At 38.7% G+C, this 1,137,352-nt stretch overlaps 27 protein-coding genes and 3 long non-coding RNA genes across 77 annotated transcripts; 10 read left to right on the plus strand and 20 right to left on the minus strand.

Annotated features, from left to right (window-relative positions):
* Nucleotides 1-280: 280 nt before the first annotated feature.
* On the minus strand, nucleotides 281-59,181 carry ndrg3b (ndrg family member 3b). Of its 6 annotated transcripts, XM_079849826.1 has the most exons (17): nucleotides 59,035-59,180; nucleotides 35,972-36,053; nucleotides 34,588-34,620; nucleotides 19,694-19,799; nucleotides 19,080-19,200; nucleotides 18,575-18,637; nucleotides 18,350-18,410; nucleotides 13,179-13,265; nucleotides 12,348-12,404; nucleotides 12,146-12,249; nucleotides 11,976-12,041; nucleotides 11,834-11,885; nucleotides 11,304-11,351; nucleotides 10,184-10,219; nucleotides 10,040-10,091; nucleotides 4,032-4,070; nucleotides 294-1,750 (listed from the first exon to the last, which is right to left on the minus strand). In XM_079849826.1, exons 2-17 carry the CDS (start codon nucleotides 36,026-36,028, stop codon nucleotides 1,575-1,577), a joined length of 1,158 nt encoding a protein of 385 aa, XP_079705952.1. In that variant the 5' UTR covers nucleotides 36,029-36,053; nucleotides 59,035-59,180; the 3' UTR covers nucleotides 294-1,574. The 6 variants fall into 6 exon arrangements, with proteins under 6 accessions (XP_079705954.1, XP_079705953.1, XP_079705955.1 ...); XM_079849828.1 differs by lacking the exon at nucleotides 4,032-4,070 and having other exon boundaries at nucleotides 281-1,750; nucleotides 59,035-59,179; XM_079849827.1 differs by lacking the exon at nucleotides 34,588-34,620 and having other exon boundaries at nucleotides 293-1,750; nucleotides 59,035-59,181.
* Nucleotides 59,182-60,700: 1,519 nt separating this feature from the next.
* On the minus strand, nucleotides 60,701-85,842 carry phf20b (PHD finger protein 20, b). 2 transcript variants are annotated; one of them, XM_079849789.1, is made up of 19 exons: nucleotides 85,696-85,842; nucleotides 79,614-79,719; nucleotides 78,920-79,091; nucleotides 78,728-78,812; nucleotides 74,649-74,725; nucleotides 74,089-74,560; nucleotides 73,399-73,500; nucleotides 72,725-72,859; nucleotides 71,810-71,869; nucleotides 71,463-71,711; nucleotides 69,481-69,651; nucleotides 69,266-69,361; nucleotides 67,704-67,835; nucleotides 67,269-67,447; nucleotides 65,607-65,706; nucleotides 65,211-65,406; nucleotides 64,694-65,102; nucleotides 62,481-62,700; nucleotides 60,701-62,360 (listed from the first exon to the last, which is right to left on the minus strand). In XM_079849789.1, the coding sequence occupies exons 2-19, from the start codon at nucleotides 79,694-79,696 to the stop codon at nucleotides 62,215-62,217; spliced, it is 3,084 nt and encodes a 1,027-aa protein (XP_079705915.1). In that variant the 5' UTR covers nucleotides 79,697-79,719; nucleotides 85,696-85,842; the 3' UTR covers nucleotides 60,701-62,214. The 2 variants fall into 2 exon arrangements, with proteins under 2 accessions (XP_079705915.1, XP_079705916.1); XM_079849790.1 differs by lacking the exon at nucleotides 67,704-67,835.
* Nucleotides 85,843-90,556: 4,714 nt separating this feature from the next.
* On the minus strand, nucleotides 90,557-157,676 carry arhgap46b (Rho GTPase activating protein 46b). 3 transcript variants are annotated; one of them, XM_079848901.1, is made up of 10 exons: nucleotides 157,502-157,676; nucleotides 126,187-126,624; nucleotides 108,262-109,576; nucleotides 103,691-104,321; nucleotides 103,123-103,221; nucleotides 96,747-96,820; nucleotides 94,352-94,551; nucleotides 93,584-93,675; nucleotides 91,542-91,711; nucleotides 90,557-91,456 (listed from the first exon to the last, which is right to left on the minus strand). In XM_079848901.1, the coding sequence occupies exons 1-10, from the start codon at nucleotides 157,513-157,515 to the stop codon at nucleotides 91,262-91,264; spliced, it is 3,228 nt and encodes a 1,075-aa protein (XP_079705027.1). In that variant the 5' UTR covers nucleotides 157,516-157,676; the 3' UTR covers nucleotides 90,557-91,261. The 3 variants fall into 3 exon arrangements, with proteins under 3 accessions (XP_079705027.1, XP_079705028.1, XP_079705029.1); XM_079848902.1 differs by lacking the exons at nucleotides 126,187-126,624; nucleotides 157,502-157,676 and adding an exon at nucleotides 123,308-123,410; XM_079848903.1 differs by lacking the exons at nucleotides 126,187-126,624; nucleotides 157,502-157,676 and adding an exon at nucleotides 111,525-111,766.
* Nucleotides 157,677-159,894: 2,218 nt separating this feature from the next.
* Nucleotides 159,895-319,552, minus strand: sulf2b (sulfatase 2b). Of its 14 annotated transcripts, XM_079849781.1 has the most exons (24): nucleotides 319,446-319,552; nucleotides 317,973-318,106; nucleotides 317,676-317,766; nucleotides 314,974-315,175; nucleotides 284,559-284,617; nucleotides 258,322-258,385; nucleotides 205,835-206,073; nucleotides 202,967-203,206; nucleotides 199,214-199,365; nucleotides 198,635-198,804; nucleotides 193,223-193,373; nucleotides 191,868-192,043; nucleotides 189,355-189,483; nucleotides 185,405-185,461; nucleotides 185,165-185,297; nucleotides 181,301-181,526; nucleotides 179,580-179,817; nucleotides 179,407-179,503; nucleotides 179,069-179,163; nucleotides 177,263-177,325; nucleotides 177,009-177,178; nucleotides 165,214-165,356; nucleotides 163,912-164,035; nucleotides 159,895-161,489 (listed from the first exon to the last, which is right to left on the minus strand). In XM_079849781.1, exons 7-24 carry the CDS (start codon nucleotides 206,007-206,009, stop codon nucleotides 160,891-160,893), a joined length of 3,138 nt encoding a protein of 1,045 aa, XP_079705907.1. In that variant the 5' UTR covers nucleotides 206,010-206,073; nucleotides 258,322-258,385; nucleotides 284,559-284,617; nucleotides 314,974-315,175; nucleotides 317,676-317,766; nucleotides 317,973-318,106; nucleotides 319,446-319,552; the 3' UTR covers nucleotides 159,895-160,890. The 14 variants fall into 14 exon arrangements, with proteins under 14 accessions (XP_079705907.1, XP_079705912.1, XP_079705902.1 ...); XM_079849786.1 differs by lacking the exons at nucleotides 317,676-317,766; nucleotides 317,973-318,106; nucleotides 319,446-319,552 and adding exons at nucleotides 161,953-162,006; nucleotides 162,711-162,744 and having other exon boundaries at nucleotides 314,974-315,411; XM_079849776.1 differs by lacking the exons at nucleotides 317,676-317,766; nucleotides 317,973-318,106; nucleotides 319,446-319,552 and adding an exon at nucleotides 162,711-162,744 and having other exon boundaries at nucleotides 314,974-315,410.
* Nucleotides 237,535-431,959, minus strand: haus8 (HAUS augmin like complex subunit 8). Of its 2 annotated transcripts, XM_079849824.1 has the most exons (11): nucleotides 431,808-431,959; nucleotides 430,898-430,959; nucleotides 430,753-430,811; nucleotides 430,536-430,668; nucleotides 430,282-430,389; nucleotides 430,097-430,188; nucleotides 427,213-427,371; nucleotides 426,987-427,128; nucleotides 426,623-426,764; nucleotides 426,319-426,453; nucleotides 237,535-237,546 (listed from the first exon to the last, which is right to left on the minus strand). In XM_079849824.1, exons 1-10 carry the CDS (start codon nucleotides 431,873-431,875, stop codon nucleotides 426,324-426,326), a joined length of 1,095 nt encoding a protein of 364 aa, XP_079705950.1. In that variant the 5' UTR covers nucleotides 431,876-431,959; the 3' UTR covers nucleotides 237,535-237,546; nucleotides 426,319-426,323. The 2 variants fall into 2 exon arrangements, with proteins under 2 accessions (XP_079705950.1, XP_079705949.1); XM_079849823.1 differs by lacking the exon at nucleotides 237,535-237,546 and having other exon boundaries at nucleotides 425,887-426,453.
* Nucleotides 403,041-409,985, minus strand: eef1a2 (eukaryotic translation elongation factor 1 alpha 2). 2 transcript variants are annotated; one of them, XM_079849659.1, is made up of 8 exons: nucleotides 409,897-409,985; nucleotides 408,922-409,116; nucleotides 407,057-407,236; nucleotides 406,031-406,327; nucleotides 405,746-405,896; nucleotides 405,332-405,588; nucleotides 405,008-405,242; nucleotides 403,041-403,655 (listed from the first exon to the last, which is right to left on the minus strand). In XM_079849659.1, the coding sequence occupies exons 2-8, from the start codon at nucleotides 409,063-409,065 to the stop codon at nucleotides 403,528-403,530; spliced, it is 1,392 nt and encodes a 463-aa protein (XP_079705785.1). In that variant the 5' UTR covers nucleotides 409,066-409,116; nucleotides 409,897-409,985; the 3' UTR covers nucleotides 403,041-403,527. The 2 variants fall into 2 exon arrangements, with proteins under 2 accessions (XP_079705785.1, XP_079705784.1); XM_079849658.1 differs by having other exon boundaries at nucleotides 408,922-409,180; nucleotides 409,897-409,974.
* On the minus strand, nucleotides 410,813-419,322 carry mrgbp (MRG/MORF4L binding protein). Of its 5 annotated transcripts, none has more exons than XM_079849444.1 (7): nucleotides 419,290-419,322; nucleotides 418,807-419,250; nucleotides 418,174-418,295; nucleotides 416,754-416,835; nucleotides 416,588-416,662; nucleotides 416,347-416,383; nucleotides 410,816-411,697 (listed from the first exon to the last, which is right to left on the minus strand). In XM_079849444.1, exons 2-7 carry the CDS (start codon nucleotides 418,940-418,942, stop codon nucleotides 411,610-411,612), a joined length of 540 nt encoding a protein of 179 aa, XP_079705570.1. In that variant the 5' UTR covers nucleotides 418,943-419,250; nucleotides 419,290-419,322; the 3' UTR covers nucleotides 410,816-411,609. The 5 variants fall into 5 exon arrangements, with proteins under 5 accessions (XP_079705568.1, XP_079705570.1, XP_079705567.1 ...); XM_079849441.1 differs by having other exon boundaries at nucleotides 410,816-411,693; nucleotides 416,235-416,383; XM_079849443.1 differs by lacking the exon at nucleotides 419,290-419,322 and having other exon boundaries at nucleotides 416,235-416,383; nucleotides 418,807-419,263.
* Nucleotides 420,661-425,550, minus strand: sac3d1 (SAC3 domain containing 1). Its single transcript, XM_079849832.1, has 4 exons — nucleotides 425,465-425,550; nucleotides 424,093-424,465; nucleotides 423,735-424,011; nucleotides 420,661-422,076 (listed from the first exon to the last, which is right to left on the minus strand). Exons 1-4 carry the CDS (start codon nucleotides 425,488-425,490, stop codon nucleotides 421,613-421,615), a joined length of 1,140 nt encoding a protein of 379 aa, XP_079705958.1. The 5' UTR covers nucleotides 425,491-425,550; the 3' UTR covers nucleotides 420,661-421,612.
* Nucleotides 431,960-432,448: 489 nt separating the features above from the next.
* On the plus strand, nucleotides 432,449-439,013 carry snx21 (sorting nexin family member 21). The gene is made up of 4 exons (XM_079849825.1): nucleotides 432,449-432,614; nucleotides 433,423-433,708; nucleotides 435,588-435,745; nucleotides 437,764-439,013. Exons 2-4 carry the CDS (start codon nucleotides 433,441-433,443, stop codon nucleotides 438,526-438,528), a joined length of 1,191 nt encoding a protein of 396 aa, XP_079705951.1. The 5' UTR covers nucleotides 432,449-432,614; nucleotides 433,423-433,440; the 3' UTR covers nucleotides 438,529-439,013.
* A 1,441-nt stretch (nucleotides 439,014-440,454) lies between these two features.
* Nucleotides 440,455-443,780, plus strand: LOC307145656 (uncharacterized protein). Its single transcript, XM_079849023.1, has 4 exons — nucleotides 440,455-440,827; nucleotides 441,988-442,119; nucleotides 442,410-442,547; nucleotides 443,497-443,780. Exons 1-4 carry the CDS (start codon nucleotides 440,740-440,742, stop codon nucleotides 443,628-443,630), a joined length of 492 nt encoding a protein of 163 aa, XP_079705149.1. The 5' UTR covers nucleotides 440,455-440,739; the 3' UTR covers nucleotides 443,631-443,780.
* A 23,251-nt stretch (nucleotides 443,781-467,031) lies between these two features.
* On the plus strand, nucleotides 467,032-763,848 carry LOC307145649 (uncharacterized protein). Its single transcript, XM_079849011.1, has 21 exons — nucleotides 467,032-467,275; nucleotides 472,081-472,234; nucleotides 472,701-472,850; nucleotides 478,389-478,541; nucleotides 479,892-480,041; nucleotides 481,512-481,664; nucleotides 482,049-482,198; nucleotides 593,709-593,861; nucleotides 597,737-597,892; nucleotides 600,986-601,135; nucleotides 604,700-604,849; nucleotides 703,157-703,306; nucleotides 703,485-703,634; nucleotides 713,771-713,923; nucleotides 740,006-740,155; nucleotides 743,779-743,931; nucleotides 759,749-759,898; nucleotides 760,336-760,491; nucleotides 761,500-761,649; nucleotides 762,901-763,053; nucleotides 763,303-763,848. Exons 1-21 carry the CDS (start codon nucleotides 467,195-467,197, stop codon nucleotides 763,305-763,307), a joined length of 2,970 nt encoding a protein of 989 aa, XP_079705137.1. The 5' UTR covers nucleotides 467,032-467,194; the 3' UTR covers nucleotides 763,308-763,848.
* LOC307145655 (uncharacterized protein) lies at nucleotides 495,734-622,464 on the minus strand. Of its 2 annotated transcripts, XM_079849021.1 has the most exons (8): nucleotides 622,323-622,464; nucleotides 621,925-622,077; nucleotides 619,404-619,553; nucleotides 503,351-503,500; nucleotides 502,784-502,936; nucleotides 502,406-502,558; nucleotides 499,619-499,768; nucleotides 495,734-495,992 (listed from the first exon to the last, which is right to left on the minus strand). In XM_079849021.1, exons 1-8 carry the CDS (start codon nucleotides 622,432-622,434, stop codon nucleotides 495,988-495,990), a joined length of 1,026 nt encoding a protein of 341 aa, XP_079705147.1. In that variant the 5' UTR covers nucleotides 622,435-622,464; the 3' UTR covers nucleotides 495,734-495,987. The 2 variants fall into 2 exon arrangements, with proteins under 2 accessions (XP_079705147.1, XP_079705148.1); XM_079849022.1 differs by lacking the exon at nucleotides 619,404-619,553.
* Nucleotides 519,364-520,373, plus strand: LOC307146028 (uncharacterized protein). The gene is made up of 3 exons (XM_079849760.1): nucleotides 519,364-519,528; nucleotides 519,626-519,718; nucleotides 520,129-520,373. The coding sequence occupies exons 1-3, from the start codon at nucleotides 519,391-519,393 to the stop codon at nucleotides 520,213-520,215; spliced, it is 318 nt and encodes a 105-aa protein (XP_079705886.1). The 5' UTR covers nucleotides 519,364-519,390; the 3' UTR covers nucleotides 520,216-520,373.
* LOC307145358 lies at nucleotides 550,310-554,154 on the plus strand. Its single transcript, XR_013818943.1, has 3 exons — nucleotides 550,310-550,536; nucleotides 550,946-551,110; nucleotides 553,673-554,154. It is a non-coding gene; the product is annotated as an uncharacterized lncRNA (long non-coding RNA).
* LOC307145657 (GPI transamidase component PIG-T-like) lies at nucleotides 606,760-607,805 on the minus strand. The gene is made up of 3 exons (XM_079849024.1): nucleotides 607,540-607,805; nucleotides 607,312-607,395; nucleotides 606,760-607,222 (listed from the first exon to the last, which is right to left on the minus strand). Exons 1-3 carry the CDS (start codon nucleotides 607,650-607,652, stop codon nucleotides 606,970-606,972), a joined length of 450 nt encoding a protein of 149 aa, XP_079705150.1. The 5' UTR covers nucleotides 607,653-607,805; the 3' UTR covers nucleotides 606,760-606,969.
* Nucleotides 641,138-644,965, plus strand: LOC307145830 (uncharacterized protein; the record flags this gene model as incomplete). Its single annotated transcript, XM_079849424.1, has 7 exons — nucleotides 641,138-641,317; nucleotides 641,871-641,989; nucleotides 642,449-642,541; nucleotides 642,800-642,891; nucleotides 643,777-643,887; nucleotides 643,961-644,240; nucleotides 644,960-644,965. Exons 4-7 carry the CDS (start codon nucleotides 642,803-642,805, stop codon nucleotides 644,963-644,965), a joined length of 486 nt encoding a protein of 161 aa, XP_079705550.1. The 5' UTR covers nucleotides 641,138-641,317; nucleotides 641,871-641,989; nucleotides 642,449-642,541; nucleotides 642,800-642,802.
* On the plus strand, nucleotides 645,351-647,802 carry LOC307145654 (uncharacterized protein). The gene is made up of 2 exons (XM_079849020.1): nucleotides 645,351-646,577; nucleotides 646,633-647,802. The coding sequence occupies exons 1-2, from the start codon at nucleotides 645,414-645,416 to the stop codon at nucleotides 646,660-646,662; spliced, it is 1,194 nt and encodes a 397-aa protein (XP_079705146.1). The 5' UTR covers nucleotides 645,351-645,413; the 3' UTR covers nucleotides 646,663-647,802.
* LOC307145831 (uncharacterized protein) lies at nucleotides 647,822-648,737 on the minus strand (the record flags this gene model as incomplete). Its single annotated transcript, XM_079849425.1, has 5 exons — nucleotides 648,667-648,737; nucleotides 648,504-648,554; nucleotides 648,215-648,420; nucleotides 648,026-648,128; nucleotides 647,822-647,927 (listed from the first exon to the last, which is right to left on the minus strand). Exons 3-5 carry the CDS (start codon nucleotides 648,324-648,326, stop codon nucleotides 647,822-647,824), a joined length of 321 nt encoding a protein of 106 aa, XP_079705551.1. The 5' UTR covers nucleotides 648,327-648,420; nucleotides 648,504-648,554; nucleotides 648,667-648,737.
* On the minus strand, nucleotides 649,026-650,959 carry LOC307146321. Of its 2 annotated transcripts, none has more exons than XR_013819081.1 (5): nucleotides 650,773-650,959; nucleotides 649,773-649,980; nucleotides 649,611-649,686; nucleotides 649,169-649,452; nucleotides 649,026-649,094 (listed from the first exon to the last, which is right to left on the minus strand). It is a non-coding gene; the product is annotated as an uncharacterized lncRNA (long non-coding RNA). The 2 variants fall into 2 exon arrangements; XR_013819082.1 differs by lacking the exon at nucleotides 650,773-650,959 and adding an exon at nucleotides 650,189-650,325.
* Nucleotides 717,711-719,128, minus strand: LOC307145658 (GPI transamidase component PIG-T-like). Its single transcript, XM_079849025.1, has 3 exons — nucleotides 718,972-719,128; nucleotides 718,735-718,818; nucleotides 717,711-718,645 (listed from the first exon to the last, which is right to left on the minus strand). Exons 1-3 carry the CDS (start codon nucleotides 719,055-719,057, stop codon nucleotides 718,393-718,395), a joined length of 423 nt encoding a protein of 140 aa, XP_079705151.1. The 5' UTR covers nucleotides 719,058-719,128; the 3' UTR covers nucleotides 717,711-718,392.
* LOC307146339 lies at nucleotides 745,556-747,894 on the minus strand. The gene is made up of 3 exons (XR_013819085.1): nucleotides 747,554-747,894; nucleotides 746,593-746,830; nucleotides 745,556-746,398 (listed from the first exon to the last, which is right to left on the minus strand). It is a non-coding gene; the product is annotated as an uncharacterized lncRNA (long non-coding RNA).
* Nucleotides 763,849-764,485: 637 nt separating the features above from the next.
* On the minus strand, nucleotides 764,486-776,636 carry LOC307145650 (GPI transamidase component PIG-T-like). Its single transcript, XM_079849012.1, has 12 exons — nucleotides 776,224-776,636; nucleotides 774,391-774,568; nucleotides 774,126-774,253; nucleotides 773,608-773,708; nucleotides 773,434-773,520; nucleotides 773,231-773,318; nucleotides 772,290-772,387; nucleotides 772,055-772,211; nucleotides 771,628-771,828; nucleotides 765,734-765,899; nucleotides 765,501-765,584; nucleotides 764,486-765,411 (listed from the first exon to the last, which is right to left on the minus strand). The coding sequence occupies exons 1-12, from the start codon at nucleotides 776,600-776,602 to the stop codon at nucleotides 765,159-765,161; spliced, it is 1,920 nt and encodes a 639-aa protein (XP_079705138.1). The 5' UTR covers nucleotides 776,603-776,636; the 3' UTR covers nucleotides 764,486-765,158.
* Nucleotides 776,637-780,293: 3,657 nt separating this feature from the next.
* On the plus strand, nucleotides 780,294-821,941 carry phactr3a (phosphatase and actin regulator 3a). The gene is made up of 12 exons (XM_079849534.1): nucleotides 780,294-780,592; nucleotides 801,544-801,705; nucleotides 806,359-806,514; nucleotides 806,726-806,941; nucleotides 808,664-808,880; nucleotides 809,004-809,146; nucleotides 810,738-810,891; nucleotides 816,391-816,446; nucleotides 817,413-817,474; nucleotides 818,402-818,542; nucleotides 821,015-821,091; nucleotides 821,402-821,941. The coding sequence occupies exons 1-12, from the start codon at nucleotides 780,487-780,489 to the stop codon at nucleotides 821,415-821,417; spliced, it is 1,506 nt and encodes a 501-aa protein (XP_079705660.1). The 5' UTR covers nucleotides 780,294-780,486; the 3' UTR covers nucleotides 821,418-821,941.
* A 2,180-nt stretch (nucleotides 821,942-824,121) lies between these two features.
* On the minus strand, nucleotides 824,122-851,614 carry sycp2 (synaptonemal complex protein 2). The gene is made up of 46 exons (XM_079849010.1): nucleotides 851,421-851,614; nucleotides 850,974-851,014; nucleotides 850,668-850,808; nucleotides 849,815-849,945; nucleotides 849,621-849,723; nucleotides 848,839-848,863; nucleotides 848,652-848,737; nucleotides 848,357-848,451; nucleotides 848,141-848,175; nucleotides 847,862-848,004; nucleotides 847,721-847,773; nucleotides 847,585-847,630; nucleotides 847,391-847,495; nucleotides 846,628-846,688; nucleotides 846,328-846,476; nucleotides 845,793-845,864; nucleotides 845,552-845,680; nucleotides 840,052-840,130; nucleotides 838,542-838,693; nucleotides 838,055-838,129; nucleotides 837,855-837,921; nucleotides 837,713-837,761; nucleotides 837,478-837,581; nucleotides 836,760-837,049; nucleotides 836,139-836,251; nucleotides 836,021-836,057; nucleotides 835,848-835,909; nucleotides 835,709-835,751; nucleotides 835,571-835,608; nucleotides 835,337-835,394; nucleotides 835,076-835,238; nucleotides 834,117-834,187; nucleotides 833,460-833,633; nucleotides 832,655-832,976; nucleotides 832,214-832,446; nucleotides 830,267-830,500; nucleotides 830,120-830,174; nucleotides 829,846-830,025; nucleotides 826,045-826,182; nucleotides 825,530-825,675; nucleotides 825,324-825,418; nucleotides 825,122-825,221; nucleotides 824,969-825,027; nucleotides 824,622-824,700; nucleotides 824,418-824,474; nucleotides 824,122-824,330 (listed from the first exon to the last, which is right to left on the minus strand). Exons 2-46 carry the CDS (start codon nucleotides 850,995-850,997, stop codon nucleotides 824,259-824,261), a joined length of 4,743 nt encoding a protein of 1,580 aa, XP_079705136.1. The 5' UTR covers nucleotides 850,998-851,014; nucleotides 851,421-851,614; the 3' UTR covers nucleotides 824,122-824,258.
* A 908-nt stretch (nucleotides 851,615-852,522) lies between these two features.
* Nucleotides 852,523-854,459, minus strand: ppp1r3da (protein phosphatase 1, regulatory subunit 3Da). 2 transcript variants are annotated; one of them, XM_079849561.1, is made up of 2 exons: nucleotides 854,384-854,459; nucleotides 852,523-853,980 (listed from the first exon to the last, which is right to left on the minus strand). In XM_079849561.1, the coding sequence occupies exon 2, from the start codon at nucleotides 853,923-853,925 to the stop codon at nucleotides 853,020-853,022; it is 906 nt and encodes a 301-aa protein (XP_079705687.1). In that variant the 5' UTR covers nucleotides 853,926-853,980; nucleotides 854,384-854,459; the 3' UTR covers nucleotides 852,523-853,019. The 2 variants fall into 2 exon arrangements, with proteins under 2 accessions (XP_079705687.1, XP_079705686.1); XM_079849560.1 differs by having other exon boundaries at nucleotides 854,244-854,437.
* Nucleotides 854,460-855,202: 743 nt separating this feature from the next.
* fam217ba (family with sequence similarity 217 member Ba) lies at nucleotides 855,203-862,587 on the plus strand. 3 transcript variants are annotated; one of them, XM_079849013.1, is made up of 5 exons: nucleotides 855,203-855,520; nucleotides 855,658-855,850; nucleotides 855,991-856,093; nucleotides 856,184-856,248; nucleotides 859,226-862,587. In XM_079849013.1, the coding sequence occupies exons 2-5, from the start codon at nucleotides 855,744-855,746 to the stop codon at nucleotides 860,574-860,576; spliced, it is 1,626 nt and encodes a 541-aa protein (XP_079705139.1). In that variant the 5' UTR covers nucleotides 855,203-855,520; nucleotides 855,658-855,743; the 3' UTR covers nucleotides 860,577-862,587. The 3 variants fall into 3 exon arrangements, with proteins under 3 accessions (XP_079705139.1, XP_079705141.1, XP_079705140.1); XM_079849015.1 differs by having other exon boundaries at nucleotides 855,203-855,419; XM_079849014.1 differs by lacking the exon at nucleotides 855,203-855,520 and having other exon boundaries at nucleotides 855,528-855,850.
* Nucleotides 862,588-862,705: 118 nt separating this feature from the next.
* ttll9 (tubulin tyrosine ligase-like family, member 9) lies at nucleotides 862,706-869,743 on the minus strand. Of its 3 annotated transcripts, none has more exons than XM_079849019.1 (14): nucleotides 869,593-869,743; nucleotides 869,374-869,423; nucleotides 868,524-868,616; nucleotides 868,321-868,432; nucleotides 868,016-868,201; nucleotides 867,868-867,936; nucleotides 867,658-867,748; nucleotides 867,313-867,353; nucleotides 864,942-865,029; nucleotides 864,771-864,829; nucleotides 864,491-864,687; nucleotides 864,268-864,381; nucleotides 864,046-864,167; nucleotides 862,706-862,921 (listed from the first exon to the last, which is right to left on the minus strand). In XM_079849019.1, the coding sequence occupies exons 1-14, from the start codon at nucleotides 869,626-869,628 to the stop codon at nucleotides 862,851-862,853; spliced, it is 1,329 nt and encodes a 442-aa protein (XP_079705145.1). In that variant the 5' UTR covers nucleotides 869,629-869,743; the 3' UTR covers nucleotides 862,706-862,850. The 3 variants fall into 3 exon arrangements, with proteins under 3 accessions (XP_079705145.1, XP_079705143.1, XP_079705144.1); XM_079849017.1 differs by having other exon boundaries at nucleotides 869,374-869,420; nucleotides 869,593-869,668; XM_079849018.1 differs by lacking the exon at nucleotides 862,706-862,921 and adding an exon at nucleotides 863,357-863,465 and having other exon boundaries at nucleotides 869,593-869,668.
* Nucleotides 869,744-884,251: 14,508 nt separating this feature from the next.
* Nucleotides 884,252-893,111, minus strand: edn3b (endothelin 3b). Its single transcript, XM_079849245.1, has 4 exons — nucleotides 892,833-893,111; nucleotides 891,466-891,673; nucleotides 886,040-886,180; nucleotides 884,252-885,384 (listed from the first exon to the last, which is right to left on the minus strand). The coding sequence occupies exons 1-4, from the start codon at nucleotides 892,894-892,896 to the stop codon at nucleotides 885,336-885,338; spliced, it is 462 nt and encodes a 153-aa protein (XP_079705371.1). The 5' UTR covers nucleotides 892,897-893,111; the 3' UTR covers nucleotides 884,252-885,335.
* Nucleotides 893,112-901,767: 8,656 nt separating this feature from the next.
* LOC307145752 (band 4.1-like protein 1) lies at nucleotides 901,768-971,166 on the plus strand. Of its 13 annotated transcripts, XM_079849232.1 has the most exons (25): nucleotides 913,078-913,208; nucleotides 936,624-936,691; nucleotides 936,910-937,074; nucleotides 948,138-948,242; nucleotides 949,859-949,901; nucleotides 949,992-950,067; nucleotides 951,240-951,458; nucleotides 952,210-952,297; nucleotides 952,895-953,059; nucleotides 954,101-954,198; nucleotides 954,970-955,145; nucleotides 958,411-958,607; nucleotides 959,120-959,158; nucleotides 960,140-960,175; nucleotides 960,903-961,055; nucleotides 961,659-962,903; nucleotides 964,102-964,152; nucleotides 964,755-964,932; nucleotides 965,041-965,144; nucleotides 965,545-965,790; nucleotides 965,989-966,048; nucleotides 966,261-966,347; nucleotides 966,433-966,513; nucleotides 968,544-968,660; nucleotides 969,013-971,166. In XM_079849232.1, exons 1-25 carry the CDS (start codon nucleotides 913,199-913,201, stop codon nucleotides 969,016-969,018), a joined length of 3,813 nt encoding a protein of 1,270 aa, XP_079705358.1. In that variant the 5' UTR covers nucleotides 913,078-913,198; the 3' UTR covers nucleotides 969,019-971,166. The 13 variants fall into 13 exon arrangements, with proteins under 13 accessions (XP_079705363.1, XP_079705358.1, XP_079705356.1 ...); XM_079849237.1 differs by lacking the exon at nucleotides 913,078-913,208 and adding an exon at nucleotides 901,768-902,121 and having other exon boundaries at nucleotides 964,755-965,144; nucleotides 969,013-971,165; XM_079849230.1 differs by having other exon boundaries at nucleotides 964,755-965,144; nucleotides 969,013-971,165.
* A 1,008-nt stretch (nucleotides 971,167-972,174) lies between these two features.
* On the minus strand, nucleotides 972,175-1,035,313 carry cntn3a.1 (contactin 3a, tandem duplicate 1). 2 transcript variants are annotated; one of them, XM_079849842.1, is made up of 23 exons: nucleotides 1,034,901-1,035,313; nucleotides 1,027,772-1,027,911; nucleotides 1,016,165-1,016,297; nucleotides 1,012,661-1,012,836; nucleotides 1,005,626-1,005,721; nucleotides 1,003,565-1,003,768; nucleotides 1,002,838-1,002,940; nucleotides 1,002,129-1,002,313; nucleotides 1,000,804-1,000,943; nucleotides 993,779-993,908; nucleotides 991,009-991,159; nucleotides 984,146-984,273; nucleotides 982,225-982,400; nucleotides 981,951-982,068; nucleotides 981,537-981,695; nucleotides 980,722-980,871; nucleotides 978,737-978,807; nucleotides 978,135-978,369; nucleotides 976,397-976,512; nucleotides 975,932-976,118; nucleotides 973,904-974,016; nucleotides 973,482-973,650; nucleotides 972,175-973,287 (listed from the first exon to the last, which is right to left on the minus strand). In XM_079849842.1, exons 2-23 carry the CDS (start codon nucleotides 1,027,824-1,027,826, stop codon nucleotides 973,196-973,198), a joined length of 3,087 nt encoding a protein of 1,028 aa, XP_079705968.1. In that variant the 5' UTR covers nucleotides 1,027,827-1,027,911; nucleotides 1,034,901-1,035,313; the 3' UTR covers nucleotides 972,175-973,195. The 2 variants fall into 2 exon arrangements, with proteins under 2 accessions (XP_079705968.1, XP_079705969.1); XM_079849843.1 differs by having other exon boundaries at nucleotides 973,126-973,287; nucleotides 973,530-973,650.
* Between the last annotated feature and the right edge of the window lie 102,039 nt (nucleotides 1,035,314-1,137,352).

Raw genomic sequence — 1,137,352 nt, forward strand, 5'->3', positions numbered from 1 at the left:
CATATTTCTTAGACATAGGATGAGAAAAAAAACAGTTTTGTTGCCTGTTGCTATTGTTTTTAGGGTTTGCTATAGTGCTCTGAAAGAATAAGTTGATTTGAGACATGTATGATGTGTTTTGGTAGTTTTACTGCATTTTGAATGTGAAATTTACTGCTGTGCCAAGCTGAAAGTTGGCAAGGGGAACTGTGTGAAGAGAAAAAGTGACCCAAGTACTGAGAATTGTGTCTTAGCAACTGTGAAAAACTGATAAAAGCAATAAATCAAATGAAGAAACATACAAGTTTTATGTACAACTACTTTATTTCAATATTCGTACAAATTGATATACTCAGCAGACAGTATGCAGTACAACGCCCCCTAAATGCTTGGAGGACAAAGCACAACGCATCAAGGCAGCGGTACAATCAGCAATCAACAATTTACATCCATTGAAAGAATAAAGAACAAAGACCAATAACAATAACACTTCAGAAGCTAAGAGAGTAGTCAAAACAATATGAGGTTATTGGGATATCAGTCCACTGTACAGAAGGAATGGAGAATTTTTACCAAAAGCCTACAGGTTACTATGGTGCATTCAGAGGAACCATGCTGTTTTCATACCTCTAGATGCCCTTTATGGTACATATAACTGTTCTTTGAACGAGCTACAGATCTTCTCTTCAGCTATTGGCTTGTTTTGGTGCAGCTGATCTCCAAAGCACAGACTGTGAAACATATTGTACATGAACTTATGTGCAAACCTAAGCAAAGTCTTCACTATTGAGTCTAAAAGTCTAGTCTAAAACTCAGTACAGTTCTCCATGTAAACAGAATCAGATTGCTTAAATTCAACCAAAGTGAATTAACCATTGCAGAAAGATCTAAACATAATTAATACTAATAGAAATGTCTATTGTACACTTTAAATAGGGGCATGCTAATCGGTAGCTTTATCGAATAGCAGACGGTCAATCAAAATCAAATCATAATAGATGATGCCGTATGGTGACAGAAGTAGAAACCGTCTAAAAGCCAGAAATCAGTCTACAAAGAGGAAGTGAAGTGGTTCGGTCATCTCTAAACACAAGGGGCAGGAAGACCTTAGAGAGAGCAAGAGAGGGAACGAAAACTCTCCAGCTACAGACGAGAATACCCTCTGAACGTTCAATATACAACAGCCACCAGCTAAATATACACACAAGAAGCATATCCAGTGTGAAAATGAATCTTGGAAGGATGACACAAATATATATATATATAAAAAAATTGAGTAATAAAGTAGTAGGCCAATCAAGATCAAGGTAAAAACATCAGCAGAAAAAAGTTAGTGTGCGTCCATGCAGTGGAGAAATATTCCAATATGTTAAATACATGGATTACAAGACATCAAACAATGCATCCCTTCATTAGACCCGCTTTAGTTTTTTGTATACTTGTTCTCCGGCCACAAGGGGACAAGTAGACAAAGAATGAAAGACAAAGCCAGAGTGGGGGGAAAAAAACCCAAAATCGGACAGAAAGCGGTCTGAGGTGCAGAAGGGCAACACGCGAATGATCCCAGGTCAAATGGTGGCTTGGTTCTGGGTGCTTTAGCAGGACACCTCCATGGTTTGCGGTCTGGTCTGGTTGTCGTGGACTGGGCCGGCAGTGGCGCCCTCCATCTGTGAACTGGTATGAGCGCGGCTGCGCGTGCCGTCCGCTGAGCCCATGCTGGAGGCAGAGTGAGTGCGGGACCGGGCCAATCGGGTCATGCCGACAGTGGGCACTGAGAGAGAGGACAGAGAAATCGAACAGAGCTGAAAACATGTACAGACTAATGCTGCTGCATGACAGTTGCAGGATCCTGAGTGAAGGGCATGTGCTTCACAGGAAAGTCCGTTTCGCACCCGGATCCAAACATATGGAGATCCAGGAAGGGGAGAATAATGAGTCTCCTCAGAGTGAATGAACTCCCGCACATCTACACATCGCTGACTGCTCAACTAACGCTGGACTGATTGAGATACTATGACAATCTCAAACTATGGTTGATAAGAATAGTAAGATGAATCCCAATTCATATACTTCTTATACACCATTGATTGAGATTTGCAGCAGGAAAGCTAAACGGGAGCAGGACAGGTTTTCAAACTGGTTATATTTCATTTATTAATGTGCATTTTGATCAAATACAGTATCTCTCTGCCAATGTTTCAAATCGATTCAACCCGAGAACTATTAAAAGTTAAAAGTTCGTATTGTTTTAGGAATTGGGCAACAATAAACGAGTTGTTTATGAATCGGACTACAGTATTTGCATTGTATGTTTAGGCCGTTTACACCTGGTCACTTCATGTATCTGATTTGTTAAAACGGTTCCATTTATACTTATCACTTTACACATAAATGTGTCTCCGCACAACAAACATAAATCTGATCTTCGATTTTCACACTATATGCAAATTTAACAGATACATTTAAGAAAAAAGCAAGATATGAGCTGCATTTTATTTATCATCAGCGTAGGAGAAAGAGCGGCGATCAGCACTGTCATTTAACTTTAATCATTTAATCTACTTTTAATGAAAACGAGAGTGTTTTGAGTTTACTTTCAGATTCATTTGCAGCAGTTTGAGCTACTTGAGTGTTGCAGTAGCGCTGTCATATCTGGCTATAACAGCCTATAACACGCTCTCACACATTTGTTTTTTAACATTTTGGGAGGAGTAAAATTGACATAAGTGGTTTCAACAACCAGATGCATTTATCACCTCCTGAAGTGGCTTGATTGATCGGATTTAACCCCCATCTCGAGGGGCATTTACACCTGGTCTTTTCACGATCAGATCGCTATCCTATCGCAGAAGACGCTTGAAGTGAGCATGTGTAAACAGGACACATTACGAAAATCTCAAAAACCCATCAGTAACACTTTGACTTATTACTTTTTAATACACTACGATTCAGAACAAAGTAACTTTAATTAATATTATAGAGGATGGATAGTATGCAAATTTGGGATTTAGACCTATATACCCTTAGAACAAAGTCTCTTCTGAAGACATGGTCTAAATAGAGTGCTGCAAGGATGATGCATTTTTATAGGCTAGTCTGGAACTTCGAATCAGTGGTTCCCTCAACTAGGATTTTTCCATTGGTTTTTGGATCGTTACAGAAAATAGGCTCTGTGAAGCTCTGTGACCCGATCATCAATATAATCTTAACAGACAAACACAACTTTTATTGATTTTGAAGACTAAATATAATCCCCGGAAGTAAAAAGATAAAATGTAGACTATAAACGAAATAAACCACGATCGCATGACTTCAACATCACTACTGTAGCTCAATCTTTCTTCAAAATTTACAAGTTGGAAAGTTTGAGTTGGAATAGACTGGAAGAGTGCGAGTGTAAACACTACGTAGATGAGTTTTTCTTGTGATGACGTGGCCAACAACCTCTGTAGTCCCACTTACAGTAGACACTTAAAAGCCTGAGAGAGCCACGTGGGCTATTACTGATGTACTAGAGATCTCATTTCAAGCATTTAACCAAAAACCCATTCAAAAAACCCATTGACTTTGGGACGATAAATTGTTTCCAGGTTTTAGGACTCATTCCTGCAGCACTCTATAAATAAATATCAGCATCTTGAGGCGACGCGACCACTGTTTAGACACTGCATTCATTATTCTCCCATGAAGGAAAGAGAGATCTCGAGTCAGGATCAAGCTCAAATTCATTTTGCAAAACCATTGCAGCAAAATGAATAGTCAACTTCAGTCAATGCAGAATGTGGCATGCAAAGTAAAGGCATGTTTCTAGGAGAATCATAAAAGAACATAAGATGTCTGTTGGACAGTGTGCACAAACATTCTCTCAGACAGCTTATGACAATAAACAAACATTAACACGTATGTCTATTTACCATGCTTCAAACGTCATGATGCAGAGCCACAAAGACATTTGTATGCACGTGACTGGGACATGGAAGGATAGACAGTGAGGACAGGAGGCACGGGAGGTTAAGATGACAGGCTAAAGGTGTTGGCTGATCTCCTGGTACCTGATTCGCTGTTCAGGTGGCTGAGTAGCACATGAGGGACTGTTGGCATTGGTTGTAGGGGTCAAGAAAGAAGATAGGGAAAGGGAATGCAAGAGGAGAAGGAGGAGGAAAAAGATGGGACAGAGGAAAGGGAGAGATTATTTGGTAGTACTTTTTGAAAGAGGGAGGATAGAGAAAAGGAAAGATTAAGTAGACGCTACAGGAGAAGACGCAAGGAAAGTAGGGGACGTTAGATCGGGTGATGGGAATAGCCTTGACAGTTAGACTGTTCAAATTTCAAATGCAAGAAAAGTGACAGGGACATTTTTCTGAATGGTTTTGATTCCCTTTTGCACATATCCGATTGTGTCTTTCAGGTGTCAAGGATATTCACTACAAATTGAACAAAAAACTAAATGTGGTGAGAGAAGACTATTACTATATCATTCATACTTGCAAACACAAGAAAATATTGTTCTTGATTAATATACTTTTTCAGACTGTGGTAAAGGACAATTAAACTCTGAAAGTGCAAAAAGAGAAAGTGAGAGAAGCTCTGTAGAAAGGAAACTGTCTTCTGCTGGGATAGTCCCTCATGAGTGCGGGTTTGTACTAAATAAATATCACACCCGAAACAGTAACCAAGAAAAGAACAAAAACACACTTAACAGACTCAAAACACAAAGTGGAATTTACCGGTGATACCCTCCCTTCTACTGCAACACAAACATGTTAAATGACAGAATCAGACAGTGAATATTACGCTTTCTTAATGACTCATTCTACATACACTAATATTTCCACAGACAAAAGAATTACACCCATACAGTTGTCTTTTACTTTTCCTGTCTGAATCAAAAGTTTACACGTGTATGAAGAGTAAAATATTACTATAAGAATATAGAAAAGGTGATCCAAGAGTTAAAATCACGTTTTTATGATAGTGTGTCATGGGCATTTTCACACCTCACTTGTTTGGAGTGTTTGTTTTGAAACCTGGCATGTTTTACCCCTTAGTTTGGTTCGTTTGGGCATATACAGTATATGAACATGGCAATCGCACTCGGATCCACACCAGAACAATCCGTACGAGATCGCCTGAACGAGGTGGTCTCGGCCTGCTTGGAAAACTCTGGAGCGGTTTGCTTGTGGGGAGAAAGCAATCCGACTCAAAGGACCAATGATCCAGGCTGTATCGCAATGTATAATTATGCATGTTGCGTGAAAAGCAGCAGTGTTTGTTTTGCTAATGCTTCTCCAGGGTTTCCCCAGGTTTGATCACCCCAAATTTAAGACTTTTTAAAGACCTTTTTAAGACCACTTTAATGAAAATTAAGACCTACATCGCACCCATTATGCAGTCGTAATGTCACGGTTCGGTACGTTTTCGATACAGCAAAAAGAAAGAAATGCCAGGGATTTTTTTTTTTTTTTTAATTAAAACTAACATAATAAAAGTATGATATATATATTTTTTTTAACTTTGACCAATGATGGAGCTATAATAGACTATTCTTAGGAGCATATAAAACAAAACAGCTCCTTGGAAAAAATGAAATGTAACCTAATATTGTAGTAGTTATAAACAAAGGTCTATTTTTAGTTCAGATTAACATTTGAGGGCAGCAATTGTATTCATAATGTCAAAATAAAACCAACGTAATGTTAATTGAAAGCATTATAGCCTACTATTCCTGCCAAACTTCCATGGTTGCAGTCAGTGTTACTACAGTAAATCCATGGTAAATGTTGCAGATCTGTGGACACTGGATAGTTCATTCATGGCACAATGTTTCTTCCTGGCTTCCACGCGCTGTTTGATCCGTTAATAACGGAGAAATGTGAATGTTTCTCACTAGATCTCATAGCGATGTTATTACTGTGGCGAATTCAAATGATTTCTTTACTGGATCTCTTATTAGCGCTGTGTAGTAACAGTGTCGCTTGATCAAGATCGGCTCGCGCTGCACTGGTCCAAACTGATAAACGGTCCTTCAACCACACAATAACGAGTAGCTCAGTTTCGTTCAGCTTACATTACGTTTGCACATGTTGGACAATGTTGTGGTCGCGCCGGCGGCTCTTTATGAGCGCGCTTGCCACGCGCAACGCACCTACATTTGAAATAATTAAATTTTGGTCGGCAGGGAAAATGTGTACAACGAACCGAACGACACTTCCCCATGATGTCTATCCTCTCGACTGATTGATTAGAATGTTGATCCATTGCCGCTGGCGCAAAACCCAAACTATTGTTTGCGCATACTAGAAATTAGACGTTCTCTGGCGTTACGCTAAACCCTGTTGAATTTTCATGTTGTTGTTTTTTTATCCCCCATTTCACCTTGCGTTGCAGTCTGGTTGACATTGAATAAATAGGCAAGTATAATGAAATTTAAGACCTTCGTTTAAAAAATTAAGACTTGGACAACGGAATTTAAGACTTTTTAAGGCCTTAATTTAGGAACATGACATTTAAGACCTTTTTAAGACCCCGCGGCTACCCTGTTCTCAAAAATCATGGGTTTACATGGAGCAAAGACGAAGTGAAATGCCTAATTTAAATTTGGTCAAACATATTTCAGATCAACTGTCCAAAACACACAAAAATATCGAAGTTTACAAGGTGTTTAGTGAGCGTCTCTAAGAGATGGGCTTTAATCGTCTCATTTAATGCTAACAGATGACCGCTATGAGCAGAATCTCAGAACATAAACATAAATGGACCGTTTACTCGCACATGACTTGTACAATCAAATTTTGGTCAGTTTAGAAATGCTGCCTTGTGAAAGTCAACAAAACTAAGAAAAAAAATGCAACATCGTAACAATTTTAATCCCCGTTTCGGAACAAAGCAAATGATCTACGGGTCTTAAAATGCCTTGTCAACAAGTAGGAACTGCTGTATGCTCGGTTTTTGCACAAAAATAAAAGTAACATTTCAAACATCTGGAGTGTAAAAATGGACTGGTGTTTTGCGATACATCACATTCAACAATGAAAATGCCATGCATTGATAATGGATTTTAATAGTTGACAATTACTGTAATAATTCACAATGTATATACATTATTTTATTTTTATTGCATATATTATTATTATTATTATTATTATTTTATTTTCAAATCTAATATTCATGAACTGTGTATGCTGTAAATGCTGGTCTGTTGTTTTATGGTCAATATTCAATTTATGACATTACTGACTATTTAATTAATCAATAGGATCATAAACTGTTCCAAAATCATTGAATTGAACTGACCAAATTTCAGAATCACTGATAATAATGAAGTCAGAGCAAGTTGTACACTTCACACATCTAAAATAAAAGTAATTCACAAATCTCTTACAGCTTGTTTCCTGAAGGGGGGCTGTGTTTCTCAGTAGAAACACAAAAATAGACTTACAAAAAGGTCAAGCGATCTCAGGATTAGATTGTGGGGAGAAAGCAATCCGACTCAAAGGACCAATGATCCAGGCTGTATCGCAATGTATAATTATGCATGTTGCGTGAAAAGCAGCAGTGTTTGTTTTGCTAATGCTTCTCCAGGGTTTCCCCAGGTTTGATCACCCCAAATTTAAGACTTTTTAAAGACCTTTTTAAGACCACTTTAATGAAAATTAAGACCTACATCGCACCCATTATGCAGTCGTAATGTCACGGTTCGGTACGTTTTCGATACAGCAAAAAGAAAGAAATGCCAGGGATTTTTTTTTTTTTTTTATTAAAACTAACATAATAAAAGTATGATATATATATTTTTTTTTAACTTTGACCAATGATGGAGCTATAATAGACTATTCTTAGGAGCATATAAAACAAAACAGCTCCTTGGAAAAAATGAAATGTAACCTAATATTGTAGTAGTTATAAACAAAGGTCTATTTTTAGTTCAGATTAACATTTGAGGGCAGCAATTGTATTCATAATGTCAAAATAAAACCAACGTAATGTTAATTGAAAGCATTATAGCCTACTATTCCTGCCAAACTTCCATGGTTGCAGTCAGTGTTACTACAGTAAATCCATGGTAAATGTTGCAGATCTGTGGACACTGGATAGTTCATTCATGGCACAATGTTTCTTCCTGGCTTCCACGCGCTGTTTGATCCGTTAATAACGGAGAAATGTGAATGTTTCTCACTAGATCTCATAGCGATGTTATTACTGTGGCGAATTCAAATGATTTCTTTACTGGATCTCTTATTAGCGCTGTGTAGTAAGTTAGTAACAGTGTCGCTGTGAAACACAGGGGGGCTGTGTTTCTCAGTAGAAACACAAAAATAGACTTACAAAAAGGTCAAGCGATCTCAGGATTAGATTAGTGATTATGGAGGAGAAATGTGACTGTCAAAATGTGGGCATTTTCAAATGAGTCAGGCCGCTTGCGATCACGTTCCTCTCACTCTCAGAACACCTAACCACTAATAACTGTTGCTAGTCGTGTCAGACAGAAACACTCTCTGGACGGACAAAACAAAAGCTTCCCAGGGCTGCACTAGCACTCAAAGGTTTGGGTTAATAAATAAGTAATACATTAAGCAAGGATACATTAATTAATCAAAAGTGACAATGAAATCAACAAAAAGTGACATTTATAATGTTAGACTTATTTCAAATAAATGCTGTTCTTTCGAAAACTTTTTCGTTCCAAATCTTTCTTTCTAGTAAACTCTGTGTACAAAAACAATGTTCTCAATGCTCGAGTTCATGTGTAGAGCCCCTGGTGATACTTGTGTCGAGCCTTCTTAGTGTTTTAAAACTAGCGATTTTTGATGCTAACATAGTTGTGCCCAAAGCACTCCCATTCAAAAGGCAATTTGACCGAAAACTAAAATACGGTCAAACTTAAAAGTGGCGTTTCCATTCTAATTATGCTTTTAAACGAAAGTTTGCCTCGGGTAGATTAACAAAAAGACCCTAGGGTGCATTTTGGCGAGAGTTACCCTTTAAGATGAATGAGCCCGTTCGGTTAATTACTATTATTTATTGGCAATAATGGCAAACAAAGCCTAAAATATTGATACCGTTGACAGGCTCTAATTGAAAACCAAGTTTCACAGTAATACTAGTAGTTGTGAATACCACTTGCAAACCCTTAAAAGTGAATGCATATATGAAAATATCTGTAGGAACTTATGGAAATTTGAGGGTATTTAATTTTCTAGGTGTCAGATATGATTTGCATAACTGTACATAAAACATAATAACCATCTATATTGTTTAACAAGGCAGAGGATTTTAAGAGAACTCGCCAAAATCTTGGAAAAAAACCTTTGGAAATCACACACTTCACCTTTAAATGCCAAAAAAACAACAACTTCATTTCATGTTTATATTACTGAATAGAAATATATCCTGAACATAACCACATAAACATTAGACAGAGCTGAATGAAGCCGAGGTCTGAACGCTTGAGGTTTTAAAGCAATAAAGTTTCCATGCTATGCAAAGCATTGAGCAGTCAAAGGATCTTTTAGGGCACAAAAGATATAAAACCTGAAGATCAGAGAAGTCACACAAGGCTCATGCCACACATCATGCTCTTAGAGGAAGACTAGTGTACTTACACGCTGAAGAGCGCATCACTGAACGGCCACACGGAAGACAAGTCATGTGTTAGTGCATCCGAGGGCTGATCTGAGACCTGCTTTACTCAAGAATACGGGCCTGACTCAGATCAGCAGTGGATAAATGATCCACTGAGGCAGATTATGGTTATTATCATGTTCATAACATCTGAGGGTCCAGGATTTGCTCTCTCACCCTTGAATGTGTCATATTCCTGCTGCTGTTTTAGACGTTGTTACATTTATGACATACATTATTAAAGCACTGGGGACATACAGTATGTAAGTTGAGATGATGCTGACATCTCTCTAACAACAAGATGCTTTCAGACACGAAATGCAAACAAGAGACAAATTTCATACAAACAGTGAATATAAATATAAACTGAGAAAGATGATACGGTCAAACGCTCAACATTTAAGTGGCTCATGAGAAGAGAAAGAGGACAGAGACTTACTGTAGCCCATTCCCTGGACAAAGTACTTGAAGGCCTCAGCGAGTTTACCCGGCTAAAAACAGAAAACATCCACATTTAATACAAGTCAAAACTACATCAAACTGATGCCGTGGCAGACATAATGGTGTTGTCTTTTATTCTTACTTGGACAACTTGGGGAAGTCCACCACAATCTGCCATCTGAAGAAAGGAGGATACAATAATAAATACATTCTGTCATAATTAAAGAAATATACACACTGGAGAAAACAAAAAGAAAAAACAAAAACAGGGATGCAAACTAATCCGGGGTGAAAAAGGTGTCAAAGAAACGACCCAGAGGAGAAAATGATTAAATATCTTTAAAATGTGGATTTACAGACATGTGGATATAGGGGAAAAACTCACCCTAGAACTTCATAGTCTCAGGCCACAGTGACACTATTGTTTTTATGGGAACCATTCAATATGAGTAAATAATAATAATAATAATAATAATAATAATAAATGTATTATATTATTAAAAGCAAACAAACCAATATATTACTATAGTTATAATACTATTGTACTGTAAAATGAAAATAATAATTTTATTTTACAGAACAAAAGTAAAATTACAATATTAATATTCATTAATTTCTTTGCTGTCAAACATTAAATCATAGAGCTTTAATTTTGGTGGAAAACTGCAAGGAGACAACACATTTATAAATGATTCATATTACAAATTTGTGAAAATAGTTGAGTGCTTTGGGTTTTCAAATGCATAAATACACAAAATACAGGCCATTCAGTGAAGTATCACTTATTCCTTGGATAGTTCACCCATAAATGAATAAATTATCAAAATATCTTTTGTGTTCAGCAGAAGAAAGAAACTCATACAGATTTGGAACAACTTGAGCGTGAGTAAATATTTTTAGATGAAAATGTGAGTAACATCTCTTTATGTGAATCCCTTAAATAGTTGTAGTCGTACAGCTGCAGCTCACATGCATGAAAGTTGGGTTTGGGGGGTCTGAACTAGTTGAAACAGGAAATCAGCAGCCTAATAAAGAGGTTGACTGGAACAAAGTACTTTATGTGTTTTAAAAAATACAAAAACACTAAACTTATGCATTTAAATACAAATTAGATTTGATTTTTTTCAAAGGCTTTAAAATGCCACTCCCTGATTGATGACACAAATTATATATTTGAACCAAATTTACAATTTTAGCTGAAAGGTGACAAGTTTGCATCCCTCAATCAAAACATTGTTCTAGAAGGGGAAAAGCTGTCATGCCTTGAGTAAAGTAGTCTTGGTTGGATTTAACCTCGAGTTGCATTCAACCTGTGAAAAAAAACAGATCAAATCCCACATGGTCAGTTTAGAAACAGAATACAAGTAATAGACAGATACAATGAACAACTCTGCACTAAACCAAACTGTTTAAAGTGCCACCCTTGTGTTATTTAATAGGCAAACTCAGGAGGTGCCAAAACTTTAAGTACAAAAGCTGTTACTTAAGGCACTTTTAGCACAGATGGAATTACTTTATTGGCCAATCTGTATCAAAGACCAGAAGTATGAATTTTATTCACTCTCTGCACATGTATGGACAAGTGTGTAAGCAATCAGTAATTCAGAGGTGCTTTGCAACAAGCACAAGTGCATAAGATGTTGTGATGATTAGCCCCTTTTAGGATGTGATGTCACTGTTACAGTCTGAACAGAAAAATGGAACAATGAGATAAAACACACTGAGCCGTTCAGAAAGCACACTGTGTTCTCTTCCATAGACGGAATGGCAGTGTGTTTGACAAGTCACTCACCACAGCATCTACCGCTGGTGACGTGTCACCAACTATTAGCAGGGAAGGACATCTAAACAGCAAGAGAAGAGAGACATAAAAGTGAAAGGAAGAGGAGACACCATGATTCAATAGCCATAAAATAGACAACCAATTAACATACTTCAGTGTTTTGACTGTATTTTCATTAAGTCCCAGGACGGGCCTCTCAATCTCCAGATCTTGCCGACTGTAATAATAATAAAAAATAAAAAATTATTTTTTTTAATATCAGCTCATATGACAAAGATCAGTGTGTGAATTGGTCCTAGATCAGGGTTTTGATGAGGTCACCTGTTGTAGGACTGGCAGAAAAGAGCCAGGTTGTCCTGATTGATGTCCTGAGCGATGTGCAGACGGTATGTTTGAATGATCTCCTGGTTATCTGTCAGCTCGTCCTGAGGTACAAAAACTCAGCTCATCAACAAGACTCTAAGAGATGTTCAGAGAGAATTATCTCACAGATGCTGTGGTGAATATCATATTTAAGACCTACCGTGCTGAAATGGTGTGCCATCACTATGTCTACCAGATTGCTGGTCCATCCAGACAGCTAAAGCAGAAACACACAGCCACAGTGCAAAACAAAAGCACAACCTTTAAATGAGATGTTTGAGAAGATCACACAAATCTTGTTCCCAGCACCTCCACCCAATGTTCACAATCAACAATCCACTGACTTGAGCACTTTTCATCATCGTAGCAATCTGACCTGTAAGGTTATTATGCGCTTTACAACAGGGAAAATCTTAAGAAGATCAAGAACACTAATCTGTTGAGAAATCTAAAGTATGGAGGAATTATTAGAGTTGGCTTGTAGCTAATAATGGAAGTAAATAAAGTATTTTCTGAGAATAAATGTGCAAAATAGTCAAATAAATAAAAGAGACACCATTTTTTTGCATTTTTATTTAATCAGAATTTCATGTAATTTTTATATATATATATATATATATATATATATATATATATATATATATATATATATATATATATAAATTACATGAAATTCTGATTAAATAAAAATGCAAATAACTACCAGTATCAACACTTTTTTTGTTGAAAAAAGCATTTAAAAGAAGATAATGCAAAGACTATTGTATAAGTCTACTGTGGCAGATGGGTAAACCATTATGTACCAGTTACAAAAAGCCAATATTTTGTGTGCTTTATTTCCATATTATTGAATGTAATTCCATCACTGGCCTACAGTCCATAGTTTGCAGCTTGTCATTGGGATAATACCAGTATACATTTTTGTGTCATTTTATAATTATTAATTTAATACTTATCTGCACTTAATTTGACAGTGCATTCATAATCTTACCTTAGAGGCAGCCCAGTCGATCCAGCCCTTAGCACAGGGGTCCACATTGATGAGAACCAATCCCTCCACCAGAGCAGGCTCATTCAGCTAGAGAATGACAACACATGGATCAGTCCATCATTAATGATAATACTGATCTTAACCCTCAGGACACCTACTGACTGAGAGGATTAGGCGCATGACTGAACAGACTAATGAGACAGATTCTTTACTTTTTTTGTGGTATTGCTATCTATAGACTTGTCTGGGTCTTACTCAAACACATTGTTATTGACCTGGGACCACAAAAATATCACATTGATTTAAAAAGATGCCAATAGTCAACATAAAATCAAAACTGATTCCATTTACATCCTGAATACTCATTCCCAGTCTTATTGTGCATTCATGCACATTATTCTAAAGGGTAAAAAAGGTTTGTCTTCAAGAATGATCATCAAAAGCGTGTAAACAATCTGCAACATGTTTTCTTTTTGGCGAACATGACCGATTCTGCTGGTTACTGGTTAATGTTGAATAATGTTACTAGTAGGGATGCAACGGTACACGGTAAAATCCCGGACCGTTCGGTCAGCCCTGCACGGGACAATCTACCCTCGTGTCCCGCGGGACTTCGGTTTTGCCATTGAGTTCGCGCTGATCCTTTTAGTTTTTGCTTTAGGCGCCGTTCACATATCGCGCCTAAAAACGCGTAGAAAACGCTAGGCGCGCCGCGTTCTCCTTTTTCCAAAGCGCTAGGGCGGTTGCGCTCCGGAGGCGTCTGTCGTTGCTAAAGCAACTATCAGCTGCGCTCTGGTTGGTTCTTGTCACGTGATCTACGGTGCGCTTGCGGCATTCTGAAAAGTTGAGAATTTTCTGCTGGGGACATCGTTAGTGCCAACCGGTCTCGCCTTGCACCAGACAGTGTTGATAGACTCATCTTTTTGCACCAGAATCTCTCAATAGTGGATGAGTAGGCTAAATAACATTGCACTTTGTATCCTGAATGCAGTATTTTTTTATTATATTATTTTGCTCTGCTTTTTTTATTCAAAGTAAGCTAATTTATGTTTGTTAAAGGTAAAAGTGCACTTTTTCTTTCACATTGATCACTTCATATACCAGTTATCAAGGTTTGGAATTGGGATCCACTTGAATATTTTGAAGTGTGTTTGTTTACATTTTGTATTTCATATAAGTGATAGTTGAAGAGGTTGTATTACTTAGTGTTGTTCAGTACAGACTAGAGTGTTAATTTATTCCATACATTGATGTTCTTCCTACTGTGACATTCTGTTTATGCTCATAAGAAAAATAAAACATATTTTTGGGATGAAATAGCAGTCTCTTTCTGCACAAAACATGTACCGAAACCGAACCGAGACCGTGGCCCAAAAACCGAGGTACGGACCGTACCGTGGGCTATCTGTACCGTTGCACCCCTAGTTACTAGCCAAGTAGTTGTTTGAAGAGATATTTCACCCTCAAAATGTAGATTTTGTCATTGTCACAATTTTTTTTGCCCTTTTTTTATTTGTCGGATTGGTGTGAATCTATTGCCATCTGTCGGAGCTTGTTTTTGCCAATCGCTGAATCTGCGTTAGAATGTCTGAGAAGTGACGCGCTGTAATCTGGTGACTGTCGGCATTGATCTTCATCTGTCGGTGCAGTGTGAATTGGCCTTAACTAGGGCTGTGCCAAATTCTGAACAAATTGTGCCAAATTCTGACCCCCGCCAAATTATTACCCCCCTAGTATCGGTAGGTTTAGGATTAGTTGTGGGGGAGGGGTCAGGATTAGGTGTGGGGTTAGGATTAGGCAATCAGATTCTGACTTCAATGAGGGGGGTAATAATTTGGCAGGGAGTCGAAATTCGACACAACACTGGTAAACTTGACAACCGCACCACCGCGGCTGATTAGCACCGGCGGTGGTCCGCCAGAACATATTTTTTGTATGAGAATGCTACTTTACATGAATATTATGACACGAGTAAAGCACAAAGCTTTGTTTATAAAATAAATAATAGGTTAGCAATTAAATGTTACATCGCAGCCATGGAAACATCATGACAAATGAGTTGTGTGTGAGCCCATAAATTTAAACTTTGTATGGTTTGCGATCTGGTCACCCGATTATCAGCGAATTTAACAATATTCCATTAGTTATTCCACTGGACATGGAATCTCGTTTCTTTTCCCAAATCTTCACTCACGCCACACTCATTTTTGAAGGGGATTATAAACGTTTTCTTCCTTGGTTCGCTTTTAATTAGGTCTATTAAATTTGCATTCTTTACTATGGTAAGGTAGAAAAAAGCAGTAGGACAGATAGCCTACATTTTTACTTGCACTTTAAATTCTTTTTAACAGTTTGTGCTTATCATTAGATATGTTATGGCGCGTCGAGTTTATTTTAAGTTTTTTGAGATTTTAAGTTTCGCTTTCTCTGGCAGTGCAAAATCAAACATAGCCTAAATGTCTTGTCCTTGTGGAAGATAAAGTTCGCTTTTCAGACCTTCAACAACAAGTGGAAAAAATGAAGATATCAGAAAAGAGATCGATGGTCTCTTTCCTGCTCGTGACGTGTCCCACATCCCTCTCAATGCACAGAGCAGTATGTGTGGAAATATAAAACAAATGTTTTTTTTTTTTTTTAAATATTTAACTTTATTATATTACTTAAGTTACTATTATTTACTGATATTTATTTCATTGCTTTACAGACAAACTGTCTGTTTCTTTGACGGAATTGCTCAAATAAACACGCATGTCTGTTACGAAATGAATGTTTGAGCCTCGTTTATTTATTTATTTTTTATTTCAAAACAACCCCCCCAACCACGCGCCACTGCTGGTAGTTGGTCCATTACCACCGCGGTGGTAAAAAACTGCGACCGTCACAGCCCTAGCCTTGACCTTAATTTAATAAATATTACAGGGCTGGTGTTGGGGTAATTGGGATGCATATAGACCCTCTCAGGGATTAACTCAGCCAGTAGACTGAGTTAAAAAAAAAAAAAGAAAAAAAAAAAAAGGTTGGTGCTGATGATGTTCTGGCCTACATTGTTTTGTTGAATATTCTGTTTCACCCCAAAATACGTCACATTACAGAAGTGAGAATGCAACAAAGTAAAGCCGTGCAGCTTTAACCTCTTATTTAACCTTTTATTGACGTGACCTAACCTGCCATTGACACCTTAACCAAGTTCTCAGTATGTCAGAGCGCTGCAAGGGCTCACACTTGGTTTTAAAGAAGAACTTCAGCTATAGGAAGCCGAAATATATCAAACGTCTTGTGACCGTGATCGTGATGGAAAATGATTCAGGTTTCACACCTCTTAGTTTTCGTGTCTGAATAAGGCCTATCAATAAAGCTAGAAAGACATGCAGAGAAACGCAAGTATTCTAGGCAGTTCTCATGCATGACCACATGTCTACAGACAAACATGTGATAACCAAGGTGTAATTCAAATGATTTTAAATAGTTTACATGTGCTGCAGTTAAAGGAGCATTTCACCCATGGGAACATTGATCTTTATTGAAAGTGGGTCATATATGTAGTCGAAATGTAAAATAAATTTTGAATTTGGTGCCTTCTTGACCGAGGAAAGAAAGAAAGTAACTTCAGGACGCATTTGTATGAAAGACAACAACTCCCACAATGCACCACATTGCACAGCTGCGCAAGCCACTCCCACTAATCCAGAACAGCATATGAATCACTCATCCGTCAATAAGGCTAGCTACCACCGGAGCTTGAAATTCATTTCACACAAAATGTCTAACGTTAGTTAGCGAACTCATTAGTGAATTACTCCTCATTTGCATTTCTTTCGAAGTGGTGAATTATTGCATGGTAACGTTACCGGGATGTTCAGTCAGATGCGGTGCGAAACTAGGATGGTTCACAACACAAACGTCCGTGTCCTCGTCTGATTCAGAGATTTCGTCCAGGAGAAATTGGCATCGTTTAAATTCTTTGCAGCAGACGGACTCTATCTCTGTGTTCGTAGTTGCATAGTGAGATCACCGGCGCCACCAGTCCGCCCTAACTCGAGCCAGTCTGGGCTTCTCGTCCGCGACAGTCAGGTCTTCTGCCTCGGCTGCTCTTCGCTATGCGGCTTGTAAAGGTAGCCACAAACACCTGATTCGAGCATCAGACTTCCGAAATCCTCTTCTTCTATATCATATTGAGTAACGTTACCCTCCGCTATTGTCATATCTTCACAGCTGGCTCCACACATAGACAGTATAAACGGCTCCACAGCGCCTGTTAGCTTAGCTTCCAAACAAGATGGAGGATATTGCTTTTAGTTTCAGAAAGTGAAGTCCCACCCACTGATCTGTAATAGGCCTGTAGCGTGAGCGGGTCCCGCCCCCTGGAATAATGAGGAGCTAGTGTTTGTAGTCTCTACACTTTTCAATGAAATGTGACTTCCTGCTTATTATGACGCAAAATGATGATTTTTACGTCATAATAAGCAGGAAGTAAAACACTTAAATCCTTATTTCTCCCATCTCAGGGAAAAATTAATGAAAAATCCACGTTTATTATAATATATGACTGGGTTTCTAACAATACAAAGCTTAATGCAAATGGGTGAAGTGTCCCTTTAATCTGCTGAACTGCGTAGGTGTGTGTTTGTTCCAATTGGCCGTCTGATTTCACAGGGCTCGACGAGCAAGCACGTATGCAGCAGAAATACGAAAATGTGCACTGCAAGCTGTTAGAAGTATGAGAGTGTGATATGCTGGGCTGAAATAATGAAGTAGTGAAAGAAGGCCATGGACATTTCAGATAAACTTACATAGGAAAAATACCCTTTATACGTTGATAATAACCAGCAGGAAACATGAGCGAGTGTGTATGGCGTCGTAATGAATGCGTTTATGAGGGTATCCACCTCCAGCGTGAATGTTTCTGCATAGATGGTGAATGAGGGCTTTGTGTAGGGTGAGAGTGTAAATGCATGTGTGAACTGTGAGTTTCTTATTAAAGCCTGAGGACAGATGGTTTTACTGCAGACATACTTCAATGATCTTCACCTCTGATGAACTCAACTTCATTCAGCTGCTCAATTAAACATCTAATGGCTCTTTACCACAAGCTACTCCAACGGTTGGTTATTACAACATACAATGACTATTTGGTCATTATAACAAAACAAAATGGAAGATATTTTACTTACAGCGAGTCTAGAGAGGATATAAGCTCCTGCGCCCACGCCGATACCAATCACACTGTTGATTCTGTTAAGGCATTTAAATCATCCATTAACTGGCATATCTTACTAAAAACACACAAATGATTTGAGACTTTAATAGAAGGTATGTTCATCAGGATTTTGTGAACATATGGGATTTATTGTCATCTAATTGTACTGGATTGTACTGGATGTGAGGTTCGGACTCACTTTAGCTGAGTCAGGACTGAGGGCAGCATTTCAGCAAGCTCATCCATGGTGGGGTACTGGTACCTGAGGGAAAGAAGATAGAGGCAAGAATGAAAAAATTGGTCCAGCTTTAATTGTTTTCAAGTGAATGTGAAAGTACTGTATTAGCAGTTAAGGTGTGGTTACATTAGCAAACTTTAGTGGGCAAAAGGTTTGTCTATTGTCGATAGCATAGCCTTGCATGAAGCAGAGCTCACACAGAAGTAACATAAACCAAGCAGTGTTGCAAAATCTGCACGGGAAAATCATTTGCCTTAAAAACTAACAGAGTTGGGTTGACACTGCCAGGGTGTGACTTTCAGGTTGCAGACACTGGTCATAAAAGCAATTGGTACAACAGATGAGTGAGTTTTCATGGTAGAACATTTTACGATTAGCATGCATTAGCACAGACCAGTTTTGTGACGTTAGGCTTGGATATATTATGGTTTTGAGCCAGAGTTGTTTCTTCGGTAGTCTGTCTTACCCGGTGGGGAAAGGAGGTGCAGATTCTTGCTGGCCCGGAGCATCAACATGGACCACAGCAAAGTGCTGAGTGATCTCCTGCATGTCCTCGAAGTTGAAGAGTGTGTTGAAACATGACTTATCTGCGTTGCAAGAGAACAAAACACTTGTTTATCATCAGACACTTCTCAAACACGTTTTCATAAATCAATATCAGACAAAAAGAAAAGATCCTTTGGGTTCAACAAGACATTTTTGAACAACTGTTTTTACTAAATCCAATTTACTACCATCGTCAGTGCCCTGTAAATCAGTTTTCTGGCTTTCAGTTTGCCATTATAATGCTGTATAAACATAAAATCATATTCTGTCTGAGTAGGTACTATATTTGATGAGGAATTAACTTTGCAACCATTAAAAACTAATGTTCTATATAGTGTAAAATCCGGATGTACTACATGTGTCATGTACTATATATACACAATGTCAGTTGTATAGCCCTTTATGACCTCCCAGGAAGAGGGCTGAGAAACACTGATCTAGACCACCCGTCCCTGTATTCATCAAGTAGGTGAACTCTAATGGCACATTCTGAGACTGGAAACACAGGAAAATGTAATATACGTGACAACTTACGGTTGAGTCCGATGTCATGATAGGTGAGAATGACCGGCCGGTTGCCTTTAGGGGTCCCTCTCAAAGTCACGTGAAGGACACCGTGAGGATTCTCAATGTCGTGCTCCTGCAACCAATCAGATGATGACATGTGAATTACCAATAAAAGCACAAAAACGTCAACTGTTTATGCGGAAAATTAAGTATACCCGGGCCTTTAATCTCGTCACGTGATAAGTGAAATCTGACAGCTCGTGCTATATGGAGCAGAGCAAACACTTACAGTTTATAGTTGTAACGTCCGTTGTCCAACTGAACTAAATGGTTTTTATTTCTATAAAAAAGCAGTGCCTTGGTGGCCAATAATGTAATCTGTGTATGGCTGAACACAGAGGAACACTAGGTAACAAAGGTAACACCGTCTACCACAGAAAGCTTATCAGGCGCAGGCTCACAATGAACTCCTTAATGTTTTTTCAAGTCCGTTTCCAAACAAATGAATGTCAACGTTAGTCACCCTCTTGTGTTTCATTGTGGTGTAGGTTTCGGCCCACCGTTGATGTTGTTTGTTGTTGCACATCACCACAACTACCACTGCATTATACGTCAAAGTAAAAACTGCCGCCTCGGACAAAATGGACACCTCAGCTACAAGATCACACAAACAGGATGAGGTTTGAGCCACAAGACTGAGGTGAGAGGCTAGCAGCACAATTTAGACTCCTAAGAACAGGAGAGCAGCAGGTCCGGCTCTAATCTCATTCCACACACAGCGTGAGGTTTCATTATTCTGGATATATCTGCCTGCAGGTTCACCAAAAGCAGCTCTGAAACGCGCCATAGGAGTCTGACATTATTTCGACGGAAACCTGCAGACTGCACACACACCTAATACAGAAACACACAAGACCTCAATGACCTTAACTGAAGGTCATTATGCGCAGGCGTGTTCGTAAATAAAAGGCAAGAAGAGAAAGCGAAATAATTTCTCTCATAGTTGACGTTAACAGACACAGGTAATGTCTCTGATAGCGATGTCTTAAGCAGGAGCTCTAGAAATCATGCTAGCAGCTGACACCTGAAGCAAACCACAGCCGCACCGACTGAAGGCAGCAGATTTAAAAATAGACAAGGCGGTTATGTTTGAGTGTGCACACACACCTATTGCTCTCCGTGACATCTCATGTTCGGTGATTGTTTGTCTGATCTCTTGATGCATTATTCAAACAGTCTTCAGAAACAGGTGTTTCTACAGTGGCACCATTTCTGCACTGGACGTGAGCAGCCCGTTGTGACATGACAAAATGTGATCACTCCCCTTTATAATCAAAGCTGTGTACAATGGAAATGGCTGTTGCAACCTGCCAACAGTTGGTGGACACCCAGTTTATTTTTTACGTGCTGCACAGCTACTCGTCCATCGGAAATAAAAATGTATCTAAAAAAAAAAGGCAAGTCTGAATTGATTGCTGCTGTATGCATTTTGTATGCTAATAATAATAATAATAATAACAACAACAAAAACAACAACTTGTGTGTCTAGTGGTTCACTGAATGATTATTCAAAAATTTGGGGTTGGTATGATTTTTTTTTAACGTTTGCTGCATTTATTTGATTAAAAAAAACCTGTAAAAAAACGTAATATTGTGAAATATAATTACAATTTACAACAATAATTTTGTATTTTAGTATATTTTAAAATGTAATTTATTATTGAAATGGTAAAGATGGTAATGAATTTTCAGAAAGAAACATTTCTGATTATTATTATTAATGTTTAAAAACAATTGTGCTACTTATTATTTTACTGGAAACTGCTGCATTTTTTTCCAAGATTTTTTGATGAATGGAAAGTTCAAAAGAACAGCATTAATTTTAAATAGAATCTTTTTTAACATTATAAATGTCTTAACTTGAACTATGCATTGCATCCTTGCTGAATAAAAGTATTCATTTGTAAAAAAATATATATAAATATACACATACACACACATGCATACATGCAACAGAAACACTGTTTACATTTCTTTTTAATTAATGGATACTGGTATTACAAATCATAAGTACTTCAACCAGCAACAACATGATCACTTCTGTTGTTGCGTGGTCACTTGCTAAGTTGCTATTTTTATTTATTTAGTCAATTCAAGAACATATTGCAACAAATAGACTCAGTTACTAAGACAACATTACACCACAATAGTCGACCACAAGCAGCAAGGCAGACATGGAAAAGTAAGCGGTTTGTATGAAGCTGAAGGTACAAAAATGGCTAAACACTAAGCTTTTAATTGTTTTAACCACAAATCATTGGTCGGGAAATTAGCTAAATTTAAGCAAATGCACTACTTAAAAAGCCATTGCGGTCTCAGAAAAACATCAAAAACAGAAAGAAGTTTTTGGCAGATTATGGGAAGTTTGATTCAGAGTGGTTTAGCAGAGTTGTGTGTGGACTGTGGAGTGATGAATCAAAGAAACACGAGTTTCATGGTGATGCTCCAGAGCAGTGTCTTTGAAAATCTGCTGAAAAATATAATAATAAATGCATCTCTACCACAATGAGGCCTGAAGGAAGAGACTGTGTCGTTGTGTGAGGAGCTGCTGGTATTACTGAGCTACCTCAGGCTTTGGAGTACAGGAGAATATTGCAGAATGATTTGCTTCCCACAATTGAAAAGATATCTAAAGAGGAATGAATATCTAAAGAGGAATGAATATCTAAAGAGGAATGATCAGATGTGATTTTTCAGCAAGATAATGCTCCTGCCCAAATTGCAAAGACAACCCAGAAGCGTCTTGAGAACAAGTCCATCAGGCTCATGTTTTGGCCTGGTCAGAATCCAGATTTGAACCCAATAGTGAATATCTGATCTCACATTAAACTCAAACGAACTGGGACACATTTTCAACTACTCATGAACTGTTTGAAGCCATTAACATTAAGAGGAAGAACAGATTCTTCTTCCTGTAAAAAGCTGTCTGCAAGTTTACCTTCATGGCTTAAATATTTAAAGAAAGCAAAGAGGAAGGCTATTCCATGACAAATTACTTTATCTAAAGTATTTCTGAAATTCTTGCTAATTTCCAGACCAGTGATTTGTTAATAAAATGGTTAAGACCATTAAAAGACCACTAGGCCTAAATATTTTGCCACTTTTTGCTTGCCGCATTTTTTTTTTTTTTTTCACAGAAGTGTAGATGTGGTTGTGCCTGAGGGCAGCTCAGACATGTGTCAGGGATCTGTCAAAGACCAGCACTCTGATAAGATGCTAGAAAGAGAACTTGACAAAGAGATTGGGCAGCTGTCAGTGTCGTATCTGTTGCAGAGTTGTCCAAATCTCCTCCAATCACAAGGAGCTGTCTCTTGTTGGTCTGTAAACCACGAAGACACTTTAGATCATGACATACTCTTAGATCAACCACAAAACTACACTGGTATTCAGGGACAGGCATTAAGGTGGTTTAGATCATACCTATCAGATTGTATTAGACTGTATTTTGTTTATTTAAAGGTAGAGTAGGTAATTTGTTTTCATAAACACTTTTCGTTATTCTGGTTGAAATTCTATTTACATCCTGATAGCAATCAATAATAGAAGTGGTCTAAATATTTTTTTTTAAATTACATATCTCTTCTGGAAATCTCAGGACCAATAAATGTTCATCCAGTCATTGCATTCGGTCCAAATGTAATGATATTATGTGTCCTACTTGCCTGTCAACATATGCCTTTCCAGACATCGCACATCATCAGCGCATTTCATGAGGCTATGCAGAGCGAGGCCCCGTCCACACTACTGCGTTTTAATTTAGAAACGGAGAATTAAAACGAATACGATCTCCGTCCACACCAGCGTTTTAGCTGCGTATTAGAATTGATCTCCGTCCACATTAAAACGACTGAAAACGCGGATCACGTGACCATTCACCAACACTGGGCATGCGCTTGCCGGTGTAAACACAACTTCATTGATAAAATTATCCCACCATGCGCGGGTTCTTCCCGGGTTAACCCAAAACCGACGCTCCATGTACGGTTGATACCGCCGCTGCACACGGGAATTGTCACAGATCGCTCCAATAATAGCTTGCCTCCGGCGCATGTAGGCAGTTATAGCATTGTAAAATGCAGAATTTACTTGCACAACAGCTGCTAGCAAAGATATATGCCATGACTGATGACACCCCATCATAGAGCCGAGCGTGAGCCTCTACTACGTCATCGTTTCTAAAGTCCTCCGTTTTGACCCGTCCAGACTAAAACGCCCTCCGGAGATTCAAAACGAAAAACGGGTTGGCAGAGTTTCTAAACTTCTCCGTTTTGGGTCTCCGTTTTTGCCGTTTTAGTCTGGACGGGAGGTGCAAACTAGGGATGCACCGATTGGGAAATTCTGGGCCGATAACGATGTTTAACATAACAACTTGGCCGATGCCGATGTTTTTTCTTTTTGTTATTTATTCCTTCTTTTGTGCCACGGAAACATACAAGTCTTTCGGCTCTTGATCACACTATCCTAGAATGAGCACAAAATCAATCAGACCAATTTATGAAACAAAAAAACCTTTAATGTCACTTTCTGGTTGACATTAGTTATAACCTTATTTATGACAAGTTCTTTTTCAGTGGTTATGAGGAGCAATATGAGAGAGAAATTTGGTAATCATTGTCTGACCCAACAAAAAAAACATTATAATATTCATTTTATTTTTCGTGTTCGCATTTATGAGGGAAAAAACAACGTGTCAGTTCTCTGTTACGGACGTGAGCGCTCTGAAAGCGGCACTAAAAGACTGCTTTAAAACTTTCACAGAGACCTCAAACAAGTGAATTTCGTTTTGAATGAATTATATCTTAATTTTAATCAATGTTTCATGAACCAATTGTATAAAAAAAGAATTAAATATAGCAGAATCACAACATGGAGGCGCCGGCGAGTGAACTGGAGTTCGTCTCATAAATTAACCGAAACTCAGCGTATAATGCACTGATCGGAACAAACCCGAACCTCACTGTCTGCTGAACTTGCGCAGAAACATCAAAATATAACCCGTTTTTTAAAACTACACTATTTTAGCACAAATTATGAGCTTATTGGCGATTTTTTTTTATAATTATTGACAAAATTAGAATATAGTAAAAGTTTTTGTTTTTTTTGAAAGTTTTGGGTGGGCCTGTTGAAAAGTGGGGCCGTGCCTGAGCTACAGGACATCGTCTTTCAAAACATAACCTGCGCGAAAGAGAGAAAAAAAATGAATGCGTCATTGTACCCAGCACTTCTGAAAATGCACTTCCGAATGCGTCTCTGTCCCCAGCACATTTCAAACCAAACTGACGCCCATGTGACATTGGCGAATGTCATTTTTATTTCCCGATGGCCGATGGCAGTTAACGAGGCAAATATCGCCCGTTACCGATGTTCAGCCGATGCATCGGTGCATCCCTAGTGCAAACGTAGCAAAAGGTCTCCGTTTTTAAACGAAAACGCAGTAGTGTGGATGGGGCCTTAGACAGACAGTCACAGAGCGACACAAACAAACAGCAGCCACCTTTAACAGTTCCTCCCGAACCAAAACAATGAGCATGTGTTGCGTTCACACCATGTCGTATAGCACCATGTCATCATGGTTTAGCTTCTGTGTATTTAACCGATCTTCTATTGTGCTACAATCCATCACACTCTTTAAGGTTACACAACTCTGGACTTTTGGTAGTACCTAGAATATCTAAGAACACTAAAGGAGGCAAATCTCTGAATCAACTTGCACCACTGACAAATTTTCTATATTGTAATCATTATGATCATAACTTGTTATAACTACTTTAATGAGATCATTGTTTCTGCCTAAATGAATACATGATGTTAGCTAACTGCATGATTTGTATTACCTTAGAACTGTACATTTCTGGACATGTGGGCTTTACTTGGTCACAGTCCCCTCTGATAACAAACTACTCTAAATTGTAATGTAGAAACATGCATTTTCTGTAAAGCTGCTTTGAAATGATATGTATTGTGAAAAGTGCTATACAAATAAATGTGAATTTAAAAGCAGTTAAGTTAGGGAGGTTAGTAAACCTGTGCATAGCTTCTACAAGACACAGATTTTATTTGTGTCTGTTCAAACATAAAATAGTAAGAATGTGATCTAAATGGGCAAACTGACAATCCCCATGCAACTACTTATACTGATGGAAAATGCATTACATTGATACTGGAGAAGCATGCATAGTTCAATTTTATTCCTTTCAGCTTGCCAATAAAATGACCAAAATTTGATTTAAGTTGGTGTCATCATTTGATTATCCATGCTGCATCTCAAGTGGCAGTATGCAGTAATAAGCAGCACATAATTAAAATTTTGAAGGGAAGAAGAGGGATTGCAGACGGCAGCCAAAAAGTTGCTTTAAAAAGGTAGAACAAATTATTGCAGTTATTTTACAGAAAATTAATAATGAATATCATGTATACAGTACGTGCATAATAACACCTGGAATATGTGTTAAGTAAATCAATTAATTGTTATTAATTATATTATACTCTTCACATAGCATATACAATTTCTTTACATTTATGCATTTGGCAGATGCTTATCATCTACAGCGACTTGCGTTACATTCAATCAATACATTTCTATCAGTTGCATTCCCTGACAATTGAACCCATTGCTATCACCATGCTCCACTGTTTAAGTAACACTACAGCATCACACACACACACACTCACACTCAAAGGCCTCCCTTTGACACTACAGACACATGAAAGCACAAGATAAAGCACACACACCACACGTAAACAACCGTCAGACAAAAGGCAGATAACGCCCATCGTTCACCCACACTTCCTACGACAGACACGACTCAAACTCCAGCACTCATGCACAGGCGTGAGAGCTTGAACTGTTCTCATCTGCAAAGTTCCCGCTGGTGCTTCAGAGGGAGAGCAACAGGCTACTCCGAGACAAAACACACTCTTTCCGTTAACACTCACCACGGCAGTCACTGCACAGGAAACCTGGTCGATGTCCAGCTCTGCTGTCATGTTTCATCCAGCGATCACAGAACAGACGCTTTCTCCTGTTCCCTCTTCTCACTCTCCACAGAGAGAGGGGCGGTGGCAGGAGGTAAGGGAGGGGACAGTCGCGATTAAGAGAAACAAGAGAGATAGGAACAAGACAACAGGGCAGCCCGTTGCTTCGAACACCCACCGATAACAAATAAAAGGTCTTTTCCCCCTCAATTGCAGCCGACGTTGCAGGATAAGAGAGGATCCAAAGCAAAGCAGACCTATAAATGCCCGGAGAGTGCGTTTGAGAGCGATGAGTGTTAGATATGGAGGGCACTCAAGCGGCTCTAATTGGATTTACAGGGTCAGGTGGAGGGGGTGGGCTGTGTAAATCTCAGCTTCTGTTTCAGTGTGCGAGTGTGCAAGTTGATAAGGGTGATTATTAGGAAATGTAATTAATAGAGGAGGATAACTCCGTCCAAAAGTGAAAACGTCAAGTGAACAGAACACTTGGTAACATTCAAGCTGCTGTTGCCATAGTGACAGGAATGGACAACTCCATATGGCGACAATGCATGCACGAATATCTCCAAATGTCTACGCTATTGTGTTTCAAGACAGAAAATGTAAAAGGAGAATATATTAAAGGTACTGGTGTGGGAAATGTGTTTGTCTTCCACAGTGCAGGGTTGGTTAATCCTGAGCTTAACCTCCTCTGGTTTTCCCGTCCGGAGAGCGCAGCCTGGCTGCAGCGCTGGGGAACTGTGCTGAGCAATGAGGAGGCGGTGTTTCCAACTGCAATTTTCAAGTGGAAATAAGATGACACTTTCCTACAGGTATGAGGTTTTCAAACATATCAGTTCTGCTGTTTGATAAATGACAGAGGTTTAGCATTAGGATACAAAACCATTTCTGGCTTGCATCAAGAAGTTACAATGACATTTTTAGGCACTATTTCACTCCCTACAATGTCGAAGTTCCCAACACATTTAGGAAAGCAATAAGTTAAAGGTAGGGTAGGCAATTTCATAGAGCAATAGCAATAGCAAGCTATGAGATCCCACTCTCCCTTCAGAGTGTCTCCAAAGCCACGCCTGCTCCAAAACACAAACGCACACAGCAGAGTCTGCAAAGCGTCAAAAGTATATTTACAACAACAACAAAAAACTTCCCAAGTAATATAATATTTAGATTTAGAAACAATAGAAGCAATCAACTCCAGCAAGATAAAGTCCTTTTATGCAAAACCATAGACCTTTATCTACAGATCAAGAATAGGCCTAATAATAGAAACATTGAATAATCTTGGAGAGAGTTTCATCGAATGCTGAATGGAGAATGACAGACAGCCTCAGCGTGGAGAAGAGTTTATGTGAACTTGAATTTACCGACTTAAATATTCACCTGTACCTTAAACCATGGAATGGCTCTAGAACCCGTATAATATAGTGCAGTGTTTCAGGCAAAAGGTTGAGACACCCTGGTCTAAAACACAGTGCTCGTGGCTCCCATACTTCCACTTTTGCCTGGATCGGGTATCGGTCAGACAAGACCAATCCAAATCCAATATTGTGCGTATACTATTCTGTGTTATTGTCAAGCTGCAAAAAAGGCACAAAAACATTAATAAGCACCACAAAGTTTATGTGCACTAAATTTAGACCAAACAGAGGTTAAACTAAAAGAAACTGTTCTGCCAGTTATGTCCAACCTCCCGAAGCAAAACACAGTCACGTACAGGTAAGAATTAAAACTGTTGCCGTATTGTTCCATTTTTACCATAATGCTGTTTAAAGAGTAGATAAATGATGATTTTCATTGATACAATTACTGTTCTGTTAATAAGCCTCTGTTGATCCGACTTGTCTGTGGGCGGGATACAAAAATGAGGAATAATCTACAGTTTTCATGAAAGCCCTGGAGCTTTAAAAATACTTTTGGTGACAAATAAATATGAATTTCTTGGTCCAAGAAACACGGAAAATGAGTAAACATTGTTCATTTACGTGTACATTTACTGATACTGTAACAATACAAAGCAGGTTGAAAATCGGTGGTTAAACTTTAATATGCACATATATATTATTACATTGTACTTATATTTTAAAATACCTACATATATTACAGCTGTAATTAATTTCGGTAATTACATCTATAAATGAGCTGTTGACCTTTTCCTTATCCCTTAACCCACCCTTACACCTAACTAACCACAAAACCATGACCTCTGATGGAAACAGACCTTGAAGACAGTCAAACACAAACCACCATAAGTAAATATTATATCATCATTCCTTTTGTTCCTGTAATGAAATCACATCAACATTCTGTGATGCAAATTTCCAATCGCGCGTCTGAACAATAAAAACTCACAACAAAAAGCCTGTGAGCTGCAACAAAGGCCATGAGGATCACAAGCACATGAGGAATAAAACCTGCATAATGATCAAAACTGTAAATGATCCTGATCTTTGAACATATGAGCATAACCCAAAAAGATGATTTAACCCTTGACATTTCAGATGGTGTAACCTTGTCCCAGGATGCACCTGAGGCTCTGATGGATGAGTGAGTGGGGAGAACAAGGATTTCCCTCCAAAGTGCAAAGAAAGCCCCCCATGCAGCGGCCCACGCGTGCACACCCCAGCGCTGGAACACACCCCTGATCAGTGTAACTGTACGCAGGAGTGTGTGCTTGAGAGCGGCCACATCAAGCAGCAGGTGTATCCTGCACAGCAGCAGTTGAGCATGCTCCAAATCAGACACGCTGACAGACAGAGATGAGAGAGCCAGAGATGTTTGATCTCAGACATTAAAATGTCAGCTCTGTCTCTTCAGTGTCTGACAACTACAGTGTGATGTTAAAAGAGAACGCAATACTCTTGATGACCCACAGAGGGCAGCATGCATCACCACACTACTTGCCTTTATTTTCATCACAAAATGTCTATTGCGGAAAGCGTACTTGGCAACACAAAAAGGTTCGTTTTGTTAATATAAGTATCATGAACTAAGACTAAAATGCTTTTGCTATGCTCTGGCCAAAAGACTGCATAGGCCTAAACATAATTATAAAATAGATATTATAATACTCACTGGCCAAAATCAATGCCATGGAAATATCATGCTAAAATAAACAGTATTGAAATACCTTGTCACTTATTAACTGTAGTTTAATTACTCTTTCAGGGACTATATCTTCTGAAGGAAGCAGGGATGATCAATTATGGCAAAAATCTTAATTCACGTTCATTTTAGTCAATACTGAGTTCATAGTTATTTAAAAACAAATACTCATTAACTTAATGTATTTTTTAAACTTTATAAAAAAATGTTTTATGCAAGACGCTACAGGCAAAAACACTTTTTTCATGCATCTGTCAATTTTGAGATTTTGGGCTTTTTTGGCTTAACATTGATTGGTTTTTCCAGACTAGTGGAAGGAAAACATCCAAAATACACTTTTAAGTGTATCTTTTATAGCACTTTATCTATTTGCGTTTGTAGATTTCACTTACAGTACATACCAAGTACAGTACAAGGCCGTTTTCTCAAAATGAGTTTCAGTAACACGTACATACGCCAAACTTTACAGTTTTATTCCCATCTATATTCTGAAGGTTTTTACTGAGTGGTTTGTTTTATACAACATTTTATTCCTAAAAAAGAATAATGAAAAAGAATTTCAGGCTCTTTCAGACAGTATCTTCTGAGTTATGGAGGGATAAAAAGAGATATCCAATCTACCTTCTGCAAAAACCTGTGAATCCAATATGTCAACAACAAAAAATACAAGAATTTGAACCTGACTTCATCCAATGTTCAAAATTTTGTTCTAGAAAAGTATGCAAATTAATGCAGATTTAATTAGATAATGCCTCGTTTTGCCAAATGTTTGCAATTCTTAATGTGATCAAACAACTGGGAAGGACGTATGGTGATATAGTATTTACATTTTTTACCGTATTCACCTGGGGTGTTATGTATAGTTGTAACAGTCTTTCAAAAGGCACTCGAGATTGTTATTGTGGGGGGAAATGGCATAGCATGCAGTCTCTCATACCTTATATCACCAGCTTTGTGAATTACATAATTGCAGCTAGAGATTAAACTCATAACCCGTAAACATGTTTTTGTTTACGAGCAATAGAGAAAGAAAAAACCTGTAGCATACAGCAGATACGATGGTAATAATGAGAGTAAAGGGTCATCTCTTGTGCCTGGCCTTTTCCGGTAGAGTGAGCGTCACGCCTGACTAAACACATCCGCTGCCCCGTGTGCCATCTGACCCAATGCCACATCCCTTCACAACCAATGCTGTGTGATCAACTAGACACTGGGAGAGAAAAACAAGCTCACACAGCTAATGATGCTGTTTGCTATTTGTTTGGCTAGAAGACCAAACGGCATTAACAAAACAGATGTCATTTAGGCTCATTTAAGCATCTCATTAAAAAAAAAAAAAAATCTGAAACACACTGTACAAATCAAGCACAGAACCAAACATAATTCTCCACGTTGTGTGAGAACAGCTTGTCTGTTCCATGTATTTACACTGCCCTCTTCTGGAGAAGCCCAACAGGTGTCAGCTTACATCATCCACAGAGACCCATTCACATCTCACACTCCACAGCCACACCGTCACCATAGCAACTGCTCTTCATAACGCTGGCAACTATAAAAGCTAAGAAAAAGATCAGGCATTATGGGGCTTCAGGGAACCGTTCAGCCTAGACTCTTCAGGCAGAGTTTAGATGCTAAAGATTTACTTTGGTCCATTTTTATAGTAGTTTCCTCTTTCTCTCTTCGGAGGAGTTCAGAGACGTTTTGTTATGTAATAGTTCAAGTCCTCCAGTTGCATAGTTACCAGCTCTAGTAGAAACCTGATAGAAAACAAGATCAACTTTTCCATGTACAAACACTATGGTTTACGACTCTATTTACCCATCTCTCCTCATCATCCTTGTCTATATTCCATTCGTACGTCTAGTAACACACTCAAGCATCCTCTAAGGTGTGTGAATGTGTGATGATGATGTAATTCTCGCCTGAGATGCCGATCTAATGTACCTGGCGAGGTTAAATTTAAACCTGTGAACGCTGGCATGATCCTCGCTGGTGCACATTATGACAAATTACGGTGTAATTCACCGCACTCTAAAAATACTCCAAATGAGACTCACTACGAGTGCTGAACCTCAGATAAATGAGTCTCTTTTCAGGGAGCTGAAAGACCTGAAATTCTGATAGTCAACGGATAAGGGCACGTTCTACAATAGTAGGTGTTTAGGCTAAAAATAAAAATCGATTTCCTTTTATTGAAAAAAGAAAATCCATTTAAAAATTCATAAAATGATTTTTTATATCTGAAAATATTTTTTAATATTGGTGGCATCAGCCATTTCAGTTAATAAAATATGCAAATCATGCATTATATAACCAAGAAATTATACAAAGAAATTCCTGTGAAATGGTAATAACATTTTTTTTTAAAACACAACAACCAGCAAAATATGTTGTATTCAATGAAGAAGAAAAAAAAAAATCAAATAAATCAGTCAATCAATAATCATTGTTTTATGAGCAAAACATCACTAATTTACTATGTAAAAACCATAAAAATTAAACAAACAAAAATACATTGGTGGCTTGTTTGGTCATTTTCTGGAATTTGCAAAATGCTGTGGAAAGTCAAAAATGGTTAAATCTAGCTAAAATCACTTGGTCTGACATCTCCTCTAAAAGGGGGACGGAGAACACTTTTACTTGTCTTGAGAAAACCCATGTCACTTAGAGCCGTGACACACCAAGCATCTGTCGGGCTGGTTTTGCAGTGTGTTCCACACGTCGACTCGCGTCAGGGGTAGTTCGCCCGATTCAGCAAACACGTAAGAGAGATCACTCTGATTGGCTGTTCAGTTTAGCGAACAAGTCAGTACACGAGAATAAAAGCAAAAGTGATGAAAGCGAGCAAAGTCCAGATGGCCTTTTATGTCATCTGACCTGACCATTCAAATATTTCATAACAACATGAGCCGCCTGCTATGAAGAAAGTGATCAGTATGATTGATATTCAAAATGGTAAGCAAGCGCCGGTTTGTTTACGGTTTGTATATCTTTGAATGGTGATGATAGACTACTGATACCTGCTGCTATAGACAGTTATTTCCTTACACGCAGACGCAGAACTAGTTGACAGTCAGCCCTAGTCCTTTTGGTTTGTTCAAGAGCAGATTTTTGCCAGATGCAGCTGACGCGAGGCGACAACAAAGTCGGCTTTCGTAGCCAGTGCTTATTTGTCGTTGGCTTGGTGTATCATGGCCTTTAGGACTTGCTTTTTCCTGGGTGAAATTGGACTACAACTGCCCTACACCTGCTAGGGCTCAAATGCCAATCTGATCAGGTTTAAGACAATGGAGAATGCAGAGGACAATGAATAATGAAGAGCTGGTGAGCAGCACTGACAGCAATGTGCTGCTATCTGGAAAAGATAGAGCCTAGGGTAGAAGAATAAACACAACCGAAATGAGCAGTCAATTGTGAAAAAATAAAAAAATAAAATTGTAAATATCAGGACAAGGGAAGGCCGGAGTCTTGAAGGAGAGCGATTCTGAGTAAATGGTGTTCTGCACCGCCGGGCTTCAACACCATTGGCCAATTATAGGCTAAATGTTGTGACTCTATAAGGGCTTCAGGATTGGTTGGAGAGAGGGGTTTCCCTTAAAGGGGAACTTGGCAACTCCAGCCATTTCTTCTGTGGGGCGAATATTTCACAACACTGTCGTAAAAAAAAATCACTTGCGCCACCCTCCTCCCCCTTTCTACCGCTGCTCATGTGCATTTGTTATTATGGGAGCCGGCCAACTTTATCAAGCTATGTCTACCGAGGTGGGTAATACATCATACACAGGATCATATGGCGTGTGTGTTTATGTCGAATTGTCGTAAAGCAGTTTGTGTTTCTCTCTCGTTCTCGCTTCTCACGAGACTTCCTATTTCCAACTTACCGGGACGTTAGTCCCCATGTTGCAAGGCTGGTTTTCCACCTGGGGACACTAGGGGGAGCGGGGAAAGTCACCATTCTCATCAGAACAGGTTATTTAACCATCCAAATGATTTCTAAACGGTTTTATTAAGTTGAAATAGTTGCCAAGTTCCCCTTTAAAGACTCAACTTCAGATGTAATAGTAAGTGAACTGGTAACAAAAACAAAACAAAACAAGCTATTCACAAACCATACACAAAATATATTTGCTTAATCCTCATGAAATTATATAATAATAAAAAAATATGGTATAACTGATTGTAATTTAACTACTTAACTAACTACTGATTTGTTTTAACTAATTTGCAAACAGTTAAAGAAACAAAGTCGGCCCAGTTTAAAATCTGTTTTCATTTTTTTAATGGTTTTATAACAGTTTTTTAGTAATTACAAATTTTAAATTATGTAGGTAACATGGAAATTTCCACCGCTTTCGTGCATTGCGTTAAAATCTGAAAATTGTTACTGCATTCTTATTGGTACTATTTTGTGTATACTGAATGACTGAATGATTGCCACTGGAGAAATTAATAATTAAAAAAAAAATTAAGCGAGAAATTATAATGGAATAAGCATGATGATGAAGCGTGCTAAGATCCTGAGTCAAATCCTGCTCTTCAGCTGATAACACACAGCAGCTCAACTCACCACCCACAAACCCTCCCACACACCCACAGAAAAACAAAGAGACACAAGAGTGAATTTCACTGCTCTACAGTGAAGTACAGGTCAAGAATCTTTCACCATCACACAGTGCTGGGAATTAAAGCAATAGTGCTGGAGGAGTAGATTAATGACTGTGGGTGAATGCTTCAGGAGGTTATATGGAGTACATGAAGGCCTAATGATCACAAGAGACTCTTACCTGACAATCAAAGTCCTGGAAGTTCTGTCCATTCTGTGTGGAAAGAGCGACAGAGAAGAGAAGAGAGAGAAAGAGATCAGCTGTGCTGGTCTGAAGGGTTAAGCATGTGACGTTAAAATGTCAGATCATGTAAGACACAATGTCCCATGTTACACCTGGCATTAACATCAGTCACAGATGAGCTAATCACAAGCAGACCACAGACAAAGTTTTCCACTTCCACGTGCCATTAATATACAGAAAATTAACATTAAAGGGGTCCTATTATGGCCTTTTACGAAGTCTTGATTTTGTTTTTGGGGTGTACTAGAATGCTTGGGCTGTTTTCATGCTTGATTGTTCAAAAAACTATTTTTTTTCACATATTTTACATTACAGCAACTCTTTTCCCGGTTTGTCTTGAACGTGTCATTAGTTCCTGTTTCGATGAAGCCATTCCTTCCGAAATACGAAATGTGCTGTGATTGGTTAGCTGGCTCAGTGTGTTGTGATTGGCAGCGCTTAGTGAGTGTTTGGGAAATGTCCCGCCCCTCCATAACTAAGTTCTGCTCTAGTGTAAATATTAAGGATGGCGTCAATTTCAAACCAATTCGAGCCTGATTCAGACCCTGACAATGTTAAACGAAAAAGAGGATCATGCAGAATGGATTTCACAGGACGTTTCAGAGCGGTGTGTTTTTTGTAATTTTCTTATACACTATAGATAATGTTATCCACCAAAAAAAAAGGGTTTTGGAACTGGGGTGTGGGAAAAAAAATAGCGACACCACAGTCTTCTCTAATGCAGCTCAACCAAGCCTCATCCCCTTTTTTGTGTTTTCTGTGGGCAGGGATTATTTAAATGAGTAACATTGTGACTTCATAAGATTCGGAAAAATCACGTTCGTTTTAGCCGTTTGCAATGAGCCGTTTGTTGTAGTTCTTGGAAATTGGATTCTGTTAAATAAAGATTTTTTTTTTTCGGACTATTACTTCATATGTCAGGCTTTACAGGGTTAATCCGAGACAGTTCAGAGAGCCATACGGAACAAACAAAAGGAAGTACCGGTATGCATCCTTTAGATAGTACACACACATACAACACCAGCTCATTTTTGGCTCTATTTGAAGCTGGTGATTTCAGAGGCTTTGAGATCAGGATCCGATGAGATTCATACATCATCTCTCTGATCTCATTGCTCCGGTAAAGCTCGGTATCCAAGGGAAACAGGCCCTTAGACGAGCGCCTTGAGGAGCCTGGGATCGAGTCATGCTATTTAGAGTGAGAGAACTGGAGTTGTGGGGTGAGATTTAGTTAAAGATAGAGAGGGGATGCGCTGACATTCACAATCAGACATTTGTATCAATAACATTTGTAACAATGTGTGTGTGTGAGTGAACTTACCTTGTCTGTCAGGAGGGGTTTGATCTCAGTCAACTGCACATCCTGTAACTCATCCATCCTCAATCCTGACAGCTGCCCGTCACTACAGAGAGAGAGACAGGATAGAAATGGATTAGTACATCATTACAGCCAGCAATGACTTATTGACCAACAGGGAACAGGGCTCAGCATGCCAAATGCTCATGAATACAGAATTACAGTAAAGAGGGCACAGAGAGAGAGAGAGAGAGAGAGAGAGAGAGAGAGAGAGAGAGAGAGAGAGAGAGAGAGAGAGAGAGCGCTGATGTTTAACATCCCGCCTAATAACCACCACAAAACCCCCATTGTCCTTGCTAGCAGAATTCAGATGAGCTCATGTTGAATTCATGGTTTAACTCCCTGTGTCAGTCCTGAAGGTCAATGCATGCTACTGTCTCAGTATGGCCATTATGTAGGCTTATGTCAACCTTACAATGGCGCTGGGGTGAAATAAAGGTTTTATGTTCCTCTCCATCAGGGATGAAATGTGCTGCTGCAGAATGCAAGCACGCAAATGTGAATTCTTGGCCAATACACTAAAAGCACATGGACCATTTGGGCAAACTGGAAGAGATGAAACGGCATTGGCAACTGATTTTACTACTGTAACGTGACTCATTTCTTAGTCACTCATATATTCAATGAGAAAAAGAAAAAAAACATGTTGGGTGACTATATTATCCATCAGGAATTAACTGGATCATGAGAAGTGGACAAACTCTTCTAGTACAGGCCAGCACAGTACCATTCAAAAATTTGAGAAAGAAGAAATTATGAGAAATTATGTTCACCAAGGCATTTATTTGATAAAAAATTCAGCATATTGTGAAATATTATTACAATTTAAAATAACAGTTTTCTGTTTGAACATATTTTAAAATGTAATTCCTTCCTGTGATGGCAAAGCTGAATGTTCAGCATCATTACTAGGGGTGTGCAGCAGAGCCAATATTTGAATCTGTATTTGAAACAATCTCAAAATTGATCGTATCTGTATTTGGATGAAACCGGAAGTGGGCGGGGCTTTAACCAGAAGCTAGTAAACTTAATAGAGAAGGCAGTTTTAAATGAAATTCCGTTCCCTTTATAGCTATCATTTAAGAACTATAACTTCATAAAAAATACTTCTAATTGTCGGAGCCGATAGCCTTGAAGACAGTGCTTCGATGTAGTGCAGTTGTGCTTCAGGCGACCCGAGTTTGAGACTCGAGGACCATTCCAGATTTCGATAAATAAATAGCTTCTAATTAAAACAATAACACTACAATAATACATCTATTATTATCAATGTTGAAAATGGTTATGGCTTATGCTGCTTAATATTTTTGTGGAAACTGAGTCACTTTATTAAGCGTTCTTTGATGAATAGAAAGTACAGCATTTATTTGAAATAGAAATATTTTATGATAAATGTCTTTGACACTTTTAATCAATTGAATGTGTCCTTGCTGAATATAAATAATTAATTAATTAATTAAATAAATTAATATTGCACTGACCCCAAACATTCGAACGATAGTGTATTGCATATTAAGCCTGAAAAACTCAAAGCACATATTCTGGAAGACAATGAAACATTAAAGGGGTCATGAACTGGCTTTTTAAATTTTTTTATATTGTTGTCTGAGGTCAACTTATGACGTTTGCTTGGTTTTTACATTCAAAAACATCAAAATGAATAAGTAATAGGCTATTTTCTACCCTAGTTTTGAGCCTAGCTCAAAAACGCTCGTTTTTTATGGGTGTGTCGCATTGAAGACTTGGAAGTAAACGCCCACTGCTGTGAGTGGATAACAGTTTGTGACTGATTAGACACATACACATAATTATTAGATATCAAACGATCTTTATCAATGCAATACTAGCCTATCAGATTATTATTATTTTTTAAATAAAAATTGTACTCATAAGTGTGTTGCACCATTCCTGTCGGATCCAATATAGAAGGCACAGCACCGTTTTTTAATCTTAATCGGTCTGCAAATCCAGTCTCGGCCTGTGTCTTGTTTACAAAACAATCCTCAGTGAAATGAAGCGAACAAACGGACAATGTTTTACCCACATCAGCTGGAACGTCATTAAAAATAAAGTTTAACCATGCATTCCTATTGGAATCCAGAGGAAGCTTATGCAGCGACTGTCTTCTTCCACAACCAGGCACTGCACAATATTTTGTAAACGGCATGTTTATTGCTCGGTAGCTCGATCCGGTTTGTCATCACGAGGTAGGCCTATGTTATTTAGCTATGCGTGTAATGCGCGAATCGTTGGGCGGGGCTAAACCGGCCGTGTTGAAGTAGGCGTTGATCTTCTTCTGCGGGGGTGGTGTTTTATCCTCTTTGTCGTCATAGTTCCCCACTTTGAAAAACGAGTCGTTTGCTGAGCCTGGTGTCAATAAAAGCTTTTATTGGACTAACAAGGACGTTTTCAGTTCTGAAACTTACAGGATATTCTTATAATATGATGACCTCTTATATGTCAAAAGCTCAAGGAAAATTTGATTTCTCAGTTCATCACCCCTTTAAATCATGTTTGCACTCATATGTTTGCTGTATGCTTTAGTTTCTGATCTGAAACCACTTAAACTGTTTGATACAAAAGGATGGACTTGCTGTCCCAACATGATTGTATAACTGTTCTGTACACCTTGAGCTACTATGCCCAGGTCTCTGTTTCCCTGTTTAAAGGCTTTATCCACATACGTAATGACTTGGCATTTAGTAAAATCTCTCGGTTGTCTTAAATCACACACATGCCAGGTCACGTTAACTATTGCCTTCAGTAAGTTCCCTTGGACCTTGACTGACTATCTATCGGGGTGAGGATGCGAGAGGAGATGAACAAAAGGATCCAAGGTGAACGCGGGGCTTCGGATGGCGTCCACGGGAGAGCTGACAAGTGTTGACAAGGTCACAGTCAGAGACAGAAAGCCATGTGTGTGTGTGTGGTAGATGGATTAGTGGAGTCACTCAGAGGGAAAATGTCGATCTGTCACAGTGTGTAGGGTCAGTGATCTGTCAAAAGACACAGCTTGAGAGAAAAGAGACACAGGCTTTTGCTTATTTATAAGTTTCTAAATGTTGACCAAAAGCCCCCCCAATCATGTCAATCAATGCAAATTTTGCTATTTGGTGTATATCAAGGTTAGGGGTGTGCAAATCTACTACTACAATAATAATATCGTAATAATAGCTTTAACAATGTGTCAGCTGACATTGTAAAGTATATCACACACTTTGCAAAAAACAAACAAAATCACGCAATGAGAATGGCCACTTTCACTGTTCAATGCCGGTAGAATGCTCTGAAATTCAAGATATATGGGGTCATTTTCACCTCACAAAGTTCTGTCTTATATCAAATTATATAGGCTAGTTTTGCAATATATAAATATAGCCATATTGCCCATTTTCCCCTTCATTATGCGAATGCCAAAATCAAGACAAAATGGTTTCATTTAGTTTCTAGATCACTTCAAATCTCCCTTTCTCCCAAATCTCCATTTCAAATGGTTTATTTTCTGAAACATTATCATGTACATCCTACAATCCAGAGAGAGCACAAAAGTCTGAACACTTACTAGCATTACACATTAGCTAAGCCTGTAAGTTTAAATCCGATTACAACTACTCAAGTGTCTCCTTATCCACCAGCACGGAGACAGTGACGGTGCAGGAGCTGGTGCTCACCGGGAGTAAAAGGATGGGAACCAGGATCTGTGTAAATCTTACGTGGTTGCTACAGCGTGCACATCTTCACTAGGAACTATTTTATTCCAGCCAATTTGGACTGATTATTTGCTGAAGTTGTACTTTCCAGCAGAATACTACTAATTATGTTCTACAGGCTGTGTGTGGAACGCTAATTACAGGGCGTTGGTGAATGCGTGTGGGTTCAGGTCATAAAAAAAACAACTGAAGGGCTCATTTCTTGCTTAACTGTTCAAATCACGCCTCTCTGAATAAATCACGTAATCAGCAGGAAGCAAAAAATATCCTTCCTCTCGCTTTCATTCAAGAGAGACCTTCCAGGCCTCCGTAAGCTTCCTTTATTAGTAGTAATGGTGCTATAGGCTTGTGAAGTAGAAAGATAATTGCAGATTTGAGAGTTGATTTGAGCTTCAAAGAGATAGTGGGTAGTTCAAATAAGGGAGGAGGAAAAACCAGCTTCAGAGAATAGTGATAGTTAAGAGAAATCGTGAACTTTTATTTTAACTTAAACCTCTATTACGATCAAAGAGCCCACTCTCCATTCATTTCAGTCCAGTCTGAAGTCAATATGAGCATGTGATAGAAACTTTACTTTGGAGATGTGCAGCTCTGAAGTAGAGCTGGCATTTTTAAAACGAGATTGAGGTAATGGGTTATGATTTACGTCATGCCATTTAAGGTGCACTGTGATTATGTCCTGATGTCAGGGTCCAGACCGATGTCCCATGACAGATGACAGACAGGTAAGACTACAGTAGAGAAAAAAAAAAGTGTAAAGATGCAGAAAAGTAAACCTTTTCACTTTAAGTAAAAGACAATACAGCTATCAATTAAGCTATTAGGAAATATGATATTGTGTTATGGCTTAGTGTGATTATCAAATCAAGAGGGCTGCTTATTAATAAATAATTACTGTATGAGCTGTGCGTTTCAGAGTGAAGAGCAACACGGTGTTTATTCACACACATCCAGCTCATGATCTGGTATTTCACAGAAATTGACCCGAGCCGCTCTGACCATTAACAGGGTTGCCAACTCTCACGCATCTGGCGTGACATTCACGCTTTAATTCAGCATCAATCTCACGCTCTCACGCACACGCATGAAATGTCACGCCAAAATCCATGTTTCTCCCCTCTCAATCCGTTAATTTTCTGTTGATGACTATACTAGACCACAGCGTATTAATGACAGGAGAGGAGTTTAAGGCCCACAGCTGTAACATCTGCCTACAACGTTCTCACTGCAGTGTTCTCTGATCGTTGATTCGCTGAAAACCTTGCACCTGATACGTCAGTTGCTTTGTGAGAAGTTCAGAGAGAGTTCGGAGCATAGGTTCGGAGTCGGAGCCACTGATGCGCGTCTGAAAGTTTGGATGACAATCAAGGTAAGCAGATAATAAAATGGTGTGCCTTGTCACTATAGACCTAGCCTTGCCTAATCAGTCTGTGTGCCGAGAGTACAGACTTCAACTATAGTTGCAAACGTTGTCTGACGCGCGTTATGTGGGCTAGCTAATTGCTCAGTAAAAATAGGCTCATGGTACAAATTACGTTTTGGCAGATCGGGCAAGTGGCATTTTAAAATTCCCTAAATTATCAAAGGTTGCCCAGATTGTGTTGAGTCTGCCACAGTCAAATGCGGATGCTGAGCGAACCTTTTCAGTTATTGGCCTAAACAAGACTGACACCAGGAACAGACTGTCACTTGATGGCACCCTGTGAGTGATGGGAAGTTCGGATCATTTTACTGACTCGCTTGTTCTACCTCGTTCATTAAAATGAACGAATCTTTTTTCGAGTCATTTCGTTCATTTAAGGGGCTTTAAATGTTATACTTTTAACAGCCAAATTCCATGAACACCTATGCAGTCTCTATCATATTCTGAATTAAGAAATCATTATAATGCAGTCAAAAATAATTTACAGGGAACATAAATAATTACTTTACCTTCCGATTCTTTTGTTCATTTGTCACGTGACAGACGCATTACGGTTCATGAACGGATCGAACCCTGCTTCAGATACGAGCTCCTGCAGAGGTGGTGAAAGCAGGCCAACACTGCCACTGTGGCACAACAGGCCTAATGTGTGAAACTTGCGTGTTGTGGTTTTCTGGGGACTATTATGTGTTCCTTTTGTTTTGAGATTTCTTATTGTTTTGATGTTGTTGTTTTACATGTTTGTTATTTAATCACCTCTATCTTAATTTTTTTATAGTGCAATCAATAAATTAATTGTACATTTTGAAAACACGTTTCCATTCTATTATTATTTTTTCTTTCCCCCCATAAATCAGGGTTTATACTAAGTAAACAAGGACTGATATTTTTTAAATTAGGGTTGCCAAAAATTTTCTCCGCGTGTGCGCCCGCGCACTGAAGGTTTTACAGAGTCTCACTCCAGCCAAAGTCCCAAAGTTGGCAACCCTGCATTAAAGAAAGAACTGAAAGAATACATCATGAGTTGCTCGTGTGAAACACGATTACAATATATTTCTTATTTTGTTTAATATTCTATTTGCTAATAATTATAATAAAAAACTATTATTATTTTATATTATTTATAGCGATACTGACCGGGTCAAACTCTGTAGACTTTACGGTTACTGAAAGAAGTTTGAGTTGGTTCATTTAAAGAGAAAAACCAAGTGTGAATACCCAAGTTTTCAGGTTTTCCCCAAAATCGTGGTAAAACAGTGGTAAAAATGTATTCAGGTTTTTTATTTTCAATAGCTTTATCTATGCAGATGCACTCCCCCAACAGAATCACCACAATCATTCATCAAAAATTACATTTGTAATTGTATTGCACCAAATTTTCTGAAACTGGGTGCAATGTGGAGTTTTCCTGTGGTAGAAGTGATGAAAAAAGTAATTTATTGTGCCATTACCTTTTAAACTCTGCAAAGAAGAAATTATTCAATGACCAATGAAATGCAGAGAAGCAAAACCGCACGAAAAAGGCTGTGGTGTACGAGTAGTAGTGATGGCCGTGCCTAAATGATTCGTCACTGTCTGCGTTCGCTCAAAGTGTTTTAAAACGCAGACTAATGGTTGCTACACACTTGATTATATATAAAATAAGCTCTCTACAAGTTGTGTGTAACTTTACCCATACGCAGCAGTGATAGATCAGATCATTGACTTGATTTGATGAATTTGAATTTCGCTCAACAAATCAGTGCCTACTAAATAATAAAAGTAGGGATGTGCGAACGTCTAATTTCATTACAGTTTAAATGGAAATTTTGCATTTTTTGAGACAGTCTGTATATATACGATCCATTTGAAATAGACTACTTAATATATGAACAGTCAAATCCTATACTGAATGCCACTAAAATGTCATTTTTATATATAATGGGTCCTTATTTTGTTTAGTTGTCTCTTGTCTGTTCAGAATTGAGTGAGAATCGCGAAAAAAAAATAAAAAAAATTCATGATTCTCAATTCATCCAGAAACCTGCAGCTCTACTACGAATGTTTCACATCAACACGTGAGCAGAGGTTATTCATGGGCAGAATCAGATACAAATAAGGAGCTTCAAAACATGGAATCGACTTATGCAAGAGATCCATTTAAAAGCAAGTGCAAAACTAACCTATGCATCCAGTAATTAATTCAGCTGGTTTGGTAATAAACGGCAGCTCATGGAACAAAGAAATAAAAGAATGTGTTGACCCATATTCTACATAGTATGATGCTGAGAAATGCAAAGCCTGATTAATGCATCCAAATAAACTAAAGCAAACAAAACACACTGACCAGCAGCGCACTAATCTGTCTGTGCTCTAATCAGCTCATGGGACAAACGGAAATCTAACCCTTCAACAGTGGATTTGAGTTGATGGGAGTTTAACATGCTTTGGGATTTTACGCAAGATTTGCATTTAAATGGACCTGACTCCGTTTTAATTTGAGCCAGCTTAAGCAGAAAGAAAGGCATTTTCACCCACTCTCTCCACATTAGGAATAGGCCTAGGACACACACACGCAAAAAAAAATCTAAATTAAGTCACTATTTACTCTCTCATGTTGTTCCAAATATGCATGACTTTCCGTATGACTGCCTTAACCCCAGTTCTACTGAAAAGGTAGCCAGATACTCTTCAAATAAAAAAATCACTTCACTCCAGAGTAAAGAAAGGGGGGATGAGAGAGGGGATGAAATCTTGGGGATGAGAGAGAAAATTGGTTTGAACATCTGCCTTTTTTCTCAAGTCCATGTCCATTGTCCATCAGCTCCTCCCATTTGATTATTAGCCACAACCAGCTGATAATTCATCAAGAGGAGAGAGAATGGCAGTAATTACCCCATCCTTCTGCCAAAGTATCTCTAAACACACCAACATTATCATTATGACCATCACTGTGATCCGTCATTGCAAAAATTACCATCACCACCATCCACCACATTTATCAGGAGGCTTGCCGTGAGTCACGTCAACACGCTCTTCATCAGAAAAACTGAGGCCCTTTTCTAGTTGTTTACCGGGTGCAGAAAAAAAGCTGACCTAGACCTGACATGCAAAGGTCTATTTTCATATGAATTAGATGAGGGTTATGAAATATGAGTCAGCTATTTCATTTTAGCAAACTGCAGCTCAGTTACAAAATCTACTGAGTTGCTTTGCTGCTTACAGCTTACAAGCTTCTAGAACAGCGTCCAAACTCAAATGAAACCTTGATTTAAAATGTTCTACACCAGCATCCACACTGCCTTCAGCACTGGACACACACAGAGACAGTACACCGACTCCACAGAACTGGTAGGGACAAGCAGACTATGTGGCAGGAATTAACCAGCAAAGTCCTAAACTCATGCTGGCCTTAAATGATGACTGCAATGCTTCTGAAAATATGTCAACATCTACTCCCATCTACTCAATATTTCATGAAGCATCACTGCCTGTCAAGAGTTTCCTCATGTACTGGCATTCAGTTAAGACTGCGAAGAACAGAAATGTTGGTGAAAACAAAGTCATGTTTTAAGACTGCAGCCTCATTGTGCTCTACTCCGAACCGAAGTACAGTTCCTCTACAACTGCCCCTTTATTTGTCTTCTGTGCATGTTGTTGTTCATTAAGGTCTCTGGCGTCATTCTGTTAGCGATCTCATTAGTGGCTTCCTGCCAGTGGCAGAATGGAGCAGCTGCTGTGAGACGGCCTGCCCCTCTAAGCAGAGACAACATGGGCCGAGAACAAGCAGATGTGATGCCCTGTGGACTTACCAAACCTTTGAAGCAGAGTGTGTGGCCGTCTCTTGACACCTGCATAAACTGGGCCACTTGGGTCGATTTAGGCCACTTATTACAATAGATCAACAGAAATGATGCTGGAAATGCTGTTGCGTTACTGCTTGAGATCAGAGACAAAAGAGACACTGCAGTGAAGCTAATTACCCATGATTTCTTGAAGACAAAGCTTCTGAATTATTACTCAGAGTGTAAGACTATACAGCATTAGTGGTGAGACCACAGATTGAATTTAGCCCACAAGCTTTGATTTACAGACCCTCTCAACAAATGGTTCTCTATAACGGCTCCACCAAAGCCACCAATCAAGTTTTATTGCAGACAAAATATCGACCACTCTCCACATTACTATTTTTATCTCTCATACATTGATTGGTCTAGGCTCTTTAAAGGGATAGCTCACCCAAAAATGAAAATTCTGTCATAATTTGCTCTCCCTCAAGTTGTTCCAAACCTGTATGAATTTCTTTCTTCTGCTGAACACAAAAGATGATATTGTGAAGAATATGGGTAACCAAACAGTTGATGGATGTCACTGACTTCGATAGTATATTTTTTTCCCTCCAAACTATGGAAGTCAATGGGATCCATCAACTGTTTGGTTACAGACATTCTTCAAAATATCTTTCTTTGTGTTCAGCAGAAGTAGTTTAATGCGTGTCCATTGACAGACGAACTCTGCTCTCCGCATCCAATTCACACCAATATTTTAAAGGTCCCATGACATGCTACTTTTTGTAGGCTTTAATATAGGCCTTAGTGGTCCCTAGTACTGTATCTGAAATCTCTTTCCAAAAATTCAGCCTCGGTGCAGAATTATAGCCACTACAAGCCAGTCCCAGAATGAGCTTCCTTCAGACGGGCCGTTTCGGTGTCTGTAGCTTTAAATACTAATAAGGAGGAGAAAGGCGGCGCAAGGTGGAGGGTGGGTGTGGCCTTGACCATCTTGCGCAACGGTACCGTGGCGTGCATGTTTACGTTGGATATAGCAATGGCACGAAGACACGCAGTCTTTCAAGCATTTCAGTTTGACCCAGAATCTGATCCGGATGGAGAAGCAACAACTCAGCGGTTCCAGCAGGACGTTTCCGAATGGTTAGTTTAAAATATTATGTCTGGATACGGTACTTTATTCGGATGGTTTACAGTTATTATCATGTAGCTAACGCTAACCAACTGTTGCCTTTTCATGAGAGATCTGTAACGTCTGTATTTATCTTATTAAAATTACATCAAGCTCTGTGATCTTGAAATGCGGATATCGCGCGCGCCATATAACCAACAGGAAAACGGTTATCCAAATAACAAAGAAATGTACAACACTCGCGTTACAGTGTGTGTAACTTGATGCTGTCTACCTTTACATTAGCGCAAGTAACTGCATAGCTGCATAGCTAATGTGACAGCCACATTCTACGTGTAACAAGCTAGGTAACCATAAACAGTGAAGCAACACACTTATATATAATTTGTTGACTTACTTGTCCGAGGTGTGTAGCTGAGCCAAAGAGAGTGATCCAGACTTTAGTTTCAGACGTTCAGCAAGCCCAGCTCTGTATTGACCCTTCGGTGTTCATTTGTACATCCAATTATTGAGCAATTGTTATGCTTCGCTCGCTCAAAAGCCATAATATCTCTCGTGGACAAACTAAAATGGGTGGTGTGGCGCAATGGATAAGACACATGCCTTTGGTGTGAGAGACCCGGGTTCGAATCCACTGTGAGACACCAATGTGTCCCTGAGCAAGACACTTAACCCCTAGTTGCTCCAGAGGCGTGCGACCTCTGACATATATATAGCAATTGTAAGTCGCTTTGGATAAAAGCGTCAGCTAAATGAATAAATGTAAATGTAAATGTAAAATCGCGCACGCGCGCGTTCCTACTTCCTATCGCATTTTCTCATGGGCGGAAAATATTCTCTGGGCGGGCAAAGCAGAGACAGGGGAGGTAACATTTCCTCCTTATGACATCATAAAGAGGAGATTCAAGATCAGCGCGTATGAGCCTCCATTTTCTCAAAGGCAGAGAAAGATAGCAAAAGCTCGATTTACACCGATTAAAATTTCTAGAAACTTGGGGACCATATACAGGCTAGGGGAACTCATATTAATGTTAAAAAACCTCAGAAAGTGAAAATTTCATGTCATGGGACCTTTAAGATGATCCTGGCTGCTCTTTTCAATATGACAAAGTAAATGAAGACTACGACTGTCAAGCTTAAAAAATACAAAAAGCCATAAGAAAAGAGTGTAATTCAATGATAAAGATAGGCGGTGACATCCCTGGGTGTTGGGTGGATTCAGCATTACTCATTCTGCAGGCACCTGGCTGTAAACAGAGCTGACTGTGTGAAAACACTTTAGCTGTGATTAGCTTTCAGCACTCTTGTCATGTTCACAAGTGCCAGGAATGCTACAATGACTAAATCTTCCACTAAATCTTGGATCAAAAAAGAAGAAAATTCTGTCATTATTTAGCCTACTCACCCTCGTGAATGTTTGTAACTAAACAGTTTTGTTTACAATTGTCTTCCACTGTGTAGCATCTGGACCAATCTAACAAATTATTAATTAGCCTATATTTAATAATCCAGCAAACTCACTCTTCCCAACAAAGGTCTATGAAACACCCCCCCAAAACTAACATCATGTTTACTGCAACATCTGTTGTTTAGTACAAATGCACATATTGCCTGGACTATATTAAAACGTTTAATATTTTTATATTATATTTAAACGAAAAGAGGCAGGGTTGTGTTTTATATTTCGTTTTGTTATAAACAGGCTAACGTTACATGCAGTGAATATAATCAATACGTGTTGCCTGAACCACATTTGTGTGGCTATATTTAAATTTATTGTTGCCTAAAATATACATACAGAGATAACCGGAGTAGCAGAGCGAGCTGAGTGACGCTTTCAAGAACGCGCTGTTCAATTTGCAGAATTACCGGACTCACGTCCTCGGGAGTCATTCTCCTGAGTCGGACTTGGCAAGTCCGAACTTTGTGTACTTGGAATTGAGAAACGCCTAATGTCAGCGCTTGGCTTCTTGTGACAAACATGCCGAGAAGCAAGAACAAGATCTGCTGTATGTCATCCATTGTTGTTTATGTCGCTTTCTTCTTCGCGCGAAAATGACGTTGATCACTTCTTTCCGGCATAGGCTACACCACGCCTATCAAGTAAGGGTACTGTTGGCAGTGGAAACGCAAGCCGATTCATGGTTTACCGACCCAAACCGTACCGCTCAGTGGAAACGAGCCATAAGACTGATAAGACTTCTTACGACCCCAAAAGGAATTTGCAGAGAGTTGTGACTCTCACTTAATTCTTGCAGAGAAGGAGAAATAAACCATTTTAATCCTATATATTCTATATAACCACTTGTGAAATGTATAAACATGTAGGCTTATCTAATTTTCCCATCTCATGATTTTCCTTTTATGTGGTTTGGCCTATGTATTCATTCTCTCTTTTAAACTCTTTTGGATTAATGTTTCAGACTTGCATACTATGGTTAACCAAAATCATTTGTGTAGCATGTTTAGTCTCTATAAACTCCAATCTTCGTCCCCCATTTGTTAATTTACTTTACATTTTACTAACTTTGTGACGCATTAGTATTATAAGAATCTTGAAGATTCTTTTGTTAAACACCCAATCAAATTACATGTGCAAAGGCCTGCTTGAACAAAAGGTCATAAAGAAATTCCCTCCAAAGGGAACAACTTCTTATTGGCTCACAACCCTCCAGAGGGTGTGACATCTTCACGCTTTAAAAATCACTGATCACAAGATCACGCCTCTTAGTCTCTAGTCCCTTTCTGAAATCCTGATGTGAAGATGATGCTGAACTAGAAGTTTTCTAAGGACCCCCAAGCTTGTGCCAGGCTCTGACTCCCACTGGTTCTCTCTCAAGACCACATCAGCAAAGATCAACTGGAGCCTCAACAAATTGCATCAGGACAGTTTAATTCAAATGGGCGAGACATGCAAGTACCAAACTTAGTCTCATTATTTGATACATTAAGTATCCTTATCCCTTTTAAAGAAGGGCATGTTAGAACTAAACTGATGGTTTGCTCAAGGCTGTTGATCGTCTGAATTTCAAACAATGCTTTAACTTCTTGCTTTCCTGTATTCTGCTTCAGCTCTCTTTCCCTTGGTAAACTGTATGCATGTATGTATGTGTATGTTAGAGTAGTTTACGTGTTTAGTTTAGTTAATCAAATCTTGTTCATGTCACACGTAAAGTTGTCCATGTTTCAAGGTCATATACTGGAGTCCCTAATCATGCAGATTTTGATTACTTGCTCTTAGTAGTACTGTACAGTAAGAAAGACATTTCCCATATCCCGGAAATGTGCATTTCTTAGAATGAATAAACCATTAACGCGGCACAAACAGGTTAATTGATTGTAATATTAATTTTACTACATTAAGTTAATTCTATTAACTGATCCAAATATTCATAATCAATTAGGCTATAACAAGTTATTAATATTTCTTTAGAGCTAATTTGCTACAACTTTATGGATAAAAAAACCCTGAGACATTTCAAATGTGTCGCCCTTGACCTACAGTAGGACAAGTGAGACTTAAAGGGATACTTCAGGATTTAGCATTAAGCTTTGTATTAGTAGAAAACCTGTAGTATTTTCGAATTACCATGCTTTCCACCCTCATATCCCCCTGAGACAAGAGATTTATGTATTTTTTGTCTGGAAAAAATCCTCCGATGACGCAAAAATCGTCATTTTGCGTCATCGGAGGATTTTCTGGCCAGAGGCTAAAGACTACAGCCAGTAGATGGCGTAGTTCCGCATGTTTTCAGCCCGCCCATACAGGGTTGGATCTCACTCACAGAATGTACACAGTGTCAGCCGTCTTTCTTTGGAAGCTAAGCTAGCAGGCTCTTGTTCTGTGGAGAAAGCTGAATAGTAGGAGAAAGCTGAGTAAGTTGGGGTTACCATCCTCCTTTTCCCGGACTTGTCCGGCGGGAGAGATCGTTCAAAATGTCCGGGATTCAGCTTTTGCGTTCTGCGGTCGCCATTCATTGTTTACATGCACACATTTTCTTCCAATCTAACTGAATTCATTCTGATTGGTGAATCTGAATGTAGTGTTTACATGAACGCTAAACAAGTGATCGGTTGATGTGCGTTTTACCATTGCTAAGAAAATTCCTGCTCCTCCGTGAGAGATGCAAGACCCGGCGCGTCTCAGTAATGACGCCACCGGCCTCGCGCCGTTCTCCCGCGGCCGTCAGCCTCGTCCTGCTCGCCACAGTAAACATGATGAATGAATGGCGACTGTAGAACGCAAAAGCCGAATCCCGGACATTTTGGGCTATCTCTAAATCCCTGGCAAACTTATCACGTAGGCTAGCCTTGTTGTTTGTTTTCAACTGCGCACTCTTACCGGTAGGCGTGGCCTCCTAAGGCAGCGAAGCAAGTGCATTCTGGGAGTTGTTGTCTTTCATCCACATAAGCCAAAAATACATTTTCTGGCTTTTCTCAGACTAGAAAGCTCCAAATTCAAAAATTTCTTCACATTTCTTCTACTTAAATGACCTATTTTAAATACACATTCATCTTCCCAGAGGTGAAGTATCCCTTTAAAGGTGCACTATGCAGAAATTTTCAGTTACTGTTTGCAAGCACACCATTCAAACTCCCGCCCTCACCTGTGCCACGCATTGTTATTGGCTGGGATGACACACTTCCTGGCCAAAGGTTGCAGCCCAAAAACCTCCCAAACACAGCAATAGAAGAATAAAATACAGAAAATACAGGCACAGGGTAGTGTCTCTGCAGACACAAACATCACCACACATTTCTAGTGGATCATAAGAAATGACTGAGAGGCATTATTTTTGTATGAGTCTAGCCTACACTTTTCTCTGGTATGGGAAATCAATGTTAACAGGGTATGAATGAAGAGGAAAGAACACTTCTGTAATACCTATGTGCAGCATAATATAACAGCAGCTCTCCCTTGGACAGTGAGTGTCTACTTTCTTTATTTCCAGGATCAGGTAACTGGACCTCAGAAAACCAGCCCTTTCAAAACAGTAGAGCTGAATCTACAATTACAATCGAGCTGAAAGACACACACACACACAGAGAGAGAGGGGGGCAAGGTAGGACAAAAGGACTGTATGTTATATAGAATTCAACAGTTGCCAAACACAAACAAAATGGCCTCTTAAGATTATGAGAATTTTACAGCAGTGGCAGAGCCTTTTCTTGAGAAATGAGCTCTGAAGAGTTGTAATCTGGTTAACAACTGTATTGCCTCCAAATGGATATCGGAAGGCAAGACAACGGTTCAGCTGTCATGTTTCAGATAAGAGAGAATTCTGGATGATCTGAGGATATCTCCTCATATCCACTTACATAAGAGCTCCACTCTTCCACTCAAAAAAGGGTTTGACAGTCACATGTACTGAATGGGAGACTAGCTATAGGGCATATTTAAAGAGACTGTATGGGAAACAAACTCCAACATGCTTTTTTATGATGCATTTTTAATATTTGTTTTCCATTTTTTATACTCCGTCTCCTAGTGCCTGACTAACTTCATCATTAACTGTAGTTACAGCTAAAGTGTCAAGGGACCCAGTCCTGAGGGGTCCCATTCCGGTAAAGCTAAAGCAATTTTCAGTTTCAGATTTGCAATCATGAGTTTAACAAAAGCAGTCAATTACTCTATTTTCTAAATGCATGGTATTAATCTTATTGTGAACGATTCATCCATGTATACATTTAATCTTTTTTTCTTTTTTCTTCTTCTTCTGGTAAAACAAATTTCTCTCTGAAAATGTATGCAGGACTTCTCCAAACATTTAGTCTGCTTAATCGTTTTCTTACAAACGACTGCAAGTTCATATCCAGACCTGCCTCCATCCAATCAGTAACCGATGAATTGAAACAAAACCCCATTCTGCATTTTTTTTTTCAATTAACCATTTCACTCAGATGTCAGTCACAAAACCGTTCCCTTGCTACTTTAAAGACCCAATCACTTTGAAACTAGGCTAATTCTTACCAAGTAGGCCTTCATTGCAAAAAAAAACCCAGTTTTATTCTATACATTAATTTTTGCATGTGTTTCCAAACAGCTTTACAGCTTTAATTTGTATAAGTTACAGGTTACACATTAACAAATAACCAAAACATGGATAATAATTATTTTGACCATAAAAGTACACACAGACTGATAATGGCTTGGACTGGATTTGTTTTGTTTTTTTACAAATATTATTACTTTGACCTAATCAGTTCTTTAATACCGTGTTTACTGACAAACAGGACCATTGGGTATTTACAGGCAAAGTAACTTATTTCATGTATTTATTGCATTGACACAACCCCTAAAAGGATGAAAATAAATTCAGCCATTTGGATATTGCTAATATTTTATGTAGTTTAAGTCTAATGATTATTTGTTATTATTGAGTCAAAAAGGAGAAATATTGGACAATTAGACAATCAGTATTGGCCATTCTCTCCACATAAAGCTTAAAGCATGTCCAGTGGAGCTAAATGAAGGGTGGCGTAGCATGTCAATATTAAGGTAATCCAACTGTTAACATAACAAAGTTATTGTTATTGCAAGGCGTTCAGTGAAGGGGTTCTCATTTAGTCACCTTTATTTATATAGCACTATTTACAATACAGATTGTTTCAAAGCAGCTTTATAGTGATAACAGGAAAATAATGCAACAAAGTTTGTTTCGGCTGTACAGCAGCTCTAGAAGAAAATAGTGTCATAGTCCAGCTTAAGTAAGTTCGGTATTGATTCATTCTGTTATAAAAAAGTTATTCATTTAGTTAATTTATCTACAGCCTCTCTGGAGAAAACAGTGATGTCATCGCCCAGCTCAGTTCAGTTCTCATTCAATGGTGTCAATGCAGGTTAAGGTGATCCTTATCAAGTCCAATTTTTTTTTTTTGCAAAATGATAGTGTCTTAATCTTTTAAACTGTTCCTTTTAACTTCAAAATTAGAAATATGCAAAAATGTTGACAAAAAAAAGATATTTAGAGGTAGCTCAATCATGTGGAAGATTGCCTATGTTAAGCTGTGCGGCGTTATTGTGATATGCAAGTAATATTAAAATAAAAGTTGCTGCAAATGAACTACATTTTATTGAAATCAGAGCAACACTGACATGACAACAATGACAACAATCTCAAAAAAGCACAAAGTTTTCAACAATTCCCCATTTTTGATGCTCAGCAGCCAGTGTTGACTTTTTGCAGTCTGGATAGATCCGTCGGTGATCTTCCACCACATGAAGGAGAAACTGCAGTTGTTCTTCAGAGTGTGTGAGATAGCCATTGTATTCTTGAATCAGAGCCACTCCTCTCTCGGTGTGATCATTGACTACTTTCATTGCATGGTTGCCTGTGCCTCCTGATAATCTGCTTGATTCGGCCAAAGTTCCGGGTCAATATCAAGGAACGTAATGTCATTTTTTAAACCAAAAAATGTGCTCTAAACCCAAACAATAACCAAGGTGATCATCATAGAAATATGTATTGATTCCACCAGGAAAGGTAAATCTGCTAAACCGGGTCATGGATGGATTAATCCATGTAATCTACAATAAGTAAACCGAGATATGTATCTAAAATACATATTTAGGAATATATGGTGCATATGGAGATTTTTTTGGAATTTTACTAGCCAGGTACAATACCAAATCAAATGATCTGTTTTTACAAAAATCATCAAAATCTCAGAAAGTTTAAAGCTATTGAGCTACCAGTAATTATTATGTTACTGCCATAAAATTGGCATGCTGTAGGCCTACTTTCTTATATAAAGGAACAATTTGAAGGGTTAAGAGCATGACAATTGGATACTTTAAAAATAAGGACCACCCTAATGCAGGTAGATCAATAATATTGTTGAATATAAGTGTCCCCAACTAAGCAAGCCAAAGGCAACACCTACAATTTGTCCTAATGGTGCGAGAAAACAGACTTGTCTTCTTCACGCTGTGCCACCTAGTCAGACGTTCCCAGATCAAAGAAACAGGGCTTAGTGACACACACTCATGTCTGAAATGATATGCTGCTACAGACAGATCCTAATCCACAGGCCTGTCCTGCCAGCTGGTTTGAGTTGTTAGCTCTGAGTATGTAAAGGATTCTGAAGTCAATTAAAAGACTAAAACAACTGAACATGAAATTAATTAGACAAAGCATGTAGCAGCACTCTGATGGCAGGCTTGAGTGCCAAGACAAAGAAATCATGGGGTTTTCTCTCTAAAAAAAAAAAAAAACATAACCTAATAATCCAATTAGGATTATGAAAGAAAACTCCATCAAATACTTCCACTTCTAGCTGGATTGCGATCTGACAGCTGCTTTTTTTCATCTGGAAGTGATCAGATAGGTGGCGACAGATAAACAACAGCTCTGCCCGTGAGGAGCCTCGGTTGCACCAGTCTACCTCTCCAGGAATCCAGCGGAGGCCATGCGCTCCAGTCCTCCCATGGGGGATGCCACCAGAAATAGAAGCAGGCGTGGATTGATTGAGGTCTGTGAAGAGCACAGCCAATGGAAATTAAGGAACCAGAGTAAACACACAACAGCTGTCACCCGGGGAGGTTGTTGGCATAGCAATGGGAGGAGAGAAACCCAATCAATAGAACAACAAGTGCGACCTGTCCAGCAATGTGCTTGGTATCCCTTCCTCTACTGCTATCTATATAATGGAAACGGTAACATTAAAACATCCAAACAGTGCGAGAAACTATGGCTCCTTTAATAAACAAAACAAGGTCCAAAGATTCTCAGCAAAAAGACCGAAGGCCTACTTAAAGCTCCCAGCAGTTTTCCGTCAAAACAAACGTTTGGTGGTTTAACATTTGAAAATGAATTAAGACAATTAAAATGAGAAATTGTTGTAATGTGAAAGACATTACATTGATTGGAGAGAGAATCGCGATGAATACTGAAAATCTCAAAATCGATCCAGAATCGTTTGAAGAAACACAATGCCTCGATTTACTGTCCCAGCACTACCCCCCACCGTATATATTTTAATAATAAAATGAATATCATAAACATTCACGTAATTGACTATTCGTTTAAATGAACATAGAACCTAAAAACATTCATGTGATGTCATCTCCTGTAGCCCTGGCAGTAAATCATCTCCCCTGCAGGAGTGAGATTAGGCAGATAACACAAGTCCTCCTGGGAATCATCTCCATGGGGGCACAGGCATGATTAGGCTCTTTAAAACACGTCTGTGAAGGTGCGCTGGTATGCCATTCCTGCCTTCTCTTGTGGCACCTGAAGTAACAGCGCACACTGATTTGGAATGATGGAATGCATGATCTACTTCATGAGACAGTGAGCGTTTAAAGTGTGCCAGACTGATTGGCACGGCTTACATTGAATGTAAGCTATATCAAACATGTTTAGGAACGTCCATCAACCTAAATGCTATGAATTATTGCAGAGGACCCCCCAACTTAAAGTGGTTCCTTAAAAAGGTTCCTAATTTTGTTTTGGAGGTCTCCTACAATAGGGTTTACATGCATCCAAGAAAAAAGAAAAGAAAAAAAGTTCACTTTATTTTTGTCATAATATACATTGCAACTTTACCTCTTTTCTCACAGTGTCTGAAAAGATCGATCAAGGATCCAGTCTCTCGTTTCCGAGAGCATACCCTGCTGCTCTGATTGGTCAGATGGCCCAGTCTGTTGTGATTGGTCTACTCTGCTCTGATTGGCCATATGGCCCAGTCTGTTGTGATTGGTCTACTCTGCTCTGATTGGCCAGATGGCTCAGTCTGTTGCGATTGATCTCTGCTCTGATTGGCCAGATGGCCCAGTCTGTTGTGATTGGTCTACTTTGCTCTGATTGGTCAGATGGCCCAGTCTGTTGTGATTGATCTACTCTGCTCTGATTGGTCAGCTGGCCCAGTCTGTTGTGATTGGTCTACTTTGCTCTGATTAGGCAGATAACACAAGTCCTCCTGGGAATCATCTCCATGGGGGCACAGGCATGATTAGGCTCTTTAAAACACGTCTGTGAAGGTGCGCTGGTATGCCATTCCTGCCTTCTCTTGTGGCACCTGAAGTAACAGCGCACACTGATTTGGAATGATGGAATGCATGATCTACTTCATGAGACAGTGAGCGTTTAAAGTGTGCCAGACTTTAAACAGACTGGTTGTGCCAGACACAACCAGTCTGTTGTGATTGATCTACTCTGCTCTGATTGGCCAGATGGCTCAGTCTGTTGCGATTGATCTCTGCTCTGATTGGCCAGATGGCCCAGTCTGTTGTGATTGGTCTACTTTGCTCTGATTGGTCAGATGGCCCAGTCTGTTGTGATTGATCTACTCTGCTCTGATTGGTCAGCTGGCCCAGTCTGTTGTGATTGGTCTACTTTGCTCTGATTGGCCAGATGGCCCAGTCTGTTGTGATTGATCTCTGCTCTGATTGGCCAGATGGCTCAGTCTGTTGTGATTGATCTCTGCTCTGATTGGCCAGATGGCTCAGTCTGTTGTGATTGATCTCTGCTCTGATTGGCCAGATGGCTCAGTCTGTTGTGATTGGTCTACTTTGCTCTGAAATGGTCAGATGGCCCAGACTGTTGATTGATAAAAAATATACAGCTGTTCATTGTTTTTTCATGTTAGTTCACAGTGCATTAACTAATGTTAACAAATACATTTAATTTTAATCATGTAGGCTATTAGCAAATGTTGAAATTAACTTTAAATAAGATTAATAGAACTGTAGAAGTATTGTTCATTCTTAGTTCATGTTAAATAAGTTAGTTAACTAATGTTGTTAACTAACTATAATAAAACCTTATTGTAAAGTAGAGGGCTGCATTGGGATTGAGTCCCGCGGGACCCAACGCAAATCTCGCGGGAGCGGGCGGTTTGAACTTTGTTGCGGGCGGGAATGGGCGGCTAAAAAAAACACTGCGGGATCGGGAGGTAGCCTAGCGACATGATGGAGATGTCAATAATGACACTTTTCCACTACACAGTACCAGCTCGCCTCGGCTCGGATCGACTCGACTCGCCTCGCCTTTGTTTGGTTTTCCACTGTGTAAAACTTGTAACTGTATCTGCTTCCAGGTACTTTTTTTTCGTACCACCTCCGGCGAGGTTCTAAACGAGCTGAGGCGATACTAAAATGTGACGTGAAAATACGGCAGACTGCTGATCAGAGAGAATCATCACTATTCACTGCGTCATCATTGCACGCGCCAGACGGAGTATCCTGAATAAAAACAGCAAAAACAAAAACAAAACCATCCAAAAACAGCATACACTCGATTTCCTCCATTGTCCTGTGTTGTATGTGTCCAGAATACATGCCGGCCAGGGAAACGAAACAAACCCCATGAATCTCTTCAATAATAGCAATACAAATACATGTTTTTCCTGCGGGACGGGAGAAGACACAAAATCAATGCATCTCTATTATTGTGCGGGAATAAATTCTCAGAGTTTTGCGGGAGCGGGCGGGAGTGTAACACATACGTTGCGGGAGCGGGCGGTAATGGTCAGAAATTCGGCGGGCGCGGGCGGGCGCGGGCGGGATGAAGAAACCAGTCCCGCGCAGGGCTCTATTGTAAAGCTCTGATTGGTCAGATGGCCCAGTTTGTTGTGATTGGTCTACTCTGCTCTGATTGGTCAGATGGCCCAGTCTGTTGTGATTGGTCTACTCTGCTCTGATTGGTCAGATGGCCCAGTCTGTTGTGATTGGTCTACTCTGCTCTGATTGGTCAGATGGCCCAGTCTGTTGTGATTGGTCTACTCTGCTCTGATTGATCAGCTGGCCCAGTCTGTTGTGATTGGTCTACTCTGCTCTGATTAGTCAGATGGCCCAGTCTGTTATGATTGGTCTACTCTGATTGGTCAGATGGTTCAACCTGTTGTGATTGGTCTACTCCGCTCTGATTGGTCAACTGCTTGCAGCGAATGTCGGAAATTAATTTAAGTTGGAAATGTCATTTTGGGGTCTATGCCCCAAAAATGGGACTGACTGACAGTTAAGAGGTCAAATATATCATACAACTGCTATCTATAGCTAATATCCTTCTGTTGGCAAAAGAATGTGGCTCTGTCCAAATAATTTTTTCTTATTTGGCCCACTTGTTAGTGAACAGCCCTGTTCTAGAGCATCTGGACAGATGGCACTAATCAAATAGCTTTGCTGGTGTGGTGTTGTTTCTCTTGCAGTATTTTGGGTAACTAGGTTAGCAGACCTTTTATAAAACACAGGCAGAGATGCCCCACAATCTGCCCTGGGGTATCTACAGCAATACAGTATGTATTACCAATTTACAACTGATCCTAGGGCTTAAGTTGTATAACACATTTGAGAAAGAATATTATAGAATGACGCACACCGACTGACTTCAGCAACAACGATAAGTTTCGACTCCATTTTTTTACACCCTCTGCTTCTAAAACATATTATATATATATATATAGGCTATATATATATATATATATATATATATATATATATATATATATTTCATCAACAAACACAAAAATTGTACAGTCTCCCACCCTGAAGAGATTAAAGTCCAAACAGCTTTGATCCTGGAAGTGCTCGGAAGAAGTTGAACTTAACAGTTCAGAGAGCTAAACACGCTCAAACAAACAAAACAAACACTAAATAAAAAGAACAATCAAATCATTAATTAAATGTTCCCAATTCCATCGAATAGTCTGATTTTACAACAAATACGTAACGTTACTGTCTAGATATAACAGGACTCGCTGCTGTCAGTTATCAGTCTTTACACATCCAGGCTTCAAGCAGTAACGAGGAAAGAGGCGAACATGATACCGTTACCTTCCTCCATATCTATTATTGACAGAATAGCTCTATTATTAAGTATTATTGACTGAGCGTCCGTTAATAAAGCCGTTAAGTCTCATTCTTTCGATGTCTAGCGCTAGCCTGCTGTTAGCTCGCGTGCAGCACGCAGTGCTCGCGCAAGAACTGACCAACTCACTGACTTTATGATATACGTTCAAGCCAGGACTTAAAAAATGAAAAGATCACTGCTCACCCGTTCTCGAAGATCAAAATGTGCTGGATAAGACCTGAACGCTTTGCCCGGGGTGAATTGTGCAGCGTGTTGTGGTTGTAGTCACTGGAGTATGTGTGTGTGTGAGAGAGAGTGATCTAGTTGCTTCCTCGCGCTGACGGAGGAGGAGCTCACGAGACACTCCAGTCAAACACGCGCGCGCACACTCTGGACAGGACAGGTGTCGTCATCATGACTTCAAAAGCCCACATTTTACTTACTTTATAATTTATATATATATATATATATATATATATATATATATATATATATATATATATATATATATATATATAATAGCGTGTTGCTAAAACATTAAAGACATTTAAAAATCTTCTTTTACCACACACACCAGTAAGTATCAAACGTGGGATAAATTAAAGGGCCTAAATAAACTTCCACCAAAGTACTATAACCGGTCAATTAAAGTGCAAAAGCATTTTAAGTTAAATTTAATAATATAAATCCATATCAGAAAGATGTTATTAAATCTAACCATGCATTTTTAGAGTTTTCTTTATCTATAGAATAAAAAAAAGTTGGATTTCTTACAATTATGAAGATGTATAGGGTATGACATAATAGTACCACTTTGCAATAAGGTTCATTAGTTAAAGTATTAAAGGGGTGGTATAATGCCCTTTTCACAAGATGTAAAATAAGTCTCTGATGTCCACAGAGTGTGTATGTGAAGTTTTAGCTAAAAATACCCCACAGATATTTTTATATAGCATGTTAAAGTTGTCACTTTTTGAGGGAAAGCAAAAACGCACCGTTTTTGAGTCTGTCCCTTTAAATTCAAATGAGCTGCTGCTCCCAGCACAGGGGGCGGAGCTACAACAACTTGTGTCCTTTTACCTCACACAGACATGCACTGAAAATTTCAAAAACTTTTAGCCTTTTATGTTCAAACCGAAGTCAGAAAGAAAGAACATGTAGACAACATTTCTGAATGGTTAGTTGGGGAATTTATGTAGCTTATGTGTAGTTATCTTCTAGTCATTGATTAGCATATTCTGTCTTGATAATCTATAAATCGTGTTCCGGGGGCGGGGTTTATGTAAATTTTAGGGTTCATGATGTCACTAACCCGGGAGGAATGTCGTGTAGTCCCTACCAGCCGTTTGTTGTAGTCCTTAAAAAACGACTTCTTTAAAAGCAAATATCTCCCTTTGCTTTGAACTTTGGGAGTCGTAACTTTTCAGATGTTGTTTATGCTCAAACAGCAACATTACACACTAACTAAAGTTAGAAAAGTTAAATCATATTCAACCACCCCTTTAACTAACGAACTAACAATGAGCAGTACATTTGCTACAGTATTTATTAATCTTTGTTAATGTGTCAATAAATATCATGTTAGTTCACAGTGCATTAATTAATGTTAACTAATACATTTAATTTGAATCATGTATTAGCAAATGTTGAAATTAACATTAAATAAGATTAATAGTTGCTGTAGAAGTATTGTTCATTCTTAGTTTATGTTAAATAAGTTAGTTAACTAAAGTTAACTATAATAAAACCTTATTGTAAAGTGTTACAAAAATAATTAACGTTAATTTAAACATTAGATTTACATTATTTATACATAAGTGCTAAAATTATAATTCTGTTATATCAACAAAGTGAAAACAAACAACTTAAGTTTAAATGCTTGCATTTATTTTCTGGCATTTGGATTATGTGTCAATATTTCGCAGAACTTATAGATTCCCAGGGGACCCCAATGCAAAAAAGATGCCAAAAATGGAAAAATTATATGTAAAAAAAAAAAAAAAGAAAAGATTGCAATACTTAATCCGTAACTAAATTTCCAGTGCCTTGAAAGCAACAGGGCAGATATAAAAATACAATAGACAATACTGAGTAACAGTCAATAGACTGCTCACTAGCTGTACAGAGAAACACAAACCCTTCAAATACCCATCGGCAGGATTTTATAAATTCACAGATTTATATCAAATGTAGTTTGTGTATCTGAGGGTGAATGACACTCGAATTGGCCTGAAATAAGACATCAGGTAGTTTTTTTTTTTTTTTTTAGGGTCTAGAAAAAAAAAAAAAAAAAAAAAAACCCAAAGGGCGAGAACACTAAAAAGTCCCCAGCTTTTCTCTCGTTCTCTCTCTGATTATACAATACTCAGACTCGCACTGTATAAAAGAAAACCAATGGACAGAAGTAAAAAGGTGGCAGAATCAATAACTTAAATTCACAATTACAATAACTTAAAGGCATCTAATGTCTTAATCAAAAACAATCTTGTAGACTTGAAAGCAACAGACAAAAATAAAATAAAAACAGAATCAGAAACAAGTTCAGAATCATTGGGAAAACAAGAAATACAAAGAAAGAAAATTATACATACAAAAGTTCAGTATGCAAGATTTCAACATTCTGTGCTTGTTTAATGTACCAGTGGAAACAAAGCCCCGCTGTTCTGAAATGAAAGCAACATCAATTGTGTCAAAAAATTAGAAGGTTATAGGCAGAAAGCCCAAAACTACAGTATTCACAACAGATCAAAGATTACAGAAAGTCTTTACTGTAAATACAAGTTTAAATCAGAAATAAAAAGGAAAAAGAAATTGAATAAGCAACTGTTTGGGTTATTTACAAGATTACTTTACTTTTAAGTACAAATATAGAAGTAAAATGCAAGTATTTTCAGATTAAAATATATTTTCATATTGTTATAGTCATATTTAACATTTTTTCTCTTAACTACAGCAAAATACCATCCGGGTCCTTAAGCTCTATACACAGAGCAAAGGCGTGCCGAGAGAGTCCAAAACGATCACTTATGAATTAACATAAAATGATTATTTAGCATGTCCAGGATACAGAGGAAATTACATATAAAAAAAAATTCTATGACAGACACAGCTAAGTGCTACAATTAAGCATTAAATTCCACAAATACAAAAAATAAAATAAACTGTTGTTTGCATCAGATATCTTTCGTCTCAGTCTTTTCTAACCGTTGACCACACCAGTCACTCCAACATGCATGTGCCACAGAAACGTTAGCTTGATTCGTTTAGGGGTTTTCTCTCAAAAACCAGGCACACATAATCATTTCTGCAGTTTCTTGCCAGACTTTAAGGGACTCCATTGTGCATTGGATTCAGTTTGAGCCGTTCGTATGTCCTCTGGCGCCCTCAAGAGGATGAGGAGCAGAGTGCGATCTGCTGGACTGTTCCCAGGTCAGTCAGGAGTTGTCTGATGCGATGCTTCAGCTGAGGGAGGCGCGCCAGCGGATCTGGAGGTTCCAGCTCACCTGTGAAGTCTAGCCAACTCTCCAGCACTGCAGAGTGATTTCAACATGTTAATACGAGCAAAGAATTAACCACACCCATCTGAAATTACATTTATTGCTTGAATAGTTTTAAACAAGAAATGTTTAAAAGATATTGTAGAGTCTCACCGTCTAGTTCTCTCTCAATAAGGTCCATTCTGTGTGTGACTTCGTCCTGCACTGCTTCGATGTGCTCCAGCAGGTTCAGCTGCCACTGCTGGTGCAGCACAAGATCAGGGTCTGGCTTGGGGTCAGGGGTCACAGGGTCAGGCTCCTCTTCCTTGATTTCCACCACACAGCTCTTTTCCTGCTCAGCGGAAACCAGTCGCTTCATACGGCACTCCAGCTCCTGAAAACAGAAACTAATGAGTCGTATCTTTGGCGTGTACTGGTGCTCTCGTGTTAATAATGTGAAATAAATGAGATGGTTGTTCATCCTAGCATCCCAAATCTCTTTAAGCCAATTTAATTAGTTCAGGTTTTATGCAGCAAAACAAAATGCATGGCATCCAGTGATGATTTTCTAGTGTGCGCAAATGTAAGACATGCTGTGACTATTTGCAGATACTACGACAGAATTTGAACTGGTTTGAAAACAGATCTCAAATTGATTTGGAAACAGATCTCAAACTGGTTTGGAAACAGATCTCAAACTGGTTTGAAAATAGATTGTGAACCGTTTCGCAAAACAGACTTTGAACTGGTTTGGCAAAAGACATCAAACTGGTTTGGAAACAGATCTGAAACTGGTTTGGAAACAGATCTCAAACTGGTTTGAAAATAGATTGTGAAACGTTTTGCAAAACAGACTTTGAACTGGTTTGACAACAGATGAATTGGTTTAAAAAACAGATCTCAAACTGGTTTGAAAATAGATTGTGAACCGTTTCGCAAAACAGACTGAACTGATTTGACAACAGATGAATTAGTAAAAAAAAAAAAAAAAAAAACATCTCAAACCGGTTTGAAAATAGATTGTGAACCATTTTGCAAAATAGGCTTTGAACTGGTTTGGCAAAAGACATCAAACTGGTTTGGAAACAGATCTCAAATTGATTTGGAAACAGATCTCAAACTGGTTTGGAAACAGATCTCAAATTGATTTGGAAAAAGATATCAAACTGGTTTGGAAACAGATCTCAAACTGGTTTGAAAATAGATTGTGAACCTTTTCGCAAAACAGACTTTGAACTGGTTTGGCAAAAGACGTCAAACTGGTTTGGAAACAGATCTCAAATTGATTTGGAAACAGATCTCAAACTGGTTTGGAAACAGATCTCAAACTGGTTTGAAAATAAGATTGTGAACCGTTTCGCAAAACAAACTTTGAACTGGTTTGGCAAAAGACATCAAACTGGTTTGGAAACAGATCTTAAACTGGTTTGGAAACAGATCTGAAACTGGTTTGAAAATAGATTGTGAAACGTTTTGCAAAACAGACTTTGAACTGGTTTGACAATAGATGAATTGGTTTAAAAAAACAGATCTCGAACTGGTTTGAAAATAGATTGTGAACCGTTTCGCAAAACAGACTGAACTGATTTGACAACAGATGAATTAGTAAAAAAAAAAAAAAAAAAACCATCTCAAACCGGTTTGAAAATAGATTGTGAACCGTTTTGCAAAATAGGCTTTGAACTGGTTTGGCAAAAGACATCAAACTGGTTTGGAAACAGATCTCAAATTGATTTGGAAACAGATCTCAAACTGGTTTGGAAACAGATCTCAAACTGGTTTGGAAACAGATCTCAAACTGGTTCAAATTGGTTTGGAAACAGATCTGAAACTGGTTTGAAAATAGATTGTGAACCGTTTCGCAAAACAGACTGAACTGATTTGACAGATGAATTAGTAAAAAAAAAAAACAACAAAAAAAACATCTCAAACTGGTTTGAAAATAGATTGTGAACTGTTTTGCAAAATAGGCTTTGAACTGGTTTGGCAAAAGACATCAAACTGGTTTGGAAACAGATCTCAAATTGATTTGGAAACAGATCTCAAACTGGTTTGGAAACAGATCTCAAACTGGTTCAAATTGGTTTGGAAACAGATCTCAAACTGGTTTGAAAATAGATTGTGAACCGTTTCGCAAAACAGACTTTGAACTGGTTTGGCAAAAGACATCAAAATTGGTTTGAAAACAGATCTCAAACTGGTTTGAAAATATATTGTGAACCGTTTCGCAAAATAGGTTTTGAACTGGTTTGGCAAAAGACATCAAACTGGTTTGGAAACAGATCTCAAACTGGTTTGGAAACAGATCTCAAACTGGTTTGGAAACAGAAGCTTTTGTCTTATAGTGTGCACTTGGCCAAATAGGAAATAAGTTGCTTGCAACTTACCTTACTAAAAGAGCGGTCGGCCAGCTGAAGCTTGTGCTGGTCGTGGTCCAGAGGCATGCTGTACCTCTGCTCGGCCATCTCTAGTAGGTCCTCAGTGCTCCTGAGACTGTCCTCCAGCTCAGAACCGCCCCGCGTCTCCACCACAAGCTTTCTCTCCACCGCTGGGTAGTACGTACGGGGCTTCTGGTAGCAGTGCTCGCTGCTAATGTACGAGTCTTGGAAAGAGACATGCGTCTCCACGGGCGACGGGACTTCGCTCTTCATTGTCTCAAATTCGCTCACTCCCATTTCAGGGGGTGATGGGGGAAAAGGAGTAGTAATGCCAGAATCACTAGCCGCCTTCCTCCGTAGGCCGTCTACAGGTTTCCAGGGCTGCCGCCAGAGTTTCAGGTCTGGGTGGGCTTGTGTCCTAAAACAGGGGGCAGCTTTGATTTATAACTGAAGCTCCTACTGCACTTTCACAAATTGACCTAATACTCGGTCACATTAAGAGCATTAGACAAAAGGAGTTACTTACTGTAGGATGCTCATCTTGAGCTGAAGACCGTTCAGGACCTCAAACACACGGTGGACGTCCCCTAGAAGCTGATGGGCGGCTGTCACTTTCTTACTGTTCTGGTGGGAGTAGTTCTCCTCCAGGAAAGACAAGCCATACATGTGACCGCTGCTCAGCCAGTCTTTATCATACCAGAACCTTTGACTCTGTCTCTGGGCTGCATACAGACAAAAGCACATGTAAACATAAAAAAAAAAAAAAAGACAACAAAATGTATTGATGTGGTTGTCATATTTTGATCGGAATCCTTGTTTTGTTTTGCTAACACACACAGTCCAGAAAGACTCATTTCAAAATTAAAGTTAATATCCACTAAACTGAGGTGATTTTGGGGGGGGGGAAGTTCAAGTCTCTCACCTGGTGGGTCTCTGCAGACGTAGCAGCTGTAGCTGTCTGGGACACTGTCCTCATACAGACCCATACACGTCCCATGCTGCCAGCACAAACACTCATCACACTGCAGAGAGCACAGGAAATAATTCAGAATACAATTCAAGTAAATGTGCAGGTGCATAACTGGTTTAAATTCCTTGTTCTGAATTTTATTTTCATACTACAGCTCGAAGTATGTCAGATATACTCATATATGTGACCCTGGATCACGAAACCAGTCGCAAGTCGCACGGGTATATTTGTGGCAATAGCCAACAATATATTGTATGGGTCAAAATGATCGATTTTTTTTTATGCCAAAAATCATTAGGATATTAAGTAAAGATCATGTTCCATGAAGATATTTGGTAAATTTCATACCATAAATATATAAAACATTTATTTTTGTGAGTGAATGCAGCACAATCGCGAACATAAATGAACAACTTTAAAGGAGATTTTCTCAATGTTTCGATTTTTTTGCACCCTCAGATTCCAGATTTTCAAATAGTCGTATCTCGACCAAATATTGTCCTATTCTAACAAACCATACATCAACGGAAAGCGTATTTATTCAGCTTTCATATGATGTATTAATCTCAAGTTCAAAATTGTGACCCATGTGACTGGTTTTGTGGTCCAGGGTCACATATTATATTTTTTACAGCTGATTTTATAAATATATAATTATTTGCATCCAATTTATATTTGTAATAAATATATACTCATTACTCAACCATAAATAAATTATTTATGATCAGGGTTTTTCCTGCATTGAAAATATTTTGGCAGCTGTCAAAATGAATCTTTGTCCCGCCAAACTCTCAAACTAGCCGACTGCTTTAAACACTCTTGGCTCTGTAGCAAATCACAGAAATATCTGTTACACTTTATTTAAAGGTGTCCATGTTTCAGTGTAATTATACTACATTTAAGTACCGAGTAATAATAATAATAATTAACTACATGTCCTTACTATAGGGTTAAGAGGACTAGGGTTTGGTTTAGGGTTAGTTGCATGTCATTATGCATAATTTATAGTTATTACTATAGTAAATACATGTAACAAGGACTCAACAACAACAACAACAACAACAACAACAACAACAACATGTAAAATAAAGTGTTACCGAAATATCGGTTGAGCATATGGAGGCAACACCCAATCAGATGTGTTTAAGTTAGTCAGAATCCACTCAACAAATATTTTTATTAGAACCAACAATGTATAAACATGATGTCAATAAGAGATTGCACAGCTTCATTGATTATAACAGGAGTTTTTGCAAGAGCGCAGCGCATTCAATGATTATAATGGCCGCCTTTCTTGCATTCTGTATATAATTTTTTTTTTTCATGCTGCTAACTACACATTGCCAAGTTTCTGGATTGACAATCGTATTTAAATGCGCGATTGAATCCGATTGACAGTGATAACCATAGCAATGGATGCAACAAAACAATCTGATCCTGTATGTCAAATGATCTGTGCATTAGTCTCTATAAGTAGACCAGAAATAATAGACCACTTTTTCTATGTAACGCATTATTTTCGTTTGATTAATTCGTTAAAAAAAAAAGTAATAAAAAAAAAAAGTCAGAGGCTTGAGGTCTTGTCTGGTGCAGTTTCAGAGGGTGGTAGTTTACCTGTATCATGAAGTCGTTCTCCTCCTGCACTTCACAAATACAGCGTACAATCTCCGAGCCGTGAGAGACGGTTTCCACACCCTGCTCAGAGAGGGGCATGTTCAGATCCAGCTCAGCATCAGACTCGTCCTCACTCCATACAGGACTGTCTGAAGACAAATCACTGCTGCTGTCTTCGCCTGCCGGAAACGAGAAGGACCACACATTTAAGCAGAAGATTTAATCTCCATTTTTATACTACAGTCATCCATGCAAGATAATCAGCTAGTCCAATCACACATGCACACGCACGTTAAAAACAATTCCAGAGAGATAAATCTACATAGCGGCAGTGACTAAACACAGCTAGTCGAGATACTGAAAGACAACAATGCAGGAGAGGAACACAAAGCAGGCAGCTGTGAGTTCGGTGGACCTGCGTTCTCTGGTACCCACCCTGGCTGAGCATCTTTTCGGGGCAGTGTCCCGTGTAGGATCGGTGTGTGAGGGAGAGGGGCAATTTGTGGGCCGAATTCAGATTGCAGGGGAAAGGCTTTAGGCCAATGCTCTCCTCAGTGCTGTAACAGTCTGTCAGAGGAGGAAGAGCAGACGCCACACAGGGTTAAACACAGACCGAGCAGTTCCTCACCGACGAGGCGGCTTGTAGATCTGATTCAGTGAGTTCTTGAAGCTGTCAAGAGGAACTGGTAACTGAAACGTTCCTTTTGTGGGTGGCTGTGCACTTTCAGAGTCTATTAATAACTCAAGACGAATGACACATAGATTTGGTGTCCCAATGCAGATAGAAAATGGTTGAGAATCTCAGTATTCAAAATCTAGTAATAAGTGAATTGAGCGTTTATTTCATTTAAAAGACAATTTGTACCATCATCTTGCTACAACTTTGAGTCTTGAAACAGTGAACTGTGCCTCATTCATATACATATATATACATATATATATACACACACACATATATATATACACACACACACATATATACATATATATATATATACAAATAAAAAAAAAGGCATTTTTTTATTTCATTGACAAATTGGCAAAACAACAAAGAAAAACAACTTTCAAATATTTGTTAAAATGCTATTTAAAATGTGCATTTAAAATGATTTATTAATTAATTATTTTATTAATTAAACGGTTTTAAATATGTCCATTATTTTGTCCATTTAAAAAGGGATTTATTTCCAATTTTATTTTTGTATATTATAAATAGAAAAAATGCAAAGGATAGGCTTTTAAGGCTTATAAGTTTAATAATTTATGAACAGGCATATTATAAGTCAGAATGTTTTTCTACCTTATGTGAGGCATTTAAAAAAGCATGTGCATATTTATTTTGTGTACAAAAGTAGGGGTGTGCGATATCACGATTTTTGAAAATGTCTCCACGATCTGCTTTTGAAGAAATATCGTAGCATCGTGTCAAATCACTTTGGCCTAAATGTCTGCCACTCTTTTTTATTTGATATTTTGTTACATAAGTCTTTGTTTTTAAAATAGGGACATTAGTTTGGCTGTAATGCTCAGTCACTTGCAAAACAGTAAAACCAACATGAAAAAGAATCGTGATATGATATTTTTGCCATTTCGCCCACCCCTATGACAGCGCTGTTTATCATATGTCTCGAGCTATGTGAATTTGTTGAGGATCTAAACGTCACCAACTGAGAATGAAACATGGAAAAACGCTACGCATTAAAGTAATATGTTTTAAAAAACATTACTTTAAAAAGCTGCCTAATTGTCACATTTTAAATATATAACTCTGAATAGATTGTGTATAGATTTGCATAGTTTATTATGAATTCAAAACAGAAACCTTAGAGCGTGACATCATATCCTGCTAAAATATATTGCTGGGTCCAAAATAATTTGATATGCTCAGTTTAGTGAAACTGCCTATTTAGAGAAAAGTTGTAGCAACAGCGGACACACAGAGGGGACAGCAGAGAGCCGAAGAAAGAGCCACCGCTGCACTAAAACTGCCGTCTCACCTGACTTAGACTTCCTTTTCTTCTTCCTTTTCTTCAGTTTGATGCGGAAGAAATCCCTCTGCCGCTTCTCTCTCAGCCTTTCCCGTTCTTTCACCGCTTCAGATGAGAAAAATAAATCTCCATTACTGTCATGGCCTGATTGTGGTAATATGCAGAGAAATCAGCGAGAGCATGATCACAGAAATAGATGGAATGATCACGATGCTCTCAAATACCTGTTTCCTTGGCAACCCAGTCTCTGTCGTCATGCAGCGAGCGGTTGAAGTGTTGGTTCTCTTTGCTCCTTTCTGCGCCCAGTGTGGCCGAGCGCTGCCGGTGCATGCTGCCAACCGCAGGGGGCGACAGAGTGTGACCTGACTTACTGTCACTCAGAGGAGAGGGAGTATCTGTGGGAGATTTAAAGGACACCTATTATGCTTTTGGATTTTACCTTTCCTTTAGTGTTTAGTATAGCCCTTTGTGCATGTAAACAATCTGCAAAAATACAAAGCACAAAGTCCACGGCAAAGGGAGTGAATCTCACTTGAAAACAGAAAACACTTGCCTGAAACACCTTGTTTGTAGCCCTGCTATTATTTCTGTTACTAAGCCATGTCACCTTGTGACACATAATGCCTGCCTACTGGCTTCTTTGTCCCGTCCTCAAAGAACAGTTGGGTAAGTGATTTCGCTATCTTGAAGAGACGCTGTTTTTGGTACAACATTGTAAGGCAGGGTTCACCAATCTCGGTCCTGGAGGGCCGCTGTCCTGCAGAGTTTAGCTCCAACCAGCTCCAACACACCTGTTTGAAAGTTTCTAGTATTCCTAGTGAGACCTTGATTAGCTGGTTCATGTATGTTTAATTGGGGTTGGAGCTAAAATCTGCAGGACAGTGGCCCTCCGGGACCGAGATTGGTGAACCCTGTTGTAAGGACTTCTAATAGAGTGCAACAGTCAGGTTCTGGAAGTAAAAACTCATTCATTTTATCCTAAAGGAAATTGATTTTAAATAATAACTTATAAACCTTTAAAGACAGACATACTGTGAGCTAGAGGTTGTTAATCTATGGTATTTGCTTCTGCTGAAGGGTATTACAGCCCACGTCATTTTAGCATATTTTCATGCTGAAATAACAAACATGTAATCGTGAAATAAAATAATAGTGTTTAACAGTGGAATTTCTGGAGAAAAACTACATTACCCACGATGCTGTTCGGAAAATTACACCAATTAGAGAGTCGAAAAAAGCAACCCTCCAACCCTCTTTCCGGCCACTCCCATGATGCACTGCAAATTATGTAATCTCTCAATGTTCTTGACTTCTACATCATTTTTAATTTGATTATGCTGTTCGCAATGCATCATGGGATTGTAGTTCTTTCCCATTTGACCATTTAAGGGATAATCCTGTCATCGACTTGTCAAATTCTGTCATCATTTACTGTTTATGGGTAACCAAACAGTTGATGGGCTCCATTGACTTCCATAGTATAGAAAAAAAATACTGTGGAAGTCAATGGGTGATATTAAAATCCCAAAACTTCTGGAACCAGTGCTGCAGAAAAAGTTGGCGAGAAATGTTGCACTCTGTACCGACGCCATAGTTAGCATAGATGTTTACAGCTGCTCATTAGGTGTCGGGAACAGAAGCACAATTACGATAAGGGGCATTACATTTCCGACATATGCTCTAAGCAGTTGACCAATCACAACAGACTGGGCCATCTGACCAATCAGAGCAGAGTAGACCAATCACAACAGACTGGGCCATTTGACCAATCAGAGCAGAGTAGACCAATCATAACAGACTGGGCCATCTGACCAATCAGAGCAGAGTAGACCAATCATAACAGACTGGGCCATCTGACTAATCAGAGCAGAGTAGACCAATCACAACAGACTGGGCCATCTGACCAATCAGAGCAGACTGGGCTTATCAGAAAGGCGTGTTTTAAAGAAAAAAGAAGTAAAACAGAGTGTTTCAGGCAGCAGGTAAAAAGAAGTACTACAGAAATTCACAATATGAGAAAAATTAGTTTTTTGAACTTTAAAATCATGTAAATGTATTCTAGCAGACCCCAAAAATAAAATAATGAGCTCATAAATGAGCATAATATGGACACTTTATTTATGTTTTAAATATTATGAGGCCAAACGCACACACATCTGAACAAATGAACCCAAACAAACAGCCAATAGACAAAGTGTGCACTAACGGTGGGAAGCCGAGACCGTGCGGCGCCTGCGAGGGGTCTCCTGGCTGTGGTTCTGCTTGTCTGAGGAGCGCTTCTGGACGCAGCGAGGGGGGCTTGGGTCGCTCTGCGCGTGATAATACTTCATGTGGTAGTGCAGCAGAGACGCCTTGCGGAAAGACTTGAGGCAGCCTGCGATCTTGCATTTGAAGAGGTTATGGTCCAGCTCAATGGACAGGATAGGAGGAGGCTGGTTTTTGATGACCCTGTACACTGAGGGAGGAAAAGGGCAATGGGGTCACATAACAGCAGGTTTTTATACTGGACTGGTGAGAGAGAGAGAGAGTGAAACTGAGGGTTTGGGTACTCACATGGTTCTCTGCTGTACTTGTTTGTGGTTGGAAGGTGGACTTGCCGTTTGAGCGCTGCAGCTGAGAAAGCAATGTGTCAGTTAGCACATCATATACATGCATATGTTTAATTAACAACATTTGTACATATTCTGAAGACAATGTGAGAGGTGCCTGTTTGTGCAAAATTCACTCCTGCAATAGCAGGGTGTTGTTGCTGTTTGCCAGGGTATCGCCATTTTCTTACAACCAATACACACTACCGTTCAAGTGTTTGGGGTCAGTAAGATTTTATTATTTTTGAAAGAAATTATTTGTTTTATTCAGCAAGGATGCATTAAATTGAACAAAAGTGACAGTTAAGACATATATAATGTGACAAAGGATTTCTATTTCAAGTGAATGCTGTTCTATTGAATTTTATATTCATCAAAACATCCTGAGAAAATGTGTTGTGGTTTCAAAAATATTAAGCAGCACAACTGTCTTCAACATTAATGATAAGAAATGTTTCTTGAGCACCAAATCAATTATTATTTTCAATAAATTGTATATATTACATTTTAAAATACATTCAAATTGAAAACAGTTATTTTAAATATATATAATAGTATTCTACAATATTGTTGTTCTTACTGTATTTTTGATCAAATAAATGTAGCCTTGGTGAGCAGAAGAGACATTCAAAAAAAAAAGAAAAATCTTATTGAACCCAAACTCTGTAGCAGTAGTGTAGATGACTTTTTACAATAATTATCACAAATATTAATATATATTACAACTACGCAACACCAAAAGATTTATAAGACTTTTAGTACATTGTCTTGTGGTTGCTATGTTCAAATCTCTCACACACACAGTATGAGAAATAGTAATAATGATGCAGTCTTAGCAAACACCTCTGATTATCAAACTGAAACACAGAAGGATGTATACCATGCTCAGGTGTAGATCCGGCCTCTTCTGCGGATGCTGCATTTCCTGCAGGACTGGTCGGGTCATCCTTACTTTCTGAAGTCTCTGGGACAGAGTCTGTTTTAAGCGGTTTGATTTGAGATGGACTGTTTTTGTCTATGAGGGGATCAGAGACACAATGTGGATTAACAACTAGTGTAAAAAAACAACAACAAACATGACGTATAGGGGCTTTATCACCCTATCTAGCTCCTATGACAACTTGCAGGCCTACATATCATCAAGGCTGAGAAAATAACACAACATCGCAGACAAAGGCGACAGGTAAATGCAGTTAACATTAGCTTACTGTATGTTTATTTCTTATCGCTGTTTTCTATGTTCATGGAGTTAGTTTGTGGAGTAAGTATATGTAAACTGTGTTTTAAAAATGGCAGGTGTCGATGTTGTGTATGGCATGCGTTCGGCCAATCAATGTACACTTGGGTCACTGGTAGTTCCTATTGTGCTGGGTTAAACCCTACTCTAAAGTAGGAGGTAATTTAGTCCACCCAAAAGGAGTTCCTATAAGTAAACTCATTCCCATTCCTGCCATGCAAACACACTTGAAAGCAGGTGCTTCCACTAATAGTTATAGAAACTATGAAAAAATTCCTCTGGTTGAAAGCCCTTATGATAGGAGATGGAGAACTAACCTGTGCTTGAATTGGCTCTGCTTCTTTTGGACGGTGGTATCTGTCCTGTTGATGCACGTCTCTTCCTCAGTTCTGGTCCATTAGGCCTTTCCACATCTTTTGCTGAAAATGACAAGCCAACAATTTCAATCATCAAGCCTGAGCCAAACACATTAGTAAATCACCCAACAATTGCTTACTTGTGCTAGACATCGTTAAAATTGCTTCACTATCAATAATATTCCCTAAATGACTTCACTCTGCGACCATCTTGGTAATGCCAAGGGAAGGGGCAGTTATTTTCTACTCCAGTTCAAAAGTTTGGTAAGATTTTTAAAAATGTTTTTGAAACATTAAAGGCTGCATTTATCTGATCAAAAATACAGTAAAACATATTACAATTTGAATGCATTTTCGTCAGTGTCACATGATCCTTCAAAAAACATTCTTATATGTTGATTTGCTGCTCAGGAAACATTTCCTCTTAGTGCTGCTTAATATTTTTGTGATGCCATATTGAGCATTACGATTTCTCTCATTCATTTTTATTTGAGTGGTTTGTCTTCTCTCCTTATAATGTCTCTCTCTATTTGCTACTTAGCAAATGCTGATTGGCGTGTGTGTGAGGCTGAATCTGGCTCTTGGAATTGAATCATAATCAAATCAAATATTCAGATGTAACACCAGCATGTTCCCCCAAACCAAACTCACCATCTGCCATCCTACTCCGTGTCCTTCTGGGCAGACTGGGACTTTCATCCGACGCTTCTTCCTTTTCCTTCTTGTCCTCTTCGTTCTTGTCAATGCCATTTTGAAGTTCTTTGCTCTCCTCCTGTTCTCCATTCGTCTCTTTTTCCTCTGGTTTGATGGCTCCTTCTCCATTCTCAAGCATTTCTGTCTTGTCGTCTTCGCTGGGCTGTTTATCGCTGTGCTCAGCAGGTCTCGGCTCTGATTCGCCAACTACCTTAGTTGCTGTGCTTTCGCTCTCTCCGCCATTCTGGAGATCTCTGGACTCATCCATCACTGTGGCGTCTTCTTCATCCCCCTCTGAACCGCTCTCTTCATCCTGGTCAGAAGTGCTGTGTCTCGAGCTGTTACTTCTGCTGTTCTCCTTAGTCTTCCATTCTTTCCCGTTCTGATCCCCCCGCTTTCGAGCTTGCTGATTAGTCTTGCCATCAGAGCTCTGTAGATAAAGACCAACTCATTAAAGTGGTTTCTTTCATGAATGGCCTGGTTTAATACATATTAGAGCTGAGGGAGTAACTTCTCACCTGCTTGCGGAACGGCTTCACCTTAATCCCCTTCACTGTCTTTATGACTCCATCAAAAAACTTCACTGTGTAGACACCTGAGACATCACAGAAGAACAGCTTTCATAATTAACCTATCATTATGTAATGACCAACACTTTGATAATCTAACACTATCATAATGTAATACCCAACACATTCATAATGTAACACTATCATAATGTAATACCCAACACTTTGATAATCTAACACTATCACAATGTAATACCCAACACATTCATAATGTAACACTATCATAACGTAATACCCAACACACATTCATAATGTAACACTATCATAATGTAATACCCAACACATTTATAATGTAACACTATAATAATGTAATGCCCAACACTTTTATAATCTAACAATATATGTGGTGAGGGGGCATGGTAAAGCGAAGTCTGCAACGGGAGAGTGAGTGTGGAGACGAGCGGTAAGAAGTGCATGTTGACTAACACCCGTCTCTAACTCCAGTAACTGGCAGAGAGACGGGATATAAACGGCCTGCAGACCTGGGAAGGGGAGAGAGACTAACCCTGTGAATGCTATTGTTTTTTTTTTTGGGGGGGGGGGGGGGGGGGGTACTTTTTCTGAAAGACTGAAACTTTCTCACCGCCCTGACTACTTCGTCATTTTATTTGAAACGTTTTACACTGGTGCCTGCCAAAACCTGGGACCAAGAATTTGCGGAGACCAGCGCTCGCTGGTCTCCACCAAACACAACACCAAGCGCTTATGGACCTCAGACTGGAACAAGAGGAATGCTTTCGTCTGCTGGTTCAGACGCAGGAGGACCACCCGCGGGTCATCCGGAGCTTGCCTGACCAGGAGGTCGCCCCCACCATCTTTCACATGCCTATGGTAAAAATGGGTCCACGGGATGACCCAGAGGCATTCGTGGACCCATCTAGCTGGCGGAGGACCACCTGGTGGCGTGCCCCGGGGTCGGCGAGTTACTCTCTAATATCTTGCTCTCTCCAGCCCTTCATCCTTTTTTCCTCCTCTCCCCTCTCAGTCTCATCCTATACCCATTCCCAGGTCGCTCCAAACCCGTAAGACTTTCGTTCATCTTCGGAACACAAATGAAGATCTTTTTCTCAGATTTCATCAGAAACTTCATTTGTGTTCCGAAAATGAACGAAAGTCTTATGGAGCTAGGGACGGGAGAAGTCATTGCTCAGGCTGGGGATGCTGTTCCGGGACCATCACAGACTGACTCAGAGGAAACGAGAACGAACAGCACACGGCCATCGTTTAGCATTAGTTCTGGTGGACTATGCAACATGATATCCGGAAGCGGTGCCGTTATGCACCATCTCTGCGAAGAGTGTGGTGGACGAGCTGTTTCGTATGATCTCCCGGGTGAGAATCCCCAAAGAGATTCTCACTGATCAAGAGACAGCATTTATGTCAAGCACATTAAGCAAACTGTACGAAATACTGGCCATTGAATCCATTCGGACCAGCATTTATCACCCAAAAATGGACGGACTGGTGGAACGGTTTAAAAAATGTGGGAAAAATTGGGATAAATAGCTCGAGCCCCTGTTGTTCACCATGCTGGAGGTCCCACAAGCCTCCACAGGGTTTTGCCCATTCAAGCTTCTCTATGGACGGCAGCCCTGTGGGGTGCTTGACGTCATTAGAGGCTTGGGAGGAGCCTTCAAACAGCCATAGTGAAATTCAGTATGTCCTGGACCTCCGAGCAAAACTCAACACGTTGGGGTGGCTCTCCATGGAGAATTTTCTCCAGACTCAGGACAAACAAAGTCGGCTGTACAACAGGGATATGCGGCATCAATTTACACCGGGATATTGCCCTGGTCCCAGAGGGAGATCACCTCTCGCTGACTTAGCTCACCGTTGTAGCCAAATTGCAGGCAGATTTTGTAGACGCGTACTCGCCCCTGCCTGGTCGCACGGACCTCGTACAGCACCATATTGAAACGATCAAAGGGGTGGTGGCGCGCAGCCGACCCTATCGTTTACCTGAACACAAGAAAAAGGTGGTATAGGATGAGTTAAAAGCAATGCTATAGTTGGGAGTACTCTGTGGAATAGAAGTCTCACAGAGACTGGGCGAGCCCGATAGGTTTGGTCAGTTTCTGTGTCTATTACAGAAAGGTGAAGGCCTAAGGCAGGGGTGTCCAAACTCTCCCTGGAGGCCACTGTCCAGCAGAGTTTAGCTCTAGCCTGCCTCAACATACCTTCCTGGAAGTTTCTAGAATGCCTGGTAAGACCTTGATTATCTGGTTCAGGTGTGTTTAATTGGGGTTGGAGCTAAACTCTGCAGGACAGTGGCCCTCCAGGAGCAGGATTGGACATCCCTGGCCTAAGGTGTCCAAGTTCGACGCTTATGCAATGCCTCGGGTTGACGAGCTGCATGATAGGTTAAGTTCGGCTCACTTTTATTCCACACTGGATTTAACAAAAGGTTATTGGCAGATCCCCTTGTCGCCATTATCCAAAGAAAAAAACAGCCTTCACAATGCTGTTTGAATTACACCAATTTATCACCCTTCCATTCGGGTTTTTTGGGCTCCCGCTACCTTCCAGCTTCTCATGGACTAAATCCTCGGGCCACATTCCACGCATGTCGCTGCCTATCTGGATGACATCATTATCTATAGTAATGACTGGTAGCGCGGCATCTGGAACATCTGCTTGAACTACGTCTTGAGATCGCTGAGGGTGGCGGGACTCACAGCTAACCAGAGGAAGTGTGCAATTGGGCGTGTGGAGCTATGTTAGCACAACCTGCCCAAGTCCTAAAACCAAAAAGAAGGTGAGACAGTTCCTGGGTTTGTGCCTAATTATTCGGAGCTCACCAGCCCACTGACTGATCTCACTAAAAAAGGAAGCTCTAGATCTGGTTCAGTGGACGGAGCTGTGCCAACAGGCTCTAACCAAAGTGAAGGCTACTCTGTGTGGCGGGCCGCTTTAGCAATCTCCTAACTTTAATCTCCCCTTTGTGTTGCAGACAAACGCATCGGACAGGGGGCTGGCGGTAGTCCTGTCCCAGGTGGTCAGAGAAGAGGAACAGCAGGTGCTGTATCTGAGTCGAAAGCTCTCAAAAAGAAAGAACATATACAGCAACATTGAGACGGAGTGTTTAGCCATCCATCAGGCCATCCTCACCCTCCGTTATCACCTCCTGGGATGGGAATTCACCCTCTGTTTGGACCACGCGCCCCTCCAATGGAGCGGATCACCCGTTGGTATCTAGCTTTACAGCCTTTTAAGTTCAAGCTGGTCCACAGGCCGGGGGCGTAGAAGGTTGTAGCAGGGGGTGGGGGGGTGGCTTGTGGATTATTTTGATTTTGAGAAATAAAAACACTCTCTCCCCGCCCTGACTTCGTCATTTTATTTCAACCTATTTACACTATCAAAATGTAATGCTAAACACTTTCATAATCTAACACTATTATAATGAAATGCCCAACACTTTCATAATGAAATGGCCAAAACATTTATAGTGTACCACTATCATAATGTAATGCCCAGCACAATCATAATGTAACACTATCATAATGTACTGCCCAACACTTAACATAAAAAATATATATAACTATGAAAGGTGGACCGATATTAAAATCCTTGCTGGTACTGATAAGCTGATAATTATTGTCAAGTTAAGGCAAATAACTGATGCAATGGCTGATATAAAAATTTAATAAAATATTCTGTGTAAATACATAAATCGTTTTACATACTACATGTGAATTTAGACATCACAACATCATAATGAACAAATGAATCAAAATTCTAATCGATTAATCGGTTTTTAACAAAGCCCCACTGTAATGCATCCTTTTTAATAATAAGTTTAATTAAAAGATTTTTTATTTGACTTTTTAATAATTATATGAACAAATACTATACATTTATAAATTATTACTGTTATTTTTTTATTTTTTTTAAACTTAACATCAGCCAAATTATATGATACAATACTGTTTCATTTCCCAGTTGGTAAAAACTAACAAAGATAGTGCTTGAACCTGGACCAGTGAGATGATGTGCTGAGGATTAACACTGTAAAGGTTGTGAGTACACACCATCTTTGTCCCGGGACAGGATCTTAGCAGGGTAGTACCGACAGTCTGACCAGCTGGCGAGAACTTTCTGGTTGACATGAAAGCCCTGAGAGAAGAAACACATCTATATATAATCATGCAACATTATGAGTCAGAGTGTAACTTTGCCCATGCAGACTCTGAGTGATTCAGCAGTTTGACAGAAGTACTCACTGGAGCGCTCTGCCGTTCATTGAGACCTTGTTTCCTAAGCTGGATTCGTTCCACGGGTCTAAGGTACGGACTGCTCCAGTCAAACCATTCATCATAACGATGACTCCACTGTCTGTAGTGGATCAGAACCTTCTCGTCCTCATAGTCGATCTTCTCAATGCTAGCTGCATACCTGTGAACACACAAAGAGTTCACTTTAAATGACCTACTTCAGACTGCTGACCGATTACATCTGGGTTTCTAAAGGTTGAAAAAGATGTTAGACTGGAGTTTTATTTTTACGGTTAATAAGCAAGTTATATAGCACCTTTTAATACCAATATTTAAAAAATCATAAAATAAAATAAAATATGCATGTGCGTATTCACAAAAAAAAGAAAGAAAAAATAGGTCTTATTTAACTGATAGTTAAAATATAGAGCATAAAAGAGTTTGAGATCCTCGGTTTGTGATTTACAGTAGTAGCAACCCCTAGCTTCCTAATGTCTTCCTATCTTAAAATTGTACAGCTCAAAATTTGTGCACTATGACTTAAAATGCTTAATTAAGGTTGTCCAGATGGCAAATTTAGAACTTTTTCAAAATCTTTGAACGCAACAGAACTAATGGCATCAGCACCAGCGAAGCATCTGAATTTCAATCAGGCCGAGTGAATGAACGGATGGAAGAGCGGAAGCAGAGGGGAGACACTGACCAGTTCTTCAGACTGTCCCTCGCCTCCAGCTGCGCTCCCACCTCGAACGTGATCCCACGCCTGTGAGGAGGGCTCTTTGTCATGCTGGTCACACACAGTCACCAACCTATGAAACCAGAAAAACATACCATGAGGTCAGAGGTAATGGAGGTTACAGTCATGGGCGGCACAACTGAACCAAGGTGCTCATAAACGAACAGCATTACTACAGCCTACGGTATTTCAATCCCAAAATATTAGAGACCACCAGACACATCAGCACTTTTTTAATTATTTGCTACAATGTCAGAGCTTATTTGGTCTCCAATATTTCAGTTTCGGTTGTCCAGTGGTTATCCATCTTTTCTAATGTCCTAAAAATGCAATTTCAGTGATTTACTAAACTTTTGGATGATTGGCGCTGTCATTTCCAAAAGGTTGGCATAACAGTAAAGAAAACACAGTTTAGATAATATTGGTAGTAACTGATATTGGCCAAAATTTCTAGTTGCATATATACTAGGCAGAGCATAATTATTTTCTAATTGAGGAGTTCTATTATTTATGCTTTTGAAGCCGATACAGATTACGGATTTCGTCATCTGAATCAACCAATATCTTGATATAGACTATTTAATCCTTTATTATTAGTGCTGGGCTAATCCTCACATTTTATTTAAAGGAGTCAGATAGTATTTTAAGCAATGTCTTTACAACTCTACTGCTTACTGTCAAGTCAAGACCATGTTCTATTGCTCCCTGCCATGCTTGCTTCGATCCTCATTTTACCTCTTTTGTGCTTGGTCCCATAATCGCTAAATACATTTATAAAAGTCACTATTAAATGGATGTTACAATAGTCTTTTCTTTCCTATTGTGACGTATATCTGAGCAAAACGGCTTATCGAACAAGAAAAATGTAGGCCGGGACTTGATTTTGTCCATGGGAAATTTAATGGATTGTTGTGGTTTGCTATTGGTGGATCTCATGTGAGTGACAGGTTGGAGGGGAAGAGGGAGGGGAAGTTATTTTGATTAAATATTATAAATACACATGAATTTAACATATAGGCTATGTATATGTGCACGGATAAATCATTTGTCATAAATACTGCAATATTCCATAATTTTTTTTTTATATATTATAATTATATAATTTTATATATATAGGCTATATATATATATGTGTGTGTGTGTGTGTGTGTGTGTGTGTGTGTGTGTGTGTGTGTGTGTGTGTGTATGTGTATGTATATATATATATATATATATATATATATATATATATATATATATATATATATATATATACACACACACACACACACACATTTTGATTTCATAGCTTGAGGATATTTCTTTATTTTATTTCATAATTCTACATTCTCGGCCATTTCCTCTTGTGTTGGATGTTGGTCATACTCATAGATGATGACCACCATTTTATTGTTATTTGATGCCACAGATGCTAAACAACATATGGGTTACATGAGCTGTTCACCATCTTTCTCAAGCTGGTTTGTTTACAGTAGGCACATATTTAACCTCAATGTGATTTATGCATGTGATCAAGTTAAAAACAAAGTCACAGGAAGTGATTATCAGTTTTGAACAACAGCTGATTTATTGAAGCAACACTACTTGTGTATATTTTTTAAAACATTTATCAAAACTACACAATGCATTGAAAATAAATGACCTTAAACCAATTAATCATGAATCATACAACCACTGAGTAGGGCTGCACGATATATCGAAATAACCAAAATATTGCAAATGTATATGATATGGCTTACAACAACTGAATGATTTTAATACTTAAAGGCCCGGTTTCACAGACAGGGCTAAGGAGATTAAGCCAGGATTAGGCCTTAGTTCAATTAGTTCATTTAAGAAGCTTTTATAAACCTGCCTTAGAAAATCATATTTTAAGACATGTCAGTACAAGCTGCTTTCAGTTAAAACATCTGAAAACATGCACTTTAGTCTGGGACTATAGGCTTAAGCCTTGTCTGTGAAACCAGAGGAAAAAAGATTTAAAAAAGTCTAAGTTTTAGGTCGACGCAGAGAGAAACTGAACTGCTGCTCAATTCAGCGTGAGCCGAACAAGAGTCTCAGCACAGATCAGCAGCAGGAGTCAGATTACATTTATCACGAGAGGGAGGAGCTGACTGACAAGATAACAAGATTTGCTTTCAAAGCGCAATGCAAAAGCACCTATTTGGCAATATTTTAGATTTAAACCCAATGCTAATAGGGAACCTGCAAAGGGTTAGTTGTGTTGTTGTGTTTTTCATTAAGAATAATAATGAACCCACCATTCAAGCAAATGTTGCCCCTGAATTGCTGCTAATTTGAAATTTGAGCAAAATAATCGTGATTATCAGTTTATTATCATGCAGCCCTAACTCGCGTGCTGTTTTCTGTGTTGTGCACACATCCAAAACGTGCGCACAGAAAGACGCCTCTCATACTGTAAAGTGTGTGATACTGAACAGTTCTCTGCTGCGCTTTTTTGCACTTTAACGGACAAATTAGGGCTGTGCGATATAGCTAAAAAACGTATCACGATATAATGTTTCATATCGTTCAGTATCGATAATTGACATTTTTTTTATAACCTTATTTTTAAAGACAAGTAGAAAAGTGTGAATTTAAACCACTGTTTTTTATTTTATTTATTAAGGCAAACAACAAATTAAATCAGTTTTAGCAGTCAAAAACAAAATATAAACAAAAATATCTTCTTTATGTCTTATATTAAGATAAAAAAGTAAGTGTTAAAGAAACTCTTGAACTTGAAAATGTTACAAAATGTGTGCAATGCAAAAGTGTAAACGTAGAACAATCAAGGCAAACTTTGAGGTAGATCAACATCTGTAATAAGTAGGGGTGTAACGGTTCACAGAATTCACGGTTCGGTTCGATACGACACAGTGGTGTCACGGTTAGGTAGGCTACGCTTTCGATACGGCAAAAAGAAAGAAATGCCAGAGAAATTTCCTTGATTTAATATATATATATATTTATTAAAATAATGTGGGTTTTTTTTTATAAATAAGTGTAATTTTCCTACATCTTGAAACTTTTAGTTTTAGAAATGGGGGTATCTTTGAAGGATGAACAAATAATGTTTTAGTCATAACATTAAAAATAACATTTAAATATGATAATATTTGAGTTTTGAAGTGCTGGAAAAAGATGTGTGACGTACTTGAAAGCATTTTACAATTCCTGCCAAACTTCCATGGTTACAGTTAGCGTTACTACAGTAAATCCATGGTGACTGTTGCTGATCTGTGGACTTAAAGCCTATAACTAGTTCATTCATGGAACAATGTTTCTCCTGGTTTCCACGTCAGCGCTGTTTGATCCGTTAATAACGGAGAAATTTGAATGCTTCTGACTCGATCTAGCAGCGATGTTATTACTTCAGTGGCGAATTCAAATGCTTTCTTTGCTGGATCTGCTGTGTAGTAACAGTGTCGCTTGATCAAGATCGGCTCGCGCTGCACAGACGTTGGTCCAAACTGAGCGAGAAGCACAAAATAATGAGTAGTGCAGTTTCGTCGAGCGCTATATCGAACATTTTTAATATCGTTACCGACAACGGTGTACCGTCGATAAATACCACCGATACTGTTTTATCGACCAGCCCTAGGACAAATACATAAAAATATGTCATAATATCCTTGTAAACACAGTCGGTTATGTCTTAAGTGAACGTGAACAGTTGACAAAGCATACGCATGTGTAACAGTATATTGGATCTGTGCAGCTCTTAAAGTGACACCAGCCTAATATTCCTGCTGCCGTCTCTATAGTAACGTTAATCAAACAACAAAAGACAGAGAAAATTCACTCGCTGTTCTTGACTGAATAACTTTTGTAATTTTAATTGTAAAGTATATTTTATTTACAAAGTGCCGTGTTATATTACATTTGATCAGTCTCTGTACCTGAATTCTTAAAATCTTAAAATAATGTTTATTTCAATCATATCTTTGATCAGTTTATTTGTTCTTTTTTGAATTACTGAGTATTTACTTATCTTTAATAATGCTTAATTTATGTTAGATAGGCTAGCTGTTTTTGCTATGGTATTTTTAAACCATATTATGCAAAAGTTCCTTAAGTGTTCTTTAACCTGTCGATTTTTCTTCATGGTGTTTAACTACAATGAAATGTTTTACAATAAGACTTAGAATAAATGTGAATGATATCTGTTTTTTTCTTTTTTTTTACCTCATTGGAATCGAAATTAGGAATAGATAAGAATCAGAATCGATAAGCAGAACTGGAATCCTTAAAATCCAAATGATACCCAACCCTAGCCCTGCCGTGTATCAGCATGATAATGCAACAACACACACAGCAAGACTTGTATCAGGATGGTTTGAAAGTGAAGTTGAACATCGCCCATGGCCTGCACAGTCACCAGATCTAAATATTGTTGAGCCACTTTGAGGTATTTTGGAGGAGCGATTCAGAAAATGTGTTCCTCCTCCAGCATGTTCTGGAAGAGGAATGGCTCAAAATCCCTCTGTCCACTGTGAAGGACTTGTATCTGTCATTCCAAGGACGCATTGATGCTGGATTGGCTGCAAAAGGAGGCCCTACACCATACTAATAAATCATTGTGGTCTAAAACCAGTTGTTTCCATGTGCTTGTCCCGTACTTATCTTGTAACGCAAGATAAATGTCTACAACAATAATACCAGATCAGATGTGCAGTGTACTGTACATTAATGATTATAGTTTATACCACAGAGGGAAAACTGTGGTAAATTTATGACATAATTCTCATTTAAGCACTTTTCCAAGGCTGGTAGAGTGTAGGGAAACATTAAAATGTAAGATATAATTTCGACAGAATGAAGAGGACAAGGAAAGGAAACTTTGAGCACCATAGACCCTAATGCATTATTACCCTTATTGAATCAAATAGGAAAGACTGACATCATTCACACTGAAACCCACAGCCCTTTATCAAAAAAAGGTCTTCATCATGATAAATCACATGAAAGCGCGTCGGATAAGTTTCGTAACTGACTCGCGTGCTTATCCAACCCGCCAGTGCTGCGCGCGCAACCGCCGGGCTCGTGCTCGTCCTCGTGGACAGACACGTTCCTACAGATTGCATACATTTTCAATACGTCACGATCGCGGGAAACCGGCACATTACGTTAAATCAATGCTTACACAAACTCCTCAGCTCTCCCAGTGAACGGTCGCGCACATCGACAGGCGCGTGACGCATATGGCGCGCGAAACCTTTCCTCCTCGTTGTTTACATTGTCAGGCAAGCGGCTCATCTTTACATGCCTGTCATAACAAGTCGCAATCAGTACGTCAAACGACATTGACTGAAGATAAACGTTTTTATGGTAGAAAGAGCTAAACATGAACGGAAATAATCACAGGATTCATGCATTTGACTCTTCCTCTACTTCTCATGCGAGGAAAACGTGGGTGCAACGTTGTCTGCGAACTTGACGCTCACTGCTGTGTGTAGTTTAAGATGGCAGGCGAACAGAAAATGCTCTGCGATCTCTACATCACAAAAAAACGAGTCAAACCCTCAAAATAAAGTTTAAGTAATTAACTTGGCATTTTAAATGGCTATATTGATATTACATTGTTCCGTTGATAAGAATGATGCGCAACAACAGCAATCCATTTGATTGGTTCAGAGCCCTGACTGACGCGGACTCCGGCGTTCTGATTGGACCGCGCATCTGTCATTCAAACGCTTACGCTCAGCGGCCTCCGCTCGGCCTACTCCTTACAGCATGGGACTACCTCAAGTATGAGTCGAACAAATGTCTTCCAGCTATTTGAGAAGCCCTAAATGTGCATTCATCCCGATCTACATAACGACTATGACTGTAACCGCCGACAATTTTCATCAATGCACTATCTGACAAAATCAATTCCATGGGTCCCATTAGCATCAAACAGGGGAACATGCACGGAGGCAAGTTTCGTTTGAACACAACAGCATCATCACCACCACACACAAATTATAAAATGTACAATTACATCAAATAAACGACCGAGACAGCTGCTCATTGTTTTGCAATATATAATCACAGCGCCGTTTACCTTTAATGCTGATAAATGTACTCCGACAGCAAAGAAAGCAAGTCCAAATGCATGGGGAGTGCTGTAAGTCGCATGCTTCGAGAGCGAGCGCATCCACGCAGTTTGTTTTCTCCGGCGCGAGCAGCAAGGCCGGTGTCCGCGAGGTGGAGCCTGTCTGCGCATGCGCGAAGCCAATCATTCCTCCTCGCTGTTCGTTTCGTTTCCTCATTTCGTGGAGATTTTTTTGCGCCTTCATTTGAAAACTTCCCATATGAAAACGACGGTAATATTTTATGACTGCGGCACAGAAGGCGTGTCCTTGTAAGTGCTGTTTAGTTCAGAGCATTTTAGCGCTTCTTCTCTGAATATATGTTATTATTGGACTAGACAGAAGCATGTTTCCTCCTTGACTCAACGAGTGAAATGATGCGATTAATTTGTACTCTAACCACGCGATAACACTGATTATTAATTATAGTGTACGAAATACAAGAAAATACGGGGTTTATTTTAATCTATCTATTATTTAAGTCGTCCTTTTGTCTTTTTCAGTTTTTATATATATATAATTTTGCCTGTGTTAATGCCAACTGCACACATTTTGCCACAAGTTTTATTTTTATTGGATGTTTACTACTTCCTTCAGTAAATATATTTTGCACTAGGTACACAAAATAGTTCCACAATAGGACTTTAAGGACAAAAATTTCCTCATTGAAACCCATTACAACTGCAATTTTTATCCCCAGGGCCATTTAACTAAAAAAAATATGCAATCTTTGTTAAGAGGCTTTCATTCTGTTGGCAAGGCTTCACAATTTTAATTTTTACAATTTTTTTTTTTTTTTTTTACCAGATGGTGCCATTTTCTCAGGTTTGGCCTGTAAAGCATACTTGCTTTATTCCTGTTTTCTGCTTTGGCATATTATAGAGCCAATTGGGTAAATTATGCAGCAATAATTGTGTGTTTGTGTTGGTATGGATGTCAGAGTGTGGTTTGTATGTTTGTAATAATAATAATAAAAAAAGTGTGTGTATAATATTTGAGAGGGAAATACTCTACTGCAAATCATAAATCCAACCACTGTGTGGACCAGTGGAGTTTTTCTGGCATAACGGGGAAAATTTGGTCCTGCGGCCAAACAAAATCTTATTGAAAGCTAATTTTCTTTTGTGATATCAACCTCAAATTTGGAACACAACTTGTTTAGATGTATGGCTTTGATTTTCTAGCAGTTTTTAAATTCAACATGTTTTATTAATTATATATTTTATATAATGTTAATGCTCATAAATCATTTTCATAAACTTAAACCTCTATAACTTTTTTGTTCAACTTTTTTCACTTTTTTTTTTTTACTTCAACCAAAAATCATCCAAGGGTCTTCTTTAAAATGAGACCAAACGTAAGCTTCAAATTTTGGCGACAGTTTTTTGGCATGGACATTTTTGACATGGACAACTATAATGACTGAACATTAAACATTAACAGGTGTTTCCCTTTACTCAAAAACACAAAAAATAACACTTAATTTCAATATTTACTCTCCATTTCCAGCCATATGCAAAGCATGCTGGGAACTAACAATGGTGTCTCTATAAAACCACATAACTACTTCTCTTGAAATAAATAGGTAATTTTATCAGCTTAATCGGTTCCTCAATTCAAGCCTCAAAGCTGTGCAAGTTTCCTTAAAAAAAAAAAAATAGAATGCATCTCTTGGTTTTATTAGTGAAATGTTCTCAATATTTTCTATACAACACTGAACCACACTTTTCTTAATAAAATATACACACTATTTTTAATTATCACCTTCATTTTTTAAAATGAAAATGACAAGACCCATGATTTTTTTTACAGTGTATATATATATATATATATATATATATATTATAAAATATATAATCTTTTTAGCAGGCTGTTGTAGCTCCTCAGGGTTCAGTTATTCTTATAGAGCCAGTCATCATGTTAAGACATTTTGAGATCAATGATTAGCTAAATACTAAAAACTTTATCCCAATAATCCCTGTTATTGGACACTTTCATTAATGAACTATATAAACGGACTGTGAATAGAGCATTTCTGCAAAGGCATCAGGCAATAACCGAAACTTGCTGTGGGGTTGCATTTACTCCACTAGATGTCATTATAAAGACACCTGCCATATCCACACAACTAAGGCCCTGTCCCAAATGGCACACTTCATAGTTCATATGCACTTGCGGTCCTTGTGGACTTACGATGGCCGCCATGTGTGCATGTCTGTTAAGTCCACAAGACAGTACCCCCTACTGTCTTGTGGACTTAACAGACAGGCACACATGGCGGCCATCATAAGTCCACAAGGACCGCAAGTCCTTGTGGACTTATCTAGTCTTCTCAATACGAAGGGCATCGCAATTCTCTAGTTGCACCGCGAGGAGTGAGGAAGCTTCCTGAGGAGTCACATGTGTATCCTTCCCTCACACCCTAAGGGAGTCCTCCTAAGACGCGAGGGAAGGAAACCAGGATGCACAAATTTAGAAATTTAAAAAGAGAAGCACCCAGGGTGTCCAATTTGTTTTTTTAGATTTCAGAAGGGTTCTCATGTCATGAACATGTCTTCTTTGAAGTCGATGTGCGCCATCGATGCACAATTTAGCCTAGCCCGCACTCAAGACTCAGACTTCTGACAGTCACAGTGCCATTATGTCACACAAGTGTGGACTAGTAGGAAGACTGCGAGTGCTTATTGTGGCATTTGGGACGGGGCCAAAAGTGCACTCATAAGCTGTGTCCCAACTCAGAGGCTGTCCGTGAAGGTCAGACAGAGCGTTGTTAAATGGGACGGTCTAACCAGTTCACTGGTGCGCAATGAATCGTGGGATAGGCGGCTGCAAAGGGTCCACTCATTCAATCCTTGGGAAACGAAGGACGCATTTGTAGGCCACATTTGAAGGAGCCTTCGAATTGGGACAGCCTTAGTCACACCGCTGTGAAGAATTCAACCTTCGAATGCCGCCTCTGAATTGGGACACAGCGATAGTCGATCAACCTTTAATTCACTGGAGATTCCTGACTTCACCACAAGAGGTCATGAGAGCTCAGAGTTTGTTTGAAAGGTTTGTAACTGTTCTTAAGCGTATTATTCATCCAGTCTTGACTAATTCTTTTTTTGTAATAAAGTGACAGTGTAGGTAAAACTAGTGCATATCAAAGCTGAGCAGCAGATGAGCCAATCGTTGATTTGGGGTTAAACTGAAGAAATGATCTTGATGGCACAGAATTCTCAAGGCCTTTGCTTAGACAATCAAGGAAATGAAACAGAGCCATTTTTGTACAATTATACAAATTTACAAATTTTATTTCAGAGTTCTTTATGAAACTACGCAAAATTAAACACACATCATCCATATCATTATTCACTGCTGTTCACTCCTACACACATCCTCACACGGATAGAACAAAAGAAGACAAAAATCCTTAAGGAGCAAGTAGAGTGCAGGATGAGTATCCGGATTCTCACAGACCCACAGAAATGAACTGAGGGGGAAGTGCAACAAGTCAGGGGAACACTTACTTTCACTATTCAGCTTTATAAAACTATTCATCAGATGAAGGGTCTATTTACACAAGCACAGGCAGAGTTGATGGCGGATCCCACATTATATCAATAACAAATGTGATTGTTTTTTTGTATATCGGAGATGAATCATGGAACTCCAATTTGAAGTAAACGATCAAGAACGGACTGCAATTTGCACGTGTTCAGATGTTACCAGTGATGACGCCAAGGCCTGAAACATACTCTTCTAAACACTGTTATCTAAGCAAGCTCGATTTTTATTTCACACAAATACTCGTTGCATTCTCAGCTTTGCCACAAGGGGCACTATAAGCTATAGCCAAAATTTGCATTAACTTCTATGGTCAGTTTTCTCTTCACATGTCATGGCAGCAAGTTTGAAGAGATTCTGAGTATCTCAGTTTAATAGCACACACATATGAAGGTGACATCTGGCTGTGTCCGAAATCGCCCTCTTTATCCTTATACCGTGTACATATTTGAGGGGACAGCCATTTGCAGTGGTGTCTGAAACCATCGACATGAGTGTCGCACCAAATGATTTCTCACGTCTCGCCAGAAGATGGAATCCGTAGCATTTTCAGTACTTCGCTCAATTTTTCCATTCACTCCTTTAAGTGGACTATTTTAGTGGACTAATGTAGGGAATAGTGAATGAGAGCAGAGACCTTAGTCAAGGGCAGAGGCCAATCTTGAATTTAAAGACTTAAAGTATACCTTACTGTAAAGGTACTAGTTCATGTAATTTTCAAAAATATGGCGCTCCCCTGCCATTTGTAGATTGATTCTCCTGAAAAGTGTAAACATTGTGACTACTAGCCTGACATGGCTATCAATGGGGGGGTGGGGCTATCTGTTTGTTTGACCAATGGCAGACAGGTTCCTCATATGTGTAAACATACCTGGGAATAAAGCTCTTCCTGATTCTGAGAAGTGTTTATGGAAAAAGTAACTGATAAAACAGTTATTAATATTTTTGTAATTGCATTTGGTGATGTTAGTGGCACAGAAATCTCACTTCAGCTTTAAGTTCTGCATGAAGGACATGACTGGTGTTGGCCATGCTTTCCTAGACTATGATTCTGGCCTAAACCTCTTCGGAAACCATTTATTCAACCCGGGCGAATCCGACTCTGAACTCAATATTTGTGACCATCAGTTGATGTTGGAGCTGCTGGATCAACCGAAACCCACTTTCAGTGGGCCAATGAGCAGCAGTTATTTTGTGAGAGTTGCGAGACCTGCAATAGATCTTCCGATCCGGTTCCTGGTTGAGTTTGCTACGGTTTAGTTCTGCTTAATCATCACTGATGTAGCCAACCCACATCTGGATATATATTTTGGGACAACTGGGAAAACTACTGAGATACTCATTGATTTGGAGCCTCTGATGACACTGACTGATGAAGGGTGTGTTTTTGTACATGGGCACTTGTGCATCTTATACATCAGCGAACATTCTCCATTTAAGGCACCAGACCTCGAGCTTGGCAAAGTATTTGAGAGCTGTCTTAGTGGTCCACAGCTCTGCAATATTAATTGACCTCTTCTTGCTAGCGCTTAGCCTTAAACACAAAACCGAAGCCAGCAAATCTCCCTGCGCTCATACTTGAGCTTACAATTGTTTGATATTAAATAATCAGAACACTCATACCATATTAAATTAAGAAAATACACTGCAGATCATATTGCTTGTGTGTTATTACGATTAAGATTGTCCAAATGATGCATTCCTCCGCTAATCAATATAAAAGACAGAAGAAATATCAAACCCGAGAAGACGATGATCATGCATGTGTTTCGTTTCAACGTGTGACAACACAACCCTGTTTGTGAACCTTGTGTTTAAAGTGAGTCTGGCTTCAAGAAGAGTCGGATGATTCACATTGAGCCAAAGCTGTGATTTTAGGCATTGCCCGAACTAATATCGCGATCTCTGAGCAGAAGAACGTCCTGATATCTCCTGGATGATTCACTCAATTCTGAGCAATGCCACAAAACAATGAATTAAACGTGACGGTCAGATTAAGCCCTTGATGAAGCTGGTGTCCAAGTGGACGATGAGTATGCGGAGGAAGGACATCTCTTTCCGCGTGTTTTCAAAGATGATTCGAGGGTCGTCAGACTGACAGCGCAGGCAGTTTGGAGCCATGACCATCGCCAGATTATTCACATCCATCTTAGTCCTACTCACATTCACCGGCTGAGCAAAGACCTGCGACGAGAGCAAGACGGGGCGTTAATATCCACAGTTATTGAGTAGAACACCACAGGGGTGTGCTCATGTAGCAGGACCGTACCTGTAAGAAGTTGATGAAGTAGCAGAGCACGAGTCTGTTGAGCTCTGGGAGGGACTGAACCACACTGATGGCGGCCTCAGGATCTTCATAGTGACTGATGCACTGCTTATAGAAGCTCTGAGGAATCACCGGCTCCTCCAGCTCCCTGTACCACAGCTTCAGCAGAGACGCTGACACAGAGGGAGAGATGTTACATCTATGTGCTGCGTTCAGCCATATTCACACTCACATAAAAAGATACGCGCAATTTTATAGTGTATAGACCAGGGGTGCCCAATCCTGCTCCTGCCGATCCGACTGTCCTGCACAGTTCATCTCCAACCCTAATCAAACACACCTGCCTTTAATTTTCAAGTGATCCTGAAGACCTTAAAGGGATACTTCACCTCTGGGAAGATGAATGTGTATTTAAAATAGGTAATTTAAGTAGAAGAAATGTGAAGACATTTTTGAATTTAGAGCTTTCTAGACTGAGAAAAGCCAGAAAATGTATTTTTGGCTTATGTGGATGAAAGACAACAACTCCCAGAATGCACTTGCTTCGCTGCCTTAGGAGGCCACGCCTACCGGTAAGAGAGCGCAGTTGAAAACAACAAGGCTAGCCTAAGTGATGAGTTTGCCAGGGATTTACAGATCGCCCAAAATGTCCGGGATTCGGCTTTTGCGTTCTACAGTCGCCATTCATCATGTTTACTGTGGCGAGCAGGACGAGGCTGACGGCCGCGGGAGAACGGCGCGAGGCCGGTGGCGTCATTACTGAGACGCGCCGGGTCTCGCATCTCTCACGATGGAGCGGGAATTTTCTTAGCAATGTTAAAACACACATCAACCGATCACTTGTTTAGCGTTCATGTAAACACTACATTCAGATTCACCAATCGGAATGAATTCAGTTAGATTGAAACAAGAGGTGTGCATGTAAACAATGAATGGCGACCGCAGAAAGCAAAAGCCGAATCCCGTACATTTTGAACGATCTCGCCCGCCGGACAAGTCCGGGAAAAGGAGGATGGTAACCCCAACTTACTCAGCTTTCTCCTACTATTCAGCTTTCTCCACAGAACAAGAGCCTGCTAGCTTAGCTTCCAAAGAAAGACGGCTGACACTGTGTACATTCTGTGAGTGAGATCCAACCCTGTATGGGCGGGCTGAAAACATGCGGAACTACGCCATCTACTGGCTGTAGTCTTTAGCCTCTGGCCAGAAAATCCTCCGATGACGCAAAATGACGATTTTTGCGTCATCGGAGGATTTTTTCCAGACAAAAAATACATAAATCACTTGTCTCAGGGGGATATGAGGGTGGAAAGCACGGTAATTCGAAAATACTACAGGTTTTCTACTAATACAAAGCTTAATGCTAAATCCTGAAGTATCCCTTTAACTGGTTGCTTCAGGTGTGTTTGATTAGGGTTGGAGATGAACTGTGCAGGACAGTCGATCGGCAGGAGCAGGATTGGGCACCCCTGGTGTAGACCATTCAAGTAAACAGAATGTCTATGGATGCAAGCGAAAGGGTTCCTGGACAAGTTGCCCTGCCTTTAAAACCCAATGAAATGGTTTGAGGAACGATTTTATTTCCTAATTGTTACAGAAACATAATTTGCTACTTGCCCATTACTCCCAACACTTGTTTGATTGGACAAAAATTTGTCTAATATTTTTGGTTTGTTTTCCAGAAAACAACTCAACATTTTTTAATGTTTAGCAGTACACTAGCATTTACAGTAGATGCTAAAAAGCAGACAAGAACTAAACAGCCAATAGTGTTTAATCGACTAAAAGTGTGGAAAGACGTATTTTTTGTAGACTGAATTTCCCAGCAACAACTGAAAATCTAAAACTAACCAAAACTAACACATTAAATATTGTGTCTATTCTGTCTCTAAAACAGTGTTTTTTTGGTTTTGTTTTTTACCAATGAATCATGGTTAATTAATACAATATATCATTGTAAAGGTCTGACAGACTCACTTTCTCCAAGTAAATGCTGAGTCACATGTATGTATTGACACACATGTGAATGTTTCATATGTTCTCACCTGGGACATTGGGATCTGAGAGGCTTTCGGGAATTCTCCACTGCTCCACCTGCAGCTTGAGAGCGTTCACCTCATCTATATCCCCAGGAACTCTACAAGATGAAGACCACCACGGTTAATGATACACTTACTCATCCGGTTGTGAACGTTATAATTATCCTAAATGCTGCCCTTGCACTCTACACTTTGACAACAGTGTAGCCATGTGGCCTTCTAAATCATAATATGACAAATGGAACACCCTAAAATCCTGAAGACCTTATGGACACACACACACACACACACACACACACACACACACACACACACACACACACACACACACACACACACACACACACACACACACACACACACACACACACACACACACACACACACACACACACATCAAGTGAACCATTTAGGACCAGGCTGTTTTTGTAACTTGTAACACTTGACCACAAGGTGGAGCCAATTTGACACTCATGATGGCATGACAGAGCTGTCACACACACAGGATTTAATGAAAACATGTCCCCGTTACAGTGTGAGTGTGTGTACTTGCAGTACCCTCACACTTGATAGGGAACACAAGACAATTGAAGTGTGTACAGAAAATGTCTCATATTCATAAGAAGAAAAAAACTATTGAACAGAGAACACATAATGGCTACGGGGGGAGAAAGAAGACATCAGGAATAGTATAGACTTCCATCACTGATGAAGAGGGATATTGAAGGAATGAGAGCACGATAAGCCCTGTTTCCTGATCCTCTGAGGTCTCACCTGAAGATGCCCTCGGTCTGGGCTCCACTCAGGGCCAGCACATACTGGGAGAGCTGGACCTGCACCCAGGGCAGTCTCCTGTCGGGAAACAGCTCGCTCTGCCTCTCCATGATCTCCTCCAGAGCGCTGCCGAAAAGAGACGGAGTCACGATGGCGTTCCGGCCGTGGTCGAGCTCCTCCAGAGTGGGCTTCCTCAGACCCTACACACAGAACAAGGCACATGCTTCAATCACAGCTACAATATATTGCAATATGAACGCTTTGAAAATGCAGTGGCCTCAAATTATATAGACTGTGAATGAAACAATGTAACGGTTATAAATACACTACTATTCAAGAGTTTGGGGTCAGATGTTTGTACTATTTTATTTGATCAGGAATAGAGTAAAACTGTCATATTGACAATTTCTTTTCTATGCTTTCTACTTTTTCAATTTTAATATGTAATTTATTCCTGTGATCAAAGCTGAATTTCCAGCATCATTACTCCAGTCTTCAGTGTCACATGATCCTTCAGAAATCATTCTGATATTTTGCTGCTCCCCCCCCCCAGTATTCTTTGATCAATAAATAGTTCAAAAGAACAGCATTTATTTGAAATAGGATTTTTTTTTTTGTAACAACGTAAAAGTCTTGTCACGTTTGATCAGTTTGCATCCTTGCTGAATAAAAATATTGATTTCTTTCTTAAAAAAACCTTACTGACCCCAAACTTTTGAACTGTAGTACAAATATTAGAGATATAAAATATTATCAGCCAATACTGTATATTTAATCGTATTGCTCATTTTTACATTTAAATCTAAATCATCTAGTTCTTAAAGTTAATCTTTGAAAACAGTTATAATTTAATAACACCGTTAAATGTAATATTTAGTACATCTCAAAATGAATATTAATTTAATGCATTATAAATGTAATGCATTTTATGATTTTTTTTATATATTTTTTATTTGAAAATTAATCAAATTATTTATTTATTATGTTTTTTTTTTTTTTTTTTTAATCACATCATTTTAATATTGGTCATTTATTGGTTATCGGACATAACATTTATTGGGCAAAATTTCAATATCAGTGAATCCTTAAAATAAACTACATTTATATTGCTTTTGCAGTACTTTTGTGTGTGTTTTTTTTTAACTTGGCAGTCTGTGGTCACTATATGCTTTCACTGCATGAAAAAGAAAGAAAGAAAGTGTGGGAAACAGCATGAGGATTAATGATGACAGGATCTTCCTTACTGGCTGAACTATTCCAGTACAAAACAGCATCACAACAGAATTAGGTTCAGCCGCTGACACAAAGCATCTGTTGATCAGACTGTGTGTTTCCCTCATAACTATGTGGAACAGACGGACACCATCTCAACCGTAACACAATATGGAACAACAGCGGCGAGCGGGATAATGCGTAGCTGTGCGGTGCGGGGGTAAAAATAGCCCACCCAGTAAAAGCGTTGGAGACTGAGGTGGGACGGCTGATTACAGGGTGGGACTGGTGAAAGGACACATAGGCAGGGGAAACAGCTTCTGCTAGTGCCAGTGCCGGTACCAGTGAAGCGTGTGCATGGATGAGGCTTATAGAAGGGCCTGGGGGGGGTTGTTGTAACCTTTTCTTCTTAGTTTGGGTGTAGTGGATTAGTAATTCTCATGGTGTGCTCCTAAAGGCCGGGTGATGTGATTGCTCACAGATGTGAACAATTTTAGACGGCTGTGCCATATACTGCTTCTTTTGACCATTTGGAGACTCCTGGGTTCGATCTAACAGCAGTGCTGGCATCTACAAATAAACTAAACTCCCAGGAAAAACTGTTTTCAATTATCATTCGACATCACATGATGGAATCATCTAACTTCTATGTGTCTGGTGTAACCATATTAGAAGTCAGTGAGTCAAAGCTGCAATCAAGAACTGATTATGAACCATTGCCTGCCAATTGAAATTATGTTTGACGTTGGATGCAGATCAGGGCTGATGGGCAATGTGTGTTAATTAGAGTTCAGATTTTAACCATCATGTTAAACTGATCATTATTTTCATGTTATGGCCGATAAGCGATACATGGCCAATATTAAAATTCAATTAAAACAAAACACTAAAAACTAAAATCAATCATTTTAAAAGCTACAGGTTAATGTAAGCATCACAACATTATAATGTATTGTATGAAAAATTTATATTTGGAGATTTGCTAAAGATTATTATTACAGTCTTTAAAAGATTTACTTTAAGTGAGTGTTAGATGATGGTAAAGGTTATTTAAATCTAAAAAATAGGGACATGAGCAATACAGTTAAATAAATCCAACATCTATTGATATCAATAAAATAATAATTAATTAATTAATACAAAAAACTAACTAATACAAAAAAAAAAAAAAAAAAAATCTTACCTTCTTGCCCCCAGTAATGGCCACTTTTTGCAGCTTACGGTAGCAGTACTTGGCGTAAATGCTGATAGGAAGACCTGTCAGAGAAAATTAATATGCAATATTACTGACCAATGACCAAATGCAAGTTGTTGTTTTTGTGCAGTTTGGCTTGTGAATGAATCCTCTTGTAGGACTTGTATCAAAGTCCTGAGCATAAAATTCTTTACTAAAGGATTTATAAATAAAGTCTTTAGAAAAAATGCCAATCCTCTCATTTTCTACAGGTTTGGAGTTCATGGCAGAGAAAGGCTTTCATATGGCTTACCAGGCATTTCAATAGTTTTCAGTTTTATAATTGAGACATTTTCTTAAATATGATTTTAATGTTCCATTAAAAAAACTGAAATAACACAAACAACATTTTGACAGCACTGTCAGAACCCCTCCCCTCTCCCCAATACATTGGAGATGCTCAACCAGTCAAATACAAGATCAAACAAAGGTCACACAGATGTGATATTGATACTAACGACCCCAACATTCTTTTGAATAGACTCGAAAATGATGTTGGCACTGGTGGAAATGCATTGGCATGGTTCAAATCATACATATCTGACCTTTATACATGTTTGTAGCAGTAAATGAAGAGGGTTTATCCCTCTTGATATTGATCATATCAATCACAAGTTCAATATGGAGTACCACAAGGCTCGGTACTAGGACCGATGAAACAACATTTCAATAGTTTTCAGTTTTATAAATGAGACATTTTCTTAAATATGATTTTAATGTTCCATTAAAAAAACTGAAATAACACAAACAACATTTTGACAGCACTGTCAGAACCCCTCCCCCCTCCCCAATACATTGGAGATGCTCAACCAGTCAAGTTAAACACAAGATCAAACAAACAAGGTCACACAGATATGATATTGATATCGACCCCAACATTCTTTTGAATAGACTCGAAAATGATGTTGGCACTGGTGGAAATGCATTGGCATGTTTCAAATCATACATATCTGACCTTTATACATGTTTGTAGCAGTAAATGAAGAGGGTTTATCCCTCTTGATATTGATATTGATCATATCAATCACAAGTTCAATATGGAGTACCACAAGGCTCGGTACTAGGACCGATGCTTTTCACCATGTACATGCTACCCTTGAGATATCATTTTCACTGACACACTGATGGCACTCAGAGAACTGCATTTCAACATAATTTAACTGTTTGCATCGAGTCATTTTCCAGTTTAACCCTGTTATGCTGCTTTGAAACAATCTGTATTGTATAAAGCGCTATATAGATAAAGGTGACTTGACAGACAGAGAAAACTGATGAGGCATAAGTGCTGTGCAAGTAGCTGCTAGTCGATCCAGATCCCGGCAGAGCCTCTTCTCTAACAGTGAAGATCAGGTTCAGTGACTCATATGCGGATAAGTGTTTTCCAGCAGCTAAAAACTGAAACCCTCATTCTTGCTAAGCATGACTGCTCAGCAAATGCTGGATGTGAACATCTCGAGTGAGATGTGAACGTTTCCTCACAGCTACAAGGTACATGAGCCGTGAAGTTTAACTGTTACAGGAAACCAGCGTTTAATGTACTAATGGAATCTGCCATCCAGGCCACGGCAGATGAAATATCACTCACACTGATATTAAAGTGAAACCGATACAGCTACTAGTGATGCTGGCTAATATGTACTGATCTTTATGATTTACACAACAGAGTGAGGTGCCATCGGTTTCATTAAACAGAAGAACTCTCTCACAGCGGTTCCCTCCCTTGTTTCTCCTTGGAACGTGACTCATTCTTTGGCTGAACAACCTTACGTGGTTATGTGGGTCTGAAACAGATTTACAGCGAGCAGGTGACTGAGGTTTGACTGGGCTGAACTGAAGCCTGAGAGACGGTAGACACAGAGAGGCTTCAGGGCTCTTCACAGCCATTACTCACAGAAACACACAGAGGGGACAAGGGAGAAACAATTTTATATGGGAAAAAGACAATACTCAGTCAAACAAGCTCATTATATGAAAACAAAACTAGCATCTACTGAACTCTATGCAAAGTTTAAAACCTCACACAACGGACATACCCTGATAGGACAGTTGAAGCGTTGGATTATGCTGTCAAATGAAACAAGGAAAGATATAATATTTGCATGTTTAAGTGCGGGAGAAACAGTCTGAATGTGTCTTGTACTAACTCAAACATGGAACATGGAGAAAATTACTAAAATCTTGAGGCTTGAGGCAAATGAGGCTTCTTTCTGTTAAACGTCTGAAGAACACCCTCACAAAACAGATAAACGCACAATGACTGAGAATGTTGTAAAAGTCAAGGTTTCCCGATATCAGACTTAACAGGAACAGGTGGGTCTGGATGAGTCTGTCTACTGCCATCAGCCACAATCTGTGAATCACAAAGACGGTGAGATTTACGGCTCTTGTTCTGATGACTCTTGTGTGTATGAAGCTGTAAACTCATGTTAAACAAGCAGGTCAGGTATTTCACAAGAATCTGTCTCACCTCTCTGTGACACAGCCTCTGTTTTCCCGCTCTTCCCTTCTCCCCCTTCAACAATTTTTATTCTTTCATATTGTTTTTTTTTAAAAGCACAATTTTTAACAAAAACCAGCATTTTTGTCAAAGACTACATCCGGATCACATTCAGAACGATGATCAAAGCATGGAGAAGATCGAGTCCATCAACACCCTCAAAGCTTCACAGTCCTATCCTCTTCCTGGGTCGACATTTCATTTGGTGATGTTAGGCAGTTTTGATTTATATGCTGCTTAATGTCTGATGATCATATTATTTTACATGTGCGTAAGCAGCAATGCTTCTATTGCTAGTTTCTGCTGCTTCTTTGCCCGCGTTTTGATCTGGAGATTCAGTACTCATTCAGAAGATGCGTAATAGTGCATCGTTAATATTTGCAATAAAACACAATAAAAAAACAGGTGAAGTTCTGTATTAATGTGGGAAGTACTAACAGCAAACGTACTCAGCAACCGTTTCACGTTGAGCCCTACAACACTCTTAATAACAAGTTCTTCCTCTTGTTTGGGACACGTCCCACACTATATTTTCACATTCCTCCACATTTCTGTCATACTTGTGTAAATAACATAAAAGATAACCTGCCTCATCATATATACTCCTAAATATATCTACCAAGGTACATACAGTCGGATCTCTACTGTTTGACACTGTTCTTATTCCACCTAGTGTACTGTACATTTGTCAGGGTTATTCCTCTTTCTTTTTATCGCCCATCCTCTCGGACTCTGCTCTTCACATCCTCTCTTTCTCTCTGTGATGAGTGTACTTTTGTGAATGTGTACTGCGTCTAATCCTTCAGTTAAACACACTTTTATCATCAGCCTCTTGTAGATAAAGAATGACAGTTCGGACACTACAGCAAAACCCATGAGAAAGGAAATGTGCTGATATGAGGGCCGTTTTGCATACAAACAGTGCCAATGTTGTAACGGCGCTTCTTTGAGCCCACAAAGGGCGTTTTTTTCCCCCGTCCCACAAGAGGCAGGAGGAGGCCATAACCCACATCCTGAAACAACAGTTAGAGAGTAAAAGGGCATTACTAAAATAGAAAAACAGTGCCACATCATATAATAAAGTCCTCTGAGAGTGTCTATTCTCTTTCAAAAGGGCCCCTGAACTGCGGCCCTTCCCACAATGCCATCTCCTGGGGCACACGGCGCTACACAGCTGGTGAGGCCCTGCAACACGCTCAAAAATAAAGGGTTTTTTTGCAGCAATGCCACAGAAGAACCATTCAGTGAACAGATCTTAAAATAACCTTTTTTTTTTTCAATATACAGAACCTTTAGAGCAATGAAAAGGTTCCATGAATGTTATAGGTTCTTCATGGAACCATAAATGCAAATAAAACGACAAATGCAAATAGTGAATGATAAAGCCATATTCTTTCTGCCATACTAAAACATTCCATCTGAGCGAGCCACGGTCAGACAGCAGGAAGGTGCAAAGGTGTCACTTGGAATGTTCCAATCCAGCCAAAACAATGCTTCGGATGACTAAAGTAAACCGGCAACACATTAGTCAGTTCATGAGTGTTATGTTGTTTCCTTTGTACTTTCCATAGTTGTTTCCCATGTTCTTTCCATACACTAGAACAGGGGCATCCAAACTCGGCCCTGGAGAGCTCCTGTCCTGTAGAGTTTAGCTCCAACTTGACTCGACACGCTTGCCTGGAAGTTTCTAGAAAGAGTTTGATTAGCTGGTTCAGGTGTGTTTAATTGGGGTTGGAGCTAAACTCTGCAGGACAGCGGCTCTACATGAGCAGGATTGGACACCCCTGATCTAGAACCACAACGACATTCCTGATGTTTGGCTTCCACAAACACATGATGCTGGAATTAGAAAATCCACTGTTTTTCTGGCTTAATCGTATCTTATCACTCTTATAATCACTGATGCCACCATAAGTCCTCCCACAAATCCTATATCCTTGACCTTAAAGGTTAAAGATTGTGATCTTGTTGATTGTAGGCCAGTGACACATGAAACCAAGTCTGTTGCAATCCAACCGAAAACAAACACTGAAACTAAAGGAGCAAGTCTGTGATGTAGAGGTACATAAAACACGCAAAGAACAGGAATGCTAATGCTTGCTAAAGAGCAACCGAATACACCTTTAACATTTAAGCTAAGATTATGAGCACTGGGAGAATAAAAGCATTTTTTTTTTTTTTCATGTGCAATCAAATATTCTAGCATATCTGAACTACAGTAAAGCTTCATCAGTCATGTTAAATTTATGATGTTATAAATAGCACAATGACATAAACAGAGGAAAGTCATAAAATTACGAGTAAGGTCAACGATTATCAACCATGGTGGTTTGGATATATAACATACCCTGCTTTTTAAAATCACTTAAGTGGACACCAGAACCAGATATAAAATGCAGTCTGCTAACTGTCGACCGCTGAGTGTTTCTGAACTCCCCGCTGAGTTTCACACTGTGATGTACCAGGCAGTGCAACGATTTCATCAAAATCAATTTTAGAGTAGCAATAAAATGATGAAATGGACTGGATTCAGCCAGCGAGTTGCTGAAAGAAAAGTCCTGCGCTAAAGAATCACATGTAAAACAAAAGTTAAAGAACTGTTCTGGTGGCAAAGTTTGTTCAAACCCACCAAAGGTGGATCCATGAACTCATCACAATCTCATGAAGGCTCCTGATGGATTGTCCCTAGGTGTACAGTACTAAATAATATCTTGGTAATGAGAGTATATTTTAGCCTTGCACTTCCTCCTCAAACAACGACAGTGGCCATTACTTGCAATGAGCACATGTCTGGTGTAGCACTGCCCCTATGAAGACAACACACAGTGTAATTAACCAAGGCCGAGCTGGATCTGCACCATTAAAAGCCCACGCAGAGCTGTCTCGTCAAACTCTTTGTTTTGGAGTGTGTGTGCGAGGAGTATAGAAGAGGTATAAAAGAACAAACAGAGTTAAGTTGGATGCCAGCCACTGAGGGTGTAACCTGATAAAAATGTCCCACTCTCCGTTTTTTGTCTCAATCTGCCTGTTCCTCTTTCTCTTTCCATCTCCTATCACTCTCGCTTCAAGACTGAAAGACGTTCTCAGGATCTTTGTTGCCTCTCAACCATTAAACTCTCTCTCTCTCTCTGCCTGAGCAGTCTGGAAGCGGGCCAGGGAAGCGTGGGAGTTGTAGTATGTCTTGTTGCTCAAAGCTTTAATCTTGCCTCTAAAAGAGAGAGTGAGAAAGGGGGAGAGGAGGGGGATACTCCTCTTCTGTGCTGGGCCAGCTGCTCTTTCTTTGAGTGGTCCTCCTCCACTAGCGGACCCAAAGCATCATTAATACTCTCCCTCAGCCAAACGTGTTACCGGGAAGATTCCCTTATTGTACACCAAACCCCCTTGACACTGTGTGTGAGTGGGTGTGTTTGGGAGCCTGTCTTTCAGTTAAAGATAAAAGATGCCTTGGCTTATCTTATGGGCACATGAAAAACAACATGAAACGTCATTCACAACATCACTTCTGTAATGTAATGTATTGTAACTCATCCATCAGGATTGGCTAGTGTGTTGATATGTGTTACCCGCCACAGTGGATTTTCACCAGCATTTGGCAGGTTGACGGGAGCTAATTTCAAAACCTGGAAATAGATATAGATAGAATGATGGATGGATGGTCAAGTTCCTGTTTGGTATTGCCCAATCAGCTTAAATCAAAAATCCAAATTATAAAAAAATGTAAAGATTTTGTCCAATCCGTCCAAAATATCATCTCATGATTTCTTAAGTGTGTATGCATGTTTCCCTGAGTGTGTGTGTGCAAAATTACTAATTTCACCATAAACTCACCTTCATCCTCTTCTTCCTCATTGTTCTGTCTCCTCTTTTTTCTGGACTTGGAATTCTTCTTGTTTTTTATGTCCTGCTGATCCATGATGTGCTGAAGTACTGTCAGATACAACAAACTGTTAATTTTGAACACTCATACGCTCCAACAGTCCGTCTGAACAATACCCGACTTTATTGTTCCATGACCTGTGTGATGTTTAACCTGCTGTAACCTCTGCGTTTTATTTTTCCCTCCTCCACAGCGTTATATCCTGTTTGGGTAGGCACAATGCCATAATAATTTTAGCAGTGTAACCAATATTGGCCTGCTCTGTTTGTATGTATATGAGTGTTTCAGGTTTGAATCCATATGGGACGGCTTAAAACATAAACACTCCCCTGTGTGTGTCCTTTCCCTGTCCTACAAACAAAAACACTGGACTATCCAAGACATACACTGGCCCCAAAAAGAATGTCCAAATAAGTATTTGGACACTTAAGCCACACTTACAAATGTATGAAATTCATTACATTAGATACAAAATATCAAAAGTGGCATTTATCTAAAAACTAAATATTTGAAACTTACTCTTCTTATCGTTACTGGGCTCAAGGTGTCGTTGGATGTACCCTTCCAAATAGCGTCTAAATTTGGGCGAAGGCGAGAAGAACGCTAAGCTGATGGCCATCAACTCCCAGCCTGCCTCCAAACTCCTCAAACTCAAGTTATCGGTGGTCTGTCGCACCAGCTGCACGTACAGCTCGTCCCTCAACCCTTGCATCCCCCAGCACTTCGTGACCACCTGAAGGGCCACGTGGCGTTTGTCCAATCTGGCCGGCCTGTCGCCCATGTAGGCCTGGACCAGCTTGAACATCTCGCAGGCTTCCTTCTTGACAGTGCGGTCGCTGGTGATCAGCATGGGTTTCTTAATGGAGCCTCGGTTCCACGACAGCATATTAGCGATGGAGACGCGCCGGCGAAACAGGCCTTGCGTGTGCTGGTTAAGGTTCTTGCTGGCCCAGTCCTCCATGTTGGCGTCGGCTGTAGGTTTGCAGAGGGTGGTGTACGGGTACTGGTAACCCGAACCCGTGCTGGCATGAGGAGGAGGGGGATTGTTGTTGTTGTTTTTATAGGTGAGGTGGGCAGTTCCACGACCCTCTCGGTCACGGTCATCCTGGGGCGAGACGTCCTGCTGAGTTTTGGATTCCAGTGTTCCTGTCTGGAGACAAAAATAAGAGATTGAGAAACAAAAAGATATCAGCACGGATGCAGCTGTTCTGGCACTTATTTGCATCATCACGACTGCCGCAGGAACTTGAATCTGAGTGCATGTGTTGCGTAGGCTGCAGCCGATTGGCTTACTCACTCTCCCTGCAGAAACCTGGAAACGCTTTTTGTCATGGATTACGCTCGCTCCCTAAATAGGTGACCCAATATGGAAATCACATCCCAACATCAAACATTACTGCCTCCCCTCTTCTCTCTCTCTTCTTTTCTCCCTTTCTCCCAACTCATTAAAGGGATAGTTCACCCAAAAATGAAAATTCTGTCAGTAATTACTCACCCTCATGTTGTTCCAACCCCGTAAGACATTCGTTCATCTTCGGAACACAAATTAAGATATTTTTGATTAAATCTGAGAGTTGTCTAACTCCTCCATAGGCTTCTAAGGGACTGAAACTTGCTGGCCCAGAAAATGTATTAAAGACATCGTTAATATAGTCCAAGTGACTCCAGTGGCTCAATCTTAAGTTTATAAAGCAACGAGAATACTTTTTGTGCACAAAAACAAACAAAAATAACGACTTTATTCCACTTTTCATTTCCTTCTCTCTGGGCCTCGGGTCTTTTCACGTAGTGTTTAAGCGTAGCGCGTCTGTGTTGCACGTCACCACGTAGGCTCACTATTGGCCGACGCTGGTCATGTGTGATACGTGGTGACGTACAACACAGACGCGCTACGCTTAAACACTACGTGAAAAGACCCAAGGCCCAGAGAGAAGGAAATGAAAAGTGGAATAAAGTCGTTATTTTTGTTTGTTTTTGCGCACAAAAAGTATTCTCGTCGCTTGATATACTTAAGATTGAGCCACTGGAGTCACTTGGACTATATTAACGATGTCTTTAATACATTTTCTGGGCCAGCAAGTTTCAGTCCCTTAGAAGCCTATGGAGGAGTTAGACAACTCTCAGATTTAATCAAAAATATCTTAATTTGTGTTCCGAAGATGAACGAATGTCTTACGGGGTTGGAACAACATGAGGGTGAGTAATTACTGACAGAATTTTCATTTTTGGGTGAACTATCCCTTTAATGCTCCAAAAACCCCTGTTCAACTTAACGACTAAGTATTTTTCTCTCATTTCAAAATGTTTGTGCATATATAAATGAAACACACTTTTAAAAATATCTTTAAAGTCACGATGAAACGGAAGTAGCAACATATCTTTTCTTTCATAGAGTACATCCAAGTGTAAAGGATTTTGGAAAAGTAAAAAGTGTGGATTCGAAGGAAGACCGCAAGTGTGTAGGGTGCCATTTGAGCTCAATAAATCGTGATAACTGATATCCAACCGATAATGGGATACTAAATAAATTGATCATGGCTGACTTGCGAAAGCTTGTGAATGTGATCGTATCACATTGCGCTGCAGTTTTACGGCACTTGTTCTGTTGTGACTTTTTAGGACACAGTTTAAGTCCAGGATGACTGCCAAAGGCAGTAAAAAATCGATAAAAACATCAACATTTTATTTGAGATATTTGTTTCTTTAGTATTTCAACAGTGGCAGCCAAAACATGCGATACAACTGGACACAATCATGCTGACATTATTATGGTTACAAAAAGAGCCAATGAGAGATGACAGGTTATGAGCATGATGTCATCTGTATGCAGTGGCATGCATATCCAGCACGTTACATTTGCAATATACTCCCGTAACATAAGGGTTTCCTTTCCTGCCTTGGCGCCCCCTGGCATTACGTCAATGTGACACTGTGCCCTAAGTGATATAGATTTAACAATGTGGTCATATTGAATTGTAAGAATGAAGTGTTTCTCCGTGCATCTGGACATTAGTGCGGTTCTACCTCCATTAAGATGTAATAAGCTTGCTTTGAACCAAATCACTGAGTCAATGTTTCCAACCTCACAACTCTGCCTTTGCATTTATTTTTGTATTTTAATCAGATGTGAGAGTATGAGAGAGAGACAAAGAGATTAATGAAGTTAATGAGGCATGTTAAGGCAAGAAAATAGATGAAGTGCCAGCAGACATATAGAGGAGGCTGAATACTGTAGGGATGAAATTATCATTATCCATTCACAAAGACTAACATAGGCATACCTGCATAATGTTTAAGAAAAGGGTAATTTTGATTAAGTTGCACTGGTGTGATTATTTTAATCGTTTATGATCATTTGATTGATGACAAACCTCTCTTAGTGTATTAAGATCCATAATATTAACTCCACCAACTCATGCTCCCCAGGAGAAGCCAAACCACATGTGGAGCACTGCACTAATGACAAATGGAACTGTCAGCACACACATCGAAACACATTACCTAAATGTGCCAAATCACAATGAGCTGTAAGAGCCGACTGTCTTGTACGACCACAACACCTGGCTAATTGAATGAGGGGACTAGCCTGGTCTCTGTTTTCCTTTCTCAATTATTCTGCAAATAGCACCAGCGCTTGCATTTCTGTTATGTTTTAAAACAGACAGGTTGTTTCTGGTGGAGCACAGACTAAAGGGTAATTTACATTCCAGTATTTCCAGCACTTCTGTGGGAATGACTTCATGAACAGCATTAACACACACTAATGCTACCGAATCCAGAGCCTGGATCCAAAAACACTCGATCTTTATTTCAAACCCTGCTGAGATGCACTGCAGTCCAATCCATACATAGACGGCTGCCTTCTTAAAGTTACCATGAAATCAAAATGGACAATTCTTATTCTTATGGAATATTGCAGTATTTATCATAAATGATTTAGCCATGCACATTTTTTTTAAAATAAATACCCTTGTAAGCTTTAATCAAAATAACTTCCCCTCCCTCTTGCAATGACATCTCTTCTCTTCTTTGATGACGCGTTTACTGACGCGAGGGTGGGACAACCTGTCAATCACATGAGTTCACAGCAATAGTAAACAACAATCCAACGATCCAATTAGTTCCCCATGGACAAAATTAGGTCCTGCCCCAAAAAAAAAAATATTTGAGAAAAACATATTCCAGAAATATTCGAAATATTCACTCGGATATACGTTACAATAGGTAAGAAAAGACTATTGCAACTTCTGTTTCATACCGACGGCCTGTTCATAATGACAGCGATACAATTGCTTAAGTCCCTGGACTGTTGCTTGCTAGTAAGAGTTCTTGCTTAACTTTAACTGTATGATTCATGAAACAGATTACATGAGTTCCACTGTCTGCAGTGTCAGTATTGTTTGACTGTGTATTTACTCTACTGAAGTAAGTTATCTGCCTTGATTATTACCAATATCCGCAATCCACAAAAAACACACTCTTCATACAGTCATGCATGCACACAGCCTGAAAAAGTAATTTGGTTCTCAAGCTCTGCACTGACCTACTTGCTACCCGATTCCCATATGTACATACCCCACAAAAAAAAAACACACACTTAAATTCTTTTACTTTTGCCACTCTTGCATCTCTCTGTCATCAATCCTTTGCATGCTAAACTCACCTGTCTCATAATCTCACATTTTCCCCTTAATCTGTTTCTTGAGAAAAACAACCATTGGCCTTTGTACAGTCCTCTTAATCTAAGCACAACACACGCACACAAACACACACACACACACACACACACACACACAAATTAAATCTCCTTAGAATGTAACATTCACACCCTCTCCAGCTCAGGAAACCCTCGCCATCTCCTGCATAGTATCTACAGCAACCGGATGGGAAGTGTTTTTTTTTTGCTTTTCCACTCCATAAGACACAGTCGGACCCTCAAATGTGAGGAGTAATGAAAGAGAGAAGGGTAATTAAAAGAAAAAGAAATACAGGAAAAGGGAATCAGCCAGATTACCTCACTGGACCAACCATAACAACATTTCCAGACTTAGACACTCAAACAAGTGGACAGCTGCAAAAAGTGTTTATACCTGAGAGGGAGATCTAGGCGGTTCTGGAGAGGACAAGCTGGTCTGTGATGTTACGCTCTTCTCCAGCGAATCCACTTTCTCGTACGTCCTCTTTTGCCGGCTTCCGAGCCCATCGGTCACCAGTGGCGACAGCAGCACATCACCATGGTTGTTGCCCCCGCCCTTGTACAGTGAACGGTTACTTGATGTCACATCCTCCCTTGATCCACACCCTCTTGCACCCATCTTCAATGAACTGACTGGTGAGCGGGCAGTACTCCCAGAAGCCTCCGATCCCATCTCAGTGTCCAGACTGGCCTTGCTGCCATGAAGTGCGTTAGAACGGTTCACCACCGCCCTCATTTCTGCCATCAGCTTCTCATTCAATGCGTTTAACTCACTACTGCTGCCCACCGACCCGGGCCGACCAGACCCAGCACCCAGAGCTGCACGCCGACGGTTTTTCCTTCGCAGACTTGGGGATGGTCCAGTGGAGTAGCCAGAATCCTGGTACGTGACGGCAACAGGGCCTGGGTACTCCTGAGAGGCCAGGCTGCTTTGACGACTATGGCGAGGCTCCAACAGCCTCCATGATTGCTTCTTCTCTAGAGAGATTTCTTTCTTAATCTGTGCAGAGACTGGAGACTGGGGCTGGATTTGAGGGCTGGCTGGATTTGAAGGACCCTCGATGGGATTAGACATCTGGGGCTGGTGCTTGGATACAGCTGCATCCACATTTACCATGTGTTTGATGCACTCCCGGCCGGCCGGACTGTACTCACTAGCTGAGGAGCTGCAGACTTGTTTGGAATGGGGGAACTGGAGGAGTTTAGGAGGCTGGGTTCCTCTCGACAGGCTGTGACTGGTGGAGTAGGGACCTCTGCGTAAGTGGTGCGCACCTTCTACTTCCATTTCCAATGGGGGTTCATCGTAAATGGGGGGATCCATGGGTGGAGGTTCATCATAGATGGGTGCTGAGGGTAAAGCTCCATATTGAGGGGAAGAGGGGCGGGGTGTACCTGCACCAGAGCGCTGGTGCGCCGAGCAAGAGGAAGAGCTAGAAGAGGGCAAAACCAGACAGAAGTTGGCATCCCCCTTTTTGAGGTGGTAACCCTGCTTGGAGTCTCCAGGCACGGCCATTTTGTTGAACAAACCAGTTATGTCAAGTTGCGCTGTGTAACCTGGTCTGGGTGAAGTGCTAGTGTTGGGGGGGTTATGATGGAGAAGGTGGTGGGCAGTAGCTGGTCCCAGAGACTGGTTTCTTCCAATGCTGTTAACTTTCACCAACATGGCAGCCTTGGATCCAGGAGCAGGCTGCCATCTTTGAGCGGAGTCCCTGAAACACATAAAAAGAGGTTACGGTCAACACATACTGTGTTGTTCTCTACTTCCTAGAGCTGCCTTTAAGTACAGCATTCTAACTGAAATGGAACCTTGTTAGTGACTGATTTGGAATAGTCTACATCAATGGTGTAGTCAAGACCAGCTCATTCGAGTCTTGAGTCAAGACCAAGACCAGAAGAGGGTCGAGTTTGAGTCAAAACATGGTCTCGGTCCAAGTTCTCAATTACAAAACTGATCTACATAGGTAGCAACTCCTTGCCACAAAAATAGTTCTCTTCACATGAAATACAAAGGAGACTCAACTTGCAATTGATTCTAATAGAGTTTGACGTTAAGATGCTGCTAACAACTCTATGAATAAAATAAATGGCACAAACAGATATTTGGAAAAGTTGTGCAAATACAATTGAAACATACTTATCAAAACATTTTTAAAAACATTTAAATGTGTATAAACCAAATAAATCCAATTTTACAATTCAATTCATTTGTAATATGTTGAAGTTATAAACATTTATCATGTTACTCGGATGCTTGCTATGGAGCATAATATCTGGCAATATCCTGTGGGTATTTGAGAGCTAAACATGAAACTCTCTGTAAATCTATCCATATCTAATAGAGAAGAATATGTGGTTGCGATGCCAAGGCTGGCATAGTACTATTTCCTCATTTTCTTTTAAAGAATAGCCTATCTCATACATGCAAACACAAAACAAATCCAATTAAGAAATGTGTTTAGCCTTCAGTAAAGAAATGTTAAGCAATAACAATATTAATATTTATTAGTCTGAGGAGTTTGCTTTAGTATCAGAGAGCTGCTTATAACGATTTCAATCAAAGCACAAACAATGCACAAGCAGACACACACACACACACATACTATCCAGGCCACCGCAGTGGAGTGTGTATGAGAAACACAACAGGAAAGGTTGAACAGACAGTGTGTTCCAGCAGAGTTGAAAAACAGGAATCCACTATGGACTTATATAGTGACGCTATCAAAATGTTACAACAACATTACCAGAGCGTTGTTACCTAATCATGTAACACAATTACATTCCCTTATCTCTTACCTATACATGCTAAACCCCTGTAACACAATTTCTGCATGCAAGACACACACACAAACACACACTCACACACTTTGAAGTTTACATTTGGTGTATACTTGCATAAAAGTACATGTGTACGCAAATTAGTTGTACGTATACAGTTTGTGTTTGTGTATGTTTTAAACACACAAACTGCTCATGTTCCTTTGCACAAGCATAAATGGATGTCAAACGCACATGTTCCTGCAAATGCAGACAAACCCTTGGAATTCCAAAGCAGCCTGTAGAACTCCTGCAACCAACGTGTGATTGCACACGCACACACACACCACAATACACAACTATTAACATACTGCACGCAAACACAAAAGAATGTAAAAATCAACATTAGCTGATCTTTGTCTGCGCTGATTAATGGTGTAAACCACCTTCAGACCACTAATCCAGATTATAGTGTTACTCTGTGTGTACATGCTAATCTGAACTCTGCCAGACTTGCAGTTTCCTTCCCACCACAAGTCCATCAAAACAAAACGGCATCTACGCACAAGTACATTTCACTCAGACCTCGGTGACCAATCACACACACCACAACTGAAACAATAAACAACTCAATCGGATCAGTTTAAGAACTTCTAACCACTTTATATAACATGTGCAGTAACACGCAGCCTCGTGTACCTTGTTCACACTAAGGCGGCAACTTTTCGCATTGCAACATTACAAGAAACAAATCAGCCATTTATATCCAAATATGAGCAAAAATATATTCTCAATACAACTGACTGCATCATTCAAGATACACCTGTTGCACGACTATCTAAACTCACCTGAGACAGAGATGCATAGCGTATGTTTGAGCATGCAGTCAGCAAACAAACTTACCCCTGGCATACCGAAAGGTGGCACGGCAATCTGTAAGGGTGCTTGGGGTGACTGAGAATTGTAGAGGACACCTCCCTCAGCTGGAAACGCAGGGGAAAAAACAGGCAAATCGAGGAGAAGAAGCAAGTGCCCGCTGCTCTAAACGTCTATTCTTAGCTAATCAAGCTCTTTCCGCAGTCCTGCAGGTTATCAACTTCGGCTCAAATTCTTACCATCATCCTGTGATCGTTTAATTATGGAGTGGTACGGAGAGGGACAGCAAGAGAGAGCGAGGGAGGAAAGGAGGAAGGGAGGGTGAGAAGGACAAGGAGAGAGGGAGGGAGGGAGGAGGAAGGCGGCCCTCCTCTGGGTTACAGTAGCAGTAATGCGAGTCTTGCCATAGTAACACACACACTTACACACATAAACTTGGATCGCCACTCCCCTGGACCATTCTCAACCCGCCTGACTCGATCAGATCAGACTCCCGGTGTGTGTAACAATACATCTTCAGCTCCCCGAGAGGCCTGTATTAACTAAAGAAACACTTCAATACACTCCATTCCTCAAGTTCTTGTCTACTCTGAGCTCATTTATAAAAACACACCCTTTGTTTTCTTCAAGTGGCTGTCTACCTCTTGATCAGAATCTTTCTACGCTGTTCACAGCCCAAACTTCTCTCTGTTTCTCTGTCCGCTGTGGTCTTTCCCACTCATTGTGTCTAGTCTCATGGCCAAATGTCAACAATCTATTCACGGTGAAGAGTAAATACAATGTCGCAGGCTTGTAAATAATCTCAACACAAAGAACAAACCACATCATTCTGTTCAGTCTCAGTTAATTTCGTGGTATAAATATTAGGATAAAGTTATGTTACAGTGGGATTGTATGCCCTGACAATAAAAAAAAAAAAAAATATTACAATTTAAAATTGATGTTTTCTATTTGAATATATTTTAAATGCAATTTATTCTGTTGTCAGCTGAATTTTCAGCATCATTACTCCAGTCTTCAGTGTCACGTGAATATGCCGATTCGATTAAACATTTCTTACTATTATCAATGTTGAAAACAGTTGTGCTGCTTCATATTTTTGTGGAAACCGTGATACATTTATTTCACAAGATTCCAAGATATTTCAGGATTCTTTGATGAATAGAAAGTAGAAATCTTTTGCATCAATATAAAAATCTTTACCGTAACTTTTGATCAATTAGAAGTATTAATTTCCATATAATAAAAACATCTCTTATTGACATCCATATCTGGATACTTAAATGTTACACTACAAATGTGATCAGGAAAACAAAAATCGAAATATATAAGAAATTTTAGAAAAACGAAATGGAAAATTGTTTTAGAGCGAATTTTTTTTTAAATGCTGGTAGCCATTTAATAATGCTATTATTTCCCTATGATAACTTTTTTAATTAAACCAAAAACAAATCCTTTTTCACAAGGAATACCTCAGCTCCTTGCATTGCCCCCATGCTCTTTTAAGATGCTCTTATCAGGTGTAAAAAGGGAATCTAATATGTTCTCAGCACTCTCTGATAGTTTCTGCTTATTTAAATAAGCTGAGAGGCATAGTTTTCAGCATGTAGTCGTGACATAATCTGTGATTACTGCATCAGCTCATTTATCTTCAGACGGGTGAATGCGTCTGTGATGGCCAGGTGTTGAGGTTCTCACACACACACACTCATTCACAAACCCAACCACAAAAGACTCCCAACATCTTGGCGAGTGCAGACCATGCTGATTGTGTTATTCGCAGTGAACACAAAGGGATGCTGAGAGAGGCTGGACAGGGGGCCGGAGTACAGAACGGGGGTGTCCTGAGGGAGTGCATGTTGGAGAAGTTCAAAGGGCGTTTCTCCAACAGCATAAACAGGAAATACCAGCGCAGCGTTCACACTGAGCGGAACCGAGAGAGTAATGTGTGTGCTGTGTTATAGTGATGGAGGAAACTCAAACCAAAGCACGCGCTGCTCTTTCCCTCTTGAATACTAATAAGGTCTAATATACCTGAAGATCTATAGTATTCCTATTCATCTCAATGGTACTTGTTCAGCTGGTGCAGGACCCCTGGGAGTATATGAACCGATTTTTTTTTTCAGCCAATCATCTGAGATGTAAATGTCATGTGACCGATCACTATATTAAAACTCAATGGAAGAAACAGGAACAAAAAAAAAGCTAAATAAATAAATACATAAATAAATATTGCTTGCAAAAATGGCATTTAGTTAGAATACAAGGCTACTTTTAAATGGCAGTTAAAGCAGGATGCTTTTTGTTCCATCCATCCATTTACCTACCTACCTATCTACTCATCCATCCATCCATCCATCCATCCATCCATCCATACATCCATCCATACATCCATCCATACACCTATCTACCCATCCATCCATCCATCCATCCATCCATCCATCCATCCATCCATCCATCCACCCATCCACCAAACTACCTATCTACCTACCCATCCATTGATCCATCCATCCACCTATCTACCCATCCATCCATCTACCTATCTACCTATCCATCCATCCATCCACCTACCTACCCACCCATCTATCTATCCATCCACCTATCTACCTATCCATCCATCCATCCACCAAACTACCTATCTACCTACCCATCCATCGATCCATCCATCCACCTATCTACCCATCCATCCATCTACCTATCCATCCATCCATCCATCCATCCATCCATCCATCCATCCATCCATCCATCCATCCACCTACCTACCTATCCACCCATCTATCTACCCATCCATCCATCCATCCATCCACCTACCTATCTACCTATCCATCCATCCATCAATCCATCCATCCACCAACCTACCTATCCATCCACCCATCTATCTATTTACCCATCCATCCATTCATCCATCCATCTACATTTTTAGTGAAGAGAAGTAATGGCAACTTTGTATAGAGAGCATTACTTATGATTATGAGACATAAATGTATTTTCTGAGAATTAAGAATACAGCCAACATGAAGTCAGAATAAATGTGAGATTAACCTCTCAGTGGAGCTCAGAGGCTAATGAACAAACACACAGAGATACTCAGTGGGCGGGTGTGAGGGGGCAAGACAGTCATATGTGCCTTTGTTCTTCAAACTACATCTCTCCCTCTCATGACAATCCTGTTTTGCTCTTATTGATAAACAACATGCAGTGCGTTTCATAGGGTTCCAACATCTCCTCTTCCTACCTCCTCAAAAAAATAGCACATCTGCATTAAAACCACCGGCCCACGTATACAGTTCTTACTTTCATACTTCATGTTCATGCATACAACAACTGAAGCCATCTTAAATCCAGTCAGCATGTAAGCTGACTGTAAGTAAATGTTTACATATTCGGACGGTAAATATGTTAGTGTTATGACAGATAATTAAACAATATCGCAATTTATGTGTTTTTTTATTAGAATGCTACTTTTTTTTTTTTTTTTTTTTTTTAAAATACTACATGACTAAATAGCAGTTGTACTGCCGACATCTGAGGTACAGATGTAGATCTGCAAATTACAATTCATTCCAGTAAATTTCTTCCAAATCGGTTCTTTTTCTCACATGTGACATTAGTAACTTCTATTGAACCGGTTTCTACTGAATCGCTTCATTCCTATGGCTCATGTAAATGAAGATAAATTAAAAATGACACACTGATCTAAGTCCCTGTGTCGAATACTAGATTGCATCTTTGCATTTTTTATTATACTTTTTAAATTATACCCTGTACTTATTACAATAATTACAGTAACTGAGTAATAACTAGGTACTAACCCTGAACCTACCCCTAAACCTAACCTTAACCCATGTAGTTACCTTATATTGCCCAGTACTTTCTTAGGTAAGTACACTGTATGTACATGTACTGTAAAATAAAGTTAAGCTGATTTTTTTTAATAGTGGAATATGCATTTTAAAAGTAGCTAATTGAATTAACACATTCAAGGTTTTAGTTGCATTAACTAAACAAGTTCACTCTTTCAAAAACGCTCATTGTCTTTGTGCAAGAAAACACAATATATCATCAAATAGTTATATATTAAAAACTATACTGCCAATTTCACCCCAAAATTTTAATTCTGTCATAATTTACTTACCATTACTAAGTGCAAACATTCATTCTTCTATGAAACATATGATATTTTGAAGACTAGCTTGCCCAATATTGACTAACTGTTGTAAAAATAGATATATTAAGTGGTTAAGATACGGCTGTGTTGTGGTGAAATCTGTGTAGGTGTCATTGTGTAACTGAATATCCGACTGTGAGCATGACACACACAGAACCACAGAAACACACAATTCCCAAACAAACAAACTGCACACAAACACTTAATTTACCACAGAAAAAAATAGATCCATTGGGAAGGACAAAGAGAAAGAGCCAGACAGACAGAGACAGAGACAGAGACAGAGAGAGAGAGAGAGAGAGAGAGAGAGAGAGAGAGAGAGAGAGAGAGAGAGAGAGAGAGAGAGAGAGAGAGAGAGAGAGAGAGAGAGAGAGAGAGAGAGAGAGAGAGAGAGAGAGAGAGAGAGAGAGAGAGAGAGAGAGAGAGAGAGAGACGGGGTGGGTTGTCCTAAAGGGATTTGTCATGGGAAAGTCAAGCATGGAATCCAAAGAGACTTCGGCATTCACTGGTTTTGGAATGCTGTGAACATAAAGTATATCAAATTATGCATGTGCTTGTTTGTGAAAGTGTGCACGTTTGCAAAGACTTTGCAAACAACTAAAATACTGAATTACTGCTATAAACATGAGAATGATAGAGTGTGTGTGTGTGTGTGTGGCCAAACACGAAGGGCATATCACTATCCTTTCTTCATCTCACTTCACAAGGTCAAAGCTTTTGACCGCTGACCTCCAGGCCGACCTTATTGACCTGATGTGAGGAACACGAGCTCAAAATACTCCACATTCCATATGGCAGCACTCACACACCCTTATCCATCCCAGGCCGCTAACTACATTTGACAAACACACTCCATAACACTCGCTCGGCTCACGGATCAACGCGTGTCTGCGGGAGAATCGATTTGGCAGTCGCAGTGTTTAGTTTCATATACTGAGCTCTCTGTCATCTCCGTCGCTGCGTCAACAACTTCTGAGAGGAAAAATATGTTTGAAGCCGCTGAATTTGCAGGAAGAGAAAAACAGAGTTAAGATCCGTTTGAAATGTGAGCTAACTCAATTTGGTCATGGAGAGTCAAATTGGGTTAGCAGTCAGGGCGTTTTAATTAGCGTGGCAGAAACGGTGACAGGGCGAGATGAGGAGAAGAGTTTCTCTGAACCGTGAGATGGATGAAATAGTTGAGGAACAAAAACAAGCTTGTTATCGTAAGGCTTTCGGTTCTTAGCTTTCGGAAAAACAGCAAGCTAATAGCTGCGATTTTAAGTGTGAACTAGCATGAGCTGCCACAAAATCTTTTGTGACAGAGCAAAATGGCTGTCAAAAAGTGCTTAAAACATATTATAAGTGTATTCTTTCCATAACAGTACAGTATATTTCTTTTATAAACAACATATAGATTTCTATACTCCCGACAGAACATGATTCATCATAGGTTTGGTCCATTTTCAATAAAGAGAAAGACTGTAATGTTACAAGCATCTGCTAAAAGTGAATTGTCAACTTTTAAGAGCACACTAGCATACAGAAGACCTCAAAGCTAAAAGCTAATATTTTCATTTTAATTTCATGGGATGAGATGAAAGCTTAAATTACACTCATTCAGCTAGTTTACTCAATATATCAACTCAATCGTGTTCATGTTTACTTAGTGAGGAGGAGCCAAATTCATCAAATGTTCCTAGGTGAAGTGTATAGTCTGTTAAAATGTTAAATTATTTGTTAAATGTTAAAATGTTTTCACATATACCATCTTAACATGCACAGACAACTACAAGTAAACCATTCATATGTTGACTAGTCGCTTGATTTCTCCAAAAAGTCACTGCCACTATCAAAACATTGCTCTGTCTGTTTAAGCATCCCGGCCAGCATCTATTTGATTTATCGAAATAATAATAACAATATAACTACTTGATGACCTCCAGAAATAAATTTGTTGTTTGTGTAAACTAGGCATTTTTTGCACATGCAGTAATAATAATACTAATGTAAATTTAGGATCAGCAAATTCCTGACAGGAAGTGAGTCATTGTGCCTGTGTGACAGTGATACAGCAGAGCTCTCCTGATAATGCCCTACTTTCTCTGTATGAGGCCAGGAGTGATGTGACAGGACAAACAGATTAGAGTGTAAATGTGACCAAAGTCTGGCGCAGCCCTTTGTGAATGTGAGAGCTACGTGCGGAGCGACCCCATCATACAATAAATACCACTCAAAACAAAACCTCACACACATATGCCTAATCAACAAATGAAATGGGTAGTGTAATGTCTCCCTTCATTTCTGTCTCTCAGTGAAGAGGTACCATAGTGAAGACGAAGTGTATTTCTCATGGCTACGTGCCACTGAAGAGGAAAATATGGCAAGTATTTAGACGGGCATAAACACAGACCGCTAAAACACGTGGGTCCTGAGTGAGAGGGCTTCTATGAACTCAATGCCCCTCCTAATGTTCCTCAAGACCAACAAACATGTGGAAACACAATGACTATTTATGATAAATTTGGTTGCTAATAAAAAATGTACAAACGCCATGAACGTCACAGTGATTTTAATGTTTTTGTAGGCCATTAGTTTCATAGCCACTTATGTACTCGTGAAATTAGTAATATTTGAATAGGGACTTAATTCACAATGATTCTGTGAAGCGTGTAATTTGCTGCTCTTCTAGAGTCGCAAAAAATAAATGTAATAAATAATGTGTGTTTTAAAGCAGGAATCCAGAACACCACTGAAGGGTCATGTGACACTGAAGACTGGAGTAATGATGCCGAAAATTCAGCTTTACAGTGACGAGAATAAATAGTATAGATATAGTAGATAACGGTTGTTTTAAATTTAATAATATTTCACAATATTACGGTTTTTCATAAAATGCATGCCTTGATGAGCATAAGAGACTTTTCAAGGGAAAAAAGCATGGGTGTGTGTCCCGTTGGGTGGCCCTTGAGTTGAGCACTCGCCCTCGCCCTCTGTCTCTGATTCTTCCTTTATCTCTTGCAGCCCTATAATCACACACACACACACACACACACACACACACACACACACACACACCTGAGTAAATAGTACTAGTGTCTACTTGATGTTACTAAAGTTCATTTTAGTAGAAGGAGAAGATATTGTACTTCGTTGTTTATTCCATCCCTCCCTTCATTTCTTAACCTGTATTCCTGTAATTACCAGTCATCCCACCTAAAAGCCTGCTATGCATTTGGTGAAGCTGCTTTTGAACCTGAACAGAGCGTTTCTGTGTTCACGGGGACGGGGTGGAAGTCTCCTCCTCTGGGTCAGGAAGCATATGAATACCTCTCTGAGTACTGCGTGTCTGTGTGTGAGTGTGAGAGAGTGTGTGTGTGTGAGAGAGTGTATGTAAGTAGCACAATGCCAGTCTAGGTTTGGCCAAAACTTCGCTCTGCTGTTTCTAGTATGGTGCTGCTCTATGGAAGCTTGTTTCTGTCACCGAATGAAAAATAAAAAGGAAATTGCGAGTTAATATCTCTTTATGATAATTGATCTCTATATATACGTCTCTATGGCCGCATTAACATTACATGGTTCAAGTGACCCAATTCGATTTTTTTTCCTGCCATGTGGCACAGATCAGATATGACCCACTAATGTATATGCAGGAAAAAAAGAGATTGGTTTTAGGCCTCATTCATATGTGGAAATATGTCTGATATGAATCAGATAAGTGCATTTTATTCCCCTGGCAACGAGAGTCATACATAATTGAAAAAGCGACGGTGGCGAATGACGTCAACTCAGGTGGAGACCAACCGCGATCACACGACTCTTTCCTAAAGTGAGGACGAAGGGTCAACCAGATGTTTTGCTGACCTTTAAACATTGTGGGGAAAGCAAAAGCTTGTATTATCATTCGTCTGCATACATTGAAAATCGCGCCGTTTTTTACTTCCTTTTCAGCCTAAGCTTTTCCGGGTCAGTACAGCTACCTTTGATTGGCTCTCCAAGTGTACAGTGTAAATGCAGATATCAGATATGGGTCACCTTTAAAAGATGTAAGCTGGTTACAAGTTAGAATTGGGCATCAAGATCTGCAGTGTAAATACAGCCTAATTTGTTCAAACCCCAACCTGTGAACATGAGCACCAGTGAAAGTTATGCTGTCTTGGCGAACGACACTCATGAAAAGTTTGAGGCACGTGAAGGCACATGTGAAAGTACACAATTTACCAGATCCTTTTCTCTAAAGACCATGTGCCCCTGAAATATCTGCATGTCAGATATAACGTCGCCCCCACAGAGGAAAAGATAACGCGTGAGATCTGAGAGGGACACGTCCAATTAAAGCATCCGCACGCAGGATGATGGATCCAGGGATGGAAATAAAAACAATAACAAAAACAACATGAGGTGGTCTGTCATGAGATGATCTCCACAGATTAAACCAGATGTCATGCTGTTCTTCAAACACATTCAATGAAAACAGACACACACAGACCCCCCTTGCTACTCATGAAACCTTTTCATTATCACATCGTTCCAAACCAATATGCTGTTAGTGTCCTGTTGAGTAGAAAATTGTGAAGAAACACTGATGCAACTAGTAAAAGTGCTATACAAGTGGCCCATTTGACTTGTGTACTACATTTTTCTGAAGTAGGGCTGGTCGATTTGGGGATGTTATCACTAGAGTCCTGTATAATGACGGCGGACCCTTCTCAGCCACTCCAGCGACGGACGCAACCCGAAAAACTATTTTTGCCGATAACCGATTGTTTCAGAAAATAAGAAAAATAAGAAACTGCAGATCAATCAGCAAAACCGATCAACTGGTCGACCTCTATTTACCACAATATCATTGCTTACGGTATAAAATCCAGTGTTTGGCTTGAGGTCATGGTGCAAAGGACCCTACGTTGAAATTACTCCGAACCATCCCTTTAACTGAGATCCTCGGGTGCATGTCTTTCTCTGCTGGGATGAGGCTGGGGATGAGGGGTTAAACCCACCCTTTGTTCTCAGCTCTAATCTGAAGGGATTTCTGCCTTCTACAGGAGGACATGATGCAAGAATGTATGAGTCAGATTACTGCTGCCCACCTCAATCCTCTTTACCAGAGAAACCTCACAGCAAGAACAGAAAAACGAGCGAGAGGGAAGGAGGGAACAAAAGAGGGAGTGAAAGAGACAGTTGAGTCACAGGACCCCATCCCGAGACTAATCTCTAACACTCAATACATTACACACAAATTTCAAGAATAAATGCAAATCTACTAACTGTCACATTATTGGCGGCATTTTGCATTTTTGTCTTATTTCCACAAAAAAGAAAAGCAATATTAGCAAATCAAAATGCATAATTCTAAGCCCAAACAACTTGATCACTCATTGCAGTGTATTCCATCGTAAAACGAGCAGGGATTGAACGGCCATGTGGAGAATTTGGGCATCAGGACTCCAACATTTATAGGGGTGGGAGTTTTTTGGTACCTCTCGATTCGATTAAAAATCGATTCTCGAATCCGATTTTGAATTAAATTTCGATTCCATATTATAGCTTTGATTCTAGTTTACGGTTTTGTGTTACTTTTTTATTTGACTGCGGTAGACCGTTTAATAAATCTTGAAGAAAATAAAATCCCACTGAATTAAATGTGCATCTTTTAGTCAACCTAAATTTATACAACAAATGCCATTAAGCAGACTACAATAATTACACATACGACTGGCAGTCTTCTATAATGAAGCAAGGCAGGCAATTTTATTTTATTTTTGATATTAAAAATTAGCCTGGATGCCAGCCGAGGTCGGGAAGTTCGGTCTGGACTTGATCCGTTGTGGAGCAACTATGCTCGAATCAGAGCTGTTCGGACCAATCAGATTGTCAGGGCGGGCTTTATACGATGATGGACAGATGATCAACAGTAACGTAATCATCCACATCACCAAAGAGCGCTTGGGTTGAATTCGTTTAAAACAAAGATGCCACCATTGCGTCTGTTTTAGAAGATATCGACAGCGCATTAATTTTAAAAGAGGAACAGAGAACCGCGATCAAGGCATTTGTTGATCGGAAAGATGTTTTTGCCGTCCTTTCTACGGGATTCAGCAAAAGTTTAGCTGGCCCCGATGGTCGCTAAGAAGATGGGGCGGAATGAAAACCCTGTGGTCATTGTGGTTTCTCCGTTGTTCTGATTGGTTGTAGGTCTATCCAATGGTTTGGTTGAAACACGCCCCTTAATCACAGCCCAATGGAGCAGTATCAGACTCATATTCTGACAAGAATCTGAGTATGACGACATCAGGCTAATTAAAAATAGGAACAAAGAAGCAAATTACAAACAATAGGACAAATAGAAAAATATACAAAGTTTTTCAGGTACAGTAGCCTAGGTTTATTTAACATATGTAGTAAGAAATACTACAGGAATTGAATACTTAAATGTAAAAATAAAACACTGTATAGTCTTCAGTGTATGAATTAGCCTAAATATAAATTGATACATATTAAAGATACAAAAGTGATTCAGTCAAAAGCAGTCAGTGGTTTCTTTTATTATTATAAATATTAATGAAATGGATGGCAACAATTTATTAGCCCTTTAAGAATGAATGCATGGATTTCAGTAAATATGCACAAAAAATGTACTAATTACTAATTACATAAATAATATGTAATTAGTAATAATGATTATCAGTGGGTTTTCACTGCAAAACAACACAAATATTTGAGAATTACCACAGCAAATTCAATTGTTTTGGTCTGCAAAAATCTGAAATAGTCTTGTGAAATCTTAATTGGAATATGCAAAGATAGCTGTGTTTCAAAACCTAGTGAATGATGCCTAGAAATGCTGTCTAGGTAGGCAGCTCAATAGGTTCACTGGTCAAGCTAGTGAATCAGAATGGGCAGCTGTTTACCACAATCTTATCAACCTAGTCCTGCTGGTTACACTAGTTAAGAAGCATGGTGGAGATCAGCATTCAAAACATCACAAGCTAGTGATCAATTATCAAATATAAAATGTAACAACAACAAAGACACTATAGCATTACAGTCAACCAACCAGTCATATTGTCTATGAAAAGAATAACAAAAATATATTATATATTACAGTTTTGTTACTCATATTACAAATGACAGTATGGCTCTACTCACCCACATAACAGAGTGCACAAAAGCCACAAAATCTGGAACACTAATACATATTTGTAGTGTGTGTACGGAGCCAAAACGAGGGCTCTTTGTCCATCTCTGGCAAAAAATCAACTCACACACATTGACTTAAGCCAGAGAGATGGCCCATATGTTAAAGGAGAGGGGGAAGAGCCCTCACGATGCCAATGCCCGATTAGAAAGAGGATAAACACATGCACACACATCTCTACCCCCATATTCCAGCTCATACGTTCAGACGGGTGCACTAGCAGCTTAAATTGCAAATTTCAAACTCCAACTATGACTCTAACCAAAGGCTTTAAGAACCAAAACAGTTGTCTACCTAGACAGCATTTTGGATATCATATGCGTGTTTCAAATTAAATCAAACGTTTGTTTGAAACATTTCAACATTGAGAATGTGCCTAATGATGCCCAAAGGCTGCAATCCACACAGGCAGTTCTCCAGGTTGTAAAACAGAGCCCAAGAACCCCTAAAGAGTGGACATCTTACCCTCTCTGACATCCACAGGACACGCAACACATGTATAAGTATAGAGATCCAGGTTTCCTCCATGACCTCAGGGACGTGCGGTGTGACTGTACCCAAAAACAGCTCAGTGTTACTGGGCTATGGCAGCTTGTGCTGGACGTCCTCTAGCTGCTGCACCACACACACACACACACCAAAAATATGTACAGGCTGGAACACTTGCCCTACTTTAATTGAGTGTGAGCTGCTAATGTGCTTTCCTGAGAACTAGTGCGTGCGACTCAGTGTTACTTCACTATCACTCAGGTTGACTATTAGTGCTTACCAATATTTTGAATTAGTTTTTACTTTCATGTTTTCAATGAACCCAGTGTTCATTTTAATTGCATAATTTGCAAAGCAAATTAAACCTGACACTAATAATGAGAAAATATGCAAGAAATAGATGCTTGAGAAATTAAAATCATGTTATTTTAGTATTATTAATATACCATTATAGTATTTATTCATATTTTGAATCAGGGTTTATTTTTATATTTTCAGTTTAAGTTTAAGTTTTTTGATATTTGCTTTTGTTTTCTTAAAATATTTCTATTTAGCTTTAATGTATTTAAGTTTTAGTCATTTTAGTATGTCAACTTAAACTGATCTAGTTTAGTTGGCATTTTGGCAAAGCAACATATCTAATTCAAGTTTTAGTTATTCATCATATTTCATTTTATTTCAGCTTTATTTCAAGTACCGGAAGCTATTTTTAAATCACTTTAGTTTTAGTTAACAATAACAACACTGGATGAGAATTGTGTAGTTAACCTAAAAAAGCAACGACTGTGCGTCCTAAAATCAGCTGCTGAAAAAACCAATAGGTCACAAGTTTAAAAGTGTAGACACGTGTGTGTGTGTGAGTGTGTGTGCGTGTGTGTGTGAGCCACCCAAGAAGCTATACAATTAGCAAACAGGTATTAACACAGCAGTTTAAGGGTGCAGAGAAAGCGCATTCCAGGGTGTGTTACGGGTGTGTGTTAACAAGGAAAAGTGTGTGACCATTTAAGGCTGATTTTGTTAGAGGAGTCTGCTAGGCACCTTTCTCTTTCTCACTCTCATACACAGTGTTCTCAGTAGCTGGCGCACTACCAAATGAAAAGTGTATCTGTGCCAAAACAGCTTCAAGATTCCCAAATGAAGAAAATATTAGGAGAACAGACCCAGCAGGTTATTTTTTACCAGCAAAAAGACTGAGGCTGACCCAGAGAGACAAAAGTGTGACATCATATGCGTGTTAGACCAGATGAGAGCTTTTCCAGCATTAAGTCATACAGTGAGGCTCTTGGTTTCCAATGAAACAGAATGTCTGAAATGCTGATGATCATCTGCACAATTAAGTGAATTCAAATGCTTGTAGCTGTCCAAGAACAATTCATGCACTACTGGGTTCAGATATGCATTACAAAAGGAATTCATATAACCCAGATCTATATCTAACACGGATGGACCTGTCACTGCCACAATAGTATAAAACTCCCCTGATATTTTAATCAAATAAAGCATATTTTGTTACCTTTTGGAACTTGGAAGGGTTTAATTAGAGCAGATGTGTTTTACCATCAGAGCTCATTCCCCAGAACAGTTAAGCATCTGGCTCATATTCATCATCTCCGCCATATTCTCAAAACTACGGTTTTCAACGTCTTCAAAATCAATATTTTGATCGCTGACAGTGTCTTCTCCAGATCCACCGTCAAGAAAAAAATATACTTGCGCTATTACATACCTTGGGTCACTAGTGACCCTATACAGTTTTTACCAAAAACACTTATTAGAAACAGACATTATTTTAGAATTAAATTTTTTTTCTTGTTATATTAATTATAATGAATAGATTGAGGAACACTGAGTAGGTTGATGCCTAATGAGCGGGAGGGTGGTGAATGACGTCCTGTGTCAATAAAGACACAATGTTTGCGTTTAAGTGTTAAAAACTGGTCTCTTTTTAATTATCAAACGCTCCCTTGTTAACATACACATAACAACTTGGCTTCAGCTCCTTCCAGCCAAATATAGACACAACAGCTTCTATAACTGTGTGTATCAGTGAGAGAGGGAGGGCAGGTGATAGAGTTCTTCTTGCAGGGCAGAACTGGAAATGTAAGGTAAACTAAGTTACTTATTTTCAAAATAGACTAGTTGGTGGGTTGCCTGAATGAGCAGCTTGTTTTAAGGAAGCTACAATAGACGGTCATGTTGACAAAGCCCTTGTGTGTATACTAGCAACTCTATACTAGCAGGATACTAGCAACTCTAGTCTAAATGAGTGCAAAGGCAGTTTTAGCAGGTATTTAACATAAACACTTGGGGCACAAGTTTTCAAGAGGACTAGTGTCATTCTCAGGTGCCCTAAAAAACAGATTCCACAACAACCAAATGAACCACCCAAAGAGTGTGAAATGGACTCCGGTCCACACCAAAAGCTCTAGTGTGAAAGTGGCAGGAGCAAGAACAGCAGCCTGTGCAGAACTAATGAGCTAACCAGACCACGATGAGTCAAGATGCTGAGATTGCGGCCCAACAAAGAGACAGATTAAATCGCCATTCCTGGCAATAAGAAATCCCATTAAACCCAGCCATGAAAATGTGTGTCACAGAGAGCGGAGCTCAAGGGTTTGACGTCACCAAACCTGCATGACTTTCTTCTGCAGAATACAAAAGAAGATACAGTATGTTGAACAATGATTTTTTTGCCCATACAATGGAAGTCAGTCCAAAACAACATGGGACCACAAATGAAAGAAAGTCATGCAGTTTTGGAATGACATGAGGGTGAATGAATGACAGATATTTTGCTTTCGGGGTGAACTACTCCTTTAATTGTCACCATGAGAAGTCCAAGTTTAATTGCTCACCTATTTCCCTGGTTGCTTCTCTCCAAACTGTCCCCTTTGGCCTTGGACGATGGCGTCTCCCTCCCACTCTCCTGCTCCAGTGAGGAGGACTGTGTGGATGAAACCAGTCCAGGCACGGGGGTCCGTTTGCCATCCGCCGGTCCTCTAGGGATCCTCCCTTGACCCCTCATCTCGACCTCAGAGCTCCTCTTCATGGCTTGGAGTTGCGCTAGAGGCACTATGTCGCAGTTCTGAGGCCTGTGCCAGACCGTCTGCTGACTCGTACAGTTGTAGTAGTAGAACCGATTGTTATTGCTGTCGAAAAGCTCCCACCACTGGTTGCCGTCCGACTGACGGACAGGTGCGCCGGGCAGCGGTTCCCACCCGCACTCGCCGGTCAGCAGGTTGACATACATGCGCTCCCTCGTGCGCGGCTCCACGATCTCCACCCAGTCAGACCTAGAGAGAGGACACATGGGTGATGTAGTCAGGATATTTTCCATTCATTAAAAGTGGATGGGAACTGAAGCAGTCAAGCTCCAAAAACAATACAACTCATGCGTTATTTATAAAGTCTTCTAAAGCCACAGAACAAAAGAGTCATACACATGACAGTATTTTCATTTGGGAGTGCACTACCCCTTATATTCACAGTTCAAATGAGGAAGTCCTATTTAGACTATAGACGGCACAAGAACATGATTCTGTGCGACTCTTCACTCGTAACAGCTGAGGAGAGCTGTACTTTAACTTCAACAGGATTGTGCAGGTGTGAGCCAGGAAACCTTCAACTCACAATGACTTACCATGGTTCAAACTCAACACACACTCACGCACATGGTAAACCTGCAGCATCAATCACTCATCTTGCGGGATTCGTCACCGGTTATGTTCAGACAAACATGCACACATGCAAGTTTTCCCACAGTGTGTTTTTGGAAAATGTAGTGAAACCTCTTCCCTCAATGTGAGGTCGAATGGGCTTTCAGAGCCAGAACTGTCATTTAGAGACGACCAGGCACACGGCCCGGAGACAAGGGCATGGAATCGTGGGTAAGATAGGGGATCTGGCTCTTTGCCTGTCCTGCATTGCTCTGATCTTCTCTCACCAAGAGTTACAACAAAGGATCTGAGGCTTGAGAATAACAGAGGAAACACTGGGCACTGAGACTGCTTTAGAGCACAGTCTGAGACGTTGTACTGTTTCAGGAATTACACGCTACAGAGAAACATCTACAAAAACACAACAAAACACCTGTTCAGTTCAAAACCAAAAGGTCAAAACCTGAAGTGCACCTGTTGCTGTCTTTTATGCAGTTTATTATTTTTGTCTGATTTTAAGCCTTTTCTTCACATACTGGAAAGGAGTCATTTAAAGTCTAAAGGAAGTTTTTTTTTCTTCATCTTTGAGTATGATCTCATCTGACACATATAACAACAACCCACACAAATATGCCACCAGATCGACCCTTAAAAAAGACTTGGAGGGATATTTCACCCAAAAATGAAAATGCTGTCATCATTCACTCACCCTCAAGTTGTTCCAAACATGTATGACATAATTATCTTCATTTTAAAGAATATTGGTAACTAAATAGATTTGGTTACCATTGACTTCCACTGTATGGACAAAAAATAAGACATTTCTCAAAATATCTTGTTTTGAGTTCCACAAAGAAATAAAGTCATACAGGTTTGGAACGACATCATGATGAGTAAATGATGACAGCATTTTCATTTTTGGGTGAACTTTTTGATTTTGGTGTCACCAAATCTATTTTCCTCTATATTCATTTCTTTGACTAAAATAAAGCAAGTTAATTTAAATGTAACCAAATGGAGCTTAAGGTTAACTGGAAAACATTCACAAATTCATTTTAGATTTTTTTTAATGATAATTATCAACCTCACTAGCAGTTCATAAAATACCCACAACACAAGAAGACAACGTTACATTTTACATTTTTAACACTTTACATTTTTTGTCCAATGAGAATAAGGCATCAGAACAGCAGTAAATACACAGCGAAACTGGGGGGGGAAAACTACATGTGCTGACTGGGTTTGGCTTAAACTGTTTAACCAATAACACAACACCATTTAAGGCATTTACAGAATCTTACAGTTAGTTATCAAGCATTTAATCATTGTAAATGCATTAGTAAAATTTTATGAAAATTGAAGTGACTACAAAAAAAGTAAATTTTATACCAGGCAGCTTTCTGTTGGTCAACACTGTGAATTCACATGTAAAACAAAATCTGTGAGGGGAAATCTTTCGCCCTTATGCAAAATTCCAGGTTATGCGGATTCCAATTGAAATGACTGGATTTCGCTCTCAAAATTTCACCAAGCAATGGTAAATGTGACTGAACGTTAAACATTAAATGCATTCATTTTTATATTTTCTCCAAAACCGCTACTTTTCCAGAAATGAAATAACACTGTATTTTAAATTAAAAAAACTAAACACTGTGTTGTCAAAGTTGATATTGTGGCGTTGTATATGGTCAAACACTTGCATGAAACATTAATATACGATTACAAGGTTTCTGCCCGACAGCGACAATTTACAGCTTAGTACATAATATCATTACATACCAAAACGTCATATCAAAACATCAATCCAATAAGAACAACAATCCAAACTGTTCCAGCATGCTTTCATATTAAAACTGTCCCAAACACACCAAAAACACTAAACAGCATTAGACTCTACCTGTATAGGATCCCACACACGCATGTCTGTGTCACTCTTCTGAAGTCATGATGAAGTTAATGTTCTGAAACCAAATCCAAATCCACAGAACAGACTACACTGCCTGAAGGCAGGGACAATCCCTCTGAGTGTGTGTAGGCGGTGAGAAGAAGTGTGTGTTTGTGTGTGAGAGAGACATCTACCTTCACTGTGAGGGTCTTTCCAGGACAGTGAGTCGGCCCTAAGCTATCCCAGCATGCAGAGAGAGGGCCATCTGCTGTGTAATGGGTCAGCAGCGGCCCTGTAAACCCGACCACAAGCCCTGACCCCCCACACTCACATGACCAGAGGGACGGGAATAGAAAGCCTTTGAGCGAAAGGGCATGTGTCGGAAGAAGAGAAAAGGAGTCTGTGAGATGATGAGAGGAGATAGAAACAGAACAAGAGAGTGAGAAGTTACTGTGACTGTGACCTCTGTGACTAAGAGTCTTTCTACATGTGATTAAACTTTATTATTGTCCGATCACTCGGAGTCACCATGAGGCATCTGAAAATAAACCCGGATGCAGTTTCAATAATCATGATATACACTTCTGCTCAAAAGTTTGGAATAATTACTATTTTTAAAATGATTTTGTCTCTATGTCACCAATATAAACCAATATATCAAAACTGTAATATTGTCAAATTCTGTTACAATTTGAAATAACTGCTTTCAGTTTTAATATATTTAAAAAATATAATTTATTCCTGTGTTCAAAGCTGAATTTTCAGCATCATTACTCCAGTTTTCAGTGTCACATGATCCTTCAGAAATCATTCTGATATGATGATTTGATGCTCAAGAAACATTTCTGATTATTATCAATGTTGAAAACAGTTGCAGTGCTCAATATTTTTGTGGAAACCATGATACATGACCATTCAAAAGTGGAATAATAAATGGAATATTCTATTTATCAAAGAATCGTGAATTTTTAATTAAAGAGTTGTATCACCATTTTCTAAATTTATAATAATAAGAGTCATTATTAATAACTGATCACCAAATCAATGGCTGCTGAAGGTTCAGCTTTGCCATCACAGGAATAAATTACATTTTAAAACATATTCAAATAGAAAAAAACAACAACAAAGGTTCTTTAAAAAATGTAATACTATTTCACAATATTACTGTTTTTCTGTACTTTTGATCAAATAAATGCAGCCAAAACATCTTTATTATTCAAACTTTTGGCCAGAAGTGTAAAATACTGAAACTATTACACTATTTCAAGCAAGAGAGGCATAGGCAGGATTTGTTGTTAGGATGGGCGCCTGAAATAAACTGTTTCTTTGCATGTTTACAGGCAAAATCTTCACAGAAAACATGGTTCTGAAACCCTCTCCACAACAGAAATCTTACAGTCACACGATGAAAACAGAGCCGTATTGTTTGAGAAATACACCCCAATTCTCTGACTAGATAAAGGCAGTATTGAGCTGGAGAAAAACAAATCTCTGTATAAACTTTCACAAGCGCTTTTGTGTCGGTGCGTGTTTCAAAGGAAAATATGCTTGTGCTTTTGGAGAAACGGCCCCCAAAACAGCATGGAAATAAACCAGACTTGCTTTTCTCTGCTTGCCTTTCATGAGAAGAGGTCAGAGCGTCATTAATGAACATTTAACTTGTTCGAGAAGCATTTCGGTGTTAAATGCTTTCTAGGACAAGAGATTCAGTGGTTGTGTGTGTCTAGACATGCTGATAGTGTGGCAAGACCAGCTGCTCTTACTGTACAAGCACACACGTTTAAAACTTTCCTTCTCCATTTCCTCTTTTTTTGTTATATTCTGAGATCAGTTGTGTGACTGTTCTTGACGCAAGGAAAATGAGGCTTGGTGTATTTTTATATGCAAACAAAGCAATGTAATTATGTAATATACAGTATATAGAAACAAATATGTAAATAACAAAAAAATAAATCTAAATTATTAGAAAATAAATTATGAATATGTAAATATTTGATGTAATAAAATGAAGATTTACAACAAAATAACATTTATTTTAGCATTTTCTATTTCTATGTTTTGACATTTGCTATTGAAACAGAAAGAAAAAGACATTACAATTTAATTTATTTAAAAACAAATAATAACAAATGTGTAAAATGCGTGACGTGTCCAAATAAATATTTTATTTTAAAATGTGATCAAATAAAATATTTATTTTGGCACATAACACGTTACATATTAAATTAAAAATTAAATTAATTTAGTATTCAATTAAAAACGAAATAAATTAAATTTATTGTACAAACATCCTGTTTCATGATAAAAGAAAAAAAAAATGTATTTCAATTTTAATAAAATAAATATAAATTTTGGCACAATTTCATTGGTTTCTTTAATTGTTAAAGGAGAACTCCGGTCAATTTTAACATTTTTTTGTACATTTGGAGTGCTGTCAATACAGAGAACAACGACAAAAATCGGTGTTGCCTACACCGAGTTATTCTATTTTTAAAATTTGCACCCTGTTGACTTCAATGGGGCAAGTTTTAAACCTGCTTTTAGCCTCTTAACATCCTTGATGTGTCATTACAAGTGCACAGAAAATGTGAGTGATTCCTTCAGAGTGAACACGAGTGAGTCTGACTGCAGTAGATGTGAAAGAAATGTATAAAAATGATGTTATTTAAGCCAGCGCAAATACCTGTTTACATCCTGTTTTTCGGTTGAAGTCCAAAGTAGTCGATTGCCGAGTTCACGCGCGTGATCATAGGTATTAAACCCAAGCGTGCCGCACAAGCCCTGAAAAGTGAAGCCAAAACGTCTCGATCGCCCCCCGGTGACTGGTCCTAGTATAGGTCATAAGTCCCGCCTCCCCGTGTTATTCAATGGGACGTGAGACCAACTAAACAATTAAATTACACTTCAAATATATTTTTTCCAAAGGTGGTTTCTTTCATTTGCTGTCGTTTTTATCACGCTGATGCAAGTTCAAGTGTCTGTTTCAAAAATAAGTTGGTTTTTAGTTAGTTACGTGATGCGGTGGTGTAACGTCATGATTGACAGCTGTGATTGACAGGTTCTCCGAGCGAAGTAGTCACTGAAGCACCAACGGACATTTTTTCGGGATCTTCGGAGGACTGAGGAGATTGTATTTACTTTATTTTAACAAGCCTCTTGTCGTACTGCAATCAATTTTTAAAAAAGTGTGCAGAATCCACTCTCCCTGAGTGCATTCGGCGAGAGTGAGGGCGGAGCGTTGATTTCGCGGCTTTACTTCCTGCTCACGACTGCGCAGGTCTGGTCCCGAGATCGCTACTGCGCAGACTCAAGTTCCAGTATGTCAGCGCCATATCGGGACTCTGGCGGCTTCAGTTCTCATCAATGGAAGAGAGCGAAGGGGCGTCGTCCATCTTTTTTTACAGTCTATGTATTAAACCTATGCGTGTGAACTCTGCAATCGACTACTCTGCAGTCGTTGTTCTCTGTACTGACAGCACTCCAAATGTACAAAAAAATGATCTCAATGTTAAAATTGACCGGAGTTCTCCTTTAATTGTTAAAGCTGAAAAGTAAATCTTTAAAAACTACCTGCTGTGAATATTTTTGTGTCCTCATGTGATTGTTTCTTTTATCCGTTTTGTTTTTGTAATTTCTGTGGCCTGGAGCAAACAGCAGGCTCTCAGGGTCTGACATGAGGACATGGCCAACACATTCATTATATCCAGCATCGTAAAGCCTTCCAGTATGTGACTGCTGGGAAACCCGCACCACAATTCATTGTGTGTTTAAGCCCGTTAAAGCAAGTGATGAGTCTATTTCTGTCCCTATCTCTCTCTCTCCTAAAGAGCAAAGGAAGCCACCATGCTAATTTGAGTGGGGAACACACACATGCTCTCCAACATCATGTAGCGATAGCAAATACAAACACACACACACACACACAAATCCCCCTCCAGCTTCACAGCTGTGCCTCCTCCCAGGGCAACTTGTCATCTGTTGAAAAGTTTATCCGTGCACTGAGGGAGGAACGGGCTGGCTCTCTGGATGATTGCGGGCCGCTGTGTTTGAGGATGTAAGAGCTTGTTTTAATCCTCCATCGAGAGCGGCGCTCAGACCGGCTCCCGTGACTGTTCGGGATCAGAGGAGTTTAGCATCTGATTTGTTTGCGCAGTGGTCGCGGTTGGAAGCTGCACGCTAAGGGAGCATCGCATGTAAACATGATGCCTATCGTGTTCAGCTCTCTTATTCTATATTTCAGAGTGCATCTGCTCTCACTTCCCTGTGAAGTCATGCATGCTTTATTCGACAGCACATCCGGCTGAAAAGACCAACGTGAATTTTTCAGTTTCAGTTTTTGGAATCCAAACATGTATGCGAATTAGATTTTTAAGCAGAGGGGGAGATTATCAAGGAACAATGATTTACACTTTGACCTGTAGGTCAATAGCATTTTTTTTTGCTCATGATTTATGAATTTAAAGGCCCCCTGAAATCAAAATTGAAGTTTTTTAGCTTTTAGTATGAATATGTTAGCCTTAAGGTTATGAATAAGCTGGTGTGTTCCAAAACAATAACGAAATTCGCATTTAGGAGATATAAGCATTCAAAACTTACAGACTCTCACTTACGCTAAAATGAATCATGGATTTTAATGACGTCACCGTGGATTTCATCTTCTCATCACATCTCTGTCCAATCAAATGCTCTCTAGAATCTGAAGCGTCCCGCCCCCTATGCTATAAATACCACCTGGCCAAAGCGACCGTTGATACGTCACAGAGCAACATGGGCTGGAGACGTGTGTTCGGTTGCTCAAACGCTCCAGTTTTATTACGTTTTCCAACTGAACGGCTAGAATTTATTCACACCTCTATTATTGAATCCAACGTATCATCAGCTCTGGATTTGCTTTCATAGTGCTGTCGAGTACGACTTGCAGTCTGTGAGGTAAACTAAACGCTATTGGCTATTTGAAAAGGGGAGGAGCCATTCAATATGTCCCGCCTTAGCTTCCTGTTTCAGTGGAAATGACGTCAACGCATCATACAAAGCTGCGCGTTCCAAGGCACTTCTCACACACACACACACACACACACACACACACACACACACACACACACACACACACACAGACACAGACACACAGACACACAGACACACAGACACACACACACACCTCGGTTATCAAACTTATTGCATTTCTCTCCAGGTTCCTTTGTGTGTACTTGAATGCTACATCTTCTCATAAAAACGAAGCAGTGGAAAACAACAGACAATACATGACAAAGTACTCATTTTGGCTTCAAACCTCGGAAAGCACCAGAGGCATATGGGAGGAAAGCAGTTTACATGAATTAGGATTAGGGTTGCAAAATTATGGGAATTTTCAAAGATGGAAACTTTCCATGGGAATTAATGGGAATTTAAGGGAATTAACAGGAATTTATGGGAATAAACGGGAATAAACTGGGAATTTTCAAAGTTGAGGGTTGGCTCTTCATAGGGAACTTAAATATAGTTGAGGAAAGTATATTTTAGCATTATCTTGACTAAAACAAACAGATGCCATTCAAATACACTTGAATATCCATGTCATTCCTCAATCACATGCACATAGCACACTGCTTACTGCATGGCTATTGAGACCACTCCCCCTACTGGCACTGTGCATGCCTCCATCACACGTACAGAAGCCCAAAGCACAAGACTATTGAAGGCACACATTTGAGCCTGTAGACTAAACAAAGTGAAGTAAGTTTTGATGATATTATGGGGAAATATATTTATTAAATGTTTAAATTGCAAATATCACATGCAAATGTATTCATCTAGTACATAGCAAGCTGATAAGTTAGATGCTATATAAGATAGCATAACTTTATTTACCACATAAGTAGGGCTGGGCGGTATGACGGTATATATCGTTACCGCGGAAGAAAATGTCAACCGTAACAGATTTTTTTACTCCGTGTATACCGCGACATGTAAATAAGTAGGCGTGGTTAACTCACGTGCAGCGTGCGTGAGACTGAGACACTGATATTTGTCAAAGAAACATGAAGAAAGACCAAGAGGATCCACAAAAGGAATTACGTTTTCAAAATTAACGTGATATTTTCAAGGGGAAGGCGCAGAAGTCAACTACAGCAGTGCAGCACACTGAAAGTTTAGAGAGACGCACATGCTCGCAACGGGGCTTACTTGACAACACGTTCATATATCAATATTCTAACGAATAGAAATAACCTTAAATAATGTATCTATCCGTCTCTTATGTGTACAGTTACTTTCAGAGTGGACGTGCAAGCGGTTGCCGTGGTAATGAATATTTCCAAAATTCCCCAGCTTAACTTCCCATGGAAATTTACCGGAAACTTTCCGGAAATTTACCGGAAATTTTCCGCCCCTTTGCAACCCTAATTAGGATGCTCAGTCTAACAAACACTGCTCTGAGAGGTGATTTATTTGTGCCTTCTGATGGCCATTCATTACCAGTGGGATGTGTAAATCTCAAATCAGGTCTGTTTTGCTCTATGACACAGAGTGAATTTGAGTCAAAGCCAGACAGACAGTCCCACTATGAGCTGACTCACGTAACACTTTTGTGTGCTTACGCACAGTGTATGCATATAAAAAAAAAAAAAAAAAGTGTAAATGTGTTTACACGTTGTTTACGTCTACAATGCTACTCTCTTGCTTTTGTTCAGTGTTCATAAAAACAGCCAAAATAATAACTGGTTACACAAATTTACAGCTAATAAAACCCTGCAAAAACAGCAAAATATCAACAATGGTATTTTCATACATTATCATACCTTATTTTTTTTTAATGTGATAAAATTAGAAGGAACAATAATGTATGTAAACTATATGTAACTATATGTAAATATAAGTGCTATATGTAACTTTTTAACTCTACTAAAGCATAAAATAGCATAATATGTTTGCAGATATTAAGGAAACATGCTGAGTTCACATACTCGTTTCTCTGAAAAACACTTCTACTTCCAGTTATTTTACTTTGAAATGTGCGCTCCGTGTTGGAATATCTGTTTTTGTTTTGGTCTGTGTGACTCCGCCCACTGCCAGTTCACCCAATAGTATTTCGACACCCCCGGGATGCCAGTTGACAGGAACCACAGCATATTGCAGCCAGCAAACAAACTGGGTCAGAGATTGCAGTTTCTACCCGACCTAAAAAGCCTCGATATCCATCTAAAAATCTTAATGAACGAGAGCATATTAAAATACGGATAAATCATCTCATCAATTTACAGTGTGTAAGTTTCCTCTGCTTTTCATTGTCCTCAAACTGGCAACCCGCGTGAGCGTCGAGTCTGAGGAGGCGGGGGCGAGGGAACAACGATCTCTGATATTTTGAATTTGGACTGCAGTACCTATTTCGACCACTAGCTGTTATTCTTACAGACTGCACCTTTAATTTGCAGACAGAAAAGGCTGATAACTTCCTGACAGTCAGATTAGTCACGAAAAGACTAATTTTACGTTACCCAACTTCTATCTCGGCATGTATTCTGGCCCACTCAGTAGTTTACTCTGGCCAAGAACCGCCCACTTAGACAGGAAGGGCTTGTCCGATTGACATAGTTGGCAGGAAATGAATGCGAAATGGATATCTAGTTTATGTTTTCTCAAAACAAACTGCGGCGTCCGTTCTTCTGTATGGTGCGCACGCAGAGCAGTACGTGTGAGATGTCACTGAAACAGGCACACCTGTTCGACTCACTTTTGTGATCACTACTCGCTTAACATTATGTAAATAAACACAAGCTAGCCCTTCACACACACACACACACTCACACTCAAAGCACTTTACACTAGACCATCTGTCTCTGTTTTGAATGAGGTTTCCTATCCCTCGCACTGTTTTGAATGACATTCACTGACCTCACTTTTCTGACTTCATCACTGCTGAAACAAATATACCTTCTCCAACATGAGTCACGTGTACAAAAGTTTTTTCAGCAAAGTTTTGATCATGTTGATAATTTATAGGACAGTTGTTTTAGGGTTAAAAAGGTTAAAATGGTGGATTCCTGGATGTCTCCCTACTGTGATTTCGCCCATAACGTGATATGACGTGCAGTCAGAAGTGAAGACACAGTGCACTGTGGGTCCATATTTGAAATACCGTGAGTGTTTACATTTCTGTCTGGCGTGTTGTGTGTCTTCAAAGAAAGAGGAATATCAAACCACCCTGCTTTATCAGTGAACTCTACATTAACACACTTTGTGTTGTGCAAATCAAGCATAAACTCTATCTCCTCTATCTCGAAGTTATGTAAACAGAATTCATACACCCACAGCCATAACAGTGATACAGATAAACTGATAAATTCAAGAGTCCAAGTATAAAGAGGAATCAATATAAGAAATTATCTTTGTGTTTTGATTGGTGAGATCAAACAAACTTTTGTTTAGAGCGTGAGCTATGGAAAGCGACATAGCTTCAGATTATGCAGTGTGTGTGTGTGTGTGTGAGAGAGAGAGAGTTGAGCGCAGTGTGTGGTCTTGAGGAGAGGAATGCTCACTGCTGTATATGTGTGACTGAAGGGCAATCTCTATCCATTCACCTCCAAGGACACCTGCATGCCATTCCAGAGCACTTTGAACTGTGTGTCACTGCCAGAACTCTGTGTGTGTGTCTCATGTTCAAACAGAAAGTAGAAATCTTTTAAGCCGAGACCTGAGGCACATGGACACGCCTCTATTCCAACCTTGATGACTTGCAAATAAATTTTACTGGCATGATGAAACAGGTTTGAGGTAGTTTTGATGATGGTGCTTGTTAAGGCAAGCTTCACTATTAATATTGATCAAAAACAACAGTTTGTTGAACTCTAAAACCTGTATGACATTTTTTTTTCCGGTGAAACACACAGAAAGATATTTTGAAAGCTGTTTTTGTCCATATAATAAAAGTCAATAAGGTCCAAAACAAAACTGGACACCATAAGGAGCGTTTACATTCACACATTTTTGTATATCGGAATGATTCCAATCTGATTTCATTTAATTTATATGAAACCCTTAAATGTTGATTCACACATTTGTTTAGATTACACGTATTCTGAACAAAACTTCAGCGTATGCGAAACCAGAACCGGAAAAAGCCACCATGATAATGTCTAGTTCATGCATAACTGTTATGCTATTGTTATTTTTTTCCTAGACATACTGTATCTAAAAAGAAAGCTGACATACATGTCAGAAGAGCTTTTTTAGCAAATACTTTTAGCAAAAGCACTGACCAGAATGTAAGACGTAAATAAACATGCACGCTCGTATTATTAAAAACATATATAAATATGCATCACTGCACTGCACGTGTGTGCAAAAGCTTTTGTTTGAATCCAATTGCAAAAAATAGTCAGATTCAAGTATTTCCATGCTTGATTTTTTCCAGTTGATTGGCTTATTCCAGGTCTACACCAACTTTTTTAATAGGGTCAACATTTCATTCGGATGGATTGAGGCGTATGAAGTTCGATTAAACCATCAATCTGATCATTACTAACATGTAAACACTAACTACTGACTTTAAAGGGATAGTTCACTTTGAAATTAAATTTTGGTATGTTTTAGCTTACCTGAAGGGCGTCCAAGATGTAGGTGTCTTTTTTTCCGCAGTAGTTTCAATTTTGATATTTTTAGGTCAAACCGTTCTTGTCTGTCAGTCATATAATGCAGGTCTGTGGTCACTGTCTCAAAGAGCATGCACAGAGTCCAAATTAAAACAATTCCCCATCGTCCAAATTAAACAATTCCCCATCGTAAGTACACATTGATGGCCTAAGACACGAAACGAGCGGTTTGTGTGAGAAAAATCTGAGGGAGCGCGCGCATCCTGGTGTGTGACGTGTGCGCAGAGATATATACACTAGATGTCGCCTTGGCTACGGCAGTTCATTGGAACGAATGCAGTAGGCAAGGCGGCATCTATTCTAGTGTATATATATATATCTATGCACCAGTCTGCGCACACGTCACACACCAGGATGCGCGCGCGCCCTCAGATCACTTGGACGTGGCTGTGAACAAGAGTTAAAAAACGATATAAATACTGTTCATTTTCTCACACAAACCGCTCGTTTCGTGTCTTAGGCCATCAATGTGTACTTACGATGGGGAATTGTTTAATTTGGACGATGGGGAATTGTTTAATTTGGACTCTGTGCATGCTCTTTGAGACCGTGACCACAGACCTGCATTATATGACTGACAGACAAGAACGGTTTGACCTAAAAATATCAAAATTGAAACTACTGTGGAAACAAAGACACCTACATCTTGGATGCCCTTGAGGTAAGCTAAAACATACCAAAACTTAATTTCAAAGTGAACTATCCCTTTAATTGTATGGACAAAAACGGAGACATTCTTCTTTTGTGTTTCATTAGAGAAAAGAACGTCATGAGGGTGAGTAAATAATGACAACGACATAATAATGACATAAAACTATCTCTTTAAAGAAACCCCTAACCCCAAGTATTAAACTTTTACATGCATTTATCTATTTCATCAGTCTGTCATTCACTTACTCACAAAACCTGTCTGACACAATCTGACAAACAGTTGGTTATGAACCGGCCTGATTGGTCCTGACCGAACACTGGCCTTTTGTGATTGGTCAATCTTCCATCACTCCCTAACTGGCTTGGCTCATTCACACCACTGTGAAAGTCAATAAACGTCTCCACAGGCAGCCATTCACTCACCTCCAGCCATTTGTACGGCCACTGTGTGTGTTTTTCTGTAAAGGGAGGAGGAGCCGTTTACAAGCACCAACCTGCCTCCTGTCTCTAACAAATGGGTGGTTGGGTTGGGTTCGAAGTGTTGCTCAATGCCACGCTGTTGCAGTTCACCTACTAACACATGAATACACTCACGGGCCCAGATCTCATAACAAAAACACCTTTTTATAGAGCAAAACCTCATGCCTGTTTAACGCTCAGATCATAAATGCCAAATCTTAAAATAAACCTCATAAAAACTAAACTCACACTCTTTTCTTTCAAAGCCTAATACAGAGACCCCTTCACAAAACCCCAAAGTGCATGTGTGTGATTATTATTCATTCTGTCTGTTAGTAAACTTATCTGGGAATATCTAACATGCTTCACTGTTACACATTTACAAAGAAGGAATGAAGCTCTTAAAGTTCTTATGTTTGTACAAACACAATGTCCAGGCAGCAGCTGAACACACAAACACAACAATAATTTGATTTAATTGAATAATTGCATTTTTCATCAAATGTAAATACTTTAATATGCTAGCAACATATTTTTTAATTGCTTTATTTACCCAATTAGCAATTTATTTTTTTATTACTGTCAACAAATAAAATGTGTAAATGTTTTAATATGCGATCAATGTTTTTTGATTGATTTACTCTGCATTTAATTTACTTACAATTTTATTATATTAGCTAATTTATAAAAAAATTGCTATTTTATTATTAAACTATTTATCAAATAATTTAATATGCATGACTAACCATTTTTAACTGCTTTATAAACTTAATTTGCATTCAGTAGTATTATATTAGCCATTTACTGCACAATGCGTCTCGCAAACACATTTTAAAAGATGAAATATACACTGCTATAACACCATCTGTTGATTATTATATTCATCATTACTAAGCCATCTGTACTGCTGCTGTTATCACCATGTTCTTCTACACTGTTTATATAACATACATAACTGTAACATTTACAAGTTCATATGCCACATGTTTATTCTGTATATAATCTTCTGAGTGATCCAGATTAAGCGAGATATGGCGAGACTCAGCTGGATCTCTGATTAACCCTCTTTAAACTACTAAGTAATATAGAGCAGTCGTATTTGATTGACAGGTGTACATAAACCTCTAAAACTACATTTTGTAAATGATTTGTATGCAGCTAGACGGGAAACTGCAATGGCAATTGCAGAATGTAATATACGCAATGTTAAGGTCTATAACTTAGGCCTGTGTATTGCCAAGAATCTGGCGATAAAGGATGCGTATCACGATACAGGGATTACAATACGATATATTACGATACTGTAAGAAAGGCGACATATTGCGATATTTCCTGTTTTTTTAGACAAGAACACACCACCATATGCATAACACATGAGCATAAACTTTATTTTATTGAATAAAAACAGTGCAATCTGCATCAAGTAAAGGGAAATTAGTAAGGTACTTGCAGGATTCTTTAGAGAGATACCAGCTACACTTTCTCGCATCTCTGATATGTGTTTTTGAGAATCGATACAGTATGGCCAAACATAATATTGTGATTTTCACGTGTATTGATATTTTCTTACATTCCGACTATACCTACACAAAACTGATGAACTGACGAAATAAGAGTAATAATAACTACCACCATGAGTGACATATGAAACTTCTAGAAGCCCTCTGTGAATGCAAATTGACACGAACTCTCAGGCCTATTCAGTCAGGAAACTCAGTAAATTGGCGAGTGTTAATACTTCATGGAGTTACACAAAATGACAGACAACTTCAAATATATTAAGATTTAGGTACAGATCAAAAGGCTTTTTTCCCCAACTGTTCATCTCCAAATGTACAGCCAATGTATCCTTGAAGCCAAGATCTCTTCACATATTCCAATCTCTTCCACGCACGCTCACATGATACACAATTCACAAGATACTCTCTCTGAGACCTCCAGTCGGGTCTAAATATATCAGTGTTTGACTGTATCTGGTCATCAGTGCACTGCCAAAGCATGCGTTTCCTGGAGATGATGGACAACAGCATTTGTGATACTCTGGAGCTCCATATTGGACATAATGCCATGACATGAAAAGGCTCTCATCTGTTTTCCATACTACATCTTTTATTGCATCAGTCAACTGTGGTTTACATTCGACTGAACGCACCATATGGACTGTGTTTGCATGCATATACGTGCTGAAGGACATGCAAATTAAGTCGAAATGACATCATACAATTGCAGAGTATCAAGAGTATTCATACTAATCTTGAAACAGATTTGTCTTTAATCTCACATGAATGAGGTTGATGATGATTGATGCTCCAACATTCTCATGCACATGTGCAAGTTCATGTGCATTAAACAGATCGCTGTAGAAACACAGAGGTCACGATGAAGGTTAATTACTGCCTGTTTGATGAAGAGGGCCAGGTGTGAACTCTCGATCTGACTTATGTCACATCTGCCTCCAGCTGGGGACCTCAGAGGTTAAACTTACTTCAGGACACTTCCTGTCCCTGTACCACCACCCACCCTCTCTCTGCTTATTCAGAGCTGAAATACAATCTTGTGTGTCCTATGAGCCCGGCTTGATCAAAAAGCGAAAAGGCACACCTGCCGTTGCCATTTTATGTATAATGCATCCGTGTCGGACAGTGTATGTTATGTCTGAGTGTGTATAGAGAGAAAAGCCATGACTTTCATCACAGCTTTTTAAAAGGCTTAATTACGAGAACTGGAGGCACCAAGATGTGGTGACATTAGATTACATGTATATGCATCGGATGGATGGATGGATGGATGGATGGATGGATGGATGGATGGATGGATGGATGGATGGATGGATGGATGGATGGATGGATGGATGGATGGATGGATGGATGGATGGATGGATGGATGGATGGATGGATGGATGGATGGATGGATGGATGGATGGATGGATGGATGGATGGATGGATGGATGGATGGATGGATGGATGGATGGATGGATGGATGGATGGATGGATGATGGATGGATGGATGGATGGATGGATGGATGGAAACATATGTGACTGGATGGATGGATGGATGGATGGATGGATGGATGGAAACAGATGTGACTGGATGGATGGGAACAGATGTGACTGGATGGATGGATGGATGATGGATGTTTGGATGGATGTTTGGATGAATTAATGGAAAGAAACATATGTGACTGGATGGATGGATTGATGGATGATGGATGGATGGATGTTTGGATGGCTGTTTGGATGAATTAATGGAAAGAAACAGATATGTGACTGGATGGATGGATGTTTGGATGGATTAATGGAAAGAAACAGATATGTGACTGGATGGATGGATGTTTGGATGGATGTTTGGATGGATTAATGGAAAGAAACATATGTGACTGGATGGATGGATGGATGGATGGATGTTTGGATGGCTGTTTGGATGAATTAATGGAAAGAAACAGATATGTGACTGGATGGATGGATGGATGATGGATGATTATGATTGAAAAGAATAAATTAATATATCAATCAATCGATCTACCTTGATATTGATCAGGTTTTCAATTTAGTAAATTCACCCCAAGATGATTTCCAAAATGAAAACAGGGAGAGACAGAAAAAAAAATGCGTATAAAGAATACTAGACTTAATAGTGATTTGACAGTTTAACAGCTTGTATAACATTTGTCATGGAAGTGTAAAATGCCTGTGAAAGTAAAACAGCCACTGTTCCCCTCATCATAACAGCAGAAACACACTGACAGGAAAGAGAGAGAGACCTCAGAGAAGGATCACCGACTCACGTCCAACCTGGACAACAGTTCAAGGCCACACGCTGAGAGAGAGAGAGAGAGAGAGATGGGAGGAATAAAGAAGAAAAACAGCTGAATATCTCCCTGCAGGGGGCTGTATAAAGCAGGAAAGAGGAGGACAAAGACCAGAGCAGATTGGGACTAACTTCTAGAGCACTTCTGATGCAAAATGTGTTTCCTCTAGATGAGCACAAACTGCTGATGGTGTGGCCTTAAGAGGATGAGGTACAATACAAGAGTTTGAGGATGAAAGGAGAGAGCGATAGGAAGTGAAAGACAGAGAAAGAGAGAGAGAGAGAAAACAGCCATAAACAGAGTGAGAGAGAGAGAAACATCGTGAAGAATGAGAAACAAAGAGACAGTGAGAAAGCGTCTGGACTGAAGTTGAGGAGCACGTCTAGATCTTGCCAGAACATTCAGTCACTCCTGGCTGCAGAAGTATGGCTGTGCCTCCGGACGTTTTGTTTTGAGACTAGCAATTTTCTCACACTCATCATTCCTCTGCCTGTATCCATCAAAGAGAAAGCAGAGGAAAAAAGCACAACGGGTCACAGTAGTTCATTCCAGTCATGATTTAATCATGAGGGGACTATGGGTGGGTTTTAGCCGGGCCGTATTACGATGGATTACCACACTGCTGCTACAACTCCCATCTGAGAACAGCTAGCAAAATAACGATTCATTACCAAACCAGCATCTTTAGAATCCGGTGTGGTTTGATTTAAAGGGATAGTTCATGCAAACATGAAAATTCTGTCATCATTTTCTCACACTTATATCGTTACAAATCTATATAACTTTCTTTCTTTTGTGTTCCACAAAAGTAAAACTCTTGAACAATGTCCAAGCCGCTGTTTTCCATCCATACATGACTTAGGGTGTGTTCACACTTGGCAGGTTTGCTTTGATTAAAACAAACTCTGGTGCGATTGCTCTGTTAGTGCGGTTCATTTGAATAAGTGTGAAGCCTGGTGCGCATCAAACAAGAGGACCGAGACCCCTGAGAAGGTGTGGTGAAACTAGGAAATATGAACATACCGGGGCCGGGGGCGAGAGTGCTAATGAGCTAACACCAGACTCAAGTCTAACAGAGGAGCTACGGAAGCATAAACCAGGATAGACGACAGTGAAGGACAAGAGAGGACCAGGCCTGGGACATTTATGTTGTGTTATGTTTATGTTTATAAGCGGCAGTCTTCTGTGAGGGGCTGCCGCTTTACTTTTGTTTTGTTGTTTGTATATTTTTGGATTGAAATTCATGTTGAAGGTTTGCCGGTTCCCGCCTCCTTCCTTCCTTCTTGAACATTGTTACACAAAATAAAATCAATACTGTGATATGGCTCCATGCAATATTTACATCACAAAGGCTGCAATTTAATTAGATAAATATTTTCATGCCAGTTTCTTGTCAGTCATTCCGCTCCGAGACACTGCAACACTATATCACGAGCTGCACACGCGCGTGTAAAAGAACTCAGTGCTACCCTTCACTCTGAAACCGCCAGCGCATATATTATTTGCCACCAAAATAAAAGCTTGTTGGTTTAACATTAGAAAATGAAGAAATAAATGATAAAAAACAATAGTATTATAATCTTAGTTGTACTATAAAAAATTATTGTTAGTAAACACAGTTTTTTTTATTTTACTGTACATTATTGAAATGTTATAGAAAGAGGTTTGAGTTGGTTCTTGTAGAGCAAACCCAAGTGTGAACACCCCAAATTTTAAAGTTTTCCCCAAATTATTTATCCCAATGTCAGTTATGCAATATCATTCAGCCCTAATTTGAATATATATTAGAAACACGCTCTTGGAAAAGGACATTGTGCTGTCCTCGCTGTAACTTGAGGACAAATTTGTTGCACATTTGTAAATGCTGAAACGGCATGAGGGGGCAGTCCTATTTTACGAGAGAGATCAAAAAGAGACATTCAGTACTTTAGTCAATCCATCCATCCAGGACGTGCAATTAAACGCCTCATTTAATACAGTCTTAATCTGATCTTAGGTTTAAAATACCTCGTAATGACTCTGGGATAAGAAAAGATGGGCTTGTCCAGTCTAGACAAATAAACTACATTAAATGCACAGTGTCTTCCTCCTCTAAGACAATATTTATAGAACACTTTCTAAAACAGGTACAGGTCCACACAGTCTAATTCACAGGGAAAAACATACAGTGGGATCACCCCAATTTCCAGCGACTACGACCTGCCAAGAATAGGTCAGACCAGAAAAACACAGGACTCAGCGCCACTAAACGATCTCGCAGAACTACATGCTGCTTTAGACACGCTCACGTGTGCCTGTGTTTCTCAGAGATGGGAATTACATATGCATGTCTGCAAAGCACTGGATGGAAAAGGGGGCAACAGAGGGGAAAGACCAAAGGAAGAAATACATGTAAAATAAGTGAAACATAAAACTGTGTGTCAGTGGATATGTTATACGATTGCACAAAAGAAAGCATTTCTTAAATACATCATTTCTGCTGCATTTAAAAAATGTAATAACTAAAATAAATAAAAAAATACAATTAATAAAGTTAAATAATAATAACATTATTAAATTAGTTGTTTAGTCATGTATATGATAACTCAAAAATGAAACTACAGAGTTGAATGTGTTTTGGTTTACTGGGATATAGTACGGGAATAGAACTGTCCGCAGATATTGCCAAAATAATAATAATAATAATAATAATAATCTGATAAAACCTCTCCTTTTGGTCATCTGATGACATTAATATTAAATAATAAATGAAATACTAAAATTTAAAATAAAACAAAATTTAAATAAAATTACAGTTTTCCTTTTGGAATATTCGTAGTCAATAAACAAATTTAGTAGGGCTGACAATCTACTAAAAATTTTTTAAAAACACGATTTTTTGAAAAATTAGTTACAATTATCCGTTGAAATTATCACAAATATAAGCTTTAATAATTTTTAGCAGTGAAAATGATGAGTAAATGCCTCTTCCTTAAATGTCTATATGTCCAAATGTAGATTCCTAGAAAAACGTGTTTGTCAAAGACTGAATAATCTGAATATTTCTTTTTGCAATGTAAATTAACATGGCTTTAGAATGTGTTTGTCCAGTCTGGTAATATTTACATTTTCTTGCCCGACACATGTCATGTTCATCAGTTTTGCTCGATACTCAACTTCATTATCTGAAGAAACAGGCACAAACAAACGCATTTGGAGAGAGATGAGGGTGACTTCTAGAGCAGACGTGACGGTGGGCCTCCTGCAATGGAACATGAAATGGTGAGTCAGATCCCATGAGCGCGGCTCCCAGAGGAAGGGCTAGAGTTTCACCAGACAGCTTCACACCACACACTCTCCTCACGAACATAGTAACTGATAGGACGGTCTAAAACCGACAGCCACCCACCCCTGTCTTCCTTTCCTAATTTAAAACAGCAGCTGGATTAACAATCTCTGTTAAGCTCCCACAGAGTAACAGCAGGCCAGTATGGCTTGAAATTGGATAAACGTATACCTCAATTTTGTGGTAGTAGAACTGATGCATTTCCCCCACAAATATATTGACTACAAGCAATTTCAGTTGCTAGTTTTTATTTCCACTCAATTTACGAGAGATGAGTCATGCTCGAGCAATTAGCTGGTCGCTATTGCTAATGTGGCCTCACTCATAATTAAAGGAATTAGCATTCCCGCATTAGCGTGTGTGTTTGCCACACACCCTGACCATGGACAATGGTGGTGTTTGTCACTGAAACTAGCCTGGTTCCCATTCACTGTTAATGAGCGGGATGCCTGATTAGGGATCTCAGAGGGACAGGGATCCACATTCCTGCCCCTGAGGTTAAAGGGTAATGCAGGGGGAACAGTTATACTTCAGTCCCTTATGTTGCGAAATTCAGCGGTAGGCTTGATAGACAGCAAACTAGTCACAGGGTTAGTCTAAATAGCGAAGAACTGTGGAATCACTTCATGAATGTCCCTTTTACAAGGTCATCAGCCAAAAGTACATCATTTAAATATTTCATTATTATGTACCGTTATAAATTGAGACCACAAGAGGGTTAATATACAAGAGGGTTCCCACACGTTTTAACAAATAAATTCCCATTATTTTTGTCATTGTTTTTTTTTTTAAATCATTTTGTAGAGATTGAACTCCTAAAACATATTTTAATGCAGAGAACAGCTAGACAAATCTTCATAAACTATAGAAATTTTCATGGCATTTCCAGGATTTTTTTTTATTAATTTGGATATATCAGGTATAGTAAATGTAGTAAATGTTACTATATAGTAAATATAGTAAAAATAAATTCTCAAATGTTGTAAACAAACATTTAAATTGCACATAAGGCAGTTTTTTATGAAATAATTAATTGTATGACAGTGGCTTTCATAACTTTTCTAACATAGCCTACATTAAATAATGAACATATCTAACAGGTTAAGTAAAAAATACAATGAATATGTAATATGATGCATACATTTATTTTTATTCATACATTATGCGCTATGGACATCTAATGTCTTTAAATCATATTTTTTAAATCACTCTGAGGTTGAAACACTGAATAATTACACAAGACATGATATGGATTGGGATTGTTGTACTGTTTCTTTCAACATACCTTTTGATGTTCATTCATGACATTCATGTTTATTTTGTGCTATAACTAGTAGTAAAGAGGAAGAGAGTGGTTCACATGCGCTCCACGCTGTCGCTTCACTTGAACTGAGCAGAATGGGACAGAGTTTGACATTTTAAAGCAACAAAAGCACAAATCCTATTGCGATTAACGGATGCCAGGTGCGCTACAAATAATGTTAAGTGAAGTTTTGTTCACACATCAACAGAAAACAGTAGTGATTCTCAGCATTATCAGAAAAAAAATTCAATCTTGGGATTTAAGAATCGATATTGGTTTATCAAAATGAATGTTGATTAAAATTGATATTGTCAACCAAGCCCTAACCAGGAAATGTTAAAAGCTGGATTCAAACTTGAATTTCCTACATGAGCACCATGGCATAAACTTTCAGAGATCATTTGTCTATATTGCTACATTAAATGCTGCTTTTCTCTCATTGCATGGCTTATAATTCCAGACAGGATATATTCCAAAATATACCTGTGATGTAGTCCTAGTTTTAGACCTGCTAATGTGTGATGTGAAAAAAGAGACATTCAACAGCTTGAAATTATATTTTAGTATATCATCCACTGAGCTATTTGTGGGAGTCCTTTTTTTTTTACTCAATCCACGCCTCTCCGCTCTTCTAAAAGAGACGGGCAGGAAGGAAGAGGTACGGACGGTGTGTGTGAGTGCACAGGCCAGACATGTCCTCCATCCTCCACTGCCGAGACCTGGTTCATACACAGGCTGAGGTCACTGGAGACCATTTAAACTCTGACACAATCCGTAAGGAAAAACCCTCAAGAAAACAAAAAAAGAGACACAAAAGGTGGATGTGGCAGATGTACGTGTCCACCCGTTCAGAACGAGTATACCAGCCAAGTCTGTGTGTGAGCTGACAAGAGAGGGTTGTTCGCTTAGTCCAAACCAAATAAACAACATGAAAGTAACAAAATATTCAATAATAAAAAATTTGTCGGATGCTAATATTTTTCCTAAAGTTGATTACCTAAAGGAACTGTTCATCTTCTAAACAAACTACTCTGTAAAAAAAGTGATAAGTTGACTTAACTTAAAAAAGTGAGGAAAGCTGTTGCCTTAAAATTATTAAGTAAATAAACTTCATGCGTAATTGAAAAAATTAAGTTATGTGGAATTGTCAAGTTCACATAACTACATTTTCAATTACGCATTATGTTTATTTACTTAATTTTAACAGGTTTCCTCACTTTTGTTTAAGTTAAGTCAACTGATCACTTTTTTTTACAGCGTAGCTAACTAACTAACAAATAAATAAATATCTGGCTAGAAAAAGAAAAATGTCAATTTATTTTACTTATTTATTTTTGCAAGAACGCATCCTTTGTGAACAATCCCTTGGACTTTATGAAACTGTACTCTGAGGAGCAGAAGCGTGACCTAATTCATTTGCTCAAGGGCTTGTTCCCATGACTTCCTCTATGACTTCACTGTCCCCATCATGCACCTGGCCAGAAGTGCTCACTGATTGGTCAGAATATCATCAGTGACATATTTACTCAGCAAACAGTGCAGCACAATGCCTAACATATTAACAATTTTCCAGACCTTCAGCTGCCAATCACAACATCAGTCCATCATCCAGCCAATAGCTGTCAAGGAGATTTCAGTTGCCAAGGTATTAGGAGCGAGCGGGATATTGACTATGAACCAAATGAAGAGCCTTCCATTGACTAGTTAAAGATGTCTCATCCAGAAATATGTGCATGCTTTTGCATCACAGTGTAACTGAAACCGAGCTGACCGAGCACATGCCTCAATCTGAGAACACACACACACAGAAGTTTGGGATTGCCTGGCCCTGGTCCACAGTCCTCTGGGGTCATGACCCCTCTTATCAGGCAGATGAGGAAGTTCAGCATGGCGGGGCTGGCCGGGTGTAAGGGGTGGATCAGAGGACAAGTGTGAGTGTTTCGGACGGGGATTCGGAAAAGTGCATTAGCACAGATGAGGGACGTCTCATGTTCATTAGGGAATACTGAAAAATCACGCTTAATTTCTACCACTCTCATTGAACTAAGCTTTCTAACAGGGATTTAAAAGGGACTTAAAAGACTAAAGCACAGAGATGAGCCTCCAGGGCAGGTGTGTGTGTGTGTGTGTGTGTGTGTGTGTGTGTGTGTGTGTGTGTGTGTGTGTGTGTGTGTGTGTGTGTGTGTGTGTGTGTGTGTGTGTGTGTGTGTGTGTGTGTGTGTGTGTGTGTGTGTGTGTGTGTGTGTGTGTGTGTGTGTGTGTGTGTGTGTGTGTGTGTGTGTGTGCAGTCTCACTCATCTGAGGAGAGGAGCATGTGGTGAATTACTGACTGGTATCTACATTGCTCCCCTGAAACACAAAGACCACTGACAACTGAAAGGCAGAATTGAGTTAACGCTAATGTCTCTTACAGTAGGTTTGTTGTGGTCACACACTGGATAAAAACACGGCATTATCTTGAGGTTTAACTCACATGGTGCCTCTTCACATGTAGGGTCACAGCAGCAAGTCAAACTTAATCACTCAGCTTGGTTTTATATCAGCATTGAAGGACAAGTAAACTAAACTCAATGCATTCACAGCACAGGACAGAATGAAATTCAATGCAGACAGCATAAAGTAGCATTCACAATGATAGTGCACTGAAGTGTACTGTAAGTATTTGAGCAAAGCGAAACACCTAAAGAAATGCATAAGATCGTACAAAGTTTAGTTACAAATTGAGTTGGCCCAAATGTGATCAGATTTTGACAGAAGTAGCATTGAATTACGCAATAGGACCAGGGACATTTATTAAAACAGCAGAAAGGGTCCATTTTGATTCTACACTGTAAACTTTTGTTTTTAATTTGTAAATAAAATGTATTATAAACAAAAGATTATCAGTTTTTTTTTTCTTCAAGAAAATACTATTTCAGTCTTTCTATTTTGTTGTCAACCAGCATCAGCATTTTCTATCATTTTCACAAAACTTGGACGGCCCCCAGAATATGTTGTTGTATGAATATCTGAACATACAATATATATAAAATAAATAAAAAAATAAATAAAAAATTCATTCTTGCTTCATTCATTTTTTTTAATCAACACTTGATTGTGGGTAAGTTTACATTTTGACAACATTTTGAACAAAAACATGCAAAAATATCATTTTTGTCAAAGACTACGTCCAGATTGGATTCAGAACGATTATCAAAACACAGATGGAGTAAATCAAGTCCATCAAAACCCCCAAAGCTTCACAGTCCTACAACTCATCCTGGGTCGACATTTCATTTGTAAATGTTAGGCAGTTTTGATTTATATTCTGTTGAATGTTTGATGGTCGCGTTAGCTTACGTGTGTGTAAGCAACGCTTCTGTTTTGGTTTCTGCGTCTTCTATGCTTGTTTTTGGATCCGGAGATTATGTACTCTTTCAGAAGATGTGTAATAGCGCCCCCATACCGTATAACAGTGAAAACATGGATTGCCGGAAAGTTCCGTAAATTACAGGAAGCTTTCTGTCATAAATGACCACCAATGGTGTGGAAAGAGATAATTCAATGTGTTACTTGCCATTTCTTTGTAATTACTTGTCGAATTCACTGTGAAAATGGTTTCAAAGTAAATCTTACACAATTTGTTTCAGTGTATATGTCGTCACACACTCTAATGGTAATACATGCTTATTTTCCGTTTTGGGAAATTGGTACAATCTCATTACGTTTTCATGCGATCTGCTTACGCCACATTAGCCACGTTTCCATTACCCTTTAAATTGCACAAATTGAAAATACGCCTAATTGAAACACGGAAACTTTGCTAAAAACTCATGTTTTTACACTCGCACAAGGGTTTTTTTCAGGCAATTTGAAAAATTAGTATTTCGCAAAACTGCAATGCAAACAGTTTTTTCACATTTATAGGTCACCTGGCGTATGTAAAAGTCAATCATTCTTTAAAGATGACAAATGTTTGGACAGAAGAAGAGACACAGTTCTTTATTAAACTCATAAAAGACAAAAGTATTGTGGGAATACTGGATTCTAAACAACAAAGACATGCCACAATTTATCAAGACCTTGAAGCTAATATGAGGGAGAAACACCCAAGTATAAGAGGCTTTCCTTGCCATTAATGGAACACGCCTATGTCTCCTTCCATTAAAAATAATGGCTAGCGCGGTGGCTGGGATCTAAGTAAACCTGCCAAAATCCGTCGCCATGAATTTTGGAGTGACTTTTAGTCGCATAACATCGGTTAATGGAAACGCCGTCATTTCGCAATAGTTTTTTATCGACATTTAGAAAATATTGCACAAGTTTTGCACAAATCTGTGATGGAAACATGGCTAGGTTAGGTTTAGGGGTTGACCTTCATGTTTTTTTCTTAAGATTGCACATTGTCGTACAAATCAAATAGTAATGCATTCATTATCGTAAAACAACTGGTAAAATAGCTACGTTCTCTCTCTTTACCAGGCCAATGCGTGTCCGTTTTGAAGACGCCAGTTTCTGCAGACTCTAACTGGCATAGAAAACCCCACCTTGCTAGAGGGAGAGCGGGGTTAGATCGGCGCTGCCTGGCTCAGTTTCCTATCATCTCAGTGGGGGTTGTGAGATATTTTCAGACAACCGCAGACATGCCCTACTGTGCTCTTAATGACTGCCACTCCAGGCTAAACGCTTTTACTTCAACGCTATTGGGTTAATATTCAGCAGATTCCCACCTACTCTGGGAATGCTGCTTTAAAACGTGACTCAGAGAGCATATGCAAGTTTAATGTGACAATGAAGCCATACACACACGCACACACAGATTGTAGGAGTGATATGAGTTACTGTTGTTTGTGAAGTGATACTCAGAGCTCTTCATTAATTTACGATGGGTATTAAAAGGAGTCTTTTATGAATAATGTGTTCAACAGCATACTGTAAAAAAAACACACACACACACACACACACACACACACACACACACACACACACACACACACACACACACACACACACACACACACACACACACACACACACACACAGAGGGATTTGCAGACATTCAGCTGCTGGATGAAGCGGTTTATAAAACGCCTGTAAATCCAAAACTGCTATCAGCACATATACTGTGTATATACACACTGGCCAGACCCCAAAAAAAGTCGCTGTTCGGATTTCAATAGGCAAATACTTAAGTCAATACAACTCTTTTTTTTTTTTTTTTTTTGCCAGAGGCAAGTGTACTTAATACTATATATACTATCAGTGTTGTTATTGTTAACTAAAACTAAAGCTATTAAAAACCATTCAGTTCTTTTGAAATAAAGCTGAAATAAAATAAAATATAAATATTAGATTAAATGAAAAACTTAAATATGGTGCTTTGGCAATAAAGTAGTTTAAGCACTAATATTGCAAAAACTAAAACTGACAAACAATAAATAAATGCTAATCAAAAACTAATAAAAATCACAAAAGTATAACAAAATTGCTAAGCTAAAAAACAAAAAACAAACGGAAAGTATACAAATAAAAGCTATAAAACACATAATAAACACTTTAATACTAAAATAGAAATATTTATACAGTGTATTTTACAGATAACCAGATGGTACTTAGGTTGGTAAAAAATAGTTTTATCATTTTCAAAACTACAAAAAAACAAACAAAAAAATAAATAATTATATATATATATATGTGCTGTAAATCGATTAAAAATGAACTACATTAATCACAAATTCATTCTGTATGTCTGTATATATATATATATATATATATATATATGTCTGTATATATTTATTGATTGCCTGGACTCAAGAGCAGGAGCAGGTGGTTGTTGAGAGATTCAAATAAACATCTTGTTTCATATTTAAACAGCGAGCCAAATCAAACAAGAGTGAAAGAAATATCAATCATCATCGTCATCATCATCATCATTACACAACAGTGTTTGCCTGATATTGTCATGCAGGTTAGAGATGTGCTCCTGACATTGAGAAACACACATTTCCAGTTCTCTGGTAAAACCCACAAAGGTCCCACGTTTAAAGTCTTCTAAAGCAGGACACAGTGGGAAGAGTTTCCCAAACGGGCCAACAGGAAGACTCCACCGGGAGAGGCAGCTTTGTGTTGTGTTTGACTAACACTACAAGTCAGTGGAGGAGGCCAAGATAATATATATCATCTCACACACAAACCCTACAGTTTACAGCTGAGCCAAGTTTGGATTGAACACACACCCACAAACTCATTTTCCATCTGATCTGGCCCACATCTATCACAAATGGCCATTTCATTTTCAACAATCTTTCTGCCATTCCTTATTAAGTCTCAAAGCAGGGGAACGGCAAACACAACCAACATCTGCCCAAAAGATTGACTCCTAAACTTCAACTTCATATAAAAATGTGCATATTAATAAATACAGAAAGCCAAAACCTCTTAATAGAGGTCAGAACCAGGGAAACATCTTGATGTTTCCATCAGGGACGAGGAATTCGGTTTGGGTTCCTCAGATGTTTTCCATGCCAAGCCAATTTGTAATTTCATCTGAGGAGATCCAAAAAGCAACTAGTAATTAAGGCTTTACCGCAAACCAATAAGAGCTCCACCATTTCTTTCAAGCAACTACAAAGTTAGTTAAACGCTGCTATAGCAACATAGAGACGATAGGCTAAGCCCGTTGACTGTTGCCCAACATGCGTTTCATGGTGATGATGATGATGATGATGGGAAACATCCATGTGCTGGCAGAGTAAACAGCAGAAAGCAAGATGTGTTAAAGTGGCACGTGACACAAACCAATGCATACTATCCAATTTAACACAGCTACCCCAATCACATCTTTGATGCACATATGGATAAGGTTACATAGCTTTAATACTTCCAAATCCAAGTTTAAAGAAGAAGTTCACCCAAAAATATTCAGTTTCTGACATTAAACGTCAACACAACTTACATTATTAAAGGGATAGTTCACCCAAAAATTAAAATTATCCCATAATTGACTCGCCCTCAAGCCATCCTAGGTGTATAATATACGTATATGACTTTCTTCTTTCAGCAAAACCTCTACGCTTCCGCATTTGTCAATACGTCATGCGTTGGGTTAGAGGAAATAGACTCTGATTATAGTTTATGAAGTTATAAATATGGATATCTTTCTTGTAAAAACACATGGCTTTGCTCCAGAAGGCCTTTATTAACCACCCTTGAGTTGTATGGATTACTTTTATGATGGATGGATGCACTTTTTTGGGCTTCATAATATAGGGTACCATTCACTCATTATAAAGCTTGGAAGAGCCAGGATATTTTTTAATATAACTCAGATTGTGTTAGGCTGAAATAAGAAAGTCATATACACCTAGAATGGCTTGAGGGTGAGTAAATCATGGGATCATTTTCATTTGTGGGTGAACTAACCCTTTAAGAAGACTTGTAATATAGCACTTTAAGATGTGTGGTCTACTTTTATGTTGCTAATTTGCTCATTTCTGGATATTTATGCATTTTAAATGTATGGAAAAACAGCAACTTGGACATTCCTCAAATTATCTCTTTGTGTTTTACAGAATCAAGAAAAACATTTTAGAATGAAATGAGAGAGAACATTTTTCATTTTTGGCTGAAATAATCCTTTAGTTAACTAATTCATAATTAGTCGATCCATGGACAACTAAGTGTGCGAGTAATTGGGAATTTGGGACACATTATTAAACTTTCAGTCCCCAGAGGCCCGTCTAATAGTAACTCCATCCATATGGCTTTGTGAATATTTCAATAGTTGAGAAAAGCTGTCAGTGTTTGTCCTGGCTTCAGAGGTCTTCTGAGAACGCAAAGGGATATGGCATTGCAACATGATTAATAAAACATGTCAAAATCCATCCTATTAACTCCATTAAGTCTGACACCTGGAAGCCGACACTGGACCGGCCCTCAGCAGCCGCATCGCATCTGTTCATCTATCGCCCCCGACTAATCAATCCATCATCGGTCTGCACATCTAATATGGATCACAGAGGGCTGGGTGACATGACAAATCTTAGCCTATATCACAATATGAGTCTTATGATTATGCGTTTTCTTTCTCAACTGTTTACGTTCACTTAAGACATAATTTGTTGTAGGCTATGTCTTACACATTTTGTGTCTTACAGAATAAACAATTTCTATGTTTACGAAGATACTCGCAAAGACGGCCATTTTGCCACGCAAGTGTGATTATTTGACTATTCAAGGCGGTACTCGTGATGAGCGACGGCTTTATGCGCGAGTGTTTCCGCCGTGTGCACTGAGTATATCCTCTACCCCTATTCAGGTGTTTACATTTGATCCACATTAAGCATTTAAGTATTTAATCAGACACAAAATGACTTTAAATGTTAATAAATTGCATTGTGAAGCAAATTTAAAAAAAAAAAAAAAATGACAAAAAGTAATGTTTTTTTTAAAGTAACAAGGTAGAAGGTAACAGGGTTGACAGTTTTACAGTTAATTTATCATTATTAGCAACTTGCTCAAGGTCCAGACTGTACAAAGTGTGTATTATGCTGATAATATGCAATTTAATGCTGATATATCAGTTTAAGAATACTTAAATCCAGTTTTCATAAATTGTATTTAAAATCACCCCTTACTGATAATCAAAATATAAGATAAAATAACAAAAAGCCAATTACATGTCCTTGAAGAATGATGTCAGTGACATTTTTATCATCAATGGATGATCAATTTAATAATAATGATGACGAGGTTGATACTTAACATGAGGAACCAAATTGACGTCCTTATAATACAGTATTATGCTCACTATAGTGTAAAATTATATATTAAAAGCTTTTATTCCATATATTTTATATCAAAATATTAACATATTCGCTAATATTAAGTGCTAATAGCAAGGAAAAATCAGAAAAACAGGCCTAATAAGCAACATGGAGAAAGAGAATAAAACAAAACAAATAAAAAATAAATCTAATTTTTTTTTTTTTTTTTTTTGGTAAACAAAATGCCCACATTAGGACATACTGTAGTAAAAGTTGCTGTCAGTTTTGCATTGGTAGCGTCAGTGTTTTCATGTTCATGAGGGACACGAAACAAAGTATACTTCTCATGGAATGATGACACTAAGAGTTATTAAGTTAGCTAATACCGTACATCAAATAAATCACTTTCAAATCGGAGAACAACATCATAATTGGTTTCAAAGTAGCTTTTAGTGAACTTTGCTCATACAAACACTTGTGTGGCAACATCACATCCCGTGAATAACACCTTGTCAATCCAGCAACACTGTCGTCTGATGAAGTTACATCCCAGTATCGTGCCACAGTTTAAAATGAACAAACATTGTTTAAATATCAAAGTTACCCACGCCACTCTCTCTCAGCAAACAGGGCTGAACTGCACTGTGCAACTGCAACATGTATTCACAACTCAGCAAAATGATCCATCTTACCTTCTGTCAGCCATGTTCCTCACATTGTTTGGACGAATGAGAGTGAAAGCAGTGAGATGTGTCCTCTGGCAGAAACTGAGCAGACTGCACTGAGCCTGTGAAAGTGGATTTCAGGCTTTCTGTCCCTCTGGAGTTTGGGGCAGACATTGGAGTGGGTTATTCCCCCGCCCTCTTCAGTTTGGGCCATGCTCGAGTAACCTGATCTCTACTGCAGCCTGCTGTAGTTTCGCTGAAGCGGAATGATCGCTCACACAGTCTATGCCATGGTGCTCAGCGTTTGAGGAGAGGAGAGGCGCCATCTGGTGGAGAGTCGAGGCAGCACAGGCACTTGCTATTAGCGAATATGTTAATGTTTTGATATAAAATATATGGAAATAAAAGCTTGTTTTTGGTCTTTTAATATATAATTTTATTTATTACTATGGTGTACTATACTATTACTATGGTTACTATGGTGCTAGTTCAGAATCTCCAGTACAATGTTGTAGTTGGAGGTTCATTTTATTCCATTGTAGAGGATAATGCTGTTAATTTATTATGATAATGATATACAAGGTAATGAGTAAGAGTGTTGTTCATAATATCGGTGATAATTTGCGAGCATGGCATAGATTTTTATTTTTATTAACGAAACAGTAAAAAGTCAGCATGAAACAGCATGAAGTTGTGATAGTCTATTGTAGTCACTGATCTAGAATGACATTATATAGATCAGTGATTGTAGTGCGTTCAAGTCCTTTAAAGTTCGTATTTCCGATTTGGAATGTCGTGTTTACGACGTCAAGTCACTATCATCGGAACAATGGCGGTGTAGGCTACCTCCTTTTAATTAACTACACACTACTCTACTTCTAGAAAATGAAAAACAAAGAATGGTATGTTTTTTAATGTTTTTAATCAATTTAAGGTGCCACTGTAAACTTGATCGTTACATAGCCTACTACAATGTTATCATATTTTGTGCAGGCATAATCTTATTTTGTTGAAAATAAAAAAAGCCTGCCAATGCCACTGCTGAATACCTATGTGGTGGGACCTTTCCGCCATGTTTCTTTATGTTCAAATCACTTGAAAGCACCATATCCGAGTGAAACGGCTTCTCGAAGAAGAAAAATTGTGGGGCGGGACTTGATTTTGTCCATGGGGAATTGATTGGATGGTTGTGGTTTGCTATTAGTAGATATCACGTGAGTGACAGGTTGCCCCGCCCTCACGCCAGTTAACACGTCATCATCAAGTTTTTTTTTTTTTTTTTTTTTGATTAAAGATTAAGAGGGCACATGAATTAATTCTATAAAAAATATTATTATTAATAATAATAATGAGCACGGATAAATAATTTACAATAATTATTGCTATATTCTGTTAAAAAATAATATTGTCACCATCAATTTAATTTTATGTTGACTTTAAAAAATTCAATACTTACATTTTAGACACAATATTGACAGTTACTTTGTCGGTATTTGCAAATCAATGAAAATAGATCCAAACGAAGACAATATGTGTCACTGAGCATCACAGTTTCTGAATGAATCAATGTCTTTAAAGTGATTCACTCATAATACACAAAATATTGGCAACTACTGGCATAACATGAAGACAAAGATTAATAATAATAATAATAATAATAATAAACTTATGAAGTTATGTATTCTGATGCACTATAATAATGTTAAAATATATTTAACTGGCTTAAATATATCTATCAATCCCTTTGTGTGATATCATACCACATGGCAAAAACTTGTTGGGTTATGAAAAAAAAAAAAAACAATAGAAAGCAATTTGGGCATTCAACACTTTATTCACAAAGTAATGAGCACTATCAAATGTTCACTGGTAAACCAAAACAAAAATATAGGTATGATAAATCTATAGAACTGTACAAGACTTTGTTAAAACCATCTCATCTCTTTTAAATTCCTATTTCAAAAACAGCCCTCCCTTTGAAAGTGCCAAAGGAACATTTCTCCTCCTCTCCAAGTTGTCTCCTATCCTCCAGTTTCTACACAGTACATCTTTACAATAATTATGGTGGTTTTCGAAACAACCATACACAATCTCAGACGAAACAGCTTTAAGTACAGCCACGAGAGGTGAGGGGTGGATGTTGTACATTGATATGAAATATGTGAACACAATGACCTGTACTGATGAAGTATCCCAGAGCAAGCGGACTGATCAGGGATCAGATTACCCTCTTGAACATTATAATCTCAATCACAATCATCTAAGAACCGAACTGATCTCAAAACAGGGATGAAACACATCGGGAAGGCGGATTAATAATTTAAACAATCTCAGATACATCACCATAAAAAAAATGAATGCGTATTAAAGAACTGTTAAAAGAAAATGCAGCATAAATAATAAAACCTGAAGCTGGAGGGATGTCTGGCGGTCAGTTTTGCTTCAAATGTGTAGTAAAAATATCCTTTAACCATTTACATTGCAAACACACATTAAAATACATACATCCATTTCATATATTTGCTCTGATATTAGTAGCACTGTGTATAGCAAAACGTTTAAGAACAAGCTGTTACAAATATGGCGTGGCAAAATTTCTTTCTCAGTGTGCTTGGGGGGAAAACAATTTTTGTCAAACACAAATAATGACCAATACATCAAATGAACCATTTTTCTTTTTTCTTAAGTTTTTTTTTTTTTTTTTTTTGTGGTTAGGTTGTTCAACTCATAATGCTGCAATAAGCAGCAAAGAAACTGTAAGAAATTTCAACTTGTCAAACTAATTTTAAGCATAAAGAAAATAATGCTATAACATACACTGGGAGCAACAAATTAAATCAGAAAGCTTCAATTTATCACACTCGTACTCACTTTTGACTTAGGTACAGCATGTTCACACACACACACACATACATTCGCCATTGACCTATCTGAGGTGATTTTCAGTGAAGTTGTAAGGCTGGATAAGACAATGTCCCACAAAGTGAGACACCTTCTAGAGACTCCAAGCGAGAGAAAAGAAGCCATCAGAGATTGTGGTGCAAAAACCGGTTTCAAACTGAATCAAGTATGAACGGACACAACATCTCATTCCCATTCCCAAGTTTTACTGCTTTGAATTTTAACCCCCAACCTTCCCTAACCCATTCAAGAAAAGGTAAATGAAAAAAACAAAAAAAACAATGAAGAATCTTTCTAAGTTAAAAGATCTGTTCAAAGCCTAGCCTATCTTAAGGACAAGTTGGGAAAACGGTCCGTCTGTAGCTTGAAATGTCGAAGCCAGTCGATGACGGAGCGAGTGGACATATGAGAGAAGAAAAATGAACTGAAGGACTGTGTGCTGGCATAAACCCTCCTCTTTCTTCGCGATGTCTTTCTGACGAGGGACGGTATGAGCGAGGAATATTACATGAGAGTCAAACCGTTTCCTGCAAAATGTCATTGCAGTCGCAGTGGGTGGAGCTTAACTTTCCTGTCCGTCTCTGAACAAACTCCTCCTCTTCCTCCTCATCGCCGTCCCTCCCTTCTCTCAGTCTGTCCCCTTTCAGTTCTCCAAGAGGAGCGTCCAAGCCCGCATTGTCCACGGGACGTGATGAAGACGAAGAAGAGGGACGTTCCTGTTGGTTCAGCCCCAAAGCATCCCTCAAAACCTCAGCGCCAGCTTCCTTCAGTAAAAGCGCGGGGGTGGCCAGAGTGGTCAGGTAGATGGCTGAAGCGGATTGGCTGGAGGACACCAGGGCGTGGCCTCTCCCAGTGTGTTTGTCCTCGGGACGGGGCGGAGAGTACGGCTGGTTGTCGTTGCTGAGGAGCGTGAACATGTGCTCCACGGAGCGGCTGAAATGAGCCCAGTCCTCGAGGCTGAGGGTGAAGTTGAGTTTGAGATCGTAGGCGTGCTCATCAAGTCTGTACAAAGGTTCAAGTTCGGACCAGTTCGACTCGCCGGGAAACAGGTCGGTGTCTTCCGGGACGTCCTCGTTCCATGACTTATCCTTCCCATCCTTCCCAAATCTGTCCTCTGTGGGGGAACATCGCACACACAAGCACGGCCACAACAATTAAACATTTGCGTCTAGCGACAAAATGATTTAAGGCACTGATTAAAAGTGGATGCATCAAAATGGAGATGGATGCTTGTGATTTCATGTTAAATGAAGAAACAAAACAAAACAACGAAAAACCCTGAAAAGGATGGTGAAGGCAGGAAGAACGTAAATGTTTCAGGCATTGACTGAGATGAGGTGAAGATGATGGGGGCGTGTGGAGGGAATCTTCCCTCGTGCTTAGAAACAAAACTGTTTTTGAACAGTTCCCATGCCTCTACAAACTAATCAAGCTCTCATGCAGGCCAGGCAGAACGTAATGCATTCAAGAGAAAGGAAATTAAAGAGAGAGAGCGAGAGAACGGTGATTCAGACAAAGTAGTGGCTTGGTGGCATTGTATCCTATGGACGAGAAGCAGAATTATTGTCCAAACTCACAGCGATTTGGAGACAGGCTTCCTCACTTTAGGCCATTTCCGGCGCTGAAACTGCCTAATGCGACAAGCAACGATAAGACAAACTGTTACCCCGCCCCCAAACTCAAGCATGTGACAGAGACAGAGCCAATCAGAGAACTCAGAGGCTTTCACATTCACACAACACAACCCAAGGCTGAATACATGCAAGGCACAGTATAGGGATAGAGAGAGGGAGACATAACAAGAGAGACAAAAACAGAGAGAGAGAGAGTACAGAATCTGAAGGAGAAGACATCTGATATGTCAAGGAAGTAAACTTAGCTTTTATATAGTATTATATATAAGCTTATATAGTAGTCTCTCCAGTAAAGGACATTTTAGACAGCTCAATCAACACACATTTTTGTAGAGAAGAATTCATATCTTTAAAAAACACAAGCTGCCCATTTTTGTTTTAAATTCCTAGACTTTCATTGCAAGTGCATTACTGTATAAACTCGTTTTTATTTCTACAGTTGAGCTTTGAACAGCAAACTGACATCAAATCAGTTCAAGTTTCTCTGTGACAGAGAGGTCTTCTCCTTGATTTCACATTGAGGAGTGAATTCCTGTGATGCCTTTAGGTGTGTGTGTGTGCATCAGACTACTTCAACATTCACGTTTAAGCTTCAAGCTGTCTACAACAGAACTGCAAAAGTGGATTAGTATCTTCATCCAAAATAATCTCACAGTAGCCTTCTAGTCTAAAATGGGGTTAAATTCATTTGGCAGTGATACCTGTATTCATCATAGCTGCTTCTCTCTTTACCCCCTGAAGAAGAGACAATATCATTAGTTAGAGAGTGTAAAAACAATGTGATGTTACATCCCCATCATGTTTAAGATCCTCAGGAAAGCATCACTGGGCTTCTGTCCAAGGGTCGCAGTGCCAAAATAAGATCTTTCATTGTTATGAGTGAAGTCACAGGGGTCGGGCAAAGCGAGCTTGAATGAATGAACCGGATAAAAGTAATCTTTTGGAAAATAATACATCTGCAGGCTCAATATGCAGATGCGGAGTATTGTTGTTCATTTTGAGTTATTCTGACCCCTTTCAGATGATTTTTATACATAATAAAATACTCAACTGACTTTTTATTGTTCAGTAAAACAGCGGATCTCAAACAGGTCTGTTAAAAAAAAATATATATATATATATATATACAAATTTATCTGTCATCGTACCAAATTATGCAGATGCAAACGTGGACAGGTTACATAACGCAAAAATGTGGGGTCAATAAGATTTTGTTTTTAAAAGAAATTTATTGGCTGCTAAAAATTCAGCTTAGCATCACATGAATAAATTACATTTTAAAATAGAAAAGTGTTAAAAAAATCTCACCGAACTCAAACTTTTGGACAAAATGTATTTAAAAATAATCAAAAAATTAATTATTAATTAAGTTTCATGTAATACAAATCGTATTTAATGTGACCTTTCGACATATATTTAATCCGATCGCAAGCACTGGCGAGTTTTAACATGACATGAGCTGTCCTTGAGTTCATTTCGAATAAATCAATAAGTGAATCAATAAATCTGTTTTTATCACTGGAATGACCTTCTGCTGAAAATGAATTTCAAGTTTTGAGAGCAGGGACTACTAAAGACACGGTAACATCCTCAGACAGCATGCTGTGGCACATCATGTTTACCCTTCAGGACAGCAGCTCAGGAGGTGACGGTACGAGTTTCTGTTTGCATATAAAAACAAGGAGAAAACAGGAAGCAAGGCAGGGCCAGGGATCAGGTGAGGATGATGATGATGAAGATGTGATATTCCATGTCACCCGTTGCCTTGTGTGTGTGTGTGTGTGTGTGTGTGTATCAGTCACATGTATCAATCAGTGTAACGCAACCTCTGGGCCGGATGCCTAGCAGCTGTGTCTTTACATAAGTATAAGTGTGTGTGTTATATGAGTGTGTGTGACTCACCCATGTCGAGGCTGCGTGTGCGAGGGTTACACTGCTTGTGTCCTTTACAGCCTCTGAGCTCCATGAGCTGCACATGCAGTTGATTGAGAACATACCGGTCCAGTGTGTTCACCGCATTCACCAACTACACACACATACAGAGAGAGATGCACCATGACACAGCAATAAATATTGTATATTCCTTTCTGATAACATTTTTGACTAAATATTTTCACAATAGAAAATTATATTACCTCAAAATTTAACTTCCATAACAATTTCAAAATTTAACTTCCATAACAATTTCAAGATTTGGGGCCCTATCTTACACCCGGCGCAATGCAGCGCCAAGCACGATGCAAATGTTTTTTGCTAGTTTCAGCCTGACGCAGTTATCATTTTCATGTCCTGCGCCACATTGTTTAAATAGCAAATGCATTTGCGCCCATTTGTGCGTCCATGGGCGTGCTGGTCTGAAAACGAGGTGTGTTCTGGCACATTGATGGTGCGTTGTTATTTTGAGGCAACTGAAATAGACTACGCCATTGACCAACTGAAACCTGGTCTAAAGGCAATGGCGCAATATTTTTTCTGTTATTTAATGACCGCGTTAGTAATGTGCGCCTATAGGCGGGTCGTACGCACGTACACTCTGCTTATTAAACACACAGGGACGCCCAGCAGAGCACAAACATGCCAGATATTTAAAATAAAAGGATTATAAAGTAAAAGATTATTATTGTGTACACAAAGATATGGTGGAATCCGGCTTGTCCCGTTGATGGTCTGCTTCCGCACTTTTACCTTGCGCACGAGCAGATCCGTTTGTGCTCTGGAGACGCATTCGGTCTTTCCACTATAAAATTCCGTCATGTAAATAGCAAATCTGCCAGCGCAACTGGCATTTAAAGGGAATGGGAGATGAGACTCTGATTGGTTTAATGCACGTAAATCCCAAAACACACCCATTCCTCATTAAGAGAATAGGGACAACCCTTTTAGACCATGCGCCGCCTGGCATGCCGACCATTTTTCCCATCGTTAAACAAGCAAAAGTGGATTCGGACACACCCTAAGTGAACTTGCACCCTGCGCTTTAGACCATGTGCTTAGATCGTTAAAATAGGGCCCTTGGTTTCATTTTCATCACACTGAAATGAGGTTACGTAGCTATATATATATATAGTATAATGCACTGATGAATTGTGTACATACATAATTACATGCAACTTGCATAATTACATGTAATAGTTTGACTGAGTAATAGTAATAGTAAACCCGGTCCATGGTGATTTCATGTTGTCTTTATATATGACCACTGACCTGATACGGATCTGTGTTGATATCAAAGTACTCCAGAAATCCAGTGGCAAATTCACAGAACAGGAAGTTGTGCGTCTCATTAATGGTCCTCATGCACCAGTAGGTGTTGTTATTGGCACTAGTGCACGCACAAAACGGCCCCACTGAAAACAAAAAGACACAATAGAGAGGGACATATAGATCCAGACATAACTTACAGACAGTAAGTGTCCATCCACCAATTTAATGTGCATTTTGGGATATTAGATAAAAAACGCTGAATGGAAATGCCAAGAATGTGAGTGTGTGTGTGTGTCTTACGTGTCCAGAAGGAGGCGGTCTGCCAGTGCTGATTGGCATGTGTGAAGCAGGTGTGTGTGTGTGTGTGTGTGTGTGTGTGTGAGTCTTACGTGTCCAGAAGGGGGCGGTCTGCCAGTGCTGGTTGTCGTGTGTGAAGCAGGTGTGTGTGTGTGTGTGTGTGTGTGTGAGTCTTACGTGTCCAGAAGGGGGCGGTCTGCCAGTGCTGGTTGTCGTGTGTGAAGCAGGTGTGTGTGTGTGTGTGTGTGTGTGTGTGTGTGTGTGTGTGTTTGTGTCTGTGTGTGTGTGTGTGTGTGTGTGTGTGTCTTATGTGTCCAGAAGGGGGCGGTCTGCCAGTGCTGGTTGTCGTGTGTGAAGCAGGTGTGTGTGTGTGTGTGTTTGTGTGTGTGTGTGTGTGTGTGTGTGTCTTACGTGTCCAGAATGGGGCGGTCTGCCAGTGCTGGTTGTCGTGTGTGAAGCAGGTGTGTGTGTGTGTGTGTGTGTGTGTGTGTGTGTGTGTGTGTGTGTCTTACGTGTCCAGAAGGGGGCGGTCTGCCAGTGCTGGTTGTCGTGTGTGAAGCAGGTGTGTGTGTGTGTGTGTTTGTGTGTGTGTGTGTGTGTGTGTGTGTGAGTCTTACGTGTCCAGAAGGGGGCGGTCTGCCAGTGCTGGTTGTCATGTGTGAAGCAGGTGTGTGTGTGTGTGTGTGTGTGTGTGAGTCTTACGTGTCCAGAAGGGGGCGGTCTGCCAGTGCTGGTTGTCGTGTGTGAAGCAGGTGTGTGTGTGTGTGTCTGTGTGTGTCTGTGTGTGTGTGTGTGTCTTACGTGTCCAGAAGGGGGCGGTCTGCCAGTGCTGGTTGTCGTGTGTGAAGCAGGTGTGTGTGTGTGTGTGTGTGTGTGTGTGTGTGTGTGTGTCTGTGTGTCTTACATGTCCAGAAGGGGGCGGTCTGCCAGTGCTGGTTGTCGTGTGTGAAGCAGGTGTGTGTGTGTGTGTCTGTGTGTGTGTGTGTCTTACATGTCCAGAAGGGGGCGGTCTGCCAGTGCTGGTTGTCATGTGTGAAGCAGGTGTGTGTGTGTGTGTGTGTGTGTGAGTCTTACGTGTCCAGAAGGGGGCGGTCTGCCAGTGCTGGTTGTCGTGTGTGAAGCAGGTGTGTGTGTGTGTGTGTGTGTGTGTGTCTGTGTGTCTTACATGTCCAGAAGGGGGCGGTCTGCCAGTGCTGGTTGTCGTGTGTGAAGCAGGTGTGTGTGTGTGTGTGTGTGTGTGTCTTACGTGTCCAGAAGGGGGCGGTCTGCCAGTGCTGGTTGTCGTGTGTGAAGCAGGTGTGTGTGTGTGTGTGTGTGTGTGTGTGTGTGTGTGTGAGTCTTACGTGTCCAGAAGGGTGGCGGTCTGCCAGTGCTGGTTGTCGTGTGTGAAGCAGGTGTGTGTGTGTGTGTGTGTGTGTGTCTTACGTGTCCAGAAGGGGGCGGTCTGCCAGTGCTGGTTGTCATGTGTGAAGCAGGTGTGTGTGTGTGTGTGTGTGTGTGTGTGAGTCTTACGTGTCCAGAAGGGGGCGGTCTGCCAGTGCTGGTTGTCGTGTGTGAAGCAGGTGTGTGTGTGTGTGTGTGTGTGTGTGTGTGTGTGTGTGTGTGTGTGTGTGTGTGTGTGTTAATGAAAAATTCATCATTCTTGTGTTTATTCATTTAAACTTGTTGATTTCATTTAACTATGTGTAGTAGCATCTGACCATGTGCTTCTGTGAGGGTTTTCTAACAGATGAAGGCCTTTTGGCTTCTCAGGGACAAAGAACAGTGTGACCTGCACAGGGGGGTAGAAAACCAGTCCAGGCCAGTTGAAGATAGGGGGTATCTTTTGGAAAGTTACAGAAAACTAAGTAGGTGTGGTCAAGATGTTAGAAACCTGTATAAAATGTCTTAGTTTTATTATGTTTGTGGGATTTTTGCTTACAAGCTGGGTGGCTGCGGCTCTGTAATGAATCCTCAGAGAATAAAGCCTGTTCTTCTTTATTACAATTTGCCTCTTGAATGTTTCTTACACCTGTTGATGCTGTTTTTCCCAGTGAGATAAAAAATTGCTATTACAGCTGGTGTCAGAAGTTTGGGATCCTGTGCGGACGCTTCTTCTCCTGGCCCTGAGAACGGATTTGACGGGAAAGTGCACAACCTCGGCAGCAACAGGCGGCCGTCTCATACCTCGACGGTTTGAGATAGAAACTCAACAGATTACGGGAGAGAGAGCAATACCGCATTCAGGGCCAGTGGAGGAAGCTCCCACCAGGACCATAAAGAATCCGCGGCGATTGCGGGAAAAAACAGAGAAAAAGCATCTGGGTAAGACACGGCAAATTGTTTTATTGAAGTTTAAGTGTGATTTGATAATTGTGAGTGAACATGAACTATTCTGGCTGAGTGTCTGCCTTTGGTACGAGCGAGAGGTGATTCAGGGGAATCACAATTTTTTGGGGTAAGGGAAAGAATTGATCTGAGGAATTCGGATCAGTTTCTACCTCACTTAGCTCGTTGGTGGACGGAAAGCCCACAGGTGATTCAGGGGAATCACAGTTATTGATTAATTAGTTTTACTCAAAAGCGCTAGTAACCCGAGAATTAATCGATTTAGGTGGACGGAAGAGCCACATCAAATCGATTTAGGTGGACGGAAGAGCCACGTCAAATCAGAATTAATCGAGCGCTGGAAAGTGCTTATAGGGAGTTTTTGAGTGAAACGTAATTACAAACCACCCGACCGATCTTGGGGTAAGGGAAAGATCGGGTCTGTCGAAGACGTTTGACAGACACTAAGACACGTGTCGAATAGTAAAATCCAAGAGGGGGGGACTCAGCCAAAATGGGGTCATCTAACAGTAAATTAGATATTTTTTACACACCTATTTTGTGTCAAATGAAAAATTACAGCTAGAAATGCATGCAAGAAATTGAGAAACGGATAATTGTTTAACAAAAAGGTTGTTGTAGTCGTGTTCAGCATGTGTGTAAAACTGTGAACAGACAGTAGTTTGTTGAACTGAAAAAGATAGGGAAAGATAGAATGTTTTTCCTGATGGAAATTATAAACAGAGAATTGTTGGATTGCAGATAAAAGAGAACAGATGCAGAAGGAACTAGCATGTAGGGGAAGATAGAGTTCATGGAACAATTTATGAACGCCTGTTAAGTCAAATTAAGTTAAAAATGGTATGTTTTTAGATAAAAATAGGGCATTGAGTATGATTAACAGGGATTAACATGATATAAAGATGAACAAAAGTTTTATTAAGCAGAATGGGAAACAATTTTATTTTACTGGTAAAATAATGATGTCTAGAGAATTTTCATAACAAGAGTTGGAGCAAGCAGCAATAGTGGCTGCCTGTGCGATTTAGGGATTGAGAGATGAGTAATATGATATTTAGTTTTTTTGTGAAACGGCAGAGATAAGTGGGACTGAGAAAATATGGATAACGTTAAGTTGAATCTGCGGCCTAACCATTTGATAGAGGAATACTGCTTCAACACAGTTTTAATGAAATTGGTGGCATATAATACTAATGTTTATACTTTATGAAGAGTCCTGAAACAAACAGTAGGACAGAAGAGAGCAAACGTTGTAAGCAGCTGTGCTCTGAAGCTTTGACTTCAAAGAAATGTGAAGTTTAGAAAGAAAATGTTTAGTGAAAACCCCTGAGAATATGTTGAATGATTTTCGTTGCAACTTATGAAACTTTATGTTTTATGCCAATAATAATGATGAAGATTATGATTTGGCTATTGTGATTGAATCCACACTGGTGGACTGTAAAAGAATACAGAGAACTGCTTATCAGTGGCTCTGTTTACATTCCTGATTGGGACACACTGCTTCAAGGGTGTGCAGTAAGTTGGAGCTGTTTGCAAGCTCAATGATTAAACTATAGGTAAAGAGAGTGTTTTAATTGTGGTCAGTGGGCCAGTTAGCCCGTAATTGTAAATGGACGCAGAAAAGAAAGTGATAACGTGAAAGTGACGTGTATTGATGTGGGTTTTTGAAAGTAGAACAGTATTTAATTGACAATATTAAAGTTTTCGTCTGAGAAAGAACTAAGAATGTGAACGCAGTGCTAAAGAAAGTGAAAAGAACGGGCAAGGGAGAAAAGAAAGTTAAAGGAAAGTTAATAGATGGAAGTCGTAAGAAGATTGAAGATTAAAAGAAGGTTGAAAGATTTAAGTCTTAAGGGAATCGTTTTGAAGGAAAGAGCTAGTGAATTGATGAATGCAGATTGATGTAAAATTACAGATAATGACAAGTTGCAAAATATTCTAAAAGTACCGTTAACTAAAAGGATGATTGTGTTTTTAATGGAATACTTTAAAAGGGTTTAGATGATATAGAGAGACTAATCTGACAGATTATTTACAATGATAAATTCAAAAAATGCATCACAAGCGGAGAGTGCTAGCCTCCTCAAAGTTAGTGTGAATCCTAATTGCAGATTGATAAACTCCTAGAAAAAAACATTGAAGTAATTGAGAACTTGACAACTAAAATTGAGATGAAATGCGAAACGTTATTAAGAACTAGAATAATTATTATTCTTTCTTTAAGATAAAATAAGCAGAAGCAGTATTACTGGATTAAGAGTTGCTAAATGTAAAATGTGTGTCTGATTAAACAAACAGTTTGTTAGTGTAGAAAGACATGGAGGTTGACCATGAAAGAACTAAGAGCTGATGTTTTGCTTTAAAAAGATAAGCGTGTGATTGGCTGAAACGGTTTGCTTATCGGAATCTGGTGTGTGCTGTGGCTGAGACGTCCAGTGCGACAGAGACACGATCTGAGAGGAAATTTGTAATGTAATGTCTAAATTCCCTGATGTGGGCAAAAGACAAATGTAAAATATGGTTGTTTGAAAATACATGTAAATTCTGGCAAAAATGCTGGGCTAAAGTTAAAAGATGGTAGATAAAGTTTGATTTTAGAAGTTTATGAAGTTTATGGCTCAGAGTCTCTCTCATTCAATGACAGCTGAAAGCTCTTGTCTGAGCCTGTGCAAGGCACATTGTTTTAGTTGAAAACCATAGACATGGATGTTAAAAGAAATCATGCTACAAGGCAGTTCAGATTTCATACATTTAAAGGGAAATTTGTAAATGTTTTAAAAGTAAAACTGAATGACTTTAAAGAAGTCTTAAACGATAGAAGTGACATTTTTGACTAGTTTAGGACCAGTAACTTCTTTGTCTGATTTTAGCCTCCACCATGAAACAGGGCTGATGGCTCCGGCTACAGATGTAACAGTACACTGAATGGACGTTGTGATAACTAAATTCACTGAGTGTAAGCTCAGTATTGCGATTTTGCTGATTTGAAGATGTTTAAAATATTTAAGTGATTAAATACTGTTGTTATTAACCTGTCTCCCTGTGTTAACACTATTAGGCAGTCCGAGTGCTCTGGTGACTCTTGAGTGTGCCTTTCCTAAGCTCCAGAACTGATTATGTTGAAGAAAATGGTCAAAGATTCTGTTATGGGGAAGAGCGGTTACCAGTGTGCACGAAGTGATATCACTCAAAGACGGGTAAGATTCTCTAGGGCCAGAGGTCAACCTAAGACAGAGGGTCACGCCGACACTGGGTATCTGCAGAATGGCGGTGTTTTATGTGAGTTGGGTATGAGAGTGGCGCTGATTGACTGAGTGGCCACCAGCATCAGCAGATCATTGAGAGGCCAGATGAGCTGTGAGGAGTTACGGCATGTCTGACCCAGAAAATGTGAGTTCCTCTATATACCACTTGCAAGAAACCGCATTCATTGTATGGCTTGTTTTTCATTATGACAAGTGTTTGAAACAATGCCAGGGGACAACACCCTGATGAAGATTATAGATAAAGAGCTGATGGGAATGGGCTTTCAAGAGCCAGCTGAGACCGTGAGGTGATTGTCATTATTTGTTGTGGAGACAGTAACAAAACTTAATTTTTATCAGGAACATGATGTTGGTTGCCTTATGGGCAAGGGAAAATATTATAGAAGTTGATATTGAAATAATATGTCTTTAAGACATGTAAGATATGTTTTGTAAGTTTTAAATCCTGAAGGATCATTAGACGTGGTGGTGGCTAAAGGTGAAGACAGCTTTTGTAGATTCAAGAAAAGTCTGGATAAAGGTTAATGGTCAAAGGTTATTGAAATGAATTTATTATTAGATTTTGTCTAAATTTACAGTCTTAGGAGGCTGTTGAAAAGATTATTTGTTTTATAGTGAGAGAGACTGCTTGAGTGAAGGAACGGATGGTATTCTGTCAGTCTTTCTGTTATCGGCATGCTAAAGCAAGATGAAGCAAAATAATGATAATGAAACAAAAACAACCCAGCTGACTTTTCTAAGAGAAAATGAATAATGAACAGACGGGCTTTGAAACTGGTAAAGAGACCATGTAAAATTAGATAAAAGCTACAGGAAAATGAGATGTTTAAAATCTTATTTAAAGTTTAAATATGTTTAGAGTTAAAATCAAAGATATGAATATGAGAATATGAGCGGTTCATAGTCAGGTATGTGTGTGTGTGTTGGATGGTGACAGCATTGTATGTTTTATGAGTGTTGATTCATGTTTGGTATGTGTTAGTTTAGGGGAGCTATTCTGTCCCTATAGTGTGTATATTGTGTCATTAACCTCTGGAACGAGAGTTTTATCATTACAGATGGGTTAAGGCAAATGACAAATTTGAAAGAAATTTGGTCATCAAGCTCTGTAGATTATTGTGAACAGAGAGAGAATGTTGTTTGACTGATACTGACCAAGTCTGTACACGACGACCTGACCTGATAGAAACAATTGATGACTTTGACATTGGAAAATGTTTGTAGATGACTGACTTAAGAGACCAAATAACAGGCCTGAAAAGCAGTGAGACTCAGGGCCGGTGCCCTTCAAATTATTAGATAAAAAGATGAGATTGTGGCTTACGTAATACTTTGTTTCAGAGGAAAAAGATGTCTGGAGGAAATTTGGTTGAAGGACAACATTTGGGTAAGTGTTGCAAACTTTGTTTACCCAAACACCATTATGTTAAATTGATGCAAGAAGTTTAAGTGCATCATGCATCAAAAGGGATGGTAACAATTGCCATACCAAGGGGTTCAAATTTGATGAATGGAATTGCAGCAGGACAATAAATGTTGGGAGGACACTGCGTTTAACTGGGTAAAAGCCCTGTAAGAAGTCATTTTTCTCCGTAACAAAATTGCTGTCTGTAAGTGTGCAGATTCGGCAGCGAAGGACGCGGCAGCACAAAAGACAAAAGAAACTATGTGTACTTTACTATCTGACAATAACCTCGACGTTGGTTTTCTTTACAGAGCATGCTGACTTTTGATACAGGGCAGACTGTGCCCAGTAAACTGGGTTATTATTGTGGCAGAGAGGTGCCACACCTTGCGCAGCGCATAACTTAAAACTTTCCTTTTGCAGGATGTCAGGATGGATTGTGTCGAACAGAACTGATTCTGTTCCAAATGTATAAATATTGTTTTGTTAACATGGGCAAAGTGGGTTGAGTGTTTTTTCCTTTCAGGGTTTTCAGTGCCATTCAGTGAGCAAAATTATCTGGTGACAATATGTTTCAGGCTGTTGATTCAACAGGTCACACCAAAAGGGACGACCGGCTAGACGAGCGGTCAACAACAAAATAGCTAGGGTCTGCATCCACAGGTGACAGCGGGCAGGAAATGGTTCATTCCAGTGGAGGTGCAATCGTGATCTAAGGGAAAATCTTGTAAGGTCTAGGGAAAATGGTCGGAGAGGGTGACATCTCGGTCTGTCCAAGCCTCTGACCTTAGACTACACCAACCAACCTCAGCAACCCCACGCGCCGACGCGAAGGACAGTGAGGGGTCAAGGACGTGCTAGTAACGTACCCTCCCTTGCCAACGATGGAAAGCCCATTTGCAACGGTTCGTAAAGAGTCACCCTGGTGAAGACGGAATGTTCATGGGGCAACGAGATGGTCAACACGCCTGGAGGAGGATGTGGATCAACTGATGGTTTGAGTTCAACAGAAGAATCTGTTTTTGTGATGATTTTTGATGATGTTATTTGATTAAATCAAACTAGGGCATAGTATTGATATAGATCTAATGATTTGATTGGTGCAAATGTTTTCAGGAAAAGTAGAAAATAATAAGCAAAATAAGGTCGGTCTGTAATGAAAAAGTAAAAGTTAATTTTTACCAACCACATTGGATAGAATGGATAAAATCATAAGACTCTTTTGGTTAGATTTTATTAAATAGGGTATTAAATTGAGCTTACTAAGTAAAACCCATTGACCGATTAAATTAAAGGTTAACAAAATATGGTTAAGGAAATATGTAAATGGGCGTGGATTAATGGAAAGTGCTGAATGTAGGCTGTAGGAGTTATGATTGTATGTGTTATTGTGATAATTTTGTTATTCATGGGTGAATACGAGTACTGGAATGTCTGTTCAGTTTATCCCAGGATGGACAAAATTAGGCAGACGGTGGAAGTAGCGGGAGCTACAGTAACGTGGTAAACAGGGGGGGTGTTTTTTTCACTTTCGGATTTTCTTACTTTCTAAATTCTTTCTTTCTAAGGACAATGATAATGTATAATGAGGGTTAAAAACAGTAGCCATCCGTGTTACGAGGTGGCATACAAGGACAGGGTTTGAATTGAGGGATATTTTTGTATCTACTTTTTCCTTTTTCTTTGTTTTCCTACTAAATATAACTACACTATTTCTTGTTTATATTGAGGTGACCGAGGGTCCGAACTATAGTTTTTGGGGGTGCAATAACAGTGCTTGTTCACCTAGCCCGGCCTTATATAAACCTTTACTTGCTTGCTACAAAATTAAGGGCCTATCCTTACAAAAACAGCCTAAGCTTATTTCATTTTTAATCCTTTCTTTTCCTACAAGTTTAAAGAAGAGTGATCAGGTATACAAAAATCAAATATGAAGGAGTATAACTGTGATGTAAAGAAAAGCTTGAAGTGATTGTATTCTTGGGGATTCAATAGTAAAATGGGTTTGATTAATTTTAGAAAATAGAAATGAATTTTTATTATTTTGTTGGTTATCAGAGAATGATAAACAGGGGGGAAATGTTAATGAAAAATTCATCATTCTTGTGTTTATTCATTTAAACTTGTTGATTTCATTTAACTATGTGTAGTAGCATCTGACCATGTGCTTCTGTGAGGGTTTTCTAACAGATGAAGGCCTTTTGGCTTCTCAGGGACAAAGAACAGTGTGACCTGCACAGGGGGGTAGAAAACCAGTCCAGGCCAGTTGAAGATAGGGGGTATCTTTTGGAAAGTTACAGAAAACTAAGTAGGTGTGGTCAAGATGTTAGAAACCTGTATAAAATGTCTTAGTTTTATTATGTTTGTGGGATTTTTGCTTACAAGCTGGGTGGCTGCGGCTCTGTAATGAATCCTCAGAGAATAAAGCCTGTTCTTCTTTATTACAATTTGCCTCTTGAATGTTTCTTACACCTGTTGATGCTGTTTTTCCCAGTGAGATAAAAAATTGCTATTACATGTGTCTTACGTGTCCAGAAGGGGGCGGTCTGCCAGTGCTGGTTGTCGTGTGTGAAGCAGGTGTGTGTGTGTGTGTGTGTGTGTCTTACGTGTCCAGAAGGGGGCGGTCTGCCAGTGCTGGTTGTCGTGTGTGAAGCAGGTGTGTGTGTGTGTGTGTGTGTCTTACGTGTCCAGAAGGGGGCGGTCTGCCAGTGCTGGTTGTCGTGTGTGAAGCAGGGGTGTGTGTGTGTGTGTGTGTGTCTTATGTGTCCAGAAGGGGGCGGTCTGCCAGTGCTGGTTGTCGTGTGTGAAGCAGGTGTGTGTGTGTGTGTGAGTCTTACGTGTCCAGAAGGGGGCGGTCTGCCAGTGCTGGTTGTCGTGTGTGAAGCAGGTGTGTGTGTGTGTGTGTGTGTGTGTGTGTCTTACGTGTCCAGAAGGGGGCGGTCTGCCAGTGCTGGTTGTTGTGTGTGAAGCAGGTGTGTGTGTGTGTGTGTGTGTGTGTGTGTGTGTGTGTGAGTCTTACGTGTCCAGAAGGGGGCGGTCTGCCAGTGCTGGTTGTCGTGTGTGAAGCAGGTGTGTGTGTGTGTGTGTGTGTGTGTGTGTGTGAGTCTTACGTGTCCAGAAGGGGGCGGTCTGCCAGTGCTGGTTGTCGTGTGTGAAGCAGGTGTGTGTGTGTGTGTGTGTGTATGTGTGTGTGTGTCTTACGTGTCCAGAAGGGGGCGGTCTGCCAGTGCTGGTTGTCGTGTGTGAAGCAGGTGTGTGTGTGTGTGTGTGTGTGTGTGTGTGTGTGTGTGTGTGTCTTACGTGTCCAGAAGGGGGCGGTCTGCCAGTGCTGGTTGTCGTGTGTGAAGCAGGTGTGTGTGTGTGTGTGTGTGTGTGTCTTACGTGTCCAGAAGGGGGCGGTCTGCCAGTGCTGGTTGTCGTGTGTGAAGCAGGTGTGTGTGTGTGTGTGTGTCTTACGTGTCCAGAAGGGGGCGGTCTGCCAGTGCTGGTTGTCGTGTGTGAAGCAGGTGTGTGTGTGTGTGTGTGTGTGTGTGTGAGTCTTACGTGTCCAGAAGGGGGCGGTCTGCCAGTGCTGGTTGTCGTGTGTGAAGCAGGTGTGTGTGTGTGTGTGTGTGTGTGTGTGAGTCTTACGTGTCCAGAAGGGGGCGGTCTGCCAGTGCTGGTTGTCGTGTGTGAAGCAGGTGTGTGTGTGTGTGTGTGTGTGTGTCTTACGTGTCCAGAAGGGGGCGGTCTGCCAGTGCTGGTTGTCGTGTGTGAAGCAGGTGTGTGTGTGTGTGTGTGTGTGTGTGTGTGTGTGTGTGAGTCTTACGTGTCCAGAAGGGGGCGGTCTGCCAGTGCTGGTTGTCGTGTGTGAAGCAGGTGTGTGTGTGTGTGTGTGTGTGTATGTGTGTGTGTGTGTGTCTTACGTGTCCAGAAGGGGGTGGTCTGCCAGTGCTGGTTGTCGTGTGTGAAGCAGGTGTGTGTGTGTGTGTGTGTGTGTGTGTGTGTGTGTGTGTGTGTGTGTGTGTGTGTGTCTTACGTGTCCAGAAGGGGGCGGTCTGCCAGTGCTGGTTGTCGTGTGTGAAGCAGGTGTGTGTGTGTGTGTGTCTTACGTGTCCAGAAGGGGGCGGTCTGCCAGTGCTGGTTGTCGTGTGTGAAGCAGGTGTGTGTGTGTGTGTGTGTGTGTGTCTTACGTGTCCAGAAGGGGGCGGTCTGCCAGTGCTGGTTGTCGTGTGTGAAGCAGGTGTGTGTGTGTGTGTGTGTGTGTGTCTTACGTGTCCAGAAGGGGGCGGTCTGCCAGTGCTGGTTGTCGTGTGTGAAGCAGGTGTGTGTGTGTGTGTGTGTGTGTGTCTTACGTGTCCAGAAGGGGGCGGTCTGCCAGTGCTGGTTGTCGTGTGTGAAGCAGGTGTGTGTGTGTGTGTGTGTGTGTGTCTTACGTGTCCAGAAGGGGGCGGTCTGCCAGTGCTGGTTGTCGTGTGTGAAGCAGGTGTGTGTGTGTGTGTGTGTGTGTGTCTTACGTGTCCAGAAGGGGGCGGTCTGCCAGTGCTGGTTGTCGTGTGTGAAGCAGGTTAGGCCAGGCATGCTGCAGGTGTCATTGTTACGCAGGCGCTTCAGTAACTTCCTCAGCTTCTTCCTGCGCTTTTGCTCCAGTAATAACCAGGCCTTCTTATCCTTGTCCTTTCCTTTCCTACAGAGGACGAGAGAACAATCAAAACCATAATCAACACATGCATTCACACATACAGTACACACAGCAGACACAGAAACCCACCTGAACGGATGGACGCCTCCTGCTTTGTATTTCCTCAGTTTACTCTTGTACTTTGATTTGTAACTTAAAGAAAAGAAAAATATAATAACAATTTATTAAGCATATTTTAATACAACTGTATCAAACATATATATCATATATTTTGTAACATATCAACTATATTTTAATTATTATTGTTAAAATATTAAAATTAGTTATTTAGATTTATTTCATACGGAAGCCCTGAACCGCAACGTAAAAGAAAAAAAAAATCCGTAAAAAAATAAAAAATTCTAGCATTTCGAGATTAAAGACATTACCAGAATACAGTCTTCTGTAGAAGTTGCGTGTGTGCTTGCCGTTATTTCACATCGCCACACAGACATTCATGCATGTGCGTACGTGTGTGTGTGTGTGTGTGTGTAAACCAGATCTACACAAAATAATAGCTTTACTTTTATCTTGGCTTTCAACAAAAGGAACATCTACAGGTCTACCAACATGGCATTAGGCTATAGGACATTATAAAATATACTGCGCCGAAATAGACTTTAGCCTACAGGCGAAAACACTTGAATGAATGAATGAATGCATGGATGAGGCATTTATATAGCGCTTTCATATGTTTACTGTAGGCCTACACTTAAAAGCGCTTTACAATCATTTCAGGGAATCTCTCCTCAACCACCACCAGTGGTTATTATATTTGAGGAAATCACGGGATCCGGCCAAATGATTGGATACAGAATGAAGCACTTAAAATGTATCCAGAACGGTGAAGAGGGAATCAGTGCGGTTACTGATAAGTGTTCTCGACCCAGATAGTGTTGCCTATTATAGACGAGCACGAAAACACGTCAAAAACACTGCCACGTAAAGTTTAGACCAAACTGTGAACCTACTCCGGCGGAGTCTGTGTGCTCGTCTATCGGCAACGCCATGGTAATGCATGTTGGTAGATTGGCACCTGTCGAATTTTCTTTTTGTTGAAAGCCCAGATAAAAGTAAAAAGCTACTATTTTGTGTAGATCCGTGTCCGAGGCAGTTCGACTTCACATGTGCATTTCTTTACACAGACACACACACACACACACACACACACACACACACACACACACACACACACACACACACACACACACACACACACACACACACACACACACACACAAAAAATAATTCAGAATTGGAAACATGCCCTATGCACCAGTGGACGAGCGCCGTTATGAATGCACACATACGCAACTTCTACAGAAGACTGTATTCTGGTAATGTTTCGACTTTATTCTCGAAATGTTTCGACTTTAATCTCGAAATACTATATATATTTTTTTTTTGACGGATTATTTTTCTTTTAACGTTGCGTTTCAGGGCTTCCGTAATTTCATTATATATTTTAATTATTATATATTGTATACATGTATATATATATAAATATAATATATTATATGCCTTTGGCAAGCACCACTAATTAATATAAGGAATGTATAATGAAAGTATATGTTGTATTAAATACTTTAATTATACATGTATTAAAAATTATTAATAATAATTAAATAAATTTGTATATAATTTATTTTAATTTAATTAATACGTATTAAAAAATGAATGAATCTGAGTAAACAGTAGACATAAAAATATGGTCTTTGGTGTTTTATGCCCCCAACGTCGCCTTCCAGGCAGCGAGGGGATGGGTAGGTTTAAGGTTGAGGGTAGGGTTAGCGGCCTCTAAGGAGCCATTGGGGGCTTAAAACACCATCGAGCTAAAAATATTGACAAAAATGGTCCATTAGTGATGCAGAGATGATTGACAGATGTCACTCTCACTAGTATTTGTTGCAATCACACTCTTCAGGTCGTGCTTTTTTCAGGTGACCTCTGACCTCACGCAGGTTTTTAATCTTGGTCTGGAGTGTTTCGATCTGGGAAAGAGATGACAGTGTACATATATTAACGTTGTAAGACGTGAAATATAAGTAACTTTTATGAACTTTTACTGATGCTTTTTTGTAATTGTTTTACATTCAAATGTAAAAGTAGATTTTTTGAGCTTGCAGCTGGTCATCGTTTATATTTATCGTATGGAAAAAAGCAACGTGAACATTCTGCTAAACGTCCCCTTTTGGGACAACATGTCGACAGAAGGGTGGCAGTGTGTGTCTTACTTCATGGTCGATGTGGAGCTTGTGGTCCTTCCATGCTTGCAGCGATTTGTACAGACCACCGTCACATTTCACTGTATCATTGGCCAAAATGGAACATCTGAAACACACACACATATCCTCAGCACACTACAGTCCCTCTTTTCTCGGCCACGTGTCTCTCGTGAGGCACACACCTGTGAGTGACTTTAATGGAGGAGGGCACAGTCAGGCTGTTGCTGGTCTGGCCGTCTGCAGTGGGACCCATCCCGCTGAACTCGTCCTCATCCGCTGTGTTCTGCTGGAGGCTGAGGTTCCTGTGGCCCGCGGGTCTGTGTTCGTGATCCAGGTCCACTGCGTACAGGTCTCCTCCCATCTCCATGGAAACAGCTCGGGCAAAGCGGTTCCTGGAGTAGCTCTTCAGTGACTTCAGCTCTGTCAATCAAACGCAGGGCTTGACATTATCACTTGTCCAGGACAAAAACATATATAACACATATATATATATATATATATATATATATATATATATATATATATATATATATATATATATATTAGGGCTGTCAAAAGATTAATCGCGATTAATCGCATCCAAAATAAAAGTTTGTGTTTACATAATATATGTGTGTGTACTGTGTATAATTATTTTGTATATATAAATACACACACATGCATGTATATATTTAAGAAATATTTGCATACATATACTGTATATATTTATATATAATTTATATTATATATAAATATAATTTTTTTATATATAAATTACACATTTTTCTTAAATATATATAAGCATGTGTGTGTATTTATATATACAAATTTAATTATACACAGTACACACACATATATTATTTAAATACAAACTTTTATTTTGGATGCGATTAATCGCGATTAATCTTTTGACAGCCCTAATATATATATATATATATATATATATATATATATATATATATATATATAAATAAATGTATATTAAAAAACAAAGGAAAAATACTTTATAAATTGTAATGGTGTTTTTCACAAAATGGAAAATAAAGTGATTCTGATAATAACATTATTAACATTATATAATATTCCCGAAAAGTAAATTTTCTTGTTATTTCCTGAAAACAGATATTTTAAATTATAATAAAATTTCACTATATCCTTGATCTTACTGTATTTTTGATCAATTTAATACAGCCTTGATGAGCAGAAGAGACTTTATGAATCTTAACAACCACAATATTTTGAACAGTAGCGTACAAACATAATTATTATCTAAAATACATTATGAAATATAAATAAATAAATAAATAAATATATATATATATATATTTGAATAATATTAAATAAATCATTATTAATTATTATTATTATACATTTTTGAAATAACAATAAATTATTCTAATAATTAAAATATAATTATATATAAAAAATAATACATGATTTATTATAATTAAACAACAACTACTCCTACTACTACTAATAATAATTTTAACAGTAATTGAAAGTTTATTATACTAAATAAATCTTTCTGATAAAATTGACAAATATAAAACAACTATTTCAGTCACTAGTATGTGTTGCAAGTTAAGAGCAAATTTCCTTAAATGTAGTGAAAATTTAGTAAACAAAGTAGAGTAATCCTGATAATAATTATATTAATAACAATCAGAAGAACAATAAAAAAAAAATAGATATATAATATATTACATATAATTATATATAGCTTAATATATAACATAATATTGCAGAAAAGTATTTGTGTGTGTGTGTGTGTGTGTGTGCGCGTTTTACCTCCACTGGAGGGCAGCAGAGGCACACAGAATAATTGACTGAATGCATCCCGAATGTTTTTTTTTTGTTGTTTTTTTTGTGTAGGACTTGTTGCTGTGTGTGCCTGTAGATGTGCAGTATATCTAGTCGTACTCACTCTTTTTGGAGAAGAGTTTATTCTTGGAGAAGGTGCTGTAGCTTTTGGGTTCACAGTCGCAGGCTTGAGGCTCAGAGTTCACGCTGACATCAGCGCTCATGCTCTGAAGATAAAGCTGGGATTTGATGCTGGACACAGACGGCTTCCGCACTGCAGACAGACTGGCCATGCCTTTGCATTTAGACAACCTCAGCTTCCCTGTGGCGTCTTCAACACACTGCCACTTCTGCAGAGAGAGAGAGAGAGAGAGAGAGAGAGAGAGAGAGAGAGAGAGACATCTTCATGCGTTCTTACTCTGAAAGATGATGCATACACTAACAGAACAATAACAGAAAGTGCCATAGCATTAAAATGGCTGTTTAGGTATGGTACCATGGTAATACCATGTATACCTTTTTTTTGTATATCAATACCTTTTTTTGTTGTTGCAACGATCCCTTGATAACATTGTGGGGTTTTTTGACTGAAGTGTAAATGCTAGGGTACATTAAAGTAATGCCATCTATTACCATACCATATTTTTAATATAACAAGCCAGCTCTCTTGATATGACTCAAGGGAAATGATCTTAATCTTGTTCTTATAAAATAATCTTAGCTCATTCCTCTGTAACTGAACTGTATTTGACAGTGTCTGCTCATGAAGACAACTTGTTTAACACCATCATAACCGATTAACTTTTCACCTTGACGAGTGTTTGTGTGTGTGTGTGTGTGCTTATAAACCGGAAGTAAAAGGTGAAAATAAACCCCCTGCCTAGTGTGTGAAATCTTACTCGGCTGAAATGATCACAAATCCACCTCGTTAAAAGCTTCGTTAAAGAGGAGCACAAGTTACACCGCGCTCTGAGCTGCACACTGTCAGAGAGGTGGCCCTGTGGTTAAAGTCCCCAATTCTTTTGTTATGGAATATAGCAGTATTTATTATAAATGATTTATCCGTGCACATCATTATTATTTTTTAAATTCACATGCCCTCGTAATCTTTCATGAAAATAACTTCCCCTCCCTCTTGCAGCTCATCTCGTCTCTTCTTTAATGATGTCCCTGGCGTGAGGGCGGGGCAACCTGTCACTCACATGAGATCGACCAATAGCAAACCACAACAACCCAACCAGCTTCCCATGGACATAATCAAGTCCCGCCCTACTTTTTTTCACGTTCCAGAAGACATTTCAGTTGATTATACATAATAATAGGGAAGAAACGAGTATTGCAACTTCTGTTTCATGCTGACTTAAAAGACTGGTAAATGAAAGAATGTGGGTTTGAACTTATAAAGGCCAATCCAGCAAACTGTACCAGGTGCTTCCTTATCTGTGCCGTGCAAATTAGATGAGTTTTAACCTTTACCTGATTCATATAATTCTAAGCAAATCAGGAGCTAAAACAACGCAGAAAGCATGTGCACATAAACAACACTATCGGAGGGAGCAATTTCCCCTTTATCTTGTTTTGAAAATTCAAATTTTTCTTGCTTTGAAAAACTGTGAAGGTGCTTAAAGACAAAACTTCTTGATCAAAACTGAAAAGAAGATGTAGGAATAATGCCTGACTGACATGAAAAAGAAGGAAAGAGCTAGAGATGGAGAGGATAGATAATGCAGGAATGGGCTGCGGGTCCCTGGAGGGCAACAGTGGGCCAGTCTTGTTAGGCTGAAAGGGAGAGCATGAAATTTCAGGTGTCTGATCTGACAGCCCAGACATCTCTCTGTTCTCACTTCTGTTTCAACAGACGGCTCACACACACACCTACCCGTAATTGTGTGAGGGCCTATAGTGACAGAATATGCCAAAAAGCATTACCATGCTAGTATTACCAGGTGCCAAGGTAATATTATGGTTTTATGGTATTAAAGTTTTTTAAGAAACACTGCATCCCCCCTGCAAAATTGTGTATTTTAATAATGAAAAAAATTACTATATTTTTAATAATAATTTATATCTATTTTTTATAACAGATATATTTCTGGGTGGCGGGAAGTTGTGTGATTCACAGACGTGCTTGGTGATGCCCATTAACTGGTGAAGGCATTTATTAGATTATGCACAAACGATTGAACATGAGATTTTAGTGTTTTAAAGAGTCTTTATGACATATTGAGGTCAGCAATAGAGTTTTTGCTCATTTTCAAAGAGAGCTGCCACTCATATGCAGAGTACGCAGTTTGCATAGGGCACCATGCATTTTGAGCCACAGTAAAGATACTGGTAGGGTTATCATGATTCCTCGATTTAAAATTTTTAATATGTTTTTATATATTCGATTAAATTTTTTTTTTTTATCGATTGCAATTAACCCGTGTTGAGTAGTAATACTCTATGTTTGTTATAATACGTAATGTACATAAGATGATTGTTTATCTTATGTATATTACATTATGTGTTGTTCAATAAAACCATAAAACTACTTGCTTTTGATACTTTCTTTGAAGCATTTATTATTGCCTCATTGTTATTATAACAGTATTCAAGTAATTTTACTGGTTCACTTCATTACCCACAAAAATATTTTCCGATTACTTGATTAATCGTCAAAATAATCGACTAATTACTCGATTAGCAAAATAATCGTTAGTTTCTATTTAATATGAATAATTTTAGTTTGTATTTTATGCTGTAGAGTTACAAATGTAAATAATTACAATTTATTTTCTTACAACAATACAATTCTGCTTAGGGCACCAATTTGCGTATATATATATATATATATATATATATATATATATATATATATATATTAAGGCTGGGCAAAAAATATCGATTTCTCGATTTTAATCGATTCTCATTTTTACGAAACGATATCGATTCTTAAATCCCAAGAATCGATTTTCAGTTGATGAATGAATGGAACATTGTTGCGCGCATCCCATCCAATAAATCGCAATCATCTTTGTGCTTTGTTATTATTGATATGAAACAAAGTCTCAGATTTCAAATTACGTCCATTTTCTTACGAAATTCAAAAACATAATGACCGTTTTGGCGCTGTGGCGTGAGATCGCTCTGGCGCAGCTCAACTCAAGAGAAGCAGCAGCGCGAGCGCACATGATCTTCTTCCGCCTTAATAACACCAGTTACAGCGCGAAATAAACATGAATGAGCATCTGAAAGTGTGTTAAAAGATAGAGTACAACTAATCGAAGTCCGTATCATGTCACATGGAATCGCTCAATCACTGTTTCAACCGTGGAAAGACGTTAGTAAACAATGTCATGTAGCGTCACATTTACCTCAGAAAAACATATCCAGTGACCATAAACTCGTTAGTTAGCTAGAAAAATTTACTCTAGAGAGGAGCATTTTGTTTAATATATGCACCATATTACATATTCATTATAATGTTTAATGTTCTTCAATATTTAATGCATGTTTGAATAAATCTGGAAAGTTTTTTATAACAGCCACCATTTTAATTTTTATAGAATTTCATATAACTTTATTATTATAAAAATAAATGAAAGTGTATTTTAAGTGTTTGTATACAAATCAGTTCATTTTTACCTTCAATATTATAGTAGGCTAATGAAGCCTATAGGCTACAACTGACTCCCAGTTACAATAATAGTTAAGAGATTTGTTTTCCTTGAGAAAATTTGCAATGTATTGTACCTGATATTCAAAATAATCGATATTGAATCGAATCGAATCGTAATCGAAATCAATCGAATTGCAAGCTTGAGAATCGAAATCGAATCGAATTGTGAAATTTGTGTCAATAGCCAGCCCTAATATATATATATATATATATATATATATATATATATATATATATATATATATATATATATTAATTAATTGTGCGAGATTGCCAGGAAAAAGAAAAAGGAAAGACAAAGTTTCTCCTGTGTGTATGTTGTTGTACCTGACCGATCTGTTCACATGGCGTCTGGTACTCGGCACGCTGGCACAGGTCTTTAACACGCTGGTATTTGGGCAGGTAGTTCTCCTCCTGGGCCATATCTTTCTCGTCATTCAGTATTTTATGCAGCAGTTTCCTGTCACCAGAGAAGAAAAGAAAAACCTGAATAAACATTTGTTGACCTTTCACACCAAGAACCCAGAGCTCTCTGGCTGTTTTCAGGCTTCATTTGTGCTGACTCACCCCCTCTCCACCAGGAACGAATCCCTCCACACTTTTCCCTTCTTGTTGAGCTGGAACCTGCAATTGGGAGAGACAGGTGAATATTGATTTACCGGCTTTGTTACTGATCATCTGGAACAGCAAATTGGCCAGAAATTGGCCTTCTCTCAGCGTTTTCGAATGATGACTAAAAGCGACAAATTGAGCCCGAGATTGAAAAAGAATGAAAAAATAGTAAAGCAGAATTATTATTTTTTTCACAAACGGCTTAAACAGAAATCCAGCCTGCGATTTAAAGTGTTTTTCTCCCCTCTACTGAAAAACAGAAGGATGTATGGAGGTGCACCTCCTGACCTTCTCTGCAGATATGAGCTATTGATCTGTGCTCTCACACACACTCTCTGATCTCCGCAGGAGTTTTGGACAGATTTAAGAGGGTTCTGGCTGGCCTTTTCTCCTATTCACATTCCTCTTGTTAGTGGTACTAAGGTAGCATTATTACACAAACCCCAAACCTAAAGTTATGCATACTTTGCCCCATGCCATTTGCATAAAAGACGAATTATACTTTAAAATCATGGGGATTATTGAAGAAAGTTTTGCTATTGGGTCAATGACGTATTAGTGTCCACAATAAAAGAAAGTTTTAAACTCATGTGCCAAGTTCTTAGAAATGTATTCCTTGCATTCATGTTGGTTTCACTTGGTTTTGAAAACTACCATTTTTAAGGAATGTTTCAATTGTTATTATTATTATTTTTTTTTTGGTAAAAATTCAACGCTTCATAGTTTTCACTGTATGAATTAAATATGCATTGATTCTTATTAAAGCTACAAAAGTTCCTCAGCCAAGAGCAGCGAGTGATTTTCTGCATGTATATTAGGCTGCTGTCACTTTAAGAGTTAATGCATGGATCTGATATAATGACACGCATTACATTTTCACATTCAAAACTGTTGCATTCATTTACTTATGTTTTTGACATAAACTTGTGTGTATTTGACAGTTCAAGCGTAATACGTCAAATGTACATCAGACCCAGCTAACAAAAATATGTTCTAAGAACATTTTGCTAACATTCCCATTAAGTTATGAAAATGTTATTTCTGAATGTTCTCTGAACATTAAAAACATCAAAAAACTTTTTTTCTTGGATTACAGCGAATGTTAAAGGAACAGATAACCCTGAAGAAACGTTCTATTAACACTACTGGAATCATGTTTATTCATAACTTTGAGAGAACCTTGCCAAGAACCTTTCCTGTTAGTTGAGGAACAGCGCTCGAGTAAAATCGTTTGAAAGTTTAAACTGGCAAGACTTTAAAACTTTTGTGATGATAAAGAAAATCAATGTCACATTAGCATAACCACGATCGAGATGGTAATCAGAAACAATAATAATTAAAACATCCATTGAACTGCAACTGATAGAATGTGCACTGTAGCATGATACTAACAATCTCCCAAAGGCAGATTGTGGAGATGTTTTAGTCATATTGCTCAACACTATTTTTAGACATATTTATGACCAGAAAATCTTGTTTCTTTTGATTACTAGTAAGCACCCAGAGACCCTAACAACTGCTTAAAGATGCTTTAAAAACCAGCTAGAACATGTGGAAGCGGATGAAATGTAAATATCTAATTGTTTAATTAGAGTCTGAGGGGATTGAGCGATGTAGCCCTCAAACTCCCGGCCAGTCATTTTTCCTGAAAGACCCTCTTCCCTCCGGATTTCTTATTTCCTGTCCCCCCACCTCCTGCTGAGATATGCATCTCTTCCTCTCATCTAAAATAAAAGAGGTACGCAGGCTAGCGGAAGAGTGCAGAGATGAGATTTCAGCAGGTGTCATGGTGATGAGGGGTTCTGTGCCAGGAGGACGCCTGGCAGACTGCCATCTGCTGCCACTCAATGACAATGAAGTGAGGCGAGGTGCTATTCCTGCAGCTCTGACAGACTCAGGATTAGGCTAAATGCAATGTGTCATTGTCCTCAGGAAACTCAGCATTACAAATAGGATCAAGTAATATAGCGAAGTAGTGCAGTTGATTCTGAAGGCTACTTAAAAAGATAACATTGGCTGTGAATACAACAGTTCTTAATTAATATCTCTGGCCATACTGTGCACTGTTCATGTTTTAATATGATTTTTTAATTACTTCAAAATCAGTGTTGAGGAAGGTTACTTTTAAAAGTAATGCGTTAATTGCGTTAGTTACTACAAATGCTATGTTTAACTAAAGTCATTTTTGCTTATTCGTGTGGTTAACTTGGGCCATCAAAGGTCAGCAGCAAAGACATTGGATAAGATGATTTAATACATATGTGTATTTGTGTTATTTAACATTTAATTATTGCAGGTTTGTGTAATACTCAGAGTTTGCACTGCAAGTGAGATGAGTAAATGTCTGCTCACATTTATTCTAAAACTACATGTTCACACAGCACACACAACGCCTCTGCGCTTATTCCTCAGATTTCTCTCAACATGGGGACAGAAGAGCTGTCAGTCAATAAATGAGAAAACAAAGTAACTAGCGTTACTTATTTGAAAAAGTAACTCCCATATGTTGTTGTACATTTAAAAGTAATGCATTACTTTACAAGTAAGAATAAGCTGCCCTGGATGATTTTAACAATTTTCGACCTATCTCTAATCTTCCGTTCTTTGCAAAAATACTTGAGTGTGTTGTTGCCTGTCATTTGTGTAACCATCTTACAGTTAATATCCTCTTTGAACCCCTTCCGTAAGGTTTTCGTAAATTCCACAGTACTGAAACGGCTTTGGTCATAGTTACCAATGATTTGTCAGTGGCTTCTGACTCTGGAGCAATATTTATTCTGATCCTTTTTGATTTAAGATATCATCGCTTTTGATATTTTTGATCATAGTATATTACTCATCCGCCTTGAAAAAGATTTTGGTGTGTCGGGGATAGCTGTTTAAATCCTATTTTACTGACCGTTGTCACTTCATTTCTATGAGTGGTTACATGTTTGAGATTAGCTCTGTTTTCACTGGTGTTCCCCAGGGCTCAGTCTTGGGCCCTTTACTCTTTAATATTTATCTGTCACCACTTGGTCATTTGTTGATAAACAATCAAAATCTGGTGGACACCCTGATGTTGGTTTTCTCTCTGGTTGTATTTCTGAGATAAAAACATGGATGAGTAATAATTTCTTGTGTCTCATGCTCATTGGTTCCCTTCATCAAATTTCCAAAGCTGGTACACTGTCTCTGACTATTGATGGCTCTGTTTTGAAGAGAGGAACCTTGGAGTTATATTTGATGCTAGACTTTTATTTGATTCTTTTGTTCATAGTACAGTTAAAACGTCCTTTTCTCACCTCAGAAATATAACAAGATTGCGTCTTGTGCTAAATTTCTCTGTAGCTGAAAAGGTGAAAACTCATTCGTTGTCTCTCGGATAGATAACTGTAATGCCCTTTTAGCTGGAGTTTCAAAATTCACACTTAACAAACTGCAATATGTCCAAAACTTGGCCGCCAGGTTCTTGACTGGGTCCAGGATATGCAATCATATTACTCCAGTTTTGGAGTCCTTACACCGGCTCCCAGTCAGGTTTCGTGTTGATTTTTAAAATTATAATGCTGATATATAAAGCATTGCATGGCTTGGCTTCACATTATTTATCTAAATTGTTAAATTCCTAAATCCCAAATCGCAGATTGAGCTCTTCACAATCCAAATAAATAAATAAAGTGTATTATTATTATTATTATTAGTGACTGGAAAAAAGTAATCTGATCTGACTTTTCTATTCTGCTAATGTAACCAAAGACACAATAGCATTGACCACTAAACTCATACAGTACTTCCACTTTCCACAATTCAGTCAGGTGAAAAAAATTAAGTACCGCTCTATATTATTGCCCACTCAGTGTAGGAAATACACTTTTTTTTCAACTTTTTTTTTTTTAATGACACACTTCAGGAGACAATCTCACCTGTTCATGACACGGTCTGTGTCCAGGAGCTTGAGGACAGATTTGCCATCCATGTCTGGTGGAACATCCATCCCTGCAATATCCAGGATGGTGGGGGCCAAGTCTATGTTCAACACGATGTGTGGGTTGCTATGGAAACAGAAGAGGGGGTCGCCATTTGACATAATGGTCAGAAACCAGCACATGAACACTGACTGATAATAAGATAAGGACAGTGAGAGAAATAGAGAGATTCAGGGCTTGGAATTCAGCTACTACTACTGAATACTCTATTGAATACAGTATATACACTGTATTCTCTTTACTATTTTTAATAGTAGCATGTGAAATAGTATGCATTATACAACAATATACTTTTTGTTTGAAATTTCATCATCCACTGAGGTGGCATGCAATGACAAGTGGGTCAATTTTACCCACTATACATTGATGTTCACTTATTCCCTGTATGTCGTTTGCAGTGTTTTTCAGACTGAACATATACGGCTCATAGGATTTGGGATGTCACATAAGATGGTTGAATACCCAAGTATTGGGAAATCAGATGTGATGGCACATACTTACAGGGCTGCACTCGAATTTCAAGCAACTGTCATTGAGAAGAATGTGAATGGTAACACAGTGGTTCTCAAACATTTTGACTCCAAGCGAGACCCCTCATATTCAAAGGCCCTAAATATATTTTCAGGTACTTCTGCTGTGGTGCTACTTTTTATTTACAGAGACTAGGAGTGTCAATTGGTTAAAATCATTTTAGAAAATAATCACAGAATATGATATTAAATTACAAATAATTAATAAATAAATATTTATAATTAAATTCGGCAATTCAGAATATTCAAGAACTGAATGCTATTCAGGGTTCATTATTTAATCTAAATGGCTTCTCCACTTTGTGATTAAGGTTCTTAAAATTATTTTTTATCTCACAAATATTAATTTCTACTGGATAAAATATTTTAGATCTTGAGTAAAAACTAGAGTAATGTACATTCTATATATACAATTTCTTGGCTTATTAGGATTTTATTATTATACATGACTTTTCCAGGTCTATACTATATATATATACTTTTAAAATTCCCTCAAATATCCAGGTTTTTAAAGGATTCTGGTTATTAAAGAAAAATGACAGTTGAGGGAACTAATTAAAATAAGAAATATCACATCATCTTACATCTTGATTTTTAGCTGTTTTAGTTTATTTTAAAGCTTGTTTTGTCTTATTTTAAATAACTGAAAACCATCTTCCCTGTTTGAGAACCACTGTGAACTAACAGATATAGAGCTCGCCTCTTTGCCTGATATATTAAACATTTTCACTTTCTGACACATAAGTAAACATCAAACCCAAACACCCTCAATGTGATTTAGACCTACGGAGGCTTTTAATTTTGATAAAAAAAAATATTCAAAACTGATGTCAAAAAGTAAATTAGCCTCATCTGGCTCTAATTTTATTGCCTAAAGGCTCATCTGATGTTGAACTGAGCCCAGCTGTGCCTCTCTCCCTCGGAGTCTCTTGCCAAACACTTTATCCTCTTTTCAGTCCTTCTCTCACAGTAAAAAGTCTTGTGGTCTTCACATGAGTGGACTTTACTGCTGCTAATCAGCTTTTCTGAGAAGGAGAGAAGCCAGATCACACAGCAGTGGTAAACAAGAATACCATATTGAACACTGGCGAGAGAAAGAGAGATTGAGTTTTCTGCATTTAAAAAGAGGTCTGGTCTGGTGCTCCCTTAGGGATGCAGGTTCAAATATGGCCTGCAACAAGTGCTGATCTCATTCCCCCTCTCTATATGTGGCAGGGCATTGGAAAGTCATTAAAAGCCCATAAATCAAGAAGCACAGTTCAGACCTCATTAAAAAGTAACATTAGCCTCTGTACAAAAACATTAAACAAAGAGCAATTGCTATAGACATAAATCATATACTAAATGATATGCTACCTAATTATTTGCATAAAAAGTAAAAATATATACTTTTGGGAAATAATCGTTATATTTTCAGAGCCTTTCTGCAATGCAGTGCATTGAAAATAAGCCGACCGTGTAAAAAGCTTTAAGACCAAGCAAAAGTCTCTGCAGAGCTTTCAGCAAATCAGTCAGGACACTAGAAAAATGTTACGTTGCCTAATATATATACTGTACACATTTTTTTGTAAGCAATGTATTTTTAGCATGTCTCTTGGATGTTATACGCGTTTCTGGGTCAACATATTTTGTTGATCCTGGAACAACATTCTTGTCCAAAATTGTAGTCCTAACCCTATTCCTACCCCTAAACCTAACCCTACCCTAACTTATCCCTAAAATCAGATGGAAATGATAGGTGAATAGCACTGATGTAGAAGCATCTAACCCTGGATGTAAGTAAACTTGACATAAACTGTAAATTGTCCCTAAAAATCGGATTGGTTGATTGGAATGTAGATCCAGGAACACGTCACACTTGGTGAAATCAGGTTCTGTTCTCTTGGATAGCACCATCAGATACACATCTCAAACACTTACATGCCTCCTGCCTCCACATTTGGGCCGCGGATGTAAAAGGGAACTCTGATGTCAAACTCGTAGGGCATGGATTTCCCCTTGACCAGTCCGAACTGACCGATGTGGTATCCGTGGTCAGCCGTGTAGATTACATACGTGTTGTCCAGCTCCCCAGTGTCCACCAACATGTTATATATCTATATCCAAACAAAAGAAACATGACAATGGTAGAATAAATGATAGATCATTTTGGGGTGGTATTTTGCAGAAATGCAAGACAAAACATACAGAATATGAATGTTATATTATGCACTGTCATGGCTCGCTAAAATTGTATTTTTCCTGGGAAAATTGCAAATTTACAAAACCCTTTTTTAAATATTGTTTTGTGAAATGCACCATTCTAATTTGTGTTCTTATTGTTAACTAAAAATAAAACAATCACAAATATTTTTTGTTCAAATAAATTTATGAAATAAAGCTTAAAATAAATAAATAAAGCTACTTTAAAAAAAAACATAAAAAATACAAAACATAAAAATACTAAAACTTAAAGTAAAATTAACATTAAATCTAAACTTAACATATAAAAATAAAAGCTAAACATTAACAAATAGCATAATATTATATGAAGAATACTAAAATAACACTAAAATGTATGTTTTGACCATCTTTGAAGTACCATAATGTACAACTGAAACATAAGCTTTGAATTATTTTAGAATATTAGAATTATTCGGTACATGTTATCCATAGAACTACCATAGAAATGCAATCTGATACCATGAATGTACAATGGCACTGCCATACTTTTGCCTAAGGAATGAAGTGTGTACAGATCTCCTTCTGTGGACATTTGGAGCTGTCCTCAACTGAGAAAATAATTAATGTACTAAAAAAATACTAATAAAATAAATAAAACAATATATATTTTCTCTCCCATTCTAAAAATGCTCATTTATTTTAGGGGTAAGAATGGTTCATAAATATTATATTATAATTAGGACTGTCAAACGATTAATCGCGATTAATCGCATCCAAAATAAAAGTTTGTGTTTACATAATATATGTGTGTGTATGGAGTATAATTATTTTCTATATATAAATACACACACATGCATATATATTTAAGAAAAATGTGTTATTTATATATAAAATATTTATATATAATATAAATTATATATAAAATAAATATATATACACAGTATATACATGCAAATATTTCTTAAATATATACATGCATGTGTGTGTATTTATATAGAAAATAATTATACACCCTACACACACATATATTATGTAAAAACAAACTTTTATTTTGGATGCGATTAATCGCGATTAATCGTTTGACAGCCCTAATTATAATCTATATCATGTACCTTCTCCACACTGTCATCCACGGACAGCAGCGTTTGCAGTCTCTTGCGCTGCAGCATGTTGGTGAACTCCATGTGAATGGGCTTCATGGGGCCGGTGTAACGCATAATCCAGTGTTTGTCTGGATTAGGGGCGTAATTATAACTGGGCGTTCTGAAAGGAGAAGAAAAGAGTGGCAGTCAGTGGACCTGCTGGAGCATGACTGAGAGAAATCGAAAGTTTTCAGAGCTTCTCCAGACACTGTTTGTCGACTGCGTTCTGCTGATGTTGGAGGAAAGCACACAGACAGATTTTGACAGCTGGGATGATGTGTCTGTGTGAATGTGTGAAGTGTGAGCGTGTGTGTTTGCATGGTCAGAATTACAAATGACAGCAATCGACTGTACGCTCTCTCTCCCGTCTCCTCGAAAATGACACATTGCAATTTAACAGCCTCATGGTTTCTTAGGCTCTGACTGACAGATTGACACTCCGTAAATGTAATGGTTGTTCAACCATTATTGAGGGACAAAAAGAGCGAGAAGTGTTTGTAGCTCCTCCTCCTGTGACAGGCGTGAGATCGAGGCCTATTAGAAACAAACAGCACTTGCACTCGAAGCCTTTACGGTTGTGATTAAAAGCCCCAAGCTCTATTGTTTAACAGCCTTTACTTAAAGCCCATCTACAGACAAATCAATGTGAACATCATCACGCTGATCTGCTTTCTGCCTGGCCTTGCTTTGTGGGTGTCGTATATTTAAACTGATAACAACTTAGTGACAACAAGAGATGTAACTCACTCTCTCTCTCTCTCTCTCTGGTGTATCTGTCTATTTCTGTGTCTGTACTGGGACCTGAGAGGAATAGATGTGCACTGCTGTTCTTTTGTCACTTGTTTGTCTGTACAATAGCTCTAAATGTGCTTTCTACCTAAGCATTTTAAGGTAATAAACCATGACATTTTAATCAGTATTTCCCAACTAATGGAGTAGTGTTAGGGATTTTAATTCATCGCAGTGATTTCAATCAGTTTACTAAAAATATTCATACACTGATCACTGATTCACTCATTGCACCTTGTTATATCTTGTTATATCGATTGCTTTTCTAGTGTAGATGTTCAAGTGGTCGGATGCATACGAAAAGCCAGTAAATACCACATATTGACCTAATGCGTAATCATTGTGGGAAACATGTTGTGGTAGTGGTTTATACAGAAATACATGGCTTATGCTCAAAATTGCAGCTGTTTCTTTAACTTTTTCATTTGCTTTCTTTCACTCTCGTAATCCACATACGCTGCACTGGTTCAAGAATACAGAAACATTTTGAGTAAAAATAGCTCTAATCTGATTCACAACACACTATTTCACTCAATACTTGTGTGTGCTCTATATTTAGATTTATTAGACTAATCAAGGAATTAGCTTAGCAACATGCTAACATCAAACTCAAGTGGAATTACCTGTAAACCGAGTAAACAGAAAGGTTGACTATAAATATTTTAATACAGAATTGTTCTGAGTAAAAATAGTTCTAATCTGATTAACAACACACTATTTTCCCCAATATTATTTGTGTGTGTGCGCTCTGCATTTCTCACGCTTATTAGAATATCAAAGCGTTAGCTTAGCAACATGCTAATGTAAACTCAAGTTGAATTAATTGTAAACTGAGTCTCTGGTGTGCGTGATGTGAGTAATGCTACTTGTGTGGCGTGAGTTGCTGCCTATATCGAGTGTTCCAAATAAGTCACATGCGATTCCATCACGGTTACACCACTGCCTCATAAGGCAGCTGCCTATGTAGACAGTAAACGGCATTTTCGCTCTCTCTCTGGTTTTATCTTCTTTATTGCTCTACATATAATCCTTTTAATCCTCTCCAGACGCTCTTTCTCTCCCTCTCTTGTTCTTTTCCGATCATATTTTCATTATTCCCTCCATCTCAGTAGTGTTGGAGATGAAACAGGTGCAGCGGGCTCACGCGGCGATGAGAACATGGGGATTTTCCCACCGATTAATACACGCTCTCGGACTATCTGTAAGGATTTGGACAATATCTCTCCAGTGGCCTTGTGCCAGTCCGAGGGGCAGCGAGGGGTTAATCACATACAGCACTGTACGAGGGCAAGGAGCAGAGAAGTACAGGACTAGCGAGAGGCCATTGTGGATGGTGACGGGTGGTTTGCAGAGGACTGAATGGAGAGAATGAGAGCGGTCCCTGGAATTCTTCATGGAAAATTAAAAGAGGATAGAGAAATTCTGGGGCATTCCCCCCCCTGACAGCAGGCGAATGATACATGCATATGAATGCGTGTGTGGGGCGCAGATATTTTTTATGGCTATGGGGTGAAAAATAAGGCATAATTCATTGCAATGTATGTACAATCAGACAGGTGGAGATGTAATATAGGTGAATATGAATCATAAAACATGCTTTTACGAAGAGTTGTGTGCAAAAAAGACTTAATATGCAAAACAGGAGCAAGGCTGTTTGTTTTTATTGGTGAAAGTGAGATGACATCAGAAAAATAATAAAAGCACGCTGAATTCCAGACACACGCTGCCTTGAGCAGTCACTTTGAAAGGATGATGGATATTTTATTTAAGTCATAAAGTGGGCAGGTTTGCATCTTTGGATTTTATCTACTCCAGTGCTGAATGAAACGCCTGTTAAACTATAAAAGCCCCCAAAATCTTATCTCTTTCTCACACACACACACACACACACACACACACACACACACACACACACACACACACACACACACACACACACACACACACACACACACACACACACACACATTAACCCATTTCCCTCCGCTGACTGGTCCCCACAATGGAGGTGATCTCAGGTTTTACTATCCTTGTGGGGACATTTGGTTCCCGCAATGTAATATAAATCAAACGCACGCACACACACACACACACACACACACACACACACACACACACACACGGCATTAGTTTATTTGAAGAGCTTCCCATCTACTAATGAAAAAATATTCATCTGTTTTTGTTTTCATCAGGGGTTTTTATCAGGCTGTATGAGATAGCGAATATGCGCATTTGTGGACATTCTGTCCCTTTAATGTCTGATTTCATTCCTGACGCCTCAATATTTCAGGAAAGATGGTAATATTCATTGACAGTATCTCTTTGCTCTCTCTTCCTCTTTTTTTTTTGGCGAGAGAAATGGGAGCTCATGTTTGTGTGGTTTTGTGCTTAGAGACACAATGTCCTGAAAGCAAATCGAATCTGAGAGAGAGAGACGGAGAGAGAGAGAGAATTTAGTACATTACAGGCTTTTTGTTTGCTCATTTGTGGTGTGTTAACTAGATAATATATCTATTCGTGTGCTTCCGTGTGTGTCTATGACACGTAACATATAGTATACCAGTACAGAAACGTAAACCTTTAAGCTTGTTTTATGTTTTGTTTTATGTGTATGAAATGTGTCAGTGTGCAATTTATAATGCAATGCAAGTATGTGCAAGTGGAGTTACCATAAGAGGAGCTACGGCAGACATTAGCATAAACTCTCTTCTTCTTTGGTCAGTTTTCTCTTTCTATTCACCTAGTTAAGTTAACTGTTAATATGTTTATAGTAAGCTATGTAAATACACCACAGAAATGCAAAAACACACATTAAATTAGAAGTGTGTATTTTTTTCCCCCATTACTAGCGTAAGCCATTTGTTTATTTATCACCCAGAAAAAAGTTGCGATACTGGCTCAACCAATTGCATGAGGTTGGGGAGGGGCTATCTTTTTTTATCCAACCAATGACAGACAAGAGGAGTGCTGGAAAATTAATTATTATCTTTGTAATTTTGCTGTTTTTTGAGGCTAGCTGCAAATTACACTGGACGCATTCACTCTATCAGCGCGCAGACACACAGATACTGGATGCATTAACTTAAGAAAAAGTGCAAAAATAGATCATTTATCTTAAATTTAATATTTAACTCAGCTCCTGGCCAGAGATTTCTTGTGTACAGAGGCTGAATTTATGAGATTAGCAGGTAAAACAATAGACAATGAGAACTATAAAATGAGATTTTGAGATTACTTGGTGTACACACAGAGTGAGAGTGGGGTTACAGAGGTTTAGGAGATCCAGCTACCTAAAAACAACATCACGTGTAGACAGGATTTAACCGAGACTATGTGAGTGTGCACAAATATTCTTTTCATCATCATGTATGTATTCAGCATGTGTGTGAAGAATAGGAGTGTCTCTCAGGAAGGGGGATTACAGACCTTGGGAAAAGCATAGACAGAGACAGGAGGATTTATCTACAGAAGTGGAGAGATGAGATGAACGAAGGGAAAGAAAGAGACATTGAAAAAAATGTCTGATAGCAGCTGATGGGGAATTAGCAAGAGAGCAAAAAAAAAAAAAAAAGTGTGTGTCTGTGGCTACATTACTGTGAACCAAAGAGGACTGTTTCCATTGTAACAACTCTATTCAGTAGCACTTGAGTGACAGAAATGTGGGATGAGATTTCCATTATCCATGAGTTTTCAGCTGATTATCTGCCCTCTTCTTGTTCATCTTAGCTACCACTGACATTTTACATATCTTTCTCCCAAAGTCTGAGACCTCAACGAAAAACAGATTTTTTTTTTCTACCTAACCATAAAGGTAAAGGTATTTTGAAGAATGTAAAACAAAGAAACATAAAAATAATAAATATGTATGATCCTACATTCATGTCTAGGTTAATAATTAAATAAGTAAACAAATCTGTGACATTGATCATGTGACTCTTTGTAGAGTCAGTCAGATGTTCTTCTGTTGAAGCTGGTCTTTGGATCATCCCAAATCATCCTGGAGAACACGATCGTCCGGTTTTAACGGTGGAGTTCATGCAAGCAAATACCAAGACATTCTAAAATTCTGCAATTTTTCAGACCTTTTTAAAATAAATGTTATGCAATAGATCAGGGCTCCTGGAAGGCCACTGTCCTGCAAAGTTTAGCTCTAACCCCAATTAAACACACCTGAACCAGCTAATCGGGGTCTTACTAGGCATACTAGAACAACGCCACTTGAAAGCAAGCCTGCAACCAGGGAGGGAGACAAGAGGCCGTTTTTTAATGGATGTTAAAGGAGGAGAGCCTTCACGCTGAATAAAGCGCTTTTGTGAGGAAAGCCCTTTGGCTGATCTTGTAATCTCAACATGTTTGTCTCACAACTCCAAAAAAATTCAATGACGTAAAGGCTGTAATATGATTGGTTATCAAGGCACACGTGATCCAGTTTAGCCGTTACGCTATCTCCAATGGTAGAGCCATGGAACCTCGTATCTCCCAATAATAAGACCATCTCTGAATAAGCTTCAAGGCAGGTGTGTTGAAACAAGTTGGAGCTAAACTCTGCAGGACAGTGTTTTGAACACCCCTACAATAGTGTTTTGGACTCACATGTGCTGTGATGCATTGGGGAAGGCAGTGGTGTACTGAGGAGCCGCGTCCTCGGGGCCATGTGGGGCCGAGTGACTGATCACCATCAGGATGGGTCTGTGCGGGTAGATCTTCTTTGACATGCGGAAATAACTGATGCTGTCATTGGTTATGAGATCTGTCAGGTAGTCCTACAAGGGATACAGAGATCGGATCGTTAATCTACTGATTTAAAATATTTTAGTATCAGTTAATCAGAAGCTTAAAATACACACACATATAGCCCACTCATAAGCAAACTTTTCTGTTGCCAGAGAGCTTGAATGCCAGTCACTGCAATGAATGGTAAAAAAAGGAGCTTAGATTAAGCAAAAGAGAGACTGATGAACCCTGACAAAATAGACCGACCTTTGAGGGAGAACCAATGAGAGAAAGTGTGGGAGAGACAGACAGGGAAAGGTCTGACTTTGTTATAAATCAGACTAACAAGACTATCAATCAAACTGGTAAAGAATGGATGAAAACATGGAAAGAAATGAATAGAGGAGATGCAATAAGAAAAGACAGGGTTCCACATCATTGAGCACCTTGCACACAGACCTTTGAGTATTCAGATCCGTGTTTCTCTCGGACACCATTCCTGCACAGGGTGTAGTTGTAGAAGCGGGAATTCTTCACCATGGCGACCCACTCCCTCCAGCCCGGAGGAATGTAAGTACCATTATACTCGTTCAGATACTTCCCAAAGAATGCTGGGAAAACACAAGCACAAGAGAGCATGGTTATCATTTCAGGACACATTTCAGTGTTTCAGAGAGAACAGTTGAGTACAAGCGAAAGAAATATAGTAGAGAAGAGCAGAACAGAAAAGAGTACAGTAGAGTAGGTTAGAACAGAGAATGTAGACAAGAAAGAGTAGAGCAGAATAGAATAGAACAGTGCAGAGTACACTAGAGTAGAATAGAGTAAAACAGAAAAGCAGAATAAAGTTGAGTAGAGTAGAACAGAATAAAGTAAAATAGTATTGTATAGTAAAACAGAAGAGTAGAAACAATTACAGTACAGTTGAGTCTGTTGAGCAGAGCACAGTAGAGTATACGTAGAGTTAAGTATAGTAGAACATACATAATAGAATAGAATAATTCAATAGAGTAAAGTAGAACAGAACAGAGAAAAACAGAAAAGAGCAGAGAATGGTAGAGTAGAATAGTGTATAGAGTAGAACAGAGCAGAGCAAAACAGAGTTGAGAAGAGTAGAACAGAGAAGAGTAAAATATAGTAAAGCAAAACAGAAGAGTAGAAACACGTATAGTACAGTTGAGTAGAGCAGAAGAGAACAGAGCACAGTAGAGAAGAATTAAGTAGAGTAGAACAGAGTAAAGAAGAATAGAATAGAGTAAAATAAAGAGTAAAATAGCATAGGGTACAGTTCAGTAGAGTAGAAGTACAGTATAGTAGAGTATGGTAGAATATAATTAAATATTGTAGAACAGGATAGAATCAAACAGAATAGAGTGAAATAGAGTTGAGTTGAGTAGAGTATAGTAAAACAAAGTAAAGTATAGCAAAGCACAGTAGAGTATGGTAGAGAAGAGGTTAGAAGAGTATAACAGAGTATAGTAGAATAGTGTATGGTATAGTTTAGTAGAGAAGAACAGAATATAGTACAGTATGGCTGAGAAGAGATGGGAACAACAGAGTAGAATTGAGAATAGAATAAAAAAGAAAAACTTTTAATACTAAAAATATGTAGATTAATCGAGGACAGGGAGCTGCTTGAAGATTTGAGTTGGAAATGTTACATTAGAGGGGATGCTGGTCAGAGCCGGTCTCTCTCCAAGAGGAAGTGTGCTCTAATGGATCACTGTTACCACTAAAAGCCTGACTTGCTGCCAGGTGTGTGTGTGTGTGTGTGTGTGTATACAGGCATACCATTCACAGCTGGTGATTCTATGTTTACATGCACAGAGTAGTTGTGGATAATGTCTGTGTCACAAACAGATCACATCTCACACACACACACACACGCACACACACACACACACACACACACACACACACACACACACACACACACACACACACACACACACACACACACACACACACACACACACACACACACACACACACACACACACACGTCTGGGTCACTATCTTTGTGGGGACTCTCCATAGACTTAATGGTTTTTATACTGTACAAACTGTATATTCTATCACCTTACACTAACTCTACCCCTAAACCTGCCCATCACAGAAAACTTTCTGCATTTTTACATTTTCAAAAAAATATAATTTAGTATGTTTATTAACCCATTTCCCTCCGCTGGCTGGTCCTCACAATGGAGGTGATCTCAGGTTTTACTATCCTTGTGGGGACATTTGGTTCCCACAATGTAATATAAATCAAACGCACACGCACACACACACACACACACACACACACACACACAGCTATTACAGCCCAAAGGAATTGTTTAATGAAAATCATCTGTTAGAGACAGATTATGTCAATGTTCGTGCAAGAGCCTGTGAGAGCGTGTTTGACTGTGTGTGTGTGTGTGTGCGTGTGCGTGTGCGTGTGTGTGTGTGAGAAAGTGAGTGAGTGAGAGAGAGAGAGAGAGAGAGAGAGAGAGAGAGAGAGAGAGAGAGAGAGAGAGAGAGAGAGAGAGAGAGAGAGAGAGAGAGAGAGAGAGAGAGAGAGAGAGAGAGAGAGAGAGAGAGAGAGAGAGAGACCTGGGGGCCTGCCACACTGAATCTCTGGTGAAAGTGAGTGAAAAGCCCAACAGACAACTCTGACTGATGAAACAGCTCACAGATGAATGAGAGCTCAATCTATTAAATTAATTCAACATTCATGTCAGGCTGTTATTATTAGGAATAGATTATGCATCACATTGCTTTGGTGTATGTTTTAGATGTTTTCAGATGATAATCATCAAAGGGTATAAGAATATGATAGGGTGATCTTAAAGACACTGCTGATACACTGTGATTTTGTCTAGTCCAAAAATGTCTATCCTACTCTAATCTAATCTAGTTTACATTATTCTACTCATTCTAGGCCAATCTCCTCTACTTTAGTCCACTCTACTCAACTCTATTCTACTCTACTTCAGCCTATGCCACTCTACTTTAATCAAGTCTACATTATTCTACTCATCTCTAGACCAATCTCCTCTACTTTAGTCTACTCTACTCAACTCCATTCTACTCTACTTCATTCTATGCTATTCTACTTTAATCTAGTCTACATTATTCAACTGATCTCTAGGCTATTCTCCTTTATTCTAGTCTACCTAACAATTCTACTCTACTTCATTCTATGCAACTCTTTAATCTAGTCTACATTATTCAACTTATCTCTAGGCTATTCTCCTTGACTTTATTCTAGTCTACCTAACAATTCTACTCTACTTCATACTATGCAACTCTTTAATCTAGTCTACATTATTCAACTGATCTCTAGGCTATTCTCCTTTATTCTAGTCTACCAAACAATTCTACTCTACTTCATTCTAGGCAACTCTTTAATCTAGTCTACATTATTCAACTGATCTCTAGGCTATTCTCCTTGACTTTATTCTAGTCTACCAAACAATTCTACTCTACTTCATTCTATGCAACTCTTTAATCTAGTCTACATTATTCAACTTATCTCTAGGCTATTCTCCTTTACTTTATTCTAGTCTACCTAACTATTCTACTCTACTTCATACTATGCTACTCAACTTTATTCTACTCATCTCTAGTCTACCTTACTTTATTCTACTCTATATTAAAGTAGAGTAGCATAGAATGAAACCGTCTATATTCTACCTTATCTCCAGGCAATTCTACTTTACTTTAATCTAGTCTACATAACTCAGTTCTACTTTACTTCCATCTATGCCACTCTATTTTAATCTATTCTACATTATTCTATTCATCTCTAGGCCAATCTCCCTTTACTGTACTTCAGTCTACCAATTCTTTTTCTGCTCTTCTCCAGTAAGCTACTACTAAGCATTATTCCACTCTAGTCTACTCTGTTCACCTCTATGCTATTCTAGTCCACTTCATTCAACTCGACTGCTTTCGTCTACACTACTCTATGCTGCAATCTATGCTATACTTTATCATGTGAAAATAACATTCAAACACTACTATACTGTATGCTCCCCTGTTTCATGTGACATGCCTCTACATTCATACCCTACTCTATTAAAATACTATGCACTATGCTTTTCTCTATATCACAATGCCTTATATTACTCTGCTATACTGCACTCCACACCACTGTATTTTACTCTATAATAACATGACAGTTTAACCAAGTAATTATTTTTATTGTGTGTTTTGTATGGTCTCCACCTGTCCTGTAGCCAGTGTTGTTGAGGTAAACTCCAAAAGTGCGCGGCTCATGTTGTGCCTGCCAGGAGGGTGAAGAGCAGTTCTCGTTGTTGGTGTAGGTGTTGTGGTTGTGGGCGTACTTCCCCGTCAGCATGGAGGAGCGTGACGGACAGCACATGGGTGTGGTGACAAACGCGTTGGTGAAGTGCGTTCCACCTTGTTCCATGATCCGCCGGGTCTTATTCATGACCTGCATGGAGCCTGGATGAGAGAGAGAGAGAGAGAGAGAGGATCTATCATTTATTACTAAAGGTGACATAGCTCTACTAACTGCCCTAGTTCAAAGAGAACTGGCTTCTTCTCTTTCTCTTCCTCTACAAAACACTATGACATCCACAGGATAAAGATACCAGTTCTTTCATTAATTCTCTGTTTGTGACATTCCAGCCTTTAAGAGGAAATGTATTGATTGTTTGCAACATGGGAGATCATATGATACCAGTGGTGTGTGTGTGTGTGTGTGTGAATGTGTATGTTTAGAGATATATGATACAAGCTTTATATTCAAGTCACACACTATTTATTAAAAGTTACAGAATATAAACACCTTTGTTTCTGCTCCTTCATTTATTTGACCTTCTCTTGTTCAAATAAAATGTATGACATATTACTGTTTTTACAATATTTTTCATCCAATAAACCGATGAATATAACTAATGAGCATGAGACTTCTTTCCAAAACATTAAAATAGACATAATTGTATAGACAATTTTGAAAATTTACAGTAAAAAATGCACAATAATTCATTTTTATTAATAGATTAACACAATATAAATGATGTCTGGGAAACAAAGTATAGCTAAGTAAACCCACACAACCTACATCCTGATTGGCTCAATTGATAATCGGAGACAGGAAGTCTAGTTCAGTTTGACCTTTTCAGACAGGATCTCCACACCTCTACAGATTCATGCAGAAAGGTCAGCACATACAGTACAAACATAGAGGCGGCAAAAATCCTCTGTGAACTTTACACGCAAATGTCAGTATGGATGGGCAACAAAAAATCAGAGTTCACACAGACGAGTGTGCAAGAGGAGACGAGACGTCATATGGACAGTCATCTCTCTGCCACATTCATCTTTAAATGTGTGTCTGTGTGGTTCAGGTATAACTTATAGGAGACAAAATGTCCCCACAAAGATGGCAATATTATAAATCCTTGTTCTTGTCAGGACATTTTTTGGTCCTCATGAGGAAAACAGCTTATAAATCATACGTGATGTTTATTGAAAATGTAAAAATCCAGAAAGTTGTCTGTGATGGGTAGGTTTAGGGGTAGAGTTAGTGTAAGTTGAGAGAATATACAGTTTGTACAGTATAAATATCACTATGTCTATGGAAAGTCCCCATAAAATATGAAAACACAACGTGTGTGTGGGTATAAACTGTGGGGACTTTCCTTCCTAATTGAATCACTGTCTTCCGCTTTGACAAAGCCAAAAATGTCTCTTTTTGATCACATAGACACAGCTGCTTGTAAAAAAATTAAAAATAAATGAGCTCTCACATACAGTACTCAAATGCATTCAACAGAACCAAATGCTCTTTCAGCATTAGTTCCATCTCATACTTAAAACCTGTTTGGACTGAGAGATCTCATTTGTTAAAACCATTAGAGATCTTAAAGAACTGCTCAGTTTTTGGAGCACAAGAATGTGTGACATTTTTTACAAGTAGTTAGGTCAGAATACACTGGAGTAGCAATACAATATCGTTCAAAAGGGTGGTTTTGAAAGATGTCCCTTATGCTCACCAAGGCTCTATTAATTTGATTACAAAATATAGTAAAAGTACAGTAATATAATATTATTTCAATTTAAACTAACCGTTTTCTATTGTAATATATTGTAAAATATAATTTAATCCTATGATGCAAAGCTGAATTTTCAACATCATTCCTCCAGTCTTCAGTGTCACATGATCCTTCAGTGACCTTCAGAAAATGTTAAAAGAATATTTATTTGAAAGCATTTCTCAATTGTGATGTGTTTACTGTCACTTTTGATCAATTCAATGCATCCTTGCTGAATAAAAGTATTAATTTCTAAGATTCTAATAATCTTACTGAGCAAAGGTTTTAACAGAAGTGTATATTTAAATTATTCTGGCTTTAAAATATGATTGAATGAGCTGCGTTTAAATGTGATATACACATTTTAAAAATGCCAATTGAATTCCACTTAAAGGTGCATAGCAAAGTTAAGCTGTAACTGTATGGTTGAAAAATAGCTTAATACAATTATTATTTAAAAAAATCATGAACGTTGGTGTCATTTATTGTATTGCGGTTGCCATATAAAAGGGCCAGATTTACTAAACAGGGCAAATTAGCGTGAGAGCGCAATTCCATAAAAGCTCAGATGGGAGTGGAAAGTTCTGCACGTGATCTACTGCACGCAAATTAAAGAACACAAGATTCAGCCGGATCATTTCCATAATGACCAACGCAATCTACCAAGAGCTTAGATGTGCTTTTTTGGGTGTTAAATAATGGCACAAATACCAGTACATTGATGAGCACAAACCTTAGTAAATCACCTTGCATGATTCATTCAAAAACTCTCCTTCCATAAATTTTGCACCTGAAAGTGAAACTTCTACAAATGCATATGCAATAAGATCAGCCGCAAAAATAACCCTGTCCACGCATTTTCAGCGCTAATTTTCCACTGCGTGTCTTTAATAAATCCTGACAGTTGTTTTTTAACACTAAAAGAGGGTTTGCGCTGGAGCAAGCTGTTAGTAAATCAGGCCCAGTGTTTAATAATGGTTAAGGGAGTTTAAGGAAGCTCCAAAAAAAAAAAAAAATCTTGTGATCCACTCACCCAATTCAATGTCCTGGTCATCGGTGAGGATGAGGATGATGTTGGGGCGGATGTTGCGCCGGTCTCGCTGGAACCGTGGTTTCAGTCTCTGATTGGACTGGAAGACGGAAGCATGAGCCACCGCTAACACAGCCAGCAGCACCAGGAGCCGGGACACCAGCCCCTGCGTCGCCATGGACAGAAACTCTCAGGACCCTCTCAGGGCTCACGCTCACTATGCTGATTTCACCTTGTGACACCTATAGGGAAAACGAGAAACAGACAAGTTCATTTTACTCAGTTTTAAACCCGAAATGAGGCAGAAATTTCAGACTATAAACATTGGGGTTGTGACCGCACGCGGTTTAAAGATTGTATTTATGGTAAAGTTTTAATGACCTTAATTGTTCAAGCCATAAACATAACATTAGCATAAAAACATTATCCATACATGATTCTTTTTTTTTTCTCTCTCTCTGAAACGTTCATTTGAAAATGTTTGTCTAACATTTTTAAATGTTACTTGTTACAGAATGTCCAGAGAACATTCAAAAGTAACAATCTCATAATGTTTGCAAAATGGAATGTTCCTTTAACATTCGCATATCCAAGAAAAAACGAGTCTTTGTGTCTTAAAGGGATTGTTCACTCTGTCATAATTTACTCTCCCTCAAATTGTTCCAAACCTGTATGAGTTTCTTTCTTCTGCTGAACACAGAAGAAGATATTGTGAAGAATGTTGGTAACCAGACACCCATTGACTTTAATAGTAGGAAAAAAATACTATGGAAGTCAACTATCTGGTTACCAACATTCTTCACAATATCTTACAGAAAGAAAATCATACAGGTTTGGAACATGAGAATGAGAAAATGATGACACAATTTTCTTTTTTGGGTGAACAATCCCTTTAACTTAAAGATATCAATCCAGTCTTTCCACCATGAGAGATGATTAACAGTATTTGGAATAAGCCGTCTCTCACTGAATTTATATTATGGTCGACATCTAATTTGAACCCAGTGAATTAGGAACACGCACACACACACACACACACGCTATCTAGGGTAAGGCTTTTATTGATGCACAATGCTGTTTCATGCACTGTAATCATTTCTTGAGCATGAATAATTTAATAGGATGGAATCCCCTTCTCAGCTGCTAATCTGTGTTGGAAAATAAAACCCCACCCACTGCTACCCACCATGAGCTAAATACACACACCACGCACACAGCAGGGACTAATCTGTGTGAGGGGGGTAAACTTGGAGAGCATGAACAAGCCTGAGAGCAATAACCCGAGGACTCAGGCTGAGCTGAAGAGGTGTAGTGAGAGGTGGAGGACGTGAAGATGTCAAAGAGCAAATCCATGCTGAGAACTTCACTTTCACACAATTATCCCGCACAGCGACTCTTTAATATTGAAATACTCCTCTGATACTGTTGCCTGATATTAAAATTCCATACGATTTTGTCCAAATAAATTAAAAATAAAACACTAAAAACTAAAATCAACTGTTTTAAAGGCTACGAGTGAATTTAGGCACTGCAACATCATACTGTACAGAATGAAAAAATTGATATTCTGAGAAATAATTGGATATAAATGGATATTCTGAGATATCAGTTAAGCAGACACAGCGAACGTGTTGGACAGCATTTACAACTTGTGCTCACAATGATTACAATATAAGCATAATATTACAATATAAGAATAATATTTAATAATTTTGAATGTAAATCCAAAGTTGCCATCATCTGAATCAGCTGAAATCATCACAAAGGCTGGATCATTTAACAGTGTGATTCAATTATTGTTTTTAAATAGTTTATAATAATTAACTTTGAATGAGCTTTAGGTGATGGCAAAGACAATACAAGCATAGGAGGAAATGAGCATGAAAAATCTAACACTGATTTACCAACACCAATATATATAAAAAAAATCGTAAAATCTGAAAACCACTATGGTATCGATATATTGTGTATCCTTACTTAATTTGATGCCAAAATAATGCATTAAAAAAATGAATCATACACAAAGCAGTGCAGAAAACATCTGGTTAAACTGGACTGTGGATGATTTGTGAACAAGACGCAGGTTTTTGCACTGAAATATAATTGAGTGGCACGTTTTTTTGTGAATTCGCTCCTGACTGTCTGAACATGTACCGGTTCTTATCCTGAACTCAACATACAGATGTCAGCCTACACTTATTAACTGCTTAATTCAAGCTAAATCAGACTAAACTAACAGCTTTGTTGCTTTGACACACAGATGGCAGAACTGAATTAATTCCCTTAATTACGCTCAAACACAGAACTGCATGACAGACTTTACTTTCAAAAGTTAGCCGACTCACATTTACACTGAATGAGAACAACAAATTATCCCCTTTAATTTGATGATGCCAAAGGGTAAACGACTTATTAACCATACACTCTATGCCAACCTGCAAAAACACTGAGATTCAAAATCGAATTCAAAGCTGGAAATAAAACAAAGAAACATTATGATGTCAAATGAATAGAAATATTTCAGCTTCTCTTCCTTGGTTACTAATCCTTTAAGTAAACATGTGATATTAATCATGTGGTCAGATGTTCTTCCATTAAAGCACAAGATACTTCTCAAATCATATGATCATCAGGTTTTACACTTAAACTTGTGCATTCTGCTGCCATTAAAGCAAAAGCGCAAATTATTATTAATACTCTGATATTCACATTATTTTAAATTCAACTTTTCCCTCAGATTGCCATGCTGATTTTATCATTTGAATTAGATTGTATTAAATTAGGAAAAATGCAAAATAGGATAATTTTCGGAAAAATTGCATATCAATCTGTACAAATTACGCTTGTCTGTAATCAACTGACTTTTTTTGCTTTTCATGCCAAGGCAGCTGTGTGCCTCAAGGAAAGCATTTAAAAAGAAGGGAAGGAAAGAAAGAAAAAGAAAGGAGGGATGAAAACAGACACTAGTCTCTGAGGAGACAAATCACAAACCCCAAATCACACAGCCACACAAACACCTCCTCCATCTCTATTCAAACAGCCTGATTCACGAGTTTGCGATCAAATACAACACATTTCCTGTCAAACGCAACCCAATGTTATTCTCTGCATAACCAATAGTGTATTGATAGAAAGATTCCTCTGTGATGAAACTCTTACTCTCCGGTGTTCTCCGATCGTGAAGCCCCTTTAACACCGCGAGAACGGCCGACAGAAGAAGAGAGAATTGATTTCTGCCAATTGATTTCTGATGTTTGAAACGTTGGACCAGGGTCGTCAAGGTCCACTAAATATAATTATACTCACAATGACAGCATAGCATGATTTTGAAAGGATTCTGGGAAATTATAAAGCACATGATAGAGTCTAATAGGTGGCTTGCGTTCAGTCATTACGTTCTATTTTCGTTCCACATGGTCTGCGCTTCTCTTATTTTACGGCACAGATAAAATTAGCATGAGGAACGTCCAGCTGATACGACCGACCCTTACATGTGTATTTGGAGTCTAACATAAGATGAATCAGAGAAGATCCACGATTCAAGAGATCTGATGCTATTGCAAAACACATTTCACATTCAAACACTCTCATTCCCTTGGATATTTCTCGCTCTTTCCTTGGCTTTCTTACATTATACTGTACACTGTCTCTGCGTTCCTAGAGATTTCACACTACAGCTGCTTTTGTCCAAAACACAATATACGAATACTGTGCTCATAGCCACTAGAGAGAGAAAGGCCGAAACAGTCTCTTTTACTGCCAGTTCTCACAGGAACAGTAAAGACAGGGGTTTTACTCCATGACTATATACAAAAGAACAGGATATACCGAATATTGCTATTACGGCTTGAGCAGAGACTTTTGAAGCGTTTACTCTGCCATTTACAAAACAGGCGGAAAATGTTCAAATAAGCTATGAGAAGACTGCGTTAAAAGGCATGTTCTCAGGCCACACAAAACAGCATATGCTATAAACATCCATGTGCAGTAAAGAGTTACATTTATTATTGACATAATCTGCCATTCAGCCAAACAATATAGTTTGTGGTTGCAAAGCAGCAGCAAATTGCCGCAATTATATAGAATGTGCGTTGATTATAGTGCTTTTACAATCAGAAATTAGAGTCGGAACTATCCGTTTTTATAATCTGCTCTGAATTTGAAAATGTTTGACTTTATATCCTCATACACATCAAATTCCAATTCAAATTTAATGTAGTACTGACAGATATGTTTCAAGGAATTAACAAACAAAAACTGTTATGTACTTGTATATTATGTGAGTTGGATCTACTGTAGATTTAAATGTGCAATTGAATTTTATCTGGAATATGGATTTAAATTTAAATTTGAATTGAATCTGGATTTAAATGTGAACTGTGAACTCAAAATAGTTCAAAATATCAGAATTCGGATTTAAATATACATTTGAATTGTATCCTGATTTTGATTTAAATATAAATCTGAATTGTATCTGGATATGCATTTAATGTAAATTTGACATCTGGATTTAAATGTGAACAGTGAACTCAAATTGTATTTGAATTTGGATTTAAATATGCATTCGAATTGTATCCTGATTTTGATTTCAATATATATCGGAGTTGTATCTGAATGTGCACTTAATGTAAACATGATATCTGGATTTAAATGTGAACAGTGACTTAAATCTGAATTTGGTTTTAAAGACGTGTATTTTCACTTAAATACAAATCAGAACTACATTCAGACTTTGATTTTTGATCAGAATTGCATCTAGATTTCCATTTAATTATACATTTGAAATTGTTTTGGGTTTAAACATAAATTTAAGTTTAAAGCTTTAAGGGTTTAAGAGGACAAAATACAAGAAAATAGAAAAGGAGCAGAATATAAACAACTTACTAGCCTGAAGTGAGCAGAATCTGGGTTAATGTAGGGTCCGTCCCTCAACAGAGGCACAAACCCCTAACTTCACTTTTCAGGAAAACACCCTCTCCTCCACTTCTTTCATCCTTTTACATCTCCTTTCCTCTTCTCTCACCACCTTGCACAGCATCTCCCGCTTGTTATCACTGTCATCCCTCTCTCTTTCTACTCTCAAACACCTCTCTCACGTCTCGATCCCCCTGTTCCGTGAGTACCTCATGGTGTTGATGTCAGATCCTCGGTCTCACTCAGCACAGCTGCTCATCCCACATGGAAGTAGAAATATCCAGATACGGAGCGCGAGGGCTACGGGACCATCTTAATGTGATCCTCGATAACAAGATACAGTGGTAACACTCCACACACAGCACTTACTCATCTGTCTCACTGTAGGTCACTGTGCAGTAGCTATATCCCTCTCGCTCTCTCTCTCTCTCTGTGTGCGCTCTTCTCTCTGCACTTCTCTTCTCTTTCCCCCCCCCACCCAGGCTCTCTCATTCTAGCTTTATCGCACCCTCTCTCTCTCTCCCCTGCTATAATTCCTTTCCCACTCGTCTCATCTCCGGCATCCACTCTCTCAGGATTGATGTGTTGTAACCTTGAGCTCTGCTGCTTTCAATTTATTATCCCTCTCACCCCGTCCCATCTCCCATCTTCTGTAAGGGTTAACGGAGCATCGCGACGTAACAAAAACCGAGGACGAGGGTCCCATCTGCGTCCCGTTTATGCTCCGCCGACCACGCTGCTCTGCATACAAGAACATTCATTTACATTACATTATATTAACAAGCACCTCAATCCAAAGCCCTCGCTATTTATATTTACATGAGTTCTAAATGAAAGCCCGCCACATTTAAATTTAGATGAATTACTGCAATAGCCGCAGTTTCATTTGCAGAAAAAAAAAAAAAACGGTGCTTATATTAACATACCAATGATTTGTGTGTGCAAACTGCATGCAAATGGATGCGATTGGTGTTGAAATTCACTGTGCCAGCTGTGTTGAAAATGCATTTGAAGCATGCAAGTTGCATTTATGCACAGATTTGTTGATAATATATATTATAATTATTTATATTTTATATATGTATACATAAAATTTAATTTCATGTTCTTCCTTCAATAGTTACATTTAATTTATTAATAATAATAACACATTAAAAATATATTTATAATATATTATATATACACATACACAATTCTAAGTATATAAAAATTAATTATATTTGTATATTTCATTTTTTGGATTATTTAATTATTATTATTATTATTTGCATATTTGTAATATGTCCATGGTCTTTTTAAGTCAAGATTACAGGTGTGTGTATATATATATATAAGAGTTCAGATGCAAAAGCCTCTAAGTGCCATCTGAAATTTTCTTCTAGAATGATCATTTTTATCAAGCTCGTATAAGTTCAGTAATTTCACTTAAATGACAATTCATAGGTAATTTTCATTGCCATTTAAGTTAAATTACTGAACTTAAATATACAAGCTTGATAAAAATGATCATTCTAGAAGAAAATTTCAGATGGCACTTAGAGGCTTTTGCATCTGAACTCTTCATATATACATATATGTGTGTGTGTGTGTGTGTGTGTGTGAGGGATTTATCTTTTTAGTCCACTATTTTTAAGCAGTTTCGTTTTATTTCCATAGTTCATTTTAAATAGATTTGTGGTTTGAAAAATGTAGTTATTTTTTTATTTTATTAATGTAAGGACAAAGAAAATAAAATGGTTTCAGATTAAGTATACCTTGCCACACCGCAGGACGTGTTAAAATCCCAAAAGCATTTCATGTCTTTGACTACTAGCATGACATTTACTACTAGCTAAATGCTGCTGTTTATGAACAGGAGATAAATGTGTGTTGTAAAGTGGTCTGAGTAAAAGACAACCATACAAGATAAAGCCCAGATAACAGAAGAGGTTTTGTGTGTAAAGACGCTGATGGACTATGGCCGTCTGGGGCAGAGAGGTATTGATTCAACATGCGTACTTGAACACACACACACACACACACACACACACACACACACACACACACACACACACACACACACACACACACACACACACACACACACACACACACACACACACACACACACACATATGAACATGCACACATGAACACACACACACAGAAATGACGAAAAAGCCAGACGCACTTCAGAAATCTGTCTATGACCGCAAAGCCAACTGGAATTTCACTATTCACAGCTAATTCCACAACTATTCTGCTATGAATTTCCAGAAAAAATTGCTACAGTTCCCACTGTGAGGAGCTCAACAGACCGTGGCTTTGTTATTGTCAGAGAGACAGAAAGAGAGAAAGAAAAGAAGAACTGTCAAATTGTCTGGGCCTTTTTTAATTAACTTTGTCCATTTGCTCTTCTTATCATGCTACTGTGTGTGTGTGTGTGTGTGTGTGTGTGTGTGTGTGTGTGTGTGTGTGTGTGTGTGTGTGTGTGTGTGTGTGTGTGTGTCCAATCACATCCAATGAACCCATTGTCACTCACTGCATGGCAGATGCACATCTAGCAACTAGTAAACAAACTAGTCAACAAGGTAAAACCAAAAACATGGGACTGGAGATTTATTTACCGGTATGATATATCGGTACAATATTGATTATTAGCCGACATTAGAGATTTAATTATTTTCTTTTTTTTTCAGTATTTAATTTTGCAGCTCATTCCCCTATGTTTACATTTAGGTTACCTTTGCTGTAATTTTATACATAGGCCTACTTAAAGTTGATCTTTAATCACGCTAACAATTTAATAACACTGTTAGTTATACATTTTCAGCAAAAGTGTATATTTCACTTTTCATACTGTAGATTACAATGTTGTGATGCTTAGTTTTAAATGTTTTATTTTTAGTATTTATTTAGATCAAATAGCATAGAATATACTACACTAATATATAGAATATAATATAATATGAAATAAATAATCATCCACTTAAAGGTGCTCTAAGCGATGTTGGGTGACGTCACTTCTTGTTGACGTTCGAAGTATTGTCAAACAAAACGACCCTCCCTCTTCCTTATCCCGCCCCCTCCTCCTCCCTTCCGTGCTTCCTGAAACAGTAAACAAACTGGATTTACCCACCTGTCCAGCAAAAACAGGGCCACCTGAATGTCGGATTGGAAGCCCTTCTGCCGGCGGAGTTCTCGCCACCTTTTGAACGCTTTTCCGATGTAAATTCGGGACTTCACGTTCCTTCTCCTTTTCTCTATTCTTTGTTATTTGTTCATCGGAACGTCATCTCTTTGGTCGTGTGTCGGCCATATCAAAATTCTCAAGAATATACAATTTTAACGTTAGTCGTTGTTAGGACATCTCTCCTCTAGCTAACTTCCCTCTTCATGCTTCTCTCTCCTCCACTCCCCACACACCCCCCTTCGTGTACACGCGCACTAACCCCCCAACCCCCACCCCCACCCCCACCCCCAAATCATTCTTGTCGGTTCTTGGCTGGAACACTGTTTGTTATGTTTAGTGGTCCAGGCTGGGCCAGTTTGTTTTTTGTTGCCATTTGTGGAGCCTGGGCTGTCTACAGAGACCGCGTTTTTTTACAGTGAGTTCAGGGGACAGGCAGCTAGCGGATAGTGAGGAGATGTTTTCTGGATGTGACAAAAAAGGTTTTGGCCTAAAAAACACGTGACATCGCTTAGAGCACCTTTAACTATATGCAGAATTTGAATATACTGTAGGTGTATTTCTTAAGAAAAAATTAAGATGACGATGAATGAGAAAATTATTTAAAAAAAAAAACATTTCACATAAAAACAATTGAAAACAGTCAGAGGAACTAATGAAAACAAGAAATAGAAGAATATTTTTTAGAAGAATATTATACGTTTACACAGTAATACAATCGAGATGATTCCCACATCACATCACATCGCAAATACACATCATAAAAAAACAATAAAATAAAACACAAAGCTCTAAAACTGGTGGATAAAAAATTTCCCGGCCTCAGATATCCAATAAAACACACTGGAACAATAAAGCAGAAATAAATTACGAAAAATTAAACTAAATGAACCTCAAATTACAAACCTGCCTTTACAGGGTGACAGTAATTAGCAGCAGTAATTCAACAAAACACCTGATGCACACATATCAGAACAACAGCACAAGCTCAATATCTCAACATCATTGAGCCAAACAGACTTTAGAGCTATTTCAGGTCTGCAGTTCATTGCCGTGACGAACATGAGGACAACTAATATTAAATAAGGGCATTAATACAGAGTCCTTGATGATAACAGCAATTAATCCTTCTTCATTAGTGTCTGCTATCCTCTAATTACACCTGCTAATTATAATTCATCTCTCGCTTTCTCTCCGCGCTGCTCTGCATTAGAGCGCTGACGTATCTTTTCCTCCTACACCATTTTAAAAATGTGACAAAAAAACTCTTTAAACTCATTTCAGAATGACATCGCCATCATGCAGACTTGATGCATTTGCCGACCAAAGTGTCGTCAAGGGAAAGGTTTGTCATTTAAAATGAATTGTGTTTACAAATGCACTAAATTATGTGAATTATGAGGCAGGGAGCGTTGAAATAGGGTGTAAAACTGTTTAATGGAGAGAAGCAGTGTGGGCTAAATGGTTTGTGTAAACAAGCACACAACAGTCTTCTGTTTTTGCTGGAGTTTGTGTAAGGTAATTACAATCCGCTGAAGAGATGTATGAAAACACTTTGATGAAAAAAGAAAAAAAAAACAGCATCAAGGGACTGTGTTTCAAAAAAACTTTCAAAGTTTGGGGTTAGTTAGAAAATTCATTCTTCTCTTTCTCAAATATATGCTGTTGAATTATAGTTAAAAAAACAGTGAAAAAACTAAGATTTCCACTAAAATAAAGCAGCAAACCCGTTTTTTTAACATTGAAAATAATAAGAAATGTATATTGAGCAGCAAATCAGCATATTAGAATGATTTCTGAAGGATCATGTGACACTGAAGACTGGAGTACGTTGTTGAGTGGATTGCAGTGTGGTTGCTAGGGTGTTACGAATGGTTGCTAGGTAGTTGATTACTGGCCCAAGTCTTTCCTCGTATACTTTATTTATTTATTTTTTTTGCCAAAAATTACCACAAAAAAAAAAAAATAGAGTTGGGGTACTTGAACTCAGACTGCAATTATGAATGAACTCGGACTTGTGCGCTCTCGGGTATACTTGACACGGACTTGGACATTTTGGACTTTTTATTTTTACAGATTACAGTCTAATCTACGTCATGTTGTAATATGAAAAATACCAACATAAAATTAAGATGACAAGACATTAATAAATGTCTCACACTAAAACTCAATTGGTAAAAGACTTGGACTCGACAAGGTGGACTCGGACCCAACACAACAAAAAACCCTAAACACCAAATATGATCAATAACAGTAATAACGATCCTTGCTTTATAAAGAAGCGGTAATGAGAAAAAAACTCAGCATCTATTCTTCTTCATCAGTCAAATTCAACACTCAACATAAACATTTGGCTTGTTAACAATAAATTAAAGTTTGTTGTTAATTATGACTCACATCTTGCTTCCTCTTGTGTATCTAGTGATTTACAACTTTATTAGAATAAACAGTCAGAGGATATTCAGATTGGGCTGAACTGAAGAAGTGTGTGTGTGTGTGTGTGTGTGTGTGTGTGCGCGCTTGATTGACAGAGAGAGAGAGAGAGAAATAAAATAGAAGAACATGCTTTATTCACTCATGCAATGAAATGCTGAAGCACTTTGGAAAACAACAACTTATGTTCAAGAACTCCCGCCAACGTATTTTTGCAACTTATCACTGCTCCATTAGCCTGTGTGTGTGTGTGTGTGTGTGTGTGTGTGTGCTTGACATGCTCTCAATGAGTATGTGCCAGGGCTGCTAATTAATTTGCACATTAACCAAATGTGTGCAATTGCGTGCGAGTGTGTGTGCATGAATACACCGAAAGAATGAAAACACTTGCCTTATTCACATGACTTCTTGTAAAATAAAATGCACCATTCCAAGAGTTCTCTCTACACTGTGTAAAGGTTTTAGTGTGATTTCTGTTTAACATGTCAAGCTCTATTATACATTATTCAGTGTTGCTAATCATTCCCAGGTCTCACTGGGCAATGTGCAAAAAAAGATAAAAGTGACTTAAATGAAGTGTGACCTTTTCCCTTCTGTTTTCAGAGCTGCTTTTCTGCTGCTGCTTTGCTAATTAATTAGTCATTTAGCTGACACCAACTAATCCAAAACGACTTATGGTGCACTAAGTAAAATGACAATCCCTCTGGAGGAACCTGGAGTCAGGAGCCAAGCTCGAGCGTATGTTGTTGACCACTCAAACCTGCATACTTCTGCACACTAAGCAACAACTCAATCCTTTTCACCTCTCATTACAGAAATGTAACATTAATCCCAAAATACAAATACATTAATAGTCCAAAATAATAGCATCAAATCCACGACGCAATGTCTCGTTCCACTTCGCAAGGGAAACACCTTTTGGAAGCTTTAATGTCTGTTCACACCAAGGACGATAACTATACCGATAATGATAAAGACATAAAGATCAAACTAAATGTAAAAGAATAGCAGAGTCTTCATCACAACTGTAATGATCACGACACAGGGGAACGATATTGGAATCATGTTCAGAATGATTCTTTTCAGCTAATGAGAGCTAAAAACATTGACAGCCAATCAGAATCCAAGAGCTCAAGCAATTAATGAGGCAGACGTTTATATTAAACAGATCGTTATTGTGCGTTGGTGTGGACACTAAAAAAGTTATCATTATAGTTATAGTTCTTAGTGTGCGCTCTGATTGGTTGTTGCCATGCTGCATTGCTGTAGATGTGCATCAGTCTGAAATCAGCCCAATTTTATTGCATCACCAACAGTCTCTGTCGCTCATTGAAAATGAATGCATTCCGCTCACTTTGTCATTAAAATTTCTGTCAAATTGCATGAACAACCCCTTCATTAGTCCCTTACCTGAGTCAATGAATCAATACGCCTTATGAATTAAAACGCTTGGAAAGTGGTTATTCTACAGGGAAGAGGGTCATTATTTAACTCAATTTACCTTTCATTTGCAAAGTTTACAGAGAGTTGCCTTGCTGTAGCTCTATTATTGAGATTCTGCTCACTATTAGCTGCTAGTAGTGAATTTTAGTTTGCCTGTGAGGCTCCAAGCACTGCAGTTTCTTCTGAACCCATTTACCTCTTTTTCCCTAAAGAATCTCTTTATCTTTAAGCAGAGCAGTTGAGGATCACAGTTCACCCCCTTTTGCCGCTGAAAATTCGAGGCTAAAACACAAGCTGATCGATTCCACCGGTGTGTTACAGTTTCCTTCTGCTCTCAGGGTAAGATGGGAGAAGCTCTTGCGGTTGAGCGCGGTAATAAAAAGCTTGCGGAAACCCTGGCGGGGGCCAATTTTCAAACCGACTCCCACGAACTCTTGAGCTAACATTTGTCTTTGGTTTTCCGTTGGGGCCACGGCACTTTCATGTTCTCTTTTCACATTGCCTCCTTACCCGCTTCATCTCAGCTTGCACAATATTAATGGAGAAAGGTAGTTAAAAAACTTCACAAAGCCTCTTTCCTGTGGGCTTCTACAGGGAACGAGGAAAGGAGGAACCCTACAGAATATAGACGCACTAATTTGACCCCTGGATTCAGTGCGCATGTAAAATAAAAAAGACATTATGAGGCAGGAATGAGTGTGTGCTATACTTAAACTTAAGTCCCACACGGGAGGAGAAAGCACTTGTATTTTGTGTTAGAACGGATATGGCAGTGATGTACTGTACATACTCTTTTTGCGATGCCCTTACCAATATTCCCACATATGCCTCTGCTTGTCTCGACATGCAAAGGGAGTCTGAAGCCTTCTGGGTATATCAGACCACTGAGACGCCAAACTCTACAGCGCTGCTTCCATTCCTTCCAGAACTCCATTCAGTTTACCAACAAAAAAATGCTTTCAGATTCAAATCGCTCCATGACAAGCCATTTACCCTGACAATAACCATTCCCCCCCTCTTTTCTCCTGCAGATGTATCATTAAAAATAGAGAGAGGCAGATGGGGAGAGAGAGAGAGAGAGAGAGAGAGAGAGAGAGAGAGAGAGAGAGAGAGAGAGAGAGAGAGAGAGAGAGAGAGAGAGAGAGAGAGAGGAGAGGGGATGTTGTATTGTATCCTTGTCTCATATTAGAATCCCATTAAATAATCTCTGTCGTTTCCGCCAGTGTGATGCGTGTGTTTGTGTGCACACTGAACACTTATGGCATTGGATTACGCACACTGCTAGCTGATATCACTGAGAGCTTGATAAAAATACAACAGACTAGGGTATCAATAGGTTTCCCTGGTAGAATAACAGGATAAAAAGGATATTAAATAATAATAATAATCAAAAAGAATTATCCCATGACATAACACTCCATTTGCTTCTCCTTTAGTATAGACTTAAGTTTGTTTAATTGACATACTGTGTGTATACAATACCATGCAAAAGTCATTAAGATTTATTTATTTTTTTGAAAGTAAAGACATTTATAAAGATTTAAAAGATTTCTATTCAAATACAGTTTTTTAAACTTTCTATTAATTAGAGAATTTTGGAAAAAATGTATCACGATTTCCACAAAAATATTAAACAGCACAACTATTGATAATAATCAGAAATGTTTCTTGAGCATCAAATCATCATATTAGATTGATTTTTGAAGGATCATGTGACACTGAAGACTGGAGTAATGATGCTGAAAATTCAGCTTTGATCACAGGAATAAATTACATTTGTAAATATATTCAAAAAGAAAACAGTTATTTTGAATTGTAATAATATTTTGCAGTAGTAATGCTTTCGCTGTAATTTTGATCAAATAAATTTAGCCTTGGTGAGAGACTTCTTTCAAAAACATCTTACCAAAACCAAACTTTTGAACGGTAGGGTACAGTTCAATCATGTGACACTGAATCATGAATCATGTGACACTGTCAACATTTTTTAACCCTCATGTTGTTTCAAACTTATATGATTTTATATCTTCCATGGAACACAAAGAACAAAATTTGTAGGATGTTCATACAATGAAAGTGAATGGAGACTGAAACTGAAAAAGTGCTCGTGTGCATTCAGAAATAATGTTGCATCACTCCCGGATTAACATAAAAGATGCTTATTTGGTATTCATTTGAATATGACGAAACGTGAATGATAAATGAGGGTTTTGGAACAACATAAGGTTGAGCAATTCCATTTATTATTCATTTAAATCATATTGATATTTAGATGTCATGTTGACTATGCACACTTCTAATAATCAGCATGGAATAGCCCAATAAATGTATTTTGCACTGATATTTGCAGCAAAGCTGTATGTAGAGTGGATTTCATCATAGTAAAATGTGTTCAATGCAGTAGAGAATGCAGCCATGTTTTTGGAAGTAAACCAAAGTATCTAAACGAATATGCAAAGAGGTCAATGTGCAGATCTTAACAGGCGTTCTGATTCTGCGCGTGCAGATTCTGTGTGGGCCTGATCAGGGACACACAGAAGAAATAAACACACAAAACATAAACCCTGACCTCTTTGCTTACACCCTGAAGTGAAACACACTCATTATCATGCGCACAGTAACAGTTCAGATGGACCTCCGCTACTTCCAGATCCATTGCTATGGCAACATCGCACGTCTGCTTGTACAACTGCACAGGTCTCTCTCTCTCTCTCTCTCTGTGATGGACTCATTCAGAAGAGGCTAAACTCTCAGCAGGGTGAATGCGCTGTATCACAAATTCTCATTCGTCTTTCTCATTTGTATTTTTGTGAGTGTGTCACAGTGCGTTAGTTCTTGGTCTCTGTGTCAAAGTGTGCTCTCACCCAGCCTTGCTTCCATCATTGTTCCATTATCCCATTTTGACCCACACACTCCATCCATCACTCTCTCTCCCCCACTGCCGTCTCTTCTCCTTCACTCGGACCACTCTACCTGTTTTATCATCAATACCAAATGCTGCCCTAGAGGGAGAATCCAAGAAAACTGTAAAAACGAGAACGCAGAACATCCACTATTCTGACCGTACTAATCCATCCATTGCCTCCCACAGCAAAGAGATAATTTTTAAAAAAATTTTTTTGAAATAATTAATTTAGTAGAATATATCTATTATTATAATAATAATAACAACAACAACAAGGAATCTGTCTTAGTGTCCAAGTGACACAAGCTTCCAGTGCACAAGTACAAGATTGGCAGACAGATAGACAGAACGATATAACGATGGATGGATGGATGGATGGATGGATGGATTGGCAGAACCATAGACAGAAAGACGGACAGACAGATAGATGGATGGATGGATGGATGGATGGATAGATAGATAGATGGATGGATTGGCAGAACCATAGACAGAAAGACGGACAGACAGATAGATGGATGGATGGATGGATGGATGGATGGATGGATGGATAGATAGATAGATGGATGGATTGGCAGAACCATAGACGGACAGACAGATAGATAGATAGATAGATAGATAGATAGATAGATAGATAGATAGATGAATGGATTGACAGAACCATAGACAGACGGACAGACAGACGGACGGATGGATGGATGGATGGACTGGCAGAACCATAGACGGATAGATAGATAGATAGATAGATAGATAGATAGATAGATAGATAGATAGATAGATAGATAGATAGATAGATAGATAGAACCACAGATAGACAGACAGACAGACAGACAGACAGATAGATAGATAGACTGTTGGATGCATGGATGGATGGATAAATGGATGGATACATAAAAGTCATTTTTCTGATAAAGCCATGTAAAGTGTTGTTGTTGTTTTTTCACCAAATTATTTCATTAGAAAATAACTGTCTTTGTGAGTGAACTTCGTTCATGTGAAGTCTGGAAAGACATTTGTATTTGCCTGTAGTGCTGAATAAGAGTACTTATTGCTATAATAGAAAATATTGGCCCTGATACGACTTGTTTGAAATGTAGACCATTAGGAACAAGAAGGTTTTCCCAAGCTTTTAAGATCCATTCTCTTAAAATCCAATGGAACCACATAATAAGCTTGAGGCATTTGCTTGTGTCTTCCAGACACATGCACCCACTCAAAGCTTTCATATTATATTTTTCACATGTGCGGCCCACTCTTTCCATTCATCTGACCATGTGAGCATGAGTTATAGCTGTGCACTATATTTTGCAAGGTGTTGTGACATGTGAGAGGGAACGAGGCAAGAGCAAAAAAGAGAGAAAGCATCAGTCTTTTGAATAAATAAAGATCCAGGGAAGATCAAAGGAGAGGACGCAGTAAGTCAGCTTATGGACGCTGCGTTTAATAGATGAAAGCATGACTCTCGCTCTCATACATCCTGTCTGTTTTCATTCATCCGCTCCATCCTCTCATCTCCTGACAACAGGTTCAAGCACTCGGCTAGAGCTTTGGTTCATTGCTTAGAATTACTTCCAGACTCTCACCAGAAAAATTACCAATCTAACCAGAAATGTTGCTAAAATACTGACAAATTGAAAACAAATTTCTACATTTTCTGAAGAAATGTAAGTGGTGCTTGAATGTGCAAAATTTGCTTTCACTATGCCATAGTTGCCATGCAGTTGCTAATGTGTTTGAATATTTTACAATATGATGCTATGCAGTTGCCAGAGTGTTGTTATGTGGTTGCTAGGGCTTTTTAAGTATCTTATTCTATGCAGTTTCTAATTTGCGTGCATTGATTGGCAGTTGTTAGTGTTCTGAAGGGTACCAGGGTTCTGTTAGGTGGTTGCTAATGTGCTTAAGGTGGTTGCCAGGATGTTGCTATGGTGTTTTAAAAAAAATCAGGGTATTGCTATGCAGAGTGTTCTGGGTTGTTGCCGGGGCAATGCTAGGTGGTTGCCAGGGTGTTCATCTGTGGTTTATGGGGTATTCTATATGGTTGTAAAGGTGTTGCTATTGTCAAGCTGTTTGAAATGTTTTCAGTGTATTGCCATGCAGTTGCAATGCTAGGTGGTTGCTAGTGTGTTCTAGCTGGTTGCCAGGGTGTTGCTATTGTTATTCAGTTGTTAGAGTATTCTAACACCAGGACAATGCTAGATGGTTGCACCTCAGCAAATACCACTACAAACCAATTTTCGGTTACACTTTATTACGATGGTCCGCTCTAGACATTCTACTACAATGAGTAACTTTGCAACTAACAACTAACTCTCATTAGAATATTAGTAGGCTGTTAGAGGATTATGTTAGGGTTAGATGTTAGGTTTCAAGTTAGTAGAATAGGCTGACATGTACTTGCAAAGTTACTTATAGTCAGTAGAATGTCTGAAGTGGACCATCGAAATAAAGTGTTTTTACCCAATGGGTTTTAGCATAAACAGCAACAAAAAGTAATACCATGGTATTATTTGTCACAGAACTGCCTTGTAAGGAAAAGAGCCAGACAGTTTTGTTTTGTTACAATCTACTTTATGGTACTGGTAGTCAAGCTAATTTAGCGTGAAAAAGTGCAGCACAATGAGGAACAGCATCTTTGAGGCAGTGAGATAGCTTGTACATCACCGGTAATTCAATTGTGAGCATGTTGAGAGCCGCAAACAGTATATTTTTTTAAATTACTGCAATCTGTTGAAAGCAACTTATAATATACTGTAGATTGTGCTCATGGTGGCAGCTAAACATGAGCACCAACATCTGTCAGTAGTTTACTGGGAAACCACTCACACTGATGAACCAAAAACATAAACGAGAACAATTTAATAACTGAAAAATATGGGTCTCGTGAAACACTGCGGCAGGCTGGAATGAAGTTAAACAAATCGGTGAAATTTGGCACTGGAAGAGCAGTGAGGCATGTTTGGCAGATGAGACGCACATCTGTGCTGAACTGGGCCAGACACATCCATGCGGTTCAGGCTTAGGTTTGGATTGAACAGTGTTCTAGTGGGATAGACGTGGAAACGGGAATATCTGCAGTGGGCAAGGAGAGGGTGATGGGTATTTTCAATTTATTTATTGTGTGTTATGAGCTCGATTAAACACTTATCTCCTTTCCTGAAAAGTTTGTGTGTACGGTATGGGTGTGTGTGTGAGCGGTGAAACAGAGTGGGATGTGTTAAATTTCTGTCACACATCATTAACCAGTGTGAGTGTGTTTTCCCAGTGAATGAGGATGTGACAAGCACTGACCGCAGGACAGGCCTCAGACACCACACGCTTTCACACACACATCTTTCACTGCAAGCTGTGCTAAAAACCGAATAGCAGGGGTGAGAAATCTCAGGCAGTGCATGCAAAAAATATTATAAAATTGTAGATAACTGAAAGAAAACTTAGTTTTAAATAAATGTTTGTTTTAACGAAAAATAGATTTGAAATACACCCCTTTCTGGGAGAAATAGGATAATATTAAAGGTTGTTAAAGATTATTAATAAAAAAAATAAAAAAAAACGGTCATCATTTACTCACCCTCATTTATTGTGGAACACAAAATAACTGTTTTTGTCCATATAATGAAAGTCAATGGGGTCCAAAACAACACTGGACTTTTACAGTATGGAAAAAAAAATACTAAAACATTTTTCAACACATCTTCTTTTGAAAACAACATGAGGGTGAGTAAATGATGGCTTACTTACTTACTTATGCCCGTCACCCTTGCCAGGGTATGGGCCGCCAACCATAGGTCTTTGGCCATTCTTTCCAGCTGGTTCCAGGTGTAGCCCATCTTGGTGATGTCAGCTTCGAGGTCATGTCGCCAGGTGTTTCTTGGATGGCCTCTTCTCTGCTTTCCTTGGGGGTTCCACTTCAACGCCTGCCTGTTGATGTTGGTTGATTCTTTATGAAGAGTGTGCCCTATCCAGCCCCATCTTCTCTTCCTGATTTCTTCCTCTGCAGGGAGTTGGTGAGTCCTTTCCCAAAGGTTGATATTGCTGATGGTGTCAGGCCATCGGATCCAGAGAATTCTTCTAAGACAGCTTTTGATGAAGGTTTGAACCTTCCTGATGGTCATCTTGGTCGTCCTCCAGGTTTTAGCTCCATACAGCAACACTGATTTCACGTTGGAGTTAAATCACGTTGGGTGGATCTTTGTTGTTAAGGACAGGTCTCTTGAGCTCCAGATGTTCCTGAGCTGTACGTAGGCCGCTCTTGCTTTGCCAATCCTTGCCTTGATGTCTGCGTCTTTCCCGCCCTGTTGGTCAATGACACTGCCCAGGTAGGTGAAGGACTGAACTTCTTCCAGGGGACTTCCATTCAGCATGACTGGTTCCTTGATTGAGGATTTTATCTTTAGGATCTTGGTCTTATCTCTGTTTTTGTTGAGGCCAATCTGAGATGAGATAGTTAACACTACATCTGTCTTCTCTTGCATCTGCTGTTTGTTGTGGGAGAGAAATGCAAGGTCATCAGCAAAATCCAAGTCCTCGAGCTGGGTCCACGAGGTCCACTGGATTACATTTTTTCACTCTCTTGTGGCTTCCTTCATAACCCAGTCAATGGCAAACAGAAACAGGAAGGGTGTAAGCAGGCATCCTTGTGTCACACCAGTTTTCACCTGGAAGATGTTAGTGAGCTGCCCTCCATGAATGACTCTACAAGACATTCCATCATAAGATTTTTGTATCAGGTTAACCAACTTAACTGGGATGCCGTAGTGTCAAAGGAGCTTCCAAAGGGTCTCTCGATCCAAGCTGTCAAATGCCTTCTCATAGTCGACAAAGTTGATAAACAGAAGGGAATTCCACTCAAGGGACTGTTCGATTATGATGCGGAGTGTTGCGATCTGGTCGGTGCACAATCTATTCTGCCGGAAGCCTGCTTGTTGATCTTGAAGATGTGTGTCAGCAATGTCTTTCATTCTCTCCAGGAGGATCTGATTGAAAAACCTTCCCTGGTACAGACAGAAGTGTCATGCCTCTGTAGTTGGCACAATTGCTGAGGTCACCTTTTTTAGGGATCTCTACCAGGTATCCCTCTTTCCAGTTTGTCGGAATCTCCCCTTCTTCCCAGATCATCTCAAAGAGAGGATACAGCATCTCCACTGATGCATTCAAGTCTGCTTTCAGGGATCCTCTGCTGGGATGTCATCAGGTCCATCCCCATTCGCATTCTTCAACCGAGTGATGGCTTTCTTGATTTCCTCTCTGGTTGGCTTGTTATAGTTGATGGGTAAGTCTGAGATGGCTGGGTCGATGTTTGGTGGATTTGGTGGAGCTGGTCTATTCAAGAGTTCTTGAAGTGCTCGGCCCACCTCTTCATCTGCTGTTCGATCTCTTTGATGGTCTTTCCCTGTTTGTCCTTGACAGGTCGCTCTGGCTTGCTGAACTTTCCAGACAGTCGCTTGGTGATGTCATACATTTGTTTCATATTGCCATTGTATGCTGCCTGCTCTGCTTCAGCTGCCAGTCCACTCACATAGTCTTTCTTATCCTTCTTGATACTCCTTTTTACTGCTTTGTTTGCTTTTGCATAATCTATTTGAGCTTGGGCTTTTGCTGCTCTAGTCCTACTGCTATTGACTGGCGCTTTCTTCTTCTTCCTATCCTCTATCTTGGTCAAGGTCTCCACTGTAATCCACTCTATATGCAGGTGTTTTCTGACTCCAAGTACTTCCTAGCATACTGATCTGAGTGCCTCTCTGGCTGCCATCTACCGAGTATTTTGTCGTCTTCTTCTTCATGCAGTTCTTGCAGTACTTCAAACATGTTCCTAAGCATCAGACTGAACTCTGCTCTAGTTTTGGGGTCCTTCAGAAGGCTGATGTTATATGTCACTCTTTTATCAGCCTTGGCTGTCCAGTTCTTCTTCAATTTCAGCTTCATTCTGGCCACCACCAGGTGATGGTTGAACGCCATATCTGCTCCTCTTCTAACTCTAACATCCTGCAGGGATCTCCTAAACTTCTTACTTATACAGATGTGATCTATCTGATTCTCTGTCTTGCTGCCTGGAGATACCCAGGTGCGTTTGTGGGGAAAGATGCTACCTCCAATGACCAGGTTTTTGATTGCACACATCTGCAAATCTCTCTCAATTCTCATTCATAGTTCCCAGTCAGTGAGTCCCCATGACCTGCTCATATCCCGTGTTATTGGATCCAATCTTGGCATTGAAGTCACCCATAACGATAGTGATGTCTGTGAATGTTCCCAGGATCTTCTGCAGTCTACTGTAGAACTGGTCTTTATCCTGCTCTTCACTGTCATTGGTTGGAGTGTAGCATCGGATGAAGTTTAAATTGATTTTCTTTTTCTTGCTACTAAATGATGCTGTAATTATTCTTGATCCATGCGTCTGCCAACCAGTCAGTGACCTCTGCGCCTGTTTGGACAACATGAAGCCTACTCCCTGTGTATGGGGTGCATCGCTGTTTTCATGCTCAGAGTACAGTAGCAGCTCCCCGTCTTCAGTCGCCTCTGGCCCGACTGTGTCCATCTTGTTTCACGTATGCCTAGCAGGGTCAGGTTGTTGTTCCTCATGTCTGCTGCAACCTGTGCGGTCTTGCCTGGCTCGTACATGGTCCGTACATTCCACGTACCGATATTTATAATCCTGTTCGAAAGAAGGGAAGTTGGCTTGGTGACTCCCCACCTTGCGTCAAGTGTCTTCAAATTGAAGAACCTTCCTCATCCAGGACCAAGATCTCTGTTATATCTGTTGTTGATGTTTCTGTAGCAAGCTAGTTTTTAAGATGTGGGGTTGCTAGTCCCACGCCCAACTCTCCTCCTTTATCCTGACTTGAGACAGGCAGCTACATCTAATAGATCCAACTGGTGGAGATCCAAATGATGGCTAGTTACTAGTAACTAGTAATTAGTTACTATTTATACTATAGTAACAATATTGTTACAACTTTTCAAACACAACTCGTGTGAGAATGTGTTACTACGGATCAAACACACAACAAGCCCACAGCAAGACCAAAGTCATGATTTAAAAGAAAGACGTCTCAGTACACACCGCTTTCTCTGTGTTGAGAGGGACACATACTGTCAGACAACTTCTCAGTCGATTATGCTTTTTGCTCTTTCTCTTTGTGATTGGACATGACAGATGCCCTTTGCCTCCCACACAGGAGAAACAGATGCCAGAGAGAATCAAAGCGCCCTCCGCTCTGACATCTTCCTCTTACCCACACTTTATCTCCTCCACACCTCTCTCACTCCATACATTCTTCCTCAGGTCCCAGAGTACTGTATAGTTTAGTGTACATATGGAATATCAGCTGTTACACTGTAAAAAAGACGTTTTACATGAAAATACTATCTGAGTTTTTCTACTTCAAAATTTAATGTTCAATTCAATGTGCTCTTGCCTTTCTTTGTAATTGTTTGTGACATTTACTAGCAACTTAATGTTGTATGAATGCTGAAAAAAAGATTGTTTAGCTCTGCAAGACCAGATTGTTCAAAGCAAGGCTTGTCTTCTACAGCTTATTCTGAATAAAAGCTTATTCTGAGCAAGAATCACGCATTTAGAAGAGAAGGGACTATCTGACCAACCATAGTTATTGTTTTAAGTGACTAAAAGTGGCGGGTCAATCTGGAATTGACTGGAACTGTACATACAGGGGTCAATAACATAACCCTAATTTTTTGTTTGGATATATTAATATTAGTGCTGACCAACGCGATTAATCATATCCAAAATAAAAGCTTGTGTTTACATAATGTACTGTGTATAATTATTTTGTATATATAAATACACACATATGCATTTTTTTATTTATGAAATATTTGCATGTATATACTATATATTTATACATAATGTATATTGTATATAAATATAAATATTTTATATATAAATAACTCATTTTTCTTAAATATATGGGGGAGGGGGGGACTCAACATCGTCTATCGGCCCAACCCTAATCAACCCCTAAACCTAACCTTAACCCATGTAGTTACTTTATATTACCCAGTACTTTTTTAGGTAAGTACTTCTAAGTGCACGTGCTGTAAAATAAAGTGTAACCCATAATTCAGCATGAAAAGTCTTTGGACTATATTTCAAATACTTACAGTCATGAAGTTCGCAAACTTTGGCGAATCCAACACCCATCTTCGAAAGAGCTCATTGTGGCAATGTGCTTAAATCTATGATTTATCTCATTAAATATATTTTACTCCTAGCAAAGAATCAAACTCTTTGAAGAAACTAAGGGAGGTTTCTACACCTCCTCCAGCACAGAGGTTAGCTTAGTGAGAAAGACAAGGCTTGCTCTTTCCATCTCGTGTTCTCTGTCTGTACGTGTGTTCTGAGGCTTGTGGCAGCACTGGGATCAGGGATTTTATTACATCACCAAAGGAGCAGTCAATCACTTGAGAGATGTGTGATTAAAAGGACAACCGCCCACAACGGTGGTTTACTGTAGCCTGTGTGTGTGTGTGTGTGTGTTTGGGCGCTGGGTGAGAATGAGGGAGATGTACATGTGTGGGTGGAGATGTGGGAACCAGACAGGATGGATTTGATGGAGGACACAAAGATGTGTATGTAGAATGTTTGTTTGGCAGCTGTTAGCTCAAAACTACCAAATAGCACAGTGAACACAACTCATTTCAGCCTTAGGACACCTACACATGCTACAAATCTACTGACTTTGAGGATGGTGAGCTACAAGAAGAATCCTGAAGCAAAAAATTCTTGCAACTATAAGCGAGTGTGACATGACAGTTTAGTACAAATACGTTCCTATCCGTCTGACGCTCCATCAGAGCTTTCTCTAATGTGTAAGAGCCCTGACCATCTCTCTGTCCCAGAGAGGGAGGAAGTGGAAATCCCCACTCACAAATTATTACTATTTCCACTATCCATAAACAGATTAGCAGCTCTTCATGATAGACCACAGCCTAAAGTATTTCACATTCAACACCTACTATAGCCTTTCCATCCAAATTAAATTTGGAGCTGGAGTGTTTACTTGCATCTGTAGAGCAAAGGCTTTAGGATTCATAGGCCAAACAAACAACATTTTCACATGTCAAATTTCACATGTGCAAAATCCATGTGATTTTTTTTCTGCAAGGGTACTGTGATAATATCGTTATCGTGAATTCTATTGGCCACAATAATCGTGTAGTGAAAATATAGTGACAGGTCTATTCTTAAAAATGTTAAAAATGAGTTACAAAAACTGATGCCAAATGACATTGGTTTCTGTGTCTTATGACCAAATGTCCCTGATGTCAACCAAAACTGTAGGTAAAATATTGCCTTGCACACTAAGAAAAGTCCATAAAAAAGGCTCCAATGTACTGTGTGTAACGGGTATCAACAGCGATGCATGATGCAGAATGAATGATTATATAACTTTAACAGACACTAGGAATGAGAACTGTACACAAGGGAATGTAACATTAACACAAGACCTTAGAACTGAGGAAGAGTGAAGGGTCAAATACACTAAGGAAGGGGTTACACTTTATTTTAAGGTGTCGTTGTTACAGTGTAGTTATATATTTAAGTACTGAGTAATATTAAGCAACTACATGTACTTACTATAGGGTTAGGGTAGGATTAGGATTTTGTTGAGGGTTAGTTGCATGTCATTATGCATAATTTACTGTTATTACTATGGTAAGTACATGTAACATATGTAACAAGGACACTGTAAAATAAAGTGTTACCAAGGAAGGTAATCAACAGAACAGGGAACAGGTGCTAACTACTGAGAAACCATGACAACAGATTAATGACTAGAACTCGGACAGAACATAGCTGTGATACTGTGTTAATATGAAGGAATTTTCCGTATTGATTTTTCACAGGTGTCTCACCCATATTTTGAATTACGCATAGTGTTCTGTTTTAGGGTTGTCCATAAAAATTACCAGTACCTCTTCCGGGTTTTTTTCTGCAGATTATTTTTTTCTTACAGTGTGGAAAAAAGAAAGTCATACAGGTTTGTTACAACACAAGGCAGAGGAAATAATGACAAAATTGTCATTACAGCCTGAAATATTCCTTTAAATGTTTCCCAAAGCACAGCTACCACACATACCTCATATGCATACTGTGTGTGAATATTGAGCTGACAGCGCTGTTTAGATCACGTAACAGCTTTCCCTCTCTGTTATGGGATCCTGTGAAGAGATTTCATTACTGACCGACCACTGAAGCAGTGTCTCTCTTATCGTCAGCTGTCAAACTCAATCACATCCCCCATCATCTCTCCCTGCGTGTGTGTGCGTGTGTGTTTTAATGATCTGTCATAGTCCGGTAGTCTCCACTACAAGGAGCTGTGGAGAAAACTAATTACTACACACTCTATGTTCTCTTCAATCACAAAAGTGTGAAATATTAATCCAGCGGCGGCACAAAGAGCCTTTCATCTTATTATTTCTGTATATTTCATTATTTCATTTCTCTTGCTCATGAAACAGTCTTGAAAGTTCAGGGAGGTTCAGCTCTGAAGGAGAACACACACACACACACACACACACACACAGGAAAAACTGCCAGGATTTTATGATCTAACAGGAATTCTAATAAAATAACAGACAATGAAATATCATTTCAGAATTTTACAGTTAAGTCAATGCAGGATCAATAATTTTCTGACAAAATACAACAAATTAAAAACAAATTGTATGAAAATGCATTGTATGAAAATAGTTTCAATTAGACCTTATTTTAACAGTAATAAAAAAAAAAAATGGCGATGTTGCTATTATACCGACGGGATAAATGACTCTTGCGTCCGACACAAATCTAAAATGGGTTGGTCTGAAGTAGCTTCATTATTCATAGGTGTGGTTTGGGCATGACGTGAAATAAAACAATCAGAGCGTCATCTCACATTCCCTTTAAGAGCAGGCGCGCTTGTTCCATGGCGGATTGCTATTATAACGGCGGATTTGCCAGGCGGACGCCAGGAGCGGTTCACAGGAGGAGGAGGAGACCGACGTTCTCGACAGGGCCGTAAAAGACAGAGAAGTGACATTGAATGGGGATGGGAGAAACCCACCCAAATTAGCTTCGGTTAAACAGGTGTATAATAATTTGGGTAAATGTGTAAGCTAGATTTATGCCTATTTTTTCACATCTTCATGGATACCACAATGATTTCCCTCGTGTGGTAATATTTTTCCTTGTAATTATGTATGGTTTGCAAAAATGGGAACTGCTGCGTCTGTGTAGATGAGAGAAGCAAAGTGTATGCGTGTTGTGCACACGCTACATTATGGCCAAGCATGTGCCCTTAAAATAGCATATGAATAATGTGCCACTGACTTTAGACTAGGTTTTTCCTGGTCTGTTGCGGAATTGTTTTCTGAAACTGCAAAATAGCACCAGGGAACGTTTGCACCGGAACACGCCACCGCTTTTCGCTGAACCACCCCCGGGAGCGCAAGTTCATTCCCTAATTTACCGACGTGCGTCTGTGGAGGGAAAAGTCCGCTGTGCGTCGGGTGCAAAATAGGAATGATACATGCGTCGGTGTACAAAGTCAATTGCTCTGGGTGTAAGATAGGGCCCTAAGTGTTATAAAAGAGAAAGGTGTCTCAATGCAGTACTGTTTTGATTTTTTAATTCCATCTCTCACTCTTTCTCATTTTCTCTCCAAGCACAACGTCTATTCACCCTGGATATAAAAACACAGCGTTCACACTTAAATAGTCATTAATCATGCTGTCACGAAAGAGACAGAAGCTCATAGACTAACACATGGCCACAAACCCAAACAGTGTTCCCGTATGTCTTAGACCATGTCTGTTTTTATTCTCCCTTTCATCCTCACCTCACATAAACTCTGGGCAGAACAAGGACAAACTAACAAGGTTTTGACAATGATTTGAGGCAAAGAGGTTATTAATATATATTAAGCCAAAATAAGCAATACAAGCACATTACACAGCGAGTTGAGGTACCTGCTAGTCAGGATGTTGTGAAGTTTCCTTAGAATGGCTGCACTGGCCAATCTGAATAATTATAAACACTAAAATTATGTACTTTTTTTGGTGATGGTAAGCACATGTTTGTATGTAAAGTTCACCAGTATTTGGACAATATTAGTATGGTACAACTTCCTAAAATTGCACTATAGACCCCAAGCAGCACATTTGCATTAGCATCTAGCCTTATTAGCTAGTCCAATCAATTATCTTAAAATTAATTTGTATTACTTCCCGTATAGATTTAAGAATTCATGTGGCATCTTTCACCACCTTTTCTTTTTGACAACTAATAAAGTCGAGAACTGCCACAAACCTCATAGTGTATGCATACCTGTGTACATACTTACAGGTGCTATGATTTATTATTATTTTAAATATGATTTAGGGTACACTAATGCGTATGTGAATTGTGGCTTCTTATTAATCCTTGATGCTAAAAACTCAATTTCTCATAGGTGCTATAGCTGTGCTAAAAATGTAAGCCAGAGATTGTTTAATCTTCAGAATCTAAGATGTATTGTGCTGTCGTGTCTCACCTCACCATAGTAACAAATTAAATAAAATCAGAAGACAGATTAAACAATCACAAGAAGATTAAACCACAACTGGAAACACTGCTAGGGATTCTTCAGTCAAAAGCTTGGTATTATTAAAATCAAACTAGTTTTTCTGGCATGCGCCTGATTGCATTAAGTATATTTTTATATTTTAGGTAAAGGTCTGGGTTCATGTGGGGAAAGTGTTGTACTGTGTTCATAGTATGGTGATCCATGCATGGTGAATTTGAGTCACGATTGGTTAACGGCTAACTGTGTTGTTGAACGCTGCCTTTCTATGGTCCTTGGGCTATTGATGTAGTCATTATTTATATGGAGGGCCGTGAATCTGAGAGTCATAGCAGTAGGGTTAACGCTTCTGCCATTACACACCTATTCATCATCTTTAATCTGTGCCGCATGTGGCTCTCTCTCTCTCTCGGTGTGTGTGTGTGTGTGTGGTTAGTTAAGTCTGATAGTGTTGGTGAGATTGGCTGGTCTCCAGAGGCTCACCGAAATGCCAGTGAAATGACAGACTGGATTATGATGTATAGAGAGGAAAATGTCAGCAAGGACATGCCATAAGTACAAATGAAACTGTATATAAGAAAGAAAGAAAGAAAGAAAGAAAGAAAGAAAGAAAGAAAGAAAGAAAGAAAACCTAAAAAGAGGAAAAAATTAACAAACTAAGAAAAAAGGAATGACAGAAAGCAAATGAATGAGAAAAAATAAAAGACAAAAATAAAAAAATGTTTGTGAAAACAAATTAAAGAAAAAAGAACGAACAAATGAGCAAAAAGAAGCAGGAATAAATAATAAAAATCTACAAAAGAAAAAGAACAAAAGAATTAACAAATGCAAATGAAAACAAAAAACAAGCGAAAAAACTAATGAACAGGAAGTGTTAATGAACACTGAAAAAAACAAAAGAAAGCAAATGAAAGAAAAAATTATGAAATCATTAACAAATGCAAAACAAGAGACAAGACAACAGAGCAAAAAACAAAAGAACAAACAAATAAAAAGAAAAGGAAAGAAAATAATAAAAGAAAGGAGGAAAGAACGAACAAATAAACAAACTAAAATATTGACAAATGTAAATGTAAACAAGAAACAAGCAAAATAAATAACAATATAACAAATGAACAATGTAAAAACATACATGAATGAAACAAAAAGAACAAAAGAAAGTGAATGAAAGAAAGAAAAACAATGACAGAATGAACAAAATTATTAACAATTATTAAAGAAAATTATTAAACAAATGCATTGAGAAAGAAAATAAAAGATTAACAAATGAACAAAGAAAAAACAAACTAACAAACAAATGATCAAAACAAACTGAATATGCACAATGAAAAGAATGAAAATGAATTAATGAACAAACAAACAAAGATAAAGTATAACTCTACGACTTAAGAAATCTTACACCTGCTTTCACACACTGTCTGAGAGTCTGAGATAAAGACTTCTCCTGGGCAACAGTAGTTTATGGTTGTATGAGAATACATAAGAGAATATTATAGAGGCCCCTGTTAACAGCACAGCTCTTGATGACACATGCACCTCTGTCACTCCGCCTGCACTGCATATTAATCATGTCTTTAACTACATCACACACACACACACACACACACACACTCTCAAACTCAGCAAAACTCCCAGCCTACACTCTCATCACTGCCGCCCATCATCCGCACGACAACACCTGGGAAATGATAAGTGTGTGCGGGAGTGAGTGTTTCTTTTTTGTCAAGTCACTCAAACACTTCTGCGAACTTAGCAAAATCCACCTCAGTCCCTGGATCAGCGAAAAGTGGCGAAATTCAAACCAGCACCAGTGGACTAAATTACCTCTCTGTGCGCTCCTACACTGATCCTGGATCAGTCAATGCGGCTGTTTAAACAAGCAGTAATTGGCCCTCCAGGGTGGCTGTGCTCAGCTGTAATCCTGTCTGCGCTGTGACTCATGACGGTGAGCGGCTGACCTGGGGTCAGTGGAGCGGCATGTAGCCAATTATAATACAACACAAACTCAAATTAAAGACATGATCTGGAAACAGTGCTACTGCTAACAGGTGGTCAAGCTCAGAGCTGACACATTCAGTGCTAACAGCTCACTGACGTGCGTTTACATGCCAAAAAGAATGCAAATCAAGCATTAATTAATTGCAAATGTACATGTGATAATTACATAATCTGTGTGTGAAAATGCAGCTAAAATCTGTAAACAGACTACCAAACATCTTTTGCCTTTGTAAATTTCTAAAAAAGCAGATCCTAATAATGTTTCCCGCACGCTGTTTGACAGGCGAGTGCTTTTGATCACTCAAGTATTTGCATGTGTGAAGAACATTTGTGCCTCATGATGATGTCGCTGTACATGCTTTATGGAGTTGTGGAAAACACACGAAGACGAAGATAAATAGTACTTTCTTCACAGGACATTCCAGGAACTTGTAAACGAAGAAAACACAACCTACACAGTGGGTAACTTAAACGAGACCGGACAAACACTGAGTGAAGGTGAGGAATTGAAATACACGTGGTGATGAACTAAACGACGAACAGCTGTGATGAACGAATGTCCATGGTTACTGATGAGTGGCGGGAAATGAGAACAAATGAAACGTGACTGAAGACAAACAAACTAACAGTCCATGAAAGTGAAACTAACTGAACATAAACGTGACAATATGCTTATGGTTTTAGACACTTTTTCAGCTGGTCAGGCTGCTTTCTGAGCATTAAACAAGCTGAGCACCCGTTTGAGAAGGTAAGGAGATCAGTTTATTCTGAAATTAAGAAAGAAATTACAGGATTATGAAAGCAAAAAGCTTTTTGGAAGCAAATGAATGAAAAGAACAAACAAATGAACAATAAAAACAAATTTGAATGAACAATGAAAAAAGAAAGGAAGAAATACAGACAGAGACAGACACAGATGGATGGATGGATGGATAGATAGATATGTGAAGAGGATTGTGAATTTGACCTATTACAAACTCTTTACTTTTTCTCCTTGCATTTACAAAATATGTAAAAAAAATTAAATAAAAATTGTTCATATCAACACAGCATAGGTTTTGAGGTTCTATCAGTATGCAGAAATTCCTGAGGGTGCGCACATGTAAACACAAGTGCTAACATATTGAGCCCATCACACACACTTTACCCTGGTTTAACCCTCTCCCCCAACTGCCCACCGGGGGGTTAACCACTTTTGGCCCCAGGTCTCCCTCTAAACCCTGCTGCTACAGCCAGCGCTAAGACAAAACGCCCTGGCGCTAGCCTATTGATATAAGATCTGCTTTCTGGGTGTGCTCCTGGAGCACTAATGACCAGACTGATTAATAATGCATAGCGTAACCTCGTCCGCATCAGCCTAATTGCCATGATTTGTCGCTCCCAGCAGAGAAGGGGTTTAAAGTGAAATCCATAGCCAAAGTGAGGGACGCGGCACACACGACAGAACACGTACACACAAACACTTAAATGTGGGATGTGTAATTTCGTAATGAATCATTTCCAAGCCTATTTAACATGTGAAGGTGAATGGTATGCACACACTTCGACAGGGTACGAATAGACATTATGTGTATATAAAACTAATTACATATAGATGAGACCCCTGAAATTCAATTCCTGAAAGTGAATTTTTATAGGGACAGTTCACCCAAAAAAGTAAATTATTTACTTATTCTTATGTCGTTCCAAACCTATATGACTTTCTTTCTTCTGAGAATTTTTTTTTTTTTTTGCTTTTTTTCCATAAAATTACAATAAACATGTAGTGGAGAGGTCAAGCTTCAAAAAAGAGAACATAAAATTTCATTTTAATTGAGTGAACATGTTGACCTCTACACTAGCTCTCATTTTTGTGTTAATGAGAGATTTAACAATGTCTGATTCATGCAAAAATCTTTCGTATGAGGAAGATATTAATCTGTTGATGTGATTTACAAAACTGGTCTGAATGAATAATTTACGAATTTGTTCTCGAATTCATTATTTTTGAAATGCTGTAAATGGTTTACAGGAATAATATCACATCACCGCTCCACTGGGAGCTGTTAAGAAGAAAAAGAAAAAAGAACAAAATTAAGTTTAAGTTTAATATATATATATATTAGGGCTTACATTACTAATCATTTGACTAAACATGTAACAAAGTCAAATGTTTACCGCGTGTAAATGAGAGTTTGTGTTAATAACTTATTTCTGTTAATTTCCACATTTTTAAAATGACCAATAATTTTGAGAGATAAAATGCAAATAATTGTATGGTTTCACTTTATTTTAAGGTGTTAATTATACATTCAGGTACTGAATAAAAAAGAATTAACTACATGTACTCACTATAGGGTTAGGTTTATGATTATGGTTCAGTTTAGGTTTAGCTGCATGTGATTATGGATAATTTATAGTTATTAATACAGTAACTACATGTAACGTGTAACAAGGACAATACAATAAAGTGTTACCCAATTTAAACGTACACTTTCCTATTTTTAATGAATCGAATAACAGACAGGATTATTTACAGGATTATTCTCCTATTATTTAATTAAACATGAATTTATCAATTGTTCAAGCAATAACAGATATTTTGTTTAAAGCGGACCACGTTTGCAGCGCATTTCAGGGGATCAGAGGATCACAGAACTCGCTCCTCCGCCGTCTATAAATCGCCAGCCAAATGCATAAGTTTTAAACTTAATAGGGCTTTTGTGTCCTTTTTAAAAGATTAAAAGCAGCATTCTGTTATTGTATGGGAAACAGCTACCTGTACATTCTTACAAATTTCTCCTTTTGTCTTCCACAGGTTTGAAATGATATTCCGGTGACTAAATGATGACAGGATGTGCAGTTTTGATCGAACTATCCCTTTAAGGAGAATGAGAAAGTGTAAAGACAGCAAAATGAAGTAAGGGATGAAGAGAGCACGAGGACGGAGTGGAGACAAACACTGAGTCTCCCAGGCGCCACAGAAACAAGATCCACTCCCTACGGAGAGAGAGAAATAGAAAGAGAGAGAGAGACAGTGGTAAGGAGCTCATCCATCCAGATCTTACAGAAAATGATTTCAGGGTTTTCTCTATTATTTTTTTAATCAGGATGAAGATGAGAGAAACAGATATGAAGTAAGTGTGTGAGTTAGATATACTGTACTGTGCTGTTCAAGGACAGAAATCATTCTGAGACGATGTTTTGGCAGTAAAATAAAATGGACGACAACCTGAGGAAAAAAGTGAGTCAAAAAGCGCTTTCCATTTTGTCGTTTGAGTCGTTACCTACCAGTGATGCGCGGGTTGATCCAAAATGAGCGGGTGCCTGCGGTCACCCGCGGTTACGAGTCATCCAAAAATATTTTTAATGATATTCGGGTCGCGGACGGTCGGGTCGAATTTTAGAGGAGTGTCTTGCAACATGTTATCTACTACTAACATGTACAAGTTCAAATAAAATTTTGACAAAAGAGTTTTTATAAAAAGATAAACCTTGCATATTTCAGCCTTTAAATCATTTTTATAAAAAGAATGAGTCAAAAAAGATAAATTACTGACATTTACAATGCACATTAGCTTATCTTTTATTATTAATAGTAGAATTCGGTCCGATTTTCCCGTGGCGTCAGTCGTTGCTATGCAACCATGCACTGCGCTCTCCACAACGACAAAGTTTTAAGAGCTAATGGATTTCCACCATCGAAAAACGCTTGCTGTAGCTCTGCTACTAGATTTATTTACGGAGAAGAAAAAAACACCCGTAGTTTGGGTGCACCCCCATCCGTCATGTTGACTCGCTGCGCCTGGAAAAAATGAACGCGTCGCTTCAATTATTTGAAATAACGAACTTGAGCGCGCAAAAGATGCGATATGTGAACGGCCCTTGGCAAGCTACCTCCAATCAGGCCACGAGCTACTGGTAGCTCGCGAGCGACGTGATGGAGAAGTGGGAATTTACCTTTTGAATGTTGAGCGTTATTAACTTTTGAATAAATGCTGACGCAGGACAAAATGCCCGATTTCCCAACACGTTGAACTGAGCAATGCCATTGTACCATTTTAATAGGCTACTTTTAAACGCATATAGCGCAGTAATGTCGGGGAAAGTCGGGGGAGAGTCCCCCCGCACCCCTAGTTCCTATGTCTATGGCCCAATGACGCTACGATGAGCATTTACTACTTTTAAAAAATGCGGGTCAGGAAGCGGGTCGGGTACAATATTTTCTTTCTTTTTTTTTGCGGTCCGAGTTGCGGGCGGGTTAGTTGAAAACGTTGGTCGGGTGCGGGTTGTTTATACATTGACCCGCGCATCACTGTTACCTACATGTTGGTAACGTAACAATGAAGACGAAAACACACTGTGATTTTGAGCCAAATAATACAATGTGAAAATGGGAAAGGGGTGGGAACGAATTTAGGATTGGACCAAGCAATTAAACCAAGAGTGAAAACAGCTTTAGACAAACGTTTTCTTAAAGAGCTTCCAAGATACTCAAATTATCATTCAATAGTATTAGTCTAAGATTAAAGTCAAACTAACTATAGGCAATGTGAAGGTGACGTCACGCCGTGTTGCATTATGGGTCCGCCGCCACATTTAGAGGATCGCGCTCTACCCGCTGTATTTGAATTTGTGTGTTGGAGGCTGTTTTTGGATTTTCTGTCGAGTTTTTAATAACAGCGATATGGTTAGTCAGTGCTGCTCGATCAAGAACTGCCATAGCAGGTCACACGAACGTTCAGTGAGGAAACTCCAGCTTTCCTTCCTGAAAAAAACACAACAAGGGAAGCAGGTGAAGGAGCTGACGAGAAGACGCCGGATCGCGTGGGTTGCCGCAATCATGAGGAAAAAATGTTATTTTAATAAACAAATACAAAAAATTGTATTCTAAAATTCCCATAAATATGGTTCTGCCATGTGAGGGTGAGACTGTGGTAGTGGTTTTCTAGGACAAAGTTGTCATAGTCTGCTGTGCTCTTACAAACATGTGTCCAAGTGTTGTGCAGTGATTGCTAAATCAACTGGTTTGTTAAAACGTTTGTTAAAAGTTGTACAAAGCTGGAGGTTGTGTATTGTATATTCCTTGATGACTTGTAGGATAGTTGATGAATGATGTTGAATTTGTGGTTCATGTTTGCAGACGATAAAGCCAGGCCACATTGCATGAATCAAATAAATTATATTTATTTTGTTTTCAATGAACAATTTGCTTTGATATTATGTACATCTTTTTACGTCTTTTAAAAATGTTTGTGAATCAAGGTTTTATATAACTGCTTAATAAATACATTAAGTGACTTTTATCTGTTTCTGTACTGATTGCATCCACAAAGACTCTTTAAGTAATGTTACACATAAACTGGGATGGGGAAAGATACATCAGTCTATTTTGAAGGGATTTATAGCTCTTAAACTCCTGCAAAGTGCACGCACTCAATCCAAAAACAAGGTAGTTAACGATGTCCAGATTTATGAGCGGAGGTAGTCTGTCTGGATCCGTAATCCAGTCTTGGGCTGCTAAATCACATGGATCAACGTTGTTTATCGCGGACAGTTTGTCCAAATAACGTTTTTTGGCAGTGGCATTTAGTTTCTCCCGATAGGGTCCCTTCTCTTTTTCTTTCAACTTATTCATTTCTTCCGTTCTTCAATTTTACCTCGTTTTAGCCAAACACACCCACTATTACATGTCATAGCAACGGGCGGCGAAAAGGTAAACAGAGATCGTGCCTCTAAACATGGCGCCCACGTCCCATAATGCAACACTGCGTGACGTACCTTCACATCCCCTATAAAGACGATTACCCTTTTGAAAAAGAAGCACACTTAATTGTATTGAATGTGCACTTGTACTTAAATTTTTAAGTATGTTTTTTTTTTTTTTTTTTTTTTTTTTTTAACTGTTCAGGCTTATAATATAATATGAATAAAAAAAAAGCCAGTTAAAAGATCTCACTTCAAAATGGACTTCAAAACAGAAACGACCATTCACTGCCATTATAAAGCTCGGAAGAGCCAGGACATTTTTTAATATAACTCTGATTGTATTCGTCTGAAAGAAGAATGTCATATTCACCTAGGATGACTTGAGGGTGAGTAAATCATGGGCTAATTTTCAGTTTTGGGTGAACTATCCCTTTATCCCAGTATATTATTTTAGTAATAATTGTACTCTTTTTAAAATGAATGCTAAAGTGCAGGATCTTCCTTTTCACAAAGATTATTAAAAGAATAATGCCTCTGCTGTGATGTGAACACATGTTTGTACAAAAACCACATGTTCCCTGAAAACCACAGTAAAGTTTAATGCTTCTGCACAGCTGTATGCTGTGACCTCATATAAGAGATCGAGAGCTCGAGAGAGTCATATTGTCGAACTGAAATAACCACAATGAAAAAACCCACCTGCTCCCCTCTCTTCACTCACAGCCTATCTGTCTCTATTTTCTGTCCATTCACTATTGCTTTCTCACAAAACCAAATCCATATTAATCTACACCAGTTTTACTAACCAAAATTATCAAGCTACTGTTTCCAAGTGATGTAGCATAATGCTACATTATCAAATGTGGTCTCCTAAACATTGTTTTCACATGTTTTTAGTAGCTTCAGTTAGCTGTTTAGCAAAGTTAGCTGTTTAGCTAAGTTAGCTGTTTAGTTAGTAGCTTTGTAACATAGCTTCACAGCTTCAAATTATCATTAGCTTGTAGCTCGAGAAGCTACAGTTTCAATGTAGCTTCCCCAACAGTCACCACTCTTTCTGAAACACACACACTGCATGCAGAAACACTAGATTTTATTACAGATTTTCTATCTTTTTAAGTCATTTTTATTTTTAAACCATTAACAGACTGTCATAGGGTGTACGTTGATGAGGCAGACACCCTATTAGCCACTGAGCTATTCTGGGAAATCTGTTTCATCCATATGCTACACACACATATCAGCTATTCATCCTTCTGTTATTAAGCTGTCACTACACCTAACACACTGTTGCACTTTGCTTGCTCATATCCTTCTCAATGGAAACACACACACACACGCACACTGGATAGTGCTGATGAAGCAGGCTGGTGACAGTAGGATGAATGCAGTGGCCTGTGGTGGGGAGAGAGGCGAAGGTAAAAGGTGCTAAATCATGTCTGTTACAGCGCTTTGGGGAGCTTATGGATGAAACTCCCGTCGCGGAGCACATTCATTCATTTCCCTCCCCTTTCACCTCCCCGCGGCTGCCCTCAGCTGCCAAATTACATGCTGTATGAATATGATACACACACAAACACACTCACACTAACAATGCGGTTGGAGTCATTGTGTTTAGTTATTACAAACTACTTGTTGGAGAAGCTACTTGCAAGATTAGTGCAAACAAACAAGCTACACTCACTATATATCTTTTGTAACATTATGAATGTCTTCGCTGTCATTTTAGATCAACAAAAGTGTTCATTTATTTTACAAATTAACTTAAATCTGTAATGTGTGTGGCCTGGTCAACCCTACATTTATGGGGACAAAATGTCCCCAAAAAGATGGCAATATCCGAAGTCCTTGTCGGGACATTTTTGGTTCCAATAAGGAAACAAGCTTATACATCATTGTTAGTGATGTTTTTTGAAAACATGGGCGAGGCTAGGGGTGCTTCAGCACCCCTAAAAAGGAGCTCAGCACCCCTAAAACTTGGAGTAAGAAATGTTGTTATTCTAAACTTTTTGTTCGTCTTTGACAAGGTTAAATAATGTCCAAAACATACTCCGTAGTTTGTGGTTTAAAATGTATGTGTTAAGGATGAAAATGAAAACATCCCCGCTTAGCAAATGGTGTCATCCTCTCTTCTTCTTTTACTTCTCCTCTGTACCGGCACCGCTCAGCACGACCGTCATCCAGCGCGAAACACGCAGAGTAAGAACCATAGGCGTCACTAGGCCCTTTTTAAACGTCTGCCTAGCCCCCCTAAACATTTGTGATTAAGTGAAGGCTACACAAATTCGTGTTCGCTTCAGTCTTGTTATAATCAGATTCAGAGTGTTCTTCATCTTCAATCCGCAGCAGCGCCAAGCAGAGCGCACGTCAGAAACAGAGGACAGGGTGTGTGTGTGTGTGTGTGTGTTCATCTGAGCCTCATTGGTCTTTCACTGCTCGTCAATGTCAGAATATTTGAGATGACCAATCAAATCAAAGTAGGCGGACTGAGCACGAATTTTAGCAGCACGACTGACGCTTCAGTTTACGGTCAAGTGCGAGTTAAGAAGATGTAAGTAGCTAAACTAAACATTTTATATTTGACAGTTTTTTAGGTCATAAATGTTAAACGAATGACAAAAATAATTAGAAAACTATAAACTTGTCTAATTTCGCCATTTTGAGCTGAAAATAGGCCTATATAACGTGTAATTATGTCATTGTGAGAGGACAATAAACATTAACAAAGCCGTTTTCATCATAGGCACAAGATTAATAATGCATGTGTACATGTTGAGAATTAATATAATACAATTTGTAGCCTTCAGTAAATTAAAAAAGTTCAGCTTTAGGAGGGGAAGAGACGGGAAGAGTGATGGAGATGAGGAGAGAGCAGGTTTTAAATCTATTTCTTATCCTTTTTTGGCCTTCAAACGTCTTGAAATGCACATATCAGAAAAAATAAAAAATGTTTAACCCCATAACAACCTCAAATTTATGACCTCTTTGATTATAAAGCCCTGTCTACGGCCATGTATTAGGCCTAGATCAATAATGAATGTGTACATATTGTGAATGAATTTAATAAACTTAGTTACCTAGCTTTCCTGGTAGCTTTGTCTGAGAAAATGATTCATAAATCAACCTATTAGTTGGCCCTATGTTTACTTTATTCACTGACAGACAAAAATGAAAAGCCTATATCAGTCAAAGCTCAGCTTTAGGAGGGGAAAAGACAGAGCAAGATAAAAACAAAGAGAAAAAGAGTGTGATGCTGATGAAGTGAGAAAAATAAACAGCTGCCCGCACATGGTTTAAAAGCCAATTTTTGGCCTTCAAAACATCTTAAAATGCACATATGTAGATCAGAGAAATAAAAATTTTCGCAGGGGAGCATGCCCCTGAACCCCCCTAAATACCTCACATTCGGGACCTCGGTGATTATAAAACCCTGCCATATGCATGTTACTGGATGAATGAATGAAACTAGTTAATAATGAGCATTAGACCATAAACTAACTTTTTTTTTTAAATCATACCCTCAATGGGGGCTGGGCCCCCCTAAAATGAAAATCCTAGAATCGCCCCTGTTTGAAAATGTAAAAATGCAGAAAGTTGTCTGTGATGGGTAGGTTTAGGGGTAGGGTTAGTGTAAGGGGAGAGAATATACAGTTTGTACAGTATAAAAACCATTATGTCTTTGGAAAGTCCCAATAAAACATGAAAACACAACATAAAAACTCCACTAAAAACAGAGCTGCTGTCATGAATCTCACACATAGCCTTAAACAGATCTGATGGCTCTTGATGTTGAATAAACCTGGTTGTGATTCTATTAGAGAACAGAAGTGGTTTTGGAGATGGTCTAGACTTCTATTGAGCCAAACCACTTTCCTCTGAGGAATTCTCACATTGAGCTCTAGCAGCTCTGGAGGGCAAAAAAACTAAAAAAGCAAATACTAAATAGTTACACATATACATTTCAGTGAAATATCATGTAAATGAAACCTTTACCCTAAACGTATGTTTGTGTTCAATCAAAGCTCTGACAGCTAATATCTTGCGTCAGTGAACCTGCACCTGTAATGTTTTTCAAGTGTCACAATGAATTAGATTTAGGATCATTGCCTTCCTGGACAGTCTTTGATCTTGATTCGAAACTGACAGCTTGGCAAGGCCTTGGAGGAAATATATCATATACAGCAGACTTTATTACTTATTTCAACGTCCTGATCTCACACATAGCATTTTAATTTGCCAATATTTATATAGCATATATTCGGTGGAGTATTCCAAAAGTAATAATCTCAATGGTCCTAAAATAGACCTTCATGTTCTTTATGCAAAATATAGTTTTCTTCTCATTCGATTTTGAGGTGAAATTGGACTTTTGGTTTTCTTTCCGTTGTGAAAGAGTGTCGACTCGTAGAGGAGTTTTCGCCTCCTCTCTAGAGAATGAGAGAGCGAGCGAGGAGTTGTCCTAAAAGTGTCGACTTTTATCAAGCCTTTTTTCTACTCTCATTTGAAGTCTGTGCATTTATTCACCACTAGTAAAATCTAACCTAGAAACATTGATCACGACAGTCTTCAGATCAGGCATGATAATAAGGTCAAAACAGACATGAAACTAATATGTCTGTAAAATGTCAGTACGCAAAATCAATTATATATTCATTCAGAACCTAAAGAGGTTCCTCAAAACCATTTCCATTCCTTTCTCCCCGTTCCAAATTCTCACATCTATCTTTATTCAGTTTTTATGCAATCTGCCTTGACTCAAGCCAACAGCATGTGTGTGTGTGAGAGAGAGACAGAGAAGGACAGAATGAGACAGACAGAGAGGAAGCAGTGTGTGCCCTGGGCGATCGTCACATCAGCTCAAAGGTCTAGGAGCAGGAGAAAGACATCGAAGAGGCCACGCTGAGTTAGCGCTTTCTCCCAGCAGTCTGTCTGTGTGTCTGGGAAAGTCTTATTACTTTTATTATAGAGTCCCAGAGAGCGTATCAGCGCATGTAGAGGGGCAGAATGTGAAACAGCGATGTCAATCCCCTCTCAACCAAGCCATGTAACAATGACCTTCAATAGACTGTATTAAAGAAGCATTGCAGGTTTAGATTTATTCAAACTCTACTGACAACAACTGCAACATGCTGTTAATTACCAACTAAACAATTTTACATCAAATAGCGTACATGTGTGGAGCATTCCTGATTGCTTTTTTAATTGAAATATTCAGGGTCGTTTCTTGATAATCAAAGACGGAAAGAGGTGTGATTGTAAAATAGAAACACAAAAATTATGTTATATACATGCTGTGTCTACATATGTAATTCATGCAATTCATGCAATTAATGTAATTAATGTATAATGTAATTCTGGCAATATTGTGGAGAGAGAGCAATTCAGTGACATAACTGACAGAACAGTTTCTTTCAGTTTTTCCCCTCCGCCTAAAACACTGTGCTTGTGGTCGTCCAGTTTGAAATGTTGACTAAAAACACAGAGGTTTTTCAGATTTTCTGAAAAATTCTCTCTGTATTTACGATTCTTTGCAGCCTTTAGTCACTACAACGTGCTGGATCCTTCACTGGAAACCGAAAATAACTCTCTACCGCTAAACATTTTCTCTTTAAATTCTTGCACCAGGGAACAATACAGGTTGACACCATTTTGACAAAGTTTGATAAGTATTATTTCCTGCTAAAGCAAAGCAGTATTTGACTCTGGTCAAGTATATCGACAGCAGACTGGTGGGAGTGGCCTTGGACGGCAACAGTGCATTATGGGTGTTTAAGTTTTCCTACCTATTTGGAAAAAGGAAAGCACTGATTTAAAAACCATTATTTGTTTGCCTTTTTGCATTTTATCAGCCAAGCTTTATTGAAAGCCCATTGTGCCAGCAGTAAATTACACCTTTAAATATGTTTTTTAAAAGCTTTGGTCATTTTAATAAAAAGGCACTGTTCATTATCCCACAATTAGATAAATATTATTATGCTAATCTCATTATGTTGATTATAAAAACAATTAATATAAAGAGGTTATGTTATTTTATAAACAATCCCATTATGATTACACATATTAAACTAGGTAGCTGTATTAACATATGGGGAAAATGTTTTAATTTATTTCTTGGCCCAAAATACAAATTGATTGTGAATAATAAATAAATAATTTTGTTGCTAATGAAACATTTTGAATGTAACAGGTTTAAATGGTCAGTAAGTATTTTTTCCTGATATGTTCAGACTCTGACTCATTAAGCTGTGGTGCTCATGTGGGCAATGCAGGTTCAAGTCCAGCTTCCTGATCTGATTCCCTCAGCCTCTCTCCATCATTTCCTGTCCTCTCCACACAACCGCTATGAACGGCAAAAAGTCCTAAAATAAAAATGATATTGGTGCAAGCCTTGAACAAATCAATCAGATTCCTTTTCATAGTATTCTAGTTTGAAATTGCCTCAATTTTCCGACATCACGGCTATGCCCTTGGAGGAAAAATGAAAACCACAGATCAATTTCAAACTATCCTACACAAACACACGCTACTCACACACAAATGGTACACACTTTTCTAATCTGATGCTTTCTACCTCTTCTGTGCAGTAAGAGGCTCACACACACAGACATCAGTCCCACATCAAACACACACACACAGCGGGCAGAACAAAGGCAGACATCAAAGAAACATCAGCAGAGCTGGTCAGATCCTTTTATCCTGTCGTGAGTCTAAAAATGTTATCCGGAAAACAAATACTGCACTCAGAGCAGCCGTCCAGCACAAACACATACAGGACTGAGCTTTTACACAGCTCTGAGATCAGTTCAGACAAATCACTGAATAACTTTAAAGTCCTGTGTGCCAGTGAAAAGAGAGTGAAGTGAAAGAATGAGACACTGTAAACATCCCTAAATCGGTGTGTGGGCAGGTTTTGTTTTCCCTCTTTAAAAAAAAAAAAAATGTCTTTCTGGATTTCTGAAAATGTCCCCTGAGGAACAGAAAAACCTGACAAAACCTCATTGTGGGAAGCAGAAAAAAGGCACACAACAGAACACTATAAAAACAAAACAAAATGCAAAACCTTACAAAACAAACAACAAAAACCAACCTAAACTAAAACAGAAAACAAAACAAATTCCTACAAACCAAAACAAACAGAAAACAAAGCAAAGTAAAAACAAAAAACAAAACAAATTCATACAAAAAAAAAAAAAAAAAAAAAAAAAAAAAAAAAAAATCACACAAAGCAAACAAAAAGCATAAACAACAAAATCATAAAATGCAAATAAAAACAAACACAACAAAAACAAAATTGAAAACAAAGCAACGCAAAAAAAAAAATCCATACAAACCATACAAAAAAAAACAAACATACAAAGCAAACAAAAACAAACAACAAAACTGAAAACAAAGCAAAGCAAAAACAAAAAAACAAAACAAATTCATACAAAACAAACTAACAAAAAATCATACAAAGCAAACAAAAAACAAAAACACAACAAAGCCATACCAAAACAGAAAACAAAGCAAAACACAACACAACAAAATAATACAAAATAGAAAACAAAGCAATGCAAAACAAAAACAAACAACAAAACAAATTCATACAAAACAAACAAACAAATCATACATAGCAAACAAAAACAAACAACAAAACCAAAATAGAAAACAAAGAACGTAAAACAAAAACAAACAACCATACAAATTCATTCAAAACAAACAAACAAAAAATCATACAAAGCAAACAAAAACAAAACAAACACAACAAAACAAAACCAAAACAGAAAACTAAGCAAAACAAACAACAACTGCTTTAGTGCTGTAAATGTTGTGAGTAAGTGTCAGGAAGGCACAGGAAACAGAGCAGATATGACACACAGAAGCAGGCGACACTCATGTGTGTGTTTGTGTGTAACTGTAGGGTCACTCAGGCATTCAAAAACACAATCACATCTCATGGGAGACCTGCCAAGCTGTACTACAAGCAGAGAAACAAGGTCTTGAACACAACATACACAATAACACGATGATTGATACTGAACATTTCCCAGCATCCCACTCTAGAGTTTGCAGGATGAATTTAAGAGCAGTGGCATGCACTGGACTTCTGAAACGAGGAGGAAAGGCTCAACTGACAGAGGAATCAGCCAATCAGAGCACAATTACACTACCTCGCATTCATGCCACACGTGTGCATCTCAACAACACTCTATTTGATCTCATATTTCAAGGTATTTTTGTTCCGTTGTTTATTTTCTCTTTTGATTTTTAAAAGGCAGAGTGAATGACTCAATTCAAATATAAAAGCCCATGCCATAATAGCAGCAAGCTTTAAATACAAGAGTGTGATGCAGGTATCATATGAGCTCATATAAGATTGTGTGTGTCTGTGTAGTGCTTCCCAATATGGCAAGAACTGGCTATAGTCTGCCTATAAAACACACACACACACACACACACACACACACTTTTTCCCTACAGGATCAGGTAGCTATAACCCGGAAAATAATGCCCCATTTTGGCAGGACAGATTGTGTAATTATATCACAGTCTGGAAGAAAGGAGAGAGAGGGAGAGAGGGAGAAGTGTGGCCTGAAAGATGAAAAGATTTCTACGATTCCTCCGCTTTCATTCTTACATGAGTGCTCTCTGTTCTACTTTAGTAGTGTGCTCTTTGCAAACATTAACACGGACAGTATGCAGATTTTCTGTTAGCATGAAATGCGCGCATGATACACTACAGTATATTATTCAAAATGCAGAGCAAAACAGCAGCGCACACTCGTGTGGGACTCTGCCTCATAATTCAGGCCGTGTCCACACTGATACGTTTTCGGTTGAAAACACATCTTTTTCTCTCAGTTTTGGCCTTCCGTCCACACTGAGACAGTGTTTTTATTAATGGAAACAAAGCTTTTTTGCGTTTTAGACCAAACATATGGTGACTGAGTGCGACCTGGACGCATAAGTGAATGGTGAGATATTTTGGTAAATAAAATTATCCTGTCAGATTTAAGAATTGCGCGATAACTTTATTATTTATTATTTTCTGTCTGTATCATCTCAGTGAGCTTTTGTGAGGTTTTACGCACGCGCAGTAATGTAAATTAAGCATTTTCAGGCGTTTTCCAAAAGTTTCTCATCCACACTTAAACGTCGGAAAACACATGAAGACGCTAGTGTGGACGGAGAGCGTTTTTAAACGAAAACGTCGTTTTCAAACGTATCCGGATTAATGTAGACGTAGCCTCAATGTGCTCGACTTTCAAAGAATTGACATTTTGTTATGTTTTTGAACGAAGCCTCTTATGCTCACCAAAGCTGAATTTATTTGGCAGAAATACAGTAACAGTAATATTATAAAATATTATTACAATTTAAAAGAACTGTTTTCTATTTTAATTTAGTCCTGTGATGGTAAAGCAATTTTTTTTTTAAAAGCTAAAAAACAGCATTTATTTGAACAATTTAATGCATATTTGCTGAATAAAAGTACTTTTAAACTGTAGTGTATTTGATTGGACTGCCAAAATTCAATGAGGTCATTACATCAAATTGAAATAAAAATCTCAAATTTCCCTCAAATTTATTGTTGAGTTGCTAGAGGTCATGTGACAAAAGTTTAGCATGCTACTAAATTTAAAGATTACAAACATGTATTGCTGCATATTACAAACTACTTCAAATCCTAGCTAGGATTCCATTTCAAACACAGATTTAGTATTTCCCTTCCATTTAAAAAAGTAACATGTACAAACTATTCTCTCTTAACACTCTCTTTATCCCACGGAGTGCCCACAGCCTTCCTACTGTCTCAGAATAAGCAACCAATGTGACACATGTTGCTGTGATATAAGCATGCTGGAGCACAATGATGTTTCACACGAGATTACGCTCAGTTCACAGAAATCTAGCATGTTTTATTGGAAATGAAGAGAGACCGTAGCGCTTAGACTAAGTCCTCTTTTAACTGGGATAAGATTTGTTTTATCGCTCTGTATAAAACAAGAGCTGTGATCTGTGAGATTCACAAGATTAAGAGGTGAAAGGGTTTATATTTAATACCCATAATTCACATTTTGGTGAATGTAACTAGTGGTAAAACGGTTGTGATCCTCTTTTTTTTGTCATTGCTCCAGCAATCTGTTGCGCTAGATCTGAACTCTCATGTCTGATTTGAAAGATTAACAGTGCAAGAACCAGGACAGATAGAGAGGTGTTACACAAGAGCTCAATAATCTCAACAGGTGCACACACAGCAATCTCTCTCTCTCTCTCTCTCTCTCTCTACTCTATGACCCCTGCATGACACAAAGCTATGATCACATCCTGTTACCCATCATCCCTCTCTTCCTCACCCCTGTGCCCGAGGCCCACATTAACCACGGCAAATTGCCCAGCCATAATTACATCTCATTCTCAACGCCGTGCCGTTATGCTTTGGGTCAGTTCATTGCTTAGATTTCACAATCACTCTCTCCTGGATGGCAAGAGAGCACTTCAAATGGCAATTTAAAGGTCTCGGTTTTTTAGCAGCCCAACCCAGAATAATTTTGCACACTTTTCCTCTCCTCGATTCCATATGTGCTTCTGCGAGTGTATAAAAAGCAGGATAAAACAAGTGTAAAATATCTGTCTGTCCATCCATCCATCCGTCCATTCATTCATCCATCCATTCATTCATTCATTCATTCATTTAAGATGTACTGTAAGTGTGAATATTTCCTCATCTCTCTCTCTGTAACTTCACATCCTGAGATGTCTTCCTCAAAATATTATTCTGAAGCTTTCTCTTTTGCTCACCTTTTGTGGAATTATATTCAAAGATGTAAGTGTGAAATACAGGGAAACACAACACACATGTGCACACGTGCCGTTTCCTCCACACATCTATTTGCTCACCCGTAAATTCTTTCAGCACTTCATCCATCCATCTGTCAATATTTGCAGTTAAGAGGGAGAACAGAGGCATTATGATGAAAAATAAATGACGTGACGAAAGTTGGCGAAAGCAATAGAACTGAGGAAAAAGACATAAAGGGATGAAATCTGGCCGAATCTCTAGCAAAGTCCACCTCAAACAGCTCAGCACAGTAATGGGAAGTGTGTTTGCGTGTCAGCTGTATGTTATTGGAGCCGCATGTAAATGCCGCAGAATAGAGAACAACATTGTAATGAAATACTAATAGCATGTTAGACCATATAATTCTGCAATTATCCAATCCAAAAAAATACCAACCATACCTTTTGAGACAAATTGAAAATTCTGATTTCATCACGACTCACAACATTTCTCAATACAATCAGTGGTCACACTTATTGAAAACACATTACAAACACACAGCACCATTATTGGGCAAATCGCAAGTTATTTCAAAACAGTCCTTGCTACATTATAAAACATTTTCCGCACCAATCAAGCAAGCTTATAAGTTCACACTTAGCATAAAATGTTAATTGATTCACGGACACGGTAACCTTGCATTTAAAAATGTTTTCCAACTCCCACACACATTGTTGCTAAACTCAGCCTATCAGCAACCCATTACAGTAGCCCACACCTATCTGCGCAATCTCTGATGAGGTTAGCATTTCCTGCAACAGGCATAGAAGATTACAGGCACTTAACTGAAGTTCTTTGCTACTTCATTAGCCTGCAGTCGAGACCCTTTATCGCTACTTAAATCTATTAAACAATTATGTTATCAGCAGGAGAGTAAAAGAAGGGGTTTGTGGGAGATTTTTGCCTGTGAGCATATACACTCATGAACACCCACATACTCACAGACACTTGAAAGACTTATATTTAGTACCTTGACAACAGAGAGCATATTCTGCTCATGCAGCCCTCTGTCAGTTACTTCCCCTGTCTCGGTTTTCTCACTCTTTCTTTCTCTCGCTATAACCCCTGGGTTTCGAGTCAATATGAAGCTGTATGAACAGAACAGTCTGAGAAGAATTTGTTAAATAAATATTTCAAACTTAATTGGCTCTGTGCACACACAAGACGAGACACAAAAAAGACCAACACACAGGGTCTAGGACTTGCCATATGTCGTCAGGCCCTGCCATCACCCCTACGCTCTGTCAGATGCATGCTAAGTGGATAACTAGCGTAATTAGACTGTATTAAGATGACTGTTGTTACAGTAACTGGGACATTGAATCCAATCACCTGCAGTACCAGAGAAAAGAAGCAATGTTAAGCCCGTACTAATGGGCTTATTCAGATAGGGCCAACACAGAGCACATGGATAAGGCCATTTAGGGCCCATACTGGGGCTAATTCAGATAGGGCTGACGTGGGTGGGTGGATGGATGGATGGAAGGAAGCATTTATTATATACTGTTGAACACCCACAGAGCTTTACAATCATACCACGGTCTCTTCTCATCCATCACCAGTGTGCAGCATCCACTTGGATGACGCCACTGCGTTCACCACACACCAGCTATAGGTGGAGAGAGAGTGATCAAGCCAATTCAATGGACTGGGATTATTAGGAGGCCATGATTGATAAGGTGCAATGATGGAAATTTGGCCAGGACAGCAGGATTACATCCATACTCTTTACGAGAAAGTGCCATGGGAATTTTAATGACCACAGAGAGCCAGGACCTTAGTTTAATGTCTCATCTGAAGGACAGCACCTATTTAAAGTATTGTGTCCCCATCACTATAATGGGGCATTAGGACCCACACAGACCACAGGGTGAGCACCCCCTTCTGGCTTCACGGACACCTCTTCCAGCTGCAACTTACTTTTTCTCAGGAGGGCTCTCATCCAGTTACACACCAGGCTCTACCCTTCTTAGCTTCAGTGTCAATGGAACTCATTTATGGCCCATACCTGGGCTTATTTAGATAGGGACGACATGGAACCAATGGGCAAAACAATGTAGGGCCCATACTGGGACAAACCTATGTAGGGCCCATACTGGGGATAATTTAGATAGGGCCGACACGAAACCCATAGACAAACCAATGTAGGACCCATACTGGGGCTACTTCAGATAGGGCCGACATGAAACCAATGGATAAACCAATGTAAGGCCCATAACCGGGGCTATTTCAGATAGGGCAACCATGGAACCCATAGACAAACCAATGTAAGGCCCATACTGGGACAAACCCATGTAGGGCCCATACTGGGGATAATTTAGATAGGGCCAACACGAAACTCATAGACAAACCATTGTAGGACCCATACTGGGGCTACTTCAGATAGGGCCGACATGAAACCAATGGATAAACCAATGTAAGGCCCATAACCGGGGCTATTTCAGATAGGGCAACCATGGAACCCATAGACAAACCAATGTAAGGCCCATACTGGGACAAACCCATGTAGGGCCCATACTGGGGATAATTTAGATAGGGCCAACACGAAACTCATAGACAAACCATTGTAGGACCCATACTGGGGCTATTTCAGATAGGGCCCCCATGGAACCCATAGACAAACCCATGTAGGGCCCATACTGGGACTATTGCAAATAGGGTTGACATAAAAACCATAGAGAAACCCATGTAGGGCCCATATCTCAAGCCCATATCGTGCCTACATTGGCCCCACCATAGCCAGTGACAAATTCATTGAAAAATTATTCAAAATTGCTAAATTGAAAAGCTACATAGTTTCAAAAACAACAGCACTACCACCTCACTACAGAGAAATGTAGTTAAACTAGCTGCCAAACACTGGAGACAAATGAGAAGGATTAAGCCTCACATGGCTGATCCATAATGCATTTCTGCAGGGACAGATTCACGGTAATCATCTAGAATGTCGCCACGGTGGCATTTCTTGAACAGTGTGTGGCCTTTTATTGACAAAGCTTAGTGTCTCCCACTGACAAATCATTAAGAATGAGTTAGGTGACAAAATCAATGACTCTCGCTTTCGCTCTCTGTCTATATTTTATCAGCGGGGACAGTGGATGAACGATTGATCGAAATGGTGGAATTAGGCTATTCCTTTCAACAGGTAAAGATAGACAAAAACATCAGAGAATTAAACATACTACATATAAACAGTGAAAATTGTTTTTTAAAAGAGAAATTTAGTCAAAAGAGCATTTCATTTATGCACTTGTGAATCTTCTGTAAATCTTTCTACAAAACGTTACATTGCATGATAAATTATATCACAATGTGATATTTAACTCTTTCCGCACCAGCATTTTAAAAAAAAGTTGCTAGTCACCGCTAGCATTTTTGATCATTTTAACAAAATTTCAAGGCCCCCGGAATACTTAGTTGTATGAATATCTGAACATGCAATATATGAAAAAAAAAAAGGACAGAGCCTCTACTTTTAAACAAAAAATCTGTTCTATTTTTCTTCATTTTGAACAAAAAGCTGAGAAAATTGCATAAAACCTGCATAAGCAATGCATTTATCAGTTGTTTCTGCTTCTTTTTTTTCCTATGTTTTGATCCAGAGATTCTGTACTCTTTCAGAGGATGCACCCCATATCGTATAACAGTAAAAACACTGGTGTGATTCAAATAGTTAAGTGTAAAAGGCACTTAGGCTACTTAAAGGGTTAAGTAACAATTACCAAAAAAAAAAACCTCTCAGAGGTGGAATTCAGGGTCAGAGAGCAAGCTGCTTTATATAGATCTTCACCTGAATACGTAGGTTTGTTTCCCACTAAACAAGAATGTCCATGAAATAAAAAAGGGCTATTGTTTCCACGTCCCTGTGGTTTTGAGGGAAGGTCACTTCTCTTACAGGGATAAACATGACTTTTGATAAATTATGTAAAAGAAAACAATGACAAGAATAACAACAGCACAGCATTAAATCTGTTGATGGATGTCTTTACCAGGGTATGCAACACGGTTCAAGTTCTTCCTGTCATTCAAGCGACTTCCTGCCACTTCCCTTGTTTTTCTCTTTCTTCCTCCTCAGTTTCTTTACCTCGCCACCACCTTGGAGGACGAACACTTGACATAAATCCAGATATGCTCAAAATCCGGACCAACGCAACATTCGACACAACTCCAAAGCACTATGTGCACTGAATTCATCTGCAGATGTCTGTTTTCTCTTCTTTGTAAAACCTCCTGGCTTTTGGATTTTCATAACCTGTGTTTCAGAACAGCCCATAGGGCATCTGGCCAACCTCCCGCTTGCTTTCATAAACTATGAAAGAGATTATGAAATTTATATAACGGCCACAGAGATCTGATGCGGATTACCATATGTGAGAACGCAGAGTGCAGTGTGCCATGCAATTTTATGAATTAAAACAAAAAAAACAAAAAAACACCATTATGCCCATTATTCAGATTATTAACGCTCAATTAACTTTAGGGGATGTATTGTTTTAATAAAGAATCAATATTAACAGATGGTCTGATGTTTAATAATGCAGAAGGGGGAGGCTGGTTATGAGCAAACGGATGGAGTGATTTATTTTTCTCTCTTTCTCTTCGTCTCCCCTCTGCTTCAGAATAAGATAAAAAAAAATGCTGATTACGCTAAGATCTGAATGAACAGATGGTTTGCCATTTTGAACAGCTTCCTTCAAACCAATCCAATTGGACGTAAAACACAGCCTTGTCAAAAAGATCCCTCCATTTTTCTGCAAAGGTTTGCACAGAGACAAAAAAACAAAGAGCAGAGCTTATCTCATTTAGACTAATGGCTGAATAATGGCTTTGGTCTAATACTAGAGGCGAAGATTTGTGCAGCCATCCGTTCAAGAAACGCAAGCATCTTAAAAGAGGGAATTAAAACAAATAGCCTATATTTTCCCATCCATTTACACTGGTTGTTGTACAATAGAACCGCAACTGTGCCTCATACGTGTAATTATGGTAATTAGGGTTTAGGCAACCATGTACACAAGCCCACATCTGTGTTGATCTTCCAGGGAAGATGTCAAGCTATATTAGCTGTGTTGAAATTACACACTGCGCAAGGGTTGCCGTGTAGTTCAGATAAGCAGGCTCTCATGGTGATTTGTGATATCAAACCGACAGTGTCTCGATGCAAAAAAAAATATTTCTGGGCTACTGCGCTGATTATTTCAATTAATAATGACCAAAAATTCTAAAATGGTTACTGGAGGACTATTTTCAACATGTTTTCTGTCGAATTCAGTGTGTGATGTGCGCCTAAAGCAATTCACAGGCCTCCTACTTTATGAGACATCAGGTCACCAACCTACGCAATGCTTATACATTTGGTTTTAAAATAAAGATGGTTCTTCTCACTTTACGATTCACACTGATTCCCTCTGAGGGCAACTTTGGTAAGAGATTAAGTTTCTCACAGCCATCTGACTCAGGTGTGCTTGTATGTGTGAAACAAACTAAGTGAGATAGATAAATACAGTAACAGGAGTGAGAAAAAAACAGATTAGTAATGCATACAGTAAATCGCTTGAGAACTTTTCACTTGCTAGCACTTCTTAAAAGAAGAAAGTTTGGGCAGGTCACACTGAAGAGCTCATCTTTTGTTGTTGTTGTTGTTTTTAAACAGCCGATAAACTTTAGTTATAAGCCTGCCATGAATTTCTACTTTTTCACAAACCTTGTGTTGCCCCGTCCCTTTTCAGCGCTGCGCTTGTTGTGTTCTGTCTTCCAGTTTGTGTTTCCACAGCATGAAGGTAAGATCTTACGGATTTATGAATGAACCGCTCGTTTTAAAATCTTCCCAGTATACTGACATTTGTTATGACATCCACTTCAAACATTACAATGCTCATGATAACTTTCGTTTACTCTACAATAAGTACATCCACTTCACCAGCTAAATACTCTTCAACAGTGATGCTACAGAAATATCTACTGTACAAATAACTAAATATACAAATATCAAATAATTTTATGCAAGTGTGAATTTGTGAAATACTGCAGTGAAGTACTTCAGTGCTAAATATACCTAGTCCCTTTCAACCAATACAACATCTCCAGCTCACCGCTGTGATCATTGGATTCTGGATTCTGCAAAAGCTTTGTTTGTGCCTAATTTTGTCACTTAGAAGAAGAGGATGGTTTTGTGAGGAGATGACATTTTTCATGTTTATGAGAAAGCTGTTTACACTCGTCAGATTGGGCCCTGGAGGCTTTGAAGCTTGTCTCCCGATAGCCATTAGCACTGGCCATTTCATTTCCCTCACGGTCAAGGCCACCTCTACGGCCCTAGTATCCAGGCAACAGCCTGAAGACACAACAAGGGTCATCAATGAGCGAGAAAAGTAGACCTCAAGACGCCCCACAGGTGCCTTACAAGTCATTAGAGACTGTACTAGACAGGAGATTATCAATGCGGTTAGAAATACTCTAAGTGTGTGAGTGTCCGTTTGATGGTTCCTGTTTCGGATGAAAGCTGTGCAGAGATGGAGAGACCACAACCTCAATGGAGAAGAGTCTTTGATTGCTTACCTAACAAAGATGAGATGATTTCTTCTCCAGACACCAGTGGAGATGCACAAACCATATACGTACACTGAGGAGAAATGACAACACAAAATTGAAAGTTAGCATCTGCATTAGCATCCAGAATTAATATGATTGGCTATTGATCATGTTGTTTCTAAATAATATTTTTGCCGGATTGAAGAAAGTCAAATATTGTGTTGATTATGGTTTCAACATGTCACTCACTGTCCTTACAGTCTAACTGCCAAGCATCTCTTAAAATAGATTCAGTTACAACTGGATCATACAATGCTAACCAATAACCAGTAATATAAATTGGGAACGTTTTATTTAGAATACCATTTATTACAAAAATAAATCTTGTGAAAATGTTTCCTTAATAACAAGTAAATATGACATCCGCTTCAAACATTGCAATGCTCATGACATCTTTCGTTAACTCAAAAATAAGTAAATCTGCTTCACCAGCTAATTACTCTTCGACTGCGATGCAATAGAAATATACAGTTACCGCAAAGACAGAAGTTCAAACACAGAATTCTAAAGTTGGCTGTGCGCTTGTTTCTCTGGAGCATAAGGTCTATATCACAGAACACTGCGTTCTCATTATAGAGGGAATCTGATTGAACAAAAATCTATGTAGAGAGGGATGAGTCATCAATATTTCTCCTCCATTTTCCCAGAACAGAAAGTCTGTCTGTGAAATTTTAGCCTGTCTGAGAAAGCTTAACAGTGTCAACTTTCAGCAGCATACTAGCATACTCTTTGTGAATATATTTCTTTAATTACAAGTAATGGTTCCAAATTCAAAAATGGACATGATTTGGACATTTGAAATGGACATGATTCACGATTCAATTCCTAAAAAATCTTCTGAACAATTGACTTGCTGATTGAGTCTGCTTCAAATTGCTAACCAGTTTGAGACTTTTCATATGAAGAGTTCAGATGCAAAAACCTCTAAGTGCCATCTGACATTTTCTTCTAGAATGATCATTTTTATCAAGCTCGTTTATTTAAGTTCAGTAATTTCACTTAAATGGCAATTAATAGGTAATTTTCATTGCCATTTAAGTGAAATTACTGAACTTAAATATACAAGCTTCATAAAAATTATCATTCTAGAAGAAAATTTCAGATGGCACTTAGAGGCTTTTGCATCTGAACTCTTCATATATATATATATATATATATATATATATATATATATATATATATATATATATATATATATATATATATATATATATATACATACATATACATACATACATACACATACATATATGTAAAGTTATTTGTTCACAATATAGATATCACAACTTTATTGTTGCACACTCAGAAAGATACAATTAGACAATATCTAATGAACCCTCATAGGGACACATTTTTGTGGATAGTCACCAATGACAACTAGATTTTAAATAAGTGTCTTAAGTTTGAAACATTATGGAGCCAGGCACATCATATGTCGAAGAAAAAAATAAATATGGTTGCAATGAATTAATAATTAACTCCCACAACTATTTTTTATTCATTCCCTCATTTTAGATCAATCATGGCCATGAAGAGGCCACAATATCTTGTTTCCATGTCATATGCAGTGTAAAAAATAAAATCAAAGGTTAATAACACTTTACAATAAGGTTCCAATTGGTTCCAACTACAGAATTTACTTATTTTAAATGTTTTTTTTGTTTGTTTTAAAAAGATGTACAAAATGATGTACAATAACATAATATAAGTAATGTAAAATAATGCTCTGTAGAAAGATATGATGGATTCAGCTGTGAACCTTTGGTTCATTCATACTGGCACCCTGGCATAGGCATGGTGTTCCTGTAGCTCAAACAGCACAGCATGGCACTAACAACATTCAGACCAACCCTCTCATTAAATAAACATCTATTTGCGATCATCATTGAGCAGTCTGATCTCATCTAGAGCACAAGGTGAAGTAAAACCACCACTGTTGATGTCAGATGACAGAAAGCTAACCAATGCTTGGAAAGTTAGAAGAGGTCTTGAGACTAAATTAACACATTCTGTGTCCAGCCTATATTTCTATACACAGGAGTCTGGAATCACATCATATGCATTTTAATAGGGATGCGGATACAAAATACATTCCACCAATGCATTAAGGATGAAACATACATTAGTAAATGAGTTTCAACAACAGCAGTAAAGCACACATGCTCGACCCTGAACAGAGTGTGTGTGTACATGTGCGCAGTTCCCCCTGTGGCCCATTTTCCCTCTCTTTTACTCGAGTATAAAGAGCAATGGCGCAATTTCTCTTATTTTTCAACCAAATAGATCAGAAGGGAGTCATCAAAGCCCCTCCACCGAGTATAAATCAATCAGGACACGCGGAGGAAAGGCAAGGACACGCACACGCTCAGACAGAGGCAGGCAAAGTCACACAAAGACAAGCACACGCACGCAAACTAGGAAGTGATGTCGCAGTGGCTAGTTAATCCACACATCCAGGGGAAGCTGTGAAGCCACACACACACACATCTTCACCTCTCCAGCCCTTCCGTAGGATGGAGTTTAATGATGACAGAACAGGGAGAGAGGAAGCATCTTTATGTGCAGAAGTAGGTCTTAATGAACTTCCTACATTCTCATTTAATTTTTTTGTTTTGTCACCACTCTCTCACAGAAAACTGAATATAGGGTATACCTATAATAAAGTTCTCCATAGGTAATATATAGCAGGTGAAGTAAACATTTTTTTTCAGTTTGCCTAATATGAAAATTCAGTTTCTGTATACAGTGTGCCGCCCACCCATAGATCATGTCACAAAAACATCCGTTTGCCTTGAGGATGCATATATCAGTAACATATCAATTATTGGTTGATATTAGATATTATCGTCTATCAGCATTGGTAATGTAATCTAAAATGTAATCTAAAATTCACGTAATTAAAATGAATCTATTAAAACAATAATAATACAATAAACAATAATTAATAACACTGTTAAACGTAATCTTTAGAAATGATAACTTTTTATGCAGGTTTGCCGTTCATTTACACGACAACGGCGTTCTGGGGGCCTGAAAATGCAAGTTTTTGAAAACGAGACCGTTATCGTCTCAGTTTAATCGACTAAAAGCCGAATTTGTAAAAACGGTGTTGTCATATGCATGTATATTACGTGTTCTGTCGATAGTGTAGTGTTTCTTTACAAAGTGACAACGCCAACTGCTGGCCTGGCAGAAGAATAGTCCAGCGATTTTAGTCGTTTTCACAGATCCGTTTTGATAACGTTGCCATTTGTGCGCAAAATTGACTGTAAAAAATGTGTAAACATACCTTAAATATTAATTCGGGTATAAGTCTGTGTGATTTTTTTTTTGTTTGCTTGGAGAAAATCCATGAGCCAATCATTTAAAAAAGTAATAGCACACTTACTCAACCAGCCGCATAATTTAAAGGTATTGTTCGCTTCCACATTGTAATACAAATGATACAAAACATACCAAACAAAACAAAAGATTCAGATCTTTGATTATGACACACATTATATTGGTGATGAATTTCTGTAATTATCTGTTAATTGTGTGTTGAACATCTGTCCTGATTTGCAAGTAACAGACAAATGTCAGACCATCTGCTACCCAATAGACTAATGAGAATAAAACATCTCTCACACACACACACACACATCAATTTTCAGCCTATTTCCTATTGTGGGTTGCATTACAGCTATATTTTATACAGCAGTCCCCAGACAGCCATTCAAACATCTTTATGCGCCCAATGCATCTTATAGAGCTATTTGATTTGTAGAGGGCGAATCAACCCTAGAGCTCCAACATCACTTTTTATCCACTTACGTGGCAAATAAGATCCGTGAAATATTACTTAACAGCTCTAAAATTCCGATCTTGGGCCAGTGTCCACTTTTCTGTCCATTAACACCAAAAATGGACTCGTATACCTGAAAGGAAAGCGCTACCCTTAGGAATTTCGACATACAGAAATGTGCCTGTGGCGAACTCACTGAATCACACAAACTCATTGAATCACATTTACTGCCGCGTTCCCTGTCTAACAGCGTCCGGCTACATGCATAATGCATGAGGTGAGAGCAGCTAGCAGCCTTGAAAGCAAGAACAAACACAACGTGTGAAACAGACTCCATGATAACACCCCGAGTCAGGCAGGCAGGCGACAACGTACTATAGCTCTTTTTGTCTTTGTCTCTCTGCCTGTCTAATTCTCTCTACTTCTTGTGACTTCCTAAATGAGGATGATTCCACACCTTCATATGTGTGCTTATACCCATATCCAAAATAAGCATAGCTAAAAAAAGAAAGAACAACAGTCTTTAAGTGAGCCATTTTTGACTAATCGTGCATTGAGAAAAAAACAACAGACAGATGATGAAAATCCTGTCATCATTTACACACCCTTATGTCACTCCAAAACCATTTGATTTCCTTTTTTTCTGTAGAACATTAAACAAGAAGAACTGGAATATTCACTATTCGCATATATATAGAAAAATATATAGATAATTATATAGATAAAATACAAATAATTGAATAACACTGGTAAATTCTGTTGCTATTGTCAACTACAACAATAAAACTATTAACAATCATTTTCGTCAATTGAAATAAAGTAAAAAAATAAACATTACATTTGTCCTCGGCAACTAACTGAAATAAAATAAGTTGGAAGTACTAAAAGTACTATAACTAAAATTGAAAAAACAAAACATGGGCTAATTTTCATTTTTGGGTGAACTATCCCTTTAATACTATAATATAAATAATCCTAAAATGCTTTTAGTAAATGTCAAAATAAATATCCATTGTTATAGTGTTTTTATTCCGAAATTCACTTGAAACTATTTATTTTCATTTTAAGTCATTTTCAATTTGTTCAGATAAAATAGTATATAATTTCAATAGGCCATTAATAAGCTATCGGTTATCATAATTATCAGCTTGTCTGTATCTGTATTTTTTTATATATCACTGGATCCCTCATAGTCATGCTGCTCTCTCCATATGATGAAAGTGGGAAGTGAACAGGTATTTTTGAAAAAAGGGAGAAAAAATACTGTAGAGATGCTGTCAATCGAAGCAGGCAATCTCTGTTTCCCTGCTAGGATAACAGAGCATTTGATGGTCCTGTTGGCTGGATCAGTGCCACTCAGTGATGCGAGAACAGTGCATCCCCTCAAAGGGACGTTTCGGGTTCAATACAACTTAAGCTCCATCCACAGCATTGCGGCATGTGGTTGATTACTACAGAAAATTATTTAGACATGTCCTTCAGTTTGTAAAAATAGCAAATATGCAGAAATGCATGTACAATGAGCAAGGCACTTCACTGAAATAAACGTTAAAACTAGTGGTGGGCCGTTATCGGCGTTAACGCGCTGCGTTAACGCGAGACTCTTATCGCGCGATAAAAAAAAATATCGCCGTTAATCTATTCTCCAAGTTGGGTTGGGAGCGTTGGGAGCTGGCTCAAGCTACACAAGCTATGATGACGCAATCTACCCGCGGCCGCGTGGAACACCCGGCTGCAACGCATCATATTCGTCGTCATCTTAAGTAAACACGGCTGAAAGTGAAAGCTGGTGTAAAAGATCGGTGCAACATCCATTATTTGGACTTGGTTTGTATTTAAGCCGTCCGACGAAGACTGTGTGGTGTAACAGTTCGGTAAGTTAACACACGACTAATCCGTTCTACCACCTCAAATTCAAAACGAAACATATCACTGAATACCAGCGCGCACGTATTATTCCCAATATATCTTAGTGAGTGGTGTAGCACATAATCTCTTTTTATTAAAAGCGCCCGATTTTAAGAATCGTTGTTGTGTTTCTTTTTAACTGAAAAGACATCAGTTAGACAATATTCTAATTTTAAATTTGGGGTTTCATAAGCTCCAAGCCATAATAAACATTAGACCTACTTAAGTCTCTGCAGCTAGTGTACTTAAATTTTATTTATCTGCAAAATTATGTTGTATACTTACAGTTTTGCACAATATATGTTCTCAAAACTACATACACCCTTTCAAAAAAAAAAAAAAAAAAAAACATTTAGCAGTTGTTTAGCAGGGTCTGTGTAACCTGTTCTGAAATGGTTTTATTATAATATATATCGTTATCGCAAGAGGCTGCAATGTATATCACAATATGGATTTTAGGCCATATCGCCCATCCCTAATTGATAGCCTATAGTAGTTGATAATAACATAGGCCTACCTAATGTTGCCTACGGACGGTAACAGTACAGTAGTAACCTTTACAGTCTATGAGTAGAACAGCTTTCTCAAGCAGTTTGTGATGCATTTTGGAAACAGGAGATGAGCCCCTGGTCTAATACGCCACCTGGCTTGAGAAACCGGTTCACAAAGACTTACTTTATAGTCATTATTTGGGTAGCACACATACTCTGAATGCCTTCGGCAGAATTCAAATGAGCCATTTTAATCTAGATTAATTTAAAAATTACCTCTAGTTAAAACACACAGTGTCAAAAGGGATACCAACACAGAATAAAACAATGATTTTGGCAGTTCTTTGACATTGTTTCATAAACTTGCAATTGTGAGGAAAAAAAGTTAAAACGGAGTTATAAACCCACTCGGATATAAACTCGCAATTCTGACTTTTTTTTCTTGCAATTTCAAGTTTACATCTCATAATTCTGACTTTATTTTAAGAGCTGCACAATTAATTGTTAAAAGATCCTGATCTCGATTCAAACATCCACACAATCTTGTTCCTAAATGACAATGATTCGGCTAAACTAAACGTCTACTAAACCTTTGACAAGTACAATTACAGTGAACATTCAGATCTGCATTGGCGCTGCCGCTGATCCAGAGAGAGCGCTTATCATGTACAAGAATGAAACCGCTTCACAAACGGTCTTTTCAAACACACAGTATCATTATTTCTGTGTTAAAGTAACTCAAATGATCATAGAAGTACTTGGATAAAAGTTTATAGTGTGGATATAAACACTGATGTCTATGGAAGCGATAAACAAAGTGTGAATCACCTTTTGATAGTAACATGATGTTTCAAATAAAGATTGTACTAATCTACTAAGTTAGTTAAAAATATATTTGCTATTGTATCATTCATTCAAGAGATTTGTTCAAAAATACTGATTCATTTAGTAATGAAACAAGTGAAGTCTTTGAGTGAGTCATTGAATCATTCATTCAAATCAGATTTAAATTTTTTTTATTAATTCATATTAATTAAATATTTTTTTAAATAGACTCCAGCAGTTAATGTTTTGTCAGAACCTCTAGTATATTACATTTTGTAAGTTGTCAATTCAGAATCGTGGGAGAATCGTGATCTCTATTTTTAACAAATAAATTGTGATTCTCAATTTATGAATCGTGCAGCCCTAATTTATTTCATCAGAATTGTAAGCTATAAACTTGCAATTGAGATGTCAGATCAAGTCATAATTACCCTTTTTATTTTTTTTATTCCGTGGGAGAAATACTTGTCTGCAAACTTGTTAAATGCTCATACCGAACCCATACAGTATATGACTGAAAATACACTGCCAATTCAATAACAAATCATTATATTTTATACGTTTTCTTTTTTATACATTTCTGCCTTGGCAACTTTTGTGAAGAAGAGTCAAAAATGCGTTTCAAAATCACACAATTATTCTTTACCCAGCGCCACTGAAGAAAAACCTTGTAAGTCTAAACCCACTGAATAGAAAAATGGGTTCCAATTTGCCAGAACTCAGTAACAATGTCCCAGTAATGGCCAGACTCGGATGAAAGACTCATTATAAATTCCGGACATGTGCTTCAAGTAATACACCTTCCACATGCCCAGAGCAAGTGGATCCATTTAGAAAAGTAACAGTAGGGAAGCACAGCGGTTTCTACTGGTTACAGAAACTCTGTGTATGTGTGTGAGTGTGTGAGTGTGTGAGAGTGTGTGTGTGTGTGTGTGTGTGTGTGTGTGTGTGTGTGTGTGTGTGTATGTGTGAAACATGGAGCAGAAAAAGGCCTTAAAAGAACTTTCAGGGTTGAGGGAATTAGTTTCCTGTGGATTAAATGTTGCCAAGCACTGTTGCTCTGGATTATTTCTCATGCACACCTACTATACCACTAATGACATTAACAACATCACTGTCCCTCATGGATAAAGAGGCACACCTCTCTGAGTATTATTCCTGGAGTGGTTCACCTGCTCACAATAACAAGCCGAGTAACCTCAGGACGCCAGCGCTCTGGGGAAAGACTTCACCACACCTTAGCGTGAGTACGGTGATCCCTAATCAGTGATCCTTTGGTGTCCCCATGGTGATTAAGGCAGGAATATATGATCATGGCTACACCTACAGGTTCTTCTGAAAATAAGTCTCAGAAGCAGGTGTGGTTCACAGATACATTCCATAAACTCAACACGCCCAGAGCTTGTGTGATTTTAAAGCCGCATGCAAAACCAACACTGGCAGTGTAAGGGAGTAACTAGCTAAAAGTAGCAACACTAACATCTTAACAACATTAGTCACTTGACTTTTAAAATTGTGTAGCAAATTGTTTTTAAACAACCATTTTACATGGCTTCATGTAGCCTACTGTTATTGATGAATAGTCCTCTCATATGTGGCACTGGAAAGTCTGATTCATTCAAGTGAAGCAGTTCATAAAATATCAGGATTCACTGAATAAAGTAACTATACTGCATTTAGGTTTCTTTTTAACTCTTTCCCCGCCATTGACCAAAATTTACGGCTTTCTGTGTTTTCACTGTTATACGGTAGGGGGCGCTATTACACATCTTCTGAAAGAGTACTGAATCTCCTGATCAAAAGACATGCGAAGAAGAAGCAGACACAAGCAATAGCATATGTAACACATGCATATGCAAAATAACGCGATCAACATTAAACAGCATATAAATCAAAACTGCCAAATGTTACTGAATGAAATGTCGACCCAGGACGAGCTATAGGACTGTGAAGCTTTGGGGGTGTTGATGGACTCAGTCTACTCCATCTGTGTTTTGATCATTGATCTGAATGTAGTCTTTGACCAAAAAAAACAAAAAGATTTTCACATTTTTTGCTCAAAATGTTGCTTTTTTATGAAACTTCCCCACATTTTCTTTCTTTTGATATATTGCATATTCAGATAATAATACAATAAAATATTCTGGGGGGAATTAAACTTTTGTGAAAATGGCAGGGAAAGAGTTAATATCTAACTACTGCTCATTACATTTCTACCTATAAATTATGGTGTATATTTATTTATTCATTTAGTTAGTATGAAAGACCTGTGAAAGTTTGATGCGGTCACTCATTCAAAATCCTCACTGTGCCAGTAATATACGGCTTGGACAAAATTACAAATTAGATCAGATATTTCAAAATACATTTAAAATATTAAAATATAGTAATAACCATTAATAATAATGAATAATAAAAATTATACATTTAAAAAGAATTAATACATATTAAAGCAACACTAAGGAACTTTTCCTCTTCGGTCGCCCTACAGGCTGGAAGCGGAATTGTCCATTACCGCTGTCGTAAATGATTTCGCCGCCCGCAGCCTAATGTCGCACACACACTCGCTGTTTATCTAGCACCGGCTTTGGAATGAACGATGTCCACAGACAAGGTAGAGTATGTTGCATGATTTCATGAAAGTATGATGTATTGTGACATCAGAAACGAAGAAAAACGAAATAATGACTTTTATAACGCTTGACATAAAGCAAGTCAAATTTGTAGTTCTCTTACAGGTATGTCTCATTCGAACTACAGAAACACGACCCGGGACCCAGAAACACGCATATGCTCCTGAAATTTAATCTGTGCCACCTAAAAATATATTTGGGAGCATTTGTGTGAGTGCAAATAATGGTTGTGGTGCAACCTGTTTTCATTTATCTACAAAACGTTCGCAAATTACTGCACAGTGTGTACCTTATGTGCGTTGATACGCGGTGGGTTAATATTAGCTGTCAATCACTTCCACTCCCTTTCACTGCGCTCCGTTGTCACGTGACAGCCTCACGAAATTTAAAAGGCTGAATAAGAGAGAAGATGAATGCTGACAGATTTCTTTTGTAAGCCGTCACCTAAAGTCACAAATAATCCTGGAGTTGGTGATGTGGTTAATGTGGATCCACCAGCTGAAAAGAAATCGTACGGCTTTCGGAGAGAGTGGCTAAAAGATTTCTAGTGGCTCCGCTCTGCTGATGGTTCAATGTATTGGGGTCACTGTAAAGCCTGTGGGACAGAGTTTTGCAGGTAACAGCGTTCGCAACTGAATCAATATATTTTAAGCGCGAGAGCTTGGTTAAACACAGAGAGAGTGCCAAGCACTAAAAAACCAGGGACAAGTGTGTGGCAAACAAATCAGGTTCGATTATTAAGGCTTATAATCGCCAGGATGTTGCCGGCCGTTCCGCTCTACTGGCCTTAAATTTTGAAGTTGGGAGCACCAGTGCTACCAAGTAAAAAAGTTAATTTCGAGCTCTGTAAATGCATTGAATTTTCATGTTTACACTCATTGTGTTTATTTTAACCATGAACATTGTGTTGACTTTTTCTGAAATATGCTAAACTTACACTTACATGAAGGCAAGATGGGATGAATTTGGGCAAATGTAGAAATGTAATAAAAGGACACTGAACTCTTTACAGCAGAAAAATTTTGCGCTTGTCTCTGTGAGCTCTCAAACCAAATGAAACAATTAAACGGTCTGTTTTGTGGGTTTAATGAGTTTGTTTACCCTCAGAATATCAGAGCCAAAGGCTACACCAAGAACATTTACCAAATATTGTCTCTTGTGACATAAAACACACACACAACCTCCATTCCTCCAGCTCTCATCCATCTCAATTTTCCGCTCCCTTTTTTCTCTCCTCGTATTAGGTGTTTGGAAACCCTCAGGATAATGCGATGTCAAGTTGCATTCAGCATTAAATGAGCGAAATAAATAAACAAATAAATTCAAAGACAAAAGTTAAGCAAACTGACAGGAAATTAATGATATTTCCCCGTCTTTTCCCTGTCTCCTTCGTGAGACGTGAGCGGAGTGTGAATGATGTCTGAAGACAAGATGGAAGCGAGAAAAATTCTTGTCTTTATAAAGTGGCATTTCACCTCAGAGAAGGAAACAGAAACCGAAAAACCAAAAACAGAGTTCCTCTCCACACAAAGCACTTCCTTCAGGAGACCTGAGGCAAAACACAACAGGACGCTGAAGAGGTCTCATTAACCCTCTTCCAAACTATTGAAGATACTTAATTACACCCACACCTAATTACATTTACTTGATTACACACAATCACTATTACAAGCATAATGAACAGCTTGTCTAAACACAGAAGAGCCCAAGACTACAAAGAAAAAGCGGAGGAGGGAAAGGTAGTGCATTCAGTAGATTTAAGCTCTCACAAATGAATTGAAATGAATGGATGGATATCAATTACTTTCCTCATGTCATTTCAAACACATCTGACATTCCTTCCACAAAAGAAAAAAGGGAGTATAAATGCTCTTTCTGTGCAGTTCAAACATAATTGCACCACATGAACACCATAGACGTAGTCCATACTACTCGTAACCAAAACAAATGACAAGACACAACTGTGTTCAGTCATGCTTTGCTGATGTGTTAACAGAGTGAAATATGACTGGTCAAAGGCTTACGCTGACCCATAAATCCAAGTGAAATGCCAAGGTCAGCTAAGCAGCAGCGCCGCACGCAATGAATGGTTGAGTTGGAAGTGGTGTCAACGCTACATTTTGAAGTTTTTTTATCATATAGATTAGAGTAGAAATCTTAATTGTTAATCTTTCTTCCTGTCTCTCAGATGTCAATTGCATTAGAAATCTGAACTTGTTTTTCATTATATAGCACCCTGTCTTCCTCTGCTCTTCTCCTGATAATAAAGCACCCGGCTCTACCCTCAACATTTCCGTTTGGTTCAACTCTTGCCCCACCCGCCTGTCGCTCTCTAATAAAGCTCATGTCTCAGAGGAATAGAAGGTAATGAATACAGCTCTGCTACAGTGGCCTGCAGGGTACCAGCCCTGACTCAGCAGAAAGACCTGATCCTTTTTGCTCTAAAAAGCTCGCTTGTATTTAAAAGCGATGACAGACTGTCACCTCGACGTACAAGGTGCGTAATAAATTAAAAATCTATGCGTCCTCAGGTTTTCCAGCCGGAAATGATTGCCTCTGATTTTTGTCAAGGTATGCTTTCTCTGAACTGATGGCCATGACTCAATGGTTATTATTTACAGTAATCGAGTAGAGTGGCATTGTGGGAAGGTTTTTGCCTTCTGGGTGAATAGTGGATTTGTTGGTTGAGAGATAAGCAGGAAAGCTTCGGTTATTAAATCAGTTCATGCTGAACTGCTCCTCCATTATTTTCTTTCCAGTGATTCTCGTCTCTTATATTAAACTCTGGATCCATGGCCATGAGTGAATTTGCTTAAATCTGAAATATACTCTACACAACGCAAACGCTTTTAGCTACTCAAGCACGATTTCGTAATTTCACTGTTCAAGCATCTAATATAGTTATTTAAATTTAATTTAAAAAGTTTTTTTTTGCTATTTATACACTACAGTTCAAAAGTTTGGGGTTGGTAAGGTATGCACACCACATGCACGGTACTATTGTGAAGCACTCTTCCAATTTGAAATACCTGATTTCTATTTGGATACATTTTAAAATGTAATTATTCCTGTGATCAAAGCTGAATTTCCAGCATCATTTCTCCAGTCTTCAGTGTCACCTGATCCTTCAGAAATCATTCTAATATGATGATTTGATGCTTAATAAACATTTCTCATTATTATTATTATTATTATTATGTTAAAAACAGCTTAATATTTTACATTTTGACTTGAATACACATTTCTCAAAGTATCTTCCTTTATGTTCCACAAAAGAAAAAAGTGGTACAGGTTTGGAACAACATTAGGTTGAAAAAAATAATGACAGAATTTTCCTTTTTGAGTGATATAACCCTTTAATTCTATGAGACTTTCCTTTGCTGAATTGGCCAACAGTGCAGGAAAATCATGACTAAGTAATGAAGTGAATGATTATATGTGACTCCATGATGGAGGTGTGTATGCACACATCTAGGGAAAGGGGAGAATAACATGTGGGTGTGTATTCTCATGTAAGCTAACTCTACTCGCAGGCCGCAGCCGTTCCCACAATAAATACCCATGGCACAGGAAACACAGAGGACGGCTCAAAGACAAAGCAGCAAGAGAGAGACAGAGGGAGAGAGATATGGAAAAAGATCAACAAACTCTTCATTTTGCTCATTCACGCTCGTAGCCTGCAGATATGAGGCTAACAGTGGTGATGGATTGCTGTCATCTGTCTGTATTGGAAAGAGGGGGCACAAGGCAAAGGCACAGTTGCCAAAATTGGGAACAGGAAATGACATTGGTGTACCGTGACGAATGGTCACTACAGAGGAGAGGGCACAGATTCACAGTGAAATGAGAAAAAGAGCTTTGCCATCTCTATTTCAACTACCATTCCAGATAATTGCTCTGACTAATGTTCTTTTGTTATAAAGATTTCATATAAAGATAAACGTGATTCCAATAAGATTTTGAGTTGTGTTGTGAGATTTTATCTTATTGAGAGAGTGTTATAACTTTAAAGAGATAAAGGATAGTTGCTTGTCCAGGTTAAAATTTTTAAGTTATTTATGGTGGGGTAAAGCTACTAAAAAGCAGATCACAAAGGCTAGCTGAGACAATAGTGGGAAGACTGTAGTGGTGGTAGGGGTGGTGGGCACAACAGTGTAAAAACATATGCCTCTGTCTCTAAAATTAGACAGAATGATGTTACATAATCACCATAGGAAAAGGTAAACGGGCCTAACATCGATCCCTGTGGAGCCCCAGTGGTGAGGGTGGAGGGCAAAGAGTGTGAGTCTTTTAAAATGACTTTATATGATTTTATTTAATAAGATATAAACAAAGGAGAAGCACAAGCCCATAAATATCCATCTCTGCTCATTTGCATATCAACAGTTCATGGTTAACAGTATTGAGAAACATCAACAGATATTGAAGAACTGGCATAGTTACAACAAACCAACATATTACTACAAATCAAATGATGACATACTAGACAACATTCAACTTTCAATAAAGATTCACATAATTTAATTAGAATTAATTAGTTTGATTTCAAGAATCAAATGTAGCCAACGCTATCTCACGACCAATTCGTACGAATTCGAACGAGTGATAAAAAGTTGGCTAATTCGTACGAATTCGTACGACCTCACTCGTACGAATTTGTACGATTTGTCTAAACCCACGTAATGGGTAGGTTTAGGGGCGGGGTCAGGGGTAGGTCATTCATATGAATTCATCCGAATTGGGCAATTCGTACAATATGTACAATTTAGCAAAAATCGTACTAATTCATATGAGTGAGGTCGTATGAATTCGTACGAATTAGCCACCTCGTAGAATTCGTACGAATTGCCGTGAGATCAGGCTGATGTAGCTTAATTTAATTGAGAATTGCAAGGTTAGCTGATCAAGTTTTGTGCATGAAAACATATTCTCTCTACATCAAACCTTTCTTCTCACAGTCCCCTTCAGGGATGAACACAGTAACTGTACATACTCCACACACTTATGCACAATACGAGCCATTTCTATATTTCAAACTAGGGTGGTTTACAGCATGTTTTATGGCATCAGCCTCTCCGTCAAAATTGAGAAGTTCAGTCACGCTCTGCCCTCATGGTAAGTGGTGGTGGGTGCCATAAATAACAGTTCCAGCCTTTATTATATTAAAACGCTGAGTCCGCCTTGTTGCTTTTTACATCAGTTCACTCAGACCTCAATGATAGATGTGTTTCTATCTGAATAACCACTCTGTTTAGGTATGTCCCAAACTCTTAAACAACTTTGTAAAATCACATCTGAAACAAATTTATCTGAATAAAAATGCTGCACCTCTTAAATACATTTCACCTAATTTACTGTAGCCTAACTTTGTGTAGTACTGAGATGGTGAACAATGAATGGAGGGTAAAGTTAGCCTTTCAGACTCCCTGTGATTTGTAATCTTACTTAATTTGGCCAAATGCTCAGTGAAGTACACTTCACAATGCACTATCGAGCAATTGGAACGTACCCCAAAAGTATCCACCCGCGAATCCTTTCATCAAAACCACATACGATTTCTAAAATTGTGTGATTTCATTCTTCATCCCAGAAATGCATTACAAGTGACTTTGATGGAGGGTCCTTCCATTCCTCTGCACCACTGCTTCAGACACAGGCGGGCAGGAGCCTTCAGGTAGTTCAGAGATCAATACCAGCTCTAAGCCCACTCTGGATCAACCACACCTGAGACTAAATCACAGCAACACTCACTTTGGCTCCGAATCAATACTGTGCATCAAACTGCATTCATCATTGATCATTCCCTGCCTGTACTTTGTCATCTCCGACAACTCTTCTTGGAGCTTGAATATCATTTCACACGTCCCTAATTTTAACAACTCTTCCTGACTTGCTGACACAAGGAATTATGAGTGAAAAAGAAAGAAGAAAAGAATCCCATTATGTTCTTATTTCTCTCTATCTTTAATCTTGAGGTACAATCACAAAAGTCTTTAATTAACGTAAGATAACCGGAGCACAAAAGAAGAGCTTTGCAAATGAAAAAATATCAGGGAGTGAGACTGGCACTACCTTGAAGCAAAAAGACTTGGGTCTTGTCTGGTCTGAAGGGATCATTCATGTTTGTGTCTACTGTGAATTAAAATAATAACCAATATATTTGCTATCATACATTGTTGAATTTTTGATTCAGATCCAATGATGTTAATTTTCTATAACTGGTCTATGCAAAGGTTACAGGTTAGCCACATTGTAGCTCAATTTGACATGTTTATATGAAGCTGTAATGGCAGCTCGGGCTGTATTCTGTCATCATTTACCCTCTCTCATTTTTTGGGGTAACTATCCCTTTAATCAGTGATGTAAGGACATAATAGCATTTTAGGGATGAAAACTTTTAAATCTTTAGTACCAGTACCAAATTAATACTTTTCGGTAAGGATGCATGGTAAGGTGAAGGTAAAGACTTTTACATTGTTAAAAAAAAATGTCTATTTCAAATAAACGCTGCTCTATTGTACTTTCTATTCATCAAAAAATCATGGAAAAAAAAAGTATGACAGTTTGCACAAAAATATTAGGCAGCACAACTGTTTTCAACATTAATAAGAAATGTTTCTTGAGCATCAAATCATCATATTAGTATGATTTCTGAAGGATCATGTGACACTGAAGACTAGTGTAATTATGCTGAAAATTCAGCTTTGCCATCACATTTTTTTAAATTACTTTTTAAAAATATATTAAAATAGAAATGAGTTATTTTAGTATTAAATAATATTTCACAATATTACTGTTTTTACTGTATTTATGATCAAATAAACAGCTTTTGGTGAAGAGAATTATTTAAAAAAACATTACAAAAAACTCCAAACTTTTGAACAATAAGGTACATACAGGTGCTGGTCATAAAATTAGAATATCATCAAAAAGTTGATTTATTTCAGTAATTCCGTTAAAACAGTGAAACTTGTATATTATATAGACTCATTACATGCAAAGTGAGATATCTCAAGCCTTTATTTGTTATAATTTTGATGATTATGGCTTACAGCTTATGAAAACCACAAAATCAAAATCTCAGAAAATTAGAATATTACATGAAATCACACAGTAATCCCATGGTCATTGAAGCAGGTTTTGGTTCTTTTGGCAGTGTGGGCAGGTGCAAATCCTGCTGGAAAATGAAGTCAGCATCTCCATAAAGCTTGTCTGCTGAAGGAAGCATGAAGTGCTCTGGAAATGTCCTGGTGGACGGCTGTGTTGAGTGGACAGCACAGTGGACCAACACCAGCCGATGACATGGCTCCCCAAACCAACACAGACTGTGGAAACTTCACACTGGACTTCAAGCATCTTGGATTGTGTGCCTCTCCATTCTTCCTCCAGACTCTGGGACCTTGGTTTCCAAATGAGATGCAACATTTGCTCTCATCAGAAAAGAGGACTTTGGTCCACTGTGCTTTATTAAATCCAGAGTCAACGCAGCCGTCCACCAGGACATGTTCAGAGTACTTCATGCTTCCTTCATTTTCCAGCAGGATTTGCACCTGCCCACACTGCCAAAATAACCAAAACCTGGTTCAATGACCATGGGATTACTGTGTAATTACTGTGTGATTTCATGTAATATTCTAATTTTCTGAGATTTTGATTTTGTGGTTTTCATAAGCTGTAAGCCATAATCATCAAAATTATAACAAATAAAGGCTTGAGATATCTCACTTTGCATGTAATGAGTCTATATAATATACAAGTTTCACTTTTTTAACGGAATTACTGAAATAAATCAACTTTTTGATGATATTCTAATTTTATGACCAGCACCTGTATACCATGCATATGGCAATATAAGCGGAATGATTGACTAATCAATTATTTCTTACATACTTTTGTTGAATATTACTGTTTAGTAATATTCATAGGTTGTTTAGTATAACTCAAGATAAGACTTTCTATTCTTACGCTTCAGGATAACAGGATTATTCCAATGTTTAAAATCCAGAGAGTGTCAGAGACGTGGTCGGGTAAGTAGTGTGCATGGCCTGGCTGTCCTAACCAATAAACAAGATAACAAAGAAGAAATCCAGTAAATGTCTGCTGTATATAACCTTTCCAAAAGGTGTGTCCGTTTAAAAAACCCAAACAAATGTCAGTTGCAAAGGCTCAGACTTGTGTTTAGTGTGTGAAAACTTGTTTGGACAGTCTTGGATAGGAGTCAGTCATCTGCAATATAAAGCCCTTTGTGCTGAAATGAACCACAAAAAGAGCAAATTATATCAGATTATCATATCATATAAATGCATTCAAATGACATTCAGCAACAATTTATATAATCCTGTGATAAACGCTTGATCTGCTTAAATCCGTCTTTTAAAACATTCCTTTAGGAAAATAAGGCCATTTTTTCATCTCCAAACTTGTCTACTCTTGAAGTCTCTTTTCTGACAGCTGCTCAAGCGCACGAAGTGAGACGTGGATGAGAGGCTCTTTCCTCACCGGACTGCAGACATATTAACATAATTACCTTACCAATGATTTCTATCTTCCTGAGGGGCAATTTCAAAAGCAATCAATTTGAAAAGAGAGATGCCAAATTAAAAGACAATTTAATAACAAGGGTAAAATATGTGGTGTCTACTGGTTCAGAAAACATCCTGCTGATATTTGGGGCATGACGACAGAAAGGACCCTGAGCGCACGGCAGATTGATGATGTGGATGGTGATGGAGGTCAAGGCCAGGCGTTCAGAGTTAAAGTTCAAGATGATAAATTGAAAAAGGTTGTGCCCTGAAAGAAACCCTTGGGGCATAATATGACAGTGAGACTTTTATAGTTTCTAGACTAGTTGGTTTATATGTGGGTGAATCTCAAGAAAACATTTACGGGTCACCTTTAAACCCAAAATCAAAAAAGAGTGATTGATTGATTTAGCATTGTGACATTATTTTCATGACTATTAAGCGTTTAGTCAATTTAGACTTTGATCAATATAATATAATATAATATAATATATAATATAGCACCATTTCTTAGTTTGGATTTTGGGATGAAATATGACATGGTTTTATGAGATTTACTCAGAGAATCCACTTCTCTTCTCTTCTCCCCTTGCCCTCACACATCCATAATTCCCAATGAAGCAGGTGCATTATTGCTCTGCTTTTTAATTATACATGAACCTTTGATCTGACTCATTAAAAGGATCTGATTAATTAAGGAAGTTCATACACTCAATCACTCATTTACTCTCTGAAGCATCTCTCTCTGTCCCATCACTCATCTGTCGTCCATCTTTGTTCTGTATGCACAACCCTCAACCTGCTCACCTGTCTCTCACACCCTTTAACCCAAATGGCCTGCTGACAAACGCGCATAACAAAGCACTGCCTGTCTGGATTTATGTATGTGTGTAAAATATGGCTCACCCCCTCCCCTCTCACACACACAGAGAGATTCTGCTGCAGATGGCCGTGTAATCCATCAGAATGTCACAGGAGATATAAAAGGGATTGAGAAGCTCTGGCTTCTTTATTGTTTATTTATTAAAGACAGAGTCCAGAATGACCCTCCTCTTCCCCACCCTCTCTCATAAAAAACAATCTCACAAACACTGTCAAGAAATGCCCGGTAATATGATACCCCAAAACCAAAAGATAAATTCAATGCATCAATTATATTTTCTGAAGAAAATTAAGTCTATTTTAGGAATATTCAGATTGTTTTGCATTAACTTTGTTGTCAAGCATCCCACAACATTACACAATTTTCATGTATATTCTGCATTTACTGCACTGCATTTAATTAAATATGCTTATTTATTTAAAAAAAAAAAAAGAAAAGAAAATGAGTAGATATTTAAAAGCTTAAAATTACAAAAATTAAAACCAGGGTACAATAGGTAACAAGACTCTCACTAGATAAAACATACACTGAATTTATAGGAGGTGACCAGCACCATGAAAACAAAAAGGGGAAACAAAACCATACAAATTTTCACAACAGTAACAACACAAACCCTGGAATGAACACAATACATTTAACTCAATTTAGAGCTATGGATCAATTTTAGTTAATGCAAAAAGAATTATATTAAACAAAAATCACATTAATCAAGACATCACATTTTCCTATGTCCCCTCTAATACATCAAAGTTGGTACAGTCTCATTTCCTTTAGAATTCCCATTAAAAGAGATCAACTTCCTGTTTGAATCTCATTGTCACTAGGCTGGTCCATTCCCACAACACACTAAAGGTACTAAACATTTCAAGTCATCTTAATTACAAAATGAACTTTGACAATTTAAGCTGTTTCTAAAAATCACATTTTAGCCAAAGAGGAATTTTAACTGGTTTTAATGTTTTAACCTTAAGCCAAATAACTAAGCCCGTGCACTGACTCGGTACAATGACAAATAAAGATCTTAAACCAAATATAGTAATGTCCTTTTAGTTATTGATCAATGCAAAGATTAATGTATAAGAATTGTGTGGCATAAATCCTGGTTAAAATCACAGTTTTTACATCTCATTTACATCTCATCTCTTCAGGAAGATTATTTTCTTTTAGCGGTTCAGCACGCAGATATTGTAAGAATCTCCTTGGGTCATGAATATTAATTGTGTTCAATTTGTTTATCAAAAGATGAACACTGGTAGATGGCAGATGCCACTTTTTTGTTTGGACAAAAAAAAAAATATATATATTGTAATTTTAAAAAATGCAACAACTTAAACATGAATTGTCCTAGACATCATTTTCTTACTACAAAATATAATTTCTCATTACTTCCTTTTGATTTTGTTTTCAGTTAGATTCACCCTACTCCACATTTCTTTTATGGACTAGTAAAAGCGGACGTTGCTGGTAGAGTGATCCAAGCAACTGGGGAAATAAGTCTCGTTGAGACCCCTGGGGTGACTGCTATTCCTGGTGGACACAGTGAAAAAGAGCTCAAACTTTCTCTCCTCCACACTCTTGCTGGTATAATGGCCTTAGTTACTGCCAAAAATACTATACTCACAATCACACCCTGAAGGGGGGCTCTCTCTGTCTCTCTCTCTCTCACACTCTCTCTCACACACACACACACACACACACACACACACACACACACACACACACACAGAGAGAGAGAGAGAGAGTCAGGGCTCAAAGGATTCAAGTAGATTGTTTACAAAGACCCAGTTGCTGCAGGGTTGTGCAAAGTCTACATACTCAAAAATAAATCACCCAGACACTTAGTAGAAGAGACAGAAGTGCTTCATATTGCCTGCTAAAAAAGTTATCGTAACTACTTAAATAACACTAAAACAGCATTTTAATTAAAGTAGTTAAAATGCTTTATTTTTCAGTCACTATCTGATTACTAAACTGCAACTGCAATGTGTGGGTGTATTTATATATTATTTTTATTTAGTTTTTTTATTTAATTCTAATTTTAATTCATATTTCATGATCGTTGTGTGCTTTTTTGATGTGCACCTCGTATAATTGTTTTTGATTATCGCTATGTGGTATTATGATTCAGTTCTTATTGAATAGCATGAGATCCCGCCCTCTCTACAGAGAGTCTCCAAAGCCACGCCTCCTTCAAAACACATGAACGAGCACAGCGGAGTCTGCAGAGCGTCATGAGACGATGTTAAACTACCTCATGTCTCAAAGCACATAACATTACAATAAAAAGTAACATAACTTACAGAGCTCTTGTACCACCTGATTGCTGCAGATTCATTTCGGCGTTGATAGTGTTGACATAGAAACGCAAAAAAAAACACTGTGTAACACCAACGAGACAGTTGATCTTCCACAGCGCACACACCACTGTGCATTATAACAGCTATCAAGGCATAGGCGTATTTGCGGGTGGGACATGTCCCCACCACTTCTTGGCAGGGTCGATATTGACACGCTTGGCAAAAGTTCTACCACTAGACCATTAAAGTACACAAGCTACATTTGCGGATCTATGCGTTTATTCACGTGAAAATTCTCGGCACTACAAATATTTAGTAGATCTCATTAAATGACAAATGTACCGAAAATGACCCAATGTACTATTGAAATTTTCCCGAAAATTGTTATTGTACACATGTATTGTATCTGATTTAGCACCTCCCCCCACCCATGTTGATGACATCAGTGCGGGCTAGCTGCTTATTTGGAGAGGGGGATACGATGCACCTCCATTTTTCCTGCATTTGTTTTGAAAGCCTCGTCAGAAACGTGGGTACGCCTACGTCATTACCAAAGCAACCCATGGAGATACATTGGTTATGTTTGGACACACAAATCTTATTTGATTACTTGCAATTAATAGCGTGGGCAGTCTACCTGAAAAGATCTGATTTGAGAAAAACTCCGATTTGCCTGCAGTCTGAACATAGCCTAAGTGATCCACTCAATCCCCCAGCAGCCCTTCCGACTCTGGTCACGGGCCGTGGTGTTGCTGTGGAGACAGGCCATGTATATGATGGATGATTGGTTTCCTCCCATGTTGCCCCTGCACGACACTGTTACTATGATAAATGGTACCCTAGGTAACAAATCTCTACACGTCCTTACGGCAGCAGACCACGGAAAAATACAAACAGCACTGCGGGATGGGTCACGGCCCCTCCTCTCATCTCACACACTCAAACGTACAGTAAATCATACACACACACACACACCAATACATAACTGCAGGACACTTGCTGAAGCCAATCTAAATTAAGAAGCCCAATGCTTTGTCCGAACACAAAATTATGCAATTTTCAGAAATAATAATCAACCACAAACCAAAAACTTTTTTTGTTGCTCTATTAAAACACACACTTAAAGTTCTCCTAAAAAAACACACGCACTGTTCATCCCACATCCTCCCACATCTCGCCTCAACCAACACTTCTGCTGACACACACTCAAAGGAGCGCTATTTCTCCAAAAATAACCTTTAGAAAAAGAATGATGGATTAGTTCTGGCTCTCTAGTGGGATTTTCAAGATTATACATTATTTTGTTTTTTTGTATGAGTATTAGATTGGGTACCGGTCGCCACCAACAATGTGCCCAATTAAGAAAGAGGAATGTCCTTATTAGAAAACAGGGTCCATCTGCCAGTCACTGCGTCGTGGAGCTTGACTGACAGCTCAAACTTACACCTACGGATGCTTTACCAGCTTTAAAGAGCCCTGGCACATCTGATGAGGGGGTTGGTGGTAGACAAACAACAAGAACTGTCCTTGTAACATTTTCTTTTCTTTTTTTACAAAAGAGAAGGATGTTCCTGACACCAAAAGAAAACAAGTACACTGACTCATGTCTCTGAAGGAGTTATTTATACCCTCCAAACCAGGTGAAAGGAAATAAAAAGAAATAAAGTGGAAAAATGTTTATAATGTGGCGGACATGGAGGTTATTTGCAGTTTCGAGGGGGAAAGTATTTGTACAGATAGTTTAAAAACAGCTATAAATTGCCCATTCATACAAGTTTGTCTTCTCTCCGTCTTATTGCCTGGCGTAATACATAATTTGAACAATTTGTTTATTAGCAATACAAGAAGTTTTATAGAGGGTCACCAGCATGACAATGCAGCATTTAGTATGACAAAATAAAATGTCAAAATCATGTTTTTAAACACTGACTGTGGTTGATGCACATTTACTGGCATGATCTCTGATAACACTTCTCTGTTGGGTCAGATGGTTCAGATTTTTTGGGGTCCATTACACTTTTCACCCAAACCGCTTAGTGTGAATGAAAATAGAAATATAGTGCATGTAAACTTGGTGTGAAGTTGGAACAGACTACAACTAAGCCAGTCGCCGCTCACCACAGAACTGGGACTGAGAAATGTACAGTAACCTCACAGAGACAGGGCGAAACTAAAATGAAACAAAACAGAGTGAGGGGCAGATTGAACCTGATGTGCCATTAGCACAGCCTGCTGGGAAATCAGGATGCCTGCTTTCTAGAGCATATCTCATCCCTAGAGAGTATGTGTGCTTGTGTGTGTGAAGGAGAATGTGAGACTTAGACAGAAACCTTGGGAGACAAAACAGACCGCGTCTCTTTCTCACCCATTGCCTCTATCCTCCACTCCTCTAACCTCCGATGTCTTTTTCTACTCTTCATATTCAGAGACAACACACACACACACACACACACACACACACAGACAGTGTACTGTTCCAGGATGGCCTCTCGTGACTGCAACTGTGGGACAGCTGGAAAGATTGAAACCATATGCACATTGTGTGAGCCTGTGGGTGTGTATGAGACGGAGAGAGGGAGATCTTTATCAGAGGAATCTTTGAATATGTTCTCATCTTTTTGCTGGGTGGGTGTGGGATATAGAGGGGAGTGTGGGAGGAATAAACAGAACTGATCCAAGCATTCACAGAAAGCCTAGGATTCAATCGTAGGGGAAAGTTCACTGACCTCCGGGTTGACCTGACTACCAGTCAAAATTTAGACACACTTGACTGAATCAGACCTGCCAAAGTATATATTTAGATATAAGTTTATATATATTGTGAGTAAGGCTTATTGCACATGCTTTCACATTATTTTTCTTTGCACACTTTCCACACGCATTTTCCCCCTCACTGCCATATTCAAGTTATTAAACATGTAAATTGGCAATGAGGAAAACAATACAATACTATAGTATGCAAAAGTCTTAGACACATTAGTACTTTCAACAAAAAAATTAAGCTAGTTATTTATATCTTTCGCTGTAGTGTGTCAGTCGGAAATATCAGTTTCCATTTCCAAACATTCTTTTTGCCATTAATTGTAATAATCCAGTGAGATTTGTGTATGCACAAGGAGTCTGACAACAGCCGGTATGATCTGATCTCACCATCATCGAGTCTGTCTGTGATTACATGAAGAAACAGAAACACTGAGACAGACTAAATCCAGAAGAACAGCAGCAAGACGCTTGAAGAAACCTTCTGCAAAGATGCCTGAAAAACTATGTGCAAGTGTAGCCAACCTATGACAAAAGCTGTTTTAAACGCAAAGGGTGGTCACACCAAATACTGATTTGGTTTAATTAACGGAAGTTACCGGTAATTGATCAATAAAATCTATTTATGACATTATTTGTGAAAGCATCCTCACTTTGAGCATTTTTACACAAGTTCCTAAAACTTTTCACAGTACTGTAGCTTAGTCTAGACATTAACTTTATTGAAAGTCTTGGAAGGACGTGCTGGAGTAGATTTTCATTGTCAATACAAGATCTTGACCAAAAATGTATGCAGAATCATAATAAGTTGAATCATAGAACTTTTATTTTTGACTAAAAAAATTCTAAATCCATTTCTTGTGTGGAACACAAAAGTAGATATTTAGCAAAATGTCCAAGCTGCTCTTTTCCATACAATGAAAGTGAATGGTGACCATGGCTGATCCTTTAAAAAGGCCTTTAAATGCGTAAATTCTTAGTTTTGTAGACAAATATAAATTCCAATACTTCCATTTTTGTTGAAAATACTAATAAAATCGATAAGTAGGTGTGTCAAAACTTTGACTGGTATTGTATGTGTATGTGTTTGTGTGTGTCCGTATGTGTGTGAGGTCATTCTTTGTCAGGACATTGTAAGTGTCTATGAGGCAGAAGTAATGAAGCATTTGTGTGTTTTCAGTGAGGGTCGATCTACCATGCAAAAAGGTTGTGCTGTGTGCGTGTGTTTGTAGCTGAGAACCCCACAGAGCTCTGACCCCGTGTCCTACTTTCACCCCTTTTATTTCATTCATATATTTATACCGTCATTTCAGTTTTTCCTCATGCATCAACGATTCCTATCTGCTACGTAGACATCATAACACGCTCTCCTTCAATCTCTCACACAAAGTATCATGGTGTTTTTGTACAATGTTTTTGGATATGTACTATAGTACGTTTTTGGACATGCACCCTGTTAATCTCAGCATTCTTTAAGTGCATATGAACATAGTAATGAGTCTGTACCATGCAATACAACGTAACAAAAAATCCTGACACTTTCAAACGTACAATAAATGTAAAATAAAGAAATAAAACTGCACTAGATGACTAGAACATAAAAAAGTTGTTCAAATATAAATGATCCTTTAATGATGATGAAAATTCAGCTTTGATCACAGGGATAAATTACATTTTAAAATATATTAACATAGAAAACAGTTATTAATGATATTTACAATATTACTGTTTTTTTTTTACTGTAGTTTTGATCGAATAAATGCAGCCTTGGTGAAAATAACAGACTTCTTTCTTTCCAAAAGTGACCCCAAACTTGTTTTTTTATTGTTACACTGGGGTCGATATACTGTATTGTATCTAATGTAATACAATTTAAATTATTTTAAGTGCAGATTAAGTGTCAAAACACTTTGAGACAGGTTATTATATCACCACCTTCAATATGCCATGGTTCCACTGCCGTTTTTTTTTTTTTTTTTTATCTATCCAATCTAAAGAATGATTAACATGTCAAATATAGCTGGGAGGGTCCAATACAAGAGGGCAGCTTTTTTTTTTTTAATAAGTGCCTGTGTCATTTGTCCATCATCCTGTCACTCACCTGCCGGTCCAGAGTATCAGGCTCACGGCTGTTCTAGTTGTGTCTGGTTCCACCGTGTTCTGAAAAACAAGGAGGAAAAGTCACAAAACCCATTTAAAACTAAAGCGTTTATTTCATCATGTTTTTGTGTGTGTGTGTGTGTCAAACTCTTTTCAGTGTCTTTTTTCAGCTGTATGCTCTAAATGGCGGCAATTGATTTTTCTGTTCTGTGAGCTTGAAACTTATTTGTACTAAAAGACATGGTGTGAAAAAAAAAAAAAGAGCCAGCTACGGGCCACATTTAATTCCTAGTCAAAAGACTTTTGTGCGTGCCTCTTTTTCGCTCTCGTATTCTCTCTCTTGCCTTCCCCTCCTTTTTCGCTTCTTTTCTTTGTGTCTGAACTGAAGTCTGACCAGAATACTGATGTCATGGATTTGTGCAGTGCATTTGGACGCGCAGAATGACTTTCTGGCCTCTTTTTTTCCCCCCCGCCGCACTGCCAGCTCCTACTGCGCTCGGAGGCCGCTGAGAGAAAGCAGGTCCAATTACCAGAGCAGGGGGGCTTAGTGAGCGTCACACCACAAAAACACACACAAACACACACACTCACGCAAAACAGAGCGCGACAGGTTTATTCAGACGGAGCAATCAGGACGAGAGCTTAAAGAGACCTTAGCGAGGGAGGTTAAGTTATTTAGCGTGATGGCTAATGACAGTGTGGGAACGGCCATAGGAATGTATGAGGAGAGAGAGGGAGGGAGGGACGAGGAGGAGATGTCCCAAACCAATGGAATCAGCGCTCCATCAATCACTCTGATTAAGATGTCAACCTGTCAATCACGAGGATTAAACTGACGGGGCTTGTGCATATTCATGAACATCTTTAGGGTGGGATGTGAATATGTTAAGCTGTATTACAGAAGAGCAAACACTGAAAGGGGAGGAGAGGTAATTAGTGGCCCACCATTCACCCGAGACAAAAGCAGGGTTGAACTGGTGTTCTTTTCGGCCTCAAGAAGCCAGTTGTTGAGATGTAGACGCATTTGTGCGCTATTCTGAAATGTGTGAAATTTGGTTAACAAAATGTATTAGAGTCAGGGTCAAAGGGTACTGTGATGTCATGTGGATTAAACATGGTCAAGCCTGGCATGATGCGACGTATCCTGATGTCATCGCCAGTCTCTATCCTCAAATAATGTCCCTTCATTCTCCATTGGATCTGTTTAACCGCACAGATGGGTGGGTTCCTGGGTGTTGCCATCTTGTAGCTACGGTGTTCTGAGTGGTTTTAATGTGTTGCTAGGGTGTTCTGGGTGGTTGCTATGTCAAAAGAGCACATCCCCAAATTTCTATAATTTCTATGATGGGTTTTCAAAGTGCTTTGATCCCAAGAACCCCAAATATAGTGATGATGTAGCAAAGGAACCCCATTTCTGAAGTATATAGGCAGATATATATTTTCACATATATTTAATATACACTGTTATATATTGTTATATACACTGTATTGAAAACAAAGCACATTTTTAAATAATTTCCCGGAAAATAAATGAATACATTATCAAAATAAATATGAATTCATTATTATTTATTATTATTAATATTAAAAATAATTAATTTTGACAGCTGTAAAAGTACATTTTGTAAAATATTTATTTTCTCTATCCCTGTGAGGGACCTACTTTCTGAAATATAAAGGCAGATATTTTCATGTATAAAGAACCATTCTTACTGTGGAAGATAGTAAGTGTAATATTGTATGTATATATATATATATATATATATATATATATATATATATATATAATTTTTTTTTTTTTTTTTAATAGCTTTTTATATTGTTAAATACTTTATTTGAAGCCAATGCAAATTATTAAAATATTATCTGGAAGAAAAACAAACAAACAAATTTTAACAGATGTGTTATACATATATATATATAAAGAATTATGGCCTTAAATTGTTATATACTATCTTGAAGTCAAAGCACATTATTAAAATGTTTCCTGGAAAATAAATAGAATTCAGTAATATCAAAGTTTCTATCATTCTTTGGTATAATTCTTCGCCAAAATGCAATGCATACACATACAGGTCTTATTAAAGCAGAAAAGTCAGGAAGTAAAATGTTCTTATATGATACAACACTACTGGACAAAGTTGAGCAATTAAGGGAGGTCTGAACCAATCAGGTCAACCACTCAATGAGAGTCTTTGTAAGAAAAGACTCTTTATCTGCAGCAGTAAGACATGTTAAGGTGACATTGACAGGAGACACACGCTCATCCTGCCTCTAGCCATGAGCCCACACTGACCCTCTCTCCTCTTCATCTTTACACATCTCTGTCTCTGTCACTCCATCATCCTCTCCTCTAATCCTCCACTCATTCCCTCTTCCCACTTATGTTTTCCTCCATCCATAATCCCCCTTTTCTTTTTCCATCTTCTGTCTTGTTACTTTGGCTTTTCTCCTCTTCTGCCCCCTCTCTCTTCTCGCTCTGTAATTGTCAGTGCGTTGAAAAGAGCCCCACACAGAGAGAAAGTTATCCACCGTAGATTAAATTAAACCCCATCAAGTAGAAAGCAGACACCAAACACCCAATGCAATATTAAAAGGCTGCACACAAGGGGTTGTGTGTGTGTGCGTGTGAGTCACTCCCTTCAGTCATTCTTCTGCTTTCTTCTCTGACTAATGTAAATCAATGATGTGAAATGGCTGCTTCCCTCACTACAGCTTCAGTGACAGCAAACAGGCCCAACCACAGACCTGCTGCCGCCAAGGTGATGGATAGGTGAGAGAAAGCTGATACACAGGCAGCTTTCATCCCCTTTCTGTCTGTCTGTCACCCTTTTCCATGTGTCATGATTTCTCTCCTCTCTTTCTTGATCTCTCGTTCTATTTTTGTGATCTAGGCCTCTAATGGTGTACTTGAAGAAGATCACACTTAGCAGAAATGTGATACAACAACCTAAAGATCACCTTAAATGTCACTAGTACAGAATTTAAAGGTAAAATGCATAAACATGCTGGACTATCTGCTTTTTTTATTCCAGAACAAAACCTAAAAGAAAAACAAAAACACAAAGGCAAAATCAAAGCATAACATGACAGCAAAACAAAAAGCTAAACTATAGAAGCTTGTTTCCGCCATAGAATTGAAAAAAATAAATAAAAGATAATTGCAACTTTTTAACTCACAATTCTGACTTTTTTTCCTCCGAATTTTGAGATATAAACTCGCAATTGCAAGTTATAAAGTCAGAATTGCAAGTTATAAAGTCCAATTCTGAGGGAAAAAAAACTTTTTTTTCTCAGAATTGTGAGTTTATATCTCACAATTCTGACTTTTGAAGTAAAGCAAAAAAAAAAAAAGAAAAAAAGAAAAAAAGAAAAAGCAAACCAAAAAAATCTAGGAGCAAACCAAAAAACAAACAAAAGCAAAAAACAAACAAAAGCAAAAAAAAAGCAAAGCGAAACAAAAAGCTAAGCAAAAACAAACAAACAAAAGCAAAAAGCAGAGCAAAACAAATACACAAAATAAAACAAATACACAAATCAAAACAAAAGCAAAACAAAACATGCAAAAGTGCTACAGATTTTTTGACTTCAGTTCATGTAATGAACCTTATGTGCTGCTATCTTCTTGATCTCGATTCCTTCCCTCCCATGACCTTCAGTAATCGCTGAGATAGTGGATTGACCCAGACATGCCACGTGAGCTGTTTCTCTCATTACGCGGCCCACCGCTCGGCGTGATTTATGCTCTTATTCATATTCCATGTGAAGCGCTTTTAATCACCACGCAGCATGCTGCTGCTTCACATAACCACTGCAAAGAAGCAATTAATTCCTGCTGCTGCACGGCTTCCTCAACAAGCCAGAAATTAATACAACACTTAAGAAATACTGACTCATTTGTTCCGAGAAGAGAGAAGAAAACACACACGACGACCTCGCGAGCGATTAACAGCACATCAGCTGCATAGGACTGACCTGAGAGAGAAAAAAATAGTATGTATATTCCTGTAGATCACATTTTATTTTTATTCGTTATGGTGCATTTGACTTCCAGTGTGAAACAAGTTTCTTTAATAGGCGTCTTCATACTCAAACGCTGCCTGTTCAGTCATTGAATAGTCTAAGGTTTTGGACACAGGGGTACGTTGAGAGGAGACAGGAAATAATCAGGGAGAAGAGAGGGATCAGTACACGATATGAGATGGAATTGAGCTTGCTTCTCTTTCATTGGTTTTCATGTCTGGAGCACTAACCACAGGGCCACTGCTCCAACCTACATTACATTTATCAAAAAAAGATACTGGGTAAAATGTCTGATATGCGCTGTCTCTCTGTCTGGACAGTAGACCTGTCTGGCCTCTGGGGTTTTCTTGTGAAGTGTCCACGCTCCCAGACTTAGATTAATAATTTAGATAGTTGCTGAGCCTGGTAAGACAAGCTGATGACTGCTGGTCCGTGGGGCAATTTAAAAAAAGAAATGGCGAACCACACCAGAGCTCCTGCCTGCAGTCGTACTGAGCCACGCTGTAAAAATATGAGTGTGTTCTTGAGTGAGACAGTTAGACCGACTGATCGAGCTGGAGTAATGCACGTGTTAGTGAGACATATACAGTACCATTCAAAGGTTTGTGGTCAGTATGTTGTGGTCATGAATTAAAGTTATAGCGGAGGATTTTCCCGAATTTTAGAAAAGAACCGCCCTCTCCACGCCTATGTGCACGAGAGAGCAAATCGAGATGTTTACCGTGTCTACGCGGTGCGTGACTTGTGCCAGGGCTAGCATCGCTAATCATAGCTTACATTAACTTTTACTAGCAGTGATTTTAAATGGATTTCTCCAAATAGCATGCCAAACTTTACCTGTCGAGTAGAAACTTCGTGACTGAGGCATCAGTGGGAAGCCCAACCTGTGTTTTGAGCGCACGCCATCGTGTGAAATATTCTCCCAAAAACACTCTGGTCTTGTTTCTATCTTCTGCGGCCTTTCTCTTCTTCTCATACACCTCGTAGACTTTTTTCCTCTTGCGAACCTCAGTCATTTTCAAAGGAATGGCTGAAACCGTAGCTCACCACACATACACATACAGCGAAAACTACCTAGGGACGAGGACGTACGACGGCCTTACGTAAACATATCACCAGAATGATTGACACTTAGGAGGACCAATAGTCTTGATGATCCACCCGGAAAAAGAAAATCCTCCGCTGTACCTTTAAGAAATCATTCAACTTTTGACATGTAAGAGGTCATTGTAATGTAAAAACATCCTGTAAGTTTCAGAACTCAAAACGTCCTTGTTAGTCCAAAAACATATTTTATTGAATCCAAGCTCAGAAAAGACTCGTTTAGAATTCTGTCTCATTATGGCGTTATTATAGTGCAATGAAAGACCGCCTCTGCAGTATCAAATCAAAGCCTACTTCTACATCATCACATCTTTGGCCCCGCCCACTTGTGCGTTAATAAGAAGAGAGATACAGGATCACTGGACGAAAAATAACATTACATTCCACATGATCCTAATGCTAGGAATGTGGTTATTTATTTTCAACATTGTGAATGTCTCAGTTGAGCATTATTTGTTTGTTTGGTATATTTCACTGTGGATTCTTGGTAAATCAGTTTTACAAACAGTTTTTTACTGTAAGATATGGACCTGACAGTAATGCAACAAGTCTCTATGTTAAATCTAATGCCTGATCGGTGATCAGTGATTTCTGATATGTAATTATTAATGTACAGTCAGACGTTCTTTGTCTCAAAATTGTTTATTGCTGTTTATGCGTCAGTAAATCAAGCCAGTGACTAAACAATCAACCTAACATTGTTTCTCTCAGTGGCATGAAAATAATCTGTTCTTTAATTTCTGATTAAATTATATACAGAAAGCGATCAAAGAATATATTATATTTATATCATTTTATATTCTTACTCCCTTTATATTCGCTGGAGCTGTCAATCACACAGCGCGAGTTGATCAGTGACCCTCGCCACAACTCCCATCATAATCATACCTCTGTCTACACTGCACAATGAATCTAAATCTAGATCATGAATCTTTCATAAATCATTATATAAATATCAAACCAAATGGCATCAGCAAAAAAAAAAGAAAAAAATCTATCTATCTATCTATCTATCTATCTATCTATCTATCTTTTTCATTTTCTCAGAACTAACTTCCCTTTTTTGAGCCATTTTTTTCAATCCCTGTGCCTGAAAATGTCGACTTCCCTATTCCATAATTTCCAAAAAGCAGTTTGTGAAATGAATAAATGTACAATTTTGGAATATTCATTAAACCATTCAAGAAAAATGTACCACTTCCACTGAGATTCTACAGTTAGGATCTGAGGAGCACTTCACAGTGCCATGAGGCCACAGGAGAGGAGTCATCATCTTCATAAATGGCGAAGAACAGTGACATGACTGATGTCGTGGGTCACATGAGAGTGGACTGCTAGTAAAGTACCCACAGGTGTAATTAATCACATTAACCCCGATAACATCTGACAACCAGAGTGTCACAATACATTTTATCTCCATTTGTGATAAAATCGTGTGAAATTTTGAATGCCAATTGGTTTGATATTTTAAAATGCAATGACATTCAAAGGTTTTAAGGACCACAGTACTTCAGGAACTGGTGATCGTTGGAAGCACAGAAATAAGCATGATATGGGTTTACTCAGTCTCGATTTTAGCAAAAACTTTGCTGCCCTTCCTCCGTAAGTCCAGAAATCAATTCAAGGAGAGTTGCAACCTTCAGGCAGCCTGGTTTTAATTCCATCTGCTATCCCATCACTGTTTCTATTTCTCATCCGCTCTTCATCCCTTTCTCAGAGTCAATTGATTCCAGAGGCCTTTCAAGCACCCAATTAAACCCCGCTAGACTAGTCCAGTCGGGCTGGTTTAATGAATGCCAGCATAGGCCGCACTATGATTATCTCTCCTTCCCTCTCCCCATCTCTGTGTCTCCTTTCCATCCTGAGTAAACTTTAACAAATCATGCTTGGGCCCAAATTAAAATTCATTGATCAATCCATCGGGTAGCTGCGAACCAACATAAAAAAGATAAAAGGGAAAGAGTAAGTAAGTGAAAGATGGAGTGTGTGAGGGAGAGAGATTGGAAATTAGTTTGGCAAAATCCAATCTCAGGGACATGTAACACAACTGCCAGATCTTATTTAAAAAGCAGGCACGGTCCTATCAACACTTACTCTGGGAACAGATGAGAAAGGGGGGAAAACAGATGAGGAAAGAGAGGATAAACAGCACAGAAATCCCACAAGAGTAATCATCTTACTGACCTTCAAGTGCCCGACCACACACTCGCACATGAGCCAGGCAATCAGTCACATGTAAGGGGAAAACCATGGCTAACTGATTGACACAGAGCAATAGAAAAACTAAAACAGAGGCGCTAGAAGGTGTGTGTGGTGAGGGCGTTCAATGCAAACACAATATAGAGGCTTGCACAATTTTCTCCTGATCTATAAGGCTGATCTACAAACAAGCACAAGGGCGGTAAAGGTCTTGCTGGACCTTATCAAAGGCCTGACACCTTCATGAAGCCAAGTACTGCAGATCTCATTTAACCCTTTAAAAGCGGCTGTGTCGTCGCCGACACATACCAACAAGCTGTATTCATTTTACCGTAACTCTTCAACCATTTGCACTATCAAAATCATTCAAATTGCGCCTGACAGTAAACAACATGCGCTTATTACGGTAATTTCAAACTTGGTAGGCGATTGGCCGTTACTCTTTCACGTATTTTAGCATGTGGTGTGTGCATGTGGTGTGTGCATGTGTATGTGTGCGTGCCTATGTATGGATGCATTTATGTACGTGCGTGTATGAAAAAAGGTGTCCTAAATGAAAACTGTGCAACCCAATGTCACAAAAAAGACTTGTATATACGTATTATATTTCATTTTTCAACTTTAAAGTGTCAGTTTCTTTCGTTCATGATTTTTCTGTTTTTTCTTAATAAAAATCAGTCAATTTACTCTTGTTTTTTAAAATTTGGTCTATTTAAATTCTATTTACAAACTCACCACACACAGTAATGGTCAATAACTGTAATTTGTTGAAAGCTAATTTATTTCTGAAAAAGATGAAACCTTGCACATGAAGATAGCACATTGTTTAAGAATTTTACAGTCAAATATGTGAAAAACACCTATTTTAGCTTAAGGTTCTAAAGGGTTAACAGACTGATGCAATCTTTTTGACATACATGACTAATTTTTTACTCATTTATGGAGGATAAACTTAGCAAGCATTGTTCAGAAAAGCAAACATTTGCACGTTTCAAATCTCGGAGCCCCAGGAACAGTAATTAGCAGTGTTTGCTAAGGTACCGTCACTATTATTACTGCTAATTAGGGTTAGAGATTTGAACAAAATATTAAACTTTGGTGTGTAACTCAAATCACAGAGTTAATTCTACAGACATGGATCATACTTCAAATCAGTGTGCTGTTTCTGATGAGTGACTGAACTAGTGATTTTCACCTTATTTGTTATATTTCTCTCCCCAAAGAGAGTGATTTAAAACATTTCTCCCAATTTATTCAAATCACTTCACTTTAAAGGAATAGTTCACCCAAAAATAAAAATTCTGTCATCATTTACTCATCCTCATCTTGTTCCAAACCTGTAAGACTTTCGTTCATCTTCAGAACTCAAATGAAGATCTTTTTGATGAAATTAAGAAATTTCTTTTCCTCCATAGACTACCATTTTACTGTTCAAAAAGTTCATAATGAGACTGTAAATCCATATGAATTGAGAGGTTTAGTCCAAATTTTCTGAAGAAATATTTCCATATTTGAAGTGATCTATGTATGCGCATTGATCAACTCACATACAGTATTTTTTATACCTCAATAAAAGGCTAAATTAAATCTGTTCAACATATAACACAATCATGTCTTTTACGATGACTTAATTGGTGGAATGGACTCTCAGTGAAGGGACAGAAATCTCATTAAAAACATCTTTATTTGCGTTTTAAAGTTGGACGCACTGTAAGTCTTATGGGTTAAGAAAGACATGCGGGAGCATAACTGAAGGCAGAACTTTTATTTTTGGCTGAAATTTCCCGTTATAGGTCTATCAACTAAAACCTTAGCAATCCCCCAGAATTCCCTTGCAAATCCATAGAAACACACTAAAACCACTCAGAACACCAAGGCATCTCGGCAGCACGGTTTGTGTGGACAAGCTCCGCGGAAAATGGGAAAATCTAGTAAATACAGCTGGTTTCAAAATGTTCATTTTAAAGACATGAAATGTTTTCATTTCAAGAATTCTGTTCTTGCCCCAAAATGCGCCCCGTGGCATGAGTTTTGAGTCACGTTTGTGCAGGGAGAGGAAGATCATTGCACTTTTTCTAACTTTTCCTCAAGCACTTGTTCTATTTGATGATGTTAACAAGGCGAGGGGTGATACTGGATCGGTGTTCCTCTGAGCCATTTTTATTGGAGTGTCAAGTCAACCTCGCAGCCCCTGAAGGAGTCCTTTAGAGCACTGCCGCGGTGTCAAGGTAACAGTCAGTCACAGCGGGAAAGCACTGTAATTACCCAAATCACACCGCGTGTTCTTACAGCACTAATCCCTGTCAGTCAAACACAGTCATTAAGCCTCCCTTTTTACCCTCGCGCATTCATTTTGTTTCTTTTATTACGAGCTCACTTTCATCTCACGCTCTTGCGTTTTATCTGTTTTCCACAGTCTTTAGCGTGCGAGAATTAAACCTACTGCCTTTTCATTGTACGCTGGTAATAAACACAACAAGAGCACCATTAAACTCACTTAATGCTAGCAGAACTTGTCTGAGAGCGTGAAATTGATTTGACTGTAGAGAATTGGTTGGAAAATCGGTTCACGGCGCATTCGCGTACACGATAGCATCTCTCGGGAAGGTGCAATGAGGAAGCTCACATCCCGACGACAATCATTAACAAGTAGACTAGCAACTTGACAGACACACCATCACTCGATTTAGATTTGTCCCCAGGCTCTGCTTTTTCTGTCGTTCTCACACGTCAACAATCCTACGTCGCTAAACAAGAGTACACACAAGCCTCTGTGTGAGGCGTTCTTTTAAAGGTGATTATGGCAGTCACTTAAAGCTGCAACATATCAGATATCGCTAATATTTGACAGCTGCATCAGTTTATATTTACTAGTCCCAGCAGAGGATAAAATATCTCCCTCCCTCCCTCTCTCTCTTCCGCCCTCTACATCACATTCATTTTCAATTCTCTTTCTTCATATAAAGGCCATTTCAGAGCAGAGGAAGGGTGAGTGCAATCATTGCAAAGTTTTTATCTTTACACATTTATTATGTCCTTTGGTTCACCTGGCTTTGGCAAGACAGCACAAGTCTAAGCTCAGGTCTACATACTGTCAAATACGGCCTTCACTGGGAATTACTGAATTCATTTTGCAGTCCATGAGTCAAGCGTGGTGGATGCAAGTCAACTCTGGTGCTCTCTCTCACTCACACTCTCTCTCTCTCTATCTCTCTCTCTCTCTCTATCTCTCTCTCTCTCTCTCTCTCTCTCTCTCTCTCTCTATCTCTATCTCTATCTCTCTCTCTATCTCTCTCTATCTCTCTCTCTATCTCTCTCTCTCTCTCTATCTCTCTCTCTCTCTCTATCTCTATCTCACTCTCTCTCACACTCTCTCTCTCTCTCTCTCTCTCTTTGATTAAAAATGCTTAAGTCCAGTAGCATAATCTTGAAATAATGGTCCTTCTATGAAATGGTCAATGCAGTGCAATGTTAACAAGAGAAAAATAAGGCAGACCTGCCCGTTGTGAAAGAAATCAGATCAGATTTAACATCTCCTAGTTTTTAATATCTAATCTTATACTAGATAGCAATGAGAATAAATGGAGCGTAAATGGAGGTACACTCATTTTTATAGTGATTAGTAAAAAAATTAAACCATTTTGAGTGTCTGCTCTTGAGTTCCAGAAGAGATCCCAATTGTATCAAGATATTTGCTCAAATCTGCAATCAAAATCAGAGAAATCTGATTTTAACAACCCAATCTCATAAGAATTCCTAAGCTGGTGATTTTGTATGGATTCTTACAATCTGACTTGTACAAAAATATACAATTTATAGATAAAACCTCACCATGAAACTTAGTTTTTGGGGAATATCAGCAGATTAATTCAAATTAATTCTCCAAATCACAAAATACTTACATTACAATTCGAAAGTTTGGACTTGGTAAGAGTTTTTTTATGTTTATTATTAAAATTTAAAATAACTCAATTTTAAAATGTAGTTTATTCCTGGCATCATTACTCTAGTCTTCAGTGATCCTTCAGTTCAGAAATCATGTTGATCATTTGATGCTCAAGAAACATTTCTTATTACTATCAATGTTGAAAACAGTTGTGCTGCTTCATATTTCTGTGGAAACTGGCTTACTTTTGTCAGGATTCTTTGATTAATAGAAAGTTTAAAAGTACAGCATTTCTTTGAAATAGAAATATTTTGTAACATTATTAATTACTCAGCTGTCACTTTTGATGAATGTAATGCATCCTTGCAAGTATTAATAGAGGCTTTTATTTAAAGGTGCCGTAGAATGGATTATTTTATTATTTTATAATGTTTCCTGGGGTGCCCTTATAATGTTAGTATGTTTTTTTAGATCAAAATTTGTTATAATTTAGAAATAAAAGGCATATTTCCTAGCCTGATTTCATTCCCTGGTTTGAACACTCTGTTTGAAGGGGCGTGTCTGCTGTGAGACTTCAGTGTTGTTGCCCTCTGCTGTGATTGGCTGACATGCTTGCATATGAAATATCTGGCATTACATGTAGAGCTATCTGGAAAACTTTTACTATTACAGCTTTTATACGTTTTTACTATTACAGCTATCGGGATTAACGAATCATGAGAAGTTTTTTAAGTATTTAGATCTATTCCCATCACATAAAAGGTTGCAGTGATGAGCATTGAGCAGATGACAGCCTGTTGATAGCGTGAATGAAGATCTTATCACTGCAACGCGATTTACTGATGCATAAACAGTGTTGAACGACTTTGAGAGAAAGATTATCTGTCTGAACTTGAACAATTACACATCAGAAATTCACATAACCCACTGGTTCTTCAGAGGCTCGGATGAAGGAGCTAAAAAAATATTTTTGTGTTCATTTGTACATCCAAACACTGAGCAACTGCCATCGTTCGCTCGTTTGCAAGCCACGATGTCTCTCGAGGAAAAAACAATATCGCGCTGGATCTAGATAACACAGTGTAAATTATCGTTAATAAAATCACTACTTACCGCTTGCGGGAATATAACGTTAGTTGAAATTGCCCCCTTCGTCCGTTTGAGACGCCGAGAGAAGCCTGGGTGCTTGATATTGTTCCAGGTTAGAAAAACAGTCCGTGGTGAAATGGACAGAGCAACTAACAACTTCGAATTAAACTGTAGCGGTATCCGATTATAGATAGATTATAGATAGATCTGCCATTTTCCCTATGATCCTCCTCCTGCTTGTTTCTTCACCTGCAGAACTTCTGATGATTCGGCTGTGCAGTTTCGCCTGGCATTGAACATGGGCTGGCATATGCAAATTTTTGGAGGCGTACATATTAATGATCCCAACTGTTGCGTCACAGTTGGTGTTATGTGGAGATTCGCCTGTTTTTCAGGGGTGTTTTTCAAAAACGAGATTTAAATAAGAAAGAGAAAACTATGGTGTTTGAGACTCACTGTATGTCATGTCCATGTACTGAACTCTTGTTATTTAACTATGCCAAGATAAATTCAATTTCACATTCTAGGGCACCTTTAAGAGATATTTGTTCCTTCATTGACAGTCCTCGCTACCATCACTTTGACAGTTCAAAAAGTCAGAGATCGTAAAACTAATCTATATGGATTGAGCGGTTCTGAAGAGACTCGATTTCATGAAGAACAGATTGAATTTAGGCTTTTGTTCACATATTAACATTGATCAGTGAATATAAACAGAATCTCTACTGAACATGCTTGATGCGCGAGAACAAACCTCACTGGTTCTTGTTGAAGCTCAAACGTGCTGCGTAACACAAGGATGAACCTCATTGTTTCTTACGGAAGAACATGCTTGACCCTCTCTTTACCACAACTGATGTGCGAGTTGATGAATGTTTATATGTGATTAAAAGCCTAAATTAAATCTGCTCATCATATAAAGCGATCTTGTCTCTTCAGAAAAAATGTGACTAAACTGCTCACTTCATTTGGTTGAGTTTTACAATCTCTTTATAAACTAAAAAAAAAAAAGTTTCAGTTGCGTGGACTGTCAATGGAGGGACAGTTGTGTTCCGAAGATGAATGAAAGTCTTACAGGTTTGCAATGACATGAGGGTGAGTAATTAATGACATAATTACAATTTTTGGGTGAACCAACACTTCAGTGCGTATTTGATTTTGCCTGTTTTTTCGGTTAAATTATTTTCTGTGGTAATTGACAATGTACAAAACATAAAACCTTTCTCCTAAATAACATTTAACATGGACGCCATGTTCATATAAGTGATTAACTGCATCAGATAAGTCTAAATTTTAAAAATGCAGAAAGGTTTAAGTGACAGAAAACATTGAGGAAAAAAAGACAGAAAGTGATTATGTAACTAGCCATTTGGACGTGTAAACCACCTTTCTTATTGGCAGTTAAATCAGTGTATATTTTTTTAAACAAACAAAAAGGATAACTAAGTAAACCCACACACACGAACATGAGCTTCTTTTCTGGCCCAATTTTGTAGAGCTCTCCCATTGTTAAATTAACTTTCTCTCTGTCATTCAGACTCACGACCAACACAATTAGCCTTTCACACAAATTTGGAGAAAATTGGAGAAAGCAAATGAAGTGGTGACCTAACTGATCAAGCAGAATTAAACAAAATGACTTAAATTGCCTCAGCTCTTCTGAAAGCTGTATTAGGTCAGGCTTATCTTCTTGTGAGATAGTTTTACTGGTGGAACTAAATTGTAGGCATGTTAAAAGAAAAGGCCAGAATAGAGGGCCTATAAAGAAGTGGGTAGATAAGCAGGGAAACGAGTGAACGCAGTGATGTGTGAAATGAGAGAGAGCTCAGACGGACTTGACAAGGTGGCTTCAAGCCATGACGGGATGAAAAAAGAAAAAGAGAGAGAGAAAGCTTGAATCTCTCAAGATTAAATATTCAAAGATGTTTTGACATGATAAAGAATGGCTTTTGTTGAAGCATTTGACTATGTTATCACTATATTTGCTTTCCATAATACTTGATTGTGATTGGACGACTGCGGCATTATGCAAATATTTCTGTCTAATGACACTGATGACACTGACTAATTGATAAAGCAGTGATACAATTTCAAGTTTATTTTTTCCAAAACAATGCTGAAAAAAGTTCTGCCAATCAGAATTCGCATTTACATTGTAATTCTGATTGAAACTCCCATGAAGCATTGCAGATGATGCAATTGAGACTCCCTAGACGTTCAAATACTTATATATTTGCATATATTGTAATATTTTACAATAAACTTCAAATATAATGCTGTTCTATGCTATATTCAACTTTATATTGTATATTGTCATTTTTCAAATTTCATTAAGTTGCAGTCACATTTCAGCAAAATTGCGCTCGCAAAAAGGTCCACTGTCTACTGTCAATAATGTAGCGAATCACTTTCAAACCGAGCAGCTTTCTGTTGCTCAACAAAGTGAATCCGCATGACCAAACTGAACCCCTTGCAGAATCAGCATGGGAAAATCTTTCGCCCATACATGAAATTCCAGATGGATTCCAACTGAAATTAATGAATTTTGTCTGTGATAATTCGCAGAGCAGCAGTAAATGTGCACTTTTACACAGTGCTTCATGAGACGAGTAAGTAAACTGTATTTGTAACAAAACAAAACAAAATTATGAAATAATTATTTCTTACTTAAACTTCTTCAGTATGACAGAAAATTGATCTGGTCTCTCTGGGTTTATTTTGCCCTAATAACCTGCGTACTAATTTGGGACTTACAGTAACCTCTATGTCCCCCATGTGTGTTTCCTGCTCTTCTCTTAAGGCAAAAGTGTTCTCTCACTGCCAGACTGAGCTACGTACCGAAATACACAAGCACTTGCTACATGCAAGTATGCATGCATAACGAAAAAGCTGCTGACTCAGCAAAGGACAATCCAGTGGAAACTATAAGAGATGCAAATGAAGAGGAAGCACCCAATAGCCCTGAGCCCAACTGAGCTTTCCACATGGCCGGAGTGTGTGTGTGTGTGTGTGTGTGTGTGTGTGTGTGTGTGTGTGTGTGTGTGTGTGTGAGAGAGAGAGCGAAGCACTGGAGAACTTCATATGCCTGCGTACCTGTGGTAAGCATGGAATATTTCAACAAACAAGGAACAGACCTTCTGTATGAGCTCCTGTGTGTGTGTGTGTGTGTGTGTGTGTGTGTGTGTGTGTGTGTGTGTGTGTGTGTGTGTGTGTGTGTGTGTGTGTGTGTGTGTGTGTGTGTGTGTGTGTGTGTATTAAGCCAAGCCCTGACTGATGTTCCATTCTGAAAACATTTATGTTGACCTGCTAATGACAACCATGCTTCTGTTCAAAGAGAGCACTAAAGAAACAGAGAAAGACACAGAATTCAAACGCACACTTACAAATAAATGTTCCAATTAGGACCAAAAGGTCTTTACCAGTATGATGTCATTGGAGAACTTTTTTAGTTTCAACAAAGAACTTATTATTCTCCAGTTCTTTAGAAAACCATCTATGTGGTGTTTTAAACAACTCAAATGAATACGGTAATCTAAAGATCTTAAAATGTAACATTAAGAAATATTAAACATCAAGAATCTTCAAACAACCACTGATACCCCATCTAACAAAATGCAATGCAATTACTTGTTACCAAGAATTTACCATGTCAAATACTGAGTCAAATGTCAAATACAATGTCAAATACATGTCAAATACATGTCAAATCAGGTTTTCAGTCTGATTGAGCCATCAGTTCGATTACTAATGCATACAGTACTGTCAAGTACTGTATGCATTAGTAATCGAACTGATGGCTCAATCAGACTGAAAACCCATGCAAACACCTCAATAGATTTAATTGAGCATTATTCGAATTAAATGTAGATTTTGTTGGAAGGTGTGGTGTAGACATGAATTAATCAAATAAGAACCAGTTAAAGGGTACAAAAATACCTCGCGCGCATACGCAGTGCCGTGATGCATATGCTTATATGCTTTACATCTTACAAATGTTCGTTCGTTTATTTATGTTGTATGAACTGCAGTGGTGGAGACTAAATATTTACTAAATATTTGCTAAAAAGCTCTACTGAAATACAGTATATGTTAGCTATCTTTTTACATCAAGGTAAAAATGACAATGACAAAAATGACAGTTAATGAATGAAACATTTATTATTATTATAATAATATAAAACAATCATTATTTTTTACATAAAAACTTAACGGAGTCAAAACTGTACTTCTCAATACATCAATTAATTTCCTCTTCACAAACTAGGGACAGCACCTTGTCATCATCACGATATGACTAGTCTATTGAAACAAACACACAAGCTTCCAGGAAATATGGTCTGTACACACACGTCCCAGTACAGACACGCACACACCCCCACACACTCCTGCTGTTGAGCAAATAGAGTGTAACGGGTGAAGAACTCTTGAATGCTGAGTTCCAGCTACCTGCTGTGCACTTCAATTCCAGAACAAGGCTGGAGGAGGAAAGAGAAAAGAGGGCATCTGCCCTCACCTCTGCACTTTGTGTATACCAAACAAAGACTAATAAAAGCCCTATTTCCTAAAACTTGGAAGTTTCGGAAGTTGAAATCCTGGGTCAAGCCTGGTCTGTTCTGCCTGGACGACCCCAAGAGCTGGTAGTAAGCTGTACCGCTCCATGTATAAATAGGGTAATCATGAGTTTTTCCTGGTTTGGAACGTCACTTGCCTGAAGGGTTGCATTTTTGTGGTTCTATTATAAGATATGTTATACTGGCATGTTTCTTTATGTAAATCCATATTGTCTTGAATTATTAAGCTACATTTTCCTGCAATGTCTTGTACGGTTCTTTATCGTTATTGTCAATGTAGGGGGTAACGAATTATCGGATTACTTTTGGTAAAGTTACACATTACTTGTAATGCATTTTACCTTTCAGTTTAATTCATTTGCCTAACATTTTTTTAAACTACTACTTTTTAAAATCCTCTCTTTCATAACGTAGTCTCCTAGACATGTACACTCATGCATGTGCGGGAACAGACAAAAAGTACAAAAGTAACCAAACACATTACTTGAGCTGCACGGGTCACCCGGCCATAAATCAGATGTTAGTTTTATTTCGCACAATCTTTATTTTGGACTTGCAATCATTTCCCAAAATGTCAATTGTGTGGAAATATTACGAAGTCTGTATACAAGACATTAACACAGGCCAGAGACCGGACACGCCGAAGACAGACGCAGAGAAGAGAACAGAGACGTGCCAGCAGAGCAACTGCTGTACCAGGCACAGCAAGCTCACATGATGCTCGAAATATAGGAAGAAAAATATAAATATTGAATTGGGGGTGTATATGAATGTATCTCTGAAGGGAACTGACTGTCTTCAAAAAAGTTTCAATGGCATTTTCTTTTCCTCTTACTTCCTGTATAAAGTAAGGTTTATAAGCAAAGCGCTGCTTTGTGTACAGCGATACCCAAAGAAACTGCTACCGTCCTATAAGCGCCACCTACTGTCAGAGAATGAATTTGCATTTTCATTCAGTCCATCTGCTGGTTTTTGTTTTTGCAGGCATGTCTTATGTAGCATAATTTCACAAATCTAAAGTCAGACCATTCTGTTTTTGCTTTAAATCTGAAATTATTACAATCAAATTTAAATAAATAAAAAACTGCTAATGCTGGCATCTTTGTGTGGATCATGGTGAAAATGCAGTGGTTGCCTCTAAATTCAAATGACTACAGATATTTATTTATTTTTTGATTAAAGAAACACTCCACCGTTTTTTGAAATAGGGCTTATTCACCTTCTTTCCTACATTTAGATAGGTGGGCAAATGCATTTTTGTCTCAGTGCATGCATTGTTTTAGTTTGACAGGGTCGGCGCTAGCTTAGCTTAGCATAATGAATGGAATCCTTTGTTGCCAGCTAGCATGTCCTGAGTAAAAGTGATATTAAAAAAAAAAAACACCTAATTACTTCTTGTGGCCTGCGTATTCACAACAAGTACATATAGCGATGCAGATTAACACTAGGCGATTTCCTATGCAGATATTGACTTGGGACTATATTGGGGGAAGCACAGGCGAAGCACTGCTACTTGGGCACAGAGATATCATGCCCAAGTAGCAGTGCTTCGCCTGTACTTCCCCCTAATATAGTCCTTAATATATAAGTCAATATCGGCCTAGGAAATCGCCTAGTGTTAATCTGCATCGCTATTTGTACTTGTTGTGAATACGCAGGCCACAAGAAATAATTAGGTGTTTTTTTTTGTTTTTTTTATATCACTTTTACTCAGGACATGCTAGCTGGCAACAAAGGATTCCATTCATTATGCTAAGCTAAGCTAGCGCCGACCCTGTCAAACTAAAACAATGCATGCACTGAGACAAAAATGCATTTGCCCACCAATCTAAATGTAGGAAAGAAGGTGAATAAGCCCTATTTCAAAAAACGGTGGAGTGTTCCTTTAAGGCCAGTTTGGTCTGTTATTGAGCAAATAAACAAAATTTGCTTAAAGAAAAAAAATCTGCAACCGGTATTGGAACCTGCCAATTTGCTTGTAAAAATAAATAAATAAATCAGAATCAGTCATGAAAAATCATGATCGGTGCATCACTACTTTCAACTTTCAATAAAAAGTGTTATACAGTAGGTAAAGTAACATAATGTGAAGAAATCTTTTGTATAGCATACATCACTCTAGGGGTCAGGAAATATACTAAGTGGTCAGAATATAACAATATTCTAAGTGTGTTTTTTAAAAGAAAATGGTGTGTTAAATAAGCAATGTTGTTGAATGCATTACTGCATTAAACACTTGCAAAAACACTTTCACCTTCATTTCATGAACTGCTGTGTAATAATAAAACCTTTGCTAAACATTCTATAAGGCCTAGGCAAAGGCACTTGATTGCACAATGACTGCTCAAGTAACTGGCTCAAAAAAATGTACCTGGAACTGATTGCCCATGAGCAAAGAGAGCAGATTTCACAAATCAACAGCAAATTGAGATGAATGAGAATGCTAACAGATCACTTAATCCAGATATTATAGCCCTCCTTAATAAAACACACAAACACTTCATGTTTTCTGTGACCCACACCTTCATTCTTCTCCTCAAATGACCTGCAAGCCCTATTGAAGTCCATTTGCGTCAGTGTGATTGTGTGTCTTCCCTTTTAAAATATTTAAGATGTTTTTGCCGTTAGTGTTCACTGCTGAGGTGTGCCCTGAGCACATGAGTGTGTTACAGTACACAGCTATGCTTTGCTTACTTTTAGCTATGAAACACTTAGGAGACATTATATGTTGCATTATTCACGAATCTTTGCAGAAACCCCCTGAAATCTTTCACATATGCAGGTCTGCACATGTACATTGTAAATCTACACTGCAAAAACATGTTATTAATGGATTCCTGTTGCAGAAGTTTAACCGCTGACTTTGGTGTGTCACATATTTATCCAAACACTACAAATTATATTTTCTCTGAGGCATAATGTCAAAGTGGTATAACCATCATGAGATCGTAAAGAAGAAAAAGTGTCTTTGGAATTATTGAGGGAAAAAAAGAGGAAGATATTCATTAGAATTGAAAAACCTTTGGCAGACAAAGTCAGTGTGGTGTATATCCAACATGCAGAAAACCATTTTAGTTTAATGTCAAAACAAATATAAAACAGGAAATTACAGCAAGGATTAAATGTTCTTTTGAAAAGATAGTTGAAAACTTTTTTTTGAAAATGATAGTTGTTGTGTATACAATGAAAATAATTTAACTGCGAGCAGTGATGACGGGCCCACTATGACCATGAACTACAACAGCCACATTGTCACGGGTGGTTGCTGGCAGACAGATGAGGGAGACGGATATGATTAAGGTCAGAGGTTTATTTACAATAGTTTCAACAGAATGGCAAACGGAGAGCAACACACATACACTTAACATAGACAATACCGGACACTGACCTGAAACACCACACAGACACCACAATTGCGAAATCTTGATTTGCTAAGGTTGCCAATTCTGAGCGTTTCTACTGTGGACTGTTATTCTGTGTTTGATCTTGGACTGTTTCCTGTTTTTTGATTCTCTGCTGCCCGCCTTGATCATTGCCCGTCTATTGGATTGTGATTGTCAGCCGCCTGCCCAGACCTCTTGCCTGTCCTTTTGAACTGTGTGTGTGTTCGCTGCCTGCCTCGACCTAAGCCTGTCCCTGTTTACGATTCTGTATTGCCTTCTCCATTGCCCCTGCTGTGTCTTGCCCCGGGAATTGTTTGACTCTGACCAAAATAAAGCTGCAGATGGATTCTCACTCCGCGTTACACCGTGACATCAAATGAGTGATGAAGGCAGGTGTTGACAAAACATAACAAGTCCATGTGGTGTGAGAGTGTGACACGCATCCATGAGATCATTTAAATTGAAATGAATTTCATGTCAAAGGATGCTATAGGTCACTTTCAAATGAGTGTGAAGTTATCATTTGTCATGTACATCAGTATCAAGTCCATAAGATACTGTCACAATCTAATAAAAGCACCAAAGGGAGTGGAAAGTTGTGGGGCACAAAATTGGTTAAGACATGCTTTTTTGGGTGGTAAATAATGGAGCAAATACCACTGAATTGACTAGCGCAAAACTTAATAAATCACGTTGCATGATTCCTTTAAACTCTCACTTTCCATAAAGTTAGGTCTGACAGGAAACTCCTACAAATGCATATGCAGTACGTAGTTGTTGTTTTTTTTTTCATGCCAAAAGAATTAAAAAAAAACTTTTTAAATCCGTTTGAAAATAACATGAATACAAAAAATATATTTGTAAGAATGTGGCACGTTTTAAAACATTTTTTTAAAGACTGTCATCTTGTGCATTGACCTAAAAGCGAATGTTGTATTTTCATCTCAGCAACATATATTTTTATGTTTATTTGTATAATACTTTTCAAAATACATAATGTTTCAAAGCAACTTTACAGAAGAGCCAAAAGGTGAATGTGTCAAGGGCTAAATAAATAAATAGACTCACAAACACACACACACTTGCTCAAAAATGTGTGTGTGATGGTGTCAGTGGCCTTTTTACAGTAAGTGTGTTTGTGTGAGCAATTAGACACAGTGCCCCATTTACAGCAGCAGAGGAATTCAGCCCAGGCAGAGCAAACACTTGCTGAACAGGATTCTCAACAGCACATTTCTAGAAAGTGTGTGGTCAAAAACAGAAAACAGTCAGACAGGTAGGACCATGAGCCAAATCAGAAGAAAGAAAAGACAAAGTGATTATGTCTTTCTGAAACCAGAATGAGGGAAATAAATGATTCATAAAAGAAGAAACATTCAATAAACAGCCTACAGAAGATTCTGTGCGGATTCACAAACTCCTCTATGGATAAAAAGACGTTGTCAATATGTCACACAGTGTCTCACGACACTAGAAAGGTCAGAGGTCAATTATGGGAATGACCTTAATACAACAACAAAGCAGTGGCAAAGGTCAGAAATCTCTGTCAGAAATCTCATGCTTATACATTCATTAGCAATCTGTTTTGTTTCTCAATTTGAAACAAAAAGAATCGGGATTCTCAATTTATCCAGAATTGTGCAGATCTACATCCTTACGGAATAAAAGTATTAATATATATTTTTTTAAATCTTAATGACCCCAAACTTTTGCATCCAAATGACAAATACCTAGAATTTGATCTGACTGCTTTGATTGAATAAACATTTAAAGAAAAAAAAAAATTGTAATCAAGATTTCACACCACTTCTGAATGCGGTTTGGAAGAGGTTTGTGACAATTCGATTTCATGAGTTTTTTTGTTATTGTTCTAAAAACAACTAAAAGTTCATACGCCACAAAAATCTGAAGAATGCCTTTTCTGACTTCCAAAACAGCCAAATTATGATGCTATTACTCCTTTCTTCATATAAAAATGAAGAGCAACATTTATAGGCCCAGTTGTCCAGTCTTATTCCACTTTAGTCTATTCCTTTCATTCAGACTCTAAACTGAAAGAGAAAAACACATCACCTTCACACACTACCACAATTTTAATTATCTTACCTTGGTTCCTTGTTATTAGTTTGAGTAATTAGCTGAAGTTCATAAAACAAAACCTTCCGCTCTAGGCCCAAACACATTCAGCGGAAGTCAAACATCTGCCTTTAAAATCTGCTGCTATAAAGAGAAAGGCAGAAAGGTTGTTGGGCATCAGAGCCAATCACCTATGAAACAGTTATTTTCCACTGTCACTGGCCTCAACATCAGCCTTGACTGAGTGCAGTAACTTCCTTTCGGTCCTAGCACCTCCCTCCATGGAGGTTAACAGCAGGAGGAGAGGAGAAATAGAGCAGAAAAGGAGAGATAACCCAAGAGAGACAACGAAAGAGAGAGAGAACTCAAGCAAGAGTCCAATCCGCCGGTCCTGCTTTGCCACCTGTCAAAATCGTGGGAATTTACTAACCAAATGTAAGCAATCAGTGTAAATATTGGCTAGGCCATGGAAGGCGAACCACGGTCAGAGTCCCAAAATCAACACAGCACTCAAAAACACAGAGCCAAAGTAAAGACACAGACACCACCTCTCAGACTGCTGCTGCTCCACACACACACTTATCAAACACCGCTTGTAAGCGGACGCTAATCTTCAACGACCATGCTTGTACATTCATTAGAAACTGAAATCATCAGTCGACAGCTAAATTAGACGATGGTTTAGTTTAGCGGTGGCGCTGCTTCCTCAGTCACTTCCTCTTCCTTTGAAAAAAGAAATGAAAGAGGGGGTTTTGTTGGCTCAGCAAGTCTTGTTAGCAAGATATCATCTAAAGTAGTCCTTATCATAGCATAAAATAAGATATGCAGCTTATTCTGCAGAGCTATTTAAGTCCAGCACCACATAAAAAAATATTTAGCTGAGTTGAGAGTTTGCCATCGGAATTGAATTTCATGAGAATGACTAGGTGAAATAATGAAAAGACAAATATGTGGTTGCATGCAACAACAAATATAAAACACTACAAGTATAGTCCAATTCTTGAACGAATGATACTTCTTAAAAAAGGTTAGAAATTGTCAGAAAGTTTCTCAAACTCAGAAATTATTGCTTTGATTCAGTCAAATGAAGGGTTTCCCACAGAGAGTGTTCATGAGTTGATGAAAATCTCATAAATAAATAAAGCTGCATTCCGTTTTTGCATTATTCTGCATGAACTTTTTTGGGCTAAAAATTATCCAAAATAAATTTTTGAGCAAGTACATAACCAGCCAGTGTTCAAAACTATCTACTTGCCTTAGCTCGATTCAAAAAGCTTGTAATAATGTTTTTAATTCCAGTGGTACTGGTGGATTTCCACGGGAAATTCGAGCATGTCTTTGCGTCATTACGTCACATCCGTACAAATAAAGGAGTAGTCTCGGCTAGTAGGCTATATTGCGTCATTACGTCACATCCGTACACATAAAGAAGGAGTCTCGGCTAGTTCGCTATATTGCGTCATTACGTCACATCCGTACACATAAAGAAGGAGTCTCGGCTAGTTCGCTATATTGCGTCATTACGTCACATCCGTACACATAAAGGAGGAGTCTCGGCTAGTAGGCTATATTGCGTCATTACGTCACATCCGTACACATAAAGAAGGAGTCTCGGCTCTATATTGCATCATTACGTCACATCCGTACACATAAAGAAGGAGTCTCGGCTAGTAGGCTATATTGCGTCATTACGTCACATCCGTACACATAAAGAAGGAGTCTCGGCTAGTAGGCTATATTGCGTCATTACGTCACATCCGTACACATAAAGAAGGAGTCTCGGCTAGTTCGCTATATTGCGTCATTACGTCACATCCGTACACATAAAGAAGGAGTCTCGGCTAGTAGGCTATATTGCGTCATTACGTCACATCCGTACACAAAAAGAAGGAGTCTCGGCTAGCAGGCTATATTGCGTCATTACGTCACATCCGTACACATAAAGAAGGAGTCTCGGCTAGTAGGCTATATTGCGTCATTACGTCACATCCGTACACATAAAGAAGGAGTCTCGGCTAGTTCGCTATATTGCGTCATTACGTCACATCCGTACACATAAAGAAGGAGTCTCGGCTAGTCGGCTATATTGCGTCATTACGTCACATCTGTACACAAAAAGAAGGAGTCTCGGCTAGCAGGCTATATTGCGTCATTACGTCACATCCGTACACATAAAGAAGGAGTCTCGGCTAGTCGGCTATATTGCGTCATTACGTCACATCCGTACACATAAAGAAGGAGTCTCGGCTAGTAGGCTATATTGCGTCATTACGTCACATCCGTACACATAAAGAAGGAGTCTCGGCTAGTAGGCTATATTGCGTCATTACGTCACATCCGTACACATAAAGGAGGAGTCTCGGCTAGTAGGCTATATTGCATCATTACGTCACATCCGTACACATAAAGAAGGAGTCTCGGCTAGTCGGCTATATTGCGTCATTACATCACATCCGTACACATAAAGAAGGAGTCTCGGCTAGTAGGCTATATTGCGTCATTACGTCACATCCGTACACATAAAGAAGGAGTCTCGGCTAGTAGGCTATATTGCGTCATTACGTCACATCCGTACACATAAAGAAGGAGTCTCGGCTAGTTCGCTATATTGCATCATTACGTCACATCCGTACACATAAAGAAGGTGTCTCGGCTAGTTCGCTATATTGCATCATTACGTCACATCCGTACACATAAAGAAGGAGTCTCGGCTAGTTCGCTATATTGCGTCATTACGTCACATCCGTACACATAAAGGAGGAGTCTCGGCTAGTAGGCTATATTGCATCATTACGTCACATCCGTACACATAAAGAAGGAGTCTCGGCTAGTTCGCTATATTGCGTCATTACGTCACATCCGTACACATAAAGGAGGAGTCTCGGCTAGTCGGCTATATTGCGTCATTACGTCACATCCGTACACATAAAGAAGGAGTCTCGGCTAGTAGGCTATATTGCGTCATTACGTCACATCCGTACACATAAAGAAGGAGTCTCGGCTAGTAGGCTATATTGCATCATTACGTCACATCCGTACACATAAAGAAGGAGTCTCAGCTAGTAGGCTATATTGCATCATTACGTCACATCCGTACACATAAAGAAGGAGTCTCGGCTAGTTCGCTATATTGCGTCATTACGTCACATCCGTACACATAAAGAAGGAGTCTCGGCTAGTTCTCTATATTGCATCATTACGTCACATCCGTACACATAAAGAAGGAGTCTCGGCTAGTTCGCTATATTGCGTCATTACGTCACATCCGTACACATAAAGAAGGAGTCTCGGCTAGTAGGCTATATTGCGTCATTACGTCACATCCGTACACATAAAGAAGGAGTCTCGGCTAGTAGGCTATGTTGCGTCATTACGTCACATCCGTACACATAAAGAAGGAGTCTCGGCTAGTAGGCTATATTGCGTCATTACGTCACATCCGTACACATAAAGAAGGAGTCTCGGCTAGTAGGCTATATTGCGTCATTACGTCACATCCGTACACATAAAGAAGGAGTATCGGCTAGTTCGCTATATTGCGTCATTACGTCACATCCGTACACATAAAGGAGGAGTCTCGGCTAGTAGGCTATATTGCGTCATTACGTCACATCCGTACACATAAAGGAGGAGTCTCGGCTAGTAGGCTATATTGCGTCATTACGTCACATCCGTACACATAAAGGAGGAGTCTCGGCTAGTAGGCTATATTGCGTCATTACGTCACATCCGTACACATAAAGAAGGAGTCTCGGCTAGTAGGCTATATTGCGTCATTACGTCACATCCGTACACATAAAGGAGGAGTCTCGGCTAGTAGGCTATATTGCGTCATTACGTCACATCCGTACACATAAAGGAGGAGTCTCGGCTAGTTCGCTATATTGCGTCATTACGTCACATCCGTACACATAAAGGAGGAGTCTCGGCTAGTAGGCTATATTGCGTCATTACGTCACATCCGTACACATAAAGGAGGAGTCTCGGCTAGTAGGCTATATTGCGTCATTACGTCACATCCGTACACATAAAGGAGGAGTCTCGGCTAGTCGGCTATATTGCGTCATTACGTCACATCCGTACACATAAAGGAGGAGTCTCGGCTAGTAGGCTATATTGCGTCATTACGTCACATCCGTACACATAAAGGAGGAGTCTCGGCTAGTCGGCTATATTGCGTCATTACGTCACATCCGTACACATAAAGGAGGAGTCTCGGCTAGTAGGCTATATTGCGTCATTACATCACATCCGTACACATAAAGAAGGAGTCTCGGCTAGTAGGCTATATTGCGTCATTACGTCACATCCGTACACATAAAGAAGGAGTCTCGGCTAGTAGGCTATATTGCGTCATTACGTCACATCCGTACACATAAAGAAGGAGTCTCGGCTAGTTCGCTATATTGCATCATTACGTCACATCCGTACACATAAAGAAGGTGTCTCGGCTAGTTCGCTATATTGCATCATTACGTCACATCCGTACACATAAAGAAGGAGTCTCGGCTAGTTCGCTATATTGCGTCATTACGTCACATCCGTACACATAAAGGAGGAGTCTCGGCTAGTAGGCTATATTGCATCATTACGTCACATCCGTACACATAAAGAAGGAGTCTCGGCTAGTAGGCTATATTGCGTCATTACGTCACATCCGTACACATAAAGAAGGAGTCTCGGCTAGTAGGCTATATTGCATCATTACGTCACATCCGTACACATAAAGAAGGAGTCTCGGCTAGTAGGCTATATTGCATCATTACGTCACATCCGTACACATAAAGAAGGAGTCTCAGCTAGTAGGCTATATTGCATCATTACGTCACATCCGTACACATAAAGAAGGAGTCTCGGCTAGTTCGCTATATTGCGTCATTACGTCACATCCGTACACATAAAGAAGGAGTCTCGGCTAGTTCTCTATATTGCATCATTACGTCACATCCGTACACATAAAGAAGGAGTCTCGGCTAGTTCGCTATATTGCGTCATTACGTCACATCCGTACACATAAAGAAGGAGTCTCGGCTAGTAGGCTATATTGCGTCATTACGTCACATCCGTACACATAAAGAAGGAGTCTCGGCTAGTAGGCTATATTGCGTCATTACGTCACATCCGTACACATAAAGAAGGAGTCTCGGCTAGTAGGCTATATTGCGTCATTACGTCACATCCGTACACATAAAGAAGGAGTCTCGGCTAGTAGGCTATATTGCGTCATTACGTCACATCCGTACACAAAAAGGAGTAGTCTCGGCTAGTAGGCTATATTGCGTCATTACGTCACATCTGTACAAAGAAGGAGTCTCGGCTAGTACGCTATATTGCGTCATTACGTCGCATCTGTACACAAAAAGAAAGAGTCTCGGCTTGTCGGCTATATTGCGTGTGAGGATGTTGTTGGTGGAGATTTATAGCCTTTTCTCACAGCACTTGATATAATTAAACTTATCAATTTGATGGCGGATCCAGAAAGGTTCAAACGACAATCACCAGTGACAACAGGAGATTCACCCGTTGTAAAAACGAGAAAGACTGCATTCGGACTTCGGAATGGCCCATGCGAAAACAAGGATAAATATCAGAAGGGCATTAAATGTAGTCACGCAATGGAGATGTTGTTAACATTAACAATTTGAGAACAAAGTATAGGCCTAATTTGCACGGTTTGACGTAATAAGCGGTCGTTAGATTTAATCAGTGCGATTTACTGCAATGCTTTTTCCCCTTAGTTGGTCAGAACAAAAGTGGATGTTACTTGTTCGGATGACATTTTCCAGTGAAAATTCTCATGTTGATCATACTTCCCAAAAGTAGAATCTGTGATTGCGAATGCCAGTATCCACACCGGCGCGGTGACCGACAGCCGCACATTCTCCTCAAAACATTAGATTCATCCGTGCTGTGCCGTGCCGAGGCACAACCCACGTAAAGTTGATAATTCCACGAATAACTGTAATTGCAGATTTCGAACAGAGATGGCGACAAAGAGGAAAAACTACGGACTGCAGCTTTAAATTACAATAATGTACAATTAAAAATCACAATGACTAAAACACTTACTAAAAAACATTAAGGGCCAGATTTATCAAACAGGGCAAATTAGTGCAAGAGCATAATTACTTAATAGCGCTGATGGGAGTGGAAAGTTCAGCACGTGATCTACTGACGACCTGCAAATTAAAGAACACAGACACAGCCGGATCTTTTCCATAATGATCAACACATCTACCAAGAGCAGCGCAAGTTAGCGTAGGGTCGCAAACAAGCAAAGCCGCTGATAATCAGTTGTGGGGTGATCTACTAGCAACACAGAAACAAAATGGTTTAAGATATGCTTTTTTGGGGGGCGTTAAATAATGGCGCAAATACCAGTACATTGACGAGCGCAAACCTAAGTAGATCACCTTGCGTGATTCATTTAAATAATCTACACATATAAATTTTGCGCCTGAAAGGGAAACTCCTACAAATGCATATGTAATAAGGTCAGCCGCAGAAATAACCCTGTACGCGCATTTTCAGCATTTTTTCACTGCATGTCTTAAGTAAATCCTGAAAGTATTTTTTTTAACTCCAAAAGAAGCAGGTAATAAATCTGGCATAAATTTTTTTTTATTTGTAAGAGTTGTGAGTCTAAATCAGTGTAGATACTGACTGGCTGTTAATGACAACATTTAATAACATATAAGCCACGTTTCCACCACAGGAAGTTCCCCCAGGAACTAGGAACTTTGGGGTGGTAGTCAGTGTTTCGACCGCAGGAACCAGGATCCAAATGAAGTTCCGTGTAAAAAATTCCCCCTCAGAAAGTCCCTGCTCGCGAGGTAGTACTTTTTCAAAGTTCAGGAACTTTCGGGGGTGGGACTTGGGCGCTGAACATGCTGATTGGTTGACTCCACGCAGCATTTTATTCAACCACCATTTTTAAAAGTCTTTTTTTTAAAAAGACTGATGGACCGAAGACGAGGTTCAGGCTTTATTAAGCTTATATGCAGAGGACAAAATCTAGCGGGAACTGGAAAGTCGCACACAGTGCTATGTCATCGGACTAATTTGCCCAATCTTCACGGTACTTTAAACAACGATGGAAACACAGACAGCAACAGGCCTGGGGGAAAAAAGTTCCTGGGACAAATTGTTCTGGGTAATTTAGGTAGAAACGCAGCTATGGTAAAATATACACTTTTGCAACCAAGTTATTAAATGGTATTTAATTATTTTATTTTTTTAATCATTAAAACACACTACCAATCAAAAATATTTTTTTTTTATAATTTAAAACAAAAAAATGAATTGTCAAGTTGGAGTGGATAGTGAGCAGCCAATAAGTGCCCAGCATGCATCTGAAAAGCATCCCAAGATGCACCTCATGAAGTCGGTTGAGAAGAGTGTGCAGAGTCAGAGTTTAGACAAAAGGTGGGGCTTTCAAGAAGCTCAAACATACAATTGATTTTAACATTTTTGGTCACCACATCATTTTTGATGACTTTACTATTAATCTAAAATAAAGAACGAGTATCTGTGTTCAAACCTTTGACTGAAATGAGTTATTTTGTGCAGTATATAGTTAAGAGTGTTTTCAATATCTGAGATGACATATAAAGCATAAAGGAGCATGGAAGCTTTTGGAGATCTCAGGATGTCTCAACCCTATCATCAGCAGGTTTCCTCTGTTTGACACACGAGCGTGACTGTCGAGGGAACAGGGTGTAACTCTGACCCTCCCTTTCTTTCAGTAACACTCCAGTCAGTCAATCAGTCTGTCAGTGAACTAATAATAACAACGACACCCATGTGCGCCCACATAGAAAAATGACACATGCACTGTATGCCCAGTAACACAAGCCTAGGCAACATGCAAACTGCTCCTTTAAGAGTGCAAAAGTGAAGGGCGAACAGAGAGGGAAAGAGGGAGGGAAACCTGTAATCGCAACTGTGGAACGTCAGATCGCCGCGCTAGAACTCCCAGTGTGCGGTTACATCAGTTGAGCAAAGAGAGAGAGAGAGAGAGAGAGAGAGAGAGAGAGAGAGAGAGAGAGAGAGAGAGAGAAAATAGGGCATGTCAGAGAAGCCTACCTCACACACAGCTGCAGGGGAGGCAGGTGGCAGTTTGTCCCCTTCTGTCCTGCGGCGGAGACCCCAAAACAGCAAGCCAGACTGGCTTGGGAGGGATTTAGAAGGGGGGGGGGGGGACTCTTCTGTCCTGAAATCTGTCTTCCTGCAGCCTGTTGCACTGTGGTCACTGCATTGCTGAAAAGTTTGTCAAACTTTCAAGTGTCTGTCAACACAGAAGTGAGAGCGAGAGAGGCTGGGAGGAAAGTTTTAAAAGAGACGAGTGAAAAAAAGAAAAGTAAAAGAAGCGGTTTCAATTTCCTGAACTACCTTGCGCGCGCACTCTCTCTCTCTCTCTCTCTCTCTGTTCAAGCTGTACCAGAGGCAGTGAGCTGGCTGAATCGGGACAGCAAGAGCCATCTGTTAAAACACGCCTGCCTTTTTTTGCTTTACTCACATTCTCCCTGAATCGCTGAGCGACCGAGGGAAGAGGAGGAGGAGAAGGGGGAGGCAAAGAGAGGCAGAGAAAGAGAGCTGGTACCCAATCTGAACACACAAACACTCACAAAGGGCAGCACAGGCGGAGCTTGCGGACAGAGTGAGTGAAAGGGGAAAGCTTGGCTTCAGTGTGCAGTATTCATGGTTATTCATGTGGCTTCTACCTTCTGGGCTTAATAGTGCGAGTTAGCCAGAGGAGCAGCGCTTCACAGGCAGCTTCAAGCGCACACACTTATTATGAGTCTGACTGTTATTAGTACAGACAGAAGAGATTAGTACAGACAGCACATTCAAACATGTCCTTTCAGTTACTAAGCCAAGGGGGATATTAAAGCAACTGCCAATTTTTTTAACTTTTATAATAAAAATAATAATTTAGTTTTTTATTAATTCTTATTTATTTTTAAAAATATGTATTTGTGGTCATAATTTAAACATGGGTCCCCTTACACACTATATAAAAACTGTACCACCAAACTAACACCTTTCACACTTAAATAACAAACTGATGTCTTAAAAAAATTATTTGGTCATGTCTTACGGAAAAGAAGTTGATCAGTTTCAAAAGTTTTGTGTAGGTTTTCGGTAAGATTATTTTATTGTCTTTGAAAGAAGTCTCTTATGCTCACCAAGGCTGTATTTATTTAATCAAAAACACAGCAAATAAAAAACTGTAAAATTGTGAAATATTATTACAATTTAAAATAACCGTTTTCTATTTTAATGTTTTAAAATGTCATTTATTCCTGTGATCAAAGCTGAATTTTCAGCATCATTACTCCAGTCTTCAGTGTCACATGATCCATCAGAAATCACTCTAATATGATGATTTGATGCTCAAGAAACATTTCTTATTATTATAAATGTTGACATTTTTTTGTGTAAACTTTGTTTTAGAATTGAATTGAAAGTTCAAAAGATTAGCATTAATTTTAAATTTAAATATCTTACATTCAATTTAATTGTCTTTACAGACACTTTTAATCAATTTAATGAGTCCTTGTTGGATAAAAGTTTTAATTCCTTTAAATTATAAATAAAAATTATAAATATAAATAAAAAACACACTCTAGGCGCATGACACTCCTGAGTAAGAAAATATCTCTGAGCTAGTGCAATGATGTTTTATGTTTTATGCCTGTGTCGATTTTTCCATTCCTCCGCCTTCTATTCCTGAGAACGGCGAGGCGAGAGAGAATGTTCTATGAGAATGATATAAATGGTACATGGTGAACCCGTAAGGTTATCCACCGCCTCCAAGGCCTCATGTAACAGATTTAACTAAGACCAGAATAGAACTCAAGGATTTCAGTTATCAAGGGAAACGGGAGTAAGAAACTTGATTTTTACATTTACTGAAGAAAATGCAAGTAGTGCTTGCCCCTGCAAACCTATAGCCTACATGATGTTTGGGGCTTGTGAGTGGTTGCCAGGCTGCTGAAATGGTGTTGCTAAGGTTCTCAGTTGTTGCTAGGCGATTACTTACTGGCCTAAAAGGCCATCAATGACATTCTAGTATCTGTGATTGCTTAGAAAAGTGATAGCTCATCTCTCCTGATAGCTCATTTTTTATTTCTATTTATTCTTTTTATATATCATTGGATTCATTCATTGACATTTGTTGTTCTTTGTTATTTTAATGTTTATGTTTGTCTTTTTAATGTTTGTCAGAATTGTTGTTTTTATATGCTGCAAACTGGATTGTATCACAGAGAATTTTGTTGTGACTCTGTTACAGTGACGATAAAGAAGTCTAAGTCCAAGTCCTCAAAAAGCTGCAACACTTCAGGTATCATTCATGATAGTGGTAAAAAAATCATAATGTATACTACCAGTCAAAAGTTTAGAATAATAGTGAAACGTGTGTGTGTGTGTGTGTGTGTACTTGTACAACTATCTTTGTGAGGACCAGTTTGGGTTTTAGACCAGTGGAGTGAGGACAAAGAGTAAAGTGAGGACATTTTGGCCGGTCCTAACTTTCGGAGACCCCTTTAAAGGCCAGTTTGAGGGTCAAGACTTGGTTTTAGGGATAAGGTTATAATTAGGTTAAGGGTAGGTTAAGGGTAGGTTTAGGGTTCGGGTTCAGGTTCAGGTTAGGCACTTAGTTGTGATGGGTAAGGTTACGGTAAGCGGCTAGAGATTGCATTGTGTCAATGAATATCCTCATAAAGATAGATGTACAAGAGTGTGTGCGTGTGTGTGTGTTTGCACACTTTCTGTAAGCTGACCTACTGTGAGTCATTGGACAGGTGAAAAAGCAGCATCCTTTAAAGAGAACTTTCCTATCCCAGGAAACTTCAAGGTTGGAATTTGAATGCACTGTAATAAAAAATAAAAATAAAGCAGAAAAGAAAATAAGAGGATGATGAAGGGAGAATAGGGCAGATCAAGGCATGGGAGGGAGGAAGGGCTGGAAAAATAGTTTCCATATCAAAGTAAAGTTGCCTCTCTCTCCCTTTCTCTAACTGTTTATCCACATTCTCATTCCCTCCTATTCTTTCTTGGTAATAGAGAAAAGTGCCTACCTCTTTTTCCTCTTCCTCTTGCTGAGGCATCAGAAGTTAAAGGTTGCATTTATCTATCACTGTCTGTGTGCCAGGAAGCTGACGAATGCCCTGGTGCTTGCTTTCAAGAGTTATTCATCTGGAAAAGACACCACCTAGGCTTTCCCACACAGTGTGGTGTAGTGAAGAGCACAGAGTGAAGAGATTACATGTTAAAGATCAGAATTTGCTCCATAACCAATCCTACTCTCAGTCTAACGGCAGAATGGATTAAATTTAATCTTGGTCTTTTCAGAGAGGTCACGTTAGAGCCGTTTATAACAACACTGTGCCATGCGAGGGAAACTGGATCATGGCTTGAACTTTACATGCTCTCTCCAGAATGAGCCTTTGTAATCCAGATTAGATCAATTCACATTTAGGAGAGACATCTAATCTGGATTGCAGTATTTATGTGGTGTTCTGCACTTGCAATACAACCATACCCACAAATGCACAAGCTTCGGATGATAAACTCCACCCTTACTCAGAAATTAAGTGCCAGAGAGTTCATGTAATATCCACTATCACACACCCTTCTATCGGTAATGGGAGTTTTGTGCCCTTTATTCCATCCTAGAATTTAGGACTAAATGCTGCCTTCACTTGCTATCGGAAATTTCCTACTTCTCGCTTCTTAAGTCGTCATTACAAGCTTGTTGCATTCAAGTGCTTTGTTGTCTGAAAGAAGAGGATCCATATAGGAATTATATATGACATGTCCAAATTACATGTCCCAATCACTGAGAACCATAACATTCACCACCACGCTTCTGGAATTGTGGTCAAATACAACCAGGCTGTTTGCTGTGTAGCCTATACAGTAACACTTCAAATTATTATTTGTAAATATGCACTATTTAAGATAGGAGATACGACTTGAGAGGGCGTTCATGTCCAATTTACAAGGGAACAAAGGAACTCGTATTTACGATAATTCCGATATAGCACGTGAAGACATCAACGCGTTCTTGCGTTAAAAAACGTGAGACGTAGCGCTAAGAAATAGCCTAGCAAAAAGTGCAGCGTATAGACGCGCTATTATAAGACGTGCTTAAATAAGTCAAAAATATTCGACAAATGTAACACAGCAGGCTAAAACCCACGGTCGCGAATCCTGTCCTTCTTCCCTAACTTCATCAGAGCGGTCTATGTTTTGAAACTGACTGAGATGGACGAGCCGCTGCGTGATTCACAGACGCGGCGCGCTGTCGAAGACGACGTTTATAAATACAGGTAAACAGTTCAAGTTTATAAAGTTTTGCAGTGAAACTCAAAACAAAACATTTTTATGAACCATCCCTCAAACTATCTGCCACCGACAGGCAGTATACTTAAGTAGAAATTCATGCTTTTGCTAGACTGTGATGTAAACAAAAGACTGAAAAGCTGTTGTTTTGTTATTTTTAAGCAAGACATTAATACTGAGTAACGTTAACTTACATTTTAAACAACTTTGCCAGTTGGATTTTGCCCATTTTTGCTTTGCCAACGAAAATTCAAACAAAGCCACAGCTAAATTAACAGTTGAGCATCTTCGAGCACGTGGCGATTCCTTCTAGAATGAATCAGTGTTCAATGAATGATCCAGTGAATCACTCATAAAGACTCAAGCTACGTATGAAATTGCATGCTGTCTGATTAGATACTAATCATTAATGATGAAAATTTGTATTTTTATTATTTTGTAGCATTTAGTTAATTAAATATAACAATTTACATAATTATAAGACTTATAAGGGCCCCCATGTAGGATTGCTGAGGCCCATATGGGCCCCGGCCACCTGGTTGAGAACAACTGTTATCTCTATCACTCTAGGTTATTTCTTACCTCATTTTCTGTTCCAATGCAGCGTCTTTTGTTATCACTTCTTGACTGTGTGTGTGTGTGTGTGTGTGTGTGTGTTTAGCCAGCTCTGGACCAAAGGCAGGCTAATCATAATATTCATTATTCATTATCAGCGCTGTCAAACAGAGCAGGTTCTGCCCCAGTAGCTTCAGGCTTGAGCTCTGCCAAATATCAACTGCATCTACAAGGATGAATTATAATTATACAAAATCCCTTACAAATTACTACCAAAAACAGTATAATGCTGAACCCTCAGGTGAAAGCAGTTAAAGGGATAGTTCACCCAAAATTGAAAATTCCTTTACTCACCTTCAAGTTGTTCCAAACCTGTATGAGTTTCTTTCTTCTGCTGAACAGAAAAGAAGATATTTTAAAGAATGTCGGTAACCAGACAGTTGACGGCACCCATTGACTTCCATAGTATTTTTCTTCCTACTAAGTCAATGGGTGCCGTCAGCTGTCTGGTTACCGACATTCTCAAGACTAACATTAACAATTAGCATTACATTTGTTATTTAATAATCTTTGTTAACGTCGTTAGTTAATAAAAATACAATGTTCAATGTTAGTTCATGTCAGCTCAAGTCATATAATATTGATTTTAATAATGTATTAGAAATGTTGAAATTAACATTGTTTATTAAATGCTTTAGACGTATTTTTCATTGTTAGGTCAACTAATGTTAACAAATAGTGTTACCAATATAAAACATTTTTTATAAAAAAAATTTAAAATATTTTTATTTTATTTTTTCCTCTAGTATATGAGTAAACTGAAAAAAAAAATTATTTATTTGTTATTTATTCATTTTTTTATTTTTGCATAATCGTGTTATCATCTTTCCCTTATGGCTAAATTATTTGAAGAATTTGCCCATAAACATGCCAAGACTTAGAGCAGAAATTTAATCCAAACAGCTGCCAGGATCAACCTAAAAATAACACAGCATCTTCGGCACACCCTTCAGTCCACTTTTGACGCCTTCAGCCACAGGGGAGCACTTTTGGCAGCTATACACACTGAATGTCATGAGGGATGAAATCAGTTGAATGCCTTTGAGATGTGACATTAAAATAACTAAAGGAGAGGAAAATGCTTATGAGAGAGAGGCAGGAAAATGTAACTTCACATGTGACCCTATAGAACAAGATTTCTTCCTCAGGCAGGAACCAGCAGAGAATTTGCGGTGAATCAGTGGTTTGCTGGGAACCTGCGCTGTGCTGAGCTTCTGAGAATAGGTTAGGCAGAGATAAACTCGGGTTTACTGTAAAATGCAAGTGAAAAAGGACTGAACGGTGACAAACGTCTCCTAGAGATCTGTCTGTACCTGTTAACCAAGGCCAACTTTCTCAGAAAGTGAAACAGAGAGAGTGTTGAATGACACACACCCTGCTCAGACTTGAGAAGGTTAATAAGGTGGAGCTGTCATAAAAATTGCCTTTACCTTCTTCTTCACTGTTGTGTAACTGGCATTGATAAGGTTACCATGACCACGTCAGAGAAAAAGAAGAGATGGAGAAGGGAGAGAGAAAATAATAAGGCAGATATGTATGAAGACACGGGTGAAGTGAGATGATGGAATAGAGAGGACTGGAAAAGAGAACGGTGTGCGTATATAAGTCAATCCCAACGCTCTATTATAGATGTACTCTGAGTTCCAAACAAATGAATCCTAAGTTCCTGTGCCGTTCTCTCAAATAAGCATCCCAGACACAAAGAACAAGCCCACGCGTTCTCCTTTAATTATATGACCTCAGAGCGCCTCAAACGCCCCTCAGACAGGAGGAAGTCGGTTTATTAGTCGCAAAAGTCAAATGTGGAAATTGTTGGCTGAAATGTGATGTGTTATTTGACTGAGAGACAAGGATGAAGGATGATGTTGCCACTGAGACTCGAGCAGTGTGAACAGACGCATGCTGTGTTTCAAAACCTCAAGTGCCTTCTTAGGCAACATTTTAAGGCATTAACTCACTTGAAGACTGTTCAAAAGTAGGCAAGTTGATCATTCTGCCTCCTAAGATAACTCCTTTTAGCCAAATTATATGGCAGCATTGCTTGTACTGTATCCTTTGTAGTAAAGTCAGTCCCAAGATAGCTAGTGAAAAAATAAATCCAAGGGGGCGGATGAAGCAAGACATTTATTATAAATAAACATTAAGTTTATCATATACTGAAAAGTATCAGTAAAAATAGTTTGATGTAAATAAAAATGGATTAAAAATATTTCACCTAATATTTGTTTGTGCAGCTTTATGTAGCCTATTTATACATTAGCTTAGCAGCATGCTAATGTCATTCTCTATTGAAATAATAAAAATAGACTGCCTCCTAATATACACTATACTGTTTGTTTGGGGAAGTTTTGTAAAAAATTCAGCTTTGATCACAGGAATAAATACAAATTTTCAAAAATGTTATATGTAATATGATACTGTAGGCTATATTCAATTAGCAACATGCTAATATCATCTCAATTGAAATATCATGTCTCTCATTATAATGCTAGCTACATTTGTGCAGCCTTTGTAGAGCGCTCCAATGCGATTACCTATGACGTACCTTGATAGTTAGGAAGGCAGCGACGGTGTTTAGGATCAGACCCGCAGTCAAGGAATACGTACCGTACGTGCGTGTGTGTAAGAATCAGTATCATATGAACACAGAGGTAAGCAGGACTACAGTAATGCAGTAACTCTGACTTACATTTCCCTGTTACATTATACACAAGCTCGCTCCCTGACATGTGTAGCTTACACTATGTAAACCAACACACTTTTCCTGAACCACTCACACCATCAATTATTCATAAATGTAAATGCACTCAAAAACATTATCAAGCACTTAGGAAAAAAAGTTGCAGTGGATCCGCAGAGTTTGAGTGGACGCTGGGCATCTGAATACCAGCTCTGCACGTTCTTATGTAAGCGTATGTAAAGTTAGACTAAGAATAATGCAGTCCATTTATAATTTTGTCATTGGCTTCTGTCCCTGTGAGCATTTTTAAGAATAGAAGTGAGTATTTTCACATTGTGGTAGGATGTCTCTCAGGGTCCGATGTTCCACATTCATGCTCTAGAAGCTGGTATCTGTTTGGAGGGAGAAAAAAACGTTCCCACAATACACTTTATTTAAAAATGAAGGACCAGAAACAGGGGCCAGATTTATGACAAGTTTTTTAAAGAAATACTTAGTTCTTCCTATCTAGGCTAGCCTTTTATATTCCGGTCTGACCAGGTAGCAATAGACTGCGTGCTTGTCTTAACCCTCCTCCTCCCCAGTACCACCTGTCTAGATCTGCTACGGGGGTTTCTTATTTGCTGCAGCACTTTTACTATCAATTTAAAGGAACATGGCGACTTTTTGGGACTTTAGCTTATTCACCGTATCCCCCAGAGTTAGATAAGTCCAGACATACCCTTCTCATCTCCGTGTGTGCCGTAACTCTGTCTGACGCACCCACCGCTAGCCTAGCTTAGCACAAAGACTGGAGGTAAATGGCTCCAGTTAGCATACTTCTCCCAATAAGTGACAAAATAACGCCAACATTTTACAAATTACAAGTGTACAAATAACAAGGTCACATGAGACACAGCCATCTTCTAACCGTGTTATTTCATAATGAAGAAAATTAGTGTTTAGTGTTATCTTATTGTACGGTGGTTCTTGCTAAAAACTCGCTGATCGACTCAATGAGAAACGCCCCGTCTTTTTGCGCTAAAGGCATGTTGCATTTTTTAATGCACTGTGTATTTTTAATAGTTATTTTAAAGAGTCTCTCTCAAGAGGAAGTGCTCTCATATGTGCTGAATATTGGTGAAAATGGTCATAAATATAATATTAAAAACAAGGTCTCTATTTGACTTGTTTATGTAGGGTTTCAAATTCAGAAACAAGTCATTTCACACATAATCATGACTCATCCATGTTTAAATGATTAATCATTGGTGTAATTTCAAAGTATTTGTGCACATCCCTAGTAATATTAATATGTAGGCTATTAGATGTAGTGCAATGTTGTAATGTTTAATAGCCCAATAAATTAAACATTTTACCTTTGGGGATTTAAGACAAGCAGTGTTGGGGAGTAACCAGTTACATGTAACGGCGTAACATAGTTTAATTACAAAATCAATGTAACTGTAATCAATTACAGTTACTGAGAAAAATGAGTAATTAAATTACAGTTATGAAAATGTTAACAATTACAAAAGGGGTGATATCTGAATAATTTCTGTAAAAAGCTAGGATATGTTGAATGATATTAATTAGTTGCTTTGCCTGTTTTTGATGTGCACGAAGCCTCCTGCCATTTAAAGGCCGTTTAGTAAAGCGATGCTGTTCTGATGCTTTTGATTGGTTCTCTTGTTTGAAATTGCAGCGTCGTTTTATGAATTTGCATAAATGTTTAACCCTGCCTTGTTTGAAAATGATTAACAGTTGAAAACATTCATTAGAAATTTAGAAAAGTAATCAAAAAACAATCACATGTCCTAACTTTCGAGGTTATTTACGAAGAAATTTAAGAACGTTTTTCACAGGAATTCAAACTCTTCTTAGGGTTTGTTTTAGAAAAAAACGAAATTCTTAAGAATTTTTTGTTTTTTTTGGGGAATACAAAATTCTCTTAACTTTATTCTTAAGTTAGAAAATAAGTATAAAATAGCAGTTAAGAATGTTTTTTAAACCCAGCCCCAGACCTCTATAGAGAATTTGTGGTCCATTAGAAAGACAAGAGAGGCAGATCTGTGTTTATCTCCTGGGGTAACTTTCTCCCTCTACTTTTGTACTCTCCTGATGCTTCTTTGTATTTCAACAAGCCCTGAATGAGCGATGGATATTCCCCTCACACGGGCAGGCAGGAACCCTACAGATGAACCACGCTCCCTCTCACCGCCCTTTATCAAAGAGAAGCAGCGCTGTGCAAATTACACCGACCCCTATTCCTGACCCCTGATGGCCCGCCCCTCCTCACCTCCTTTCTGCTCCTTTTTTCCGACCCTCTCTTTCAGAGCTGTTCTTTTTGTGCTCGTGTCATGTAGCTGAAAGAGGAAGTCGCCATCCTTCAGACCACCCTCACGCTCAGACACCCACTGAGTCGCCATGGAAACCCTCTCCGGCCCCCAGAGAGAGGCATCGCCGGACAGAGCACAATGCAAATGAGGGATAGATGGAGAGGGTGAAATGGGAAGATGTTGGAAGTGGGCGCAGGGGCGGAACAGTTGTCCTAATTTTGTCAAAACTAGTCCTCGGATAACTCCTTTAGCTCTTTTAGACGTTTTCGAAGAGAGAAAGTAAAAGCAGATGTATCGTAATAAATAATGCACGGGCGTCGTTTTGAAAAATGACTTGAGACTTGCGCTCAGACAGACTGGATAAGCACTGTGCAAATCTTGGTTTGTCTGGTGTTTACACTGGCTTTTTTTTTTGTCAGTTCAACCTAGAACATTTATTTCATGCGGTAACATTTGAAATAAATGGTTTTGTTGAAATTAAATAAATTATTTAAGACTCCTGATTAAAACTGAATTCAACCAACCTGAAAAAACAAGGTTTTATTGAAGCATAACTGTCAGTAGATATAACCTGATTTCTCCAGCAAGGTAAATTTACTTAATAAGTTTGATATAATCATTTTTCCTTTTCCACCAAGATATAAATACACTAAACAATTAATTTATTACCCTTATGTGAAACAAAATAATGTAATGGCAGAAGAATAATGAAAGTTCAGCAATGCCGTCTACAAGAAATACAGCCTGTCTGCATACCACATACTAACACATGCTGTTCCCAGAATTACAGATCCCTGAGGGAAATCATAATGATTAATTATACAGCCACTGCACTTTTTAATGCTTATTTTATGTCGCGGGCATTTAGGCTGTATTAATGCCTTGTTTGGTCGCACACATATTCATATATTTGTGCGTAGCCTGCGGTTACCGAACTGCAATCATCAGGGTTCTTTTAATTAATAAATATTAATTGGGCCTGTTACCCCGAGGTGGCAAACACAGCCGGCTGTGAACTTTAAGAGTGATTATTTATCCCACAACTTGTTTGTTTTCTATTCATTTATCATTTATTTATCCATAAGTGTTGATTTACTCTAAATGTCACATTTCCAGACCCCTTTTAATTGAGAGAGGTTAACGACTGTTTACCATGAATCATTCCCCAAGTTATTCAGTAAATAGTTCCCTGAAGATTTAGAGCTAAAATCAGCTCTACCAAACATGTGAAAATTGAACACTGAAATTCACATTATTAATACGCATCAACCATACCTCCAACACAATTATTAGCAATGAAGGGAAAATAGTTCACTAAATATGTTTTTTCAAACTGACAGCACTGTACTGTTGGTTTCTAGTTGGCGTTCAAACCTGATCTCATAGGAAAACATGATTATTTTACGAGGTGGCAATTTTTGATGAGATTCAGAATTCACGATGAGATTCGAAAACGTACGATTTTTTAAAAATAAAACAATTAATCATAAACGTTCACCCCTAAACCTAACCGTCATTGGGGGTATAAGCAGATTGTCCAAACTATTCAAATGTCTGCAGTTTCTTACTATTTTAAGCGGTAGATAATTATCTGTGCTTCTATTAGTAGTCGCCTCATCGCGTTGCTATTCTATTTGCATAAACGTTCAATTACCACAGCAACTGTTGCTACACTCACCCCCTAAACCTAAACCGGGACCAATTTAACTGGTCCTACCATAGACTGTAAAAAAAGATGGACGACGCCCCTTCGCTCTCTTCCATTGATGAGAACTGAAGCCGCCAGAGTCCCGATATGGCGCTGACATATTGGAACTTGAGTCTGCGCAGTAGCGATTTCAGAACCAGACCTGCGCAGTCGTGAGCAGGAAGTAAAGCCGCGAAATCAACGCTAGACCCTCACCCTCGCAGGGAAAGTGCATTCTGCACACTTTTTAAAAAATTGATTGCAGTACGACAAGAGGCTTATTAAAATAAAGTAAATACAATCAGCTCAGTCCTCCGAAGATCCCGAAAAAAATATCCGTTGGTGCTTCAGTGACTACTTCGCTCGGAGAACCTGTCAATCACAGCTGTCAATCATGACGTTACACCACCGCATCACGTAACTAACTAAAAACCAACTTATTTTTGAAACAGACACTTGAACTTACATCAGCGTGATAAAAACGACAGCAAATGAAAGAAAACACCTTTGGAAAAAGATATTTGTAGTGTAATTTAATTGTTTAGTTGGTCTCGCGTCCCATTGAATAACACGGGGAGGCGGGGCTTATGACCTATACTAGGACCAGTCACTGGGGGGCGATCGAGACGTTTTGGCTTCACTTTTCAGGGCTTGTGCGGCACGCTTGGGTCCTACTCACAATCGCTCTGAGCGGGATTCTTACTAGCATGGGAGACATGCGCGCAAACAAGGAGGCAAAAGGCCGCAGCTTCTAAGGTAATTCACTAGTGCGCTGCTTGAGGCCAGGGGAGTGAGGTTTACTTCCACAGCTCTCTACTAGCTGGCCTCCGTTACCTATAGGGTTGGGTACCAAACTCTGTACTTTTAATGGCACCAAACAAATTTCGTCAGTACTACTGACATCGGTGCCAAATTTCGGTACCTGAGAGTGCATCTTGGCGCGAGAGTAAGACTATTTAAATACGAATCCTGCATGTCTGTGTGAATGAGTGGTGCAGACGCGCGGTTTCATTTACCTCACACACACTGAAGCACGCGTGACGCTCGCTGTGTTTTTCATCCTCTGCAGTCTCACTGTGAGTGAACATGAATCTAGAGCCGCTCTGAGAGTCACTGAAGTTCATCAGCATTTTACAATTTCATTTAAGAAAAACTATCGTTATATCATTAACACACGGAAACTCATGTCTTCACCACAACCTGTCAAATTAAAAGTTTGGTTTAACTTGATAATATATTACTGTTGTACAGTAGAATTTTAGATATCTCAATTTAATAATAATACTAACACTAATAAATTATTATCAAAAATTATTTTTTAAGGAATAATCACACTTTTTCTTCTATGTTGTAATTTTAACAGTATAAAGCTCAGTTGTGCCGCATGTTGTTTGACAAAAACGTTTAATTTCATATAAAAGATCAATTAAATGAATGTTTTATGTCTTCATTTTATGTCTTCTTTTATTACTAAAATGGTTGTTTTTATTAATATTCAAGCATCACAGACAATGGCAGACAGCAACCAAGGCAGCTCTGGCATAATGTCAATAACACTTCTACAAATGACTTAATTACCAAAAAAAGGTACCGGCACCGAATTTCTAGTACCGGTACTGGTTAAAATGTGAATGGTACCCAACCCTAGTTACCTATAGTACAAACCTGTTGTTTATTTTGTATCATTCCTCCAGAGGTGCCATTACAGTTTTCTAATTCTGTCATTTTGTCTTTGGACATGCTATTTGCACTGATCCTACAACATAAAACAGTGATGTTATGTGTTGACTGGGAAGCATATGTTGATTCTTGTGGAGTTTGGCTGAAATAGAAGTGCTTCACTTAAGACTAAATTCATCTGAGTGTTATGCAGATATGAAACCCTGAAAAGCATAACATTTCCACTTCAAGGGTTTTAAAACACTACAGTGAATAAAACATTACCTCTTAACCCATAGAGGAAGGGATTTTTATACTGGGATGTAATCACTAATGGTCTGTGTGACTATACTAAGTGGTTGTAATGTTAGATGGGCGCTAAAATTGATGGACTCAGTGATGCAATTTGCCATGCCAACCAACACTGGCACTGGAAACCTGCCGCTATTGTCACCCAAATACTCAGCATTTCATCGCACAATTGTGTATTGCCGCCAGACATGCAGGCATTGTGCACCCACTCTTCGTCTCAGCTAAATACACTCTATTGGCAGGCTTGGCGGACCGTAATCGCATCCCCTCCCATGCATTAATACAAACATGCTACTAACAAGGCCAGATTGTGAGGGCGCTATTATTGAATCCATTGTACCACAGTATTTCCACCCAACATTTTCTGAAACAGATCATAATGCATTAATTCAGTCAAAAACCATATGCCTTCATTACTCAAGGGATGAATTATCTTCTTTTGAGGGCTATTTATCCAAATATTGCAAAGTAAACGGCTAGCCATTTTGCCGACAGAAAAAGCATTGAATGGATGTATTCCAGAAAGTCACTAACTGTTATATGTAATGGAATTGAAGTGGGCATCTCAAGGACAAAACAACAAACTTTTTTGCTCATCCATGGGGATGCGGCTTCATTCTTTTGACTACATTTTAAATGGATAGGAGGAAGAATGACAGATAAAAAAGAAAGTGTGTGAGTATAAGAGAGAATATTGAAAGTATGATGAAATTTGTGGGAAAGTGTCATCAGATATTAAAGTTATAAAGTGAGACAGACTGATGCCAGCTTACTCAAGACTGCCAATCTGCCTGTCAGTTACACTATTAAACTTTAGACTTAGAAAGTGTGTTTAAACTAAAGTTAAAAATGGAACTTGATGGACTCAAACAAGAGAATAGCACTATATATATAAACTGTATATATATATATATATATATATATTTATATATAAAGAGAGGAAAGGCTGGTGGTATTATGGTACAAATGGTCATATTCATGGACCATGGTATTAACATGGTACACCAAGGTACTTCAAAGAACACCACGCTTGTTGTTAGCTGAAAATCATGAATACAGACTTCTTTCTAGCAGTAATTGTTTATTTTTACATATTTATAAACAATTACTTTTATAATTTTATTATGTTTTGTTTATGTTACATTTATATTAATATTTATTGATATTTGGACGTAAGGAAAGATGGTTAAATACAATTTTAGAGTTTTAGAAACTTTTTTTAAAATATAAAAAAATATCAAATATATACATTTATTTTTTAATGGATCAATAAATGAATAGAAGATTTTGAGTCCCATAATGATGGAAAAATATGAATATTTGCATTCTCTCACAAAAGTATTGTGTTCCCCTGAAAACTTTGAGTTCTACAAAAGCACTGAAAAGTCATACAAAAGCACTGAATTATAGTTTTTCCTCCCATCTCATATTATTTTAATCTTAAAAATGTTGTGAGAGAACCATGGTACTTATGATAATAGTATACAGTTAACTGTGTCCTCTCTTGACTGTCTGAGAATTTTGTTCGATTTTTGTCTGGTTAGTTTTCCTTTCAAATAAGAGCATTGATTTGGGCTTATTTTTTATTCTCTCTCTTTTTTTTTGTACAGCTTGAGTAGAACTCATACTGATGCATTGTCAAGTTGCAACTTTCTTTTCTCTCTCAGTTTTGCCTTATAAACACAATATAAAGAGGTAAATTGCTGTGCTTTGTGCTATGTGTGTCTGTGGCTGCCCATCTTTCTCAGAAATGGTCTCTCATTCTCTCATCCCAGCCTTTCCTCCTTCTATGTGCCTCATTTTTCTCTCTTTATTCTTTCAAACACTGCCAGATGCGATAAAAGGTGAAATATCAGAGGCAGCAGTAAAGGCCTGTGACAGGGTTATGAGGATTGCTTCATAATAGCCGAAAAGTTCCTCAAACCACTTGAATTCTCAATCTCAATGTCGGAGAAAGTTATAAAATGCTGGTGGCTGTAATAGACAGGCATATTGAAAACGGCTTTCTCTTGTTGTTTTATGTTAGAGGTTAGAGGAAAATGTTACTTGCTCCACTTTTATTGCCAACCTCAACACAGAGATTGTCACCTCTGTTGCACTAGACTAATTAGGGAATATGAAAGTTGAGGGCCTGTGAATTTTTAATTGGAATTTGTGTCATGTTGAAGGCTCAGGGTAGAATTATATGGGTTTGTAAACAGATGAATAAACATAATAAAGAATTGAACAGTCTGTGACACCAAGGAAATGGTGAATTATGCCCGGTTACACAAAATATAAGCCCAGTTGTTTAGAGTTGATGGCAGGGTGAATTACTAAAGGGTGAATTTACTGTAATAAATGTAATGCTGCTAAAGTGATTCATGGCTTCATTTTAAACCATTCCAAACTTAGGGGAAAATGTTCACAAAAACAACATGACCATAAAATATTTTTTTGAGTGGAAGGAAGACCATGCTGTTTTCATGCATGTATCTTTAAATGCAAATGAGCTGATGCTCCCCAGGCGGAGCCTGTACAGCTCATGCCAAAAACTTAAACATGTGTTTGGTTTTGATCACCATCTCTACCGTGGTCACGCTCATGTGACATTGCAGTTCTTCATGATCATGAAGGTTAATTTCTGCATGTGTTTTAAAGCCATAGCAATCTAAACTTCTGACATATTGTTTTCTGAGCGCACACATCCTAAGCACAAACACAGAAAGACGGAGCTTTATGTCAGACGGAGCTTCCCGTGAGTATTAAAGGGGGGGTGAAATGCTCATTTTCACTCAATCTCCTGTTAATCTTGAGTACCTATAGAGTAGTATTGCATCCTTCATATCTCCAAAACGTCTTTAGTTTTATTATATTTAGAGGTGAAAGATTGGCTGTACCGAGTCTTTCCGGAAAAAACCGAGCGGCTGGGGGCGGGCCGTGTGGGCGGTGTGCTATAGCTGTGCTAACTGATCTAACAACAACACAGAGAGACATTTGAAGTAGTTTACTCACCGTGACTGCTCGATCCTTAAGCATTAGACGATCTGCAAATAAGTCGATCTGGGCTTTGTTTATAAAACAATCATCGTCGAAATGCAGGGAACAAAGAGTCGTGCACAACCTCCGTTGATGCTTCGAAAAAACAAACTCCATCCACTATTCCCTTAACGCTGGGTTCTTTGGGAATCTGTGCAGGGTTGTCTTGCCCTGCCAACCAAAAACCCACTTCTTTGGTGACATTGACTTCCCTAAAAGCCGAGCATAGCGCTTTGAGGTAACGTACTGCTTTCGCTCTCTTCTCTCTCTGGTCTGCGAGTGTGCGCGCGGCCGCGGAGAAGTGCCCTTAGGACCCATATAAGGAAATTCCGCTCTATCTTACGTAAGACAGAGCCATACTCGAAAAAAACTTTCCGAAACTTGTGACAAACCGGAAGGAGTATTTTTGGAACAAAAATACTCCTTCAAACGTACAACTTAACTTTTGAAACTTTGTCCATGTTTAGCATGGGAATCCAACTCTTTAACAGTGTAAAAAACTCAGTATGCATGAAACAGCAATTCACCCCCCCTAGTTCTCTTTCACTTCTTATTGCGCTTAAACTGTCAAATACACAATCGGTTATGTCAAAAACACACAAAGTTCACATACACACAATCGGTTATGTCTGCGAACGTAAACAGCAAGTTAAGAAATTGCATGTGCAGGGCTCGACATTAAGCCTTTTCGTGTTCTTGTCCTTCGGACAAGTCAATCTGTCATTCACTTGTCCAAATAAAAAGTTGCTTGTCTGAAAAAAAAATAAAAAAATTAAATTTTGTTGTAAATATTTTAATCTGCATATTGTCATATCATTTCCCTCCCTAATCTTATTAAATGTATGCTTCATCTTTCATTTTAAATTACGAAATTTGATCAATAAATTAAATTAGAGTAATAAGACACTATAGGGTTGTTACCCTAGGTAGGGCTGATCAAATCAAATCATTTTACACTAAAAAATATTACAACTGCATTAAATAATGTTATGAGATTGATTTAAATATTTTTGAATATAAGTGTCTTGAATAAGAAACGTTGGAAAGAATGATAGTTTTAAACATAACGCTAAACCGCCAGTAGATGGCGGCAGGCGACCGTCATAATGCTGAAACAGAACAAAAACAGTCAATATTGCGTCTAAAATGTAAGTGACGTCATTTTAACTGTTTATTGAACTGTTGTATGAAATCAATGTATTAATTCAATCATGATGGTATTCAGAAAGAAACAGATTATAAACATATTATAAAAATATATAAAAACTCCACATTTTGAATTTTGATGATTTTTATCAGCAGTATGTTGTTAAAGGGTACTAAACCCTAAATCAACTTTTTTTTAGTTAATGATCTCTAAGAATGGGGCTTTATTAGTGCTGTTCATTGATTCGAGTAACTTTTTTGACATTTGGGTATAAAGTGTTTTAATTCAACGATATATGGTGTAAAAACGTCTGAGTGCTGCCCTCTTCAGGTTGAACGGTGGCTACTGCAGTTGAATTTTCCTATTAGATGTTTGCTGTGTTGCGTGACGTAAGCGGTACTACGTGACGTAAGCAGGTTCCAGCTCAGTATTGCATCAGTTAGGATAGCTTCAAGTTAGCATAGATTTATCTGTATTTAGTACAGTGGTCAGGAGGGTACGTAGGTGTAGTGTTGCTGTTTGCAACAGCACTGTTGGATGTAAAATGACCGTAAATAGGCAGTTTCTCTCTTTATGAACGTCAAGTTTATTAACATCCAGCCATATACTGTATAGTTCACATATACTGATTTCCCCGCGTCATGCCCCGACACGCCACGTCACTCAGATTTAAAGTATCAGTGTTGAAACCACCATACACTATATCACATCACATGACATCTCCCTCTTTTTCTGAAAACAAAGTCTGCTATCTCTTCTCCTCCCTTTTCTTTCAGGAAAACCCTTGACAGTAACTTTATCATACAAAACAAACAGCATGTAATCAGCTAACGTAAACACCTCTCAATAACATGAATTTGAGCAATGTAACTGTTACTATACTATTGAACAGAACAAACACTTAACTACTGTAGCACAACTAGTTACGGAGCATATAGTTTCCTGATTCTTTACAGGTCAAGCCTGACAACCGGTTTACTGACTCTTCCTGACCTGGTAAGCAACAGTCCACGCTTTGGAGTAGGAAATGTTTCTCTGCATGGTTGGGTCGGTACAGTCTCAGTTGTATCAGTATGTGTAGGCTGAATGTCCACAGTCCCTTTTGTTTGTGGTGCAAGTGTGTCTACAGCCTGTTTTGTTGCTAATGCTGGTGTTGGTACTGCTTGAAGATGACGTCGGTTACGCCTCAGTACCGCTCCTTGTTCCGTCTCGATGTCATAGGAACGAGGTGTTACACTTTCGTGCCTGATCACTGCCGGTGAAGCCCAGACCTTCTCGTGGTCCAGCTTGGTAAGAACAGTGTCACCTGGTCTCAGTGTTGACAGATTCTTAGCTCCATTGCGACGATTATGGTAGAAAGCTTGTCTGTCTTTCTCTATTTTGTCTTTCAGCATGACAGACTTCCTATTTGGCCACCTGGGTTGAAGATTCTTCTCTAGGGTTGGAAGTGTTGTTCTGATTTTCCTTCCCATAAGAAGCTCTGCCGGACTAACTCCAGTAGTGGCACAGGGAGTCGATCGGTAGCACATGAGAGCTAACAGAGGATCTGTCTGCTTCAGAATTCTTTTTGCAATCTGCACAGCCCTTTCAATGTGACCGTTACCCTGAGGATAGTAAGGACTTGATGTAATGTGTTTGAAATCCAGTCGCTTGGCTAGTTCTTGAAACTCTGCACTAGAGAACTGAGGACCGTTGTCACTCACCACCTCATTTGGAATCCTGAATCTGGCAAAGACAGCCTTCAACTTTTGTGTGACATGAGATGTTGTTGTAGAAGGTAAGTGCAGTATCTCCAGAAATCTGGAATAGTAATCAGACACAATTAGATAATTCTGTCCACGATGTTCACAAAGATCAGCTGCAATTCTTTTCCAGGGTCGTTCTGGGAGGGGTGTGGAGATCAGGGGCTCTTTCTGCTGTGTACTTCTCAACTCATGGCATATCTGACATGACAGCACTGTGTTCTTTATGTCCGCTGAAATTCCCGGCCACCACACACTCCTGTGCTCTCTCTCTAGACTTTGTAAGGCCCTGGTGACCTTCGTGAATCTTTTCCAGGATCTCCTTCCTCATCACCCTTGGCACAACGATTCTTCTTCCCTTGATCACTAAGCCCTCATGCTCTGAGAGCTCCGCTTTTGCAACCGTGTAGTCTCTGGCTGCTGCCGGAACTTGGCTGCGGTGTTGTGGCCATCCAGCTCTGATCAGCTTAATTGCGGCTTGCAAATCACCATCTGTTATAGTGGCATTTCTGATACAGTCCATTTTATGGGGCGTTGCAGGTACACCTTGTATTACTGCATCCACGTAGCACTCCACATCGGCATGTGTTTCTGATTCTTTAAGAATAACAGTTTGCGGGCTTCTGGACAGTGTATCTGCAACGACAAGCGTCTTGCCTGGCGCATACTCTGTTTTGGGCTTAAACCGCATTAGACGCATCAAAAGTCTCTGGCACCGTACAGGAACGTTGTCAAGACTTCTGCTATTGATAAGAGGAGCCAGCGGCTTATGATCCGTCACCAGCTTAAACTCGTCCAAGCCGCTTAGATATTTTTCAAACCATTCTTTCTCGATCTGTGCGTATCGGGTTTCTGCATCAGTGAGACATCTGGAGCAGTATGCTACCGGCTTCCATCCTTCTCTGTGTAGTTGCAAGAGCACCCCTCCCCCAAGTCCATAACTGCTTGCATCAGCCGAGACAGCAGTGGTCTTAGTGACATCATAATACACAAGAACTGGTGCCTTCATGAGCAGCTCTTTGATGTTTTCAAACGCCGTCTGCTGCGTGTGTGTCCACATCCACAAACTTTTATGTCGGAGTAGTTTGTACAGAGGCTGGCTGACTGTTGAGAGGTTGGGAATGAACCTCCCCAGGTTATTCACCATGCCCAGCACCCTTTTCAGTTCCTGCACATTTTGTGGTGGTGACAGCTGTCGGATGGCATCCACCTTATCTGGATTATCTGGTCTCATTAATAAGGTGACCCAGGAACCGAAGTTGGCTTTGTCTGTACGTGCATTTTTCAGGATTTAGTTTTAACCCTGTAGACTCCACTCTCTGAAGCACTTGCTCTAAACGAGAGTCGTGTTGTTCCAGGGAGGACCCGTAGACCAGTATATTGTCCATGAAGACCTCTACCCCCTCCAGCCCTTGAAGCGTCTCCTGCATTTTCCTCTGGAAGATCTCTGGAGCGCTCGAGATCCCGAAGGGAAGCCTCCTGAAACAATATCTCCCAAATGGTGTGATAAAGGTGGTAAGTCTGCAGCTATCTGGATGGAGAGGGATTTGCCAGAATCTGCTGGCTGCGTCTAAGGAAGAGAAAACTTTTGTGCCGCTCAGTTTGGCAATAATCTCCTCTGCAGTAGGTAGCACGAAATGTTCTCGTTTTACTGCTTCGTTCAGGCTTTTTAGATCCACGCAAATGCGTGCTTTGTCGTTTTTCTTCAGAACGGGAACCATTGGTTGAACACCATTCAGTCGGTTGTGTCACCCGCTCTATGACGGCATTTTTCTCCATCCTTTGCAACTCCTCTTTCACCTTTTGCAGCATTGGTATTGGAACACGCCTCGCCGTGTGTGTCTGACATGGCTGTGCTGAGTCTTTTAACTGAATTTTGACGGGGTCGGTTTTTAGTGTGCCGTGCTCACCAAACGCATCATAGTCAGAGGCCACCCTGTTCGCCTCCTCCACTCTCCTTACCAAGTTCATATCAGCTGATTAGCTCAGCTAACGACTCAGCAGGTTATTGACTTTGTATCCACAGACCACATAGGCAGAAAATGGATATGACTGTCCTTTGTACACTGCAGTGGCTTGGAACTGACCCAGACAGTCTATCTTCCCCCCAGGGCTATCCAGTGTAACATTAGCTGGCTCTAGTGTCTTTACTGGGACTAGTGTGCTGAAAGTCTCTTCTGCCATAATGTTGGTCTGGTCTTCACTGGTCTTCTCGTTCATTTACATTGTAAACTGAACCCAGAAAGTATGAAGGCTGGTCTAAACGTTCTGTGACTTATCTTACTGACCTGTTACTGTGGCAGACTCTGGCCCAGTGTCCAGTTTTTTGGCATTTGTGGCATTTGCCTTTCTTTGCAGGGCAGCGCTCATCACTTGCCATGCACAGCATTTCCACAATATCCACATTTTCCATGACTGTCAGCTCGGATTTTGTCCTTAGGCTTGCACTGTCCCCTCACAGATTGCTTACTTGTGCTGACAACTGCTCTGACCATGCTCACCGTCTCGCCTTGCATGCTGACTTGTGTGGCCACCTCCTCCGATTGACGAACAGTCTGGATTGTTTGTGCTAGTGTGAGATCAGTGATCAACTGCAGCCTACGAGAGAGATCTTTATCCAAAATGCGTTTCGTCCCTCATGGCGCCAAACTCACAGTGCTCGGACAGCTCGTACAGTGCTCTGATAAATGCTTCTGCTCTTTCGCCGGGTTGTTGCACTCGCTGGTGAAAGCACGCACGTTCGTGAATGACATTTCTCCTTGGGAAAAAGTACTCGTTAAACTTTCCCAGGACTATTTCAAAGTCGTTTTTCTGTCTATCCTCTGCGAGCACGAACCATTTATAAATATTCTCTGCCTCACTCCCCATGAGACAAATGAGACAACTCACTTGCACTTCTCTATCCTCTTTATCTAGCTTTGTAGCCATTCGGAAGCACTGAAATCTTTGTCTCCAATCCATCCACTCCATTGGCTTGTCGAAGGAAAAACTCGATGGTGGATTAAACTTCGCCATTATCCGCCACTTCTGACACCATGTAAAATGACCGTAAATAGGCAGTTTCTCTCTTTATGAACGTCACGTTTATTAACATCCAGCCATATACTGTATAGTTCACATATACTGATTTCACCGCGTCATGCCCCGACACGCCCCTGGTGATTCACGTCACTCAGATTTAAAGTAACAGTGTTGAAACCACCATACACTATATCACATCACATGACATTGGACTGCATAGCTTTCCAGCAGACTTGGAAATTAGGCGCCAGTGGAGCTCAAGTGTGCAACCTGAATTTTACGTGGGATTGCTTCTCCAAAGCAATAGAGGTGGAAATGGGCTTCTCCAAACGCTGCTCCTCCTGCATGGACTCCACCACCGCAGCGGCATCTTGATGTGAGTGATCATATATATAATCACAATTTATGATTAGGCTAAAGTTAATCCTCTGGGGTCGACAAACGTGCTGGCGCATTTTGCTGGATTTTTTCCACATAGCAGCAAAATATGAATATGCCTACAGAAAGCGCGCGCTATTGACATCAACTCGATAAAACTCATCAGATGCATGTACTTTACGTCGTCTTGCGACCCTGTGAGTCACTCTCCATTTTAGAGTCTGACAGCAGCTGTCAATTAATCCGTCACTGCGGGTCTAAGGTGCACGCCCCCCCCCCCCCCCCCCGCTCAGCCCCGCCCTCGGTTCGTCCCCTCTATCTCCGCTGGGGACTGGGGTCTGCCCACTTTTCCAGCATTTTTCAAATATTGCCAGTGGGTGGAGTCAGGCTCTGACCAGGGGTTTAGTTACCCTTTAACTGAGTTTCTTTGTGTGAGCTGCGCTCATTTGTTTCCATTTCTCCTCGAGGGGCAGCGTGAGCCTCAACAGCACAACATTGTTAGCGTCAGTAATAGGCTACATTTATTAACCGCTATCGATCGCAACTTACAGTAAATGTAATAAAATCAGAATCATTTAGTTTTATTGATTCACCCGGACAAGCATTAATGTCGAGCCCTGGCATGTGTATATTAGATCGGTGTATTAAAGTGACAGCAGCGTAAAATACAGTACCTACTGGTATATATGCTGTTAATATGAATCAAACAACAAAAGAAAAACAGAAAATCACTCACTGCTCTTGATTGAATAACTTTAGTAGCTTTAATAAGAATACATTTCTTACATGGATGCTGCTGTTAAAATCTATGGCGAGGAGATCAAGATGGCGGACTCTGCTTGTGATTTATGGGGATTAAAAAAAGAGGAGTGGGTGGATTTTTACTTTTATTGGGTGGTCGTGTACACACACTTCTGGCACATTTATGTTCAAACACCATGTAAAAGTGAATTTTGCATAATAGGTCCACTTTAAACCATGTAATATCTATCAGCCCTGAAGGTGGTTTTAAAACAGACCTGTAGACACCTGTTGAGAGAAATATGTCAACTGACATAACGCCTTTTTAATTGCCCCTGGAAACAAGTGCCTTTAAAGACTGATTGTTTTTCTGTGATACAACACAAAAGTTCTCCCCTCCACCGTACATGCAAAATGTCTTTCTCAAGGTCTCAGGCCCGAAGGAGGAATAAATATTGATCTTGTGAAAAATAAATGGGAGTGCTGTTAGTGTTTGCAAGTGTTTGTCACCGTGCTGATTTCAACAACACTTATTATGCGCATTTCTTTTGTTTGTTGGTGTAAGCTGAGAAGATATTATGTGAACACCATTATAGCGCAGAGCTGAATCCCATGTGGACAATATATATTCATGGAACACCAGCAATCCCTAAACGATAGAAACGGGGAGGAATCATGCCGCCTCAGCAAGGTCGAGAAAAGTGTGTGTGCTATTGTTTAAAGAGCTGATTGGGGGTTTCTTTCTCATGGCGACTCTGCATTATAAGAAAAAGTATACATGCATGGTGTAATCTTTGTGTAACCCAATGCAAAAACCTGGGGTTAGATAAAAATAGAAAGAACCCAACAAAAAAGAACTTTGACTTGTGGGTGGTTACTAGGGTGTTGCTATGAGGTTGCTAAGATGTTCTCGACAGTTTTTAGCCGGTTGCTACTGTGTGTGGTTGATAATAAAAGGATGTTCTGGGTGGTTGCTCAGCTATAACTTGTGTTTTTTGGATTGGCAGATTTTCCACTATTCCACTACTAGACTGCTGCGAGGAGGCATTCAATTGATCCAAAGTGACAGCAAAGACATTTACACTGTTACAAAAGATTTCGGTTTCAAATTAAATTATTTTGGACATTCTATTCATCAAATGTATCATGGTTCCCGCACAACTGTTTTCAACATTTATTATCATAAGAACACTGAAGACTGGAGTGAAAATTCTACTGAAATTCAGCTTTGCATCACAGGAATAAATTGCATTTTCAAATGTATTCAAATAGAAATGGCTATTTAAATTGTAATAATGTTTAACGATTTTACGGTTTCACTGTATTTTTGATCAAATAAATGCAGCCTTGGTGAGCAGCACAGAAGAGACTTCTTTCAAAATTAAGAAATCTTACTGACCCCAGTTACATTTTTCATATTGATTTTGATCGTTCTCTCGCTACGATTCAAATCATTCATAGAAAAAACGTTCTCGCTTGGTACTTCAAAAGTAACAAACCACATGCCTGTCCAAGAATTTTGCAACATAAAGAAGTGTTTGTGTGTTGGGAAGACGAACACGCCAATGGCAGATTATAGCAGAGTTCAGGCCAGTTGCACAAAGATGTCTTTCTCTGTCCATTGTTTCTTATAATCGAGTGACTCAAAATAGTTTCCCTCTTAGGACAGAGATGAGAGAGATTTTAAAGAACTGAGAGACACAATGCTTTTGTTTCTTTACAATGTGATACAAATCTGAAAATTACTGAGAGTTGAGGAGCTCAAATCATAAAAACTGGTTTCCCATTTTTTTCTCTATGTAATTCCAGTGAAATCACAAGCACGAACAAGCAACTGTGCTTACAAGTTTTTCAGGCAAGTAGCTTCAAGTGATGGATATGAGATTTTATCATAATTTATTTACCCTCATGTTGTTCCAAACCTGTATGACTTTCTTTCTTCTGTGGAATTTAAATGAAGGTATATATTGAAGAATGTTGCAAACCAAAGTTTTGGTTCCCATTGACATCCACTTAAATTCTAAAAAATTCGAACCGAATTATATCTTATGTACCGAAATGGTTTGTTTAACTTTTTTTTTTTTTTCAGCTCAATTGGAAGCACTAATCTAAAAAGTGTAATTTTTCTTAAATACTAAAATATTCATATAGCAGACCATTTACTAACAGTACACACATACCATAGCATAAAGGGCAAGTGTGTGTGTGTGTTGTCTTGATCTATTAGCAGACTTTTTGACTTATTGTCTCGGATGTTTGGCGAATGGGCGTTAGGGGTGGGAAGATGGTCTTGTCTATCTCTAACAAACGAGCTAATGCATATCCTTATGTTGAAGAATGAAAAATACCTCCAGTTTATTATAGAATGTAAATGTGCACTGAACCAGCTTGAAAAATACAGTGGTGTTTTTATCATGATTTGAGCAAAACGAGCTAAATTTATGATGCAATTGTTATCAGAGTTATCATTTTGTCATTGAAATGTGGCCTTGAGAAGCAAATTCCCCATTCAAGTAGAGGAGCTGCACTTTTTACGTACACAGAAACTTTCTACTGGGAGCGTTACCAAAATGAGCCGTTGAATAACCTAACATGCCTTAAAGTACATTTCCACAATGTCCTTGCACAGCTAAACAGTTAGAATGCCCTGACAAATTTAGCTATTCATGAAGCTGCATTCACACTGTATAAGAAAAATATATAAAATTAGTATGAATTAAATTTCTTAATTACAGTGAAAGTAGGCTAACCGGGTGAAGATAAACTGGAAGGGTCAAAAAGATTTCAAATTAAGAGCAGAGGGAGAAGACAAACAGATCAACAGATGAGGGATAAAGAATGATCCCAAGAAGAAGAGAGGTGGATAAACAGCCCAGAGGAAGAGCCTTTGGCTTTATACTAAAGCCAGCCTGGACTCAACCATCTTCACTGGCGTACACCCACATACACTTCCTGCACAGGCCTCTATCTCCAGCGCTGCAGTTAATACCACCACGCACTGCCGAGGACGTCGCAAGAGACGTGTAGGAGACACCGATGAATATGAGGGTGGAAAAAGCCAATGTTTGTAATGGATGGAGATTTGACAGCTTGGAGAAGAAAAAGGACAGAGGGAGAGACTCAAGAGAGAGAGAGGAAAGAGAAAAAAACAGTAGAGACGTGAACCATCTCTCCTCTCATACTTGAGTGTTTGCAGTGCCACGCTGTTCCCGGATCAGTTCTGCTTCCCAGCTCGTGCTGATAAAGATCTGTAAGTGGAGGAGGACGGCTGACCTTAAATCAGCGCCTCCCGGGGACCTCGATCAATGCGCACACGGCTGCGGAAAGCTACCGGGGTTCAGCCTGGGTCAGTGGCGCGAGTACAGCTGCTTTCTGAAACGGTCCGGCTGGGACGGGTTCACCGGGTTTATCCATTTGTAATCGCGGGTTCGGCGAGCACACTTGAGACGCTGCTTTGGGTAAACAGACTCGCTCGCTCTCTCCTGACAGTGTGCAAGTGGACTGTGCAGGGAGTGTTTTATTCGCCAAGTGCTCTTAAAGATGCCTTTGGTCTGTAGTGGCCCTGATAACCTCACAATAAGCCACACAAATGCATTGTGGGTAAGGGTAATTGAAGGCAAGGAGAAGATGCAAATGCTGAGAAAAGCGAGAGAATGCCAGGAGGAGAACGGTTGAACAAGTTCATAGTCTTATCTGTTTTCGTCAGCTTCACCACGAGAAGGTACACTTGTAGCCTGGAGATCTTAGATTGAATCCCTACCACAGCGTTTGCAATTATTGCTGCCCAAACAGACTCTTTTCGTCTCTACTTCACAAAGCGTGACAATTATTTAGCAAAATCTTGACAGTGGTTGACTCACAAACACAAGAGGAAAGCAATTGTAACATCTCAGAGAACTGAAAACACCCTGAATCTATAAAAAGTCGATTTGAAGTTCTTCTACTTGAACAACAAGCTGATCTAATTTCAATTGAAGCACACCAAGTATTTTCATAAAACTAACCTCATAACTGAACTTTTTCTTTGCAATTTGGAACTTTTTCAAATATTGATTCATGACCACTACCACACATTTCAATAAAATATTTAGCTTTCTTAAAACTTTAAATTTTGTTACAAATAAGCTTAAAACAACAAAAAAGTGCCTTTGGTGTAAGATATAAAACTGAATTAATACAGTTATTATTTATAAATGTAATTAATTCAATTAATCCAACAAATCCCCAAAGTAATGAATAAACTCAATGAAGCAATTTAAATGTACTTTCTCTCTGTTTTTCATTAGTGGTAGACAAATGAATCAACAAGGTATTTTAGACATTATTTATTTTATTTTCTAATTAATAGTCTGGGTGTTATCTCTTGTGTTAAAATGATTTAATGCACATCTCCAGCCAGACAACATCACACTAAAATAATACATGAAATGCCAACCAACTATATTGATTAAAAATAACAATTATATTTGTGTTCCCAGAATGCCAAAATGACTGGCTTATGATTGAAATGTACAATCACAGGGCCTTCTGGATCACCCAGCCGCTCAGTAGCTTAACTGAATCAATTAAACGGAAAACGATTAAAAGCACATTGTTTTTTTAATGTAACTTGTGGAGTCAAGATGTGCTCGGTCAACCACTTTAAAAGTCCTCCTGCTTCCCCCATCACCTTTATATTAGGCCATAGGGGAATGCTATTGAGACTATAACTCAAGGAGAAACTTTGTTCAAATCATTCTGTCCTTTAGAGACTGATACAGTATCTAAATCATTCGACCATGAGTTCTCACAATTCTTTCTGAAGGTTAGTCGCCCCAGGGAAAGAGCTGAAAGACGTACATAGTTGTGCACGACTTTAACACACCGCCTGAGCTAGAACATGAGACTGTTCCCTCTTCCCTACCAGAGCACCTTTTGTAGCTGTTATTTATTTATTTACAGACTCCAAGCTAATGGAAGAGCCTTGTTGTAGCAAAATAGGCCATGTCACAATGTTCCTCTTCCAGACACAGCGCCGAGCTAAAGATAAATCCATTAGGATGGAGCAATACGACGAGCGAGAGAGAGAGGCATGAAAAGGACAACAACGCACAGCAATGGAGGAAGAAAAAGGCTAAAGAGCAAAGAAAGCAAGCAATGGAGACGAGAAAACAGGGAAAGAGCACATTTAAAATGGAGAAGTAACATTTCCTGCCACTCAATTCAGTGCCTTTCTGCTCCGTCCTTTTCTTCCTCCTCGGCTGAATTGGAAAGAGAAGCAGGGCATTCATCTCCAGCCCACTGTGTCCGCTCCAGCCTGCTTTTGTGCACGGCTATACTTTAGCCCTGACTGGCGGCTCTTGAACAAACCTGACTCCCATGCCCAAAGGCTGGGAATTGTAGTCCAATGAGCAGGGAATGATGGGGGTCGTGGGCCAAACATGCTTTCCCACCGTGCTGAAAAGCAGTGCTTGACAGATCGGGTGGCTCGGTCGCCACGACGACCGATGAAGACAGGGTCATTCACTTTGACCTGCCCCCCTCCCCTCAGCGGGTGGTTAGATCACTAAGCTGTTGACTAATTAATGAGTGTGTTTGTAGTCATGCTAGTTAGGACGGCTTTGATGGGAGCTTGCTCTCTTTGTGAAAAGCTTCTCTCGCGATTTATTGGCTAGTCTTTTGACTGTGTTCAGATGGTTGTTTTGGGCGGCTCAGTGAAAAGACGCATGCATGTATGCAGTGTAAACACGGCCTGCGATTGTGTTTATAATATAACATTAGCTCAATGCTCAGAAAGGACACACAAATACACGTCAACCAAAGGACAATCAACACTGGTCTGAATTGAGATGTTTCCCTACTGGGAAAAATACAGATCAAGCCCATTTGTTGCTGGTCCAGCTTGACCAAGATGTATTCAGTCATCTTGTACGGTACAAACTTAGGCTAAGTTTTCAATCTTAAGGACACATATACCCTTGGGGTCATCAGAAATGTAATTAAGGGGATTTTATGAACTTAATCTTATTTATGGTATGTTTTTAATATACTATACACTGCAGTCAAAGATTTATTTAAAGAAATTAATCATTTTATTCAGCAAAGACACATTTCCTATTTATCAAATAATCCTGGGGGAATTTTTTTTTATAATGTAGCCTAAAGATGTACATGTACAACTGGATTTTCAAGCAAGGAAATTTATTTCGGGCAGTTGCCATTTGAAATGGAGACACAGTCACTTATATTTTAACACACACACACTTTTTTCTATGCACTCGCACTTGGTGTTACAGTCTGCTGCATTCATTCTTTCCAGACCTTTAATAATACACTCATCTTCTGTCTCTGACTGGAAAGTCTTGGCAGTCCACACTGAGATGTAAGTCTTACAGACACACACACACACACACTAACTTTTTTATGCCTCCATTTCTGATAAGACACATCTGTCCAGCCAGACCCTGATCCATGAGTCAGATTCTGTAATAATGTCCTTTACGGGAACCCCAGAACAAACTGCCAGAAGATTGTCGTCATTAAAGTCATTTTTGTTTCGGCCAATGTCGGTGTAACTGTGTGTTTCTTCTTCAGCTATGGGCACATTTGGCCCTGTGAAACTTTAGAAAAGAAATTCTCTTAAAACACAATTTTCACACTTTCGATACTTTATTTGGTCCACTAACAATGTCCAAATGTGGACACAAATCCATCATAGGACAAATCTGTAATTTTTACTTTTCTAATAAAAGTCATTCAAGTCAGTGTCATTTCCACCATATATACACATATAGTAGCATTTTGTGATTGAAATGACATTTTTCAACATTTTTGGAATAAAAATGTCTTGATAAGGGACATTTCACAGTTATGTTGCACATCCTTAAAGTGCCCATAGATGAAGAAACTACAGATATCTTCAATTACTGGCAACACAGGACACGTCATCATCCTGTCAACTTCTGACCCCATCCCTAATCACAGATGGCCAAAGGACGGCCAACAAGGTCGTAACAATGCATCAATACACAGAGAATGACTCTTTAAACCCTTTCATAAATCCTGTTCATCCCTGAAGAGTCGATAACAGACCACCAACAAACTGGCTGAATACAACCTTTATAAAAAACGATTGTAAGCATTTTCACAAATAAGCATGTATGAAAAGATATGAATGCAGGTTTGACTCAATTTCTTTTGATAATAATGCAGTTGAGATTGTCTATTCACAAGCAACAAAAAAAACTTGCTTGCAACTGGACTCTTTCTATCATGTTTTTGAAGATTTATTCTACTACAGCAATATTCCAGGTTGACTTCCATTGAGTAACTTCAATTTTTGCTTTTCAAAGATAAGAAGAGAGAGTCAGAATTAGTATTTGTGGTAAACGTACTGCCTCAAAAGCCGAGCTTAACTTGTACTGAACCTTGAATATTCCTTTAAACGAAAACGCTGATACAACGAGCCAGTGTTTCCTGATAGACTACATGTGATGTTTATGTAAACTGGACTTCTGCTCGGTCAGATGTGAGCCATAATGAATGTCAGGTACAAACAAAGGCACATGTCTCAGCATTTACAAATAGACTGTACAGAGAGCTGTTATATATAGACCATCCGCTGCGCTTCATCACATAACCGTCCTGTATCCAATTATAAACGTATACAATCATACACGTCTTGTTTTTGGTACAGAAGCCTTGTCTCTGTTTACCTGGAACATAAACAACAACTGGAACATATGTACAATTATAGAGAGAGAGAGTAAGAGAGATGCATGTACATGATTAATTGCCTCAATGTTTTAAATGTGTTATTTTTATAGAATAACACTGCACTAATTCACTCATTCATACATTTACAGTTCAATCCAATACTTGTTTCTGTGGTTTTGGACTTGTCTTTAACCGAGGATCGTGTCTGACTTCACACTCTGACTCTAGTGACTCTAGTGTTTGAATGTGGAAATTATGATAAGGGGTCAAGATTCTCTTGCAAAAGTAATGAGTAAAGAGCCAGACTCACAGCAGTAGTTGCTCTGATCTGATATGAATGTGGTTTGGGGGAATTTTTTTATATTTTAACATAACACAAATATTTCAATATAACACAAAGGAAGAAGCTATCATTTAAAGGTTTAGGGTCGGTACATGTTTTTAATGTTTTTGAAAGAAGTCTCTTATGCTCACCAAGGCTCCATTTATTTGAGCAATAATACAGTAAAAACAATAACATTGTGAAATATTATAATAATTTGTGATCAGAGCTGAATTTTCAGCATCATTACTCCATTCTCCCAGCAGAGAGTAGAAAACCTTTTTAATAATAAGACTACATTATACTTATTAAAAATGTTGATAAATACAGCAAAAGACAATTGTAGCAATTGTGTTGTAAGCAGTGTTAGGTGAAGTTACTTTTAAAAGTAATGCATTAAAATATTGTGTTACTCCCTAAAAAACAACTAATCTCTTTCGTTACTTTTTACAAAAAGTAGTGCATTACATTACTTTTGCATTACTTTTCGCCTCTGAAAAAGAAGAAAGTTCAACACTCTTTCTTAAGCAATAATAACAAAAAATAAAACAAATGTGGTTTAACTAAAGTAATTTTTGCTTATTAGTATCAGTAAACAAAGATCAACAGCAAAGATACTGGTTCATGAAGTGAGATACATAAAGCATAGTGTTATATAACATTTAATTATTACAGGTTTGCATAACATTGAGTTTGCATTTCACTGTTTTTATTCATTTAGACAAAAACTGAATCTGTTTTTGTGTAAGTGAGATGAGTAACTACAGTACATGTTCACACACAACTCATGTGCATTTACTCCTGATTTCTCTCAACAGCTGTCAGTCAATAAATGGGAAAACAAAGTAACTCAGATATTTTGTTGTACAGTACATTCAAAAGTAATCTGTTACTTTGATACTTACTTGAAAAAGTAATCTGATTACGTAACTCGCGTTACTTGAAATGTGTCTTCCCCAACACGCGTATAGTGTTTTAATTGGGGTCTGTTTTGTAAGAGGGATAGAAAGGCAATGAAGAGAAAGAGGGTAAATCTGGAAGCTTGTAGATTAATATTCTTTGTCTCCATGGAGACCATGACAAAGCCTGAAATACACCACCTGTGGCCTCAGATGTGTAAACGATTGGACCCACAGATATGTTTCCATTTTTATTTCTTGCACATACACACACTTTGTCAAGCTGCGACATGGCATTGCGGAGCGCACATAAACTATGAGCCATGGCTTAGCTGCCGCGCGTTCAACCACAATGACTTGTCATGAAATGATTTTCAACAGCGATCACGCTTGCAGATGTGGAACATTAAACGTTGGGAATTCAAGCAGCGCACTCCCTCCCCTCTCTGCACGAAACGCCAGTTTCTCTTGTTACAACATGACGGTACACTCGCCCTGCCTGCAAGCAGAAGAATTAGATACAGGTCACAAACGGGTTAAGAAAGCACTGTCAAACAGCTCTTATACAAGAGACTGGCAGAAACATGGCGGAAACGTATTATGTCTGATAAATGACAAATTCTTTACCGTTTTGTCAATTAGCCTGTTATCTGACCATTATTTGAAAGTAAAATAGCAAAATTATAAAAAAAAGGTTTTAATAGCAAACGATTTTAGTCTGAGCAGATCTAAAGAAAACAAGGTTTTAAGAGACAGAAGCAAGTTTGATTTTCACCAAGGCTGCATTTATTTGATAAAAAAAAAATACAGGAAAAACAGTGAAATATTATTACAATTTAAAATAACAGTTTCCTATTGTAATATATTGTATAATGTAATTTATTCCTGTGATGCAAAGCTTAATTTTCAGCATCATTACTCTTCACATGATCCTTCATCATACTAAAATGGTGATTTGATGCTCAAGAAACATTTCCTATTATTATCAATGTTAAAAAAAAACCCAGTTGTGCTGCTTTTTGAAAAATAAATATTTTGTAATTTATGACTTTACCATCACTTTTGATCAATTTTAATAAGTCCTTGCTGAATGAAAGTATTCATTAATACAAAGAAATGACTGATCACAAACGTTTGTTTATTCTGAATCTGTCTTTCTGAACAAATTGGTTGACTGAATGATTCAATGACTTGCTCATAAAGTCAGTTACTGTTTTGTTCCAAAATGAATTGATGGTTTGAGTGAATAGGTTGAATGAATGATTCAACGACTCATAAAGACAGTCATGTCAACATCTGCTGGTATACTGATCTAATTTTGTAAGTGTGTATTAAAAATAAGCATATTCAGCAAGGTGCAATATCATGCAATGGTGGTGTGATTGCAATATTATCTTAAAACCTCTGAATTCACCTTCAGATATCTCTGAAACATGGAGTCAAAGCCATTCGGTCTGCAGTTTACGTGTTTTTTCTTCTTTCAGATGAGAGGGCTGAAGGACAGAGGCCTATTTCCCTTAAAGCAGACACTTTAAAGACGTGCAGCAGAAGCCAAATAACTTCCAAAAGTGCAAATATATCAAACCACATACACGGTAAGTAACTAAAGAAGAACATGTAACCAAATCCACACGCTCCTCCCTGCTCAGATATTTCCTTGCGCAGAAATTAAATCAAAAGGTGAGCAAGTGCCAAGTTTCCCAACCACCATTTTATTTAACCTTGATGTGCCCTAAAAGAAATGCATGATCATCAAAGAGAGAGATTATTGCAAATCTCACTTGCCTATTTGCTGCCAGTCGACCATTTGTGTTGACTGAACTCTCTGCTATATGGAAGCTAAATAATGTTTAAACAAACACAAGCATCACACACCAGTCATTGCCACTGACCTGAAGGTGGTGAATGAACCTTCTGTTCATGATACAACAGAAGATGGTGGGAGGGTTTCTCTCAAATAAGGCAGTAAATCTTGCTGTTGTCTTTGGCGGGAGTGAAATTGAAAATTAGATTTCCAGAGGGAAATACCAGCGCTTGTAAGGAAGCAAACAAATACTGCTAAAGTTTTAGTTAAGTTTAGGTTTTAGGCTTTGGTTCTGCATAGATGATTTTGGGCTTTGGAGATCAAGAATCAACACATAGTCACTGTGCTCATAAAGTTCAAATGCAGTTAAAAAGTTTGGGGGTAGTACGATTATTATTATTATTTTTTAAGTAATTAATAGTTTTATTCAGCAAGGACTGCATTTATTAGACTACATCTGTATACATTGATCAAAAGGGACAGTAACGACATTTATAATGTTATGAAAGATTTAAATTCCAAATGAATGCTGTTCTTTCTATTCATTAAAGAATCCTGCTTTTTTTTTATCATGGTTTCCACAAAAAATATTAAGCAGCACAACTGTTTATACCATTGATAATAATAAGAAATGTTTATTAAGCAGCAAATCAGCATATTAGAATGATTTCTGAAGGATCATGTGACACTGAAAACAGTAATGATACTGATATTACAATATAAAATTGTAATAATATTTCACAATATTACTGTTTTTACTGTATTGTTTGATTAAATAAATGCAATCTTTCGACCCAGACTTTTGAACGATAGTGTATGTGCAAGGAAGTCAAAACCAACAACAATATAGAATGCAAATAGATGTAAGAAAGAAGACCAATCACAGTTCAGTATGAAAATATTTCATTTGCATCATCGCTGTTGGTAAGAAGATCAGTTGAAGCAACAGCAGATTTTCTTAAACTCTCAAAATGTTAAACTTCAAACTTATATTGCTTGAAAAACTGATCTACAAAATAAAGTTTGATAGGAGGTCTTTATTTAGTGGTTCCTGCTAAATGAATTGCAGAAGTTAAGAAATCATATGTTGAGCATGGTAAACTCTTCAGTACTGTCTCTTTCTCGCTCTATCTCTCTCTTACTGAGGAGTTATATTTGATTTGAGAGTGTCATGTTGCACAAATTGGATGGTTATATATGGCTTTGTTTGGGTGAAAGACTGCTTGACTGTGAGTGAGAGTGTTATTCTGTGTTGTTCTTAGTCTCAGAGTTGGGAAACTGATTAAGCCCAGGCACGCACCACACACGTATACACTACTTGCGGTTTACAAGCTATAATGAAAGATGGATGTCAGCGGGGCTTGGAGGAGATGAAAACCTGCTGAACATTAAAATCCCTTCTAATTAAAGAGCAAGAGTATTAGTGTGTGTGTCAAACAGTGAAGATAATGGAGGATCCGTTGATGAGATGTGTTGCACATTCCTACAGAGGTAATGAGGCAGCACAGATGACACACACACACACACACACCTCTCAACATCAACATGCTGCTTAAGTGGAAAGAGACTGAAGGTCACTTAAAAAGGACTGTAAAATCTGAGAGGTGTTTGTCATAATAACCTTTCAGATTTTCAGAGAAACTGGTACGTGTATGTTGTGACATGCCTGACTGACATTTGTTGTTAGAAATTTAGTCATGTTCTGCAGAAAAATAATATATTGTGTATATATACATATTAATAAAAACGCATAATATGTTACTTTAAGGTGATGTGATGTTTCACTAAAATTTTCCAAACCTGTATGAATTTCTTTCTTCTGCTGAACACAAAAGAAGACAGTTGACGTTGACTTCCATAGTATGAAAAACGAAATACCATGGAAGTCAATGGGGCCCATTTTGCTCAGCAGAAGGAAGAAATTCATACAGGTTTGGAATAACTTGAGGGTGAGTAAATGTAATAAACATAATTTATTATATTTATTTATTTGTTTATTTTTTACATAAACATATTAACAATGCTTTAATGATTTCAATAATTCTGAAAAAAAAGCTACTAAATGTGAATAACGAATTATTCATATGCGATTCAAAAATTTCATTCCATAGAAATATGATTTAGTGGCCAATTACACAACACTGTTTTCAACTAGAAATGGAAAACTTTTTATGCAGTTTGGCCGTTAATCACACTCTAAAATTCAGTGGCTTAGTAAATATCACAGCAATAATTAACTTTATTAACTTGTAACTTGAAAAGTATCATTTACTTGATTGTTTGAGTTAAATATGCCAAAATAATTGACTAAAAATCCAGTTAAACAGTTTATTTTGTTTAAAATTTACAGTTATATTTGTTTTTTTCACTAAATGAATTTAGTATTTGACTAACCAATTATTAATTTATAATACACTTAATATATTTGTGAAATTTCTATCAAAATATTTGAGAATAGAGAATTAAACTGATCTGTTTCAAGAACCACAAATATTACTCAATTCAAATCAATAATATTAATATATTTAACACACTCTTAAGAGAGTCTTAAGAAACTAAGTTTACTCAATTAAAACAATGCCCCCCCCCCCCCCCCCCCCGACGGCTGAGTGAGCGCGGGATGTTTGAACCATAGACATAACATTTACTTCTAATATTTTTGTTATATGAGTTTAAATGTAGGCAATGGTGTATACATGTTAAAACAGTATAAAATATGCTGTATTGCTGTAACGTTAACGTTACTCATCGACAATAAAGGCCGATGTCATGTATAAAGTTATACCTGGTTGTGTCGAGTATTTTACATAGGTTTACAGGAAATTAAAAGTTAATATTACTCATAAATAAAAACAATTAACAATTAAGTTTTCCTCAATTATTTCTAATCAATTTTATTTGTTAATGTACCAAATACAGTTACTCAGATCTACTTAATTTTTTTACTTACTTTTACTCAGTTCATATGGTATATGTAATTCATTTCATTGCGTTTAAATTTTATCAATAGTTTTAAGTGTAAAAATGTTTCACCAAAATTTTTTATTAAATCATATAATTTTTTTTAGCAGGGTACGTTTACACAATAAGATAACAATACTAAAAGCAGAAACGTTTTTCCTTTTGCGTTTTTAAAAAGTTTCACATACAGGCGACAGTGTTGTCAAAACGATCCCGTTCACACAGATCCGCGAAAACGGCTAAAAACCCTGTATTATTCAAGTCAGGCCAGTAGTTGGCGATGTAACTTTGTAAAGAAACACTACACAAGACTGAACACGTGATGCACATCTGCACAGTGTCACTGTTTTCACAAATTCGCCTTTAACTATAGTTTTCAAAAACTTGCATGTTGAAACCCGTTTTCATAAGTTTGTGTTTTCAGGCCACCAAACTGCAGATGCCATGTAAATGAACGACCAAAACGCATTTTGGCACCCACCAGGCACTTTAGAGCTTAGTCAAAAGCTCTTCCTAATGTTATCTACTTGTACACCAATAGATGTTAAACATCTGCAGTCACCAAAATGATGTACAGAGACTTAATCATCTTCAGCAGGAAGCTGAGCTGATTTTTTTTCTTTGTGAAACATGCCAACTGCAAATTATATGGTTACCAGTTTCTGTTCTCTTTGAAATATTTGTCTTGCTTGAATGATTTGGAACAAATCAACAAAATGTCAGTTTAGGCATTGAAGTGATGTTTTGACAGGTTCTCTTGAAACCACACAACTGATGCAGGCTTGTTTGAATTTGTAATCCTATATCAATCCAATCCATTTACTTAAAAAAAATAAAAAAATAAATTGATTCTTACAAAATGCTGGTCTGTGCCAAACAACAGTTTGCCTCTCAATATAAGAAACAGAATGTTTAAATGTAAAAGCAATGTCAGAAGGGAAATCTGTGCATGAAAAAAAGATTTGAAAACAGAATGAGAGAGAAGGAAGTCAAGCCAAAGGCTGTGTCACTCATTTTTATTCACCATGTTTCTCTTGTTTCATGGCCCCGTTCGCCCTCAATCAAAATGTGAAAAGCACTTGAGTCCTGTGGTGAATTAAAGCTTATACCCCTGCGACTGGCCTCTGTTGCTTCATCAGCCTGAGAGTGCAGCAAAGCCCACGGCAGCAGCGACACACTGCATGAGAATCTGTCCTATGGTGACACACACTGTGAAGCAAGCAAGCTTTGAGGAGCAGAAAGTGTTAGTCACCACAGAAAGAGCCTGAAACACTCTGCAGTCGAGTTTGTGTTTGGATGCCATGGAGAGTGTGTGTGTGTGTGTGTGTGTGTGTGTGTGTGTGTGTTTTTCAGGACCAACTAGAGTTTAAAGATCAAGTGAATTGTTAAGTGTACATTTTATTTAAGCCTTAACATGTAATGGGCATCTTTTCTTTAGTTTTTTTTTTTATTTGTTAAAAAAATCATAAGGTTTTTAATGTTTTTGAAATAAGTCTCTTATGATCACCAATCTAATGCATTTATTTGATCAAAAATACAGTATAAAACAGTAATATTGTAAAATATTACCATTTCTATATGGTTTCTATATTGTATTACAATTTCTATATCAAAATTGTAAAATATTATTATCATTATTTATTCCTGTGATGTCAAAGCTGAATTTTCAGCATCATTCTAATATGATGATTTGAACATTTCTTACAGCTATTAATGTTGAAACAGTTGTGCTGCTTTTTTGTTGTTGTGGGAATCGGGATTATATTCTTTGATGAATAGAAAGTCCAAAAGTTAAAAATTAGAAATTTTGTAACAATGTAAGTCTTTACTGTCACTTTTAATCAATTGTATGCGTCCTTTCTTAATATGAATTATTTTAAATATTATATAATTTATATAATTTGAATATGATTCATTCAAAATATTGAAGACAAGTAAACATGCGTAATATAAATAAAGTAAAAATGCAACAAAAAAACGTAATGATTCAAAAAATATAATTACTTCTCTTCATGAGATTTTGGGTTGAAATGCGGGTGGTATTATATGAAGCCACTTAAAGCCATTTTATGAAGCCAGTAAAATTATAGTTTTAAGTGTGACAAAAATTCTAAGAATTACATAATTTTGCTTTAAAGAATATGAACTTTAACCCCGGGTTTAGGGATGTACAATGTGAAACATCAGCATATGAATAATCAGGATGAATAGTTAACCCCGGGTAATTATGAGTAGTGTGAAATTTGAAGCAAGATAACTCAGGAATGATTAAGGCGCCGTTCACATATCGCGCCTAAAAACGCGTAGAAAACGCTAGGCGCGCCGCGTTCTCCTTTTTCCAAAGCGCTACGGCGGTTGCGCTCCAGAGGCGTCTGTCGTTGTTAACCATCAGCTGCGCTCTGGTTGGTTCTTGTCACGTGACCTACGGTGCGCTTGCGGCATTCTGAAAAGTTGAGATGTTTTTATCTCGATGCGGCGCGGACGTGCTTGAAAAAAACGAGCGCGTCGCGTCGCACCGCAACCGCATCGCTCCCATTATGAGCGCGCATACCGCGCGCCTACATTTGAAATAACGAACTTGAGCGCGCAAAATACGCGATATGTGAACAGGCCCTAACAAGTTCAATTGTGAAAAACCCTCAAGAGAGCTCCATCAGCCTTTTTTTTATCACGTTAGATTCATACATTAAAACTAATTTTTGTGGAGAGACAACTGTTAAGCACTTGTTTGGTTACCAACATTTTTTCAAAATATATTATTTTTGTGTTCCGCAGAATAAGGAAAGTCAGACCATTTTGAAACGACTTGAGTATGACTAAATGATGACACTTTTTTTTTAATTTTTTTTTTTTATGAGCTATCACTTTAAGAACATTTCTGATTCTGAAAGGTTTTATACATATGAGCCCTTCATGCAAGTGGTGCTCACTGCAGAGCCAAATGACGTCCAGCTCCCCCTCTCTGGACGTAATGTGTGGAGCTTGATTAAGTCCAGTTCCACCTCTGTGGACCTAATGGTTGGAGATATATGATTAGGGTTATGGGTATGGTTAGGGCAGTGGTTCCCAAACCTGTCCTGAAGGCACCCCAACACTGCACATTTTCTTTGTCTCCCTAATCAAACATACCTGATTCAACTCATCAGCTCATTAACCCATGTGATAATGAGCTGATGAATTGAATCAGGTGTGTTTGATTAGGGAGACAAAGAAAACGTGCAGTGTTGGGGTGCCTTCAGGACAGGTTTGGGAACCACTGGGTTAGGGTGTGGTTGGACCGTCTAGCTCCACCCCATTACGTCCAGTGAGGGGGAGCTGGACTTGGTCAAGCTCCTCCCATTGGCTCTGCAGCAGCCTCTTTCTTCATGAGGCCACATAATAGACCTCAGTCAGCCATGTTTAATTTGATTTTAATTAACTGTGTTAAGGCCACAAAACAATGTATGTCTTCCTCAGTTTTTATCCATTACAATTTTTTTAAAAGAGGTATTTTCAATGTTTCATGATCACAATAAAAATCAAATAAAAAATGCAGGTTAAGGTTTAGGCTGTGAATGTTCAAAAACTTTGCAGCCCTAATGTGTGCTTGTGCAGCCAATAGAGCCTGAAGATCGTCCAGCGTGTCTTTCTGCTTTCTTCTCTCCCATCACTGAATTATTCTACTGCAAACAGAACAAATACATTTATAAACCCTGATGATCCACAGTGTCACCACCTGGCTTATACTGTTTAATACAAACTTTTGTCCAATCTTCGAAAGGAGGATGGGATTATGCAGCGCATTACTCATAAGGAGAGTTTCTTGTTTGCGAGCATTAGACTTTCACTGAAGGTTAATAGAGGTCTCACTATTACAGCTGCGATTCTGATTGTGACTGAATATAGTTACAGAGTATTATATATCCGTCACAATCCCTGTAATAATTCACCATATCTCCTCTCATTGAGACACATACAGGTTTACAGTAACCTCCAGGCGAATATATATCAGATTTGATAGACAGGTTTATGACTTCCTGGCTGTAAAGAGGAAATAAGTTTCTCCTCATTTCAGAGACGCATCAAGGTCTGCTGAGAGAAGCAAAATGCCAGACATCATGTTGACTTAATAATAATCTCAATAATATAACCTCCTATTTTGAAGTAGATATTGTGTAGTAGTTTTATCTCCAAAGCTTCATTGTAGAACAATTTAATGAAATCTGAGGGTCCTGTGCAATGATGCTGGATATCAAAAAAATGAGAATGAGTTTTATTTTATAAGGTGTTAAAAATATCGGTGCTTATTACTGAGACACATACAGTACATACAAATAAAACACAAAATATACTGCAGTAAGCTGATCTGCTCATGATGGCAATAATCTAGTAAGAGAAGTAGAATCTAGTCTAGACTATTTCTTTGAGCAAAGCCATTTTATATGTGTAACGGAGAGTAGTAATCCAAACGCAGGATGCAGAAATAACAAAGTCTTTAATGAACACAGAGAAGAACACAGAAAATAACACAGGAGAACACTCAGGAGAATCAATAGCAAACTACACACAAATTAAGCATGCTAACCGGCGAAGGACATAACCAAACAAGGAAGAAATAAACAGGACAAGAACCCTGAACCCCCTCTCGGAAGGTGCGTCCTCGTGGCGTAACTGATATTCCAACTGTGGAGGGAAGGAGGGATGTGGACCAGGAGGAGCCGGTAGAGGGAGATACCACGGTGGAGGTCTGGGAGGAACCTGGGGACTGAGGAGATCCAGGTGGAGCTGAGAGATCAACAGACCAGGGCAACATCTACGGCCTGGAAGCCCAAGGTAAAGCCGCTGGCTCACGGGACTGAGGCGGAGACGGGGGCTTGGCAGACCAGGGCAACGACAGAGGGAGTGAGGATGACGGGGAAGCCAGAAGGAAGGTGGAGCCAGGTGGACCCGAGGGGGTGGAGGGTCGAGGCACAGTCAGAGACCCGGAACTCTGTGCCGGAGGTAGAGCGATGACTGACCGAGGCTGAGCCGGAGGGACGAGGGAGCCGGAGGAGTTCTGGGGTTGATGGACCATAGTGAATCCAAGGTAGCGCAGAGCCGAGGCGGAGCTGATGAGCTAACAGGCCAAGGTGGAGACATGGGCCTGGAGGCTTGAGGTGAAGCTGGGGAATCCATAACATTGTGCCGAGCTGGAGATCGGAAACCTCGAGGCGGAGCCGCAGAGTTGCACAGAGTTAGCGGGGAAGAGCCGAGGAGCTGGACGGCACCAGCAGAGATGGTGGATCCAGGGGACTGGATGGAACCAGAGGAGGAGATGGAATCAGGGAATCAGGCGGGAACATGGCAGTAGGAAGTTCTCCGGACGGGACTGGAGTATCCAACCGGATGGGACCGGCGGAGAAGGCGTCAATTCGAGAGTGGGGACTCGGGAGGGAACTGGATCCACAGACCACAGGTCTATCAGGCAGAGGTCTGCTCCTGGTTCTGGGATGAACTGGGTGGCTGTCTCTGGCTTGACTATATGCGGGGCTGGTGGGCTCCTCCTCCTCTGCTTCGCAGACGGTGAGAGGGGAACCACTGTCCACCTCAAATCCTCCACTAAAGTTCTCTCGAGGTGAAGGAGACGGACTGCTGGTAAATCCATGTTTTTTTTTTTAAGGGTTGGTTATTCTGTAACAGAGTGTCATACTAATCCAAATGCAGGATTTATTTAATGAACATGGAGAATAACACAGGAGAACACTCAGGATAATCAATAGCAAACTACACATGTAAATTAAGCACGATAACTGACAAAGGACCTAACCAAACAGGGAGTATAAATACACTGAGAAATAGGGATAATTGGTAACTGTAAAAACAAACAAGGACATAATCAGAAACCCAGGAAACCAAAACTAAACAGAGCAGGGAAACAAGAACTAAAGGAAACTAAACAGAATATCAAAATACGAGTCCATAACCATGACAGTATGAAAGACCCCTATGGTTTCCTATTTATATTGAACAATGAACAATATTTTTAACATTAATATTCATTAATATTCATCAAGTAATGCTGAAAATAAATGTATCCAGGATTCCACAAATATCTTAATAATCATAATTGTTTTCAACAATGATAATAATAAATGTTTCTTGAGCAGCAAATCAACATTTCAGAAGTAATGATGCTGAATGGAGTGGAGTAATGATGCTGAAAATCCAGTATTTATATTACAGGAATAAATTGCATTTTAAAATATATCAAAATAAATAAAAAAAACTGTTATTTCAAACTGTAATATTTCAGAATATTACTGAATATAAGAATATTACTGTTTTCACTGCATTTTGACAAGTTTTGATAAGTGCAGCCTTAGTGAGTATAAGATACCTTCTTTCCAACCATAAACGGAAAGGTATATTTTTATATTTAATAAAATATAGAATTTTTTTGTTTTGTTTTGTTTTTGCATTTATCACAACAGTTTAATTATTTAATAAATCATTTATGGTTATATTATATGTTGTTAGTTCATAATGGAATAGCTAATATTAATTTTAATGTTTTTCTTTTTTGGAAAAATGTACTTTGATCATTTAAAATGAACCAAGATTAATAAATGCTAAAATAAATATTAAAGAAATATGATTGATTGTTAGTTGTATTGACGTCCTCCAAATGGACTAAACCAAAAGCCACATGAACTAAAGGCCACAAAACTCAAATTCTTATTTACAGCGTCTGCAGAGCAGAAATGCAATGTTGTTGCTTCTGGGCTGCAATGTTCAAGTTTATGCATACATCTGCCAAATCAGTGTCAGGATGTTGTTATTGATGGACACCGCAGCTGAAAGCACTCATCCTGAAAGCTCATTCTCTTGTGTTGACTTCTCTGCACTTTAATGTGACATGCAGCTTCAGTCCACAATAATTATGACATCAACTCTTTGACCTTAACACCAGAACTGCACTGCTCACACTCTCATCCCATTACCCACTAAAAAGCCCTTTACACTCCTTCACCTTCAAAAAGAAGTGAGGTGCTGAGTTCAAAAGAGTGATGAGATTGGTGCAGAAATCATGAAGGAATAAAATAATCAAAGCTAGAAAGAAAACTTTCAGCCCTGAAATTTGATTATGGCTATATATTACAATTTTTAAATTAAATGACAACTTTTAATGAAATGCTCTACGAATCATAGCCCATTAGACTCACTGACTTGCTCAAGAACTTTTTTCCCCTTCGTAGTTTAAAGTTATTATTCAGGGGAAAGAACAGGAGCATGTAAGAGGTATGGTGTATTTATCTCAATGATCAATGCTATGCTCAATTTCCAGACTAATGGAACCTTTACACCAGTATGCCAAGGTCTATGTGGTCTGACCCAAACAAATTACCCATAATGCACCTGCCCATTATGGATAATAACCACCCGCTTTGGGCAAACATACAGCTCAGCACATGTGACAGATTTTCTGAGAACTACAATCCATTTGTGCTCTCTGCAGTTCAAGTCCAGTTCTACCAGTAAAACTAAAGGCAAGAACATAAGCTTACTAAGCTTCATGAATCCAGTATATCCAACGAATACAATATTTTACCAATGTAGTTTAATATATATCTACTTGCCAGCCCTAAGATTAACCATCAGTGTTGGGTAGTAACTAACTAAAAATAGTGATGAGTAAATTAAAAGTTTTTGAACAAATTGGTTGAGCGAATGACTCGCTAATAAAGATCTTCACTTGTTTAATTTCTGAATGAATCTGCGGTTTCGAACGAATCAATTGAATGAATTGCCGGATTCACAGATGACAACAATGACGTGTTTTGTGTTTATTCTGGCAGTTCTTCTAATGTTCACAAATCTGTTTTTATAACAGTAAAAGCTCTTTTCATGTAACCATAATTAAATAGGCTTATGTTTTACTTTATTCTTGTACAGATGGCGCTGTATTAGGCAGTACATGAACAGTGCTTCTGTTGCTTTATGAAAACATCTGAAACGTCTGTGTATTTGACAAATATTGCATCTAATCCACTTAGTCTGTGATAAAGCAAGCATACACCGTGCGAGCGTCACTGCTCAACAAATTATCATTACAACTCTTGACGATCGGTCTGTGCAGCGCCGCATGAAGCCGAACACACCTATTCACATGTTCCGTTTCTGAATGAATCAAAATTTGTGAAAGAATCGGATGAATGAATGACTCAATCACTCACTCGCTCCTAAAGACCAAGTGTGCCGCACAAGCCCTGAAAAGTGAAGCCAAAACGTCTCGATCGCCCCCCGGTGACTGGTCCTAGAATAGGTCATAAGCCCCGCCTCCCCGTGTTATTCAACGGGATGTGAGACCAACTAAACAATTAAATTACACTTCAAATATCTTTTTCCAAAGGTGGTTTCTTTCATTTGCTGTCATTTTTATTACGCTGATGTAAGTTCAAGTGTCTGTTTCAAAAATAAGTTGGTTTTTAGTTAGTTACGTGATGCGGTGGTGTAACGTCATGATTGACAGCTGTGATTGACAGGTTCTCCGAGCGAAGTAGTCACTGAAGCACCAACGGACATTTTTTTGGGATCGTCGGAGGACTGAGGAGATTGTATTTACTTTATTTTAACAAGCCTCTTGTCGTACTGCAATCAATTTTTAAAAAAGTGTGCAGAATGCACTTTCCCTGAGTGCATTCGGCGAGAGTGAGGGCGGAGCGTTGATTTCGCGGCTTTACTTCCTGCTCACGACTGCGCAGGTCTGGTCCTGAGATCGCTACTGCGCAGACTCAAGTTCCAATATGTCAGCGCCATATCGGGACTCTGGCGGCTTCAGTTCTCATCAATGGAAGAGAGCGAAGGGGCGTCGTCCATCTTTTTTTACAGTCTATGCTAAAGACAGTCAACTGTTCTCATTTCTGAATGAATCAGCGTTTATGAAGGAATCATTTGATTCAAACACTCATAAAACATGCACTTGTTTAATTTTTTAACTAATCAGTGTGTTTTGAACAAATCATTTGAGTGAATTATTCAATTATTCACTCATAAAGACACACTGACATGATGATTTAACCTGCAGAAAGCCTGCTATTGGGCCACACTCTTCTTTGAAAATGACATTATTTCTTTTGTTATTCTCTCTAACATCAGCTTCATTGATTTTTCTGTTCATCACCTCCATTCGATTTTATTCAATACTCTGTGATGATTCAACAGACTTGACTCTGTTTTGGCTCGTCTAGTCTTGAAGCTTTCCAACCAAAAGCTCCTCTCAGTTGCAATCCCAACAGAACAATCATCTTCAAGTTAGTGTCACACAGGCAAACCTTTGGCTAAACTGAACAAAGTCTCAGCCTTCAGTTTTCTATGCCTCAATGTCTGACAATAAAACCATTTTCCCCAAAGTTAAATCCGTGGAAGTGCTTTTTTTTTAAAGTCCTTAAGGACTTTAAGTGGCCTTTCATTCAAAATCACTTCAAATCGAGACTATTGCCAGAGAAATGAGCGTGGGAATGTGTTATAAAATCAAGGTCAAGGTTTGTTAGTAACCCTGAGTGTGGGACAGTTGGAGGTGAAGTTACTGAGTTCTGGCTCAGTTCCTATGAGACAGGTCTGAAAGTAAAAGCAGCCTCTCTCTGAGGATACGTTCATTCGCTTCACTGTGCAATAGAGCTGAAAGGCCTTCCACCGAATATCTCCAGAGACTGAGACAGATCGAGAAAGAGGAGTATAATTGGCCACAGGAATAAGCAGTTATCTGAATTGTGTGGATTTTGTTGGTTTTCTCATGGGCAAACTCACAAACGTTCCAGCTTGAGCATCCAGACTGTCTTTCTCATAGCATTCTGACAATGCATCTATATTTATAGAGTTGTTTTTGGAAGCAGAACATAATCAAAAGGAATGTGTCTAAACTGCCTTTACCTCAATGATATTCAGGTACTCAATATTTCCTCTAACTTTTTTTGTGAAAGGATGAGACTGTCTCACTTTTCTCACATATCTTTATGCCTCATTCCTATGATCATTTTTTAATTTTCGCTCCACATCCCGAAAAAAATATTCCAATCCAATTACAGTCCAATTGGGAGTTGCATTAGGGTGGATTAGCTTTAGCTGTGCTTTAGGACTTTCAAAGTCCAGTGACAGAAGACGGAAGATGAATTTTGCTCTACATATAGTCCAAGTGAAAATAGTTTTTGGGAAAAAGTATGACATCACAAGCAACTATTAAAAACATATGAAAACACACAACGTTCATTCAACAGTCCAACTGAAAAAAAAAAGGTTGAAAGCGGAGTCTGTAACTGGTAGCTGTAATACCTTTTGAAACACACACACACACACAAATGCATATAAAGTGATTCATTATATTCATTTAGAGACTAGATGGAAAATATATGCTGTTAAAAATTAATTTGTCACACCGCAAGGCCATTTGAAATGAACTAGGAGGCAAAAATGTTATGAAAAATGGTGACTAAAAGAAAACGTGACAAGCCAGAGCACCTAAACTTTACATAATAGTGAGGTTTTCATATACTTTTTCAACTAAAATCCTGTATTAACACGTTATGCACCATCTACCCAACCGTTGTGCCCCAGCATTGACTCGCTGCTGCAAAAATTACCATAGTTATGCAACATGATCATTTTTTTTATGTATTTATTTTACCTTGCCCTCCTGAATTTAATAAACGTTAAGGGCTGCAGCTTGGGGCTTTTGTCTTCAGAGCACATCTAATTTTCCTTCAGCCAGGGTTGTATGTAGATGTGACCGGTTTGTTCAACAACATCTTTGTATTAGCAGAGATGCTAATCAGATCATTCCCTGAGGAGATTAACGGGAGAAAGAGCGGGCGGAATTACAAATGTTTTAAAAATCATCTAACAAAACCCTCTAGAGCATAGAAACGTATAGGTGAATGTAAAAGAGGGGCTGAAAAGAGTGAACATACATTCAAAGTCAAATTTTCCACGTGTATGAACCTTCATCTAACCTTACTTCATCTGCTCATTAGGATGAACAAATGGCCCTGCCTTGCGGCATTTTACTCAGTGGCTGTTTTGAGAAACATTCACCATAGTAACATGAGATGTGGTTAAATTGTTAAATAGATTTTCAAACTGCATAAAAGATATTCAGTTGCCCAATATAGTGTGTGAATTCCCATTTCTGGAAATCCACAGTCAAATAGGAAAACCTACTACAGTATAAGAAGATCAAAATGCTTACCTTGCTAAAAAGGCCAGATTACACTATAGCATGAATGCTGGTTTATGGTGGTTAGTTCTATCTGGCGAAGGATAGCTAAGCTGTTTAGATATAAAACATAAATAATCTTTGTTGTAAAGCTAGTTAATCAGATACCACATTTGATATGCTCTACTTATGTGTAAAAGCCTAAATTAAATCTGTTCATTGTGTAAAGAGATCTAAAGATTGCGTCTTAAACTGCTATGCTTTATGAATTAATAAACCGTCAATATTTCGGTTGAATATTTAAATGAAGGGACAGAAATCTCTCTGGATTCATTAAATGTCTTTATTTGTGCTTTGAAGATGAACGAAAGGGTCTGAAACGACATGGGTGAGCTATGACAGAATTTATCCAATGACAGAATATCCCTTTAAAATACATCAACTTTGCTAAATGTTTTGACATTGTTTGAGAACATGAACACATTCCACCATGAACACTTATTACACTTAATACACTTAATGTTCATTTATCTGAACAGCCAGTTTTTTCCCCTTCAGTTCGCCGTATCACTAATTTAAACACAGCAGTTGCATTTATAGGTTTATATATTTTTGCTTTTTCACATAGGTTAAGTGCCTTCATTTCTGGAGGAAAAGAAATGTAGCATGTCAGAAAGAATTAACCAATTAGCGGCATGAGCCACATTTAAATGAACTATAAACATGATTATCGGCACAGCAGCTTTACCTTATTTTAGCACCGTTTGCTCTAATAAACTTCACGCAGTATAGCTTAATGATGTGCATAAATGCCTTGGCTCTATATTTCCTATTTTATCTTTATAGCTGTTTGCAACCTGGCAGGAAAGTCCATTTTCTGGTTTGCTGTTGAAAATACACTTAATGTTCTTCTTCTATTAAGATCATCTTTAGTTTTCCTGTGCAAACAAGACTGAAATACTATGAAAAGTTATCAGACTTCCACTGCTATTTATTTCATTTATACCTTTATTCTATTTAATTGATTAGTGCTACTGCTTGTAAATTATTTATTTGTTCTTGTTATATTACTGAATCTTTACTTGTCTTTTTTTGTAAATTCAATTCAAAGTTTGAAATATATTATATTTCAAATATTATATTATATAGGGTTTGGTTCTGATTAACTCTTTCCCTGCCATTGACGGAATTTTCCGGCAATCTATGTTTGGTCAGGTGATGCTGTTCTCAAGCAAACCGGAGCTGATGAAGCCGGTTCACCATTATTAATCACTGTCATCTTAAGTTTTGAATAACAAAGTAAAAATTCAAACTGATCAAACATTTCAAAGGATTTGTCTCCTGTTTCAAAGGATATGTACACAATCAGTTAAAAAGAGCTTGTGTATATTCAACGCTATCTCACGACCAATTCGTACGAATTCGTACGAGTGATCAAAAAGTGGCTAATTCGTACGAATTCGTACGACCTCACTCGTACGAATTTGTACGATTTGTCTAAACCCACGTGATGGGTAGGTTTAGGGGCGGGGTCAGGGGTAGGTCATTCATATGAATTCATACGAATTGGGCAATTCGTAAAATATGTACGATTTAGCAAAAAACGTACGAATTCGTACGAGTGAGGTCGTATGAATTCGTACGAATTAGCCACCTCGTAGAATTCGTACGAATTGCCGTGAGATCAGGCTGGTATATTGCAAAACAAAATCAAAGAAAAATGGCAAATAACAGCATGATCATAAGCAGGTTGTTCATTAACATGGGTTATGAGAAGAGCTCTTTCAATGCGACAGTTAATAACAACTTAATAATGAAAGCTCAAAAGGAAAAGTTGCCATTTTTTAAAGACTTTCATGCTCATTTGAGAACTCGCGTGTCAAAAGCCAGCTGTTAGTCACTGATTCCAAAAAGTGTACAAAAGGTGCCATTGCAGTCAGAAGCATGACATATTGTAGGGAATATTGATAGCATGCACTTTCATCAGTTGCTAAAAGATAATTAATTAAAGTCAAGAGCCAAGTGCCCAACTTATGGGAACACTGATCATCATAATGGAGACAACTGTGTACATACATGTAAATAAAGCCAGAATGGTTTATAAAAGTGAACAAAATGATGATAATCTAAGGCTATTTGGATGGATGGATGGATGGATGGATGGATGGATGGATGGATGGATGGATGGATGGAAACTCAATAGTACATGTTGTTAATTAATATTACTCAGTACTTATTTGAGTAAGTACAATGTAACTTCGTCACCTTAAAATGAAGTGTAACAAACAATGATTTACATTACAGATCAAACAATAATTGAATAATTAATGTACAATAAGTGCTTTAACAAAACCTTGAGCTTCACATTTCCTACAGGAATGATGCCGCTGTTTACTTCTGTACTTCCAGCATGAAAGGGTGTTACTGTAATAGCAATTTTTGCTTTCTTGAAAACAGTGAAGGAACGGTTAAAATTTAGTTCTGTGGTAATTAACATTATGCCGCAAATGCTTAACTTGTACTAAACCCATAATATTTCTTCAAGATTCACTGATCACATCAATACAGGAAGCTTCAGCATGATGATCAATAATGACCTTCAGTCTCTAAACACTGATCATCTGACCCTGACCAGAGAGGAGACTGATGCTACCACTGCAACTAAAAATCCTCCCATTCAGTAAAATGCCTTAAGATTCCTCTGGCATTTTTCGACAGCCAGTTTAGCCTGAAATGTCACCGTAATTAATAGACAGTTGGTCAAGGGTGTCAGGAAATGTCAAGCTGTAGAAGGAGAAGGAAATGGCAGCGTGTAACCTTTCAGCATGCCAGTAACCTATAAACACCAACACAACACCATTTACACAACCCGCCTTTTGGGCCGTGTCCTTTCCGACTTGGATTAAACTGCGGATCTTTTATTTTTTTCTCTCTTTGCTATTCCTCTATCTTTGTGTAAATGTTAGCTTTTGAATTTCCCATCTACTCGTACTTGAACGTGACTTGAAGAATGAACTTCAAGGACAGGAGACTTTTTGGAGAAGACAACAGACTGTTGAGACTCCGCTGATTACAGAACCAGGAGAACAGGGAGTGATTAATGGAAGCAGACAGAAAAGATGGATCACCACGGAATACATTTATCCGGGGGATCTTTGCTTCTTCAACCAAAATCAACAGTGTTCTCCAGTTCTCCAAGAGTATGTACGGAAACAAGCTTTTCCCAAAGCTCTCCTGGGTTAGGGGTTAGCCTTTGAGCTTTACAAAGAATGTGACATATCAAAAGACCAGAACAGAGAACGAGTCAACACCAAATCTTCCAGAAAAATACAGCCCAGCTGGGTAATGTGTTACTCCTAGTCGTACATCATTCCCACAACACTTCAGATGGTGAGGTGGGGTGATCATGCACAGATGCACAACATTACGGCCATTGCGAACATGTCCTGTTTGAAAAGAGGAGGCCCTGCCTCCAGGGGCCTCCAACAAGTCTGTCACAAAATGTGTCTCATGCATTCATTTGATGGACACGCCATTAGAGTTTTTGTTACAGGTATTATAGGCACACTTTTGTCTTGTCTGTCTGAAACAAACGTAGCCTATGTTATTTAGGAATATCCAATCACACACATTCGTATAAAGTGTGGTTCTAGTGCAAGACACCGATTTACATTATTAACACACTGACAGCATCTAAAGCTTAAGCTTATGGAACAGCTTTATGTATTCTGAACTTTACAGATTCTAGTCATGGAATATTGAATTAATAGATTGATTTTTATTGAATATAATCAAATACACTACTGTTTAAATGACTGAAATAAATACATTTACTGAACTTTTCACTGTAAAAAGTGAATAGTTGGATCAACTTAAAAAAATTACTTCAATTGGTAACACCTAAAGAAATTAAGTTTTCTCAACTTAAATTATCATGTTTTATCATGAAAAACGTGATAATTTAAGTTGAGAAAACTTAATTTCTTTAGGTGTTACCAATTGAAGTAATTTTTTTAAGTTGATCCAACTATTCACTTTTTACAGTGAATTTAGCAAGGATGCGTTGAACTGATTAAAAGTGACAGTGAACACATTTATAATGTTACAAAAGAATTATATTTTTAAATACTGTTATTTTGTTTATAACTGTTAATACTGTACTTTCTTTCAATTAAAGAATCCTGAAAAAGTATCATAGATTCCACAAAAGTATTAAGCAGCACAACTGTTTCAACATTGAAAATATTAATAAATGTTTATTGAGCATCAGATCAACATTAGACTGATTTCTAAAGGATCATGTGACACTAAAGATTGGACTTATGATGCTGAAAATTCAGCTTTGATCACAGGAATACATTGCATTTTACAATATATTCAAATAGTAAACAACCATTTTAATTGTAATGATATATTACATAATAACTGTTTTACTGTATTTTAAACAAATAAAATTCTGCCTTGATGAGAATGCAAAAACTTTTAAACAGCAGTGTCACCTTAACACATTTACCTAATTTGACATTATAATATCAATATAACAGTAACTGTACAAATAGATTTAATGCATATAATGGATTCATAAAATATGAATGCACAGCAGCATATGTCCAAACATACGAAAATGTATCTGTAAACTATACTAATATCAAATACTAATATTTGGTTAAAGGAGGTATGTATTTCCTTAAACTCACTTGTGCAATCCTCTGTTTAGTTGACTTAATATAATCCTAAGGGCATGAAAATATGTAAATGATCAACCAATTATTATTTTAAAGATCACTTAATTTCTGATGACTTCTCCAGTGGAAATCAGTTCAGCACACGGATGGAGGAGAGGCCAAAAGCAGCACTCTCAAGTGTTATCTTTGGCTTTTGCGGTTAATGGGGAGAGATGGCCCATAGAAAGGAAGTTTCCTTCGGTAAAGAAAGCAAATCCATCCACACACAGTATTGTGCTTTTCTCCTCCACCCTCTATTCCCAAATCATAATCCTTCTTTTACAACTACTTTTTTTATTTTTTATTGTGCTTTCACACAAGAGATCATTTTATTGAAAGTAATATATTTTATATGATTAAAGCTAGGATACTGAATCTGGTATAACGGACCCTTTTCAGAGACTGTGATGATGCATTTCCACAGTTATTAACATCATACATCTAGCAAGTCGAGTTTTCTATGTTCATTCAAAAAATGTATGTACATTTATAAAGCATCCATTCAGTATAAACTCAAAAGCAGTCGACAATATGAGGATGTGTAATGCTAGAGCTTATTTGTAAACAGGTCGCGTGCTGCGTTCATCCAATCAATGACACTGACCCCGCAAATATGCAAATAAGAACGTTAACCCAGTGTGCAAGATAACCTGTGGAGCAATGTGAAACAAGATAACCCAGGATTCGGTTTATCTGGGGTTTAGAATGACCCAGGGTTAACTATTTCAAGTGTGAAAAGCCCTCTGCAGAAACCCCAGAAATGTGAAAAGGGTCCATGGCATGTGAAGACTCTATTGCCCTTTGAGGTTTGTTATAACCAGCTGTGGAAGAATGTACAACTGTCCATTTGCAATCTTCTGGCCAAGTTGTGTGGCTGTGTACTTGTGTCAAGTATGTTTTTATGGCATAAGAGTTTGTGAGGAGAACCCTACAGGGACTGACGGGATTTATTAGTGTCTCAAACTGTGACAGAATGCAATATAAAAGATGTCAGTCTCCCGAAATGAATCACTCACTTCTGGGCAACTCAAAGATGTTTTCTCCAAATAGCTTCTGTAATTGGTCACAGTAAAGAGTTGAACCTTACCTGTCGGCTATTGACAAAATATTTAGCTGTAATCTCTCATTCACGATCCCTCTTTCTGTCTGATTTTTTGGATTTTTTGTGTTCGGTTCAGTGTAAACTGCGGTCATGTTGAGAGTGAGACACTAGAGAATAACCTTTTAACATAAGACAGTAAACTCTTCCTTTAAAAATTCATGCACAGATACATTGCCGCATACATGAACACATAAAAAGTTTGAGCTCACAGTACCTCGAGTTGCTGAACTTTGCTCGCCCTTTCACTCTTGCGCCTAACATCCATCATGCACACTTCTTCATGCATTCACGACTCATCCATAACAGAGAGCTGTTTTCTTTGGCTACCCTGAGGGCCCTCTTCCTCCAGTTTATTATTCTGAGCTAAGAGTGTTTTTCGGCTCAAATGACCCTGCGATCCTTCTCCCAGAGAGAGAAAACATATCTACATAGACAAATAGGACGGGTTATATGTCGTCAAGATATTCCTTAGGGTTGAACCTTATATCTTCTCCTTATATCTTAAAAAAATCTTGAAGATCCTGATGTTAGGATATTGCATAGACTTTTATTTTTCGAATTTTTCGCCACTAGGGGTCGCTAACCTCTTTACAATAACAAAGGCGTAGTCTGATGACGCAACATTTGCTAAGAACTATGGATCTTGTCGTATATAGTGATTTTTTATATTTTTAAAGCAAAAAAAGTTACATATTGTGCCTTTAAAGGGGCCATGTAATGCCCTTTTACAAAGTCTTGATTGATTTTGGGGTCTACTAGAATAGGTTTTCATGCTTGAATGTTCAAAAAACACATTTTTCCCACGTGATCTCACGAGTATTTTTATGTGTAATGTACCACACGTACATTTTCTTACGTTTCCCACACTGAAATGTACAATACTGATGTATTGACAGCATTAAAACGTAAATTATTTACGAACAACCTTAGACGTACGAATGTACGAATCTTAATTTACGAATATTTTGATTCTATATCCAATTGTCATAACAATGCCATTATGTTTTCAGTTGCATTTATTAAACGCATAGCCTACTCATCTACTTAATATGAAATGATAACATTTCGCAATTCATTCCGTGTGATCTGCTGCAAGATACAAGATTCGAAAGATACATCATTTTAACCCTCATATTGTCTTTGGGGTCCGTTTGGATCCCATTTGAGCATGAAAAAAAAGCTCACAGTAAATGAAGCAAATCCACGAATTTATGATTTCTCTTATCTTCTGCCACTCAGTCAGGCGTGTTCAATGCATACCCTCTATAAAGAATATTCATAACCTTGCACAGCAACTTGAACAGCAACATTGCACTCTAAAGAAAGATAAAACTGTAAAAAAAAGCTTAATAGGTTCTCTTTAAACATTATAATCAGTTACATTGTAGGGTTCTTTGCACAACTGATCTAAAAAACCCAATCCAGTAACCATGATGTGTAGTCGTGCATTGTCCCTATTTTGCCCTATAAACAAACACTTACATCAATACTGCAGGAAGACAGTTTGCGCTAAAAGTGCATTGTAAGCTGCTTAATTGATTTCTTACATAATATTTTGTTCAAATAAGCTATACATTAAATGCCATTTTAACATACGAGTTTGTGTCCTGCTGTGACTCCATACAGACATTGTAAGATCCACAGACTGCTGCTTATTAGCTCCTTTCTTAAGAAAGAGTTTTCTATACATTTAATCACTTGGCAGATTAACAGAAACTATAGTGATTTACAAATGAGGAAAAATAAGAAATGTATCGGATGGGAGCCAGAGGAAACTATAATTCAAAAGCTAGAACACATAACTGCAGAAAAGTAGAGAGAGAGAGAAAAAAAGGTAAAGAGGGGGAATGTTTTTTAAAGTGTGAGAGGGAGAGTTTGCATATCTCGGAGCAACACACTGTTGTTTTGTTGCTGAATAAAAATGTGTTTTTGAACAAATCGGTTGAATGAATGCCTCAATGAGTCACTCATTAAAACTGTGATTTGCCGCCACCTACTGGCGGTTTAAGTTTGACATATAAACCCCCGGTTTCACAGACCAGGCTGAAAGGGGTCCTTGATTATGATTTCACTTTTTTAACTTTATTTAGAGTGTAATGTTGCTCTTGGAGCATCTGTAAATTAATGACGCTCAAAGTTCAATGCAAACGAAGATATTTAATTTTACAGAAATCACTTTTGCTACAACAAAAGGCTGGTATTTACATCTGAGTATAGCTCGCGATTATGAAGAGGCATGATATTTCCCCCAAAAAAAGCACACTGGGACAGCTAACCAATCACAGCACATTTCGTATTTCGGAAGGAGGGGTTTCATCGAAAACGATGCGTTCAACCAGACTGGGAAGAGAGGAGCTGTAATAATGTAAAATATGTGAAAAATAATGTTTTTTTTTTAACAATCAAGCATGAAAACTTATTACCCCAAAAACAACAAAGACTTTGTAAAAGGGCATAATAGGACCCCTTTAGCCTAGTCCTTGACTAAAATGCATGAGCTGTTTTAATTGAAAGCAACTTCTACTGACATATCTTAAATATGTCATTGCCATTGTTTTTTTGTTTGTCAAGATGCACACCAGTTTATTTTTACTAAGGCACGTTTATAAAACTAAGGCCCGATCCTGGTTTATTAATCTAAGCCCTGTCTGCGAAACAAGGCAAAAGTGTATCATTATTATTATTTTTTATTTTTTTATCATTTCAGTTTTCATGTTTTTACATCCAAAATGTTTTTTTTAAAACATTAATCTCATACCATTATTTATGAAATTGTAACTGCAGTGTAAATGCATTCATTCCACCTCTGAGTGCAAAGATTCATTTTGCTGATATTCAATTTCACAGTCCTATAGTGCCTTATAATTCTAATTATATTTAATAATTGACATAAAATACATTAGACGCTTTTAAATAAACAAGCAGACTTTGAAATGGGAGGGTGGGGCAAAAAAATCTGCAACGTTTTAAATACCGTACTTTCATATGGATCTTTCCAATAGGCAGCTAGTTCATTAACATTCTGTGGATGAATTCCCAATAAACCTGAACCTGCTGTTAAAGCCAAGAAGAATTTCTAAATCGACAAATCATGAAGGACTTTTATTGATTGTACTTCTAATTAATTAACTAAATTGTGTCTAACACGCACACACATACACACACACGCACAGTGTGTGAGATTTGGACACAGAGACTAATAAATGCTCAGCCAGGTCCAACTGAGTCAAGGCTAGCAGCAGTTCCCATGATTGTAAATACAATATGGACTTTTCCCTTTAAGTCTCCCTTACAGAGGCAGAGTTTCTCTTTACGGCGAGTTGAGCTGGCGGACAGCCACATGCTTGCTAATTATACCGACCGTAATTAGTTTGCCTTGAGTTTTTTATGTGCATGGTTCCCGGCTGTGCTCTTTCTCCTCATTTCTGCAGAACCTGTCAGTTTGAAGGTTAGTGAATGAAGCGCTGGATAAAGTATAGACAAATATATAGTCTAACACACACACACAGAATTGCTTCAATAATTAATTCCTTTAATGAGCTGAGCTTGCCAATAGCTGGCAATATGGCGCAAGCATGAAGATGAACTGATGTAGACTTATAGATGCACAGAAACGTTTTAGATAGATAGATAGATAGATAGATAGATAGATAGATAGATAGATAGATAGATAGATAGATAGATAGATAGATAGATCAAGGTCTAAGCTTTGTAGTTGCTGTCAGCAAGTATTTCTATGTTTGTCTTCTTGTGTCTCAGTGATACATTTTTCTTCAGGATTGCTGCTCTGTTTTAAATGAACAATTGGTGCCTTTGTTGAAGCAGATACTTTTCAATCCATATTCACTTTAAATTATGCATACGCAGTGAGACATGCATTTTGCCTTCAGAAAGTGATTAATGATCTGCAAAACTCTCTGCTATACTGACACTCATACCTTCAGCCTTTTATACTACTTGTCTTATTCTTCCATGGAGTTTACCTTTAATATATTTTTCTTCTTTAAACGTGAAATGCAAGTTCTTTCTAAATCTTGGTACTTTCTGAATAAGTAGTTTCTTTGATATCCACAACGACCACATCTGCAAGGAGTCAGGACTAAAGCTCTCTTTTTCAGACTATTACTCCCCGACAAGTAGAATTGGACAATTTTTCAGGTCATTTTTGTCAAATTGAACGATAAAGAATGAAAAGGCTTTAGCAGCATAAGACATTTGGCAGAATTTTCCTCCCATGTCTGACACAGCCCATCTAAGAATATATATTTTAAATTAAATATATGCATACATACATATACATAATCAGGTACTTTTTGTTGTTGAATATATTAGTATTATTAAAAGATACAAAAATTAACAGTTTTTGCTTTAAAAAAAAGGGACATAGATTTGTACATGACTGGTGGGTGAAATAGGACATCCCCTTGTTCTGTTTGAAATGGTAAAGGTATTAAGTGAAAAAAAGGGCCTAATTGTATTAGGGGCATAAATATTCCCATGTATGTCATGACGACACATGATAAATTTAAATTTCTTTACGATATGCCCTACACATTCCATTCATAATGTTAATAAATTCCAGACTTTTACATTTATGTTCTTTGTATTTTGGTACTTTCTACAGCAATGCTTCTTGATATCATCTCCAGTTTCCACATCAGTCCATAAGTCCATATAAGTCCAGTCCATCAGTCCATAATTATGAATGTGGAAAGTGCAAATTATATTAAGCTATAGCATTCTGGATCCACTTGTGGAGTAGCAGATGCAGGTAAGCCATTGAAGGTTGAGACATTTTGAAAACTGTTCAATATTATTATAATATTTGTGTGCATAAAGGTTTCCTACCCTTAATTTTTTTTTTTTTTTTTTTTTTTTTATGGCTCTTAAGTTTTCCTATGGCTTCAGTTGCATGGACCACTTTTGAATGTTTTAATGTAATTTTTGGAAACTTTTGGACACTTTTTTGTAGTGTCCAAAAAAGTTTTGGTCACTTTCATTATATGGAAAAGAGCAACCAACAAGAGCTTACTTTTTTGTTCCACTGAATAAAGAAACTCGCTTGAGTTTGGAATGTCAAGGGAAGAGTAAGTTATTTATTAGAGGTGACATTTGCATGAAAAATGTGGTATTTGGTCAGCAATGAAAATTAAAGTGAACATGAACAACTAAATAAATAACCTCTTTCAGGCAAGTGAAGGGAAAAAATGTGGAGAATTTTTTTTTTTTTTTAAATCTAGGCCAGGTGCAAAATGATTTGCATAAGCGAGTCTATATCACTATCAAGATCAGTATGATATTCCAGTCTGTTTCTCTCTTTTTTTTGTAAAGAAAGAACGCTTCAGAGTGCAGCTAAAAAAAAAGTCATAGATGAAGGACTTTAAAACTAAAGTATATCAGTCTTCATCAATGTGATATCGTTAATATACTTCCCGAGATTCTGACCAGATGAAATGGCAAAGAGAGGATAAAAGGTGTTAGCAGATGGCCAGGTAAAATCAGTACAGAGCCAATGACTCACATCAATCATTTCTCACTCCACTTTCTTCTACCCCCCTCTCTCCAACTTAATATCCACAGAATTCATCATTAAATATATGCATGTGTGCTTATCAAAAAGCCTATTCTCAGCCTCAGATGGCAAGTTCACAGACTGCCCACAGTCCATTTACTGTCTGATGCATATTGAAGAAAAAAAAAAAAAACTCTAAACTTTCTTGATTTGGCAAGCTCCATTCTGATTGGCTGACTTTATGCAACTGCACTTTTATCCTGCACAGTCCATCTGGAACCAAAATACCAGGTTGACACTACAAACACTTTTAAGGATGGCATATTGACTGGGTTTGCCAATGTTTGCAAGGTTCCTGACAAATATTTTAAAGAGAGTTTTATTTGAGGTAGTTAGTAGCAAGACCTCCATAAGCAGCTGTTTATTGTATAACTGTGTATTATGTTTTGTTTTCCAAGTCTGTGAAATAGTCTGTATATTACATTTGTGGGGTTTTTTCCCCTTTTTTTCCCCACCCTACAACTATTAATAGAGACTGCGGACCCCATTAATTATTTTTTTACACACCCGTCTATTATTGTGATATTGTAATGTGCAGTCTTGTTTCAGTTTAGTGCTGCAACCTACTGTGACAGAAGAAGGGACTCTAAATAATAGATCTAACAGCAGTTTCTCTCAGGCCAAAGGACTTATTGTGCTTTGTTTTCTAGAATGGCTGGGCTATTGCCATTTTACATCTTGGGATGATCATACCTTGATGGATTGTTTTTGGAGTTCACTCCCACCCTCATGATGTTCATCTTATACCCAGAACCAATACACACCACATACCTCTGCTAGAGGCATTGTCCGCCCTGGAGCCCGAGCCTGCTGCCAAGTCTGACTAGGCATGTCCGTCCCAATGGGAGTTTTGGTGGAGTTGGACTGCCAGGAGTGGCTAATTGATTTGAATGACACCGAGCCAGCTTCCATCCTTGTCTCCGCCCTTGGGCCACCTTCCACCTCTGCCAGTCCCATCCGGTTGTCTGGATGTCCCAGTCCTGTCTGAAGTCCTCCCTCATCCACTGGTCCCATCCAACCTTCAGTCTGCTTCGTCGCCCAGCACCAAGTCTTTGTTGTTCTCTAATGGTCCCACCCAGCCTCCCACTCCCTCCTCCTCGATCTGCCACTGCCATGTAGTTCTTCGGCTTCATCTCCGTTGGCTCCCTTCAGACTTTCAGCTCTACCTTCCCTGGCTCCACCTAGCAGCTCGGATCCACCTTGGGCTTTCAGGTCTCCAGCTCCGCCCTGGTGTGTCGACCCCCTAGCTCCACCTCAAGCCTCTGGACTCCATCTCGTCCTGTCGACTCATCGGCTCCACCTTGGTTTCACGCTTCCTCAGCTCTACCATAGTCCATCATCCCTCCAGCTCCACCTCGTCCCTCCACCCCTTTGGCTTCACCAGCCTCTTCATTCCATTCGGCTCCACCATTGTCCTCACTCTCACTGGCTCTGCCCCTTTCTGCTCAGCCTCCTTCTTCACCTTGGTCCCGCAAGCCTGCGCAAGCTCCTGGCCCCTCCCTACATCATGTTCCCCCATGGGCCTTCATCTTGGCACTGCTCTGGGTCACTCCCAGGCTCCTACCTGGCAACCCAGTCCATTGTCTCCTCCTTCCACTCCCCATGGACTGTTATGGTGCGATGTGCCTTTTGGGGATGGGGGGATAATAATGTAGCTTGTTTCAGTTTAGTGTTTTATGGACTTTTAGGTTGGTTCTCATTAGCCGCGTTTCCACTACAGATTTTTTGCGCAAAACTTTTGCGATATTTTCTAAAGGTCGATAAAAACTATTGCGAAATGATGGCGTTTCCATTAACCGAGGTTATGCGACTAAAACTTATTTTTTTCCTCCTGCGATAAGTCATTCCAAAAATCATGCCAACGAATGTTGGTAGGTTTACTTATATCCCAGCCACCACCTAGCCATTATTTTTAATCGAAGGAGACGTAGGCATGTAATCCCAAGCATTAATTGTCAGGGTTCTGCCCTGGCAGCCTTGTTTGTGTTGTCTTTGTTCAATGTCTCTATGTTTGTCTCGTGTTTGAGCATATGGCTCTGTCTTTCTTTGTTTTTGCCATGTGATCCTCATGTCCCGCCGCCTTGTTTCCCGTTACCATGACCCCTTGTTTAGTCCTCGTCTAGTCCTTGTTTCACTAATTGTGCTCACCTGATCTTCATGTGCTCTAGTCCATTTATATTGTGCCTCTTTCCCTCATGTCTTTGCTGGTTTGTTGTGTGTGTACTTTGTGGTGTTTTCCAGTTTGTGCTCTTGAAGTTATCTTAGCACTTGCTCTAGTTTTTTTTTAAATCTTATTTCCAGTATTAGAGTAACCTTGTTGCTATTTTGCTTAGCTTTAGCTCTTGTCTATTATAACCTAGTGTGGGTTCTCTTTTGTTTAAGATTTTTTTGTTTTGTTTTTGTCTTATTTTCCCTGTTAAGTGGAAGTCTTGCTTTTCTTTTGCAATTTCAGTTTTTTCAAGCTACCAGTTCCTTGTGTTCCTGCCTGGTCCTTCCTTTGGAGCCACCTCTATTGCACTCACGTCATCGCCAACTTACTGACGATCTCAGTGGTCATCCTTCCTGCCTGTCGTCTGCCCTGCCCTATACCCTTGTGTTTGAACTGTGGTTCATGCTTCACTCTCCCTGCTGTCTCAAGTCTTCAGTTTTGTTAATAAAATCCCCTTGTCTGCTCATTTGCATCTGGGTCCTGTCTCTTGCAGAACTGTGACATTAATGGCAAGGAAAGCTACTTGGGAGCAGCATATATGAGGTGTTTCTGGACTTTCTCCCTCATATTTGCTTCAAGGTCTTGATAAATTGTGGCATTTCTTTGTTGTTTAGAATCCAGTATTCCCATGATACTTTTGCCATTTATGAGTTTAATAAAGAACTTTGTCTCGTCTTCTGTCCAAAGATACCGCGTCATCTTTAAAGAATGATCAACTTTTACGTACACCTGGTGACCTGTAAATGTGAAAAAAGCAATGTTTCCATTGCAGTTTTGCATAATATTTCTTTTTCGAATTGCCTGAAAACCACCTCATGCAAGCATAAACTTTTTTGCGATATAAGGGAGTTTTTGCGAAATTGACGTGTTTCCATTGGCCGAATTTTCAATTCGCAATTTCAATTTGCGCAATTTGAAGGATAATGGAAACGCAGCTATTGTTTCCTGTTTTTTCTTTCTGTTCCCTTGGTTTGCATTTGTTGTCATTAGTCCCCATTTGTGCCTTGTTTTCTTCCTCAGTTAAACTGTGTGTGTGTATACTGCATTTAAACAATGATTACACTTTATTTCGATTGTCCACATTAGACATTCTGCTAACTATAAATAAATTTGCAACTACATGTCATTCTACTGACGATAAGTTAATCTTATAGTATAGCAAGTACTTGTCAACTTATTCTACTAACCCTAACCTAACCCAAACTGAAACCCTAACCTAACTCAAACAGTAATACTGTAATGAGAGTTAGTTGACATGTAGTTGCAATGTTGCTTATAGTTACTACGTGGGATATCAAAATAAAATGTAACACAAACAATAAACTGTGCCAAAATTAGCTCATAAAAACAAAAGTGTCTAATAAAGATCTAAAACAAGCCTGACTTCAACATTTACAACACCAAGAAAGCATTGTCTGCCTCTCTAGTACATTTCCATGTCTGAGCAAGAGCACAAGTCAGCATTTACATGGCTTCATTGCCTACATGAGCTTAAACCACTTTTTCACAGTCAAAACACTGTAAAAAACGTGGAAAGTTTTCCAGCACTTCAGTCAAAATACATTTCAGAAAGCAAACAGTTGCATTGCTGTATAAGTCAGACTGGTGTCTGTGTTTAAGTTGGCTGCATAGGGCAGACTTGCACATGCCGGCTTGTTCAGCTTACAGCCTTCTCTATATTCGCATCAATGGTCATAAGCTGATTGCGGTACCAGAAAGATGGAGAGATAGATAGAAGGAGTCTGGCATGTTTCCGCACAGGACAAATGTCTTTAGTGTGATATCGCAACATGATGCCAACATGCATCCATGAATACAAACACACAGTATTGGTGCATTTTCCTGCTCCTGTCTCCTGGTACTGGAGAGCTTGAAGGGCCACATTCAGAATAGATCAATTGGTGGTAATGGAGCATGTGGCTTTTTATGTGAATTATTAAGTTTATGAGACGGAGAGACTGAGACAATTTATACAGTATGTATTTACAGTCAGGCAGTCAATATCAAAAAATAATAAATAAAATAAAGATGCCCATATGTCTACTTCCCAAATACAATAAACAACTAAATACAAGGAAATAAAATGTTGATTTGAGTTCAGTTAATGCTAATAGAGACAAAAGATAGCAATAGTTGTGTTTGTAAAAGAAAAAGAGAGACACAGACAGACGGTGTGATACGAGAGACATGAAAGTACCACCTGTTTCATTATACTAATGAGAGAACTAAAGAACATACTTACCGTTGATAGATGAATTTTCATGGACGAAAATCAGCCATTTCAAAAGGAATCGACACGATTGGAAATTTCGTATTTTATCTTTTATTGATTTCCCCACGCAGATTTCACATCGGTTTCAGTTGGTCATGCAAATTTGACACATTGACCAGCAGACAGCTGCTTGGTTTGAAAGTGATTTCTGTGTGAGCTGTGCTTCTTACATCAAAACACAATTGACAATTTACCTTTTTGCATCCAAAATTGAGCTAATACACCAATTTGTGCTAAATCCACTGGCGAAATGCAGTCCTGTCAATAGGAATCCAAGTGATTACAAATTTAGCTTGATTTCTTCTTGTGGATTTCACATCGGATTCAAAGTGAACTTTTAAACACACAAATTCACTGCATTTAACAATATAAACTGCTTGGTTTGGAAGTGACCTCTGAGAAAGCGGTGCTTCATGCATTATATAATATATGTATTGTATGTTATATGAAAACATAATAGAACATATTGAATTCTGATGCCTTCAACTCTGCAGAAATTGAACATTTGAAACCCTAAGACAAAAAGCACAGTAAAGTATCTAAAGACATGCACGCCACAGAAGAAAATCTGGACAGAAAGAACAAAGTTAAAAAGGTGAAAAGGACGAGCAGACGGCCAGTCAGAGAACATGTGCTAGTGTTTGGTTAGTGACAGGCCTGTGATGTGCCCCCATCTGTCCCATGCACACACACACACACACACACACACACACACACACACACACACACACACACACACACACACACACACACACACACACACTAATCAATGTATTTTGCATATACACCCAGGATGCTGTGGGACTAAGGTCTCTCAAGGGAAAACAGTCTTTCTCTTGAACACCCAAAACAATAAATGCTCTCTCCTCTTTTCAACACCAGCTTTGAGTTTTAATTACTGACCATTAGACCCTGTCTGAATGTACCAACACGCCTCTCTGACTATTTTACATAATCCCTTTATGAATAAACATTTTACTGTGGTCCCCTGGCCACTCAGAACACTACTTGTTCAGGTGGTGATAAATATTCATTTGGCCTCACAGTGTTTGCTTGTTCTTGATGTTCTCTTTGACCTTCTAAGCATGACAAACCTTCCACAATTAGGAATTGAACCCAAATTATTTGACAACAATATAGAAAATATGAATGTCCACTTTCAAAGAGTTTTTAATATTTAATATATCGCTGGGCGATAACGTAGTTTACGTTTTTGGGCGATATAACAATAAAGACTTAAGTGGGATGCGCAACTGTAAAAAAAAAAAAAATGTCAAGAGATAAACCTGTAAATCCTGTGTGGATTTCTAAAATGCATTCAAAATATAATGCATTATATCACAGAAAGTGTTCTGCTACACACTTTAGTCGGCATGAAACTGAATTACGATAGTAATTTCTTCCTCATTGTGACATATATCTGAATTAAACGGCTTCTCAAACAAGAAAAAATGTAGGGCGGCCCTTGATTTTGTCCTTTGGGAATTGATTGGATAGTTGTGGTTTGGTATTGGTGGATCTCATTTGAGTGACAGGTTGTCCCGCCCTCGCAAGAGGTTGTAACTTTTAGACGCACATGGACGTTTCTGAATGGTTAGTATATACACATAGGCTACATAGTTGTTGTGGAGTTACACTGATTAAACTTTGAAGCAAATCCTACTTTGTACTGTCCAAGGTTGCGAAAACACTTCAGCTTGAAGTGACTGTTACTGGGGGATTTCTGTTGAAATTTTCCAAGGGTGGACACGTGCAGATTAAAGGGCGGTACTATTATAATAAGATCCCCTTCCTACCTCAGAAGGGGAGCAAAATATGATCGTCTTATCTTTTGACATGCTTGCAGAGAAAGGCTTACCAAAATGAAGTTACTGGGTTGTCACTTTTCACTTATTCTGGGTTGGTAGATGCACCGGGGACCCGATTATAGCACTTAAACACGGAAAAAGTCAGATTTTCATGATATGTCCCCTTTAAAGATTAAGAGGGCATGTGAATTAAAAATGTGCACGGATAAATCATTTATAATAAATACTGCAATATCTAAAAAAAAAAAAGATGGGTCCATTTTGATTTATTGGTGACTACACAAAGCATACTTCATTGTGACTCTCCAAACATACACATAAACAGAGACATCAGCATACGTACAGGCATCAGCACAGAACAGATAAACTGGCAACCAGACAGAAGCACATACACAGTATGAAGGGGATCTCAGCAGGGCAGGTGTACATCCACGCCCCTCACTGCAAGAGCAGCTGTCTCACACGTTTTACCTCAGACAGCCCAGGAGGAGAACCGTATATCGCTCAGACAGGTGTGACGGTAATTATCAACCTTGTGGTGTGTGTGTGTGTGTAGCACAGCAGCCTGGATATCCACCCTTTTCATTGTTACTGTAATTATACCCACATCACTCCCAAGTCCCAACCCCATGTTTCCTGTGCTCTGAGTCTGACAGTTACACACCTAGACCCCCCTTCTCCTCACATTACTGTCTCCATGACTTTCACATCTGAGCAAACACACATTCACTTTATCCCTCCATTTCTCAACGGTGATCCATCAGCGTAGCGCATTCACACTTCTTTGTTCAGGCAGCTTTAAATGCATAAACAAACTTCCAGGAGCTCATGCTCGACTAGACTTAGATTGATAATAATCATATGTTGATGTATTTGAAAGTTGTTTTGTGTGTTTTGGGTGAGAATTTCAAATATTAAAGAAGTTTAAGAGACTTGCAACATATTTCTTGCTTCATGAAGTAGAAAACACTTTAAAAGTGTTTGCTGTGGATTTGGCGTATTGCATTTTTTATGTTTTAACGTTTAAGATCTTTATCGAACAATGACTGAACTAGATGACACTGTGAGTTCTGAACTGTCTTTAAAGAAGAATCATATTTCATATCATCTTGTTTTCATTATGATTAGTTACGCTGAGGATACCTAATCTTATTTTATCATTAAATTATCTTTGTCAATAGTCTCATTACACACTGTTATGAAACCAAATTCAATCGATGTTTCAATCTGCAAAAGTCACAACTGCAAATTTACAGTATATGTTCTGAAGGTCACATCCATTCTGTGTAAATGTGAATTGATGTACACTTCTTATGTGCAATATTTCTACTCCTAAAAAATATCAGTCAGGAAAATCTATTTAAGAGGAAGTCTGAGAAATGTGGTTTTGGAGAACATTTCTTTTTCTATCTGTTGGGGCGGATAACACTCTGAGTGTCCTTCAAATGCTTGCGATCCAAGCAAACTGTAAAAACTATTGACACTATTATATGTTGATGGCACTGAAGATCTACAGTTTTACTCAAGGAAGGAATGATGTTTGTAACATGTCCACTGTAGGCTAGATAAACTTGAACCCTTGAACCCTTAACTTGAAGTGGTTTATTGAAACAATGTGACATAAAATATAATCCAAAACAGGCTTGACTATGGCTTGATATAGACATGACACAAGACTTGGCATGAACATACATACACTCACCAACAATATGTTACAACATCAAAGCTAGACAAGAGACAGTGGAAACATGAGGGCTATATATACACAGAACACAATGAACCAATAAAGCAATAAGAATGTGACACAAGAGACTAGGGAAGCACGTGACATTATCACATAAAACCAGGAACCTAGACGAAGCCAAAGTACAAAATAAAAGACATAAAGCATGAAAGTGAAAACAAAACCCCAAACCAAATGTGACAATGTAGAAAGAGCCATATTTTTTTCACATGTCTGCCAAGAGTGACATTAGGACTGAAAGAGAGAGTGAAAGACCCTTCAAATCTGTATCAGGGGTATTTTAGTGTAAAGTGTACCATTGTACATTCAGGATCATTTCCATCCATCACATACAGTAATTTCTCCAGCATTAAATGGCCTGATTAATGTCAGGAAATTAGAGCACAAAAGTCCAAGTGAGCTGACCTTTTACAGCACATTTTTGATGTGACACCTGGGAAGAATTTTAGGAAACCTGACACAATGCCCTGAATATATGAGTATCAACATTGTGCCATTTTCTGTATGTGCCAAAACAACAGCAGATGTTTTGAGTATTAGGCTGTGTCAGTAGAGGCTATTTCCAACAATGGAGTTTCTTTGATGACTGCCATTATGGCACAATTGAATGTTATTTTCCCACATAAGGTCACCCCGAGACCTTACAGTTAATGATTACAATGAAATCAAGACACCAGAAACACCATACTCTCTTTGATTTGATGACCTTTAATTCAACGATTACCACAAACATAATGTAGCTGTTATGGAAGCAGACTCAAGGGATGGTTAATAAAGGAATAACGGGAGTTTATTGACAAAACAGAGCGGAGACAGGATGCAGGTAAGTGATATGAACAATTCAACTTTGGAGAGCAGGTGATGATTGGAATGGTTCTTCTTACAGGAATGGAGACACAAGAGAGACGAGACGCTGGAGATGATGGAGACGCTGGAGAATCAAGCTTTGTGATAGCAAGGTAAGTAGTCCTCTTTGAATAAACAAGACCAGGCAGTGAACTGAGGTGAAGAGTGTGTCTTTATAGTGCTGGTGATGATAGTGATGATGAGGTGCAGATGTGTGTGATTAGAACTCAGGTGAAGGAGTGCGCTGTTTGTTACACCTTACAAACACAATAAAACAATCAACAATAAACAAATACTCATTATTACAGCCTGGATACCAGTATTAAAATGTAAAAGTAATCACATAAAAGCCTGCCGAAAAAGATGGGTCTTAAGGCGAGATTTAAAAACACGAAGACTTCCACTGTTTCGCATATCCTGTGGCAGCAGGCTCCATAAATAAGGCGCTGCATGACTAAAGGCTCGGGACCCAATGGAAGTAGTGCGAGTTCGAGGGAGAACAAGTGTGAGTGAAGAAGATGATCTTAAAGTCCGAGAAGGAGTGTAAATATGAAGAAGGTCGGATAAGTATGAAGGGGCAAGATTGCTGAGTGCCTTGTAAGTAAAAGAAGAATTTTAAAATTAGTACGATATTTAACCGGGAGCCAGTGCAAGTGTTGTAATATGAGAGTAATGTGTTCAGCTAGGGGAGTTCTGCAGATGATTCGAGCAGCCGAGTTCTGTACTAGCTGGAGATTGTGGAGTACCTCTGAAGGCAGTCCATAAAAAAGAGCATTGCAATAATCTATACGGGAAGTGACTAAAGCATGAAAAAGAATTGCCGTGCTCTTTACTGAGAGAGCCGGATGGTTAATATTATGTATATGGAAATAAGCAGAGCGAATGACACTGTTTATGTGTTCTTCAAATGAGAGAGTACTGTCAAAGATGACCCCCTAGACTTTTAACTTGTTTAGATACAGACACTGGTAAGTTGTCCATATTCACAGATGAACATGTGGATTTCGTCAGATGGTTTTTTGAGCCACCAAAATTATTATTATTTTTTTTTACTGGTGTTAAGTTTAAGAAGATTTTAAGTAAACCATTCTTTAATCTCTGCTAAACAATCTGAGAGGACAGATGGAGGAAAAGTAGAGGTAGGTTTGGAAGACAGGTAAAGTTGGGTGTTGTCGGGCATAGCAGTGGAATTGAATACCAAATTTCCTAAAAATATTACCAAGGGGTAAAAGATAAATAATAAATAAAAGAGGACCCAATACTGAGCCCTGCGGGACACCTGTATTGACATACGAAGGCTTTGAACAAAACTGCTTCAACTGTACAAATTGAGTACGACCCGTAAAGTACGATCGAAACCAAGTCAAGTAATTCCAATATACTCCAATCTGTCCAACATAATGCTGTGCGAGATAGTATCAAATGCTGCACTTAAATCGAGCAGAATTAGTATAGATTAAAGTCCAGAGTAAGCAGCTAGCAAGAAATAATTAGAGATCTTAACTAGTGCAGTCTCAACACTATAAGGATGAAACCCAGATTGAAATTGCTCGCACAGACCATTATGAGAAAGATGATTCTGGACTTGGGCTGCAACAAACCTTTCCAATATTTTAGAAAGAAACGGGAGATTTAAAATGGGGCGAAAATTATCAAAGTTACTTGAATCAGCCCCCGGTTTCTTAAGTATAGGAGTTATCACAGCAGTTTTCATTTGAGACCGAACAGCACCAGAAATAAGCGAAGAGTGTATGATATCAGTAATTAAAGAAGATAGAGAAGGTAAGCAGGCTTCAACCAAGTACGTTGGAATAGGATCCAACTGACATGTGGTAGATTTAGATTTATTAATAGTATAGATTACTTCCTCGATGCTTGGAAGATCAAAAGAGGAAAGCGTAGAATTTAGAGGTTGATCAGAGCAAGGGTTGAACTGACAACTATCTAATTTTGTCACAGACATTTGTCGATGAATGTTTTAAATTTTCCTTATAAAAAAAGACATACAAGTTTCACAGAGATCAACAGAGTAACGACAGGAAGGAAAAGAATCAGGTGGATTTAAAATATTATTTACCACAGAAAAAGGGGTTCTTGTGTTCCCTTCACCAGAACTAATCAAACTGGCATAGTAATTGGTTTTAGCTGTAGTAAGGGCTACCTAATAATTGTTCATATGCTCAGAATACAGTTCTTTATGAACCACAAGTCCAGTCCTGACATATAATCGCTCCAGTTGTCGGCCTTTGACTTTTAACCCTTGTAGTTCTGGAGTAAACCAAGGAGCAGAGTTGACAAATGAAACCGACCTGGTTTGTAGTCCAACACTGTAATAAAGAACCGGACATCTGGGGTGGAAAAATGGCCGTTGCTAAAAAGGGTGGAAAATCCTTCAGCAAAAACCACAACACCAATACTCTTCCGGAATGAGATAGAATGACACAGATTATGCTTAAAACCTGGTAACTGAGCATTAAACGACACCAGCATATGATCTGATAAGGACAGATCGGAAGTAGTACAATTATGATGAGTTACACCTGAACAACACTCAAGATCCAGGGTTTGACCTTTTAAATTGGTAGGATAATTAATAAATTCTTGTAAGCCAAAGATATCCAGACATGATAAAAAAATCCCTTGTAGCTACACTACCAGCATTATCAATATGAATATTAAAATCCCCAAGCAGAATCACATTAGGAGACAATGAACAAAGAAAAGTGAAAAATGCAGAAAGTTCATGTAGAAAAACAGAGTTGGCCTTAGGAGGACGGTATACAGTAGCGAGAATCGTAGGAATTGACCCAGTAATTTGCAATGCAATAGAATCAAATGAGGTATGTTCTGGAATAGATATTTCTGAGACTTTCCATTTCTCATTATATAATATTGCTAAACCCTCACCACGGCTGATCTGGATAGCTTTGCTAGCACGCTGCGGTCCATGGCCCATGGATGTTTCTTTGAGGGACGAGGATTGGAAGACCAGAAAGTCTGTATTGCTCTTAGAGTATCAGATGTGGAACTTCGTCGGGACCCCCGATGTATGTATTTGCGCCGTGGTTGATCTCCCAATGAAAGTGTAGAGCGGGATGTGGCTCGCAGAGGCGAAAGCGCAGTTGAAACAGTTCCTCCACCGTGTATTGATGAATTAAAAGAAAGACAGATGAAATGATAATCTAGACGAATGCAATCCAGGTAGGCAATTTAGTGATCCTCATGTTCCCACACAGAGCTCAGCAGCAAACCGAGCCAACAGTCAGACAGCTCCAGAAACAACGTTTCTGAAATACCAAGTAGGCAAACTCTAGTTGTTATTGCAACGTATGACAATACCGTAAAACAGCAGTATCTTTCTGGAGCAGCGGCAGCTAACTTGTGCCAGCGTTCACTCCGTTGGTCAGGTATGTGTAGGTAATATACAGTATTTGGTAGTGATGGGGACGAGACCGCCTATGCCGAGTCCGAGTCAAGACCGAGTCTTTGAAGGGTCGAGTCCGAGTCGAGACCGAGTCCGTTGGTTTTCAAATTCAGTCGAGTCCGAGTCGAGAACGAGTCCGTTGGTTAACATGGGAGGATTTGAACTTGAAACACGGAGTGTACTGACGCCTTTCCGTGGTTAAAACAACATTGCTTCTTATGTTTGTTCATGTTTATTTGAGGCTATAAATTAACTAGAAGGAAGAGATGATCGGTTCACGAGCAGCTTTAACTGATGCTCTACAGCGATCTGTCACTACACATTTAAGAGCCACAAAACGGTATTTATTGTTTAAATTTCTTTTAAAAAATGACCAAATTTGAAAGGCGAGACTTTGTTTAATATGTTTAATATCAAAAGTAACCGAAAAGTAACCTGGTCTGTCCTGTCTGTCAGCGTGTTGTCAGTCTCCTCTCTGCTCCGCAATGTATTTTTCACTGCGTGAGAACATGGTGTGGCGTGAGAACGGTGTAGCTTGTCGGACATAGCGACAGTAACTAAGGGGGGCGGGTCTTTGCGAACAGTCAATTAAAATTTTCTAGTGGTATGTATTCTAGTGGACTAGTGATGGGACGAGACCGCCTATGCCGAGTCCGAGTCAAGACCGAGTCTTTGAAGGGTCGAGTCCGAGTCAAGACCGAGTCTTTGTAAGAACAAGTCCGAGTCGAGTCCGAGAAAGCAGAAATCGGTCTCGAGACCGGACTCGAGTACTACATCACTAGTATTTGGCATTAAAACATGCCATCGTTTCTTTTAGTTCCTGTTTCCACTCTCTGTTTAGTTTCCTTGGATTCTCATTGGTGCCTAATTTATTTAAATGGTTACTCATTGGTTATTTGATTCTTCACCTGTTTCTTATCTAGTTTCCTTTGTTTGTAGCCTGTACTCCCTATGTTTCAGTTGCTCTGGATAGAGCAACCAAACAGTACATTCTTATTAATGTATTGTTTGGTTTGTGTTTCTCCTTTATGTATTTTTGATATTGTATTTTTAGTATTGTTAATAAAGACTGCACTGTAAAAAAATATTTTCATGATTTGTTATCTTAACTTTTAATCTTTTGTCAAAACAACTTAGATAATTAATGTGGTTCAGATAACATATATTTTGAAGTTCTATTTATTAAACCATAATCTTTTGTCAAATCAACTTAGATAATGTTGTTCAGATAACATATATTTTGAGTTTCTATTTATTAAACCAATCTCTTTGTTGCATTAACTCAATTTTTTAATTTCAATGAACTCAAAATTTTAAGGCAACCAGGTAACTTACATTTTTAAGTTAAACCTTTAACTTAAAAATGTAAGTTACCTGGTTGCCTTAAAATTTTGAGTTCATTGAAATTAAAAAATTGAGTTAATGCAACAAAGAGATTGGTTTAATAAATAGAAACTCAAAATATATGTTATCTGAACAACATTATCTAAGTTGATAGATTTGACAAAAGATTATGGTTTAATAAATAGAACTTCAAAATATATGTTATCTGAACCACATTAATTATCTAAGTTGATTTGACAAAAGATTAAAAGTTGTGATAACAAATCATGAAAATATTTTTTACAGTGTGTCTGATTGAATCTCCTTTGTCTCTGTGCATGCTGACCAGCAAATATACTGTAACACACCCACTGATAAGAAGAGCTTTTGGATCATGTGTCCATTTTTGCATGTTTCTTTCTGGGTGCAATTAGACATTTGCTTTACAAAATCTCTCGAGATGTCACTCTGTATGTGAGGAGATTAGTAGATTAGTAGGATCAGCCAAGTCTTTCAGAGAAATGGAGCAGCCATTGTCAGGAAGCTTTAACAGTGACACATTTGAGAGGATAATGTTATTGTATTCTTGCTGTGAAATATCTGAACAATACCACTGACTCTTATCCGACACCAGACGTGCCTGCCTTGCCTTCCTCATTGTCATCTCACTAGTTCTGACTAGTATGTGTGATTAGGATCTTTACATTTATTCTCCCTTTCTCTCTCTAACCTCCTTACCTTTCACACCGTGTGGATCATTTCTCAACATTAAGAGCCTCTGTTTTATCTTACTTTCGTGTTTTGAAACATGTATAAGGACATCTGGGCTAGAGAAATGCTCTTTAAATACACTTTAAATCAACTTTCTGCACCAAAATGCATATGAATTCCTAAGCCAAATATTAATAAATCAAATATGAGTATAGTATATTATAAAGCACTGGGTAATTGCCTTCAAATTACTTTTATCATGTGGCCCATCAAGTCCTGAATAGAAATATAATGAAAGTAAGGTACATTTAATCCTTCAAGATATGATGGCATTCAGCAGGCTGAACTAAATCAGCGGGCCTATCCTTTAATGCCTGGCCAAATTACGTGAGAGGATAAGTTATGAATCAAATGAATCAACTGGCTGCAGTGACTTCAACTCTTGCTATATGCTGATCTTTGACCAGTGGATCGGGCCATCATTTTCCAGCCGTCACAGTTACTTAGAAACTAAATGATGCACTCAGTGACCCAGTATTACCTTACCATACTCAATTGCTCCTCTGTTTGCTATTAAAACCCCTATATATGCCTTAAAGAAAGCTGATTTCAAACAGATGAAAGAAAAGAAAAGAAAAGAAAAGAAAAGAGGATGGATGGATGGATGGATGGATGGAAAGAGGATTGCCAGGGGGAAGGATGAATGGAAGGCAGGAACTTTAGAAGATTAACAACTTTTCAGACCCCTTTAGCGGCCTTTTTAAAGGAGACATTTCATGAAAATCTGACTTTTTCCTTGTTTAAGTGCTATAATCGGGCACAGAAAACGTGAAAAGTGACAACCCAGTAACTTTGTTTTGGTAAGCCTTTCTCGGCAACGTTTTTATACATCATCTGAAAGCTGAGTAAATAAGCTTTCCATTGATGTATGGTTTGTTAGGATAATATTTGGCCGAGATACAACTATTTGAAAATCTGAAATCTGAGGGTGCAAAAAATCGAAACATTGAGAAAATCTCCTTTAAAGTTGTCCATTTATGTTCGCGATTGTGCTGCATTCACTCACAAAAATAAATGTTTTATATTACGGTAGGAAATTTACTAAATATCTTCATGCAACATGATCTTTACTTAATATCCTAATGATTTTTGGCATAAAGGATAAATCAATCATTTTGACCCATACAATGTATTGTTGGCTATTTCCACAAATACCCGTGCAACTTATGACTTTTTTGTGGGTCACGTGGGTTTTGTGCAAACTGTTCTGTCATTGGCTGCACAGACCAGCACAGAACCATATTTGACCAAAAAATGTCACAGCTGTCTTATAAAGACCGCAGGGAACTGTGTCAACTTGTGTAAAAGTTAAACATGACGGTTCATGCAAGTCGATGAGATGAATCAATGTAACTCCACAACAACTACATAAATATACACTAACCATTCAGAAACATCCAGGTGCGTCTAAAAGGCAACTCTCTAAACTCTAAAAGTTGCAACCTCTTCCTGAGTCTCTCCGTCAGGCTGCACTCTGGTGCTGTTTTTGTCTGAGATTTTGGATGAGTGAGATTCACGTGTTTTATTATTGCCGGAGTATCCAAAGCTCTGAAGGAAGGGAGGAAGGAAGGAAAGACAGATGACAGGATGGATGGATGAAGGAAGGAAAAAGACGTGACTGGATGAATGGATGGATGGATGGATTGAGGAAGGGAGGGAGGAAGCAAGCTAAAGACGGAAGGATAGAAATAGACATGTGACTGGATGGATGGATGGATGGACGGACGGACGGACGGATGGATGGATGGAAGGAAGGAAGGAACAAAGAAACAGACATGTGACTGGATGGATGGAAAAAAGAAAGAAGGAAAGGAAGAAAGAATGAATGATAGGAACGAGGATGGATGGATATATGATATATGCTGAGCTTAAACCTCTCAATCATCAATGTGTTTATCAGTGTATCTTGTAGTTCTCAGAACATAGCAATGACATTAAGTGGGGTGTTTCTCCCTCTTTATCTGCTGCCCGTGGGGAATCACCAACCTAATAAACATTAGCTTCATCACAGTAAGAGCAGTTCTATATGCAGTCAGGACTCTGAATGTTCTGCTAGCTCATTTGCTGTGGTGAAATTTATTATCTCTTGTCTTCACACTGATCGTGCTGCCCCAGAGGCATTTTTTGGACTGGCGATCGATGGTGAGAAAAGTAGAAAAGGCTCATGTGGCTTGGAGAATAAGAAAACAAGCTGTTCTAAAATTAACTGCTTGGAGTGACAGAACTTTGTGGGGCGAAGAAGTACCGGGCAAGGGATATGTTACGCAAAGATTAAAGATGTTAAAGATAAGGGGTTCTTCGAGAGAGTGCTGTTAAAGTGTTAATAAATGGTGAAATCTTTCCCATGATCGATATCTCTTTAACAAGAAGGATAATTATAACGATAACTATTTAAGCATTCCCACCAACGGACGATAATGTTCTGTTTATTATACAAACACGCTTCAGTTTTGTCTTCTGCTACTTTAAATACTCAAGCTTTATTACCCTGGGGGAGAACAGTCAGGTTCTGGAAGTAAAAATCCCATTCATTTTCTCCATAGGGCAATCGATTGCTAACGATAACTTCTAAACTTTAAAGACCAGCCTGTATTTTTACAACTTATTTATTTAATAGTTGAAATAGTTAACATTCTGGTGAAAAACTACATTACCCATGATTCTGCAGAGAGACATTTTCACCAGAGAATCAAAACCAGCAAATTGTTGCAACTCTTTAGTGTCCACCCACTTCTATGAAGTACTGGTTTATGGCTTATACGGTAACTCTTTAACAGAGACTTTTAAAGAATCTGTATGGGAAAAATACTTCCAGAACCAAGGCCACTGAAAAGTGGGCGGGCACTTTTGAACTCCATTCTCATATAATTGGAACGATTATTAAAGCATTTTATTATTAGATATCGCCCTAGGTGTGAACGTGCCTTTAGACAGTATGATTTCAATCTTAAAATTGGCAGAAATAATTAAATATCCAGTATTAACCAATACATATTAATTAGCAGACCATACTGAAAATTTGCTAAATAAATAAATCAAAGATTTTGACCGATAACCAATATGGTGCTGATATATTTTGTGATATTTAGAGAAAATATCTAGGTCTATGGAGTTATGTTGTTAATGAGTCTCTACTCTGGAGTCAAGTCTCAAGTCAATGAGCTACTGTAGTAAATGTTCTGTGGCTTTTGAGAGTTTCCACCTATGGCTGTTAACATATCAGAATTGCAAAGGGAACTTTGGCCATTGTTTGCACTGACAAAAGAGAGAGAGGCAGCCAGCAAGAATGACACTTATGTGGTTTCTGTAGCAGTGGATGGGATAACTACAGAAAGGAACAGCTTTAAGTGGGAGAAATAAGCAGACGGGCCAGGGCCTCTTCAGGGGCCATAATTACCACCAACTTGCTGAGATGGATGGCAATGTACCTGAGAATTCATTCAGTGTTTCATGTCTGAAGAAGGCTTTGTCTCATGCTCCAGTCGATGCTTCACTTTCACTTCACTTTCCACATCAGTAACGCAATGAGATGAATCAGAACAGAAGGGTCTCACCGGGGAGGAAATGTCTCTCTGAAAGGCTGTTCAGAAGAGCGTTGAGAAGTAAGACACCCCCTGGCAGCACTCGAAATGAGAAATGTATCTAAAATGGGTGCTGGACAATTTTCTTAAGATTAAGATTAAGTAAAGTTAAACTAAGTTGCTAAATGTATCTTTTTATGGGTCATTTAGAGTATGTGGTTTAAAAATGAAATCAATTAGAATTATTCATATTATAGTTACGAATTTTGTGATCCACAGAATTCTGTGACCCTAGAATAGGGACTGTAGTGACGGTAGGGTTAGGATTAGGATTGGAATTTCAAGTATAGTCGGATTAGCGCAAAATAGCGGATCATATAATTCGGTGGATCACAGAATTCGGCACAAAACCAGTCCTTGTATTCGGTCAAGCGGTGTGCTTGTAACTGTTGTATCACTCAGTATAGTCTGTGTTTGCGCGTTCCAGACAGAGCACGATTACAATAATATAACAATAAATAAAAATAGGCATTTTCATTTTAATAAGCATTCTAACGTTGCCTTCACACGGGATGTCTGCGGTTTACGGAGGGCGTGTCTGAAGCTTGGTGCCGTCGCGGCATTCATAGTACAACAGCCAATCACATTACTTTCAGATGTTGCGTGAACGCAATTGGATAGCATCTGCGCTGGGGTATTTGCATAAGGCCTGTATTGGTGCTTGAAAAGTTTACAATTTTTCAACTTCTGCCGCAGGTAACGCCAGTGACGCGACACAATGGAACCCACAATTCAGTTTGGGAATGTAAATTCAAAGTAAATGAGAAGCGTTAACGCGGACGCCCTGTGTGAATGCACTATAATCCTATGTCAATAGAGAAGTTCACACAACAGCTGGAATCACTTTCAAAACAATTTTCCAGCTAAGATGAACGATAAAAGAGTTGACAGACGATCAGAATCCATCAGACTTTAAAGAGCTTGAGCATTTAAAGCTGCGGACGACAGAACTGTCTACACGTCCTTAATATCGTGTGTTGGTGTGGATGACGCTATTATAGTTATAATTATAGTTATTATTATTATAGTTGCACTTGGTGTAAACTGGCCATTAGTGTTGGAGATTTTCCAGTGACTTTTTTTTGCAGGTTTAACACAAGTGGCGACCAGTGACTGTCTTTATGAATGAGTCATTTGAGTCATACACTCAAACGATTCGATTATATACACTGATTCGTTTCGACTCTGATTTGGCTTCGTTTGGAACTATTGGCCCTTGCAAAATAAAGTAACTGAAGATGTCTAAAATGTACTAAACTTCTTCTCAGTTCAATAAAACTGTATAATGTCCCAATCACAATCCTAGAATCATATATATCGCTTATTTTATTCTCAATTTAATATTAAATATGGGTATGAAATTGTTTTATGATTTACCTATAGCTCCCACCCAACTATTGTGACATTCATAGTGTGTACCTTTTTATCAATGGATTCTTTTTAACTTCTTAAGAAGTCGAAAGAAAAAGACAGCGTTAACTCTGTGAGTCGATGACAGCACTATGATCAGTTATTGTGGGTGCTGATGCCTCACAAAGACATCTGACATGATTTGTCATAATTGCTTTATATTGATCTGCTGTCTTGCAGTCAAATTTTTCCTCTCCTTCTCCTCTATTAAGCTCTTCCATTCAACTCACATCCAGACTGGCAGAAGAACAAATTCTGAAAAGAATCAGAACTTTAAAACAACAAAAGAATTGTTTAAACCTCAAATCCAAGTTCATATTTAGTATAAATCACTGTTTGAGCAATCGAGCAAGTTTGAGCAATGGCACAGTGCCTTATGGGAATGCAAGTTTAAGCCCATGATCCTCTGCTCCCTGCACTCTCAGATGAGAGAGTGTCACATCCACCAGTTGGAGTGCCCTTGATCTGTGTCTTGAAGAGCTGTGTCTTATTTACCTTGTTAACTCTGCCTTCATAAGCCCTGTGTTTTCAGTCATTCATTGCGAAGTCTTGTATGCCATACTGCATTTTTTTCGCGTTCTCTCTGGTCTCCCGTGTCATGGTTTTCTGCTCTGTTGTCTTTTTGGATAATCTGCCCTGTGTTTTGACCTATTGCCTGTTTTATGGATTACCAATCTGGATTGCCCCAATAAAAGATGCGTTTGTATCCTCAACCCGTGTTTCACAGCAGTTTCATGACGCTTTGTTTCTTCTTTTTCTTATTTCTTATTTGCAATAATATATTAAAATTAAAATATATTTCAATAAGTTCTGTTATGTGAACAAGAATGTGCTTAATGTGACAACCCTTACAAAAAGAAGTGTTCTTCAAGTTGATTTTAAGTATACTTAAAGTATACTTAAAAATAAACCTTACTTATAAGCTTAAAACTTATAAGTATACTGATATCAATGTACTAGAAGTATACTTGTAATTGTACTGTTTCAATACTAGTTGGGGATGAATTGGCCCACTTTTTAGTGTATAAGAGTATACTTTTAAGTATATTTTAAGTGTAACAGTAGTAAACTTTTGAGTACACAACTAAGTTTTTCATTTGTACTGCAACTGTACTACAAGTGAACTTACAGATATACTGATTGTTTACTAGACAAATACTTGAAGCAAATTTTTTAGTTTATGAAAGTACACTTTGAGGTATACTCTCAGTAAACAACTAGTTTAGTAGTTTCATACTGCAAGTATACTTGTACGTTTTTTTTTTTTAAGTGAACTTAATATCAGTTTACTACCCAGACAGTAACATAGTGTCGGCCCAGATCGGGCCCACATCTGGGCCGGGTGGAATCCACATGTACCAAATGTACCCAGAATCTGGGCCGACACTATGTTGCTGTCTGGGTATTTATATATTATTTTTGCACTTTAAGTATACGACTATGTTGTTTTACTACTTTTTTTTATACTTGAACTATACCTTTAACTGTACTTTAACTCTTTCCATTTTTAAAAACGTTTTGTTCTAGCTTCATGCATCCTTTATAATCAACAACTTCAAGCAAGATTTTAACCAAAAAGCTGAGAAAATTGCATTTTGGTTAAAGACGTCCAGATGGGATTCAGAATGATGATCAAAATACAGATGGTGTAGATCGAGTCCATCAACATCCGCAAAGCTTCACAGTCGTTTCCTCTTCATGGTTCGACATTTCATTTGGTGACAATAGGCAGTATTGAATTTACATGCTCTTTAATGTTTGATGATCGTGTTATTTTACATTTGTGTAAGCAATCTTCTATCATGTGTTTCTGCTTCTTCTTCATCTGTGTTTTGATCAGGAGATTCAGTACTCTTTCAGAAGATACGTAATAGCCCTAACGTATAACAGTGAAAACATGGATAGCAGTCAATGACGGGGAAAGAGTTTGAAGTAAATTACACTACAAGTGGACTAGCCTACATAAAATTCAGATACTCAGAATTAGGAACATATCTGTTTTCTTTTAAATCAATATTTTCAAGCAATGTAAGTTTATAAGACCATAATGAAAAACTATGTGGAAAAAAAGTATTTAATAGGCCACTTAATCAAAAGTGAAAACATACAAGCCAAGTATACTTAGAATACTTAATTATACTTTTAAGTATATCTTGGTCAAAAGACTGAATACAAGTAAGGCCAGATATACTTAGACTTCTCTGTCAGTATATGTCAAGTATACTTAAGTGCAATTTTAAGTATATTTGTGAGAAGTACATCAAGTATATTTCTGAGAAGTACATGAAAAGTAGACTGAAAGTATATTTTCTTATTTTTAGTTTAAAATAAGCATTGCACACTTGAATCAACTTCTTTTTCATAAGGGAATGCATTAAAAAGCCTGTCTTTAACATATTAGTAATTAATTAAATTCTTTATTATTCATTTAATGAAGCTCAAAACTAAAATTCCAGAACAGATTTAGCAAAAATCAAATACACTGACTGTGGAGTCACATTTAAAGAAACATTCTGGTGCCTTCATTTATTATTTATCACTGATGAAAGTAATTATAATTGTTGCATTTCCATCAGAGACTTACAATGCAGCATCAGTGATAAAGAGAGAGAAGTCATGCTGAATTAATTGTCCCAAATTGCCTATTTAAGCAGTTAAGACCGTAGGGTACGAACATGATTACAGAGGAAATGAAACAAAACTATCTAGCAAATCTACAAGGACTTTTGTAACACATAACATGCTAAAAATGTGCTGATAAGATGTTATGTGACCAAAAAAAAGAAAAAAAAAAGAGGTCCACTGTGTATTGTCAATAGTGTAGCAATTCTCACACAAAAATCCCTTTCAAACCAAGCAACTTTCTGTCGGTCAACGCTGCGAATCCACAGGACAAACCTGTTGCGTACTCTGCGTGGGGAAATTTTCACCCTCACTCGAAATTCCCAACCGTACGGATTCCTATTCAAATGGCCTGCGAAAATTTGCCAAACAACAGTAAATGTGACCCAGAGATATTGTTCATCCAAAAATGAAAATTCTGTCATAATTTACTCACCCTAAAGTTGTTTCAAACCTGTATGAATCTATTTCTTTTGCTGAGCACAAAAGAAGATATTTTGAAGAACATGAGTAACCAAACAGTTGACTATTTATTCCATATACTAAATGATGACAGAATCTTCATTTTTGGGTGAACTATCCCTTTAATTCTTTCATTTTTATTTTATTAGACAAACCAATCATTTGAGTACTATTGTCTGTTTGTTTGTTTTTTGGACAGTGGATCTGCATGGCTCTCAAAGCTGACCTGTAACTCCAGCGCCATTGAGCCTCTCTCATCCGTCGCTATTCTTAGCAGATTGAGTGATGACCACTGTGTTATTCTAACTGGGCTGAAAACTAGGCTAACTTCAAGACGACTTCCTCAACCCTCCCGGTGGCTCACGGCAAGTTCATTCCTGACCTCTCCACAGTGAGTTAAGACAGCATTCAGACAAGCACATCCTCAACAAAAGTTTGAGGCAGAACAAATAGCATCAAAGGAGAAAAGCTGATTATTATCAGTCAAAGAGGTTACTTGCAAAGAGTTTGACGTTGCTTGAAGAGGCATTTGCTCTTATTTTAACATATACAAATGAGATCTGTTGCCGAGTGGAAGGACAAAAGGTCTTGTACTACTATTCTCTGTGGCTCAAACCTGAGCCCTGGTTTTTTCTTTCTAAACATTTATCTCTTTTACATCCACTCGCCAAAACCATCCCAGCGACCAGACTTTAACATGTGCGCTGAATTATTCAAAGCTCACGCTCAATTATTTATCAGTCTGGTATATTTGGATCGTTTGTTAAGAGTCTGCTGGATGGAATAGTGGCCCATCCATGAACACTGTGCAGAAAATACAAGTCCATAGCTTTTCAGACCAGCATTGTCCATTAAAGCAGGCACACATATAATCTGCTGGCACAGGACTTTGTAGAAAAATCTGCCATCTTTAAAGTCACCATGAAATAAAAATTGACAAACCTTGTTTTTGTGTGTGTGTGTGTTTGTGTGTGTGTGTGTGTGTGTGTGTTTCAGGACCAACTAGAGTTTAAAGATCAAGTGATCATCATCTTCTCTTCTCTGATGATGTGTTAACTGGCGTGAGGGCGGGGCAACCTGTCACTCAAATGAGATCAACCAATAGCAAACCACAACCATCCAATAAATTCCCAATGGACAAAAATCAAGTCCCGCCCAAGCGGCAACATTCTAATCTGAAAAATGAAGCCTACCCAGAAGTGCGAAAAACTACAATACATCGAAAATCCGCTAGGGGCAGGTCCCAAAAGGGAGCAAATGTCCATAGACCCCCATGTTAAAATGTCCGTTTTCACAGCATAAATTCATGTTTTTACAGGTTGGTCCCATGGACTTTTATTGTATTTTTCGATAGGTTCCAAGTGCCTGACAACTGTGAGGGGGTGAATTTTTTTCTAACTCGTTAGTTTAGATCGTATTTAGATATAAAATGTATGACAAATAAGGGCGTGGTTAACTTTGATTGACAGCTTGATTGACAGCTGATAACGAGCATAGGCTGCACGGAGTGGAATTCCTGAAATTTGACGTCTCGGCTATGATCTGACACAACACATCATACCACCTCTGTATCCTTTCTGAACATTTGTATTGAAATATCGTACAAGATGGCGCCGCCCATACCCCCCATAAACGGCCTCAAAACCATTCTTCAGAAAGTCTATGGGTGACGTCACAGACGCTTTGTCCATATTTTTTACAGTCTATGGTCCCGCCCTACACTTTTTCTTGTTCCGTCTCACTCGAATATACGTCACAATATAGGGAAGAAAAGACTATCGCAACCTCAGTTTCAATCAGACTTTAACAAAGTGATAGCTTTTAGCTCCCAATAATTGTTTAGTAGACTCAGCTCAATCTATTCGACAGGGTTTAGAAGAAACAAGTCTGCAGAATCCATCTGCAAGCAAATAGAGTGTGCAATTCTGCCTGGTTTGGCAGCAAGTCAGACTGAGCTGTGACAGTGCAAATCCATTAACAATAATGCAAGTTTTCCCATCTTCGATGCAACTGTCCACGTGTGCTTAATCTATTAATGGGGTCCTCATAAATAAGTAAGCTAGTTTGGGAAGATGTGCCTTGATGAAATGAATTGAACAAAATGATGCTAAGAAATCTCCAGTTAGAGACCTGTGGGGAGCTGTAACCTGTGGGGTTTCTCTGGTACTGTTCACATATTTACTGAGCAGAAGTCAGTTGTTATAGGTTGCTGTTCTTGCTGGCCTCGATCCCCAAGGATTGAGTAGGCCTTTGTCCACAAAAGTGAAGGATTCCTTAGGTCAACAAGGTCTCTGTGCAATCCACAGCCAATTACTTCCTGCAAATGTCAGCACAAAGTAGAAGACCACTGAATACTGATAAGGTCACATGGCCTGTTATCAAATTCCCTCACTGTAAATGTGTAAACACACACCTGAGAATGATATATTAGTTGGTATATTTTGGTCTCATAAGGCAAAAGTTTTTGAGATGTTGTTTTCAGTTCATCAGTTTATATTGATAAATATATATGCATCAAATATATTTATACACACGGTACCATATAATCACATGTACATTTATATATGAAATGTATTATTGAATAAAAAATTACATACATTATATAAGTTTCCAAAATATGAAAAGCAGCAATTCCTTATGTATCATTAATGTATTAAGACAAAAGCTAGACATTATTCTGTATATTTTCAATACACATTAAATAATTGAATATATTGATAATTCATATATAAGGAAATATATTTTTCTTTGCATAAAGGAATAATGGCCCTCTTGCAAAACACACAAAGGCTAGTCTAACATGTACAGCTGATTCCATTAGAGATTGGCAATAATTAGCATGTTGCTAAGCTAACAACTTGATGGCCTAACACAAATAGTATCTAATATATAGTTTCTAAACATGTCTAGCAAATGAAACACTGGGATTATTGAAATGTATTTGTAATCTGCATTTCTGTCTACTTTCAATCATTTTTTTCACTGAGCTTGTTTCAGTACATTCTTAAATCATCTTTCTGTGAAGGACACATGATCATGCGTTAGAGTTTTTAGTCAAAAAGCAACATCTTACAAGTGTAGAAGATCCTCCTTTGCTTATAAGCCCATAAGATTCTGTCTAGCTAGGTAGCTCAGATGCTTTTGGAACAGAGCTTATATACTGCGTTGCAGGCAGTAAGTTAGTATTCCAGTCGTTCCCAGAGACTGTTTTCGTGGACTCAACAGGGGTATGATTCATGTCCCTCAGTTGAAAGGCTGGACAAAAAGCCTGGCGATTTAATTTATCACACCAAACACAACACCCCAACCCCACGGCCCTTCTGTGGGCATTTCTACTCACTCAACGTAATTATTTCACTTATCATTTCAAAAGACTGCTTCTGGCCTCCATCGCCATTCATACCACAACAGGGAAAGAGCCAACTGCCATTAACTGCTGTGATTCAGCCTCAGATTCATTTAAAACTCCATTTAAAAAGCAGTGAGTGGAATTCTGAAGAACTGATAGTGACAAGAGAAAAGGATAGAAAGCTTCAAGGCACAAAACCCTGTCACTAAATCCATTCTGGTGCACTGTGTGTGCAGACCCTAAACAGACTGCACTGCTCAAAACATCCTGCCACTTTAAAGAGTATTTTTGCATTTAAAAAGTTTTTTTAAGTTCTTAGAATTGCTGAATAAAATTGGGGGGAACATGAATGGCTTGTGAACTCTGTGAATGAAGTAATTTCAGTAAACTGAAAACCCAAACATTATAATCTGTTTTCCCTCCATGGAGTTTCACTTTGGGCTTTTGATTTAAGCTAGAAGTCAAGACACAACTATTACTTGATAAAAAAGAGAGAGAGGGGGAAAGATAGAGCCACCAATATCTCACCAGTCACCTTCAGGCAAGTACACTAGTGACCTCTTGTGGCTGTACTGAGTAATGCAGTGACCAATACCAATACCCCTGTAGTCAATAATGTTATCCCTTAAAACTCATCTTTGATCACCAAAATTACATATTTCCAGTGAAAAAAAATTGCTTCATGCCTTAAAATAGCTTAAATGTAACTACACCCTTGCTTCATTTAATAATATGCTAATTCGCCCCGCCTCCACTCACTCACACCAGCTCAGAGATCCACTTGGCCAACTTACTGAGGTAAACGCTGCACAATGGTATCGCTCTTTTCAACGGCGGACACATTACAGTAATTAATATGATTAGCCTTTTGCTTGACCATGTTTTCAAACAGCTAACGATGTGTTGCTAATGTTATACAAACCATGTTCTGCGTTCTAACAATCATCAGAAATGCTTTGAACAACTCATAACGTCAGTGGAGAAAGGCATATCGTTGATCATAACATAATAAACATCATACACAAATCTACCCAATTTTTCATATCAACAGAAAAATATACCGGGATAACCTGGCATCTCTTGAGACTCCTCTGCAGTTAATGATATGCGAAAGCCCGCCACCCTCGTAACATGATTGGTTACAAGGTTATTTGTGACGTCAGAAACACCAGCGAATTCAAACCGCGTTTTGGAGACGGTCTTTAGATCACTGCAGTTTTAAAGAGAAAATACTCAGCAATTGTGTTTACTTATGAATTTGTGCATGGTTTGTTTTAAAGCATATTAAAAACACCACATAGACATATAAACAACATTAAAAACATGATTTTCACCACAGGGGAAGACCTAGATCAAGAGCGAGACAGGAGCCCAGGCCCAGACCTAATCCTCTCAATAACTAAATCCAATTGAAGACCCCAAAATCAAAATCTGGTCCAAAGTCTAAGAACCATTTGTTTGGTCAATTTGAATGAAGTTCTTCAATATAAAGAAAGCTTTGTTTTACATCAGTTTTTACACTAAAGAATTATATGATCAATAAGTTGTGACAACATATGTTTTTATATTGCTTTAACTACTTTGTAGTTAACTTAGTAAATTTTCTACTTTTTTATGTTATACAAGATTCTACTAATTTTTTAAGTCACTTTATTTGTAATTTAAGTTGAAATTACTTAAACATCCAAGTTGATTGTACTTAAAAACTTTTTTTACAGTGAAGACTCAGACAAAGACACAAATAAATGAGTCCCAGGCCTATAGACCAAAGTTATACTTGTGTGGTCTTAAGGGGTCTTTAGACCAAAACCATAACAGCAAGATTCCAAATGATGACCCTGTGAAACACTACATTTACTTGACCAATCAGATTTGTTTTTCATTTAATTTTTGTATGGGTTCAAACTATATCCATCCTTCATGTGTTTTTACATTTTCCTTCCATTACTAGAGCCTCAAATTCATTAAAACACTTTCCCAAGGTTTCACAGACAAGGCCTAAGCCTAGTCCCAGACTAAAATGCATGTTTGAGCTGTTTTAACTGAAAGCAACTTTTAAGCATATTTTAAGATATGTCAGTGCCATTGTTTTGTCTCAAGATGCACACCAGTAATGTTTTTTTATTTTTTATAAGGATTGTCTATAAAAGCTACTTAAATGCCCTTATTGAACTAAGGCCTAATTGCTTAGTCTTAGCCCTTTCTGTGAAACCAGGCCTATTTCTATATAAACAGCCACTTATCTCAGTCCATCCCAGAGTTTGTTTGCATCCTTCATCTGACAACCCCGTTTCCTCTGTAGTTACGCACAAAGGACACAGTAAAACTCAGTCTCAAATCTTAGCTCAAGGCTCTTCTTCTAACATCCGATTAAAATTTTCTTCTCCTCAGAGACAATAAAAACACATTTAATTTATAAACTCATGTACTTTGGAAACATTTTATTTATTCATCACAGGTTTTGGCTGGAAGGGTCTGAAAGGAAACAAATGGTGCTTTGGATTGATTAGCTTTTCATCAGTGCTCAGTTATAAACTATACAAAACTTCAGCTGTTTATTTCCTTTGGACATCGTAGTTTTCCACTGATTTCTTTACACCACACACACTCACACTCACACATTACTCAGCAATACCAGCTACATTAATTTAATAGATGCCGTGCATATATCCAGACAGACATCCATGCAACGTGTGTACGGGTCTGCTATTAAAATGAATATACAGTGCAACCATTGAAAATGTGATAATGTCAGTCTTTCATTATTTCCTTCAGTCGATCAAACTCTAGTTGGTTCAAGCATATATTTCAAGCACACGGGGGGAAAAAGACTGAGCATGCCCAGATGAGGGGGGCATGTAAGCTGGGGTGAGGCCCGAGGTGACAATGCCATTTGCATTGATTCATTTGCCAGATTTTTGAGCTTTCTGGGCCGATTTAGTCACTTTCCCACTGCCGCCGATCTTCTTTTCCACGCTTTTTATGACACCGACTGCAACAGTCTGTCTCATATCTCTGACAGCAAAACGTCCTAGGACAACACAAAAACAAAATATAATAACAAAAAATATTTTTTTATGAAAATTGATGTAAGGCCTAGTGGTGTGTGTGTGTGTGTGTGTGTGTGTGTGTGTGTGTGTGTGTGTGTGTGTGTGTGTGTGAGCTGACTAAAGACTTCAACCCAATCACAGCCATCTATCAGGATTGTGCTTTACAGAAACAAAATATGCTTTAAGATTTTAGGGGGAAAAAAATATGAGAACAAGATGCAATAAAAATGATGTCGCAGCAGGTCAAAAGTGATGCGAGACGGTAGAATGAAACAAGCCTAATAACCAGTTTCAGTGGAATTGCAGAATCAGAGGAAATGTAATCCAGAGAGAGAAACATGAATATCATGATTTTCGAGAGGAAGATATGGAGGCTCACATCACTGATGAGTCAGACCTTTAACCTGACAACGATTGCAGCGAATCTCATTAATCATGAGACTGAGTGACCAACGGTAATGTAAGCCTGAGACGCCAATTCCAAGTAAGTATGACAAACCTAACTACGGTTTGCTTGGTTCTTTAACAAAAATGGATCATGTCTTTTTATAAAGCCTCAGATATAGAAATTGCTTTACAGGGCATGGAAAAACTCTAAAAATATCAAGGAACTAATTAGCAGAGCTGTGCACAAGGTTTTATTATATCTCCTCATTATTATGTGTAGACTTAATACAAATTGCTACAACCGTTTTCAGTGATGTTTTTTTTTTATGTAAAAATAATTTATCCTATCCCTTTTTTCAATGGCATTTTTTTGTAGCTGTTACATGCCTCAGTTAAGCTAATTTCCATTAATATTTTCAACCCCATCTATCTTACCATGATTAAAATAAAGCAGATCCTATCCCTTAAAATAATTTATAATAATTTATCCTATCCTTTTTTCAATGGCATTTTTTTGTAGTTGTTACATGCCTCAGTTAAGCTAATTTCCATTAATATTTTCAACCCCATCTATCTTACCATGATTAAAATAAAGCAGCCCCAGAAATATATTCATATTGTTAGAAATGCTGAAAAATAAAAAAATAAGCAAAGCAAAACAAACCATAAAAGAAAGCAAATCCAAACAAAATAAAATAAAAGCAAAACAAAACTGAAGACAGTTAAACAAAACATAAGGAAAGCAAAGGAAAACAAATCAAAAAAGCTAAACAAAACAAAGCAAAGCAAAACATCAAAGAAAATAAAAGAAACACACAACTACAGACAGCTAAACAAAACATAAAAGAAAGCAAAACAAAAGCAAAGCAAAACATCAAAGAAAACAAAAGCAAAGCACACTGATATTCATAAGTATTTAATGTAAGGTTGGGAACTGGACACATACCCAGTGGAGGATACTGGGAGAAGCTCTCAACACACATTGGTTTTCCTGGGATCATGTCCACAATGGCGGCATCTCCAGACTTCAGGCTTTTGGGGTTGTCTTCCAGCTTCTTGCCTGAACGGCGATCAATCTTCTCCTTAAGCTCAGCAAACTTACAGGCAATGTGAGCGGTGTGACAATCAATGACAGGAGAGTAACCTGCACTGATTTGACCTGGGTGATTCAAAATGATGACCTGATAAAGAGAGAGAAAGAGAACAAAAATCTAGATATCAAGAAACATATCAAGATAAACAAACAAGCTGACAAAGAGTGTTGTCCCACCTGTGCTGTAAACCCTGATGCTTCCATGGGCGGGTCCGACTTACTATCCCCACACACGTTACCTCTTCGTATGTCTTTTACAGACACGTTCTTCACGTTAAAGCCCACATTGTCTCCCGGCAGAGCTTCGTTCAGAGACTCATGATGCATTTCTACCGACTTCACCTCTGTAGTGATGTTGACTGGGGCAAAGGTCACCACCATACTTGGCCGCATGATACCCGTCTCCACCCTGCCCACCGGGACGGTCCCTATACCTGAGTAGAAAAGACATCTTTGAATAAGCATGTTCTGAAAACACAGTGGTGTAGCGAGCCATAAAATCTTTCTAAACTCAAAATATAACCACAAGCTGATCTTAAAAATGACATCACCCCATAAAATGTGGTTTTGATTTGAGTGGGTTAATCCCACCTCCGATCTTGTAGACGTCTTGTAGGGGTAGACGTAAGGGTTTGTCAGTGGGGCGTGTTGGAGGCATGATGGTATCGAGAGCTTCCAGTAGAGTAACGCCACTGGCATGCTGCTCCTTCCTGTCCAGCTTCCAGCCTTTAAACCACGGCATCTGCACAGCACAAATGAGACGATTTTATTAATCAAATCACTAGCATTCTGCCAACAGTTTAATTGGAAAGTGCTGTAGGGTATGAAGTCTTTGTAGAAAACGAACACAAACACACACATGCCAAGGGGACTCACATTAGAAGACGGTTCCAGCATGTTGTCACCATGCCAGCCTGAAATTGGGACGAAGGGTACGGAGGCTGGGCTATAACCGATCTTTTTGATGTAGGCACTGACTTCTTTAACAATCTCATCATAGCGTTTCTCACTGTAGGATGGCTCAGTGGAGTCCATCTTGTTGACGGCAACAATCAGCTGCTTGACGCCCAGTGTGTAGGCCAGTAGGGCGTGCTCCCTCGTTTGCCCATTTTTAGAGATGCCCGCCTCAAATTCACCCACTCCAGCTGCAACAATTAGAACAGCACAATCTGCCTGGGAGAGAAAGGATGAGATCTACAGTAAACTTTTGCATGGATCACAGTCTACAGGCATAGTTCACCTACAAATGAAAATTCCCATTCAAACCCATTTGCCATTAGCCTAGAAATCTAGACGTACCCTAGCGGCAGCAAAATGTATTTTGCAGCCAGGGCAGTCTAGCAACTCTCCATAGACTTTCGAGCTGCAAAAACCTAAATTGGGTCAGGCCAATCACGTCGCTTATAGAGTAGGCGGGGCGGGCTTAACATATGACGACAGAGTTGCGACGGTTACCTGCCTGCGACTTGAAAACAAAGAATGACGGCTGCTGGAGAACAGTCTTTCAAATCGGCTTTGTCCGCGACTCTGGAGGACTTGGAGTTAAGTTTTTCTTTGAGAAAAGAGCAAAGAACGGCACTTAAGTCATTCTTAAAAAAAGGAAGATGTGTTCGTAGTTTTGCCGGCCAGATTCAAAAGTTGAATCTATCAACTAACGTAAGCTCCGCTGTTGGGAAAACGCTCTGGTTGGTTGAAGCGCTGTCCTATTGCGTGCAGAGGGAATTTGAAAGACAGCCGTTTATCCCGCCCCTCGGAGTGAGCGCGTCTATGGTGAGTTGCCAGACTAAACATCTTGATGTAGGTCTGGCTTGCCAGGCTAATTTGCCATCATATTTGGTATATATGTTGGAGAGAGTCCACTATTCTTGTACATTCTTGTAATTGAGTCAGAACTGTCACTACCTGAGACGTCCCAGTGATCATGTTCTTGATGAAGTCTCTGTGTCCTGGAGCATCTATTATAGTTATGTAGTACTTGGTGGTCTCAAACTTCCAGAGTGAGATGTCTATGGTAATTCCTCTCTCCCTCTCTGCCTTCAACTTGTCCAGAACCCAGGCGTACTTAAAGGAACCTTTTCCCATCTGCCAAAACAAAAATATGTGAGGGTAAAAGGGAAAATTCCCTTCACTCTGTGTCCTCATAACTGGTTAGAATAATAAATAAATACCCCTTACACATCTAAGTGGTTGCAGGCAGGAGATGATATGAAATATGAAGCTTATTCAATATTTATTTTCAGTGCCTGGCATACTGGAAATCCGGTAACTTGTTTTTCCTCTGAAGTGCTCACTGTAGCTCTATGAAAGCTCATTGGGAACTTCACATTGTGCTCAATCCCGGGTTATCATTGTTCTAAACCCCGCTTTTTCCCCAAGTAGAGAAACATTTCACTTTTGTAACCTGTGAACCCTGAACTGTTAATTGGAAGGTTTTAGGTTAAAATCTTGCAAATGTTCTGACATTACGCCTCAATATTGTGCCCTTGAGCTTGGCACTTCCAGAGATCTATCCCAATAATAAATCAGGTAACAATTTTCACAACGTAAGGTTGTAGGTTTAAGTCCCATGTGCCTCAACGCTATGCTTCAACATTGTGTCATTCACTGTCCTTGTAATAAGTCTCTTAATTTTGACAACAGAAGGTTGTAAGTTTAAATCCCATAAAGTACCATACACTATGCCTCAACATTGTGCCATTCTGACTGTCCTTGTAATAAGTCTCTTTACAATTTTCACAACTGGAATGTTGTCATTTCAAATCCCAGAATGGTCCATACCTTGTGCCCCCCTTGTGCCCCTGAGCAAAGTACTTGCTCAAGACAACTCTCACTCTTAAAAATTGCTCAACAGTTTTCACAACAATCCAACACAGTCCTGCTCTGAGAAGGAAGCTTGTAGGTCAGGGATGGGCAACTTTGGTCCTGGGGGTCCACAGTTCTGCAATGTTCAGTTTCATCCCTAATCAAACACTCCTGCCTATAATTTTAAAGCAATTATGAAGATATAGATTACAATATTCGGGTGTGTTTGATAAGGAATGGAGCTAAACTTTGCAGGACAGAGGCCCTCCAGGACCAGAGTTGTCCATTCTTGTTGTACTGTAGGTAAAAACCCATGCTGAGGGGGGTGATGTTCAGTCAAGGTCACTAAAGCACCTAATCTTTGGTAAACCTATAACACAGACCCAACAGGCTTCTCTGTGCCTACATAGTGTTTTACCCCCTACGTTTTGCTGTATGAAGAACAAGTTACCCTCAAAGACAGGTGAGGTGTCAGACCTATTAGGATTGCACTTTACTCAGGCCTCATTCTCACAGTCTAGTGTGTCAAGTAGACAGAAGTGCAGGGCCTAACTAATGGTTCTGCTTGCTCCAAAAATCCATTTATCATTTTTTCCTTTCATCTCCAATGGCATCTTCCTGTGAGTAAATGTCTTAATGCAATTATACAGCAAGTCTCCCTCTACTCTCCAGTGCATGAGCGGAGATGAAGGCAGTGTTATGCATGATGAGAGTCTCACAATACACAATTATCCTACACTGCAAGTGTGTTGGAGTTACCCATCATTCAACACAGACCACAGTTCTCAGAACGTGGCTATGCTGATGAGTTCACTTAAATTTAAATTAAACTTAAATTTTAACTGAACTCCTGGTTTTCCCTTGATCAATGTTTATCTTTTTACCAACTTCGTACAGCAATTTGACTCCACTAGAACACCAAAGTCAAATTCTTATGAAAAACTCTTGAGACTCTGTTCACCTACCTCAGCAGCCTCTTTTTCAAACTTCTCAATAGTTCTTTTATCAATTCCTCCACATTTATAGATGAGATGGCCAGTGGTGGTTGACTTTCCAGAATCAACATGGCCAATGACCACAATGTTGATGTGGATCTTCTCTTTCCCCATGATGACACAGGGCAGGAAGAAAGGATGGGAACGGGTGGAGCTTTCTTCTGTCTACAGCCGTAGCAAGCGAGGCATAGAACATTTGTACACAAAGACACAAACATGTACTTTCATCCTGGAACACAATTCAGTATTAGACCGTCTTCACAGCAAAGCAAAGCCATCCAAGGTAATTTCTAACCAACATAACATATGACCGATGACTATTTGATCTCGTTAAATGAGATCAATAGTTTACCAAGAGATAACAACCGTGCAAAATTACAATCTCAAAACATTTTTTATTATTATTCAGACCAAAGAATCCTAAAATACTCTCTCCTATCATTTTATTTATCAAGTAAATAAATATGGACATATCCTTGGTTCTCAAGATATATTTAGCATCTACAACAATTATTGTTTGTAGCTTTTTGTGATTCCCTCAAAATAGTGTCAAGCAGGGTGTTTTAAATCACACCATTGTGGGGAAGAACTCAAATGTGCAGAATACGCAAATAACTTTCAGGCTTCTTGTCAAAAACAGAGGGTAGCTTCACTGCTAAGGACAAACCGGGGACTCATGCGCAACTATCACAAAAACCTGACACTCTTAGATGCTGAAGGAAACAACATGAAATTAAGATGCAAGGGTATGTGAACTTTTGAACAGAATGTGTCAATTCTGTTATTCATGTCTTGTGGATTACATATATCAAATGACAAGTAAACATCATGTCAAATAGCTTCATCAGTTAAGTACAAAATAAAAAGACAGAACAGAAAAAAAGCTGTCATCCGTTATGAGTATAGTTAAAGTCTATCAGCAGGAAGATGTTTGTGGCCTCTTACCTGCAGTTGACAGACGGACCCTGTTCTCCTCTCAGCAAACTGACAGTCTGTGCTCCTGTAAAGGTGGCGGCACAGTCCAAGTCCGTGTGCGTAATCAACTCACCCCACTTTGATACAGCAATGCGGCACTCAAAGTGGGGGGGAGGCTGGTGGTGATGAGGGACTGCAGTGAGACGGCTGCAACAGCAGCAGAAACGAGCTGAGAGGAAGAGTAGGAGAGATGAAGGAGGAACACACTGGAATAGAGCAGTGTTCCGTGACTCAGCATGATATCCTGAATTATCTCCTGCTGGAGAAGAATCGGATTGGTTCACTGTGTGGGTCTGAAAAATGACAAGTCAATACAAATTCGTAATATAATTTTGTTTGTATTATCATTGAAAATGTTTATTACCCATTATTCTAGAGGGAACACCGTTTAAACGATTTCAATGATTAGTTAGAACAACATCTGAAATTGTATATTTATCATAAGGGTCTGATCAGTTTCCTAGTCTGTCCATGAGACTTTCTGAATCTGATAATTTCATACTAAACCTCAATCATGAAAGCAGTTGCACTGCTTAATATTAGTGGAAACTTTGATATTTTTCAGGATTCTTTGATGGATAAAAAAAAAAGCATTTATTTGAATTTGAAATATGTTGTACTTGTAACAATGTAAAAGTCTTCACTGTCAATTTTGTGTGTTCCCTTGCTGAATGAAAGTATTAATTTCATAAAAAAATAAAAAAAAACTTTTGAATGGTAGTTTAAGTATCATCTTTTGACAGGAAAGAGCAGCCAATGTTCATTGAAGCACCACCAGATAGTTAAACAAATCAAAATAAACTTCTGTGGCATCACAAGTTGAGATTTTTTCTATATGGCATCAGGCTGAGAAATGGGAATTAATAATTCAAATCAGACCAACATTGTTCATTCAATTTTTTTAATCAGGGACAAACTCCTGATGCGCTCAACACACATACAGTCAAATAATTCAATCAAGCATGACTCAGAAACAGTGTAAATATCCATAACTATTTCCAAAGCATTTGATCAATGACTGTCTAATAGAATCAGCTTATTTCTTATAGTTAATAACAGACGTTTAGCTCAACTTATTTGCAGTGCAAGTCCTAATACATCACACAACAAACTAGTTGATTCTCAGGTCCATCTCAAAAAACGTTGGCTTGGACAAAAATAAAATAAAGCTACCACTTAAAATTCCCAGAAACGTTTTTTTTTTTCCCTTTTTTAAAACAAAAAAAGTTGCTGTTATGTTTCCAAACTCAGCAGAGGAAAGCTTATTAGTTTATCATACTTTCCCCATCAGTCTAGTTTGATCCTACACAACCACCAAAGACTGTCCTTCCTCTATATTTCTGCCGTCTCTGTCTGTGAACAGCTCAGAACGCTTAAAGCACAGGAACGCCTCGCAGTGAACCCCTGGACTGCAGATAACGCACAAGAACATACCACATCCCCTGCACGTCATGTCATTTCACTTTCACATTGACTCTAGCGCGACCGATATTAGCTACGCCTTTCTCAGTCAGTTCTTTTCAAACATCTGATGTCCCAAGTCCTCCTGCTGCACGCTGCGGCTACGTCCTGCGGCGCTTGGCTCCTCCAGGGCTGGAGGGGTTGCTGGAGTTCATCACCTTCTCCACGGCTCGGCTCCTCTTTCTCTTTTCCCCGGCTGATTCTTTCGACCCGCTGCCCGTCTCACCGGAGCCCCCCCTCTCGGCCCGCTCTCTCTCTTTCTCGCGCCCGCTGCCCGACCTCTCCGACATCTTCACGGAGGAATTGCTGCCTGACGAAGGGGGAAGGGAAGGATGAAACGGGGGAAAAATAAAAGGATGGGATAATGGAACACAAAGAAAAAACAGATTAATAACATTACAAAAGAAAAAAGGTTACACTTTGTTTTACGGTGTCCTTGTAACACGTCACATGTACTTGCTGTAGTTCTAACAGTAAATTATGCATAATTACATGCAGCTACCCTAAACCAAATCCTAAACCTAACCCTACAGAAAGTGCATGTAGTTAATTATTATTACTAAGTATTTGAATGTAAAATTGCACTGTAATAAGGACACCTTAAAATAAAGTGAAACCAAATAAAAGTTATTTCAACTTTCTATCCTAATTAAAAAGTGTTGTATGCAATTTCTGTACCACTAGACTACACTAAATGAAGCCTGACATTAGTGTAACCAATAGTTGCAGAACAACCTGTTTGTCCAAACAATGGTAGACAGAGAGGGAAAACTGTGCAGAAAAGCATTCATTTTGCAATACAGTTTGGTGATGCTAGTGGCACAGAAATGACACACTTCACCTTCCATAATATTGACATTTATAGTTTGGAAAATCATATTTCTCTAATCTAAAAAATGCAATCCCAGAATGCAATGAGCTCTGTGAAAAAAATATCCTAGATAGTGGACTAAGAGAAAAAAAATGGTAATGGTTTTATACCCATTCAGGATCTTACCCTAGATTTTGTGCCTATTCAAGCCGTGTCATAATTACTGTAATTATCAGTCTTGGTTGGTGTTATAAATAAGCACTGTAAAAAATTTCTAACCTCTCCAAGTCAAAATTTTCTAGTGACTGGTCACATCTTGTTGCAATAGTCTGTTAACATTGGCTCAATGAGAAATAATACGTCAGACTAATTGAAAAATTTAGATGTTATCAGTCACTAGACTGCTCGTGATTATTCTTTGTTTCCCCATGTTCATTAATCCTATACACGTATGCATTACTTTATTGACAACAAACTCATTCAAGGGGTGACCAAATATCACAATATTCTAATTTCTGATCATAGCCCTATTTCTATGGGTCTGAAAATGTTGCTACCAAAGGCGGAGTATTGTTGGTGTTTCAATCCTAAATTATTAATGAATAAACAGTTTCAGTCTTATATGTTTAAGCCAATTTTTGGAGACTAACGACAAGAGGGATGTTTCAGACTCTTGTCTGTGTGAAACATGTAAAGTAGTGTTAAGAGGTCATATTGCATATGAATCTTCATTGAGGAGGGAGAAACATAGGGGTCTGTCAGAGATAGAATCCGTACTTCCGTCTTTAGAACAAACGTTTTGTTTATCTAAAGCTCATACTGAACTTAATGCTATTCTTTAGATGAAATATGAATATAACTATTTTGAGCGATCAGGTTTCTAATATGTTGATTAAAGGACAAGTTCGGTATTTTACACTTAAAGCCCTGTTTACAGATCGTTTCTGATGAAACAGAACGGTTAAGATTAAAATTTGGACAAATGCTGCTGTCCCGAGAATTTTAGGTTTCTTTCGCTTTCCCCCCCACCAGTAGACTGGGTGTATAGGTGCACTGGAACAGTCCTTCCTAAAACACATTAAACTTTCGTTTACAAAGACATGAAACTCACCGAGTGGTCAGGGGTGTTCACTAGTATGCTCACACAAAAATCGCTGCAAAAGATGCTTATCTGTGCTGGATCGGTTTGGCTTTGGTGAGAATTTTAAACCATTTATAAAATGCTTTAATCTTCCCCTAAATCTGCAATACTTACTAATTCGGATAGGTCTGCTTTCATTCCTCTTCAGCGTGGTACACGACAGGGCTGTTGTCTAAGCCCACTGTTATTTGATCTAGCTTTAGATCCCCTGGACATTCATCTTCGTAATCATTCTGTGATTAGGGGTATATCATGTGGTCATTCTGAGGTTAAGCTGTCCTTATATGCGGAAGATCTGCTTTTATATTTGAGTGATCCTTCTTCTGCTTTGCCATTTTTAATGGAATCACTTGAGGTTTTTGGCTCTTTTTCTAGTTATTCTGTTAATTGGGAGAGTTGTTTACTTATTTAGGGTTAGTATTTCCTAAAAATGTTAAACATATTTTCAGTCAAAATGTCAGAGAAGCCATAAATAAGCTAAAAATATACATTGATAAATGGACAGTTCTTCCGTTATCTTTAAATTGGTCGGGTCAATGCTATTAAAATGGTCTCTTTGCATCGCTTTGTTGATCTTTTTCAGAACCTGCCTATAAATTTGCCACATTCTTTTTTTAAACAATTAGTTTCTGTCATTTTGCCGTTTATTTGGGGCTATAAAGCGCATCAAATTTCTAAGGCCCATTTGTAGAAGCCGAAAGAGTTGGGTGGTCTAGCGCTACCCGTTTTCTGTCATTATTATTGGGCTGCTAATGCCAGGGCTAAGATGTTCTGGCGGATTAGCGATCAAGCTGCCGATAACTTGACGGACACGCATCCCAAGAGGTTGTGCATGGAGGCTCGGTCAGTTGTTGGTAGCTCCCTAGCTGCTCTAACCCTGTATCTCGTATCGAATTTTGAATCAATTGAAGACCATGTTGAAAATTACACGTCCTTCGGTGCTCCAGCCCATTTGTGATAATCATAATTTTTTGCCCGGCAAGTCAGATAAGGTTTACACTGTGGAAAGGCAAAGGTCTGACCAAGGTTAAGGACTTTTATATAGATGGAAAATTTTCCACTTTCGAACATCTTTGATCGGTCCCAATCACAATTTTTCCATCATCTACAGGTGCACCACTACATAAAACATTATTTTACTGAGTTTCAGGAGTTGCCTCAGGATCATTATATGATATTTTGGGTCAACCTCCTATGGCCAAACATTTGGTGTCACGGTTTGTTATTTTGCAGTGTCTTCAGATCACCTCAAACTAGCATGGGAAAATGATACTGGAATTAATATCTCAAACAAGATTCGACTAAAGCGAACTCATACCTGCTCTATTAATGCAAGATTACAACTTAAACAGTTTAAAGTATTGCATAGGTTAGACTACCCCAAAACTAAACTCAATAAAATGTACCCTTCAGTTTCCCGGTTATGCGATATATGCAAGAGCTCTGATGGGACGCGTGCTCATACTTTTTGGAGAAGATCCAGATCTTGAATTAGCTTTGTTTGGATGTTCTAACCCTATATATGACCTTGACCCTATATACTCTTTTGTGAGACTTTGATCTGTTTATTGTTTGTATATAAATTAAAATATATATATATATAAAAAAACTAATTTACCGCTGGAGTCACTGTCTTTTTGAGTGTTTTCACACGATGCTGTAGGTGTCAGGTGATTGAAGTTTGTGAAAATTCAGAATTCTACGAGGATGTGAAGTCAGAATCTTGTAATTACGATAATTCCAACATGGTGTGAACGCACCTAATGCTTATTAGCTTCTTGTGTTGTCAGCTTAGCAATATGCTAATGCAACATTATTTTACACTTTGCATGTGTTATTTGTATGTCATTACCTATGTAGAGGGTTCTTAAAACGTTTTGAAATGACAGAACAATTTGCCTTCTTAAAGGGTTAGTTCACCAAACAAATGAAAATTATCCCATAACTTACTCACCCTCGAGCCATCCTAGGTGTATATGACTTTCTTTTCATCAAACGATATTAAATAATATCCAGGCTCTCCCCAGCTTTGTAATGGCATTAAATAGTGCCAGAGTTTTTGAAGCTCCAAAAAGTGCATCCATCCAACATAAAAGTAATCCATACGGCTCCAGTGGGTTAACAAATGCCTTCTGAAGCGAAGCGATGGGTTTTTATAAGAACAATATCTATATTCAAATATAAACTATAATCACTGGCTTCCGGCAACGGGCGTACGCATGTTCACAAGAGAGTCGAGTTTCGGCAGAAGTTTGACCTCGGGCACTAGTCAATGCCATTAAAAATCTGGGAAAGAATAGTCCTAGGATGGCTTTAGGGCGAGTAAATTATGGGATGATTTAAATTTTTGAGAATACGTTTTTTTTTTTCTGAAGCAACTGAAACTCAAGATCTAAGAATGTGCTGACTTCCTAAATATAATAATTTCTTCAAGAAAATAGCTTATCATGTTGTTAGCTTAGCAACATGCTAACACAACACTACTGAAATTGAGTTGAGTGCGCTTTGATTGTTAACACCTAGTTTTGGAACAGAACTTGTATCTGTGATTCTTTTAAAGCCTAGAATTATGTTTAATAACCACATTTTACCGTCTGCTTCAACAACTAACAATTTTCAAATTGAAAAGCAAGGCCGAAAGCATGTGTATTATTTCTTCAACCTTGCTACCAGAAATATTTGAAAAACTGGTGAACCTTTCTGCAAGTTATTTCATTATCATACCGTATATAGCTGTTGCTGTTCAACAAACCTGTCAAAGCAAACCCTCAGCATGCCATGCGTCATGCTCCCCATACACAGAGAACAACAACAAGCTAGGGTGCACATAACACAAAAAAAAAGACAAAAGAAAAAGAGAAAGAAGGACAGCGAAAGAAAGACGAATAGACGCACATGGTCAGAGGTCTCTGAAGGCTGTCTACAGAGGCCTCTGGTAATGAGCTGGTCTGTACTGAGCTCAAGCTGGAGTTTTGGAACAGAGCGAAACGTTTTCTTCTGTCCATACCTCGCAAAATCCTGGCCAGCCATACTGGGACCCAGACCTTTGAAAATGAGACACAAATGACCAGTGTGAGCCACGCTGAGCTTCACGCCAACGGGAGAACGATCCAGAAAAAAAAGTGATGTAATGACGCAGGTTTTAATAGACGTTTTACGTCAAAAAGAAAGAGAGAGAGAAGGAAAGGAAAGGAAAAAGAAAGGGGTGAGTAGATGAGAGAAATAAAGAGAGTGAAGGAGGAGAGAACCTTCTTCATGGGTTGCAGGCGGGTCGCTCTCTTCTTTAAACTCCTCCTTCACGTCATCTTCTGATCCCACTTTACCTGCGCAGAGACATAAAGAGCTTTTAATGATCAGTGAAACCAAACGGATCAACTGTGGAGGATCACAACACAGAAACTAAGAGCAGCTCACCTTCCTTGACATCCTGTATGATCTCTTCAGGCAGCACAAAGCTCTTTTCTGAGTTTGGAAACGGGAGTATTTCTGATTCATGCTGCAGCAACAAAATGTGATTTACCGATTAGCTTCGAGTAGTATTGTAGTAGTAAATGTTATTTTTCCTCACTTGAAATTGCAGCAATAAAAAAATGAAACATTTTAAAAATAATAGAAGTCACGTTTTCTCATTTTATCTGTCTTATCTTATTTTAGTGTAGAATGAGTAAAGCTGTTTGTTGTTATGATGACAAAATGTCTTGAAAAGTAAAAATTTTAGGCTGATTATATATTTAGGCTGCTCTGCCTGAGCGGTCTAACAGCGCTCATTAAAATGATCGAGATGGCCAATCAAATCAAAGGCGGCGGGCCTTAATATGTTACTGTCACTGTAACAACGCAATGTGAGTTTGTGGAAAGATGCAAGTAGATTTACGAATTAGACAACTGTTCTATGATAAAAATGTTCAGTGACCGACAGTAATAGACATCTAGTGATGCGAACTTTAATTGAACATTTTAATTGAAAATACGCGATCATGCCCTCCACACTCCGCCTATGGTCGGGGTCCTGATCACCCTGCCAGGGTTTATTTTGTGATAATTTCAGACCTTATATTATACGTATGTATATGTAAGAGATACGGTAATTAAATTATAGAATATGAGAAAAATGTATGAAATATTTCTATACAATATTTAGACTAGGGTGACCATACGTCCTCTATTTCCCGGACATGTCCTCTTTTTGGACCTAAAAAAATGCATCTGGCTGGGATTTCTAGACGGCCCAAAAAAATAATCTGAAATTATTTTTTACTGAAATAGTGGGGTTTTTTTTAATGGAAACAGATTTTTAAAAATTTTATTTAACCAATGGTCATGAAAAGAAACAGTGTCATGTAAGCTCAAAAAAAAAAAAATTAGTCATTCTATCGTTGCAGGCCAAAAGTTGAATGGAAAGGATGTATTACTTTATGTATTAAAGTTCAATAATATAACTATATTATTGAACTTTAATACATAAAGTAATACATCCTTTCCATTCAACTTTTGGGGTTGTGTGTGTGTGTATATATATATATATATATATACACACACACACACACACACACACACACACACACTTGAATTGAAGGACAACATAAACATCCTAGTATTTGGACATCTGACTATCACAGATGTGTTTATTTGATTAGTGACCTGGTTACATTATAACGTTTCATTGTTTTAAAAACCCAACAACTTCAATTCCAGGTTTAGGAAATAATGTAATATTGCTATTGTGAATCCCAGATTTGGACTTTTGGATCCCATATATAATATATCCCATTTTATTATGATAATGTACATTGCATGCAATGAATGAAACTCATAAAATAGTTTAGTCTCTTACCAGCGCCTGCATGTCATACATGGTGCTCAGGTGATCCCAGATGACTTTAGACGACACCTGCCTGCCGATGTTCTGACTGAACTTATCACGAATACAGATCATGTGGAAATGACGATTCACCCCTGAAGACAAGAGACAGTTTCACAAAACACACTCACCTTCCAGCACAGAAAAAACCTTTGTGTTGATGTAGATTAGCCTAGCCATTATGCTATCATGCTAGTTAGCAGCCGCGCTAACGTTTGCTAACATGTCAACAGATATAAACTAGTCTATTGCCTCCGTAAACACAGTATTATTCATTATATTAAATAGTCAAATTTTATAATTCTCTAACGTTACAATAAAAAAAGCCGCCTTACATGAAATCGTTATATTAAATTGTCTTAAACAATTAGCGCTTGGACTCGATAAAGCTAAAGATCACTAAAACCCTTACATTAACTAAAATGCTTTATCAGTATTTTAAAATCTGTTTGATTGTTATGAAATAAATGCATTATCGATTTTAGATCTTTAAAAGGCGAAAATGTCCTTATTTGTGATGTTATGATGATGACATTGTTTCACGCCTGAGGTCCATACAGAGATCAGGCCTGTTATTCACATCACTCACAAATGAATGCATCTTACCTACGGGTTTGTGACCCAACATGGCGTGAAAAAGACACACTTCTACTTCTTGACTCCATACTATCGATTCCTCGGCGGTACAGATGCCGGTTTCTGCTTGTTTTTCGTCGGATGGCACAGCCTCAGCCTCCCCCATGTTTCTGCACTGACACACTCGCAGATGAGAATGAAATGCCTCAGTCACTGCTGCAGCTCTTCATCATCACAACCATCATATACACTTATTGCGTGCTTTCATTAAGTGCCCACCTACTTGCTTTGTATCACTCACTCACACTCACTTTCACACTCTCTCTCTCTCTCTCTCTCACACACACACACACACACACACGCGCTCTCTCTCTCTCTCTCTCTCACACACACACACACACACACACACACACTCTCTCTCTCTCTCTCTCTCTCTCTCACACACACACACACACACTCTCTCTCTCTCTCTCTCTCTCTCTCTCTCTCTCTCTCTCTCTCACACACACACACACACACACACACACACACACACTTTCATTAAGTGTCAACCTACTTGCTTTGTAACACACACACACACTTAAATCATAATGGCACTCTGATAACAGGTTTGTCTGTTCATTTTCATTGAAAACGAATAATTATTAATGTTTATATTAAATGATTTCAGGTATAATATTTACTGTATACAGTATACATTTACACACAGTATGTATAAATATATATATATATATATATATATATATACTGTATAATATATATCTATATATATATAGACACACACACACACACACACACACACACACACACACACACACACACACACACACACACACACACACATTATATGTATATATGAAGCAAGTGTCGTTCTGTTGTGTTGTATATACACACACATCAGAATGACACTTGCTTACAGGGGTTTGTTATAAATTCTAGGTTCACATTAATTTAATGCATTGTATATTTTATTGTTTATATTATAGTTAAAATATAATATAAACAATAAAAATATACATAGCATAATTCAAGGTTTGCACTTTTATTTCTTTATTTCAAATGCATTGATGAAGTCAACAGTTGGATGTGTCAAAACTTTCTTCAGTTAAACAAAGACAAAACTGAAGTCATTGCGTTTGGAAACAAAGATGAAGTTCTCAAGGTGAGCGCATACCTTCACTCTAGGGGTCAAACAACTAAAAATCAAGTCAGGAATCTTGGTGTGACACTAGAGTCAGACCTTAGTTTCAGTAGTCATGTCAAAGCAATAACTAAATCAGCATACTATCATCTGAAAAATATTGCAAGAATTAGATGCTTTGTTTCCAGACAAGACTTTCTGGTTCTGCTTTCATCACCAGCAGGGTGGTTTATTGTAATGGACTCACTGGCCTTCAGTTGCAGCTCATACAGAACGCTGCTGCCAGGATTCTGAGCAGAACCAGAAAATATGAACATATCACACCAGTGCTCAGATCTTTACACTGGCTCCCAGTTACATTCAGGATTTAAAGTATTATTACTGGTATATAAATCACTCAATGGCCTAGGACCTCAATACATTGCAGATATGCTCACTGAATATAAACCCAACAGATCACTCAGATCATTAGGATCACATCAGCTAGAAATAACAAGGGTTCACTCTAAGCATGGCAAGTCTGCTTTTAGCTATTATGCCAGCCACAGCTGAAACCAGCTTCCAGAAGAGATCAGATGTGCTCCTACAATAGTCACATTCAATTCCAGACTCAAAACACATCTGTTTAGCTGTGCATTTACTGAATGAGTACTGTGCCACTGTGCGTCCAACTGTACGTCCAACTGTACTGTATTTTATTTTTCTAAACTGTTTTAATTATTCTTATTTCTTTTTATTATTTTAATTTCTTCTATGTAAAGCACTTTGAATTGTCACTGTGTATGAAATGTGCTATATAAATAAACTTGCCTTGCCTATTTATATACCTGAATGGCACTCTTTTTTTCTTACAGGAATTTGTTATAAATTGTTACTAATATTGTTAATTTTTATGTTATATCATGTTTTATGTTATATATTAACCGTTTAGATCAGAATGACACTCTTTTGCTCACAGGGGTTTGTTATGACTTGTTATTAATGTTGTTAATTTTATGCTATTCATTTAATACATGGATTACCATGAAGCAATAGACATTAATGCTAATCTTATTTTAAGATTAAGAAATTATTTAAGAAATGTGCCTAAACTCTTGTTGATGGATAAATGCCATTAAAGGAAAAAAAAAGGAATTTCTAGCATATACTGAGATTTTTTTTTTTTAATTCATTAATGTAATTAAGCCTCTGAATTAAATGTTATGAGCCTTACACCTGCTGCACTGCACAATCACAGCCAATAAGAACATATTTGACGTGTTTAATATGCAGTAATGTTGTGCAGAGTTTCAACCAATGGGATTTCACCGTGGGCGGGACATTGGGACAACTCACAACGCCTCAGAAAAAGAAACCAAGCGATTCACAAAATGTAATTTTGCTCGTCGCATTAAAAAGATTTACATTAAAGAGAACCTTTTATTGCTTCATTGTGTCACTACTGGTTAAGAAACAATGTTAGGCTATATCACTAACATATGGCTAATTATTAGCCATCCATCGGCCACCCTTCTGTTGTCAATATTAACAATGGCCACTGAAAAACACATATTGGTCAACCATTAATATATATATAAAATACAAAAACTTTATTGAAACTTTTTTGACCATTCCAGAAGTGGGAAATGCCTCTGAAATGTTCATTATTAAAAGATTCCGCCAAGTGCACATGAACAAGAGTTTAAAGCAGTGGTTTCAGGCACAGCCGTGAATCACGCTGCCGGCAGGACAGTTCCACTGCTCGTCATCCACCGGCTCATGCGTACGCCTGCACTGCAGGTCTCCAGCCGCAGCTTCGCTGAAGGAGCTCTTAGAGAAGCTCACCCACTCTCCGCTGACGCTGACGCCGTACACCCGGCACAGCTCGGCCGCCAGCGGGTCTTTGAGAGAGAGGAGGCGTGCCAGTCTCTGCAGAGGGTAGCGGCAGTTGCGGCTGCTGTGCCCGTGGCTGTAGAGCAGGAGCAGGTCTCTCCTGCAGGGCAGCAGGTGTCGGTGGACGGCACAGACCTGGATGAAGTCCAGTCTCTGAGCTAGACGGAGCAGCCGAACAGGGTTGCGCTCCGAATGTGCCCTGCTCACGGCCAGAGCGAGTTGAACAGCAGGAGAGCTGCGTATTCTCTCCGGCAGCTCAAGAACGTGTTGAAGAGCAAGAGTTGAACCTGAAAGCATGAAGAAAAGATATGAATGTTTATCTGTTCTCTATTACAACTCCATTTTTACACTTGAGAGCAACAAAGTAAAATATGGTAATGTGGAATGTGTGTGGAAATATGAAAATAAATTAGAAAAAAAGAATGCCAGTGTTATTTTAGTATTATTTAAATACTATTATTGTTATTCATATTTTTAATGGGCTTTTATGTGTATTTTTTAATTTTAGGTTACTTTTTAGTATTTTTCTTATACGCTTTTGTAATTTTTGTAATTTAATATTTTTTTTTTTCAGCTTTAGTTGAATTTCATTTAGCAATATTAAATTATAAACTATTATCTATTTATATTTTTTCAACCATTTATACTTTATTTTATTTGATCTTTTTTTTTAATAGTTAGTTAACGATAACAACACACCCAATTCCATTTCAAACTATTATTTTGCTGCAAACTATTATTCATTATTCAGAAAAAAAGGTGAAATATGATATTTAAAGGCAGTGAACCCATTTTCAACTTTTACCTGTAAAAGTATTTCCAGCATATGAAGGCAAAATATAGGGCCCATTTAATTTTTTTCCATAATCAAAAAGCATGTTTAATTAATTGAATTCATATTCATTCATTTTTGAAAAAAATATTTATTCAGGATTCATATTTGTGTTTTTGAGGTTTAATATTCAAAGACACTATATTGCGATTTGATTTAAGTGTACTGACCTGCTTTTTATTTCTTCATCAAATTCCGTGTTATACAGTAAATTCTGTTTTTATGACTGGATTCCGCGATTACGTCCGCGTTTTTTGTACCATTGAAATCATACCCTTAAAAAAAAAAAAATCGATATTACCAGTTGTAGAGCCGCTGGAACAGCTGACCCCAAAGCATCTGACACAACTTACCCCACAACTACCATTTTTGGATATTTATGAATATTTATGAGGTAATCCTTAACCAAATAATTTACATGATTTTGTACATTAGCAGTTTGCCACACCTGGATAAATTTGCATGGACATAAAATTTGACCTGTCATGTATAAAATTTACTTTAATGTGAAAAAAAGAGTTTTTAGCATAAAATTCTCATTTACTTTCATGGACATCTCTCAGGCTGAGGCTACTGTACATGATGGACCCTAAAAATCTAAATATATGGTTCCAAGACTAAAAAATAATACAGCTCACCTGACACATCCTTTCTAATATAATATACAAGATATAAGATTTTAGTCATCCATGTCGGTATGGATTAAAATCAAGAAAATGATACAGTCAACCTAGCCCTAGCGTCCACACAGCTTACCACACGCTTATCCACATTGTGTGTACAAAATAGATGCAGTCAAAACTCATCATTGAAGAAGCGCTAATTAAATGTCGCCGTTTCTGTCAATGTTTTCGGCTGAATATTTCAGATAAAAATGTTTTGGTCGCCAAAATTTCGCTGCATAATATAATGCAATAGAATATAATTATTGTTTGGGTTTTATTGTTTTTTGTTGTGTTGTGTTGGCTGCTTATGTCCAGTGTACATGCAGTGAGATGAACAAAGTCAAGGCAATCACTATAATACACACACTACAATAAAATCAATATACTGATACTAACCAGCACTGAGAGCTCTAGCAGTTTCCACTCACTCACTCACTCACTCACTCACCCAAGTTATAGAGCAAACTCAAGGCCTGGAACTCCTCTTGATGCCGGTGTTTCCCATCTCTGTAGCTCTCCAGCAACCAGCTCAAGCTTTCCTGCAGGTGAGTGTCATTGATACGCGGGTCATAATACTGAAGTGGCTGCCCGCAGAGTCTGTAGGAGGCGTAGAGAAGGAATCGCACGCTTTTCTCCAGCACAGCCACACAGTCCGGCCCCGACGCACGCTGGATAATCATGTCCTGCCGAACGCTACGCAGGCGGTCAGACACAAAACTGTACACCTGTGGATCAGAACGTAAACAAGACAGGCTTCAAATGGCCATCATATTACAGATAAAGATGACAAAATGCAATTTCCATACCTCCGTCCATGGCTGAAATGTAGAGGAAGCTGCAATGTCATCAACTAGGTAGCACACAGTCTTTAAAAGCACAGATGGAGGCCGAAGGTCACTGGCCCTAGTGGAGTCTTTCCCCGCGGCAGGTCGCGAGTACTCTTTGACAGCACGTGACACATCAGCAGACGGCAAGCGATCCCGCTCTGTGCCCGCCAACATCTCAAACCTGTGCAGTCGATTCTGGGCCTCCCGCTGGCGTAATTCATTGGCAGGGCACATAGTCATACAGGCGCCACGGGGCACTGAGTCTTCAGCTTTCTGCTCAACCGTCCGCTCTCTGTTCGGTCGACCCTGCTCCTTATGCCTGTGTCCTCGACCCCTCCTAGAGTGATGCAACCTGAACACACACACACACACACATATATATTATATTATATTATTCCTGTGTTCAAAGCTGAATTTCCAGCATCATTACTCCAGTCTTCAGTGTCACATGATCCTTCAGAAATCATTCTAATATGATGCTTTGCTGCTGCTTCTTATTATCAACAACAAAAGTTGTGCTGCTTAATATTTTGCGTAGACATATAAATTAATTATTTTTATTCAGTAAGGACACATTAAATTGATCAATAGTGACAGTAAATGCATTTATAATGTTACAAAAGATTTATATCTCAAATAAATGCAATAACTTTCTATTCATCAGTGAATGAAAAACATATATTAATTATTTCCACAAATAATTAACCAGTAAAACCTGTTTTTATCAATATTAATTATTTGAAACATTAGTAATAATTGAGCACCATACAATTAATAAAACAGCATCAAATCAGCATATTAGAATGATTTCCGAAGGATCATGTGACACTGAAGAATAGCTTTGATCACAGGAATAAATTACACTTTAAAATATATTCAAATAGAAAACAGCTCTTTTAAACAGTATATATAACACATATATTATGGCATGATGAATTATTGCAAAAAGGCGGTGAAATAAATAGGCTCTATCATCTCTAGTTAAGTTTCTAGTATTGCACAGGTCTGTAAGATGCTCACTGCAACCTTTCTGAGCAATTATTTTATATTTATTGACAATAATTAATCTCGTTTAAGATTCAAAACTAGTTATTTCCTAGCCACATCGCCAAAACACATTTTATGCAATTATAACAACAATCTGTCATGAGCAAGAGGTAGTAATCAGCTAACGTTAGTGCTTTACACTGTTGACATCAGCCCTGTTCTAACAAAGACTGTTTCTGTCAGCGAATACTCTTTGTATCAAACGGGTTTCAGTTAAACTTTCAAAGTGGTATTTAAATATAATATGTTCATGTCATATCGTCGTGCATTTATCAAAATAAAAACAAGCTTTCGGAAGACTCACGCGTTACTCATGGCTGTGTTGTTCATTGGTCGTGTCTGCTGATCACAACTGCTCGCACGTCACTTGCCGTAAAGACATCTCCGATTGGTCGCCTGTTTCCAGGACACTGTACGTCATATCCGCTGAATTCTTAAATATTATGCTTTAGAAATATATATATATATATATATATATATATATAAACAGAATTTTTTTTATGAACATAAAATAACAAACTGTGCAATATTACCGCAAAATTATTTCTAGTTAAAAGCTGCAGAGATTCTATTCATGGATTTATTTCTTCTTGTTAAGACCTTTTAGTCTATGGTTAAGACCACTCACAAAAAAAAAAAAAATAAAAAAAAACTTTTAAAGTGTTCACAATATCTTTTTGAAATAGGGCACACACACATTTTATTATGGTTATTTTATTTATTTTTCTAGGAAAAGTGAATCACATATCTGAAGTAATCAGAGTAATGACTCCAAAACTCCCTTCACAAGTCAGTTCAGTTCCCAGTAATTAATGTTAGGTGTAAAGGACTTTGAGTTATTGATGAAATCAGCATGGTATCAAATATGTCTCTCTCTCTATGTACATATACACAATGTTTATTGTTGATCTCAATTTAAGAATTTAGACAATAAAAACAAAACTAACAGAAACCTATCAATTTCTCAACCAAAATGCTTTAATTTGTAATACAAATATGAATCACTGTTTTTCTAATAAAATACACACCATCACCAGACCTATGAATATGTAACATGAATATGTTTAATTCCTTAAATCCTGCTTCAGTAATGTATGAAATAAATACCTACAATTCATTGATTATTTACATTCTTTAATTATTTCATTGTAAATAGATGCATATCATGTCATGGAGGGGCAGAAGAGTGTCTGGGCTGTGCTCTGCCCGATCTGGCCTTCCTCCAGTGACTGCTGGACTAAAACTGTCTCCCGGCTTACTAATGAAGACACCTCCAGAAGATCAGAAAAAGTCCTACAAGAAAATATGAAACAGCAAATGGACATGCAAAGTAAGTTAAAATATAGACCAGCACAGATGAAATGCGCATCAAGCATTGTTTGAAAAATAAGGTACATGTTTCGGTACTAGGGGCTTCACAATGTGCAAAGTCTTTCATATACGGAGACTGAATTGCTCTTACCCTGTCAGCTGCTGGCTGATTTCATTTGCTGTATTCTTCATCTCTCCAAGACACTCTGTTAAAGCCTCACAGTCAGTGGGAATGTCCTTTGTATAGTGTTGCAAGAGACGCTCGCTCTGACTCAGACATCCGACCGCTTTGTCTGTGTAAGACCAATATTTTTCATTAGATCTGATTGGAATTATTCAAAATCACCAGTTGGATTCAAGGCGCACTGACCAGTCATTTCAATCCCTCAGTAACACACAATGTCTCATACTTAATGACTTCACGTCCAACAATATAACGTTTAACTAAGACATACCCAAAAACTGCACAATATAACATACAAATGTCATAAAATAAAATGTAGAGCAAATCTCACCTAAAAACTGCTCTGGGTCCTCTCCAATGTGCACATTCTTCACAGGAAGCTTGTGTCTCGTGGCATCGACGGCTGTGGCAAATGACTTGTACTCCTCAGCAAATGTGTTTGCTGCTGCAGCAACAGGACTTAAAGCCTCAATCTGCATTAAAAAAAATGCTCAAATGTGAGATGTGTTAACAACATTAAGATTTAAGCAGAGTTAAATGTGTGAAGATGACCTCACCTGTACGTCCAGTAAACCGTTGAGTTGTTTCTGCTTTTCCAGCAGCAGATACTGTCGTTTCTTTTGGTTAACTTGTGCTCTCAACTGCTGCTCTTTCTCCATGACGGACAGAATATTCCTCTCAGCCTCCTCTCTCATTTTTCGGGTATTATGTTCAATCTAGAAACAAAAACATAATCAAACAAGGGCTAACTATTTTGGATGCTCAATATTTGTTCATATTTTGTTTATGCTCTAAATGCAGTAGCTATTTCACCTGACCAATCAGAGCAGAGTAAACCAATCACAACAAACTGGCCCATCTGACCAATCAGAGCAGAGTAGATCAATCACAACAGACTGGCCCATCTGACCAATCAGAGCAGAGTAGACCAATCACAACAGACTGGCCCATCTGGCCAATCAGAGCAGAGTAGACCAATCACAACAGACTGTCCAGCTGACCAATCAGAGCAGAGTAGACCAATCACAACAGACTGGCCCATCTGACCAATCCGAGCAGAGTAGACCAATCACAACAGACTGGCCCATCTGACCAATCCGAGCAGAGTAGACCAATCACAACAGACTGGGCCATCCGACCAATCAGAGCAGAGTAGACCAATCACAACAGACTAGTGCTGTGTTCGAAATCACCCCTATAGAGCTGGTAAGTCCCGCCCCTTCCGTAAAACCCCGCTGGACCTCAAAGTTGAAAAACCGTCAATGCAAGTGAATGGGAGAAAATAATTATTTTCTGGTCCCGTTTGAATTGTGCCATGAATGTGAACATATGTTGTCTGTGAATTTTTTATATAACTTTTCATGTTACGAGTTTGACAGTATATGGTATGATTCTTCGGCTAGCAGTTGTGGAAAAGACATAATGAGAAAGACTACATGTCGCCTATGTGACGTCACCCCATAAAGTTGACTTACCCGTGGTTTTCACCAACCTCAACGATTTTGTCCTCTCCCTGAAAGGCGGCGGTGAAGTGCACAAAAGACACAGCCATGTTTAGCGGGATCCGTGAGCTAGTGTCCGTGTGCGAGTGGTGTTGACGTTTCAAACGCGTCGAGAGTTGTAGTCCACAAAGTGCTCTCACACAAAGTCTAACCGTATCAAACTTCTACACGCTAAATTGTAGCATTCTTTACACGAAAAGTTATATAAAAAATTCACAGACAACATGTTCACATTCATGGCACAATTCAAACGGGACCAGAAAATAATTATTTTCTCCCATTCACTTGCATTGACGGTTTTTCAACTTTGAGGTCCAGCGGGGTTTTACGGAAGGGGCGGGACTTACCAGCTCTATACCCTCATTCACTATTCCCTACGTTACTCCACTAGTATAGTGCACTTGAAGGAGTGAATGAAAACGAGTGAGTGAATTCGGACACTGAGTGCGCTGGAAGGGCTGCCGTTTCTGCATAGTTTGCACTTGCTGTTTAATAATCATTTGACACTTGGTAAACTGGCAGCTCCAATAGTAATGAAAAGATTTATCTTGAACCCTGACATGGAAACTAGCATATAAGCCTTAATTAAACAATTTAATTATCAATTAAAAGGAATTTATACCCGTATAATATTACACTAGACCAGCACGGTTTGGAAAATGGATGGATGATTGATTGAGGTGTGGTCACCATCTCCTGGCGATCTCACAGGGCATTATAGGTATTTTCTAGCCGTTGAGCGTACATCAGTTATACACTCGTTAATGCGGTGCATTGTGGGATTGAATGAGGGCACTCGATAACGTCCACTATGGTTTCGGACACCACTACAAATGGCTATCCCCTTAAAGGAGAACTCGGCAACTCTAGCGAACTCTAGTCACTTCTTCGCTGATTTTCCCTTTTGTTGTCGCATGTTTTCCCCACGAGCTCCCCCTACAGCTGTGGGGGGGCGTATATTTCACAACACGGTCGTAAAAAACTCACTTGCGGCGGCCTCCTCCCCCTCTCTACCGCTGCTCATGTGCGTTTGTTTTGATCGGAGCAAGCCAACTGTATCGTGTGGAGCTATGTCTACCGAGGTGGGTAATCTGGTAATACATCATACATGCGTGTGTGTTTATGTCGAATTGCCGTAAAGCAATTCGTGTTTCGCGCTCGCGCTCGTTCTCGCTTCTCACGAGACTTCCAATTTCTATCTTGCCGGGACGGTAGTCCCCAAGTTGCAAGGTTGGTTTTCCGCCTGGGAACGCTGGGGGGAGCGGGGAAAGTCACCAATATCACCAGAACAGGTTGTTTAACCATCCAAATGATTTCTAGACAGTTTTATTAAGTTAAAAAAGTTACCAAGTTCTCCTTTAAATAGTGCCCTATTTAAGGGTATGGGGGCGATATCGGACACAGCCTGGCCCACCTGACCAATCAGAGCAGAGTAGAGAGAGTATCGGGAAGATGGGGTTTAGAGAATCCTTGATCGAGCTGAAAAGTAGTAATGCTGCAATGTATATTATAAGAAAATTAAGAGTTTTTTGACGATGGATGCATGTAAACCTTTTGTAGGAGACCTCCAAAACAAAATTAGGAACATAATGGGGCACTTTAATCAAACGCTGGCAAATTAAATGTTTGTTATGCAAGGATGTAGATATGTGGATTTGGGGATATATATCTGTGTGTGTGTATATGATAATATATACAGTATGCAACCATATGCACTAGACTGAGCATATCTGAATGAGTAATGTGGTAGTAGCAGTACATAAAATTAAATTGGGGTGATGAAGCGTGGTGTGGAGTAGTCACAATTGGTGTATATGCACTAGCAAAAAAAAAAAAAAAATACAAGTAAAAGCATTGCTTTTTTAACAAACAAAAACAAAATCACAGGTTAAGTTGTGGGACATCTTCAATAACTATATTGATCAACTTAACACCAGACCTTAGCAGTGAGGAAGGCCAGCAAAAACGTCTCCATCGCCATGTCCCTTTCTTCATTCTTGGGGTCCACTGTGCCTGGCGGCGCAACTTTGTCTGGAAAATTTTAACTTGTTATGCAAGCCGTTCAAACGACCGTTAAAACAAAATCCCATTACTGCTCTACTCCAGAAGACATGAGTACCACACCTTTAATAACGGAGACATCAAAATCTGGACGTATGCAGTGGCCATCCAACACAGTCGACTGAAAAACACTTCCTCCCAAATTTGAGGATTCCAGAATGCTGGAGGCCACTGTGGGAAAACATCACATACATCAGTCATCAAGTAATTGATCTAATAAAATAAAGCCTATACAACAACTGAACTAGTTTAACCAACACAGAGACCCTATATAGATGCAGATAGTGAAGATTTAATCCGATTAGCCCAACACTCACAGGCAGAGTCATTGTATGCCGGAGTGCTCATTGTACGTCTCGACAGGACGCCGCCCCTCGGCTTTCGTGTGCTGCCTATTCTGGGAGAGGACGGTCTGGGTGGCATCAGAATCGATTGCTGCTGTACACTGCTCTACAGAACACAGCAACACTGATGTCAAGATTTAGTGTGGAAACATAATGTACAGGTTATTCCTATTATTTTGCAGTCAGTTACCTTTGCAGGAGCTTTTGTTTCGGTTTGCATGTACCTAGACTTTACAATTGTGCCTGACGCTAAAAATCAAGATCAGATGAAATGGTCAGAATTGTCAGTATGATAACATTAATGAGTTATGAGAAGTTGTAAGTCATGCTCTTACTTTTGGTTTTCCTCCTCGCACCACTGTTATTTCCACTACTGACTTCATTTTCGGTGGATAAACTGAAAAACAGAGGCTGTCTGAATATTTGCATTCATGAAATTGACTTAAGGTGCAATAGGTGCGTACGTGAACGCGCTGATGACGTCTGCATGAACAGGCTGCCAAACACACGTTGACTGACAAGGGAACACATTATCATTTCATTCAGACCAAATGCAATGATTTAACGAACATTTTATGGTCCTATGCCTTCCACAGACGATATATTTATATATTTATAAAAAAATACATTTAGACCGCTTAACAGTGATTGCTATCAGGATATGAGGAGACTTTCAACCAGCATAATTTTCTTTTCTTTTTTGGCAGAGAGTCACCTATTGCACCTTTAAAGAGTAAATTTAGACAGTTTTGTGAAATTAGTATCACAGTCTAAGAGTTTGAATTGGACTTTGACCCATACTTCAGCTTTATGTAGCAGAAACAGATATCACATGTCTTTTAGTAATTATTAGACCACATAATTCATATTATTTAGTGGTAGTAATAATGCCATCTTATCAAGCCCACTTAAGTTAGTTTCATTTCCATCATGTTTCCTTTTTAAATCAAGTCAAAAGGTTTATTCATTGTCATTTTCAAAATAGAGTGTCTAGTGGGCCACAATATTTAAACATATATTTACATTAACAAATTAGATATTTATATTACTTATATGATCTTAACTATTACTTTACCAGATCAACACTGACGCAAGAGTAAAGTTAATACACATGACACTTCAAAGAAAACAAATAATGAGATATTAGTGTGTAAGTTACACTGTACAAGCAGCAAGTTCATAATTCAACAGTTCTCAATGAAATAATTTAGAGAATTGAACTTGAAATAAAATGTAAAATCTTACTTTTTTGAGTCACTTGAAGCTATTTTCTCAACTTTACGTATATTTACCGGCGGCTTTTTAGATGCCATTTCGTTATACAACTCAGAATCGGATCGAGGACTGTTGTGATGTTTTTGTAACCCGCGTTTTATCGATTGTCTTCCTCTGTGTGCTTGAAGCGCTAACATGAGTTGCGTTCAGCGCCACCTCTCAGCCTGGAGTGTAAACACACACACACACACACACACACACACACACACACAGTAATACTAATAACAGTTTATCTTTTTTCCTGTATATCGTAATATGATGCAATGATTTTTTCCCCATTGTAATGAATCACTTATGAGTAATTAACTTCCTGAATTTTAAAACATTGTGTAATAAAAACAATCCATGATAGTTTCGACGTAATAAATATCTTTAATTTATAGATCATATAATCATATATTCTTGTACTCTGAATGCAATAAGCTCCATGTATGGCGGTTAAATTAAAACAGTTAGAAACGATTCGCATGTAAAGATAAACAAATTAATAAAGAATTAAAAGTTAAACACAAATGCACCAAGCAAAACTGCACAAATCTGTACATAAATGTATTATGAAATACATTTTTAAGAAGGCATGTAAAACGTTTTCTCCTGTTTTGTGTCTGTCAATCAGTTTGTGAAGCGCGTGTCTGTCCGTCCGCTTCTTATGGACAGGGAACAACTCCCAAATCCTATCCATGTTTACACAGCTCCTTCTCTTTATTTGCACGTAGAAATGATTTATCCAGCACCATGAAGAGCTGATCATATGTAGTTTAGAGGTCTATTACTCGGGTAAGTAGAGATATTCATGTTTCATATGTGTGTTCATCATTTTGGAGTTGAAAATGTTAGATTAGCCATAGTTAGCAAGAAAAGTTAACCTCAAACTTGGTGTCTGACAACTTGTAGTGCTGCTTATCAGATATGTGATGGATTTAAGTGATGGTTTTGTTTAGTTATTGTAAAATGTCTTCACTTTTTTAAGTTGTGGAAGTTATGCTGATTAAGCGCGATGTTATTATTAGCACGTAACGTTAGCAAGCTAAGAGTTAACGTTATAATCCACTTTCTGCTGTCGCTGCTCCCACTTTCCTAGATGTTTTCAAAAGTTTCTCCATTTGTAAATGACGAAACGTGATAAATATAACTTGTTTATGCGAATTATTAGGAAAACTTTAAATATGAGCCTGAAACGTGCTGTATACTCATGAGAGTTTATGAAACTTTGTGCATAATGTGTTCACAAATTTATCTAACGATACATAAGTATGACGCCTGTTTTTACTCAGATTACTTCCATGGAAATTACAGAAATTCAATGCTATTGTGAGGCTCTTTTCACCAAACCCCTCAATAAATAATAAATATTTATGTGACAGATCAGTTTCCCTTAAGGTTTGCTCTCTCGTTTCACAGCTCAATGAAAGTTCATGAGAGGTTTGAACTTCAGTGTTTCCATTACTGCCTCAGACTGTCAGCAGGCTTGTTAGACACATTTGATAGTCAGTGGTTTTACAGGACATTAAAGCATCTGCCATATGTAATGTCATGATTTGAATGCATATTATATTCAGGAATCCTTCTCTTTTGTGCTCTTCAGGGTTGGAGCAAAGCTGGGATGGCCTCTAAACTATTCGACAGACTTCGCCGTTCACTGTTCAAAGAAGGGGAGCTTCCTTCAGAGACAGACGGCCACAGAACGGATGACTTTCCAGAAAGTTCTGAGCTTGAGGATGATATAGACTGTGTGTCGGCCAGGCTCGGAGGGACCCTGTGCTTCGAGGGTGATGGGGTCCTGGACTCTGAGGATCCAGGAGACGCGTCGGGGCCAGATAGTGACTCTGACTTTTTTGGAGAGTCCATAGATAATGCATGTAGCAGCACAGGTAGTCATCAATCATACATATCTTTTAAAAAAGCTAACATATTATAATTTGGTAGTGTAAAGGACAAGGTATATGCTTTATAGAGGAGTAGAACAGCAACATTTGTGTTGGTGAGTTGAAGTCCAAGCTACATGTGCAGAAGCTATAAAGGAACAGTCTTGTTTATCCAAAAATTAAAAAAACAGTCATTTACTCATTCTCATCTTGTCCTCAACTTACACTGTTCAAAACTCTGGGGTCTTTAAGATTTGTTATGTTTTTCAAAGAAGTCTCTTGTGATCGCCAAGGTTGTATTTATTTAATCAAAAATACAGTAAAACAGTAATATTGTGAAGTATTATTATTACAATTTAAAATAACTGTTTTCTGTTTTAATATATTTGAAAATGTAATTTATTCCTATAATAGCAAAGCTGAATTTTCAGCATCACTACTCCAGTCTTCAGTGTCACATATCCTTCAGAAATCATTCTAAGATGATGATTTGATGCTCAACAAATATTTCTTATTATTAGCAATGTTGAAAACTATGGAAGTTTGTTTCTGCCATGGAATAAAACAAATCTAAAAGATAATTCTTTATTATTATTTTTTTTTTTTGGTCTTTTTTTTATCTCAGAATTCTGACATCTTTTCTCAGAATTCTGTTATAAAGTTATAAAGTCCAATTCTGAGGGAAAAATCAGCTCTCAATTCTGACATTTTCTTACAATTCCGGGTTTATATCATGCAGTTCGACTTTTATATCCTGAAATTCTGACTTTTTTTCTTGCATTTGCGAGTTAATATCCCACAATTCTGACTTTATATTTCACAATTGCGAGTTTATATCACACAGTTGTGGAAAAAAAATCAGAATTGTGAGATAAAAAGTCACTATTATTATTATTTTTTTTGTTACATTTTATTCCCTGGCAGAAACATGCTTCCATAGAAAACAGTTACATTAATGTTGCAGATAAAACATTTTCAGGATACTTTATGAATAAAAAGTTCAAAAGAACAGCATTTGAAATAGAAACATTTTTAACATAAATGTATGCAGACATTTAAATAAATTTATTTGCATCCTTTCTGAATAAACGTTTTAATTTCTTTTAAAAAAAGAATCTTATTCACCCCAAACATTTAAATGGTAGTGTATATTCTGTTATTTTATGAGCAGAGCTGTCAAGCTTTAAAAAGGACAAAAACACCATAAAGGTAGCCCATCTGCCTATATTGTACGGCATATTGCAAATCTTATGGATAACTGTGTTTGAGGAACATACTCAATTTTAGGTCAGAATTCACTGAAAATCATCTCAGTTCTTGCATTTCTCGAATCACATTCATTTTTCTGCATATTTATGTTGCCAAATGATTTGGACACATGGAAGTAACTTTTGGTGACAATGATTATATTTTAATCTACATATGAATGTGATTTCAGATCTTCAGTGATATGGAACCTCATTAGTGATGAACAAGTTTCTGTTCACAAAGCTATCACATGACTTCAGAAGATTTACAGTTACATTTTTTACATTTATTTGTTGATTTAGCTGACGCTTTTTTTTCCACAGCAGCTTACAATTGAAAGACTTGTATTGTAGCACAGAAGTTGAATGAACCACTTTGATGGTGTATTATTTTTGGAGCTTGAAAGCTGTCATTACTATGAACTGCTATTGAATGGAAAAAGAGCTTGCATGGAAAAAACCCATTCTTTTAGAAACAGCATTTGGAATGAGCTCTTCCTTTTAGCTTAAGCATATGTACATGGTGTTTGTGAACTTACAATAATATCTTTGTAGGCAAATTTCACTTCTTCTTTTTGGTTCACTTTTATTTCACTCGGTACTTCACATTCGTAGTTAATTTTGTCTTTGCTTTATAGAGACCAGTCCAATAGGTCCTTCCCCCAAAACCTCAAATATGATCACCAGACAACTACAAGAAAACTACAAGAGCTCAAGAACTCGTTGCATTCCTGAAAAACTCATTTTTGAGGTGACAGATGCCAGTGTTGTCCATGATACAAATTCCAAGTATGTGGTAAGTACACAAGACACAACTGTGAACCATTTCAATTATTTTTTAGCAACGTCAAAACACATTACATATTTATACAAACATTCAAAACAGCATTTTATATTTGGGCCGATGACATACAAGATTGTCCAAATAAAAGTCATTTTTACATGACTTTTCCTGTCTCAAAGTTTTCGTACACTGTTATGCTTTTTCAGATATTACCTTTCATGTAATGTGTAATATAGCTGTTTGAGAATGTAAAAGGTCTGCAAAGTTTCTGTCTCCAAAAGAATCGATTCTGAACTGCCTGAAATGAGACTTTAGTAATACCAGTCTTACATCCTGCTAGAACCTACATAGGTTTGTAAGAAATTTGCATAATGCCAGCCTATAGTCTTCATTAGCTGCCCGTGAACAGCATCTACTTTGACCCTCAAACGGTGTAATTGTAGCTGAGACTGGAAGAGTTTGTGTTGTCGAGAAGACACTGTTTTCTGCGCTACCAAAGCAAATCCAATTTGCATGAACTTTCAAAGGATGAGGACTCTGGCTCGAATAAAAAAGACACCATCATTACTGTTTATCTCAATGTGTATCAAGTGCGAAGGATGATCCGGAACCGAAATTCAGATATGGTGCGTTTCGTTTGGTGGACCAATCACAACAGACTCTGAGTTATCTTACCAATCAGAGCAGAGCAGGCTCTCGGAAAGGAGGGGTTTAAAGAGACTGGATCCTTTATCGCAGGGGTTCTCAAAGTGGGGTCCGTGCCCCATAGCCAGGGGGTCCTTGAAATAAATGTAGGGCCCTATGATTTCCGCAATGCGGAAACCGTGGACGGAATCGCGGAATCCAGTTATAAAAATGGAATTTGCAGTATAACGCGGAATGTCACAGAATGTGGCAAATTTTGGATTAACAAATCAAAAGTAGGACTGTACACTTTATCAAATTGCGATCTGCACTAGCATCTGTGAATATTAAGAGCAGAAAGACTGCTATTTAAATATGAACTCTGCATGTTCTGAGCGTCTCTATGTGAATGAGCGGTTTCATCTGTACACATGCTCAAGCACGCGAGACGCAAGTTTTTAGCGTCTGCTGTCTCACTATATCAGGACACGAACACATGAACTTCATCTCCAGACCTGCTCTGAGAGTCCCTTCACCAGCGTTTCACTTGATAAAACTATCATCATATCATATGCAGTCCTCAAGTCTTCAAACTCAAAATAAAAGTTCAGTTTAACTTAAATTATAACAGAAATATATTACTCTTGTACAGTACAATGTAATTCTCACAGTAATAATTCTAATAAAATTAACATTTAATTACTGCCTTTTTTGATACATTTGTGTTCAAATTTGTGTTAAATTTCTTTTTTACATAAGTTATTGCAAACATTAAAAAAATTAAGTTGATAGTTTAATGAATTAAATTGATTAGACATGCTTATTGATTATTACAATTGAATTCAATAAAATATAAAAATCAGATTTCAAATGGCCCTAAATTTTTTTTTTTTTTTTGCTAAACGTTTAATACATCTTTGATGAATTGTATATGTTGTATAATTTCATCTTAGACATGCTTTTTGATTACAAGAGTAGAAACTGTAGCAAGCACTTAATCACTGTTATAATTATGAGTGGGTCCTTGGAAAAAAAAATTTCCCTCTAAAGGGTCCCTGGCCGCAAAAAGTTTGAGAACCCCTGCTTTATCAAACCATTTCAGGCATTGAGAAAAGAAGTGATGCTGCAATGTATATTATGAGAAAGATTATGCAAACATTTTAATTAGGCTTTATTCTTCATTATTATATCAGGACAGTATAATCATATTTTTTTAATTTATTCCCCAAAAACGTTTAATTCAGAAATTTAAAACATGCTCATCATTCGGTCACTGTGTATTCATGAACTGCATTTTTAAAGTATTTTCGGGAACAAAAACAAGCATCATTTCATGGATCAATTGAACAGTTGCTGGTTTTGTTTCTCTGGTTTCACATGAAGTCACTTACACTTTTTCTCATCAGCTCTACACGATTCATGTCATCCACTCTGGCACGTTTGACAAAACTCCCGCTGTCATCACGCGGCGCTACACTGACTTCGAACGGCTACACAGCCGCCTGCGCCGGCGCCACGGAGACGAGATGGACGGCGTGCACTTCCCTCGCAAGAAGCTGCGCAAAAACTTCGCCGCCGAGACCATTGCCAAGCGCAGCCGGGCGTTCGAGCAGTACCTGACCCACCTTCGCTCCCTCCCTGAACTGCGGACCACACCTACATTCCTTGAGTTCTTCTACCTGGGTGATCTGCGCGCCGGCCAGATGCTGATGCGAGTGGGCCGTTACCAAGATGCCCTGGGGCCTCTTCTCAACGCTCTGAGACTCCAGGAGAAGTTAGGATGCCATCAGATCCTGCAGCTCAACCAGATGCAGAGGGTTCATTGGTTCTTCACGCTCTCCGCCTTGGTCATCTGCTTCCAAGAGCTGGAACAACTCGGTGAGGCTCAGGAACACTGCGACCGAGCCCTGCAGGATCTAGCGCCTTCCCAGGAGGCTTTGCAGCAGCACCAGTTGCACCCTCTGCTCATTCCCCTCCTGCAATCCAACGTCAGGCTGTCCTGGAAGATCTCGAAGGACAAGAGGCGCTGGGAAGCTCTTCTGCTGGAGATCCAGGAGCAGGGGATTGATCTAGGGAATCAGCCCAACCTGAAGGAGTGTCTCTTTAAGGAGAGCATCGAGGACAGCGAGGGGCTGGTCAGGGCTAAGAGCAAAAGTGAAGATGTCCCATAAGCATTTAGGATTCTTTTTATACATATATGAATATGAGGGATGTTTCTGAAAGCAATATGTAAGATTAGGTCACTAAGGAAACCTGTGGAATTAATATTAACTCTACACATGCATTTCATGGGCACATTTCAGTAGCGTTTATTAGCCTTATTCTTGAATTGGTGACACTTTACAATAAGACTCAGTTTGTTAACATTACTTAATGCCTTAAGACTTAAGTATTATGAATTAACAACAAACAATACTTTTAAAGTTGAAGTTCATTTCTAAAATACACTAATACAATTGTAACATTTCAAGACAAGTATAAATTAACAGTAGTGTATTTATTACATTCACCTAGATTAATTAATGCTGTAAAGAATTCTCAGTTCATGATACCTAATGCATTAATACATGTTAACAAATTGAACTTGTAAAGTGTTACACTATTTTTTGTATCCTGTTAATATTCAACTGGGAATCGGGTTTTGGTGTGACACCAAGAGCATTTATTTTCAGCCGTCATGAATTTCACAGAGATGCAACACAGTTGTGTTTGTCTTGTTCTTTAGGGGACTTCAGCACCACTATCACACATTATTTCAAATGGACATGGGAAAGTATTAAGCGAGGCTGTCGACTCTGAAGGGTGTTGTTTACATTCAGCTGCTGGCTGATTTTCCTTTTCAGTAAATTATGCAGTATAAATTCTTAAAATAAAGGGAATATCCACTTTTGGTGTAAATTATAAATGAAATTGTCAGATACTGCTACAACAGAAGCCTTCAAATGGTAATACTGTAAAGTACAGTTTTAAATGTATGTTTTGTTACTGAGCTCAAAGTGATTTTAAAGAACTCTTGCACAAACGTCAAATCTGTTCATTTCTGCAGTGCAAATAACACTACACGTGTTTTAACAGATTTTTTTTCATATAATTAAAAGAATGCTTTTATATGTCATAGAGAGCCTTTTTATTGAATGATTTTGAATATATTTAGAGAACAACATCATTCTTTCAATACTACATAGTTATTCATTTCAAAAATTACATTTTTAATGTCTGAGCCCAATCTTTTTTGTACAATCTTGCATTGTTTTACAGATTGTTGCACACAAACTCAGATTAATTTGTATACTGGTTAAACAGATTACTGTTTTTCCCTCTGTTACTTACTAAATTTGAATATATTTATTTATGTGTTAATTTATTTGTTGTAGAGTATAGTTTAAACATTAACAGCAGAATATACTCACCAAAACTTGAGATTTCTAAGTTTTCTCAAATTTTCCCAATTTAAAAAAATGCATTTTGGCTAAAAGGCCTTTACGATAAATAAATGCTTCCTGGTTTTTATTAAAATTTTGTATTTCAAATGCTTTTATGCACTGGAATTGTTCAAGGAAAATCCAGTTCAATTTACAGTATATCAATAAACTTTTTACACTAGTCTCAGATGTGTTAAATTTGAACTGCACTTTGGTAATGGGAAAAATATTATTTGTGTTTCTTTCAAGCTCCTCGATAGAATAATAGGCCCATTTGATGTGATTTTCTGTATTGGTAACAAATACCTACTGCTCATTTTTATACACCAGCCATCTAGTGGTCATGTAAAACTATACAGCATTAGATGCACATTACTGTGTTAATGCATAATCTGTTTCAGAGCAATGAATAGAATTTTATATCCTATGCCAACAACAAGCATGACTGCTGCCAAATATTTCTATGTACCCCATCCACAGAGGAAACGCTGAACAACTAACTTTCTTTCAAAATTATTTAGAGGAAAACTGTTTCCATGCACAAATGAGGGGTTTCCATTCAGTTTACTTTGGGAAAAACTCCTTGGGTCTTTAAAAACGTGCGGACGTGTTCAGATCATCCCGCCCCAAAGCTCACGCCATTGGTTGAGTGCTAACTTCACGTTTTCTGATTGGCTTACTGGCGCGGTCATATACTTTCTCGTTCTGAGAAAGGTATGATTTCTTTGAGCATTTTTTTTATAATAACATTTGACAGACTGTTGGGCCAGCATATGTTTTTTATGTCAGCTAATGTTTTGATGGTAGTAGGTTCGTCGTCCGTGTGTTGTACCTCGCGCAAGGACCTTGAAGCCTCACGGACTCTGTAAGATCTCTCCGCCCCTCCTGACTCACGAACTCACTCAGAGTCAGCGCATATTCTTTCCAGCAGAGTTCATTGTGTGATCGCAGGTCGAAAGGATGACAGCTCGAGTGTACTGCACTGTGTTATTGTGTCTGTCTGGATGCTGGAGCTCAACAGAAGCTGCTCCAGGACGAAACTTCACAGGTGAGAAGATCCATGTAACTTCATACGCAGCCCGAAGAAATGCATTAAACAAATGCCTTGCATATCTCAGCACATTACAATTCTCAAACATACATAGTATAGACGTCCAGTGAAAGATTTACTTTGTACATCAGTTAAGTTTAAATAATTAATATAAAGTTATGCATACATAAATTGTTATACTGTACGAAAGTTACCTTTTATGTTTTATCTAGGCTATTAATTTAGGCAATGTGTGTGTGTGTGTATTTCCCATTGTACAAGAACGTATAGACAATTTTATTTATATTTAATATTAAAGGTATAATATGTAAGAATTTTGTATCAAAAGATCCAAAAACCTCTTACACAGTGTTATATATTTCTTTCAATTATTCAATTCACAATTTTAAATAGTGCCCGTCCCATGTCACTTGTCGCCTGTCAAAAACGTAATATCCGCATTATCCCTGGTTTCCGCTTGTACTGCCATAGTAACCATGGCGACAGATGTGGACAACTGTAATGTTTAGAGGCAGCGGAGCTGCCGGGGCTGAAGACCCCCACCATAGAGAAGGCAGAGTTGATGACCACCACAGCAGAGCTGCCGGGGCTGAAGACCCCCACTGTGTAACTGAGGACCACCATGATAAAGCAGACTGGACAGAAGATCCATGACGGTTGGAGACTCTGGAGTGGTCGCCATGACGGTTGGAGACTCTAGCGTGGCGGCCATGATGGTTTGAGACTCTGGAGTGGTCGCCATGATGGTTGGAGACTCTGGCGTGGCGGGTACAGAGTGAATGTTGCGCTCTTCCTCCACGACACCCACAGTAAATGCGGATCCACTCAGCTGCAATGCCAGGATGACATAAAATCCTAGAGTCCCATAGTGGCATGATCGAGCTGAGCGGCTCAGATGGTCCCCCATGGTTAAAATGAAATAAGGGTGTTCAAGGGGTTGGCATAACAATTATTTTGACTGATACAATTGGTTACAACTCTTGTTACACACTTTTGTATATGACATTAATTGACGCAGTTTAGGGATACAGTAGATTTCTAAACTACTTTGATTTGAAGCAGATAAATATGTTAAAAAGCTTGAGACACAATTGCAAAACCACTGACTTAAAGATGCTGAAACAAACTATTTCAAACTAATGATGCTCTTTCTGTAGTGGTCGATCACTGTCCAGCGAAGCTGATGGTCGTGCCGTCCAGTCGAGGATGTGTTTCTGATAGAGACTGCTCTGGAGGACACAGATGCTGTGTATTTGACTGTGGGGCTGTGTGTGTGCCGCCTGCTTTCAGTGAGTTTAAATGAGTAATGGATAATAATACTAGAGGTCTTTCAAAAGGAACACGGGGGAAAAAAATTGACAGTTTGAAAAAAAATTTTTTAGATCAGAAATGGCTAATAAAGGTAAAAAATAATTACAAGAAACCAGCAAGTAACACATTGAATAAAACATGGAATTTTAAAGTGGAAAGACTGAAATTATTTTTTCTTGTAAAACGTATTCCAATAATATGTAAAAAAAAAAAAAAATGCATTTAGCATTCAGTGATATGGTTTCTCTGTCATGTGTCTGTATAACAGCAAAGCCGGGAGTGTGTCCACGCAGAAAATTTGGAGCAGGAGTGTGTGCTGAGTACTGTGTCAATGACAGTGACTGTCCCAACAATGAGAAATGCTGCAGCAATGGATGTGGACATGAATGTACTGCTCCATATACAGGTATTATTATATTATATTATATTATATTATATTATATTATATTATATTATATTATATTATATTATATTATATTATATTAAACACTTTACAATAAAGTTCCAATACATTTGTTACAGGATTTATTGAACATATACAACTTTTGATTTTAATAATGTAATAGTATATGGTAAAATTAACATTAATAAATGTTTTAGAAGTATTTTTCATTGTCAGTTCATGTTAGCTATTATAGTTAAATAATGTTAACAAATGGATTGTAAAGTGTCACCGTATTATTCTATTCTATTCATGTTTGGGTCAGCTTTCTCATTGCCTTTTAGTTTGTCTTATTTAATAATAAGTATTTTTTTAAGTATTAACTATTAACTAAGTATTAACTCTGCCAAAAGTACATGAATTCGGCCTATAGCACTGTTTTAGGCACAAGGTGGTTTTACAAAAGATGAATAATAATACTTAGAATGCAATTCACTCTGGAAGTAAAACTAAGAAAATTAGCTATTTATAATGCCTGTTTTGAGTGTTTTGTATGGAAGCTTGTTTCTCCCACTGAATAAAAAATAAAAAAGGTAATTGCGATCTCACAATTCAGACTTTTTTTCCCACGCAATTGCGAGTTTAAATCTCGCAATTGTGACTTTTTTTCTCAGAATTGCGTAATATAAAGTTGCAATTGCGAGTTATAAAGTCAGAATTACATGATATAAACTCGCAATTGTGAGTTTTAAAGTCTTTCTTTCCTCAGAATTGGATTTTATAACTCACAATTCTGACTTTTTCCTCACAATTGTGAGAAAAAAAGTCAGAATTGTGAGACAAAAAGTCATGATTATCTTTTACATTTTTTATTCTGTGGCAGAAACAAGCTTCTATTTGTTTTTGTGCTGTACATCTGAGGCTGAATGCCACTAAATGGCCTGACTAAAGCTCAATATCTCCATCCATGCAGTGAAGCCTGGTCGATGTGCCCTACCGAAGGGGACTCCAATGTGTGCCGAATACTGTTACCATGATGGTCAGTGCCCTGCTGAACAGAAATGCTGCCCAACCACATGTGGTCATGCATGCAGTGAACCGTGTTGATTTAACCACCGGAAAGTGTCCTGAGATAAATTTTACATAATAATACATACTCGAGTTATTTTACTTAAATCAATTCAGTGCTTTATTCATAGGGGATGTTTTCCCTCTTTGTAACCATCAAATAAAACATCTTAGTTTTAGTAAACCTTCTTTTAGTGTTGGAGTTTTTTGGCCATGAAAAAAACAAAGAAATTTGCTTCATTGAAGAGTTGGTATTTTTTGGTATGCCAGTGTTCATTTGGATGTTCTCTTCTCACTTAACAGCTCATTGGCATCATTGCTTAGGAATGTACAAGTTCCCCTCCCCGAGACCCAAACACGTGCAAAACATTTTGTAATGAAAGAGACCTCTGTTACCATCCTCTCCAGGAGCTTGGCAGCAAAAGTGTCAAAACAATTGTCACTGTCAGCAAAACATGACAGTGATGGAAAAGCCTTGAACTAAAAGTACTAAGCTACCAGAAATTAATCGATCAAAGAATGCAGGTTAACGCTGTACTTTTGGTAATTCAGTCACATAAAGAGAAAAGAAGTGGAAAAATGAATGGAATTTGTGCTGAACTGAGGTTAGCTTGCATCAGCTTCCAGGAATGTGAACAGACTTTGAATTCTGTCTGGAAGGAAACAATGTTTATATCCTGTGTTTAAGAGAGACAACATTTGAGCCAAGTCAAGTCACCTTTATTTATACTATACAAATTGTTTCAAAGCAGCTTTACAGTGATAACAGGAAAATGATGCATTTCGGCTTTTGTTCAGCTTAAGTCAGTTCAGTGTGGATTCAGTTCCGTTGCAAAGATGATCAATTATTAAATTAGTTCTCTAGAAAGCAGTTTTGTAAAAAAAAATTCTCCTCTGTTTAAAACAAAAAGTTCTCCTCTGGCCAACGAACGAACACGTTGTCATTATGATTCAGGCTGCATCACAAGTCAGAATTCAATTATTCATCCAGTTCCTTTTGCTTGGAGATCGATTCTTCACCCGGTATGGAGCCGAAGCTGGCCATAGGGTGTGTGAGGAGGACCTGTCTGGTTCTTGTGGTCTCTGCTGAGGATCTGTCATGCCGACGAGGCCTTCACAGGGGATTGTCTAGTAGACACTGTCTCTGCTGACATTCAGGGCTGCGTGTTTGCCGTGTCTAGGTGCAGGTCCACCATCTGATCTGGATCCGGCTGACTACATCAGTAACCTCGGGATAAGAATGAGACAGACAGACTAAAATTAGCGTATGCCATTCTTTTTACGATGTAACTATACATCGGGTGTTATGGGAAGTATTCACAGTTACGGTTGACCTAATTTATGCGCCCTAACAATCATTTAGATATTTGATATTTTAGAGTGATATTTGATTCAAACGTAACATTTGATCCTCATGTCCAGAACACGGTTAAAGTATCATTTTTTCACTTCAGAAACATTGCACGACTGCGCCTCATGTTATCTTTCTAGATTTAAACTGACAGAGTGTGTCTGCTTCCTGAACAAGGCTAGGGAGACTATTCCAGAGTTTGGGTGCTAAGTAGGAAAAGGAACTACCGCCTGCAGTTGATTTTGATATTCTAGGTATTATCAGCTAGCCAGAATTTTGAGATTGCAATAGACGTGAAGGACTATAATGCGTTAAGAGCTCACTCAAGTACTGAGGAGCTAAACCATTTAGTGCTTTGTAAGTAATTAGCAAGATTTTTAAATGTATGCGATGTTTAATAGGGGGCCAATGCAGTTTTGACACACACACACACACACACACACACACACACACACACACACACACACACACACACACACACACACACACACACACACATATATATATATATATATAGAGAGAGAGAGAGAGAGAGAGAGAGAGAGAAGCCCTGGCATCTACAAATCCCACTTGTCCAAAATCCCATTCATAACCATAGATTGAACATCAATCTCTTCTGATTGGCTGGGATTGCATCATGTTTACAGCAGTTTCACACACTTGCGTCTGCGGTGCCAGGCAAAAATAGGTAAGCTGATGCTGGTACTACTTAGTCTATAGTAGTATATAGTAGTATATAGTAGTATATAGTATATAGTAGTATATAGTAGGATAGTCTGATTCAATCAGTGGTACTTTTAGTTTAAGAACCAGTGAGTTACTACAAATCTGTTCAACTACATTACCTACATATGTATATATACAAACTACCATGTCAAATAACAGATAACAGAAGGATTTACAGTCAGCCAATGCAGAGGCTCTTTCACATACATGAGTGGAATAAAAAATATTACATTCTTCCTCAAAACCCCTCGAAGCATACTCAACAACAACAAAAAAATGCTGCAAATCGTTCTCAACACGTTATTAGTTTGCAGTCAGTTTATTATAGGAAAGTTAACAAGTGTTAAAGAGCTTCTTCAGGATTTGAATTTAATAACACCCAGTCTGGAGGTCATTATTGGGTCAGCCCACAGGCAAATGTATGAAAATAAAGGCAAAACACTAAAAACAGTCCATTGCTTCAAAACAACACATATTTGAATATCAGTGATTTACAGAGAGTGGACAATACTTGCCACATTCTTAGACATCCATTTTCAGCAGTTGGGTTGTAGTGTCTGTGTTTCTGTGAAACTTGGTCACGCTCTCAAAGGGGTGGTGTAAACTGAGATGACAAAATTCAAGCTTCCATGTATATTTCTCCCAGATGCCTGAACCACGCAGTTCCTTTGAAAAAAGTTCACATGACAGAAAGCTAAGGTTTTCAAAGAAAAAACACTGCAAAAAAATGTCTTTGCTTATGTGTCTCGACAAAACAATAATAATAACAAAAAAGTGGCTAATCCATCTGTCTTGGAAGCTCATTTGTTCAACAAAAGCTCAGAACAGTCACTTGGCATCGAGTCCTTCCAGGGCTGAAAAGCATCTTTAAACTCCAGCAGATGCCGTTTTAGAGTCATGATTCTCTCAGCTGCCTAATATGGACATTTCAGGCATCAGACCTGCTCTTGGCAGTTAGGTCAGCAGTTGCACTCCCCTTATACGGTGAACGATGTTGGCCAACTGTTTGGCCAGCGTAGGACTCGGTTCATCCAGGAGCGTGCGGGTCAGCAAGTTGTAAAAGGAGCCGTGACCACCGTGCAGGTGAGGCAGATGACGTTGTAGGGCATGCTGAAGTCAGACGTGTGTAGATTTACCAGCAGGGGTTCAGCGTACACTTGCACAAAGTAGCTTGATTCTTCTTTAACTGGGACACTGGAAGTCAGAGGTGAAACATTATAAAGAACCAAAACAAATAAGGTACACTTATTTACTATTAACACCAAGGCCAGTTTATACTTAAAGGGGGGGTACAATGGTGTTTCATGTATTCAGAGTTGTTTACAGTGTTAAAGAGATAGATTCTCATGCTAAACATGGGCAAAGTTTTAAAAAAATATTTTGGACGAATAACGGAGAATTTCTGTGCCGAAAATCTTACTTCCGGGTTGGTACAAGTTTCGGCTGGTTTTTTTTTAGATCGTGGATCTAATGACGTAGATAAGAGTGGAACTCCTTATATGAGCGTTTCTCTCGGAAAAGCTCGCCCGCGAGCACGTCGACTAGAGGAGAGCGAGATCGCGCACATCAACGCGCTTCAACAGGAAATCATCGGCAGCGCTGCATAGGATTTGTTCAAGAATGTCTCCAAAAAAGTGTGTATTTGGATGTGAGGGAAAGCTTACCGTGTTCAGTTTTCCAAAGAACCCAGTGTTACAGGAACAGTGAATGCAGTTTGTTTTTCCGGGGCAGCAACGGAGTGTAGGAAGTGCGGTTGTGTGTTCTGGTCGTTTCAGTGACGAATGTTTTATTAACAAGGCTCAGGTCGACGCTGGATTTGCAAATCGTTTGCTATTAAAACGTGGAGCGGTCCCAGTGATAAAAGACCCCATTCATGTAAGTACAACTGGATCAGATTTCTGTCTTTTGCTGGAAATCAAGAACTACCGCTTGACTCTATAGCTCCGCCTCCAGGACCTCGGCTTTTTCCGGAGAGAATCGGAAAGCTGTATTTTTCTTTTCTAAATATAATAAAACTAAACACTTTTTTGAGATATTAAGGATGCACTACTACTCTATAGGTACTCAAGATTAACATGAGATTAGGTGAAACTGTGCATGTTATGTACCCTTTAAAAACTAAATGCTCCACAATGAAACACGATGCATTAAGAGCCAGGGGTGAAAACTTTTTGAATTTGAAGATCAAGGTAAATTGTACTTAATTTGTCTTCCGGGAAACATGTAAGTATCTTCTGTTGCTTCCAAAAGGCAGTACTAAACATCTTCAATTTTTCGACTGAGTATCAGTAGCATCGACTCATGCATGCGCGCAGCAGCATGGCAAAGTACGCAATGCTTGTTCCCGTTATCTAAGGGAACCAAGGTTATGTTAGTAACCGGAACTTTCCCTTTCGATATGGTTTACTCGCATTACATCAGAGTTTTTCTCTTGACGCTATGGGGTACGCACTGCAAAACACTTTGCTACTAGCGCAGAATGGAAGCCATCCTGCAAGGCCGTAGACTGGGGGCGCTTGAGGACAAGGGCCCAAGGCAGGCCACTAGAGTCAGGGACTTAGCATGTCCAAAACGGGCAGGTGGGAATGATGTCACTTAAAGAAACCCCAAAGGCTGGCCGACTAGGCAGAAAGAATCCATGCCTGAAGGGCTGGAATGTCTAGGTTATAAAACCTGGCAAAGGTGGACGGCGAGGCACTATCGCATCAACTATCCAGTGGGACAGCCTCTTGTTCGTAACTGGCAGCCTTTTAGAGCGGCCTCCGTAGCATACAAACAGCTGCCCTGTTTGCCTGAACTGGCTAGAGCGCTCAATGTACACCCTAAGGGCTCAAACTGGGCAAAGTTGGTGTGGCATCTGCTCATCTTTGGTAGAGGGGAGAGCAGAAAGCAAAATGACCTGTGGCCTAAAGGCTGTGAAAAGCATCTTAGGCACATAGCCTCGTCTGGGTTTAAGGACAACTTTGCTGTCGCAAACTTGTTTGGGCCCAAACTCGAGGCAGGAAGTGTCCAATGACAGATCTTGCAGGTCACCAATTCGCTTGACTGATGCCAGAGCCAGCAGAAGGGCGGTCTTTAGCGAGAGAGGCTGTAGGTCAGCCGTCATGAGCGGCTCAAATGGAGGGCCCTGGAGTGCCCTCATAACAATAGATAGGTCCCAGGAAGGGAATGTGTTGGTGCGAGGCGAATTTAGCCTCCTGGCCCCTCTGAGAAATCTGACCACCAGGTTGTGTTTCCCAACTGACTGGCCAGCTATAGGAGCGTGGTATGCTGCCAAGTATACTTTGAGTGTGGACAGGGTGCAACCGCCGTCCAACAGCTCCTGCAGAAATGAGAGAATGGAAGTGATCTCATAAGACATGGGGTCTATATACGCCGGGGCTGAGCACTAGCCGGAAAATATCTACCAGGCGTCTTTACGCACAAAAATGGTCTAAGGTGCCCTAGCCTCAAAGAATGTGTTCATGACCTTTTGGGAGAGACGTGAAGGCTCCTGTCAAGAGGCCACAATTGGAGGCTCCACAACTCGGGTTGGGGATGCCAGATTGACCCCTCCGCTGGGAAAGGTGGTCCATCCTCAGCGGGATTGGCCATGGTGCTGCTGACAGCAGCTGAACTACTTCTGGGAATCATGGCTGGTTCTGCCAGATTGGTGCCACGAGTAAGACTGAGCATCTGTCCCCCCTGAATCGGATGATGACCTGAGGGAGCAGTGCTACTCAAAGGAAGACATGAAGGCACAGAGAGAGCCACCCATGGATAATGCAGCATTTCCTTTAAAAAGAATATCGGGCAGTGGTTGTTCTCTTTCGATGCAAAGAGATCCACTTCTGCCTAGTCAAAAATGCTCCAAATCATACAGACAGTCTGGGTGTGGAGTCTCCACTCCCCTGGAGGTGGTCCGTCCTGGGGCAGAATATCTGCTCCTATGTTCATGGTGCCCGGCACATGTATCACTGACCACACTACTGAGAGGAGATTGTCCTGTCCCCACAGGAGGAGGGGGCCTTCTGGAAACCAAGCCCAATTTCACTCCCATCTGATACAGATGGGGCAATTTCCAGGGGACCAGGGCTCTGGTGCAGCTGTAGGTCACCCTGAGAATAATGACGTGGACCTTCAACCAGCGTTGTAGTGGCCACATGTGTAACAGGCCCAAGGGAACTACTGAGGAGGCTGCTGCCATGATGCCCAGTAGCTTCTGAAACATTTTCAAGGGGAGGGAGTTGCTCCCTAATCTGAATGGCGTTGCTAACTTCAGAATTGTAAGGGAGCGTTCTGGCGAAATCCAGGCCCGCATTTGGGACCAATCAAATACCGCCCCCAGGAATGTGATGCGTTGGCTGGGGAGCAGCAAGCTCTTGCTCAAGTTGATCATGAACCCCTGAGATCTACATGGAGCAGAGATCTGCATGGGGCTAGGGACAGTCCGAATGGCTAGGGCCCAATCCCAGTCCCCTGGGCAGATCATCAGGAGGATTTGTTTCAAAGTTAACATTCTGAACGGCCATCTTATCAGAGCGCGGTTCATACATCTCAAGACGAGGAAGGTCCTGAGTCCGCCATCCTTCTTGGGGATGAGAAAGTAGCGGCTGTAAAGGCCTGACTCGCTGTGGGGACTTTTCTTGCACGCCCTTTGCTAGCAGAACCTGTACTTTGGCTAGGAGAACATGAGCTTTGGCATCAGAGACCGAAGTGTGAGTCACACCCCTGAAGCGGGGAGTCTACGCTTGTGACGCCTGCCAGGCCGCCATGAAATGCTCAGCAAAGCCGTGCAGAAACGAATAGGCCTGAGGGAGAAACAGAGGAATCAAGGAGGGCTGCCTTGTCAGTGTCCTTGATCTCCAAGTTTAACCATAGGTGGCCTTTGAGCACCACTAAACAGGCCATCATACGGCTGATCACCTGGGCCATTGTCTTAGTAGCGCACAGAGCGAGGTTGGTCGAAAGCAGCAGGGTCTGGGCCGCACTTATGACTTCATTCCTATTGGTTATTGCTCCCAGAAGTCGCTCTTCATTTGCATAAAGTTGAACAGATCTCAACTTTGACTCATCGCTGGACATGCCCCATCCGGTCGTCAATGGTCGCTGTCGCTCGTGTCGCCTGAAAACACCCGCTCTCCAGTGAGATGAATGGGATTGTGTCGCTTTGTCACTGCATGTTGCTGGAAGTGTGAATGCACCTTCAGGCTCCTGAGAGGGAGAAACCGGCAGAGAACGAGGGACGAGCTGACTTGCGCTCTTGCAGTGAGAATGTCCGTCTTTGATGAACATGGCTTGGCGTGGCTGTGGCACTAGAGGCGCAGAATTTTGAAACAAACGCCGGCAAAAACATGCTCTTTTAGAGTGAAATATGCTCTAATAGTCTCATCTGATAAGTCGCAGGGGAGAAGAGCCATTCTCAGCTGCCGAATTGTCAGTACGGTTATCAGCTGCGGGAATCCCCTTGCTGCAGGGAGAGTGAGGGACGCAGGATATGGACCAGCATGAGCTCACTTAGTCCTATCTGCTCAGCCCTGTGACTCCATTGTTTCTTCCTCTTAGGCTCCAAAGAGGGAGAGAATGGTGGAGAACGAGGGACGGAGCCATTTCTTTAGAGAAAGTGGTCCGCGAGTGCAGCAAGGCGAGACGCATGCCCTTGCAGTGAGCTCAGAGGTGCAGCGTTTTTAGACAAACGCCAGCGAAAATATGCTCTATTAACCTCACCTGACTAGCCTAGAAATCTAGACGCACCCTAGCGGCAGCAAAATTTATTTTGCAGCCAGGGTAGTCTAGCAACTCTCCGTTGACTTTCGAGCTAGAAAAAACAAAATTAGGTCAGGCCAATCACATCGTGTATAGAGTAGGCGGAGCGGGCTTAACATAATGGCGACAGAGTTGCAACAGTTCCCTGCTACTTGAAAACAAAGAATGGCTGCTGCTGCTGGAGAACAGTCTTTCAAATCGGCTTTGGCCGTGACTCTGGAGGACTTGGAGTTAAGTTTTTCTTTAAGAAAAGAGCAAAGAACGGCACTTAAGTCATTCTTAAAAAAGGAAGATGTGTTCGTAGTTTTGCCGGCCAGATTCAAAAGTTGAATCTATCAACTAACGTTAGCTCCGCTGTTCGGAAAACACTCTGGTTGGTTGAAGCGCTGCCCTATTGCGTGCAGAGGGAATTTGAAAGACAGCCGTTTATCCCGCCCCTCGGATTGAGCCGTGTCTATGGTGAGTTGCCAGACCTAACATCTTGATGTAGGTCTGGCTTGCCAGGCTATCACCTAACAGTCACAGGGGAGAAGCGTCATTCTCAGCTGCCAAGCTGTCAGCGCTGTTCTTAGCTGCAGTGCTGTCAGTGCCGTTCTCATTCTCACTGTGCATGTGCGTCTCAGAATCTCTGCGATGGATCACATTTTAAACTGCCTCCCAGGGATAACGGGATATAAATTTCAGAGTCTTTAGAGCAGATCACTGTATAATACAGCCATAGTACCCACATATGGCATGTTTCTATTCATATTTTATCAGTCAGATATTTCTATAACTCTTTTTGTCAGTTATTTGGATTTCCTCGGGAAGCTGCACAAACCTAGACTGGGTAAACCCAGCCTGATCTGCCGGCGATTTGATTTCGCCCTGCAGCTCAGGCTGGAAACCTGTACATTTATCTCTGCTGCTTCCTTTAGAAATTTGCGGGAACCAATCACAAACTGGCGGGTTTAATCCAATCCAATTCCAGAGCCATTACGGCTCTGTCCAATTCCTTTTAACCTCTCGATGATGCTCAATGGCTTCTTTTTAGCAAACAAATCGCTCGAGTGGGTGTAAATACCACTAACTTTCATGTTTTTTTTTGTTTTTTTTGCATAACCTGCAAAAATCACTCGATTCCATTGCTGCTTCTGCAAACCGCTGATCAACAAGTTTGGTTACACATTTCCTGTCTGGAGTTTTTGCGTTGCTCTGCAAAGTACGGATCTGTTGGTCTGATTGGTTGAAGGACTCTCCAATTGCGTACAGAGTCATGAACTATGCCCGTTGATCATGCCTCTTGTGCAGTAGAAAATACAGAGCAGACTCCCCAGACCAAAGTTCAATCTTAAAAGATTGAGCTTGGTCTGGTGATAGCCAGACTAGCACAAACCACTTATACTAAAGAGAAAACGCCAGTGTTTTGGTGGCCACCAGTTTGTGCAATCCTCTGTATCAATCCCTGTTAGCAGGCCTATTTATTGACTTAATTGCCCCATACACTGGTAAAATAATATTTATACAATTTCACTATATTCTGTTATAGGTTAATTTACTATCAGTTCTCGTATTTTGAACCTTTTATGTTAGTTTCTCAATTTCAATTTCTTAATTACCTACTTATGTATAACCTACTTACGGATTCTTTCAAATAAGATTAATAAAGCTATTAAACCGGGGAGGACTGGGAAAGCCCCTATCTTCTATCTCATCAACTGCTCTCAAATCATTAAAGTCTGCGTGAACTGGAAGTTGCAAACAACTTTTCTCCAGTGTTGTGACGTATTTCCCAGTGAAAAGGAATATTGAACAGAGGGCAGGGTTTTACTCTAGCGCTCCTCCTCTCCATCTCTGCGCATAACAGGCTAACAGTTTGAGGGGAGTGGTTATGCGTTTCCCAACCCAAGCCATCAAACCTACATCATCAGAGAAGAAACGCCATTCCAGACCAGAAGTAACTTTTGAAGTAACAGACACAGACTTTGATTAAAGATTACGACGGCAAACAATTTTTTTCTGTGTATTAACTTGCACGGATTAATTTTTCACCACAAGACTAATATGCGTTAACAAAGTAAATAGGGTCAATTTTGATTTCAGTTGGAATTTAAGCACCATTTTGTTTTGTCCACCTTAGCAATTAGCAATATGGGTGTTACAGTGTCTGGCTGTTTTAATCAGCCCCTCAATAGTCTTTTTAATTCCTTCTATAGCCTTTTATTTAAATCGATATTGTTGGGTTCTTGGTAATGGTGATCCTGGTCTAATTTTAATTGTAACTGGATTTAATAAGCCTACACCAGTATCATGTTGAGACCACAATTTAGGTGGTGCCTGTTCTTCAATTTCTTGTAGTTGTTTTTGAGTCCAAAGTTTTTTTTCTTTCTATTCAGTAATCACCACTCTCAGGATTTCTGTCATAATGGTAAAACAATTAATTCTGAGGTATGTTTTATGGTGATTGGAAAATAAAATAATTGTCTGTTGCTTCCCATTTATACTCTCTTCAGCTCATTACAGCATTGGTCCTAAATCTTTTGAATGGTTTCTTTTATTTACATACACTTCCTGTCTTTTTATGTCATTTAACCATTTGGGTCAATGCATAATCATATATTATTGTACAATGGAATTAATTTTTTAGTCATGCTTGGCTCACAAATTTGCTCATTTATGTACTTTTGCCCATTTGTTACTTGTCTTCTCTACGTCTTTCTCTACTGGTAAGTTTCCTAACCAGTAAGCTTATATATTTGCTTAGCTCCCTTGTGATCGTGCCTTCTATTTTAACCTCCAGCATGAGTTCTTGATCAGCATCAGATGATAGTATTAGAAGCTGAACCCTCCCCTCATGACAGGTATTTGCTTCCCATGTGGCTCATAAGGCAGTGCATAGGGAGGGGGTCTCACTATTTTTCTTGAGTTTTATCATCATTCCTCCCTTTGAACATCTTTTTCTCTTTTTGCCTCCCTCAGTTTGTTCTTACCCTGTAATTTTTTTTATATCAATAATTCTATTTCTCTGCACATATCTACATCAAGTGTTCCCTCTGCTGGCCATTTTGTGTTTTTAATATACTTCTCTTTTTCTTTTGGTTAGAATCACCCATTAATGCTCTTTAATTTTTTTCTTTTGCTGTTGGTTTGCTATTATCTTCTTAGTTGCTGTTCTGTTATTATTTTTCCTTTTCTTTCTCCAGACTCTGACTTTTCATCCTCTCAGTTTGTCCAAGCCCAATTCCACTTCTCATAATTGTTACTATCAATTCACTTGTTTGAAAGTATCAACTGGGGTTATTTCCCCATTCGCTGACCTGTGAATTCACATATTTCTTCTTCACCTCACTACTCGTGTACATGGAAATATGACAATCTTTGGATTGCACAGAATTGTTACTCTTCCTACTCCCTCTATCCTGTATCGAATTCCGTTCCTTTATACTACCAATAGATCAACTGATATTTTTAGCTGATACTAAGTGTCTCCAATATAGATTTTTTTGGGCAGCAAAAAAAAATTTTTTTACTTCTAGCCTTCTAATGATATGACATTTATATACTGTATCTCTTCACCATTGCTCACCAGTCCACAAGTGGCCACTCTTATTCTTCTTCATTCAAATTTGGGAATGAGGTCAGTTGTTCTAGAAACATGTTTTACTCGTTCTGTTAATTTCTTTACACTTTCTCTAATATCTATATATTCTGCTTCTCTTCAGAGGTGATTGCTTTCATTTCTATTAATGTCCTATAGCGAATTCTCTTTTGTTTCAAATCTTCTTTTAGCAAACAAATCTCTTTTCAGCATCCATGCATGTTTTCACAACTTCTATCAGACAGGTTTTAAGTGGTGACTATAAGGAGCAATAAATTGTGACTCGGACCTTCTCTCTGTCTTCCTTTCTCTCTGCTTCACTCTCACACACACTCTCTAGCAGCGGCCACCTTTTTTCCACTCTTACTCTTCTTGCAGCCCTGCCTCACTTTTAAGGAAGAGGAGCGTGGCATCCCCAACCTTTTCTTCTCACTGATACTGTCACACTTGCTCTTGCTATAGGGGTGAGAAACGCATCAAGCAGTCAATGCTTTTATTTTATCAACGGTTGCATTTCTAACTGTATCTCAACAGTTACAATTTGGAAGATGTCAAAATAATCTGCAAAGCCAATTCTTCTGAATGTTTTTGGTTTTTGGGATAAGTTTTCTAGTTCTTTTCACTGAACAGGGTTCATATGATCATTCACAACTTGTTTGTTTTCTTTGTTTCTTCTATTAATGACTTTTCTCTCTTTGGCAAAACATTCTCACTCAAAGTCCATAAAATCTCAGTTAGGAGCAATGCAGAGAAGAGGCTCCCATTCACACATTCACTCACTCTTGCTTGCAAGCACCTTTCTTTCTCTCTGTCACACACACTTACTGCTATCACACACAGACACATGCACACCACTCACACAGCATTACACACACTGCTACTTTCAACAGCAACACAGACACAAAAATGCAGACATTTATCTTATAACATCAACATCTACACTACAATGCACAATTTGATACATACCACTCACACTTATAACAACAACATATAACTTAGACAAACAATAAACAGACACAACACAGCCCTGGGGCCTGTTTCAGAAAGGAGGTTAAGTGAAAACTCTGAGTATGTTAACCCTGAAATGAGGGAAACTCTGAGTTTTCTGTTTCAGAATGGGAGGTATGTTAAACCAGAGAAAGCAGAGTAAGTCAAGCCCGTTTCTGAAAGAGAGGTAACTTATACTCAGAGTCAGTTACCATGGTAACTTACTCTGTGAACCTAACCTGGTCGGGAGCAGGTTTTCTTCGGTAAACCCCGAGTTTCTATCGGTCTCCTCCCCTTTTTTAAAGAGGAAGTAGTGTTTAAACACCTCATTCATTCTTTCAGTACATTTTTATTAATAAAATTAATCTTTTATTAATAAATAAAATATTGCTATTTTTAATGCAGTTTTTTTTTGAAGATGAAGTCTATATAACTCCTTAACTGGCAACTGAAAATACAGTAGTAGATTAGAGTTACATAATGTAGTTCTAAACAAATTCTACAGAATTAAACTGTGGCATTTACTGGAAATCACTGAACTGTGTTAATCTGTGCAACAGAAGTTGATGGACCGTCCTCTTACTGTTCTTCCACACTCTGGGGGCGGGGGGAGAACTAAAAATACCCGTTTATACTGATTTAAACTTAGATTCTATAGGCTACTCCACATAAAAATGTGAAATAATCAGAATGTGTAGATTGTTTGATGTACACATAATATTAACATTACCTCTGTAGGCCTCTCTGTGGCAGCAGAAACTCTTTATCCCCATCGTCCTGTCAAGATGAGCATTTGGTTGAGTACACTTTATAACACTATTTGTCATAATTTCTGGTGTATTGAGTAGGCTACTTACAACTGCCTGGGGTTCTGTTGGGACAGGAGGCTCCAAAAGACAGATATTACCATCAGAATCTGTTGGGACCAACAAAAAACCCAACCCAAAGTAAAATAAATGGAAATATCTAAAATAGCCTATACAAAAAATAACACATATGTAAACCTCTTACATTTTATGAGGCCCATGGATCTTTGGGAGTGGCTCTGAAGTCCCTCCAGAAATTCCCTCAGCCAAAAATGCTGCTGCACTGCTAGACACTGGATGCTATTTAGTTATTTAATATGTCAAATGTTTGTAAAGTCAGGTAGCCTACACCCATGATATGCTCATGCCTTACTTGATTGAATTATGTTTTTATATTTCATTTTCAGCTGCTGCCATGTTCTTTTAATGCCTGCAGGATTGCTCCTACATAAAAATTAAAATTAGGTTGAATAACATAATGTTCTTCCAGTTTCACCTCTGAACAGTTGGGTAAGTTACTTGTATTACTAACTACAAATGACATCTTCAACAGTGTAATTAGATTAATGTAATAATGACTATCTTTAGAAAGTATTGGTCTACTTATTACTAAATCAACCTCAACCACTTGAACAATACAAGGAGAGACAAGAAACTGCACTTTTAATGCTTTCAAATAAACAATATACAGTTGCATGAATTATTCTTGAATTGACCAAAGTGTGTAGAGGGAGAAGGTTACATTAAAAATATACCTTTTAAAAATGTATGTTAAATATACAGAATTGTTCTATAGTCTAATGCAATTGCATCAGATTTTACTTTAAATTACAGATGAATTAAGAGTAATCCCTTTAATTAAATTACAGTATTAATGTTCTAATACTGTAAAATTACAGTAATAATGTTCGTACTGGTGAGAAATATGAAGACCTCTTTTTGTTTGGCGCTGTTGCCATGGTGACTCATAATATCTGTGCTCCATTGATAATGGCTTTTTATAGTTGTGGTGCACGCGCTTAACTCAGAGTCAGTCAACTCAGAGTTGATTGAACTAACTCATTTCAGCTGTTCTGAAACTGAAAACTCAGAGTTTCCCATCTCAGGGTAAGTCAACTCAGAGTTCAAGTTTCAACTCAGAGTTGGTTGAACCTCCTTATTGAAACGGGCCCCAGGTCAATAGACTAACACATTAAATGTTCCAACACGTGACCTGTCCGTTCAGTCCTCTCCCATGGTGCTATTTCGAGAACAGTGGAGACGATCAAAATCTCCCCCTGTCAAACCATCAGCTGTCCCCAGCCAGCACACAGCCCCGGCCGGCTACTTCATCAACGCTGGTGTCACCACAAGAGGGCGGTATACACAGGATTTTGCACGTGCCCTATGTACATAAACTGTACAGCTCTATTCACTTATTGTGTGTCAGCAATTAAAAGGAACGTTAACCTTATTTCTGCATAACTTAATTCTTAATAGGCTTAAGCTCTGAATTTCTGGATTGTGTTTTACTTTAGTGCCTTTCGAGTACATGACGGTGCACAATATGTAAAGTTGTTGACTTCTCTTTTAAACTTTAAAAGAGACAAATGGATCTAAGGAGAAAGTGTGAGCCTAGTGTGTGACGTTGTTGAGGTGTCTTCCGAAACTTTAAAGGATACCATTGTGAGAATGTTAGATTCTTTTGTTTTTTTGTCTCAGGAGACAAGTGTTAGAAGCAGGAGACTCAAGCTAAAGTCTCCATTTGATGTTAATGTAATCTTATTTATGTCAAGCAGAAAATGTGATGTGAAAGACCACTTTTTTTTCTTCCCTCTGGATAGCTTCAATCTCATTCATCCACACCATTTCAGTCAAACACAATACATGCATTGTCATATTTGAAGTTCTTTGTTGCACAATGATTTACAGTTTTTCTTGGTTGCTTACACACAATTCATGAAACTTTTCACCATTTGCTCTCAACTATAAACACAATTTCAAAACTACACACCAGCTTGTTCAAACCTCAAACTTCCACTTCCAATTCAAATATTTCAGTCAAAAACATATTCTCTTTTGTCAGAATCAAACTTTGGCCTCAGATGACACACAAAACACAACAAATAAAGAACACCAGTGGCAGTGAGATCAATTCATAACTGTTACGAAAACTTTCTTTTGGTAATCAGGAATCATTTCACAGCTCAATGTCTATAACAGTAAGCTAAACAACATAAATAGAGGGGTGCAGATACACAGAAATTCAACAGTAAGGCGAAAAATTTATTCTCATTACACTTCTGTAAAGATCTTGCAGTAGCTAGATGAAAAGCACTAGGCTACAAAAAAAAGTTCAAATACCAAAGAATTGAATATGAACTTGGTATGCAATACAATACAGTATACTGTCAATTATACTACAGTAATAAATAAATAAATTAATTAAATTACAGTATTGGTGTCCATATTTGCCATACTACAGTAGCCTATAACAGTTTCTTAGTCTTCTGAGAAGACTTTCTCTCCCTCCCCTGGTAGTCATCTCGCAGTTCTGCAAAAATACCACATCCAAGTAGTACTTGGCTACAAATCAGTTTGACATTTATGAGTTTGAGGGTGTACAACATGCGCTACAGTATTTACTGTATTATGAAAGTTATCTCATCTAATGTACTGCTACTGTGTACTGTAATTATACTGTATGTGCAAGTAATTTAAAACCCTGTGATGAGCCTATAGGCCAACTTTCCTCATGGTCATTCACGCACAAGAACACGGTCAACTATAGTGTCCAACTTTGTATTTCATCAGGAACAAATGTGTTTTTATCCCATCCCTTTCATTTCCCATCCTCTTCCTCTTTGTCTCCCACCACTAGGATTCATTTTCCAATGCACACAATCACCTGTGTATTATCCTGATATTCTGATTATAGTGTCATCAGTTTTGCTACTTAAAGGTGCAAAGAGCAAGTCTCTGAGTTTTTGCAGAACTATGCCCCCCTCTGGCGACAAATGAAACTGCAACACTGCAACTGAACGCGCATGACGTCACGCCCAGTCTCAGATTCGGCCCGAATCCCTCTTATTTATTTTACTGTACAGGATTATAGAGGCAATCGCAGTGATCAGAGAAGGGCTCATTCAGCCCATCAGGCAATTGTTTAAGCATGTATGGGTTAGAAAAACAGGTATTTTTAACATGAAAAGTTGCTTAATGCACCTTTAATGTTTACACATGGATAAATGTGTGCTATTTGAGTTCACATTGTGACACTTGAGGTAATTATATTGTGCACTTATGTTGTCTGAATGAGAGCATGAACCTGGGTAAAATTAGGAAATTTTGTGTAGAGCTTAAAAAGAGCAACCTCTGAGCAATAAAATATTCCTATAATGGAGTCTTGAAAGAGATTGCAGCAAGACAATGCAATAAGTAATGTTCTTTGTTTCTTTTACCACAATCTCAGTTTTGACTATTTTTCTCTCAAATATTTCTCATGTCTCATTTGTGTCTACTTTTATTTCTCCTAAGGAATTTTAGGAGAAATACATTTGAATTGCGTGGCGGTGGGACATGCTTCTACATCAACGAAAGGTGGTGTACAGATGTAACAACATTACTAACTACTAGACACCAAACCCCAGCACTGTGGAGAATCAACAACCCACACCCCACACCCGTTCTGACCTTCTCTACACCCATCAACACCTCCAGCAACCCCCCTCTCCTCCCTCTTGCACTTCAGGTCTGTGAAGAAGATGTGTCGGGTCTTCTGGAAATAGAAGACAAGGAAAGCACCAGGCCCAGACGGTGTTACGCCGGCCTGTCTGAAATCCTGTGCTGTCCATGAGACAGGGAGTTCAAAGGCGAACTCCGTGGTCGTGTCAAAGCTAACAGGAAACTCAGGGATGATCTCCATGGTCATGTCAGGAGAGGCAGAGGGTTCTAGGGCGACCACTGTGGCATGAGCATGAGCACGCTAAGCAACTCAGATAGGCCAGCCGAAAAAAAATCATAAGGGAGATTTCCTCCATTTAAGTCAAATGGGTCAGTTCAATAAAGTCTCTCACGTAGGCCTACTCCTCGATAGGATGTTTTCTTTGGCAGAGATGCATGATCCTCGCTGCTGGATTCATTGTGGTCGGTTGTTCTGTTACGTGCAGGCAGGGACGAAGAGAGGTGAGAATCCAGTTGCAGAAGTATTTACTGAAAACAAAACAAAGATAATCAAACAGTGGGTTAAAACTAGTGATGGCAATTTCAAAACACTGCTTCATGAAGCTTCGAAACCTTTACGAATCTTTTGTTCTGAATCAATGGTTCGGAGCGTGTATCAAACTGCCAGAGTCACGTGATTTCAATAAATGAGGCTTCGAAACACTTCGAAATTTCAATGGTTCACTGCTGGGGGCGGGATCTCTGAGTCACTAAGAACCAATGAACTAGTGTCTGTTGGTTTTACCCATGGTTTTACCTGATCACTGATTATTTTATACATTTTTTAGACGTTTTAATTAGACATTAGTATAATTAAAATTAATAATGGTAGATAGTCTCTTATTGGCCTGTTCAGCTGAGCCTTTGTGTTGTGCATGTCTGCATGACTTAGGAGCAGGTTGGCAGCAGAGAGGTTTTCACACAAATACAGGTAAGACTGAAGGAAGAACCCTGGCTGACCAGGCAGCAGCAGTTGCCATCGCATGAACGGCAGAAATCTTCACTGCTCAGTCATGTCATTTGCACGTTGAATCACCTCACTCACAGCTCTCAGATAAAGCCAAAGTGCAAAATCTGTGGATTTGGATTTGATCTAAATTATCAGATGGATAATACACTCCAAACCTTGCTTCCTTATCTAGTCACATAGATATACAGTGTGTCGGACAATTAGGCGTTTTTAAATGTGTTCATGTTTAAATAATATGGGCGAAGGGTTTTAAGAGGGTTTTTAAAAGGTTTGTGGAAGAAGTTAACGGATGCATGATGTCAAAACTTAATATGGCAACCAATTACATTTAGTTGGGAAAAACCCTGCACCCTCAGGATGGTTTTTAGAATTGCAATGACATGTTATGACTCTTTCTAAAATGCAAGGGTTATCAGAATGTTTTAGTCATAGTTGATAAGCTCTTAATGTGGGAAAGAGTTAATTGCACTCTGAAAACAAGATTGGCAAAATATGGAATAACAGGACTAACATGAGTAGATGCTCTTCCATTAGTTCTGCGAAGTATCCGTTCATCAGCTAACAGAGAAACTGGGCTGAGACATTTCGAGATTAGAACAGCTTGAACAGTGTCATTGCCAGGCACTCCAGATTTTGCTGAGGCAGATGAATTTAATTAATGCCAGAGTCTCTTTTAATGTATTGTATGGTTTTGACTGAAGCAATACAAAAGGCACAAAATCAAGTTCAGGATGCTTGAAAACTAACCTCTAGAGGGGGAAGATAGTATTGTGCCTGGGAAAATGATTTACGGAAAGAAATTGCAGCATTCAAGTTTAGAACCATGATGAAATGGTTCCTATGTAGTTTTATTAGTCGCCCCTTCAGCTGTGAAATTGTTAGGCAAGACTAGATGGACATAAGTCATTATAAATTAGTTTGTACGCCCAAATTTTAAATGAGACCGGCGAAATGCTGTGGATGGAGACATTGGGAAGAACCTTGTCTTTTAGTGACTTTAGGGCCAACCTCATGATGAAGATTTGGCAGGTGGGGACTAAGATGTTTAGCCTACAGTTTAGTCGGCAGCTAAAAGGTCTCTGTGGTCTTTGTTTATCTCTAGATGGAGACAAAATAATTCCAACAAAGTTTAAACAAATTGTTTTTTTTTTGTGTGTTTTTTTCAAAAAGAGCAGACTGTTCTCTTTTTATGTTTTATGGTCTTGACCGCATTACCTATATGTCCATATCACTTCGCCAAAGGATTTCAGTTATTTCAAAGGTCCTTACAGCAACAACAGCAAAAGAACCAAAAACCCCAGTGAAAAAGACATTCAGTGATATGGCTTCTCTGTCATGTGTCTGTATAACAGTAAACCCAGGAGTGTGTCCAATCAGAACATATGAACCAGTAATGTGTGCCTGGATACGTTTTGTGTCGTGTGCCGATGACAGTGACTGTGCCAACAATGAGAAATGCTGCAGCAATGGATGTGGACTTCAGTGTATGGCTCCAGATACAGGTATTATATTATATTATATTATATTATATTATATTATATTATATTATATTATATTATATTATATTATATTATATTATATTATAGGGCGGACTGGGACTAAAAAGTGGCCCTGGACTTTCTGGCACAGGCAACCCACCACAACCGGTCCACAACAAATCACACCATAAACCCACCAGCTCATTACACACAGAGTAACTGTGTTTTAACACCACTTACTAGCATAAAAATATAATACAATGGGAGTGAGCAATTTTGGGGGTGAGCAAAAAAACATGCCGTTTTTGTGTGTATACCTTTAAATGCAAATGAGCCGGTGCCTCCGCCCCCCCTTTCAAGAAGAGGGCAGAGCTTCAAGAGCTCATGCTCGTGTGTCAGGACCTATTTTTACAGTCTATGGTCAGGACACACTGAAAATGTCAGAAACTCTCAGTAGTGCTGTTCAGTTCGAACTGGAGTCGGTCAGTCGGACAATAATGCCTTCAGAGTCAGATATGCTGGATGGAGATAGTTTTGTTTAATTACGGTTATAACTTAGTGTTTTGTCATCTTGCTTTTATCCACTTATTAGTAGCCTACAAGCCTGCTGTAGCGGACCCCGTCTGAAAGATGGCAAAACATTTACTGATGAGTTTTACGAAGTTTATTGTACTTCACACAAAAGATGAAGCATCTGTTATACTCCAGAAAATCACCGTAAGAGCTGAATACACAGTACAAGAAGACTGCAGTGAGAGGAGGAGTGAAAAAAGCACAGGCAAGACGGACAGTTTTCTCCTCTCGCATTGGATCTGACACCTGCGAGATCAAAGATGGATATTGCGGGATTCACGGGATTCACGCTCGTGCACGGTGTTGCTAATAAACTGGATGTAATTTAAGTTCTGTTGCTTTTATATGAAAATAATTATAATGAACAAGACACCAATTTATAATTACATACCAAAGACGTGTTAATCAATAATTTTTACTCTAATTACAGACATGTTTATATATATTTTTATAAATATGACAACAATCAAATAACCCATAGATAACACTGTCAGAGAGTTTGGGAATACTAAAACATAATTTATACACATAAATACATGAGATCAGAGCTTTAAAATCAAACAGTTTAAAAGAGAACGATACATCACGGTTGTTTAAACCAATGAGCATTAAGCTGTGTCGTCAGAAGTCGTTTCCCATCATGCTTTTGATCATCACAGTCGGTGGAGTGCGGATGGCAAGCCCTTTTAACATTTAAAAGCTAATTTTGACTATCCGGAATTAACATTGTAGATATCAACAATGTCTTTCTGACTAGTCGTAAATTAATTACATTTTGGATAGTTGGAATTGTCATTCAAGATATCTGTAACGTAATTGTGACTAGTCGAAACGACAGATAGAGATAAAAACTAGTCAAAACTGAATTACAGATATCTGCAACACATATCCAGTCTAGCTGTTAAATGTTAAAATGGCTTGCCATACTGCGCTCGTCTGCAGAATCCCACACGTGCGCCTTGCGCTCCCTAGTGTTTTTTTTGACATACGTCAGCATGACATCAGAGCCAGCCGGACCGCACTAGGACACATTTCTAACAGGCATGCATCTCGCGGTGATCACCGGTGATGATCGGTTCTGCGTAGATTTTGCTCATCTCAAACAAGCCTAATTTTGGACTGGAATCCAGCCCTTGTGTAAAGGCCTTTCTTGAAGGGATCCAGTTGGTCACTTTCGTTTGGCACACCCCTACAAATGGCGTCTTCCTGCAGGGCCCTTAAGGGCGCAAAAATAAGGTGTGTTCGACATCGGCTGCGGCTGGATGTAACCGATCGGCGAGAGTAGCCGCGTGCAGGCGGGGAGGAGCTACAAACGGAGACGTGAGGCTTGTTCGACTTCATGCAGCTCTGCGCAGACCGATCGGCGGCTGACTTAAAGCAGTGCATGCCGGTTAGAAATTTTGTCCGACTTGATACAGCGCCGACACCACGTGACTGTGACGTATGCCATCAAAGTACCGCGAGAGCGATTCGAGAGTAGCCGGAGAACTCAGCCAGCGCAGCTTCTCAAGAGCGGCTGCACGAGGGCTGATGACGACACAGCTGTTCTACGATTGGCCGGATTCACTGCATGACAACGATCACGTGTGTTTCGTGTTTATTCGAACACCTTTAGTTCCTCTAAAGCTCTCAAATCAGGTTTTTTATAACAGTAAACACTCTTTTCATGTCGTTGCGATGTTATATTGTGTCATGTTTATCAAATTAAAACTGATTAAAAAACGTAGAATCCACTTCATTGATAGTAGCTTATGTTGAACTTTATTCTTCTTTTTATAACTAAAGGTGTTCGAATAAACACGAAACACACGTGATCGTTGTCATGCAGTGAATCCGGCCAATCGTGGAACAGCTGTGTCGTCATCAGCCCTCGTGCAGCCGCTCTTGAGAAGCTGCGCTGGCTGAGTTCTCGAATCGCTCTCGCGGTACTTTGATGGCATACGTCACAGTCACGTGGTGTCGGCGCTGTATCAAGTCGGACAAAATTTCTAACCGGCATGCACTGCTTAAAGTCAGCCGCCGATCGGTCTGCGCAGAGCTGCATGAAGAACAAGCCTATAGTGTTGTTTGAGATGAGCAAAATCTGCGCAGAAGATGTATGCCGGTTAGAAATGTGTCCACAGAGTGCGGTCCGCCTTGCTCTGATGTCATGCTGACGTATGTCAAAAATCTCTCGCGAGCGCAAGGCGTACGTGCCGGATTCTGCAGTGAGCGCAGTTGCTCTCCACCGACTGCACTGATCAAAAGCATGATGGGAAACGACTTGCTGACGACACAGCTTAATGTTCATTGGTTTAAACAACCGTGATGTATTGTTCTCTTTTAAAGGGGGGGTGAAATGCTATTTCATGCATACTGAGTTTTTTTACACTGGTAAAGAGTTGGATTCCCATGCTAAACATGGACAAAGTTTCAAAAACTAAGTTGTACGTTTGAAGGAGTATTTTTGTTCCAAAAATACTCCTTCCGGTTTGTCACAAGTTTCGGAAAGTTTTTTTTCGAGTATGGCTCTGTCTTACGTAAGATAGGGCGGAATTTCCTTATATGGGTCCTAAGGGCACTTCTCCGGTAAGATCGCGGCCGCGCGCGCACTCGTAGACCAGAGCAAGAGAGTGAAAGCAGTTCGCCATCAAAGCGCCCTGCCCGGCTTTTGGGAAGTCAATGTCACCAAAGAAGTGTGTTTTTGGTTGCCAGGGCAAGACAACCCTGCACAGATTCCCAAAGAACCCAGCGTTAAGGAACCCGTGGATGGAGTTTGTTTTTTCAGAGCATAAACGGAGTTGTGTAAGACTGTTGTTCCCTGCATTTCGACGATGATTGTTTTCAAATCCCAGATCCACGGATTTGCAGATCGTCTAATGCTTAAGGATCGAGCAGTCACAATGATAAAGGTTCGCGGTCGTGCGTTGGAACCGGACGGTGAGTAAAACTGTTTGTTGAACAAATGTCTTTGTGTGTTGTCAGTAGCTTGGCGCGTTAGCACAGCTAAGCTTCGCCCACAGGGCCCGCCCCCAGCCGCTCGGTTTTTTCCGGAAAGACTCGGTACAGCCTATCTTTCTGTTAAAAATTTAATAAAACAAAAGACTTTTTGGAGATATGAAGGATGCAATATTACTCTATAGGTACTCAAGATTAACAGGAGATTGAGTGAAAATGAGCATTTCACCCCCCCTTTAAAATGTTTGATTTTAAAACTCTGATATCATGTTTTATGTGTATATGTTATGTGTGAATATTCCCAAACTATCTGACAGTGCGATCTCTTTGGGTTATGCAATTTAATTTTTATAAAAAAATAAAATAAATAAAAACAAATATGTCTGGATTAAAGAAAAAATGATTGATAAACATGTATTTGGAATGGAATTAAATAACAAGTACTTTGGGTGTCTTGTTCATTTTATTTATTTTCATATAAAAGCAACAGAACTGTCGTCTTGCCTGCGCTTTTTTCACTCCTCCTCTCACAGCCGCCTATACTCTCGCATACATTTCAGGCGAGGCAAGGCGCATCTCAAACAAGCCTAATGCCGTTTGGAATTAGCCAATTAGTCCCAATTAGTCCATTGTTCGTCAAAACAGATCACCCCGCCCCAAGACTCACGCCATTGGTTGAGCGCTAACTTAAATACGTCCTAAGACAATTATGATTTTCCAGCAGTTCATTGTATGATCGTAAGTGGAGAGGATGACAGCTCGCGTGTATTGCGCTGTGTTATTGTGTCTGTCTGGATGCTTGAGCACAACAGAAGCTGCTCTAGGACGAAACAACACAGGTGAGAAGATCCATGTTCTTTAACTTCATTACGCAGCCTGTAGAAATGCTTGAACGATAACATTAGGCGTCCGGAGAAAGTTGAACTTTGTACATCAGGTTAAATGATTAAAATAAAATTATATGTTAGTGTATAAGCTGTCATAACTCAACCATGCTCTGGAGTTGGAAGGATCCTCGCGTGGACGTAATTGTGTAATCGGGTGAAATGGCTCAATATGTGAGTACCCAGCAAACACATTTACGTTGTGGCACGTTGCATTTCTGCTATGGTTTCGTTAATTCAACTTTATTAAAACTGCATATAATCAAATTGCACTTCCAAAAGTCATACATTTGTGAAAGGGGGGAAAAAAAAAAAAAAAAAAAAAAGAAATAAACGAATATACAAATGTATTTTAAGTATAATAAATAAAATTATAAAAAGCAAAGGCAGATCAGAACATTTAATGAACAAAACCGGGTCTGTATGGCGGATAGTAGCCGAAAGCAGGTGTCACCGGGGAAACATCCACAAATCCAGAGGAGCAAAGAAACGAATGAGACTAAATAGCGGAAAAATCAAACGAAAACCTAAACAGTGCAAGCGAGGCTACATTAATCACATTAGAAATTAAAGTTGTAGGTTGTGTTTGATAGCTGAGGTAGGCTAAACGCAATACTCACGTATCCTTGCTCGGTGATGAATGAGAACACAATGAGCCCAACAGGTGGTTGGAATTTAAAAGGCTGATTTTCCCGCTTCAGGGCAGTGAGTAAATTATGTAGTCCAGTGGTTGTCAAGACACCATTGGCACAACCTTAAGCAATGGCCCTGAACGGTGGTTTAATGTCAACATTGTGACAACGCTGTAACAGCCTTCACTACACAACGTAGTTATAGCAACCTTTTGGCCATGTTGTTAAAACGTTGTTAGAAAGTTGGCTACGTTGTGCCAACGTTCTGTGTTTGCTGGGTAATGACTGGTGTAAACAGTAGCTACACAGACACAATCTGCTGCCCCGATGTTGAAGTTTTGTTTGAAATTGAGACCATTGTATTTAATGGTGGGCAGATCGAGGCTTCGTGGAACACTGAAACGGTTAACTCATGTGCTGTATTGTGACGAGACTTCGAAATAATCCGACACCCGTCTCCACGGAGGACCCCTAGTGGTCAGAACAGTGTAAGTGCAACAAAAACCTGGTCCAAACATGAATAAAAACGCCTCTTAAAAATCTATTGCATATATATTAATTTTTTATTGAAAGTAAAGTCTTTCAAATGCAATTTATCTAATCATCTAATAAGATTATCAAGTGTCCAAATGTTCTTTTATCAATTCAGGGTTTGTTTTGTTTGTTCTATGAATGGCGCGGCTAAACAGGCCAATAAGAGACTATTAGCTACCATTATTCATTTTAATTATACTAATGTCTAATTAAAACTTCTACAAATAACTAAGACTGATCAGATATCTGGTAAAGCCATAGACTGTAAAATCCATAGACACTTGTTCATTGGTTCTTCTCATTGACTCATGATCATGGGTTGACAGATCATCACCACCAGCGGTGAACCATTGAAATTTCAAAACCGTTATGAATGTTATACGTAATGAAGCCTCGTTTACTGAAATCCTGTGACTCTGGCAGGCTGAAACACGCTCCTAACCATTGATTCGGAAAACAAAAGCTCGACCTAATGAAGCAGTGTTTTGAAATTGCCATGACTAATTTTATCTACCGACTGCAATGGAGTTTGGTAGCGTTGTTTGTGCGGCCTATGTCCCACCTAGTGGAAGTGCAGCGAGAGCAGTAGAGTGTATCGCGCACTGTGTTCATCAAGCTTTTAACACTTTCCAACTATATTTATAACTGGACAAATTGAAACGGGTGGATGTAAATCCTTTTATTATATTAATGGTACTTACACTTTTTTTTTTAACAGACATTGATTCTCATTATATCAGTACAGGAGACCCTCAAGTGTGTGTGTACACAAATGCTTGTGTGAGCAAAAACATTAACAATTGCATTGTGAATTTCAGTGCTGATACTGCTATTTTTAGCTTGTATAAAGATCGAGACGTCTCGTCTTGCCACTCTGAAATGAACCAGTTTGTAGAGTGGTGTGATGCCCACCATATAATTGTGAATTATGTGAATTATTGTGGGGTCATGAATGAACTGGCTTTTTAAGCGTGGTGGTTTTTTTTTATATTGTTGTATGATGTGCCGCATTGAAGACTTGGAAGTAAACGGCCACTGCTATGATTGGATAACAGTTTTGCATATGAGTTTCATGTAATGTGTGAATTGGTGGGCGGGGTTAAACGGGCAGTGTTGAAGTAGGCGTTGATCTTCTGCGGAGGTGGTGATCCCCACTTTGAAAAACCTGTCGTTCGCTGTGTCCGCTTTTATTTGACTAACAAGGAAGTTTTCAGTTCTGAAACTTGAAGGATATTCTTATAGTATGATGACCTTATGTCAAAAGCTTTTCTCAGTTCATCACCCCTTTAAAGAAAACTGATGATATTTGATCCAGAGTCAATTGCATATTCATAACCTCTCAAGGCTCCGACTTTATGGTGTCGGTAGTAAGATTGTTTTATCAAGCTGTACTGCAGAATGTGATTAGACACCGATTACACCATTGCTATGGTAGTTTGACAGTACAGTTGAAGCTTGGAATCCAAGCTTGGACGTCTTCAAACGGCCATGAAGATCATGGGCAGAATATAACCTTTTTATCGTCACACCTTGTACGAAAAGTCTATGCTGAGAGAGGCATATCAAATTCTGTGTGATGCAGCGCACACCCTGAACTGATGTTGCCATCGGGTAGGAGGTTAGTGCCATGTTGCAGATTAAACCGGTTTAAGAATTCGTTCATTCCTTCTGCAATTAAGCTATTAAATAGCACGAAGTAAAAAAAAGTTTTCCTTAAGTTTTCAAATTTTCCCGGTTTAACTATATAGCAACTATACATCATAGAGAGCTATTTTAACTTATAAACTGACTCAATATATATATTTTTAAGAGTCAGTGCACATTTAGAAAGATCTTGATCAATTTTAATTTCTTTACAGAGAATGGTCATTTGTTAATTCCACTAAATTAAGCAGTCAGAAGAGTTAAGCGCTCTCTCCCGTCTGCCATCACACTAAGTTATAGTGGGGAAGAAATACAGTAAATGCAGTCATTTGTTTAGTAAAATGAATTGGCATTTATTTTTTTTCACTAATCTGTTGAATAAAGGATTCAACTCGCTCATTAAGACTGACTTGCCTCCACCTACTGGCAGTTTTAGTTTCATAGTTCAAAAGTAGACAGTTTCTTTTCATTTAGGTCCTATTTCAATCATTTAAACTAAGCCACACTAGGTAGGAATTCCGTTGGTCAAACAACGACCCCTAGAGTCTCTGTGGACTACTTGTATTTAACGTTACTGTCGTAAATACCACTCACGCAGAGCAGTCTCTTCACTCACGGCCTGATACCCTCCCCCCTGTATACCGGTCCCTGTTCAGTCGGATGGAAGCTGTAACGAGTGGAAATAAGGTGTGTCCCCTTTAAGAGCTGCGCGCGCCCTGTTTAACTTTCGGCAGTCTGTATTGTATGTGCGCCTCGAACATTCCGTAAGCGGATTGTTTCTGTTTGATGCTCATTCGTGTCCTATTTTTGTCTATCAAGTAATGCTGTGGACGGTAAAACGTGTGACAGACAGTTACACGAGTTCGATTGGGTAATAACAGAGACAATATAAAAGGACTTTGGTAATAAACACAACGCGTTTCAAATCGTCGGACATCGAACATCGAGCTAGCCTCCGAAGATGTCTAACGTTAAGTTACTAGCAGCTAATCCATCAACAAGAACACCAGGTGCTTTTTGGCTCACACCAACGAGTGAAAGCTTGTCCGAGTGATATACAATATAACAAGCAATATACTTACAAGTCCAACAGCATGTGAGGACGTGTTGGGGGAAGTGAGGTAGCCTATGCCATAAAGCAGTCGAATTTTGAGCGCGGGGGTTACTACCCGAACCCCGAAGTTTAAAAGTACGATTAAAAACTATACAGACCCCGCCAGGCTATGGCAGACATGTCATTCAACCTATTGTAAGTCTATGTACCATCACAAGAGTCTTGGAAATATATTATGAAGGTTGAAAAGTTACCTAGTGCTGCTTTAATATTTCTACATTAAAGGTTACATTTAAAACTTTAATCTCTTTACATAATTTATGCAATTACAAGTTGCTGTGCAAATCCACATGTCTGAGCTGCATTAAACTGTTTAAACCCAAAGATGGATTTTAGTGATAATACTGACTTCATTTTATTGTTAATACAGGTAATTGTCACAGTGTCTTTGTATTCTGATTTAATTTTATTAAATTTAAGAAATCTGATATAACAGGACACAGATATGACAATACATTTAAAAATACTGTAATGTTCATCTCTACCAGTGTTATTTTTATCAGTCTGTCTCTGAGCACATCCAGTATTTTATTTTATTATAATGACTATATCACTGCTGAACTTTGACTTGACTAGGCATATTAAAGCATGGCTAGGCATTCATTGTTCTAGGAACCTCAAAGCATATTTTAATTTGTATATTTTGTGCTCCATAATGTTCTTGGTCATTTGTAGCGTATAGGTCCAAAACAAACTCAAGCCCCCATAAGTCCTGTCCTGATTATAACCTGCTCTTCTGTAGTGTTCCTTACAGCAACAACTGCAAAATAACCAAAAACCCCAGTGAAAGACATTCAGTGATATGGCTTCTCTGTCATGTGTCTGTATAACAGTAAAGCCAGGAGTGTGTCCAAACACAAAGTATGCAGCAGAAGTGTGTGCCCGAATACGTTTCGTGTCGTGTGCCAATGACAGTGACTGTGCCAAAAATGAGAAATGCTGCAGCAATGGATGTGGACTTCAGTGTATGGCTCCAGTTATAGGTATGGTATTATATGTGATCAATAAAAAAAGTAACTAAATTGCACGTTTTCTGTAATTAAACGCAATGAATCACACCTAGCATTTAAGGTCTTTTATATATATTTATATTGTAGTAATTTCACATTTAATCTCCAAATTAATTTAGAAACAACATAGACAGTGGGCTGATATTTCAAATATTTGTTTAACGGCATCTTTTTATGTAGGAGGGCCTCACTGATACCAATATTGATCAGACAGATTTTTTTTTTTTGCGCCATTAATTATAGGCATTGACTACAGTAGAATTAAAATCAATACATTTTTCTATCAATATATTTGGGTTTTTTAGGCTTTAAAAAATAAAACAACTTTGTTTTAAATTCACTTAAATTATATCTTCACAAACTCATTGTTATAAATGTCACATTTACCTCCCCTTCAATATATCAGAGCTAATTTCTTTTTCTTGTTTCTGTATAACAGTGAAGCCAGGAGTGTGTCCAATCCTAAACTATGTAGGAGTGTGTAACATGATGCGTCCCATGATGTGTGCCAATGACACTGACTGTGCCGACAATAAGAAATGCTGCAGCACTACATGTGGTGGACGTGAGTGTATGGCTCCAGTTACAGGTATTATATTATAATATGCAGTCATTAAAAAACTAAATAATTGCTCTTTTTCTGTAATTAAGCGCAATGAATCACACCTAACATTAAAGTTATTTTACATTTCTATATTGTAGTAATTTCACATTTAATCTCAATTAATTTAGAAACAATGATATGGTTGATGGCTGATATTTCAAATATTTGTTTAATGCCATCTTTTTATGAAAGGCATCACTGATACAATACTGCTCCTGATGTCTCTATGAATGTTTTTTTTTCTGCTTAAACTTTAGCCATTAATTATAGGCATTCATCATTACAGTATAATTAAAAGCGATACATTTTTCTATTAATATAATGTTTTATTAGGCTTTAAAAAATTACTCAATTTTAGTATTGCTGCTTATGAACATCCTTTTTCAAATACCAGGTCAATATTGATTTTCACTAACGACAAAACAACAATTTTTTTATTTAACAATCAGAAATGCTGCAGAAGGCTATATATTGGCACAATTTGGCAGGGAGTTTTAAGGGGCAATGCAAGAAGATTTTGGGCCCTTCCAGAGCTGCTATTTTTACGTTTAATAAAAACATTTGTTACTCGAAATAATGATATAAATGTTAACTAATTTAAATTTAAGGTTTTAATCTTGGTTTCAGGTTTAGTTAAATATTTTTATTATTGCTGTCAGTCGATCAGCTAATCACTTCTGTTATTATTATTATTATTATTTTTATTTTTTTTCAAACATCAGTTAATCTTTTTATATTGTAGTAATTTCATAGCTGCTCTCCAAATCGATGTAGAAACAAATTAAAGACGGTATATTTTAAGTTGTTGTAATGGCATCGTTTTATGAATGAAGGCCAGGATCACTGATATTAAGCTAAAATCAATTTCAGAGACGGTTCCAGTATTAAGTTGTATAAATATTGAGACATTCAACACTACAGTATAACTGAAGGCTATAAATTTACACTTATTGTGCTTTTAAAAAAACAATTATTTAAGTGAACTTAAAAAAAATCGTCACATTAACCCATTATAATAATTTACATTTATAAACCTTTACCTGTGGCATTCCTACCTGTCTAACGGGTCGAAAAATATACAGAAATTTAATAAAGTTATCAAACACTTTACAGTCTTTACTGCATAAATTATAAATTAAATATTTCTCACATTTACTACTTGCTTTCTATAATTCACATTTATTTTACTGCATTATTATTATTATTATTATTATTATTATTATAATTATTATTATTATTATTATTCATGTTTGTGTATGTAAGAAAACAAAATCACAAAAAAAGTAATAAAATAAACCAAAGTGGTGATTTGGGCGCCCCTAGCATCCTGGGCCTAAATGCCTGATATACTCTGCACCCCCTAGACCAGCCCAACACCCCCACTATAAACGCACCCCTGACTATGGGGCTGTTAAATGCTTGAATCTGATTGGTTGATGAAGATTCTAAGGTATGCAATTATTTTTAGAGGAAAGCAGGCTAAAGTAGTTCCAGACAGGTCTTGACCGCATTACATGTCCATATCACTTCGCCAAATGATTTCAAAGGCATTTTTTTCAAATGGCAAAATAACCAAAAAAGTTAAAACCCAGTAAAAGACGTGCTCAAACTCTTGAAACTTGAAACGCACAGGTCAGAACAAACGGCCATCAGGGCCGGGCTGAAGCTGGTACCTGGGCGTGGCAGGGGGGCTTTAACAGCGCCCCCTTGAATGGGATCCTAACACTTGTCCATAAATCAAACACACTTGCATGAATTAATATGAATCTCGGTACACATATAGATCTAATCGGGCCGAGCAACTTCCACACTCTGTTATTAGCTCCACCCAACAGGAAGTCAGCTATTATGGGTTGTTTGAAAAACGCATCCTCTGGAATTTGTAATACTCCTCCTAGAGTTCATCCGATCGCCACCAAACTCGGTGTGCATGAAGACAAGACATTGAGGATGATAAATTGCAGACGGATTTTTGATATCTCGAACGGTTTGGCCATGGCAAGGAAAGGAATTTATGGTGAATAAGGGACACAGGAAGTGTTTTATAACTTCAGCATACATTAACTGATCTTGATGAAACTTCAGCAGTGTGTTCGTTGTAAGAGGCCGATCTCATGGATGTAACTATTGTGAGTTGAATGAACCTCATTGGTTTTTCCGAAGTTGAATGAAAGTCTTACGAGTTTTGGAACAACATGAGGGTGACTTATTGATGACAGAATTTAAATTTTTTGGAGAACTAACCCTCCAGGTAAATTCAGTAATCTCTGGTACGTTTACCTTGAAGGTCGTCCCAAGACCCAGTGTGAGCAGCAAAGAGACAGTCTTCAGAATCAAAACGGTGGTGTTATTCCGATCGGAGCCTTCATCCCTGAGTGTGATGAGGAGGGTCAGTACAGCCCTCAGCAGTGCCACGGGTCCACAGGTTACTGCTGGTGTGTGGACAGTAGGGGGCAGGAGAAAGCAGGAACCCGAACTCCACCTGGAACCCCGAGTATAAACTGTGACAAGCCTGGTAAGCAGGTCTACCTGAACCTGAAGTTTTTTTGTAGAAAATTGTTATAGTCCTCTCTCAATAGGTCACATGTCCTATTTTAAATAACTATTTCTAATGTTTTTATTACTAATTAATTGTCTTGGGATCTGATATACTGTAGCAAATGCTTTTTTTGTTTTGTTTTTTGGGGTCAGTTTTAAAGTTCTTAAGTTTCTTCTGCTCACGAAGGCTGCATTTATTTGATCAAAAATACAGTAAAAACTGTAATATTGTTAAATATTATTACAATTTAAAATAACTGTTTTATGTTAAGCCCTGAAAGGGCGAAGGCCCTATTGTTTTCCTTAGGATTATTATTTTTCTTTTCTTTTTTTTCTTTTTTTTCTTTCTACTTCTCGGGCACTTTTGGGGCCCTTAACGTGCTCAAACTCTTGAAACTTTGCACACAGGTCAGAACCCGTGGCTGTCAGGGCTGGGCTGAAGCTGGTACCCGGTAGAGTGCGGATTGGGCCGAATTTTTCTGTCCGAGCCCAGCCCGCGTTCAACAGTTAAAATCAAATTTTTTTTTCTCATACTAATGACACATGTATGTTTGTTTGTGTGGAAAGCCCGCTTTTATTAAGCAACTGTAGGAAGGCATTCGGAAATGTCAACAGGATGAGTGCATCAGTGCGCACGGAGCAACAAGCGCACTTAACACAGGCGCGCATGCACGTGTTTCGTTGTCACGGTTACATTAACAAATTTCCGCACACAGGAAGACAGATGTTATGGTAATATTTTACACGCATTTTAATCACAAAAATGAACGTTTGCATCAATTAAAAGCATCAGGCACATTGGCTACCTACATAAGCTGTTTTAAATTTAAAATGTTCAATGCCTTATCGCGCTGACGTGATCATGACCGAGCCCGACCCGAACCCGAACATAATTTCTAAATATCTGTCCGAACCCTGCCCGGCCCGTCGGGCTCGGGTCGGGTATCCATCCTCTAGTACCCGGGCGTGGCAGAGGGGCTCGACAGCATCATATATATATAAATTACATATATAGATATATAGATATATAGATATAGATAGATAGATATAGATATAGAGAGAGATCCATGTAATGTGTGAATTGGTGGGCGGGGTTAAATGAGCAGTGTTGAAGGCGTTGATCTTCTGCGGAGGTGGTGATCCCCACTTTGAAAAACCTGTCGTTCGCTGTGTCCGCTTTTATTTGACTAACAAGGAAGTTTTCAGTTCTGAAACTTGCAGGATATTCTTATAGTATGATGACCTTATGTCAAAAGCTTTTCTCAGTTCATCACCCCTTTAAAGAAAACTGAGATGATATTTGATCCAGAGTCAATTGGAGACCATAGCCCTGCATATTCATAACCTCCCAATCACGCGTGTTCTCATATAAATATCTTAGTGTTTATATTGACTGTTCTCTTGCATGGCATGTTCATGTTGACAACTTGTGCAGTTGTGCACTCGTTTTCAACAAAGATTGTATTTTTGAGAAGGCTCCGACTTTATGGTGTCGGTAGTAAGATTGTTTTATCAAGCTGTACTGCAGAATGTGATTAGACACGGATTACACCATTGCTATGGTAGTTTGACAGTACAGTTGAAATCCAAGCTTGGACGTCTTCAAACGGCCATGAAGATCATGGGCAGAATATAACCTTTTTATCGTCACACCTTGTACGAAAAAGTGTTTCCCACACATAGACTAATTCGTGGCGGTGCGCCACAGAATCAACACCGGCCGCCACATATTGCGTTTCGTAATTTTTATTTTTTTAAAACATTTTTTTACGCAATTTAAAACACGCTGCGTATTCGTTCAGCTGCATTTCCTTTCCCTGCTCTCCCTCCGTCTCTGTCACTCTCGTCTCTCACAAGTTTTTTTTTTTTTGTCTCGCCAAGCCTTATTTGATCAGTGAGTGATGTAGATGACTTCTGCTGTGCTTGCGATAGGGTGCATATTACAGAGAGAGAGAGAGAGAGAGAGCGAGAGAGAGCGAGAACCCTCACCGTCTTTAAACTGTCTTGCTCTCTCGCTCCCTCGCGCATATTAATAAAAATCAATTGAGAATTGACACGATTTTATTTTATTATAATGACTATCACTGCTGAACTTTGACTTGACTAGGCATATTAAAGCATGGCTAGGCATTCATTGTTCTAGGAACCTCAAAGCATATTTTAATTAGTATATTTTGTGCTCCATTATGATGTTCTTGGTCATTTGTAGCGTATAGGTCCAAAACAAACTCAAGCCCCCATAAGTCCTGTCCTGATTATAACCTGCTCTTCTGTAGTGTTCCTTACAGCAACAACTGCAAAATAACCAAAAACCCCAGTGAAAGACATTCAGTGATTTGGCTTTTGTCATGTGTCTGTATAACAGTAAAGCCAGGAGTGTGTCCAAACACAAAGTATGCAGCAGAAGTGTGTGCCCGAATACGTTTCGTGTCGTGTGCCGTTGACGGTGACTGTGCCAAAAATGAGAAATGCTGCAGCAATGGATGTGGACTTCAGTGTATGGCTCCAGTTATGGCTCCAGTTATAGGTATGGTATTATATGTGGTCAATAAAAAAAAGTAACTAAATTGCACGTTTTCTGTAATTTAAACGCAATAAATCACACCTAGCATTCAAGTTTTTATATATTTTTATACTGTAGTAATTTCACATTTAATCTCCAAATTAATTTAGAAACAACATAGACAGTGGGCTGATATTTCAAATATTTGTTTAACGGCATCTTTTTATGTAGGAGGGCCTCACTGATGCCAATACTGATCCTGAATTATTATTTTTTAGCCATTAATTATAGGCATTCATCATTACAGTAGAATTAAAAGCAATACATTTTTCTATCAATATATTTGTTTTATTAGGCTTTAAAAAAATATAACAACTTTGTGAAAATTTGTTCATTTTTTGAAAGTCATCGTAATAAATGTCACATTTACCTCCCCTTCAATATATCAGAGCTAATTTCTTTTTCGTGTTTCTGTATAACAGTGAAGCCAGGAGTGTGTCCAATCCCAAGCTATGAAGGAGTGTGTAACATGATGCGTCCAGTGAGCAGGTGTGCCAATGACCGTGACTGTGCCGACAATAAGAAATGCTGCAGCACTACATGTGGTGGACATCAGTGTATGGCTCCAGTTACAGGTATTATATTATATTATAATAAATGCTGTTAAGCAAAAAATAACTAATTAATTGCACATTTTCTGTTAGCGCAATGAATCACACCTAACATTCAAGTTCTTTTATATATTTTTATATTTGTAGTAATTTCACATTTAATCTCTAAATGAATTTAGAAATAACATAGACACAGTGGGCTGATATTTCAAATATTTGTTTAATGCCATCATTTTATGAAAGGCATCACTGATACCAATACTGCTACTGATGTCTCTATGAAAATGGTTTTTTTTTTTCTGCTTAAATTTTAGCCATTAATTATAGGCATTCATCATTACAGTATATTTGAAAGGGATACTTTTATTAGGTAAACACTAGCGATGTTTTAGTTAATACAGCTAATCACTTCTGTAATCGCTTTTTTTTTTTTTTTTTTTTTTTTAAACATCAGTTAATCTTTTTATATTGTAGTAATTTCATAGCTGCTCTCCAAATCGACGTAGAAAAAAATTAAAGACGGTATATTTTAATTATTTGTTGTAATGGCATCTTTTTATTAATGAAGGCCAGGATCACTGATATTAATACTGGAACTGTCTCTGAAATTGATTTTAGTTTAAGTTGTGTTATTAAATATTGAGACCTTGAACACTACAGTATAATTTAAGGCTATAAAATTCAACATTTATTGTGCTTTTAAAAAAAATTAACTTAAGTGAACTTAAATCTTAACATTAACCCATTATAATAATTTACATTTTATAAACCTTTACCTGTGGCATTCCTACCTGTCTAATGGGTCGAAAAATATACAGAAATTGAATAAAGTTATCAAACACTTTACAGTCTTTACTGCATAAATTATAAATTAAATATTTCTCACATTTACTACTTGCTTTCTATAATTCACATTTATTTTACTGCATTATTATTATTATTATTATGATTTATTATTATTATTATTATTATTCATGTTTGTGCATGTAAGAAAACAAAATCACAAAAAAAGTAATAAAATAAACCAAAGTGGTGATTTGGGCCCCCCTAGCATCCTGGGCCCAAATGCCTGATATACTCTGCACCCCCTAGACCAGCCCAACACCCCCACTATAAACGCACCCCTGACTACGGGGCTGTTAAATGCTTGAATCTGATTGGTTGACGAAGATTCTAAGGTATGCAATTATTTTTAGGGGAAAGCAGGCTAAAGTAGTTCCAGACAGGTCTTGACCGCATTACATGTCCATATCACTTCGCCAAATGATTTCAAAGGCATTTTTTTCAAATAGCAAAATAACCAAAAAAGTTAAAACCCAGTAAAAGACATTCGGCATTCAGTGATTTGGCTTCTGTCATGTGTCTGTATAACAGTAAAGCCAGGAGTGTGTCCAAGAAGAAAATATGAAGCAGCAATGTGTCCCCGGATACGTTTCGTGTCGTGTGCCAATGACAGTGACTGTGCCAACAATGAGAAATGCTGCAGCAATGGATGTGGACTTCAGTGTATGGCTCCAGTTACAGGTATTTTTATATTATATTAGGTTTATTAGGCTTTAAAACTTATTTAAGTGAACTTAAAACAATCTTCAAAAAAATGCATTTTAGCAGGCTTAATTAAAAGGATAGTTCACCCAAAAATGAAAATTAGCCCATGATTTACTCGCCCTTAAGACATCCGGTGTATATGACATTCTTCTTTCAGATGAATACAATCGGAGTTATATTAATGTCCTGGCTCTTCCAAGCTTTATAATGGCAGTGAATGGTGGTTTCAGTTTTGAAGTCCATCAAAGTGCATCTATCATCGTAAGTGCTCCACACGGCTCCAGATTTAAAACTTTATAAAGTAAAATAACTAGACTCAAGCTGAATCTGTATGTTAGGCCGCAAACTAAAGCACAACTTATGCGAGTGATAGGACATATTGTTGATATTTACGCCACACCATGATGCATTACGCTACTTCCGACGTCACAAGTTGCGCAAATAGACTGCGTTTGGCCAGAAGCTAGTTATTTTACTTTATAAAGTTTTAAACCTGGATATTTTTCTTATACAAACGCATTGTTTCACTTCAGAAAGCCTTTATTAACCCCCCGGATTACTTTAATGATGGATGGATGCACTTTGGACTTCATAACCGAAACAACCATTCACTGCCATTATAAAGCTTGGAAGAGCCAGGACAATTTTTATTTTTTTATTTTTTTTTAAATATAACTCATTGTATTCGTCTGAAAGAAGAATGTCATTATATTAGGATGACTTGGGTGAGTAAATCATGGGCTAATTTTAATTTTTCTGTGAACTATCCTTTGAACAATCCCTTGAACAATATTTGAACAAATTAAGCCAACTAGTATGATTTATATTCCTTTGGTTTCTCTTAGCATGACTACGTCAGACTTCGTACTTCCGCTCAATTTCAGTTCGCTCCTGTACTCAGTCTGAGATAGCGACCGTTTTCCTCCAGCCTCAAAACAGCCGGCCAATCAACGAACAGAGGGCGGGCTGAGAGCCGTGACGTAGACGCTGATTGTACCGTGGATGCGTAGATTTACTTCACATAATCTGCAAAAGTCGTTCACAGCCATGTTCACTCCGGTATTTCGCTCGATGGTTTTGTTGATGTGTTTACAGTGGAAGTTAGATGCGGCTGAGCATGCGCATAACACACGCCATAACCAAACGTTATGTGATTGGCTTACGGGTAACCAATGATTTTAAACTTCAGACAAGCGCCCCCCCGCGAGAAAGAAAACGCTTTTCAATTATGCCATGCCAGACTCTGTCTGCAAAGCGAAGTAGCAGAGTTTGGTATTACCAGGCTAGGTTTCTCTACCCAATACATTTAAAAATTACAAATCCAGTGAAAATACAGGAATCGGACTCGTTCTGGAAAAAGTGGTATTGGTGCATCCAAGTCACATTTACTTGCCCTTAAATATATCAGGACTTTTTTTTTCTTTTTCTGTCATGTCTGTTTAACAGCAAAGCCAGGAGTGTGTCCAATCACAAAACATATACCAATAATGTGTCCCCTGATGCTTTCCGTGTCGTGTGCCGATGACAGTGACTGTGCCGACAATAAGAAATGCTGCAGCACTACTTGTGGTGGACGTGGGTGTGTAGCTCCAGTTACAGGTATTATATTATGTTTTATATTATGTTATATACTAATATTATATTATGGGCAGAGGTGCTGTTAAGAGTTTTAAGGGGGGTATGCAAGAGAATTTTGGGCCCCTTCCAGTGTTTTATTTTTAATTTTTAAATGTATTCACTTATTTCTTGTTCACTATGGGGATGTTGTGTGCTTGAATTTGATTGGTTGACGAAGATTCTAAGGTGTGTAATTATATTCAGGGACATGCATGGCTGAAGTAGTTCGAGGCAGGTCTTGACCGCATTTTGTTCATGTCCATTGTCCATATCATTTCAGTTATATCACAGGTCTTTACAGCAACAACAGCAAAAAGCGTTAAAGGCATTCATTGATTTTTCTTCTCTATCATTTCTGTATAACAGCAAAGCCAGGAGTGTGTCCAAGCAGAAAATCTAAACCAGGAATGTGTCCCCTGATGCATTTCATGTCATGTTTTGATGACAGTGACTGTGCCAACAATGATAAATGCTGCAGCAACGGATGTGGACTTGACTGTATGGCTCCAGTTACAGGTTATATTATATTATATTATATTATATTATATTATATTATATTATATTATATTATATTATATTATATTATATTATATTATATTATATTATATTATATTATATTATATTATATTAGCACGGCAAGGATTCGCCCGTAGACTCGAGGCCGTGTGTATGGTGTACATTTTAGGACCTCCTCAGTCATATGACAAATGCATCATGCCTCAGACTAAAAGGCTTCAGCTATTGACCGAAACTGCATCTCGCTTCAGGTCACAGGAAAAACAAAGTCAGGTCTCGTACAATTAGGCATTGGGCGAAACGGCCTCAGGTGGAAACATAAAAAGTTTCAAATTGTTCAGAAGTGGTACAGAATAAATTCAGAAGAGCAAATTGTAAGCTGTAGGCTACTTGTACCTGAATTGATTTTATTTTAATAAAACATGTCCCACTGAGATTTAGTACATTTGTATTCGCTAGCTTTAGTTGCATGTTTAAAAATTAGATGAGTAACATATTGCAACTATCTAGCTTGTATGTTGGCAAAATATGGTGAAGAATACTTGAGCTTTTTTTTTTTTTTTAATAAACCCAGGCTGCTTTGTGTACAGAGGGTACCAGAGAAATGGCTAAATAAGTATTAGTGCTGTCAATCAATTAAAAAAAAAAAGAAAATCAATTTTTATTTTTATCGTGACTGCAAAAATATGAAACATTTCTGATGTTTTATTGTAGTAATTTCAGTTACTTTCCAAATTAAAGCAACACTAAGGAACATTTTTTACCTTAAAATAATGTTTCCAAAATCGTATCAGTGGTTCATCAAGTCGTAACGGGTGAAAGGCACTTCTGGATTTGCTTTGCGGCCCTATATCTGCTATAACCACGCTATGCAAGTTTGCCAAACCGGGATGTGTTTCTGTAGTTCGAATGAGACATAAGAAAACTACAAATCTGACTTGCTTTACGTCAAGTGTTACAATAGTCATTTAGTTTTTCTTCGTTTCTGATGTCGCAATACATCATACTTTCATGAAATCATGCAACATACTCTACCTTGTCTGTGGACATCGTTCATTCCAAAGCCGGTGCTAGATATACAGCGAGCGGGCAGCGAAATTATGACAGTGCTAATGGACAATTCTGGTTCCAACCTGTAGGGTGACCGAAGAAGAAAAGTTCCTTAGTGTTGCTTTAAAGGGGTCATATAATGCCATTTTTGTACAAGCTAATATGATTCTTTAGGGTCTAAATTAAAAGTTTGTAATATTCTTTAATTAAAAATTCTCATTAGTATTTTAAGAACTCTAATTTTACCTGGTCAAAAACAGCTCTGTTTTCAGCACGCCGTTTAAGTGCATGTGTCTTTAAATGATAATGAGCTTTGCTCACCCCGCCCCTCTGTTCTGTGCTTACACAGTTTCTAATAATAACACAATAACCATAACACGTTGTTCATTATAAACGTGGGATTATGAATTATATTGAGAACGTCGTACATAGAAAACATGCCGTAATGTACCCTGAGTGTAAACCTTAGCCGCATTCATCGTGAAGGGTGCTAGCGATTTGCAAAGATTAATATAAATATTAATATAAAGGTTAATAAAACGTTACACTCACTTCAGTTCTTCTGGAGGTGCAGCAGGAACACGAATAGTTGGTACCGATCCTTTTTTCAGGAGCAGCTTCTTAGTAAAACCAGCTTTATACTGACCCTCGTTTGTACAGTAGTCTGGTGAGAAAGGATTCGCGCAAACATGAAAGCATTGACGTTGATTGTTGGGAATATTCCCTCCGAAAACAAAACTCAGCCACTTCAGCGGTCCGGATTTAGGAACATCAAAATGACTGCTGTGTTCCTTATTACACCCAAGAACAGAACACCACAATCGCTTAGACGCCATTCTGCTCATAGACAGTGCTCCAGCAGCTGATTGGCAGCTCGCTCACGAGCGAGGGGGGGTCTGTGTTGAATGGTGTTGGAACGCTGCTGTCAATCAACAATCGTGGGAGGGGCGTCGATTTTGTGACGTCACAAAATCGAACGGCTTGATTTGAGAGGGGAAAACATAAGAAGATTAAAAAAAAAAACACTGGATGGATTTTTATCATTTTATGATGGTTGTGTACAGGCACTGCCAACACACATTTCAGTACAATCAACTTGTAAAAGTGCATGTACCATTATATGACCCCTTTAATGTAGAAACAACTTAAAAAATAGGGGAAAAAAAGAATATATATATATATATATATATATATCAGACAAGTAATATTCTTTGTCGTCACTTTAAAAAAAAAAAATAAAAAAAAAAAATAAAAAAATAATAATAATAATAATAATAATAATAATAATAATAAATATATATATATATATTTGTACGAATTGTACAAATTGTACTACTGATTATTTAGAGCAGTGTAATTTTTATATGTTAGGTTGACTATTTTATTTTTATATTTTATTAAGGCTATAATGAACAGGCTGCAATGTCAAGATTGCAATGCTGGAATGTGTGTGTGTGTGTTCATGTTTTTCTATCCCGGTGGGGACTTTAACCTGAATGCACACAGACTCATGGGGACTCATGTCACAGTGGGGACCTAAATAGAGGTCCCCATGGGTAAACAAGCTTATAAATCATACAGAATGAGTTTTTTTGGAAATGTAAAAATGCAGAAAGTTTTCTGTGATGGGTAGGTTTAGGGGTAGGGTTAGTGTAAGGAGATAAAATATACAGTTTGTACAGTATAAAAATCATTAAATCTATGGAGATTCCCCACAAAGATAGTAAACCGTGTGTGTGTGTGGCGTGGCTCGATTGAACAGTGGACACATAAAAACATACTCCGTCATTATACAGGACGACATTCAAACTGCAAAGTGTTAACTTTGTGTACAGTCGCAATAAAACAACATTGTGCTTTTGTAAAATAATTTCAAGCAATCCACCCCCCGAAAGGCGCTAATTTTAAAATTAAACTAAAATGCTCATGGCTGCATGGGCATTCATAACGGTGTGCGTCCACGGCGAGGAACGAGCAGAACAGAGTGAACGGTTTTCAGTTAATTCCTACTTCCATAGGAATTCATTTAAAATGCTCGCTCAACCACTATCAATGTCAGTGCGGACGAACATATTTTACTTTCGTTTTTAAGTTGGCGATTCAAAAGCCCCCAGCGGTGTCACACGTCGATTAACCGGTGGTAAAATATTCTCACCGTCACATACCTAGTATATTTTTATGTAGATACAATAGGCCTACCTGATTTTGAACACAAGAGGGCAGTATAGGGCTATGTATGACTTGACTTTTATGGGACTAAATAGTACAATTACTATTTTAAACTTATAAATATTTATTAAATTGAAAAAAAAAAAGAATAAAATGGGTTTAGTTGTGAAATTTTTATACTTTTATATAGAAATAAATGGTGTTTAATTACATTTTTAGAAGATGAGGCTTTTAGTGTTTCCTTTTTGTACATTACTTTAGTCCCTCACTATAGCAAAACCGTTTGAGATGTTTAATATCCGTTCACAATTTAGCATCTTTAATGTATCTTTATCATTTTGAAAAAGTTTGGTGTGAAATAAAATAAACCAGTTAGGAAGAGTAGCTAAAAACTCATAGTCTGAAATATCCAAAAAATCCACATTCAAACCAAAATATCTGACTTCCTTTTGCTCTGAGCTAATGACTGTAAATTAGAAAGTTGTCCGGCTCGGTGAGACCAATATATATACTGATTTTTGTAACTGTAGTTAAAACTAACCCCCCCCCACTTTTGTCAAAAGCATGTTGAAAGTGACTCACTTCCTGCTGCCAGTTGGTGGCGCTATAAATTTGACTCACAATAGTTACATCCATCTGATCGGTCTCTTACCACGAACACACTGCTAAAGTTTCATCAAGATCAGTTAATGTATGCAGAAGTTATAACACTTTCTCTTTTCTCGCCATAAATTTGTTTCCTCGCCACGGCCAAACCGTTCGAGATATCAAAAATCCGTCCGCAATTTAGCATCCTCAATGTCTTTACTTCATGCTGACTGAGTTTGGAGGTGATTGAATGAATTCTCTAGGATGAGTACATTAAATTCCACAGCATGCATTTTTCAAACAACCCATAATAGCCGACTTCCTGTTGGGCGGAGCTAATAACTTAGAGTGCGGAAGTTGTTTGGCCCGATGAGATCTATATGTGTACCGAGTTTCATATTAATTCATGCAAGCGTGTTTGATATATGGACCAAGTTTTCAGACCGTGTCCAAGGGGGCGCTGTTGAGCCCCCCTGCCACGCCCGGGTACCAGCTTCAGCCCGGCTCTGATGACCGTGGGTTCTGACCTGTGTGGAAAGTTTCAAGAGTTTTTGAGCATGTTAAGGGCCCCAAAAGCCCCTGAAACCTTAAAAAACAAGGATTAAAAGGAATAGACAAATCCCCCCCCCCCACCCCACCCCACACACACACAGAGAGAGAGAGAAAATTCTCCAGAAAATCCACATTCAAACCAAAATATCTGACTTCCTGTGGGTCTGAGGTTATGACTGTAAATTAGAAAGTTGTCCTGCTTGATGAGAACAATACACCTACCAAGTTTTGTGATTCTAGGAAAAACTAAGCCCCCATTTTTGACTAAAGGTGGCGCTACTGAGCCATTCAACCACACCCGTTTCTGAAACTTTGCACATGTCTACTGTAGAATAAATGTGATGTGTCTGTCGAGTTTCATGCATTTTCAAGCATGTGAAGAGTCTCAAAAGCATCCGAAAAGAATATTAAAGTTTGATGCGTTGCCACGGCAACAGTATCTAAGATATCAATAATCCTTTCACAGGTCTACATCTGCCGTGTGTCTACATTATACACATAAAGTTTTAAGCAAATCGGGTAAAAATAAGAAAGTGATTTTCAAAGCATTTTGAAAGTGACACACTTCCTGTTGCCAGTTGGTGGCGCTATAACTTTGACTCACAAAGGTCACATCCATGTGATCGGCCTCTTACAACGAACACACTGCTGAAGTTTCAGCAAGATCAGATAATGTATGCAGAAGTTATAACACACTTCCTGTGTCCCATTATTCGCCATAAATTAGTTTCCTCGCCACGGCCAAACCGTTCGAGATATCAAAAATCTGTTTGCAAGAATTCATCCTCAATGTCTTGACTTCATTCACACCGAGTTTGGCGGCGATCGGATGAATTCCCTAGGAGGAGTATTTCACATTCCATTGTATGCGTTTTCCAAACAACGTATAATAACCGACTTCCTGTTGGGCTTTTGTAAAACTTAGAGCACGAAAGTTGTGTGGCCCGATGAGATCTATATGTGTACTGAGTTTCATATTACATGCAAACTTGTTTGATATATGGACCAAGATTTCGGACCCCATTCCAGGGGGCGCTGTCGAACCCCCCTGCCACGCCCGGGTACCAGCTTCAGTCCGGCCCTGATGGCCGCGGGTTCTGACCTGTGCAAAGTTTCAAGAGTTTTTGAGCATGTTAAGGGCCCCAAAAGTGGCAAAAAGGCAAAAAGGCAAAAAAAAAAAAAAAAAAAAAAATCCTTACGAAAACAATAGGGCCTTCGCCCTTTCAGGGCTTGGGCCCTAATAAATATTGAAGAGTACATTTTAAATATTTGTTGTAATGGCATATTTTTATGAAGGCCAGGATCACTAATACTAATACTGCTCCTGATGTCTAACAAGTAGTAAATATACGGAAATTGAATGGTTATTAAACACTTTAGTCTTAACCCTCTGAGGTCTGAGCTGTTTTCTGGGCCCTGGAGGTGTTCTGACATGCTCTGACATTTCTGGTTATTTCTGTTACTTGTGACATTTTCATGGCTAAAGTCTAATTACACTGTATTCAGCACAAACTCTGCTACAATAATATATCAGCAGCATGTATGTAAAAGTTTGTAGTTTTGAGATAATGACATTTATGCGTGGTTTGTGAAAATACAAAAAATTCTCACTGAAATAAGGCCATGAAACCCCTACTGATTATTTCTTCACAAGACTTTTGAAAATTGTATCACGTAGCCTAGAATATTTGCTCTAAAACTATGTGAAAATCACCCTGACTGCTCATTCAGATAAGACAATATATTGATTTAAAATTTTTACGACGTGTTTTGTGTGAAAAAGCTTTAGCTTTATCATTAATATGTAAGCTTTTCACACCTGAGAAAGACAAAGACCCTCCCCTAACGGCCCTATTAGGAGCTATCAGGCCCCTGTCATTCTGGGCAACCTTGCACAATACTGTAAATGAGGAGATTTAAAAAAGAATGGCTTTTAAATTGTTTGGATTTATTTACAACACAACATAGTCCAAAGATACACAAAAATGATCCAAAGACAGAGACCTTTGTGCCATTCCTAAAAACATTGAAAATCAAACACCTTGGAAATGAAAGGCATGTACACTTTACCATGTGCATGTACAGACTCATGTGAATGTTGAAGTCAACAGGACTCCGTGTCATCTGGGCCCTGAAAAAAAAAAGTGAACATACTGATATCAAGAGAAAAAATATAAATAAAAAATATATTGATTATCATGTTACTTCAAATGTTTCCATTCGTTATGATGATATGAAATGAGATAATAGTAAAAACATGAAGCCGTTTGCTTTTCAAACGCGATCGCGATCCAAAATACGATACATTCAAACGCGATCACGCTGCAAAATGATATTCAAACGCTTTCGCGCTCAAATATAAAACATTATGGTTCCCATATATATATCTACGTTTGAGCAGATATCCACAAACACAGTAACAGTAAACACGGGTCTAAATATTATAGTATTCACCATATATCTAGCAACAGTTCAACTGCAATGTGAAATTTATGCAACAATAGCAAACTAATATGTAAGAACTTCTTACCTTACATCTTTCTTGTCTTCAAATCGCGTTCTTCTTCTGATGTAAATCCAATGTAAGCTCAGGCGCGTCTAAAAGCAGAGACTTGTGAAGTGTTTTGGTGTTTTGTTTTTGAGGTAGGCCTAATGAGCGCGATCGCGTTCCATGTGGAGATTTGCATGTGAATGTCTTTTGCGCGAGTGGGCGTGGTAAATTAAAAAATAATTAGGAAGCGTTTGAGAAGCTGGACATCTTGTTGGTTTTATACAAATTACTTAAACAGAGAATTTTGTTTTCAGTTTGAATCCGATCATTTAAAAGTACACACTTAAATGTTTATAAAGGTATATGGCTCATAAATGTGTGACAAGTATTCGCTGAGTTTTGTTTCAGTTTATAGACGTGCTCAAGAAGAAAAAGTTCACCGCGACGGAGAGGCAGAACACACACCCTGTTTATTTTCTTTATTTTACAAAAGCACAATGTTTTGATTTGATTGTAAGTGGACACATACAAAAGTAGAAATATCACATTCTTTTTTTATATTTCTTTTTTCTGTATGACCATAAATGACGGAGTAATTTAAGTTTATAGTGCTACAATGTGGAGAAAATCCAGCAAAACGCACCCGCGCGTTTGCCGACCTCAGAGGGTTAACTACATAAATTATAAATGAAATGTAGATTAAGTCTTATTAAAGCTACAACTTTGTTACCTTTGTTCTGTGATTTAACATTATTGACCGACATTACAGCAACTGGTTTATTAGGCTGCTGTCACTTTAAGATCTGCTGCTTTAAATGTTGCAAACCAACCGTCCTACATTTGATCTAAGATAATTTCTCAAATGTTTAAGTGTGATTCCAGAAAAAAACAAGTATACGCACCAAAAACGTGTACGCCTGTCTTCCAGATGTGAAATCTATAAATTCCAAATCGGTCAGGCTCTGTGTTTTATTAAACTTTTCTGCATGGGTTAAAGTACTCTCAATACTCAAAATATAAACTAAATATTGTGATTTACAGTTTTATTTTACTCTTTCAAAACTCTTCACACGTTCTCCTAGCAGTTAATTTCACATTCAAAATGCACTAAAACTACCAAAACACTTAATTCATGTATCAAATCAGTTCATTCTTCCTCAATACTAGCAGAGGTTTCTCACAAACACACTCCTAAAACACAAAACATCAAGTAGCGTTATACAATGTTTTCTTTATCTTTACAAAACAAGAATGACACTACTGCAGGAAGCATGCTTGTTACATGGTCAATGTTTGCATTACAGTATAACAATTTTCCTAAGTTTTCCCCTTTTGTATGGTAATGAAATTGAAATGGTAACCACTTTTGTAGGTGTTCAGTTACATCTAATTGCTTTGAATGTTTATTTACTAATTCTGAATCTCTATTCTTGCAGAAGTTTTGCCCTACTGAAGGGAATCCAGTGTGTGCCAAATACTGTTCACATGATGGTCAGTGCCCTGCCGGACAGAAATGCTGTTCAACACCTGTGATCATGTATGCAGTGCTAATGATGTAATGAGTCATGTTACCTTTGTCATGTACCTATCCTATATAAATTGTTGTATTCTTTTTGCCGGTGGGATTCTCCGTGATTGATATGAGGTCCTCCAGGCAGTGATTAAAGCTTATTCAAAGGCATCATTTGGAGTCTTTCTGATCACTGCTGTGTCTCAGTGCTGAAGTGGATCTCTAGTGTCTAGCCTATCACTTGGGAATTAAAATAAGATATCTAGAGACCTGTGGAGAGACGTCTAGTAGAGTATAAATTTGTAGGTGTCTAGAAGCAGACGCCTGGTTAACTTAAAGGGTATCAATAGACTGGTTTCTTGTATACAAACAATACTGGAGGTGCACATTCAGAGTTCTGCATGCACCTCACGGGAGGTAACGGTCAATTCTTGGCATGTAAAGTTATGCAGAACTCTGCAATTAATATAGATTTCGTATTGTTTGTGAATTTCTGTTGACTCAATTCAAAATTTCAGAGTTGGATCGGTTTGTGTGTTTACATAAATTATGTAAAACGTTAGCTAACAACAGTTGACTAGTAGGCTAAGTTATAACGTTTATCAGGTCTCTGAATGAAATTGTCCAATTAAGTTTGCTAATCATAACCTGACACACCCTATGAATTTATGAACTTAGCCTACCTGATTTTGTTGGTTGTTGAGCCTTTCTATCCTAAATGTTTACGTCAAGGCTACGTCACAACACAACCCACCACATTTGAAATACATTTTATACTGTAAGCATACTGTACAAGACATGAGATATGTGACAGCTAGCTGTATGTGTGTGACTGAGGAAATGGCTAGCATCAAATACTTTGTGTAATTCTCTGTCTGTTGATGATAATACAAGAGAGAGTTTATGGATAAGAATTTAATGCGCACTTTTTAGTACTTGTACTGTGTATTCAGCTTTTTACGGTGATTTTTCTGGAGTGAAAATGGAGGCTTCATCTTTTGTGTGATGTACAATAAACTTCATAAAACTGATTAGTAAAGTTTTGGCCATCATTCGGACGCGGTCCGCTACAACAGGCTTAAAGTGGATAAAAGCAAGGTGACGACACAAGTTATAACCGTTATTAAACTAAACTAGACCTGTTTCATCTCCATGCAGCATATATTCTCTGGCTCTGTGGGCATTATTGTCCATCTCCAGTTCGAAAAGTACAGTTTTGTTGCTACCCAAGCATGAACTCTTGAAGCTCCGCCCTCTTCTTGAAAGGGAGCCGGGAGCAGCAGCTCATTTGCATTTAAAGGGACACACACACAAAAAAGGTGTGTTTTTGCTCACCCCCAAAAAGTGGTACATGTTTAACATGCTGTAAAATATTATCCGTGGGGTATTTTGAGCTAAAACTTCATACATACTCTGGGGACATCAGAGACTCGTTTTACATCTTGTAAAATGTAGCATAATAGGTGCCCTTTAAATTCAGGTGTGTTGGGGAATTTATACCACTATATACAGTTTATATATAATTGATTTTAAATAGCCTTGGCAGCTACAAGTTGTCTAAAATCAAATTCATAACCATAGATTGAACATCAAACTCTTCTGATTGGCTTGGACTGTATCATGTTGCACGGCAGTTTCACATTCATTCTGGAGAGAAAAATTGCTTCTGGCTAGAAATTTTTGTATTGTGCCTAGTTAGGAGACAGCGTAACTGACACACTTGCGTCTTTAGAGCCGGGCAAAAATAGGTAAGCTGATGATGGTACTACTTCTACATTACCTGCATATGCATATTACAAACTACCATGTCATATAACAGATAATAGAAGGATTCACAGTCAACTAATGCTGAGGCCAAACAGATTCGCACAGTTGAGTGGGATGGAAAAACAACAACATTATATTCTTCCTCAAAAACCCTTGAGTCATCAACAAAAAACGTTCTCAAAACGTTATGGGTTTCCAGTTAGTTTATTATGGGAAAGTTAACCAGTGTTAAAGAGCTGATTCAAGTGTAACTTCATTGACTATGTTTACATGCACTCTAAATGCAATTATAGTGAGATTATAGTCAGTCCCTTTTACTTCTTTCCAGTGACCAAATTTAGATCACTTAATCCTCTAACTTTATGCTAGTTTGACTTCATGCAGTATTTTTGTACAGACACTGTATTAACCAGTAGGCCTAGTATTGAAAGAAAATGTCTCTGAAACATTTGTGTATTTGGCAAATATTGCATTTATTTCATTTCAGTTGTGGTAAAGTATGCACACACAGCACAAGCGTCACTATGGGAAGCAGAAAGTGTCTGAATTCACATCTTTGTTTTCAGCTCCTCCCCGCCGGCAACTCCTGCCGATCGGTTGCATCCAGCCGCAGCCGATGAAAGGAAGGATGCGAGGAAAGGAATCGAGGATGCTGTTGTATTACATATTTATTAAATGTTTAATTTAGTTTTTCCACTGCAATAGTATATAAACTGATAAAGTTTATAGACTGATTTATTGAGTCTCCAGCAAGAGTCTCCTTTTCTGCCAGACCTGTTTTCTCTATTGTGTTTTAAATGAGTCAGATCACTTGATTCTCACCTTTCGGAGCCCAGACGTTGAATCGTTAGGTTGATTGACTTTCACCTTTTGTCTTTAATGGCTCTGGGGTGGCTCTTGGAATTGGAGTTCCTGGCCAGTATCAGCATGTGAATAGTTATGCTGATTCAATTGGACTCAGAGTAGGGTGTGTTCCTACTTCATTTGCATGCTTTGTTCAGAGTCTCCACCTCTATGTAATCCCTCCCCCTTGGAATGTATATAACTACAATGCATACTGTATTAGAGTTAGATCATGTTGGAAGTACTACAGCAAAGTACAGCGGAGTTCTCAATAAAGAATAACTTCCGTTGAACGCGATCCCAACTGTCTCCTGGTCTCTGCTTCGATGAAAGAAAACTTTACAACAGATGCACAGATAAGAATTGAGAAGAACCCCTAATCTACCAGCACCGCCCTGCTTACCTGCTCATGACCTCCAGAACTCCAGGGTGCCCCTCCTCCCTGGTTGGAATCTTTTTGACGCAAGGTTGCGCCTTCCGGGAAGAAGGAGTAATGTTAGGATTTGTTGATTTGTTGAAGGGGTAATGCACTTATTGGTTGGATGTAACCAATCGGTGAGAGTTGCAGAGTTCAGGCGGGGAGGAGCTACAAACGGAGACGTGAAGTCGGACACTTTCTGGTTCCCTGGCTGAGTTCTCCGGCTACTCTCGAATCGCTCTTGCGGTACTTTTATAGCATACATCACAGTCACGTGGCATCTACGCTGTATTATATTTCGTTGTATCTTATTTCCTAGCCAGCAGCCATATCACCCTGTAGCCCAAGACTGGTAGACCACTGAAGCTAAGCAGGGCTGAGCCTGGTTAGTACCTGGATGGGAGACCTGAGAGAACCTGGTTGCTGCTGGAAGAGGTATTAGTGAGGCCAGCAGGGGGTGCTCACCCTGTGGTCTGTGTGGGTCCTAACACCCCAGTTAGGATGGGGACACTATACTGTCAAAAAGCACCATCCTTCGGATGAGACGTTAAACCAAGTTCCTGACTCTCTGTGGTCATTAAAAATCCCAACACTTTTCATTAAATGTTTAATAAAAGACAAATATGCTTAGTTCCTTGAGTTTTATTTCAGTTGTTCTTTGTAAAGAAAAGCCAGTGGTCAAGTGCCTGCAACAAGAGATATTAGACACATGCCTCATGCAACAAATAAAAAGGAAAAGTTGGCTATACACTGCCCACCTGTAGGCCTATGTCTCCTCTGTCTGTGCAGACTCTTCTGTAGGCCTTTCTGTAGATGTGGAATCCTGCAACTTATATTGCAGCCATAAAGCATACACGTATAAATGAAGTAAAGTTATTTATGCACTTGCAGGTAGGCTAGTTCCTCCATATGACAGTTATCTGAGAGGGTTTATTCACTGTCCAGTGCAATGGAAACAAATGGACATTACAAAGTCTTATACTTTCTTTCCTTTGGAAAGTTAGAAAATGTCCACTTACTGCACATATTTCAGCCACCACTTTCTTGGGAACAGATACAAGTGTTGGTGTATTATGTAAAAGTGCACAAAAGAGGAAAACACAATGTCATTACAATGAACTACACTGGGGAAAAATGTGATCAATAACTCATGGCAAAATATTTTTACATTAAGTTTATCAGTTTTCACTTTCACAAGTCGAAGCAATTCATCATTACTCAAGATTTAACAGTTTAAATGACTATAGAGCCTTAATTTAATGCAGCAAAAATTATTTTACAATACTAAGATCTTTTCTATTTTTTCTCAGCCTTTTTCTTGGTTGCTTTTATAAACAGAACACCATTTATTTAACAGTGCCTTTTATAAAAGAGACTATAATATAACTAAAAATTACCATTATGTAGAATATTTTTGTACTTCACTTTTATTAGTTCCCATGTTCTAGTGTGGCGACTCTGACATTACAATGAACAAAGTAATTATGCAATTATTAAAATACAAAAATATAGGCTAACAAGTGATAAAAACATCTAACATGGCCACTTCTAACAGATTTAAATTGTCTGCTACTTTTTGCCAGCCCTCTCTCCTGGCTTTTGCAGACTTTGAGGTGTTCCCTGGCGTTTTGATTAAACATTAAAATTCCGAATAAACTTCGACTATTAGTTCTTGCTCTGCTGAGGAGAAAAACTGTGCGCGCTCTTTGGCCACGCTGAGCAGCCAATAGCAGCGTTGCTGATCAATGTTTCTACTATCGATACATATCCCCTTTTAACCAGCGCATGAACGCGCAATTATCTCAGATAACTCAATCCAGCGATACTAATCATATCCGGCAAGTGTGTTCGAAGAACCGAGTTAGCCAGATCATGATTCGCACGATGATATCATCTTGGATGTGTCATTTGATCTCGGATGCAACGTACGAAGCAACGTACGAAGAACGGGCCCCAGGTGTCTCCGTCCTAGATACCTACAATTTTGTACTCTACTAGACGTCTCTCCACAGGTCTCTGGAGTTCCACTTCAGCACCATCACTTAGGAATAAATAAGATCTCTAGTGCTCCACTTCAGCACTATCACTTCAGAATAGAAGTAAGATCTCTAGTGTTTAACCTGACTGACAGACAGACTCCAAATGATGCCTTTGAATAAGCTTTAATCACAGCCGGGAGGACCTCATATCAAATCACAGAGAATCCCACCGTAAAAAAGAATACAACAATTTGTATAGGATAGGTACATGACAAAGGTAACATGACTCATTACATAATTTCTCTAATATGATTAACACTGCATGCATGATCACAGGTGTTGAGCAGCATTTCTGTCCGGCAGGGCACTGACCATCATGGGAACAGTATTCGGCACACACTGGATTCACTTCAGTTAGGCACCTAGACTGTATGGATAGAGATTCAGATTTAGTCTGGCCATTTAGTGGGATTAAGCATCAGATGTACAGCACAAAACACTCAGGACACGAATAGCTAGTTTTACTTACTGAGTGAATTGCATTGAGTATTTTTTATCATCTTTATTAATTTTGTAAAGCCACCCTATGCACAGTGTTGGGTTACTGTAAAAAAGTAATTAGTTAAAGTTACTAGTTACTTCTCACAAAAAGTAACTGCGTTAGTAACTGAATTACATCATTACAAAAGTAACTTAATTACCAGGGAAAGTAACTATTGCGTTACTTAAAAAAAGAAGAAGTTTAAATATAAGAAATTTCTTGGATACCACCAATATGAAATGTTAAATGAATGAAAGGGACACTAAATAGAACATCATATTATTATAAAACATTGTACACTAATCTACACTATTTTAATGTTGCTGTGGGACAATGTGAGAGACACCCATTAACTTAAATATTAAAATATTATCATTACTATAGTGGAACAAAACACAAGAGATGGTTTGGAAATTTTAATGTTTATTGCACGGACCACAACTGGCCAACAAATAAGTCTAAAAATAAATCATGCTTCTTAAGAAATGTACCAAAAATAAATAAATAGTAATAAACCTACACTAGTGCATATAATTAAAATGATAAAACTCACACACCTTTACAACTGGTAGACATACTGTATAGCCTACTTGAAGTATTTTCTTCCTCACAATAGTAAGTTTAACAAAAAGTGCTCTCATATATACTGAACAATGTACCAACATAATAATAATAATAATAATAATAATAATAATAATAATAAAATAGAATCTTTTGAGGGTTTATTTTTATAACCTACAGAGAATGTCATCAGAGGTTATTTTAGCCAAATTCTAGTCGTGTTTGCCGCACGTGTTCACAACCGGTCAAACAAATATGTTTTCTTTGAACGTTCCCTGCAGGTTGTTTTGGAGTTTATGTTATATAAACTAATTTAAAACATTGCATGTGATACCAATATTCTACAGAGATTATTCTAATGCTGAAATGTGTAATTTGTTTATAAATAAAGTATTTATGATCGGACACATTCGGTCTCTCTCGCGCACTGTCGAGCGCGTTCTCGGACACACTGTTTCTCAATGTCAAGGATACTTCCTTGGCAGGACTGGTCCTTCCAAGTCACTTCCTTCAGAGGCTAGGCTCCTCTTCAGCATTCTACTGTCTATGGTTTTTCAACGGCTTTGGAACAGGCTAGCAAGTGCACGTCATTGCGTCATTACGTCAGTGAAAATGAAAAACAGAGCGTTGCTATGGACGCAGTTCTGTTCACTCAGGCAATATAATCGTTTTTAAATCAATAAACTCCTTTTTAATCATATTGATTATTTGACTGTCAAGTGTGTTTAAACAGTGCAGGTCAATTTGACCCATAACATGTAATTATTTTTTTAAAACAAATGTTTGGTAACGTAAATATATTTACATTTGAAAGCATATTGACCCGTTAACGCTCCGACTCCGTTAGTCCGTTAACGTCCAACATTTTGAATTTTTTGAACAAGATAGCAAAGCTGCGCGCATAGGATTGAGGGTGATTTGAGAGCGCGAAGGCTACACATATGCATCCTTTCCTGTATATGGGATATTTTTCGAACGAAGGACTCAGTCCTTGGTGGAAATTCCGAGGATCCTCGACATTGGAACAGTCCTTCGACGGATGTCGATGACGTAGCATCCTCGAAATTCTGGCTTCCGAGGATCCTTCCTTGACATTGAGAAACGCCTCTCTCGCGCGTTCTCGGACACATTCGGTCTCTCTCGCGCACGGTTGAGCGCGTTCTCGGACACACTCGGTCTCTCTCGCGCACTGTCGAACTGTTTTGTCCAGTCCGGCGCCTCATAAACGAAAAAAATTTGCAGCTCCTATGGCTGAGAGAGCGCCTATGAAAACCGCTTCAATGAGCTAAATTATAGTAACGCCGCATTTTATTGACAGTAACGGTAATGGTGTTGTAACGGAGGAAACAGTAATTAGTTTGATTACTCGTTACTGAGAAAAATAACGCCGTTATTCCCATCACTATGCATGAAACAGTGCTATAGTCCGAATTCAGGTACTTTTGACAGAATATAACACAAAATAATCTATTATTATTATTATAAAATAATACACAATCCTGTTTGTTTATTTTACAAATATCAGTTTGTTTTTACAATCGCTAGAACACATTTAAATACCTGTACTTAGGTCACTTTTTCAAAACTCTTCACACAGTGATCACAACATCATTCTATACTAAACTATGGATCATTTATCTTTGCTTTAGCAAAAAAATTGATTAAATAATGACATCTTTCAATTTGCAAGAATTGTTCTGTCACAGACACAATATCACCATCAAAACTTTATGTACTATACAGGCCAATTTGCACTTGAAAGACTTCTTTAACTTCGCTATATTTTGCCAACATACAAGCTAGCTAGTTGCAATGTGTTATTTTGCTAATTTTTAAACATGCAACTAAAACTAGCGAATAATACAAATTTAAAAAAATAATCTCAGTGGGACGTTTTATACAACCTAACGAGTGTAACATTAGCAACAACAAAATGGTAAGAATAAAATCAATTCAGGTACAGGTAGCCTACAGGGTCCGTCCGTGTACGCTGATTTCACGCAGCCGCCATTTTGAAATCGAAAGTGAGGCTCCGGTGGGAAAAACCCCGGAAGTAAAGATAAACAACAATGCCTTTGGACTACCAACCTGAAGCTGCTGCCGCGATTTACACTATTGGATGTTAATATCCAATATAGGATATGTATATAGTTCATTCCTGCTTCTTTTTTTACTTTCTGAATTATATAAAAAAAAAAAAGTATTTATAAATGAATTTCACTGTATATAGTCTAAAGTATAAAAGAAATGTATGTACAGTTTTAGAATTGACACAACATCATTAAACACAACAATACGCCATCGCATTCACGACTCTCCTGTGATTAAAGGCGACACTTCCGGTTTTCTTCCCACCGGAGCCTCGCTTTCGATTTCAAAATAAAGGCTGCGTGAAATCAGCGTATAGGCTACTTGGTGGCCAACTGATTTTCCTTTTGATTTTAGAAAACCAAAATCGGGAATAGAGTTGTTTCCAGTCTATCAGTTAGAAATAGGAGAGCAAAAAGATCCGGTTCTCCGGTTGTCGTGACAGTTCTTGCGTGAACGTTAATAGGCCTATTACATACCCAAGTCAATGCATTATTCTTTTCTTTTTGTATTAATGTTTAAAATATTTAATTTACAACTAATTATATTGATTTAAATCTTAATTTATTAAGATTTTTTTTTTATACTTACTGGGCGAGGGCGATCATGGTAGGCTATGACAGCCGTCATTTACCCTGCCATGCAGCCGATGCAAAGCGTATGTGAAATTATAGAAGAAATCCCTGTCTAGGCTCTTCCCCGGGACGGGTTGTGTCGAGCCATTCGTTAGTTGTTAACGATAATAACTATGTTAACAATAGTTTTGTTAATTTGAAACTTTTATGCTTCCATCTGAGGCCATTTCACCCGATGCCTAATTGTACGAGACCTGACACCTGACGTTGAATATAATATAATAATACCTGTAACTGGAGCCATACACTGAAGTCCACATCCATTGTTGCAGCATTTCTCATTCTTGGGACACTCACGGTCATCGGCACACGACGCAAAACGTATCTGGGCACACACTTCTGGTTTATATTTTCTCCTTGGACAGACTCCTGGCTTTACTGATATACAGACACATGACAGAGAAGCCAAATCACTGAATACTGAATAAATTTTTCATTGGGGTTTTTGGTTCTTTTGTTATTTTGTTATTATAATAAAAACTGCATTATATTTAATTTGAGTTGTTATTTTTAGCCTTTAAGAATACTAGCTGACAGAGCTCTCTGTAGCCTGTTTACGGCATTATGTGAGAATTTCTTTCTTGAGAAAAATTAACATGTATCTACTGTTTACTATTTATCCAAATGAATCGATATTGAATCAAGATCAGAATCAAACCACAAGAATTGAATTGAAATTGTAAAAATTGTTTCAAGCAATAATAAAAGCAGTAGCCAGTCATTGCACCATGCACATCGTAACATGTTGTCACTAAACTGAATAAAATTATGTTTAGCTAGGCTACCAAATGTTTTGACATCACAATATCCTACACATATTGCTATGATCTTTTTTTTACATTTAATAATAAATTTAAATACTTTATTAGTTTACATTTATATGATTTCAAGTTCACCACGGGGCTGTTGAATGCTTGAATCTGATTTAACATGTTTGTGTATGTAAGAAAACAAAATCACAAAAAAAGTAATGTACCAAAGTCCGGATTTGGGCCCCCCTAGCGTCCTGGGCCCATATGCCTGACATAGCCTACTCTGCACCCCATAGACCAGCCCAACCCCCCCACTATAACGGCACCCCTGACTACACGGCTGTTGAATGCTTGAATCTGATTGGTTGCCGAAGATTCTAAGGAGTGCAATTATTTTCAGGGAAACACACGGCTAAAGTAGTTCCAGGCAGGTCTTGACCGCATTATGTACATGTCCATATTACTTGGCCAAATGATTTCAGTTATTTCAGAGGTCCTTACAGCCTACAACAACTTTATAACTTTATAATATTTTAATGATATAAGTAAAAATAATAAATATGTAATATAGTGCACATATTTAGCAAAATACTCATTTATAGGCTACTAATACTAAATATATTATAAAATACAAATTTTTATAGCCAACTAACATGCTATGGTCATTAAATGGCTTTCCTGAGGTAAATGTGTGACATTGTTCTCCAGCTGTTTTATTGACCTCTTTCCGCGGTTGAAAAACACTGATTAATCGATAGCATGTATGATGCATTTACATTTCGATAAGTTGTACTGTATCTGTCAACCTACCTATTATAGTTTATTTACTATTAACTAGTAGTAAAGAGAGATGATCTGTTCACGTGCCGCTTGAACTGAGGTGCTACAGCGATGTCACATTTAAAAGCGGCAAAACGGTATTTATTGTCTGAATTTCGTAATAAATTAACAGAATCTGAGAGCTGAGAATTAGTTTCCTATTGTAAGTAACCTGCTCTGTCTTGTCTGTCAGTCTCTGTGTCCTCTTTGCTTGGCGATTTATCTCTGCATGAGAAAATGGATGTGTGGCGTGAGAGCGTGGTGTGAAAGGTGTCAATTGCGTGAGTCTCACGCTGAATGCGTGTTTAAAGGAGAACTCCGGTCAATTTTAACATTGAACTCATTTTTTTTGTAAATTTGGAGTGCTGTCAGTACAGAGAACAACGACAAAAATCGGTGTTGCCTACACCTTGTTATCCTTTTTAAAATTTGCACCCTGTTGACTTCAATGGGGCAAGTTTTAAACCTGCTTTTAGCCTCTTAACATCCTTGATGTGTCATTACAAGTGCCCAGCCATGTGAGTGATTCCTTTAGAGTGAACACGGTGAATCTGACTGCAGTAGATGTGAAAGATATGAATAAAAGTGATGTTATTTCAGCCAGCGCACATACCTGTATTTTCTTCCTGTTTTCGGTCGAAGTCCACAGTAATCGATTGTCGAGTTCACGCGCGTGATCATAGGTAACTAAACGTTGAGTCTCACGCATTGAGTTGGCAGGTCTGTGTTTAAGTTGCTAAGAGTGGTTGCTAGGGGTGTTGTGTAGTAATACATAGAACCGTTGGGTGAAGCGGTCATAGCCGTGATTTATCGTGAATAAAACACAGCTATTGACCAATCAGAATCAAGGATTGAAACTAACCATTTTATAATATAATATGATATAATATAATATAATATAATATAATATAATATAATATAATATAATATAATATAATATAATATATAATATAATACCTGTAACTGGAGCCATACAGTCAAGTCCATCACACCTAGTGCGGCAGCATTTCTCCTTTTTGGGACAATCACTGTCATTGGCACACAACTCTTCACCCTTCCTCTTACATCTTACTTCTTCAAAGTTTGTTCTTGGACACACTAATTTTTCACGGTAAAAAAAAATCCACTGTCACTGTCTTTTTTTACTGGGGTTTTTGGTTATTTTGCTGTTGTTGCTGTAAGGACCTTTGAAATAACTGAAATCATTTGGCGAAGTGTTAAATACAAGGTCAAGACCTGGATCTACTTTAGCCGTGTGTTTCCCTGAAAACGCATTCAACTGGAAGAAGGGGGTTCAACTGTGCTTAATTACAGAAAATATGTCATTAATTAGTTAAACTATACCGATTGACCGCACATAATATAATGTAATATAATATAATATAATATAATATAATATAATATAATATAATATAATATAATATAATATAATATAATGTAATACCTTTAACTGGAGCCATACACTGATGTCCACCACATGTAGTGCGGCAGCATTTCTCCTTTTTGGGACACTCACTGTCATCGGCACACAACTCTTCATCCTTCTTGATACACCTTACTACTTCATAGTTTGTGTTTGGACACACTCCTGGCTTTACTGTTATACAGACACATGACAAAAAAAAAAAAAAAAAAAAACAAAGCCCTGATTTATTGAAGACCACAGGTGAAGTGACATTTATTACGAGTTTTTATGAAGACTGTTTTAAGTTCACTTAAATTATAAGTTGCTATATTTTTTAAAGACTAATAAAATTTTAAAATTGATAGCTTTCAATTATACTGTAATGCTGAATGCCTATAATTAAATAAAATATCATACCTGTAACTGGAGCCATACAGTCAAGTCCATTACACATAGTGCTGCAGCATTTATGATTGTCGGGACACTCACTGTCACTGGCACACAACTCATCATCCTGCCTTACACACATTATTGTTCCATCGTTTGTGATTGGACACACTCCTGGCTTTGCTGTTATACAGACACAAGACAACGAAAAAAAAATAGCCCTGATTTATTGAAGAGCACAGGTAAATGTGATAGTTAATATGAGTTTTTGTGAAGATTGTTTTAAGTTCACTTAAATTATATTAGTTATATGTTTTAAAGCCTAATAAATGTTAAAATTGATAGTTTTCAATTACACTGTAATGCTGAATGCCAATAATTAATGACTAAAATTAAGAAAGAAAAAAAATCTATTTCATAGAGACATCAGGAGCAGTATTGGTATCAGTGATGCATTCTTTCATAAAAAGATGCCATTAAACAAATATTTGAAATATTGATTGACCGCACATAATATAATATAATATAATATAATATAATATAATATAATATAATATAATATAATATAATATAATATAATATAATATAATATAATACCTGTATCTGGAGCCATACACTGAAGTCCACATCCATTGTTGCAGCATTTCTCATTGTTGGCACAGTCGCTGTCATTGGCACACGACACAAAACGTATCAGGGCACACTCTTCTGGTTTATATTTTGTGCTTGGACACACTCCTGGATTTGCTGTTATACAGACACATGACAGAGAAGCCAAATCACTGAATGCTGAATGTCTTTTTCACTGGGGTTTTTGGTTATTTTGCTGTTGTAGGCTGTAAGGACCTTTGAAATAACTGAAATCATTTGGCAAAGTGATATGGACATGTAATGCGCCAATTTCTGATCTAAAACGGTTTCTACACCAATTTTTTTTTTTTTTTTTTTTTGTGTGTGTGTGTGTTCCTTTTGAAAGACCTCTAGTATTATTGTCCATTACTAATTCAAACTCACTGAAAGCAGGCGGCACGCGCACACACACAGCATCTGTATCTTCCAGAGAGGTCTCGATCGACTGGACGGCATGAGCGCCAGTTTCCCGGAGAATGACTGGCCGCTACAGAAGAGCAGGTTATAATCAGGGCAAGGGCCCCTGGGCTTGAGTATATGTTTGGGTCCTAGCTACGCTACAAATGATCTCAACTAGAACATCAATATGGATCACAAAATACACAAAAATGTAAATATGCTTTGAAGTTCCTAGAACAATTAATGCATTAACATGCCATGCCTAGCCTAGTGCAAGGTTAGCAGTGATATATAATTAATACAATAAAATACTGGATGTGCTCGGAGTTGAGAGAAGATCAAAACCATGAAATAACACTGAGCAATTAAGGCAAAGATGAACAGTATTTTTTACTCTGTCATATCTGTGTTCTTTTAGTCTCAGGTCTCATTTCTTAATTTTAATAAAATTCAATCTGAATACAAAGACAATGTGTATGGCAATTACCGGCACTCTTGCTTGTGTGATAACTCATTTGCTTATGTTGTGTGAATATAAAAACAGGAACTAAATGGGTATTTTTATCATCTTGATGACATTTCTGCCCCACTATAGTGTGATGGCAGTGAGACGGAACAGAGCGCTTAAAACTCTTCAGATTTCATATTTAGTTGAAAATTAACAGAAATTATCATTCTCGGTAAAGAAATTACACATGAACATGTGAGAATTTATCAAGATCTTTCTACAGATGTGGCCTTTAAAAATGCGCGTCTCAGAGAGAAGAATGCTGCGAGCACTTCCGAAATTCTGCGGGATCGTGCAGAAGGGGGATTAGATGTTGGACGCAGGAAATAATAAAACCTGTAGATGGCAGTCGTGTTTCATGTGGCCATACTGAGTTGACGAAGTATGACGAATACAATGTTTTCTTTTGCCAGTTACATAAACAGTCACATATTCTTCATAAAAATCTGACTCAAACGCGCATCATTTGTCTTATTTTTTTTTCTGTGTACTTACAGTAGAAGAGACGTGATGTAGGCTATGATAACTGAGTCTTATAACACAATAATTTGCGAAGACCTTTGAAGAGACCGAGATCATTTGCGCATTATCATTATCTAATTTTACATTCAGTTCATTTTTGCATCTTAACGTTTTAAATAGTTTTAACATGGTTGTAATGCGCTTTTCTGCATTACTGTACAGTACTTTTTATATTATCATGTTTCCCTTATAGGCGTCGATTTCGGTGGGGACGGTGGGTATGCACCTACCAGATTTCGTCATGAGTCATTTTGTACCCACCACTTTTAACTTCAGTCCATAATAATTTGACTTTGGGTTCTATTGACCGTTTTCAGTGGTTATGAGGAGCTTAATTAATTTAACCTGAGATGTGCGTTATATCGCCTTTTGATCATTCGTGTTGTCGATTTTTGACAGTTTCATTATATGTTCATAATAATTTGATTCATAATTATGTCATTTTTTTCTAAAAGTAAAAAAAAACTTTTCTAAAAGCAATATTCTAAAGAGATACAAAGACAGTGTACGCCACCAGATTTCGTCATGAGTCATTTTGTACCCACTACTTTTAACTTCCGTTGACCGTTTTCAGTGGTTATGAGGAGCAATATGAGAGAGAATTTTTTGTAATCATTGTCTGACACAACAACAAAAAATAATTATAATATTCATTTTATTTTAATTTTCGTGTTCGCATTTATGAGGGGAAAAAACAACGTGTCAGTTTACGGTTATGGACGTGAGCGCACTAAAGCGGCACTAAAAGACTGCTTTAAAACTTTCACAGAGACCTCAAACAGAACAGCTGCCTTTCTTTAAATTGAATTTCGTTTTGTATTAATTATATCTTAATTTTAATCAGTGTTTCGTGAACCATTTGCCTGGATTTAAGAAGTAAATATAGCAGACAATCACGACATTGGAGGCCCCGGCGATATCTCATAAATGAACCGAAACTCAGCGTGTAATGAACGTTCACATTTACAGTGTATTTAGACACATTTAGACGCATTCATAATCATTACTTTTACCGGTTCTTTGTGGCAAGCTTTATGCGTGCGGTCGTGCGCAGTGCGGCTATATTACGTAAACACTCATGATCCATATAAGTAGGCTAATTAAATTAATATAAAGGGGCGATTTGTCCATGAATTACTTAAATGAACAACTAGCCTAGTATACTAGTCGACTAGAAAAACAAAACAAAAAAAAAAACCTTTTAGTCGAAAGCAGCCCTTATTCCACATATTTTCGAACCAGGCAACATGACATCTGTGTTGAGCGAGCGACCGGAATGAATAGCGGAGCGGAATATTCAGAAATGCGCTCTCCACTCACGAGCTCTGATCGGAACAAACCCGAACCTCACTGTCTGCTGAACTTGCAGAATCATCAAAATATAATATTTTCTAATGAAGAATTTTAAAACTTTATTGGTGGTAGTTGAGAAGAATTCCTCTTTCCATATCTCCATATTTCCATAATATAAATGTACATTACTGTTATTCTTATTATATAAGAATAATACGTATTTTTTACAACATTTTTAACATAATAGAGAATATAAGTTTAGCGTGTTGTGTGTATTTCCTAATTATAAGCTTTTGGTGAAATTGCAACAAAACTAAAAGAGTAAAAGTGCATAAAAACATAAAAACATGGCGTCGTCTCAAGAAATATCTGCGTACACACGAAACCACTGAAACCGATTTTAAAACGATGTAGCCTAGTAGGCTATACATACCAGACCAGGCACTGTAATTCTGCCACAGTATACTAAAAACGGAGAAGACTTAAAGCATGCGCATAAACCTTGCGCGCTACAACAATAATATTAGGCACAGTAGCTTCTTTTTTTCTTTTCTTTTTTTATCAAGAACTTTGTTGAACAATATGAACAACCATAAATGGTCTGGTACAAAATATGAGTCACGATATTCGATAGTTAACGGATGCATAAAGCTTGCCACAAAGAACTGGCAAAAGTAATCATGTGTCAAGTATAGCAAGGAGACATTTTAATTGTTTACTAATAATCTAGTGTTTTATGTGTCAGTCAAAGATGTTGACAATGCTGACTCGTCATCTTCGCAGATATTGTGAACGTGCCTATAGAGAGAAATGCACACTTACATAAGAGAGTTGTCTGTTTCTTTTCGTTTTGAATTGTTTTGTTTAAAAGTGGACATTTCAAGCTTTCTAGATACATTTCTGAGTTTCGGTTCATTTATGAGACGAGCTCAGTTCACGAGCAATGCAAGTTATATCGCGCCGGTGCCTCCATTTCCTGATTAAATAGTCTTAAATGCGTTTTCGTGGACAGAAACCAATATAATCTTCCTGATTTAATCACGTAAAACATAAGTCTAAACACAAGCACCACTCTTCTGAATGATGGTAACCACAAACCTCCAAGAGTTTGTAAACCAATTGTTTGTAAAACATATTGTGCGCTTTTTTGGGTAAAAACAAAACAAAAACAAGTAGCCATAGCCATGTGATTACAATGGCGCAGATGCGATTCAACTGTGTTTTTATGTGTGAAATAATGATAAATATCATTTTATGCCATTTGATTATGGCATCAAAGCTCGCAGTCAGAGGCTATTAGCCAAGGCTGGCCTGTTTAAAAAAAAAAATAGCACTCGCTCACAGAGAGTGGAAATGTGGCTAGTAATTGCTGACTGGCATAGGCTATAGGCCTAACTGAAGTCTGGCCATGGTTAAAGGTGCTCTAAGCGATGCTGGGTGACGTCACTTCTGGTTGACGTTCGAAGTATTGTCAAACAAAACGGAGGATAGCTCGACCCTCCCTCCTCCACATCCTGTCCCCTCCCTTCCATGCTTCCTAAAACAGTCATGAACCATTTAGAAAAAACAAACTGGATTTACCCAGCAAAAACAGAGCCACCTGAATGTGGGATTGGAAGCCCTTCTGCCGGCGGAGTCTTTTGAACCCTTTTTCCGATGTAAATTCGGGACGATGTAAGTTCCTTCTCCTTTTCATATTCTTTGTTATTTGTTCATCGGAACGTCGTCTCTTTGGTCGTGTGTTGGCCATATAAAAATTCTCAATTCTCGTTGTTAGGACATCTCTCCTTTAGCTAACTTCCCTCTTCATGCTTCTCTCTCCTCCACTCCCCACACACCCCTTCATGTGCATGCGCACTAACCCCCCAACCCCCACCCCCACCCCCACCCCCACCCCCACCCCCAAATCATTCTTGTACATTATTGGCTGGAACACTGTTTGTTATGAGCCAGTTTGTTTTTCTTGCCATTTGTGGAGCCTGGGCTGTCTACAGAGACCGCGTTTTTTACAGTGTGTTCAGGGGACAGGCAGCTAGCAGATAGTGAGGAGATGTTTGCTGGATGTGACAAAAAAAGTTTTGGCCAAGAAAACGCGTGGCATCGCTTAGAGCACATTTAATATTTTTTTCAGCATTTGTAAGTCAGTGGTTTTGCAATATGTGTCAAGCGTTTTCACATATTTATCTGCTTCATATGAAAGTAGTTTAGAAATCTAATTTATCCCTAAACTGATCTTAGTGTCATAAAAAAAGTGCGTAACGAGTTGTAACCAATTACTGCAATGCATGGTTATAGTTCCGAGTCCTTATTCGACGACTGACCGCTTCAACCGACGGTGATACTCATGGTAAGCGTTTTGCTTTGCTTTACTCCGGGCTTAAAGTAAAAAGATGACTAAAAATTGCAGTATTAATTGGTGAGTATAGTACAGTTGGTGAGATACTACATTTTCATGTCAATTCGTGTTCATTTTGACTACGAGAATGCGCTTACTTTAATTCAGCGCGTGCAGCACAGCAAAAATAAACTCGGTGCGGAAACGATCGCTGCACTGATGTACACGCAACAGGTGTCGTGCCGAATTCTGATCCTGTGTAATGAAATTAAAGAACATGGATCTCACCTGTGGTTCCTGGAACAGCTTCTGTTGTGCTCAAGCATCCAGACAGACACAACAACACAGCGAAATACACTCGAGCTGTCATCCTCTCTCCACTTACGATCATACAATGAACTGCTGGAAAAACATAATTGTCTTAGGACGAGAGAGTATTTAAGTTAGCGCTCAACCAATGGCGTGAGTTTGGGGCGGGATGATCTGTTTAGGAGAACAATAGAACACGTCAGCATGTTTAAAAAGTTCCAATGAGGTCAGAGAGTTCTGATACAAGACAGGCTCCAGGCTATGATGCCAAACGGCTACATGAATATGATGCCAAACAGGTTTTTTCTTTTCTTCCAGAATACACAAACTAGTTTTCAATGGCCTCAAAGAAGTATAATACTTTTGCTATACAAAATAGATTTAGATTATATCCAATACAATCCCACCGGACAGTCTTTTATGACAGGGTGTGGGTTGGCCAGTTTGGGCACTACATTCAATCCCAAATCTGAAACTAATCTCTTGCGAAATGATAATTTTCCCTAAAGTAAACTAAATGGAAACCCCTCATTTGTGCATGGAGTTTTACAGGGCAGTTTTCCCCCCAAGGAATTTGGAAAGAAAGAAAGAAAGTGTACAGGCTACACATTCGTTAAATTTAACTAGTGTGTATATATATATATATATATATACACTCAAAAAAATGATTCAAGGCCTTCTTAGGTATGACACATTTAAATTGTGTTCACTTTATTTAAATATATCTAATTAGGAATAATACGTATATAAGTCTAACGTAAAATGTATAAATAGTGTCATCTATGAGATTTCATTTAATTTGGTTAACTCAAATTAATTTGGCTTCGGAGAGCGTCATTTGCGCATGTGCAAGACAAGCTCAGAGAAGAACATGCTCAGAGGGTGTGGCCGCCATTTTATCGTCTGGCGCCGCAAGGGAGGAGGGTATTCCTGCACAATCGGAGGCTGCAGTTTTAGGACCCGGCTATAGGACCGCGGTTATAGGACCCTAATTTTTTGTGACAGCGCCACCTTCAACAAGGGTCAATGTTTTAATTAGGGAAAACATTAACATATTTTTTAACTATGCTGCAAATTATTGTATCTTTATCTTAAATGTATCAATTCCTTAAATAATTGTTTTTGTACCATGGTTTGCCCATAGGGTGTACTCAACGGGAAGCCCTCCAAGTGGTTACAAAAGGTAACCTCTTCCCGGGTGCCTGTCTACCTCGACAGTGAGGAACAACAGGACATCTTGTTTTCTTATCTGAGAGGAGTGCTGGATAGGATACCAACACAGTTAAGCATCACAGATGAAGTGCAGTTCATCTGTGGTGTTCTTTTTCCAGAGGTATGCCGAACCATGTAATGTGTTTGTGTGTCCTGCTCCTGCACTTACAAAATGTACTGTATAAACTGCATGCTAGCACTACTGTATAATGGCTTGCTGTTCAGTAGTGGTATTATAGTATATTTATATTAACGTTTTTCATAGGCCATCATAAATGCCCTGGCTGTCCTCCGGAATGTCTCCTTGCAGGAGGCTGAGCAGGTCTTCCTTTCTGGTCCAGCTTATCATTACAGGTCAGAGTAGATTATTATTTTTTTCACAATGCCCAGTGCACCCTTTTGTTATTAATATTTCTGTTAACACAACAGTGATTGTTCTCTGATAACTATTTCAGTGAAGTGGAAGAATTCAATAGACATATTGACAAACAACTGAGGAAAGAAGGGAGACCATTCAATTGGTGGGTATTGCTCTTATATTTACACATTTGAATTAGACGTCAGTAACATTGAATATTCTATTTGACTTTATCTCTCTACAACTCCAAAATTTCATAAGTGTTAAATGTTTCTTATTTCTCTCTCTCTCTCTCTCTCTCTCTCTCTCTCTCTCTCTCTCTCTCTCTCTCTCAGAATTGAAGCCTACTACAGCCAACTGGTGGAAGAGGGGGTCTTTTTAGTGCTTTTGTTCTAGCACAGTATTTTGTTTTTGCACAAATAATTTTGTTCTTTCATATAATATAAATAAATACATGTATATATAAATAAATGTATTCTTGAATCATTCTTGAGTTTTGTCTTCTGATATCTGGCCATATCATTTAGTGACTGCATATGCTGATTCCTTCATTGTACTGTTCAATATACAGTATAATTCTAGAAACTAAGACTTACTCCACTTTTTCAGTTGTTTAAAGAATGATATACATTTTAATTTGTTTTGTGTAAATTAATTTATTTAAATTTAACCTCTGATGCATTTTGAATAAAAACACATTTTATAAAATAATAATAAAAATAAAAATACTCCTGAGATTAAATGTCTTTCGAACTATATGTACAAATTAACCACCTGGGTCTTATAACTGTGGTCCTGAAACTGCGGTCCTGAAACTGCAACCGTTGTTATATACTCCAGTTCGGTAGGTGGCGCTGTCACTAAAAACTAGGGTCCTGGAACTGAGGTCCTAGAACTGCGGTCCTGAAACTGCAGCCTCCGGTTGTGCAGGAACATACCGCAAGGACTGCAACGTCGTATTCGTTATTGGTAAGTATTATCTTGTTTGAGTATTTGTAATAAAGAATTTACCTCACTGTAAGAGGATGTGTAACTTATATCATAATTTTGAAAAGCAGTGAAAGTTATGCAAGGTGAATTGTTTTAAGTGTCCCTTCGATAGCTTAACTTACTCACGCAACGTGCAAATTCTGTGTTAGACCAGTCTAACGATCCCGAATTTGACTGTAACTGTGCAAAATTGGTTCTTAACTTATTGGCTTGCTAGCTGGATTGATCCGTCATAAAATTAATTGGAGGCTTGCGATCGCAGCGATTGTTTCGGCGCCGAGTCTATTTTTAGCTGCGTCACTCACTCACGCTGAATTGGCCACAGTGCGTTTTTCTTGATCAAATTTGACCTGCCTAACATGAAAAATAAGACATTTCACCATAAAATCATGAAGTGAGGTGTTCCGTGTTTCACAATCACCATATGACATTAAGCGCTGGGGGGGGGATACACGACAGGCCTTTTTTGTTCAAAGGCCTGTTTAAATAATTAAAACGATACTCGGTTACTCACGTAACCTCGGTTCTCTCTAGAGAGGGAACGAGTATTGCGTAAGGAACTTACGCTACGGGAAAAGTCATCTTTTCTCGAGATACTGAAGCCAAAAAATTATCCTTAATTAATTTTTCATAATTTGTCAACGCAGTGCAGCAGGCAGCACAGCAGAGCTAGAGCGGGCAATACTGCGTGCTCATTGGCTGCCGCGCGGCAACTGCTTAAGCCTACCAGTGAGCCCCGCGTGACGTCACGCCCAATCAGGGTGCGCGCGCCCTCGCGCGTCACAGCCCGCCAGAAGGGGCGGCGTCAGAGCGTATAAAAACAGGGCTCGGAGGCTTAATTCTCTGGTTTCTGTCGAATGAAGCGACATGAGCTCGAGGCGCAAGCACGGCAGGGAACGCAATACTCGTTCCCTCTCTAGAGAGAACCGAGGTTACGTGAGTAACCGAGTATCGTTCTCTTACGAGAGGTTCTCTCGTATTGCGTAAGGAACTTACGCTACGGGAACCCTTTGTCAACGCCGTGCGCGCCATGCATCCACACACAACTCCAGGGGGAGGGGACCCGGGGAGTGAAGAGTGGGGAGAGAGGTGGCCAGCAATGCGGGCCAACACATGTACATAAGCACCCGTAGGGAGAAACAGAGCGGCGCAGCCGGTCTGTATATAAAAGCTTTCCCTGAAAGTGCGGCTCGACCAGAAGAGTCAAATCTAATATCCAGCCTGCGAAGAGCAGGGCATGAACATGATTTTAGACTGCAAGAAGTTTAGCCTGCAGGGCGGGAACTTCCAGGTTATAAAACCTAACAAATGTAGACGGGGAGGCCCAGCCTGCTGCCGTACAAATGTCATAAATGGAAATCCCACTGGACCATGCCCACGATGAGGCAACGCCTCTGGTGGAATGAGCCCGTATGCCCAGAGGGCACTGCAGGTCTTTGGACGCGTATGCTGTCGCAATAGCGTCCACTATCCATCTGGATAGCGTCTGTTTCGAGGCGGCGAGACCCTTGGTGTGCCCACCAAACGAAACAAAGAGCTGCTCTGAGAGCCTGAAGGCTGCAGAGCGCGTAATATAAAGCCTTAACGCCCTGACAGGGCAAAGGAGGTTATTATCGACCTCGCTGGCTGCCGGCGGCAGGGCTGAGAGGGAGATAACCTGTGCTCTGAAAGGAGTACCCAACACTTTAGGGACATAGCCATGTCTAGGTTTGAGAATGACTAACGAGTCGTTAGGTCCAAACTCGAGACACGACGCGCTAACTGATAGCGCATGCAAGTCACCCACACGTTTTACTGAGGCGAGGGCCAGCAGAAAAACGGTTTTGAAAGTGAGGTATTAGAGACCCACAGAGTCTAACGGCTCGAAGGGAAAAGCTTTAAGGGCCTCCAGGACCGAAGACAGATCCCATATCGGAACCGAAGGTGGCCGCGGAGGGTTCAGCCTCCTGGCGCCTCGCAGGAAACGGGTAATGAGTTTGTTTCTTCCTAGTGCGCGGCCGCGCGCCGAGTCGGCGAACGCAGCAATCGCCGCAACATACACCTTGAGCGTGGAGGGGGACCTGCCCGCGTCCAAGAGCTCTTGGAGGAAGTTCAGAACCTGTGGAACCCCACAGGACTGAGAGTTCAAACTCTTCCCTGCACACCATTTGTTAAACACTGACCATTTAGACGCATAGAGCCGCCTCGTCGAGGGGGCTCTGGACTGCGAGGTCGTGTTAACTACCCCTTCTGGCAGATCAGCGAATATTCGTTGATTACCCACGCATGCAGAGACCAGCGCTCTGGATGGGGATGCAGAATTGACCCTCGGGCTTGAGAGAGACGGTCTCTCCTCGCCGGAATCGGCCACGGGGCTGTGTCTGACAGGCTCACCAGCTCCGGGAACCAGGGTTGGTTCTCCCAGTGCGGGGCTATGAGGAGCACTGCGCAGCGCGTTTCCCTGATCTTTGCTAATACCTGAGGCAGCATTGAGATCGGGGGGAAAGCGTACAACGGGACACTGGGCCAAACTTGGGCCAGCGCATCCTTGCTCTTCGAAAAGAACCTTTTGCACTGAGCGTTCTCGCTTGTGGCAAAAAGGTCCAATTTCGCTTCGCCGAAGCGGCGCCACAACGTCTGTACCGTCTGGCTGTGTAACGCCCATTCCCCTGGGGTAACATTGTCCCTGGACAGTTTGTCCGGGTCGTCGTTCAGGTGCCCGGGCACGTGCGCGGCTCTCAGCGAGCGCAGCGAGCCCTGAGCCCAGACCAAAAGGCGTTCTGTTAGAGCGCGCAGGGCTCTGGATCTGAGTCCGCCCTGGCGGTTCACGTAGGACACCACTGACATGTTGTCTGAGCGAACTAGCACGTGGTGTCCCCGCAAGTATGGGAGAAAATGCTTCAAAGCCTTCTCGACCGCTAACATCTCCAGACAGTTTATATGGAGGTTCCGCTCTGGGCCCGACCAGGGGCCGCAGATTGGTCTGCCCCCGTAAAGCGCTCCCCAACCCATGTTGGACGCGTCTGTCGAGACCACTTTGCGGTGTGAGATGACTCCCATTGTCACTCCCTGTCGGTACCATTCGGGCGCTAGCCAGGGCTGCAGGGCTGAGACACAGACCTGAGTCACGCTGACTTGAGCGCTGCCCGAAACCCACGCTCCGCGGGGTATTTTCGATTTCAGCCAGCATTGAAGCGGGCGCATTCGAAGTAAACCCAGCTGTAGGACCGCTGCGGCTGATGCCATATGGCCTAACAGCTTCTGGAAACGTTTCAGAGGGAGGTATCTGCCCTTTTGGAAGGATGCTGCGAGGTGTCGAACACAGCGCGCGCGCTGTTCTGACAGCCTGGCCGTCATCGCCACCGAGTCCAGTTCTATTCCTAGGAAGGAAATTGACTGACTGGGGATAAGTGAGCTCTTGGCCCAGTTCACCGAAAGACCCAGGCTTTCCAGATGACTGAGAAGCGCTATCTTGTGAGAGATGAGTTCCTCTTTTGACTGCGCTAGTCTTTCAGATCGAGAGATATGAACCAGTCCCTCGGGCGAAATAGCGCGAGGATCTGCCTGGTCGTAAGCATTTTGAACGGCCGTCTCATGAGAGCCCTGTTCAAATGTCTCAGATCTAATATGGGTCTGAGCCCACCGTCCTTCTTGGGCACGAGGAAATAACGGCTGTAAAAGCCCGCCTCGGTCAGAGAAGGAGGAACTCTCTCTATCGCCTTTTTTTTTTTTTTTTTTTTTTTTTTTTTTTCCTCGTAGCAGCTTCGCTATTTCTGCATGAAGCAGATGGGCTGCTTCTGCGTTCACTTTCATTTCGGTCCGGGCTTGAAAGCGCGGAGGCCGACGACTGAACTGTAGCGAATAGCCCTGTATTACCGTGTCCAGCACCCATGTCGACACACCCGGAATAGCTTTCCATGCATTCGCACTCATAGCTAGGGGCCGAATGGCCTCTGAGTCCTGCCCGCTGCATAGCGCGGGACGAGGGAACTGCAGTGGCGGGCGCGCGGTGCGCGCCGAGACAGTGCTGCGAGACGGGGACTCGCTGATAGCAGTGACCGGCCGGATTGCGCTGAGAGAGCGCGCGTGAGTGTTTATAGCAGAGTGTGAACGCAGGGGAGCGGGCACAGGACTCTTTATTAAAACACGGCCGGTGGCAGTGGCGATATCTGAACCCTGGACGTGTGAGACAGAGCGAACAGCGTGTGGTTGTGAGCACTCGTGAGCGGGCACCTTTCCTACACTTAACACTCGAGCGGCAAGTGCGCGCTTTATGTGAGTGTGCTCTGTGGGGTACACAGGGGGAATTGTGCTTGTGTGTAGAAATGAACACTGGGTCGTGGGCATATTTACTACACTCAAACACCGTCGGCGTGAGCCGAATAACCAGAATTAACACTCTTTGCCAGATTTTCTGGGCCGCTGTACGAACAGCGTTTGTGTGCAGGCGAGCGAGTTGTATAACTGACTCATTGGCTGCAATACACACACTTTCTGCGTGTGAGAAGCTGGCCGCGAGCTTGGATCAGCGAACAGCATAAAAATTTTTGCTGCCAGAGCCGGGATCGAACACGGGTCTCTGGTGTGAAAGCCTGTTATTCTGCCACTGAGCCACAGGGGAAGAGTGCATAGGCTATCGGTTCGCTCGAGCATAAGAGAGTGCGGGTCATGTTTTTCGTCGGCGATAGCGTGCAGACGTGCGTGTATTATAACAGGCTCGTTGCTGCAACATTAACATTTTCAGCCGCCTAAACTCAGAGGGGGCTGAGAAACGTATGGGAATTGGAGAATGGCCCGGCCTCAGCGGGGCTACAAACATCTCCCTCCTCATTCCGCCGGTGAGTGAGGCACGCGGGGTGCTGAGCATTACTCGTGACCGTCCGCTCTGACATCCCTGAGAACGGCGCAGTTTGCGCGGGAAGCGGGGCGAGTAGCCGGAGCGTCGTCATGTTTTGCAGGCGAGCGTGTAAGGTAACAGGCTCGTTTACTGCAATATTAATATTTCCAGCCGCCTGAACTTAGAGGGGACTGAGAAATATGTGAGAAAGGCGGAAGCCAAGCCTCGGTGGGACTCGAACGCTCTCTTTCCTCCTATCACCGGCGAGTGATGGACGCGGGGACAGTAGCTTTCTTGTAACGTAAAGAAAACTAACCCCGCGACTGTCAGCTTCTGCAATCCCTTGTGAGCGGCGCAGTCCGCGCGGCTCGAACAGAGGGAGAGAGTGCCGTGAGAGCGAGTAGCCAGAGAGCGTTATCATGTTTGCAGGCGTGCGTGTGCTGTGACAGGCTCGTTTACTGCAATATTAATATTTCCAGCCGCCTGAACTTAGAGGGGACTGAGAAATATGTGAGAAAGGCGGAAGCCAAGCCTCGGTGGGACTCGAACGCTCTCTTTCCTCCTATCACCGGCGAGTGACGGACGCGGGGACAGTAGCTTTCTTGTAACGTAAAGAAAACTAACCCCGCGACTGTCAGCTTCTGCAATCCCTTGTGAGCGGCGCAGTCCGCGCGGCTCGAACAGAGGGAGAGAGTGCGGGGAGAGCGAGTAGCCAGAGAGCGTTATCATGTTTGCAGGCGTGCGTGTACTGTAACAGGCTCGTTTACTGCAATATTAATATTTTCAGCCGCCTGAACTTGGAGGGGACTGAGAAATATGTGAGAAAGGCGGTAGCCAAGCCTCGGTGAGACTCGAACACTCTCTTTTCTCCTATCACCGGCGAGTGACGGACGCGGGGACAGTAGCTTTCTTGTAACGTAAAGAAAACTAACCCCGCGACTGTCAGCTTCTGCAATCCCTTGTGAGCGGCGCAGTCTGCGCGGCTCGAACAGAGGGAGAGAGTGCGGGGAGGGCGAGTAGCCAGAGAGCGTTATCCTGTTTGCAGGCGTGCGTGTGCTGTGACAGGCTCGTTTACTGCAGTATAGATATTCCCAGTAGCCTGAACTAGGAGGGGACTGAGAAATATGTTAGAGATGGAGGTTAGAACGGCCTTGGCGGGTCTAGAACACTCTTTTCTCCTTTCGCCGGGAGACGGCGGGCGGGGGGGAGGGGGGTAGCTTTCTTGTAACGTAAAGAAAGCTAGCCCCGTGACCGTACGCGTCTGCGATCCCTTGTGAGCGGCACGTTTTGCGCGGCTCGAACAGAGGGAGAGAGCGAGCCCCGTAATCATCCGCATCTCTAACACACCTTGTGAGAGGCGCAGTTGCGCGGCTCGACAGAGGGAGAGAGAGAGCGGGGAGTGGTGCGAGGCATTTGAAACAACGCCTCGTGTAAAGATACATCAGTAAAACACATAATGAGAAAGGATATATCGCCGGATAGCTGAGCTGACACGGCAGGCTGAAGGCGGCGAAGATTCGTCCGGCTTCCTCAGGCTGTCCTAGGCTGGCTCGTTGCTGGTTTCGACGGCGACGGCTTCTCTCAGAGAGCAGCGATGCGAAGAGCTTCGCTGAAGAGACAGAAATCAGAGAATTAAGCCTCCGAGCCCTGTTTTTATACGCTCTGACGCCGCCCCTTCTGGCGGGCTGTGACGCGCGAGGGCGCGCGCACCCTGATTGGGCGTGACGTCACGCGGGGCTCACTGGTAGGCTTAAGCAGTTGCCGCGCGGCAGCCAATGAGCACGCAGTATTGCCCGCTCTAGCTCTGCTGTGCTGCCTGCTGCACTGCGTTGACAAATTATGAAAAATTAATTAAGGATAATTTTTTGGCTTCAGTATCTCGAGAAAAGATGACTTTTCCCGTAGCGTAAGTTCCTTACGCAATACGAGAGAACCTCTCGTAAGAGAACTAGAGGTACATAAGGTAGAACGTATATCTCAATATTAAGATTACTTTGATCATGTAAACTACCTATTTACAACATCGTAGCTGAGCTGCCCAAGGTAAATCAGAGCAAGTGACAGACGGGTTAGCCTAAGTTACATCAAATGAAGAAAGAAATTAAGTTTTTTGAGGAAAACATTTCAGGATTTTTTTTTTTTTTAGAAAACGAACGACTGATCGTTTCGCTAGATAAGACCCTATTCCTCAGCTGGGATCATGCAGAGCCCTTTGAAGCACTTCAGAGCCCTTAGAAATTGCATTGATTTGGACTTCAACTATTTGGTTACCGTTGAAGTCCATTGTGTGGAGAAAAATCCTGAATTGTTTTCCTCAAAAAACTTAATTTCTTTTCCACTGAAGAAAGAAAGACATGAACATCTTGGATGGCATTGGGGTGAGTAAATTATCAGGAAATTTTCATTTTGAGGTGAACTAATCCTTTAAGTGAACGAGTTGGGTAAAACAGAACCATGTAAACAAAAAGCATATTTTCATGTGAGTACTGGTTCCCACTCCTAATCAACATCTTCTCTTTCACAGTTTTATGAACATGACCAGGTGAACAGCAACCTCCTATTTATAGTAAGTCATATTCAAATATTCTGATTTAGGCTGCTTGTGTCATTTGTTAAATATGGTATCTTATAATACTTTTTTATTCTTCTTTTTAGGATTGTTTCTTTTTTAGTGCAAAGAATGTGTCCATCGAAACTAGCTAGCAGGTATTTGTTTCTGCAGCATTTTAGACAGACTCGTGTGCTTTAGGGGCAGTTTTAGCTATCCATGTCCATACACAGATTGCCCATGCACGTTTAGTACATGGAGTAAGCTTTTTAATCACACATACAAAATACATGCTAAACAGGAAACTCCAAAGCCAGAAGAATTAACAACATTCCAGTATCATGTCTGTTCATGCAAGGAGCTAGCAACAGAAAGATTATTTTCAACACATAAATGGACATCTCAGGCATAATGAAACAGTTCAGTGTATGTTTGTAGGATGTGCATTTGAAAGTAATATTTACAGTACATTTAACACCCACAGATACCGGAAACACAATCCACATCCACATTCATTAATAGACTTCAAACCCATTGTCGTCAGCCAATGCCCATGATAGAGGTGTTCAAGAATCAATGGCCAGCTCTATTTCAGCAGAGTGAAGTAAGTAAACATGTTATGTAGTGTTTTATTTTAGTCGTTATTAGGTTCTTTTCGTAGTAAGAAATTGTTTTTTGTTGTTGTTTTTTTCCATTTTGAAGGTGAACGCAGAGTTCATGCAGATCACTACGAAGCCACTGCAGTCAATGTTCCTACAGCTGGACCACTTTTCAGATAAACTGATGCAGATCTTCAAGAGCAAAGGAGGAGTTAAGGGGCAAAAGATCAAAAACGCCCTGGCGATCAGAGACTCTGTTAGTATAAATGCATGCAATGTCTTCTGTTTTGTCTAGTTATTGTACAGCTTTCTGCATTTGGCTAATTTCAGTCTTGATTTTCCCCCTGCTGTAGTGTGACAACATAAACATCAGGAGAGAGTGCACCCTGAAAGGCCTGATGATCTACCTGACTGAAGATCCAGACTCTTTCTTCAAGGAGTATGTGGTAAGTGATTATTATGAATATAACAACAATTCTGTTAATACTTTTATGTTTTAAAATAATATATGTTTGATTATTATTAAATGCTAATTTTTCATTTTCATTTCACAATAAAATATGTATTAGTGGAATAATAATATTTTGTTTTATTCATTTTAATAAAATAATATTTTTAATAGTAATCATTTTGCAGGGGTAATAACTTTGTGTATGCCTTTCATTGTTCATCTGAACACAATAGAATTTGTAGAAGTTTTCAGATGTGTATGTCTATGTCCATAAAATGGAAATAAATGGCAGCCAACAATGTAATAGTAAAAGTGAAAAGTAGCAATGCAATTTGCTGATTACTTTTAAAATATAAAGGGTCAAATTCACCTGGGCTTAACCAAAGTGTTTTGTGTTTTGTCCAGGCCACTGAGGATGCAGAAAATGGGGATTTACAAAATCCAAAGAGGAGATTGTACAGAAGACATAGGAGTTGTGATCGAGGGCATTAAGGTTTTGAGGGACCTAGACTGCGTGATCCTGGCATTCATCATGCTGTTCGGTCTCATTTATGCTCTTGATCTTAATTTTCCTGACAACCTCAAGTACACCTTCAAGTTTATCCAGAAAATCCTAATGAACTTGGATGGACATAGGCTGAATGCAAAAATCCAGCAACAAAAATCAAGCTGTTTGCATGAGATGTGCACTTTTTTTGAAAACACAATGAGAATTATTTGAGAATACATTGTTGTATATTGAGTCATTAACATACTTATGCACGCACACACACCACACATTATTTATTTATTTTTAACACTCTTACATGCTTTTTCTTACACACCTTTTGTGTGTATTTCTACTTAGTCGTTCTTGTCTTTAGGGATAGTTCGCCCAAAAATGAAAATTCTGTCATCATTTACTGATCCCGGGGTTGTTCCAAACCTGTATAAATGTATTTGTTCTGTTGAACACAAAGGAAGATGTGTTAAAGAATATGGGAAACTTAACAGTTCTGGGCCAACATTGACTTTCATAGTTGTTGTTTTTTCTTCCTACTATGGAAGTCAATGGTGGCCCAGAACTGTTCAGTTTCCCATATTCTTTAACATATCTTCCTTTGTGTTCAGTAAGAACAAAGACATTTGTACATGTTTGGAAAAAGGCTTTAAAATGTGTACTTGCATTTTTCTAAGTACTTTTCACATTAAATAACTATTGCACTATTGAGTTTTAAATAAAAACATCTCGATCAAGATTTGTCTCTTGTCTCTATGGGGTACAAAATAAGGATTTCCTAATTGATTTTTCAGTGAAATGTTCTAATTTAAGTTTAAGAAGCATAAAACTTATTTTTAAATGTATCAATTTCATCTAAACTATTTGATCAAAATTGAGTTGGACCAACTCATTTAAGTTGGTCAAAATTGAGTTGGATCAACTCATTTAAGTTGCTCATAATTGAGTTGGACCAACTCACTTAAGTTAGTCAAAATTGAGTTGGACCAACTTAATTACATTTCATTGCATGAATTAGTTTTTTATAAGTTGGGGCTACACATATTTATTGGATGGAAATCCTGCCATCAATTAAATTGAGTTTGTCCAATGAGTCATTTTTTTGAGTGTATGTATGTTTATATAAAATACACTCTATACTTTGCTTCAGGCACGGCATTATCGGCCCACCCACTTCTCAACAGGCCCACCCAAAACTTTTCTTAAAAAAAAATCAAACCTTTTAATATATTCTAATTATGTCAAGAATTATAAAAAATCGGAAATAAGCTTATAATTTGTGCTAAAATTGTCTAAATGTTTAGTTTTAAAAACAATTTTAAAAAGCTGGCTATGTCTATTTTGATGTTTCTGCGCAAGTTCAGCAGACAGTGAGGTTCGGGTTTGTTCCGATCAGAGCATGTGAGCGGAGAGCGCATTTCTGAATATTCCGCTCGCTCATTCCGCAGGGTCGCCCGCTCAACCCAGAATGGCCTGAGCCTGGCTCGAAAATATGTGGAATAAGGGCGGTCTCCGACTAAATTTTTTTTTTCTAGTCGACTAGTAGTTGTTCATTTAAGCCATTAGTGGACAAATCGCCCCTTTATATTAATTGAAATAGGCTATATAGCCTACAGGATAATGAGCGTTTACGTAATATAGCCACATTCAAGCGCACGACCGCACGCATAAAGCTTGCCACAAAGAACCGGTAAAAGTAATGATTATGAATGTGTCTAAAATAGCAAGGAGACATTGAATTATTTATTAATAAACTGGTGTTTTCTGTGTCACTGCAAAGATGAAGTTGACGATGCGCACTCGCCATGAACGCCAGAGAGAAATGCACATTTCATATGGATTACATAATCAGAGAGTAGCCTATTTCTTTTGGTTTTGAATATTTTTGTTTTAAAGTAGACATTTCAAGCATGAAGGAGAGCTGAGATCCACATCACCTAGCACATCTTCGTCTCTGCCACCCCAGGATGCTAGCGCAGCTAGCGCGACCAGCGCCATTGCTAGGAGGGCGCTAGCGTCTCTGCCTCTCAGCGCCTCTGCCTCGTGAGTGAATGATAGCCCTGAAGACGCCTAGCAATGGTATACCTTTAGTGGTAGTATACCTTTAGTTAAGTTATACCTTAAATATTTTACAGTTAAAGCCCTGTTTTCAGATTGTTTCTGATGAAATAGAACGGTTAAGATTGAAATTTGGACACATGCTGCTGGCTCGAGAATTTTAGGTTTCTTTCGCTTTCCCCCCCACCTCCACAATGGCTGCATAGGTGCACTGGAACAATCCTTCCTAAAACGCATTAAACTTTCGTTTACAAAGACGTGAAACTCACCGAGTGGTCAGGGGTGTTCACTGATATGCTCACACAAAAATCGGTGCAAAAGATGCATTCCAACAGGTGTTTTACCATTCGTTGTAAAACTGTGGATCTATTTTTCCAAACGCCTCACACCCGTAGATTCTTCCGTTGAGAGCTTGAATAATAGACGGCGGAGTAATACCGTACCTCACAGCACATCCAATACAAGTCAATGGAGTTGGACAAAAACTACGATAAAACCCTTTTTAAAGAAAGCTGCAAAAGAAAGCATCTTTTGCAGCGATTTTTGTGTGAGCATATCAGTGAACACCCCTGACCACTCGTTGAGTTTCACGTCTTTGTAAACGAAAGTTTAATGCGTTTTAGGAAGGATTGTTCCAGTGTACCTATGCAACCATTGTGGAGGTGGGGGGGGGGTGCTACCACAGAAACCGAAAATTCTCGGGCCAGCAGCACGTGTCCAAATTTCAATCTTAACTGTTCTATTTCATCAGAAACGATCTGAAAACAGGGCTTTAAGTGTAAAATACCGAACTTGTCCTTTAAGAGTCTTCGTAGCGCGCTAAGAGACAATGTTATCGGGAAACGCAGCCCAGGTATGATGCGTATTATGCGTAATGGAGATCCAAAGCGCTCTTCTTTGGTCAGAACCATGGAGAGCGATCGCGGATAGGTCTGTCCTATGCACCGAAACTTTTTACAATGCAACAAAATATTTAAAGAGCATCAAGCTATTAAAATCTATATTATGTATATGCACAGATAATATAACAGTATATTAGTCAGTAATTTTTATTAGGTTAAACAGTGATTGGATAACATTTTTAATTTAAGGCCCACCCACAATTGGTCTGGCCCATCCAAAACTGGAATCCTGGCACTGTGCCTGCTTTGCTTTAAAACAGATCATGCATTAAAGGTTGGGTAAGTCGTTTTTGAAATATGTTGTTTGGAAGTTAGTCTGACGACACAACAACAAATGTGTAGCCAATCAGCATTAGGTGGCGTATGACGGTGGAGGAGAGAGAACGATCAAGATGGAGATTTGAACTGAAGAAAGCTGCAGAAATAGAGATGAGACACAATACAAAAGAGAAAAGCTCAGAAGAAAACACTGGAAAATAAAGGGTTATGTCTGGGCAAGAGCTTTAGGATCCGCGTTAATATTAGAAACGCTATACAGCGCTGGAGAGAGCTAAGCGGGAAGGTCTGAAAACAGACATGGACGTTGCTATGATTTGGGTCCACACGTGAGCATAGGCATAATTTGGTAATGTCTCCATTACTTTTTCTCAGGGTTGATATTGTCCCTACCACTTTTTGAAACATCAAGAGGCACAGATGTACCTATCACAAATAAATAAAACATTTCCAGTTATACCATGGTCTGGGTGAATACTCGATTCTGATTGGCTGCAGGGTGTCCATTAAAAAGTGATAGAGGACACCTAGTAAATAAACCGTCAGGCGTAACCAGGGAAACCAAGTTATTGTTTGTAAAAACTTTAGATTTCGATTGTAAAACAAATTAAAATATAAACTAATGTTTTAAAAATGTGTTATTTGACAAGTGACCATGGTATAAGCGGGTTAATGCCCTTCGAGGTGTCCATTGTCAGGTATTAATGGACTCCGCTGCACGTCGGACGGTTCTGTCACGGTTCATGAATCGGCTGTCTCATGCTGATGTGTCTGTGTGAATGTAATTGTGTGGGTGTGGTTACTCGTTGTGTTGATTAGTGTCACCAGCTGTCTTCAATCCCAGTTCCCTTTATATGCCCAGTGATTTTCCCTCTCATGTTGTCAGATCGTTGTGGTTGTTCCTCGGTGTGTGTCCTGTTCCTGTGCCTCGTCTGAGAAGTTCTTCGTCTGGATTTTCGTCAGTTCTTCGTGTCGTCTGATGTCCCACGGTTCCTGGTTGTCTCACTCGAGCACGCTGTTCACCGCACCACCACCGGATCGCCATCTCGTCCCTGCTTCATCTCCACCTGAGTGTTGTCCCCGACCTGTGTCTTCATCTGACCACTTTCTAAATAAACTGAGATTTTACTTGCATTTGCATCCTCCCGTTATTTCCTCACAGAACGATCTGACCACATCATGGATGCAGCAAGTACGTCCCAGATCAACGATTTCATCGCCCACAGTATCTCACGTATGGACCAACAAGAGGAAAACATCTCGGGCACAGGTCGTGCGGTGCAAGCACTCGTGAAGCAGGTGTCCGAGCTCACCCAACAGGTACAACTTCTACGGATTCCCACTGCGCCCCCCACGCCGCCCGTTCCCCCACCACCAGCGCCTGCTGCAGCTGATCGCCCAGAGCCACGCCTACCCACACCTGAGGGTTATTCCGGCGAGCCGGAGTTTTGCAGAGCGTTCCTCACGAGATGTTCCATGCATTTCGCTCTACAGCCACGCACTTTCCAGAGTGAACAGGCGAAGGTGGCATTTGTATTGACCCTGCTGTCAGGGAGAGCAGCGCTTTGGGGAACGGCGGTGTGGGAGAACGGAGACAACTGCTGCACCTCGTTCCAGGCACTCTCCGAAGAAATAAAGAGGGTATTCGATCGTGCTGTGGCGGGTAAGGAGGCAGCCAGATTACTCGCCGAACTGAGACAGGGAGAAGGCTCGGTGGCGGACTTTTCCATCCGGTTCCGCACCCTGGCCGCAGAGTGCCGTTGGAACGAGGAGGCGCAGTGGGATATGTTCCTGCATGGGCTGGCTGACCGCGTTCAAAGAGAAATTTATGCTTTGGACTTACCTGAGACGCTAAATGGATTGGTGGAACTTGCTTTGAGAGTAGACGCTCGTCTGAATCGTGTGACCAGATTGACGCGTACCAGCCATCCACAGCCCAGCACGGAGGATTTCCAGCCCAGTGGCGCGAGCGCGGTCAGCCCCGCATTCGATCATGAGCCCATGCAGGTGGGGAGAGCTCGGCTTTCCCGGGAGGAGAGGGAAAGGCGGAGATCCCAAGGACTCTGTCTGTACTGTGGCCGGGCGGGCCATTTCATCCATGCCTGCCCGGTAAAAGGGCAAGCCCGGTAGTAAGTATGAGGCTACTATCGGGTGGGATCTCCGCCGAGAAGACCTCATCACCATCATCGACCCTCCTCCCGGTAAGACTGAGATGGCGAACGTCGTCGCACTGCACCAACGCACTACTGGATTCGGGAGCAGAGGGTAATTTCATGGACTTTAAACTTGCACTTAAGCTTCAAATCCCCATCACTCCTCTCTCACACCAGATTACGGTCAACGCACTCAATGGTCAAGAACTCCCCCGGATTACTCATTCCACTGAAAGTATCACCCTCATCACTTCTGGCAATCACACGGAACTCATTTCATTCCTCCTCATGGACTCACCACTTGCACCAGTGGTTTTGGGACACCCGTGGCTTTCCAGACACAACCCCCGTGTCGACTGGTGCACTAACACTGTTTCCACATGGAGTAACCACTGTCATGAGTCCTGTTTAGTGTCTGCCTGTCCTTCTGTGTCTGGTTCTGTGTTTCAGAGTGAGGCGGCGGATTTGTCTAACGTGCCCGCAGAGTACCTCGACCTGAAGGAGGTGTTCAGTAAGTCTCGTGCTGCTTCTCTTCCTCCGCATCGTTCCTATGACTGTGCAATAGATCTACTGCCAGGTAAATCTCCGCCTAAGGGCAAACTTTACTCTCTTTCTGTTCCCGAGAGGGAGGCCATGGAGAAATATATTTCTGATTCTCTAGCCTCTGGGTTCATCCAACCTTCCTCTTCTCCTGCGGGGGCGGGGTTCTTTTTCGTTGGAAAGAAGGATGGTTCTCTGCGACCTTGCATTGATTACCGAGAGCTGAACAACATCACGGTAAAGAATTCTTATCCTTTGCCGTTGATGTCTTCAGCTTTCGAGAGGTTGCAGGGAGCATCTATTTTCACAAAACTGGACTTACGTAATGCATATCATTTGGTTCGCATCAGGAAGGGGGATGAATGGAAAACCTCTGCAAGCTCTGCAAGAAGCAGTCTGCGGAGGTGACTGTGGAACCTGAGATGGGTCGAAAGGTCTCGGAGATTGAGCGAGCTCACTATTTGAAGGACCCATATAAGTTCACCAGAACTTTGTTGGTAGAAGGAAGATCTGGGAGACTGACCAGACCTAAGGAAATTGTGGAAGGGTTACTTAAAGAGACTCACAGTGACACTCTCAGGGGTTTGACACCTGTGAACCAGAATGGAGAGAACTCTTGAAAATTGTACAGAAAGCGCGATTAGCAGACGGGTGGCTACTTACATGGTGAAGAACAAGTACGTTGATACCTCAATTCATACGGAAATCGGGTGTTTGGAACATACTGGTGTCCTTAGTCAGCTAATTCGGGAAGAACAGACAGGAAGTGCAGGCTCTGAAATTTCTTTCACTGTATCTGGCTCTTGAATTTCACTCACTGGAATGGACCCAAGGACTTCTGAACAAGTTGTCTGGCAGGTTTATCATTTTGAAACTAGAATTGTCAGTTTGGGTGCAGCATTCAGATTGCACAATTCCTTCAATGCGTTTCCCAAAAGCATTGTTAGCCAACTATGGTCACTAGTTCTCGTTATCAGTATCTTTCAACAAGTCTGTGTTTGCCAGACCATAGCTCAAACGAACATTCGCAACAGCATCGCAAAGTTGCATGGCTTGAATTACAGCTCTCCTCCTGTGGTTAGAAGCATAGTTTCTTTTTGTATGACACGTGGACTTAATAAATCCTTATCTTGAGCAAAATAAGCAGGCTGACATTCAATACAATCTATACCTTTCATTTCGAATATAGACAAATTTCAATCATGTTTTTTAGTTTGTCAAGAGATTTAAATTGCCGGTTTCAACGTGGTTGATCTACAAATTTGCGACAGTACGGTTTCAGGAAATATTTGTAACCAGCTAATTGATTTCTTCAAACTATTGTAGTTAAGCAGCGAGTTACGTTGTTGTATGGGAAACACAGCATAGACTGTTGAATGGCAGGGTGGCTTTCCATCACCAAATCAGTTACCGTGCTGGTAATTCTGCCCATGTTACTTGTCCAATTATAGGAAACAAATCACATAGTGGTAATACAGTGGCCATGATTTAGATGACTGAGGGAAATATTAACATACCTAGCAATTGGGTATATTAAGCACCTTGGCATACTTAACTCACAGTTATCAATCAGTAAGGAACCAACACAGTAAAGAAAAGCATCATGTTATCTTGGTTACACCATTCAGTGTCATGGAATGGTGCACCAGGTGGGTCCCCGGCGTTCACTGGCCACTTGGTGAAAATACACAGGAGGATACTGGCTTTACATGGAGACTATAGAATTTGGCAAACGTGTTGGATGTCGCCCAGCCCGCAGCTCTACATATATCTTTTAGCAACACGCTGTGCTCAAAGCCCAGGCTCAGTCGGCGGGCCAATTTTCCTCTGACCAATGAATGAACATGGTTCATTAAGATTCAGGCTGAAAAGCAAGCTTGACTCTAATCGGGCATTTCGGGGGGGTCAACAGATCAATCACCAATCAACAAACAGGCTTCACTTAAAAGCATAATCACGCCTCGTAGAGGGGGCTCTAGCCGAAGTGATTGTGTCTACCACTCCCAGGGGTAGACCACTTAAGCCATACATGGAGGTTCCAGATGTCTGAGCACGTGTGCTGGGTGATGCATGAGTGTGTGTGATGAACAACGTGCCAACGTGGTCATGCTCTCATAAGTCTTCTGACTTATTTATATAGCTTGAGCATGGAAGGGGTACGCCCCTTATCCAGCAGCTCCTGTAAAAAGGACAGAATGGTCAATACTTCACAAGAGGATGGGTCTTCATTTCTGACTGAACACCAGTCGGAGAAGACAGACTACTTAAGGGTATAAATGCGTCTTGTAGATGGCACTCTGGTCTCTGCTATAGTTTTGGCCACCCTTACAGGGAGGTGCAAAGGCTCCCGTCGAGGGACCACAGATGTAGGCTCTACAACTCGGCTTGGGGATGCCAATGGGACCCCCTCGCAAGAGAGAAGGTCTTTTCTGAGCAGAATCGGCCACGGAGCTGTCAATGACAGCTGTATCAGCTCAGAAAACCACGACTGGTTTCACCAGAGTGGAGCCACCAGGAGGATTGAGCATCTGGTCTCCCTGATTCGTCTGATGACCTGAGGGAGCAGAGCGATCGGGGGGAAAGCATACAGGTGAGCATTGGGCCATTCTTGGGCCACTGTGTCCTGTTCCCTTGAAAAAAAATGTTGGGATTAAGATTTGTATTCTGAGGCGAAGAGGACTACCTCTGCCCTCCTGAAGATCTCCCAAATCATCTGAACCATTTGGGGGTGGAGTCTCCATTCTCCTTCACTGTGCTTGTTCGAGTCATGCAGGGGTGCCCTTCTCGAGCCACACTTGTAGCGTGACATTTTGAAACAAACGTCGACAGATATTTGCTCGATTAGAAGTGAAATGTTCTCTTTTGATCGTTGGCAGATGGACGCAGGGGAGAAGCGTTGAGCGGGAGCGTCTTTCCTCTGCCGGGCTCTTCTACGGTGAGTAGCAGGCTTCTTCGTCTTCTTTCTTCGGAGTCCAGCGAGAAGATGATATTCGTGCACGAAAATAAGGGGCAAATCGTATCACAAATTGTTTCAGGTACAGTGCCGTTTTTTTCAATATATGACAATCGCGGGATAAGTGGTAAACCTAAACGTGTGTGTGAGTGTGTATGTCTGTGAGTGTATGTCTGTGCATGAGTGTCTGTAGGTGCGTTTCCATTACAGATTTGCGCAAAACTTTTGCGATTTTTTTAAAATGTCGACAAAAAAACTATTGCGAAATGACAGCGTTTCCATTGACCGATCTTATGCGACTAAAACTTCATTTTTTCCTCTCGCGATAAGTAAAATCATTCCAAAAACCATGGCAACGGACGTTGGTAGGTTTATGTACTATATCCCAGCCACTGCACTAGCCGTTATTATTAATCGAAGGAGATGTATGAGTGTTTTCCAAGCATTAATGGTAAGGAACGACCCTTATTATACTTGTGAGCGGCACATATGAGGTGTTTCTGGGTGTTTCTCCCTCATTTCTGCTTCGAGGTCTTGATTGTGCCATTTATTTGAGGTTTAGAATCCATTATTCCTGTAATTCTTTCATCTTATATGAATTTAATAAAGAACTCTGTCTCGTATTCTGTCCAAACACACTGCGTCATCTACATCAGGTGACCTGTAAATGCGCAAAAACTGTTTCCATTGCAGTTTTGCAAAATATTTCATTTTCGAATTGCCTGAAAAACCACCTCATGCGAGCGTAAAAACTTTTTTGCGATAAATGGGAGTTTTTGCAAAATTGATGTGTTTCCATTGGGCGTATTTTCAATTCGAAATTTCAATTTGCGCAATTTGAAGGGTAATGGAAACGCGGCTAGTGTGTGTGTGTGTGTGTGTTTGTCTGTGTGTGTGTGTCAAGTTGAAACTCTTGTCAGGCTGCTTTTTTTGCTCTTAGGAGACTGAAAAAATGGCTCAGAATAACAATGGCCCAAGTGAGACTTAACAGTATTGCTGTGTGCCATGTCCACCAGGACAAACTGGACAATATTGACGTGAAACATACAGTCGTGCTCAGAATTAATCATACCCCTGGTCAATATGATCAAAAATGGCTGTAAAAAATAAATCTGCATCGTTTATCCTTTTGATCTTTCATTAAAAAAATTGGCAAAATCCTAACCTTTCATTTAAGTAAAAGAACTGAAAAAAAGTGGGGGGAAATCACATTATGAAATAAATGTTTTTCTCCAAAACACGTTGGCCACAATTATTGATAACCTTTTATTAAATACCTTTTTGCAATCTCCTTTTGCCAAGATAACTGCTCTGAGTCTTCTCCTTCTCCTGATGAGTTTGGAGAACACCTGACAAGAGATCAGATACCATTCCTCCATACAGAATCTCTCCAGATCCTTCAGATTCCCAGATCCATGTTGGTGCTTCTTCTCTTCAGTTCACTCCACTCATCTTCTATAGGGTTCAGGTCAGGGCCTGGGATGGTCATAGCAGAAGCTTCATTTTGTGCTCCCTAACACATTTTTGTGTTGATTTTGATATTTGTTTTGGATCGTTGTTCTGATGGAAGATCCAACCACGGCCCATTATACGATTTCTAGCAGAAGGGGTCAGGTTTTGATTTTTTATCAGTTGATATTTGATAGAATCCACAATGCCATGTATCTGAATAAGAAGTCCAGGACCTCCAGCAGAAAAATAGGCCCACAACATTAAAGATCCAATGGAATATTAAATTGTACACATGGAGTACTTTTTATCCTTGTGTGCACCAAACCCATCTAGTGTGTTTGCTGCAAAAAAGCTATTTTTTTAGTTTCATCTGACCACAGAACCCTGTGCAGTTCCAGTCGTGTCTGACAACTGAATATGTTGGAGTTTGTTTTTGGATGAGCGAGGAGCATTTTTCTTGAAAACCTCCCAAACAACATGTGGGGATGTAGGAGTTTCTGACCCCAAGACTCAACTAATCTCTGCTATTCTCCATCTGTGATTATTGAAGAGTCTTTGGCCACTCAAACTTTCATCCTCACCGTCCATTAAGACAATATAGACACACGTCCTCTTCCTGGCAGATTCGTAACATCTTTAATTGATTGTAACTTTTTAATTATTGCCCTGATGGTCAAAATGGGGATTTTCAATTCTTTAGCTATTTTCTTACAGCCACTTTCTATTTTGTGATGCTGAACAATCTTTTGGTGCACATCAGAACTATATTATTTGGTTTTACTCATTGTGTTGGATGATTAAGGGAATTTGGCCTGTGTGTTTCCTCATATTTAAACTCCTGTGAAACAAGAAGTCATAGCTGGAAAATTTCCTGATCCTTTTCATTTCCTGATTCCTTAACTTACGGGGATCTCCCCGCCAGTTTCAAAATCAAACCTACGCACTTGGAAACAATAGTGTGTGACATTTCCTTCTGGGAATTATGTCTCAATCCAGTACTTTAGTCGTAAAGACAGCAGTGTCTTTCTTGGTGGTAAAAAACTTCAACCCACATTAAGAGCTTATCAACTATGACTAAAACATTCTGACAACCCTTGCATTTTAGAAAGAGTCATAAAATTCCATTGCAATTCACAAAGCCATCCTGAGTAGGGTAGGGTATAGTTTTTTGTTGTTGTTGTTGTTTTTTGATACCGGTGCCAAATCGATACTTTAAAACGGTACCGGTGCCTAAATGGTGCCTAAACCGATACTTAAAAAAAAGAGCCTCAAAACGATGGTGAATGACATTAAAGAAGGCTTTTTTATTGAAAAAATAAAATAAAATAAAAATTCTCACAATTTAATATATAAAATATACTAAAATATATAAATATAAAATGTATGTATTTAATATGTATTTAAAATACAAAACAACACATTTACAACCTAAGCCACCTAACCCAACTACAATAATTTAATTTATAAATAACAGTAACAGTGCTAATAACAGCAAAGTAGTCTGCATTCTTGGTGTGCTACAAACCAGCTTTCCATTTTAGCAATTCTTTTGCAGAAATATGAACACATTTTTTGCCTTCTCTGGCAAAATACGACACATCTCATGTCCTGCACATAGGGTGACCAGATGTTCCCAAAATTCGGGACAGTCCCGAAATCTATGCTGTTGCACCGTATAACATCCCAGGCGTGGGAGGGTGGGCGCACTGGAGGCTGACTAGTTCTGTGAGCGGCAGACAAGACTGTCGCTGGATGGAGCCCTTTAACATCGTCGAGCGCAACCTACCCACTGGCGTCCATCTCTTTAAGGAGGTCGGCCTGGTATGCCTGCATAATCCCCATCGTATGCAGGCATGCACCATCCCGACCCGCCACCATATATGTCTTGCCCACAAAAGCCAATGTAGTACGGCAGGGTTTGGAGGGCAGCGCCGGAGCCTTTAGGGATGACGCAGTGTCGGGTGAAAGATAAGATGCCAGTGTCTCTTTCACCCATGCATCACCCCAAAGCCATTCTTTTTCGAGCCCAAAATAGATGAATAAATATGAACATTCAGGCTCGAATGGCTGTGGAAGAAGCCGCAGAGCGGGCCTCCGACTCCTGAATGGGACCGACAGAGCTGGCGGCTGAATGCTCAGAAAGGGCCGAAACTGTCTTAACATCATCAACAAGCTCCATCTGTGAACCCCATGATTGAAGACGCCTAAACCAAGAGTCCCGAAGCACGGGGAGCGCGAGCCTGGCCTGTCTCATCGAACACAGTGTGTCACACCCTCGCTCATATATCACAGGCAAGGGGACCCACACACCCTATTTGCTTGCCATACTTTATATATATTTATATATATATATATATATATTTGTGCTGTCAAACAATTAAAATATTTAATCGCGATTAATCGCATTAATGTCATAGTTAACTCACAATTAATCGCACATTTGTATCTATTCTAAATGTCCCTTGATTTCTTTTTGTCCCTTCTTTTTGTTTTTCTCATTGTAATGCTCTTATCAACATGAAAAAGTGGATCAGCTTGCTTTGTGCAAATGTTTTTTTTTATTGAAAACAACATTGGCATACTGTAGTGTTCAATTTCACACTAACATTCTCACTTGGAGCAAATAATCGCATCAGAGTATTTGCATTCGCATCAAGTGATATTTCAGACTGGGCGTGCTTCGATGATAGCTGAGTTCACAACGACAAAACACACAGATCACTTTGGTCTTGTCAATGGAACCATTTGGCAACTTTTCAAAAGTAAACTTTCCATTCAGAATCTTATTGGCATCCATTTTGGCGTCTCGTGCTCGCCATCCACTCAAACCGTAATGTTAGCTTACTACTCCTTGGCTGGCTCGCAAGCCCAAACAAGTGTGTGCGGCGTGCCTGTTGTTTTGTTTCCGGTCTATCTAGATCCGGTGTGGTGTTGTAGTTTTTCTATCGTTACTAGTTGTTGCAACAGCATGTGAAAAAAGCTACAAAGTTTGCTAGGCCAAAAAGAACGTTAATCTTGCGATAAAAAAATAGACGCAGTTAAAATGGGTTTGAGTTAACGCCGATATATATATATATATATATATATATATATATATATATATATATATATATACATATATGTGATATATGAGGCAAACACCACCAAATAAGATGCACAAGGCAACACAGAACGCTTGCTGAAGACCAGAAAGCTGATGCTGTTATGATCCGGCATCTCTTTATAGCTTCTGCTACGCCGTCACATTTGACGTTTCATACAGACTTCAGATGCGTCTCGCTGAAGGTGATCCCTAAAGTGTCGTCTTTCGATGCAGTGCAAGGTCCCTCAAAGGGGAACTAATGTTAAAGTCAAAAGTCAAGGGCCAAACTAAAGAAAACACTCATCACAATAATGGTGACTGAAAAAATATATTATTTTCAATAAATCATCAACATCTAAGCCTCTTTTAAGTTTCAGTAAGAACTTCTGTAGACGTATGACAGAAATAAAGTCAAACTGTTAGTAACAAGTGAAGCTGGTAATGCTGTTTTTGATGTTTAACCCTGCTGTTAGTCTGTTAGTCTTTAATGTTCTGTTGGGATTAAAAGGGTTTTGTGAGTCACCATTGTGCTGAAGAGCAGAGCCTGTGCTTTAGTCCAGCAGAAGACCAAGAAACATTAAGAATATGCTGGATGTTGCTTTATCTAAAAGGCAATAACTGTATTGCAGGATTTATTTTTTATTTTTATTCTTTATTCAGTTAAGTTTCAGACATGCACAAAGCATTTGCAGTTTAACTAATATAAATAAGTGCACAGTTTATCATTGTCCCAACACTCTTATGTTTGTATTAAGGCGAGACACTACAGGTGAATAGGCTAAAATTTTAAAATAATAGATATCACTATGAAACTTCCTCAGTTGATTACTTACACAAGTATATAAAAAAACTGTATTACAAGTTTTAGAAATTTGTATGTTTCATTATGGCATTATCTCATTAAATATGCACGATTTTGTATATATTTTTGGTAGATAGATCTGATATGATGAAGCCAGGTGCAAAATTATTTTTTCATTTTGTTTACACACAAGATGAAAAAAAAAATTCAGAGGGATTTCAGGATAAATGCTTTCATTAACTAGGAAATTAAAATATACTGTCCATAGCCTTTAAAAAAATAGATTTTCGCCATATTTTTTTAATTAAAATGTCACATAAATCAGGCCAGGAACGATTTATTAACAAATCCCTCTGAAAATATCTTCAGAATACTGCTAAGTGTATAACTGGAATGTTTGGTGTACATAGGTGCTACATAGGCTGAGATGTTTGTACTGGAGAATGACAAAAAACTCATTTTGAGAAAACGGCAGTTAAATATTTAAATAGCTCTAAATGAGATTTCGTTGTTAGCTTTAAATCCCCCTTTGGACATTCACGATTGGTTGCTGATAGAAAGGAAATGCCCATATTTGGGTTACATAACATTGTGCAGGAAACTCAGAGCTTTACAATGATAGAAAGGAAATGCCCATATTTGGGTTACATAACTTTGTGCAGGAGACTCAGAGCTTTACAATGATACTGGTCATGACAGATTACAGAAAAACTGCAGTTGTTAAGCCCCTCCTGAAAAAGAGCAATCTGAATAACACCATATTGAGCAACTACAGACCAATCACAACTCTTCCTTTAGGCAAGATCATTGAAAAAGTTGTTTTAAATTAGCTGAACAAATTCTTAAGCTCGAATGTATACTTTGACAATTTTCAATTTGGTTCCGACCACATAACAGCACAGAGACAGTGCTCATAAAGATAATAAATGATATTCGCCTCAGTACAAATACAGGCAAAATATCAGTGCTGGTACTACTTGACCTCAGTGCTGCATTTGACACTGTCGATTACAACGTACTTCTTGGCAGGCTGGAAAACTGTGTCAGGCTTTCTGGGATAGTCCTAAAATGGTTCAGGTCATAATTAGAAGGGAGAGGTAATTATGTGATTATACTGTAGGTGACTAAGTCTGAGGCCCCGTCCACACTACTGCGTTTTTGTTTAGAAACGGAGAATTAAAACGAATACGATCTCCGTCCACACCAGCGTTTTAGCTGCGTATTAGAATTGATCTCCATCCACATTAAAACGACTGAAAACGCGGATCACGTGACCATTCACCAACACTGGGCATGCGCTTGCCGGTGTAAACACAACTTCATTGATAAAATTATCCCACCATGCGCTGGTTCTTTCCGGGTTAACCCAAAACCGACGCTCCATGTACGGTCGATGCCGCCGCTGCACATGGGAATTGTCACAGATCGCTGGAATAATAGCTTGCCTCCGGCGCATGTACGCAGTTATAGCATTGTAAAATGCAGAATTTACTTGCACAACAGCTGCTAGCAAAGATATACGCCATGACTGATGACACCCAATCATAGAGCCGAGCATGAGCCTCTACTACGTCATCGTTTCTAAAGTCCTCCGTTTTGACCCGTCCAGACTAAAACACCCTCCGGAGATTCAAAACGAAAAATGGGTCGGCAGCGTTTCTAAACTTCTCCGTTTTGGGTCTCCGTTTTTGCCGTTTTAGTGTGGACGGGAGGTGCAAACGTAGCAAAAGGTCTCCGTTTTTAAACGACAACGCAGTAGTGTGGACGGGGCCTGAGTGGACAACCATGACATGTGGAGTCCCTCAAGGCTCAATTCTCGCACCACTCCTGTTCAACCTGTATGCTCCTACTGAGCCAAATAATGAGAAAGAACCAAATTGCTTACCACAGCTATGCAGACGACATCGAGATTTACTTAGCCCTATCGCCTAAAGACTACAGTCCCATTGACTCCCTGTGCAAATGCATTGATGAAATTAAAAGTTGGATGTGCCAAAACTTTCTTCAGTTAAACAAAGAAAAAACTGAAGTCATTGTGTTTGGAATTAAAAGATGACGTTGTCAAGGTGAACAGATACCTTCACTTGAGGTCAAACAACTAAGGGCCCTATCACACACGCGTCACAATGCGACGCAAGTGGGTTTTGCTAGTTTCAGTCCGACGCAGTTATCATTTCCACGTCGTGCGCAACATTGTTTAAATAGCAAATGCATTTGCACCCCATCTGTGCACCATGGGTGTGCTGGTCTGAAAATGAGGTCTGTTCAGGTGCATTGTTGGCGCGTTGCTATTTTGAGGCAACTGAAATAGACTACGTCGTTGACCAACTGAAACCTGGTCTAAAGTCAAAGGCGCAGTATTTATTTTGTTATTTAAAGAGTGTGTTAGTAATGTGCGCCTATAGGCAGGTCCACAACGCGTGTACACTCTGCTTATTAGGCAAGGCAAGGCAAGGCAAGGCAAGGCAAGTTTATTTATATAGCACATTTCATACACAATGGCAATTCAAAGTGCTTTACATAGAAGAAATTAAAATAATAAAAAGAAATAAGAATAATTAAAACAGTTTAGAAAAATAAAATAAAATACAGTACAGTACAAACAGTTGGACGCACAGTGGCACAGTACTCATTCAGTAAATGCACAGCTAAACAGATGTCAAGTCAAGTCAAGTCAAGTTTATTTATATAGCGCTTTTCACAACATAGGTTGTATCAAAGCAGCTTCACAGTATTAAATTAAAACAATACATCAATGTTTGTTTCTAGTGGAACGTCCACGTTTGGTAATGCTGATCAATAGTATCGTTGATTGATTAATTCAATTAAATATCCCCAAATATCCCCAACTGAGCAAGCCAAAGGCAACAGTGGCAAGGAACCGAAAAACTCCATCAGGTGACCTAATGGAGAAAAAAAAAACCTTGGGAGAACCCAGGCTCAGTCGGGGGCCAGTTCTCCTCTGGCGTTTATGAACTAGAGGTCGGATTTAACTGTAAGATTAAAAGTATTATATGAATGCCTGGCCGAAAAGATGCGTCTTTAATCTAGTTTTAAACTGGGAGACTGAGTCTGAGCAAGGAACAGTATCAGGAAGGCTATTCCAGAGTTTTGGAGCTAAATGTGAAAATGCTTTCCCTCCTTTGGTGGATCTGGATATTCTAGGTATGACCAAAAGCCTCGAATTTAGTGACCTTACAGAGCGCGATGGATTATAGGGCGATAGAAGATCGGTTAAATAGACTGGAGCTAAGCCGTTTAGGGCTTTATAAGTCAGTAGCAATACCTTGTAATTAATACGGAACTTTATAGGTAACCAATGTAGTGATGATAAAATTGGTGTTATATGATCATATTTTCTTGATCTAGTTAGAACTCTATCGGCGGCATTTTGGACTAACTGTATCTTGTTTATTGAGGTTGCAGGACAACCAGCTAATAAAGCATTACAGTAATCTAGTCTCGAGGTCATGAATGCATGAACTAACTTTTCTGCGTCAGAAACTGATAGCATGTTACGTAGCTTAGCAATGTTTCTAAGGTGGAAAAAGGCTGTTCTTGTAACATATGAAATATGATTTTCAAAAGACAGGTTGCAGTCTAATATAACACCCAGGTCTTTTACTGTAGCGGATAAAGTAACAGGACATCCTACTATGTTAAAGTTGTATTGTGAGAGGTTTTGTGGGTGGTTTTTTGAACCAATGATTAGTACCTCTGTCTTGTCTGGATTTAATAAAAGAAAATTGCACGTCATCCAATCTTTTATATCTTTAACACACTCTGTCAATTTGGATAATTTAGCGTTTTCATCTGGCTGTGTTGAAATATAGATTTGAGTGTCATCAGCATAACAATGGAAACTAATTCCATGTTTCCTTATAATATTTCCAAGTGGCAGCATATTGAAAATAGCAGAGGGCCCAACACAGATCCCTGCGGCACTCCATAGTTTACTGGAGTTATGATAGATTTTTCTCCATTTAAATAAACAAAATGGTAGCGGTCAGATAAATACGATCTAAACCAGCTTAATGCTTGTCCTTGAACACCAGTATAATTTTGTAGTCGATCTAAGAGTATTGTGTGATCTATAGTATCGAACGCAGCACTAAGATCAAGTAAAACTAATATTGAGATACAGCCTTGGTCAGAAGCTAAAAGTAAATAATTTGTGATTTTAACGAGCGCAGTTTCAGTGCTATGATGCGGCCTGAATCCAGACTGAAACTTTTCATAGATGTCATTTTCATGCAAGAAAGAGCCCAGTTGGGCGGACACAACTTTTTCTAGTATTTTAGACATAAAAGGTAAATTTGAAATGGGTCTATAATTTGCTAGATTATGTGGATCTAATTGTGGTTTCTTAATGAGAGGTTTTATAACTGCCAGTTTAAATGTTCTTGGAACATGACCTAAAGATAAAGATGAGTTAATAATATTGAGGAGAGGCTCTTCCACTACAGGTAACACTTCTTTCAGTAGTTTAGTTGGTATAGGATCTAATAAACATGTTGTTGTTTTAGATGAAGTGATAAGTTTATTTAACTCTTTTTGTTCTATAGTTGTAAAGCACTGTAATTGTTCTTGCGGGGTGATAATTGAGGCTGAATTATAAGGCGCGATTTAGGATTGAACGTTTACAATTGTGGTTCTGATGTTTTCTATTTTCTCAGTGAAGAACTTCATGAAATCATTACTACTAAACTGTAACGGAATATTTTGTTCAGGAGACATCTGTTTATTTGTTAGTCTAGCCACGGTGTTAAATAAGAACCTAGGATTGTTTTGGATGTTTTGGGTGTTTTGTATTAGTTTGCGGAGATGCTCAGCCCTGGCCGCTTTTAGGGCCTTTTTGTAACGTGACATACTGTCTTTCCATGCGATTCTAAAGACCTCTAAGTTAGTTTTTTTCCATTTACGCTCTAAATTACGGGTTTCTCTCTTTAGAACATGTGTAGTATTGTTGTACCATGGTGCTTTACTTTTCTCTCTGACCTTTTTTAATCTAATGGGTGCAACAATATCCAATGTTCCAGAGAGAATGGTGCTCATAGTGCTAGTTAATTCCTCAAATTCATCTGTTTGTTTGGGTTCACTGAGCAGCTGAGACAGATCAGATAAGCAATTTGAAAAATTATCTATGGTGGATGGAAGGATTGTTCTGCCTAATCGATAACGCGGCGCAGCATGATATATTACAGGAGTACGTAATATGCAAGTTACCATATAATGGTCAGTGACATCGTCACTTTGTGGAATGATATCTATATCGGTTGGATCGGTTCCATGTGATATAATTAAATCGAGTGTATGATTAAAACGATGAGTTGGTCCGGTGACGTTTTGCTTGACCCCAAAAGAGTTTAATAAATCTGTAAACGCAGCCCCTAACGCATCATTTGAATTATCTACGTGGATATTAAAGTCTCCAACAATTAATGCTTTATCGAAATTAACTAATAGGTCTGAGAGAAAATCTGCAAACTCTTTTAGGAAATCAGCGTAAGGCCCAGGCGGTCTATATACGGTAGCCAAGGCTAGAGATAATAGGGATGTTTTTCGAACATCTAAGAGCGTAACATTTAGTACAAGTACTTCAAATGAAATAAACTTATAGCCCGTTTTCTGAGTAACATTGAGAATATCTCTATAGATTGTTGCAACACCGCCGCCACGACCAATCAGACGGGGCTGATGCTTATAGGAGTATCCTGATGGAGTAGACTCATTTAGACCGAAATAATCATTTGGTTTAAGCCAGGTTTCAGTAAGGCAAAGTACATCGAAGCTATTATCTGTGACTATTTCATTTACAATAACTGCCTTAGGTGTGAGTGATCTAATGTTTAGAAGACCTAGCTTTAGAAATTGTTTTTGATTACTAATAGCAACATTTTCTGGTTTAATAACAATTAGATTTTTTCTAGATCCTGCAGTAGATTTATTATTTGATCTCACTAAACGAGGAATAGACACAGTTTCTATGCAATTTTCTACACTAGTATTTATATCAGTTAAAGGGTACATAACATGCACAGTTTCACCTAATCTCATGTTAATCTTGAGTACCTATAGAGTAGTAGGGCATCCTTAATATCAGTTCAGGACAACAGTTCCGACGCGCTCGTTCAGAATCTCGGGAACGCGAGCAGCAATTTCAGAAACACGAGCACCAGGAAAGCAGTGACTGTGCACTTTACTTTTATTTAACGTAGCGTGTACGTTTGAAGTCAAAAGTTCCAATATAACGTTTACTTACAATATAATTCAAACAGGTACAGACAGGCAGAAGGTTCACACACACTTAACAGGACTGAGAACGGACAATGACAGACTGAACAGAAGGAACTTAAATACAAACACAGATGACACTGATTAATAGAACACAGGTGATACAGATGAGGATGATGAACTAAACACAGGTGATACGGATGAACAGGCGGGGGCACAGAAGGCTGTGGTGGAGCCGGAGTGACAGAGGACCAAGGTGGAGCTGGAGGGAGTGAGGAGCTGAACGGAGCCAGAGGGACAAAGGGACGAGGTGTACCTCTGTTTGGTTTCATTACGGTGTGCTCCTTAGCACTGGGAGCTCCCTCTGCTGTCCATAAGGTGCCTCTGCGCACCAGCCATTTCAAACCCAGCCTCCAGTAATTTGGCCACGCCTCCTTATTTGCATACACTCCTCAATCCTCAATCCTCAAATGCCCAATCCTAAATCCCCAAATTCCCAATCCTAAATCCCCAAATCCCCAATCCTAAATCCTAAATGGCTAAATGATTAAATGCTCAATCCTAAATACCAAATTCCCAATCCTAAATCTCTAAATGCCCAATCCTAAATCCTAAATGGCTAAATGACCAAATGCCCAATCCTAAATACAAAATGCCCAATCCTAAATACCAAATGCCCAATCCTAAATACCAAATTCATTTTCGACTTAGACTTTTAGTTTTCGACTTAGACTTTTAGTTTCAAATTTAGACTTTTAGTTTTCGTTTAAGACTTTTAGTTTTAGACTTTTAGTTTTAAATTTGACCCAATAATCCCTCCATAGAGGTGAAGCCAGAGGAGTGTTGTCCTGCGGTGAGGGCAGGGCAAGTAAGGACCAATGCGGAGCCGGGGGGATGAGGGAGCCCGGCGGAGCTGGTGGACTAATTGGCCACGGTGGAGCTGAGGGAGATAGGAGCCAAGGTTGAGCTGATGGACTAATGGGTTGAGGTGGAGTCCTGGTCACGGAGGTTGGAGGTGGAGACCGGGGATCCACCAAACATGCTGGAGCTGAACACTGGTAGACCCGCGAGCTCTCCTCAATTAAGGTGGCATGTGGGTGAACTGTGGGACTAGCAGGAGGTGGTGACAGCGTGGTTGAGGAAGGGATGATGGGAGGAGGTGGGAGAGGGAGGCTGGGTGGGAGTTCAGGAAGAGGGTCAGGAACAGGCTTGGGAACAGGCTCGGGCTGAGGAGCAGACTCAGGAACAGATTCAGGCTCGGGAACAGACTTAGGCTCGGGAACGGATTCAGGCTCGGGGACAGAAGACTCAGGCAGGGCGGTCTCGGTGGGATGAGACTCTGGCAGGGCGGTCTCGGCGGGACGAGACTCTGGAACAGGGGCAGGAACAGGTCTGGGAATATGGACAGTCCTTGGGCCAGGAACAGGTCTGGGAACATGGACAGTCCTTGGGGCAGGAACAGGTCTATGCACAGAACGGGGAACAGGAACAGGTCTTGGCGTGGCGGCGGCCATCTTGGCTGAGGCCTCAAGCGGTGAGACGGCGGCCATCTTGGCTGAAGACAAGGGCTCAGGCATGGCGGGCATGATGTGAAGAACAGGTTCGTCAGGCATGACGTGACGATCAGGCTAGTCAGGCAGTGTTCTGGATCGGGGCACAATGCTCTCCAGACACCTATTGATGGTCTCTTTCCAGTCCAATCCTGTGGTGTCTGGGAGGTTGCTATGGTGGTGGAATGTTGCCCCGATCCAGAACAGGGTCCTTAGGGTCTTGACGTCCAGAGTGCTGGTGGCGGCAAGACACATAAAGTTCTTCACGAATGAAAAAGGTTAGGGCACTCCTGAGCCAGGACGATTATTCTAGCCCTATTGTCCATTTTGGGCGGCGTTCTTCTGTCATGGTGTGGTGCAGGCAGAAGAAGACAAAGAGGAGTCAAAAGTTCCAATACAAACTTTTACTTACAATATAATTCAAACAGGTACAGACAGGCAGAAGGTTCACACACACACTTAATAGGACTGACAGACTGAATAGAAGGAACTTAAATAAAGACACAGATGACACTCATTAATAGAACACAGGTGATACAGATGAGGATGATGATTAACCATCTTGGTTATGGTTGAACTGATTAAGACAGTGAAGACGACACGTGACGTGATGACAGGCGGATAAGTCCAATGAAGACAAATTAAACAGAACACAATTGTGACGGCCTGTCCTTTGGTTTGTATAATAGTAACTTATACAACTACATTTGGATTATCAATCAATGTCCAAATAAAGTGAATCTGCAGAGTTTTGCATTTAAATGCATATAAAGTAGGGTCACCATACGTCGTCTTTTTCCCGGACATGTCCTCTTTTTGGACCTAAAAAATGCATCTGGCCGTGATTTCTAGATTGCCCAAAATGTCCGGGATTTGGCTTTCGCTTTTTACAGTCTCCATTTTTGCATTGCTTTAGGTCCCGCCTTCTCTCACGCCACCATTGGTCGGTCGGTCATGTACCCGCAAACATTGGTCAAACTGCATCTCAATCATTAGTCATTACCCTCAGCACCACGGCAACAGCCAAGAGACAGAGCAGCGCTTGCTTGTCAACAGTGGCACATGGCTCCTGAACAGCGTAAAAAAAAGCCCAAATGTGAATTCTCAGATGATTTACAGAGAAAATTCCTGTGTTTTCGTCTCGGCCGGGATCCGTTTAAAGCAAAATGCATGACCTGCAAAGCTGGCACGTACGTGTTAGTGTCAAATAAAGGTGCTAGCAACCTAGAAGCCCACATAAGGAAAGTATACAAGAACATAACGAGGACTGAAATTATTTTATACTGAAATAGTGTAGTAGATTATTTATTTTATTTTAATATATGGCCATGAGAAGAAACAGTGTCATGTAAAAGGTGTTAAAAGCTAAACAATTTTCTTTATTTGTTTGTTATTATTCTATTGTTGCGGGCCAAATGTTGAATGGAAAGGAAGTATTACTTTATGTATTAAAGTACAATAAGCTGAATGAATGCATTTGTCAAGTATTTGTTGAAGTTCAGTCAATCATCAATCACAACTCCAAGGTTCCTGGCTGATCTTGATGGAGTTGTGGATGACGAACCCAGCTGAATGGAGAAGTTCATCCTCTGGTTGAAATGAGAGGTAGAGTTGTGTGTCATCAGCGTAGCAGTGATAGGAAAAGCCATGTTTCTTAATGACAGATCCTAGTGATGACATGTAGATGAAGAGAAGCGGTTCAAGTACTGAGCCCTAAAGCACTCCAGTTGCTAGATGTTGCGACGTAGACACCTCACCCCTCCACGACACCCTAAAACCTACCTGAGAGGTATGACTTGAACCATTGCAGAGCGTAGGTTTCGCCAAAAGGTGACATGTGGAGGAGTGTGTGCTGGTTCTGAGGCAGGTTGAGGCTAAGAGTGAGGAGGAAGTGATCTGAGGTTTGCAGTGGAGTGACCAGTGTATGGTCAATGGAGCAGTAGTGCGGAGTACCATCCTCAGGGAAGGATGAAAGTAGCACATCAAACTCCTCCAAGAAACTGCCAAACTGACCTGGGGGACGATAAACAATTACAAAATTGATTTTAATAGGACTGGTGATAGTAATTGAATGTGAGTTGTCTGAATTAGCTGTTGTCACACAGAGGTGGTAAAGGATAACATTTACAATCGTTTGAGATGAGCAGAACAGTACCTCCACCCCTTCCGGTCAGGCAAGGGGTGTGTGAGAAAGTGAAGTTAGTGGAGAGGGCAGCAGGTGTGGCAGTATCCTCTGGTCTGATCCAGGTCTCAGTTAGGACCAGTAGGCTGAGACCTAAATGAGTAGAAATAGATGTCATGAAATCAGCTTTGTTTACAGCAGACTGGCAATTCCAGAGACCAATAGGAAAAGAGAATAAAGTACTAGAAGACACCGGAAAGGTACACAGGTTGTTAGGATTGCACTGCCTCCTACGTGTGACATTTGATTTATGTGTGTTAGTCAGGGGCGTAGCCAGGACATTATTTCTGGGGGGGCCAGCTTGGGCCAGTCTTTTATTTGGGGTGGCACTTGATTGTCAAAAACTACTATTTTAAAACTCACTCAGAGTAGCGGTTTTCCCGCGGCTCGTCAGGCCATAAACAATGGATTGAACTTCCTTATGGACACTAATAATGTCTTATTGATAATCCATGTTATTGGGATGGGTGCTTAGATCAGTGGTTCTCAAACTTTTTACACCAAGTAGACTACCACCTCAGAAAATATTTGGCTCTCCAAGTACCACCATAATGATCAATATTAAAATATAGTAGCGTAGTAGGCCTTACTATTCAGCTACAGTTATGCACAGCTAAAAAAAACAGGCAGTTTTATTTATAATAAGAATATGTATTGTTGTCAGCCACTTTAAACATTGTAACAACACAGTTTTAACATCAACACTGCACTGTGTGCACTGTTACACAGGTAATTTTTTTAAAAATGTATAAAATGTCATCATAATTTCTCACTGTTTTGTAGCGTTTGCTGCTGCTGCCTTCACCGGCGCTTTCAAAGTTGCCACTGTTGTGTTGTTAGCAGCACTAGTGCTTGGTTCACTCTCATCCTCTTCAGTTCTTGTATTTGAAACATTCTCCTCCTGATCCAAACTTTTCTTGCCAGATTGAAGCCACAATAGCAGTTTTGAACTTTTCATAATTTAATAATCCACCTAACATTCATTTATATTTAACCTTTTCACACACTTAGTTAAGTTAAAAAAAAAATCAGCTGCTCCCAAGCGTAAGCTTTTCAAGGCGACCGTTATAGATCGTATCACTTTGTTTCCATGGTGACGTGTCGTCACACGACCCCAACCACTCAATACATACTGATGTAAATATACAAAATATTCACAAATTTGTTAGCTAAAGCATTGAATCGCCTTTATAATGATCACGTTAGTTGGGAAAAAAAAGCACAGTTTGAATTTAGCAGTTGATCACGTTCTACTCACACCGGTGAGATCGAAATTCAGTGTTTCCTCTGCGTAGGGACCTTAACATGAGACGGGGATTTTTTAGTGCAAATGACAGAAAGACACAATATGAATTGTCATTTTTAGGCGATAATTTATTTATGTAAACCATGGCATTTTAAGTGCAATATTCAATTTATTTTTCATAATTGTCTTTTTGTTTGTTTGCTGAGTGAGTTTTCAAATCTGCGTCACTCATCGGCGAAAGGTGGAAATAGAGTGTTTTAGTCTGTTATAAACAAAGCATGCACACCTACAAATAAACGCCGACACAAAGTATGACGCTCTCTTCTATACTCACTCTAACGGTATAATTATGCATCTTTCCCTGTGGCTCAGTGGTGAAATCTAAGCTTTTTAGCGCCAGAGACCCGTGTTCGAATCCCGGCTCTGGCGGCAGATGAGCTTTCTTACGTACAGAAAGCGAATCCGCCCCTCGCGCCCTCCTGTTCACTCGGCGGGGGTCGAGTATTTATTTCTGAGTATTTATTTAAACTCAGGAGGTTTTTTTTCTTTAAATTAAATTTATTTTCCCCCTCCTCAGACTGGGGGTGGGGCCGTGAGTTTGGGGGGGCCGGCAGGGGGGCCGAGCCTTGACCAGTGGTGGCCGTGGCCCCCCCTGGCCACCACGTAGCTCCGCCCCTGGTGTTAGTAATAGTAGGGATTTGAAATCACATAGTGAAAGAAAGGTCACAAACAGAGAGATGAAAAAAAGGTGTGTAGAAGAGAAAGCAAATACTAGATTTTATACTCGCCTGCGAAATGTCGTTATTGAATACAGCTGGCCACAACTCACTACTGAAACTATTTACCAACCAACATGACCAGGAATGCTTAGCTCCGGAATTAAACTATACACCACAGATTATGGTAGGATAGACACCACCCATCTCCTACACAAAGATACAGAACACACTCTCACTACTAGCCTGGATGCCAGCCGAACTTAGCCCCACCCACAACATTTTTTGGTTGGGAAGTTCGGTCTGGACTTGATCCGTTGTGGAGCTATTATGCCTGAACAAAAGCTGTTCGGACCAATCAAATTGTCAGGGCGGGCTTTATACGATGATGGACAGATGATCAACAGTAACGTAATCATCCACGTCACCAAAGAGCGCTTGGGTTGACTTTGTTTACAATAAAGATGACTGCCGTTGGAGAATTGAGATTACACTTACAAATAAGTCAGATAGAATAAATGCATATTTGGCGTGCTGTCCGAGGAGAGGCTCCGGCCTCGGTATTCGGCCCGAACCCAAAGTACTCCACCCGTATTCCTGGCTGTGGAAGAACACGCCAAGAGTGAGTGGAGGGATGCTGAAAACTGTCAAGGAATGTTAGGTGAGTTGACAGAGTGAATATATATATGCTTCCTCTCATGCTGATAGGGTAGACATGGAAAATTGTTTGATGACAAGTTGATTGGATTGATTATTTGAACTTGCTCCTCCCGAACTTTGTTTATAAAACATCATGTGTAGATTCCGCCATCGCGTCTGTTATAGAAGATATCGACCTCGATCAAGGCATTTGTCGATCGGAAAATTAATGAAGAACATATGTCACTTACTCGGTTGCTCTGATTGGCTGTAGGTCTATCTAATTGAGTGCAGAGGCATTTTCTTTCATGGTTCGGTTGAAACACGCCCCATAATCACAGCCCAATGGAGCAGTATCAGACTCATATTCTGACTAGAATCTGAGTATGACGACGTCAGGCTACCTCACTACTACAACCTCACAACACCTGACATAGATCATAGGACTATCCAGACCAAAAGCATTCATAATTTCTTTTCAAACAATTTTACAGCGTTACAGTCTTGTCAACTTCCTGTATGTAAACATTGTAATGTGCATTGGACATGTGCTTGGCTATAGTCACACATCAATTGATTTAATTTCTAATCATTCAAATTCCACATTCAAATGCAATGAAACTGGTCTCTTTTTTTATAAAACTAGGAGGACTCACAAAATATGACTAATGACAATAAAAATTTAGAGTTAGATCTGGAATGCAGGTATTTCAACCACACAATTTGGATGACCATTGGATTTTGGACACAATTTTTTCAATCCTGTCAATCAAAAGGGTGCAGAAAAACGTGTCAGACTGCAACTCATGACTGCAACTGTGAAGAAAATCTGAAGAAAATTAAAGGGATAGTTCATCCCAAAATGAAAATTAGCCCATGATTAACTCCCCCTGGAGCCATAGGTGTATATGACAATATATATATATATTTTTATCATGGATGGATACACTTTTTTGGGCTTAAAATTTTCTCCAGCCATTTACTCTTATTATAAAGCTTGGAAGAGCCAGGACATTTTTTAATATAACTCCGATTGTATTCATCTGAAAGAAGAATGTCATGTACAACTAAGATGACTTGAGGGTGAGTAAATCATGGGCTAATTTTAACTTTTGGGTGAACTAACCCTTTAAGAGCAAGTTAACGTGACAATAACGCTTTAGCCAGGGTTGCCAGATCTACGGTTCGTCTGCTGACCTACGTAAATTCATGTCTGATTTTAGCTTAATTGATGTATATCGTTGTCTTTATCCCACGACGAGGCAGTACACTTTTTACTTTTCTAGACAGAAAAGTTACTCTAGACTTCATTATATTATTTTATCTAATGCCTCATCTTCAGAAATTCACAGTATTGTAATAAAACCATGTCCTTTATCCGATCACAGTGTTGATTTTTTGTGTGTCTGCGCCAATTAAGGCTTCTATTCTAAACCTATTACTTTAATGGTGCTAAGCCAAGCCATTTCTTAGTTCTCAGGTTGAAGAGCAGGGAAAAATATTCAAATATTGTGGCAGTTCAAACTCCCAACAAAAGGTATTAATAGAGAATTAGATCACGATTGGCAGCAGATAATGTCTGCCATTTACTTAAGTAGCTTTTTTGTGTATCTGTACTTTCCTGAAGTATTTCAATTTGTGGAGACTTTTACTTTAACTCCACTACATTTCAAAGTCAAATATCTTAATTTTTACTCTACTACATTTTCAAAATCAGTCGTTCCTTTTTATTTATGAGTGGATAAAAACATAACTGGTCAAATGAGCCACCAATCACAGTACAGCGTGCATTTAGTTTTGAACTTGTTTTAGTTTGCCCCTGTTAGCGCCTTGGCGGTCTCTAGCGCGAACATAAGGTTCAACGTGACATCACATCAGTGCAACAGCATAACATTTTGAGTGCCATTGTCTTAATAAATGATGGAAGAAACTACTGACTCTAACTTGCCACAACTCCCATGGCCTTAGTTACGCGATTTCTTTGAAGTAACGTTAATTGAAACGTTAGTTGAAAAGAAGAATGAGTCCTTCATTTTTTAAGTGCCTTAATTCTCTGCCTGCCTCGGCCCTGTACAATTTCTTAAAATAATTCTCCTTCCAATCTGGAAACACGTAGAGGTAAGCCATTTTCATTTCACTCATTTTTTAAATGAGAAATCTAACAGTAACTTGCAGAAAACTGTTTTATTGTGCATGTTAAAATATAGACTATGTGACATTACCATGAACATTATACGTTGTCAGCTAAGTTAACTTAGCTGTTTCACCGTATTTCATATTTGTATTTGAAACTTTTTAAGCTGAGTGTTCTGTGAATATCGTGAGATGGCAATCAATCGATGTTAAAGGGATAGTTCACACTGTAAAACTTTACTGTAAATTTACAGCGAATTTCCTACAGAATTGTACTGTATTTCCATAATACAGTATTAGGCTGTATATTTTACAGAACAGCTGTAAATATACAGCACATTTCTGTTTTCAACCCGATAAATTCGTAATACAGTATCATACTGTAAAAGCACTGCATTGTGGGATTGATTTCTTTCGCGCTCAATTCAGTTCAAATGTGACGCGAGCCGACATGTAGCTACTACAGGCAAACTTGATTTGTCAGCGGGATTCAACTGAACAGAATAATCATTCCTGTTAACAAGATAAACAGTGTCTGCGAATCTGTGAGCAATTTTTAAGCTTTTGTGAGCTTCGGTTCGTGTTTGAAACATTAGTTGTCTGTGACGCAGCAGAAAATGGGCGACATTAATGTTACATGAAGACGGATGGAAGAATTTGTCATCTGAATAACCTGCGCCTGTGACGATTAGTGGGATTTAGAGTTTGAGAAGATGGAAAATTGTTCAACTGAGTGATACGGTAAGCCAATATATTTTGTTTTTTTGCGTTCGCATTTCTACATTGTTTTTACAAATGCTTATTTGGTTTGATTTTCTACCGCGGCCGCGCAAACAATTCACTCTGTTCCACCTGTTTACCAAGTAACTTAACGTTAACTTCGATATTTCACATAATAGGCAACATATACCATGTTATTTGCATGACCTGCTTTTGATATATATTTTTCGTTTCAGGCTTTGTAATCTGACGGTCCAGTGCTAATGTAAGTGCTTTTAAGTAGTGTTACAGTTATAGTCGTGGTAAAAAAAAAAAAAAAAAAATGCTATCAAATGCTGTCAGTTCTGTGATCGTGCTTTTGAATCGTTGTCAGAATTTTCAATTTTGCTAGCATAAAAAAATCCATGTTAATGCTGTTTTCAAATGTAGTATTCCTGATTGCCATGCCATATGTTCCTACAAATTGCCTAACAATTCAAAGAGAAGTTAGACGGTGTTATCCTTCAAGCAGATAAGTAGATGATATTCAACAAATCTCATTAATCTGTAATATATGTTTTATGTTTTGGTTCTGTTGATCATGGTTGTGCTGTCCTTTTTAAAAATTGTTTCAGGAATTTGCAACGCTGATGTCCAGCAATCTACATTTGCCAGAGAGTCCACGCCTTATTTCCTGGTATGTAAACATTAAAGGTTTAAGTTTAAACCTAAAATGAAAAGCCATCATTTACTCACTCCACTGCAAAATATGTTTTTCTTAATTAGTGTTTTTTTCTTGTTTCCAGTCCAGATATCTAAAATTCTTACATGAAGAAGCATTTAATTGACAAGTAAAAAGTGTCTTGTTTTCTGAAAGAATAAGTAAAAATTTTGTGAGTTTATGCTTAAAACAAGCAAAATAATATGGCAGTGCGTTTTAGTGTTCTTCTAACCCTAATCAATTTTAATTTTTAGGTGAAAATTTTAATTTATAGAACTATGAATAGATAGACAACTACATCGAACCACAGTGGAACCCACAATAGTTATTTTAATTATTAATATTATTTATTAATTCATTTTATTTTATTTTTTTTCAATTACAGGTCAATCTCTAAGCAACCAGTGCTGGACATTACGTTTGGAAGGTCAAGGTGTGTGTGGAAAGGATCACAGCCTAGCTTCATCGCTGGCCTGGCAGCGCTGTTTGCCTCCTCCTATAACTTCAGCTTGCAGTACAGGAAGAGGCAGCACCTTGAGTTTGTTCAGAGGTTAGTCATTAGCATATTTGCCATTCATATAAATATTAGACTGAATTGTGACTTGTCTTGACAGTATTTATTAAGCTGACTGACTACTGGTATGAACAATATGGCCCTGGTTTCCATACTGGGCTTAGCTTAAAGGGTTAGTTCACCCAAAAATGAAAATTATGTCATTAATGACTCACCCTCATGTCACTCCAAACCCGTAAGACCTCCGTTTCTCTTCTGAAGACATCTTAAGATATTTTAAATTTATTCCGAGAGGATTTCTGTCCCTCCATTGTAAGTGAATATATACATTTTGGTCCAAAATGAACAAAAACTACGACTTTATTCAACATTGTATTCTCTTCCGGTCTGTTTTCAATCCGCGTTCACGAGTCCACATTGACGCTGCTGACGTGTTATCTGGTGCGTCAATATGGACTCGTGAACGCGGATGGAAAACAGACCGGAAGAGAATACAATGTTGAATAAAGTCGTAGTTTTTGTTCATTTTGGACCAAAATGTATATTCGATGCTTCAAAACATTCTAAATAACCCACTGATGTCACATGGACTACTTTGATGATGTCTTTATTACCTTTATGGACGTGAACAGTGACACGTCCATTGACTTACAATGGAGGGACAGAAAGCTCTCGGAATAAATCTAAAATATCTTAAGATGTCTTCAGAAGAGTTCAGAGGTCTTACGGGTTTGGAGTGACATGAGGGTGAGTCATTAATGACATCATTTTCATTTTTGGGTGAACTAACCCTTTAAGACAGGTCTAGGCCTTAATAAAATTAGGGTATTTAAGCAGCTTTTATAAAAATGTCTAATAAAAAAAAAACATTACTGGTGTGCATCTTGAGACAAAACAGTGGCAGTCACATATTTAAGATATGTCAGTGCAAGTTGTTTTCAGTTGAAGGATTAGTGAAAATTCTATCATTAATTACACACCCTCATGTTGTTCCAAACCTGTAAGACCTTTGTTAATCTTCAGAACACAAATGAAGATATTTTTGATGAAATCTGAGAGGTTTCTGAACCAGCCATAGACAGAAATGTCTTTGCAACTTTCAAGGCCCAGAAAGGTAGTAAAAACATTGTTTAAATAATCCATGCAACTACAGTGGTGCAACCTGTTTTGTGCACAAAAAAAAATACAAAAAAATAACGACATTATTCAACAATCTCTACTCTTTCACATCATTCTCCTACGCTGTTGACGTAGTGTAAACAGTGTCAAGTCACCTTCATTTATATAGCGCTTTTAACAATATAGATTGTTTCAAAGCAGCTTTACAGTGATAATAGGAAATTACAGTAACATAGATTGTTTTGGCTTTACAGCAGCTCTAGAATATAGTTATTAGATCGACTATTTTTGACTGTCAAAATGCAGGCGGACACAGCTTCCGTGAGTTGTTCAAAATCTTTATTTTTGGTAAACTCTGTGTACACAAACAATGTTCTCAATGCTGGAGTTCATGTGTAGAGCCCCTGGTGATACTTCGAGCACAGTTTCATGTTGTGTCGAGCCTCCTTAGTGTTTTAAAAAATAGCGATTTTTAATGCTATCATAGTCCAAGCACTCCCATTCAAAAGGCAATTAGACCGAAAACGAAAATACGGTCAAACTTAAGTGGCGTTTCCATCCTAATTATGCTTTTAAATGAAAGTTTGCCTCTGGTAGATTAACAAAAAGACCCTAGGTTGCATTTTGGCGAGAGTTACCCTTTAATACACTCCGGCCTACTCATCCTCACAAAACAGTGTAGGAGAATGACATGTAAGAGAAGAGGTTATTTTGGGGTTATTTTGCACACAAAAAGTATTCTCGTCACTTCATAATATTAAGGTTGAACCACTGTAGTTATATGTTCTATTTACCAATGTTTTTACCACCTTTCTGGGCTTTGAGAGTTGCAATGACATTGATGTCAATGGAGGGACAGAAACCTCCCAGATTTCATCAAAAATATCTTAATTTGTGTTCCGAAGACGAACGAAAGTCTTAAGGGTGAGCAATAATGACAGAATTTTCATTTTTGGGTGCAAACATGCATTTTAGTCTGGTAAATGTCATGTTTAACATTATCATGTAGTCATGTATGCAATAAACATTGCAAGGCTTGCAATTAAAGTTAAATTATTTCTGTCACAAAGGTTTGGGCTGGATTCTGGCAATGTGTGCTCTATATAAACAGAGTCTATGGCTGCCTTTCCACTGATACTCTGATGGGACCTGATGAGGGGATGATATTAAAAGTTGTAGAATAAAACTTTAAATCTGGCAACCCCACTTCCAAAAGTTTAGTTAGTTGACAGTGTGCATGTAAACAGACACATTGAGTTGATGTATTTTAACCAGGGCAGAAAAAATATCAGTTATTGATCACAACATCCAACATTGCATTTTTTTTTATGTTGTTCAGTTTTATCCAAACAGATTAGTCGTTAAAACCGATATCTGTTTTTTATTTACACATCTTTTGTGCTGTCTCTCTCTGTCAAAATATATAAACTCAGTCTATAATATTTCATTGTTTTTTTTCCTTTCTTTTCTGCCTTTTAGACGATTTCCTGACATCAATCCTGAACGTGGATCAAAAACAAAGAAAGGACAAGTAACTTCAAACAAAACTGGCCAAGTTGTGCAAAAAAAGAACACTGTAAGCCTACAGGTGTCCTCACTTCTGCGAAAACTTGAAGACTTTGAATGGGATTTCGTTTGCACTTGTATGGACTTCAAAACAGAAACAGCAATTCACTGCCATTATAAAGCTTGGAAGAGCCAGGACATTTTTTAATATATCTCCGATTGTATTCGTCTGAAAGAAGAATGTCATATAGACCTAGGATGACTTGAGGGTGAGTAAATTTGAGCTAATTTAATTTTTTGGGTGAACTATCCCTTTAATTAAGTGCTAAGTGTTACCTGTTTGTTGTTAAGTGTTAAAATTGCATTTTATGTTTAAAAAAAATTCAGCCAACATGTTCACAGAAGGCAATTTTCTGATCTTTGCTTTTAACCAAAATAAATGTTTTAAAACCCAGAAAATGTTGTTTTCTTTTTCCTAGTGTGACTACTATACAATTTATTGCTGTAGACAAGTTTAATATTGTAAAAATATGTGGTATATTCTGTATTTGGTAATTACAGTGGAGTACTGTAAATGCTGTTTACTGTACTAGTGCTGTAAAAATACAGTATGTGGCTGGCAACCCAGCTGCCAGTATTTTACTGTAAATTTACAGTACAATGTTTTACAGTACAATACTGTAAATGCTGTCTACAGTACTAGTTCTGTAAAAATACAGTATGTGGCTGGAAACCCAGCTGCCAGTATTTTACTGTAAATTTACAGTACAACGTTTTACAGTACAATACTGTAAATGCTGTTTACAGTACTAGTTCTGTAAAAATACAGTATGTGGCTGGCAACCCAGCTGCCAGTATTTTACTGTAAATTTACAGTGAAAAGTTTTACAGTGCACCCAAAAATGAAAATGCTGTCATCCTTTACTCACCCTCATGTTGTTCCAAACCTGTATGACTTCCTTTCCTCTGCTGAACACAAAAGAAGATATTTTAAAGAAGGTTGGTAATTAAACAGTTGCTGGTCCCCATTGACTTCCATAGTATTTTTTTTTTCCTACTTTGGAAGTCAATGGGGACCATCAGTCGTTTGGTTACCGACTTTCTTCAAAATATCTTCTTTTGTGTTCAGCAGAAGAAAGAAAGTCATACAGATTTGGAACAACATGAGGGTGAGTAAATGAGGACAGCATTTTCATTTTTGGGTGAACTATCCCTTTAAAATTTTATGTTGGAATATAAATTCTATTTTGACTTCTTTTACATGCAGCGTATTCAATTCACATTTATTTGTATTAGCGTTTTTCACAATACATATAGTTTCAAAGCTATATAGTCTTTACAGAACAAAGTATGTGTCTACATTACAATTTAGTGGGATCTGTTATCAGAGACTGTGTCCAAGTTATTTATGCCAGAAATGTACAGTTCTAAGATAATACAAATCATGCTGTTATTAGCTAACATCATGTATTCATTTAAAGAAGGAAGCAATGAGCTAATTAAAGTAATTATTACAAGTTGGGAACATAATGATTACATTACTTAAAAAAATGGCATTGGTGCATGTATGATGCTAAAACAGTTGACTGGTGGAGTGGAGTGCTCCTTATTAACAGAGATTATTTTCAAAAGTTCATCTTCCAAAGACTGTGATCTAAACCTATGCTGAAAATAATGTCATTTAAATTAATAGATTGGTGTGCCAAAAGTGACAGAGTCCTCACGTAGACTGAGTTAAGCAAAAGTCTTGTGACAAAAATGATAATAGCACATTATAGCCATAAAAAAATCATAGTACTTGGATACTTGAGTACATCTGAAGGCAAATACTTTTGTACTTTTACTCAAGTGAATGTTTAAAGGCAGCACTTCTACTTTAACTTGAGTAATATTTTACCTTGGGTATCTCTACTTTAACTCAAGTACATGGTATGTGTACTTCGTCCACCACTGAGATTGAGGCACCGCTGTCGATTACAAAAACAAATGGTTTACGATCAAAATTTAACTCAATAAATGGCAAAACAGTTGACTCATTTGGATAACTCATTGAAATCAGTGAAAATTGAAGAAGAAAAGTGAACGCAGAAGAACGTTCTGCTCAAACGCTCAATATGCCCCTGCTTACCACAATAATAACATTGTCTGACACTTCCTGACTGTGGCGGGTGATTTTGGACGGCAGCATTAACTTGAAGCATTGCAGAACTTTACCTCTGGACTCTGGAGGCTTCAGGCTTCAGCGGATGAAAGCTGCACGCAAGCGTCGGCCCAATTCATCAAGTGAAATGTTACTAATGCTCGACGTAGTTATACGGATCAATTGTGCAGTTTCATTGTGCATGTTATTTAAAAACGTGTTCACAAACAGCATGCAACAATTTTCATCAACGGGAATCATCAATTCTTCAATCCATGCATGTTTAAATCTTTTTTGCAACAGGGCTTTCACCCGTTCTCTGTTTGGTATTAGCAGCGTGCAAAATGTCTTGCTTAGCAGAAGACAGCTTCAATAAAAATGCAGTTAGTTGTTTGAAAAAAACGTTGAGTTTACCTGAGCTAGCCTATATCCAATCATCATCATCATCATCATCATCATCATCAAAGTCTGTCACCCTAAATCCACGTAAAGGTTTTGACAGATCAACAGGCTCAGAATCCTTTAACATAACTCTACGGGCGGGCGGTGCATCATTAACCGGGTCTAAAAAGTCAACTTCTTCAATTAATTCCTCCTCTATTATTTCAGCAGGCAATGTTTTAGTCAAAATGAAATGATAATCTTGCCCAGTCAGTTGGCTGTACGCTGTTAACTGTTTCAATACAGACACAAAGTGATGCGCTGATCTTGCTGGATCTGGTAACTCTTTAAAAATTGCCATTGCTTCCGAAACACTGAGAGGATTAATTTTATGTCCATCTGGAATTTCTACAAGCGGCAACGCGGTCGTGGTCGACAGGTCTGGGTACAATCTAGGTATGGGCTTTGAGACTTCAGCAGGAGTTGAAACGCACTCATAGCGAGGGGGAGGGAGAGATGCTGTAACATTAGGCTGCACTGTCTGAGACGGAGAATGATTTTCCCCTTGTCTTTTTCTGCGTCGCGGTCCCAATAAGACTTATTTTGTTTCAAGTCTTATAGGATTCTTTCCTATAATCAAAATTCCAATTTGGATCTCCCCAGTTCCCAAAGACCACATCTTTTGCCTTACGCATATCTTCATCTTTGCAGGCCGTCAAGAGGCAACGGATCTAAGTATGGTTCTGCGAAAAACGCTTGATTATTTCTGATCATGAAATCCTTCGGGGTTTCATCTATTAACGGTTGACTAATCGTGTCTCCCATGATAAACTCACAAAGAGTTCTCCTCTAGTTTAATGCAAATTGAACAAATTTCAGAATGGCCAAATAGAATGCAAAGAAAAGTCTGCAGCTTTATATTAAACGTTTTGGTATATTGGCCAAAAGAGAGAGAAAGAGAAAGAAAGAGAAAGTAATTCTCAAAAAGTAAAGAAAAAAATAATGAAATAATGTATTATTCATTCAAATGCCAATAAGGACTGAAGATTTCCCACTGAAATAGGCTTTACGAGAGAGAAAAAAGAAGCTCAGCTCCAAATCATCTATTCCCTTCCCACGCAAAAGTGTGAGGAAAGCAACAAAAATAACAAAAGAGGGTGATCAATCCTCCTTTCATTCGTCCCGTATTAATTAAAATACGAGGATATCTGATTTTACCAAATATGGCAAAAATCGCGGTACAAATTTTTAATTATCAATTTCTCAGCAGACAGTAAGAATCAACTTAAGAATTAAGTTTTTACCGTCTGGAGATATCCCAGAACGAGCCCCCAACTGTTCGATTTAAGGTTACATGTGCCTCATTCCAGTCCTTCTAGCAATTAACATTTGAATGAACAATTACTCAGCGCTGAGGGAGCGGTCCAATTTATAAGCATCTTTGTCTCAGAAGATAATAGCAAGAATATGAGGGGAGTATCACAGAGTTTACCAATAAGATAGTGTATACCTTACATCATTTAAGAATACAATACATTGAATAACAAATCCATATATGCTCAGTTTCTGGCTAAATCACCACATATACATTTGGATCCAGAAGGGCCCTTATACTGCTTTAGAATAGAGAATGGAAGACCCTTCCTCCATTCGAACATAGAGGTCCACATAATGAAGAACAGATGTTGCCAGTACCTTCCTACATAAGAAATCCTTCTCTGTTATATACTGGATGCTGAGACTATCATACAAGAATTTCTAACAATAACTTAATGGGAATGTTAGCAAAACATTCTAAGAACATATTTTAGTTATCTGGGAATGTTGTTCATAGAACTTTTTCTCTCAACATCATGAGAACAACTCCGTCAAGTACACATTTTATCACAAGGATGTTCCAAGTTGTTATAAGGACGTTTTCTCTCAACATTATGAGAACATCAGTCAAGTACAAATAACATCACAAGGACGTTCAATGAACGTTATAAGAACGTTTTCACTCAACATAATGAGAACATCACAAGGACGTTCCATGAACGCTGTTATAAGGACGTTTTCACTCAACATTACAAGAACATCAGTCAAGAACAAATAACATCACAAGGACGTTCTAAAAACGTTTTCTCTCAACATTACAATAATGTATTATAAACATTATAAGATTGTTCCAGAAACATTATTTCAGGAAAGGTTTTTACTAACATTTACATAACGTCAGTGAAAGTTATGGGAACGTTCCCTGTTAGCTGGGTTGCACCACACGCCTCTTGGATGATTTCTCAATACTCTTAATTACTTGCACCACACGCCTCTTAGGTGATTTCTCAACACTCTTAATTACTTGACACGCATTATTAGCCTACTCAGTACTCTCTTTCACTCAATCATTTATTTCAACACATTCATTCATACCCACCCTTACGAAAAAGAAGTTTATTCAAGTGTTCTATTAGTGTACTTCTTTCAAACTAAAAATAAGATTATATTATATTTTCAGTCTACATTTTATGTACTTCTCAGAAATATACTTTATGTACTTCTCAGAAATATACTTAAAATTACACTTAAGTGTACTAGACTTATTCTGAGAGAAAAGTTCAAGTATATTTGGCCAGTACTTGTACTCAATCTTTTGATCGAGATTTACTTAAAAGTATAATTAAGTATTCAAAGTATACTTGGCTTGTCATTGTGTTAACTCTTTTGATCGAGGAGCCTATTAAATATACTTTTTTTTACAGTTTTTAATATACAGTCTTTTGAAACTTACATTGCTTGAATATATTGATAAGAATATTGATGTAAAACAGATATGTTTCTAATTCTGCGTATCTGGGCCCGTATCCCTAAAGATTCTGAGAATCCTCTCAGAGAGCTCCTAACTTAACTTAAAAATTCCTTGCCAGGAGTTTTAGCTTAGAAGTGATTCCAGAACATTTTCAGTGAACTCTGAGCAAGGAATGGATGGAAAATCCTATCTTAGTGAGGAGGTGTGGTTGACCCCGTTGCTAGGTATGAGTCATCATTTCAAAAGCCGTGATTGGTTGATCCTACGAGTTTGATGAAAATTAACTTTTGGTGATAATGAGCAAAGGATGTACCCTCAAATCAATAAACATAATTATACACTCTAATCTTATGCAGACTGTAATTGTAAATAATATTTCACATTCAAGAAAATATCTGGAAAATGAATAGTAAGCTGTAGGGGTTATAGCCTGACATTAGAATCTAAAATATGTGAAAACTTAAGCTCATTACACCCTGTTCAAATAATGATTCGTGTCTTATTTGCTCATATTAATATCCTAGCTGGCATATTTTGTACTTTCACTCCCATATGGACCCCATTGAAAACAAGATGGCCTATCTCAAGGGGCTGTCCTTAATGAAGTAGAAATTGCAACGTTACAACTCAGTGTGGTCTTAACGAGGGTAACACGGCTCAGCTTTTATCAATGTCTGTGATTGCTGGCTGGTCTATTTATGAAGGCTTGTTAACAAATATCCTACAAACACATTTTGTGCAGCTGCTTAGGGGAACTCCTAAGCCACTAAAAGTCCTCTTCCCTGCTCTTAGCAGATCTCGCCTTAGGAGCCCTTTTAAGCGCTAGGAATCTTGAGGAATAGCTTTTATATTAACTGGGATTTTCGTGTCACTTTTAGGGGAAATTCTAAGAAAACGTCATGACTCTGAGAATTTTCTTAGAATTTGGCCGCTAGGAGCCACTTTTTGCACAAAAATTCTTTAGGGATACGGGCCCTGAATTTTTGTGTAGGCTAGTCCACTGGTGTACATATTCCACTTTACTCTTCCCCCCCCATTGGCTGAATTTTCCTGCTATCCATGTTTAAATGTTATACAGTAGGGTGCGCTATGACACACCTTCTACACTGAACAAAATTATAAACGCAACACTTTTGTTTTTGCCCCCATTTTTCATGAGCTGAACTCAAAGATCTAAGACATTTTTTATGTACACAAAAGGCCTATTTCTCTCAAATTTTGTTCACAAATGTGTCTAAATCTGTGTTAGTGAGCACTTCTCCTTTGCCGAGATAATCCATCCACCTCACAGGTGTGGCATATCAAGATGCTGATTAGACAGCATGATTATTTCACAGGTGTGCCTTAGGCTGGCCACAATAAAAGGACACTCTAAAATGTGCAGTTTTACTGTATTGGGGGGGGGGGGGGGGATCTGGACTGGCCATCGGGCATACTGGGCACTTTCCCGGTGGGTCGACGTGCTTTTTGACCCGATCTCATACTCATAATAATTTTTTTTATTTTTATTTTTATTTTTATTTTTTTTTACGGCCCATAACTTTTTTACATCGGCGGCCCATTCGTTTTGTTTTGCTTAATTGGCGGCGCTGGGTTTGTGCCGGTGTAATGCATTGGTCAAAAAAAGTCAGCGTTAGTTTTTTTTTCTGACAGACCAGCCCATGAAACACGTAGATCAGCGGCCCATTGGTTCTTTTCTTGATTGACACTGGGCTGGCCCAATCACAGCTTTAAACGAGTGAGCGAGCGTGCAGCAGTGTCGGTGTGTATCTGTCAAAATAGTCAGCGAGATGGAGAAGAAACGCAAGCAAGGAATGTGCAGAGAAATAGCGTGAAAAAATAGAAACAGGCTCTTAAAGCAGACACTGTAAAATGTGTCAAAATATATGTTTTCTGACCTTCATCAGCTCCTGTGGCAGATGATGATAGTGAGAAGGATCAGGAGAGAGATGAGAAAGTGTACAGTCCGCGCAGGGCCGTGCACAGACATTTTGAGGGGCAGTGGCCTAAACCAAAAAAAGGGGCACTAAGGGGGTGGTTGCTTGTTAACACAAATTATCCAGTTATTACAAAATATACAATTAAAAGAGAAGACAGCACACGCTCAAATACATTTTAGACTTAGATGTTTAGATTGTAGATGTTTTGATAGAACATCACAATTACACATTGCTGATAATAACAGAAACTATTTGCTGATTTACATTTTTATATTTACCTGTTCCATTTACAGCAACCCTTTTTGGTAACACTTTATTTTACGGTGCCCTTGATACATAGTAATTACTTAATTAGGTACTTAGTAATAGATGTTGTAATAACATGTAGCAAAATGTACTTAACATGTAACTAAGTTATGGAACAGCCTGTACTTACAGATTGTAATTACACACATGTAATAGGCAGCTACTGTTACACATGTGTAACAAGCCGAGTCTGTTACATACGTGTTACGGACTTGTACACTGTAATTATGTAAGAAAGTACTTAGTATAACACAATGTAACAACAAGTACTTAAATATGTTAGGCTACTAAGGTCTGCAGTTACACATGGTAAATGTGTATGTTCTGTAGCATTACTTGTATGTAACATAAAATAAAGTGTATCAAGATTGTACTTAAGTGCACTTCCTGTGTATCTACATATGTTATCCATCTGAATTAACCCACTAGTTCATAGCTTAAATACATGCATTAGCTTCCTAATTACATTGCAATTACAAAATATTACACAGGTATAAGCTACGTAAAATAAAGTGTATCAAGAATGTACTTAAGTGTACTTTGTGTATACATACCTTATCCATCTCTGCCTTACTTTGATTTAACTCACTAGTTCACAGCTTAAATGCATGCAGTAGCTTCTTAATTACATTGCAATTACACAGGTATAAGCTACGTAAAATAAAGTGCATCAAGAATGTACTTAAGTGTACTTTGTGTATACATACCTTATCCATCTCTGCCTTAGTTTGATTTAACTCACTAGTTCACAGCTTAAATGCATGCAGTAGTTTCCTAATTACATTGTAATTACATAATATTACACAGGTATAAGCTACGTAAAATAAAGTGTATCAAGAATGTACTTAAGTGTACTTCATGTGTATCTATAAACCTTATCCAACTCGGCTTGTTACACATGTGTAACAGTAGCTGCCTATTACATGTGTGTAATTACAATCTGTAAGTACAGGCTGTTCCATAACTTAGTTACATGTTAAGTACATTTTGTTACATGTTATTACAACGTCTATTACTAAGTACCTAATTAAGTAATTACTCTGTATCAAGGGCACCGTAAAATAAAGTGTTACCCACTTTTTTATTTGGTACCATGTCCTGAAAGATCTTGATAACCTAATTTTTTATGATTCACAATTACACATTGGTGATAATAACAGAAACTATTTACCTTTTCCTTTTACAGCAAAACCTTTCTATTTGGTACCATGTCCTGAAAGATCTTAAAGGTCCCATTGCATGGATTATTTTATTATTTTAGAATGTTTCCTGGGGTGCCCTTATAATGTTAGTATGTTTTTAAGATCAAAAGTTGTTATAATTTAGAAATAAAAGGCGCATTTCCTAGCCTGATTTTAGCCTCTGATTTGAACGCTCTGTTTGAAGGGGCGTGTCTGCTGTGAGACTTCAGTGTAAACGCCCACTGCTGTGATTGGCTGCTGTGAGTCTTCAGTGTAAACGCCCACTGTTGTGAGTCTTCAGTGTAAACGCCCACTGCTGTGATTGGCTGCTGTGAGTCTTCAGTGTAAACGCCCACTGCTGTGATTGGCTGCTGTGAGTCTTCAGTGTAAACGCCCACTGTTGTGAGTCTTCAGTGTAAACGCCCACTGCTGTGATTGGCTGCTGTGAGTCTTCAGTGTAAACGCCCACTGTTGTGAGTCTTCAGTGTAAACGCCCACTGCTGTGATTGGCTGCTGTGAGACTTCAGTGTAAATGCCCACTGCTGTGATTGGCTGCTGTGAGTCTTCAGTGTAAACGCCCACTGCTGTGAGGTAAACGCCCACTGCTGTGATTGGCTTGCATATGAAATATCTAGCATTACATGTGGAACTCTCTCGAAAACTTTTACTATTACAGCTATTTTACGTTTTTACTATTACAGCTATCGGGATTAACAAATCGTGAGAAGTTTTTTAAGTAGATCTATTCTCATCACATAAAAGGTTGCAGTGATGAGCATTGAGCAGATGAGAGTCTGCTGATCGCGTGAATGAAGATCTTATCATTGCAATGCAGTTTCTGCACTCTCACTAATGATTTCACCAATGCAAACATGAGGTAAGTACAGCAAGAGCTTCGTTGTGCAGCGTAACAGCGTCATTGATTTCATAACGAGTTTTGGCAAGTGTCCAGATAAACTCGTGCTGTGTGATTGGCAGCTTGGGCAATTGTAAAGGGATTGTTCTTTGATCGCTTTCTGTATATATATTAATCACAATTTAAATAAGATTATTTTCATCCTACCAAGAGAAACGATGTGAAGTTGATCGTTTAGTCACTGGCTTGATTTACTAATGCATAAATAGTATTGAACGACTTTGAGAGAAAGATTATCTGTCTGAACTTGAACAATTACACATCAGACATTCACCTAACCCACTGGTTCTTCAGAAGCTCGGATGAAGGAACTAAAAAAATATGTCACCGCTAAGGCCGAGGACAACCACCACTCCGGAGGAGCTACACCAAAGTACACCAAGAGGCCAGACAACGACGTGATATAAAAGCGTTATTCTTTTTATTGAATGTAAAAACAACTTTAAAAGAATGTCACTGACACAGAACTCCTCGTAGGGGCCGCTTGTTGAAACAGGTCGAAGGAATCTTTGGTGGAGGAAGACTCAGGCCAGCCGCCAGTTGGCCATCTACTTGTACGGAACAGCAATGTGTGGGAGGGGGAGGGGGGGGGGGGGGGGGCAAAGGGCGTGAGCTTTCAGGTAAGTAACAGCGGATGGCTAGGTATCTCCGCTCATAGGACCACAGTGAAGGGAAAAGGGAAGGGGAATTGGACAAAGGGCCAGAACCTTCCGATGAAAAACAACAGACACAGTTTGCGCTGGGTAGAGGGCAATGACCGTCAGGTAAGGTACAGCAGACAACAGTAGGGGGTAGGCTTTCTCTTTCCACAGGACAGCATCAGATAACTGAGTGTCACCTTTCTTTCACAGGTCAACGGGGATTGGGCAGACGACAGTAGATAGTGGGCAGAGCACAAGGAGCTACAAGTAGGTAGCAGCAGACAGTGGCTTTCTCTGTTCACAGGGCAGCACTAGATAACTGAGTGTCGCCTTCCTTTCGCAGGACAGCAGCAGTCGGGACGCAGCGGCAGATAACGGGACCTCTCCGTTCATAGAACAGCAATGGTGAGTACAGAATCCAACAGTTAATAACTGAGTCTTCTCTTATCACAGGACAGTAATGGCAGAATACAGCGGCAGATGACAGGACCTCTCCGTTCATAGAACAGCAATGGTGAGTACAGAATCCAGCAGTTAATAACTGAGTCTTCTTACCACTGGACAACAATGGCAGAATACAGCCGCGAATAGCGGGGTCTCTCTGTTCATAGAACAACAATGGTGAATACAGAATCCAGCAGTTAATAACTGAGTCTTCTTACCACTGGACAACAATGGCAGAATACAGCCGCGAATAGCGGGGTCTCTCTGTTCATAGAACAACAATGGTGAATACAGAATCCAGCAGTTAATAACTGAGTCATCTTGCCACAGGACAGCAATGGCAGAATACAGCGGCAGATGACAGGATCTCTCTGTTCACAGAACAGCAATGGTGAGTACAGAATCCAGCAGTTAATAACTGAGTCTTCTTACCACAGGGCAACAATGGCAGAATGCAGCGGTGGGTAGCGGGGTCCCTCTGTTCATAGAACAACAATGGTGAATACAGAATCCAGCAGTTAATAACTGAGTCTTCTTACTACAGGACAGCAATGGCAGAATGCAGATCTTCACAACGACACACAGCGCTGAACTTCTTTCTTTACCACAGCGGCATTGACTGGGACACCTGTACAGAACTTTCCCCACAACAGTTTAAATTAATTCCTGACGCCCCACCGGCTCGACGATCCCCGACAAAACTTTCAGAGTGCTGGTAGCATTTAATTTTCCCATACTCGGGCATGCATCAAACCACTTCCAATCTCCACACGTGCTCACTTCAATCGTCAGACACTGCAATGACACACCACTTCACAGTGAAAAGTGTACCTTCACTTCAGCTCGTCGGGGCCGGCAAATCCACTGTTATGATCTTCAAAGGGGGATATCAGTTTTTGACGAACAATCCAAAATTCCAAGCCCCCTCGTTTCTCTCACGATATCAGCCGTCTTTACTTCTGCTGCTGTCCCACCGCTTTGCCTCTCTCGTTCTCGTAACTCCAACTTTGACCGCGACCGCTCTGCTTTTCGTAGGAGCCGCTCTCCCTCCCGTAGGAGCCGCTCCCCCTCCCCTCTTCAAAACGCCGCTTTTAAATCCCCCGTTGGAGACACGCGCTCCAATGGCCGCTTGATTAGCCGCTGCAGCTGCCGCTTTCCAACACGGTCGGCCATGACAGGCCGCCGGAACCGGCCTGGTGTCGCACTGGAAGTCTCCCCCCAGGGGAACTCGTTCCGCTCCCAAAGTTCCTTCTTGTCACCCGGTGACAAATACTTTTGTGTTCATTTGTACATCCAAACACTGAGCAACTGCCATGCTTCGCTCGTTTGCAAGCCCTGATGTCTCTCGAGGAAAAACCAATATCGCGCTCGAGAAAGGGGAGGTGAAAGGGGAAGATTTCTAGATTCGCCCATCTGAGCTTTCATTTTCTCAAAAATACCCAGGGCTTGGTTTACCCAGTTTACCTTGTCTACAAAGTGTACCAACAACAGAAAATTTAGTTATTTGTATTAAATCTGATCGAGAGTACAATAATTTGATTAGACAAGCAGCTAAGTCTAAGAACGTGGATATGTTGTACAAGTTGTTAGCACTAGTAGAAGACCAAGAGCAAAACATTACCGACATAAATACAAAAAAACAAAACAAAAAAAAGACTAATTTCGCAGATTCAACCACTGTCTTGCATAGCCTACCTTTTAATGCGACAGCTTTCGTGAACTGTCGTGTTCACTCTCAAGCGAGCGCAACAGACACATACTGTGAGTGATGCTGCGGAGCGAGCGGGAAAACCTGGAGCGGATTAGCGGAATCAACGGAATGCTTTGAGCGGTGCAGAGCGATGGGGGTGGGGAAGAGGGGCACCTCAGTTGATGAGGGCAGAGGGGCAGTGGCTCTAGGCACCGGGCCACCCCCCTGTGCACGGCCCTGCGCAGTACTTTCCGGGCTGTATTCTAAAGCGTTGCCAACACTCTCACAACAGTTTCCTTTAATGTTTTAGAAGATATTTCAACAACATCACACTCTGTGCTCAGATTTTTCTCTTTAGCTAGAGACTAGTCTCATATTTGTCTCCTCTAACGTTTAGAAGAGATCTCAACAACATCACACACTGTGGTCATATTTTTCTCTTAGCTAGAAACATTGGATCACTTGTCTCCTCTAAAGATTAGAAGAGATCTCAGCAACATCACTTACTGTGCTCATATTTTTCAGCTACACTGGAGCTCTCACATTTGTCTCCTCTAAAGATTAGAAGAAATCTCAACAACTTTACAAATAAAATGTCTCAGTATGAACTCAAACATGCCACCATATAATATGTATTAATAATCAAATTAGTCGAGGATTGAGTCATAAGCCATTTAATGTGCCTTTTAGCAAAGAAAGCTCCAGGGTTAAGACTTCTGTAAGTCAGTTTTGATAAAGGCATTGGGTACATTACTATTTCTAAGAACAAATTATGTTCCTTATGCACATAAACTGTACAGCTCTATTCTCTTATTATCTGTCAGCAATTAAGAGTAACATTAACCTTATTTCTACATAACTTCACTCTTAACATACATTCTTAACATAACACTCTTAAACTCTAAATTTATGAACTGTCTTTCAAGTACTTGACTTGGAGCACAATATGTAAAGTTGTTGAGGTCTCTTCTAAACTTTAAAAGAGACAAATGTAGCTAAAGAGAATAATCTGAGCCTTGTGTTGTATCAGATATTCAGTCATGTGTTTCATTTAGTTTTGTTCTCATGGACTTTTGGTTGCTATTGAGATTAATTTAATCATCACAGGTCTTTGTCATTCATCAACCTTGTTTACGTTATTATTTAGGTTTCTGTGCTTAAAGTTCTAATTTGTCTGGTCACCTAATGTTAACTTTTGTTTGCTCACCTGCCTCTTGGATTGTTGGCTCGTATTGATTATTAAAGCCTTTTTTTAACCTGATCTTCATCTTCCTGTGCTTCCTAAATCCTAAATGTTACAGATGACCAGACCAACTAAGATGAAACTGTTGAGAGGAGCGACAGTGTTTTTTTTTTTTTCAAAATGGGAGAACCCTTGAGGAATACATGGAGGAGTTCCTCAAGACTTGCCACCATGCCAGCTATGATGACGTCTGCCTGATGGACGGATTTCGGTGTGGACTAGATGACATTCACTTCGTCATGCCCCAGGGTGATCCTTGTTGGACCCTTAAAGACTACATCAACCCACGTCACCACTGCCTCCACTACCTCCTCTCAGTGGTGAGGGCACATCGCAGACCTGCTGGGAGCCACTTCCTCCTGGTCGTGATGAGCCCATGGCTCCGCCTGCAGCCTCGGAGTGTGCTGGCCCACAACTAAAGTAAGCAAATAAACATAAAAAAACAATTAGAATTAGGGAGACTTAAAATGTTCACTCGGCTTGAAAAAATGTCAGGGTTATGTTGTGTTTTGTGTTAATTTCATTACTGTGTTTTTCTTTCTTCTCTTTTTAATTTTTTTTTATGGCGATCCAACTTTCTTGTATGTTTGTTTCATATGCTTCAGTTTAGTCTTAATTACCTCCTAGTTAGTCTCATTGGTTACTGATTACTTTCAGTTTTCTGTCTTTAAGTTCCCTGTTTATTTATACTACCTGTCTCATTCAGTTCATTGTCGGTTCTCGTCTATGTGTGAGTAGTTTATGTTACGGGCTATGTGCCTTCATCTATGTAATCACATTGTGTTAATTGAACAAGGTTATATTTGATCCTCATCATCTTCCTTCAGTGACAAAAACACAGTGGTGTGTGTGAGTGTGGGAATAGAGACAGAAGGAAACCCAAACAGGGAAATAATCATCTTGTCTCAGGCTCTGAGAGATTGATTCAGTCTGGTTATTTTATAGAAGTCTCAATGATATGAGAAACTGGTCTTTTAAAGGAGTCATAACCTGTAATTTTCACTTTTCCACGAGAATCAATGTATGTTATGATTGCATAACGATTATACACTGGCCGGGAAGCCGATATTTAAAAGTGAAGCGTTTGTTTACCCCTGGGTTAGTAAACCAGCACACGTGCACGCGCACTCAAATACGAGATTTTAATTTCTGCCCCGACTTGACGTCAAGACGGGGCAGGATATACCATATATGGACACCGCAGACCTATGCTGCAGGAAGCCCACCCTGCCCCTCTCCCCCTCATATTCAGTCGCGAAAGATGCAGAAACGTAGTGCACACGTGAGTTGCTCTGTTGTTGACTGCCAGAATCAACATGGAAATGTGTTTTCTCTCCCAAGAACGGACCAAGCTGTCAGGGACCAGTGGATTAAATTCATTTTTAATGACGCGGTTCCTACAACCCTTCCCACTGGCTTAACATTAGGTGCCTGTGCTAATCATTTTACGCCGGAATCGTTCACAAATTTGGGGCAATATCAGGCGAAGTTGGCATCGAAGCTCCGTTTGGAAAAAGGGGCCATTCCAACAATCAGAGACTTGCCTGCAATTGAAACGGTAAGACTGTGTTTTTATTGCTCTACTGTGTGTAACAAACAGCAGCTAACTGCTAATGCGGCTATTGTATGCTAGCGGGAGTATTAGCTTCGAGGTAAACATGGGGAATGGCTGCTACTTTGCAAACAACAAATGACTGAGATTGCAGTTACATTTAAAGTTACGCTAACTGAGCATGGCAGTCATAGTAATGAGAAATCAGAAAAAACTTGCGCCACGATGTCATTTTGGAATGATATGCTCAGAGCCCGTCTACATTCTCTGATATGCTGAAGTTACCTGCGGTGTCAACCCCCCTCCTTCCTGCCACCAATCAACGCGCCCCTCATTTGCATTATTAAAATGACCGTCCACGACAGCCAAAATATCGCATCAGATCTCGCGAGACAATAATGCCTTCAGAAATAAGGGTCAGAGGAGCTCTGTGTTTATTTTTTTTCCACTTTTCTTTTTTAGAAGGGCCTGAAAGACTATAATAGAGCGTGGGTATCCAAGGTAATACTAGGTTATGACTCCTTTAAGAGAAATTCTTGTCAGTAATCTCAAAACAAATGTTTTTAGTAATAGCTGTTGGCTTGATAAATGGCCTGGGGCTGGAATAGTTATTGAGGAATTGAAAAAGTTACCAATTGCTATAGGTATATCAACCAAATCTTTGTATTGGTTTTGTGACATCTGTGTTAACTTAAGAACAGGGAGATCAGAATAAACTATAACTATGGGGTTTTATTCACAGCAACCCACTGTGACTCAAAGCCCTTGCCTTTTTATGAACAATTATAATAGACAGTCTTAGTCTATTTGGCTTTGCAAAGTGTGTCTTTGTAATGCTTAAAATGAACCATTTGATATATACACTTTGTAAATGCATTGTTGCATTATTGTCTATAGAGCAACAGGACATGTGACACTTTCTAGTGGTCCCCGATACTACAATTGGAAAAACATTTGGAATTTATTGGGATATATTATAAACATTTATTGGGAAAGATTATTAAATCTTGTATACATGTGAACTAAATGGTCAAAACGGTACAGAGATAGTGAAGATTTTTAAGGCTAAAAGAACAATTTGACGTTCTAAATTCTATTTTCATTTTCTACACTGTTTATATTTTGTATAAGATCTCACAACCACAAACTCATCAGTCTTGGTCAATTAGACAGAGGCAATTGACTAATACCTTTAGGTGCCACTCCATGCTTGCTTATTTCTAAAAGTATGCTATTTAGTCCCCATAAATCTGTACACACTTAATTAAGGTAAGACTATATCTATCCAGAAGTCATGACCCTTACCAATAAGCTGACCAACTTAACTTCCTTCAGTGGTAGCTTATATAAACATGCCATGGTTTCCCATGTACACTTAGTTAGAATAAAATTGCAATTATCAGAGGTTGAGGCTCACCCTACTTAGATTATTCTAGCAACACTCTGTTACTCTACGAGGAAATTCCATTATTAGCCTCTCCAGTCTAAGCACACATGACTAATGCCAATTCTTCAGGCGGATCCCTAAAATTTCAGTTGGCGTGCCCCAATGTTCCACCTAAACTGAATTTTAGTCCATTACTAACTATCTTCACTGCTCAGGCATGTCATTTGCACGTTGAATCACCTCACTCACAGCTCTCATAAAGCCAAAGCCAATCTGTGGATTTGCATTTGATCTAAATGATCAATTGGATAATACACTCCAAACCTTGCTTCCTTATCTAGTCACATAGATATACAGTGCGTGTTGGACACTTAGGCGTTTTTAAATGTGTTCATGTTTAAATAATATGGGCGAAGGATTTTTAGAGAAATGCAGAAGTTAACACATGCGTGATGTCAAAACTTAATATGCCAACCGATTCCGTTCATTTGGGAAAACCCTGCACCCTCAGGAAAGTTTTGTGAATTGCAATGGAATTTTATGACTCTTTCTAAAATGCAAGAGTTATCAGCATGTTTTAGTCATAGTTGATAAGCTCTTAATGTATGTCGAAGTTTTTACCACCAAGAAAGGCAGTGCTGTCCTTACGGCAAAAATACTGGATTGAGACAACATTCCCAGAAGGAAATGTCACACAGTATTGTTTCCAAGGGTGTAGGAAATTAGTGGGGAGATCCCCGGAAGCTGAGGATTCAGGAAATTAATAGAATAATTAATTTAAGTCCTCCTGTGGTGAAAATCAAGTTTTTAATGTTGTTTAAATGTCTATGTGGTGTTTTTAATATGCTTTAAGACAAACCATGTGCAGATTCATAAGTCAACACCATTGCGGAGTATTTTCTCCTTAAAACTGCAGTGAAAAAAATCTCTTTAGCATATCATTAACAGCGAACTAGCAGGGGAGTCTCGAGAGATTCCAGGTTATCTAGGTATATTTTTTTGTTGATATGAAAAATCTGGTAGATTTAGCAATATAGTGGGTGTATGGTGTATATTACGATGTTATGATGAACTATAAGCCTTTCTCCACTGACGTTGTACAGTACAAAACGTTTCTGATGATTGTTAGAAGACAGCTGCCTGACTGAGATGGCGAATGGGAACATGGTTTGTGTAACATTAGCAACACATTATTAGCTGTTTGATAACAAAGTCAAGTTTTTTTCACATAAATATTGTCTAGTTTGTCCTGGTGGACATGGCACACAGCAATATTAAGTCTCACTTGTGCCATTGTTGTTCTGAGCCATTTTTTTCAGTCTCCTAAGAGCACTGAAACTCCTTTCAGCCTCAGCTGAGAATGGGATGACTAAAAGCAGATTAAAACTTGATCAAACAGGCCTCTCACTTCAACAGACCAAGCCCAACCCCTAAATATAACCTTTACAGAAAACTGTGCAAAACACTAAAGTTAAATAGAAACATTTGGCGCATTTATAAGCCCTCTTAACTAGTGAGCACACATTAAATAGCTGGTAAACAATCTTTCACTATAAGTGCCCCTCACAAAGAAGTGTACAAACACACACACACACACACACACACACACACACACACACACACACAGACACACACACACACGTGTTTAGGCTTGCCCCGTCACCCGTTCAGCCTCAGTCCAAACCAGAGCCTGAGCTCCGAAAGTGCTACCCTTTCCCCAAGCACCAGGGCCCCCGTCCCAAGATAACATTGGACCCTGAGACGCAGAAGCCATCCTGATCCGTCTGGAGAGAAGAGGAGAGGGCTAAGTCCCGCCGAGGCCAGACATATATATATATATATATATATATAATGAACACCAGGTTTGTTGAGCCTTGTAGGCATATACATGTAGGGAACACTTTAAAACATTAAAAAGAAACACATTAAAAGGAACACATTAAAAAGGAACACTTCAGTACACTACACTAGAGAAAAATATATGGATTATCAAAATTATCATGTTACTTCAAATGTTTCTCTTCGTTATGACGTTATGAAATGAGATTGGAGTAAAAACATGTAGCCTAATGTTTGGCGCTGTGATAAGGTTCAAAGGTTGGAAGGAAGACAGGGTCAGCGTGACTGGGACTCACGCTTAATAACTTAATACACTTAAATTAATAACTTAATACACGCTTAATACATAACTTGATGCACACAACGCATCCATCGTAGACACGCTACAGCACAGATAGTAGTTCACAGACGGGCTCTGCCACTCTTTCCACCAGGTTTCACAGACACTCTTTCATTGCACGAGTCCTCAGTCCTTCTCTCTCTCTCTCCACAGCGGCTTATATCCGGTCTCTCCACACCAATTACTTGCAAAAAAATCAGGTGTTTTGTCAGTGCCAGATACCAACGGGTGATCCGCACATTGGTATCCTTCATGTGATGGAGCCATTGCAGGGGTGCGTGGTCTGAACAGAGAGTGAATTCCCGTCCCATGAGATAATAGCGGAGGGTGAGAATGGCCCATTTAATTGCCAAACAGTCTTTTTCCATGGTGCTGTACATCGTCTCTCTCTTCGAGAGCTTACGACTGATGTCATTCCATAAATCCCCCCAACCTCAGCACCAACATTCTCTCATGTCATTCTCCCCACACACAGACAGGTTGAGACTCTCATACACAGCATGAGACCCTCAATGTGCTCATTGGACCCCCTTCCCACTGCTCTGATCAAATCTAATACGACTTTCTTAAGCCCTCTCATCACCACCATCATAAACTCTTCCCTGCAATCTGGCCATCTTCCAATCTCTCTGAAAACTGCACTTATCAACCCTCGGCTTAAGAAATCCTCCCTCGATCCTGATATTTTATCAAATTACCAGCCCATTTCTAACCTCCCATTTCTCTCTAAAGTCATTGAAAAAGTCATTGTCACCCAAATCCACAACCACCTTCACTCACACAGTCTTTATGAAAAATTCCAGTCTGGTTTCCACTCCGCCCATAGTAGAGAGACAGCCCTGGTCAGGGTCACAAACAATCTGCTTTTGGCTGCTGACCAGGGATCTCCATCCCTCCTCCTGCTCTTGGACCTCTCAGCCGCATTCGACACTGTTGACCAAGCCATCCTCCTCCACCGTCTGCAACACTTCATCGGCATTTCACACACAGCATTTCAGTGGTTTCTGTCCTACCTGACTGATAGAGTTGCGTATGTGGCCCTGGGGGGAGCCAGGTCGAGGCCCCACACAGTTACATGTGGAGTGCCTCAGGGTTCGATCCTCAGCCTCACCCTTTTCTCCATTTATATGCTCCCCCTGGGCCACATCATCAGCAGGCATGGAGTTGCTTTCCACTGCTATGCTGATGATACTCAGCTCTATGTCAGGTTGGACCCCACATACTCCGCATCATCACTCTCCACTCTAACTGCCTGCCTGGAGGAGACAAGGGCATGGATGACTGACAACTTCCTTCAGTTAAACAGCTCCAAAACTGAAGGAAACTGATACAAATAAAACTTATTATTATTATTATTATTATTGATGTACAGCACCGGCCACTCCTCACCCTCTATCTCCAGATGCGTCGGTCTGCAACAAAAAGAGGAGAGAAAAGTCAGGAGAATGTAAGAGCGGTCCGCCACACAGAGCAGCCTTTATCTGGAGGAAAGCCTGCTGGCACTGCTTCGTCCACTGGACCGGATCTGGTGCTTCCTTTTTAGTGAGGTCAGTCAGCGGGCTGGTGAGGTCTGAGAGTATTTAGGTACAAACCTTCTATAATATCCCGCCAGCCCCAGGAACTACCTCACTTTGGTCTTGGGTCTCAGACAGGTTGCAACTGATGCCGTCTTATCAATTTGGGGATGCACCTGTCCGTGACCCAAGTGGAAGCCCAGATACCTGACTTCCACATGCCCAACCGCACACTTTTTCGGGTTGGCCGTTAGTCCGGCCCCTCTCAGTGAACTCAGGACAGCCCGAAAGTGCTGCATATGACGCTGCCAGACGTTGCTATAGATCAGGTGTGCCCAATAGGTCGATCGCTATCTTCCAGTCGCTCGCAAAGACAATGCTGGTAGATCACACATAATTTGAATATATGGTTTTCTTAAATTGTTTATCGTTAAAAAAAATTTTTTTAGTATCTGTCTGACTTGCACTTGACAAATACATTTTGACCAGGTGAGATTTTTGTTTTTTCAGTTGCCATGAAAACTAGACTTCTTCACGCTATCCAACTCCAAGAGCTTCGGAGAACAGAGCACGAAAAGCTAGCAGTGTTGGGAATCGGTAGCGTACACAAATGACATTAATTTGTAAAATATAGATCTAAAATAAATTCCAACCATTTGAAAATGAGTGCGGTACCAAGCAAAAAGCCATTACTCTTTTATGTGTCATATGTCCTTTTCTAAATGCATTTGTCTGATCTGCCAAACAAGTATTGCTATTCCAAAGAAAGGAAACGTTGAGAGACATTTTCACGAGACGGCTGTTTCGTGCTTATTTGGAGGAAGCTGACTGCAACCACACGGATCTCCTGCTGCATACAGATGTCAGATGTTAAGCAGGGGCAAATTTTTGGAAAGATTTCGCGAGCTGCTGCATGAGATAAAGGAGTTTCTCCTATCTACAAAAAATACAGAGTAGCCTACAAACAACTTGAGGATGAGCAGTGGCTTTTAGATTTGGCTTTTTTTACTGACATGACTAACATGCTGAATTAGCTTCCAAAACATTGCATCTGAACTGCATAAGCAAGGAAAGGAGCCTGCACAACTGGACAGTGAGCGCTACATTGAGTGATACATAAAAACCATAAGACACAATCGGACAACATGGGTTATATAAATGTTTTATCGAAATTATTGCTAGGGAAAAATAAGTGGTCGCTGGACATTGGTAGGGACACGTCCCTAGTGTCCCTAATAAATTCTATGCCCCTGATTGTTTCTGATCAGGGAACACACTTTAATATTCAGGCATGTCAGGAAGTCTGCAGACTTTTGGAGATTCAATGGCATTTTCATTGCGCAAGACAACTACAATCATCAGGCATGGTTGAAAGAGTTAATCGCACTTTGAAAACAAGATTATTAAAACAAAAATATGGAACAACAGGACTAACATGTTGAGGTATGAGAACCAGAAGGGCGTAAGTGACATTTCACCAACTTGGAGAGCCAAAAATAAAATTACCATAGTTTGATCTGATTTCATGTACATCTTTTATAATAAAAATATGTACACACACCAATGTTTCATTCTATTTCGCATATAAAAACATCTGATGACAATATGAACAAAGCATTAAATTAATGAGTTTAAAAGAAATGACAATCTGTTGTCATAATATTAAATATCACATAAAAAGTCCTTACAAATAATTAGTTAATTGAATGCCATATTACCAACTGAAAGTACATAGGCTCAGAGCATATGAAATAGGTTACTGAATATTGAGGACATGACAACATAACAAAGACAATCTGTGTCATAAAGAATGTTTCAGATGGATTTGTAAATGAGATAGCAGCCTGCCCTGAACTGTAAAGGCCGGCAGAAGTCCACATAAGACTGCGGGATACTGCCATTTGTGCACAGTATAAGTAAGTCTTTCTTTTTCACAGCAATGATCCCAGGTGGACATCTGTATAACTTTTTAGGTTTCATTCCATGATAATCTCTGTACTCCTGTTTTCCACCTTTTGGATCCTCTTTTGTGCAGGGCAGCCACTTGATTTTCTGCGAACAAACTGTTTCTCCCTCTGCATCTTTGGTTTTGTTTCAGACCATGTGTGACATGTTCAAAACTGTTGAATAAAGCCAGGTTTTTTGGTTGAACCACTGTAGTCACAAATAATATTTTAACAGTGTCTTTACTACCTTTCTGGGCCTTGAAAGGTCTTACGGGTTGACATGAGGGTGAGTAATTAATGACAAAATCATTTTTGAGTGAACTAATCCTTTAATAGTACATCTTCAGCAGTTAAAAAACGGTTTTCTTCTGATGGTTGACCTACCTGGCTTACATGTATTGTAAGCCATTTTGACTCATGTACTATCCACAGGCTTTACCCAATACATTTCTCAATGCCAAAAGGGCGTGAGTGCAGTTACGCCCTTTTGGTACCAACTGGCTCAGTATATTCAGTGTGAAGTCTATTAGTTAGAGCTATGGTTAGAGCTATGGTTTGGCAAACACAGACTCGTTAAACTATGATGAAAACGAAGGAACTTGTGACTATAGTTGGCTAACAATGCTTTTGGGAAACGCATTGAATGATTTGTGCAATCTGAATGGTGCACCCAATCTGACAATTCTAGTATCAAAATGATAAAGCTTGTTTAGTGTGTTCTGTGATTTAATATTGAGATGACAAATGGCAAAATTGTTAAAGGGAAAGGGTAAAAAACCAGGCAATATGATGTGGTAAAAAATAGATTTTCACAATGATTTTTGGAAATTCTAATTGTACTAAATTACAGGGTGAAACTGGTGCCAAATGCACTTATTGAGCCACTGACAATATTAAATCCTTATGTTGATTATTCCTGGGACAATAAACTGCTGTTCACGAGCAGTGTATGTCACTACAGAAATTATTCTCATTTACATTATGGTTCATGGGAATTTGACTGCATACAACAGTACAACAACAAATAGCTATTTGTCAAGTGGATGCTGCACACTGGTGGGGGTTGAGGAGCGATTCCCTGATAAGCGCTTTGGGTTTCCAGTAGTACATGAAAGCCCTATATAAATGCCCCATTCATTGATTCATTCAGTACTGAATTTAGCTATCAGTTTGACCTTAATATGAAACCTGCAGGGAATTATTCCTAGTGCATTGAAGGGAAGAATGTAGTAAGCAATTCTAAGCCAGATGTGTGAATTTTCCAGATGTGACAAAGCTGTTCTAACAATGAGAAATTGAAACACTTGTTGTTTTAATGGCACACACTTTGTTTGTGGTAACAAAACAAGTTTTTTTATGAGTGATCAATTTACAGAATGAAGTACAGGCACTTCAAAAACTACACTTACAGTTCTACCGCTAACATTTCAGAGGAAGTGCATGTAATAAGGAAGGTTGTTTTACTAAATTGAATGGCTCTTGATATATAGCCTCCCAGGATGGAACATGCAAAGTGATTGCAACTGAGTGTTGTTCACATATCCCAGACAACACTGGAAGAGCAGTGAACAATTTAGCTAAAGTTCTGCATGAACAGGTAGGCAAGGCAAGGCAATTTATTTATATAGCACATTTTATAGACAATTAAAAATGCTTTACATAGAAACGGAATATTTGTTAACAGATGCATAAGAACAATAAAAGCAGAGAATAAAAATGTTTAAATAAAACAGTTATAAAAAGAATTAAAAGAATGAAAAAGAGGATACATATAGCAGATGAAGTGCAATCAGTCTGACGTACACAGTGCTCATTCAGTAAATGCACAGCTAAACAGATGTGTTTTGATTCTGGATTTGAATGTGACTACTGAAGCTAGAGTGCTTATCTGCAGTGATCCTCCATGGAGAAAGGTGCCATGAGAATTAGTTTTATGTGTTTGACCTTGCAAAGCTGGCATTGGGAGTGGGAGTATGATTTCGGCAGGTGCTGGGGTTAAAAATGATAGTGATTTTATGTGTGTCACTCCATACAGTATATGGTTATTATTTATGTTGTTAATTTGTAAAAGAATAAAAGGCTTCGTTTTTTTCTTTCTTTTTGAACACTAACTAGGCTACCATTTGCAGTTATCCTTAAGAGAAAGATATGCAGTTGAGAGAAGAGAACTGACGCACCTAGTTATCTCCATAAAAGTATACAGGTGTTGGGAGTTTTTTTTTTCTTTTCTTTCCCAACCATATCTAATAAACAGGTTATGTGTTTGTTTTTGGCTGGTAAACTATGGATATAACTGTTGATTAAGGAATAATTATTTATTCATTTATATTCATATATTATTTATTAATTTACACACACACACACAGTGGGAACAGAAAGTAACATGGTAACACAAGAACCAAAATCACAAAACAAAGCAGGAAAAACAGTCATATATTAATAAAGAGTACTAACAAACACTTAATCCAGACAGGAATTACAGGCGTGGAAAACCTCAGTCGATGAACGTCATGCGCGTGCACGCGAAGGGGAGTCAGATTCTGGCAGGGAGACGAAATAGACAACACCTCAAACTCACGCCATTGGTTGAGCCATGACTTAAATACTTTTTCGTCCTGAGATAAGAATGATTTTCCAGCAGAGTTCATTCATTGTGTGATCGCAGGTCGAAAGGATGACAGCTCGAGTGTACTGCGCCGTGTTACTGTGTCTGTCTGGATGCTGGAGCTCAACAGAAGCTGCTCCAGGACTAAACATCACAGGAGGTGAGAAGATCCATGCAACTTCATATATACGTAAGTTGTGTTTTATCTATTACTTTTTATATCTATTACTCTTTATATAGGCCTACATTTTCCACTGTATAAGGAAAAGACACATCTATTATGTTTACAGTAAAAAAGAATATTAATGTTAATATGGTTAAAAAAAACGTTACCAGATTTGTTTTCCATCAATCAGATTTTGATCAATCCTCCAAAAAAAAAAAAAAAAAAAAAAAAAGCAAAAGTTTATTTATTTTTTGTGGATTAAAATGCTTAAAATGAATTTTGACTGATACAAAATTGGTTACAACTCTTTTTTCACACTTTTTTCTGACATTAATTGACAGTTTAGGAATAAAGTAGATTTCTAAACTACTTTGATTTGAAGCTGATAGGCTAAATATGTGAATAAGCTTGAGACACATTGCAAAACCGTCATATACTGACGCTTTTGACATTTCGTCAACATCGAACGCACATGGCACCCTTTAGCGTCAATATGACACGCACAGAGCTTTGTTTGGTTATGGGTAGGTTTAGGTCTGGGGTAGGGTTAGGGTTAGACCGCTAGGAGGCGCCTTCTGGCCCATATCTATCTGCGTCTCATATTGACGCTAAAGGGTGCCATGTGCGTTCGATGTAGACGAAATGCCAAAAGCGTCAGTAGCCGCCTTGGGATGAGAACGGGCTGGATTTACACATGCTAAAACAAACTATTATAACCTGATCTCCCCTAATGATGCTTTTCTCTAGTGGAATTATATTAAGGGCTGGGAATCGACAAAAAAAAAAAAAAATTGTACAATTTGCTGTAATTAATTGCATTTCCCCCAAGCTTGTAATCAATATTTAAACTTAGAATCACCTAATTAAATTAAACACGAAAAAAAAAAAAAAAAAAGCAACAGAAAATAGCCATAGGCCTATATTAAAATAATATTAAACATCAATATATTCTTTTTCAATAATCAATCAATTTAACTTTTTTTATTAATGATCAAAATAAAATATAGTCCTACAAAGCTATTGTGGCAACCTGGGTTTCAAGTGTCTACTACAATGCCAATTATGGCACTAAACCGACTACGCCACCCCGGAAATGGGCCGGGGACCCACAGTTATATAAACGGTAAAGCACACAGATTCGCAGTGGCCGAGTCAGGTATCTTTGAATACACAAACATTAAAAAAGGGAATGCATCAGTCATGGAGCATGATACACAGACACACTTTACCACCTCAGAATTGGGGAGTTCATCTTGCCTATCCAATAAACACAGCAACTACTCGTGCTCTCACACAACACCAAATTCACCCGCTGTGAACACTGCAGAATGATAGCCGAACCACCACCACACACAGAGCACTCTGGCTAATCTGGAACCCCAGTTCTGAGTGGAAGAGAAGACAATATCAGATACAAACACACAAATACACATTCCATGTAATGGTCTGTCAATTACACTTGTCACATATGCTGCCAGAAGGAATCGGTTTATCAGAAAGATGCAATCGTTCACTGGCTGATACTAGTTAACTCTGTCAGCCCACCGCCGTCCTATAAAAATGTATATTCTCAGACTACAATACTCAAAGCACATTCACAAACAACCGACATTCAACGAGACATAATATTCGAAATAAAACAATAATAGTGACAAAAACCAGTAGATTGTCACTATAAGTTACTCAAGTCTTATGTCAATTCTGGAAAAAGACTAAATTTAGATGCGTCACTACAGGCTGTGAACGCCCTATCGTTCCGGTGGTCAAGGAGACCCTCGTTCACTGAAATGAGATCGTCAAACAATTAGAATAAATGTACAGATACATTTAGATGCGTCGTTCCGGTCGTCGAGACCATCGTTCGCTGAAATGAGATCGTCAAGTAATTAGAGTAAAAGTAGGCTACAGATCGGCAGTAAATGCGTCGTTCCAGTAAAAGGCAAAGGAATGGTCGAAGACAGCTTGCAGAGGCGAATACAACTCCGTTCCGAAGCGCTCCAGTTCGAATAATTACCAGCTGCAGGCAATCCTAATTCACGGGACCAACAATGGGTCACATAAAGCCTAACAGCGCCCACGAAGCCTGCTGCAACACCTCCTGGCCCCCGTGTCACTGTTAAAATATAATACACATTTCAATATAAGAAATCACTGCGAACCTAACATTAAAATAAGTGTAACATACCTGCATATGGTAACTCATACCACCCAGTGCACTCGATGGCGTGCTAATTGTGGCCTCACATTGACATAGTTTGACATGTCTAACGTACTCCTCAGCCAAACACTGTTAAATCAAATGCGTCTCAAATTACCCTTACACACAAAACGTTCACGCAGAGAATGCCACTAATAGCTCTTACCTCCTGGACATAAACACGGTGCGCCAGAAATGACGTCACTTCCCAGGACCCAGAAAAACTCGCTTAGTGAGATGTCAATCTCATCTTCTTTTATACTCACTGAATTTTGTATCCGCCCCTAATCACTCTCGTAATTGATCGCATCACCACACTATTATTACCAGAGCATGTGATCAGAGCAGGTCATTTTACCATTGTTGCCCAGCATGGCTATACCAGCTCAGCAAACAGAAGTCTACAGAGAAATTTCACGTTATTTGAGCAGACTTTGCTTTTCCAGTGCGTGATCGGTACATGATTGGAGCGTTTGGGCCGTTAAAGGAGAACTCCGGTCAATTTTAACATTGAGCTAATTTTTTTGTACATTTGGAGTGCTGTCAGTACAGAGAACAACGACAAAAATCGGTGTTGCCTACACCGTGTTATCCTCTTTTTAAAATTTGCACCGTTGACTTCAATGGGGCAAGTTTTAAACCTGCTTTTAGCCTCTTAACATCCTTGATGTGTCATTACAAGTGACCGAAAACAGGATGTAAATACAGGTATGAGCGCTGGCTAAATAAATATCATTTTTATTCATATCTTTCACATCTACTGCAGTCAGATTGACCCGCGATCACTCCGAAGGAATCACTCACATGACCTGTGCACTTGTAATAACACATCAAGGATGTTAAGAGGCTAAAAGCAGGTTTAAAACTTGCCCCATTGAAGTCAACAGGGTGCAAATTTTAAAAAGAGGATAACACGGTGTAGGCAACACCGATTTTTGTCGTTGTTCTCTGTATTGACAGCACTCCAAATGTACAAAAAAATTAGCTCAATGTTAAAATTGACCGGAGTTCTCCTTTAACGACAGAGCAGAACGCGCAGCGCAAACACGGAACAGAACATTGAGCAGAGAGGCAGCGCGCCGACACACACACACACACACCCGCGGAACGGAAAGCGCGACGCACACATGGAGCGGAAAAGACCTGCTCATGAAAGCTGCGCGAGAATGAAATCTGATCGCCGAACGTGGAGGGGCGGGACGGCATATGTTCGGCCTTTTCAATAGCAGCTGCAAAAGGAAGTCATTAAAACGAGGCAAAAAAAAGGTGCTGCGTTAATTGCAATATTTTTTTAACGCGTCAAACATCTCAAATTAATCGCAAAGATTAATGCCTTAATTCCCCCAGCCCTAATTATATTATATTATATTATATTATATTATATTATATTATATTATATTATATTATATTATATTATATTATATTATATTATACTACTTGGCTGTTGAATGCTTGAATCTGATTGGTTGATGAAGTTTCTAAGGTGTGTAGTTATTTTCAGGGAAATGCACAGCTAAAGTAGATCCTCAACAGCGCCCCCTTGAATGGGGTCCGAAAACTTGGTCCATATATCAAACAGGCTTGCATGAATTAATATGAATCTCGCTACACATATCTCATCAGGCCGAGCAACTTCCGCACTCTGTTATTAGCTCCACCCAACAGGAAGTCAGGGGCCTATACCATGAAGCCGGTTTAGGTGGCTAGCCAGCTATGTTTCAGTTTAGTTTCCGCCAACCCTGGGTTTTAGGTACTATGAAAGTAGCTCGGCTTTAATTGGTGTTCGTTGCCATGGTATCTTACGCTGCACGGCTAACCTGCTCCGGGGCAGGTTATGTTCTGGATTCAAGATCTCAAACTGAAATTTGACCAATCAGCTGAGAGCAAAGAAACATATAGGTGACGTAACTTATTCCCAGTGTCTGTTACAATGACTTCACCTTTTCTTCCAAATCCGGTGGACATCTCAGCGCAAATTGTTTGACAAGCACTTCGTAGAGAAAGAGTTTTTAGCCAGACAAAATCCCCTTGCCTTTCCTGATAGTTACTTGTATGAAAGATACAGATTTTCCACGGAAGGAATGTCTTGCGAACTTCTTGAGCCGCACATAAAGAATTTAACACGTCGAATTCATGCACTTACTGTACCGCAAATGGTATTGCGTTGCGTTTTTTTTGCGAGTGGTACATACTTGCACGGTGGGTGACGCACAGAAGCTAGGGGAATACACGGTTTGTCGAACCATTCGCAAGGTGGACCTCGCTCTGCAGGAGTACATGAATAGTTTAATTAATAGTGTTCCCCGGACATTTATTGACCATGTCCATAAAAGAGGGCTTTTATAAAATTGCCAGTAAGATATATTGATAGGGTGACATCGCATGAACACTTGTTTTTTTTTTTTTTTTCAAAAAGCAAATTTCACAAATGTACTATACAATATAATACATGTTAAGAATTATTTTGAATTAGAGGTGGGCATAGATGAATTTTTTTAATCTAGATTAATTTTGAAATTAATCTAGATTAATCTATATTAAAATGGCTCATTTGAAATTAATCTAGATTAATCTAGATTAAAATGGCTCATTTGAATTCTGCCGAAGGCATTCAGAATATGTGTGCTACCCAAATAATGACTATAAAAGTAAGTCTTTGAGAACGGGTTTCTCAAGCCAGGTGGCGCATTAGACCAGGGGCTCATCTCCTGTTTCCAAAATGCATCACAAACTGCTTGATAAAGCTGTTCTACTCATAGACTGTAAAAGGTTACTACTGTACTGTTACCGTCTGTAGGCAACATTAGGTAGGCCTATGTTATTATCAATTACTATAGGCTATCAATTAGGGATGGGCGATATGGCCTAAAATCCATATTGTGATATACATTGCAGCCTCTTGCGATAACGATATATATTATAATAAAACCATTTCAGAACAGGTTACACAGACCCTGCTAAACAACTGCTAAATGTTTTTTTTTTTTTTTTTTTTTTTTTTTTTAAAGGGTGTATGTAGTTTTGAGAACATATATTGTGCAAAACTGTAAGTATACAACATAATTTTGCAGATAAATAAAATGTAAGTACACTAGCTGCAGAGACTTAAGTAGGTCTAATGTTTATTATGGCTTGGAGCTTATGAAACCCCAAATTTAAAATTAGAATATTGTCTAGCTGATGTCTTTTCAGTTAAAAAGAAACACAACAACGATTCTTAAAATCGGGCGCAGACAGAGATTATGTGCTACACCACTAAGATATATTGGGAATAATACGCACGCGCTGGTATTCAGTGATATGTTTCGTTTTGAATTTGAGGTGGTAGAACGGATTAGTCGTGTGTTAACTTACCGAACTGTTACCCCACACACTCTGTCTATAGTTTGCTGCTGCTCGTCGGACGGCTTAAATCCGAACCAAGTCCAAATAATGGATGTTGCACCGATCTTTTTCACCAGCTTTCACTTTCAGCCGTGTTTACTTAAGATGACGACGAATATGATGCGTTGCAGCCGAGTGTTCCTCGTGGCCGCGGGTAGATTGCGTCATCATAGCTTGTGTAGTATAGAGCCAGCTCCCAACCCAACTTGGAGAATAGATTAACGGCGATATTTTTTTTATTGCCCGATAAGAGTCTCGCGTTAACGCAGCACGTTAACGCCGATAACGGCCCACCACTATTTTAAATCTTTATTATTATTCTGTTAATCTTATGATAGGATTCCCTAGAGTCATTGCAACATGTATGCAGTCTATTGCTCCAATCTCCACTGCTCTAGGGGAACATGAGACAGATAATGTTAATAGGAAATCCTATCACAGCCTTAATGTTCAGGTAGAGATGATGTGAATATGTGAGATGATTATTTTCTGTGAGATGAATCTTTAAATTAATAGTAACATTAACAGATATAACAATGATCTACTAAACATTTCATCTGCAGACGACTTGTGGTCATGAATGTATGACCACAAGTTTGGATGCCAAATGGCCTGGCTCCAGTGCTTGTCTCACAAATTTTCCGTGAGTCTGTGTTGTGTCAGCACAAAACACTGTTAATTTGAACTGAGATAGAACAACCTACACAATAACCCCCTATCATGACCCTCAGAAAGGGCCACAGCACCACTTCAATGTGGCCCTCAGTAAAACCAGAGTGAAGATAGAGATGACCTTTGGCATCCTAAAGGCACATTTCAACTGTGTTCGGCACTTAAGAGTCACCAGAGTGGGCATCACAGATAGTGGCTGCATGTGCCATTCTGCACAATAAAGCCACCAGTAGAACGGAGCGAGAACCACCACAAAACCAGCTTCTCCCCGATGAAACTGACCCGATCACACTTGACCACCCAGCTGGTGCAGATGTAGATGCAATCACCATACAATATTACACTTAATAAAAGCACATTGAAACTGCAGATAGGTCTCAAACTGTTTTATTGGTTTTGTGGGATGGGAGGGAGAAAGAGAGCAAGAGAAAGTTGCATTAATAAATATTCATACTAAAGTGTTACTTGGTTAAATAAGTTCACATACTGAGATCAGTTTTATCCAGCTGTTTGATCTCCAATTTTTTTTTTTTTCTGGAACCTCCTCAGCTCACAGTCCACCAGCTCCTTTAGTGTGCAGTCTAGTTCCAGACTCCTTTAGTGAACAGTCTAGTTCAAGTCTCCTTTAGTGAACAGTCTAGTTCAAGTCTCCTTTAGTGAGCAGTCTAGTTCAAGTCTCCTTTAGTGTGCAGTCTAGTTCAAGTCTCCTTTAGTGTGCAGTCTAGTTCAAGTCTCCTTTAGTGAACAGTCTAGTTCAAGTCTCCTTTAGTGTGCAGTCTAGTTCATTTAGTGAACAGTCTAGTTCAAGTCTCCTTTAGTGAACAGTCTAGTTCAAGTCTCCTTTAGTGTGCAGTCTAGTTCAAGTCTCCTTTAGTGAGCAGTCTAGTTCAAGTCTCCTTTAGTGAACAGTCTAGTTCAAGTCTCCTTTAGTGAGCAGTCTAGTTCAAGTCTCCTTTAGTGTGCAGTCTAGTTCAAGTCTCCTTTAGTGTGCAGTCTAGTTCAAGTCTCCTTTAGTGTGCAGTCTAGTTCAAGTCTCCTTTAGTGAACAGTCTAGTTCAAGTCTCCTTTAGTGTGCAGTCTAGTTCAAGTCTCCTTTAGTGTGCAGTCTAGTTCAAGTCTCCTTTAGTGAACAGTCTAGTTCAAGTCTCCTTTAGTGAGCAGTCTAGTTCAAGTCTCCTTTAGTGTGCAGTCTAGTTCAAGTCTCCTTTAGTGTGCAGTCTAGTTCAAGTCTCCTTTAGTGAACAGTCTAGTTCAAGTCTCCTTTAGTGTGCAGTCTAGTTCAAGTCTCCTTTAGTGTGCAGTCTAGTTCAAGTCTCCTTTAGTGTGCAGTCTAGTTCAAGTCTCCTTTAGTGAACAGTCTAGTTCAAGTCTCCTTTAGTGAGCAGTCTAGTTCAAGTCTCCTTTAGTGTGCAGTCTAGTTCAAGACTCCTTTTGTACAGGGCCCTGACTGAGTCTGTTTCCACCTGAAACATAATTCCACCACAAACATGATCATTACAAGTTTTCTGGAGGCTCATCAAATCACAAAAAGTTCCTTGACTTCCTACAAACACAGGACTGACTGTAATTTATGTCAAGGGTTTTAAATCCTTACCTTGTTCACATTTCTTCTGAAGCCCATTGAGGTAGAGGCCTCAGTTTCTGGGGCAGGTTGTGAAAAACCTACAATAAAAGAGATGTGTAAGGGCCAGTCCCTTTTTTATGCCACACATTCAAATGTTTGCCATAATAAAAAGCCCAGTGCATTCACATCAGCAACTGTCTGAGAACACACAGACAGAGTGTCTTCATTTCCTCCACCCTAATAAATAAAAATAGGCCAATGTAAAGCATAACTGTTGTAAAGCAGGTTATGTTTGGTGTTCTGTCTGCTGCATACTGACCTCTGTGTGGGAGACTGTGTGTATGTGTGCTGGCTTCAACAGGGACACTGTATTTCCCTCTACTGCAGAACATACAGTCAGCCATATTTAAAACTTAAAAGTAGTAATGTATTGCACACGTACTGGTGTAAATTGAACACGTATTGGACACTCCGCCAGTGTATTCTGGTTTTCTGAATTTAACTCTTTATTTCTGTTTGCTGCAAACAAGTGTTTGTGATAAAATGTTCACAAAAGTAATAAAAGGTTGTGGTAAATACTCACCACTTTGAATTATATTTTTATATTTTGTCTTTATCTGCTGCCAAGAACATTTGGAGTTGGGGTTGCATCTAAAAATCAATGAATATTAATCTTTCTTAGTACATACATGCACATTTTTTATATATTATAAAAATAGGCTATAGGCTATATTACACATATAGGCTACACATACATATATACATACATAATTCTACATAAATATAGAACGTATTTGTTTAACTTACACATTACCAATCAGCAATCTTTCTCCAACAGTCTTCTCTTGCTTTGGCAGCAGAGACCGTATTGTTTCGAGCTTGAAATACATATTTAAATTCATCATAATTCTGAATGATTATCTCTTGCTCCTCCGTGGAAAAATATATCGATCTCGCTCTACCCGCGATTGGATGTTCAGTGGCGACATCACTCTTTTATGTGCACGCGCGCGTGGAGTAATCATAGCTTAAGGATCAAAGCCTGAGTTGACAGAGAAAGTTGATGAGCTGCATCATGGTACCAATAAAGCCTGATTGCATCGGTTTGGTTTTGTCAACTCAAAACTAATCCTGTAACCCCGAGTTTGTTCAGCTACCTTCATGGTACAGGCCCCAGCTATTATGGGTTGTTTGAAAAACGCATCCTCTGGAATTTGAAATACTCCTCCTAGAGAATTCCTCCGATCGCCACCAAACTCGGTGTGCATGAAGACAAGACATTGAGGATGATAAATTGCGGACAGATTTTTGATATCTCGAACGGTTTGGCCAATGCGAGGAAATGAATTTATGGTGAATAAGGGACACAGGAAGTGTGTTATAACTTCAGCATACATTAACTGATCTTGATGAAACTTCAGCAGTGTGTTCGTTGTAAGAGGCCGATCTCATGGATGTAACTATTGTGAGTCGAATGAACCTCATTGGTTGTTCTGAAGTTGAACGAAAGTCTTATGAGTTTTGGAACAACATGAGGGTGACTTATTGATGACAGAATTTAATTTTTTTGGAGAACTAACCCTCCAAGTAAATTCTATAATCTCTCGTACATTTACCTTGAAGGTCGTCCCAAGACCCAGTGTGAGCAGCAAAGAGACAGTCTTCAGAGTGGTGTTGTTTTTCCGATCGGAGCCTTCATCCCTGAGTGTGATGAGGAGGGTCAGTACAGCCCTCAGCAGTGCCACGGGTCCACAGGTTACTGCTGGTGTGTGGACAGTAGGGGGCAGGAGAGAGCGGGAACCCGAACCCGAACCCGAAGTTTTTTGTTGAAAATTTTCATAGTCCTCTCTCAATAGGTCACATGTCCTATTTTAAATAACTATTTCTAATGTGTTGGGATCTGATATAGAGAGGTAGCAAATGCTTTTTTGTTTTTTGGGGTCAGTTTTAAAGTTCTTAAAATAAGTCTCTTCTGCTCACGAAGGCTGCATTTATTTGATCAAAAATACAGTAAAAACTGTAATATTGTTAAATATTATTACAATTTAAAATAACTGTTTTATGTTATTAGGGCCCAAGCCCTGAAAGGGTGAAGGCCCTATTGTTTTCCTTAGGATTATTAGGGCCCAGGCCCTGAAAGGGAGAAGGCCCTATTGTTTTCCTTAGGATTATTAGGGCCCATGCCCTGAAAGGGTGAAGGCCCTATTGTTTTCCTAAGGATTATTGTTATTATTAGGGCCCAAGCCCTGAAAGGGCGAAGGCCCTATTGTTTCCCTAAGGATTATTATTATTATTATTATTATTTTGTCAACCTTTCGGGCACTTTTGGGGCCCTTAACATGCTCGAAAACATGTTTTACGCCAGCCCAACAGGAAGTCGGCTATTATGGGTCATTTGGAAACGCTAAGGAATTCATCCAATCGCCACCAAACTCGGTCAGCATGAAGTCAAGACAATGAGGATGCTAAATTGCGGATGGATTTTTAATATCTCGAATGGTTTTGCCAGGGCTCCAGACTAACTTTTTTCACCTCCGTCCTGGAACCATCCTGAAAAACAATTTGAACCGTCCTAAAGTGAATGTCAACCGTCCCAAAATAAACATGTTGTTTCTGTACTTTGTTATTATCATCTATAGTTGTTAGTTGTTAATAGTCACATAATAAAAACAGGGTGGCACCTGGGAATCAAGGTGCCTGTAGTGACGGGAAACAAGAATCTTAAGGTCAAGCCACTCTCGCCTAGCTGCCTCCACGGATTCAAAGTCCTCACATGTCTCAAGTATGGGATGAAAATGCTCCATGAAGGCATTCATCTCAGCTGTGCCAAATGTTGCCAGATCAGTAGTGTCTTCTGGCCAGTTGGACAGGTCAAAGAGTGTGGAGGTTGCCTTCAGAACGCCGGTCTCCAGACTTTTGAAACACTCTGACACAAACTCACAGAAGCTGTTGGTGAGGCGAAGCTTGAGGTTTTTGAAGTTGTCGTCATCAGCATTGGTCCTGCTGATCTGGACACCCTGCCAGGTACTTCCAGCCCCAACCTCATCCATGAACTGGTGTAGCCTTGGGCCTGGGTTTGTCTGCAGTTTAAATGTTGTTCATGTCCATATCACTTCGCCAAATGATTTCAGTTATGTCAAAGATCCTTACAGCAACAACAGCAAAAGAACCAAAACCCACTACAAATAAAACATGACATTTTAAAGTAGAAAGACTGAAATAGTTATTTCTAGTAAAATGTATTCCAATAACATACAGTTACAACTTCCAAAAATATATTTTTTTCTACAGTGAAAAAGACATTCAGCATTCAGTGATATGGCTTCTCTGTCATGTGTCTGTATAACAGTAAAGCCAGGAGTGTGTCCAAACACAAAATATGAAGCAGCAAAGTGTGCCCAGATACGTCCCAGGCCGTGTGCCGATGACAGTGACTGTTCCAACGATCTGAAATGCTGCAGCACTGGTGTTACGATCTGCTCCGAGACATGAAAGTTTAGATCCAAACGCAGCTTTATTTGAGGGCAATCCAGAGGTGTAATCCAGTGTACAGGCAAGGGTCATACATAGATAGACAGGCCAGGGAGGAGACGACCCTTCAGGCGGCCATGGCACAGGAACAGACACCGGCTCAGGAAAAGGAACAGACACAGGGACAGGAACAGACACCGGCTCAAGGACAGGAACAGACACCGGCTCAAGGACAGGAACAGACACCGTGGCAGCGGCTATCTCTGCTGAGGGCTCAGGTTCAGGCGTGTCGGCGGCCATCTCTGCTGAGGGCTCAAGTGACCTTGCAGTGGCTATCTTGTCCGAAGACACTGGCTCGGCGGAGACCATCTTGTCCTGAGACACTGGCTCGGCGGCGACCATCTTGTCATGAGACACTGGCTCGGGAGAGACCATCTTGTCCTGAGACACTGGCTCGGCGGCGGTCATCTTGTCCGGAGACACTGGCTCGGCGGAGACCATCTTATCCTGAGACACTGGTTCGGCGGCGGCCATCTTGTCCGGAGACACTGGCTCGGCGGCGGCCATCTTGTCCGGAGACACTGGCTCGGTGGGCGTGATGTGAACAATCTCTGGATCAGCAGAAGTGACGTGAACAGTCTCTGGATCGGCAGGAGTGACGTGAACAGTCTCTGGATCGGCAGAAGTGACGTGAACAGTCTCTGGATCGGCAGAAGTGACGTGAACAGTCTCTGGATCGGCAGACGTGACGTGAACAGTCTCTGGATCGGCAGACGTGACGTGAACAGTCTCTGGATCGGCAGAAGTGACGTGAACAGTCTCTGGATCGGCAGACGTGACGTGAACAGTCTCTGGATCGGCAGACGTGACATGAACAGTCTCTGGATCGGCAGACGTGACGTGAACAGTCTCTGGATCGGGATTAGCACGCTCTGGGCTTGATGGGACCAGCGGCGGCGAGGGCTTTGAGCTGGGTAGGACCAGCGGCGAAGAGGACTCTGAGCTGGTTAGGACCAGCGATGAAGAGGGCTTTGAACTGGACAGGACCAGCGGTGAAGAGGGCTCTGTGCTGGACGGGACCAGCAGTGAAGAGGGCTCTGTGCTGGACGGGACCAACGGTGAAGAGGGCTCTGTGCTGGACGGGACCAGCGGTGAAGGCTCTAGCTTGGCGGGCATGTCGCTTGTTGTCTCAGGCGCGGCGGGCATGACGCTCTCAGTCTCAGGGGCGGCGGGCATGACGCATACTGCCTTGGCTTCGGCAGATCTGGCGTGAAGTGCGGGCTCGGCTGGACTGGCGTGAAGTGCGGGCTCGGCTGGACTGGCGTGAAGTGCAGGCTCGGCTGGACTGGCGTGAAGTGCAGGCTCGGCTGGACTGGCGTGAAGTGCAGACGGTGACATGGCGTGCCACGGAAGGAAGCTCTCCAGACATCTGGAGAGTGCCTCTCTCCAATCCAGACCGGAGAGATCGGGGAGCTCCCTCGGGTCGACCTCCTTAGCCCCCAGCCGGTAACACAACTTAATTGCCTCGTCACCCAGAGAGCAAGAGGCAGCGAGAGGAACAAACCCCCAGGTGTACTGGAACAGATCGAGGCTATCCAGGGCCAAGGCCGCGATCTGTCCAGCAAACTCCCGGCTCATGCTGGGAAGATCAAGCGAGATCCGTACTGCTGGATTCCTGGAGGTCATAGCTGCTGGATCTGGGTGCGGCGAAGTCTTCTGTTACGATCTGCTCCGAGACATGAAAGTTTAGATCCAAACGCAGCTTTATTTGAGGGCAATCCAGAGGTGTAATCCAGTGTACAGGCAAGGGTCATACACAGATAGGCAGTCCAAACAAAGAAACAAACAAAACAGGCAGGGACCAGAGGCAAAAGAGTAATCCAGGGACCAGAGGCAAAAGAGTAATCCAGGGAACAGGGCAAGAAATCCAAAAACCAAAATACATGAAACCAGGGAAACCGCTCAGTAATGCAGTGTAACACTTAAACAAGACTTCGCGGTGAGTGAATGAATGAACATGGTATAAATAGATTAAGACTAACAAGATGATGAGACACAGGTGAATGCAATCAGTGAATGAGGTACAGGTGAATGTGATCAGTGATTTATGGGAGTCCGGGCAGTGAGTTATGGGAAATGTAGTTTGTGAGTAATAATAGTCTTATGTGGAGTGCCCTCTGGTGGCTCTCAAGGGCACTCCAGCTGGTGACCGTTACAAATGGATGTGGATTTCACATGTGTATGGCTCCAGTTACAGGTATTTTTATATTATATTATGTGCGGTCAATCGATAAAAAATATTAACTAATTAATTGCACCTGACATTCATGTACTTTTATTTATTGTAATTTCACATTTAATTTCCAAATAATGTGAAAACAGTGAAAAATTCATTCAACATTCAGTGATATGGCTTCTCTCTCATGTGTCTGTATAACAGTAAAGCCAGGAGTGTGTCCAAGAACAAACTTTGAAGAAATAAGGTGTATCAAGAAGGGTGAAGAGTTGTGTGCCGATGACAGTGAGTGTCCCAAAAAGGAGAAATGCTGCCGCACTGCATGCGGTGGACGTCAGTGTACGGCTCCAGTTAAAGGTATTATATTATATTATATTATATTATATTATATTATATTATATTATATAGTGCTGTCAATCGATTAAAAAAAAGTAACTAATTAATCACACAATTTTTCTGTAATTAATCGTAATAAAATATTTTTATATTGTAATAATTTCACACTTAATCTCCAAATTAATGTAGAAACAACATTAAAGACAGTAGCCAATGTTTGAAACATTTGTTTAATGGCATCTTTTTATTAAAATAAGCCATTCATTTTAGCCATTAATTATAGGCATTCAGCATTACAGTATAATTGAAATCTATCAAATGTAAAGTAGTTCCAGGCAGATCTTTACCACATTATGTACATGTCCATATCATTTCACCAAATAATTTCAGTTATTTTAAAGGTCCTTACAGCAACAACAGCAAAAGCACCAAAACCCACGACGAATAAAACATGAAATGTTAAAGTAGAAAGACTGAAATAGTTCTGAAATAGTTAACTTTGACAACACTAATTATATTATATTATATTATATTATATTATATTATATTATATTATATTATATTATATTATATTATATTATATTATATTATATTATATTATATTATATTATGGGGCAGTTGAATGCTTGAATCTGATTGGTTGACAAAGATTCTAAGGTGTGCAGTTATTTTCAGGGAAACGCACAGCTAAAGTAGTTCCAGGCAGGTCTTCCAAAAATCTTTTTTTTCTACAGTGAAAAAAACATTCAGCATTCAGTGATATGGCTTCTCTGTCATGTGTCTGTATAACAGTAAAGCCAGGAGTGTGTCCAAACACAAAATATGAAGCAGCAAAGTGTGCCCTGATACGTCCCATGTCATGTGCCGATGACAGTGACTGTTCCAACGATCTGAAATGCTGCAGCAATGGATGTGGACTTCACATGTGTATGGCTCCAGTTACAGGTATTATATTATATTATATTATGTGCGGTCAATCGATAAAAAATATTAACTAATTAATTGCACCTGACATTCAAGTACTTTTATTTATTGTAATTTCACATTTAATCTCCAAATAATGTGAAAACAGTGAAAAATTCATTCAACATTCAGTGATTTGGCTTCTCTGTCATGTGTCTGTATTACAGTAAAGCCAGGAGTGTGTCCAAGAACAGACTTTGAAGAAATAAGGTGTTTCAGGAAGGGTGAAGAGTTGTGTGCCGATGACAGTGAGTGTCCCAAAAAGGAGAAATGCTGCCGCACTGCATGCGGTGGACGTCAGTGTACGGCTCCAGTTACAGGTATTATATTATATTATATTATATTATATTATATTATATTATATTATATTATACAGTGCTATGCATAAGTTTAGACACCCATGCTAAAGTTGACTAAAAAGAGGAATAAAAAATCATCTTTTGGAAATTGAACTTAATGCCTTAATTTAAAAAATTAGGAAAAATCCAACCTTTAAGGACACCAATTTTCTTAGTGAATGAATAATGTATCGTAAATAAATAAATGTTCTTCTTTAAAATACAGGGTGCATAAGTTTGGACACCCCTATGTTAAATTCCCATAGAGGCAGGCAGATTTTTATTTTTAAGTATTTAAAAAAAAAAATTTTTTAGGATACTATGCATCCTGATAAAGTTCCCTTGGCCTTTGGAATTAAAATAGCCCCACATCATCACATAGCCTTCACCATACCTAGAGATTGGCATGGGGTACTTTCCATAAGATCATCTCTCAATGCAAATCAAACTAGCTATTAGGCTAACTGAAATAAAACCATGCCAATCTCTAGGTATGGTGAAGGCTATGTGATGATGTGGGGCTATTTTAATTCCAAAGGCCAAGGGAACTTTATCAGGATGCATAGTATCCTAAAAAAATAAATAAAAAAAATACTTAAAAATAAAAATCTGCCTGCCTCTATGGGAATTTAACATAGGGGTGTCCAAACTTATGCACCCTGTATTTTAAGGAAGAACATTTATTTATTTACGATACATTATTCATTCACAAAGAAAATTGGTGTCCTTAAAGGTTGGATTTTTCCTATTTTTTTTAATTAAGGCATTAAGTTCAGTTTCCAAAAGATGATTTTTTATTCCTCTTTTTAGTCAACTTTAGTATGGGTGTCTAAACTTATGCATAGCACTGTATAGTGCTGTCAATCGATAAATATATATTTATATATCTTTATATATTTTTATATTGTAATAATTTCACATTTAATCTCCAAATTAATGTAGAAACAACATAAAGACAGTAATTAAACTTTTGTTTAATGACATCTTTTTATAAAAAAAAATATAAATTTTAGCCATTAATTATAGGCATTCAGCATTAGAGTATAATTGAAATCTATCAATTTGAACATTTATTAGGCTTTAAAAATATAACAACTTTTAATTTATATGAACTTAAAACAATCTTCACATAAACCAATTATAATGAATGTCACATTTACCAGCCCTTCAATATATCAGAGCTCAATTTTTTATATTGGCCCAGTCAGACCAGTTCAGATTTTTACTTGCCCTGCTAAACTGCATAAAAAGTTATTGTTTTCATTGTTTTTTACCCATGTAAACTGTTAAACAGTGCTTTAAGATTTAGGTCTAATAGGTAGAATATACAGAAATTGAATAAAGTTATCAAACACTTCACAGTCTTCACTGCATAAATTATAAATTAAATATAGATAAATTTTTATTAAAGCTACAAAAGTTATTCGGTCAAGAACAGTGAAAGATTTTCTCTCTTTTGTTCTTTAACTAACGTTAATGACAGACATTAAGCAGCAGGTTTGTTAGGCTGCTGTCACTGTAAGTACTGCCAGTACCGCACTGCGTTCTCTATTGTGTCTTATCGTGCTGAAATGTTTTAAAAGCATTTGCATGAATGATAGCGTGATCATGTATTGTAACGTAAGCCAAAGAATGATGGGGGGAAAATGGATGCTGCGTTAATTGCGTTAAATATTTTTAACGCATTGAACTGAAAATATTAATCGCATATGTTAGTTTTGACAGCCCTAATTATATTATATTATATTATATTATATTATATTATATTATATTATATTATATTATATTATATTATATTATATTATTTAGTGCTGTCAATCAATTAAAAAAATTAACTAGATTAATCACACATTCTTTCTGTGATTAATCACGATTAATCGCAATTAAAAACAAGTTTTTTTATATATTTTATAATGTAATAATTTCAAAGTTAATATCCAAATTAATGTAGAAGCAACATAGTCAAGTCAAGTCACATTTATTTATATAGCGCTTTTTACAATACAGATTGTTTCAAAGCAGCTTTACAGAGATAACAGGAAAATAATGCAAAAAAAAAAAAATGTTTCCGTAAGAAAATATCGTCACAGTCCAGCTTAAATAAAGTCCAGTGATGTTTCATTTTTGTTTTAAAAAAGTTATTAATTTAGTTCATATATATATATATATAGCCGCTCTGGAGTAAACAATGATGTCATCATCCAGCTCAGTTCAGTTCTTGTATAATAGTGTCAATGCAGGCAGATCAATATTATTGTTGAATATTAAATTACAAAATTTAATGTCCCCAACTAAGCAAGCCAAGCCAATGGCAACAAAGGTGAAAAGGCGAAAAAGGTGACAATATAAAGACACTATATTTTAAATACTTGTTTAATGGCATATTTTTATGAATGAAGGCCAGTATCACTGATACTAATACTGCTACTGATTTCTAGATGATGTCTCCTCCAATTTTAAATATTAATTATAACCATTCAACGTTACAATGTATCAAAAGCTATAATTATTTTTAAACATTTATTAGGCTTAACAAATATAACAACTTTTAACTTAAGTGAACTTAAAACAATCCTCACATAAACCCATAATAAATATAAGCTAAGGCTGAACAATAAAGTACAACAACAAATATCATATTTTCCTGTCTAACAGGTAAGAAACAGAAATTGAATAAAGTTATCAAACAGTCTGCACTGCATAAATTATAAATTAAACATAGATTAATCCTTATTAAAGCTACAAAAGTTCTTTAGTCGAGAGCAGAGAGTAATTTTCTCTGTTACCTTTGTTCTTTGATTAACTTTAATGACACACAGCATCAGTGGCTGCTGTCACTTTAAGACCAGCCGCTGCCGAATATGATGCAGATCTCACACGCGTCTCATTTTCTCACAACTCTTTACGTTCATTCAAGACTTTATTTAACTTATTAAAGATTGCTCTTATGAGGATACTGGAAAAAACAGACATTTTGGCACAAATGTGTTACTGTTCGTTCAAGCATGAAAGAGAACTCGATTCTGGTGCGATGTCTGTGCGCTCGATACTGGCGCGCGTCTTCCTGTGCGTTGTGTGTCACATAGACAGGACATTCACGGGCAGCGCGTTCTCGTTTGTCTTATCGCGCTTGAATGGTTAAAAAGCATTGGATGAATACGAGCGTGATCATATAATGTAACGCAACCAAAGGATGACAGAAAATACGAATGCTGCGTTCATTGCGTCAAATATTTTAATGCCTTAAACTGGACAAATATTATTCGCATTAACGCATTAACTTTGACAACACTAATTATATTATATTATATTATATTATATTATATTATATTATATTATATTATATTATATTATATTATATTATATTATATTATATTATGGGGCAGTTGAATGTTTGAATCTGATTGGTTGACAAAGATTCTAAGGTGTGCAGTTATTTTCAGGGAAACGCACGGCTAAAGTAGTTCCAGGCAAGTCTACAACTTCCAAAAATCTTTTTTTCTACAGTGAAAAATGTATTCAGCATTCGGTGATTTGGCTTCTCTGTCATGTGTCTGTATAACAGCAAAGCCAGGAGTGTGTCCTACTACGGGCAGGGGCGCCATTAAGAGTTTAAATGGGGGCATGCAAGAAATAATTTTGGGCCCCTTCTTCCAGTTGAATGAGTTTTCAGGGAAACGCACGGCTAAAGTAGATCAGGCAGATCTTGACCACATTATGTCCATAACACTTTGCCAAATGATTTCAGTTATTTCTAAGGTCCTTACAACCTACAACAGCAAAAGAAACAAAAACTCCAGTGAAAAAGACATTCAGCATTCAGTGATATATGGCTTCTCTGTCATGTGTCATAACAGTAAAGCCAGGAGTGTGTCCAACTCCAAACACAAAGTATGAAGCAGCAAAGTGTGCCCTGATACGTCCCATGTCGTGTGCCGATGACAGTGACTGTTCCAACGATCTGAAATGCTGCAGCAATGCATGTGGACGTCAGTGTATGGCTCCAGTTACAGGTATTATTATATTATATTATGTGCGGTCAATCGATAAAAAATATTAACTAATTAATTGCACCTGACATTCAAGTACTTTTATATATTGCAATTTCACATTTAATCTCCAAATAATGTAGAAACAACATAAAGACAGTAGCCAATATTTTAAACATTTGTTTAATGGCATCTTTTTATTAAAAAAAGCCATTCATTTTAGCCATTAATTATAGGCATTCAGCATTACAGTATAATTGAAATCTATCAAATTTAAAGTACCCACCTACCCGGCAGTGTAACACTTTATTATAACATTCAGTTCTAAGTCATTTATAAGTGGTTAGTTAATGATGAACTAATAATTTACAAAACATTCATAAATGGTTTGCAAGTGATATACTAACATTTTATGTATGTTTTGTAAATTCCGTTACAAGTCATTTACAAGTGATTAGTAAATGATTAACTAATTATTTACAAAACATGGCTATATGCGTTCATAAATTATTAATAATTGATATGTTAAATATTGTTTTGTAGATTCAGTTATAAGTCATTTACATTTGATTAGTTAATGATTATCTAATCATTTACAAAACATGAATATGCGTTTCATAAATAATAAATTGTGTTTTTTTTTGTATGTATGTAGCAATAAAGTAGAAGGTGCAGAAAGTGTTGTAAATGTCTTGTATACACATACAGATAATTTGTAACAGGTAAGTAACTGTTCAACACAATGATGTGTAAACGCATGAATAAATCATTTACAACACTTTCTGCATCCCCTAATCTAAAGTGTATGAAGGTAAATCAGTAGCAAAACTCGAGAGCACGTAGATGTGAATTTGAGAACTTGTACAATAAATATTCGTACGTGTACATGAACATTTACACTCACAGCTCCAATGTGAAAACCTGTAAAATAAAAATCTGAAGTTGAATGTTGAAATTTGCACTCGCAGACAATAGTCACAAACCTGTATTCTGAATCTGAAGCTGCAGACAAGTAGACACACATGTGTAAAATGCCATTCACAGAAATACAACGACAGACACAAACTTGTAATATATATTTTGCGTTTAATCTTACATTCACATTCGCGGTACAACCTCAATTAGGCACTTGCAACTTCTCAAATCTGTCACTGCAAGTTCAAATTTCGCGCCTTGACTTTTGCTACTCTTTTCGCGATATATCAGGTGCAAAACTAACTTGTGCACTTGAAACTCAGAGGCGGTGAGAGAGAAGGGGGGGCGGGAGGAGGGGGGGTCAAAGGAGCCGTTTTATTGGTTGGCACCTAGCCAATGAAATGGGACTTCGATGATGTCACGAAACCCACGTGCACTGAAACGCTATTAGACTGATATTAAAAGAAATAAACGATATTATCAAACTCAGTAAACACCATGCTAATAATGCATACTACAGAAAAGCAGATGAGCACAGAATATGACGAAAGAAAGCAAATGTGTGTTCAGTGCAAATAAACTTGCTGCCTGTGTTTTATTAATAATGCAACGAATTATGTTTTTTGTTATTGTTTTTTTTTAATATATATAACTGTTGATCCATTAAGCCTCATTAAGCGTTTTCTTGGTTTTCTACGGGAAGAAAACGTACAATTGTTGCGTTCATATTCTGTGCTCAATTGCTTTTCTGTGTGCTTTATTTGTATGGTGTTTCCTGAGTTTGGTCTTTTAATACCACTGTCTCAATTAAACGCGTTGTGTTCATATTCTGTGCTCATCTGCTTTTCTGTAGTATGCATTATTAGCATGGTGTTTACTGAGTTTGATAATATTGTTTATTTCTTTTAATATCAGTCTAATAGCGTTTCAGTGCACGTGGGTTTCGTGACATCATCGAAGTCCCATTTCATTGGCTAGGTGCCAACCAATAAAACGGCTCCTTTGACCCCCCCTCCTCCCGCCCCCCTTTCTCTCTCACCGCCTCTGAGTTTCAAGTGCACAAGTTAGTTTTGCACCTGATATATCGCGAAAAGAGTAGCAAAAGTCAAGGCGCGAAATTTGAATTTGCAGTGACAGATTTGAGAAGTTGCAAGTGCCTAATTGAGGTTGTACCGCGAATGTGAATGTAAGATTAAACGCAAAATATATATTACAAGTTTGTGTCTGTCGTTGTATTTCTGTGAATGGCATTTTACACATTTGTGTCTACTTGTCTGCAGCTTCAGATTCAGAATACAGGTTTGTGACTATTGTCTGCGAGTGCAAATTTCAACATTCAACTTCAGATTTTTATTTTACAGGTTTTCACATTGGAGCTGTGAGTGTAAATGTTCATGTACAAGTACGAATATTTATTGTACAAGTTCTCAAGTTCACATCTACGTGCTCTCGAGTTTTGCTACTGATTTACCTTCATAAAAGTGTAACCTATTCATCACTTGTAAATGTGTTACACATCATTCGTAGATTGCCATTTCAGGCATAAGATCAACGAATCGTATCTACAAATGATGTGTAACACATTTACAAGTGATATAGTTTTTACACTTTAGATTAGGGGATGCAGAAAGTGTTGTAAATGATTTATTCATGCGTTATAACAGGTGTTGGACACTGTAGTGTGCACTGCTGACTGGTGAGGGTATAGACAGCTGTCTTCTCTGAAACACATGGAGTCTTTAACCACTGTGCACCTGATGTGAGCAAAACATACAAAAAAATTTAAAAATGTATTAAACATTTATAAAACGCATGATCATGTTTTGTAAATAATTAGTTAATCATTAACTAATCAAATGTAAATTACTTATAACTGAATCTACAAAACATACATAAAATAATGAACATATCAATTATTAATCATTTATGAATGCATAGTCATGTTTTGTAAATAATTAGTTAATCATTTACTAATCACTTGTAAATGACTTGTAACGGAATTTACAAAACATACATAAAATGTTAGTATATCACTTGCTAATCATTTATGAATGTTTTATAAATGATTAGTTCATCATTAACTAACCACTTATAAATGACTTACAACTGAACGTTATTATAAAGTGTTACCTATTTTTTTCTACAGTGAAAAATTCATTCAGCATTCAGTGATTTGGCTTCTGTCATGTGTCTGTATAACAGTAAAGCCAGGAGTGTGTCCAATAACAAATGAAGAAATAAGGTGTATCAGGAAGGATGACGATTTGTGTGCCAATGACAGTGAGTGTCCCAAAAAGGAGAAATGCTGCAGCACTGCATGCGGTGGACATCGGTGTAAGGCTCCAGTGACAGGTATTATATTATATTATATTATATTATATTATATTATATTATATTATATTATATTATATTATATTATATTATATTATATTATATTATATTATATAGCGCTGTCAATCGATAAATATATATATATTTATATATCTTTATATATATTTTATATTGTAATAATTTCACATTGAATCTCCAAATTAATGTAGAAACAACATAAAGACAGTAGCCATATTTTAAACTTTGTTTAATGACATCTTTTTATTAAAAAAAACCTTTAATTTTAGCCATTAATTATAGGCATTCAGCATTAGAGTATAATTGAAATCTATCAAATTTAACATTTATTAGGCTTTAAAAATTATAACAACTTTTAATTTAAGTGAACTTAAAACAATTTTCACATAAACCCATTATAATGAATGTCACATTTACCAGCCCTTCAATATATCAGAGCTCGATTGTTTTATATTGGCCCAGTCAGACCAGTTCAGATTTTTACTTGTCCTGGTAGACTGCACAAAAGGTTATTGTAACATAAATTATATAGTAAATAGATCAATCCTTAATAAAGTTACAAAAGTTATTCAGTCAAGAACAGTGAAAGATTTTCTCTGTTTTGTTCTTTAATTAAAACTAGTGCAAAATGCCCGTGCAAAATCCGTTTTTGTGTGTGTTTTTAGTAATTGTTGGTTTGGTGCCCGTGAAAGAGACTGTGAACACATTGAATTCAGGGAGCAGGCTAGGTTTCTACAAATGATGGCTGTGAATAAACTATAATATTCAGAAGTAAACAGTGTAGCTGACAGAGTGTTTATTTTTAAACCAACTGGTATTTTTAATGATATCTTTTGCATTTCTCATCCAAACAATGTCAAACTTGGCACTGCACTTACTCGTGCCTGTAGCGAGACACCTGTCGAGTTTGAAATCCATCGGACTAACGGTTCGAGAGATATGTGGTTAACAGACACACACACACAGACAGACAGACATTTCTGTAATTTATAGATAGAAGATTAATGACAGACATCACAGCAGCAGGTTTGTTAGGCTGCTGTCACTTTTAAGACCTGACGCACATGATGCATCACCAGGGCCGGCCCGCGGCATAGGCGGAATAGGCAAATGCTAGGGGCGACACTAGGGGTGGGCGGATTTATCCTGAAGTATCGATACTATCGATACTGACGTGGTATCGAAAAGGATCGATCCTCACATAAAAATATCGATCCAAATGTGTTTTTTTTTACCAGTAATTTTTATTAATTTAGCACGCAATTTAGTGCATAAAATAAGCTTCTAAGTGGAAAAATAAGCGAATGTTCGTGAATAATTGTGTAGGATTATTTCTCCTAGTCATCTGGATACAAGACGAAACCAATCAATCACAGAGAGCGTTCGATTTCCGTTTGGGAAACGAAGCCATGCTTAGATGGTCAGAGAAACAATCGGGAGTTATTTCGCAATAAACAAACTAAAAGTGTACATAACGTTTCAAAATGTTGACGTCAGTAAGATTTTTTTTTTTCCATCTTTTTACGTGATCAAGGATCGATGCATTAAATTGATCAAAAGTGACAGTCAAATAATCAAATAATTCTGCATAAAAGAATGGTTATGGTTGTTTCCACAAAAATATGAAATATTATTGTAAACATAATATCTTTTCAACATTGATAATAAGAAATGTTTCTTGAGCAGCAAATCATCATATTAGAATGATTTCTCATCATCATGAAGACTGGAGTAATGATGCTGAAAATTCAGTTTTGATCACAGGAATAAATTACAGTTTCCTTTTAGATTGTAATAATATTACAGTTTTTACTGTATTTTTGATCAAATAAATGCAGAAGAGAATTAAAAATCTTACAGACCCCAAACCTTTGAACCGTAGGCTAGTGAACAAAAGTGCATTTACTATAATTAGGGTAGTTTGGTAAAAGTCACTGACTAATTACAGGCGAGTTGAGAGCACAAATCACAAAATATTGAAAACATTTTCGGATTTAGCATATTAATGATGCATTCACCTCATAAATCATGACACACTGCTCTAGCACAGGAAAGTGCATGTAAGTTCAAGTGCATGCTTTCAAAATTAAAAAGTATATGTATCAGTATCGATATCGGCGATACTGGCCCTGTATTTAGCCTACTTGGTATTATATTATATTATATTATATTATATTATATTATATTATATTATATTATATTATATTATATTATATTATATTATATTATATGTAAGGGATAATGTATAGAGAGGCGGTCGTTATAGCGAATAACAAGCCCGACAGGCTGAACGAGACCCCGACGCGAAGCGGAGCGGACGCGATCCCGCTTATTACATGGCTACCTACAAAATAAATAATTCATTTGACACAAATTATTGATTTAAAAAGGAGTTTATTGTTTTTTATACTACAGGGCCGTTGAATGCTTGAATATGATTGACGAACGTTCTAAGGTGTGCATTATTTTCAGGGAAACGCACAGCTAAAGTAGTTCCAGGCAGGTCTTGACCGCATTACAGTTCCATATCACTTCGCGTAGTCAACTGTAATAACGGAAAATAGGATACAATTCATAACAAGAAAAAAACATTTAGCCGCATGCGCTTGATCTGCAATTTTCAATGTCTAGCTTCACAATCAATGGAAACATGCAGTTTAATTTGAATAAATAAAGAATATTCTTATCTATAATCAATAGAAAATTAAGCTGAATATAGGCTAAATAATTGGATAGTCCTGCAGCACGGATTTTTATTGCAGATAATATAACAAATAAATAATTATTAATAGGCCTTACTTGTTAAAAGGCTTTTTTTTTTCTTCATTTATTTGGCTAGTCTACTGCCATCTGTCAATAATAGAAAAAAAAAAGAATGAACGAATTAATTAAAACGAATTGAATTAATAAATAAATAATAATATTGACGCACATGCTTTTCTGTCTCATTATTGCAACATCTCTCTCTAATAACTGCTTAAAGCCGAGCCGAGGACACACTTTAAGGCCGGTTATGAATGTAATTTGATGACTGATCATGCCCAAACGCGTGTTCAGCGCGTTCAGTCTGTGTTCAAAGTCGGTGTTTAAAATCTGCTGCAGTCGATGAAAACAGTCAGAGAATGTGTCAGCTAGTCGTGTGTCCCAGCATTAGTCTGCTATCAGTGGCTCAAACCTCCGTTACTAACTCTAAAATGACGTTTTGGAATTAGCAACGGAGGCATTGGATTAGATGCGTAAGAAATTAGTCCAAGAGCGTTTTAATGACAAAAACTTTACAAACGTCTTGAAATACATAATCTGAACAATGTTTCGAGGTGTGGTAACTATAAGCGGAATAATTGACTTCAGGCCTGATAATTTCAGTTATTTCAAAGGTCCTTACAGCAACAACAGCAAAAGAACTAAAACCCAAGACGAATAAAACATGAAATTTTAAAGTAGAAAGACTGAAATAGTTCTTTCTTGTAAAACTTATTCCAACAACATATAGGCACAACTTTTTTTTACAGTGAAAAAAATCATTCAGCATTCAGTGATATGGCTTGTCATGTGTCTGTATAACAGTAAAGCCAGGAGTGTGTCCAATCAAAAAATATAAGCCAGGACAGTGTGCCAAGATAAGTTTCGTGTCGTGTGCCAAAGACAGTGACTGTGCCACCAATCTGAAATGCTGCAACAGTGGATGTGGACTTCAGTGTATGGCTCCAGTTAAAGGTATATTATATTATTAGTTTATGTTATATTGTCTGTCAAATGTACCTGAATTCCTATAAGTGTGTGCCTATAGCACTGTTTCAGGCATAGGGTGGCTTTACAAAATTAATAAAGATGATGAATAATACATAGAACGTAATTCACTCAGTAAGTAAAACTAGCTATTCGTGTCCTGAGTGTTTTGTGCTATACATCTGATGCTTAATCCCACTAAATGGCCAGACTAAATCTGAATCTCTATCCATACAGTCTAGGTGCCTAACTGAAGTGAATCCAGTGTGTGCCGAATACTGTTCCCATGATGGTCAGTGCCCTGCCGGACAGAAATGATGCTCAACACCTGTGATCATGCATGCAGTAAAACTTCTGATTTAACCACTGGAAAGAGTTGTGAGAATGATTTTGCATAATACATACTTCTTTTTGAATTCTTTTACTTAAATCAATTCAGAGCTTCATTTTTTTCTTGCAAGCTTATCATTTGTATGCTTTTGAGAACAAAATGTACCAACACATTAGTGTGTTATAACGGAAGCATATGGACATGGCTAGACGGCTAACTAAATATAATAACCCCATGACCTAAGTAACAAGCTGAAGTAATAAAAAAAAAAAAAAAATTGCTTTGCTGGGTGTGTTTCTGAATTGCACATATGTAGAACTAATCATATTAGAGAAAGATAGTGTAATGAGTCATGTTACCTTTGTCATGTACCTATCCTATATTAACTGTTGTATTCTTTTTGCCGGTGGGATTCTCTGTGATTGATATGTCCTCCCGGCCGTGATTAAAGCATATTCAAAGGCATTGTTTGGAGTCTTTCTGATCACTGCTGTGTCTCAGGCTAGACACTACAGATCTTACTTTCATTCCCAAGTGATAGTGCTGAAGTGGAACAAGTGAAGAGACATCTAGTAGAGTACAAATTTGTAGGTGTCTAGAAGCAGATGCCAGGTTAACTTAAGTCATGTGCGTAGGCCGTAGGGGAATGTCTACCACTATACGTATAGGCCTATATATTATTGATTTTGAGTAGCTCTGGCAGCTACACATCCCACTTGTCCAAAATCCAATTCATAACCATACTTTGAACATCAGTCTCTTCTGGCTTGGACTGTATCATGTTGCACAGCAGTTTCACATTCATTCTGGAGAGACAAATTGCTTCCTGCTTGAAATGTTTTGTATTGTGCCTAGTTAGGACACTGTGTATGTACACTGACATACTTGTGTCTGTAGGGCCAGGCAAAAATAGGTAAGCGGATGATGGAACTACTTGGATAGTTTGATTTGATCAGTGGAACCAGTGAGTTACTACAAATCTGTTTAACTACATTACCTGCATATGTGTATAACAAACTACCATGCCATATACATACACATGCATTCTTCCTCAAAATCCCCTATGGCATGAACAAAAAACGTTCTCAACATGTTATGGGTTTCCAGTTAATTTATTATGGGAAAGTTATCCAGTGTTAAAGAGCTGCTTCATAATTTGAATTCAATAACACACAACAGTCTGGATGTCATTATGTGGTCAGCCCATGGGCAAATGCACAAAAATAAAGGCAAAACACTAAAAAACAGTCCAGTCCTTCAAAACAACACATATTTGAATATCAGTGCATTACAGAAAGTGGAAAATACTTGACACATTCTTAGACATCAATTTTCAGTAGTTGGATTGTAGTGTCTGTTTCTGTGACACTTGGTTACGCTCTCAAAGAGATGGCGTAAACTGAGACGACTTAACATCACGCTCTTCCATGTATATTTATCCCAGATGCCCGAACCATGCAGTTCCTGTGAGAAACGTTCACGTTCAAACTATGGTTCTCTAAAAACACTGCAGAAAAAAAGTCTTTGCTTATGTGACTGGACAAAAAATAACAGTGGCTAATCTTTGTTTGTGACTCACAAAACAAAACATAAAAAGGTGGCTAATCCATCTGTCTTGGAAGCTCATTTGTTCACCAAAAGTTCAGAACAGTCACTTGGCATCGAGTCCTTCCAGGGCTGAAAAGCATCTTTAAACTCCAGCAGATGCCGTTTTAGAGTCATGATTCTCTCAGCTGCCTAATATGGACATTTCAGGCATCAGACCTGCTCTCGGCAGTTAGGTCAGCAGTGGCACTCCTCTTATGCGACGAACGAGGTTGGTCAATCGTTTGGCCAGCGGTGGACTCGGTTCATCCACCTGGAACGTGCGGGTCAGCAAGTTGTAAAAGGAGCCGTACCCCACCGCGACCACCGTGCAGGTGAGGCAGATGACGTTGTAGGGCATGCTGAAGTCAGGCGTGGGTAGATTTACCAGCAGGGGTTCGGTGTACACTTGAACAAAGTAGCTTGATTCTTCTTTGACTGGGACACTGGAAGTCAGAGGTGAAAATGTTTCGAAGAACCAAAACAAATAAGGCACACTTATTTACTATTAACACCAAGGCCAGTTTATACTTACAAACTGCTAAACAACGGTTGGTCTTGTGTAAAGTTGGTGTTCATTGCAACCATACTTGGCACAAGGGCGCTGACCACAGAGGACCTGCAATAACATTTATGGCACATCAGTCAGATATAGGGAGTGGCAGACAAGATGAGTAACAAACTCTTACAACATTTTAGCCTATATATTTGAATTACAAATAGAAATGTATCTTTCAAAATGCTTGATAAGCAAGAGTCTTACCCAACGTAGAAGCCGTGGTTGGGATCAGGGGTGTACTCAGTCCATTTGAGCAGGGCCCTTTCAAACTGTACCGTGACCTCTGTCATCGAGTGAGGCGGTAACTGGATCAGCATCTCCAGTAGATGAGGACGATGGCGGTCTTTAGCGGGCTGGTAGTGAATGTAACCTAAAGGACAAGGAACAAAGGTCTATAAACTCTTTAAGCTCCTGAGCATGAACCAGACCTTTTCTGTCCACTAAGGATGATTTAAAAAAAAGAAAAAAGAAAAAAAAGGATAGTTTCTAATAGCTTTAAACTTTATTATTGTGCCTTTAATTTTTTTTTACTTCCTCATTTTAAAGAGTTGAAACTACATTTCCCTACTCAGACGATCCCTATCAAAAGCTACTCTCGATGCACTGAGTTGCGCTTTGGGAAAACATCGTTGTTGTGAATCTGGAAAGGTCATCATCTCAATTGTCACATCAATTGCCTTGAATTGATGGCTGTATTTCTGACCCTGATGTACTTCCTCCAACAGTTAAGGGGCTACCATGTCCTAGTGCGGGTGGACAACACTTCGGTAGTCACCTACATAAATCTCCAAGGCGGACTGCATTCGCACTGTTTAAAAAGGTTCTGCTTTGGAATCAGGACAAGCTCCTGTGGTGATTTACATTCCTGGGCATTTGAATGTGGGAGCAGTCTTTCTGTCAGGCTGACACACACAGGGAATGGAAATGCCACCCCGAGGTAGTCAAACAGATTTGGGAAAGATTTTACGAAGTAGAAGAGAACGACAGGCTATATGCCCTACTGAAGGGGAATCCAGTGTGTGCCGATTACTGTTCCCATTATGGTCAGTGCCCTGCCGGACAGAAATGATGCTCAACACCTGTGATCATGCATGCAGTAAAACTGCTGATTTAACCACCGGAAAGAGTTGTGAAAATGATTTAGCATAGTACATACTTTTTTTACTTGAATCAATTCAGTGCTTCATTTTTTTTCTCTTCTCTTGCATGCTTAATATTTGTATGCTTTTGAAAAAAATTTTTAGCCAAAATTAGTGTGTTGAAATAACGGAAGCATATGGACATGGCTAGACGGCTAATTAAACATATTAACCCCATGACCTAAGTAACAAGCTGAAGTAATAAAAAAAAAAAACGAATTTGCTTTGCCGGGTGTGTTTCTGAATTGCACATATGTAGAACTAATCATATTAGAGAAAGATGATGTAATGAGTCATTTTACCTTTGCCATGTAGCCTACCTGTTCCATATAAACTGTTGTATTATTTTTGCCAGTAGGATTCTCTGTGATTGATATGAGGTCCTCCCGGTCGTGAATAAAGCTTCTTGTACTGTGTATTCAGCTCTTACGGTGATTTTCTGCAGCCTGCAAGACTTCAAGTTACGCCCCTTCAAGTTACGCCCCTTCAAGTTACGCCCACTTCAAGTTACACCCCTTCAAGTTACGCCCACTTCAAGTTACACCCCTTCAAGTTACGCCCCTTCAAGTTACACCCCCTTCAAGTTACACCACTTCAAGTTACGCCCCTTCAAGTTACACCTCTTCAAGTTACACCCCTTCAAGTTACGCCCCTTTAAGTTACACCCCCTTCAAGTTACACCACTTCAAGTTACACCCCTTCAAGTTACGCCCCTTCAAGCTACGCCCACTTCAAGTTACACCCCTTCAAGTTACGCCCCTTCAGGTTATGCCCACTTCAAGTTACGCCCCTTCAAGTTACGTCCACTTCAAGTTGCTCACTGTTTTTTTGTTTTTTTTTTACTTAAAGCAGCGTTGCACAGACCGGTTGGTGTATGATATCAAAGTACCGCGACAGTTCTGTATGCTTTTGAATCTCTCTCGCACGAGTTTAACATAAACTGAACATACTAGAGTTGATTAAACTGACTCTTAGCTGTTCAGGAACCGAAATGCTTGATTTGGGTAAAGCAAGCTGCAATTTGCATTAGTGCCAGGGTACTGATAATGTATAGTTGGCTAACAATGCTTTTAGGAAACGCATTGAATGATTTGTGCAATCTGAATGCTGCACCCAAACTGACAATTCTAGTATCAAAATGATAAACCTGCCAGACAACTTGTTTAGGGTGTTCAATTATTTAATGTTGAGATGACAAATGGCAAAAGTGTTAAAAGGAAAACAAGCAATATGAGGTGGTTAAGAACAGATTTTCACAATGACTTTTGGAAATTCCAGTTGTCCTAAATTACAGGGTGAAACTGGTGCCAAATGCACAATTTTGAACCACTAACAATATTAAATCCTTGCTGATGTGTCTTTAAGGTGTTGTAGATTTTTCCCTAAATCTAACAACGTACCTGGGTCTCGTCTACAATTGACGTCCCACGAACGTCTACAGTCGACGTTTAGTTTCTCTGGTTCTCGTCTACAATTGACGTCCCCTAACGTCTACAGTCTGCGTTTAGTATATCTGGGTCTCGTCTACAATCGACGTCCCCTATCTCTCACTTGTTCCCCTAACTAATTTGCTTCCCTAACTCTAACTTGCTGCACAGCAATAATAAACAAACAGACTTCAGCAAATGTCCTTTAAATGCTTTAATCACGGCTGGGGGATCTCAGAGCAGTTCTCCAGAGAATCTCCCAAGAAGAAGCAAGGCCGGAAGATCTCAGACAAATTCCACTGAGAATCCCACCAGCGAACACAAATACAACAGTTTTTATAGAATAAGGGGAATGGCAAAAATGACATGAAACATTACATAATTTCCCTATACAATTTGATTGGTTCTTCATAGACAAGCCCCTTGTTACTAGGTAACCACAAGGTTTCAAGTTTAGACATCTGTCTAGTTTCATTTCCCATATTTGTTATTTTTACTCACACAACCAAAGTCACAACTTTTTATCAAAAAGGGGAACATACATTTAAAATTCAAAAGCATATGAATGATGTTCCTGCAAGAAAAACAAATGTTAGTTATGATTAATTTAAAAATGTATCACATTCCCCTCTCTGGTCATACTCAAATACTAAACATCACTTTTAATTCAAACAGGCAATTGTTTTACTTAGTCAGATCTATTTAAGGATCTGTGTAATAAAATCTAACCAAAAAAGAAATTCTAGAATTTTTCATTTTTTCATCCTTAACACAAATATCAATAATTGTATTATTTTGTTTCAAACAATGTCATTATTTTAAAATGAACTCTGCTTAACCCAGCTCTTGCCACGAGAATAGCCTTAGCCGCTGACATGCCATTTAATCTTTAACTACCTATCTTCCTACCATCCTATTTTCCAGAATTAACTGATTGACAAAACCTGTCCTGCCTCTATTTTTTGGCAATGCGGAATAGTTCATAATGGATCCATTGATCCAGATCATTAAATCTGTAAATTCATTGTGAACACTGCAAAAAAAATGCTTTCTTAATTAGTATTTAGGGCCCAAGCCCTGAAAGGGCGAAGGCCCTATTGTTTCCGGAAGGATTTTTCTTTTTTTTCTTTTTTTTTTTTTTGCCTTTTTGCCACTTTTGGGGCCCTTAACATGCTCAAAAACTCTTGAAATTTTGCACACACGTCAGAACCTGCGGCCATCAGGGCCGGGCTGAAATTGGTACCGGGGCGTGGCAGGGGGGCTCGACAGCGCCCCCTGGAATGGGGTCCGAAAACTTGGTCCATAAATCAAACACGCTTGCATGTAATAATATGAAACTCAGTACACATATAGATCTCATCGGGCCGAACAACTTTAGTGCTCTAAGTTTTACAAAAGCCCAACAGGAAGTCAGCTATTATACGTTGTTTGGAAAACGCATACAATGGAATGTGAAATACTCCTCCTAGGGATTTCATCCGATCGCCACCAAACTCGGTGTGAATAAAGTCAAGACATTGAGGATGAATTCTTGCGAACGGATTTTTGATATCTCGAACGGTTTGGCCGTGGCGAGGAAACGAATTTATGGCGAAAAAATGAAACAGGAAGTGTGTTATAACTTCTGCATACATTAACTAATCTTGATGAAACTTCAGCAGTGTGTTCGTTGTAAGAGGCCGATCACATGGATGTGACTATTGTGAGTAAAAGTTATAGCGCCACCAACTGGCAGCAGGAATGTGTCACTTTCAAAATGCTTTGAAATCACTCTCTTATTTTTACCCGATTTGCTTCAAACTTTATGTGTACAATGTAGACACACGGCAGATGTAGACCTGTGAAAGGATTATTGATATCTTAGATACTGTTGCCGTGGCAACGCATCAAACTTTAAAATTCTTTTTTTATGCTTTTGAGACTCTTAACATACTTGAAATTGCATGAAACTCGACAGACACATCACACTTATTAGCCAGTAGACGTGCAAAGTTTCAGAAACGGGCGTGGTGAGGGGCTCAGTAGCGCCACCTTTAGTCAAAAATGGGGGCTTAGTTTTACATAGAGTCACAAAACTCTGTTCGTATATTGTTCTCATCAAGCCGGACAACTTTCTAATTTACATTCATTAGCTCCAACCAAAAGGAAGTCAGATATTTTAGTTTGAATGTGATTATTTGGAGAATTTTCTCTCTCTCTGTCTGTCTCTGTGTGTGTGAGGGGTGGGAGGGATTTGTCTGTTGAGTTTAATATTTGTTTTCAAGGTTTCAGGGGCTTTTGGGACCCTTAACGTGCTCGAAAACTCTTGAAACTTTGCACGCAGGTCAGAACCCATGGCCATCAGGGCCGGGCTGAAGCTGGTACCCGGGCGTGGCTGGGGGGCTCAACAGCGCCCCCTTGAACGGGGTTCTAAAACTTGGTCCATATATCAAACACGCTTGCATGAATTAATATGAAACTCGGTACACATATAGATCTCATCGTGCCGAACAACTTTCCCCGGTCAAGTTTTACGCCAGCCCAACAGGAAGTTGGCTATTATGGGTTGTTTGGAAAACGCTTGTTGTGGAATGTGAAATACTCCTCCTAGAAAATTCACCGTGTCCCCTCCAAACTCGGTGTGCATGTAGTCAAGACTTTGAGGATGCTAAATTGCGGACGGATTTTTGATATCTCGAACGGTTTGGCCGTGGCGAGGAATCAAATTTATGGCGAGAAAAGAGAAACACGAAGTGGTATAACTTCTGCATACATTAACTGATCTTGATGAAACTTCAGCAGTGTGTTCGTGGTAAGAGGCCGATCAGATGGATGTAACTATTGTGAGTCAAAGTTATAGCGCCACCAACTGGCAGCAGAAAGTGTGTCACTTTCAACATGCTTTTGAAAGTGGGGGGGTTAGTTTTAACTACAGTAAAAAAAAAATTGTTTGTATATTGTACTCATCAAGCCGGACAACTTTCTAATTTACATTCATTAGCTCCGGCCATCAGGAAGTCAGATATTTTGGTCTGAATGTGGATTTTTTTGCAAAATCAGCCTCTGAATTTTTAGCCACTCCTCTTAAACTATTTATTTTATTCCCACCAAACTTTTTCAACATGATGAAAATACATTAAATATGCTAAATTGTGAATGGATAATAAATATCTCAAACGGTTTTGCTATGGCGAAGGATTAAAGTAATGTCCAAAAAGGAAACACTAAAAGTCTCAAATCTTCTAAAAATGTAATTATATACCATTTATTGCTGAATCGTTCTATGAGAAAACACGTGGTTCGTGATGGTTCTGCTGTGATCTTTGTTTAACTATTTTCGCTGCTGAAACAGAACAAAAACAGTCAATATTGCATCTAAAATGTAAGTGACTTAATTGGAACTGTTTATTAACCTGTTGTATGAAATCAATGTCACAGTTTCAACTGTGATTGTATTCAGGAAATGACACTCGTCAAGTGAGGTTGCTTCACTGTATCATATGTTATAAAATATATAAAACCTCCATATTTGTAATTTTTATAGTCAGCAGGCCTATGTTGTTAAATGATTATTTTTTAAAATAAAATTTCAAACGGTTTTGCTATAGTGAGGGATTAAAGTAATGTCAATATATATATATATATATATATATATATGTGTGTGTATATATATGTGTATATATATATATATATAGCTGCGAGCAGCGATGAAGGGCCAAAGCCCGTAATCGCTGCTCGCAGCTATATTTTTGTTTTGTTTCCAGTCCAAATATCTAAAAATTCTTACATCAAGAAGCATTTACTAGAGAAGTAAAATGACATAATAAATTCTATTTTGTTTTCAGATAAACAGAAAGTAATTTAAGTAATTTTTGCTTAAAACAAGCTAAATTATCTGCCAGTGGGGTAAGAAAAATAATCTTGTTTTCCATTTTAATTAAGATTTTTTTTTTCTGGTTTTCCATTTGAATTAAGATTATTTTCTTACCCCACTGGCAGATAATTTACCTTGTTTTAAGCAAAAAATACTTAAATTACTTTCTGTTTATCTGAAAACAAAATAGAATTTCTCATGTCATTTTACTTCTCTAGTAAATGTTTCTTGATTTAAGAATTTTTAGATATTTGGACTGGAAACAACACAAAAATGCTAAGTAAGAAAAGCATTTTTTTGCAGTGAATTAAGAAAGCTTTTCAGAATTTTTCTTTATGAGCAAATACTCTATTTCGCTGAAATGTCTAAATTGTTTAGACTCATTTTTAGTTTAAATTTAACATGTTTGGGTCACATTGTTCTTGGTCTAGGTTTTAACTTTGTGCCCCCTACATAATTTGTTTTAATTCATGCTATGGGCTTCATTAAAACATTAAAATCTTTAGTAATATGTTGGAAATTTGTTTATTCTATAAAGCTATTCAACTAATAATAATCCAGAAATTAAATATATTTCCCAAAATCAATCTCCTTTTGAAAGTTTTTCTTTTGCTATTTTAGCAAATGGAAACACCTAAAATATATTTAATATAGTCATTCATTTATCGCTATAAAAGTTTACCCAATTATCTATTCGGACCTAGTCCGGCAAAGTAACTTATCACCCATTCTCTCTTATTAGAGAACAACTATTGCAACTTAATTTTTTTTAGCATCTATGATGTCTGCATTAGGATTTTAAAACCCTCAAGTTTCTTCAAAAATAGTATAGATTATTTATTATTTTTACAGTAATGTGCCTAGTTAGAGTCCCTAGTCTACAGAATTAAGAGATTTTACTCTTTTCAGTTTATGTGTACCTGAAATATTTTAAAATGAATCAGTAATTAATCAAATCATGAGATCTAAATACTCAGCCCTACAGTATAGTTTGACTGAACCAAATAAAACATCAATAAACATCACACAAATTGATTATTATGCTAACCTTAAACCATTAGTTGGTCCACATCAGGTGTTACTAGCACGTCCTTGATCCCCCACTTTATACTTCGCGTTGTTGTTGGCGTTGCCGTTGGTGTGTGGGGTTGCTGAGGCTGGTTGGTGTAGTTTAAGGTGAGAGGCTTGGACGGAGGTGTCACACTCTCCAACCTTGCTGATAGTTGCAAGATTTTTCCTCAGATCACAACCGCACCCCACTGGACCTTGTTTGTGGAGTGAACCATTTCCTGGCTGCTTTCACCTGTGAATGGAGACCTTAAGTATTTTTGGACAGGGCAAGCTTGCTTGCTCTCTGCCTTCCCAAAGTTATGCGCTGCGCAGGTGTGGCATTGTTTCTTTTTGCTACAACAATAACCCAGCTCAGGATAGTTAGCCAAAATCATCCATGGCCGTTATTTTATTGGGCATATTTTACCCTGTGGGCCCACTTAATAAATTTAGATACAGCTGTTTTGATTGACATCATTTATTTTACTTGGTGTCTCTCAGAACACCATATTTCACACACTCACTTTCACACACCCCTCTCTGCCCAGAGAATCATACCTTTTTAACTGTGTCCCAATTCAGGGGCTGCATCCTTGTAGGGGCTGTACCATGGCAGCCCACGCCTAAATCAGCCCTACAAACCTGTTGTGCAGGTGGCTAGTCATATGATCAAGACAGCATAAATGGTTGTTGCAGCAACAGATGGTGTTTTCTGCAGTTCTGGCGTTGATGTTGTGCTCGACGTGCAGCCTCTGTACCCTTTCAGATACGTATAGCTGTGTGGTTTTGTTTGTGTTGAATGACTGCGCCTTGATGGCGCAATTCCATCTTTGTGATCTTTTCTTTTTTTAGACTGATTATTTAAGAGGTTTTTTATTCTCAGTCTGGGAAGCGTGACAGACAAACGTTTATTGCTGCGGTGGCTTTTCGGCCCCCCATTAATGGGCTGACGGCGGATTTGGAATGCTGAATAACGGTAAATGCAGTATACACTTTATTGAGGACGATCGCTTATGAGTTTGATGCAATTAATACACGAAAATTCATTTGTGGTTAATATCTGTGCTCTTGTTTTATAGCACCTTTTATCTATCATGTTTGAGGATTGAGAGCTGAGATTGGGTAACTGTGCTATGGATGTTTTGTTTGTTTTATATTGCGGGCTGTATTGATGTGTACTTAGTACATGTTTTTTTTTATAAAGGGGCTGACCTGCCACTGTTTCTTGTATATTTAAGTTTTATAATGTGGTTTGTTTTTCTTTTATTTGGTATTGATGATTAATGTGATTATATTAAATATTGTCATTTGTTGTTTTGTTTCTGTGGTACTGCTCTCCTCTTTTTGTGTGTTACAGTGCTCAGTGACTTTGTACAGGGCCGGGCCTGCATCGACATTAAACCTCCCTCAGCGTAGGTGATTTGGGTGGTGTGTACTAGAAGGTTGGCACTGAAATGATGATTTAAAGGTTCCTTCTTATTTGCGGTGTATGCTGTGGGTTTTCTTCTGGTAGGAGGTCCATAAGAGCAGGCTCGACCCTCTTGCAGTCTTGAGGAGAGCTATTTCCTACTTCTGTGGATTCTATTGTTGACACATTTTAACATTTGATGGTCCGTGTTGGAACAAAATTTTTTATAATTTTTTTTTATGAACTATATTTGTTGCCTAGAATCAAGTATTGTGATCTGTGGAGGGCTCCGACTGCCTTAAGAGGTGGCGTAGTCAGCTTATATTTCTTACACTTATGAGAAATTGTCACAACAGCTGCTCGAACGCTGAGAAAATGGCAGATATAGCGTACAACTCGCTGAGGGCGGAAACTATGGTAATACAGGTTTAAGTTAACCTGGTGTCTCCTAGACACCTACAATTTTATACTCTCCTAGACGTCTCTCCACAGGTCTCTGCTCCACTTCAGCACTATCACTTGAAAATAGAAGTAAGATCTCTAGTGTCTAACCTGACTGACAGACTCCAAATGATGCCTTTGAATATGCTTTAATCATAGCCGGGAGGACCTCATATCAATCACAGAGAATACAACTGCCAAAAAGAGTACAACAATTTATATAGGACAAGTACATGGCAAAGGTAACATGACTCTTTACACCATCTTTCTCTAATATGATTAGCACTGCATACATGGTCACAGGTGTTGAGCAGCATTTCTGTCCGGCAGGGCACTGACCATCATGGGAACAGTATTCGGCACACACTGGATTCCCTTCAGTAGGGCAAAACTTCTGCAAGGATAGAGATTCAGATTTAGACTGGCCATTTAGTGGGATTAAGCATCACATGTACAGCACAAAACACTCAGGACATGAATAGCTAGTTTTACTTGCTGAGTGAATTGCATTGAGTATTATTTATTATCTTTATTAATTTTGTAAAGCCACCCTGTGCATGAAACAGTGCTATAGTCCGAATTCAGGTACTTTTGACAGAGAATATAAAACAAAAAAATCTATAATTATTATTATAAAATACACAATCCTGTTTGTTTTTATAATCGCTAGAACACATTTCTAAATACTTAGGTCACTTTTTCAAAACTCTTCATACAGTGATCACAACATCATTCTACGTGAACTAATTCATTTTTTGCTAAAGCAAAGATAAATGATCCACAATGACAAATCTTTCAATTTGCAAGAATTGCAATTCTTTAACTTCGCTATATTTTGCCAACAAACAAGCTAGCTAGTTGCAATGTGTTATTTTGGTCATTTTTAAACATGCAATTAAAACTAGGGAATAATACAGATTTCAAAACTAATCTCAGTGGGACGTTTTATACAACCTAACGAGTGTAACATTAGCAACAACAAAATGGTAAGAATAAAATCAATTCAGGTACAGGTAGCCTACAGGGTCCGTCCGTGTACTTGGTGGCCAACTGATTTTCCTTTTGATATTAGAAAACCAAAATCGGGAATAGAGTTGTTTCCAGTCTATCAGTTAGAAATAGGAGAGCAAAAAGATCCGGTTCTCCGGTTGTCGTGACAGTTCTTGCGTGAACGTTAATAGGCCTATTACATACCCAAGTCAATGCATTATTCTTTTCTTTTTGTATTAGTGTTTAGAATATTTAATTTACAACTAATTATATTGATTTAAATCTATATCTATATTTAAATTAAAAAAAATGTTTTATACTTACTGGGCGAGGGCGATCATGGTAGGCTATGACAGCCGTCATTTACCCTGCCATGCAGCCGATGCAAAGCGTAGGTGAAATTATAGAAGAAATCCCTGTCTAGGCTCTTCCCCGGGACGGGTTGTGTCGAGCCATTCGTTAGTTGTTAATGATAATAACTATGTTAACAATAGTTTCGTTAATTTGAAACTTTTATGCTTCCATCTGAGGCCATTTCGCCCTATGCCTAATTGTACGAGACCTGACACCTGACGTTGAATATAATATAATAATACCTGTATCTGGAGCCATACAGTGAAGTCCACATCCATTGTTGCAGCATTTCTCATTCTTGGGACACTCACGGTCATCGGCACATGACGCGAAACGTATCCGGACACACACTTCTGGTTTATATTTTCTTCTTGGACACATTCCTGGCTTTACTGTTATACAGACACATGACAGAAGCCAAATCACTGAATGCTGAATTAATTTTTCTTTTGCAGTTGTAGGCTGTAAGGACCTTTGAAATAACTGAAATCATTCGGCCAAGTAATATGGACATGTACATAATGCGGTCAAGACCTGCCTGGAACTACTTTAGCCATGTGTTTCCCTGAAAATAATTGCACTCCTTATAAGATTTATAGATTTCACATCTGGAGGACAGGCGTATGTACGATTTTTTTTGTGCATGCATTCGTTTTTTCGGAAACACACTAACGCACATTTGAGAAATTGTAGCTTTAATAAGACTCAATCTATATATAATTTATGTAGTTAAGACTGTAAAATAACTATTCAATTTCTGTATATTCTCTACCTGTTAGACAGGTAGAAAGGCCCACGGGTAAATATGTAATTTATTATCATCATAAGATGGTTTTAAGTGCACTTAAATTAAGTGTTTTTGTTTTTTTAAGCCTAACAAATGTTGAAATTGATAGCTTTCAATTAATAACAGAAAGAAAAAAAAAAGTGTGATTAATTAGTTCATTTTATTTGTAAGCTACTAAGAGCACTAATATATATTAAGCCATTTTTCTCTGGAAACCTCTGTACACAAAGCAGCCTTTGTTAATAAAAACGCAGACTAAAATAGCTCGAAAGATTTCTTTAACTTCAATATATTTTGCCAACATACAAGCTAGCTAGTTGCAATGTGTTATTTTGCTAATTTTTAAACATGCAACTAAAACTAGCGAATAATACAAATTTTAAAAATAATCTCAGTGGGGCGTTTTATAAAACCTAACGAGTGGGATGTCTGCGGGATACCTCCCTGAAATGACTTTTTGCAGGTTGGGATTTCTGCGATAATAACTATGTTAACAATAGTTTCGTTAATTTGAAACTTTTATGCTTCAATCTGAGGCCATTTCGCCCTATGCCTAATTGTACGAGACCGGAGACCTGACACCTGACGTTGAATATAATATATTATAATATAATAATACCTGTAACTGGATCCATACACTGAAGTCCACATCCATTGTTGCAGCATTTCTCATTCTTGGGACACTCACGGTCATCGGCACATGACGCGAAACGTATCTGGGCACATATTTCTGGTTTATATTTTCTCCTTGGACAGACTCCTGGCTTTACTGTTATACAGACAAATGACAGAGAAGCCATATCACTGAATGCTGGATGAATTTTTCACTGGGGTTTTTGGTTCTTTTGCAGTTGTAGGCTGTAAGGACCTTTGAAATAACTGAAATCATTTGGCCAAGTAATATGGACATGTACATAATGCGGTCAAGACCTGCCTGGAACTACTTTAGCCGTGTGTTTCCCTGAAAATAATTGCACTCCTTAGAATCTTCGGCAACCAATCAGATTCCAGCATTCAACAGCCCTGTAGTCAGGGGTGCCGTTATAGTGGGGGGGTTGGGCTGGTCTATGGGGTGCAGAGTAGGCTATGTCAGGCATATGGGCCCAGGATGCTAGGGGGGCCCAAATCCGGACTTTGGTTCATTATACTTTTTTTGTGATTTTGTTTTCTTACACAAACATGTTAAATCAGATTCAAGCATTCAACAGCCCCGTGGTGAACTTGAAATCATATAAATGTAAACTAATAAAGTATTTAAAGTTATTATTAGACGTAAAAAAAAAAAAAAAAAAAAAAAGATCATAGCAATAAGTGTAGGCTATTGTGATGTCAAAACATTTGGTAGCCTAACTAAACATAATTTTATTAAGTTTAGTGACAACATGTTACGATCGATGTGCATGGTGCAATGACTGGCTACTGCTTTTATTATTGCTTGAAACAATTTTTACAATTTCAATTCAATTCAATTCTTGTGGTTTGATTCCGATCTTGATTCAATATCGATTCATTTGGATAAATAGTGCAGTAGATACTTGTTAATTTTTCTCAAGAAAGAAATTCTCACATAATGCTGTAAACAGGCTACAGAGAGCTCTGTCAGCTGGTATTATTAAAGGCTAAAAATAACAACTCAAATTAAATATAATGCGGTTTTTATTATAATAACTTTATAATATTTTAATGATATATGTAATATGTAGATATATAATAAATATGTAATATAGTGCACATATTTAGCAAAATACTCATTTATAGGCTACTAATACTAAATATATTATAAAATAATAATTTTATAGCCAACTAACATGCTATGGTCATTAAATGGCTTTCCTGAGGTAAATGTGTGACATTGTTCTCCAGCTGCCTTTTATTGACCTCTTTCCGCAGTTGAAAAACACTGATTAATCGATAGCATGTATGATGCATTTACATTTCGATAAGTTGTACTGTATCTGTCAACCTACCTATTATAGTTTATTTACTATTAACTAGTAGTAAAGAGAGATGATCTGTTCACGTGCCGCTTGAACTGAGGTGCTACAGCGATGTCACATTTAAGAGCGCCAAAACGGTATTTATTGTCTGAATTTCGTAATAAAATTAACAGAATCTGAGAGCTGAGAATTAGTTTCCTATTGTAAGTAACCTGCTCTGTCTTGTCTGTCGGTCTCTGTGTCCTCTTTGCTTGGCGATTTATCTCTGCGTGAGAAAATGGATGTGTGGCATGAGAGCGTGGTGTGAAAGGTGTCAATAGTCTCACGCTGAATGCGTGTTTAAAGGAGAACTCCGGTCAATTTTAACATTGAACTCATTTTTTTGTAAATTTGGAGTGCTGTCAGTACAGAGAACGACAAAAATCGATGTTGCCTACACCTTGTTATCCTCTTTTTAAAATTTGCACCCTGTTGACTTCAATGGGGCAAGTTTTAAACCTGCTTTTAGCCTCTTAACATCCTTGATGTGTCATTACAAGTGCCCAACCATGTGAGTGATTCCTTCAGAGTGAACACGGTGAATCTGACTGCAGTAGATGTGCAAGATATGAATAAAAGTGATGTTATTTCAGCCAGCGCACATACCTGTATTTACATCCTGTTTTCGGTCGACAGTAGTTGATTTTCGAGTTCACGCGCATAGGTTTAGTTACCTATGATCACGCGCGTGAACTCGAAAATCGACTACTGTCGACCGAAAACAGGATGTAAATACAGGTATGTGCGCTGGCTGAAATAACATCACTTTTATTCATATCTTTCACATCTACTGCAGTCAGATTCACCGCGTGTTGACTCTGAAGGAATCACTCACATGGCTGGGCATGTGATTGTCGTTTCTCTGTACTGACAGCACTCCAAATTTACAAAAAAAATGAGCTCAATGTTACAATTGACCGGAGTTCTCCTTTAACAGCTCTGTGTTTAAGTTGCTAAGAGTGGTTGCTAGGGGTGTTGTGTAGTAATACATAGAACCGTTGGGTGAAGCGGTCATAGCCGTGTTTTATCGTGAATAAAACACAGCTATTGACCAATCAGAATCAAGGACTGAAACTAACCGTTATATAATACAATATATAATATAATATAATATAATATAATATAATATAATATAATATAATATAATATAATATAATATAATACCTGTAACTGGAGCCATACAGTCAAGTCCATCACACCTAGTGCGGCAGCATTTCTCCTCTTTGGGACACTCACTGTCATTGGCACACAACTCTTCACCCTTCTTCTTACACCTTACTTCTTCATAGTTTGTTCTTGGACACACTCCTGGCTTTACTGTTATACAGACACATGACAGAGAAAAAAAGAAATGTAAAAAAAAAGAAAAAAAAAAAAAGAACAAAACCCTGATATATTGAAGACCACATGTGAAGTGACATTTATTACGAGTTTTTATGAAGACTGTTTTAAGTTCACTTAAATTATAAGTTTTTTTTTTTAAAGCCTAATACATTTTTAAAATTGATAGCTTTCAATTATACTGTAATGCTGAATGCCTATAATTAAATAAAATATCATACCTGTAACTGGAGCCATACAGTCAAGTCCATTACATATAGTGCTGCAGCATTTCTGATTGTCGGGACACTCACTGTCACTGGCACACAACTCATCATCCTGCCTTACACACATTATTGTTCCATCGTTTGTGATTGGACACTCCTGGCTTTGCTGTTATACAGACACAAGACAACGAAAAAAAAATAGCCCTGATTTATTGAAGAGCACAGGTAAATGTGACAGTTAATATGAGTTTTTGTGAAGATTGTTTTAAGTTCACTTAAATTATATTAGTTATATGTTTTAAAGCCTAATAAATGTTAAAATTGATAGTTTTCAATTACACTGTAATGCTGAATGCCAATAATTAATGACTAAAATTAAGGAAAAAAAAAAAATCTATTTCATAGAGACATCAGGAGCAGTATTGGTATCAGTGATGCATTCTTTCATAAAAAGATGCCATTAAACAAATATTTGAAATATTGATTGACCGCACATAATATAATATAATATAATATAATATAATATAATATAATATAATATAATATAATATAATATAATATAATATAATATAATATAATATAATATAATACCTGTATCTGGAGCCATACACTGAAGTCCACATCCATTGTTGCAGCATTTCTCATTGTTGGCACAGTCGCTGTCATTGGCACACGACACGAAACGTATCAGGGCACACTTTGCTGCTTCATATTTTGTGCTTGGACACTCTCCTGGCTTTACTGTTATACAAACACATGACAGAGAAGCCAAATCACTGAATGCTGAATGTCTTTTTCACTGGGGTTTTTGTTTATTTTGCTGTTGTAGGCTGTAAGGACCTTTGAAATAACTGAAATCATTTGGCAAAGTGATATGGACATGTAATGCGGCAATTTTTGATCTAAAACGGCTTGTACACCAATTTTTTTTTGTGTGCGTTCCTTTTGAAAGACCTCTATATTATCGTCACTCACACACTCACTCACACACTCACTCTCACTCTCACACACAACACACACACAACACACACACACACCTTCCAGAGAAGTCTGGATTGACTGGCTTCCACGAGCACCAGCTTCCCGGAGAATGACCGGCCGCTACAGAAGAGCAGGTTATAATCAGGGCAAGGGCCCCTGGGCTTGAGTATATGTTTGGGTCCTAGCTACGCTACAAATGATCTCAACTAGAACATCATTATGGATCACAAAATACACAAAAAAGTAGATATGCTTTGAAGTTCCTAGAACAATTAATGCATTAAAGGATAACTCCGGTCAATTTTAACATTGAGCTCATTTTTTTGTAAATTTGGAGTGCTGTCAATACAGAGAACAACGACAAAAATCGATGTTGCCTACACCGTGTTATCCTCTTTTTAAAATTTGCACCCTGTTGACTTCAATGGGGCAAGTTTTAAACCTGCTTTTAGCCTCTTAACATCCTTGATGTGTCATTACAAGTGCCCAGCCATGTGAGTGATTCCTTCAGAGTGAACACGGTGAATCTGACTGCAGTAGATGTGAAAGATATTAATAAAAATGATGTTATTTCAGCCAGCGCTCATACCTGTATTTACATCCTGTTTTCAGTCGCAGTCCACAGTAATCGATTGTCGAGTTCACGCGCATAGGTTTAGTACGTAGGATCATGCGCCCGAACTCGACAATCGACTACTGTGGACTTCAGCCAAAAACAGGATGTAAATACAGGTATGTCTTAAAAAGAGGATAACACGATGTAGGCAACACCGATTTTTGTCGTTGTTCTCTGTACTGACAGCACTCCAAATTTACAAAAAATGTTCTCCTTTAACATGCCATGCCTAGCGCAAGGTTAGCAGTGATATAAAATTAAAACAATAAAATACTGGATGTGCTCGGAGTTGAGAGAAGATCAAAACCATGAAATAACACTGAGCAATTAAGGCAAAGATGAACAGTATTTTTTACTCTGTCATATCTGTGTTCTCTTAGTCTCAGGTCTCATTTCTTAATTTGAATCAAATTCAATCAGAATACAAAGACAATGTGTATGGCAATTACCGGCACTCTTGCTTGTGTGATAACTCTCATTTGCTTATGTTGTGAATATAAAAACAGGAACTAAATGGGTATTTTTAATCATCTTGATGACATCGCTGCCCCACTATAGTCCACACACTCCCCTTCATGTGCACGCGCACTAACTTGGTGAGTATAGTACAGTTGGTGAGATACTACATTTTCATGTCAATTCGTGTTCATTTTGACTATGAGCATGCGCTTACTTTAAGGGTGCTTTCACACCTGCCTCATTTCGGTTGAATCGCACTAGAGTTCGTTTCCCCCATTGGTGCGGTTCCGTCGTTTGGGCAGGTGTGAATGCAGCAATCGTACTCGGGTACGCACCAAAAGTGGACCAAACAAGCGTACCTCCTGGAAGAGGTGGTCTCGGTACGCTTTGAAACGAACTCTGGAGCGGTTCGTTTGTGGTGAGAACGTGATCCGACTTCGAACAGAACCAACTGCCAAAGAACTGCGCATTTTTGGACTAAGCCAGTTGCCGTAGTCAGCTGCGCTGTGCATTATAGCATGAGGAGAAATGATTGTTGACATTTTGCAGCTCGCGGACAAACTTGGAGTTATGAGGAGGTGCGGAGCCTTATAGAAATTATTATTAACATTATTTTCGAGCCGCATCCTCGGTTCATTCTCAAATATTATTGTTTGTCTAAAGTGGTGTAGACAAACTATATAATAAACTATGAAGGATACAATCAGCCCACGCAGTCGCCTCTCCATAGTAAACAGCGGCGTGTTGTTTGCCGGATTTCCACCGTTAATTCTGACCAAACGAACAAAGTGCTTATGGAAATGCGTTCCGAGTTGTGGATATTGTCACGTGACTACATTTTGGTTCGTTTTATCAACTCATAAACTGATTCGGACCAGCGATCAGTGTGGTGTGAAAAGGAACCAAAACGCCTTAAAAATGCTACAAAGTATCATTTTTTGCCCTTGGTCCGGACCAAATGAACGGAAATACAGATGTGAAAGCACCCTAATTCAGCGCGTGCAGCACAGCAAAAATAGACTCGGTGCGGAAACGGTCGCTGCACTGCTGTAAACGCAACAGGTGTTGTGCCAAATTCTGCCCCCCGGTAATAATTTTCAGGGAGTTGAAATTGGGCACAACACCGGACCACATCCGCATGCAGTGTGAAAGCTGTTAACATATGGGTACGGGGAAAATAGGCACCGCATACGCACTGCACAGTGTGAAACAGGCGTCAACCCTTTCAATATAGCCTAAAAGTCTTATATTGACTGACTCAGATAATACAATTTATATATTTACAAAGTTCATCTTTCACTGGTCACCTGAACTATTGCTCATGCATTTCTTCAGGCTGCGTAATGAAATAAAAGAACATGGATCTCACCTGTGGTTCCTAGAGCAGCTTCTGTTGTGCTCAAGCATCCAGACAGACACAATAACACAGCGCAATACACTCGAGCTGTCATCCTCTCCAATTACGATCATACAATGAACTGCTAGATAATCATACTTGTCTCAGGACGAGAGAGTATTTAAGTTAGCGCTCAACCAATGGCGTGAGTTTGGGGCGGGATGATCTGTTTTGGAGAACAATAGAACACACCCGCATGTTTTAAAAAGTTCCAATGAGGTCATGAGAGTTCTGATACAACACAAGCTCAGCTATGATGCCAATCGGGAGAGCTCTAGGCTATATGAATATGATGCCAAACGGGGTTTTTTTTTCTAACAGAATACACAAACTAGTTTTCAATGGCCTCAAAGAAGTATAATACTTTTCCTATACACAATAGTTTGATCTAGATTATATCCAATACAATCCCACCGGACAGTCTTTTATGACAGTGTGTGGGTAGACCAGTTTGGGCACTACATTCAATCCCAAATCTGAAACTAATCTCTTGCGAAATGATAATTTTCCCTAAAGTAAACTAAATGGAAACCCCTCATTTGTGCATGGAGTTTTAGAGGGCAGTTTTCCCCCTAAGGAATTTTGAAAGAAAGAAAGAAAGAAAGAAAGAAAGAAAGAAAGAAAGAAAGAAAGAAAGAAAGAAAGAAAGAAAGAAAGAAAGAAAGAAAGAAAGAAAGAAAGAAAGAAAGAAAGAAAGAAAAGAAAGAAAGAAAGAAAGTTTTTTGACGTTTCCTTATTTGTTGATCACTACTGGTCAAAAGTTTTAGATCGGTAAGATTTTTTATGTTTTTAAAATAAATCTCTTCTGCTCACCAAGGCTGCATTTATTTGATAAAAAACAAACAAATTGTAAAGTATTATTGTGAAATATTATGACAATTTAAAATGACTGTTTTCTATTTTAATATATTTTAAAATGTAATTTATTCCTCAGATGAAAGCTGAATTTTCAACATCATTACTCCAGTCTTCAGTGTCACATGATCCTTCAGAAATCATTCTAATATGCTGATTTTATGCTAAAAAAAACCATTCATTATTATTTCAATTATTAATTTCAATTTCAAGTTGTGTACAATTTTTTTTTCAAAATTCTTTGATGAATAGAAAGTTCAAAAGAACATCCTTGATGAATAAAAGTATTTATTTATTTTATTTCTTTCCCCAAAAAATAAAATTAAAATTCTTACTGACCCCAAACTTTTGAAGGGTAGTGTTTAATGTTACAAAAGCTTTCCATTTCAGATAAATGCTGTTCTTTTGAACTTTCTATTCATCATACACTGTAAAAAATTTCTAACCTCTCCAAGTCAAAATTTTCTAGTGACTGGTCCCAAGTGCAATTCTTGTTGCAATAGTCTGTTAACATTGGCTCAATGAGAAATAATATGTCAGACTAATTGAAAAATTTAGATGTGATCAGTCACTAGAAATTTTTGACTTGGGGATGGTTTTTTTTTTTTTTTACAGTGTAGCATCATGAAATAAAAAAATAAAAAAAAACGTTTTCAACATTGATAATAATCATAAATGTTTCTTGAGCATCAAATCATCATATTAGAATGATTTCTGAGGGATCATGTGACACTAAAGACTGGAGTAATGATGCTGAAAATTCAGCTTTGATCACAGGAATAAATTACACTTAACTATATATTCACATAGAAAACAGCTGTTTTGGGTCGTGGCTGGGTCTTCCAGCATGACAACGACCCGAAACACACAGCCAGGGCAACTAAGGAGTGACTCCGTAAGAAGCATCTCAAGGTCCTGGAGTGGCCTAGCCAGTCTCCAAACCTGAACCCAATAGAAAATCTTTGGCGGGAGCTGAAAGTCCATATTGCCCAGCGACAGCCCCGAAACCTGAAGGATCTGGAGAAGGTCTGTATGGAGGAGTGGGCCGAAATCCCTGCTGCAGTGTGTGCAAACCTGGTCAAGAACTACAGGAAACGTATGATCTCTGTAATTGCAAACAAAGGTTTCTGTACCAAATATTAAGTTATGCTTTTCTGATGTATCAAATACTTATGTCATGCAATAAAATGCAAATTAATTACTTAAAGATCATACAATGTGATTTTCTGGATTTTTGTTTTAGATTCCGTCACTCACAGTTGAAGAGTACCTATTGTGGCAGGTCTAATGAGATATATCCTGCCTGCAGGTGGCTGATTAATTCATTTGAGCTCGTCCTATCAGTGAGCTGTAGTAGCGCATATAAAAAAGCTGGTTAGAGTGTATGGTGCCATGAGGCACCGCCCCTTCCCGTGTCGTCATTCAGGTATGTTGGGTGTTGTGAGCTGGCCGATCAATGGCATACTGTAGCTAACATTAGCTTATTTCCAGGGCGACATGCAAGATTTCGCGGCTGGCATTCGGCTGAGGTTGTACTCTTGATGGTCAGAGTATGGTTGTTTATACTTCATGTCCGGAATGCTTAGTTATTGCCGACGCGCACGCTGTTCACCTGATAGATGGGATGAGCCCACATGCATGTTGTCTGCCTGACTGAGTTAGTCCCCAGAGATCGCACCTAAAAGGTATGTAGTTTTAAATTTGCGCCTACGTTAAATGGCAATCTGTTGAGAGAAACAGCTTTTATTAATTGTTAGCAGTTAAATCACAGAGTTTGTCTGATTGTTTATTTGTAAATTTATAGATGTAGTACGGACCAACAGGTCGCATCTGCACCACCGATTAGTTTCTGTGCGGTTGACTGCGTGGGACTACTTCTGGAGGCGTTGCTGCTTTGCTGCTTTTGCTGTTGCTTTGCTGCTTTGCTGCTCTGCTGCTCTGCTGCTTTGCTGCTTTTGCTGTTGCTTTGATCCGCTGTGGACAAAGGACTGAAAACACTGTCCTTTGTGTTTATTTTAGTGTGTGTGCCTCCATGTGAGCCCTTTATTTCGGGGTTGTCTCTGTGTCTTGTGACACCAGGAAAGTTTTCTTTTCATTTGTATTAGTTTTTATTTTGTATTTTGACTCGAATTTTGTAATATGTTTAACGTGAAACTGAACATCTCTACTCCAATTTCTGTCTCTTGGAGTGACAGTTCTGAGTGTGTTTCAACAGTGACAGTTCTGAGTGTGTTTCAACAGTGACAGTTCTGAGTGTGTTTCAACAGTGACAATTCTGAGTGTGTTTCAACAGTGACAATTCTGAGTGTGTTTCAACAGTGACAATTCTGAGTGCGTTTCAACAGTGACAATTCTGAGTGCGTTTCAACAGTGACAATTCTGAGTGCGTTTCAACAGTGACAATTCTGAGTGCGTTTCAACAGTGACAATTCTGAGTGCGTTTCAACAGTGACAATTCTGAGTGCGTTTCAACAGTGACAATTCTGAGTGCGTTTCAACAGTGACAATTCTGAGTGCGTTTCAACAGTGACAATTCTGAGTGCGTTTCAACAGTGACAATTCTGAGTGCGTTTCAACAGTGACATTTCTGTTCCAGGAGCTGAGTGCACAAAGCAGGGGCGGATTGTTGGTGGTGGTCTCCCTCACGAGTGTGGTGTGCTGAGTGGTGTGTGTGTGTACTGGTGTGAGTGTATATGAAGAGTTCAGATGCAAAAGCCTCTAAGTGCCATCTGAAATTTTCTTCTTGAATGATCATTTTTATCAAGCTCGTAGATTTAAGTTCAGTAGTTTCACTTAAATGACAATTAATAGGTCATTTTCATTGCTATTTAAGTGAAATTACTGAACTTAAATATACAAGCTTGATAAAAATGATCATTCAAGAAGAAAATTTCAGATGGCACTTAGAGGCTTTTGCATCTGAACTCTTCATATGCACAGGCGTACGGAAAAGGTGACTTGTCGTGGAGGCCTTATGTGCCCTTATCCACTGCTCTGCCTCGGCTCCTGTCCTGCTGACTCAGGTCGCTCCATGTGTGCTTGTGGAACCACAAAATTGTCTACATTGAGTGCTGTTGATGTTTGTGCATTTTATATTGATTATTTATCTTTAATAAAACAAATTTATATTTTTGTACCCACGTCTCCTGCCGCCTTACTGTGGACGAACCTGTGTTTCCTTAAATAACAAACTATTTTATTGTCCCTGGCAAGATTCCAGGGTGGCGTAGTTGTTAGCAGAGATCATTTATGCTTAAAATCATTCTATCCCATCCTCGTGCCGCTACACTATGATAAAAATTACAGACTTCTACATGCTTTGTAAGTGGGAAAACCTGCAAAATCAGCAGTGTATCAAATACTTGTTCTCCCCACTGTAGTTTTATTTTACTATAGCAAACACTGACCACCATAATGGTGACTGAAAATATATTATTTTCAATAAATCATCAACATCTAAACCTTTTAATTTTCAAAAAGAACTTCTGTAGACCAGTGTTAATTTTGTTGACGAATAATTTTCGTCATTATTTTCGTCAACGACGAAACGAGACGATAACTAAATAAAAACTAGTTTTGAATGACAAAAACTATGACGCAAATCTATTGACATTTTCGTCAACGAATAAAAACGAGACGAAGTTGTTAGATAGTGAAGATTTGGGAAGCGATCCAGTCTGATGTCCTGCATTTGTGGTAGATGCGCACATTTGTACTGTGACGTGCTGATCTACCCAGCGGCACACGGGTTGGCATGCGCTGCATGTCTCATAAAACGTTAAACATGTAAACGTCTGAGAGAATGAGTAGAGCAGACATGTAGTAGATCTGAATAAGAGTGACAACGCAAAAAAGAGCTCTATTCAGTACGGTTTTCTGTGCGCACACACCCGACCCGAAGCGTGCAGCCATTCACAGACACCTATACAGCGCGCAAGTACAGAATTGAGCTCTCTTTCGTGTCTGAATGGACAAATACACACAATATTATGTCTAAATGTTCGTTTTGGAGAGTATTCATGCAGTGGCGGTTCTAGACCATTTCAACTGGGGGGCCAAGCTGGGGCCAGTTGTACTGTTAGAGGGGCCAGTTACATTTAGACCTTATTATTGTCATATCATTTTCTGCACTGCACTGTAGGCATTAACAGGCAAAATACCATGTTTACAATCATTCAACAATGTATTTGCATTTCCATTATATTTTTTACATTTGCATTACATATTCAGAATCAGTCACATTAACTGTATTCTACGATTTTTGTGTTTTTTTTTGCAAAAAGATCAGCAAATTCATCTAGATTTAAGGCCTTTGCCCTCCTTGACTCAATACTTAGAACACCTAAATTGCTTAATCTGTCATCTGACATTGTGGACCTGAGATAGGTTTTCACCAGCTTTAGTGCATACAATATAATATACAATTAAATTATGCTTATTTTAAATGTATTGTGCAGGCTAAGTATAAAAAATATAGGAAAAAACATGATAATATGAAACACTTCAAAACAGAGCGCTTATGCGCATCGCGGGTGCAGAATGATGTGCTCAAAGCAATGTGGAGTCACAGTGTGCCAGCTTGGGCCAGTCTTTTATTTGGGGTGGCACTTGATTGTCAAAAACTACTATTTTAAAACTCACGCACCACGTCACTCAGAGTAGCGGTTTTCCCGCGGCTCGTCGGGCCATAAACAATGGATTGAACTTCCTTATGGACACTAATAATGTCTTATTGATAATCCATGTTATTGAGATGGGTGCTTAGATAATGTGCGAATGCGATGTGTCATGATTATGTGAGGGGTTAGGGACCTTAACATGAGACAGGGATGTAGTGCAAATGACAGAAAGACACAGCCTAATTTGTCATTTAGGCGATAATTTATTTAGGTAAACCATTGCATTTTAAGTGAAATATTCAATTTATTATTATGCGTTGTCGGTGGGGTATGCAAATAGTGTACATTAATTCAAGTAGCCTATATTATGTTTACAGAAGAAGGTTTGAATACAATGGCGGGCGAAGAGGAAAAATTATGCGAACTTATACATCTAAGTGTGTGTGTGTGTGTGTGTGTGTGTGTGTGTGTGTGATTTTGGGTGACAGTTGTAGGTTACAGTTTGGCAACTGCACAATGTTGTGTTTTACATAAATATAAGTTTAACGATGTCCTGAACAAAATGACGGAGTAAGTTTTTTTTTTGTTTTTTGTTTCCACTGTTCGATCGCGCCCACGCCTCTCTCTCTCTGACACACACATTCCAGCATTGCAATCTTGACATCGCAGCCTGTTATTATGCTGCGTTTACACCAAACGCGAATAGAGCGTCAAATTCGCGTCTAGTTCGACGCTTGAACATTTTTAATCCATTCGCGCGTCCAAAGCGAAAGCGAGCTTTTGAAGCGAAATAGACGGGCGTTCACAGTGCTATGACTCTACGGGAGCGCGTCGCTCGCGTTGCTCGTGTTGACTATGTAACGGCCCTAAGTGACACATTGGAATTGAGTTAAGCTAGCTAGCAAGCTAGCGCTAGATAATACAAGTTTGCAAAAATAACAGCAGCACGCAGCAGCCCTACTCAACTCACTCTGCCACCCTTCCTCTATGTCGACACATTCTTACACATTAAACTGAGTCAAGTCAAGTCAAGTTTATTTATATAGCGCTTTTCACAACATAGGTTGTATCAAAGCAGCTTCACAGTATTAAATTAAAACAATACATCAATGTTTGTTTCTAGTGGAACGTCCACGTTTGGTAATGCTGATCAATAGTATCGTTGATTGATTAATTAAATTAAATATCCCCAAATATCCCCAACTGAGCAAGCCAAAGGCAACAGTGGCAAGGAACCGAAAAACTCCATCAGGTGACCCAATGGAGAAAAAAAAAAACCTTGGGAGAACCCAGGCTCAGTCGGGGGCCAGTTCTCCTCTGGCGTTTATGAACTAGAGGTCGGATTTAACTATAAGATTAAAAGTATTATATGAATGCCTGGCTGAAGAGATGCGTCTTTAATCTAGTTTTAAACTGGGAGAGCGAGTCTGAGAAACGAACAGTATCAGGAAGAGTTTTGGAGCTAAATGTGAAAATGCTCTCCCTCCTTTGGTGGATCTGGATATCCTAGGTATGACCAAAAGCCTCGAATTTAGTGACCTTAAAGAGCGCGATGGATTATAGGGCAATAGAAGATCGGTTAAATAGACTGGAGCTAAGCCGTTTAGGGCTTTATAAGTCAGTAGCAATACCTTGTAATTAATACGGAACTTTATAGGTAACCAATGTAGTGATGATAAAATTGGTGTTATATGATCATATTTTCTTGATCTAGTTAGAACTCTAGCGGCGGAATTTTGGACTAACTGTATCTTGTTTATTGAGGTTGCAGGACAACCAGCTAATAAAGCATTACAGTAATCTAGTCTCAAGGTCATGAATGCATGAACTAACTTTTCTGCGTCAGAAACTGATAGCATGTTACGTAGCTTAGCAATGTTTCTAAGGTGGAAAAAGGCTGTTCTTGTAACATATGAAATATGATTTTCAAAAGACAGGTTGCAGTCTAATATAACACCCAGGTCTTTTACTGTAGAGGATAAAGTAACAGGACATCCTACTATGTTAAAGTTGTATTGTGAGAGGTTTTGTGGGTGGTTTTTTGAACCAATGATTAGTACCTCTGTCTTGTCTGGATTTAATAAAAAAAAATTGCGCGTCATCCAATCTTTTATATCTTTAACACACTCTGTCAATTTGGATAATTTAGCGTTTTCATCTGGCCGTGATGAAATATAGATTTGAGTGTCATCAGCATAACAATGGAAACTAATTCCATGTTTCCTTATAATATTTCCAAGTGGCAGCATATATATTGAAAATAACAGAGGGCCTAACACCGATCCCTGCGGCACTCCATAGTTTACTGGAGTTATGATCGATTTTTCTCCATGTAAATAAACAAAATGGTAGCGGTCAGATAAATACGATCTAAACCAGCTTAATGCTTGTCCTTGAACACCAGTAAAATTTTGTAGTCGATCTAAGAGTATTGTGTGATCTATAGTATCGAACGCAGCACTAAGATCAAGTAAAACTAATATTGAGATACAGCCTTGGTCAGAAGCTAAAAGTAAATCATTTGTGATTTTAACGAGCGCAGTTTCAGTGCTATGATGCGGCCTGAATCCTGACTGAAACTTTTCATAGATGTCATTTTCATGCAAGAAAGAGCCCAGTTGGGCGGACACAACTTTTTCTAGTATTTTAGACATAAAAGGTAGATTTGAAATGGGTCTATAATTTGCTAGATTATGTGGATCTAATTGTGGTTTCTTAATGAGAGGTTTTATAACTGCCAGTTTAAATGTTCTTGGAACCTGACCTAAAGATAAAGATGAGTTAATAATATTGAGGAGAGGCTCTTCCACTACAGGTAACACTTCTTTCAGTAGTTTAGTTGGTATAGGATCTAATAAACATGTTGTTGTTTTAGATGAAGTGATAAGTTTATTTAACTCTTTTTGTTCTATAGTTGTAAAGCACTGTAATTGTTCTTGCGGGGTGATATTTGAGGCTGAATTATAAGGCGCGATTGAGGATTGAACGTTTACAATTGTGGTTCTGATGTTTTTTATTTTCTCAGTGAAGAACTTTATGAAATCATTACTACTAAACTGTAACGGAATATTTTGTTCAGGAGACATCTGTTTATTTGTTAGTCTAGCCACGGTGTTAAATAAGAACCTAGGATTGTTTTGGTTGTTTTCTATTAGTTTGCGGAGATGCTCAGCCCTGGCCGCTTTTAGGGCCTTTTTGTAACGTGACATACTGTCTTTCCATGCGATTCTAAAGACCTCTAAGTTAGTTTTTTTTCCATTTACGCTCTAAATTACGGGTTTCTCTCTTTAGAACATGCGTAGTATTGTTGTACCATGGTGCTTTACTTTTCTCTCTGACCTTTTTTAATCTAATGGGTGCAACAATATCCAATGTTCCAGAGAGAATGGTGCTCATAGTGCTAGTTAATTCCTCAAGTTCATCTGTTTGTTTGGGTTCACTGAGCAGCTGAGACAGATCAGATAAGCAATTTGAAAAATTATCTATGGTGGATGGAAGGATTGTTCTGCCTAATCGATAACGCGGCGCAGCATGATATATTACAGGAGTACGTAATATGCAAGTTACCATATAATGGTCAGTGACATCGTCACTTTGTGGAATGATATCTATATCGGTTGGATCGGTTCCATGTGATATAATTAAATCGAGTGTATGATTAAAACGATGAGTTGGTCCGGTGACGTTTTGCTTGACCCCAAAGGAGTTTAATAAATCTGTAAACGCAGCCCCTAACGCATCATTTGAATTATCTACGTGGATATTAAAGTCTCCAACAATTAATGCTTTATCAAAATTAACTAATAGGTCTGAGAGAAAATCTGCAAACTCTTTTAGGAAATCAGCGTAAGGCCCAGGCGGTCTATATACGGTAGCCAAGGCTAGAGATAATAGGGATGTTTTTCGAACATCTAAGAGCGTAACATTTAGTACAAGTACTTCAAACGAAATAAACTTATAGCCCATTTTCTGAGTAACATTGAGAATATCTCTATAGATTGTTGCAACACCGCCGCCGCGACCAATCAGACGGGGCTCATGCTTATAGGAGTATCCTGATGGAGTAGACTCATTTAGATCGAAATAATCATTTGGTTTAAGCCAGGTTTCAGTAAGGCAAAGTACATCGAAGCTATTATCTGTGACTATTTCATTTACAATAACTGCCTTAGGTGTGAGTGATCTAATGTTTAGAAGACCTAACTTTAGAAATTGTTTTTGATTACTAATAGCAACATTTTCTGGTTTAATAACAATTAGATTTTTTCTAGATCCTGCAGTAGATTTATTATTTGATCTCACTAAACGAGGAATAAACACAGTTTCTATGCAATGTTCAACACTAGTATTTATATCAGTTAAATTGGTGCAGCAGAGACTATGATTTGGACTTTTGGTTACTATTCAAAAGGTATTTAACATTTTGGAGATGTTATCTGACAGAAGATCCGATCCGAATCTGCTTGGGTGTAAGCCATCAGCACGGTAAAGCCTACCCAGATAGCCACTGGACGCTGTAACGGAACAGGGCCGCAACCGCAAAACGATAGAGCCGGGTCTGTACCGCATCCGCCTCACAGACTCGTTCCTGAGTCCAAACGCACATCGGGCCAAAGCCGTTTCTGGTCTGTTTTTAGGGGTTGTTGCGGATATGTGCCAGCGCCGATCCAGCACCGCCTGATCATCCCGTTACAGACGCGTAACGGGTGCGTGAAACGATTCCGCCTACCGGATCTGTGCCGGATGTGTTACGATTCCGCTTAAATCACCACTGGATTGTCCTTTTGCCTTATTTTCGGCATTTTTGTCAGTTAGGGTATCATAGTAACCTATGCTACCTAGGCATACATAAAGTTCTTTTATAATAATGCTCTGTCTATCTACAGTAATTATCTTTTAATATATAGTTTTTCTGTGTAAAATAACTAATAAGTTATGTATAAAAATGCAATAAGTACATAAATTCAAATACAAAGTTTGTATATTTACAGTTTTAATTTTTGCAGATCGTTTCACAACTTTGACCAATCTCTATTTAAGTACTTAATAATAGCAAATGTAGTCAATTTCTGTTAAATTAACTAAACGTATAAGTACGGAATACCTGCACATTTACAGTATTACTCATTAAACAAACACTGAACATCAAGATACGTGAATGATAGGAAATACAAGCTTAGTATATAATTTAGAACATGTAAAAATATCCACATTAAAAGACAATTGCTGTATACCTTTATACTCTAATATAACTTATTTTAAACATTTACAATTACATTTTATCCAAAGTGACTTAAAATTAAGAGAACAATAGAAGCAACAAGTGCAGTGACAAGTCCCAGTTAGTGTAGCACAGTGCACAATTTTTTTTTTTTTTTTTTTTTTTTTTTTATTAAAACAAAGATTTAGTATTATTGGGTCAAGTGTTTATGAAAAGATGGATCTTTAGCAGTTTCTTGAAAATGTGTTGAGTTGGGCAGGTCATTCCACCAGCAGGGAACAGTCCAGGTAAAGGTCAGTGAAAGTGATTTTGTGTCTCTTTGGGATGATGGCACCACAAGGCGCCGTTCACTTGCAGAACACAAGCTTCTGGAGACACACAGATCTGAAGCAGTGAGTTTAGGTCTTGCTGCAGCATCTGGATCAGTTGCAGAGGTTTGACTGATGCTGGAAGAGCTGCCAGGAGAGCATTACAATAGTCCAGTCTGGATAGAACAAGAGCTTAGACAAGGAGTTGTGTGGCTCCGATAGGAAGGGCTGGATCTTTCTGATGTTGTAGAAGGCAAATCAGCAGGATCACACAGCAAGGATGGTTTGGCTGAAACCATAAGCAGTTCTGTCTTGGCAAGGTTGAGTTGAAGGTGAAGGTCATTCATCCAGCAAGAATTTTCCATCAGGTAGGCTGAGATGCGAGCAGCAACCGTCAGTTCCTCTGGCTGGAATGAAAGGTAGAGATATGTGTCATTAAGTGATAGGAAAAGCCATGTTTCTAAATGACAGAGCCTAGTTACGCTACAAAAAAAAAACAAAAAACAAAAAAAATATTAGTGGAATCTAACACAATCGTGGTTTTACTGTAGTAAAAACAAACCTTGTGCAGCTCCAGTGGCCTCACAAGGATCAAATGAATATTCATATGGGAAAATACAGTATAAAACAAATTACATTTTCTGCCACTTTTAGTGCAATCATATGGAATCAGAAGACTCGGCCATTACAATATTTTAAATTACTTCTTCCCATACCTTGTTTGCCATGATCATTATGCTTTCCACTTGACCTGAAATCACCAAAAAAAAATTAACAACTCAGTATTACATTTACACATGTAAGAATGTGTTCCACTGAGACAATGCAAAACCTGACTATGATCTGGAAGCTGAGCAGGAAAGGCTAATAACAGTGAAGTTTTGAGCTGAGACGAGACACCTAACGTTAGTGTAACTTAACTGTCTGTTCATCTGGATCAATGCAATTTTCATAACCAATGATCAAAAGTATCCTATGAAAAAGGCTACTATGATGACCCCAGGTCATCCAAAATGTAGATACGTTAATTTCTTCATCAGAACACAAACATTCTATCAACTTTTATTTTATAAGCCTAATATATGCACATAATGCATTCTATAGCTATGTGTTGGCAAGCAGATGCAGCCAGAATATGCAATTTATCATGTTGTGTTCATATTCTAGTCTCATGTGCTTTCCTGTATCATCAACAAGTACAGTATTTACTGAATTCGTTTTCTTACCAGTCTTGAGATAGCCATGTTAACCTTTACGGAAATTAAAGGGTTTAACTACAAAGAAAAAAAAAGAAAGAACATGGTAGGCCTATTTGTATTTGTAGTATAACTGTGGTTATTAAAAATGGTAATAAAAATCCACCAAAAACGTGGTTACTATAATTAAAACCGAGGATATTTTTTAAGAGAAGAGTTTTCAGCTTCCAGACAGTGTTTCAAAATGTCCCGCCATTTAAGAGTGATTTACTGACAGATACTATCGCGTATTAACAAAGATTTTGTACACAATTAAACGGACTTTGATATGTATAACAAGTCTACGAAAGCTTGTTTTAGGTCTTTTGAGATATGGGTTCAACTGATCGTTCTTAAAACAGATGGAAAATGTAAAGACGCATGATGCTACATTTTCAGTGTTTTGCCCTCCAGCTCTCGCCAGTTATGACAGAACATCATTTAAGAATGCTAACGTTAGCTTAAACTATAAACGTAACACAAATGTAATATAAAATATCGTTCACACATGTAACTTAGGATAATGAGACAGGACGCTCCCAAAACAGATTCCAATTATTTACAAAGAGCAGTTTCTGCTCATTGCACCATGACATTAACCATTCATTTAGCGCGAATAATCTACTAAACTTTTCATGACCTAGTCGGTACGTGGGAAGCGGTCCTGACACAATGATCTTTATTTCAGGCGATGTGCTGCGTACCGTATCGATCAGATTCCTGAAGTCTTTCTTCAGAACCTCCGTCTGGCGCAGCCTGATGTCGTTCACTCCCGCGTGCAGGACCACAGTTCCGACGCGCTCGTTCAGAATCTCGGGAACGCGAGAAGCGATTTCAGAAACACGAGCACCAGGAAAGCAGTGACTATGCACCTTACTTTTATTTAACGTAGCGTGTACGTGTCGAACGATGGAATCGCCGATGATCACAGCATCGCGTTCTGTTTCGCGAAGAGGGGAGAAGCGGTTTTGTGTGGATATCTCGAAAACCGGGAGGGTCGGAGAGTTTTTTTGGTCTAGACCTGACTCGCGATTAAACTGAGTGCGAAGATAATATAATCTTATCATTTCAATTATGCTTTCAAGTATCACCAACTTACTCACGTGTTAGTGGTATCCAGTGCTAGTCTAGCTGCTACTCTACATTAAGCGCTGTCAGAATGCAGGCCACGTGATCTGATCTGAGGGCGCAGTATAGATATATATACACTAGATGTCGCCTTAAAGACATTCGTTCCAATGAACTGCCGTAGACAAGGCGACATCTAGTGTATATATCTATGCACCAGTCTGCGCACACGTCACACACCAGGATGCGCGAGCGCCCTCAGATCACTTGGACGTGGCTGTGTATAAGAGCTAAAAACGATATAAATACTGTTCGTTTTCTCACACAAACAGCTCATTTCGTGTCTTAGGCCATCAATGTGTACTTACGATGGGGAATTGTTTAATTTGGACGATGGGGAATTGTTTTAATTTGGACTCTGTGCATGCTCTTTGAGACAGTGTCTATAGACCTGCATCAAATGACTGAGAGACAAAAACGGTTTGACCTAAAAATGTCAAAATTGAAACTACTGCGGAAAAAAAGACACCTACATCTTGGATGCCCTTGAGGTAAGCTAAAACATACCAAAATTTCATTTCAAAGTGAACTATCCCTTTAATATGTTTTCTCCGGGAGTATATGGGTTTGGAAATTTTAGAGAAATTCTAAATAAATGCATTTAAATTTAAACCCATTATATTTTAGTCGACTAAATCTACTGTAGATGTAGTCGACTAAAATCTTATTGTATTTCGTCGACTAAAACTAAAACAATTCAGATGACTAAAATATGACTAAAACTAAATGGCATTTTAGTCAAAAGACTATGACTAAAACTAAATCAAAATTTGGTGTCAAAATAAACACTGCTGTAAGGAGAGGCTTTTGTGGGGTTTTGTGAGTCACCATTGTGCTGAAGAGCAGAGCCTGTGCTTTAGTCCAGCAGAAGACCAAGAAACATTGAGAATATGCTGGATGTTGCTTTATCTAAAAGGCAATAACTGTATTGGAGGTTTTTTTTTTTTTTTTTATTCTTTATTCAGTTAAGTTTCAGACATGCACAAAGCATTTGCAGTTTAACTAATACAAATAAGTGCACAGTCTATCATTGTCTTTGTATTAACAACTTTTTCCACATGTACACTCATCTAATGATATTTTACAGCGTAAATATATTGTAAATATATTTTTCAATATACAATATATAAAGCGGCAATTCCTTATGTATTATTCAATATATTGTAAACTCTTCCAAACTCCCTGAAAACTGCAGTTGTTAAGCCCCTTCTGAAAAAGAGCAATCTGAATAACACCATATTGAGCAACTACAGACCAATCACAACTCTTCCTTTAGGCAAGATCATTGAAAAAGTTGTTTTCAATCAGCTGAACAAATTCTTAAGCTCGAATGGATACTTTTCAATTTGTTTCCGACCGCATAACAGCACAGAGACAGTGCTCATAAAGATAATAAATGATATTTGCCTCAGTACAAATACAGGCAAAACATCAGTGCTGGTACTACTCGACCTCAGTGCTGCATTTGACACTGTCGATTACAACGTACTTCTTGGCAGGCTGGAAAACTGTGTCAGGCTTTCTGGGATAGTCCTAAAATGGTTCAGGTCATACTTAGAAGGGAGAGGTTATTATGTGAATATAGGTGACTATAAGTCTGAGTGGACAACCATGACATGTGGAGTCCCTCAAGGCTCAATTCTCGCACCGCTCCTGTTCAACCTGTATATGCTCCCACTGAGCCAAATAATGAGAAAGAACCAAATTGCTTACCACAGCTATGCAGACGACATCGAGATTTACTTAGCCCTATATGGAATAAAATCACTTTCAAAAATAATCGTACGTAATTCAAAACATTTGTGTGTAATTTTAATATACTCGTGCGTAATTTAAAATTATTGTATGTAATTCTGTTTTTTGTCAGAGTTGGGTTCCAAAATCTACGGCCACGACGGTTTACAGATACGCGATTTTGTGTGTTTTTTAGAGTGCAACTCTAAACGACTGTGACAGTTTACAGACACAGCGCTTGTTTTCACAATAGCTCTGTTACACACACGACATGCGAATTACGACCATGAAGTGCGGTGTGCGAAACGACTGTCAAAAATACGTCATCAAGGTCACAGGCATTACTATCCGAGGGAAGATGAATCGAGCCAACGAAGTGCGCATGCGCCCCGCCAACGGTTTAAACCACTGGCGCCGAAATGGCGGATCAGCAGCCAAGCGCTCACTCCTCGTCTCAGGTAAGCTAATTATTATTATTTTTTTAATCTGACATGTTTAAGCAGGGGTCATCAAACTTGTTCCTGGAGACTTGTTCCTTGTTCCTTCAACAAGACATTTTCGCCTGGCTTTACCCAATGTTTAGACCTGTTGTGATATTTATGCAAATTAGCACATACATAATTAGATTATGCACCGTTTGTCCATGTTAACAAACAATTTAAAAAAAACTTGTAATACATTTTTTGTTTGTCTTGATGTAAGTAATCAACTCAGTCATTTTCATGGTGATATCTAAAGGTTACAATTTTTACCCTATTCACATGAGAAAAAGAATGAATAGGCGTATGAATAGGATATATTTGGGTCTTTTTCGAAACTTTCCCCTAATAGGATTCTTCTGGGTTTTTTTTTTCCTTACTCGGGACATATTGATGATACAAAATCAGTTGAGTTTGCTTCTGTTGCAATTTGTTCAAGGTTGACCCCCATTTTGGCTTAAAATGACTGGACTACAATAAAAGAGAGAATTTTGTCTAAGCAATATTAATGTCAGTGTAATTTGACTTACAGGGACCGCTGATGACGCACCTACTAGAACGCCTCCGGTCACGAATAAGTGCAGTTTTAGATGGTCATCAGCTGGACTTGGACTATTTTCAGTATGTTATCAATCAAGAAGTGTTTATTTTGTCATCAGCCTCCACTATCTTTGATGTGCCAAATGATATTTTGGAGACCCTCATGGATTTGCAACAAAAAATTCATGCAGCTCTTTCCCAAGAGGTGGCCCCAGTTCTTACAAGGGAATGTGGTGGTGGACGAGGTCGACCTAAGTTTATTGTTTCCGAGGAAATGCTGTCCCGTCTTATAGAGATGTCTTTACCAGTTTCTTGTATTGCGAACATTTTAGGAGTAAGCCAGTCAACAATCTTCCGCCGAATGCGTGACTTGGGTTTATCTGTAAAAACTACATATAGCACCATGTCTGACAATGAATTGGATAATGCCATTTTGGCCATCAAAAGAAGACTACCAAATGCTGGATATAGGATGATAAAAGGCTGCCTGCAAGCAGACGGACACAGAGTTCAATGGAACCGCATAAAAGAATCCATGCACAGAGTGGATGCCCCTGGAATTCTGGAAAGGATGACCCAGCTGGGGTGTATTGTCAGGAGGTCATATTTTGTTCAAAGTCCACTGTCCTTAATCCATATTGACACGAACCACAAGCTCATAAGGTATGGTCTTATATTTTACCTCCGAAAGTGTAATGTTATGCAATATTACGTTTAACATGGTTTTACTTTAAAGGTACAACATCATCATATTTGGTGGGATAGATGGGTTCTCACGAAAGGTAAACACATTTATTTCCAACCCAGTGGAATCTATCTATCAGTCATAATATTACTTATCTATCTATAATCTGACCATCTATCTGTGTTTGAATGTATTGAATGATTTAATGTATTACATTTATTTGTTTTTTGGTATAGATCATGTACCTGGAACCAGCAACAAACAACCGTTCAAGCACTGCCTTATCATTCTTTCTCCAGTCTGTGCAAAAACATGGTTGGCCTTCAAGGTAGGAGAAAATTGTTTTTCTGTTCCTCACTTCCTTGCGTTTAGTTAAACCCTCATCCCTCAGGTCATTTTGACCCAAAACTGATTTTCCAAACAATATAAAAATTGTGTGTTGATCGTACCGGTCTAAGATTTCTTTACTTTTGTCATACTTGCACCAGGAATACACACACACACACACACACACACAACTGAGTGGATTTGAGGAGTTTAAATGGGTGCAATAAAAAAGTAACAAAAGGGTCCCTCGTGGGTCATTTTGACCCACATAGGAATGAATGGAATTTACGAGAAAACAACTTTTTTTTTTTTTCTTTTTTTTTGATATACAAAATCTGAGACAAAGATTTATACCCAAATGAAGGGCTGAGACTACAGAATATCCCCAATGCAGAAAACACGCACGATACACACACTCCAATAGAACATATTATAATGTTTCATGTTTCTGCTGGGATATGACTGTCATTTTTCCTTTTTTTTTTGACTTAACAGTTACATTTGAGAGACTGAGTTTATATCATAGTTATATTTTTTCAAATATATTTATATTTATGAAATTGTATGAATGTACACACACATGTTTAGGTTCTAATTCATATTTTTCTTAAAAAAATAAGAAAAATAGGTATAAAAGGTATAAAGAGGAATAAAAGGTAAATATAATAAAAATCACCCAAAAATAATAGAAAAACCTACATAAATATTTAGAAATAAATTATAAAAATGGAATCTAAGATTTCTGGCCCTCGGGTCATTTTGACCCAGGAAGGACACTTCTGTTATAGGTTCGGGAGGGACGGATGAGTAAACATGTTTATTTGTATTTTCTTAACATTATGGCAGTCAAGCAGATTTAACCTCTCCCTTCACCCCTCCATTTCAGGGTCCGGGGTGATGAAGGTGTGGAAAATGTGGCCATTGCAGAAACCATGTTTCGTGTGAAAGGGACTGGAAGAGGAAGCTTCATTGCTGGGAAAAGCGTACATAATCAGAGGTAATAAACAAGTTAGGATGTCACACTATCGTGTAATTTATCATTTTTAATCGATACATTTTGTATTCTCTAGAATTGAACGCCTGTGGCGAGACGTCTGGGTCAGCGTAACACAGCTGTATTACGAAATACTTCACAGCCTTGAGGAAGATGGCTTGTTGGACTTGTCAGATTCCCTTCATGTGTTTTGTGCACATTACGTCTTCCTCCCACGTCTGAAGCGTGACCTCCACAGTTTTTCTGAAGGCTGGGACAATCATCCATTACGGTCTGAAAATGGGCTCACCCCTAACCAGATGTGGATAATGGGACACATGCACAACTCATCTGGAGACAATGAAGAGAGTTTTCAGGTTTGTTTTTTTAATTGATTTTCTATGCCTTCAAGTTATACAGGGCGTGCAGAATTATTAGGCACGTTGAGTTTCTGATCATATTTTATTCCCAGGCACATTTTGCCAATTCCAAACCATATTAATCTTAACTACTATTCATTTTGTATTTAATCATTTATAAGTGATATATAATTGTTCATGAAGGCTGGAAATGAAAAATGCCTTTAATTCAGGTGTGCAGAATTATTAGGCAAGTTTTCTTTTACAGATAAAACAAGCCAAAAAAGAGATTTAACTCTTTAAAGATATTAAATCCCCATGAGAAGGATACAATACTAATGCAATACTAGAGATTGCAGTTAAGGCATGACCATTGGACAGTGAAATGCTCATAAGGTCAGCAGGGTCAGACAAAAACAGGTGGAGAAGAAAATACACATGTTAACTGCAAAAGAATTAAGAATTAAGGTGAAGAATTAAGTGTGAAACCATCAGGAACCCTTTAGTCTCCAGCGCCACCATTTTCCAGAACTGCAGCCTACCTGGAGTCTCCAGAAGAGCAAGGTGTCAGGATCTCAGAGACTTAGGTTAGGTAAAGAATCCTAAAAATGACCCCCTCTTAATAAGAATCACAAGCTGAAGTGTTGTGAAATACATGAAGACTGTTTTTTTATAGGCTTTATAGACAGACAGATTGAGTGTCATGATTCTGCACTCGTGTCCGTGATTTTCTTTAGTCTTGAGGCAGAATCATGACAGACCCGTGTTTTGTGTGCAAGCACATGGCCTTTTGTTTGTGCCATGTGCTTGTGTTGTCTCGTTCTCTTGCCCCGCCCCCTTGTTATCTCATCTTGTAATTATTAGATTGTTGCTTTCACCTGTGTTCCTGATTAGTTTGATCCCCATTTAATCCCCTTGTGTTTGCTGTCCTGTGTCGGTACATTGTCTATCCTTGTCTGATACCCCCGTGAGTTACCTGAAGAAAGTCTTGTCTAGTTAGAAGTTTTTGATCCTGTCTTTATTGTCTAAGTTTATCGTCTGAGTGTTAGTCTAGTGTTTTCTGTCTTTGTAGTTCATCCTGCCTTGTTTCACCCCCTCGTGGGTTTTGTTTTCCCCTTTTTTGCCTATAATAAATCGTGTTTAGTGTACTTTGTCTGCGCCTGGGTTCTCCTTCCTCATCATCATAACAGAATGTACCGACCATCATTGAACCCAGCAGACAGTGTGTCTCTTCTCAAGTGGCAGTCGGAGCTCCGGGAACAATGGTGGTTGTCCTCTCCACCTTCTGCCAAGCTTCCTGTGATCCCAGAGGGTCGCGTCCTGGCCGTTATTGCCCTTGGTGATAAGGCTAGTTCCACTTCTTCTCCTGAGGCCTCTTCTGTTCCCATTGTTCTCCGTGGTAAACGAGGGAGACGAGTTTCCTGGGATTCCCCGTCTGAGTCTTCCTCGACCGAGTCAGCGCTGCCCGAGAACGCCATCCCTGCTCCTGTTACGATTCCAGCTGAACATCTCCAACTGGTCGCTAGCCCAGCTACAGATTCGGCTTCGCGTTCAAGGAGAAAGAAGAGGAGAAAGGGAGCCTCTCGCTCTTCATCTCTAGCTGTCCCAAGCGCTGTTCCAGAGCCCGCTCCTGCAAGCGCTGTTCCAGAGCCCGCTCCTGCAAGCGCTGTTCCAGAGCCCGCTCCTGCAAGCGCTGCTCCAGAGCCCGCTCCTGCAAGCGCTGTTCCAGAGCCCGCTCCTGCAAGCGCTGTTCCAGAGCCCGCTCCTGCAAGCGCTGTTCCAGAGCCCGCTCCTGCAAGCGCTGTTCCAGAGCCCGCCACTGCAAGCGCTGTTCCCGAGCCCGCAGTCGTGTGTGCTGTAGAGAGAGCAGCGGCCGATTCAGCTGCTGAAGCTGTCTTGCGGTCGGTTTCTGCTTCTCAGAAGATGCCTGTCCTCGTTGTTGCCGATGCATTGTCTCAATACTTAAAACGTCTTGTCCAAATCCTTGAAGTCCCCGCCATGTCTTGTCCTGAGTCTGTGAGCGCCGTACCCCAGTCTGCTGCAGCCAGTGTTGATCTGAGGCCAGCCACTCAGAGCGCTGTTCCTAAGTCAGCCACCGCTTGCACTGTTCCTGCTAATGTGTCCAGTCCTGTCCCAGCAGATGTGTCCAGTCCTGTCCCAGCAGATGTGTCCAGTCCTGTCCCAGCAGATGTGTCCAGTCCTGTCCCAGCAGATGTGTCCAGTCCTGTCCCAGCAGATGTGTCCAGTCCTGTCCCAGCAGATGTGTCCAGTCCTGTCCCAGCAGATGTGTCCAGTCCTGTCCCAGCAGATGTGTCCAGTCCTGTCCCAGCAGATGTGTCCAGTCCTGTCCCAGCAGTGTGTCCAGTCCTGTCCCAGCAGATGTGTCCAGTCCTGTCCCAGCTGACAGGAGGATGTCTGTGTCCAGTCCTGTCCCAGCTGACAGGAGGATGTCTGTGTCCAGTCCTGTCCCAACTAATGTGTCCAGCCCTGTCCCAACTGACTGGAGGATGTCTGTGTCCAGCCCTGTCCCAACTAATTTGTCCAGCCCCGTACCAGCTGTCACCCGACCTCTGTTTGTTTCCCCGGACACCCCTGTCACCACTTCACCCCGGTCTGTTTCTCCTAAGACTGCTCCTCGTGTGTCCCCACCCAAACCTGCCCGGACCCGTTGCCCGCAGCCCACACCCTCATCCCGAAGACCCAAGACCCCTGACCCGCCTGTTCACCCTGGACTGCCCCCCAAGGACTTTGTGTTTCCCCCCAGTCCTCCCATCCACCCTGGACATTCCCCCATGAACTCTGTGTTGTCTCCACCTCCTCTGCCTTGTCTGTTGTTTTTGATTTTTCACCCCAACCCTGCAATTGTTTATTCATGTTTGCCGTTGTTAGTATTTGTCATGTTTTGTTGGTTCGTGTCTATGTCTCAGTCCGTCTTGTCCCGCGTTTGATGTTCCCTTGAGGAGCGTCTGGAAGCCGCTCCTTGAGGGAGGGGTTCTGTCATGATTCTGCACTCGTGTCCGTGATTTTCTTTAGTCTTGAGGCAGAATCATGACAGACCCGTGTTTTGTGTGCAAGCACATGGCCTTTTGTTTGTGCCATGTGCTTGTGTTGTCTCGTTCTCTTGCCCCGCCCCCTTGTTATCTCATCTTGTAATTATTAGATTGTTGCTTTCACCTGTGTTCCTGATTAGTTTGATCCCCATTTAATCCCCTTGTGTTTGCTGTCCTGTGTCGGTACATTGTCTATCCTTGTCTGATACCCCCGTGAGTTACCTGAAGAAAGTCTTGTCTAGTTAGAAGTTTTTGATCCTGTCTTTATTATCTAAGTTTATCGTCTGAGTGTTAGTCTAGTGTTTTCTGTCTTTGTAGTTCATCCTGCCTTGTTTCACCCCCTCGTGGGTTTTGTTTTCCCCTTTTTTGCCTATAATAAATCGTGTTTAGTGTACTTTGTCTGCGCCTGGGTTCTCCTTCCTCATCATCATAACATTGAGAGTGACTCTTGAAGGACCAGCACCACATCCTCTTCTACCACTGTTTGAAGAATTCATCTTCCAGAATCTGACAGTAAAATGGACTTCAGGGTAGGAGATGGACTAAATATTAACTCCAAAAACTTACTGTCAGATTCTGGAAGATGAATTCTCGCAAAAAAAACGGCGGTGGTCCTCCTTGTGCTAGACTGACAGCCATAATTTCTCCTGCACTTCTAATACCATACCACAGTGGATAAAAAAAAACCTTGAATCAACCAAAAAGGTTTATTGAAACATGTTGAAAAATGTTAACTGATCAAATCTTGCATACCTGAAGTAGTTACGATCCAAGCTGTTGAGACAATAGACTGGATTTTTCCCTTTTTTATCTACACCAGCGATAAAAAGTCTTGTTTCAATCTCTGCAATCATTTCTAGACAACAAATACAACCGGTTTAAAATCTGAACTGACTTTAAAATATAAAACATACATTTTATAATAAACTAAATTAATTATACCTGTTAAGAACTCCTTGCTAAGAGCACCAGAGTCAACCCCAGCTTCTCCAAAAAAGGTAACCTTTAGTCTGTCTTTTGGTGACGATTTCTTTTGGCGCTGCCACTGCTGCATTCCTCGGTTGTAGATGTCATTCCGAGAAATGCAGATGGAAAAGGTGTTGGTTTGATCAACTTTACTGCCGATCCAATTCAGAATCTCCCCAGAACTTTGTAATAGAAATAAACAGAAACGAAACATGAAATGTACCAGCAAAGCAAAACAAACACTTTCTTAATATACCATTTTTACCTTTGAAGTGTATTTATTGGGTCACTGAATTTATCATCATATTCTGCAGTTCTGCACACAAACAAAAACAAAAATTAAATGCTTTAATATTTCAAATTGCTGGATAGGAAACATTTAAATGATTAATATTAGATAAGTGACACTAAACTATTTAGTAATTTACCGTAATCCACAGTTGGCTGCATGTATCTCTATAATATCACTGTCAAAGGTTTTCTTGCACAGTGGACACTCAGCAGTATGATGTGACATTAAAATACTGAGTTAAATTACACACAAACAATCGTTTAGGAACCATGCATAAACCATAAACTGAAAATTCATATATTTTTTAACACATAAATATCCTTTTCACCTTCTCTGTCCAGACTTCATTTATATTTGAAGCACAGCTTTCAATATCTGGTGACTTTTCCAATTCCTGAAAACGTAAAAATCACATTAAAATTGTGTTTTCAGAGCTTATTAAATCAAAAAAAAAAAGATCAGTATAATTTTTTTTTTTTTTTTTTTTTTAAAACACGCCTCTTTCCAAGTGTCAATAGAAGTTGAATTATCTTCTTGTGGGGAGTCTGGGGACTTCTCCATCGACTGGAAATAAAACAAAAACTCATCAACCTTGTTTTTAGAGCTCACTGATGACTAAAATAAACACCTAGACTTACATCATCACTTGAGATACACAGATCCACATGTTCCATCTTACAGTGTTTTATGTGTACTGGAAGGCACTGAAGGGGAACCATTTTGCTGCAGAGTGCACACTGAGCTTTGGGCATTTTTTCAAATTCCCTGGCATCAGGTGGTAATGGAGTTGTGTCAATTTGCTCTTGCAGAGGAACTACATACATTGTGCTCTTTCCATTGCTGCTCATGGTTTTTAATTGCTGTCCATTATACCCATCAGGGTCAGGAGGGATGACAGTCAATTTCCGTTGACCACCTCCACCTATGATTCAAAGTATTTAACAGAATATAGAAATAAATAGACAATACACCAAAAATATTTAACAGATAAAATCCATCTGATATCTATAAACGCGTATGATTTCAATTCACATAAGTATTAAGAGGTTAGGAAACATTTTTCAAAACGATTCTACATACCTGAGCACTTGTGCAGCAACCATCCTCCGCAGATTTTTGCCAGTTTTGGATATGCATTAACAAGCACCTCTGATAGCTTAATTATCAAAGGCAGAGTAAAACAAAGTTAGGAAATTCACCCAACACAAAAAAACCAAGAAAAAAATACATTATTGATCTTACCTCTGAATGAGTCATGTTTTCGGTTATAGTTAATGATCTTCTCCCAAGTCCTGCAAGTGTAAGTTGTAATTCTGTCTCTCCTTTGGGCGTTTTCTCATATTGTTGGTCAAGGAGAAAAAAAACCATCAAAAAGCTTTTCTGTGGCCGTTTATATGGTCCAAAACGTTTTTTACCCCTCACTTCCTTTCTGAAGAATCCAGGAAATGACCTAAAAAGGACTTCATTTTTATTTTGAGCCAGTTTAGAACATAGAGAACACTCACATGTACACTAATATATGTGATGTAATGTTAATGTGTGATGAAACTTATATACAGTATGTAATAAATATATATATATACTGTACAAACTGTATATTCCAGCAGTACAGACATATACACATTTTATTAAAACAACAATTACATTGAATCTCACACCTAGCCATTTCCTGCTGAACTGACTGCACATTTGACTTGGACCTTCTTTCTTCTGCTGACTGTACACTGATATTGGACTGGTTCCCCACTTTCGGTTGTCCAACACTTAAGGTGTTGGTCAACATCGACACCAGATTCTGGGCTGTATTCAAGATGTCACCTAATGGAACCTGATGAGCAATGAAATATGACTTCAATACTTAAACAGTGAACACTTATATTACATGACCTGTGTATTAACGTACAGTGCACGTAACACGGCTGTTAGAAAGTCAACACTTAAAATTGCTCATTCTTTTATGTAGCCCTATCTCATCGCGCTACAGGCTGCAGTGATGACCTCCTAAACAACTGTCGTCTTTAAGCACCTAACGTTACATGTACTCTGAGAGCTTATTTTACCTACTAAAGTTATAGTATCTGTTATTAGTTATAACTAACGTTAACCCTTAAACACAGGGCTCGTCAAGTTCGGTCCTGGACGGCCGGTGTCTTTCAGAGTTTAACCTCATGACCTCCAGGAACAAGTTTGATGACCCCTGCTTAAACATGTCAGATTAAAAAAATAATAATAATTAGCTTACCTGAGACGAGGAGTGAGCGCTTGGCTGCTGATCCGCCATTTCGGCGCCAGTGGTTTAAACCGTTGGCGGGGCGCATGCGCACTTCGTTGGCTCGATTCATCTTCCCTCGGATAGTAATGCCTGTGACCTTGATGACGTATTTTTGACAGTCGTTTCGCACACCGCACTTCATGGTCGTAATTCGCATGTCGTGTGTGTAACAGAGCTATTGTGAAAACAAGCGCTGTGTCTGTAAACTGTCACAGTCATTTAGAGTTGCACTCTAAAAAACACACAAAATCGCGTATCTGTAAACCGTCGTGGCCGTAGATTTTGGAACCCAACTCTGACAAAAAACAGAATTACATACAATAATTTTAAATTACGCACGAGTATATTAAAATTACACACAAATGTTTTGAATTACGTACGATTATTTTTGAAAGTGATTTTATTCCATAGCCCTATAGCCTAAAGACTACAGCCCCATTGACTCCCTGTGCAAATGCATTGATGAAATTAACAGTTGGATGTGCCAAAACTTTCTTCAGTTAAACAAAGAAAAAACTGAAGTCATTGTGTTTGGAATTAAAATATGAATGTCCTCTTTTTTGACCTAAAAAATGCATCTGGCCGTGATTTCTAGATCGCCCAAAATGTCCGGGATTTGACTTTTGCTTTTTACAGTCGCTGTTTCTGCATTGCTTTAGGTCCCGCCTTCTCTCACGCCACCACTGGTTGGTCGGTAATGTACACGCAAACATTGGTCAAACTGCATCTCAATCATTAGTCATTACCCTCAGCACCACGGCAACAGCCAAGAGACAGAGCAGTGATTGCTTGTCAACAGTGGCACATGGCTCCTGAACAGCATAAAAAAAAGCCCAAATGTGAATTCTCAGATGATTTACAGAGAAAATTCCTGTGTTTTCGTTTCGGTCGGGATCTGTGTAAAGCAAAATGACCTGCAGAGACCTGCAAAGCAAAGTCAAATAAAGGTGCTAGAGACCTAGAAGCCAACATAAGGAAAGTATACAAGAACATAAGGGGGACTGAAATGATATTATACTGAAATAGTGTAGTAGATTATTTATTTTATTTTAATAAATGCCCATGAGAAGAAACAGTGTCATGTAAAAGGTGTGAAAAGCTAAACAATTTTATTTATTTGTTTGTTATTATTCTATTGTTGCAGGCCAAAAGTTGAATGGAAAGGAAGAATTGCTTTATGTATTAAAGTACAATAAGCTAGTTGCAAGGTTGTGAATGCATTTGTCAAGTATTTGTTAAAGTTCAATCAATCATCAATCACATCTCCAAGGTTCCTGGCTGATCTTGATGGAGTTGTGGATGACGAACCCAGCTGAATGGAGAAGTTGTGCCGAAGTGTTGGATTTGCCGGGACCACAAGCAGCTCTTGTCTTTGCAAGGTTTAGTTGAAGGTGGTGGTCCTTCATCCAGCCAGGAATGTCTGTCAGGCAGGCAGAGATATGAGCAGCTACCGTCAGATCCTCTGGTTGAAATGAGAGGTAGAGTTGTGTGTCATCAGCGTAGCAGTGATAGGAAAAGCCATGTTTCTTAATGACAGATCCTAGTGATGACATGTAGATGAAGAGGTCCAAGCACTGAGCCCTAAAGCACTCCAGTTGCTAGATGTTGCAACGTAGACACCTCACCCCTCCACGACACCCTAAAACCTACCTGAGGTATGACTTGAACCATTGCAGAGCGTAGGTTTCGCCAAAAGGTGACATGTGGAGGAGTGTGTGCTGGTTCTGAGGCAGGTTGAGGCTAAGAGTGAGGAGGAAGTGATCTGAGGTGTGCAGTGGAGTGACCAGTGTATGGTCAATGGAGCAGTATTACGTATAAATAAGGTCCAATTGGTTACCTGATTTGTGTAGCCGCAGTAGATACTCGTTTGAGGTCAAATGAGGCAAGCAGAGTGTGGAAATCAGCAGCCTGAGGCTTTTCTAGGTGGATGTTGAAGTCTCCAAGAACTACGAGAGGAGTACCATCCTCAGGGAAGGATGAAAGTAGCACATCAAACTCCTCCAAGAAACTGCCAAACTGACCTGGGGGATGATAAACAACTACAAAATTGATTTTAATAGGACTGGTGATAGTAATTGAATGTGAGTTGTCTGAATTAGATGTTGTCACACAGAGGTGGTAAAGGATAACATTTACAATCGTTTGAGATGAGCAGAACAGTACCTCCACCCCTTCCGGTCAGGCAAGGGGTGTGTGAGAAAGTGAAGTTAGTGGAGAGGGCAGCAGGTGTGGCAGTATCCTCTGGTCTGATCCAGGTCTCAGTTAGGACCAGTAGGCTGAGACCTAAATGAGTAGAAATAGATGTCATGAAATCAGCTTTGTTTACAGCAGACTGGCAATTCCAGAGACCAATAGGAAAAGAGAATAAAGTACTAGAAGACACCGGAAAGGTACACAGGTTGTTAGGATTGCACTGCCTCCTACGTGTGACATTTGATTTATGTGTGTTAGTAATAGTAGGGATTTGAAATCACATAGTGAAAGAAAGGTCACAAACAGAGAGATGAAAAAAAGGTGTGTAGAAGAGAAAGCAAATACTAGATTTTATACTCGCCAGCTGGCCACAACTCACTACTGAAACTATTTACCAACCAACATGACAGGAATGCTTAGCTCCGGAATTAAATTATACACCACAGATTATGGTAGGATAGACACCACCCATCTCCTACACAAAGATACAGAACACACTCTCACTACTAGCCTGGATGCCAGCCGAACTTAACCCCACCCACAACATTTTTTGGTTGGGAAGTTCGGTCTGGACTTGATCCGTTGTGGAGCTATTATGCCCGAACAAAAGCTGTTCGGACCAATCAAATTGTCAGGGCGGGCTTTATACGATGATGGACAGATGATCAACAGTAATGTAATCATCCACGTCACCAAAGAGCGCTTGGGTTGACTTTGTTTACAACAAAGATGACTGCCGTTGGAGAATTGAGATTACACTTACAAATAAGTCAGATAGAATAAATGCATATTTGGCGTGCTGTCCGAGGAGAGGCTCCGGCCTCGGTATTCGGCCCGAACCCAAAGTACTCCACCCGTATTCCTGGCTGTGGAAGAACACGCCAAGAGTGAGTGGAGGGATGCTGAAAACTGTCAAGGAATGTTAGGTGAGTTGACAGAGTGAATATATATATATGCTTCCTCTCATGCTGATAGGGTAGACATGGAAAATTGTTTGATGACAAGTTGATTGGATTGATTATTTGAACTTGCTCCTCCCGAACTTTGTTTATAAAACATCATGTGTAGATTCCGCCATCGCGTCTGTTATAGAAGATATCGACCTCGATCAAGGCATTTGTCGATCGGAAAATTAATGAAGAACATATGTCACTTACTTGGTTGCTCTGATTGGCTGTAGGTCTATCCAATTGAGTGCAGAGGCATTTTCTTTCATGGTTCGGTTGAAACGCCCCATAATCACAGCCCAATGGAGCAGTATCAGACTCATATTCTGACTAGAATCTGAGTATGACGACGTCAGGCTACCTCACTACTACAACCTCACATCTCTACCTGACATAGATCATAGGACTATCCAGACCAAAAGCATTCATAATTTCTTTTCAATTGTGTCAAACAATTTTACAGCGTTACAGTCTTGTCAACTTCATGTAAACATTGTAATGTGCATTGGACATGTGCTTGGCTATAATCACACATCAATTGATTTAATTTCTAATCATTCAAATTCCACATTCAAATGCAATGAAATTGGTCTCTTTTTATAAAACTAGGAGGACTCACAAAATATGACTAATGACAATACAAATTTAGAGTTAGATCTGGAATGCAGGTATTTCAACCACACAATTCCCAGTCAGACCTGCATTATCGAGTGGGACATAGCCTGTACATCAAATGCACAGAGGATGATTGCAAACGCTAAACTAGGGATTTTAAATCTCTGTTTCTGTAAATATTATTCTCTAATTGACCTGATTGAAACTTTATGTTTGCATTAATGATTTGCTATTAAAACAACTAATATAGACAATTTTATAATTGTGATTATGAAATTGTGTATTTCTATGTTTAATTATGTATTATATTTTAATTATGCATACCGCTGGAAAATATACTAGTTATTGACATTTTTATTGTAATTTTGTTACCTTTCCTTTAATTCATCCAGACAAAGTCTAAATTCCACTACCATATCGCAATGGAAGTGAAGACTATGGTGATCAAATGAGCTCACTAAATATATAACTCTGAAAAGGAGCCGCTCGCACTTTTGACATGAGTTCATCATGTGTTATTTTATGTTCTTTTGTTTATCTAACAACTCCCTTCTCATCTTACAATAACACCAAATTCATCAGTGTGCAATTATTGCATCATCATTCAGAAGTTGTCCAGGTGTTTCATACACAATGGAGCGTCATCAGTGAAATGATTCCTTAACCTGTGGAGATCTGACCTGCCCGGCAAACCAAACCTTCTGCTTAGAGGTGACGAGGACTTCTCAGAGGGTCAGTTAAGCCTACTGAGGAGGACACAGACCAACACAACAGACTTAGTGCAACAAGTCATTCTACAGACTGAATGCCACCACAACCAAGTGCAGGTAGAAGCAAACCCGATCAACAGGATCGGAGACATCCTGTCCAGATGCTACCCCATCCACTCTTAAAGCCACATCTAAAGGAGTCACAGAGGTGCATTTTGCAGTGCTTTCATCTTAAGGCTCAACCTGTCTAAATGCTGTTGTTTCAGGTGACTATGGACTCCTGAAATCATCGACTCATGAAATGTCAAAAATGAAATGTCCAAAACAAAACATGAAATGTCCAAAAGTGGCCCATCAGAATTTGCCCCAAAGGGCCAGTGGAGGCCTGTAAAACTTGGTTTTGCTGCTAAGGCAAAAGTTGAGATAAAACCCCCTGCAACAAAACAATAAAACTTACTATGTGATCTGGAGAGAAGATCTCACAGAAAGAGCATAGGACACACCGCCTTGCCTAAACTTCTCTCCTTGCTTATCTATGCATCCCTTTCTCTACCGACTCTCTCTCCTTTCTCCCTTATTCAAGTCACTGAAAGTTCACTAAGAATGCCTGCATACCACATATGATGTATCTTGTGAATCTATTGTGTTTTCCCTTTCATGTTTGGTATCATTTTACATAGGGGTGTGCCTGTGCCACTGAGCTTCAAAAAAGACGAAAAATCACCAAGCAAAAATAAAACTAGCCCAGTGATGTATATTCAGGCTTTACGAAGACTTGGTACCACTTTCTGTGAGGAATCGATAAAAATGTACGATGTACTACTAGTCATATACATCCGGTTTAATTGTCCCGGTAGAGTTTATGAAATAAGTTGTAATGATGTCCAGTTCGTGAATGAATCATTTGAGTCGGTCCATTTCAATGATTAGGAGAAACCCGTTAACAAAACCAGTCTGAATGATTCATTCATGAATAGAATTTATTTGGTTCTCAAGTTCAAATCACCGATTCAATGATCCTGTCGCTGTTTTAGATCATTTCCAAGTTTCTTTCTGGAGCTGCTGGTGTATTAAACTTATTATTCACTAAGTGAATAATTAATAATACTAATAATAATTTTGAGCTTTTGAATCAAATCTACAAGATGCAGCTCCAGATTTTCAGTGAAGTGTGCATTGCCTTGCACATATTTTGCACTTGCCTGCGAGCGTTGCAAGTGGAGAGAGAGCCTTCAGTAAGCTTAACCAGGTAATGAACTATACCTTAGATCAACATGAGACAGCTTGATTTCAAAGATCTGATCAAAGATTTTGCTGTAAGAAAAACACGACACTTAGCACTTGTGGAATATGAAATTGCAAGTTGACAGTGTATTTTATTAGACAGCTTAGACATCCAGACAGAGTTTAAATAGTGTCTGTGTATGAGATGGTACAATGGTGTTGTATGCGGTACCAATAATCGGTATCAGATGATTAAATCTATTATTTTTGCTATCGGCCAACAGCTGATTATTTAAAAACAGCCGATGATCAGTGCCGATTATATCCTGTCAATCAAAAGGGTGCGGAAAAACGTGTCAGACTGCAGCATATTGTGTGTGAAGAAAATCTGAAGAAAATTAAAGGGATAGTTCACCCCAAAATGAAAATTAGCCCACGATTTACTTCCCCTGAAGCCATAGGTGTATATGACAATATATATATATATTTTTATCATGGATGGATACACTTTTTTGGGCTTAAAATTTTCTCCAGCCATTTACTCTTATTATAAAGCTTGGAAGAGCCAGGACATTTTTTAATATAACTCCGATTGTATTCATCTGAAAGAAGAATGTCATGTACAACTAAGATGACTTGAGGGTGAGTAAATCATGGGCTAATTTTCACTTTTGGGTAAACTAACCCTTTAAGGGCAAGTTAACATGACAATAGCCCTTTAGCCGGGGTTGCCAGATCTACGGTTCGTCTGCTGACCTACGTAAATTCATGTCCGATTTTAGCTTAATTGATGTATATCGCTGTCTTTATCCCACGACGAGGCAGTACACTTTTTACTTGTCTAGACAGAAAAGTTACTCTAGACTTGATTATATTATTTTATCTAATGCCTCATATTCAGAAATTCACAGTATTGTAATAAAACCATGTCCTTTATCCGATCACAGTGTTGATTTTTCGTGTGTCTGCGCCAATTAAGGCTTCTATTCTAAACCTATTACTTTAATGGTGCTAAGCCAAGCCATTTCTTAGTTCTCAGGTTGAAGAGCAGGGAAAAATATTCAAATATTGTGGCAGTTCAAACTCCCAACAAAAGGTATTAATAGAGAATTAGATCACGATTGGCAGCAGATAATGTCTGCCATTTATTGCATATCATCCCATGTGCCACACTATCTTTAGATGTCGAAAAGGCCTTTGATAGGCTGGAGTGGCTATATCTTTGGAAAGTACTGGAACGTTTTGGCTTTAGGGAGTTACTTTATTAATATGATCAAAGTTTTATATGCTAATCTTTCTGCAGTGGTCATGACAGGTGGCATTAGCTCATCACAGTTTTCCATCTCACATGGCATTCGTCAGGGATGCCTTCTCTCTCAATTGTTGTATTGCATCGGGTATCTTTGATTAATTGGACCAAATCTGCATTAATGCATTTAAACAATTCATCATCTCAGGTTATTCTGCCGATGATTTTGATGCACTATGTACCATAATAATATTGCACAATTTGATTTCCCCTGTCTTTTTTTTTTTACTGTTCAACTTTGGGTAATAGGCAGCACTTATCACTGTCACTTTTTACCCAGCTGTTCAATCACAGTGGAGTAGGGGCAGGACAAACACTACACTGACCAATCATCGTACTTGTACAACAAGGACTGAACAACAATGGAGAAGTTAATTTTACTGGTCACTGCATTTTTATTCAGTAATATTCTTCAAAATGAGATACTAGTAACACATTACTGTCATGGATATTCTGACTGTATCATAGCAACTAAAGTATCTTTGATTTGCAAAGCGCTTTCAAGCGCCACCAGTTGGCCGTTTTTAGAAGAGCCCCAGGCATTTTTTAGCTGGCTTCAGCACTACAGCTTGTCTGAGCAGAGGAGTGGCAGGACTCAACTCTAACAGCTCCCCCTGTTGGACAAACAGCATAATGCGCAAACAAACTGACTGAAAACAGCAGAAAACTACAGTGTTAAATGATCAAATGACAAATCATCACAAAGCAGATAAAAAGTATTCATGGTCTTTGTTTCACCTCAGGGTTGTCTGTGATATCCACATAGACTTTACTACAGAACACAGAAACAATGGGGAACTAAGAATATACTTCAACATAAAAGTCCTACAAAACACAAGACAATACAGGGATCGTGACAAATACACACAGCAATATGAGAGAAAAAGAGGCCTCGCTTGCCTAGAGATTGGGCATCAATGCAGGGAGTGTCACAAGGTCGCTGGCCAAGCTGTGGCCCAGACTGGTGACGATCAGGGAAACTAGACCACTCACATTGGAGAGAGGGGCCGATGTGAGTGTTAAAAGTAAGCCTCTCAACAGTGAAGACGATCCAATGGTCATCCATAGCCGCCATTGTCAGGTTAAGTCAAGTGGAAGTATCATCTTTTTCCAGAACTTTGCGATGCTGGAAAAAAGCTGACACTGAAACCGATGTGTTGGTGAATAATATAGTCACTTGGCAAGGCGTGTTAGACACTTGGGTAACACTTTAGAATACTGTTCCTTCATTAATGAATAACTACACAGGAACAAATGAGTAATGCATTAGTAACACTCTAGTAACTACTATTAACTAACAAGAAACTCTGAGTAACGAATTAGTAAGTAATAGCTCTCAGTCGGATGTGGTAGTTCACTATTAGCTAATCAATAACTACTATTTTTCATACCTCACTGAAGACTATAAGGTTAATAAATATTTATAATGCACAATGTTTAATATAAGGTAATGGTAGCCCATTAGTAATGAATCAAGTGTTACTACATCATTCTAAAGGAACTACTAATAATTTGGATCAGTATTCTAAAGTGAAAAACTTGATAACAACCTAATATTGACTGAAGTCACTGCAAGCTTTTAAGGCTTTTGTAAGGTTTTGGATAGTAATGAATCAAGTGTTACTACATCTTTCTAAAGGAACTACTAATTATTTGGATCAGTATTCTAAAGTGAAGATCATGGGAACACACTAGTAATGACTCAAGTGTTAATAAATCCATTGGAAGGAATTGCTATTGAAAATCTTACAAAAATCTCAAAAGCTTACAATGACTTCAGTCAATATTAGGTAGTTATCATGTTTTTCACTTTAGAATACTGATCCAAATAATTAGTAGTTCCTTTAGAATGATGTAGTAATACTTGAGTCATTACTAGTGGGTTACCATTACCTTTTATTATAAATTATGCATTATTCATGTTAATTATGAACCTGTAGATAGTAGTTCTCTGGGAGGTATGAAAAAAATAGTAGTTATTGATTAGCTAATAGTGAACTACTACATTCATCTGAGCGCTATTTCTTACTAATTTGTTAATCAGAGTTTCTTGTTAATAGTAGTTACTAGAATGTTAATAATTCGTTACTCGTTTGTTCCTGTGTAATTATTCATTAATGAAGGAACAGTATTCTAAAGTGTTACCGACACTGGTTCTATGGCATGTACTATTAATGAGGAAACTGAGCGCAAGTTGTTGGATGCATGCGGGATCCTTGAGCCTGTTCAGCCCCATATTGATGTCTTGCTTGTCTGTTGTGGTGGTGATCGGGACAAGCCCAAGTGCTTCCACCAGCAAAAGATGTATGTTTACGGACATTCGGTTATTGTGCCTACTTTGGTCATACTAGAAAAAAAAAAAGAAAAAAAAAGTCAATTGTTGGCACTAACATGATCAAGTGCGTTCTCAGTCAACTTAAGCAGTCCCAAAGTTATTGACGTGTCATGAATCAGCCAAATTCTACAGGAGAACCAGAGATTCAGCAGGTCTTGAGGATGCTGTCTGTTCATAACAGATGGGAAGGTGGTAGTATCCCAACCATTGTCTGTATTGTTAAGCTCACTCAAGCTGTCACACTTTTGCCTCAGCAAGAGCACCTTGTGTGGGGCAGACTCCCGGCAAGTTCCATTATTTCTGTGGGTGGTACTATGTTAGTTGAGCCGTCTAAGGCACAAACTCATCAGAAAGGTGTTCTTGTCGGGCACATTGTTTATAGCCACATTACCTGGTGACAGATTGGTGCCGGTTAAGGTGATCAATCCATTCAGCTAAAATAGTAATGCTAAAATAGTCGATGTATCTCCTGTTTTGGCAGTCGAGGACCTGGATGTGTAACCTGGATGATGTGACGGATGAGCCATTCAGTAAATATTATGGGGATGATTAGGCGGTCATGATGGACAGAGGCCAATGGGCAAATTTGGCCAGGATGCCGGGGTTACACCCCTACTCTTTCGAAGGACAGTATTTTTTATGACCACAGAGAGTCAGGACCTCGGTTTAACTTCTCATCCGAAGGACGGTGCTTTTTGACAGTATTGTGTCCCCATCAATATACTGGGGCGTTAGGTTCCACACAGACCACAGGGTGAGCACCCCCTGCTGGCCTCACTGACACCTCTTCCAGCAGCAACCTAGTTTTCCCAGGAGGTCTCCCATCCAGGCACTAACAAGGCTCAACCCTGCTTAGCTTCAGTGGGCAACCAGTCTTGGGCTACAGTCTTGGGCTACTTTTCAGGAAGTTGAGTACTGGTGACTGGAAGGAGGAGCACAGTAGGGCCTTCCACCCGTTAGTGGTCCATGCTTTAAGTCGTCAACCCTTTGTCCAAAACTGGATCAGTCAGAGGTTGCTGAATGAGACTTATGGTGCATTTCTTGATGAAGTGGAGCAGTTTGAGAAAGACAGAGTAGCAGGATGCATTTAGGCTCAGTGCTCGTATCCAGAGCACTGAAGTGGTCACAGCTGCTTCAGACACTGACTTTTGCTTACAACTGTACCGCGCACGAGTCCACTAACATCTCCCGTGGTGCTATTTCGAGAACAGCGGAGACCATCAAAATCATGGGGCCGCTGTCCCTAGCCAGCTCAGAGGTCACCGCACAGCCAGCACAAAGCCCCTGCCGGTTTCCTCAGCAATGCTGGTGTCAGCACAAGAGGGTGGTATCCACAGGATTTTGCACACTTCAACTAACCCCTCTTGAGCAACACACACTTCTTGAGTGATTTCTCAATATTCTTAATTACTTTCACCACGCCTCTTGGATGATTTCTCAATACTCTTAATTACTTGCAATACACGCCTCTTGGTTGATTTCTCAATACTGTTAATTACTTCCCAGCTAACAAAAATATGTTCTTAGAATGTACTAACATCTAACATTCCCATTAGGTTATGAAAACGTTATTTCTGAATGTTTTTTTGAACATTGAAAACGTCCAGTTTTTTAAATGTATTAAGAACGTTTTTTTCTTGGTTAATGTGAACGTTAAAGGAACATTTTATTCAATCAATCTGTTTTTTTAATGTATTAAGAATTTTTGTTCTTGGTTTATGTGAACCAAGGGATATAATTAATTATACTGTAGTTTGTACATCTGGTACAATAGATCTGCTTCAATGGGGGGCAGATCATTCAGTGTTGTTGCGCCCAAAATGTGGAACTCTCTCCCCCGATCACTCTGTTCTGTTGACACTATCTCTGAATTCAAATCCATGCTCAAAACTCACCTATTTTCTGAATGTTATAATTCTTAATTATTATTATTTTTTTTTTTATTATTTTTTTTTTTTTTTATTTTTTTTTTTTTTTTTCAAAGTTATATCTGTCTGTATTATGCTGATTGCCTCCCCATCTACCCATTTTTCACTTACTGTACTTGCACTCTCAACTGCCTACTGTTGTTCTGTCTGCTGTCTTTGTCAACTGCCTCGTTGTTTGTCTATTGTAAAGTGTCCTTGAGCTCTGGAAAGGCGCTATATAAATAAAACTTATTATTATTATTATTACAATAGAAGAAAGTGGTTTTATCAAAGCATTAATTTTTCTCAGGTCCTGCGTCAAACACCAAGAACCATTTGCTTTCTTAATTGGATTAATTGGTGTGTTATATGGTGAATGAGTGCAAACCAGAATGCTTTAGGCCAATAATTGATCAATGAGGGGTCGAATTCCCTTCTCTTTTTCCTTTGAGAGTAGATACTGCTTTTGAAACACAGGCCTATCTGTTGTCAGATTGGCAACATAGGGCTGGACATCTATGATTCCTGCGTCATCCTTATGGGCCGCCCACAACTTGGGGTTGACATCAGCCATTTCCTGTCTGAGCTGTGGGCACATCCTCAAAGAGAGCATTTTGTGTGTCGATCGTGAGGGAATAGGCTGCTGGAAACATGAGTTGCAGAGAGTCAACGTCAAAAGCAAGTTTAACACCCAATTTATGCATCAAATCTCTACCTAAAAGGCAGAATTATTGGCGGTATTATTGCAAAATCATGCATTTAAAACAACGATGGGACATCATTGGAAATAACTGTTAAAGTTGGTGTCATTTCACATCTTACAGGGACGCCGTTTATCCCAACAGAGTTGATCTTCTACCCTGTAATGGAGCCCTCATCAACATGAGAAGACAGCGATGAGATTGATTGAGGCACCGCTGTCGATTACAAAAACAAATGGTTTACGATCAACATTTAACTCAATAAATGGCAAAACAGTTGACTCATTTGGATAACTCATTGAAATCAGTGAAAATTGAAGAAGAAAAGTGAACGCAGAAGAACGTTCTGCTCAAACGCTCAATATGCCCCTGCTTACCACAATAATAACATTGTCTGACACTTCCTGACTGTGGCGGGTGATTTTGGACGGCAGCATTAACTTGAAGCATTGCAGAAACTTTACCTCTGGACTCTGGAGGCTTCAGGCTTCAGCGGATGAAAGCTGCACGCAAGCGTCGGCCCAATTCATCAACTGAAATGTTACTAATGCTCAACGTATTTATACGGATCAATTGTGCAGTTTCATTGTGCATGTTATTTAAAAACGTGTTCACAAACAGCGTGCAACAAATCGTCGATTCTTCAATCCATGCATGTTTAAATCTTTTTTGCAACAGGGCTTTCATCCGTTCTCTGTTTGGTATTAGCAGCATGTGAAATGTCTTGCTTAGCAGAAGACAGCTTCAATAAAAATGCAGTTAGTTGTTTGAAAAAAACGTTGAGTTTACCTGAGCTAGCCCATATCCAATCATCATCATCATCATCATCACCTGTTATCTCTGTAAAGCTGCTTTGAAACAATCTGTTTTGTAAAAAGCGCTATATAAATACATGTGACTTGACTTGACTTAGTTCTATATTACTTACAGTATAAATATATTTTTTTAATTCTCCTGGTTGTTACCCCTTTATTCCCCAAACTTTACATTTGTTCCCTTATACTTACATGCAAGTACTTTATAGGTACACTATAATTACCCAAAGTTACACTGTAAATTTGTCTTAATTACGCAGTACTTTCCGGGCTGTATTCTAAAGTGTTACCAACACTCTCACAACAGTTTCCTTTACTGTTTTAGAAGAGATCTCAACAACATCACACTCTGTGCTCAGATTTTTCTCTTAGCTAGAAACATTGGATCACTTGTCTCCTCTAAAGATTAGAAGAGATCTCAGCAACATCACTTACTGTGCTCATATTTTTCAGCTACACTGGAGCTCTCACATTTGTCTCCTCTAAAGATTAGAAGAGATCTCAACAACTTTACAAATAAAATGTCTCAGTATGAACTCAAACATGCCACCATATAATATGTATTAATAATCAAATTAGTCGAGGATTGAGTCATAAGCCATTTAATGTGCCTTTCAGCAAAGAAAGCTCCAGGGTTAAGACTTCTGTAAGTCAGTTTTGATAAAGGCATTGGGTACATTACTATTTCTAAGAACAAATTATGTTCCTTATGCACATAAACTGTACAGCTCTATTCTCTTATTATGTGTCAGCAATTAAGAGTAACATTAACCTTATTTCTACATAACTTCACTCTTAACATAAGCTTAAACTCTAAATTTATGGATTGTCTTTCAAGTACTTGACTTGGTGCACAATATGTAAAGTTGTTGAGGTCTCTTCTAAACTTTAAAAGAGACAAATCTAGCTAAGGAGAATAATCTGAGCCTCGTGTTGTATCAGATATTCAGTCATGTGTTTCATTTAGTTTTGTTCGCATGGACTTTTAGTTTGTATGCATTAGTTCCTGTTTTCCTTTGTTCAGTTTCCCGCTACTTAGAAGTTGCTATTGAGATTAATTTAATCATCACAGGTCTTTGTCATTCATCAACCTTGTTTACGTTATTATTTAGGTTTCTGTGCTTAAAGTTCTAATTTGTCTGGTCACCTAATGTTAACTTTTGTTTGCTCACCTGCCTCTTGGATTGTTGGCTCGTATTGATTATTAAAGCCTTTTTTTAACCTGATCTTCATCTTCCTGTGCTTCCTACAACCTAAATGTTACAGATGACCAGGCCAACTAAGATGAAACTGTTGAGAGGAGCGACAGTGGGGTTTTTTTTTCAAAATGGGAGAACCCTTGAGGAATACATGGAGGAGTTCCTCAAGACTTGCCACCATGCCAGTTATGATGACGTCTGCCTGATGGATGGATTTCGGTGTGGACTAGATGACATTCACTTCGTCATGCCCCAGGGTGATCCTTGTTGGACCCTTAAAGACTACATCAACCCACGTCACCACTGCCTCCACTACCTCCTCTCAGTGGTGAGGGCACATCGCAGACCTGCTGGGAGCCACTTCCTCCTGGTCGTGATGAGCCCGTGGCTCCGTCTGCAGCCTCGGAGTGTGCTGGTCCACAACTAAAGTAAGCAAATAAACATAAAAAACAATTCGAATTAGGGAGACTTAAAATGTTCACTCGGCTTGAAAAAATGTCAGGGTCATGTTGTGTTTTGTGTTAATTTCATTCCTGTGTGTTTCTTCTCTTTGTTTATTTTTTTTATGGCGATCGGCATCCAACTTTCCTGTGTGTTTGTTTCATATGCTTCAGTTTAGTCTTAATTACCTCCTAGTTAGTCTCATTGGTTACTGATTACTTTCAGCTGTCTGTCTTTATGTTCCCTGTTAATTTATACTACCTGTCTCATTCAGTTCATTGTCGGTTCTCGTCTATGTATGAGTAGTTTTATGTTACGGGCTATGTGCGTCATGTAATCGTATTGTGTTTATTTAACAAGTTTATATTTGATCCTCATCATCTTCCTTCAGTGACAAAAACACAGTGGTGTGTGTGAGTGTGGGAATAGAGACAGAAGGAAACCTAAACAGGAAATAATCATCTTGTCTCAGGCTCTGAGAGATTGATTCAGTCTGGTTATTTTATAGAAGTCTCAATGATATGAGAAACTGGTCTTTTAAGAGAAATTCTTGTCAGTAATCTCAAAACAAATGTTTTTAGTAATAGCTGTTGGCTTGATAATTGGCCTGGGGCTGGAATAGTTATTGAGGAATTGAAAAAGTTACCAATTGTTATAGGTATATCAACCAAATCTTTTGTATTGGTTTTGTGACATCTGTGTTAACTTAAGAACAGGGAGATCAGAATAAACTATAACTATGGGGTTTTATTCACAGCAACCCACTGTGACTCAAAGCCCTTGCCTTTTAATGAACAATTATAACAGACAGTCTGAGTCTATTTGGCTTTGCAAAGTGTGTCTTTGTAATGCTTAAAATGAACCATTTGATATATACACTTTGTAAATGCATTGTTGCATTATTGTCTATAGAGCAACAGGACATGTGACACTTTCTATGGTCCACGATACTACAATTGGAAAAACATTTGGAATTTATTGGGATATATTATAAACATTTATTGGGAAAGATTATTAAATCTTGTATACATGTGAACTAAATGGTCAAAACGGTACAGAGATAGTGAAGATTTTTAAGGCTAAAAGAACAATTTGACGTTCTAAATTCTAATTTCATTTTCTACAGTGTTTATCTTTTGTATAAGATCTCACAAACTCATCAGTCTTGGTCAATTAGACAGAGGCAATTGACTAATACCTTTAGGTGCCGCTCCATGCTTGCTTATTTCTAAAAGTATGCTATTTAGTCCCCATAAATCTGTACACACTTAATTAAGGTAAGACTATATCTATCAAGAAGTCATGACCCTTACCAATAAGCTGACCAACTTAACTTCCTTCAGTGGTAGCTTATATAAACATGCCATGGGTTCCCATGTACACTTATATAGAATAAAATTGCAATTATCAGAGGTTGAGGCTCACCCTACTTAGATTATTCTAGCAACACTCTGTTACTCTACGAGGAAATTCCATTATTAGCCTCTCCAGTCTAAGCACACATGACTAATGCCAATTCTTCAGGTGGATCCCTAAAATTACAGTTGGCGTGCCCCAATGTTCCACCTAAACTGAATTTTAGTCCATTACTAACTATCTTCACTGCTCAGGCATGTCATTTGCACGTTGAATCACCTCACTCACAGCTCTCATAAAGCCAAAGTGCAAAATCTGTGGATTTGCATTTGATCTAAATGATCAAATGGATAATACACTCCAAACATTGCTTCCTTATCTAGTCACATAGATATACAGTGCGTGTCGGACACTTAGGCGTTTTTAAATGTGTTCATGTTTAAATAATATGGGCAAAGGATTTTTAGAGAAATGCAGAAGTTAACACATGCGTGATGTCGAAACTTAATATGCCAACCGATTCCGTTCATTTGGGAAAACCCTGCACCCTCAGGACAGTTTTGTGAATTGCAATGGAATTTTATGACTCTTTCTAAAATGCAAGAGTTATCAGCATGTTTTAGTCATAGATAAGCTCCTAATGTGGGTCGAAGTTTTTACCACCAAGAAAGGCAGTGCTGTCCTTACGGCAAAAATACTGGATTGAAACATTCCCAGAAGGCAATGTCACACACTATTGTTTCCAAGGGTGTAGATTTGATTTCGAAATTGGTGGGGAGATCCCCGGAAGCTGAGGATTCAGGAAATTAATAGAATAATGAATTTAAGTCCCCATGTGGTGAAAATCAAGTTTTTAATGTTGTTTAAATGTCTCTGTGGTGTTTTTAATGTGCTTTAAGACAAACCATGTGCAGATTCATAAGTCAACACCATTGCGGAGTACACTGTAAAAAAAACAACTTACGTTTTGTATGACAAATTCAGTTTTTAAAGTTTATTCAACTATTTAACATGAAAAAAGTTGAGAAAAGTTGAGATAACTCAAACACGTAAGTTGAGAAAACTCCAAAATGTCCTGCAGCTGGTTGCCTTAAACTTTTAAGTTTTCTCAACTTTTTTTTTTTTTACAGTGTATTTTCTCCTTAAAACTGCAGTGAAAAAAATATCTTTAACATATCATTAACAGCGAACTAGCAGGGGAGTTTCGAGAGATTCCAGGTTATCTAGGTATATTTTTTTGTTGATATGAAAAATCTGGTAGATTTAGCAATATAGTGGGTGTATGATGTATATTACGATGTTATGATGAACTATAAGCCTTTCTCCACTGACGTTGTACAGTACAAAACGTTTCTGATGATTGTTAGAAGACAGCTGCCTGACTGAGATGGCGAATGGGAACATGGTTTGTATGAGGCGCCACGCAGGATTTAAATCAAACTTCGCTTATCAATACATACATAACACACGTGCATATACACCTATAAATTACTCGCATATACATTTATACTATTGGATGTTCAAAATACATATACAGTGCTATGCATAAGTTTAGACACCCATACTAAAGTTGACTAAAAAGAGGAATAAAAAATCATCTTTTGGAAACTGAACTTAATGCCTTAATTTAAAAAATTAGGAAAAATCCAACCTTTAAGGACACCAATTTTCTTTGAGAATGAATAATGTATCGTAAATAAATGTTCTTCCTTAAAATACAGGGTGCATAAGTTTGGACACCCCTATGTTAAATTCCCATAGAGGCAGGCAGATTTTTATTTTTAAGTATTTAAAAAAAAATTTTTTTTAGGATACTATGCATCCTGATAAAGTTCCCTTGGCCTTTGGAATTAAAATAGCCCCACATCATCACATAGCCTTCACCATACCTAGAGATTGGCATGGTTTTATTTCAGTTAGCCTAATAGCTAGTTTGATTTGCATTGAGAGATGATCTTATGGAAAGTACCCCATGCCAATCTCTAGGTATGGTGAAGGCTATGTGATGATGTGGGGCTATTTTAATTCCAAAGGCCAAGGGAACTTTATCAGGATGCATAGTATCCTAAAAATAAAAAAATAAAAATACTTAAAAATAAAAATCTGCCTGCCTCTATGGGAATTTAACATAGGGGTGTCCAAACTTATGCACCCTGTATTTTAAGGAAGAACATTTATTTATTTACGATACATTATTCATTCACAAAGAAAATTGGTGTCCTTAAAGGTTGAATTTTTCCTAATTTTTTAAATTAAGGCATTAAGTTCAATTTCCAAAAGATGATTTTTTATTCCTCTTTTTAGTCAACTTTAGCATGGGTGTCTAAACTTATGCATAGCACTGTATGAAATACACGTGCACACTAATATGAAATCCATTCAATACATATTATGTTAGTCATGAATGCATATACACTTGTGAATAACTTGCATATACATATAAACTTGACGCACGCATACACCTATAAATACTCGCATATACATATAAACTTCCATGCATATACACCTATAAACACTCGCACATACATATAAACTTCCATGCTTATACACCTATAAACACTCGCACATACATATAAACTTCCATGCTTATACACCTATAAACACTTGCACATACAAATAAACTCGATGCGTGCATACACATCCATAAAACACTCGCGCATACATACAAAATAAAACGTGGATGTGTGCTTTAGTTGTGTATATATGTATATGCGAGTGATTTCAGTGCAAACGGAAGGCATTTCAGTGTAACCGGAAGGCATTTCAGTGTAAAAGTCATTTGTGTCATTTTGATAGTTTGTTTTCCAATTTGAAATGAAATAAGCATGAACGAGAAAACGGCCCCTTTATTAGTTTTTTTGTTAAAAAAAAAAAAAAAAACGAAAAAAAACGAGATTTCGGCTTGATTTTTCGTTTTTTAGTTCACAGGCAAAAAACGAATGACTTCAAAATTCGTTTTCCACATGTGGGCGGCCTGACACGCCCCCTTCCGCCGAGTGGTCAAGCAAGTCTGAGCATGTGACGTCATCAGTTGTCGCTCGGGTCTATTCAACAAAATAAGAGTCCTCTACTATGGCTACAGATTCTTAAACTGTACAGGGCAGGTCCTATTGGGCTTTCTTCTGTGCAACTTTACGCGTTTCACAGAAATCTTTACATCAGAAATATTAATTATTAGTCTGCCATCAGCCTGTTTTATTTAGCTGTGCGGAGTTAAATCTGTGTGGCGAAGCTGTGCTTGACAGCGCCGAGCGGGAGAGGCTCACTGACCAGTGTTCAGTCAGCAGTCAGAACTTTTCTTTTAGACGCTCCGTTTTGACACGGGATGGTGATTGAATACTGTAATGCCAATCGGCTGAGGGTGGTATACCGATGATGGTGAAATACAGTTTTACTGAAACTGTAATCATATCCGCGACCCAGTGGCGGCTCCAGAGATTTTCTGTTGCAGGTGCTATGGGGATGCTCAACACTTAAGAGAAGGTGCTTTGAATTTTGGGGCGTTTCATTATGGAGGTCGCATTGGACCACCATAATGAAACGCCATCATGAACAACACCATAATGAAAGTATACACGCGTACATGCCCGCATTAACTGTACTCGTTCTGCGACTATAAGTAGTATATATATACTGTATATATATGTAAAAGTATTAAACGCAAGGGATATAAACAGGGACGCAACTACCCAGAGGGGTATGCAGCAACAATTTTGGCAATCATCAATCTGGTGCACTTTGAGAGTTAAAAATTAAAAGCTCCAACCCATATTCAGTGTGCAAATTAAACAAAGAAAAATTCAAACCTCTTTTAGTTACAGTGTCTACATTACACTACTAAATAATAATAGTTATAATATTAATCCCATGATAGTAATAGCCATATATTGTAAATGCACTGAAAAATAAAGGAAACTTCTATATTTGAAATTTCTATACTTCACATTAAAGATGTGATTGGGCCAGCCCAGTGTCAATCAAGAAAAGAACCAATGGGCCGCTGAGCTACGTGTTTCATGGTGTGTCAGAAAAAAGAAAACTAACGCTGACTTTTTTTAACCAATGCATTACACCGGCACTAACCCATGCGCCGCCAATTAAGCAAAACAAAACGAATGGGCCGCCGATGTACTAGTTTTATGGGCCGTTAAGACCAAAAAAAAAAGTATGAGATGTATCGCCCAAAAAGCACGTCGGCCCATCGGGAATCTCCCGGTAGTCCCGATGGCAAGTAGCCTACATGCCTGGACGTCACACTTTAAATCCTACCTGTTGCTGTAAATAATCCACTTATTTACAGTAGCTGCTGTCACATCAATTGACATGCCATCTCCTTTTCCTCTTTCTTTTTCTATTTTTAGTCCCCGACAGCTTTTTTGCTTTATCCATCTTTTTCGACGACAACTCACTAACGTTACTCGTTCCTGCTCGCTCAGCGCTCACGGCGACCGCGCGCGGGCTCGCGATTTTTAAATTATTATTTCATTCCTATTTTTAACAACATGAAAACGACTATTCAAACATGACATTAAAATATAAATATAAAAAAATTACAGACATTTCTTGGGGGTGCTGGGCAGGTGCTATGGCTATTATAGGGGGAGCTACAGCACCACCTAGCTCCCCCCTGGCGCCGCCACTGCCGCGACCCGCGAGAATGAGACAGATGATTCACAGGACGATAGCGAAGGCAATTAAAGGTGCAAGATAACTTCTGTTAACAAAAAAAATCAATAAAAAAAAATGTTTAATATAAGTGACTTTGTCTTTGTTTTATTGTTTTTGTTGTTTTTAATCAAATAATTTTGAACCACAAACTGAGCCTTCGTTTTAAAGGGCAATTTCCAAATATATTTTATTTATTTGTTATAATATGGGTATTTTATAATACAGCATAAATAAAAACAAACACACGTAATATGTATGCCTATAGGCAAAACACCACAGTTTTTTGGTTTTGTTTGTGTGAACTTTTATCCCCAACCATATTTCTTCATGGGCTCCACTCCAGGGGTCACATCAGCACCCCTACTTCCCATGGTACCAACTGTAATTAACAGTATGCTGACCCAGTTTATATGTAAAATCTTTGGTATATGTAATCTATATGTAGGCTAATATCTAAAAACACTTTACAGTGTGATGGAAATAAACTTTTCTTAAAGCGTGTTGTATATCACCACAGAATTATTGGCACCCTTCTATCTGTGTTGTATACTGTAATAGACAATTGTCCTGCAAAATGATGAGGTTTTTTTGTAAGAAAAACATTGCGAGCAAATGTCGAATTCTTGTTTGAAATATAAATCAACAACATAAGAGGCTTTAGGCTTCTTTTTTTTAAACGAAAAAAAACGAATAAAGGGGCCGTTTTCTCGTTTATGCTTATTTCATTTCAAATTGGAAAACAAACTATCAAAAAGGCAGGTTAATTCCGTGTACGCACAAATGACTTCATTTTACACTGAAATGCCTTCCGTTTGCACTGAAAAGTTCACGCACATCCACGTATGAAATCACTCGCATATACATATACACAACTAAAGCATGCATCCACGTTTTATTTTGTATGTATGCGCGAGTGTTTTATGGATGTGTATGCGCGCATCGAGTTTATATGTATATGCGAGTGTTTATAGGTGTATATGCATGGAAGTATATATGTATGTGCGAGTGTTTATAGGTGTATATGCATGGAAGTTTATATGTATGTGCGAGTGTTTATAGGTGTATATGCATGGAAGTATATATGTATGTGCGAGTGTTTATAGGTGTATATGCATGGAAGTTTATATGTATGTGCGAGTGTTTATAGGTGTATATGCATGGAAGTTTATATGTATGTGCGAGTGTTTATAGGTGTATATGCATGGAAGTTTATATGTATGTGCGAGTGTTTATAGGTGTATATGCATGGAAGTTTATATGTATATGCGAGTATTTATAGGTGTATGCGTGCGTCAAGTTTATATGTATATGCAAGTTATTCACAAGTGTTTATGCATTCATGACTAACATTATATGTATTGGTATGGATTTCATATTAGTGTGCACGTGCATTTCATATATGTATTTTGAACATCCAATAGTATGCATGTATATGCGAGTAATTTATAGGTGTATATGCACGTGTGTTATGTATGTATTGATAAGCAAAGTTTGATTTAAATCCTACGTGGCGCCTCATAGGTTTGTGTAACATTAGCAACACATTATTAGCTGTTTGATAACATAGTCAAGTTTTCTTTCACATAAATATTGTCTAGTTTGTCCTGGTGGACATGGCACACAGCAATATTAAGTCTCACTTGTGCCATTGTTGTTCTGAGCCATTTTTTCAGTCTCCTAAGAGCACTGAAACTAATTTCAGCCTCAGCTGAGAATGGGATGACTAAAAGCAGATTAAAACTTGATCAAACAGGCCTCTCACTTCAACAGACCAAGCCCCACCCCTAAATATAACCTTTACAGAAAATTGTGCAAAACACTAAAGTAAAATAGAAACATTTTGCATATTTATAAGCCCTCTTAACTAGTGAGCACACATTAAATAGCAGGTTGTCACAATCTTTCACTATAAGTGCCCCTCACAAAGAAGTGTACAAACACACACACACACACGGGGCAAGTGTTTAGGCTTGCCCCGTCACCCGTTAAGGCTCAGTCCAAACCAGAGCCTGAGCTCCGAAAGCGCTACCCTTTTCCCAAACACCAGGGCCCCCGTCCCAAGATAACGTTCGACCCTAAGCCGCAGAAGCCATCCTGATCCGTCTGGAGAGAAGAGGAGAGGGCTAAGTCCCGCCGAGGCCAGACATATATATATATATGGATTATCATATGTTACTTCAAATGTTTCTCTTCGTTATGACGTTATGAAATGAGATTGGAGTAAAAACATGTAGCCTAATGTTTGGCGCTGTGATCAGGTTCAAAGGTTGGAAGGAAGACAGGGTCAGTGTGACTGGGACTCGTACGATTTATTTGTGTAACTTAATACATAACTTGATGCACACAACGCATCCATCGTAGACTCGCTACAGCACAGATAGTAGTTCACAGACGGGCTCTGCCACTCTTTCCACCAGGTTTCACAGACACTCTTTCATTGCACGAGTCCTCAGTCCTTCTCTCTCTCTCTCCACAGCGGCTTATATCCGGTCTCTCCATGCCAATTACTGCAAAAAGAATCAGGTGTTTGTCAGTGCCAGATACCAACGGGTGATCCGCACATTGGTATCCTTCTTGTGGTGGAGCCATTGCAGGGGTGCGTGGTCCGAACAGAGAGTGAATTCCCGTCCCATGAGATAATAGCGGAGGGTGAGAATGACACATCTAATTGCCAAACAGTCTTTTTCTGTGGTGCTGTACATCGTCTCTCTCTTCGAGAGCTTATGACTGATGTACAGCAACAGCCACTTCTCAACCTCTATCTCCAGATGCGTCGGTCTGCAACAAAAAGAGGAGAGAAAAGTCAGGAGAATGTAAGAGCGGTCCGCCACACAGAGCAGCCTTTATCTGGATGAAAGCCTGCTGGCACTGCTTCGTCCACTGGACCGGATCTGGTGCTTCCTTTTTAGTGAGATGAGTCAGCGGGCTGGTGAGGTCTGAGTATTTAGGTACAAACCTTCTATAATATCCCGCCAGCCCCAGGAACTGCCTCACTTCCTTTTTGGTCTTGGGTCTCAGACAGGTTGCAACTGCTGCCGTCTTATCAATTTGGGGACGCACCTGTCCGTGACCCAAGTGGAAGCCCAGATACCTGACTTCCACACGCCCAACCGCACATTTTTTCGGGTTGGCCGTTAGTCCGGCCCCTCTCAGTGAACTCAGGACAGCCCGAAAGTGCTGCATATGAAGCTGCCAGACGTTGCTATAGATCAGGGGTGCCCAATAAGTCGATCGCGATCTACCAGTCGATCGCAAAGACAATGCTGGTAGATCACACATAATTTGAATATATGGTTTTCTTAAATTTTTTATAGTTACAAAATTTTTTTTTAGTTTCTGTCTGACTTGCACTTCAAATACATTTTGACCAGGTGAGATTTTTGTTTTTTCAGTTGCCATGAAAACTAGACTTCTTCACGCTTTCCAACTCCAAGAGCTTCGGAGAACAGAGCACGAAAAGCTAGCAGTGTTGGGAATCGGTAGCGTACACAAATGACATTAATTTGTAAAATATAGATCAACCATTTGAAAATGAGTGCGGTACCAAGCAAAAAGCCAATACTCTTTTATGTGTCATATGTCCTTTTCTAAATGCATTTGTCTGATCTGCCAAACAAGTATTGCTATTCCAAAGAAAGGAAACGTTGAGAGACATTTTCACAAGACGGCTGTTTCGTGCTTATTTGGAGGAAGCTGACTGCAATCACACGGATCTCCTGCTGCATACAGATGTCAGATGTTAAGCAGGGGCACATTTTTGGAAAGATTTTGCAAGCTGCTGCATGAGATAAAGGAGTTTCTCCTATCTACAAATAACTTGAGGATGAGCAGTGGTATATTTGGTATATAGTGGTATATATACTGGATATTGGTAGGGACACGTAGTGTCCCTACTAAATTCTATGCCCCTGATTGTTTCTGATCAGGGAACACACTTTAATATTCAGGCATGTCAGGAAATCTGCAGATTTTTGGAGATTCAATGGCATTTTCATTGCGCAAGACAACTACAATCATCAGGCATGGTTGAAAGAGTTTATCGCACTCTGAAAACAAGATTATAAAGATTATAAAAACAAAAATATGGAACAACAGGACTAACTTGTCGAGGGATGAGAACCAGAAGGGCGTAAGTGACATTTCACCAACTGTCTGTACAGTTGTACTGATTTCAATCTTATATAATAAAAAACAAAGAACTCCCGCACACTATCTATACTTGCAAAAACGTATGAAAAATATTTATTGGCAACGTTTCGGTCTCATGACCTTCATCAGGCACATAGTGTGCGGGAGTTCTTGCCTGCGTGGTCTTTTTTTCCCACGCACCAATCGCTTGCAGGTGTGCGATGGTGTTTGTGTTCCAATCTTTTATAATAAAAATATGTACACACACCAATGTTTCATTCTATTTCGCATATAAAAACATCTGATGACAATATGAACAAAGCATTAAATTAAAGAGTTTAAAAGAAATGACAATCTGTTGTCATAAAATTAAATATCACATAAAAAGTCCTTACATATAATTAGTTAATTGAATGCCATATTACCAACTGAAAGTATAGGCTCAGAGCATGTGAAATAGGTTACTGAATATTGAAGACATGACAACATAACAAAGACAATCTGTGTCATAAAGAATGTTTCAGATGGATTTGTATATGAGATAGCAGCCTGCCCTGAACTGTAAAGGCCGGCAGAAGTCCACATAAGACTGCGGGATACTGCCATTTGTGCACAGTATAAGTAAGTCTTTCTTTTTCACAGCAATGATCCCAGGTGGACATCTGTATAACTTTTTAGGTTCCATTCCATGATAATCTCTGTACTCCTGTTTTCCACCTTTTGGATCCTCTTTTGTGCAGGGCAGCCACTTGATTTTCTGCGAACAAACTGTTTCTCCCTCTGCATCTTTGGTTTTGTTTCAGACCATGTGTGACATGTTCAAAACTGTTGAATAAAGCCAGGTTTTTTGGTTGAACCACTGTAGTCACATATAATATTTTAACAATGTCTCTACTACCTTTCTGGGCCTTGAAAGGTCTTACGGGTTGACATGAGGATGAGTAATTAATGACAAAATCATTTTTGAGTGAACTAATCCTTTAATAGTACATCTTCAGCAGTTAAAAACGGTTTTCTTCTGATGGTTGACCTACCTGGCTTACATGTATTGTAAGCCATTTTGACTCATGTACTATTCTCAGGCTTCACCCAATACATTTCTCAATGCCAAAAGGGCGTGAGTGCAGTTATGCCCTTTTGGTACCAACCGGCTCAGTATATTCAGTGTGAAGTCTATTAGTTAGAGCTAAGTTAGAGCTATGGTTTGGCAAACACAGACTCGTTAAACTATGATGAAAACGAAGGAACTTGTGACCACAGTTGGCTAACAATGCTTTTCAGAAACGCATTGAATGATTTGTGCAATCTGAATGGTGCACCCAATCTGACAATTCTAGTATCAAAATGATAAACCTGCTAGACAACTTGTTTAGTGTGTTCTGTGATTTAATGCTGAGATGACAAATGGCAAAATTATTAAAGGGAAAGGGTAAAAAACCAGGCAATATGATGTGGTAAAGAACAGATTTTCACAATGACTTTTGGAAATTCTAGTTGTACTAAATTACAGGGTGAAACTGGTGCCAAATGCACTAATTTGAGTCACTGACAATATTAAATCCTTACAGATATGTTGATTATTCCTGGGACAATAAACTGCTGTTCACAAGCAGTGTATGTCACTACAGAAATTATTCTCATTTACATTATGGTTCATGGGAATTTGACTGCATACAACAGTACAACAACAAATAGCTATTTGTCAAGTGGATGCTGCACACTGGTGGGGGTTGAGGAGCGATTCCCTGATAAGCGCTTTGGGTTTCCAGTAGTACATGAAAGCCCTATATAAATGCCCCATTCATTCATTCATTCAGTACTGAATTTAGCTATCAGTTTGACCTTAATATGAAATCTGCAGGGAATTATTCCTAGTGCATTGAAGGGAAGAATGTAGTAAGCAATTCTAAGCCAGATGTGTGAATTTTCCAGATGTGACAAAGCTGTTCTAACAATGAGAAATTGAAACACTTGTTGTTTTAATGGCAAACACTTTGTTTGTGGTGACAAAACAAGTTTTTTTATGAGTGATCAATTTACAGAATGAAGTACAGGCACTTCAAAAACTACACTTACAGTTCTATCGCTAACATTTCAGAGGAAGTGCATGTAATGAGGAAGGTTGTTTTACAAAATTGAATGGCTCTTGATATATAGCCTCCCAGGAAGGAACATGCAAAGTGATTGCAACTGAGTGTTGTTCACATATCCCAGACAACACTGGAAGAGCAGTGAACAATTTAGCTAAAGTTCTGCATGAACAGGTAGGCAAGGCAGGACAGGGCAAGGCAAAGCAAGGCAAGGCAAGGCAATTTATTTATACAGCACATTTTATACACAATTAAAAATGCTTTACATAGAAATGGAATTTATAGATATATTTTGTTAACAGATGCATAAGAACAATAAAAGTAGAGAATAAAAATTATTAAATAAAACAGTTATAAAAATAATTAAAAGAATAAAAAAAGAGGATACATATAGCACATAAAGTGCAATCAGTCGGACGTACACAGTGCTCATTCAGTAAATGCACAGCTAAACAGATGTGTTTTGATTCTGGATTTGAATGTGCAGCCTGGTCTTATTGTTGTTAATACTTAGGTATTAATACGTAATTTTCAAAGATAGAAAACGTACTTTTTTGTACGTTTGGATATATGCTGAAATGTATAATATGCAACGTTTAAACGTAACATTATTACGTTTTTACAGCTAAAAAACGTAATCTATTTACGAATATTTCATATCATAAAGATATCTGTATAATTTCCCTTTTACCATTTTATAGATTATAAATGTAAGATCCCACTACTTTTTTTTATAGACAATATTAAAAGGATAAAACGTAATGGACATATGTGTAGGGAAATGGCAGTTGTATTTAACAATATAGCATTAAAAGATAGTTTGAGCCCTAATCCTACCCCTAAACCTAACAATTTCTTAAAACTACGTAGGCTACAATTAACGTTATAAAGAAAAACAACAGACAGACACGTATAATTACAATTATTTATTTATTGAGAAAATGTAAAAAAAACGGTACCAAAAGTCGTTCACATGACGATGTGTCGCAGTCCTCTCTGGCAGTATACAATAGTTTTGTATGAGGTAACGTTACAGAGCAGAATTTAAGTTATTAATCCATGAAAATGTTAATCCGGTTTCGGTTCGCTGTTCGCTCTGTGAAGGCGCGCGCGCTTCTCTATTTCAAATGTAGTACACCAACTTAAACACGGCATGTCGCAATCTGTGACGAAGCAGGCGAGAGCCAATGAGCGTTTGATATCACTGCCGTAAAACATGTCGTAACGCTTCGGGCGCATTTTTTGAATTTGAATTCAACACGAGCGCGGGATTTGACGTTTACGGTCTCTGTTGAGAAATGGAGATGAAGATCACTGGAGTGAGAGTATGATTTCGGCAGGTGCTGGGGTTAATAATGATAGTGATTTTATGTGTGTCACTCCATACAGTATATGGTTATTATTTATGTTGTTAATTTGTAAAAGAAACAAATGTTTTCATACTTTGCTTAGTTTTTTTCTTTCTTTTTGAACACTCATAGGCAACCATTTGCAGTTGTCCTTAAGAGAAAGATTATATGCAGTTGAGAGAAGAGACCTGACGCAGCTATCTCCATAAAAGTATGCAGGTGTTGGGAGTTGTTGTTTTTTTTCTTTCCCAGCCATATCTAATAAACAGGTTATGTTTTTTATTAATTTTTTTTTTTTTTTTTTGGCAGGTAAACTATGGATATAGCTGTTGATTAAGGAATAATTATTTATTCATTATATTCATATATTATTTATTAATTTACTCACACACACATACACACACAGTGGGAACAGAAAGTAACATGGTAACACAAGAACCAAAATCACAAAACAAAGCAGGGAAAAACAGTCATATAATAATAAAGAGTACTAACAAACACTTAATCCAGACAGGAATTACAGGTGTGGAAAACCTCAGTCGATGAACGTCATGCGCGTGCACGCGAAGGGGAGTCAGATTCTGGCAGGGAGACGAAATAGACAACACCTCAAACTCACGCCATTGGTTGAGCCATGACTTAAATACTTTTTCGTCCTGAGATAAGAATGATTTTCCAGCAGAGTTCATTCATTGTGTGATCGCAGGTCGAAAGGATGACAGCTCGAGTGTACTGCGCCGTGTTACTGTGTCTGTCTGGATGCTGGAGCTCAACAGAAGCTGCTCCAGGACGAAACATCACAGGAGGTGAGAAGATCCATGTAACTTCATATATACGTAAGTTGTGTTTTATCTATTACTTTTTATATCTATTACTCTTTATATAGGCCTACATTTTCCACTGTACAAGAAAAGACACATATATTATGTTTACAGTAAAAAAGAATATTAATGTTAATATGGTAAAAAAAAAACGTTACCAGATTTGTTTTCCATCAATCAGATTTTGATCAATCCTCCAAAAAAAAAAAAAAAAAAAAAGAAATGCAAAAGTTTATTTTTTGTGGATTAAAATGCTTAAAATAAATTTTGACTGATACAAAATTGTTTACAACTCTTGTTTCACACTTTTTTTCTGACATTAATTGACACAGTTTAGGAATAAAGTAGATTTCTAAACTACTTTGATTTGAAGCTGATAGGCTAAATATGTGAATAAGCTTGAGACACATTGCAAAACCATCATATACTGACGCTTTTGACATTTCGTCAACATCGAACGCACATGGCACCCTTTAGCGTCAATATAACACGCACAGAGCTTTGTTTGGTTATGGGTAGGTTTAGGTCTGGGGTAGGGTTAGGGTTAGACCGCTAGGAGGCGCCTTCTGGCCCATATCTATCTGCGTCTCATACTGATGCTAAAGGGTGCCATGTGCGTTCAATGTAGACGAAATGTCAAAAGCGTCAGTATATGACGCCTTGGGATGAGAACGGGCTGGATTTACACATGCTAAAACAAACTATTATAACCTGATCTCCCCTAATGATGCTCTTCTCTAGTGGAATTATATTAAGGGCTGGGAATCGACAAAAAAAAATTAATTGTACAATTTGCTGTAATTAATTGCATTCACCCCAAGCTTGTAATCATCAATATTTAAACTTAGAATCACCTAATTAAATTAAACACACAAAAAAGGAACAGAAAATAGCCATAGGCCTATATTAAAATATTAAACATCAATATATTCTTTCTCAATAATCAAATCAATTTAACTTTTTTATTAATTATCAAAATAAAATATAGTCCTACAAAGCTATTGTGGCAACCTGGGTTTCAAGTGTCTACTACAATGCCAATTATGGCACTAAACCGACCACGCCACCCCGGAAATGGGCCGGGGACCCACAGTTATATAAACGGTAAAGCACACAGATTCGCAGTGGCCGAGTCAGGTATCAGACAATGGATAACGGTTCACAGATTTTATTCAATACAATAAAATACAACCTGGTATCTTTGAATACACAAACATTAAAAAAGGGAATGCATCAGTCATGGAGCATGATACACAGACACACACTTTACCACCTCAGAATTGGGGAGTTCATCTTGCCTAACCAATAAACACAGCAACTACTCGTGCTCTCACACAACACCAAATTCACCCGCTGTGAACACTGCAGAACGATAGCCGAACCACCACCACACACAGAGCACTCTGGCTAATCTGGAACCCCAGTTCTGAGTGGAAGAGAAGACAATATCAGATACAAACACACAAATACACATTCCATGTAATGGTCTGTCAATTACACTTGTCACATGCTGCCAGAAGGAATCGGTTTATCAGAAAGATGCAATCGTTCACTGGCTGATACTAGTTAACTCTGTCAGCCCACCGCCGTCCTATAAAAATGTATATTCTCTGTAGCGTTTATACGCCCGTATAAATCGAATTAATTATTATTCATAACGAATTATGATCAATAATTAATCATTTAATTATTTTCAGAATTTACTGTAGCAGAATCAATAGTATGATTAGTCTATCGTTCATCCAATGAACAGAAAGCATAAACAGTTAATAACTCTAGGAAATATAATATATTCCAGGCCAAGAAAGAAGAATCCCCAGCTAACAATAAATTAAGAAATAATCAAGGGTAAAAGCATAGGTAACTTTGATCGAAGTTCAAGACAATAAATTCATAAGCAGATAACACAAGTAATCTCTTTAAAATACAAACAATACTTTATTGATTATATAGGCTACTAACACATAAAGCTAATATCTAACACAAACACACGCACACACACATTCATACGAGTTGCAGAAAGGAAGAGAGTGAGAAAAGAGTGAGATGATGATGAGTGAGATGATGAAATCTCAAGATTCTATATGCACTTAAGACATGACCTGGAACGAACCATCAATCATTAATTTAACCCTTCTATCGTTTCTTAGACAGGTTATTAAATTTATATCAATACACCAGTGCAGCTTTTAGTCTGGAGGTACTTGCTTGTCTTTGCGTTCCTTTTTGGGAATTCCCTTCGTTGCGTAAAAGGGTGTTTCCCCGGGTTCGTTCGTTGGCTGTGGTCTCCTTGTGCCTGGGTCTGCGGCGTTCCAGTCACGTGGTGTGCTGGAGCTGCTAGAGGATGGATGAAAGTCTTTGAAGTTGAAAGCGTGCGTTGCAGCCGTGAATCGTGGACCGAAACTTTGCAGCAAAACTTAACTTAAAACCGAGGCTTTCAACGGAAAAGAAATGATGACTCAGAAAAGAAAAGAAATTGAGAAGAGAGTAGGCTAGTAAGATGGCTTGAATAAGGCTGTTGAACCCGTTCTTCTGATCTTAATTTGGGTTCCTTCTCTTCGCGTCTACATTGTTACAAGTCTGGTTTAGGTCTTCATCTCCCGCTGCATTTTTGGTTCTGCACCACACTTCTTGAGAGTGATAGCAGAGCGTTTCTTGAGGCTGAACCCAGAGAGCGAGAGCACAGAGAGAGAGAGAGAGCTTTGTTTTTGGGTCTAAGGTTTTTAAACTAAAAGTTTGTCCCCCCTCCTGAAGAGATCGGACCAATTAGACACTGGCTTTGTTTGTCTCATCGTAAATCATGCATTATCTGGGATCTCCTTACTAGCAGAGAGAACAGAGGCTACAGTTTAGCCATCATTAGTATTATAAGAATACGAAACATTTTACACAGATTTAATTCCAGCCATCTTGCTAGTTGTGTTCGTAAGATAGCATTGATATGAAACAGTACACACTTTCATTCACACATCTAATAATTATAACAATTACATGAATTATATGGGATTAAAGCATATTAGACACACACACACATATTGCAGACGCAAAATAGACTCATGTAGTTGTATGATGTTGGATTATAAGTCAGTCAAGAATTGTTCTGGGATGAGTTTTATGGATTTTGATGTGTAAAGTCTTTTTGGTGTGTAAAGTTTAGACATTCCAATCTGAGGTCATGGATAGTTCCTGCTGAAAAGAGGTTTTGTTCATCTCTCATGGGACCAAGATGGGGTCTGTTAGTCGCAGGGGTCAGCAGTACCATCTCTGGACTGATCTGTCTTGCAAAACTATCAAACGTTGACCAGTTTTTCCTTCAGTTAACCAATAAAAGTCTTTGGTTAGAGACTCTCTGGAGCCTGGGTGATTTATGGCTCTGGTTTGTGATTTGAGTCTGGGATGTGAAGACTCTTTGTGGGATTATGTATGAACAAAATCACCTAAAAGGTTCAATTGTGTTTGGTTCATTCTCGTAGTTGTTACATCTCAGACTACAATACTCAAAGCACATTTACAAACAACCGACATTCAACGAGACATAATGTTCGAAATAAAACAATAGTAGTGACAAAAACCAGTAGATTGTCACTATAAGTTACTCAAGTCTTATGTCAATTCTGGAAAAGACTAAATTTAGATGCGTCACTACAGGCTGTGAACACCCTATCGTTCCGGTGGTCAAGGAGACCCTCGTTCACTAAAATGAGATCGTCAAACAATTAGAATAAATGTACAGATAAATTTAGATGCGTCGTTCCGGTCGTCAAGGAGACCCTCGTTCACTAAAATGAGATCGTCAAACAATTAGAGTAAATGTACAGATAAGCAACAGATGCGTCGTTCCGGTCGTCGAGACCATCGTTCGCTGAAATGAGATCGTCAAGTAATTAGAGTAAAAGTAGGCTACAGATCGGCAGTAAATGCGTCGTTCCAGTAAAAGGCAAAGGAATGGTCGAAGACAGCTTGCAGAGACGAATACAACTCCGTTCCGAAGCGCTCCAGTTCGAATAATTACCAGCTGCAGGCAATCCTAATTCACGGGACCAACAATGGGTCACATAAAGCCTAACAGCGCCCACGAAGCCTGCTGCAACACCTCCTGGCCCCTGTGTCACTGTTAAAATATAATACATAAATATAATATAAACATTTCAATATAAGAAATCACTGTGAACCTAACATTAAAATAAGTGTAACATACCTGCATATGGTAACTCATACCACCCAGTGCACTCGATGGCGTGCTAATTGTGGCCTCACATTGACATTAGTCTAGATGGAAATAGGGGTCCACGTGCACCCCCCGGCTTTTTTTATGCCACCTGATTTTTTAAAATCCTTAAAGTGTCTATTTTCAGAATCTGCCAATCAAGCTGAAATAATGTCCCAAATGCTTCATTTTTAACCCTTTGCTGCACCCGACCGGAACCCGTAAAATCAAAAAATTATATAGAAAGTGGCATAACATTTTAAGTAAACAACATACAGAGACAAATTAACACATTTTCCCATACAATTCTGACCCCAGTAATTTAATGGAATGGTTATTTTTAACATTTGACAACATATTGACCCTATTTCTGGACAAAAATAGCAAAACATGGCCAAATATGTGTAGAGGATCAACTATATTTTCGTTTTCTCAAGCGCATAGGGTGATTTTTTTTTTTTTTCACAACTTGTTATTTCTTTATCATTCAAGTGTCTATTTTAAGATTAAATTGGGTACCAAGCTGAAATAATGTCCAAAATGCTTCATTTTTAACCCTTTGCTGCACCCGACCAGAACCCGTAAAATCAAAAAATTATATAGAAAGTGGCATAACATTTTAAGTAAACAACATACAGAGACAAATGAACACATTTTCCCATACAATTCTGACCCCAGGAATTTAATGGAATGGTTATTTTTGACATTTGACAACATATTGACCCTATTTCTGGACAAAAATAGCAAAAAATGTCCAAATATGTGTAGAGGATCAACTATATTTTCGTTTTCTCAAGCGCATAGGGTGATTTTTTTTTTCTTCACAACCTGTTATTTCTTTATCATTCAAGTGTCTATTTTAAGATTAAATTGGGTACCAAGCTCAAATAATGTCCAAAATGCTTTATTTTTAACGCTTTGCACCAAACCCAAAAAATCTAATGTGATATAAAGTGCCATAACTTTTGATGTAAACAACTCACAGAGACAAATGGACACATTTTTCCATACAATTCTGACCCAGGGAAATTGTTATTTGTTATATTTTACAACATCTTGACCATCTATAGTCAAAAACAGCAAAAAAAGCTCATAGCAGCCTGAAATGGGGTTTATTTGAACCTTTTACTGCACTTATCCTGAACCTGAAGAAATGTAAAATAGCTTTACATTTGAAGTAAACAAAACAAAGCAAATTAACTTTAAAAAAAAATAATTAAAAAAAATAATAATAATAAAAAAAAACAGAAAAAATTCCAAAAAGGTCTAAAAAGTTGACTAACTGCCAGTTTGGGAATGTTGGGGCTTTACAGTTGGCAGTTGGTGGCCGTTAGTTGGTACCTGTAGATCGCCATCTTCCACTGCTCTCTCTTTTGGAACAATTTCACTAAGTATTTGAAACTATAATTAAGATATACCTTTGTAGTCATAACTTAAAGTAATTTTTCAACAGTTTTTACTATAATCACAGGCTTTCGGAAAGCAAGAAGCTATCATATCTACATAGTATCCGAGATATGAGACTCTGTGAAGCAGCCAGTTCACCATACCGCATGATGGATATTTGTGAACGGATTCCATTAACATTAGAGGACTTGCATTTGGATACATTTGGCTATCACCAATACTGCTATAAAAGCTTGCAGGGAAAATAGATTTACAAGTGTCAAAGGCTTCTACATCTGGTGAATCATCATCATTGAAAAAGGACTCTCCGCACCATGTCAAATCTCTGTCAATTCAATCTGAAGGAGCTCCAAGGAGGTGTTCCTTCTTGTTTCCCAATCAGTACATTTTCTGTGACAAAGCAAAATCCAAGTTCAAGCGCAAGACTGAAGAGCTTACAAAGTTTCAAAGTTGGAAACATAAGGAACCAGCCTGGAAAGTTATTGAACCTAGGGCACAGGAATTAAAGAAAGAGGCTCTTTATCACAAGGTGCAGGACAAGGACCTTTTTGCAATGGAAGCTAAGTATCATCTATCATGCAGAAACAACTTCAACACAGAGTACCAAACCCATGAGCGTGGAAGGGAGAGAGCAGAAAAGGCAGCAGACAACATTGACAGCCTGCAGGCCCAGAAGATAGCAGCACATAAGTCGTATTTTGTGGTAAAGGATTACATTCTTTGGAATGTGATTGAATGCAAAGAGGTTGTCCAGCTAAGACCCATGTGCAATTTGTGCATGTAGACATTGGAAAATCAAGGTTCCCTTTCGAGAATGGTCACTTCGTATTGCGTAGCTAATACACAGTGGCAAACTCCTTTCCTCAAGAATATTAAAGCTAATAATTTAAAACGCAGTAGCTGCACAGCGAACACAGAAGAGCGTCTAGCTCGCCCATTGGCTGTGCTGCGGCAACTGCACAACCTATGACCAAGCACCTCTGACACGCGACCCAATCAGATGACTTTGGGCCCAGTTACTACTGAGAATGGTCTGGTTTTAACCAGGCTACTGCGTAGGGCCCAGGTCTGGCAAGCCATCCCTGGAGTGTCGAAACATACAGAGTACAGGCGTCCAGTTAAAGATGAACTTTGTACATCAGTTTAAATAATTCCTTTATGCAAATATATAGCCTATATTTTTATATACGTAAGTTGTGTTTTATCTATTACTTTTTATATCTATTACAATACATTTTCCACTGTACAAGGAAAACACACATAGATATTATTTTTTACAGTAAAACAAGAATATTAATATATGGTTAAAAAAAACATTACCAGATTTGTTTGCCATCGATCAGATTTTGATCAATCCTCCTACAAAAAAAAAGTTAAGAAAAATGCAAAAGTTGAAATTTTTTTTTTTTTTTTTTTTTGTGGATTAAAATGCTTAAAATGAATTTTGACTGATACAAAATTGGTTACAACTCTTGTTTCACACTTTTTTATCTGACACTAACTGACACAGTTTAGGGAAGATTTAAGGGGACATATCATGCTAAATCCACTTTTTTAGCCCTTAAATGCATTTTGTTGTATATTTGGAGTGTTTAGAAGTACAGAAAAGTTGAAATTATTCTCTTCAGGTGCTTCGTTGATATCTTTATATTCTGTTTTGGCCTTATTTTTCAACCTGTTCCGATTTTTCTGTTATCTATGACGTTTTGTGAACTATTACGTCACAGTATTTGCAGCGGAACTGCCAAATAAGGACATTGACTTCCAGCCCAACACTTCGAGCAATCCGCCATTTTTATTTCTCGCTGCAATTTTGTAGTCCAAGCTAAAAGATGCAGAAGTTACGAGAGGGTAAGTTAAAATGTTCGGTTGTTGGATGTAGTAACCCACACGCTTCATTACACCGTCTAATGTAGATGAACTGCCGCGCTTGTTTAACTGAAAGAACGAGCAGAGAGAGAGAGACCCGGTCGCGCACACGCACTCTCTCTCTCTTCGGAGCCAGGCGAAAGTGTAAACAAGACACCGTCTCCAAACTAGACGCTGTCTTGCTCTCTCTCCCTCGCACATATTAATCAAAATAAATCGACACGGTGGTAAAAGGTCGGAAGACCAAAGTTTCATATGTAAATACAGTAACACACCATTGCGATACATCCATATGAAGACGTTGTTCTGCAGGTTCGTCGTCTTCATTTTCATCTCGCTCCGGCTCCGACTCTGGCTCGAACATGTAAGGCTAGCTGGACAAGTCTTCCGTTGTTGACATTTTGTTAATAACGTGTGAATAAAAAGTTTCTGTGCCGGTAGATAATCGTATCTCTGCTATCAAACTACAAAAATGGCCGAACGGGGTGGAGTTGAACCGAGTGTCACCTGGAGAGGGGGCGGGGTATGAAGTGTCTCAATTGTATTTAAAGAGACCGCACCAAAACGAGTTGCTCTCAGACGCACATCAGAAAAGGGGTAGAAAAGGGGCCTGTGGAGCTATAATAATAAGGAATTCAGACCCAAGCATTGCAATTCCGCTTTATATAGACCAGGCACGGCGCCAGGATTCCAGTTTTGGATGGGCCAGACCAATTGTGGGTGGGCCTTAAATTAAAAACGTTAAATTAAAAACGTTATCCAATCACTGTTTAATAAAAATTACTGACTAATACTGTTATATTATCTGTACGTATACATGATATAGATTTTAATAGCTTGATGCTCTTTAAATATTTTGTTGCATTGTTAAAAAGTTTCGGTGCAAAGAACGGACCTACCCGCGATCGCTCTCCTTGGTTCTGATCAAGAAGAGTGCTTTGGAATCTCCATTACGCATCATACCTGTGCTGCGTTTACCGATAAAAGAAAAAGCGGTGTTCTTTATAAAAGAAGCACTACAGAAATAGTTGAAATTGCATTTATCAGGACTCATGGGATATTATAAAAAATAATCTAAACTATAATAGCCTATATTTAGACTGTAAAAGAGGTCAGGAATGTAATATTTCCCCAAAACATTTTTTAGTTTAGTTCTGCACGTATAACATGAGGCCGATTATTTCACAATTCTTCTTAATTGTTTTAAGTTTTCAACAATACATTCCAGATCAACAACACTGCCCGACAGTTTCAATCAATACTCGGGAACAGAACTTGTTCATTAACAACGTCATCTGTCCATTTATTTATTTTCGATTTCATTAACAACAGACTGACTTATTATACAGAGAAGGTGCATTAAAATGTAACCTGTCCTATAGTATACAATATCACAATATCAACAAAGTTATCTGGATTGCAGAAAAACAACAACAACAACAAAAACAAAAACATTTCAAAAGCCATTAACTTATCAGGCTAAAAAATAACAACTGAGTAGGCTAAAAGACACTCATATTTTTGCGCTAACAGACAGGCTTAAAAGATTGCCAAACGTGAAGGTAAGGGAAGAAGAGAGAGTATGATAAGAATATTCATTGCAAATCAAATTGTTTAACAGAGCAGTTTAAAAGGCATGCTGTAACGGTCACTTTGTGCTTTTATGTTAATCTGAGGTAAAATGAGAACTGCGCATGTGCGTAGAGTGTCAGTAATAGATTTGAAAGTTGAGGAGAAGAGATAACCGCTCCACTGACAGTTGTACTATTTCTTTTATTTCATTTTATTTTTGTACTTTTCTCACTTGATCCACGTGTATGCGGACGAGTGTGACGTTTGAGTAATTTTACTAAACACGGGGGAAAAATAGTCTACGCCATCCCTCGTCCCTCGTGCATCTTTCCCTCGGACGCCTATTGTTTTTTTTTTCTCTCTGGGTCACATCTCAACTTTCCGTTACACTACCTATCTTTCCGAAATTACAGGAGTAGTCGGCGGGGTTTGCTCTTGAAAATGTCAATGATTTCATCGAAGTCGAGAGTTACTGTAAGCTCTCTCTCAAATGTCAACAGACAAAGGGACATAAGGCGAGAAGTAAGCATGGTGCTCCTATTTGGTGTTTTAATCCGGTTGACACTGGAAAAGACGCGTTCAACTGTACAGGATGTCATTGGCAGTGTTATCAGAGCTTTTAGGTAAGCATGGATATTCGGGAAAACGTCCTCATTGCATATGTCCATCACTTCAACAAGACTTTTGAGATGTTCTCCTCTTTTTTTTTTCCTCTCTATGAGTTGCACAAACACTTCGAGCTCCGACTCTGATATGGTTACTTGGAACCGCTTCCCTGTGTCATTGAGAGACTTCGCTATAGTGGCCAAGGTGGTGTCATCAAGGCTAGGGGACATCAGGATTGCCGCAGATGCCATGAGGCCATAGGTGTCACTGTGGAATCGAGTGTTCAGTTCATTAAGCTGGCAGTCTATTAGCGTGTTGGAAATGTTGCGCAGGTCACTATCACTCCTCACCCTTGTTGATTTCCCCAACGTGCACGTGACAATACTTCCCTCAAATCGGCCTGGGAGCTTTCTTGAGCGGGGCAAACTGGGTACATCCCAGTTCTCGACATCATGATCCTCCATCATCTTATTTGTTGTTGCCAACATATTTGAGAATGCAGAGTCACCGGAGCGAATGTCTGTCAGTTCTTGTTTGAGGTTCTCGATCAAATCAACCGTGTCTGTCACTGATGTGTTGATGGACTGGAGGCTTTTAGACGTGAAGTCTGATTTACTGAACAACTGTTTGAAAAGTACAAGGAGGAATATGAACTTTTTTGTTCTGATCTGCTGAAGGAGTGACTGTGCCTCAATCTCACTCTGCCCCCCCTCTTCCGCATACTGTGCCAGCACCTCCACGATAACATCAAACAGAGTGAAAACTTTTGTCACTGCGGCCGATCTTGAATCCCACCTGGTGTCACACCCTCGCTCCAATTCCAATGACCTCTGATCGGGCCGCATCTCTCTTTGCGCATTAAGGAAACGGGCATGACGTTCGCTGCCGCACATGAAGGTGTGCAAGGTGTTGAGAGTGTCAAAAAAAGTAGAAGCATCCAGCGATGTCCGGGCCACAGCTGACAGGACGAGGTTTAACCTATGAGAGTGACAGTGCACGTAGATGGCGTTTTGAAAGGTGCCCTTAAGGATGGCTTGGACACCCCCCTTATGCCCAGCCATTACCGATGCACCATCAAACCCAAAACCAACGCAAAGGCTGGGGTCTAGTTCAAAAGGTGCGACAACTTCTAATATCTTCTCTGCTATCACAGAAGCAGTCATGTTGTCTGTGGCTACGAGGCCAACAGCGCGTTCTCGCACAGTCCCCATGTGCACATACCTAAAGCAAACGGCAACCAGCTGCTTTTTAGATACATCCTTGCACTCGTCTGCTAAAATAGCATAGAAAGATCCCTCATGCAGTTCACGTTTAATCCGTCGCAACAGGAGAGTACACGCAGCATCCAACAGGTCGTTCTGAATTTCGTGACTGAGCATCTTTGCATTGTTAGGGATCGCATCTAGTCGCTCTTGAGTTGCTTTGTCATGCCTGCAGACAAGTCTATAAAATTCCAGGAAATTACCTGCGTTTTTGACCTCATCATTCTCCCGGTTGCCACGCAGGGGTACTTCTTGTTTGGCACAAGTGATCAGAACGTCCAGAATGACTTTGATGTGCTCCCGATTCCTCTCTATGATTTCACCCTGTCTACCATCTGTGTTGTTGAGTTGATGGATGACAGAGCCGCGCTCAGACATTGACAGCCTGTAATTGTTAAATTTACCCAGAGCAAATGTGTGCGATTTGCTATTCTGGTGCTTTAAACTAGCGTGATTGAGGTGCTTCCAGTCCCGGTATCCAGTCTGGCTAAACTTCTCCTCCCTGCCCCGCTCACCAAAGTGCCTGCACATCTTACAGAAGACTGCATCCTTCCTAATGCTGTACTCAAGGAAATTGTATCTGCTATACCAGTTTGTGGAGAAACTCCTTGCTTTCTCACCTATCACTGTGACCGGATACTTTAGCACTGGTTGAGATGCGGGCTCATCCACGGAAGACAGATCGACTGGGCTATCATCCACTCGCGATGCAGAGGCGCTGAGAGGCAGAGGCGCTGGCGCTCTCCTAGCAACGGCGCTGGTCGCGCTAGCTGCGCTAGTCGCACTAGCATCCTGCGGTGGCAGAGACGAAGATGTGCTAGGTGTTGTGGATCTCAGCTCTCCTTCATCTCCTGGTTGCAGTGATGACTCAGAGTCTGTACGTGCGCGTTTAAGGTACCTAAACAACGACTGTTGCAACATTGTCCTTCACTGGGAATTATTTTCACACTTTCACAAGCTAACGATAAGCGCTGGAATGCGGCGGGGGCTGAGGGCTGGGTTGGAAATATGTGACGTCATTATGTTTTTTAATTTGTCTGGAGACATGGAGTGGGTAAAACATTATTTTGACCACTTCATTGAGTTTTGTTTTGTAGAAAGACTCTTTTAAAAAGATTTTCGTTTTGTATAAATTGTATCTTAATTTTGATCAATGTTTTATCAATCAATTGCCTGTATTTATTAAATAAGAAGCAAATATATAGCAGACAATGTAATAAGGCGCTGGCAGATCAGTTGCATTGCACGTGAACTGTACTGGAGGGCGCCGAAACTCAGCTTGTGCCTCACAGATTTGAGAAATAGCCCTAGGCCATCTATTATAATTATAGAAAGCTTAAAATGTCTACTTTTAAACGAAAATATTCAAAACCCCCCAAAAAATAGGCTGATAATGTAGCCCTAATACATATGAAATGTGCATTTCTCTCTGGCGTTCATGGCGAATCCGCATCGCCAACTTCATCTTAGCAGCGAAACAGAAAACACTAGTTTATTAATAAACAATTAAATGTCTCCTTGCTATTTTAGACATTCATAATCATTACTTTTATAGGTTCTTTGTGGCAGGCTTCCGCGTGCGGTCGTGTGCTATGAGACATAAACTCGCAATTGCGAGAAATATAGCTTGAAATTCTGACTTTTTTTTTCTCAGAATTGCATGTTTATCTCGCAATTCTGACTACACGCAACTGGGAGATATAAAGTCAGAATTGCATGATATAAAGTTGCATGATATAAAGCAATTGCGACTTTTTCACGCAATTCTGACTTTATATCTCACAATTCTGACTTTAACACGCAAATGCGACTTTATTTCACGCAATTGCGACTTTATTTCACGTAATTCTGACTTTATATCTCGCAATTCTGAGAAATAAAGTCAGAATTGCGAGATGTAAACTTGCAAGTGTGAGATAAAAAGTCGCAATTATCTTTTAAAATGTTTTATTCTGTGGCGGGAACAAGCTTATAAGCTTATAAATATATAAATAATATATAAATAAATATCTGCTCTATTCAAGTAGAGAGGAGAGCAGGGGTTAAAGTACCATTTTTCAGAAAAACATCATTTGAAAAGATGATGTTTTAGACAGAGATATATTTTTACTGTGGTCAGTCACTCACAAGTGTGGTTTATCAATACCAGGGGTATTTTGTAAAAATGTAGAAAGACTTCAGTATAATTTCACTTTGAACTTAAGACGGCTCATGTTACTTTCGACCCCGTCAGTTGGTCACGAAAATAATGTAGCCTAAATAATGACGTCTATTCGCCCCGGTTCTCCCTAATTAAATTAATATAAAGGGGCGATTTGTCTACTAATGGCTTAAATGAACAACTACTAGTCGACTAGAAAAAAAAATTAGTCGGAGGCCTTATTCTACATATTTCGCAGGCCATTCTGGGCTGAGCGAGCGACCCTGCGGAGAGCGAGCGGAGCGGAATATTCAAAGATGCGCTCTCCGCTCACGAGCTCTGATCGGAACAAACCCGAACCATTGTCTGCTGAACTTGCGTAGAAACATCAAAATAGACATAACCAGCTTTTTAAAATTGTTTATAAAAAAATACATTTAGACTATTTTAGCTCAAATTGTGAGCTTATTGGCGATTTTTTTATGATTCTTGACAAAATTAGAATATATGGGGAAAAAAAAATTTGAAGAAAACTTTTGGGTGGGCCTGTTGAAAAGTGGGTGGGCCTAGGCCCGTCAGGCCCACCCATAACGCCGTGCCTGATATAGACTACAAATGTATGATTTATATGTAAAAAGGAACGATTTAAAAGCATGATATGTCTCCTTTAAAGTAGATTTCTAAACTACTTTGATTTGAAGCTGATAGGCTAAATATGTGAATAAGCTTGAGACACATATTGCAAAACCACTGATTTACAGATGCTGAAACAAACTATTATAACCTGGTCTCCCCTAATGATGCTCTTCTCTAGTGGAGTTATATTATATTATATTATATTATATTATATTATATTATATTATATTATATTATATTATATTATATTATACTATGTGGCTGTTGAATGCTTGAATCTGATTGGTTGATGAAGATTCTAAGGTGTGTAGTTATTTTCAGGGAAATGCACAGCTAAAGTAGATCCTCAACAGCGCCCCCTTGAATGGGGTCCAAAAACTTGGTCCATATATCAAAAACGCTTGCATGAATTAATATGAATCTCGGTACACATATAGATCTAATCGGGCCGAGCAACTTCCACACTCTGTTATTATCTCCACCCAACAGGAAGTCAGCTATTATGGGTTGTTTGAAAAACGCATCCTCTGGAATTTGAAATACTCCTCCTAGAGAATTCCTCCGATCGCCACCAAACTTGGTGTGCATGAAGACAAGACATTGAGGATGATAAATTGCGGACAGAGTTTTGATATCTTGAACGGTTTGGCCGTGGCGAGGAAATTAATTTATGGTGAATAAGGGACACAGGAAGTGTTTTATAACTTCAGCATACATTAACTGATCTTGATGAAACTTCAGCAGTGTGTTCGTTGTAAGAGGCCGATCTCATGGATGTAACTATTGTGAGTCGAATGAACCTCATTGGTTGTTCTGAAGTTGAACGAAAGTCTTATGAGTTTTTGAACAACATGAGGGTGACTTATTGATGACAGAATTTAAATTTTTTGGAGAACTAACCCTCCAAGTAAATTCTATAATCTCTGGTATGTTTACCTTGAAGGTCGTCCCAAGACCCAGTGTGAGCAGCAAAGAGACAGTCTTCAGAGTCAAAACGGTGGTGGTATTCCGATCGGAGCCTTCATCCCTGAGTGTGATGAGGAGGGTCAGTACAGCCCTCAGCAGTGCCACGGGTCCACAGGTTACTGCTGGTGTGTGGACAGTAGGGGGCAGGAGAGAGCAGGAACCCGAACTCCACCTGGAACCCCGAGTATAAACTGTGACAAGCCTGGTAAGCATGTCTACCTGAACTTGAAGTTTTTTGTAGAAAATTGTCATAGTCCTCTCTCAATAGGTAACATGTCCTATTTTAAATAACTATTTCTAATGTGTTTTACTAATGAATTGTCTTGGGATATCTAGATAGATATAGAGAGGTAGCAAATGCTTTTTTATTTTTTGGGGTCAGTTTTAAAGTTCTTAAAATAAGTCACTTCTGCTCACGAAGGCTGCATTTATTTGCTCAAAAATACAGTAAAAACTGTAATATTGTTAAATATTACTACAATTTAAAATAACTGTTTTACGTTATTAGGGCCCAAGCCCTGAAAGGGTAAAGGCCCTATTGTTTTCCTTAGGATTATTATTAATAGGGCCCAAACCCTGAAAGGGCGAAGGCCCTATTGTTTTCCTAAGGATTATTATTATTATTAGGGCCCAAGCCCTGAAAGGGCGAAGGCCCTATTGTTTCCCTAAGGATTATTATTATTATTATTATTTTGTCAACCTTTTGGGCACTTTTGGGGCCCTTAACATGCTCGAAAACATGTTTTACGCCAGCCCAACAGGAAGTCGGCTATTATGGGTTGTTTGGAAATGCATGCTGTGGAATTTGATATACTCCTCCTAAGGAATTCATCCAATCGCCACCAAACTCAGTCAGCATGAAGACAATACACTGAGGATGCTAAATTGCGGATGGATTTTTAATATCTCGACCGGTTTTGCCAGGGCTCCAGACTAACTTTTTTCACCTCCATCCTGGAACCGTCCTGAAAAACAATTTGAACCGTCCTAAAGTGAATGTCAACCGTCCCAAAATAAACATGTTGTTTCTGTACTTTGTTATTATCATCTATAGTTGTTAGTTGTTAGTCACATAATAAAAACAGGGTGGCACCTGGGAATCGAGGTGCCTGTAGTGACGGGAAACAAGAATCTTAAGGTCAAGCCACTCTCGCCTAGCTGCCTCCACGGATTCAAAGTCCTCACATGCCTCAAGTATGGGATGGAAATGCTCCATGAAGACATTCATCTCAGCTGTGCCAAATGTTGCCAGATCAGTAGTGTCTTCTGGCCAGTTGGACAGGTCAAAGAGTGTGGAGGTTGCCTTCAGAACGCCGGTCTCCAGACTTTTGAAACGCTCTGACACAAACTCACAGAAGCTGTTGGTGAGGTTTGTTTTTAATTCTTGTTTTTCAAGGTTTCGGGGGCTTTTGGGGCCCTTAACGTGCTCGAACTCTTGAAATTTTGCACACAGGTCAGAACCCATGGCCATCAGGGCTGGGCTGAAGCTGGTACCCGGCCGTGGCAGGGGGGCTCAACAGCGCCCCCTTGAACGGGGTCTGAAACCTTGGTCCATATATCAAACACGCTTGCATGAATTAATATGAAACTCAGTACACATATAGATCTCGTCGGGCCGAACAACTTTCCCTCGGACAAGTTTTACTTTTATTTTTGATATCTCGAACGGTTTGGCCGTGGCGAGGAAACAAATTTATGGCGAGAAAAGAGAAACACGAAGTGGTATAACTTCTGCATACATTAACTGATCTTGATGAAACTTCAGCAGTGTGTTCGTGGTAAGAGGCCGATGAGATGGATGCAACTATTGTGAGTCAAAGTTATAGCACCACCAACTGGCAGCAGGAAGTGTGTCACTTTCAACCTAGTTTTACCTACAGTTACAAAAATCAGTACGTATATTGGTCTCATCGAGCAGGACAACTTTCTAATTTACAGTCATTAGCTCCGACCAATAGTACCCACTCCCTTGAAGCAACCCATATTAACCTCATTACACAACGTCATCACACACAACGCGCTCTCCTTACCGTCTCAAATGTCCACATTCGATTCCCCATCCGGCAACACACCAGTTAACAACAAAGGCAGTGGCTCAGTGGCTCAGCAGCTTCAGCGGTCTTTATGAATGGCATAACACAGGGCCGGCCCTGACCAATTTGCTGCCCTAGGCAAGATTTTACCTGGTGCCCCATGCATCACAGCCCATTTCACCCCCGTCATTGTGTTCATGATTATTTAGCATATATATATATATATATATATATTAGGGCTGTCAAAAGATTAATCGCGATTAATCGCATCCAAAATAAAAGTTTGTGTTTACATAATATATGTGTGTGTACTGTGTATAATTATTTTGTATATATAAATACACAAACATGCATGTATATATTTAAGAAATATTTGCATACATATACTGTATATATATTTATATAGTTTATATTATATATAAATATATTTTTTTTATATATATAAATAACACATTTTTCTTAAATATATACATGCATGTGTGTGTATTTATATATACAAATTTAATTATACACAGTACACACACATATATTATTAAAAACAAACTTTTATTTTGGATGCGATTAATCGCGATTAATCTTTTGACAGCCCTAATATATATATATATATATATATATATATAGCCCTAATATATATATATATATATATATATATATATATATATATATATATATATATATATACACATTACAACCTAAACACAAATAGCAAGAGCATTACATCTAGCATTCAAGTCAAGTCACCTTTATTTATATACAGTAGCGCTTTTTATAATACAGATTATTTTAAGGCAGTTTTACAGTGATAACAGGAAAATAACGCAAAAAAGTTTGCTTCTCCTGTACAGCAGATCTAGAAGAAAATAGTGTCATAGTCTAGCGTAAGTAAGTTCAGTGATGGTTTAATTGTGTTGTAAATAAGTTATTAATTTAGTTCATTTATATACAGTGAGGAAAATAAGTATTTGAACACCCTGCAAGTTCTCCCACTTGGAAATCATGGAGGGGTCTGAAATTGTCTTCGTAGGTGCATGTCCACTGTGAGAGACATAATCTAAAAAAAAAAAAATCCAGAAATCACAATATTTGATTTTTTAACTATCACAAATCATGAAGAAGCAATGTGTGTCATGATGGGGTTAGTGTTGTGTGGTGATGACAGTGAGTGTCCCAACAATGAGAAATGCTGCAGCACTGCGGTGGACGTCAGTGTGTGGCTCCAGTTACAGGTATTATATTATATTATATTATATTATATTATATTATATTATATAGTGCTGTCAATCGATAAAAAATAAAAAAAACTAATCACACATTTTTCTGTAATTAATCTTGATTAATCACACCTAATATTCAAGTACTTTATATATTTTTATATTGTAATAATTTCACACTTAATCTCCAAATTAATGTAGAAACAACATAAAGACAGTAGCCAATATTTGAAACATTTGTTTAATGTCATCTTTTTATAAATAAGCCATTAATTTTAGGGGGGGGGGGAGGTGCACCTGAGACCTGCTGTCAGACTCTCTAAAATGGAGAGTGACTCACAGGGTCGCAAGACGACGTAAAGTACATGCATCTGATGAGTTTTATCGAGGCTCTGTGCGTTCGCCGGGTTCTTTGAAAACAAATGCACATGACGAGCGGGAGAAGATGGGAGGGGGGAGAGTCGCCAACGAGTTTTGACGACAGTGTTGTCAAATATCTATTCCGAAGCTGTAGAGGGAGCTCTATAGAGAAACCCGCGAGCAATATCAGGTTTTATGTGTATATGTTATGTGTGAATATTCCCAAACTATCTGACAGTGCGATCTCTTTGGGTTATGCAATTAAATTTTTATAAAAAAATAAAATAAATAAAAACACATATGTCTGTATTAAAGAAAAAATTATTGATAAACATGTATTTGGAATGGAATTAAATAACAAGTACTTTGGGTGTCTTGTTCATTTCATTTATTTTCATATAAAAGCAACAGAAATTGAATTACATCCAGTTTATTAGCAACACTGTGCACGAGCGTGAATCCCGCGATATCCATCTTTGATCTCGCAGGTGTCAGATCCACTACGAGAAGAGAGATTTGTGCCGGCTTGTCTGCACTTTTTTCACTCCTCCTCTCACGGCAGCCGCCTACTCTTGCATACATTTCAGGCAAGGCAAGGCGCATCTCAAACAAGCCTAATATTTTTGTTCAGTGTAGTGTAGTCTGATTACAATTAAATGTGTTTAATTGACTTTTTTTAATTGACATTTTATTGTCAAATATTATGTATAAAACGGACAAAAATGTCAACAATATGTTGTACTTGATTATAATGTATAAGCAAATGTATTTGAAAAATACATTACAAGTGCATTAATGCACACAGTATATATTATAGACTAAACACATTTAAAATACATTAACAAATTATTTTTGGACAACACACCTGAGTTTAAATTAAAATAAATTATTTTCCATGTTTTCCATTAAAATTCTTATTTTATTTAGTATATTAGTCAATACATCAAAATACATTTCCTTTAATAACTTATAACTTTAACTTTAGTAACTTTAAAACACTATAAAATCATAATTATTTAACATGTTTGTTTAAAGGGCACCTATTATGCAAAATTCACTTTTACATGGTGTTTGAACATAAATTTGTGTTGGCAGTGTGTGTACACAACCACCCTATAATGATAAAAATCCACCCAGTGCTTTTTTTATAATCTCCATAAATCATAAGCACTGTCTCAGAACAAGCTGTTCTCAGATTTGGGGCAATGTGATGTCACTTTGCACATGCCCCTCCCACGACTGTTGTGTGATGTACAATAATCTTAATTGAACTCATCAGTATATTTTGGTCATCATTCGGACGAGGTCTACTACAGCAGGCTTGTATTAATAGTGGATAAAAGCAAATAAGTTATAACCATAATTAAGCTAAACTATACCTGTTCAATCTCCATACAGCATATATTCTCTGGCTCTGTGGGCATTATTGTCGAAATGAACACCGCTACTGAGAGTTTTTGTTTTGATATTATCAGATGAGATTGTCCTGGCTCTGAGCAGGAGCTCGTGAGGCTCCGCCCTTTGGGCGGCAGCAGCAGTAGTTCATTTGCATTTAAAGGGATACACACTAAAACGGCAATAAAATGGGTATTTTGAGCTAAAACTTCACATACATACTCTGGGGACATCAGAGACTTATTTTATATCTTGTGAAAAGGGTCATAATAGGTGCCCTTTAAGTAAAACTTAAGTAGACATTATTAAAAAGTGCATTTTTTAAAACATGCACTTAATTCAATTCAATTCAAATTTATTTGTATAGCACAAACTGGAGCTGACGAACTATTTACCTCGGGACTAGCATCCCGAGATAACAACAGAAAAGCAGATGGGAGATAATTAGCATAGCTGATGTTCATAATATTAATGCATTCGATCCGATTTAACTGTAGTATAAAAGGTAAGTATTATGTGAATGCTTGGCTAAAGAGATCTATTTATTCTTTAATCTAGTTTTAAACTGGGACGGCGAGTCTGAGCCTCGAACTATATCAGGAAGACTATTCCAGAGTTTAGGAGCTAAATGTGAAAACGCCCTCCCTCCTTTAGTAGACTTAGATACCCTAGGAATGACCAGAAGCCTCGAATTTAGTGATCTTAAAGAGCGCGATGGATTATTATGGGGCGATAGAAGATCCGTTAAATACACTGGAGCTAAACCATTTAGGGCTTTATAGGTCAGTAGCAATACTTTGTAATTGATACGGAACTTTATACAGTAGGTAACCAATGTAAAGATGACAGAATTGGTGTTATATGATCATATTTTCTTGACCTAGTAAGAACTCTAGCGGCTGCATTTTGGACTAACTGTATCTTGTTTATTGAGGTTGCAGGACAACCAGCTAATAAAGCATTACAGTAATCTAGTCTCGAGGTCATGAATGCATGAACTAACTTTTCTGCATCAGAAACTGATAGCATGTTACGTAGCTTAGCAATGTTTCTAAGGTGGAAAAAGGCTGTTCTTGTAACATATGAGATATGATTTTCGAAAGACAAGTTGCGGTCTAATATAACACCCAGGTCTTTTACTGTAGTGGATAAAGTAACAGGACATCCTTCTAAATTAAAGTTGTATTGCAAGAGGTTTTGTGGGCAGTTTTTTGGACCAATAAGTAATACCTCCGTTTTATCTGAATTTAATAGCAGAAAATTACACGTCATCCAGTATTTTTTTATCTTTAACACACTCTGTCAATTTAGATAATTTATTGTTTTCATCTGGTCGTGATGAAATATATAATTGAGTGTCATCAGCATAACAGTGGAAATTAATTCCATGTTTTCTTATAATATTACCAAGTGGCAGCATATATATTGAGAATAGCAGAGGGCCTAACATAGATCCTTGTGGCACTCCATAGTTTACTGACGTTATCTTCGATTTTACCCCATTTAAACAGACAAAATGGTAGCGGTCTGATAAGTACGATCTAAACCAGTTTAATGCCTGTCCCTGAATACCAGTGTAGTTTTGTAGTCGATCTAAGAGTATTTTGTGATCTATAGTGTCGAACGCAGCGCTAAGATCGAGTAAAACTAGTATTGAGATACAGCCTTGGTCAGAAGCTAGAAGTAAATCATTTGTAATTTTAACGAGCGCAGTTTCTGTGCTATGATGCAGCCTGAATCCTGACTGAAATTTTTCATAGATATCATTTTCTTGCAAAAAAGAACACAATTGAGCGGACACAACTTTTTCTAGTATTTTAGACATAAATGGAAGATTTGAAATGGGTCTGTAATTTGCTAGATTATTATGATCTAATTGTGGTTTCTTAATGAGAGGTTTTATAACTGCCAACTTGAATGTTCTTGGAACATGACCTAAAGATAAAGACGAGTTAATGATATTGAGAAGAGGCTCTTCCAGTACAGGTAACACTTCTTTCAGTAGTGGGTATAGGATCTAATAAACATGTTGTTGGTTTAGATGCAATGGTAAGTTTATTTAGCTCTTCCTGTCCTATAGTTGTAAAGCGCTGTAGTTGTTCTTGAGGGGCGATAATTGAGATTGAATCATAAGACATCATTAAAGATTTACAATTTACAATTGTGTTTCTGATGCTTTCTATTTTCTCAGTGAAGAAATTCATAAAATCATTACTACTAAACTGTAACGGAATATTTTGCTCAGGTGACATCTGTTTATTTGTTAGTCTAGCCACGGTGTTAAATAAAAACCTTGGATTATTTTGGTTATTTTCTATTAGTTTGCGGAGATGCTCAGCCCTGGCCGCTTTTAGGGCCTTTTTATAACGTGACATACTGTCTTTCCACGCGATTCTAAAGACCTCTAAATTAGTTTGTTTCCATTTACGCTCTAAATTACGAGTTTCTCTCTTGATAACCATTCAATGGTTAAAACCATTCAATGGCTTCCGCGAAGTCCATTCATTTCTGTTAATGGACACCTCGAAGGGCATTATCCCGCTTATACCATGGTCACTTACGAAAGAAAGAAATATTTAATCAATTAATAATACGTTTTAGAGTAAAAATCGTGAGGGTTTTTATTTATTAAGTCGAGCGCACTATTTAATATCTCCCGTACACAGGCGTTGCCAAGCAACGTGGCCACAGCGACCCGACCGCAGCAGTTGATCTGTGAGTTTGAGCCAGCGCAATCATTTAGAACTGTCATCAGGCAAATTGACGGGACGCCTTTCCTAGGTGTACATTATCACTTTTTAATGGACACCCTGCAGCCAATCAGAATCGTGTATTCACCCAGACCATGGTATATATTATATTATATTATATTATATTATATTATATTATATTATATTATATTATATTATATTATATTATATTATATTATATAATCTGATTGGTTGCCGAACATTCTAAGGTGTGCATTATTTTCAGGGAAACGCACGGCTAAAGTAGTTCCAGGCAGGTCTTGACCGCATTACAGTTCCATATCACTTCGCGTAGTCAACCGTAATAACGGAAAGTAGGTTACTAGGTTACAATTCATAACAAGAAAAAAAATGACAGACAAGTTTGATTTTCCGGAAGTAAATTTTTATATTTATGGTGAATATGAAAATTTTGACAACTGGGCGACGGCAGTATTTGATAACCCAGATGAAAAAACTAATAAACGGAAGAGGACATCAAAAGCAGCAGACAACAAAAGACATAAAACAATCAGCGAAGAACAGCTAGACAGACTCGAGGGCGAAAAACATCAAGAAAACACCAAAAAAACAACAGCTTGGGCTGTCAATGTGTTTAACCGTGTGAACCGCTATATATCCAAATACAACATCATTGGGCAGTCAGAATTCACATCATCCAACAACGTATTCAAGGCTAATATAAAGGCTAAATAAACTCCGCTTTGCGTCGTGAATGCATTACCACCTCGGGTGTGCATTATTTTTCTAATAATTCAATGGCCTGTCGTCAATTATTCCTTACTTATATTATATTATATTATATTATATTATATTATATTATATTATATTATATTATATTATATTATATTATATTATATTATATTATATTATATTATATTATATTATGGAGCAGTTGAATGCTTGAATCTGATTGGTTGACAAAGTGTGACAAGGTATTTTCAGGGAAACGCACGGCTAAAGTAGTTCCAGGCAGATCTTGACCACATTATGTCCATAACACTTTGCCAAATGATTTCAGTTATTTCTAAGGTCCTTACAACCTACAACATCAAAAGAAACAAAAACTCCAGTGAAAAAAATCATTCAGCATTCAGTGATATGGCTTCTCTGTCATGTGTCTGTATAACAGTAAAGCCAGGAGTCTGTCCAAGGAGAAAATATAAACCAGAAGTGTGTCCCCGGATACGTTTCGCGCCGTGTGCCGATGACAGTGACTGTGCCAAGAGGGAGAAATGCTGCAACAATGGATGTGGACGTCAGTGTATGGATCCAGTTACAGGTATGTTTATATAATATTATGTGCGGTCAATCGATAAAAAATATTAACTAATTAATTGCACCTGACATTCAAGTACTTTTATTTATTGTAATTTCACATTTAATCTCCAAATAATGTGAAAACAGTGAGAAATTCATTCAGCATTCAGTGATATGGCTTCTCTGTCATGTGTTTGTAGTAACAGTAAAGCCAGGAGTGTGTCCATACATAAAATATGTGTGTATGTGGATAGTTGAAGATTCGTGTGCCGGTGACAGTGAGTGTCCCAAAAAGGAGAAATGCTGCCGCACTGCATGCGGTGGACATCAGTGTACGGCTCCAGTTACAGGTATTATATTATATTATATTATATTATATTATATTATATTTAGTGCTGTCAATCAATTAAAAAAATTAACTAGATTAACCACACATTCTTTCTGTGATTAATCACAATTAATCGCAATTAAAAACAAGTTTTTAATATATTTTATATTGTAATAATTTCAAAGTTAATATTCAAATTCATGTAGAAGCAACATAAAGTCAAGTCAAGTCACATTTATTTATATAGCACTTTTTACAATACAGACTGTTTCAAGTTTCATCAGCTTTACAGAGATAACAGGAAAATAATGCAAAAAAAATTGTTTCCGGAAGTAAATATCGTCACAGTCCAGCTTAAATAAAGTCCAGTGATGTTTCATTTTTGTTTTAAAAAAGTTATTGATTTAGTTCATATATCTATCTATCTATATATCTATCTATCTATATATATATCTATCTATATAGCTTCTCTGGAGTAAACTGTGATATCATCGTCCAGCTCAGTTCAGTTCTTGTATAATAGTGTCAATGCAGGCAGATCAATATTATTGTTGAATATTAAATTAATTTTTAATTTAATGTCCCCAACTAAGCAAGCCAAGCCAATGGCAACAAAGGTGAAAAGGCGAAAAAGGTGACAATATAAAGACACTATATTTTAAATACTTGTTTAATGGCATATTTTTATGAATGAAGGCCAGTATCACTGATACTAATACTGCTACTGATTTCTAGATGATGTCTCCTCCAATTTTAAACATTAATTATAACCATTCAATGTTACAATGTATTAAAAGCTATAATTATTTTAAGCATTAATTAGGCTTAACAAATATAACAACTTTTAATTTAAGTGAACTTAAAACAATCCTCGCATAAACCCATAATAAATATAAGCTAAGGCAGAACAATAAAGTACAACATCAAATATCATATTTTCCTGTCTAACAGGTAAGAAACAGAAATTGAAAAAAAGTTATCAAACAGTCTGCACTGCATAAATTATAAATTAAACATAGATTAATCCTTATTAAAGCTACAAAAGTTCTTTAGTGGAGAGCAGAGAGTAATTTTCTCTGTTACCTTTGTTCTTTGTGTGACGGAGCGGTACAATTGTGAAATCAACCTTTTACCAGTAAAGAAATCCGACTACGCCACCCTAGAAATTAACTCTAGGGAACAATGCTCAAAACCCAAAAATGGAGTACATTAAGCACACAGGTTCGGTTCCCTCATAGAAGTAAGCAGGAGACGTGGGTAAAGTATAAAAATACAAATGTTTATTAATGCAAGAATGTTTCTAAAATAGACACTAAAATGTCAGAAGAACAGCATGAGACCCCACTTTAAATGGAGGAAAACAAAATTACAAAAAGAATGAATGTGGGCAATGACACAAAATCAATTTTTAAATATGAAAACAAAATAAAGTAACTAACAGCAGGGCTGAGGCTCCCATCGGCAGGAACAAAATGGAGTCTGGTTTTACAAGAGCACACTTCCACGCACACACACCAAAGTGCACTCAGATCACACTACTACACACTTGAAGTGGTACACAGCACGCAATAAAGAAGAACCACCACCAGAAGGAAGATCCGTTTACCCGTGGGACCCCCAGCTCCTGTAGACAAACAAAAATAATAAACTATAACAAAAAACACAATTAAACACGATTAACTCCACATACAATATAAACAAATGATAATAACGGATGAAGCAACTCCAAACAAAAGGTATCAATATCACATGAAACAAAGAAAAACGTTAAAAGAATCAAATAAATTCACGAGGAATTACAAAGCAACTTGAAATCAGATGTAAGCAGGAAGCAAATCAAGTTGCGGTAATAAAGCAAAAATAACAAAAAAAATAGACAGCACAATATTTCTATAATACAATAACCGAAAGAAAAAAAATCAAACAAGACAAAACAAACTTTACTCCCACAAAAGTATAAACAAGAAAACGAAAACAAAAAAACAAAACGAAACTATTATTTTCTCTCAATAAAATGAGATCGTCGTATTCTCCATGCTGATACTCAAACAGAAAGCAGCCACTACACACAATCGGAACCAGACGAACAGTCCCCTTTCAACAACGATGGTGTGGCGTCTGCACGACAGTATACACAGCAGGACTGCAGGAATGTGAGCAAAACGTCCGCAGCGCAAAGCGGAAGACAGTAGTGGTGGGCGATACTGCAAATTTCGGTATCGATCCGATACCAAGTAAATACAGGGCCAGTATCGCCGATATCGATACCGATACCGATACTTTTTCATTTTAAAAGCATGCACTTGAACTTGTATGCACTTTCCTGTGCTAGAGCAGTGTGTCGATATATGAGGTGAATGCATCATTAATATGCTAAATCTGAATACGTTTTCATGACTACTAAATATTTTGTGATTTGTGCTCGCAACTCGCCTGTAATTAGTCAGTGACTTTTACAAAACTACCCTAATTATAGTACTAGCCTACTAGTATACTAGCCTACTAGTATACTAGCCTACTGTTCAAAAGTTTGGGGTCTGTAAGATTTTTAATTCTCTTCTGCATTTATTTGATCAAAAATACAGTAAAAACTGGAATATTACAATTTAACATAGGTTTTCTATGTCATAGTAAACTGTAATTTATTCATGTGATCAAAGCTGAATTTTCGGCATCATTACTCCAGTAATGATGATAATTCATTGTAATATGCTGATTTGCTGCTCAGGAAACATTTCTTATTATTATCAATGTTGAAAACAGTTTCATATTTTTGTGGAAACCATGATACATTTTATGCAGAATTATTTGATGAACAAAGTTGAAAGAACAGCATTTATATGAAGTAGATTTTTTTTAACAGTGTAAAACCCTTGACTGTCACTTTTGATCAATTTAATGCATCGATCCTTGTTGAATAAAAATATTAATTTCATTAAAAAAATCTTACTGACGTCAACATTTTGAACCGTTATGTACACTTTTGGTTTGTTTATTGCGAAATAACTCCCGATTGTTTCTCTGTCATCTAAGCAAGGCTTCGTTTCCCAAACGCACTGGGCCTGTGAGCACCGGCATCGAACGCTCTCTGTGACTGATTGGTTTCGTTTTGTATACAGATGACTAGGAGAAAAGTTCTATCCTACACAATTATCCGCTAACATTCGCTTATTTTTCAACTTAGAAGCTTATTTTATGCACTGAATTGCGTGATAAATTAATAGAAAATTACTGGTAAAAAAAACACACATTTGGATCGATATTTTTATGTGAGGATCGATCCTTTTCGATACCACGTCAGTATCGATATATCGATACTTCAGGATCGATCCGCCCACCCCTAGAAGACAGCAGCAACGCAGCAAATCCAATAAAAATAGAACGGGATGAAAAGAGAGTGAACGAGAGGGAGAACCCTATAACGAACACAGAGAGACGTTACTAATAATGATACTTGCGCTTTTACGAATACATTACATTTAAAACACTTACCGTCAAGGTATCACCCCAAATAGAAAATGTACAGGCACAGGTCTCTTAATCAGCCGACCGATAACAATGGGGTACAGGAAACCATACCTAAACAGCGTGCGGCAGTGTCAACAGCACAACAACGGTAGTACAATATGCGTTTATACAAATGCACATGCACACACACATACCTGAGAGGCAACCGGTCACTAGATCCACTAAAGCAGCGCCGAAAACACACCGACACCCGGACAAATCGACACTATAAATTTACAAAAAAATGCTTTAAAAGACCAACCAGTTTTAAAATTACCCCCGTTACAGCACAGCACCGCACGCTTACCTGTAACCACCGTAAACACGGGCACTAAAGGGGAAAGTCGGACGTGACGCACCACGGCCAACAACAAATCAGCCCTTATATTACGGATACTGATCGCTGATAGGCAAATCCGGCTGTCAACCACCTAATCTCATTACATTCGATTAACTTTAATGACACACAGCATCAGTGGCTGCTGTCACTTTAAGACCAGCCGCTGCCGAATATGATGCGGATCTCACACGCGTCTCATTTTCTCACAACTCTTTGCGTTCATTTAAGACTTTATTTAACTCATTAAAGATCGCTCTTATGAGGATACTCGACAAAACGGACATTTTGGCATAAATGTGTGTTACTGTTCGTTCAAGCGTGAAAGAGAACTCGATTCTGGTGCGATGTCTGTGCGCTCGATACTGGCGCGCGTCTTCCTGTGCGTTGTGTGTCACATAGACAGGACATTCACGGGCAGCGCGTTCTCGTTTGTCTTATCGCGCTTGAATGGTTAAAAAGCATTGGATGAATACGAGCGTGATCATATAATGTAAGCAACCAAAGGATGACAGAAAATACGAATGCTGCGTTCATTGCGTTAAATATTTTAAAGGCTTAAACTGGACTAAAATTAATCGCATGCATTAACGCATTAACTTTGACAACACTAATTATATTAGGCTATATTATATTATATTATATTATTATACTATGGGGCAGTTGAATGTTTGAATCTGATTGGTTGACAAAGATTCTAAGGTGTGCAGGGGCGTAGCTACGTGGTGGCCAGGGGGGGGCCACGGCCACCATTGGTCAAGGCTCGGCCCCCCTGCCCCCCCCCCCCCCCCAACCTCACGGCCCCACCCCCAGTCTGAGGAGGGGGGGAATAAAAAAAAACCTCCTGAACAGAAACGGTCTAAAGGAAGGTCTAGACTAGCACTGGATACCACTGTAACTAACACTTGAGTAAGTTGGTGATACTTGAAAGCATAATTGAAATGATAAGATCATAATAGTTATCTTCTCACTCAGTTTAATGTGTAAGAATGTGTCGACATAGAGGAAGGGTGGCCGTGGCAGAGTGAGTTGAGTTGGGCTGCTGCGTGCTGCTGTTATTATTTTTGCAAATTTGTATGATTATCTCTGGCTAGCGAGCCAGCTAGCTAACGTTAGTTAGCTTAACTCAATTCCAATGTGTCACTTAGGGCCGTTACATAGTCAACGCGAGCGACGCGCTCCATTTCATAGTCAAAACAGTGGACGCAAGCGTCACGGGCGATGCGTGAAATGATATACACCGCTCACGCAACAGGGGGTAGTATAGTCATAGTAGAGTCATAGCACTGAACGCCCGTCTATTTCGCTTCAAAAGCTGGACGCGCGAATGGATTCAAAATGTTCAAGCGTCGAACTAGACGCGAATTTGACGCTCTATTCGCGTTTGGTGCAAACGCAGCATAGGCTAATAACAGGCTGCGATGTCAAGATTGCAATGCTGGAATGTGTGTGTCAGAGAGAGAGAGGCGCGGGCGCGATCGAACAGTGGAAACAAAAACAAAACATAGCCTACTCCAATCATTTTGTTCATACAGGACATCGTTAAAACTGCAAAGTGTTTAGCCTACTTATATTTATGTAAAACACAACATTGTGCTTTTGTCAAACTGTAACCTACAACTGTCACCCAACCGAATTCACACACACACACACACACATTGTAGAGGAGATATATACGCTCGCATAATTTTTCCTCTTCGCCCGCCATTGTATTCAAACCTTCTTCTGTAAACATAATATAGGCTACTTGAATTAATGTACAATATTTGCAGTGTCGCCCCCACCGACAACGCATAATAATAAATTGAATATTGCACTTAAAATGCTATGGTTTACCTAAATAAATTATCGCCTAAAATGACTAATTATATTGTGTCTTTCTGTCATTTGCACTAAAAACATCCCCGTCTCATGTTAAGGTCCCTAACCCCTCACATAATCATGACACATCGCACTCGCACATTATCTAAGCACCCATCCCAATAACATGGATTATCAATAAGACATTATTAGTGTCCATAAGGAAGTTCAATCCATTGTTTATGGCCTGACGAGCTGCGGGAAAACCGCTACTCTGAGTGACGCGGTGCGTGAGTTTTAAAATAGTAGTTTTTGACAATCAAGTGCCACCCCAAATAAAAGACTGGCCCAAGCTGGCCCCCCCAGAAATAATGTCCTGGCTACGCCCCTGAAGGTGTGTAGTTATTTTCAGGGAAACGCACGGCTAAAGTAGTTCCAGGCAAGTCTACAACTTCCAAAAATCTTTTTTTCTACAGTGAAAAAATCATTCAGCATTCAGTGATATGGCTTCTTTGTCATGTGTCTGTATAACAGTAAAGACAGGAGTGTGTCCTACTACAGGGGCGCCATTAAGAATTTAAAGGGGGGCATGCAAGAAAGAATTTTGAGCCCCTTCTTCCAGTTGAATGCGTTTTCAGGGAAACGCACGGCTAAAGTAGATCCAGGCAGATCTTGACCACATTATGTCCATAACACTTTGCCAAATGATTTCAGTTATTTCTAAGGTCCTTACAACCTACAACATCAAAAGAACCAAAAACTCCAGTGAAAAAGACATTCAGCATTCAGTGATATGGCTTCTCTGTCATGTGTCTGTATAACAGTAAAGCCAGGAGTGTGTCCAACTCAAGCGGCAACCTCCCCTTCTCCAGAGAATGTCTAATAGGAAGAGAATTGGCACTCTCTGCTTACTTCCGGTTTCTGGACTGGCTGCAGTAACACGTCTCTGTCCATGCGGGGGCGCTCGCAGGCGAGTGCAGAATGAATGGAGGTCTATGGCGAAAAACCCTCAAAATCCACTTTTCTCAGGATATAATTTTTTGTCTAGTAATTTGAATGTTGTATTCAAAAGGAGATGCAAAGAAATTACACATTGCTGGGTGTTAGATTTTTTAGAGTCACTTATTTGCTTTAAAAAGTCTTTTAAAATGTCAATGACGTCAGAATGCTGACGTCATTAGCAGAATGCTAGCGTGTTATGGGCAACAACAACTCAACCTGTAAGAAATCGAAAAGAAATAAGTACTCGTTCATTCAACTTTCGACCTATAACCCATGTTGAACTTGCAAAACTTACAATAAAATCTGAGATTTCTCAACGGGAATCGGGTGAAAGAGACACATTTAGCCGTCTAGCCCCATAGACTCCCATTCAGTCTGCACTCGCCCGCGATCACCTCCAGTGGAACTCTAATGGAACTGCAACCAAGATCAATACAATGGGGCTAATAGGAAGTGCCAAGGCTCTCCGTAGACGGGCTATGCCTTCTCTCTCTTGAAACCAACACGGAAGTGAGTTAAACTGCAATTCATTGACTGGCCGCTTGGGCTGGCTGCAGAAATGAGTCAAATCTGTATCTCCCTCATGTTAAAATTACCAATTTTACAGCAGAAAAAAACATGTTTACAGCCTGGATCTCTATGTGGCTTTGGTCTATACAGCTAATTTTGCCCTTCATAACAACTGTGAGGGGGGTGAATTATTTTATAACTCATCCGTTTAGTTGATTAATATTTAAATTTAAGGGTGTGGCTACTGGCCACTTGAGTGACAGGTGGATTGCCGCTGTCAATGCTAGCCGTTTGTCTGCTGTTAGCCGTCACTTCACCTCAGCAAATGTTGCTGCTGAACTTGCCTTCTCTGCAGTGTTTGTGCTTTTTTTTTCGGGATTATTTCATACAATTTAATCCTTGGGTACAAAGCCCACGTCTTTGGATTCCGTCGAGTATCGTTCGAGAGAACAACCAGCGCTGTATTTCAGTTGTTTTCCTCTGTGAACATGCACTAATGGATGTCTGACAATTTCGTTGATTTTTGGGGTTTTCAAATTTAAAAACGTCAATAAAGGCTCGTTCGTTCTGCTCTCACGGAACAGATGGATTATAATATGCTTATGTACCGTCAGATGAAATCATGCAGGCGTCGGCGCTTTCTCCGTCCGTGCAATAAATGCACATGAATGAGCGCGGATTTCTAGCGCATTTACTTGCACTTCAAAGGCAATATATCTATGGTTTAACGGTTTAACCCATTTGAGAGGCGGCCAAAATCAGAATTTAAAATGGACTGAATAAGCTCTCTACGAACTTGAGCGATGCTGCGCTGACGGACCATGAAAGAGTGACTGACATGTGCACATAAATCACTGTCACACACAAACACTCTCGAAGTAATACACAGTCTCACTTGTAGCCATGTCTTTTAACTATTATAATATTTCGAAGGGGCGGGCAAAAATAGGAACTTTTAATTGGCTTAACATCATCAGCTAACTCAATCACATCGAGCTAGGTGATTTCAGATAGCCAGGCCAGAGAATGTCTAATAGGAAGAGAATTGGCACTCGCCACTCTCTGCTTACTTCCGGTTTCTGGACTGGCTGCAGTAACACGTCTCTGTCCATGCGGGGGCGCTCGCAGACGAGTGCAGAATGAATGGAGGTCTATGGTGAAATACCCCTCAAAATCCACTTTTCTCAGGATATAATTTTTTGTCTAGTAATTTGAATGTTGTATTCGAAAGGAGATGCAAAGAAATTACACATTGCTGGGTGTTAGATTTTTTAGAGTCACTTATTTGCTTTAAAAAGTCTTTTAAAATGTCAATGACGTCAGAATGCTGACGTCATTAGCAGAATGCTAGCATGTTATGGGCAACAACAACTCAACCTGTAAGAAATCGAAAAGAAATAAGTACTCGTTCATTCAACTTTCGACCTATAACCCATGTTGAACTTGCAAAACCTACAATAAAATCTGAGATTTCTCGGCAATTGGGTGAAAGAGACACATTTAGCCGTCTAGCCCCATAGACTCCCATTCAGTCTGCACTCGCCCGCGATCACCTCCAGTGGAACTCTAATGGAACTGCAACCAAGATCGATACAATGGGGCTAATAGGAAGTGCCAAGGCTCTCCGTAGACGGGCTCTGGCCAGGCTCATATCTATGGCCAGGCTCCTCAGCTCCACTCACGCCCCGCCTGTTTGCCTATTTTCTGTTATCCGGGAGTGACGCAAGGCCAAGATGGCGACGGCCGGCTCCGCCCACTTTAGGCTTCAAAAATGCTCTTCAGAAACCTACGGGTGACGTCACGGACACTACGTCCATATTTTTTTACAGTCTTTTTACAGTCTATGGTCCAACTCCAAACTCAAAGTATGAAGCAGCAATGTGTGCCCTGATACGTCCCATGTCGTGTGCCGATGACAGTGACTGTTCCAACGATCTGAAATGCTGCAGCAATGCATGTGCAGTTCACGTGTGTATGGCTCCAGTTACAGGTATTATATTATATTATGTGCGGTCAATCGATAAAAAATATGAACTAATTAATTGCACCTGACATTCATGTACTTTTATATATTGTAATTTCACATTTAATCTCCAAATAATGTAGAAACAACATAAAGACAGTAGCCAATATTTTAAACATTTGTTTAATGGCATCTTTTTATTAAAAAAAGCCATTCATTTTAGCCATTAATTATAGGCATTCAGCATTACAGTATAATTGAAATCTATCAAATTTAAAGTAGTACCCACCTACCCGGCAGTGTAACACTTTATTATAACATTCAGTTATAAGTCATTTATAAGTGGTTAGTTAATGATGAACTAATAATTTACAAAACATTCATAAATGGTTTGCAAGTGATACACTAACATTTTATGTATGTTTTGTAAATTCCGTTACAAGTCATTTACAAGTGATTAGTAAATGATTAACTAATTATTTACAAAACATGGCTATATGCGTTCATAAATGATTAATAAGTGATATGTTAAATATTTTATGTATGTTTTGTAGATTCAGTTATAAGTCATTTACATTTGATTAGTTAATGATTAACTAACCATTTACAAAACATGAATATGCGTTTCATAAATGTTTAATAAATTGTGGGGGTTTTTGTATGTATGTAGCAATAGAGTAGAGGGTGCAGAAAGTGTTGTAAATGTCTTGTATACACGTACAGATCATTTGTAACAGGTAAGTAACAGTGCTCAACACAATGATGTGTAAACGCATGAATAAATAATTTACAACACTTTCTGCATCCCCTAATCTAAAGTGTAAACTATTCATCACTTGTAAATGTGTTACACATCATTTGTAGATTGCCACTTCAGGCATAAGATCAACGAATTGTGAATGTTATGAATGTTTTGTAAATGATTAGTTCATCATTAAATAACCACTTATAAATGACTTACAACTGAACGTTATTATAAAGTGTTAAATTCATTCAGCATTCAGTGATATGGTTTCTCTGTCATGTGTCTATATAACAGTAAAGCCAGGAGTGTGTCCAAACACAAAATATGAAGAAATAAGGTGTATCAAGAAGGGTGAAGAGCTGTGTGCCGATGACAGTGAGTGTCCCAAAAAGGAGAAATGCTGCCGCACTGCATGCGGTGGACGTCAGTGTACGGCTCCAGTTACAGGTATTATATTATATTATATTATATTATATTATATTATATTATATTATATTATATTATATTATATTATATTATATTATATTATATTATATTATATTATATTGTATTGTATTGTATTATATTATTATAGTACTGTCAGTCGATAAATATATATATATTTATATATTTATATATTGTAATAATTTCACATTTAATCTCCAAATTAATGTAGAAACAACATAAAGACAGTAGCCATATTTTAAACTTTTGTTTTATGACATTGTTTTATTAAAAAAAAAAAAAAAACATTAATTTTAGCCATTAATTATAGGCATTTAGCATTAGAGTATAATTGAAATCTATCAAATTTAACATTTATTAGGCTTTAAAATTTATAACAACTTTTAATTTAAGTGAACTTAAAACAATCTTCACATAAAACCATTATAATGAATGTCACATTTACCAGCCCTTCAATATATCAGAGCTCGATTGTTTTATATTGGCCCAGTCAGACCAGTTCAGATTTTTACTTGTCCTGGTAGACTGCACAAAAGGTTATTGTAACATAAATTATATAGTAAATAGATCAATCCTTATTAAAGTTAAACAAGTTATTCAGTCAAGAACAGTGAATGATTTTCTCTCTTTTGTTTTTTAATTAACATTAATGACAGACATCACAGCAGCAGGTTTGTTAGGCTGTTGTCACTTTTAAGACCTGACGCACATGATGCATCACAACTCTTTACGTTTATTTAAGACTTCACTGAACTCATTTAAGACTGTGTTTGCGAGGGTACTTTACAAAACGGCCATTTTGACATAATTTTGTGTGTTTTTTGTCATTCAAGCGCTGTTTGAAGCAGCTTTCTGTGCATGCGTTAACGCGTTAACTTTGACAACACTAATATTATATTATATTATATTTAGTGGTGGGCCTTTATCGGCGTTAACGCGCTGATGACGCAATCTACCCGCGGGCGCGAGGAACACCCGGCTGCAACGCATCATATTCGTCGTCATCTTAAGTAAACACGGCTGAAAGTGAAAGCTGGTGAAAAAGATCGGTGCAACATCCATTATTTGGACTTGGTTCGGATTTAAGCCGTCCGACGAGCAGCAGCAAACTATATAGACAGAGTGTGTGGGGTAACAGTTCGGTAAGTTAACACACGACTAATCCGTTCTACCACCTCAAATTCAAAACGAAACATATCACTGAATACCAGCGCGCGCGTATTATTCCCAATATATCTTAGTGGTGTAGCACATAATCTCTGTCTGCGCCCGATTTTAAGAATCGTTGTTGTGTTTCTTTTTAACTGAAAAGACATCAGTTAGACAATATTCTAATTTTAAATTTGGGGTTTCATAAGCTCCAAGCCATAATAAACATTAGACCTACTTAAGTCTCTGCAGCTAGTGTACTTACATTTTATTTATCTGCAAAATTATGTTGTATACTTACAGTTTTGCACAATATATGTTCTCAAAACTACATACACCCTTTAAAAAAAAAAAAAAAAAACATTTAGCAGTTGTTTAGCAGGGTCTGTGTAACCTGTTCTGAAATGGTTTTATTATAATATATATCGTTATCGCAAGAGGCTGCAATGTATATCACAATATGGATTTTAGGCCATATCGCCCATCCCTAATTGATAGCCTATAGTAGTTGATAATAACATAGGCCTACCTAATGTTGCCTACAGACGGTAACAGTACAGTAGTAACCTTTTACAGTCTATGAGTAGAACAGCTTTCTCAAGCAGTTTGTGATGCATTGTGGAAACAGGAGATGAGCCCCTGGTCTAATGCGCCACCTGGCTTGAGAAACCCGTTCTCAAAGACTTACTTTTATAGTCATTATTTGGGTAGCACACATATTCTGAATGCCTTCGGCAGAATTCAAATGAGCCATTTTAATCTAGATTAATCTAGATTCATTTCAAAATTAATCTAGATTAATCTAGATTAAAAAAATTAATCTATGCCCACCTCTAATTATATTATATTATTACGGGGCTGTTGAATGATTGAATCTGATTGGTTAACGAAGATTCTAAGGTGTGTAATTATTTTCAGGGCTAAAGTAGTTCCAGGCAGGTCTTGACCGCATTACGTACATGTCTATATCACTTTGCCAAATAATTTCAGTTATTTCAAAGGTCCTTACAGCAACAACAGCAAAATAACTAAAACCCAAGACGAATAAGACATGACATTTTAAAGTAGAAAGACTGAAATAGTTCTTTCTTGTAAAACTTATTCCAACAACATATAGGCACAACTTTTTTTACTGTGAAAAAAATCATTCAGCATTCAGTGATATGGCTTCTCTGTCATGTGTTTGTATAACAGTAAAGCCAGGAGTGTGTCCAATCAAAAAAAAATATAAGCCAGGACAGTGTGCCAAGATAAGTTTCTTGTCGTGTGCCAAAGACAGTGACTGTGCCAACAATGAGAAATGCTGCAACAATGGATGTGGACTTCAGTGTATGGCTCCAGTTAAAGGTATATTATATTATAATAATACATAGAACGTAATTCACTCAGTAAGTAAAACTAGCTATTCGTGTCCTGAGTGTTTTGTGCTATACATCTGATGCTTAATTCCACTAAATGGCCAGACTAAATCTGAATCTCTATCCATACAGTCTAGGTGCCTAACTGAAGTGAATCCAGTGTGTGCCGAATACTGTTCCCATGATGGTCAGTGCCCTGCCGGACAGAAATGCTGCTCAACACCTGTGATCATGCATGCAGTGAAACTGCTGATTTAACCACTGGAAAGAGTTGTGAGAATGATTTTGCATAATACATACTTCATTTTTAATTCTTTTACTTAAATCAATTCAGTGCTTAATTTTTTTTTCTTGCAAGCTTATCATTTGTATGCTTTTGAGAACAAAATGTACCAACACATTAGTGTGTTGAAATAACGGAAGCATATGGACATGGCTAGACGGCTAACTAAATATAATAACCCCATGACCTAAGTAACAAGCTGAAGTAATAAAAAAACTAATTTGCTTTGCCGGGTGTGTTTCTGAATTGCACATATGTAGAACTAATCATATTAGAGAAAGATGGTGTAATGAGTCATGTTACCTTTGTCATGTACCTATCCTATATTAATTGTTGTGTAGTTTTTGCCGGTGGGATTCTCTGTGATTGATATGTCCTCCCGGCCGTGAATAAAGCATATTCAAAGGCATTGTTGATCTTATTTTCATTCCCAAGTGATAGTGCTGAAGTGGAACAAGTGGAGAGACGTCTAGTACAGTAGAGTACAAATTTGTAGGTGTCTAAAAGTAGATGCCAGGTTAACTTAAGTCATGTGCGTAGGGGAATGTCTACCACTATACGTATAGGCCTATATATTATTGATTTTGAGTAGCCCTGGCAGCTACAAATCCCACTTGTCCAAAATCCAATTCATAACCATACTTTGAACATCAGTCTCTTCTGGCTTGGACTGTATCATGTTGCACAGCAGTTTCACATTCATTCTGGAGAGACAAATTGCTTCCTGCTGGAAATGTTTTGTATTGTGCCTAGTTAGGACACTGTGTATGTACACTGACATACTTGTGTCTGTAGGGCCAGGCAAAAATAGGTAAGCGGATGATGGTACTACTTGGATAGTTTGATTTGATCAGTGGAACCAGTGAGTTACTACAAATCTGTTTAACTACATTACCTGCATATGTGTATAACAAACTACCATGCTATATACATACACATGCATTCCTCCTCAAAATCCCTTATGGCATGAACAAAAAACGTTCTCAACACGTTATGGGTTTCCAGTTAATTTATTATGGGAAAGTTATCCAGTGTTAAAGAGCTGCTTCATAATTTGAATTCAATAACACACAGTCTGGAAGTCATTATGTGGTCAGCCCATGGGCAAATGCACAAAAATAAAGGCAAAACAAAAAAAAAACAGTCCAGTCCTTCAAAACAACACATATTTGAATATCAGTGCATTACAGAAAGTGGAAAATACTTGACACATTCTTAGACATCAATTTTCAGTAGTTGGATTGTAGTGTCTGTTTCTGTGACACTTGGTTACGCTCTCAAAGAGGTGACGTAAACTGAGACGACTTAACATCACGCTCTTCCATGTATATTTATCCCAGAAGCTCGAACCATGCAGTTCCTGTGAGAAACGTTCACGTTCAAACTATGGTTTTTCTAAAAACACTGCAGAATAAAAGTCTTTGCTTATGTGACTGGACAAAAAAAAACAAAAAACAGTGCCTAATCTAGTGCTTGTGACTCACAAAACAAAACATAAAAAGGTGGCTAATCCATCTGTCTTGGAAGCTCATTTGTTCAACAAAAGTTCAGAACAGTCACTTGGCATCGAGTCCTTCCAGGGCTGAAAAGCATCTTCAAACTCCAGCAGATGCCGTTTTAGAGTCATGATTCTCTCAGCTGCCTAATATGGACATTTCAGGCATCAGACCTGCTCTCGGCAGTTAGGTCAGCAGTGGCACTCCCCTTATGCGACGAACGAGGTTGGTCAATCGTTTGGCCAGCGGTGGACTCGGTTCATCCACCTGGAACGTGCGGGTCAGCAAGTTGTAAAAGGAGCCGTACCCCACCGCGACCACCGTGCAGGTGAGGCAGATGACGTTGTAGGGCATGCTGAAGTCAGGTGTGGGTAGATTTACCAGCAGGGGTTCGGTGTACACTCGAACAAAGTAGCTTGATTCTTCTTTGACTGGGACACTGGAAGTCAGAGGTGAAAATGTTTCGAAGAACCAAAACAAATAAGGCACACTTATTTACTATTAACACCAAGGCCAGTTTATACTTACAAACTGCTAAACAACGGTTGGTCTTGTGTGAAGTTGGTGTTCATTGCAACCATACTTGGCACAAGGGCGCTGACCACAGAGGACCTGCAATAACATTTATGGCACATCAGTCAGATATAGGGAGTGGCAGACAAGATGAGTAACAAACTCTTACAACAATAATGACATTTTAGCCTATATATTTGAATTACAAAAAGAAATGTATCTTTCAAAATGCTTGATAAGCAAGAGTCTTACCCAACGTAGAAGCCGTGGTTGGGATCAGGGGTGTACTCAGTCCATTTGAGCAGGGCCCTTTCAAACTGTACCGTGACCTCTGTCATCGAGTCGGTAACTGGATCAGCATCTCCAGTAGATGAGGACGATGGCGGTCTTTAGCGGGCTGGTAGTGAATGTAACCTAAAGGACAAGGAACAAAGGTCTATAAACTCTTTATGCTCCTGAGCATGAACCAGACCTTTTCTGTCCACTAAGGATGATTTAAAAAAAAAAAAAAAAAGGATAGTTTCTAATAGCTTTAAACTTTATTATTGTGCCTTTAATTTTTTTTTACTTTCTCATTTTAAAGAATGTTGAAACTACATTTCCCTACTCAGACGATCCCTATCAAAAGCTACTCTCAATGCGCTGAGTTGCGCTTTGGGAAAACATCGTTGTTGTGAATCTGGAAAGGTCATCATCTCAATTGTCACATCAATTGCCTTGAATTGATGGCTGTATTTCTGACCCTGATGTACTTCCTCCAACAGTTAAGGGGCTACCATGTCCTAGTGCGGGTGGACAACACTTCAGTAGTCACCTACATAAATCTCCAAGGCGGACTGCATTCGCACTGTTTAAAAAGGTTCTGCTTTGGAATCAGGACAAGCTCCTGTCCCTCAGGGTGATTTACATTCCTGGGCATTTGAATGTGGGAGCAGTCTTTCTGTCAGGCTGTGACACACAGGGAATGGAAATGCCACCCCGAGGTAGTCAAACAGATTTGGGAAAGATTTTACGAAGTAGAAGAGAACGACAGGCTATATGCCCTACTGAAGGGGAATCCATGCAGTAAAACTCATGGAGTTTTACTGCATGGATCATGCATGCAGTAAAACTGAATCATGGAGAATCATGCATGCAGTAAAACTGCTGATTTAACCACCGGAAAGAGTTGTGAAAATGATTTAGCATAGTACATACTTTTTTTACTTGAATCAATTCAGTGCTTCATTTTTTTTTCTCTTCTCTTGCATGCTTAATATTTATATGCTTTTGAGAAAAAAATCTACAAAAATTTTAGCCAAAATTAGTGTGTTGAAATAACGGAAGCATATGGACATGGCTAGACAGCTAATTAAACATATTAACCCCATGACCTAAGTAACAAGCTGAAGTAATAAAAAAAAAACTAATTTGCTTTGCCGGGTGTGTTTCTGAATTGCACATGTAGAACTAATCATATTAGAGAAAGATGATGTAGTGAGTCATTTTACCTTTGCCATGTAGCCTACCTGTTCCATATAAACTGTTGTATTATTTTTGCCAGTGGGATTCTCTGTGACTGATATGAGGTCCTCCCGGTCGTGAATAAAGCTTCTTGTACTGTGTATTCAGCTCTTACGGTGATTTTCTGCAGCCTGCAAGACTTCAAGTTACACCCCTTCAAGTTACACCCCTTCAAGTTACGTCCACTTCAAGTTACGCCCCTTCAAGTTACACCTCTTCAAGTTACACCCCTTCAAGTTACGCCCCTTCAAGTTACACCCCTTCAAGTTACGCCCCTTCAAGTTACACCCCCTTCAAGTTACACCACTTCAAGTTACGTCCCTTCAGGTTACGTCCACTTCAAGTTACGCCCCTTCAAGTTACACCTCTTCAAGTTACACCCCTTCAAGTTACGCCCCTTCAAGTTACACCCCTTCAAGTTACGCCCCTTCAAGTTACACCCCCTTCAAGTTACACCACTTCAACGCTTTTGAATCTCTCTCGCACGAGTTTAACATAAACTGAACATACTAGAGTTGATTAAACTGACTCTTAGCTGTTCAGGAACCGAAATGCTTGATTTGGGTAAAGCAAGCTGCAATTTGCATTAGTGCCAGGGTACTGATAATGTATTGCAAGAAACCATATTGCAATGTATTGTTTTATCAATTATTCGTCCCACCTCAACTAAAGTGTGGAGCAACCCTTACGAAAAAGAAGTATACTTCAAGTAAATTTTATTAAGTTTACTTAAGTAATGTTCAAGTATATTTTTAAGTATACTTTATGTAGTAAGTATACTAATATCAATGTGTACTTGTAGTAAACTTGTAAGTGTACTATTTCAATACTGCTTGGGATTAAATTGGCCCACTTTTAGTATATAAAAGTATGTTTAAGTGTACTATACGTGTAACAGTTGTAAACTTTAAGTACGCAACTAGGTTTCTCATTTGTAATGCATCTGTACAACAAGTAGTAGTAGTTTAGTAGTAGTAGTTTACTCTTTTTAATAGATGTAGCACATTTTTTAGTTTATGAAAGTACACGCTTTACGTCCCTGACGCGCGATTTGCCATAGAAGCGTGCGTTCTTAACGCGCGCTTTGTGGTCACGGAAAACGCGCGTCACAAACGCGCGGTTTTTGCATCAAAACGCGCGTTGACGTGTGATCTGCCATTTAAAACGCACGTTTGCAACGTGCGCTTTGGGGTCATTTTGCGCTTTCCTACGTCGTTTTGTTAAAAAAGCGCCGTTTAAACAGGACGTTTAAAAAAAATCGAGAATGTGCGATAAAAGTGCGATAATCAATTTTGATTAATTTGAGTAAAAATGTGTTTTCTTTACCAAGAAAGTGGCAAGATGAAAACCACTATTTTCTGTTTCAAACTTTCACATAGCATCTTTAGGTTATAATATCATAAAAAATTCAAATCCAGATTTGGATTTTATAAAAACGGATTATTTTCCCCAAAAAATGCAATAAATTCATGACACTTTTTTCCCAAAATGCTATCATATTAAAACTGTTGAAATCAGCCGTCGCTAAGAAATATCTCCTGAACTTTTTTGACGGCGATCAGCTCACAAAAACTGATTTTGCACGGGCACTTTGCACTGCTCCCTGAATCGCGACGCGCTTATTCATTTGTGGATGTAAACTGAATCTATAAGTCAGCTATGCTGTTTACTTCTGAATGTTATTTCATTCTGGAGCACTTAACGATATCCTACTGTGTAATAGTAGCCTATGCTATTCACCAACTAAACATATCCTATTCAATGTGTTCACAGTCTCTTTCACGGGCATCATTTGTATAGCCTATACAAACTGTCTGCTCAAGCATAGCGTTTTCTCGGAGTTCACTGTGTGCTTTCTACCATGCACAAATAAAAATATCACTGAAATTTTGCTGTGTAATTGTAACAATGAGCACTCAAACACACCAAACCAACAATTACTAAAAACACACACAAAAACTGTTTTTTTTTACGGGCATTTTGCACTAGTATTTATTAAAATCAAAAGTTGTTGTTAACATTACTTAATGCACTGCGAACTAGCAGGGTACTAAAAGGGTACACTTCTCAGATTAGTAAAGTAAAACAAAGTTGTTAAAGTAGTTTAAGTTTATGAACATTTTAAATGTATACAATACATAATGTTGTTTATATATATTATTATTATTTTTTTTTATTAATATTTTTTTTTTACAAAACATTTTCAACCCTAAAACTTCAAGAAAATCAATGTTAAATATCTGGACAAGTTCTGGGCCAGATTTTAGGTTGATGTCTCAATAAATGAGCTTTAGGAAAGATTGTATTGTGCGCAGTACCAAAATATTCCACTAGATGACATCCAGACTCCACCGATGAGATCTTCGACTTCCATGTATGGTTTTTAGTGATCTGAACCTTATTTCCATACTATTCCAAATATGTATGAAGTAGACATCCTATTCAGAAATAGTTAGGGCAGTAATGTTAATATTTGATTTGAATTCAATCTCTAAAACACATATAAAAATGTACGGAAAGAATCAAAGCCCGAGTTATAGTTTGCCTCCACATCACAAATGAAGAATCTATTGGTATTTATCTACTGCTGTCATTTCTTTTGATAATTACTTGTTTGGGGTGCGCCATTTTTAATTTAATTTAATTTAAATTCTGTAATGGTAATGCATGTACAGTAGGCTATGTCATATTACATCTCTTTAGATGCTATCTTCAGTCTAAAAATGTATTTAATCAAGTAAGAATATTCAAATATACAGAAATACAATCCAGATATACATCAAAATAACTTGAAGGTTGCAAAAAGTAATGCAAGAATGATTTAATGTAATTTCAGAACCGTTCTGAGATAGTATTTTTCATGTCGTGTATGTTGACATTTAGTAGGCTACACTATGATTGCCCAAAGAATTCACATTTAACTTTTTAATGTTAACAAATGTATAGGTAATGCAGAGGAGTACTGTGTGCTTTGCAGCATGCTGCAGACGAACCCAACGAATTGAAATGGTATACAACTTACAATACACACACCCAAAAAATCATTAGTTTAACTTTATGTGCCATGTTTTTAGGGCCCAAGCCCTGAAAGGGCGAATGCCCTATTGTTTTCGGATTGATTATTTTTAGGGCCCAAGCCCTGAAAGGGCGAAGGCCCTATTGTTTTCCTTAGGATTATTTATTATTATTATTATTATTATTATTATTATTCTTACGACTATTCAGCCACTTTTGGGGCCCTTAACATGCTCGAAAACTCTTGAAACTTTGCACACGGGTCAGAACCCGCGGCCATCAGGGCCGGGCTGAAGCTGGTACCCGGGCGTGGCAGGGGGGCTCGACAGCGCCCCCTGGAACGGGGTCCGAAAACTTGGTCCATAAATCAAACATGCTTGCATGTAATCATCAGTTTGAACAGGTCACAAATGAGACAAATGAGCTAATTTTCTGTAAAAAACAAGACATAATAACAGAGCCAGTGTTACTTAATGGTCAAGTAGTTGAAACAGTGGGAACTTTTAAGTACTTAGGTACGGTTCTTGATAATCACCTGAGTTTTATAGAAAATACAGATTTTATTTACAAGAAATGCACACAACGTCTAAGTCTGCTCAGAAAATTGAACTGTTTGGGTGTCAGTACTAAGATTATTGAGCTTGTGTATATCACACACATTGAAAGTGTTTTAACTTTTCATCTTTCTGCTTGGTTTGGCCATTTAAACTGTAAGCTTAAGAAAAAGCTTAACAGGATAGTGTTAATGGTTAGTAAGATAGTAGGAAAACCACAAAAACAATTGACTCAAATACATTGACAGAATGAGTAAAAAAGCAAGAAAGATCACAATAGATAGTACTCACCCCCTCTCTAGTGAGTTTGAACTTTTGAAGTCCAGGAGGCGCTTCAGAGTGCCTCTGGGTAAAAGTATTTTTTAAAAATCCTTTATTCCGAATGCCATTAGTATCAAATTAAGTGACAACAACAAAGGAGTTAACTTGATGTATTTAAGTATATTTATCTTCATCATGATTTTTTATATTGTATCTTTTATTTTTTAGAAATATTCTCTCTTGTACGAGTTGTTGTTTGCATGTCTCTTGTATTTGTCTTTTCAAAAAAATTTCCACTTCGGTGGACAATAAAGATTTATTCTATTCTATTCTATTCTATTCTATTCTATTCTATTCTATTCTATTCTATTCTATTCTATTCTATTCTATCATATGAAACTCGGTACACATACAGATCTCATCGGGCCGAACAACTTACTTATATATTAATTTAATATATATATATTAAAAATATACACAAAATATACACAATCTATACACAAAAATATATACACAAAAATATAGCTGCAAGCAGCGATTGCGGGCCCAAGCCGCGGGCACAGCCACCCTGGTGCCTTTGGTGAAGGTGAAGTTTCATCAAGATAAGTTAACCCTCTACTGCATGGTGTTGCCATATGGCAACATACCCTTTCTTTGGACATTTCTTGAAATTTGAAAATAAACATGAGCTCTGATCGGTCTTAAATTCATGGTAGAACCTGGTGGTAACCAATGATATGCTTTGATGACATCACATGACACTACACACCCTTGCACTGTCATTCTTTTTACACACTTTTGATGACTCCAGTTGCTGAAGAAGTGCTCGTGAATATGTGAAGATTTTCCTCAATTTTTCATATTTCTTCAGAATTTAAAATTACATCAAGCATCTGGGATAAGTTCTAATCTTTTTTCAATCATTGTCACATTGTTTTGATACTACTATTACCTTTTTATTCAATAAAATAGGTATGTTGCCATATGGCAACATTGTGCGGTAATGGAACAATATTTTGCCCATGCTAATGCAGAGTAGATTTGTATGAATGACAATGTATGGATGCACTGATATAGTTGGATGGTTGTATTCTACTCATATATTTATATATATTTGTATATATTTATAAAGTAAAGTAAAAGTAAAGTATAAAAGTAAAATATACACTTATTTTGTTTAGAAAATGAAGCCGTCAGTGTTCTATGGCAAGGCTGAGAGGAGGGCTGAAATGTACAGGGTACAAGTGGTTATACCATCTCATGAAAGTGAGGATGAGCTAGGGATCAGTGACGAGGAGTATGAGAGGCGGGCAGAATTAGGCCTAGTAGACTCCAAAGGAAGGTGCAAGAGTCCTGGCTGCAAGGGCATCGTCAGAGTGGTGCAAGGTGCACCTCTGCCTTAACGGAGAGAACAACTGCTTTAAGGCGTTTCACATTGAGTAGTTTCACTTGAACAGTTCTTATGAGTTTGCGTCAGATGTTTTGTAAATGTTGTTGAAATAATTGTTTCACATTGTTGAACAGTTCTCATGAGTTTGTGTCAGATGTTTTGTAAATGTTGTTGAAATAATCGTTTCACATTGAGTAGTTTCACTTGAACAGTTCTTATGAGTTTGCGTCAGATGTTTTGTAAATGTTGTTGAAATAATTGTTTCACATTGTTGAACAGTTCTTATGAGTTTGTGTCAGATGTTTTGTAAATGTTGTTGAAATAATCGTTTCACATTGAGTAGTTTCACTTGAACAGTTCTTATGAGTTTGCGTCAGATGTTTTGTAAATGTTGTTGAAATAATACTTTGAAAATTAGTTTCATATTTTGTACACAAAGCTCTTGAAAACATTTTAAATAATAAAAACAATTTCATTTCTAAAAGACAGGTCTGTAATCATCTATGAATTTCATGTCATTTTGGGAGAAAACACATCAGGCTGTTCCATTGTCGCACAATGTTGCCATATGGCAACGCACCCAAAAGTACCCCCCGAAAAAAAAAAAAAAAAAAAAAAAAAAAAAAAATATATATATATATATATATATATATATATATATATATGTTAATTTGAGTCTATTTTATATATAAAAAAAACACTGTAACATTTTTTTCCATGCTTGCATAATAATGCGTGCAGTAGAGGGTTAATGTGTGCAGAAGTTATAACACACTTCCTGTGTTAACAGGTTTGCCAATTTGTTGTGAGATTTACTTTGGCAGAGTGGCTCTCACTCTGAGACAGAGCTCGAAAGCTTGACAGCTGACAACCCTGATAACCCATATTTTTCCATATGGAACATCCCAGGTGAAGATAATGAATTTTTTTTTCATTGCTCCCTTAATGCATTCCAAACGGCTACATAATGTACACCTTTTAAAGGGGTGGTTGAATATGATTTGACTTTTCTAACTTTAGTTAGTGTGTAATGTCGCTGTTTGAGCATAAACAACATCTGCAAAGTTACAACGCTCAGAAGTTCAAAGCAAAGGGAGATATTTGCTTTTAAAAGCTTAAGGACCACAACAAACGGCTGGTAGGAACTACATGAGCTTCCTCCCGGGTTCCGGGAGGAAGCTCATCATGGATTGGGCACACATCATCATGGATTGTGCACTGCTTGTCACCACACACCATATCAGATGTTTGTCAGAGGATGTCTAAAGAGGCAAACATCTTCACTCACTGCCATGGCAGAGATTTTTTTTTGACCCAGCCCTGCTCAAAATTGTGTAATTCCTGCTTTGGATTGGCAGGAAGTTGTAACAGTTCCTGCTAAACAATTCAGTCCAACCCAGGCACAGATGCAACAACTGCAGGATGTGGACATTCTTGCAGGACCTGTTGGTAGTCCGGCTGTTGATGCACTTCAAACTGTAATTTATATTCTGCACCAGTAGATTGCTTTTGATTTGGTTCTACTGACATTTGAAAATAAACCTATTATATCTATCGATCTAGATATAGATGACTATCCATCTATTAAGAGATGTAGAGATGGATTATCCATGTTAATGGGTTGACTGGTTTTATTTGGTGCTAATTGAGGTGAAGACTTCATAACATAAGCCTTATAACATAGACAGTATTTATTTATATTTGAAACCTGGTATGCATCACATTTGTAGAAAATAAATTGGATAAAAAATATAATTGATTGATCCCAGGATGTAAATTAGTTATGTTACCATTGCTCACATTTAAGAAAAGAAATAAAAAGCATATGTTAAATCTAAAAAATTAGGATGACTTGTCCATGTTTGAAATAACATGAGGGTGAATAAATGTAGACAGAATGTTTTGAATTTTGAGTGAACTATCGGATGTTTCTGTAATTTGGTCCCTGTAAAGCATCTTGGTGGCACCCTGCTCGCAATAGTGATATACATTTTATAGTCATTTTATATATATATATATATATATATATATATATATAATGTTATGTTGCTTAACAAATTTTCATTACAACTGCATCGATCAAGAACCACATCTGTACACTTTTCCCCAATCAAATGTTAACTTTTAAAGTTTGAAAACCTGAGGTATAGATATACAGCTAGAATGGTATTAATGTGCAAAAGAAGGCAATCTTATCTTGGTAAAAAAAAAATGTTTTCATAAAATTGCAATCTAGATATTTTCTTTGGCCTACACAAGAAAAAGAAAATGGAAAAAATATAGGGACAAATTAAGTTCTAATATATGTCCTGCCCTGAGCACAAACTCTCATTCTAATCCTGTAAGTCTTAAATACTTCTATAAAGTATAAAATACCCTATTTAAACACTAAGTCTAAAAAAAAATTAAATGGATAATATCACCTCTGTACTTAATTACTGTTTGTCTGTGTTGAGCGCACAATATTTGAACAAAAAGGTTTCAATAAGCGCCACCTGCTTGTGATACCTTCAAATGTAAGCACAACAAAAGTCCACGTTGTTCTCTAATGACAGATATTGATTAACCTGCATTGATTGCTTACCTCCACCGTAACTGATTTTCATGTTAGAGCTAGAATGACCACTAATGTGTTTATTTACAAAAAGGCATGAGCGAAGAAAAACAAGGCAATTTTATTTTTATCTAAATTTTGATAAAACTGCAATTTAAATATATTATTTCTATAAGTTCTACAAAAAAGGACAAAATAGATAGGCTGAATAACCTGATCTATGGCATGTTAAGTAGCCTAGTCTATGAACAGTAGCTAAACCCCCCTAAGCCCACAGAAATGGTTAGACCCAAGCCTTCAGCAGCCAATGACACTGACCCGTACAAACTGATTTTAAAGGGCCCTACACACCGGGATGAATATCGACGCGCGTTATTCGCCAGCGTTTTTCAACGCGTTTTTTATGTTCACACCCAAGCGATTTTCGCTGACGATGAGCCGAGTGAACATGCAAATTCATTCCCTGACATTAGATGGCGCTTAATGTAAAACAGAACCACTCCATAACAGTTCTCTTTTATCAAGATTTTAGTAGTCGCTGTCACGTTTGTCATATAGTTCTTTATGTTCCGACACCAACGAGACCAGCAGCTCTACAATCATCTTGCCTTTCTATCTTCCTCGTCTTATTTCTTCCCTGCAGTGTAGACGCTACTTGGTGTATATCCTCTTCGCCGTTAGGTATGTGTGCTCGGCAAGACCGTTTTGTGTTTGAGCGCCCCCAAGTTGTGTTTTACTGTAACTTCAGAAGCTCCAGACACGTGAACAAAAGCGCCAATCTCATTGGTCGGATAGTTTTTGACGCGGCGCGTCAAACCAAAAAAACGAACCCGAGGCGTTTTTTAAAAAATTACGCTTTTACGCGTGGCGTTTTTCGCGCCGGTGTGCACACTCACATTGGCACCCTTTGTTTAGTCATGAGGCGTTAAATGTCGGCGAATATCGCGCGCAAAATTCATCCCGGTGTGAACAGGCCTTAACTCGTATTTCACGCGTCCTTTTCGCCTGGTTGGAAACTTCACACACGTTTGTACTGCCTGTTTGGGTTATCTGTTTACATGTCAAAAGCGTGCGTTTTGTCCTAGTCAAAACACACGTTTTCAACGCCCATTTTTGTTATTACAAACGCTCGTCAAAAACGCGCGTTTTCGGTGACCCCAAAGCGCACGTTGCAAACGTGCGTTTTAAATGGCAGATCACACGTCGAGGACGCGCGTTTTGATGCAAAAACCACGCGTTTGTGACGCGCGTTTTCCGTGACCACAAAGCACGCGTTAAGAACGTGCGCTTTTATGGCGGGACGCGCGTTTGGCGGTCGAAACGCACGCTTTTGACGTGTCAGTGTGCAATCAGACGCCCGACCAGGCGTTTATGAATACTTTGGCTTGCCATAGTAAGTGTGAAAGCAAAACCCTGTAGGCCTACCCTCAGGGCGGTTTTGTGAATTGCAATGGAATTTTATGACTCTTTCTAAAATGCAAGGGTTATCAGCATGTTTTAGTCATAGTGCTGAAAGGCAGTGATGTCCTTACGGCATAAATACTGGATTGAGACATCATTCCCAGAAGGAAATGTCACACACTATTGTTTCCAAGGGTGTAGGTTTGATTTCGAAATTAGTGGGGAGATCCCCGGAAGCTGAGGATTCAGGAAATTAATAGAATAATGAATTTAAGTCTCCCTGCGGTGAAAATCAAGTTTTTAATGTTGTTTAAATGTCTATAAGTTGTTTATAATATACTTTAAGACAAACCATGTGCAGATTCATAAGTCAACACCATTGCGGAGTATTTTCTCCTTAAAGTCCACATGAAATCAAAATTGACCATATTTACTTTGTTTGCCTAAATTGATCGTTTTGTGGTGAACAATTCATCCATGCAAGTCAATCCACACAAAAATTTTTTTTGGCTTCGTAATCTTTCATCAAAATCTGAAAATGCCCCTCCCCTCTGCATTGGAGGACCTTCTCCGATGACGTAGGTTTGAGGACTTGGGTTGGGAAACGCCTAACCACTCCCCTCAAACCGTTAGTCTGTTATGAGCGAGAGATGGAGAGGAGGAGCGCTAGAGTAAAACCCTGCCCTCTGTTCAATATTCCCTTTCACTGGGAAATACGTCACAACACTGGAGAAAAGTCGTTTGCATCTTCCGGTTCACGCGGACTTTAAAACTGCAGTGAAAAAAATCTCTTTAGCATATCATTAACAGCGAACTAGCAGGGGAGTCTCGAGAGATTCCTGGTTATCTAGATATATTTTTTTGTTGATATGAAAAATCTGGTAGATTTAGCAATATAGTGGGTGTATGATGTATATTACGATGTTATGATGAACTATAAGCCTTTCTCCACTGATGTTGTACAGTACAAAACGTTTCTGATGATTGTTAGAAGACAGCTGCCTGACTGAGATGGCGAATGGGAACATGGTTTGTGTAACATTAGCAACACATTATTAGCTGTTTGATAACATAGTCAAGTTTTTTTTCCACATAAATATTGTCTAATTTGTCCTGGTGGACATGGCACACAGCAATATTGTTAAGTCTCACTTGTGCCATTGTTGTTCTGAGCCATTTTTTCAGTCTCCTAAGAGCACTGAAACTCCTTTCAGCCTCAGCTGGGATGACTAAAAGCAGATTAGAACTTGATCAAACAGGCCTCTCACTTCAACAGACCAAGCCCCACCCCTAAATATAACCTTTACAGAAACCTGTGCAAAACAGAAACATTTGGCATATTTATAAGCCCTTTTAACAGTGAGCACACATTAAATAGCTGGTTGTCACAATCTTTCAAGTGCCCCTCACAAAGAAGTGTACAAACACACACACACACACACACACACACACACACACACACAGACACACACACACACACGTGTTTAGGCTTGCCCCGTCACCCGTTCAGCCTCAGTCCAAACCAGAGCCTGAGCTCCGAAAGTGCTACCCTTTTCCCAAGCACCAGGGCCCTCGTCCCAAGATAACGTTGGACCCTGAGATGCAGAAGCCATCCTGATCCGTCTGGAGAGAAGAGGAGAGGGCTAAGTCCCCACCGAGGCCAGACCACCTCGAAGAAGTCTTGCGTTTACCTTCCAACCCCCTGTTCAAACTGTAAACGCTGGGCCCGTCCCACACACATTGTACGCACCCAAGCAAACTACTACTGTGATAGCACACCCACTGTCTAAAGAGCATTTTTCCTCTTCGAAACACAGCGGTCGTCAGTACTTTGCCTACCGAACTACCGTCCGAAAGACTTCAGGCACGGGAAGCCATCCCAGGCGTGTCACTCTGGGTTCTGTAGACTATAAAAGACTATAAAACCTTTATTTATTTAGGACTCCACTATGTCGTTCAAGACTTTTAAAATGGCTGTAGACATACCTGCACCCTTTACGGAATCCGGATTGGTTAATAGACAAAATATTATGACTATTTAAATACAGTGTCAATTGCTCACTAACTAATTTTTCCAAAAGTTTTGAGAGAATACAAAGTTTAGATATGGGTCTATAATTGTCCATTAAAGAAGGATCACCCCCTTTTGACAGAGGAACTACAAATGCTGATTTCCAGATCCATGGAATTTTGTTAGTTAATAAAGAAAGGTTAAACAAATACGTCAGTGAGGGAGAAATAAGATCAGCTGCTAATTTTAAAAACAATGGAGCAACATAGTCTGGACCTGGTGATTTATTCACCTTTTAAAGCAGAACAGACGTCAGAGCAAATCATTTGTTCCAAAGCACACTCTCTTGGTCATAGATTACGGTCTGCTTCGAGAAATTTGTTTGAATAAGTTTGAATTTATCGAATTATTTGTTTGAAATAAAGAGCCCGATGCGATAAAATGGTCACTGTGGTCACTAATATCATTTGCAAATACAGAAACTGAAGCGTATCTATGTGGGACATTTGTAATGACAAGATCTATTAAAGTAGATTTTTCCAGAGATTTCGAGTTAGGCCTAGTGGGTGAGTCTACCAATTGAAAAAGATTTAGATTATCACAAATCATTTTAAAATGATCGGATATCGGATGCATCCAGTTCAGATTAAAATCACTAAGTAAGATCAGTTCCTTATAATTCAAAAAAGCCAACGAATTCATTACAGAATGTAAAACACAACTAGTTGCTGACAGAGGTATATAACAACCAACTATGGTGAGCTGCAGGTTCTTAAACACAGAAAGATTTTGAGCTAATAATTCATACTGCTTAGCTATTGAAGTTGAAAGTAGCAATGTTGTCTCAAAATGTTCTTTGACATAAATTGCTAACCCCCCTGGAGGTGTTCTGACATGCTCTGACATTTGTGCTTATTTCTGTTACTTGTAATATTTCCATGGCTTAAGTCTGATTACACTGTATTCAGCACAAACTCTGCTACAATAATATGTGAGCAGCATGTATGTAACAGTTTGTAATTTTATGAAAATTATGTGAAAAAATAAAACCAAAATTGTCAGTGAAATAAGGTCATAAAAACCATACTGATTACCTCCTCAAGGAGCCTGCACAACTGGACAGTGAGCGCTACATTGAGTGATACATAAAAACCACAAGACACAATCGGACAATATGGGTTATATATATTTAAATGTTTTATCTAAATTATTGCTAGGGAAAAATAAGTGGTCACTGGATATTGGTAGGGACACATCCCTAGCGTCCCTACTAAATTCTATGCCCCTGATTGTTTCTGATCAGGGAACACACTTTAATATTCAGGCATGTCAGGAAGTCTGCAGACTTTTGGAGATTCAATGGCATTTTCATTGCGCAAGACAACTACAATCATCAGGCATGGTTGAAAGAGTTAATCGCACTCTGAAAACAAGATTATAAAAACAAAAATATGAAACAACAGGACTAACATGTTGAGGGGTGAGAACCAGAAGGGCGTAAGTGACATTTCACCAACTTGGAGAGCCAAAAATAAAATTACCATAGTTTGATCTGATTTCATGTACTGATTTCAATCTTTTATAATAAAAATATGTACACACATGGATGACTGTATACTTATTGAACACTATTTTAACCGTTATTCTGAAAAAATAAATTCTAATTTAAAATTTTTTTTTTAAAAGTTACATGTGCCTTTTTGGCACCAATGTTTCATTCTATTTCACATATAACAACATCTGATGACAATATGAACAAAGCATTAAATTAATGAGTTTAAAAGAAATGACAATCTGTTGTCATAAAATTAAATATCACATAAAAAGTCCTTACATATAATTAGTTAATTGAATGCCATATTACCAACTGAAAGTACATAGGCTCAGAGCATATGAAATAGGTTACTGAATATTGAGGACATGACAACATAACAAAGACAATCTGTGTCATAAAGAATGTTTCAGATGGATTTGTATATGAGATAGCAGCCTGCCCTGAACTGTAAAGGCCGGCAGAAGTCCACATAAGACTGCGGGATACTGCCATTTGTGCACAGTATAAGTAAGTCTTTCTTTTTCACATCTCTGTACTCCTGTTTTCCACCTTTTGGATCCTCTTTTGTGCAGGGCAGCCACTTGATTTTCTGCGAACAAACTGTTTCTCCCTCTGCATCTTTGGTTTTGTTTCAGACCATGTGCGACATGTTCAAAATTTGTTGAATAAAGCCAGGTTTTTTGGTTGAACCACTGTAGTCACATAGCCTATAATATTTTAACAATGTCTTTACTACCTTTCTGGGCCTTGAAAGGTCTTACGGGTTGACATGAGGATGAGTAATTAATGACAAAACAATCATTTTTTAATGAACTAATCCTTTAATAGTACATCTTCAGCAGTTAAAAACGGTTTTCTTCTGATGGTTGACCTACCTGGCTTACATGTGGTGTAAGCCATTTTGACTCATGTGCTATCCACAGGCTTTACCCAATACATTTCTCAATGCCAAAAGGGCGTGAGTGCAGTTACGCCCTTTTGGCACCAACCGGCTCAGTATATTCAGTGTGAAGTCTATTAGTTAGAGCTAAGTTAGAGCTATGGTTTGGCAAACACAGATTTGTTAAACTATGATGAAAACGAAGGAACTTGTGACCATAGTTGGCTAACAATGCTTTTGGGAAACGCATTGAATGATTTGTGCAATCTGAATGCTGCACCCAATCTGACAATTCTAGTATCAAAATGATGAACCTGCCAACTTGTTTAGGGTGTTCTGTGATTTAATGCTGAGATGACAAATGGCAAAATTGTTAAAGGGAAAGGGTAAAAAACCAGGCAATATGATGTGGTAAAGAATAGATTTTCACAATTACTTTTGGAAATTCCAGTTGTACTAAATTACAGGGTGAAACTGGTGCCAAATGCACTAATTTGAGCCACTGACAAAATTAAATCCTTACAGATATGTTGATTATTCCTGGGATTATTCCTGGTGTATGTCACTACAGAAATTATTATCATTTACATTATAGTTCATGGGAATTTGACTGCATACAATAGTACATTTGTCAGCCATTTGTCAAGTGGATGCTGCACACTGGTGGGGGTTTAGTAGCGATTCCCTGATATGATTGTAAAGCGCTTTGGGTGTCCAGTAGTACATATGAAAGCCCTATATAAATGCCCCATTCATTCATTCATTCATTCATTCATTCATTCATTCATTCATTCAGTACTGAATTTAGCTATCAGTTTGACCTTAATATGAAATATGAAGGGAATTATTCCTAGTGCATTGAAGGGAAGAATGTAGTAAGCAATTCTAAGCCAGATGTGTGAATTTTCCAGATGTGACAAAGCTGTTCTAACAATGAGAAATTGAAACACTTGTTGTTTTAATGGCAAACACTTTGTTTGTGGTGACAAAACAAGTTTTTTTATGAGTGATCAATTTACAGAATGAAGTACAGGCACTTCATGAGGCATTTGAGGCCATAGCAAAAACTATACTTAGTTCTATCGCTAACATTTCAGAGGAAGTGCATGTAATGAGGAAGGTTGTTTTACAAAATTGAATGGCTCTTGATATACTAGCCTCCAAGGAAGGAACATGCAAAGTGATTGCAACTGAGTGTTGTTCACATATCCCAGATAACACTGGAAGAGCAGTGAACAATTTAGCTAAAGTTCTGCATGAACAGGTAGGCAAGGCAGGACAGGGCAAGGCAAGGCAAGGCAAGGCAAGGCAAGGCAAGGCAAGGCAAGGCAATTTATTTATATAGCACATTTTAATACACAATTAAAAATGTTTTACATAGAAACGGAATTTACAGATATATTTTGTTAACAGATGCATAAGAACAATAAAAGCAGAGAATAAAAATGATTAAATAAAACAGTTATAAAAAGAATTAAAAGAATGAAAAAGAGGATACATATAGCAGATAAAGTGCAATCAGTCGGACACACACAGTGCTCATTCAGTAAATGCACAGCTAAACAGATGTGTTTTGATTCTGGATTTGAATGTGACTACTGAAGCTGGAGTTCTTATCTGCAGTGATCCTCCATGGAGAAAGGTGCCATGAGAATTAGTTTTATGTGTTTGACCTTGCAAAGCTGGCATTGGGAGTGGGTGGGAGTATGATTTCGGCAGTAACGTGCGGTGAAATCTTGTCATGGGTAGGCTGTGACCTATCAATGTGGCATATATGTTCATTCATTCAGCAACCCAAGTTCAATATCAGGCATCATCACATCGCTGCCTGCATACAGCAAAGTCAGTCATATGTGAGGCTAATGCACAATCAAATCTAATAATCAAATTAATGGACACATCTATCTTATGACTTATACAACAAACAAATGTTTTGTGCGGGACACAGTAAGAGAGGGAGGCGGCGCGGTGTCAGCGAACCGACAAGCCTAGTCACTCCTTCAAAATGCGCAAACGCGCAGACAGCCACACACACACACACTATTGGTCTGGTGACGGCGCACCAGGATTTGAATAGGCTACAGTCAGAAAACATTGTGTCAGCAGTACAGCTTTAAAGTACAAAAACAGCTTATTCGCTCCTACAAACTGCGCTACGCGCACACACCGACACGCAGTTGTCATGGTGAAACATACAATCATATGGTAACTTATCTCTGAAAAGCCCTGAATGTGCTCTGTACAGGACATGTAATGTCTCAGAGAAATCGCTAAAACATACAGTAATGTCCTCTACAGAGGACAAAACACTATAGTAGGTAGTCAGGAGTTTTACTAATCACAACTAGGTAAGCAAGATGATACGCACCTTTGTACGAACAACAGTGTTTTCACAACTCGGCGGTTTGTAGGCTTCCAAGTCATGAACCCAGCCATTTGTGAACTGAACGTGGGCTTCCATAGATTTATAATTACGAAACTGAGCCTCGGAATAAGCACTCACACCACAGACTAAATAAACAAAAATATCTGGAAATGTCAGAGGAGGTAAATCGTCGGGGTCTCGAGTATATTCTCTTGCAGGCACCTCATACGGATCCATATTTCCGATCAATGACATCTTTTCCATGTACCGTTTTCTTGCGTCAGGTAGAAGTTTGTCTCTGTATAGTACATTTCGTTCTTTTAATCGACTTTTCAACATTGTTTCGTGTAGTAAGTGTCAAGTGATTGTTTTAAATCTCGCCCGATGTGGCCTCACAAAATGGCGGCGCACTCTTTACGTCCCAGAATGCACTGCGCAGTGACGTCGGTTGCCAAGCCCGAGAGCGAGTGGGTCACGTGACATGAAGCAAGCTCGGTCTCTGCCTCCATAGATATCATATAAAGGCTAGATGTCTTAAGGCGGAGTCACTTCCGGCATCACCGGCGGCCATCTTAGGACAGGGCTCTGTGAATTAAAGGGGGGGTGAAATGCTCATTTTCACTCAATCTCCTGTTAATCTTGAGTACCTATAGAGTAATATTGCATCCTTCATATCTCCAAAAAGTCTTTTGTTTTATTATATTTTTAATTGAAAGATTGGCTGTACCGAGTCTTTCCGGAAAAAACCGAGCGGCTGGGGGCGGGCCGTGTGGGCGAAGCTTAGCTGTGCTAACGCGCCGAGCTAACAACACACAGAGACATTTGTTCAACAGTTTTACTCACCGTTCCAACGCACGACCGCAAACCTTTATCATTGTGACTGCTCGATCCTTAAGCATTAGACGATCTGCAAATCCGTCGATATGGGCTTTGTTCATAAAACAATCATCGTCGAAATGCAGGGAACAACAGTCTTACACACAACTCCGTTTATGCTCAGGAAAACAAACTCCATCCACGGGTTCCTTAAGGCTGGGTTCTTTGGGAATCTGTGCAGGGTTGTCTTGCCCTGGCAACCAAAAGCACACTTCTTTGGTGACATTGACTTCCCAAAAGCCGGGCAGGGCGCTTTGATGGCGAACTGCTTTCACTCTCTTGCTCTAGTCTACGAGTGCGCGCGCGGCCGCGATCTTACCGGAGAAGTGCCCTTAGGACCCATATAAGGAAATTCCGCTCTATCTTACATAAGACAGAGCCATACTCGAAAAAAACTTTCCGAAACTTGTGACAAACCGGAAACGTACAACTTAGTTTTTGAAACTTTGTCCATGTTTAGCATGGGAATCCAACTCTTTACCAGTGTAAAAAAACTCAGTATGCATGAAATAGCATTTCACCCCCCCTTTAAGGTGAGTGAGCAGCACGCACACAAATCCTCTTATCTCGGATTTACAAACGGTTTGGTTTCTTACAAACGTTATTAACGTGGCTATAATTCTGAATGCTTAAACATTTTGAACATAATTATTCATATGTATGCAGTATAATAGCTACATCTCTGACGTTTATAACAAACCAAACCGTTTGAAAATCGGTAGAAAATTGAGCAAGTTATGGTTATTTAAAAGTACATGCACCATGAGTGAGCGAGCATCCTGTCGTAAGATGGCCGCCGTGTGCGGATGTCGAGCTCCATTGGCCAGCAGCGCGGACGAGACATCTAGCCTTTGATATCTGCGTCTGCCTCAATGTTGATCATTCAAGACAGCATGAGAACTGACTGCGCATGCGCAAACCCACGTAAACTACGTTCTATGGACCAAAGAGGCACTGCTAACCTCTGCCTCAATGGCCATGGCTTTGAATTTCCTGCATGAAACAATGGTTTTAGGAGCAAACAATGGCAAAATTAGTATATTATGTGTGTATTCCTGAACATTTTTGTTACAAAAATTTATATTTGGAATAAAATAAATGCAATTAATAATGTGGTGAATTAATAAAGTTCTTGGAATTAATAAATGTAATGTCAACATTTCCTTCGGTGAGGCACTGCCTACCCTGACTGCACGTCCCTGGATTTCGGCAGGTGCTGGGGTTAAAAATTATAGTGATTTTATGTGTGTCACTCCATACAGTATATGGTTATTGTTTATGTTGTTAATTTGTAAAAGAAACAAAGGTTTTCATACTTTGCTTCGTTTTTTCTTTCTTTTTGAACACTCATAGGCTACCATTTGCAGTTGTCCTTAAGAGAAAGATTATATGCAGTTGAGAGAAGAGACCTGACGCACCTATTTATCTCCATAAAAGTATACAGGTGTTGGGAGATTTTTTTTTTTTTTTTTTTCAGCCATATCTAATAAACAGGTCTGTATTATTTTTTTTATTTTTTTTATTTTTTTTGGGGGGGGGGGGGGGGGTAAACTATGGATATAGCTGTTGATTAAGGAATAATTATTTATTCATTTATAGCTTATTCATATATTATTTATTAATTTACACACACACACACACAGTGGGAACAGAAAGTAACATAGTAACACAATAACCAAAATCACAAAACAAAGCAGGGAAAAACAGTCATATATTAATAAAGAGTAGCCTACTAACAAACACTTAATCCAGACAGGAATTACAGGTGTGGAAAACCTCAGTCGATGAACGTCATGCGCGTGCACGCGAAGGGGAGTCATTCTCTCAGGGGGACGAAATAGACAACACCTCAAACTCACGCCATTGGTTGAGCCATGACTTAAATACTTTTTCGTCCTGAGATAAGAATGATTTTCCAGCAGAGTTCATTCATTGTGTGATCGCAGGTCGAAAGGATGACAGCTCGAGTGTACTGCGCCGTGTTACTGTGTCTGTCTGGATGCTGGAGCTCAACAGAAGCTGCTCCAGGACGAAACATCACAGGAGGTGAGAAGATCCATGTAACTTCATACGCAGCCCGAATATGCATTAAACATGCCTTACATAATGTGACATCTCAGCACATTACAATTCTCAAACATACAGAGTACAGGCGTCCAGTTAAAGATGAACTTTGTACGTCAGTTTAAAAAAATCCTTTAAAGGTATGTAAATATATTGTCTATATTTTTATATTCGTAAGTTGTGTTTTATCTATTACTTTTTATATCTATTACTCTTATACATTTTCCACTGTACAAGGAACATAGATATTATTTTTTATAGTAAAACAAGAATTTTAATATTAATATGGTTAAAAAAAACGTTACCGGATTTGTTTGCCATCGATCAGATTTTGATCAATCCTCCTACAAAAAAAAAAAGAAAAGAAAAAAGTTTAGTTTTGCATTTATTTATTTATTTATTTTGTGGATTAAAATGCTTAAAATGAATTTTGACTGATACAATTGGTTACAACTCTTGTTTCACACTTTTTTTTATCTGACATTAATTGACACAGTTTAGGGAAGATTAAAGTAGATTTTTAAACGACTTGGATTTGAAGCAGATAAATATGTGAATAAGCTTGAGACACTATTGCAAAACCACTGAATTGCAGATGCTGAAACAAACTATTATAACCTGGTCTCCCCTAATGATGCTCTTCTGTAGTGGAATTATATTATATTATATTATATTATATTATATTATATTATATTATATTATATTATATTATATTATAGTTCCAGACAGGTCTTGACCGCATTACGTACATAACTATATCACTTTGCCAAATGATTTTACAACAGCAAAAGAACCAAACACCCCTGTGAAAAAGACATTCAGTGATATGGCTTCTCTGTCATGTGTCTGTATAACAGCAAACCCAGGAGTGTGTCCAAACATAAAATATGAACCAAGAAAGTGTGCCCTGATTCGTTTTGTGCCGTGTGCTGATGACAGTGAATGTGCCAACAATGAGAAATGCTGCAGCAATGGATGTGGACTTCAGTGTATGGCTCCAGTTACAGGTATTTTTATATTATATTATATTTTATTATATACATCTTTTTATGAAAGCCATTAATTATAGCTATGATTCAGCATTACAGTATAATTGAAATATTTCAATTTTAACCTTTATTAGGCTTTAAACTTTTAATTTATATGAACTTAAAACAATCTTCACATAAACCCATTATAATGAATGTCACATTTACCAGCTCTTCAATATAGCAGAGCTCAATTTTTTATATTGGCCCAGTCAGACCAGTTCAGATTTTTACTTGCCCTGCTAAACTGCATAAAAAATGATTGTTTTCATTGTTTTTGACCCATGTAAACTGTTAAACAGTGCTTTAAGATTTAGGTTTAATAGGTAGGATATACAGAAATTTAATAAAGTCATCAAACACTTCACAGTCTTCACTGCATAAATGATAAATTAAATATAGATTAATCCTTATTAAAGCTACAAAAGTTCGGTCAAGAACAGTGAAAGATTTTCTCTCTTTTGTTCTTTAACTAACGTTAATGACAGACATTAAGCAGCAGGTTTGTTAGGCTGCTGTCACTGTAAGTACTGCCAGTACCGCACTGCGTTCTCTTTTGTGTCTTATCGTGCTGAAATGTTTTAAAAGCATTTGCTTGAATGAGAGCATGATCATGTATTGTAAAGCTTACCAAAGGATGAGGGGGAAAAAAATGGATGCTACGTTAATGGCGTTAAATATTTTAAACGATTAAACTGAAAATATTAATTGCATTTAACGTGTTAATTTTGACAGCCCTAATTATATTATACAATACAATACAATTTTATTTGTATAGCACATTTAAAAACAACTGTTGTTGACCAAAGTGCTTTACAAAAGCCAAGGAAAAAAACAATAAAATAGAAAACACATAAAACAGTAAAGCAAAGTAAAGAACAATCAAAATGGAAAACCTATGAACTAAGGTTAAAAAATATTATATTATATTATATTATATTATATTATATTATATTATATTATATTATACACTCACCTAAAGGATTATTAGGAACACCTGTTCAATATCTCATTAATGCAATTATCTAATCAACCAATCACATGGCAGTTGCTTCAATGCATTTAGGGGTGTGGTCCTGGTCAAGACAATGTCCTGAACTCCAAACTGAATGTCAGAATGGGAAAGAAAGGTGATTTTAAGCAATTTTGAGCGTGGCATGGTTGTTGGTGCCAGACGGGCCAGTCTGAGTATTTCACAATCTGCTCAGTTACTGGGATTTTCACGCACAACCATTTCTAGGGTTTACAAAGAATGGTGTGAAAAGGGAAAAACATCCAGTATGCGGCAGTCCTGTGGGCGAAAATGCCTTGTTGATGCTAGAGGTCAGAGGAGAATGGGCCGACTGATTCAAGCTGATAGAAGAGCAACTTTGACTGAAATAACCACTCGTTACAACCGAGGTATGCAGCAAAGCATTTGTGAAGCCACAACACGCACAACCTTGAGGTGGATGGGCTACAACAGCAGAAGACCCCACCGGGTACCACTCATCTCCACTACAAATAGGAAAAAGAGGCTACAATTTGCACAAGCTCACCAAAATTGGACAGTTGAAGACTGGAAAAATGTTGCCTGGTCTGATGAGTCTCGATTTCTGTTGAGACATTCAGATGGTAGAGTCAGAATTTGGCGTAAACAGAATGAGAACATGGATCCATCATGCCTTGTTACCACTGTGCAGGCTGGTGGTGGTGGTGTAATGGTGTGGGGGATGTTTTCTTGGCACACTTTAGGCCCCTTAGTGCCAATTGGGCATCGTTTAAATGCCACGGCCTACCTGAGCATTGTTTCTGACCATGTCCATCCCTTTATGACCACCATGTACCCATCCTCTGATGGCTACTTCCAACAGGATAATGCACCATGTCACAAAGCTCGAATCATTTCAAATTGGTTTCTTGAACATGACAATGAGTTCACTGTACTAAAATGGCCCCCACAGTCACCAGATCTCAACCCAATAGAGCATCTTTGGGATGTGGTGGAACGGGAGCTTCGTGCCCTGGATGTGCATCCCACAAATCTCCATCAACTGCAAGATGCTATCCTATCAATATGTGCCAACATTTCTAAACAATGCTTTCAGCACCTTGTTGAATCAATGCCACGTAGAATTAAAGGTCCCGTTCTTCGTGATCCCATGTTTCAAACTTTAGTTAGTGTGTAATGTTGTTGTTGTTAGAGTATAAATAATATCTGTAAAATTATAAAGCTCAAAGTTCAATGCCAAGCGAGATATTTTATTTAACAGAAGTCGCCTACAAAAAACGGCTGGATTGGACTACATCCCTCTACTTCCTTCTTTAATGACGTCATTAAAACCGTGTTTTGACTAACCTCCGCCCACAGGAATACAGGCGTATTGATGGCGAACGACAGACGTGGTTGATGTTTATCTATAATCGGATACCGCAAAAGTTTAATTCGAAGTTGTTAGTTTGCTCTGTCCAATTTCACCACGGACTGTTTTTCTAACCTGGGATAATATCAAGCAGGCTTCTCTCAGCGTTTCATACTGACGAAGGGGACAATTTCAACTATATTCAAGCAAGCGGTAAGTAGTGATTTACTATGGAAGTAGCGATCAACTTCATATCGTTTCTCTTAGTAGGATGAAAATAATCTTACTTAAACTGTGATTAATATACAGAAAGCGATCAAAGAACAATCCCTTTCCAATCGCCCAAGCTGTCAATCACACAGCGCGAGTTTATCTGGACACTTGCCAAAACTCGTTATGAAATCAATGACGCTGTTACACTGCACAACGAATCTCTTACTGTATTTATATACCTCATGTTTGCATTGGTGAAATCATTAGTGAGTGCAGAAACTGCGTTGCAATGATAAAATCTTTTTTCACGCGATCAACAGGCTGTCATCTGCTCAATGCTCATCACTGCAACCTTTTATGTGATTGAAATAGATCTAAATACTTAAAAAACTTCTCACGATTCGTTAATCCCGATAGCTGTAATAGTAAAAACGTATAATAGCTGTAATAGTAAAAGTTTTCCAGATAGTTCCACATGTAATGCCAGATATTTCATATGCAAGCATGTCAGCCAATCACAGCAGTGGGCGTTTACATTGAAGTCTCACAGCAGACACGCCCCTTCAAACAGAGCGTTCAAATCAGGTGATGAAATCAGGCTAGGAAAAATGCCTTTTATTTCTAAATTATAAAAAATTATCCATGGAATGGGACCTTTAAGGCAGTTCTGAAGGCGAAAGGGGGTCAAACACAGTATTAGTATGGTGTTCCTAATAATCCTTTAGGTGAGTGTACGTGACTGTTGAATGCTTGAATCCGACAGGTTGGCAGGCAGGTCTTGACCACATTATGTACATGTCCATATCATTTCACCAAATAATTTCAGTTATTTTAAAGGTCCTTACAGCAACAACAGCAAAAGCAACAAAACCCACGACGAATAAAACATGAAATTTTAAAGTAGAAACACTGAAATAGTTCTTTCTAGTAAAACGTATTCCAATAACATACTGTATAGATACAACTTCCAAAAATATTTATTTCTACAGTGAAAAAATCATTCAGCATTCAGTGATATGGCTGCTCTGTCATGTGTCTGTATAACAGTAAAGCCAGGAGTGTGTCCAAACACACACTATGAAGTAGTAAGGTGTATCAAGAAGGATGAAGAGCTGTGTGCTGATGACAGTGAGTGTCCCAAAAAGGAGAAATGCTGCCGCACTACATGTGGTGGACATCGGTGTATGGCTCCAGTTACAGGTATTATATTATATTATATTATATTATATTATATTATATTATATAATTTTATATTATATATATATTATATTATATTATATTATATTATATAGTGCTGTATTATAATATATAGTGCTGTCAATCGATAAATATATATATATTTATATATTTATATATCTTTATATATTTTTATATTGTAATAATTTCACATTTAATCTCCAAATTCATGTAGAAACAACATAAAGACAGTAGCCCTTTTTATAAAAAAAACCAAAACATTAATTTTAGCCATTAATTATAGGCATTCAGCATTACAGTATAATTGAAATCTATCAACATTTATTAGGCTTTAAAAATATAACAACTTTTAATTGATTTAAATTTAATTTATTTATTTAAATTTTTACTTGCCCTGCTAAAATGCACAAAAAGCAAATTTGGCCAGGATATTAATCGCATGCATTCATTTTGACAACCCTAATTAGAGATAACAGGAAAATAATGCAAAAAAGTTTGTTTCCAGAAGAAAATATCGTCACAGTCCAGCGTTCTGTGATGTTTCATTTTTGTTTTAAAAAAGTTATTAATTTAGTTAATTTATATATATATATATATATATATATATATATATATATATATATATATATATATATATATATAGATAGATAGATAGATAGATATAGATATAGATAGATAGATAGATAGATAGATAGATAGATAGATAGATAGATAGAACTGATAAGAATGTAAATGTGTACCTTGAAATGCAATGTAAGTCGCTTTGGATAAAAGCGTCTGCCAAATGCATAAATGTAAATGTAAATGTCCGCTCTGGAGTAAACTGTGATGTCATCGTCCAGCTCAGTTCAGTTGTTGTATAATAGTGTCAATGCAGGCAGATCAATATTCTTGTTGAATATTAAATTAAATGTTAAATTTAATGTCCCCAACTAAGGGAGCCAAGTCAATGGCAACAAAGGTGGAAAGGCGACAAAGCCAAAAAATATGACAGTATAAAGACACTAAGGGCCCTATCTTGCACCCAGCACAATTGACTTTGTACACCGACGCATATATCATTCCTATTTTGCACCCGCGCACAGCAGACTTTTCCCTCCACAGACGCACGTCGGTAAATTTGGAAATGAACTGTTGGGCGGTTCAACGCAAAGAGGAGGCGTGTTCCGTCGCAAACGTTCCCTGATGCTATTTTGCAGGTTTAGAAAACAATTCCGCCACAGACCAGGAAAAACCTAGTCTAAAGTCAGTAGCGTGTTGCGCATGTTATTCATATGCTATTTTAAGGGCGCATGCTTGGCCATAATCAATGTAGCGTGTGCACAACACGCATGCACTCTGCTTATCTCATCTACACACAGATGCAGCAGTTCTCATTTTTAGAAAACCATACATTATTACAAGGAAAAATATTACCACACGAGGGAAATCATTGTTGTGTCCATGAAGATGTACATTTACATTTACATTTATTCATTTAGCAGACGCTTTTATCCAAAGCGACTTACAAATGAGAACAATAGAAGCAGTTAAACTAGCAGTAGGACAACAAAATGCAAGTGCTATGACCCTTCTCAGTTTAAATAAACGCATTTTTTTTTTTTTTTTTTTTTTTTTTTTTTTTTTTAATAGAACAGAATAGAGTAGTAGAGAGAAAGTGTTAGTATTACTGGATCAAGTGCTGTCGAAAAAGAAGTGTCTTCAGCCGTTTCTTAAAAGTGGCTATGGACTCAGCCGCTCTGGTTGAGTTCGGCAGATCATTCCACCAGCAGGGAACAGTCATGGTAAAGGTCCGAGAAAGAGATTTTGTGCCTCTTTGAGATGGCACCACAAGACGCCGTTCACTTGCAGAGCGCAAGTTCCTGGAAGGCACATAAGTCTGAAGTAAAGAGTTAAAGTAAAAGGGAGCAGAACCAGTGGTTGTTCTGTAGGCAAACGTCAGTGACTTGAATTTGATGCGAGCGGCAACTGGCAACCAGTGCAGTTTTGTGAGGAGAGGAGTGACATGTGCCCTTTTCGGCTCGTTAAAGACCACTCTAGCTGCGGCGTTCTGGATCAGTTGCAGAGGTTTGACTGTGCAAGCTGGAAGACCAGCCAGGAGAGCGTTGCAATAGTCAAGTCTGGATAAAACAAGCGCTTGGACAAGGAGTTGAGTAGCATGTTCTGATAGGAAGGGTCTGATCCTCCTAATGTTGTACAAGGCAAATCTACATGACCGGGCAGTTCTTGCAATGTGGTCTGTGAAGTTCAATTGATCATCAATTACCACACCAAGGTTCCTGGCTGATCTAGATGGAGTTATGGATGACGAGTCTAGCTGAATGGTGAAGTTGTGGTGAAGTGTTGGGTTGGCCGGGACCACGAGTAGCTCTGTCTTCGCAAGGTTTAGTTGAAGGTGGTGGTCCTTCATCCAGCCAGAAATGTCTGTCAGGCAGGCTGAGATACGATCAGCTACCGTCGGATCGTCGGGCTGGAATGAGAGGTAGAGTTGTGTGTCATCAGCGTAGCAGTGATAGGAAAAACCATGTTTCTGAATCACAGATCCTAGTGATGTCATGTAGATGGAGAAGAGAAGTGGTCCAAGCACTGAGCCCTGAGGCACTCCAGTAGCTAGATGTTGTGTCTTAGACACCTCACCCCTCCACGAAACCCTAAAGGACCTACCTGAGAGGTATGACTTGAACCATTGGAGTGCGGTTCCCGAGATGCCCTTCGTCTTTAGGATTGACAGGAGGATCTGGTGGTTAACTGTGTCAAAGGCAGCAGACAGATCCAGCAGGATGAGAACTGAGGATTTGGAGGCTGCTCTTGCCAGTCTCAGAGCTTCAATTACTGAGAGCAGGGCCGTCTCAGTTGAGTGTCCGCTTTTGAAACCAGATTGATTGTTGTCCAAGAGGTTGTTCTGTGTAAGGAAGGAAGAGATCTGGTTGAAAACAACTCGCTCAAGTGTTTTCGCGACGAATGGAAGGAGAGATACTGGTCTGTAATTCTCCAGATGTGCTGGATTTAGAGTGGGTTTCTTAAGCAGTGGGGTTACACGAGCCTGCTTAAATGCTGTGGGAAAGGTACCAGTGTGAAGAGAGGTGTTTATGATGTGTGTGAGTGTGGGTACAACTGAGGATGAAATGGCTTGAAGTAGGTTAGTGGGAATAGGATCAAGCGGACAGGTGGTAGGGCGATTGGAAAGGAGGAGATTGGAGACTTCTGTCTCTGAGAGTAGAGAGAAGGAGGGTAGAGAGTGCGTGTTAGCTGGAAAAGTGTGTGTGTCAATTTGTGGATTGCTAAATTGGCCGCTGATGGAGGTTGTTTTATTTATAAAGAATGTAGCAAAATCGTCAGCATTTAGTGTTGATGAAGGAGGAGGAGGAGGAGGGTTGAGAAGAGAGGAGAAGGTTTTGAAAAGCATGCGAGAGTCTGAAGAGTGTGGATGAGACCAGAGAGGATAGACGAGAGGGTGAGAGTGAGCGTAGGTTTCGCCGAAAAGTGACCTGTGGAGGAGTGTGTGTTGTGTTCCGTGGCAGGTTGATGTTGAGAGTGAGGAGGAAGTGATCTGAGGTGTGCAGTGGAGTGACCAGTGTATGGTCAGTGGAGCAGTAGCGTGTGTAGATAAGGTCCAATATATTACCTGATCTGTGAGTAGTCGCAGTAGATACTCGCTTGAGGTCAAATGAGGCAAGCAGAGTGTGGAAATCAGCAGCCTGAGGTTTTTCTAGGTGGATGTTGAAGTCTCCAAGAACAACGAGAGGAGTACCATCCTCAGGGAAGGACGAGAGTAGCACATCAAGCTCTTCCAAGAAACTGCCGAGCTGCCCTGGGGGACGATATACAACTACAAAATGGATATTAATAGGGCTAGTGATAGTAATTGAATGTGATTCAAAAGAGCTGTTGTCACACAGAGTTAGTAAATGATCAAATTTCCAATCGTTTGAGATGAGCAGACCAGTACCACCACCCCTTCCAGTCAGGCGAGGGGTGTGTGAGAAAGTGAATTTAGTGGAGAGGGCAGCTGGTGTGGCAGTGTCCTCTGGTCTGATCCAGGTCTCAGTCAGGGCCAGTAGACTGAGACCCAAATGACTAGAAATAGATGTAATGAAATCAGCTTTGTTTACAGCGGACTGGCAATTCCAGAGACCAATAGGAAAAGAGAATATAGTACTAGAAGACACCGGAAAAGTACGCAGGTTGTTAGGATTGGACTGCCTCTGACGTGTGACATTTGATTTACGTGTGTTAGTAATAGTAGGGATTTGAAAACACATAGTGTAAGGTCACAAACAAATAGATCAGATGAAAAAGTTGTGTAGACGAGAAAGTAAAGGAATAAATAGGGAAAATTAATACTCAAGTGCCTTGTTGGTGTCCTTGCTCGGTGGAGTCGCACAGGTAGAGTCGTTGGTCTTTACACTCTTCGGTCTTCACACGATGAGGTCTTCACACGAGGGCTGCCGCGACCGCTGCCGCGGTGCACTAACCAATTTTATACACACCTAATACCTCTTTATTGAATACAGCAGGTCCCGCCCTCCTGTTTAGTCAAGCGAAACTAACCAGTCACGACGCACAAACAAAGTCACACGTGCGTTTTTACCATAGTAAAAACACGGTAAAACACACTTCCTAGCAACACAGCCGCGCTAAAATCTACTGGGAAAAGTAAACACTCACAGACTGCTGATCTCTCCTGTTGTTCGACTGCTTCTTCTGATAAGTACTAGCAGTTTCTTAGAATAAATACTTTAACTGGCTTAGGTCCCGCCCTCCTGTTTAGTCAAGCGAAACTAACCAGTCACGACGCACAAACAAAGTCACACGTGCGTTTTTACCATAGTAAAAACACGGTAAAACACACTTCCTAGCAACACAGCCGCGCTAAAATCTACTGGGAAAAGTAAACACTCACAGACTGCTGATCTCTCCTGTTGTTCGACTGCTTCTTCTGATAAGTACTAGCAGTTTCTTAGAATAAATACTTTAACTGGCTTAGGTCCCGCCCTCCTGTTTAGTCAAGCGAAACTAACCAGTCACGACGCACAAACAAAGTCACACGTGCGTTTTTACCATAGTAAAAACACGGTAAAACACACTTCCTAGCAACACAGCCGCGCTAAAATCTACTGGGAAAAGTAAACACTCACAGACTGCTGATCTCTCCTGTTGTTCGACTGCTTCTTCTGATAAGTACTAGCAGTTTCTTAGAATAAATACTTTAACTGGCTTAGGTCCCGCCCTCCTGTTTAGTCAAGCGAAACTAACCAGTCACGACGCACAAACAAAGTCACACGTGCGTTTTTACCATAGTAAAAACACGGTAAAACACACTTCCTAGCAACACAGCCGCGCTAAAATCTACTGGGAAAAGTAAACACTCACAGACTGCTGATCTCTCCTGTTGTTCGACTGCTTCTTCTGATAAGTACTAGCAGTTTCTTAGAATAAATACTTTAACTGGCTTAGGTCCCGCCCTCCTGTTTAGTCAAGCGAAACTAACCAGTCACGACGCACAAACAAAGTCACACGTGCGTTTTTACCATAGTAAAAACACGGTAAAACACACTTCCTAGCAACACAGCCGCGCTAAAATCTACTGGGAAAAGTAAACACTCACAGACTGCTGATCTCTCCTGTTGTTCGACTGCTTCTTCTGATAAGTACTAGCAGTTTCTTAGAATAAATACTTTAACTGGCTTAGGTCCCGCCCTCCTGTTTAGTCAAGCGAAACTAACCAGTCACGACGCACAAACAAAGTCACACGTGCGTTTTTACCATAGTAAAAACACGGTAAAACACACTTCCTAGCAACACAGCCGCGCTAAAATCTACTGGGAAAAGTAAACACTCACAGACTGCTGATCTCTCCTGTTGTTCGACTGCTTCTTCTGATAAGTACTAGCAGTTTCTTAGAATAAATACTTTAACTGGCTTAGGTCCCGCCCTCCTGTTTAGTCAAGCGAAACTAACCAGTCACGACGCACAAACAAAGTCACACGTGCGTTTTTACCATAGTAAAAACACGGTAAAACACACTTCCTAGCAACACAGCCGCGCTAAAATCTACTGGGAAAAGTAAACACTCACAGACTGCTGATCTCTCCTGTTGTTCGACTGCTTCTTCTGATAAGTACTAGCAGTTTCTTAGAATAAATACTTTAACTGGCTTAGGTCCCGCCCTCCTGTTTAGTCAAGCGAAACTAACCAGTCACGACGCACAAACAAAGTCACACGTGCGTTTTTACCATAGTAAAAACACGGTAAAACACACTTCCTAGCAACACAGCCGCGCTAAAATCTACTGGGAAAAGTAAACACTCACAGACTGCTGATCTCTCCTGTTGTTCGACTGCTTCTTCTGATAAGTACTAGCAGTTTCTTAGAATAAATACTTTAACTGGCTTAGGTCCCGCCCTCCTGTTTAGTCAAGCGAAACTAACCAGTCACGACGCACAAACAAAGTCACACGTGCGTTTTTACCATAGTAAAAACACGGTAAAACACACTTCCTAGCAACACAGCCGCGCTAAAATCTACTGGGAAAAGTAAACACTCACAGACTGCTGATCTCTCCTGTTGTTCGACTGCTTCTTCTGATAAGTACTAGCAGTTTCTTAGAATAAATACTTTAACTGGCTTAGGTCCCGCCCTCCTGTTTAGTCAAGCGAAACTAACCAGTCACGACGCACAAACAAAGTCACACGTGCGTTTTTACCATAGTAAAAACACGGTAAAACACACTTCCTAGCAACACAGCCGCGCTAAAATCTACTGGGAAAAGTAAACACTCACAGACTGCTGATCTCTCCTGTTGTTCGACTGCTTCTTCTGATAAGTACTAGCAGTTTCTTAGAATAAATACTTTAACTGGCTTAGGTCCCGCCCTCCTGTTTAGTCAAGCGAAACTAACCAGTCACGACGCACAAACAAAGTCACACGTGCGTTTTTACCATAGTAAAAACACGGTAAAACACACTTCCTAGCAACACAGCCGCGCTAAAATCTACTGGGAAAAGTAAACACTCACAGACTGCTGATCTCTCCTGTTGTTCGACTGCTTCTTCTGATAAGTACTAGCAGTTTCTTAGAATAAATACTTTAACTGGCTTAGGTCCCGCCCTCCTGTTTAGTCAAGCGAAACTAACCAGTCACGACGCACAAACAAAGTCACACGTGCGTTTTTACCATAGTAAAAACACGGTAAAACACACTTCCTAGCAACACAGCCGCGCTAAAATCTACTGGGAAAAGTAAACACTCACAGACTGCTGATCTCTCCTGTTGTTCGACTGCTTCTTCTGATAAGTACTAGCAGTTTCTTAGAATAAATACTTTAACTGGCTTAGGTCCCGCCCTCCTGTTTAGTCAAGCGAAACTAACCAGTCACGACGCACAAACAAAGTCACACGTGCGTTTTTACCATAGTAAAAACACGGTAAAACACACTTCCTAGCAACACAGCCGCGCTAAAATCTACTGGGAAAAGTAAACACTCACAGACTGCTGATCTCTCCTGTTGTTCGACTGCTTCTTCTGATAAGTACTAGCAGTTTCTTAGAATAAATACTTTAACTGGCTTAGGTCCCGCCCTCCTGTTTAGTCAAGCGAAACTAACCAGTCACGACGCACAAACAAAGTCACACGTGCGTTTTTACCATAGTAAAAACACGGTAAAACACACTTCCTAGCAACACAGCCGCGCTAAAATCTACTGGGAAAAGTAAACACTCACAGACTGCTGATCTCTCCTGTTGTTCGACTGCTTCTTCTGATAAGTACTAGCAGTTTCTTAGAATAAATACTTTAACTGGCTTAGGTCCCGCCCTCCTGTTTAGTCAAGCGAAACTAACCAGTCACGACGCACAAACAAAGTCACACGTGCGTTTTTACCATAGTAAAAACACGGTAAAACACACTTCCTAGCAACACAGCCGCGCTAAAATCTACTGGGAAAAGTAAACACTCACAGACTGCTGATCTCTCCTGTTGTTCGACTGCTTCTTCTGATAAGTACTAGCAGTTTCTTAGAATAAATACTTTAACTGGCTTAGGTCCCGCCCTCCTGTTTAGTCAAGCGAAACTAACCAGTCACGACGCACAAACAAAGTCACACGTGCGTTTTTACCATAGTAAAAACACGGTAAAACACACTTCCTAGCAACACAGCCGCGCTAAAATCTACTGGGAAAAGTAAACACTCACAGACTGCTGATCTCTCCTGTTGTTCGACTGCTTCTTCTGATAAGTACTAGCAGTTTCTTAGAATAAATACTTTAACTGGCTTAGGTCCCGCCCTCCTGTTTAGTCAAGCGAAACTAACCAGTCACGACGCACAAACAAAGTCACACGTGCGTTTTTACCATAGTAAAAACACGGTAAAACACACTTCCTAGCAACACAGCCGCGCTAAAATCTACTGGGAAAAGTAAACACTCACAGACTGCTGATCTCTCCTGTTGTTCGACTGCTTCTTCTGATAAGTACTAGCAGTTTCTTAGAATAAATACTTTAACTGGCTTAGGTCCCGCCCTCCTGTTTAGTCAAGCGAAACTAACCAGTCACGACGCACAAACAAAGTCACACGTGCGTTTTTACCATAGTAAAAACACGGTAAAACACACTTCCTAGCAACACAGCCGCGCTAAAATCTACTGGGAAAAGTAAACACTCACAGACTGCTGATCTCTCCTGTTGTTCGACTGCTTCTTCTGATAAGTACTAGCAGTTTCTTAGAATAAATACTTTAACTGGCTTAGGTCCCGCCCTCCTGTTTAGTCAAGCGAAACTAACCAGTCACGACGCACAAACAAAGTCACACGTGCGTTTTTACCATAGTAAAAACACGGTAAAACACACTTCCTAGCAACACAGCCGCGCTAAAATCTACTGGGAAAAGTAAACACTCACAGACTGCTGATCTCTCCTGTTGTTCGACTGCTTCTTCTGATAAGTACTAGCAGTTTCTTAGAATAAATACTTTAACTGGCTTAGGTCCCGCCCTCCTGTTTAGTCAAGCGAAACTAACCAGTCACGACGCACAAACAAAGTCACACGTGCGTTTTTACCATAGTAAAAACACGGTAAAACACACTTCCTAGCAACACAGCCGCGCTAAAATCTACTGGGAAAAGTAAACACTCACAGACTGCTGATCTCTCCTGTTGTTCGACTGCTTCTTCTGATAAGTACTAGCAGTTTCTTAGAATAAATACTTTAACTGGCTTAGGTCCCGCCCTCCTGTTTAGTCAAGCGAAACTAACCAGTCACGACGCACAAACAAAGTCACACGTGCGTTTTTACCATAGTAAAAACACGGTAAAACACACTTCCTAGCAACACAGCCGCGCTAAAATCTACTGGGAAAAGTAAACACTCACAGACTGCTGATCTCTCCTGTTGTTCGACTGCTTCTTCTGATAAGTACTAGCAGTTTCTTAGAATAAATACTTTAACTGGCTTAGGTCCCGCCCTCCTGTTTAGTCAAGCGAAACTAACCAGTCACGACGCACAAACAAAGTCACACGTGCGTTTTTACCATAGTAAAAACACGGTAAAACACACTTCCTAGCAACACAGCCGCGCTAAAATCTACTGGGAAAAGTAAACACTCACAGACTGCTGATCTCTCCTGTTGTTCGACTGCTTCTTCTGATAAGTACTAGCAGTTTCTTAGAATAAATACTTTAACTGGCTTAGGTCCCGCCCTCCTGTTTAGTCAAGCGAAACTAACCAGTCACGACGCACAAACAAAGTCACACGTGCGTTTTTACCATAGTAAAAACACGGTAAAACACACTTCCTAGCAACACAGCCGCGCTAAAATCTACTGGGAAAAGTAAACACTCACAGACTGCTGATCTCTCCTGTTGTTCGACTGCTTCTTCTGATAAGTACTAGCAGTTTCTTAGAATAAATACTTTAACTGGCTTAGGTCCCGCCCTCCTGTTTAGTCAAGCGAAACTAACCAGTCACGACGCACAAACAAAGTCACACGTGCGTTTTTACCATAGTAAAAACACGGTAAAACACACTTCCTAGCAACACAGCCGCGCTAAAATCTACTGGGAAAAGTAAACACTCACAGACTGCTGATCTCTCCTGTTGTTCGACTGCTTCTTCTGATAAGTACTAGCAGTTTCTTAGAATAAATACTTTAACTGGCTTAGGTCCCGCCCTCCTGTTTAGTCAAGCGAAACTAACCAGTCACGACGCACAAACAAAGTCACACGTGCGTTTTTACCATAGTAAAAACACGGTAAAACACACTTCCTAGCAACACAGCCGCGCTAAAATCTACTGGGAAAAGTAAACACTCACAGACTGCTGATCTCTCCTGTTGTTCGACTGCTTCTTCTGATAAGTACTAGCAGTTTCTTAGAATAAATACTTTAACTGGCTTAGGTCCCGCCCTCCTGTTTAGTCAAGCGAAACTAACCAGTCACGACGCACAAACAAAGTCACACGTGCGTTTTTACCATAGTAAAAACACGGTAAAACACACTTCCTAGCAACACAGCCGCGCTAAAATCTACTGGGAAAAGTAAACACTCACAGACTGCTGATCTCTCCTGTTGTTCGACTGCTTCTTCTGATAAGTACTAGCAGTTTCTTAGAATAAATACTTTAACTGGCTTAGGTCCCGCCCTCCTGTTTAGTCAAGCGAAACTAACCAGTCACGACGCACAAACAAAGTCACACGTGCGTTTTTACCATAGTAAAAACACGGTAAAACACACTTCCTAGCAACACAGCCGCGCTAAAATCTACTGGGAAAAGTAAACACTCACAGACTGCTGATCTCTCCTGTTGTTCGACTGCTTCTTCTGATAAGTACTAGCAGTTTCTTAGAATAAATACTTTAACTGGCTTAGGTCCCGCCCTCCTGTTTAGTCAAGCGAAACTAACCAGTCACGACGCACAAACAAAGTCACACGTGCGTTTTTACCATAGTAAAAACACGGTAAAACACACTTCCTAGCAACACAGCCGCGCTAAAATCTACTGGGAAAAGTAAACACTCACAGACTGCTGATCTCTCCTGTTGTTCGACTGCTTCTTCTGATAAGTACTAGCAGTTTCTTAGAATAAATACTTTAACTGGCTTAGGTCCCGCCCTCCTGTTTAGTCAAGCGAAACTAACCAGTCACGACGCACAAACAAAGTCACACGTGCGTTTTTACCATAGTAAAAACACGGTAAAACACACTTCCTAGCAACACAGCCGCGCTAAAATCTACTGGGAAAAGTAAACACTCACAGACTGCTGATCTCTCCTGTTGTTCGACTGCTTCTTCTGATAAGTACTAGCAGTTTCTTAGAATAAATACTTTAACTGGCTTAGGTCCCGCCCTCCTGTTTAGTCAAGCGAAACTAACCAGTCACGACGCACAAACAAAGTCACACGTGCGTTTTTACCATAGTAAAAACACGGTAAAACACACTTCCTAGCAACACAGCCGCGCTAAAATCTACTGGGAAAAGTAAACACTCACAGACTGCTGATCTCTCCTGTTGTTCGACTGCTTCTTCTGATAAGTACTAGCAGTTTCTTAGAATAAATACTTTAACTGGCTTAGGTCCCGCCCTCCTGTTTAGTCAAGCGAAACTAACCAGTCACGACGCACAAACAAAGTCACACGTGCGTTTTTACCATAGTAAAAACACGGTAAAACACACTTCCTAGCAACACAGCCGCGCTAAAATCTACTGGGAAAAGTAAACACTCACAGACTGCTGATCTCTCCTGTTGTTCGACTGCTTCTTCTGATAAGTACTAGCAGTTTCTTAGAATAAATACTTTAACTGGCTTAGGTCCCGCCCTCCTGTTTAGTCAAGCGAAACTAACCAGTCACGACGCACAAACAAAGTCACACGTGCGTTTTTACCATAGTAAAAACACGGTAAAACACACTTCCTAGCAACACAGCCGCGCTAAAATCTACTGGGAAAAGTAAACACTCACAGACTGCTGATCTCTCCTGTTGTTCGACTGCTTCTTCTGATAAGTACTAGCAGTTTCTTAGAATAAATACTTTAACTGGCTTAGGTCCCGCCCTCCTGTTTAGTCAAGCGAAACTAACCAGTCACGACGCACAAACAAAGTCACACGTGCGTTTTTACCATAGTAAAAACACGGTAAAACACACTTCCTAGCAACACAGCCGCGCTAAAATCTACTGGGAAAAGTAAACACTCACAGACTGCTGATCTCTCCTGTTGTTCGACTGCTTCTTCTGATAAGTACTAGCAGTTTCTTAGAATAAATACTTTAACTGGCTTAGGTCCCGCCCTCCTGTTTAGTCAAGCGAAACTAACCAGTCACGACGCACAAACAAAGTCACACGTGCGTTTTTACCATAGTAAAAACACGGTAAAACACACTTCCTAGCAACACAGCCGCGCTAAAATCTACTGGGAAAAGTAAACACTCACAGACTGCTGATCTCTCCTGTTGTTCGACTGCTTCTTCTGATAAGTACTAGCAGTTTCTTAGAATAAATACTTTAACTGGCTTAGGTCCCGCCCTCCTGTTTAGTCAAGCGAAACTAACCAGTCACGACGCACAAACAAAGTCACACGTGCGTTTTTACCATAGTAAAAACACGGTAAAACACACTTCCTAGCAACACAGCCGCGCTAAAATCTACTGGGAAAAGTAAACACTCACAGACTGCTGATCTCTCCTGTTGTTCGACTGCTTCTTCTGATAAGTACTAGCAGTTTCTTAGAATAAATACTTTAACTGGCTTAGGTCCCGCCCTCCTGTTTAGTCAAGCGAAACTAACCAGTCACGACGCACAAACAAAGTCACACGTGCGTTTTTACCATAGTAAAAACACGGTAAAACACACTTCCTAGCAACACAGCCGCGCTAAAATCTACTGGGAAAAGTAAACACTCACAGACTGCTGATCTCTCCTGTTGTTCGACTGCTTCTTCTGATAAGTACTAGCAGTTTCTTAGAATAAATACTTTAACTGGCTTAGGTCCCGCCCTCCTGTTTAGTCAAGCGAAACTAACCAGTCACGACGCACAAACAAAGTCACACGTGCGTTTTTACCATAGTAAAAACACGGTAAAACACACTTCCTAGCAACACAGCCGCGCTAAAATCTACTGGGAAAAGTAAACACTCACAGACTGCTGATCTCTCCTGTTGTTCGACTGCTTCTTCTGATAAGTACTAGCAGTTTCTTAGAATAAATACTTTAACTGGCTTAGGTCCCGCCCTCCTGTTTAGTCAAGCGAAACTAACCAGTCACGACGCACAAACAAAGTCACACGTGCGTTTTTACCATAGTAAAAACACGGTAAAACACACTTCCTAGCAACACAGCCGCGCTAAAATCTACTGGGAAAAGTAAACACTCACAGACTGCTGATCTCTCCTGTTGTTCGACTGCTTCTTCTGATAAGTACTAGCAGTTTCTTAGAATAAATACTTTAACTGGCTTAGGTCCCGCCCTCCTGTTTAGTCAAGCGAAACTAACCAGTCACGACGCACAAACAAAGTCACACGTGCGTTTTTACCATAGTAAAAACACGGTAAAACACACTTCCTAGCAACACAGCCGCGCTAAAATCTACTGGGAAAAGTAAACACTCACAGACTGCTGATCTCTCCTGTTGTTCGACTGCTTCTTCTGATAAGTACTAGCAGTTTCTTAGAATAAATACTTTAACTGGCTTAGGTCCCGCCCTCCTGTTTAGTCAAGCGAAACTAACCAGTCACGACGCACAAACAAAGTCACACGTGCGTTTTTACCATAGTAAAAACACGGTAAAACACACTTCCTAGCAACACAGCCGCGCTAAAATCTACTGGGAAAAGTAAACACTCACAGACTGCTGATCTCTCCTGTTGTTCGACTGCTTCTTCTGATAAGTACTAGCAGTTTCTTAGAATAAATACTTTAACTGGCTTAGGTCCCGCCCTCCTGTTTAGTCAAGCGAAACTAACCAGTCACGACGCACAAACAAAGTCACACGTGCGTTTTTACCATAGTAAAAACACGGTAAAACACACTTCCTAGCAACACAGCCGCGCTAAAATCTACTGGGAAAAGTAAACACTCACAGACTGCTGATCTCTCCTGTTAGAGATGTGAAAAAATAGGCATAAATCTAGCTTACACATTTACCCAAATTATCATACACCTGTTTAACCGAAGCTAATTTGGGTGGGTTTCTCTATCCCCAATGTAACTTCTCTGTCTTTTACGGCCCTGACGAGAACGTCGGCCTCCTCGACTGAGAACCGCTCCTGGCGTCCGCCTGGTAAATCCGCCATTATAATAGCAATCCGCCATGGAACAAGCGCGCCTGCTCTTAAAGGGAATGTGAGATGACGCTCTGATTGGTTTATTTCACATTGCGCCCAAACCACACCTATGAATAATGAAGCTACTTCAGACCAACCCATTTTAGATTTGCGTCGGGCGCAAGAGTCATTTATCCCGTCGGTATAATAGCAACAGCGCCCAAGACCTGCCCACAAAGTTACTTGCATTTCGCGCTTGACTTGCGTTTCAGATCGTTAAAATAGGGCCCTATATTTTAAATACTTGTTTAATGGCATATTTTTATGAATGAAGGCCAGTATCACTGATACTAATTCTGCTACTGATCTCTAGATGATGTCTCCTCCAATTTTAAATATTAATTATAACCATTCAACATAATGTATTAAAAGCTATAATTCTTTTAAGCATTAATTAGGCTTAACAAACATAACAACTTTTAACTTAAGTGAACTTAAAACAATCCTCACATAAACCCATAATAAATATAAGGCTGACGCTGAACAATAAAGTACAACAACAAATATCATATTTTTCTGTATAACAGGTAAGAAATATACAGAAATTGAATAAAGTTATCAAACAGTCTGCACTGCATAAATTATAAATTAAATATGATGAATCCTCATTAAAGCTACAAAAGTTCTACAAAAGTCGAGAGCAGAGAGTAATTTTCTCTGTTACCTTTGTTCTTTGATTAACTTTAATGACACACAGCATCAGTGGCTGCTGTCACTTTAAGACCAGCCGCTGCCGAATATGATGCGGATCTCACACGCGTCTCATTTTCTCACTACTCTTTACGTTCATTTAAGACTTTATTTAACTCATTAAAGATCGCTCTTATGAGGATACTCGACAAAACAGACATTTTGGCACAAATGTGTGTTACTATTCGTTCAAGCGTGAAAGAGAACTCGATTCTGGTGCGATGTCTGTGCGCTTATACTGGCGCGCGTCTTCCTGTGCGTTGTGTGTCACATAGACAGGACATTCACAGGCAGCGCCTTCTCGTTTGTCTTATCGCACTTGAATGGTTAAAAAGCATTGGATGAAAATGAGCGTGATCATATAATGTAATGCAACCAAAGGATGACAGAAAATACGTCATTGCGTCAAATATTTTAATGTCTTAAACTGGACTAAAATTAATCACATGCGTTAACGCGTTAATTTTGACAACACTAATTATATTATATTATATTATATTATATTATATTATATTATATTATATTATATTATATTATATTATATTATATTATACGGGCAGGGGCGCCATTAAGAGTTTTAAGGGGTACATGCAAGAAAGAATTTTGGGCCCCTTCTTCCAGTTGAATGAGTTTTCAGGGTAGGTCAGGTTATAGTTCCAGGCAGATCTTGACCACATTATGTCCATAACACTTCGCCAAATGATTTCAGTTATTTCAAAGGTCCTTACAGGCTACAACATCAAAAGAACCAAAAACCCCAGTGAAAAAGACATTCAGCATTCAGTGATATGGCTTCTCTGTCATGTGTCTGTATAACAGCAAATCCAGGAGTGTGTCCAAGCACAAAATATAAACCAGAAGAGTGTGCCTTGATACGTTTTGCGTCGTGTGCCGATGACCGTGACTGTGCCAACAATGAGAAATGCTGCAACAATGGATGTGGACTTCAGTGTATGGCTGCAGTTACAGGTATTTTTAGATTATATTATGTGCAGTCAATCGATAAAAAAATATTAACTATAATTAGCTATATATATATGAACTATATGAACTATATTATAATATATATCGCACCTGACATACTTTTATATATTGTAATTTCACATTTAATCTCCAAATTAATGTAGAAACAACATAAAGACAATAGCTGATATTTCAAATATTTGTTTAATGGCATCTTTTTATGAAATGAATTTAGTCATTAATTATAGGCATTCAGCATTATACAGTGTAATTGAAAGCTATCAATTTTAACATTTATTAGGCTTTAAAAAATATAACAACTTATAATTTAGGTGAACTTAAAACATTCTTCACAAAAACTCATTATAATAAATGTCACTTTACCTGTGCTCTTCAATAAATCAGGGCTATTTTTTTTTCGTTGTCTTGTGTCTGTATAACAGCAAAGCCAGGAGTGTGTCCAATCACAAACGATGGAACAATAATGTGTGTAAGGCAGGATGATGAGTTGTGTGCCAGTGACAGTGAGTGTCCCGACAATAAGAAATGCTGCAGCACTATATGTAATGGACTTGACTGTATGGCTCCAGTTACAGCAGGTATTATATTATATTATATTATATTATATTATATTATATTATATTATATTATATTATATTATATTATATTATATTATATTATATTTAGGGCTGTCAAAAGATTAATCGCGATTAATCGCATCCAAAATAAAAGTTTGTGTTTACATAATATATGTTTGTGTACTGTGTATAATTATTTTGTATATATATATAAATACACACACATGCATGTATATATTTAAGAAATATTTGCATACATATACTGTATATATTTATATATAATTTATATTATATATAAATATAATTTTTTTATATATAAATTACACATTTTTCTTAAATATATACAAGCATGTGTGTGTATTGATATATACAAAATAATTATACACAGTACACACACATATATTATGTAAACAAAAACTTTTATTTTGGATGCGATTAATCGCGATTAATCTTTTGACAGCCCTAATTATATTATATTATATAGTGTAGCTGTCAATCGATTAAATAAAAAAAACTAATTAATCACATTTTTCTGTAATTAATCCCGATTAATTGCACCTAACATTCAAGTACTTTATCTATTTTTATATTGTAATAATTTCACACTTAATCTCCAAATTAATGTAGAACCAACATAAAGACAGAAGCCAATATTTGAAACATTTGTTTAATGGCATCTTTTTATAAAATTTAGCCATTAATTATAGGCATTCAGCATTACAGTATAATTGAAATCTATCAAATTTAAAGTAGTTCCAGGCGGGTCTTTACCACATTATGTACATGTCCATATCATTTCACCAAATAATTTCAGTTATTTTAAAGGTCCTTACAGCAACAACAGCAAAAGCAACAAAACCCACGACGAATAAAACATGAAATTTTAAAGTAGAAAGACTGAAATAGTTCTTTCTAGTAAAACGTATTCCAATAACATATAGATACAACTTCCAAAATATTTTTTTCTACAGTGAAAAAATCATTCAGCATTCAGTGATATGGCTGCTCTGTCATGTGTCTGTATAACAGTAAAGCCAGGAGTGTGTCCGATAACAAATGAAGAAATAAGGTGTATCAAGAAGGGTGAAGAGTTGTGTGCCGGTGACAGTGAGTGTCCCAAAAAGGAGAAATGCTGCCGCACTGCATGCGGTGGACGTCAGTGTACGGCTCCAGTGACAGGTATTATATTATATTATATTATATTATATTATATTATATTATATTATATTATATTATATTATAGTGCTGTCAATCGATAAATATATATATATTTATATATCTTTATATATTTTTATATTGTAATAATTTCACATTTAAACTCCAAATTCATGTAGAAACAACATAAAGACAGTAGCCATATTTTAAACTTTTGTTTAATGACATCTTTTTATTTAAAAAAAACAAACATTAATTTTAGCCATTAATTATAGGCATTCAGCATTAGAGTATAATTGAAATCTATCAAATTTAACATTTATTAGGCTTTAAAAAATATAACAGTTAAGTGAACTTAAAACAATCTTCACATAAACCCATTATAATGAATGTCACATTTACCAGCCCTTCAATATATCAGAGCTCAATTGTTTTATATTGGCCCAGTCAGACCAGTTCAGATTTTTACTTGTCCTGGTAGACTGCACAAAATGTTATTGTAACATAAATTATATAGTAAATAGATCAATCCTTAATAAAGTTACACAAGTTATTCAGTCGAGAACAGTGAATGATTTTCTCTCTTTTGTTTTTTAATTAACATTAATGACAGACATCACAGCAGCAGGTTTGTTAGGCTGTTGTCACTTTTAAGACCTGACGCACATGATGCATCACAACTCTTTACGTTCATTTAAGACTTTCACTGAACTCATTTAAGACTGTGTTTGCGAGGGTACTTTACAAAACGGCCATTTTGACATAATTTTGTGTTTTTTGTCGTTCAAGCGCTGTTTGAAGCAGCTTTCTGTGCATGCGTTAACACGTTAACTTTGACAACACTAATATTATATTATATTATATTAATTATATTATATTATATTATATTATATTATATTATATTATATTATATTATATTATATTATATTATTACGGGGCTGTTGAATGATTGAATCTGATTGGTTGACGAAGATTCAAAGGTGTGTAATTATTTTCAGGGCTAAAGTAGTTCCAGGCAGGTCTTGACCGCATTACGTACATGTCTATATCACTTTGCCAAATAATTTCAGTTATTTCAAAGGTCCTTACAGCAACAACAGCAAAAGAACTAAAACCCACGATGAATAAGACATGACATTTTAAAGTAGAAAGACTGAAATAGTTCTTTCTTGTAAAACTTATTCCAACAACATATAGGCACAACTTTTTTTTACAGTGAAAAAAATCATTCAGCATTCAGTGATATGGCTTCTCTATCATGTGTTTGTATAACAGTAAAGCCAGGAGTGTGTCCAATCAAAAAAATATATAAACCAGGACAGTGTGCCAAGATACGTTTCGTGTCGTGTGCCAGAGACAGTGACTGTGCCACCAATCTGAAATGCTGCAACAGTGGATGTGGACTTCATTGTTTGGCTCCAGTTAAAGGTATATTATATTATTAGTTTATGTTATATTGTCTGTCAAATGTACCTGAATTCCTATAAGTGTGTGCCTATAGCACTGTTTCAGGCATAGGGTGGCTTTACAAAATTAATAAAGATGATGAATAATACATAGAACGTAATTCACTCAGTAAGTAAAACTAGCTATTCGTGTCCTGAGTGTTTTGTGCTATACATCTGATGCTTAATCCCACTAAATGGTCAGACTAAATCTGAATCTCTATCCATACAGTCTAGGTGCCTAACTGAAGTGAATCCAGTGTGTGCTGAATACTGTTCCCATGATGGTCAGTGCCCTGCCGGACAGAAATGCTGCTCAACACCTGTGATCATGCATGCAGTGAAACTTCTGATTTAACCACTGGAAAGAGTTGTGAGAATGATTTTGCATAATACATACTTCTTTTTTAATTCTTTTACTTAAATCAATTCAGTGCTTCATTTTTTTTCTTGCAAGCTTATCATTTGTATGCTTTTGAGAACAAAATGTACCAACACATTAGTGTGTTGAAATAACGGAAGCATATGGACATGGCTAGACGGCTAATTAAACATAATAACCCCATGACCTAAGTAACAAGCTGAAGTAATAAAAAAATTTTTGCTTTGCCGGGTGTGTTTCTGAATTGCACATATGTAGAACTAATCATATTAGAGAAAGATGGTGTAATGAGTCATGTTACCCTTGTCATGTACCTATCCTATATTAACTGTAGTTTTTGCCGGTGGGATTCTCTGTGATTGATATGTCCTCCCGGCCGTGAATAAAGCATATTCAAAGGCATTGTTTGGAGTCTTTCTGATCACTGCCGACACAGGCTAGACACTAGAGATCTTATTTTCATTCCCAAATGATAGTGCTGAAGTGGAACAAGTGGAGAGACATCTAAGTACACATTTGTAGGTGTCTAGAAGTAGATGCCAGGTTAACTGAAGTCATGTGCGTAGGCCGTAGGGGAATGTCTACCACTATACGTATAGGCCTATATATTATTGATTTTGAGTAGCTCTGGCAGCTACACATCCCACTTGTCCAAAATTCAATTCATAACCATACTTTGAACATCAGTCTCTTCTGGCTTGGACTGTATCATGTTGCACAGCAGTTTCACATTCATTCTGGAGAGACAAATTGCTTACTGCTGGAAATGTTTTGTATTGTGCCTAGTTAGGACACTGTGTATGTACACTGACATACTTGTGTCTGTAGGGCCAGGCAAAAATAGGTAAGCGGATGATGGAACTACTTGGATAGTTTGATTTGATCAGTGGAACCAGTGAGTTACTACAAATCTGTTTAACTACATTACCTGCATATGTGTATAACAAACTACCATGCCATATACATACACATGCATTCCTCCTCAAAATCCCCTATGGCATGAACAAAAAACATTCTCAACACGTTATGGGTTTCCAGTTAATTTATTATGGGAAAGTTATCCAGTATTAAAGAGCTGCTTCATAATTTGAATTCAATAACACACAGTCTGGAAGTCATTATGTGGTCAGCCCATGGGCAAATGCACAAAAATAAAGGCAAAACATTAAAAAACAGTCCAGTCCTTCAAAACAACACATATTTGAATATCAGTGCATTACAGAAAGTGGAAAATACTTGACACATTCTTAGACATCAATTTTCAGTAGTTGGATTGTAGTGTCTGTTTCTGTGACACTTGGTTACGCTCTCAAAGAGATGGCGTAAACTGAGACGACTTAACATCACGCTCTTCCATGTATATTTATCCCAGATGCTCGAACCATGCAGTTCCTGTGAGAAACGTTCACGTTCAAACTATGGTTCTCTAAAAACACTGCAGAAAAAAAGTCTTTGCTTATGTGACTGGACAAAAAAAAAACAGTGGCTAATCTTTGTTTGTGACTCACAAAACAAAACATAAAAAGGTGGCTAATCCATCTGTCTTGGAAGCTCATTTGTTCAACAAAAGTTCAGAACAGTCACTTGGCATCGAGTCCTTCCAGGGCTGAAAAGTATCTTTAAACTCCAGCAGATGCCGTTTTAGAGTCATGATTCTCTCAGCTGCCTAATATGGACATTTCAGGCATCAGACCTGCTCTCGGCAGTTAGGTCAGCAGTGGCACTCCCCTTATGCGACGAACGAGGTTGGCCAATCGTTTGGCCAGCGGTGGACTCGGTTCATCCACCTGGAACGTGCGGGTCAGCAAGTTGTAAAAGGAGCCGTACCCCACCGCGACCACCGTGCAGGTGAGGCAGATGACGTTGTAGGGCATGCTGAAGTCAGGCGTGGGTAGATTTACCAGCAGGGGTTCGGTGTACACTCGAACAAAGTAGCTTGATTCTTCTTTGACTGGGACACTGGAAGTCAGAGGTGAAAATGTTACGAAGAACCAAAACAAATAAGGCACACTTATTTACTATTAACACCAAGGCCAGTTTATACTTACAAACTGCTAAACAACGGTTGGTCTTGTGTGAAGTTGGTGTTCATTGCAACCATACTTGGCACAAGGGCGCTGACCACAGAGGACCTGCAATAACATTTATGGCACATCAGATATAGGGAGTGGCAGACAAGATGAGTAACAAACTCTTACAACAAAAATAACATTTTAGCCTATATATTTGAATTACAAAAAGAAATGTATCTTTCAAAATGCTTGATAAGCAAGAGTCTTACCCAACGTAGAAGCCGTGGTTGGGATCAGGGGTGTACTCAGTCCATTTGAGCAGGGCCCTTTCAAACTGTACCGTGACCTCTGTCATCGAGTGAGGCGGTAACTGGATCAGCATCTCCAGTAGATGAGGACGATGGCGGTCTTTAGCGGGCTGGTAGTGAATGTAACCTAAAGGACAAGGAACAAAGGTCTATAAACTCTTTAAGCTCCTGAGCATGAACCAGAACTTTTCTGTCCACTAAGGATGATTTAAAAAAAAAAAAGAAAAAAAAAAAAGAGGATAGTTTCTAATAGCTTTAAACTTTATTATTGTGCCTTTAATTTTTTTTTACTTCCTCATTTTAAAGAATGTTGAAACTACATTTCCCTACTCAGACGATCCCTATCAAAAGCTACTCTCGATGCGCTGAGTTGCGCTTTGGGAAAATATCGTTGTTGTGAATCTGGAAAGGTCATCATCTCAATTGTCACATCAATTGCCTTGAATTGATGGCTGTATTTCTGACCCTGATGTACTTCCTCCAACAGTTAAGGGGCTACCATGTCCTAGTGCGGGTGGGCAACACTTCGGTAGTCACCTACATAAATCTCCAAGGCGGACTGCATTCGCACTGTTTAAAAAGGTTCTGCTTTGGAATCAGGACAAGCTCCTGTCCCTCAGGGTGATTTACATTCCTGGGCATTTGAATGTGGGAGCAGTCTTTCTGTCAGGCTGTGACACACGGGGAATGGAAATGCCACCCCGAGGTAGTCAAACAGATTTGGGAAAGATTTTACGAAGTAGAAGAGAAGCTCTTCGCTCTGCTCCCGGTAGTCCTGGCCATGGTCTGTCAACAAGTTTTTACTTGTTTTTACTTGTTTCACTTTTACAAAGGTGCATTGTCGAGAATTACAGTAATGTAGCGCGATTTGCTAAGGCAGAAAAACTCTGCAGGCAATCTGCCATATGTACGCTGCTTGTGTGGATGCAGTCAGTTTTCACTGCAAAAGATGAGGACATTTGATTGGATGTCAAGTATTTACAGCATTTTGCCAGTTAGAAATACATGCTCGGTTTTGATATTACTTTAAGTTAGGGTAGAATTAAATGAACGGCAAGAGTCAGCATTTTGTACGCGTACCCCCTTCTGTCACCTTACGTACCCCAGTTTGGGAACCACTGCTCTAGCCTATGAGGCATGTGGTCAAGCTTTGCCTTTACGAGTCAGGGCTTATTCCACCAGGGGGGTTGCATTCTCTAGGCCTTTGGTAAGATGCGCCCCCTTGCAACAAGTATGTGATGCGGCAGGCTGGTCCTCTCCGCACACATTTTTCAGATTTTATATAGGTATGCAGCAAAGCATTTGTGAAGCCACAACACGCACAACCTTGAGGCGGATGGGCTACAACAGCAGAAGACCCCACCGGGTACCACTCATCTCCACCAAAAATAGGAAAACGAGGCTACAATTTGCACGAGCTCACCAAAATTGGACAGTTGAAGACTGGAAAAATGTTGCCTGGTCTGATGAGTCTCGATTTCTGTTGAGACATTCAGATGGTAGAGTCAGAATTTGGCGTAAACAGAATGAGAACATGGATCCATCATGCCTTGTTACCACTGTGCAGGCTGGTGGTGGTGGTGTAATGGTGTGGGGGATGTTTTCTTGGCACACTTTAGGCCCCTTAGTGCCAATTGGGCATCGTTTAAATGCCACGGCCTACCTGAGCATTGTTTCTGACCATGTCCATCCCTTTATGACCACCATGTACCCATCCTCTGATGGCTACTTCCAGCAGGATAATGCACCATGTCACAAAGCTCGAATCATTTCAAATTGGTTTCTTGAACATGACAATGAGTTCACTGTACTAAAATGGCCCCCACAGTCACCAGATCTCAACCCAATAGAGCATCTTTGGGATGTGGTGGAACGGGAGCTTCGTGCCCTGGATGTGCATCCCACAAATCTCCATCAACTGCAAGATGCTATCCTATCAATATGGGCCAACATTTCTAAAGAATGCTTTCAGCACCTTGTTGAATCAATGCCACGTAGAATTAAAGGTCCCGTTCTTCGTGATCCCATGTTTCAAACTTTAGTTAGTGTGTAATGTTGTTGTTAGAGTATAAATAATATCTGTAAAATAATAAAGCTCAAAGTTCAATGCCAAGCGAGATATTTTATTTAACAGAAGTCGCCTACAAAAAACGGCTGGATTGGACTACATCCCTCTACTTCCTTCTTTAATGACGTCATTAAAACCGTGTTTTGACTAACCCAGGAACACAGGAACACAGGCGTATTGATGGCGAATGACAGACGTGGTTGATGTTTATCTATAATCGGATACCGCAAAAGTTTAATTCGAAGTTGTTAGTTTGCTCTGTCCATTTCACCACGGACTGTTTTTCTAACCTGGGATTAGGCCTGTCGCGATAATTAAATAACCGATTATTTGATCTAACCGCGATTGTTTCAGACAACCGCGATTATTGCGCTCTTTTATAGGCCTACGGCACAAGGGGGAGTCATGGACCAAAATAAATAGACAAGCACTAATTACGTTTTCCAGCAATATATTCAAAGTCATCTGAAGCCATTCCATAGCTTAATGTGAGGGACAGTAGTATATTTACATTGTTAAATTAAAGTTCACAAACTCGTCTGCAGCTGTCAATCATTCCATTCAGCATTCAAACAGCGCGCGTCGTCCGGTTACGACAGGATACACAGTAAAACTTTCTCTAATGTGACATTGACGTTATAATGCTTGATCTGTAGATAAAGGGCTGTGGATTTGCATAAAATGACTTTATTTTGCTGGAGTTTTTTGCTGTTTCTAAATGACTCGCTCGCTACCGTGTGCCTACACAGCACAAGGACTATGAATTGGCATCAGACGCACAATAACTGGAGTTTAAAACTGTGAAGAAACAAATGATCAATAAACTGTTGGACTGATATACACTAGGATTTGTGCCCTCGACATTTCTTCGCTTTGTGCCGTGAACTTTTAAAGGGGACCTATTATGCCCCTTTTCACAAGATGTAAAATAATTCTCTGATGTCCCCAGAGTGTGTATGTGAAGTTTTAGCTCAAAATACCCAACAGAATTTTATTTACAGCACGTTTAAAACATCATTTTTTGGGTCTGTGAAAAACGCACTGTTTTAGTGCTTCTCCTTTAAATGCTAATGAGCTGCTGGTTCACGGCACAGGGGGCGGAGCCTAAGCAGCCGCGATCAGAGCCAGAGAACCGTAAAGATGATAATAATAAAACAGACAGTCACAGTAATGGTGTTCATTTCGACCATAAAAATGCCTACAGAGTCAGAGAATATATGCTGTATGGAGTTGGAAAAGGTATAGTTTAGTTTAATTACGATTATAACCTATTTGGCATTGCTTGTATACACTATTAATGCAAGCCTGCTGTAGGACTCCGTCTGACGATCTAATTGTCTGAATGATGACACAAAATATACTGATGAGTTTAATAAAGTTTACTGTATGTCACACAAAAGATGAATCATCAGTTTTTATTCGGAAAATCACTGTTAGAGCTGAGTAAACAGTATAAGAAGTGCATAAGTAACTTACATAAGTTTCTGTTGAGTTGAGGGAGGATTTTCTTTGAAAACAAAATGAATCCACCTCGTCTTCACTGGCTAGCAGATTTCAAGAGTAAATAGAGAGAGCTATGTGAATGAATACATCCAGCTACAACACCTTCAACGCTTGGGAGATGCTTCGGCTTCTCGTGAGTGCATTGCTGCAGCAATGGCTGATGTGTACAACTCGCAGTGAACTCGATCAGGGCGTGTCTAAGTTATAACGGCAGTGTCAGTCAACACTCGTGGGCGGGGCCTGTGGCTTTAGTGATGTCACTAAAGCCACATTCTGAAAACGGGTCGTTTGGAGAGACTGCTTTTGATTTATGGAGATTAAAAAAAAAGGAATGAGTGGATTTTTATCACTGTAGGGCGGTTGTGTACATACACTGCCAACACACATTTATGTCCAAACACCATACAAAAGTGAATTTTGCATAATAGGTCCCCTTTAAATGCGCACTTGTGCAGCGCTGCGCACTGTGACTCCATGTTGCATTAAGCACATCATTCTGCACCCGTGATGCGCATACGCGCTTTGTTCCGCTGTTTTGAAGCGTATCATATTATCATGGTTTGTGCACATTTGTTTTTATTAACATGTTTAGATTTTATTAAATTACTGTGCAGATGTTTTCAAAAATTACTTTTTGCTGCTGATTTATACACTCACTAAGTTTAATAAACAAATTGTCATAGCTATTGAATATATTTATTTAATATTTAAAGGTGTTAACTGTAATCTTACACTGCAAAATGATAACTTACAAAGGATTAAATTCATCACAATTATTTAATGAATGAAGCACAAAGCCCTAAAACAGACAATTAATCAGCATAATCGCCAAAGCCCTAACACAGACAATTAATCGGCAAAGCCCTAAAACTAACAATTAATCGGCATAACCGCAATTATTTTTTAGACAATTAATCGTCAGCCAAATTTCATAATCGTGACAGGCCTACCTGGGATAATATCAAGCAGGCTTCTCTCAGCGTTTCATACTGACGAAGGGGACAATTTCAACTATATTCCAGCAAGCGGTAAGTAGTGATTTAATATGGAAGTAGCGATCAACTTCACATCGTTTCTCTTAGTAGGATGAAAATAATCTTACTTAAACTGTGATTAATATACAGAAAGCGATCAAAGAACAATCCCTTTCCAATCGGCCAAGCTGTGACACACAGCGCGAGTTTATCTGGACACTTGCCAAAACTCGTTATGAAATCAATGACGCTGTTACACTGCACAACAAATCTCTTACAGTATTTATATACCTCATGTTTGCATTGGTGAAATCATTAGTGAGAGTGCAGAAACTGCGTTGCAATGATAAGATCTTTTTTCACGCGATCAACAGGCTGTCATCTGCTCAATGTTCATCATCACTGCAACCTTTTATGTGATTGAAATAGATCTAAATACTTAAAAAACTTCTCACGATTCGTTAATCCCGATAGCTGTAATTGATACTTTGCACGTGACGTCAGTTGTACTGGCTGGCGGGCAAGAACGTCATTCTCTAGCAACGAAAACCAGTAAACTAATCAAGGATCTTGCCAGGACGTTGCCAGTTTTAATATACAAAAGTTGGTGTTTTGAGGTACACGACATGCCAGATAGTTGTTGTGCGATTGGATGCACTAACCGCGTTTGTTGCCCGCCAGATATCACGTGACTGCAAAGTATCAATAGTAAAAACGTATAATAGCTGTAATAGTAAAAGTTTTCCAGATAGTTCCACATGTAATGCCAGATATTTCATATGCAAGCATGTCAGCCAATCACAGCAGTGGGCATTTACATTGAAGTCTCACAGCAGACACGCCCCTTCAAACAGAGCGTTCAAATCAGGTGATGAAATCAGGCTAGGAAAAATGCCTTTTATTTCTAAATTATAAAAAATTATCCATGGAATGGGACCTTTAAGGCAGTTCTGAAGGCGAAAGGGGGTCAAACACAGTATTAGTATGGTGTTCCTAATAATCCTTTAGGTGAGTGTGTGTATATATATATATATATATATATATATATATATATATATATATATATATATATATATATATATATATATATATATATATACACACACACACATATATATATATATATATATATATATACATATATATATATATATATATATATATAAATAAATGCTCTCTAAATTTATATTATAGTACATTTAAAGATGATTCAAGTGCCCATAATTGAAGAAGTGCGCTAAAACTAGCAAAACATTTATACAAACCATACATAAAGTTTGCAATCCAAGATAATTGTAGAATAAACTCACTGGGTTTGTTATCACGGGACTTGCTGGTGACTGTCAGGGTGTGAATGTACAGCTGCAGATACCAGGGCACTGAATCCATCAGCAGTACAGGGAAAGCCCGATATGGGTGGTTATTATAGATGACTGTATGAATTTCCCCTGTCTGCAGCCCAAAACCAGCCACGTACCGCTCTGCATGAAGCAGAGGACGCAGCATATCACCTAAAACACAACCAGAGATTTAAAGAATCACATATAAAATCGAGTATGTTCCAAAGTACATTAGATTGTTATTGTGTAACAATAACGTAAATAGTTCCAGTTATTTTTACCTTTTATATTTCTATACAATAATAATGCTGAAACCATCATAGTTTTACAATGGCTATCATAGGGCAATCAGGATAAAGTCCATCAGAAGAACACCATCAATTAAACTCATTCATACCGCTGTCCCCTTTCCAGCGCAGTAGGAGATTGAGTGACCGTGATTGGCCAAACGTCTCAGCTCTGGTCAGGTCATATACTGAATATGTCCTGCGATCCCCCAGCACTACAGCTTGGCTGAGCAGAGGAGTGGCAGGACTCAACTCAAACAGCTCCCCCTGTTGGACAAACAGCATAACGCTCAAATGACAAATCATCACAAATCAGATAGAAAGTATTCATTGTCTTTGTTTCACCTCAGGGTTGTCTGTGATGTCCACATAGACTTTACTAGAAGAAGCAAGAGGACATGCCTCTGTCAGTGTTCGAGAAAACATCTTAAACAGGGACCACTCTGTCGAAAGATGATAGTGCAGAGTAATGAATATGCAGACGGACTGTGCATAGTATTTGCTTCAGGTGTGTAACTGCAAAAATAATGTATGAGGTGCACCAGACACTTAGATTTAGATTTCCTCTTATTTTTTATTCATGAGATTTAGGCAATATTGCAAACCTGTGAAACTCATGTAAACACAACACTTCAATCAAATTAAGGCGATTAAGCTTATAATAGTTGCAACCATAATCATTGTAAAACATGACATCTGCTGATTTTAATTGCAATATTCAGACATGTAACACTTTAATCGCATTTGTTCCACAATGACCAAAGTGCACAAGCATTTTTTGGGGCTGGTGAAGAAACGGAGTTCATGTTGACAACGTTGTGCAACATGAATATAATGCAGTATATTGATGGTCGAAAATTGAATTGGGAGACATTTTAGCAAAGAATCAACAAACAAATCCATGTGCACTGGAAGAGCTTGGCCAGTAACACATCTACTGTATGTGCTGTGCATTGGGGTATGTGAATAATGGTGGCAAAAACAATCACATTTCTTAGAGAATAATCAGAATAATGAAAATCGCATGTAAACAGGAGTGAAAGGTTTTGCTTGTGACATGTAAACATCTTACTGCGATTAACTCCTTCCTTACTCTGATTAATGGAAATAAATAGTCACATTATTGGTGCACATGTAAATGTAGTCTTTTTCAAACAGGTTTCTCATACCGAGCAATATTTCAAACAGTTTTGCTTAAACACCCAACGAATGGCTTAAATATAATGGCCGCACTGAAATTGGAAAGGAGATATTCTTCTAACATCGAACATTAATTTATTACTCACCCTTTTTGCCTTGGCCTGAAGTGTAGAGATCAAACACAACATTGAGAGTCTGTCTCAGCTCCCATGCTTTATTTGTGCAATGTTCATCCTAAAAGAGAACATCTTGAGGGTCATCGGGATGCAAGGAATTTTCCAGACAATGTACAGTCTGTGCCAGAACATAATTTCTGTATTTTTAAAGAGAGCTTTGAAAAGACCCTTACCTGACAGACAGGTCTGATGTGAACAGCCTGAGAATGGAAACTGCTGTGAAACAGCTTCTCTGACTTCATAAGAACAGCCAGACCTGCCTGCAGAAAAGAAAAAGGCGTAAATCAATGCATTTAATGCCTTCTTTTAAATGACCAATTATTAAAATCACAGGCGATGATCTGAACCTTAGAACCACAAGGGAGAAGTTTCTTCCAGGGTGTCAGATTCTCAGTGCACACGATTTCACGTGGTAACGTGGCATATCGTAGAAAACGGTGATCTGTAGCTGTTTAGAGAGAAAAATATCAACATCAAGTACATAAACGTTCATTTGTTGCTTTAAAAATATAGTGTGAGCTTTCAGGGTGAATTTAAATAAAGATAAATCTCCTGCTGATGTGACATTGACTGAAACCTAAAGGTTCAACAATTAAAGTAGCAAAGTAACGCAATTTCTTCCGTATTGTGACGTACAAAGAAAAAATGAATTATTGGGAAAAAAATTATGGCAGGGACTTGGATCTGTCCATCTGTTGTTGATTCGATGGAGGCAGATCTCCACATAATAAGATCAATAACATGCATTTAAAAATGATTTCATGCCAAACAAGTGCATGTCAGAATGAATGACCTCCAGTTGTTTCATCACTGCAAACTGCTGTCAGTGTGAACACTCCTCTATAATGAACTCAAAGGGCCGTACCATTCCCCAGACCCAGCGGTTTAAAAGAAGCACTGGGCTGTACTGTGTTGGTCAGGTCAATGAAGTTCAGAGACGCACAGAAGATTCCAGAGAGGACGTTGGTAAGCTCCTTCCAGTTTCCATCCACACTGAGAATTCAACAAAATCAGTGGACTGTTAATCCATTTTGGGGTTACATTCTATTCTGTTCAAATTGCAGAATAATTATAATATGCTTATGAATCAGGGATACTTTAAAATGATTAAAGCACATATAACTACTCACTCGCTGACTGTGTGATGGAACCAGACCCACAGCTCTGCTCCAGGTGGAGAGGGGATGAAGGGCTGCCCCCACTGCATGGTCCTCCAGAAGCCCTGCGTGAAGGAGATGTGCAGCTCTCGCACTGAAAACTTGGACAGCACTTGGCCGAGGGATTTGGGGAACAGCCGGTAGTGAGAAACTGTAGGCAAAAAAAAAAAAGACAAATCATGAAAACAAATGTTAAAAAGCCCCTATTATGCTTTTTCAGAGATTACCTTTCATATAATGGGTGATGTGAATGTAAAAGATCTGCAAAGATCTAAGTGCACGATAAATGGAGTAATTGTCTCCTAAATGAACGATCAGGATCAGAACGGCCTGAAATTGTCAGTCGTCAGTAACTGCAGTCTTACTTCCTGCACGAACCTATGTAGGTTTGAAACAAATTTGCATAATATCAGCCTATGGTCTTCAATGAGGCCCGCGAACAACATCTACTTTGACCCTCAAACACTGTACAGGGTGGGCCATTTATATGGATACACCGTAATAACATGGGAATGGTTGGTGATATTAAAGTCCTGTTTGTGGCACATTAGTATATGTGAGGGGGCAAACTCCTCAAGATGGGTGACCATGGTGGCCATTTAGAAGTCGGACAAACAGGACTTTAATATCACCAACCATTCCCATGTTATTACGGTGTATCCATATAAATGGCCCACCCTGTAGTTGCAAAAGCACATCCACTTTGCATGAACTTCCAAATGATGAGAACTCAAAGGCTCGAATTGATACGATAAAACAGACACCATCATTACTGTTCATATCACTGTGCATGCAGTGTTGCTTAAAAGGCATCCCACAATGCACCTTATGAAAATGGTTGAGAGAAGCTCCAAGAGTGCAGAGTTGTGGGTGTTGCTTTAAAATTTAATGAGATCATTTTGATTTGTTTAACATTTTGGGGTCTCCATTTAATTCCAATCCCTCCATTTGTGCTAGTTTATAGTTTTGATGACTTTACGATTATTTCAAAATGTGGAAGAGTAACAGTAAGAGCAAAGAAATTTGTGTCCGTTTGACTGCAATTGTACGAAGTAGCATTTTAAGGACAATATACCTCTGGGTAAATTTCAACGTTTAAGACGCATATGTGATCACGATTCAGACTGAGATACAACTGAAACAAAAGGAGAACGAGTTGGTGTGACAATTGTGAACAAAATCAAGCCAAAAAACAACAACATTCATTTAAAGAGTTTGAAACAGCTTGCCAAAACAAACTTTCTGGAAAAGTTGTGAAGTTTTTCTCTATTGTGATGTACATCTGAGTGAAACGGCTTCTTGAACAAGAAAAAATGTAGGGTGGGACTTGATTTTTTTCCTATGCTGTGACATTACACACTGACAGGTCTCATTTTTGTTTATGTTGTACAAAAATCACATCTCAGAGTCTGTAATTTGGAGTATCTATTGTGGCGCCAGTGAACACGTCATCAGAGAAGAGAAGTCGCTGCAAGAGCAAGGGGAAATTATTTTGATTAAAGGTTATGAGGCACATGAACATTAGTGATGTGCAGAGATAAATCATTTATAATAAATACTGTAATATTCCATATTATTCCAAAAAAATAAGATTTGTCCTGGTTCCTTGTTCCTGGTTCCTGGTTTGAATGAAGAACTAGATTTGACTTAATTTTTCTAAACCCAATTTTTTTTTTTAAAACGTATTATATTTATATATTCCATGTGTGTGTATTTGTCCGTGTGTGTAATATGCTAGCAAGCTTTGTGATGCACAAAGACAAATTCTTTAGGTGATGGGTCTCTTCTACAGAGATGATAACTCACCTTTCTGTCCCTCTTGCAGGAAGTCAGTATCCCATAGCGTGCGGAACTGGAAGCTGGCATAAATGTCCCCGGAGTGCAGGGGCCGGATGACCAGCTCCTCCTCAAACTGATCTTTCGCCGGTGCTAGTCTAAAAGACTCGCTGTCTTTCGTACCATCGCTTCTGTCCAGCTCAACATCAGTCGACTGCCATTGCCTTTCATTAATTTTCTCTCCAGCGATGCTTTCATCGGCATTCACTTCTCGCAGAGCGTCTGATACGCTCTGTTTTTCTCCTGTGTTGTCGTTTGATTTTTCAAGCGTGTCACAGCTACTGGGGTGAGCTAAACAAGAAACAACCAAAATGATTACTAGAGACAAACCGCACCTGTGTGCTGCCATTTTTGCTAAGGTTTCTCTCGCGGCAACACTTCCTGGATGTGGTTGACAGATTTGACCAATCAGCGAAGGGTATGTTGAAATTTGACCAATGGGAGAGAGGAATCTAGAATGTGACAACCAGGAAAAGAGATTCTTCTGTTATGGTCAATTCCACTCAACAGTGCACAAGATTATAATTAATTGTAAATAAATATCAGTATTATTCTAAATATCAGTATTTATGGTATTAACTTTATTGCTATTCAGAAACCCACTATAAGCTCATTAATTACTACTGAACTGTTGAACTTTAATTAAGGGGGGTTCTGATGTTATGAATAATATAGCCTAGCTATTATTTGAAGAACGTTGCTAAGACTACATCAAGTGCATTAGTTAATTTCAATGTAACTACACGTCTCTGCCTGCGGTGTCGCTCTTGGATGCTCAAGATCCAGTCAGTGAATCTTTGATTCCCTTTGGTTTAAAATACTCGTTCAGTGGCCCTTACTGCACCAGTACCTTGTGACAATTGAGTGTCATATTGTGTTAATATAAATCATTTATTTGATGTTATGAATAATAATGTAGGTAGATATTAATAATAATTTAGCAAATGAGACCTTAATTCCTAGAAGAAGCTGCTCTTTGGATGCTGTTTCAAGAAAGATCCAGTGATTTGAATCCTTTCAATTCAAAAAGAATAATTCAGAGTAGAGCTTATTTCTGTAGAGTTAAGGGCTGCATCAAAAATGGCATACTTCAGTAGGCTAGGCGAAAAACAGTTGGCTATGTGACAAAAGAGGAATGCCCGAATTCACAGTTCTTATAAAAGAGCAGGCAGAAATTACCCAGATAACCTACTACTACTGCCGAGATTCTGAAGTGTGCATTCGATTGACTCTTTACTATCCCATGAATCCACAGGAAAGGATTTGTGAGTGGCAGTGAAGCTACGTAACTGATGCTGGGAGGTCACATGACAATGACAACATGGCGAATGTAGTACATCTGGATTACATTCATACTACACACACACATACTAGAACATACTTTTTTAGCGAAATAAGTACCTACTCCAGAGAGTATGTGATTTCGGACACGGGCAAGGCTCGTTCACACCAAGGTTGATAATAGGTGCAGGGATGACATATTTTTGTAGGCCAACCCGGAAGTTAGCATCACCCTGGTTCCCTCAACAAAAACCCAATAGGTTTTTTTCCATTGGCTTTGGACTACTGCAGAAAATAAGGTCTGTCTAATAAAAGCTTATACTTTCACACAGTTTTTTTTTTTTTTCATTGTGATAATCTTCACAAATGAACAATGAATGAACAAATGAACACAAATTAACTTTTATGAATTTTGAAGTGTGAATACAATCTTCAGAAGTCAAAAGCTAAACGTAGGCTATAAACGAATTACACCACGGTCGCATGGCTTCAACGTCGTCACCATCACTAATCTAATGTTTAAGTCTATGTTTAAAAACGTTTTCTCTGAAAGTTTGAGTTATAATAGTTTGCAAGAGCGAGATTAGAAACACAACGAGGCTGTGGAAGCAGGCTAGTGAGGAGATGAGTTAACCTTGTTCGGCTGATGTCCCATGACAGACTCTGTAGTCCCATTTAGCCACTTTTACAAGACCGCCTTTTACAAGACAAGTAAAACCTTAGACGTGCTAATTTAAGAGTAAGCGTGGAGAATTATATTTAAATGACTCACAAGAGGGTATTACTGATGGCATTAAGAGGGTATTACTGTACGCTTCCCTTAAATGAGCAAATGTCTAAGATCATTTAATTTGTTCATGAATAAGATTCAGTCCAGTTTCATTCAATAAGTTTACGAACAAAATCCAATCCAATCCAAATGTTTCTTAGCCTCAAAACACTCAGCGAAGGGGTTAAAGTGCGTTCACGCCACGTTGAAATTATCGTAATTTCGAGATTTCAACTTGTAAAAAGCGTTTACGTCCTCGTAGAGCTCGTACTTGTACCACATGACCGCTGCATATTCATTTAGGTGTTGATGGTGTCACATAGAAACTCATAATTCCCAGTCTGAGGACGTAAACAGCTCCGAATAAAACGTCATGTGTTGTCATATCGAGTGACGACATGGCGTGAATGCAGCATTATTAAAGGGTTAGTTCACCCAAAAATGAAAATTATGTCATTAATTACTCACTCTAACATCGTTCCAAACCCGTAAGACTTTCGTTTATCTTCTTGATGAAATCTGAGAGCTTTCAGCTACAGCTACGCTACGACAGACACTTTTACGCTTCAAAAAGTTTATAAAGAGATCGTAAAACTAATTCATTGAGCGGTTTAGTCCAAATTTCCTTAAGAGACAATATCGCTTTATATGATGGACATTTTGAATTTAGGCATTTGTTCTATAAACATTGATCAGCGAACATAAGCAGAAGCTCACCCGAACCTGCATGATGCATGAGAATGAATCTCATTGGTTCTTGCTGAAGCTCAAACGTGATGCGTAACACAGGAATGAAACTCATTGGTTCTTGCAGAAGCTCAAACGTGCTGCGTAACACGAGAATGAACCTCATTGGTTCTTGCAGAAGCTCAAACGTGCTGCGTAACACAGGAATGAAACTCATTGGTTCTTGCAGAAGCTCAAACGTGATACGTAACACGGGAATGAACATCATTGGTTCTAGAGGAAGCTCAAACGTGCTGCGTAACACGAGAATGAACCTCATTGGTTCTTGCTGAAGCTCAAACGTGCTGCGTAACACGAGAATGAACCTCATTGGTTCTTGCAGAAGCTCAAACGTGCTGCGTAACACGTGAATGAAACTCATTGGTTCTTGCAGAAGCTCAAACGTGCTGCGTAACACGAGAATGAACCTCATTGGTTTTTAAGCTCAAACATGCTTGAGCTTCTGCTTACCACAACTGATGTGCGAGTTGATGAATATTTATATGTGAATAAAAGCCTAAATTCAATCTGTTCAGCGTATAAGCTGTCTATGGAGGAAATCTTTCAGATTTCATCAAAAAGATCTTAATTTGGTACGGGTTTAGACGACATGAGGGTGAGTAATTAATGACAGAATTTTTGGGTGAACTATCCCTTTGATATCCCTTCACATGAATCACTACCATTTTCTTATACTATTGTGTGTTTTAAAGTCGTCATGAAATAGACTTTGCAATAGTCTTTTAGTGCATGTATACGAGTGATACTTTTCGAACAAGAAAAAATGTAGGTTGGGATTTTGATTTTGTCCTTTGGGAATTGATTTGATCGTGGTTTGCTGTGAGTGACAGGTTGTTGTCCTGCCCTCTTCATCAGAGAAGAGATGTCACTGCATGATAGGGGGTAAGTTAAAGACACATGCATTATAATAATAATAATAATAATGATGATGATGATGTGCACGGATAAATCATTTATAATAAATAATGCAATGTTCCTTTAAAAACAAAAACAAGAATTAGCCTATCAATTTTGATTTCAAGGGGACATTAAAAGAGTCGTTCCGTTCAAAAACACCGATTCGTTCCGACCGAAACACTAGGCTAAGGTCTACTGTTAATAAAAAGCCCAAATGAATGAATTCATTTATGAAAGCACTGTAAAAAACGTCATGCGCTAGCATCCTGTGATTCAGAACGGATGCTCGCTTGTCAGTGGGTCATTGTGGAGTGGATAAAGGTGGCATCTGCGCGCGCGCGCGTGCACACACACAAATACCCCAGCCCTTATGACAGACACACTCGGTCTCCCTCCCTCATGCACACACACACAGTGACTGTAAAGGGTTCCAATTCAGCATGCCTGCTGCTGGATGCTCTTAGACCGAGACACATTCGCCTCACCTTCGGGTTTGACTGCCCCAGAAAGGGATTTCAATATTTTATTTCTAGCTCCTCATGGCTTCATCGGACGGAATAGACAAATGTCTTCTGCACAGAGGCAGATCTCAAAGTGACCCGAACATCCTCAGCGAGTCTGGCATTGATCTCTCGCACAGCGCAGGTAAGATGATGCATTTATTGTCTGGAGATGCCATTAGAATAAGCGCTTTTCATTTCCACGCGCGATGGAGGTGAAAGTGGCTCCATAATCTGCGCTAATAGCCCCCACTTTCATTTGAATGTTGTTTGCTGCACGATTGAGATCAATCAAATTACGCCGCATGTGATGCTCTTGTCTGTATCCCGTTGAAATGCATCTGGGTACCATAGTAATATTTCCCCATGGACCCGTGTTATAGTTGCTATAACGAGACGTTGAGAGAAAGAGAGACAAAACAGCATAGCAGACAGTATAGAGATTATGGACCCAACTGTGGCTTATGCTACAATTCAAAATGAGCAGACAAAAAGATTTAGATCCTTTTTTTTTCATTGTGGGAGGATCCGCGTTGTCTTTTGTCTCGTGCACATCCTTCCGTGTGCAATCTCTGTTTGCATTTAATACAGGTTTGCTATGGAAGACCTGATGAAATGAGATGCATTTTTTTGCTGCTTTGGCAACATTGCCAACAGTGTCTGATACCTTGGTTCCGCACTGAGACTGCGCATTCATGCATTCAACAGAGCAGGTCAATGGTGTCTCCAGAAGAAACTGATGTAGTCCCAGCCGTGATGTTTCTGGATGCTGTACAAAAAGCACATCTCATAGGGTCTGTGATTTGGAGTATTTTAGTGTGGTCTGAAACAGCTTGTGTCTATTCATTGTCAGAATGGGTGAATGTCTGGGCCATATTACACCCTAAATTCAGAGGAAAGAAATACAAGACTGTACTATAATAGGAAACTAGAAATAGAAGCTAAGTAAAATTAAGCCTGAAGTTTTTGTGCATTGACATTATTTTTTATGACACTTAACCACATTTCTGCTCCCAATTCTCATTACTGTGATGTACAACATAATAATATAGTATTGAAAAATGTATGTATGCAACAGTAAGCAGTAATTGTTGTTTTGCTTTAATTCTGCTGAATATTTAATATATTATTTATTATATTTATCTCTATAGCAGGGACGATTCTAGGATTTCAATATTGGGAGTGCTCAGCCCCCAATGAGGGTGTGATTAAAAAATATTTCATATTTTTTTGTATATTAGGGTAGGCAGGAACAATACATTCAGTAAGTTCTACCTAAACCCCTGAATATTGATTTTATTTCTAATAATTTTAACTAACCAGATCATATGTAATTGTCTAGATTAGCAATGTTTAATCTGCCCTATTTTTTTTCTAATAAAACAATAATAACAGCACATGATTCTATCAATTTGCTACTTCTATAATTCAAATTGACATCAAAAACCACAATTTCTTGACTCTAAGGGTACGTTTACATGACAACGATGTACTAAAAAGTAAAACGGAAAGGTTTTTCCATTGCGTTTTTCGCATACAGACGACAACGTTGTCAAAACGACCCCCGTTCACAAGGATGTGCGAAAACTAGTAGAAACGCTGTATTATTTATGCCAGGCCAGCAGTTAGCGATGTCACTTTGTAAAGAAACACTACACGCCTGTAGACTGAACACGTAATACGCATGTGCATGATGTCACCGCTTTCACAACTTCGCTTTTTGTAGTTTGAGACAATACGAGTATCGTTTTCAAAAAATTCCACTTTGAAACCCGTTTTCAAAAGTTTGCGTTTTCAGGCCGCCTAAACGTAGTAAATGAACAGCCAAAATGCATGTTTTAATTGAAAACATTGTAAACAGCCCCTAAGGTTAATAAATGTGTCACAATCAACTGCCGGGTCATTATTTAGTAGAACGAAATAATTGCATGATGTTTCTCTGTTTCTGTCATTCACTCTGATAAGCAGTGAATGAGTGCGCTGACCGAGTGCTGTCTGTCACTGCACTGAAAAAAATATTTCCATGATTTGTTGTCATGTTGTTCAGATAACATAATATATGAGTTTCTGTTGAATAAACTAATCGCGTGTTTTGTATTAAAGGTATGGTAGGTAATTTCAGAGAGGCTAGCAATAGCATGCTAGCTTTAAAAGATCCCTCCCTTTCTTCAGAGCGTCTCCAAAGCCACACTTCCTTCAAAACACATGAACGAGTGCAGCAGAGTCTGCAAAGCGTCACGAGAGACGACGTTAAACTCCCTTATGTCTCAAAGCATAAGCTCGTTGCATTATAATAAAAAGTGTTTATGAAAAACATTGCCTAACCTTAGGGCTGTCGCGGTGAAGGAATTTCCCTTGCGGTAATTTTGAGTGGCTCAATAGCGTGATATGCATTATTATCGCCATTTATTTCGATTTATTTATATTTATTTGTTGCTATATAAATAAGTGCTACGATGTGGTCAGCATGCACAAAAAGGTTTTCAGTAACCAATGTAACCGAAACTAAACAGCGTCTCTGCGCATTGAAAGGCCGTCACTCAGCGCGCAGTTACATTGTTACGGCAACAGACTGTCTTTGAGTGAGTCATTAAACCGTTCATTCAACGAACACGTTCAAAAACGCTGATTCATTAAAAGATAGATGTAATGAAACAAGGTGTTAATTATTTTTCACTTTGAGCTCCACTTTTCAAGGCTCAGCTGACCAGCAATACATCGCATGGGTAACGCTGAAGCTGATGCTCCACTTAATAGAGACCAATGGCATTGATTCAATGCGTGACTCGCTGATTTTTTCCCCCGTGGCTTCCTCGCGCTGTGGAATGCGGAGGGATGCTGACGCCATTCATGTTAAATACCCTTAAACTTTAAAAGGGTGATACGACAAATATTTCGCTTTCCTTGGACACTGCAACCTTTTCACGAATATATATGACTTGACCTCAATGACAAGACGCAGGTAATCGCACGCGCTCAGTCGATCTCTCATTCACTGTCTGTTTAGGCTTAAGTGCAAATCCACAAAGCCTCTGTACAAATCACCATGATAAACAGTCTTGTTATCATTATTAACTTATTTAACATTCAATACACATGCACGAATTTCAAAACAACAAGGGTAGCCTATAGCCTTATGAAAAAAGAAAACGCGTGAATATCGCAGTTACTTGCAGTTCTCTGTGGTTGGTTTGTCAGTAGTGCGGTACTACAATATTGTGGTTATCGCGACAGGCCTACCTACCCTACCTTTAACTCAAATTGTTATGAACTAAAAATGTTAAGGCAACCAGATTAGGCTACTTGCTTTTTAAGTTTAACCAACCAAAACAATCTGTTACTTTAATTTCCTATTATCACTGTAAAGCTGCTTTGAAACAATCTATATAAAAGCGCTATATAAATGAAGGTGACTTGACTTGACTTTAATCATTTCTGTGTATGATGTTAATCTAATGCCACATCCACAATAACACGTTTTAATGCGTTTGAAGTCTCTCTGAGATTCCGATTCCAATGAATTTTAAAGGGGACTGAGGCCATTACGAATTTGTGTACAGATTATAGAGCTAATCACAAATTTATATACATTTTTACTGTAAAACTGTTGTGATAATCACCACTGAGAATACAAATTACAAAAGTATTAATGTAGTATGTGTATATATATATATATATATATATATATATATATATATATATATATATATATATATATATATATATATATATATAAAACGTCAGGCATTCATGATCCCAAGTGTCTTTTTGGACTGGAAATAATGTACAATGACCAATCAATCCTGTTCTGTCTTGGGAAAGATTAAGAGAAAATGGCAGTTGATCTTTTTCAATCTGAACTTAAAATCTATTGTGAGGAAGATAACTTCTTTGAATCCCCCACAGTGTCACCTTTAGGTTTATTGGATTATTCTGTATGGACCACTGTTTCATCATGGCTGTGCTACCAATCAATAAGACCAAGTGTCAAGTTATCCGTACTCTTTTTAGCGATGAAAAAATCTGATGTAACATTACATATGCAGGTACTTCCACTCTGCCAGTGTGGGAGCAGCGCATTTTTACAAGAGACTGTTCACTGTTGAGTGCAGGTATTTTTAGGCCTTTAAATACAGAGGAGATGCACTTCTAGATTAATATTGCTCAGATGCTCAGCAGTTATATAGACAAAGGGTTGCTTTGAGTGACACTTTAATGTTTATCTTAAAAATAATGCATTTAATGAATTATGTTTGCATTAAAATGTCTGTATTACAGGAGCACAGGGAAGACTGATGGTGCTAAGAAAGATATGCGAGCTGTAAGAGAGCGAGATTGAAATAGAGAGAGAGAGAGGGAGTAATCGAGTGAGTCTGGCATGCTTTACTAGTGCTTTTCTGGTACTCATCGAGTAGCTCCGGTGGTTGGTACTGTGGGTGATGCATCATTCTGTTCCTGAGCTAAACATTCATTTATTAAATGTCTGAACGATATGTGACCATTCTCTCGAGTGCACATCATGAAGACTGCTGCATCACGATTTAACAATGTGGATGTTCACGCCGCTCACAGATGCCTGTTAACACTTCGGTTTGTGATGATGCTGTTTTAGCACTTTCCTTCTTCATAAGAAAATCTGTCATTGCATTTCATCATTCCACACTCTTAAAAATAAAGGTTCTTTACTGCCATTGATGGGTTCCATGAAGAATCTTTAACATCCAATGAAACTTTCCATTTCACAAAAAGGCTCTGCAGGTTCACACCTAGGCGTGTTCGCTCCGCAGGAACCTTAAATGATTTCATTTATAGGGGGAATAAGGGTGTGTTCACACTTGGCAGGTTTGGTTGGATTAAAACAAATTCTGGTGCGGTTGCTTTGTTAATGCGGTTCATTTGAACAAGTGTGAATGCTGCCATTCGAATCCTGGTGCCCACCAAACAAGCAGACCAAGACCCCTTAAAAGATGGGTCTCTGTCCACTTCCCAAAAAACTCTGGTGCGGTTCGAATGATATATGAACACGGACCAAAGACATGTAAACGAACTAAAAACGGGACGTGATATCACAAGATGGGACCCTAAAAAGGACAGAATACTCAAGGATACCTGTTTTTTCTCTCTGTTTTTCACCTGTTTTTCCACTTCTCATCAAAATCACGATATGTCCCATCATAGTTCTGTACAGGCATCGGAACCGCGTCTCCTCCCAGCAGATCTTTCTTTGTGTAACGGAGGGATTCCTGCCTCTGTTTTGACTCCTTTACACGTTTTATAAGCTCTTCACTAGTTCTCAGCTGGTCAAAATACCATCATATATAGGCTACGCACATACAGCGAGCACATTTAGCCCAGCACATAGCATTGTTTTTGATATTCTGTAAGTTCTGTCTCAAAATATACGTAATAAAAGCCGACCAATCAGGTTTTGAACATATGCCTTTAGGTTCAGTATCTTAAATGACGTCGCTGTCAACCGGCTTACGTCACTTCAGGGTTTCTACTGGTGGTGCGAATGCAACCATGAAAATGGCCCTAGGGGAAAAGAACTGAGTTGAACTGAGTTCCTATAACTACCTAGTGCGAAAGCACCTACTTAAATTAAAGTATACTGTATATATATGTATATATATATTATGAATATATTACTAATTCAATAATTTACTTCTTTAGAAATATAATCCTGTAGTCAAAGCTGAATTTTCTGCATCATTACTCCAGTCACATGATTCTTCAGAAATCTTTCTACTAAGATGATTTTCTGCTAAAGAAACATTTCTTATTATCATCAGTATTGAAAACAGCTTGATAGATATTTTAAAAAGAACATTTACTTGAAATAGAAATAATCTTTAACATTAAAAATGTCTTTTCTGACACTTTTAATCAGTTTAATCCTTGCTGATTATTATATTATATCATATTAATTACATTATATATTTATTTATGAATTTATGTTGACGCGCATAATGATATACCATGACTTGTCTTAGAATTATGGATATCACTTATGGTTTGATTGTAACACCCTGATTTTACTTTTAAGGTCTGACCACTTTTGCATCAAAGGACTAATTTGTCTACTCAACTAGCTCAGCATGTAGTTCTCTTGCCCACAGCTCTCAGAGGTGTGTTAACCTTTTAAACTCTGCTCGATATGTCAAAGAATGCTTCAAGACAGCGCAGGGAGACACATATAATCATGACTGAGATCTGATTTGTCCCATAAGATTATCATCAAGTTCATTAAAAGAGTCTTAAATTTAGATACGATGCACCACATCACTTCACACCTATTTACACATTAAAAGTGTCTTCTCAGCTTGCGTGAACTTCTTGCCCTTGAAAATGGGATGAAAATGAACCATTTTGGTGAAAGCCTAATTGAGATAAAATGAACATTTTGGGGTGTGCAAGACAGAGCGTCAGAGAAATACTTTATTCAATACTTTATATATTACATATATTATCTATGTATGAGTCTTAAAGGTAGGGTAGGTAGGATTTTTATAAAAAACTTTTTTTCAAATTTGTTTAAACTGTCTTTATATACCAATACATAATTAAAATGTAAGTGCTCTTAAAAAGAGAGTATACAAATCGAGTGACTGTAGACCTTTTAATCTGCAATAAACACAGCTCATTATTTCCATTCGGGACGAAACAATTGATTGGTTTGGGCGACTGTCACTCACTCTCGCAACCATGGCTACCACCCTTGTTGCTAGATCTGCCCATATGCGCGCGCACCCGTTTGATTTGAGGAGTGCAAGAGAGGCACGGAACCTACAAAGAGTAAAATTATGGCAGAGAAAAAGCATTCAAAATTCAAAGCACCTGCATATTCAGTCAGCGAAGGCAAACAAGGCAAAAACTACTTCCTCGGACCCTGGTTGCCCGCACTCTTGAACGACCTCCTCTGCTTCGCCCTCGACCCCGGACCTGTCCTCGAACCGACGAAGCGGTACTTGTCTCCGGAGTGTAGTCCTCATTAGAGTCAACAATGTTTTCATCATGGAAACTCGCAAAACACCGTATATGTTATGAATCTTACACGAAATTCACCTTCATCACAGTGTAACTGATGGTAATGGGAAAACGTGTATCAATGCAACCTGTTTTTAACTTTGCCTTATAAATATAGCTCGTTACCGATAAATATAGCTTGTTACCGAATCAAACAAAGTATATTTTAAACTTTACCAGTATCGATATGCTAGCTTGATAGTGAGTACTGAAAGAAATCTTATTTGTTTATATTCATAGTGATAAAGTTAGGTATTTTATTACATGTGATTCTGACATGATGTCACTGCATGCACTGCGCTCCTTCCTCTCCACTCGTCTCAGGTAAATAAATGCGTCTTCCAGCTGAGCATGAGCGTTTGGCGTCGCGCGTTCATGTGTTTTGGGGGCGTGGCTTTGGAAGGAGCCCAGAAGGGAGGGGGTGGAGTGAATGGAAATAATTAGCTGTGTTTACAACAGTCGTGAGACACTCGATTTTTATACTCTCTTTTTCAGAGTACTTACATTTTATTTATGTATTGGTATATAAAGACAGTTTAAACAAATTTGGAATGTTTTTTTTTTTTTTAGAAAAATCCTACCTACCCTGCCTTTAATTTCTTAGATGATCTCCAGCACACAAACCAGTATGTACTGAATATTTCATTCCACCATCTTCTTAAGGACATCGTTTTAAAGTCAATATGAAACGGATGTTGTGATGATCTTTTCTTCCCTATTGGGACGTATATCTGAATGAAACGTCTTCTCGGACTTGATTTTGTCCATTGGGAATTGATTGAATGGTTGTGGTTTGCAATTGGTCGATATCATGCGAGTGACAGGTTGTCCCGCCCTCACGCCTAGAAACACGTCATCACAGAAGAGAAGAGAAAGGAAGCTATTTTGATTAAAGTCTAGGGCACGTGAAATAAAAAAAAAAAGATGGTCTGCATGGATCAATCATTCCATAAAAAATGATTTCATGGTGACTAATAGCTATACTCACTTTTATAATCTCAGTCTCTCGCTCTTACTGAGCTATGTAATCATATTTTAAAGTTCCTTGTACAGAACACATAACATTACATGAGGTTCGCACAAAGGCCGCTTTCTGAGGTGGGCTATGACTCATCATCAGCTTCTCTTGTGCAGGCTTCACCTGGGTGTGTTTATTGCCAAACACAGTGACTGTATGATGAAAAGGTCTGGCCCAGAAAGTCCTTGATATCTCTTTTCTTGCATCTTTCACTTCTTTGGGAGGATTTTCATAAAACGTTATTGTTTTAGACTGACTGTGATTGTGTTCTTAAGAAGATGGTGGAATTCTCCTGTGTTTGTTTCAGTGGCTTGAAAGGCAGTGTCAGTGTTTCACTAAAAAAGCTACTTTCATTTGTGCCGCTGTCGTCGCTGATATGAGCAGTTGTCTTTTAAGAGTAAGAACTTTTAAGAGTAGATGAAACGTAGAAGGAAAGCACAAGCTCAGACATTAGCCTAGCTGACAGATCTTGGTCATAACTGCTTGTATGTATTTTGATGTTTTCTTTTTTGTTGCTTATTCAGTATCCACCAAGAAAGTTGTGATATATTCTATCTTGACATGAAATGCACTAAATTCTTCATATAGGCAGCATCTTTAGATCACCACAGAAATAAATCTAATGGTTATTATACATTTTATGTTTGTTTTCTTTCCACCAGGATTTTGCAAGACCTTTTTTTCTCCTTCTCATTTTTGTGGCCTAAAATAACTGAATTTGTTGCATCTTTTCTCAAGAATTGCAGCGATTTTTGTAGCGTTTTTGTGGTGAAAACCAGCAGTAATCGTGATTCTTATATAATTGTTGTAAATATAAATCAATATAAATCAAAACTGCTACTGAATGAAATGTCTACCCAGCTTTGGAGGTGTTGATGGACTCGATCTACTCCATCTATGTTTTGATCATTGTTCTGAATCCGATCTGGATGTAGTCCTTGACAAAAAAGTGATTTTTTGCACTTTTGGACATGTTTGCACTTGTCCGCGGCATTCTAAAAACACAACGCTCACGTTCAAATAAATTGAACTTTTTAAAAACGCGCCTCGAGACTTTGCGTTTTTTCCCCCCAGTCCACTGTCTGCGTCTTGCGTTTTTCAAAGCAAAAACGTGTTCTGGGTGAATGGCCTTTACTCACATTCAAGTGTTGATAAAACAAGTAATAAAAACTCAGTGAGTGTTTTAGCGCAATTTTCTGACGTCATGGGATCACAACACTAAGAGATAGTAAATCTTTTTATGTTTTATTTTATTTTTATTTTTTTTAAATTTTTTTTGTGCGTTCCCGAGATTAGACCTTCCTTAACATAATGCCGAAAACCCGAAGTCTCTAGGTGGTCTGGTTGAGGAGGAGATAGAAGTGCAAGATTGGTGCGCACAGACAGAACAGAAATCATGAGTTAACAATCGCAATTTTGTCCGTAGGAAAATTGCGCTAAAAAGAAGGCATGAAGCTAGAATACAATTTTGTTGTTGTTGTTTAAAAGCAGAGGCTATGTTTTTTCGTTTGATTTGTTGCAGGCTCAGATACTCATACAACAGAATATTCTGGGGGCCATGATATTGTCTAAAAATTATCAAAAATGCTGGCGCTGACTGGCAACTTTTTTTTTTTTTTTTTAATGCTGGCGGGGAAAGAGTTAAATGCTGCCATTGCAAAATCCTGGATAAATTTGACAAAATTTGTTGTTTTTATCATGCAATACAATAGTCATTAAGTCATTGGTTGCCAGGTTGTTGCTAGGTGTTTTGAGTTGTGTCTTGCTGGCAACTAAAAAGCCCACATCTTTATGATATTTTGGTACCTTGATATGTGACTTGGGTGCCTCCAAGTCTCACACTTACTTCAATGTAAGTATGTGAAAAGAAATATCACACTCTCCACAATAAACCACATAATGAGGTGTCAGTAGCTCAAAGGTGTGAGACAGTTATGTGCTGAAGTTCAATACTTAGGTTAAAGGTGTTTTCAAATCCCTAACCCTAAATATGACAACAGTAATAGTGGTTCTTGCCTTCGCAAAGATGCTAACAAGTAACAACAACATTGCTGCTGTAATTGCAGTGGCTTCTGCCTTTAAAAATCCTTAGGTGTCATTCCAGCTTGAGATTGTCTTTCCTCAATGCAGACTAAGGTATATGCACAGCATAGTGTACAAGAGGAGACAAGACCTGACCTTGTCAAGCGCAGTTCAGCGGCTTCCAGCTCTCCTCATGCGTGAAAACCGAACACAACAACAAGCTCAGCGACCTCCCCAGGGATACAACACAGAGCCGATAAGGCGTATGACAGTCTGTCTGTCTTTTTAGTTGTGTATATATCTGAAGCAAAAAGTTGAATATTTTTGAGGTTGTGTGTGTGACAGTGACAGTGAAAGCGAGGAAAGCAGAACTGTTTGATTTCGTACAAAACAGACGTCTCAGTCATACGGTTTGATTACTGCAGCACTCAGAAATGAGCTTCACTGATTCCCTCTCATGGGTATAAACTTTTTACAGGATGGTGGAAACAGGCAGAGACCCCATCAATATAAAAATGCATTTTAATAATAATATAGATTACTATATATTAAGCTACTATAAAAATGACTAAATAAAATAAGAAAGTAACTATCATAGCTCAGGAAATTTTACAGTTATATACCTTTAAGTAGCAATTGTGTCTCAAATGTTTGTCCTAAATTAATAGAAAAAAACATAAATTAGTCAATTGTTGATGTAAAATAAGAGTTATTGACACGTAAAATTAATGTGAATGGCATATCTCAGATTAATTGCTATATCTGATAAATGTTGGAGTTCAAATTGAGACACTAAAGTTTGGGATCTGTAAGATTGTTTTAAAAAAAGAAAGAAAGTAATACTTTTATTCAGCAATGATGCATTACATTGATCAAAATTGACAGTAAAAACATTAAAATGTCATACATTTTTTTATCCCAAATAAATCCTGTTCTTTTGACCAAATAATCCTGGAAAAAATGTACCACGGTTTCCACAAACATATTAAGCAGCACAACTGTTTTCAACATTGGTAATAATCAGAAATGCTTCCTGAGCATCAAATCAGCATATTAGGATGATTTCTGAAGGATCATGTGACACTGAAGTCTGGAGTAATGATGCAAAGATTCTGCTTTGATCACACTTTTACTGTATCAAATAAATGAAGCCTTGGTGACTCCTTTCAAAAACATTAAAGAATCTTACCGACCCCCAACTTTTGGATGAAAAGAGATTTTTCTTTCCTGTGGGAGGCTATTAGACTGAATAGGGGTTCAAATTTTAATCGCTGTAATGCACAGTCAACAGATCTTAGTATCTTGGCTCTTCTGAGTGGCTGAGAGAGGAAATGTAGTTAATATCGAATGCAATGCTGTTGGAAAGAGCAGGCCTCACTCTCTGCATACCTGAACCATCTAAAATATTTCAGAAGCTCATTTCTCATTCATAAGCTTGAGCGGAGCTGCCTTGGATGGATGGCGTAGCTCAGCTAAACCTGAGTTTATTGTGCTGTTTGCGATTCAATGAATTTCAGAGAGTGAACGGTAAGTGAAACCATGACTGTAATGCCGTTTAAAGGCGATATAGGATGGAGTCAGGGGAAGGAGAGAAAAAGAGAGAGACTGAGTGGGAGTGAGTGAAGGGGAAACAGGGGAGGTGGGAAAAAACAACAATGATGAGACACAGAAGGATGAAAATGACTTCAAGTGACTCACCAGAGAGTCAATGAGGATCTTTAAAGAGCAAATATATACATTTGCCAATGCGAACATTAGGGTATATTTCTATTCTGAACCATTACACGCCCACATCAGTCAGAAGTGGCCTTCAAAGACGCATTTGTGATGCGGTTATCAATGTGTCATTCTGTGATTAGCCTGACGTATGCAAACATTTTCAGCACATATTACATGTAGCATGAGAGTCAAGCAATTGACGCTGTCTATATTCATGTCTATATTCTCACGCAGTGAAAAATCACTGAGCAAAGAGGACACGGACAATGCGCTGACAGACAAGACAGAGCAGGTTGCTATTTTTGATATGAAACAAAGTCTCAGCTTTCAAAATCACAAAATTGAAACAATATATACCATTTTGGAGTGACAGTTCACTGTAGCACTTCAGTTCTAGCAGCACGTGAACTGATCATCTTTTCCATTTTACTAAATAAACATGATTGAACATCAGAGTTGTATCATGTATCATGTCAGAAGAAGCCGTTTTGAAATATGTCTGATGTAATCGCTCAATCAGTGTTTCAACCGCGGACACAGCTTGTAAACAATGTCACGTTACCTCAGAAAAGCCATTTAATATCCATAAACTGTAAAGTTGGCTGTATTTAACATATATATACTGTATATATATATATATATATATATAGTCAATATATTACACAATCATTATATTTTTACTTTAGTACCATTTAAAAGCTATAATAATGTTATTATAAAAACGACCTTATGTGCAGTTGTATACAAATCAGTTGTAATTACACTTTAATAATAATGTACCGGCTGACAGGGTTCCCTGTATAGTTTATTTCCTTGAGAAAAGATGAAAGATTTTCTTGATGAGCTGATCATGAGAGTCCGTGCCAAAGGTCATTATATGAATTTAAATGGATTATGAATATAAATGGAAATTCTCAAAATATTAACCTGTCTGAGGTTGTCTGAAGGTTTGCTGCCTAAGGTGCATGAAGCTTATGGAGTTTCCAAGTAAGACTTCCATCAAAAATTCAGTGCTATAAGCCATGCTGAGACAGGTGGCCTGAAGTTGACCTATAACTCTGTGACATATAAATCATGACCAAGAAAATGTATTTGCTATTGACTTCCTAAAGCATTGTGGTGAAAATAAATAAAAGAATGGGTATTGAATGGGTGCATATTTATACTAATTATTATGCCTTACTGTACAAGTACTAGACACAAATAGATTTCTAGTGAATATTCATTTTTGCATCAACTATCTGAAGAACTGATAAGAATGTAAATGTGTACCTTGAAATGCAATGCAAGTCGCTTTGGATAAAAGCGTCTGCCAAATGCAAAATTATCAAACGTCAATGTCAAATGCATCAACTATCTCTTTAACTTTGTGGAGGCTTTTAAAAGTGAGAATGTGACTTTTCCCTTGCCTGCCGTCTTTGAGTCATTTGTCCATGAGGCCTTGAATTTTTTAGATTTCTTTGAATAGTTATTTGACCCAATTTAACACCTTCAACGTTATATTGCAGACCGAAAAGAATAACTGAAAGGTCACACAACTGATTCCTGCTCAGAGGACAATGTCCATGGTCTCATATCCAGCATGCATTGCTTGATATGTTCAGATTTTCTTTACCGCTCAGTGTTTTTTCCCTCCTCTGATGTCTCGTAACACAGAGACTGAATCATCACAGCTTGGTATTCTAAGTCGATTTCTAGCCCTAGATGTCAGAGAATGCACAGCAGAGGTCTGTTCGATGTCAAAAGCTACTGTTGCTTTTTCTAAGTAACACTGGCCAAAGCTTCGAGCTGTCTCAAGTCCCTTTAAGCCTCGTCAGAGACTTGTTATTTAGTCTGTTCCACTTTTAGCATCTTAAGGAGGCTACACCGCGGGCACTTGTCTTCTACCAGATGGCTGCACAGTTGTTGAGCCAGGGGGTGAACTAAGGGGTTTATTTTGTTGGACGACAGTAACCATTCATTTCTCACACTAAACTACCTGCTCTTATGATTAATTTCTGAAAACTGATAGTATTGTCATACTGATTGTATAAACTAATATGTGCCTGAAGAAAAGGTTCTTAACAGAACCTCAAATGGTTCTGTCAGGCACTTCATACAGTATATAGAACCTTTTAGGGGTTTCCATCATGGGATCGTTTTATGGATTATCATTTTATGGTAAAACACCAACAAATTAAGGAAACATCTTCATCGGTTTGACAACACATGTGCTGCAGATGTGCTGCCACCAAATACAGAAATGTGCTGCAAATATTCAAAACTCAACCAAATACAGAAATTCTTTGCAAATACTCGCAACGCAACCAAACACAGAAACGCGCTGCAAATACTCACAACGCAAGCAAATACAGAAACACGCTGCTAATACTCACAACACTGCCAAATACAGAAACACGCTGCTAATACTCGCAACACTGCCAAATACAGAAACACGCTGCTAATACTCACAACACTGCCAAATACATAAATGCTCTGCAAATACTCACAACACTGCCAAATACAGAAATGCTCTGCAAATACTCGCAACGCAACCAAATACAGAAATGCTCTGCAAATACTCGCAACACTGCCAAATACAGAAATGCTCTGCAAATACTCGCAACGCAACCAAATACAGAAACGTGCTGCAAATACTCACAATGCAACCAAATACAGAAACACACTACAAATACTAACAACGCAACCAAAAACAGAAATGTTCCGCAAATACTTGCAATGCAACCAAATACAGAAACACACTACAAATACTCACAACACTGCCAAATACAGAAATGCTCCGCAAATACTCGCAACGCAACCAAATACAGAAACATGCTGCAAAAACTCACAGTGCAACCAAATACAGAAATGTTCCGCTAATACTCACAACGCAAGCAAATACAGAAACGTGCTGCAAAAACTCACAGTGCAACCAAAAACAGAAACACACTACAAATACTCGCAACGCAACCAAATACAGAAACACACTACAAATACTCACAACACAACCAAAATACTCACAACACAACCAAATACAGAAACACACTACAAATACTCACAACACAACCAAATACAGAAACACACTACAAATACTCACAACACAACCAAATACAGAAACACACTACAAATACTCACAACACAACCAAATACAGAAACACACTACAAATACTCACAACGCAACCAGATACAGAAACGCGCTGCAAATACACACAACGCAAGCAAATACAGAAATGCTCCGTGAAAATACAGGAATGCTCTTTGTGAAAACGGTGACGCCATGTGCATGAGTATCACGTGTTCAGTCTATAAGAGCTTAGTGTTTCTTTGCAGTTACATCGCCAACTACTGATCTGGCATGAATAATACAGCATTTTTTTTATTGTTTTCGCAGATCTGTGTAAATGGGGATTGTTTTGACAATGTTGTCGTCTATAGGTGAAAAAAACGCAAAGGAAAACCTTTCCGTTTTTAGTACATCATTGTCGTGTAAACGTACCCGCATTTTAGCTCCCTGAACAAGCTCCCTTGTTAGTTTCCATTGTTTTTCATTAGGTCCACCTGTGTCTCCTTTAGTTGCTGAGTTTGCCCTTATATATAGCCCTGTGTTTTCAGTTTTGCTTGTCGGTTCTCGCCTTTGTTGGTACTTGGTAGCGTGGTTAGCGTTTGTTTTCTCCTGTGATCTCCTGTGTGTATTATCTGTGTATATTAAAGATTCTGTTGTGTATATTGAGGAGACTCCCCCCTTCTATGTAAAGTGTTTTGAGTGGTGAGAAAAAAGTGCTATATAAATGTAATGAATTATTATTATTATTATTATTATTATTATTGTACATTTGGATTATCTGCATCATGTAATGGCTTACCACTGCTATAATTGTGACAATATTAAACAAAAATATTAACTGTTTTTTAACATTGATAATAATGAGAAATGTTTCTTGAGCTGCAAATCAGCATATTATAATGATTTCTGAAGGATCATGTGACACTCAAGACTGGATTAATGATGCTGAAAATTCAGCTTTGATATTTCACATTATTACTCTTTCATCAATTACATGCAGAAAACAAATTAGTGAGAAAATGTACTTCTTTCAAAAACATTAAAAAATCTTACCGCCCCCAAACTTTTGAACTGTAGTGTGTGTGTTTCTGTTGCAGTCCTGGATAGAAAGTGGCTCTGAATACAGATCAGAGACCAAATTGCCTTAATTATCTCAGGTCTGTGTTTAGGGCCTGCTTATGCTATTGAAGTTTGTGTCGGTTTATACTGGCTATAAAAATAACTATACTGTGTATATATACTGTTCTCAGGACAGCCCTAAACAGCACAACTAGCACCTCATGTTGCAGGACCCCCTGGCCCGACCACTTACAATGAGGCCCACGTTCATGCGTCTGCTATGATTGCATCTTTAGACTGCACTCATTGATGAATTGAATAATATTCTCAATCTCCCACTTTCATCTCTAGGGTGACATTACAATAACAAGCTCTTAGTATCTATCTGCTGCAGGCAAATGGGTTTTGCCTGCTGCCTGTTTATGTGGTCAGCATCTCCAAAACAAGCCTCAGAGGACAGACTGTACGCAACTCCATTACATTTACATACGTTTACTTAAAGCATCTCCCAATGCCAAAGAGCTTTATTAAATAAAAGCATCACCTGAGTGTTTTGCCTGAGCTGGAAAAATGTACGAGTCGATATGTATGGATTTGAAAACAGCCATAAATTAGGTATTATGGACCAAATGGATAGTTCATCCAAAAATGAAAATTCTCTTATCATTTATATACCCTCATGCCTTCCTGATGTACATGACTTTCTTTCTTCAGATAAACACAAACGAAGATTTTTAGGAAAATAATCCATCTCTGTTACCCCTTTTCCACCAACACGGTTCCGGGGCGGATTCACGGCCTGTCCCTGTACTCCGAACTGCAAAACAGAAGTGCCGCACTGCCGCATAGCCGAGAACAGGCTTTGGCTCCAGAACACGAATCATTCTGGTGGAAAAGGGGTAATAATGCCAGTGAATGGGTGCCACTCTGTTGACGCTTGAAAAATCCATACGACCTCAGTGGATGAATTGGTGTCTTCTGAAGAGAAATGATAGGTGTAAGAAAAATACTATTTTACTATTTATAATACTTAATACTTATATATAATACTAGAATACTTTTTCATTTCATACATTCATGCCTTCAAGTGGACTATATTAATGGACTAATGTAGGGAATAGTAAATGAGGGTATAAGGGGCGATTTGTTTTAAAAGTAGCGCGGAACAACAGAGCCACTACGCGTGCGCAACTTCACAACGCACTTACGTCTAACGCTTTGTGTGACAATAGAGAGGAAGCAATGATTTACAGTTAAAAAAGGTAAAAATGTAAGTGTTTTTCTTACACACACTATCGTTTCGCTTCAGAAGACCGTGATTCATCCACTGGAGTCGAATCGTTGTGTGTGATTTTTCGAGCGTCAACCAAGCGTCACCATTCACTGGCATTACATGGATTATTTATCTAAAATTCTTTGTGTTTATCTGAAGAAAGAAAGCCGTATACATACATGGAACTGACACACAAACATTTTTCTCTTATATTATATATATTTAATCCAGAATGGCACTGATATACAGCATATTGCTAAAACAAAATACAGTTCAAATTGAAGGTAACAATGACTTATATAATATAACATTTGTGACCCTGGATCACAAAACCACATGGGTCAATATTTTGAAAGTGAGATTTATACATCATATGAAAGCTTTCCATTGATGTATGGTTTGTTAGGATAGGACAATATTTGGCCGAGATACAATCTGGAATCTGGAATCTGAGGCTGCAAAAAAATCAAAACATTGAGAAAATCGGCTTTAAAGTTGTCGCAATTGTGCTGCATTCACTCACAAAAATAAATGTTTTATATATTTACGGTAGGAAATTTACAAAATATCTTCGTGGAACATGGTCTTTACTTAATATCCTAATGATTTTTGCCATAAAAGGAAAATCGATCATTTTGACTCATTGCCACAAATATACCCGTGCGACTTGTGATTGGTTTTGTAATCCAGGGTCACATTTGTATAACATATAATGCTCATTATAGCACATTTTTCTGATCCTGGCTTCTGATTGGTGAATACATCAGTTCCAATACTGCGTCTAATGGTACACTATGACTATATTCACAATATACCGCTGTCTCTCATTTCTCATTGCTTATGACAATAATTTAATTTAAGTTATATATATTAAAAAAACATCTGATTGTGTATGAAAAAGCATTTTGATGAACAAGAATCAAACAAGATCATTCAGATCCAACGCACATATTAATATTAGGTGTGAAGGGGGCTGCAGAATAAAGGAGTGCAGATTTGCTGACAGAGCTATAAGCAGTATTTGCCAATCTGCAATGTTAAAAAGGGGTTTGTAGTGTCTCTCAGTCTCTTTGTTGTCTGGGTCTGTTAATCGCACAGATACCCTCCTCTTTAAAACCATGTTTAAAGTGTTTTCAATGAGCCGTGACAGAGATAAACGCCTTTGATAAAAAGAACTGAAACTTCTTAAGCAGCCTAAATCAAACCAGGCAGGATTACTTAACATGATCTCCATTTTATTTATATATTTATCATCTACAAACAGTGGAGCCTGGAACTAGAAGTGTTTCAACCATAAAATATTAATAAAAATGCTACTACAGTGAAAGTCTATGTGTTCTATTTGGTAATGTTGTCTTGAATTGTGTTACATTGATTATTGTATTAATAAGTAGCAACTAAATGATTAGTTCATCCAATCCCGTTTAAATATGAATGTATATGAATATATGAAGAGTTCAGATGCAAAAGCCTCTAAGTGCCATCTGAAATTTTCTTCTAGAATGATCATTTTTATCAAGCTTGTATATTTAAGTTCAGTAATTTCACTTAAATGACAATTCATAGGTAATTTTCATTGCCATTTAAGTGAAATTACTGAACTTAAATATACAAGCTTGATAAAAATGATCATTCTAGAAGAAAATTTCAGATGGCACTTTTGCATCTGAACTCTTCATATAGTATCATGACAATTCTGTCACTATTTAAAATGATGTTAATAATGATCTGTCAAGCTTTATAATTATATAATATTTTTTTCCTAATGTTGTTATAGGCTGATGTATAACCAACCTCCGCTTAGTGATCTACCCATAATGCACCTAAAAATATGTACAGTATTGTATCATGATTGCTACTATAAAAGTGAGAGTTTTCTGTTCTGTAATTTTGTCCTGTATTATATTATAATGACTATTGTATTAATAGACACTATATGCATGAGATATATGTCCATTGGGTCACCGTGAGTCTTATATCAGTTTGGCAGGTGTTTTGAGATATTGGTAACGTGGGCATCCGTGGCACACATCCAGCATGCAGGCCTATGTGCTGATTGCCTCTCTGTTCACAAAACGCTGTGCTTTGCTCTTCTGTCGCTTACTTCATGAATAACTGCGCTGATATTCATTCAATCATTGTCAGATGTACTGGATTCTATTTCCTTTCATACTCCTTTGAAAATAGTCTCTCGCTTTTACAACCATGCTTCTTAATAACATGCATTGTGTAACAGTTAGTGCGCCCACCATTAATATTAGCTAATATTGAATACATTTACATTTTTATTCTGTTTTCGATTTGCAACAGATTGTCCAGTGCAACACCAACCCCTTGTAACGCACCTCTCTGGCCTGGCCTGAAGAAAGGGGTAGTGTGCTTCTTGATATTATATGTTATGAAAGGCCGGGCCCTGATTGGCTGCTTGAGGTCTTCAGCAAGCGCTTCCGTATAGCAACAGACCCCCATTCCCCCTCCTCTCTCCGTTTCCCCCATCCTCCCTTTCCTAAGACAGTGGCGGCCCCTCATACGGCGCTCGGATTCAGCCTTTTGCTCTGCATCTGGAGGAGCAGTAACCATAGTAACAGCTAGGCTTTGCTGACCCTGGCTTTGCTGACTCGCCTCGCCGCACAGTTTTCAGGCTTGACCTGGATTCCGTGTAGCGCTGGTTACTTGAGCAGAGGCGCTCAGTCGATTGACCCGGTTCTTTTCTTGTATGGTCAATGGTTCGGAGGACCTCCGTGCATGTGGTGCGCGGCGCAGCGCCTCTGGGTTTGTGACGGCACCCGCTCGCTGCCCCTGCCCACACTACACTATTTCGGTAACTGAGTGTTTGGCAGAGCGTTGACTCATTTGCTCTATGAATGGCGCTTTTCCTGCGTGTGAATATTTAAAAGGATTAGGTCTAGCCTGCTGAAGGATATGATGCTGATGTGGGTTTTGTAGAGGCTTTGTGCGCTAAAATATACAGTTGATGTATATGCATGTGATTAACATCTGCTTTAGCTCAAAACTAAAATAGAAAAATCCTATAGAAAAATAAATTAAAAAGAGGTACATGCTTTGTAATTACCTTCTTTTTTGTGTGTTGGGAAATGATGTTATCATGTTCATTTTCCCGAAAGAGAAAGACAGTAAATAAAAAATAAAATAAAATAAAATAAAATTGACTAAAATAATGACCCTATACGTTATTAGAGAATAGATGCAAATTTTTTTTTTCCTAAAATAAAATAACAATTTACTTAAATATTAAAGTATTTAAAGTGCTTCTAAAATGGGTTGGAAATCAGTAGGGAAATCAACAATCCAGAGTCAATCCTGCAATGACAAACAGCAGTAGTGTCAAAATAAAATTAAAATAGATTAAATTAAATAATAATAAAAAATATATATATTAAGGTATTTAAAGTGCTTCTAAAATGAGTAGAAATAGAAAATCAGTAAAAAATCTGAAGTCCAGAGTCGGTCTTGCGACAACAAACAGCAGTAGTTTAAAAAAATAACTATAAATAATAAAAAAACAGATGCAAAATAAAATAACAATTTACTTAAATATTAAAGTAAGAAAATCGCCAATTCAGAGTCAATCCTGCAATGACAAACAGCAGTAGTGTCAAAATAAAATAGAAATAAATTAAATTAAATTTTTGTAAAATATTAAGGTATTTAAAGTGCTTAGTAGAAAATCTGTAAAAATCTGAAATCCACAGTCGGTCTTGCGACAACAAACAGCATAAAGTAAAATAAAATTAAATCTAAAGTATTAAAGTATTTCTTTCTTCTCATTCATTTTATATAACTCGCAATTATATACATATATATATTAAATCTTAATATAAATAACTATAAATGTTCAAAATCAGCATCATCTATACCGTTGGATGTCACTGCTCAGTCTGATGGTTCCTGTCTGTCTCGTGTGTGTTACAGATGTGATGGAGCAGCAGAATGTGCTGCGCTCCAGCTGTTTGGTGAGTGGAGTCCACACCCCTCCCATCCGACGCCACAGCAAGCTGGCCACACTGGGGCGCATTTTCAGGCCGTGGAAATGGAGGAAAAAGAAAAACGAGAAGCTGAAGCAGAGCTCTACAGGTGAGACAACCGGGCTTTGTTGCCCTTTTATTTGTCTGTCTTATATTACTGAAAACATAGTGAAATTGATAATACAGATGGATATTTTGTAAAATGTTGAAGGATTTAAAAGTACCTTTTATTAAAAAAAAGAAAAAAAAAGGTAATGCACACCATGATGCACACCAGTGGCAACTGATAACAAAGATTTATGAATGGGAAAAATATTGCAAGACATTTTTCAATGATCATTTCAAATGACAAAAATGACACAAAATAGTGTGATAGAAGTGGAAAACAAAGCTAACAAAATGAGGGGGCTGTGAACAATAAATATATGGATGGTTATGAGTGATAAGTGAGTGATTATATCACTATGAGTGATAATCCATACTGTACATTATAATTCCGTGTTGCCTAAATTCACTTGTAGAGTGAATGTCTGATTTTAGTTTTTATTGTTTAAATTGTCTTAGACAAAAATGTATTGAATTTTAATATCGACCATAGCATGAAAATAATTATTGGCTTATATCGTCCAGAATTTTCAAATCAATGCATCCCTAACTAGTACTTGATTAATTTTTATAGAGATATTAACTTAGCTTGGGCTGAGAGAAAGAGGACCAAGAACAGACCCCTGGGGGACACCTCAGATAACAGGACTGATGGAGGATTTGTGTTTCAGAAGAAAAACAAACTGCTGTCTGTCATTGAAGAACTGAACCAGAGGAGAGTTTCCATTTTCAGTGATGCCAACATCTAAGAGACAGAATCCAAAGACTTAAAGACTTGAGGTCCAGAAGGAGTTGAATATTAAAGGGGGGGGTGAAATGCTCATTTTCACTCAATCTCCTGTTAATCTTGAGTACCTATAGAGTAGTATTGCATCCTTCATATCTCCAAAAAGTCTTTAGTTTTATTATATTTATAAAAGAAAGATAAGCTGTACCGAGTCTTTCCGGAAAAAAACGAGCGTCTGGAGGCGGGCCGTGTGGGCGAAGCCAGAGTCATAGAGAGAATCCGTCGATCTGGGCTTTGTTTATAAAACATTCATCGTTGCATCCACTGTTCCTAACGCTGGGTTCTTTGGGAAGCTGAACATGGTAAGCTTTCCCTCACATCCAAAAACACACTTTGGAGACACTATGCAGCGCTGCCGATGATTTCCTGTTGAAGCGCGTTGATGTGTGCGGTCTCGCTCTCCTCTGGTCGACGTGTGCGCGGGCGCGCTTTTCCGAGAGAAATGCTCATATAAGGAGTTCCACTCTGGTCTACGTCATTAGATCCACGGTCGAAAAAAAACCAGCCGAAACTTGTACCAACCCGGAAGTAAGATTTTCGGCACAGAAATTCTCCGTTATTCGTCCAAAATATTTTTTAAAAACTTTGGCCATGTTAAGCATGAGAATCCATCTCTTTAACACTGTAAACAACTCTGAATACACGAAACACCATTGTACCCCCCCTTTAAACACCCCTGATTCAGCAGAAAGGAATAGGTCATTTATGGCCCTGTGGAGAGACGTCTCTGCTATGTAAAGGACATTATTCTGCTTTGAAAGCCTTGTATAGATTATACAAAAAACTTGTGACTCTAATTGAGGGGAAACAGCTCTGTTCAGCAGTGGTTTGTGATAGGTCTGTAATTATTTAACACAGAAGGACCTAGACAAAGTTTCCTGAGAATTAGGATGTCAGCAGCAATTTTTAGTTTTAATGGAAAAGTACCAGAGGCAAGAGATATTTTAATCAAGCGGGAAATGAGTGAACTAATAGCAAACAGCTGTAGAAACAGTTTAGTTACATAATGAGACAAAATCATCATCCAATTTCTACTTTCAAAATCCAATCAGGTTTAGCAGAGGAAGTGATAAACAAATGATAGTGGATGCATGCAGGGAATGAGGGAGGATTGTTAGTCTTCTGATGGTGTTAAGATTGGGAATGAGTAGGAAAATTAGTTAGTGCAATCCAAAGTCAATCCTTTGGTGGCAAACGGCAGGTGTGTCATACACCATTTTTGGAGAGATTAACCAGTGACTCTTCTTCTTTCAAAGGTATAGTTCGCCCAAAAATTGGAAATTCTGTAAAATCATTTACTCACTTTTTATATCATTTCAAACCTGTACTGCATGACTTCCTTCTGTGGAACATAAAACAAGATATTTGAAGAATGTTTCAACTTTTTGTCCATACAATGAAAGTCAATGGGGTCCAATGTTGTTCTAGACCCCATTTACTCTCATTGTTTGGAAATTCTTTATTTTAAATATATATTTTCGTATGTTCCAAAGAAGCAAGAAAGTCAAACAGGTGTGGAACCACATGAAAGTTGTGAGAGTCTAATGGTAAACATCTTAGCGTTTATGCAGACCCAGGTTCAAATCCACCAATCCAAATCACAAATGAAGTGATCAGCATGTGTTTTTTGTTGTATGTAATAAAGTAGCTTTAATATTTTGTTCCACTGGGGGGAAAAATTGACAGATGTTTGCAGTCTGTTATTGGACTGACCATTTTATTTAAAGTAAAATTACAATGACACTCAAAAAACATGTAGGCCTTAATTTGTGAAGCGTAAAGATTTACATGTATGTATTTGCATACATATTTTCCATCCATTCAGATTTCACAGTTTTAACGTAAACTATTAAAATTGATGCTATGCATATTTGTCAGTCATACATCTGCTCTCCAAAAAATCATGGCATAGTTTATTATTAACAATTTACATACATTTTATTGTATTAATCATTATTTTCAATCAACATTTTTAATCAAGATGTATTAAAATAGCTTGGAATCAGCATAAATTTGTTCATTGTTTTCAGTTAAAAAGTGAAAAGTGTTAAAATATGGCTAGTTGTGTAATGTATGACTGACTTGTATGCCTCACATAAAGTTTACTTGTTTGTTTACATTAAAACTGCAATCCAATTAAAGGTACAATATGCAAGAATTTTTTGCGCTAGAGGGCGCTACATTCCAAACAACAACAATGGCGTAGCTTGATGACGATGTGAAGGAGCGTGGAATGATGGGAACTGTCGTTTTAAACTCCACCGTGGATGTAAATCAGTCAGACGGGAATCGAAAAATCATGTTCATTGATGAGGCTAAGTTCTATTTTTATAATGACATGCTTTTTGTGGCGAGGGGGGTGTGGTTCAGCGCGGTCTGTAATGGGAGAGAGAAGAGACGAGCAAGTAGGTCAAGTGCAAATGACGAACACCTGTGTCTTATTGCTGTGATCCGCGTGGAGAGACCGCTTATAAGCCGCGCTGGAACAAGAGAGAGACTGAAGATAAAATTGGACGCAGAGAAAGAAAACCGGTGGATCCGAGCTCTCGTTTTTGAACTGTTTTGTGCCGTCGCGGTTGCCACGGTGAATGTGCGTTGTGCACGACTTTTGTTTGTTTTGCTTTATTTTAATAAAGTACGAGTCCCAGTCACACCGACCCCTGTCTTCTTCCTTCCTGACTCTTGAACCTCATCACACTTTTATTTCATTAATATGAATTAACCGCAAGAAAAGTAAGGTTTAATACTAAATTGGTTATCATAGATGTTACTGTATGTCGAATTCATTGTTGTGATAACGCGGCGCAGTTTTACGTGTTCTAAACAATTGTAAAAGTACATTCGAACATACCCACATCATTTGCCAAAACACTGATTAAACTTTATGTATAACACATGCTATATTTATTTACATGGCCATAAACACCAGACGTGATAAACAATGCCAATAAACTAAACACAAATCTAAAGCAATAATACTTCCCTTACATAAACATAACTATTACCGAATGCTACATTTGGAAAATATAAAATTAAGCATGCTTTGTCGACAGAACCAGCTGCAATCGGTAAAGAATAATTGTGTTCCATAACGACTGCAAGAAACAAGCTAACGTTTGTTGCTTGATAGACGCTACAACTACATCTTCCGCATTTGTCCAGGACTCCACGCAGTACGAGCGGAAACCGAGGGTAACCGATATGACACAATTGACTGGCGACTCCCAGCTCCCCCCTGCTCTAACGCCCCGTTTCCTTGGTTAAAATTGCAATTTTCTCACGATTTAAAAATAGTTGGAAACATTTGGGATATTGTAAGTAATCAACTTAACAAAATATATAACACTGGCCTTGAGATTATGGGATATTTTAATGCAAAATTCTTACATATTGTACCTTTAAGGCCATTTTTGGAGTGTAGACTGTAAAGTGGCTCATCCCTACAACTCTGAGGTTGATGGGATGTGCCCCTCGGTTTGAATGGGCATGACGCTTGATAGCACCCCCATAGAGAACTCAAATAACATCCACGAATGATGACCAAGCCTCAAAGTTAAAGTCACGAACACCTACCAATATCATGTCAGCCAGAAGATGGCACAGATGGAGCTACGTGAGCGTGTGTGAATGAAACGGGTCGTGCGTACGTATATCAGAATCAGAATGAGCTTTATTGCCAAGTATGTTCACACATATGAGGAATTTGTCTCAGTGTCAGAAGTCACAGACAGAATGACGGCGACAAGACAATACAAATATACAAATGCATAATATGCAATATAGCGATATGTGTATGTACAGTATGTTATAATTTATGTTGATGAGTGTTTGTGAGTTGAGCAATCTAATGCTGTGTTCCTCTGTGTGCAGATGTGGCCTTGGCCTGTGGACTTCATTCTCCAGACCCCGGCTCTCCCATCCGGGGCATCTCCGATGCTGAGATCCGGCTGCCTGGCTCTCAGGGGCCCATTCTCAGCATCAGTAGCATGGAGTACCTCAGCTCAGAGCAAGACAATCTCCCTACCAGTGAGTGCTCTTCATACGTGTATTTATATGTATAATTTATTGTCCAAAATAGAAGTACTGTACCACTGTTGCTCGGCCAATAGCAGGAGTTTGGGGCGGGGCATATAAATATGCATCATATTTATAGTGACACACTTTAACAGAATTCTTGACAAATTGCCTTGAATTGCATTCCTAATTGTCTAAGCTATGATTTTGTGTTTCCTATTAGTGGTAGATTCTGTACAGGACAACGGGACAATGGAAGAGCCAAATTCAAATGAGGAAGAGGAGGAGGACGAGGAGGCGGTTCCCTCTGAAAATGAGAATGAAGATGTTGAGGAAGATGAAGACGACGACGGAGAGGAAGATGAGGAAGACGAACCGCAGGAGCAGTCTCCTCCAAGCAGTCACGGCAATCTCGTTTCTCAGCTAAGCACGGAGGAAGGTGTGTTCATTTTTCACTAATGAAAATCAGATCAAATTTGATATTGTGGTATATATATATACAGTGAGGAAAATAAGTATTTGAACACCCTGCTATTTTGCAAGTTCTCCCACTTGGAAATCATGGAGGGGTCTGAAATTGTCATCATAGGTGCATGTCCACTGTGAGAGACATTATCTAAAAAATAAAATCCAGAAATCACAATATATGATTTTTTTAACTATTTATTTGTATGATACAGCTGCAAATAAGTATTTGAACACCTGTCTATCAGCTAGAATTCTGACCCTCAAAGACCTGTTATTCTGCCTTTAAAATGTCCACCTCCACTCCATTTATTATCCTAAATTAGATGCACCTGTTTGAGGTCGTTAGCTGCATAAAGACACCTGTCCACCCCATACAATCAGTAAGAATCCAACTACTAACATGGCCAAGACCAAAGAGCTGTCCAAAGACACTAGAGACAAAATTGTACACCTCCACAAGGCTGGAAAGGGCTACGGGGAAATTGCCAAGCAGCTTGGTGAAAAAGGTCCACTGTTGGAGCAATCATTAGAAAATGGAAGAAGCTAAACATGACTGTCAATCTCCCTCGGACTGGGGCTCCATGCAAGATCTCACCTCGTGGGGTCTCAATGATCCTAAGAAAGGTGAGAAATCAGCCCAGAACTACACGGGAGGAGCTGGTCAATGACCTGAAAAGAGCTGGGACCACCGTTTCCAAGGTTACTGTTGGTAATACACTAAGACGTCATGGTTTGAAATCATGCATGGCACGGAAGGTTCCCCTGCTTAAACCAGCACATGTCAAGGCCCGTCTTAAGTTTGCCAATGACCATTTGGATGATCCAGAGGAGTCATGGGAGAAAGTCATGTGGTCAGATGAGACCAAAATAGAACTTTTTGGTCATAATTCCACTAAACGTGTTTGGAGGAAGAAGAATGATGAGTACCATCCCAAGAACACCATCCCTACTGTGAAGCATGGGGGTGGTAGCATCATGCTTTGGGGGTGTTTTTCTGCACATGGGACAGGGCGACTGCACTGTATTAAGGAGAGGATGACCGGGGCCATGTATTGCGAGATTTTGTGGAACAACCTCCTTCCCTCAGTTAGAGCATTGAAGATGGGTCGAGGCTGGGTCTTCCAACATGACAATGACCCGAAGCACACAGCCAGGATAACCAAGGAGTGGCTCTGTAAGAAGCATATCAAGGTTCTGGCGTGGCCTAGCCAGTCTCCAGACCTAAACCCAATAGAGAATCTTTGGAGGGAGCTCAAACTCTGTGTTTCTCAGCGACAGCCCAGAAACCTGACTGATCTAGAGAAGATCTGTGTGGAGGAGTGGGCCAAAATCCCTCCTGCAGTGTGTGCAAACCTGGTGAAAAACTACAGGAAATGTTTGACCTCTGTAATTGCAAACAAAGGCTACTGTACCAAATATTAACATTGATTTTATCAGGTGTTCAAATACTTATTTGCAGCTGTATCATACAAATAAATAGTTAAAAAATCATACATTGTGATTTCTGGATTTTTTTTTTAGATTATGTCTCTCACAGTGGACATGCACCTATGATGACAATTTCAGACCCCTCCATGATTTCTAAGTGGGAGAACTTGCAAAATAGCAGGGTGTTCAAATACTTATTTTCCTCACTGTATATATATATATATATATATATATATATATATGAATGTATTTTTTGTTTCCACAGACCCGGGTAAAGTCGTCGCATCAGTGCCTCATTCAAACTCTTTTCTCCAAAAAGAACTGTCTAGAGTCTCTGATGGCCCCAGTCCTGTGGTTTTAAGAGGGCATTTTACTAATTCTGTGGGGTCGCCGCATATAGGTAGCATACATCCGCCGCTGCCCCCTAGCTGTATAATAGAAGAACTGCACCGAGCACTGGCATCAAAGCTCAGACAGGAAAGGTGAGGATGTTAAACCCATCATTACTTTTATTTGCTTGATTTCAGAATGAATTTTTAGGAGGTTTAAGAAGTATTTTTCTGTAAAATTATTGTTAAAGTGTTTCTTTCGTTTTTCTATTTTAGCATTGAGCGAGAGCCAAGTGGAGATGGTGAGAACAGAAAGGAAGCAGAGGAAAACAAGGAAAACGTTCGACAAGACAACTGCTTCACTGACGCTTCAGGAATAATCTACGACATGGACGACTGGAACGAGTCTGTCATTTCTGGTGGGTGTACTGCAAAACTTTTAAAGGGTAACTAAACCCTAAACCAACTTTTTTTAGTTAATGATCTGTAAGAATGGGGCTTTATTAGTGCTGTTCATTGATTCGAGTAACTTTTTTGACATTTGGGTATAAAGTGTTTTAATTCTACAATATATGGTGTAAAAACGTCTGAGTGCTGCCCTCTTCAGGTTGAACGGTGGCTACTGCAGTTGAATTTTCCTATTGGATGTTTGCGGTACTACGTGACGTAAGCGGTACCAGGTGACGTAAGCAGATTCCAGCTCACCACGCCCTCCCTTGGTGCGAGCTACCACGCCCTTCGTATACGAGCTAGCGTAGATTTATCTGTATTTAGTACAGTGGTCAGGAGGCTACGTATGTGTAGTGTTGCTGGTTGCAACAGCACTGTTGGACTGCATAGCTTTCCAGCAGACTTGGAAATTAGGCGCCAGTGGTTGCATGCACTTGGCCTGGAAAACCGTGAGTGTGAAACCTGCATTTTACACGGGATTGCTTTTCCAACGCAATAGAGGTGGAAATGGGCTTCTCCACACAGCTCGCGCTGAAAAGCGACGCAGTGCCAAACGCTGCTCCTCCTGCATGGACTCCACCACCGCAGCGGCGTCTTGATGTGAGTGATCATATATATTTTAATCACAATTTATGGTTAGGCTAAAGTTAATCCTCTGGGTTCAACAAACGCACTGGCGTATTTTGCTGGATTTTTTTTCACATAGCGGCAAAATATGAAAATGCCTATAGAGAGCACGCGCTATTTTTCAAATATTGCCGGTGGGTGGACTCAGGCTCTGACCAGGGGTTTAGTTTCCCTTTAAAGAGGCTATATTATGCCCTTTTACTAAGCCTTGTTTTGTTTTTGGGCTCTACTAGAATAGGTTCTCGTGATTGAATGTTAAAAAACATTATTTTCACATATTTGACATTGTTGCAGCACCTCACTTCCCAGTCTGTCAGTAACGCTCTGTTTAGTTCATGTCTCTATGAAGCCCCTCCTTCTGAAAAGTGCAGTGTGCTCTGATTGGTCGGCTGGATCAGTGTGTTGTGATTTGTCAACCGCTTCAAGCGTGTTCACGCCCCTTACCATAACCTCGAGTTTCAACACTACTAACTCAACTCAACCATGCCTCGCATCAATTATTTATGTGAGGAATATTGTGACGTGTTTATTCCCGGATTAAAACTGAAGACTACAATTGAACCGTTTCAGGGAGTTCAGAAACAGTGTTTACTGAATAGAGAATATCTCCCTTTGGAATGACTTTGTAAATTTGCAGAGCTTTTTTTATGCTCAAACAGCAACATTGTAGAAGGTTGTAAATGTAAAGACGTGCATAGATCCTCTTTAATGCAATGCTGTAATTCCTTTGCACATAATCATGAGATACTGCAATGATTTATTATAACTAGAAGATCAGGTAGAATTTGTGCAGAATGTTTCCCATGATATAGTCATTGGATCAATGTGTTTTTTCATAATACAAGTGGCAAGAGAGTAATTTCTGTCTGGAAATATGGAGCACTTTAGATTGTTATGTCATTAAGTAATGAATTCTATGGCAAATGTGTGCAGGCACATTGCCAAGGAGGATGAGGAAGGAGCTGCTGGCCGTGAAGCTTCGGAATCGTCCCAGCAAACAGGAGCTGGAAGACAGGAACATTTTTCCTACGCGGAGTGACCAGGAGAGACAGGAGATCCGTCAACAGATCGAAATGAAACTTGCCAAGTAAGTCATAAATGTATGTTGACTATGCTGTATATGCAAGTAAATAAAATGACACTGCCCTCTTCAGGACATTTTTGGAAATACTTGAGAATGTCATCTTCAGGGACTTGAAAACTGCTTAATAATTTTTTTTTTTTGCTTTACAAATCTGTTATCACCTGCATACACTGGCAACCTTTATTCTAATATTCATTTAGCTACTAATTTATATCCATTAATTACTAAGTCCAGAGGGAAGCTTAACGCTTGAATTGAGTTGTATGCTCAAACTTCTCCATTAAAGACAGCAAATCTGTTTAGATATCACTTAAGGATTATATGGACAAGTGAACTCATGGAACAGATTATGAAAACAGATTTCGTGCAGAGGTATAGTGTTATTGTACAATGATTGTAATCTGATGTAAAGTATTTAGCAGAAACTGGGATTACAGTCAGTTGAGGATTGGAGTTAATCTGAGAGAATAAATCCACTACAGTTTTCATTAGATTATATTTGATTATATATGTATGAACACCTGCCTTTGAGTTCAGAAGTTCAATTCGGTATATGGTGCATGCATTGCTCACGCGTTGTGTAATGTTACAAAGAATTAATGAAACTTCAGGCTGCTTTTTTTGTTTGTTGTGTGTTGTGTTTTGCTTTGATGTGTTATGTTTTATGTTCTGTTTTGTGGTTTGTTTTGCATTTCTTTGTTGTGATTTGCTTTGCTATGTTTGTTTTGTGTTTATTTTGTGTTTGTTTTGTTTTATGTTTTTGCGGCTTTGCGTTTTTGTTTTGTTTTGTTTAATGAATTTTTACATTTTAAATATGGCATTTTAAATCTCAGGGGCCATTTACACGGCACCGTTCTCAACTAAAAATGGAAAAAATTGTATGCGTTTTGGCCATTCATTTAATCAACAACAGCGTTTTGGGTGCCTGAAAACGCAAACTTTTTCAGGTTTCAAAGTGCACGTTTACTGAAACGATACTGTTAATATATCCATTTAAACATAAAAAAAAAACGTGAATTTGTGAAAATGGTGACGTCATGCATATTACTAGTTCAGTCTATCGCCAACTACTGGCCTCGCAGCAGAATACAGCATTTTTAGTCGTTTTCGCGGATCCGTGTGAACGGGGATCATTTTGACAATGTTGTCGTCTGTATGCAAAAGATGCAAAGGATAAACTTCCATTTTTATTGTTGTCATGTAAACATACCCTCAGAGTTTAGAACGTAAGTGAAGATAAATGTTGACATCTGCTACTTCAGCCTAATGATATAGAGGCACTGTAGTGACCTAACTAAGTACTTGGAAAAAATTTGTTGTGTATGGGCTTCAGCGCCTCATGCAATTACAGATCTTGTCAGGATAAGTCTTATGTAATCAGCTGTGGTATATTTCACCATTGAAATCAGCCTTCTGTGGATTCTTAGAAGAAACAGCCATTGTGTCCAGTTTAATTTAGGCTTTGAGAGAGTTTTGTTCAGGCTGCAGTGACAGATACGAGGTGCTAAAATGTTATAAGCAATGATGGTATGTGACCATCCTAAGTTATGTAATGCGAGAATCATGAGTGATTTGTACAAAGATGTGATTCAGATAAGGATGTGAGTGGAAAGCAGGCACTGTGCGGATACAGTTGTTTACACTAGATTAACTTCAGGTTCAGCAACACATTCTACAGATTCATGCATATGATGGACATTTACACTGAATGAGATGACTTCTACATATAAAATAGTACTGGATGCTTAATAAACAGTAAATTAATTTTACGCAGGGACTTAATAAACCAAAAAATAATAATTGTGCTTTTGAGGATTTTGGAGCCACATGTGTAAAACTGGACGTTTTAGCTGCTTATCAGATACTTTCCCTGATGGCAAGGGACATTTAGATCTTCTAATCATAGGGTTTAGTGTGTCTTGTACTCTTTGTCAGTTGTTACATTTTAGAGTGGGAAGACTTCAGCTTAAAATGCCTTCTCCAGTAATAATTATGTTGATGATTTTACATAACACATAATTCATACAGTATAGTGATATTGAATCTGTATTGATTGTGCAACATGAAATGACGTTTGAAACCCATTCTATTTTGGTGATGTCCCTTGTGAAAAAGAAGTGGACTTAATTGTATTGAATGTGCACTTCAAATCTTAAAAGTATATTTAAAAAAAACTGTACTAGCAGATAATATATTAATGAAATAAAAAGCCACGTAAGTGTGAACTCTTAGAGAGTTCACTTTCATGACTGTTTTAATACACTTTTTAAAAAGTGCACTTTGCAAAGTAAGTTTTACTTTTAAATTTTAAATGATTGTGATTATGTTAAATCTTTTGTTGTTCTTTTAAGTACAATTATTTTGATATGCTGATTACTAAAGCTTGTAGCATGTTAATAGTTAAACATGTTAAAAGTTAAATTGTTTAATATGCAACTTTGTCATAATAAATGAGTAATCATATTTAAATAGCCTACATGACACAAGTTTTGGTTACACTTTATTTGGTAACACTTTATTTTACAGTGTCCTTGTTACATATGTTACATGTACTTACCATAGTAATAACAGTAAATTATGCATAATTACATTCAACTAACCCTAAACCTTTATCCTAACCCTAACCCTATAAGTACAAGTAGTTGCTTAATATTACTCAGTATAATTACACTGTAACAATTACACCTTAAAATAAAGTGTAACCCTTTATTTTAAGGTGTCCCTGTTATAGAGTAATTATACAATTAAGTACTGAGTAATATTAAAGAACTACATGTACTTATAGGGTTAGGGTTAGGATAAAGGTTTAGGGTTAGTTGCTTGTAATTATGCATAATGTACTGTTATTACTACATGTAGCATTGTAAAATACAGGGTTACCCAAGTTTGAACTGACATTAAAATATATTTTAGAAGTAATTATGAAATTGCATATAAAGCTGTACTGGAATTAATTAGTTAATTGTATTAAATGCAAGTTTAATGGTTAACATTTAACTTACACATTACACATTACTATATGTACTTACTAAAGTAATAACAGTAAATTATGTACAATTAGAAGTAACTAACCCTAACCGTAATTCAATAAGTACATGCAGTTAATTAATATCGCTCAGTACTTATTTGAGTAAGTACAACTACGTCACCTTTAAATAAATTGTAACTATTTAATTTCCCAAAAACATTACAGTCAGTTTGCACTTCAGTATATTCTCTTAATTCTGTAACAAGTACTCTTTTTATAAATACTATAGAGTGCATGACTTTATTTTGAGGCATTTTGGAATTGACTGTATTTTGAAAAGCATGCGCCAGAATGGAAGGAGGAAAAATGAGAAGGATCAGGTCAGGCCAGGTCAGCCGAGAAGGATAGTCGTTTCAGAGGTGGAGCATGTTATTACGTTATGATGAAAGCTTTTATTGGATTTTTTGATTTTTTGATTAACATGCACTGATCAATCGTTCGCATAAGACGAGGAACATGTACACTATTAAGGTAGTAAACAGTGTCAATTTTAAAGTCATGTTTAGGTGTGACAGTGATAGTCAGCATAACTGAGTATAACTAGGCCAGAGTGAAGTGTGACGGTCAGTGCACCTGCAGGACAGGCTGAAGTCTGAGCGAAACACACTGTGACACTTTGCCGCAGCAGCATGTCATGACCTTCCTATCTTTGGCTTGCCTTGCTTTACTCCGCCACCGAAGAAAGACATGGCTGGAGCTATTTTTAGAGCTCAGACTGGTGAATAATGGATGGTAGTGTGTGTTCCCCTCCTCCATCTCCACCTCACTGTAGTGAATACCAAACACGGCGGTAGTCTACTGTACTACTCACAGCAGCTTCTCCTATCTGATGGAAATATGCTAGGATAAAGCACACCGCCGTCCATCTGTTAATTAAACCGGTCTGATGAATGACCTGTGTATATTGGAAACCAACAAGCCTCCAGTGTCGCTCAGGCAGATTTCTTTGTTTCCGTGTTCGCGGGGAAGCTACTGTTGCTAGGCAACTCGTGATACAGGTCAATAATATCCAGGCAGCTTCTAAGGGAGCTTTGGGAGTTGGTCTCCATTTCAGTTCATGAAATATTAACGCCGCTACATCTGCTGGAATCCCGTCTTACTCAGCTTATGTGAGTGACAGCAGTGTTACAATGGCTGGAATGCAGTCCAATGCTCTAAAATGTCTTATTAATCAGATCTCGCCGTAGATCTTGAAATGTATTTTATATTAATAGTGTTTTCCATGAGACAACATGCCGTTTTATTCCACACTTACGTCTTATACAAATCATAACAAAGTTGAGTCGGTCCTGTTGTACAGCATTTTCGACTCTGTTACGTTTAATAATGTTTCATAATTTAAGGAAATATTTCTTTAAAAGATTATAGCAGACTTGTAGAAATATGATTTGAAATATTGATGATATTATACTGATTTAGGTAAGACATTATTTTACAGTGTCCTTGTTTATGTTACATGCACTTAACAGTAAATGATGCATAATTGCATGCAACTAACCCTAAACCAAAATCCTAATCTAACCCTATAGTAAGTACATTACTTAAATATATAATTACACTGTAACAATGACACCTTAAAATAAAGTGTAATCCGGATTTACAACTCGTTGTTACTTTTTATAACTTACTTAATACAACTTATGGGGACACAGGGGGGAAAGTGTAAATTGATCACACATTAAAATAATATCCTACCCAATTAAACATTTTATTTAGAGAAAGGAGAAAATAAAGAAACTGGAATATTAAATCGTAATTTTTCATGTTAGAATTTAATGCGCATCGCGTGGCAAAATCAACTCGAACCAGTAGTGAAATTATGTACAACTATTTTAAATGTCCTCCTATGTAATTGTGAAATGTGATCGAGTAAAACTCACACTATGATTTCTGGATTAAAAAATAAATAATAATATAGTAATATTACGAAATACACGGGGACATACTGCATGATCTAGTTGCTTTTGTCTATGATTTTTACTTGCTATTTGCCAGCATATTATATTCAAATTAACAATGATCAAACGTTCACTTAACCTAATACTACTACAAAGGCGCGTGGAGAGAGACAGAGCGCACGACAAAGAGCGCGCGTGGAGCTCTCATCACTCGGCACGCGCCAGCCTGTTCAAAAGAGCGCGCGCCCGCTCACAAACCACAACAAGGAGCACGAGTTCTTTCTCTCTCGGACCGTTACACACACAGACTGCACTTTCTCACTCATTTAAGTCTCGTCGACATCGCATCTTGATAATTGGTGTTTATTTATCAAAAGGGCTCAAAAGCCCGGTGTTTGAGCATCCAGATGAGGAGTACTAACTGTCAGGCTGAACACAAAGGACGGAGAGACTTTGAGCGTCCCTTCAGAATCTCCCTCCCTCGCCTCTGGGTCTCATTGAGGGGCTTCAGCTTCTGCTTCTGCTTCAGCTCGGGACAGTAATGGTTCAAAACAACATTCTGCTCTTTTTCCGCAGGAGACTCAGTCAGCGGCCGGCCGTTGAAGAGCTGGAGAGCAGAAATATTTTAAAACGTGAGTATTACACGATAATCAACTAAACAAAATAGAAATGTGAATATAAATATAAATGCATTATGTATCACCAATTGTTGATTAGAAAAGTAATAATAATATTGTTTATGATATTGCACATTAATAATAACACGTTTTGTTTTTTCATTTACCAATAAATGTTTAGGTTTCAGGATTTTTTTAACCAAACTGTGTAAAAAGATGATTCTCAAAATATAAGATATAACGGAATAAACTGATATACCATTTTACTTTATGCAATATGTGGGTAAAATGGCCATTAATGGGTAGTCTCATTCAATACAATGTATCTAATTTGCATATTAATGTGTTCTTGGGGCAATATCTTATGAAAAAAGAAGTGTAATAATTGGCAACATTTTTTTTTCTAAATAATATCTATTATTTCATAGGAATATTGATATATAATTTCTTTCCCTATTTGTTGTGTCTCCCAAAAATGCCTGATAAACATGCTGTTTGTCCTGGTGTCTCTACAGTCGACATCAATCAATGCTCTGTTTTGTAACAGAAAGTCATATTTTGATTAGAAACCCCATACCGTTTTCCTAAAATGTTGATTTATGACAAACAATTTGAAAATTTGTCAGATTTAAATGGTGATTACAAATATAGTTTAAATATTAAGTTAATTGCTAAGTGAAAAGTAATACGGCCCGATAAGACATTTTTAAATAGCATGTTAATTAAATTAAATGTTTTTGGGGGCTGTTATGGTGAAAATGTTGACATGCTTTTTGACTTCGGCGTAAAGTAATGTGATTGTGTCTTCCGTTGCTTTGTACTGCACACAAAATCACTACGGAGTATTATATCAAATAGATGACTGTAATCTGTCTGTCAGATAAGACACACCAGAGAAAAACAAGGCTTGCTAAAGCAGGCATGTGAAGTGACCCCTGTGACTGTGCACTTGATTAGATCGCCCTCATTTTGCTCTTTCAGAGAGGAACGATCAGACGGAGCAAGAAGAAAGAAGAGAGATCAAACAGAGACTCAACAGAAAGGTAAACACTCTGTTCAGTTTCAGTTCACTTACAGCATGCTCTATTTTTCTCATGGACACTGAATGTAAGGAAACTGCTGGTCTGTAAAACTATTCCGCTCCTGATATTACTACTTATAATAAGACATTATGCAGCACTGTCTAATGCTGAATAAAGATGCAGCATTCGAGGACAAGCAGTGGTTTTCAAAAGGGTAAAGCTATTTTGTGTAATAATAAGTTAGTTCAACTTATTGTTAGTTCAGAGTTAGTTCCATCACGTGTATCAGATTGAGAGAACGCCTATACAAGCATTCAGACCATAGAGATGATGAGAAGAAAAGAAAAAGAGTTGACATGAGAGCAGGACCTCAGTTATTGAGATGGGTAACAGCATGCGTTTATATTGCTTACCTGCATTATTTTATGGTAAAAAAAAAATCATAAATTTACCTCAAAATGACGGCGTAATATATATAGAGTAATATAAACATCTAAAGAATTAAATTGAATGAATTAAACATTTATTCTTATATATTGGAATCAGTTTTTTGGCTTTTTTTTTTAATTACACATTAATTACACGTTGTTGTTGTTATTAAAATTTAGCAATGATAACAACAAAAATAAAACATCAATAATACTACTAATAATTATATTTTGAAATAATTTCATTTTTCCCCCCATTAGTTACTCATTATTTACATTTGATTAAAGGTGCTGTATTTTTTTGACTGTACTAAAGCATAAAATATCACAGCATGTTTCTTAAATCTCAGAGCAAACATACTAAGTTCAAATACTTGTTTCTCCGAGAAACACTGAGCCAGTTATTCGACTCTGAAATGTGCGTTCCGTGTCGAGATGTCTGTGTTTGTTCTGTTTCCTGCAGAAAGTGTTGCTTGCAGCGTGTATCTCAGCCCCATTAACAGCACTCTTTTTCTCACAGCTCAACCAGAGGCCAACAGTTGATGAACTAAGAGAAAGAAAGATTCTCATCCGCTTCAGTGATTACGTGGAGGTGGCCAAAGCCCAGGATTATGACAGGAGAGCTGACAAACCCTGGACGAGACTGTCCGCCGCTGACAAGGTACGTGACCAGCAGCTGATGTCAGCAGATCTTTACAGTGATCTTCAGTTCGTCTTAAATTCAATAAGACAGCGTAGAGGGAAATTCTTCTTCTTATTATTATTAGTGATTCTCTCAAGGTTTTTTGTTAAGCGAATAAAAGGCAATCTAATCTGTCAGTAGTCTTCTTGCTTCATAACTGAAGCAGCTTGTCAACATGAATCCGTGCACTTTTTACTTGAGGATGCGTTTAAGTGTGTGTTCACACAGGTTTGCTTTGATTAAAACGAACTCTGGTGCGATTGCTCTGTTAGTGCGGTTCATTTGAACAAGTGTGAACGCTGTCATCCATACCTTGGTGCGCACCAAACAAGCGGACCGAGACCCACCATTTTAGTTGGTCCTTGTCTGCTTTCTAACAAACTCTAGTGCAGTCTGACTGAAATGTGAACACGATATGGACCAAAGACATCTAAACAAACCAAAAACAGGATGCAATCACAATATACAACCCTAAAAATGACAGAATGCTCTCAGGCATACCTAGTTCTTCTCTTCATAGGAGCTACGTTGCCCATTACAGCTCGGCACAGCTCCTTGCAGCAGATCTTTGTCTATCGTTTGTGTGTGTAATGGAGGAATTTATGCCGCTGTTATGACTCCTTTACACATTTTATGAGCTATTTATGAGTTCTCAACCAGTAAAAATGCCATTATATGGACACAAATAAAGGCACATTTAGCCAAGCACACAGCTTTCTTTGGATGTTTGGCAAGTTCCGTCGCAAAAATATATATTAGAAACTATATATATATATATGAAGAGTTCAGATGCAAAAGCCTCTAAGTACCATCTGAAATTTTCTTCTAGAATGATCATTTTTGTCAAGCTTGTATATTTAAGTTCAGTAATTTCACTTACATTGCAATGCAAATTACCTATTAATTGTCATTTAAGTGAAATCACTTAACTTAAATATACAAGCTTTTGTAAAAATGATCATTCTAGAAGAAAATTTCAGATGGCACTTAGAGGCTTTTGCATCTGAACTCTTCAAATATATATATATATACATACAAAAAAGCAATTTTGTGAACGCTTAGCGAACCAGGACTTAATGTATCATATTCTTTTTGGTCCGGACCAAAAGAAACAAGGGAACCGAAAGTGTGAACACACCTTAAAGGGTTAGTTCACCTAAATATCCTGGCTCTTCCAAGCTGTATAATGGAAGTTAATGGTAACTTCGTTTTTGATGCCCAAGAAAGTGCATCCATCCATCATAAAAGTAATCCATACGGCTACACTGGTTAATAAAGGCCTTCTGAAGCGAAGTGATGCGTTTTAGTACATAAAATATCCATATTTATAACTTTATTAACTATATTTACTGGCTTCTGGTAACAGCCGTACGCGTGACCTCTGACCCGATGCATGATGTATGATGTAGGAGTAGCGTAAACTTAGATGAGAATAGACGCCTCTTGTGGTTCAAACAAACAGGGCTGGGGAACAAACTCAAGCTCCTCTCACATTTCTCTGTAAAAATTCTCGCTTTAGACTTCTTATAAGTGACTGGTGTTTTGTTTTGCTCTATCTTCTGTGCTTCGGCGTTCATCAATACATCATGTGTCAGGTTAGGGGTCACTCTCCTGCTGCAAAAGCTAGTTATTATAGCTAATGAAGTTTTAAAGATGTATATATGTCGGGTCAGGGGTCACTCTTCCGCCGGAACTAGACTCGCTTACAGCCTTTACCGGAAGCCAGTGATTATAGTTTTTAAATTTATAAATATTAATATTTTTCCTACAAAAACGCTTCAGAAGGCCTTTATTAACCCCCTGGAGTCGTATGGATGAACTTTTATGATGGATGGATGCGCTTTTTTGGGCTTCAAAATCTAAGTTAATATTCACTTCCATTATAAAGCTTGGAGGAGCCTGGATATATATTTTTTATATATATAACTCAGATTGTGTTTGGCTGAAATAAGAAAGTCATATACACCTAGGATGGGTTGGGGGTTAATAAATTATGGATTAGTTTCATCTTAAGTGTAGGGTGATCAGATTTCTCATGGTGGAATACGGGATGGACAGGCACTCGTCTGACTTGATCTCCTCCACGCTCTCTAATATCCCGCCTTCACTAACTGCAAGTTAATCAATAACGAATTGTGATTGAATGGTAATTTTGTTCTCCAAAATATACTATGACGAAATTGGCTACCTTTGATTAGGCTATTCTGACGTGACAGAAGCCTGCTACTCACTTTTATGATCACCTAGAAAAGACAGTTTAGGAAAGAAGAAATACTGGACAAAACATGATTTTTTTTCATAAAAAGTCTGGGACAGTCGGGACTGTCTCGGGGAAACTGGGACGTCTGGTCACCCAACTTAAGTGGCTTTTTATCAAAGTCCCTTTAAGGCAACATTTCACTCGGCGGCCATCTTTGACTAAAGTCTTTGCTTTTATTTGCGATTCCACAGGCGGCCATCCGCAAAGAGTTGAACGAGTTCAAAAGCACTGAAATGGAGGTCCATGCTTCAAGCAAGCATCTAACAAGGTCAGTATGTGTGTGTAATCCTCTCACAGATGTGCCCTCGCTATTTTTAGACAGACAAAATCCAGTGCCGAAGACAAACGGCCTGGTCCAAAAATGACTGGGACACGTAGATATGAAATGATGACTGTGTCACCTTGATATGAGTGGTTTTGGATAAAAGGTTGCTCTCTACATAATGATGACATTAGTGGCCATTAGAGCACTTATGTTTGATCTTACTAAAAATAACTGATTGATGCAACACTGTAATCAAGTCCTGTCCAATCATATGGTCGTGTTTGTGAAAGGCACCTTTGTTGATTTGTCTCAGGTTTCACAGGCCCTAAGAGGGGGTTTTCTTCTGTGAAGAAAATGCTGAAAGTGGCGTTCATGTTAAATCCTGGAGGTGCCTCTTCCAGAGCTGTGGCTTCGTCCATGGGATTCCCTTATTCTTCCAGCGGCCTGGGCCGAGTGGTGTTTGGGGGTGGTTAGCGCTGGAGGCTGCGTCTCCTTCACGGACGGCCACAGGGACAAACCCGAAGAACATCTGCGGAGACATTTAACCTGAGGCTGACGGAGTGGAGCGGCAGAAGACTGTTTGATGTTTTTAAAACTGGACTACATTTCAATGACTGCTAAGGAAAGATGAATCAGTTCTGGGTAAATGTTTGTGTACATGTAACCAGCCTCACTTGAAAAATAAGTAAAAAGAAGAAAAAAAGAAGAAAAATAAACTTGAGGGTTAATAAGCCTGCTATAAATGAATTTCATATTTACTGTACAAAAGTCTGAACAGGGTTGTTCATGTCATCACTTGAAAAAAAAAAAAAAAACTTTGTAAGCACTACTTGTCTTCAAAATACAATTTTGGAAATACTTCTGCGTTGTTTTTAAGTCTGATTATATACACACAAAAGTTAAAAAGTTTGGGATTGGTACGATTTTTTTTATATTTTTGAGTCTTATGCTCATCAAAAATACAGTAATACTGTGAAATATTTTTACAATATAAAATAACTTCTATTTTTCTATTTAAATGTTAAAAAGTAATTTATTCCTGTGATCAAAGCTTAATTTTAAGCACCATTACTCCAGTCTTCAGTGTCACATGATCCTTCAGAAAACAGAAATGGAAATCCATTTTAAAATGATAAATGTCTTTGTCACTTTTGATCAGTTTAATGCATCTTCGCTGAATAAAAGTATTCATTTCCTTGTTACACTCACTGGCCACTTTAGGTACACTTTGTTAGTACTTTTGATAGTTGTTCAGAACTGCTTTTATTTTACATGGAACATATTCAACAAGGTGCTGGAAACATTCCTGAGATTTTGGATCAGTTGCTGTAAATTTGACGACTGTACATTCATGATGTGAATCTCCTGTTCCACCACATCCCAAAGCTGCTCTACTGGAATGAGATCTGGAGACTGTGGAGGCCATTTGAGTTTAGTGAACTCATGTTCAAGAAACCAGTTTGAGATGATTGTGACATGGCGTGTTATCCTGCTGGAAGTAGCCATCAGAAGATGGTACACTGTGGTCTTAAAGCAGGGGTGCCCAACCCTGCTCCTGCCGATCGACTGTCCTGCACAGTTCATCTCCAACCCTAATCAAACACACCAGCCTTTAATTTTCAAGTGATCATGAAGACCTTAATTGGTTGCTTCAGGTGTGTTTGATTAGGGTTGGAGATGAACTGTGCAGGACAGTCGATCGGCAGGAGCAGGGTTGGGCCCCCCTGTCTTAAAGTGATGGACATGGTCAGCAACAATTCTCAGGTAGTCTGTGATGTTTAAACGATGCTCAGTTGGCACTTAAAGGTTGTATCAGCGATCTCAGGCCCCAAAAAGGCCCAAACATAAATGATCACATTCATCTAATCCTTCCTAACGATCTGCTAGCTGCCCGCCCCATAAGCCCAATAGTGTTCCAACCAATCACCGACGGGGTGGGTGTTGTAAGGTTTTGCCTCACAACACCCACCCACTGTTGTTTGGCTTATGGGGCGGGCAGCTAGTGGATCGTTAGGAAAGATTAGATGAATGTGATCATTTATGTTTGGGCCTGAAATCACTGATACAACCTTCAAGCGCCCAAAGTGTGTCAAAAAAAAAAATATCCCTCACACCAGCAGCAGCCTGAACTGTTGATAAAAGGCAGGATGGATCCATGCTTTCATGTTGTTTACACCAAATTGTGACCCTACTGTCTGAATATCGCAGCAGAAATCGAGACTCATCAGACCAGACAACATTTATCTTTATCTTTTATTGTCCGTTTTTGGTGAGCCCATGTGAATTGTAGCCTCAGTTTTTTGTTCTAATCTGACAGGAGTGGCACCTAAATGAATTGAGTTGTTGCCCTGTGATTGGCTGATTAGATATTTGCGTTAACATGCAGTTTGACAGGTGTACCTAATAAAGTGGTCGGTCGGTGAGTGTTTCAAAAGTCTTACTGTCCCAAACTTCTGAACAGTAGTCTATGCATACATATATAATATAAATAGATACTGCAAGAAATGTAAGCCGTGAAACTAGAAGCAAATTGTGCAAGTTGCCTCCTTTCTAATTCCCATGTATTTTGACTGTAGCATTTATGGAGGACACTAAAAAAAAAAAAAAAAAATTAAATGCTGAAGTCACAGTGCCTTCGACTGCATGTAAAAAAAAAAGAACAGTACAGTTTTCAGGCTTTATTTATCAACCAGATTTATTCTCCCATAAATTGAACCCATGAGGTTTGCTTATTTAGGCCATTGCTAGTGAATGCAAAAAAGAAAAGTTATCTTGACTTAAGATGGTTTGAGAATCCAGAATCCACTTTTTAATTTCTGCGCACATAAATCTAAAGATTTTTATGAGGTGGATTGTTACAAATAAATGCATTAGTTCTTACAACACCTATAACATTTACTTAGTTTTAGAGACACTTTTCATAACTATTCATTATTCACATTAAAAATCACAAGCAAATATACGCACAAAAACCATATACAGCCAAAAAAAAAAAGTTTTTCAAGGAGACCAGAATAAACCGCATAAAGTATATTCAAAGTAAAATATTCAACCTTTTGAGTAGTATTAATTTAAAAGAACGTAACATTAATAACATCAAAGCATACAAACATATTTTAAGAATGGCTTCAATAAAATAGTTTTCAAAAGGGTGTTTTTTTTTACTCCGGTCAGAACCTGGATGGATCTGGGAAGAACAAGGACTGCAGTCCTCTTCGCACACTTGTCAAATCTTCATCTTGCTACAAAGACAAGAAAAATGTAATTCAGTCCTGAAGAAATTTATGTGAATTTAAGTATTAAATATCTGCCCTTGGGCTCTTTCTCACCATTTCTTTGAAGAAACGCTCCTGAACTGACTTCATGTTTTTCTTCATCAAAGACACCTGCGACAGAAGCAACCTTGTTTAAAAAAGAAATGTCTAATCTAGACAATCAATGCTTAAAATGGATTTGAACAGTACATATAGTTGTTATAACCCAATAACTACAATTATCAAACCATTCTGGACCCCACAGATTCAGATCCTCACCTCCAAAGAGAAGATTTGATCCTCATACTCTAGACAATCATGCGCATCAGTCTGAACCGTGCTTTTTAACTTCTGTAGTCTGAAACAACAAAATCTAGTCTTTTTAGCAGCCCTTTTTCAAAGCTCTAATGAAATCACAAGATCCTTGCCATTATAACACTACAGAGTGAACAAATAAGCAGCATTACATAAATCTTGCAGCATTTTAGCTGTGAATGGCTGGGAAATCCTGTTTGTTACTACAACCCAGAACGACCCACAGATTGTTGCGTAGTCATAAACAGGTATTGTGATTACATTTACATGACAGCTAGGAAATCGATGGCATTCATCTGTTATATTCTCACCTCTTGGTTCCTTTCTCTTGGTATGTATGGAAGGCCAAGGTCTGCTTTTGCCAGTAAGTCTGCAAATATTTGATTAAGTCAGAGGCCATTTACATATAAGTTCATTTTTTTATTATTCTTATTACAAGGCACTTGGCAAGTCAGCACACTCACGGTCAGTTCCTCCTCCATGCTCCTCAAAGCCATGTCGTCTTGCTCCAGGTCTTCTATTTCACCCAGCAGGACCTGTTTCACTTTCTCCAGCCTCTGAGAACTATATAAGGAGGACACAGGCAAAGAAAGAAGAAGAGGTAAATATCAAATCTGCCAGAAGGCAGAAACTCTGACCTCTTTTAAGTCGAGGGTCATGTCTGACCTGTACTGGTGTACTTGGACACTGACAGAGGACATGTGTTGCTGTAAGGTCTTTAAAGACTGTCTGGTGTAAAGATCCATTGTCCTGCAGTGATTCTGAGAAGCACACAAGAGAAGTTAGTGGAAAAGGCGAATAAACACTTGTTGAATGCAGCGGGTTTGAATCCTTGAATGGTTGTTTAGTGAGAAAAGTGAGATGAATAGCACCTTGAGTTTCCTCTTAATCCCTGAGCTGAACTGATGGCAGATAAAGCCCACCTCCTGATCAGGCTGGGTCAGGTCGATGTCTGCCTCCACACTAGCATGCCTGCAACTGGACCTCGTACAAGATGACAGCGTCTCCACTTCCTCAGCTGCAGGAAACACACACACACATTAGTCACACTTCAGCACATTTAAAATCAGTACAGCTGAGCTTCTGAACCATTCGTTATTTATGAGATTTTTTTGTTTGTTTTGAAGAAATGTATACTTTTATTTAGCAAGGATGCATTAAATTGATCAAAAGTGACAGTAAAGACATTTATAATGTAACAAAATGTCTTTCAAATAAATGCTGCTTTTGAATTTTCAATTCATCAAAGAATCCTGAAAAATGTTACAATAGAAAACAGTTATTTTAATTTGTAAAAACTTTAATAATATTGCGTTTTTACTGTATTTTTGATCAAATAAATGCAGCCTTGGTGAGCTCTTTCACTCTCTCTCGAGTCTCTTATTACTGGAGATTGTTGTTTCATTGGCCCTTTTATTCAGGCCTCTCTGGTAACTTTTCTCTCTTCTTCCATTGTCTGCAACTATGTCCTCATCCTCTTCCTCTGAGCTGCTCTGATCCTTCACCAGCTGTTTAATATTGGGGCCTGAGGCACAGAAACACAAAGTCATTCACTGAATCAAACAAATCTGGGCTAGTTTCTTAATCAGGAAATTTTCCCAGCAGAATCACCGGTAACAGTGCCTGATGAGTCAGGATTTGGATATATACGTGTCTGGGAAAGTTAATGAGAAGCACATTCAGTTAAACTGACTGCAAAACCTAAATATCCAGTAATGTGCTGTGTGTTATATTAGAGACTACATCACATATATCAAAACAATAAACCCCATCTTCAACAAGGGTTGCTTAGTTTCTATCCTCGCCGTGTCATGCTGGGTAGCTCTGCCTACAGTTAACCCCCTGAGGTCGGCAATCACGCCGGCGTGATCTGCTCGTTTTTTTTTATATCAGTGCAAAATACTCTGTTGATTTTGATTTTACATACTTATATTGTACATCATTCAAAACTGTTAAATGTCTTCTTTTATTTGTGTACACTCATAATACGCACGAGCGATTGACATGCAAATGATCCATGCGGAGAAACGCAGACCTGTAAACGCCCTCATCACCTCAAAACAAAGAAGCAGAGACTTCGTAACTTACTCCTTTTCATCGCGTTTGGACGACTGTAAGCTGTGCTGTGCTGTGCTGTTTACCTTGAATTTGCCTCGGATTTACTTCAAACGCGATTTGAAGATGAGAAGATTTTTAAGGTAAGACATGTTAAACTGGTTGTGCCAGATTAAAATGTATGTTATGAAATGAGTTTGGAGTAAAAACATGAACTAAGCCTAATTTCATATTTGTACATGTATATATAGACAGAAACATGAAATGTGAAATGTGAACTAGAATGATAGGCAACCTTTCAGTGCTTGTATACGTGTTCAACACGAGGATGTTTTTATATTCTATAATAAAACACAGCATGGTAAAAGTAGTATTATAATATTTAGACCCGTGTTTACTGTTAAGCCTACTGTGTTTGTGGATATCTGGTCAAACGTAGATATGTATGGTAACCATAATGTTTTATATTTGAGTGCGATCGCGTTTGAATGTATCAGATTTTGCAGCGCGATCGCGTTTGAATGTATCATTTGAAAATTTGAAAAGCAAAACACACCAAACGGCTTCATGTTTTTACTATTATCTCATTTCATTTCATCATAACGAATGGAAACATTTGAAGTAACATGATAATCAATATATTTTTCTCTAGCTTGGTTGTTACTGAAATATTTTGGAAGATTTATACTGCTATCTATTGTTATTATTATTTTACCCAGCACTGCATAGCTTATGCCTACAAGGCACAACAAACCTGGTGTTCATTATATTATTTGTTGGAAACATTTGTGTGTGTGTATTTTGTGAATTTTAAAAAGCAATTTTAACAAGAAAAATCTAATATTTATTTGCAAAATCGTGCAGGCCTTTCTCTTGATATCAGTATGTTCACTTTTTTTTCAGGGCCCAGATGCCACTGAGTCCTGCCGACTTCAACATTCACATGAGTCTCTGGAACATGAACATGGTAAAGTGAAAATCAAACACATTGGAAATGAAAGGTATGTACAATGTTTTTAGGAATGGCACAAAGATCTCTGTCTTTCAATAAGTGTTTTTTTTCCATTTGTTGTGTCTATTTGGATTATGTTGTGTAAATAAATCAAACAATCTAAAAGCCATTCTTTTTTAAATCTCCTCATTTACAGTATTGTGCAAGGTTGCTCAGAATGATAGGGGCCTGATAGCTCCTAATAGGGCCGTTAGGGAGTGTCTTTGTCTTTCTCAGGTGAGAAAATCCATACATATTAATGAGCTTCTGCATATTGCTTTCTCACACAAAACACGTCGTAAAAATTTTAAATCAATATATTGTCTTCTCTGAATGAGCAGTCAGGGTGATTTTCACATAGTTTTAGAGCAAATATTCTAGGCTACGTCATACAATTTTCAAAAGTCTTGTGAAGAAATAATCAGTAGGGGTTTCATGGCCTTATTTCAGTGAGAATTTTTTTTTGTATTTTCACAAACCACGCATAAATGTCATTATCTCAAAACTACAAACTTTTACATACATGCTGCTGATATATTATTGTAGCAGAGTTTGTGCTGAATACAGTGTAATTAGACTTTAGCCATGAAAATGTCACAAGTAACAGAAATAACCAGAAATGTCAGAGCATGTCAGAACACCTCCAGGGCCCAGAAAACAGCTCAGACCTCAGAGGGTTAAATCTCATTGGTCCAAAATCTCGTTTTACATGGCTAATGATTAAAGGTGCAATAGATGATCTGGGAAATGCTAACATTGAAGTCATACGATCCCCATCCTTCCTGCAAATCGCCATTCAAAGCCACGCCTCCTCCAAAACACATGAACGCGCACAGACCAGAAGCGAGACGACCAGTGACAACGTTATTGGATTACATCATGCGTCATTCACCGGTGAGAAAACTTTACAGTACAGTGAGCGGAGAAACAGAAGCGATTGCTTGCATGCACAAGTGATTGTGAAATGACAGGTCAATTGACCCGTTGACATAAGGAAAGATAGCACTGTATTTCAGCTTTACTCATATGCGATTTCAGGACATAGCATCAACACAGTCGAATCTCACTGAATTATCTGCATAGGGCAAAGTCAGTACATAGAACTATACTGTCAGATACAGAAATGTACTGAAATGTAGATACTTTCCACTTGTCTGTTTGCATGCCATTCTCACTCTGTCTGCACAGCGTACGTACGTGAAACGTGCTGATGACGTATGATGTCTGCACGAACAGGCTTCGCAGTGGTATGCAAACACACGTTGACACACGGGGAATACATGGTATCATTTCATTCGGACCGGATGCAATGATTGAATGAACATTTAATGGCCCTACGACTTACACAGCGGATATTTATAAAAATACATTTAGACCTCTTATTAGAGATGTAATCTCCTATTGCACCTTGTCGTAGAAATTTTAAACTGTATATTAAACTAACCATGTTTCTAACATCTAACCTTATTTAACATCTGACATGGGAACATGATGTATTGTATGAAACAAATGGAAAACTTGTGACTTTGACTGTGTGCGTGTGTGTGTAAAAATAACATAGTTTGGGAAATGAAACTAGACAGTCTGTTAGAATCTTGTGATTAACAAATGAAGTCATCATTAAAACAGAGATTGCTTGTGCCAGTGACAGAGGAAAAAGGTTGGGGCTTTTGAACCAATCATATTGAAGGTGACATGTTAGTCTTTGTTTTCTTGATTCTATAAAAACTGTTGTATCTGTGTTTTACGGTGGGATTCTCAATGGAATTTGTCTGAGATCCTCTGGCCTTACTTCTTGGGAGAGATTCCCTGAGAACTGCTCGGGAAGATCTCCTGGCCGTGATTAAAGCATTTAAAGGACATTTGCAGGTCTGTTTGTCGATTTACTCCTGCGCAGGAAGCTAGTTTAGGAAGTAAGTTAGTTTAGGGGAACAAGTTAGTTAGGTGACTATTATTGAGTGGGGACGTCGATTTGTAGACGAGACCCAGATAGTTAGGTTTAGGGAAAAATCCACTACAACCTTTAAATATGTTTTGAATGGCTGGTATTTTTATAAGGGAAGAAAATACTCAAGGCCGGAAACTTGTCACATAATTCCTAGTTAGGACGACACATAATCCTTTTTAAAAGGTGATAATTACCCTTACTAGGAGTCCAGTGTTTATCAGTAGGCACGAACAGCTTTCTGGGCTTCATTTTCAGTGCTATCTGAGAGGGAGAAGGTGCCTTATTCTCTTTGTCCTCCTCACTGTCCTCATCTCCCTCTGAAAAATCAGCAGACTGGCACCGGATGAGATGCTTGTGGATGGCTGAGGACGGACCTGATTGGCAATTGACACAATGAATACATTAGATGCTTATATTTGTATACTAATAAATGACACAAAACCACAACTTAATTAAAAATCTATTCACCTGACTTAAATTCTGGTCTCTCAGCCTTACTTCCTTGCTTGCTTGCTGGTGTTTTCTGTTAATCGTACAAGAATGAAGTGTGTGTTACAGAAATGTACTACTATCCAAAGTGTAATTGTGCTTAGAAATAAGCTGTTAAACCTGTACCTCTAGCTCAGTGCACATCATGGCAATGTTGCTCACAGATAGGCGAGAAGATTGGCTCATTGTCACAGAAATGACAGACCTCCTTCCAAAAGATGCTGGGCTGGTTCTGTTCATGTCAGCCCTGTGCTCCTCCTGGAGGTCAGGAGAGATGATTGGGGAGGACAGGGTGCATTTCTCTCTGATGATGAGGGGCTGAGTTGAAGTCAGTGATGAGTGGACCGGACTCAGCTCAACCTGCAGGAGTGGGACAGAGGTGAACTTGCATTACATCAGTGGCTTTCAATCCTGATCCTAGAGACCCACCACTCTGCACATTTTCTATGTCTCCCTTATTGAACACACCTGATTCAGATAATCAGCTCATTAGGAGAGAGATCCATGAACTGAGCTGAGTGTGTCAGATAAGAGACATACAAAATGTGCAAAGCAGTGGTTCCCCAGGAGCAGGATTGAAAACAACCGCATTACATTAACATACAGTGGATCAAAACCTTTCATCAAAGTTATACATGAATTTGAACAATAGCCGTTCTTGTCTTAGGACAACTTTGATTCATTTTTTTGATCCACTTCAAATGTTGACTACTGTACTAACCATTTTAGAGAGTCTTTAATAACAAAGACAATATATAGATGTGTGAGCAAGAAAGTAAAATGGTGTGAGCAGTTTTTATGCTAAAATAAAGACTCAAAGCACACTGGAATTTGTACCTACAGTGGCCCTAAAAAGTATCTGGATACTTATGCCACACTTAAAATGCATGAATGTCATTGTATTACATTATAAATGATCAAACTATGTGGCATTCATTTTAAAGAAATTATATAGATATGGAAATCATTAAAATAGGTGTGTCTACAGAACACTGCTGAAACAGGTAACTGAACTAACACAAAATAGATTTATGTATGTAATTAAGCATGAACATATATGGGATTATTAGCAGAAATTGATTCAAATTTACATGAAATATTACAATACACACAATCCCCTATTACTAAATTGCACTAGTCTATACTATTAAAAAGTTTTACCATGCATCATCTGGCTCGGAGTGACAGTATAAATTCTTGGAAATAAAGCTTCATGTCTTTAACTCCATAAGCAGTCACCGTCATTTCTCTGAATAAGTTGTGAAGAGTAAATATTTTTTCCTGATGTCTTTTTGTTGACCAACATCCACTTCAGACTCTTGGAAATCATTGTCATTCTGACATTTAAAAAAATATATAAATGCTGAGGTGTCTCATCCATCAGCTGTTCTGATATTCGCTACTGTAGTGAACATGAACTTAACTTTTAATAAGCAGGGCAAATTCCCAACTTTAAACAAATAACCATTTAATGTTTAGGACATTTACATTGTAAGAATGTACAGAGAGACTTCAGATGCTGACTCGTTAGGTAATGTGTTCTTATTAAAATCAGAAGATTTCCTATCTATTCAATAGAATGTGAGGGAATACTAGGAAATACCAATATGGCCAGTAGAAATAAAATTATTAGTGTTGAGCACTGCTTCAGTGTCACATGATCCTTCAAAAATCATTTTAATTTTTAATTTGCTGATTTGCTGCTCAAGAAACTTTTCTTATTATCAATTATATATAATATGTTGTATTACCTATGTGTATATCATTTTGTTGAAGTTTTAATATTTTTATGGAACCTTTCATTATTTTTTTACAAAGAAATATTTTGTAACATTATAAATGTCTTTACTGTCATTTGGAACCAGTTAAAAGTAATTTCAAGAAGAAATATTAAATCTTTTATTCAGCATTTTTTTTTTTTTTTTTTTATTGTGGTCCAAATACTTTTTGGGACAACTGTATGATCAGAACTTCCAATGAAATGAGACTTAAGAGCTTTAATGCAGCCCATTAGTACTTGATCTATCTATGAATATGATTTGGAAACCTGCCCTACGGTTGCTTCCTGTTTACCTGAGCAGCAGGTCGATTCTTCTTACAGCCTCTGGAGGTTGTGGAAACAGGTGTTATGGAGAAAGGAGGTTTCACAGCACCTTTTTTCCCTAGTGTTTTACAGCGAGAGGGGGCCTGGATTTCTTTGAGAGGACTGAGAGGCTCTAGTGGAGAAGAGTCAGCTTCGATTGGAGAGATAGACAGAGAACGGAGAGGTGTAGTATTGGATCTCAAGTTGGTTATTTTTTCACCTGCTATAGAGAAAAATAAAATGTAAGTTACACAGTGGTTACAAAAGATTGTTGTCTTTGTACTAGGATGTCCATTTATTCAATTTAGTGTGATTCAGTATCGGTAATTAACTAAATGATTTATGTACCTGACTTGTAAAGTTGACAAATTAACATTTTGATTAATAGCCATACAATTATACAAACTCATTTAAAGCAGTTTAATTCTTACATCTCATCCTCTCAATGGAGGGAGGCGTGGCAAATGTGGAAGACAATCTTGCAGCCCAAGATTCTTTCTGTCTTCTAGCGGACCCCTGAGCAGATGAGGTCTTCTTCACCGTGAGATGCTCTGGACTGGACATCTTCTTGCCTTTATCATTCCTCTGATCTTGCTGAATCTTCACAACGGCCTTTTCTGCCTTTTTCAGCACATTCGTCTCAATTGGTCGTCTGGCTACTTCTACAGATGTTTTCTCTCTCATTTGTTCTCGTCCTGTGGCTTGAGCTGGGACAGTCTGCTGAAACGCTGCTGGTCGGACAACTGCCTTTTTCTATTTGGAGAAGAACAAGACAAATTTCATCAGGACTGTTATCATTAGTCTATCTAGACTCTCAAAGTCTTCAATGAAGGCATTAACACTTATTGTACGTTCACACCGCCGCCGTTGAGAGCGGCAAAATTCGCTCTCGCCGCCCTGCCACCGACGCCGTAGAAAGATTCGGGGACGCTCTGACGTAGATTAGAATGTGTGATTTTTTTCCTCCCAGGCGGAGGACTTCTACATTCCGATTGGTTGCCGCTGGTTGCCGCCGAACCGCGTCATAGCTTATTACCATAAAGTTGACTTGTTTTCAACTCCTCTCGCCGCTCTCGCCGTCCAAGACGCGCCGCGCCGCCCTCGCCGGAGCTCGCCGCCGGCTCATTGAAAATGAATGGCTTCCGGCCACTTTGACGCTCTCGCCGCCGGCGGTGTGAACGCACAGTAATGAAGATCCGCTTGAACTAACTTTGCTAATAGAGAAAAATCACATGCCTTAGGGGGTGGTGCTTTTTCGCTCTCTGACAGGCTGGACAGGTCGTCTGAGTCAGACGGCTCTCTGTAGGTTTTGGTCAAGGCTGCAGCTCTTTGAGGTCGTCCTGTGGCTTTCTTATTTTTGATGCTTGGCTGCCGTTTATCCTCCTGTTCGGCCACTTTCTTCTGCCTCTTCTGTTATTCACCCAATCCAAAAGAAAAGGGAATGATTACTATCAGAGAGTTTAAAAACACATAATACTACTCATTCATAAAAGTGTAACAAACTTATGTACAGGAAGGGAAATATAATTGAAAATAGGACTGCTCTTCTGAAATAAAAGGTCATTTTCAGATTTTCATATTCAGACTAAACTAAGCTGTAAAAACGCTTAATTCAGAAATGAGTCCTGCTTATGACATTACATCTATGAGCACAAAATCACCCATATTTACCAATAAACACCACCTATGTAGCAATTTGACAAGGGCATTCTTACTTATTTCACATGCAGAAAGGTTAACCAATCATAACAGAGGTCATCTTATCCGTAAAATAGTAAGGGTCACAGACTTTTCCCCCTTTTTTTGGTGCAAATATTACAAAAGTGAAAAATAAAGAGCTACAATATGGCTCCTTTAAGACATAATTTGTGAAATTGTTGGCCTTGTTCTTACCCGCTTTGGCTTGATTTGTTCTTTCACTGGCTTTGGCTTTGGCGAAGGCAAAGGTGTAAATGGCGATTTAACTGAAATAAAATGAAAGTGTAAGAGATTATCTGGTGCAGGAGGATGTAAAAGAGGGAGGGGAAGTAGTTATCCATAAAGTTGCCACCCATCTTCATTGTAATAAAGATGATAAACAAGAGTTAACAACTACAGCTGGAGATGTAAAGATGGGTACACATCACACGATTTTCAAAGTCGTCGGATTGCTGTTCTTACACTACACGACTGTCTGAGGTACCATTAAGTTGCTGCTGTGTGCACATTACAGGAAGGATCAGCGTCAGGGGGGTCACACATTACACAACATTTCAATAGGAAGAATCGCAGACAACTCTGTCTAGTCTACAAACTACATTTCACAAGCAAACACATAGATACAGGAATAGATACAGGAAATAACGTAAATTCACACGCGAGACAGGAGTTGTTCTTGTTAAAATGATGTACGCAAGAAGCTTGTGATTTGCAGCGGAAAAAAAATATATATATATGAATAAGAGAATGACTGCTTACAGAAGCCATGCTTGTTTAAGTTCTGTTGCAGGTCTATGACTCCTCCCCCTGAACCTTCCCTTGCCCTGTATCATTCTCTCTCATTAGCTAAGTAATTTCCTGTCAAGACATATTTCACATTGCATGACTCTCAGTCACAGACAGGTCCAGATTTTGAGCATGCTTTACGGGCATCGATGCTTCTATCAGATCGTATCTTTGATCATACTGTACACACTATGAGATTGAGACACTTACATGAACGAGCACTAATTTGCCACAGATTTCAGGCATTTGTCTGTGATATCCACAAAACTGTAACCAAGGGAAAATTGGGGCTACATCACATACACATGCCCGTGTGTACCCAGCATAAGACATCTCTTCTCTAAAATATAGTGATGGGTGTAACATACATGCAGAGTCAGCTGATGGAAAGGTGGGTTTAACTGGCTGCCTGCTGTAGTCTGCCACTTTGGGTTTGGGTTTCCTGTTGGCAGAGTTTAACCAGCTAATCTCTGTCATATTGTCTGTGTCCGTATCACTGAACAGGTTTTTATTCACATTTGTCGTAGCAACCTAGGGGTGTAACAAACACAAAAGTATTAAATGTGGATTTTTGATAGGGATATATTAAATCAAGTGGCCATCCACAAATAATTTAAGAAATGGGAAACCTTTGGAAGCTGAGGTTTCTTAGCAGACTTGGAGAAAGCTGGAGAATTACTTAGTGCACTAAAAGAAAAAAGAACAAAAACTTTGCAAATATGCAATAAAATACATCATAAAATAATAAGCAGTCACTTGTCCACAAATATGCAGGGTTTCTTTGGAGAGATTTTAACTGTCCACATAACTACTGAACACTAGAGGGGGCTATTTTTTATTTTATTATAAATGAACAGAATTACCTGCTTTCCACTCGGGATGAATCAGAGGATTTCTTTCTCTGAAGAGGACAAAATTAATAACTAATTACAATTATTATCATATTTTTAAAGACTATATATTTAATGATATTTATTTTGTTCAGCTATGGGTGTCCTTACCACACTAATTTTTGGCGTGTCCTCTGTAAATGCATAAATATCTCTGAAGAGACCAAACAATAAATTAATTTATTTATAACAGCCATTTTCGAACGAACTGTCCCTATTTTAAAGGAGTGAAGTCAGTAAAATGCAATACTCAAGCTTCTGGGTTGGCCTCTTGGATTTGAGCAAACTTGAACTCTTGGCAGCAGTTTTCTCCTGTAACATGATGAGTGGGAAAGAAAAAAGGTACATTGATTAGATAGCATCATATTTATACAACTAAATCTATTAACTTGCATTACAAATATGTCTTTCTAAATGACTTACAGTGGAGGATGGATGGCTACTCTTATTGAACAGATATCTGAAAGTGAAGGTAACACTGTGATTGCACGTGAGAACAGAGGAAAAGGTGAAGCGTGAGTGAAAGGTCTGTCTGTGTCACCTGTTTGTAGATGCAATGTTAAACTGGGCGCCAGGGTCAGGGGATGCTGCTTTGGCACTTCTCTTGTAATGACTGGAAATCATCTTCACCATTCCGTCTGTTGCACATGCCACCTTCAGAACATCAACAACAAAGGCTAAGTTCAATATAATAAACCTTCCTGTTTTCTTTGTTGCATTAGGCTATGAATTGATAAACATTTATTGTTAAGAACTATTTCATGTCTTTTCATTTACAGTAGCATGAACCACGAGTAGTCGAGTAACTCAAGAATTGTTTTGATAAGAAATCGACAAGCAGAAATCAGTAGTCGTGCAACCCCTAATACATATATATATATATAATCTGCAAGTAAAAATATATATACGTTTAATACGTTAATATTTACGTTTATATATAAGATTTGAATTACACTATAAGTGCACATTCAATGCATTTAAGTGCACTTCTTTTTCCACAAGGCCTGATTCAAACCTGCATCACCCATATGCTGTAAGTTCCACATCTCAGTGTGCCTAGAACAAATCATCTCCAAGTAATAGTAATGCTTGCCTTAGCATACACTAATAACAATAAGTCTTTATAACATAAAGGCATCTATTTGAACTAAAAGAGTCTCACATTCTCATGGTCTGATGCATCGCCCTGAACTTTGCCACTCTTCCTTCTCTGTTGTGTAGGTCTAGCAGGCATGGACCTCACTGACTTCTCCACTTTCTCTTTCTCTTGACCTGCAGGTCTGGGCTCCAGTGAGGAGCCTCTCTGGGCTGCACCGCCATCTGTACCCTGCTGCTCCTTCAGCACTTCCTCCAATCTCTGAGTGAGCTGGGTTTGCAGCTGATTATGGGTCAGGGTTTTCGGTGCACACTGTGCCGGGGACAGACGCTGAGGTGGGGGATGAGAACTACCATCTGGAGATGATTACACAGAATGCAAGGTTACACAAAGCCACCTGATTCATATAAAGACAACATATCAGGAAAAGTGTTTCCAAGTGTTTTCTTTTTAACTGATTCAGGACCAAAAGAACTGGCTCATAAGCAAAACATTAGACAACACAAGCGATGGAGGAGTAAAAATGACTGTATATATTTTATTATGAGAAGGAGACCACCAAGTGATAAGAGACATGAAACTAGCACAGTTATGTTGGAAAGTGGTTCTAACTGTCAATTATAGTATAGAGAGCATAATACCAAAAAAAAAAAAAAAAACCTTGCCTGCAGGATGCCAAGATTGACCACAATTGAGTATTCAAGAGTACCATGTAATGTATATTTGCTGATACAACATACTTTACAAAATAATCACCTTAACACTCTTCTATCTGTTCACTCACCTGATACAGAGCAGTTTTTAGAGCTATCTTTTTGCCATGCCAGCAGTGATCCAGATACAGAGATTCTCATTTTGCTGGAGTTCAAGCTCCAGAGACCCGGTGAACTGAATTGTTAGAAGTAACAGATTGACATACATTAGATTAGAGTCCTCTCTACAATGAACGTACTGTTATTCTATTACCCAGTTAAACAGTTGAGAAACTGTAACCGAAATGCCAATAGAAATACACTCACAATGAGCTACCCTTTCTCACAGGTTGGGAGTCTGGGACTATGCTGTTATCTTTCACAAAAAGAAATAAAATAAGGTTAAAAACATTCAAATATGTTATTAATAGCACTGGCATTTCCTTAGTAAGCTTAGTTCATTAAATACCAAAAGTGTTCTCTTCACATTCTTTGTCAGCTTGCACCATCTCTACTACTTTGTCTACAGGAATATTCTGCAGAAAACATGTTTTTATAGGGTTAGAGGAGAAAAAGGAGTAAAAAACAGAAAGCACAAAATGAACAATTAATAAAATAACATATGAAGTACTATTACTAAAAAAAACAATCAAATAAAATTCAGAGCACCTTGCGGTACTTTTTTCCTTTAGCCTTAACGATCTGGATTTTCTGTTGGTCCTCATTCTGGGCAGCAGGGGTTGACTAATTAGACACACACAAGATTCACTGATATTACCAAAACATGTACAGTATATGGCTTTGTTAGTTTAACTGTGTTTCATAAACTCTATTCTCCATTTGTTAGTCTGCATTAGTATAAACTACCCTGCTGAAAAATCCAGCATAAACCAGCATGAACTTCATATTGTCCAGGCTGGTTTATGCTAGTTAGAGCTGGTATAGTGCTGGTCTAGCTGGTGGATCTCAAGCCCAACTGAGCTGGTGTAGCCGGTCCACCAACACACCTGCTTCCCACTCTGGGGACCATCAAGCCATCAACCCATGCTGGTCCCAGGATGCAAAACATACCTTATGCTGGTGACCATCAATGCTGGATTTATCAGCAGGGTTGGAGAAGATTTGAAATATCTGAAACTGTCTATAAAGGTTATACCTGTGCTTGAATTACATGGGCCTTCTTCTGGTTGTTCTCACAGTGAAAAAATAGAGATGTTTTGGACATCATGAGGTCTCTAAGCTCAATTTCCTTTTTCCTCTCTGAAGAGCTCATCATCTGAAGAGCTGGTTTCACCATTGGCTTTGTCACTAGAAAAAAGGGACCAAGCCAGTTGCAAAACGTAAAAAATTACATAAAAATCTAAAGGTGGCTATGTGTTACAGTAATTTCATCATCAGTAAGAGATGATCTTTATTGTGTGTGGTAATCGACAACACTCCAGAGCTTTACTTGTTTTCAACCAGGGCCTAAAATTAACACTGGCCAAGCGCCAAATGTGCGTAATATATGGCGAGTATATGAAACGATGTCAATCACCAGATGGCCGGTAACATTTTTATGAATCCTAACAATACAATGTTGTGAGAACATGAACGTGAACAAACGTGAATGACGCTCGAGAAAGTTGATGGGCCAGTGCTGCATCGTCACGAAAGTTTGAGCCTTGCCAATTTAAATAGTCAAGTGCAATAATACTCAAAAGAGAACTCGATTCATTACTCGCGTGCATTGTGGGAAGATATTTTTTTTGTGCGAAAACAATGCCTAGAAAGCAGTGTCTGAAACAGCGCACGAATAATGAATTGAGCTCTTTTGCGCTTGAACATACAAATTCACACAAAATTGTGTTTAAAAAAAAGCCAGTCTCGGCAAATATCCAAGTAAACACAGTCTGTTATGGCTTAAGTGAGCATAAACAGTCGAGAAAGACAATGCATCATGACAATGTATCAGTATTAGGTACAGTATCAGAAATTGGATCTGTGCATTTGGTCTTAAAGTGACAGCAGCCTAATATTCCAGCTGCTGCCTGTGTTTTTAACATTAATCAAACAACAAAGGACAAAGACAAATCCCTTAATGCTCTTGGCTGAATAACTTTTGTAACTTTATTAAGGATTAATCTATATTTAATTTATCCAGTAAATACTATGCAGTGTTATTTTACATTTGATTACTTTATCTCCGTGGTCTATACCTGAAAACTACTGTTAGACTTCCCTGAAAAGCACTGTTCATTTCAGTTTTTGTTCTACTGTATTTATGTGTGCTATTGCTTGAAATTTTATTTTTATTTTATTACTGACTGTTTACTCATCTTTAGTAATGTTTTATATTAGTAAGGCTAGTAGTTTTAGCTATGGTATCGGAACTGGAATAGGTATCTAAATGTTTATTTTTTTTATTTTAAATTATTATATTGGCAAAAACAGTTTCATGGCTGGTAAAACATATTTATTCGCAGGGAAATTTTCTTAAGTCACAGGCCACTGGCAGGTGTGGCAAAAGGTTAGTTTTAGGCCCTGTTTTCAACCAAAGGCATTCCTTTAAACATTTTAAAATGTGTAAAACAGAGCTTAGAGTACACACACTCTTACTCTGGAAATCCAAGAAGGCGGGAATAGATTTTCTTACAGATAAAGTCATAAACTGCTTAGTGACCTACCTATAGAAAGCACACAACTGGAGGAACAGCTTCCCTGTGGACGCACCGTGGATGCCTTCATCTGAAGAGGCGTTGCCATCTGAGAAAAAGAGACTTGTGCTCTTAGCTCTGGAGAACAAGAGACCTCTGACCACTATGATACCATTAACGTGCACACAGAGGTTTAACAGAGGTGAGTCAATGCAACCATATTTCAGCTGTTAAAAGCTTCAAGGGAAAAAATACAAACTTGTAACTTCAACGGGGTAAATGAGGACAAAAGTTCACCAAAGTTAATTATACAGGTCATCTAATTTCATAACTCGCTTGGAATTAGGGATGTGATGGTGAGGATATTTTCCCACCGGTTAATCGACGTGTGACAACACCGGTAATACCGGTATCACCGGCGGGGGGGGGGGGGGGGGGGGGGTTAAATCACTAATTTAAAGGCAAACATAAAATGTGCGAGCGAGCAGAATAGACCAAGCGTTTTTTCCATAGGAATGAACTAAAAACGTTCGCTCTGCTCTGCTCGCTCCGTGCCCGTGGACACGTGCGGCCGTACGTAAATTAAATTAGCGCCAATTTGGGGCGGATTGCCTATTATTCTTCATGAAAAACACAACAACAAAACAGTGCAATGACAAATTCGCTTAAATAAGCACTTTGACATTTCGCCTTGACACCAAATATTCCGCCGTCACCTTGTCAGTCAGCTCCTCACTCTCGTGATGAATGAAACCTGACTCCTGCTGCTGATCTGTGCTGCGATTCTCGTTCAGCTCATGATTTATTAAAGGGGTCATATAATGTCATTTTTGTACAAGCTAATATGATTCTTTAGGGTCTAAATTAAAAGTTTGTAATATACTTTAATAAAAAATTCTCATTAGTATTGTAAGAAAATACTCATTTTACCTGATCAAAAACAGCTCTGTTTTCAGCACGCCGTTTGAGTGCATGTGTCTTTAAATGATAATGAGCTTTGCTCACCCCGCCCCTCTGTTCTGTGCGTACACCGTTTGTAACACAATAACACAATAACCACAACACGTTGTTTATTATAAACATGGGATTATGAATTATATTGAGAACGTCATACATAGAAAACATGCTGTAATGTACCCTGAGTGTAAAAATAGCCGCATTCATCGTGAAACGTGCAGCAAGCGATACGCAAAGATTAATATAAAGATTAATATAAAGGTTAATAAAACGTTACACTCACTCACTTCTTCTGGAGGTTCAGCAGGAACACGAATAGTTGGTACTGATCCTTTTTTCAGGAGCAGCTTCTTAGTAAAACCAGCTTTATACTGACCCTCGTTTGTAAAGCAGTCTGGTGAAATGATTCGCGCAAACATGACAGCATTGACGTTGTGGGGAATATTCCCTTCGAAAACAAACTCAGCCACTGTCTTCAGCGGTTCGGATTTAGGAACATCAAAATGACTGCTGTGTTCGTTATTACACCCAAGAACACCACAATTGCTTAGACGCCATTCTGCTCATAGACAGTGCTCCAGCTATCAGCAATGAACGCGCCGGTTGGCGCGGGCTATGATTGACAGCTCGCTCACAAGGGCGGGTCTGTGTTGAAACGGGTCTGTCAATCACCATTGTGGGAGGGGCGTCCGACCGTGTGACGTCACACGGTCGAACGGTTTGATTTAGGAGAGGGGGAAACATATAAGATGATTTAAAAAAACCACTGGATGGATTTTAATCATTTTATGATGGTTGTGTACAGGCACTGCCAACACACATTTCAGTACAATCAACTTGTAAAAGTGCATGTACCATTATATGACCCCTTTAAGCAGACACCTTCAGTTTAATAGTGTTTGTTCTAACTGAACTAAATGATTTTATATAAAAATAAATAAATAAAAAATCAAATCGACGGTTGATGGCGGTTTTGCAGTGGGCAAGTGATGTAACCGTTGTTGCTTCTGAACACCGGTAACACAGACTATCGTAGCAAGCCTACTTGGAATACACGGTCAAATAAACAAACATAACTATAATTAACCCCTGATGAAGCTAATTAAGCCACTTCTCCACTGTCAAGCTGAATGGTTCTAAGAATGGTAAGGAACAGTTTGAGTTATATTTCCACTTGAGCCTGGTACGGCACGGCAAGATTACAATCCGTTCTTGGGCCGGAAATCTCAGCATACATATAGTGAATGCATGTAGTGACGTTGCAACTCAGGTTTGGCCTGAGGTTTGTTGTTAAAAAACAAAGAAAAGTTTGATTTGTTAACATTAGTTAATGTATTAGGCTAATAACTAACATGAACTAACCATGAGCAATTCATTTGTTATTGTATTTATTAATCTTAGTTAATAAAAATACAGCTGTTCATTGTTTGTTCATGTTACTTCACAGTGCATTAACTATGTTAACAAATATAACTTTTGATTTCAATTATGTAGGCTATTAGTAGCAGTAGTAGCTGTAGTAGTGCAGTTTATTAATAGTAAATGTTAACTAATGTGCAGTAGTTACCGTATTTTCCGGACTATAAGTCGCACTTTTTTTCATAGTTTGGCTGGTCCTGCGACTTATATTCAGGTGCGACTTATATATCAAAATTAATTCAGACTGAGATGAACCAAAAGAAAACATTACCGTCTACAGCTGCGAGAGGGCGCTCTAGTTGGCGGAGTTGTTCAGAAGCGACACCAAGGATGAAGAAAATGATGTGGAATGAGATCGCGGAAGCTTGTGAACTTGTTTACTGGTAACTTGCTTGTTGGACTCGCTGGCTTATGTTAATTTAGCCTATTCAGCCTCCCAGGTATATGTTCTTTATGCTATTGTGTAGCTGAATAACTGTTAATGTGTTGCGTTAACATACCGGACACCTAACGTTACTCAGCCTGTTGTTCTGTGTGCTACTGTGTAGTTGAATAACTTGCCTTTCCAGATTAAATGTCTGTTCTTGGTCTTGGATTTTCTGAAAAAATATTCTAAATAAATGCGACTTATAGTCCAGTGCGACTTATATATGTTTTTTTCCTCTTCATGACGCATTTTTTGACTGATGCGACTTATACTCGGGAGCGACTTATAGTCCGGAAAATACGGTAACTAGAGTTTAATAAATGGAACATTATTGTAAAGTGTTACTGATGTTATACACCAATTCAGACATCTCGTGAGTTCAGTGTTGGCCAGATCAGTTGTTTTAATCATTCATTAAAGTGAATCAGTTCAAAGGAGTCATTCGTTCGCAAATCGGATGTGCCATTAGTGGACGTGTAGCCATTGTGTGATTATCTCTGCAGTTTAGGACATCGCACAAAGGGTAAATGGACTGCATTTGTATAGCTCTTTCACAGACCTATGACCACCAAAGCGCTTCACATTGGCCTCACATTCACCCATTCACTCACTCACTCATTCATACACCGACGGCGGTGACAGCCATGCAGGGCGCCATCCAGCTCGTCGGGATTAGGTGTCTTGCTCATGGACACCTCAACACTTGGTCAGGTGGAACCGGGGATTGAACCACCAACCTTCCGGTTTGTAGACAACCTACATGAACCACAAATGCTCCGTGTGAAACTTAGGTCTTCCGACCTTTTACTATCGTGGCAATTGATTTTGATTAATATGCGCGAGGGAGAGGGAGCAAGACAGCGCTCGTGGTTTTTGAAGACGGTGAGAGTGCACGCGCGCAGCCGGGGCTCTCTCTCTCTCTCTCTGCTCGTTCTTATATGCGCCCTGTCAAGCGAAGCAGTCATTCAATGCTACATCACTCACCGATCAAATAAGACTTTGGTGGGACAAGAATTCGCTTTAGCGGCCACCAAAAAAAATTCAATGCAGGAAAACCCCTGCATAGACCTTTATCTACAAATAAAGTATAATAATGGGAACATTGATCTATGAGAGAGTGTCATCGTGATAGGGCCGTTACACAGTCAACGCGAGCAACGTGAGCGATGCGCTCCCTTTCATAGTCAAAACAGTGGACACAAGCAGACGCAAGCGTCACGGGCGATGCGTGAAATGCAATACACCGCTCACGCAACAGGGGGTAGTAGAGTCATAGCTCTGAACGCCCGTCTATTTCGCTTCAAATGCTCGCTTTCGCTTTGGACGCGCGAATGGATTCAAAATGTTAAAGCGTCGAACTAGACGCGAATTTGACGCTCTATTCGCGTTTGGTGTGAACGCAGCATAATAACAGGCTGCGATGTCAAGATTGTAATGCTGGAATGTGTGTGTGTGTGTGTCCAAACTGTCACTGCGATCCATTGCTTAAATACCTACTGTTTACTTTTCAACATTTCAAAACATTGTTTATGAATCTTTAACTGCATTTTGCTGATTAACTTTAATAAAGGTTGATCTATAGTTACATAGTTATACATTAGATTACAATTTCTGTACCTGAAAATCTCCTGTTTTAACCTACATGAAAAACCTGAAAAGCACAGTTTATTTTATTTATATGTTTGTTCTGTTGTATTTGTTTGTGCTATTGCTCGTAATTTGATATTATTTTTTAATTTTTATATTTTATTACTTACTGTTTAAACTAGTAGCTTTTGGTGTCATAACCTTATTTATTATGGTTACATGTATCAAAAATAACGAAAACAAAACTATGCTTATTTTTATAGGCCCATTTTCTTTTCTTTTACTTTATTCATTTTTTGTTATGGGGCCATTTTAACCACTGCCCCGACCGGGCCAGTAGAAAAAATCCTTAGCGTTGAGCCCTGTGTTTTACAGTAGAATTTAGCTTCATCTCAATGTTATAATAATACTAACACTAATAATAATAACAATTGTTAAAACTTTATTTTTTTAAGGAATAATCACAATTTTTGTTCCATGTTGTAATTTTAAAGGTGCTCTAAGCGATGTCACACGTTTTTTAGGCCAAAACATTTTTTGTCACATACAGCAAACATCTCCTCACTATCCGCTAGCTGCCTGTCCCCTGAACACACTGTAAAAAAACGCGGTCTCTGTAGACACCACAGGCTCCACAAACAGCAAGAAAAACAAACTGGGCTAACCCGCACCACGAAACACAACAAACTGTTCCAGCCAATAACCGACAAGAAGGATTTTGGGGTGGGGTTTGGGGGGTTAGTGCGCGTATGAGGAGGAGGGAGTCTTGCCTCCGTTTTGTTTGACAATACTTTGAACGTCAACAAGAAGTGACGTCACCCAACATCGCTTAGAGCACCTTTAACAGTAAAGCTCTGTGGTGCAGCACTTTGCTTGACAACAAAAGTTTAATGTTTTATGCCTTATTTGATTGCCAGAAAATTTTAAATGCACAACACAGAATTTCTGGGGGGGGGTTTGGGGTAATAGAATTGATTCTTAAATAATTGACTTTTAAAAATTAATTAAACCATTAAAATGGAATCCAGAAAACTAATTCAATTCAAAGCTCTCACAAAACATCATTATGCTCAATAAAAGCTCTACAGGCATCCTAAAATGGACAATTCAAATGTTTATTTTGTGAGCATCTTGTCTTACCTGTTGGGGGAGATTGTTTGTATCTGGTGTTAGAGGTGCAAGAAACTGGCAGGGAATGCCATGCCTCACTGATGATACACTTCCCTCTACACGCAGAGAGGGGGACTCTTGACTTTCAGGAACAAAAACCTGTTAGTTTAACACAGACCGTCAGAGTTAAATTCTTGTTAAAAAAAGATAAAAGCAATGTCACAATTGACCTTAGGAAGATGTTCAAAAGCATCTTTTAATATTTACTCACCTGTGAACTTTCCTGTGAACTTAGATTGATGTGAACAGGTGTTTTCGCAATAGAGGTCTTTCTAACAGATGTCTGACATAAAGCAAAAGGGGACACATGAATGTTGATATGCTGTGTGAAAGTTGCATTAAAGAAGTCATTACACATACAAGCGTTTCATTCCCCTTAGCAGATTTAATCAGACGTTAAGGCTGTACATCTGCTCAAAGGCTTATCAAGTAAATGATGCGATCCTAATAACCACATAAAAACACGAATTTAATCAATGCATTAATCAATCAATCAACATGTCAATCCATTAATTTAGTTTTGGCCTAATCATTCTGCTGTAAAGTTTTAAAAAACAACATTGTGCATAAGATTTACTGAAGATTATCTCATTGATATTGTTAGATTGGGGTTTGCACTGAATACACTAAAATAAATATTCTGATTAGATCTGATTCTTGACATTTATATATCTTAAAAGTTGTCCTTTCATGTACAGGCAGGTCCATCAGTGATCTTTTAAAGTAACATCAGCCACATCCCTCACCCTGTTTTTAGCCTGACCATAAACATTCTCAGTGGCTCGCAGGATGTCTAGAGAAGAGCTGAATTTGATGCAGACTCTGGAGCCCTCTAAGCTGTCGATGTTGACAGGCTCAGTCAGAACCAGACGGAGAGTCTTTCTGCCGCTCTCTTCTGTGAAGTCAAATATAGACAGATGTGTCGTTCATATACAGCTTAGAACAAATACTTAGAAAGATTGATATGGATCCAGAACTATTGTTTTTGTGGGTTTCGAGATCATTTGTAAAGGATCTTTTTAAAGAGACCATGTTGATTGTACTACCTTCTACTGTGTAACTGTGGACCTCATTTTCAGCAATACACAGAGTGTTCCACTGGCCATCCTGGCAGGAGGGAGATACATCTAATGTTCACACATTTATTCATTTCTTCCAAAAAAACAACAACTGTTAAAGATTAAATTTAAGCACACAGAGGCACATTTCAGACAGTGCACGAACACTGAATTGATTCCTTTTTCGCATCTCTTTGCACTTGAACCGACACACAAAATACCCGTCTCGGCAAGCATTCTCATAAACACAGTCGGTTATGTCTTAAGTGATAGGTCTTAAAGTTACAACAGCCTATAAATAACTGCTGCTGTCTGTGTCACTAATGCTAATCAAACAACAAAACACAGCTTTAACAAAGATTAATCGATATTTAATTTATGCAGTGAACACTACAGTGTTATTTTACATTCAGCCTAATTATAACATTTCTGTACCTGAAGGCTACTGTTAGACCTTACTTTATTTGTAACTTTATTATATTGTATTTATCTATGCATGTAATTAATGTATTTGTTCTTATTCTAAAATTTAAACCCTGAGTTTTGTCTGATCCGTTGCACCACTATTAAAGAGACATCCACTCCTGCATTGCGTGTTCATGCATTTGGGGGCGAAGCAATGTAGGGAGCGGTGTTTGTTTGGGTTGATTTCAAATATCAACAGAATTTCTCAGAAATCGCTTACTGCACCTACATACTATAGTTATTTTCCAAGGTCAAATGTAAGATTGAGAGACTATAGAGTCATTACCTGGGCATCCTTATCAGTCACACAGAAGTAAAAAGAGATGCTTTGACTTCCAAGGTTAAAGTCAATCCAGAACGCTTCAAGATTCCCATCCTCTGGCATGAGCAGCTGTAAACATTATAATACAGATATTTACATGTATGTATTTCCATTCTCATTTCTATTGGCTTTGTCCCATACTAAATATGAAAACTAACCTCATGTTTGTCTAAAAATGCCTGCAGGCAAGGGTAGGAGTACACACTGTGAGAAGATAAATCAAGACATGTTATACAATCTGTAAAAAAGAGAAAGCTGTAAAGAGAAAGCTGTCAAAAGACATTAAGTAAGTACCTTCTCCCATCTCCTTGCATGCCATTCACCATATTTAGAAACTTCCTGCAGTCCTGTCACAAACACATACAAAAAACACACTTCAAAATTCTATGCAAAAAAAAAAAAAAAAAAATTCTGTTAATGTCAGGGCATATTTACAGTCTCAAACTCAGAATCCTTCATCTTCTTGAATGCAGAGGAGACAAAAGTCATGGTAAACCAGGAGTCAGCTAGTTCATTCCTCTGAGCTGGTGAAGTCATTCTGCAGAGGGCCTCCATTAAAGACACCTGCAGGTCATAATCTAAACAGCAGCAGAAATGTAGCTAAAATCAGTCATAATATGAGTGCTTTTGAATTTGTGTTTAATTATAATTCTATAATCGCACTTTCTAAACTAATCTGCCCAAGTATTCACTACAATGGATTTTTGCACTAACCTCCACCTCTTAGGATTCGACTGGCCACGTCATTTCTGATTAAAAACAGAACAGACTAAAGATTTAAAATACAAGCATAGTTGTACCCCTACAGGTACTTTCCTGAATAAATGTGTCCACAGGAGCAAAATGGGAACTTTTATATGTATAGTTACGTAAGTACTCAAGAATCCTTCAAGAAACAGGAGAGTGATAATGCATCATCATCAAACATACATCATACACGAGGCCTCTTGAGATGACAAGATCTTCTTCTTCTTTTTCAGCTCCATGGGAATCTTTGCCAGAATAGCATTGAGTTTCCTTGCTGCCTGTCATTAAGAGTAAATAATAATCCTTCATACATTCCCTCCTGTAATTCAGTCTTCTATTTCTGGAAAAGTCTGGGTAAACACTGCTCATGTGACATGTCATGACTGGAGGTGTTGAAAGAGTTTTTGTCATTTGGTCGAAACGATTACTTTCATGCATATTAATGGTGACTGAAGCTAAGCTGTATTGAATCTCTTACCTCTTTCTGGATCATGATGTTTATTTGGGCATCGGAGGCCAGTTTGCCAATGTGACTAAGCAGAGCTTCTGTAACTTCACATGTACCTGAGGAAATACACAGATTTAAATGAATGCACTATACAACCTACTCAGTTTTTGTCTTTTTTTCCCTCCAAAATACTGAAAATCTGGAACAAAACACTCACCTTCTTTACAACTTTCATGAACAACCTACAGAGGTGAAATAAAAAAAAATCACAGATCAGACTAATGTATTACAGTATATGTGTTTGTGTGTGTACAAATTGTGCCACACACATCCTGATAAGTGAAGTCAAAACATTCTGATTGCTGCCTGGTGATTGGCTTCAAAATAGATCATAAACCCCGCCCTCTCCATGTAGTCGAATGGGATGCGAGTGAAAAACTTAATTAAATGTGTTTCTTTTGCACTCAATTACATTTGCTAAGTCATATTGCAGCAAAAGAAATTGACATTTGTGATTGCTTTCAGTAGGTATGTTTACCTGATTTCAAATTCAAAGTCCTGTTTATACAGTGCAAACCCTATATGTTGTAATCCGATTCACATATTTAGCCCAGTCGCGGCGTTTAGAAATGGAAAAAAGTCACAATGACAATATCGTCCATGATTATAATTCGCCTTAATGACATCTCTAAAAAGAAAGCTGACATTTGTCAGAAGAGCTTTTTTACTAAATATTTAGTAAACATTCAGTCTCCTCCACTGACCAGTTCGTAAGATATAGCCTAAATAAACAATAATTTAAGTGCATTATGGCACTGCACATGTGTGCAAGGTATTTTCGAATCTGATTAAGTTCAATCGGAACGACTGAGGTGTTCGCATGAAGGCTTTTCTATCCAATTAAGCCATCAATCTGATTACTAACAGAATATTTGGGTGCATGTAAACGTAACTATTTAAATGCATTTCCTTTTATCTCAAAAATGTGCCATTACAAACCATCAGTGCATCAAAGAAGTCCTCAGCCAGCTTTATCAATGTCTCATTTCTTGATGACCCTGCCTCCACCCACAGCTTTCTGGCCTTCTCGAACCACTGGACCATGTAAACATATACATTTTAAGCCATGAATATATTATTCTCTTTCACCAAAATAGACATACAGAGAGAACAGAAACATTGATTATACACTTATCTTTTTAACAAATCCCTGGGCGACGATGACAGATATTCCACCACCTCCTGGAAACACCAGCATCTCACCATATTTGTGTAAAACGGTAAGAACCAGACAAGCATGGTCCACATTTCCAAGATCCATTTCCTGCAAGAAGACACAATAGAGTACGTTTAGCACTTTATCAGTGCTGTTGGTTCCGGAAGTATTTTTCCCATAGGGATTCTGAAAAAAGTCTTTGTTAAAGGGTAATAAGCGATTAAACAAATCAGGTATCAGGTATGAATCAAATTACAATTTTTTATTTCAAGCAAAAAAGTTTTTGAAAATCTGACAAAAAGACCAAAAAGGTACAAGAATGTGTACTTAAAGGCTTTAGTGAATACGGGGGAGGAGGGCTTACTTATTTATTTAATCATTTATTTAATTGTTTATTAGTGCGAGAAATTGGAATCTTTTTCCATCATTTTGCAAGCCTAGCGGGCTAGGTTGGTGATGAAGAAAAATGTCACTTCACATTGAAATATTTCACCCAAAGGCGAGCCCATGGATATCACACATGCAATACAAACATTGCACAAGAGTTATGCCGGTGAAGGAGTCTCAAACCACAGTCAATTATTCCCTAAAGTGAAAGTGAAATCAAAAACTGTCCGAGCTTTTGCCATCTGACTCTGTACAGCGCATTAATTCTCTACCTCGGTGCTGATAAAGGTATATCAAATCTTAATTTATTTGCTTAACATTTCTCTTGTTATACATTTCTCTTTCTCTTCTTATATTAAAGTGAAAAAAATTAAAAGAATCAATATTTCAAAAAATAAATAAAACATTTGCAATGCAAATGCAATATTTAACACATAACTTACCCTGTTGAACAGCTTATCCAGCTTGGTCATGAATTGTCTGGAACATTTCAAAGAGGTTTCCTCCTTGCTTTCATTTTGCAGAAATTTTTCTAGGGCCTGAAAATTATTGTGTTTGAAAGCCTCATCCACCAGTTTCTCCACCTAAGTAATAAATTATAAGTTGAACTTTGTGGTATTGTGCATAAAATGAATAAAAATCATCACGTATAATTACAGGAGACAAAAGCATTACAGAGGTGAGAGGTTACATCCATTTTCCAAGAAATAAAGCGTGAAGTAAACAGCTCTTTTGGGTTTGTTTCTCACCTGATGGTCCTGCAAAGGTGCCATGATGCGCAGACGATGACCTGTTTTAAATGTTGAAGATATTAAATATGATCTCAGACGCACACAATTCAAAGAAAATACAATTCCAGGAAAGATGAGAACTTTTCTGTCTTCTAAATGTCAGTCTTTTTAATTCTCGAAATTACATTAACTACAAAAGTCACTAAACGGCGTGCTTTGGCTTTGTTTAGTTTAGGATGCGATATTTTAATCAAATTATGTTGTTAGCGGACTTTGAGTCAGTTAATGACTCATCTACAGCATAGGCAGCGAATGACTGTGGCAAAAACAGCAAAATAACACACATAACAGTAAAGATTATTGCTGTAGGCGATAATATTTGTCTAATTATTTGATGGAGTAAATCGTAACTAGTTTAGCCTGTTGGCTAACGTTAGTGTTCAGATTAATTTACGTTAACGTTACCTCAGATTATGACTGACGCTTCAACGGACTTCAGGAGGAACTTTCACATCTATTAACAAATGATGTGAAGTTAACGCTGATCGTTCGAGACGAAAATGCTCAATTGTCACTCAAAATCGTTAGTAAAAGAAAGATATCTTTCGTGTTTGTCGGTTGTATGAAGCCGTTGTGTTTTGATAACGCGGGAAAGTAAAATGACGAGCACGCGCGGCCACATAAACAGACGCTGGCACAAAAAAAAAGAAAAAGAGTTGCTCTTTGGAGTCGGATCTTTTCAATGAATCGATGTTTCTCGATTTTTCATTAAAGTAAATTACTTTTAAAAACCTAACCATTTAACCTATTTAGTTTGAATTCATTTTTAGTACGTTAAAATAATACAAATTATTTTATGTTTTGTTATCTTATCCGAACAAACGAACCGACTAAACTATTTAAAATGGTGTCTTAATAATAAACAAATTTAAATGGTATTTAGCACATTTTAGGTTTGAAACCTTTTTTTATAAACCTTTTTTTATATATATATAAATATCAGTAGTTTTAAAGCTGTTGATGAGATATCATTGAAAAACTTTTGTCCATCAATTTATATATTTTCAAATATCAGGGTGGCACAACCTGCAAACATGGCTCTTTTATTATGAAATGACAAGGTAATATCAGTAAAGATGACAATAAATTATCCAGAGGAGCTCTACTGATCTTGTGGCAGAGTGAAAAGGTTAGATCTCTCTCAAATTCAGGTAAAACTGCTAATTTCAAGTATGTGGGTAGGTTGGTACACTTTCAATGTCAGGTGGTACAACTACAGTATATACAAACAACTATTTGATTTGGTTGTATCGCCTAACATAAAATGTCACAAAAATGAATTTAAACACTTTGAAATGTTAACAACTGAAACTTGTTTAACACAAATTTTTCATGACTCAAAATATGCATTATATCGGTTTTTAAAAGATTGTTAAAAAAAATTGTCAATGACCCAAATGTCAATTATTGTAAATTTGTTTGTTTTTATGAACTGAATGTTGGTGGCAGCAACAAACTGAAGTTACAATAATAATTTAAAAAACACTTAAAAGCACAATATTGTGTCTAAATATGGCTTTATTGGAAGTTAAAGGACAACGTGATAAGAGAATCACTGAATATTTTTTAACCAGTTCTTTAAAACAAGTGGTATTCCCCATCTCCACTGAACACATCCTTATAATTTATTCCATCAACATCTGTGTTTACAATATACACAAGTAGGCTACTATGAAAATGTACCACATAGTGACAATAAAATCCTTACACAAACAAGTGCAAATCTGAAATGTAAAAAAAATATATATAGTAAAGGCACTTTTTGAATCTATATTGCATTATAAAGTCATCATACAGTAATACTCTCAGTGCTACAGTCCAGTTAAACAGTTCTTAGTTAAAAATCTCATATTTCAACATATTATTCACAAAGGAAATGTGCTATGGCAAGACCTCCAGAAGCTCAGCAATGTATATCACAAGGTGAAAATGCTGGTGGTTGCAAGTAAAATGAAAAAGTGAAAACAGTGCTCTAAAAAAAGTTCCATCTAACTCTCAGTGTCCTCAGATAAAGTGTATCATGCTGTCTTCACATTCCTTCGGCACAGGCAGGTTGTAACTCTGACAGGTTAGTTTGTAATTCTGCCCACCATTGTTATCCCAAAACTGAGTCCCCATTACTTTATAACAGACCGCAAACTCCAGCACAGCCCCAGGGTGAAGGATGAATGGAGGAACGGGAAGATGAAATCGAAACGTGTCACAGCAGGGCCCATTTGAAATAGATTTGCTTGCAACCCAGTAAGCCTTGGTTTCTGAGCAACTCTTCCAGTTTGTAAAGGAATAGCGAACACTCACTTCCTTCTCAAACGCCAAATTCACAACTTGAACGATCCCTATAATGCCAGGCTCATAGCACAAAACCCGCTCTAGACATACTTGCTGAGAACACAGACGATCCGTGAAGTTTGAGCATTCGCCTGGCTGGACAGAGAACATGGGTTTCAAATATGGTAGGGATATCTCCATCCTCTTACTCGAGGCCAGCTCAGAATTCATTAACAGTCGGAAGAGAACATGCTCTGGGACAAATGGGTCCTCGCCGCTTTTGAAAACCTTGACATTTTCCAGGTCCAACCCCAAAGAGTCCACAAACCGGACGCTGGCTCTGCGACTAAGCTTCCTTCTCTCTGATGGAGATGGAAGGGACTGAGTCCGCCTCTGGATGATGGATTTGGTTGGGGGTTCACATGATAGGCTGCGGCCTACAGTTTGCCTTGGAGTCGTTCTCGGGCTAGGTGGACGAATTTTAACTGGCCTCCTCCCACTGTCTGTTTTTGAGTGGGACATGGCCTGGGAAATCGGTGTGGAACTTTGTTTTGAGCAACCTGATACAGTGGTAGAAAATAGGTCAGCATTCATCGCTTCGAGGGGTGTGTCTTTATGGCAATATCCCAAAGACCAGGCCATGTTTATTAGAAATAGTTCTCTTCCAGTGCACCTTGCACAGAGAACTTAGAGAGACCTGAAAATGAGAAATATTCAAGGTTATAAATATTCGAGTAAGTTCAAAGAAGCACGTCTGGCATAATACTGTGCAGCTGTGCAAACATGGCAGGCTTGCTTACTATAGTTGCTTTAATCTCAGCTCACGTTTATCCAAGATACATTTAATATCTTTTAAAATGGTACAGTGTCAGTGCAAACGTATATAGTCAATGACTTTGGCTCTGTATAAAAATTCAAGCAAAAGAAGAAGTTCAAATTCGTGGTTTCATATTGTCTCACCAGTAAAATCCGACGTGTTTGGGTTTACGACGCATCTGAAGATACTCCGACGCTATTTTGATAAACCAAGCGTTCATAATGTGGAGGAGCTTTACACAAACTTTGTGCAAAGGTGAAGTGTACTACGTGATTTCACTCACATACGATGATGCATTTCATGCAAACTGCGCAAAGCTGGTAGGGGTGTGACGTCAAATGCAGGGGGCGTGGCAACTGCGTCAGCTGTACTCGGGAAATGCTGTGGGTCTCAGGGTTGCCATGTCCGCCGATTATAACCTGCTTTTGGCTTTTTTTTAAGTCCCCATGAATCAAAATCGAAGCTTTTTGGCTTTTAGTATGAATATGTTAATCTTACTGTTATCTATAAGCTAGTGTGCTCCAAAACAATGACAAAATTTATATTTAGTAGACATAAATAGGCTAGGTAAACGCGGTGAATGAGAGACTACATTAAATATATATTTGTGTGTTCCCATTTGCTCAAATAGCAAAAGAAAAACTCCACAATAGTGTTTTCATAACTTTCAAAAAGAGTAAAAAATAATAATAAAAAAAAGCTGTATTAGAAACACCCTCACAGCAGCATTAACTATTTTTTCTTTTTTGTAATTTGATGGAAAAAGGTAATATAATAATAAATATAGTGTTAAAAATGTACATACATTTAAAAAAAGAAATGAAATTATGAAAAACTTTGCAGGATTTATGATGCTGATGACGTTAAACGCGTCATCACAAGGGTCCATTAAAGACGGAATGATAAATACCATAATATTCCATAAAAAAAAATGTCAATTTGGATTTCATATTGAATTTGATGTATGTTTTTGATGTATTTAGACCCAGTCAGAAATAAACAGGGCTCACTACTTTTTATTATTTTTTGCGAGTAGTTTTTTTTTTTTTTTTTCAGACCAGGATGTTTACCGTTGATCTGGCAACACTGCTGGTCATTTTAATAAAACGGTGATTCTTGCGAATTTACACAACCACAATAGCATGCCTCTTGATACATGCACCTACGCGTATTTTGTTTTTTTGCCGTGTTTTATGAGTAACCGTAACAGGCAGCGGTGAAATTACCCCACTCCTAGTATTTCAGTTATAAACTTCAATTCCCATCATGCCAGTCGTAGGATCACGACGACAACGATGCTTGAACATACAAAGCAGCAGGTAAACAAGTCTGATCGAGCTGTAGTGATGCACAGTAACGGCGATTTCAACGCGTTTCGCTCAATGAAAGATGATGAGAATTTCATAAACAAGATGCAAAGGTGATTATTGCCCTGTTCAAAATTAGTTTGTTCGACCCAGTTTAATGGATTGATCTAATTCTTGGCAAACTGGAAAATATAAGCTGTGACGCTGTTATTTCGCTTCATATCTGCAATGATGCTCTTCTGTCGCACAGTGCGTGTATGCGCTCACAAATGGGACATTTTGGGGCACAGCTGAGAGCTTGGAAACTGCGACTGTTCACTTCATAGTGTTGATGCGATGGGTCCCATCCTGCAGGAGCGAACTGCGTCTGCGACACTGAAGAAGGTGCCAGACAAGGAGAAGGTTAGAATGAAAAATGCAGAAAACACTGGGATTGTTGCCAGGTAAGTTTGATTAGAGCAATTTATTAAAATCAAACAGAAATACATAAAAAAAAAATAAAAAAAAAAAAAAAAATAAAAAAAAAATATATATATATATATATATATACATATATGACTAAGAATATGTGCTTTATTTGCAGCAATAATAAGAGAGGAGGATACGTCAACCAGAATAAGAAACCTCTCAAAAAAATGTCCTTGCATCCAGGCCAGGAGAAGGATCCTCTGCCTAAAGCTGAAATTGTAAGTTACATATTATGCAACATTAAGATTCATCAAACGTATTTATTTCTGTTTGCAGCATTATGAATACGTTTTCATGATCTTCCCCAGGTCCAAAATGGCATTAAACCAAAGAAAGCTAAGAGTCCAACTGGCAGCACTTGCAAGTTGCGTGGGTGAGTTTTACTTAGCATATGGAATTTATTATATAGATAACAATGAATAGTATTAAAATAAAACAAATGGATATTTCACTGCAGAATGCTCTGATTAACTGATCAGGATCAAGTGCTGTGCGATAAATATTAGGGCTGGGTATTGACACAGATTTCACAAATCAGTTCAATTTAATTTCAATCTCTGCTTAAATTGACTTGATAATGATTAATTTGGTTCTATATCAGGTTAAAAAAAAAATTGTAAGAAAAAAAACTAAACCATGTGGGAAACAACTCCAAACTAGAGTCCAAACTATTAAATTCAATTGCTTTTTTATTTTTAGGTATAATAAGCAACACACTAATAAAAACTGAGTTGTTTACAAACACGCACCCTTAAAAGTGCATTGTGTAATATTTTGGAGGATCTGCTGACAGAAATGCCATATCATATACATAACTATGTTTTCAGTGGTGTATAAAGACCTTACATAATGAACCGTTGTGTTTTTATCACCTTAAAACAAGCCGTTTCTATCTACATACACCACGGCTCCCCTTACTCTGAAATAGCCATTTTGCGCCGACATGTTTCTTCTGTAGCCCTAAACGGACAAACTACTATCACGCGTTTCGTCACTATGTTCTTATTACAAAGAAGCTAGCTAAAGTCAGCGAATAAAACACTGACACAATGATGAACAAGAAACAATAATATTCGCAATGACATATCGTTTTACTGAATAATTAAGTAAACATCATTTCTTAATTTATCTTTGTAAAGAAACCTCATTGCTTACTCTCTGCTGTCGTAGACGACAACATCTTTTCCTGTCGGCCACCGTAACTTCTGTTGGTTGCAATTCGTAACCTCACCACTATATGCCGCTAAAAATCACACACTGCACCTTTAAATGAGGTTTCTACTGAAATATAACCATTTAAACTGTGGCTGTCATAACTTGTTTTCCTGACAGATTTATTTAAACATGCATTAAATAAGACATCTCTAACAAGTTAAAGGGTTAGTTCACCCAAAAATGAAAATTCTGTCAGTAATTACTCACCCTCATGTTGTTCCAACCGCGTAAGACCTTCGTTCATCTTCGGAACATAAATTAAGATATTTTTGATTAAATCTGAGAGCTGATCACTTCTCCATAGGCTGCTAGGTGACCGAAACTTGCTGGCCCAGAAAAGTTATTAAAGAGATCGTTAATATAGTCCAAGTGACTACAGTGGCTTAATCTTAAGTATGTCAAGCGACGAGAATACTTTTTGTGCGCAAAAACAAACAAAAATAACGACTTTATTCCACTATTCATTTCCTTCTCTCTGGGCCTCTAGTTGGTTCACGTAGTGTTTTTGCGCTGCGCGTCTGTGTTGCACGTCATCACGCATCACACACATGACCAGCTTCGGCCAATTGTGAGCCTACGTGGTGACGTGTAACACAGACGCGGTACGCAAAAACACTACGTGAACCAACTAGAGGCCCAGAGAGAAGGAAATGAATAGTGGAATAAAGTCGTTATTTTTGTTTGTTTTTGCGCACAAAAAGTATTCTCGTCGCTTGATATACTTAAGATTAAGCCACTGTAGTCACTTGGACTATATTAACGATCTCTTTAATAACTTTTCTGGGCCAGCAAGTTTCGGTCACCTAGCAGCCTATGGAGGAGTGATCAGCTCTCAGATTTAATCAAAAATATCTTAATTTATGTTCCGAAGATGAACGAAGGTCTTACGCGGTTGGAACAACATGAGGGTGAGTAATTACTGACAGAATTTTCATTTTTGGGTGAACTAACCCTTTAAGTAAAAATATTATGAACATGTAATATAGTGCTTATATTGACTAAAATGTGCCTCTCTTAGAGTAATTTTTTGTCGCTAACAAATGTTATGATCATTGAATGGCTTTCCTGAGGTAAACGTAAAGTTATGTGATATAATTGTTTACAAGCTGTTTTTAACGTCTTTTGGCAGTTGAAACACTCATTGAGAGATTTTACTGAAAGTTGTACCTTTGCTTTCAACATACTTTTTAATGTTCATTCATTTTTATTTGGTGTTATAACAAGTAGTAAAGAGGAAGCGATGATAAGCAAAATGACTTTTAAAGGTAATGCATTACAATATTGTGTTACTCCCTAAAAAAGTAACTAATTCCATTACTTAGTTACTTTTTATGGAAAGTAATGCTTTACGCTTCTTTTCGCGTTACTTTTTCTAACCTGGGTTTGCTTGTTTGTTTTACAAATGAAGGTCAGCAGCAAAGACGTTGTTTAATAAAGTGAGATTAAATACATAAAGTACATCATTTAAAATAATTATTGCAGGTTTGCATAATATTCTGAGCTTGCATTTGACTGTTTTTATTCATTTTGTGGAATACTGAATCTTTTTGTGCAAAGGAGATGAGTAAATGCCTGCTCACATTTAGTCTAGCACTACAATCAATAACCATCATGTTTACACTTACTCCCGATTTCTCTCAACATACGGACAGGAGAGCTGTCAGTCAATAAATGGGAAAACAATCTAACTTGAATTACTTATATGAGCAAGTAACTATTTTGAAAAAGTAGCTAAAAACGATATTTTGTTGTAAATTTAAAAGAAATGCATTACTTTACTAGTTACATGAAAAAAAGTAATCTGATTACATAACTCATGTTTCTTGTAATGCGTTACCTCCACCTCTGATGATAAGTTCACATGCCACTTGAGTACATAAACAGTATTTTTTTTTTTTTTTTGTTATGAATTGACAGGATTGGAATCTCAAAAATGACAAATCACCAAGCTTATTGTATGGGAGGCACACTACAGATAATGAAATTTGATTCATGCATCATCGGAAAACAGTACAGACTAAAAGATCATTCTTGGGATTTAAGAATCATTATCATTTCATTGAAGTAGAAAAATCAATATTGTCAACCCAGACCTAATAAATTAATAAAATATCTCACTTGAACTATTTCTGTAGCACACAGGGAGAATCAGACATGAGGCCTTCACGTCCCAAACTGTCATGTCCCGAGCGTGGACAGGAGAGGCAGAAAATTCAGCTGGAGCCTCAGTGCTGTAGAGAGATGGAACTGAGCCACGTGGCCTTGGAGAAGAGCCGTCGTGCTCTCTCGCTACCCTTGGCTCCTCAGCCAGTGCTGCAGCATTTCACCCTGAAGGATCACGTCCCTGATCTGGAGTCACTCCGCCTTTTGGAGCACCAGGAGGACGACACGGACAGCGCCAGTGACCTGTCTGACTCCGAGAGGCTCCCAGTGCTCCCTTCTCCCTGCACTCCTCCTCAGCTTAACCTCCGAGCAGAGGTGATCACCTCCATGGACCTGCATCCCCACATCCCTGGACCCAGGTCGTTGGAGGACGATGATGTCAGCTACAGCTACCCAGACTTCCTGCCACCTCCATTCAATACCTGGAGCCTGAGGCAGCTCGCCATCTTCCTCAACACGGAGGGTAAGAGGGCTCCCCGGCCAAAACCCGTAGGGCAGCTAGAGAAGTATCTGGAGCGCCTCCTCCAGCTGGAGTGGCACCAGATACAAACCATTCAGGCTGAGAGTGGGCAGCACGTCGTGCCCATCATCCGAACAAAAGCTCAGGCCACCAGTGTCCTAGCAAACAGCAACCGGACCAGGCCTCACACTGCTCCTCCGACACGCCTCAGCTCTCCGAAAAGCTTTCGGCAGGGTCAGCGGGGCTTCTTTTCTTCAATGAGCAGCCCATCATCCACCCAGCTTTCTCGCCTAGTTTGCCCTCACTGCCATATCCGTTACCCACTCTGCAACGGCACTTGCTCATCGTATGCCTACCAGCGCCATTCCCGCCTCAGTCCCCTTTTAGAACGCAAAGCTCCTCCGGCCAACTCCCAAAAGAGAAGCAGCAGTGAAAGCCGGGCCTCCACCTCTGAAAACCGCACCACATCGAAAAACCAGCACCTGGTCAGTCCTCAAGCAGCAAAGGCTCAGCAGAACCACATGCAGGCCGTGGGGAACGTGCGCAGGTCATCTCATGAACTTAACTCGAATGTCAAATCCCATTCTTTGGTCAAGAAAGGAAAGACTGTGAGGTCAAATGAGGCAGAGAAACAGAAAGATCCACCTGGAGCGAAATGTGAAGTGGTTGATAGGCGAGTTCCTGCCGCTATAAAGCGGGAAGGTGGTGGTCCAGGGAAAAAAATGGTTAAGGATTGTCCAAGAACAGGTGAAGCACGTTTAAGATCTGGCACTAAAAGAATGGTCGCCGACAGCTGCGATGCAAAAGTGCCATCAGCTACCAAGACTAATGGCAAAGTGAAAAATGCTCAGTACGCCAAATAGTTAGTGCTCCTTTCACGCCTATTTTCAGTTGCCTCAAAAACATTTCCATTTTGCATATTGTAAAGACGAGCTAATTAAACAATTCTAATATCACGGCAGTTAAAAGTAGTTATATGTAGAAAGGATAAAGGTGCGGTCAGATTAGCAAAATTTGGTGGGAAAAAGGTCCATTGTCTATTGGCAGTAGTGTTGGCAACAGTACCGACAATTTCCTGACTAAAAAAATTCCTGACAATTTACTCACTCCAATGCCATCCAAATAGTTAGTGTCTTTCTTTCTTCAGTGGAAAAGAAATTAAGTTTATTGAGGAAAACATTTCAGGATTTTTCTCCACACAATAGACTTCAATGGCAAACAAGATGTTGAAGTCCAAATCAGTGCAGTTTCAAAGGGCTCTGCACGATCACAGCTGAGGAAAATGGTCTTATCTAGCCAAACAGTCGGTCATTTTCTAAAAAAAATAAAAATGTATATACTTTTTAACCACAATTGTTCGTCTTGTGCTGGTCTGCGACGCGCCACGCATTACGTAATCACGTTGGAAAGGTCACGCTTCACATCATCTATCTAAATTATTTGTCTGTGTACTCCGGTTCAAAAAAGTAGGGAAGGGCGAAAAATTCCATCCCATTTTCTCCTCCAACTTCAAAATCGTCCGACATTTTTTTTTTTGAAAATGACAGATCGTTTCGCTAGATAAGACCCTATTCCTCAGCTGTGATCGTGCAGAGCCCTTTGAGGCACTTCAGAGCCCTTTGAAACTGAATTGATTTGGACTTCAACATCTTGGTTGCCATTGAAGTCCATTGTGTGGAGAAAAATCCTGAAATGTTTTCCTCAAAAAACTTTTTTCCACTGAAGAAAGAAAGACATGAACATCTTGGATGGCATTGGGGTGAGTAAATTGTCAGGAAATTTTCATTTTAAGGTGAACTAATCCTTTAAACACCTCTGATTGGCCATTGTGTTGCTTTCTGTTGGTCAGTGATAACTTGAACCCGTTTGGCCTCAGGTTCTGTTGAAACGGTAAATGTGACCGCACCCTTAAAAATGTATCCTTCTCTTTAGAAATCATGCCTTTTCATCATTTTAGTATATTTCAATGTGCATTCCTTCAAGATGTATTTATTTTATCTGCTTAAGTACATAAAAGCAGGTTATCTTTACTTACTGTACGCACAAATCCTCTATAAAATGAAATTAACGTAGTTAAATCCAGTGTGCATGTACAGTACATATCTCTTATTTGAGGGAGGTACGACTAAGAATGTCAGTGTGTGGCATTTTGTGTAGTGAGCACTACTGGTCAAAGAATGTATATTTTTGAGATGAATAATGAATGTTTTGTAACGACTGTATTTTTGTAAAGTGCTATTTACAGGGACTTCTTTTCTTGTTATTTATTAAATGTATGTTTATTATAATGGTTTGAAATTTTAGTTACATAAGAATGTTTTGTGTAATGCATTATTTATCTTTGAATGTTTTGGAAGACATTAGCCTTTCAGTGAGTTAGATGTAGTTGAATTGTGATGTTAGGATTGATGATGGTGGTTTTGTGGTGCGGTTTGTGTTGATGGAGACAGAACTATTAAGATAATAGGGTCAAGGTTATCTATGTTTGTTTACTTCTTGAGAACTTTTCAGGTGATCACATTGAACTTCATGTTCTCTAAATATAGCATGTTTTGTTTATTTTTTTAAGGAACAATGATGGTAGTGGTTTTGTAGTTTTATATGTGTAATGCATATGACTTGAAAGTTGGTACAGGTTGAGGCCATACAGTACGTTGTACCACATTTCCATACTTGTATGTAGCACCATTTCATTTTGGATGTCATGTACTGTAAAGTTCCCTTATCAGGCAAAAAAAACAAAACAAAAAACACATACACAAAAATCTACTTTTGTCCTATCATTGTCAGATTGTGCTTTTATTTTGCTGAAACTTGTTGGTAGAGTTGAATGCAGCTATTTTTAGAGATACAAAATAAACCATTTTCATTACATCATCAGAGCCTTTGTCTACAGTATTTATTTTGAATGCAGAGATTTATACCATCATTGAAATTTCATTAAACTCATTATAAAACGGTAAACAATGACAGACCATGTAATTTTCAGCAAGTAAATGAATATGTTCAGTGGCTTTGCCATCTCTTCTGGGTATTTAAATGCTCATATTTACACTCATCTGAATCCTTAGGTGAATATTATAAGCATTGTAGGTATTTGTGGGATGTCATGCATAATTTGTCACACTGATTAGATGTCATGTTCTCTTCTGTCCTGGGAAAGGCTTTAGAAGCTGTTGAAGCTGTTTCTGGCGATCATTCACACAGCCTGTAAAAACAAAATGAGCAAAAAGCATTTGTACTTATTGCAGGAGACATTAGTAAATGCTGTATGTGATGTGATGCTTTCCACAAATAGGTGTTTCATTATTTGTTTAAACAATAAAGATGCAAATCCCATGTTCATAAGAGAGAAAACGTAGATGTTTAACAGCATATAGCATGAAGAGTAGTAGTAATATGTTATTTGCAACCCTGTTACCAATGACATCTTTTTAAACAACATTTAAACAACATTAATATTTTGTAGACAATGACAAAATCACACGGGTTAAAACGGTACCAGATTTTGGTCAAATAAAGCTCATTTAATAGAATTCCTGAGCTCCTGAATGTTTTTAACATTAAAGGGATAGTTAATAAAAAAATAAAATTAAATAAAAATGTCTGCATTTATTTCCCGTCATGTCATTACAAACCTGAACACAAAAGAACATATGTTGGTAACCAAACAGTTTTGGTGATCATCGACTTCCATTGTATATACAAAATATGTTCCACAGAAGAATACAGTCATACAGTTTTGGAACAACCTGAAGGTGAGACAATGATGACAGAATTTCATTTTTGGTGCAACTAATGCTTTGACCAACCACTTATTGAAGACTTTAAAGCGCTATTTGATACCCTATTTTTAGAAAGTATCATGCATGCATTGTTAATGAATATACTTCGTTGAACTGGATGTAATTCACAAATGAAAGTGAAAGTGAAAGTGACACGTGACGGCCAAGTATGGTAACCCATACTTGGAATTTGACCTCTGCATTTAACCCATCCAAGTTAATGCACACACATTAGGAGCAGAGTAGTGAGTAGTTAACACACACACACTGCAAACGTGGATACACACCCAGAGCAGCGGGCAGCCTTTGTGTGGCGCCCGGGGAGCGATTAGGGGTTAGGTGCCTTGCTCAAGGGCACCTCAGTCATTTCCCACCGGTTCTGGAATCGAACCAGCAACCTTGGGTTACCAGTCCAACTCCCTAACCACTAGGCCATGACTGCCCAAATGCCTAAGAGTGTGTCTAAAAAGCTCAACTATGGACAGAAACAGGCTCATTGAGTGCACTATAGGCCAAGATCTCCAATTAGGCAATAAAAGACACTAACCAAGGTGTGTATTTGCCACGAGGCAAGAACAACCCATGGCCTCTAGACCGACATCGGTGTAGACAGGTCCATCGTTCCACATTAGGTCAAATCCGCCAACCCTCTTCTCCTTGCCTGTCAGACTAAGCATAATAGAATGTTTTGGACAACAATGTCAACATAGACAATCCTCCACTCTCTTCCATGTAATTTTATGTCAGTTTGTAAAATGTCGAACCGTACCGGCCCTCCATGTCTACAATGTGCAAGGTGTCCTCCAGCAGTCTGTATTTTAGCTCATAGTCCTCCTGACTGCTGGCTGTGAGGGAGGGTGAAGCGTTCACTTCAATCAGCCACCTGCATGATGGCAAACTGCTGTCATTTTTTTGTTTTTAGCAATGCAAGGTATTCCTACATTCATACAGTTCTGATAAGCAACATGAAGTCCAAAATAAAGCATTCTCACGGCTTTAAATCCTGGTCCAGTAGTATGTCATATCCGTACAACTCAAAACAGTGTTTGTCATTGATGATGGTCTTCTGAACACTAAGCAAGCTACGAATAAATATGTTGTCAATTTCTTTAAACAGAGTCTGCACTGTCTCGAAACCATGCTTAGCAGTCAGATAACAGCGCAGCTGTTGCATCTGCCACTTACAACCCTAGGAGAGAGTAAAAGTCAGTGATTACTGCTTTTTAATAAAGTATATTTTAATGAACATAATAGTGTACTATTTCAACATACCTTCTCAGGATCATAATCAGGAGCAGTTTTTTGCACTGCAACATTGGTGAGATGAACGTCTGTGTACATCAAGGTTAAAGGTGATAAACAAGCGAATTCCATGTCTGTTTATGTACGATGGGGCGTAAAATAAAAGTAGAGTGTAGTTCAGAAATATATAGCAAAGGATACACTGATCATCTATGCTGTTGAGAGAGAACCTGGTGTTGGAAAATCGAGCAAACCCATCACGATACAGCCAGGCCTTCAATGGAATATACTGCCAAAAACAAAATTACATTCATTATATTGCCTGCCTTGTTTTAAAAATGCAACATTCATTTGTGTGTCAACAGTGATGTAAAGTAAAAAAAAAAAAAAGTCCAGCTATGTCGTAATTAATTACGTAATACCTAAATGACAACCAGGACATCGTACTTGGAGCTGTTCACATCCTTATAGTTATATAGTTTATATGGCAACACTAGAATGCCCAAAATGAATCTGTGTAATTTAAGTAAATAACAATCAAAAACCACAATACAAGAAGTAACAATTCATGTTATAATAATGCATTATTTGCAAACTTATAGCCTAGATTTTTAATGGGACATCAGGTACGCTGGAAAACAAATTGGTGTAAAAATACATTTGGTGTAGAAACTCAGCTTTTTACAAGTCGGAATCTCATAATTGCGGTAATTTCAACATTGCGTGAATGCACCTTAAAGGAGAACTCCGGTCAATTTTAACATTGAGCTCATTTTTTTGTACATTTGGAGTGCTGTCAATACAGAGAACAACGACAAAAATCGGTGTTGCCTACACCGAGTTATTCTATTTTTAAAATTTGCACCCTGTTGACTTCAATAGGGCAAGTAGTAAGCCTGCTTTTTAGCCTCTTAACATCCTTTAAGTGTCATTACAAGTGCACAGAAAATGTGAGTGATTCCTTCCGAGTGAACACGGGTGGATCTGACTGCAGTAGATGTTAGAGATATTAATAAAAATGAAGTTAATTCAGCCAGCGCTCATACCTTTGTTTACATCCTGTTTTCGGTGGAACGCCATAGTAATCGATTGTCGAGTTCACGCGCGTGATCATTGGTAACTAAACCTATGCGCGTGAACTCGACAATCGATTACTATGGCCTTCCACCGAAAACAGGATGTAAACAAAGGTATGAGCGCTGGCTGAATTAACTTCGTTTTTATTAATATCTCTAACATCTACTGCAGTCAGATCCACCCGTGTTTACTCGGAAGGAATCACTCACATTTTCTGTGCACTTGTAATGACACTTAAAGGATGTTAAGAGGCTAAAAAGCAGGCTTACTACTTGCCCTATTGAAGTCAACAGGGTGCAAATTTTAAAAATAGAATAACTCGGTGTAGGCAACACCGATTTTTGTCGTTGTTCTCTGTATTGACAGCACTCCAAACGTACAAAAAAATGAGCTCAATGTTAAAATTGACCGGAGTTCTCCTTTAAAGGAGAACTCCGGTCAATTTTAACATTGAGCTCATTTTTTTGTAAATTTGGAGTGCTGTCAGTACAGAGAACAACGACAAAAATCGGTGTTGCCTACACCGTGTTAACATCCTTGATGTGTCATTACAAGTGCACAGCCAATGTGAGTGATTCCTTCAGAATGAACACGAGTGAATCTGACTGCAGTAGATGTGAAAGATATGAATAAAAATGATGTTAATTCAGCCAGCGCACATACCTGTATTTACATCCTGTTTTTGGTTGAAGTCCACAGTAGTCGATTGTCGAGTTCACGCGCATTGGTTTAGTACGTAAGATCATGCGCCCGAACTCGACAATCGACTACTGTGGACTTCGACCGAAAACAGGATGTAAATACAGGTATGTGCGCTGGCTGAATTAACATCATTTTTATTCATATCTTTCACATCTACTGCAGTCAGATTCACCCGTGTTAACTCTGAAGGAATCACTCACATGGCTGGGCACTTGTAATGACACATCAAGGATGTTAAGAGGCTAAAAGCAGGTTTAAATATTGCCCCATTGAAGTCAACAGGGTGCAAATTTTAAAAAGAGGATAACACGGTGTAGGCAACACCGATTTTTTTCGTTGTTCTCTGTACTGACAGCACTCCAAATTTACAAAAAAAATGAGCTCAATGTTAAAATTGACCGGAGTTCTCCTTTAAAAGGATAGTTTTAATTTACTCACCCTCAAGTTGTTCCAAACCTGTATGAATTTCTTTTAGCATAAAATATAAGATATTTTTAAGAATATGGTTAACCAAACAGTTAATGAGCCCCATTGACTTCCATAATATGGGGGAAGAAATACTATGGAAGTCAATGGGGTCCATCAACTGTGTGGTTACAGACTTTCTTTTGTGTTCAACAGAAGAAAGAAATTCATACAGGTTTGGAACAACTTGAGGGTGAGTAAATGATGACAGAATTTAGATTTTTAAACATGTTTCTCACTGCAGCAGAAGAAAGTACTTTATCAACGAAAAATTAGCACTGTGCATATTTATGAAATAAAAATTGCAATAAAAAAAACGCTCACTTACTGATGTTACGAGCACATAGACTCTCAAGTCAAATTTTCTCCCTGGTGATAGAGGTAAAAATACGTTCAGCTATTATAATAATAAAGGTTCAAATAAATCAAATAAAGACAATAAAGTACTGAAGCAAAAGGCCAATTCACACTGCACTGACAGATACCGAGTCACCAGATTACAGTACGACATTCCATGACTCAATAAGCATGGATTCAACGATCAATCTGTGAAAACAAGCTCTGACAGAGGACAACAGGGGTAACAAACTGATCCGACAAAACCTGACGAAGTGTCATCTGTCTGCATCTGTCGGTGCAGTGTGAATTGGCCTTAAAAATGTATTAGATGTACCAGCTATGAGGTAGGGATTCTCAATGTAGCGCTGAGCGACATAGCTCTCAACTTGAGCCTCATCTCTCTGTTCTTCAGAGCGGGTCCCATCCTAAAACCAACAGCAGAACCGTTACACAGCATAGAGGTTTGGGATGACACTAATGAAAGAATTTACATGTTTGGGAAAATGTAAGATTTAAGTGTTCGGTGCTGTCAAATTTGTATTACCTTCCTCCAATCTATGATATCTTTGAGTTTCCGAAAGAGAAAAATTCCTTTCCCTTGCGATCGTGCCACCTGTGATGGGAAGTTATTGTAAGAATGGATGACCTGTTGATGATCAGTTTGGTAGTATCGTACTGCTACAAACACTCACAGGCTTCATGATCCAGGTGCTCCCTGGGCTTCTCTTAAACTCTTCCACAAATATGTGATACTCACTGGGCAGCTCAAACGTCCGTGGGAAAAAGTCACATTTGGCTGCCTCTAAACGCCCAGCCTCCCGCTCTAAATTTTTTCTATACCTCTTCAAGTTTTTTACCATCAGGTTCTTACGAGTCAGCTAAAGAAAAAATATAAATAAATCATGATTATTTTCTGTTCACCTTCATTCGATTGTAATATACACAATATTCTGCAGGTCAGTAAATGTATTATACAACGTAATTTCATAATACTGACCTCGTAGTGGTTGCGAAAGTGACATATCCGCACGTGTTCCTCCATGTACGAGTGATCGAAGTTCTCTCTCAGCCATCCAACATCACACCAGTTAAAGTCCCAATCGCCTTCTCTGTATGGGGAGACATGAATGCATGATGCAAAGATGATACTGTGCATACCGTAGGGTTCGAAAACACACACAGTAAAAGCTCAGCACTTACTCTTTCACCTCTACCCAGCCTGGTCTCTGGTTTAGGACATCCTGAATGGTGTTGGTCAGGCCACATCTGTACCGTATACAACTCCTTACCTCCCTGAAAATGAACCACATTGGATTATTCAACTACCTTTTATTCATAAACATGTACATACCTACACACAGACAACAGTTTGAACTTCAGAGAAAATATTAAACGCTTTTTTAAAAATTTGTACAAGTATCTCCACTAAAAGATTAGGCTAAGTGAGATTTTTTTTTTTTTATGTTTTTGAAAAAAGCCTGTTATGCTCATCAAGCATTTATTTAGTCCATAATACAGTAATATTGTCCAATTTTATTACAATTTAAAATAAATGTTATCTGTTTGAATATGTTTTAAAATGTAATTTATTAAAGGGATAGGTCACCCAAAATGATGACAGATTTTTAGGCAAAGCTGAATTTTCAGCATCATTACTCCAGTCTTCAGTGTCACGTGATACAGAAATCAGTCTAATATGCTGATTTGATGCACAATAAATATTTCTTATTATTGTCAATGTTGAAATCAGTTCTGGTTTCTGTGCTGATTCATATTTTTGTTGAAACCCTGATACATTTTTAGGATTCTTTGAACGGCATTTGTTTGCAATGTAAATCTTTTGTAACATTATACAAGTATTTGCTGCCACCTTTGATCAATTTAACGTGTCCTTGCTGAATAAAAGTATCATTTTCTTTAAGAAAATAAAATCGTAACGTTACTGAAGTCAAACTGTAGAGCGGTAACGTTAGCTGCTAGTGTAAAGTATGCCTAGACACTTAAATGAATGAATGTCATTGTATTAGAAAGCAAAAGCTAACAGACTTACCCTTCCTTTTTCCTCTGGGAACTGTAGGCACCTTTATGTCCAGCTGTCTGCTGTTTAAAGTAAGTTTTTATTTTACAGCAAACCTTATTAGAGCTGAAGCGTCACACAGTTTTGTAATGCAGAGCTAATGTTAAAGAAAATGTGCAGAAATGGTTCTTGTATAGCACACAATTTCACGTGATTCAGTACATATTTTTGTTTCAAACGTCACCGGCTTACCTTACTCTTGGACATGTCAGAAACTAACCATCTCATAACAGGTACCAGCGTGAGACTAGAACTGTAGTCTATGTGTTCCCATAGGAACCACCGCGGACCAATCGCCTCGCAGTATTCCGCAGTGACGTTCTGTCGGCGCGTCCGCCATCTTGGAACGGTTTGCTTATGGTCACCAAAGCCCGTCTCACTTACAGTTAGCTTCTGGTTGTGAAATCACAGACAGAGATTTAAATTCCCGAAGAAATGGTTTAACCTTTTACATGTGAGAATGTGTTGGTTTGTGTTTTTATTTGTATCGACTCAATATTACAGGTTTTTACTATGGTACTTTTTTTAATGTTTTTACCTTTACTATTGTAACTTGTAATGTTGTTAGCCTTCATCTTGTTGTATTGTGTTAGTTTAGCAAAATCATCTGCTGAAGTCGACTGCAGATATTCATACATTATCTGCAATCGACTATGCGTCTAACTACGGCTACAAACCATAGACATATAAAATAAATAAATTATGATGTTGCAGGCTTCGATCGTTCCAATATGGCGGACTGCATAGCCGCCAATGACACATCTGTACATTATAAATTGAACACCCCCCCACTCTGATATGTCCCTACTACACAAATCTCACAATTATTACAGATCTTGGATTTGCTTTTGGAATAAGCAAGATAGGCTAATTGATTTTTGATTGACTCATGAAAGAATAATACATAGACGAGGAAGACAAATGAATGAAGTTAGAAATTCGTTTTATGATGCTGGAAATATTTGCGCCTTGGTGGAAACATCATGAATGTACACTAGGGGGCAGCATCATTTTAATAAAATGATCCACAAGGAAACACAATCTTCACGTGAACAGAAGCATGAAGCTTAAAAATGTGTCTAAACAAACGTAATCTGACAACACTTTCTTTTCAACCAGCGTATTTTTTTCTTAATATCTGACAGAAATAAACATGTCGAGCAGAATAAAGGCAGCAGTTAGATGATCTAGCCTATATCAGTGATTCAACCTTTTACTCCAGTATGGGGAGATATCATAGACAGTATGGGGAGAAATGCGCAACAAACTTCCATATTCTGTAAAACGGTTGTATCGCTTCCGTTTCAGATCTTTTTCATGTGCTTCGTTAAATATAAAGCTGTTTTACTCACTATCAAAGGAGCTACTAAAGATGGCCATAACCGATGTCCAGCACATGCTGATTGATATCTAAACTTCTTTTTTTTTTTTTTTCATTATTATTATTTTTCTTCTTCTTACTAACATTCGGATATTATTGAATAAAACGCCATAGTTTGAAAAAAAAAAAAAGAGCCAGGTTAGCTGATTGACATTTTGCCATCCATTCATACTGCTGTTGCCTGCAGACTGTGTGATTTCGGCAGTCCTATATAATGCTGCGTTCCAGGCAGGTTTTTGAGCACGTAAATCACGACTTCAAACCACGACTCACGACTTTGTAGCGTTCCAGGCAACCTGTAACCTGTGTTTTTCCAACCTTATACCCGTGAAAGTGCACTGGAACGGCAGTCAAACCCGTGACTTCCCACCCGTGAACGCGTACTAGATCGATGTACTCCCAGTTACGAGTTGGAAAAACACGGGTTACAGGTTGCCTGGAACGCGGCATAAGATCATTACAAATCACTGTACGACATGGATCTAATGCCGCGTTCCAGGCAACCTGTAACCTGTGTTTTTCCAACTCGTAACTGGGAGTACATCGATCTAGTACGAGTTCACAATGTTTAAATTTAACTTTAAATAATTGTAAGCCTTCTTTCAGCCACTTGGAAGTTTACTGAGGCCACCTATCGGGCCCTGACCCTCTGCATAACATCCTAGGCCCATTATTTATGTTTGGTTTTGGAGTTTTTGGTCAAACGACGCTTGACTTTGGTGGGCACTGACTTTATGCGAGTGTGCAAGTGGTTGTTAAGTGAGTTGACCAAGACAGGACATGTTGACCACGGTAGAAAGATAATGTTCTGCAGCTGTGTGATTCGACCTCTCAGTTCATAAAATCTGGCATCAAAACGCTCCTTCTCCAAATGGACAATTATCTATAAAAACCAATCTGTCATCTCTTCAAAGCAAAGTAAATCTCAGGGGATGAAATGTACTTCATCCATGGATCAGCAGAACCCTTTACACATAGAGAAAGGATTACCTATGAATCCAGCCATGCCGACTGCCTGGGCTAGAACGTTTTTATCCTCCATCTCTCCTTGGGAGATGTGAGAAGCAAACACAAAGTGTGGTGAAAAACCTCCGTGTTCTGTGGCGCTGGTCCAGAGTCCTCAGCCCAGAGCTTCTCTAAGCATTGTTGGATTCTAAGTGGAATGTTGGCGTGGAGGGTAATTGCCTCTGAGTGGGACAGTATCGTTACGGCCAGGATATGGCGTGCAGTCTTTATCCTGACAGCTCAGCCCCAAATAGGAAAAGATCCCAGTAGGGATGAACTTCTTATGCTGTCCTGTCCAGGTTTGAGGTTGTGGTTCTGGTGCTCTGGTCAGGGAAAATGTGGGGAAAAACAACCTGCATGTCCTCAAGAGTTCAGAAAGGAACAATTTATAGCTTAGGAATACTGAATCAACCTCTAAATGCTCCTATGAAGAGCTGTGACAGATTTTTCCATTACTAAAGTGTTATCAAAAGGCTAAGACATGGCTCCAGACTCTGGTATGTGTGGTCAAAACCCTCTAACCAAACATAATGCAGTTTGACTCACTGCCTTAGCGGTTGGAATGGACATCTTCAGGTTTGGAGCCAGCCTCTCTCCTTGAGACAGCCGTCCAAACACTTGCCAACTAATAATCAAAAAGAACTGATAAGCAGAACCTTTCAACAGGTCTTATGAGCATGTAAGTACAACTTGAACTTTTATATCACAGTATACAAATAGTCATTGTTTGATTTTTTTTTCAGAATAACGCACTGTTGACCTATAAAAGATTAATTTGGCAATCAGTCAATGGACGCATTTGGCACAGAAAGACATCACAAGCAAACATGACTTGACTGTGGATTAAGTCAGAGTGTTTCCCAAAATGGGAAAACATCTGACCAAAAAAATTCAAAACAGATTTTTTTTTTTTTTTTTGAGTTCTTAATACAGGGTTATTGGGCAAATTTAATAATTGAACAACTGGCTCACTTTCGATTCATGAGTTTGAATTTGAATTGAACTCTGTTTACTACCGTTTAAAAGTTTGGGGTCAGCAAGATTTTTATTTTAAAGAAATTAACACTTTTAATCAAGGATGCATTCAATTGATCTAAAGTGACAGTAAATTTTTTATTATTATTTTATATTATTTTTCAAATAAACGCTGTTCTTTTGAACTTTCTATTCATGAAAAAAAAAATTATCACGGTTTCTACAAAATGATTAAGCAGAACAACTGTTTTCAATTGATAATAATAAAGAATGTTTCTTGCGCACAAAATGAGCATAGCAGGGGCGTAGAATTTAGTAGGGACGCTAGGGACGTGTCCCTACCAATATCCAGTGACACTGATATATCCTTAGCAATAATTTCGATCAAAACTTAAAATATATTTATATTGATGTCCCCGTCCCCACCAATTTCAAAATCAAACCTACGCCACTGGAGCATAGTGATTTCCGAAGGATCATGCAGTACTGGGGAAAGTTACTTTTAAAAGTAATGAGTTACAATACTGCGTTATTCCTTAAAAAAGTAACTAATTGTGTAAGTGTTTTTTAATAAAAACAACAACTAAAATTCTGTTTTTGGCAAATGTAAAGGCCTTTTCACACCAAAAGTGCAAATGCACAAATAAATCCATTTTCACGCCTGTACAGTAGAGGACGCAGCTCAAACAAACCATTCAGCTGTGCTGCCATTCTGGATTGCAGAAGAACAACACTCTGCGATACATCAACGCGTCCGCCATATTGCTGAGGGCAAGATTGCGCTGTAAACAAATGCAAGTAAATGGGTGAGCTGCGGGTTATCCGAATAAAAGCAAAAATAACGTTTACATTTAACAACCGATTTCAGTGGTTTGTACGTGGTGTACAAAAGGTTCCATCTCTATGTATTTAAAATCTCGATAGTTAGACTTATAAAATATTTTTTAATAAAGAATTGTCAAAGCTCAGACTTGTCATGTATTTGGCTTTTTATTCTTGGATAAGAATATTGTGAAGACCCCCATACTGAGATATAATTTAATTTAATTTTCACATTAAATGAAATAAAGTTTCTTATTGTGGAAAAAGCATTTTCTGTTTTTGACCCGATTTTAGCAATAACAAAGATAACTGATGGATCCTTTATGGTAATGTCACGATTTATGGATCCATGTGTTCGTTTTGTATCTACCGGTATGGTGTGTTTGTGGTTATGTGGTGCGTTGCCTAGTAACAACAGCTGATCACTCTAATCAAAATTCACAGATGTTGTTATAGTCAGCTGCCTTTATCTAGCTGGCGTGTGAACTGTGTGTTGTCGGTTCGTTATTCATGTCTTGTTCTCGTTGCCAGTTACCTCGTCAGAGTTTCCATGCTGAGATTGATTCCTGCATTCTCATCTGAGTTTCCACACTGTGTTGGATTACCGGTCTTGACATTAACCAGCACCCTGGTCTGTGATTCCACGCTGAGTTTGATTCCCGCATCTTCATCTGAGTATCCACGCTTGTGGCATCGTCTGTCTGGAGTTTCTTCAGCCTTATGGATCTTTGTCTGATAATTTAATAATATCATAAGTACAATAATATAATAATAATAATAATAATAATAATAATAATAATAATAATAATAATACTATATTGATAATAGCATAGTTTATGTATAATAATAGCAATAGAATATGAAATATCATATACAGTATATAAATAGTTAAATAGTGACTAGTGAATAGTACAATAATTTAACAGCATAACTATAAATTGATAATCGCAAGTGGTATAATATTATAATAACAATAACAGCAAATGCAATGTAATATTAATCGCAGAATAATATAGACAATAATAAAAAATAGTAAATGAAATAGTGACTAGTAGCCTACTTACCCGAAACGAGTACTTGTCATAAAAGTCGGTTTTAAGAAAATATAGATGAATATTTAGATTTCAGGAAATGTATTTTATAATCTAAAATATAAGATAAAACTATAATATAAATCATGTCAACTCATGTTTCAACTTTCACAGCTAAGTTAACTAGCGACATCGCTAGCTATTTTAGTCTGACTGACTCCGTGGCCAACTAACGTTACTATAATTATAATGACCAAATACAACCAGAAACAAATGTTCAGTCTTGCTTGTGAAAGGTATATCCCGAGACCTGTTTTTTTGTGTGGCGATTTGTACAGCCCTAAGCACTAAGCAGGCATTTTTCTCAATTCCCGTTATGAGAGTTATGGGAAAGTTGCCCTCTGCAATATGGCGGCGCCGTTAACGTACGATCCAGCGGCCAATAGGGGGTCTATGTATTTATTATGTCTATGCTCTTCAGCATTGAAACAATTGGATTGGATCATCAAAGGTCAGCAGCAAAGACATTGGCTAAAGTTAGATTAAATACATAAAGGATGTATAATAAATACATAAATAGTACAAATACATAAATTTGCGTAATATTCCGAGTTTGCATTTCACGGTTTTTATTCATTTTGAGGAATACTAAAGTAGCTACTTGAAAAAAGTAATCTGATACATAACTTGCATTACTTGTAATGTGTTACCCCCAACACTGCATGTGACAATGAAGACTGGAGTAATTACGCTGAAAAATCAACTTAAAATATATTTGAATATATACATTTTCTAACAAAATTTTACAATATTACTGTATTTTTGATCAAATAAATGCAGCCTTGGTGAGAATGAGAGACAAAAACAAAAACACACAAAAAAATTATACAGAGCACAAAAACCCAAAATATAATTATCTCTGTCAATAACTTGGTTCAAGCCGATATTTAAAGTCTGACTTGCCCCTGACAAACTTTGCTTTTCTAATTAAAATTCATATAATTTTTAAATGAATTTGAATTCACATTTGAAGTGCCGTTTTCTATCTTGTTTGCTACCTCGATTCATTTTGAGAAATTCTCAAATCAATTCTGAATGGCGCACAACCCTGCTTAAAACATGATCATTTTGAGCAATTCATCAGCACACAGCATTACAAAGAAAAGCTGTTTTCATAATCTTTCATAAATGAATCTAGCTCCAATCACTTAGCTCCATATGGATAAACACACTATTTCACACAGAAATACATCACATACTGAAGTTCAATGAACAGTAATTCATTAGAATTTCTCAGTCAACAGCACTCTCACAGTAAACACTTACTGTTTACACCATTAACACAGCAGTGTGTATAGATCATGGATCTGTAATCTCTCCTTCTAACACACCTCACCATTATTGTATTTAGTTATCGTCTAAGAATGTCCCATTAAACGAAGATTATCTATCATTCAAAAGCTTGCATCATGCATTTGAGGACCAGAGACTTTTGAGAGAGAAAATTGCTCCTGTCAGCTGCTTCTAGAATGAACTTGATAGCTCCTGCCGCAGAGGCTGTCGATCATCAAGACAACATGCTTAATTGTCTGTGAAAGATTGCCACAAGAGGATCAAAAATTCCCTTTATGCCTAAAAGCAATTATCTTGCCCTTGTTTTTTAAAACGCTCCACTTGTGCACCGGAGCATGGATGAAAACAAGAGGCATGCTGGGACTGTGTTAAGTACAGGCACCTGAAAAAGGACTGTGATTGAGCTCTGTTGAAATAATCAATACATTATAGTCAAGTCCCTATAGTGAAACATTACCATAGTTGTTAACTGTTAGTTGATGAGTATGCAAAATATACAGATTTGAAATGTTTTCTCAGTTATGATATTAGAACTGGATCCACTTTTGATCCAGTTTTTCAGAAACTAAACCATATAACAGGTGTGTTATTGTGATATAGACCATATTTACTGATTAATATTGCAAGACTATTACAAAATAATAGCACTGGCTTTCTTCTAGAGGCTTCTAGGTATAAGAAATATTTAAACACAACCTTTAACCCTTTAATGTTCTGCTCAACCATTTGGTAGATCACTTTTTGAGTCGCTATATCTTATTGAAAAATGTGTGGAACTGAACTCAAGCTGATTGGGTCATCTCTACAACTTGGTTGAGGTATGCTATGCTTCAAACATCCACTAGAAGTCACTCTATTTTTTTGACAGTAGAACTTTTCACTCATCCTGCTGCTAGCAAGTTTAAAATGGAAAAATCACCTCTGACATGTGGACTATTTTTGGCTGTACTTTCAAAGGTTAGTTAGTTTTGTCAACATTTTATATCATCTAACACGTTACTTAACAGAATTATGTAAATTGATGCAAAACAGAAACATCTTATAATGGTCAAATAATTTTTTTAAAACATGCTTGACCATACGGTTGAGTTGGCACTCCATGGTAAACCCTGGCATGTAATGACATGCTAACAGTTTGGTGAAGTTATGCTAAGTTTATTAAAATGCACTATTTTCCATGGGATAAAAACACTGCTGTTCATGTATTGTTATCAATATGTTACAGTTATTGTGTTATTATACTTAAATGGTTTAATATGTATGATTTTTGTAACATGCTGACATTTATATGTAATGGTGCATCATTTCCTTAGTCCCACCTTGTATTTCTGTGTTTTAGAAGCAAAAGATGGATGCTAAATCATTTTATGGTTCAAGGCCACGGAATTTTCTGGCCCTTGTACCCCTGATGCTGTCAAGACACCCTTCCAGTACTTCAAAAGGCTCTTCACTGATGAGATGATTCAACATATTGCTCATCAAACCAATCTCTACTCTTCTCAGGAGTTGGGGGATACAGGCATACAGTCTCTCACACACACACACACACACACACACACACACACACACACACACACACACACAGTCATACAGTCACACACAGTCATACAGTCACACACAGGCATACAAGCACACACACACACACACACACACACACACACACACACACACACACACACACACACACACACACACACAGGCATACAGTCACACACAGTAACACAGTCACACACAGGCATAGAGTCACAAACAGGCACACAGTGTCTCTCTCACACACACACACACACACACACACACACACACACACACACACACACACAGTCACACACACAGGCATACAGTCACACACAGTCATACAGTCACACACAGTCATAAAGCCTCACACACAGTCACAGTCTCTCTCTCTCACACACACACACACACACACAGGCATACAGTCACACACAGGCATACAGTACAGTGACAGTCACACAGTCATAAAGTCACACACACACAGTCATACAATCACACACAGGCATACAGTCACACACACACACACACACACACACACACACACACACAGTTATACAGTCACACACAGTCACACACACACACACAGTCATACAATCACACACAGTTATACAGTCACACACAAGCATACAGTCACACACAGTCATACAGTCACACACAAGCATACAGTCACACACAGTCATACGGTCACACACAAGCATACAGTCACACACAGAGTTATTGTCACATGCCTGTCCTGTCTTGTGCTGCACATGGTTGTTTTGTGCCATGTGCTCTCCTGTCTATTGTCTAGCCCCTCCCATCTTGTTATCTGATTATTGGTTAATTTGTCCCACCTGTCTTTCTCGTTACCCTCCTTTGTTTGTTACCCTATTTAGTCTCCCTGTGTTTGTAGTCCTGTGCTGGTTCGTTGTCCAAGTTACCTGTTCCTGGTGTTTCCTTCCCGCTTGCTATCTGAGTTTTTGAGTTTTGTACCTTGTCTGCAAGTTACTAATAAATTTCCTCTGCATTTGAATCCTCGTCTCACGTTCAACTATTCCGTGACAGTTATACAGTCACACACACAGTTATACAGTCTCACACACACAGTTATACAGTCTCACACACACACACACACACACACACACACACACACACACACACACACACACACACACACACACACACAGTCATAAAGCCTCACACACAGTCACACTCAGGCATACAGTCACACACACACACACACACACACACACACACACACACACACACACACACACACACACACACACACAGTCACACACAGTCATACAGTCATACAGTCACACACACAGTTATACAGTCACATACAGTTATACAGTCACACACACACACACACACACACACACACAGTTATACAGTCACACACACACACACACACAGTCATACAGTCACACACACACAGTTATACAGTCACACACAGTTATACAGTCACACACAGTCATACAGTCACACACACAGTTATACAGTCACACACACAGTTATACAGTCACACACAGGCATACAGTCACACACAGTCACACACACAGTCATACAGTCACACACAGGCATACAGTCACACACAGGCATACACACACAGTCACACACACACACAGTCATACAGTCACACACACAGTTATACAGTCACACACAGGCATACAGTCACACACAGGCATATAGTCACACACACAGTTATACAGTCACACACAGGCATACAGTCACACACAGGCATACAGTCACACACAGGCATATAGTCACACACACAGTTATACAGTCACACACACACACACACACACACACAGTTATACAGTCACACACACACACACACACAGTCATACAGTCACACACACACAGTTATACAGTCACACACAGTTATACAGTCACACACAGTCATACAGTCACACACACAGTTATACAGTCACACACACAGTTATACAGTCACACACAGGCATACAGTCACACACAGTCACACACACAGGCATACAGTCACACACAGGCATACAGTCACACACAGGCATACACACACAGTCACACACACACACAGTCATACAGTCACACACACAGTTATACAGTCACACACAGGCATACAGTCACACACAGGCATATAGTCACACACACAGTTATACAGTCACACACAGGCATACAGTCACACACAGGCATACAGTCACACACAGGCATATAGTCACACACACAGTTATACAGTCACACACAGGCATACAGTCACACACAGGCATACAGTCACACAGTCATACAGTCACACACACAGTTATACAGTCACACACACAGTCATACAATCACACACAGTTATACAGTCACACACACACACACACACACACACACACACACACACACACACACACACACAGTCATACAGTCACACACACAGTCATAGTCACACACAGGCATACAGTCACACACAGTCATACAGTCACACACACAGTTATACAGTCACACACAGGCATGCAGTCACACATACAGTTATACAGTCACACACAGTCATACAGTCACACACACACACAGTTATACAGTCACACACACAGTTATACAGTCACACACAGGCATACAGTCACACACAGGCATACAGTCACACACACAGTTATACAGTCACACACAGGCATACAGTCACACACAGTCATACAGTCACACACAGTTATACAGTCACACACAGTTATACAGTCATACACACACACACACACACACACAGTCATACAATCACACACAGTTATACAGTCACACACACACACACACACACACACACACACACAGTCATACAGTCACACACACAGTTATACAGTCACACACAGGCATACAGTCACACACAGTCATACAGTCACACACACAGTTATACAGTCACACACACAGTTATACAGTCACACACAGGCATACAGTCACACACAGTCATACAGTCACACACACAGGCATACAGTCACACACACAGTTATACAGTCACACACAGGCATACAGTCACACACAGTCATACAGTCACACACACAGTTATACAGTCACACACACAGTCATACAGTCACACACACAGTTATACAGTCACACACAGGCATACAGTCACATACAGGCATACAGTCACACACAGTTATACAGTCACACACAGGCATACAGTCACTCACAGTCATATAGTCACACACACAGTTATACAGTCACACACACACACACACACACACACACACACACACACACACACACACACACACAGTCATACAGTCACACACACAGTCATCACACACAGTTATACAGTCACACACACAGTCATACAGTCACACACACAGGCATACAGTCACACACACAGTTATACAGTCACACACAGGCATACAGTCACACACAGTCATACAGTCACACACACAGTTATACAGTCACACACACAGTCATACAGTCACACACACAGTTATACAGTCACACACAGGCATACAGTCACATACAGGCATACAGTCACACACAGTTATACAGTCACACACAGGCATACAGTCACTCACAGTCATACAGTCACACACACAGTTATACAGTCACACACACACACACACACACACACACACACACACAGTCATACAGTCACACACACAGTCATCACACACAGTTATACAGTCACACACACAGTCATACAGTCACACACACAGGCATACAGTCACACACACAGTTATACAGTCACACACAGGCATACAGTCTCTCTCTCTCACACACACACACACACACACACACACACACGCACACACACATTCAATGCAAGAACAAAAGTTCTTTGGGGATTATACACAGCAGAGCTGAGAAGTTGGAGAGGGCCCCATATGTTTTTGACAATACAATTGTTGTTAAAATTGTTGGAATTTTATGCAGAAAATGGGAGCGAAGTTCTTTTGTTGAAATAAAATGTACTTGACATGAATTGTTTCCTGGTATTTTTACATTTTCAACTTTGTTTTTGTCTTTATAGGTATTAATTGATCATTTAAATGCTATTATACATTTATAATTATGTAATAGGTACTTTTACCATCAAGCAGCATCTCAACCATTTGGTAGAGGCCTATATTTAAAAAACTGGGGGTATATATTTATTTATTTTTATTAATTGTGTTAGTAGTGCCCCAATAACTTAAAAAATGCAATCAAGTAATTTTTACATTGTTTTTTTCTTGGAGTGAACATTAATTAAAGGTTTTTATTTTATTTATTTTTTTAAGAAATTCATATTTTTATTCAGCAAGAATGCAAAATGATTTTCTTTTAAACTTCATATTCATCAAAGAAATCAACATAGGGACAGGAGAGCAGTCAGTCAATACATGGGAAAACATAGGAACTTGCATTACTTATTTGAAAAAGTAACTCAGATATTTGTTTATACATATATGTATATATACACACACAGAGAAATATATATAATATGTAAACATGATCGTGATTAATCAGTTTTACAGCCCTATCATAGAGGCTGTCAGAATTTTTATTTAATCCAGAATATCCCTTTAACTTATTAAAGCCAAAGCACTTTCGTAGCTGGCCTCAAAGAACTGTGTAATATTCAAAGACAAAGATGAAATGTTATGCAAGATGTCACATCTTGGAAAATCAGATGTTTTTGTTCATGGATGGAATGTCATTGAAATACAGAAAACCATTAGCACATTCTTTGCTACAATTACAATTTCTCAGGCAAAAGTATATTTCATAACATCTCTAACAATTACAGTTGTTGAAACATTTCAGTTTTGGCATGTTGTAAAATACAGTGCGTCTCCATAACTGACACACTGTCTCTGCTAAGATGTTTAGGAATTGTATGAATAATGCAAAGCACACAATTTCCACTAAACCAAAACCCCAGTTTCAAGACGAGCAGAGGGACATGCTGGACATACTGAGAAAGTTTTATATCAGAAAGCCCAATTGTCTAAACTATGTACATAAGTCTATACAAACTGGCACAGAAAAAAACATTGAAAAGGGGCAGGTGAAATTACCAGTTAATATTTAAAAAGAAATCTGATGCACAAGCCAGTGCTGAAACAGACTGCAAATAAATACAATTTTAAATTAAAAATGGCATATACATTTTATAGAATGAATGATCAAATATTATACACAACCTGTTAAATTAAAAAAAAATCATGTGAAATCGTGTGAAAATACTGTATCTTGCTTGTATTTTAGAACATTTATATCTACATAATATTTTCATTTACATTCATGTTTCAGCAAACACTATCGCAGTACAATTTATTAAGGAAGCTTGTTTCTGCCACGCAATAATTTTTTTTTTTTAAAAAGGTAATTGAGACTTTTGAATCTCGCAGTTTGGACTTTTTTTTCAGAATTGTGAAATATAAACTTGGAATTGCGAGATTAAAAAGTCAGAATTGTGGGGTATAAATTCACAATTAAAAAACGAAATTTGCGACTTTTTATAATTCAGATTTTTTCCTCACAATTGCAAGATAATATCTCACAAGTCAGAATCTATTTTTTATTCTGTGGCAGAAATAAGCTTCCATAGTTTATAAATATAATGTACAGTAAAATTATTGATATGTTTTTTTTACAACAGGTTTTGTAACAAAGTAGCTAAAAGAAGCAAAGGTTTATTTAAAATAATGTTTCAAGCACTGGTAAAACTCAAAATGATGGTTTACTCATCGTTTTACAACTGCTTTTCCAATGAGTTGCCAATTTAGCAATCCTACTGTTACAGGAACTTGCAGTTAGTTGGAAAGTGAAACAGTGGTTAAGGACGATCTTTGGATGATAAAGAACTGTTTAAAGGCAAGTTTAAAAGTTCAGTGATTCATAGGGGTGTAACGATACCCTCATGTCATGATTCGATACATATCACGATACAATATTATTGCGATACTCCAAAGCATAAGATAAAAGGTTAACAAAAAATTACTGTTGATTTAAATTCTAAATTTGATTTTGCATAGTGGGTGTAAATGAATAGGCTTGGACTTGGTCCTGGTAACCCAATGCACAGGACAATAGTGACACCAGAATAAAAATATTCATGATTTTGAAGCTGAAAACACATCATTATTTTAGACGAATATGCTTGCACTCTGTCACTGATTAGATATATTTAAAATAATGTAGGCCATATTTTACACAAATATTCCCCTGTTGCATTATTATACATTATATTTAACATTATATATAGTAGTTTAATGTAGTACTGACACTAAAACTCTGTAAACTTGAATTTCTTCTCACACAGTAATTTTTATTTTGGGTGAACTATACACAATACATATTGTCACTATCCACGATACATATTGCTGCATTTTTGTATTGCGATATATTGTCACACGATATACTGTTACACCCCTAGTGATTCAGAATAAATCAAGCTTGTCATTAATATCGGTCTAAAATGATAATTTAATAATTTTCAGTTGCTATGTGACCACAAAATAAAATTGTCACACTTGTGTTGACCACCATAGGAAATGAAAGAAAAATATGAAAAAGAGAACTATTTTTTTGGGGGTACAATCTATAAATCAGCCACAATGCAGAAAAAAAGTATGCAGCAGTGAAGGGTGACACTCAAAAATATCTGACTAGTAAAATTAATGGAAAAACTGACAACATTTCAAACAAAAAATATCAAAATCTTGACAAAAAGTAGTCTTTGAAAATGCATATTCAAATCCACAACCTAATAAAAAGAAGTTTTCATTTCTAAAAACAACTATATAATGTACAAGCCTCTTTGTTTATAGAGCTATATAAGAATCTAGTGGTTACACCTTGGCATTAAAGATGTTGTTTTTTACTCCCACCAGATTACACTAATCTGCCTTCAAAAGTGGATTTTAAAGGCCTTGTCTCTATTTAAACATGAAAAACAAAAAAAACTAAAAATTGGGGGGGGGGGGGGGGGATTTGGGAAAATTATCATAATTATTGCATAAATATTAATTAGTAACATAACATTCTCTCAAAATACAAAAGAAAAAATATGTTGCATTTCAGATGTTCGGTCACATCCCAACACAAGTGTGACTCCTAAATGAACAACAGCAGAGGGTTAAATTATTTGGTGAATAAAGCGTTTATGTGCCTAAACATAAATAAATTAAACTCTCAGGTCATAGTTTAGTATAATATTCGGTATAGTATTTGATTATTAGACAATTTAGTATAATATTCAGCTTTCAGTATTTGATCTTAAAGACATCTGAGGAATATAAAATGTCATAAGTTGTTGTGGAGACGGGATACATTTAGCTTAAATGAGCAAAAATGTAAAGGATATTATCTAGAGGTTAAAAATCGTGCCAGTTAATCTTTCTCTCAGGAGACTTGAGAGTTGAGTTCATCCACAATAACAATGTTAAGTGTTTCATTTTCCACTATCGGGGAAAGTGATGGAGCCTCAGAACACGTAAAAAAAAGATCCACTTCATCTCCATCTTCACACTGTAATTCCTCTGTGTGCTCTCTGAACATATGCCCACACAACGGAGATAATGTAGTGTCAGGTTACAGGTCTACTTCCAATACTGCAAGGCTCCCAAATTCCCAAAGGATGTCCACTGAATATTTGCATTAAATGTAGATGTAAAGTCAGTGTGAAACAATGAAACAAGTGGACATAATGTGAAGAAAAAACATGTGGGTGCCACACAGACATGCTTCCGAAATCTGCAAAGAGTTTTCTAAAGAATTCACTTGTTACCGTGGACCAGATGAGTAAAGGGTGTTCCAGGAGACAACACATAGAGGAATGCAGGGTACGTTTTGCTCCACATCTGTAAAAATCCAAAACCTGTACCAAGTTGCAGTAGGTGCCCAGTTTGATTCTGATCAGTAGTCCTGATCTCAGAGGCTCGCGATGGGACCAGAAGCCAGCGGTTTCACCCAGGTGTACGCCCTCGCAATCTTCTGTCTGGTACATTCTGAGTTCTTTGTAATTCAAAACAGAACCATAAAGTATCACACACTGAATAATAATGGAATCAGAAATTCTGAATCAGCTATATGATTTTCTTCAGAATCTGAGAATTTATCAATTTATTTATTTTTTTCTGGTTTTTTTATGCAATTTATTTAATTGGGTGATTATGAATTAGATTTTTTTTCTACTGAGATAAAAAAGAAAGACTTTATGTAAAGCATCGTTGATGTGTAAATGTGAGTGGTCATTGTCATTGTATTTATCTGTCTGACATCAGAAGTTTAGAAAGATTTGTTTTATGAATGTCATATGTTACTGTCACTTTTTTAATCAATTGAATGTGTCCTTGCTGAATAAAAGTATTATTATTATTATGTTAATCTTACATACCCCACACTTAAGAATATTAGTGTATCACATTTTCCCACAAAAGGTTTAAACAGCACAAGATTGATAATAATAATAATAAATGTTTTTTAAACAGCAAATCATCATATTAGAATTATTTCTGAAGGATCATGTGCCACTGAAGACTGGAGTAATGATGCTGAAAATGTAGCTTTGCGTCACAGAAATAAATTACGTTTTAAAATGTAATACCGTATAAAACAGTTTAATATTTTAATATTTGACAATATTACTGTTATTATTAGTTGTGTGTACCTTGCATCACAGAAGTTGTAGCACTGGGCATCACTGTGGTCAGCACATGTGCAGCGATGAAGCACCACCGCTACTGTCCCACTGGAGCGTCTCAATCGCTGAGGGCTGCGGTAACTTGACATGCCATACGGTACTGTGCGCCTGCAGACACCAGAACAGACACAAACTCTTTTTTTTATTTTTTACATTTTTCTATATATTATATCATTTAATTTCCTATGATCAAACGTTTTCATTAAACAATTACGCATTAACAACAGTTAGTGTTTCTTTGCACACTATTAATAATTTCCACCTATTTCAACTTAAAAACTTAAGTTCTTAAGTTACATTTTTAAAGGGATATTTCACCGCTGGAAAGATGAATGTGTATTTAAATTGGGTCATTTATGTAGTAGAAATGTGAAATTATTTTAGAAGTTGGTGCCGTCTAGACTGAGAAAAGCCAGAGAATGTGTTTTTGGCTCATGTGGATGAAAGACAACAACTCCCAGAATGCACTTGCTTCGCTGCCCTACGAGGCCACTCCCAAGCCACGCCTACCGGTTACAGAGGGCAGTATCGGAAGAAATGATACAACTAGGCTACTAGTTGACTCGAAACTGAAAAGATGCCGTTTTATCGTGAGATCCCCCTAATCAAATAGGCTGTACAAGTCATTTAAACTTTAATTATATTAAACTGACAAAAAAACATTGAGTTGAATCTCATATAACATTAAAAAGTTGAAATTGCTTAAATTATTATGAGTTAAACTAATGTAAAACTAAAAAAACACGTTTTCATGACTTATTGATCATATCTTTTTCTTTCTTTCTTTTTTTTTTTTTTTTTTTACAGTGATTTGGTTCTGAAATGACAAAATGAAAGAATAATAATCAATAATTGGTCAAATATAGCTAATAGCCAATAAAAATGTTTTAAACTGTTGCCATCCATATTTTTTGTCTACTGCCACTAGATGTCAAACGCTGGGTTACTCTTTATTTCAATGGTCCACTTTAGACATACTACTACAAGTACCTTTGCAACATGTCAACCAACTCTCATTACAGTATAAGTAGACTGCCAGTTAGGTCATTGTTAGGTGTTATGGGTTCATGTTATGTTAGTTGACATGTAATTGCAAAGTTACTTATAGTCAGTAGAATGTCTGTTGGCCTATCGAAATAAACGTTGCTTAGGAAATCACTATGCCAACAATAACAACTTTAAGAGTGACTCTGGAATGAATTAGGGGATTCTTTAGTGCATTTAAATGTGGTTGTTGTTCCTAATGCTTTCCAGTGTGTACATGACCTTTCTGTTCAGGCTTTAATTTCCCTTCAGTTTTTGTTGTTGTTGTTGTTGTTTTAACACAAAATAAAAACTTTTTTCTTTCTTCAATAAAAAATGAGTGACACACTGACAACAAATATTCAGAATAGTCTCACACAGTTGGACTGAAGCTGAAGAGGTATGACATTGAGAAAACAGGCGGGCTGGTAAATGTAGTTTTGATAGTGTATAAATGCTACAGAGAACAAAGCCATAAAAGTTGAGATAGAACATAAAAAATCACGCCAAACAGATTATTAAAATATAAATCCCACCGCACATGGCACAAGTTGGGCTGAGTCCATCCACCCTGGCATAACACAGATGAAAACTGTCCAGATATAGCATCTGTAATTGCGCCAATATTTACATGGATTCCACAGCCTATGATAAACTCAAAAAACACTAATGGTGCTTTGACCAAGAGAACATAGCATTCAAAAGTTCAAGTCTCTTATGTTCACCATTTATTTAATCAAAAAATACAGTAAAAACAGTAATACTGTGAAATATTTGATTTATATATTTATATTTAAAATAAGTTTTTTTAATATATTTTAAAATGTAATTTATTCCTGTGATCCCCCTTGTGGTGAAAATCAAGCTTTTAATGTTGTTTATGTCTATGTGGTGTTTTTTCTATGATTTAAGACAAACTATGTGCTAATTCATAAGTCAACAACACCATTGCTGAGTATTTTCTCCTTAAATCTGCAGTGAACCAAAGACAGTCTCAAAAACATGGTTTGAAATCGCTGGTGTTTCTGACGTCACAAACTACCTTGTAACCAATCAGGTCAACGTGTGATCGTCAACGAGTGGATCTCTGAGCTGGCGTGAGTGAATGGAGGCGGGACTCATTTGCATATTCATAGAACCGTGTATACTAAATGAGGCAAGGGTGTAGAGTTACATTCAAGCTATTTTAAGGCATGAAGAATTGTTTTTCAAGGATTTTTTTTTTAAATATGTAATTTGGGTGATCAAATATGAGTTATAAGGGATACAATTATTGACTACAGGGGGACTTTAAATCTAGCAAGTTTGGTGCCTCGCGATCTGCAGTGTTTGCAGGGTATTTTACAGTATTTTAAAGGGACCGCTCACCAAAATGCAGTCCTGCCATCATTTACTCACCCTCATGCCCTTTCAAACCTGTATGACTCTCTTTCTACAGAGCACAAAAGATAATATTTTGAAGTATTTCGGTAACCAAAAAGGTTTGACTGACTTTCACTGTATGAAAAAAACCAACAACCACAAAACGATCTTCTTCTTTAATGTTCACTGAAGCAAGAAAGTCATACAGAAGAAAAATACCGTCCGATACTTTGTATGCTATGTTTTTATTTTTGTGCAAGCACTAGAGAAACCTGTTGCACTCAAAACAAAGCTGGAATCACATTGTTGGAGATAAACCTTAAGAGACTGCCTATAGTGATGGAGATGATGAGTTGGAACAACGGCCAAAAATCTTTCTGCAGCCTCATCCGGGAAAGCGTCCATGCACTTTATATGAGATTCTCTCTGATCTCCAGCCACTCTCTTTAGTACTCTTTTTCTGAATGCATGCTTCTCATCTCACATCAGAAAGTGTTTGTTCTCATGTTGACCATTTGGTTTCAGTCTGGAGCCAGGGGTCCGAGCAGATTCCAGAAGGACTGCCTGTCAATATTCATGGTGAATGATGGGCCTTGAATAGTTCAACATTAGTCTGAATCACTCTACTAAACGTCCTGTGGCGATCCCGCTTGTATTTGGCTAAAAACTGTAGCGATAACTCATTCTTGACTAGAAGCTGTTATATGTGTTGTGTACTAGCACACCATTTAATGCATGGAATTTATATCTATATTAACCATATGGTTTAATCATGTATTTGCCATCTGAAATAATATTAAATAGAGAGCATTAAGTGAAGTGTATGACTCCTTTTTGAATCCTTTTAGCTATTTTGGTATTCTCGCCACTATAGAGCCAAGTGGGCACAGAAACAGGGTTTATTTGGAATCAAATATACTGGTTTGTGCTTGCTGTCAAAAAGTAATGTTATTCAAACTTAAATTTTTGAGCACCATGGACATCAGCACCATGGACAGTAGCCGTCACCATGGAAACAGTCGCATCAAAATGCGCATGCGGTAAGTATTGCAGAAAACTAGAAATTTAGTTTAGACCTCTATGTATATTTCAAAGTGTAAACATTGTTAAGTAAATGACACTCCTCCAGTCTTGTCAGACAGGTTCAACTAAATATACACTCACCTAAAGGATTATTAGGAACACCATACTAATACTGTGTTTGACCCCCTTTCGCCTTCAGAACTGCCTTAATTATACGTGGCATTGATTCAACAAGGTGCTGAAAGCATTCTTTAGAAATGTTGGCCCATATTGATAGGATAGCATCTTGCAGTTGATGGAGATTTGTGGGATGCACATCCAGGGCACGAAGCTCCCGTTCCACCACATCCCAAAGATGCTCTATTGGGTTGAGATCTGGTGACTGTGGGGGCCATTTTAGCACAGTGAACTCATTGTCATGTTCAAGAAACCAATTTGAAATGATTCGAGCTTTGTGACATGGTGCATTATCCTGCTGGAAGTAGCCATCAGAGGATGGGTACATGGTGGTCATAAAGGGATGGACATGGTCAGAAACAATGCTCAGGTAGGCCGTGGCATTTAAACGATGCCCAATTGGCACTAAGGGGCCTAAAGTGTGCCAAGAAAACATCCCCCACACCATTACACCACCACCACCAGCCTGCACAGTGGTAACAAGGCATGATGGATCCATGTTCTCATTCTGTTTACGCCAAATTCTGACTATACCATCTGAATGTCTCAACAGAAATCGAGACTCATCAGACCAGGCAACATTTTTCCAGTCTTCAACTGTCCAATTTTGGTGAGCTCGTGCAAATTGTAGCCTCTTTTTCCTATTTGTAGTGGAGATGAGTGGTACCCGGTGGGGTCTTCTGCTGTTGTAGCCCATCCGCCTCAAGGTTGTGCGTGTTGTGGCTTCACAAATGCTTTGCTGCATACCTCGGTTGTAACGAGTGGTTATTTTAGTCAAAGTTGCTCTTCTATCAGCTTGAATCAGTCGGCCCATTCTCCTCTGACCTCTAGCATCAACAAGGCATTTTCGCCCACAGGACTGCCGCATACTGGATGTTTTTCCCTTTTCACACCATTCTTTGTAAACCCTAGAAATGGTTGTGCGTGAAAATCCCAGTAACTGAGCAGATTGTGAAATACCCAGACCGGCCAGTCTGGCACCAACAACCATGCCACGCTCAAAATTGCTTAAATCACCTTTCTTTCCCATTCTGACATTCAGTTTGGAGTTCAGGAGATTGTCTTGACCAGGACCACACCCCTAAATGCATTGAAGCAACTGCCATGTGATTGGTTGATTTGATAATTGCATTAATGAGAAATTGAACAGGTGTTCCTAATAATCCTTTAGGTGAGTGTATATCAAAATACTCAAATTAATATAAGTCATGGTTGAATTGTATATAATATAAAATAATAAATATATAGTTAATATAATTAGTAAAAAAATAGGGCTTTTTATAGTTTTTAAAAAGTAAAACCTACAGTACATTTTAGCAGCTTAATGAAACAAATAATTTCAGGGGTTGTACTGTATACATGTTCTTATCCTCAAACCCCTTAATAATCCAAGCTGAATTGCAATACTCATTGATCCTTGACTTAATCTCAGGCATTAAAATGTATTATTCCCAGGGGTTGATTTAGTTGAGTCCTACACAATAATACTACATTCAGAGGAGTGAATGTGTGTTTCTGCAGAATGTTCAGAATTATTTTTTTTTGCGTGTGTGTTTATTGTAACCTAATATGATGCTAACACATGTTTGCATACAGTGTACATCATTCGTTTGTTTGAAATAGACTAATGAGCTAAAGTAAAAAATATAATTGTGCAATTGATTATCAAAATATTAATTAATATACTGTATAAGATTTGGTGAAATACACTTTTTTGTGGCACTTATAAAGACATTTTAATCATCAATGGCAAAAGATCATCTGTATTATGTCAGTGATTTCATTGATGATACTGTAAATGTACTCACTGTGGGGTGTTGATCCAGATGATGCCCAAGTGACAGTAATAAACACATTCCCTGTCCTTAAAGGAGTAGCAAGTGCAGCGCTTGGATCTTGTGCGGGTGTGTGAAGCTGAAATGAGCTCTGCTTCTGTCTGCTGATGTAAAATATTGTTCGGATCATCGGACAAGTCTTGAAATGAGTGCAGGTCTCCTGTCCGGGACAATGATGCACCTTTAATTTGAACAATATTGCATCATTATTATTGTTACAGAGCAATAATGGCACACACACACACACATATATATATATATATGTGTGTGTGTGTGTGTGTGTGTGTGTGTGTGTGTGTATTATAACACATTATATTATAACACAATTAGCCTAATTTAGGACTATGATTCATTTTGTAATTCCCATTATTCTCACTAAGCGTTTCTCATTAGATTGACATAGTTGCACGCTACTACATGTACTTACTATAGTAATAACAGTAAATTATGCATAATTAAAAGTAACTAACCCTAAACCAAACCCTAACCGTAACTCTATAGTAACGTAGTTAATTCATATTACTTAGTACTTATTTGAGGTAGTACAATGTAACTTCGTCACCTTAAAATAAAGTGTAACCTAAAATTGTTATTTAAATAACCATACATTTAAAGCATAACAACAAATACTACCAAGGTGCAAAATTAGCATCGGTTAATGCAATAACTAACATCAACAATGGGAAATACATTTGTTACAGTATTCTTACGTTAGTTAATAAAAATACAGTTGTTCATTGTTCATGTCCACAGTAGCCTACAACTTTTGATTTTAATAATGTATTAGTAAATGTTGAAATTAACATTAACTACGATTAATAAATGTTTTGGAAGCATTTTTCATTGTTTACTTTAACTAATATACTTAACTAATGTTAATAAATGTAACCTTGTAGTAAAATATAACCATGTTTTCCATATTAGTACGCTACTAGGCCTATTATTATTATTATTGCATTAGCCTACATTATTGAGGAACGGTTTTTGTTAGAATTTTTAAAGAAAGTGTGCATAGTTTAAATCAAAATAATATCACAATGCAAAAAGGCATAATCATCGGTCCTAAACCGGGAACTTTAATTTGGTTACTTTGGTTTCATTTTATTTAAATTTAAATATTGGTCTTGAGATATTGACATGTTCTTTGTAGATTTCCTGAGATTCACCCGCTAACTCACGACTACATAACAGCCAGTGATGCGGACAAAAGTATGAATGTTAAAACTAAAACCCGTAAAAAAAAAAAAAAAAAAGAAAGAAATGAACGTCGCTTAGGCTATAAATTTAGGCATACTCATGTAAAACTCAGACAGAGAACAGCGGTTCATAATAGCACTTACCCACGGTGAAAATGTTTAACAAACTCAAAATTAACAAAAGAGCATCAGGAAACAGTTTTGCCATTTTCCCAGCGTCCTTATTAGTTGTGAAAAAGTTGTCAGGCGCGGTTATCCGAGTTTCTAAATGAAAAATGTCTTCCAAAACAAGTCCATTTCAGTGTAGAGAGCAATTCTGAGCATCATCTTCATCATCTCTGAAAAATCTCTGGTGTTAAGGGAAATGTGATTTTTTTTAAATGTTCAGAATGATCAAATGTTGCTTACCTAGATTTATACCGCGTGCTGACACCACCCACCGGTGAGCGCACGCGCGCTCACACACACACACACACACACACACACACACGTGTATAGTTTCAGAGGAGCGACTAATGCTCTGAAACATGACAGCTCATGTCAGCATGATATTAAAAGTAGCGCACTTCGTATAGGTCCCTTTATAGTCAATTATTTTTTAGATAGGTTATGATACAACAGAACGTTATTTGCACTTTGTGTCCATTCCACTTCAGGAATTTTAGCAGCTAATCTTTCTCACCGTTGAGGAATTCGCTCATGTTGATGTACCTAGTCCATTATTTATTATTTTACCTTCTGAGCTGGAAGACATTAAGTTTGGCATCCTTTGAAAACCAAGCATGTGGTTTCTGGTGTGCCTCAAGTTTACAAAACTACAATAGCTATAGTTAATTTTGGCATATATAACAACCATAACTTTTAACACCTCAAATACAAAATAGGTGCATTCGGAATACTGCAATAATCATCTGTGCCAGTGACATTCTCCTTTTAGTCATAGTTACAATGTGGCACTATGAGGCATTTTTAAAGGTTTTGGAATGTTTTAGTAAACAGAAACTCTGCAAGAATGACATTTTCTTTACAATATGCTGATGTAGTTTGACAATACTGTATGTACACTGTAAAAAGTGATCAGTTGACTTAAAAAAGTGAGGAAACCCATTGCCTTAAAATTATTAAGTAAATAAACTTCATGAGTATTGAAAAACCAGTAATACTTTACAATAAGGTTTAATTTGTTAACATGAGTTACATTAGTTACAATACTTCTATACACTATTTTAATCTTAACGATAAGATCAATATTTACTAATCGGCCTACATTTTTTAGATCAAAGGTTGTATCTGTTAAAATTGCACTTTGAACATGAACAACATTTTTGTTTACTAACATTAACAAAGATTGATAAATGCAGAATAATATAAAAATATATATCTTATCATTGTTAGTTTATGATAGTTAATGCATGGTCTAATGTTTACAAATTAGACCTTATTGTAAAGTGTTACCTAAAAACCCCAGACAGCAACATAGTGTCGGCCCAGATCCGGCCCACATCTGGTGCGTGTGGAATCCACGTGTACCAGATGTGGGCCATCTGGGCCGACACTATGTTGCTGTCTGAGCTTGTTTGAAACCTAGGGGCCGTAACTGATCAAATATGTGAAATTCCAAATGTGAGGTTAGAAGTTGAAATAGCAGTTGCCCTTATTATGTGATGTTAAGTGGGCTCATACCTAATTTTTTACGCGGTTTCTTTAGGGGAATTTAAAAAAAAAATGATAAAGGCTAAATGCTGATTTTGTTATCAAGCTGGGCCAGTAGTTGGCGATGTCACTTTGTAAAAAAACACTACGTGCCTGTAGATTGAACACGTAATCACGCGCCTTTTCAAAAATGTATGTTTTTGTAGTCTACGCAGAGACAATAACAGTATGGTTTTGAATCCTGTTTTCAAAAGTTTTAATTTTCTGGCCCCCAAAACGCTGTTGTCGTGTAAACGCTCAGCCAAAACACATAAAAATGTTCCTGTTTTTAGTTGAAGACAGTGCTGTGTAAATGGACCCTAAATAACAGAAACTTGGGAGATTGCATACCACACAAAGACAAACAAGAACTGGCAAGGAGTAACAAAGGAAACTAGATGAGACACATGTGAAACTAATCAGTAACCATGGCAACTAACTAGGGAGTAATCAAGGACTAAACTCAAAGGGAATACAAGAAACAGAAGCACAACAACAAAATGACAAGTAATCCGAATATAATTCATTCAGTACCCAGAGTTATACAACGGTGTTGTTTTTGTCTGTATCTTGTTCTATTCCTAACTGATAAATTAATATTTTAATGAAAAATGACATATTTACTTATCTGAATTTCATGAGGGTCTTGGCAGAAGCCATGTTTGGGCATGGGACATGCCTATCACTCACCCTGAATCAAACCCACAAACATCAGGAAGTTTTCCCATCCAACACCCTGGTTAGCTTCAGTGGAGAAAAAGGAATTCCACACCAATTATTTAGGAGAAAAAAAAGAAAAGAAACAATTCACTCGCAAGAATCTCTCATTTTTGTGGACAGAGGGAAATAAGGGCTTTCATATCAGTTGCTGTAATTTTGCAATCATTGCAAAGTAATTTAAATTCAGAAATACTTTGAATTGACCCTAGACTGACTGCGCATTAATTCAAATAATTCAAATACATATTATTATCCTTTGTGGATATCATTTCCAAAGGTGCTTATATAACAACAAACAAGGTTTTCATAAGCACTTTCCGTTATTATGATGAAAAACATTTTGGGAGCCCAACTCCTGAGGGCATTAATGCATGCAATACCTGGGGGTTTGAGTATTTAAGAAGCTCTACCTCAAAAGCCACTAAGGACATGAAACAAAAATATATGTAACATCAGTATTCAAACATATATGCACAAAGCAAACACAGTTTGATTGTACAGCCAAGTAAAACAACACCCATGTGAAGCTTTGCCCAGTCCCAGCTACAGATAATCTCCAGTTTAATCACTTTCATGAACTAACCCAGGCTATAAAAGAACCCCTTCTGCAAACTAACATTCCACTTGGACAAAAACTTAAAAAAATATTACTGAAAACAAATGGCTAGTGGGCAAAATAAAGCTCATTTTAGTATGTGTTGAAAATGGGCAGGCATTTTTATTATATAAAAATCTGCAGCCTCCTCAATTTGAAATATAATAGTTTACAGAAGTTGAAGTTTTAGAGTAGAGAGACTGTAAAATACAATTTAGTTCGGAGGAAAAACTAACATTTTAATCTCCAATGAACATACTGTATATTTTCATCAAAAATAATTCTACAGATCTTATCATTTGAGAACAGACTTGGAGGGGAAAATGTGAATCCTGTGAATCTGTGTTTTTAAAGCACCATTTCAACAGAAGTTCCCACAGAGTGGCTTATTGTATTGAACAAGCTTTGAAACTAGTATGGTCATTTTCTGAGAGACGTCGGAATGACATTGAGTTGTTGGGTGTCCATTTGAAGAACTAGATGCCCTTTGTTTGCAAATCGCTGGAATCCATAATGTGTTTTACTACAGTCTCTAAGAATCTGTGAGAATTCAGGTTGAGTGAATTTGAGAAATTACAGCACTTTTCTCACCATTTTGAGACTAAATCAAGTGGGAATTTGGGGGACACTCACCAAGTTCTGAATCAATTCATTAAAAATAAAATACTTCAATGTAGAATTCAAATTGCATCAAAAACATTGGAGAGCACTCAGGCATGGTGAGATTCAAGGAATTGGCAGACATTATTGAGACCTGATTAGTTCATTATGTTGGAAGCCTTCACTCCCAGATGGCTCACAGACTAGTGTCTTGCGGACTTACTAAATTTGCTTTTGGTTTATAATCCATTAAAAAATTATTTTAAGGAGTAACTGTCATTGCATTTTCTCAACTCAATTTGAATTTCATTTTAAAACATCCATTAAACAGAGTAATACAGTTCATCAAACACTCTTAAACACACTATGCACTGATCTGATGTTTGAATACTCCTGTGTCTGATCATAATGCCTTAAATAGAATTTAAACTCAATTGCTCTGATGCACTACATAAGCTCAGTTACAAGATCGCCTGCTTCTCTGTCCACACACACATAGAGAGAAGATACTTGGGCCTTTAACTAGAATACATTAAACTTATCTGCTGCAGATCTTGCATCAGATACTCCAAATTTACTCATAATAGATCGCAGGGGTAGCATATAGTGTGAATAGTAGTGGTCCCAAAATGGATCCCTGGGGTACACCACAAGTGTTAGAGAGTAGCCTACTCCTACTGAGCTTGATAATGGTCAGATATGTAGGTCACCATGATTTTGCCAAGTAAGACATGCTCAATATGACAAAATATCTGTCCGAAAATTTTGTCCTAAACCTATCCCTTCCCATAAACCTAAGCCCATGCATAAGTTATCCCTAAAATCAATAATGATAGGTGAATAACACTGATGTAAAAGCACCTAACCCTGGATGTAAGCGTAAACTTGACATAAACTGTAAACTTGTCCCTCAAATCTGATTGGTTGATTGGAATGTTGTTCCAGGATCAACAAAGAACAAATTGGACTTGGTGAAATCACATTCACCCAGATTAGCTGAACTATGCCAATGCGATTCCACTTATGCCAACATAGTTTTCGATTCAATCTTCTCCACACACTATAGCAGGGTTTCTCAAACTCGGTCCTGGAGGGTCACTGTCCTGCACAGTTTAGCTCCAACCCTGATCAAACACACCTGAGCAAGCTAATCAATGTCTTCAGGATCACTAGAAACTCACAGCTAGGTGTGTTTGATCAGGGTTGGAGCTAAACTGTGCAGGACAGTGGCCCTCCAGGACCGACTTTGAGAAACCCTGCACTATAGGAACAAAACTGTTAAATCTATGTTTTTTTTTTTTTATCGTCATGTTTGTGGTCTCTCACATTTTGAAAATCTGATAACATTTTAAAAATCTTTTAGTGTGGGCCAGCCTTAAGAAGGACATAGTAGTGTCCATATTATGGAGACTCTAAAGTGACAATTTGTAGAGAAAAAAATGAACACCTAGCCGTCCATAAAATAACATTACGAGAACCTTTTGTGCACGAGAAACGTATAGGCATTACAGTATGTGCGTAAGAAAACATTCGCTTGCTCATATATGTGACACCTGCTGGCTTGTTGATCCAGAATTATCAGGCTTGAAGATTAGTTAAGTATTTAACAGACACCAAAAAACAAACAGCAATAATCCAGTAACAAGCGAAGATAACATTCAAGTAGCAAAAAAACAAATGTCACTTAAGGGTTCCATAGTATCACAATAAAATGCAATGCATTTTTAGATCAAGTACATAATTTTACTTGATTTGTTGTTGTTTTTTACTTAAAATTCTGAAGTTCTAAGGTCTATCAACAGCTTTTATATTCCGATATTGTGATTTTTTCAAGTGTAATTGTAGTTGTAGGGAGTTATTTTTATGCATTTTTTAGTCCTTTTCACACTGTCAGTATGCGCACAAATTATTATTATGCTTGTATTGTTTGATTGTGGTTTGTTTCATTTTTGCTCATTTTGAAATCATTTTAGTAACTTTGTTGCTTTGTGTTGTCAGGATGAGATTGTTCCTCAGTATTCAAAATTATGAGTTTGTTGGGTTTTTCCATGTCGTGTACCAAATTTTGAGGTCTAGCCTATTTCATGTTTTTGTCTCATGAGTAATGGGATGAATATGAATATTCATTATCAGCAGATTAGGATAACAAGAACTTTGTTCTCCATGACATGCACATTTTGTGCATGAGACAAATAACATAGTATTAAAAGTTTAAACCATGCAGGTAAAGGCAACAATTTGCAGAAGTCAGGCAAGATGTTTTCTTGCAATAATTAATTGACTTAAAAACATTGCCTTCTTTTATGTTAAAAATCGATGAACATCTTTTTTTACACACTTATCAACCATGTTATTCTCAGGAAAAATTTGCTATATCATTTTAACACAGCAATAATAATGCACCCTCTCCCTCAGATAAACGTGTAGGTGGAAAGAGTGAAACATCGAATTTTATTAAAACAACTCAATGACAAAATCTGGTTAATATTTGACTGGTTGTTATATTTGTCCTCCCTTAAAAGTCAGCTCTGACAAATTCTCCCTTTTTCTTCCAATATGTACAACGAGTAAGATGAACTGAAAGAGGTGTTTTATCTTGGTTTGAGACACACCTCCCTCCCCAATCCAATTGATCATTCCAAATAACAAGCCTTGTTGTATCAGGCAAGTTGTTGAATCAAGTTTCTATCAAGGCCCAGATTTTACAATAGATATCAAGTGGCGACCCAATACATCATGCAAAAGTAAACCGAATTTCCTTAAATTTAAACACTTTAATGTATTACATTACCATCAACTCGAAATTATGCGAAAATTATTAACCTGCTGTTTTTTTTAAATGTCTTGAATTGTTTTCATGGTTTCATGCTCTCGTTTTTTAAAACAAACCATTCTCCTGTAAGTGAACCCATATTAAATGAAGTCTGGGTTGTATTTTATGTTTTACTTTGCGTACTTTTGTTCATAGCTTGAAAGGATGAGGGCATGTCACGCAACCTGTCCATGTTGGCATTTGCCTCACTTGGCTATGGCTTCTACAAAATGCCAGATGAATTTGTGTCAAAAGATTTGGACGCACGCATTTGACATCTACAACAAAAGATATAGGATGTGTTTTCTCCTCCCTTTTAAAGGCCACAAATTATATGGTTAGTTGAATTTTATTATTTGCATTAAGCATTATTTTTTCCTGCTGTGTGCAACTCTGACATGTGGCTCATATTTAGGTTGCGACCTACTAGTGTAGGTGGGCTGTGGGACATTATGACAAACATTATGACAAACAGTTCCCCTACTATCTGATTTTATCTCTAACATGACAAATGAACTTTTCTTGACATTCTCTCCAAACCACAAAGGACTGAAAACAAGGGTGTTGTTTCCCAGTAAAATATGCATAATGATGGTAATTACTCGAAAGATCGCCCTCGTCTCCCGACAATGGTTTTCCCACATATTCTGTGCAATGCAAATGGGAGTCCACTGTCCACTGTTTACAAAGCACAAAGACCTGTGAATGAACCATTACATGGTCAGGAAAAAAAGTATGCTGCCATCCTCTGGTTGAAATATTAATAGCAACAGTTCCAGCTGTAGGCTACCAAGCAGATTTGTTATTTATTGTCTATTGTTTATAATTTCACTTCAGTGGCTGTTTAGCATATATATGTGAGGTACAGTAGCCTAATAGGAGATGTGCTCTGTAGTGGGAGTGCATTTGTAATTACAGCATAGGAAATGAGTGTGCATGCTGCTGAGAAAATTACAGCGGAGTGTAATATAAAGGAATTCTTCTTGCTTTTTTTCATTTGTTCAGGAAATAATAAAACTTTCTCTAGAATAATGGCTTCATACATGCCTGTACACACACTTGTGTATATAAGGTCTGTCATTTGCACACGCCGCTGTAATTTTCTCAGCATGCACACCCGTTTCCTGTGCTGTAATTACAAATGCACTCCCACTACAGAGCACATTGCCTATAATAGGGCTGAATATGCAATAATACTCCAGATATTAGTGCAATTATTTGTATATATATATATTTTAGATGCATTTGTATGAGGTAATATATTTATAACAACATTAAAACATTTGCTAAAAATAAAAAAATAAAAAAAAGAATTCAGACAGCAGGCCTTCACAGTTGATGATTGCTTTCAGTTTCATCAGCAGTGCATTTGGATGCCTTAATTCATAAGTGAAGGATTTCTATCAGTCATGTCAAAAATTTAAATTCTGTCATTAATTACTCACCCTCATGTCTTTTCAAACCCGTGAGATTTGCCATCATCTTCGGTTCATGTAGAGAAATTCATTTAAAGTGATCGTGTCTTAAAAGCCTAAGTTCATTTAAAGTGATCGTGTCTTTTAAAAGCCAAAATTCATATAAAGTGACCGCTCAATTCATGGATTAATGAAAAACTAATCCATATGAATTGAGCGGTCACTTTATATGAATTTAGGCTTTTAAAAGACACGATCACTTTATATGAATTTAGGCTTTTAAAAAACACGATCACTTTAAATGAACTTAGGCTTTTAAAAGACACGGTCACTTTAAATGAATTTATGCTTTTATTTACATATAAACATTCATAAACTCAGACATCAGTTGTGATAAACTGAAGCTCAAGCATGTTCTCTTGACGTAAGAGAACCAAGGAGGTTAATTCTCATGTTACGCAGCACATTTGAGCTTCCACAAGAACCAATGAGGTTCATTCTCGTGTTACGCAGCACGTTTGAGCTTCAGCAAGAACCAATGAGGTTCATTCTAGTGTTACGCAGCATGTTTGAGCTTCCACAAGAACCAATGAGGTTCATTCTCGTGTTACGCAGCACGTTTGAGCTTCTGTAAGAACCAATGAGGTTCATTCTCGTGTTACGCAGCACGTTTGAGCTTCCACAAGAACCAATGAGGTTTGATCTTGTGTTAGGCAGCTTGTTTGAGCTTCAGCAAGAACAAATGAGGTTCACTGTTACACAGCACGTTTGAGCTTCAACAAGAACCAATGAGGTTCATTTTAGTGTAATATGCAGAGGATTGATCTTGCACGTCAAGCAGGTTTGGCTGAGCTTCTGTTTATGTTCTCAGATCAATGTTTAAATGTAAATAAAAGACAGAATTTTCATTTTTGGGCGAACTACCCCTTTAAGTGAACTGCAGCCAGCAACTTATTGCTTATGCTCACACTTTTGTCCTACACACCTGACGCGATTTTCCCGGCAAAAACGTCCTTCACAAACATCAGTCTACACAGGCTTTCGGGGTAAGTTGAAACACATTTTTAGGTTACCTATTTTAAAACATTTTACAGCGTGATGAAGACTTGTCTGTATTGGGACAAAAAAAAGTATTCTATTCAATTTTATTCTGGTGTATTTTGCTCTCTCGCAATATAGGCTACATACAGATAGACAAAAAATGTACTCTTAAATTAATGTAAGTGGTTCACTGAATTACATGAATGCGGTAGTGTAGCCTATATGGACGTACATAAAGCGGAATAGAGGCTCACAGCGCATCCGTGATGATGAAATCAGTGCGTGTTCAGTTCAGCGCTGCTCTCTCAGTTGTGAGGAAGGAGTTTGGTGTATCCAGCGCGCATACGCCCCCTACGCTCTTCTCCTCCTCCTCTTCTCCTTTCCTCTCCTCTCCTCTCATCCATCCAGGAGCTGCTCTTCCCCCTCCGTCCGCTCATTCATCCTCTCGGACAGTCTCCATCCTTTGACGGTGAATAGAAGCAGCTGGGCGGTGGCATTCGCAAGCCCTCAATGGTCGGCATTTGGACGGAAATACGCGCGTCAAACCTGGAGAGACAGGTAGGGCTCTTTGTTGCGATGTCATCCGGTGTATGTACGCTCACTATCCGTAAAGTGTGCACTAAACAGGTTGAAACAGCGCTTGCAGCGAGGGCTCAGTCCATATGTCCTTGTGACGAGGCTTACATTTTTTATATTATTATGTCATTTAACATTTCGTGCAGCAGGCCGGTGGCTTAACGGGGGCTTGCTACTGCTTTCGGTCATGTGGTCATTTATCAACATAAAAAAAATTGGTTTGTTTGAGAAGACAGTGAAAGGATGCCGTTGTTATGCTGAACAATACGTGTAAATGAGCGGCGCGCGCCTGTCAGTGCACCTTGTGAAGGAGGATAACGCTGATATTAAACGCTTATGTATTACGTGCATAAAGATTAATAGGAAATATTAGGCTTTCAGGTGCTGTTTCCTCACCGTTGGCCTGAAGCATTTAATGGTTGGCCAACCCCCTATATGTTATTGTATCACGCGCAGAATAAAACTTATCTCCGTGGTCTGAATGCGGTGGTAGGTCATGTTTACTTTAATTTAAAATGTTGCTTATTGGTGACTCAGATGTAACTGAGGTGTCTTAGCTGTTTAATGAAAAGAGGGTGTGGCACTAGGGGCAGTCGCGCGCGCTTCGTGTGGCTCGAGAAGCCAATTAACTGAAAGCTGTTGAGAATTATGGAGAGCGCGCGAGTACATACGCTCCAGTACTCACTGTGTTAGTTTGCTATAATAGAGCTTAATGAGCACGCTGAGAGAAAAAAATACATTTGCCAACGCATTTGTAGAAAACAACTGGACTTATGTATTTTTTGGCGTATTGTTGTGTTTTGTAAATATACAGCACCCTTGTGGTTCAAGCCAGATTGTTTTGCTATGTTTTGTTTGAAGAGGCTCAGCTGAGTATACAAGGGTCTTCATCAATTGGATAACAAAGTCTAATTGGTTTTCAAGCTTTAAAATACTGTCTTCCAGGTCTGGAAAAATTATGTAAATGATTAAAATCTATACTCACCCAGATGTCTGTCTGCTCTTTCATCTGGATGAGATGAAAGATGTGCTTTTAGAGAGTTTGCTCATTTGCAGTACTGCTCTATGAAAGCATTCCCTATCAGATGTTAAAAAGACATTCTGATGTAGTGATGTTTATAATTTAGTAAGTGAATATTTTTCACTAAGACGCTATTAGATGTTGTACACAATAATGAGATGTTTTGCAGATGTTCAGAGCTCTTGGAGATGTATGCTTACTGGGAAGTCATTCAAATTACTATAATCATTGTGCACGTTCTCTAGTTAACAGTTGATAGGTTGTGGGAAAAGTAAACCCTGCTTAGTTATTTCTCATTTGAATATCTCAGCACTTGTCATGGATGACAACTATTCAATGTTTTCATCCACACAATGTTTATTTTAGGTTTCAGACATTTATATACGCATAAGTACTTAAACAAAAAAACAAAATTATAGTTTGGTCTATGTAAGAGGCAATAATACAATTTGAAAACGTGTTTTATTTACATCAGACATTGTGTTGGTAACTATAAAGTTATTGTTCTCCCAGTTCACCAGCCACTACTTTCATGTCTTTCAGGAAAATTCGATGAATTTATATGTTGTAATTCCAACAGCGCTAACATCACAACGTCCACCGCCTGTTATAACCTACAGATCAACTGTCTGAGGATCGGAATATCATATATATTTCACGATAGTTAACACCTTTGTGAATATTTTGAATAAAAAGGAAAAATTAAATAAAAAGACACATCGTTCATACAGCTCTATTCCAAGACATGCTTGAAGAGTTGGGGTAGAAATAGGTGATACATTCTAAAAATAATGGCCAGTTTAAAAAACGCAGCTAGAATATTTTAAACGTGTGAAAGGGAAAAAATTATAATTGCACACCTTTCCTCAACAAGCCGCATGATTTGATGTGCCATTCTTTAGCAGAAACTGTGCTGGATGAGTAATGTGCCAAAGTATAATACTTTAGAGGTTTGTTCAATTACTTAAAAAAAAAAAAAAAAAAAAATACCTAAGTATGAGCAATAGTAAACAGCAGGCACCTCTATTTAGCTGAAAACCAAAAGTCTAATTCATGTCAAGGCTGTAGCAACACAAAGTGGCAAAAAATTCTGCTATTCCAGTAGCACGTAGTTTGGACTAATTGAGCTCAGCGTGCTATTAATGGCAAACTGCAACCATCCCGTCCTACACACGCCTCCAACATGCTCTCAGCGCCCCTATATAACGTCCCATGAGTTCTCCTGCTGACAGTGTGCTGACATGTATTGCACTATGCTGCATTTGGCAGTTACAAAACATTTGGTAGGAATGCAACTAAGATCCTGTTTTAACAAACTTTGTTTCCCCCACAAGTACAACCAAAGGTGAATGTGTTACAAAGGTAGTCTTGAGGTAACCAGCCATGTTAATGTTGGTTCAACTTTGCATTCGCAATGGAAAGCAACCAACCCTTGTGTGTGCATCTCACACATTTGTTTTAGCTTGCGAATGCGGTAGCGGGGGCACAGTAACTCGTATGGTTTTTCAAATTCATGTTTTTTTTGTAGTTTCAGACATTTACGGTATAATTTTCAAAAACTTCGTCATTTTTTGTCTTCAGGCCCTGAAAACGCCTTTGTCGTGTAAATAAACGGTCAAAAGTTTTCCGTTTTTAGTTGAAAACGGTGTCGTGTAGACAGCCCCTTAGGCTGAGTCTGAAACTGGAGGTACAATAGCTGCTTTGTTGTCTTGGCGCACAGACAGTCAATGGGCCCGTTCCAAAATGCCACCCTTAGCCCTTGCGGTCCTTTTATCCACCAAATTTTGGTGACGTAATGCTGCACAAACTGTCAGGTATATCAGTTCGCCGTGGAGTCCGCATCAGATGCGACCCGGAAAAAAGATGCATCAAGGTGCTTGTGAAAAACATTTAGAATCATAAAATGACAAATGGGAAACCCTACTGTCTCGTAGATGTAGATTTCACAGACGGTCCATTGCAAGACAAGCTTACATTTCTGAAGCACTTTTTACGGAAAAAATGTTGCATTACATAATCTGGCGATCTAGAACAAATCCAAGTGTGCTTTAGCTTTTCAACAAGTGAATATCTGCAGTACTGACTACAATGCTTAGAAATTTAATCATAAGAATCCTAAAAATATAAAAGATAACTTTAATTTTTTAAAAATTTTATTCTGCCAATGAGATTTTATTTCCGTTAGTGTTTATTTTAAGTAATGAAAATATTTTTATGATTTTAGTTTGTGGGGATCCAGCCATGCTGCCCTCAAAAATCAACCAGAAGAAGGCAACTGAATAGACAGGATGTTGCACTGTGACATAAAGTACTCATCTTTGATATAAGCCTCTTTCTGTGGCCTTTTTTCCACCCTGTAACCCAGCAAGATCCATCCTCTCTGCACTGTGTGCTCTTATGGCCTCCAGGACTGACAAACTGATCCTCTCTCTACCTCTCCACCCCCTTCGCAGGGCTCAGAGAGTGTAGATCAACATTTAACATTTACCAGCGTCCCGTTTGCCGTTTATGTCCAAGAAGAGAGTGCCTGTGCCTGTGCCTTTGTGTCAGGGTTGGGAAGGTTTTGATGTTCACAGGGGGAGGGCAGCCTCCCACGGGAGCTTATTTGCCTGTATATGAGTCAGCTGTGTGTATGAAGTTCTGCCCTGATCGTACAGAAGAATGTAAATTATTCAGAAGGCAGTTAAGCTTTGTGGTCTTGTGGGTGACAGCATGATTCGGCCTGATTGCCGTGAGTCAGCGCAATTTTCTCTTGCCGCTTCATCAGACACCCTTTCACATTCATTGGGTTCACTGACATCTTTTAAATGGACACCATGTGGAAAATGAAGGGGTATGTGTTGATATCTTCCAGGAAGCACTGATACCTTGGAGCTAAAAGCAGTTTTACTTCTCTCAATATCGAATCTGGCTTTGTCTTTGTGTCTTGGCTAGGAGACCCTTCTTGTTTTACCGTGGAAATCTAGAGTCACAGACCTTTTAGATAAATATCACTGCTGGCTGTTGTATCGCTATGCCCCTCTTATCCAACTATAATAAGCGGCACTTGTTAAGGCGATCACTGTTATTATTGCTACTTTGCCCCAAGCTTTTCCCCTATAACCGTACGTACGTATTAAACTTTGGGGTGTGACTTAAGCCCTATTCGCACTGGATTACTATTATCTGGGGACCACGTGTGATTTAGAAATGACCCCCCCACATCTGAATTTTGTGTGGCGCATTTGCACGGGATAAGCGAAGCCAGTGATTTTACTCGAATTTACTGACTTATCTCCCGGATATGATGTCAATAGGCTATTGCTTGGAAATGTCTTGTCGTTATTATAGGTCTAGCTGTATGAAATATCATAAACAGAAGAATGTTCCTTACCGCTTGCTGCTATACATGTCATTCATCTCCATCTAATCATTCTTCTTGTTTTTGCTCTTCTGATGGTTTTCAGCTTTCTCTTTAGCGATATGAACCAGCACCCAAAATACTATCAAAACACTCCAACGTAGCCTCCATTCTTCCCGAAAGATGGATAAAAAGGCGCACAGGAAACAAAAACCTTGAATAATTATAAACGACCCCGGCAAATCACAGAGATGCCGATTCGCACGGGACTAATATTATCACGGGACCTCGGTGTTCGGCGAAATTTGGTAGGTCATTTGCGGGGGAATTTTTACTTTACAAATTACAGAACCGGCCGATTCGCACGGGATTAAGATCACAGACAACCTCTGCAATTATTACAAATTACTAGAGGTCACCAGGTAATACTTATCCCATGCGAATAGGGCTTTACACGTTTATGCTACAGACATGATGAACTCAAATTGTGCAGCTTGTTTAGGAGAGGTGTGCAATTGCGACTTTATTTTTTGTAATTGTGACTGTGTATGCCATAGTGTGACTTTATTTCTTAACTATTTCCCTGCCACTGACTAGATTTTCCATCATTTATGACACAGAGCTTCTCCGCCATTGACACGTTTTTCCGGAAATCCATATTTTCACTGTTAAACGGTGGAAGGGCGCTGTTACGGATCTTCTGAAAGAGTACAGCATCTGCGGATCCAAAAGGTTTCAGTGTTTGGGATCAGTGTTTGGTGTAGGCAATCAGTACTGTGATTGAAATGACCAATAAAATCGTTAGAATCGATTGCAGGGCAGTTTCTGCTGATCACGCTGTTTACGCACAAATAAGCTAATTTGATCATCAAACATTCAATAGCATATAAATCAGAACTGCCTAACGTAACCGAATGAAATGCCGAACCCATGAAGAGGTATAGGACTTTGGTGGTTAGGATGGACTTGATACTTGATCTATTTGACCATTGTTCTGAATCTGATCCAGACAAAGATTGTGTGCGAAATCGCCCCGTAACTAGGGCACTATTTGAGGGGACTGCCATTTGTAGTGGAGTCTGAAACCATAATACACGTTATCGAGTGCACTCATTCAATTCCACATTGCACCGCAAAAATGAGTGTACAATCGATGTTTGCTCAATGGCTAGAGAATACCCATAATGCACTGTGAGAGTCGCTGTAAATTAATTCCCGCGTCTGACCAGAAGATGACGCTCGCAGATAAATCATCCATACATCTGTTTTCCAAACCGCTGGTCCAATGTGGGTACAGCGTAATAAACTCCTTCTTATTTGATTATTAAATTGTTTAATTAACGTGTATACATGCTAGTTATACATAAGGGCTTTAAATGTTACTGTTAATTTCAACATTTTCTAATGTTTAAAATCAAAAGTTGTTTGATTACATTAGTTAATGCACCGTGAATTAATACGATCAAACAACAAACAGCTTTATTTTTACTAACATAAAAAAAAAGATTAGTAATTGCTTTAAAAATATATTTCTCATTGCTACATTTACAATTAATCATTTAGCAGATGCTTTTATCCAAAGCGACTTACAAATGAGGAGAACAATAGAGGCAATCAAACCAACAATAGGGCAAGAATATGTAAGTGCTGTGAGTAATCAGTTAGTCTAGCACAGTAATAGCTAATGCATTTACTAATGTTAACAAATGGGACTTTATTGTAAAGTTTTACTATAATAATACATAAATATTGGCAAAATAACACTGCTTGATGGTGGGCTCTTTTGACTTCAGTCTAACCGCCTAACCACACTGAACACATTAGCATCCGCACATTAATGGCCTGACTGTGAGTTTTGCTCAGCACCTCACATTTTATTCAGAAAAAAAGGAGCTTTATAAAATTTGAACTAAAGCGTTTTAGCGTAATATCGTCGTGGTTAAAGACTAACCCTAATGAGTCTGTCTGCCTATACGCTCATTACAAAGTCCATTTGATCTCACAGTCGAGCAATACATCTCAGCCATTGCTGAGACTGAGTCGGTGAGGGAAGTGGGAAGGTTGTATTGATAAGTGAATGAGGCTGGCCAAAGGAAAGTCTCAATCATTTGTGAATTGAGTTGGCTTCTTTGACTGCCGTTTTAAGAAATTAGTTTAATCAGTAAATGAGCATTTCGTTACCCCAGGCTTTCTGCCATTGCGCTTTGCCAGGACTGACAAGGACTAATCTATGAGCCTTCATTGTACAATTCGCTCTAAGAAGCAGACTTCCTCAGATGCAGCTTATTTACTTCAAACCCTTCATACTTTCAAAATCATAGGCTTATATGTAGATTTCCAGAGTTAGCTATAGTTTGTGCTTTGAAATTCATCCCTGTGGCTATTTTAAGGTCTTTGGCATTAGAATTAACCATCTTCTGTGGTAAAAAGCTACACAGTTGTTTAGGTCCTCACGTTCACATTGCTTATAGGATTCAGCTTATCAAGTCACAATCAGTTATAATATCTGAAGCTTAGTTTGCTTAATTGTGAGAAAAAAAAAAACACCCAACTGATCAACCTTTAATGTCAGTTGTTAAGAGGATACCACTGGCTAAATTTGTATTTTTTTTTCAGTAGCCACTTTTTGCATTGACAGTTCGTGTTTGTGTCACCATGGAAACAGAACTTTACAAAGAGCACCCTTCTTTGTTGAAAATCTCTTTACCTCAATGTTGCATAGCTTTTTGCTGTCATTTTCCTGTCTTTAGAGATGGGTTCAGTAAAACAGGCTTCAATCTGTGTGTCAGACTTAGAGTCTGTCATTGTGTCACCGTGACTCTTTTAAAGGAGCTTTGTGACAGTGACAGTTGTGGAGGTAGTAAACACATTTTGGTTGCTGTAGCACGATGTGACTTGATCGGAATGACGACAATGCATAATGAATAATTGACATAATTCAACCTGTAGCCCAGAGATACTCAATTTCAGAAGCCAAAAGGGCCACATTTAACCCACAACACTTGCAGGGCCCGTAATTGTATAATATATTTTATAATTAGGAAGTAGGTTACTGAGTGCCAAGTCATTGCTTTCAAATGCTCTCATTCGTATTTGCATTTGCGCTCTGAGGAATGTCAAAGGTTTACAATTACATGTGTTTTTTCAGCGTTGAGCAGTGTAACCAATCACAGACATGTCTGTTGAGCTCATGGCTGCAGTTTCCAATCAGAGGTGTTTAAAGTTAAGGCTGAAATACACTACATGACTTTTACCCCGAAATTATAGTCTGGATTAGTCTCTGCTAGTTGTCGAAAGTCAGAGCTAGTTTGCAGATTTTGATTAAACTAAACTATGATTCCATCCAGTCGGAGGATATCAAACAAGTTTGATGTTTTGAGACGATTTTAGAGCACACATCCTAGCAAGTGGGTGCACGTTTCTGTGTGAGTTTGTTGCATTCAGAACAACTTGAACAGTCTGGAATAGTGTGGGAACCTCAGTCATTTAGAGTACATTTACATTTACATGATGTGCTAAAAACTGAGAAGTTTTTTCTTTGCACAGATGGCAACGTTATCAAAACGATCCCCATTCACACAGATCTGTGAAAACAACTAATAAAGCTGCATTATGCTGCCAGTCCAGTAGTTGGCGACGTCACTTTGTAAAGAAAGACTACGCGCCTGCGCACATACACATTCTTTTACTACAGTGCACTCGAGCCGAACGCACATGCCTATTGACACAAATTACACAATCTATCATTTTTTTGTCTGATTTTCATTCTAATCTCGATAAAACTGTATTATTACTTTGTCTTCTGGGTAAATTTCATCTTCACAAAGCCAGAAACATTCACTGTTATCCCAATTTTAGAATGTTCTCTGATATAAAGTCCCTTTTCAATTCCTTTTAAGAAAATGTCAAAACCTTTAAACACAAAGGCTTTGAAAACATGTATCATTCTTGAGTCTGTTGTAAGGGGCCTTTAATTTTTCACGATGACAGAATTGTATATTGTGTTGATTTATGTAATTCTTATAACCTTTTGTGATGATGTCCGTATGCCTTTTCTTACTGTTAATATCTGTATCCTTTCATTTGCAAAAAGAAAGCTTATAGATGAAACACATAAATGTGTTGTGCATGACGTCACCGTTTTCACAGATTTGCGTTTTTGTAGTTTACATGGATATGATAAGGGAATAGTTTTCAAAAACTTTGCGTGTTCAGGCTACCAAAATGCTGTTGTCGTGTAAGTGAACGGCCAAAACGCTTAATAAGTGTTCAGTTTTTAGTTGAAAATGGCGTAGTGTAAACGGCCCGTAAGTGATCGGTTCCCAGTTTTTCTCTGTTACCATTTACAAAGTCGGCAAGTGTGTGCTAGTGTTCTGTAGTGTATTCCTTTAGTTAGAATCTGCTTATTACTGCTCAAAATGCTGGAGTTCAATCGGCACAATCTCAGATTTCTGCACGCTGCAAATCTTCACCTTCTAATTATTTTTGTCCTTATCTGTTTGTGAGTGCCATAGAGACCCACATTTCATTAGGAATTTATGGCGTGTCATTGAAACAGAATCTATGTCTAATCCAATATGCAGTTATCTGCGTGCCCTTGAATTGCTCAGTGATGCGAGATGGCACGTTTTTAAAGGATGATGTCTACATCTGTGCATTCTCACTTTTTCCCTGCAGAACTCTCCAATAGGAAATTTCCACAGCCCTTCTCCCGTTAATGTATTTATCAACGATATGGATAAAGGCAGATGTTGTCCCACATTTTTCAGGGATGGCCTTTCCCTAACTTGGTGTGATGCTCCTTTGGCTAGAGATGTTTGTTCGCACTTTCACCGGACAGCGTTTTTATCGCAACCGAGTAATAAAAGGCCTCTCTGGTTTGAGGTTTTACACTCTCACTGAGAATCGCTTGGCAGCCTTTCAATTTAACTCCTGTTGCTTCATAGGATGCCTTTGAGAAACTCGGGCAACATCCCCCCAGTCAATTTGAATGGGTTTTAGCTTTAAACCGTGGAAAGAACAGTCTCATTCTTGGGACAAGGACGTTTCCGTGCTGGACTGCACGCCGCTCCATTGCATCAGCCAAATTTCGGTCAGGACAGATTGATGGATTGGAGGTAAACAGCATTAATATGAATGCTCCAATTAATTTGAGAGGGGCTGTGTATGATGTGCATGCTAACTAGGGGCCCTGAAGAAATCCTGCTTTCCTTTCTTTCTTCGCGCTCCTCCTCTCTGCCTGTTCACCGCTCTAAGAGACTGATTGCACCGGTGACGTAATCACTTTCTTCTGTATGCCACCATTTGACGACTCATGGGCTCGGGGCTACAAATATATCTAAGGTTGATATGTTTTTTTGCATACGAGCGCTTGTGTTATTCTATTAGCTTATTTGAAGGTTGTTCTATGCTTTATGCCATTATTGCATTGCTGTGAACAAATTTGTTCCAAGATGGTAAGTAGATTTTTTGCAAAACTGAGCTGTCAGATTTTTCATAAACTCAGTTGATATAAGACTCGGCTGATGTTTGGTTTCTTTTTTCTTTTTTACAGTGGAGTAGCGCTTTCTTGTGTTGAACAAGGAGGGTTTTGTGCCTTCTGAAAGGGCACCACAGCTCCCTCAAAAAGAACTCCAGCCATCAGCGTAACTCTGTTCCAAAATGTAGTGAGCTGCCTCCGTAGGCTACATTTTAAAGCATTATATAAGCTCCTGGTGCAAAAGCTGTTCCAAAATGTAGTCAATTATGTTGCCTTCTCTTGGACAAATTCAAAGACCGGATCATATTTGTCCTTTGTGGAGATAATGCAATGTAATGTGACAAGCTCAGTGAAAGAAAGAAATCCAAGATGGTGGACGATTTGAGAGAAATGTTGATTATAAATATAACTCAATACTGACAGTTATCAGTAATAATCAATATACTATGAATATTTATCCTTAATAAAGGAGTAATTCACTCAAAAATGAAAACAAGTCATCATTTACTCATCCGAATGTTGTTGCAAAATTGTATGTTCTTTTTTTGCAAAAGGAGATATCTATAAATGAAAGTAGATGGAAACTAGGGATAGTTGTGGTCACCATTCACAATCTTTGTAAGAGCAGCTTGGACATTCTGCTAAAATTCTCCTTTTATGTTCCACATTTGGAACGACATGTGGCTTCGATAATTTGTGTTGGACAATGGGTGGCCTTGGAATCAAAAATAGAGAACCGCTGCTTTAAAGTATTGTGTCATCTCTCTCGTGCCTCCTATATTAAAATCAGTTATACAAGTTCCTGCATATGTACAGTACAGCACTCAAAAGCAGTCCTTATGAGGTTCTATTTTTTTTTAGGATGCTACCTAGGATGCTATGTAATGTATTTATGCAGTATAGGCAGCAAGCCAAGATTTAGACCTTGCATGAGAAAATACGGAGAGGCGTTCCCTCATTACTTCTTCCTCATGCACATTTTGTCACTTCCATAAAATCGTTTTGTGCGAACTGTTGACATGTTTGTCTTGAGTTACTAGAGCCTGTGCCCTGTGCCTTTCTTCTACTAGCATGCATTATGCCATGAATGATGGATTCCTATAGCAGATTGCACTACAGATGAGTGATTGTGCTCAGAGCTACGGAGAACTGGTCGCCAAGTGCAGATCTATTTTCCAACAGCAAGGCTGCAGGGAGAGAATGAAGGGGAAGATCCTCGATGACAAATGGTGTAGTATGGCCGTCATTTTGCAGGAAATTATTTCCCATCATTTTGCTGGCTTTGAGGGCATTTATCTAAGCAGGCCGGCATCCTGAGCTGCTTTCCAAAACGGCTGCTAAAACAGTTTTAGCATTTGGTTTTAGCGAGTGTTCTGTACATGAATAGTGTCTTAAAAATAATAATTTTCAGTTTTAATTATACTTTTCATAGTCAGCATAGATAGACAGGCTGCTTATGAAATAGCAAGTAACGGGATAAAATTGCAAGCACAATGAGCCGTGGTAGAATGTGGTATTATCATGACATATAAGACGAGGACGAAGGTTTGAGTCAAGCCTTCGTCATCCCATTAAATCTGTTGACGATTTGGCCTTACAGAAAACCATAATTGGAGGAAAAAGATCATTTCCCATTTAGCTTGGCATTTGCAATCATTTGGTGAACATTTTGACATTTTAAATGCTTTGGACTGGAGCAGGCATTTGTATTCCTGGTCGACACTGGAAAGAGTGCAAAAAATGACCTGCACCAATTTCCTCCTTATGACAACATGTCAGTCTATTGAAGAGACGTAGCAGAGCTTTATTTAAACATCAATACAATTAATTTTTTTACGTAAGCAATAAGGTACGAGAGGCTGTGGTGTATAGTGAATAAGTCATGGCTGAAGGGCGTTGTTAGGCATGACACGAAGCTGAGTATCAACATTACTTTCATGAAGTAAAATCACTAAAAGCCTTCCTTCCCCTGGAAAAAATAGTCCCTGACCGTAAACGGAAACAGAAGTTACATTATTTCGCCATTAAATGGCGGCAAAGACTGTCTTTATGAGTGAGTCTGTCAGTAGAGAAGACTTTTATATTGAAATGACTGAAACTTGTTTTGAACACAGAGAAGCAAGACATAACTGACAAATGCGTGTCAGGTCAGGGCACGGAAAACCCCTTGTTAAAAGGACAAGATATCGCAGCGGACATTCAAACGGATTTTTATTACGATAGGACTGACCTGAAGGAAAATGCTATATCTACTGTAAATTCAGGTACACTCACTTACTCGATCTCTCACATACTCTCTATATAAGCTTCAATGACCAATATCAATGAGAAACATTGCTAAGAGTGGTTGCTACAGTAGGTGTTGTATATTTCACAGTAATAAACTTCAGAGAACTCAACGTTGATCTATATACTTTTTATTACAGCATTCTAGCAACACTTCTCCGTGGCATTCATGTCCTACTAGGCAACTGGTACCTTAGTGACACATACTGTTCATACATGTATTTCAATATACCACATATTCCCCTTTCTTTAGCCTAAATAACAAGATTTGAATAAAAAAAAAATAAAAAAAAAATAACAAAGCACAGAACACAAGAAAACGTTTCGGTTACTAACGTAACCTCTGTTCTCTCTAGAAGAGGGAACGAGTATTGCGTAGTTACTACGCTACGGGAAAGCCTTTCTTTCTCGAGATACTGAAGCCAAAAATTATCCTTAATTTTTATAATCTTGTCAACGCAGTGCGGCAGCCTGCAGACCTAGGGCAGGCTTACTAGCGTGCCCATTGGCTGCCCTGCGGCAACTGCAGCAGCCTACCGCTGAGCCCTTGGCGTGACGTCACGACCAATGAGCGCGCTTGGCGCGCTTAATGCGTCACAGCCCGCGAAAAGGGGTGTGGCTTAGCGTATAAAAGCGGGGCTCGGAGGCTGCTTCTCTGGTTTCTGTCGCATGAAGCGAATGAGCTCGTGGCGCGAGCACGGCGGGCTACGCAATACTCGTTCCCTCTTCTAGAGAGAACAGAGGTTACGTTAGTAACCGAAACGTTCTCTTACGAGAGGTTCTCTCGTATTGCGTAGTTACTACGCTACGGGAACACCCTTGTCAACGCCGTGCGCGCCCAGCATCCACTGAATGAGTCCCAGGGAGAGCCCGGGGAACGTGATAGCAGAGAGCCGGGCGGCCCACAGAGGGCTAGCGCCGTACATAAGCACACACTAGGGGGTTAGGAGCGGCACGGCCGGTCCGAACTGACAATTCCCTGTATAGTGCAGCTCAACCAGTAGAGCTAAATCACACAACGTAGCCCGCGCACAGATAGTGGGCTGGCATACGCGAGACTTAGACTGATAACACTTTCGCCTGCAAGGCGGGAACATCCAGGTTGTAAAACCTAACAAATGTGGAGGGGGAGGCCCAGCCTGCCGCTGCACAAATGTCATGAATGGGAATCCCGCTGGACCACGCCCACGACGAGGCCATGCCTCTGGTGGAGTGAGCTTGAATGCCCAATGGGCACTGCAGGTCTTTAGACGCATAAGCAGCAGCAATAGCGTCCACTATCCATCTGGACAGGCTGTGTTTCGAGGCGGCGAGACCCTTGGTGCGCCCGCCAAACGAAACAAAGAGCTGTTCCACCACTCGTTTGACTGAAGACAGTGCTATCAGAAAAACGGTTTTGAGCGTGAGGTATTTCATATCCACAGTTTCCAAGGGTTCGAAGGGATGCGCTTTCAGGGCCTCCAAGACCAGTGAAAGATCCCACATAGGAACCGAGGGGGGTCGCGGGGGGTTCATCCTCCTGGCTCCTCTAAGGAAGCGGATGACGAACTCGTTCCTTCCTAATGCGCGGCCCAGCTCTGAACAGAGAGCGCTGAAATGGCCGTGACATGGACTTTGAGCGTGGAGGGGGACCTGCCCGCGTCCAGTAACTCTTGAAGGAAACACAGTACTCGCGATACCCCACATGTCTGTGGATCGAGCCCCTTAGCAGTGCACCATCTGTTAAACACTGACCATTTCGACATGTAGAGCCGCCTCGTAGAGGGGGCTCTAGATTGTATGATCGTGTTCATGACCCCGTCTGGCAGATCAGCGTGTAATCGTTGAGGCTCCACGCATGCAGAGACAGCGCTCTGGATGGGGATGCCATATCGAGCCGCGGGCTTGAGAGAGAAGGTCTCTCTTCACCGGTATCGGCCAGGGGGCTGAGTCTGCCAGCTGTATTAGATCCGGGAACCAAGCTTGGTTCTCCCAGTATGGGGCTAAGAGGAGCACTGTGTGGCGCGCTTCCCTGATTCTCTTGATGACCTGAGGCAGCAGAGAGACCGGGGGAAAAGCATACAGCGGGCCGCTGGGCCAGGTCTGGGCCAGCGCGTCCTCGTTCTTCGAGAAGAACTCTGGGCAATGAGCGTTGTCTTTTGACGCAAAAAGGTCGACTTTCGCTTTGCCGAAACGGCGCCACAGTGACTGGACTGTTTGGGGGTGTAGAGACCACTCCCCAGGGGGAACGTTGTCCCTGGACAGTCTGTCGGGGCCCTCGTTCAGGTGGCCAGGCACATGCGCGGCTCTCAGCGAGCGCAGAGTGCTGAGCCCACACGAGGAGGCGTTCCGCCAGGGTGCAGAGCGTCTTTGATCTGACACCGCCCTGGCGATTCACATAGGCCACTACCGATGTATTGTCCGTGCGGACTAGAACATGGTGACCGTGGAGGAATGGGAGGAAGTGTTTGAGCGCTTTCTCGACCGCGAGCATCTCTAGACAGTTTATGTGTAGGAGATTCTCCTGGTCTGACCAGCGGCCATAGACCGGTCTGCCTTCGAAGAGCGCTCCCCAACCTAGGTTGGAAGCGTCTGTCGAGACAACTTTCCGGTGTGAAATCACTCCCATAGACACTCCTGTGTGATACCATACGGCTGCCAGCCAGGGCTGCAGGGCTGAAATGCAGCTCTGATTCACTTTGACTCGCAAGCCGCCGGCCGCCCAGGCTCGGTGGGGCACGCGCGCTTTCAGCCAGCGTTGAAGCGGGCGCATGCGCAGTAAGCCCAGCTGGAGCGCTGCTGCAGCTGAGGCAATATGCCCCAGGATACGCTGGAATGTCCTCAGCGGAACCCGGCTGCCTATTTGGAGGGATGCGGCGAGGAGGCGGATGCGGCGCGCGCGCTGCTCCGACAGTCTGGCCGTCATAGCCACCGAGTCCAGTTCTATTCCAAGAAGGAAATTGACTGACGGGGCGATAGCGAGCTCTTGGTCCAGTGACCGAGAGACCCAGATCCTCCAGATGGCTGAGAAGCGCTGTTCTGTGAGACACAAGTTCCGTCTCTGACAGCGCTAGAATAAGCCAATCATCCAGATAATTCAGTATTCGCATTCCCTGTTTTCTCAGGGGAGCGAGAGCCGTGTCCATGCATTTCGTAATGTACGGGGTGCCAAAGACAGGCCGAAGGGCAGGATTGTGTACTGATATACTCAACCGTTGAAGGCGAATCTCAAGAATGGCCTGTGACGGGGAGTTATCTGGATCTGAAAATATGCGTCTTTTAGATCGAGAGAGATAAACCAGTCTCCTGGGCGAATCTGCGCGAGGATTTTTCTGGTTGTGATCATTTTGAACGGCCGTCTCATGAGGGCTTTGTTCAGATGTCTCAGATCTAAAATAGGTCTTAACGCTCCGTCCTTCTTGGGTACGAGGAAGTAGCGGCTGTAAAAGCTCGACTCGCTCAGAGAAGGATGAACCTGTTCTATAGCCCTTTTGCGCAGCAGCTTCGCTATTTCAGCTTGAAGCAGGTGCGCAGCTTCTGAACTCACTTTCGTCTCCGTCTGTGCTTGAAAGCGCGGAGGGCGACGAGCGAATTGAAGCGAATAGCCGTGTTTTATAGTACTCAGCACCCATTCTGACGCGCCCTGAATAGCTTCCCATGCTTCCGCATGCATAGCTAGGGGTCGAATGGTCTCTGGGTTCAGATCGCCGCGCTGCGCGGGATTGGGGAACCTGTATCAGAGAGGATGGAGCGGCGTGCGCGCCGCTGGTGCTCGAACACGGGGGCTGGTAAACAGTATTGGCCGGCTGTACAGCGTTCGGTAGCTCGGTCCCAGAGGATGGAGCGCGATTTGCTGACAAACACCCCTGGCGCGAAAGCGGCGTGGGGATTGTAATGTCTAAAAGTGAGTGCGCGTGCACGTGAGCGGCGCAGAGTTTACACTTATGACACGGCCAGTGTTTGGGAGCTTAGAGGGTGTGCGACCCGAGGTAACTGAATGGCAGAGCGAGCAGCGGGTAGGTGTGAGCACAAAGTTGTGGGCACATTTACTACACTTAGTACTCGAGCGGCTTGTGTCCGCTTTATGAGAGAGCGCTCTATGCGCGTTACCATGGGGACCATGTTTGTGTGAAGCAGTGAGCACATGGGAGTGGGCACATTTTCTACACTTATGACACCTTCGGCCAGAGCCGGAATGTTTGTGAGCTTTAGAGGATCTGCAACCCGGGTAACTGTGTGATAGAGCGGGCAGCAGCTAGGTGTGAGCACAGAGTTGTGGGCACATTTACTACACTTAGTACTCAAGCGGCATGTGTCCGCTTTATGAGAGTGCGCTCTGTGAGCGTTACCGGGGAGACCGTGTTTTGTGTGTAGCAGTGAGCACATGGGAGTGGGCACATTTTCTACACTTGTAACACCATCGGCGTTATAGAGCAAATGCTTTGATGGCTCATATGTTTAGACGCTCATAAATACTCAAGCACCATCCTGTGAGATGCGGGTTCGCTTTCTGAATGTAAGAAAGCTGGCCGCGAGCTCGGAGAAGCCAGCAGAAAAAAAAATATTTTTCTGCCGCCAGAGCCGGATTTGAACACGGTTCTCCAGTGCAGAAGCGTAATATTCTGCCACTGAGCCACAGGGGCACACATGAGCTTCCAGTTGGTGCGAGCATATGACCGAGCGTCGTGTTTCGGCGTTTGTTTGCAGGCGCGCGTGTATTAAAACAGGCCCGTTTACTGCAGCATTAGTATTTCCAGCCGCCTGAACTTAGAGGGGACTGAGAAATATTTAACCCGTGAGACGCGGGTTTGCTTTCTGTATGTAAGAAAGCTGGCCGCGAGCTCGGAGAAGCAAGCAGAAAAAAAAAAGTTTTTCTGCTGCCAGAGCCGGATTCGAACACGGATCTCTGGTGCGGAAGCCTAATGTTCTGCCACTGAGCCACAGGGGCACACATGAGCTTCCAGTCAGTGCGAGCATATGACCGAGCGTTTGTTTGCAGGCGCGCGTGTATTAAAACAGGCTCGTTTACTGCAGTATTAGTATTTCCAGCCGCCTGAGCTTAGAGGGGACTGAGAAATATGTATCCCGTGAGATGCGGGTTTGCTTTCTGTATGTAAGAAAGCTGGCCGCGAACTCGGAGAAGCAAGCAGAAAAAAGTTTTTCTGCTGCCAGAGCCGGATTCGAACACGGATCTCTGGTGCGGAAGCCTAATGTTCTGCCACTGAGCCACAGGGGCACACATGAGCTTCCAGTCAGTGCGAGCATATGACCGAGCGTTTGTTTGCAGGCGCGCGTGTATTAAACAGGCTCGTTTACTGCAGTATTAGTATTTCCAGCCGCCTGAACTTAGAGGGGACTGAGAAATATGCGAGGATTGGAGGAAGTCCGGCCTAAGCGGGACGAAATCACTCTCTCTTCCTCCTTTCGCCGGTGCTCGTGACGTCCGCTCTGATATCCCTTGAGAACGGCGCAGTTGCGCGGCTCGAACAAAGGGAGAGAGAGCGGGAAGATGTCATTATGTGCTGTGACATCGTTTGTTTGCAGGCGTGCGTGTATAACAACAGGCTCGTTTACTGCAATATAGATATTTCTAGTCGCCTGAGCTAGGAGGGGACTGAGAAATGTGTGAGAAACGGAGGTGGCCGGAGAGTGACGCGCGCGACCGAGACGCGGGGTAGCTTTCTTATAACGTAAAGGAAGCCAGCCCGTGACCGTCTACTTCTGACATCCCTTGTGAGCGGCGCCTTGCGCGGCTCGAACAGAGGGGGAGAGGGCGTGCGTCATCCGGGGGGGGGGTAGCTTCCTTGTAACGTAAAGGAAGCTATAGCCCGTGACCGTCCGTTCTGACATCCCTTGTGAGCGGCGCCGTTTGCGCGGCTTGACAGAGGGGAGTAACCAGCTGGTCTGCTTCACCCCCTGATGCGACGGCAGTGCGGGCAGAGGCCGGCCGCTGCGCGTCGGTGAAGGGCGGGGGAGAAGGAGAGAGCGAGGCTCGCGGGAGGGGCTCCGGCGAGCGCTCAGCTATAACCACCGGCTCGGAAGGCCTTTGAGAGCGGCGTTTTTTCTTACGCGGCCCGGAAGAGGCAGCCGGAGAAGGTGGAGGATCGTGAAACATGGCGAGTCGAGCCCGCAGGGTCGACATCGGCAAGTCCTCACACTGTTCGCAGCCGCCCGTGGAGAGGGCGCGGGCTGCGTGGTCGAAACCCAGGCAGAGAGCGCAGATCACGTGGCGGTCTCCGTCGCTGAGCGCGGCTCTGCACGAGCCACAGGATGAGCGAGGCATTTGCAACAACGCCTCGCGCTCTTTTAGATGCAAAGTGTGTCGCGGGGCGAACACACAAACACATACAACACAGAGCAGTAAAAGGATATATTCGCCGGATAGCGAAGCAGGCAGGGAAAGCTGAAGGCGGCGAAGGCGGCCGGCGTCCTCAGGCTGAGATCCTCGGCGTGCTGGTCGCTTGTTTCGACGGCGGCTTCCTCAGAGAGCAGCGATGCGTAGAGCTTCGCTGAAAAGACAGAAATCAGAGAAGCAGCCTCCGAGCCCCGCTTTTATACGCTAAGCCACACCCCTTTTCGCGGGCTGTGACGCATTAAGCGCGCCAAGCGCGCTCATTGGTCGTGACGTCACGCCAAGGGCTCAGCGGTAGGCTGCTGCAGTTGCCGCAGGGCAGCCAATGGGCACGCTAGTAAGCCTGCCCTAGGTCTGCAGGCTGCCGCACTGCGTTGACAAGATTATAAAAATTAAGGATAATTTTTGGCTTCAGTATCTCGAGAAAGAAAGGCTTTCCCGTAGCGTAGTAACTACGCAATACGAGAGAACCTCTCGTAAGAGAACCAACAGTTCTGAATGTCAACAACATGCATTGCATTATATCACTGAATATTTCAAAAAGTGTGCAGTTAAATAACTCAAATGTTTACTTCCAGTCTGTGGAAAAGGGTGAACAAGTATTTTCTCTATCACTCTTATTTCTTTTCTTTTTTCCTTTTTTTTTCATGCAACATGAAAATATAACAACATAAACGTCTCAAATACCTTTTCTAGACTATGATCAATATTCAATACCTTATATCTTTCCCCTTTTTTTTTTAAATTTAAATTACTGAGTACCTTTATGTACTATAGTCCTTAAACCACACTTGGGCACGACACACTCTATGAGGACGTGAAGTACCAGGAGGAGAGATTGACATTTGAGATGTCTGGGGTGCTTGAAAAGGCCTAAAGGAGTCTTCTGCTAGAGACAGGGCTGCCAACTTTTGAGTTTAGCTTGGAGTGAGATTTTTATTTTATTTTTGGCGGGGGGGGGGGGGGGGGGGGGGGGGGGTAGGGGGGTAAAAACAAATATTGCATCACAATAAGTGTAATTGTGATTGTCAAAACATTTGGTAACTAAATAGAATTTTATGAAGTTTAGTGACAACATGTTACAATGTTTATATTGTACAATGACTGGTAGGATACAGTTTTTATTATTGCTTGACAAAAAATTCAAGATTTCAATTCCATTCTTGTGATTTGATTCCGATTTTGATTCAATATTGACTAATTTGGATACATGTTTATTTTACATTTTATTTAAAAAAATAATCTCACCTAATGCTGTAAACATAGAGGGCCCAATCTGCTGGTATTATTAAAGGTTGAAAATAACAAATTAAATTAAATATAATGCAGTTTTTGTTATAATAACTATTTATAATAATTATTTAATGACATAAGTAAAAATATAATAAATATGTAATATAGTGCTCAGCTATTTTTTCTATTCAATTAACATGCTATGGTCATTAAATGTCTTTCCTGAGCTAAATGTAACGTTATGTGTTCTCCTGCTGTTACATTGACCTCTTTCCGTGGTTGAAAAACACTAATTGGTCGATATTATGTATACTTTCGGTAAGTTGTACTGCATCTTTAAATAAAAAAGTAACAGATGATCGGTTCACGTACACTTGAACTGAGGCACTCAGCGATCTGTCACGTCACATTTACAAGCGCCAAACGTATTTTTGTCTGAATTTCGTAATAAAATTGACGGAATCTAAGAGCTGAGAATTAGTTTAATATTAAAAGTACCTCTTTGCTCCGCAATTTTTCTGTGCGTGAGAAAATGGATGTGTGGCGTGAGAGCGTGGCGCGAGAGTTGGCAGCCCTGGCTAGAGTACCAGAAGTGGTAACACAGGATGAAGACGAAGACAGGTGAATAGCATTCCAAGCTTTTCCATCGGAGAGGAGATATGTTGCATGTCCTTTCTTGACGATTCCTGGCCTCCTAATGCGCACAAACAAACCAACTTGAATCTTTGGAGATCTTTTGTGCATTACGTTGCTGATTTATGTACTCTTTCATTTTGTTTTGTGACTGTCGGATGATTTGTTTCAAGTTCTTTTGGTCGTTTAGGCGGCCACGCAAATGGTAGACCAGCCACATGCAATTTTGTCTTAATTTGACGGCCATGCAAAAGTTCAGCAGGTGACAGTTTTGTCACAGCATGAGGAGTTGCTCTGTATGTATGTAGAAACTCTGTCACAAAAGCTTTCCACTCTTTACCTTCAATGCTAGCAGTCTGCAAACAGTCTTTGAACACTTGATTGAAGCGTTCAATCTCACTATTCGCTTGTGGATAATAGACAGAGCTACGGTAGGTTTTAAAGGGGACATATCATGCTAAATCCACTTTTTTAGCCCTTAAATGCATTTTGTTGTATATTTGGAGTGTTTAGAAGTACAGAAAAGTTGAAATTATTCTCTTCAGGTGCTTCGTTGATATCTTTATATTCTGTTTTGGCCTTATTTTTCAACCTGTTCCGATTTTTCTGTTATCTATGACGTTTTGTGAACTATTACGTCACAGTATTTGCAGCGGAACTGCCAAATAAGGACATTGACTTCCAGCCCAACACTTCGAGCAATCCGCCATTTTTATTTCTCGCTGCCATTTTGTAGTCCAAGCTAAAGGATGTAGAAGTTACGAGAGGGTAAGTTAAAATGTTCGGTTGTTGGATGTAGTAACCCACACGCTTCATTACACCGTCTAATGTAGATGAACTGCTGCGCTTATGACAGGGCGCATGTTTAACTGAAAGAACGAGCGGAGAGAGAGAGACCCAGTTGCGCGCACGCACTCTCTCTCTCTTCGGAGCCAGGCGAAAATGTAAACAAGACACCGTCTCCAAACTAGACGCTCCCTCGCACATATTAATCAAAATAAATCGACACGGTGGTAAAAGGTCGGAAGACCAAAGTTTCATGTGTAAATACAGTAACACACCATTGCGATCCATATGAAGACGTTGTTCTGCAGGTTCGTCGTCTTCATTTTCATCTCGCTCCGGCTCCGACTCTGGCTCGAACATGTAAGGCTGGCTGGACAAGTCTTCCGTTGTTGACATTTTGTTAATAACGTGTGAATAAAAAGTTTCTGTGCCGCTAGATAATCGTATCTCTGCTATCAAACTACAAAAATGGCCGAACGGGGTGGAGTTAAACCGAGTGTCACCTCTACAACCTGGAGAGGGGGCGGGGTATGAAGTGTCTCAATTGTATTTAAAGAGACCGCACCAAAACGAGTTGCTCTCAGACGCACACCAGAAAAGGGGTAGAAAAGGGGCCTGTGGAGCTATAATAATGAGGAATTCAGACCCAAGCATTGCAGTTCAGCTTTATATAGACTACAAATGTATGATTTATATGTAAAAAGGAACGATTTAAAAGCATGATATGTCTCCTTTAAGATCTCTGTCTGCAAGGAATGCCTCAAACTCAGCCGAAACAAATTGTGAACCATTATCAGTCACAAGTTCAAGTGGATTTCCTTCACGGCTAAACACAGCAGACAGAAACTTCACAACAGTCGCAGAAGTGACATCAGGTGCAAACGCAATCTCTGGCAATTTATTGTAGTAATCAATGAGTGTCATTGCAAAACGACAACCTTGGGGAGCATTATTCAAAGGCCCAACTACATCAATAGCCAGTTTCTCCCAAGCAGTTGTTGGAGTAGGCACAGGACAGAGTGGAGCTGCATGGGTAATAGCAGTCTTGTCATGCTGGAGACAGGTGGAACAGGATTTGATGGCATTTTCCACTTGACAGTCCATGCCAGGCCACCAGTACAAGTCCCTCAGTCTCTGCTTTGTGCACACCATCCCTTCACAGTCAGACAATGTTCTAGATGCAAGAGCAACTGTTTTTTCAGTACTGCCATGACACTGAGTAAGCACAGCACCAATGCCATAATCTGAAGCATCTTTTGTGACTGTCATCGGTAAAGAAGGATCTAATAATGCAAGGGCTGGGCTAGCAATGATAAGATTTTTCACACGGCTGAAATGTTCCTGAGCCTCCTCTGTCCAGCAAAAGCCTGTAGACCTTCGGAGTAGTGCACGGAGAGGTTCCACCAATGTTGCAAAATTGGGAATGAATTTGGAATACCAGCCTGCAAGATCCAAAAAAGAACGCAAGGACTGTGCATCATGAGGAGCTGGTGCTTGTTGTATAGCCAGAACATGATCTGGATTTGGATGCAAGCCTGAAGCTGAGATAACATGGCCTAGCTCACTTTTCCTGAAGTGGCGCTTTTCCTCATTAAGCTTCAAACCACTGCTTTGCAAACACCGAAGTACAGCTTGAAGTCGTTTCTCATGTACTTCCGGATTCTCACCATAGACAATGATGTCATCTAAATAACATTGCACACCATCCTGACCAGCCAAAATTTGAGACATCATTCTTTGAAAAGCACTTGGTGCTGAGGCCAGACCGTAAGGGACCCTTGTGAAACTATAGAGTCCATCATGGGTAACGAAAGCTGTCAGATCCCTACTATCTTGATGCAAAGTCACTTGGTGGTATGCATTCTGGAGATCTATTGTAGAGAACATAGAAGCCCCACGTAGTTCTGTAAAAACTTCCTCAATATTTGGCAAAGGGTGACTATAACGATAGCTTTGTTTGGCTTTCTTAATTGAACACAAAGTCGAATTCCTCCAGATTTCTTTTGAATGACCACCAGCGGCGACACCCAAGTGTTACACACGCCACTTTTTCTATGATCCCTTCAGATTCTAGCCTCTCTAGCTCTTGCGAGACTGCATCTCTCACTGCAAATGGCAGTCTGCGCAATTTCTGTTGTACTGGCGGCACATCTGAACGCACTTTTACTTTATGTACAAAACCAGCAGCCACACCCAATGGCTCAGTGAAGTTAACATTAGTTTGACCGTCCTCTGTGAAAGCTGCAATAGATCCATTCCTTATCTCAAGATGCAAAGCAGTAAAGAGATCCATGCCAAGTAATGGTGTTCCGCCTGGTACAATGTAGAAAGAAGCCTGCATATTGTGACACTCATATCTAACTGTAATGGCAAGGCACCCTAAAACTGGAATAGTCTTTTTCAAATACATCACCAAACGAACATTAGGCACAGCAAGGGAGAGATCTGCAAAGTGTTGGCGGTACAGATGCTCTGGGTGGATGGAAACAGCTGAGCCAGTCTCCACCAGTAATTCAACATCGACTGATTTCCCACACTCAGTGTGCAAAGAAACATTACATGTAAGATTTTGTTTCCGTTTCATCGGCAGTGGCGTTTCAGTGCTTAAGACAGTTAACTCAGGTGCAGAAACTTCTTGTACATTGCACGTGGATGCAGAACTGCGACAAACTCTGGCAAAATGTCCGACTTTACCACACTGTCTGCATTTAGACTATTTGGCTGGGCATTTGGGGTAGTTTGCAAGATGTGAAGTAACTGAAGTGTTTTTGCATCCATCATCTTTTTCTATGATTCATTTGATGGCATCGTATGAGAAATTGTGGACTTACGTGGAGTAGATCTCTGTCGCCACTGCGGTTTTGCACAGTCACGTGAGCCAGTATGCATCACTTTAACTGAAGCTTCAGTGCGCTCCATAGCTTTAGCTTCCGCTACTGCAGACTCAATTTGTCCGGCGATAGTAATTGCCTTTTGAAGAGTGAGGTCCGTTTCCAAAAGCAGACGTTCCCGAATACGTGGAGTGCATTGTCTTCTCTACGATCTGATCTCTAATCATGTCATCCGTGAGCGTGCCGAAGTCACAGTTTACAAGCAGTTCACGCAGAGCAGCCACATATTGCACGATAGGTTCACTGAGTCTTTGAGCGCAATGGCGAAATTTATTCCTCTCAGCAACCACGTTCACTTCTGAACAAAAAATGCTTGTAAAGCAGTCAGCGCAGTCTCATAACTATCATCAGCCACAGTGAGTGTTTAAAAAATTCTCTGTCCCTCCGTACCCAAGCAATGAATAAGCAAAGCACGCTTTCTCCTCTTCTCCGGTATGTCCTCTGTCGACAGTGCAATCATATAGTTATCAAACATACGAATCCATGAATTAAACGGTATCGTCGGCTCACCTGGGGTTTCCAAAAATGCAGGAGGGGGCGAGAGAGCAAGTAGGGCCATCCTCGTTGCCAATATGTTGTACTTCAGTAATAAACTTCAAAGAACTCGACGTTGATCTATATAATTTTTATTACAACATTCTAGCAACACTTCTTCATGGCATTCATGTCCTACTAGGCAACTGGTACCTTAGTGACACCTACTGTTCATACATGTATTTCAATATACCACTCTAGGGGGGTTGTGTAGAGATACATAGAACCATTGGGTAAAGCGGTCATTGTCGTGTTTAATCGTGAATAAAACACAGCTGTTGACCAATCAGAATCAAGGACTGGAACTAACCGTTTTATAAATTTTATTAAGAAACTGAGTGGGTACTAATTTGTGAACTGGATACCAAAATTAAGTAACGCTACTAAATTTGGGGTAATTGTTTTCCTTTTACTAAATGTTTTTTTTAGGGCTGTCACCATGTTCACTTGAGATGTTAATGAAACATGTTTTAGATCATATTTTAACTTATATATATGCTTGTCCTTGAGAGTAATTTAAGCATCTGCTTTTATTATGCTGTCCATCTTTTTGCTTCTTCCATCAGAAAGCTCCACAGATTTGAATAGAATCCCATCTTTATAAAGGTCTATTACCAAGGCATGTTTATTAAATAATTTAGCTAATTTGATTTTGCTTCCAGCTAGTAATATGTGTATTTCAGTTCACATTTTCATTATAACCCTGCAAAGCCTGACACATTAAATTATTGTTAGAAAATGTAACAGTTAATCGAACTTTTAGACAAAAGATAAAACAATCTAATAATCAGGATTGTATGGCTCATGTTGTACTTAAGGAGTTTAAATAAACACCTCAGTTTAATTCAAAGGGCAAAAATATGCAGTTTAGTGCAGTTTCTGATAGTATATGGCCAAAAAGTAAGATGAAATTCTGATAGCTTGTAATGTAGATCAGTGAGATCTTTATAACAGTACAGCAGACCAATAATATGCCTTATTAGGATGATATTTAAATGCTTAGTTTTATGATCAGAACTCTGCTGTTATTTTTATATTGACAAAACATATAGTGCAATGCAAAACAGTGATGATTGAGAAATAAACGTTCCTCAAAAGCTAGATGTATCATATTTGATACTCAAATTTTTCTAAAAAATGGATATGGATAATCAAGTAAATCTAAGTATCTTCAGTCCAGGAAGTGTTCATCTTATACAAACAATGTAAAAGCTATTCTTATGTGTACTTTATAAAAGCATTAAAGATTTCAGAGAAAAAAGACGTGTACCATGACCTGAAGGGGGATGTTTTTACAATTGTACCAAAAGGCATTTTGCTTGCAAAAGAAGTATAAACTATCAATAAGACGACAGAAGGCATGTAGTAGATTGTGTACAACAGTTTTTTCAGGAACATTTTGATCATATTGTTAATCAATAGGAAGTAAGTAGAAATTTGTGTACCAAATATGTTACAGTAGGCTTTATAGGGTTAAAATATTCCACAACATTCTGCATATTTCCCCTCAAATCAGCACAGAAACGGCAACAAAAGTCTGCCCAATATTATATATATATAATAATTATTATTTTTTTAATAATTTCTTTCTGATGTGTTTATGCTCCAGCAGATGAAGGTTACTGCTCTGATAGCATCATGTTACTGAAAAAAAGTGTTTGGCTTGTGACTGGCTACATCAGGTTCACTTCACCATATGTCCATATGGCCTGGGGCAGTGCCAGCTCACTACTGCGCTCCCAGTGTGCATTATGGCAGAACTGGGAAATTTAGCGAGTCAGAGGGGGCAGTCTTGTTCCATAATGTCTGTGCTCAATAATCTCATGAGCACTGCAGAGATATTTTGCAGCATTTGTTAGTCTTTACTACATCTGAGCAAACACACATTCACAAACACACACTATAATTAACTGCTATTATAGGAGTCCAGTCATCTTCTACAGAATCAGTGATACATTTGGATTATCCGCGATCAAACCTGACCTGTGACTTGTTAATAAACAAAAGGCATGGTTACATGTACAAACAACATTATAGTTGCTGATTAGCTTTAATTCTCAGTGCAACACGATAGAGCTGCTTGATCTCTGTTTGGGCATTTTAATTATCCATCACATCTATGTCAAATGCAGTTTTGATCATGGTGAGCGCTTTAGTTGGAGGAAACACTTCAGATGAAAGAGCTGACCTCTCCTCTGCTACCCCACCATGAAAGCTACTACACAAAGGTCAAAGTGTTCATCTAATCACCGCTGTTCATTAAGAGATTAAGGGAATTAATAATTTAAGAATTGCTACTTTCACAGTACCACTTCCTCTGAATGGTTGGTTCATCCCAAACAATGAAAAACATCACCCTCATGTCTTTCCGAACCTGTATGACCTACTTTCTTCTGTGGAACATAAAAGGAGATGTTTAGCAGAATGCCAACGCTGCTCTTTTCCATCCCAGCAAGCATTAGCCCTCATTTCACCGTCTAGGTTAACTTTTGACCCGATAGTTTGCCAAAATAACCTTGAATTTGGTTGCATGTCATTTTTTTGCCAAAATAACTTGTGAAATGTATTATATTCCATCATGTAAGCAAAGTCAACAATGATTACAAGGTGCTTGGTTTCATATTTTCACTCATTTCATTTTGTTGTTATTTAATTGATGACTAGTCTATTCTTGGGCTATGGTTTAGACGTCTATTCAATTTTTACTGACAGCCCAAATTTTGACGTTTGGGATGTGACGTTGTGATGTGTTTGGACACTAGTAGATGTCTTTTAAATGCAAAATTGCTTGCAGGGATGCCATGAAAATGAATGATGCACCGATATGAAAATCTTGGCCGATATGATAATCGATAATTCTTTATAATTGAAAGCCGATAACCGATATATTGGCCGATAAATCTAAATCCAAATTAGTATACAATTTTTGAGAGCCTGATTACAAAAACAAAAGTGTTATCATTAAAAGCCATGTTCCAAGCACACAATTATAATGTTCTCATTATAATTTTATTTAGCCTATGTGACAGACAACTTGTGCTGCCACTTTAACTGTTAGCTGCACGTTAACTGTATTTTCCTTTTTTGAAGTGATTCCAATCATATTTCAAGCAATTCAAAAACATCATGGCGAACAGTGCTCATCTGAAGTGTCTCAGATGAAGGAAATAATCCATTATTTATTGGCTTTAATATATCGGCCAATTTTTTTTATCGGGCCGTTAACGATACGTTAACGTTTACCAAAAAATGAACATATATCGGGAGATACCAATATGGTGGTCGATATATTGTGCATCCTTAATGAAAACGAAAATGTAAGGTGCCAAGCATCATAAAAGTCGTCTATGACTTGTGCTATCCTAAAGGTAATTTTTAAGTCTGTCTTCCCCTCCACTACAGCTCTCAAATCTTATTTGGATTCATGTGTATTTTAAAATATTGGCAAGTGAAGGTTTGTACTGACCACAGTGGCCCATTTGAAAATATGGAAGTCCAAGTGAGATTTTCCATAGCTCAAGCGATTGAGCATGGCACTAGCAATGGTCATGTGTTTGATTGCCATGGATTGCAGGATGACTATTTCATCTTTTGTAAAAGAAAGAAAATCATACAGATGTTGGAAGGCATGAGCTTTTTTTTTTTTTTTTTTGTGAATTATACCTTGATTTTTATATCAGAATTTTTTTTTTGCTCAGCAGTCTAAATAATTTATAACATGTCTCAGCTTACTATTTTGTAAAGTTATTGGATGTGAAAAGTTATCCCGAGCGATATACCCTATCCCTGATCATATGATCCGAAAGATGAGACCAATTATGTAAGTATCTTTTAAAAGTAAACAAATCTCCAATTCCATTACTTTCAAAGTGATTCACTGATGGTCCATGTAATGTTGGCTAAATAATTTAATGTACAATCTTGCAATGCTTGTCAAAAACCTTAGTTTTTAAGTTAACACAAATCTAAAATGCCATTGATCTTTTCATCCATAATGGTGCAAATTTGATGTGCAAATTTTAATACTGACATCTGCAAGCAAATGAAAAAACTCCTTGAGGTGAAATATCCAGACAAAAAAAAAGAGAGAAAAAAAGACAGAGGCAGAACCGCCCCATGTCGGATTCCTTATTATCTCCCCCAGCCTGCTGATTAGGTGTGTATTGACCAGAGCAGTCATTCATGTATAACGATCAGGGGGTGAAACAGATGACATTAGAGAAACGAATCTCATGCATGTTATTTCATTAAATGAGAGGCCCCATCTCTGACAATGCAATGCATTTTATCTCGCCTTGTAATCCTTCACTCATTATTCTTCAATGGAAAGCCACTGTATTTCGACATTGTATTTGCTTACCCATGTTTACAAGATTACCAGTGCAGGGTTTTCCATAAACCTATGATGACTTGGGCCTGTTTTCATGGGTCTTTTAAGTTACAATCAGTGTTTTAAAGGAAGAACTAGTGACTGGATTTGCTGAAGTATGCCACGTTATTGGCAGCAATGAAAGATGTTCAGAGTTTTGTTTGATGCACTTAGGTAGCAAGTAAACTAAGTATAATTGCATATTTTGATTTATCTCGGAAATAAGCTGCACATTCTGGTAACGCATTCAACACATTTCTGCTAATTTAGTTTGTGTACAGCTGGTCACGTGCAGTGTGTACAGTGCTGTGCAATTATTTTAATGAGTTCTTCCACACTGGTCTATTAATGTGGCAATGCACTATTTTAGAAGAGCTCCTAAACGGCACAATAAAAACAAAAACTTTTTTGCTTCTCATCTCAGTCAGACAGTCTATTCTTGTCTAAGTGGGCAGTTCTTGGCCCAAAATAAGCTGCGCCTGAAACAGACGATAGTCCAACGCCTGCCTACTCAAAACTAGCTTTAGTTCACTCAACACTTTCTCATCATTTATTCACCCTCATGTTGACCCCAAACGTGAATAACTTTCTTTCTTCTGTACTTTTGAAGAATGTTGCAACTGTTTTTGTCCGTACAATCAGTCAGTGGGTTCTAGGCCAACATTGGACTTCAGTGACTTTCATTGTTTTGGCAACTATCCATTTAAAGGCCCCCTGAAATCAAAATTGAAGTTTTTTAGCTTTTAGTGTGAATATGTTAGCCTTAAGGTTATGAATAAGCTGGTGTGTTCCAAAACAATTCGCATTTAGGAGATATAAGCATTCAAAACATAGACTCTCACTTCCACTAAAATGAATCACAGATTTTAATGACGTCACCGCAGACTTCAGCTTATCATCACATCTCTGTCCAATCAAATGCTCTCTAGAATCTGAAGCGTCCCGCGACTACCGCCCCCTATGCTATAAATACCACCTGTCCAAAGCGTCCGTTAATACGTCACAGAGCAATAAGGGCTGGAGATGTGTGTTCGGTTGCTCAAACGCTCAAGTTTTATTCCGTTTTCCAACTGTACGTTGATTAAGAATGAAATGGCTAGAATTTATTCACACCTCTACTATTGAATCCAACGTATCACCAGCGCTCGGATTCGCTTCCATGGGGCTGTCAAGGTAAACTAAACGCTATTGGCTATTTGAAAAGGGGGAGGAGCCATTCAATATGTCCCGCCTTAGCTTCCTGTTTCAGTGGAAATTACGTCAACGCATCATACAAAGCTGCGCGTTCCAAGGCACTTCATTGGGCCTTTAAGACTTTTAATAACTCTCTTGTTAACCATTATCAATTATTTATTTTGATGTTAGGTGTTGGTTATGGTGTTGGTTATTTTTAGGGAAAGGAACACATCCTCCTTGGCAAATGGTCGCCATTATTTTTGTTGAGCGTCACTTACGATCTCAGTGTCGTACCTTTGCCTTAGCAATCACAAATCGACTATTCCTTAGCAATCACACTAAATTATATCCCATCTATTCATCTCAGAGTAATGGTAGTCCAATCAGTAAAATATGCTAACCCCCTGTCATCAAAAAGGCAGTATGTCACAATTGTATTACATTCTTTGAACTGAAGCATTTAAAGCAGTGCTTTACAGGGAGTCGATTTTTCCTGGAACTGTCCCAGGTGTATGAACTCAAAAGAGACCTATTAAGGTTAAGACGTGTTGGCGTTTGTGCAGCATTTGAGCCGAGGTGCTTCTGTAGCTTTCTGAATGTTAGCAACAAGGGACAGATGTTCTGCAATTCATCTTGTGCTTTTTCCAAGAGCCGCAGTTTCCTGAGATATTTCACTCATGGAGTTTTAGCACTCATATACATCCACACACTGTCGTCTTCTGAAGTGCTTGGATATTGGTCTTTTTAATCTCCCCAGATTCTTGTTGTGCAAATTGTCTTGTGTGTGGTTCAAAAACTCGACAGCATTAAATCCCGATATGAGCATCTGGATGTAGAATGTTAATCTCGGCTTTTCAACACTACGGTTCCTAATGCCACATTATCCTTCATCTGTTTACACGGAAGATGTAATTATACAGAGGAATTAAAGTCTCACTTATTAGGTAGCAGTAATTTGGTTGGCATTTTTAAAGAAGTGTTTTCTCTTTGTCTCTCTGAACTGCACCCCAGTCTCCCCTCCACCTGTCTTAGTATTTCTTCAGAAGCTTCCCATATGTTTGAAGAAGAATAAATTATCTTTGTCTTATTAATGAATGCATAATCAGAATCAGAGTCAATTTATGAGATAGAACCCCAGGCGTTTGTAACAAATTTACTTGCCATCTTTTGTGCCATCCAAGTGTTGGACTGTCACTATTTGGACAATTTTTGTGGTTAAAATCTGTTGAATTAATTTAAACATGATTAACAGTGTTTAACAGAACTGAGACTGTTATTATTAGAAATGGCATATTTTTTGGAACTTTTGTAAAACTAAAAATAATATTTCAGTAACATGCCTGTCTGCTGCTCTATCCAAGATTTGAAAATGCTTTACGGGAGTCATTTATTAGTATTCACAGGTTGAATTGATCATTTCTTCTACATTCTTAGAAGAAAAGATTCTATATGGAACTTTAAAGGGTTTTGTCAGGCGCTTCTTATATTAGAAATTTTAGTGACTCCCATTATGGGATAATTTTATGGATTTATTTTTAAGTAATTCATTTTGGTTTAATTCATTTTTAATTATTAAAAAGCTCATAAATATATTTTATCACTAGAAAAATTTAAATAACCCATTAAACATGAAAGTATTATGCAGTCGTTTAAGACATTTGAGAACCTTTTTGGCATAAAAGGTTCTTTGAAACCCTAGGGTTCAATATAGAAACCCACCGAACCTTTTTTATATAACAGTGTATGTCTCAGTATTCCTGTACTGAAAATAAAATCAATTGTAACATTTAGACTATATAGCTATAATAAAAAAGGCTCACATTTCATTACATTAGCAGTGGGTGAACTGTGCTATTTAATTATGTGTGTCTCCTCTTCATTTAGTTGCATTCTGTTTGAGTGTTTTAGGTTATTTCATTTATTCCTAGTTGTTTTCTTCAGGCTGTTGTGCTATGGTCGCATTAACCATAGCATGTATGCTGTTTTCTGAGCTCAAGCAGGGTTGACTGAGACCTCAGCAGAGACAGGCTTGTTTTGTTAAGCTGTTAGCTTATGAGCCTTCAGTGTATGTCTAAGGTTCACTTCTCTAGAGTTTATGTTAAGCCATGTTGCATTATACACACATACTGTACATACACACATTATGCTTTTAATAGTGGTCAAAATTGTTATATTTCTTTTGTGTTATTTTAATTTAAGTTTTTTATAATTTTAGTCAAACATTAAAACATTTTTTCATCTAAACATTGATTTGAGGTAACACTGACGACTATCAATTAGTTGCATTAAGCACATGATTTAATTAGATTGCATGGAGGCACATAAATGAATTTCTAGACTATAAACTGACCTTCTTAGTCCAGTTAAAGGCCTCATCGATATATTGATCCGAAGACACATTAACTGAAAGAGAAGTAGCTGGAAAAGCAACTGTTACTATTCTGATTCTTCATACATTTCTGTAGCTGCCATTTTATTTGGCTCATCTCATTTTTAGTAGATGATGTGTTTTTTAACACTGGAAGATGATTTTAAAAAAGCTCTTTTCATCACATTAGTGTTAAGTTTTAATTTGACGAGTGCAGTTTTGTCCTTTGTGTGCGCGGGGCATATAAAATGAACCTTGATTTGATACTTTACTAGTAGGTTGCAAATGGTTTTAGGGGGAAAAGTATTCCTGTTCTAGAGAGCTTTTGATTCGACAAAATTCTGTGTTGTGCAGGGTGAGTCATAAATATTTTTGGTCTCTTTTTCCAGAAGAGAAAGTCTGTAAATGTATAAGTCACCATGAAATCAAAATGGACTTTTAAAAATGGAATATTGCAGTATTTATTATAAATGATTTATCCGTGCACATCATTTGTTTGTTTTGAATTCCCATGCCCTTGTAATCTTTCATCAAAATAACTCCCCTCCCTCTTGCAGCGACATCTCTTCTCTTCTCTGATAATGTGTTTACTGACTTTAAATGTTATAAATTCACAGTTCTTGATACTTTACCTTATTCTATCAGTCTATATTCTCTTCTATAGAATCTATAGCATCTATAGAACTGTCATGATGACCTAGCAATTGGATCACGTGTACAGTTTGTTTAAATCTGACTCGTGATGTTTCCCGATCCTAAACTTCTCCCCATCATTTCTTGTCCTCTGTTCTATGAATAAAAGCATCAAGACAGCTTAAACCCTCAAGGCCGTAACAGTTCAGCTAAAATAATTAAAGCATTAAGTCCTCCATTAAGGCAAACTGCAGAGTTTCAGTTAAAACCGGTTAATTGGTAAAAGAGATAAGTCAGCGTCCAGAGTTAAATGTATAGATTAGCCATTTAATGGACTGGCTGTTTGTCTTCTGACTGAATCACGGGCACATTCGGATAGTGGATAGTACTTAAAGAATAACGATGAAAATTAGCATGGCCATATAAGGAGGTTTGTTTGTTGTAACTGCAATGCTTTTATTGAGTGATATTTGGAGATTTTCCATGGGGGAGATGTTTGGGGCTTTTAGTAGCGCAGCGTGGTGCAAGTGAATGAGATGGAAATGAAGGCGATTAGCATATTCACAGTGGTATCAAACTGTCAAGCTGCAACACCTCTACACCATTAAACGTAGGGAAGTTTATTTGCTAAAGAGGATTGTCGATTTAGTCAGGTTTTAAGTGTTTTGCTTTTTTAGATTCAGCTTCTACATCCATCTTTCTTATTTTTACCAAGATTTCTATTCTAGAGAAAGAAAAATAGCATAGCCAATAAATAAAATGCTAATATTTTACTCATTTCATTAAGTGCTTCATTTCAACAGTACATCTGTTTACTCAAACTGTGTATCACAGCTTGTTCATTTATTGATATGAGATCATCACTAGCTAATGTTGAAGACATAAGGTTTGACACATAATGAAGACACATAATGTTTGTTTTTCCATCAATATATGTCAATGAACACATTCCTTGCGTTATAAGTCACCAGATGTCCTCTCTTGATTCAGTATAGCTTATAGAGACTCTGTACTGGTCATTTGGTGACTGAAACATTCGCTATGCAGCACACATGAACAGTTCACAGCATGGCTCATTAGATAAACCAACAGATGTGTTTGTTCTTCTACTATCGAATCATATTAAAGGGATAGTTCACCTAAAGATGAAAATTCTGACAATTATTCAATAATCTCAGGTTGTTCCAAACGCATGTTCATTTTGTGGAATACTGGATACGAGAGACATGAAAGTAGCACCAGTATGTTGTAAACGGTCAAATTCACAGTAATTCACATGTTCATTAAAGTATGCTCATTAGCTTGTTAGGCCCATAAAGAAGTTAATATGAAATTGATATGTAGAGTGAGTGGAAAGTTTAATCTGTTTAATGAGTTTGTCCTAATCTTTTTTTATCACTTTAGGACTGCAAGTGATTGCTATGTCAGAGAGAAGTTCAACCACAAAGAATACAGCAGACGGAGGTTATATGGTAAGCTTAAGATGTTTAGTTTGTTAAAATATCATGCCTTATAATACGTTTGACAATGCCATGCAACTTTCTATCGTTTGAGATTCATTCATAAAACATGCAAACTTTCATGCATTGCTTTTGAGTTCAGACCATTTTCGTTTCTAGACCGGAAAGCAGATTTGTTTTAAAATTTGTTTCGACTTTTTAAACTACACTCTTTGATCACTTTTATTCAGGATCACGATTCAAAGATGTCAGATGAGCACAGAGACACGGATGATTCTTCGGAGAAAACGCCAAGTAGGATTTCCAGATCCCCGCAGAAATCCTCCAAAAGACCAAAGACAGTGCCTGTGAAAGTCACTCTGCTAGATGGATCTGCCTATGAGACCGGGGTGGAGGTACAGCAGTTGCTTGCGTGTGCTAAAACTAATATGTGTTGCTCTAAAGAAACACAGTGCTAGACCTCTAGGGCTCACAGCTATTTCACACACTGTTGTGCTGTAGTGCTCAATTCCTTTGTCAAGTCAACCACACCTCTGCCGACTGCTTAGCCATCTAGATTAGTTGTGATTGTCAAAATGTTTTAGTTTATATGTATTTTTTGAAAGAAATTATACTTTTATTCAGCAAGGATGCATTAAATTGATCAAATGTGAAAGTGAAAACATTCATTATACAAAAGATTTATATTTCAAATAAATGCATGCTGTCCTATTTATCAAAAAGTCATGAAAAAAGTAACTATGGTTTCCACAAAAAATATTACGCAGCACAACTGTTTTAACAAGAAACTATTACTGAATACTAAAGATTAAATATGATGAAAGATTAAACTATTTGTTATTAAATGTTGAATTAGTAGAAAGTAGATTATGATTATCGTTTCTTGTTAAAACATTTGCATTAAAATAACAGTATGTAGATATTTATTTTACTAAAATATTTTAAAACATGTAAAATTGCACAGACTTCCATAGTGACGCAAACACATTTTTCAATCAGTGTTTTAAACTGATTTACTGAAAAAGTTTGAAAGAACTGATTCAATGAAATGAGTCAAACTTCCTAACTCCATCTGCATTTTTGCTACTGAGTCTTAAAGTTAGGGTAGGCAATATTTTTCATAAACACCTTTTATTATACTGGTTGAAACTCTTCACATCCTGATAGTTCACGTCATCAGACTGGGAATTATGCATTTCTGTGTCTGCAGCAGTCAGGTGGTACAAGAAAGAGCTCTGTAAGTTGTTTATATTCATTTTTATTATGTTATGCGCTTTGAGACATTAGGTAGTTTAACGCATGACACTTTGTAGATCCTGCTGTGTGCGTTCATGTGTTTTGAAAGAGGCGTGACTTTGGAAATGGTGGGATCTAATGTTTTCAAAGCTAGCTTGCTATTGCTAGCTACTCCGAAATTGCCTACCCTACCTTTAAATCAGGTTTTGATTGACGAATGCGCATGCGTCGCGTCTGAACGCGTTGTTGTCTTTGGAGCTCCATCGATTTGATTTATAATTCTTGATTTTTCTCTTTAAACTCACTTACAATGAACATTTTCTACTTTTCCTCACCTCATAGTTACAACGCGGACTGTTGAGCAGACGCGTCTCAAGCCTATTAGTGATCCAACATCGGATACTCTTATAGGTTACTCCTGTGGATCACGGCTGAACGCGTCTTCTCCACACTCACTTACAAACAAACATTTTTTCGCCTATCGTGCGTCTACTCTACACCCGTACCACTAAGAAGACGGATTATATCCAAGACTTCAGTCATAAATTAGTATTAATATTGATAGCATCACTGGTAGCGCCGCTGCTAACTTACTGTCCATCTGTTAAAATGGCGAATATATCAGATGTAAGTAGTCTACCTTTTGGTGCAGGTGAGGACACATTTGAGAAACAGATCCACGACCTTTTAGTGAGACAAGCCGAGCTGAGAGACCGGCGTTTAGCTCTTGAAACATCACGCGCCGATGCACACAAATCAGTGATTAACGCTACTAACCCGCTGACTCCGACCTCGTCTACTCCGTGCGTTACTCAGCATCGGTCCCGAGCGCCGAGGTCGCGATCAGCCATGGTCTCGTTCACTCCGGCTCCAACACGCCACCACGAAGCCTGGATGATTCCGCAGCGGAAGACGCGAGTCAGGTCTAGACCAAGACCCTCTCCGACCCTCCCGGTTTTCGAGATATCCACCCAAAATCGTTTCTCCCCTCTTCGCGAAACAGAACGCGATGCTGTCATCATCGGCGATTCCATCGTTCGGCACGTACACGCTACGTCAGGTAAAAGTAAGGTGCACAGTCACTGCTTTCCTGGTGCTCGTGTTTCTGAAATCGCTGCTCGCGTTCCCGAGATTCTGAACGGTGACGAGTGCGTCGGAACTGTGGTCCTGCACGCGGGAGTGAACGACATCAGGCTGCGCCAGACGGAGGTTCTGAAGAAAGACTTCAGGATTCTGATCGATACGGTACGCAGCACATCGCCTGAAACAACGATCATTGTGTCAGGACCGCTTCCCACGTACCGACTAGGACATGACAAGTTTAGTAGATTATTCGCTCTAAATGAATGGTTAATGTCATGGTGCAATGAGCAGAAATTGCTCTTTGTAAATAATTGGAATCTGTTTTGGGAGCGTCCTAGGCTTTTCCGTGCTGATGGCTTACACCCAAGCAGATTCGGAGCGGATCTTCTGTCGGATAACATCTCCAAAATGTTAAATACCTTTTGACTAGTAACCAAAAGTCCAAATCACAGTCTCTGCTGCACCAATTTAACTGATATAAATACTAGTGTAGAACATTGCATAGAAACTGTGTCTATTCCTCGTTTAGTGAGATCAAATAATAAATCTACTGCAGGATCTAGAAAAAATCTAATTGTTATTAAAACAGAAAATGTTGCTATTTGTAAACAAAAACAATTTCTAAAGCTAGGTCTTCTAAACATTAGATCACTCACACCTAAGGCAGTTGTTGTAAATGAAATAGTCACAGATAATAGCTTCGATGTACTTTGCCTTACTGAAACGTGGCTTAAACCAAATGATTATTTCGGTCTAAATGAGTCTACTCCATCAGGATACTCCTATAAGCATGAGCCTCGTATGATTGGTTGTGGCGGCGGTGTTGCAACAATCTATAGAGATATTCTCAATGTTACTCAGAAAACGGGTTATAAGTTTATTTCGTTTGAAGTACTTGTACTAAATGTTACGCTCTTAGATGTTAGAAAAACATCCCTATTATCTCTAGCCTTGGCTACCGTATATAGACTGCCTGGGCCTTACGCTGATTTCCTAAAAGAGTTTGCAGATTTTCTCTCAGACCTATTAATCAATGTCGATAAAGCATTAATTGTTGGAGATTTTAACATACACGTAGATAATCCAAATGATGCGTTAGGGGCTGCGTTTACAGATTTATTAAACTTCTTTGGGGTCAAGCAAAACGTTTCCGGACCAACTCATCGTTTTAATCATACACTCGATTTAATTATATCACATGGAACCGATCCAACCGATATAGACATCATTCCACAAAGTGATGATGTCACTGACCATTACATGGTAACTTGCATATTACGTACTCCTGTAATATATCATGCTGCGCCGCGTTATCGATCAGGCAGAACAATCCTTCCATCCACCATAGATAATTTTTCAAATAGCTTATTTGATCTGTCTCAGCTGCTCAGTGAACCCAAACAAATAGATGAACTAGAGGAATTAACTAGCACTATGAGCACCATTCTCTCTGGAAAATTGGATATTGTTGCACCCATTAGATTAAAAAAGGTCAGAGAGAAAAGTAAAGCACCATGGTACAACAATACTACGCATGTTCTAAAGAGAAAAACCCGTAATTTAGAGCGTAAATGGAAACAAACTAATTTAGAGGTCTTTAGAATCGCATGGAAAGACAGTATGTCACGTTATAAAAAGGCCCTAAAGTCGGCCAGGGCTGAGCACCTCCGCAAACTAATAGAAAACAACCAAAACAATCCTAGGTTTTTATTTAACACCGTGGCTAGACTAACAAATAAACAGATGTCACCTGAACAAAATATTCCGTTACAGTTTAGTAGCAATGATTTCATGAAGTTCTTCACTGAGAAAATAGAAAACATCAGAACCACAATTGTAAACGTTCAGTCCTCAATTGCGCCTTATAATTCAGCCTCAACTATCACCCCGCAAGAACAATTACAGTGCTTTACAACTATAGAACAAAAAGAGGTAAATAAACTTATCACTTCATCTAAAACAACAACATGTTTATTAGATCCTATACCCACTAAACTACTGAAAGAAGTGTTACCTGTAGTGGAAGAGCCTCTCCTCAATATTATTAACTCATCTTTATCTTTAGGTCATGTTCCAAGAACATTTAAATTGGCAGTTATAAAACCACTCATTAAGAAACCACAATTAGATCATAATAACCTAGCAAATTATAGACCCATTTCAAATCTTCCTTTTATGTCTAAAATACTAGAAAAAGTTGTATCCACTCAACTGGGCTCTTTCTTGCATGAAAATGACATCTATGAAAAGTTTCAGTCAGGATTCAGGCCGCATCATAGCACTGAAACTGCGCTCGTTAAAATCACAAATGATTTACTATTAGCTTCTGACCAAGGCTGTATCTCAATACTAGTTTTACTTGATCTTAGTGCTGCGTTCGATACTATAGATCGCACAATACTCTTAGATCGACTACATAATTATACTGGTGTTCAAGGACAAGCATTAAGCTGGTTCAGATCATACTTATCTGACCGCTACCATTTTGTCTATTTAAATGGAGAAAAATCGATCATAACTCCAGTAAACTATGGAGTGCCGCAGGGATATGTGTTAGGCCCTCTGTTATTCTCAATATATATGCTGCCACTTGGAAATATTATAAGGAAACATGGAATTAGTTTCCATTGTTATGCTGATGACACTCAAATCTATATTTCATCACGGCCAGATGAAAACGCTAAATTATCCAAATTGACAGAGTGTGTTAAAGATTATAAGATTGGATGACGTGCAATTTTCTTTTATTACATCCAGACAAGACAGAGGTACTAATCATCGGTTCAAAAAAACGCCCACAAAACCTCTCACACTACAACTTTAACATAGTAAGATGTCCTGTTACTTTATCCTCTACAGTAAAAGACCTGGGTGTTATACTAGACTGCAACCTGTCTTTTGAAAATCATATTTCATATGTTACAAGAACAGCCTTTTTCCACCTTAGAAACATTGCTAAGCTACGTAACATGCTATCAGTTTCTGATGCAGAAAAGTTAGTTCATGCATTCATGACATCGAGACTAGATTACTGTAATGCTTTATTAGCCGGTTGTCCTGCATCCTTAATAAACAAGCTACAGTTAGTCCAAAATGCCGCCGCTAGAGTTCTTACTAGATCAAGAAAATATGATCATATAACACCAATTTTATCATCACTACATTGGTTACCTATAAAGTTTAAGATCACTAAATTCGAGGCTTTTGGTCATACCTAGGATATCTAGGTCCACCAAAGGAGGGAGATCATTTTCACATTTAGCTCCAAAACTCTGGAATAGTCTTCCAGATACTGTTCGTTGCTCAGATTCGCTCTCCCAGTTTAAAACTAGATTAAAGACGCATCTCTTCAGCCAGGCATTCATATAATACTTTTAATTTTACAGTTAAATCCGACCTCTAGTTCATAGACGCCAGAGGAGAACTGGCCCCCGACTGAGCCTGGGTTCTCCCAAGGTTTTTTTTTTCTCCATCAGGTCACCTGATGGAGTTTTTTCGGTTCCTTGCCACTGTTGCCTTTGGCTTGCTCAGTTGGGGATATTTTATTAATTAATCAATCAACAATACTATTGATCAGCATTACCAAACGTGGACGTTTTCCACTAGAAACAAACATTGATGTATTATTTTAATTTAGTACTGTGAAGCTGCTTTGATACAATCTGTATTGTGAAAAGCGCTATATAAATAAACTTGACTTGACTTGACTTGACTATGAAAATACATAATTTTAGCACTTTACTCAAGTGAGCATGTGTGAACCTAGTCACCTGTCTTTTGAAAATTTAACAGCAAAACAAAAGCAAATTAGAATCCCTGCAATATGTTTTAATTTAATTAAAAATGTAAATTGGAGTGAAGAATTAAATTCAGTTTATTTTCATATCTCCTTCAAAGAAGTAATTGCACATTTTTCTTGTATTTTATACACATAAATAAATAACTTTACTGAAACTACACTATTTGACCCATACCAACCACCAGCTGTATTGACAATAGGAATATGTATATAAAAAAAAATTCACAATGATGATCCCTGGACCTCACATTTCAATGCCTTCATCTGAATTTCACAGCTAAATTTTTGCAGCTTCATGTTCCCCCGCTGCAGTGCTCCAGGGAGTTTCAGCACATGAGAAATGAATGCTAGTGTGGGCTGATGGGGGCGGAGGGTGTTCATTGATAGGTAAAAAGCTCTCCAGGGAGTGCCACATACTGCTCTGAGATCAGTGCCATGTCTGCCTGTGTGCCCCGGGGGTCTGCTGGCTGATGGATTTCCAGGGTGTATTCAGACATGTCTCTTCTCTGGGGTCTTATCCGTAGCTCTCTCTGGTAGTGTGTCCCATTCGTGTGCCATTACTGATGCTGCAACACTACTGCAAGAGAGACAGACTGTCCAATCTAAAGGTCAAAGGCTGCCTCTACTTCCAGTCTTGTACGCTTCACTGAAGGGGAGGAGGATGGGAAATCTATAATTGTGTCATGTTGGTGGTCCCATGGAGTAAATAATACTTCAGCCTTTCATAGGAGGGTATACCAGGCTTGTGTATTTGTCACCCTTGGCTAAAGTTCACCCTGATTTTAATAATTTGTCTTCATTTACTCACCCTCAGCTTTTTCCAAATCTGCCTGACTTTCTTTCTTCCATAGAGCACAGAAAAATACAATATTCAAATTCCTTTCCATAAAAGAAAATAAAATTGGATGTTGAATCACAAGTGGCTGCTTTCAAACGCCCATAAGCGTGTTTATGGCCATGCTTTGTGAATCATTACATGTATGCCACTGTCTATTTAGTATCATTGAGATACTATTACAGTTTTATTAATAGTTTGAATTATGGTTTTGTGTTATATTTTCCACTTTAATTCCATTTAATGGTAGGGTAGGCAATTTTGAGTGGCTAGCAATAGCAAGCTAACTTTAAAAGCATGAAGTCCCACCATCCCTTTAGAGCGTCTCCAAAGCCACGCCTCCTTCAAAACATATAAACGCACACAGTAGAGTCTGCAAAGGTTCACGAGACGAAAGACGGCACATGAAATTACGAAAATAATGAATGTGAACAACTTACAGAGCTCTTTCTTGTACCACTTGAATGTTTCAGATTAATTTCAGAGTTGATAGTGTTGATATAGAAATGCATATATCCGAGTCTGAGGACGTGAACAGCTCCGGGTATAACGTCATGGTTTGCTATCTTGTAACGATTACGACGTGTCATTTGTTTTTTTATATGTAGACCACTTCTATTATTGATTGCTATCAGGATGTGAAGAGAGTTTCAACTAGAATAACAAAAAGTGTTTATGGAACAAATTGCCTACCCTATCTTTAATTTTTTTTTTTTTTTTTTTTTTTTACAAATCTATATTTTTTATACATTTTTATTTCAGTTTTAGTTATTTTAGTACATCAAGCTGAGAAAGTGAGAAATGTTGCCCTGACAACTAGCTGAAATAAAATAAGTTTCATTTTTTAATATATTTTATTTTAGTTTAACATTTATTTTATATTAAGTAGCTAAAATGTTTTTTTTATTGTTTTAGTTTAGTTTAGTTTTAGTTTAGTTACCACTCACTGATCTGGATGGATAAATTGCTTAATAAACCATATCAACACAAATTAAGCCTAAAAACAATTTTACAACTGTTTAAACATTTTAAACCAATATCATGTTTTCATCAAATAAAATGTTTGATTTTTCTATTGTTTGTTGGCCATTTGACCTACTTCTTTATAAATTGTTTATTTGTTAGTGCTGTCAAATTGTATGCATACAACACACACGCACACACACACACACACACACACGAGGGTGAGTAAATGAATGGGAACATAGTTTGTGTAACATTAGCAGCATTATTAGCTGTTTGATAACATAGTCAAGCAAAAGGCTAATCATATTAATTACCGCTATGTGTAAAGAGCCATACCATTGTGCAGCGTTTATCTCAGTAAGTTGGCCGAGTGAATCTATGAGCTGGTGTGAGCGAGTGGAGGCAGGTCTAATTAGCATATTCATGGACCTTTTAAATATTTCATTTTGGTGATCAAAGATGAGTTTTAAGGGGATAAAATTATTGAATACAGGAGGACTTTAAGATATTAATATATTGCTGTGACAGTTATGATGGGAAGTTTATTAACTACAATAATAATAACCTGTTCACTTTCATTGTATGGAAAAAAGCAGCCTGAGAATATAGCTAGATATCTTGTTTTCTGTTCCACAGATGAAGGAATGATTTGAGTGAGGATGGATAAACTGTCTCTTTAAATATCTGATGACTCCACTGAAACAATGGCTTATTCTTGAGTTGATCAAAGAGAGAAGTACAATCTCAAGAGTCTAATAGATCTAAAGTACCAAAGCATGTTAATGTACATTTCATTTATTCTTTCTGTCACATCATCAATAAAAAAAATCTTTGCACTACACTGTAGATACAAACAGAGCACATCTCATTACGAGCCTTGCTGATGGAAGCAAACTGTGAAAGTACAATACCGCCTGAAATCACCAATGGCAATAAATACAATATACCGATGTTAGTCAGAACTCCGAGTACAGTTCTGCACCCAGGGATCCATTCAAATTGAGTCTTTCACGTGAATTTATGTTGGAGTAAAAACGGTGAAATTGCCTTTACATACCAAAATAATGTTCTGTTGCAATTGAGGGGCTCCCTAGCTAACTTAAGAAGCCTTTGTATGGTAGCACACCCACTCTCTCTTTCTCTCTCCCTCTTAAAAAAAACCTTGTGCTTCAGCCATGAGAGGCCAGGGAAGCGACACACACACACATGCACAGACTCGCACACATAAAACCTCACCACTTCTGTTGCCATGGAAACAGCTGCGCTGTATCTCTGTCGCCGCGGGTAAACGGGCTCCCTGGGCGGCGAGTGCTTAGTGTTTCTTTAGAAAGGCAAAGCCAGAGCTGGTGTCTCAAGCGAGTTGCATATGCCACTCTTTTGTGCAGAATAACTGGGTGTGGTCAGAGAGGCACACAGATGCTTAGCTACGACTGAAGAGAAATCTTATCTTCTTGACTGTAATCTAATTAAATTTATATTTACACATATAATTGCCCAGCTACTTATATTAAGTTATATGTGTGTATGGGAGTGCATTAAAATTGAGTTATGCAAACTTAGCTGTGGATTATCACGCTTATATCATGGTCACATTCTGCACGCTTTAAATCAGACACAAAGAAAAGTAGTAAAGATTTATCTGAATGAATTACAACATTTATTTGAAAGAATTATCACGAGAGAGAGAGAGAGAGAGTGTGTGTCTTTGTAATTCGAAGGCCCTTTTCAATGAAACAGCAGGATGCCCTACCTTTCTCCTGAAAAAAAAAAAAGATAGGCAAAAACATTGTATGCAATGCGACTGCAACTACTTTATCTCTCTTATATTTATAATGTTATCTTATATTTTGCTCTTATTGGTCTATTTATAAATGCATTCTATCTCTTTAACCAGAACTATACCAGACAGCAACATAGTGTCTGCCCAGATCCGGGCCACATCTGGTGCAAGTGGATTCAATGCGTACCAGATGTGGGCTGGATCTGGGCCTACACTATAGACCCCTTTTCAGTTGGTAAACATGGTGACGTTTTTTTGTGGGCGGAGCTTAGGTGGAGGCAGAACGATCCCTCTGGCCGCTTCACTAACGTTAGTTTGCAAGTTTTGTTTGCTTGTTTTTTAACAGTGACTGGAGAAAATCTGATTTCGAAGGTCCAGGACCGTGATTGTTATTTGCAAAAGTTAATTTTAACGGACGGAACCAGATTGTCTGAACCGTACACGCTCATTCAATGGATGGACGATCTGACAGGATTAACGTTAACCTCACCTCCGGTTGAGTGGCCTGACTTCTACACCTACACGATAGAGAAACCGAGGGTAAAGAGAAACTGAGGGCATATCAATCTTTAGATGCCTATAACTATGTGCTGAATGGTCAAGTAAAGACTTGTGTGGTACGATCTGCAGTTCTGCCTAGCCAGCGCCAAGAAGACGACAATGTAAAAAGAGTGACATTACGGTGCAATTTTAATGATATTAATATTTTCTAGAAATAAAAATTCCAGATACAGCATACTCATTTTTCATCGATTCTTGAACCCAACAACACAACAAGATGACATTTATTAATAAAAATAATAAGTTAAGCTCCTTATTATGTAGCCGAATCTGTGCTGGTTTGTATTGGCCGCCTCCAGTTTTCCCTTTGTTTTGCCTCCAGCTAGCGCCGTGACGTAACTGTGACGTCAGCGCAAAAGGGGTCTATGTTATAATCATGACCGAAAACAAAAACAGCATTCAATCTTCGTCCCTTAGTCCCTCAGCTATAATTAAATTATACTAAAACCGCCAGTAGGTGGCAGGAAATCATTGTCTTACCGAGTTAGCCATTGAATCATTCAGTCAAACGATTTGTTCAAAACGGCTGTAGTGACTGAGGGAGTCGTTGGGTCATTCATTAGAACGATTCGTTCAAAAAAGTGGATTCATTCAGTAGCGAAACTGAAACCGTGTTGCTCAGAGACGCACAATGGCTGTACTGTTTGAACTATTTCAAGTGAAACATAGCAAGGTCTTCTATTGGTGTGTGTGTGTGTGTGTGTGTGTGTGTGAGAGATGCATGCAGTTTTGTTTATTAACCGCTAGAGTGCAAAAGTTACATGGTGTACCTTTAGTATCACAGTGATTAAACTGATTGGAACTACTTGTGCATTAAACGGTTTGAATGCACTCCTTTAAGCCAATCAGAATTCAGTATTCAGACATACCATGGTATAAATAAGTATATTCAACATTATCTGCGTACATGCATACCTGACATATTCTAGATATAGCAAATCTCAACTGCTTGCTTGCTTGTATCCTCAAAATGTAAACTATATTATCGCCCAGCTCTAATCTGCTTTAGAATCCAGGTACCATCCAGAAATCCAGGTACCATCATTTACTCAAGGAAAGGTTACTTTCCCCCAGTAAAGAGACTAGCAATGCTCCCGACTTGGATTAAAATCGGAAGGGGGTGTTTTCTACGACAAACACTAAATCAGTCCTTTTTCTCTTGTGCTCTTTCTCTGTTCTTCTTCATCTCTGTGTAAAGAAGCTCTGCAAAGGACAAGTGCTGCTGGATGCGGTATGTGAACATCTCAACCTCTTGGAGAAGGACTACTTCGGTCTATCCTTCAGTGACACGGAGAGCCAAAAGGTCAGAGTTACATCCTCCCATTGTACTAATACAAAATTCTGTCATGAAACTCTAGATGGCGCTGGCTGATTGGTTCTGAACTCAATCTGCTTGCAATCACATTGTCTGTTGGGCACAGCTGATTGGTTCCTGCTGTATCAGTAGCCAATGAGCTCGCTGTTCAACCTTCAAATGCTTGTTCAGCATTTGCTGTAGAAGCTGCAGCTTGTTTTCAGAAACCCTCCACCTTTCCCAGCTCCACCTGTATAGATCTGCCACGGGTAATTCATGTACGTTATATCGTAAAGCAGCAGCATATCTTGCTCACAGCAGCGTGTCATGTATGTATTGGCCGTAGCAAGTCCTGTACTTGCTTTGCAGCAGCAGCAGCGTAGCAGATCTATTCTCCCAAGACCAAATAAATCAACATTGTCATATAAATTACAATGAGTGCCAAACACTCGGAGTACAGAATTTCTCTTATATAATTGCTGTAACTTAACAGAGCACATTCTGATGACACTTTTTTGTTATTCCTAATTTAAACAGTCCTATTAATGGTAATGCTATAGATTCATATACTGATTGTTTACGTGATTAACTTGATTGTTAACTTGTATTCAAATGCAAACATCCAAAGCAATCTAATGCTTTTCCTCATTTGTAACTAGACAACAGGGTATGTTGACCAATATGCAAGATCTCGTTCTAACAAGAGCATCCATATATTTTATATTCCCACTACCATGACCTCTTTATTTAAAAATAGAGCATTACTGGCTTTGTCGTGCACATACATGGGTTGAGGTACTGTGGTTATTAGGGGGCTCTGAGAGTCCTTGTGACTGAGACTGTTAGGGGCAGGATTTGATTGACTGAAATGTTCTTGAGGAACTCCCCAGTCTTAGTTTAGCCATAATGACCCTGCCTGCACTCCCACGGCTATCCCAGTCTAGTTCCACTTAGCTCTTTTTCCCAGTTGAGACTCTTGTGCCTGCTGCTGTGATCAGCAGGGATTGTTCCCAGGCCAACAAATATGATCACACTGCAGTTTGAATGATTTCCGTTTGAAAGCCACATGTATCAAGCATGGGAAGCGAGACCTATGGAGAGTGCAAGGTTTGTCAGAGAAACTTGTAAAGGCAGGAACAGAAATTGGCCATTTTTCATATGTAATGTAGAAGATTTATGTTACAGAATGAAGACATTTGCAGGCCGGGTGGGCAGATAAAAATAACCAAGCTTTTAGTGGAAAAATCTTTAAGTAGTTTCTGAGACAATTTCTCTCTCGCTTTTATATTTTACATATATCAGTGGTCATTTATTGATTTGATTAGTGATACTGTGAGATGTGAGTAAGGCAGTTATTTTCATCTCCTCTGGACCGAGATGAGCTGGCATTAAATGTTTTCGTGTGTCACCAGGCTTTGGGTGACCTTACTGGAGTGCGGTGCGCCAGAGATGACATTTATCTACTCTTTTAGTGCTCCTGTGGCTGTAGAATATTAATGCACTGACCATTTTACAGAATATGTATGAGGTGATTGCTCCTGCCGTGGAGGAGACTGTGCTGAAACTGCGGCATTTGCTTATCAGTGTGACCTGCTTGATAGAGGAATTTTTGTTCTCTCTTTCAGAATTGGCTAGATCCTTCAAAAGAAATCAAGAAACAAATCCGTGGTAAGTGTAGGAGAATAAGATACATTGGCTCTGTAACCTTGGTTGCCCGAATCTGATGATGAATGTGAGTTTGTGTCTGATTGTTTTTAGTGGGTCCCTGGCATTTCTCCTTTGCTGTCAAATTCTATCCTCCCGATCCGTCTCAGCTGATTGAAGACATCACACGGTGAGTGTAAACATGTTCAAGCTGAAATGTGTAATTTCTGTGGCAAAAATAAAGACTGTCTTTAAAAACGTTCGCCGAACACTGCCACTGTCTGGTATTGGTCCGCAAAACAGATAATTCCACCCGAAACTCACGTCATTGGTTGAGCCAGTGTTGCTGTGCTGGTTGTGATGTTTTGATAGCGGCACTATTTAAGGAAATGGACCCACATTAACCTAATTTTGGAGAAAATGTTAAATTAAATTAAATTAAATTAAAATGTATATAATAATAATTATTATTATTTTTATTATCCCTGTGACCCTACATAGGACAAGCAGTTTTAAGAAATGGATGGATGGATGGATGGATGGTTAATAATAATAATAATAATAATAATAAATAATAATAATAATAACAATAATGTTAAATAATATATACAATATATTTTATGTGTTTGAGTATGTATCTATATTCATATATCATATTCAATATATATTCTTACAAATATTATCATATTATAGAATAATTTATAAATTGTCCTCAGTGTAATGTAAAAGTATTTCATTAATTTAATTTAAATGTTAAATTATTTATACGAATCAGTGAGATACTAATATACTTTAATTTACTAATAATATTTTGAATTCGTTTTTATTTTTATTTTTATTTTACAATATAATTTTTTTCAGTTTTTTTTGTACATATGTGTCCATGCAGTTTTTTTTTTCTTCTAGTTTTAGTTCTTTTAGTACATCAAGTTAAACTAAATGAAAATGAGAACTTTTGTCTAAACAACTAGACAAAATAAATGAATAAGTTTAATATAGTAAGATTTAAAAAAATATATTTTTCAGTTAATGTTTATTTTATTTCAAGTAACAAAAAGTAAAGTTTTTGTTAACTATAACAACCCTGATATGTATTACGTATTAGACTTCCAAGACTAATTCACTTGAAATACTTACATTTGAAATAGAATTTCTGTTATATACAAAATATAGTACTACATGTTAGATCAAGCTACATGCACGCATATCCCTCCGTTGTGTATTTTCGTGTCTTTTATCTATATGTTTCTTCTTGTATCTTTAATGTATGGTATAAATAAAATATATAAAGGCAAATGACCACTAATAATGTAATTTAAAGCGATTAAATAACTTTGGTTGTGTGTGTGTTTGTATGGACAGGTATTACCTGTGTCTGCAGCTGAGGGAGGACATACTGTCAGGTCGTTTGCCCTGCTCGTTCGTCACTCACGCTCTGCTGGGTTCGTACGCCGTTCAGGCTGAGCTAGGAGACTATGACCCAGAGGAACACGGGACAGACTACATCAGCGAGTTTCGCTTCGCCCCCAATCAGACCCGTGAGCTGGAGGAGAGGGTGATGGAGCTGCACCGTACCTACAGGTGAGAAGAGCTGGCCTGCTTAGGGAGCAGTCGTTTCCAGGGCTGTCAATTCATTTTAGTCATATTAATTACATGATATGCTGATTAATTAATTGGAACAATCCCAATTAATCACATTTATCAGTGTTTGCTGAGAAAGTCCCCAAAATGAAGATAACCTAAAGACATAACATTATTATGGTAGACGATTAAAGCATTGAATAGACTTTAGAATCTTAATAAATTAATATATAGTTTTATATCCTGACCCAGACCACAGCAAGCCATTTTTGCAGTCAAATTTGTTAGTTTGTCCAAGATAAAGTACCGAATTTAAACGGTTTGAAAATTCCTGGTAACACTGAATTTAATTGAATTTAATAATTACACGCATCTAACCTAAAAACCTAAACCACAACCTAATCCTATAGTAAGTACATGTAGTTCATTATTATTACTCAGTCCTTAAATGTATAATTACACTGAAACACAGACATTTTAAAGTAAAGTGTAACCAAATTTCATTACAGATCAGGATGCATAAATAATTCCCCACATTTGTATCACTTAATAATAATAATAATGATGATAAATATACACTAAATAATAAACACTAAATGAACAGATTCAATTAAATTGAAAGTTCTAATTACAGATACTGATAGCAAGCAGCACAAGCAATTAAATAGCTCAAATATTCCGCAACATGTAACATATGTTTTTATGCAGTTTCTTTAATTATGAAATTCTCAAAATGATGACCTGTGCCCAGGGGCATGAGTCCTGCAGAGGCTGAGATCAACTTCCTGGAGAACGCCAAGAAACTTTCCATGTATGGCGTTGATCTCCATCATGCTAAGGTATGATGCTGTGATTTATGAAATAGTACTGCTTGAATTGAAGTGTCTGTGTTGTACATGGTACATCCTAAACTGTATATTTGGTGTGTAGGTGATTCTAGTTCCCGTTCAGGGGGTCTGAAAAGAACAACGAGAAAAGAAAATGATTTTCCAGCCTAACACATGAAACACGCACTGCGCCAGAAATGGGAATTGTAGTAGTTCTATAACCAAGTGACATACGAATTTGCATCAAAATACTTTGAATTTTGATTGGACGTGCCCTTTGCAAGTTAGAAGAAATTGATGTCAAAAAGAGATTTTGTTAGTGTTTTCTCATGGCTTTTGAAAGAAGATAAGCCTATTTATTTTGCCATTCCAACTCTGCATGATTATATGGTTATTTGTATTTACATTTTTGGGATTTAACAATGTTTTCCCCTGCGGTCCACAACCCTATTAGAACAGACCTGTGATCCAATTTTGCAATTTTACAGGCTCAGATCTCATAGGATGAAATCCTACAATAACCCCTTGGTGTGTGCCATTGAGAGTCTGAAACTGAAATGTGACTGAAAAGCTAAGCATCGAGATTTTTTGTGTTTATGCGTTTTAAAGGACTCTGAAGGCATTGACATCATGCTGGGAGTGTGTGCCAGTGGACTCTTGATCTATAGAGACCGACTGCGTATCAACCGATTCGCCTGGCCCAAGATCCTCAAAATATCCTACAAGAGAAGCAACTTCTACATCAAAATCCGACCTGGAGAGGTAGAGAAAAAGGTCTTTTGAGATTTTCCAGGTTTTTCTTGTTAGATTTCGCTTGTAGATGCATGTTCAAGCATTAGCTAGATAAGGATGCCGTACGAAGACTGTGGGTGAAGAAATGCTGTGGGCGAGAAAATGGGCGGATAATCTGCATGATGTGGTTTTATTAGAAAAGAATGGGACGTTTTTCGAGTATTTGAAATCACTCTTCAGGCTTTCAAATTACACAGTGCTCTGAAGACTGATGTGGGTGTTCTTCCACCGCTTCGCACCAAAGAAATAAAATATTTCTTAAGCACATTTCTAATTACGCCATTTAAAAAATGTCTTTAATTATGTCTCAACAAACACTACTTATATTGTTTGAGGTTCTGCTCTTTAGTGTTTGCTAGCTTGCTGAGTGTGGAAAGGATGAGGGTTTTAAAACATTAGGCTGAGCTGTGAAATTTTTTTTGCCTAGTGGGCACAGAGACAGAGAGAGAAGCAGCAAATGAGAAGAGATGAGGTTAGGAGAGAATTCAATGCGGAGAGAGGAAAGAAAGAAGGCACAATAAGTTGCAGAAGTCTTTATTAGAAGTCTTAAGGATTCTGCTGTGTGCTTTTACAGGGTTGTTTTCTTTGATTTTCCTCTCACAATTGGATTCTTGACTCTGTCTGTCACAAAAGCATGGTATTTCTTTGACTCTGCACGACATGTGCGAGGGTCAAATATGAATGCTCGACAATATCTCAACGCCTTTATTCAAGATGCTTCACTGTTCAGCATCTTATCAGCATAACAGGCTCCATTCTGTGGACCTTGATCTTTTAGATTTTAATATTTACTCTCATTCTTATGCAGTTTCTCTGCAGCATTCTTTAGAAATTCTGGTTGCGTTCTGTTTGGATAAATAAAGGCATGCAGAATTGTGCCCTGTCGGTTGATCTGAGCTTTAGCAGCACACAGATTTTACACCTCGTCAAATCTCCTGTCAAGTAACACGTTACAACTCTGCTTTCCCTTCACACCCCCCCACTTCCTCCCCTTCACATGCCAACACTCCCCTGCACTCCCAGTACGAGCAGTTTGAGAGCACCATTGGCTTCAAGCTTCCCAACCACCGTGCTTCTAAGCGCTTGTGGAAGGTCTGCATTGAACACCACACATTTTTCAGGTAGGCGCTCACTGTTCTATAACCATTGCCACAACACTGGGCACAGTCATTTTTTTTGTGAGAATGCAGGTGTTGGGTCTTGTTTTGTTTCTTTGTACCTTCATTGACAGAGTTGGAGTCTCCGCTTAAACATGACCTTGGCCTATTGGCCATGACACACCAAAATGACATCAAAGAACTAGCGGTGACGAAAGCAGACTGTGTAATCGTCTCGTGACGTGTGCATCTGGGTCAAAAAAGTTGGGGTTGAACAGAAAGAGAAACCGAAACTAGGACTGTGGATATAAAAAAAGTAAACAAAGCGGTGCTTGCTTACCATTCTGAATATAAATCATGTTGAACACTTCATTCCAGATGGCCATGTCATTATGAACATTTTTGCGTATCGGAATGCTCAGGGAAAATCCAATTCAAACCAAAAGCCAATCAGAGTTCTCTCTCTCAACGACAGCACGGACACCGACTGATTCAACATGCTTAATCGGACAAAAAAAACACAGGGTCTGACGTTGCAGAGCACAAAAAAAGTCTCATTACCTGGCGCCATGGTCTAAGTCTGAAAACAAGTTTTTAATTAAGAACTTAATTCAGATCTTAGTATGTAATATTGGTCTTGTAGTGTTTGGTCTTGACTCCAGCTCTGTTCATTGACGGCATTAAAAAGTGCTGACAGGCCTGACTTGGGCTTAGACACTTGAAATGTTTAATCCACTCTCATTTTGTCATGTTACATGTTTTCTTCTAACATTGTTTCTGGTATTTCTCTTGTAGGTTGGTCTCTCCTGAGCCTCCCCCTAAAGGTTTTCTTGTGATTGGCTCGAAGTTCCGCTACAGTGGGCGGACCCAAGCCCAGACTCGCCAGGCCAGTGCTTTGATTGACAGGCCAGCTCCTCAATTTGAACGATCAATTAGTAGGAGGTATCTGCTGTCCCGCAGCATAGATGGTGGTAAGTATTTCTCTGATACTATGATCATCATATTAATTAATGCATCACATGCATGCATCAAAGGTCAAAAAATGTTTTTCCTCAAACAAATTTCCTCATAATATACATTTGCACATCACCACATTTTTCAATGATTCTCAAACGACTCGTCAAATGAATCAATCTCTCTGAATCCCTCCTTTGCACGAGCTACTCTGCTCTGATTGGCCAGACAGCTCAGTCTGTTGTGATTGGTTTACCGCGCACAGCGCGCGTTGAAAACAAAAACGCCCATTGCCATAACAACGTCAGCTGTCCTGAGGCTTCCTACACTGTAAACTAAACACAGTAACGAACAATGACGTTGATTTTACTATATCAATGCGAGCGCGAGTCCGATGATGAATCATTGGAAGAACTAGTTATTCAACCCGAACCTCCATCGCAAGGACGACTCGAGCAGGACTCAGTGTTTCTCAGTGAAACACTACTCAGTTTGAGGTACATTATGAGATGTTGCAACTGTAATTCCTCACCATGAGCATTAACAAGTGCATGTCCATCAACAAATCGATTATTTTACTTGTACTAATTTATTTACCGAGTATTTTTGTAATATATTGCGGTGAACACGTGGAAACTGTATCAATAACAGTGTATGTATACATTAGCCGAGCTCTAGCGTGAATGACTGATGTAACATAAATGTTGGTAAAAGAAATCTTGATCCATGCTTAATCTTTCCTCAAAGTAGTGAGAACGACAGACAATCTGCATTAATAGACACACTAGGTAATAGTGGCCCACAACTGATTAGCAGAAGTATTTAAGTAAGACAGTGATAACGTGAGTTAGCCAGTTAGCAGGAGACACAATATAAAACTCAAAACTAAGTATTTTGAACACCATCTTTCAAGAGCAAGCGGTTTGCGAATCCTGCATTGAACTCCGAGATTTGAGAAGCAGTCGTCAGTGAGCAGAAGAAGCAGAGAGAAGCAGTCGTCAAGGTAACACAGCAAAAGTTTAGGATTATACTGCTGTGATATCATGGTAAAGATGAATTTTAACCACTGATTCTTCACATGCTCGTCCTTGGGCAGTGAAAAAAAACTGGCTTTACCTTCACATTGTAGAGCACAGCGTCTTCTCGACATGACGCTATCCAGTGTCCACAGGAATCAGCTGCATTGTTTGAGGTTCAAGTTTTCCCTGGTGTCTGCGCGCGCAATAAGTGGACAGGCAATATGCTAATATTTCGTCTTGACATCACAACGAAACGGCTTATGACTCGTTTGAAAAACAATTCATTTCATTGACTCAGAGTCGACTCTTACTTTTGAAAGACAATAACTTTATATATGGTGCACTTTCAGATTTAAAACTTTGCAGGTTTTCATTCACTTAGAGCTATATTACACACTACATGAAAGGTCATTTTCAAAAATCCATAATAGGGGCCCTTTAATTGTCCAAATCGTACTTGAATTTGTACCTCAAGTTTTGACCTTTAATTTAGTCTACAAATGTTTTACCCATTACCCAAGTGAAAATGATATCCACCTGAAAGCTTTCACATTCTCCTGCTAAAATACTCTTTTTTATAATTAATGCTTGTAAAGTGAATCTGTTTTTAGAAAGAACTACAGTGAGGTATGAAAGTGTGACATCATTAAGTAAAAAAAGCATTTTTAATTGCAGTTTTAAGATTTGACACTGACTTTTCATTACAAATGATAAAAATAACAGTTTTTGAGCACCCACGGGAAAACACCAGATATTCTCTATTCATTTTAACCATTAAAAAAAAAATGATTGCAGCTTTCAGACATGACTTTCTTCTCATTTTATAGTTATTTGAGGTTGTTTCTATGGCTTTATTTCAATGTAAAATGTCGAGAGGCGGATTCACTCGCAGGTTGATTTATTTCACTGTTGCACAAAACTGGACGCGCGTTCTCAAATATACAGTCATGGCTCTGCTCTCGTTCAGATGTTACGTGCGCACGCTCAAACTTTGTGCACTCATGAATCTCTACTTATTCTTTCTCTAGAATCGTCTTCTCTCCTGGATTTAATGTTGCCAGAAGATTTCAACCACTAGACTTTCACGATTGACTGATGAATTAACAGTGTACATTTAAATTGTAAAGAAATTACGGATTTAGGCTTACCTTTGTTTCAAGAGATAGCGTTTTCATACTGATTTTAGTCAGCCAGTTCTCGAGTTATTTTATTACTTCATTATTTTTGAGTAAAGTGCTTTTTGTAAATAGGCATTTATTTAATTATTTTATTTAGTGATCTGCTACTGATCATCAGATATCAGCGAGAGTGCAACTCACGAAAGCACTCGTGGATAGAATGTGCTTTTGTTTGGTTGGTAATGTATTTGCAGTCCATGCGTTTCTCCTCACAAGACAATTTTTGTGTAATGAATTCATCAAGCGCACCATTAAAAGGAAAAAAATTACAGTAGCGTACTCTTGAAAAACTAACAGTAGGCTATAATTAATTACTGAGTAATGAGAATATTAAAATGTTTTATGGGGCATTTGTTGCGTATGTGTATAATTAGCCCAGTTATCATTTGCTCATGGAAATGTGTTTTATATTTGGTTGGTTTGAACGTGTGTGTATGGAGTGTGGGCATCCACCAGCAGAAACATAAATCGGCGCCTGTGGTTGGAGTGAAGCATTGAATTGTAAAACAAACATTAATTGCAGAACATCTTAAAGGGATGTCTTTTTAAATTGTATGTTTTATGAGATCCACTTATAATTTCATCAAGATTTTTTACATCGAAAATCATCCTAATTTAGAAGTAATAAGCTATTTTCTATCCTGTTTTTGACCCTCTCTTTCGAACACTCCATTTTGATGGCCGTGTCTCACTCAAGACTTGGAAGTAAACGCCCACTGCTATGATTGGGTAACAGTTTTGCATATTAAAATAATCATGTAACGTTGCTCTGTGGAATTTCCAGTTAAATCACTAGGAATTGGGATGATCTGCCAATCCCCATGCAGATATTGCTCGTGTTCAAGTTTGTCACTCGAGTTGACCCCTGTTGATCAACAGAAAGCTGCCTGGTCTGAAACTGATTTCTGTGACTTTGTTGTGATCACATCTTTTGGACCCCACTCTATACTTGTGAGGTCATCTACTTGAGACTTTCCTTTTAGATTTGAAGGGGGCTGTGGAGGAACAGGCTTCTAGAAAGTGAAATGTCTACCTCTACTTGGGTTTCTAACCCTACATGCTTTATTTCTTTGTATCTCTTTCAGAGTCAGCTTTAGGGGACACTATGGACAGACTCTCCCAGCACACCTGTAGCGAGCCTGTGCCTAGTCTTCCGAGAGATGAGCTGGACCAGGACTACCTGGACCCCAGTCTGGATCAGGACCTGGACCAAGATCATGAACAAGCTGAAGATCAGCGATTAGAGAGTGACTCCACTCCCTCTAAGACTATGGAGCTCAAGGTTCTGTGCACACAACCATATTTAGTGTCAGCTTCTTCATATAGTTGTGTTTTTCCCTTCTCTAATAAATTACTTAAGTATTCTATGAGAAAGAAGCAGTTTTAAGTTCATATTGTCTCTGCGTTATGGGTGGCAATATGTAAATATTCTTCCTAGCAGATTCAAACAACCACTGTAGTTTCAAGAATTCCAATCACATTAAGTTAAACTAACACTTCCCTTGCTGTCCCTTCTAATTAAAAGTCTTCCACTCCGACACCTTTTCCCACCTTTGGCTTTCTTCTCTGCCCCTGACTTAATCTTAAATATATTTTTATGCCTGCCTGTTTTGTTAACAATGCTTTTGAATTTAACTTTCCAACCTCTCTACAAATCTGCCTGAACACTCACCTTCTTCTCCCTATTTGCTAATTTCCTCAGTCTAATTCAGATTCTGCACTGTTCTCCCTGCTTCTAACACTTCACTGCTGTCCTCTAACTATCGCTTCTCTCTCGCTTCTTCTCGCGGACAGAGGGAGGAGTCAAGCTCTCCTGTAGACTCTAAGACGGAGGTATTTTTAGCGTGATTTATCTATCTGTGTGTCTAATTGTCTGTCTGTCATTGTCTCAATTGCACTCTAAATCTGCATACACACTGCTAGCATGGCTTTAGAGTGCCTCGAAAAAATAGCAACGTGATTGCTGTGTTGTTAGCCACCAGGCAGATCATGTAGTTTTCCAGCCTTCATGGCTTTTCTTGAGAACCGGATGAGACCATTAACAGCTGGATCATCTTGGTATAATGGTTGTTTTTGAACTATTTAAAGGAGATATTTTTATGATTGTCGTTGTTCTTTTTTCCTACTTAAAGTCAATAGGAAATCACTGCTGATTCTGTAGTTCCTTAATACACATTCCTGGTCGTATTGCGTGCGATTCAAGAGGGCACATTATCTAAAAAAAAAATCTTTGTAATCTAATGTCAAATTTGAATAACTTCACTTGCCTCTGAAATTACTTTTGTTTTGCCACTAGGCTGTTCTAGCAGAGCTTACGTTTTTCTATACTTCCAGGTTAGTCTAGACTTAGCACCTACTTGCAGAGTTGACTTAGACTACTTGCAGAACAGTTTATGTTTTGATTTGTTCTGGAGAGGTTTTGTAGAGATTAGGGATGTCATTGGTGTATCGCTTATCCATGCTCACGGATGGTTTCCAGTACATGCCTGTCTGCACCTCATAAGACATGTATGAATAATGAAAAGAAAGATCAGGAGATTTATGTCACTGAACTTGATGCCACTGTTGCTCAATGTTATGTGACTAAGACAGCTTTAAAACACTGAATCTGAGGAAGTGGCACAACCGCTTTCACTCTCTGTACTTCCATGGCTAACATCGATGTTTGTATGAGAGTTCCTCTCTCTGTTTGGCTGCCTGCTTTATGAATTCAACCATGCTCTGCCTCTCTGTCTCCACTACCTCACTTTGCCTCTTCCTCCGTTCCTTGGCTTGCACCAACATACCCTTTTCCCCACCACCCCTTTATCCCAGTCGGACCAGGACTTGGCCCCACGTCCTAAACAGGAGGTACTGTTTCTCATCGATCAACTGCCTGAGCATTCACTCTCTGTAATTGTCTTCTAGTGGAAGTGACAGAAAACTGAGCAAAGATGCAGTCCATCTGACATCTGTTATCTACACCAGCATGTTTCATGTTTTATGTGCTGCTTTGTTGTCTTAAATGTTGAAGAAAAGATGTAGTGATTTTTTTTGGCATTAGACAGGGGTTCAATTTGTTATTATTTGTAGGCATCACAACGCCCAGACAGCAACATAGTGTCGGCCCAGATCCGGCCCATGTCTGGTACATGTTGAATCCACATGTACCAGATGTGGCCCGACACTATGTCTGGTTGTTTACTATGCACAGTATTTTAGAGTGTTAGAGTAAAATGTTTCGTCTAAAATATTCTCTTGAATAAAGGAATAATGTCCAATCTAAAGCGATCGAACAGATACCTTTATTTATATTACTTGTTGCACTTCAGTGGCATTTCATATAGGTTTATTCGAGTTTTCTATTATTTCAACATACATTTATAACTGGGAGGTGAATTCATTTGTTTTAAGAACAGAACTACACTTAAGATTCTCATGAGCAAATGCCTGATGTTTGCATTTACATACTTACTGTATGTACCCACCTCTGTTAGATAAACATTTTTTAAACAACTGTGCAGGTCTCCAGAAAGCCTTCACTTAAGAAATTGCTGGAGGTAAGTGGTTCAACCGATTGACCTGTTTGTTTTTATAGCAGTTCCTGGATAAACCAGAGGATGTGTTGCAAAAACATCAAGCCAGCATCAATGAGCTGAAAAGAGCGCTGAGAGAGCCCAACAGCAAACTGGTCCACAGAGAGAAACGTCTCTCTGGAGCTTCATCCGGTAGCACTCCGGAGAAAAAATCTGTGAGTAAATAGAACCTGCAAGGGATTGTATTGTGGGGTGACTTTTTAAAAAGAAAGATGCTAAAAAATTATACTGATTCTGCCTTAAGATTCCTGATGAGGATTATTCAGATTTATGTCAGTACCAGTCTCGGATTTAGTGCCAAATGCTTGATTCGTTATTCATGCACTCTTTTTCATGTGACTAATCTCTCTTTAAGTGGATGCTGTTGAACCATTTCATGTCATGCCTCTGGTCAAGTGCTAGCAGCAGTATTGAACTTTAATAGAATCTGGCTGGAGTGGTTTATTTGAACACAGCATGAACGCATTTTCTTTAATTAGTCTTATAAAGACAATGATATTGCTTGATAATAAAAGCAAATGACATTTTAAGTTCTTATGTACATAAATGTCTCCCTTTTGTTTAACTTTAAAACATCCATCCAACATTTTACATATAACTTGATAACATGAATTTTCCCTCCTCAGATCAAAAATTGTTGTCTTGTCTTATACGTTTTTGTCTGATTCATATTGCAAAGATATGCGCTATACAAGTTATAGTAGAGGGAGTGTTGGCATTGACAGGCCATTGAAACTGTTCACTCTATTGATATATAGGCCTCAGAGGAGTCCCTATTGATTGAGAAGCAAGATGGTTTTCAAAGAGACCTGCCCCTCAGTAAAAAAGACGAAAAGAGCAGGAGTCCTAGAGTAGCTTCATTAGCCACTGGATTCAACAGAGAGACAGAAGACAGAATGAGAGAACAAACCATCACTACACACAGTGAAACGAGAGAAAAACAAAGTATAGTAAAAAGGACCTCAACAGAAACCATCCTATCACCAGAGAAACCCCTGAGAAATCGTGCTAAAAGCCCTGCTTTAAGGTACAACCATTTCCAGGGCGCCAGTTCAGTGGAGGAGAGAGCATATGATAATGGGCACCCGCAGGACAGATCTTTGTCAGAGAATGTCATTCATACAAATGGATGCGATGAATATGCAACAGAGAGACTCTGGGTTGATAAAAAGTACATGGGGGTAACCAATAGAGAAGACGAGACCACGAATAAAGACTTGGCAAGGTATGTAGAGAGAAGTTTCGGAGAGGCTTCTCCCAATGCAGCCATAGACAAATATATGAGAGATCGATATAATGAAAGCCGATGGGAGAGACAATCCTGTGAAAAAGAATCCGAGAACACCAGAGCTACCTTACAAAGGCAAATGTCTAAACCAGATCCTAAAGGTAAAGGCTCAACAATCCAGAGACACGATTCTACCGCAAGCGACACATCACAGTCTGAGGTGAAACGAATCGTTCCGCTGAAGCCTGAGAGGTCGAAGAAGTTGAAAGGCAATAAAGGAGCCAAGCTGCAAGGACAACCAAGTGAGAAGAGCATTTCGGGATCATTTGAAGAAAGTGAAGGGACCAACTCTAAGGAAGAGCAAGTTGGGTTCGATAATGCCCTGGATGGCTTGTTGCAGCCCAGAAATTCTGCAGCTTTAGAAAGCACTGGAACTTTTTCCAAGCAAGACTGGATGAGTAATTGTCACATTAGGGAAGTAAGAGAATATTACCGACAGTCTGTCCAAGACAGGCCCCAATTAAGAGATCTCAAGAACAGTGCAGAACACAGACTTAGTATCGAACAAGATCAGTTTCTTTTTGAAGATCCATTGTTTATGTTTGACTTTCCCACCAATTCAGCATTTCCAGCCTTTGACCAGATTCCCCCTTTATACCCACCTGTAAAATCCCAGTGGGCAAGAGATACACGTACCAAACCAATCACCAAAAGCGATTCTGGCAACAGTCTTCACAAGAGCTCCACCATGGAAACTTCCAAGAGGAAACCAGTGGTAACAACTGCTTGATAATCTGCTTGTCACTCACAGGAACTAAAGCATCGCATGAAACGGCACATCCATATCTATAGTTTTGTAAAATGCACATGTCGGTAAAACATAAGAAACCTGTTTCTGAGGAGAGATGAGCAGAATAGTAGTTTTTTTGTCTAATCTTACTATTGGCTGATAGAAGTATGATGTACTATAACCGCTGTCTGATTGGATGAGGATGTGCCACTTTCTTTTCCTCTCCGTCCTCTGCACAGCTCAACATCTGCTTGCGCATTTGAGAAACACTTAGGATCTTCCACATAATCTCCATTGCTTAAGCTTCAGGCTTCCGTTCCACTAACTTTCCACCTGATATGCGGTCTTTCCTTCCAACATTCTTTCTCTGGTTCCCTCTCACCAGGCATGTAGGGAATGGTTGTTGCAAGGAATTAAAGGCCTGTGCACCATACTGTTATGCTAAAGTGCCATTTTTGCAAACAAAAGGGCTTCTGCAAGACTTTCAAAAATGGCCATGGTACTGTTCATGAGAAGGGCTCTGAAAGTTGATTTAACAAGGAATGGTTTTAGCTGTTGTTTAGAAAATAATATACCCAGCTTCATTATTAGTGATTTTGCATTTGTTCTTTGACTTAGCTGGGAAAGAAATTGTTCAGTTTTTTCAACAAACTGCAGGGAACCTTGATGGCTTTTTCTTTTTTTTTTATGCAAACACCCACTGAGCAGCAGTTTCCATAGACAACTGTTGTTGTCAAAGCAGATGCTACCTTATTTCACTCAACATTGAAACTGAAAGAAATTAAATTAAGAAAAAGTGCTGATGCAACATTGTTCTGGCAGTAGAAAGACTTTGGACTAGAAGAGCCTGACGAATAACCTTGCAAAACTGCTCTTTGGGTATCATGATGTTTGATAATGGTTTGATTGATTAAAAGGCTCTTTAGTGGCATTTAGTGCAAAAAATTGCACCCAGCTGCCAAAATATATTTTAACTTTCAATTGTTGTGGTGCAATGTGCTGTACGCTGTAGTTCACACTGTAAAGACTTCTCATTTGTATCTGTGTCAGTCAGTGTATTCGATCAGTTATATAAATGTCTGGTTGTTGGTTCAGGGCCTAGTCTGGGCTCCTTCCCTGTTATCTCAAATTTCAGTGCACTAACTTTGCATTGCTCTTCCTATTATTTCATCTCACATTCCAGGAGCCCCTTCCCACTCCAGCAATTCATGCGGAGCCTCAGGAGGAAGCCCAGGTGCCTCATTTTTCCACTCATCCACTGCTACCTCCTTGCTAAAAATCTTGCAAAATCTTTGGCTTTCACATTTTTTGTATACATAAGCACTACAATTTGCCTTCTGTCTTTTGCTTTCATCATCACAGCATGATTGCATGATCCGAACCATCCTACACAACAGTCCTACACAGAAATGTCATTTAATGCATCCACCACATGCATTGATTCATTGGCACTGTTTAGCAAGTCCTAGGCTTGCCACACTTAGCATGAATTTAACATGAAGTCATAAAAAATGTCTATACAAATGTCCAACAGAGGAATATTATATGACATAGAAATACAGATGTGCAGTATTCTACCCTAGGGTGAAAATTTAGTCTCAGTTTTTCCTCAGAGACATGTAACACTTCTGACATTTCAGCTAGTCTTTTGAGTTGAACTAACCTCTGCATCCCTACTAGACTCGTTAACCATCAGTCACCACAATGTTGTCTCATTCTTGTCATGTGAAGAAGATGTAACATCCATTATATTGCCTTGTTTTACCTGTCAGTCGACATTTGCTCTTGTAGCACAGCTGGTTCCTTGCACCAAGATCTCTTTTTGTGCTTCTTCAGAGAGAGCCCTGGGAGAGACGCTTGGGATCAGTATCAGAAGATGACCCTGACCCAGACACTCTGTACCTGAAGGAGACTCACCTGGGCATTGAGCGCAAATGCTCGAGTATCACCGTTAGCTCAACGTCCAGCCTGGAGGCTGAGGTGGACTTCACTGTGCTCATGGACTTCCAAACGGGTATGGAGGAATTTTCTAGAGGCATGACTGAGCTGGGGGAGAAAGACTTCTCAGCTGAGTTTGGCCTCTCTGACCGTCCCACTCATCCAGCCTTTATACTGGGAGCAGATCCTATCTACCTTCCTGAGGAGGAACATGTAGAAGTTCAGAGGCCCGTAGAGAAACCAAAGCCCGTTGTAGAACAGAAGCCACCGGAGGAACGTAAACCGGAGGTAGACAAGCATCCTTTCTCTTTTAGCAAAGTTGCTGGCTCACCCAATCACTGGTTAGTGTAAATGTGCATATTGTGCTGATGAATGCAATCACGTCCCATTTATTTTTTTCTCGCGTTCTACAGGGCATCAAAGCAAAGCATGAAATTGCATTGGAATTTGAGTTGTTGATTGATGCTAATTCCATTCCATTTGATGCTGCCCTCCATAGTTCAGTCAGTCAGTTCAGGTTTGGTTTCTTTCATTTCACAATTGTGTTATATTTTTCATTGCTTCTTATTCTTTTCTTTTGAACCATGACTCACCATATGCTGCTAAATTCATTTGATTGGCTCTGTGTTTCTTAAATCTCATGATCACTCCCAGGTTTCGACTTGATCTGTTTCATTTCTTTCCCAAGCCTTTTGTACCGAAGAAAGCTCCGCGGTCAGTGAAAGCTGCCCAAGCCATGAGGAAAGAATCTAAAGAACAAGCTAATGCCCAGTCGATGAGAAGGGAGAGCTCTGAATCGCCCCCAATCCATCCTCTGAGTAGAGAGAGCAGTGAAATCATTGCCTCCCAAGCTCTAAGGAAGACCGAGGTCAAGATCGAGACGCAGCCCAATGGCTCTGAGGTCACCACGACCATAATGGAGATTGCAGACCCGGTAAAGACCTTTTAGCTCATCATACATACTTTACTGGAGAAATGTCACTGTGTGATAGGTTAGAGGAACATGCTGTGAAGACTGTGATTATGTCAATTATCATCAATTACATAAGTAAGTGTAATTACTTTCTCTTGTTACTTACCTGCACAGTGGTGGATCTCATCTGGATTGTAACTTCTCTGTTTGCTCTCATAGGACCACGGTATCAGTGGTATGCGAGAGGCTGCATACTCTATGACAGAGAGAGTCTCTCCTGTAAGCATGTCCATTCTTTCATCTGGTGAACTTGAGTTTCCAAACCCTCTTCTGTCTCTGCTTCTGCCCTGTCCTTCTGTCTGTTGCTTTTATTTCCAACTTTAGTTCCAGAGTTTGCTTCAGATGGCCTGCGTTATTTGTGATGTATGAAAGTCCCTACCTTATAGTTTTCTTGCTTTGACTAGTGTTTATTTCACTATATTCTTGTACAGGTGAACTTGGGATCATTAGGTAGAGATGGTTCTCCTCTAATGGTTACTGAGAACGTAACATCAGCTACTACAACACATGTTACTAAGGTATCTGAAATAAACTGTTAGCCTCTTGTATAGAATAGGTCTTCGTGGAGGATTGAAAATGTTTATATGTCATTTTGTTTTGTAGACGGTGAAAGGAGGCTACTCAGAGACAAGAATCGAAAAGAGGATTATCATTACTGGTGACGATGATGTCGATCAAGATCAGGTAGGTGCAGGAGGAACTAGGGCTGGTGTTTTTTTTTCAATGCATTTTAGTGAGATATATATTGATCTATGATTATATCAACTTTAGAAGGGTTAGTTCACTCAAAAATGGCATCATTTACTCACACTCACATTCCAAACCCATAAGACTTATGAAGTTGTTTTTTAAATAATTCCTGAGTTATTACTGCCCATCCGTTGAAAGTCTAGGGAAGAAGAAGAGCCTCTTTTTCTGCTATTAACACTGCAGCACTTCCAGGACCAGTTGCATTGCAATAATGTCTGCTGACATGTGAACAGCCAAAGAGATTCTCCTGTAACACACATTGGAGGGCTTTGCAGATGTGTGGAAGTGAAGATATTGTGTGAATACATACTTTTAATACACACCCAAAACAATCACATTGCTTCATAAATTTAGGATTAAACCACTGGAGTCACATGGATGACTTTACAATGCTCTTTGATCTTTTTGGAGCATGAAAGTTCTGATTACCTAGTTCTGATCAGTGGATAGACAGAATTCTATTTTAGGTTTCATTAAAATATCTTAATTTGTGTGCCGAAGATGAGCGAAAATCTAATGGGTTTGAAATTTGTTGTCATGGTGAGGAAATTTTCACACCAATATATAAACTTGCGACAACACCGGTATTGCCAATAACACCAGGGGTGGGGGATCACTTTTAAATTCGCTGTGTGTATAGCAGTAGCAGCTCCTGACCATAAATTTAGGTATAGGGCACATTCTGGATCTTAGCGCTAGTTTATGATAATTTTTTTTTTTTTAGCTTTATACTGTATTGTAATCGCTAAACACATCAGACACACTTTTGGCAGAATTCTAATATCCTTGCGTTATTCAGTCTGAGTGTGGTGCTCTAATGTTGATTGACAGGTCACACGATATATGCATAGAATGCTATCTTAGAATTGCCTTAAAGGGGACATTGGATGGCCCTTTTACAAGATGTAAAATAAGTGTCTGATGTCCCCAGAGTGTGTATGTGAAGTTTTAGCTCAAATTACCCGACAGATCATTTTTATAACATTTTAAAATCGAGCTGTTTTTGTGTGTCTCTTTAAATGCTAATGAGCTGGTGCTCCCAGCCCCCTTTCAAGGAGAGGGCGGAGCTTCAAGAAAATCATGACAACACTTTGTACTTTGTGTAAACTGCACATTTTACAAGATAAGAGATTCGTCAATGACACAGGATCTGTTGCGTACAAAATACGAACTAAATAAATGTATCAAATAACCACACGGAAATTCATTCTCAAAGTTTTTGCTTCTGCCGGAGTCTCTCCTTCCCCAGAAAGCAGCATAGTGTCGGCCCAGATCCGGCCCACATCTGGTACTTGAGGAATCCACGTGCACCAGATGTGGACCTAACTATGTTTCTGTCTGGGTCATCAGTGTCCAACTCTGTTTCATACATATAGGGCTGGACACCACTATTTTAGTTGACAGTCATATTGCCTCTCCTGATTTTTTTATTGCCATAGTTATCCGAGGCACAAGGTGTAAAGGCTCCGCCCTCTTCTGGAAACGGGGCAGGGAGCAGCACCTCATTTGCATTTAAAGAGACACACACAAAAACAGCATGTTTTTTCTCCCACCCCAAAATTGCCATTTTCAACATGGAATAATAAATGATCTGTGGGGTATTTTGAGACTTATTTTACATCTTGTAAAAAGGGGCATAATAGGTCCACTTTAAGTTCTGTGCATGAGGGCTGGGAAATAATCCCTCCCCCCAATCAGTCTCTCAATCACATGAGATGGCATCGATTAGCAAACAACAATCAATTTCTGATGGACAAAATAAGCATCCTCATAAATTTTTCTCTTTCGAGAAGCCATTTCACTCTAATATACTTCACAATAGGAAAGAAAAGACAATCCCAATTTATGTTTCATGGTGACTTTAAAGTGCAAATTAATTAGTCAGAAAGCATATTACTATTACATTGGCTGCTTGTTTCCTCTTCTTTTCATTTAACTTGAAAAATAAATGACTTTTTCCCCAGGCGCTCGCCATGGCAATAAAAGAAGCCAAGCAACAGCACCCTGACATGTTGGTAACCAAGGCTGTAGTTGTCAGGGAAACCGAATCTTCCACTCAAGATCCACATGAGGAATTGAAGGTATTTGTCACCGCTAGCCCTTGCACAATTAATACATCCATTTCAAAAATGCATATTATGTTTTCACTTCAGCGTTTATCTGTCATATTGAGCCTGCTGGTATAGCAGTTTGACAAGGGTGTAATGACATGTCAAAACCAGTTCAGTCAGCGCCGCATGTTAACTCTAGGTGGATGGCGCTGACGAACACACTCTTTCATTTTACTGCGAACCGTGCAGTTATCAAAAATCAATTGCAAGCCTTGTTTTCCATTTTACAACAGCAGTCACTCTGAATGCCATCTTCTAAATGTACTTTAATAAATGGTTGTATTACATGATCTGTTATTTGTTTTGTTTCTTTCTCCATTAGTCCTGATCTCCTCAGTTCTCAGGGCTTCAACGAAAAGCAACTGTTCCTCAATGACTGCCAGTGGGTCGCCAACATCTACAGACCTCTTATGCTAAGCTTCTTGCTTCCACTTACATAAACGACACTAACATTTACACATTTACACATGCACACAAACACATGCTGCCTCCCAGACGTCAGAACCGATTCCTTCTCATGTAATTTCTATTTCGTGTCTACATTCGCTGTGGTAATATGGACATGCTCGTTCAAGAGGCGCTCGGACCATTTGGGAAGGACAGACTCAGCATCACATCGATCAGACGATTTAGCTGCCATTGTAGTCTCTTGCTTTTTCTTCACGAATGTGAAAACTAACCAAGCGTACTATCAACAGCCCGATGCTAACATCAAGCATGAGGCACGGGGCTTTTTGATGAACATTGCTGAAGATTTAGCTTAGTGGAGTGACAGTAGTGTCTATTGAGTAGTTTTTCTAGGGCTCATACTGTATAACACTTTTTACAAACACGGAACTGTAGGGAAAAGCCTAGATAGCGTACATACAGTATGTCATGCTTCTCTGATCAACAAACATTATGTTGCTATTCTGAACCTCATCTGCATGTGGCAAAGCAGGGTTTCAAATATTTTCATATACATCCAGCTAACTAAAAACTCTGGTTCAGTGTCCTTACAAACCAGAGAGGAAAACAGGACAGACTTTATCAATGTTTGATTGCCAAACCTTTTGACGGTCCTCTGAAAAGTATTTATTTCCATATTAGATATAATATGAAGATAGTGTACTACACACACACCCCCCCCCAATCCCCATCCCCCCCATCTGTATTTGTTTTACAGATGTTTTTTTTCTTTCTCAGGAGCCCTTAAATATAGATATCACGAACAGAGAAAAATGAAACATGCCAATTTTCAGTACAAACAAGCTACCAATAGTAATCAAACTTTAGATTTTAGATTGAAAATATCCCAAAGTATGAGAGTTTTGAAATGCACGCTACAAACAGAAACACGTTTGCTTGTTGAATTGCTTGTGAATTTCATCTCCTACTACATATTGTTAAACTGTGAAAAATGAATTGAAGTCCAAAGAAGCCAAACCTAATTTGAGCTCAGTACATGCTGACACAATTACATAATTATTTAATGTGTTATGTGCATTTAGACTTTAAGCATTTGAAGACTGCAGAAAACAATTTAGTATTATTTTCCAAAAAGCCAATATTTAACAAACTCCCTATTGCGTTTATGAAACTTCTGTGATTTTATTTTTTAAACTGTTTCTTCCCACACAATGCTGTGCCAACGAACTAATGATTTTTAAACACTGTCGTAATGATTCTGATTTGTTAGATATGAGACCTTTTTATGTGTAAATGTCATGAGCCTGTGGTTTTCAGTGAAGCGTGACCCTTGAGCCATGATTCCCTTTACAAACGTTTCCTCTGTGAAAGCAGTAGAAATCCTGGACAGGACGTGTATGTGTTCTAGTGTTGAATGGATGAATGAGCTTTGAATTGTGTGTATTGCCAAATGAAAAACATAGCATACTTTATATTAGGATGAAAGAAGGCCAGGATAGAGTCTTAATAACCTTTGCTAACATGGTCAAGGCTTGTTGTTGTGTAACTAATGCATTTGTTCAGGACTGTGCACTATGTGAAAATTACAACACTTTACACAACCTGCAGATATCAGAAGGGAAATTTGTATACGGCATACTTCCAACTTGTGCAGTTACAGATTTTTGAGGACACAGGTGCTTTAATGAAAATAAAAAAAGGGCCATGCAAAGGTTGATAGTTGGATTCCAAGTCAACCACAGCGTTCTTTCGCCAGCCCATCTGCTAAGCCTGTGTCAGAGTTTCGTCTCTTTACAAGGCAGCGTCCTTGTTTATGCTGTAATGTTGCATTGAGGATTTGAACTTTGAGGAAAACGAGTTAAGCTTAGAAAACTACTTTAAGCATTGATTCCCCCTGAGACTCCACCTGCAGGCACTTCTGTTTACACCGCTATCCTCTTCTTTCTACTGCTTGGTTTTGTGTGTTTGCTGTACAGTGTTCGAAATAAACAAGAACCATCCATGTGGTCAAGTTTGCTATTTTGTGCATCTGAGTTAAATAAAAAGCAGATACACTGATAATTCTGTATTATCCTCGAACGGTTTAGGTTAAAATATTTCCCATTTTGTTCAAGAAATGTTGCATTACCTCTATTGCACTGCCATCTTGTGGTCTACTGAAGAACATTCTCCAAACGGGGAAAATGACTCCATGTACAGTAGTCGCCTTACTAATTAGCCTACATACATTCCACAACAATGGTCATTTTACTCAGAAGTGACCATATAATTGATCCCATAAAAATCAAAAAGCAGTTAATAAGGTCGTTTTCACCAAATCATCACTTTATAGGTTTATCTCGTATCGGCATCATTATGGTTAAAGTGATGCTTTGCTGATATTAAGATATTGACCCGATAAAACTTGGCAAAAGTAGTTTTTAAGGTGTAAGGAACAGCTAAATTGATAGACAGATTCACATCATAGGCTATATAGGGGTTGAACAGACTGCCATGATGCTTTAAGCTTGACGTCGACTAGTCGATGATCGTTCATGAACTATTGAGAGCGCAACATCTTTGAAGTCCACTTTTACGCTCCGTTTCAGTTAAAATTACAAATACATGCATACTCAGAGAGCGCTCCACAAGACATGTTTGATTATACCATCTGGATGCTCAAACTTGATCGTGTGAATGCATGTTTTAAACAGCTTATTGTACAGGTAAGTTAATCGCCATTATAAACTGCATTACACACACACAGAAGCGCGCATATCACGTGAAGATCGCGCTCACACATAATCATTCATTAGTGCAGAAATGTATTGTAAACTCTGTTTAGTGATTTATCAATACAATAGCTTAGAAACTGAACAGTTCTAGCATATATTTCTTAGTAACTAAAACCCACAGCTTCACTATTAGTAGAGAGACGCTGCAATGTCGACGTCGACTTGACTTTCATCAAATAAAAATCGCTCAACCCTTTATGTGTGTGTGTTCACGTGAGGTGAGAGGGAAAGGACGTGTAAAAAAGGGCCTGACATCTGAGCAACAGTCCTGTCAATATAAAATATAACAATGATGCCTTACTCACAAATATCTTAAGAACATTACTTGTGTTCCTTAATTTATTAAAAGCAGACAGTCCATTCAAATACTTTTTTCAAGCCAGTACAGAGCCAGTTCATGCTAAACAGCTTGAAAATGGAAAGTAAGCATTATGTCCTAGGTATTTCAATGATCACAGCTATTACCTTAAGAAAGCACCTCGACGGAAAATGAAAAGCTGGTCTTTTACAATCAAAATGTTATCCCCTATGCATCATTAAATAATGGAATTGTAAATGAACAAACTGAACAAGAAAAGAAATCAAGACAACTTTTTAAGGCTGTTCTGGTCCTGAGGATATTTTACATACTGTTTCTCATTAAAGAGGCACACACACCCACACACACACACACACACACACACACACACACTAGCAAAACAAAGATATCAGTGCATGACTAAGGAACAACCAGCTTGAGACAGCCAGTGAGCTCTTTTACTGTATAAGGCCAGCAGCATTAGCTTCGTCTTTCAAACAGACAGGGGGCATGTCAACACTGGGGGACTGTAAACTCTGTCTGATTTGAGGACAGCTGATTTAATGGGTTGATGTTCTTATAATGAAAGTGTCTGTGAGGTATGGCTGAAGGGATTCTCTTCAAAGGAGTTCATTAGTCCCAAGGTTCCTATGAAAAAGGCATTTGTGTGGTTCTCCACTGCCAACCGTCTAATGGATGAATATGGATTCCTCTCGACCGAACAGATGTCCTTGTAAGCGAATCCTTAAGAGTGAAATGCATGTCATTTTATGCCCTTAAATACCCAGTTCCTGGTTGGAAAACCACGTGGTCTGTCGATACATTTATCCAAAAACAATGAGATAGCTCTTACTGCACTGTCTTTCGACAGCTTTGGTGTCAGCGATCGAAACCAGGTTAGCAAACTTCCTCTTTTGAAAAAGCGAGAGGAAAACTTTCCATCCGAAGAGAGTCTCGTTTGTAAAACATACTGGAAAAAGATCCACTCTGTACTGTTCTCTCCGCTGTAGAGTTCAGTTCATCTGTCATAAGAAAGTCCTGACCGTACAGTAGAGTACTAGTGTTACGAGTAGGGGTAGTGCTTTCCGCTCTGGGGCAAATCCAATCGCATGTGCAACTGCAAAAAAAAAAAAAAAAAAAGAATAGAATGAATGAACAATTTGACAGTTTCTGTTAAGTATTTTTCACTTGTTTTATTGTATATAATTTATATAAAAAATGCATGATTGACGTGATAGGCTGAAAATGATAAACCACAAGGTCAGCATACTGAAGTATATTATAAATGCCACAAGGGCCATACGTTCAGACCTGCTATCCTGGGGATGGTAATCTGTTTGCTGCTGCTTCCCTCCCCACCTTCACTGACTGGTTTAATCTGGATGATGTAATCCTCATCCACAGGCAGAGAGAGCTCGAGAGATGTGCTGTTAGTCTCCACCACGCTGGGCCGACTATGTCTGCTTTGCTTGTACATGACCTTCAAAACAAACACAGATGCTTTAAAACTCAGTTTATGTAAGGAATAAGCAGACCGTTGAATTCAGGATGTGCGTTATTATATAGCCCAGACAGCAACGTAGTATCACGTGACGTGTACCATATGTGGGCCGGATCTGGGCCGACACTATGTTGCTGTCTGGGATGGAGCTGTAATCTGTCAACCAATCAGAATCAAGCATCCAACAATGTTGTGATGTAAACATCAGATATAGATCAGAGGCAGTTCATACCTTGTAGCCCATAACTTCAGACTCATTCTCCAGAGCCTTCACATGATCCCACTTGAGGATGAGTTTGGAGTCTGTAGTATTCCACATGACTTTCACTGGAGACTGGCTCGGCGCTGGAGAAAATACATTCAAAGAACTGAACGTCACATTTCAGAGCAGTTTAAAACTTCTGTGTTAAATGCTTGTGTATGAAATCAGTTTTTTGAAAGTTGCTTACAACATTAAAACATTAAAGGGAAAGTTCAAAATGAAAATTCGGTTATCGTTTACTCACACTCATTCAAAACACAATTTTTTTTTTATGTAATCCATATGAATTTACAGCTTTTATTGACGTGAGCATTGATAAACACACATCATCAAATATGGCAAATGGAAACTTGACCCTGCTTGCTTGACATCCAAGGTTATTGTGCATCAAGAACGTATGCTTGAGGATCTGTTTACCATATTTGAAGAGCTCTGTGCATTTGCATTGATCAATGATTAAATGTGAATAAAAGCCAGGACTTGGATTAAACCGCTCTATACATATGGATTCATTTTACAATGTTTTCAAGAACATTTTGAAGTATGACATTTTTTGTGGAATGGACTTTCAATGGATGGACAGAAATCTTTCGGGATTCATTAAAACATCATTTGTGTTGTGAAGATAAAAGAAAGTCTTATGGGTTTGAAACGACATGAGGGTGGGTGAATTATGACAGAATTTACATTTTTGAATAAACTATCCCTTTAACTTTCCTCACTAATGCTAAAATCGAAACAATCCCTGAAATATGTACTGGAAAATAAAAAATAAAAAAATACAGAAGAAAACTGGCAGCTGTAGTTGCCAGAAAATTTCAGTAAAAATACTGTAAAAATGTAAATATACAGTATTTACAGAAAAACCTGTAAATTTCCCAATTTAAACCTGTAATTTACACAAAACAAATAAACCGCTAAATCCAACAGCACTTTCTGCTGAATTAGCAAGGCCACACTGCTACTAAAATCTGTACTTTTAACATATACTGACATCCACCATAATAACACTGGTGGGAAAGAGAAAACCGACACTATGTTGCTGTTTGGGTATAAAGGGTGCACACAGTGTCATTCACACAAATACAAAATATCATCATGGTAACACACAACACTAAAATGCAATAAACCTTAATTTAACAAAATAAGATGGAACATAAAACTTAATGTTAACACATTAGGGGCCCTATCTTACACCCGGGCCAATGCAGCGCCAAGCGTTTTTTACTAGTTTCAGCCTGACACAGTTTCATTTTCAGTTATCATTTGTGCCCATTTGTGCACCCATGGGCGTGCTGGTCTGAAAACAAGGTGTGTTCGGGCGCATTGATGGCGCATTGCTATTTTGAGGCAACAGAAATAGACTGGTCTAAAGTCTAATATTTATTTTTGTTATTTAAAGAGCGCGTTAGTAATGTGCGCCTATAGGCGGGTCCACAATGCTCGTACACTCTGTTATCCTTTTATTTTAAATATTTGGCATGTTTGTGTGCTGCTGTGTGTCCCTGTGTGTTTAATAAGCAATGTAAAAGATTATTATTGTGTGCATAAAGATATGGTGGAATCCGGCTTGTCCCGTAGATGGTTCCGTTTGCGCTCAGGAGACGCGTACGGTCTTTCCCCTATCAAATTCCGTCATGTAAATAGCGAATCCGCCATGGTGCGAGCGCAACTGGCATTTAAAGGGAATGGGAGATGAGACTCTGATTGGTGATTTACGCACGTAAATCCCAAAACACACCCATTACTCATTAAGAGAATAGGGACAACCCTTTTAGACCATGCTCCTGGAGCGCCGACCATTTTTCCCATCGTTAAACTAGCAAAAGTGTATTCGGACACGTCCTAAGTGAACTTGCGCCCTGCGCTTTAGACCATGCGCTTAGATCGTAGGGCGCTAACAGGTTTTTGGCACATTTAAAAAAAAAAAAATCTTTTTTAAAGTGAGGTTATGTTTTTAGAGAATAACCCAATGGCCAAGGCCCACATCACACTTACGGGGTCTCTTAGTGGTGACATTCACCACGGCACTATCAGGTCCCACACCAGCACTGTTATAGGCTTTGAGTTTGATGTGGTATGTACTGCTGGGGTCCAGTCCACGAATGACAGCAAACGTCCTGTTTCCCACAGTCCTCATCACACTAGCTGTGTCCACTCTGTCCTTTGTGCTCCAGTACCTCAGCTGAAATTCACAGTCAACTAAATGTCATGATCAGCATCACAAAGTGTCATTAATTCAGCTGTGGTGCTCATGTGGGCAATGTGGGTTCAAGTCTGCCTTGCCTATTAATATTCTATTTCTAATAATGATCTTACCTAAATTCCCGAAAATATTACTTAATCTTAATAGAATTGTTTATGGGTAGTTACTGTATTAAGAATAACAATACTGTGAGAATTGTTATGAGTACTATAGGAACAGTCAGATTAATTGGCCTTCTTTAGTTGTGCTATTCTCACCTCATAGCCCATTATGCGTGTCCTACTGGTGCTCCAGGGTAAAGGCTTCCAGCTGACCTCCACTTCTGAGGCTGACAGGCTCTTGGCACGGATGCGACTGGGGGCGCGACTTGGCTCTATGGTCAGAATAATCATTACTGTAATGTCTTTAGGCTCATAATTAGAGCGATGATGTACTAGCAAATGTTCAGTACGTTCAATTTTCCCTATGTAAACACAAAACAATACTGCAGCTCCAGTACATAATGTTGAGCATAATGAGTTTGAACATTTCATATACCCGTTTATACTTAAAGTTTATTTCTGGTCCACTGGCACTGTCTTTCATTGTACAAACATCATTGATTGAGCCAATGTTGCCTATGCTGGACCATTCACACAAAGAGTGTTTGGGAGCACCACAGAGTGTTTTTTTGAGGGACTGGACTTACCAGTGGCTTATTTATACACTACTGGACCAAATGTTTGAAATAATTAGGATTTTTAAAATGCTTTTGAAATAAGTCTCTTATGCTCAGCAAGGCTGCATTTATATGAAAAATAGAGTAAAAACAGTAATATTGTAAAAGTAGTATTAAAATTGAAAGAATTTTCTTTCTATTCGAATATATTTTAAAATGTTATTTATTCCTGTGAATTTTCAGCAGCATTACTCCAGTCTTCAGTGTCACATGATCCTTCTGAAATCATTCTAATATGATGATTTGATGCTCAAGAAACATTATTATCAATGTTGAAACCATTTTTTTGTGGAAATCTACTTTTTAAATTTTTTTTTTTTAGGATTCTTTGATAAATAGAATGTTCAAAAGAACAGCATTTATTTAGAATATATATTTTGGTAATATTATAAATGTCTTCACTGTCACTTTTGATCAATTTAATGCTGAATCAAAGTATTTTTTTTTTTTTTTTTTTTAATAGTACTTACCCTACATTTTTGAATGGTAGTTTATCATGGGTTTCTACAATAATATGAAGCAGCAAAAACTATATTTCGACATTGAGAATAATAATAAATGTTTCTTGAGCATCAAATCATCATATTAGAATGCTTTCTGAAGGATCATGTGACACCGAAGACTGGAGGAATGATGCTGAAAATTCAGCTTTGATCACAGGAATAAATTACATTTTAAAATCTATTTCAATAGAAAACTTGTAATAACATTTCACAATATTACTGTTTTGACTGTAGCATTTTGCAGCTTTGGTGAGCACAAGAGATTTTAACACTTTGTTCCACGTTACATGTAGTTATTATAGTACTAATTACTATAAATTGCACGTAATTGCATGGAATTAACCCTCAACCAAACCTAATCCTACCCTTATCCTATAGTAAGTACATGTAGTTCATTATTATTACTCAGTACTTAAATGTATAATTACACTGTAACACAGACACCTTAAAATAAAGAGTTACACTTTATTTTAAGGTGTCATTGTTTCAATGTAATTATACATTTAAGTACTGAGTAATATTAATTAACTTCATGTACTTACTACAGGGTTAGGGTAGGATTAGGATTTGGTTGAGGGTTAGTTGAATGTAATTATGCATAATTTACTGTTATTACTATGGTAAGTACATGTAACATATGTAACAAGGACACTGTAAAATAAAGTGTTACCAAACTTGATACAAAAAAAGTATTGTATCTTTGAGAAAACTACACATTGCATCTTCAACTTAATGAGTTTATACCATAAATGGAGGTTGGTAAGTTGGTTTTACCCTCTTCTGCTGAGTAGATAGTGGTCACGGGTCCAAAAGGACCTTCTCCTTTGTTGTTGTAAACTCCCACTTTCACATGAAATGGAGAGAATGGAGGGATGCTCTCGTTTTTGAAGATGTATCGAGATGCATCAGGAGACGTCACGGCTGCCTGCATCCAGCTTTGACCACCGAGAGGGCGGAAAGCAACCACGTAGCCGAAGCCTGGACCGCACTGCAGCTCTTCTGGGACTGGCTGGAGAGAAACAAGGACCCAAAGACACAAACACAATAAAGAAAGAGCAAGTCAAAGAGAGATGTATCATTATATCACTGCAGTGTTATACAATAGGCTTCGTCTCAGTATAAACGGACTATGGAAAATCCCTTTCACGGTCCTTGAACATATTTTTCCGCTTTTCAGATTTTGAAACATAATTGCTAAAATCCATAAACATTTTGTCTGCCTCACTGAAGAGTGTCTGCCTTTTTTTAAAGTTAAATTGCAGACCAACCAAGCTGACAGCATGATTGGTCTGTTTTAGATACAGGCCAATGGACCGTCCACCATTCACAGCTACTTTTGTGCACTTAAATGTGTGAGCAAGAGCTTGTTTTGTTACCTCCCAAGTGATGACAAGCTCAGAGTGACTGCCACCTCCTCCGCTGACTCTGGCTGGGGTCGTCCTTGGCACTGTAAGAAAAAAATAAATACTTTTTACGCCAGTTTTACAAGATGAGAAACACCAGAAGTGCAGACAGGGCATTTTTCCCACTCCATCTGTTTAGCATGATACCACAGAGACACTTTCCTGGCTGCTACTTGGTCCCTTTCTTCTCCTGGGTTCTGCTACTTGGTTTTGAGTAAAAAAGGTTTAATATATAGTATGGTTGGAAGAGTATGTCAGTCTTATCAAATGTTGTAGAAGTGCCTTGTACTGTTATAGCAAACCTGTAAACTTTACCAAACCTTATGAAGGCATTTTCGTTAGAAAACGCAGTGTTTTTTTCAGTTGATACAGTATATCTGCGGAAGTGTTACTAGTATCTCATTTCACAGATAGTTTCTTTCTGTGTTTTTTCTATATAAAATGTCAATACAATGTAAAGTATTTGCTCTGTCTCTTGTTTTAAATGATTTTGTTCTGTTATTATGCTTGTTGTCATCTGTCCTTCCTCCACTGCAATTGGACAGCTGGGTAAAAAGTCACAGTGATGAACGCTGCATTTTACCCAAAGTTGAACATTCTTCAACTCTTGGCGACTGGTAAAAAACCCATTGAAAACAATTGGAAAAATACGCCAGCTGCGTGACCCCCCCCCCGCTTTGGTGGACACAGCGCCTTACAGTATTAAACAGGAAAAAGTCAGTGTTTTTGCAACATAATTTTCTACTATAAAGGCGGCTCTCCAGTGTGTTCATGTTTTTAGTCACGGACGTCTGACCTCGACGGACTGAACAACAGAAATGAACCAGAGAAGATGTTCACATCAACGAAGGCAGAGCCTCAGAGTCACACCTACACTGTAAAAAATGATTTTTTGGTGAAGTAAATACTACTGAAAAAAAACAATGTAATTTACATGAAAAAGTTAGTTCAGGCAAGAATTAAAAAAACGAAGTAAATTCCATATCAGTACTTAATTCAAGCGAGTAGAAATGAAAGCGTAAATATCAACTCAATAAAATTAAGTAAAAATTACTCAACTTTTCTGATACTGGGGTTCCCATCATGCACTGGACCTTGAATAATTAATGAGGTTAATTTTTCACTGGTTTCCAGCTGTATTTACACTGTTTTATCATTGCTTTTGTTGTCAGGATTAGTAACTTGCCATTTTGTGACATTTCGAGTTAATTTTCTGCTCAAAATGACACATTCAAACACAAAAACAATCCATCAAATGTTACCGTCATTGTGTATTGTCTACCAAGTATTGAGGTCTTTGCATTCACATGATGCTTAACATCTGACATGTTGTAGTATAAATTACTTAGATAATCTAAGTAAAGCACATACTATAAATGACTGGTATAATTCAATATTATTGTTTGAATGAAATGTAATGCAAAGGAAATTTCAAATAAATCAATATTAATCAACCTTTTACTAGCCAAGTTAAAATTACTTATTTTCTTTGTTACTTTCACTTAACTAGGTTAAGTAAAGTTTACTTAATTCCATATTCCAAGTAAATTTAACTTAAAGTTTTATTTCTAATTAAAGCTACTGATAAATATGTTTAGGTTTTTACTTGGCAAATCTTTGTAAATGTACTAGCATTTTCTGAGTGAAAAAAGTTTCCTAGCTTTTTTCAAGTACATCCTACTCCAATTTTTTTTCAGTGTATCTATGACATAACCGCCACGAACTAATAGTAGTTCAAGGGCATAAACCAACTTTTCCGGAAGTGTGCTTTGGCAAGCTATTTCGAAATACATCAACAGACTTCAAACTAACTTTGTTTTGCCCGCATTTTGTTCGAAATGATGTCACACAGCTAGTTCTTCAATCATTCTTTGATTTTGATAAATCGAGGCCTTGAGGTGACATTTAATGTGTGATAAGTGCTTGGGAGTAAACAAGTAACTACATATATTACGTACATGTGTCCTTGGTCCTGATTTTTTGTGAGGGTTTGCTGGGTTCCCCGGTGCCTATGGAATTAGTGGCCAGCACTCTGAACTCGTATTCAACCCATGGACTCAATTCAACCACACGGGCTGTCAGCTGTTGCCCTCCCAGAGACTCTGGCACTGAGAAAAGACGAGGTGATATTAAGATATTTCAAGAAATCTGAAACAAAATAATCACTTGGATACTGAGTGAGCGAGTGTGCAATTACAAAAATATTTAAATACATGACATGCTCTATACTCGTTTCAATAGAATTCAAGTTTAGTTTACTATAAATGTCAGTACATTCGGCAGTACACTTTCATCATATTTTAAAGGCAATATAATTATGAAATTATATATAACGATGTACTTAAATCCTACTTAAGTGGGTCAAAATGCACTCTAAAGATGAATTAACTGCAATACATAATAAATACATTTAAATAATGCTTTTTCATTTAATTGAAAAACATTATTGTCATGAAACATTACATTCAGTTCACACTTATAACTTATAACACAAAATCTTTTTAAAATGATGCTAAAGTGCACTTCTTCAATCAAACAGTGTAAAGATAATGCCGTGACAGTCTCTGCAAGAGGTTGTAAAGATATTTAGTTTAATCATAAACACTGAGTAAAAAGAATAAAGTCTTATGACATAGAATAAAGAAATGATAAAAGACTGAAAAAAATTAATAGGGCTTATGCCAAACCAATCAAACATGAGTGGTGACTATAAGACACTCACACATCATTGTGATAAACTGCATATTAATCAAAACGAACAATTCCTGCACACCTGTTTTGGCTGCCTGCCATCCGAGAGAGAAGGGGCTTCGGATCTGAATGTTGTAAGCAAAGACAGGACTGTGGTTATCAGGACCTGGAATCCAGGACACAAAGGATGTTGTCTCTGTCACTTCATCAACTTTGATGTCCAGCGGTGGGTCAGGGGGACCTGTGAGGAAATTATTTTAAAACTTCAAAAAGATGTATATTTTTTGGTCCTAGTTTATGAAGTGTCTTTAAGTATTTTGTAATAATATTTAAATGAATCATTTGATACAATTCACTTATTGTGTATGCATGTTTTTACACTGTGCCTATATTTAAAAAATCCCTGCATGTAAATACATCTATAATTACACTGTTGACACTGAAGTTTAATCCTAGTAGGGTTTTGTGTACAAAATTTTGTTTGGGAAAACATTACCTCGTACCACAACATCTGTTGCTATAGACGCACTGTCCACTTTAGTCTGTACAGCACATGTGTATCTTCCTGCATGCCTTAGCTGAATGTTACGAATCATAATGTCACCGGCAGATGTCTATGAGCAAACACACAATAATATATACAGTTTCAGGTAAGACAATTTTTTGTGGTTTTCTGTTAGATTCCGGTTGATTAGTCAGCGTCTTTACAAATTCTACAAACATGAATATCAGAAAGTAAAATGATATCATGCTAAAAGAATGACACGTACCCCACCAACTTTTTCAAAATATCCCCCATGGCTTCCAAAATTGATCAACTGCTCGTTGAAAAACCAGGTGAATCTCACGTCCAGGGAGGGGTCACGGGACACCTGGCACGGAATAACAACGCTCTCTCCGACTGTAACGTCCAGCTGGGTGGCTTTAGAAGTGATGACGGTTGGCTCTGAAATAACAACGAGATGGTCAGCAGCTAATACATTTATAACTGTACATTACTAGTCATCGGCAGCTTGGTGCACAAAACAGCAGTTGTTGTATTGAAGTATATTATGACCAGGCTCTTAAAAAAGATGTTACACATGTTAACCATTAGTCGAGCCGGTTCTTTTTAGCTGAGGAAGGCGGTGCATTGATCGGCACACTTCTGCCACCACTAGATGTCACTATGCTGTTAGATTTCCATCTTCTGAAATAACTGACTCCACATATAATCAATGATTCTTAATGTCCCCCTAAAAAATCTCCAAATAAGCTTAACCTTTCAAAATATATCTTTATTTTAAAGAGTGTATCTGTAGACCATTTATCTATCTATCTATCTATCTATCTATCTATCTATCTATCTATCTATCTATCTATCTATCTATCTATCTATCTATCTATCTATCTATCTATCTATCTATCTATCTATCTATCTATCTATCTATCTGTCTGTCTATACATCTATGATCTATCTATCTATCTATCTATCTATCTATCTATCTATCTATCTATCTATCTATCTATCTATCTATCTTATTTGCTATATCATCACACCTGTTTGATATTCCTATGATGTATTTGTTTTATTTAAGGGATGTCAATGAAAGGGTCAAGATGACAATAACAACAATATTGCAAATTAATAAAACAGCTGGTTTAGCTTTGATTTACAGGATGAATCATTACTGATTAGTAATCTCTGGATTCCCTTGTGCTGAATTATTCATCCTTTTCACGCACTGTGCTGTGAACCTCTTGCAGATATGTCTTTTTAATAAGGCAAACATGTGAATTTTGCTGGGGCAATTTTACTTGTTAGTGAATTAACATGTCAAATGAACATGTATTCAGGATTCAGGCTTTCATGTGAAAATGAGAGCGAGAGAAGAAACCAGTGAGTTTCTATAGAAACCAATTTCAAAGACAAGAGGGACCACCAAACTGCTGTTCTAATAGAATGCTGGTATTGTTATCGTCGTCTTGTCAGATGGGTGAAGAATGAAGAAAATTGCAAAAAAGGCTGTTTTAGATGGATCTAAGCTCTAATGAAACACAGCACAGTTGTTCCCACACATATCATGCATCTCTAATGCTCGCCGAATAAATCAATTCCCCATTAACCACGAGCACAGTTCATCCAGAGAGTGTGGAGATAAGATAAGAAGCTTGCGCTTTACTGTCAGAGTGGCAAAGACTGTAGTAAATCATTATTGTATGTCGTACAAAATATTATGTAATTCAACTTTTTATTATATTACTCACTACCGTTAAAAAGTTTGAAGTTGGTAAGATTTTTTAAAAATGCTTTTGCATCTCTTACGCTCACAAAGAATACATTTATTTGATAAAAAAAATACAATAAAAAAGTATTATTGTGAAATATTATTACAATTTAAAATAACTGTTTTCTATTTTAATATATTTTAAAATGTAATTTATCTCTGTGATGTCAAAGCTGAATTTTCAGCATCATTACTCCAGTCTTCAGTGTCACACGATCCTTCAGAAATTTCCTTCTGAAATTATTATCAATGTTGAAAACAGTCAAGCTGCTTAATATTTTGTGGAAACCGTGATAATTTTTTTCAGGATTCTTTGTTAAACAGAATGTTCAAAAGAAAGAAATCTTTTATAACAATGTAAAAGTCTTTGTTGTCACCTTTAATCAATTTAATGCATCCTTTCATCTTAAATGTCCCAGCGTACCTTTCACCACTAGTGTGCCTGCACTGCTTGCCACTCCAAACTGGTTTCTCGCCACACACGTGTAAAGACCTGCGTCTAGTTTGGTGATGTTGGATATCCGGAGACTGCCATTATCCAGCACGGAGACTCTAGACAACAAAGTGACATGATGAAAGCCTTGCAACTCATTCATACACACTATATAAAAAACGGTTATTATATCGAAGATCAATGAACTTTAGTCTGGACACAGAGATCAATAGGCGATAGGACGTACATAAATACAACATCATTAAACAATTATACAGGACATTTACGATTTTAAATTCACATGTTAGATCATTTGATTTATAATTTTATAAATAAATGTATAAATATTAGGGCTGTCAAACGATTAATCGCGATTAATCACATCCAAAATAAAAGTTTGTGTTTACATAATATATGTGTGTGTATGGAGTATAATTATATGGAGTATAATTAGTATAATATAAATATATATGCACAGTATATGCAAATATTTCTTAAATATATACATGCATGTGTGTGTATTTATATATAGAAAATAATTATACACCGTACACACACATATATTATGTAAAAACAACTTTTATTTTGGATGCGATTAATCGTTTGACAGCCCTAATAAATATATTTATATATAGGCTATATTATATATATATATATATATATATAAATTTACATTATATAATAAAATAATCTGTATGTACTGTATATTTTGCTAATGCATCTCAGATTATTGGGTATTTGTGTTTTTACAATCATGTGAAATTAAACATTGAAAAACCAAACACATTTGCTCTGATATATTCACTTTCAAGCTCAAAGGATTCTTCAGTAGTTTCTTCTGCGACTTAAGTCTACCAAGGCTTTTCACATCACATAACATTGTTCTGGTGATTCTGTCACTATTTAATCACCTTCATGTCATTCCAAACCTGTATTATTATACTTTCTTTTCTCTGTGAAACACAAAAGATGAACTGCTTTTTTGACTGTAAAGGCCAAGCTCAAAAATAACAAAAAAGCACCATAAAAGAATCATAAAATTGAAAAACAGACTGATTTTGCCTCCCAAAATACAAATTTAAGCTTAATAAAATCTACACTACATGTTCTACTACAAGTGCAGAAGAAAAAGTGAAAATGAGCTTTTATTCATAGAAGCGCAGGGGTGTGCTTCACGGGATGTGCTTCATTTACACTGTGACCTTTCACAATGCAGTGGTCTTCATAGCAGAATAAGACAAATCTGCTCCCACCACCAAGGCAAACAGACCTTTTTTTATCAACATGCCAATGTTTGCCATGCCAAGAGTTCAGTAAGTAGAATTTTTAGAAATGAAATCATGTTGACGAGAGCTTTCAGCAGGAATGCCGTTTCATGTATTATCTTTGATGGTTTTACTCTAGCTGAGGCCAAAATTACTCGCAGATGATAACGTGGACCTTTTATTGCTAAAAGAAGCAGTAATAAACTGCATTTACACTGGAGGTCTTGATGCCCAATTCCGATGTGTTGAATATAGCCGCGTTTCCACCCAAATTACCTGGAACACTTTGTCCCAGAAACATTTTTCCCCCCAGACCTGCTGCTGTCTGTGTTTCCATCACGGTCTAAAGTACCATGAAGATTAGGCAAATTAGTCCTGTGATGTAGGACTGCGCGGTACTTTCCAGTTCCCGCTGGATTTTGTCCTCTAATAAAGCCTGAGCCTCGTCGTCGGTCCATCTGTCATATTTTTAAAACTCAAACAATTCGAATAGCAAACAACTCTTACGCCACGCACCGCAACAGACTTTTTGAAATGAAATGCGGTGTGGAGTCAACCAATCAGCATGTTCAACGCCCAAGTCCCAGCCCTGGAAGTTCCTGAACTTTGGAAAAGTACTACCTCACGAGCAGGGACTTTCTGAGGGGACAATTTTTTACCAGGAACTTCATTTGGACCTGCGGTCTAAACACAGAGAGTACCACACCAAAGTTCCTAGTTCCTGGGGAAAGTTCTTGCGGTGGAAACGTGACTTATTTTTGTTTTTGACGACCGGCATCTTTTTGTTTAAAAGTGACCCATATGCGATATCTGCATTTACACTATGTACTGACCTGGAAAAGCTTAGGCCGAAAAGCAGTGTTTTTCCATAGAAAACCAAGAGAAAAAGAAAACACTTAACCATTTTGCGCGCTGCGTTCATATTCTGGGCTCATCTGCTCGCCTGTATATAGTAAGAATCATCGATAAGGTGTATACTGAATTTGATCTTTTTTTGATCATCACTGTTTTGGACACTATTAAGGAACTTAGAATGTTCCCGGAATGTCCCGCTGTTTTTTTAGTGATTGAAATACTGCAACAGGTGCTTTTTATGGATCACAAGTGCCCAAAACTTGCACAATATTTTGTTCAATATTTTTGTTTTTCTTCTTTCGAGAGGTAATCTAAAAATTCATGCTTTATGACAGATGGAAAATTGACAGTTCTATGAAGGTTTTGCCCTCAAGGTCACGTGACAGAAAACTATGAATATGTTTTATCTAGTTAAACGGACAGTATGGAATTTTTCGCCACTAGGGGTCGCTAATCTCTTTACAATAACAAAGGCGTAGTTTGATGACGCAACATTTGTTAAGAACTATGGATCTTGTCGTCAACGTCAAGCCGACCGATCTAATAATGTTTATGGATGACTGAATACATCGATGCTTTTATCATGACTGTGATATGAAGCAGGTCGGGATTGCTAAGAGACAGCTATCAGCTCCACACGCGACGCGAGTCCCGCGGATATAAAAGGAATATGGACATTTCATTCTACCGAACTACACGCAAGTGCAGAATTACTACTCACAGGTCAGTTTATTAGACAAATTAAACTTGTGAGGTAACGCAGCGCTGTTTCACTTGGTCTAACATTACACTAGCACACTAAACTGCATTTCAATGTGTTGAAATTGATGTGTTAGTTTGTCTATATGAGACTAGCAGTGAGCTAGATCAACATTAGAATAACATACAGATCATATTCTAACATTTTATCATTGTTGAACTATATAACATTGATTAGTTTTATATAAATGTGCTCACCTGTTTAATAAAGTACATGTAGGAGTGGTCGAAATCTCGGACGTGGAGCTCTCGTTTATATACTGTCTATGGGAGCACTAGGCATCTCGAAAACACCGCGCTGATATTGATTCTCGTTTTAGTTCTCCTTTTTTATCCAAAGTCTGCTTGCCATGATCCGTAATGTTTGAACGAAACAACAACAGCGTGCAAATAGACATTGCGAACTCCACAGTTGTCCACGTCTGTCGCCGTGGTTACTATCAGAGGGCTCTGGTTCATAGCTCTGGTTGCTATGGCAGTACGAGCGGAAACCAGGGACAACGCGGATATGACGCCATTGACGGCGACAAAACGGAAATAAAGAAACGGGGGCACGTCAGAGACGTTCAAGTTCAAAACGGTGCGCAACGTTTTGCTACGGTTTCCGGGTTGAACGTCATGTTTCCTGGAAACGGCGTGCAACGGTGTGCAACGGGGTTTGAGATACGTTTTCTCTTGTTTGGTGGGTGTGTCAGAACTGCAGTCCAATCAGCATCAACATGCATATAAAGCACGCGGTATTAAAGTGAACTCGCACAATGGGTTCAAGGAAAGTAATTTACAAATGTGTTCGATGCAACAACTGAGGATATTAGAAGACATGTTTGTCGTAAGTTTTATTGTAAAAAATATAGGATATCAACATAATGATGTAGTTGTTTATATTTTTAGCTTCATTGCAAGTGTATGACATTTAAACAATGGTAATTAAGTGCTTTTCCTAAAAATTAGAAAGAAAATACAGGGTATTAAAACAGTATGAACTACAAATAAAGTCAGTATGTGAGGCTAAATAGATGTGTTTTAGTCTGAATTAGGTAAGATGTGTGCTTCCATTTCAGTTTCAGCAATCCCTTCACTCGATTGGGATGTTCTCTTTTGTTCTGGGCGGCAAGTGCAGTAACTGTAACATCGGGCATATTTTGTAGTATTAAACACATATTTATACCGACTTCATCAGGCTCAGAAAATTCTTCACAAAGAACACAAAGAATGGCCTTCTCAGCTGCCATAGTTGCAACTCTTGCGTCATCAGAACAGTGTGTTCAACGCATCACCGTTTCTGTTTAAAAAACGTTGTGCAACGTTTTGTCGGGGCTGAACGCAGCCCTGGTGTCTTCGAATTAAATTACAAATTTCTCCTGGTTTGAAAGTTGTTGGAAACAGTCGGGATAATGTAAGTACACAACTAAAAAACATAGATATAGTGATTTTTGATATTTTTAAAGCAAAAAAGTTACATATTGTGCATTTAATGCAGTATCTAACATGAAATAACAACAAACAATACCTTTACTTTTTAATTTATTATGAAGAAACATTAATTAACAATATTTATAAATTAACATTAACCTAGTTTTAAAAAGACTGTAAAATTGGTTTTTGTTGTCATTATTCCTAATGTCAACAAATTGAACCTCACTGTAACGTGTTACCAGCAATTTCACTGCAAAGCATCTGTCAGCCGAAGCGACAGGATCTTGATGAAAAGTGAAAAAAAGTATAATTATGCATGAATAATTTTTGTGCAACGTTTCCTTATTTATGCACAAACGTGAAAAGCTGAAAATTGGCTACAATCATATTTGCATAGAGCAGTCAGCAGATTTCTAACAAGTACTACATATAAAAGCCAAATTGGGCATAAAGAAATGAAAGCAACATTTTCCTTTCCCGCATGATCATTATAGAAGAAGCCTGAAAAGCTGTTCTTTGTCTCTCTCTCTCTCTCTCTCTCTCTCACACACACACAAACGCACTCCCAGTAGTGCAGCAGTGTTTAATGAGAGACCCAGTCCCTCAGAGCTCTAGATTGTGGGTGGATGTTAGCACAAGGCTGATGGACAGTGATGTCTACTAATGATTTTCTTACAGCGGCTCCAGACTCAAGAGTTCACAGGTACTCTCTCCATGGAGACAGCACCATACTGCTTTATTCCTCAATGGATTCATCTAAAGTGTATGCTAATGAGAATTCTGTGATGCACTGCCTTACATTCAGACCATTGATCTGGAGGCATAACAGTGTCTGAGAGGAGGTTCCAAGCTGTTGTTTACATGCACATTATATGCTTAATAAGCCGACAATGCACGTGGTCATGTAAACGCGAAAACCCGTTTTCATTTTTCTTTTTTTTTTTTCACGTGTTCTGTCGGCTTGTTGAAGTGCGCATGTGTGATATGTGACAGGAAAGCATCCTTCCAGCGGATTTACGTGCAGCCTGATCGGGAAGATTTTGCAATGGTTTTGAAAGAAGTCTCTTGCTCTCGAATTTTTTATTTGATCCACAATACAGAAAAAATTTGAATATTTTGAAATATTATTATAACTGCTTTCTATGATAATGTATTTTAAAATGTAATTTATTCCTGTGATGCAAAACTGAATTTTCAGCATCGTTACTCCAGTCTTCAGTGTCACATGATAATTTGATAATTTGATGCTCAAGAAACATTTCTTATTATGTTGGAAACGTTTGTGCTGCTTAATAGTTTTGTGGAAACCGTGATAAAGAAAAATGTCAGGATAATTTGATTAATAGAAAGTTCAAAAGAACAGTGTTTATTTGAAACACAGATTATTTTTCTGTACTGTCACTTTTGATAAATTTCATGCATCTTCACTAACATTCATTTCTTTCAAAAACAAATATTGACCGCCAAACCATTGACTGGACGTCTGTCTTTATGTGTCATTGTGTTTTAATTTATACTTAAAGGTATAGCGGAGGATTTTCCCGAATTTTAGAAAAGAACCGCCCTCTCCACTTTTTTAAAAAATGCACATTCGCAACACTCTACCTGCTCCCAAGAGGGAACGCCTATTAAACGTATGCACGAGAGAGCATGCACAAGCTAATCATAGCTTACATTAACTTTTACTAGCAGTGATTTTAAATGGATTTCTCCAAATAGCATGCCAAACTGTACGTGTCAAGTAGAAACTTCGCGACTGAGGCATCAGTGGGAAGCCCAACCTATGTTTTGAGCGCACGCCATCTTGTGAATCGTGTGCACGAGCACGTACGACGGCCTTACGTAAACATATCACCAGAATGATTGACACTTAGGAGGACCAATAGTCTTGATGATCCACCCGGAAAAGGAAAATCCTCCGCTATACCTTTAAATTCATACATAAATGGCAGACAAAAGTTCAGATTATCTCAAATAAAATAACAATGCGGTTTTTAGAATGGTAACACAATTCTTAAAAAAAAAAAAAGTCATGCTTTTATTGTTATTTCACTGTAAAAGTGCATAATTATTATTTGCTTACAGACTGCCACTGTTTTGCTACATTGGATAATTACTACATTGGACAGACTCTGACTCTTGATTTTTTTTTTTTTTTTTCATGAAAAATAATTAAAAACATTAATACATGTTGTGATTTAATAATTTATGCATCTTAGGTTTAGACATTTCAACCAACCATCTAAAATATATAAAAATGTGATTTAATGTTGGACAACAACATTTGGAAGAATAGTTTATAAAACAGCTTCAACGATCAGAGGTTGGTTGATTGTTCAAGCACTTTTGATGTTATTCTGTGCCGTGAAAAAGGTGTTTTTTTTTTCTTTTTAAGATGAAGTATATGCAAATGCAGCGCCTGTTGTGTTGAGACGGTTTGATGTGAATAACCTTTGATCAGTAACAACCTTCCGCCTGACCTGAATCATATTGCTCTGTCTGTATCACTTTAATAAACAGGTTCTTGGCAGACAAAGGGAAATGGGTTGGTAAAAATACCTGTGGCTCTCTCGCAAGGCTTCTTTGCCCTTCCTCCAGGAGATCATCCCGCGTGGAGACATGCGAGGCCTGCACTCAATCAAAACATCTCCACCCTGCCGAGCCAATGTCTGTGCCTTTAGCACACTGTTGGAGAAATCTGGTGCCACTGCTGATGTGAAGAGAAAAACAAGCATCTTACAAAACTGACAGAGAGAAAGAAAGAAAGACAGAATGACTCCTAAAAGTGTTTTAAAAAGTAACAAACAATGTCTGCATTACAAAGGAAAATATCAAAAAGTGTCATTCATTTTGAAGAGAAACAGCTCAAGAACAGTGACCAAACAAAAAAAATCATATTTTCTAGACATGTCACACAAAATGTGGCTTGGGATATACAGAAACAATTTTTTTCTAATATTATTAATATTATTGTATCGTTATTTCTAAAAAAGTAATAATAAAATATTTTGTCAAAATATTACTAGCAATAATTTGATTCTTCTAATGAGGCTTTTTTTCTTCATTACACTCTGAGATTTTTACCTGTTCACTTCCCCAAAAATAATATCAAATTTTAATTTAGGAATTGAAATGCGCTCATCATAGAAGAGGTGTATTCAAGTCACAGTAGTATGAAGTGCATTTTGTCTCAGTAACACTTTATTTTACAGTGTCCATGTTACATGTACTTACCATAGTAATAACAGTAAATTATGTATAATTACATGCAACTAACCCTCAACCAAACCCTAATCCTACCCTAACCATACAGTAAGTACATGTAGTTAATTAATATTACTCAGTTCTTAAATGTATAATAACACTTTAAAATAAAGTGTAGCCCCAAACTCTTACCCTACAATAAGTACATGAAGTTAAATAAAACTTCTCAATACTTATTTGTAATTACACTGTAACAACGTCACGTTACGCTTTATTTTAAGGTGTCATTGTTACAGTGTAATTATATATTTAAGTACTGTGTAATATTAAGCAACTACATGTACTTACTATAGGGTTAGGGTAGGATTAGGATTTGGTTGAGGGCTATTTGCATGTAATTATGCATAATTTACTGTTATTACTATGGTAAGTACATGTAACATATGTAAGAAAGACACTTTAAAATAAAGTGTAACTGAAATCTCTTTTGCTTCCCAAGGTATCAAAAATACAATAAAACTGTAATAATGTGAAATATTATTTAAATTTACAATTTAAAAATAACAATTTGAATATATTATAAAACAGTGGTTCTCAACTCCAGTCCTCGGGACCCGCTGCTCTGCACATTTTGTATGTCTCCCTTATTTAACACACCTGAATCAGATCATCAGCTCGTTAAGAGAGACTCCATGAACTGAACTGAGTGTGTCAGATAAGAGAGACATACAAAATGTGCAGAGCAACGGGTCCCGAGGACTGGAGTTGAGAACCACTGTTATAAAATGTAATTTATTCCTGTGATGCAAAGCTGAATTTTCAGCATCATTACTCCAGTCTTCAGTGTCACATGTTCCTTCTGAATTCATTCTAATATGATGATTTGCTGCTCAAGAAACATTTCTTATTATCAATGTTTAAAACAGTTGTGCTGCTTACATGCTTTGCTTCTATTCTTTGATGAATAGAAATTTCAAACGAACAGCATTTATATGAAATCGAGTTGATTATAACAGTAGTACAAAACTTTAAAGTCTTATAGTCTATACTGTCACTTTTGATCAATTTAATCCATTCTTGCTGACAAAAAGTAGTAATTAATTAATTTATTTATTTTCATTTTTCTTTTGAATGCTAGTGTATTTTTGAGTGAACTAACAAACAGGACAAAACATTAGTGTTATGTCACTGACAATCTGTGTTCTTCCACACAACCTGTCAAATGTCTACATCTCTATCTGGTTCCCTCTTCGCTAAATCTCATCGTCATCTCCCTTTCCAGCGGCGGGCGAGGAGGATGTTTTTAATACGGTATACACACCAAAGAGCACACTCAAGAGCCCCACACACCACTAAGTCAAACTGAGTCAAGCCAGCCAGCACAAATCTAAAGGCTCTAAAGTGTGAAGACCGTCTACCTCACGTCTCCCCCAGGCAGCAATTTCAGCATACTAGACTTTCGTGCCTGTTTGGCATCCATCTGCACTCAGCGCTGACAGCATCAAAGCACCCATTGTGCTGACAAATGACAGGACTAGGGAACAGAGCACTTCTTTCGTCTGCCGCATGATAAAATGGCCTTGAACGTCAACTCCTTTAATCTTCACCGCAGAGATGGGTTTGATCATTGATCCTGTCAAAAGTTATTCTGCTCCTCATAATAGCAGGTCAACTGTTTTTAAATGCAGCGCAAAAGGGCATGGTAAGACTAATGGGTGGTGGCGTTCACTGAGAATATGGTTGGAATGAGCTTATGAGGGAACGAAACCCAAGTGCTGCTACACAGCACTGCTGCTCCAAGCCAAAACGAACTTCATATTGTGCATACACAAATTTGGAAACATACTGTATAACGGCATATGTCCAACTGCATATTGGCTACATATTTGAGAGCATAAGAACAGTTGAGGAGCTACATCATAAGGAACCCATGCTCATTGGAAAAATGTGCCTGTGGCAACATTGTGTGTGTTGAATGTGAATTTGCCAACGTTTTATTAATTTGGTTATTGTATCTATTGCAAGTCTTTTAGCTCTTTTATCGTGACTCGTACGTAGGTAGAGGCATGTTTTTCCAATGAGCCTGTGTTGATCTTTAGTTACTATGAATTTAGTGATCCCTTACCAATGGCTCTGAGTTCAGCGTTGGCAAACTCCCGGCCATGACGGTTCTCGGCGATACACTGGTACATCCCAGTATCTGACAGGGTCAGACTGCTTATGGATAATGCCCCGTTTACCACCTGGACTCTGTCCTGGAAACATAACAACAATCCCACAATGCAACTTAAAACAAAAAGGTTAATGAAAATGTTTATTTTTTGTAACTGTATTGGTATAAATTAAACAATCAGAGAAGTAGCTTGAGTTACATATTGAAAAACTATTCTACATTGAAATGGATTCTGAGAAATCACTTATATACAGTATGTAATGTGGCGTTTTCCTATTTTAATTTTTTTTGCAGACAATGTTCACAATATTTAAACATAAAATATGCAACTTGTCCATGAAACAACATAAAATCATACCCAAGCTCTTTTGACTGTTTTGTCCGCAATGAGAACACAAGCCTATAGGTCTCACCTGCCATCACAGACCATGGCCTTTCCCATCATCCCTTGCTGAATTACTACTAATCACCAAATAAAAGTCACTCCTGAGTCATCTTAAATAGGCACTTTTGTATGAATATGGTGTAAATACCTTTTTTTTTTTTTCAACATAAGTCAGTGAAAAGATGCTTAAACTTCATAAAATGTCAACTTGCAACCTGTGTAACATGAGAATGGTAGAAAGGTCATAGAGATTGAGAAAGGAGAAAGAAGCCAAGTGAGCTCAGTTTATGAAGGATCTATATAGGTTAACCAAAACTTTGTTGAGAGAAGCAAGATCTGGGAGGTTGACCAGCCCGAAGGAAGTTAAGGAAGCTAGGTGGATCCAAAAGGAACTTGATGATGTGGCAGCATGGGCAAGAATTAGGTTCAAACCAAGGAATTCAAGAAGTATTGTGATCAAAAACGGGAAAGTGACTAGCAAGTTCCAACTTCAAGTCCAGAGAGAAGTTATACCATCAACAGAGGAAGACCCAGTAAAAAAGCCTATAGATGAATATCAGATGATGTCACCAACGTCTCCTCACTGACGTCACTCACTCCTAAAACTTGTCTGCCGCCATCTTGAGTACCTGATTCACGTCAGTCGCAAAGGAACTAGCTAGCTATGCCTTAAATATGTTGTGCGATGGGGTGCAACAACAAAAAATGAGACCCCAAAATATCCTTTTACAGGCTACCTCAGGACGAAAAAAGACGCTGTAATTTGCGGGTGGGACGGGTGGGACATGTCCCCACCACTTTTGAAACCTCTCACGGCACAAATGTACCAATACAAATAAACAAAACATCTCCAGTTAACTAGCAGAGCATTTATTTCGTTCGTTAGTTAAATAAGAGTGCTTGTTGCCGCTGCGATCAGTGGCACGGATACTGTGTTTTTTTGTGGCTCGCGCACAGTCTTCACACGTGCTTCAATGTGGAGAGACTCTCTATTCGTTCCAGTGAAATTACAAAACAAAATGCACACAAACGTGTCCCTGCCTGATATACAACCACTGATAAACATAATCGGTTTTGATGAGAAAAAAAGAAATAACTATATGAGTGCGAATTAGAACCCAGAACCTCTGACACGCTTGGCAAAAGTTCTGCCCTGGACCATTTACAGTAAATATACGCTTAAAATAGTCGGATCAACATATAATATCATTAAATGCCAGGATTGGTAGTTCAGTAGCAGCAGACAGAGGCTGGAAGTACGCATCATGTATCGCGTAGGGATCACACCCTAACGATATTATTTTTTGAAAGTAGCGTTTCTTTTCATGGCAGTCGAGGTGCGAAATGTCTTTCGTAGCCATTTACTGTATCCGTACGAAGCTGTAAATAGTAGCAAGCTAGCTAGTTAATGCTTGTCAGTACTAGACAGTACTTGGTAGGTGCTCAAGATGGCGGCAGTCAACTGGAAAAAGAGTGGATGACATAAGAGGTCACGTGACTGATATTCATGTATAGGGAAGTGGTATGATGCCTCTCTTAATGACGGAAGTAGCGCATCCAGGACAGAGAGACCAGCAGAAGAATGTCTGAGGAAAATAAACTGTTCAGGCTTACCAGGCAAGTTCAAGACCAGGCTCTTTCAGCTTGGTCTGCTACCAAGACTTACGTGGCTACTGATAATTTATGAAGTGCTTATGGCGTTAGTGGAAGGACTTGAGAGGTGAATGAATACACACCTTCGCAGGTGGCTCGGAATTCCACCAAGTTTCATGTCAGTAGGGCTAAACATCAGATCTGGGCTGCGTTTCCCAAATGCATTGTAACTTAGTTGATCGTAGAACAACTGGCACCAATGGTCCCTACGATCAACTTAGGCTTACTATGCTTTTGGGAAGCACAGCCCTGCACAGTTACAGCTAGCCCTATCACCACTGGTTGAAGAGTTCAAAGTGGTGAAGTGTAGGGCTGTGATGTTGTCCAGAGATGAGAAGATCAGAGATTCAGGGGTCACCAGAAGATCAGGATGCAAATGGGCAATTGATGTTGCAGAGGCACAGGCAGAGAGCAGGCTGAAGTTGAAGGACATCACTGGGAGCCAGTGCATGGGGAGACAAGGAATCGGAACTACCCATTTCCAGCAAATGGGGGAAGGTGGAGCTAATGCAGAGCCTTAACTTTGGAGACTGGAGTCCTTTCGCATGTCTTTCCTGCTCCGATCAGTGTATGATACTCTTCCATTACCAGCAAACTTGTACAGGTAGGGAATGAGGGAGGACGCAGTGTGCAAGTTATGTGGAGGGAAGGAGGATCATCATGATTGAAGATAGATAGATTTTCCAGCAATGCAGGGACAAAAGGTGGAAGGTCTGGTTATTTCCAATTGAGGTTGGTTGCAGAAAGGGAGATGAAGACATGTTTCATATAATATTTTATGTGACTTCTCCAAGTTGATTTATATAAATATATATAAATTGCAAAAATGGTTGCAAATTTGTGTCATTCATTATTATGTATTTCTTGCTGTACAAAGGGTCTAAAATATTTTTTGTAATGGTGAAATCTAGGGCTGTAATCTCCCAGTCAATTAATCGATTATTTGGTCGATACCATTCTGGCTCGACCAAAATTCTGATTGGTCGATTTTTTGCCGCGTTCATTTCATCAGGTGGAAAGCACTAATTGCTAATGGGGGTGTTTTCAGAGCACCCCTGTTTCACAGGTAACAGTCTGTCTTCAGAACACCCCCCTTGTTTTCACTTCTTTTGGATTAGCCCAACCCAGTGGAGAAGAGCGCCAGATTGAAGAAAGTAACATTAGGCTACTAGATGGTTTGCTGAATATTATTTATTTAATTGTGAGAGCGTTTAATTCATTGTCAGTTAGTCCTCTTCTACCATGTCAACAAAGACATCGGCAGTGTGGCAGCATTTTTTAAAAAGTTAATAGTCTATTCGTGTCTCAGCCGCAAAGCTGAGCTCCACAGAGCGGCTGCACAGAGCGGCTGAAATGAAAACGTTAGTGTCTGTCAGTTATTATAATACATATGACAAAAACAATTGTCTAAATTAAGTTGCATATTCCTCAAAAGTTCTTGTGATGATATCACTAGTTGACAACATAACGTAAATCATAGGCTCTGATATTGCGCAGGTGCACGTGATGCAACGCTGTCAGAGCCGACAGACTCGTGTGTCAGACTCATTTCAGGTCAAAATAATTAGGTCAAAAACGATTTAATACTGCAAATAGCCTACTAGTTTTTTATGTTTATTTCTAATTCATTTAGGCGGACAACAAGGCTACCAAGTAGCCTACTGCGCACAGTGCACAGCTAATTAATTTAACGTTTTTTTTCCATAACGTAATTTTTTGTCGATTTTTAGTCGAAAATTTCAGGACTTCAGTCGACCAAGATTTTCTTTGGTTGATTACAGCCCTAGTGAAATCATGTGGAAACAATGCGAAACAGTCGAATATTTGTTTTACCATTAAATAACTGTTCAGCAGATCTTCCAAATTATGACGTTGTTTGTTTTAAATGATTGGACACAAGGCAAAGTCATCTTTTCGAATAGGGAATACACATGTTTAGCTATAGTTCATGTTAGTACATTTCACGATAGATCTTATCTTATTTTATAGTGCCTACTATAAAATAATTGACAGATGTGAAAGGAGCAGAACGGGGATGAATTAAATCCATGTAGCTGTGGATTGCTGCTGATGGGCTGTCTATACGTTTTTTTTATTTTTTTTATCCTGGCTGAACACTTACTCATAAAGCCCCTGTTATGCTGCCATTGTGCCCACTTGAGTGTGAAAATTTTGAATGGTGCATTCAGGTTGAATGAACTGAGATTTAAAGGGCTCAGATATCTGCACTCACGCTGTGCGTGCGGACACTTCAGAGTCTGATGGCATTAGCTTTACGCCACTTGAATTTCATAGTTCCAGTTCAGCGTGGAAAATGGTGTAACTCTCTCCACATGTGATCCGCTCCAACATGGAGAACCAACCTATATCATAAACAGAATGCTTCATATGTGTTGTGTTGACTGTAGTAAACTAGAGAAGATCAGTACAGCCTCCAGCACCAAAGACAAATGGTGGCATAAATCAGCTTTATGGGGGTAATTAATTAGCGGTGACATTCCACTGAAATCAGCACTTTCCCCCTCGACGGGAGAGTGACATTTGAGTGGGCTGTGCTGCACCAGACTGATTAAGTTGCCCAACTAAATAGACATCACAAAGATTGCCCCAACATTATGGGTATTGGCTTGGCATGCGAAATATTGTTGCTGAGGTAAACATTTACACAAGCAGAGGATGATTTGCTGTGGTTTCAGGGAACAAATCTAACAATATATTTTTTTTCAAATGAGTCATGTACCCAGCTAACAAAAATATGTTCTAATAAGGATTTGCTATAGTTCCTATTAGGTTATAAAAATATTATTTCAGAATTTTCTCTGAACATTCTTTCTAACATTTTTTTCTTGTTTAAGCAAACGTTAAGGAAACATTCCATTTGATCATTATTCAAACATTACGGGACCGTTCCTTTTGAATGTTCTCTGAACATTATGAAACAAGTTTAGCTTATATAAACATCCACCTAAAACATTTCAGAAAATCGTTTCATGACAATGTCTAATTAACGTTTTGTACTAACGTTTTGAGAAAATTATTAAAGATCAGATAACTTTGAAAAAGGTTATTTTGAAATACTAAATACAGCTAATTAAACTTTTAAAAAATGCCTAATTTATAAGTAAACTGGAAACGAATAATCAGTTGTATGTTGTTTATTTATCATAAAAAAAGCTAATACATACTGTATGCTATGTAAAATGCCATGCTTGGATTTTTGGCAACACTATTGAGCGATAACTGGAATCATTGAAATGAACCATCCATATAAAACCAATTTACTAAAATGAATCAGACTCAGACTCAATGCTACTTGAGAGAGAGATCTAAAAGAGCATATATACTTATACTACTATTACCCATAATTCTACTGTACAGTTACTCTCTAAGAGTGAGGAGACATGGAGCTTCAGCGATTTGCTCTGAATACAGCATTCGGCTGATGGTGGCTGGTAAGGAAATGCAAGGCCTTTGTCTGTTCATTGTAATCATCAAATAACAAACGACACTCTTCTTCTCTTCCTCTGACTACATGGATGACCTTTGGTCTGTAGATTGATCAAATGCTGAGGTAGACGATGGTGACATTTACAAAATGGTAACACCTCAGCTCATTAAGTGTGCAGCCTCACACGGTGAGATCGTGTTCGCTATCTCTCAGAGTGATGAAACAAGCTCTTGTACATGACACTATAATACAGCACAGGACTACTGTGAACCGTACAACAACTAGGAGGAACCTAAACCAGATCTATGGAAATACACATGCAGAATCCTAAAAATAAACAACTGTATTAATGAGCAAGGCAATAGAATGTCATCATGTCCCTCTTTTTTTTTTGACTTACTTTTTTAGAATTGCTGTACATGTGATGTCACTTCAATGTACCTCAACAGTCTTTATTACAACAACCAAGGTTTCACAAATATTAAAAAAACGTAAAAAAAAAACACAAGTAAGGGCTCGTTCACACAGAACGGGTTTTTGCTTTGAAAAACGGGCAAAAATGCAAGGTCTCCAGATGCGTTTTAAAAAAAGTTGAACTGATTTAAACTTGAGCGCCATATTTTTAGAAAGCCGTGTCATGCGCGAGACGCTGCAAAAGACGCAAGAAGCGAGCGCAACAACATAAAAAAACAATGGAAAAGTAGCGCATTGGAATGGAAACACATGTTCTGTGTGAATGGCCCTTAACAAGGCTCAAGACTCAAGTTGGTTGAGTCAGTATTACTTGGTAAATCTAAAACAACATAATCAGATGGAAAACCTTAAACTCATAAAATTAAAATTAGAAATGTCATCTTGTCAACTAAAACACAGATCTCTTAAACTTATTTTAAAGTTATGAACAAATGTTCTTCCATTTATGTTAATAAAACCTTTGTTCACGTTAGCACAAAATGCTAACATTTTTGTGCTAAGGTGAACAAATGTTTTGAACATATCTGAACTTTATTTAAACTTTGTTTAGCATATTTAAACTTATTTTAACACTATTTTTACATCGTTCCTTTTACCCTAAATGTTTAGTTCGCCTTTTTTTTTAAAAATGTTACTTGTTTCAAAATGTTCCCAAAATGATAAAATGGAATGTTCCCTCCTTAATATTGGAATGCTCCAACCAAGAAAAAACATTTTTAAAACATGGACATTATGAATGTTCATAGAACATTCAAAAATAACTGAATCTTGAAACTTAATGGGAACGTTAGTAAAACGTTCTTAGAACATATTTTTGTAAACTGGGTAGATAAAAGTTGAAATTAACTTTTTTTCTTTTTTGAGCAAGACAAAAAAATGGAAAGACTTCATAGTGTGTAATGTTCATTTATGTTGAGATTTAGATTTCAATTATGTTGGGATATCCTTCCTAACTTCCTGAATCTGCTAACTTGGTCTTTCAGATGCACTAAAGGTACAACGGACCGCATCACTCACCTCAAACGACTCGATCGCCTCTCCGTTCTTCAGCCACCTGTATGCGGGTTTGGGCTTGGCGCTCGCCTTACACTCCCACAGCAGAGATTCATCAATGGCTTTCTGCACATCCTGAGGCTTCTCCACCAGATGAGGGGGTGCTGAGATCCATCAATAAACACACAACACACAGCGAAATATCAACATCTCACAAAGTGCCTCCCTGAATCCCAGACACACTTAGAGTTGGATATTGATTAGCCCATAGTAAACCAACCAAGCAGTTTATGAGCCAATTAATGAACAAATCCAGTTATTAATCAATCACCATGGCATTACAATGAGGAAAAAAGCATACTACTTTATGAATCATTTACAAGGAAATTTAGTATACCACATTCATTGAGCTGAAGAGATTACAGCACACAGCACTCATTAAATATGGGTCAAGTTTTATGGATCTTTAGCCCGTCTTTTGTATAATGCATTGATATTCATATTGCTTTGATGAACAACAAACACCCTCTCCAAATACACACACATAACAACAGAAATTACAAAATAGGTGCTAGAAAGGAGTTTCAATGTTACAGTTTTAACCTTGAATACTTAAAGCTAGGACGATTTAAAAAAATGTCTTGAAAACATATTAAAATTAGATTCTTTTGGTTATGGTGAAGGTCAATGTGACTTGCAAAGGCTTAACTTTTCTCATTACTGAACAAGATGAGAGAGAAAGGTGAATAAATCACAGCAAAGTGCAAGCATGGACAAAGTAGCATGCTTTATAGGTATCAGTCCCTACTGGAGCTCATAATTTTGATTTCGACCATTATGTTATAAACAACAGTGACCCATATTGATTATTCCATAACACCAACAGCAGTGATATATGGAGAGCACAGTCTATGGGAGATTATGGATTTTTACCTGCCAAATAATTGCAATGACAAATAATTACAACGTACAGGGATTCTCGTGAAAATATGACATCCTGGTTATAAAACATCATGGGGTAATACATTAAACCACACAACATTGATCAGTGATAAATTCAAATATATAAGCATTCATAAAACCTTAATGGTGCACATCGATTGTGTGTTTGTCTGATTATGGAAAGTGTGTCCATGCTCTGTTCTATGCAATGAAAGTAGTAACCAGCGGTGATCACCACTCTCTAAAAATGAGAAATTTACTAAAATAACTCAAACTAAATAAACTACAATAGTATATCAATTATACTAAAATTACAACGGCTTGAACCTTCTGCTAAATACCTTCTTAAGAAAAAAAGTCATACAGGTTTGGATGCTTTTCAAATCCCTGAAATAATTTTGCCCTACCATAGAAGGAGAGCCGCCCCTTGACTGTGTTTTTGCCTCTGGAGTTCTCAGCCATGCATTCATATGGCCCTGCGTCTTCCTGTTGGAAATAAGGGATCTCCAGAACTCCACTGGATTTGCTAACGTCGACCTTTATGGGAAAAGGAACTCCATCTGGTCTTCTCCAGCTGATAGCAGGCACTGGACTGAAAGCCAAAGGTAAGGTTTATTAATTAAAATCACCATGAAATCAAAATGGATATTGCAGTATTTATTATAAATGATTTCATCATTATTCATTTTTTATTTTTTAATTGTACCCTTGTACTGTGCGTGCCCTTGTAATCTTTAATCAAAATAACTTTCTCTCCCTCTTGCAGCTCATCTCTTCTCTTCTCTGATGATGTGTTTACTGGCGTGAGGGCGGGACAAACAGTCACTCACATGAGATCCACCAATAGCAAACCACAACCATCCAACCAATCCCAATAGACAAAATCAAGTCCCACCCTACATTTTTTCTAGTTCGAGAAGCCTTTTCACGGAATATACGTCAAAATAGGGAAGAAAAGACTATCGCAACTTCAGGTTCATGAGTTTAATGAGGTATGTTTTTATTTAAATAATATTTACTATAATAATATAAACAGTGTTGATGTCAATGAGATGCTCTTTGCATATGATATTATGTAAGTAGGCTATTATATAGAGTATCAACTGTAATATTTACTTTCCCAAGGCGAAGCACTCCAGTTTTACCGTCAACCCCTTGGCAACAGCCAAGACTTCAGGAAATTGGACCTCAATTTTTGGCTCATATTCTCCCATAATACCTGAAACAGAAAAAGAGTGATCATTCAATTCACCTTTATTCCACAAGGTGGCAATGTCTGATACACAAGGATGAAGTGACGTTTCACTCATAGTTACCGCAGGCAGAAAACAAAAGAATAGGAAGTATCATCAGCAAAACTTGAAATGCGTCAGTGATTTACTGCAGAGCAAGAACTGAACGCAGTCAAATATTACTGTCACTTGATGGTGGGTCTGGTGAAGAAGCTGTCAGCGATCAAAATATTGATCTTGAAGATGTTGAAAATGATAGTTTTATAGAATATGTTTGAGATGGTGAACATGAGCCAGAAGCTGAATGTACTGGGAAATGAGCTCTGATGAGGACAGTGATGATGGTATAAAACATCTGCTCAAACTGAACCCTTCCAAGCTCCAAAAGGTAACAAAATATGCTTTGTTTTATTCTTTTTTCAATTAATTGTTACTAATTTCAGGAGAGTTCATTTTCTCAACAGGCAGAGATCCATTCGTGGTAGATATAGATCCGGGTTGCTAAAGGCCCGAATTTGTAATAATGATTGGTAAAACATTCATGCATTTAAAGGTTAAATCCACAAATGAGTCATTTTGTATGAGCTGAATACATGTAGTAAGACCATCACCATCACTGCGGAGTATAAGTGGCGTGGGAGGTCCCTGCACTCTGCTCTGGGTCACAGTGTTAGTCACGACACAAGTGTAGTTTCCCACATCTGACGGCTCCACTTTAGCAATGTACAGGTTGCCTGTTTTCTGTGACACAAAGCGCCGCGTGTCCTGCTTCACAAATGAGGGATATTCGTTGAAGATCCAAGAAAAGGTCAACTCTGTAGGAAAGACAAGAGGTGAAACTACCTGTACTGCACCACATTGCTTGCTTTCAAAAATGTTTAGAGAATTTAATATTAATCCATTTCAGAAACCCTGTGATGCGAGTAGACACACAATTCTGATCTTGGCTTATAACATAACTTGTAAAATGCAGTGCTTGGACATTTGGCAACACTAGTGAGCGATAACTTAAACGAATCAAATGGAATCGTTGAAATTAACCATCCATGCAAATCGATTTACTAAAATGAATCAGACTTGAGAGAGATATCTTGAAGAGCATATCTGATTATTGCCTGAGCTCACGTGTACAGAATACAATGTGACCTAATTTGGTAAGACTTTCAGGTTTCATTTGTTAACATTGGATAACTACATTAGTTAACAGGAACTAACAATGACAACATTTTCTAAAGCATATATCAATCTTATTTGATGGAAATTTCAACAGTTACTTTTGACATCAAAATCTGTTAATATTATTGAATGGACCTGAGATAACAGTTGTATTTTTATGACCCATGGTAACATTAACTGTAACAAATATGTTGCTCGTTTGTTAGTTAATGCATGAACTAATGTTAACTAATGGGATCTTATTGTAAAGTCTTACCAGTAAATCTAACTCAACTAGTAATATTATCAATCCAAGTATGAAATATCTTCATAATCTATTTAAATACAGAAAATTCATGTCATTGCAAACACAAGAAATATTTTTCATTTCAAGAAAAATTAAATAATAATATACAAATCACATATAATTGTCCTCCCTTTCTCGTGTAATTCACACAGCCTGGTAAAGGTGTCCGTCCATCCATCCATCCATCCATCCGTCCGTCCGTCCGTCCATCCATCCATCCATCCATCCATCCATCCATCCATCCATCCATCCATCCATCCATCCATCCATCCATCCATCCATCCATCCATCCATCCATCCATCCATCCATCCAAAAGTCAACTTTTATCATGATTGCAATGATATATTTATGGGGAAACAATAAAAACGATTTAAAGTAATTTACAGTATGAAGACTCAAGCACTTCTTATATTTCAAAATAGAAATAAAATGAGAAAAAGACTTGCAAAATAAAGCTTGAGTCTAAAATAACTCAGGTTATGTCCTTTTTACCCCCTAATGGATCCACATCAAAAAAAGTGATTTCAGCCTTCTGTCAGTTTTAAAAGGTCTGGCTCCATTAAAGCAATAAGTTCTGAAGTGTTCAGCCCAACACTAAACACAGTAATCAAGACAGCAGGGGACAGACAAACGCAACAGTAATGCAGCACAGCTGTGCTAACTACTTTTCATCTCAGAAGTGAGTCTCCGAAGATAGACCAAAACATGTTGTCTGTTATGTTGGAAACATTACTATACATTTGACAGCTTAAAGACATTTTCTTATAGGGAAATGACACTGCTAATACTTTGTCTCAATTGTCAGCAAATAAACATTGTTTTACACATCAATGTAGTAACCTTTGCTGTTTGTACTTTTGAAAGTACCCTGTTTTTTGCGAGTTCAAAATGTTCTGTGGCCACTCACGTTTGCCTTGCATAACATTTTCACAGTTGTGTGCCACTTAAGGGCAGTAAATCAAGAGCAGAAAAAATTAGGTAATATGTGTTTATGCTGATGCATTTGGGCAGTGAGGGTTGAAAAGCCTTTATGCTGTGAGCTACAGTAATTACAGTGGACTCCAATTGCTGGTTGGGGGGGTAACAGGTAATATCTGCATGTTTAACTCTAAATGTGTGACCTTTGAACACTCACATGAGGTACAACATATTGTAAACCATAATCCAAAATGCAGGATGAGAATATTATTAAGCATTAAATCGCCTCACCTCCCATATGTGCTGGCGGCCCACAGAGAAGAACCACACCTTGCCCCTCTCTGACACTCACTGGACTTCTCCTCTGGGTTTTAAACTCGTCCAGATCTATTAGAAAAAATACAGATCAGACAGAAAAGATGGAAATAAGCAATAATGGTAATATATAACAATTTAATAGTCACAATATAAACCTAACTTCATTAAAACAACACTGTAAAAAGTGATCAGTTGACTTATTATGTAAATAAACTTCATGCTTGATGCTTGAAAAAATGAAGTAATGTGGAATTGTCAAGTTTAGACACAGTTTACTTAATGTAACTTGTAATTATGTATGTAATTTTAAGGCAAGGGGTTTACACATTTTTTTTAAGAGAGTGAACTGAACACTTTTTACAGTGAATGACTTGTTTGATAGCCTGAGTAGTCTTTACTTTAATAACAATTATATTTACAGTATTTAACATTGTATATTATTTTAAACAAATACGAAGTCATTAAGTTTGGAATCTACTTTCCACAAAAATAGTTCCCCCCAAAAATGTACTTTCCCTCATAATGTTATAGACTTTCTTTCTTTTAAGGAACACAAAATGAGATGTTAAGTAGAATGTTCATGCTGCTCTTTCCCCCCACAAAGAATGTGAAAGATGATCAGGAGCTGTCAATCTTCAAACATGATAAAAAAAAGTCCATATATGTACTGTAGCTTACACAACTGAAGCTAAATACTGATAATTTAGTCTAGCAGCTCTTAAATCTACATTTAAACGCCAATGATGTCAAATGTCACCAGTTCTTGCGTGTCTCAAAACTGATCAAGATGCACAAAACTTGAATGAGCAAATTGCACAAATTAAATCTGAAAGCCTAAAGATTAGATTTTCAGTCTGTTCTTCATGAAAAACTATTCTGTGGCTTTGGAAGATTTGGAATATAGTGTCAAAACTTGGAATATAAGTCACATGGACTACTTTTACGATGCTTTATTGTCTTTGCTTTATTCAGCTTTTTTTTTTTAGTCCATGGTCAACATCATTCACTTTCATTGTTTGATAAAGAGCAGCGCGGACACTGTGCCTAAATGATCCTTTTGTGTTGAACAGAATAAAGAGCATTGGATAGGTTTATAATGAGTGCGAATGATCAGAGAATTTTTAATTTTTGTATAAATTATTAAACTGCAACAATACTTTTCTCCTTGATTGCTTTTAAAACCAACAAGCATAGAAAAGAATGAATAATAAACCAACAAATAAAATAATAAACGGCATACTTTCATTTGTGAATATCTTAAGCTTTTTTTTCTGTGAATGGAACAAACGTATAATTGAAGTTGATGGAGGTTGTGTTTGCATCACCTGCACTGAATTCTGTGAGGGGGTTGTGTCTAGAGAACAGCAAATTCAAACGGAATATGCATGAACCACACATCCACTCAAAACACAACAACCCCCCTTCCCCCCCACACACACACCTCCGCGACACAAACTATTTCGACACCATCCGCAAAGTAGGGGTTTGATCAGGCTTTAAAGCATGTCTCTGGTAAGAGAGGGAACTTTTTTGTGCTTCACACGCAAGTTCCACTGAACTACCCACATCGAGAAAAGTTTTCTTCCAGAATGTTCAGTCAACAAATTTTTCAGTTCACATAATATCTCATTACAGAGTCCTTACAAGACATTTCTATGAGGCCAGAATAAATAAACCGACAGCTCTCTGCTATACATATGCAATACAATCATTCCACTCCTTCGCAGACTGTACATATAGAGCATTCATCAAGAGAAAGACACACTCCACTGCCTCTAATTGGCTTCTCGGTTATCAACTATACGTTGTGTTCTGTTCATTGCTTTCGGCAAAGTAAACACCGTAAGCCCTTGTGAAGCTGCAGAGATTGAATACAGTATTGTATTGGAAGTAATGAATTTGTGATCTGTAAAAAGAAAGGGTGAAGGAAAGTGCTTTTTCTAGCATCTCTATAATAATACGATAATAATGAATTTGAGAAAACAAAGAGGTTAAATGTACCATTATATTTCTTCAACACTTTAATTATTTTAAATGTACAAAAAAAAAAAAAAAAAAAAATAGCACTAATTAAATAACATATTTAAGTGTAATGAAATCTAAACATTATCTTTGCATGCTTCTGGAAATAATTAAAATCAATGGTACACAGGCCAATGCTACTGATGGGGTATTTCTGTTGCAGTTATTGGGATAGGAAAGTGATTTTTTGAAATCATCTAAAAAATGTGTATGTGAGATGAGAAGCTGTAACTTCAAAGTAAAACAAATTCTACTTATACTGCAATGAAATAAGTACATTTGGTAACAGTTTTTGGCCACTGGAGGCCATTTTTTGGTTTATACATTCATAGTCATTTATAAGAGCCATAATCTGCAGATTAAACCAGCACTGCCTTGGGCAGAATGAATAAGCAGCAGCAGAAGTATTTCTTTTGATTATTATTCAGGCATCTCATTCAATAGTACCCTGCACTACTCTTGTTCAAAAAATCCAAATCTTTACTGTAAATAGACTTTGACTAAATTAGTTTCAAAGTAGAGAATAAGATTTAACATGAACTCGAAAACATTCAACTGCACTGACTCAGAGTTGTCTTTAAGAATCCAGGTGAAACATATAACTGAACTGAAAGGTGATGTACGTTCAATAAGGCTGGGATTTAATATACTATGAGATGAAATACTAGCAATTTCTAAGTGTATGTTGGCAAAATGTCACACAAATTGACACAATTTCCAAATTAAATTTAGCTTTGTTCTTGGAGCCAAACTGAAGGTTAGGATACTTTGAAACAACCAGAATTTATATCTGCACCAAGAAGACGCTTTAGTCCTTCATATATTGTCCTCTGCTGTCTCCAGACACCAAAAATATATAGGGCTGAGTCCATGAACTATAGTGGACCACACAGGAGATTTTCTGGTAGCTGTGGAAATGCAGTGTAGCTTTATTGATTTGTGTTTAGTGTTACAGTATAGTGTTAAATTCATCAGTACAAAAAGTTCTATTCTTCAAGTAAACATCTACCTTTAACATTCAGAGCAGTTACAGGCTAATGTAGAAACTGTCATTCTGGCTCAACAGCAATAGCCTTGCCTTTGCACCATAAACTCAAAATGATTTAAAAATGGTCCACAAAAGCATCTACATCTAAATCTTCCTCTTCTGCCTTGAGTTTTTCCTCAAACCATTCTCAGGTTCTGAGAGAATCATTATAAATTATAAATATATATATATATATAAATAAATTAATTATTTGAGTACTATAATAAAATATGCAGATACACACATATTATTAATGTGTGCCTCATATTATTACGCACATTCACTAGGGAATCATCGGCTTGTGAAGCATTTTATAGCTTGCTAGCAACCATAGATACAGATTAGATACAGATGTCAAACCAAATGAAGCAGAAAAGCACAAAAGATCAACATGATTAAGCGAAGAAAGAATAAATGGCTATGCTGCACCAAGTGACAGAGTGCTTAAAATAACTAATCAGGCTAGCATTAATGGCTAGTATGGCTAGCATGGACTTTTGGAGCAGAGGCAAAGTAAAAAATATACCTCACAATTTTACACATATTTTGAAATTTGTGAATATAGTGTTATAAATATATATATAGACACACAATGTAACGGTGTGGTCCGCAGCACGCATGACGAGATTGAATAGGAACTCAGAATAGTATGTATTTAATTATCATAACACTCAGGAACACACAGGGAAACGTAGGAGAAATCGCAAACCGCTAACCGCATACGAGAACTGAAAAGGGATGAACATAACAGGAAGTACACAAGACGAACATAATGACCGACAGGTGAAAATTATATGTAACCACAGAAACAAATGAGGAGATAATCAGTAACTAAGGAAACCGGAACTAAACAGTGGTGCTTTTCCCAAAAGCATCTTTGGCCAACTATGATGGCAGTTTCCATTGAACTCTATTGGTAATGACAGAACTTGCGACTAGTTGGCTTTGGGAAATGCACCCCAGAGCAGGACAACAGGAACTAATTTATAATCCAGCTGTGGAGGGGTGTCTTTGGAGGTGGAGCTGATGATGGACAGGGACCAGGAGGAGCAGGTAGAGGGAGATACCACGGCTGAATCGATGGTGGGAGGGGACTGAGAACCCAAAATGCCCTGCGCACATACTTACCACTTACCCAGTATAGTCTTTCTTTTTTCCTTTTTGAAGGTGGTACAATGCCGTTTGGCCTATTTTAACCTTTGGCAACAGCCAAACTGTAAAGTCACTCTTTGGCAAGGTATCTGCTACTACTACTACTAATAAGTGTAACCTGACCAATTTTGTGGAATGATGGAATTATAAACAGAATGTGTATTTTGTTTGTTCTTTTTTTAACAAAATACATTCTATATCTCATTCAAATACTGAGCGTTTCATGGATGAAATCCCTTTGTGACATGCTGGGTGCATTTTGTTCATGAAAGGTGTTTTCTGTTGTACACAAAATGAGATTCACTACTATTGTGGATGAAACTGAAGTAACTTCAGTAAGTTCTGGGTCTAGAATTTTGTGCACTGACTTTACTGTACATTGCCATTCAGTGGCGTGCATAGACCCCTGCCCCAGCGGTCCCCCTCGGTTGAAATCGTGTTCCGGGGGGCACCGCAATAACACAGAAAGGGCACTTTACTATTAGCGATTAAAGGGGCAGGGGCAGAGCCTCTAAAAAGTAATCCAGGGAACCTTTTAACACAACTTAAATAAATCCATGGTTTCAAGTTAAAAAGTTTTTTTTTTATTATTATTAATTTGTAGTAACTTAATGAATTTGTCTTGATAACTTTGGAAATTGGGCAGTTGATTTCCAATTATCAGCATGCTTTTCATTGGACTGGATAAGGAGAATAAATGTTGAAATTAAGTGTTATTTTATTTGTTTTTAGTGAAGGTAAATACCTGTTAGTGTTTAATGCTCTTATGTTTGACATTTAAAAGAGTTTCTGTAATGTTGAAGATTTTGTGGTTACCATTGTGCTAAAGAGTACTTTAGATGAAGGTAAACAATACATTGACTCTAAAAGCAAGGACTGAGCAAATGCCAGTGGCAAGTAATATCTTACTTGTTCACATGTCAAATAAGTTACAGGATGTGCTATAATAGCAGTGTATTTAACTCAAATATATATGATTAATTGGTTCCAGACCAGGACAACAACTCAAGTAGTTGGAGCAACATATTTCTTTAGAGTAATCAACTTTAAAAATGTGTGTCCCTAGAAAATGAAGCCCATTTAAGTCAATGTAGTTTGATGGTTTAATGTAACATCAATATAAGTTTTCATAACATTTATGCAAACTGTTTTTTAAAATTGCAATGGCCCATCCTTTAAAACCCTGAAACATTGTCATTAAAAAAATTGATGCAATTCTGGCAACAACAGCTGCTGATTATTTACCATAAATTTATCAGGATTATATTTGTATGGTGTTCAGATGTGCTTAGCTACTTTTTGTCTTCAATATAACTCAGAAACTCTCTCAAATTTACACCATTATGTTATACTAAGAGTGAGACGCAGAGGAAGGTCTCATATCAGCCTCCCCTGATGCTTTACAGGCACTGGACAATAAGAGAGCGATCAATTTGGAAGACACAGCAGGTTAGGGGTCCAGGCAATTGAGAGAAAACATTGATAACACATAAAGCTTGAGGACCTGCATGCGTTCCACCTTCACGCTGCATATAGTATAACAGAAACCAGAGCCGTTTTAAAGATCACACTGGGTTTGACAGCAGGGAACAGGTTCCTGAACTCAGTCTCACATCCATCACAGGGCATCATTGCTACAGATGAGCCAGCTGTAGCCATCAAAAAGAGAGAAGCACCAAGTTCACCTTGCCACCAGACATCCAGCAGACATCACACAGAGAAAACAGGTCAACGAGAGCCATGCAACATCAGTTCACACCAAGATCTCATCAGCCTATTATGTGGATCATAATGACTCCAGACAACATGAATGATATAAAATTCCAGTACAATAAACAGCCTCAAAAGACCGCCTACTCTCCGCCTACTGACCTAACGTGTAAACATTATAGGAAGTGCGCTAGCCAGACAGGATTTAAACGTTATCGACTCAAGACCCAAGTTTGGTTTCAAGACGAAAAACGTACCAAGCACAATGTTCTCTCACCATTCCTGAATTCTAACACAGACTCACCGCGTTCGGCATCTTCTTGCAGGTGTCAGACATGTCTCAGATGTACACTATCTTCTGTGACACAGACTGGTTCCATACATGATTTAACAATTCATTCTCAATGCAAACGTGACATTGTGATCAAAATGCTCATTATTTTAGTCAAGATCCTACATACTGTATATTGTTCTTTGGATGTGCATGTGCTTCATATGATCTACAGTATGCCACTGCATGTTGATGTCGGGCAAATCGGAGAAGTTCCACAAAGTCTTTTGTTTTAGTGCAAAAACTCTTGTTTTAGAGCAACAAGTGAGTAGGTGGTCTTTTTGCTTTGCCCAGGATGCATCAGGGTGGATTAACGTTTATACAAACTCCAATGTGGTTACATACATTTTTTACTACCTCTGAATGTGGTTTGATTGATCTGTTCACAAAATGTTTAGAAACTGTTTAGAAAGTTAGAACAATATGTTTAGCATTCATAAATGGTTACTTTATCTCAGAAGATCAAGGAACATTTTAAGCTGCAGAGAAAGTGCTTTGTAATTCCAGAAATGCAAACCCTCAGTTCATGGTTAATTTAAGTCATCATTAACAAGCCATTTTTATACGATATGGATCATCTGCTTTCCGCAGTTCTGCTCGCTATATTAACTCCGACTACATTCAGAGACCATGCTTTACCTGCTTTAAGGTAAAATGTGTCTACAGTTCGCAAATCCACCTCAAATGATGTGGAAAAGACTAACCAAGGATCATTGATGGAGTTTTTAGTTTTTTAGGAAGAGAAATTACTTAAACAGTGACTCACAAGCAATGTGAAGACTAGCTTCTCTGCTGAGAATGGTCCCGAAAGAGTTGGAGGCCAGACATTGGTAAATACCAGCATCCTCTTCCTTATTGAGCTGGCTGATTCGAAGGTTTCCTCCTGAGATGCTGTATCGAGAGCCAGGTTGAGGGGAAATGAAGCTGTCGTTCAATTTCCACCTATAAAACACAGGGGAAAGTTAGCAGAGAGTAAATGGAGAGTTTGGAGTAGATACTTGAAAATATTTTCCTCCTTATTCGAAGTAAAACATAGTGAGATATGTTTGTTTGATATTCATAATATATATGGTACTATGGTACACAAACAGAATACAAAATAGAACTTGAACCTTTTAAAAATGCTGAGTGAAAGGTAATATTGACTGTCCACCTCAAGCAGTGTTGTTATTGTTAGCTAAAACTAATACAATTATTGTTAATTGAAATAAAGCTGAAATAAACTAAAAACTAGAACTATTTGCTTGAGCACTACTGAAATAAAACAAATTTAAGTTTAAGAAGTGCTAAAATTACTAAAACTGAAATTAAAATAAAATAAAGGTAAACAGAAATATAAAAACAAAAACTAATAAAAATGACATCACATGACATAATTACTAAAACTTTAACTAAAATTAAATTGAAGATTGAAAATAAGAACATAAAAGCTAATCCAAAATTGTAATAAAAAATAACACTGACCTTTCAAGTCAAACTAGATATATGAGCTGTTTAATTTTTTAGTCATATGTTATTTTAAGTTTATTCAAGATGTTTGCAAGTTTTGAAACCCCAATATTAAAATGCATGGTTTGAAACACAGATTTGTATGATTTTATAATTTTACAGAAAGAATTAGGCCTAAAGAACGTTAAATAATAATCCTTTCACACTTTTAGCATTTATTCATATATTTTCATTATCAACATGAACAAAAAAGGAAAGAAAATGAAATTAATTTTGATCTAAAAAAGAAAAAGAAAGAAAATGAAGTGCTCAGCATTCATGGACACAAAGTGACAAAAACAAAAACAACAGCAAAGGCTATTAAGTAGAAAGACATGACTTTTACAACAGATCGATGGCCCAGTCCAGTCACACCTAAGACATCAGAAACCACAAAACCCAAGAGACGCACATGAGTTCAGATCCACTGCAACAAAAGCCTCATCTTTACGTCATCACACAATTAATCAATACAGTCAAGTAACGTAATCACTGAATTTCCTCATTAGTAAATCGTAATCACTGAAAAAAAACCAGACCTCTCTGTCAATGTAACATACGAATGAAAACAAATGAGTCTGCAGTGTGTATACCACAGCAAATAACGGCCATTTCGATTGACGAACAGGAGAAAACAGAGAAGGGCACTATAGTGGCCATCTGGATGTAATGTGGACAAAGCCATGATCCATGTCAATTACCTGTCTGAGATTATGTACAAAGGAAATCAATACAACACACAAAAAACTGAAGAAACCATGAGGTCACGTCAACCCCCCCACCACACACCCCCACCACACACACTAAAGGCCACGTCTACGACCTTTCCATACTGATAGAAATCTGTACTGTGCTGCACAAGTTAATGCATGGGACTTGGAAGATATATTTGCATGAACAGCTCACTGTTCGCTCTGCCTGTCACTCAAATTCAATGATGCACTTTAAGAGAAAAAATAAAGAAATAAATTGGTTCAGCTGAATGGAATTCCTTCAGGGGCTATTTGCTCTAGACATTTTATATTCTGAATACATGGAGAATGTTTTCCAGACTACTGAGGAGGGTGAATGCCCAAATAGTGCAGTTAGAAACATTCCACTCTTTTCAGCTTCATCCGAGTGCTGAAGAAATATTCAAATTTATAATTTATCAGCTGAACAGAAGCACAAAAATCAGGGACAGACTGTTTCAAAGTGTCTAGCATTTGAACGCTTTAATTATTATTTTTACACTCATTTGTAGACAGATGTCAGGGCCTTAAAGTGGTGGATTTCAGTTTGAAATGTTTTTTTTGTTTTTTTTTTTAAATAACTGAACTTGAATATGCTAGTGATTTCATAAGGAAATAATGTAGGTTGTATATATGTATGTATGTATGTATACAGTATTTTAAAATGTACATTATTCCTGAATTTTCAGCATCATTACTCCAGTCTTCAGTGTCACTTGATCCTTCAGAAAACATTCTAATATGATGAATTGATGCTCAAGAAACATTTCTTTCATTGAAACATTCCTGCTTTTTTTTTTTTTCGGCTTTACGGGTTTTTTCCCAAATCTCAGAAGTGACCTTGACGTCCAGGTTAGCGGTAGCATAAGCCGTCAGGCAAGTGTTATTTAAATAAACTCCTGATGTACTTACAAACTTCCCAATGCCTCGTTTTGAGTACAGAACCTATTTGTACTGTAGAAGTTTGGTAGCATTCCAGGCATTATTAGTGGGGTAATTTACGAGATACAACCTTGGATCCATTAGCGCCTGCACTAAGCCTTTAGCCTGATATCTCTAAATAAGCTCTAACTTTAATAATGTTCAACCAAGGGAAAAAAAGCTTCTGGGGGGTGTTTGGCTCGAGGTCATGGTGCAAAGGACCCTAGGTTGAAATTACTCAGAACCATCCCTTTCATTTATAACAGGGATGGGCAACTTCGGTCCTGGAGGGCCACTGTCCTACAGAGTTTAGCTCCAACCCTAATCAAACACACCTGAACAAGCTAATCAAGGTCCTCAGGATTACTAGAAAATTACAGGCAGGTGATTTTTTCAGGGTTGGAGCTAAACTCTGTAGGACAGTGGCCCTCCAGGACCGAAGTTGCCCATCCCTGATTTATAACATCAAATAAATTTGAAAGAACATAAGAAGGAATGTTGTTTTAACCGCGGAAAGTCATCAGTACACACCGTTTTTCAAGTTCTAATCCACCGACATTAATCTACTAACTCTGCTTTGTCGGACAAAAATGGCGGATGGCGGATTATGATTGGTCAGATCGCCTGTCAATCAAACTCCCTGCAAAGGGTCAATTAGAGTTAAAATACATACAGTAAATAAAACAGAAAGGCCAAACCACCTGAGACTAGTTCAGATTGGTTTTGACTCGAGATGAGTCAACTCGAGAAAATTGCAAGTAATCTCGGAGCTTTATACAGCTTTTTACAGCGGATGCCATTGGAAACACGGCAAGTCTATCCCTCACAGCCTCACTTTCACACCTGTCATGGCGCTGCTCTGAATAAGGTCTATAGGAGGAATGGAGAGCTCCACTCTTTGATAAAATAATGTGTCCTTGGCAGCCTGAAAAAGAGTTCCCTTCATGTTAGAAATATCCAACATGTGTTCAAGCGCTCAGGAAAACTTCCAATGTCCCTACACTCGAACGCAAGCCTAGATTGAACAGGTTAATCAAGTATTACAAGTCTTTGACGATGACAAAAAATGATCAAATAAAGCTTGTCTTTGCTTTTTTATACCAAAATTCATCAGCATGCTGGGATCTCACCTGTAGGACGGGGACGGGTGTCCCTGGGCTTCACAGCTGAAGGTGACCTCCCGGCTGGGCTCATTAAGATGGAGAGGGAATACAATACTTCCCGGCTGTTTGGTGAATACTGGCCTCAGAGGACCGCTGCCTTCTAAAGGTGAGGAGTAAAAGATCACAGTTACACGGCTAGTCAATGCTAAGTTTAGCTTAGTGTGCTTTTTAGAGCAAAGCTATTCTGAAAGGTATCCATCTGTTCATTGGACGAAAGCCTAGCTGTCATTCAATAGGGCAGCATAAATTTGGCGAAATCAAAGACACTTGAGATTATTGTTGGCAGGATGTTAGCAACCCTGCACGTTCAAGATGCTAATATCGCAAACACCCAAAAGAGCAAAACATAATGTTGAAATACAGAACTTTGAGCTTAAACCCTGTTGAGGCAGTATATTTCCTTACATACTGTACTGCTCATCCACCACCTATGTTTAAAATTCATAGTCACAGAAAAAAACAAGAGCTTATTACATTTTTAAGAAACACATGGTGAGCCATTAAGCTTTCTAATGCGATTTCCTCATACCAAAGCCACTAACTTGCAGGAGAGTATCTTAATTGTGTGTATCGTGCAAACACTTAAAAGTCTGGAAATTGTGCGGTTTATTATTCTCCGTAATTACATGTTGATGGTTAGCGCAAACCACTTATCCTGTCTTATTAAGCACAAATGGCCTTCAGCAAGATGAGACATCCACCCAACAATGAGCAGGACGGAGAGTTTTTATGCGAGAGTGAATGCAATTTGCATAATCTAAAACTCATTTTATGCCGATTAACACAACATAGAGTCAAATGCTACTGCATTGTGTCCAAAACTTCACAAAACATTTCCATGGTTTGTCTAAAAAAATGTGATAAACTGTGAGCATTTAAATGAGATCTGCACTGAATCTATTCGTTGTTTCTTGCTGTATCTGCCGTTAGACTTTTGTGACCTTTCAAACATGTTATCCAGAGAAATTAGCAGCTATTTTTTTTTCATGCTACTAAAATAAACATTGTGAAGTCTTGATTTTCTAATAAAAAACAACAAACTCATTTATAAATGGTTCTTATCCTGCTTTGCATGCAGGAGTATATGACGTGCCGTTTCATTAAACAAAACTTTTTATGTATTTTATTAATTGACATTAATGATAATTATATCAAGAGCAACAGTCTTCTATTTTTTGTCATAAATGCCATGTCAGATGCAGCTTCTGTTCCATATTTGCAGTGTAAAGAGGGTTTATATTGATGTTAATCAAATTTCATATTGGCATAACATTCCAATAGATTCAATAGACCAAGATTCCACTTGATTAAATGTAATTATTTGACATGAAAGACAACAGATACATTTAATAATGTAATTATTAAAAAAGCCCCAAAAAAAGGTTAAAAAATCAAGCAATCAAGCGCAAATTTTTCCCCTTAATGGAAAATGTCTGACTTGTTCCAGTGTACTGTAATAACTTCTGAAAATCTTTCTTCAATAGAGGCAACGGACATGAATTCACAGCTCACCACTTTCTTAACCTACATTTACGGGACTAATTTCAAAGAAACCATCCTCTTGAGAAATCACTTCATGTTAAGCACACACCGGTTTGTTTATTTACCATGTGCAGATAGCAAGTTCCAGAGGGGTGCAAACTGAATTAATGCATCTGAAAATTCGGAACTAACAGTTTTTTCCACGCTGGAATGCTAAATTGGTCTACCTAGTGTTCAATTAGCATCTCACTAATGCAGGAGAGGTGGAGTTTATTGTGATTCTGGGTGATAATAGAGCACAGAAGAGCTCTCAGTGGAGGTGTTTGAAATCTATTGAATGGGGAATACACTGCACCAAGGCTAATTTCAATCTCACCGTCAACAAGGGCTTTAACTCTTAAATGCAACCGGAAACATGAGAAGATGAAAAGACATGAGTGAGAGCAAATGATAAAGTGATACTTCACAACCATAATATTTACTCTGATTTCCCATTAGCTACCACAGTGCTTTCCACTGTTTAGTTGAGTCATATTTCCAACAGCCCGACCTCTTCCCATTGCATCCTCTCTTATGATATTTTTACAATATTTAGATTATTATAGATTATTTTTACACGAAAATGTGAAGCTTGTTAATGCTTTTACAAATAACTGCAGCTAAACAAAACAAAAATCTTAAACAAGATCTTTTTAAACAAAAATTGTACAAAATCTGCAGCACTTACTACATAGACTAACTATGTGCAGCAACATTCATAACTTACACAATCATAAACTCAACCACATGCTCATGAAAAGGATTCAATATAGGTGTCATTTACACGTTTTGCCATGGCTGATGTGGTTTAAATGATTTCTGGACATTTTCAATTTTGTTTAAATTTCGGTTTTGACTTAATGATGAGCAAATACTGCTCATCCTGGGGCTGGATTCATGAAACATTCTTAAGAATAAAATTCTTCTTAAAGTCCCCCTGTTGTGAAAATAAAGTTTGTATGTTGTTTATATGTCTATGTAATGTTTTTTAATATGCTTTTTAGTCAAACCAAGTGCAAATTCATCAGTCATCAACACCATTGCTGAGTATTTTCTCTTTCAAACTGATCTAAAGACAGTCTCAAAAACGAGGTTTGAAATCGCTGATGTTTCTGACGTCACAAACTACCTTGTAACCAATCAGGTCAACGTGTGATCATCAACGAGTGGATCCCTGAGCTGGGGCACGTTCAAGTTCAAAACGGTGCGCAACGTTTTGCTACGGTTTCCGGGTTGAACGTCATGTTTCCTGGAAACGGCGTGCACCGGTGCGCAACGGGGTTTGAGATACGTTTTCTCTTGTTTGGTGGGTGTGTCAGAACTGCAGTCCAATCAGCAGCAACATGCATATAAAGCACGCGGTATTAAAGTGAACTCGCACAATGGGTTCAAGGAAAGTAATTTACAAATGTGTTCGATGCAACAACTGAGGATATTAGAAGACATGTTTGTCGTAAGTTTTATTGTAAAAATATAGGATATTAACATAATGATGTAGTTGTATTTTAGCTTCATTGCAAGTGTATGCCATTTGGTATAGAAATAAACAATGGTAATTAAGTGCTTTTCCTAAAAATGAGAAAGAAAATACAGGGTATTAAAACAGTATGAACTACAAATAAAGTCAGTATGTGAGGCTAAATAGATGTGTTTTAGTCTGAATTAGGTAAGATGTGTGCTTCCATTTCAGTTTCAGCAATCCCTTCACTCTTTTGGGATGTTCTCTTTTGTTCTGGGCGGCAAGTGCAGTAACTGTAACATCGGGCATATTTTGTAGTATTAAAAACATATTTATACCGACTTCATCAGGCTCAGAAAATTCTTCACAAAGAACACAAAGAATGGCCTTCTCAGCTGCCATAGTTGCAACTCTTGCGTCATCAGAACAGTGTGTTCAACGCATCACCGTTTCTGTTTAAAAAACGTTGTGCAACGTTTTGTCGGGGCTGAACGCAGCCCGGGTGTGAGTGAGTGGAGGCGGGGCTCATTTGCATATTCATAGAATCACGAATACTAAATAAGGGAAAGGGTTACATTCAAGCTATTTTAAGACGTGAAGAAATTTGTTTTCAAGAAAAAATGTTTAAATATGTCATTTTGGTGATCAAAGATGAGTTTTAAGGGATACAATTATTGACTACAGGGGGACTTTAACTGATTTTCTTGTTATTAAGAATATTATATAAGAATTATGGCTGTCAATTTAACACATTCATTTAATTAATCAGTTATGACAACCCCGCCCCAGACCTTCATATAGTTGATTGGTGATGAACATGAAGAAGTGCAACAGTTCACTGCGTGATGTAGCCAATAGAATGCAGTTAGAATGACCCTAAAATTCATTCAAGATATCAGGGCAAAAATGCCCCTTTATGAGTTTTTGTCTCATTTTTATATCATGATATTGTTCAGCAATATCACACAAGTAACGAGCGTAAAATCACACAATGTTTTTTGTCCCGAATAGTCCAAATGTGCCTCTCCGAGCAACACACAACGGTTTCCTTTCTGAATGAATCCGCGTTTTAAGCGAATCAATCGTGTAAACGATTGATTCAATGGCCCATACATATAGAGCCATTTACTTCATTTTTTAGCGAATCAGCCGTTCTGAATTAAATGAATTCAAATGAATTAATGAGTGACTATCTAAGCGCATGGTCTACAGCGCATGGCGTAAGTTCACTTAGGGCGTGTCCGAATCCACTTTTGCTAGTTTAACGACGGGAAAAATAGTCGGTGCGCCAGGCGCATTGTCTGAAAGGGTTGTCCCTATTCTCTTAATGAGGAATGGGTGTGTTTTGGGCATAATGTGCAATAAACCAATCAGAGTCTCATCTCCCATTCCCTTTAAAAGCCAGTTGTGCTCGCGCCATGGGGGATTCGCTATTTACAAGGCGGAATTTGCAAGCAGAAAAACTGAACGCTTATCTAGCGAGAAAACGGATCTGCTCGTGCGCGAGGTTAAATCGCGCGAGCAGACCATCTACGGGACAAAGTGCACACGCGTTGTGGACACGCCTATAGGCGCACATTACTTAAAGGAGAAGTTCACTTTTAAAATGAAAATTCTGTCATCATATACTCACCCTCATGTTGTTTCAAAGCTGTATGAATTTCTTTCTTATGCTGAACAGAAAGGAAGATATTTAGAAGAATATCAGTAACCAGACAGTTTCTGGGTCCCAATGACTTCCATAGTATATTTTTTTCCTACTATGGAAGTCATTGGGACCCAAAAACTGTCTGGTTACTGATATTCTTCTAAATATCTTCCTTTCTGTTCAGCATAAGAAAGAAAATCATACAGCTTTGAAACAACATGAGGGTGAGTATATGATGACAGAATTTTCATTTTAAAAGTGAACTTCTCCTTTAAGCGCTCTTTAAATACAAAAAATGCAGTCTATTTCATTTGCCTCAAAATAGCATCGCAGCAACAATGTGCCTTGACACACCTCGTTGTCAGACCAGCACACCGATGGGCGCATAAATGGGTGCAAATGCATTTGCTGTTTAAACAACGTGGCGCAGGACGTGAAAATAATAACTGCGTCGGGTTGAAACTAGCAAAAAAATACTTGCATTGCGCCTGGCGCTGCATTGCACCAGGTGTATGTTAGGGCCCAATGACTTACTCATTTAGACAATTACCGCCACCTACTGGCAGTTTTAGTTTCTTATTTAGAGTATCATTTCATTAATGTTTTTTTTTTTTTTTTCATATTAAAGGTCCCATTGCATGGATTATTTTATTATTTTAGAATGTTTCCTGGGGTGCCCTTATAATGTTAGTTTGTTTTTAAGATAAAAAAATTATATAAATAGAAATTTCTAAATTTTACAAAAGGCATATTTCCTAGCCTGATTTTAGCCTCTGATTTGAACGCTCTGTTTGAAGGGGCGTGTCTGCTGTGAGACTTCAGTGTAAACGCCCACTGCTGTGATTGGCTGACATGCTTGCATATGAAATATTTAGCATTACATGTGGAACTCTCTCGAAAACTCTTACTATTACAGCTATTATACGCTTTTACTATTACAGCTATTATACGTTTTTACTATTAGGGATTAACGAATCATGAGAAGTTTTTTAAGTATTTAGATCTATTCCCATCACATAAAAGGTTGCAGTGATGAGCATTGAGCAGATGACAGCCTGTTGATTGCGTGAATGAAGATCTTATCATTGCAACGCAGTTTCTTACTCTCATTAATGCTTTCACCAATGCAAACATGAGGTAAGTACAGTAAGAGCTTCGTTGTGCAGTGTAACAGCGTCATTGATGTCATAACGAGTTTTGGCAAGTGTCCAGATAAACTTGCGCTGTGTGATTGACAGCTTGGGCGACTGGAAAGGGATTGTTCTTTGATCGCTATCTGTATATTAATCATAGTTTAAGTAAGATTATTTTCATCCTACTAAGAGAAACGATGTGAAGTTGATCGTTTAGTCACTGGCTTGATTTACTGATGCATAAACAGTATTGAACGACTTTGAGAGAAAGATTATCTGTCTGAACTTGAACAATTACACATCAGAAATTCACATAACCCACTGGTTCTTCAGAGGCTTGGATGAAGGAACTAAAAAAATACTTTTGTGTTCATTTGTACATCCAAACACTGAGCAACTGCCATGCTTCGCTCGTTTGCAAGCCATGATGTCTCTCGAGGAAAAAACAATATCGCGCTCGTGGAGCTCATTTTCTCATGGGCGGGCCAAATTCTTTTTGCGGGCAAAGAAGAGAAAGGGGAGGTAACCTTTCCCCTTATGACGACATAAGAGGAAGATTTCTAGATTCGCCCGTCTGAGCTTTCATTTTCTCAAAAATACCCAGGGCTTGGTTTACACCCATCAAAACGTCTAGCCACTGGGGGACCATAGGCAGGCTAGGGAAACTCATATTAAGGTTAAAAAACCTCATAAAGTGACATTTTCATGCAATGGGACCTTTAATAAAAAAAACATTAAAGGTATAGTTCACCCAAAAATGAAAATTGTGTCATCATTTACTCACCCTCATGACCGTTGAAACCTAAAAGTGTGTGTAATAAATACTGTTAATCAATAATGTTGAATCAAATTAAATATTTTTATTTCTAAAGCTACTTTTATTGTAATGTCTTTTTGCTTTTTCTTATTTAACACAATGATGACTTTAAATGATCTTTTGGGGGTTATTTCTCAGCTAAATTTGATGTGCAATTAATTAGCGATTAATTCGATTAATCGCCCCATCGTGTAATTAATTAGATTACAATTTGTAATTGCTTTACAGCCCTAAAAAGAATAAAACAAGAATGTCCCAAAAACAGTTCTAAAGAATGTTCTTAACTTTTTTCTTAAGATTGTTCTAAAGACAAAATGTAAGAAGAATTGTAAAGAATGTTTTTAAAAATCATTGTAAATATCCTCTTAATGCAGCTGAACTGATCAATTTTAAATCATTTTTTCATAACTTAATTTTCATGCTCCAAGCATGTGCCATTTCGTGACGTCAAAACCTCCTACCGCCCCCTCTATTTTTTAAACTGAAATCATACCCATGGGATTAGTAGATATAATGTCTTACACATGTACCCGCCAAAAACTTTATTATGCAATCTTTTGATGCACAAACACACATTAATTATCAAGTGACTCATCTATGCTAAACAAAGACTGGTCTCATAATCAAGGCTCTGGAATACGTCAATTGGGGGAGTCAGTATTGACTAAAGCATCTGTCTGTATCTGATCAAGCTGTTCAAAATCAGCATGAGCAATTTTCCATGCATGGAACCGCTAAATGAGATATGATACCCAAATCTGGAACCAAAAGACATAAGACATATGTTAATAAAGACAAGGGCGAGAGAGGTTTCAAAACTTCAGGTTGAGCTTGGAGCTGATGCAAACCTGAGAAATGCAACAGAGAGCGAATTTCTAACATACAAGGAATTAAAGCTGCAATTAAGGTTCGCATTTGCCAGAGGACAAGAGGACGAAACTGTCTGTTTCAGAAACACCATGTAATTACAAGCTTTGGTGATGCTGCAAATATTACAAGATGTTATTAAAATATTGATGGGGAGTAATTTGAAACCATGTCGTCGCCTGCGGGTTTGACGTTACGTTGTGAGGATTCGTCTGAGGGCTTTACTGGTGCTGTGATTTCTGTCAACAGACCACAGCTGTCCAAAGAGAGACACTGTCGCTGAGAAATTATCTATCTCTGTTCAGCACAGAATACTAACAAGAGGTTTACAACACAAAGCCCACCTTGGTGGAAAGGGAGGTCATTATTGAGGAAGTTGGAGAAAGCAGGTCTCTCTGTCTCTCTCTCTCTCTCTCTCTCTCTTTACCTGAGGGGAGAATTTATATGGCAGTGCAGCCCTCCGGAGCAGCCCCGGGGCTTTGGGGGGGGGGGGGGGGGGGGGGGGTGGTCTTGGGGGTTGGGGGGAGCCAAGGAGCAATTTGGAGGCCCAAATAAAAACTAATCTCAAATTCAATACCATCTGACAAGCCGATGAATTCGGCCAGCTTACCTCAGCATGAATATCCAGCCACAGACAGGGCGCACAGGGCGAGAGAGAGAGAGAGAGAGAGAGAGAGAGAGAGAGAGAGAGAGAGAGAGAGAGAGAGAGAGAGAGAGAGAGAGAGAGAGAGAGAGAGAGATTAGAGAGAGTTTAGACGTTTGTGTGCCCTCCAATCCGTTTGATTCTGATTCAAGGGTTTTATTTATCAAATGAAAAAGCCAATCTTGGTAAGTTAAAATACACACCTGCACACACCAACGCAACACACACACACACACACACACACACACACACACACACACACACACACACACACACACACACACACACACACACACACACACACACACACACACACACACACACAACGGGCCCTGAAGCTCTGAGTGCAGAGAACCGTCAGTTTAAAGGGATAGTTCACCCAAAAATGAAAATTCTGTCAGTAATTACTCACCCTCATGTTGTTCCAACCCCGTAAGACAATCGTTCACCTTCGGAACACAAATTAAGATATTTTTGATTAAATCTGAGAGTTGTCTCACTCCTCCATAGGCTTCTAAGGGACTGAAACTTGCTGGCGTAGCGCGTCTGTGTTGCACGTCACCACGTAGGCTCACTATTGGCCGAATCACACATGACCAGCATCGGCCAATAGTGAGCCTACGTGGTGACGTGCAACACAGACGCGCTACGCTTAAACACTACGTGAAAAGACCCGAGGCCCAGAGAGAAGGAAATGAAAAGTGGAATAATTTTTTTTATTTTTGTTTGTTTTTGCGCACAAAAAGTATTCTCGTCGCTTTATAAACTTAAGATTGAGCCACTGGAGTCACTTGGACTATATTAACGATGTCTTTAATACATTTTCTGGGCCAGCAAGTTTCAGTCCCTTAGAAGCCTATGGAGGAGTGAGACAACTCTCAGATTTAATCAAAAATATCTTAATTTGTGTTCCGAAGATGAACGAAGGTCTTACGGGGTTGGAACAACATGAGGGTGAGTAATTACTGACAGAATTTTCATTTTTGGGTGAACTATCCCTTTAAGGAATTAAGTGCGGCATATTTAGGCTAACTCAGTTGTTAATTGTAATGAGCTTGCAGTAAGCTACACAGTCATAAAATATATCCCAATGGATCAATTAAGTGTATTTATGATTTTGAGCTTTTTTTTAATTTATTGACATTTCTGCTCAATCTTACTGAAAGACAAATAAGCATTTATATGTATATATGTATCAATTATATGTCAATAATGGTAAATATAATTTAATAATAAATATTCTTCGTAATTGTTTTAAGATGTGTCTAGCCTTGTGGAAAAGAAGTGTTCAAAGCTTAAAAGTATATATTTAAAAAAAAAAAAAATTACTTGCAGAAAATATAATATTAATGAAATAAAGGCCAATTAAGTGTACTTAAATAAAGTACACTTTCATGACTATGTTTCTTAACACACTTAAGTACATTTTTACTTTAATTAAAATGCACTCTTCAATACTTTTTCATTTAATTACATTCAAGAGTCTGAAAATATAACAGTTCGCATTGAAGTATATTCTTTTAATGTATTTGATTGATTTCCAAAATAAGTGTTTGTTTTAAAAGAATGCTATATTTTTGTGTACTTATTTTGTGTACTTGTACTCATTTGCACATGTTGAGCTGTGGCACCCATTTATTAACAGGTTCGACTCAAGATTCAGTCGAGTTGAGATATTTCCCAATCCCATTTCCCTTCATTCTCACCAGTTCCTTACTCGATTTAACACAGGATATCTGCTCATGATAAAAATTAATAAGAGGGAAAAATCTTCCCAAAATGTAAAAAAGCATCTAATTCAGTTTGGCTTCAACTGGTGAGAAACACAACTGAATGAATCAGGATTATATGTAAGTGCTTTTCTCTGATTGTGTTCTTTGTGTTTTTACTCCTCAATCAAAGCACATTTAATCAACCACAATTACATCCGTTTATCTATTGTGTTCTCCTGCAGTTAAAATGACCTGGTGCCATATGCTCAAAAGACAGAATTTAAAGCAAACTGTTTAACTGATGTAATTGTTTACAGGTTGTTTAGTCAGCTTTCAAAGAGACGAAGCAAACGAAAGCTGCTGTTTTTCACATCTATGACACAGGTAAAATATTTTACTTTCTAGAGCGTATTGAGGGCTGGTAATTAAATCACAAAGGTATCCAATTATCATTTCGCTTGCTGTTAATGTAATTAGTATTTGGTTGGAGTGGATGAATATCATGACCAGTTCACAATGCTGTAAGATCTGTTTTAGCAGTATAGTTATTTGCTGTTATTAATGAACAATTAACTGTTATTTTAAAAATAAATTGAACACCACTGGCAGAATCTAAATCTAAATCTGCATAAGTGGGGCTAGACGTTATGTGTGTGGCTTATATATGCAATTTATTAATAATAGTACCACTAATATATGTTTTATGTATACTTTAAAAAAAAAATCTGATTGATAATCGGATGGAAGCCAATAACGCAGGTTCCCATTGTGACGTCTTTCCACATATAACGAGAGATAATAATTCTACACAACCTGCTAGCGGAGAAACGAGTGGTTTCAAAAATCACACACTGAAGGAGTTCCTGAACATAATGAAAAAGAGCAAACAGCCCTTTTTAAATCAAAGAATTAAAAGCAAGAGGATTAAGTCTGACCCTCCCAGTGACTGAAAGACAATGTAACTGCTTCATCAAAAAGAGATCAATAAAGGGGCTTTTGTGCTTCCACTTGGCTAAATGAGAACATAAATTGTGCTCTCCAATAAAATAATGGCTGGTAGATTCATTTGCACATTAACCTATTCATGTCTCTCAAAGGGCTTGTTAAATTACACATTATCACATCTGTTCTCCAACTTTGACACAAAGTAAGGTGGTCTTTAAATCATGAAGTCTGCCTGCCATGGTAAAACGGCCACACTGTAGGCCTATGTAATAAGGCACAGTTCAGTGACAATGGGAATATGTCAACGGTTTCTTTTACCCAAGATGAATGAGTATAAAGCCTAAACGTCAAATCCCATCATTTAAGATAGGAATAAAGTGTTACCAAGGAGAACGTAATGGCACTTTCTCACCGCTGCCAAAAAGGCAACAGTACCCGTTCTCCAGAAAACAGTCTCTTACCTGAACATACAAAATGGCATTGGTGACCCGCACTACAAATAAAACAACCCCTCTTTCAATTGAGCTCCACGTCTCCTTGACCACTTTATATTTATGTTGATTTAAAGTTTATTCTTTAATATGAACAACCTCCCCAAGGCCAGACTATCTCAAACATTGTTTCTTTGCTCACCTTGCCACAGTGCCAGCCTGGAAGAGTTCAATGGCTTTAGCCTTCACAAAATAAAAAAGTGGAAACTTTAACTGGCTCCAGAAGATAAGAGACATTCATGAATGGGAGGTCTGCCCTTAATAGTAAATGACAAGGACAAGTGTATGCCATAGAAACAGACAGGAAAGTCTATAGAGCAGGTTATTAGGATGCCTACCTGAAAGGGATCCCATGAATAATTGCAGCAACAGCAGTTTCCATGACAACCCCATTTTAAATATTAGAGGTCAGCAAGAGCTCACATTCGATTGAGGGTAAATAGAATGCCGCCTTTGTCCAGACTTGAACCTCTGTGCCCTGAAATCAAAAGACAAGATGAGAAGAGTTAGAAAGAGTTAGCCAGACTAAAAGCAGCTTTATTCAGAAACATTTCAAATTGAGATGACATCAGAGGAATATACCATTGCCAAAAGTTATCGTTTTTGTATAATGTCAAAATGTAAAATTACACAATGTACAGACCAATTGGCTACCTGTAAAATGTCTAAGCAGTGTGTTAGAAATGCTTTACCACATGTACAGTGATAATCTTCTAAATATTTGATCAGGAAAGCTGACAGACAGTGTGGCGTATCTACACTGATACTCAAGGATATAAGTAGGACCTTAAATAAACCTTTTTTTTGCCAACATCACACAAGGCTTTTAGGAGGGTTAAGAACTTGGCCCAAGGTACCAATCCCCTTATGCCATTCTGGCCTCCACAGCTCTGATCATCTGGAGGACAGACTTCAGGCAGCTGGCTCTCACACATCTATTCTAACACAAGATTACTCAAGCGACCCTCTTTTTTAGTTATTGTCTAACCATATTGTCAGTACAACAGCAAAATTGCAAGTGTGATACTGAGCAGTCCCTGCAACAAGAACTTAATATAAACTATCTAGGCCTACCTCTCTACCTACCAACCTAGCTATCCAACAATTAGTCATTTACTTTACCGTTATTTTTGTGCGTAATGATTTTTCTCTGTCGCCTCTGTCAATGCCATGGCAATCGCTGAACGCTATAGTGTCGAGGCATGTTGGACTGCTCTCTTTTCAACCAAAATTGTGCTGTTATTCATTTAAAGAATACATTTTTGAACCCACAAACTGACTGTAACTCTTATTTACCAGTCTGTTTTGACCTCTTAAGTAATTTGATTCAGCATCTTTATGCCATTACAAGCTGCTTTTGCTGCCTTCAATAATAAAATTCATAGCAATCAATGCACACATATTTAGAATGCCATGGAAAATAAAGTGGCTGGAGTTTACACGTGTCTTATGAGTTTTGAAGACAATAAAATCACTTTTTTAATTCATTGCATTTATGCTGTGATGAAATGGTAATTTGGTCCTTGAATAACGTGCCGGGGAAGTAGGAGGACTTTTTTTAATGGGACAAGAAACGGTTCAAGGAATAAAAACAATCAACCTTTTTAGTAGAACATAATAGAAAACTGCAGACTGCATGATGCGCAAATGCCCCACCACCCCAAACCAGGGGTCACTTATCTTGGGCATGTTTTTCCAGACCGTGTCTCTTATTTCTCTTATGAAACTTGGCATTACTGAACATCTCAGTTCAAGAAACAAGAAGTTCATGTGTAAGTTTAGTAAAGAAACATTGACGACTGGCCATTTTCACTTACTCATTCAGTGGACTATATTAGCGGAGTAATGTTGGGAATAGTTAAAGAGGGTATAAAGGGCGATTTAAGCTACAGCCATCATGTTTTAAACGAATTGTTTGAGTGAACGATTCAATGACTCATAAAGACACATGACAAATTCACTTGTCGCCACCTACTTGTACAACAAAAGTGGAGTGATGTAAACAGTGAAAAGTCCTATTTATCTCTTTCAGTTTTGTGACTTTTCCGAAAACCCTGGACTTTTACAGTGAATCCAATAACACATGAACAGACAGATCTTTGGATATGATCCATACCATGTACGGTATATAAATATGGATGATGAGGAGTAAACGTCACATGACTGAATCCTATCAGCGCTCTTGGAACTCTGCCTGAGCCAATCAAATTCAATGAAAACAGCTTGGGTGTACTCAAGCTGACTCTAATTTTATGTGATACTTTTATGGCCTGAGGTACCCATGTCATCATTTTAAAAATTATATTCTTGATTAGCTTTGGTATCATTTGGCAACATTAAATTTATTTTACTAAAAGACTGCAGATGTGCAAGGTCTGAAAATTGCCATGTTCAATGGGGCTTCAAATCACAAGGGTCATCCAGTAAGCAGGTGCTTTACGTAGCACAACAAATATGCATTTATTCATTACCCATGCAAAAATCAAATGCTCACCAGTGGCAGACGTATTACCAGGAGATGAACTGAAGGGCAGATTAAAACTAGTATCCAGCCAACAACCCACATCTTTACTTAAAGACATCCTTCATCTGTCACATCCAGGGAAGTCTAAAATTCCTGGAGAGAATTTCCATTAGCATTGCTGTTCATCTCAGACAGTTTCTTTGCAAATCATATATGGCTAAAATTTCATTTTGCTTGAATATTTGGCTACTTTTCAATAGCTGTCAATGGAAAGAAGCCTTTTGCCCACATAAGATTGTGTACATGCCATCTACAAATAGCAGGGGTAAACTGACCACTTTAACCAGCCAAACCTTGACCCCTTGCAAGAGTGAAATAATGGAATCCACATATCACAAATCTGTGCACACAAAGACAACAAAACAGCATCATTAACCATCTATTGTGGGACCACATACAATCAATAAATGGGTCTTACAATATAAACATGGAAAGTGACAGCATAACTAGGCATAACTATTACATGCCTCTGTAAAAACTGACCGCTTTGAATGTTTGCTTCGTTTGTGTGATATGGCCTGTGGATGCATTTCAAAACCCCGCACATGACATGCAATATATGTCTCGTAATGCTGTGGACTGAGCGATCACAGCCAACAATCTGAGCTGAAAACGAGCCCACAGAGAATTTCTTTGTCCTTTAAATTCTGCTTGATGCCATAACTCAGCTTGATGTAACAAATAAAAGCCAAAATATAGCATGTTTTATTCTTTAAAAAGGGGATCTGACTAGAATATTTGCAGACATTCACATTTACACTGCAGTGGGACAAAGGGGAGCAAAAATACAGCACAGAACTATTTTGCACCAGAAAAAGACTCTTAGATGCGAAAAAGCATGCAGTTTCTGGCTTTAAAGGCAGTGCCGATGGTGAGCCTGACCTTGGCACTACCTCTGTCTAGAAAACCATCAATTTTTCAATGAAGTCTGTATTAATAGAATCTTCACTCTGCTGTTCATGGGATTCACATGAAATGTATGTGTGCTCTCTACTTTTTAAACATAAATGAGACACCCACTCTTTCCAGTTCTGGCACAATCTCAGGTTGAAAGTAACACTAAATCTTTTATTTGGTTTCCTTGACTTCACTTGATCCACAAACACCATCTCTGAGTCTGGGTTTCTGCGTAAACCCAAGCATGGTTTCACCTATATAGGCAACCAGTTCCTTTAGAGTGCAAAATGAACTGGTGTTGTTAATGTCTCAGCTGACATGAACATTCGTGAGTATAGTGGCTGACAACACGGTAGAGGAGCGTGTAAAAATTCTCCAGTTGGTATAGTGCACTCTGACTGAACTCTAATCTAGAGGGTGTGAATGAAAAATTAATGTTCAGCATCCAAGAGCCAAGAAACGACAGTTACATGATTCATCTAGCTGGATATGACTGAATTTTGAATGAAGCACCAATAGAAATCTGCTGGTTTGCGTTCACACTTCTATTCATTCCTTACAAAGTTTATTTTATTAAGTATACTTAATAAGTTAAGTTCAATTATGTTTTTATGTATTAAGTAAACTAATATCTATGTAATAGTAGTATACTCGTAAGTGTAATATATCAATACTACTTGGGAGTAAATTGGCCCACTTTTTGGTGTATAAAGTTAAGTATACCTTAAGTGTAACAGTAGTAGTTTACAACTACGTTTTTTGTTTGTACTGCAACTATACTACAAATTAACTTATAGGTATACTTAAAGTTTACGAATTAAATACTTGTAGCACATTTTTTAGTTTATGAAAGTACACTTTGAAGTATACTCTCAGTAAACTTCTTTAGTAGTTTTATACTGCACGTATACTTGCAAGTTTATTTAGTGAACTTATTTTACTATTTCGATATTATTTTTGCACTTTAAGTATACTACTATGTTCCTATTTAGGTATACATTTTTATACTTGAAATATACCTTTAACTGTACTTTGACCATTTTCTAGCTTCATGCATCCTTTTTTATCAACCCTTGAATGTGTGTAAGTTTCACTAAAAAAAGCAACATTTTAAACGAAAAGCAGAGAAAAGTGTTGGTACAGTCGTTACCTATTCTTGGGTCGACATTTCATTCAGTAACATTAGGAAGTTTTAAACTTATGCTGTTTGATGGTCGCGTTATTTTACATTTGCATAAGCAATCTTCAATGACTTGTTTCTGCTTCTTCTTCGCATGTGTTTTGATCAGGAGATTCAGCACTCTTTCAGTGTAACAGTGAAAACATGGATAGCCGGAAAATTCAGTGAAGTAGATTTAAAGTAAATTCCTATGTACACTACCAGTGGAGTAGCCTACACAAAAATTCAGATACTCAGAATTAGGAACGTGTCTGTTTTCTTTAAAAATCAATATTTCCAAATAATGTAAGTTTATAGGACAGTATATGTGAAACAGTATTTAATAGGCTACACAAAAAAAAGAGAAAACACAACTACAAGCCATTAGTTAGAATACTTAAAGGAGAACTCCGGTCAATTTTAGTGACTTCATGAGTGATTCCATGAAGTAGTCGATTGTCGAGTTCACGCGCATAGGTTATCACGCGAGTGAACTCGACAATCGACTACTTCGGACTTCGCCCGAAAACAGGAAGAAAATACAGGTATTTGCGCTGGCTGAATTAACATCATTTTTATTCATATATTTCACATCTACTGCAGTCAGATTCACCCGTGTTCACTCTGAAGGAATCACTCACATGGCTGGGCACTTGTAATGACACATCAAGGATGTTAAAAGGCTAAAAGCAGGTTTAAAACTTGCCCCATTGAAGTCAACAGGGTGCAAATTTTAAAAAGAGGATAACACGGTGTAGGCAACACCGATTTTTGTCGTTGTTCTCTGTACTGACAGCACTCCAAATTTACAAAAAAATGAGCTCAATGTTAAAATTGACCGGAGTTCTCCTTTAATTATACATTCAAGTATATCACAATCAAAAGATTAAGACCAAGTATAGGCCAAATATACTTTTCTGTCAGAATAAGTCAAGTAGCCTATATTAAGTGGAATATTAATATTTCTGAGAAGTATAAAAAGTAGACTGAAAGTATACTTTCTTATTTTTAGTTTAAAAGAAATATACTAATAGTACACTTGAATAAACTTCTTATTTGTAAGGGATATACCACGGTCTCCCTAGTTATAAACTTCCATTGTAAGTTTCTATGCATCAACACTTTTTTTTGTTTTGCTTGTTTTTACAAACAGAGGGAAGAGCTGAAAATATTTTCTGTAATATTCACCAGCATCTGTGGCATGAGATCCCGAATATTCCTTTCTTCTCTCTCTTTAATGACAAAGGTCTGACACTCAGACTGAAACTATTCATGCGTTTTCCAACAAAAACCTGTATTATTTGTCTGTAAAATCTCTGGTGCAGAATCATCTCACACCTCAGCCTCGACCTGCTGCATATAAACATCAGCTCTCTATGATTTAACAAGCAATGCTGGGAGAAGGGGGGAAATGCAATATGTCACAGAAGACAAGCCTCCCTCCTTGTCTCTTCCCCCTTGACTTGTATCAACACAGAGGAGTGTGCAAACAATCTGGCTTCCCTAATGATGCCTTGAGAAATCATCCAGTGTTTTTTAATACTCTGACAAGCCAGCAGAGTGCAGCAAAAACTGCCTCTACCTCCAGTGCAAATGATTGCTATGTATATAAGTCCTCATTTTTTATTCTGGAATTTATTCTTTCTGCAAAACGCTGCCTAACCTAAACACAGACTGCCTTACTGTGTATCAAGTCTCAATAAAATAAAACAAAACATGATTTTGTTATTATATAAAGATTGTGATTCCTCAAAAAAAATTGAGTTTTAACACCTAAAATCATATGATAAAAAAATGCAATTTAAGGGATCAGATGTATTGTCTTATCGCTACCACTTCTCTAATCTGCAGAATAACTATGTGAGAGAGGTACATGGATGTGGCATTGTGAAAGACTTTTCCTCCTATGTCAAATCCAGCCCATTGTCAAGAAAAATACAACTTGGATTCGTCTTGAGAAAGAAATCTATCTTTATCAAAAACATCTAATTCAAACCATGAGGGAAGTCAATTAGTCTACCTCATTCAAACAAACAAATAAATAAACAGTAGTTAGTTACAATCCACATTGATTAAAAAAAGGTTCATTGCAATTTTTCACATCATTAAAAGGACAGCTGATCTCAACCCAAGTCTCTGGTGTCATCATGAACACAAGAGGATTAATAATTTAAAGACAGGATATATTTTTAATGATATCCCACACATTTATTTTAGTGTTTTAATGGTTAGATTGGAATATATACCACCCAGTCCTATGTTTCATAATTATTTCACAGATGGTTAACTGAGAGAGGTCCAATTAGGCTGTTGAATGGCAGTGTCTGGACAGATGTTGATGTTGCTGAGGTTCACTGACCAAACATGGTTGGGGAAAAAATGGAAAGTTTCAATGGAGAATCTAAGAAGGTGGACTAATTATGCAATATTAATGAAATGAAAAGAGGAATGGAGATAGGAATTCTTAATCTGAATGACAAAGTTTGCATTGGCAAAAGGTTCCTTAATGGTTCTTAAGTTGGTCATATATATGATTTAAACAGCTCTTCAGAACAGTATGTTGGTACGTTACATTCATGGTTTTCTCGAAAATAAAAAGTACTTTGTAGAGCTTGAAATGGTTTTCATATAAGACATCAGACGTTAAAATCCGTCTGGTTCTAATTGAAACCTTTATTTTTTTAAAGAATAGAGCCAATTAGAAAACATGTTTTTTTATAAAGTAGCAATGCGTTCTGATCACAACCATATGAACTGAAAACACTAATCTGCTTCTGTGAAAATCTTAGAACTTAATATCTAATCTAAACAAAGAAAACATTTAGCTCTTCCTCTTCTTTTTAACAGTCCTAAAACTATTCGTGTTTCTGTCTCAAAACTCGTTTACCTGTTTGACTTCCCACAGTTTTCAGCCTCTTCGCGTCTGCCAGTGTAAGAGCATCATCTCTCTAGTCATTCCACAATGCCAGAGACGAGTCGAGCGCGCTTCACAAGTGCAACTGCCACAGAAAATATATATATATATTTCTCCTATTTTCTGCCTCCGGAAATCAAAGATACTCCTTGAGAAACGGTAAACCGCGGTGATGATACCCCACTGAATTATTGTGCAGCAAATGAGAAGTAAAGCAAAGGCGTTACGCGTGGAGTATCCCCAGATCAGTCTCACACACAGAGGTGAATGCGCGGATCCACTCCACACTGCGCCACGCGCTCGCGCTCACATCCCCGCTGTGACGCAACACAAACTTCACATCACTTGATCTGCTGCTGTCAGCTCATCAGCACATGAAAGAAAACACCGCGTCCCGTGGAAAGAGAGTGGGAGGGATATACAAAGACTTGAGTCATAAAAAGATTATAATGGATTAAAAAACACCATATCGGGTTTAAAATGACCTCTGTGTTTGAGACCTGTGCTATTTAGCTGTACTCTTTATGCACATTCCTCATTGGGTAAAAGTTGTGGCAAGTGCCTGCTGATCTGAGCTGTATTATTCTCCTCTAAGATAAAAAGACATTTAGAAAATATATTCATTTTAAATGACCTCATGAATTAATGAGGAAATAAAACGTATCCCTCAGGGTTGGGCAAAATCCACAATTGAAGAATTGGCTTCTTTTCAGTTCTTGAGTGTGAAAGTCACTCTGCTGTGTGTTAGGCTAAATTGGGTAATATATATATATATATATATATATATATATATATATATATATATATATATATATATATATATATAGGGGAGAGCGGGGCACAAAGTAACGCTTTTTGACTTTCTCAGTTTGTGTAAATCTACTTATGGTTCAGAGTATTTATTTTTTCCCACATTAATTTCCCACATGTCTAGTACAATTATGTGTTTTTGTTTTATTAATACAGTATATACTTTTTTCTTGATATACCCCGAAAGAATGGAAGTGAAATGTGACAACATGCCCCATAGGTGGGGTACACTGTAACATGTGTGGGGCACATTGTAACATGACATACATGACAGCTTAAAATGTTATCTGATCTAATAAAAAAAATATACAAAACAAACTAAAATATTTTCTAAATAAAATACAATTAAAAAACTTTTTCATATAAAATAATGGCAATTTTTAATAATTAAATATAAACTCATTTTTGAGTTTTGACTACGAACACATGAAAACACAGCTATACAACATAGTTCAAAACAAATAAATAATTAGTCATTTCTGAACATTGACTCTCAGTCTTTATTCACCTTTTTCTCACGTTTTCTCAATAAAATTAATAAAAGTATCGAATATAATAGCATATTTCTAATAGGGGCACATTGTAACGCAGTGTTACAACATGCCCCCGCCTGCACAACTGGGATTTAAACCCTGCTAGTGTCTTCTGCTAGTTAGTGAAGCATTAAATAACTATCTCAACTGTTAAATAAAATCTTGGAGATTAAAATAATATCAGATTTGTCTTATTTTAAATAAACACAAAAAATAGAGATGAAAAATTAACTTAAGTAAGAAATTTACTTTTGCTATGGTTTAATAAATGTCTATGGATATCTTCCAAAAAAAAAAAAAAAATAATTGGCGGAATTTTTTTTTCTATATAGTGTTGATATGGCAAATCAAGTAAAAGTAAATACACAAAGTTTCGTCATCCAAACATGTGCGGAAGTATTTAAAACAAGCGTGTTACAACTAGCCCCGCGTTAGGTTGTGCCCCGCGCTCCCCTATATATATATATATATATATATATATATATATATATATATATATATACGAGCTTGATAAAAATGATCATTCTAGAAGAAAATTTCAGATGGCACTTAGAGCCTTTTGCATCTGAACTCTTCTTATATATATATATTACTTTCTTAACCTAAAAAATACACTTCTGCATCCTGTGTGTAATGCATTCTCACTTCAATTTCTGGAATACACTGAAATTTAACATACCATCAGAGACCAAAATCAGAGCCTGTATCAGCGTTTTAGCAGCTGTTGCTCGACTTTACGCCTTCCCATTCTCATTTAGGCTTGCATAATCAGTGTGTCATGTTTCATTAAAGAGAAGTGAAATGTCACATTTTTGTTAAAGTTTCATTAAATGCAGGGTAGACTTGTTCCAGAATTTTTTTTTTTTGTTATGCTGGTTTAAAGTCTCTTCACATCTTGGTAGCAATAACTAAGTTATATGGTCTAAATGTATTTATATGTATATAATCCAATCACTGCATTTGATCTGAATGTCCTGATACAATGTCCTACCTGCCTGTCAACGTATGTATTTCCATACCTCCGCACACCTGCTTGCACAGACACGTCATCAGCGTGTTCAATGCTATGCAGAGTTAGACAGACGTCAGTCACTGAGCGCCGCAACCGAAACAGCAGCCGCCTTTTACAGTTCCTCCTGAACCAAAACAACGAGCTTATGCTGCGTTCACACCATAACTGTAATTTGGAATAGATGGAAACCTGTGATGTTATACTCAGAGAGGTTCGTGACTCAGATAATGCGTTTCAATGGCAACACTATAATCGACTCTGAAATTAATCACAGTCAGCAGTCAGGTGGTACAGGTCAGAGCTCTTTAAGTTGTTCATGTTCATTATTATTGTAATGTTATATGCTTTGAGACATGAAGTTTAATGCTGCCTCTCGTGGCGCTTTTGTTCGATCCCTGCTGTACTCGTTCATGTGTTTTGAAGGAGGCATGTCTTTAGAGATGCTCTGAAGGGAGGGTGGGATCTTATGCTTTCAAAGCTAGCTCGCTATTGCTAGCCTCTTTTTTACCTTGTAGCAAGGTATGTTGTTTTTATGGGAAGAAGGTACGGTGGCCCAGTAGTGCACAACACAACAAAATTTAAAAAGCAAACATAAGTTCACAACGAAATCAAGCCATAACACAACGAAAATGCTCCTGATGTGCGATAAATTTAGTTTTCCTTGCCACTTTTTTATAGAGTCTACAAAGATATCAACACCATGATTAGTTTTAAGTAACAGTATGTAACCATTGTATGTTGACATGAAATATTATAGTTGTTTACTATACATACAGTACATTAAGGGAGGCATTGGCACAATTTCATCTGTAGTAAGTCAGTCTTACCAATAGGAACTCACTACAAGCTTTGGAACATAAATAACCCCTTTAGGTGAATAAAAGTATTTTTTTATAAAATCAAATTGTGTCCTGTACATACAGGGAATTATTGGCACAATTTCACCAGTAGTAAGGCAGCACGTCAAAGCATTCTCGAGTATAACCCAGCTATAATGCACATAGGTGAATTTGATTTCATATTTCATGTCGATATACAATGGTTACACACTGTTAAAACTAATCATGATGTTGATATCTTTGTAAGACTGCCGACTGGAAAACTAACTTTTCCGAAAGAGCCCTCTAGTGGTCGGGAGCATTTCCGTTGTGTTGTGGCTTGATTTCGTTGTGTTGTGACTTGTTTCCGTGTGTTGTGGCTTGTTTTCGTTCTGTTGTGGCTTGTTTTTTGTTGTGTTGTGAACTTATGTTTGCTTTTTAAATGTCGTTGTGTTGTGCACTACTGGTCCACCCACCGTAAGAAGGAGACGGGAACCGGCGAACATTTAAAGACTTTTAATAATCATAAAATAAACAAACACAAAACGAAATTAAAGGCAGCCCCTCAAGGACGACTGCCGCACACACATAATAAAACATAAACAAAACACAACGTAAAGTCCAGGCCTGGTCCTTCAGTGTCGTCGCTCCTCCTTTTATCCTTCCATAGGTCCTCCGTGAGATACAAGGCCGGTGCGGCGCGCAGGTTTTTATCAGAAGTACAATAATCAAATAATAATTGTCAATCACTAATGAGTTTATATTAAAAAATATTTTCTGTTGTAATCTTTTGCATAATTTTCTAAAATCTTTAGAATGAAATGTTAAGATGTGTACAACTGGGTAACACAGTTGAAAGCTTTGTAAAATGTGTTAATAAAGGGCAAAGGATGTGTTGAACTGTTTGATTTTTTGGTCACTTCAGTTCTTTGGAAATCTGTGGAAGCTTCTGTGGAGTTTTGTGTGTGCAGATTCCATGTGGGCCTGCTAATGACTCATGGAGCTCGGAGCTGTCTCTTTGAAATAGGGAGACGTGGTTTTTAAACCATGTAGCATCACTAGAATTATTTACGTTTATATAAGATGTTGTGATAGATTTTTCATTATGCATCCAAAAAGTCTAGAAGCTCAAATTTCTGTATAAATAGCAGCGTCAGCAATTTTTCTCAATTTTGATCAGTTAGTTTAAACAGCAGATAAAGATCAAGACACATCTTCAACATCTTATATAAAAGTAAATAAAAGAACTTCCCGATGATGACACAAAGTCTATAGATGATGTTAGGACTCAACACAAATTTGAAGCTCTTTAAAGAAAGAAACATAATCGTATGCTTTTATGCATTCATGATATTGAATGTACCTGCAAGGTTGAAGGGTGCAATTGAAGAGTTTTTATTTTTTGAAATGGTGAATACAGCAGTTATTCACCATGGTGAATAAATACTTTCCTTCAAGAACCATGTAGGTTTCTTGAGCATCAGATCCACATGATTTCTGAAGGATCATGTGACCCTGAAGACTGAAGTAATGATGCTGAAAATTCAGCTTTGCATCACAGGAATATTGCATTACATTCTAAATTAAATTATATCATTGGTGAGCATAAGACAATCTTAATTATTCCCAACTTTTGACCAGTTGTCACGGCTTGGCAGATGAAGGTATATTTCCAACGGAGATACGTTTTAATGTGACAAGCAGGTTAACTGACTGTAACAGTGCGTCCAAAGACATGTACACACGAACACAAACAATAACCAACAAGGGACAGAAGTGAACGGGAGTATATATACACAGGGTAAACGAGGGAACTAACTAGACACAGGTGGATAAAGGTTAACTAATCAGGGACTAGCAAGAACAGGTGCAGACAAGACAAGCCAGAACATAATTGTGACACCAGTAGTGTATCATATAATATTGTAGCCTATATGCATTACTGTGAGACTCAAATCCCCACCATATACTGGGAAGGGTTTCAATTATCATTCGGTTTTAAAATCATTGTGGTGCCTTTTGCTGTCAGCATGTCATTTTCCAAACCAAAAAAAGCAAATTCTCAAATAGACTGTGAAAACCATCAGAGATTGCCAAATGTGACCCTGGACCACAGTCACATCGGTCAGTTTTTTAAAATTGAGATTTATACTGAAAGCTGAATAAATAAGCTTTCCATTGATGTATGGTTTGTTAGTAGGAATATTTGGCCGAGATGCAACTATTTGAAAATCTGGAATCTGAGGGTGTAAAAAAATCGAAACATTGAGAAAAACGCCTTTAAAGTTGTCCATTTATGTTCGTCATTGTGCTGCATTCACTCACAAAAATAAATGTTTTATATATTTACAGTAGGAAATGAACTATATCTTCATGGAAAATGATCTTTACTTAATATCCTAATGATTTTTGACAAAAGAAAAATCAATAATTTTGACCCATGCAATGTATTGTTGGCTACTGCCACAAATATATCCGTGCGACTTGTGACTGGTTTTTAAAGGAGTACGATATAAAAGGCATTGCACAGCTCTGACATCAGTCTGATTTACTTTCTCTGTTTTGGACCAGTTTTTTTTATTTTTTTTATTTTGTAATAGCTTTTCATGTTTTTATCTCGGGTTTAACTGTGTTTTTGGACTGAGCTCTACAGTAGCAGTGTTCATGTCTCTAGAGCTTTATTCAGTGGGCTATGATTCCCACTAATGAATCTTTGACTATCATCAATATCATTCATTATTATGCAATTATTTAAAAATGAGAAATGCTTTTATGAGATGTTTTATTATTGAAATTGAATGATTCCTGAAGGTGGTGAGCAATGGAAAGCAGTCAAGAGCGCACTGGAAGACAATGAGTTTAGTTCAATTTAATATAATTATCTTAATGAATTATAACATGAATTTAATTTAGTATCATGAGGATTACTTCTGGTGATCCATGCCAAAAAGCACACACACTTAATGCTACACCACACTGCACCATTTTGTAAAAATGTAAGGGCTTTTACCAGCTCCTATGCTTTTCTTCCTCTCTGTTTATCTACCCACTGATGTGCGTCCACAAGTTAAATCTCTGTTTCAGTCTTTGAGGCTGTCATGCTTGTCCTCTTTTCCCACCAGGTCTAAATCCAGGTATCAGAGGGCTGGAGTAGTGTTTGAAAAGCAGGGTGATAAGGCAGGCCTTTCATGACTCTGACCCCTCCTCCAGAGTGCACCTCTAGCTGGCTTTGAATAATTCACTCACAGAGACCCCTCAACTCCTGCTGATAAAACCCTTGTTCAACAGCAATGATTTCCTCATCTCCTCCTCATCTATCTTTCTATGGTGCCTTGGTGACAGATGTAGCATAGATAGGGTAGGATGGACGGACGGACGGACGGACGGACGATAGATAGATAGATAGATAGATAGATAGATAGATAGATAGATAGATAGATGATAGATAGATAGATAGATAGATAGATAGATAGATAGATAGATAGATAGATAGATAGATAGATAGATAGATAGAATGAAAGAATGAATGAATATCTGGGTGATAACTAGGTTCTAACCCTGAAACTACCCCTAAATCTAACCTTAACCCGTTTAGTTAGCTTACATTACCCAGTGCTTTCTTGGGTAAGTACAGTGTAAGTAGGCCTACACGTAAGTGCACATACTGTTAAATAAAGTGCAACCAATTTTTTTATAATTCAGTAGATAATGAATTTATTCTTTTATATTGTACGAATATAAACGTAAAATATTTGAACCAGAAAATGAAAACATGTACAGTTTTCTCAAAGCTCCAGTAGCCTTGAAACTGGCTCATCCTGGCTGAGGGTTTGAATAAATCAAGGACAAGGTGAGTTAATATTCTTCATATTCCTTGACTCTCTGAATGTTCAAAGTGAAAGCTGCACAGACTTTCTTTTAATACGACGATTCTTTGTGAAGAAATATTGAACAGATTTGCTTTGAAATGCAGAGTTTTCTGCTTTAAATCTGGCGGTTATCAAACAGTGTCCGTCGAGGCAGGAGCTTTCAAATGAATCTCGACATGCTCCCTGGCCACAGGGCTGGGATAGCTTACCTGGCGCTTGGCCATTATGACCAAAAACACTGCAGGAAAAGGTTTTGGAAAACCTTGTGATCTTATTAAGCTTGTCTGTCTGTGTATTTAAGCCCTGTGTTTAGTTCAGTCTTCGTCAGTTCTCATCGTTGCACTATGGTGGTTGTTCCTGAGTCCTGAGTTCGTTCTCATCGTTGAACTATGGTGGTTGTTCTGTTCCCGAGTCCCGAGTCCCTATTTGTGAAGTTTTGAGTTTATTTAAATAAAGACTGCTGCACTTGGATCCTGCCTCCTCATCTGCTTCAACCAAAACATAACATTAGTAATCTTTAGGGGTGTAACGATTCGTTTTAACAACGATTCGATTCGTATCGCGATTCGTGGTTGTCGATACGATTCAAGGACGATATTGGTTCATTTAGAACGATACGATCCGAAACGATTCAGTGACTTGAAATCGATTCAGTGACTTTTTAGCCAAAAATTCTTGTAAGGGAATCAGGTACTGTATCAATTAATTATGGATATAAACAAACAAGTAAACAACAATTAATGTCAAATGCATTCACATTTTATTTGAATAAAGTAGGACTGCACGATTATGACAAAAATCATAATTGTCGATTATTCCCTTGATATTGTAATTGTGATTAATTACGATTATCACAACATTGAATGATGTTTTGAATAGTTTGGCCATGGGACCCACATTTCCCCATGGTCATCAAGCCGCGACCCACCTTTTTAGGAATTATATAGGCCTATTATAATACATTTGTTTACACAAAAATTGTTGACACACAAGTTCTGTCCCCCTTTACTTAACATACAAAAAACATTGTAAGAATATGACAAATACTGATAAACAGTAGGCACTGCAAAGTTAAGCTATTAAATAGCAGTCCCAAACTAGTTTTTGTTAATACAGTCTTGGTATGAGCCACCACAGTCATATAAAAAATATACACAATAACCACTAAGTGGCATTTTGTTATGGAAACAACAACAATTAGGCTACCATGGTGATACACAATACTTAGAAGAACTTAACTTAACTTACTACTAATTTACGACGTTGCATGCTCTATTTCTTTTGCGCTTTAGTGAAGTGATACAACGCGCGCCGGCGCATTTGCGCGTGCAATTGAAGAGTGCGCGCTACTGCAGTATAGCGGTAGCCTGGATGCCAGCCGAACTTAGCCCCGCCCACAAATTTTTTAGGTCGGGAAGTTCGGTCTGGACTCGATCCGTTGAGGAGCTATTATGCCTGAACAAAAATTGTTCGGACCAATCAAATTTCAGGGGCGGGCTTTATACGATGATGGACAGATGAGCAACGGTAACGTAATCATCCACGTCATCAACGAGCGCTTGGGTTGAATTCAAATGACTGCCGGAGAATTGAGATTTCACGAGGTCACGCTTACAAATAAGTCAGATAGAATAAATGCATATTTGGCGTGCTGTCCGAGGAGAGGGCTCGGGCTCGGGCTCGGGCTCGGGCTTGGTATTCGGCCCGAACCCAAAATACTCCCCCCGTATTCCTGGCTGTGGAAGGACAAGCCGAGAGTGAGTGGAGGGATGCTGAAAACTGTCAAGGAATGTTAGGTGAGTTGACAGAGTGAATAATATGCTTCCTCTCATGCTGATAGTGTAGACATTGTGTTTGATGACAAGTTGATTGGATTGATTATGTGAACGTGCTCCTCCCGAACATTGTTTATGAAACATCATGTGTAGATTCCGCCATCGCGTCTATTATAGCCTAGAAGATATCGACAGCGCATTAATTTTAAAAGAGAAACAGAGAACCGCGATCAAGGCATTTGTCGATCGGAAACATGAATGAAAACTTACTACGTTGCTCTGATTGGTTGTAGGTCTATCCAATTGAGTGCAGAGGCATTTTCTTTCCTGGTTCGGTTAAAACACGCCCCATAATCAAAGCTCAATGGACCAGTATCAGACTCACATTCTGACTAGAATCTGAGTATGACGAGGTCAGGCTAGTATAGCGGCTGAGAGGACAGGAAAGTCCGTTTTTCTGAGGTGAGAGACTTTGCGCTGCTGCTGGCGCGTAACGCATGGCGACGACGTCACAGATAGGCAAGACTGAATCGAATAACGTTTAACGCCTTTATCATTAAAAGTGCTAAGAAAAAACATCCATATAAAGTCTGACGTGCTTAAATCCAATGCGTTATTTAGTATCGATACAATCGATTCATTACCTTTTAAAACGATGTTAGATCGATATATGTCGTTCGGAAGGCCAATTTGCCGAGCACAGATCAATGTTAGTTGGATCATAGGAATATAAATCGATACATCGATGTAGTTGATGAATCGTTACACCCCTAGTAATCTTCCAAGTGTTTTTGACTTACAGTATTTTTTTTATTTTTTTTTTGCAATTCCCATCATGTTTACTGCCAGACAAATGATTGAAAAAATGTACAAATAACAAAAACTAAACAAAAATACTGTAAAACTGCATAAAAACAAAATGCATGTTGCAATGGTAGGCCTTGTAATTCTCTCAACAGAGCCCATTCAGTAAATCGTAGATAAATATTCCAAATCATTTTCAATGAAGCCTACTGAAACTTTAAAGAGTCTCAGAGGCTTTCAAGTGCACTGAAAGAGTTTTATTGAGATAAAAGCAACTGCCCTGTAGGCCAATATAAACATACATTTCAGACGCTTTGCAGGGGGTCAGTGATGTGTGGGAATGTTCCAGGATCACGAAGCTTCAGCGAGTGTCAGAGGACTCCTCTTACATGAACGTATCAATATTTCAGGCTCCTAGCTTGGTGGGATTCTCCAGAAAGTCAAAGTTTATCCTTGTACTTCATTATAATTTATAACAATGGTGAGATTTTGCAACCTTGAGATTGCATTGTTGCAATTTTTTTTTGTCATTTTTTTTTCACAATTTGCCCTCAAAGAAAATATGCACAAAGTTTTTAAATACAAGAAAATACATTCTCAATATCATTGCTTGGTCTCTGAGTGTTAAGCATTAATTTGTAAAGACATTTCAAAACTTGTATCAATGAATAATAATAATAATAATAATAATAAGATACAAAGTAAATGTATTGTTGGTAAATGTAAAAAAAAAAAATTAGTAATAAGTTAGTCTTTAGTCATAAGCTATTAAAACAAACACAATACTGTCACATTTAAAACGCTATGGAACATGACTAACAACAATGTGCTTCTTAAACCTATTAATCTCGATTAATATTCTCAAATCCCCTGTTAATAACCTCTGCTGGTGAGGCTCATAGGAAGATTATTACATCTTACATTATGCATCTGTGTAAACACTTATTCATTAGAGTGAAAAACATGAATTACCCCAGAGGAAACATTACATGGAACATCTATTTTAATCAGAGCATGTGGGTTGCAAAAAAAATGTGATATTAAAACCACCTGCACTCAACAACAATAAGATTCCCTAGGTGCACTGTATGACTATCAACTGTCATGTGTCAGCACTTCAAAAATATGCACACAAAAAAAGGTCTCTCCACATATTTTTTCACCTTGAACAAAATGTGCACCACAAGGTTGACTCACTAAAAGCTTGAAAAACAGGAGGAGTACAGTTATGCCAATGTCCCCCTTGTTAATCATAGGAAATGTTTAGCGGACTTCTGCATGAGCTGCATGATTATACTGGGAATGAAATAAGTCTATCAGGATATAAGAGGGAGGGTAGAAGTAAACTAAGCTACCACAGCTTGTAGCTTGAAGATGCAAAGCTTGCAGTCTTCAAGGAAATACTCAATCTTATATTAGATAATTCATTGTAATACCCAGAGAGAGATATTCTGCTCTGGACTGGAATGGAAAATAAATCTAGTATCATCCTAGCATTATGCCATTACATAAAAAAGGTCTGTGGTTTATGTAAGAGGTTGATGGTATAAGAGGCACCAAGGTTTTGCCCTTGATTTTTATGTTGTGTTCAGTGTGGCTGTGTTAGGCGGCTTCACAGCATGATGGAGTTGGAAGGGACTGGAGTGGAGGGCTGCAGAGGCGACTGAAGGGAAAGGGATTATAAATGGCAGAGAAATTAAATTTTCGGCCTTATTACCAACTAAAGCCACCATCTGCCACTTATTTGACAATTTCAGATTGAATTAAAGAGAATCCCTTTTCGTAATTCACAGCCTGAGGAGAGTTGATGCAAAAAAACTATGCTAGAGAAATCTAATGGCAGCATCGTAACACCCATTGTTTAACCAGAGCGAGGAGATAGGCTATCAGGTTTTCATGCACATCAGAATGAAAGATATGGACATCCACAGCATGATGTACAATTACAGTCATAAACACGTCTAAAAACTGAGTCGAGAGGGAATAATGGATCGTTTGATTCATCGTGTGAAGAACAGCTCAGTGTGACTCTAATGGCAGCCTTGAGCTTGGTGGACATCTTTCAACTTGATGAAACTTCCAATTCACTACATTCTGTATTATAATTAAGCAATACCACACGGTTGTTCCCAATATTCAAAACTATTTTCGAGTGAGATATTGATTTTATACAATGGTTCAATAAAACTTTACAATCTCACTGAGTCCTGTACTACAGAAGCAAGTGTTTGTCAGGAAGAAAATTTGGCCAACTTAAATAAATCAACCCAGGCTTATTGGAAACACGAGCTTGTGTCAACATGATATTATGTTGCTTCTTGCACGTTTCACCAATGAGTGCCTCAACACCCCCGTTAACATGCTAAAATGTCTGTATGTAAGTTTTTGACTGTACTAAAGCATAAAAATACCATTATATGTTTGCAGATATTTAGGAAACATGCTTGTTTCTCTGAAAAACACTTCTACAGCCAGTTATTTTACTTTGAAATGTGCGTTCCGCGTCGGAATGTTTGCTTTTGTGTTGGTCTGTGTGATCTCGCCAACTGCCAGTTCACCCAATAGTATTTCAACACCACAGGTTGCCAGTTGGCAGAAAAAACAGTGTATTGCAGCGATGGAAGCCAGCGAACAAACTGGGTCCGAGATCGCAGATTCTACCCAACCTAAAAAGCCTTGGTATCCATCTAAAAATCTCTATGAATGGGAGCATATTAAAACGTGATATCAACTCATCATAAATCAATAAATCAACTCATCAACTTACAGTGTGTAAGTCTCCTCGCTCCCATTGTAATTTGTGCACGTTACTGTTGCGTGTCTTCAACATGGCAACCCGCGTGAGCATTGAGTCTGAGGAGGGGCGAGGGAAACAACAATCTCCAATATTTAGAATTTAGACTGCAGTACCCATTTCAACCTCTAGTTGTCAATCTCACATACTGCACCTTTAATATAATGAGCAAAATTTCACTACTTGCTAAGTACAATTAGTACAGTATTGTGCATTTTTTTGAGTTCACCCATCATCACTGACAAAAAATAAACGTAAACTAAACACGAGAACAAGAGAAGCACACCAAACATACTGCCTTAAGCTCTTGTGAGCTCTTTTATAATAACAATCTGTTTTTTTGATTACTACTAATCTATACAGTGTGTAATGCATAACAGTATAATACTCTGGCCTATTTTAGGTATGAGAGTGGCATTTTCAGTTTTTTATATTTTGACTATAGGGTCATTTATTGAGATAGTTTTGTTACTCAGATCCCTGCATGTAATCATGATTTGTGAAAATTAATAAAAGTTGTCGGTTTTTGTCTGCCTCTTGTGTTCATTTCACATGTAAATTGCAGTGAATTGTATAGGAATAGGTACATTTTTGGAGTACTGCAAAATGTAAGTTGTAGAGGCCATTTTCCTAGTGAGCAAGAAATGCTCTGTTTGACTCATGTTGCTTCTTTTGCTAATGAGAGACTATATTCGTATATGTCTACCCTATCTGAGTGTTTGTGTGCGTTTATGTTTTTCCCTCTGCGAGCCAGAGAAGGACACCCGACCTAACGACAGTAATATGACAGCATTTTTCATCTCGGCTCTCGAACGAGAAAGAAAAATCAATATTTAATCAAAGCAAGATCGTGTAGACTTCACGATACAATATATTTACCTTCACTGTCATTAAAGCCTCAAAACCACATTCAAATATGCAGCGACAGAACAAAATAGTTCCAATGAGGAAAATATGAGATGCTGAGAGCAAATGTTCAGCCCTCTCTTAGCTGCAGAAAGTATAATGTGTGTATAATGACCAAGGTCTGCTTGCAACAAAATAAAAGACTCAGTGAGTGAGTGAGTGAGAAAATATTCATCAGAGCTATGGCTGGCATGTCAACATGCTATACAGAAGACAGAAGTAATTACGTGTGCTCTCTTTCTCTCTCTGGCACTCTTCCCTCATTCTGCTGTCTCCTGATGTATCCCCTGTGTGAAAACAGAGTCAGGGTAATGGGCTCTCTGTAAGCTAATGGAGGCTACACTGCAGGATACTCCACTGGCAGGTACCACATCTTCAGCATGGCTCAGCGATACTGCTTCCTGCGCTGTGAGTTTCTCAAATCACAAGATGTCAATTGAGCGATTGTCTTCATGCTGTTAGGACCAACAAATAATATATAACCTGCTCTTGAAATGTTTGAGATCTTACCTTATTTTTAAAGTGCAACTGCATAATATTTAAATTGCTATGATCATCGGGAGCTGCATAAATAAAATGTCTAAATCCATTTAAGTTTAAAACCTTTTTATTTAAGTGACCAGGACAACAGATTAACATTAAAAAACTTGTAGCCTACAATTAGGTGGCATTTTATTATCACCGTGCTTTTTTCTCTCAACAGTAGCACATGGAATATATGCCAAAACTACTCAGAGAGTTGTTCAATGTTAAAGTATTTGATATGCTGCTGATATGCATGTACAATTTTCGCTACTGCCAACAGATACAGAGACACGCTGCTGTGAGCATGTAAGATATGCTGCTGCATAAATAGATGTTCATGAATTCCACAGCAGATCTAGGCAGGTGGTGCTGGGGAGGTGGAGGGTTTCAGAGGAACAACCACATAAACACTGACGACAACGGACAAAGATGGAAAACTCAGGGCTTAAATACGTGGGGAGTAATTAGCGTGAAACAGAACAGGTATGATAGAACTAATTAACAGCCCAGGAGACTAACTAGGGAACTAAGGAAATGGGAACAGAGTGAGAACAAAACTAAAACAAAACATACATGTTATATATATATGTATGAATTATGTCAGTAATTTTTAGTAAAACTGTGCTTCTTAAACCCCCAAATACTGGCATTGTTGATTTCCAGATGGTTTGAATAGACTGTTGTCTTTGTTTGGCTGAAAGGGGACTTGGGCAGCTTGGATCACAGTAAGTCCTGGCAGCGGCATGCTGTCAGACTAAAGGAAGAAAAGGTCAGGACTGCAATATGTGAGGAAACATGTCTCTTGGAACGCTGTGTGGGATTTTTAAACCATTTAATGGTGAGGAGCAAATGCCGTATTGAAATAAATGGCATGCAGGTTGCATCTTTGAAGTCGTTTTTTGACAAATTAATAAAACCGAGGCAGCTTCATTTTTTAGAAACGCATTAAAAATGAAGGCTAGAAAAAAATATATGTTAAAGTTAAGGGAAATGTCAATGTCAGTTCAGTGAGTTGGGAAGATGATATCACATGGATTTTATGACATTATCTCTGTCCTCAGAATGTTATTATGCCACAATCACTTGGGAATCTCGTAATCTACTATCCCCTAATAACTGCTTTTATCATATTAATAGCTGGGCTTTTGTAGACAAACTGACCACATGTTCTAATAACAGTGGAATGAATAATTTATGAATGGGAAAGACTGAAGTGCTTTAGACTGGAGAAAAAGACTTAAATATGCAAAGCTGAGTGTCTCTAATGTCTTAGACATTGTTTGCAATGTAAATAAGATACACATAGTAGTTCAGGATAATTCCTGTGCAGTACTGCAATTCTTTACAGAATACTAAAACATAAATCATAGTATCCAAAAAGAAAATAATAATAATAATAATTTAAAATGTATATATATATATATATGTTGTGATATGTATGATCCATGTTAGCGCTTCTCCTCTTCAGTTCAGCCCACTCATCTTCTAGGGTTCAGGTCAGGGACTGGGATGGTCATGGCTGAAGCTTCCTTTTGTGCTCAGTGACACATTTTTGTGTTGATTTTGATGTTTGTTTTGGATCGTTGTCCTGATGGAAGATCCAACCACGACCCATTATAAGATTTCTAGCAGAAGGGGTCAGGTTTTAATTTTTTATCTGTTGATATTTGATAGAATCCACGATGCCATATCTGAATAAGAAGTCCAGGACCTCCAGCAGAAAAATATGCCCACAACATTAAAGATCCAACGGTATATTAAACTGTACTCATGAGGTACTTTTTATCCTTGTGTGCACCAAACGCATCTAGTGTGCTGCCAAAAAGCTCTTTTTTTAGTTTCATCTGACCACAGAACCCTGTGCCTTTTGAAGTTCCAGGCGTGTCTGAAAACTGAATTTGCTGGAGTTATTTTTTGGATAAGCGAGGAGGATTTTTTTCTTGAAACCCTCCCAAACAACATGTGGGGATGTAGGGGTTGTTTGATTTTTTTATAGGCTTTCTGACCCCAAGACTCAACTAATCTCTGCAGTTCCCTTTCGAGGGAACTCGCACTGCGTCGTGAAACGACACTTTGGGGACGCTCCCTTAGCGTGCGTCTCTGAAGTATGAATGAAACTAATCCAATCCTGATTGGTGTTGCGTCATGACGTAACATGTGACGGCATAACCGGATGCATAAAAGTGACGCTGAAACACACACATATCAGCTTTCGCTCTTCAGCAAGCGCTCTCTGTTGTGTTACGTCCTATTTGGTGTTGTTTGTCTGTGAGAAAGAATATATATATATTATATGATGGCGAGTGAACAGTTCAGGCTGTGTGTGCACCCCTGCCCTAGATACATCACGGGTGGGGACACGCATCAGCTGTGTGTGATCTGTTTGGGAGCGCAGCACGCCCGGGCAGCTCTCGAGGGGGCTGCTTGCGGCGACTGTGAAGCACTATCATTGAGAGTGCTGCGCTCCCGTGTTGAGTGTTTTGATGAACATGATCAAGCTCGCGCCCCCCACGGGTCTGGTCCCGCGTCTGTTGAGGCGGCGCGGCGATTGAGCTCGTGGGGTTCGCAAAAGGATCTTGCAGATGAGAATGAGACTGCTGCGGCACTTTCTCATTCTTCATCTGAGGATCCTGAGGTCCCTGTTGGTGGTGCAGAAGCCCGTGATGCGGCTTCTTCTGCCCGCGATCAGGGACCGATGCTGGAGCTCTCTGCTTCCGAGGAAGTGGATGTGCTCAGCATCGAGGCGGATGACCGTGATCTAAGCTCGCCGGTTCACGGTCATGCATATGAGGAGCTGATAGAGGTTGTGACGCGTGCTGTGGCCAGACTCAATATTAGCTGGCCACAAGATGAGCAGGGAACGCAAATAAAAAGTAAATTAGATGAGCGTTTCCTGCAGCACAGATCACAACCTCAGCGCCGGGGTTTACCTTTTTTTCCCGTCCTCCATAAGGAAATTTCGAGGTCGTGGGAAAAACCCCATTCGTCCCGTGTCTATAATCCAACGGCTGTAGATTATAGTAATGTTTTAGGGGCAAGAGATTTGGGTTATGGGAAGATGCCTAAGGTGGAGGAGGCACTCGCGGGTTACCTCTCTCCTGAAGCTGCATCTTCCCTTAAAACCCCGGCGCTGCCCAGTAAACCGTGCAGAGACACTTCTGCATTGGTTGGAAGGGCTTATATGGCGGCAGGTCGCGCTGGTTCATGCCTGCATTCGATGGCTATTTTGCAGGCATACCAGGCTGACCTCCTGAAAGATTTGGATGAGGGGGAGGGACCGACACCCGAAGACATTGCTGAACTGCGTAAAGCCACAGATTTGTCTCTCCGTGCTACTAAAGAGACGGCCCGCGCTATCGGCCGCTCTATGGCAGCTATGGTAGCTACGGAGAGACATCTGTGGCTGAATTTATCAGGTATCAAGGAGAAGGATAAATCGTTTCTCCTTGATGCGCCGCTTTCGTCGTCTGGCCTGTTTGGTAACGCAGTTGCGGCTGTCGTTGACCGGTTTCAGGAGACGAAGAAACAATCTGCGGCGTTTCAGCAGTTCCTCCCCCGTCGATCCAAACCGAAATCGAGTAGGGTGGGGCAAAGAGATCAGCCCCAGCCGTCATCCAGCTCCTCATACCGCCAGGAACAAAAAGAGAGCGTTGCCTCTAGAGCCCCTCCTTCGGGAGCTTGGCAACAGAGGAAACGTTCTCAGCAGAAGTCCTCCGGCCAGAAGGGCGATTTGAGAGACGTCCTTCAGGCTAGGAGAGCTTCGGGAAAGAGATCCTAGCTGGGATAGCAGGACCTCTGAGGGCTGCCCCCCCGCTGCAGAGCAACCGAGGTTGTTCTCGCAGCGGAGCCCTCGGGAAATCGATGTGAGTTTCCCGCCGTCTCTGACGCTTCGGGCCGCATCAATTTCCAGCGAACGCACACCGTGTCGTTCGTGTCAAAAAATAAAAAACGAGCATCAGTTGAGGTTACAAAAACCGTATCGACTAAATCCTGCCGATGCTTCGCTTCAGGAGGTCGAGAACGGTGCTCAGATAACACCCGAGGCCAGCCTCGAGAGGCTGGTTCCCTTAGTAGATTTTGTAGAGGCATGGTGTCATCTTCCCAACATATCTGCATGGGTCCTGCGTATAATAAAATTAGGGTACAGACTGCAGTTCGGGCACCCTCCTCCCAAATTCGCGGGGGTGGTGCAGACTACAGTGGTCCCGGAGCAGGCTCAGGTGATGGAACAAGAAGTGCAATCTCTGCTGTTGAAGGAGGCCATAGAACGTGTTCCTCCTTCAGACAGGGAGTCCGGGTTTTACAGCCGGTACTTTATAGTTCCAAAAAAGGATGGAGGACTGAGGCCAATTTTAGATCTAAGGCATTTGAACCGTTCTCTGAGGAGGTTCAGGTTCAAAATGCTCACTATCCCTATCATCGTGAATCAAATCAGATCCGAGGACTGGTTTGTCACGATAGATCTAAAAGACGCTTATTTTCATGTCTCCATCCTTCCATGTCACAGAAGGTTCCTGAGGTTCGCTTTCGGGGGTGAAGCTTACCAATATCGGGTTCTTCCGTTCGGCCTAGCACTCTCTCCCCGCACGTTCACCAAATGCATGGATGCAGCACTAGCTCCATTGAGACTTCAGGGCATCCGCATACTCAATTATATCGACGACTGGCTCATTTTGGCCCAGTCTCGAGAAATGGCGGTTCGGCATCGAGATGTCGTCCTTTGCCATATTCAGAGCTTGGGGTTGAGGCTCAACACGAAGAAAAGCATGTTGGAACCATCCCAGAGCACAATGTTTCTGGGTGTGGTGTGGAATTCGGTTACGATGCGGGCACAAATGTCTCCTGCACGTATCGAGTCCATTCTGGAAATGGTGTCCAGGATAAAGCTAGGCCAGGCCATCACTGTAAAGCAATTTCAAAGACTGCTGGGCCTCATGGCAGCGGCATCCAACATTATTCCTTTGGGCCTTCTACACATGAGGCCCCTTCAGTGGTGGCTGAGAGCCAAGGATTTTTCCCCCAAGGGGAATCCGTTCCGTATGATCAGAGTAACGCGCAGATGCCTTCGTTCTCTGGTAATTTGGAAGAAGCCTTGGTTCTTGTCCCAAGGGCCAGTGCTAGGAGCGTCATGTCGCCGGAAGTCCCTTTCGACAGATGCCTCCCTCACTGGCTGGGGCGCGGTCATGGACGGCCGCTTTGCCAGGGGTCTGTGGCAGGACCATCATCTTTCTTGGCATATAAATTGCCTGGAGATGTTGGCTGTGTTCAGAGCTCTGAGGAGCTTCCTCCCAGACATCAAGGGTTACCATGTCCTGATACGATCGGACAATACATCATTGGTTGCTTATCTGAACCGACAAGGGGGACTCAGGTCGCGCCCTCTATCCAGACTGGCGCATCAGATCATCCTTTGGTCCCAAGGGAAACTTTTGTCTATCAGGGCAATGTACGTTCCGGGGGTTCAGAATCAGGGAGCAGACATCCTGTCGAGGCAGGGGTTGAGGCCCGGGGAATGGAGACTTCACCCAGATGTGGTGAAGTTGATATGGGAGAGGTTTGGACCTATGGAAGTGGATCTGTTTGCGTCTCGAGAGACGTCTCACTGTCCACTTTGGTTTTCCCTCACGCATCCAGCCCCACTGGGGTTGGATGCTATGGTACAGGCCTGGCCGAGGCTACGCCTGTATGCCTTTCCCCCGATCGCTCTGCTCCCAGGAGTCCTGGAAAGGGTCCGTCAGGAGGGCATCAGTCTTCTTCTGGTAGCCCCGTTGTGGCCGGCCCGAGTATGGTTTTCAGACATAATTTCGCTCCTGATAGCTCCGCCGTGGCAGATTCCTCTGAGGAGGGATCTGTTGTCTCAGGCGGAGGGCACAATATTCCACCCTCGTCCAGAGCTGTGGAAACTGTGGGTCTGGCCCCTGAGGGGGTTCAGTACCTAGATGCTGGTCTATCAGCCGGGGTGGTTGAAACCATACTTAGCTCTAGGGCTCCATCTACTAGGAGATTATATGGCCTCAAGTGGAATGTTTTTTCCATTTGGTGTAGAGAACATGAGTTAGATCCAGTTAACTGCCCGGTGGCTTCAGTTCTGGAATTTCTTCAAGATCGTTTCTCTGCAGGTCTCTCCCCTTCCACACTTAAGGTGTACGTGGCTGCCATTGCGGCATTCCATGCACCATTGAGTGATGGGCCTCTGGGGAGGCACCAGCTGGTCATTCGTTTTCTCCGTGGTGCGTGGAGGATGAGACCGACAGCCAGGACCAGGGTTCCTGCCTGGGACCTGGCGGTGGTTCTTGAAGGGCTATCCCTGGCCCCCTTCGAACCCCTTCAGTCGGCTTCGCCCAAGGACTTGACGTTCAAGATGGCTTTTCTCTTAGCTATTACCTCTCTAAAGAGGGTGGGAGATCTTCAAGCTCTGGCAGTAACGCCAGCTTGCTTGGAGTTTGCTCCTGGGGGAGTTAAGGCCATTTTGCACCCTAGGCCTGGCTATGTGCCTAAGGTGCCTTCTATCATGGCACGGTCTACGGTCCTGCAGGCTTTTTATCCTCCACCTCATGTGTCGGCGGAAGAAGAGAGGCTCCATCTGCTCTGCCCTGTCAGAGCTCTGAGCATTTACCTCGAGAGGTCCTCTTCTTGGAGGAGGTCGGACCAACTGTTAGTGTGTTTTGGGTCACCTAATAAGGGGCTCCCGGCATCCAAACAAACTATTAGTAATTGGATTGTTCAGGCTATTGCCTCGGCCTACAAGGTGCGCAATTTGCCCTCACCTTTGGCCATAAGGGCCCATTCTACTAGAAGCATGGCGTCTTCTAGGGCCCTCCTCTCGGGAGTGCCCCTCCAGGAGATCTGTGAGGCAGCCGGTTGGGCTACCCCACACACTTTTATCAGATTTTATAGTCTACACCTCCCTAGTACGCCGGGTGCACGTGTGCTCTCGTCCTAGTTGGGTGCCTGAGTTCAGTTTCACTCCAGGACAGGCATTTATCGGTGCTTGGCCTAGTGGGCATTCGTTCCCCAAAGTGTCGTTTCACGACGCAGTGCGAGTTCCCTCGAAAGGGAACGTCTCGGGTTATGACTATAACCCATGTTCCCTGAGAAGGGAACGAGACACTGCGTCGTCCTGCCACGCCCCTCAATACCTGAGAGCGGCTTGCTTCATCGCGAGGCTGATATGTGTGTGTTTCAGCGTCACTTTTATGCATCCGGTTATGCCGTCACATGTTACGTCATGACGCAACACCAATCAGGATTGGATTAGTTTCATTCATACTTCAGAGACGCACGCTAAGGGAGCGTCCCCAAAGTGTCGTTTCACGACGCAGTGTCTCGTTCCCTTCTCAGGGAACAAGGGTTATAGTCATAACCCGAGACGTTCTCCATCTGTGATCATTGGAGAGTCTTTGGTTACTCAAACTTTCATCCTCACCATGCATTTACACAATATAGACACGTCCTTTTCCTGGCAGATTCGTAACATCTTTAGTTAATTGGAACTTCTTAATTATTGCCCTGATGGTGGAAATGGAAATTTTCAATGCTTTAGCTATTATATATTTTCTTACAACCCTTTCTGTTTTGTGAAGCTCAACAATCTTTTGCTGCACATCTGGGGCCGTATTCACAAAGCATTTTATCTTACCACTAGGAGTACTCCTAAATCGCACTAAAAGATTTTAGCTAGGAGTTTTCTCTTAGAAGTTATTCATAACGCCTTTCAGACCTACTCTTAGTAAAGAAAAATGACAACTCCTAAACTAAGAGTGAGTCTTCGTTGCTACGGATGACGTCATTACTCATGCACGAGCTTGACTGAAGTGACCACCTTGATTGGCTGATGATTGTAACGCGGGAATGATTCAAACACCTCCCCTACGATGATGAGTGACAGGTGACAGGTCTGAGAATGCGTGCGCTACACAAGCAGTGCGAAGGACGGAAGATGATGAATAACTGAATAAATAGCCTAAATGAATAAAGAGTAAGGCAAAACAAATAGCCTAGTAGCCTAATGAAACATATGGATTGATGCAATATCTTTGCAACATTATTGAATTAATCTGTCACTATATGCCTCTGCCTACGTTTGCAAAGAGAAGAACATTTTAATTTGATTCACAATGAAATATTACAATTAGTTTACACGCAATGAGTAGCCTATAGTTTTGGATGTTGTTGGTGGCGTTATTGCATATGCCTACATACAATGCAAAATTGTTCCCTCGCGATTGGAAGCTCCTGTAGCCGCCGCATACACATTTCAAAACATCGCAACGTGAAATGCCACAAAAAGCGGTTTGTGAATAGGTCTTAGTGAGTTAGGAGTCCTCTCGACTTCTTTTAAGCTGTCCCAGGCTTAGGTGCTATATACTTTTAGGGCTAAAATGCTTCGTGAATTACTCTTAGTCAAAAAAATTAGGAGTCCTAAAGTTACGAGTGACACGCCCATTATTTTTAGGAGTTGCTCCTAAATTCGCCAGTTAGGAGCTACTTTTAGCCTTAAAGTTCTTTGTGAATACGGCCCCAGAACTATATTCTTTGGTTTTACTCATTGTGATGGATGATTAATTGAATTTGGCCTTTGTGTTTCCTTATATTTAAACTCCTGTGAAACAAGAAGTTATAGCTAGACAATTTCATGTTTCTAGTCACCCTGGTGTGATAAAAAAAAAAAGGTAAATATTAATGGGAATATACTTCAGAGATATTTTACTCGTAGAAAATTATAGGGGTGCCAATAACTGTGGCCAAGTGTTTTGCAGAAAAACATTTATTTCATAATGTGATCCCCCCCACTTTCAATTATTTTACTTCAACAAAAGGTTAGATTTTTACAAAAAAAAATAAAAAAATAAAAAATAAATAATGAAAGATCAAAAGGATAAACAATGCAGATTTATTTTTTACAGCCATTTTTGATTTACCAGGGTTTCCAATAATTCTGACCACACACACACACACACACACACACACACACACACACATATATATATATATACTGTATATATATATATATTCCATTACATATATAATATATTCCAATAGAAAACAGATATTTTGAATTCTTATAATATTTCTGGTTTTAATATATTTTTGATCTAAATGCAGTCTTGGACTCTTGGTGAGCAAACTTCTTTAAAAGACATTTAAGTAATCTTGTTGACCACAAACTTTTGAATGGTAGTGTAAATAAACTGTAACTAAATTAATGTAATTAAATAATTCCATCTTACAAACAGTGTTCTTTGGTGACATCCTTTAGGTGAAAGCCCTGAAAAAAAAAAAAAAAAAAAAAACGACATAAATTGGGCCATGATGCATATGTCTCAAACCAATATCAAATGAGGTTTGACCGGGTCGCTGATTTCAACTTTTAAAGAGTTCAGAAGAGATGTGGGTCAAGTTAATCTCTTTATAGGCTATAGTCGTGCAAAGCATCTCCTTAGCCTGAGGCCATTGGCTCTACAGGAAAACGCTTTAGATGAACAGACCCTGCCCAGCAAACGTATGAGAATGCTTGTGACACTCAATGAGGCAGAGCTTTCGTTATGGAAGTAAAATACACAAAAAGCAAAATGCCCTAGAGCAAAGCTGAGAGTAGGACAGGATGACAAAAAGGCTATTTAGCAAAAAAAAAAAAAAAAAAAAAAAATGGAATTGGACACATGAACAATGCATGACTGGACTATCTTTAATATTATATATGTAAGATAAATACATTACATTTACACACACACACAGAGAGAGAGAGAGAGAGAGAGAGAGAGAGAGAGAGAGAGAGAGAGAGAGAGAGAGAGAGAGAGAGAGAGAGAGAGAGGAGAGAGACATGCATGCTCATTTGTTTATATATTCTGCAAAGAGTGGAACATCTTTTGTGCAAATGGGTGAATAAAATCAATGAGTTAATGGCGCATTGAAAATTTTGGAGCTGTTTTAGTGTCTGTAGATGTTTTAGTTCAGAGGTTTTCATTAGCTTCCACTTAAGAACAGGTAATCACTATTGCCAGTAAAGATGAACTCACACGCCCAGCAGAGTATGTGAGTGGAGCGAAGGCAGTTTCATGACTCCACTCTAAATCCACTCCAGGTTTTATGTGATTCATTTTCACTAAAGATTTATAATTCTGATCATGACTTCGCACCATTCACATATTCTGACACTATAGAGCAAAGTTAAATAAGGCACAACAGTATTTTTTCTGAAGTGGTTGAATTATTTTTTTGTTCGTCAAATTCTGTGATGTCTTAAGGTCACGCATTTCTTAAAGAATAGAACCATTTAATGGAATGAAACGAGTCACATTACTATGACTTACCAGTAAATGAAGATTCAAATAATGGCTTTTCCTATTTATTCGTGGTGTAATATAAAGTATGTTCTGGATAAAAATTCTTTGTTCTTACAGGAATAGCATTCCAATCAAGGTCTCAAATTTTGGAACATACTGAAGGTCTATTTTGTGCTTTTTTAGCCCTGAAACTAACTGATTCTTCTCCTTGCTTTTATAGTGTTTTGTTCTCTATTGCATAAGTCCCTATGCAGCATAGAGGGACGGAAATGAAAATGCACTAAGAAAAAAAAAAAAATGAAAGACAAAAAAAATTGCATGTACGCTTCTGAAAGTCACTATGTGAATTAATGTTAAATGATATTTAAAAGAGCATTTCATTGCATGCTACATGAAAAGGTGCTGAAATATTTCCAGCAGTCTTTTCATCTCTGATGATTTTCTTAGACGCCCATGCAAGTACACCATCACATGTAAGCAAATGTAGAGAAGCTTCAAAATTAGCACCTAACAACCCCTATTGCAATAGTATGTTACATAACCAGACACAAACGGAAGGTAAACCTGTTTCATGAGCTGAAATAATTCATTTGATTGGCATTAATCTTGGAATAGGTATCGCTCAACAGTGCCTTTATGTAAGTGATTACTGTATATCTCTGCTGATGTCATTTAGGCACATTACAGGGTCAAGAGGGATCTCAAATCTGTCTGTAAAAGTTAATAGTAAAGCAAACTACTTGGGTGCATTTTCAGAACTTTTAGTTCACTCCAGTTCACTTCAGTTTGTGTGTGTGTGTGTGTGTGTGTGTGTGTGTGTGTGTGTGTGTGTGTGTGTGTGTGTGTGTGTGTGTGTGTGTGTGTGTGTGTGTGTGTGTGTGTGTGTGTGTGTGTGTGTGTGAATGATAATACACTCACCTAAAGGATTATTAGGAACACCATACCAATACTGTGTTTGACCCCCTTTCGCCTTCAGAACTGCCTTAATTCTACGTGGCATTGATTCAACAAGGTGCTGAAAGCATTCTTTAGAAATGTTGGCCCATATTGATAGGATAACATCTTGCAGTTGATGGAGATTTGTGGGATGCACATCCAGGGCACGAAGCTCCCGTTCCACCACATCCCAAAGATGCTCTATTGGGTTGAGATCTGGTGACTGTGGGGGCCATTTTAGTACAGTGAACTCATTGTCATGTTCAAGAAACCAATTTGAAATGATTCGAGCTTTGTGACATGGTGCATTATCCTGCTGGAAGTAGCCATCAGAGGATGGGTACATGGTGGTCATAAAGGGATGGACATGGTCAGAAACAATGCTCAGGTAGGCCGTGGCATTTAAACGATGCCCAATTGGCACTAAGGGGCCTAAAGTGTGCCAAGGAAACATCCCCCACACCATTACACCACCACCACCAGCCTGGACAGTGGTAACAAGGCATGATGGATCCATGTTCTCATTCTGTTTACGCCAAATTCTGACTCTACCATCTGAATGTCTCAACAGAAATCGAGACTCATCAGACCAGGCAACATTTTTCCAGTCTTCAACTGTCCAATTTTGGTGAGCTCGTGCAAATTGTAGCCTCTTTTTCCTATTTGTAGTGGAGATGAGTGGTACCCTGTGGGGTCTTCTGCTGTTGTAGCCCATCCGCCTCAAGGTTGTGCGTGTTGTGGCTTCATAAATGCTTTGCTGCATACCTCAGTTGTAACGAGTGGTTATTTCAGTCAAAGTTGCTCTTCTATCAGCTTGAATCAGTCGGCCCATTCTCCTCTAACCTCTAGCATCAACAAGGCATTTTCGCCCACAGGACTGCCGCATACTGGATGTTTTTCCCTTTTCACACCATTCTTTGTAAACCCTAGAAATGGTTGTGCGTGAAAATCCCAGTAACTGAGCAGATTGTGAAATACTCAGACCAGCCCGTCTGGCACCAACAACCATGCCACGCTCAAAATTGCTTAAATCACCTTTCTTTCCCATTCTGACATTCAGTTCGGAGTTCAGAAGATTGTCTTGACCAGGACCACACCCCTAAATGCATTGAAGCAACTGCCATGTGATTGGTTGATTAGATAATTGCATTAATGAGAAATTGAACAGGTGTTCCTAATAATCCTTTAGGTGAGTGTATGTCAAATAATGATCTTTTAAAATGTTGTTGGTGACACTTGGGTCATAAAAACCTTGTTCAACTTTTAATTGGGTTGTTATAATCCCTCTTTATTTGTGACGATATCTTGCAAATGACCACGCTTGACTCACACACAGACCTCAACATTCAGCATGCAAAACACAACAATGGTAACAATAACATTTTATTTAAAGTAAATTATCAAGTATGCTGTAACGACTGAGACAAATCAGACACAATTATTTGTTATATTTACACTGGGATCTATGGTTCCATCCCCCCAACTAGGGCAAGAACCATGACTACCATCAGATAAGATGGTTTTATTGCTGTTAAAAATGTGGTCATGTGGTCAAGACTGAGGCCAAAGGAAAGACCTACTTAAAACAGACTTTCCTGCATGAATTTATAGACGAACTGATCTATAAGTGAACATGCATCCCAGGACATTGTGTGTGATAATATTAGGTCTTGTATACCGTCTCTTGCATTTGTATTTATTTGATACATGCTATATGAGAGAACTACTAGTTACAACCCACCTATATTGTGTCTCCTATCTACTTAATCCTCATTTAAGGAAGTGTGGATTAAGAAATGTCTTCATTCAGTAAGGAAGACATTTTCCTCCCCGGAAATGAATATTTCTTAGAATCAATAAACAATTAACACTAAGTGTTCACGGGACGGACAGGTTGATTGATTGTAATGTTAATTTTACTACATTAAATTAATTATATTAACTGATCCAAATATTCATAATTAATTATTACAAGTTATGATTGATTATTAGTATTTATTTTGAGCTAATTTGCTACAACGCTCAGTTCTTTTTTAGTTGCTATAACTCTTGTGTAAGTGAACTATACACTCTAAAAACACTGGGTTAAATCCAAGGGCTGAATATAGAACAGAACACATGTTGGGTAAATTTTACCCATCAAATTGGGTTGTTTATTTAAACCAGCATATTGGGTAGATTTAACCCAGCATACTGTACTACTGTATGGTTTACAGTACAGCACAGTTTAAAGTTTTGAATAGATATTGCATACATTTAAGCTCGTTTAACAAATATTAGACATTTAGAAGTAATTCAAGTGTAATCGAGCAGTCTCTGTTGTCCTTTCCGCCGTAATGGCGCTGGATCTCGTGCCGGCACTTGTAGCATGTTTAGAGAGGAACTTCTAGCTTCTGTATCTTTGTTTGAATAAAATCATAAAAATGTTATGCAAGGCATCAGGCATTTCCATCACGCGAAAAGACAAACGCGACACTCGTTTAGGTGACGCACATCGTGCCCTTGTATGTTGCTTTGTATTAAATTTATCGATATAGCCTACAGAACAATAACGAATTTATAGATACAAAATATTTACACAAACCTGTATTTTACCAAAGACACGCACCAATTTGACGGAGCTGCATTGCTCTGTCCTGAAGAGGTTGCAAAAAGCCCGCGATAAATAACTCAACCCCTGGGTTGTTATATCTGACCCAAGATCTGAGTAACACAAAAACTACCCAAACACTGGGTTGTTACATCTGACCCAGGATCTGGGTTACACAAAAACTACTCAAACACTGAAAAAATAACACAAAAAGATGACCCAAAAGGCTCAACCCAGGATTTGGGTAGAAAAAAGAACCCAAGAGTGTCCTAACTAAGCATTTGTCGGTACAACATACCCTATTTCCCTTTACTTTTTTTTTTTTTTTTAAAGGCAATTTGCTTGCTTTTTTTTTTTAAGGAAGTCTAATTAGTCTAAGTCTAACTAATTAGATCAGGGTTCACTAATCTCGGTCCTGGAGGGCCGCTGTCCTGCAGAGTTTAGCTCCAACCAGCTCCAACACACCTGTTTGAAAGTTTCTAGTATGCCTAATGAGACCTTGATTAGCTGGTTCAGGTGTGTTTAATTGGGGTTGGAGCTAAACTCTGCAGGACAGAGGCCTTCCAGGACCGAGATTGGTGAACCCTGAATTAGATTTTACAGTGTAGACACCTTTCATTTTTCCTTGGAGCATGTACTTTACCTTGGTAAAATCACTGTACTCAAAGCATCTTTTTGTTCTAATACAACATGCTGTTTCCATATAATTAAACAAAAAGCATCCTTTTTTTTGACAGTGTGCATGAGAAGCAGAAGCATGGCTCAGTCTGAGAGCTGTACCGGGGCTGCCCTAAGGTTCCACTGACTGAGAGGTTTGCCTTTGATGTGTGTCAGAGTGCTATGACAGTAAGCTTTGATAGTGACAAACCAAAATGATCCTCCCTCCACTGGGTGGCATGTGAGGAAGAGGCCATGATAAAAAGACAATGTGAACAGCAATGTGGCAGAAGAGCTCAGGAACGTTAGAGATGACATAATGAGGACAATGGAGTTCATTTGTCTTGCTGCTTTGGTGAGAGCACGAGGCACACTGCCAAAAGTTACTTGAAGAAACATTGTTTTATTACAGCTTAATGATTGCACTGCAACAGAGGTGTCTGTTTGGATTTAAGGCTGTTATTTTACATGGCCAGTTACATTGTTGCTTTCTTTATGTATTTTACACTAGAAACACAGCAAGGGTGGTGCAATAGTTAGACTGAAACATTGAGCTGTGGTGCACATGTCTGTCATGTTTGAGTCTGGTCTGAGATGTGTCTCCATCTCACTTCCTCTCTCGAATGTTCTACCATTTTCCATGGGATCAGTCTTTTAAAAAAGGCAAAAGCTCCCACACAAAAAAAAAGAAAAGCAGAGGCTAAAGGTTATTGTTCAGAAGCTTAGATTCTAATTACTAACGGCATTTGCCCCATTGACTTTTGCAGAATTTTAGCCTTGTGATGTTTTAGAAAAGAAAAAAGTGTCATGTGTCCTATATGGAGTGCTCTGGTTAGGTGAAAAATTTAAAAATATCATCAGCTAAGGGCAATAGTAAGTGTACACTGAGTCATATATTGATAATTTTGTTAAATGGTTTGCACATGAGATAAATGCAAGATGCTGAACCACAATTTAGCCTCTTCATGTAATGAAGCTCTTTAAAGGTGAAGTAGTTTCTACACCACTATAGTCACTGAATGGAATGGAACACGAAATGACTATTTTCAAACTGGTTTCCTACACATTTGTCTCAGCTCCCATTGGTCAAAGAAACAGTTAGCCCTGCCCTAAACACATGCCATTGGTTGGGTCAGTGTTACTGTGTCAAGTCGTAAAAATAAATAAATAAATAAATAAATAAATAAATTCATTTCAGATATGACCTTATTATTACATGTAGAAAGCAATATAACTGTTTGTGAATGTAAAGGGTCTGCAAAGTTTCAACAATCAAAGTGCACCATAAATTGAGTCTCTGAACTGAATCTGAACTGCCTGAAATAAGTCATCAGTAATTTCAGTCCTACTTCCTGCTCGAACCCATTGGTTTGTGACAAATTTGCATAATGCCATCCTATGGTCTTCATTGGCTGCCCACAAACAACGTCTACTTTGACCATCATACGATGTAGTTGTAGCTGAGGCCTTGAAGAGTTTTCGTGTTGTCAACCTGTCGAGAATATGCCGTTTTCTGCATTGCGAAAGCAAACCGGTACTTTGATACGGACGGTCATTGATACAGTAAAACCGACATCATCGTTACTGTTCATATCACTGTGTATCAAGTGCTGAGGAAGCTCCAAAGCTGAAATTCAGATATGGGAATGTGCGTTTTGTTTTCAACACGCGCTGTAAGCGGTAGACCAATCGCATGCTGATTGCGCATGCAATCGCAAGAAGTGTAAAACACGAAAGTATGACATTTGCTATCTTCAGTTTGTCTTTACAGTGGCTGGGACAGATGCTGAAGCGCTGCCCCAGTGTGTGATTTTAGAAAGCAAACACCCGACACTCAAAGACAAACCCTTGTTTTTTTTTTTTAAATTAAAGTTATCTTGCCTTGCACAACAGAAACGCAACATCAAACATACATCAGTGCCTAACAGGTGTCTAGAAGCATCCTACCACGTCTCGCAACGAGTTGCCAAATAAGGAAAACCTCACACAGTTGCCGAGGTGCAAATCTTACATGCTGCCAAAGATATCTGTCAAGTTATGTTTGGAGAGAATTTCACACAACAGATTAGTGACATCCCCCTTTGTATCAAAACCGTTAGCAGCCGCATATCTGACATGGCAATCGATGTTCAGGAGCAATTGCTCGCTAACATCATGCAAAGTCAGTACTAAGCTTGATGAGACAACTGATGTTGCAGGGCTAGCACAGCTGCTTACCTATGTCAGATATATATAAAAATGGCAAGATTGAGGAGGACTTTCTTTTCTGTCGGTCTCTTCAAGTGCACACAACTGGAGATGGCATTGTTTGAAGTTCCGGATAGGCACATACGGGATACAGGCATGTCATGGGATAAATGTGTTGGGATATGCACGGACAGGGCCCGTTCAATGACTGGGAGGGTTAGCGGTCTGGTCACTCGTGTCCAGCATTTAGCCCCTTTAGTGGACCCACTGTATGTTTCACTGTGAATCTCTCGCATCAAAGAAAATGCCTGAGTCTTTGGAGTCAGTTTTAAAGCAGGCAGTGCAAATGGTCAATTTCATTAAAGCACGGCCATTAAATGCACGCTTGTTTTCCTTGCTTTGTCAGAAAATGGGAGCGGAACATGAGCAGCTCCCATTTCACACTGAGGTTTGCTGGCTCTCCCGAGTTTGGGTTTTACATCGCCGCTACAAATTGCGTTCAGAGGTGAAGACGTTTCTTATTGATGCAAAGTCCGACCTTGCGCTGTACCTGGATGACTCCCTGAGGTTAGCGCAGTTTTAAACAAAAGCCCTATTCGCACGGGTTTAGTATTACCCCTGGACCTCTGTAATTAAGAAATTACCCCCTGACGTCTGTGTTTTTGGTGGCTCATTTACACGGGCAAATAAATGTTCGTAATTCCCTCGAGTTTACGGACTTTACAGCGCGCGCCCACCCATTCACACTTCACTAGCTGAACGTGCTGAGACGAAGATCGCGCTGCAGTATTGCAATTCAAAAAAAGAACTTATTTAAAACCAATTTATTAGAGAAATATATTATATATATTATAGAATATCATATTATTGTATAAATATATAATATATCTTCTTTTTCTTTTATTCTTTGTCCATATTTACAACAAGCCTGCCTGAAGAAGGTATTATAAATACTGAAACGTCGCGATAGGCTTGTTTTTCTATTCATTTTATTTGGTTTATTTCATTTTATATCATTTTTACTCTTTCACACTTTGATTTCTTGAGATACTTACAGGATGGACGTCTTTAGAGGCCGTGTGAGACAAAGAAATGCTCCACGATACAGACTACTAAATTACACTACCACAAAAAGCGTCCAAACTTTCCAAAAGAGCTTCCATGCTGTGCCAAAATGCTTAATTTGACGTTTCCATGACAACGGTCCGAGTTGAGCTTCCGGGTCACGTCTTTACTGTAGTTTGTTTTCTCTTTTGCAGCACTTCATAGTTTTTTATTGGAGAAAAACTATAATCGGATTGGAGTAGAGCATATCGAGCGATTTTATTGTTATAGTTTTAATACAGATGTAAAATGGACTGTTAAACGGCCCATAATGGTTATTACGTTCTTTAGGAAACGATAGGCTCACAAAAAAACAGCCCAAATCACAGACATGGGGATTCGCACGGGACTGGTATTATCAGAGGACCCCTGTGTTGGCCGAAATACGGTAGGTAATTTTTGGGGGAATTTTTACAGACATTTTTACAGACATGGCAGATTCGCACGGGATAAAAATCACAGACGACCTCTGTGATTATTACAAATTACCGGAGGTCCCTAGGTAATACTAATCCCGTGCGAATAGGGCTTTAGGGTACGTTTACACTACAACAATATGCTTAAAACGGAGAAGTTTTTCCTTTGAGTTTTCCACGCACACACGACACCATTGTCAAAACGATCCCCATTCACACGGATCCTCGAAAACGACTAAAAACGCTGTATTTTGCTGCCAGGCCATTAGATGGCGATGAAACACTATAGACTGAACACATAATACGTATGTGCATGACGTATGTGCACGATAAGTATCATCTTCAGAGATTCGTTTCTGTTGTTTGTTGGAGACCGTTTTCAAAAATGTGCACTTTGAAACCTGTTTTTAAAAGTTTGCGTTTTCAGGCAACCAAAAAGCTGTTGTTGTGTAAACGAATGGTCAAAACCCATAAAAAGTGTTATGTTTTTAGTTGAAAACGGTGTCGTGTAAACAATCCCTTTGTGTAAATAGCAGCTATCTCTATTTGTACTAAGTGTAAATAGCATCTATCGCTATCGCTTTTTTCACTTAGTGTAAATACAATCTAGCATCTATCGCTATTTGCACTTAGTGTACTGTAAATAGCTGCTGCCTTAATTTAAATTTGTCTCTGCATATTAATCTGGGATACATTAAAGGTCCCATGGTTTTTTAACATTAATATGAGTTCCCCTAGCCTGCCTATGGTCCCCCAGTGGCTAGAAATGGCAGCTCTGGGTATCCTGCTCCACCTTTGAGAAAATGAAAGCTCAGATGGGCCAATCTGGAATCTTCCCTATATGTCATCATACGGGGAAAGGTTACCTCCCCTTTCTCTGCTTTGCATGAGAAAATGAGCTACGACCGTGCGAGCGCAATTTTGTTTTTTCCTCGAGAGACATCATGGCTTGCAAAGGAGCGAAGCACGGTAGTTGCTCAGTGTTTGGATGTATAAATGAATACAAAAGTCTTTTTTTTGTTCCTTCATCCGAGCCTCTGAAGAACCATTGGATTAATTTTATTTTAATTTTATTTTTTATATTTTACTTTAAGCCAACAACGTAGGCTAGCGTTAGCTACATGATAATAACTGTAACAGCATACATAAACAAACCAACAAAAGTAACGTATCCAGGCACAATATTTTAAACTAACCATTCGGAGACGTCCTGCTGTAGCCGCTGAGTTGCAGCTTCTTCAGGTGCTTCTCCATCCGGATCAGATTCTGGGTAAAACTGGAAAGCTTGAATGACTGTGTGTCTATGAGCCATTGTAAACATTAGTGCTGAAAGCTGGTCAAGGCCACACCCCCATCCTCCACCTTACCCCCATCCTCCACCTTGCCCCGCCCTCCACCTTGCCCCACCTCTCTTCTCCCTTATTAGCATTTAAAGCTACAGACACAGAAATGGCACGTCCTAAGGAAAGCTCATTGTGGGACTAGCTTGTAGTGGCTGTAATTCTGCACCAACGCTGAATTTCGGGAAAGAGACTTTAGATATAGTATTAGGGAACCACTAAGGCCTATATAAAAACATCCAAAAAGCAGCATGTCTAGGACCTTTAAAGTATTTTAACAAAGAAAAAAATGTACACCACCTTTACAAAGTATCCAAGTGAAAATATTTGTTACTGCCATTTTCATTGGCATATTTTCTGTCAGTGAGATAATCTGTTAGAGATATATTATGATGCATCGGTTAGGTCATGTTGTGTAAAGATCCAGGTATACCATTCTGTTAAGATTAATCAATAAAATAACATCTGTTAAAATGATGAATGTCAATCGATTTTCCTTTAAAATATTTGTCTTAGGCTTTTATTTGATGCAGTAGCACACAAATGAATAGGTTTCTGCAGCTAGCCAGCCACATGGTTAACATCTCAAATCCATTTTTCCCTTTCTTATCCTTTGATTTGTGCCAGTGGTCGACTTGCTGCATTTCCTCTGAGGAAAAGAGGCGGAATCAGGCTGTACTTGTTTGTTCAGCAAAACCTCGCTCTGCCAGTCCTCTTGTTTGACTTCTCTGCTCTCACCTCAGGTTTCTGTCAGATAAAACAAGACTGAGAATTACAAAGCCACACTATTCAAAAAAGAAAACAAACTCAAACAGCTTAATTTGTTTGCCTGTGTAACCCTACGGTGGTAGTTCTGCTTATAGGCAGGTTAAGAATCTATTGTAGGAGTTATCTAAATCTAGATTCGATGAGGAGGCTGGTTATATACTAATCATATGGTCAAAGGACACATAGATTCCACTCCAAAGGAAGCACAGGACAATAGAATAAAGTTTAAATGTAGTTCTTATTCAAATTATTTTTCTTATTTTCTCATTCAAAATTCAATATTTAGTTCAGTTCACACAGCATTAGTGTCATTGATGTTAACAAATCGGCCACAACTTTGAGATCTCATGAAACAAAACAAAAGGAAAAAAATCTTTCAAAGGAAAAAATTGTTACCCTTGAGTGCACTCAAAATATTTTAACTGTCCAGCCACCCCTTCAATACTTAGCGTTAGCGTCCATATCAAACCACCCAATGGCACCGTTGCAGCGCTGTTAGTTGAGGCAGTGGACCAGGGAACCAGGCACCAGGGCGAACAGAGAGGAATCCAACTTCAGTGGAAAGAACACCAGGGATCCGGGACCAGAAGAAGCCTAAAAAAAAAACCAGTCTGTGGGGTAACATCCACTGCTATTGTAGATAGCCAGACTGGTTTTTGTTTTTTTTATCCACTGTAATCCACGAGATAACTTTGTTTTACAACAAGTGTTGTCTAATTTTCAATGTAGTTTAACCTCGAGGATATATTTCGTTTTCAATCAATTTCAATCTTAATATTTACTCTGGCTCCCGTTTTTCCAGGCTTTTGTAAGGCAAGGCGAATGGCAGAAAAAAGCAGAAGAAGAACGTTTCTTTGTGCACTGCCACCTAGTGGCGAACTAGATATTGCACTTTACTCTAGTTTTAAGTGTTTGCATTAAAGGTCATTTCAGGACTTTATTGGGGCAAAATTGACAGGGTTACACCCTCCCCCTCTAAACCACATGAGTCCCTGCATGTGTGTTAAACCTGACAAGGTATCTGATGGTCAGGAATAATGTCTTGGAGTTTCCCAAAAAACTGACTAAGGGCAAGGATTAGGGGTTTCCCTAGCTCTTCATAGGTGAACTTGGGTGGGGGATGTCTTTCTCTGTGTGAACGTCTGGGCTCACCTTGTTCTTCCCCACAAATAACTTCTGAGTGCCTTTTAGTAGTTACAGGGAACCTGTTCTGAGCATTGTCCGTGTCGTGAGCTGGTGTCGGATCTGTGACCACTGTGCTTTGCAATATTTCATCTTCTGGAATGTCTATGATGACATGGTCACTTTGGGTTGGGGACTGATGGACAGCTGTATTTGTGTCAAGAGGTGCAACTGAGTGATCAGGAATTGGTTGGGGTTCTGGCGATTTGAACTCAGGAGCCATGGGGTTCAGAGAAGACTGAAAGCCACTGACGGGGATAACTTCGAACTCTTGCACATAGGGTCCCCATGTGGTGAACTGTGGAGGTTCATTCACATAGTAGCCATCATCCTCTTCTTCTCTGTCCGAATATTCGCATTCCATCTCTTGGTCTTGTCTATTCCTCAGGCGCATTTGAGTTTGTTTGCTTTGGTGTGGCACTGAATTAGGAGTAGTCTCAACTGGCAGAAATCCACATGGTAAAAGTAAGTCCCTGTGAAGTGTACGCTGAGGGCCATTTCCTGTTTCTGGCTTGACTACATACACAGGACCACCGTCAATCCGTTTCACAACGATATGGATGGGCCTTTCCCATTTATCGGCTAACTTGTGTTTGCCACGGACGTTGACATTCTTCACCAAGACACGGTCCCCTTCTTCTAATTCAGCAGTTTTCACCTTGGCATCAAATCTGTGCTTATTTCTTTCTCCAGACTTTTTGGAGTTCTCTGCAGCCAGTGCATAGCTTTCTTTGAGTCTCTTGCGCAAGTTTTGGACATATTCTGAGTGAGTTGTATTAGTCTCAGTTAGAGGTTTCAGGCCAAGAATGAGGTCAACTGGCAGAGTCGGCTGCCTGCCGAACATCAGCTCATACGGTGAGTAACCTGTTGCATCATTCCTGGTGCAGTTGTACGCATGTACAACAGGCCTCACAAAGTCTCGCCAGTGATGTTTGTCTTTCTCGTCAAGGGTACCGAGCATGCTGATAAGGGTCCTGTTAAAGCGCTCCACAGGATTCCCCTGAGGATGGTATGGGGTGGTGCGCACTTTCTCAGCCCCTATCAGTGAACACAGCTCCTTGATTGTGTGGGATTCAAAGTCACGTCCCTGATCACTATGAAGGCGACTAGGGAACCCATAGTAGACCAGGAAGTTTTCCCAGAGAGCTTTAGCAACAGTTCTGGCCTTTTGGTCTTTTGTTGGCACAGCTACTGCGAAGCGGGTGAAATGGTCAGTGATGACTAGTATGTTTCTGGTGTCACGGTTGTCGGGTTCAAGGGACAAGTAGTCCATGCAAACAAGCTCTAGCGGGTAAGTTGTTTTAATATTCACCATGGGTGCTGCTCTTTGTGGCGGAGTTTTTCTTCTGAAACAACGTTCGCATGTGTGACACTTCTTCTCAACTGATTCTTTCATTTTAGGCCAATAACATCTGGCACGAGCGAGATTGAACACACGCTCTGGCCCTAGGTGACCAACCTCATCATGAAAACCTTTGAGAGCTCTTTCTCTGAATTCCTCAGGTAAGACGAGCTGATGAATTTTGTTTCCTCTGTCAAAACATTTCCTGTAAAGGACATCATCAATGAGCTCAAACTTATCCCACTCCCGAAGGAGCAACTTGACTTCAGGTGACTCAGCTTTTACAGATTTGAAGTGGGGCTTTTGTCTTTTTTTGACCAAGGTGATGACTTTCCCAATTGATGGATCGTTTCTTTGTGCTTCATGCCAGTTTTCTTTTGTCATGCCAGGTACAGTGTCTTGTCCAGTACCAGTGAATAGATCAGGTAAGGAGGAGGCGTCAACAACAAGGGACTCAGCAAGGACAGGTAAGTGCATGGTTACTGAATGGCGTTGACATACAGCTGAGACTGCGTCAGATGGAATCTCCCCCTCTATAAGGCGTTTTGTCATTGAGTTGATCCGTTCTTTTTCCTGCAGGTACTCATGATCCTCTTGAGGAGCTGCTTGAGGTCTCCTTGACAGTCCGTCCGCATCACCATTAGCACGTCCAGCTCGATATTTGATGTTGAATCTAAAGGTTGAGAGGGCCGCTAGCCAGCGGTGTCCGGCTGCGTCGAGCTTTGCGGATGAAAGGACATAGGTAAGCGGGTTGTTATCTGTTAGGACTGAAAAATCTGTACCATACAGGTAATCACAGAATTTCTCACAAACTGCCCACTTTAACGCTAGAAATTCTAGTTTGTGAGTAGGATAGTTCTTCTCGCTCTTGGATAAGCCTCTGCTGGCATAGGCTATTACTCTAAGCTTTCCATCTTGAGCTTGATAAAGAGCTGCTCCTAACCCCTCACAGCAAGCATCTGTATGTAACACATACGGGAGCTTGGGATTTGCGAAAGCGAGTACAGGGGCCGATGTCAACTTTTCAACCAGTGTTCTGAAAGAGGACTCACACTCAGGCGTCCACTCTGAGCCAAAGGGTGCTCTGGGGCTTATACCAGTGTTGGGTCTCAGGGTTTTATAAACTTTACCCCTCTTTTTAGGTGGATAGTACCCAGCGGTGAGAGCGTTGAGAGGCCTGGCGATTTTTGAGTAGCCCTCCACGAATCTTCTGTAATACCCTGAAAATCCGAGGAAGCGTTTCAATTCTTCTCTGTTTCCAGGGCGGGGCCAATCTTTCAGAGCTGACACTTTATCTGGGTCTGTGTGAACTCCTTGAGCGTCAACAATATGGCCCAGGTATTTCACGGAGGACTTGAAAAACTGACACTTCTCTGGGGATAGTTTTAGTCCATAGCTTTTGAGACGATTAAGCACCTTCAGGAGCCTTGCCTCGTGCTCTTCTAGAGTCTGGGAGAAGACAATGACGTCATCTAAGAACACCAAAACCTCGTTCAGATGTAGGTCACCAACACACTTTTCCATAAGGCGTTGAAAGGTGCTAGGTGCGTTGGTGACACCTTGCGGCATACGATTGAATTCGTAGAAACCTAATGGACATGTGAACGCAGTTTTGTGTTTATCTTCTTCCACCATTTCCACCTGGTAATATCCAGACTTTAGATCCATCACAGAGAACCACCTTGCTCCACTCAGGGCAGAAAACGTCTCCTCGATGTTAGGAAGAGCATAAGCATCCTTAATAGTGCGGCTGTTAAGCTTCCTATAGTCGATGCATAGTCTGATCTTTCCGTTTTTCTTTTTCACGACAACCACTGGGGATGCAAAGGGACTCTCGGATTCCCTTATTATACCAGCATCCAGAAGCTCTCTAAGGTGTTGTCTGACAGCTTCTCGATCGCTGGGGTGTATCGGCCTGGATCTTTCTTTGAAGGGCGTCTCGTCCTGCAGACGGATGGTATGTTTCACAGCGATGGTATGGCCAAATGACAGCTCATCAAGCGCAAAAACCTCAGGGATGGAGTTCAGTTTATCTCGAATGCGTGCCTTCCACTCCTCTGGCATTGGGGAGTCATCCAGATTGAATGAATGTTTGCCATTTGATGTTTGTGAATCGACTTGTGCAGAGGAGGTCATGGGCATTACACTTTGAACTGCAGACACTTCACCAATAACACACTTTGGAGGTAGGGTGACAGTGTGATCTGTGGTGTTGCTGAGGACTACAGGGATCTTGTTTGAAGCTCTTGTGTTTATGTTTATTAGTGCACACTGAATGAACAACCCACCTGGCAGGAAGGAAGATTCGGGGGGTTCAACGACAAATGTCATATTGGAATTGGCTTTTCCGACTCTAACATCTCCAAAAAGATACATTTTGTGTCTTGCCGGAATAGTAATGGGCTTTTCTCCGTGCAATTTCACTAGGCAAGCTTTAGCTTCACTTTCGCGTACTCGGGCCACATGTTGGAGTAGTACTGCAAAACTGTCTGATCTTCTGAGAAACTTGGATTTGTCATAGCTTATTCCACGTTGGTATAACTCAAGCAAGACATTTGTGCCAATTAAGACAGGAACCTTGCTATTGAACTGGTTCTCAGGGACAATGAGTGCTAAAACAGACATTTGCTCTTCTGTTCCAGTAACATTCTCAGGGAAGGTTAAGTGGACTTCCACGTACCCCAGGTAAGGCACTGCTTGACCTCCAGCCCCTTCGACCTCGAGAAGATTGTGTATCGACTGAACAGGTAAGTCTGACATGTATCTAGAATGAAAAGTCTCTGAAATTGTTGTTACTTGGGATCCAGTGTCGAGAATGGCATCACATTTCATGTCTCCAACAGAGATGTTCGAAGTGCAACGAGGTCCCACAAGTCCAGGCGGCAATTTGCAGCCAGAAGAACTACTACGTTCAGAAGAGCACTCATTGTGAGTCATTGCTATGGGACATTCTTTGTCCTCAGCTCCTGGTCGCCCCAAGGCAGGAGCCTCTAGAAGTTTAAAGATGCTTTGTTGGCTCCCTGCTTGGCCCAGAATTTGCTTCGTTTTTCTTTGAGCTCTGCATTCTTTTTCCGGACGAGGCCTGGATTGGGTTCAAAAGTGCACTTTGCAGCGATGTGGCCATCACCCCCACATTTAAAACAGAACCAGGGCTTAGGTGGTGTCGGAGAATGGGGGTTTGAGTCTCTATTGGAAGCTTGCGCGAGTAAACATTCAGTCTTAGCAGGCAGTTCACTTTGGGCTGGACGGCTCTGCACTCCCTCATGCCTTTCTCCTTTCTTTCCTTGCTGTATTAGCTTTGCAACCTGTATCCTCAACTCTGCAACTTCCTTTTCTAGTTTAGAATCTGTCTCGTGTCTCTTTGTTGCAGTGGGGGCAGCTTCAGGTTCGAATACTGGCATGCTCATAACTGAATGAACATGTACAGCAGCTTTCGTACTTCCAAGGTGCTTTTTCATGCGATCCATCTTTGCTGCTCTCCTATCCTCCTCCGTTCTCAAAAGCAACAACAATTCTGGGAATGAGGGGGGATTGGGTTTCCTGTGTTCGAGCTGCAGGCCAATGATCAGACTCTGGTCCCAGCATCCCCTACAGAACTGCCGGAGTAAGTACTTGTCAGACTCTGCAGCTGAAACTCCCCCTCTGGTTACGGCTTTGGTGAGGAGAGTCTGGAGACGGCCCAAATAGACAGAGGGTTTTTCACCTGAGTTTTGGTTAGAGCCCAGGAAGGTAGCAAATAGCTCCTCTCCATCTTCAACCACTCCAAATGCTGACTCGAGCTGGGTGAGGTAAGCTTGGGGGGTTGCATCCGTCCCAAGCGGCTTAACAATGTCCGCTGCTGGGCTGAGGAGACTCTCCAATATTCTCCTTACTTTCTGTGAATCAGAGACAGACACGTCCTTAAGAAGTAGGTCTACCTGAGTACGCCAGGAATCATAATCAACTTCTCCATTTGGTTTTGGCAGCCGCCCCGAGAATGTACGGATCCTGCTTTGACTGTAGCTAGACGGTGTGGAGTCACTGCGAATGAAATGTTCAACAATAACTTTTTGGACATGAGGTGGGTTAACTGTGCCTTCATCAAGAAATGGATTCCTTGTAGCAGTAGTTGGGATGTTTCGGGTGACTGCATCAAATGGATTAGCAATATCATTGTTGGTTTGCATATCACCATCTGCACTGCTACCATTTGTGGAGACAGCAACAGGATTTTCAGAGGGCTGTAGCTGAGTATCTGGGCTTTGCGGAGGGGCAAGTTCTGTCTGGGGCTGGGCACTCTGCAGTTCACTTTGAAGTGCTTCCCAAAAGCCAGCTTTACTAATTTCAGCAAGAGAGCTCAATTCAGCTAAACATTTCTGAGCGAGTTCTCGTCCTAGTTCTTCTTGGCATAGCTCACGGACTGTCTTGACACACCAGGTAACTGCTAGATCATTGGGACTGGGCAGGCTACCTAGTTGTACTGGGTCGAGTCTGGATATTGTTCGCTCTGCTGTGTATTCAATAAGTGCACGGCCTCTGGGTTGTTCTGGGTCGTTGGGAACTCTGACTACTTTCTTAATGTCCCCGTTAACTTTAAAGAACTCTGTAATGTCATCATCAGAATAGGCTTCGTCTATGCCTGTGACATATAGACAACTAGGCCCATGCACATTAAACTGATTGCAAAGATCCATTTTGTAGTAAATGCGATCTTAGTGTACTTCAGCTTTGGGGTGGAGTCTATTTTATACACTGTACCAACCTCCTGGCTGGCTCGCCACGACTGTAACCCTACGGTGGTAGTTCTGCTTATAGGCAGGTTAAGAATCTATTGTAGGAGTTATCTAAATCTAGATTCGATGAGGAGGCTGGTTATATACTAATCATATGGTCAAAGGACACATAGATTCCACTCCAAAGGAAGCACAGGACAATAGAATAAAGTTTAAATGTAGTTCTTATTCAAATTATTTTTCTTATTTTCTCATTCAAAATTCAATATTTAGTTCAGTTCACACAGCATTAGTGTCATTGATGTTAACAAATCGGCCACAACTTTGAGATCTCATGAAACAAAACAAAAGGAAAAAAATCTTTCAAAGGAAAAAATTGTTACCCTTGAGTGCACTCAAAATATTTTAACTGTCCAGCCACCCCTTCAATACTTAGCGTTAGCGTCCATATCAAACCACCCAATGGCACCGTTGCAGCGCTGTTAGTTGAGGCAGTGGACCAGGGAACCAGGCACCAGGGCGAACAGAGAGGAATCCAACTTCAGTGGAAAGAACACCAGGGATCCGGGACCAGAAGAAGCCTCAAAAAAAAACCAGTCTGTGGGGTAACATCCACTGCTATTGTAGATAGCCAGACTGGTTTTTGTTTTTTTTATCCACTGTAATCCACGAGATAACTTTGTTTTACAACAAGTGTTGTCTAATTTTCAATGTAGTTTAACCTCGAGGATATATTTCGTTTTCAATCAATTTCAATCTTAATATTTACTCTGGCTCCCGTTTTTCCAGGCTTTTGTAAGGCAAGGCGAATGGCAGAAAAAAGCAGAAGAAGAACGTTTCTTTGTGCACTGCCACCTAGTGGCGAACTAGATATTGCACTTTACTCTAGTTTTAAGTGTTTGCATTAAAGGTCATTTCAGGACTTTATTGGGGCAAAATTGACAGGGTTACACCTGACATTTACACATAATTCCTGAAAATAAAAATATACATGTCACTGTCCTTGCTTTAGTTTATTTTCAACTTAATTGCCTAGATTATTTTGTGTCCTCATTAACCTACAACTATGAAGGTGAAATTGTCTGTAAATATATCAAGCAAAATGTCTAAATTAACATCCAATGATTAAAAATAAAAATGCACACATTTACTGAAAAGGCAAAATGTCATAAAATGAAAGTGAATCATTTTATTTTTACTCAACATGTGCAAATTTGATCATTCCGAACAAGTGTTCAGGCGTGCGTGCAGTTATACACTCACCTAAAGGATTATTAGGAACACCATACTAATACTGTGTTTGACCCCCTTTCGCCTTCAGAACTGCCTTAATTCTACGTGGCATTGATTCAACAAGGTGCTGAAAGCATTCTTTAGAAATGTTGGCCCATATTGATAGGATAGCATCTTGCAGTTGATGGAGATTTGTGGGATGCACATCCAGGGCACGAAGCTCCCGTTGTCACGGAACAGTGAACGAGAGACGAGGATACAAATGCAGAGGAGATTTATTAGAGACAATCAGACAAGGTACAAACTCAAAAAACTCAGGACTCCAGGAAACAGGTAACTCGGACAACGAACCAGCACAGGACTACAAACACAGGGAGGCTAAATAGGGGAACAAACAAAGGAGGGAAACGAGAAGGACAGGTGGGACAAATTAACCAATAATTAGATAACAAGATGGGAGGGGCTAGACAATAGACAGGAGAGCACATGGCACAAAACAACAAACACCCATGTGCAGCACAAGACAGGACAGACATGTGACATTACCCCCTCCTTAAGGAGCGGCTACCAGATGCTCCACTAGGGCGGGAGGGACAGACCAGGGCGGGGCGGGAGGGACAGACCAGGGCGGGGCGGGAGGGACAGACCAGGGCGGGGCGGGAGGGACAGACCAGGGCGGGACGGGAGGGACAGACCAGGGCGGGACGGGAGGGACAGACCAGGGCAGAGACAGTCCATCAGGCGGCCAGGGCGGAGCAGACAGTCCAACGGGCGACCAGGGCGGAGCAAACAGTCCATCGGGCGGCCAGGGCGGAGACGACCCCTCGGGCGGCCAGGGCGGAGCAGACAGTCCATCGGGCAGCCAGGGCGGAGACGACCCCTCGGGCGGCCAGGGCGGAGACGACCCCTCGGGCGGCCAGGGCGGAGCAGACAGTCCATCGGGCGGCCAGGGCGGAGACGACCCCTCGGGCGGCCAGGGCGGAGACGACCCCTCGGGCGGCCAGGGTGGAGCAGACAGTCCATCGGGCGGCCAGGGCGGAGACGACCCCTCGGGCGGCCAGGGCGGAGACGACCCCTCGGGCGGCCAGGGCGGAGACGACCCCTCGGGTGGCCAGGGCGGAGCAGACAGTCCATCGGGCGGCCAGGGCGGAGACGACCCCTCGGGCGGCCAGGGCGGAGACGACCCCTCGGGCGGCCAGGGTGGAGCAGACAGTCCATCGGGCGGCCAGGGCGGAGACGACCCCTCGGGCGGCCAGGGCGGAGACGACCCCTCGGGCGGTCAGGGTGGAGACGACCCCTTGTCTCTATATATATATGCATGCATGTATGTCATGGACACACCAGGTTCCAACCTCACTCCCTCACAACAATCCCTGTCACCAGAGTACGGATCACCTGCACCTGTCACCCATCAGCACACAAATCAATGCACTACATAAGCACACACCTCTGCCTCAGTCATTGTCTGGTTCCCCAATATGGATAAATGACTAAACCCATGCTTTGCTTACCTGTTCGTTACCTACCTGAGATGATTCTAGTTCCTGTGCTCCAGTTCCAAGTTCACGTCTCCAGCGTTCCTCTCCCTCGTCTGCACGTATGGTTGCATTTCCCATATCACCGTGGATCTCACCTGTCACTGCCAACTGAGGTTGCTATCCATATTCCTGCCCATCCTTCCCATCTGCTTCAATGGCTCTATGAAAGACAGAAATAGACTGTGTTACAAGCTCTTCCAGTCTGGGGTTGGGAGAGGGTAACAGGATTAAATTAAATAAAAAAGGAGAAACGTAATCATGGAATCCTCTGCCCCAGAAATGTGAACCAACCACTTGATGCAAAAATAAAATAATTTATTTTTGTTAAACAAAGAAAATGGAAGCATTCAATCTTCAGGAGAAGGTCAAGCCAAAACAATAAACAAAAGGGGAAACTTGCTATTGGAAGGAAAACTAAATAAACTTATTGTTCACTTACATCTGTTCTCTACGAGTCTGCATATCGTTACAGAAGACCAGACCCTAACAACTCACCAGTAGCATGAGCAATCCAAATCCTGATTCTTTCCAGGACATTGTTGATGGTCTTCGCCGATTGCTTACAACAACTCCATCCACCTCAGATGCCGCACCACTCCACTACTTTATCTACCGTTATCACCAGTCCCATTGTCAATCCAGCGTCCTACTCTGGTTCAGCGGAGGACTGCAATGGATTTCTCCTCCAATTCTCACTGGCCCTGGAGATGCAGCCACAATGATTCCCCACCGAAAAGGCAAAAGCATCCTTCATCATTTCTCTGCTGATAAGGCGAGCGCTCCAATGAGCGGAAATGATTTGGCATTAGGACCGCCCAGTGACTCAATCCTTGAACGCTTTCATGGCTTACTTCCTTGAAGTTTTTGGAAAACCTGAGGGAGATTCCAGTATTAGTAAGCAACTGTATCACCTTCAACAAGGATATAGCTCTATTAAAGGAGAACTCTGGTCAATTTTAACATTGAGCTCATTTTTTTGTAAATTTGAAGTGCTGTCAGTACAGAGAACAACGACAGAAATCGGTGTTGCCTACACTGTGTTATCCTCTTTTTAAAATGTGCACCCTGTTGACTTAAATGGGGTAAGTTTTAAACCTGCTTTTAGCCTCTTAACATCCTTGATGTGTCATTACAAGTGCACAGCCAATGTGAGTTATTCCTTCAGAGTGAACACGGTGAATCTGACTGCAGTAGATGTGAAAGATATGAATAGTTAATTCGGCCAGCGCACATACCTGTATTTATTTCCTGTTTTCGGTCGAAGTCCATTGTAGCCGATTGTCGAGTTCACGCGCGTGGTCATAGGTAACTAAGCAACAGTGGAGAACTCGAGAATCGACTACAGTGGACTTTGACCGAAAACAGGAAATAAATACAGGTATGTGCGCTGGCCGAATTAACTTCATTTTATACATTTCTTTCACATCTACTGCAGTCAGATTCACCGTGTTCACTCTGAAGGAATCACTCACATTGGCTGTGCACTTGTAATGACACATCAAGGATGTTAAGAGGCTAAAAGCAGGTTTAAAACTTGCCCCATTGAAGTCAACAGGGTGCAAATTTTAAAAAGAGGATAACACGGTGTAGGCAACACCGATTTTTGTCGTTGTTCTCTGTACTGACAGCACTCCAAATTTACAAAAAAATGAATTCAATGTTAAAATTGACCGGAGTTCTCCTTTAACGATTATGCCTTACATTTCCGTACATAACTGCTGTAAGAGGATGGAACATGCGCTCGCTCCTCACCACTTACCGTCGAGGGCTCGGGCCTGCGGCTGCATCTCGCTGCATACGATGATGCCATGGGATTAGAGAAATTCATACAACTTTCCATCATAGTTGCTTGTCGTGTGCAGGGCTGTATGGAACACTAATAGGGTCAGCAAGCCTACCTACTTCCCCGCCAACCAGAGTATGTCAGCTTTCCAGATCCAGGTTTGGAATACATGCAAGTTCGAGTCCACCCGTCTAACTCAGTCTGAGCGGCAACGACCCAGGGCTTCTGCCTGTACTGTGGTGTTAAGGGGCATGCCATAAATCATTGCCCCATTCGGAAGATCTAAGAGATCGATCGCTTCCTTAGAACCTTCTAACACGGCCACCAGAACTCCAGAAACCAGTTCCTTGTCTGGGCCGAGTACGCTCAGGCAGAACTCCCTCAAACAAGGTCATCACTTTCTCAATGCGTACTCGGCTTCCAGCCCCCCCTGTTCCCGTGGTCCGAGGAACCCCCAGATGTTTCAGCAGTCGACTGGTTCCAGAAGAGTGAGAGTCCGGGACCATCTCCAATAAGCTGTTTGATGCCAGAGGGGTCATGCCGATGCCGGCGGCCCAAAGCTCCCACTTACCAGCCCGGACAAAAGGTATAGAGACATCAAGCTGCACCTGCCGTGTAGGAAGGCGCAGTCTTTTTAGACAGTCTTCTTCACATTTTGCCTGACTTTAAATATTTTGTTCAGAAGCAAAAAAAAAAAAAAAAAATATATATATATATATATATATATATTGTTAAAATACTAACCATCTACAGTATTATTATTCTCCCCTCACCATTAAGCAGAAGGTGATCGGTTTTGGTTGTTTATAATTAATATTATTAGCCTTGAATCTTCTTTTACCCTTAGGTTTGTGTTGTAACTGCCTGCCAATATTTTTATGATTCAATGTTTGAAAAATACTTTACAATGGATATTAAGTGTGTTCCCATTTAAGTTTTTTGAGGCAATAGAGCAAATCTGGCTCACATGCATGATATGTGATGGCACTGATTGATGACAATGATGGCGACTGAAAGGGACCGAGGGAAAAGTCTGGGCCATTAAAACAGTGTTAGATAAAAGCTCTCTTATTGCAATTATTAGTCAGTCACATCTTATTGTCCCCTCTTGTTTGTCTCATGCTTAGTTCACAAATTCTTCAGATGCCTATTTTGATTTTGAAGTCAGATGACAGATGTAGGGCTTATTCCATCACAAAGTTCCCTCATTTGGCACCAGAGGTGACAGCACATCATATTTCTGTTTGACAGTTCGATTATGTTAGCGCAGAGGAGTTTCATGGAGGATGTTTAAGTTTTTCTCTTGTTCTCATGTTAACTGTCTACCTGTCATTATGACTTTAAACAAACTAACATGCATGCTTTACACATTACACATAAGAAGTTCTCTCTCGGGTCATGCTTATATGCGAGGGTTTTGAATTAATTGTTTAGATTAGTTGTTTAAAACTGGTTCCAAGTCTGTTTTGATCTCTATCTCTGTGTGTGTGTGTCGTGGTTGAAGATCCTGGCTTTATAATTATGAAGTAACAATTACAATGCTAAATTATCACCTTTTGACAATTTTTGCTGAAAAGTAGCTTTTTTTTTCCCTAATTTAAAATTGATGTCCAATTAGCAAGTAAAATCACATTTCATCTTATTAAATTTTCCAATTTAAATTGATAGTGATAACGGTGTGAAATCTCACAACTCATTCTAGAAAGAAATCCCAGTCTATTTTCATGTGTATTAAAAATCCTCAAGTTAAATCCGTGATCTGTTTGACTAAGCCTTCTTAGTGTAGAGTACTCTAAGCCTCCATCTGCAGCTCCATGAGTAACATTTTACCCTGTCCCAGCAGCTTTTTAAAATCCATATGTCTAGCATGTTCCATTGAGGTAAAGTATCATCTGCCACTAAACACTTCTTACCTGCACACTTTCTCTTAATTGCTCACACAAGCTTCAATTCTGACTGACATGAAAACTTTGTAGAAAACATCTGGTCAGGTCTGGCATCTGAAAACCATTTAAAATGGCTGATTTTCTCTACTTCTTTTCACTTTATTGCATAGTAACAGATTGCTGTTGAATTCTCAGTATAGGTTTGGGAATTTTGTAAAGGATCCTGAGAAAGCCTGTATGAAATTTAACATGGTACGTTGTGCTGTTTGCAGACCTGAGATTACTTTTCCTATACAGGAAAAAAATGTATGACCTTCAGGAATGAAGCACACAATTCTTTAACAAAATATGGTGGAAGAAATGTACAGTACATGATTTTACTTGTGCAACAACTGTATTAGAATTTTTAGAAGAGCTGTCTGACTTGAATACATTCTCTAATTTAATAATCCTGCAAACTTCTATGAAGATGTTAATTTCTGCAAAGACATCTTTACTTTAAAGACACAAAATGTTCCATGTTCTTGACCCTGGTAATGTGCAATATGTTTTTACTCAAGCACGTCACCTCAGCTGTTGATATGGAGACAATGCTAAGATTACTGATGCACGCTATTAATGTTATCACAACTTCGGTGGCTAATTACATCGATATTTTCATTAATTAAAATACACCCACTCAAATCCTTGTAAATAGGTGACTTCTAAAAAGGAATGAGCTCCTTAATTTCCAAATTCATTATCACCATCCAGCATTATCACTTGCAACTTGTGCTCAATTGCAGTGATATTTTTGGATATTTTAAAGCTTTTTATTAAAGTACATCTTGGTCTGGCATTCAGATCAGTGTTTCTCGATCTTCTTTTTCTTATGTACGTACAGCAGTTTTAAACTGTATTTAATTTGATAATGTGTTGATTGGATGAGACAGAAATCTACCTATATACGGAGTCTATGCACTATGTTATCCTATTTTATATGTCTTATCCACACAAACATACAGTCTAATAACACTAGGATTTTTCAGTTTGTATCACTCCACTTGTGTGTGTGTTTGCATGTTCTGTACAGACTGTCTATTAATTGTAGTGATTTTTCACATTTTTCAGTGATTGACTCTTTTTTTTTTTTTTTTGTAGGTTACATTAGAACGCCAGTAGTTGGCGACAAGTGAATTCTTTAATAGTGAATCATTTGAATTATTCATTCAAAAGGATAATTCAAAATCTGATTCATTCAGGAGAGACAGAGAAACAAGCTGGAAGCCATCTCTAGAATAATGTCTTTGAACTTCCGTTTACTTCGAACTTCTGTGTATTTCTATATATTTCTGTCGAAGAGTAATTAGCGTGTGAAGTGGATTTACTTATTGTAGAGTTAACAAAAGTTATTATGAGCATTGCAATGTTTGAAGTGGATGACATAACAAATGTCAGTAGACCGGGAAGAATTTTAAACGACCAGTTCATTAATGAATCCGAGATTCTGATGTTCCGACGCAACTGACGCTGGTAGGTCACATTATAATAACGTAGAATGTAGTACATCCGGATTACATTCATATTACACACATTCATACTATAGAACTTACTTTTTTTAGCGCTCCAAAAGTAAATACTTATTTAAAATAAATACTTAAGAGAGCATGCAATGAGAACTGTCGTAATGCCTAGTTTTATAGGTTTAAAAAATTAAACCCACTGGAACCTGCTAATGCACAGCTTGTTGGGAATCAACCCGATCACATGAGAAATCGTAACTAGGTGGTGATTTCATATGAATTCATTCAATGTTATTTGTACTGAATTACAATTTTTATAGTGGAAAAAGTGTGTTTATGAGCTGTTTAATTCATAAAATTAATTAAAATTAAATTCAGGAAATGATCATATGATGGTGTAATTAATGTCGACTGTAGGACGAGTGTAAAGAAACCAAGTGAAGTTTATTTAAATCCCAAACTAAACTTAATTAATCATTAACATGAAACATAAAACTCACCAACAGAGGTTACAGGGAACAAAGCTAGACAAGATACAATGGAAACATGAGGGCTATTTATACTCCAAGACTAATGACTAACAACTAAACATGACAAATGGGAACACCTGAAAGGTTCTATATATGAAGTGAACCCTTTAAAGTTCGAGAACATTTTCTTCTAAGAGTAAAACCATCAGTAGACGTAAAGATTTGAAAACATAAAATGAGAAAACATTCTGGAAAACTATATGGATTCATACAAATTGGACGCCAATTCACTAAAACTACAATGAGCAGTTATTCAACTCATGGAATGACTCGAAAGAACATTTGTAGACTGTGAGACCAACCAAATCCACAAACACTGCTAAAGTACCTTCATGATACTGTGAAACCCATGTCAAGGTCTACACACACAAGGTTGTAATGTGTTTGCACCCTCAATGTCACCATCTGTTGATCACAACTCTTTAAAAGCGATTTCCCTTTAGACAGTGTGTTGAACATCTAATCTGATCTAATTTTAGCATAGCAATTTGCAGTGTCTTCTTCACATTCCCCTGTCATTACACAGCTATCGCAACCTTACAACCTATTTAATTAGCTCCTGCAAGTCAATTAGTGTCCTGGAGAAACCACCATGTGCTTATCAAAAATTTTCACCATTGAAGGAGAGACTGAAAAGACAGAAAATACAAAGAGTAGAATTATGTCAGATAAAGGGGAAACATAGTCATGAATGTGAAACAAGAGAAGGGAGTTTGATATTCCCCAAACGGGTCGCTGTTTACTTTAATAGCATATCATTTTTCCTGAATAATTATCTGATAGAGGATTTTCATCGGATTGCCTGCCAAAATCATGATGAGCTCAAGCTTTCAGAGTAGGGGAAATAAAATAAATACTTACTTCTCATGATTTAATCATTTGCTCTATAAAAATCCAGACACGTTGCATAACATTGTACAATAATAGAAATCGTCCAGACATCTTTGTTGGGCACATCTTTGTTTTTGTTTTTTTTAGATTAAATTAACTGGGACAGATGGCTCAGACCTGCACTATGTAACATAGTCCTCTGAAGCTTAGTGTCTTTCACTAAGCTTGAAATATCTGAAACTCAGATTATCTATGATACTGTTTTTTCTAATGCACAAAATCACCATAAACTAACCATTAGTTCCATATTTTCTGCATACTTAAAGGAATACTTATTCTAATATTATATATTATTATACTATGTATAAATTAAAATGTATATTTAAATTATATCTTATTTTATTATTTAAATATAAATAATAAAATAAAACTAAAATCAATCATTTTAATTTAACAATTGGTGAATTTAAGGTTCACAACATTATAATGTACAGTATGAAAACTGAAAAAATGTATATTCATTTTGAGATTTGGTAAAGATTACATTTAACAGTGTTATTAAATTATTTGTGCTTTTTTAGGATTAACTTTACGTGAATATGTATATATATATATGGCAAAAAAACAGAGGGAGTAGAAACAGAACTCCTAACAGTGAGTTTAAAAACAGAGGGAGTGCAACAAAAATACATGTTATTGCATGCAGTTTACACTATTTTTCAAAGTAAAATCACACCTGAATTTGGATATGAAATAGAGATGAACAATACAGTATATTGTTCTAACCATTGTATAACCAATATACTGTATTGTTCATCTCTAATTTCAGATCCAAATTCAGGATGTGATTTTACACATGTGTATGTTAGGTTTTGTTTTGTTTTTTGCCACTTTTTTGATATTGTAGTGTTCCCAAGAAGAAGACATCTTACAACAGAGGAACCAGCAGACCTTTCAGTAACACAACAACAGTGTTCTGAACCTTAAACCTGCAATCCAATTCTTGTGTTGCATTTGATGACGCAAAACAACTTTCATTCTCTCACAATGTAAAGTATTTAGCACAGGGATTAAAATATAATAATGTAACGTCACACACCCCTACTCCAGATGTCAGATGGACGGATCTAGTGCACATTTGTGTTCCTCAGAGGATGCTGCTTTCATGTTACTCCAGCCATCTGCAGTCACACGTTCCTCTGACTTCTTTTAGATTTCGAGCTCTTGTGTTCTGAATCGCATCTAATTTTATAACGGGAGTCCCAGCGAGGGATGATCATCTGAAGTGTCTAGCTGTGCTTACTGCCTCTGCACTGCTCGCTTATTAACGGCCTTGCATCAATTACCCAAAAGCACCGTGGTTTTATGAAACATTGAAATGAAGTAGAAACCCTTCTCACGTTCTCAGGCCTCTTGCCTATATGTTTCACAGCTTGCCCATTGAGCTTCTTCAAAAAGGTTTGCTCTCACAAACAGTTATGCAGATTGTTGAATTGGACAGGCAGCTGCTGATTAAATCTGATTGTACAAAGGTATCAGTTCTGAATACATTACAGTTTTACATCTGAATAGCTTTTCTGCTGCAAATAACACAACCCATTCTCACTCCCAAGGCGTCAAACACTGAAGCATGGTCAAGCGCCCCTGGCGTCACAATGAAAACGCCAAAGGTGCCCTTGTGCGTCACTCTATGGATAAATTGGAAACTCCATTGCTTTCAGTGGGAAACCTGTGGCGTCAACAACAGACGCGAATTTTATCAGTAGGAAATTGCGCTGAAGAAGTCTCATATTGAACACATCGCGATATTTGGCATCAGTTCACGTGTGCCATATGTTGGTAAGTAGTCGTAAATACGCTGTTCTCCTAATAATGTTTGATATAATGTCTTTTCTGTTTGTCGATATTAATCAGATTAGCACCCTCATTTTCAGTCACTGCATTATATCTGTTCCACGGAGGCTTTGCGTTTCATTGCTTTCTAATTCCTTACTAAACTAGGGTGATTAAACACAGTCTGTCACGTGACGTGCTATTGACCTTCAATCAGTTAATCATGTTCATGTCAGGTTCAAAGTAGTACAATTAGTTAGTATTTGTAGTAGAAGCACACACTGTAAAAAAAATCTTTTGTTGACTTGACTCATTATTTTCTGTTATCTTTTTGCATGGGTTTTTTTTTATTTAAACTAACTTATTTGGAAAAGTGTACCTGACAAATTTGGAAAGGTTTACCTGACAAGCTATAAAGTACAATGAACTGATTTAATTTAGTTAAGTAAACTTCAAATTTAAGTTCAGCCAACTAAAGTTAAGTTTTCTAAACTACATCCAATAAGTTCAGCCAACTAAAGTGGTGTTTTGAAACCTGCAGCAGTACCAAATAATTAATTACTACTAGAACATTCATTTGTAAAATACATTTGATTTTAAAAAAACATTATGGAAAATTAACGATCACTGATACAATTTGCAAACAGTAAAAACTAAACTTACCATGCTTTTATCACAGTATTGGTTGTTCTAATGTGATATTTGTTGTAAATGCACAGTAACCACAACACTTACCAAGCTTTTACCAGAGTAAACTTAGTTTTACTGTGATAGGTGTGGTAAAAGGACAGTGACCACAAAACTTACCATGCTTTTTTACCTCAGTGACCTTAGTTTTACTGTGATAGGTGTGGTAAAAGGATAGTTACCACAACACTTACCATGCTTTTAATGCCTAATAATTTAAAATCCAAAATTTGTAAGATAAATCTGTACTTTTTCCTTTAAATAATCCTATATATTATACATAACGATATGTAGAGTTCAGATGCAAAAGCCTCTAAGTGCCATCTGAAATTTTGTTCTAGAATGATCATTTTTATCAAGCTCGTATATTTAAGTTCAGAAATTTCACTTAAATGACAATAAATAGGTAACTTTCATTGGCATTTAAGTGAAATTACTTAAAATTATATATTTATTTTTCTCTTTTTTCAGCTGAAAAGACCAAAAGGGCCTTTTGGACTCAGTCAGCCCATTATTGTTTGAGGAGAAGTAAATGGAGGAGACAGAAAGCTGCAAAGGCAAATATTTGCAATGGTATGTATGTGTTGGTTTTAACCCTAAATCTAACATTTTATCAAGCATTTGTTGTTTCTTAAACCTTTTCTTCCAAAACCCATAGCCCAATCAGTATGAACATAGTCTCAAAGTCTTAATAATTCACAAGATTTAACAAGTTGTCAAATTCGTACAATACTCGTACATATTTGTATACTCGTACATAATCCTGCAGAATATTCTGCGATATTTGTAAATCAGTTGCGCCCCTTCTTGGAAAGCAGTCGGATGTCCCACTGACTGTCAGAAAGTTTATATTAATTGCATTGTATTCTTGGGCCCTGTCTGTTCATGTTCCAATATACAAGATGTCTCTCCACACCTCATAACCTACCTCTGTTTGCAAGACTGGAAAAGCTCATTTGACTTGTCACATGACATCAGATATTCGATTATTTTGTCATAATCAGATCAGTTACACTGCTGATAACTGTCCCGTTTTCATTTAAATCATGTTATTTTTAAACGAGTTCATATGAAATATTGCTTGCTATTAAAGACTTACTTTTAATCATGCCAACATATCAGTGAACTTATTACATAAATGCATTCAACGTTTAATTATGCAGCAACACTCTTTACTGAAAAATATCTCACAGTTATGGATAAACTCACAACATCATCATCAAGTCCTGTGCTGGGCACACTGGGCAAAAAGTGTCCTCCAACGTATTCAATCCATGGCCAAGTTCTCCACATCTTCCCATGGGACACTGACATTCTTCAGGTCTTCGTGAAACATCTGTCTCCATGTCTTCCTTGGTCTTCCCTATCTCCTGCATCCTCTTGGTGGTGTCCACTTCATAACGGTCTTGGGCAACGGTTGTTGTTTGGGCATGCGTAGGATGTGTCCAGCGAGGTGCACCCTTTGCTCTGTCTCAGTTTCAAGTCTTCATGTGAAGTCCCACTCCTCCTCATGATCTCTCTGATATATGCAGAACCAATATTGAAAAAAGTCATTTATCTTTTTCCATATTGTTAAAGCATTTTGTTCTCTCTTTTCAGCTTCATAAACTGTACTTGATGTCTGCCTAATACCTTTATCAAAAAAGCATCAGTGCTCATCAGGAGTTTTGGTAAAGGACATATTCATTGCCATCCATTAGTTAGTCATGCAGTGACTTCATGATGCAATAGTCAAATGTATATTTCTGCAAGTGTATATAGCAGGTGTTTGTCTGAACAATTGAAGATAGTGACTATTTCTGTATAGTATATTGTTACATTTATTTTATTGCCACACTTTAATATGTTAATTATATTATCAGAAAACTGAACATTTAACATTGTCAGGCTTAGCTAACCCTAACCCTAACGGCACTGCACACTCAGCTGCTCATAAACATGGCTGCTATAAATTTGACCTGCCACAAGATGGCGCTGTTTTCGACACACTTGATGCTTCGAATCTTTTCCCGAAACATTCAGGGGAAAGCTTCAGTGCTTCATGAGGCTTCATTTGCCCATCCCTATTGAACAGGGTAATCCAAAGACGTAATCCAAAGTACAGGCAAGGTCAAACACAGGCAGGCATTCCATACAAACAAACACAACAAGGCAGGGAACACGGGCAAAAGAGTAATCCACAGAACAGGCAAGAAATCCAAAAACCAAGGGTGCTTTCACATCTGTAGTTCGGTTCATTTGGTCCGAACCAAGGGCGAAAAATGATACTTTGTAGCATTTTTCAGGCGTTTTGGTTCCTTTTCACACTACACTGATCGCTCTGGTCCGAATCAGTTTATGAGTTGGTAAAACGAACCAAAATAGAGTCACGTGACAACATCCACATCACTTGTGTCGTTGGCCAGATGTTTCTTGAATGCATTTCCATAACTGCACTTTGTTTGGTCAGAATTAACATGCGGGAAAATTCCAACAGAACTGCCGGAAGTAAACAAAGAGTTGGAAAATCCGTTAGACAACACGCCGCTGTTTACTATGGAGAGACGACTGCGTGGGCTGATTGTATCCTTGGTCATATTTTATTATATACTTTGTCTACACCACTTTAGACAAACAATAATATTTGAGAATGAAGCGAGCATGCGGCTCTAAATATTGTTAATAATTGGGGCGAAAGAAACCTAAAATTCTGGGGACAGCAGCATGTGTCCAAATTTTAATCTTAACCGTTCTATTTCATCAGAAACAATCTGTAAACAGGGCTTTAAGTGTAAAATACCGAACTTGTCCTTTAACCCTTATAAAACGGTGCTTCATGTTACAAAGTATGTTTTGGTGTTATTATTACATTAGTTATACATTAAGTTAACTGTAAAGTGTCTCTATGTTGTGAGAAATTACTCCTTTACCGAGATCCCAACCCTAACCCTAAGCATTTCTGCACATTTCAATGAACTACAGCACCATGTTTCATGTTCCATTGATAGAATGACAGAGATATGTGGGTAATGTAGTTTAAAACGTTTGTAATGAAACAATAAATGTTAAATAAATAATATCTTTAATGGACAACTGGATATCTAAATATGTTCATTGTGCAAACCTTTATGACATAAATGAGGGACAGGCTGATATTTGATATTTTACTGTGAGCACTTTAAAAAAACCTTTATGTCAAGTCAAGTCAATTCATCTTCATTTATATAGCGCTTTTAACAATATTAATTGTTTCAAAGCAGCTTTACACTGATAATAGGAAATTACAGTAAAAATTACAGTAACAGAGATTGTTTTGGCTTTACCAATAGCCCCACATCATCACATAGCCTTCACCATACCTAGAGATTGGCATAGAGTACTTTCCATAAGATCATCTATCAATGCAAATCAAACTAGCTATTAGGCTAACTGAAATAAAACCATGCCAATCTCTAGATATGGTGAAGGCTGTGATGATGTGGGGCTATTTTAATTCCAAAGGCCGAGGGAACTTTATCAGGATGCATAGTATCCTGGATCCATGAAGTAACTAGCCTTTAAAAATAAAAATCTGCCTGCCTCTATGGGAATTTAACATAGGGGTGTCCAAACTTATGCACCCTGTATTTTAAGGAAGAACATTTATTTATTTACGATACATTATTCATTCACAAAGAAAATTGGTGTCCTTAAAGGTTGGATTTTTCCTCATTTTTTTAAATTAAGGCATTAAGTAAGGGTGTCTAAACTTATGCATAGCACTGTATATATATATATATATATATATATATATATATATATATACAGTACTGCAAAAGTCTTAGGCATGTTAATATCCCACAAGGAATCTGACAACAGCCGGTATGATCTGATCTCACCATCATCGAGTCTGTCTGTAATTACATGAAGAAACAGAAAAAACTGAGACAGACTAAATCCAGAAGAACTGCGGGAACGTATCCGAGATGCTTGAAGAAACCTTCCTGCAAAGCTACAGTACTGTGAAAAGTACTGGCACTTGTGTTAAAATGCTGTAAAGTGAGAATTCTGTATTTATGATTTAACTTCTATTAACAAATCCAAATCAATATTTGGTGTAACGACCCTTTGCGTTTAAAACAGCTTTTGTCGAGGTACACTTGCGCATTGTTTTTCAGGTAGCTTTGCAGGAAGGTTTCTTCAAGCATCTTGGAGACGTTCCTGCAGTTCTTCTGGATTTAGTCTGTCTCAGTTTTTTCTGTTTCTTCATGTAATCACAGACGGACTCGATGATGGTGAGATCAGATCATACCGGCTGCTGTCTGATTCCTTGTGCATACAGAAATCTCACTGGATTATTACAATTAATGGCAAAAAGAATGTTTGGAAATGTAAACGTCTCGGTTACTGATGTAACCCTCGTTCCCTGAAGGAGGGAACGGGAGACGTAACGTCGACGTGACGACGTAATTGGGATCACTTCAGAGAGCCCTATCAACTTTGAGTATCTACAGAACAAGCCAATGAACGTTGGCGTGCGTGAACGCGTCACGCGCCCCCGCCCCGCCACGCGGGTATAAACAGGAAGCAGGCGCACGCACACATTGTTTTTCGCTGAGGAGCCGAGATTTGTGACGGCCATGCAGCGATGGTCAGCAACGGTGGCGATGGGACGTTACGTCTCCCGTTCCCTCCTTCAGGGAACGAGGGTTACATCAGTAACCGAGACGTTCCCTTTCAGTCGCTCACGTTCGACGTAACGTCGACGTGACGACGTAATTGGGATCCCATGGAAAACGCCACGGTTGCTGCCACATCCAGCGCCCTACGCAAGACTCTCAGACCCCCAACTGCTGGGGCGGAAGACCTGCGTAGAGGGAGTTCAACTGCTGTTCCATTATACCCCACACAGTGAACTCTTAATAACACTGGGAAAGCGTACCTTTCCAGGGGAAAGGACGCTGCGGAGCCACATCCTGCCCGAAGGGAGGTAACATGTGGACTGGCCGAAGGGGCAGTGCAACATATGGAATGTCACTGGGGTGGCTCCACCCGAAGGGGGAGACACACCGGACAGTGACGGCAGAGCAGACTCTGCCAAGGGAAGACACGGGCTCACCGCAGGGAGCTGGTCGTGGAAGAATACACATATGGGATCGCCGCAGGGATCGCACATATGGAACCCAGCCTAGCACAAGTTACACAAGCATACGAGCACTAGGCCTGGCGTCGGACGCTCCGCAACGTCCGACTGCCGAAGGGGTGCGGAGGATCTCACAGGGTTCGCCAATGGGGAACTCGACTGGAGTAAAAAGCGCACGTATCCGTTCCTAGGAAGGGAGTGGCGCAGCAAGCCGACACTAGAGCGGGAACTTCGGTGTTACCGGCTAGTAGAAGCCAGCACACAGGAAGAAACCGGCTCAACACGTAAGCTATAAAACCTAGCAAACGTGTTAGGTGTCGCCCAGCCCGCAGCTCTACAGATGTCTGTCAGCGAGGCGCCGTGTGCCAGCGCCCAGGAAGAAGCGACACTCCTAGTGGAGTGGGCTTTCAACCCGGGCGGGCAGGGCACGCCTTGGGCTTCGTAAGCCAAGGCGATGGCATCCACTATCCAGTGGGCCATCCTCTGCTTGGAGACAGCCTTCCCTTTCTGCTGGCCTCCGTAACAGACGAAGAGCTGATCTGAGGTCCTGAGGCTTTGCGTTCTGTCCACGTACAGACGCAGAGCGCGAACGGGACAGAGAAAAGCCAGGGCTGGGTCTGCCTCCTCCGAAGGCAGCGCTTGCAGGTTCACTACCTGGTCCCGGAAGGGAGTGGTAGGAACCTTGGGCACGTATCCGGGCCGGGGTCTCAGGATGACGTGAGAGTTATCCGGGCCGAATTCTAGGCACGATTCGTCGACCGAAAATGCATGCAGGTCCCCTACCCTCTTGATAGAGGCCAATGCAACCAGGAGTACTGTCTTACAGGACAGGATTTTTAACTCAGCTGATTGCAGAGGCTCAAAGGGTGGTCTCTGAAGTGCCGAAAGGACCAGAGACAAATCCCAAGAGGGTATAGAGAGTGGGCGAGGAGGATTCAGTCTCCTTGCTCCCCTCAGGAACCTGACGATCAGGTCATGCTTTCCCAAAGACTTACCATCAACAGCATCGTGATGTGCAGCAAAAGCGGCAACATACACTTTAAGGGTGGAGGGAGACAGCCTTCGCTCCAGCCCTTCTTGCAGGAAGGAAAGCACGGCTCCTATCAAGCAAGATCGGGGGTTCTCCTCGTGAGAGGAGCACCAGTCAACGAACAGGTTCCACTTCAACGCATAGAGGCGCCTCGTAGAGGGGGCTCTAGCGGAAGTGATGGTGTCAACTACCGCAGGGGGTAGGTCACCTAGAACCTCCGCGTCCCGTCCAGGGACCAGACATGGAGTTTCCAGAGGTCTGGACGTGGGTGCCATAGGGTGCCCCGTCTCTGAGAGAGCAGATCCTCTCTCAGAGGAATGGGCCAGGGAGGGGCTGTCGCGAGGAGCACTAGTTCCGGGAACCAGGTCCGGTTGGGCCAATACGGCGCAACTAACAAGACCTGCTCCTCGTCCTCCCTGACTTTGCACAAGGTCTGTGCAAGAAGGCTCACTGGGGGAAACGCATACTTGCGAAGGCCCCGGGGCCAGCTGTGTGCCAGAGCATCCGTGCCGAGGGTCCCCTCGGTCAGGGAATAGAACAACTGGCAGTGAGACGTGTCCGGGGCGGCAAACAGATCTACCTGTGCGGTCCCGAAGCGCCTGAAAATCAGCTGGACCACCTGGGGATGGAGTCGCCATTCTCCCGGTAGCACCTGCTGTCGTGAGAGCTCGTCGGCTGCACGGTTGAGCAGGCCCGGAATGTAAACGGCACGAAGCGACCTCAGATGCTTCTGACTCCAGAGGAGGAGATGGCGGGCGAGTTGTGACATGCGGCGGGAACGTAGACCACCTTGGCGGTTGATGTACGCAACGGTCGCAGTGCTGTCCGTACGGACCAGTACGTGCTTGCCTAGTAGCAGCGTTTTGAAACGGCTCAGTGCAAGACGTACTGCTAACAACTCGAGGCAGTTGATGTGCCAATGCAGTTGAGGCCCCGTCCACAGACCTGAAGCTGCATGCCCGTTGTATGTGGCCCCCCAGCCGGTGGCAGAGGCATCCGTGGAGACTACAGAGTGCCTGGACACTTGTTCCAGGGGAACACCTGCCCGCAGGAACGAAGGGTCCGACCACAAGCTGAGAGTTTGGCGACAGTGCGGAGTCACTTGGACCCAGCACGAGCCGCTCTGCCACGCCCATCTCGGGACTCGATCGTGGAGCCAGTGTTGGAGCGGCCTCATATGAAGCAATCCGAGCGGCGTAACCGAGGCTGCAGATGCCATATGCCCCAGGAGCCTCTGAAAGACTTTCAGTGGTGTCGCTGTTCTGCGTCTGAGCGTGCTCACGCAGTTCAACACTGACTGGACACGGGCCTCGGTGAGGCGCGCTGTCATGTTGATCGAGTCCAACTCCATACCGAGAAAAGAGATCCTCTGCCCGGGGGTGAGTTTGCTCTTTTCCCAGTTGACCCGAAGCCCTAGGTGGCTGAGGTGACTGAGCACCATGTCCCTGTGTTCGCACAACTGCTCTCTCGACTGGGCCAGAATAAGCCAGTCGTCAAGGTAGTTGAGAATGCGAACACCACGCTCGCACATGGGAGCAATGGCCGCCTCCGCGACTTTCGTGAAGACGCGGGGCGACAGGGCCAGCCCGAAGGGTAAGACCTTGTACTGATATGCCCGTCCCTCGAACGCAAAGCAAAGAAACGGTCTGTGTCGAGGGAGAATCGAGACATGAAAGTACGCGTCCTTCAGGTCGATCGCTGCAAACCAATCTTGGGGACGGATGCATTTGAAGATGCGTTTCTGCGTCAGCATCTTGAACGGTAGCCTGTGAAGGGACCGGTTCAGGACGCGCAGGTCCAAGATTGGCCGTAACCCACCACCTTTCTTGGGTACAATGAAGTACGGGCTGTAGAAGCCGGTCTTCATATCGGCTGGAGGGACCGGCTCGATCGCGTCCTTCGCCAGTAGTACTGCGATCTCTGCCCTGAGCACAGGGGCATTGTCCGCCAGAACACGGGTGAACAGGATGCCCTTGAAAGCAGGGGGGCGCCGGGCGAACTGAATCGCATAGCCGAGTCTGATGGTACGGATGAGCCAGCGAGACGGGCTGGGAAGCATTAACCAGGCTCCCAGAGACCGAGCAAGCGGGACCAAGGGCACCACAGACGTACCCGGGGTGGGGCAGCGCGGCGGAATGCAGGGACCCGACTCGGACGGCACAGCGGCCCGAAGTGGGGTCTGAGTGTGTGGTGCAGCACATACCTGCTTCCGTCGAAGGGCAGAGTGAGTGTGCGGAAGCGTCTGTGCGTCCAGGACACAGCCACTGCTGCCTGCTGGCGATGAAAGAGGGGCTCGGGAGTGACAAGGCATGGCGGCGTCGTCGACTGCCAAGCACGCCCTCTTGGGGCCCAGAGGTTTCAGAAATTGCTCTTTTTTTGAAAATGTGGGTACCACTGACCAGTGGGTCAGTGGCGGAACAAAAAGAAAAGGAAACAAAAGATTCTCCGCCCGGCCCTCCACCGGGGGAAGGAGTGGCGCCTTCGCCATCTCCTGAAGAGCAACTTGATCCACCTCCGGGCCGCCCGTCTCAGGGTCTGAACGTGCGGTTTCCTTCGTCGCCCGGAGGGCGAGGTCGGTTGCCACACGGAGCTCCCGGAGGAGCTCTGGGTCAGAACCACCCTCGTTCATGTCCATGAGCGCCTGGGCCTGGTGGACCTGCAAGAGCGCCATGGCATGGAGGGCGGAAGCAGCCTGTCCACAGGCCTTGTAAGCCCTCGCCGCTAGACCGGACGAAAACTTACAGGCCTTGGACGGGAGGCGTGGATTACCCCGCCAAGAGGAAGCGGACGCCGGACACAGCTGCATCGCGACGGCCCGCTCCACTGGGGGGGATATCCACATACCCCTTAGCTGCCCCGCCGTCGAGGGTGGCGAGGGGGGAGGAGCCACTAGAACGGCTTCGGGCACTATACGGTGCCTTCCACGTCCTAGAAAGCTCCTCATGCACTTCCGGAAAGAAAGGTACCGGGGCGGCGCACTGAGAACCAGCACGGCCCGCCCCGAGAAACCAATCGTCCAACCGAGAAGGTTCGGGACGTGGTGGAGGGTTCCACGCAAGCCCAACCTTCTCGGTGGCCCGGGAAAGCATAGCCGTCCATTCTGGATCCGTCTCGGACAACGCTACACGCCCTGAGGGGGGCAACGCAGCCGAGTCTTCATCTCCAGAGGACTGAAGCTCCCCCTCCGATGCTGCGATCGACATCTGATCGTCAGCTGGAGCCCCAAAGGAAATGGTTGGCCGTTCCGGAGAAGGACCAAGACGTTCACTAAGGAGCCCCAATGGCGACAGCGCTTGTGAGGCGTGAGGGGCCCGCGGAGGATGACTCGACGGGGAAGCCCTCACGGTAATCCTCAGATCACCCTGGTCATGCACCGAAGTAGGTCTATTCTGCGGGGCAGAATAGACACTAGATCGGGGCATAGGCGAGGGGACTGCACCTCCCTTGAGGTAAGCGAGTCTCGATCTAAGCGCTGCGATAGTCATATTCCCGCAATGGGAACATGAACTATCCACAAAAGCTGCCTCAGAGTGTTGAATGCCTAAACACGAGAGGCAACTACTGTGGCCATCTGCTGGCGCCAGGGAACGACGGCATCCAGAAACGCACAAGCGGAATGACATCTTGAAAAAGACGCAGGGTCACGCTTGTGTTGCTCTTTTAGTGAAAACAAAAAAATAGAAAAATAACTCTCTCAGTGCTGAGGCACCCAGGGGTAGCCGCGGTGTGAATGAACACACGGGGAAACGCCCACCGAACCGACACACACACACACACAAACACAGAACAATAATGCTGTGAAAACAGCAGTTGTGAGCTGCAATGCTCGCAGCCACCGCTGATCGCGCCGTCACACCAACACAAGGAGAGTCCTCTTCTCGTTTTCAAAGGCAGTCTTTTCCTGTAGAGTTCGGAAGTGAAAGCAAAAGCTCGGCTCCGAAGTGAAAGACAATGTGTGCGTGCGCCCGCTTCCTGTTTATACCCGCGCGGCGGGGCGGGGGCGCGTGACGCGTTCACGCACGCCAACGTTCATTGGCTTGTTCTGTAGATACTCGAAGTTGATAGGGCTCTCTGAAGTGATCCCAATTACGTCGTCACGTCGACGTTACGTCGAACGTGAGCGACTGAAAGGGAACTGATATTTCCTACTGACACACTACAGCAAAAGATATGAATAACTGACTTAAAACCATTTTTGGGGTGGGGATATTAACATGCCTAAGACTTTTGCACAGTACTGTATATATATATATATATATATATATATATATATATATATATATGCTTGATGCTTGATTTCTTTCAAGACAACATACTCTTCTGTTACTTGTTTCAAGAGCTTCACTTGGTCAAAAACGAAGTGATAACCTGTACAATGTAAAATTATTAAAATACTGCAATACAAATTTCATGGCAAGAATTAAGAAATGGGTACAGAAGCACAGGACGTACCATGCTCATAAAGCAGTCATGGCCATGCATACTTCTCAGAGACTAGAGACTAGAGACTGGAGTTTTTCCCTCTTGTATTCCTCCATGGCTGCACATAAGTCTTTTCCCTCTAGAATCTTCTGAAGTTTCACAATCAATTGTGAGTTTATATCTCACATTTCTGACTTTATAACACGCAATTGCGACTTTATATCATGCAATTCTGACTTTATATCTCGCAATTGTGAGATAAAAAGTCGCAATTATATTTAAAAATGTTTTATTCTGTGGCCGAAACAAGCTGCCAAAGAAATGCAACTGAAGTCTCCTGACATCAAAATTGACAAATCGAACAAATCAACTAATTTAATGTGATGTACATTACTTTTAAAGTGTTTATTGATACCATTAAAGCATTGTTATAGGCAATCAGACCATAACAGAAATAATGATGACAAAATACCCTCTCTCTGTCCTGTGTCAAAAAGGGTCGCTGCATAGCTCAAGGGCATGTGTCTTTGATATTTCGTTATGTAATTATAGTACATGACTCAGCCTAGCTCTTCTTTGAAGAAACAAAAGTGTCATTCTCAGACTTAATTAACCTTTGGGTGCGCTGCACATTTACCTCATTACGAGCAACAAAGCATGACAGGTTTCTTTTCTGATGTTCTTTCTGAATGTCACTTTTTTATTTTCTCAGTTCATTCGGCTTGTTTAGTTCCCTTAACGAAGGTAATTCCAACCTATTTTTTGGTTACAAATTCATAACTCAGATTTCGAATCAGTTTTAAACAACTTTCAGGCAAAACCAAAGCTACGTTTTCTATTGTTAACGTGGAAGAACTAAAACCATGCAAACTACAGATTTGAAATGGCCATTTTGAGATTGGCGTAATAAGCTCTGGAGCCTATTGCATCTTTTGCATGGCCTCCAGGGAAACGTCACGTCGAGATCTACTGATCTTCAGCAACATGCGAACCAGTGCTGAAAAAAAAGCCCAGCATTCTCCTCTGCAGAGCTCCGAGAACAAACACGCATACAAATCAACTCGACTCAACCCGAGACCCCAGGGACACATGAATAACGGGCAAACGGCTGCCCTGCCTAGTGTTTTCTCCTTGCCTATGGCAATATTTGTGTGACTGAGTAAAAGTCTTATTTGTAGATCTATCATAACTTTATATAGCAGGCACATCCAATCCTACTTCTCTTTTTGGAATTATAGCCATAATAAGAGTGGGTGTTGGCTTTTCCCTCCATGTAATCAAAGATAACTGACCTGCGTACAGAACAATCATGGCTCAGTCCATAATGGGCTCTTCAGATAACTGGTGGTATTGGAGAAGATTACGGCATGCCTTTTAAAAGGCCCTACCTGTGATGCAGTCATTTGCACAGTATGATGGGATGCAGTGAAAGGAGCTAAATAAGCATTTAGAAGCAGATACGGCACATTAGGTTTATAAATTGAAGAGCCGTAATGATGAACTGAGCTGAGGGCATCTGATGGACAGTGATGGCTCCCCAGAGTGAAGGCTCTGCTGAGTTTTTGTTGGCATCTATGGCAGTGATTGAGGGCGTATCGGGCCCTTTGTTGTTAGAAGATCTCATGGTGCATTGAGAGAATGGTAGCTGGGCTGAACATTGATAGCACTTAAGTAGCTTATCGCATCTGCGGAGTGGTTTAGCTGATGCACAGTGAAAGAGGGCCCCAAGAGTGAACACTTATCTCATGCCCCAGTGAAATATTGTCGTAGCTTCCTCACTCAAGGGCTTTCTTACAATAGATCACCCCGGTGCCCTCTTTTCACAGTGTTTGTAGTATTGATTCAGTCAAATTTAATATGAACCTTGTCAACCTTTAATATGAACTGCGGATTATTCTTAAACGAACATGGAAATGCCTGTTATATTGATGAATGCATAATTAATGCTCTAGTATATGGGCTGGATGTGTGTAATGATATGATGATTTATTAGTTATTCTTTATTTTATTTTTGTTTGATTTACTTTTTCCTGTCCAAAGTGACAGTTCAAAGGTACATTAGAGGGACATTTCTCCCAAAGCAACTTGGTGTTACGTGCTTCACTTAAGGGCACAATGGTGATCATAATGTGACACTAAGAAACTCAATATCTTTCTGGTATCTAGAATGCTTTTAGGTTGCTGTTCTACCACCAGAGTTGCATATGTGCATTATAATACAGCACACGGTTGTACTACCGTGAATATGGTTATTCTACTGCTCATAAAATATTCACTACTAGGGTTAAGAGATATAATAAATTTAGATGGAAAGGATCTCAAGCTGACTAGCTGAAGATGTTTCTGTAGCTGCTATACCCATTAATAGATACTGTACTTCCTTTTAAAATAAATTCCAGCACAGCTCTACAACAACCATAATGAAATGACCCTTCACAATAGATAATGCTTTAATGAACTCTGTTAAAGAGCTACATATAGCAATTTTTCTGTCAATAAAATAACTCATTCACCTGTTGAGTAATAAAAACGCAATCTCTGTGTCGCTTTTCCAACATTTCAAATCCCTCAGTTCTTGCCATCTCCGAAAAGCCAAGCCAATGATGATTCTGGTTTTATTACGAGCTCTGTCACAATCTCTTATTGCCATTTGACTCTCCTCTTTTTTTAATTTTTTTTTTATTTAAAGCAGGTGATTCACCGTAGGTTCGAAATTTAGCTGCTCCATGTCAACTTTTTTTGCTTGTTGTGACAACTAGGCACTGTAAAAAAAAGTAGCTGCCTTACATTTTTAAGTACAATCAACTTGGATGTTTAAGTCGTTTCAACTTAAATTACATTAAACTGACTTAAAAATTAGTTGAATCTTGTATAACAAAAAAAAAAAAAAAAAAAACTTATTTTGATGAGTTAAGGCAATGTAAAAACATACTGTATGTTGTCATAACTTATTGATCATATAATTTTGTACAGTGTAACCTATGACACTCCCACACCATACATGCATCAAAGTAGCCATAGCAACTTTTCTCTATTTACAAATATAACGAGACACGTACAGACGAGCATATGCAATTTTATGTATGCAAATACTGAGTAATTTAAATTTATCTGCCTCTGACTGCTGTATTATTAGTTTGTTATTTTTATAAAGTTATCTGAAAACCTTTTGTTAAATATTTAGTGGTGCTAATTATACAATTATTTAATTATAATTATTATGTGTCAGCTCAAGTGAAGTCACCTTTATTTATATAACACTTTTTACAATACAGATTGTTTCAAAGCAGCTTTACAGTGATAAAATAATGCAACAAAGTTTGTTTCGGATGTACAGCAGATAGTGAAAAAAAAAAGAGAATAGTGTCATAGTCCAGCTTAAGTAAGTTCGGTGGTGGTTTATTGTGTGACTTCCCAGACAGCAACATAGTGTCGACCCAGATCCAGCCCACATCTGGGCCACGTTGAATCCACATGTACCAGATATGGCCCGGATCTGGGCTGACACTATGTTGCTGTCTGGGTTTATTGACAAAAAAATTACCAATTTTTAAATTCTGAATGTTCATGGTGTACATGTACAATGTACATTTTAAGGAGTCCTTGTTACAGAGTAATTATAAAATTAAGTACTAAGTAATCGTAATTAACAACATGTACAACAAGTACATTAACATGTACTTACTATATAATTAGGGTTATGGTTAAGGTTTGGTTTAGGGTTAGTTGCATTTAACTATGCATAATTGGCTGTTATTACTGTAGTAACAATGTAAAATGTGTAACAGGGACACTGTAAAATAAAGTGTCACCATTTTGCCCAACCTTGGTACAGCATGCATCATTTTAAACAGCATTTATATGTCTTGGTGTACAAGTTAATAACTTATGGTTTACTTAAACAACTGGTTTGAAATGTGCTTTTAAAGGCGTTTTAAAAGACCAGAAGCCATTACCAACATGTGTGTTGCATTTGCGCTGAACAGTGCATTTCAGAGTGATATAAAACTGCCTTAGTCCACCGCTTGTGTCCATGGACATCAGTCTTATTTGTATTTAAGTGCAGCTCGCTCTCATTTACTGTGACTCTAAGGAGCTGTGACTCAACCTCGACAGACAGCAGAGCTGACTTACTGTGAAAGTGGAAATGGCACTTGCGGGCCTTTGTGCAGTAATGGTATTTATACTGCAGTATCCTGTGCTGGGTTCATACGTTTGTGTCTTTCTTAGTGTCCGCTCAGTTCATTGGCCAGCTTAATGCTATAGGAGCATCCTTGCTTTGTTTACATTGAGGAAATTTCTTCTGATAGATGTGTTATGCTTTGCAATAGCAATGATGACAAACAGTGAGGGCAGTTTCACAGTAGTGAGTACAAAAGAACAACAGACTTTCTCATGCTGAGCTCCTCAAATTAGTTTATTCATTCTGCCTGTAAAAAAAATGTGGAGGTCACTCTATTTAGTTGAAAACAGTTTTAATGAAAGCACAATACTATTTCAATGAATAAAGTATTTTAATGTCCTTATTGTGATGCTTTGACCTGAGGTTGTTTTTAATACTTGATTGTTTCAGAAAAAAATGACTCAAATTAAACCCATTTCCCTGCTTGTTTTTTGGACATTGCATCTAGAAAAACTGGGTTTCCATCAGTTTCTTCCCATCATAAACAGGCATAAACTGTATTAGTGCATTTTCACAGGAATGAATTTTAAAACTGCTATAGCCTAATTCAATACTTTCCTATATCTTGGTTCTCATAAAAAGAACATGAAAAGCTCTCCATTTGCTCAAGATAAAATGGGATGTATTGGAAAAGTATTTCACATAGAGCTAGCTGATGTAAATTCATATCTTGCCTCCGTGTAAGCCACCTTTTTTGAAGTTCTAGAGCTTAAAGCATAATCAATGAAAAGGGTTCGTTTTGTACCAAAATGATACTTTCCCCTGAGCCGCCGCAGACACGCTGGGAGTTGTATTACCATTTTGCTTGAGAGTATAAATCATCCAACACTTGTACATTCTTTCCAATACTGCTGATGAATATTTCATGAACGAAATTGCACTTTCACTGATATTCAATTGTGCCAAGTGCCCCCCCCCCCAACCCCACCCCATCCCATCCCATTCCATCCCATTGATCACATCCACTAGGACAGAAGAACACCTTTCTTCAGGCCAAGGCTTCGCTCGTGTCCTTAAACTCACGGTGAGTTTGCTGCTGTACATCACTTCCAATGTAATCAGAATCCGAAACTTTATTCTCCATTTGCACATTTGTACCTCGCAGTCAGACGGAGTTTGTCATTATTGTGGATGATAACTGCATGCGGTGTCATCAGCGGTTTAGTGTGCTTCTCCTGAGTGTACAGTCATAAGAGTTAATACAGGCAGGGTGTTAAAAACTGCCCGTAGGAGGTTGAGTATTTCAAATCACTTCCATGAGACTTTATTACCCATTACCCATTTAGAACCGCTTATGGGCTTCCCGTCCAACAATCCTGATTTGACATTGTTGCGCACACCGAGATCTATGAGTCGGATGACGACCACAGTCTGTGTTGGTGTTAAAGAAAGAACCACGGCCAGCAACAGCATCCTGATATAGATCTGTCATTTATGGTGAGATGTTCACAGGAGAGATGACATTATACAGAGATATCTCTGAGGAGAATAAAACCGTGAGTGAATCCACTCAAACTATATACTAAAGAGAAACACTGGTGGGAGGTCAGCTATTGTGTTGGCTTGGGATGGATTTGAGTTTAAATTCAGCTCAAAATAAAAGGATTTGTGGGACTTTATAGATTGATGTTATCTATAAGTGATCATATACCATTGTGGTTTGAGCTCTAACCCCAGGACACAACTTGCAGGTCTCCAAAACATCCTTATAGGGAGAGCAAATCAAGCCGTTCAATTCCTGTTGCCACAGCAATTCTCTGCCAAATAAAAACACCCACAGCTTTCAGTGTGATGCAGCACTCAAGTCGCCACTTTTCTTGGATTTGCAGGCACATATGGCTGCTGTTTTACATTAATTGAATTGACTGAATCGGGGAAAAAAAGAGCTAAACAATTCAAACAAATATTTTTTTCCTAATATAGTTTTCTATGCTGTGCCAAGCAAATATGAACTTTTCATATAATCATGTGGACATACAAAATAATACCATTTTTGGATGGGTTTCCTGAAGCACTAAAGTGAAGTGTAAAGGAACGCTCACACTACAATTTCTTCCACTGACTTCATACGCAACAGGAAATGCAAGCTCATGCGAATTTCATTGCATTCCAAATTTTCAAGTTTGGTGAACTTGTGAACAAATTCATATCACACAAAGACACGTGGCCATGAGAAGACTGATTGTGGATGTAGCTCTTTATTGTCATTGATGGTTCCATGAAGAACCTTTAATGGAAACTTTCCATTCCACAAAAGGTTCTATATAATGGAAAAAAGGTTATTTTTGAAAATGTTTTGAAAACGTCTCAGGTTACTTAAAGATCTCCTACTCTCCTCAGAGAAGTAATGGCTAATAAAAAAGTTACTTTGAGGGAAAGGTTCTTGGCCTCAGCCGACTTCAGAGGTTCGAAGTGGGCCTCGACCAGCCCTTCGAGAACCACCGCTAGGTCCCATGTTGGAACTTTGGTACGAGCCACAGGTCTTATTCTCCAAGCCCCACGGAGGAAACGTACGACCACCTGATGTCTCCCCAGAGGCACATCACCCAGAGAAGTGTGGAAAGCCGCAATGGCAGCCAGGTACACCTTGAGTGTGGACGGGGTAAGACCAGCCAAGGAGCGATCTTGGAGGAACTCCAGCACTGAAGCCACCGGGCAGTTAACTGGGTCCACCTCATGCTCTCTACACCAAACGGTGAAAACATTCAATTTTAAGCCGTACAATTTCCTTGTGGAGGGAGCTCTAGAGCTGAGTATGGTCTTGACTAGTCCTACTGACAGGCCAGCCTCTCAGTACTGTGCCCCCTCAGGGGCCAGACCCACATTTTACAAATATTGAGCCCTCTGCCTGCGTCAGCAGGTCCCTCCTGATGGGAATTTCCCATGGAGGGCCGTCCAGAAGCGATATTATGTCTGAGAACCATACTCGGACCAGCCACAACAGGGCTACTAGTAGCAGACTGACCCCGTCGTGACGTACCCTCTCTAGAACTCCCGGGAGCAGAGGGATCAGTGGAAATGTGTACAGAATGTGTACAGACGCAGCCTCGGCCATGTCTGCACCACGAAAACCGAACTGTAGTCTGTACCCCTTTTGAATGGTGCGCAGGACCCAAGGAGAAATATTCGTTAGATTTTTCCATGCATTTTAAAAATTTAAAAAATGTATTTTTAAGGGAACCAACCTCTCGAGACTGGTTGTGGGTATCATTCGAGATTCGTTCTCGATCCCCTGAAGCAGCTTTCCGGCAGGGCTCGATCAGAAACGTTTCTCGGTGTGCGGACGCAAACGCTGCCTGACTGCAAGCCTGTGGGGCAGACAGTGCAGCGTGCGTTCGCTGGAAACCGATGTGTCCCGATGTGTCCACTCGGCGGTGGGATACCAGCATCGATTTCCTGTGGGCTCCACGGAAGAGACGACCTCGATCACTCCGTCGCGGGTTGGGCAGCCCGAAGAGATCCTACGTTTGTTAGGACCTCTTCCCCGAAGCCTTTTTCGCCTGGCTGCAGGATGGCCCTCAGGTCACCCTGCTTTTGCTGAGGCTTCGGTTGAGAGCGCCGTCTATGCCCCCAGGCTCCTTTTGCGGCTGTCTGTAGGCAGAGGAGCTGGTGGATGGCTGCGGCTACCCACTGGGGGCAGACTTCTTAGACTTAGACCGGCGAGGTAAATACTGCTGAAAGGCTGCAGACACTGTGTTTACGGCGTCACCGAACAGGCCAGAAGGAGAAATCGGTTTAGCCAGGCGAAAGAGATTTAGCCATAAATGTCTCTCCGAGACCACCATAGCCGCCATGGAATGGCTGATAGCGTGGGCCATTTCTTTGGTGACTCGGAGAGACAAGTCTGCAGCCTTGCGCAACTCAATTTCTTTTGGAGTTGGTCCCTCGCCCTCATATATGTCTTTAAGAAGGTCGGCCTGGTATGCCTGCAGCCGACCTGCAGCCATAGAAGCCCTGCCCACCAAAGAAGATGCATCACGGCAGGGTTTGGTGGGCAGCACCGGGGTCTTTAGGTATGTCGCAGTGTCTGGGGACAGATAGCTGGCCAAAGGCTCTTCCACCCAAGGCATCATCCCATAGCCGTTGTCTCTCGCCCCCACAATATTGCTGTAGTCTGATATCTAGGGGTTGGACAAGCGAGAAGAATGCCAAACCCCGGCGCTGAGGCTACTCTCTGTGCTGCAGGAAATGCTGAACTTGCTTTTCGTCTGCGCTTCCTGCCTCTCACGTGGTCAACTGATGATTAGACGGGCCACGGCATGAGAGACAACCTCCACCAGCTCCTCATATGTGGGAACATGGAGTGGCAAGTCTTCTCCAAAAACCCCGCCTTGATGCTGAACACGTCTAGTTCCTCGGAAGACACAAATGACAGAGAGCGCTTGCTGAAGAACAAAAAGCTAACGCTGTTGTTCCCTTTGTAACTTCTGTGCATATGTCACAAATTACCTCATGACGCAACACCAATCACTATTGGCTTAGTTTCTTTCATGCTTCAGAAGCGCTATGCTGGTGGACGTTCCCCAAAGTGTCATCATCGACGCAGTGCGTGTTCCCTCGAAAGGGAACAGCTTTTTAGCTGCTCACTACAAAGTTATTTGGGGAACCAAAAATGGTTCTTCTATGGCATAGATATAAAAGCCGCATTTCAGAATTTTTATTTTTAAGAGTGCATTACAGTATATGTATTAAAAAAAAAGATGCTGCATAGTGTGAAATGCAAAGCATTCCACTTGCTTTCACAATGAATCGAGGGACACAAATAAATGATGTATGCATTTTTATTATTTCAAAGACATTATGCATTATGGCCTGGCTTCTCAGACAGGGCTTAGATTAAAGACAGTATTAGGCCTTAGTTCACTTAGGACATTTAAGTAGCTTTTATAAACATGCCTTAAAAAACATGACGTGCATCTTGAGACAAAACAATGGCACTAACATATTTTAAGATTTCCAATAATAAGAGACTATACATGTATACATATATATACTGTACATGGGGCTTTGTTAACAGATGAGATTTGAGTGACTGTGTACTAAATTAACACATGCATTTATAATTAACTACAGATGAAATGTCCAACCTGACAAGCAGATGCGTGATAACAGCAGAACCCCGTATAGTGATCAAAATGGCATGGCATATGACGTAACGTATTTATCTAGTGATCCATGTGTAGTTGAGCATTAACGTTTCTTAAACCTTGTCTACTGAAATTATTGTTCTTACTATATTCAGTATTTAGTTCAATTATGTATATTTGCATTATTTATTTACAAACTATTGGATTTTCATTTAAGTCTTGGTCTTAGTTTTGGACTTTGGGTCTGAAATCTTCTGAAATGATGTATTTAAGTTAATAATGCCCTTTTCTACATATAAGCTAAATGACGCAACATTTTAACAAAGATTATTTTAAGAGAACGAGTATCGAGAAAACCCAGCCTCTTTCAATTAACATATCTCTGATTTACATATGTCTGAACTCATTCTGGTTATTTGGTTACTTTCAGTGCTAATTCCATAGGCCTATATTTTACAGCTAAAATTAATGTGATGATTGCTTATGAAGGAAGGTCTCACAAACTAAATAAGTTGTGTGTCACTGTATTTATTTTTTCTGATAGTATCACATACTTTATGACATATTAAGTATGTTATGATATTGTTCAGAATTGCCTCATAATGTCCAAAGCGAAAAAAATTTACAGCTAAACTTTCTGTATGTCCAGGTTTTGCTCCAGGTTTAAAAGTTTGGGTTAAAATGCCCAGAGCGGCATAAACCCGCAGGGATATTTACAGTCATCTGCCAGCTTTAAGAGCTTTCTTTCGGGTCTCATTCCGTCTGACAGATGCTCTTTTAATTCCTGTGGCTCTATCTCCCCAGAACAGAGCGAATCCTTCTGCTGCAGTCAGCGGCTTTGGCACCTCATTTACACTTTGAACCCCCCGCAGTAAGTCTTGACAGGTCTCCATCCCGTCCGCTCAGATAACTCTGTCTTCTAAGCTATTGTCTACTAACTGATTGCAAATCCTCTGCAGGATATAAGCAAAACACTCTTCGGTCCCAAGCACTATCTTCATGCAATAATTGAGAGAATGTTAAATTAAACATAAATGTCCCAAATTATAAGACAAAACAAATAAAACAACTGACTCCAAACACAACTAACCAATATACAATAGTGGCCAAAAGTGATGCCTGGCCTAGGAAAATTGATTTCGCAAAAATAAATAAAAAATAAATATGATAATATGATATTCTATATAGATCTAGCTTATTGCAGTGTGCAACAAGCAATGCTATCTCACAACCACTTTGTACGTATTTTTTACGAGGTGGCTAAATCGTACGAATTCATAACATTTTTGCTAAATCTTACATATTTTACGAGCCCAGTTCGTATGAATTCGTACGAATGACTTACCCCTTACCCCGCACTCCTAAACCTACCCATCACTGGGGTTCGTATGAATTAGCCACCTCATAAAATACATACGAATTGCCGTGAGATCTGGTTGGCAACAAGTGTCTCATATGAGCCACCAAGCTAACACACAGAGTAATGTTATAACATAACTTTCAACACACTCAAACATATTGATTGTTTTTACCAAGTAAAACAGCGTTGCGTTACCCCATAATTGTAATTCGTCAGATAAAGTGACCTGTATAAGTAGTAATTCAGCACTTGTGGTAAACAACCAAACGAAAGTAGCGTCAGCGCCCAAATGCAGCATATACTGTAAGCATAATAAAAACAGCAACGTAAAATGTCCCAGGCTCTCACCCCACCCTGCTTCATACCACAGTAATGTTAAAAAATGAATACATTAGCTCATTCATGATCATGATTTCTGCCTAAGTCCTGTCAGATTGCTTTCCTTCGGCTGTGGAGGTGAAGACGACAACTCCCATGATTCCACGTTCATTCACAGCGTCAGGTTGTTATCGTTTTGAATAAGAGACTTCTAATGGCGAAAATTACATACTGTGCCTTTAAGTGAACTTTTTGAAAGTAAATAGAGGCATACATGACCTTTAAAAAGTTTAGAATCACTATAATATGCTTCCAACAGAAATAAATTCTTCTCTTGATCCAAAATAGCATTTGTCTGATCAAAATAAAACTGTGCATATTATTATTACTGTTTGATATAAATGTAAAATACAAATGTTTTATTATTTATTTACCCGTGATGGCCCCATTTTCAGCAACATTGCTGCAAAATAACATTGTGTTTCATAATCACTGAGAAAATCATTCTCATGTGCTAATTTCTCAAAAGTTCGATTTTGGTTTAAAAAATGGACAAAAGGAATCAAACAAATTTCTCTCAATCATCGATGTATTGTTCTTTTGCATGATGCATGGTGTCTTGAAAGAAGAAAGCAAACTGGATTTAATCAGAACAGCAAAAGAAATCAGATGCACAACTTGTAAGAAGACAAATACATCAGAGTCTCTAGTTTGAGAAACAGATGCTCTGCAGTCAGCTTCTCTGAAAACACTAAACATCAATACGTAGAAAAGGGTTGGATGGGTTTGAAAAAAAAATGTTTTGTTTTGTTTTTGTCCATTCGATTAAAGTCAGTGGGGTCTAATGTTGTTTGGCCCCCACCTTTTATTAAGAATGCCTCTTTTATTACAGAAGAACTAAAGTTATAAATGTTTGTAATGACATGAGGGTGAGTAAATGATGAGAGAATTTTCCTTGTGGAGGTAAACGCTTGAGTGACTAGTATACATGCGCCCTCAAAATGCAATTAAAATGAGAACTATTGCGATTAAACTACCTCATATAACCACGATACTTCGATCAAATTGATGCAATTAAGGTCATAATCGTGATAAAACATTTGCCGTATGCTGATTTTAATCTTAATAAAGATATAAACACTTTTATCGCATCTATTCCACTGTGACCAAAGAATGCATGTGCTTGTGTCATACACGGATGACGCTGTCACATGCAAATTCTTAAAAAAATGGGGGGAATAATGGTGGTAAAAATAACTACAATTAGCGAATAATCAGACAAATGCAAATTGCATGTAAACAGGAGTGAAGAGGTTTGCTGACTTTGCTCTTTTCATGAACACATCTTACTGTGATCCTTACTCTGTTTATCGGAAACAATCACATTATTTTATATTGATGCACATGCAAATGTAGTCACTGATTGTATGTTTCAGTGACACTCTAGAGCAGTGGTTCCCAATCCTGGTCCTGGGGACCCACAGCTCTGCACAGTTTGTATGTCTCCCTCATTTAACACACCTGATTCAGATCATCATCTCGTTAGGAAAGAGCTCTATGAACTGAACTGGGTGTGTCAGATAAAGGAGACATATAAAATGTGCAGAGCTGTGGGTCCCCAGGACCAGGATTGGGAACCACTGCTCTAGAGCACTAAAGTTATATGACACGACACAACCCATCTCATTAGAAAACATAACTATTTTACAAGTTGGCAATTTCAAAGACTTTTGTATGATTTGATTCATACAAATCAACAAAATAATAAAAACGATGCATTAAGCTCCACCCCTAAATCTAACCCTCAGTGGGGGGGAAAAGCTAAACTGAAGAACAAACTAGTGTGACGTCATTTTGAACAAAATCAGGCCCAAAACAAAGTCCATTTAGTGTTTGTTTCGGAAGATCGAAACCTCGAAGCTCGTCAAAGCGAATTTTCCAGAGCAGTTCGATCTGGCTGGTCAACACAATTGAACTACCATTGGTCCGTGGCGATTACGTAATAGGTAGATGTGGCTCTGAGGCTCATGCCTCCTTTGATGTTGAACTCTTCTCCGTTTCATTTCTTCTGTTCAGTCCGTCGAGGTCAGGCGTGAAAACGTGAATACAACGGAGAGCTGTTTTAGAGTAGAAATTGAAATTGGAATTGGAATTGAAAGCAACATTGACACTGTTTTTCATGTTTAACCCTTAAATGCATGAATCATTATTACATATTTGGGTCTTTAGCAACCTGGATCTATATCTAACACCGATGAATATTAGAGTAATAATTACAGAAGAATAAAATAAAGCATATTTTGTTACCTTTTGGAGCTTGGAATGGTTCAGTTTGAGCAGATGTTTTATACCATCATCACTGTCCTCATCAGAGCTCATTTCCCAGTACGTTCAGCTTCTGGCTCATGTTCACCATCTCAAACATATTCTCAAAACTATCTTCAACATCTTCAAAATCAATAGTTTGATTGCTGACAGCTTCTTCACCAGATCCAGCATCAAAAGTGACAGTGATACTAATATTTGACTGCGTTCAGTTCTTGCTCTGCAGTAAATCACTGAGCCATTTCAAGTTTTGCTGATGATACTTCCTATTCTTTTGTTTTCTGCCTGCGGTAACTATAAGTGAAACGTCATTTAATCATTGTGTATCAGACATTACCACCTTGTGGAATAAAGGTGAATTGCACTTATCCAGTCATCACAGATTCAATTATTGTTGTGCAGAAAAAAAATATACTTACACTGTCACACGCCTCGGGTCGTTAGCTACCCTATGCAATTTTTACAAAAACGAATGTGAAAACAGGCGTTCTTTTATAATTTGATTATGTTTTTCTTGTTATATTGTTTATAATGAATTGATTGAGGAACACTAAGATGGTTGATGTCTAACTTTAAAAAATGAATGTTTTCTCACCACTAACATTTTTGTTGTATATTTATTTTGTTATTAAAAAAAAAAAAAAAAGTAGCACATATGAACATAATATGTTATTAGATGAAACGTTGTTCTCCACAGTGTGGGCAGCGTTAGGATGTTTGCTAACATTACAACGCTGGTCATGTATTTCAAACTTCTTTTTACCCCTAAGTGAAGAATGAAAAAAGAACTTCACCGTAAGTATATTGGGGCCTTAAGCAGATATGAAAATGAATTCATATGGATTTGCCATCAATTCCCCCCTAAAACATGAAATAGTTATGAATTGCCATGAGACTGTGTTGCATGACATATGCTTCAATAAAAAGTCGTAGAAACGACACCCAGAGTGAATTGATTTACAGTATTCTAGTTCTTCTTTTTGAGCCTATCGTCAACTTTTCCACATTATGCAAAAAGATGCATGCAGTCTGGGAACGCCTGTGCCATCTATGCTCCCATAATAATGCACACAACATGTTTCATGAATAAACCGGAGAGACAGTGTGTTTTCAGCAATGGCATTGCACTGATTTGATTGCAGGATTTGCAAAGTAAAGTAAAACATAAATGATTATGTATATATTTCAATACCCAGACAACAACATAGTGTAGGCCCAGATCCGGCCAACATCTGGTACACGTTGAATCCACATGTACCAGATGTGGCCCGGATCTGGGCCGATAATATTTTGCTGTCTAGGTAGTCCACTTTAGACGTTCTACTAACTATAAGTAACTTTGCTACTACATGCCAACTTGTTCTACAAACCCTAACCTCAACATAACAGTTTACTAACAGTCTACTAACTCTCTAATGAGAGTTCATTGTCATGTAGTTGCAAAGTTAATTATAGTTAGTTGAATGTCTTTAGTGGACTCTTGAAATAGTGTAACCATCATTTAAAATAAAAAGCTTATCTAGAATCTTGTTTGTTCCAATGCTGAAAAAAAAAAAAAAACTGTTAACATAAATCATTACATCAAATCATATAAATGATGCCTTGTAAAATACCCTATAAGACAAATGAGAAATCTTGTCAATTTTAGCTGTCTAATATTGTATCAGCCTTTAGTATTTATTAATTCTGGCTTTGGGTGTTTTTCAGTGTAAATCTGTGGGAAAGTAGTTTGTGAACAACCAAACAGTTATGCAGTGTGAAAACTGAATGGGATACTTCAGCAGACTTGCAGTCTAGCTTACGGTGACCAACAAATGCTGGCCCACATTCACGCTCAACTATAGACATGAAAATGTAGAGTGTATTCAATTAGACGGCTGCAGCAAATGGCACCGTGAATAAATAGCTCCAGTGGGTTGATCATCACTAAAAGCTTTTCAGAAATGCCTTATGGTATATACGGCTTGTTCAGAAGAAGAGAGAGAACGGCATGTGTCCTCAAAACGTCTTTCTGCTGCCCACATGTCTGGTTCTCTCCCACTGGCTTGATAAAACTGGAGCTCAGTAGTTATAGAGATTGAAAAGAATAGAAACTCTAGTACAAGCGACAATCAGTCAGTTGAATCTAAATGCTAGCCCAATTTCTCATCTGACCCTCATGTGACTTTAGACAACTCAACAAGATGGACAGATGAAGGTAAATATATAGTTTAACAAAAATGGTAAAACAAAAAATAGTTGCAATGTATATGTTGCTTGGCACATTCTTTCTTTTTGACTTCAGATGGTGTATTTATAGCATCTACCAGCAGTGGTTAACTGGGTCATGCTAACCTGTCAAACGTTGACCCCTAGATCTGATTTGCAGTATTTTTGCTTACCCAAACAATTCTTTGTAAAAGGGCTGGTTCAGAATTGTAATGCCAGTCTGTTAATGTTGCAAGTATGATGTTCAATGAGCCATCATGAGCAGAGGTGGCAGATTTCTTAACCTTGTGCTTTAGGTCACCGTGATTCTGCCAAGTAAGGCATTTTTTGTTGATCTTGGAACAATATTTCTGTCTGAAAATTTTGCCCTAAGCCTATCCCCACCCCTAAACCTAACCCTACCCATAAGTTATCCCTAAAATCATATGGAAATGATAGTTGAATAACACTGATGTAGAAGCACTTAACCATGGTTGCAAGACTAAACTTTACATAAACTGTAAACTAATCTGATTGATTGATTGGAACGTTGTTCCAGGATCAACAAAGATGTTGATCCAGGAACATGTTTCACTTGGTGACATCACGTTCACCTTGTGCTTTAAGAACAGCTTGTGTTCAGAGACAGATTCATAGAGACTAAACTTTAAGAGTCAACCTCCCGTAAGGTACGGTGTGTCTCTGTCTACATTCATGTTTTTCTTATGGATGACCAGAGAACGCTCATCAAACCGTATGTTGAACCTCACTCCAGCCACTTTTGTGCTTCCTCCATCAAACAATCATTAAATATTCATGATTACATACAAAGCCCAAGACAAGTTATTGCGGCAGAGTAGGTGTACAGAACATAAAATATTGAAATATGAGTTATTAACACAGACAACCTTTACAATGATTTCCAATGTTCTAGTTCTAAAGACTATTAGAAGTCTCTGTGGTTTAGCTTATTAATCTTCACATGGAGACAAGATAATATATTGAGAATGACTTCATTGTCAAATAGAATATATAGTCACACTTTACAAGGTGTGTTTAACTGCTATACGTACATAAAAAAATGAAATAAAAAAGTACTTATTGTGTTCATGCTATATTGCAAAACACTTGTGCTATTATTTAGGTGGGATACGGGTAAGTTTAAGGACAAGTTTGGTAGTTTGGGTAGGTTTAAGGGTGGGTTAAAGGGGTAAAGGAAGGGTCAACAGTTACAAATGTAAAACATAAAGCCATATGTACACAATAAGTACATTGTATTAAATGATTAATTTAAATGTTAGTACATAGTAGTTAAAGGGGTCATATAATGTCATTTTTGTACAAGCTAATATGATTCTTTAGGGTCTAAATTAAAAGTTTGTAATATACTTTAATTCAAAATTAGTATTATAAGAAAACACTCATTTTACCTGGTCAAAAACAGCTCTGTTTTCAGCACGCCGTTTCAGTGCATGTGTCTTTAAATGATAATGAGCTTTGCTCACCCCGCCCCTCTGTTTTGTGCGTACACCGTTTGTAACACAATAACACAATAACCAGAGCCCGTCTACGGACATTCTCTGACAATAACCATAACGCGTCGTTCATTATAAACGTGGGATTATGAATTATATTGATAACTTCGTACATAGAAAATGCCATAATGTACCCTGAGTGTAAAAATAGCCACATTCATCATGAAGCGTGCAAGCTATTTGCAAAGATTAATATAAAGATTAATATAAAGGTCAATAAAACGTTACACTCACTTGTTCTTCTGGAGGTTCAGCTGGAACACGAATAGCTGGTACTGATCCTTTTTTCAGGAGCAGCTTCTTAGCAAATCCAGCGTTATACTGACCCTCGTTTGTAAAGCAGTCTGGTGAAATGATTCGCGCAAACATGACAGCATTGACGTTGATCGTGGGGAATATTCCCTTTGAAAACAAACTCAGCCACTGCGTCTTCAGCTGTACGGATTTAGGAACATCATCAATATGACTGCTGTGTTCGTTATTACACCCAAGAACAGAACACCACAATCATTAGACGCCATTCTACTGAGCACTCCAGCTATCAACAATGAACGCGCCTATGATTGACAGCTCGCTCATGAGGGCGAGAGGGCGGGTCTGTGTTTGAAACGCTGCTGTCAATCAGCCATCGTGGGAGGGGCGTCGATATTGTGACGTCACAATATCGAACAGCTTGATTTGAGACAGGAGGAAACATATAAGAAGATTAAAAAAAAAACACTGGATGGATTTTTATCATTTTATGATGGTTGTGTACAGGCACTGCCAACACACATTTCAGTACAATCAACTTGTAAAAGTGCATGTACCATTATATGACCCCTTTAAAAACACTTGCTAACTAACCTAATACAAGCAAACTCTAAACCTCTCACCAACCAATGGTTAACTTTAGCTCTTTATGTCCTTCCTTTTTAATTGTCTCCTCTTAATTTTTTACAATGTGTAAGTAATCAGTTATAATTAATAAGGTTGGTGTGCCTGAGCTTGTGCCTGAGTGCATGTCAAAAAGTTCTGGTTTATCCTCTTCAGATGTAATGTAAATATTCTTCCTGAAATTACACACAAATCAGTTCAAAATTTACAGCAAGAGCAAAGAGCCACACAATTTTTAGCATGACTAAACATCTTTACAACTAGAACCTCACGCTATTTCTGCTTCCGTATAGGGTGTTTGTCGACACACAATGCAATACTGTAAAGAAATTTGTCAGATCATGTGGAAAAAAACTATGTCCACAGTAAAGACATTTCATGCAGGTATTTTAGTGTCAGACAGAGGACTGAATCATTTATAGGTGGTATTGTGAGTCCATAAAGGCAGTGTTTCAATGTTGTTGAAAAGGTAAATGCTTTTTGACGGAGAGAGCTTTGCAGGGAAGATTGTACAGAACCCCATTACTGCGTTTTAATGGGTGACAGTGGTGCAATTAACTACATTTTATTCTACCTCAACATTACAAGCAGCGAGTCTCAGATCCTATTAAAACTGCTGGAGTGCGGGAGATTTATACTGTACTGGCCAATCTGTTATTAATCTTTTTGATTAAATCTCAGCTTTGCTGTTTTTCTTTCCCTCCTCTGATCATCGTGGTATTTCTCCAATATATAAAAAAAATATTCAGTAATTGTATTGAACCCAAAGGTTGCTAGTCAAAGTCTAGAAAACTAGACCACAACTTAAAAAATGGTGACACAGGCAACTCTAGCAATGCTAAAACTGAAAGGGAGAGCATTTTGAAAGAGTCAGCATTCTGAAGACAATAAAAACCCACATTACGGTTCTTTAATCATATCAGAATTATCATTTTATTATGTGTCTTGTCTGTTTTATGTTCAATCTTGCCATTTAGTTTTTTCTGTTTTATTTTCTACTCACCCATTTACCTTGCGAACCACATCTATGTTAAAATGATATATAAAATGATCAAAAGTTGTGCTTTGCATCAAATGCAAATGATCGTGTTTATTGATGCCTTCATGCATTTTTAATGAATGTTATCTGCAAGCGCTGCATGAAATATATCAGAAAGCCTGCGTGTATTCAACACACACCTCATTGTAGACTACTATCGTAGCAGAACGTTTTCCCCCCTCATTAGTGTCTGAGGCGCTTTGAAGTAAACTCTTTTTCTTGTAATGACTGATCGTCAGATCTCATTAGGTCCTGTTAAGGGTGACCGCATTAAAATGGATTATTGGCTTTTCCATCCAGCCTCTTGCTGTTGAGTACTTTTAATTAGCCCAACGCATTTCGCCAACTTTCGTATTTGTTAATTTGCTTGCAGTTTCTCTGTGAAAATCTGCTACAAAATACCTAAAAGGCTTCCATTAAGAAAGAGAGAGAGAGATTTAGGGCCGGATTTGCTAAACAGGGCAAATTAGCGTGAAAGCGCAATTCCAAAAAAGCACAGATGGTAGTTGAAAGTTTTGCGCAATATCTACTGACGACGTGCAAATTTAAAAACACAGGCGGATGATTTCCATGATGACCAACGCAATCTACCAAGAGCAGCGCAAATTAGCGTCTGGTTTAAGACATGCTTTTTTTGGGCGGTATATAATACCAGTAAATTGACTAGCGCAAACCTTAGTAAATCACCTTGTGCGATTTATTTAAATACTCTCCTCCCATAAAGAAACTCATACAAATGCATATGCAATAAGGTCAGCCGCAGAAATAACCCTGTACGCCTTTTCAGCGCAAATTTTTCACTTTAGTAAATCCTGACAGTACAGTCGTTTTTTTAACACCAAAAGACGGTTTGCGCTGGCGCAAGCTGTTAGTTAATCTGACCCTTAGTTTCTTTAACTTGGGCTCATTTTTAAAAGCCAGGGCAAACACATGTTTAAAGGTTTAAACTAAGCATTTGTTTCACCAGTACTTCTTCATTCCAGCTTTAAAGGACTTACTGACACCTACTGGCCTGGATGTAACTGCTGCTTCACACAAAGCTGTTTGTTAATCATTGATTTTGTTCATTTATGTCTGTTTTTCTCCATCTCATACCACATAAGGTCTAGAAAATGGACATGCTTGGATTCAATCCCAACAAATGTTTGCACATATGATTGTGCTGGTGTGCGGCTTGTTCAAAAGGCTCATGGTTAGCATGACGCAGTTAGCCCAGCTTTTTCTAGAAGACTGATATCATGTGTACTGCAGGGTTATTATTGTTAACTAAAACTAAAACCATAAACATTTCCATTACTTTAACTGAAATAAAATGAAATATAAACGTATTTTTATTTCAGCTAGTTGCCACGCCAACATTTCTAATTTTAATTTAGTTTAAGTAGAAGTACTAAAATAACTAAGATTACATAAAATAAAACTAAAAACTAGAACTTTATAATAAAAAACTATATTTATAGGCATTTTATTTTAACTACACACAACAAAGTTACTACAACTTTAACGAAAATGAAAATGAAAATGGAAAATAAAAGAAAAAATTAAATTAAATTAATATTTTTATCGTATATCAATTAAACAAAATAACACTGCACTGGTAATAAAAAAAGGATATTGTGGCCAATATTTCTTGTTTCTGACAACTTTATGGCCATTTTTTATTTATTTAATGTCTCATTTGTTTAGATCAATTGTGGCCACGTTTGATGGGAGGAGACAAATCAAACGTGAATTGATTGTTATGTACCTAAAACAAAGGAACAAATTCTTAATTCCACAATATCTTGTTTTTTCCCCCTGTGTGTCATGTGCAAGGTGCCGTACACGTGAATCAATGTAGATCATTTTAATTTCACTATTCATTTCTTTGTGTATTTTTAAACCTTTTCAAAAGAAAACAGTTATTTTATGTGATTTCAGAATTTGAAAAGATTGAAAGATATACAACCTGCGCCTGTTTATGATAATGTGTGTACTGTAGTACCTCATGAATACTGAATGAGAGATAAATAGGAGAAGGAAGTAGATGTTCTCACTCCATTACCCAGTCGTGCTATGTAAGCTTATTAACATTGCTCGGCTCTCATTATTTCTTTCATGGCTGAGAGTTTCCTTGTTCCTGCTGATGCCACAGCGTTTGCTCTGATTGGCTTGCTGACATGTGTGATCGCACAGTCACTATCTAAAGCGTTGTACCAGGAAGTAATGACTTCTAACAGGCGTCTTTGCATAATTGCCTTTCTAGTGAGACAAATGAAGTTTCAGTCTTATGTGAGAACAGGACCAGCAGAAGAACAGTGGATGTTTCTGTAATCTCTTGACTTTGTTCTAAAACCTTGTGAACTTGTGATTTTAAGACGTTATAGTCCTGATGTGAAGTTTATGGATGATTCCTTTTACAATGCCAAATTCTGAGGCATTATCATTTGTCTTTTCAGAGGAAGCAATGCATTTATACAACCCTTGTGGAAAAGAAGTGTACTTAATTGTATTGAATTTGCACTTGTAGCGTACTTAAAATCTTAAAAGTATATTGTTAAAAAAAACTCTACTGGCAGATAATATAATGTGAATGAAATAAAAAGCCACTTAAGTGTACTTAAAGAGAGTATAATTTCAAGAATATGTTTCTTAACACAGAGTACAATTTGCAATAATGTCAAAGTAAATGTTTTACTTTAAATTACTTTTTAAATAATTGTTTAATAATATTTTGTCGTGCTCAAAGTACACTTATTTCGATGAGTTGACTAACATTAAAGCACATGTAAAGTAATTGATTATAATTGTATTTTATGTTATTCGATTTTACATTTAACATTAATATATATGTACTAAATTGCAACTTCATTGTTACAATTGTGTAATTGCAAATATTTGTAAAATACATGACATACAAGTTTCAATAGAAATTATATTTAAGTATATTTTAGTTTATCTTTACATTCAGCTGAATACTAATAACCACCATATTTTCATAGACAATAAAAGTAATTACATATAAAGATGTATAAGTCCTACTGAAGTGTGCCAAAAACTACTCTTAAAGGGGGGGTACAATGGTGTTTCATGTATTCAGAGTTGTTTACAGTGTTAAAGAGATGGATTCTCATGCTAAACATGGGCAAAGTTTTAAAAAAATATTTTGGACGAATAACGGAGAATTTCTATGCTGAAAATCTTACTTCCGGGTTGGTACAAGTTTCGGCTGTTTTTTTTTAGATCGTGGATCTAATGACGTAGATCAGAGTGCAACTCCTTATATGAGCATTTCTCTCGGAAAAGCTCGCCCGCGCACACGTCGACTAGAGGAGAGCGAGACCGCGCACATCAACGCGCTTCAACAGGAAATCATCGGCAGCGCTGCATAGGATTTGTTCAAGAATGTCTCCAAAAAAGTGTGTATTTGGATGTGAGGGAAAGCTTACCGTGTTCAGTTTTCCAAAGAACCCAGTGTTACAGGAACAGTGGATGCAGTTTGTTTTTCCGGGGCAGCAACGGAGTGTAGGAAGTGCGGTTGTGTGTTCTGGTCGTTTCAGTGACGAATGTTTTATTAACAAGGCTCAGGTCGATGCTGGATTTGCAAATCGTTTGCTATTAAAACGTGGAGCGGTCCCAGTGATAAAAGACCCCATTCATGTAAGTACAACTGGATCAGATTTCTGTCTTTTGCTGGAAATCAAGCACTACCGCTTGACTTTATAGCTCCGCCTCCAGGACCTTGGCTTTTTCCGGAGAGAATCGGAAAGCTGTATTTTTCTTTTCTAAATATAATAAAACTAAACACTTTTTTGAGATATTAAGGATGCACTACTACTCTATAGGTACTCAAGATTAACATGAGATTAGGTGAAACTGTGCATGTTATGTACCCTTTAAGGAACTAATTGCATTTAATATAAATGTAAAATACATTTTCAATAACATGTAACTTGTAATAACATGTAAGTGCACGAAAACATTACGTTTATTACATTGCATTCAGTTCGCACTTAATTAGGGTTCTTTTAAAGCTACACTGTGTAATTTTTTAAGTTGATTCTTAGCAAAAAACACTTTGTTCTTTCAAAAATATATGTGCTCATTAATGTGTAATTACTTGTACCAACTAATCTAGTATTCTCGTAAGCGTAGAATCTGCCATTTAGAATACATATGAGTGAGTCGCTTGAATGGCGGCAGCCATGTTGCGCCTCCATCTTGAAAATACATTAGCCAAAGAGGGACATACCTGGAAATTCAAGCTTCGCCTTTCGCATTTTTACACTCAGTGGCACCGTGACGAATGCGAGGGGGAGATTACTCGTGACTGCCGGCAGATTTGAAATAATACGGCCACCGTAGGAGTTAAAACGCAGTTGGAATGGGAGGGGCTAGAAAGTAATATTCAGTTGGTAAACAATTTCACCGCTAGATGGGAGAAAATCCTACACAGTGTAGCTTTAAAGTATATTATTTATGTAATACGTAGGCTACACTTTTTAAAAGTATGCTAAAGTATACTTCTTTTTCACAAAGGAAAGTCTGTGAAAACATAAAATATGGGATATGGTAAACCAAAAATATGGACAATCTGTCATCATTTCCACATCCTTGTTCCAAACCTGTATGCCTGACAGAACACACAAAAGTTTTGTCTGTAAATAAAGGTCAATGGGGTCCAAATCAACATCATCGCCATGGACTGTCAATGTATGGACACAGAGACATTTTTAAAAATATCCTCTTTTTTGGTTTCACAGGATGCAGTATAGACAGCAGACAGCAAGGCAGCTCATTAGGTTTTGGAATTGAGCTATATGTTTCCTCCCTCAATGTTTCTTTTTTCAACTTTTCTTTTGTGTTCCTTGCTTCCTGTTTTGATACATTCATAAATTTTGTTACCACAACTTTTACCATCATCGAGTTTTCACTATATAGAGATTTCACGCCAACATGTGTGGCCACTGGCTGTGAATGAAATAAATTCATATATTTATTCTAACTTATTTATTAAAGGTGCATTGTGAAGATTCATCTGAAAACTGTACTTAATTATATGGTGCGGGTAACACCTCACAATGTATTTCGCCATGCTGAAATGATGCGATCCGCGGTGTTTCACTAAACGTCAGAGAGAATCCTCATGCTCATTGGCTGCCGCCTTTGTAGATACTCTAGTAGCATAGTGTTGTTTAATGATACGAAGATCGAAAATTAGGGGCCATTTACACAATACCATTTTCAATTAAAAATAAAGTGCACGTTTAAAAAAAAAAAAAACGTGTATTACATCTTCAGTTTATAGGCGTGTAGTGTTTCTTTACAAAGTGACATCGCCAACTTCTGGCCTGGCATCATAATACAGCGTTTTTAATTGTTTTTGCAGATCCATGTGAACAGGGATCGTTTTGACAACATTGTCGTTTGTACATTAAAAAAAAAGGCAAAGAAAATTTTTTCCTGTTTTTAGTACATCGTTGTTGTGTAAATGTAGACAGTGCAAAACAGTTATAGTGCTTTACCAGCGGAAACAATGGGAGAATCAGTGCCTGTATGTCTAAAAATGCACACACAAAAACTCTGAAGCCAGAAAGATTAGCATAAACATCAGTACGACAAACAGACAAACACAAGGTGAAAAGATTTGATGACGGAGAAAATCCTGAAAAAGAAATGTTGCTGGTTTTTCTTTTGGACAGGTAAGGGAATTAAGTGTAGACCGCTCTCTAAAATCACTTTTATCAGTGTAAGTTATTGTTATTATTATTAATTATTATTATTTTATTTTTTTACATAAAACTCGAGACTATCATGCTGATCACTGATAGATGGCAGTGCTGTGTCTTCTGGTATGAGTACACCTTTTAATGATGACGAATATCACCTGTATCCATAATGACTAGATGCTTACTTTCATAACGGTCACACATTACAACAAATGTGGTTGTGAGTCTTAACATTTTAAGACAGTCATGTGGTTGTTATTCTTGTTTATAACTATGTGTGTGAACCTAACCACATTGTATTGGCAACCATATTCTGCAGCACATATTTTTTCTCACTGAAGTTGACAACTTGACAGTTTTGTTTGAGAGTAGTTCTCTTAAAAATCTGCTGTTTATTAACAAAGCAGCCCAAACTTGAAATATGACACCTGTCATATTTTACCTCCCCGTGAACCATGCCTTTATTATTAATAAAACCTCCATAGCGTGTGTCCTCCACCTTCTTGTACACTCTGTGACGGCATCAATGCTCTCTGGAATAATTGGTAGATCAAACCTTGTCTTCTGTGAGCCCTGGTGTTTTTATTTACAATCGGATTTCATTCCTTATTAAGGCTTTGAGAGCTGCTGCATCCAAATCTGATGGGGTTCGGGTCAGGGTTAGGGTCTATGTTTATGCTCAATGAGTGAAAACAGTGTTTGTGTTGACCCAAGAGAGGGTCACTGTGCATTGGTTCAGGATCACCTATTGAGGTACTTCCTAAAACATTTTAACTACAGCTTTATGCGTGGCAACGATAACCTCCTGTACCCAATGCTCCCATAAGACTTTCACAACATTGATTTACAGAGGATGGTCTATGCGTTCACCTCCAGTTCCCTCAACCTTGGTGCTTTCTTTTTAGACAGCTTGAGAGCAGTGAAAGGAGAAGGTATGCTAACTTCAAGGACTTTTATGTTTTGTGACATCGTTTTAGAGCAAAAACTCTAGCTTTACCTTGTATTTCTGTAAAATAGTTAAGCAAACAGTCCAGCCATATTTTAGTTTCATCCTTGTGGTCCAGAAAACCTCCTGTTTGTCTGTGCTTTTGTGATTTCATGTCCTCGTTTATCAGTTCTAACAGGAATAGTTAGTCAAGCTAACAAGTATCATGAATAATGAAGGCTGAAGATTGAATGAAGATTTAGGTAAGCATCACTCTTACTACTGCTAATACTTAGCATAGAATTATTAAACCTCCATGCACTGTTTGTTCTAGCGAGTGTTGTTGGGAAAGCTAAAATGTAGCAACCAAAGCGACAAGTTACTTTGTAAACAATAGCTAAGCTAAGCTAAAAGCTACACTTCAGAGAAAATAGCTATTAACACTAAACTACACAAGGGTTCAAAAGTTTGGGGTCAGAAAATGTTTTTGAAAGCCTCTTATGCTCACAAAGGCTGCATTTATTTAATAAAATTAATCAAGACTTGTAATATTGTGGGGGGAAAATATTGTTTTCTGGAAACCGTTTTAAGGGTTCTTTGATGAATAGAAAGGTCAAATGAACAGCATTTATGTGAAATTGTAATCTTTTGTAGCACTTTTAATGTAATTAAATCAATAAAAGTAACAAATCCTTAAGAAATATATCTTACTGACTTGACTGTACATAGAAAAAGTAATTTGCTACATTGAAGTCACTTCAGTGTGATATATTAAAAACAGATAGTGGCATTTTGTTCAAATACCTGAGAGAGAAAAAAAGATATAATTTTATACCTCTTCTCCAAAAGAGTTTCAAACTATTCTGAATGATTCACTTGAGTGAGTCATATATGTTGGAATCACTCTGACTTTTGACTTCAGTTCAACTGATTAATTAAAACTAAATGAATCATGCATTGCCATATCAGATATTGTTCAAAAGATTCAAAACAGCTGGCAGACTTGTTGAATAGAGATGTGATATTATATTACTAAGCTATTAAACTTAAGAGTTTCACATGACAGAGGTAAACACAGGCAAATAAAATCCCATAGATTTTCTGACTGAGAGGTTTTACACTTTTTCCTCCAGAATTGCTTTTATCTCAATTCTAAACATGCCTGCAGTACATCGGTAGCAGCAACTGAGCACAGCAGATCACCAAATGAACTAGGAATGGAGATATATATATATATATATATATATATATATATATATATATATATATATATATATATATATATATATATATATATATATATATATATATATAATATTAGAAAAACACAAGGGTCAACAAAGTAGAGTTGTATGTCATCTATGAAATACCTCAGTCATGTATAATTCAGGTGCACTGACCTCAGATGCTCACTATGGTTCACTGTGGGCTCAACCTGTGTGTTGCATGTTGAATCTGATAGCCTTGGACAAAATGGTTCATTTCTGATAAGGCCAAGGTCTGCTGATGGGATGGGGTGGGGAGGGGGTAATCTTTTGTTGTTGTTTAGTGGGTTTCATTGCTCTACAGAGAAAGCAATTTTAGAAAGGATAAAAGAATAATCCAGCACGAAGCAGGGATTATCGCTGTGAATGACTTTATTTCAGCACTAAGCATTGGGTGCTTTTCAAGTGCTTTAGCCATGGAGTCTTCTGATTAAAGCTGGATGCCTATTTAATCTTAAAGAGCTTTGGATGGAATAATGGCAATTCACCTGCACAATCTGCATGAGATCAGATACTCACATAGCCTGAATAACTGAATTTGGCTGAGAACTTCACAAGACACATCATTTTGCATTCCAAGAAATAGTCTGTAGTCTGTTCTTGGTTTGTCATCTTTACATATGTGTAGAACAAGATAAATGTACTTGATGCAAAATTGTATAAATAAGTCTTATTTTTAGAGAATATATCTCTTTTAATTTCAAGTTTATCAAACTGTATTTGTTACATCATTGGCATTTTTTATAAACCTCATAGAATTTAGTTTGAATTATAGTTAAAAATGGCAAAAAGGTAAGAAAAATAAACTTTCATTCAATATGTAGGATTTGAGGGCGAAATCAAACACAAATGAATCTTCCAGGTGATTTGTTCAAACATAATTCCACACAGAACTCAACATTCCAGACCCCAAATCACCCATCCAGGCTCCAGCCAGGCTACACTAAGAACTTTTTATGGCCAAACTAAAGGAAGAACGTTGTCAGTGTTAGATTGTTTGGGAAAGACTGATTGGTTGAGAGATGGCAAAAGCTCGGTGCCCGATCAAGATAACAGCAGAAGTTGCTGGACCCCCACGACAGATACAAAACAGACCGCCTTCTTCTTAAGGAACTCTCAATGACCCCAAGGTTGAAATCTCTTAAAACCAAAGAGACTGAGACTTTAACTACAAAAATACATAAAATCATCCCAGAACAATTCTCGATGGACTTATAATCAAACATCATACAACTACATAATTCTATATTGTGTCTACAATATATGTGTGTGTCTAATATGCTTAGACATTTTATCTCCTATTTTTTTTTTTTTATATTTTATTTCCTTTATTTTATTTCCTTTATTTTATTTCCTTTTATCACCTAATTTTAACTTCAGCAAATCAGCACAGTGCTCATACGACAAAGTTTGGATTACTACAAAAGCTGAGAATTCTTTTACCCGACCAGCTTACATTCCGGGAAAGGAAAACACAACTGCCTAAAGGATAAGAGAAAATGCCTCTTCTAGAATCTACTTGCTGCACCAACTGCCACAGACTTTTACAAAGGATTGCAGTTCTTGAAACAAAGTTACTTACGGGACCACCAAACCAGACGGAGCACACAACAGAGCTTCGTCATGGAAACCCTCAGCATACCGGTGAGTCCCATGAAACTAGTGCTCCTCGACAGGTAGAGAAACAAGCCGATCGACTTACTAATCGATGGCACAAACAGGGAGCGAGACCCAAAGGCACTCGAGACATCAGATTGTCACGAGCATCACATATTGCCTCAGTAGCATCCTCTACCCCAGATACAGCTCTGACAAGGATTGCAAACACTGGTCTCCAACCACCGCCTATACATCTTGAGAACAGATTTGAAGTGCTAATGAATGTAAATGAGGAATCCCCAAATGTGATGAATGTGATCGAACACAGACTGAATCAGCCAGTAGCTAACACTGATGCTAACTGGCGCTCAAGGTCGAGCAGACAGCGGCACTCAGCTCAGAGCGCTGCCGAGCCCAGGACTCTGATAGTGGGGGACTCCATAATCAGAAACATTAGCAGCAGGGATACAACTACGTGCTGCCTTCCACAAGCAACAACTTCTGATGTAAACAGGGAACTTCAGAACATTCTGATGAAACATAAGACTGCAAATTGACTCATCATTCATGTGGGGAAGAATGATAAAGAGCAGTCAGAACTCCTTAAGAAGGATTTCAATGAACTTTTTTGAAACACTTGAAAGTCTGAAAGTTCAAACATTCATCAGTGGACCTCTCCCAGCAAGAGGAACAAACAGGTTTTCACGGTTGCTTGGGCGTAATACATGGCTGCAAAAAACCTGCAATATAAAATGAGTAAACTTCATTGACAATTTCAATCTTTTCTGGAGTCAGAGACAACTTTTTCATCGGGATGGCCATCACCCAAACAAACTTGGTTCAAGAGTGTTAAAGGACAATATCTACTTCTCCCTCAATCATCCTTCTGCAGTGTGTGCCAATCAACTCAATCTGAACGGCACACACACACCTGGACACAGTATGAATGACCACGGGACTTCACTACAGCAAAATGGACATGATAACACCACTCCGCCACAACAACCTCTGCTCACGGACACAATATCAGCTGAACCCTGCCCACAGAGCTCACCACAGACAGACTGTGACATATTAGAACTGCTCCAAGATTCAGCACCCAAGGACGTTCATGTAATTGTTATAACTATTAGATGTTTGAATGAAAGTGTGTCATGTCTCCTATCAATATGATTGTATGTTCTTAACTCAAAAGATGGCTTGATTGAAATCTGTGTAAAATGTCTCGTATTCTTATAATAGTAAAAATGTCTAAACTGTGGCCTCTTTTCTCTCTGCTAGTGCTGGAGTGTAAGGAGATCACAGATAAGCATGATTTACGATAAGAAGTGAAGAGAACGCCACCTCCTAAATTAAGCCAGTGTCTAATTGGTCAGATCTCTCCCAGGAGGTTGGACAAACATTTGAGTTTAAAATCTTAGACCTGAACAAAGCTTTGTGACAACAAAGTTAGAAAAAGTGCGCGAAGGGAGAAGAGACCAGACAGACTAGCAACTATTGGCGCGTTTCCACCGAGCGGTACGGTACGGTACGGTACGGGTCGGTACCCTTTTATTTGCGTTTCCACTGCCAAAAGTTGAGAATGGTACCAAAAAGCCGAACCGTACCGTACCACTTTTTGGGTACCCTTCCGTTGGGGTACCTAGCACAGTGGTACGGTACTAAAAGGTGGAGCTAGACTCACTGCAGGACGTTGATTGGTTGACAGAGAATCGTCACTTGCGCGTGCTACGAGGGGAATGACAACATAAGAAGCGCCATTTTTTATATACAGTTTAATATAATACTACTGTTACTGTGTCACGAAATGTAATTTTAAGAGTTTTTCAGGCGAGAATGTAGTTGTTTAAAGCTCAAATCTGTGGTTTATTTATAAAGATGATTTGTTTTTCCCCGGTTGTGAGATCCATGCGATCAGCGGGCGCTCGGCGCTCATGTTTCCCGGCTGGGTGAGCCTTTCCTCGGCTAAGTTAGTTCTTCTGACGTTCGCCGATGACTCCGACGGTAGTGGTTAAACATGAGATATAATTCGTCTTGTGTAGACCTAACGGGCGATCTTTGGTCTCGTGAATATATAATTCGTTCCCTGTCAATCGTTTTGGCTGAGGGCTAAGTTTAGTTTCATAGGCTATTTGTATTTAACGTTAACTTTACTGTTGAAATGTTAGACTAGAGCGCAGCATTTGGACATTTGACTGAATTGTTTGCTTTATTTCTTATTGTATAGCTTCTTGTACCTTTTACTTAAACTTTTATATTGGCTATTATTGATAAAACTGAAATTTTACTAAAAGAAATATGGTTTCTTGTCATTTTCTTATTACAAGATTATCACTGATGTTTATTGCAACATTTGTACAAATGCATATATTGCCTGTAATATGTGTAATTTTTTTTATTATTTAAACGAAAAGAGGTAACGTTAGGGTTGTGTTTTAAATTTCGTTTTGTTATAGAATAACGTATAACGTGCAGTGAATAATCAATATGCGTTGCGCATGAACCACATTTGTGTCCCTATAATGTTTAATTTATTTAAATGAAAACGAAAAGAGGCAGAGTAGTGTTTTATAACATATTTCGTTTTATTGTTGCTTAAAATGAACATACAGAGTAACAGAGATAAGTAGTAGCAGATCGCGAGCTGAGTGACGCTTTTAAGAACGCGCTGTACCATTTGCATGTAGGAGTCGCACATGGCAAGTACAAACTTTGCGTACTTAATAATGAGAAAAGCCAAATGTCGGCGCTTGTCTTCTTGTGACAAACATGTCGAGGAGCAAGAACAAGATCTGCTGTCATCCATTGTAGTTTACTATGTTCTTCTTCGCGCGAAAATGACGTCGATCGAAACACCACGCCTATCAAGTAAGGGTACTGTTGGCAGTGGAAACGCTAGCCAGATCATGGTTAACAGACCCGAACCGTACCGTACTGTACTGTACTGCTCAGTGGAAACGAGCCATATGTAGACGCGCAGAGACGAAAGAACCCAAATCAAGATCAGAAGAACGGGTTAAACAGCTTCATTCAAGTCATCTAACTACTCTCGTCTCAATTTTCTGAGTTTTCCCTTTCTTTTCCGTTGTGAGTCTCGGTTCTAAGTTAAGTTTTGCGGCAGAGTTTCGGTCCACGATTCGACTGCAAAGCCAGCTTCAAACAAAGACTTTCCATCCATCCGCCAGCACACCACGTGATTGGCCGCCCCAGACATCTATCCAAGCACGAGGAAGACGCCAGCCACGAACCCGGAAAACCCCTTTTACGCAAAGAAGGGAATCCCGAAAAGGAACGCAAAGACAAGCAAGTAGCCTCCAGACTCTTAAGCTGAACTGGTGCATTGATATATATTTAATAACCCGCCTAAGAAACGATAGAAGGGTTAAATTAATGAGTGATGGTTCGTTCAGGTCAGCTCTTATAAGTGCATATAGAAACTTGGGATTTCATCATCTCACTCTTAAAACTCATTCTTTCCTCACTCTCTCTTTCTTTCTGCAACTCGTATGAATGTGTGTGCGTGTGTTAGATATTAGTTTTATGTGTTAGAATAATCAATAAAGTCTTGTTTGTATTTTAAAGAGAAGTGTTACTTGTGTTACAGTATGTGCTTACGAATTGAATGTCTTAAACTGCTGATCTAAGTTACCTTGCTAACAAATAGTATTTAACTATAGTTTGGATATTTATATCCGCTGCAGAGCTGATAGCTACAGCCGATTCAAATGGACGAGTCATTTGCTCGGTTGTAATAAGTTATTCTTTCGAATTCCCTATAAATTAATTAATAATTCCTTTGAGCTAAATTGACCTGTCAGAATCACACATTTATCTTACAAATATATATTCTTTGAAATATGGCCTATATACACACCGTCCATTTTATTAGGTAAACCTGTTCAACTGCTAAATGCAAATATCTAATCTAAATATCTAACGACTCAATGCAATTAGGTCAAGACAGTATGCTGAAGTTCAAGCTGAGCATCAGAATTAGGGAAGAAAGGTGATTTAAGTGACTTATTTAATGTGGGATGGTTGTTGGTGTCTGGTCTGAGTGTTTCAGAAAATTCTGATCTACTGGGATTTACATGCACAACCATCTGTAGCGTTTACAGAGAATGGCCCGAAAAAGAAAAAATATCCATTGAGCGGCAGTTCTGTGGGAGAAAATGCCTTGTTGATGCCAGAGGTCAGAGGAGAATGACCAGACTGGTTCCAGCTGATAGAAAGACAACAGTAACTCAGATAACCACTCGTCTCAACCGAGGTCTTCAGAAGAGCATCTCTGAATGCAGAAGAGCATCTCTGAAAAGAGATCTTTTCATCTCTGAAAGATATATATATGTATATATATATGTATATATATATGTGTATATATATATATATATATATATATATATATATATATATATATATATATATATATACACATATATACATACACACACACACACACACACACACACACACACATATATATAAATATATATATATATATATATATATATATATATATATACTGTATGTATGTATAGATAGATAGATAGATAGATAGATGTGTGTGTGTGTGTGTATTTTTAATATATATATATATATATTATAATTAATGTACTAATCTATAATTGCAGTGTGCTCTGTTCTTGGATTTCTTTAACATATTTCTCTGCTTTTTTACTTAATCTGAAGCTGTGACACACTCCAGCCTGACCGTAGAAAGCAAAGGGTTGGATTTACTGTTGACAGCTTCCTCCTCCAATATCCACCATACCCAATTTGTTAGAGAAATGAGTAACCTCTAAAGGTAACAAGGACATTGCAAAATTGCCCAGGACATTTCTTTGAAATTGGGATTTAAGGTGAAGGTAAAAGCATTTTTTTTTTTTTTTTTTAAATAAGTAAGGGTCATAGCACATATCTCGTCTTTTCAGTTGTCATAAACATCATTAAATTGCCATAAAGTAAAAGTCTAAGACCATGTAGGAAGAGGATACAATGACAGCTTGACACAGTAAATCCAGTATTTGTGCACTGAAACACGGAATGATATTTCATCCTGGACTCCAAATGTAATTGAATGTGACATTTTTGTTTTTGCATTTTACTTAGCACCATTATGACATATAATAGCGTATAGCTTATATTGCATAACCTATACCCAGGTCTCCAAGCTTTATCAGGCCAAGGACCCTTTGGTGTATAGTGAGATGGACAAAGGACCAGGCATAACATATTGTATAAATTGAGTGCTGAATTTTAAGCCTGTGTATTTTATGATGTCATTAAAATAATAATTACTGTTGTACATTGTTACTGTATATACTGTGCATCTTATTTCATTTTACTTAAAGTGCTCATATTATGTTTTTTGGACATTACCTTTACAATAGTGTGTAATATACTGTTGCTGTTTGTGAATGTAGAATGCGAAGAATGAATGCATGTTGTGAATGCAAAGTTTCAATGATCAAAGGGCATGATAAATGGAGTTAGTAGGCTTGTTTGAGATGAGCAAAATCTGCGCTGAACTGATCACTGGTGATCAGCGCGAGATGCATGCCGGTTAGAAATGTGTCCAAGTGGGGTCCGCCTAGCTCTGAAGTCATGCTGACGTATGTCAAAAAACTCTAGCGAGCGCAAGGAGCACGTGTCGGATTCTGCAGTCGCGCGCAGTTGCTCTCCACCAGGGGGCCAATGTTTCGGAAAAAATTGAAGCTTCCCCGGACGCCGCCATTGATTAGCAGACCCCCACCTGCTGTTAGCATTCCATTGACTCCCATTCATTTTGGCGTCACTTTGACAGCGAATAACTTTACATCTGAGGCGTTTGAAGACTCCATTTGTCCATTATTTATTTCTAAAGAAACACAAAAATGTATAAAAGGCTCCATTACCTTGTATCTTACGTTATGGCCCAGTAGAAGCTGTTTTTGTAAAAATAGGCTAACGATTGCGTCATAACCACGCGACTCTCTGTCGCACAGTAGAGAGATTACCGTATGGACAGGAGGAGAAGCTCACGGGCAATCGGGGGGGCGTGGAGGCAAAATGACAAAATAATTAATCAGAATACTTAGCAAAAGTTTCTCCTGCTCCTAGCTCATGGACACCTCCTACTCACACTCTCCGTCTCTGCAAGTTTCGGAAGGGAATGATTCAGATTTCTCTTGGCACAGCTACTAGAAGACAAACGGGTTGCTCACATCTACGTCGTCAAGCTCAGTTTGAGTCTGCGCAGTTCGCTCAGCCATCAGGAAGTGAGTGCTTCTAATTGACTTCACTTTTCTCCGTTGAATCCAATGGGGTCGCTGTGTCCATTTATTTTACCGTCTATGCTCTCCACCGACTGTGATGATCAAAAGCATGATGGGAAATGACTTGCTGACTACACAGCTTAATGCTCATTGGTTTCAACAACCGTGATGTATAATTGTTCTCTTTTAAAATGTTTGATTTTAAAACTCTGATATCATGTGTATACGTACGTTATGTGTAAACTCTCTGACAGTGCGATATGGTTTATGTGATGTCATTTTTATTAAAAAAATGTATATATAAAAACATGTCTGTATTAAACAAAAAAAATGTAAAAAAAAAATAAACAAGTACTTTGGGTGTCTTGTTCATTATATTTATTTTCATATAAAAGCAACAGAACTTTAAATTACATCCAGTTTATTAGCAACACTGTGCACGAGCGTGAATCCCGTGAATCCCGCGATATCCATCTTTGATCTCGCAGGTGTCAGATCCACTGCGAGAAGAGAAAACCGTCCGTCTTGCCTGTGCTTTTTTTCACTCCTCCTCTCACTGCAGCCGCCTATACTCTCGACTACATTTCAGGCGAGGCAAGGCGCATCTCAAACAAGCCTATATTGTCTGAAGTGCCTGAAACAAGTCGTCAGTATTTCCAGTCTTTCTTCCTACACGAACCTACGTAGGTTTGTAACACATTTGCTTAAATGCCAGCCTTAGGTCTACTTTGACCCTGAAACCAATCAGAGCAGAGTAGACCAATCACAACAGACTGGGCCATCTGACCAATTAGAGCAGAGTAGACCAATCACAACAGACTAGGCCATCTGACCAATCAGAGCAGAGAAGACCAATCACAGCTGACTGGGACATCTGACCAATCAGAGCAGAGTAGACCAATCACAGCTGACTGGGTCATCTGACCAATCAGAGCAGAGAAGACCAATCACAGCTGACTGGGACATCTGACCAATCAGAGCAGAGTAGACCAATCACAGCTGACTGGGCCATCTGACCAATCAGAGCAGATTAGACCAATCACAGCTGACTGGGCCATCTGACAAATCAGAGCAGAGAAGACCAATCTGAGCAGAGAAGACCAATCTCAGCAGACTGGGTCATCTGACCAATCAGAGCAGAGTAAACCAATCACAACAGACTGACATGCCTTGACATTTGTGCTCATTTCTGTTACTTGTAACATTTTCATGGCTAAAGTCTAGAAGGCAAAAGAACTTGAATATCAATTTACTGTCCACTTCATTGACTCTTGGCCAGTGTGTTTTATATGTAATGATCCTGATCTGGTGACCCTCTTGTACATGTCCTAGTCCTTTTCAGATTCATCAGGATGCGCTTGAGCACGGGTTATAATTGTAGAGGTTGTGCCCTCAAAACCTCTGTCTGTCTTTTATTTGGTGCACAGCTGTATTGTGGAGACGCACATTGTACAAGGTCAAAGGTCACATGGCACTTTCCACAAGAGCATGTAATAACTTATTACAAAGAGGGAGATTCCTTGAAAATCCTTTATCTTAAGTCCCATACAGTTCCATGAAAACAGCTTACCTGGATTTCTGATGCATTTTTTTCCAGTTGTCCTGGAATCAGAATGTATATTAATTATAATAATGATAGAAATATAATCTCAATATTAGATCATTATATAGAATAGATGTAAAAACAAAATGTGTAATAGTCATTTTTATTGTTCTGTGTGTTTCTGTGGTGAAACCTGAAATCATTTAGGTTCAGTGTAACAAAATGTGTCTTGATGGTCAACATTTCATAGTATTGTGCATGAATACAAAATATAGCAAATGAGGGGAAAACATATTTCTCAGGCCTGAAGATATCATAAAGATGAACATTTTGCACAGAAAATTCTATTCAAAAACTCCTGAGTCTTTAGTATAAGCAACATTTTCAAAATGAAAAAAAAGAGAAAAGAAAACAACAACAAAAACATTATCTACAGATATGTACAGTGCAAGAACAAAAGAGCATTTCAAAAGTGGAATCTCTCAACTAATTAAAAAAAAACTGCAAAAAAACTAATCTCATATTTCAGCAGAAGGGCTTTTTTCTTGCAGTAATAATAAATATGTTAGCAGGATTTGAAGTTGGATTGACATTACGTTGGATTGCGGCCCGGACATAATATACTATTAGAAACATGGATTTTGATGATTTACAAACCCTTCTTCTTGTATCATCTCATTTTGGAGGCGAAACAGAATTTTAAAAAAAGGAAAAGATTGGCTGAATACACCAAAAGTATATTGACGATCATACTTGAATCTTAAGAGTTTCAAGAAGCTAATAGGACAATCTTAGCACGTTACTGATAACATAAACCCCCTTATGGCAGTAGCTTAATCATATTTTAACATATTAATACTATATAAAAATATGATATCTAACCACTCAATGTTGACCTTTCTCTAAGAATTGTTTTCCCCCATGGTAGCGCCAATGTCAGTTTTAATCAAATACATTGTTAAACAGAAATATGTTTTTGTAGATATACTGAAGAGTCATAACATAATTGTTTTGTTGCATTGTGTCAGTATTTTGCTGAGAAGTGTGCAGAGAGGTTACGTGATTGCCCACACAAGCGAACATGTAACCGAAAATTGTGCTGTCAAGATATCAGTTTTGTGACAGGCCATGAATTATTTATTTTTCTTCAGCAGGAAAAGTGAAAAAACGTTACCTAATCCGACCGCAAACGTGCAATCCCCATTAATTCTAAGGTGCATAAACCTGTTTGTTTTGTTGTTGAGTAAACCTGCAAATAATGTTTCAGGTCACACTTTATATTAGGGATCTTTTATGTAACTACCATGTACTTACATAAAAAATAATAATACTTATTGTGATCATGTTGTATTGCAAAACACTTGTGCTGCTATTGAGGTAAGGTTTGGGACAGGTTTGGTGGTATGTTTAGGTTTAAAGGGATAGTTCACTTTGAAATAAAATTTTGGTATGTTTTAGCTTACCTCAAGGGCATCCAAGATGTAGGTGTCTTTTTTTCCGCAGTAGTTTCAATTTTGATATTTTTAGGTCAAACCGTTCTTGTCTGTCAGTCATTTAATGCAGGTCTGTGGTCACTGTCTCAAAGAGCATGCACAGAGTCCAAATTAAAACAATTCCCCATCGTCCAAATTAAACAATTCCCCATCGTAAGTACACATTGATGGCCTAAGACACGAAACGAGCGGTTTGTGTGAGAAAACCAACAGTATTTATATCGTTTTTAGCTCTTATACACAGCCACGTCCAAGTGATCTCAGAGGGCGCAGTATAGATATATATACACTAGATGTCGCCTTAAAGACATTCGTTCCAATGAACTGCCGTAGACAAGGCGACATCTAGTGTATATATGTCTATGCACCAGTCTGCGCACACGTCACACACCAGGATGCGCGAGCGCCCTCAGATCACTGGGACGTGGCTGTGTACAAGAGTTAAAAACGATATAAATACTGTTCGTTTTCTCACACAAACCGCTCGTTTCGTGTCTTAGGCCATCAATGTGTACTTACGATGGGGAATTGTTTTAATTTGGACTCTGTGCATGCTCTTTGAGACAGTGACCACAGACCTGCATTAAATGACTGACAGACAAGAACGGTTTGACCTAAAAATATCAAAATTGAAAATACTGCGGAAAAAAAGACACCTACATCTTGAATGCCCTTGAGGTAAGCTAAAACATATCAAAATTTTATTTCAAAGTGAACTATCCCTTTAAGTGCGAGTTAAGATGTAAGGGAAGGTTCAACAGTGTCATTATAGATGTATTACAGAAATTAAAGGGACAGTTCACCCAAAAATGAAAATGCTGTCATCATTTACTCACCCTCATGTTCTTCCAAACCTGTATGAATTTCGTTCTTCTGTTGAACAGGGAAAGAAATACTATGAAAGTCAATGGCTACCGTCAACTGTCTGGTTACCAACATTCTCTAAAATATCCGTTGTGTTCAACAGAAGAAATAAACTCATACAG

Source organism: Squalius cephalus (assembly GCF_949319135.1).
Source record: "Squalius cephalus genome assembly, chromosome: 18".
NCBI lineage: Eukaryota > Metazoa > Chordata > Actinopteri > Cypriniformes > Leuciscidae > Squalius > Squalius cephalus.

Coding starts and splice junctions, on each gene's coding strand:
- LOC307145657 (XM_079849024.1), bottom strand. CDS start 607,652: ATGCTGATCCAGTTACCGCCTCACTCGATGACAGAGGTCACGGTACAG. Junction 607,396..607,539: donor AACCACGGCTTCTACGTTGG/GTAAGACTCTTG, acceptor ATGTTATTGCAG/GTCCTCTGTGGTCAGCGCCC. Junction 607,223..607,311: donor CAACCGTTGTTTAGCAGTTT/GTAAGTATAAAC, acceptor TCTGACTTCCAG/TGTCCCAGTCAAAGAAGAAT.
- snx21 (XM_079849825.1), top strand. CDS start 433,441: ATGGCCTCTAAACTATTCGACAGACTTCGCCGTTCACTGTTCAAAGAA. Junction 433,709..435,587: donor TAATGCATGTAGCAGCACAG/GTAGTCATCAAT, acceptor TTTGCTTTATAG/AGACCAGTCCAATAGGTCCT. Junction 435,746..437,763: donor ATACAAATTCCAAGTATGTG/GTAAGTACACAA, acceptor TTTTCTCATCAG/CTCTACACGATTCATGTCAT.
- sac3d1 (XM_079849832.1), bottom strand. CDS start 425,490: ATGAACAACACAGCCATGAGTAACGC. Junction 424,012..424,092: donor CATTTCAGCCATGGACGGAG/GTATGGAAATTG, acceptor TCTGATCCACAG/GTGTACAGTTTTGTGTCTGA. Junction 422,077..423,734: donor GAGTTTGCTCTATAACTTGG/GTGAGTGAGTGA, acceptor TCATGCTTTCAG/GTTCAACTCTTGCTCTTCAA.
- ttll9 (XM_079849019.1), bottom strand. CDS start 869,628: ATGAGATGGTTAGTTTCTGACATGTCCAAGAGTAAG. Junction 864,688..864,770: donor CTGATTATGATCCTGAGAAG/GTATGTTGAAAT, acceptor ACTCTCTCCTAG/GGTTGTAAGTGGCAGATGCA. Junction 864,168..864,267: donor ATTGTAGACATGGAGGGCCG/GTACGGTTCGAC, acceptor TATTATGCTTAG/TCTGACAGGCAAGGAGAAGA.
- LOC307145654 (XM_079849020.1), top strand. CDS start 645,414: ATGTACCGACCATCATTGAACCCAGCAGACAGTGTGTCTCTTCTCAAG. Junction 646,578..646,632: donor TGTCCAGTCCTGTCCCAGCA/GTGTGTCCAGTC, acceptor AGCTGACAGGAG/GATGTCTGTGTCCAGTCCTG.
- LOC307145656 (XM_079849023.1), top strand. CDS start 440,740: ATGACAGCTCGAGTGTACTGCACTGTGTTATTGTGTCTGTCTGGATGC. Junction 440,828..441,987: donor TCCAGGACGAAACTTCACAG/GTGAGAAGATCC, acceptor CTCTTTCTGTAG/TGGTCGATCACTGTCCAGCG. Junction 442,548..443,496: donor ATGTACTGCTCCATATACAG/GTATTATTATAT, acceptor CCATCCATGCAG/TGAAGCCTGGTCGATGTGCC.
- eef1a2 (XM_079849659.1), bottom strand. CDS start 409,065: ATGGGGAAAGAGAAGATCCACATCAACATTGTGGTCATTGGCCATGTT. Junction 406,328..407,056: donor TGATCACTGGGACGTCTCAG/GTAGTGACAGTT, acceptor TTTCTCTCCCAG/GCAGATTGTGCTGTTCTAAT. Junction 403,656..405,007: donor CTCCCAGTATCCTCCACTGG/GTATGTGTCCAG, acceptor GTGTTGTCCTAG/GACGTTTTGCTGTCAGAGAT.
- mrgbp (XM_079849440.1), bottom strand. CDS start 418,942: ATGGGGGAGGCTGAGGCTGTGCCATCCGACGAAAAACAAGCAGAAACC. Junction 418,296..418,806: donor GTTGGGTCACAAACCCGTAG/GTAAGATGCATT, acceptor TCTTGTCTTCAG/GGGTGAATCGTCATTTCCAC. Junction 416,384..416,587: donor GCCTGCAACCCATGAAGAAG/GTTCTCTCCTCC, acceptor TCATTTTCAAAG/GTCTGGGTCCCAGTATGGCT.
- LOC307146028 (XM_079849760.1), top strand. CDS start 519,391: ATGCAGATCACTACGAAGCCACTGCAGTCAATGTTCCTACAGCTGGAC. Junction 519,529..519,625: donor CCCTGGCGATCAGAGACTCT/GTTAGTATAAAT, acceptor CCCCTGCTGTAG/TGTGACAACATAAACATCAG. Junction 519,719..520,128: donor CTTTCTTCAAGGAGTATGTG/GTAAGTGATTAT, acceptor TGTTTTGTCCAG/GCCACTGAGGATGCAGAAAA.
- LOC307145752 (XM_079849230.1), top strand. Junction 966,348..966,432: donor CTACAACACATGTTACTAAG/GTATCTGAAATA, acceptor TTTGTTTTGTAG/ACGGTGAAAGGAGGCTACTC. Junction 966,514..968,543: donor ATGATGTCGATCAAGATCAG/GTAGGTGCAGGA, acceptor CTTTTTCCCCAG/GCGCTCGCCATGGCAATAAA.
- phf20b (XM_079849789.1), bottom strand. CDS start 79,696: ATGACAAAGAGCCCTCCTCACAGGCGTGGGATCACGTTCGAGGTGGGA. Junction 79,092..79,613: donor AGGGACAGTCTGAAGAACTG/GTCAGTGTCTCC, acceptor GTGTGTTCACAG/GTATGCAGCTAGCATTGAGA. Junction 67,836..69,265: donor GAAAAGGAAGTCTAAGTCAG/GTGAGACGGCAG, acceptor CTCCTCTGACAG/ACTGTTACAGCACTGAGGAG.
- fam217ba (XM_079849013.1), top strand. CDS start 855,744: ATGGGTCCCATCCTGCAGGAGCGAACTGCGTCTGCGACACTGAAGAAG. Junction 855,851..855,990: donor AACACTGGGATTGTTGCCAG/GTAAGTTTGATT, acceptor CTTTATTTGCAG/CAATAATAAGAGAGGAGGAT. Junction 856,249..859,225: donor AGCACTTGCAAGTTGCGTGG/GTGAGTTTTACT, acceptor CTATTTCTGTAG/CACACAGGGAGAATCAGACA.
- LOC307145655 (XM_079849021.1), bottom strand. CDS start 622,434: ATGTGTGTAAGGCAGGATGATGAGTTGTGTGCCAGTGACAGTGAGTGT. Junction 622,078..622,322: donor CTGTATGGCTCCAGTTACAG/GTATGATATTTT, acceptor TCTGTATAACAG/TAAAGCCAGGAGTGTGTCCA. Junction 503,501..619,403: donor GTGTATGGATCCAGTTACAG/GTATTATTATAT, acceptor TCTGTATAACAG/CAAATCCAGGAGTGTGTCCA.
- ndrg3b (XM_079849826.1), bottom strand. CDS start 36,028: ATGGATGAGTTACAGGATGTGCAGTTGACTGAGATCAAACCCCTCCTG. Junction 19,800..34,587: donor TCCAGGACTTTGATTGTCAG/GTAAGAGTCTCT, acceptor GATTGGTTGCAG/GAGCACGACATTGAGAATCC. Junction 13,266..18,349: donor ATATCCTCTCTAGACTCGCT/GTAAGTAAAATA, acceptor GTCATTCTCTAG/CTGAATGAGCCTGCTCTGGT.
- haus8 (XM_079849824.1), bottom strand. CDS start 431,875: ATGGCATCTAAAAAGCCGCCGGTAAATATACGTAAAGTTGAGAAAATA. Junction 427,372..430,096: donor TGGCCTTCCTCACTGCTAAG/GTCTGGTGTTAA, acceptor TTTTGTTTCTAG/ATTGAACATAATACCCGAAA. Junction 427,129..427,212: donor ACGGTTTACTGGACGTACAG/GTGAGGTCATCT, acceptor TTTTTAATGCAG/ATTGAGGCTTTAAGTCCTGT.
- LOC307145649 (XM_079849011.1), top strand. CDS start 467,195: ATGACAGCTCGCGTGTATTGCGCTGTGTTATTGTGTCTGTCTGGATGC. Junction 472,235..472,700: donor GTGTATGGCTCCAGTTATAG/GTATGGTATTAT, acceptor TCTGTATAACAG/TGAAGCCAGGAGTGTGTCCA. Junction 760,492..761,499: donor TATGGCTCCAGTTACAGCAG/GTATTATATTAT, acceptor TCTGTATAACAG/TAAAGCCAGGAGTGTGTCCG.
- edn3b (XM_079849245.1), bottom strand. CDS start 892,896: ATGGCAAAACTGTTTCCTGATGCTCTTTTGTTAATTTTGAGTTTGTTA. Junction 891,674..892,832: donor GTTAAACATTTTCACCGTGG/GTAAGTGCTATT, acceptor TTCAAATTAAAG/GTGCATCATTGTCCCGGACA. Junction 885,385..886,039: donor TACAACTTCTGTGATGCAAG/GTACACACAACT, acceptor TGAATTACAAAG/AACTCAGAATGTACCAGACA.
- LOC307145650 (XM_079849012.1), bottom strand. CDS start 776,602: ATGGCAGCACACAGGTGCGGTTTGTCTCTAGTAATCATTTTGGTTGTT. Junction 773,319..773,433: donor ACATCAGACCTGTCTGTCAG/GTAAGGGTCTTT, acceptor GTTCTCTTTTAG/GATGAACATTGCACAAATAA. Junction 772,212..772,289: donor ACATCACAGACAACCCTGAG/GTGAAACAAAGA, acceptor TTTGTCCAACAG/GGGGAGCTGTTTGAGTTGAG.
- LOC307145658 (XM_079849025.1), bottom strand. CDS start 719,057: ATGACAGAGGTCACGGTACAGTTTGAAAGGGCCCTGCTCAAATGGACT. Junction 718,819..718,971: donor AACCACGGCTTCTACGTTGG/GTAAGACTCTTG, acceptor ATGTTATTGCAG/GTCCTCTGTGGTCAGCGCCC. Junction 718,646..718,734: donor CAACCGTTGTTTAGCAGTTT/GTAAGTATAAAC, acceptor TCTGACTTCCAG/TGTCCCAGTCAAAGAAGAAT.
- ppp1r3da (XM_079849561.1), bottom strand. CDS start 853,925: ATGGCCTGGTCTTTGGGATATTGCCATAAAGACACACCCCTCGAAGCG.
- sulf2b (XM_079849781.1), bottom strand. CDS start 206,009: ATGGCGACGCAGGGGCTGGTGTCCCGGCTCCTGGTGCTGCTGGCTGTG. Junction 185,298..185,404: donor TCGTTCCTGGTGGAGAGGGG/GTGAGTCAGCAC, acceptor CTCTGGTGACAG/GAAACTGCTGCATAAAATAC. Junction 179,818..181,300: donor TAAACTCTTCTCCAAAAAGA/GTGAGTACGACT, acceptor TTTGATTGACAG/AGCTGAAGTCACTGAAGAGC.
- arhgap46b (XM_079848901.1), bottom strand. Junction 103,222..103,690: donor GCCCAGTAACGATAAGAAGA/GTAAGTTTCAAA, acceptor TGTATCTGACAG/TACTTCAGCACATCATGGAT. Junction 91,457..91,541: donor ACTTCATCAACTTCTTACAG/GTACGGTCCTGC, acceptor CTCTCGTCGCAG/GTCTTTGCTCAGCCGGTGAA.
- sycp2 (XM_079849010.1), bottom strand. CDS start 850,997: ATGGCACCTTTGCAGGACCATCAG. Junction 848,738..848,838: donor TCATGAAAGTTGTAAAGAAG/GTGAGTGTTTTG, acceptor GTATTTCCTCAG/GTACATGTGAAGTTACAGAA. Junction 837,582..837,712: donor GTGAGAAAGGGTAGCTCATT/GTGAGTGTATTT, acceptor CTAACAATTCAG/TTCACCGGGTCTCTGGAGCT.
- cntn3a.1 (XM_079849842.1), bottom strand. CDS start 1,027,826: ATGGGGTTGTCATGGAAACTGCTGTTGCTGCAATTATTCATGGGATCC. Junction 993,909..1,000,803: donor AGGCGATCGAGTCGTTTGAG/GTGAGTGATGCG, acceptor TTATGTTTCCAG/GACAGAGTCCAGGTGGTAAA. Junction 974,017..975,931: donor TGTCACCACTAAGAGACCCC/GTAAGTGTGATG, acceptor TATTTTCTCCAG/CGCCGAGCCAGTCTCCAGTG.
- phactr3a (XM_079849534.1), top strand. CDS start 780,487: ATGGCTTCATCGGACGGAATAGACAAATGTCTTCTGCACAGAGGCAGA. Junction 816,447..817,412: donor GAGCAGAAATATTTTAAAAC/GTGAGTATTACA, acceptor TTGCTCTTTCAG/AGAGGAACGATCAGACGGAG. Junction 817,475..818,401: donor AACAGAGACTCAACAGAAAG/GTAAACACTCTG, acceptor TTTTTCTCACAG/CTCAACCAGAGGCCAACAGT.